Below are 936,909 nucleotides of genomic sequence, written 5' to 3' on the forward strand. Positions count from 1 at the left end.
AAAACTCTTTAACAGACAGTTGCTCATTTTGCCTCATAGCTTCATTCAGACTTGCAAACGAACGCCGTGTATAGTACGCTTTGAAAGTTTTTCTTTTCTTGTTAGCAGTAGAAGAATCGGACTTGCTTATTTTGGGCGACATTATTATTTTTTATGTGATAAAATTTTTATCAAGAACATAACATTAAACAATCGCAAGGTTTGTAGACTATAAAAATCGTGTATGAATGGAGACCGCGCGAAACACGTCAGTGCTTGTTCACTGCATGTTGCGACACTGGCGAATGCGGCCGGCGCCGGAAAGATACGACTAGTGGTGAGGCGTGACGGGAATACGTACAAATAAGAAACCGCGTAACTTCGGATTAGCGTAAGTCGGGGTATGACTGTACTATCTTTTTAAATTTTACTTGAGCGATAATACATAAACTTCCGGAAAATTACTCGAGATCACTGTTTTCTCACACGCTACTAAACTGACTCCTATGCTATTGTGAAGACCCTTAGAAACATTGCAGAGGCAAACATTTTGGTTCAGTTTGCGCATGACGTTATCTATGAGCAGGGTAACGCGAGAACAGACGTAGCCACTCCTTAGACACTTGGAGCCTCTTTGGGAGATGGACCGAGTCCTTGACTCTTCATCTGATTTTAGCTTGAGTGTGAGGGGATTATTGTAAGTAATTTACCCCCACAATAATCCCCTCACACTCAAGCTAAAATCAGATGAAGAGTCAAGGACTCGGTCCACCTTCCAAAAAATTACCCACTCAGCGGGTAAATTACCCACAATAATCCCCTCACACTCAAGCTAAAATCAGATTTTAGTTTGAGTCAAGGATTCGGTCCATCGCCCAAAGAAGTTCCAAGTGCCTAAGGAATGGCTACGTCTGTCTCGCGTTACCGTGCTTCTGAATGACGTCATGCGCAAACTGAACCAAAATGCTTGCCTCTCCAATGCATACCTTGTTTCCATGTGTCTTGATATCTTTGAAGCACATAAAATGAAATATTCTGATTTTGTGCCAGTTTTCTAGATGTTTCAAAATCAGAGGCGTTAGTGGGATTTTCTGCTGCCATTTCAGACAGTTATATATTATATTATATATATATATATTTGCTAATGTCCCACTTTGCCTTGTACGTAGGCTGTTCAATAAGTAATAAGACTATATTTATACAGAAAACAGATTACCTTTAATCGTGATCATTTACATGGTCTTTTTCGAAGTAACTACTGTGAGACGCGATGCATTTGTCCCAACGTTGCGTCCACTTCTTAAACACACGTGAGAGTCCGTTTTTTGAGAGTTCTTTCAAAACCGCCTCCGCAACTTTTACACATGCTTTGTTGCTTTCGAAATGGCGGCCTCTTAGTGGTTTCTTGAGCTGAGGAAACAGCCAGAAATCGCAGGGTGCGAGATCAGGACTGTATGGAGGGTGTGGTGGGATATTTGTATTGTTCTTCTGCAAAACGTCCATTACACAACCAGCAATATGTGGCCTTGCATTATCGTGGTGCAATAAGAAGCCATTCTTCAGCAATGGACGCTTCCTTTTGACGTGCTTGATGATAATCGCTGCTGTGTTGATCATTGTCTCTGTGATGGACGTTGAAGAGCTTCCACATTTTGCCTTCCTTCCTTAAAAGTTTTATGCCAGCGAAAAACACTTGCCCTCGACATTGCTTCATCGTGGAAAGCTTCGCGTATCATGTTAAAAGTGTCCAATGCCGATTTTTGCAAACGCACACAAAATTTAATCGCATAACGCTGTTCCAATGACGCTTCCATTTCGAAGACTGGTCGCATCTCGTAGATACGCCGATGAGCACTTGCGTTTAGTCACATGACACTCTGGCACATCAGCCCGTATACGCCATCTATCAACCTCTTTTGCTAATACATACAGCAATATTTCTTTATTCCACAGAAATTAATATTGTGATGAGTGGTTTCGCCACAGTAAAATTAGTCTTATTACTTATTGAACAGCCCACGTACATATAAAATAAAATTGGAATGATACTAAAGGTACGCTAATCAGTCAATAAGAAGTCTACAGAAACACCCCTTAGTCAGTTCTAAAAAGAACTGGGCGATGGACTGAGTCCTTGACTCTTCATCCCGTCATCTGAATGAAGAGAATCTGTGTGGGTGGGGTGTTATTGAGCGATGTGTAAGTAAAGCCAATCTCTAAAAATTCGGACAATCCCTAGACCACTCAATAGTGGCCGAAAGGCCGTCCATCTCAGCGTTGGCTCCACTCAGTGATGGCCACACGCCATCACCGAGCAGAGCCGCTCATATTCCGAGGAAAAGCATTCACCGACAAAGCCCCTCAGCGGGGCGTGTGGGAGAGCACTTTCCCTGGAGAGTCAAATTGCTCCCTTAGGGCAAAAACCCTAAGAGAGCGAACTCAAAACTCTCGAATCTCAGCGCCACAGGGGGGTAACAGCAACAGCCGAACCTCAGTTAAACTTCATTGGTTCAGCATTGCCATCCAAGGGTGTTCTTATCCCGGCAACCATACGGGGATTCTCAAAAAGCTCTGGGTCATGACTGGGTTACGGCAATAATCGAGCTGTTTTTTTATAGTCCTTATAAGGACTGGCTTAAAGGGGTGAAGCAAGTATGCTTTTCATATTCCCCGTTATCTGTAAAGGAGAGTGTAGGATAAGGTTTTATTGAACAATTAAAGCTCTGATCATGGCAGGAGGGTAACAGCAATAGCCGAGCCTCAGTTAGAACTTCATTGGCTACAGCATTGCCATCGATTACCCTCCAAGGGTATTGGATTGAATGTATCAAACATTTTGGTGTCTGTGGTTTTTTCTTATTAATTAACTAATTTCATTGTATAAGTAATTACTTTTACTTTTAATTAAATAACACATTAAAATATATTATTATTTATTAATCTTATAATTTTATTTTAAAGATTTTTATCTCATAAAGTAGGTGTAAATAAGTTTCCTGTATTGACACAATGAAACTATCTTTATGAAAATGCTCTCGGACCCAGAGATAACAGCAATCATCATTTTAGTCCTTTCCTCTGGTTTGTTCCTATTGGTGATGATTATATATGCTTCTGCTGCTATTGCAATAATTAAAAAATAGCAGATAGTTAGAAAGGTAGAAAACGTAAAGGTGTGGAGTACGGCGTGCACAGGAGGTATTATGGTAGAGGCGATTTCCACTCTGACTTTGGTGTGTGCGTGTGTGTGCCGCGCGCTTACGTGCTTACCTGAAAGTACTTCAACCTTAATCAAATTCGATTTCCTATCTCTTTAATGATATTTGCTTTCATAATTTTATTAATGCAAATTATTTACACCAACTCATGCAGAAACAAAGAACTGATTTTCGTATATTTTTGAAACTAATACTATCTCTAGATCTGGAGTGCAAACTCGCGAACGTCTGCTGTTTTTTGTGTATTCTTCAATTCTCTCATTACGTCATTCCTCGACAGCCTATGTACATTAGGAAATTTTGCATTTAAAAGCTCAGCGTACTTGACCTTCAGCAGCTTGCAAGATAAGGAACAGAATCGGAAAAATGATTTCACTTTGAAATTGCTGGAACAAAGAGATACATCGTTAATCGTTAGACTTGTACTGTTTATGCAAAGTCTGTCTTCCTTTGATCTAGTTCATACTGTACACCCGTGTAGGATATTCTCCACCAATGTACGATGAGTAAGATATTTCATTGTATGCTTCCTTCAATAGAACTACCAGTCCCTCATTGTTGGGTGCAGTTGACTCATCCATACACGGGCATTCGAATTTTTCCTGAAGATATTTTAATAGATTCGGAAAGGGACTCGGTCGAAGCCAACTAGTTTGTTTTTTTTCTTCAAATTATGTCCCAATAGCACTTATAGAATGATATGAGGTATTGTGAGGTTGAAAAACACGCCGGTCTTTCCTTAAAGTTCTTACAATGTAGGTGCAATTCTAAGAAGATCCATTAGCTTTCATTTTTCGGAGAATTCAAACTCGGAAGATACAGATTCACACAGTTAAGCCTCTGGCGCTCTCAATCAAACTGGATTATGTTTGGAATGATGCCTTTGGGCATAAGGCATTCCGAAGACATCCAACGTGTCTATACTCTTCTTTCTGATCGGAGAAAGTTTAGCACGAATTGTATCTCCTTGTGACAGGTAACACTTCCTCTGGACTCATAAATATTTCCTTTACAGCTGTGCAGTCTGCGCTGCTGATTTCATTGACTGGCTGATGATTTTATGTGGAACATTAACCCAGACTGTCGGTACTTTATTTAATGTCCTGCTTCTAACCTGAATCGTTATAATCTCTCTGACCTTCGAATAATAATAAATAATAATAACTGGACTCTAACAATTCCTTCTAAACACTGTTCGAATTTAAATTAGAGTCTGCGTTTCTTGTAGAGTGGCACCCACATTGTTTTCATCGACTATTTCGGGTGATGCAGTGCATTACCAATGCTACGAGCCGATTACCCCCCCCCATCCCCCCGTTGGTAACTTCTTCTCCCTGTATCATGGACTCACATGGTAAATATATATATGTTTACCTTAGGTCAGGGGTGTTCAACACGTCGATCGCGGAGCGATTTTTGGTCGATCTCTTGTGCATTCCTCCTTACTTACACATTTAATTAAAACTTAAAACTGAAAACATAATATTTTATTTATCATTGTTTTGTATTATTTTTAATTCGCTTTTAGTGTATTCCTATTGTTTATTTATTTTTCGTTAAAATTGTCAAATCAGTAATTTTCTTATAAATCCGGGTAAATGAATTAATTTGGATCAGTGGAAGTCAAACAGCGAGCCGAGTGAATACGATTATAAGCAAAGTGTAAAAACTCGATTGTAGCTTAAATATTAAATATTCCAAAGCACATTTACATCGATTTTTTACTTAGGTTAATTCCCATGTGAATATTGTAAAAAAATAAACTTTGTTTATCTCAGTATAGTTTGTATTAGATGCTTTTGTAAATAACTCTTTTCAAGCTAACTGTATCTACTGCTTTAATAAGAATATGTTAGAGTGCTAAGAACAAAGGCAATGTTTTTGTCGCCGAAGCTGTACATGGCGGCATTAGAAAGATTGTTATTGAAACTTGTATGTATGATAAAGGTGAAATGAAAACAGGAGAAAAAGATATCCTTGAAGTATGGAGTAATTACTTTGAAAAACTGCTAAAGGAAACAAGCAGTGATGACAGCACAGTGGTAAAAAACACTGACCAGGCAGGCAGTCAGGAATACATATCCATACTTGAAATAGAAAAAGCCATCAAAGGCTTGAAATGTGGAAAGGCAGCAGGAGTAGATGATGTTCGACTAGAAATGTTGAAGGATGGTGGTATAAGAGTCTTACAGTGGCTGCACTGCATAGTTCAGAAAGCCTGGACAGAGGGACGAATTCCCGATGATTGGAGTAGAGCTCTCATAGTACCCATATATAAAAAGGGATATAAAACCGAATGTGAGAATTACAGAGGTATTTCCCTACTGAGTGTTCCTGGCAAGATCTATGCAAGTATACTTGAGAAACGGTTGAGAAGAATTGTGGAAGAAAAGCTTGGTGAAGAACAAGCTGGAATCAGGCCAAATAGAGGCTGTCAGGATCAGATCTTTACGACAAATAGTCGAGAAAGCATGGGAATATAACAAAGATCTGTATTTAAGTTTTGTCGATTTGGAAAAGGCATATGACAAGGTGTCAAGAGAGAAGCTATTCAATACGCTGCAGTTATACGGTGTCAATGGGGCATTATATCAAGCAATACTTAGTCTTTATTTGAGTTGTGAGTCAGCAGTTAGAATTGAAGGAAGTACAGGAAGATGGTTTAATGTTAAATCTGGTGTGAGACAAGGATGTACATTATCCCCTCTGTTATTCATTATCTATATGGATCACATTATGAAGGAAAGTGGTATTAAACATATCAAAATTGGAGATGTTAATGTCAGCTCTTTGCTTTATGCGAATGATGTTATACTTCTAAATAAATCTGCTACAAGTCTGCAAGATTCTCTGACTAAATTGAATAGCTGTTGTAATAGATATGGTATGAAGGTCAGCAATAAAAAGACAAAGACAATGAAAATAGGCAGAATCATTGAAAATGTCAACTGTGTTGTGAATGGAGAACCTGTGGAACAAGTAAAACATTTCAGCTACTTAGGCACAATTTTTACTGAAGAGGGTAAATTAAATATAGAAATAGACAACAGAATCAGCAAAGCTGGTATCTTGGGAAGTCAATTGAATAAATTCATATGGAATAAGAAAGAAATTAGTCGGAACACTAAATTAGCTATATACAAGACTGTGTTCAAACCAGTTTTAACTTATGGATCTGAGAGCTGGGTCAGAAGTAAAACACTTGACCAAAGACTAGAGACCGCAGATATGAGAGTCCTGAGAAAGATTATAGGCGTGAACAGATGGCATCAATGGCAATATCATATTAAAAATGAGGATATTAGGAAAGAACTTGACATTGTCAGCATCCAGGAATTCGTTAGCAGAGCTAATCTCAGATGGTATGGTCACTTAAATAGAATGGGAGAGGAAAGATTAGCAAAACAAGTGTTCTCTGCCAGGTTGGTAGGAAAACGACCCAGAGGAAGACCAAGATATAGGTGGATTGATACGGTACAAAGTGCCTTAGACGATAGAAATATAAGATCTGATAATGTTGGAGTCTTGACAAGTAACAGACTGATTTGGAGGAAAATTGTAGATAGGAAGTTAGTAATGATGTAATTTTTTCATGTAATACTGTCATATCCTGTACACCCCTTGAGGGTACATGGCAGGAATTTGATGATGATGATGATGATGATGATGTATGAGAAAGGCTTGCAGGCTCTAAGTGTAAACATCTCCGAAGTCAGTCAGAAAGAGTTCAAACAACTTTCCGATGGCCGGCAACTTACAATCAAAAGAAAGCTGAGGAGAACAAAAGCGTGCCGAACTTGAAACTTAAGATGAAAGACACATACCGATTCTTTGGGGGTTGCGAGGTCTCAGAGGAGGCTTAATAAAAAGGGACTGAAGCAAGCAGAAAGGGTCCCGGTTGCAGAATTGCTGTCAGAGAGGAGACCGCTCGGTCCAGAGTCGCCGTCAGAGAGACTGCCTGGATCCACGTTGCTGGAGAGAGGAATTTCTCACTTCCAGAAATGAGCTTCTCGGTTCGAGACGTCGCTAGAGGGACTACTTCTAGGCCGCAGACAAGGTTTCAAATTGCCAAAAGGAAGAGTTCCAATTGCTGGAGAAAAGTTTCCAGGCCAGGTTAATGTCAGACGTTCACCAGTGTGTTGAGTTTTCATTACAATTCGATGAATCAAACGACTTCACTGATTCTGATTTCTTCGTAAAGGGCGTGTTTCCAATGTGGGCATGGGTAAGGGGGGGGAGGGAAAGTTTCGTTTGAGAATAAATTCCACGAGAAATGTTTTTAGTTTTGTTTTTGCTCTGTTGGCGATACGGAAGGCGATCTCAATGTGAAAATCTTTATCATTCCAACGATATCCCCAGGAGTGAAGTCTGAAATCACACAGTAAAATAAGTAAAAGGATTTTGTATTTCCAATTGGAAGAGTGCAGACATTTTCAAAAGAAAAAAAACAGTTCTTTGATGCAGCAAGTTTTCCATCTCGAAAATCCCTTTTCTGTTGTCTTTAAAACAAGCCCTAGTATTACGATGCATTCACTGCACGTGATTAAAAATAGAAAGTAATAGAGAACAATTTTAATTAAATTTAAATGAACTACTACTTAAACTCTTATTTTAAATTTATATTTCAACTATAAATTTGCAAATACACACACACACACACACACACACACACACACACACACACACACACACACACACACACACACACACACACACACACACACACACACACACACACACACACACACGCGGGCGCGCACTGTCATTTTATAACAATGCGATTAAGAAAAGCAGCTTTTTGGTCGCTGAATCCGGCTATTTGAATCGACTTTTATTTATTTACGTATTTATTTACATAGAAATAAATGAGTTACTAATGTTTTATGTTGGATCAAAACTAACAGAAACAACAGATGAACTCAAAACAATCAAACACAGAATAGCGATAGGATGGACCACCATGGGAAAATTACAGAAAATCTGGAAAACAAACAAGATATCTAAGCAAGCCAAAATCAAATTATATGAAGCAATAATTACGCCAACAGTCATCTATGGAGCAGAAGCGTGGACAGTTAAAAAAAGAGAGGAGAAAAAACTACTGGCATTTAAAATGAAATGCTTAAGAAAAATAAACAGAACAAGTTGGATAGAAAAGAAAACAAACATCACAGTCAGACAAGAACTATTGTATAAAAAGACAATAAGAGAAAAAATTAGAAAACAACAACTGAGATAGTTTGGACACACTGTACGCATGGACGCAAAAACACTTCCTGACGTCCTAATCAATACTTTTCCAACTGAAAAAAGACCTGGAAGACCAAGAATTACCTGGCTGAAATTAATAAAGAACATCTCGGGATGCAGAACTTATAAGGAACTTTTTCGAACAGCAAGGAATAGAGAAGACCGGAAGATCCTGCTCAAGAGAAGACTCAACCCGTCTTAGACGGAAGAGAAGAAGAGAGATGTTTTATGAAAACAATATTTGATTAAAATCACTCTAGAAAACCAATAGATTAGTTGAAAAGACTGCTGTCTTTTATTCTATTGTTACTGGAAACTATGAGTGCTGTGCTTAACTTCATAATGAGAAATCTCATTGTTGACAACGCGTTGATTACGCTTTCACTTCAACATATTTAATTGTCATCCAGTAACAATAGAATAAAAGACAGCAGTCTTTTATTCTAACATCAGCAGCAAAACAACATCACCTAACAAAATGTCTTACGATGAACAAGCAGAGGATATTGTGAAATCGAAACTTGGGATAGCGCATTGCAAAACCTTTCATTTGGGTAAAAAGTGTGGTATTGGAATTACCGCTGCAGTCGCCGAACTGTTAGGTTAGTATTCGTTCTTTCGTTTAAACGATATTCTGATATTTATTTTCTGCTTTTAATCGAGTATATCATTTTCTTATGCAATGTGTATAAATCATTTCAGAAGCCAGAGACCACTTGGAGCAGAAGGTTCGTGAATTAGAAAATGAAAACCAGTTAATAGCCGGTGAGTTCATGCAAATTTCAACTTGCCACCATGTTATATAATATTATTACATGGAGGTATAAGCTGTGTGTGTGTGTGTGTGTGTGTGTGTGTGTGTGTGTGTGTGTGTGTGTGTGTGTGTGTGTGTGTGTGTGTGTGGATGAAACAGGATTTTTAAGTAATCTGCAATGTCCTAATGATGGCCAATTTTTCTATTGCAGAGCGATCAAACCATTTTGAAGCGCTTTATCATCGAGAATTCAAGGAGAAACAGGACTTATTGAGAGACTTTGTAAGTAATTATTTGACTGTGTTTGTATAAAATAAATCATCGTAATAATTCAGTATAAAGTAGCAAATTTTATCTATTCTGATTTGTTCGTAAAGGGCATGTTTCCAATGTGGGCATGGGTAAGGGGGGAGAGAGAGTTTCGTTTGGGAATAAATTCCACGAGAAATGTTTTTTAGTTTTGTTTTTGCTGTGTTAGCGATACGGAAGGCGATCTTAATGTTGTTTCACGCGAAAACGGGTTGAATTAATTGAACTCCGAATATAAATTTCTGCACACACACACACACACACACACACACACACACACACACACACACACACACACACACACACACACACACACACACACACACACACACACACACACACATCGCATCGGAAGTTCATAAACGGCGTCCGATTCAAATCAATCGCACATTGGAAACTGATCACCCAATTCAGGGCTGGAATTATTCCCATCCGAATCAGTATTTCATAAATTTGAAAACGGAATTTCATCACGGAGTGTTTTCCGCTTATTATCATGAACAGTATTAAAACGACTTTTGCTTCATTTTTTTTTTTTTTTTTAGCATCACTTATCATGTGGATGTCTTGGTGCATCGTTAATCGAAGAGAAAGCGCTGTCCGAGGTAAATATAACTTTTGTTTTTTCATCATGAAGGTTATTTTCTTGATCATAAATTAGTAAATAATAATATTTGGTTTACCGATCAAGTGTGTTTTTATTCTTGAGTTTTTATTCTTGTCAGTTTTGCAGTTACGCATAATTATGAGAGTGTTTAAACCTATATGTAAGCCCTGAAGATGCCAACAGATAAGTGTGGCGAAACTAGTTGGTTCAGTTAATAAAATTGATCAACGCTTGATCAATAAACCAAATATTATTATTTACTATTTAATAACTTTTGTTTTGTTTAAAAAGATTTTTGGATTTTTCTTGACTTTTTTGTGTTTGTAATTTAAAACCATTTTCTTCGAATTCTTAAAGGGTGTTTTTATTTGTGTCTTTATTTTTAACATGAATGATGGAGAGTAAACTGGTGTCTACTTATTTATTTCTGATTCGCTCTGAAATATAATTTAATGAAAATAATATACGAATAAGCAATCATAACGAATGTAAATTAAAAAAGACAAGAAAAAGAAACTCATATCTAAATAGTATAAGCGAATTTGTGTAATTCCGCTGACGAAAGAAAATCATCAAATGCTGCATGATCGCGATCACCTACGATACCATATCTTAAGATTTACTCGATAAGTTAAGATTTTCATGAGAGAAAGAAATATCGCAGCCTTGTTAACCGTTATTTATTTATTTGTTTGGTTTAGGAATTGCTGTTAATGAGCAAAACCATTTCATCTTTAAAATACATAGAACAAGGTCTACAGACCCGCTATTCAGGAGTCTGTATTAGAAACAAAGAACTTTCTGGATAACCAATAATAGCGTACAAACAGCCGCCATCATACTATGCAACCAATGCGGAGCTAAGACCTTTTAGACCGGGAATGCTAATGGAGCGTCCTTCACAAGGAACATACCCTGAGCACGGGGTGATGAAAACAAAGATTCAAAACAAAGAAGTCGATTTCGACATACCCGTTCACTTCGAACATATGTTTTCACACCCGTAATTTCTATATGGCTTCATCATGATGTAAGAAGAGTCCCAAATAAAATTCTGTAGAACCTGATGATCCTACTGTATCAAATCACTACAAATCACTTTATGATGAATAAATATTGCGTAACTATCGGTATGAATAAGAATCTATTTTGAATTGCTTTCTATCTCACCCACACAACAGAGGAAGCAAAGACTTTTATCATACAGTGCTCTTAGGGGAAAGAACAAAAGAGGGATCTAGGTAGACCCTAGAATATCAAGGTTTAAGTGAACAGAACTTACATATATCCCTACTAACAAATTGCCAGACTGGTGTACCCATATATTATTATTACTACGATAAAGAGCCAAAAGGCTATTTTTCCGGCGACATGAATTAAGTTAAGGGGATAATAAATCCCGTATTATTTTATTTTTACAGCCGGGTACGAAACTTGGAGATAGAAATCCATCGAAATCTAAGAGTTTCATGAAGAACTATTGGCGAGTCCAAGCGTAAGTCATCACTTGGGTAGTAGAACACCAGGCAACTCGTGTAGTTCGGTTCACTTAAACCTTGATATTCCAGGGTCTACCTACTCACTGATGAGACCTCAATAAAGGTCGAAACCAAAAGAGGGATCTGTTGACTTGTTGTTGATGTTTTTTTTTCTTTCTTGAAAAAGGAAAGTGCTTGGTCTTTGGGGATGACAGTGTAGTGGGTGCTGTTCCAAAGGAAGATTTCCATGTTCCTTTGGAGTGCGTTTGAGGGCAGGAAGGAATTGTATGTGAGAGACCGCTTACATTTGAATGAGGAAGGCATCTGGAGAGAATGCTCTTCTAAAAGAGTCGGTGTGTCAATGCTGGGAAACTAGAATGCCCAGGGTGGATGGTAGAAGGGGGGTAGCCTCTTGTGGGAATGGGTACTTCGGAGAAAGGGGACGACATGAGGTAACGCTCGCTGAGCCCAGTGGAGTCTAGAGGGGATAATGTTGGATATAGAAAGAGTGGCATTTTTATGCTTTACACTAATGCCAGGAGTATCCGGAATAAAGGAGAGGAATTGGTGGTACTGATAGCATCAGCCTGACAGAGACGTGGTTGACAGAAGAGGATATAATAACAGGAATAGAAGTTGCTGGGTACAGTATTTTTCGGAAGGATAGGAAGGGAAAGCGTGGTGGCAGAGTACTGCTTATGATAAGTGACGACTTATGTCCTCTAAGAGTTGAGGCTTTGGAAGGTAGTGACACTAATGATTTTGAAAGCATATGGTGTGAGGTAGAGGTGGACAAGACAGGATATTTAGTGGGATGTTGCTAGTGAGGACCAGGAGATATTTAGGCAGTTGTGCTTGGCAAGTGTAAGAAGAATGATTGTTATGGGAGATTTTAACTATAGCAATATAAATTGGGGGGAGGAAGATGCTTGTAGCGATAAGGGAATGGAATTACTAGAATTCTTGAGGGGTAAATGTCTTAGGCAACATGTAATAGAAGGAACAAGAGGTTCAAGAGTTTTGGATTTGGTTATAGCATCAGAAGAGTTGATAATAACTGAGATGACATCTCTCACATCAGTTGGAGTGAGTGACCATGTGGTTTTGACTTGGAAGATGAATAGATATGCAGGAGTATCAAAGAGACGGGAATGTATGTGTAATTATAAGGCAGTTGATTATAATAGTCTTAGACGTCAACTTGAGGAAGTTTCGTAGAGGGAGGAATTGGAAGGCGAGGATATCATTAGTGCTTTGGAAATTGTGGAGGAATATTTGTTAGCAGCAATGGTAAGCTGTATTCCACAAGTAAGAAGAGGACACAATTTGGAGTAAAGTGGATGACAAACAATATGAAACAGGAACTGCATGTAAAGAAGAAGCTATGGAAGAGATATAAGGCGACAGGGGAAATGCAGGTGCACGAAGAATATAAGACACATCCCAGAAGGGTGACTAGTATGGTAAGGAAGGCAAAACTGGAATATGAGAAGAGATTGGCCCTAAGATCCAAAAAAAATCCTAGGGAATTATAGGCATAGGTTTCTGTGGTTTAGCAATTCATAAGAAAGATTCCGGTAATCAGAGCACATGTTTATGAAGATAATTAACAATAAAAAAACAAACCCGACAAGTTTTGTAAGTCGTTTGACTTACATCTTCAAGGTGTCAAAAGTAACTAAACGTTTAAAACACAAGAAATGAAAAATTACTAAAAATAGTTCATTCTACGATGTTATGGCTGTCTAACTGTTCATTAAATTAAATATTCGACTATTTTGAGTAATTTCTCATTTCTTGTGTTTTAAACTTTTAGTTACCTTTGATCCCTGAAGATGAAAATCAAACGACTTACGAAACTTCAGATTGAGAGAAATCACAATCATTTCTCCTCCTACTAGCCTCATAACTAAAAAATTCCCTAGGATTCATAAGAAAGATTCCGGTAATTGAACCACATGTTTATTAAGATAAATAACAATAAAAAAAACAAACCCTAGGGAATTTTTTAGTTATGGGGCTAGTAGGAGGAGAAATGATTGTGGAAGAATGATATTGTGGGTTCAAAATGGGAATAGAGTGACTGATGCAGAGGACATAGTGGAATTGTTCAATGAACACTTTATTGGAGTATTTCATCCTGGAGGAGTCAGTTTTAATGCTAGAGGGATAGGGCAGGTTCGAGGTTTAGAGGTGAAGGAGGAGAGTATGTTCCACATACTGAGTACTCTGGATGTCAGTAAAGCTGTGGGACTGGATGGTATTTCACCACGAGTTTTGAGAGAATGTGCTAGGGAAGTGACAGTGCCTTTGACCTGGCTTTTCAATGAAAGTCTGGCTACTGAAAGGTGCCCATGGAATGTAAGGAAGGTAAGATAGTGCCATTGCATAAGGGCGGTAGCAGACTGGAAGTGTCTAATTATAGGCCAGTTTGTGTGTCATCAGTAGTTGTTAAGATCTTGAGGGGATTTAAGGGGAGCTCTTGCTTTAGTAATATGATTGCCTTTTATGATAAAGTGACAAGAGCAGTTGATGAGGGAAAGGCATATACTGCCATGTAACAATCTAGCTACACTTCCTCTGCTTGGAGAAAAGGATCATGTAGTGTTGACCTGGGAGATTGCTGGACAGGAAGAATTTTCTATTAAGAAGGGATATATGTGGAATTGCAAAGCAAGTGATTATGACAAGCTGAAGAATTGCCTTTCAGTAGAGCAATGTCATAAGAATTTGGAGAGGAAATGTTGGTAGTGCATAGTAGGTGGTGAAGGAATGTTTGAGAAAGCAGTATCTGAATTTATACCTAGAATCAGAAGGATAAATCAGGTAGAAATTAGATGGATGAATATAAATTAAACATGTCAAGAAATTATATTCTTGGTTTCATTTGTTATCCAGGTGTAAGCAAACAAAGTTTGCGCCTGAAGTATTTCCATGACTGGGCTACTTGTATATAGAGGCTAATGGTAAACATCAATTGCTTTAGTATCCCATAATGCAATGCACATATCTTTGCAGGCATGTATATTGCTATGCATTATGGGAAGAGCCACTACCCAGACCAGTTAGAGCCAGACCCAAAAGTGATAGCAAGGTTGAAGTAATGCAGAAGTCATATTTCCATATATAAGTAGCCAAAAGGTATCACCTTATTACTAAAACATTCTGGATTAGAAACAGATGTTGAAAGTTTTTTATTTGATTATAATATAAATTAAAGATGCTAAATATTATTCTTGCTTTCATCCTTTATCCAAGCGTAAGCAAACAAAGTTTGCGCTTGTAGTCACTTCATGACTGGGCTAATTAGCCTATAACTTATGTATTTAGTTTAATCCTTTATCCAAGTGTAAGCAAACAGATCTGAACCTGAAGTATCTTCAGGACTGGGGTAACTCGTGGCAAAGGTGGACTGACTTCACATTACTTGCCTTAGCTAATTAGCCTCTATATACAAGAAGTCACTTCACCATTCGTGAAGTGACTTCAGGTACAAATTTTGTTTGCTTACACTTGGATAAAGGATGAAACAAAGAATATAATTTTTTAGTATATTTAATTTATAGTATAATTAAGTCTTTAATCTTATCCACTTCCTGCAGTACGGAACCCTAATCATCATAAATTTAATGGTTTAAATGATAAAAAAATGAGGAATTATTTGTAGGAAGTGAGATCGCCAGGTTGCGCGCAGTGATACAAAATGCGCAGCGGCAATTAGAGCACCTGCAAAACTCTTTCTAGAGTGATTCGGCGAACGTAAATAAACAAGTGTTTGAAAGGAATAAGCGTAAGAGTGGGAGAGTTTCTGAAATGAAGGAAAGAGTGTTGTATGGTGACTCGTTATCAAGAGGAGTGAGAGATGGGAGTGTAACTAATTCGTACTTACCGGGTGCGAAATTTTAGGATGTAAGTGAGAGTATTAGACCGCAAGAACAGAGGGTGAAAGAATTGATAGTTGTGGCGGGTACGAATGAATTGAAAGGTGATAAATTTTTTATGAGAGAGGACTTGAACGTATTGTTAAAGGTAGCGAAAGAAAAGCGTGACAGAGTTAGAATGGTGAGTCTGTTGCCGCGGTATGACAGAGAGGAGTTTAGAAAGAGGGCCATAATCGCAAATGATATTATGCGTAGGTTATGCAGACGGTGTGGTGTGGAATTCGTGGACGTGTGGAATAAGTTTGAAGGGGGGAAAGGATTTATACAAGATGGATGGCCTGCATTTGAATAGATTTGGTGTGCGGAGACTGGAAAAAGTGTTGCTGAATGAAGTGAAAATGGATGTGCAGAACCAGGGAAACTAAAACTATCAAGGAGGGGGGAAGTGGATATGCGGACATCAGTGAGACAGATGAGTGTAAGAATGTATATAATGTACTCCAGCCAATACTAAGGACTAGAAATCGGAATGGGACAGTTAGAATAACGCATCAATATAGGGGTGGGACTAAGGGATCACTGCGTTTCATGTATACTAATGCCAGGAGTATTAGGAACAAGAAGGAAGAATTTTTGGCCTTGATTGGCTCTTCCTGGCCACAGGTTATTGGCATTAGTGAAAGATGGTTGAAGGAATATGATATAGTTAGTGGGATAGAATGTGTAGGTTATAGTATGTTTAGGAAGGACAGAGAGAATAAAATGGGGGAGGGGTGTTATTGATGACAGCTGTTGAATTGCAGCCAAGGAGAATTGAAGTTGTATTGCAGGATAGTGAAAAGAGCTCATTTGAGGCTATTTGGTGTGAGATTGATACTGGCAGAATAAAACATACAGTTGGGTGCTGCTATAGACCAGGTGATGGAATAGATGGTGGAGATAGTATGCATAGGGAAATTGATGAAATGAGTGGAAGGAGGGTAATTATTATGGGGGATTTCAACTATGGTAACATTGATTGGAAGGAGGAGAGGACACATGTGAGGAAGGAAATGGATTTTATTCAATTATTAAGGGATAACTATCTGAAACAGCATGTAATTGAAAATACTAGGGGTGTGAGAGTGCTTGACCTGGTAATAGTATCTGAGAATTTGACTGTAATGAATATGACCATGTTGCCACCTATTGGTGAGAGTGATCATAAGGTCTTGACCTGGGAGGTGGCTAAAGGTGTGGAATTTTCGATTAAGACAGGGTATATGTGGAATTACCGTGCTGGCAAGTATGACAAGCTTAGGAGATTGCTTAGATCAGTGCCATGGCATGTACAACTGCCAGGGCTGGAAGTCGATAGAGCATGGGAAGTGGCCAAGGAACCGAATAGTAAAACAAGTCCATTAAACTGAGCTACAAAAAAAAAAGAAACAACTGTAGAGGGAATTTAAAGAAAGGGGTGACCTGCAGGCACACGAACGGTATAAAGTGCAGGCCAGAAGGGTAACGAGTGTGGTAAAAAAAAGCAATAGCGGATTATGAAAGGAAACTAGCTATGTAAGCTAAAGAGAATCCCAAACAGTTCTTTCAATATGCTGCAAGCAAGAAAAAAACTGTACATGGCAAAATGATTTTAAGGAATGACGATGGTAAGGAGGTCATTGAATCAGTCGATATAGTGGAGTTACTGAGCGCGCACTTTGCAGAAGTATATCATCCAGGTGGTGACATTGAAAAAATGAAGGAACCATTAGTTTATACGAGAATTGTGATGAATGAAGTGGAGGTGAATAGTTTATTACAGAACCTTAATGTGAATACATCTGTGGGATTGGATGGTATACCGGAACTGGTCTTGCGTGAATCGGCTAAGGAATTATCAGTGCCCTTGACCATGTTGTTTAATCTGAGTCTCGGGATGGTTTAGTCCCGAAGGTGTGGAAAGAGGGGAAAATAGTTTCACTGCATAAAGGAGGATCCAAGACCACAGTTGCAAATTACCGACCGATCAGGAGTCGTTGTCAAGGTCTTGGAGAAAGTAGTCAAGGGGAAAATACAGGAATATATTGATGAAAATGAGATACTGTACGGGGAACAGCATGGCTTTGTGAAGGGTAGATAACTTGCTCAAGTTTTAAAATAAGGTGACGGCTGAACTGGATAAGGGTAATGGGTTTACAGTGATACTGCTGGACCTGGCAAAGGCATTTGACAGGATACCACATGGAATTCTAATCCGTAAACTACAACATATGGGAATGGATATAGGGTTGGCGAGATGGATAGGTGGGTTGTTGATGGAGAGATATCAAAGAGTAGTTTATTCAGGAGTAGAGTCCAAAAGACCGTCTGTGACTAGTGGTGTGTCGCAGGGTTCTGTTCTTGGACCACTGCTGTTTAATCTGTTCATTAACGATATAGGGAAGGATCTAAGAGGAACAGTTCATTTGTTCGCTGATGATGCAAAGTTGGGTAGGGCGATAGTGAATGCAGAAGATGTCAAAATCTTGCAGGATGACTTGGATAGATTAGAGTTCTGGGCTAAGGAGAATGGATGTCAATTTAATGTGACAAAATCTAAGGTTATGAATTTTGGGGTGAAAAGATTAGCAGCAGTATACCACACTGGTGGAACTGTACTCCAGGAAATTGATGAGACCAGGGACTTGGGAGTGTTGGTGGTTAGGGCGATGAAGTTTAGGGGGCACATTGCATAAGTAGCTAAATCAGGTCATCAAATCACTTAGTTGTTGAAAAATACCTTGACGAGCAGAGACAAGCAAGTTATTGAACCTCTGTACCGAGCCTTGATAAGACCTCATCTCGATTACTCTGCCCAGATTTGGTCACCTCGGTTCCTTCTTGATGGGCATGAGGTGTAGAGGATCCAGAGGCGAGTGACTAAGATGATAGGAGGTCATGGAATGAACCATATGAGAACAGGTTGAAGATTTGTGGATTGCAGAAATTAGTTGATAGGCGGAAAAGGGGAGATATGATTGAGACATTCAGATTGCTGAAAGGTTTCTATAAGATAAATTCAGAGGATATTTTTGAGATCAGGGCTGGTGGTGGGAGAACTAGGGGACACCTATGGAAGCTGGGAAAGAGTGTGGTTAGTAGGGGTGTTAGAGCTAAGTTCTTTACTTTTAGAGTGGTAAATGAGTGGAATAAGCTGCCAGAGTCTGTTGTGGGTGCTATGACTGTGAGTGAGTTCAAGGCAAGGTACAATAGATACTGTGAGAATGTCGTATAGTTGTGTGGACATGATGTTTAGGGCCTCCCTCGATGAGTCTATGGACTCCCTGGAGTCGCCCATAATAATAATATATATTTTTTAAATATATTTTATTGATTGCTAAAATATTTATACATACAATAAACATCTTGTGTGACATTGCACCTTATAATTTTACAGAGTTCAGCACTAAGTGCTGCAATTCCTACATTGGATTTCAATTAAAATGTTTAATAATACTTTTTTGCCTTTATATTATGTATTTACAACACATGTTCTTCGAATATTAACAATGAAGATTATACAGAATTTTTTGTATAATTTTTTATTTTTTTATCTTATTTTTATTTAATTTATTTTTTTAAGTTTGAGAAAGAGTGAATATACATAGAGATTTCTGTATTTGCTTATAAGGATTACTTGTAGATGAGTGAGGCAAGTTAATCACACCTACTCCGAAGCTTGGGTTAGCTTTTATGAAGAGAGTGGAATTTAGCCTTCGTTATTTGTGTTGTTGCTACTGTTTATGTATGGGATGTATCCCATATACATCACAAATCACTAGCATTGGATGCTAGTGATTTGTGATGTGTATATTAGTGTTAATGATTTCTTGACTTTGTTGGTATATTTTCCAGAGTTCGTTTTTTGTTGAAGGGTGTGGGGGTATAGAGAGTTGTTGTAGGTCGTGTTATACGATATCTGTCTCTGTTGTTTCGATAGTTGATGTTGAAGTAATTCCTTGTTAACGTCATGTAGTGTTTCTGGTTTTTAATGCTCAGAATTCTGTGTATTGCCATGTGCTTGTCGGATATTGGTTGTTGCGTGTAAGGTGTCCAGATCACTGTTGACACGATTGGTGGCTGTTTGATGTATTTACATAGACTGTTATTCCGTATCTGAGTAGGGATTCGCAGATACCGTGATATAGGAGTTTTTTTATGTTGGGTGGAATAATGTCTTTAACTTGGAAGAGTTTTGCTGCGATGATTCGGAATTTGGTGGGTAGGTATTCTATATGTTTTGTCCATTTAAGATGGGAATCTATATAGAGACCCAGGTATTTTGCGTGTGTTACAGGTTTGATTTCGGAACATTGTCAGGTATTTTTGTTGTTAATGCAGCGGTATGTGTGACAATGTATCGATAGTGATGCAGGGCGTATGATTCTTGGGTTGTGTATTATCAACATCTGTGTTTTGGTGCCGTTGATTAGAATTGCGTTTTGGTGGAAGTATGTTGTGATTTCGTTTAGGTCTTGTTGTGCTTTGCAGAGAGCTGTGTTAATGTCTGTGTGGATTGCTAGTAGTGCAGTGTCATCTGCATATTGAAATATTTGACTTCTTATGGATATGTTATGAACATCGTTAATGTATATGTTGAATAGAGTGGGTGATAATATGGCACTTTGAGGTACACCGTGTTTTACTTGTATACTCCGACTATGACGTGTACCTATTTTTGTTACTTGTGTTCTGTTTGAGAGGTAGTTCTTGAACCCTGTATGCAGTGTTCCTCTTATACCTATTGAGTATAGTTTGGTGAGTAGTATGTCATGTTCAAGTGTGTCAAATGCTTTGGTTAGGTGAAACAGTATAAGTACGGCGTACTTGTTTTTGTCGAGAGCTTTGTTTATTGTGTCAGCGATGCCTTCTAATAAAGTAATGGTGCTTTTTGTTTTCTGAAAGCCGTATTGGTTTTGTGAGATGATGTTGTACTTCTGTAAATAGTTCTGTGGTCTGGTGTGTGTTATTTTTTCTAGAATTTTTGAGATGACTGGTAGTGTAACTATTGGTCTGTAGTTCTGAATATCGTTTCTTTTGCCGTGTTTGTATATTGGCGTAATTACTGCAATTTTTAGTTGTTGTCGAATATTATGTTCACGAGTTTCAAAAGTATTGGATTTATTTGTTCAAAATGTGTTATAAGGTATGTGAGTCTTATTTTGTCTATTCCCGGAGTAGTCTTTGGTTTTAATTTTAGGAGTGCTCCTTTCAGTTCCTGTTTTATGGGTGGAAAATACATCGTTTGTTGTTGACTTTGTGTTGGTAGTTTTTTGTTGATCGTTGGTAGTTTGACTTTTTTGAGTTGTGTGATGTTTGTTAAAGCATGGTTGAATGAGTCTGCTAGTTCCTCTTGGTTTGTGTCCTGACCGAAGCTTTTTGCAATAAAATCTTGTGCTGAAGTTTTCTTTTTTCGGGTTATTAATTCGTTGAGTGTAGCCCATGTTTGCTTAATGTTGTCGTTATTTTCCATGAATTTTTGGAAGTAGTAGTAGCGTCTTTTTGCCGTAAGAAAATTCTTAGGGCAAAAAGACGCTACTAAAAACACAAGAAATAAACAAGAAATGTTAGTTTATTTTTTGTGTTTTTGTATAAGTTTTGTAAATGTGTGTTACGGGGTGACGTTTTAAGTTTTTTCCATAGATTTTCAGTAATAATATTTAGTATGTCGTCATTTATCCATGGATTGTTGTCTGTTTATCGCCTCGTTTGAACTTTAGTTGAAAATTCTCGTATAATGTTACAGGATCGTTTATTTTAAGTAGAGAATTCCAGTCTGTATTTTTTACTTGGTTATCGACAATGCTCTTTAGTATGATCGAGTTTTGTCGACTTTTGTGGTGGTGGGAGGGGGGGGGGATAGGAAACATGATTAAATGAAGTTGAGACATAGTAGTGATCGGCAATTTTTACGTTAATTACTGATGATGTACACGTATGGATTGGAGCCCGTATGTTGATATGATCAATGCATGATTGTGTTAGTGAGTTATTTAGTAGTTCTTCCCTTGTTGGGGAATTAATGGTAGGGTTTATGTTGTACTGACTTAGTATATCTAGATATGTATTAGTGGTTGAAGAAGCATGGTCAAGAGTATTTATGTTAATGTCTCCTATTAGAATGAGCCTGTGTGTTGTACGCGGTTCGATGCCGCTTAGCCATGTTTCTAGCTCGTGAAGAAAACTGAGTGGATTATTATCTGGAGGTCTGTATATTGTGTTTATTGTGTATTTGACACTATTGTGGCTATTTGTGAGTTCCAAAGTTAGTGTTTCCGCATGTTCGAAGTGAGTTTGTTTTTCTGTCACATTGTATTTTTCTTTGATAAATGCCACAATGCCACCTCCTCTTTTGTTTGGTCTGCATAAGTTGTAGGTCTGATAATTATTTATGTTGTATGCGTAAATTTCTGTGTCGTTTGTTGCAACTTCGGTCAGCATTAGCGCATCTATGTTTGTCATGGTATAATTGAGCTGTGTTATCAATGTAAGTCAGTGTTTTTTTATACTTCTTATGTTTGTGTGTATGATAGTGACGTTGTTGTTCGTGGAAATGTTGTCTGACCATTTCTTCAAAGAGTCAAACACCTTGAAGTTTATGTTGTCAGACTGGTTAAGTTCGCCTATGTTTGAGATCTCCATTATATAGTTTTTAAATGAGTTCTAATCTTATTCTTAAGGATGTAAAGAGTTAGTGTTTTATATTGGTAGGCTGTGTAAGTCGGATTCACTTGTAATTATGTATACTCGAGTGTTTTCATTCTTTCTCAAAAATATCTGGGAATTCTTTGTCCACAGGAACTTGTAGTTTTTCTCTTTTTTGTCTTCCTTGCTTGCTATAGAAAATTTTTGAAGTATGGAGTCCAGTGTTCCGTTATATAGATTGGTGTTTGGCGTTTCTTATCAGTTAGGATCGTTGTTGTCGGCCTTGTTTTCTTGCTTGCTGTAAGAATGGAGTCTCTCAGATTTCTGTTGGTAAAACGAGCGATGATTGGTGGCGGTCTCTCTTTATTTTTTTGTGGGCCTCGGTTGATATAGGTGATATCTGTGGTTGCGATTTGAATTCCAATTTTGCTGCCGATCAGTTGCATTATGTTGCTCAAATCTTCTGTATTTTCTCTCGTTATTCCCTCAATTTGAAGTTCTTTTTTCTTTCTTTTTGTAGCATGTGTTCCATTTGACACTTGAGTGTGTTTACTTCTTTCCGTAATTCTTGATTTTCGCGTTGGGGTGTTTCTTGCGTTTCTATCGCTACCGTTAATTTCGTCTTTATTTCTCGCACGGTTCCTAACATTTCTTCAGAGGTTTCGTTATTGAACTGTATGTAATGTTATACTCCTCGAATTTTTTTGTTAATTTGTTCCATGTGTGCATTTAATAAGTCTTTCACCATGAGTTTAAATGAATCAAAGTTATCTATGATTTTAGGATCCGGAAGCGGCTTACCTTGATGTGCGTCGTTACTTTTCTTTGGTGTCTGGTCTTTGTTCTTCGTTTTCTCACGGCACTGTTGACATCGCCATTCGGTCCGTTTCACAGCTCCTGTTGCTTTCCACGTGCTTTCTGAGATCCCTGAACAGTGGAAGTGTTGTTTTTTGTTACATCCGGAACACTGCGGCCCGTCCCCTTCATCGCTTAATGGTTTTTTGCATAATAATAATAAGGAATCCTGCTGTTATCAACCCAATTCTGGATTTTTGATCTCACTGATCTTCCACCTTAATTATAATTCCAGACATAATTGACAGTCCTGTAATTTGAATCCTTCTTCTTCGCATCAATTTGAAAAATGTAACCTACTGTTATTATTATTATTATTATTATTATTATCAAATTTGAGACAAGCGATCAATGATATACCACAGCTCTGTATTTGATGCACCGCTGTTCAATTTGTACATTATTGCAATATATTGAGAATGATTTCAGGGGGGAAGTTCAGTTTGTTGTAGATGATGATGGACTACAGTTTGAGAGCAAAGAAAATGAATTTTTTAAGTTGTTGAGGGATAATTACCTCCGGCAGTATGGAACAGAAGGCATGTATTCAATACTGCCTGGTACAGAAAGCATGTGAAGACCACGAGTCTTGGATTTGATTATGTCTTCAAAGAATTATTGTAAATGGGGTGTCAGATATTCCTCCTATATGGTGAGAGTAACCATTAGGATACTGGTGGCCAGCCAGATGATACCTCATGGAGGTAAGGATATATGTGGAATTACAAGGCAAGCGACTGATATTGTGGACAAAGGAGAATTGTTGTCAGTTCAAGATGACAAAATGTATAGTTACACACTTTGTATTGAAAATATTATGAGATGTATACTATATTGATGGGATTGTTCTCTGATAGTCAATGCTGTCGGAGATTTTGGAATTGAAGTTCAGACATATTTGGAGGAAGTAATTTGTAGAAGTACAAGATGAATGGCAATAATCAGTTATAAAGAACAAGCCAGGAGAGAGAGACTCAGTTAGTAAGGAAAACAAAGGTAGTGTATGAGCAGAAATTGGTAAATTAGGCAAAAAAACCCTAGAGTTTTTTTTTTTTTTTTAGATATGGGGCAAGTAGAAGGAAGAATGACATAGTAAGATGAAATTAATGGATCAAAGTGGAAGATTGGTAAATGCTGCAGAAGACATTGTTGAGGTATTCAGTGATCATTTTATAAGGGTGTTTCATCCTGATCAAGGTGGAATCATGAGGAATTTAAGTATAGAGGATATAGGAGTGGATGGCTTAATTGTTAGTTATCAGGACGTATTTGAGGAAATAAATAAGCTTGATGTCAATAATGCGATAGGATTTGATGACATATCACCACGAATCTTAAGGGAATGTTCCAGGGAATTGGCAGTTGCATTGGAATGCTGTTTAATGAAAGTCTTACAGCAGCACAGATTCCAAGGGAGTGGAAGCGGGGTAAAAATTGGTACACTGCATAAAGGTCATAAGGCTTCAAATTATAGGCCGGTCTGTATATCTGTAGTTATAGTGAAGGTACTGAAGAGATTGGTGAGAAGCAGGATGCAGAAATGGGTTGATAACAGCAGTATTCTCTGTGGTTATCAGCATGGGCTTGTTAAGGGGAGATCATGTTTCAGTAATTTACTTATGTACTATAACAAGGTGACAAATACCTCGGACAGGAGGAGATGCATATACTGTGGTGTACTTCGATTGTCAAAGGCTTTTGATAGACTGCTACACAATAAGCTATTAAATAAATTGAAACAGATGAGATTGGATAACAGACTTCTGAGTTTGATCAGTGACTGGTGCCGGATAGGTATCAGAAAGTTGTACATGGGAGTGTGGTATCCCAAAAGAGAAAGTTCACTAGCAGTGTGCTGCAGGGGTTAGTTTTGGGGCCATTGTTGTTCAATTTGAATGATAATGATATTAGGATGGGTTTAACTAGTCATATGCAGCTGTTTGCAGATGCAAAACTGGGGAGAGAAATGTAGAGTCAAGCGGATATTATGCCCTTTCAAGTGACTTGAATAGATTGCTTGAATGAGCAGGTAAATGGAAATGTCAGTTCAATGTGTAAGGTTTTGAGATTTGGTAAGCAACGATGGGATGCAAAGTATACACTTGGTGGGGAAACTTTAACAGAAGTAGAGGAGATGAGAGATCTAGGAGTGATGGTGGACAAGGACCTGAAATTCAGAGACACATTGCACAAGTTGTGAAGACATCACATCGAATAATGCCAATGATGCGGAAAACCCTGACATACAGAAATACAGAGGTTATGATTCCATTGTATAAGACCTCATATGGATTATTCTGCACAGATTTGGTCGCCGGGTTTTCATGGTGACAAGGATATGTTGGAAAGGATACAGAGAAGATTCACAAAGGTAGTCAGTGGTATTTGGAATGTGCAGTACGAGGAGAGATGGACAGAATGTAAGTTGCAGAGAATCGTGAATAGGAGAAGGAGAGGGGATATGACTGAGACAGGGAATTTTTTAGCTATGTGGCCAGTAGGCGGAGAAACGATTTTGAAAATAAATATCTACTGTGTTTTCGAAGCACTCACTCCGAATAGATCCGATCAACAATGTCTAACCCTAATTCAATTCTCCAGCGAGCATCGTAGCAGTGGATGATATCGGGAGGAAAATCATCTTCCACTTAAGGAATTTCGCAAAGTTTGTTCTAGGAATGGAAAGGGAACAGGCAACTAAGGAATTGTTATTAATATATTTTTTAAATATTTCCTGTTTTTAACATAACTTATTTGATTTTGAGTAATCATGCTATATCTGTATTATATTTTAAAATAAAAAATAATTACACGTTTTTTTAATTAATTGATGGGATAGGCAAAGGAAACATTTAATTAATAATTTAGTCAAATCACCGATATATTCGTAAATCTGAAAGTTTGCCTTTTATGGCAGAATCTTGATTTTGATCAAGATTCGATCAGAGCCTTCTAACATATTTCAGACATACTAGAAATGATCTTAACTTCACTCCACTACGGTAATTTTTGGCTGCCTGATGATTGGTATTGAACTACGCAGTAGCTCTCTTGTTGAGTGATTCAGGACGAAGGTCGAACAGGAAACAAACGCTCAATACAAAGAACTAGGGTTGACAAAAAGAACCAGTTTGTGTACTTAGAACAAGGTCTGGATAAGATAGCCGTGACGTCGATAGCTCGGTTGGCAGAGCGGTAAAAATTCCAAAATCTATCCCAAAGGCTTTAACAGGCCTTTAAGGCCCACAACCTTCCATGCATGCTTGGATTTCGTAACCGAAATACGAGGATAGAATGGTCACTCCTATGCCTCAAGGTATTCTTGGCTGTATCCCTGTGTGTTCACGGGGCCGGTTTGCGGGATGAAAAACACCAGATAAACTGGCGGAAAAAACCCTACTGCCCGCGCCCCAGACCGGCTAACTTGGCTATGGCTGAGGAAGATCCTTCAGCTCCTCACGTCTCCGACGGGAATCGAACCTAGGACACTCCTTCCCCAGGCATATGGTTGCGAAGCGCAAAGCCACTAGGCTAACCGCGCGGACTGGTTAAAAATTCCAAAAGCTTATATCAAATATCTACACCACAGCAGAGTCATGAACAAGAATAATGAACAAGAAAATCTCTGCATGGGTCAAAATTGAATGTTCGGTCAGACAGGGAGGCAGCCTCTGTATGATCCTGTTTGGTCTCGCATTAGAGCCGGTGCTACGAGAAATATCAAAACATCCCGGCATAGCGGGCATTCTCATAATAGGTGAAGGAATAACAAAAGTGCTCGCCTATACCGACGATGTAACACTAACTGTAACAATAGCCGAGTCTTTCACGCTTGCATACGACATATTCAAAAAGTTTGAGAACACATTCGCACTTAAAGTAAACCTACACAAATGCCATCAGAATTGTATTATGTGTGCGTGCGTGTGTGTGTGCGCGCGCTCTGAATCCGATGCTCGAATTTGCCCTTATCGAATATTGAAGATACATTTTAATGGTATTTTATTATTATTTTTTAATCAACACCCCACGCACGAGAGGTCTCAAGAACTATAACAGGACAGTGTTGTGCGTGGGCGAGCGATTACAGAGAAGAAAGAAATCCGTTGATGTGCTGATTAAAATGCATTTAAAAAATGCATACCATTCGTATATATACCCGTGGAGTTGTTTACCACGATAAATTCCTTTAGCTCATGAATGAAAATATTTGGATAATATTCAAATACAGTCCAGCAATAGTACCTACATTTCTTGTCAGATTAATGGTAAAGAAAATAATAATAATAATACTATAATTAAAGAAAACCACAACGTCAGATTCTCACATCCACGCAGAAAGCATAAGATGAGTGTTCCTCTGATTGGCAACCGAAGGTAGCATTTTGAAATGTTAAAACTCTGTTTTTTTTTTTTTTTTTTTTTTAAATGCTCCGCGAGTAATTTGCAACACTTTTTGACACATTTTTAGAGGAACTAGATAGTCAACATAAAGATTTAGTGACATTTACATGTGTACGATGGTTACGAAGAGGAAAAGCATTAAAACGTTATTTTTAGTGCTTAAAAGAAGTAATAGTTTTCTTAACCAGTAAAAATTATAATGTAAATCATGTGGAACTTCTCAGTAATCCCGAATGGATACAAAATGTTTCTTTTTTGCTTGATATGACAGAAGATTTTAATAAGCTAAATTTGAAATTGCAAGGGTAGGGAAACACAGCCGTACAATTACTAGTGGAAGTTCTTACATTTGAACAGAAATTAAGCGTGTTTTTCGAAGATGTTACTGAAAACAATTTTGTCTTCTTCTTCTTTCACTCTACCTTATCCCATGTTAAACGGGGTCGGCGCACCAATCTTTAACCTTCCTCTTCCAAGTTCTCCGGTCCAGGGCGTCCTTCGAACTCCATCCTTTCTCCCTAAGATCCTCTCTCATCTTATCCCTCCACCTGAGGTTGGGCCTGCCTCTTTTCCTCCTTCCCTCCGACTCCATATACTCCACTCGTTTACCAACATACTCCTTACCCTTCCTCTCAACATGTCCAAACCACCTCAGCCTACTTTCTTGTATCTTCTTGCCAATTGGTCCCACCTTAACCGTCCCTCTGATGTAGTCATTCCTTATCCTGTCCTTCTTTGTCACACCACTCATCCATCTCAACATCCGCATCTCCGCTACCTCCATCTTCCTCTCCTGTACCTTGGTTATAGGCCACTTCTCCGCACCATGGAGCATCGCCGGCTTCACCACCATCTTATAGAGCTTTCCTTTCCTCTTACAACTCACTCTCTTGTCGCACAGGACCCCGCTCATCTTCCTCCAATTCATCCAACCTCATGTTATTCGGTGCTGTATTTCCTCATCCAGGTCACCATTCCTCTCGACAACCGACCTAAGGTACTTGAATTTCTTCCCTGAAATTAGCCTTTCACACTGGAGTCGTATGACGATATCCTCGTCACTCCCCGTTGATATATATTCAGTCTTCACCCGGTTAATTCTCATGCCGCTCTCCTCCAATGCCTTTCTCCACTCTTCCAGGGTATTTTCAAGCTTCTCTCGGGATGATTCGCATAGAACAATGTCATCGGCAAACAGCATGCTCCATGGTGCCTCCTTCTTGACATCCTCCACTAGTACATTCATGACCAGGTCAAAGAGGTAGGGGCTCAGAGCTGACCCTTGGTGTGGTCCTACGAAAATAGAGAACCCTTCTGTCATGCCGACACTAGACCTGACCTGAGTTTCTGTTCCCTCATACATCTCCTTCACCAACCTCACGTACTTCTCCTACACCCCCTTCTTCCTCATACACCTCCATACCTCCTGCCTGGCCACTCTGTCGTATGCCTTTTCCAGGTCTATAAACGCCATGTGCAGATCCACTTGCATCTCTCTATATTTCTCCATCAATCGCCTTAGCGCAAATATTGCATCCGTTGTCCCTCTTCCTGGCATAAATCCAAACTGCTCCTCACCAATTTTCGTTTCCTGCCGTAACCTTGCTTCAATTACTCTTTCCCATATTTTTAATGTGTGTGACATCAGCTTGATTCCTCTATAGTTGCCACAGTCTTGAACATCTCCTCTTCCTTTGTAGATTGGGACGAGAATACTTTTCCTCCATTCCTCTGGTATCTTTTCCTGTTGGGCTATTTTACACATCAGATCCCATAACATATCCACGCCCTCACTGCCCAAACTTTTCCACACTTCCCCAGGTATCTGGTCTGCTCCCGCAGCCTTTCCATTCTTCATTTTTCTCAGTACCCAAACCACTTCCTCTCTACTTATGTCTTGCACCGGTCTCTCATTTACCTCTCCATCCTCGCACCTCTCTCTCTTGGATTCTCCTCATTTAGTAGTTTTCGGAAATATTCTTTCCATCTTCCTCTGATTTTGTCCTCGTCTTGTAATACTACTCCTGAGGCATCCTTTATCTGCTTGACTGATGTTATGTCTTTCGAGGCCTTATCTCTGGCTTTCGCTATTCTCAACAACTAAGCTTCGCCACCGTTTCTCTCCAGTTCTTCATAAACCTCATCAACTGCCCTCGCTTTCGCCCTTGCCACAGCTCTCTTTGCATTTTTCTTTGCTAATCTATATGCCTCCTTGTCGGCTCTAGTTCCAGTCATGTCCCATTTTTTCTTTGCCTCTCTCTTTTTCTTGATCTCTAACTGTACCTCCTCGTTCCACCACTACGTTTCCTTGCCCTCAGGCATTCCCTTTCCTGATGTTATACCAAGCACCTCTTCTCCAATTTTTCTAATATTCCGACTATTAACGTCCCACCATTCTTCCACATCCTCTGGTAACTTCATTTCTTTCAATACCTCTTCTTTAAACTTATTCCTTGGTCCTTCCTCTTCCAATTTCCACCACTTTATTCTCCTCTGTACCCTCCACTTCCGTCTATTCTTCTTTTCCCCTTTTATATCACACTCTACCACAACCAACCTGTGCTGTGCTGCTACACTTTCTCCATTAATCACTTTACAGTTTTTCACTTCCTTCAGATGTTTCCTACGGCACATAATATAGTCAATCTGACTCATTCTATCCCCGCTCTTATAGGTTATCAGATACCCAACTCTCTTCTTGAACCACGTGTTAGCTATAGCCAGATCGAAGGCCACAGCATATTCTATGATTTTTTTACCTTCTTCATTTCTTTCACCACTACTCCAACCTCACCTCCATGTACCCTTTATTCACCACTTCGTCGCCTTCCTACATGCCCGTTCAAATCTGCTCCGACAATCACTCTCTCACCATCAGGGATTCCCATTACTACTTGGTCAAGTTCTCTCCAGAATGTCTCTTTCTCCTCATCATCACAACCTACTTGCGGGGCGTAGCCACACACTATAGTAGCCACACTTCCTCCCATCTCAAGCTTAACGCTCATAATCCGATCATTCTTCCGGCACACCTCGCAGACTCCACTCTTTAGCTCCTTATCGATGATAATTCCAACTCCGTTTCTTCCCTTCTCATTCACACCGTTATAAAACAGTTTATATCCCTCCGCCAGCTCCTTTGCTTTATTGCCTTTCCACCTTGTCTCCTGCACGCACAAGATCTTCAGCTTCCTTCTTCTCATCATGTCCACTATCTCCCTACCCTTCCCATTCATGGTGCCCACATTCAGCGACCCAATTCTTACTTTACACACACTCTCGTTCTGTTGGACTCGCTTCTTTAGCTGAACCCGTCCTTGGTTCAGTAGCCCTAGCCCACTTCTTACAGTCCTCGGGCGACAGAAGTGCGCGTCGCTTATGGGGGACGCCCTAGCCATGATCCTTTCTCTGTTATCTAACATTTCATCCTGGGTTTTGGCATGGTTTTTTTACGGCCGGATGCCCTTCTTGACGCCAACCCTCCCCATTTATCCGGGCGGGCTTGGGACCGCAACTGAGAAGACTAATTTGTCCTCACCAGTGGCTGAATTTTTTCTAAAAATTATAGATTCAATTTAAAACAAAAAAAGTTAATTGCAAAATATTTGCGACATGACTACTGTAATTTTAGATTCAGGATTTTAAAACACATCAGGAGATGATGAAATTTAAATTACATCCGTTAAATTGCAATTTAAAATTAAGAGATATTGAAGCTTTTCCCGGAATATCAATTGAAGAACTACAAATAGAGCTTCTGGAAATTCAGAATAAAAGCATCTGGGTACAAAAACTTCAGGAAATGGTAGCACAAAGTGAAGAAAATGAGGAACTATCGAAGAAACACCACAGGAAATTATATTTAAATGTTGGAATTCTTTCCCAACTAATTATTCAAATGCCAGGCGACTTGCTTTTGGGGTTTTGACTCTTTTCGGTTCACCGTACAATTGTGAACAATTTTTCTCTTCAGTGAATTACATTACAAATAAGTATAGGAACAAATTGACTGATGAAAGTTTGAAAGCAGAATTACTATTAAAGTGCACGATATGCAATCCAGATTTAAGTAAACTGGCTGACAAGATGCAAAATCAAAAGTCTTGTTAGTGAATTTTAATTTAAAACAATCAAATATCTATTAACATACATAATATTCTATTTTTGTTGAGACTAATTCTTTTTGCAATACAAATTTTGACTTTTTTGCATTATTATACTTACTTAAATATGTTTTGTGATTAAAAACTTAATCAAACTTAATGTTGTTTTATTTATTGAACATATAAAATATTTATATGCAAACATAAAAGTGGTATTTGATATCTGGAAGAACTGAATTAAAAACAAATTTACCTAAGTTTGAACTAACTGCAACTTTGAATCACCAGGACAAATCGAATTGAAGTTGCGGCTCCTAAAATTTTGTTTTAATTAATTTTTTTGGTGGAATGGCTGTTTGGTTAGAAAAGGATCCCGATCCCCGGTTTAGGATAAACATTCCAATAAACATTACTACACTAATCACGGCATTCTTAAGGGGACGTCATCGTGTGAATTCAGATTTAGGTCAAAATGCGAATCAAATACGTCTCTAACGAATCCTATCCTTCGGAAATGCTATTATGACGTCACTCTTTTATGATATGAACACAGTAAATTATTCATACGTATAAATTTGTCTTAAAAATAATGATAATTCGAAATTGGAAATAATAATTTCGAGGATTACTTCAAATGATATATTGAGGTTCAAGATTTAGTTAACCCCCAAATATATATTTGTGTGTTGATTACTCTGCCCCTTAATAATGACCTCTCTGCAGCGCCATCTTAACTGAACTACCTCAAACCACAATTAGAATACGGTGGCGCCATTTCGTTTCATATACAACAACAACAACAACAAAAAACAAACTTATAATTAGTGGCGAATCGTGGCTTGAAATCGTGGGGTGCTGCAACTTTCGATACATACATACACACTGTAAGTATATACGTGAGACAAAATATCAAAATTATGGTAAAAAATTAAACACGAAAAAATATTGTTTATTATCGATAAAATTATATAGTTTGATATAATTCAAAATTACTTAAAAATAAAATCCATTCCTTTAATTGTAATTAAAGGATGTAATGTCCAAATATTTAAAGAGACGAAGTAAACACGATAAGAACTACGAACAGTCTACTACGCGCAAACTGCATATAAACAACAGTGGAACTGCGCGATGGACAGTGCCGAAATTGCGCTAATAGCTCGCATCTCACTATGACGTACATATGCTTGCACGCGTAGCAATATGGCACTGTGGAAAACACAATGCCGTTAGCGTCCTTCGCCCTCCTAAGTGCTACCAGATGGATTTTTATTATTTTTTACACAAAAGAGAATTGTATAGGATTGTTGATGATAAAATTAAATATTACAAGAAAATATAAATAAATTAATAAATATATTTATACATCGAGAAAAATTAGGGGTGCTGCACTTCCTCAGTGCCTATGCAACGAGCCGCTCCTGCTTATAAGATTAGCTAACTCATTTATACTGCAACCTGCAGTATAAATAACTAGTACTGTAAAAATACTGCAATTGGTGTCAACAGGTCAGTTAAAAGCAGTCGGCTTGTACCTCTCCATACTTATTTTTTTCTTTTTCGAATTTCTGTTGTCACTGATGTGCACATATTTTCGATTCGCATTTTTTAATTCTTCACAGAGTATAGTATAGTATAGTATTCAGAGTATAGTATTCAATGAGATTTATTTAGCTAACTGTGTATTTATAACGTCCTAGGCCTAATTTCTTCTCAATACCCATCGTCCTTCTCCTTAATTTTATTCATCATTAGTGCATCACTCGATCATGACAAGAAAATTCTGCTCCTCTTTCTCTTACTGACTAACTTATACAGCTCCCAAGAATAATCCACTCCCTTTTTCATGGATTAAAAATAAAATCTGTATGTAAAATACTTTCGCCAACTTATATGTCGCTCTCGTACTAAACCCTCTGTTTAATCCATCCTTGTATTCTTGTCATAATCCTAATAAATTTTATTCATCGTATCTGTCTAAAACCCGGGAGATCAGACTTGTTTTCCTTGGTCTAGACGCTTTTGGATCAAGGGCTTATAAGGATGAATAATAATTATCTTATTTGTGCTCATAAGTAAGAATAACATAGCAGTTACGTTTTGCACTGTCTTTACCAGTATACTGAACTTCGACTTCTTGCCCAATATCGCGTCTTGATCCTTAGCCTCTTCAGTCTCATGAATCATACTGCCATGATGTGATAGCCACACAACCTTCAATGTTTTCCGTCTAAAATACAAAATTATAAGCTCTAGCTACATCACTGTTTCTAATGTAAAAGTGTATAAAGGAAAGGAATTAGCCTCTTCGGATTCATCTTTCATACTACCATACTTTGCGAAATGACACAACAAGTTTGTTTACCGGATTATTAGTGTTTAGTTTTATATGTTTATTAAAAGATATCCCAAAAGATGAGCTCGCTCATCTCCACTTGGCTAAGCAGACATCTTCTGGAGGAGAGGGGCGAGAATAGGGGACGATGGGGTTAGGTGGGGGAGCATTGCATGGAAGACCTTCTCGTTGGAATTTAAAGGTTCGTTCAGGATTTGTGTCATTAACAAGAAAATTATTTTCCATTTTATCGCACAGTTCAAGACCTTCTCGAATTATATTTGCTTCACTATAGTTTTCTGGATCTTCGACGATATATAAAGTTAATCGATATCCAATAATATCATCGTCATAAAAGGGAATTATCCACAAGCAATTTGTCTACATCGTCCTGGCCAAATGTATCAAAACCTTCTCTACTAATTTCATGTGCCAATGTAATGATTTTATCTAATAATGTAGATGTTTGCATGGTTGCACTGTTTGCAATACATCCAGGCCAAGATGCTTTCTAGCAAGCATTTGAAGTTTGTGGTCTTATTTCAGCGATAGCAGATGCAACATGATTTAAGCAGTCCAAAATAGAAAATTTTTATGTTAATGATTCATTTTCTAGTTTATCCAATATAAATTGAAAAGTGTGCTTAACGTAATATTTTTTAAAATTAGCGATTATGCCTTGATCTAATGGCTGAATAATGCTTGCTCTATAGCGTGGAAAAACATTACCTGCACATTTGGATGTTCTAAATGCGGATGACTTGGTGCATTGTCAACAATTCATAAAACTTTAAAATCGAGAGCTTTTTGCTTCACATATGTTTCCACTTCTGGTACAAAGCAATTATTGAACCATTCAGTAAATACAGCAGTTATTACCCAGCTTTTGTATTAGCCATCCAATGTACAGGCAGCTGTTTTAGATCTTTTCCTTTTAGAGCGCGTGGTCTTAGAAATCGATTTACTAGGAGGTGTTTCAACATTCAATCCCCTGATTCATTGCTACAAAGTAACGACGTTACTCGATCTTTGCTTGCTTTAAACCCACTTGCTTTTTTTCCCCTCAGACTTTGCGATGTAAGTTGGACTACGCATTTTCTTCCAAAATAATCCTGTTTCGTCAGCGGTAAACACTTGATCGGGATAATATCCACCATCTTTAATAATTTTCGCTAACTTCTCTTGAAAATTTTTGGCTACTTTAACCTCGTCTGTAATCTTCACGTTATGAAGTGCATTCCTATTTAAAAACCTGGTTTACCATCCTTTATTAGTCGAAAATTCTTTATCAGCCTGAGAAGCGGAAGTAGATGACTTCAGTTGTTTAATCTGTTCATAAAACCGAAGAGCTTTTTGTTTAATTAAATAACCACTTATAGGAATTCTTCATTGAGTTAATTCTTCAATCCAATTTACCAGCACTCGTTCCGTGTTTTCTAATAAAGTATCTCTTGAGTACGATGATAATTTGGCACTTAGTTTTGTGCCAGAAATGACTGATTTGCTGATTGCGACTTCATTCTTTTTAATTGCTCTTATAGTAGATTCGCCTAAATTAAAATGTTTACCAATCGCCGTAGATCCCCTCCTTTTGCTAAGCGATCTAAAATTGCAATTTTCATTTCCAAAGAAATTGCTTCGCTTTCTCCATTGGACCAAATTAAATCTTTAAAATAACAATTAGCAAACTTTAGACTTTCGATAATAAAAAGAGAAACACTTACTTCACATGCAAAATTAAACTTCACTAACACTGCTTACACGTTATCACGTTACGCTAGAATGTGCTGCAACACGCTGTTCATTAGGTACAATGGCGATGAACGAATTGATCAACAACACGCGAAATCACGTGCTTAGATAAAATTTCCCAACTGTTATACAAGTAAAATAGTTACCCCTTTAAAAACTACAATGATCATTAAAGAGAAGATAATTTTCCGCCCGTGTAATAATAAACAAGTCATCCCACAATACGGATTGATTACCCCAGGATTTCCCAAACTGTGTTCGGTGAGAAGTTCTCCTGGTTGTCATTTTAGTGTTCTAAGCATTTTTCATGAATAGATATGTTATAGTGGAAATATTCTGAGGAGAATAACATTCGTGAATATGTCGAAAAGCTCAGACCCAGAACATCTAAATAACATCTGTGTAGAAAATCTTAATGACCAAGCCGTGTATTTTAAAACGTGGCAGTGTTCATGAATTATCGTTAATTTTCACACATCGAAACCTTTCAACATTTGGGAAAGGGAATACCGCTGTTTATGACCGGTCATAAAAATTGCCTGCAAGCCGATTACAACAATGGGAGGCGTATCCTCTGCTCTCAAAACTGAAAGAAGTAACATCTGTGTTGCAAATGTTAGTGACCGATCAGAGAAAGTATAAAGAAAATTTTTCCACTCAAATTGAAGACTATGGTAGTCTGTATCTGGTTCTCAAATCTAGTAGTACTGAATACTTTTTTCGCAAGTTCATATTGTAGGGTGAAAGTTTCGAAACCGGAGTGCCGGGATTGTTTTAAAAGTAATAAGCCTGCAGATTTAAATTTTAATATGAATAAGACACAAGGAACGTTGTTTAATTTTGGTATTAAGAAATCTCTTATTGAAGGTGCTTGTGACGCAACAGATAGTGAGTCATCCACCTCCAGCCTACAAAGCGATCTCCGGGATGTACCAAAGGAGGGCGAAACTACCAGCATACAGGAGAAAACGTCTGCATTCACTCGTAAGTACTTATAATATTATAAATTTTTGATCAGAATGGGATATGTCAAAGAAAATCAGTACAAATTAATTTAATGATGTTTATGTTTAATTAATTATTAATTAATGATCAGCTAAATTAACAATTAATTATTAACGAATACGTTACAAAATAACCAAGGTGTTTCATGAAAATTTCAGGATTCGTGAAGTGTTCCGTTGTAGGAAAAGTTGGATTAACCTATTATCGGAATGGATTCACCTTCTGTTGACATGCGTAGAAGGGTCGATAGGTCTCGTATCTGTGGGCGTACTATACATAAGTTTCGAAATTATGCATCGCATAACTTCAAATCCGCATAAAAAGAAAGCCGAGTGTATTTCCAAATCTTCCTAATTCAAAGTAATAACCTGCTAGTCAAATATACCTCAAACTGACAATAAGCGTACCTTTAGTAAGCTTAATTCTATATCAATATACATTACCTTATTGTATCCACAAACAATCACGCTTGATATACATTCTTGTTCGGAATTATCACATGCCAGCTCGTTTATGATCTGCCTCCAAACTTCTTTGTCCGAGTCGTTGATTATTCTGTCCTTTTGGACCCCTTATCATCGCGGCAATGTGCAGCTGTTTCCTAGCGAGATTCCCCGATGGTCGACACAATACTTCTCATGGTGGCTGACCCAGGTAAGCGAAGATAGAGAAACCTCAAAATCCTTTTCGACGATTCAGCTTATAAAGGCCCGGACTTCCGTTGTACGCATGCGCGCGCGGGTCTCAAAACTTCCATATATGGTCATGTGTTGACATTCGAATATAACGTCATACCTCACGCGTCTTTTGAAATTGCTATATATGGACACGGGTTAACAGCGTCACATAATGACGACACGCGCCACGTTATTTTAACAAAGGCCTCATAATTAAATTATTACAAAATACATAATTATTACAGACAAAATTGACATTTCTTTAAGTGCGATTCCCCTAGAAAAACATGCAAAACAGAACATAATATGTAACTTATTATGAGAGATTTGTTAGACAGTATTCTTAGACTTATGTTGAGGCTATGAGGTGAATATTCGGTCACCGTGTGCGTGTGTTCTCCTACTGGTTTGCCTGTTTCGCTGAAAAAAAATCTGAGTTTCTGAAAAAAAAAAAGTGTTTCATCCATCTGAGACCGGAAATTTATGTTTTGTTGAAGAGTCCTTATATAAAAAGTTCATGACCTGGACGAGATTAGTACGCAAATTTTAAAGGACACTATTCTTCCCAATGCACTATAGTGTAGAGAATTCTTATGAAAATATAAATCCAGGATTCGATTTTGTTGTAGCTCGGACTGCTATTTTAAATAAACTGAATTTTATGTCATGGTTTCTATCATACAAACATGTTGTCCACTGTTGACTGCACTTTCTGGGTTCACTTTCAAACATCAAAAATGCTCTTCAGAGCATATCCTCGCTCTGTCTTGTGCTACTTGGATAAGCGGGTGTGTGTGGGGGGGGGGGGGGGAGGAGTTATGTGATTTTACTGTGAATTGTCTTTAAGAATTAACGCAATAATATTTATGACTTGGACGAATAATTATCGATTTCCTTCTCGATTCATTTTATTCTATTAATGAATTGATTTGGGATGATTTGCTAATTAATATTAACACATTTCATTACAGTCCAAGTGGCTTTTTATTACCTAAATCACAGCTAAAGATTAAGTAACAATTTCACACTTTTAACGTGTATAACGCCACTTAAATCATGTAACTGAGAAGACCTCACGGTGAAGAAGATCGCAATTTCTTAATTCAGAAATTAATACGATCATGAGTTTATGTAGTAGCTTTCTTTTTCTTTCTTTCTGTTTTTTTTTTCCTTCTTTCTTTTTTTATTAATTGGGAGCAATTACTAGCGCGACTGCTTTGAAAAGCTTTGAAAAGTTTGGCAGGCTTTGCTTTTCTTGGTTACATTAATCCGATATGTTAGCAAACATCTGTTGGCAAAGTTAAGAATGCACACACACACACACACACACACACACACACACACACACACACACACACACACACACACACACACACACACACACACACACACACACACACACACACACACTGCTTTACAAATGAAGCTAATTTTTTACTTTGTTCTTTTAATTCCACCAAATTCTGAACGTAGAAAGAAACTAACATTCTTCCACTAATTCGATAGTTAAATTTGACTGTCATTACCTCCTCCTCTTAACCTCCCCCCCCCCTTTCCCGTTTTTTCTTTCTACTTTCTGATTTCAGACGTGTTTTTGGTAAAAAAAAAAGGATCGTTATAACTTACTTGACTTTTTAAAAAAGAAATTAAATATCGTATTAGTTCAACTAAATTAATTATTTGTGGTTACGCTTGACTCAAAAAAAAGTTAAGACCGTGAAGCGTTGTTATTCAAATGTTCCCTGTTTATTTGTCTGTTTTGCAGAAAGGTTAAATAAAAATAATAATAAACACGGCGTGGATGTTCGTGATTGTCTTTTAGGTGGGAGATGAATTTCATCATACAGTGTGAGATCACCATGCTGCTTACTGGAGGCCTGAAGTGGTTTGACAAATTCAATACTTGGTCTCTAGAGTAGGATTCGTTGACTAGTAAAAAATAACTCAATTAATAAAAATAGAAAAATAATCCTTAGCCCACGCAAGGTATTATTGAACTATAGGTGTGCACACTTGTACATTTTGTACAAGTGTGTACAAGCTTGTACAATTTGTACATTGAAGATGCAATAAATAAATTGAAAGAACTAATAGAAACCGGAATTAAGATAAATGGAATGGATATTAACTGGTTACGGTTCGCGGATGATACAGCAGTTTTAGCTGATAACGAAAACAAACTGAAAGTCACCCTAACAAAGATGGAAGAAATCTTCACACAGTACAGCCTAAAAATTAATTATAAGAAAACAAAATTATTAATTACAAGTAAAGCAAATCCAATGAAAATAAACCTGGAAATAAATAATAACCTACTTCAACAGGTATCCTGTTTTAAACATCTTGGAAGTCTTATCATCGAAGATGGAAGAAACCAATCAGATATTAAAGCACGGAATAATCCTAGCCAAAAAAAAAAAAACAGAAGAAACATATTTACCAGTAAAGGATTTAGCATCCAGCTCAAAAAAAGGCTAGTGAAAAATATGGAGCATTGCATTATACGGTTGTGAGGCCTGGACTCTAAGAAAACAAGACATGAAATCGTTGGAGCAATTTAAACTTTGGTGCTGGAGAAAGATGATGAAAATTAGATGGACAGAAAGGAAAAGTAATGAAGAAGTTCTGAATATAGTTCATGAAGAGCGGTTATTAATGAAACACATCAAAAAGAGAAGAAAAAGACTAATTGGACACCATTTGAGACATGGGGGACTGATTACAGAAATAATGGAGGGGACTGTAGAAGGAAAGAGGCTACGAGGCAGACCAAGAATTTCATATATAAATAACATAATGATGCTTGAAGAGATAAAAAGGAAGTCACAAGACAGGATGTTGTGATGTGCTGCTATATTTACCAATTTTCGGATTGGTGCACCAAAGAAGAAGAAGAAGGTAAACACAAAAACATTTCGTGAGTGGGAGCCACATTTTAAACAAAAATAATCTTCATTTCAGAAACCGTTCTGATTTTTCAACTGAAGGTGTTTCGAATGACTCTGTTTTTCTGTTTATGTTTAAGGAATCTGAGACTCAGAATCGGAATTAAGTGGGAAGGAGATAGCCTTCCCAACTTAGTTAAGACATATTGCAGTTGATAGGGATGATTAGCGGACATAATGCTTTATCCATGAGGTCAAAGCATTATCTGCTAATAGTGTGAATTCATCTGACAAACAGGCAAAAAAAAGCAGGCAAACTGGTCAAATCTGGCCAGTTTGCCTGCTTTTTTTCTCTGAAGGTGAACTAGAAAGTCTCGTACTTGCCGGTTCACCTTCAGTTGAAAAGCCTTTATAAGGGATTTTCAACTGCAGGCGAATTAATGTCAAACTGGAAGCCATAGGGATCTTCTGGAACCCCGCCCCCCCTGCAAAACAGGCAAAGTGACAAGACGAACACACACACACACACGTGATTAACAGACTTAATGCATGGCCGCATAGCCCTAATTGCTTTGGCTGTAATTCAAAACACTTACTAGAAGTTCTCTTCGATGCCAAATCACTATCTAGCACTATCTAGCATCTTGTTGATGATGATGATGGTGATGATAATAATAATAATAATAATCCCCCCCCGAAGGAACACGGCCTTGTCGAAGCGGTGAAGCGTGCGTTGCTTCAGTGATGTTGAGAGCAATTCTGGCGGTAGCATAGCTGCCAGCTGGGCCACCCTTGTCAGAGAGGTCTCAACTGAGGAGCCAAACGAACAGTGTTCCATCTATCTATCTATCCCAATGGCTTTAACAGGCCTTTAATGCCCACAACCTTCCAAGCACGCTTGGATTTCGTAACCGAAATACGAGGATAGAATGGTCACTCCTATGCCTGAAGGTATTCTTAGCTGTATCCCTGTGTGTTCACGGGGCCGGTTTGCCTGCTTGCGGGATGAAAAACACCAGATAAACTGGCGGAAAAAACCCTGCGGCCCACGCCCAAGACCGGCTAACTTGGCTATGGCTGAGGAAGATCCTTCAGCTCCTCACGTCTCCGACGAGAATCGAACCTAGGACACTCCTTCCCCAGGCATATGGTTGCGAAGCGCAAAGCCACTAGGCTAACCGCGCGGACACAGTGTTCCATCTCCCATCCTAATAATGAAAAGTAAGAAGAGGTTCATACCGGAGCAGTCGACGCATGGGTCATCAAGGACTGCGTCAGAATAAACCAATATGTACAAAATATGCACTTTCGACAGAATCAATGACAATTCTTTCAGCCTCTCCACAGAAACACAAATGCAAACCATCATTCACCAGAAAAAAAAATAAAATAAAATTTTGGAAGACAATCTGGGATAATCCTATGAAACATAATAAAGATGCCTCATGGATTAAGGAAATAGAATCAGAAATGAAACAAAAACAAATGCAAAATGTCATTAGCACTAAAGAAATGGTCAATGCACAAGCTAGAAAATTAAAAACCTGGAGTGCATCTGACAAAGAACTACATGGATTTTGGTTAACGTATATAGCCAGTGTACAGGATCGAATGGCAGAACAATTTAATTATTTGTTACCATGAATCTCAATGGAAGACTGGATAATATCTGGGCGCACGTTTCCCTTCATCAAAGATAAGGGTGCGGACCCAAGTAACTATCTTCCAATAACATACCTATTAACTATGCTTAAACTGTTCACTACAATCATAGCAGATTTCATATACCACTATTTATCGGATAATCAGATTATCCGATTGAACAAAAAGGCAATTTTCAAATATCGAGAGGAACAAAAGAGCAAATCCTTATTAATACAATAATTCTCAGAAATTCAAAAACGACAAAAACCAACTTAAACATGAATACAGTTTTTTACTCAACACCGTTCGTATTATCAGTCTGGACATCAAAATGGAATTTGGTTTAGATAAATGTGCAATTTTTTTCTAATAAACGAGGAAACATTAATAATACTAACAATTTTATTTTTAACCAAGAGAAATATATAACATCAATTTCAGCTGACGTTTCAACTATAAATACCTGGGAATATTAGAAGCCAACGATATTCTCCACTCTAAAGTTAAACAACAGGCAGCCGCAGAATACATCCAAAAAGTTAGTTTTTTTTTTCTGAAAACAAAACTAAATTGGTTAAACACTATTAGAGCCATGAATTCTTAGGCTATACCATTGATCCGATACACAGCTGGCTTAATAGATTGGACAAAAGAAGACCTGGACAGACTGGACCACAAAACAAACGAAATGACTATTCACCATGCATTTCATCCACGAAGTGATGTTGTCCGGTTGTACTTACCAAGGAGAATAGGTGGATGGGGTCTGCTGCAAGTAAGACAGATTGTGGTAAAAGAAGAAGTAGAAAGTAGCTTATAAAGTTACATCGACAATAGCTCTAAGCAAATGTTTCAAGCAATTCCACAAGAGAGCCTTCTAAAAGGAAAAAAGAAACAAATCCGATTACAAAAAGGAACACCAAAATAATCGATATGTGCGCTGATAAAAAGTCTTTGCATGGCCAATTTCTTCGAGACACTGAGGACAAAATTGACGTGAACAAGATATGGCAATGGCTACAATATGGATACATTAAAAAAGAAACAGAAGGGTTTATTCTAGCAGCTCAAGAACAGGCATTACAAACTAATGCAATGAAAGCAATAATTATGAACATCAATAACATCAGCAAATTCAGATTATGGGATCAGAAATATGAGACAGTAGAACATCTAATCACAATATGCAATAAGATGACGCAAAGTGACTATAAATAGCGCCATGATCAAGTAGCCAAAATAATTCATTGGCATGTATGCAAAAGATATGGCTTTTCTACTTCTGATAACTGGTGGCAACATAAAATGGTGTCAGTATTGGAAAACGAAACAGCAAAAAAATTCTCTGGGACTTTAGAATACAAACTGATCGGCATTTGGAACACAATAGACCTGACATCACAATTATCGAAAATCGACGGGTTTGGATGTCAATATGCAGTACCCAGTGATTACAACATTAACAACAAAGAGCTGGAAAAAATTACTAAATATTGAAATCTGGCAATCGAATTCGGCCGGCTATGGCTTAAACAAACCAAATTCATCCCAATAGTTATTGGGGAATTTAGTGCAACTCAAAGAAGCTATCCACCTATTTACAGTAATTAAACATCAGCAAGGTGGCCCCATATGATCTACAAAACACAGTATTACTTGGAATAGTCCATATTTTACGATGCTACCTGAGGAACTATTCTTAGATTCTTGGGTAGAATCTGAATTGTTCTGCATCACCAATGAAACCATTGTTTGAATGACATCTTGCTTTGGCTGTATATCAACTGTGTAAATTAAATAAATACTATTAATAATGAATAAATGAGAATGACTTGCTACGTTATTGAGTCTTGTGTGTATGTTAAAACTATTCATTTAAGAAAATACTCTAATAATCAACTGCCGTTTAAAGAATATAATCTTTTCTTGTGTGTTTTTAAAGCACAATCGCATGGATTGTGCTTTTCATGTAATTCGAATGTGCCATCTATGCTAGCGGAGAAAAGGGAGTTAAAAGTGGAAAATGAAGTGGAGAGAAGAAATATGAAATGACGTACAGCGTAACACCAGTAGGAGATGTAATCATACCGTCCTTAGGTTTGAAAGAAAATATTTCAATAAACATTTGACTGTTCACTATAAAAGAATAAATTTATAAACGCTAACCCATGCATCGAAGTAGATGGGATTAATATGTCTTATTCATCTATACGTAATCCTCATAATCAAAGACTGCAGATTATGTAACAAAACACTCAGTAAGGTGTATAACAATAATGAAGATACTGATAACATTATTCAGATAAGCTCTGCAAAGCTTCGAGGAAGAAGCCACCAAAAGAAACAAGTAAATATTAGAATCGATTTAGTAAAAAATGAATCTTGTAAATGTGAAGGGCAAAAAATATGCAAAACACATTTATGACTTGCGCGCTGTACAAAATATGCGGTAAATCTGAATGGAACCACAAGTGAAAAATTATAGTATTATCTTTAAAATTGTATGTAATTATATTAAATTGTATGTATTGTATACATTGTGTATTATATGCATTATATAAATTGTATGTACAATTAAATTGTATGTGTATGTATATAATTGATTTGGCAATGAAAAAAAAATGTATTATTATTATTATTATTATTATTATTATTATTATTATTATTATTATTATTATTATTATTATTTCGTGACAACTCCAAGCAGTCCAAAGACTAATTTCAAAGATAAATGATCATGAATCCCGTACTCGCTTGTAAGATCAATATTTTCGTTGTTTATTTTAATTGGAAATAGGAGATAAGCATTAGAATGACACAAAAAAATACCGTGAAGCAGCTAATCTTCAATATCAATGAATTAGGATAGAAGTCACTGAAATATCAAAGAATATTTTCTTGGGTTGTGGCTATTAAAGTACGTGAGTTTTTGTGCATAAGAGTGCATTTAAATGTATATAAATTCTGTTTGAAATTTGTTTTCTTGTTTGACTGATGTATGCCGAATAATTAATTTTTTTATCCCTCAGAAATCATAGCATTCAGAAAAAATGAAACCTGAGACCACTAAAAATTGTTAGATTGATTAAGATGGATTCACATCCATCTTTATGCTTCCACATTTCGGGAGCAATTTCATGTTTCGCTTCAGCGTGTTACACCAGGTGGCACTCTAGTCACACGTTTCTGCTTTCAGCATGGTTGCTAAAGTATGTGGCACGTCATATTAAAATTTTTACATGTGTGCGTATTGTGATTAGTGTAACATTCAGTGCCGGCGCTACGGTCTTTGTTGCCCGCATACAATGTCTATCTAAGCGCCCCTGTAACGATCCGGGCCTGTGTGGTTCTTTTATGATAATAAAAATTTAACTTATTTGAAATTTCTTAAATAAATTTTGACAGAACAGCCACACATTGGTTCGCTAAATGTAACGAACCGGGGTTGTTGACTAGGCAATATAATCGTTAAAAACCTGAATATTCAAAAAATTCTCAAAAGTGAAAGCAAATTTTGATAAGCCACTTCACTTTAATCGTTGAATATAATGATACAGGGATTATAGCCTTCTCACCGACCCGAATAGCTAACAAAATTAAAATGAATTTTAATTAAAGTTAAAATTTATTTGAACTAAAGTTTAAAAAATTCTTGCATTTTACAAGTTACTACATTCTTAGTAACTTGTAAAAAATTTTTAATAATTTTTATAAGTGGAACTATCTTTTAGGAAAATAAAAGAAACTCAAGATAGATAAGAAAATAAGAAAAGAATTAAGAAATAATTAGAACATTTAATATAAGTATTCAAAAAATAAAATCTTTACAGAAAATAAACTAAATTACATAAATATACTTGAAATTTTTTTTAATTAAAATTTTAAGTTTCTTGATTTCATATTCACAAAATTAGAAATAATGGTCTTAACGTCTAATTCCGCACATATATTATTTTCAATAGCCTTTAACGCCAAATTAACAAGCCTTTTTTCGTGACATACTTGTTCTTAAGTAGGTTTTAATCAGTTTTAACTTGGAAAAGGAACGTTCGCCGCTCGCTACAATAACAGATAAGGTTAATAGTATTCTTAAAAGAATTGAAGAGTTAGGGAAAGATAAATTATTGGACACAATAAAATTAAGAATATCGAAAGGGTTTTGAATATTTAAATTATCCTTCCGAAAAATATCCTGGATAGCACATAACTCATCGTGTAGTTCTATTGCATTTACGTCTTTATTGTCGCCGTCCTTCAAGAGAATCTCTAAATCGTCACAATTTTTTCGTAAATCTTTTTTTATTAATTTGTAGTAATCTATACAAGAAATTGAAATTATCATAATATGTTTTTAGTTGTTCAAAACGTTCTATTAACGAACACATTGCAACGTCTAGAAGTGTATAAAACACATTCACTCTAAATTTATCTTCTGACGATTGTGGCGTTTCGTCATGATGCTCGTAGTCAAATTGTCGTGTCTTCTTTCGTCGTAGAACTTCCGTACAGTTTTAAATTCTTGTTCTCCATCTACCTCTTCACTCAGTTCAGATACAAATTTTTTTAAAATTTGTATCTGATCGATACTCTTGTAAGAATATTTTTAAGTTTTCGATAGATTTTAAAGGAAGTGTAATGTTCATATTTTTGTCTTGAAGCATTTTACTCACAGGGTTAATTCTGTTAAGTAAATCATGCCAAGTTATAAGAGAGCAAATAAATTTGTAGTCCTTTCCTTTAGCACATAATGTTTGAGCTTCATGCTGAGTTTCTTTATTAAAATTTTGATTATTTAAAATTTCAAAAAGTGCATCGTAAATTTCTCCTAACTGATATCGAGGAGGGCGGATTGCATTAATTTTACTTTCCCAACGCGTTTCCGATGGCTGTTTCAATGTTAAATTTTTTACGAACTTTAAAAGGATTATATAAAACTTTTAAAAATTTTTATTCGGTGAATCCGGCCTTGTTTATTTTAATATTGATCATTCTAAGAATTTTTTGTTTTTATGATTAAAATTTTGTTTCTTAAAAATGAACTTATGAACCGTACACCGGCGGAGGCGCCCGTATGCACCGCATGCTGTGAATGCCCGCTTCCGCCGGCCCTGGTAATATTAAGAGCTTTAAATATATTATCAATTAGTTTCAAATCACTTTATAGTTTCCTCTGTAAATGGGAAAGGTGAAAGTAGAGAATGGCGATCAATATTAGAATGAAAAAAGAAAGACACGATAATAATACAGCCTCAAAACTCGTAGTCTAAAGCGTGATGAAATTGTTTTTGTATCGAGGTTAACCTCTGCGAACGCAACCTGGTTAACAGCTTCTGGAGAATGTAATGGTGAACTAGATAAGTTTATTACATTCTCCAGAAGATGTTTCGTTAGGTGCAGTTCAACTGGCAGGTTTAAATTATTGGAGAACAGCTCGTGAAGAAGGTGGTTCCAAAGAACATCAGATGAAATAACAGAGGAAAATGGAATGCAAGTTCAGAAGATTTCAGTTGAACTGCAAAAGGAAATCTAGGGAAAACAAATTCACTTTCAAGACTCAGTTCCATTAATTCTTGACACCCAGAAGCGACACTTAGATGTCCTATACAGGACATCTAAGTGTAACTTCTGTGGTAAGGTTGATAAACTTATGCAATATATTCATGCGTTTTATATTTTTACAATTTTTATCTGATCTTAGTTCGTAATTAAGATATGTCAAATAACATTTTCTGGAACTCCGATTGTATTCTGTGTGAAAGAAAAAAAAATACGCACTCGTCCATTTGCACCACAAAAGAATGAGTTAAATATAAAAGTCAGCCTTTAAATTCTCTAAAGGCAGTTGGTGGAACGCCTTTAGTATTGCCTAAATTTCCAAAATCGCTGAGTGTTAGCTCTCAACCATTCTGTAAATATACGAGCTACGTGTGTGTTGCATAAATGATTTCGATATTTCAAATAAATCTTCAGATGTACATAAAACAGTTAACGCATCGCCAATTTAAGATAGTTATTTTTCTGAAAAACGCGAATAGTAATTTAAAAATGAAATCCACGCTCATGTGGAATACTAAACACTTCATTAATTGCTGGTTTAAAGAAACCTAACAAAATTCAGAATTTCCTTAGGTGGCGCGCGAGAATATCAAAGTGGCATCTATTTTCTGCAATGCATGACAAACAGTTTTACGAATTCCTAGACTCCAGTAATTATAATACATTCATACATTAGTATCCCTAAAACACGGATGTCATGACCTTTCCTAGTGATGGAACCGACTTTGTCTTCTTTGGTGCTGAATAACCGGCTTCTGTCCACTGTTTTGACTGGTGTTTGGATTCAGGTGTTTAACGGTGAATCCAAGTCTCATTCATAGTAATAAATCGACGCACAAAATCAGTTTTATTCCTGTTAAAATATTGCCAAAGCTTTTTCATTTGCAATTCTTCATGCAAAATGTATCCTACACGTTCGTTTGAAATGCCTATAGTCTCAGCAGTTTCACGCACTTTGACTCGGCGGTTATCCAATACAATATTGTGCACTTGATCAATGATTTGTTACACTTTTTGGACGTCCTTTACGTTGAACACTTTTGCTTCAGACAACTGTAAAAAACAAACTGCAATATCAAGAGGATATTGCTTCAATCACATGTGGATTCTATTGCAACATAGTTTGCGGAAAATGATACAAATATATTTATATGTGTCCTGCTCAGATTCCCAATGTGAATCCAATAAACCAATATTGCTATCATACCGACGTTTGTGGTACCACACCAGAGCTACATGCTTTTGGTTCATATTTTTAGTTAAGTATACCAGAAATCATTTCATCGCACAGTGCTACATTTTGAAAATACAAAGCTGGAATTGAAAGCAGAGTTAGAAAGACTCAATCGATATTTCCCATTATCATCATTTCCATTTTCTTTGCAATACCCTTATTGCATGAGAGCATTCGCTTTAAATACATACAATTATTTGTTCTTTAAAGACATCAGTGAATAATAAATTATATCTGATTATGTTTTAACATATTAACACAAAAATTCGAATTCAGTTATTATCAAAATTAACATTATCGTTAAAAAACAGATTCTCTCACTATAGTTTCAATGAAATTTAAACTATAGTGAGAGAATGTAAATGAAAAACATGACCAGTCTGTTCACTCATATATTTTAATGTTTCACTCTCACAGGCAATTAATCAGATATAATTTTCTGGAACTCCAATCACAATCTGAATCATAGCTCATCAGTAAATGTAATGAATAGATTGCATTTACTGATACGTTGAGTGCACATACATTATTAAGCTGAGTGCAGAATTTTTTTTTCTTTTGCGGGAATTTTTAGTAGGACATTATTCAGCGATTTAAAACTACGCGCGCACGCGCGCGTGCGTGCGTGTGTTATGTTCTGTCGAGTCATTTTCGACTCCTGGTGATTTTATGAACATACACTCTCCATTCAGATCTATCCCTGTCCATATCTTTTCGTAATTTCCAAGCACATTCCAGTTGCGTCTTTAGCACTCCACGCATCTAATTCTTGGTCCTCCTGCTTCCATCAACATCTACTCCAGACTGTTAATTTTTCGCATAATATATGTCCACAGTATGACAATTTTTGGACAATTATTTCTTCCCTGTGGTACTATATATATATATATATATATATATATATATATAGCACAAATCATGTTTTCTTATCTCATGGAATATGTTCAGTTAACCTGGATGAAAACTGCTAAATATAACTTCGATACTAAATAGAAGGCGATCTTTCTGGGAGGCTTAATAATGTAAGATCATTTGTCTGTACACAAAAGACACAATAAAGTTCATCCTTATCCCTGTGAATTAGGACCACCTTAAATTTCTTTTCAAGTAATTGACAGTAATTACTTGAAGGTGTAATGGGTCTGCTGCAAATGAGACAGACTGTGCAAGAAGAAATTAGCTTAAAAAGTTACATCGAATTTATTATGAAATTAATAACATATTAATAGTGAAGCAAAAATAATGCTAGAGGCGATATCTGTAGTCATGACGGGAATTCCGATGTTGATGCCAATCAATAGCGCAATGGAGCTTAACACCTGTCTTTTATTTCGGTATTCCTCTGTATTTTTTTTTTTTTCGTTCTTTTTGTAGTATATTCTCAATGTGGCAATTGATGGTGTTTTCCTTTATCTGCAATTCTTTATTTTTACGCTTTAGGATTTCTTCCACTTGTGTCACTATCGTTAGCTTCGTTTTTGTCTCTCAGAAGTATTTGGAATTGTCATTATTATACTGTATGTAATGTTGCTACACCTGAAATGTTTTGTTAACTTGTTCCATGTGAGTATAAATTAAGTCTTTAACTATGAGATTGAATTAATCTAAGGATCGGAAAGCACATGGAAAGTATAAGGAGCTGGAAAGGTACCCAATGGCCTGTCCACAATGCAGTGAGAAAATGAACAAAGAACAGACACCAATCAAAAGCAACGAAGCACAGGAAGGTCAAGTCGTTGCTTTTGATTGGTGTCTGTTCTTTGTTCTTCATTTTCTCACGACATTGTGGACAGGCCACTTGGTACCTTTCAGCTCCTTATTCTTTCCATGTGCTTTCCGAAGGTGTTGAAGTATACAGATGGACTCTTGAAATCCCTAATAAAATGGTAAACTTGTTGAACCTGATCTGCGAGATGCAGGCATAATAAGCTTATTATGACAAGAATACCATATTATTTACGGGGAAAACACCCCGTATTTTCCCGCCCTCCCTTTCTCGAGTCCCCCTGTGCTTCAACGCCCTCTAGGGTGTCTTGCAGAACGCACAGGATCAATATAGCCCCATCAAGTGTAGATCGCAAATTGTGTACAATTTCCGGTTCCAACACCTCCTCCCGCGTCCCTCTGAGCAATTCCTGCAGGACTCAATATACAGGATTGTCGTGGACGAATTGTGATTCAATGTACTCTCTTGTCAGTCGCATCAGTTGATTACACACACAATCAACTTATCGGTACACCTACGTACGAGAGCGCCAAACTAAACTCCTAAATGCAATATTCTTAGCACTGAGTTACGCTCTGTGTTTAAGACTTGCAAGAATAAAATTATGCGAAATATCCCCACCACGACCGCACCACTAAGTAATCTTCCGGAACCAATTCACTACCTCTCCAACCCTCTACCACTATCATATCTCTGTTTGACGGGTTCACCTCAAAAATCACACGTGTTTTGTATTATCGATAATACAAATACATGCAAAGCCAAGGTCTTGCTTATACAATGCTTACCCATAAATCTTCTCGCAGTATTTTGAGTAAGTCGTACCACGATCCCTTACTCTTCCCGTGCTCGGTAAGCCATCTGCAAATTTACCGATTCCACCAGATATTTGGGATATATTCCCAAACACAGCTAGTGAAATGTCAGAAAGGGCTTTATATAGGCACCACTGGCACGATGATTCATATTACGTCACAAAGTAGAAATTATGACCAAATCAATTAAATCTAATAATAATCCACAGTGATGTCACAGACTCTTCATCGATTCCTATGAGAATCCGTTAATATACACGACAATTGAGAAAGAGTCGGTGAGATCACCTTTATTGTTTACGTAAACAATATACGTTTAATAAACAATGCCAGTATTTCTTTCATCGCTTGATGGGAGCACAATCACCCTGTTTACTTGAAGGTTGACGAAAAATGCCACGCGTGTTATTGAAAGCAGAAGACCAAGATTATCTGGCGATTAATTCTCTCAGGATGCTAACCGTGGTGTTTCCAATCTTTCTTCGGTGATTCACAAGTAATATCTCCTAAAAAAATATTTGAAAAAAAAAATCGGTTTGAAATTTGCTCCGAAGTTGTCTTAGCAACAAGTTTGACCTATTCTCAGAATTAGAAATAAATTCTCAAGGTAGAAATAAATAAATAAATGCGTAATATCTTTTCATTTTTCAAAGAAAAGTTTTCATTTTTTTTCATTTTCATTTCATTTTCATTTTTTCAGAAGTAAGTTAGACTTAAAAGATTTCTTTTAAGTCTAACTTACTTCTGAAAATAGTTTAGCAGCTTTATCATCAGAGACGCAACTCATGGCTGATGCTTCCAAAGATAATGAAAGTTGCAGCTTAATGAAGCAATGATCTGAGATGTACGAAGGAATGTGTGAGATGATTCTAACTATAGGAACAGTGTGTTCCTCTAGTTAGATATGCCAACTAACCTATCTTTAATTTTTTACTTTTATTTTATTAACAACTGTAACAATTATTTCCATCGTAATGAATTATATATACATCGAAATAAGATTGTTATTCGATCATTTATAGGAAAAATTCATCTGCTATATTACTAATGTAGTTGTTGTTGTTACATTATTTTTTACTTTAGTGTTTTGACTTCCTTTTCTTATAATCAGAGAGTGTGATAGCCAACAGTTAATTACCGTACTTTCAAATAACCATATGCAAAAACTTTCAGATCTATTTATTATATTAAATTATGGTGTCTTTCAGCTATTTTCAATTGGGTTAAGGCACTCTATTGTTTATTTAAATTATCCATGGTAAATTATATACACATACCATATGTATGTCGCTTATTAGTAATTTTTGGCAACCAAAAATTATTACGTGAGAGTAAATCTAAGAAAAAATGGATAGAACGTTTAAATGGAACAGATAATGGAACACTACAAAAATTACTGACTAGATATAAAATAAATGGGAAAGGAATATTGGAAGTCATGAAAGCGATGGCATTTGGCCAGTATCTTGATAGGAAGAAGAAGAAAGCGAATGCTCAAAATAAAATTTTTAAAAAAAAATTAATTAATTATACTAAAAAATAAGAAATGTTTAATTTGCTGTTTTAAGGATACTTGTGACATAAGACTAGATGATATAATGACGTAACCACAAGAAAGATATTTATTTAACCAAATATTTGGTTAAATAAATATCTTTCTTTTGGTTACCTGATTATATCATTAAGAAATGTTTAAGGATTCCTTTGGTTGCCACCTTCCTTTCGTAAAATAAAGTTTATGACCCGATATCATACCGCTACTACTCCTATGCTTTTTAGAGGCATGCATTGTCACCATCTTTGTTTTCACAGCAGGGTGTCCAGCTTGTCAATAGGATATGGTACTTTATCTAGGTTTAATCGGATCTGCTCGAGTGCCATTAAACATCGTTGAAGCCAGTTAGATCAGGTAGGATGGAGTCCTTCTTTTTTCCTTCTAGTATTAGGCGTGAGCAAACACCTGGGTGGTACAATACCGGGAAACTCGGTGTTTGCTCACGCTTAGACTAGCTGAACTTTTATAGTTTGCTATATTCGGCATGAAACTCTTTGATTTTTATCTTAGAGTTTTCTTATTCGGCTTTGAAATAATGTGGGATTAAATATCCCCTTAATTAAATAATTTGAACATCGCCGAAGTGAATCCTTTTGGCAAGTGAATCCAAGGCAAGCAATGCAATTTTCTAATTGCATTGCTTGCCTTGAATAAGATGTGTGGTGAGGAAGGAGGGGGGGATCGGTGAGTATTACGATTTCCTGCTTTAGTTGCAGTATTTCTAATTTTAAAATGTTCATCTACGTACGATGTTCTTCATTTTCTTTACCAAGTTTAATTTTACAAATGTGTTAAATTATGATGACCGGTCTTGATAACCTTGACAATTTTAAGAACAATAATTTGTTGTATCCGATAAAATTCTTCATACTCACTAAATTGTTTTGAAATTTTCTCCGTACTTTGAACTCAAAATTGAGTCACTTATTTTCAATACAATGTCAACCTGCTTTGAAATGTTTTATGATTCCATTGCGTACGTCAATTTGGTTTTGCTTCTGAATAAACTACAGTACTATTTCGCCACTGTAGTTTATGCAGAACTATAGTTTATACATCTCTCCGAAAACGCTGAAGCATATTCATTGCATGTTCGTTAGGCAAATAATAATAATACTGAAAATCAACGCAGTTTTAGAAGATAATTTTTATCGGATATTGAGATTTACTCACTGCGTGTATTTGTATTTCTGTAATTTTGTGACAAATTGTAAAGTAGATATATTTTATAGTTCAAATCCTTTTAAAGAAACAGATATTGTTTTTTAAAATATGTAAAACGATAAATATCGTCTATTAATCATAAAACTACCTTGTACACCTTTTCCAATTCTATAAGATGCCAGTCGAATATAAAAACAATTTCAGCAGTGTGAGTTGGCTGTTTATTTGAAAAATATAAAACTCAGAAATAAAAATATGCTGGATTCATAACGTGAGGCCATTGCCAGTATACTTATCACTAGTAATGAATTTGTTTGTTTAAAACGCTCGACGGATTCCTGAAATTCGTGTCTTAGTTCACCAGAAGATAAAAGTGAATAATAATAAAACAAAAGTTTACACAGATGTTTCTATTACAGAAAACATTTGCTATTCTTGTTTTCAAATAATTTAGTGTGATCGATTAATGCTTGTAGCCAATACTACCAGTTGTTTCATGTAGTAAAAATGCCGGCAACACAGTTACATTAGGTCCCTCTTTCCAGAGAGAACTAACTTAACTAAATATGCTCATCTCATTTCTTCCCAATGTCTAACTTTTCATCGTACTCGACAAGATATTAATTATCGATTCTTTAGGACATTTAAACAGAGATTTTTCTCTTTCAGATGCTATGAATTTGTTTACCAGGACGTGTTATGCCGACAGAGGTCACACGAGTCAAACGTCAAGCTGAAGTTGTCATTAAGAGGTGTCATCGACGTAAAATAACCCCGTACAACTTCACCCAACAACTAGAGGTGATGAGATAGAGAGAAAGAGATATTTTATCGTTGGATTTGACGCCAACATGATTCGAATTAGGTGAGATGTGGCAGTCTCGTTCAGTGGGTTACGAATCGATGGTGTTGTTTTGTGCATTCTGTCGATCACTTTGATCAATCTAAATTTGATTATACAAAATACTTTATAAATAACAAATGGAAAGTTAACTGCCGATTCTTAGGAATGCTTAGTTTTATCATAGCCTCGTTTAGCAGAGAGCAACAGATTGAAACAGAATTTCAACTATAAACTATTTTGTTAATATTTTGTTTACATATCGACACTGTCTTGACTCTTCACACACACACACGCACACACACACAATGAAAGTCTACCATCAACTTTCCACAAAAAATCCAGTTTTGCAAAATGCTTGACAAAGGAAGTCTTCTTGCAAAGTTTGCCATAGAGACGTTCTTAGTTATCTATTCGCTTTGCACCTGCAACCACACACGACAGTCCGGAAAAGCCTCTAAATTTAGAGCTAAAAAAGGCTTCGTTCATTTTCTTTGGGAATAAAAGCATCTCAAAATGCACGTGAAGAAAGACCATTTCCAGTGTAAAGTTTGCCAGAAAAACTCATCAAGTTCACGTAACTTTAAAGGGCACTTGAGTGTACACCAGGAGGTGCGAGAAACTTTCCATTGTGGCATTTGTTGGCACAAATTCACACGTAAAGGCAATCTTGTCCAACACCAAAAAGCATTCTCCCACCGTTAAGTGGGAAAGAAATGTTCAAATTACGGATTCTTATTTTAATTTTTATTGTTTAGTTTTTAGGGTTGTGAATGCGAAGTGAGGAGTTCTGTAATGTGTGCTATTATGCCTAAAAGTGGTTTCAAATGTTTTTTGTATAAACAAAATTGTCTTTTTATTTTCTTTAAAAAAGTGGGAAATATTAAAATTGCAGACATTTTCGTAATTTTGATATAAAATATTTTCATTGCATTCCATTTGGCAGTTTAGATTACTTTTAATTATTCTCTTTTGTTATTCTTAAGTTTTAATATCTTTCTTATGGAGACAACAATTCATTACTTTTTTAGATAAGAATATTATTTTTAAAGTGGGTGAAAAAGTTTGTTTTCCCATTTTTTTATTTATTAAATTTTGAATAATAAAGAGAATATGAAATAAAAAAATAATTTGTTTCTAATTTTCCTGTAACATAAGAACAAACATTAAATTTATAGTAAGCAACAAAGGCAGGGCCGTTTCTAGGTTTTGCGGGGCCATGTGAGAAATGGAAAAGCGGGCCACTGAAAGTTAGTAACGTTTATGGAAATTTTAAATGGAAGAATATCTTGTTAATTAATTAATTAAACTAAATATGAAAAATATTTATGCACATAAATAAATAAGATGCTCTTTAGCATCAATTTAAGTAAAGGGAAAAAATTAGTTAAAAAATAAATGTGTTTGTATGTACATGATATATTATTTTATTATGAAAGTACACATTATCATACAAATACGCCAGAACAATGATTTATTTAATAATATAAATAATAATATAAAAATATAAAAAAATTAAAAAAAAAATTACTGTAAAGAATGAAATATATGTATAACAACTTATAAGATTTAAAAGAAATCTTAATATATTAAATTTTATTTAACCTAATGCGCTTATCAATAAAATCATTTATAACGCTATCAAAATTCAATTTTTGTTTTGCAATTTCATGCCCTATGGATATTATTGCCAGGGACGACAAACGTTCTTGAGACATAGAAGATCACAAATAGGTTTTTATTAATTTAAATTTGGAAAATGACCTTTCTGCTGATGCGACCATAACTGGACTGGTCAATAATATTTTAAATGTCGCAGTAATATTTGGATAAATATCCGACAAATTATTTGCAATTATGAACTTTAACATATTAATGGGTGCATCTTCTGGAACAATATTTCTAAAAATAATTAATTCATTGTAAAATTCAGATTCATCAATATCTGGATTTAATTTTTGATACAGCTGTTTGCAGCAAAATTTTAATTCATTTTCTGTCATTTTTCTTATTAATTTCATATCATAAAGAAATCTAAATGATTTTTTGTGAATTTCATACAATTCAAATCTTTTTTTGGACGGATTGCAGAGCAGTATCTAAAATTACAAAAAAGAAATTTATCCTAAAATTATCTTTGTTATCACCTGTGTGTGATTCATCAGGCGTTTCATAATCAAAAACTTCGACGTACTCGACTTTCTTTAAATTTAATTTCTATTTCTAATAGATTTCACAGTTCTTTAGCAATCTCAAAACAGCTATCAAATCCTGATATTCTATGTACTGCACTAACTCTTTAATATGCTTAGTTGCTACGTCTATGGGAATTTTTGCATTACTTACTAAATTAACTTTTGACAAAAGCTCATACCAAATTACAAGGCTTAGTATAAACTCAAATGAATCTCTTTGTTCATATATTGAAACCACTTCTACTTTGATAGTGTTACCTGATGCAGTTTTAGATAATTCTTTTAGTGCATTTAAAAATTCTGGAATTTGAAAACGTACAGCTCTAACTGATTCTATTCTACATTCCCATCTTGTATCACATAACGGTTTTTGAATTAACTATTTAACAAATTTCTTTAATATCTCCCAATGTGAAGTTGAGGCAGCAAATAATGTATATATATATATTTTTTTTTTTTAACATTAAAAAAATTTATTGCTATAATTGATGATTTTGCGACATCCCCTAAAATCAAATTTAAATTATGACAGGTGCAAGGAGTATAAAATATGCCTTTTCGTTTTCATTTAAAATATAAGCACGGACTCCCTTATATACTCATTTCATATTCGCTCCGTTATCATACCCTTGCCCTCTACAATCTGACAATTTAAGATTTAATTTATTCAAAAGTGATTTTATATTTTCATATATACCTTTACCAGTAGTGTCATTAGTTGTTAAAAACGTCAAAGAGTGTTCACGAATTTCAATATCTGCTTCAAATATATGTAAAAATCTAAAAATTAAAGAAATTTGCTCCTGATGTCAGGAGTACAATCGAGAATTCTTGAATAGTGCTTTGCCTGTCGTATCATATTTACAATATTGTGTTGAATTTTGGATCCCATATCAACACTTAATTCATTTTGCACAATGGGTGATAGATACGAATTTTGTTTCTTACCTATAATTTTTTTGCCCGAACATCGCATTAAATGATCTTTTAAAAGTGGATCAAATTCTGCAATTAATTCTGTGATTCCAAAAAAATTACCATTATGGGCTGTATACAAAGTATCAAAATTACCTCTAAAATCTAAATTATGTTCGGATAAATAAAGAATTGCTGCTACTATTCGTCTTAAAACATTTCTCAACCATTCTGTTTCAAATTTTATGACATTTTGATTTGCCTGATCAATTGTATTGTGATTGTTTAAATTACATTCCATTTGTGTCCATGAATACGTGCATTTCATGTGCAATGGATTTCGTTCGTGCGACTTTAATCTTTCACTTACATGTCGCCAGTCAGAAAATCTATTATTAGATAAAAAAATTATCATCAGAAGAAAATAATTTGCAACAAAAACAAAAAATAGAGTTGGAAGAGTTTGAATATACAAGCCATCTTCTGTTTTGCTTATCTCCGTTTGCAATTGTCTTAACATAGTGAGCTGTGGAAAAACGCTTCTTGTTCTCATCTTTTGGAAAATCATTTTCAGTAGGAGGAGACGGTGGACCACGTTGTACAATTTGTGTTAGTGTTGCGTTGTTCAAAATTTTGGGCCATGTTGCTGGATCATCAATAGTAAATAGTTCACCTTCCTCTGGTGTCTCAGTTTTAGGATATCCAATACTCATTGTTTGACCAAACGCGTCATGTTCTCCGCTTCCTTTGAGAATTTCAGAACTCTCATTATTAATTAATGTTGAAGCCGAAGAACTGTTTGTAGAAATTTCAGAACTCCCGTTATCAACTGATATATCTGAACAAATATATGAGTTCAACTTCATCAATTTAAACAGAGAATTTCTTTGACGATCTTCAGCCGCTTCTTTTTCTTGTTTTCGCTTTCGTTTTTCATGACCACTTGGGTATTTTTTCTTCCATACCAATCTCTCTCACGACCTAGTCATACTCTAGAATTAAATATGATAGATTTAGTTATAAAATAAGTTAATAAATTAAAACAAAATTACTTACCTGATGAACAAAATATATCTAAAATAGATAATATTAGAAAATAAATCTAATATAGATTGAAAACTGCTATTGAAGAAAAATTCTGATACCGAATAACCTAAAACCAGTTTACAAAAAAAAAGATTTTTAAAGATGTATATACTTACTTGTTCATAAAATCATAAACTAAAATAAAAAAAAACTCTTTAAAATTATTAAAAAAGCCTGTTTTAAAATGCATTTTCCCTGTTTAATACTATTTTGTACGATATTGTTATATACAGTGGTATCTCGCTAATCCGAACTAATAAAAACCGAGCTCGTTCAGATTAGCGAGAAGTTCGGATTAGCGAATTTTCCCCCAAGAGGCAACAATAACTAGCGTTTAAGACAAAAATAATCAGATTCAAATGGTACATCAATTGAATTCAGTAAATAAATGAATTAACTGATAGAAAAAAAGCTACTGTACTATAATGTAAAACTTAAAAAACAATACAGTACACAAGTTTATTTTACTAAAATATTTAGTTTGCATTTACCTGTATTGTTGAGGATTCTGATTTAATAAAATTGCATAGCTCTGTACATAACTTAATTTGCGTAAAAAATATCACTTTCTTGTATACAACACACAAAAAAAAAAAGTTTCACGAAATAACACAAAAAAGTTTTTTTTTTTATTTCTTTGTAAAAAAGTTACTGATTTTCTTTTGCTTCTTGGAAGCTAAACGTTTTTCAAATGCTTCTTCTCGGAGCTGCATTAGCAATAAAATTTTGTGGAATGGCGTATCATTCTGCTTATACACATATTAAAACTGTCAACTGCTTCTTCGTGTTTTACTTTTTTTTTCTTCGAATTCTTTATCGTCATCATCGCTAATTCATTCTGTAGCGTCATATTTATAATTTAAGCATCTGATTTGATTTCGAATTCACTTTTGGATCTGCCTGTAATCCATTCCGTAACATCTGTTTGTGAAATTTCAACATTTCGATTTATATTTTTAATCAAATTATGCCCGTTTTGAATATCCGCTTTTTGTGTATCACCGTAGTTATCTTCGTAAATTCTAGTAGGCCACAGTTTTTTCCATGGCGCTACAGCGGTGGTTCATGCCGACAATACAGTACGTACTGTACAGCATAAAAAAACCATACAATCGACAGTATTAAAAACAATACTGTACTGTAATAATAATAAAATAAATAATAATAGTTAAAATAATAATTGTTAAATAAAAATAATAATACGTAATAAATAAAATTTTTTTTCTTTCAAATCGCAGTTCGGATTACTGGAGGGTTCGGACTAAAGAGGTTCGGATTAGCGAGATACTACTGTATCTTATAGTAGTTTCAAATACTACCGCTCTACCGCTACGATCTTAAAATTTATTCAATATACCAATTACTGTTCATATTAATGTTATTTCATCGAGTATCTCATGGCTAATGAGATATTGGGCGAGCAGTAACGCGGTGCAGAGCCAATGAAAGAACGACGCGCCGTTATCAGTTAATTTGAATATATTTTCATGAAAAATTCCGTGTTTATTTTACCAGAAAATACATAAAAACTGTGCGGTGGCTCGAGGCCCTGTGCCACAGCACAGTTCGCACCCGTGAATACAGCTCTGAACAAAGGTAATTTGCATAAGTGATTTTAACAATAATTGCAGAAATGAGTTTAACAGTGATATTCTTAATCGCCATTTAAAATATTTTTAATTGTGAAGTTATTGTCTGTAAATTAGTATTTTTAACCTCTTTGTGAGTGTCAGAATTTCTTGGCAGTAGCAATTTGGAATCTCTGACTTGTGAATGACTGCAAGGTTATTCTTCGTTGTTCCTCTTCATTCATACTCAATACGTTATTATGTAAGGCTTTATGATGGATCATTAAAGGCTTAAGATAGTAACAAAAAGTTAGTGAAACCCTGTTCTCAGACAGGGTTTCACTAACTTTCTTCTGAAGATATATCTGTTTTGAAAACAAAGTTTCGCCAATTTAGGAATGTTTAATGCAGTTTACAAATACGGTTTAATACAGTTGTGTACTTGACAAGGAGTTTATTTTAGAGCAACAGAAAGATCTTCTAGTTTATGGATAAAAACGAAATAAAAGAATAAGGATAAACTAGTGTGTGTGGGGGGGGGGAGTATGGCTAAGTAGTTATCTCTGCTCTTGATATTTTGTGAATATCTCGAGGTGGTGAATGAATTTTGTCTATCACCATCCTCCAGTGCTCCGATCCATACTCTACTTATTCGAAATGCGTTTCATCTTCAGAATCGGATTTTCCAATTAATTAACAGAACTCATTGCTGAAGTGTAATAGGAAAGGACGTGGTCAGCGAAGATTTGGGAATACTTATCGTCATGCAAGACGGTGTGGATCGTATATGATTAAAAATAAACTTGTTTCATAGAAATATAAATTACTGAAATACAATAACTGTTATTATTTCGGTAGAAGTGAAAGACAATAGAATTTTCTCCAGTTAGTAATTTAATCAGTTTTCTGTTTTATATAATTTTAGACAGGGAAAATCTGTATTTTATTTTTTGCAGAATTAATTTTATTATCCTCTTTATCTTATGAGAAATTTATTTTGTTTTCCCAGAAAATTAATTTTAAATATTCTTTAAAATTGCTAAATGTGCAAAATGCTATACTCAAGTAATTATTTAGAGGGCCATAATGGACATGTTAAATATCTTATTTGCGTGTGTTTAGTCCTTATCAACCTATTCGTTGGTAGGACAGCCGTTTGCTACTTAACTAGGGAACAAGGAACAAGGAACATTATGGAACAAGGTGCTTTCCCGTTGCCTTTCTTGCCCAATAAGTATTTTATGAGTGTAGACGTGTGGCCAGTTAGCGTGTTTTGAGGGATGAAAAACCCGAGTTTCCTGGAGAAAAACCCTCTACCTCTGTCTGAGATGTATGAAAATATTAAATTTTCATTTTCTGCAAAATGCTATACTAAATTAGTTATTTAGAGATCCGTAATGGAAATGCTGAATATCTTATTTATAAATAAATCCTGGTGGATGCTCCATTCTGGAATTCTGCTTTTTGACCTCCGTACATCATTCTTACTGCCAGAAACTAATGAATATCTAAATGACGTGAAAGAATTTCTAAGAGTTGTGGGATTAAAATCTGAGTTGGCTTCTGGAATTAAAAAAAAAAAAACGTACTTAATTGTGGTGAAGATCATAGGTAACGTCAGAACTATCAGGTAAATATTGAATTTTCGGGCCCACCTGGCAAATATTGAAATTTCGAGTCACTAATGAAAGTTCCTTTCATTAGTGATTCGAATCTATAAGGTTCCATCGGACAATTTCATTGTTTTGTCTTGGAACAAGCCACGATCTCACCAAGAGAAGTAGCATGGTAGGCACTATGAACCAGATCAAGATAAGATAAGGATTCCTGCCGTGATTGGGTCAGACACTTTAAACCAAATAAGGGTATGGTAAATGGGGTAGGGGAAGTGACGTTAGCGTCATGGGTATGTGTTGTTATCAGATGTAGATATGTGACGTAATTTGTTACTTACATTTAAATAAGTGATTTCATTGAGTTGAAATGGAAAGGGAAGTTATTGTAGTCAGGAGGTGTAACTTCCTGCATGTTGTAGGTTGCAGATTTGTGTGTGTGTGTGTGTGTGCCTTGTTTTTGTTTGTTTACAGTAGTGGCCTATGGGTAATGGTTTTAGTATGGAATTCTGAGTGATATTTAGAGTATGGAATGTTTGAAATTTCTGTGAGGGAGCATCCATCATTGATGTCACGTTGTATCTTTGGTTCGCATGTGGAATTGTGGATATTGGTTTTAGTATGGAATTCTGGGTGACATTTAGAGTATGGAATGTTTGGAATTTCCCACGAGACCATCCATCATTGACGTTATCCTTTGTATCTTTGGTTCAAGGAGTGTGGAAGTGGGGGTAATGGTCAGAGCATGGAATTCTGGGATATGGCGGTTTTGTCAGTGATGTGAGATGAGTTTTTTGTTCACGTGTGACATTATGGTTAACGAATAGAGATTGTAATTCTGCGAGGATATTTGGTCAAGAGTTGGGGGTCTTTGGCTCGATTGTGGAACTATAGAAAATATTTGTCAATATACCAGTAGATATTTTCTAAAATAATTAGTTATTGGATAACACTGATGTCCTCCTTACCCCCCCCCCTCAAACACACAAACACACTTTTTTCTTTCATGTTTACATTTTCTAAAATAATTAGCTATTGAATATCAGTAGTGTCCCTCTCCTTCCCTCAAACACACTTTTTTGACTGAAAATATTATTTACAAGTATATTCAAAATGAAAAATTAAAACGTCATTACCTAGAAATATTTCACAAGATTTGTCTCTCTTGCTATTTTACTGAAGAAAGAAAAATTCCTAAGGGTTTTGGGTTGGCTCATTTTTTTTTACGGGATCTGAAAGAACGAATTGCAGTAAATAAACTGAAAATGCACTCAATTATTTTTCCTATAGGTTTCTGTTCAATGTGACATCATTGAATTCAAGTGGAAATGGACGTTATTGTCGTGGGTATGTGTGACTTCCTGTGTGTAGAATCCTGGGTAATAGTCAGAGTATGGAATTCTGACAAGTGAGGTGATTTTTTGTTTTGTTCGTGTGGGACATTATGGTGTTTTCCCCATTGCCAGCATTAATTTCACAGTAATGATATTTTTTAACTCATTTATTATGTTAGGTATTTTTTCCAACATAAATAAATAATTATTTATTCTTATTTCAACTGAATATTAGGTGTGGTACTATAATTTTCAATTTAATTCCTCTGTTACAACTTCCAAAGATTATACTTTAGACTCCTATTTTTCTTTTGCTGTAGTAAGTGTTGACTGAAAGGAAATGAGACAAACAAGAATTGGAAGTAAAGTAAAGTCACCACTATCTTCTTCTGTTAATTATCACACTGTAGTGTGAACCATTGCACTAAGACTTGTTAATAAAATAATTAGTTACTGGATATCACTGGTTTCCCCCCCCCGTAAAAAAACACACTTTTTTTTTCTTTCATGTTTACATTTTCTAAAATAATTAACTAATAATAATAATAATAATAATAATAATAATAAAAACTTACATAAGTACCGTTCCCTTAAGTAGGTTTCGAACCACATTTCAACTTCAATTTCTTTCCTTGTCTAATCCATGTAAAACTAATTGACGATTCGTCTTCGGCTACAACACCCGAATTATAAAATTTTCTTATCGAAATTGAAGTTTATTTTCAAGGTTTAAAATAAAGGAATTTGTTTTTTAGTAGCATTTTAATGTGATTTATATTACAAACAATTACAAACATATTAAGACATAGCATTAATAATCGAAGTTTCTTTTTCACTCTTTTCATGACAAAGAAAGAGAGAGAAAGAGAGAGAAGAACCGACTGACACACTAATAATTCTAGCACGAGAGAATTGTCGAAGTGTCCATTCACAAGGCACGTGTATCTGTTTTCTAGATGCTTGAAATAAAATTAGCATCCGATCATTGTATCTCGGTTATTCGGACGGTTTTTTAAAAAACGCTCAACTGTTTGAAGAAAATTGGAACGTGTGTTTATTATTCTTATATGAATAAATTAAAAAAAATGTAATTTAAAATGAACGATATTTTTATCCTTTTTGAAGAAAACGACGGTACTAGCCAACAATCCCTCTAGCATTGATAAATGGAAGTTACTCTCGTTATTGCATTTATTATTCCTTTCGGTGGAACTAATTGGTCGGAGTTCATTTTGTTTGCACTGCGTCTCTCGTTAGTTGTGAAAGTAAAATAAATTTAAAAAAAATGGAAAAAATAAACGATTGCATGTTTTAAATTTATTTAATCGAAATAAGTTTAATGCATGGGACCTATTATAATGTTTTATTTAATTTTTTTCTTAATAATTAAATTTACCATCACGCCTGTGTAGTCCTGTGGAAGTGGCGTTTGCTTCCTTAGCGCTAGGCCACCGAAAGAAAGCCTTTCACAGTTATCTAGTCGTCTGCTAGTAGCTTAATCCTTTTTTCGACAGGTTGTAGAGTTGGCTGATCACCGGCAAGCTGGTTTTTTTTGCTTATAGAAACTCGGAATATTTCGTTCCGTAAACTAAACAAATTGGCCATAGAACTCACACTATTTGATACTGATATACTGGTTAGGGAGCAGGTGAGCGACACTTGCCTGTTTGCCTGTATTCACTGGATGCCGTTTATAATTAATGATAGCCCTGGGCCAGATATCTCTGATCTCAGGTACCTGCTAATGGAGATTGAACTGGCAACTCAGTCTCCAAAAATTTAGATAGGGTGAAGACAACCTCATCTTCTTCCTAAACGGGGTAAGAGCCGTTATGGGTTTTGTTTTTTCCCGTGGAATTTAACATTCACCTTGGCCGACTGTGTTCTGTTGAATGCATGACAAAAGGATGGACATTCTATTTTTCTACTGAGAAAAAGAGTTGCAGCTCAGAGAGGTGGAATAAGACCTACAAGCGCATGATCACGTTTAGAATTTTGATAATTACTTGGTAGAAACTTCTGGTCACTTCATGTCTGAACATTTTCAACTAATCATGTTGTGTGTTTTCGTTTGAGACATATTTGAAGACCTTCATCAGGCACCTATAACTGTAGCCAAAACTTGCTTACATCAAACATCATAACGTACAAGATTGAATGCTTGAAAGAATGATATGGCGAACTCCAGGGTTTTATCAAAGGAAGTACTTTTACCACACTTTCTTTTTGTCTGCACTTTATTTTTTCGGGAACTTTGCCATGAAAATAAAGAAGCAATTGGGCGTCTTTTGCTTCACGCTGAAGTTAAATGGCTCTCAAATGAAAACTGTATGCGACGCTTTAATGATCTCTGCGATACTCTTTTGGAATTTCTTAATTCACGTGATGAGAACATGTAATGGTCTTAAAAAAGGAAAATTTTGACATCAGATTTCTTTCCGATCTTTTCATCAAATTAAATGAGGTTAACATCAAATTCCAGGGTCTTATTTAAGCAACGTGGATCTTATTTAAGCAAAGGGAATTATAAAATGCTTTTATCAGCAAATTAACATTCTACAAGCAGAGCATTGCAAGACAAGATTTTTTGCAGTTCCAAAGTTTACAAATAATTGATGATGATTTAATATTAGATACGGGTTTGGATTGTTATTGTTCCCATCTTCTGACACTGAAAGAAGAAGTGATGATGAGATTCAAAGACTTTGATGAACAGGTCCGTGCCGTACGGTTGTGCAGATTGTGCCCTGCACAAGGGCGCTTAAAGATGAGGGAAGCCATTTCACCACGGGAAATAATAATAAAAAAAAAAATCTATATATATATAAATTTTCTTATTTATGAATTACATCGTACTATATAAATCGCCAATCATCAATTATACAGTAACAAATTATAGTTCATATAATCATTCAAATTATTATGAATTTAGAAATTATTGAAATAAAGAGCCAAAAGGCTTCACTTCGGCGATATAAAAATTATTTAAATTAAGGGATATTTAATCCCACATTGAATATCCCTTTAGATCAGATCAAAGCTGAATAATGGACTCTAAGATAGAAATCAAAGAGTTTCATGCCGAATATAGCAAACTATAAACGTTTGGCGAGTCCAAGCGTAAGCAAACACCTGGTAGTACAATACCGAGAACTCGCAGTAAAGGTGGATAAAGCTACGATCACTGTTCTTAGTATTAGCCCTAACGTAAAACACATCCCCTAGGAGATGTATGTTGTTTTACATTAAAGGAGACAGGTCACTACCCAGACCGGTTTTAACCTTTATTGAGGTCTCATCAGTGAGTAGGTAGACCAAATTGTATAAATACTCTCGGTTGTTTATTATATTTTTAGTGGAAATTATTAATTTAAGACAGACCGCGAATTCATTCTTACGCTGTGCTTTGCCCTTTGTGGATGTGTGATTGTGACTGAAATTTTTGCAGTTCCAAAGTTTACAAATAATTGATGATGATTTAATATTAGATACGGGTTTGGATTGTTATTGTTCCCATCTTCTGACACTGAAAGAAGAAGTGATGATGAGATTCAAAGACTTTGATGAACAGGTCCGTGCCGTGCGGTTGTGCAGATTGTGCCCTGCACAAGGGCGCTTAAAGATGAGGGAAGCCATTTCACCACGGGAAATAATAATAAAAAAAAAAATCTATATATATATAAATTTTCTTATTTATGAATTACATCGTACTATATAAATCGCCAATCATCAATTATACAGTAACAAATTATAGTTCATATAATCATTCAAATTATTATGAATTTAGAAATTATTGAAATAAAGAGCCAAAAGGCTTCACTTCGGCGATATAAAAATTATTTAAATTAAGGGATATTTAATCCCACATTGAATATCCCTTTAGATCAGATCAAAGCTGAATAATGGACTCTAAGATAGAAATCAAAGAGTTTCATGCCGAATATAGCAAACTATAAACGTTTGGCGAGTCCAAGCGTAAGCAAACACCTGGTAGTACAATACCGAGAACTCGCAGTAAAGGTGGATAAAGCTACGATCACTGTTCTTAGTATTAGCCCTAACGTAAAACACATCCCCTAGGAGATGTATGTTGTTTTACATTAAAGGAGACAGGTCACTACCCAGACCGGTTTTAACCTTTATTGAGGTCTCATCAGTGAGTAGGTAGACCAAATTGTATAAATACTCTCGGTTGTTTATTATATTTTTAGTGGAAATTATTAATTTAAGACAGACCGCGAATTCATTCTTACGCTGTGCTTTGCCCTTTGTGGATGTGTGATTGTGACTGAAACAGTGATATTGTTCTGCAAATTTGGAAGGTAAGAAACTATAACATAACTGATTTTTTTTCCGACAGTAAGCATTTGGTGAGATTTTAAAATAAAAAGGGCGGTAAAAATTAACAGCCGAAATAAATTTTGATTTTAACTGAACCTCTAGTTTTCACGAAAAACATTTATAACATTTTTTTTTATAATAATAAATTGTAAATGAGTGTTATTTTTGTTGTGTAGTTGAATAATTTTCTTTCTTTTTTTTTTTAAATAAATTTACCCTTTTTTTTTTTATTTTATTAATTCCTTATCCGATTATCCTCTATATCTACGGGTCGCTGCTGAGGGACCATAGCTAAAAATCCCGTATATATGCGAGGTAGACTATCGGCGTTCTTATTGGCGCGTCAGGCTGACGCGGCTCGACTCAAATCAATCAACATCGGTTATTTATGAGCTCTAAAACTCTTTAGATCAGGGATTCTCAACCTATGGTACGCGTACCACTAATGGTAAGTGAGCCACAGCCGGGTGGTACGAAAACAGAGTATAAAATAAAAGGGTAAATGAACACATTTCTTTACTCGCAACATCAGATGAGAATTAAAAATGTATGCACAAATATTTAACAGATCTACTTAAAATATTTCATGCAATTAAATGAAAACCATTAGATTTTACATTGTCATGAAAAACTTTTGTATAATAATATACAAAAATGAAACGGAAGTTCAATTTGAATTTAAAAAGTATTAATCAAATGACAATGACACGAAGTAACTCGAATATATTTGATCGGACAACAACTGGAAACAGTTTGTCCGTTGTCGTTTGTTTAGCCGCGAGCCCCCAGTTACCGTTAAGAAAGTGGTAGTGTTAGATTATTGTCTTTGAATGTGAGATTTTATTTGTGAGAATGGTCATATTTATGTGTAGTTTGTGTCAGAGGATAGAAACCGGAATATGAATAAGTGGTTAACGAGCGGGTCCTCAAAAAGATCGAAGGGAGAAATGAGTGTAAGCGAAGAAGAAGAAGTGTAAGGAAACACTTCTTCTCTGCCAGAAGCCGCTACTTCGAATCCTAACCAACCGATGGACGACATCATTGTACAAGAATGCGACAAAAAAGCCTCGCACAGCACAACGTAAATATAATCTTAGTTATTTATCATATCGTTTCATATATACTGGAGAAGAAACCGCACCTGTTCCACAGTGTGTGATTTGTTATGAAACGCTATCAAAACATTCGATGAAGCCTTCTTAACCGTTATTTTGAAACCAAGCATGGCGATTTAAAACACAAACCTTTGGAATATTTCTAGAAAATTATTCAAAAAATTACAGAGATTTTTCAGCAAGTTAAAAACAAATATCTCCATTTTCAGGATTTAACACGAAGGCTCTGGAGGTATCTTATGAAATCAGTTTAAGAATAAATAATAATAAAAATAATAATAATAATATACGGACTACATTCTGCATTCTTCGACAATACAGGAATCACACTGACTTCTTTCCAATTAACAAACTACCAAAGGGAATAAATGTAATAATTAATTCCAAATCCGACCAACTTTGAATACTATATATATAGACGTAAAACAGTTTACACATGTTTTTTAATAAACAATTATAAAATTGTTTATTATAAAACAATTTTATAACTACTAATTATAGGAAGGCTTCAATTCAGCGACATGAACTTATTTAAGTTAAGGGATATTACATCCCATATTGTTTCTGATTCGGCGAAGAAACAATATGGGATGTAATATCCCTTAACTTAAATAAATTTTATAATTGTTTTCTAATAAACAATTATAATGTTTTATAATAAACCTGACAGAACTTCTCTGATGAACAGTCACTAGTCTCATGTATTTCTCCCATTGTAATATCAGAATCATTGAGGGAGAATACGGGAGAATGATTCCGGTCGGATTTGGGATTTATACCGAGTGACTGTTCATCAGAGAGGTTCTGTAGGGAGCGAAAAAGGATGCCAAGTGTTTTGGAAGAAGATCATTTGGAATTGATATGATTCGGTCAGGAAAGCATTGGAATTAGAATCAGTTCGAGAACAGAGTTTCGTCTTCATAGTTGAACTGAGTCTCATGAATAGTAAGTTGAAAGGGTTTGAGGTTTTCATTACGAGAAATATCGCAGGTTCGAGGCATTGAAGTTGACTATGAGGTTGTTTTCATTCCAATCACGGAAACTGTGGGGATCAGTTATCAGGGCGCTTGTTTCGGATGATTTAGATATTTGAGCACTGCAAGATTTGTCATATGAGTAGATCGAGTGGAGTATGCTATCATCACGAAAAGTATGAATAGGATAAATGAGAGCAGGTCGTTTACATATATAAGAAACAGGGTGGATGGATGAAATGAAGGGGCATTAACGAACAGTGTCACTGAGAGGATGGTCTGAGGAGAGACCACCTTCCCCATTAGAAGTGGGGATTGATCTGAGACAAGACCGGCGATGTATTTACACAAGGACAAAGAGAGCATAAATTATCTTTAGAGAAAACTGATACGAGACCAAAAGGTCCAAAACGTGATGATAAAAAATTTATCTTCTTTATTGGGCACTAGTTTATATGAATTCTCTTCGATGCTGAAGTGTGGATGCCAGCTGAGTAGAGTTCAGTGAATAGATGTTAGGGAATAGGTTCTAGTTCTGGAGCATATCTCTTGAACAGAATTGATAGGACTACGAGGGTGGTCTGAAAAGTTCTCGGCTTCGATCATAGATAGCAGCACTGTCGGCAAGATTGTTTTCTTCTAAGTTGGTGCATCTGTCATAAGCATCCATGTGAAATTGAGAGTCACTCTATCAATTAGTTTGTTTTCTACAGCTGTGTGAAACAAAATTGTTGTCTGTATCCCTTGAAATGGATAAAACCGAGTATCGTGGGGTTATAAAAATTCTTTATAAAAGAAGGTTTAACTCCAAAAGAAATGCAATTGAAGTTCATAAAAGTTTATGGGCACTCTTCTGCTTCCAAAACGACGGAGAAGAGTGCACATAAAGGTTTATGCGAGCCCTTCAAAGTGTGCTAAAAGCCTGCAATTAAGAAATGGGCTGCCGAGTTTAAACGTGGCCGTACCAGACTTAAAGATGATCCATGTGAAGGAACAACAAAGAACGTAGAACAACACCAGATCAACATCATTGATCAAGTGCACAATACGGTATTGGATGACCGGCGAGTCAAAATACGTGAAATTGCTGAGGTTACAGGTATTTCACAAGAACGTATAAGATATATTTTGCATGAAGATTTGCAAATAAGAAAGCTTTGCGGAATATGGGTGCCACGTTTGCTCACAGCAGATCAAAATTGCACTCGCATGAAAATCTCTGAACAGTGCTTGGAGCGTTTTAACAAAAATAAAAGTGATTTTGCTCTTCGATTTATTACAATGAATGAGACTTGCATTCATCATTACACACCAGAATCCAAACAGCACTCATAACAGTGGACAGAAGCCGGATATTCAGTGCCAAAGAAGATACAATTAAATCAAAAAGATTATTAAATCAGCAGGAAAGGTCATGGAGTCGGTGTTTTGCGATGCTAAAGGCATTTGATTTATTAATTATCTTGAAAAGGGTAAAACAGTAACCCGGGAATATCATTTCAATCTTTTAACCAGATTAGGCGAAAAGTCCCGGTTTGCAGAAGAAAAAAAAAGCATCTTTCATCAGGACAATGCCCCCGCCCACAAAAGTGTTTTGGCAAAGGGAAAATTAAGGGATCTGCACTGTGAATTGTTGGAACATCCACTCTATTCCCAAGATTTGTCTCCCTCTAACTTCTAAAATCAGTGAGAATTTTCCGTATTAATCCATTGGCGTTTAGACTTTTTCCCTTTTAATGGTGGATTTTAAAGTTGGACGAGTACTACGTAGGTTGTGAACAAAGCTGGGGTTTTGCTTCCAAACTATTTGTGAAAGGTATTTGCCTTTCTTGGACAGACCTGGCATACTTCTTGGAAAACCATGGCTTAGATATGTGTTGGGAAATTTGAACAGAGTGAGGAATGAACGTTTCCATTCCAGTATGGATTATTTTTGTAACAATCAGATCAGATATCTGAATTTGAAGAATGAAACAGTAGTCAGACCATGGAAAGGAGGAGTAAATATCACCTAAATCCTGTAATGCCAGAGTATGAGAGGTTGTGAATGGATGAAGGAAAATTGTTATTCCTAGGCTTATAAAGATACTCCACGTGTAAAGTGTATGAGTTGTGCTGGCTTTTTGCCTGATTGCAAGAAAAATCTTAATTAAAAAAAAAAAAACTCTGTCACCGCCGTACGAAACCACCCACTTCATATTTAATTGAAAAGACCTGATAATTGCTCTTCGCGTCTCAAACGTGATTTCAAGAGAGATAGCTTTCTACTGAACTACTCTAATGTTTTTTTACTAAAGTTTTACTATAAGAGATACGAAATACAAATATCTTAACACTAAATGGCCGAACACAAATGCTCAACTTGCAAATATCCGGGGAATGTCTGCGTAAGATCTGGAAGGAAAAGGTGTGCTGCATGTTCTGCACTGTACACGATGTCGAGATGCCATACAGAACTGACAGACTTCTAACTTGGGATGGTAGTTAGATGCCCTATCAATTGTCGTTCTATCCGTGATCTTTCCCCCATTTCATGATAATGAAACCCAACCTTATGTCATTCGTAGACGGAAAGTTGATGGTGCTACCACAACAGGAAAACTCCTTAGGAGGCACCGACACTCGCTGATCATGACGAATGAGATCTGTCTACGCATGTTCAAGCATCATATGCGTCATTGAAAATATCAAAGTCAACTTTGAAAATACTGCAGCGATATCTGTCGGCACTAAAAATGTCCGCAGAAGTCGCTTGCCTTAGATTACTAAGGCATGCAACTCTCTGCTGAGGTGCTGAGCTGCTCCGCAGAGTTGCTCTGCCGCTCGGCAGAGCTGCTGCAAACAAACCACTCATTATCACCCTCAACGCCAATGGATGTTTGGTCTTGGTGATTGACACCGTTTATGACAGTAGATGATTGAAAGAGGGTTCTCTAGAGCGAGAAATCAAGCTTCTAAATGTTTCACTCTGATGGTTGTGTTTGGATCTGGAAATTATCCGAGGAACAGTTCGGGCAGGACTGCATCATTCGAACTGTCAATTTCGATGGGGACTGGATAATATTATTGGGATGTTTCAGTTGGATTGGGCTTGTTACATTAGTGGACGTGTCCAAATCCATGACGTCTGATGGCTATATGGACAACGACATGCTTCAGATGCTGTGGAAATACGTCCGCAGCTAGCTTTGCATGTTTCAGCACAAGAATACTCTATGCCATACCGCACCCCGTGTCCGAGACTGTTTTCCACAAAACAATATTCAGGTGTTAGACTGGCCGTCTAAGAGTTCATATCTCAACTGCATCGAACATCTTTGGAATGAATTAGAACTCAGAATTCTATTCATACCGTAGTGGTCTTCATCAGCATCTCCAAGGGGGCAGGTTTGCACGTGGAATGGAAGAAAGTCTTGTGGTGACGTATCATCCATTGCGGGTTGAGAACGTGTTGTTATAGCTCTTATCTAGGCCAAAGGTGGTTCTAATCGGTGCTCCGAAATATAATTAAAACATATTTTTTACCACAACTAGTTAACCGAATAGCTGTGTCTACATATTGCGTGTAGAGGGCTCTGCGGAAGCCATTGAAGTGCGAAAAATTTCATGTCCACAAACCATAGTTACTGAGCAGTCATGATACAGTGAATTGTGTGTGCTGAAAGAGACAATGGACAGTTTCGTAGAAACGTCAGAGGGTAGGAAACATTGCATTGTCCATAATGTTCAGGTACCACTCAGAGTTGAATGTTCGTGGAATTACAAACAGAGGTCCGAGGCCAAACCAGGAAATCAGGACGATACCATCACAATGCCACCTCCGAATTTTATAGTTGGGTTATGAAGTCTGGTAAGATACGTTCACTGGCATTTGTTACACCAACACCGGTCCATCTGCTCGTTAGAGGGTGTAAGCAAGATTCGCTGCATCATAACACATCTATAGCGCCCATAGCTTAGCCGGACGCTATTGCTGTGTTATGGACGGTATAGGCGAACCTCTTTGGTTAGAAAGACCTTTGTTCGATCCTGTCTAGGACGTGAGGTCTTTATCTGATCTTTTTCAACTAAAGGTGAGTTAGCTGGTCTCATAAGGAGGTAGAGGGTTCTTCTTTCCTCACAACAGGGAAACCTGCCTAGAACACACGGACATGTACAGTCATAAAATATATACAAATAATCCCTCATTAGGAGGGCTAAACCCTCCCACCAAAGGAAGGGGGAAAACAGGAGAACCCCACACGATAAATAAATAACACAGCTTCAGACCTTTCCACTGTACACCCTCTTTGCACCACTGAAGACTTCGCTCGATGATGGTTCGGGTCATGTGGGGCTTGCCTATTAAGGGCTGTGAGCTTGTCGAATATTTATATGAAGATTCATGTTCTGGTCGGTGCTCGAAACTGCTCATTCAACGTGTTTGCCAACGAATGGCAGTTTTTACATATAATTGTTCTTAGCACCCCAAGGTCACGTTCGGTGAGTGTGGTAGATCGTCTACTGCTGGCAACGATTGCAGTTGATTCCCAGTGCCTTCATCTCAGTATGGTGTCACTGACTGTTAAGTTGGGATCTCCCAATTTGTCAACAGTTTGCCGAACAGATAGGCCTGCAGCGTGGCATCCTATTACAACGTCTCTATCAAAGTACGTCAGTTCCCTTCTGGCAGCCATTTCAACTGAACACAGTTTCTGTGAATTTGGAGCGTCAAATTCCTCCTTTTTATACCGAACACGTGACTTATTATATGGCACGATGCACTGTGCACATGGGGTTGTACGTTGACTTCTTTCCTTCACCTTGAGACTGCGCAATATTTCAGACATAAATCACGAACTCGTCAAATTTGCATAATGTTCATCCACCTACAGCCTCGGAATAACGTTTTAGAATGAATGGTCGATGATTTCTATTCGTTGAAAAGTCATGGCGTTTTTTTAAAGAAACTTATTCCTCAGAGCAGGCATATTGTTTGAATATAAATGGTACTTCAATCACTCTAAACCTACATTTGCTTACTGTTAATGTAACTAACTTCATTTTTTCCCAATAATGTGGGAAAAAATGAAGGTAGTTATATTAACAATAATCTGTTGCTTTCCCCCTGTTGTCCTCTTAAGATCAGCAAATTGTGTAATAAAACCACGAGTTCGGTTGGAGACGAGAGGATGTATTGGTTTTCCTCAATTTCTAAACACATATACGCCGATTGTAAAATATACGCATGATGACCTAAATATCTTAATCTAGTGTTCAAAATCTGAAAATTTCAAAAGATATGGGTTTCCAAGAAGTATGTCAGGTCTGTCCAAGAAAGGCACATCCCTTTCACAAATAGTTTGAAAGCAAAACACCAGCTTTGTCCACAGCCTACACAATTTCTCGTCCCACTTAAAAAACCACCATTAAAAGCCTAACTCCGATGGGTTAATACGGATATTTCTCACTGATTGTGCCGTTGGCAGTCAAGCCTTCTGCTTTTTCTTCCCCCAAAAGTTGTTAAGAGTAACTTTTATGCATCTGTTCTACCTTCTCCATTTCACCCTAACAGTAGCATTGCAACATTACCTGACGATTAGTCTGAGGTCTTTAGGTGATGTACGAGGGTGGTTTTAAAAGTTCTCGGCATAACCATGATAAAAGGAATTTATATTATAATTTCAAACTTATTTTTATTTTTCAACATAATCTGCCTTAAGACAAAAAATTTATTCCAGCGATGCTCCAGTTCCATTACCTATAGCTGTAATGGAACTGGAGATCCATTACCTGCAGCTGTAATCACCTCTTGCTTGTGTATTTGATGCTATGTTTGTCGCTATTTGTGATTTCCAAAATTAGTCTTTCCACATGTTCGAAATGAGTTTGTTTGTCGATCACACTGTAATTGTCTTTGATAAATGCCACGATACCACCTCCTCGTTTGTTTGATCTGCATAAGTTGAAGGTTTGCTAATTATTAATGTTGTATGCGTAAATTTCTGTATCGTTTATTGCAACGTCTGTCAGTATTAGGGCATCTATGTTTGTCAAGGTGTAGTTGAGTAGTGTTATCAATGTAAGCCAGTGTTTCTTTATACTTGTTATGTTTGTGGTATGATAGTGAAGTCGGTATTGGTCTAAATTTTGTCTGTCCATTTCTTCAAAGAGTCAAAGACCCTTGAAGTTTATATTGTGTGACCGGATATGTTTGTCTAGATTTGAGATCTCCATTATATAGTTTTAAGTTGATTTTAAATCTTGTTCTTAAGGATGTGGAGAGTTAATGTTTTGTAATGGTAGGTTGTGTAGCTCGGATTCTCTTGCAATTGTAAAAAATCGAGTATTTTCATCCTGTCTCATAAATATCTGTGAATCCTTAGACCACAGAAATTTGTAGTTTTTCTCTGTTGTAATTTTCCTTGCTTGGTATAAAAGATTTTTAAAGTATGGAGTCCAGTGTTCAGATATAAATATTGGTGTTGGGAGTTTCTTGTCAGTTAGGATCGATGTTGCCAGCCATGTTTTCTTGCTTGCTACAAGAATCCAGTCTCTTAGACTTCTGCTGGCAAAACGAGATGATTGGTGGTCTTCGGTTAATAGAGGCGATATCTGTGACCGGAATGCCAATTTTGGTGCCGATCATTTGCACTATATTGTTTGTCTTTTCTTTTGGTATTCCCTCTGTTAAAAGTTTTTTTTCGTTCTTTTTGTAGTATGTGTTCGATTTTGTATTTCATGGTGCTTACGTCTTTCCGCAATTCTTCATTTTTTCGCTTAAGGTTTTCTTGTGTGTCTATCGCTACAGTCAATTTCGTCTTTATGTCTTGCATAGTTCCTAACATTCCTTCAAAGGTCACGTTATTAAACTGTACATTATGTTCATACTCCTCAAATTTTTGGTTAATTTGTTCAATGTGTGTATTTAGCAAGTCTTTAACCATGATTTTGAATGAATCAAAGTTTTCTGTAATTTTAGGATCAGGAAGGGGCATACCTTGATGTATGTCTTTACTTATGCTTGGTGTCTGTTCTTTGTTCTTCATTTTCTCACGGCATTGCAGACAGCGCTATTCAATCCGTTTCGCAGCTACTTTTACATTCCACGTGTTTTCTGAGATCCTAGACCTTTGGTAATGTTGTCTTCGTCCACATCCAGAGCAACGCGGGCCGACCTATTCGTCGCTTAATGGATTATTGCACTTGTTACAGCTCATTGTGATTGACCTCTGGGCTTTCTTCCCTTTAGCAACTGTAGTGCGACTTTTAAAATGGCAACGTCCTTTGTTCTTTGCTCGTTGGGGACAGCAATTCACTTCTGATTTTCAGCACACAAAATTTGGATATTACTTAGCCGATTTCTATGAATTGAACGTTCCTGACTTCAGCATGACAAATATAATTAAATAGCAGCACTTTCAAATTAAAAACCACTTTAAACCTATAAAAACAAGAGCAGCGATAACAGCGTGCGTGCATCCGTTTGCCTACACAACGCCCCTCTATCAATAATAATAATAATAATGACACTAATATATTATATGTCCTAGTGCTTAAGCTGGTATTGTTCCTGAAACATTACTTTTCATATCACGATTTGATATTCCTTCTCTTTCCCTTTATTTCCTCTTGTCAACCCCCTTTCGTCCTCTCGCACAGGTGCGCACTAGAATTACACGCAAAACATACTCCATAAGATTCTGCTTTGAAAACGCAGAAGGAAGATTATGTTCCTTAAATGGCAGTTGATTAATTCAGTACTTCCTTTATGGGCGCAGTTTTAACATCGCACAAGCTTCACTTGAATAGCAAGTCATTCCACTTTATGAGAAAGGTAGTTTAAATATGAGCAATTTTTAATAAATATTAACGGCAGAGACAAACAATGCTGCATATTTCATAAATGTAAAATAAAAATTAAAATGAAAAACCTTCTAATAATTAATAAACCATTGATAATCGGTTACGGGAGAAAATGCTACAAAACGGATTAGTACACTATTAAGTATTCAGTGAAGTATTTGACTGTTCAGTCGAATTTCTTTTTTATGGGAGAAAAAAATAAGAACCAAATACAAAAGAAATAAATCTTTATTTTAGAATTTATTTTATTTTCACAAAGATGAAAAAAGAAAGCTACAAAAAAGGTCACTTGGAAATCACTTTTAGCATTTTATAGCTATGGTTAACATTACACAGTAAAAATAATAAAGTATCATGCTATATATATAAAAAGGCAGAACGTCTATTTGTGTAGCAAAAACTGAAGCGAAATGTAAAATTGAATGAGGAAAAACAAAAAAGTGAACACGAACTAGGTGATCTGTGATTCTCACTGATCGCTTCATTTCGGCTTGAAAATGCAGTTAAACCAACAGTAAACAAAAAATAATATGCGTGTTTAAATTATATAACTGAAATGGGTTATGCACTGAATGCTATGGATCAATGCAAAAAATAATTTTAACAAAAACAAATAAATTTAAACATATCTTGAACTTAGCATCAGTAACATGTTCTTGAGTTTCATAGCTAAGAGTGAGATGATATTCTTTGGTGGTATACAAGACTTGATTTGTACAAAAATTCACTGGAACACGTGTTGCAGCGAAACGTTTTCTGCACGTCTTTGTGGATTTCCATGTGTCGTTTAAGGTTATGAGCGGTTGAGAAATCTTTCTGGCATACTTTGCAACGGAAAAGATCTTTCTTCACATGCAACTTCAAGTGCTGTCTGAGTCGGTCCTTCCTTGAGTATCTTCGAGGACAAATTTCACAGCTAAAGATCTTTCGCAATTTCTCTTGGGGGTCAGCTGATCTGCCTGGAGTTATTGGAAGTGCAGAATCGGAACCTAAAAGTTAAAAAAAAATCGTGAGGGCGAATAATTATTCGTCACGAAAACATTAATGTTGAATTACGATAAAGTTTCTTATTATCAAGTAAGTCTCCCTTTGTGTGATGAAACCAAATGTCGTTAACTGACCGACATATACCATGAACCTTTATTCTGTAAAGGAGTTGGCTAAGAAAATGATTTTTTAATATCGCTTTTCTTCAAAGAGACACTTCCTTGAGTTTTATAACTAACATTTAGACAATCTTTTTTTCATTCGGTTCTCATCATCATCATCATCATTAAAGATTCTAAAAGGCCGTTAAAGTGCCCATGATCTCCTATTCGGAGATTTCGCAACGATTATTCTAGGATCAAGTGGTTATCATACGCCTATAAGCTTGTATTTTGCTGGTCTGTTTACCTTATTGAGGGATAAAAATTACCAGTTTGCGGGGGACGGGGGAAATCCCCACCTCCTTCGACAATAACTAACTCGCCTTCCTGTTGAAAATCACAAATAATTGTTCCTTGAATCTTAGACGTGATTCAAACTTTAAGTCGTTCTGAACCAAGGTTATTGTCGAAAACGACTCGCTTACGTATTAGGGTTTCTACTGTGATAAAATCGACCTTCAATATAAGAGATTTCAAATTTGAAAAGATATTGGAAGAAGATTTAGTAAAATGCCCTGAGTTGATAGAGACTCATGCATTACACAACAAAGACAACGGGATGGTTATAGATGAACGTCTTCAATGATCATTTAACATTTCACTTAGAGAATGCAATATTGCCTGTTCATTTGCATACTAGTAAGAAATCAAGTATAAATATCACAAAGAAAATTTTGGACATTGATATGAAACGAACACTGGTTATGCTTATTTTCATTTCTGTTTCCGGGTTTTAAATTCTGATTCTCACCATTTGTGTTTCTTTGAAAGAAACAAAACACTCCTTACGTAGGTTAAATATGAAAACATCAAAAAGCATAAGATAACGCCTCAAATCTCTTATAGTTTTGACTGCGGTAAAAATGGAGCAGAATGCATTGCTCTGTGGTGTCTTGCTATGTCAATACGAAAGCTTAACTATTCTCTTTGTTAAGCACTAAGAGCTTTTCTTTTTTCTTAACATTTCTGGAGACCGTGAAGAAAAGTTGTGACACACTTGAGCAAAATGATATTTTTAGTCATGTCGGACGAATCCCACAAAGGCAATGAAATGTTTATTGAATCCAAATAAACCAACCAACTTCCTAACTTACCGTGAAGTGTCTTCTGACGGCGAACAAGATTACACTTGGCAGTATATTCTTTACAGCACGTGCTACATCGATGTTTCACGTACTTTCTCGTGTATTTTCTTGTGTGTCTTGAGGTTACCAGCAGTGGATAAATCTCTCCGGCAAACTTTGCAATCAAACACTTCTCTATCACTCTTATGCAGTTTTAAGTGTCTTACCAGATGGCTCTTTTGGCTGTAAAGTCGTTGACAGACATCACATCGATGCTTTGCCCAAGGCTTCTGTCGACGCTGCGCTACACTGTATTGCTTATTGGAGGAAACTGGACCAGCCGCTATAAATAAAACGAGGTTATATCAGCAAAACGAACATTGTCATAGAAGACATTTAAAAGTTCAAAATTAGATTCGTATGTGAATGAAATCTTACAAAAAGCGAAAAATATTAAATTCTTACAGAACTAAATTTACAAAAGTAAGTCAGAAGTAAATGGTACATTCTTACAAAATTTCATCAATGATTTTTGAGGCGAGTATTGAATGGAACTATTATTTAACCAATATTTCGCTGGATCTTTAATTGTTTGCAATATCTATGCTCATATATTTGAATAATGTAACCTGTCGAAAGAAAACAAATAGTTAATAAGATCCACATCCCTTTCTTACTGCAAAAGACAGCACATTTTTTTATAACAGTCCACAACTCCTCATCACTACACTATTCGTTCAAAGAACTGTCTTTATAATTTTTTCGTCACGTTTTTCCTAAAGTGGCTAAGCATCTAAGAACCGAGACTGTGAACTGGTAGGTGTAAGTGGTTCTGCACCAAAGGACAGTTGTATGAGGTTATGGTCTAAATTTTCGAGAGGAATACCGACAACCCACAGTATATCTGAAAGAGGATCATAAGAAGAGATAAAGTTAGTTGTTATTCTTTTAGAGATTGATGATCTGAGATAGGTCATTGTTGATGGAGAACACCTCAGCATCCCTACCTGCTTGATCGGTGAAACTGGAGAAGAGAATCCAATATAAGTTGTGGATATTGAAGTCCCTAAGAAGGATGAACTCACTATTCGGGTACTTAGGCTGCAAAACGTCAAGTTTTGGAGAGCTGAAGTGGAAGTCAGAGTGATTAACGGAGTTTGGAGATCGATAGAGGGAGGATATGAAAAGAGAAGGTTGATTTGGTAAAGAAATATTTAGCCAAAGCAGATAGTCAAACAGTGGGGATTCCAGGATTTGCGGTCTTTGACATGGATATTTTACAAGAATAATATAAGCATTAAATGGTACGGGGGTTACTAGAGAGTACACTTAAACAACGAATAAAACACCTTAAAAGTAAAAGACACGTAAAGTGATAACAACATAAATAAGCTTTATATCATTGTCCTCTCTCTCTCTCTCCAATATATATATATATATATATATATATATATATATATATATATATATATATATATATATATATATATATATATATATATATATATATATATATATATATATATATATATATATATATATATATATTGGAGATTATTTCTACATGAACAGTTATGCTTCAGCCTGAGATTTTCTCTGCAGAAATTCAAGTCCGTAGTTATTGTTTGCGGATACCTTGGTGGGGAGATCTGTGGTCGCTTCAAGAGTTATGTTTGTGGCTGGTGTGGTGTTTGCAGACCTAAACTCGACTAAAATCTGAATGGACATCTGAAAAAAAAAACGAGTAATATTATTAATCTTCTGCAATAACACGTGGTATAAAGAAAATGATCAAAGATGCCAATTTAGAAATGACTCAAAGGATGAAAATGTTTCTTAAAAAAATCTCCTACCTGAAGCACACAGTTTCTTTGATGATTCCTGGTGTAAACGAAGCGAAGGAGTTAATATGATCAGAATTATTTGATCAGTTTCTTGATAAAATGCAACACACTATTAAAACGAAAAGCCACTGTGGGTTTTACCTGTATCAAGAATTAGCATGGAACGTGTAATTTTAACTTCGCCAGTTTATTTACTTTAGCGCCATCTATTAAACTGTTTCCTTGTAGAAATTGATTCAAATTTATTGCAGAAAGCTTATTCTTCCTTCGCAATCAAAAGGTCTTTTACTATAACGGATCACTGGACAACAAGTTTGGTTTCATCACTGAACGAACATATTCCGTTCTATATCTTTTAAAAAAGATTTTTATTGTAATAATAGAGAACTGATCAAAATATTGGACAGAATTTTTCTGTAGGAAAGTTAGAGCACGAGGAAGACAATTACCATCATGCTTTGGGTGGAGATTATTTCTGCATGAATGTTTTTGAAAATGTAGTGCTTCCTAAACATATCTTGAATGAATAGTGACTTCGAGCAATATTTCTGTATGCAATTTAGTAAGTAGATGAAACTGAGAAACGTGATTACTAGGATCACGTGATAATTTATGATGAGAGGATATAGCAAACTGACATTAATACGAAATTATAAAAGTATTTGATCAGTAATTGGATTAAAAATGAAGAAGAATATTGGGATCAATGAAGAAACAATATTCTGGGTATGGTTAGAAATGATTGATTAGGAGCATATTTATTCCAGAGTTGTAAATCAGCTCGCTCCATCACATCTGAATCAAGTTGCAACGTTTCGAGTGCGCAGCGTCAGGATATGCTGAGAAATATCCCATTTGGCTACTACTTTCTGTTTCGCTCGCTGTTGTCTTTGACAATCTTTCGTATATTGGTGGAATCACCAATCAGAATTCATCACACACATCTCCGAGGAGGATGGAAGGATACGTTCATATACGTACTTCCGTCATTCTAAGATTTAGTAAATTTTAGTGATTATTTTTTTTTCAAAATTTGATTCGTTTTAAGCACAGCAGACTGTAAGAGGACAGCAAAGATTAGCAAATTAAATCGTTTTTCAAGGCTTTCTGTGGCTGGTTCCAGAGTTGTCCGATCGCTAGTATGGGTAAGTTATTCCTTCTCTCCGGAAAACCCGGATTTATAGCCAAGAAAATCAGTCGTAGAACGCACACTATTTCAGACAATAATACATAGTGTTAAGAGTCAGCGATCAGTGATGATAGCAGTTGTCTTGCAATATTCGCTCTGTCTCTCCCTCTCTTTCCTGGAAAGTCTTTATTGATTCATAACGTAAGCTACCTGTCAGTGGAGGTTTGCTGAATTTAATAATTTGTGGGCACTTCTGACGAGATATGTTCAAATATGTCTCGTCAGAAGCGCTCCCGTGTTCCACAGCTGTTTTGCCTGAGGAGGGCAGGTGATGTCTCTTTGATGACGTGTTCGTTGTCCATCAGTTGTTTTTGGTTGTGTATGGAGTGGTGTGAATAACAGAGAATGGAGCGAGCGAGAGAGAAAGCTACGTGTTCGGTGTCCCTCGTGGATGTTTCACCGGTTGTGTGTGAGGAGCGGGGATGTTTTTTGTATACCTGGGATGTTGGGAAAGAGCGATTGCTGGAAGGAAAGAGAGCGATGTGATCATTCTGTGCATCCCTGCAGGGTTGAGGGGTGTCCTGATCGTGTGAGGGGGAGACGACGTTTTATTATCCCTTAGCCTTGAGGGGTTTCCCTGTCACTGGAGAGTAGTGCGTCTATTTTGTGAGGTGGTGATGCATTTCTGTGCTCAGCTGAGATTTCCTGTGGTGGTGGAAGGAGATAAGTGTGCTTCACAATTTTATTTCTGTGCTTTCTTTATGTAGTGGTTGAATTTTGAGGGAAGTGTTCTAGTATTTTGTGTTTCTTGGAGGGACTGAGGGTATCTGTTGTTCTGTTTTATTTCTTGACAGTTTAGTGATTTTTAGTTTCCACATTAAAATTTGTTGGCTATTAAGGAATAAGTGCTTTCTTGTGTTGCCAAGAAAGTGTCTTTATCCTGTACGCATATGTTGTACTAGTGACTCAATCTGGAGTCTGAATTTTGGATTTCTTGAGGATTTAATGGTTTTTGTTAGTCTAGATTACTGGACTTGAACAAGACATGACAGCAGAGAAATACAGAACCATCTTCAAAGCATCCAGAGGAGAGGAAAACAAAAACAGAAATACGCAAACACGTAACCACCACATAAATTTCCTTCGCGTTCTTCAAACAGAATAAAAAAAGGACAAAGAAGAATAAGTGAATGTCCTGAAAGGAAATCTTAATAATCCATATAAAATCAAATAGTACGAGCTCCAGAAAGAAACACAGTCCTCTTCCAATGAGATTTGATTACGACTTCTGCCCATCCCCTGCATAACTTAGGAAACGATATCACCGATGATAACAAAAGGGAAATATTAAGATCTCCTCTCAACGTGAAAAACATCAGCCAAATCCTGCATTTTTTTTTTATCAACAAAAGTAACCTCCAATGTAGTGAAGTCTGATTTCCTGTAGAATTAACGAATTGACTATTGTAACATTGGTTATTATACCTAAACAAGGATGACACTGAGAAATACAGAAATAACTTCAACTTATCCATGGGAAAAAAGGTGCAGAATTAATTTCACGCAGTAGATAGAAAGTCAGCAAATATTCGAACTGTTTCCACCGTCGTTTCCGGTGTAGAGATTCCTAATTAATTAAACTAAATTAAAACTCAATTTAAGTTCAAAATCCCGATCATCAGCCATCGAACTTATCAACAATAAAACGACAAATTTTGTACCTCAGAAAATAAGACGAACGGACAGGATGAGATTCTACTATCAAACAGCAACACCGGAAATTAATGAATTCCCGGTGTTGCTAATCAAAAGGGTGACACAAGACCGAAAATATTTTTCCTATTGAAAGCATCTCTTGAGTGAACGGTTCACATCTGCTTGTTAGAAGAAAGATAAGAACACCGTACAATTGTCCACTACACGTCGGGAACCTTTCACGGCGGAGTCCAAAGCACTTGTAGGTGCTTTGGACTAATTAAAAAAATTCTAAAGACGTCCGCAGATTTATGCCAAAAGCTAACATAAAATCTTTATATTATATCTCAGAAAACACAAATGAATTGCACTCTTACTTTTCTCCACTACTTCGAATCCCCTTTGCACAGACGTATAAAGCAAACCGTGAAAGTGGTATAAAATCGGTTGCTATAGTAACATCATTACTTCTTGCACAATCTTTTCAACAATGCCGCATTTTGCTCAGTGGATAAACTTGGAGAGAGAGAGAGAGAGAACATAACTGCAACTGCATCGCTGTTTTAGTCTATTAGACGGTATAACTGACGCACTTAATATAAGACATCTAGTTTTTATTCCAATGATGATTATCCCTATTCTAATCTTATCATGCTCTTTTAAATGCTGCTATAACTGAGTGAGTAAGACTTCGCACCTCAAGTGCTAATAACTGTTAGCGATGACCTTTGGGTGCACATGATTCCACTACCGTGTCGGGACCAAGAAGATTCAAAAGGGCTTTTTAGCGGAATAAGTGAGCTGGTCTCATACGGAGGAGAAAGTTTTTATTTTATTTTATTTAACAGACCTAATACTCTAACCTCTTACTCTTAGTTGTTTTGCTGTAATTTCAAAACAACTCAATCCTTTCTCTCTCTCAATTATGTTTTTAACTTCTATAGTTCAACCCATCTTAATCTGTTCCGAATAATTACTGTACTGACCTGTGAGAGTCAGCGTGAACAGCGAAAAGAAATTCGGTCTGTAAATAAAAAGCATTCGTAAAAATTAATAACACCAACAATCACGTAACATATATCAGCGCGAGTAGCCAATGGAATTCGATTAATGCATATACCAGGGATTGGCTCTTTTCGGAGGGATAAATTTTGTATCCCTTTGGAATCTTGAAGTCTGCAGTTTTTCCCTTTTTTTCAGACATCACCCACAGCAAACTTCATTTCAAGCACAAAACACGACACACTTTAACATGATCTAATTATAACATTTTAGTCAGCGCGGTTAACCTAGTGGCTTTGCGCTTCGCAACCATATGCCTGGGGAAGGAGTGTCCTGGGTTCGATTCCCGTCGACGACGCGAGGAGCTTAAGGATCTTCCTCAGCCATAGTCAAGTTAGCCGGTCTTGGCCGTGGACAGCAGGTTTTTTCCACCAGTTTATGTGGGGTTTTTCATCCCGCAAGCAAGCAAACTGGTCCAGTGAACACACACGTATTACAGTCTGGAATACTGACCCAGCAATAGGTCTGATTCGTCAGCTATGCCGGTTCCGGAGCCAGAATAAAATTTGGGGGAGGGGGACTGAGATGGTGCCGTACCTCCCCGTAAAGGGGACTCACAGCCGTTTATCATCATAAATTATTATTATTATAACATTTTAAATAAACGGTTAGAAAAAGCTTAAAAACAACTTAAAAAAGGAACCTGAAAAACAAAGTCGTCCTGTGTGAGAAGCCGAAAACAGTTTAGTAAAAGAATAACGTAATCTGGAATAAAGCATTTCTGGTGTAAGTAAGAGATGATAATATTTTATGTGCCACCGATCCTTGAAAACGTGTAACCATCGAATGCATTAGTACCGTAGGCATTTTCACGGTTAACTAATACCGAAGACTCTCAAAAAACAGAATATGGAACTTTTTTTTCAATCCATTACAAGACTGCAGTAGGCTGAGCAGTGACATTAATCTCACATTGAACGACGAAAATCAACACTTCGTCACGCCGTTCACAAACGTCCATTCCACAGCGGAATTCAGCTTACAACTGTGGGACGTCATTCAACCAAGTGGATGTTTGACCTCAGGCAGCCCAAGACAACCCTCTATCACAACCATCAGTGAGGATGGCAAATGAATAACAATGTTCACTTTGTAATTCTGTAACCTTCCCCCCCCCCCTGTATTGATGACGTTCCGAACACTCCAGCAAATTCCATCAAGTGAATTTCGATCTTTTTTTTCCAATCAGCCTAATTTATTCTCGACGTTTCTTCATCGACTTCAACACCGCTTCAGCGAGGAAGGAAAGACTGAAGGATAAGAACTGACAAAGAATAATTTTAAATATATTCTTCATTTGTTCTTAAGTTTGTTGTTGTGTATGCATTGGTATTACATAAATTTAAACAACACGACTCAAAAAAAAAATTACAATATTGTAGGTTTTAACATAACGTTTAAGAAGGCTCCAGAGACTTTTCCGTGTTAATGGTTTTCTTTTACAAGAAACCGTTTCTCTTCCCTTCTTCTCTGACGAATTGCTTTCGAATCAAGATCATCTTTGCTGGAACCGGCGAATCTCTCTGAAGCGAAGTTTGCCAACGAAGGTCTTCTCTTCCATTTGATGATGGAAGATGACATGGTCTGAATTTGGCAGTCGTAGAGACCAAAAGGCTCGGTTTGGAAAAGCCGCTTGTTTCCTGCTTTGGTTCTTTTGAACTCTGTGTTGGAAGCATTGATGGTTTTTTTATAGGACTTGACTTGAGTATATAGTCTAGAGGAGGGCGGAGTTCTTGATTTGAGCCAGTTTTGATATGTTTGGTTTTTTTCATTTGTACAGCCTTGGTACATCTTTTGGAGAACCAGGGTTTAGTTAGGGAATAGTCAGAGTCGTGCGTGAAATGCGTATTTCCCTGCCACTGAGGATTACGTTGGTGTACATATTTGGGATGGAAGGTCTTAAGCAGTAGTCCAACCATTAGAATGAGGCATAGAAGTCGCGGAGGCTGTCCCACTTGGCACTGATATAATGCCAAACTACTCCTGAATGCCTGTGTAAGTTTTATTGCATGGGAGAGAAGATGAGCACTAGATTGTGTCAGAATTACCTAAGGGGCTCACTGCCTTCACTGTGTATTTGGAAGGAACGTTGTGAGAAAGAGATCTAGTGTGTTTGAGGATTTGTTCGGGTTATTTGGTATCCTGGTTGGTATCTGAACAAGCTGTGTAAGGTCGTTAGTGACGGCAAATATTTCAGCGTCTCTGCCTGCAAGGTTTGTTCAATTGACGGCCAGTGTTGCTGTGGACTAAAATCTCCTAGGAGGATGATTTCGCTATTGGGACAGTGGGACTGGAGGAAATCAATTTTAAGAAGAGGAAATGAAAGAGCTCAGAGTGGCTGTTTGCAATAGGGGAGCGATGAAGACAGCAAATGAATATCAATGAGTTCGGAAGGGATATTTTCATCCAAAGAAGGTAAAAGTTGGGCGATTCTAGTTTGGGTGCTCTCTGGCAAGGTATGTCAAAGCATATGTATGCACAGACGCCTTGGATCGAAAGGAGTTAAAGAGTGTGTAGTTTGGAAGGTTGAGATGAATACTGCTGGGGGAGGTGAGATTTGAGTTTCTGCCAGAGAGAGTAGGTGGGGTTTGGCAGACCGAAGATGGTAGTGGACTCTGTTAAGGTTGGCATTTAGGCCACGGGTGGTGATTAAGTGGATATGCAAGATTCCGTGTGGTATATATTTGACCGAAAGGGTCATTCTCATTTCCTAATCAGTGCCTGCATTCTGCTCTCCATGGTGGATACTACTTTATTGGAAATATAATAAAAGAAATAACTGTATAATTGTGTACTATCAGAATTTATAAGAACATGTTAGTTTAACTGGATAAAATACAGATCAAGAAAAGTATAAGAGTTATTGTTTTTATAAATATGTAAGAGAGGGTCAATACTATTTTTTTTTCTAAGGAACCGCCTATAAAAAAAAGAAAGAAAAAAAGGAAAAGAAAGAAAAGAAAAGAAAAAATCAGCAATGGAGGGCGTACTGTGCACTCATAACTTACATTTCAATAGTCGCATATCTTATTCATTGCTTACAAAGAAAGCATTAAGAAGGTTTTCAGTTTGTGTACTGTGGTAACCTTTCGTTGTTCACGTTAATCATGTATTAACATATAAAAAGCCACTTTATGTGCATACTCGTCAGTAGGACTGGGTTCCACAAAAAATAAAAATATAAATAAATAAAATCCTCTTGCGCATTTTATTTCCCAAGCGGAATAAGCTGATTTGCTTTTAACCCAATCTAACTTTATTAAGACAAGTCGGCAGCCAGTCTTCATCCTGCAAGCATTTAATGATACTGAGCCAGAACTCCCAATAATTTGAAGTTTTTTAGGAGAAGAATATGGAATACAACTGCCATCGTCTCGTGACCCTAAATTCTAACATTCGCATTATTGGCTTTAATTGTGGGAATTCCCTGTTCGATTTTCTTGAGGGGGGGGGGGGTAAAATTGCGATTTTCCCACAGGAAAAGGTTTTTTCCCGGCACCGAAATCGACTAACTCGGTCCAAGAAAGGTTTAGCAAAGTTCCCTTAGTCGGCAAATGGAATCGAAAATTAATGAAACCCCATTTTCAAAGGGCTACGTCATTCTGAAATGCTGATTTGGATTGTTTTAGAAAAACATAAACTGGGCAAATTTAGTGCAGAGATCAATTTGCACTTTCCGATTTGTTTCCTGAATAAAGTTTATTTGATTCCCCAAACAACAAGAGTGACGCTTATTGATCGAGTTTTCATTTCTACATTCAGGTTGGTAAACACAAATAAAATGCCAGTTGCCGCACGCATCCTGTATTGTTCTCTGTTTCAGAGCAAAGAAAACTTTTTCTTTTAATCCCAATGCACGTATTTTGCTTGGAAACATTCACTAATTCTTTATTTCCTAAAACGCATCTCAAATGAAAGTAAGCAAGCCGAGTACCGAGAAAGCAAATAAAATTGTCTGCTGCCTTCATCATACGATTTTAATAAGTAAGTGTTGTTTGATATTTCTGTTATGGTATCCGGAATTTCAGAAGAGAATTTACATTTTTAACAAGTAAGTAAATCAACATTTTCAGGCTGGGAGACATCCTTTAACCTTTTTTTGAATAGTGAAAAAACAATCAAAGAATAACTGGTTGAAATCTGTTGAATAAGTCCCCTGCAGTATTTTGCTTACTCTCACAAACCTGTACAATTCCTCTCGTATTTGGTCCAACTGTTACATTATGGATGGGTAGAGACAGAGAGACATCCCGAAACGAAGCAAACCACACGAGAACCCTGATACAATTCGGTTAAATGTGCACGGGAATCTGCGGAAGAGAGATGAAAACAAGAGAATTAAACACAATGTGAATTAAACGATTAGCGACTTGGTTTATGCAAACTATTTTAATAATAAATAATATTAACAGTAAACGATATTACTATTGAGTGCAATACAACCTTAGAACGAATGTGGAAGAATCCTTTTCAGTCTCCGCAACCAGTTTCATTTCTTAATACTTATATTTATTGCTAAAGCTTTGAACAGTTAATACCTTTGGAGCACATACTTATTATTATTACGATTATTTTTACCTGTTGTCTTCATGGAATCCAAAAACTCACTCTGGCAGGCCCTCAAACATCGTTCAAAATATACGAATCATCCCTCCTACAACGCACCCATAATTTCATCATCGGAGGCAAAAGGAGGAAGGAAGGAATAAAATTTGTTTTATACAGGGTGTCCCAAAATTCACGAAAGATTTAAATTTAACGCCATTTGTGCGGTAAAGTGTTGCCAACGAGAAAAAAAAGACAGTGTGACAGCTGATAGTTCAGGGTTATTAAAAATGACCACACACAGCGAAGAGAGTTCGTTGAATGGATTATGGAACAACAACAAGTGGATGCTTATTTTTCGAACAAAATCATCTTCAGCGATGAGGCTCATTTTCATCTTGATGGCTTCGTTAATCGACAAAATTGTCGCATTTGGGGTTCAGAAAATCCACGAGTGATCGTTGAGAAACAAATGCATCCACAACGTGTCACTGTTTGGTGCGGATTTTGGGCTAGAGGCATCATCGGTCCATTCTTCTTCGAAAATGCGGCTGGTAAGGCAATAACACTTAATGGTGCTCGCTATCGCGACATGCTAATCCAGTTTTTTGCCTAAATTGCAAGATATGGATGTGGACGACATGTGGTTTCAACAGGACGGTGCCACATGCCATACAGCCGGAGAAACAATTCAATTACTGCATGAGTCATTTCCTGGTCGTGTAATTTCCCGTTTTGGTGATCAGAATTGGCTGCCCAGATCATGTGACTTAACGCCGTTGGACCTTTTTTCTTTGGGGTTTTTTGAAGTCTAAGGTTTATGCCAATAAGCCCACGACCACCTACGCCTTGAAGGATGAAATTGAGCGCTGTATCAACGAAATTCAGCCACATTTATGCAAAACGGTCATGGAAAATTTCGACAAAAGAGTACGTATGTGCCAGCAAAGCCGTGGAGGCCATTTACCCGATATGCTATTCCATGCATAACCCTATACTGTATACTTTATGAATCAATAAGAAATTACAATTTTTAATTAAAAACCTGTGTTTTCTATCAAAATTACTTCTTGCGTGAATTTTGGGACACCCTGTACAATGCAATACAATACTTAATACAAATATATTTTTACAATGACAAATGTGTATAATCTCAAGAACGTAAGTTCGTCCGGGTTATAAAATGAATGACAAATACAGAAATCAATATACAATGCATAATAGCGCAGTGCACTAAAATGACCATAAATTATCTCCAAAAAAAAAAGCTAACCCTAATTCTAATGAGAAAATGAAGCTTCTAATGAGAAGAATTTAGGATTGCAATTAAATGTAATAACGAGAGAGAAAAATAGCTATTTGTGAAACTATAGATTAATGTTGTACAAAAGTAGTAATTACTCTGCGATTCGTGTTTTTAAGGATAGTCGATTCTTAATCTTCAATTGACAGCAAAGTTTGTCTTCAAAAGGAACAGTATATATATTGTATTTATAGATAAATCACCCTCAACACACAAGGAATTGTAGCGGTATTAATTCGCACACCTAAATACTAGAAGAAATACTTTATTTGGACAACTTTTAATATCATCCTTTACTTCAATGTATGATTGAATTAAGGTCACTAAGGTCAGCATTTAATATATTTCCAGGTATTTCAGCTAATATGTGCATTCACCGCTTCTTTCATTATTAAACAAAGAATATAATTGCGGCCCAAGCCTTCATAAAATTCCTTATAGAATTACATGTAAAGCTAGTTATAATTTTGAAAATATTCGGTGATTGCACGTACAGAGTTTGATTTATTGTGCGATTTTTGGGTAACAAATTTAACAAGCGGCAGAATAATCATCACATAAAAAATTATTAATACTGTATAAAAAAAAGCGTCACTTAAAAAATATCCTACCTGATGTACGCAAGTTTATCTCTCACACGTAAACAAAAACATTTATAAGCGATTTAAAAGCAACAACTTTCATTGCAAAACAACCATACGAAATCAAAGAATACATTATTAAATGCGTATCATTTACTTGTAAACCATTGCTCGCACGCCATTTGAGTATTTGAAGTGCCACCTGCCGGACTGGCTGATTCAATGTAAGTGTTAATAAAGTTCGTTGCAGGAGAGCAATTTAGATATGCAGATTTCATTAATTTCATTGCACTTTCGCTGAAGGAATCACACTGTAATCATTATTTTGATCATATTAACAAGACTTATACATCTGTATTCTTTCCTGAACGGTTTGAAAAATCAGGACTCGCATCCCGACTAAAACGTAAAAAAAAAAAAGAAAAAGAAAAACCACTAAGTGGACTCTTCTACTGAAGTCCTTATAGTGTCCAGCAGATTAAGAGTTATTCGATATTGCGATCACCAAATAGGGTTTGTTATACACATGGGTTGGAAAATAACAACATCCTGCTTATCTCCAATTCCTCCTCAAATATCTCCAGAATATCTAATTGAAATAGCTCAAACAACGTGAAAACTGGATTAAGATATTTAATTCATAGAAACCAATACATCCTTTCGTCTCCAACCGAACTCTTGGCTATATTACACAATTTGCTGATCTTAAGAAGACAACAGGAGAAAAACAACAGATTAACCTCACATTCTTGGTAAAAATTAAAGTTAGTTACATTAACAGTAAGGAAACGTAGGTTTGGGATGATTTGGAAGTACCATTTATATTCAAACAATATGCCTGCTCTCAGGAATAACGTTTTTATAAAAAAAAAACGCCTATGACTTTTCTAAGAATAGAAATCATCCACCACTCAGTCTAAAACTCTATTCCGAGACTGTAGGTGGATGAACATTATGCAAATTTGACGAGTTCGTAAATTATGCCTGAAATATTGCGCAGTCTCAAGGTGCTCAAATCTGTGATCCTATAATATATTTTTCGCCTTAAGAAAATTATTACATTTAATATATTAAAAATGCGATACAAACGAAATCCAAATATTATCATATTTTTCTTTTATTAACACAACCTATCAAGCCTACACTGCTTAGTAACGTCAACATACCCCTCCCAATGGGAAAAGTGCATTGTGCCATATAATAAGCCACGTGTTTGTAATTGGTATGGAAAGGAGGAACAAGACTCAAAATTCAAAAGATTGCGGATTTAAGTGGTGAATTGAGAGTGAATTTAATCAGTATTCGTATATTTCAGTTTTTCTTTTCGAGTTTGTGTGGTGCATTGAATGATCGAGGTAATGTTATTATCTGATGAGCAGTGCTGGTTACTTTAGGTAAATACTTTATTCCAGAAAACCGTAATTGCAACGAGGGCGATTGCTAGGTCTAACTTTGCTTCCGTCTTTAGAATCGCCATTGTTGGTTTATATACATATATTAGTAATAACAGATAATTAACTATTGATCCGCACCGATATGGAAAACGTCAAGGAGCAGATCCGGCTCCTTTATAAGGAACAGTCCCTAGGGTACTAAAGCTCATAATGGACAAGCTTGAATCCGACTGGCCAGGTTTTATTAAGCAATACATTCAAACTAATGACCAGGATGGAGAGGAGGAGGTAACACAAGAATTGATTACTCTTCTGCCACCAAAATCTCCCTGTCAAAACAACTCACATTGGAGCATTCCAACAAAAGACGCAGAACTACAGAGGACCGGATGGATGAAGACTCACCAACACCGGATGTCACGAGGAACACGGAAAATGTTTTCCCCCTGTTATATTAAGAGGCAAGGATAAAGGGACCACTGTCTCATCAGCCCTTAGGGCCCATAACATTTCATATTCCTGGGCCAAAAACCAAGACGAAGGAGTCAAAATCCAGCTAGTCTCAGTAAGTGACTACAGACAAATGAGAAAGCTAATGGATAACAAAAGTCTTCCTTACCACACATTTGCTTTATGTAGTGAAAAGAATTTGAAGGTGTCACCTCTGAAGAAATCACTGCTGACCTTATGAACCAGGGCCTGACCCCTGTCTAAGTGAGCAGGATGCTCAGGTCAGATAAACGACCTATGCACACTGGTGCTGGTAGAGATTGACAAGACACAGAAAAACATATATGAACTGACCGCTAACTGTGGCCTCAGAATTTCTACTGAGCCGCTATCATCTTTTATTCACCCTATCGGGTGCTCTCTATTCGATGTGTTTTTTACCCACGAACCCCATCGTTCATGCCCGTTGGGTGATCCTACACTCTCCCTAATCAGTTAGGTTAGCCCATTCAAGGTAGTCGCTCTGGCGTCACTTTCCGCGTGAGTACAACCTCCATCGCTACGCTCGACTCGTACAGATTATACACGATTATTCCGGATTACTACTTATCATCTTTCTGGAAATTTCGTAATGTACTAGACAGCTTAATAGGATTTATAAATAACTTAACAAATCCCTTACATAATTCTTACTTTTCTGACACAAAATTCTTTGCTTCTTATTTCACAATATATGTGCCATATATTGAAATTTATTTCAGGAATAAATTTCAATATATGGCACATATGGACTACACGTTATCACATAACATAGAAAATTTTTCATAATTATTAGCTGATCTGCAGGTATCTCCTTAATTAGTAATATTTATCATGTTAAATCCTGAATAAAGAATTTACTTGTAAAGTTCTCCCAGGATTTAACACTGACTTGGACTCCATTCTCGGCTCCACAGATTCCATGATCATGGCTGAAAATTTTAATGGCAAGCATTCAGCTTGGCACAGCTCCACAATAAAAATTCTATTGTCATAGCCGGACCCACAGAACCCACCCATCACAGCCCAGCTGGAAGCTCGGATGTACTTGACATAGTCATCCTCAGAAACATTAGATACCAGTATCAGCTGGAAACATTAAATGAGCTGTCTTCCGCCCACAACCCCATTCTGCTTAAGCTCAGTACACAAGAACAATTCTCTCTTCCGCACTCTTTTATATCTTGGGACAAGCTCTCCAGAATTCTTCCACAGCATATTGGCCCAGTACATGTTATTCACAATAAAGAGGAGATAGACTCAGCTGTAAACAACCTAACCAGTCACATCAAAAAAGCAATAAAGTCAGTCACCCATACTACAGTCTTTCACCCTAGCAGTTGGATCCCTGAGGAAATTATGGATCCAATTAAATTGAAAAACAAAGCCAGAAAGAGATACCATAACACGAGATCAAACAACTCTGAATAATCTAAACAGAGAAGTCCACGAAGCGCTGAAAAACATCGAAACCAAGATTGGGAAACCAAACTGAAGAAATAAAACCCACAAGACAACTCCATATGGAAATTCTTAAGAATCCTTAGCACTAAAAGGCAACTTATACCTCCAATTCAGACCACAAAGGGAATAGCCCACACTGACAAAGAAAAATCAGAAGCGCTAGTTGACAGCTTGTAAACACAATGTAATCCCTCTTATGAAAATCTGAACATCAGTCTTATCTATAAGATTCACTGCCGAGTCGAGCAGATCATAACACAAAAGGATAACTCAGAACCTATCACACCTACTTCTCCAGCAGAAGTTTTAAATATCATAACCCATTTGAACAACAATAAGGCTCCAGGTTCAGGCGGAATCACAAAGAGAATAATCAAAGTACTCATTAAATGGATAAGAATCCTATATTGTTATATAGCCAGTAAGTGAAACTCAAGATCGAGAACTACGATCTAAGAGTTTCAATGTCGAAAAACTATCGGCGAAGGCAATTCGAAGCAAAGGTGGAGCAAGATCCCTCACTATTCTTGATATTCTCTCATAATGTAAAACACAGCTCCTAGGAGATGTAATACTGTCATTACATTATGAGGAGAGGTCACTACCCAGACCGGTTTCAACCTTTTTTGAGGTCTCATCAGTGAGTAGCTAGACCTGGAAAATATTTTCAAGGTCTAGCTACTTTCTACTACTACTTAAGACAGATTCATGCAAGTCAAAATAAATGAAATTGTATCAACCAGAAGCAAGATTCTGGCAGATGTGTCGCAGGTCTCACTTCTGGTCACCCTGCAATTTTCTATCTACACAGCTGATATCCCTCAAAATCCAAGATCAACAATCACAGTGTTATATGCAGATGCTGCTGCTTTATTAATATGATCTCTCAGCCCCAAACTAGCTATCAGAAGACTCTGAAACAGCAGTCATACATTGGAGAAGTGGCTGATGGACTGAAGGATCCAAGCAAACCCACAGAAGAGTTCAGCCATACTATTCACTAAAAGAGAAGTCTCAGACCAAGGAAGACATACACCTGCCAGGAGTCAAGATTCCATGGTAGAGCGAAGTCAAATATCTCGGTGTGATGCTTGACAAAAAACTTTCATTTATCAGTCATATAATACACATAAGCTCGAAGACATCCAAAGTAATCGCTCAGCTCTACCCCATGATCAACAAAAGAAGCAAACTGGATAATCGGAACAAACTACTCATATACAGGATGGTAATACGCCCAGTCATTACTTAAGCATCTTCTGCATGGAGCCATACCTCGGACACAAACATTCAAAATCTGCAGAGGATACAGAACAAATGCCTGAGAATTATTCTGGATGCCCCATGGTTCATTAGAAACTCCTAGATTTACAGAGAAATCAACATTCCCTACATCACATCCCTCCTTTATGATCTAGCAGAAACGTTCTTCATCAAGGCAAGTAATCATCCAACCCCGCTGATCAAGCAAGCTTCAGATTACAATGAAACAGAATTCTACAATTACAAAAGACCCAAGTCAATTCTATGCTCAGCTGAACACAGCTAACTGCCCTTCCAGGACAAGCTTAAAGCTCAATAACTCTCCACTCAAAGAACTTCCCTCTCAGACAAAGGGGAATAGGAAAAGCATTTATGCTTCACCCATCAAATCAGTAATGTTCTGTGTTCTGTGTCTGGAAATTCACTGCAGCTCTGTCCGGGTGAAATGGCTCCAAGATGAAAACTGACGTACTTTGAAAGAGATGTTGTGATAGGGTGCCATGTTTCAGGCTTATCTGTTCGGCAAACTGTTGAAAATTAGGCGATTCTAGCTTAACAGTCAATGACACCATCTGAGATCAAGGCACTGGGAATCAACTGCAATTGTTACCAGCAGTAGACGATCTACCACACTCACCAAACGTGACCGTAGGCTGCTAAGAACAATTATATGTAAAAACTGCCATTCTTTGGCAAACACGTTGAATGAGCAGTTCCAAGCATCGACCAGAAGATGAATCTGCATAGAAATATTCGACAAGCTCACAGCCCGTAATAGGCAAGCCCCACATGACCCGAACCATCATCGAGCGAAGTCTTCAGTGGTGCAATGAAGGCGTACAGTGGAAAGGTCTAAAGCTGTCTTATTTATTTATCGTATGGGGTTCTCCCCCTCCCTTTGGTGGGAGGGTTTAGCTCTCCTAATGAGGGATTAGGTGTATATATTTTATGAGTGTAAATCCCTGTGTGTTCTGGGCCAGTTTCCCTGTTGTGAGGAACGAAGAACCCGAGATTCAGGGTGAAAATACCCTCTACCTCCTTATGAGACCGACTAACTCATTTTTGGTTGAAAGAGGTCAGATAAAGACCTCACGTTCTAGACAGGAATCGATTAAGTATTGAAATTTCGCATAACGACCAGCGCTCACACTGGCTGTACTGAGCATATTCGTTTACAGTTTCAATTTGTAATTAAGCTTGATTTAATGTATCGTGTGAGTGAATCTAAAAACTGTTTTCATTCGAGTTTTTTTTTTTTTTGATATTTAAAATGGCTCCCACATGATAGAAGATGGCTTGCTATTCAGGTTAAACTTGAAAGTTAAAAGTTTGCAAAAAAGAAAGCACTAATTTAAACAACTGTCATTTCTGGAACAGGATAGTTCTTCTCTATTGGATTATACTTTCTATGAGTATGCCGAAGGAAAGAGGAAAAGGAGTGCGAGAGAAAGAGAGTGACAAAACGATAACCTAATCAAGAGATAGGAAGTAATGCTTTAAAGAAATTAACAGTTAATTTCAAAGGCATTGCTCATAAAAAATTAAAAAAAAAGATTTTAACACACATTTGAAATGTTAAATATGAAGGAATTGCTTCAAGCCTAAAAAGGAAAATCTCAATTGAAGGATCGATTTTATTTTGCTTGACTCTCTCAGAACTGGTCACAAGTTCGGTGGAAACAAGTGGATGTGCCACTTAACTAATGGCCCCTCTCCCTCCTGACTCTTAAGGTAAACTTTCATAAAGTTGTATTTAAGCTATCATCTAAACGTACTATTTCAACAGTTCGCAGGGAACAGTTAATATATCTTCCAGGTATGCTAATTGACTGAGTCATTTCCAATTATGTAAATGTGTTTTCAGTTCAAAATTTTCATCAAGAAAAACTTGTTCTTTTAGAAGTTCAAATAAAAGAGTAAAGAGTTTTCCACGAGAACGCCAACGAACATCGGTATGTATTATTTTCTTCATATTTTCATTTCAAGCGTTGGTTTATCTGTTGTACATCTGATGTTTCTATTTTTTTTTCCAAATGTGCACATTAATATTGGTCGGGGTGTTGATTGAAACATTCGTATTTTTATTTCATTTGATAGATCATTATTTGTATATTGTTTAATATAAACTTCCAGGCATTTTGCTCGCTTCAAAGATTTCTCTTACATCATCTAACAGACTCCCATTCCTAGGTATTAAATTAAATTAACTCTTCTGATATTTTTTTTTCTTGTTTTCCAGTTCACGTCTTATCGGATAACTATGTTCTAGCACTGAATACCCTATTAACAGGTCCTGTACGAGGAACTCTGTGTTTTTAAACTCGGCAGTTTCCAGGAAAAAAAAACGGATAACTGACTCATATATTTTAAAAATTTAGCTCCATATCACATGTTCTCTTAGTGAGATCGTAGCTTATTCGAAGTCAAAACAATGAAATTGTGCGATGGAATCTTATAGATTCGAGTCACTAATAAAAGTTCATTTCGTAGTCACTCGAAATTTCAATATTTGCCAGGTGGGTCCGACATTACCGATCATTTGCGACGTAGTTCACTATTTTATTATTATTTTTTTTTTTTAATTCCAGAAGCGAACTCATTTTAATTCCACAACTCTTAGACATTCTTCCACGTCTTTTAGATATTCACTAGTTTCTGGCAGTGAGAATGATGCATGGAGGTCAAAGAGCAGAATTCCAGAACGGAGCATCATCCAGGATTTATTTATAAACTAGGGGGATACGCCACCTTAGCGCCCAACTCCCTCGTGTTCCAGACTGGTAGGCCGGTTCTCCTTGAATTCTGATGACTCGAATTTTGAAGACGTGAAACTCAGGGTAGCCCCTGTTTCAAAACGTTTCAAAAAACGTGACATAAAAAGGCTTATCATTGTATATATATATAAAAGGTAGATAAGATATTCAGCATTTCCATTATGGACCTCTGAATAACTAGATCAGTATAGCAATTTACGGAAAATGAAAATTTAAAATTCTTATACATCTTAGTAGAGGGTTGTTTCGCTCTGAAACTCGAGTTTTTCATCCCTCAAAACAGGCTAACTGGCGACACGTCGACACTCATAAAATACTTAGTGGGCAAGAAAGGCAACGGGAAACCATCTTGTTCTATAATTACTTTCCTAGTTAAGTAGCAAACTGCTGTCCTACCAACGAACAGGTTGATAAGGCGTAAATACACGCAAATAAGATACTCGACATGTCCATTAGGGCCCTCTAAATAATTACTTGAGTAAAGAATTTTGCACAAATGAATATTTAAAACTAATTGTCTGGGAAAACAAAATAAATTTCTCATGAGATAAAGAGGATAATAAAATAGATTTTGCAAAAAATAAAATAGATTTTCACTGTCTAAAATTATATAAAACAGAAAATTGATTAAAATACTGACTGGAGAACACTCTAAAGCCTTTCACTTCTACCGAAATAATAACAGTTATTGTATTTCAAGTAAGTTATATTTCTATGAAACAAGTTTATTTTTAATCATATACAATCCACACCGTCTTGCCTGACGATAAGTGTTCCTAAATCTTCGCTGACCACGTCCTTTCATATTACATTTTCAGAAGAATTCTGTTAAATAATTCGAAAACCCGATTCTTCAGTTGAAACGCATTTCGCATAGGTAGAGTATGGATCACAGCACTGGAGGTTGTCGTGTGATAGACAAAATTCATTCACCACTTCGAGATATTCACAAAATATCAAGAGCAGAGATAACTACTCAGCCCCCTCCTCCCTCTAGTTTATCCTTATCCGTATTCTTTTATATCTTGTTTATTCATAAACTACAAGATCTTCAACAGAAAGATCTTGTAGTTTGTAAAATAAACTCCTTGTCAAGTCGCCAACTTTATTAAACTGGATTTGTAAACTTCATTAAACATTCTGAAATTGGCGAAACTTTGTTTTCAAAACAGATACTCTTCAGAAGGCAATTGTCTGTGAACAGGTTTTCACTAACTTTTTGTTGCTATATTAAGCCTTTAATCCATCATAAAGCGCCTTCTTACATAATAACGTATTGAGTATGAATACGATATATTGAATAACGTTGTAGTCAATCATAAGACAGAGATTCCAAATTGCTATTGCCAGGAAATTCTGACACTCACAAAGAGGTTAAAAATACTAATTTACAGTCAATAACTTCACAATTAAAAATATTTAAAATGGCGATTAACAATATTACTATTAAATTCATTTCTGCGAATATTATGTGATTATTAAAATCACTTATGCAACTTATCTTTGTTTGCTTACTATTTTCTTACTATGAATTTTATCTTTGTTCTTATGTTACAGGAAAATAAGAAAGAAATTAATTTTTTATTTCAAATTTTATTTTATTTATGTTATTACAGCACACATTACAGAACTCTTCACTGTAAATTCTCTTCATTGTTGAAAATATTGGATGAATAAAAAAAGTGTTAAAACAAACTTTGCAACTACTTTAAAAATAATATTCTCATCTAAAAAATTAATGAATTATTGTCTAAATAAGAAAGATATTAAAACTTAAGAATAACAAAAGAGAATAAACTAGTCACGTAACAAACTTGTTAAAAGTGATCTAAACTGCTAAATAGAATACAATGAAAATATTTTATATCAAAATTGCTAAAATGACTTCAATCTCAATATTTCCGCTTTAAATATTTTAAAGGATAAAATATTTTAAGAAAATAAAAAGGCAATTTTGTTTATACAAAAAACAATTTTTGCAACTTTTTGCAACCACTTTTAGGGATAATAGCACACATTATTACAGAACTCCTGACTGTAAAACTTCCCATTCACAACCCTAAAAACAAAACAATAAAAATTAAAATAAGAATCCGTAATTTGAATACATTCCTTTCCCACTTAACGGTGGGAGAATATTTTTTGGTGTTGGACAAGATTGCCTTTACGTGTGAATTTGTGCCAACAAATGCCACATTGGAAAGTTTCTCGCACCTCCTGGTGTACACTCAAGTGCATTTTAAGGTTTCCTGCACTGGACAAGTTTTTCTGGCAAACTTCGCACTGGAAATGCTCTTTATTCACGTGCACTTTCAAATGGTCGCTAAAATATCCTTCGGAATACTGGCGGGAACAGATTTCGCATGTGTATTTCTTCCTTTTTTTCTGTTGGCCAGTTGGCTTCTGAGGAATCTTTCGAGACACAAAACGAGAGCCTAAAAAAAGTAAACACAATTCTGTTACATGTTTTGTAGAAAAAGTCTAAATGGATAAATATATTAAGACGGAGAAGGAAGCATTCTTGTAAACAATTAATCCAAAATGTAGTGGTATTGAAAAGAAACAAGTGTGCTCTATGCACGAAGGTAAAAAAGACTATTTAACAGTTATATTTAGTTATACTTTGGTGATGTTGGTTTGCTGTTTGCTGATAATATTCGATGCTTATTTCGGATTATTCAGAAAGAGAAAAAATATCATCTTTGAATGAATAAACACTGTGATGCCTTTAATTCCCAAAGAAAGTGAATGGAGTCTTTTTAGCTCTAACTTCGGAGGCTTTTCCGGACTGTCGTGTGCGGTTGCACGTGCAAGCGAACAGGTAACTAAGACGTCTCTATGGCAATCTTTGTAATAAGACTTATTTTGTCTAGCGTTTTGCAAAACAGGATTTTTTGTGGAAAGTTGATAGTAGACTTTCCATTGATTCCTTTCTAAGGATTCTATCAGTGTGATGAGCAGGATTCCTTTCTTATTTCTTTTTATTACAGAAAACGAAGTGAGAAAATCTACAAATAAAACGTATTTACATGTAAACCGAAAATTATTTTAGAGAATGTCTCATAAAAAATTTTCAAAATTAAACCAACAGATAAAAAGTAATAAAAACCTTAACGATAAATGATCAAGCAGTTACAAAAATAAAATAAAAAAAATAGCAATTCTTGGAATTCTGAGCCATCCATTTATTTGAAACGGAGACCAGTGCGTGATATTTAATTATAAATACTACTCAGTGGTATCACACAGTCTATAACAACATGTGATTAAACATAATGCAATTTCATTGTGCGTGCGTGTGAAGAGTCAAGACAGTGTCTTGATAGTACCTTTCCATACAGATTGGCTATTTATAAAGTATCTTGTATAATCAAATTTATATTGCTCAAAGTGATCAACAGAATGCACAAAATAATAGCGTAATTTACAACCGTAATCGTAACCCATTCAACGAAACTGCCACATCTCATCTAATTCGAATCATGTTGGTGTCAAATCCAACGAGGAAATATCTCTTTCTCTCTCTCATCACCTCTAGTTGTTGGGTGAAGTTGTACGGGGTTAGTTTACGTCGATGACACCTCTTAATGACAACTTCAACTTGACGTTTGACTCGTATGACCTCTGTCGGCATAACACGTCCTGGTAAATAAATTCATAGCATCAGCATCTGAAAGAGAAAAATCGCTGATTTAAATGTCCTATGAAGAACCGATAATTAGCTGAAAAGAATCCAGTGCAAAGAATGATATGTAAAACGGTCTCCTTACCTTGAGCGTGATTCCTAAACTGTTTACCAAACTGTTGTTACTGGTATATCTTTCTGACACCAGAAAGCATTTTTTTTCTGCCAACAAACAGATGAATTTCTGAGGGAATATTTGCCAACTCTTCCAATTTGAAATGGTCCCGTTCACTCAAAATATTTTAGAAAACAAGAAATATACAAGCCGATCTCAGTACTATTTTATTATTTTAGTTAATGAGAAATATCTTGTGAAATACAATTAAAAGTTAGATATTTTTAACAAATAAACTCAGCATATTTAGTTAAGTAGTTAGGTTTCTCTGGAAAGAGCAAATTATGTAACTGTGTAGCCGGCATTTTTACCACATGAAACAACTGGTAATAATAGCTACAAATGACCACAGTAAATTATTTGAAAACAAGAATAGCAAATAGTTTTCTGTGATGTGTGTAACCCTTTTTTTTTTTCTTTTATTAACTTTTATCTTCTGGTGAACTAAGACACAAATTTCAGGAATCAGGCGAGCGTTTTAAACGAACAAATTCATTACCAGTGATAAATATACCGGCAATGCCATCACGTTATGAATACAGAATATTTTTATTTCTGAGATCTATATTTTTCAAATAAACAACAAACTGACACTGCTGAAATTGATTTTATAGTCGAATGGCATCTTATAGGTTTGAAAAAGGTATCAGAAGTGGTTTTCTGATTAATACACGTTATTTATCGCTTTATATATTTTAAAACATAGCACCTGTTTTTTAAAAGGATTTGAACTCTAAAATATATCTAGTTTATAATTTGTCACAAAATTACAGAAATACAAATAAATGTAGTGAGTAAATCTCATTATGCAATAAAAATAATTTTCGAAAACTGCGTTGATTTTCAGTATTATTATTATTTGCCTAACGAACATGCAGTGATTAATATGCTTCAGCGTTTTCAGAGAGTGAGGTTATAGTCCAACACACGCACACAGTGGCGAGATAGTACTGTATTATATGCAGAAGCAAAACCAAATTGACGTACACAAAGGAATCATAAAACATTTCAAAGCAGGTTGATATCGTATTGAAAATAAGTGACTAAATTTTGAGTTCAACGTACGGAGAAAATTTGAAAAAAATTTAGTGAGTATGAAGAATTTTATTGGAATCAACAAATTATTGTTCTTAAAATGGTCAAGGATATCAAGACCGGTCATCGTAATTTAACACATTTGTAAAATTAAACTTGGTAAAGAAAATGAAGAACATCGTACGTAGATGAACATTTTAAAATTAGAAATGTTGCAACTAGAGCAGGAAATCTTAACACTTACCGATCCCTCCGCCTCACCACACATTTTATTCAAGGCAAGCAATGCAATTAGAATATTTCAAAACAATAAATATGCAATTCTAACCCTGATTTAGGGAACCAGTCGTGAGTAGAATGGCGGTTGCTGCCGAAAGGGAATGAACAATAAATGCACAAAACTGAATCCGATAATGAAATGATTTTTAAAGCGTCGCCAAGCTTACAACTAACCAGTAAAAAAATACAGCTGAGTAAAAGAAAATAATGCCTCCCCAACAAACAAACAAAGTTTCACTAGATCAAGGCATATGAAATTGAAACAAATTATCAAATGCGAAACGTAATCCGAAATATCTTCTGCTATTGCAGACCGAGCTTTGTTACAGATTCCTTCAAGCACGTGCTACCATAAAATGTTTTCCCGCACTTCCTCGTGTGTTTTCTTGAGATGTACTGAGAGTTCGGCAAGATGAAAGACGCGCTGACAAACTTCCCTAGGGAACATTTCTCGGATATTCTTATGCAAGTTCAAGTGTTCTCTGAGTTTGCATTTTCTTGTGTCAAGTTGTTGGCTGGCATTAATCAAGAACCCTTTGTGGGCAATGAAGGAGGTTGCCATTGTTTCTTGGAGGGGAATACTTCGAGAACATAAAAACATAACACGACTACGTTAATGTTATCCAATGGGGATCTTCCCAAAAAAACTAAGTTTTTTGGGTAGATTTAAGTACAGAACTTAGTTTTGAAAAGTTACAAATCAAAGAAAGTTCTTTGCAATAGTTTTAGAAATAATGAGCTGAACATGATTTAATCAGAGATGACGATCTGACATTTGGTAGCATTTCAGCAAATCTCACTTTTGTGGATACATTCCAACTACATTTCAGTTCTCTTTCGCACTACCAGACAGCAACTGCTTTACATGGAAAGATGCTTTTTGCTTTCTAGTTCTTGTTCATAACAATCTTCAATAAGAAAAATCAAACAATTTCTTCCTGTTGGCTGAACAAAATGAAAAATATTAAAAACATACCATAATCATCATCAACCGTGTTCTTATTAATTTATCTCACGGTTTTCAAATGATCTTAATTAATCATTAAACTATTTCGCACCGACTTGAAAACCCAAACGGGTTTATTTAATAATATGGTGATTGAAAGTTAATTCAGGATTTATAAATATAAGAATTCAATTGATCTTCATTATAAGTAATGAATTACAGATTTCTCCTCGATTTCCCTCATAAAAATGAAAGAAAACAAAAAGAAATTTCATTTGTGAGAAAGAATATTTATTACATTTATTACACTTTCTTTTGAAAGTGCAGTTGAATCACGAAGCATCGTATACCATCTCATTTGTATATAAGAAACTTCTGCTTCCATTACCTTCATGTAGCGCTAGACAAAAACTTTCTGTTGCTAGTAAAGATCATCGAGAAGATGTTTATTCCTTTATGTGTGATATATATATATATATATATATATATATATATATATATATAATTTTCAAATTTTCAAATTTGCGTTTTCAAATAAATTGAGATTTATTTGAAAACGCAACATGTTTAATCGAGATTGACTTCATCAGGCATTAAGAACATAGAAAGATATTAAAAGACATTGAAACAAACATTGAGACACTCTAAAGCTATACAATTATAAAGTTATAATATTCGACTGATTATAATATATATATATACTGTATATTACGTCATGGAAGGAATATACTCCACGAGTCCAGGGGGGCTGGGCTGGACGTGAGGACATATATATATATATATATATATATATATATATATATATATATATATATATATATATATATATATACAATGTACTCACTGAGTGACACATCAACGTCCAGCCCAGACCCCCTGTCTGGGCTGGACTGGGTCTGGGCTGGACGTTGATGTGTCACTCAGTGAGTACATTGTATATATATATATATATATATATATATATATATATATATGTCCTCACGTCCAGCCCAGCCCCCCTGGACTCGTGGAGTATATTCCTTCCATGATAAGCACCCATTAAGAAGGGAGTTTTAACCATAATTGTGTTTTCACGGATTCCTCAGTATCTCTTAGGCCAGATGCTTAAAAACATAATTCAGGATTTTGCCGAAATCAGCCCCCTACAGGGGCAAATCTAGATTCGAGAATGAATTATGGAATCCTTCGTATCTCCTTCGAATAAAATATAGCAATTTTTTACTCCCTTTAGGGATGAAAATTTAAAAATAAAACGTTAAAACACTTTTCAAAGATTTTAAAAAGATATGTATTTGTTGAATTATAACCTTTTTTTTTTCGCATATACGTATCTTTTTAAAATCTTTGAAAAGTGTTTTAACGTTTCATTTTTAAATTTTCATCCCTAAAGGGAGGAGCAAAAAATTGGTATATTTTATTCGAAAGAAGTCGTTTCTTCGGTTGTCCCCTAATAGCTTTTTTGTCGACTTATCTATATCTTTATAAAAATGAAACAACGATGCTAAGAAACTTTAAAAAAACAATAAAACTGACTTAAGAAAGAAAAAAAAAAGACAAAACGCATTAAAGAGTGAAAAATAATCCTTTGTTAAATATATGAATTTAAACATTTTGGAGTAGGCGCCAAATTTAACGCATATAAATTAACTCTAAACAAAGTATAGTTCAAGCTATACGTACTTAAACTTAAAAAAAGTATGTGTATTGTAGGCTACGTATCATTACTTCATCATACATTCAGTAATAAGAAATACGAGAAGGGTCTGAAAAGTTCTCGGCCTCGACCATAGATGGCAACACTATCGGCAAGATTTTTTTTTTATGTTCGTACATCTATCATAAGCATTTAGTAATATTCGACAACAAGTAAATAAGTTATCGTGTAATTAAATCACGCCAAAGTGCATAACTTTACACTTACTAACATTAAACTAATAGTCATTTTCGTTTGCCCAGATTTCCAGTCTATTCAAATCATTTTGTAATTGCCAAATATCAGTAGTATCCCTGATTGCCCTGCCATCAGGGATGCTACTGATGTTCTTCGCATCATCAGCAAATAATCGCAAATCTGATGACAGACCTTGATGTCATTAATGTATAGATTGAACAATAATGGCCCAAGGACTGAACCATGAGATACACCAATGGTTACGTTAAGCCTGGCAGATTCACACCCACTGTATACCACGTTTTGATATCTGTCTGTCAACCAACCCCTGATCGAAGTCAATAGTTTATTCCAATCCAATATTCTCCAGTTTACGGAACAGTCTATTGTGTAGTATCCTATCAAATGCCTTAGAAAAATCCAACATTATCATAGTATATCCATTCCCTTTATCCAACTCGGCTGTAACATTGTTATGAAATATGAGCAAATTGCTAAAACATGACCTTCCTTTAGTAAACCCAAGTTGTTCCCTGCAGAGTATAGAATGCTTGTCTACCCATTTCTGTATGCGAGATCTTACCAACTTCTCTAAAATCTTTACCACACCCGAGATACTAATAGGTCGGTAATTAGACTCATCAGTTTTTGCACCATCCTTGTGCAACGGAACTATCGTACATTCCTTCCATTCCTGTGGTATCATTCCTGAGTTGAGACTCAAGTTATAGAAATGTGTGAAAGGCCCAGCCAATTCAGCTGAACATTCCTTTAGCAAACGGGCTGATATTCCATCTGTCCCTATTAACAAATTCCTTTCCAGGTTATGCAAGAGCTCTTCAACCTCATTTTCATGAACCTCTAACTCTTCATTCAACGTAGCAGTAGCACCGTGCACCATGCTACATACACTTGATTGCTATATCTTAGCAAAGTGACCACTCATTAACTCAACAATCTCCTTAGCTTCCGACACTCGTGTACCATCTGCATTCAATAAAGTTATTCTTCCATATTAATTCTTTCTTTTGCTTGGCACATAACGAGAAAATTTTTTGGATTGCCATTAGCTTGCACGGACAATTTCTTTTCATACTCCGTTTTAGCTTTCTCACAATTTTCGTTACTTTTCTGGCCTGAACATTATATATTTCGTAATTCCTATCCCTCTTATTCTCACGATATTTTTTCCACATCATCTTCTTCTCGTGGATCTCTTGCTAAATAAGGCTGCACATTCATTTCACTCTCAACCTATTTATTCTTCCAACACTAGGGATACATTGAGATACCGCCTCATTTAAGCACTTTTTCGAAGATTCCCATGCATTTCTGACATTTGTTCCATTCAGTAACTGAAGTAACTGATAACATGGGACTAGAGATAGTATTCTTCTAAATCGATCTTAATTTCTAGCTTTGTAGTTCAGCATGTAGCCTGTTTAATCGGAGCTTCAATACAGTGATCATGGTGTTTTTCCCAAGAAAGAACAGCATGATCACTGTCACTAATTGGTGGTAAAATAGCCATATTCTTGACAGAGATCCCTTCTGACGCTATGAGCAAATCCAACACCCTTTGATGTCGAGTTCCTTCTTTCACTCGCTGCTTCACAAAGTTGGCTCGCAACAATTCAATAAATTCCTCTTCTTTCTTATCATGAGATTACTCTTCTACCCAAACAATGTTTGGAAAATTAAAGTCACCCATAATGAATCATTCGCTTGATACCCATAAGACTAAATTGGCGATGCATTTCTTCACCCACTCTACAACTGAGCTGCCAGGTCTGTAGCAACACCCCACCATATATTTCATTCTGTTAACCTCCACTTCACACCAGATAGACTCAAATCCATCGCTACATGGGACATTGTTTTCTTGTATTTCTACCCTAACTGGACTTAAGTCATCTGATATTATCAGTGGTACTCCTCATCCTCTCCTATCTTCTGTCATTCCTAAAAATAGTATATCCATTACACTTGATCTCAATTACCATATCTGATTCTGATAGCTAGGTTTCACTAATGCCTACAATCATGGGCCACATCATATTCAATAAAGCAACAAACTCAACCAATTTGTTTCTAATGCTCCTGACATTCGTGTATAGACATACTAAATTACGACCTAGCCTATTCTTATAATTAAATATGGAATCCATTTGGTCTTGTTCTAGAATTTTATCTTTTACCTCTCCAGATATACATAAAACGTACCAACACAGAGCATATTTTTCCACTCCTTCGCCACATACATAACTATGTTCAAAGATTCATATCTTTATCACGTTTGTATACCATAGCTGAACTTTCACACACATTTTTCCCATTCTTCCCTTGATGATCTAGTTTTCCTGACTGTCCGCATTGGGTCTCATACCAAGAAGTAATTTCTCCAGATTTTTGATGCAAAACCCTGGAGAACTCACTTCAAGTGCAGGTCATCATTCTTATACAAATCTATTCTGACATCAAACACCCCACACATCTAAAACGCACATCCATATCTTCTACATGGCCTGCGCCTGAAATCATTTGCTATCATAGCCCTCCTTCTTAATTCAGTAGTATCATATCTAGGTAGTAATCCTACAATATTACTCTTTCACATTTCTTTCTCGCTTCTTCCAACAGACCTTTCATATCTTCTCTTACTATGTTTATCACCACTTAAATTATTGGTTTTCAATTATGTTGGTCATATTTTAAATTTTTGCTCCCGGAAAACTAGAAGTGGTGACTCCCTGGGCAATGGCAAATTTTTATCCCACTTAGAAAATGGACCATAAGCAGTTCGAGTAAGGTAAGCATCATCTTGATTAGATATCAGCCTATCAAACCTGGAGTCCCTGGAGTCTTAGTTTAGTGACGCATTTCATTCCCGATTTGCAAAAACGACTTATTTCCAATGTCTCTGAACAAGAACCTCATTAGCTACGGCTCTAGTGTTTTCCCCACATATGACAAGACAATACCAAACATCGCATAAAGTTTAATTTGTTAAACATGCGCAGAGAGTCAGTAAAATCAAAATAAGAATATATTTTTATTATTCATTTATTTTTGGTCCAAATTCTATTTTCTTTCAACAAATTGCGAAATGAATTCATTCTAATTAATGCTTCCTAGTAGCATTTATGTGTAAATTGTGAAATTTCTGAGCTAAGTGGAACGTGATATTAAGTATTATAATTGTCAATGAAGAAATCATTCATTTTCTTATTTTATTTGCCCCGATCCATGTTTCGTGAAATTCAACACATTTAAGATTAAAATCATCCAACCCATATTTATATTACTAAAATATCCCGTTATACAACGATAACAATTATTTTTATGAACTCAACTAATACATTCCGGCAATACTGATTATCACTGAAAATTCTAATTAAAAGATGCATACCCAAAAACTGAAATCACGCTTTCTTACTTGATGTAATGAACCTCCACATCCCAATGTCTGACTTATGAAAATATATGTCCCAGTTGCCTGTAGCTGTTCACATATGTCTATACGTTCATTATAAACTACTAACACGAAACTGCAATCAAACGCACTCATTTGTTTCATATTTCTGCAATCATACTCATTTAATTCCTTGAGCGCCATCTAACGGATACATACTTTCGATTGGAGGAAATAGCAATTAAGAATAAAAAACATATTTTGACAATTAAGTGAAAATGGTTATATTTCATTTCTAAGCATTAGCTTCTAAAAGTTTTAAACAGGATCTTGTATTTATTATTTATTTTATAGTAGCATATTATTGTAGAATGCTTTGTTTTAGAATTTATGGTTATTACAATTTTTCTAGGCATGTTATACTGTCGTCCTATACGGTCCAAGGTGGCGGGGTTCCTTGTTATGAACAGACACGATTAATGCACATTTAATACGATTTCAGCGACCTAATAAGGCTTAGTTGAACAGGCTCACACATGATACGTTAGGGAAGAGTTCCAGTTGATTAAAGTCATCGTAGATTAAAGTCATATTGTATAACAGTTTGGGGCATTGCAGTCATAGCAAAGGGGACGTTACTGCAATACTCTTTATTTGATGTGTACGTAAAACCTTGCAAAGATCAAGACATCATCGGTGCTAAAGCCTGCACAGTCTTTGTGTACGTGCTGCCTGTGCGTGCAGGTTTGCGTTAAACCGTGAATGAAAGGCACCCTAAGGGCTGATATGTGACAAGTTTGTTTAGAAAAGGAAGAGCGTTATTGTTTTCAATCTCGATGGTAAATTGGATACGTTTGTGTTGTTTGTTCAGGTGGCTTAGGAATGTGTTTGATGTTTCGCGCCCGTTTAAGTAGCCCTTAAATTTCTAAGAAATAACCATGACATCGTTATGACCTAGATAAACGCAATGCTACTTTCGTTGTTGGTTAACTATATTTCTACAAACCCGAATCAGAAAGAAAACAACAAAATTAATCAAGTCAAAGATCACGTTATCAGCACCCTGAAACCTATAGTCCTAACAATTTGCTCCAACTTGCAGATGATGAACAAAGAATATGAAATTATTAGACTAACGTTTATAAAAAAAAAAAAATGGCTACAACGACGACAACAAAACAAAAAATTCACAAGATCCTCCACAATAATACCTATTCCCTCAGCCATATGCCTGGTTTGGATAGCTATATGCTACGATACCAGGAAGATGATTATGAGCAAGATGGTTTCCCGTTGCCTTCCTTACTCAGTTACTCAGAAATCCTCTGTAGATTTTGAATATTTGTATTAGAGGTACGAATCCAAGCAGGAGATGCGTAAGTGATGACTGGGCGTATTATCGTCTTATATATAAGTAGTTTGTTACGTACACCCAGCTTGCTTCTTCTGTTGATCATGGGGCAGAGTTGCGCGATTGCTTTAGATGTCTTCGAGCTAATGTGTTTTATATTATTTAGGGGTATGCTTGAATCCTCCAGTCCATCAGCCACTTTTAGTAGGGCATTAAAAAACGAGTTTGTAATGCCCTACTAAAAGGGAGGAGTATCAAGAACTCACTTGGTCACAGAGGCAAAACCTCCCTCCCTAAAATACCATACATCCATTGGTCCTCATAGCGGGTGGAACCTACACGGCCATCAGACCTCTTGCATGTTTCATGCAGGGGGGGGGGGGGGCAGTAGGAATCAAACTGTGTTAGCGCCAGTGCAGTGTGAGATTCCGGAAAAATAATTCAATCTGCAATAACGTCTAATCTCATCAAAAGCTCAAACCATCTCTCCTGAAAACGTTAATCAGCTTATTGTTAGTCTATTACTGCTATTAATAAAGCTTTGTTTGTAGAGATTTTGAGGTTATTTTCTATTCATAATAAGCAAGTCATTGCTATTAGAAGAATAAATACAGCTAACACAATAAACAAATAAATCTTGTAAAAATTCTGAAATGTTCTTTTTGAAGTTAACACTTTTTTTCGAAAAAAATTGTTGAAGTACTAAATAAAGATTTTCATTTATTGAAATGTTACTCAGTCGTTATGGGAATTACGAGTGAATGAATAGAAGTTTTTGATTCTTGTACAATCATTTAGCTCTCCTGAACTGAGTGATTTATGTTTCGAAATAAGGAGTAGAACATGTGTAACTGTTTAAGCATAATTGTTTTCCCTTTTACCATCTTTCTCCGTCCTTTTTGTAAAGATTTCTTAGTTTCATGGTTAAACTGCGATTTCCTATTTGCAGGAGTGCCTTCGGGATCAGTTTTCTAGTTTCCAACAGTATCTGGAAATGAGTATTTGACCCTCATTAGATCATATCAGTGCCAAAGTATACCACAATGCTACAAACATTGAAAATTATTTGCATTTCACCTCCTATCATCCTTACAGTGTCCAAACAAACCTGTCATATTAACACAGTTCATTAATGCCTACAAGCACTCATTTTCAGAAACGGCTTTAAACCAAGCAATTACTTTTTTGAAAGATATCTTCACCTCTCTACAGTATCCCAAGCAACTCGTTGAGTACGTTGTTCACTCAGCCTAAAACCACCAGTCTTCTCAAAGTCGCATATCAATAACACATATAGTTTGAAAATTCCATATTTCCAAAACATCTGTAAAGCCATAAAACAAATATTCAAATTACAGAATTGTCTTTACTGTTATTAATAACAAACTATAAAATTTATTGAACGTGGAACAGTAGTAACTCAAGCCAACATTCTGCTATGCCATAATTTGGTTGTCAACTTGAACTTCCAGTCAGGATGCAACATCTGTTATATTGGTTTCACCATTGGTTCTGTTAAGTCTCGCTTTATTCCTATACCTGACTATTTACTTTCCACCACAAAGAAAATACAGAAACAAAACCATACCAGAAACAACAAAATTCCTACTACGAAATATCGTTACATGCATACAATCTAAACATACCCGTGAAATCGAAAAGATTGTCATCATTAATTTACAAGAAAATCAATGCAAATTACGTTTTTCTGAGTCGCTAGCAATAAGAACCAATCAATGTGTTATCAACATGAGAAGACCCTATTATACAAAAACCCACGAGGCGAGCTCACAGTTTTCTGCTTTTCTCCTGTGATGACATTTCAACGTAACGAAACAGTCACGTTATGCTTGTTACGGGCTCATTAAGTATATAACACGATTTTTATTATTTTGCCGATTTCTTTCAAAATCCAAAATTTACGTAAATGATATTTTCAGTGTTAACTTTTTCTCATTGTTTTTTACATCTTGTTTATCTTAACATGTTTTAGCAATCAATTGCCGCTATTTTGTGCTCTCCACTTTTAATTGCATACCTTCTCTCCTCTAATCAAGCCTTTTTTGAAATTTTTACCTTCTGCTCAGATACGTTAATTAGTATTCTTCAATTGAAATCCTATTTCACTTTTAGCCTAATCGTTAAGAAGGGTCTGTTCTATCACCAAAATAGCTCACCTTTTTCTTTCGTTGTTGAAAAGGGAGAAAAAAAGAAAAGATTTAACTTACACACTTAAATTTAGTCTGTTGTTATGTTTTTTTTTTAATAAATGAAACGTTGTAGTGTTTTTTTTTATATAAGAAACAACTACATTGAAATAACGTAGACGTTTCCTGCTAGCAAGGCAAAGACGGAGCCAATTACAAACATTTACAATGGTTAATTTTTGATGTATTATTTTACAACGGTTTTGCAAAATGAAATTAAGTCAAAAAATGAACATTCCCCTTCTTTAAAAGCGAATATTTATTTCTTTATCAGCAGTAGTAGTTTACATTTATTTAAATCCATACTTAGAATAATGCATAGATTTCAAGAGAACTCAAATGTACATATTTTGCTTAGCTTATTTTAAAAGGCATTACATCATTCATTATAAAATGCAATCCTTAGTGCACATTGAATAAATAACATTGTTAAGATAGACAAGTTTTCCATTCACAAAGGTGAAATAGGATTTCTCTCAGTGTTCTGGAGAGATGGTATCTAAAAAGCGTAGCAACCTTTGGAAAGGATTTCACACTTCAAAGTGAATTAGGTAATCTCATGCGGAGTTGCCACTTTTTTTCTCGCAAAACAAAATGGGCCGACGAGGATCCACATTAAAAGCACATAATATACCTAACAATGGGCAATACTTACTTTCAAATGTGTTATATCATTTGAGTTCGTTAATTATAAAATGTTTGAAGAAACTCCTTAATATATAACTTTCATTTGTATTTTTTGTATTGTATATGAAATATTTATAATTATTGAATTGATGGTTATTTTACATTAACGTCAGCCTTTGAAATTTAAAAGTGAAGCTATCTTATGTCTTCTTCAAAACAGAGGCAAAGTTTGTTTTTTTTTATTTAAATAAATAAAGAAATTTGAATGTCCAAAGCACTTCGGGAAGCAGTAATCACGCTTTATACGAAAGGACACCCGCAAATGAAGCCCAACATCAGCCGTTGTGGCCACAAGCAAAACCTATACTGGTCTAACGAATATTGTGACTGGTGAATGGCATTAGAATTCCGTAATAAGAAGTAACGGATAGTTAATCTTCGCATTCATATGGGGGCGGATGTAGGTATATGATGTCTAGGGAACACCTCATTCGACTGCTGTGGTATCCAAATTAAATAGTATTTGGTACAATGGCTCTAGATCTGATTCTCCTGGTAGCAGTTCGACCTTTGCAGTATACCCAAAAGGATGAATTGCGATTGTTATGCAATGCCTCTGAAAAACTGAATGCTTCCCTGATTGCAGTAGTAGTTAACAAGCAGAATGCTATGATTATAACATGACAATACGCCAATGAACACTTGATATGCTATAGAGAGATTGCTTGAGAAATGTGATTAAAAATGCAATTAGCCTGCACTTAAACTTACCCATGAGAATATCTTTGAGGTGAACAGAAACGTGCGACAAATCCAGCTCATTGTGACATCCATGGTTCATGGACTGTTGTCGGCGGAAGGAAGAATGTACCTAATATCTGAGACATTCTCAGAAACTGGTGTGGAATGTGTTAGAAAAATGGAAAGCGTGATTGATGATAATAGAGCGACTACAGACACCATGATATTTCTTCTGAAATATCATGGTGTCTGTAGTCTAATGCGGACTGGAGCACAATATAAATTTTCCACAGGATGATGGTGGCATTCTTTTAGACCTAACTTTGAAAATCGATTGGCAGCTGGTCCAGTTCTGGTATGTATCCTTTCTGTTCATTGGACACCAGCATCATTTTCTAGAAGAGATGCGGACAAGAATGACATATCACATTCTTGTCCGCATCTCTTGCATGGCATATGCATATCACCATCTTCTCTGGTACTTCTAAACGGCATTTATTATTGAAGTGGTGTAAGTTTTACTGTCGTTAAAATTGTGGTTGAAGAATGGGGAAAAAGTTGAGCAACTCTAGAATCTGATGAGTAAAGGTCTAATAGAAGTGCCTCTAGTGGGTGAGTGAATTGAATTTATAAATTTATTATTATATAATTTATTACCATCTGTTGTTTAGCATTATCATGGAAGCTATTACCTCGAGGTTATGTGATCATGTTATTTGCAAATACGAATGTTCGTCATAAATGGGTTGACCCGGTGCTGATATCCGCTCTCCAAACAACACGCTGCGGATTCGAATCTTAGCACGGGCATCGATGATTTGTAAATGTCTCGAGATGTTAGATGAATTTTATCGCTAGGCTTAAAAACATTTTGCTACTTCTTGTTAATCTCAGCTAAGAAAGGCTGTCATTCTATACTACATTAGCGTGTGGGATAAGAGTTATGTAATCAGGAACTATTCTAGAAATTCAAAGCAAACATATAAAATAATCAACAATCATTGTCGAATCACGAACTAAAAATAAATCCAAAATGTGTGTTTACTTACCGCTAATGAAATTTAGGATTGAGTCTGCGCAAGTTGTTTGGAAGTAGTAGAGGAGCTGGGGAGATGTGTGTGTGTGTTGTGAAATCGAGTGCGACGAGTGGGACTCCTTAGAAGTGTCACATAATAATAATAATATATTTTTTATTACATTATATAGATTTGTTACAGTTATTACATATTACATACATTTCATTGCATATGATACATAAATTACATTTGATTACATATGACACATAAATTACATTTGATTACATATGATACATAACTTACATTTGTTTACATATAATACTTACATTAGTTTACATGTGATAGGTACATTATATGCATTTGGTTACATATGATACATACTTTTTTTTTTATCTTGGATGAGAAGTAATTTCTCAACTTTCATCCTCCAAGCTTATATTTAAGCTTATCTGAGGATGACACCAGTTGGTTATTATTTATTGGTTTGTTTGCTGTGTTGGGAAGCTACGAAATATATGATTGAAAAATTCGCACACACGCACGCACGCACACACACATACATATAATAACTTGGATTGTATTGATGAGTCGCTAAACTGGAAGCCAGAACGAATATATATTGTTTCATTAAGTTTGTATGGTATTTTGGGTGCGTGTTTCTTGTTCATAGAGTTCTTTTCAGGCTATTGCAGTTTGTAAGATTTCTGTATTCAAAAGGTAATTTGTTAATCATGTCTGGGATGTAGAAGTTTCGTGTGGACTTTCCGCAGTGATTATTGTATTTATATGTGATATAACTAGTTGTCTTAGGTTTTGTTATGCGATATGTGGTTCTTACTGTCCTGTAGTTGGCATCGAAATAATGTCTTAGCAAAGCTGCATAGTGACATAAATGTTTTGCTGTCAGTATTTTGTGTTCTGACATTGTAGTGTATATAAAGTCGTTATTGTCTCTTTGTTCCCAAAAGATCAGTTTTATCATTTTGTACTGTAATGACATTAATCTATTTAGTTTGTAGAGTGCACCGAAAGCATATGTTGTAGCGTATATTAGTAGCGTATCTTAGTATATTTTGGCATAATGTTTTGTATATTAGTGTTTTTAGGCATATGGGAACTATATCTTTTAACCTGTGGAGTTTGCCAGTTATTGTTCGGCGTTTGTTGTGTAGATGGTTTATGTGGATATTCCAGTCCATACCTGCATCGAAGTAAATTCCAAAGTATCATATTGTTTCAATATGATAATTTGAGTGATTGTATTGGTTTCGCTGTTCTGTGTGTGTTTTTATGTTGGAGAGTGGATGTTGGATGGTTATATGTTTGTTATCAACTGATTGAGTCAGTGGATTTCTGAATATCATTAATTTTGTCTTATCTGAGTTTAGGTGCATGGAGTTTTTCGTGACTCAGTCTGTGATCAGGTTTATATCATGTTGCATATTTGTTTGGGCTATGTTTCTGTCATTATGGATGGATATTATCACTGTGTCGTCTGCGTATTGTAAGATCTTACCTTTGAGAGGTAGCTGATTAATATCGTGTGTGTAAATGTTGAATAGAGTTGGAGAGAGAACAGCTCCCTTTGGCACTCCACAGGTTACTGGTAGCTCTGTACTTCGGTTTGACCCGATACGTGTGATATGCTTTCTATTTTGGAGGTAGTTTGTAAACCACCTGTGAAGAGGCCCGTCTATTCCAAATGCCTCAACTTTTCTAACAAGGTTTGATGTGTGAATGTATCGAATGCTTTAGTTAGATCTATAAAACCTACCATGGCAATTTTGTTTTTGTCTAAGGCAGTATTAATTACGTTTGTAAAGTCTTCCATTAGAGATGTTGTTCCCTTATTTTACTGAAAACCATATTGTGTTTTTGGGATAATATGAAAGGTCTCTGTATATTCTGTGAGTTTCTTCAGTACGATCTGCTCAATAATTTGATTGATAATTGGTAATTTTGCTATGGGTCTGTAATAGCTGATTAAATTTCTTTTTCCATGTGATTATGGCGGTCTTTAGCATACTTGGTATCTGTCCTATTTTAAAATATTTTGTTTATTAATTTTAGTAGGATAGAACCTAGGCTAGTTGCATATTGCTTGATATCCTTAGGTCTTATACCATCAATTCCTGGGTCTTTGTTTGATTTGATTTGAAGAATTACAGATAGAAGTTCTGCTTCTTTTACGGTAGGGAACCATAATGGCTGGTTTGATTGTGGTCCAAGTAGAGAATCACGTTTTGTGATTGGGGAATATTTCTATGCAGTTCTTGGATGGAGTCTGCAAAGTATTAGTTAAAGTCATTTTCTTGTTGTTGGATAGGTTTTGCGTCTTTCATGAAGCTGTATTTATGGTTTCGGAGGTGGTGGTGTTGGTAGCGCAATCTAGCATATCGTTGATCAGGTGCCAGGTTTGTTTCATGTTGTTTTGTGCAGAAGTTAATTTTTCTCTGTAATAGTTTCTTTTCGCATTTCTGATTTGTGTTGTAAGGCGATTCCTTGTTAACCTATATTCAGTTTTTAAAGCTGTGTTATTTGGATATCGCTTTACTTCTTTCCATAAAGCGTCCTTTCTGTGTATTTCTAGGATTAAGTTTTGTGTTATTCAAGGATTTTGGTTGTTTTGAGCGAATTTTGACTTTATTTGCAGCTTTCTTGTATGTTTCCTCCAGTGTGAATGTAATGCTTGTATAAGATAGCTGCTGAATCTGACGCCATGTATTATCAGTTGATTTTTCTTATTTCGTGGTTCTCTATATTTTCGTCTATTATTGATTTGTGTTGCTTTTCTTCTGTGGGGCGTTGCATGGATATTGTCTTAGTGTGCAGGTTTAGAGCCGTGAAGTAATGATCAGTTAATTTGTATTTTATGACTGATGCAGAGTAACTGTTTAGTAATAATAATAATAATAATAATAATAATAATAATAATAATAATAATAATAATAATAATAATACAGCGCATTGGTTTTTGGTTCAAGTGATAAAAATAGTCTAATCTATTCCATAGTCTCACATAGTTTGGTAATATAAATTGCACGATCAAAGATAAAAATTCATTCTGTTTCACGTCGTGCTTAAATCTGTAAATATAGCATTGCAGAAACTGGACATCAATGGAGGCTGCATAATAGAATCGGGAGATATGAATTCAGCAAAAGTTTTAAACATTTTTTTTACCAGGCTATGAAGCGAATTGTTACCCATCTTGTAATGATAATTGGGAAGTACTAACAGTAATACACTACGCTGCGGTGGAAGATCAAGTTTTCAAAATATGTCGTTATTAAGACATTTAATTTACTATTAATCGGGCATTTCCCTGGAATAGAAAAAATCATCACGTGAGGTCCATATACTCAGTGATTTGATTCCAGAAAGAAACCCAAATATCAATTTGGCATTTTCTTGGTTGTCTTTCCCCTGCCCTCACGTATTCAAAGGTTACACTACGTCAATTTTAATCAGCCATTTTGGCAATTCATACCTTTCTTTTTATCATAACCCCACGCTTCCGTTTATCAAACAATTCTTAATCCACACTCCTTCAGTCTATCCTCACATGAAGCACTACATAGGCATGACACCATCTTGGTCACCCGTCTATGAATTGTCTCCGCCACTTCTTCATTCCCACTCCCCAAGAAACCCAGGTGACCAAACCTGATCCGAGTGGTTCAGATGCGGTCGTATAAAACAGCCACAATCAATTCCTATTTATCAATGTTTTTTTCCGCAACCACTTAATCCTCTCTACTACTCTGCTCACCTTTGTCAATATTCTGAATTTCGAATCACTGAATATTGAGTATCTTAACTATCAAAGGCAGGGTAGCTAATTTGTTGAAAGATACCCCCCTTTTCAAAGAATGTGGAGAACCAACCGTGTTTTCTTAGCTAATGTCCAATCCTCACTTTCTCGTGGTGCATCTATTAACAGGTAACTGCTAACGAGTATGTGCAAGCAGTTTGGAATTTAGCGAACGAAATGGCATTATTAGTTTAAACAAACAAACAAAAAAAAATGATGGTGCAACATGAAGAATACCATGCCGGATGGAGAGTCGTCAGGTTAAACAAGGTTCCGCTGTTTCCGTCTGGGAAACCATTGTGAAAACTTAAAAGTGAATCCGTATTGTTAAATAATTTTAATGAAAACGCGAAATTTTCAAACAAATAAGCGTTTATGTGAAATAACGAAAAGAAATTCTTTGAAAATTATCATGGTGGAATTTTTTCAATAAATTGTTTTTTATGATGAGTGGGTCTGCGGACGAGATGTTTTAAATGATGAAATAAGAATTCAGTTGCTCATAACTACAACAACAATTTTCTCTCTGCTTGAGCTCTAAGGACACAGGGCAGTGTTATGTGCACACTGCAGCCTTCTGTTCTGGTTCAAACGTACGCATAGATTCCAGCCATGCCTTGCACGAATTTGAAACCAGATCCGACATACTTAATCCTTATTCACGTATCTCCTACTACGTGCGTTCTTCTGGTCATTTTGCATTTTTTTATTTTTTGGATGAAAAATCCGAGTTTCTTGAAGAAAAATTTCTTCCGCCTTCGTATGAGCCTGAGTAACTCATCTTCATTTGAGGAGCTTTCTAAAGGTTCCCCGCGTTCTTCTACACGAGATTCGAACCCATGTCTTTCCAATGAAACGGTGTCGTCAAAAACTGATGAGCTATGAAGGTTCTTCTCAACCTATGTTTTAAAACGTAAATTAATAAAATGATTAGTTTCATTAATGATCATGAACAAAATGTATGAACGCCTGGAACAGCTGACACGTTCATTACCTTTCTGATCGGATGAGATGTATACAGGGGGGGGGTAGATTAGAGTTTGACCCCACGATGAATCCTGGGAGTCGTTGGGGGTGTCACGTAATAATAATAATAATGAATTGTTAATTGTTCAGCTTTATAGCACTAGCTTATAGTTTGTATTCGGATGAAATTTTTAAATTGTGATACTGTAAACAAACAATAACTTTATTTGCTCATCAGGTGTGTATGATATCGATTAATCTAAGTTAAAAAGTTCAATTCCAAATAAGTTACAAATATAGCTAAAGTTTTATTATTGTCTGATAATAAGTACCAAGATATCATTGGAAGAAAACCTAAACCGAAAAGAATCAAGAAAATAAATAATCAAGAAGGTCATCTGAAAATAAGCATTCTTAATACTCTTTAAGGCATCCTCGGAGAGGGTGGGGTACAGTGTGTGTGTGCTTGTTTATTATCCTGCATTTTTTTTTCTCTACATGGCATTTCATCATATTAGTGGAACACTATTAAGAGAGAAACTGAAAATTGGAGAAATGACAAAAAATGCATTGAAGAAACAATTTTATTTTTCATCTGTGTCACGTGAATACTCTTCAGGGAACAAAGAATGATCCCAGTCGCATTCGACTTATGCTTCATGTAATGAATTTCTCATGCGATCCATGCGAAAGCGATAAACATGTGCTGTTCTGCTTCGACTTTAAAGCAAGTTACGCAGAATGCAAATTCAGTTTCAATGGAATACACAAATCTTTGTATCCTCTTTCGTAGAGATTTCTCCATTCCGTACAGTGTTTAATAGTTAACATTATAAGGAACACATAAATTCAAAGTAATAAGTTGAAACCGAAAATAACATCGATGCAGTCTTCATGGCTTAGAAAACTAACAATGACTTGTTTTTTGATGATATTCAAAATTTTGCTTGCACAAGAATTCGCGCGAACACGTGCTACAGCGAAATGTGTTCCGCACACTGCTGTGTGTCTCCGTGTGCCGTTTAAGACTTCCTGCAGTTGACAAATCTTTGCGGCAAACTGTGCAACGGAAAAGATCTTTCTTCACATGCAAATTCAAGTGTTGTCTGAGTTGATCCTTCCTTGAGTATCTTCGGAGACAAATGTCACAGAGGAAACTCTCCTGCAACTTCCTTTGGGGTTTGGCTGATCCATGCGGAGTCTCTTGAGAAGCAAAATTCAAACCTGGAAACAATAAGACATAATCAGCAAGATGTCGTATATACTGTATATATATATATATATATATATAGAGAGAGAGAGAGAGAGAGAAAGTTTTTTACCTTGGGAACATACTATGTTAAAGATTTCAAAATTTAGTGCAAGTTCAAAGCGTTCTACGTAGTCTCTTGGGAAATAAAAAGCGTTAAAGGAATTTTGCTTTCTTATTTTTGAAACAGAAAAGTCCGCCCACCAATGAACCTATTACAGCTAACTACGACAAAACATTTAAACTCAGATTGTAATAATTTCGAATGATGTGGGAGTTTGTGCTTGGTTATCAATTCCTTTAAATTTCCTACTGCAATGAAATATTTCCCACACTTCCTCTCGTTATTTTCATGTGCATTCTAACAGCAGGGGGGAAGTTCGGCCGAAAACTTTATAAAGAAATGCTTTTTACATTTTTTGATTAAACATGTTTATGGTAAAACTTGTAGACAAACATATCAGCGATGACTGGCGAAAATGTTTTCCCAGGAATGAACTGAAAGGTCTTAAATCCTGAGAAGAGCGGAATCGTAAGTTTCGGCGGATATTCGACAACGATCTTCTTAGATTTATAGAATATTCAAAACTGAACATTCTCTTCCAACATCTTTTTATAAACAAGAGATTAATAATAAAAAATATAATTCAAAAATGAATTAATACATAATAAAATTTACACTGCAGATTTATATTGTGGAAAGTTTATTAAAATATCGAGGACAACACAGCAGATTACGGGAATGATGCGGAGAACACTGACGTGTGGAAGTAAGGAAGTTATGGTATCGTAATACAAGGCTTTGTTCAGGCCGCACATGGATTATTTTGCATAGATTTTGCTGTCAGGTTTTCACAACGATGAGATGTTGGAGACGATTCAGAAACGGTTGACTAACTGGGTGGAATGCATTGCCTGAGAGTGTAGTGACTGCAGGGACATTAAATACATTTAAGTCGAGGTACGACGAGCTGTGCATATGAGAGTGAGAAATCCCACGAAGAGTCTCTTGACTCCATGGAGGTCTGTTGATGAGGATAATAATAATAATAAAAACTTTTGAATAATAATAATACGTTTCAGCAGTTGGCTGGAGGGGCCAGAAAACAGGTCATCCCTGGAAGTTGAAGAAACTTCTGGAGGTTAAAGGTGTGGATAGTAGGGTTGTAAGGAATAGATTATTTTGCTTGTAGAGTTGTGAATGAGTAGAATGGGTTTCCAGAGTCAGTTGTGAGTGCTTGCTTTGTTTGTTAATGGCTTCAAGGAGAGGTATGATATATTGTGTGGATAATTTGATTCTCCCACAATGTCTTCGGACTCAATGGAGGAGACTGTACAATAAAAATAAAATAAAATAAATAATAAAAAATCGTCTACCAATTCACTCACAGTGGTTAAACCTCTTTCGAAATAAAGTTTAGTAAAATCCACTCTTTAGATGTTGGAAGTTTTTCGACTTGGTTATTCTATAAACGAAAGTTGCCAAGCAATTATGATCTTGGTTTAATCCTTTATCCAAGTAAGTAAACAGTTTGCACGTGAAGTAATTTCAGGACAGGTCAACTGGTATATACAAGATGATGACTTCACATCACTTGCCTTGGTATACCAGAATGTAAAGCACATATCTTTACATACATGTATAATGCTATGCATCATGGGAAGAGTCACTACCCAGACCAGTTTCGACCTTTATTGAGGTCTTATTAGACCACGAAATGACACCAAGGTTAAATAATGCAGAAGTCATATTTCCAAATACGAGTAGCCAAAAGGTGTCACAACTTATTATTAAAATACTCTGGATTAGAGATAGATGGTGGAAGTTTATCTTGGTTATACTATAAATTGAAGGCGCCAAGAAATTATATTCTTGGTTTAATCCTTTATCCAAGTGTCAGCAAACTTCACGACAGGCCAACTCATATATGCAAGCTGATTTCAGCTTGGAAATATGAGTTCTTCATTACTTTAATTTTGGTATCATTTCTGGGTCTGGCTCCCACTAATAATACCTCAATAAAGGTCGAAATCTGTCTGGGTAGTGACCCGTCCCAAAATGCATAGCACTATACATGTCAGTAAGGATATGTGCTTTGCACTGTGGGATACCAAGGCAAGGGATATGAAGTCATCAGCTTGTATATACGAGTTGCCTGTCCTGAACTTACTTCAAGATCAAACTAGGTTTGCTTATACTTGGATAAATGACTAAACCAATAATATAATTGCTTGGCATCATTAATTTATAATCCACTGTTTAGATTCTTGCTGAATCTGCATATACGGATGATCACCCAAAATTATGTGATTATCCGATGTTATCGAATGATTACTTGATTTTTTTAAGTGTTACTAAGTGTTCGGCTAATAAGGACGTCAGTCTACAAACCTTTCAACAGACTCAGAATAAAATACTAAACTATAGACAGAAAATAATATTAAGCAATCACTGCTCATAACTAACCGTGAAATATCTTCTGATGACGCTTGAGACTTCTGGTTGCTGTAAATTCCATAAAGCACGTGCTACAACGAATTACTTCCTGCACTTCCAGGTGGCGTTTCATATGTCTCCTGAGATAAGACGCATCCGAGAAATCTCTGTGGCAAACTTTGCAAGGGAATCTTTCTCTGTCATCCTTATGCACATTCAAGTATTTTGTCAAACTGTGCTTTTTGGGTGTAAGGTCGTTGGTAGACGTCACATCGATATTTTGCCCAGGGGTCTGTCTGTGGTGAACTGGAGCATAGTACGTTTTGCTGAGAACCGAGTCAGTACCTAGAAACAAAGCACCGTTATGTCAGTAGATATAAATATAAAACAGGTTGGGGAGAATTCTGCATAGTTACATAGTTTAATATTACAAAACTGAACGAACGGATCAAGTATAAATGCATTATTCAAGGAAACGAACAATATGGAAAAAAATTCGAGGGAATATCACATCTATTTAAATTATGACACCTCTTTAATTTCAAAAGAGATGATTGAGTCAAGTTCCGTTTTCTGGATTACTGTTCCGTCTCCCACGCATCTTATGAAACAGCATTTCATTATATTTAACCTAACGTTCTCTACCTGTGTGGAAAATAAACACAATGTAAGAATATAACATTAATATTAATAAACTATTTTAACTATGTTCCAATCCTTTTTTAAGTAATCGACCAATTAATTAATTCATTAACAAACAAGGTTACATTCAGAAGGGCCCACTTGAATATCAAATTTCTCAGCAATGAGCCATCGAAGATTGATTTTTGAAGTAATGTTTTCTCACTAATGGTGCAAACCTTAAGCATCTGCTCATCAGAAAAATCACGTGATCTCTACAACTCTTGGTGCCCTCATCTTTCTTTATACTTTCTTCCCTACAGAATAAGATTCACGTAAAATTAAGATCGCCTACCATTCGCAGAGATCACAAATAATAAAATTATTATTGGCAATCTCAATCAATATCACGATGCAGAATGAAGATTTCTTTGGGACAATCGCTGAAAAATAAATCGCTGGACTTGCGAAACACGTTGACAATTTCACGTAGTATAGCAATAAGAGTTTGTTGCATGTCTTCTTCATTCTGTGGGATGAACAATAAATTAGTTTTCCATAAACTATGAAAGAAATTACAGTTCAAATGGGATAAAAATAGGACAAAGTAATTAGATAAGTTCCGATCGTATGATTCTATAAGAAATAAAAATTCAAACTTGTGAAATTTGTAGCATTTCAAAAATACCTTACGAGATATACAAAAAGAACAACATCCCTATAAATTATCAACACACGTTTGATAAACGTGTCATATCATGTTGCTCCTTCTTTTATTCTAATTTCGGGATTCATATACTTTCGCATCGATTTTCATATGAACTTGCTTCATGTTGGCAGGAAATATCTCTCTCACTCACACCCAACTGTTGTGTGAAATTACATTCTGTAACTCTGCATCGATGACACTTCAGTGGCATTTACCCTTGATGTCTGATAGATTTTATGACCTCGTTCGTGTTGGTGGAAAACTGGGAATCTGAAAGGAAAAAATCGTTGTATTAGATATCGTATAAATAAATCAACTGTAAAGAAGGTTGATTACAGCTAACTGTTTCTTTACCCGGAGCACCAATCCCTTACTATTTGCCCATATTTTCTATTTCTGTCGTAGTCCCATCTTTTATCCGAATACATTTCAGCATTTAAGGTTTCAGAAAGAATCTCCAGAGAGAATAGCAATGGAGAAAATGTAAGTCAAATATAATGTTAAGTTATAGATTAGTGCAGTGACGGATTGGCGAGGGTGTCGGCTAGCCCGATGGCAAGTGGGCCCTCTGATGAAGTGGGTCCCCTTAAACATTAGGCAATATGGTAAAAATGTTAATGACCTTTTAGTAGCTTGAGAATATAAAAGAACTTACGATATTATTACAGTATGCAACTTAGATTTAAGTTGTGTTACTATTTGAATAAACAAAAATTTAATAAAATCATTTTTCGAGGATACTTTATACTTAAGAATATAATAAATAATTATATGTCACCTTGTGGGGAACAAATCGCGAATTCAATTTACGAAGGCCCAAACTGTCGGTCAAAATACTGTGCACAGTTGATTTTGGAATCCTCAATTCATCTTCAATCAATCTTACGGACGATTTCGGGTTGTCTTTGATGAAATCACGCACTTTTTGGATGTTAACTTCGTTCAGTCCAGTTTTAGGACAGCCCGGGTTTTCGTCGTTCTGAAGCGTCCCACAACCACTTTGAAATAGCTTAAACCATTCGTAAACTTGAGTAAGGGATAAGCATTCATCACCGTATGCTTTTTGAGTCATTTGTTGCGTTTCGGTAAAACTTTTACCAAGTTTAACACAAAAGTCAATCGCAGTTCTCTGTTTGAAACTCATTTTCCGACCGTTCGTCAAAACACACTGCCACTCATGGAGTTGGTACTATAACTAGGTTTATAATGAAACAAATGTCATAAACAGTTGACAAAATACTAAGGAAGGTTGCCGCTTTCGACAACAAAAAAAGATACAACAGGTCGCGCCACTTTTTCTTCTATTTTCGAAGTTCGGTTTCTTTTTCAACAGAGGGTGTACTTTTGATTGCGTCGGCATCAGTTTGATTGTACTTCGTCAGCTCTTCGCCTCGTGCTTGCTGTGTTTTAGATGTTTTATAAAAGGTATGCATTTAGTTAATATTTTATATACTGTGGTGGCCCTATGCTCTTTAATTTAAATATAATGTATATTCTTTCATTGTATAAAATTAGTATAAAATACCAAATAGTATATACGCATAATTCAAGTTCAATAAATAATGATACCTTTTATTTACACTACAGTTAAAATTACTGTGATTGTTAAAATTGTTGTTAATAACAGATGCATCTATTAAAGCATATTTCCATTCGTGTGTTCTGGCGGCATAATTGTAATTGTAGATGTTCATTTTTCCCAACGTGGATTATTTTAAATTAAGTTTTAATTTCAGTAATATTATCCCTGCCAGCATTCAAAAGAAAAGCATATATCTGGATCACTGAAACGCAAAGAGCGACAAGAAGCAGAAAGGAAGAAATAAGACAAGCGATGCAGGTCTATTACAGATTTTATAATACCACAACCGCGACCCACATCAATGTACAGTTCCGCAAATCAAGATGCAAGAAACAATACTTATGGTGATGATGCAATTACTTGTGAGTTACAAGAACAGGAAAGAGCTACTTTGAATGTAGAAACAAATATAATAGCATCCTTCACTCCCCAACCCAGGCCCAGTACTTCTTCTGATTTTATTGTTCCGGAATCTTTACAACCTGTAGTTCAATATCTGAACACATCGCTTCAACTAGTTTCAGGGAATCAGATATGCCTTAATGAAAGATCAACTGCAGGAATCTTGCAATATCCATCACGAGCAAATCTGAAACGGTTTTTAGCTGAACATCCATTTCAGCCACTTGGTGATCTGCCATTTGATGCTCATTTGTATAAGAGGAAAATTATGAATGACTCAGTCCCAAAAATGGCTAACATATAACAAAGAAAATAGGTGCTTATATTGTTCATACTGCTTGGCCTATGAGTCTCCCAACACTTGTAATCCAACACCCTTTGTACGTGGCTTTAGTGACTACAGGCGTATTAGCCAGAGCTTTGGCTTTACACGAATCGACAACAACACATGACAGAAATGTTCAGCAATTTATTGGTGTGGTTTTTTTTTTTTTTTGCACCTTGGCTAACTAAAAAGAAAGAAGTATTGAAGCAGGAGTGTTGTCATGAGGGTTATAGACATCATGATGTTAGGCAAACAAGCTTGTTGCATACCTGAATAAAACAACTATTAACTTTTTAATCTAAATTATGGAGAATATGATAAAAGAAAGAATTAGTGGTGAAGTTTCTCAAGCAAAATATTATTCTATTCAAGGTGATTCAACACAAGATAATTCACCCATCGATGAGTATAGCATTATTATTCGGTATGTGCTTAAAGGTGTTATCTGTGAGCGACTACTCTCAGTTGTGCCAAGTAATGATGGTACAGGACAGGGACTTTTGATCTATTGATTGAAACATTACAGCATCTTAAAATCGATCCCAAAAATGTTTATCTGATAGTACAGGTGAGTCGCAAGTTCCCTGTCAGTATAATGGTTTACAAAGTAAAATTACTGATGTGGCTGATCAACATGTTCATATATGTTCTATGCCCAGTTCTTGAATTTGTGATAACTGAAACAACAAAATGTTGCGTGCCTGCAGCAGTTTCTTTTTTAAATTTGCTTCAGAATTTAGCAACGTTTGTGAAAACATCATACACGAGAATGGCTTTATGGATAGAAGTTGTGGGAAAATGTCTAGAACAAGAAAATATGAAACGATTAAAGCTAATTGGTGAGATAAGATGGTCAGGAAAATCCAATGCAGCAACAACTATATTTGGACGTTTTGATGATGCCGCTGTCAGTACTTTTGTAAATCTATTGACATGCTTATCAATGATACAAGATTTAGACAGGTTTGATGCAAAAACAAAAGAAGCAAATGTTTTACTTCAAAGTCTTCTAAAGATTGAAAGAATATTGACAGCATTTACTTGTATATATTTGAAACTACAACTCCCGTTATCAAGTTATTTACAGACAAGTGATTTAGATATATTTACTGCATGGAGTTTAATAGATTTAGCTACAACAAAGTTGAAGGAACGGACAAGAACATTTGATAACGTTTACAGAAAAGTATTGGAAATTGTAAATAAATGTAATAAAAAGATTTCACAGTTGAATATGACGAAAATCAAACATTGGAAATTGACTCTTTGGAAACAGCTTTGCCAGTTAAGAGGAAGAGGAAGAGGAAAAGAATGGCAGATGAGTTTATAGATGATGAAGGAACTTCCTGAGATTCTCTAGCTGATTTTCGAGTAAATGTGTTTAACCTAATAATGGACCGCAGTGTCCGGTCACTGGATTCACGCTTTGTACAACACAAAAAGTTGTATAAAGATTTATCGTGCACCAAAGTTTAAAACTATTGCAAAGAAGGGCTCGACGATGAAGCATTGAAAGTTATTATTAAGCTGTCTCCACAAATCAGCAAAGATCAAGTAATATTGGATTTTCTTTTGCTTAGATCTTGGGTGTATTAACGCTATTGCTTAATGATGGTGAGAATATGGATTCCAGTTGCAACAAGTGTAAAATTTGTAGGACTTGCCCATCGTGTGTACTAAAAATTCTGGCATCCAATAGACTTCATGACAATGCATATGATAACATTTATGAACTTCATTAAGTCTGCACACTGTCAGTTACTCAAGTCCAATGTGAGAGGACATTTTCAAAGCTAAAGATCATAAAGACAAGGCTAAGAAATTCATTGTTTAGGAGAACTTGGAATCATACTTGTTGCTATCCATTGAAAAGGAATTGTTAGGTGAATTGGATGCAGAAGCAATTATTGACAGATTCGCACAATCATCTAGTGAATTCCAACGATTGCTCTTAATATAGTGGACTGTATAAAATATGCTTTTGAACTTCCTGTTAATGTGTAAAATGTTCAGTACAAGCAAACTATTTAAAAATGCCCATCATTTATTTATAATTAAAAAGTTCAATTATAACAATCTGCATTTACATTCAGTATCTACTGTATACTGCCAGTAATATGTACAATATATGTACACAGTAATTGCTAAAAATATCCATTTATTTCGTAAAATTTTAATTATACCTTTTTAATACTTATTTTGGAAAATTTTATTTATTTCTTATAAAAATTAAATGATAGCCTTATAGTTGTGGATGGGCCCCCTTTGTCTCCTGGCAACCAATACTTTTAAACCCAGTCCGCCTCTGCATTAGTGAGTGACAAAATCAGAACATTTTTATTTTGTAAATTGTTTTAATTTACGCAGAGAGCATGTAATAGATATCTTGCATAAATGTTGCCTTTTCCATCATGTATGTTCTTAATAAACAGCGGATTCACGACAAGTTAAAGTTAAATGAACGTATTTCAGGAAACGTAGTTGTCAATCTGTAATAATATAAATCCTGCAACAACACCTTTGAATTTGCTTTTATAATTAACGGGTAACTTAAATATATTGAAATGGTGTTATTGTGATTTTCGCAAATAATTACCGTCTATTCTAAATTTTATCTAGAAATTTTAAAATACCATTTTTTTAAAGGAGCTATTATTATGATTATGTAATAATTCTATGGAGTCCAGGGATTCGAGAGGGGCATTCTTTATCAAAATGTACATTTTATAGAAGGGGGGGGGGAATACAAAGATACAGAGAGAGAGGGCAAGCATTTAATAGTATCGGAGAAATTATATAAACACGTACTGAGAGAAAATTTCACTTGCATGAAATGCATGCTTCCGAGAAATATGTTCATTTTTTAGTAATAGTTGCTTTTCGCCGTATAAAAGTTAAAGTATTATATTAATATATGGCAACAGAGCGCTAAATATGGAAAGCTGAAATACTTGAGCCTTCGTTTATGAATTGTATAGCTGCTTGCTGCCCAAATAAATTGAACAAAAGTACCATACTCCGTAAACAACCCCAATTTTCGTATTTGTTGTCATAATTTTGAGACATTTTAAGACGAACATTTTGAGACCTTAAAAAATGTCTAATCTGATATACGCAGGACATTTGATGCTGTAAGAACTTCCATAAATATATCGCTGATGAATTGGTTAATAACTGATTAAATATAAAAAACTAACACAGGAAAACTTACTTTAACGGTATCGCAGAAAGGTTTCATATAAACATATGATTTTGAAATGCTCCTACTTCGTACTTACTAACACAAAGCCATATTTAATTAATAGCGCGCTACCTATCGGAATGCGGAGAGAGTGCATTTTATCAAAAATAAATGAAGCATTTTTCGGCAAACAATATGAAAACTGGGATTTTATTTTATCTGAATTTTAGAACCTAATGTAGCAACCCCCGGTGAGTCCTGGGACTCCGTGGAGAACCCATGCAGTAATAATAATATTTATAATTATTATTTTTACCATTTTAAGCAGTTCATTATCTCTAATATAAATTACATGCATACAATAGTTGTTGTCATTGATTAGTCACTGGCCAAGAAAGTGACGTCGTGGTAAAGGAGAAATTGGCAAATGGAAGGAGATTAGCCAACTCAGAAAATTCAAATACTACAGAATTCTACATTTGCGGCTGAGCATGGAAGACTAATTTTTTGTCACTAAAGGCACATCGGTGACATTTATAAATCAACAGAGCCGAGATGTTTCTCTTGTCAGTTGCGAAGCGCACTGAATTGAAAATGAAATATGTGGATTTTTAAAAGGCCTAATGCTAATAAGCTCTGGAACTGGATGCGATATCCCCTGCATGTAATAATTCTCTTCTTTCTCACCTGCACCAATCTCATAAGCAATTCTTTGAATCAAAGTTTTAATCACCGAAATCAAGTTTATATATATTAAATTTAATTTACTATGTCTATCCTCTCTTAGATACAGACATAATTGTATTATTATCGAAACATGATGCCGTCATTAATCCAATTACGAGGATTGTTTGAATAGTTTGTTAAAAAATAAATGAAAACACTTTCTTTTGGAAAAAAAATTATCTTTATTTTTCAACATAGTCTCCATCGAGGTCTACACATTTATTCCAGCGAGTTTCCAATTTTTTCATCCCATCTAAACAGTAGGATTTGTCAAATTGTGCAAATAGTCATTGAACAATTCGAAAGTCAATTCGTGCAATTTTGCCATTGAGACGGCCGATGTGTGGAACGGTCTCATAATGACTCATAATGGACTCCTGTTATTGTCTTACCCTTTTCCAAATAGTCTATCATGATAATTTCTTGGGAAATCCCCCCCCCCCCAAATAAAAATAAAACAGCGGTCATCACCTTCCCAGCAGACAAAATAAGTCTTCGCTTTTTTCGGTGCTTTTACACCGGGCATCGTCCACAGTTTTGACTGCTGATTAGACTCAGGTGTGTAGTGATGTATCCAAGTTTCGTCTACAACCACGAATCGACGCAAAACATCCTGCGAATGACGATTAAACATCGTCAAACACTGGTTGAAATGTCTTCGCATGAGTTTTTGATCGACAGTCAACAATGGCGGCACCCAACGCACACACAGCTTTTTCATGTGCAATTTTTCGTGCAGGATATTATAAACAGCCGTTCAGTTGAGATGCCTGTAATCTCGCAATCTCACGCACTTTCACTCGGCGGTCTTCCATAACGATACCATACCATGGATTTTGTCAATCATTTCCTTCGTAGTGACCTCAGTCGGAGCGCGCTTCATCTTTGATGTACTTACGACCACGTTTAAACTCATTTATCCAAAAATAAACAGCCTTTAATGCTTGTGCAGGGTCCCCATGAACTGCATCCAACTCAGCTTTGATCTGCACGGCCGTCCACGTCTTCAACTAAAAGTGTTTTATCACTGCACGAAACTATTTTTTTCTCCATTTTTATGAAAAATGGGAACACGGTCATTTTTATGTTTGCCAAACGAGAACTACGCTTCGCACGTGGCTAAACGTTTGCCATGGGTCATGAAAAAGACGATTCGTGCCGACACTGGTATGAATTAACGAACTGTATCGCGTATCGCCGTCTATTGGAAATTTACCAAACGTTTCAAACAACCCTCGTAATAGCAAATATTTTTGCATTTGAAGCTAAGACTCCGTATCTCAGTTGGTGACAATAATCTTTGTTCGAAACCCCTCTACAATGCGAAGAATATCCATAAGCATTTTTCAAGTAAACGTGAATTAGATAGAACCACCACAGAGTGGTTGAAGAGTTTCTCTCTCTCTCTCTCTCTCTCTTCTCTTCTCTTCTTCTCTCTTTTCTTCTTTTTCTTTTGCTGGATAAATGAGGTTTTCCTCCATCCTGTAACACAGACAAATCTGCAGTTAATTAATGTCCTTAGTTTCTGCATAGACAGCTATTTAACTACATTATATTATGCGCGATTTAATTACGTTCGACTGGGCGGTTCGTGTTTTGTAATATGAAGAATTCGGGTGGAAAAACCAGACGGTTTCAAACAGTTTAACAAGCAAAAAATCCTGCCATTTCAGGCTTGTTCTTTATATGAAAGAGAAAGGAAAAGAGAAAATAAAAACGTTATTTACCACCCAGATGGGATTGGAAATTTTTTAACCAAAAGGCCTTGGCGACATTGACTAATTTATGAAGGCTCTCAAGAAAATTGATCAGGCGATATACTTCATTAACAGACCGCAATAGATTGGCATGGAAATGTTGGCTTGAGTGGATCCGCAAGGTAGATCAGCAGCCTTCCGAGAGTGGTTCTGAGTGACATGGAGGTAATTCTACCATTATAACTACTAGTACTAATTATAATAATGAGAAACGTTTACATGCGAGGCGGAATGTAATCAAAGATCAGCAGAAAAAATAAGTTACGAAATATATATTAATTTAATTATTCCTGTAAAATCCTCTGTAATTGGTTACATCACTACTAATCAGAAACTAACTCCACATGTGAGTTTTACATGCTCATAGAAGAAGGGAAATTTTTTCAGGTCATTATTGAGTAGTCTCTAAAATAGGAATACTAAGAAAATACTAAAAGGAAATAAATAAGAAAAATAGCAAAAAGAACAAGTAAATAAAGTACATTTCTAACAAGAAGAAAGCATTAGAATGATGTATCAATCCCGATTAAGAGCTTGCCTAAAAGAAGCCCAAAGCAGTGGAGATGTAGAAGAAGAATGCAAAACGTTAAATAGGATAATCCATAAAGCAGCCTCTGAAGTACTTGGAAAGAAAACTAAAATATCAAAAAGAAAACATTACAAATCTGGAACACTACAGAACAGAACGTTCACCAAGATTATTGGGACAGATTTGTTAATAATATAGAAGAAGACATACGTGGAAGACAAGAAACAGTCTACAAAATATAAAGGAAATTAAACAACGAAGAAAGAGACAGCACAAATCAACATAATACAAGAGAAACAATCAAGAGAACATTATAAGTATTTATGGAATGACCCAAATTTAATGTTAGAAATAATAATGAAAAACTCCACACTGATATACTGTAGAACCAATAAAATTGGAAGAACTAAAAGAAACAAGAAAGTATCAAAAAATAGAAAATCAACTGGACTAAATGACTTAAATACCGAACATTGGAAATATGGTGGAGAATATTTAGTTCACAGATTCTTAAAAGTAAAGTCTTAGCTCTTAACCATCAGATTGGTTAAGAGCTAAGGTTATACCTAAATTTAAAAAAGGAGATGATTATGGAAATTATAAAGGAATACGTTTTTAAATGCAGGTTTCAAAATTTACAGAAAAATCTTGAATAGTCTTAGAAATATTGCAAACAATCTACCTCTCAGAAGAACAAAATGGTTTCAGACACGCAAGATCATGAACAGACAATATTTATGTGCTAAAAAAAATTAACCAATTTATGTGTTTTAAAAAGACGAGAATTTCATTCAGAAACTCATTTGGCCTTTCTAGATTACGAGAAAGCTTTTGATAAATTACACAGAGAAAAACTACGGAATATAACGAAAAAAGAAAGATATCCACTACGTTCGGTACAAGCTGTACAAAGTTTATATAAAGATGCAAAAATTCAGTTACAGTTAAGTAATAAATTAACAGAAGAGATTGAAATAAATGAGGGTTGTATGGTAGCGTCGATTTCCATACAATGGACAAGTAAAAAAAAACAGATCCAAACATAAACTAACACAAGCAGCACATAGTAGGTAAGAGAGAAAAACTTAGATTTCTTACAAAACGAACGCGCACACATCACGAACAGCTACTAACCGCCTGCAGCTGGACAACCACGTGGACGAAAATGGCCAGTAAATACAACAGCTGTGGTAAGATGGAGCTTTGGGTCAACGTTTTCGCGGGCGATTTGAACATGAGGTAATATTAATACCACAATTTGAAATTGTGTATTCGTGCACTTAAATATGTCTGTTATCGTTACATATATATAACGATCTTATATATATATAAATGACAACCGGTGACTTAAGCTATCAAAATCAGAGAAGAACTGATCAGGGTTTTTCTCCATTGATGAGAAAAGAGGTACAGCAACCACGTTTATCTATAATCCCCATTCATCTGCCTACAACAACTTTTATTTGTTAACCCCATTTATCTTCCCGCAATCATTAAGCTCGGCCCACAGCAACGTTTATCTTTAACCCCCATTATTCTGCCCACGACAACCTACGACTACACTCTGGTTAGACATGCGACATCCAGGTTAGGTTAGGTTAGGTTAGTTTATAATGATTTCTGATTACTTAACGTAACCTAATCTAAACTAACCTAACCAATAAAGGTTAGATTAGTTTAGGTTATAATAATTTCGAACCGATAAAGGTCAGGTTAGGTTAGGTTAGTTTATAATGATTTCGGATTTCATTGAGTGCAAAAGAATTATTTTCCTTACTTTTTTCATTATAAACTAACCTAACCTAAGCTGTCATAATTTCTATTGAGAACGAAAACCTATATATAAAACCTCTAAACATGTTTTTATTACCTTTACCAGACTCCTCTAGGAATTATTCACTTTAATCAGTTACAGTGATTAATTCTTGTAAATTAATCACTTTAACCGGTAATTATTAATAATATCCGGATTTATCACTTTAACCGTAACAAATATATCAGAACAGGTCACTTAACCCTGCGGAGGTCGCGGCTGATCTGACAGATGCAAACAAATTGTTTAATATAAATATTCTTACACATATCCAGTGTATAGCTTGAAGGTCATGAGTAGCTGCGCATGCGTATATTACGAGTGATATTCCACACTGTTTATGCGGTCGGTTTTGGTTTAACACATGTTATGTAAAGGTGTGTGATATTTCATAGTAAACTGTATCTGAGAGATACCGCGACCTCCGATGTCAGTACAGTATTGATTTAGTTGGTGTTTTTATTCTTTGATTCTTTGTTCATTAATTTCTAGATTGTAACAGAAAATAAATAAACTATCATGTATTATATTTGTAGTGCTTTTTTTAAAAAGTTTTGTCGCATTTTAGCACATACTAGTAATGAATGCATCTCTCAGATACACGCTACCTACGCTGCAATTTTTTCGACCGCGACCTCCGCAGGATTAAGGTATCAAAATCAGAGGGGAACTGATGAGTGTTTTTCTCTTGTGCGAAAAGAGGTACAGCAATAGCAAATTCTGAAGAACATTGTTAGTTCTATACGCAGATGAATGAGGATGACAGCGCGTTGGTGCATTGGGTACATGTCACACACACACACACACACACACACACATATATATATATATATATATATGACAACAGGCGACGTAAGGTATCAAAATCAGAGAGGAGCTGATCAGTGTTTTTCTCCGGTGATGAAGAAAGAGGTACTGCAACGACGTTTATCTTTTATCCCCATTTATCTACCCACAACAACTTTAATCAAATTTTATTTGGAATCCCCATTTATCGGCCCTCAATCATTAAGCTCGGCCCACAACAACTTTTATCTTTCATCCCCATTAATCTGCCGACGACAAACTACGACTGCACACTGACTCGACATGCGACATCCACTGATGCCCCTTGTCCAAACCGTCCCCTCCATAGAACCGAAAAATTTCCGTAACTCATACCTGATAACTATCTGTCACTCAGAAATTTATTACCCCCCCCCCCACACACACACTTCTATTTTAAATATGCAAAGAAAACAAATTAAAATTGAAGAAGAAAAAATTGTTAAAATGAAATGGAGACTTTAAAAAACCAATAAATAGCGACAGAATATTCATTCCATGAACATTCTGCCCCTCTTTTATATCAAGGTTTAGTATATCTTCAGAAGTGTTAGACAAAGGGTGTTGAGATTAACGTCAGTATTTATATATATTTTCGGAAATTTTTTTAATAATGTAAAAGTGGCTTAGAACTAGGACTTTGGAAAGAAAACCAAGTGAAACATGTGATGCTAACCCTAATTTTGATACACGTGTTGTAAGTAAATCTGATACTATTAAAGTAGAAGAAACAAGCAGTTCAAAGAAAAATTACAGTAGGAAATGTAACGGTATATATTTCGAATTCTGGTTTTACTTGTTGTGGACTAGTAAACCAGAATTTACCAAAATAAACCAAAATTTAAGTGAACAGAAACCTCGATGTATTTTTTGTTATGAAGTGTTGTCGAACAAGTGCATTAAAACTGAAAAACACCGAAGACATTTAGAAACAAAACATCTTGATGTTAAAAATAAGGCAATTGAATTTTTCAGTGACATTTCGAGACATTAAAACAATGGAAAGATATAGTTTCGGCCATGGTTTCGATTATTATCAAGGCATTGGAAGCATCCTATCTCTTAAGTTTGCGCATAGAAAAAACAGGGAAACCTCATTCTGTCGGATAAACTTTACTACTTCGAGCTATAAAAGATGTGGTAAAAACAGAGGGTGATCTGAAAAGTTCCCGTCCTCGACCATAGATGGTAATGAAATTCTATCGAAATGACTATAGGCATTTGAAAAGAACATGTAGGATATATTGCATTTTCGTAATGCAAAATATTGCGTTTTTGATCTGCTGTGAACAAGCTTTGTGCAAGATGGGTGCCGCCCTTGCTCACAGCAGATCAAAAACGCAGTCGCATGAAAATCTCTGACCAGTGTTTGGAGCGTTTCAAGAAGAATAAAACTGATTCTGTTCATCGATTTATTATTATGGATGACACTTGGATTCACAATTACAGACCAGAATTCAAACAACAGTCAAAACAATGGACAAAAGATCAGCGCCAAAGAATTTTTTCGTGTAGTCTGGTTAAAAGATCGGAATAATATTTCGCAGTTATTGTTTTACCCTTTTCAAGATAATTAATAAACAAAATGCCTTTCGCATCCCAAATTGATTCTAGTCATCACAAAAGAATTTCTTTGGCATCTATGATGGAGAACGAGAACTTTCAGAAAGTGGAATCAAATCAACATCTTTTAGTAACTTGGCAACAAGTTACTAAAAGATGTTGATTTGATTCCTCTTTCAAATGACACTGTCGGTCGCAGAATTAATGATATGGCAGGTGACGTTGAATCTCAGTTAATCGAAAGAGGTAAGAAGAGCCCTTATTGTGCGTTACAAATAAACGAGACTACTGCTGTTACAAGTGATGCGCAGTTAATATGCTACCTAAGATATGTGCATGATAACAACATTCATGACATATTCTGTTTTGTAGAACTTCGTCAACCGAATAACTGGAGAAGAAATATTTCACACTCTCAATAAATAATTACATAATACACAAAAGCATTCAGTGCTAGGCTGCTGTTCGGATGGAGCTTGCGCCCTTACACGCAGGCATAGTTGCGAGTTGTTTCTATGGTCAAGGAAGTGGCTTCGGATACGAATCGGATATATTGTTTTATAGGAAAAGGTTGGCAGCCTCCGAAGGAATACCACCAGAATTTAAAATGTGCTATACAACGTTGTAAAGCTAGTTGATTTTATTAAGTCTCAATCGTTAAATAGCAGGTTATTTTCAGTACTCTGCGATGAAATAGGCAGTGAATATATGTACAACTTTTGCTTCATTCTGAAATTCGCTGGATTTTCAGGGAAAAAGTACTAACAAGATTATTTCAATTAAGGCTCGAGGTTTTATTGTTTGTAAATGAACGTAATTCTAATTTTGCATCAATCTTTGTTGACGAACCATAGTTATCAACACCATCCTATCTTTCCGACATTTTTTTTCGAAATTAAATGAACTAAATCTCTCCGTTCAGGGAAATTCTTCAACTGTTCTTTATGCCTAAGACAAAATAAAGGCATTCGAGAAAAAAAAAAAACCTGATGTTGTGCATTAGTTATGTAAAAGACAAACAATTTGCTCCTTTTCCGACATTGGAATCCTTTTTAGTGGAAAATGATCTTTTTGTTGATTCTGAGTTTCTTGAAAAGGTTTGTGACCACCTCAAAAATCTGAAACGGAATTTTGAAACATATTTTCCGGATAAATTTTATAAGAAATTTCTGTGGGTTCGAGATCCATTTCTGGATTATAGTCACGAGAACGATCTTTCGTTATCGAAAAAAGAACAGTTAATTGAGCTTTCAAGTGACAGTGGGCTTAAAATGCTATTCCGTGATCTTGGTTTGGCTCGATTCTGGATCTCTCCTTCAGTGACAAGTGAATTTCCCGAATTACCTGAAGAAGCACTGAAGTTTCCTACAACCTATCTTTATGAAAAAGGATTTTCATCGCTCCTTCAAATAAAAACAAAATACAGAAATCGTCTTAGTGTGTGTGTGCGCCGATCTTCGATTGAAGTTGACTAATATCGAACCAGATATCCAGCAACTCTGCAAAGGCCGAGAAGCTGAACGATCTCATTAAAAGTAGTTAGTAATATAATTATATCATATTATTTATTTGATCTAGAGTTTCCGATTATTCTCTCTACTGGTTTTGGAATTAATCCATTTCCAAATTCGGACAAAATTGGGGATGAAACAAAAGTGACACAAAGCGAGGTCACGGTAAGGCTCAGCTCTGCTAGCGAGGAGGATAGCTGCGCACGTCCCGTTCAGCGAAGTTCCGTATTTCGTACGGTCACTTGCGGCCGCATATTCCCGCAAGTGACCGAAAGAGATACGGAATCCGTCGCATGCAGACAACAACATCCATACGGTCATGGACTATACAGAAACACACATCACAACGTAACGAATACAAGCAGCATACAAGACGAACATAAATAAAACCGCCACACGATTAATAAATCTTCTAGATTTACGATGACCACCGTTGTGCATCGATAAAACAGGACGGATATAATTAAAACCACCATCATATCACGATTAGTACAAATCACATGCGTATGGTATATACGGCATACGGTCGCTGGAGGGAAAATGCGCCTGACCACGTGGATGGCACTTTGCGACTGACATCGTGGGTTGGACCGTTTATAGACATAGGAAAGGACCACTCATAACAGGATGTCTTTAATATTTATTTGCTGGTCATGGAAACATGGAAACCTCGTGAGGGAAATAAGGCCAGTGTGTGTGTGTGTGTGTGTGTGTGTGTGTGTGTGATATTTGGGCAGGGCAAGGAATGTCATCCATGATGGAATCCATGGATGTCAAGTTCGTATTCAGTATTATGATGAATGGAGTAAGATAAGAATAACGTCGTATCACAATGCACTTAGCGAATGGAACAGTTTACATGTCGTAGATCGAATCGGAGAGTGCGTGAAAATAAAAGTTGCTGTGGGGCTAGCTTCTTGAGTGAGGGTAGATGAATGGATATAACATATAAAATATAAAAGTTGATGCGGGTAAATGAATAGGGATTAAAGATAAACGTCGTTGTGAGCAGATGAATGAAGGTATTAGTGGGAGAATGCTGACATTCCTCATTCATGCCCATGGAACCAACGGCGCTAAACAAAGTTGTTGAGGGGTGAGCTTAATGAATGTGGGCGCATGAATAATTTTAAGAATTATAGACACGTAGACACAAGGTTATTTTAATATTTTCCAAATATTTCAGTCTGAAAATAACAGACTATCTTCAGTGGCTACATAAGAACAGTTTTTAACACGGTGGAATACCAACAACTGATCAGTCAAAAGTAGAACGAGCCGCGTGGTGTTACATTGCTGAGTATTAATGAGAGGAACAATTTCATCAGAGTGATGATTAAACTATAGGTATTAATGCAAAATTTCATATAATAATCTTAAGTTACAGATTAAGCACTCACAACTGATTCAGGCAACGCATTCCATTCATTCACCACTTTCGTAGCAAAAATCTACTCCTCACACTCCTGTTAACCGCACTCTGGAGCTCTCATAGTGGTGGAAGAGCAAATGTTCACATCCCAACAAGGAATAACAGAACAAAAAACGGATCTTTTAAGGCACGTTTTTGGCAAGCTATTCATTTAGCGAATCGCTGCAATAAATTGGCCATCATGCTCTCTAGATATGATGGCTTCCGACTTCTTCTTCCTATGGGGATTACGTGAAGAAGGTCTATGTGACAAGCCTCAGAAAATCGAAGAGCTGAAGGGCAAAAATTAGGGCTCTGCAGCCGGAAATATTATCAGCAGTCATGGGCATTCCGTAGAAAGGGCCCGTCTTTGCCGAAAATTATTTACGTGATGTATTTACGTGATGTATTTATTCATAACTGATACAAAATCTCAAGTTTCCGTGTTTCATTACAATAAAGAAAAAAACAATAAAAATAATTAATAAATAAAAAATTATTAAAAATTTAAATCCACTTTTGACTTCTGGGCCAGTCGAAGTTTGCAAACTTCTTTCATTCATTTTACGCTTTTTTCCTGATAATCCCATCAACGAAAGATTAGAAAATCGCCATGTTAGTCCTGTGTTTAAACTAATGGTCAAATAATCTGGAAGTGCATCTTAAGAATTAAGACGCCTCAAAAGAATTACTGCCATCAAATGGCCAAGTTGTTGCCTAGCATTTCGTTCCCAAATAGTCTGACTAATTGAAACCTCGTCGTGTATATTTCAACCTATATTGTAAGTAAAAAAAAGGAGAATGATCACGTTTTTAAGTGGTTCCTTCCTTGTAATTGAAGAACAGGAAACGACATTGTTTGCATAATCACTGTTCCACAAATTATAAAGACACTCCCATTTTTCTTGAATATGAGTACGTAAGAGTAATAAATCACTTGGCATAAAAATGTGAATGCAAGTTAACTGAATGCAGTTCCGTACAATCTGGAAATGAGGAGTAGTTTAGAATTAATAAATTTCCCGCGAGGTAGAATGAAACCTTCCAAACTGGTTATCGCCCAAATTGAGCGATTGCAACACAATATGTACCTTTTATAACAACGTGACAGTTGACAGAAGTCATCAGAAGGATAGGAGAATAACCACCCCCCTGCTTACTAGAAGCCAGAATTGGTTTGACAATGTTCTATATTCGTTCTACAGAGTGACATTTCCAGATTAGTCTATAGCCCTTAGTCACAGCATTAATATGCCAAACTTTACTAGCTCAGTGGGTGGATGGGTGGGATTCACTTAAAACGAAGTGTGGATGATATCATTACACCATTCAAGAAAAATTCAAGTTATAAAATGGCTTCATGCAATGAGAAAATGCTGAAAAGTTAAGCGTTTCCGCATTCGTGTATATGTCAACGGAGTGTGGCGACGAATGCCTAGGTTTCCATAGAAGAATGCTGAGAGCAAGACAAACAACCAAATAAAAGAGAAGTGAGGATCGAATCGCATGGCCAAAGTCCCTCTAAGCCAGAAAAGAAAATGTCTTCTGATTAACAACTGGGTTGGCCTGGACAACCCTGGCTCGTGTGGGGGGGGGATTTGAAATTATAAATGAATAAAAAGTTATATGTTTTTATTCAATTGAAAATATTACTGTACATGAGATATATTGTACTCGGCGCAAAACGTCTTCGCGGGGGTCGAAACTTACTGCATTCAGATGTCACTAGTATCTCACACTACTGATTTATCGCTACGTTAATACTACTTCAACAAAACACACTTGGTTGCTTCGTTGTCCTAGACCAAGGGTCGCCAAACTTTTTTGACCATCGACCCCTTCAAGAGTTTCTTGATTTTTTATCGACCCCCTATATTTTACTATTACGTAATTATAATAGAACAAGCAAAAAAGACGCTTATGTGAGTTTTTAGATTGTTTATTTTATAGTTAACAGTGTTTCTTGTATGTATAATATAGTATATATTATTATATTGGCTTAACGTCAAAGGGATACGTTTTTGTTTTTGACGTCCTTCTTAATATTGCATATTTGATAGGAGGGATAAATAATATATAAAATATAAAATTTAATTTAGATAACAATAATACAATCTTCCTATATTGAAAATCTTCCTATATCTTCAACATATTATACTTTAGTTCGTGAATGAATAACGATTGAATTATAATACGTATGTTGATGAATTTTAGAACATTTACGCTCACTTGAATGTCGATGCGCAAAAATGAGACTGGGATCGAATATGTGTAAGTATAAGTAAATAAGCAACCACGCACGTGTTGCAATCTCGCTCCTGCCGCTGGGAACCACCGACATCCGTTTATTGGTAAATACGTCATTTTGGCCTACATGATTGGCCTCCGTGTTACTATTTTCATGACCTTGCTCCATCTTACAGGTCTTATTCATGTCTCTGCTTCCATGATTCACTCTTAATTGCATTGTCAATCAGGATGGAGGTAATCGAAGCTAACCGAATTAAATATTACCCGTATAATGATGTCTTATACTTTTCTATCGACTCCTGACCCCGAATCGACCCCTAACAATGTTATATCGACCCCTGGGGGTCGATATTGACCACTTTGGCGACCACTGTCTTAGACAGTAAGCGAGAGATTTGAGTCTGGTGTGCGACGGCCTCTCCTCGTCCATGCATGCGCGCAGCTTAGAAAAAACATTGCCCATAATACATAGCTGCGGTATTTCGGTAATATGCTCCTGGAAGTATGCAGTATCTCCGATCCCTCTTCAAATGAGAGAACTACAAGGAAATCGTTGATTACCAGAGAGCATCATATCACCTGTTAGATATGGTGTTATGGTGAGTGATATCTCTGGGGGTGTTGTTTCACACTTCCACTGAAACGGCACACATTAATCTGAACATCATAATTCCTGATGACATCTAAAAGGTCTGTGGAGATATCCGTTATGAAAACGAGAGTGCAAAGATGAGGCAACCACCATAATATTTTTTATTCAAATCTTTGGGAAGAGCTGGCACCATTCATAATGGTGACATTGACAGATCGATCTTCACTGCAAGGAGGGATGATTTTGGCGACGAAAAGGACAAAAAACTGTTTTTCTTGACCCCAATTTCTTACAAAACACAGCTTGTTAAGAAACATTTGTTTCCGACTAAGTTGTGGAAATTGTACAGCAATAACGAATGCCATATCATGCGAATAATTCACTGTCTGCAATATGTAGAATATTTTAAATACTAAATATTCAAGATCAATTAAAAGATTGATGGCCATGCTGTGATACAGGTGAACTTTGCGAAAGCATTTGACCTAATACCGCACTCGAATATGGTAAGCTAAAGCAAATGGGAATGAAAACAGGACTGATGAGATGGATGAGTGGGTGGGTGGTTGCCAGACAGGTATCAGAGAGCAGTATTTGGTGGAGCGGAATCAAAGATTTAAAAAATGACCAGCGGTTTGCCACAAGGCTCTGTTCTTCGTCCACAGTTGTTTTTATTATCTGAATTAATGATATTGGCGTTAATTTGAGGAGTGATATCCAGTTGTTTGCTGTTGATGTAAGTTGGAGAAAGCTGTAGTAAATATAAGCGATACATCGATTCTGCAGGATGATTTGAATAAGCTGTCATAGGATAATGGATTTTCTTTAATGTAGCTAAATGCAAAGTTATTCAGTTTGAATTCAAAACGTTTTAGTCTGTGTATTCTATTGATGTGGTTTCTTTGGTGGAAACTGATGACACCAGCGATGTGGGTGTTATGGTTGATAGGGAACTGAAATATAGAAGCCATACTGAAAAAACTGGCAAAACAGTTCGGAAGATCACCTGCTGAAAAATAGGTTTCAGGGCAGCTCGTCCAATAATTTTCGTCCAATGAAAATCTCGTCCATTCCCACATTTCGTCCATTACTTTTCTCGTCCTGTAGGACATGTCGTCCAATCTTATTCATCCACTACTATATGTCTAATTGAAAATAATTGGACGAAATGCCCTGAAATCACCTGGGTTTGAGGTTATCCGCCCAATCCTATTTCGATTTAAAAATAATTGGACGAAATACTCTGAAAGCACCTGGGCTTGAGATTAGTCCAAGGGCAGTTCATCCAATCAAAATGTCATCCATTCCTCGATTTCATCCATTACTTTTCTCGTCCAGTAAGACATTTCGGCCAATCTTATTCGTCCTGTAGGACATTTCGTCCAATTGAAACTAATTGGACGAAATGCCCTGAAAGCGCCTGGGTTTGAGGATATTCATCCAATCCTATTACTTTTCGCGTCCAGTAGGTTAGTCAGTTGACATATTGTTGGTCAGGTTAGGTTAGTCAGTTGACACATTGCTTGGTTAGATTAATTGGGTTGAGTTAGTAAGTTGACACATTGGTTGGTCAGGTGAATTAGGTTATTTAATGACACATTGGTTGGTTAGGTTAGTTAGTTGACACATTGGTGGCTCAGGTCAGTTGGATTGGGTTAGGTTAGGTTAGTCAATTGACACATTCGTTAGTCAGGTTAGTTAGGTTAGCTTAATCAGTTGACACTTTGATTGGTCAGGTTAGTTAGTTGACATATTGGATTGTCAGGTTAGTTGGGTTATGTTAGGTTAGTCAATTGGCACATTGGTTGGTCAGGTTAGTTAGGTTGGCTTAGCTAGTTGACACATTGGTTAGCCAGGTGACAATAATAGTCAGTTTACATCGAAATAAACGAACGGAATACTCGTCCAATCGGACGGAATGTCCGATTGGACGATTATTCCGTTGGACAAACTTATAAAAGGACAAAAAATCTTGGACGAGTTGCCCTCAAACCCAAAAATACGTTGACTAGTAGGGACAAGAAAGCCATCATTCCACTTTATGTCGCTGATGCTTCCCCAACTGGACCATTGTGCTCAAATTTGGTCACCTGGAATTCTTGTTCATGTGGAGGTGGTTGAGGAGATTCAGAGACGGGTAGGTAAGATAGTTTTGGGCTGAGGAATGTTCCGATGAAGAGAGATTGCAAATAAAAGAGAGGAATTGCAGATAGAAGAATTGGAAATTATTCACTGTATTTAGTGAAAACTGGAAGTTGAATAAATTTTTGTTATAAAGAATGGGAGGTCTAGATTTTTATTTATTTTTTATGTTTTCTGGTAGGGGTGGTGAATGAGAGCAATTGATTGTCTGCAGTTGTTAATTAAGGAGAGGTATGAAGAGTAATGTGGGAAAAGTGATTAGCTTCTGCTTCCAATGATGAAATTCTGATTGGTTTGTGGATGATATGATAGGTAATATACCTATCATATCATCCACAAATGCTGTAAACTATGCTGTCGGCCTCCCGAGGTGAGTGTTTGGCTCCATCGAGATACCCATTAAGAACAACAACAAACAAATTAATAATAATAATAATAATAATAACTAAAGGACAGTTGTGTTCTCTCTAGTACTACAGACTTACACACCACACTATTGTGCTCTCGGGAACGTCAAACTTAGAATGGTATGTATTTGAATAATATGAAATATCAGTCCGCTAAATGTGAAATATTGCTTAAGAAAAGAAAACATTTCAAGGATTAAACTGTTTACTCTCTTCTCCCTGCAGAGTCTTGCGTTTCTCTGAAAACCATCCAAAAATCACCGAAAAGGAAGAGCGTGATTCTCAAATTGCATTTCATATGAAATCAGAACACTGCGATTTGGAAATTAGAATTCGATTGAAGTTGGAAGAAGGTGATTTTCAACTTTATATTTGTACTGCTTACCCAACGCACTTTGTGTACGAATAAGAAAACTACATCCCAAAAATCTTTAATTAAAAGAACAGGTTAAAATAAGTTACAATAAGTTTTTTTTCATCAAAATGCTTTCGCTTGTGTGACCATCAACTCAAAATTTTAAGTTCGTTTGATAAGTTTCTTGTGGATCTTATAAAACGAACAGATGGTTTCAAACTTATAGCGGTATGCATCGATAAACAACGCATATATCAATATATCAACATTAAAAAATCATATATGCTACTCAATAGTAAAAGTAAATATAGGCACAATTAACTTGAAAATAATATTAAATGCAACTTATAAAATTCAAACAAGAAATTAAAAAAAGAAACAATTAGCACTCTTTGCTCGGTTTTCTTTTCTAACAGTGCCCAAATGCTTTCTGATGATGAACAAGATGGCCCTTCCGTGTGTATTCACGCAAGCACATGTTACAGCGAAATTTTTCACGTTCATCCATGTGTATTGTTGAATGTCTTCTGAGGTTTGAACCAGTCGAGAAATCTTTCTGGCAAATTTCGCACCGGAAAAGATCTTTCTTCACGTGCTGTTCCAGGTGGTTTCTGAGCACATACTTCCTTGAATATCTTCGAGGACAAATTTCGCAACGAAAGATCGCTTTTGACCTCTGCTTGGGAGCAGCTGTTGCGTGAGGCGTTCCTTGAAGTACAAAATAAAAATCAAAAGTGAGACCTGATCACGTCATAAACAACGAGTTACAAGCAAGTTTGTTTTCAAAGGATAAGAAGGGCAAACATAAATCGCAAACAATTTTATAAAATCACTCCCTTAATTTAATATCAACAGCATTTAACTTTCAACACAAAGTGCTACTTTTAGCCGATCAAGTTCATTGCACAAGAAACCAATATATATTCACGATAAATAATCGCCCACTTACAAAATTATCATCAATCCTTTCTCAAAAAAAAAAAAAAAACCTTTTGCCGGTTTTTATGAGAGCTGGATGTAAATGAAAATGGGAGTTCTCTTTAAATATTTGGACATTACAATTAAAGGATTTAATTGTAATGTCCAAAACTTGTAAATCCATTCCTTTAATTACAATTAAAGCAATGGATTTTATTTTTAAGTAATTTTGAATTATACTAAACTGTATAATTTTATCGATAATAAACAATATTTTTTCATGTTTAATTTTTTTTAAAAAATTTTACCATAATTTTGATATTAATCCAAACATGTATACACTGTACTTACAGTGGGTATGTATATTTCCAAAATCGCAGCACCCTCACGATTTCAAGCCACGAGTCGCAGTGGTGAGTGATAAATTTATATCACAGTCCGTCACGTTATGAGTAGAACAACAACTTTTTATGTGACAGAAACCCACAAAATAATGTAAACCTATAACAGATGAATATGTTTACATTATTTGGAGGAGGTTGTTTCTAATTCTTAATTTTTTTTTTTTTTTTTGTATTTTTAAGTAGCCCGAAATCTTACTTTCAAGACCAAAAATGGAACTTTTTAAACCAATTCAGGCCTACAATTGGGTGACTGTTGGTTCCACACCGTGCGATGAAATACATTTCGCATCGAGATATTTACAAACATCCATGCCCATCTCGGGATCTTACTCGAACCCTGTTACTTCAAAAGCCGATGCGTTAGCAATTTGGCAAACCTTTCCTTAACAAAATTGAAATTTAATGGAATAATTTGGAATGTCTTAATATTAGCCTATTCAGCACAGTGAATAAACTAATCATTTCTTTTTACACGCTGTTGTATAACATCGTACAATACTAACAAAAATTTAACACTACAAGCGTAATATAAATATGCGATATAATTTCATATTTCACACCAATTTAATATATAAGTAATTTGAAGTTTATATATATATATATATATATATATATATATATATATGTATGTATGTATAAAAAACTTCAAATTAATTATATCTATGTTTCTCTCAGAGATGGCTTTTCGTGTGCTATTATTTTTGCAGGAATTCAAAAACCAAAAGCCTCGTGTAGCATTTCGGTTTCAGATTACAGATACTTTAAGTCTGTGGTTTCGTCTGTGGTCACTTTTCAAGTGACGTTTGTCGATAGAAGAGCTGAACTGGACTGAAATCTAAATAGGCATGAAATATTATAATTCTTCATCCACAATATATCTCGGTAAAAAAAGCTCTAATTTATAAAATGACTTCAACGTTTAAAAGAAATCTAAAACCTAACTAAAGCTCTTTTCGGGTCCATATTGTAAAAGGTGAAATCGATTTAAATCTCAATTCCAGCGATAAGCTTCAAAGAAGAAGGGAAAAAACCTCCGAATTTTAAACTTTGTCTTGAATTCATGCAAGTAATATTATTAATATCGCCATTTTATTTACTTTAGCGTCAACTATGGAATCGTTTTCCGTTAGTATTTTTATTTATACTAAAGTTATTGCAGAAATCTAGTTTTACAACCCCGAGTAAATCTAGATCGATTTACTCCGGGTTGTTATATATTTTTATAAAAAGATTGAATGACTAGAACCGAGAGAAATGAAAACAAAGTTTGTTACACAACTAGTTTCAGGTTGTATCAGCCATCGTGAGGTGCACATTAAAAAGGAACAAATAACCAGTAGAACACATGGAGGAAATAACTGTAAACAACAACACGGAAAATTAGTGTATAAATATTTTCAACGTTGAAACGTTGAAGTCTGCTTCAACGAGCAATGTGTTCCTTATTTAGAATGACAATTCTCTTTCTTAAGCATTTTCTACTTTGTTAACATATGTTTCAAGGAAATGCGTGATGAGAAATTTATAACACTTCAGAAAAACCACACCCAAAGCTGTACACGATTTAGGCTGGAAACTAAACCAGCCAAGGAAATTGCGGTGATATGCAAATGATATTTTTGGAAACTATTATCTCACTTTTCTTCCATATCATCAGAACAACGAAAATCATTAAGAAACGGGAAAAATCAGTATAGCCGTAGTAAAGCAGAGTTTGAGCAAACACTCACAGAACATTTCACTTGGTTTTGACCTTGTAGTGAATGTGAAGATATTATCGCAACTGAAAAGAAAGGAGTGGCATGAGAAAAGCATGTTACTATGGAGTCTATGGTTACATGCTATATCAAGAAGAAAGCTTGACTATTCCCATCGTTAAACATTAAGAGCTTTTCGTTTTTCTTAACATCTCTGAAAAGTGTGAAGAAAAACTGTTACACACTTAAGTCGAATGATCCTTTTGGTCAAATTGGCCGAAATGGTTTGTATCCACTCTTCAATCAACAGATCGTTAAGTTTAAATGTGAGAGAAACATGGATATTTGTAAATGTTATTACGCGGGAAAGGAATCCAATTCCGTTGCCGTTTGAAACTATAATCCATCTAGAATGTCTTCCGTATATTTTACGATTTTTCTTTCGGAATTTTAAAGCTTTTATTATGATTGCGAGCTATGCAACGATTATATTATTTCCAAATACAAATAATTCGTATCAGTCATAATGATAAAAAAAAAAAAACGCTTTCCAGTGCAGTGTGTATTTAAATAATATTATCAATATTTCCGAGGTGATCTCGAAAGCAAAGAGAAAATGATTTCTGTAGTTATATTTCAGTAAAAGAAAACGAAATCTATGAACTTTCTGATCAATCCAGGGAATGATAAAATCAGGACACAAAGGCAATAACATGATTTTTGCATCAAAATGGACGAACTCATTTCCAACTTACCACAAAATATCTTCTTATGGTGGACAAGATTGCGATTGGCAATAAATTCTTTACAGCACGTGCTACAACGAAATTTTTCCCGAACTTTGTCGTGTATTTTCATGTGAGCCTTGAGGTTACGAGCAGTGGAGTAATCTCGTTGGCAAACTTTGCAAGGAAACACTTCTCTCTCACTTTTATGCGGTTTCAAGTGTTCTTTCAGACTGCTTTTTTGGGTGTAAAGTCGTTGGCAAACATCACAGCGATGCTTTGCCCAAGGCTTCTCTCGACGACGAAATAGACTGCATTGCTCATTGGAGGAAACTGGACCATCCCCTGTAAATAAAACGAGGTTCTGTCAGCAGAATGGACATTTCTCAGAGCATGTTTGTATTTAAAGTTCAAAATGAGTTAGTTATGTGCAGAAATATTAGAAAAAAGCTAAAAAAAAGGAAAACTTCTTACCGAAGTAAATCTAAAAAAGTAAGTCAGAAGTAAACAAAAAACATCCTTATCTTTACAAGAGTTAACAGACGTTTTTGAGGCTGTAATTGAATGAATTCATTCTTTGACGAACATTTCACGGGATCTTTAATAACTTGCAACATTCATGCTGAAAAATGTAAATAATGAAACCTGTCGCAGAATGCAAACCATTAACATGATCACACCCCTCTCTTACTGCTCAACACTACACTAAGAAATATAAAATATATATTTTGAATTAAAATGAAACGTACATCGTTAAAAGAGGTGTCGTCAATTTTTTTCGTGATGTGTTTTTACCAGAGTGGTTAAGCTGTTATTCAGCCTCAGTAGGCCTGCAGTATAAATATGCCTGTCAACTGCAAATTATTTGGATTTCACGTTACGGTTAAGGAATACTTTGAACCGCAGGTGGAGAAATACTTCAACCTCCACCACCGGATGAGACCCCGAACACTCACCTTCATCTGAAAATCTTCTTATAAAGGGTTTTCTGATTGTATGCAGAATTCAAACCAAGTGTATGCATGTAAATAGCATTGGCAACAGCGAAGATGCTTCTCATATTTGGAATCCAAACAAGACTTGCCTGATGCATTCTGGATTTCTTCCAGTTGTAGTTTGCAGGGGCACACAAAACGTGCCGAAAATAATACGTGGTACGTAAACACTGCTCTGACTGAAAAGTAGTTTGTACATTTTTTTGGCTTCACACTGCGAACTCGCACACACGCACACACATAGGGTACTTCATTGTGTGGCTGCAGTGAATATTGACCGATATCGAGCTGGTTTTGTTTTAAAGTTTGAACGATGGCTTACTAATAATTCGCATTGGCTAAATAATTCTGAGATTTGGAATTTAAGATTTCTATTAAAATCTGCTAGGTAGTTTCAAGTTTCTTTTCTAATGGACTGTTTATCTTAGAGAAATAGGCTAAAACAATTGCCTATTTCTTCTGGCATAAAACAATAGGTCAAAATGGTATTTCGAGGTTATCGAATTTTAAACATAAATAATAAAGCATATATAGTTTCTAAACAAGTCGAACACTCGCGACTGTACAAAGAAAGATTTTTTTTCGGTCACTTTTTTTCTTTACTTTTCCATACAAATTGTGAAATAATAATCTTACTTCAACTGCATGTTAAGATTTAATGAAGATTGGTATTAAGAAAGGCTAATACATCTTTTCGAGTCTTGTCACTTTAGTTACAAAATTAGGCATACAGCACAAACGAGTTTTATGAAAACGAAACAGCAGTTATGAGATGCAATATAAATTCTGGGTTAATAATAATATCTTTAATCCGTATAAAATGAAATCACTAGCTCAATAAGCGGGAGCCTTTCACCGTACGAAACAACACATCATTACTGGGCGATAAAAATACAGGATGGTACAAAAACAATTGAACTTTATAATGCAATAACGTTGAATAAATGCTGTAAGGTCTACTTAAAAGCTGTATTAAACTCACAGCTTCCTTGGATGTAATATAATGAAATATATGTAAATATAAAATATTACAGATTTAATATTATATATATATATATATATATATATATATATATATATATATATATATATATATATATATATATATATATATATATATATATATATATATATATATATATATATATATATATATATATATATATAATGTGACGATGAACAGCCTATTTTTCTATCCACTGCAGGGTGAAGGCCTCTCCCATTGAGGGAGGTTTGGTTCTACTACTCCCATGGTGACCCAGTCCATATTGGGAAAGTGCATTTATACTTGGGTGATGAATGTATGAAGATGTAAGACAATCACAAGGCAATAAATGGTACGGGATTTAGAAAGACCGTTAACTGAAACAGTGACTAAACACCTTGAAAAGGACTAAAATGAAAGTGATAACAACAGCATAAATAATCTTTGTATCAATGTCTTCTCTTTCTCCCCCCCCCCCCACACTCATTTCTCAACTGTGCTCTCTTCATTCTTGACATGAAGTACATATACTTACAAAATTAAGTTAAACACAAATAAATAAAGTCATTGGGTATAATAGTTGAATATATGGGATGAAATCGCTTGGGAAACGTTTTTTTTTTTTTTTTTTGTTCGTATCACAGTTACCATGCCGCCACGAAATATTTCTGTCTCTCTCTTACAGTTATGCTTCCGCGTGAGATTATCCTTAGAGGAATTCAAGTCCGTAGCAGCAAACTGTACAAAAAGCTCTCTAAGCTGTTTCGGTTACTGTTCGCAGATACCTTGGTGGGGAGATCTCTGTTACCTCAAGAGTGATGTCTCCGGTTGGTTTTTGAAGATGAAAACGGGACCGAAATCTAAATGCATATCTGAAAAAAAAAAACAGTGATATATTAATATATTAAACATGTTACAAACATAATATAGTATACTAACATGTAAACCGAATTAGTATACTATCATATGGTATAAAGAAAATGATCAAAGATGCTAATTCAGAAATGACTCAACGAATGAAATATTAAAAACAAAATCGCTTACCTAAAGCACACAGTTTCTTTGATGATTCCTAGTGTAAACGAAGTAAAGGATTTAATGGTCAGTTTCCTGATAAAATGCGACAGATCATAATAAGAAAAGCCACTGATAGTTTTACACGTATCGAGAATTTGCACGCAACACGTAATTTGAACATCGCCGGTTTATTTACTTTAGCGCCATCTATTAAACGATTCCTTGTAAAAATTTATTTAAATTTACTGGAGAAAGAGAGCCTTACGAGTAATATGGAAACTTTTCAACATTGCAATCTGCAATGAAAATTGCCGAACATTAAACGTATGCTTTCAGTATTGACAGCAATCTTTGTTGTGAACGTATATACCGGATGTCGCTCATATGTTTTAAGCAAACCTCATCTTAAGACATATCAAAGAATAGAAAATGGAAATATATGAACGAACAGTGAAAACAAATACAGCTTAGTTTGGTATTTTTTCTGGTGAAATAAAAGATGCCTAGAAGGGTACGTGTAAATACATCGTTTACACCTCGTCTAGAACATTGCTTGGGTCCAGTGATCAGCAGGAATATGAAAAGAAAACTGTGTTAGACCCATTTCTATCAACGACAGAGGTCAGAACTCTGCTCAAGATGATTAAGTATTTCTACATCATATTCCGAAAAGAATGTCGCAATAGCACGGGTAAAATGACAAGGGTTGTATGGCCGGCAGCATAGTAAGGAAAGAGACACTGGTCTGGTCTAACTTCAAAAATCAGGTCAGTAGCAGACCTTTCACCTTTAAGGTCTTTCACTATCCTCAGAAAATCTGTGCAGACTATTGCGATACAGGTAAAAAAATAGTTGTTTCTGACTCGATAAACAAAACATTTTCACTGTTAGTATAAAACTAAGTGAAATAGTTGCATACCGATTGGAATTACTAGCGAAACATCAAAGACTATGAGGCTGGGAATGCGTTTTATCCTTTTTTGCTTGTTTTGGGGAATAAAACCGGAGTCTCTGATAACTTTGGATGTTACCAGCTACCTAATATCAATTGAAAATTTCCCATAGTGCATACAAACTGTGCACATCGGTTAGAGAATACTCGCTTGTACCGAATATTTGAGAACCTTGCATGTGCAGTATATCTGATTATTTCAAATACTGTTGATTTCAAAGTAAGCAATCGAAAACTGTATTCAATTGAACTTATTTTATGTACGGATTTGAATAAAATGTGAAATATTGCTGATGAAAAATGGAGAAAAGTTTTTCAAAGGATGACAGTTTATTTTTAACTTAGTTAATTCTTGCAAACATAGTTGAGCAGTCTTACATTGAAATGAACGATATTTGCGCCTAGTTGTGTTTTAACACAATCAGGCGCAAGATAAAAATTCATTCGTTTTTATCATCAACAAACAGCTACACGCTTCATTTGTAAGAATAGACTAAAATAAGTGATAGGAATAATAGTGAGAGAGAGAGAGAGAGAGTTGTCGTGTGATTATTTGAAGAATGATATCTAGTGACTTACATATCAAGTAGCGAACCAATTTGGAAAGCTAAAACACCCAATAACAGAGCAATGTGGTAAAGTATAATGGCTAGAAATACTTAGTTCTTGCATATTGCAACATATAAAACATTCTCACAGTATACAATGTCAAAAATTATTATCTATTATGAATTTTACATAACAACTAAACAAAAACAAAAAAATAATACCAGCATCATCTCATCATCTTTATTAATTAAGAATGAGATGACGTTTTCTTATGGCGAACAAGGTTGCCCTTCTTTGTAAATCATACTGTAGTTCCTTGAATACGTTCGGTGACATATTTCACAATTAAAAGTTGCTTTTGACATGTGCTGGAAAGGAGCTTTCCGATGTCCGTGAGTCGTTTCTTTTCGTTCAATACAGAGACCTGAAAGGAAACATCATTATATCAGAAAGATGACAGTTAAAGCCAATTTTTAACACATAGGACAGGACAAGTTGGAGAAACGTAATGCATTAACGGATATCAAAGGAGAATCTTCTTTCAGCTGTCAAGTCAGTACCTCTTAGATAACCTAATTGGTGTTATAGGAACCTAAATTTAACCATGCATGATAAGTTTCCATTCTGTGAGTTATATTCAGTCTATTTTTGAAACAAAAGTGCCTGTTTTGAGAGACTGACGGTAAATGAAAATGTGTATTTATGAAGTTTCATCACAAGAGCAACAAAACATCGAAATCGTTTTTAATCTTTTTTTTTAATCTGAGAATTTTTTAATCTTTAAGCATGGAGTCACTTTTACTAAAAATTGCATTATGAATTCAGATCTTTTCAAGACATTCTTACTGAATATCTCCTTCAGTACGATAATCCCTCATCTCATAATGCAGATACTCTTTGCGGAGCGAGCTGAACCAGTGCGTTTCATAGGATTTATGGACTGGTAGTCGGATTATCGAAAGAGGAATGCTACAGGTAGTTTGATGGTTCACTAATATACTGTATATATAATATACAGTATATTAGTGAACATGCACAGTACATTAGGATGGCGAAAAGTGTAATCAAGGCCAAAGAAAACACCCGCATGAACTAGATTTCTGTGAAATACTGTGCTGTGCAAATACATTTTCGCACAGTACTCAAAATACATTAAAATATTAATATCGCAAAGCAATATGCATTTCACACGGCTGTAGGAAGGCTACATCAAGTCCTAGAATATTCTTCTGCTGACTGTTTTCCAAATTTCATTCCTAGAAATTATCACCACATCCGCCAAAATTTTAATTATTATTTGAATTTATGGTATAATTACAATTATCATACTTTACAAATCAAATACTACAAATACTTATCTGCTGAAAGATGTAAGACGGTATACTTTAAAACTATTCTACAAAGAAGCAAAACTGAATTTAATTCATCAGAATTAGGTATTTAATATCGAATACCAAGTATTAAATAAAATAATATAAAATCAAATAAATCCTCAGTCACCTTTTCATTCATCTAACAGAAGAGAATTATTTTCCAAGCGCTAACTTTTGCAGTCGATAAGCAGTCAGTTATCCCCCTAACATAAACAAAGTTGTGTGAAGTTTTAATAAAAAGAAAATTGTGGTTGTCTTTCCATTCTTTGTCATCTCCTAATATCAAACAAAATGAGCAATAAATCAAAGAAGGCGAAAAATAATCATTGAAATAATAACACAAACGTCACAGAACTCTATCAGGGACGCTATTTTTATGTTTCACAAACCGCATCAAAATTCGCGAGTCAATAACGAATAACGAATTGGTAGAGCCTCTATTAGTGATAGAGGCTCTGCCAATCGACCAACCTTTGCTGGCTAAACTCTAGAAGTTTGTAATTTCAAAACCTTTATTTCGGTTTGTTCAGGTTATATCACAAAACCTATCTTATTACTTAATGCCAAACGTTTTCAATATTATAAATAAAAATTGTATTAGAATTAATTAGCACTTTATAAATACTGATCTATGGATACGATGTCGAACATTAAAAATATTTTTAAATGACCAGTCTGTGGTTGTAATGTTTAAATATTTCGTGATCATAATTAGCGAACAGTGAACATTATTTATTCACAATGAGAGTTAAACTGTTTACCAGAGAAACTTCTTTTGATTTCCAAATAAAATTAACTTTCCTGTCTGATGCACGTTGCAATGAATCCTCTTCATAGCTGCTTAAATATTAATAATAATAAAAATCCCTACCTTCTTCAAAGTTTCGCTTAAACCATCGATTATCAACCGGATGTACGTGTATCCCTGAACGTGCTGGGCAGTTCAGGGATACACGAAAAAAAAAATTAGTAATGGCGGAAAAACAAGTAAAGTAAACTATTTTACATTAAGATAGGCACTGAACGAAAGTGTGAGTACAAGTGGTACAATTTATATAAATGGGTTTAAAAGGGATTCGCAAGTGGGAAAAGGTTGGGAACCACTGGCTTAAACGATTCTGGAGAAGAAGACGTACAGAAGAAACTTGCTTACCAATTACAGTACTTCGTTCCTTCAGCATGCCATATTGGATTTCTTCCACGCCACCTAACGGATTATACTTTAATATAAACCTTTTTTATTTCTTTAATAAAGTTTCTTTTAAAATATTTTATTATACATTAATACATATTGAAAGTATTTAAAAGCACATTTCCATTAATAAGTGAAAGTGTACAATGCTTTTCCTAGCAAAATATATTTTATTGTACTTTTATATTTTATATTTACAGTATGCTTTATTTTAAAAGGAAAATTGGTTTCTAATCGATCTCATCACGTCATAATTCTGATGAACAGTAAAGTGTTTAATTAATTTTACACTGCTGCTACCGATTATATTATTGGACTGTTGTGGTTTACTTTGTGTCAGGTGTACTAACTTGCTTTTGAAGTTTTGAAACATCTTCCATTTTTGCATAAATGCTTATCATAAAACAAATTCAGTTCCCTTGTGGGTGAGAGGAATATTATATCAGCTAACGGTGAGTTAGCCAGATCATATGAAGCTAGCAGAATTTTTATCTTTAGGAAACTCGAGGTTTTATTCCTAAAAAGAAAAAATCGAGAAGGAAACACATCCAATTATCAGACAGAGTATTTCGAATTTAGTTACTTGGGTTGTAATTCAAATGCATTTTCTAGAATATTAAGGATCAATTTACATGCGACTTAGACAATCATACTAATTACTCCTATCCTCTCTTTGATCTGAAATTTTGTTCAACCATACAACATGCCTGTACAACACATACACGGAACTATGAATCAAAAATTAGCAGCTATCCATATTCCTAAAAAGACTGCAAGTCCAGTGCAAGCAATCCTGTTTTCACTTTACAAACGTTTAGCATACAAACCACGCATCTCCAAGGAGATTTGATGAACAATACTTTGTTTTTCAAAAATTAAATTTAAGTCACTTTATACGTGACATAAATTGATGTTTCTAGTTGAAGAATTGGCAAAACTTGCTCACAGCACGATGTTAAAGACAGAACAAAGACACGAGTGTGCTATAAACACATAACAGCCAATGAATTAGAAACCTTTATTCAGATGTACGTAAAATTCGCTTACGCAGCGTATATGCAAAATACTTGGTAACGTGCGTCATCACGTGTTGGAGACAACGATTTAAGAATGCTGGTGGTCAGTAATCATCAAGAAAATTCACCATAATGGGAAAAAGAAAGGATTTTACGGAGTTCGATAAAGGGCTTATTGTGAGTGTCTGCCTAGCTGGAGCCAGGATTTAGAAATCATCGGAGCTGACTAGTTTTTCAAAAGGTGAGATATCTCGGTTGTTTATTCAGTGGGAAAATAACACACACTGCTTGTATAAGAAACGTAATTGTGGTCCTAAGAGAGCTATCAGGACTAAAATAGCCGTCGTCTGAGATGGCTTGTAAGCATAAACAGAACTTCGTCTGTGCAGCAGTTGATTGAAGCATTTAATGAAGGCAATTCCCAACCCACATCTCACCGAGCTATGCACAGGGAGTGGAAGAGGATCGGAATTGGAAGCTGCATGCCTACAAGAAACCACTGGTTTCTGCGAAGAATAGAAACGTTCTGTCAGGAACACCGTGAGTGAACACTGGAAGACTGAAAAAAAAAAGCATGTCTTTCTACAAGTCACGGAAATTCTTGTTCTTAGCGATGGTAGGTACAGAGTTAGGCTGGAATCCCAGAAAGCTATGAATGCAGCTTTATATGTAAACAGAACTCAAGATTCTGGAGGTGATGGTCACGGAGGTCATGATGTGGTAAATGCTCTCCTGATATGAAACGGATATTCTGATATATTGTGTAAGCTGGATGTCCTCTACGGAATAACTGAACATTGCTGATCAAATCTGCCATGCAGTGTGACTCTCTTTTGGACAGATGACGGTTGTTACATAGACGATAATTCTAATGTCAATCGCACAAGAATTGTTCATTAGTGCTACAGAGAGAATAACAAGGATTTCCTGCACACAAATCTCTGATCTGAACCCCACTGAGAATGTATGGGACTGGGACATGTTAAGAAACAGGTCAAGGAGAAAGTCTTCTTCTGTGAAGTCTGAGCCAGTTAAAGGACGTTCTTGAGAATGGGAGATATGTTGTAGACAAACATGCAATCCGACACTTTGTGAAATCTAAATCAAACAGCTTATAAATTCTGGCTGAAGTAGGTCCAACAAAATATTAAAACTGTATACTTTAGTGCCCACTACATGTATGTATTATATATATATATATATATATATATATATATATACCACGAGCTGTGGTATAATGTTTATGTATATATATATATATATATATATATATATATATATATATATATATATATATATATATATATATATATATATATATATATATATATATATATATATATAAACATTCTACGACAGTACGTTGTTGGCCAATTCACCATCGTTTATAAAAGTTCATTTAATATCGCTCTCGTAACGACACGAATCGAAATCAGAACTTACTTCAACTGAAGAGCACAATATCCCGTCGTCCTTCCAATTGATCTACGGAGGACGCGCTTAATATGCTGTCCCATCAGTTGATTTTTGGTATTTAATCATTCCATTTTGGCATTGGACTCAAAGCTTGTTGTAGGAGATGTCAGCTCATTTCAGAAATTAGTTGAGTAACAAAAGAATAAGTCATGGATTTCATATCATAATTTAATACACTCTTGCGATATTATACATCTATCGAGTCGCACCTAGACTGTTTACCCCCATGAAAAATATTTCATTTAAATAATTCATTCTTTACAGAAGAGTGAAAGGAGATTTATTGTGCGACTTCAGCTATTAAGGTGCAATGTATTAACTGCAGAATATTTTAAACAAGCTCAAATGTGGTACGCAAAAATAATATCTTTTTAATCTTCATGAAAACGTTTTCTGCTTTGTTTTTCAAATCGGTGTCGCATTATTTGCACGCACACACACACACCACTAGTCTAACCATAAATACTGTTACAACTTGAAAAGTGCATAAACCTTTTATCTCTCAGTAAGTGAAATACGGTTTTACATACAAACCAAATGTATAAAGTGCACATAGCACACTCAGTGTTTGAAATGTTCCCCCTGTTGCCTTCATGCACTCCCGAAGTTTGTGAGGCCATATACTGATGACAGCAAGCAAAAAATCCAATGTTACCGCTGCCTCTGTCGCTTCAAATTCACATTCAGTTGGCGATGCTCTGGTGTCGTTCCTTGCAGGCTATTCTATCAAGCACCGAGAACAATTTGAAATCCAACGGATTTACTTCAGGACTTGCAGACATCCAATCAGATAGTGATATGTGGTCGGGAACATTCGCCTCCTAGTACCGTTGAATGGTCCTCGCCTTGTACAGGGACTGAGTCCTGTTAGAAGGTTCATTGCCTATCGTGAAAGAAGGTGGTATTCAAAGGCCGTATTCCAGCACACGGTGTCTTGATACACTTTGCCAAAGATTTTCGATCACTTTCTCGCCGAGAAACTTGGATACCCTGATAGTTCCTCCCCCCTCCAAAAAAAAAAAAACATACCTGGCGACCATCCGGTGCATACACCTGATCGTTTTGGTGAATTAAACATCTCTTCAGTGGTGAAAATCTTCTCATCTGTGAATAGGATATCGCTGTGTCTGTTGTTCACGTATCGCTTGGAAGTGGCTTTGATTTTATCACCTCTGACGCATAAGTTGTGGTGTTAGGAAGTGTCCAGTAGAGCAACGATAGGCTCTCACTTCCAGGTCATTTGTTATTACACGTGACATCATTCTCTGCGAAACGCACATTTCTAGCGAGATCATTTTGTGCGTTCTCACTGGATTATGTCGGAGGCGTGTCTTCACATCCCTCACAAGTTGTTGCATCCGAAGTCGACCTGCTCTTTGGCAGTCGGATACGTTTTCTCTACCTTTGTAACGGATTACAGTGTAATACACAAACATCCTCCTGATCCAGAGGGTCTTTAGCGTGTTGAAAATAACTGGCGGCTGCATTTGAACCTTGTGAAATGCTATTGCAGCTACGCAGTTCTCATAATCTCTCGCACTGCATGTTAACCCACTAGACAAATCGATCTCTATCTCTTTTTCTCTCTGTCTTTCTACTGATAAACACGCGAATGTTGTTTGCGCACAGCATCACTAACGGTACAGCGCTTCTGAAATTCTGTGGGTAGCACGCGGATGTGTGATACCCACAGAATTTCAGAAGGCAAGACTGTGTGTTTCTACCTTTAGAAACAATATATCTAACATCCGAAATGAAAATTGAAATTTTCATTTCTGATGTTAGATGCAGCATCGATGAAATGCGGCATCGATGAAATACTTCTGACATCTTTTAATGTGGAATCACGCATATTAATAGTTATGTTTGGTTGAAAGTGCAGAAACCTTTTTGATCAAATATCACAATAAACATCACTTTCATTTTATTTTGCACTTGACTGCTCTTTAAAAGAATACCAGTTAACTATTATCGTGATTTCTAAATTTATAACCGAAGACGCAGTACTGTTTTTATAGTTCCATAACTGAAGTAAACAATACGCGTAATTGATGTGATTTCAATCGAAACGACGAACTTTGATTTTTTTTTTAATGCAATGATTTGTAGATTGGTTTGCGAAGTAAACCATGGTTTCGAAGTTTATTGCAGAGTTTTGATTAGTGTGATAAAAGTATGTGAAATGAAAAAAAAACAGGATGATACCAGTTTTGGATTTCTAGTCAGTGGCAATTTGGATTGACCTCTTGAAACATTGCATCGTGTTTCTTGAACAGATGTGTTGCATCTACTTACGAAACCAACGATAAGATATGAAGATAATCAAGTCGAATGTCAAATAATAATAATAATAATAATTATTATAATAATAATTAATTTTTTTATTATTATTTCTCAGATAAATTACATACATTATATGAAGACAATTATGCATAACAAATACTTTCTCGCACATAAAGTTTTTTTTAAATAATAATAATAATAACAATAACTGTTTACAACATATATTATTAGAATATTCATAATGATGATTATTACAGATGTTTCTTTGCAATTTTACACTCTATATATACAATATCAATGTATATAATCACTCTATATTGGATACTTTTGTTACAGTTACGTGATACTTTTGTTTACATATGATACTTACATTACATACATTTGTTTACATATAATACATACATTAAATGCTTTTGTTTTCATGTGATACGTACATTACATGCACTTGGTTATATATGATACATCTTGGATGAGAACTAATTTCTCTGCTTTCATCCTCGAAGCTTATATGTAAGCTTATCTGAGGATGACACCAGTTGGTTAATATTTATTGTTTTTTTTTTTTTTTTTGCTGTGTTGGGAAGCTACGAAATCTATGATTGAGAAATTCGCGCACTCGCAAGCACACACGCACACACAATAACTTGGAATGTACTGATGCGTCGCTGAACTGGAAGCCTGAACGAATATATTGCGTTTCATTAAGTTTGCATGGTATTTTGGGTGCGTGTTTCTTGTTCATAGTATGTCCTTAGAGCTCTTTTCAGGCTGTTGTAGTTTGTAAGGTTTCTGTATTCAAAAGGTAATTTGTTTATCATGTCTGGGATGTAGAAGTTTCGCTTCGCCTTTCCGTAATATTAATACTCTACATACAATAAACATCTTGTGGGACATTGCACCTTATAATTTTACAGAGTTCAGCACTAAGTGCTGCAATTCCTACATTGGATTTCAATTAAAATTTTTAATAATACTTTTTTGCCTTTAGATTATGTATTTACAACACATGTTATTCTAATATTAACAATGAGGATTATACAGAATTTTTTATATAATTTTTTTATTTTTTATTTTTTTTATTTTATTATTTTTTTTATTTTATTATTTTTTTTATTTTATTATTTTTTTTTAAGTTTGAGAAAGAGTGATTATACATACAAATTTCTTCATTTGCTTATAAGGATTACTTGTAGATGAGTGAGGCAAATTAATCCCACCTATTTCGAAGCTTGGGTTAGCTTTTGTGAAGAGAGTGGGATTTAGCCTTCACTATTTGTGTTGTTGCTACTGTTTATGTATGGGATGTAGACATTGGATGGTGGTGATTTGTGATGTGTATATTAGTGTTAATGGTTTCTTAACTTTGTTGGTATATTTTCCAGAGTTCGTTTTTTAATGTTCTGTAGTTATCTACGTGTTTTAACTTTCTTGGTAAGTTGTTCAATTGGGTGGGTATCTGATGTGATCTCACAAAAGAACCGTATGAGTTGTTGAAGGGTGTGGGGATGTAGGGAGTTGTTGTAAGTCGTGTTATACGAAATGTGTCTCTGTTGTTTCGATAGGTGATGTGGAAGTAATTCCTTGTTAATGTCATGTAGTGTTTCAGGTTTTTAATGCTCAGAATTCTGTGTATCGCCATGTGCTTGTCGGATATTGGTTATTGCGTGTAAGGTGTCCAGATCACTGTTGACACGATTTTCCTGTGTAGTGTTTCTAATTTTGTTAGGTGGCTTTTCGATGTATTTGTATAGACTGTTATTTCCTATCTGAGTAGGGATCCACAGATACCGTGATATAGGAGTTTTTTATGTTGGGTGCAATAATGTCTTTAACTTGGAAGAGTTTTGCTGCGATGATCCGGAATTTGGTGGGTAGGTATTCTATATGTTTTGTCCATTTAAGATGGGAATCTATATAGAGACCGAGGTATTTTGCGTGTGTTACAGGTTTGATTTCGGAACATTGGCAGGTATTTTTGTTGTTAATGCAGCGGTATGTGTGACAATGTATCGATAGTGATGCGGGACGTATGATTCTTGGGTTGTGTATTATCAACATCTGTGTTTTGGTGCCGTTGAGAAGAATTGCGTTTTGGTGAAAGTATGTTGTGATTTCGTTTAGGTCTTCTTGTGCTTTGCAGAGAGCTGTGTTAATGTCTGTGTGGATTGCTAGTAGTGCAGTGTCATCTGCGTATTGAAATATTTGACTTCTTATGGATATGTTATGAATATCGTTAATGTATATGTTGAATAGAGTGGGTGATAATATGGCACCTTGAGGTACACTGTGCTTTACTTGTATACTCCAACTGTCATATGTAACTATTTTTGTTACTTGTGTTCTGTGTGAGAATTAGTTCTTGAACCATGTATGCAGTGTTCCTCTTATACCTATTGAGTATAGTTTGGTGAGTAGTATGTCATGTTCAAGTGTGTCAAATGCTTTGGTTAGGTCCAGCAGTATAAGGACGGCGTACTTGTTTTTGTCGAGAGCTTTGTTTATTGTGTCGGCAATGTCTTCTGATAAAGTAATGGTGCTTTTTGTTTTCTGAAAGCCGTATTGGTTTTGTGAGATGATGTTGTACTTCTGTAAATAGTTCTGTAGTCTGGTGTGTGTTATTTTTTCTAGAATTTTTGAGATGACTGGTAGTGTAGCTATTGGTCTGTAGTTCTGAGTATCGTTTCTTTTGCAGTGTTTGTATATTGGCGTAATTACTGCAGTTTTTAGTTGTTGTGGAATAATGCCTGTGTCGAATATTATGTTCACGAGTTTCAAAAGTATTGGATTTATTTGTTCAAAGTGTGTTATAAGGTCTGTGAGTCTTATTTTGTCTATTCCTGGAGTGGTCTTTGGTTTCAGTTTTAGGAGTGCTTCTTTCAGTTGCTGTTTTGTTATGGGTGGAAAATTCATCGTTTGTGGTTGACTTTGTGTTGGTAGTTTTTTGTTGATCGTTGGTAGTTTGACTTTTTTGAGTTGTGTGATGTTGTTTGTTAAAACATGGTTGAATGAGTCTGCTAGTTCCTCTTGGTTTGTGTCCTGACCGAAGCTTTTTGCAATAAAATCTTGTGCTGAAGTTTTCTTTTTTCGGGTTACTAATTCGTTGAGTGTAGCCCATGTTTGCTTAATGTTGTCGTTATATTCCATGAATTTTTGGAAGTAGTAGTGTCGTTTTTCCCTACGAATTTTTGTTGTTAGTTTATTTCTTGTGTTTTTGTATAAGGTTTTTAAATGTGTATTACTGGGTGACTTTTTAAGTTTTTTCCATAGATTTTCTTTTACAGTAATAGTATTTAGTATGTCGTCCTTTATCCATGGATTGTTGTCTGCTTGTCGCCTCGTTTCTGTGGGTTTTGTTGCTTTTTTTGTATATTTCTGTGAACTTTAGTTGAAAATTCTCGTATAATGTTACAGGATCGTTTATTCTAAGTAGGGAATTCCAATCTGTATTTTTTTACTTGGTTATCGACAATGCTCTTTAGTATGATCGAGTTTTTTCGACTTTTGTGGTGGTGGGAGGGGGGTAGGATACGTAATAAAACGAAGTTGAGACAAAGTAGTGATCGACAATTTTTACGTTAATTACTGATGATGTATATGTATGGATGAGAGCCCGTATGTTGATATGATCAATGCATGATTGTGTTAGTGAGTTATTGAGTATCTCCTCTCTTGTTGGGGAGTTAATGGTAGGGTTTATATTGTACTGACTTAGTATATCAAGATATGTGTTAGTGGTTGAAGGAGCGTGGTCAAGAGTATTTATGTTAATATCTCCTATTAGGATGAGCCTGTGTGTTGTACGGGGTTCGATGCCGCTTAGCCATGTTTCAAACTCCTGAAGAAAACTGAGTGGATTATTATCTGGAGGTCTGTATATTGTGTTTATTCTGTATTTGATACTATTGTGGCTATTTATGATTTCCAAAATTAGTGTTGCCGCATGTTTGAAGTGAGTTTGTTTTTCTGTCACATTGTATTTTTCTTTGATAAATGCCACAATGCCACCTCCTCTTTTGTTTGGTCTGCATAAGTTGTAGGTTTGATAATTATTTATGTTGTATGCGTAAATTTCTGTGTCGTTTATTGCAACTTCCGTCAGTATTAGCGCATCTATGTTTAGCATTGTATAATTGAGCTGTGTTATCAATGTAAGCCAGTGTTTTTTTATACTTCTTATGTTTGTGTGTATAATCGTGAAGTTGGTGTTGGTGGAAATGTTGTCTGACCATTTCTTCAAAGAGTCAAAGACCTTGAAGTTTATGTTGTCTGACCGGATATGTTCGCCTATGTTTGAGATCTCCATTATATAGTTTTTAAATGAGTTCTAATCTTATTCTTAAGGATGTAAAGAGTTAGTGTTTTATATTGGTAGGCTGTGTAAGTCGGATTCACTTGTAATTATGTATACTCCAGTGTTTTCATTCTTTCTCAAAAATATCTGGGAATTCTTTGCCCACAGGAACTTATAGTTTTTCTCTGTTTTTGCCTTCCTTCCTGGTATAGAAGATTTTTGAAGTATGGAGTCCAGTGTTCCGTTATATAGATTGGTGTTTGGCGTTTCTTATCAGTTAGGATCGTTGTTGTCGGTCTTGTTTTCTTGCTTGCTGTAGGAATGGAGTCTCTCAGATTTCTGTTGGTAAAACGAGTGATGATTGGTGGCGGTCTCTCTTTATTTTTTTGTGGGCTTCGGTTGATATAGGTGATATCTTTTGTTGCGATTTGAATTCTAATTTTGCTGCCGATCAGTTACATTATGTTGCTTAAGTCTTCTGTATTTTCTTTTGTTTTTCCCTCAATTTGAAGTTCTTTTTTTCTTTCTTTTTCTAGCATGTGTTCCATATGACACTTGAGTGTGTTTACTTCTTTTCGCAATTCTTGATTCTTCATTTCGCAATTCTTGGAGTGTTTCTTGAGTTTCTATCCCTGTCGTTAATTTCGTCTTTATTTCTCGCACGGTTCCTAACATTTTTTCAGAGGTCTCGTTATGAACTGTATGTAATGTTATACTCCTCGAATTTTTTGTTAATTTTTTCCATGTGTGCATTTAATAATTCTTTTACCATGAGTTTAAATGAATCAAAGTTATCTGTAATTTTAGGATCCGGAAGGGGCTTATCTTGATGTGCGTCGTTACTTTACTTTGGTGTCTGGTCTTTATTCTTCGTTTTCGCACGGCACTGTTGACATCGCCATTCGATCCGTTTCGCGGCTCCTTTTGCTTTCCACGTGCTTTCTGAGATCCCTGAACAGTGGAAGTGTTGTTTTTTGTTACATCGGAACAATGCGGCCCATTCCCTTCATCGCGTAATGGCTTATTGCATTTGTTACAGCTCATTTTGCTTGAACTTCGCTGTCTCGGTGACCTTTAGACTTTCTTCCCGTTAGCGACTATAGTGCGGCTTTTAAAATGGCGACGTCTTTTGTTCTCGTTGGCTGGTGGCTGCAGTGCACTCTATGAACTTCCAACACTGAAAATTTGAATCTTACATATCTAATTTTGGTAATTTGAATGTCCCAGTCTTCAGCGTGACTAGTAGAATTAAACAGTAGCACTTTCAAGTTAGAAACATGAGTTAAATAACACTTTAAACCTATAAAACCAGGAGCAGCGATACAGCGTACGTGCATCCGTCTGCCTGCACAGCGCTCTCTGTATGATGATGATGATGATAATAATAATAATAATAATAATAATAATAATAATAATAATAATAATAATATTATTATTATTATTATTATTATTATTATTATTATTATTATTATTATTATTATTATTATTATTATTATTATTATATAATAGAGGGCGCTGTGTAGGCATACGAACGGTTGCATGGTCGTATCGCTGGTCCTGTTTTTATAGTTTTAATGTGGTGCTAACTCCTGTTTTTTAATTTAAAAGTATCATAAAGTAACTCTACTTGTCACGCTGAAGAAAGTGACATATAATTCATCGAAATCGGCCAAGTGGAATCCAAAATCTGAGTGTGCTAAAAATTGAAGCGTACACCTCGGTTGCTAACGAGTATAGAACAAAGGACAAAGGACGTCGCCATCTTTGCAGCTGTCCAAAGGAAAAAAGGTGAGTCATGAAGTGCAACAAGTGCCTGAAGGAATTACCGTTCGACGGAAGTCATATAACCTGCAGGAAATGCCATAGGAATCTTCACTTTACGTGTTCCGGACTTTCAGAAACAGCTTGACAACGTAAATCCAATGCCAAACGAGAAGAATTGAAGTGCCTAAACTGTAGAAAAAACAAAGAAACGCCGCCACCCACGGCACAACTGATTACACCGGAGGCAGAATCGGACGATTAACTGAACAGACAACAAAATACCGGTGAGTCTTATAATCTGAATTCCGTAAATTTATTGCTAGAAAAAGGTTTAGAAAATATAAAAGCCAGCCTGGTAGATCTTGTCCAAGAACTATTTGATAAACAGAATAAAGAAATAACAAAAAAAATTAGCGAATATGAAGACTTTGTTAAATTTAATAATTCAAAAGTCGAAGAAGTCTTACAAACGGTAAAAGACGTTAAAACCCGCATTAACGCATTAACTGAGAGGCAGCACAAATTGATAAAAGACACATCGGAACTCCGTCAAGAATTTAATTCCCTGAAACTACAATACGAAGTTTTAAACCAACAACAGCATAAAGAAGACCTTGTCATAAATGGTCTTCCAGAAACCGAATCCACAGAAAATCTCAGAGACATAGTTTTAAAGTTAGGCCATGCAACTGACATCCCCCTACAGCATAATGATATTCAGACCATAAATCGGTTTCCCAGGAAGAACAGAAAACAAGGCTCGCCACGACCTACACCGGTCATAGTTCATCTGACAAGCAAGGCTATAAGAGACAATCTCATAAAAGCCAGCAGACTGAAAAAATCAGTAGTCAAGGATTTAAATGCATCACAAGACAATACGTCAATCTTTCTATCTGAGTATTTAACACCTTTCAATCAGAATCTTTTGTACCAAGCAAGAAAAGAAAAAACAGAAAAAAATTATCAATTTTTATGGATCAAAGACGGCAAAATATTCTTGAGAAAGTCACAGACTTCAAAGTCTATACAAATAAAAAGCTCGGAAGATATAGACAGGTTGCCAGAGTGAAACAAAAGACTCCAACGTAGTTCAATAAGAAGATCTCAACACAATAAAAATGAATGTGAACCATCAGATAGATGTAATTACACCAGCATACATCAGTAATTGTACTGTCGAATCGCTTAATGCTTGGAAACAAAACACAGTACAAGCGAGAGGACTCTCAATCTTGCATATTAACATCAGAAGCATCCGAAAACAGTTATTGCTACAGGCTTATCTGAGGAATTACACTGATATTATTGATATATATGGTTCTTAGTATCCATAACTAATGACGAAGCGACTGCTTTCCAAATTCCAGGCTTCTAACAACATAGATCATGCCGCCAAACAAAAAGAGGGGGTGGAATATTAATATTTATCAAACAAAAATTAATAGCAAAAGAAACGGCCAATCAGTTTGAGCATGCTGAAACCCTTCGCCTCGAAATCACTAATACCACTAATACACAGCATCCCATAATACTAAATGCTATTTACATGTCACCAAACCAAAACATGATAAAATTCTTGAACGAACTCAATTGCTGGCTTTCAAGCCAAGAAAAATGCTCAACCGAACACCTAATGATAATTAGGGTTATAAACATAAATATTGCAAACGAAAACCAGAACAACACTGTACAATACCTAGACACACTATCCATGTATAATCTAATACCAACAATAACATCATGTACTAGAGAAGAAATATTCGGAAATACTATCACTGCCTCCTGTCTAGATCACATAAACGTCCGAGCACCACCAAATAGTTACACTGCATCAGTCATAAAGTCAAAGTAGCAGACCATTACTTCACCGCTCTAAACCTGCACACCAAGACAATACCCATGCAATGTTCCACAGAAGAAAAGCGACAGAAAACGATAATAGACGAAGAAATAGTCAACCACGAAATAAGAAACACAAACTGGGAACACCTGAGATCAGATTCAGCAGATATCTTATACAACAACATTAAACGCACACTGGAGGAAATATATAAGAAAGCTACAAAGAAAATCCGAATTCGTTCAAAAACAACACAAAATCCTTGGATAACACAAAATTTAATCCTAGAAATACACAGAAAGGACGCTTTATGGAAAGAATTAAAGCGATATCCAAATAACACAGCTTTAAAAACTGAATATAAGATAACAAGGAATTACCTTACAACACAAATCAGAAATGCAAAAAGAAGCTACTACAGAGACAAACTAAACTCCGGACTAAACAACATGAAACAAACCTGGCATCTGATCAATGAGATGCTAGATTTTGTTCTCAACACCACTGCCTCCGAAACCATAAAACAAAGCTTCATGAAAGACGCAAAACCTATCCAACAACTAGCAAATGACTTTAACCAATACTTTGCAGACTCCATCCAAGAACTACGCAGAAATATTCCCCCAATCACAAAACGAGACCCTCCACTTGGACCACAATCAAAACAGGAATTATGCTTCCCAACCATAAAAGAAGCAGAACTTCTCTCTGCAATAAATCAAATCCAACCAAAGAAAGGCCCAGGAATAGATGGTATCAGACTTAAAGATATAAAGCAACATGCAACTAGTTTAAGTCCTATCCTACTAAAACTAATAAATAAAATATTTAAAACAGGACAGATACAAGTATGCTAAAGACCGCCATAATCACACCCATATACAAACATGGAAAAAGAAATTTAATCAGCAATTACAGACCCATAGCTACATTACCAATTATCAATCAAATTATGGAGCGGGTCATACTGAAGAAACTCACAGCATACACTGAGATGTTTCATATTATCCCCAAAACACAATATGGTTTTCAGAAAAATAAGGGAACAACATCTCTCTTGGAAGACTTTACAAACGTAATTAATACCGCCTTAGATAAAAACAAAATAGCCATCGTAGTTTTTATTGATCGAACTAAAGCATTCAGTACACTTACACATCAAACCTTGTTAGAAATGCTGAGGCATGTTGGAATAGACGGGCCTCTTCACAGGTGGTTTACAAACTACCTTCAAAATAGAAAGCATATCACACCTATCGGGTCAAACCGATGCAGAGAGCTACCAGTAACCTGTGGAGTACCACAGGGAGCTGTACTCTCCCCAACTCTATTCAACATTTACACGCACGATATTAATCAGTTACCAAAGAAAGGTAAGATATTCCGATACGCAGACGATACAGCAATAATATCCATCCATAATAACGCAAGCATAGCCCAAACAAATATGCAACATGACATAAATCTGATCATAGACTGGCTCACGAAAAACTCCATACACCTAAACTCAGAAAAGACAAAATTAATGATATTCAGAAATCCATTGACTCGACCAGTTGATAACAAATATATAACCATCCAACATCCACTTTCCAACATACAAAACACACAGAACAACACAACCACTACAATCACTCAGGTTGAAACAAATACGATACCTTGGAGTTTACTTCGATGCAGATATGAACTGGAATAGTCACATAAACCATCTACACAACAAACTCAGAACAATAAGTGACAAACTCTGCAGGTTAAAAGACATAGTTCCCATACGCCTAAAAACACTAATATACAAAGCACTATGCCAAAATATACTAAGATACGCTGTAACAACGTATGCTTTCTGTGCACCCTACAAATTAAATAGATTAATGTCGCTACAGCACAAAATGACAAAACTGATCTTTTGGGAACAAAGAGAAAATCATGACCTTATAAACATTGCAATGTCAGAACACAAAATACTGACAGCAAAACATTTATGTCACTATGCAGCCTTGCTAAAACATTATTTCGATGCCAACTACAGGACAGTCAGAAATACTTACCGAATAACAAGATCTCAGACTACTAATTATATCACACATAAATACAATAATCTACGGAAAGACCACGCGAAACTTCTACATTCCAGACATGATAAACAAATTACCTTTTGAATACAGAAACCTTACAAATTACAATAGCCTGAAAAGAGCTCTAAGGACATACTATTCCTTCCCCATATGCCTGGGGAAGGAATGCCCTAGTTTCGATTCCCATCCACGACGTGAGGAACTGATGGATGTGGTCTTGGGCGTGGAGAGAAGGGTTTTTTCCCCAGTTTATCCTGGGGTTTTTCTTCCCGCAAAACAGGCAAACCGGCCTTGAGAACCCAACACTATGGACATTGTATACACCGGGCGTAGGGCTGCCCACCTTAGCCTGTGAACGGTTTGAGGTCCGTTGATCAATAAACCCTACACCGCAAGGTCAAAAAGTGTAAAAGGAAGATGAGATGAGACGAGATTATTATTATTATTATTATTATTATTATTATTATTATTATTATTATTCATCTCAAGCAGTCCATGGACTCATCGTGAGAGACCACTACATCTACATGTTGTATAATCTGTCATCCACACTGCATGATCATGAGATACGCAGAGCTCAAATTGATATATTGTATAATTTACCGGCCCACAAAATGTGTCCACCGTCCCCAATAGCTTATTAATTGAGTGCGTATTGTTTGGCAGATTTGAATGTGCGAAGGAAAATCCCGAGTTTGAGAGATAAAAATCATGCTGCATCCATACGAAGTTGGCTAAATCAACTTCGTTTGAAAGCGACCTTACTTATTCCTTTACTTACTTATTCCTGTGGTGATGACAAGAATCAAAGTTTTTTCCCAATCTAAAAGAAGGCCGCATTTTTCTAATTCTAACTAGGGGGCGTTCATAGAACTCTTTCCTAACTCTTTAGAAGAAATTCGAATTACTGTCGCAGCAATGAAGATCGGTCGGTATCTCTAATGTCTGATAACTGCCAGTGATTGTTCTTTTTTTCTTCATTTCTTTTTTTTTTTTTTTTCATTTCACTAGAGTAAAATTCAAGTTTTCGAAGGTAAAACAATGCCACTTCATATGAGCTATAGCTAAACAACCATTGAAATGTCTCGTTCAATATTCGTAGCTTTATATATACGGAATTCGCACTCAGGTCTTTCTCTCCAAAGACACAATTCTTTCTTTCTTCCATTCCAGGCTGCAGAGGCTCTTCTAACTTATCTCAGCAGTTCCGTGAAAATGTCTTGTTATGGAAAGTAATTTCTCTATGTACGCAAAAATTAAGAAATATTTTTTCCAAATATTTTCAAAAAGCAAGATTGCTTACCTGAGAGAAACTAAACTACAACAGACCAACACTGTAATTAGCAGAAAAAGAGTCAAATTCATTAAGCACTTTAGTATTTAACAGAATTATGGTCTAATGAGAAGGATTAAGCACTAATTTCCTTGCCTTATTCAATATACTTCAGAGCATCATAAATAGATAAATTAGTTTACGCCTTTTATTCCCTTATAAGGAATAGGTGAGGCCCTTTAACTTTATCTAGTATTTCAAAGCATCATAGGAAGGGAAATTTTAAATTCCGAAATCGGCATTTTTATTTATTTACAAAAATGGGATGTTTTTTTTTCTTTAATAAAATTTATTTTCAACAATAGTCCGTGACATGGCGCGCGCAGATATTCTTAAAGGCTTAACGACATCAACGTTAGTTAACGAACTTTTCGTGTACGTTTTGTTCATATCGCTTTCAGCGAATTGGTTCTAGACGATTTAAAAGTAAATATAAAGTCGCATTTTTGTGTTTTTTCTTTAATAAAATTTATTTTCAACAATATTCCGTGAGATGGCGCGCAGATATTCTTAAAGGATTAACGACATCAACGTTAATTAACGAACTTTTCGTGTACATTTTGTTCAGATTACTTTCAGCGATATTCGTAAGAATGAATTTCTCTCTAGTTTTTTGTAATTATAAATGCACAGAGTTGAGCGTATATCAGGTAAGGAAGTATACTTTATTTCTAAATAACTGAAAGTTCTCGTTCATGAAAAGTTGAAATCTTAGTGTTAACACTAGGATTCCTGACACGTTCCCTCAAATGGTGTGCAGGTTATTATGATAGTACTATATGGAAAACTTACGTAATTAATTATTATAAATAACTTTAGTGTTAAGGTTATTAACGATAATAAAATGGTTATGTTTAATAATTTTATAGTATAATAGATGCGATCAAATTAAAAATGACCAAATATGTATGCCTTTATCCAACCGGTGGATGTGATTACAATAAATGCATATCACTTATCTTAACATACCTGAAACTTGCGCGTCATCGACTCCTTGAACATTGATAGTATTTTAATGCCGATGTAATAATGTCCTCTAACTGTCATATTCTGGTTGAATTTATATACATATTTAATTGTCTGCACTGTTCAGAATAAAATAAACCCCATTGGCGACTATTTCTTCCCAATGGAAGACCGAGCTAAATATTTGTTATAAGACCCTTCCATAAAACACAGACTTAGCAAACATGAAACGCGTGCTCTCCCCCTCCGTTTTATCTCGTTAGTGGTGAGTCTTGGGCAGAATTCGTATTTCTTTTCAGCCAAAGGATTTTTCTTTCAAATGCGAATCTAAATCAGCAGATAATCATTCTCTATTAGCATATTCAGTGTTGACTATAGACGTTCTTGACGCTAGTTTCTTATTTACTTTCGTTTAATTGGTTTTAATAAACTATGTTTTGTTTTACATTGGTTAACCAGTGTTTTTTAAATAAATTTTGTAACTTTTTTTTGCAACTCGGCTTCAGTATCAGCCAAGTAGAGCATTTCTGAAAAAATTAACTTATAAAACGTTGCTTGAAAACGTGGCCAGCACGTGCAACTTTATTATAGGGATTAATAACCATTAAATTAATGTCAGGAGAGATACCATATGTAAGGGGTTTCGACGCATGCCCTGCGGAGCTCTTTGTCGTGGCCTGCGGGCCATTTTTAAAAAATAACTACTTAACATTAAAACGCGATTAAATCAAAAATAATTTCAATGAACCCAGCTTATAGCCACTAAGCTATACTTCGGTATTTAGAATTGTAAGATGCTTTCCAGATTCACAGTGAACGCTATGCATTGGATATTTTGTATAAAATCCTATAAAAATGAATATTAAATAGAAATGCTTCTTCAGCCATCTACCTGCGCTAAGCGGTACTTGAGTACTACTACTATCGTCTCAGGTAGGTGGATGAAGCAGTAGTTCGTTCGAGTGTGCTGTGTAGTGCCTTCCAGATACATCTCGAAGGTTTTCGATACTTCGTAATTTTCATATAAATACAAGAGGATCTCATCCACAGTCAGTCAGTTAGTCGTGAAGAGTGTGATATTCGTGTATAAGCGCACGCAGGTTTGTCTTGTCAGCCATAGTCTATTATGGTTTTATATTGCCAGGCTTTTCATAATATGAGACATATTCAGTGGATAATAACTGTTACACGGCCATTTTGGACCATTTTTAGGGTTTACATTCCATCACTATGCGTCTAAAAAAGCGTAAATCAAGTGATTCTTGTCAGGTTTTTAATGAAAAGTGGACCAATTTGTACATTTTTGTGCCGATCGACGATAAGCCAGAGTGTGTAATTTCTCGTGAGTCAGTGTCAGTTTCCAAAGAATACAATATAAAACGACACGTTGAGACAAAGAATGCGTCCCATTTCGATCACCTTCAAGGGCGGCTTCGTGTGGACAAAGTGAACTCTCTCCGAATTGACTTAAAATGCCAGCAGGGTACGTTTAAAAGGCAGAGGGAAGAGAGCGAAGCGTGCGTCAAAGTAAGTTATCTAATAGCTGAAATATTGCTAAAAAATCAAAATCCTTCTTGGATGGCGAGTTTCTCAAAGAGTGTCTCATTTCTGCTGGGGATATTCTGTGCCCAAATAATAAGGAAGTGTTTTAAAAACCGAGTTTGTCGGGAGTAACTGTAGCACGACGTGTCGAAGAACCTGCGAATGACATTGAAGGAACTTTAAAAAATTGGTCGTCAGAATTTACCTAATATTCACTTGCTTTAGATGAGAGCACAGATGTGAAAAATAAAGCACAACTGGCTATCTTTGTCCGTGGCATTGATCAACAATTCAATGTGACAGAGGAACTGCTAGCGCTCGTACTTATGAAGGGAACGACGAAAAGCACTGATACTCTTGAAGCCGCCAAGAAACGCTCCACCGTTTCGACCTCAGCTTAACCAACCTCGAGGGTGTGGTAACTGATGATGCCCCTGCTATGGTTGGAAAGAACGAAGGATTTGTTGCGCTGCTACGGAAAGAACCGGAACTAGAAGGAAACGATTTCGTCCGTTACCACTGTTTAATCCAGCAGGAGAATTTGTTGCCGAAAACTATTGGATTTGAAAATGTCATGAAAGTTATTGTGACTGTCTCAACATTATTAAGGCAAGAGGATTGAATCATCGTCAATTCCAAGATTATTTCATACAAGAGTGCGAAGCGGATCACGACGATGTGGCTTATTATAGTGATGTGCGTTGGTTGAGCAGAGGGAAGGTTCTTAAAAGAGTCTTTGACTTAAGGAGCAAAACACAGCAGTTTCAACTTTACCAACGACTGCCAACATTGACAAACTGGTCAAGGAAAAACATTGCCAAGTTGCCCATTGACATTGTAAAAAATGAATGTTTTCTTCATTAAATTATCTTTTTTCAAGTATTGATTGTATTTAGTTATCATGAACCCGACTCCTACCTACGCTCTTAAAGCTGAGTTTTTTTTTATTTTTATAGTATTTTATGTAAATATTAAATGCACATCGTTCCTTGTGAATCTGAAAAACATCTTACAATTCTTAATACCGCAGAATAGCTTAGTAGCCCGCGGGCTTCATTGAAATTTTAATGCTGCCCGCACTGTTTTAAAGGTTGAAGACCCCTGCCACATGTCGTAACTAATGAATTATATGATTCCCAGTTTACACATTTGAAATTTCAATAAGGGAAAAACGATGGTTAATAGAAAAAACGAAGCATGGGAATTGTAAGTTATTAAAAATATTTCTCGCAGTTAAAGATTATTCGAAAAAAGCACACCATTAAAGTGCTCATTAATTAAGTAAGAAAATCTCTCTTTGTCTTATTAATTTAATTCTACATTTTCATAAATTATCGCAAATTTGCCTTTCTTTCCTTAGTGGTAATGATGTTCAATTATCTTCACTCCCCCAAACTGAAAAAAAAATGGTTTTGTAACTTAAACAGCTGGGATCACGAGTTTCGTTTCTTTTAGTAGTTTAGACGGTGATGAGATTACGTTAGATATTAAGGTTTTTTGAACGTTTTCGATTTACATTCAATCGATTCCACCCATGACAAAATTGTGTAAATTATTTATACATAATTTTATATAATTTAAACTAATAAATCTGTGTGAAATAAACGCTCATAACCAATGAAAGGAGATTTCAAAAGTGAAATAATTCTTCAAATAAATGTCAGTGCCTGTCCCCTAATTTTTTAGTCCTTTATTCAAATCAGACCTGCCTCTAGGGAATTCTGCTGTACAAATTCTTAAGCAATTAATTACTTTTGTTTTGCTTTTAGGTTCGGTGCTGTCCTTCGAAAAGAGGAACTACACATCGTGACTCTCAAAAGAAGAAGAAAAAACTCTCTGCGAAATTTGTGACCGCACTTACAAAAGTAACACATCTCTGAGAACTCTCGAAGCCGAATGGATGAAATTTTCGCGTTTCTAAAGTTTCACCCAAAGTTTTATCTACTGCTTGTAACCTTGAATTGTTCACATGATTATATACCCAACTTTGACATAAAATTTTGATTTCAAAAAATTATGCTTTCCAAGAATTTCTGGAACTGTCGTTACAAATTTCATTTTGTGAAGAGTTTTGAAAAAATATTTTATACGCTCCCTCTAGCGGAAATTTAGAGTGTATTGAATTTCAACTTGCAGTGTAGTTTAAAATCCAGTATTTTCTAAACTTTACACCAATAAGCGTATTATACATTGTGATATCCTCTTTTACGTGATTTAACGCGGAGATCGTAATGGATATTGTCGACTGGTGTTCAGTTTGATCTTCACATCAGATGTTGTTAAAGAAGAAACTCAATGTGCATATCGATAAACAATGTGGGGTTTACTACTTTCTTGCATTGGTTTACTTTTCTTTCTTTCTTTCTGCAATATCAGGATCTCAAAAAAACTGGAAATGTTTTTTTTTTCTTTGAGGAAGGATTGATGATAATTTTGTAAGTGGGCGATTATTTATCGTGAATATATATTTCTTGTGCAATGAACTTGATCAGCTAAAAGTAGCACTTTGTGTTGAATGTTAAATGGCTAAATGCTGTAGATATTAAATTAAGAGAGTGATTTTTTTTTAAATTGTTTGCGAATTATGTTTCCCCTTCTTACCCTCTGAAAACAAACTTGTTTGTAAATACGTTGTTTATGACGTGATCATGTCTCACTTTTGGTTTTCATTTTGTACTTCAAGGAATGCCTCACGAAACAGCTGATCCCAAGCAGAGGTCAAAAGTGGTCTTTCGTTGCGAAATTTGTCCTCGAAGGTATTCAAGGAAGTATGAACTCAGACAACACTTGAAGCTGCACGTGAAGAAAGATCTTTTCCGGTGCGAAATTTGCCAGAAAGATTTCTCGAGAGGTGAAAACCTCAGAAAACATTCAACAATACACATGGATGTACGAGAAAAATTTCGCTGTAACGCGTGCTTGCGTGAATACACACGGAAGGGCAATCTTGTTCATCATCAGAAAGCATTATCACACTCTTAGAAAAGAAAACCGAGCAAAGAGTGCTAATTGTTTCTTTTTTTAAGTTATTGTTTGAATTTTATGAGTTACATTTAATATTTTTTCAAGTTAATTGTGCCTATATTTACTTTTACTATTGAGTAACATATATGATTTTTTAATGTTGATATGTTGAAGCGATAAATATTCGCTGTTTATCGATGTATAACGTTGCAAGTTTGAAGCCATCTGTTCATTTTATAAATTCCGCAAGGAAATCGTTTAGAGTTGATGGTCATACAAAAGACACGTTTTCATTAAAAAAAAGTTATTGTAGATCTTAGCCTATTCTTTTAAATAAAAAATATTTAACGATTTTTTGAGATATATTTTCCTTATTCGTACAAAAAGTGCGTTGGCGAAGCAGTACAAATATAAAGTTCAAAATCACAATTTTCCAACTTCAATCCAATTCTGATTTCAGATTAAATGTAATTTGAGAACCAAAGTCGTCCTTTTCGATGAATTTTGAATAGATTTCCTAAAAACGCAAGCTCTGCAGGAAAAGAATAAACAGTTTCATCCTTCAAATGCTTTCTTCTTCTTAAGCAATATTTCATATTTAACTGAATCGTATTTCGTATTATTCAAATGCATACCATCAGTGGCGTAGCTACAGCTACGCCACTGATGGTATGCATTTGAATAATACGAAGCTTTTGCCGCCCCTCTCAATACACACCAAAAATACTACAAAAAGTCAAAACGACGTATAAAGAAATAAATTAAAACACTATGTTTATTTTTGAATAAAATTTTAATTCCAACATTCTAAAATGTCATTTTTCATGCCTTTTTGTTAGCAAATGACATTCCGAAGTCTATTTCATCACTCCGTTGCATTGTATAGATAGTAGGGCAAGATTTCGTAAACGCAAGGTACTCATTGTAGATCTTAGGTAAATCTTAATCAGTTTTAATTTAGAAAAACGTCTCTCACAACTAGCAACACTTACAGCAATTGCGAGGAAAATTCGCAGTAATATTACAATATTTGGAAATGAGTTCTCGAGACTGTATTTTAGAATAAACTGCAAAAGTTCAAAGGGATCGTCCTTCCACGTCTCTGTTTCGTCTTGCGATGCAGCAACAGAAATGAAACGCTGAAGTATTTTTCTCTCAACGAGGATCTCTTCTTTATTAATGGCATCGTGATCATAATTTAGATGACATTCGTATTTATCATTCAAAAGATTCGATTGAGTAAAGACGGCATATTTTGAGCTAGAACATGAAGCTGTTGAAATGATAGTGATTTTATGGATCACTCTGCCCAGTGAAGAAAACATTTCTTTCCTCAACTCAGTCTCGTATGATAATTCAGCATCTCGTGATGATTCTATACCTGCCATGTAGTAGAAACTCCACGGAGTTTCTACTACACGCCTGACACTTTGATCAGTGACTGAAGTCAGAATATCCCTGCGATGGATTGGGGAAGAAAAAAACGTGAACAAACGCGCCACAGTTCCAAGAAGGTAACAATTCACAGAAGCTGCATGTACACCCACCCAATTCGGCGAGTGATTTGTGCACGCGACCAATTCTGCTTTTCCATTAATTTCTTTGATGCATCTCTGAACTCCGACAGCCATCGCAGCAGCGTCATCATATGCTTGTCCTCTACAATTTTGAATATCAAATTAAATAAACCTTTCTGCACTCTCGTCGTTACACTCGCAACACTGAAAGAAGTAATGGCGATGCACGATAGTGGATTGTAGCGGAAGTGACTGTAATCTGTTTCCGAGCATGCGCCGAAGTAAAAAGATAGTTATGGAATGACGCTAAATGTTCAGTTGTTCTTTGAGTTGAAAAGAAACACAGCAGGAGAAAAATTGTGGAGCTTCTGTCTTCCACATAAAGAGTGAACAAAAATTAGAAATGAGAGATTGTATAAAGAGATGAGTGTGAAGTTACCGTGATCATTAATTTTGGTCATCTTGTTCAATTTGTGGTCATCTTTATATATACGACAATATCTGTTGGTTTATGTAATTGATGGAAGGATGTGTGGAAAGTGTTTTATTTTTGTTTGTGTGTTTGAAGAACACATGGCGCTTGCGTAGTTAAATGGATAATTTGATGTTCTTATATTATATTATATATATGTATTTATTGTATTTTTTAAGCACCTCTGTATCTCAGTAGTAGTTTGCGTGTCTGGTGCACGAAGCTAGATCTCCAGGAGAAAAGAAAGAGAGAGCGTCGTGCGTTCTATTCTAGTCACCAACTAGAGGAAATTTTACTTTTTCCGACTGGCCCCTGAATTAGTCGATGTCTGGCATGGGCTGGCGGGTTTTTCGTCCCGGAAACGCAAGAAAATTGACCGTAGAACCCATACTATTTTCAAACAGTTAAACATAGTGTTAGGATTAGGCACCACGAAATGGCAGCACTTCTCAGCCGCCTCCCTTCACCGGAGGCCACGTATAATTAGTGATAGTCTTTGGCCAGCTATTTAGTGATTGGCTGCCAGTTGAAACTGAACTGCTCCCTCAGTCTCCAAAAGTCGATAGGGCTAAAATCGGCCTCGTCTATTCCGTACACAGAAATAAAAGGGGTTTGTTGATTTTTATTTTCAGATTTTATTTTTAATCATTCATGTCTTTAAAGATTTTTATTTTGATTATGAAGAGTTTGAAGATTCAATCTGTTAATGAACGGTCACTGGGCCTAAATCCCTGAAAAGATTATGACGAATATGTTAATGAGTTTAATGTGTTATTAAGTTACCTAAGAGATTTATGTATGAGATATCCCGGGATACTAAACTGTGGGCAAGATAGGCGTGGAGTTCAGTTATAGTGTTTTATTTACTTTTTATTTTGAATTTCAGAGTTTAAAAACACTCGAATGTGAGGGAGTAAGCAAAAATATGTAACCTTCCCCTCAACACATACACCTAGATATATACAACACTACCTCAGTCAATATCTAGGTGGAGACCTCTTAATGGAATCCAACAGGATGGTGCACATTGAACATGGATCAGTCATCAATCCCCCCCCCTCTAGTAGAGTCTCTATATTCTTTGTAGGTTGTGTTGAGGTTCTAGTTATGTAGCTTATACCAGTCATTAAAATTTATTGGGAAAAAATAAAAACAGACAGCAAGCAGCTTTATCAATAAGATCATTTTTTTCTTAATTTGTTGCATTTTTTGTAATAACAGAGTCTTAAATGCAATTGCCTGAAAGATAGAAAAATAAAACTACGTGAAGATTTCAGGTGGTTAAAGAAACGGTCAGTAAAAAACAGAAAGTTCCTGGTAATTCGGGTGTAGAGTACACTCTCGTAATAATCTTAGAGAGTGGAGAGAAAGATATAGGAAACCTAAATGCAAAATCTCGGGATTTTTCGGGAAATATACTGTATATTGAAGAGAAATATAGCAAAGGTGGTCCAAGGTTTTGGCGACTACTAAGAAATGGAAAACCACAAATGGAATCAAAGATTGTAATGGCGTTTCGAAAGTCCGAAGAGAAGAATATTTTGGAGACGAAGTAATTACTTTGAAAAGGAAAATATGAAATCCGTATAAATAACAAGAAGACTTATGGGAAATGTCTACAAGAAATGCGGTCATGAGTAAACGTGATTAGTTGAGATGGAAGGTTGGACACCATTACGATGGTTAGGAACTTCATAACCATTACAATGGTCTTGTTCTTGTTGGGGATTGCGGGAAAAGCAACAAAAGTTATGAGCGCGGTGCATTCTGTCTGATAACTGTGTGCGTGTGTGCTGTCTGGCTGGTTTGCCTCTCTTGCAGGAAGAAAACAAATTTCCAGCGTCACAATCCGATATAGCTGAACTTTAACTGAAGAGCTTTTATAAATCTCTTCTCGTTCTACTCGTTTAATAGCACTGTTAGGTCGTTACATGTGTGCGTAAATGACGTAAACAAAGCATGCGAGTTTCCGTTTACGTTCAATTACCCAAACAAAAAATTTAGAATAACTTTGTGAAACAGAAAAAGTTACGAATGTTGAAAAGTAGATTGTCTTTCCGTTTCTCTACTGTGAACAGGACATACTGGTCTGACACATGCATCGTTACTACCACGGAAAAACCTGGGTTGGATTCCCTTCCATGATGTGAGGAACCTTTATCTGGTTTCTTTCGACTAAAGGTGAGTTAGCCGGTCTTAGGTGCAGAGGATTTTTTCAGCAGTAAACTCGGGTTTTTCGATTGTCAGAACAGAAAACCCTGCAACATGAACACACTTCTACGGACGTAACACTCCTGGAATAAGGAATGAGTATTTCGTAGGTCTTTCAGTTCCGAATGGCTACACAGTAAAGTGTGGTTCTATGCGCGAAATGTTAATCAGGATTAGGGATTTCGACCAGTTATTAATATCAATGAAACATGCAGGATTGTGTAGTCCATTTTGTAGATAATCAAAATAATTCCATTGCTAGATTCAAATCACAACGAACACCTTGTTGTCCATCGTTATCTACTGGAAACAGAAGTTCAAGGGGGTTTGTTATTCACGTATTGGAGCTATTATTGGCGAGGACAGCGTTTCTCTGTAAAAAAAAAAAGTATCAAATGTCAACCGTATGTGTTGTATTTCTGTCTCACCAGAATATTAATGGGGTAAATGACTACTTCTTTTGTTATATTAATTAGTTACTATAAGAGTTAATTTATATATAATAATATGAAAGAAGGCATCTTGATATTCTGTTTATGAATTATTGTGGGTTCAAATGATTTCGAAAGAACGGAATTCAGACTTCAAAATATGGTGACTTTCAATTAATAATTAAATTGGGAGTAAATGTTACGTTCTGAAGTCTTATTATTAAGATTTTCACATATTGGAGATATGCGTAAACGTCACAATCTTATTGACCAAATGAAAATCTTTTAATGGTGTAAAGTCTACCCTGTACACTGATGATGAAACTGGTTGGCGTCTTCCCTCAAGCCAAACTACTGAAAATAATATTTAGATTTGCGAAATTGTTCTAAATTTTCGTTTCCGTAACTGACGTAAACTAATGCTTTGTCATGTCATCTATGCCCATATAAGACTGCTTAAAATCGTTCTTAACCAATTACATGCATTTACGAGTTTGGGAAACAAAGCCGTTATTCTCACTACGACGAAATTCGCTATAGGACTGTGGTCTGGAACCTAACGCGTCGTATGATCGGAGTATGCCTGGGTGTGAATTGCGTGCATTCCCTCGATGGTTTGTCTATTTTTTGGGATAAAAAACGCGATTTTACTGTAAAATCCAACCTGTCACATCTACGCCATACGGGATTCGAACCCTGCTCTTTCCAACCGATAAGTTTGGTCTGGTCTGCGGCCGAAGCAACTCAAGCAGTGTGAGCAGCGTTATTGTCTGTTATTTGTGCTTTGTCTGATGGTCGGTTTGCTAGCTTTGCAGGATGAAAAACACGAGTTTCCGATAAGAAAAACCCTGCCAATCCCTTTATGAGATCGCCTAACTGAGCTTCAGATGCAAAGCCCTGATCAAAGGTTCCTAAATGGGATTCGAACCCAGATGTTTCCAACCGAAGGGTATCGACGAAACCGACTGAATTACGGAGTCTCTCCAACCAAAAGGAATCATCATTACCCTGAAAAAGACTTTTAATGCAGTCATTTGGACACGGAACTGACACTAAATTTTCCTTGCTCTCATCTTGTTTCCTCTCTTGATAATAATATTCAATAAAATTTTTATCCATTCCAAATTAGTTTTTTTTTTTTTTTGGTGGGGTGGGGGGGTATTATAAGTATGTGTCCATGCACCCGTGACGAGTGCTTGATGATCGTCAGGTTCTTATGATAGGCAAGAGAGTTTATCCCTCGAATATCTCAGAACTCTATGGTTACATGAATCTAAATAATACTGTTGGATTATTCAGCAGCTGTAGAATATTCAAAGTGTAGAATTGCGGTTCTTGTGGGTTACAATGTTTAGAGTATAATACAGAGTAATCCGTTGGAGAATAAAGATAAGTAGTCTATCCCAGCAACTGTCCATTCATTAAAGCATGTTTTAACTCGTAAAAACGATTAAAAAACGAAACCAACGTGGTCTCGTATTGGAAAAGTTCGAACCCTTTAAATACTGAAATATTGTGATTTTTAAAGGTTCTTCATTTCCTTAATGATTCCTCACAAAATGATGTTTCATCTGCAGATTCGGGTTCTGCACGCGAGACGATCCCAGGTGAGACAATGGATTCCAGTAAGAAGCCAGTTAAAAGATTTCGCTGTGAAATTTGCCCTAAAAGATACTCAAGGAAGGATTATCTCAGACAACACCTGAAGCTTCACGTGAAGAAAGGCCTTTTCTGTTGTAAGATTTGCAATAAACATTTCACGAGCGCCCACCACCGTAAAACGCATATTGAAACACACAAGGATGTGAGGGAAATTTTCGCTGTAGCGAATGCCGAAAAGAATTTTTGCATAAGCATAATCTTGTAAATCAGCAAAAAAAAGTGTCATTATTAGTGATGCTCACATTTTGATATTAATTTCAAATTGTTGTTTCGAATTTATTACTTCTTAATGCCATGTTTAGTTGATAGATTTATTATTATGAAATTATTAGAAGTTTTCTTTTAATATCCAGTATTGGTTTATTTCATACAGGCACTTGAAACTTCTAGAAAATGAAAACATTTATTTTCCAAAAGTACAATTGTTCAACAGATTTCTAAGCAATAATATGAAGTGTTAATTAAACATAAGTATCCTTCGAATTTGATCATTTTCGTATTTCCCCTCCACCACTTTTATATTTCTTTAATTCCTTTTAAAAATTATTACGATACCATTCTAGGCATTTTGCCATCATCTTTCATAATTCCACATGTACCTCTGTTTCTTTGGAGCATCTCCTCCCATGCTGCTTTTCGCAATCATGATGCATTTCTTTAATAATTAAATTAATAGCCAGAATTGAAAGCTCTCTACAAGACCTTTGCTGGGAGGAAAAAAAGCTTCCAAAATTGACATAGCCCCACAACAGTCCACGACCTCATTACATGCCTACAGGAAGAATAATCCGAAATTTCCATTGATCGCAAGAATGGTTCAAAATCCCCAGAGATCCCATGATGTGCGCCATGGCTGTTTGTGCCTCACAGTACACTGCCCTTTGGTTTCTTTCCATATTACAGGTGTATACTGGATGGAGTTATATTTCTTTAATCTATTTAGATGTTAGAAGGTATACATATTTTGGAACACTTGCATTGCTAAGACACGTCATAAATAACGAATATCTTCTTAAATAAATGTTATGCATTTAAATGTAATTGGGTTCCTTGAGTTACTTATTCCTTTTGACTTTGCATAATCCCTCTTGTTCCCCACCATTGGACTCTGGTCTGTTGTTGATGATCGAAGGGGTTGTTGGTCTCAACCTGGAGTCGATCTAGTCATTTCGTTTGAAAGAAGTCATTAAAACTTCTGAATTGTTCAACCGCCTGCTCGAACGCCACTCGCCTGTGCTGGGGGGATCGCCCATTTAAAGTTTGTAAAGCAATCCCAAATTCTAAATTAAGAGAAAAGATTAAAAAAACACATTTCATTCTCTACAGCATTTTATTTGGGCGACAGATCTATTTCAGGTGATTCATTGAGACTTATTCTTCCTATCTTTAGAGACTTGGTTCATAGTGAAGAATTTATGGAGACACAACACACGTGTCAGAATAATTACTTTTCTTACCATTAAGAAAGTAACATTCGGTGTTTCGATCTCTGTATTGAGCTCATCATCAGAAACACAATCATATGTACAGGATTCAAGCTGCACGAGACTACACTGTACAAAAGTAAGATGAATCTAAATGTTTGTTAATCATTTACCCTACTCCCTGTAGTAGTTACGCTAGTAGGGAAAAAAAAAACTATAATAAACAATTTCTAAAGCCATCTGTTATTTATATTTTCTTTTGTTTAGGATCGTTCTGGATGCCATACGGATTGAAGATGAGTCCTCCAAATTCTTGGTATAATTAAGACAGGCTCAATTTCACAGGCTTTTGTATAGTGTGTCATGTAGCTTGTGTCCTGTGTTCAAATGTATGTTTTCCTGATGATGACCTCAATACAGAGGTCGAAACGTCGAATATTACTTTCTTAATGATAAATAAAGTAATTATTCTAAAATGTGTGTCGTGTCTCCATAAATCCTTCACTATGAATGCTGACCACTGTGTAATCTTGCAAGAAAGAATTCAGAGATGTTTGAGTCTTCTCCGGACGTAAATACCAGCTGGTTATTAGATTTTCTAAAAGCGTTCTACACATCGGTAAGCACATATCAATGCTATTCGACAATATGGACTGCTGAAGATAACTCATGGTGATTAAACAATAACTGAAAATTGCAAATGATTAACATCGTTTCGATTTTCGTAACTGACAGTGACAGGATCTTTTCTGATGATGGTTTTGCATCGACGTATATGCATTCCTTCAAAAAAGAAAACGTTGTTCCATATGAATTCATGTCAACACAAGTGTTACAGCAAACGTTTCCTTGACGTCATTTCCAAATGTACCTTAAGCAACAGCTTAAAAATTGTTGGCAGCTTTTGCAAGACGACGTCCCTTTGGTTTGAAAGCCCTGAGTTCGATTCCCGTCCGTGACGTGATGAACCTTTATCTGGTCTCTTTCGACTAAAGGTGAGTTAGCCGTTCTTATACTGAGGTAGGGGGGTTCACCTGCAAACTCGGGATTTTCATTCCTCAGAATAGGCAAACCGGCCCCTGACACAAATGAATAACAGTCATGAATTCGTCCCAGCCATGTGCATGTCCCGAACCTGGATAAAATTGGAGGGTTGAGGAAAGCAAAGGTGAACTCCCCTGTAAACATCTCACCAGGAATACTTTGTGGGCAACGCCTGCAAAGTCACCTACTGTTAGAAATGACTGAAAGGGAAAACCAGAAATTTGCAAAGGGCCAACTAATCCCTGTTCGAGACAGCTGGTTCAGTGAGGCGTTCATATTGGGAAAAAAAAAAGCGAGGCCTAAAACTAAAGATTATTAAATCGCAGGCGTAAAGTGAAAAGCATTTCTGTTTATACAGAGAATAGGGAAAAAGAATGAAAAAAATAATGAACAAACAGTTATATTTTAACTGATTTGTGGAAAAAAACCAATGAGCAGACGACGAATTTCCTAATATACCTCTGTTTAATATTATTATTACTATGGGGTACTCCATGGACTTCTCAGAATCATGCGGGGAGGCGGCCCCAGTTATCATGCCAAGCAATATCCAATATTTGCGCAGCATCTATCATACTTTGCTTTGAACTCATTCACAGCTATGGCACCCAGAGCAGACTCCGGCAACCTATTTCTCTTATTCACCACACTCTCCAAGCAAAAAATCTAGTCCTGAGAACCAGCTAACTAGAGTCTTACTACCTATTATTGTCTCGTGATTGTCAGCTATGAGAGGTGATATTTCTGTGTAATTTATGTAGGAGTTTAATGCATTCAGTTTAGTGCGAGATCCATGCTACGTTTTCGGTTAAAAAATTAAGATAAAGACGTATTCCACATTTCATTCTGTTTATGAATTAGATATGTAGAGTTTCTGTAGGTAGAGAATCAAATTGAACAAAATTATCCCTTGGGTTATTGGACGCAGTCGAATAACCTCTGGCACAAGGCAGCAGTGGTCTCACACTAGGCGATTAGTTTCTCGTAGAGTAATTAATTTTCGGAGGTGTAAAACGTTTGATATTACATCCAATGTTTGATGACGTTTACTTACAAAATACACACACACATAAGGTGTGTGTATTTTGTGTGTAGTCTACCTTCGTAATGTTTACGTCTGTTCTTCGCTGAGAACCCAAACAAAACCTGAAGCAACGACACTAATAAAAGGCGAATACACGGATTCCTGGATTATTATTATTATTATTATTATAGAGGTGGTTTTCTGTTTTCCTCAATACATCGCTCACGGAAACTTTGGCCAAAGTATTATCGCGCTGACATCTGCCAACGACTTTGCATTGCAAGGAGCAATTTGATTAAACACTTAAAGCTACATACGAGTGATAGAAAAATGTTACCTTGCAATGTTTGCCATCGACATTTCTTCGATATCTCAATATCCACAAGAAAATACACGTGCGTGAAACATTTCGTTCCAATACAGAACTTTTCTCAGAAATTATGTTATGGCCAGTTATAAAAATTTATCATTTGATATTATTTGTTCGTCTTTCACTTAAAGTAGGTATATAAAGAAAGTTTTTAAACATTGCATTAACATAAACATGGCTTTCCCGTTAATAGCCCAGGCGTAACTAGATAACTGTGAACGGCTTTCTTTCGGCTGCCTAGCGCTAAGGAGGCAAACGCCACTACCACAGGACTGCACAGCATGATGGTAAATTTAACTATTAAGAAAAAAAAAATAAAGCATTATAATAGGTCCCATGCATTAAACTTATTTCGATTATTTACATTTAAAAAATGCAATCGTTATTTTTTTTTTCATTTTTGTTTTAAATTTTACTTTCACACCTAACGAGAGACGCAGTGCAAACAAAATGAACTACAACCAATTAGTTCCACCGAAAGGAATAATAAATGCAATAACGAGAGTAACTTCCATTTGTCATTGTAAGGGGGATTGTTGACTGCTACTATTCATTTGTCCCGTCATTTTCTTCAACAAGAATAAAATTACCGTTCATTTTGAATTACATTTTTAAAATTTATTCATATAAAGAATAATAAACACATTTTCCGATTTTCTTCTGGCAGTTGAGCTTTTTTAAAAACCGTCCGAGTAACCGAGATACAATGATCGGATGCTAATTTTATTTCTACCATCTAGCAAACAGATACACGTGCTTTCTGAATGAACATTTCTACAATTCTTCATGCTAGAACTATTAGTGTAAATCAGTGGCTTCCTCTCTCTCTCTCTCTCTCTCTCTCTCTCTCTCTCTTTGCCATTAAAAGAGTGAAAAAGAAACTAAGATTATTAATGCCATGTCTTAATATGTTTGTAATTGTTTGTAATTGTTTGTAATATAAATCACATTAAAATGCTACTAAAAAACAAATTCTTTTATTTTAAACCCTGAAAATAAACTTCAATTTCGATAAGAAAATTTTATAATTCTGGTGTTGTAGCCGAAGACGAATCGTCACTTAGTTTTACATGGATTAGACGAGGAAAGAAATTGAAGTTGAAATGTGGTTCGAAACCTACTTAAGGGAACGGTACTTATGTAAGTTTTTATTATTATTATTAGTGAATTATTTTAGAAAATGTAAACATGAAAGAAAAAAGTGTTTGCGTGTTTGAGAGGGGGGTGAGAAGGACACCCACCCCCCCCCCCCCCCACCCCCCCCCCCCCCCACCCCCCCCCCCCCCCACCCCCCCCCCCCCCCACCCCCCCCCCCCCCCACCCCCCCCCCCCCCCACCCCCCCCCCCCCCCACCCCCCCCCCCCCCCACCCCCCCCCCCCCCCACCCCCCCCCCCCCCCACCCCCCCCCCCCCCCACCCCCCCCCCCCCCCACCCCCCCCCCCCCCCACCCCCCCCCCCCCCCACCCCCCCCCCCCCCCACCCCCCCCCCCCCCCACCCCCCCCCCCCCCCACCCCCCCCCCCCCCCACCCCCCCCCCCCCCCACCCCCCCCCCCCCCCACCCCCCCCCCCCCCCACCCCCCCCCCCCCCCACCCCCCCCCCCCCCCACCCCCCCCCCCCCCCACCCCCCCCCCCCCCCACCCCCCCCCCCCCCCACCCCCCCCCCCCCCCACCCCCCCCCCCCCCCACCCCCCCCCCCCCCCACCCCCCCCCCCCCCCACCCCCCCCCCCCCCCACCAAGTTTGAACTTTCCAGGTGAAGTAAACGGATGTAATAACAAATTTGAATAATTCAACTATATCAAAAGGAAATTTTTGAGTTAATAATTCTACTGTTTCTTTGTGGGGAATGTTCGTGAAGAGGGAGACAATGTCGAAGCTAATTAACAAATCAGTTTTTAACCGTTGAATGTCTTTTATTTTTGCATGAAACTCTGTGGAATTTTTGATTGAAGAGGCTGAGTCGCCTATGTGAGGACGGAGAGGGTTAGATAAGAATCTTGATAACTTGTAAGTTGGACTGCTAATAGAATCTATGATGGGTCTGAGAGGAACATTAATTTTATGAAGCTTAGGTAAGCCATAAATTCTAGAAGGTCTAGCATGGTATGTCATGAGTTTTTTAATTGTTTCTTCATCTAAAGAGGAGGTTTCATCAAGTAACCAATTCTATGACTTGTTACGTTCTCCTAAGGACAAACTCTCACCTCTGATGTTACCTGGCGTTTATGAGATCCCATGCGCCTACAAATTGTCTTACTTTGGTCAGGCAGGTAGGTCTGTTCAGAAATGCATCTCGGAACATCAAGACCACATTCGGCTTTTCAAACTGCAGAAATCTGGTCTCTCCCAACACGGAGTTGAAAATCCAAACCATAGGATCCATTGGGAGAAGTAAACTTTTACACAGATCTTTATATAAATATGAACGTTTATATAAAGAAAGTGCTGAAGTCCTACTACACAGACCAAATTTAAACCGCAACGATGTTCTTACTGTTCCTAAAGTATGGGAAATTGTCATACAAAATTGTGTAAAATAATCTTTATATATATATATATATATATTTTTTTTTTCAGTTATATTTAATTTACTTCTATAACACGTTACTGCACGCATATTGAGATTCCATTGTAATCATGCGCCCTAACTGTATGTTATTCCTAGTATTGTTTGAACTACTGTGCTGATAATGTCCCATTATTATTATACATAAAAAAAAAAATCAGCTAACGCCTTTTTATTCCCGTATACGGGGAGTAGGGGAGGCCATTTAGCCCTATCTAACTTATGGAGACTGAGTGGGCAGTTCAATCTCCACGCAGCCAATCAGAGATAGCTGGCCTAATGCTATCACTAATTAAGCAGCACAGCAATGAAAAGAGGCGGCTCAACAAGTGTCGTCATCCAGTGGTCCCTAACCCTAACACAATATATATTTAGTGTCTGAAATAATGTGGGTTCTACGGTCGATTTTCTTGAGTTTACGGGACGAAAAACCCGCTTTCCCGTGACAGAGATCGACTAACTCGGGAACCGGTCGAAAAAAGGCTTAGAAAAATTTTCTATAGTCGCCGACTAGACTCGAAACCAAGTCTTCCTTCGTGCGGCCAAGCGCCGTGGTATGCAAACGCTCCATTCACTGAGCTACACAGGCCCTATTATTAAATAATTTATTATTTGTGTAATAAATATATTACGTAAATATTTCGTAAATATTTCACGAATTTTAATTAGTGAAATATTTACGAATCAAATAGTCATTACTGTGGTTAGTACGTGTGTGTTTTAGTGATACATATATCTAACCGGTATCATCCTCAGATAAACTCATTAAAAAGCTTTGAGGATGCAAACAGAGACATTACATCTCAACAAAACAAAAACAACAAAAAAAAAGAATTATTTATTATTAAAGTGCTGTAGTTACAGCCGTTAAAAACATTAAAAAGGAAAAAAATTTAAATATATATAACTTACTGTTATTATACTATAAATGTTGTTCAAAAATTTAACCTTATCCAATTGCAAACTATAAATTACTACCATCCATAGTAACTATTATTAACACATTTTAGAATACAAAAAACGGAAAAATTTATATGAAATTCACTGTAAAAAATATATGTATATATGTAATATGTAAATATGTGTATATATGTAAATGCTGTGTAAGACGATAAATGAAATGTTATTACAGAAAAAAATTATTATTATTATTATGTGACATCTCCAGGAAGCCCAATGACTCATCGAGGGAGGGAACCTGCTGACAGATCGACTCAGCGGTGTAGTTAAGGGGGGAGTCCCCCTGGCGGCACGTTTTTGCGGGTTTCACGTGAGACACACTTTTATGTGTCGACGATGCTTTTATTAATGTTAAATTAGTACTTTTTATTACTTAATTAATAATTAGTTTTTAACAACTATACTTACAACTAAAATAGACAAAATATAAATATAACATAACAAAAGCGTCACATTTCCTTATCATACTATAATTCAAATTCTTAAAAATAAAACAATAAAACGCATGGTAAGGCGATTGCTTTATTGGTTATTGCTCATACCGTGGCTGCTGCGTGTCAGCAGCAGGCACCACAGTCAGTATACATTTGTGAAAACGTATTGTTTTTTACTGCTGTTTCGTGGACTTCCAAAAAAGCATTTGATAATATTGATCAAAATATAACATGGGCTGTCTTGGAATACTATGATGTGAACAATAAATTGATCCGCCTGCTGAAAGATATAAACAACCAAGCACAAGCAAAAATCAGGATAGCAGGTGAGACTGGAGATTGGTTTGCCACTAGTCAAGGCACAAGACAAGGGGACCCAATATCACTAATCATCTTCATCACACATCTGGGAAGAACACTAGATAAGATACAAGAAGATGGAGGAATTCAATAAATGGCATGAGAATAAACTACCTCTGCTTTGCAGATGACATCGTCCTGATTGAAGAAGACGCAGCAAGGCTTAACAGACATTGCAAACACTATACACAGAAGGAAAAAGATATGGACTAAATGTCAACTTTGAAAAAACTAAAACAATGATATTCGGACAACAGGTGTTACTGAACAGAGTTACGGTAGACAGATTTCAACTGGAAAATGTGGAACACTTCAGATATCTTGGATGCCACATGATGCATGACTTGGACCCCAAAAAAGAGATAAAAATTAGAATAGCCAGAGCAACAACTATTTTAAAAGCCATGGACAAAATATGGAAGAACCAAGCTATAGAGATGCAAAGTAAACTGTGCATTGTAGAAACCTGTGTCTTCAGCAGCATGCTCTATGGATGTGAGTACTTCTAGTATTATTATAGAAAGATCTATTAGTTTTGCTATTATTTATTAATTTAAAAAAGTAAAATTTTTACTTTTTTAAATTTCTATTACTATAGAAAGATCTTGAGAAAAAGCTGGATTCAGAAAGTGAACGATGAGGAAATCTACAGAGAAAACAACCAAAAGAAAATCTGATCCAGAAAATAATCAAAAGGAAACTATGTCTCTTTGGCCATATATGTAGAATGAATGCTGAGAGGAAAATAAAAAATGCTGCTGTTTAAGATGATTGAAGGAATGAACAAAAAAGGAAGACCAGAGAATGGGGAGATGACATTGTCAAATGGTGTGGAGGCTCTATGCACAGACTAAGTTATCTTGCACAGAATAGAATGCAGTGGAGGAATCATGCCAAGATGGTATCAGACAGCTACAGGCACTGCACCCATGGTTGTTGTTGATGATGATGTTTTTTTTTTTTTTTTTTTTTTCTAATTTTGCATATAACTAAGGCCATCGACAGGGTTTTAGGGTACTGGTAATAATATTTCTGCAGTTCCCTATTATATTAGGATATTTGCTTAACCTTTTTGATGTGTGTATAAAAATTAACAAGCATGATTCCGTTTTTACCCTAAAAAAATGCTAAAATCCCTGATTCATCATTATTTTTTTTTAAAAATCTGTTACATATTTGGGTCATTATCAAAACTGTTGAAAACATATTTATTGTATTCTTTATCTATGGTTAGTCTAGAGCAGGGATGGGCAACCCTTGGCATGCGTACCAGAAGGTGGCATGGCAACAACCTTTTTCCGGCAAGCAACCCAGGGGTTACCTTAAAAAATAATTAAATAAATACATTTCAAACATCTTTGCTGACCTGAATATAATACAATTTTATTGAGTACAGCGATAACAAATAAAAATGCAATAAAGAAGCAAACCCTACCAACTGTTTTAGTAATAATAAGTAATAAGAAACAAAGATCCTATTTACAAGCAATCTATTTCCACGATTTACTGATGTACAAGTTTTGTCCAGGGAGCCTGTGTAGCTCACTGGATGTGGCGTTTGCACACCACGGTACTTAACCACATGAAAGAAGACTTTGTTTTGAATCTGGTCAGCGACTAGAGGAAATTTTTCTAAGCCTTTTTTCGACCGGTTCCCGAGTTAGTCGATCTCTGGCATGGGTAAGCGTTTTTTTCTCCCAGAAACTCGGGTTTTTCGTCCCGTAAACTCAAGAAAATCGGCCGTAGAACCCACATTATTTCAGACACTAAATATATATTGTGTTAGGGTTAGGGACCACTGGATGACGACACTTGTTGAGCCGCCTCTTTTCATTGCTGTGCTGCTTAATTAGTGATAGCATTAGGCCAGCTATCTCTGATTGGCTGCGTGGAGATTGAACTGCCCACTCAGTCTCCAAAAGTTAGATAGGGCTAAACGGCCTTGCCTATTCCCTATATCCAGGAATAAAACGGTATTAGCTGATTTTTTTTTTTTTTGAATTTTCGTTCAGTTCAGTTGTTGCATTCATTCGTCAGGCAGCCAGACGTAGCTTGACTCCTTTACTATCATTTGATACATCTTTTCGTGTTTCATAAAGAACGTATCAGTTTTCTAAAGTGTGTATATATGTGGATTTGGATTTTATTAAATCGTAAGTCATTAAAATATGGATTGCAAGTATTTATTGTTAATTAATATGTTCAACTTTTTTTTTTTTGACATAAAAGAAAATTTTCTTTACATTTCCATAAACATACCGTATTTGCGCGAATATAACCCGCACTTTTTTTTCCCGAAAATTAAAGCTAAAAATCGTAGTGCGAGATATATGTAAGGATTTTTGGAAACTAAAGTTTTCAGTTTTTTTCGTAAAATCCCCGCGCCATGATTGCTATTGTTATTTCCTGCCTAGAGAGCAGTTTCCTTGTATGCATCCTACCCAAATAGCACCATCTTCTCTCCCATTATTTCAAGCAAAAATTACCAGTAATTTAGAAGACTTGAGATACTTAATGAACAATCCTTCACGAATGACTAATGAACAGACAGCTATGGTACTAGGCCAGTAACGATAGAGCAGCTATAAATACATGCATATAATTGATGTGGAATTAGGAATTATCAAAAGATCGCCCGAGCCGAACATAAAAGAAAGCCGACAATTTTTGAATTGAAATGCTAATTCCCTTCAACCAAATTCAATATCTGAAACTTACATAAAAATATTCACTAGATATTTCTTAGTTTTAACATGTTTACAAATTTTAGCACGTTCCATTTATTTTTATTGCTGCCTTGTGTTTGAGCTGGGGAGGACATACTCCCACACATCTAGTTTTTAGTTAGATACCATGTTTGCCAGTGCAACATATGGTTTTGCTTGAGTCTAAATAGCATAGTTTCTGTGGGAAGGGAACATGTAATTCATTAGTTAGTGCCATTTTTATCCAAGGTTGTCTCTAATTGTACTATTTGTTGAGAAATATATTACACAGAGTGCAAATGTCTCTGTATACCTTCATTGTTTAGATTATATTTGGTCATTCAAACATATAATTAAATTGAAACATATACTGATCTTTAATTGACCATGATATATAAACATCTAATACTAACACATTTTGCCGACGGGGCTGTCTGGCTTTTTCAGGGCTTATGACGGTAAGATAAAAAACTCAAAGTGGCTAGTACAGAGAAAATGGAGTATCACTATCGTATAAATTAAACATTAAAACAGAACGCATAATAACATTACATGCATCACGCAGATTGTGTTAGTGACTGTTATGAGAACACGTTCCGTAGTTTTGAGCAAAATTAAATTCTGGCAGACTGAGTGATCTTATTAAGGTTTTCCATATGTCAGCTATTATCATTCCCTGATTTCTGTTAAGATTTTCTCCAGAAAAGAGGACCACAACGGCTTCTTTGAAATTTCTACAACGGAAATCTTGTAGGTAAGGCTTGGAGTTGCTATTCCAATCAATGGTATGGCTTGTAACTTTGTAAACAAGGCTGGTTTAACAAGGCCCCTGGTTAAACAAGGCTCCAGTTGTTTTCATCAGGGAACCAGGGCGAACAGTGAAAAGTCAACTACTGGAACAAATCTGAAAACAGACTCCAACTCAACATCACCAGAGTTAAAGATCGGTACTATCAACATAAGAAGCCTGAATGGCAAAGAAATGGAGCTAGCTGAGGAATTCGATAAGTACTAGATCGATATAAAAGGGGTGACTGAAACAAAAAAGACAAAAACTGGTAAGATCTTTCTGAGCAATAAATACAAAATGTTATATTCAGGCAATGAAAATCAAGGAAAAGAAGGAGTAGCCATAGTATTCAACACTAAATACAAGGCTAATCTTGAATGGCAGGCAATTTCAAGTAGAGTGATGTAGGCAAATATCAGAATGGGGAACTGGACAATGAGACTTATTTGTGCCTATGGTAACACAGAAGGTTCTCCTAAGGTAGAAGTGAAGGAATTTTTTGAGGCTTTAGAAAATGCAACTTACACAATGAAAAATGAAAAGTTGGTCCTTGTTGGGGATCTAAATAGCAGAGTAGGAAATTATTGTCAGACATACAAAAATATTTTGGGAAAATTTGGAGAAAAGAGCAAAGCTAATAATAATGGCAAATATCTCTTGGATTTCTGCTCAGGACATGGACTGGTTATTACTAATACCATGTTCCAACATAAAAATGTGCACAAATGCACATGGAGAGAAGAGGAAAAGGAATAAAAAGTCTCATTGACTATATTATTGTTGATAGTGATATTTTCTCTCTGGTGCAGGACACTAAGTGTACAGAGGATTTGAAATTGGAAGGGATCACCATTTAGTCTTGAGCAGGATAAAATTGAATTTCATAATGAAAAGAAGAACATGTAAGAAAGTTTTAAAACAAATAAAAGTTGAGCAGCTCTCAGATGTGAACTGTAGACTAAAATATACAAACATTATTCAAGAAAAATGAAAGAGTTTGAGAACAGGAATCAAACCTTGGAGATTCAGTGGCAAGCTCTGAAGAAAACATTGATTGATTTTGCCAGAGAGGCATGTGGTGAGGTTGTTTGAAGGATAGAAAAATCTGAACTCCCTGTTGGACACAGGAAGTTAAAGACACAGTGAAGGAAAAGAAGAAAGCATATCAAAAGTTCCTGGCAAATAAGTCAACTTGTGCTCTTAGAGAATACAGAGACAAATGTAAGAAGGCTAAAGACTGCATAAAACTAGCTAAACAAAAGTCATGAGAGGACTTTGGCAAGAACATAGAAAATAAATATCAAGAAGGTGGTAAGATATTCTGGAGGTTGTTAAAGAAGCTAGAAATGGAGGAAAGAGTGCTGTAAAAGGAATTAGAGATGATAAATGTGATATGAAAACTGGAGAAAAAGATATCCTTGAAGTATGGAGTAATTACTTTGAAAAATTGCTAAATGAAACTAGCAGTGATGACAGCACAATGATAAAAAAACACTGACCAGGCATGCAATCAGGAATACATATCCATGGTTGAAGTAGAAAAAGCCATCAAAAGTCTGAAATGTGGAAAGGTAGCTGGAGTAGATGATATTCGACCAGAAATGCTCAAGTATGGAGGTATAAAAGTCCTACACTGGCTGCACTGCATAGTTCAGAAGACCTGGACAGAAGGACTAATTCCAGATGATTGGAGTAGAGCTCTCATAGTACCCATATATAAAAAGGGAAATAAAACTGAATGTAAGAATTACAGAGGTATTTCCCTACTGAGTGTTCCTGGCAAGATCTATGCAAGTATACTTGAGAAAAGGTTGAGAAGGATTGTGGAAGAGAAGCTTGGTGAGGAACAAGCTGGATTCAGGCCAAATAGAGGCTGTCAGGATCAGATATTCACTTTACGATAAATAGCTGAAAAGTCATGGGAATATAACAAAGATCTGTATTCAAGTTTTGCAGATCTGGAAAAAACATATGACAAGGTGCCAAGAGAGAAGCTATTCAAAATGCAACAGTTGTATGGTGTTAGTGGATCATTATATCAAGCAATACTTAGTCTTTATTTGAGTTGTAAGTCAGCAGTTAGAATTGAAGGAAGTAGAGGGAGATGGTTTAATGTTAAATCTGGTGTGAGACAAGGATGTACATTATCCCCTCTGTTATTCATTATCTATATGGATCACATTATGAAGGACAGTGGTATGAAACATGATATCAGAATTGGAGATGTTAATGTCAGCTCTTTGCTTTATGTGGACGATGTTATACTTCTAAATAAATCCACTACAAGTTTGCAAGATTCCCTGACTAAACTGAATAACTGCTGTAATAGATATGGTATGAAGGTCAGCAATAAAAAGACAAATACAATGAAAATAGGTAGAATCGCTGAAAATATCAACTGTGTTTTGAATGGGGAACCTGTGGAACAAGTAAAACATTTCAGCTACTTAGGCATGATTTTTAGTGAAGATGGTAAATTAAATATGGAAATAGACAACAGAATCAGCAAAGCTGGTATGGTGGGAAGTCAATAGAATAAATTCATATGGAATAAGAGAGAAATTGGTCAGAACACTAAATTAGCTGTATACAAGACAATGTTTAAACCAGTTTTAACTTATGGATCTGAGAGCTGCGTCAGAAGTAAAATACTTGACTAAAGACTAGAGACTGCAGACATGAGAGTCCTGAAAAATATTATAGGTGTGAACAGATGGCATCAATGGCAACATGATATTAAAAACAAGGATATTAGGAAAGAACTTGATATTGTCAGCATCCAGGAATGCATTAGCAGAGCTAATCTCAGGTGGTATGGTCACTTAAACAGAATAATATAAGATCTGACAATGTTGTAGCTTTGACAGCAGGTAACAGATTGATTTGGCAGAAAATTGTAGGTAGGAAGTTAGTAATGATGTAAATTTTTCATGTAGTACTATCAATCCTGTACACCTGTACTTGAGAGTAAATGTCAGGAATTTGATGATGATGATAATGATGAAAAGATTTTTGGAAAATTTTCTAGTGTTTTTTTCCCTTTTTCTTTAGTGGGGAAAGGCCCCTTGCCCCCCCTTCTGGGTGCAGCACTGCTCCCATCTGTAGATTGCAAAGTTCAAAAGCCTTACATTCAGTTGCTCACTTTCCAATTATTTAGATCCTCCCGAAGAGCTATAACATCAGTGGTGTTATTGTACAGGAGTAAGTTGTATAGCGTATAGCATAAAACTGAAAACTTCTAATGAAATATGTAAAAAAAAGTGTAGTGTCTACTCTATTAAAACTTCAGTTACATAATAGAAACTTTTTCTTCGGTAGAAAGATGAATTTTTATCTTACATGAATAAAATATATGAAAAAACGTTCAAGAAATGATCAAAAATCTGCAGTATTTTTGATAACACAGAAGAACAAAAAGAGCAGTGGCAGCCAGAAATTTTAAGTGGGAAGTGCTGCATTATACAAAATAATTAATTTTTTTCTAATTAGTAACCAATTTATTAATAAGTAAATTTACATATTACAAAAATTGTTTTATTAAAAATATTTCACCCTCATAAAAGTTTCGTGGCTCACAGAAATAATGCACACAAGCATACAATATATCTGTAGTGACACTGCTCGTTGAGCAGTGTTGGTTTAGATATTCCAACACTGTGTTAGATCGCAGTGTATTTGTTTCAGCTAAGCTAACGCCTTTTTATTCCCGTATACGGGAGTAGGCGAGGCCATTTAGCCCTATCTAAATTTTGGAGACTGAGTGGGCAGTTCAATCTCCACTGGTACCAATCAGAGATAGATGGCCCAAGGCTATCACTAATTAAGCGGTACTCAGTGAAGAGAGACGGCTCAAATGTGCCGCCATCTCGTGGTCCCTAACCCTAACACAATATATTTAATGTCTGAAATAATGTGGGTTCTACGGTCGATTTTCTTGAGTTTACAGGACGAAAAACCTGAGTTTCCGGGAGGAAAAACCTGCTTGCCCGTGCCAGTGATCGACTAACTCGGGAACCGGTCGAAAAAAGGCTTAGAAAAATTTCCTCTAGTCGCCGACTAGACTCGAAACCAAGACTTCCTTCGTGCGGCCAAGCGTTTGCCAAGGTTGGCAAACGCCACATCCACTGAGCTACACAGGCTCTCATTTGTTTCATGTAACGATAATTGAGAAACTATAATTCTTTTCATATTTTCACCAGTGACACTCGTCATAATTCAGCCTTGTATTTATAATAAATAAATAATTATATGTTATTTTAACAGAATAAAATAAGATTTATCAAAAATATTTCACCCTCACCATGAACACACACCAATAATAAACGTTTCGTAACTCATAGAAATAACACGTGCAAGCATACAATTTATCTGTAGTGACACTGCTCAGAGAGAAGTGTCGGATTCATTTGTTCCGTGCAGTGACAAGTGCAAACGAACATCGGCGAGTCTAGCCGGAACTCACTGACCAAACGTGATAGTTCCCATGTTGCATTAGATCGCAGTGTATTTGTTTCATAATCTAAAGCGTTAATCAAACAATTTCAAATAACTATTGATTGAATAGTTATTGATTCAATAACTATTCAATCAATGTCAAAACATAAGCTGTAACCTTTAACATGTTGTATTGCACTTATATAATGTCGTAAACATTGTTATTATTTATATAAACACAAACAAAATTTAATTTTTTCCTTGGGGGTGCTTCAGTCGCAGTGCTTATGTACAAGCTGCCACTGAAAAAGAGCAATAAACAATCCATAAACATTTATAAGCTTTTATTTTTTCTTAGTTCTTTCCATATAATTTATTGAAATCAGCAACAAAAACAACTATACAGGCTAAAAAGAATGGCACAATCAGGTAGTACATCAGAAAAACTCTGCATGCAACATATCATTTGATAAAAACTGTTACGATTAGTATGATTCTGCATGTTGGAGCTGCCTCCAAGGACTTTCAGAAACCAACAAGAACAATAACAAAAACCCTTCTTACTCGGGAAATAAAATTATATTTCTAATAATTGTATGAAATGATTATAAAGCCAAGCACAGTTTGTTTAAACATTATTTTAACGGTAACATACCTGCACTGGTATATCAACAGACATGTAACAGGATGATATGTAAGTAACAGATTGTGCTGATCTAAGGATTACTCAAAAATTCTACTAACACTGGGTTCTGGGTGAGCATCCATTAGAAATGGTCATTTCATGCACTGATCTACAGAATTTATGATATTAGCACTCTTGGAAGATTTACAAAGAGTACAGCAAGGATACTTTGTAAGTTCTGTCTTGATAATTGTTATAGTGGGAGGTTCGTTCCCTTGATAATAAGTAAGAAGTACAGTTGACAGTAACATGCATGATATTGGTCATGACTGATCATATAGAAGAAAACAAAACAAAAAAGCCCTTTTTGTGAACATAAGTGTGTTTTCATCAAATATGCACACAGAATTACAGAAGGAAATATGTATATATATATTTATATTTATATATGGTGTATATATATTAAAAAAATATTTTAGCAGTCAATGACTACTGATAAGAGAGGGTGAATCTAATTTCTTTTACCACACCATATAACTTTGTCTCCTACAAACAAACTAAAGCGGAGAATTTATTTATGGAATTTCATTAACAATTGCCAAAAGTATCGTTGAAAAACCTATTCACATATATATATATATATATAACAAATTAAATTGAATTTTGTTACATCATGGGTATGTTTATGTGTGTGTAGGTATATACACACACATACATACATACTGAAGTGGTAAAAGACTAATTTCCTCTCTCTCTCCTCTTGCTCTCTCTCATTAATTTCTTTAAAATGACTTTATGAAAGACAAAAGACTTAGAGTAGACATATGAAATACAATAATTTTTATGATATGTAAGACCCTAAACTTGAAATGTTTCTTTTTTTTTTATTAAAACTCTGGCATATAACATGTACTTACAACATTTGTACAAAAAAAGCAAAGGCAAAATTTAAACAGCACCATAAAACAAAGAACATTTGTACTTCATTTGTCTTCAAGCACAGGAAGTCCACTTACATTTACAAATTAAATTCTTCCTCGTTTTTTCTTTTAATAATACATTCTACATAACGTTCTTTCTTTGTACACATGCAGAATGAAATCAATCATCTACATTTTAATCATCTCATCAATGAATAACTTCAGCATCCCTAAAGTTTCAGGTAAGAATAAACTCTCACAAAATGGATGGTGGAGAAAGGAACAAACTGATATTGGTATGAAAGTCTTTAGGATGTAAAAATCTCTGATTTACAAAATGTAACCTCCAGAGAATTGTTTCAGTGTGCCTGGATCTTATTCTGTTCCACCCTTTTTTTTTTTTAACAGTACCATAATTTCTTTATAGAATTCCTAATAATGATAATTTAAAAATAATTTTCACACATGTCAAATTAAATCTGGTCTGTTTCTTTGAATTATACCCATTAAAAGTTTATTAACAAAATTTACTATTGCTGATGCTGGTTGCTGAGGTTCCAATTCAGCAAACACATGGCACTGGTTATCAGTCTTGCTTGTGGGTTTCCTTGCAACAAAACCAAAGCATCTATTGAGAAAGAAGAGAAGGTAGAGAAGGGGGTGGAATTAGTCACAAAATTTAGTCTTAGAGTAGTGATATTAACATTCATAAGAAAACTAATAAAACATTTTCCATAATAATTATATAAAAAGCAATTAATACCAGGAGCATATTTGCTGGATATATTATTAGGAAGAGAACATTTTAGATTAAGTTGTGGTCATGAAGACTGTGGATTCAGATAAGTTTGTTGATTAATTACCTATACTATTTGTTTAAATTTTTGTTTTAAACTGTTCAAAGATACAGCAATGTGTACTGACTGGTATAGAAAGCAAGATGGGAGTTGCTATGTCTCTAAGTGACATGCATTTCTTCAGTTGTTTTATGAAGTGTTTGAAAGCAAAGTTGATGGGTGGTAATTTATCAGTGAATGAGAATGAAAGAAGTGAGAATGTAATGAGAAGAATAGGTGCTTGTCTGATAGCTACCAACGTAGTTGTTTTCCAGTCTCTGAAGCCCTCTCATTTGTCTCTGGACCCTCTCCAACATCTCATCATTCACAGTAATCCACAAATCCACATATGTGGCCTGATCAAATTTTTGTACAATGGAATCAAAACACTTTTGCATGTGTTCTCCACATCATTCCCATAATCTGCTGTGTCGTCCTCACAATTTTAGCAAAATATCCATGAAATTTCAAGTTCCTATCTACAACAACCCCCAAATCCTTCATCTCCACCTCCTCCAAAATATCCCCACCAATCCTATACTCTGCATCCCATCTTTGCTTTCCAAATTTTAAAACCTTACACTTTGCTACATTAAACCGACATCTCCCCATACATTCATCCATTCAGACAGTCTATTTAGGTCCTCTTGTAAAGCTACAACATCTGCTCTATTTCTCATGACTCTCCTCAGCTTTGCATCTTCTGCAAACAACTGCAAATCACCCTTTCCACTGTCATTTATGTATAAACAAATGGACTGGTGAGGTTGAGAAACAAGTGAATCAGGTGCAGATTAAGAAAGAGCATTTAGAGAAGAGATCGGTTATGGAAAGTGAAGGATTAAGGTGTCAGTGGAAAAGGAATTGACAAATGACAAATATAGATGAGTGAATTAGCAAATTCAAGATGTGGTATGATGGATAATAAGAGTCATGATAGACCTTCCGTGATGATTCTCTTGACTCATCAAAGATTTGACAACAATAATTAATGGTCTCTTTTTAAGAATATCTCTGCAACAATCTTATATCTCAAACATTGCAAATAAAATTCCAATAATCATGGATTGATGATTAATATTGTTATTATTATTATTATTATTTTGACACCTGCTTTACAACTCTGTCTTCACTCAATCCACCAACTACAACGAACCTCCACCACACCAACGGCATCTACCGCTCACCACCACTACTAGTATTTTCACAGACAATCACAAACATCCATGCCCATGGTGGGATTCGAACCCGCTGTGGGCATAGATATTTGTGATTGTCTGTGGAAATACTAGTGGTGGTGGTCAGCGGTAGATGGTGTTGGTGTAGTTGCGGTCAGTTGGTGGATTATTTAGTGGTGGAGGCAGAGTTGTAGATGAGTCCTCCCTCGATGAGTCTTTGGACTCCCTGGAGATGTCAAATAATAATAATAATAATATAAATATCAGATATATATGATAATTATAGCAATTACATAAATCATTCTCGAGTTTGAATTTAAAATATTGACTGAATTACCTATGTGTTAGTTGTTGTTGCTGATCTGCATTATCTTTGCCAAATGGTTTCCAATGATGTTCATCAGGATCAAGGCCACAGTGGCTGATGCTGTTTATTGGATAATGGCGTCGAAAGAATAACCTTATAAATGAAGCAATTTCAATCAGTATAAGTGTAATAAAACAAAGTTATTATATATTATTTAGAAAGGTGGTGCCCAATAGACTGAATGCAATCAATTGCTTGATCACAAAAATAATTTCTGAGTAAATTTCAAATGAAAAATATGTAGAATTATGAAATATCCAGACACTACATAAATAAATGAATGAAAATATATAGAAAAATTGATATGTAAAAAAAAAAAAAATTAACATGCATGATCTATCTGTTACCATACTGCGCAGTTATTCAGCCTATCTGTGTGATCTGTGCCCCCCCCCCCCTTGATGAGTCCTTGACTTCCTTGAAGTCTCTGATAATAATAATAATAATTATTATTATTTTTATGAAACCATTTTAAGTTATTTTATGAGTTTTATTTTAAGTTATTTTATTTAAGTTTTCTTTATTGTTTGTTCATAATTCTAATTAGAAATCACAGAATGCTTAACAGTTTCTGCATTTATGTGGTTTTTCTTTACAAAAATAAAACAAATCTTTATAAGCATCATGACATTTATAATAATTTCTAATGTTATCTGCAATAAGTTGAGCCTGATCCTCCCCCATTTCCCAGAATTTCTTATTATGAATTAAAATAAACAGTTATCAAACAAATTGTTATATATCAGCTAAGCCTTCTACACAACATGTAATTAAAGCAATATCAATATGAAAAATGTCATTCTTATAATGATTTCTAATGCTCAGTTGGTGAAAATATTGAGAAAATAAATCTTGTGCACTTTGTTCGGTGAAGACAAAAAAAAAAGAACATGGTGAATAAATTTGATTGTGAAAAGAATCAAATCATGTCCAATGAAGATGAAAATAGTCCACATGTGAAGAGAAACATACTTACTGCTAGTTATGATATTATGTGGCCTTTTTATATTATATAGCAATACTTTCACTATTGTTTTACACTAAAAAATCTATAAGTAATGCACTGAAAGTAAAATACATTTTTAAATCTCCTGTAATCCAGTTTGAAAATAAATATGATCTGAAATATCTGTAGTTTGAATGATTTATAATTTCTTGAATAATAAAACTGAATCTCAATTATTAAAAATTAGGAAATTGTGAAATCAGAAAATTGTGTGGTCTAGGGTTTCGGTTGTTAGGCAGAATTAATTTTGATAAAAATAATACATCAGCCTACAAAAGAAATACCAGCATTTCTGTTTAGAATGTCTACTAATCAATCAAAGGATGGAAGTGAAACAAGAAATTCCTAATGTAGATTTCTGACTATTTAGCATCTGATCTCCATAGAGTCCAAGGACTCATTGCAGGAGATCCACATTCTCTCATGCAAAAAGATCATTAAATCCTGTCTTAAACCCATTCACAGTAACCACATTCACTACACTTTGAGGCAATGCATTCCCCTCACCAATTACTTTCCAGCAAAGCACCTGCTTTTCACTCCTCTGCTCACACTTTTCTTATACAGCTTCCAGGAATGACCTCTTCTTCTTCTATCCTTATCTCCTACTATTCTATTAAAAAATCTCCTTCACATTAATCTGGTAACAACTGATCACCGAAGTACATGTCTCAATCATATTCCCCTTTCCTTCTATTCACAAATCTCTGCAAGTTGCATTCCCTGAATCTTCTTGAATCTGACATTTCATAGACTTGATACTGACATAATGAACCTTCTCTTAACCCTTTCTAATACACCTTCAACCCCCTTGAAAACCAAGCAACCAAATCTGCACACTTTAGTCATATGTCCTGATCAAAGATTTATACAAGGGCATCATAACCTCTTTGCTTCTGCAGTTCAGTCTTATTCTTGCCATAATCTGTTGTGATATTCATATAATTTTAGCAATGTGATTCCTAAACTTTTCTGTCTACCATTACTTTCGGACCTCTTATCTCTTCCACCTCCTTCAAAATATCCCCATTAATTGTATACTCTGCATCCCAACCTTGCCTACCAAATCTCAAGACCTAGCACTTTGCAACATTAAACTGATAGCTCCACTATTTACCCAGTCACATAGTCTATTGAGATCCTCCTGGAAGGTCACAAAATCTGCTCTGCTCTTCATAGTTCATCCCAACTTTGCATCTTCAGCAAACGGTTGCATATCTCTGGTTAACCCAGTCCCAATGTCATTAACATACATGTTAAATAACAGTCCCAAAACATATCCCTGTGGCACTCCACTAAGGACATTCCTCTCTTGGGATAACACTCCTCCATAACAAACCTGCTGATACTTATCTGATACCAGTTCAGCTATCTAACTCACTAATCTGTTATCTAATCCCATCTGCTTCAATTTAGCTCACAGCTTATCATGTGGCAGATGTTTTATGAACTAGAAATGCAAGACTTGTCAGAAGCGAGAGAATGAAGTACTGAAAGCTGTGAAACTGAAAGTATTGGAGTGAATGGAGTTCTGGGTTTAAACAAGGATGAAAGAAATGGGAAAGAGAGTATAAATGAGGTGAAGATAGTGTATATGAAAGTTGTGGTGGTGGTGGTGGAAGTTCAGGAGAACGAAGAACACCTGAATAAAGAAAATAACTTGCTTGCATGTAGTCCTTCACAGGATGAAGCATGAGATTGAAAGGTTGCAGAAACAGCAAGAGATTAGTTGAACTGAGAACAGAAAAAAAGCAAGAGGTCTGAAGCCAAAGAGAAAATTGTAAGAATAAACGAGAGAAAGAGCATAAGCAGATAATATTTTACTGTGATTCTGTGATAAGGGAAGTACTTCACAAAAGTGCTACAAAATCTTGTTTATCTGGTGCAAAAATTAATAATATTAGTAATGCTGTCAGAATGCAGAAAGGGAAAATGAAAGAATTGATTATTTTGGCTGGAACCAATGACCTGTGAGGTGAGAAGTAGTAGTACTGTACAAGGGAAGATGTGAAAGAGTTATTGGAAGAAGTGAAAAAGAATAAGAGGGTGAAGTTTATAAGACTGCTGTCATGCTATGATACAGGCAAACTGAGAAAGAGGGCAATGATAGCTAATGAATCAATATGCAGGTTGTATGCAGAAGGAATGATATAGAATTTGTGGAACTATGGCCTGAGTTTTTTTTTTTTGATGTGAAGTCATTAGCTTCTATATACAAGTAGCCTAGTCATGAAGTTACTTAACGTGCACACTTTGTTTGCTTACTCTTGGATAAAGGATGAAACCAAGAACATAATTTCTTAGCACATCTTTAATTTATAGCATAACCAAGTGAAAAAACTTTCAGCATTGCTTCCTCCAGATATTCCTTGACTATCCCCATACACTGTGAACATCTTTCCCTTGTAGATCTTGGCATGATACTGCTTTAAGCGGGCCTCCTAAGTATATCATAATCACCTGCCTTGTAGTTACACATGATCACTTTCCCTAATCAGAGGCAATGTAGCCACCTTAGTTATGGACAGGTCTTCTGACCTTTAACAAGATCCACATTCTCTCATGCAAAAAGATCATTAAAATCTCTGGAACCCTGAGTCCCCTTTGTCACATTCTGCTTCAAGTAATTATCTCTCAGTAAGTGTATAAGTTCCATTTCCTTCCTGCCATGTGATCTTTTCTCCTTCCAATATATGTCTCTGAAGTTGAAGTCCCCCATAATTACTCAACTTTCACTCATTGTACTAATTTGCTGATGCATATCTTGTACATCATATCTGTCATCTCCTAGCCTATAGCAGCAACCAATTTTATGAATGTAAAATAAATATTTTAATATATATAATACATAAATATATATATATATATTTTAATAAATATATAATAAAAATAAATATTTCGTGAATATTTTGTCCTATTTGCATTAATCTCACACCAGATTGACTCAAAAGAGCTATCATCTGCCCAACTGAAGATGAACTGCAGCCAACAACAGTAGGAGGCAGTTTGTCTATCATCATCAGCAGTATCCCACCTAATGTTCTGTCTACTCTGTCATCCCTGAAAATACTAAATCCATCACATTTTATCCCTGTAACTACATCATCTGCTGTTAGCCAAGTCTCACTTGCCTATAACATTTGGTGAGATAATGTTAACCAATGCCCACAACTCTTCCCTCTTGTTCCTGATACTTCTGACATTAGTATATAGAAACTGCGGCATTCCTTTAGGCCCCCAACCACCTGTACTTCCTGAACTGACTACCCTATTCAACATTTTTGTGTGAGAGATGAGATTCTGCACTTGGTCATTCTCACACACACACACACACACACTCATCTGCATCCACCCTCATTTCTTTAGTTTTCCTGACTTTGCACTTCCATACTCTCAGTGAACAAATCTTTTTTTGCATACTAATCTCTGAATCCATTTAAGTGCAATCCATCAGTATTGTACAAATCTTTACATTCATCAATTGCCTTAGTATTCCATAATGCAATGCACATATCCTTACAGACATGTATAATGCTATGCATTATGGGAAGGATCACTACACAGACTGGTTTCGACCTTTATTAAGGTCTCATCAGTAGGAGCCAGACCCAGAATGATCACATGCAAACATTCTTCGCTTACACTTGGATAAAGGATGAACCAAGAATATACAGGAAAACCTCACTTAATGCGAATTCAAAATGTGCAAACTCTGTTCTCTTGCTCAATCACTTTCCCATCATTTTGTGTTAATTTAGATACCTACAAGGCTTTATTATATACAACCTCTGATATGGAAAAGGGAAAGACTGATAAAGAAAGCAGCAGTAATAAAAAGAGAAGAAACGTAATTACATTAGAGGAACAGCTGGATGTCATTAAGAGACATGAAAGTGGCGCTAGTAATACAATGATTGTGTGAGACCTGGGATACAGCTTGTCTACAGTTCGGACTATATTAAATAAGACCAAAGAGTACAAAGAACAATGAAAAGTTGCTTACTGCTTCTATCACTTCGAATTGAGGATTATAACCAAAAAAGAATATCGCTTAAGTAAAAGAAATATTCAGGCAAAAGCTCTCAATATTTCAATAGCACTAGCAAATGAGAAATTTGCTAGTGCTGATAAAGATTCTGCAGCCAAGTTTCCTGAAAAATTGCAAAGGATAATTCAAGAGGGTGATTATGACCATCGTCAAATATTCAACATCGACGAAACTGGTCTCTTCGGAAGCGTATACCAACAAAAACTTTCCTATCTAAAACTGAAGCACCTCGACCAGGATATAAAGTTTCTAAAGATTGTCTTACGCTCTTATTAGGAGGTAATGCAGAACACGACTTTCAACTGAAGCCTATGTTAGTGTATCATGCACAAAATCCAAGATCTAACATTGAAGAAATCAGCACAATTGGAAAAGAACTTGGATTTCATGAACTGGATAATGAAGATGTGAGAAATTTGCTCGATTCCCATTCGGAACAGTTAAGTGAGAATGATCTCCTTCAACTAGAAGAAAAGCGTGCATATGAAGAAGAAGATAAGGAGTGCAAACAAGAAGAGAATGTTATGATTAAGAAGCTAACTGCAAAAGAACTTGCTAGTTTTTAATCACATTGAGCATGCTAAGGAAATTTTGTTTGATGCTGATCCTGATATGGAATGAATTTTTGAAGTCTGCCGAAATCTTGATAAAGAGATCGCCAGCTATCACAAATTGATGACAAGATGAAAAAGTCAAGCACCATTCAAACATCTTTACTTAATTTTTTTATAAAAAAGTAGCTCAATCAAATGTTTAGACATTAAATAAAAATTTAAGCAATTGATTTTTATTAACTTTGATGATTTTATCCTCTAATATAGCTTATAATTCTTTTTTTCAAATTTACGCTAACTAATGAATGAATTATAATTATTCCTATTGTTTATTGTATTCGCTTAACACGATTTCACTAGTGCACGTTAATTGATGGATTAATTAATTGCGTTAAGCAAGGTTTCCTGTAATCTTTAATTTATGGAGGTTTCCTGGCATCTTTAATTTATGGAGGAAGCAATCACAAGCTGCAAACAGAGAAAATGTTGCAGAGGGTATATAAGGAAAAAGGTGACCAGCTAACTCATGAACATTATAAGAATCAGCCAAGAAAGGTGACCACTATGGTAAGGAGGGCACAATCAGATTATAAGAAGAGATTAGTCAAACAGGTGAAAAAGGAAATTCCAAAGAGTTTTTTCATTATGTGGCAAGTAGGAAGAAGAATGACTATGTAAAGATAACTTTAATGAGTGCAGATGGTAGAGAGGTAAAGGAAGCAGACAAAATTGTTGAGTTACTGGGTGATCATTTGAAATGGTATATCATCCAAGTAAAGATAATGTTATGACAGAGGTGACAGTTCTCTGTTCTCACATCAGAACAGAGACAAGAATCTGAATGCAAATACAACTGTGGGATTGGATGGGATACTGGCTCCCACTTCATAAGAATGTGCAGGAGAATTGGCAATGCCTTTGAACTAGGCTGTTTAAGTACCAGCTCTGGCAAAGTACCAAGAGAGTGGAAGGACAAAATAATCTTTTTGCATAAAGGAGGATCTAAGTCTGTTGTGATAGGAAATTATAGACCAATTAGTATCTCAGAAGTGATGGTAAAAGTACTACTGGAAAAGTTGGTCAAAGAGGGAATCTACAAATCGGTGGATAAGAATATGATACCCTATGAGGGATAGCATGGCTTTGTGAAGGGTTGGTTATGAATTAGTAATCTACTAATGTTTTATAATAGAGTGAAGCTGAGTTGGATAAAGGAAATGTCTACAGAGTGATACTGCTGGATTTTGCCAAGCATATGACAAGATACCACATGAAACTCTGTTATGTAAACTGCAACAAACAGGGATGGATATGAAACTGGTGATATGGATAAAAGGGTGTCTGATGGACAGATACCAAAAAGTAGTATATAAAGGAGTAGAATCTAGGTGACTAGTGGTGTATGCAGGACTTTGTGCTTGGACCACTGCTGTTTAATTTGTACATAAATGATAAAGGAAATAATTTGAAGGGAGATATTCAGTTTGCTGATATGCAAAAATGAGTAGGGTAATAGTTAATCAAGTGATGTAGAGAGCATGCAGGATGATTCAAATAGGCTGAAGTATGGGTTAAACATAATGGATGTCAATTTAATGTGGAAAAGTGAAAAGTTATGCATTTTGGGATACAAAGATTACGAGCTGTGTACCTCATTGAGGTAACTATACTCCAGGAAATTGATGAAGCCAGGAATTTTGGGGTGGTAGTAGCTAATAGAGAGCTGAAGTTTAGCAGGCATATTGCTAAAGTAGCCAGGGTAGCTCAAAGGATTACTTGGTTATTGTAGACCACACTAAAAACAGTGATAAGGGAGTTATCATTCCTATTTATAAAGCCTTGATATGACCACATCTGGATTATTGCGCTCAAGTCTAGTGACCTGGGTTTTCTTGGGGGATGAGGAAGTGGTGGTAATAAACCAGATGTGAGTGGTCTGTAGAATGCTCTTTGAATATTAACCAATATGCTATTTTGACTATTAACCAACTTTTGCAATCCACAAACCTCAAGCTATGCTCCCTATGAGGATAGCTTGAGGTTTGTAGATTGCAAAAGTTGGTTAATAGTCAAAAAGGGGGAAGGAGTATGAAAAAACATTTAAGTTACTTAAGGGCTTTTATAGGATTGATGCAGGAAATGTTTCAGCACTTGGCTAGAGGCGGCAGAAGGTCATCCCTCGTCGTTGGGTAAGAGTGTGGTTAGCAAGGGCATGAGGAGTAGATTTTTTGTGTGGAGAGTGGTGAATGAATGGAATCGGTTGCCTGAGTCAGTTGTGAGTGCTTTGTCTGTTAATATGATAGATATTGTTATGATGGTTTGGGTCACCAACAATGATAGTTTGGAGTCCGTGCAGGTGCCCATGCAACAATTATTATTAACATCCAATCTCCATGGAGTCAGTGACTTGTGGAATTTTTTTTTTTTTGAAGAACTTAGCACAAAGTTTAATGAACATTGAAATGAATAGAAGACGAAGGCTGATACATTCATACATAATAAGATATACCACAGACATCCTGATTAAATACTTTAAATGTCATTCTGTAAATTAATTTCTTTTTCTGTTATTCCTATTAATTCTCATTTGGACAAATAAATAATATGTTTCTTTTATTCTGTATTCTTCTGGCTTCTACACAGCACAAATAATGTAATCTAGATCTGTAGAGAAATGAAATCTAACAAAAGTCTTATAATAAAGAGAAATTCACTACAAATTAATTGAGATGCAATTTTAACAATCGATTACCTTTAACATGGACTAGCTTGACAGCTGTCGACTTCCTTTACATTATTTTTATCACCATGTTACAAACGGTTCAGATGGGACATCGCAAATAAAAGTTAACATAACAGTTACCTATCTATTGTACTCCAACACCACCATTCTACAAATGAGATTTTTTTTAATATTAAGTACACACCTTGAGCTCAGAGTGAAAGTGATAAAGTTACAAGCCTGACATAGCAGTGATTCTTTCTATACATAATATACCTAGCAGCAGTTTTAGGGCACAAGTCTAAATAACTTCATTATTTTGTTTATAGGAACAATGTGTGTGTGCTGCACTTCATTACAACTGTTTAATGATTTCAAGCAGATCGTAGATATGTACAAGAGAAATCTATTTGTATTTTCCACTACAAGCAGGAAACATTTAAACACTGTGCATATTCACTAGACCCATCACACGTTATTTCAAAGCTGTATTGCACATGTGCACATATCTGATCTGTGAATACACCTCCACTTATAAATGATGACATGTAAAATATTTTAGAAGAGAAATAGTTTGCCCTTCATTTCCAGTTACAAACTCTATAAAATTTGACTGTCATAAACATTAATGCGATTTATAAACCTTTGGTAGGACCAGAAGCAGAAACCCATTCTTAAATTTTCTTTTTGGTATTCCTTTCAGCTGCTTAGATGTATGCTGGAGGACTACCACTGGAGACTGTCAGCAGAAAAGTCAAAATCTCTCACCACACCTATAGACGATGTCAATTAGGTAGAGTCATGCCATTTTGAATAGTCTGCCTTCCTGATGCTGTTTGCACCTGTATGCACATGTGTATCTCATATTTTGGTACCTATGAAAATGTCTTGATGACCAAAGCAAAGTACCAACTCAGAAAGGAGGATGCTTTCAAATTTAAGACAGAGCAAAGACATCATCATCATCATTTTTAAGGCAGATAAAAGCAATGCCACCGTCATCAAGAACACACCTAACTACAAGTCAGAGATTGCTCTTCTTTCAGACTCCTCCTTACATCCCCCCAGCCTACAGCCTTAAATAGGCAAATCACAAAGAAAACAATGAACTCCTATGAAACATGCTAAACTGGCCAACTGATTTATTATTATTATTACTATTATGTGACACCTCCAAAGACTCATCAAAGAATTCACTCTATACAACTCTCCATTTCTACCACTTAATCCACCAACTAACAACAGCAAACTGCCATTATCATCTACACCAATGCCATCTACTGCCCACCACCAGTATTTTTTGTCTGTAAATTGCATGTGTTCTCAAGGCCATTTTGTCTGTATGTGGATATGGATGAAAAACCTGAGTTTTCCAAGAAAAAAACTGCTATCTTTGTATGAGATCAGATAACTCACCTTCAAATGAAAAAAAAACGATGTAAAGATTCCTCTTGTCACAACAAGAATCGAACTTAGACCTTTTCCAGTCGAAAGGTGCAACATACCATTGTTCTTCCAATTACACTGTGGAGATGCTTAGTGAAATTTAAAGTGAAAACTCAAGTCCAACTCAATTCTATGCATCCTTTAATCCCAAGATTGTATGGAGTCCCTAAGATCCACAATTTACAAACATTACTTCCATTCATCATCTTTGCACCATCCCTCACAAAAAATAGGAATCATTCATACCCTTAAAAAAACCTGCTATCTCTTTCCTGAAAAATGATGGAAAGATATATGAAGAACTGTAACTTCTGCTTCACCAACTTACTCAGCCTAATAAACTGATTCAAAATAACACTATTTGCCAATCCCACTCCAGAACCAAATTCTGATAAGCTCCATACAGACTCAGTTTCAATCCCTTACATTGACAGGCCTTCCAGCAAAATTGCTAATCTCCTCACATTTCATGATATCAGAGCGGCATACAAACCTTTTCTCACCATATGTAGTCTCTTCTGCTCTCCCAGAGACAATAACTACTTCTACAAAATCCTGGCATTTACAGAATTCTCTATTCCTGTGGCCACATAGGTCAGACTTCTAGAAGTTTCGAGATAAGAAAGAACATCTTGGAGATGTTACTCATAATAGAGAAGAAAGATCAAATGCAACTTATCACTATTTCCATACACATCACGACATTAACTGGAACAAGAGCTCTATGCCTTATCTAGAAGAAAATTTCCTTTCCCTCTCTCTCTTCAGATAAAAGAATCCCCATGGTCGTTTTTCTCATAGCCTCTTTCAAAAGGTAATGGATGTCAGTTCAATGTGGAAAAATGTAAAGTTATGCATTTTGTGATTAAAAGATTACCAGCTGTGTAATACATTGATGGAACAGTACTCCAAGAGATTGATGAGACTAGGGACTTGGGGGTGTTGGTGGATAGGGAGATGAAGTTCAGGGGACACATTGCTAAGGTGTCCAAGATTGCACATAGGATTACTTGGTTATTGAAGAGCACACTAACATCCAGAGATAAAGAGGTTATTATTCCCCTTTATAAGGCGTTGATACTTCCACATTTGGATTACTGTGCTCAAGTCTGGTTGCCTGGATTCCTTGGAGATGAGGAGGTTGTGGAGAGGGTTCAGAGGAGAGCAACTAAGTTAGTGAGTGATGTAAAATTGCTCCCTACATTGATAGTTTGAGAGCTTGTGGATTACAGAGGTTGGTTGATAGGCAGAGAAGAGGGGATATGATAGAAACATTTAAATTATTAAAAGGTTTTATAAGATTGATGCAGGGGAAATGTTTCAGCTGTGTGATAGTGATGGAAGAACAAGAGGTCATCCCTGGAAATTAAGGAAAAGTGTGGTTAACAAGGTGTGAGAACGAGGTTTTTCACCTGGAGGGTGGTGAATGAGTGGAATGCATTGTTTGACTCAGTTGTGCATTCTTCATCTGTAAATGAATTCAAGAAGAAATATGATAGATATTGTTTTGATATAGTTTGGGTCTCCTGCGATGAATCTACTGACAATATGGAGATACTCGTAATAATAATAATAAGAAGAAGAACCAAGGAATGATTCTAAGTCAATTCTCTTCACATGCCAGATTTAAACTTTTCAGCTAAAACTCTCAAAACAATGCTGGAAAGCAGATGACACATGCCACCTTCCATTCTTTCCACATGTTTCTATTATTTATACTACAATGGTTCCTCAAGCTTCACTTATCAACCTTATGTTTTACATTTGCTATCCATGTGTTTATAATTTTGGTTTATTTTGGAAATTAGTTGGCTTATTTTATATTTTTGTATATTAATGACCAAATAAAAACTACTTTTTTTGTCATTAATATAAAGTTATTACCGATAGATATCCATTTCTTCTGTTAAACAAAAACATGAGTCCACCATTTGGTCTAACAATTGTTAATCATTTTAATTACTTTAATTATTACAATACCTTATGGGATTTAAAATCATACTGATAGGTTTTTTTAATATTTTTAGGAGTGAGGAGAAGTTCTTATTAGTTGTATAGTCTCCTTAAAGTGATAATCAAACCAATGGAAGGAAAAGAAAATGGAAAAGAGATCAATTATGATTTCTAATCCATTTAGTGGTATTAGAAATCATGTTGTGGTGGCCCAGTTTAATGAACATTTTTTTTCAAGGCTATGACCCACAAAAGGTTATATGCAAACCTATAGTACATTTTGAACTGTGGGTGGACCAATGATTTTTTCCCCTACTTTTATTAATTTTATATATTTTTTTGTATTTTTTTATTTATGTATCTAGAGCTAAACATGGAACTTTTTAAGCCACTTCAGGCATCCAATAAGCAGAGTGGTGGTCTCGCACTGGGTGATGAAGTTCACCTTCCACCTAAAGATATCCATGCTCATGGGAGGATTCAAACCTGCTGCCTGTTGGTTGGAGAGTAGGTATGCTAACCACTTGAGCAACTAGGCTGGTAGCATACATTTCTGCAATATTCCTGAAGGAATCATTTGTGTGTTCCTCATATGAGTTATCATTAGAGCAGTATACTTTGCAGACACTGAGGTATTTGTCAGATGGAGGGAGGGAGGGCTTTTTGGGAATTTGAGAAATAATTCCTTTACAGACTGAAATGCAACTTTAACATTCTGTTTTTCACACACTGGTCTTAATCATATTTGATGCAATTGCAGTATAAGACAGAATGCTCCTTTCTAGGATATATTTGTGCTGGCACAAGCATTTTATTCTTAAAAAGGATGTATTTTAATAGAATACTGTCTCAAATTTGTAGATCTGTTTCACTGTTACTGAGGGGGAAGGCAGGACTTATTCTAGACATTTGAGCAGGATGGTGATGCAAAGTAGCATGCTATTATCAGTCTGCACTGCTGACTGTTCAGAATACTAAGATTAGACTTCTTTCATCACTCCTGTGGATTAGCATACAAGTAAACTGGATTTTCTGCTTTAGACTATTTATGAATATGAAAAATTGAAGATCATCTTTACATGGTAAATTATATAGATAACATCCTGATCAAAATTTCATTCATATAACTTATCCATAAATTAAATTCTTTGGAAGACGAAGCAAAAACTCAGTTTTACATTAATAAGTTAGTTATTGGCATTAAGAGAGCAGTTGGACAAAACCTGTTAATATTGTATTAGTATTATTTCTATGCCTCAATGAAGCCAAAAGACTCGCTGCAGGAGGCCAAACTCTCACAGACAGCAATAAACATCATACCTTGTTGAAAGTTTATTTTTCACTTGGTTAGAATATAATAAATTTAGTTTAATCCTTTATCCAAGTGTGAGCAAACAAAGTTTGCGCCTGAAAGTATCTACAGGACTGGGGTAAGGTGATGCAACACCAGGACGACTCCTTGCAAAGGTGGAGCAAGCTACTAACACTCCTATCTCAGTATCTCCCATAATGCACAACACATCTCCTTGCGGATATGTCTAATGTTATGCATTAAGGGAAGGGCCACTACCCAGACTAGTTTCGACCTTTATTGATGGCGCAAACTTTGTTTGCTCACACTTGGATAAAGGATTAAACTAAATTTATTATATTCTAACCAAGTGAAAAATAAACTTTCAACATCTTTCTCTAAATCCAGAGTAATTTATTAAAAAGGTGGCACACCATTTGGCAACTCCTATAGGTAGAGATGACCTTGCTAATGCTTCTGGCTGGTGTCTCCACTTGGGCCTGGCTCCCACTGAAGAGACCTCAATAAAGGTCGAAACTAGCTGGGTAGTGGCCCTTCCCTTAATGCATAACATTAGACATATCTGCAAGGAGATGTGTTTTGCATTATGGGAGATACTGAGATAGGAGTGTTAGTATCTTGCTCCACCTTTGCAAGGAGTCGTCCTGGTGTTGCACCACCTTACCCCAGTCCTGAAGATATTTTCAGGCGCAAACTTTGTTTGCTCACACTTGGATAAAGGATTAAACTAAATTTATTATAAACATCATACCTTGCTTTGAAAACTTCGTCACTGAAGCATTCACCACCTACTTTAGTAGCATATTTCATTCATTCACTACAAGCATGCTACATCTCATCTTTAATCAACTTTTTCACTTCCTTAATCACACACCCAAGGGCATGCCAAGGGTATTTGCCGCCCGGGTGCCAACTTTTATCGGCCACCCCTAATACTGCATTGTATAATCCAAATTAGATATTAGCCACATAAAATGCCACCCTATCAATGTTGCTGCCCAGGTGCGGTACACCCCCCTTGCACCCTTGGGTTAGCATGGCCCTGCACACAGCTCTTGCATATAGGGTTGATTTCTAATTCTACCACCAGTAAAGTTGATCAATCAAGGTTTGATCAACTACATGATACATTACAATGTAACATGAACATGTTACATTCACTATCTTTATCACTCAAGTCAAGGATGATTAATACCAGAAATGAAATAAAATAATAACAAAAATAGTCCAGAATACTAAGATTAAACTAATAATAAATAAAAAGTAATGAGAAACATTACTCTTTATTTATTATTTTTTTTTTATATAGTAACCCTATCCATGAAAGGTTATAAGTAGTTGTCTCACACAGGTCAATTGAGTTAGAAATTTTGGAAATTCGTACTGGCCTTTGGAATAAAATTATCATTTTATTATCAACCTTCTGAAGAAAATTTCACAAAAATGAGTTAATATTTAACAGTAATGAAAAATACTTAAACATACTTTCGTTTACTGTCTGTTAGAGTAATACCCTGAGAAGTGACTTTAAAATGAACTACTGTTGGCATTAAGGATGGTATCAAAGTGACAACTTTGCTAACAGCCTTTCGCACAGCCTGAGGACCAGTTAATGACTCCATATCTACTGAAGAAAGGTACAGGACATTGCATGCTGAAACAAAAATACAAATTACATGAAGATCTTTGTAAGAAATACTATAAACAAAACATTTAGGAATCAATCCTGTGTTCCAATATTTTATGTGTTATTTTATATGGAACTTAATTTTATCATGATTAACCTAGTGATAATAAATTTGGATATAGTGATAATAATCACTATCTAAATCCCTGGCAAATGTAATGAATAAATGAAATTACTTTTTTCATTAATTAATTAACAAAATTTTTGTATTATCTGCGTGTTTGTTTTGAATGAATTTATTGTCTCTGTCTTGATCTAGGCAACCCCAGCACTGACACACTGTTGCCCAGCCTGCCACCATTTAAAAACTATATAATTTGTAGCATAGTGGAGGATTTCACAGCATACTATGTATAAGGGATGTATGCTTCCTGTGGATTAAAAGTGTGGGGTGAGGAACAGGAATGTGTATGTGTGCATTAAATGTAGACAGTAGAAAATGCTAAATGACTTGAGTGTTACTGTCTCAGGCTTTAGCAGTAACAGAGATAGTGAGTTGGAAACAGGTGAGTGCCAACTCTTAGATATGAGTATGGTATTACAGGGCAAAGTAAATATTATTATTATTGTTATATTATCATCTGATCTCCATGGAGTCAGAGACTCATCATGGGAGGTATACACTATCGCACACAATGCTCATCCAACCATGCCTCAAACTGACCCAATGTGTTAAAGATACCAAGTAATTTTAAACCTGGTTTTACTCCATTTTTCCCAAGTAAGCAAACAGACAAAAATGTCAAGTTTGCGCCTGCAAGTGATGCAAGACAAGCTGATCCTACAGGTAGTGCAAGACCAGGGAAACTCGTGGTAGAGGTGGAACAAGCTCCGATCACTAATCTTAATATTTACCCTTAATGCCAAAACACATCTCCAATAAGGGGATGTATGATGTTTTGTATTAAAGGCAAGGGGCCACTACCCAGACCGGTTTCGACCTTTATTGAGGTCGAATGGGAGTTCATGCCTTTCATCACTGGCCTCTTTAGATTTAAAAAAAAGTTGTGCTGAGAGTCAGCTTGATAGTGAGAGAGGAGGAGAAAAGATAGAGTGGATAGTAGTAGATAGTTAAAAGAGGTCTCAGTCGATCTACTTGGCCTGACTTAAATGTCAGCACCAAGCAGATCTCCGACATTATCTCCCTCCATTCGTTCTTTTCAGCTTTCCCCGGTCAGTTACCTCTTCAGGTGTCTGTGGGTCATGGCCCCTTAGGGGGCCACGGAAAATTTATAGAATGTTTCTTGTTTTTAAAATTTTGAAATCTCTTAAAATAATTATGTTTTGCTCCTTATACTTTATTTCAAACTTGTATCATTTTGGCACTGCACCGTGACTGGCTGAAACTGTCCAATGATGGAATGGTTGAGCCTGGAAGTGTCAGGCATTCTTGTAGAATGCCTCAGCTACACGGCATGTCTCTGATCTGATCGCCTGTCTTGCACGACCATTTTGGCTGATAACTTACAGCCAACTCAGAACTGGTGCAGACTAGGGAAATTTGACTGTCTAATCAAAACAAAGCAATTTGATGGGGTTTTGCTGCCAATATGATTTCTGGCCAGTGATCTGAGGTCTCATCAGTGGGAGCTAGGCTAGAAATACCAAGATTTAGTAATACAGAGCTTGTAAGTATTTTACCAAAACAAGTTACCATAAGGTGTTCTAACCTTATTAAATAAAAATCTCAGGAGGAGATCTAAATGTAGAAAGTATTTTTACCTTGGGTATAATTATGTTAAAGATACCAAGTAATTTTAAACCTGGTTTTACTCCATTTTTCCCAAGTAAGCAAAAGACAAAAATGTCAAGTTTGCGCCTGCAAGTGATGCAAGACAAGCTGATCCTACAGGTAGTGCACGACCTGTCTGTATACTAAATCTTGGTATTTCTAGCCTAGCTCCCACTGATGAGACCTCAATAAAGGTCGAAACCGGTCTGGGTAGTGGCCCCTTGCCTTTAATACAAAACATCATACATCCCTTTATTGGAGATGTGTTGTGGCATTAAGGGTAACTATTAAGATTAGTGATCGGAGCTTGTTCCACCTCTACCACGAGTTGCCCTGGTCTTGCACTACCTGTAGGATCAGCTTGTTTTGCATCACTTGCAGGCGCAAACTTGACATTTTTGTCTGTTTGCTTACTTGGGAAAAATGGAGTAAAACCAGGTTTAAAATTACTTGGTATCTTTAACATAATTATACCCAAAGTAAAAATACTTTCTACATTTAGATCTCCTCCTGAGAGTTTTATTTAATAAGGTTAGAACACCTTATGGTAACTTGTTTTGGTAAAATACTTACAAGCTCTGTATTACTAAATCTTGGTATTTCTAGCCTAGCTCCCACTGATGAGACAAGTCCCAGATCCCAGATTTAGCGGACCCGAGAGAAAGCTCCATGTTCCAGCTCTGCAGTGAAAGTATCCCAGCCTTGGATTCCAGTTTCCAGACCCCGAGAGAGAGCTCCTATTACAGTCCTGCTGCCTTGGTAAGAACCCTTTGTCTTTTTTTTTTTCTTCTTTGGTTCTTTGTGTTCCCCCCTGTACCTAAGTTTAACAGGTTTTTCTTATCTGCAAACAGGGAAAGCTTGGCCTTTTCTACAGGTCTGTCTTTTTGTGGACTTAGATCATACAAGGGTCTACTCTTCCCTTTTTTTTTGAAGTATGTCTACGGCTCTACCGAGAGTAAGAACCCTCGGGTTCGAAATCGACGCAAGTGTACCCAAGAGGATGTTTGCAAAAGCGCTAATTGACTGCGTAGGGGCAGATAATATTTCTGGCTTTACCCCCTATGGAGGTGGAAGATATCAAGTAGTTTGTAAAAATACAACAACAAGGGAGAAACTACTCAAAGGGGTTGAGTGTGAAGGGAAACTTTGCCATCCTTTTGTCGTTGGTAGCATCTCTAAAAAGATGAGAATAGAGCGATTCCCTCTGGAATACCTAGAAGGAGGCAACGACATAATTAATCAAGTCTTTTCGAAATGGGGAACCGTACGAGATGTCCAAGTAGGCAAAGACACTGACTACCCTGAATGGATGTCGGGGGAAGTCACGTTAATGTTAACGATGAAAACAGAAGTTCCGAATTTTGTAATGATCGGATCAGCCAGGGTAATGGTGAGTTACCTGGGAGTAAAGAGGCAATGTTTTAAATGTGGAGCCCTGACTCATCTCGGGGCCCAGTGCCTGAAGTTAAAGTGTAAGAACTGCCTAACAGCGGGTCATACACTAGCACAGTGCCAATCGGCATGCCTAAAATGTGGCATTAACGGCCATAAAATAGACACCTGTCCGGACAGAAATCTGGCCGAAAAATTGGGAGGCACTATTACGCCCAACACGGAAACAACAGCCCAAAACGTTATTCGCGCAGAACCGAATGATTTCCCCACCCTGAAGGCCGCGCATGAGGGAACAACAAAGAATCATGCCGCCACCCCGAAACACTGCCAAGTACACCAGTGGAGAAGCCTACAACCAGGAGAGATGAAGGGCAGGAGGAACTGGCCACCGATCAAACCACCACTACAGACGTAGCAACCAAAAATAACCAGCAGCACCAACAAAATGGAACTATCACTGCAGTCACAATAGACGAGGACACGGAGGCAGTAGATATGGAAATCAACAATACAGAAACGACACAAAAGAGGCCAGCCAGCCCTGAAGAAATAAATATTAAAAAATCGAAACAAGGAAGTCCAGCACAAGTTGGAAATATAAAGTCAACTTCAGAACCCACAAAGTTCCCTCACGCAAAGGCCAATGCACCTATATTGCATCTCTTAAAAGATTTCCCCAAGGAGGAGGCGAGACTATGAAAAGCAATAGAAACATTTGGAGACATTCAACTGATACTCACAGGACAAAACGGGCCAAGAGTCGTCAGTGCAGAATGGAACGATGTGTTTGTCGATAATATAGATGAAATCACTCCTGAAAAGATCATTGGTCTTATCGATGCAGAGGACGACGTGGGACTAGCACTGCACAGAGGCCTTTACATGCTAAACCACATCCGTGGAGACAAATTAGCAGATCTCATCATTAAAACCCACAACAATAGACAGCAGGAGGATTTGAACTCGCCTAACAAGTCAGTCAACTCCTAGTATCGATATGCCAGAGGGGGGGGGGGATTCTGGTTTGTTTTTTCTTCTTTTTGTCCTCTTTCAGATTAGAATTTTTGTTGTCAAAAAGGTCTATGTCTATTCCACACAGGAGGGGGTATCCTGAGAACCTTGGCTGCGAAGGCTTACACCGAGGCGGTGCAGCTCCTTGTGGGCTGCATCACCCAGGCCAGGCTCTGTCCCTGCTCTTCTCAGTATTAAACTGGTCATTCAGGTTGAAATTTCAGAATTTACCTAGTTTCTTACAAATTATTATATGTAATTTTTAATGTTATTTACTAGTTCCTCTTTTTCATGTGGTGCTTCTTTCATTTGTTTTTCCCCACTTTCCTCGGGCAGACACCTGAAGAGGTGACTGACCGGGGAAAGCTGAAAAGAACGGATGGAGGGAGATAATGTCGGAGATCTGCTTGGTACTGACATTTAAGTCAGGCCAAGTAGATCGACTGAGGCCTCTTTTAACTATCTACTACTATCCACTCTATCTTTTCTCCTCCTCTCTCACTATCAAGCTGACTCTCAGCACAACTTTTTTTTAAATCTAAAGAGGCCAGTGATGAAAGGCATGAACTCCCATTCGACCTCAATAAAGGTCGAAACCGGTCTGGGTAGTGGCTCCTTGCCTTTAATACAAAACATCATACATCCCCTTATTGGAGATGTGTTTTGGCATTAAGGGTAAATATTAAGATTAGTGATCGGAGCGTGTTCCACCTCTACCACGAGTTGCCCTGGTCTTGCACTACCTGTAGGATCAGCTTGTCTTGCATCACTTGCAGGCGCAAACTTGACATTTTTGTCTGTTTGCTTACTTGGGAAAAATGGAGTAAAACCAGGTTTAAAATTACTTGGTATCTTTAACATAATTATACCCAAGGTAAAAATACTGACCCAATGTGTCTATATTCACAACACACTCAGGCATAGTAAGAAGTCAGAAGTAAATATGAAAGAGGTATATGTGATTTGACCTTGGCCAGCATGGCCATGAAAAGTGAATGCCAGGTGAAAGAAGGGTGTGTGTGTGTGTGCGTGTGTGTGCGGAGAGAGAAATCAATTGCTGAAGGAAATGGAAGGTATAAAGATTGAGTTGAAGAGAGTGAATAAAGCAATTAACACAATACAGATGTTAACTAGTGCAAGGAAAATGAGAAAATTTAAGAGAAGAAAATGAGAGAATAGGAGAGACAGGGAAAGAGAGGCAATTGGAGAAAAACCAGAGAGGACATGGGAGATAAGAGGATTGAGAACAAGTAGAAGAGTTTCAAACACACAAAGCTCCACGATCACTTAGTAATGCTAAGCTATGAAAACTAAATAAAATTACATCAAAACACAATCAAAATCACTAATTACTACAAAATATTCTATGCAGTATAATATACTGTACTATTATATTCATCCCTTGATTTATGATATCAACTGGTGTAGTAAAAATTGAAAAACTGAATTCTGAATTTCTTATGTCATTCCTTCTGATTTAGTGCATAACACAAGCCATTGTTATTAAAATTCATTTTCTTTAATTAAAATCCTAGACCCTAAAAACTATAGAGGTATAAGTATACTAAATTACTGTTACAAAATATATAGCAGAATTTTAAATAACAAACTAATAAAATATTCTGAAAACTTAATTTTAGAAGTACAGAATGGATTTAGAAAAGGAAGATCAAGTGTAGACCCAGCATTTTGCCTAAAATTAATAATAGAGAAAAGAAGAGAATACAATTTAGAAACACATTACATTTATTGACTTTGTAAAAGCATTTGACAAAGTTAAAAGAAGCAATTTATTTAACATATTAAAAGAAAGACAAATACCAAATAATATTCTAAAACCTATCATAAGTATATATGCAAATAATCAAACACAAATAAGATTAAATCATGAACTATCATATATGAGAGAGATAAACCAAGGGGTCCGACAGGGATATCCTCTTTCAGCAACTCTTCTTAATATTTACCTAAATTAAATAATAATAAAATGGAATAAAAATTTCCATCAAGTTATGAAACTTTCTCCTACTGTGAACTTAAACACTCTTCTTTTTACTGATGACCAAATAATAATTACAAATTCTGAAGATAACCTACAGAAAGATATTTTAAATTTAAATGAGACAGCCAAAGATTAAGGAATGATAATATCAATAAAAAAAAATCAAAAATGATAATATTATCATTTTTGATTTTTATCAAAAATATTAGTGCGTGGGAAATTATGAAAGAATATTTGTTAGCAGCAATGGTAAGTTGTATACCATGAGTGAACAAGAGGACACAATTTGGAGTAAAGTGGATGACAAACAATATTAAACAGGAATTGCATGTGAAAAAGAGGCCGTGGAATAGATATGAGGAGACAGGTGAAGAGAACATGCATGAAGAGTATAAGACACAGGTGAAGAGAACATGCATGAAGAGTATAAGACACAGGTGAAGAGAAGATGCATGAAGAGTATAAGACACAGGCCAGAAGAGTGACTAGTATGGTAAGGAAGACAAAACTGGAATATGAGAGGAGATTAGCCCTAAGATCCAAAGAAAATCCTAGGGAATTTTTTAGATATGTGGCCAGTATGAGGAGAAATGACTGTGGAAGAATGATATTGTGGAATAAAAATGGGAATAGAGTGATTGATGCAGAGGACATAGTGCATTTGTTCAATGAACACTTTATTGGAGTATTTCATCCTTGAGGAGTCAGTTTTAATGCTAGAGGGATTGGGCAGGTTTGAGGTTTAGAGGTACAGGAGTAGAGTGTGTTTCAAATACTGAGTACTCTGGATGTCAGTAAAGCTGTGGGACTGGATGGTATTTCACCACGAGTTTTGAGAGAATGTGCTCAAGAACTGACATCTCCGTAGACCTGGCTTTTTCAATGAAAGTCTGGCTACTGAAAGGTGCCCAGGGAATGGAAGGAAGGTAAGATACTGCCATTGCATAAGGGTGGTAGCAGACTGGAGGTGTCTAATTATAGGCCAGTTTGTGTGTCATCAGTAGTTAGTAAGATCTTGGAGAAAGTAGTGAAGGGCCATATACAGCATTGGGCAGATGAGGGTAATGTTATCTGTGAGAGTCAACATGGATTTGTGAAGGGGCGCTCTAGTTTTAGCAATATGCCAGCCTTTTATGATAAAGTTACAAGAGCATTAGATGAAGGAAAGGCATATACTGCCATTTTCTTAGACTTAGCGAAGGCATTTGACAGGGTGCCACATGATAATCTGATATTTAAGTTGCAGCACATGGGTCTGGATGTCAGATTGATCAAATGGATTCAGGATTGGCTATCCGATAGGTATCAGAGAGTTGTGTATGGTGGGGAAGTTTCAAGGAAGCAGAGTTTTACAAGGGGTTCCACAGGGCTCAGTACTGGGACCTATATTGTTTAACATTTATATCAATGACATTGTCAGTGGATTGCAAGAGGATATTCAGTTGTTTGTAGATGATGCGAAGCTGGGAAGGATTATTAGTAATAGTGCATGTGCAGCATCCCTGCAAGAGGATTTGAATAAGCTAGATACATGGGCAAATGAATGGGGGGTCTCAGTTTAATGCAGCAAAATGTAAGGTCTTGAGGTTTGGGAAACATCAATGGGATGCTGCATACTCTATGGGAGGAGTTATATTGGAGGAAGTAGGGGAGACAAGAGATCTGGGGGTTGATGATTGATAGAAACCTGAAGTTTAGGGGACATATTGCAAAGGTGGTGAAGGTAACACAGAGGATTGCTGCAATTATGAGAACACTGACCTGCAGAAATAAGAGGGTTATCATTCCATTGTATAAGTCTCTGATCAGACTACACTTGGACTATTGTTCTCAGATTTGGTCCCCAGGATTTGAAGGGGATAAATTAACTGTGGAAAGGATACAAAGACGGATAACAAAGATGGTTTCAGGACTGTACAAGCATAGTTATGAGGATCGGCTGAGGGAATGTGGACTGCAGAGTTTGGTGGATAGAAGAAGGAGAGGTGATAAAATTGAGACTTTTAAACTGTTGAGAGGTGGTTACAGGGTTGACACTGGGGAGTTCTTTCGCTTGGTTGAATAGCAGGAAGGAGTGATGACAAGAGGCCATCCCTGGAAGTTACAAAAGGAAACTGTGAGCAAGAGGGTGAGGAGTGGTTTCTTTGCAAGGAGGGTGGCTGAACCATGGAATGTACTGCCTGATGGAGTGGTGAGAGCGAGAACGGTCAATGAGTTCAAGGAGTGGTATGATGGACTTTGTGTTTCTTAGGGGGGGGGGAGACCTCCCCTCGATGAGTCTTGAAACTCTTTGTGTTTCTTCGGAAGGACCTCCCACGATGAGTCTTTTGACTCCATGGAGGCCTGAATAATAATAATAATAATAAAAATAAAAATGTTGAAAGAATGAAAACAGAAGGATTACCAAAACAAGCCTTAAATTTCAAACCATTAGGAAAAAGAAAACTAGGACGTCCTCTTAAGAGATTCAGTGACTTCTAAGGCTGGAAGAGGCCACTCTAGGCCTAAAATCCTTGACAGGCATGATGATGATGATGATAAAAAATAAGAAGAAATAATTGAAAACTTATATCTAAAAGCTAAACTTAAAAAAATAGTGATATTATTAAAGAGTGATGCAGGACTCAGCTACATAATGAGGGTATGAAGCATCTGTGGCAAGTATCTAACTTGCCCCCCCCCAACCCCAAAATGACAAAAATGTTATACATTTTTCACTTCAAACCTAGTTGAAGCTTTGGCAGATGCCTCTTTCGCCATGCCCTTGTTACAGCACTGGCAGGACTACTCCTGCATCACTATTGCTTATTATGAAAATTCTTCATGAAATAAATAAAATTAAAATGCATTTTGTAATTGCAAAAATTTGTAAACAGGAAATCATATATAGAAGGATGTTTGCACTATTATACTAGGACAAATACAAGATGATGAAACTCAGTAAATTAGAACAAAAACAAATATCTTGCATACCTGCCCCTTGACTTAGGAGATGATTAGGAGTAATGTTCTCAATTTGGCATGAGTCTGTATTATCAGTGCTTCCTGCTGGATCTGTGAACATAATATTAATAAAGAAATCAGGGAGATCCATTATGTAAACTATATCTATCATACCTCACCTTGAACCGTTCTATAGGACATACATTATCCCCTCTAGCGATTAATATGTTTAAGCATATCTGACTAAAAATATTGAAATGGTAGTGCACATTTCTTATTATGCATATGTATTTTATAATTTAAGGAATAACATGCAAATGAAACTTACCAGACTCAGGTAGAAGAAGTTTACAGGGCAAAGCTAGATTTGTTATGGAGTGTTGATATACAAGGGCTGAAAGACTTCCTGTAATAACAATAAAAAGAATAATAATAATAATGTACTCTTTCGGGTTTTTTAATTTTTATTTAGAATTACGATCATATTATAAAATATTATAGAATACACAAAAAAAATCTCATATTCAAGTGATGAAACTAAAGAAATTATGTTACAAAATTCCAGGTAGGAACATAATTTCTATGTTAATATTTCATCACCCACCAGATCTCTTGTCTCGCCTACTTCCTCCAATCGAGTGTGCAGCCTCCCATCTATATGTATATAGATTTATTTACTTCATTTCTTCTGTGTTATTATTCTTAAGGCTGATATAACTTTTCTAGTTTGCTTCACATTTCACAATCCAAACTGGTCTTTATCTGATCTGATAAAACTCAATTTCGGATCCATGTTTCACTATACATTTAGCATAACCTCTGAAGAATGATCAAGTAAGTTAGTTTTTTTGATAATTTTTATAGCCTGTTGCATTCTCTTTCTTGAGTATCAATCATTATCATCAGACTACTCTACAAATCATTTACTTCATTCTCCTCTTGCTAAAACTGAATCACCTTGAACAATGCCTCCATTGTTGAATCCCAGTTTTTTTATTTCTGCTCTCATATGTTCATAGAATTTTCCAGTTAGGTAATTCATTAATTGCTATTTTTAATTTTTTTAAACAATTTCACTATTTATATTTATTCCATTATATAAGTCTTTATACAGTAGGGAGCAAAAAAAAAAAAAAAACTGAATTTTGACACCTCTTCAGTACATGCACTATGAGATTGCTGTTCAACTGCATGTACATTAACAGAAGAGTACATGTAGAGTCTATGCTATTACATTAGCTGTATCAATAGTGTTGACGCTGGAAGAAAAGACATTTATTGTTGAGCATTATTTTGGATCATACAGATTTGATACAGAAAATGGTCCAAGCCTATGACATAATTCTGAACAGTTTGTACATTATTTCCATAAGCATGCCCTAAGCAATGGTGTCATCAATGGCTTAATCGAGAGGTTCTGATGTACCAGGAGTGTTCTGCCACAATGCAAATGGCATCCAGGGAGACTACAAACTGTTATCACAAATGAGAATCATTGGTGTGTGTGTGTGTGTGTGTGTGTGTGCTGAAGCAAGTGTTATAGTCTCTGAAACGCAATCAACACTGAACAGAGGTAAAACAGGAGATCGAGGCAGTCGCTACAGAGAATCCTTAAGGAGCTTGGTGCCTTTTTTGTACGTCATTCAGGTGGGTTCAGTGTTTAACAGCAAACAGATTACTCTGCATGGTGAGAATACCATGCACACATGCTGACCAATGTCTATGAAGGTCTGTCCTTCCTCCATAATGTCTGGTTCTAAGACAAAGCACATTTCCATCTAAGTGGTTATGTAAACAACAAACCTACAGGTTTCTTGGTTTCTCAAGACCTGAATTGTCCAAGCGAAACCTCTTCACAGTGAGACGGTCACTGCATGGTGTGCAGTTTTTGGCCATGGCATAATTGGGCCATACTTCATTGAAGAGGATGGTGTAACTGTCACCTTGAATAGTGCATGCTACATTGAGAATGTGTTGGTTCCGTTCAGCCAGGATTTGTATAAAATGTGTCATGCAAAAAACATTCTATTTTGTGCATAGTGTTTCACGTGATTGCATCAGGTGTTTCTAGAGCCTATTTATCAGAACACTTCCCTGGAAAGCTCATTTCGAAGTTCACAGAATTTCCGCACCCTTCACATTCTCCTGATCTCACATCACTTGAAGCCTTCAAACTCTGATGAACTAAGGGATAAAATTTCACAATATGTCCAGCAGATGTCCTGACCCTTGTTCTCCAAGATGACAGAGAACCTTCCCATGTGCTACAAAATCTGTCTTGAAAGGCAAGTGCCCATTTTGAGTAATCTACCATTGTTATGAGAGTTCTCGTAAGCTCTCAGGTCAACTTATGAAACTTTCATACTTTCTATAAACATTCAGCTTTGAAATAATGTTGGATCTAGTATCCACTTTGCCTATGTAATTTCACATTGCTGAGATGAAGCCTTATGGCTCTTTCATTTAGTAATAAACTTTACTTAATTCCTCATACACATTCTGCTTGCTTACCATTCATCTCTTGTTCACCTATTCTATACTCAGGATGTTGCATTCGCAAGGATGAAATACCTTGATAATTGCTCACTGAATATGTTATTATATATTATTAGCATCGGCACTTTGATGGAGTCAAGGGACTCATTGTGGAAGGTCCATACTTTCTCATGCAAAAAGATCATTGAACCATGCCTTAAACCCATTCACAGATTCCACACATATCACACTTGCAAGCAATACATTCCGTTCACTAATCACTTTCCTGCTCACATCCTCATTATACATCTTCCATGGACAGCCTCTTGTTCTTTCCTTCTCACCCACTATTCTATGAAAAATCTACTCCACATTCATATGGTAACAGCCCATCACCAAATTATATGTCTCAATATCCCTGAAAATATCCCGAACATGTCTCAATTGCATATCCCCTCACCTTCTATTCACAAATCTCTTCAAGTTGCATTTCCTGTATCTTTTCCTGAATATGACATTCCATAGACCTGACACCAACTTAGTGAATTGTTTATGGACCCTTCTCCTCTTGAACACTAAGCAAACTAAATCTTGTTCACTTTGGAGACTTGCTGCAGATATAGGTACAAGTCTGGCACAAAAATATCTCTCAGATTTTCAAAAGTCAACAGGAGTACTCTGGACACTGCAGGAGATGCAATGCTTTATTCAGAGTGTGATACTACATAAGGATTATTGTTTCTCTCACTTTATTTCAAACTAGCTGTTCTTACTATATTAGTTATTAGGTACCTTAGAATGGTTTCAGATGTCTTACTTTTCCAAGTGAATAATAATGCTACTCTCCAACCATATATTTGAATCACATTGTGTTATGGATGCTTGTGTTCTTTAAGTAGTAGAAAATAATAATAATAATAATTATTATTATTATTAACATCTGATCTCTATGGAATCAATAGACTGATTCAGGAGGTCCATATTTTCTCATGCTAAAAGATCATTAAACTGTGCCTTAAACCCATTCATAGTTTCTTCACACATCACATCTCAGGAATGCATTCCACTCACCAATCAAGAACCTGCTTCTAACTCCTCTGCTCACACTCTCATTATACATCTCCCAGGGATGGTCTCTTGTCTCCCTCACCAACTTATATGTCTCAATCATATCCCCTCTCCTTCTATTTACAAGTCTGCAAATTGCATTCCCTGAATCTCTTCTTGAATCTTCTTAAATCTTTTCTGGACCCTCTCTGATACATCCTTATCTTCTTGAAACCAGACTAAATCTGTGCACAACAGTCCATATGTAGACTGATCAAAACTTTTACACAAAGAAATAATAACCTCTTTGCATCTGCATGTCAATGTTGTCCTCATTATTGCTATAATGCATTGTGATGTTCTTACAATTTTAGAAATGTGACCTATAAAATTCATCATTCATGAATTTTAGAGGTCACATTGTCAAGGCTATGGAATGTCAGATTCAAGAAGAGATTCAGGGAATGCAACTTGCAGACTTGTAAAGAGAAGGCGAGGGGATACAATTGAGACATATAAGTTGGTGAGGGATTGTTACTAGTTTAATGTGGAGGAGATACTTCTGCTTCCTTCAGAATTTCCCCATTAATTGTATACTGTGTATCTAAACCTTGCCTACCAAATTTCAGGATCGTGACTTTGCAACATTAAACTGATAGTTCCACTCATTTACCCACTCACATAGTCTAATTGAGATCATCCTGGAAGGCTGCTAAATCTTCTCTGCAACTCATAGTTCATCCCAACTTTGCATCATCACAAAATGCTGCATATCTGCAGTTAAGCCAGTCCCAATGTCATTAACATACAAGGTAAGTGAAAATGGTCCCCAAAACATCGCAGTGGCATTCCACTAGACATCTTCTCTTGGGATAATACTCCTCCATACACAACCTGCATTCCATACCTATGGCTGATACCTATCTGACAGCCAATCAGCTACCCAACTGACTAGTCTGTTATCTAATCCCATCTGCTTCAATTTAGCTAACAGCTTATCATGTGGCAGTCTATCAGAGGCCTTTGAAAAATTCAAGTACACCATTCACATGCATCTCCTTTATCCAGTGAATTAGTCACCGTGTTATCATACGTATGCAGATTACTAAATCATGACCTCTCCAACCAATGCTGACCATCATAAAGAATATGATAATACAATTATTATTAACTCATGTCTGAATCATAGTCATTAACCTCTCTAACAAATTAACAACTGCCTTGGTCCAAGATGCATGTTAAACAGGTGTGCCAAATGTGCTTTTAATTCCTAAAGAATTCCTCCAAGACATGTGCAATGATTTGTCAAGTCCTACTGCCTTATTATCATCAAGTTTACTTAATTCTTCATATATCTCCTGCTCGTTTACCATCAGTCCACCCTTTGCAGGTGTTACCAATTTACTATTTTCATCCATTAATATCATCCTGCCAGAATATATATCATCATCATCATCATCATCAAATTCCTGCCATGTACCCTCAAGGGGTGTACAGGATATGACAGTACTACATGAAAAAATTACATCATTACTAACTTCCTATCTACAATTTTCCTCCAAAGCAACAGTCTCTCCAGATGATTCATACAAAACCTATTTAAATGCAATTCATCTCTTATACAATTCCATTCATCCATCAAATGCATTCTGCACATTAAAAAGCTTCACCCCTTTCTCCTCATATAGCTGTAGCACCATTCATCTCAACTCTAGCACCATTCATCTCAACTCTAGCACCATTCATCTAGCTCAACTTATCATTGTCATACCAGGGCAACACACCAAATACCCTTCTTACCACACTGTTGTCTTTCAATTGACCTCAATAATCTCCTGATATCCCCAGGAGATTTTTTTCCTATAACACCACTAACTCTCTCTCATACATTTAGTTCTCATATTTGAGGCATTGATCATTCTGTTTGTCCTCCATACTGTAAAACAGACCTTGTGCACTTTCTCATCCACCAAATCTTTAATAACAGAATTTCCATACAGCCACACTTGAGCAATTCATACCTGTTTTTCTTCTTTCATTTTATTCTTTGGCATTCATTCATTATCATCACCAAACATCTAATCTTCATTTCATGTGCCTCATTTCATTTCTTATCTTAATCATCTCATTCTTCAACTCTTGATTCCAGCAATCGTGCTCTCTTTTGAATTGGCAATCATGTTCACTTTTATTTCCATAATCAGTCTCACTTTTACTCTTTCAGTCATTCTTGTTTTGCACAATCATACTCGCTTTTGTTCCTACAGTCTCTTCTATATTCATAATCCTATTCTCTCACTCACCCTTCTAGTTGATACCATTCTCAACCTTACACTCCTTTAATCCTTTGTCTAATTTAACCCACTCCTCATTCTAGACTGTGATTTAACACCTCGCAGTCCATCAAAATATCATACTTTCTGCAGATTCATACCATCTCACTTCGCTTATTCAATCTCTCCACAGATACATACTTCACACATATACATACTATACTCACAACAACAAACCATCTTTGAAAAATCTATACCACCAGTCATTTTGATTTCATGTTTGTGCATTAAGTAATTCTTGTTCTCACCACCATTTTGCCTTTGTTCACCATAATCTGCAATACAACCAAATATGCCAGAACCTCAACAAACACTATGCATCGTCTTAACTACAGTATCACTAATAAATAAAATTCCCTAGAAATAAATTAAATTTCATCAGTTCTACTGGTCATCTTCCTCAGATACCATCACTTCAGATACACATCATTGTCAAAAGTATAAAATATTCAAATGCTCAGTTAAAATAGTCACTGAATATCAAAATAAATTAATATTATTTAAAACTTCAATGAAATTTTTTTTTTCACATTTGACATCCGTAGATGCCATATGGTCACTCCCGTACCTCACCGGGTTTTGGGAGCCTTCTGCTAGAAATGGTAGAGTCGCAGATGCCCTTTCCATGCAGAGTTAGTAGGACAATCATAAGCATCCATGCTCATGGCAGGATTTGAACCTGTAGCCTCTTGGCTGGAGAGTGGATACACCAACCACTCAGCCAACCAGGCTGACATGAAAAATTCAGATTTGAAAAAAAATAATAATAATTAAATATGAATTTTAATTATTTTGAAAAATGCTTGCATTTTGTCTGATATTTAGTTCTTATTCCAATAAAAATATTTTGATTATTCAGAGACATTCACATATCTATTAATAACCAGAAAACAGCTCAGAGGCTTTCTTAATTCTCTGATTGTATAAGAGCTAAGAGAGCTTTTATATTGGATTTCTTACCAAATATAGGTTCATTAGAGCATCCCTTCAGTCGAACACCTTTTGCTGTAGGTTCTATTAAGAAATGCCTTACCAGTTCACTAGAAATATCACCTATTTTTTTTTTTTTTAAAAAAAGTATTAAAGGATATTAAATGTCAGAAAATATATAACACCAAAATTTAAAATAATACTATTACAATAAACTTTAAAAAAAAAAAAGGTATTATTTCTGGGAAAATTCCCGTGTTACCTCTAAAATAAACTATTATTTTAATGGCTAATATAGTCTGCTTTTGTTTAGGAGTGCCCCTTTTTTTACAATGTCATTGGCTCTTTACTCAGATCTTAGGGCATTACTGAAGTGTTATAAAGCTAATATATGAAGAATAATATAGGAGGAAAAAATGGACATACCTTTTTTTGGATGTTGTTTTCTGTCTCCTTATTCCAGTGATATGCATTCATCTGCTGTTAAGCTGTTAAAGAAAGGGGGGGTTGGGAAAGTGGGAGTAAAAGTAATGTGGGGGAATTATATGAAAAAAACCTGGGTTTATTTTATATATTTAAGAAACACAGCAGCACAACCAACACAGGTGTCAGTTCTTGAGCCAATAGTATAGATGGGCAAGATCAGAATGGTAGACAGATGATGGAGTATGAGACTTCTGTAGTTGGCAAGGTGAGGGATTGCATGATGGAGTACAAACCTGCCATGGAGAGATGCTGTTATATTTGGTGAAGGCAATGTTGTCAACATTCATGCCAACAGCTTGCGTAATCTCTTGAACACACATAAAAAGGTCCTATGGTAGTTTGACGTGTGTGATTTTGAGCTTTCCAATGCAGAGAAAAGAGACCATGCAAAAAAAGCTACTCCCACCCCCCACACACACACTTTGCTCACACACAATTTATACAGTTTCCAGGGATGGCCTCTTATTTTCCTTCTGTCTCCAGATGTTATATGAAAAATCTCATCCATGCTAATCTGGTAATTATCTCTTACCACCTTATACATCTCAATCATGTTCCTCCCACTTCCTTCTATCCATTAGGCTATGTAATTTGCATTCTCTCAATCTGTCCTCATATTCCACCTTCCAGAGACTGGAAACCAACTTAGTCATTTGTCTCTGGCCCCTCTCCAACATCTCATCATTCTTTTGAAAACCTGGCAACCAAACCTGTGCACAGTAATCCATATGTGGCCTGATCAAATTCTTGTACCATGGAATCAAAACATCCTTACTTTTACACGTGTTCTCCACATCATTCCCATAATCCACTGTATTGTCCTCATAATTTTAGCAAAATGTCCATGAAATTTCAAGCCCCTTGAAACAACAACCCCCAAATCCTTCATCTCCTCTACCTGTGTTTTAGAGAAAAATATCCCCACCAATCCTATACTCTGCATCCCATCTTTGCTTTCCAAATTTTAAAACCTTACACTTTGCTACATTAAACTGATACCCCACACACTCACCCATTTGGACAGTCTATGTTAAAGATACCAAAAATTTTATAAACTTGGTTTATATCCTATTTTCCCAAGTAAGCAAACAAGAGAGTGAGCTAAGTTTGCATCTGAAGTATTTTCAGGTCTGAGGCAACTCGTGGTAAAGGTAGACTAAGCTGTGATCCATCTCAGGGTCTGGCTCCCACTGAAGAGACCTCAATAAAGGTTGAAACTGGTCTGAGTAGTGGCCCTTCCCTTAATGCATAGCATCATACATGTCCACAAGGAAATGTGCTTTGCATTATGGGAGATACTAAGGCAAGTGGTCAGATAGTCCACCTTTACCACGAGTTGCCTCAGATCTGAAAATACTTTAGGTGCAAACTTAGCTTACTTGCTTGTTTGCTTACTTGGGAAAATAGGATTAAAACCAAGTTTATAAAATTTCTTGGTATCTTTAATGTATAGTATACCAAAGGTAAAAAACTTTCTATATTTAGACAGTCTATTTATGTTCTCTTGCCCAGCTACATCTACTCTACCCCTCATGACTCCCTGCAACTTTGCATCATCTGCAAACAACTGTATATATCACCATTTAAGCCTTTTCCAATGTCATTTACATACAAATTAAACAACAATGGCCACAAAACATATACTGGGGCATGCCACTATTGACTTTCCTCTTCTGGGATATCACTCCCCCCATACACAACCTACTGATACGTATCAGACAGCCAATCTCCAATCCAATAATCTACTATCCAACCCCATCTGTTCCAATTTAACTACTAGTTTGTCATGTGGCAACCTATTGAAAGTCTTTGCAAAATCTAAATATACTACTGTATATGCATCTCCCTTGTCCAATATATTCATCACCTTATTATAATAAGTAAGCAGATTGCTAAAACATGATCTTCCTTTAGCAAACCCATGCTATCCATTAAAGAGAATTCTATTGCTGTCCACCCAGTTCTGAATCCTTGTGCTCTCTAGCTTTTCCGATACCTTCACCACAACTGCAGACAAGCACATTGGCCTATAATTCGAAGTCTTAGTCTTATCATCTCCTTTATGAAGCAGAACAATTTTGCCATCTTTCCATTCCTTTAGAACCTGGACTAATCTAAGACCTATGTTAAAAATGTTGTTCATTCCCTGGAACATTCCCTCAAGACCTGCAGCAACATACCATCAAAAAACTCCCTAGGATTTCTTTTAGCATCATTTGTTAAATGCTGCTCATACTGCACTTTTGCTACCCTTACTAAGTGCTTGCTCTTTGTTCTCCTCATGTAACTGATTATTTCCACTCATTTCGTGCTGCCTCCACAATGCCTTTTTTGTCCAGATTGTACACTGCACATCTTCAATCATCCATTTTACACCTACCTAATTTAATCTCCCAACCTTTGGAATACACTCAGTCATTGCCTCTGCCAGATAATTCTTGAGTAGAGATCAAGCTGCAATGATTTCCTTCCCATTCAATTTCTCATTCCATGATATCGTTGCAAGTGCCTTCTGAGTTTACCATAATCACCTGCCTTATAGTTCCACATATAACTCTTTCTCACAAAGTCTTGATATGGCTCCCCACCACCCAATGATCACTTCATGGTCACTTTCACCAAGTGGAGGATGATATGACACTTCGTTTAAAACAATATCTTTCAATGAGATGATCAAATCCAAGACCCTCGATCCATATGTAGCCTCTGTTATGTACTGCTTAAGGTAGTTATCCTTTAAAAACTCTAGAAATTCATTCTCTTAGGTTCCTGATGCTGTCTCTTCATTCCAGTCTATATTACCACAATTGAAATTGCCCATAATGATCACCTTTATCTTATTAGCCAGACCAATTTGTCTAAACATTTCCTTCTCACTGCTTTCCACATTACCAGGTCTATAGCAACACTCTACTAAACATTTGATCCTGTCCACCTCTACTTCACACTATACCACTTCAAAATAACCATCAGTATTTACTCCTTGCATCTCTACCCTAAATGGGCACAACTCCTCTGCCATCATCAATAAGCTCCTCCTCCTCCTGCCATTTTTTGCTTTGTCTATCTTTCACAAAAGACTACATATCTCTCCATCTCTATTCCTGTGAGAATGTCATTCTTGTTCAACTATGTCTCACTTATACCAAGAATATTTGGGTGAATGAACTCTATCAACACTACAATTTCATTCCCCTTGTTTTAAATACTTCTGGCATTTGTAAACACACACACTAGCTCATTTCTGTTTCAATAACAAGTCCTGTTAATCCCACTTCATGAACATGACTTCTCTACACTGTTCACCGTTGATTCCTGTTTATTATCATTGATATCACATCCCTCCCCAGACCTAAATGTCACCCCCACACCCTTGATTGCCTTAATCCTTTCTTTCATACTCACACATATACTCCTGAAATCATCGTCGACACTTTTCATGCAGTGTCTTCCTGTCCATCCTGACCTCCCCAAGGGAAACTGGGGAGGTCAGGATGGACAGGAAGACACTGCATGAAAAGTGTCGACGATGATTTCAGGAGTATATGTGTGAGTATGAAAGAAAGGATTAAGGCAATCAAGGGTGTGGGGGTGACATTTAGGTCTGGGGAGGGATGTGATATCAATGATAATAAACAGGAATCAACAGTGAACAATGTAGAGAAGTCATGTCCATGAAGGGAAACTGGGGAGGTCAGGATGGACAGGAAGACACTGCATGAAAAGTGTCGACGATGATTTCAGGAGTATATGTGTGAGTATGAAAGAAAGGATTAAGGCAATCAAGGGTGTGGGGGTGACATTTAGGTCTGGGGAGGGATGTGATATCAATGATAATAAACAGGAATCAACAGTGAACAATGTAGAGAAGTCATGTCCATGAAGGGAAACTGGGGAGGTCAGGATGGACAGGAAGACACTGCATGAAAAGTGTCGACGATGATTTCAGGAGTATATGTGTGAGTATGAAAGAAAGGATTAAGGCAATCAAGGGTGTGGGGGTGACATTTAGGTCTGGGGAGGGATGTGATATCAATGATAATAAACAGGAATCAACAGTGAACAATGTAGAGAAGTCATGTCCATGAAGGGAAACTGGGGAGGACAGGATGGACAGGATCTTATATCTTGCATTTCTTCACTCAACATCACTCACCTCTCCATTCACAAACTTGCCTACCATACTCTCCTGCTCTTCCACAATACTTCTTGCTTCCTCAGGTCTTACATTCACTTCTGTCATTCTCTCTTGCAGCAACAGTTTCTCCAACTGACTCACACTAAATTCATTCAAATGTAGTCCATCTCGTTTATACAGCTCTATCTTCCCCTCAAACTCATCCTACACATTCACAAATGAACTCCTTTCTCTTCACACAACTCTGCTAGCAACACATTATTATTATTATTATTATTACCCAAGACCCCATGGAATCAGAGACTCATCTAAGAGGTCCTTTAATCATACACACAGCTCATCAAACGTGCTTTAAACACACTCAAATTCTCTGCAGACACCACACTCTAGGCAAAGCATTCCAATCATTCACAACTCAGCATGAAAAAACCTGCTTCTCACTTCCCTACTCACATCCTCTTTATATCGTTTCCAGGGATTAGCTCTGGTTCTCCCCTGATCTCCCACTATTTTCTGTAGAACCTCTCCAGCATTGATCCTATAACAACTCCTTAATAACTTATAGGTCTATCATATCTCCCCTCTTCCTCCTGTCCACCAGACTCTTCAAGTTGTCTTCTCAATCTTTCCTCATACTCAACATTCCATAGGTTAGGAACTACCTTAGTCAGTCGCCTCTGGCCTCTTTCCAATATCTCTTCATTCTTCTGAAAACCAGGTGACCAACACAATGGCACAAGAATCTCCCTACTTCTACAAGTCAGTGTCCTCCGCTTCATTCCCAGAAGCCTTTGTGTTGTCTTCACAATTTTGGCTATGTGTCCCCTAAATTTCAGATCCTTATTCACTATTACTCCCAGATCTCTTATTTCCTCCACCTCCGACAATATATCCTCACCTAACATAAATTCTGCATCCCATTTTTCTTTTCCAAATTTTAAAACCTTACATTTTGCAACATTGAACTCACATCCCCATTCCCATGCCCAATCACTCAATTTATTCAAGTCTTCTTGTAAGGCCACAATATCTTCTCTACTCTTCATGGTTCGTCCCAACTTTGCATCATCTGCAAACAACTGAATATCTCCATCCAAATCTTCACCAATATCATTAATATACAAGTTAAACAGCAATGGCCCTAAAACAGACCCCTGAGGCACACCCCTAGTAACTTTCCTTTTCCTAGTATCGCTCCCGCATACACAACTTGTTGATACCTATCAGATAGCCAGTCTCCAATCCAGTGCTCCAATCTAATATTATTATTATTATTATTTCGGGCGACTCCAGGGAGTCCTTAGACTCATCAAGGGAGGCCCTAAACATCATGTCCACACAACTATATGACATTCTCACAGTATCTATCATACCTTGCCTTGAACTCACTCACCATCATAACACCCACAACAGACTCTGGCAGCTTATTCCACTCATGTACCACTAAAAGTAAAGAACCCAGCTCTACCACCCCTGCTAACCACAATCTTGCCCAGCTTCCATAGGTATCCCCCTAGTTCTCCCACCACCAGTCCTGATCTCAAAAATATCCTCTGAATTAATCCTATAGAATCCCTTTAGCAATTTGAATGTCTCAATCATATCTCCCCTTTTCCGCCTATCAACTAGTTTCTGCAACCCAAAATCTTCAACCTGTTCTCATATGGTTCATTCCATAGACCTGCTATCATCTTAGTCACTTGCCTCTGGATCCTCTCCACCTCCTCCCCATCAAGAAGGAACCAAGGTGACCAAATCTGGGCACAGTAGTCGAGATGAGGTCTTATCAAGGCTTGGTACAGAGGTACAATAACTTGCTTGTCTCTGCTCGTCAAGGTATTTTTCAACACCCAAGTGAGTTGATGAGCTGATTTAGCTACTTTTGCAATGTGCCCCCTAAACTTCATCTCCCTATCCACCACTCCCAAGTCCCTGGCCTCATCAATCTCCTGGAGTACAGTTCCACCAATGTGGTATACTGCTGCTAATCTTTTCACCCCAAAATGCATAACCTTACATTTTGTCACATTAACTGACATCCATTCTCCTTAGCCTAGAACTCCAATCTATCCAAGTCATCCTGCAAGATTTTGACATCTTCTGCATTCACTATTGCCTACCCAACTTTGCATCATCAGCAAACAAGTGAACTGTTCCTCTTAGATCCTTCCCTATATCGTTAATGAACAGATTAAACAACAGTGGTCCAAGAACAGAACCCTGCGGCACACTACTAGTCACAGGCCGTCTTTTGGACTCTACTCCTGAATAAACTACTCTTTGGTATCTCTCCATCAACCACCTACCTATCCATCTCACCAACCCTATATCCATTCCCATATGTTGTAGTTTATGGATTAGAATTCCATGTGGTATCCTGTCAAACGCCTTTGCAGGTCCAGCAGTATCACTGTAAACCCAATACTCTTATCCAGTTCAGCCATCACAAAAATATCCAAACCCAACCACTCTAGTCTGACTAACAGCTTATCATGTGGTAACTATCAAAAGCCTTTGCTAAATCTAAGTATATTACTGTGTATCCTTCTTCTCTGTGCATGGAAGCAGTCACCTTATTGTAGTAAGTAAGTAGATTACTAAAACATGACCTCCCTTTAGTAAATCCATGCTGTCCATGAAAGATAATACCAATGTTGTGAATCCAATTCTGAATCCTAGTTCTGACAAGATTCTCCAACAACTTAACTACAACACCTGACACACAGATGGGCCTATAGTTTGATGCTTGAGTTCCATCACCTCCTTTATGAAGTGGTACAATCTTGCCTTCCTTCAACTCCTTAGGAACTTCACCCAGTGCAAGACTCGCATTAAAAAAATATGTCAAGGCCAGCATCAACTCCTTGGCACATTCCTTCAGAATACATGATGATATATTATCAAGTCTCACAACCTTATTTACATCTAGTTTACTCAACTCCCCCATATATCTCTTGCTCACTTACAGTCAGTCTCTCTTCCCCATCATCAACTGCTCTCAATCTCTCCATGAAGTCATATTCACAAGATTGAAAGACCTTTATGAACTGCTCATAAGTATCTCCACCACACATTCTGCACCTGTCTTTATACCATTTTCTCCAATCAATGTCATCCTTTTATAATCATTCTTTCTTTTGCTGGCTACATATCGAAAGAACTACTTAGGATTCTTTTTGTCTTCATTAGCTAACTGCTGTTTATACTTCTCTTTAGCTACCCTCACCAACCAAGTCACCTGCCTTTCCTGGTCTTTGTAGTCCTCATGGAATTGGTTATTTCCACTTCTCTTTTCTGCCTCTATAATGCCCTTTTTCTCTATATCACATGTTTAATCTCTCTATTATTCCATTTCACACCTACCTTATTTAACCTTCTGATCCTTGGAATACATTTAGACATTGCTTCTACTAGATAGTTCTGGAAAATCCTCCAAGCTGCACTGATTTCTTTTCCAGCTAACTCCTCATTCCATGCCACACCTGCACGCTGTCGCCTGAGGTCTTCATAATTAACCCCCCCCTTTAGTTCCACATATATCCTTTTCTCACAGAGGTCTTCACACTGCTGGCAACCACCCAGGTAATCACCTCATGGTCACCCTCACCAATTGGTGGGTGATTTAACACTTCATTTATAATTACATCTCTGATGAGATGACTAAATCCAAGACCCTCAATCCTTGTGTGCCCTCTGTTACATACTGTCTGAGGTAGTCATCCCCCCAAAACTCAAGACACTAATTTTCTTTACTTCCAGTTGCTATCTCATCATTCCAGTCTATATTGTCTTAATTAAAATCGCCGTAATGATCACTCCTTATTCGCTTGGCTAATCTGATTATACATTTCATCGTCACTACCATCCACATTTCCTGGTCTATAACAACATCCAACCAAGTGTTTCATTCCATTCACCTCTATCTCACAACATACTGCCTCAAAACCACTAGCACTATTTCCCTCTTGCACCTCTACTTTGTATGGACATAACTCTTTCTCTATCATCAATAGCACTCCCCCTCCCGTTTTACCCCTTCCTATTCCTGTCATCTCTATTCCTGTCAGGATGCCGTCCTCATCTAACCATGTTTCACTTATTCCAACAATTTTTGGGTGAACAGACTCAATTAGTGCAACCATTTCATCTGCCTTGTTTCTTATACTTCTAGCATTTGTATATAAACACAACAGCTCATTCCTGGATCTACAGCTAGTTCCACTGATACCACTCATTCGATGTGATCTCTCTCCATGCTCGACTGGAGCCATTTCCTTTTCTGCTTATTCATTTTAGAAGCCTCTTCAATTCCAACTATTTCCTCTTGATCCCAGGTTTTCTCATTCCTTTCCTGTCTGCACATGCTCTCACGTCCTCTTGGAGCATCAACCTTTCTCACACCGTGTACCCCTGTCCACCCTGAGCCTTCCCATTTCCCTGTTCATCGTGCACACCCATTCTCTCATTTTCTATACTCATGCCACTTACTTCCTCATTCATAACCACCTCTTCAATCTCTCCTTCTCTTCCACATCACTTCCCACTTGATCTGATTCATTCTCTGTACTCACTTCTCTACCTTCCAGCAACAGTCTCTCCAAGTGACACACACAACAACCACTCAAATGCAGTCCATCGCTTCCATACAGTTCACTTCATCCTTCAAACTCATTCCACACATTAACAAATTGTACTCCCCTCTCCTCACACAATTCATCCAACATATCAATCGTAATCCTTGCTCTCCACCTCATCTCACCACAGTCAATACCTAGGCAATATGCTTCCTGCTTACGGCAATATGCTACTACCCTTCTTGTCACACTATTCTCTTTTATCCATCTAAGCAGCCTCCCAATATCCATTCTGATGTGCTCTTTGTCTTCTGTCAAGTCATTCGTACCTATTAAAACCATCAACTCCTTTGCTTGCTCCCTCATATCTAATGCCTCAATTGCTCTACTCATTTTACTGCCTGGAAAATATACCTATTGCATCCTGTCATACAGCACACCTTTAATAATGGAGTCACCATAAATTGCCACTCGCTCATCTTTCATTAACTCTTTAGTACCTACTTGATTTGTTTTAATCGTTTTCACCCGAAATTTTCTTAATTTCACTCCGCATTCATTTCATCTCTTGCCTCATCTAACCCAATTCAACTTTCGAATCTTGCATCACATTCTCTCTATCGTTCAATCATTCTAATTTTCGAACTCTCGACTCCCGCTTCACACTTTCACTCTCATTCATCCTTTTGAGTTTCTGCACTTTTGGTCCATGCGTCCAACTTTTGCTTTCATTCATTCTTTCGATTTTTTCCAACTTTCGAACCTTGCGTCACACTATTTCTGGATTCATTCATTCTTTTGATTTTTCCAACATTCAATCCTTTCATCATGCTTTTCTTGTTTCTTTCATTCTCTTAATTTTGTTTCCTTCTGCCACATTCACCTCACTTTCATCCTTTTTACCAATCATTACAGTTTCGAAATTTTTCTGTTACATTCATTTTCTGTTTCAATGATTTTTTAACAGTCTTTCGCTTTTCTTTCACACCATGCTTCTCTTTCGAACAAGCACTCATTCTTCTCACGACTAACACTTTCTGTCATCAAATTCATATCAGCACTCATCAAATCCTCATTTAGCGCACACTTCCCACATACCCTCCTTCCATCAGCCTAAATATCCACAAACCATCTATGTTATCAAAAGAATAAAGAATACATGTAGCACACCTCGCACTTCATGAAACGACTGAAGTGTAAGTTAAAATCATGCACTGACAAAGCCGCCAAATCTAAGAGCCAAAAACAACGAATTTATAATTAAGTTTAAGCAAAATATCCCACACACTAATAACACTAGTAGCGCACAACTTTTATAGCAGCTCTTACTCAAACAATCACTCATATACAATTAATTATTTCAAGAATAACTTATCTGAATCTGGAGCATTTTGTTACACACCGCTGTTACTGTTGCCTCATGTGCTCCCTCTCCTCAAAGAAACATTCTGTCGAGGAAGATTTGAACCACCGACCTATGGATATCAGTATTCTTACTTCTACAGTCCACCACTCTGCCAGCTGAGCTATCGATAGATGCTGGTCTTCAATTATCATCACAGAATCACAGAAGATGATGGTAGATGTTTTATCATTTCATAATGGATGTCACCAGGCTCTAATGGCCTAGGGTGAGACAGTAAAAGAACTCTTTTAGTTCCTCCTTAACAAATGGCTGATTGTATGGCTTAAGCTCACTGGTAGAAAAATTTAGCTTTTGTTCTCTTGCTGCTCTTTCAATATTAAAAATTCAGGAGGACATGAATTTGTTGCTGAAATTTTGGCAAAATTTTCTCACAAAGTGTCCACAATAACTTTGGGATTAAAAATAACACTTCCATTATGGTCTAAGATAGATGAATGGCATGTTTTATATCTATCTTTCATTTTCTGGATTTTATCCCACACAATTTTTGCAGTACTCATTTGATTAATTGATGAGGTAAATTGGATCCTAGATTGTTTTTGACTCTGATGTCTGATATAACATGCTTTAGCCTGAGCACAATTAAAAGTTAAGTTTGATGTGGTGGGGGTTATCTACAAAATATACCCCATGCTCTGTGTTGATCTTTTTTGGCTATCTGGCATTGTGGGTTCCACAAAGGCTTTGGACAGAGTGGAAATCAAGATAATATTCCTGGAATGGAGGATGCTGCTGCCTGGAAAATGCAGTCTGTTACATACTTGACTGCTTCACTAATATGTGTTTGACTGACTGTATCAGCATTTTTCGAGTCAGCCTGGTCCATTTTCCAGATGGGCATCCATGTAGGGGGAAAATAGTTCCTGAGAAGACATTGTTCTTTGCATAATGTCTTCACAAGAACCATGTGAAAACATTGTGCAAAGAAGAGGAAAGTGATTGCTTCCATATATGTTCTCTTTGACATTCCACATGAACAGTGGAAGAATGGAAGGGGAGGCAGATTGTAAGATTGATTGCAGAATATTAGCAAGTAGGCATATGGAAGAAAGCATTGAGTTCTATTATTCAAAAGGGAGAGGTCATTGTTGTCAATGATTTGTTTAATGATACAACCTCCTCTATTTGTGTTGGCACTACACCACAGAATATTGTGACCATTAAAGTCACCCATAAGAAGTATGGGTTCAGGAAGTTGAAAGATCAGGTTATCGAGATTGATTTCTTTTAGCTGAGCACTCGGTGGTAAATAAATTGAACATACTGTAAGAAGAAATCCCACAAATAGGCAAATCACTGCTGCTTCCTGAGCAGTATTAAGCTGGACAAGATGAAAAGGAATATGAGTGCCCACTAAGATAGCTACTCCTCCATGAGCAGGAACCATCTCCAATTCTGTTCTTGTGTACAACAGTGAAATTCTTTAAGGTAGGTCCTCATTATTTTAAGTATGCTTCCTGTAGACAGAAGCAGAAAGATTTGTGTTTCTGCAGCAAAATCTTGATATCATTGATATTCTGGCGAAACCCATGACACTTCTACTGCAAAATTATTCCTATTGTTTTGGCTTTATAGACTTATCTGGTTTTCGGAAGGCTGAGGCCTTGTCAGATTTATATTTATCAGCTGTTTTTGGAACATATGGATGGCCAGTGTCCATCCCTTCCTCTGGTAAAATATTCAATACATCCGATGTGTCAGGGTAAGTTGGCAAGTTTATTTACTTTTCAGTTGTGATATCTTTGCCATAATTTTTTGACAAGTGGGTTTTCATTAAACGGAACTATTTTTGGAGTTGTCTCTGGAATAAGACCATAGCTAACACAATTTATGCACTCAACAGAGAAGCACTTGCAATAATAAATATTAGGAATGGCGAAATTATCAAATGATGGAATAGATATATGTGTTTGAGATGCTGTTGACATCTTCTTAGCTGTGACCTTCTCATCATAAGAGGATCTCAAAATAGGTGCAATGATGGTTAACTTCCTTTTTTCATCCTGATTTTTGAAATATTTTGTTCTGTTTTAATTTTTTGTAGTTCTTTTTCCATCTTTCCACTTCTGACATACACATGAGTAAGCTGGATGATCTCCATAAGGGTTGATACATTTAGCATTTTTTGCAGAGCAAGATTTGTTATCATGCTCTGTACCACTACATCATGAACAGGTGGTAGAGCCATGAAAGGCAGTTTGGGCATGCCCAAACTGCCTTTCATGGCTCTACCACCTGTAGTGGTACATTAAGGGGGGGGGTGGATATGCAGACTTCAGGCAGGGAGACAGCTGAGTGTAAGAATGTGTATAATATGCTCGAGCTAGTAGGAAGTACAACAAATCAGAATGGGATAGAGTTAGTATAAGGCATCAAGCACTGGAAAGGGGTGGGACTAACAGGCTTCTGCATTTCATGTATACTAATGGCAGGAGTATTAGGAACAAGAAGGAAGAATTTTTGGCCTTGGTTGGCTCTTCCTGGACACAGGTCATTGGCATTAATGAAACATGGCTGACAGAAGATGATATAGCTAGTGGGATAAAATGTGATGGGGTATAGTGTGTTCAGGAGGGACAGAGAGAATAAAATGGGGGAGGAGTGTTATTGATGATAGCTGATGAACTGCAGCCAAGGAGAATAGAAGTTGAACTGCAGGATAGAGAAAAGAGCACATTTGAGGCTATTTGGTGTGAGATTGAGACTAGCAGATCAAAATATACAGTTGGGTGCTGCTATATAGACCAGGTGATGGAACAGATGGTGGAGATAGCATAAGCAAATAGAAGAAATGAGTGGAAGGAGGGTAATTATTATGGGGGATTTCAACTATAGTAACATTGATTGGAAGGAAGAGAGGATACATGGGAGGAAGGAATTGGATTTTATGCGGTAATTAAGGGATAACTATCTGTGACAGCATGTAATGGAAAATACTAGGGGTCAAACAGTGCTTGACCTAGTAATTGCATCTGAGAATATGGCTGTAACAAATATGACCATGTTGCCGCCAATTGGTGAGAGTGATCATAGGGTCTTGCCTTGGGAGGTGGCTAAAGATATAGAATTTACAATTAAGACAGGGTACATGTGGAATTATCGGGCTGGTAATTATGACAAGCTTAGGAGTTTGATTGGTTCAGTGCCATGGCATGTAAAACTGCAAGGGCCAGATGTTGATAGTGCATGGGAGGCAGTTAGGAAGTGTTTGCACGAGGCATTGGCTGACTGTATACCTAGAGTTCGAGTAATAAATCAAGTAGGGATTAAATGGATGAATAACACCATTAAGCTTGAGCTGCAAAAAAAGAAACTACTATGAAGGGAATTTAAGGAGAAAGGTGACTGGTAGGCACATGAACGGTATAAAGCGCAGGCCAGAAGGGTAATGAGTGTGGTAAGAAATGCAAAAACGGATTATGAAAGAACATTAGCCATGCAGGCTAAAGAGAATTCTAAGCAGTTTTTTGATATGTTGTAAGTAAAAGAAAAAATGTATATGGCAGAATGATTTTAAAGAATGCCGATGGTAGGAAGGTAACTGAATCAGTTGATATAGTTGAATTACTGAGCGAGCACTTTGCAAGAATATATCATCCAGGTGGTGACATTGCAGTAATGAATGAACCAATAGATTATACGTGAACTGTGGTGAATGAAGTGGAGGTAAGTAGTCTATTACAAAACCTCAATGTGAATACATCTGTGGGATTGGATGGTATACCAGCTCATGTCGTACATGAAGCAGCTAAAGAATTGTCAGTGCCCTTGACCATTTTGTTTGAGTCTCAGGTCTGGGTTAGTCCTGAGGGAGTGGAAAGAGGGGAAAATAGTTCCACTGCATAAAGGAGGTTTCAAGACTGCTGTTGCAAATTACCGACCGATCAGCATATCAAGAGTCGATGTCAAGGTCTTGGAGAAAGTAGTCAAGAAAAAAATACAGGAATGAATAGATGAAAATGGGATACTGTATGGGGGACAGCATGGTTTTGTGAAGGGTAGATCATGCCTCAGTAACTTGCTCACGTTTTATAACACAGTGACGGCTGAACTGGATAAGGGTAATGGGTTTACAGTGATTCTGCTGGACCTTGCTAAGGCCTTTGACAGGATACCACATGGAATTCTAATCAGTAAACTGCAGCATATGGGGATGGATACAGGGTTGGTGGGATGGATAGGAGGGTGGTTGATGGAGAGATATCAGAGAATAGTTTATTCAGGAGTAGAGTCCAAAAGATGGCCTGTGACTAGTGGTGTGCCGCAGGGTTCTGTTCTTGGACCACTACTTTTTAATTTGTTCATTAACGATATACGATAGGATTTGAGAGGAACTGTTCATATGTTTGCTGATGATGCAAGGTCAGGTAGAGCAATAGTGAATACACATGATGTCAAAATTTTGCGGGATGATTTGGATAGTTTGAAGGACTGCGCTAAGGATGTCAATTCAATGTGGCTAAATGTAAGGTTATGCATTTTGGGGTGAAAAGATTAGCAGCAGTATACCACATTGGTGGAACCGTATTCCAGGAGATTGACGAGGCTAGGGATTTGAGAGTGTTGGTGGATAGGGAGTTGAAGTTTAGGGGGCACATTGCAAAAGTGGCTAAATCAGCTCATCAAATCACTTGGTTACTGAAGAATACTTTGACGAGCAGAGACAAGCAAGTTATTGTTCCTCTGTATCGAAGGTTTGATAAGACCCCATCTTGAATACTGTGCCCAGATTTGGGCATAGTAGTCAAGATGGTTTCTTCTTCTTGATGGGGAGGAGGTGGAGAGGATCCAGAGGCGAGTGACCAAGATGATAGCAGGTCTATGGAATGAATCTTATGAGAACAGGTTGAAGATTTGTGGGTTGCAGAAATTGGTTGATAGGCAGAAAAGGGGTGATATGATTGAGACATTCAAATTACTGAAGAGTTTCTATAAGATTAATTCAGAGGATATTTTTGAGAACAGGACTGGTGGTGGGAGGACTAGGGACCACCCATGGAAACTGGGCAAGGGTGTTAGAGCTAGGTTTTTTTACTTGGAGAGTGGTGAATGAGTGGAATAAGCTGCCATCTGTTGTGGGTGCCATGACCGTGAATGAGTTCAAGGCGAAGTATGATAGATGCCTTGTGAATGTTGAATAGTTGTTCTTGACATGATGTTAGGTTTTCCCTCGATGAGTCTAAGGACTCGTTGGAGTTCCCTGTAATAATAATAATAATAATAATAATAATATGTTTAGTGTCAATACTATGTTGTGCCAGAACAGACTTTTGAGGTTTCCTGTATTCAATATAATTTTTTACAGGATACCTCTGCTCATCAAGAAATTAATTATAACCCTACAAAAATGCAAATCAAACATTGAAATAAGCTGTTTGATGAAATTGTTAGCTGGGATCAAATTACTGTGGACAATTTGCGCACTCAATTTAGAACTCCTCTTTATATGGCCTCCCAAAAATTCATAAAGAAGGTTATCCAGTAAGACCCATCATGAACTGTATAGACTCTCTCACCTATAGAATTGCTATATTTCTGTCATGTTTATTAACTGCCCACTTATATCCGGCCTGGTCTCAAGGACATAACCCAATGCATGCTTGAAGCAGAATACTCCATAGGTATTAAAATTCAAACTACCACCATGTACAATGTCTACAAACCATTATCGCAATCTTGGTCTGACCAGATGGACTGGCTGCCACCTCACCCTGCTATCTATGTTGGTGACTTCAACTCTCATCACACCATGTGGGGCTATTCCTCTAACAACCAGGATGGTGCTAATCTAGTTAACTGGATGGAAACATATAACCTGTATTTGATCTACAACACCAAGCAAGAAGGCACTTAGAACAGAACCTACACGCCTGATCTGTGCATAGTCTCTAAAGACTCTGAAGACCACCCTCTGTCAACTATCCTCAAACAGATTCCCTAACAGCCAGCATTGCCCTACAATAATAGAGTACATCAATCCCAATCATCAGTGGAACACCAATCGCTAGATGGAACTTTCGCAGATCCAACTGGAATATATTTGAAAAAGCAAATTGAGCAAATCATTACAGCAATACCACCCACCCCTAACTGCTATCCCAGATTTGTCAAACTAATCAAAACTGCAGCCAAAGCCTCTATTCCTAGAGGCTACAGAAAACAGTACATCCCATGCTGGAGTAGGGAATACTGAGGAACTTTTAGCCAAAAATGAAAAAAACTGATGACCCAACTATTGCTAAGGAGCTCATAGAAACGCTTGACAAAAACAGAAAGGAAGGATGGATCTCAACCATCCATGAACTTGACTTCACTAAATCTAGCCGGAAAAGCTGGTCACTTCTATGAAAATTAGGGGGGGTGCAGAACTGACAACATACAAACTCCCCAGCAATAACTCCTGATCAATGGCTAATCATTTACTGAAAACTTCCAAGATAAGCCCCAGCTCAACCAGTAAAATAACTAAGCAATCTTCTATCAAAAAAAAATCTGAAGATGGCTTCTGAGCTTCCTGAACTTATACAGCCAGTTTCTCTTGAAGAGGTGCAGGAAGCTGTAAAACTCACCAAGAAGGGCAAGGCTGCAGGAGTGGATGGTATCCTCCTCAAGTTTCTAAAACATCTCAGTCAATGAGGTCAAACATGGCTGGCTACCCTTTTCTCAAATATTATAACTGGAAAACTACCAAAACTGTGGTGGGAAGCCAAACTAATTGTTGTAATCAAACCAGGGAAAGATCCAAATAATGTCAAAAATCTATGACCCATCTCCTTGCTTTGCTCCACCTTTAAGCTCTTTGAACGAATTCTCCTTAAAAGAATTTCACCACTCATCGAAAGAGCACTCCTGATTGAACAACCTGGCTTCAGGTTGTTCAATCAGGAGTTGTTGTGACCAGGTCCTGGCCCTGACAACACAGATTGAAACAGGCTTTCAGAAGAAACTTAAATCCGGAGTCACTTTCATCAACCAAACATCAGCTTATGACACAGTCTGGATCAGGGGCCTCCTCCCAAAGCTAAGCAATATCATAAGGTGCAAAACAACTTTCCAGCTTTTTGAATCTATTCTTTCCAACAGAAAGATCTGGGTCCATATTGGTGGAAAAAAGAGCAGGTCCAGATTCCTCCACAATGGTCTTCCACAGGGCTCTGTGTTATCCCCTTTATTATTTAACATCTACATGTCTGACTTACCACATACCAGCTCAAGAAAATATGTATACGTCGATGATTTCACTATCCTACACCAGTCTACCTCCCTTGCCAACCTGGAAACAACCTTGAACACAGACCTGAACATCCTGAAGGTGTACTTCAAGCAGTGGAACCTGAAGCCAAATCCAACCAAAACTGTGTCCACAGCATTCCACCTGAACAATGCAAAGGCAAATCGACATCTCAACCTCTCTTTCTGTGACAAAATGAATATGAGCTTCACCCAAAATACCTTGGAGTGAGCATGGACAGAAGACTAACCTATAAAAGGCACATCACCAACCTGTCCAAGAAAGTTAAAAACAAGAAATAATATCATTTCATGACTTGCTGGAATGATCTGGGGGTTGTGGTGCTGATGTCTTAAGGTTGTCTGCACTAGCCCTCACATTCTCTGCAGCAGAATACTGTGCCCCTGTCTGGGAAAGAAGTGTGCGCACTAACATTATAGACACCCAGCTAAACTCTACTATGTGCACAATTAATGGGACACTGAGAAGCACCCCTCTCCTCTGGCTGCCTGTCCTATCTAACATTGCTCACACCAAATACATGGAGAAGACAAGCCTCAATTAAAGTATTTAATAAAGTATGAGCAACCCACTCCTACCCCTGTACCTGACTCTCATAAATCCACCTAGTATTCGCCTAAAATCACGAAGCCCTTTCTGGTACATGAACGAACTCTCTTCAGCTGCCTTACCATCAACACCTGACATGTGGAGAGAACACTGGTCCAACAATCTTCGAACAAATGGTTTCCTGGTTGAAGATCCCTGTGCTCTGCAGCCTGGTTTTGCCCTTCCTAGGAAGATTTGGTCATCTATCAGCAGGATCAAAATTAACTAGGGCAGATGTGACTACCTACTGCATAAATGGAGACTATCAGACCACCCTTATTGTGAATGTTCCCCTGTGGCCCAGACAATCACTCATATTGTGGACTGCCCAAGGCACCAATTTCATGGTGGTGGCCTCCAGGACATCCACAAAGAGACAGATGAGGCCCTGGATTGGCTTTCTGGCCTGGACATTGAACTGTAGCTGCTTTTGTAGATACTTCTTCAAAAAGTTAATGGAATTTAATGGTTACTACCCTAATCAAATCCAACAGATAATGGACTCCTATGTTGAAGAATCCTGAAACACTCCTATGTTTCAGGATTCTTCAACAGACTGTAGGGTTCCAATCTCTTATATTTCTGGTTCTCAGAACTGAATGGTAGAATTTTGAAGAAGTATCATCTCATTCCCACATATTTTCTGATCAACAAAATTTCTCATCTGTTGTCATCTACAAAAGACAAACTAGCACCTCTGTCATTAGCTGCCGTTTTTTTACCAGATACCGTGTGAATGTAATCTTACATACTTTGTACAAACAGGCCATTCTGTAGAAAAAAGAATCAAAGAACATCAATATTATATCAAATACATGAAACCTCAAAAGTCTGGTCTCGCACAATATAGTATTGACACAAAACACAATATCCAGTGAGATAAAACTCATCTTCTCCATAGATGCAGGTTTAAATAGGAATGCCTTTTCAAAGAAAGTTGTGAAGCCCTGTTACACTGGCCAAATCTGAATCGGAACAATTGTCTCTCTCCCTCCCAAACATTTGGGAGATTCTTATCTTATGTATCCATCAAAAATAGTTGTTTAATAATATTTTTTATTAATACTAATTTCTAGCATGCAGCAACAGTTTTTAATTGGTAAACCACAGACTGCTGTATGTACTTTGTAATCCAGTTCCTTTGATTGCTTGTTTCTGCACACTGATGATGTACTGTTATTTTCGGTACAAAATATCTGCTTTCATTTCATTAAAGTTAATTACTGTGGTTATCATGTAATTTATTATTTATAATCATGCCACAGGTACCTTTAAAGATTAGATGATGTTCCTGGTTGGAACCAGGTGACCATCCCTACATATCAGGATGTTCTTCACACCTGCCACTACCTTATCTTTAAGCTCTGAACATATCTCCTCATCAGGAACATTAAGGAGATCTCATTCTGATATCACTACTCTACAAGAGTTGAGTGTTTTATGAGATGTTACTATAATCGGTATTCCACCTGTTGGTTTTGCTCCCAGTAGTTTCTTGGAATGTAATGTAATGTAATGCTGACATTACGTTCCCACAAGGATATCCAGAATGTAATGTTTGTTTTGGGAGATCCTGCCAGTCCTTCTAAACCCTTTTGAATAGAGAAGGGTAATATTTTTCCCTACTGGCTTTTCACCTGTTGTGCAGATGATCAAAAACACTGGTACATTTATACTTATCTCTTGTTTCTTACTGATGTTTGCCAAATGCTGTATTTATGGTATCAGTACTTGGTTGGGACTTTGTTAGCATCCCTGAAATGTTTGAGGATGAAGAATTCATGCTCAAGAGATTTTTGGTTAGGTGTCAGAGCTGCCTACCCACCACGGAGCCACACATGGACGCTCACTGACTGGCTAGCAATGACTGCACTCAGGAGCAGAATGCACAGACTTGGTCACTAGTTTTTCATGGTGATGAGGTTATGGTGGAAAAGGTCTAGAGAAGATTCACAAAGGTGGTCATTTCTGGTATTCCAACCTGTCTTTGGAATACAAAGACAGATTGAAAGAATGTAAGTTTCAAAGCCTTGTGAATAGGAGGAAGGAGGGGGGATATGATTGAGACATATAAGCTAGTTAGGAGCCGCTATCAGGTTGACATGGAAGAGATTTTTCATAGAATGGAGAGGAGGGGAGGTAGAACAAGAGGCCATTGCTGGAAACTGTATTTATATAGTTTGAGAATAGGAGTGAGGAGCAGGTTCTTTGCTTGGAGAGTGGCTGGTGAGTGGAATGCATTGCCTGAGTGTGTTCTGAATGTAGATGCAATGAATCAGATTAAGGCACGATTGAATGAGCTTTGGTGTGACTGTGTGTACCTCCACACAACAAGTCTCTAGACTTCATGGAGGTCAGATGTTGATAGTAATAATAATAATCTGCACAGCACTTCAGCGGTTTCTTTTCAGGAAGTAGTAAAATTTCCTTCCGTAGTTTAACCACTTTTATAAAGCTATGTCAATAGTAATGACTTGCAAAGCATGCACAATGTCTTTCATAGTTGACCATAATGAACACTATGATAGGGGAGGGAGTCTGGAAAGTTCTGATATATAATTATTATTATTATTATTATTCAGGCCTCCATGGAGTCAAAAGACTCATCGTGGGAGGTCCTTCCTAAGACACACAAAGTCTATCAAGACTCATCGAGGGGAGGTCCCCCCCCCACTAAGAAACACAAAGTCTATCATACCACTCCTTAAACTCATTGACCGTTCTCACTCTCACCACTCCATCAGGCAATGCATTCCATGGTTCAACCACCCTCCATACAAAGAAACCACTCCTCACCCTCTTGCTCACAGATTCCTTTCGTAACGTCCAGGGATGGCCTCCTGTCATCACTCCTTCGCGCTATTCAAACAAAACTCCTCAATGTCAACCCTGTAACCACCTCTTAACAGTTTAAAAGTCTCAATCATATCACCTCTCCTTCTTCTATCCACTAAACTCTGCAGTCCACATTCCCTCAGCCGATCCTCATAACTATCACTGTACAGTCCTGAAACCATCTTTGTTATCCAACTTTGTACCCTTTCCACAGCTAATTTATCCCCTTCAAATCCTGAGGACCAAATCTGAGAACAATAGTCTAAGTATGGTCTGATCAGGGTCTTATACAATGGAATGATAACTGTTTTATCTCTGCAGGTCAGCGTCCTTCTCATTATTGCAGCAATCCCCTGTGTTACCTTCACCGCCTATGCAATATGTCCCCTAAATTTCAGGTTTCTATCAATCATCAAACCCAGATCTCTTGTCTCCCCTACTTCCTCCAGTATAATTCCTCTCATAGAGTATGCAGTGTCCCATCAATGTTTCCCAAACCTCAAGACCTTACATTTTGCTGCATTAAACTGAGACCCCCCATTCATTTGCTCATCTATCTAGCTTATTCAAATCCTCTTGGAGGGCTGCCGCATCTACACTATTACTAATAATCCTTCCCAGCTTCGCATCATCTGCAAACAACTGAATATCCCTTGCAATCCACTGACAATGTCATTGATATAAAGGTTAAACAATATAGTTCCCAGTACTGAGCCCTGTGGGACCCCACTTGTAACCCTCTGCTTCCTTGAAATTGCCCCATCATACACAACTCTCTGATACCTATCAGACAGCCAATCCTGAATCCAGTTGACCAATCTGACATCCAGACCTATATGCTGCAACTTGAATATCAGCTTATCATGTGGCACCCTGTCAAATGCCTTCGCTAAGTCTAAGAAAATGGCAGTATATGCCTTTCACTCATCTAATGTTCTTGTAACTTTATCATAAAAGACTAGTATATTGCTAAAACAAGAGCGCCCCTTCACAAATCCATGTTGACTCTCACAGATAACATTACCCTCATCTGCCCAATGCTGTATACGGTCCTTCACTACTTCCTCCAAGATCTTACTAATTACTGATGATACAGAAACTGGCCTATAATTAGACACTTCCAGTTTGCTACCGCCCATGTGCATTTGTCCTGCAGCCAGACTTTCATTGAAAAGCAAGGTCAAAGGCACTGTCAGTTCCCTAGCACATTCTCTCAAAACTCATGGTGAAATACCATCCAGTCCCACAGCTTTACTGACATCCAGAGTACTCAGTATTTGAAACACACTCTCCTCCTGTACGTCTAAACCTCGAACCTTCCCAATCCCTCTAGCATTAAAACTGACTCCTCCAGGATGAAATACTTCAATAAAGTGTTCATCGAACAATTCCACTATGTGCTCTGCATCAGTAACTCTATTCCCATTTTTATCCCAGAATATCATTCTTCCACAGTCATTTCTCCTCCTACTGGCCACACATCTAAAAAATTCCTTAGGATTTTCTTTAGATCTTAGGGCCAATCTCCTCTCATATTCCAGTTTCGTCTTCCTTACCATAGTAGTCACTCTTCTGGCCTGTGTCTTATACTCTTCATGCATCTTCTCTTCACCTGTCTCCTTATATCTCTTCCATAGCCTCTTTTTCGCATGCAATTCCTGTTTAAAATTGTTTGTCATCCACTTTACTCCAAATTGTGTCCTCTTGTTCACTCGTGGTATACAACTTACCATTTCTGCTAACAAATATTCTTTCATAATTTCCCATGCACTTATGATATCCCTGCCTTCCAATTCCTCCCTCCATGAAACTTCCCTAAGTTGACGTCTTAGACTATTATAATCACCTGTCTTACAATTCCACATACATTCCCTTCTCTTTGATACTCCTGGATGTCTATTCATTTTCCAAGTCAAACCATACGGTCACTCTCTCCAACTGGTGGGAGAGATGTCATCTCAGTTATTATCAACTGTTCTGATGCTATAATCAAATCCAAAACTCTTGAACCTCTTGTTCCCTCTATTACATGTTGTCTAAGACATTTGTCCCTCAAGAATTCTAGAAATTCCATTTCCTTATTGCTACATGCATCTTCCTCTCCCCAGTTTATACTACTGTAGTTAAAATCTCCCATAACAATCAGTCTTCTTGCACTTGCCAAACTCAACTGTCTAAACATTTCCTGGTCCCCACCCTCTGTGCTCTTGGGTCTGTAGCAACACCCCACTAAATATCCTGTCTTGCCTACTTCTACTTCACACCATATGCTTTCAAAATCACTAGTGCCACTGCCTTCCAAAGTCTCCACTCTTAGAGGACATAAGTCGTCACTTATCATAAGTAGTACTCCACCACGCTGTCCCTTCCTATCCTGCTGAAAAATGCTGTACCCAGCGACTTCTATTCCTGTCATTATATCCACTTCTGTCAACCACGTCTCAGTGATCCCAATAATTTTTGGCCAGGCTGATGCTATCTGCGCCACCAATTCCTCTCCTTTATTCCGGATACTCCTGGAATAAAGGAGATTCATATTAGTATAAAGCATATAAATGCCATTATTTCCATGCCCAGCATTATCTCCTCAGGACTCCACTGGGCTCAGTGTTAGCTGATGTCGTCCCCCTTCTCCCAAGTATCCATTCCCACAAGAGGCCACCCCTGCTACCATCCTCCTTGGGACACACTGACTTTTTCAGAACAGCAATCTCTCCAGATCTAGAACAAAAATTAATTAATTTTTATGAGGGTGAAAAGTTCTGATAAATACCTAGAACAAAAAGGATATTAAAGCAACTCTTCTTATATATCCTAAAAGAAAAAGAAGAAATTATTACAATTTTATGAAACATCAGGGTTAAATGGTTTTAAGATATGTTCTTCCTTGTGGTTATATCAGTGGCTTTAACATCATTTTTGTTCTAGGTTTTTATCAGAACTTTCCAGACTACCAATTGTATTTGTACCCTATGAATAAGTATGACCTTTTGGTCGAGAGTTTCATACACAACACATAATCACAAATAATATATTATTGCATATCTTTTTCATTCTGGTATTATCTGCAGAATTATATATTATTATTATTATTATTATTAAACAAGACCTGATGGAGTCAAAGACTCATCTAGGAGGTCCTTTTATCTCACACACACATCTCATCATACCATGTCTTAAACACATTCAAACTCCTTGCAGACACCACACTCTCAGGCAAGGCATTCCAATCACTCACAACTCTGCATGAAAAAAACCTGCCTCTCACTCCCCTACTCACACCCTCTTTATACAGTTTCCAGGGATGACCTCTGGTTCTCCCCTGATCTCCCACTATTCTCTGTAGAACTTCTCCACCATTGATCCTATAACAATCCCTTACCAACTTGTAGGTTTCTATCATATCGCCCCTCTTCCTTCTCCCCACTAGACTCTGCAAATTACATCTTTTCAATCTTTCCTCATACTCGACTCTCATATTATTACATGAGACAAGACAAAAAACTGAAGATCTGTTCTTTTTCTCTGATTAAGCAGAAACAAAAAAACAAATCTCAAACTAATAATAAATATGCAAAATGTGGATCAAAATATAGTGAGCAATTTCAATCATTTGAACTGGAGGAAAAAAAATCACATGCTTCAAAAAATCATGGCAAAGAGAATTTGATCAAAAAATTTTTAACGCATTCCAAAAGAAAAATGATGGAATTGTGGATGTCAGAATAATTGATATCATGATAAGCAGAGACATCCACGGTATCATTTTAAACATACCTCTTAGATATAAGTATAATGGCTATTTATATTCCTAAAAAATGATAATGAATATGTTAATATTAAACAAGGAACTATTTAATATTCACTAAAGATCAATAAGGAAATTCTTTCTTTTAAGGTTACACAGTTGTCAGCATTCATAGTGAAGAATTTATGGAAACAAAAACATGTGTTGGAGTAATTACTTAACTTAATTTTCATAATTATAAGTAAAGTAATTACTCCAACACATGTTTTTGTCTCCATAAATTCTTCGCTATGAATCAACAGAAAAATAAAAACTAATACTTATACCTCAACACAAATTTAATGTTTAATTTCATTATTCATCCATTCTGCTTCTACCATAGTCTTTGGAATGTATTTTACCACCTTATTCTGAAGTCCTGTTGAACTTATTTATCTGCTTCAATCATTCCTTGCCATTTTATATTTAAAATAGAGAATCTTACAAATAAGGTACATTGTCATAAATATTAAATTCAGCCACTCACATTTCTGGAACTGAATGTTTATCACCATAATTAGGATAACCAGTGGTTTTGTTCAGATATGAAATAAAATTTTAATTCCAATTATTAACCTAATCAGCCTGATATCAGGTGAATAATTTTGAAAAAAATTATATATTTTTTTAAATTTCATATGGATTACTCATATATATATATATACCTGATTTAGTTTGGACATTAGGAGGGGGAGTAGCCACTTTGAGAGCAAGGCCAAAGGCACCAGGGAATGAATTGCTATCTCTTACCAAAAATGAACCAGGAGGCTTATCTTTGAGCATGATGATAGCTTAATTAAATTAAAAAAAAAACATAAAAATATTTAATTGTACTCATTACATAAATTATTTCATATAATTGCGAAGTTAAACTTTATTTTCTGAACTAAATTTTAGATATAACTAAAAAACTCAAAATATTTTTAAGACAAAATATTTTACAAATCAAAAATTCAATACGGAGAAATAAAATTAAAAATTTTATTTTTTTTTTCAGTTCGAGATAATTTATTTAATAATTTCAGAGTTCTATTAGAAAATTCAGAGCTGCCAAACAAATTATTAGGTAAGGATAAGTGCTCATAAATGTAAATTTTATGAAAAATGAAACAATTCTCACAGTTAACTGTTATTAACTTCTGGCTTGGTCAGCTAAGTATTTGGTCTCTAACTAACACACTGTGGTTCAAATTCCACCACAGACATATTTTTGGTTAGGTAGGAGATGAGTCTTACTGTCCCATTTATTGGAGGTCTAAAGTTTCTTGAAAATAGTTCCATGTTTGGTATACAAAAAAAATAAAATAATATAAAAAATTCCTAGTCTACTCATGGTACTAACATATGAGTATTATAGGTTTACAACTTTTTGTGGGTGGGAGTCATATAAAAAAAAAATGGGTGTTCTGAAAGTAATTCCTTCCTGCCCAAAAGAGATAGCTTGAAATCTCTCTCATTATTTTCATATATTATTTGTCATCATAATCTCCACCCTTCCTTCCAATACATTTTCTCCAAGTTTTCAAAGAGTTTTCACAGGTTTTCAAAGAGACATCATAGTAAAATTCCTCTGGTTGTTTTTAGTACCAATGTCTCACTTTTACCCTGGTGGAATGCATCTTCAATTTAGGAACTAACCAGAAGTCCATAGGAGCAAAATGAAGATTGTAGGAAGAATATTCTACAACTTCAAATTTGATCTCTTTGATAGCTGCTGAAGTGGAAAAATTATGGAACATCCTTCTATAGCATGGACCCATATCTATTTTGAAAATGTAGAAAGTATTTTTAACTTGGGTATAGTTATGTTAAAGATACCAAGCAATTTTAAACCTGGTTTTACTCCATTTTTTCCAAGTAAGCAAACAGACAAAATGTCAAGTTTGCGCCTGCAATATATGCAAGACTAGCTGATCCCACAGGTAGTGCAAGACCAAGGCAACTCGTGGTAGAGGTGGAGCAAGCTCTGATCACTAATCTTAATATTTACCCTTAATGCCAAAACACATCTCCAAGAAGGGGATGTATGATGTTTTGGGCCCTTGCCTTTAATACAAAACATCATACATCCCCTTGTGTGTATGATATAGGCCCTCCTAGATGAGTCTTTGACCCCATGGGTTCTTGGGTGATAACAATAATAATAATAAGTGGAATGGAATGAGTCAAGGACTCATTGAGAAAGGCTATAAATCACCCAAATAATATTTTAGTTATAATATAACTAAAGTAAGTTCTCTACACAGTAATATGTCTCCATAATCATTCATAATCACTGTGATATACTAATGTGGAGGAAAACTGTTAACAGAACATTAGCAGTGATGCAAACATGATTATGTAGTACTATCATAGTATTCTGTACACTCCTTTAAAGTACATATCAGTAAACTAATGATGATGATGATGATGGAAAGTTTAAACACATTTCACCAAAAACTGGGGAATGGAAAATTCTGCAATTTTGGGTGAAATTGGAAAAGACCTGTATTCGATTCTCTTCATGCTGTAAGGAATCTTTATATTGGCTTTTTTCAATCGAAGGTTAGTTAGCTAATCTGATACAGAGGTAACACAGTTTTTTCTCTTGTAAACTCATCACATATATGTACAAGCAAATCGGCTATGAGAACACATGCAATATACAGACCAAAAAAAAATACTGTTGTTGTTGGTTGTGGTGATGGGCAGTAGATGATATTGATGGTAGTAGTATCATTGTGTGTATTTGGAAAATTAAGTTGTAGGGGAGACGGTGAGATATGAGTCCTTGTTGAAGGAGTGAGATAATGAAATGTATATAGACTTTCCTCAGCTTCTTAGGCTGCTGGGAATATAGTACACTGCAAACCATACAGTAGTACTCTGAGAACACCATTAAATTAAACATTTATTGAATAGCATAATCAATTATAGGCTACTGAACTGTCAGATTTTAGGGAAAGACAAGATATACTAGAATATTAATTAAAAAACTTGAATTAATACTTCCTATATTTCGGTAATGTTACATTATCATATTCAGGGAACATAAAAATAATGATATGTGCATGCAGGCACTAACACAACAAATATGGCTGAAGGAAACAAGTGAAGTCAGTCCTAGAGTCCTAAAGGTGCCCTTTAGTGGGCTAAATTGGGTTATCTTGGGTGTAGGGCTGATATTCTTTGAATGCAAGCTTCCCATATTTGGGGTAGTCTCATGCATCCAAATTTGTTGAGGTTCGAGGAGTTTTTTTTAGAGCTGAGGCTGATTCCAGGAATAATCTTTCATATTTATACTTGCTGCTGTGTAGTTTTCCTCCAGCATATTTTGTGGCAGGTGTCCAAAGCATGGTCAGCAAGTCCTGAGTGGCTGTATTGGTGGAACCGAATATAGTCCTTATGTTCAGATATCCTGATATTAGATGTCCTGCCTGTTTGGCCATAGTAGGACAGTTTCCAACTACAAGGGACCTAGTATACTCCAGGTAGGTCTAGGGGAAGTGGCTGGTCTTTGATGGAGAAGATAAGAGATGCCAATTTTTTATATGGTTTGTAACAAGTCGTCAGGTCATATTTTTTTTTTTTTTTTTGCCAGCTTTTCAGAATTACCCCAGATATAAGGAATGGTGATAGATTTAGAGTAATCTCTGTTATGGAGGGGGGGGGGGAAAGGATTAATTGGTTTTAATATTTTTTGGATTTTTTGGGGGTTGTAGCCATTGGCTATGAAGGTGTTAAGAAAATGGTTAAGTTCAGTAGTTAGGGCATTGTCATCTAAACAGTATATATTTTATAATTCCATATTGTTGGGAGGGGGAGGGTGACTGCTGGTGAATGTATCTACCTGTATGTGTAGGTTTTCTATAAACAGAGAAAGCCAGGGATCCATCAGGTTGGCATGTAATCAGAGTGTCTAGGAAAGGGAGATTGTGAGATCATGAACCCACAGAAATTTCTTTCTGTGGGTTTGCGATCCATTTCAGGCTTACAGTCATGTTATATGGTTTGTAACAAGTTGTCAGGTCATTTCGTTACCAAAAAAAGAACAGAACAGTTAATTGACTTTCAAGTGACAGTGGGCTTAAAATGCCATTCCATGATCTTGGTTTGGCTCGATTCTGGGTCTCGCCTTCAGTGAGAAGTGAATTTCCTGAATTATCTGAAGAAGCATTGAAAATCATCGTGCAGCTTTCTACAGCCTATCTTTGTGAGAAAGGATTTTCATTGCTCCTTCAAATAAAAACAAAATACAGAAATTGTCTTAGTGTGTGTGCCGTTCTTCGACTGAATATTCAACTATCTCATTGAAAGTAAGTAGTAACATAATTATTTTATGTAATTATATCATATTGTTTATCATCATCATCATCATCATCAAATTCCTGCCATGTACCCTCAAGGGGTGTACAGGATATGACAGTACTACATGAAAAAATTACATCATTACTAACTTCCTATCTACAATTTTCCTCCAAATCAGTCTGTTACTTGTCAAGACTCCAACATTATCAGATCTTATATTTCTATCGTCTAAGGCACTTTGTACCGTATCAATCCACCTATATCTTGGTCTTCCTCTGGGTCGTTTTCCTGCCAACCTGGCAGAGAACACTTGTTTTGCTAATCTTTCCTCTTCCATTCTATTTAAGTGACCATACCATCTGAGATTAGCTCTGCTAACGCATTCCTGGATGCTGACAATGTCAAGTTCTTTCCTAATATCCTCATTTTTAATATGATATTGCCATTGATGCCATCTGTTCACGCCTCTAATCTTTCTCAGGACTCTCATATCTGCGGTCTCTAGTCTTTGGTCAAGTGTTTTACTTCTGACCCAGCTCTCAGATCCATAAGTTAAAATTGGTTTGAACACAGTCTTGTATACAGCTAATTTAGTGTTCCGACTAATTTCTTTCTTATTCCATATGAATTTATTCAATTGACTTCCCACGAATTTATTCAATTGACTTCCCATCTGAACCCTTTCCAACATCTCTTTTTGAAAACCAGGTGACCAAATCTGTTCAGTTTGATCAAAAATCACACAATGGAATCATAAGATTCCATTGTGTGATTCTTCACCTTGCTTCTAAATGTCAGTGTTCTCTGCATCATTGCTATAATCTGTATGTTGCCCTCACAATTTTAGCAAAATGTCTCCAAAATTTCAGATACCTAACCAACATTATCCCCAGATCTATTATCTCCTCCACCAACTCTAAGGTATTCCCACCAATCTTGTACTCTGCATCCCACCTATGTTTCTTAAATTTTAGAACTGAACCTTACAATTTGCTACATTAAACTTTAAGCTCACTTATTCGCCCATCCATTCAGCTAATTCAAGTCCTCTTGCAAGATTACAACATCTATTCTACTCCTCATAGTTCTTCCACTTCACATCATCTGCAAGCAACTACATGTCACCATTCAAACCCTTCCTGATATCACTTACACACAAATTAAACAATAACATTAAGAGGGAGATGTTAAGCCTTTCGGCTTATTATCTTTGTAGTTAAACAATAACAGTTCTAAAATCACTATTGGAGCATACCACTAGTAACATTCCTCTTCTGGGATATCACCCCCCCCACACACACACACAACGTGTTGATACCTATCAGACATCTATCCAACCTCATTCCAGTTTAATTACCAGCTTGTCGTGCAACAATCGATCAAAGGCTAATTACATCTAAATATACTACTGTATTTATATATATATTTATTTATTTTCCTACATTTGCTATATATCTTTTTTCACCTCATCTAATTTACAGTCACACTGTGTGTTTTCATAACTATAACAGTTCATGACTATTCATTTAAAACTAATAACTGCTCAAAAATTTATTTCTTCATGAATTTCCTGGATATGCAGTACACACACCTAGCACATCCTAAATATATGCTTCTGAGTTTAAGAATAAAAAATGATGGTATAACATGACATAATTTCATGCCGGCTGGGGCGTCGCCCGGTTAAACAAGGCCCCCGTTGTTTTCGCCAGGGAACCAGGGCGAACAGCGAAAAGTCAGCTACTGGAACAAATCTGAAAACAAACCCCAACTCAACATCACCAGAGTTAAAGATCGGTACTATCAACGTAAGAAGCCTGAATTGCAAAGAAATGGAGCTAGCTGAGGAATTAGATAAGTACCAGATCGACATAATAGGTCTGAAAATAATAGGTGACTGAAACAAAAAAGACAAAAACTGGTAAGATCTTTCTGAGCAATAAATACAAAATGTTATATTCAGGCAATGACAATCAAGGAAAAGAAGGAGTAGCCATAGTATTCAACACAAAATACGAGGCTAATCTTCTTGAATGGCACGCAGTCTCAAGTAGAGTAATGTGGGCAAATATGAGAATGGGGGAACTGGACAATGAGACTTATTTGTGCCTATGGTCCCACAGAAGGTTCTACTAAGGTAGAAGTGGAGGAATTTTTTGATGCTTTAGAAAAAGCAACTGACACAATGAAAAATGAAAAGTTGGTCCTTGTTGGGGATCTAAATAGCAGAGTAGGAAATGATGGTGAGACATACAAAAATATTTTGGGAAAATTTGGAGAAAAGAGCACAGCTAATAATAATGGCAAATATCTGTTGGATTTCTGCTCAGGACATGGACTGGTTATTACTAACACCATGTTCCAACATAAAAATGTGCACAAATTCACATGGAGAGAAGAGGCTAGGAATAAGAAAAGTCTCATTGATTATGTTATTGTTGATAGTGATGTTTTCTCCTTGGTGCAGGACACCAGAGTGTACAGAGGATTTGAAATTGGAAGTGATCACTATTTAGTCTTGAGCAGGATAAAATTGAATTTCATATTGAAAAGAAGAACATGTAAGAAAGTTTTAAAGTGAATAAAAGTTGAGCAGCTCTCATATGTGAACTGTAGACTAAAATACACAAAGATTATTGAAGAAAAAATGAAACAGTTTGAGAACAGGAACCAAACCTTGGAGATTCAGTGGCAAGCCTTCAAGAAAATACTGATTGATTCAGCCAGAGAGGCATGTGGTGAGGTTGTCTGCAAGGAGGATAGAAAAATCAGAACTCCCTGGTGGACATAGGAAGTTAAAGAGGCACTGAAGGAAAAGAAGAAAGCATATCAAAAGTTCCTGTCAAATAAGTCAGCTTGTGCTCTTAGAGAATATAGAGACAAATGCAAGAATGCTAAACAGTGTGTAAAACTAGCTAAACAAAAATCATGGGAGGACTTTGGCAAGAATATAGAAAATAAATATCAAGAAGGTGGCAAAATATTCTGGAGGTTGTTGAAGAAGCTTAGGAATGGAGGAAAGAGTACTGTAAAAGGAGTTAGAGATGATAAAGGTGACATGAAAACTGGAATAAAAGATATCCTTGAAGTATGGAGTAATTACTTTGAAAAACTGCTAAATGAAACAAGCAGTGATGACAGCACAGTGGTAAAAAACACTGACCAGGCATGCAAGCAGGAATACATATATCCATACTTGAAGTAGAAAAAGCCATCAAAGTCTTGAAATGTGGAAAGGCAGCTGGAGTAGATGATATTCGACCAGAAATGTTGAAGTATGGTGGTATACGAGTCTTACAGTGGCTGCACGGCATAGTTCAGAAAGCCTGGACAGAGGGACGAATTCCCGATGATTGGAGTAGAGCTCTCACAGTACCCATATATAAAAAGGGAAATAAAACTGAATGTGAGAATTACAGAGGTATTTCCCTACTGAGGGTTCCTGGCAAAATCTATGCAAGTATACTTGAGAAACGGTTGAGAGGAATTGTGGAAGAAAAGCTTGGTGAAGAACAAGCTGGATTCAGGCCAAACAGAGGCTGTCAAGATCAGATCTTCACTTTACGACAAATAGTCGAGAAAGCATGGGAATATAACAAAGATCTGTATTTAAGTTTTGTCGATTTGGAAAGGCATATGATAAGGTGCCAAGAGAGAAGCTATTCAATACGCTGCAGTTATATGGTGTCAATGGGGAATTATATCAAGCAATACTTAGTCTTTACTTGAGTTGTAAGTCAGCAGTTAGAATTGAAGGATGTACAGGAAGATGGTTTAATGGTAAATCTGGTGTGAGACAAGGATGTACATTATCCCCTCTGTTATTCATTATCTATATGGATCACATTATGAAGGAAAGTGGTATTAAACATGATATCAAAATTGGAGATGTTAATGTTAGCTCTTTGCTTTATGCGGATGATGTTATACTTCTAAATAAATTGCAAGATTATCTGACTAAATTGAATAGCTGTTCTAATAGTTATGGTATGAAGGTCAGCAATAAAAAGACAAAGACAATGAAAATAGGCAGAATCATTGAAAATGTCAACTGTGTTGTGAACGGAGAACATGTGGAACAAGTAAAACATTTCAGCTACTTAGGCACGATTTTTAGTGAAGATGGTAAATTAAATATAGAAATAGACAACAGAATCAGCAAAGCTGGTATGGTGGGAAGTCAATTGAATAAATTCATATGGAATAAGAGTGAAATTAGTCGGAACACTAAATTAGCTGTATACAAGACAGTGTTCAAACCAGTTTTAACTTATGGATCTGAGAGATGGGTCAGAAGTAAAACACTTGACCAAAGACTAGACACCACAGATAAGAGAGTCCTGAGAAAGATTATAGGTGTGAACAGATGGCATCAATGGTAATATCATATTAAAAACGAGGATATTAGGAAAGAACTTGACATTGTCTGCATCCAGGAATGCGTTAGCAGAGCTAATCTCAGGTGGTATGGTCACCTAAACAGAATGGGCGAGGAAAGATTAGCAAAACAAGTGTTCGCTGCCAGGTTGGCAGCAAAACGACCAGAGGAAGACCAAGATATAGGTGGATTGATACGGTACAAAGTGCCTTAGACGATAGAAATATAAGATCTGATAATGATGGAGTCTTGACAAGTAACAGACTGATTTGGAGGAAAATTGTAGATAGGAAGTTAGTAATGATATAATTTTTTCATGTAGTACTATCATATCCTGTACACCCCTTGTGGGTACATGGCAGGAATTTGATGATGAGTTTAAGAATTTCTTTCGGCACTTCTGCTCTTAATTAAATAATAGTTGCATGTTTTCATTTTTAAAATATTCTAAAGTCAGTTTATTTTATATATCTGATAATTTCTTATATCATATATATATATTCATATTTTTCTTTAAATCATTTTACATACCCTCTTCTCTTGTGATATTGGGCTTGTACCAGTACTTAGATATATCTTTCACAAAGAGTGGATGATGGTGAATGACATCAACTGGTTCTGAAATAATAATAGGTTTTTGAAATATAAATATATTTTTTAATATATTTGATAAAGCTAATTTTAAGCTTCTGATTTATATTCACAAATGATTTGATACATAGGAAACCTCTTCTTTCAAGCTCTCTGAACTGATAGGGTCTACGCTGAGAATAAAATGCAACACCTAAATGCACCACTACATTCCCAAGATAAAGAGAAAGAGATGGCAGTAATAATTATTCATTCAAAACTGCCATCAAGTAATTCACTTAAGGATATTAAAAAAAGAAGGAAAGTTAAGGTCATTAAGGCTATTCTTTCAGTTAATCAAAGATTTTACTTTTTTTTTTGATTCACTCAGTTTGTAGATTGCTGAACATTTTATAATCTGAATATTTTACTTATTTTTAAGTTGATCACCAAAACACTCATATAAACTCAATGTACACGTAAACTGCATGCCATCACTTAAAAAAGGATTGGCAGAGTTTCCTCTGTGTCCAGCAAGTTGGAGGACAGAGCTGAAATGTTGAACTATCTTTGTATTCTAGTAGGCTTAAGCAACATTAGCTTAAAATTTGGAGGAACATTCCAAGGTTTCCAACTAAACATTCAGCTAACTTTATTCACTATTGATTTCACAAATTTATTCGTCTTAATCTAAAGAATCTCTAAATTATTATACAACAGCAAATTGCAACACAATGGTTAGCACCTTATGCAGTTAACTGGATTTCTGCCATCTTTCATAGTCCAGGCAGACCAGCAGATCCACAGCTGCAAGAGTGATTTATTCTTTTCTTTTTTTTTTTTGAAAGATTATTTAAAGAAAGTTGAGAATTTCAACCCAAAACAGGAATTGCTACTTAAAATTATCTCACTTCTGGAAAATAGTTGTTTTCAATGTTTCCCATCAAAGTGTGTTTTTTTTTGTTTATGTAATTTCAATTTTTTTTCCTAAAAATTGTTTAAAAAGAAAGCTCTATAACAAGCATATACTCTCAACAATTACACTGCAGTGGAACTTGGACTATACTAAAACATAATTGGAGAGAGACTAAAAATAATGCAGTGACACATCATGACATGCTCACGATGTGTGTCACTGCACTAAATGGTGTGGCATATGAAGTAGCAGCCACTTAGTCTCAATGGCTGCCTTAATGCTTCTGCTCTAGTGACTTCATAGTCAGAGTGGTTGCACTGTAACAGTACAAAAGCAATTCCAGCTAGTGCAGCTTTTCAATGCATGAGTTTTGAAAGGTATCACAGCAGTGACTAGATGGGATTCTGACCTATATGCATTCAGTCACAATCCCAAATTAGGACCTAAAGGCATTCAAAGTTCCTAACACAGATGAAGCATGAACCTAAAGGCATTCAGTCTGCACAACCACTAGGTGCTGTAGAGTGCAGGCCCTTACTAACACTAGGTCAGAGTTGCCTTGGATTTAGCCAACCGAATGTTGCACCTTTGTCCGATATTTAATTTGCCAAGCACGATTTGTAATCTCATCTTAATATAGTTTATCAGACTAACTTAAATCTAGTTTATATCTACTTCTATATTCCCAACCCATTTCTACTTAGTATCTATTCACAACATATCACTGGTAGAGCCTAAATTTACAGTCTTTTGTCTCATCAAGTCCACTACTGTTAGATAGGAAGTAAATCTCTATGATTGTGTGCACAGAGGTACATAATGGGATTTTTTTGAGCACTGTCATCTCCTCCCAACTGCAATGGTGTCCAAAACCTAAGAATGAACCAACAGGATAAAAGGCTACACTAAGAAACTGTGTCTGAAGGAAGCTCTTTTTGTGATGGAATAAAGTTGCAAACTTAGACATCTTGTAATGTCTCAAAGCAATCATCCAGATGATTTCACATGGGGAAGAATTATTGGAAAGATTGAAGAAGGCTGCAGAATTACTAATATTGCCAGAGAGTTTGGAATCTCACATGGTGGTGTATCCAGGCTATGGGCAATTTCAAAACAATGGAATGTGTTCCAGATGTTTGTTAAGAGGTTGCCCTCACTCTACCATGGAGCATGAAGACATATCTTTGGTTATAACAGCAAAACATAATCGAAATGCCATGACAGGTTAGTTTGCAAGTTGGCTTCATTCAAGCACAGGTACGTGGATATCTCGACAAACTGTGGCAAGACGTCTGTAACAAGTAGGTCTATATGTCTGAAGGCTTGTAGTCTGCGTCCCTTTATTCACAGTTCATCATAGAGCACATTTTCAATGGCGATGTATCCATAAAAATTGGACAAGATACAATAGGCTAATGTACTCTTTACAGATGAGAGTCATTTTAGTCTTTCCTCCAATTCTAGACGACACTTGATCTGACATGAAAATGTTACTGCTTACCATTGCGAAAAATGTTCTTGAAAGAGATAGATACGACAGTGCTGGGGTCATGGTGTGGGGATATATTATGCTTAATGGATGAACTGAGCTACAAGTGCTGAAAAAAGGTACTATGACTATTGAACGATATTGCATGAAGTTCTTCAATGTCACGTTCAATTGTTCCGTGGTGCTGTAGACAAAAAATCCACATAAACTATCCAGAAATATTTTGTTAATCATCATAATATTTGGTACCCCCAACACAAGATTATGCACCAGAAAATGATCACACCTGAACTGTATCATTATGAGAACATTATCTCAAATTATTGGTAACCTTATTATAGTTTGGTCATACTTTCTGTTTCCATGTAGACTACTTACATATGTTGTCCTTCTTTCTTTCTATCTGTCTGTCTGTCTCTCTCACACTTACCGCAATTCCACAGTGCTGGGGTCATGGTGGTTCTCTTTTAAATTCTGCTCCTCATATCATACAAGTACAACCTTTATTTCTCTCCTCTTTTTTTTTCTTCAAAGTAGAGATAGCAGGCGTGTGTGTGTGTGTGTGTGTGTGTGTGTGTGTGTGTGTGTGTGTGTGTGTGTGTGTGTGTGTGCATGTGCGCGCGCATGCGTGCGTGCGTGCGTGTCCATGTGTGTGGAGTGGGGTAGGATAATTACTGTATTTAGTATTTTAAAGATTGAATAGCATCAAGTAAATAAAGAATTCATATTACTAATTAATGTTTTCATACCCAAAAATGCACATGCATCACTAATTTGATGACAGAGCAGATTTATTTAATACCTGTTAGAGAAAGTAAACTGGATCTCTGTGACTGGCCATAGTAAATAGTTGGAGAACACTGCCCATTTGTCATATGAGGTCCTACAGACTGAGATAATGAACCCTGATGCAAAGTTGGAACACTGGGAGAAGGACTTCGTTCTTTGCTAACAGAGAAAAAAAAATGAGTTACATCTGATTCGTATCCAATACACACATGCAACAGGATAAAATAAAAATTTACAAATAAATGTTTCACTTAGTATTTTTTTTTCTATGTAGCTGTTATTCAAAATCTTTAAAAAGACTTGAAATCCAATAGTTATAAAAGCAGAAATATTGCAAAATTATGTTCTTTTTTTATCTCTTGCTCTTTACCCAACCAGTCCCTCCCCACTTCTCTCAAAAGAATTGATACTACTAAGTTTATTAAAGTTAACTTCACCAATGTACAATCCTTGTTTACATCTCTTCATCACTGATATAGCTAAAGATACATAAAATTAGTGACCAGTATAATAATAATAATAATAATAATATTTTTATTATTTTCTTCTTTATTATTTTCATTTGGTATAATAATAATAATAATACCAAATGAAATAAATAGGAATGAAGATTACTGAAACTTTCTTTCTAGTAAGTATTTAGTTTTATGGATTATGAAAAGGTTCTTCCATTCTATCCAATGATGACTGCTAAAAGTACTATGCATTCTAATTTTTTATACTGTATAATTTGATGGATTTTTTTATATTCTTCCTTTTAGATGAGGACTGTCCACACAGTAAGCACTAACCATAGACAGGATGGAACAGAAGAGCCTTCAAATAATTCATAACACTAAGCATTGCCTGAAAGGTTGTTTTAATATTCACCATGGGATAAATTGGAAGATCCTCCATATAATCCATAAAATTAAATTTAAATGTTGACTGGAAAGAAGGTTCAAGAAAGTAGTAAAAAAAAAAATTTAAATAACTCCAACACCAACAAAAACAATGGTTTTTAAACTCTGAAACATAGTTGACTGCTTCTCTCTGCACACCACCACCACCCATCAGCTAATGCCACCAACTTCAGGCTTGTCTGATATTAATTCTTATTTGAATATCAAGTATATATGAGGATAAACAAACTTTGTAATATTCTGTAGCTAGGAAAAAAAAAAAAGGAACAACAACAAAAAAAAAGTTACTATATTCCATCTAGGATTTCTTGAAGATCATGCTTCCTCATTACTTTTTTTTTTTTATTTACTACAAAAGTCCACTAATAATCTCAAATTACCAAAGCGTTAAGCTACCAATAGGTCTATTAGTGTTTTCATCAGAACAATAACAAGATTTCAGGTCCCTTACAGAAATTAGCAAGACAAAATTAATATTGAAGGTGATGGCATATGGTAACATTTCGAACTATGCTTAGAAAATAGTATTATTTTGTACTGTTATCTTTACTTTTTTTATAAATTGGATATAGGAATAGTTTTGAAGTGTTTTGCCTTAAGTATTGTTAGTTTGTTTATATATATAATTATTATGATCCTCCATGAAGTTAAAAGACTCAATGTGGAAGATCCCACTGTCACACATACACACATAGCTCATCACTCTGTTTTATGCTTTAGTGCAAACCCACACAATACAATACCACACAATAGCAGGCTTTTGAAACCAGATCCAATGGAACAGGATTGTTAATTCTTTTTCCTATAGTCTTCTATGTCTATATATTGCATGCCTTTTACCTGTTTTGTGAGATGAAAAATGCAACTTTCTGGAAGAACAAACCCTGCCATCTTCATATGAGACTGGCTGACTCACCTTCAATTGAAAAGCTCTGATAAAGGAAGTTCTTCACACTATAGACTACATTAGAACCTAGGTCTTTCCAACCAAAGGACATCGTTGAAACCAACTGGACTATGGAGGTTTGGTCAGTTTCAGAGCTCATCATATCATGACTTAAATACATTCACCACCTTCTAAGGCAATACTCATCCACCACTTCTCCATACAAAAAAAATCTTCTCCCCAGTTCCCTGCTCACACTTTCCAGAGATGGCCTCTTGTTCTTCCCCTATTCTATGAAAAACTTCATCCACATTAATCTGGTAATAACCCCTTACCAACTTTTATGTGTCAATTATGTCTCCCCTTCTTGCTCCTCCACTAGACTGCAAATTAAATTTCATAACATAATCCAGACCAGAAAGCACCCTAGTCAATCATCCCTGGACCATTTTCAATATCTTTTCATCCTTCTGAAAACAAGGTGACCAAATATATGCACAGTAATCCATATGCAGCCTGATCAAAACCTTATACAACAGAACCATAACATCAATACTTCTAAATACGTTGAGCCCTTTGATTGAAAAAGGCCTAAGTTCAATTCTCGTTGTGACAGGAGGAATCTTTATATGTTTTTTTTTTTTCAATTAAAGGTGAGTTAGTTGATCTCATATGGAGGTAGCAGGGTTTTTTCTCCAGGAAACTCAAGTTTTTCATCCCACATACAGACAAATTAGCCTTCAGGTCACAGGCAATTTACAGACAAAAAAAATACTGGTGGTGGTGGTGGGCAGTAGATGGCATTTGTGTAGATGATGGAGATGAAGAGTTGTAAAACAGGTGCCCTCTTTGGACTCTTTGAAGGTGTCACAAAATAATAAAAATAATAATAATAAATAAATGTCAATGATCTATGCATCACTGCTGTAATCTATTATGCTGTTTGCACAATTTTAGCAATGTGTCCCAGAAATTTTAGGTCCTTATCATTAGATCCCTTATTTCCTTCACCTCCTCTAAAATATTCCCACCAGCTGTATATTCTGCATCCTATCTTTCCTTCCTGAACTTTAAAATCTTACACTTTGCTAGACTGAACTGGTAGCCTCACTCACTCACTTACCCATTTACACAATCTATTCAAGTCATCTTGCAAAACCACATTTCCAAATATCATTAATGTATGAGTTAAACAGCAATAGTGTCAGAACAGATCCTTGGGGCACACCAATAGCAACTTTCATCTTGAGGGATATTGCTCCCCAATACAGAACTTACTAATACTCATGCTGTCCACTGAAAGAATGCCACTGCTGTCAACCCAATTCTGGATCTTAGTCCTCACTAACCTCTCTGACACTTTAACCAAATTCAAAACACATATATTGGGCTATACTTTGAAGCCTTAGTCTTATCACCTCCCTTATGAAGCAGAACAATTTTGTCCTCTTTCGACTCCTTGGTAACTATGCTCAATGTAAGATTCATGTTAAAAAAGAATGTCAAAACTGATGTTAACTTGCTAGAACATTCCCTCAAAACATAAGGTGATATCATCAAGTACCACAGCCTTATTAACACAGAGTTTATTCAATTCCTTAAATTCTAAACCTCGTGCTCATTCACTATCAGTTCTCCCCACTTCCCTTCCCACAGCTCAAGTTCTGCATAATGTCACATTTACAAGGATGAAACACCATTATGCCTCCATGGCACAAATGGAAAACTGATAATGCATTGCACTCTTCAATTGAAAAGGAACTGAATTTGATTCTCATTGTGATGAGAGGAATCTTTACATGGACTTTTTCAACTGACGGTGAATTAGCTGGTCATATATAGAGGTAGCAGATTTTTTCTTCTGGAAGTTAAGGTTTTTCATTCCACATACAGGCAAATTAGCCAGGAGAAAACATGCAATTTACAGACAAAAAATACTATTGTAGTGGGCATTAGACAGTGTTGTGTGTAGTTGGTGGATTACGTAAGGAATGAAGCTCTGTGCAGTAGAGTAGAGTAGAATACCCTTCCTCAATTTCTCCTTGGACATCGTTAGGAAGGGTATTCTTGGAGGTGTGATATAATAGTGATAGAATGGTAATCATTACAGAGGATATTACTATCGTTTTCACCAACCAATATCATCCTTCCATAATCAGGCTCTTTCTTCTACCAGCCAAGTATCAAAAGAAATCTCCTCCTCCTTTTTTTTTTTATATATATATATATATATTTTGGCCTCATTAGCTAACTGCAGCTCATATTGCACTTCTGGTAGCATCCTTACATGCTATTTGTACTCTTCATGCAACTGATTATTACCACTCATCTTGAGCTGTCTCCATAATGCCTTCTTTTTCCAGACTGCATTCCTCACCTCTTCATCCATTTCACACCTACCTTAATTTTTCTCCTGACCCTTGAAAGAGATTCAGACATTGTCTCTAACAGATAGTTTTAGGGTCTAAGCAGCACTGATCTCCTTTCCATCAATTCCTCATTTCATGATACAGCTGCAAGCAGTCTCCTGGGGTTTGGATAATCACCAGTATATTAGTTCCACTTATATCCTTTTCTCACAGAAGTCCTCCACTGGCTGCCCACCACCCAGGTGATCATTTCATGGCCACTTTCACCATCTGAAGTAAGATTTAATGTCTCCCATTTATAATAACACCCTATGATGAGATTATCAAATCTAAGACTCATGGTCCTCATGCACCTTCTGTTATATACTGCTTAAGGTAGCTGCTGTCTTTCAAAAACTCAATGGAACTATTTTGCCCTCTTTTCACTCTATTGGCACCTTTCCACTACTGAGGCTTAAATTAAACAGCTTGGTAAGAGGAGCTGATAATTCCCTTGCACATTTCTCATAATACATGGCCCGATATGCCATCTAATCCCGCTGCTGTGTTTGTATTGAGGTTCAGCAACATTTTAAGCACCTCAATTTTTCAACCTCCATTCTCCTATCAGTCAATGTCACCTAGACAGGACATTCCTGAAAAATGCGCACTCGGTAATTCAACTATTTGATTTGCATATTAATTAATATTAACACAAGAATATTAATATTATCCATCATGAGCCACACAAATAGGCAACGGCTTGGTGGTAAGTGGGAAACTGAAATGCTAACCATCAACAAGTATGCAGCACCTTACATGCATGCCCAAAGTCTGCTTGATGCATGCAGGGCTCGCAATAAAATAACCATCATATGGAATCCAACAGTTATACATTGTTTTGAAGATGAACATGTAATAATTAATTGCATTTATTCTTTAATCTATATGTATATCACCCTGATACTGAAATATTAGTGAGAATAATAATATTGGAGAAATATGAGCCTTTTGCCTTATTTCAAAGTAAACCAAAACCACACTTTTGAAAATAACATTCTAATCCGGACTCCAGTAACATAAGAATGAAAATTAAGATAAAGCTTTATCTTCAGTAATACAAATTTATTATTATTGTTTTATTATAGTATTACTATCATCACCATCATCACTATCTAGGAGTTGCAAGACATTGTGAAAAGTCCATCCTTGCTGTCACTATGACTGTCATTCCATATCAATGCTCTGACCACTACTACCACCTCTAGCAATAATGCATTTTACTTATCAGGCATTTTGCACATGAACATAAGAGTATGATGAGTAATTCTACATTCATACTCATTATACTCTTACCTGGTATCCAGGGATGGTCTGTTTATCTCTTTCACCTGATCTCTATAGATAATTTTCATTTTACCCATCTCATATCCATCACATCTGTCTCTTTCCTCTTATATTTCAAGATTCATAAGTTATATTACAGCAGTCTATTCTCATATTTGATGTTTCTGTTCTAATATTCTCAATCATTTTTTTAAATTTTTTAATTTTGAATGTCAATCTCATAAAAGTTGGAAATCCATAGCATATTTAATACCAAGGATGGATTAAAGTTTAGATCAGGGTTTCCCAAACTGTGTTCCACGGAACACCAGTGTTTTGCGGAAGGTGAATAAGTGTTCCGCGAGAAGTTCTGGAATTTGTCATTTTAGTTTTCTAAGCATTTTTCATGAATAAATATTTTATAGTGGGAATATTCAGAGGAGAATAATATTCAAATATGTCGAAAAGCTCAGACCCAGAACGCCTAATAACATCTGTGTAGCAAATGTTAGTGACCAAGCTGTGTATTTTTAAACGTGGAAGTATTCATGAATTATTGTTAATTTTCACACATCGAAACCTTTCAACATTTGGGAAAGGGAATACCGCTGTTTATGACCGGTCATAAAAATTGTCTGCAAGCAGATTCTAACAATGGGCAGTGTATCATCTGTTCTCAAAACTGAAGGAAATCACATCTGTGTAGCAAATGTCAGTGACCAATCAGCAAGGAAGTATAAAGAAAATTTTTCCACTAAAATTGAAGATCAAGGTAGTCTGTATCCGTTTCTCAAATCTAGTAATACTGAATACTTTCTTCGCAAGTTCGTATTGTAGGGTGAAAGTTTCAAAACCGTAGTGCATTGATTTTTTAAAAGTAATAGGCATGTAGATTTAAATTTTAATACGAATAAGGGACAAGGGACTTTGTTTAATTTTGATATTAAGAAATCTCTTATTGAAGGTGTTTGTGACGCAACAGATAGTGAGTCACCCACCACCAGCCTACAAAGCAATCTCCAGGATGTACAAAAGGAGGGGAAAACTACCAGCACACAGAAGAAAAAGTCTGCATTCACTCGTAAGTACTTATAATAATATTATCAATTTTTGGTGATCAGAATGGGATATGTCAATGAAAATCAGCACAAATTAATTTAATGATGTTTATGTTTAAATGATGTTTAATTAATTATTAATTAATGATTAATGATCAAGTATTAATTAATAATAAAAAATAAGCTAAATGAACAATTAATTATTAATTAATACATTACTAAATAACCAAGATGTTCCGTGAAAATTTCAGGATTTGTGAAGTGTTCCGTCATCGGAAAAGTTTGGGAAATGCTGGTTTAGATAATCATAATTGAGTAACCTTTTTGAAAGAGCAAACATGGTACTTTTTTTTCAGCCACTTCAGGCTTCCATCAACAGCATTATCACTTGACTGGAGTCTATGTTATAGCAGGATTTGAACCTATAGCTTACTGCTTCAAATAGGGGGTCCACTTTGCAAACCCAAGGCAATTTATCTAGGTAAATGAATTTTTTCTCCTTTCAAAAATCTATGCACAGTATTCAGATGTGTTCTGAGCAACATATATACAGTGATTACTATTTCCTTGTTCTTGCATCTATATTTATTTCATAATTGCATGCTTTTTATTAGTGTTATGAGCCATGTCACTAATAGAGTATATAGCGTCTTCAGTCCACAGCATTAAAGTCTAATGGTTCAATAACAACTACCCTTTAGCAGAGGCTTTCAATTGTGCACTCTCTTTCTTAAACAGTGCTCTATTACATAATTCTTTGATACTGCCAGACACCATTACCTTTTTTTTTTTTTTATTATTATCCTGTGGTATTATTACACCAAATCATAGGGATTAAATTCATGTATTTTATTAGAGCACATTTTCTGGGTTATTATAAAGTTCACATTTGGAAATATTCATACAATTTAGTAAATGCATTGGCAATGCTTCCTCAATGTTACAGATTTTGCAGTGGGGGAAGACTTTTATGCCATCGCTAAACTTGATTGGTCTTGTGTGGCCAGTCTCGAGGCGAGAGATCCTGGTAGTGGCACAACAATTAAACCTGGAGTTGATGCTAGCTCCTGGTTCTTCTGCTGAATACCGGTAGTGATTCATGTCTTGGAAAATTATTCTTTTTATGTTTTCTTATTGAGTGGTTTTAAAAAGACTGAAATCTGTGGTATCACTGGATGTTGTGACCATTTTTGCTACTTCATCTGCAGTTTCATTTTCCTTTAATTCCACATGGGTGGGATCCATTGGAAAATTATTTCAGAATCCTCATGTAGTTTGTTTATGTTTTTTGCTATGTCTCTAAGTATTTCTTGATGGCTAGTGTAGCAATTCTTAATAGCTTGAAGGGTTGCTAAGGAATCTGTGAAAAATATAAACTCCTTTGGGTTTTGTTTATCCAAATGTTGAGTGCTGTGTTAATGGCTATTAATTCTGCATGGTATGAGTTGCATCCAATACTGTTAGTTGTTTTTAGTTCTATATTTTGAGAGCCATAGATGAGTACACCACTCCCAGAATAGCCATTTGAATTTTTGGAGCCATCTGTGTTGATCTTTATCAAGTCAGGTCCATATTCCATTATTTTTGAAAGAGCTAATGATCTCAAGATTTCAGGGTTTTCAAGGCTTTTTTTCCTCATGTTTCCCTATTTCAAAGTTGATAACTATATTTTTCCTGTCTTGATTTGGAGGAAATGCTGGGTAGTTGGCTATTTTATTTGGACAATCCAAGAGAATTTTATTTTCCATGATTTCATGCATTGCTGATTTTTTCTCTATTCTGTTTGTTGGTTGCACTTGTTAAAGAGTTCACTTTTCCTATGATGTGCAAGGTTGACTCTTTTTTCTACAAATTTAGTAAGATTTTCTTGCCACCTAATTTTTAAAGGAACAAGGTTGGATTCGAATTCTGCTATTTTTCCAGGAGTTGTATTCCTTAGTCAACAGATGATTCTAGCTGCATTTTTCTGAATTTTTATAAGCTTGTTTAAACTGGTTTGTGATGTTTGCATCCAGATAGGCGAAGCATATTCCATTATGGATCAGATAATAGAGGTGTATGTGACTTTTTTAGATCTTCTTTTTGCTCTGACTGCAACTTTGTTGATATATTTATTGAAGCGTAGTGATGGATCCAGAGTAACTCCAAGGTATTTGGGGTTTTCATTAAAGGTAATTAGTTGACTGTTTAGCTTAATCTTTGGTCTCCACTTTCTGAGGTAGCTATTAATGGTAAATACATAAATTTCTGATTTAGTAGGGTTAATTTTGATTTTTTTGGTTTTCACAGTATGTAGATAAACTTTCAACAGCAGAAAGTCACTTAAACAATCTTTGTTTAAGTGACTTTCTGCTGTTTCTAGGTTGTTGTGAGTTGAGAATAGGACCAAATCATCAGCAAACATAGCTATATTTGTTTCTTTATTTATATTTTTATCTAAGTTGTTTAAGTAGATGAAAAAAAAGGAGTGGGCTCAATGTGCTGCCTTGAGGGAGTCCCTGTCTTATTTTCACTTTCTTGGAAAAGGTATTATTTATTCTAACTTGAATTGTTCTATTTCTTAGAAAGTCATAAATCCAGTTTATGACTTTCTAAGAAATAGAACCATTACCTGAATCTTAAACAATCAATCCATTTCCTGCAATTTATATTGCAGTTTGCCATGCATAACATAGTCATCATCTTATATCTGTCCACAGATCACTACTCTTTAACTTTTATGTTGATGAATACATGAATATTACTATTATTATGGGCAACTCCAGGGAGTCATTAGACTCATCGAGGGAGGCCCCAAATCATATTCATCACAACTATTCGACATTCATACAGTATCTATCATATCTCGCCTTAAACTCATTCACTGTCACAGCATTCACCACAGACTCAGGGAGCGCATTCCACTCGTTCACTACTCTAAAAGTAAAGAACCCAGCTCTAACACCTTTACTAACCACACTTTTGCCCAGTTTCCATGGATGTCCCCTAGTCCTCCCACAACCAGCCTTGTTCTCAAAAATATCCTCTGAATTAATTTTATAGAAACCCTTCAGTAATTTGAATGTCTCAATCATATCTCCCCTCCTCCGCCTATCAACCAATTTTTGCAACCCACAAATCCTCAACCTGTTCTCATAAGGTTCATTCCACAGACCTGCTATCATCTTGGTCACTCGCCTCTGGATCCTCTCCACCTCCTCCCGATCAAGAAGAAAACTAGGTGACCAAATCTGAGCACAGTAGTCGAGATGGGGTCTTATCAAGGCTCGATACAGAGGAACAATAACCTGCTTGTCTCTGCATGTCAACGTATTCTTCAGCAACCAAGTGATTTGATGAGCTGATTTGGCCACTTTTGAAAGAATAGACTACACTGTGAAAAGAGAGAGAGAATAAAAATTCAGTGTTATTACTAAGAGAAGTTTTGCACTTTAAACTGAAGAAATTTAAAACTATGCAATGCACTGATGGGAACTGTGGTACAAGATGCTAAAAATACATTTAATAAAAAAATACATAAAAAATACATGTCTGCAAGGACATGTGCGTTGCATGGTGGGAGATACTGAGACAAGAAGTGATGAGAGCTTGGTCCACCTTTGCTCCGAGTTGACAACATTTGCACCACCTTGCTACAGTCCTGAAGATATTTTCAGGTGCAAACTTTGTTTGCTCACACTTGGATAAAGGATTAAACTAAATTTATTATACATTTAATAAACTTGCTAATATTTCACTGGTTTTCTACCCAGCATCCTCAGAGCACAATTATAACTGTGATGTTAAAGATAGCAAGAAATTACATTCTTGGTTTAATCCTTTAACCAACTGTAAGCAAACAATGTTTGCATGTGAAATATCTTCATGGCTGGGCTGGGCTGCTTGTATAGAGGCTAATGACTTCACATTAATTTCTTTATCCCATAATGAAAAACACACACCCTTTCAGATATGTATAATGTAACTAAGGCAGAGGAAATTAATGTGAAGTCATTAGCTTTTATATACAAGCAGCACAGTCATGAAGATAAAATTCACATGTAAACATTGTTTGCTTACACTTGGTTAAAGGATTAAACCAATAATATAATTTCTTGGTATCTTCAATTTATAGTACAACCAAGTGAAAAAACTTTCGACATATAACTATGATAGGCACACAGCAGTGAACTAAGTAATTATAGAAACAATTCAAATTTTAATTGAAAATAGAATTAATGTCCTGACATGGTGCTCTTTATGGACTGGATAACCATAAAGTTAATTTAGAGAAGTCAGGCTATCAGGTTTCAAAATAAGTCTTCCAGATCTTTGATAATTTAATGCAGCTATGCCTGTCTAGATTAGGAGAGGGCTTCATAGCCATTGTTGAATCTAAAAATAGTCTCTCAGACCTATAATGACTTCTATATACTACAGAAGTTTTCCTCCATCTAATTCTATGTGAAGAAACATACAGAGCATGGTCTGCCAATCATGACTTGTCATACAGATGATCACTGATGTATTTTTGTGTTCTTCAAGGTGGATGTTAGATGATCTACCAATCTGTCCAAAGTGGGCTAAACTGCCAGCACAGAGAACTTGATGCACTCCAGGATGTTCAAGAGAATAAAGTTGATCTTTAGGAGAATGGATAATAATGGCAAATATCTGTTGGATTTCTGCTCAGGACATGGACTGGTTATTACTAACACCATGTTCCAACATAAAAATGTGCACAAATTCACATTGAGAGAAGAGGCTAGGAATAAGAAAAGTCTCATTGATTATGTTATTGTTGATAGTGATGTTTTCTCCTTGGTGCAGGACACCAGAGTGTACAGAGGATTTGAAATTGGAAGTGATCACTATTTAGTTTTGAGCAGGATAAAATTGAATTTCATATTGAAAAGAATAACATGTAAGAAAGTTTTAAAGTGAATAAAAGTTGAGCAGCTCTCATATATGAACTGTAGACTAAAATACACAAAGATTATTCAAGAAAAAATGAAAGAGTTTGAGAACAGGAATCAAACCTTGGAGATTCAGTGGAAAGCCTAGAAGAAAGACCTGATTGATTCAGCTAGAGAGGCATGTGGTGAAGTTGTCTGCAAGGATAGAAAAATCAGAACTCCATGGTGGACACAGGAAGTTAAAGAGGCAGTGAAGGAAAAGAAGAAAGCATATCAAAAGTTCCTGGCAAATAAGTCAGCTTGTGCTCTTAGAGAATACAGCGACAAATGTAAGAAAACTAAACACCGTGTAAAACTAGCTAAAACAAAAGTAATGGGAGGAGTTTGGCAAGAATATAGAAAATAAATATCAAGAAGGTGGCAAAATATTCTGGAGGTTGTTGAAAAAGCTTAGGAATGGAATGCTGTAAAAGGAGTTAGAGATGATAAAGGTGACATGAAAACAGGAGAAAAAGATATCCTTGAAGTATGGATAATTACTTTGAAAAACTGCTAAATGAAACAAGCAGTGATGACAGCACAGTGGTAAAAAACACTGATCAGGCATGCAGTCAGGAATACATATCCATACCTGAAGTAGAAAAAGGCTTGAAATGTGGAAAGGCAGCTGGAGTAGATGATATTCGACCAGAAATGCTGGAGTATGGTGGTATCAGAGTCTTGCAGTGGCTGCACTGCATAGTTCAGAAAGCCCGGACAGAGGGACGAATTCCCGATGATTGGAGTAGAGCTCTCACAGTACCCATATATAAAAAGGGAAATAAAACTGAATGTGAGAATTACAGAGGTATTTCTCTACTGAGTGTTCCTGGCAAGATCTATGCAAGTATACTTGAGAAACGGTTGAGAAGAATTGTGGAAGAAAAGCTTGGTGAAGAACAAGCTGGATTCAGGCCAAATAGAGGCTGTCAGGATCAGATCTTCACTTTACGACAAATAGTCGAGAAAGCATGGGAATAATACAAAGATCTGTATTTTAAGTTTTGTCGATTTGGAAAAGGCATATGACAAGGTGCCAAGAGAGAAGCTATTCAATACGCTGCAGTTATATGGTGTCAATGAGGCATTATATCAAGCAATACTTAGTCTTTATTTGAGTTGTAAGTCAGCAGTTAGAATTGAAGGAAGTACAGGAAGATGGTTTAATGTTAAATCTGGTGTGAGACAAGGATGTACATTATCCCCTCTATTATTCATTCTATATGGATCACATTATGAAGGAAAAAGGAATTAAACATGATATCAAAATTGGAGATGTTAATGTCAGCTCTTTGCTTTATGCAGATGATGTTATACTTCTAAATAAATCAGCTACAAGTCTGCAAAATTCTCTGACTAAATTGAATAACTGTGGTAATAGATATGGTATGAAGGTCAGCATTAAAAAGACAAAGAAAATGAAAATATGGAAAATCAATGAAAATGTCAACTGTGTTGTGAATGGAGAACCTGTGGAACAAGTAAAACATTTCAGCTACTTAGGCACGATTTTTAGTGAAGATGGTAAATTAAATATAGAAATAGACAACAGAATCAACAAAGCTGGTATGGTGGGAAGTCAATTGAATAAATTCATATGGAATAGGAGAGAAATTAGTCAGAACACTAAATTAGCTGTATACAAAACAGTGTTCAAACGAGTTTTAACTTATGGATCTGAGAGCTTGTTAAGAAGTAAAACACTTGACCAAAGACTAGAGACCGCAGATATGAGAGTCCTGAGAAAGATTAGAGGCGTGAACAGATGGCATCAATGGCAATATCATATTAAAAATGAGGATATTAGGAAACAACTTGACATTGTCGGCATCCAGGAATGCATTAGCAGAGCTAATCTCAGGTGGTATGGTCACTTAAACATAATGGGCAAAGAAAGATTAGCAAAACAAGTGTTCTCTGCCAGGTTGGCAGCAAGGCGACCCAGAGGAAGACCAAGATATAGGTGGATTGATACGGTACAAAGTGCCTTAGACGATAGAAATATAAGATCTGATAATGTTGGAGTCTTGACAAGTACTAGACTGATTTGGAGGAGAATTGTAGATAGGAAGTTAGTAATGAAGTAATTTTTTCATGTAGTACTATCATATCCTGTACACCCCTTGATTGTACATGGCAGGAATTTGATAATGATGATGGGTATGGAGAGAGGTTGAAAAAATGTGGATTGCAGAGGTTTGGTGGATAGGAGGAAAAGAAGTGATATGATAGAGACATTCAAGTTAGTGAGAGGAGTTTATCAGATTAATCCAGATTAGATCATAATAAGAGCAAAAGGTGAAAGTGGAAAAAACCAGAGGTCATCCCTGGAAGTTATGTAAGAGCATGGTAAAGAGGGGTGTGAGGAGTATATTTTTACATGGGGAACTGTCAGTGAATGGAATGCATTACCAGAATGTGTTGTTAATGCAAGGAGTGTTAATGATTTTAAGATTTGGTATGATAAATATATTGTCAATTGAATGAACTTCACATGATGAATCTGCCAAGTCCATGGAGATTATAATAATAATAATAATAAAATCAATTGCATCCTCTTGACCATCGCAGAATGTATAAAGTTCCCTGTGACTGCAGTTTAGCCTACTTTGGACAGCCTGGTAGATCAGCTAACATGAAGAACACAAAAATGTATACAAATGATCCGTGATAATCGTATCTATCATACAGATACGATTATCTGTATGACAAGTCAGGAATTGGCAGACATTGCTCTGGATACTCCTTCACATAGGATTAGATGAAGGTAAATATGTGTATTACACAGAAGTCATTATAGGCTTGAGAGACTATTTTCAGAATCAGCATCGGCTATGAAGCACTCTCCCAATCTCAACAAGTATAGTTGCATTGTTACCAAAGATGTGGAAGACGGTTATTTTGAGACCTGATAGCCTGACTTCTCTAAATTAACTTTATGGTTATCCAGCCCATAGAGGGTACATATAAGGATATTAGTTCTGTGTTCAATTAAAATTTGAACTGTTTTCCACAATTAATGAGTTCAATGCTGCATGCATGTCACAGTTCTGACAATGCTGGGTAGAAATCCAGGGAAATATTAGTAAGTTTATTAAATATATTTTTTACCCTCTTGGTATTGTTTATACCATGAAGCATTATTATGAATAATCAATGATACCTACTTCCATATGTATAAGATGCTGTTGAGGCAATGAAACTAGGAATAATATAACTCAGACAAGGTTTTTTGGGAAACAAATTGCAAATGTAATAAAGATGACAAAGAGGAATACCACAGTTTATAAAAACAGTAGGGATAAGGAATTAGTTATCTTATCCTGTCAAGGCTCAATACAGTCAGGCACTTATTGTGCCTGACTGCAATCAGGCACAATAGACATATTTAGTGACTGGATTGCAAGGGAAGAGAAGATAAACTCTAGAGAAGATTCTGAAGTGATCATTAAAATAACATTAGCATTATGGAATGTGAGCTGTGGAGACAAATTACAGGAATGCAGATTGCACAGCCTTCTAAAATTTCAGAAAAATGCAATATTCTAGAGATATATACAAGTTGGTAAAAAGAAGCAATCTTTCACAAGTTGGGAGAAAATGCGGGAGACAACCTCTTTCTTTAGGATTACCATCTTTTGGTAAGTCTAAAGAGGGACACACTTATTGAATATGAAAGTCTTCCCCTCTCCTAAATGCATAAAATTAAAAAGCCAAAGTTGAATATGTAATTCTAACCTTATAAGAAATTAAAAGATTGAATACAATGGTATAGGTATTAGTGATTTAATAATATTTGTATTTTAAAGTTTGATTTGTAAGATTTTTACCTTAAAAATGAACAAAATTCACTATAATATAACTTGAAACACTTTTAATGGGGAGAAAATATTGAGAAGCACAAGTATACCTGTTCTTGAAATTCAAGATTTGAAACTGTACTTCTTATTTGATTTGGCTGCTTCTAAAAGCTGTCTGTTTTGTTTCACTCTCACAAAATAGTCCTTGCAAGTATCTGTAATATTTTTTGAAATGATGATTTCACTTTTTATGGGGTCAGCTGAGGCCTTGTTTCTTGAGTCTGTCCATTTTAAATTCATAAGAGAGAGAACACCCTTTCTACAAAGGCATTACTACCAGAAATGCTTAAAACAAACCATATGAGCTTATAGAGATTGAGAATGTATTCTTTACCAATATTCTGAATAATCTCCTTCCATTTCATACCTAAGGTCTCGCCTGCTGTGTAGTCCCCTTTAGTGGTATTTATTTTGTCACAACTCAAGCAGAATTCCTCATATAACTCATCCAGGCTAATGTCAGATTCTAGATTAAGTGCCCTCACAGTCTCTTTGAGATGCTTGAAAGACAATTCACTTTGGAGGTTTAAGTTCTTCAGCAGAGTAAAAAGATTGTTTTCTGTGAAGTCAAATGATTATTTCTCCAAATGGCTTAAAGCTTTCTCATAGAACTTAAGAAAGTCTGACTTGCACTGATTGCTTTCTTGAGGGATCATGGCTTCTAATACCTCTTCAGTGGCATTTCCAAAGAACCTGTCCTCTTGTCTTCTTAAACAATAAATCTTGTTTAAGAAGTTTGTTTCGTAAAACACTGACTACTTCGAATGCCTCTGATGCACTCAAATCTTCTTTTTCTAGGAGTTTAATACATTCTTCAAAGATGGTTGAAACATTTGAAAAAAAAAAAAATGTAGAATTTGGCTTGCTGGATGGCCTTCTTGTCATCAAATATTTTCCTCAGAAAAACAGGACATTCTTCAATGCTTTTAAAGTAGCTCTCAATAGCAACCCAGTTAAATAAAAGTCTATCAGCTGTAGGTTTCAAGGAAAGCCATCTAGTACAAACATGCCTCGGAACCTCTTGCCATTCTAAATCAACAAACTCAAAATAACTCAACTCTTCTCTCCTTTTGGCAGAACAAGAAAAGTGGTTGTAAACTTTGAGAACAATTGTTTCTATATCTATATTTAGTGCATCACATGCTTGCTTACACGTGCTATGTATAATGTGGGCTGAACAATTGGCTTTTATTATTTTGTTATTTGCCTTAGATAATAACTGATACACTGAATGTTTCTTCCCAAAATTAACATGGCATTGTCTGCACTGTAGCTTGTGACATTGTCTAGGCTCAGGGAATGCTCTTGAAGCCTACTTTTGATATTAAAAAGAAACTGAATCCGAAGTCTCTTCTGGATCGTCATAAAAATCAAGAACCTTACATTCAATGCCCTTTTCAGCAGTGAAATATCTTACACACAGAGGCCACAGCTTTCTGTTTCCTCTGTTACTTGCATCAGTAGCTACAGAAAAGTAACCTACTTTTTTTAGATCTCTGGTAACTTCAGAGACTGATTCAGGGGCCATTACATTGCAGACAAGCATTTCAGCCTTTGTCCTACCATACTGAACCTTTAAAGCAATTTCAGAGTCATTAAATATAACACTTTATTGACACAATCCATACTTGAATATGATAAATGCTTCACCGTGTGATAAACCAAACCTAATTCTGTGGTTGTTACTAATTTTCTTTCCGTTTCGGATGATACGAAAAAACTTTCTAATTTCATTCCCTGTTTGCTACTGTTATCTTTCTTTATGTGGATATCACTGTTTGAATATTTTTTAACGTTATTTTCTCCGCCATGTGCAATACTGAATTCACGGAAGCAAATATTACAGAATGCTTTAAAAGAGTTTGTTCCACATGGCTTCAACCATGGATAGTTCCCTTCCCAAACACTTCTGTACACACATAAATTATTATTATTATTATTATTATTATTCAGGCCTCCAAGGAGTCAAAAGACTCATCGAGGGAGGTCCTTTCTAAGACATAAAGTCTGTCAAGACTCATCGAGGGGAGGTCCCCCCCCCCCTGAGAAACACAAAGTTTATCATACCACTCCTTAAACCCACTGACCGTTCTCGCTCCCACCACTCCATCAGGCAATGCATTCCACAGCTCAACCACCCTCCACAGAAAGAAACCACTCCTTACCCTCTTGCTCACAGTTTCCTTTTGTAACTTCCAGGGATGGCCTCTTGTCATCACTCCTTCCCGCTGATCAACCAAGCGAAAGAACTCCCCAGTGTCAACCCTGTAACCACCTCTCAACAGTTTAAAAGTCTCAATCATATCACCTCTCCTTCTTCTATCCACCAAATTCTGCAGTCCACATTCTCTCAGCTGATCCTCATAACTATCCTTGTACAGTCCTGAAACCATCTTTGTCATCCGTCTTTGTATCCTTTCCACGGTTAATTTATCCCCTTCAAATCCTGGGGACCAAATCTGAGAACAATAGTCCAAGTGTGGTCTGATCAGAGACTTATACAACGGAATGATAACCCTCTTATCTCTGCAGGTCAGTGTCCTTCTCATAATAGCAGCAATCCTCTGTGTTACCTTCACCACCTTTGCAATATGTCCCCTAAACTTCAGGTTTCTATCAATCATCAACCCCAGATCTCTTGTCTCCCCTACTTCCTCCAGTATAACTCCTCCCATAGAGTATGTAGCATCCCATCGATGTTTCCCAAACCTCAAGACCTTACATTTTGCTGCATTAAACTGACACCCCCAATCATTTGCCCATCTATCTAGCTTATTTAAATCCTCTTGCAGGGCTACCACATCTGCACAATTACTAATAATCCTTCCAAGCTTCGCATCATCCGCAAACAACTGAATATCCCCCTGCAATCCACTGGCTATGTCATTGATATAAAGGTTAAACAATATAGGTCCTAGTACTGAGCCCTGTGGGACCCCACTTGTAACCCTCTGCCTCCTGGAAACTGCTCCACCATACACAACTCTCTGATACCTATCAGACAGCCAATCCTGAATCCAGTTGACCAATCTGACATCCAGACCCATGTGCTGCAACTTAAATATCAGCTTATCATGTGGTACCCTGTCAAATGCCTTCGCCAAGTCTAAGAAAATTGCAGTATATGCCTTTCCCTCATCTAATGCTCTTGTAACTTTATTATAAAAGGCTAGCATATTGCTAAAACAAGAGCGTCCTTTCACAAATCCATGTTGATTCTCACAGATAACATTACCCTCATCTGCCCAATGCTGTACACGGTCCCTCACTACTTTCTCCAAGATCTTAACAACTACTGATGACACACAGACTGGCCTATAATTAGACACTTCCAGTCTGTTACCACCCTTATGCAATGGCACTATCTTACCTTCCTTCCATTCCCTGGGCACCTTTGCCAAAGCCAGACTTTCATTGAAAAGCCACGTTAAAGGTATTGTCAATTCCCTAGCACATTCTCTCAAAACTCGTGGCGAAATACCATCCAGTCCCACAGCTTTACTGACATCCAGAGTACTCAGTATCTGAAACACACTCTCCTCCTGTACCTCCAGACCTCATACCAGTCCTATCCCTCTAGCATTAAAACTGACTCCTCTAGGATGAAATACTCCAATAAAGTGTTCATGGAAAATGCTTCTTTTTTTTTTGCTTTTCTTCTCTTTTTACTGTCACTTGAGGAACTAGACATCGTGAAACCAATGTTGTGCAATACTCCAGTTCGCTATCGGTGACTAATGTTGTGCGGAAAGCAATTCTGAAAAAAAAATGCAAATGTATTTTCAGAGGAATAGTAATATCTCACAAAACTTAAGAACACGCTACCTCTCAATCATCAATCATAATAATAATTTACCCCTTCCCCTAAAAAAAAATGCCACAACTTCTCCTTTAAACAATGAAAATTCAGGTCAAACTCAATGTAAAAAACAACCAACTTGTAGTGTTCATTCGTTGACGTTGAGCAAAGTTATATAAGCCATATGGCATATGTATCTAGATTCTAGAAGGCTATGATAATGTATAACATCACTGGTAGTGATTTCACTGCTGCCAACATAACATACAATAATTATGGTGATAAATCACATAACACATTACGTAGGCCATGAATGCACTTATTTTATATTACAAGTAAAGATTATAAGTTAATCGAATCACAACGAGCATTACGATCTATGCGAATCTACATCATCTGAGCAGAATTTGACCAATGAGACCCCCCAAAACACAGGTATTTTTGCATGGTACACGTCATGGGTACCAATTTACAAATGTCACTAATGCTCACTAAGAATTTCTTTTGCATATTTTGTAAGTCTTTGGAATAATTTGGCATTTCACCATATAAGTTGTCCCACTTAGGTGTAATTTGGGATGCTGAAAATTTTCTTAAAACTTGGGATGTCCCACCTAATTTGGGACAGGTGGTAACCCTACCTTTCTTATAAGTTAAGTCAAGTTATAATATGGGAAAACAATTGCCAGAGAGAATGAGTGCACTGAAATTAAGCAGAGGCATAACCAGACAGTGACAGCCAGAGTGAACCTCCTGCAAATGGGCTTTATAACTTTATAGATATTAAATATTAATAAAAAGTACTGATAATAAAATGAATAAATTAATTAAAATGGCCTTTGCCAGAGTAAATATTTTTCTACTAATACACCCTATGGAAAATAGTAGGAACCAAGCCCCTCAAATTACAGACTAGTTTATATTTCTGATGTTTTTATTTTGGAATTATCCTTAGGAAAAATGATAATTAAATACTTGTTACTCATTGCCTTCACAGTTACTGTAGCTCTCTCTGTTAATCATCCTTCTGTTCTTAGATATTAATTTGTGTTAAAACTAGGAGAGTTTGCTCTGCTCATTGATGCTGACCAATGTTTCTGTGATTGTTCTATTATTATTTTTTATGCATTCATTTCACTTACCTGTTTGTCTGGCTATCTACCAACTTTCATTATTCAAGTAGAAAAATAGAGAGTAATTTGCATTGCATTTTTGTGTTCATGTACAGTAAGTGGTAGATATAAGTAGATCTAGTTCACCTTAGTTTACAGATGGCACCACATCTCAATTTTTTTTACTCTCATACTCTCAGTATGGAATCACCACTTTTGCACAAAGGGACTTTTTTTTTTTTTTGGACAGAGTAGTTCATGTGCACTCTTAATTCAAATTTGAAATAAGGCAAATGATTCTTTGCTAACTTTGATTATAAAGACCAAACTATTTATGACTTGGGAATCTTGACTTCATGAATAAAAGAAAATTAGATAAATTGAAAATTATATTCATTGAAACTAAAAATAACAATAAAAGATTTTCTTATGTTTTTTCAAGTGTTAAAAGTGTCATAGCAAAAATATTCTTCTTATTTTGCATGCAGTAACATAAAGCAAAAGGAATAATTGAAACCATGGTGCTTTCTTTTCTTTTCTTTTTAGCATGCACATCAATCAGACCTACCTCCAACTTAGTAATGATCCAGAAGACCACCTCTGTAGCTGGGGACTACTTTCTGGAGAAGAATGATAAGTGTGTGCTGGATGGAAGCGTCTGAAGGCATGTATAGAAAAGGGAAGATAGATGGTTCAAGTGATAGATAGAGATTAGATAGCAAGAAAAAATAAGTTGCCGAGTTTGGATTATTCAAACAAAATTGAAATGAAATTAACAAATCTTTTTTCACTTTTCATTAAATTCAAAATGTTCACTAATATGATTGGTATCACACTAATTTAGCAGAAGTTCAAGGAGAGGACTGATATGAAAATATTTTCATGGAATACTCTTCCAGAGCACTTGAATAACTGCACTACATCCAAACATAATCCTTATAGTAAAATGTGATAATTATTATACCAATTACAATATCATAATTCACAAATAAATTCATACTGAAAATTTAAATTTTTTCACTATCTCAAGAACAAATATTCAGCAATCTTACACAATACACATTTAAAAGCTTGCATAACTGTTTTGGTAATTATCAAATTCTGGTATGTCTCATATTTAAAAAAACAAACAGACAAACTTTGAAGTGAAAAACATGAGTCAAGTACAAGAGAGTCAAGAAAATAAGAGGATGTCTGCAATTTAGAAGAGACTACTTGGATAACATTGTTTAATTTTTATGTAGCTATTTTTGAATGTAGACAATCTCCTCCTTTCTCAGAACTGTGGCTTAATTTTTTACATGTGAGATAATTTTCAAAAAATATCACTTATTTATTTGAATGAATCAGGCAAACCATCTCATATCGCTCATATACAAGTAGCAAAATGGTGTGTCACCATATTATTGTGATACTCTATATGTGAAATAGTTGAGTTTTTTTTTTAGTCACACTGCAACCTGTAGTGTTGGTGTCTGCAAGGAGATTTACACTAACCACTATATATACAATATCTGTCATAGTTCTTAAACTTGTTCACCAACAAAGCACTCATGACAGACTTCTTCTTTGGCAACCCATTCACTACTTTCCAAGCAAAAAATATCTAGTCCTCATGTCCTTGCTAACCACATTCTTACACAATTTCCAGGGCTGATCCCTTATTCTCATATTTTCTGTCATGTATTATGAAAAATTTCTTCTTGATCTAGGTGGGGCAATTCATTATATAGTAATAAGTAAGATTGTGTGTGTCCTATTACATCTAGGAGGCCAAATACTTCCCATAATGATGATGGGAGAGTTATTAAGATTCCCAGATACAAAATAGGACTGTTAGAAGATGATAGTATATGGGATTTATATATGTATATATATGACATCTTGAGCAGAAATTGGATTTAACCAGAAAGGGATCAGAATATGAGTTATATGACATTTAAAGAAATGCATGCAAGAGGTTGCTAAACAGGCCGTTCGAAGGAAAGGGAAGAGGCGAGGAAATATCGAATGGATGAGTCAACAAGTGAAACAGAAGTTAGAAGAAAGAAGAGGGCATATAGCACCTTTAGGACAGAGAAAAGTAAACAATGAAAAGAATAGTAATTAAGGCTAAAGAAGAAGTGTGGGAAAGAAAATTGCACTGAAATTGAACATCTGATAGGATATAATCACTCTTCCAAAGCCTGGTGATTTGAGCAACAGGTACAAGCTCCATATACATCTTGAGTAGGATTTAATATCATTTTCCTATAAGATTTTAAGAGATACTATGAAGGTTTATTATAGGAGGACAGGGCAGAATATCAATGAGTATCAATGAATATCATCCAAAATGGAAAGGTGGATGGTCCAGATGAAATGGTAATAGAAATCTTCAAGTATGGTGGTAGTAAAGTATTACAGGTCCTGACAATGATATTCAACAAAATGATTGCGAGGATTTTGTTATTATTATTTAATGTATGGGTAAAAATACAGGAAATTAATCAGCAAAACTATATACAGATTGACAATTCAGTTAACTAATCAATGGCACTATCTGGGAATAAATTCAAGTTCCTGAAGCCTCCAAGGAAGAAGTGTATGTGGAACAGTCATTAGTTATATGATGCATAGCCTGCACAGCACCAAACACACAGACAGATGTAATAAGTGAGCACAGTGGCCTTGTCCATCCTAAATCTCTTTATCTGGTTCCAGAGGTGTCAAGGTAGATTGAATCCTAGAGGTTTGCTAATTGGATCTATGATCAGGTACTTGTTTGGTTTGTAGTTCATTCCAAAGTCTTCTTTGCCAGTCCTAGGGACCATCATATAGTATTTCTAAAAGCCAGATGGGAGATACTGGAGGTAAGATGTGTAGAAGGTTCGCATTATTTCTGATTTTATTTATTTCTGCAATGATAGCTTCTTCTCTTCTGAAGGATGTCAGAGTGATGTGGGAAAAAACAGGCAACCATGGAAGAGGAGTAGATCTTAGGGTGCCAGAGATGGTTCCCATTGTTATGTTAAGCTGTGTGTCCACGAGAGTCATATGGTAACTTTGACTTCAAACAATAGTCTGCCATAGGGAAGACCAAAGTCAGGGCTGCTGGTCTAAGGTTGCATTACAACTCCAAGTTGTGACTGTGAGCTTGTTTAGGATCTTGTTCCTGAAAAATATCTTTATCTTGATTTTTTCCAAATGTTTTTAGTATGTTAGACTATGGTCAAGTGTGTCACCAAGGTAGTAATGGTTACTTTCATAGATTAGAGACCTGCTGCAGAAGTTTACTTTTAGTTCTATGAGCATCATGGTTATTTAGGTAGAAAGTTGAAACAACAGTTTTGCTGGGATTAGGAAATAACCCCAGCTTTCAAAGTAGTTTTCCAGTGAGCTCAGATCTTTGCTCATTGTTTCCACAAGTCCTTGGAAGAGAGTCTTGGATGGCGATTGCTTTGTCATCAGCATAGATAAATATCTGAGTAGCTGTCAGAGGGATGTCACTTATGTACAGGCTGAACAGAGCCAGGCCAAGGACAGATCCCTTTAGCAATCCATTGAAAATTATGAACTGGTCACCCCAGAAGGAGAAAAAGAGAAAGACCAAGGGCTACATGGAATGGGACTACTGTGAGAGCAATGAATAAAAGAGACTACTTACAGGATGAGGATTGGAAGAATCCTACAGAGTGGAATCTGAGAACAGTCAGCTGCTGACAAGTGGAGAAGTCTGAAAGAAGAAGACTGAGTTACTAAAGCATGACTCCCTCTTAACAAACCCATGCTACTCTCTAGAAAGATTTTCATTTTCATCAATCCAGGTTTGTATTCTGTCTCTAACCAGCTCCTCTGTAACACCTTCACCACTACACTTGATATACACACTGGCCTATGGTCTGATGTTAGCGACTTAGATTATCCCTTATGTAGTGGAACTATTTTTCTTTCACTATTCTGAGATTTTTTTTTTCTATTGCAGACTTCTGAAGAACTATCAAGTCAAGGGTCCTGCCAATTTGTTCGCACGTTCCAATAATGCGGGACTGAATGGATGATATTCCATTCAGTCCCACAGCCTCATTAACACCAAGATTACTTAATATTCCAAACACATCCCATTCTTAAACCGTTAGGCTTCTGTCCTCATTCTTTCTCATTTTTATTCAACACTTCTCCTAATCCCTCATATGAAATGCACTAATGAAATTACCACTGAACATTTCCACTATATCTTCAGCAGATGTGACCTGTGTTCCATACCCAGAATCTAAAGTCAGTCTCTCATATTCACACTTCCTTCTACTAACAACATAACTGTAGAATTCTCTAGGGTTTGCCTTACTGCTTCACACAATCTCCTTTCATATTCCAATCACCTTCCTTGCCTGCACCTTATACTCTTGCTGCAGAGGGATACCCTGTTTTTTATATCTTCTCTGAAATGCCCTCTTTCTCAGAACTCATTTATAATACCATGATTCATTAATTTCACTCCCACTTTATTTATCCTCCTAACCTAGGAATACAATCTGACACTGCCTAAGTAACTGATTCCAGACTTAGTCCCATATTTCTCACTCTTTCAACTGATCAAGTCACTGCCGTCACTTGTTCATTCCATGAAGTCTGTATCTGCCTAATCATTCCCTAGTTAAAACAACATGATCATTCTCCCCCAGTTGGTGGCATCATGATGATATCCACTATTATAACTGTATGAGATGATATTATTGCCATGTGTTGCTTCAACTACATGCTACATAAGATTAGTGTCCCTAAGTAGCTCAAGGAATTCAATCTCCATATTCACACATGTTATTTCCTGCTTTCGGTTAACGCTTTCATAGATGGTTAAAGCCACCCATTATTATCACCTTCCTGTCACTCACTAGTCTCATCTGAATCATATCCTTCTAAATTTTCTGGCCTATAGCAACACTATATATTAAGTATCTAAGATTTGTGCTTACCTCAAATTCATACAAATTTAGTTTGATTAATATGATATTCCGACAACTTAATGTTGCAATCTTACATGATACTTTCCTCTTCAAAATAAATCGTTTCAATGTTGTAAATGATGATCACATCTGTCTGAACATTTCAGAATCTCTCTCCCTCTCTAAATTCTCTGGCTTGTAGCAACACTCTACTTAGTATCTAAAATTTGTGTTTACCTAAATCTCACACAAATTTAGTTTGATTAATATGATATTCAGATATTGTAAATATTGCAATCTTACACAATATTTTCCTCTTCAAAGAAAATTATGTTTCATTGAGCATTGTAAACGATAATATTCTATATCATAAAATGCTAATAGAATCAAATCTTTATCTAACTTATTATAGTCTTAATAGTTGTAATTCAGAAGCATTTGTTGTAAAGGAAATCAGTACTGAGTTAACATTGGAGGGAAAAATAACACACCCATATATCTCCAGGTGACTCACACCATAACCACTCAAATATATATATATATATATATTTGAGTGGTTATGGTGTGAGTCACCTGGAGAGACTGCTGCTGGAAGGTAGAGAAGTCAGTAGAGAGAATGAATCAGATCAAGCGGGAAGTGATGTGGAAGCGCAGGAGAGTAAGACAGGAGAGATTGAAGAGGTGGTTATGAATGGGTAAGTGAGTGGTATGAGCATAGAAAATGAGAGAATGGTGGGTGTGCAAGAGGAGCAGGGAAACGAGGAGGCTCAGGGTGGACAGGGGTACACAGCATGAGAAAAGTGGATGCTCCAAGAGGATGTGAGAACATGTATAGGCAGGAAAGGAATGGGATGAAGAGGAAATAGTTGGAATTGAAAAGGGTTCTAAAATGAATAAGCAGAAAGGGAAATGGCCCCAGTCTAGCATGGAGAGATCACATCGAGTGAGTGGTATCAGTGGAACTATATGTAGATCCAGAAATGAGCTGCTGTGTTTGTATACAAATGCTAGAAGTATAAGAAACAAGGCAGATGAAATGGTAGCACTAATTGCGTCTGTTCACCCAAAGATTGTCGAAATAAGTGAGACATGGTTGGAAGAGGATGACATCTTGACAGAAATAGAGATGGAAGGGTATGATGTGTTTTGTGAGGATAGAAGAGGTATAAAGGGAAGGGGAGTGCTATTGATGATAGAGAAGGAGTTATGTCCATACAAGACGGAAATAGTGCCAGTGGTTTTGAGGCAGTATGGTGTGAGATAGAGGTGAATGGAATCAAATACTTGGTTGGATGTTGTTATAGACCAGGTAATGTGGATGGTGGTGAAAATGAAATGTACGTAGGCTGTTCAATAACTAATAAGACTATATTTATATAGAAAACAGATTACCTTTAATTGTCATCATTTACATGGTCTTTTTCGAAGTAACTACTGTGAGATGCGATGCATTTATCCCAACGTTGCGTCCACTTCTTAAACACATGTGAGAATCCGTTTTTTGAGAGTTCTTTCAAAACCACCTCCGCAGCTTTTACACATGTTTTGTTGCTTTTGAAATGGCGGCCTCTTAGTGGTTTCTTGACTGAGGAAACAGCCAAAATTCACACGGTGCGAGATCAGGACTGTATGTAGAGTGTGGTAGGATATCTGTGTTGTTCTTCTGCAAAACGTCCACTATACAACCAGCAATATGTGGCCTTGCATTATTGTGGTGCAATAAGAAGCCATTCTTCAGCAATGGATGCTTCCTTTTGACGTGCTTGATGATAATCACTGCCGTGTTGATCATTGTCTCTGTGATGGACAGTGAAGGTCTTCCCTTGCGTTCAAGATCTTCCACATTTTGCCTTCCTTCCTTAAAAGTTTTATGCCAGCAAAAAACACTTGCCCTCGACATTGCTTCATCGTGGAAAGCTTCGCGTATCATGTTAAAAGTATCCGACCGATTTTTGCAAACGCACACACAATTTAATCGCATAACGCTGTTCCAAGGACGCTTCCATTTCGAAGACTGGTCACGCCTCGTAGGTGCGCCGATGAGCACTTGCGTTTAGTCATGTGACACTCTGGCATATCAGCCCATATATGCCATCTATCGACCTCTTTTGTTAATACATACAGCAACATTTCTTTATTCCACAGAAATTAATATTGTGATGAGTGGTTTCGCCACAGTAAAATTAGTCTTATTACTTATTGAACAGCCCACGTATAATAATAAAATTAGTCAAGCAAATAAGAAAAGGGTGATCATTATGGGTGATTTTAATTATGGCAATATAGACTGGAATGATGAGATAGCAACTGGGATAACAGAGGGCAAAAGAGGATTGAGGGTCTTGGATTTGGTCATCTCATCAGAGGATGTAATTATAAATGAGGTGTCAAATCATCCACCAATTGGTGAGAGTGACCATGAGGTGATTACCTGGGTGGTTGCTAGCAATGTGAGCACCTCTGTGAGAAAAGAGTATAGGTGGAACTACATTGGGCGGGGGTGATTATGAAGAACTCAGGAGACAGCTTGCACGGGTGTAGCATGGAATGAGGAGTTAGCTGGAAAAGAGATCAATGCAGCTTGGGGGATTTTCAAAACTATCTAGTAGACCAATTCCATGAAGTCTACAAAGACCAGGCAAGGAGGGTGACTTGGTTGGTGAGGGTAGCTAAAGAGAGGTATGAACAGCAGTTAGCTAATGAAGCCAAAAAGAATCCTAAGGAGTTCTTTCGATATGTAGCCAGCAAAAGAAAGAATGATTATAGAAGGATGACATTGATTGGAGAAAATGGTATAAAGACAGGTGTTGCAGAATGTGTGGTGGAGATACTTAATGAGCAGTTCATAAAGGTCTTTCAATCTTGTGAATGTGACTTCATGGAGAGATTGAGAGCAGTTGAAGATGGGGAAAAGAGACTAACTGTAAGTGAGCAAGAGGTGTATGGGGAGTTGAGTAAACTAGATGTTAATAAGGCTGTGGGACTTGATAATATATCACCACGTATTCTGAAGGAATGTGCCGGGAAGTTAACACCTGCCTTGACATATTTTTTTAATACGAGTCTTGCACATGGTCATGTTACACTAAGTTAGTGTAACATGACCATGTGCAAACACTACATACACCATGTAGCCCTCATTAGAGGGCTACATGGTGTGTGTAGTGTTTGCAGATAGCTCCTGAACAGATAAGTGTTATTTTGATTTTTGAGTAATAATTGGTGAATTTGCATATTATATACATAGTATTGTTTACTTTTCGTATTTCAGTGTGTCTGGGTGATTTTTGTGTATTTTCTGAGTATTTTAAATAGTAAAGTGATAGATATGATTACCTGTGCACATGGCCCCCATTAAGAGAAATACAAATATAGTGTCCAGGTCGCAAGCTTTGTCTAAAAATTTTAATTTAAAGGATTTGATTCAGGGTACCGTTTGAGAAATGTTTACATTGAGAAGAGCAGTTGGAGTCTGGTTAAACAACGATAGTGGAGTGAATGTGTGCAGAAAGTGTAAAGAATGTGAGGATTTAAAGAGTGTTTCAGGTAGTGTGAGTGATATCGTTGTTGAAAGTGAGAACCTAGATAACAGTGATATGCGAGGTATGAATAGGGATGTTTGCGAAGTAGTACCTGATAACTGTGAGAGGGCATTGAGAGTGAGAATGAAGGTAAACATACAGAATGAATGAATGAATTACTGGAGGATAAAAATGATGAGACTGATGCAATGAGTGAGATCACTCGGTTATGCGGAGCAATACACAGAGTAAATCGGCAGCTGCAACGTTGACAAAAATGTTTACCAAGCGTACCGACTAATAAACACCAAACGCATTATAGTAAAATAAGAGTACGATAGTGAGTGTAAACAAAATGAAAGAGCGAGTATTGTATGGAGATTCCTTAGTAAGAGGTGTGTTAGTTGAGAGTTTAACAAAATTGTATCAACCCGATGCGATCGTTAAGGATGTAAGTGAGTCAATTAGAATGCAAAAGCAGTGGGTGAAAGAATTGATAATGGTAGCAGGTACAAATGATTTGAAAGGAGAAAAAATGGCTATGATAGAGGATTTAAAGGAATTGCTTGAGGTAGCAAAAGAGAAGAGTGAGAGAGTTAGGATGGTGAGTCTGTTGCCACGGAATGACAGTGAAGAGTACAGAAGAAGGGCCGTAATTGCTAATGACTTTATGCGTGAATTATGCAGGATGAGTGGTGTGGAATTTGTGGATGTGTGGAGGAGTTCAATGGGTGAAAGGATTTATATAAAATGGATGGTTTACATTTGAATGGATTTGGTGTACGGAGATTTGAAAAGGTGTTGTCAAATGTAGTGGAAGTTAATGTGCAGAATCAGTGAAACTAGAGTTATTAAGGGGAGGGGAAGTAGATACACAGACTTGAGGAGACAGATGAGTGTATGAGTGTGTAATATGCCCAAGCGAATACGAAAGAAGATGAATCAGAATGGGATATTTAGTTTAAGGCATCAAAATAGGGATGGGACAAATTGGCTTCTGCAATTCATGTATACTAATGCCAGAAGTATTAGGAATAAGAAAGAAGAATTTTTGGCCTTGGTTGGCACTTCCAGGGCACAGGTTATTGGCATTAGTGAAACATGGCTGACGGAAGATGATATAGTTAGTGGGATAGAATGTGTAGGTTATAATATGTTTAGGAGGGACAGAGAGAATAAAATTGGGGGAGGGGTGTTATTGATGATAGCTGATGAACTGCAGCCAAGGAGAATTGAAGTATTGCAGGATAGTGAAAGGAGCTCATTTGAGGCTATTTGGTGTGAGATTGATGCTGGCAGAATAAAATATACAGTTGGGTGCTGCTATAGACCAGGTGATGGAATAGGTAGTGCAGAAAGTATGCATAAGCAAATAGAAGAAATGAGTGGAAGGAGGGTAATTATTATGGGTGATTTCAACTATGGTAACATTCATTCGAAGGAGGAGAGGACACATGGGAGGAAGGAATTGGATTTTATGCGGTTATTAAGGGATACCTATCTGTGACAGCATGTAATGGAAAATACTAGGGGTCAGAGAGTGCTTGACCTAGTAATTGCATCAGAGAATTTGGCTGTAACGAATATGACCACGTTGCCACCAACTGGTGAGAGTGATCATAGGGTCTTGACTTAGGAGGTGGCTAAAGGTGTGGAATTTACAATTAAGACAGGGTACATGTGGAATTATCGGGCTGGTAAGTATGGCAAGCTTAGGAGTATGATTGATTCAGTGCCATGGCATGAAAAACTTCAAGGGCTAGATGTTGATAGAGTTAGGAAGTGTTTGCAGGAGGCAATGGTTGACTGTATACCTAGAATTCGAGTAATAAATCAAATAGGGGTTAAATGGATGAATAACACCATTAAGCTTGAGCTGCAAAAAAAAAAGAAACTACCATGGAGGGAATTTAAGGAGAAAGGTGACCAGCAGGCACATGAATGGTATAAAGCGCAGGCCAGAAGGGTAATGAGTGTGGTAAGAAAAGCAAAAAAGGATTACGAAAGAACATTAGCCATGCAGGCTAAAAGAGAATCCCAAGCAGATTTTTTTTGATATGTTGCAAGTAAAAGAAAAAATGTATATGGCAGAATGATTTTAAAGAATGCCGATGGTAGGGAAGTAACTGAATCAGTTGATATAGTTGAATTATTGAGCGAGCACTTTGAAAGAATATATCATCCAGGTGGTGACATTGCAGAAATAAATGAACCAATAGATTATACAGGAATTGTGGTGAATGAAGTGGAAGTAAGTAGTCTATTACAAAACCTCAATGTCAATAAATCTGAGGAATTGGATGGTATACCAGCTTGTGTCATACGTGAAGTGGCTAAAGAATTGTCAGTACCCTTGACCCTTTTGTTTAATTTGAGTCTCAGGTCTGGGGTAGTCTCGAGGGGGTGGAAAGAGGGGAAAATAGTTCAACTGCATAAAAGAGATTCCAAGACTGCTGTTGTAAATTACAGACCGATTAGCATATCAGGAATCGTTGTCAAGGTCTTGAAGAAATTAGTTAAGAGAAGAATACAAGATTGGACAGATGAAAATGGGATAGAGTATGGGGGAAAACATGGTTTTGTGAAGGGTAAATCATGCCTCAGTAACTTGCTCACATTTTATAACACAGTGATGGCTGAACAAAATATAAGGGTAATGGGTTTACAGAGATTCTACTGGACCTTGCTAAGGCCTTTGACAGGATACCACATGGAACTCTAATCAGTAAACTGCAACATATGTGAATGGATATAGTATCCCAGAAGAGGAAAGTTACTAGTGGTGTGCTCCAAGGATCTTTTTGGGTCCATTGCCATTGCTGTTTAATTTGTATGTAAATGATATTTGGAGAGGTCTGAATGGTGATATGCAGTTGTTTGCAGATGATGCAAAGTTGGGGAGAGCTATCAGGTGTAGAGCAGATGCTGAAGCTTTGCAAGAGGGCGCTAGTGGGTCAATAGAGGGCGCTAGTGGGTCAAGCGCTACGAACGTGTTTTGAAGAGCTCCTGATTCAGATAAGTTTTACTAGGAATAATTAAGTATACAGGGTGTTCGGGATAAATTTGACATATTTATAATTAATTATATTTTTCCGTAAGTTACATGTATTAACACACACTTCTCTTCATTTAAAAGTTTGGACCCTTCTTCATTCATATACAAGATGTCAGAAAGGATGGATAGCTGGAACCCACCTGAATCATGGAAGAGAATAACTTGTATCATGATGATTCGTGCCCGCCATCAAAATAAGGATATTACGACTGCTGCCCAATGCTCCCTGAATACAGTAAAAACAATCAGGCATGAACTAGAGACTTGCAATGATGACTACGAGGATGTAGCAAGAAGAAAGATCCCTAGCAGACGATCTGATTGCGTTCGTACAGCAGAATTCCTCGCAAATCTGCAGGAACAGGTGTTGAAGAACCCTGGCATTGGAATTCGGGCTTTGTTCGTGGAGTTGCTAACTGTAGTCAAGCCCTGGATAACAAGGGTAGCCAATGGTAGGCCGTATGTATGGCAGCAGGATTCGGCCCCTTGCCACACCTCTGGGAAAAGTCAAAAATGGTTGTCTGAAAATTTCTACGACTTCACCAGTCCAAATGTTTGGCCTCCAAACTCCCCAGACCTTAACTCCATGGATTATTTTGTATGGGGCGCAGTTGAAAAAGACACCAATCGCACTTCCAGTAATACAAAAGCCCAGTTAATGGATAAAATTAAAACAGTTTTTGCGGCCCTTCCCAGGGAGACTGTAGCATCAGCTTGTTCGAGGTTCCGAAGCAGAATTGAAGCTGTGATCGATGCTAATGGTGGTTATTTTGAGTAAATCTTGTTGATAGTATTGTAATTAATTCTGCCTGTAATGTTTTTTTGTCAATTCATTAAATTTAATAGATACAAAGAAGATTTTCTTTTTCCTTACGAAACTGTCAAATTTATCCCGAACACCCTGTATATGCGTAATTGTTTAAGAGCGGCTGTAAACGTTGTACGCTACCGATATTATTACTGTGGGTTTTTTTTCTTGCTTAAACTAAATACGAAAACGTTAATATTAGACCTAGTAACCTGCAGAGAGAGAGAAAAAAAAAAAAAAAAAAAAAAATGGCGGCGGCATTGTCATTCCCTGATTTTAATTTGGATTTCAGTCGGTTCGTTAAGTGTGAGGTCTGTTATATGTATTCCTTCGATTACATAAATGATTTGTGGATGTTTAGTATGGATGGAAGAAGGGTGTGTGCGCAATGTGACCTGAACGAGGAATTGATGAATGCGAATATGAAGTTGATGACAGAAAGTGCTAGTACCGATTGTGTCGCGAGTGCACGTTTGAAAGAGAAGGATGGTGAAAAAAAAAGACAGGCGAAAAAATTTTAAAAAATCAGGAAAAAAGAAAAAGAGCGATTTGACAACCGTAACGGATGTTAAAAGGGACGAAAGTGAGGCGGAAAGAAACGAAATTGAGAGAACGAATGAAAGTAGAAATGGCGTGGTGCAGAAATCGCAAGTAAAAAAAATCGAAAGAATGAATGATAGCGAAAAAAGAATGACTGATGCCGAAAGTTGGACGCATGTTGGAACGAAAGTACTGAACCAAAGAAAGATGAATGACAGTAAAAGTGAGAAGAATGATAGCGAAAGTTGGACGCATGTTAGTCCGAAAGTACGGAAACAAAGAAAGATATGTGAGAGTGAAAGTGAGAAGAATGATAGTGAAAGTTGGACATATGTTGGACCGAAAGTACGGAAACAAAGAAGGATGAATGAGAGGGAAAGTGAGAAGAGGGGGTCGAGAGTTAGAAAGTTAGAAAGATTTAATGATAGAGTGAATGTATTGCGAGGTTCAGAAGGTGAATTGGATTGGATGAAGCAAGAAATGAAATGGATGCGGAATGAAATTAAGAGAATTCAGGTCAAAACAATTAAAATAAATCATGATGGCATGAAAGAGTTAACAAAAGATGAGCGAGTGGCATTGTATGGCGATTCCATTATTAAAGGTGTGCAAGAGGATAAAATGCACAAGGTATGTTTTCCAGGCGGTAAAATGAGTAGAGTGATTGAGGCATTGAATATGAGGCGGGAACGAGCAAAAGAGTTAATTGTATTAATTGGTACGAATGATTTGAGAGAGAACAAAGAGCATGTCAAAATGAATGTCAGGAGACTGCTTGGAAAGATAAAGGAGAATAGTGTGACAGGAAGGGTGGTCAGTGTGTTGCCTAGGTATGATTGTGGTGAAATGAGGCAGAGAGCAAGGATTATGAATGATATTCTGGCTGAAATGTGTGAGGAGATGGGAGTACAGTTTGTTAATGTGTGGAATGAGTTTGAGGGAAGAAGTGAGCTGTATGGGAGCGATGGACTGCATTTGAGTGGTTATGGTGTGAGTCGCTTGGAGAGACTGCTGCTGGAAGGTAGAGAAGTGAATAGAGAGAATGAATCAGATCGAGAGGGGAGTGATGTGGAAGATCAGGAGAGTAAGACAGGAGAGATTGAAGGAGTGGAAATGAATGGGGAAGTGAGTGGTATGAGTATAGAAAATGAGAGAATGGGTGTGCAAGAGGAGCAGGGAAACGGTGACAGGGATATACAGCATGAGAAAGTTGGATGCTCCAAGAGGAGGTGAGAGAATGTGTAGGCAGAAAAGTAATGGGATGATCAGGGATCAAAAGGAAACAGATGGAATTGCAAAGGGTTCTAAAATGAAGAAGCAGAAAGGGAAATGGCCTCAGTCCAGCATGGAGAGATCACATCGAGTGAGTGGTATCAGTGGAACTAGCTGTAGATCCAGAAATGAGTTGTTGTGTTTGTATACCAATGCTAGAAGTATAAGAAACAAGGCGGATGAAATGGTTGCACTAATTGCGTCTGTGCACCCAGAGATTGTCGGAATAAGTGAGACATGGTTAGATGAGGACGACATCCTGACAGGAATAGAGATGGAAAGGTATGATGTGTTTTGTGAGGATAGAAGGGGTAAAAAGGGAGGGGGAGTGCTATTGATGATAGAGAAAGAGTTATGTCCATACAAGGTAGAGATGCAAGAGGGAAATGGGGCAAGTGGTTTTGAGGCAGTATGGTGTGAGATAGAGGTGAATAGAAGCAAATACTTGGTGGGATGTTGTTATAGACCTGGTAATGTGGATGGTGGTGATAGTGAAATGTATAGTCAAATAAGCCAAGCAAATAAGAAAAGGGTGATCATTATGGGTGATTTGAATTATGGCAATATAGACTGGAATGAAGAGATAGCAACTGGAAGTAAAGAAAATGAGTTTCTTGAGTTTTTGAGGGATAACTACCTCAGACAGTATGTAACAGAGGGCACAAGAGGATTAAGGGTCTTGGATTTGGTCATCTCATTGGAGGATGTAATTATCAATGAGGTATCAAATCATCCACCAATTGGTGAAAGTGACCATGAGGTGATTACTTGGGTGGTTGCCAGCAGTGCAAGGACCCCTGTTAAAAAAGGGTATATGTGGAACTACAAGGGGGGTGATTATGAAGAGCTCAGGAGACAGCTTGCAGGTGTAGCATGGAATGAGGAGTTAGCTGGAAAAGAGATCAATGCAGCTTGGGGGATTTTCAAAAAATATTTAGTGGATGCAATGTCTAAATGTATACCACGGGTGAGAAGGTTAAATAAGTTAGGTGTGAGATGGATGAATAAAGAGATTAAGCATGCAATACAGAGAAAAGGGGCATTGTGGAGGCAGCATAAGAGAAGTGGAAGTAACCAATTTCATGAGTTCTACAAAGACCAGACATGATGAGTGACTTGGTTGGTGAGAGTAGCTAAAGAGAGGTATGAACAGCAGTTAGCTAATGAAGCTAAAAAGAATCCTAGGGAGTTCTTTCGATATGTAGCCAGCAAAAGAAAGAATGATTATGGAAGGATGACATTGATTGGAGGAAATGGTATAAAGACAGCTGTTGCAGAATGTGTGGTGGAGATACTTAATGAGCAGTTCATAAAGATCTTTCAATCTTGTGAATGTGATTTCATGGAGAGATTAAGAGCAGTTGATGATGGGGAGGAGAGACTGACTGTAAGTGAGCAAGAGGTGTTTGGGGAGTTGAGTAAACTAGATGTAAATAAGGCTGTGGGACTTGATAATATATCACCGCGTATTGTGAAGGAATGTGCCAGAGAGTTAAAACCTGCCTTGACATATTTTTTTAATACGAGTCTTGCACTTGGTCAAGTCCCTAAAGAGTGGAAGGAGGGCAAGATTGTGCCACTTCATAAAGGAGGTGATCGAACTCAAGCATCAAACTATAGGCCTATCTGTGTGTCAGGTGTTGTGGTTAAGTTGTTGGAGAAGCTTGTTTGAACTAGGATCCAGAGTTGGGTTGACAACAATGGTATAATCTTTGATGGACAGCATGGATTTGCTAAAGGGAGGTCGTGTTTTAGTAATCTACTTACTTATTACAATAAAGTGACTGCTTCCTTGGACAGAGGAGAAGGATACACAGTAATATACTTGGATTTTGCAAAAGCTTTTGATAGAGTACCTCATGATAAGTTGACAGTCAAACTAGAGCAGATGGGGTTGGATATTAGATTAGTGCATTGGATTGTAGACTGGCTATCTGATAGGTATCAACATGTTGTGTATGGGGGTGCAATATTCAGGAAAAGGAAAGTCACTTGTGGAGTGCCTCAGGGATCTGTTTTAGGGCCATTACTATTTAACTTGTATATTAATGATATTGGCGAAGATTTGGATGGAGATATACAGTTGTTTGCAGATGATGCAAAGTTGGGACGAACCATAAAGAGTAGTGAAGATGTTGTGGCCTTGCAAGAAGACTTGAATAAATTGAGTGATTGGGCAAGCAAATGGGGATGTGAGTTCAATGTTGCAAAATGTAAGGTTTTAAAATTTGGAAAACAAAGATGGGATGCAGAATTTATGCTTGGTGAGAATATATTGTTGGAGGTAGAGGAAATAAGAGATCTGGGGGTGATAGTGAATGGATAAGGATCTAAAATTTAGGGGACACATCGCCAAAATTGTGAAGACTACACAATGACTTCTGGGAATGATGAGGAGGACACTGACGTGTAGAAGTAGGGAGATTCTTGTTCCATTCTTGTATAAGGCTTTGATTAGGCCACACATGGACTATTGTGCCCAGATTTGGTCACCTGGTTTTCAGAAGGATGAAGAGATGTTGGAAAGGGTCCAAAGGCGACTGACTAAGGTAATTTCTGACCTCTGGAATGTCGAGTATGAGGAAAGATTGAAAAGATGTAATTTGCAGAGTCTAGTGGAGAGAAGGAAGAGGGGAGATATGATAGAGACCTACAAGTTGGTAAGGGGTTGTTATAGGATCAATGGTGGAGAAGTTCTACAGAGAATAGTGGGAGATCAGGGGAGAACCAGAGGTCGTCCCTGGAAACTGTATAAAGAGGGTGTGAGTAGGGGAGTGAGAGGCAGGTTTTTTTCGTGCAGAGTTGTGAATGATTGGAATGCCTTGCCTGAGAGTGTGGTGTCTGCAAGGAGTTTGAATGTGTTTAAGACCCGGTATGATGAGATGTGTGTGAGATAAAAGGACCTCCTAGATGAGTCTTTGACTCCATGAGGTCTTGTTTAATAATAATAATAATAATAATAATGTGGAATTATCTGGCTGGTAAGTATGACAAGCTTAGGAGTTTGATCGGCTCAGTGCCATGGCATGTAAAACTGCAAGGGCTAGATGTTGATAGTGCATGGGAGGCAGTTAGCAAGTGTTTGCATGAGGCAATAGCTGACTGTATACCTAGAGTTCGAGTAATAAATCAAGTAGGGGTTAAATGGATAAATAACACCATTAAGCTTAAGCTGCAAAAAAAGAAACTACTATGAAGGGAATTTAAGGAGAAAGGTGACTGGCAGGCACATGAACGGTATAAAGCGCAGGCCAGAAGGGTAATGAGTGTGGTAAGAAATGCAAAAACGGATTATGAAAGAACAGCCATGCAGGCTAAAGAGAATCCCAAGCATTTTTTCGATATGTTGCAAGTAAAACAAAAAATGTATATGGCAGAATGATTTTAAAGAATGCCGATGGTAGGGAGGTAACCGAATCAGTTGATATAGTTGAATTACTGAGCAAGCACTTTGCAAGAATATATCATCCAGGTGGTGACATTGCAGTAATGAATGAACCAATAGATTATATGCGAATTGTGGTGAATGAAGTGGAGATGAGTAGTCTATTACAAAACCTCAATGTCAATACATCTGTGGGATTGGATGGTATACCAGCTCGTGTTATACGTGAAGCGGCTAAAGAATTGTCGGTAGTCTTGACCATTTTGTTTAATTTGAGTCGCGGATCTGGGTTAGTTCCAAAGGGGTGGAAAGAGGGGAAAATAGTTCCACTGCATAAAGGAGGTTCCAAGACTGCTGTTGTAAATTACCGACCGATTAGCATATCAGGAATGGTTGTCAAGGTCTTGGAGAAATTAGTCAAGAGAAGAATACAGGATTGGATAGATGAAAATGGGATACTGTATGGGGGACAACATGGTTTTGTGAAGGGTAGATCATGCCTCAGTAACTTGCTCATGTTTTATAACACAGTGACGGCTGAACTGGATAAGGGTAATGGGTTTACAGTGATTCTTGCTAAGGCCTCTGCCACATACCACATGGAACTGTAATCAGTAAACTGCAGCATATGGGGAGGGATAAAGGGTTGGAGAGATGGATAGGAGAGATATCAGAGAGTGGTTTATTCAGGAGTAAAGTCTAAAAGACAGCCTGTGATTAGTTGTGTGCCGCAGGGTTCTGTTCTTGGACCACTACTGTTTAATCTGTTCATTAAAGATATAGGAAAGGATCTGAGAGGAACTGTGCATCTGTTTGCAGATGATGCAAAGTTGGGTAGAGCAATAGTGAATGCTTAAGATGTCAAAATTTTGCAAGATGATTTGGATGGTTTGGAGGACTGGACTAAGGAAAATGGATGTCAATTTAATGTGGCAAAGTGTAAGATTATGCATTTTAGGGTGAAAAGATTAGCAGTAGTATATCACATTGGTTGAACCATACTCCAGCAGATTGATGAGGCGAGTAATTTGGGAGTGTTGGTAGACAGGGAGTTAAAGTTTAGGGGGTACATCGCAAAAGTGGCTAAATCAGCTCATCAAATCACTTGGTTGATAAAAAATACTTTAACAAGCAGAGACAAACAAGTTATTGTTCCTCTGTATCAAGCCTTGATAAGACCCCATCTAGACTACTGTGCCCAGATATGGGCGCCAGGGTTTCTTCTTGATGGGGAGGAGGTGGAGAGGATCCAGAGACGAGTGACCAAGATGATAGCATAAAGTTCATAAGATGTCATAGGATCTCATTAAAGTTCAGTCTATGGAATGAACTTTATGAGAGCAGGTTGAAGATTTGTGGGTTGCAAAAATTGGTTGATAAGTGGAAAAGGGTGATATGATTGAGACATTCAAATTACTGAAGGGTTTCTATAAGATTAATCCAGAAGATATTTTTGAGAATAGGACTGGTGGTGGTAGGACTAGGGGCCATACATTAGAAGCTGGTCAAGAATGTGGTTAGCAGGGGTGTTATAGCTAGGTATTTTACTTTGATAGTGGAGAATCAGTGGAATAAGCTGCCAGTCTATTGTAGGTGCTATGACTGTGAATGAGCTCAAGGTGAGGTATGATAGATACTGTGTGAATGTTGAAGAGTTGTTCTTGACATGATGTTAGGGTCTCCCTCGATGAGTCTGTCGACTCCTTGGAGTTGCCCAAAATAATAATAATAATAATAATAATAAAGTTCCTAAGGAGTGGAAGAAGGGCAAGATTTTGCTACTTCATAAAAGAGGCATCGAACTATAGGCCTATCTGTGTGTCAGGTGCTGTGGTTAAGTTGTTGGAGAAGCTTGTGCGAACTAGGATCCAGGGTTGGGTTGACAACAATGGTATTATCTTAAATGGACAGCATGGATTTGCTAAAGGGAGGTCATGTTTTAGTAATCTACTTACTTATTACAATAAAGTGACTGCTTCCTTGGACAGAGGAGAAGGATACACAGTAATATACTTGGATTTCGCAAAGGCTTTTGATAGAGTACCTCATGATAAGTTGACAGTCAAACTAGAGCAGATGGGGTTGGATATTAGATTAGTGCATTGGATTGGAGACTGGCTATCTGATAGGCATCAACAAGTTGTGTATGGTGGAGCGATATCCAGGAAAAGGAAAGTCACTAGTGAAGTGTCTCAGGGGTCTGTTTTAGGGCCATTACTCTTTAACTGGTATATTAATGATATTGGTGAAGATTTGGATGGAGATATTCAGTTGTTTGCAGATGATGCAAAGTTGGTAAGAACCATGAAGAGTAGTGAAGATGTTGTGGCCTTACAAGAAGACTTGAATAAAATGAGTGATTTGGCATGGAAATGGGGATGTGAGTTCAATGTTGCAAAATGTAAGGTTTTAAAATTTGGAAAACAAAGATGGGATGCAAAATTTATGCTTGTTGAGGATATATTGTTGGAGGTGGAGGAAATAAGAGATCTGGGGGATGATAGTAGATAAGGATCTGAAATTTAGGGGACACATAGCCAAAATTGTGAAGACAACACAAAGGCTTCTGGGAATGATGCAAAGGACACTGACGTGTAGAAGTAGGGAGATTCTTGTTCCGTTGTATAAGGCTTTGATTAGGTCACACATGGACTATTGTGCCCAGATTTGGTCACTGGGTTTTCAGAAGGATGAAGAGATGTTGGAAAGGGTCCAAAGGCAGCTGACTAAGGTAGTTTCTGACCTCTGGAGTGACAAGTATGAGGAAAGATTGAGAAGATGTAATTTGCAGAGTCTGGTGGACAGGAGGAAGAGGGGAGATATGATAGAGACCTACAAGTTGGTAAGGGGTTGTTATAGGATCAATGCTGCAGAAGTTCTACAGAAAATAGTGGGAGATCGGGGAAGAACACCAGAGGTCATCCCTGGAAACTGTATAAAGAGGGTGTGGGTAGGGAAGTGAGAGGCAAGTTTTTTTCATGTAGAGTTGTAAATGATTGGAATGCCTTGCCTGAGAGTGTGGTGTCTGCAAGGAGTTTGAGTGTGTTTAAGACATGGTATGATGAGCTTTGTGTGTGTGATAAAAGGACCTTCCAGATGAGTCTTCGACTCCATGAGATCTTGGGGTAATAATAATAATAATAATATATAGACAGAGAGAGAGAGAGAGAGAGAGAAAACGAACATACTGCCAGTGATATATTATCATTAAGAATAAGGATATACCAACATTACATTAGTGAGATCTGATGTAGAGAGAAAGAAAAAAATCATCTAAACCTACATTATTATAGTCTTATTACAGTCTAGGATAAAGGATAAAGGAATTAAAAGTTCCACTGTAGTCCAGTAGGCTATAGCACTTTATAGAAGAGAAACTGTGGTATTCCTTATTACTTAAAGACTTGAAGTTCCTCTATTACATTCAAGAGGGATAATGTGTACAGAGAATAGTTTCACCCACTGCAAAATCTGAAGGTGAGTTAACCAGTCTCATATGAAGATGGTAGTTTTCCCTCCCAGAAACTTGGGTGTTTGGTCTGGGAAAAGAGGCAAACTAGATAGATGTATACTAACCTCATAGCCTTGGTTGTCATCATATGATCATCAAATTCCTGACATATAATTTCACAGGGTGTACAGGATCTCATGATAGTATTACATGAAAAGTTACATCATTACTAACTTCCTCTCAACAATTTCCTCCAGATTAGCCTGTTATCTGTCAACATTCCAATATTATCAGATCTTATATTTCTTTCATCTAAGGCACTTTTTTACTGTATCAATCCGTCTACATCTTTGTCTTCCTCTGGGTCTTTTTCCAGCCATCCTGGCAAAGAACACTTATTTAACTAATATTTCCTCTTCCATTCTATTTAAGTGCCCATACCACCTGAGATTATTGCTGCTAACACATTCTTGAATGCTGACAATGTCAAGTTCTTTCCTAATAGCCTCATCTTTAATATGATATTGCAATTGATGCCATCTATTCAATCCCCTAATCTTTCGCAGGACTCTCATATCTGTGACTAAAAAATCTCATATCTGTGGCCTCCAGTCTTTGATCAAAGTTTTATTTCTAACCCAGCTCTGAGATCCATAAGTTAAAATTAGTTTCAACACTGTCTTGTATATAGCTAGTTTAGTGTTTTGACTAATCTCCCTCTTATTACATATAAATTTATTCAGTTGACTTCTTACCATGCCAGCTTTGCAAATTCTGCTGTTTATTTCCAAGTTTAATTTAACATCTTTACTAAAAATTGCGCCTAAATAGCTGAAATATTTTACTTTTGTTTAGCTAATTTTATTATTATTATCCAGGCCTTCATGGAGTCAAAAGACTCATCGTGGGATTTGCTTTTTTACATTTTTTTCTGTATTGTCTAAGATCACAAGATGATTTATTTGTCAGGAACTTTCAGTATGTTTTCTTTGACTGCCTCTTTAACTTACTGAGTCTACCATGGAGTTCTGATTTTTCTATCCTTGCATATTATCTCACCATGTACCTCTCTGGCTGAATCAAAGTTTTCTTTAGGGTTCGACACTGACTCTCCAAGATTTGGTTCTGGTTTGTAATTCCAAATAACTACAATCATCCCAAAACAGAAAAAACAACCAAGGAAAATAACGACAAACACATCAGAATGCAGAGATAGAATTAACTTCCATATCGTTTCCAAAACTTTGGATTATAAGAAGCAAACTTATTTGGCCATAACAGGTCATGAGATGTAATATATAAAAGAAAATAAAGCAAAATGAGAATAGAGAGCAGCTGACTACTATTTTCTACAAATATCATGTGTTTTTTTTTTGGGGGGGGGGACATAATTTTTTTCTGGTGGCATGAAAATGCAGGTTGTGATTAATTCTGCTTTCTGTGGTGATGGTTGTTTTTTATTTTTTTAATAACTGTCTTACTAGACTAAATATATCAAAGATGGCTATTCGTAATAACCTCTGCTCATCAGCAACACCAACATTACTTTTACTGTTGCAAATAACTGTAACTTTATTGATGAGGTTGTGAGTAACTTAAATGATAGAGAAACTGTAAATGTAATTTTTCTTTCATTGACAGATTCCTTCTTTCTCCCTGGCCACTTGCCCACACATAGTAGTCTTGTGTTACAGGTTTTTCACCTCTCATGCATAAGACTGATATTAAAAAAGAAAAAAGAAATTCTTGCTTTCTTGCAAACAAACAAAAAAAAAAAAAAAAAAAAAATATATATATATATATATATATATATATATATATTACATGATTTCACAAGTCTTGTCCATTACTACAAAATATATTAGAAGAGCAGTAACTTATACACTTATAATAGATATACTGATCTTCATTCTGCAAAAGATATGAAGCATGTTTGTTTGTCAGTTTTGGATATAAATTTGAAGCCCTAATGTAAATTTATTCATAGTGTTCATCTTCAGTGATTCAAGTATACAGAATATGAATTTCAATATATAATGTGCATCATTTTACTTTATATATATATATATATATATATATATACTGATTTGAAGATTTAGGCTATTGCTTCTCAGCTTATTATAATAACTTTTAAGAGTTGCTAAAAAGCATACTATCTTTACATGTTATACCATGCTGCCCCATACAGATCAGCTACTATCATATCTGCCACCCCCCCCCCCAAAAAAAAACAGTATCTTTTATTTCACAGAATTGCTTACTAAAGAAATATGATTTAAGAAGAAATCTTACATAAGAAACAGCAGCAGAGAATTCAAGAATCCATCTAGACTTAGGTGAAATATCAGATCAATTTCATACCAATGTAGAGAGATATGTGTTGCTGCTACGATTGCCTACTCTTCTAAAATGGGTGTCTTGGAATGATACTGATCCCTCTAACATTCTCCCAGAATATAAGAAGAAATATTGAGAAATTTGATCATTTACATCACAGAAAAAAAAAAAAAAACAGAAGCAAAAAACATGCAAACAACTCTTTAATAGAACTCATTAAAAGTTGTGCATAAAATTATTTTGACATATGGGGAAAATATTGCAGGAGTAGCATTAGGAATGACAAGTAAAGAAAAAATTGGGGGAAATATATTAACCTGAGTTAAAAAGTAACAAATGCAAATTCATTTACATATATTTTAAACTGACATTGCAAAACAATAACACAACCTTAAAACTTAACATCAAAATCAATAAAAAATTAATAAATCAATGAATGTCTTTCAAAGGGGCACATAATGCATGGTATATGCTTCTTTTTCTTTCATTTTTTTTTTTTTTTTTTTTTGGAAACTAGTAGGTAATCAGTTTCCACTTTTCACTATCACCAAAATTTAGTGCATCTCCTTGGAGTGTTGACAACAAGAAGTAATGTATCCTCTTTTTAACTAGTATTCACTCACATGAGATCTGCAGGCAATTCTGCTGAGTTAAAGTGAGAAAAAGATCTAATTGCCTATTCCAAATATCAACTATGAAATGGCTGAAAAAAAAAAAGGCCTACAAAAAGTTCTTGTAAATTAGTGACTAGAGATGAATCTATAATGGTTTTTCTTCCGCAGACATCCATCATGGAAGTTACAGTACAAACAAGCATGATTGTAATGCTGTAAAAACCACCTAGATAACCTTTTTTGAAAGAGGTAGTGTTAAGCTGATGAGTATTTTCATTTTATCTGAAATGTCACTGAAGTCCCCCCCCACCAAAAAAAATCAGCAAAATTTCTCTTTTGTGAAAAATAAAAAATTTTAGAGATGGAACATCCATATGGTCCATCACCCACAGTTTTCTTAAGAAAAAATTTTATCCTTTGCAGAGATTAGCTGCATTACATTACATTTAGTCGCTTCAAGACAGATCTCTCAAAGGACATGAAGGCACACACACACGCACACAGATTAAGTCATGACATCACATCACGTGATGGGTATGCACTACTGTCACTATCCAGTAAGACAGCCGCATTCATATTCTGTCACTGCACTATCATGCCGAGCAAACACAGGCAGATGACTGTCACTCTAAGTGACTACTGGTTTTGCACCAATATGATTTAGCATTTGCTTTCTCTTTAATCAGTGATGTATATTTAAGGTGACTTTACATTTTGGTACACTGCTCATTTGCACAAAAGAGTAAACTGCATGATTTTGATCACCATTTGAAGTTGCATTTGCACCATTGCAGACTTTCTGCTGTGAGCATGGCAGACTGACTAAAATCTGTGAAACAAACATTATATTCCTCTGATCAAGAAGGTATGAGTTGTACTTGAAGATTAGGACCTAACCTGAGTTCTCCACACACTGCATCAAGTGTATATAGTATTTAAGAGAATGAATAAAGGATACATATTCATTAATGCCATTTGCTATACCATGGCATTAAGGGGAGATTAAAGTAGAGGCAAACAATTGCAACTTCTGTTTAACAAACATTTCCAACTTTTCTGCAATGTAAAAACATGCAAAAAATACCCAAAGTTGCTATGAAACTTATTTCATAATAGTTAGTAGTTTCAAAACCATCCAGAGACTTAGATTGCAGGTTGAAACCAACTCTACTAAAGGATCTGAAAGTGCAACATCAGATTCTTGTTCACACACACACATATATATATATTTTTTTGAAAACCCAAAAGTTGTAGTCATTGGGGAAGACAGTATAATGAAGACTGTTCCAAAAAGCAGAAGTGCAGGATATGAAGGTATAGGATGGGAAATTTGTTCAATCAGTTAAAAGTTTAACTGTAAATGAAAATGTTAACTGGCAGCTTCTCATTCATATATGAGTACAGGAAAGTGGAGGGATTTTAGCAACCAGTTCAGAGGAGCAGTGCCTTTGAAAAAATCTATAAAAGAGACAATGCAACAACAGAAAATCTATGGGAAAGTGGCTGGAGAGAGGTAGTGAAGGAGGAGGGGTCATCAATTAAGCGAATTTTTCACTTCTGAATCATCTAAACATAAATGCAAGAAAAGTATATTTAATATACTGTCAGATATTTCATTTTGAAAATAACAAACTATCACCAGTGGCTTAACAGAAAACAGATCATTCAATTTTGAATGATCAATTGTTTGTATTCTACCTTGTAAAAAACTGTTTTCTGTTAAGCCACTGATGATAGTTTGTTATTTCCAAACTGAAATATCTGGCAGTATATTAAATATACTTTTCTTGTGTTTACATGTAGATAATTCGTAATTCATGTCACAAGTTTCTCTCAAAAGTAGAATTTTGTTCACTTCTGTATACATGATTCCGATTTTAAGTCACTAGTTATGCAAGCAGCTCAGATGATAACCCAGTCTTATCAAAACATAAGCTGAAATCTCAAGGTCTAGCCTGCCAAGCTGAAAAGGGGATCACATATCATTTAGTTTTGAAAGCATAAGAAGAGCATCCCCATATGAACATACTCCAACAGCATGTTTTAAAAACTGAATGATGTCCTGCTGGACACATCTGCTGGACTGCTGCCAGACACAGACCTGTCCATCAGATATAAATACTGAATACTAGGATTTACCACTCGGTATTTCATCTGGAATATCTCACTATGGACTCTGAAAGAATGCAATTTCTCTAAACATTGCACTATTTTAATTATTGCTACATATTAACTTTGTGATCATTCACTGAACGTGGATGAACTGTTATCCATAAACTCCCTGTTGATATAATATTGTGTGTACAGTATATGTATGGCTAATCCAGTTAAGAGTCTTACATGCTCCTGGACTTCTTATTCAGAGGCTGAACTTCCTGAAGGCTGCTGTTTGAAACATTCTATGCTAGTGTCCAGTATTCCAACTGGACATTAGTGTAAGTAGAAAGTGGCTAATTGCATTTACAGAAGGGTCAAATAATAGCCCACAAACTGCAGCAATTACATACTGTATGTAATACCAATGCAAGTGAAAGATAGTGAAAGAGAAGGTGAAATATACTGATGACTGATGGTGAAGACAGCATGGATACAACTACAGTGAATGTATTGAGGAGAAAGAATGCTCATCCCACGCATATGCAAATTCAGAGCATGAGGGTTAAAAAACAGGATTGAAAATGCAAGCAAAGTCTCTTTTGTGATAAGTAATCTTATCATGAAAGTAGCCCCAGAAAGTAACATAAATGCAATGCTACCCACAAGTAAACAAGAAAGCCAAAAATTGAACAGAAAAAATATGGTGTCATGGTAGTGAATGAGATACAGAAGAGTTAGAGACCAATCAGAAAGAAGAGTAAGCAAAAGAAAGTGGAATAGCAGAGAGCAGAATGAGAAGAGTAGTATCAAATTTAGCACAAAAAATGTGAGAACATATGCAAGGAAAAAGACATTAGGAGTGCACTAATGAGGCTAAGGAAAAAATTAAGTCAGGAGCACAGTGAGATGGAATAGTTAGAGAAGAGACTGGCTGTTCAAAGGGAAGAAGGCAGAAAACACCAGTTGAAAGAGGAGTTGAAGATGATGATGATGATGATGATGATGACAGTACAAGGTCAGAAAGTAGGTAGTGGATGGGGTGGGAGGAGAAATTAGTGTTGTGTAGAGACTACTGTGAGGCACATTCAAATAGAACATGTGTTAAAAGTGTGTTTGGGGACATGATAGAAAGAGTGACTGATGCTGTACAAAGGAGAGGAATTGCTGAAAAATTCAACGTGTTGTTGATTGGAACAAATGAGTTGCAAAGAAGTGCAATTAATAATGAGATATGAGAGTGTTGTTAAAGCGATGAAGTGAAAGAGGGTCAGGAAATATTGCAGGCATGTTGTGTGGATTGCAAAAGTTGGCTGATAAGAGAAAAAGAAGGGATATGATAGAAACATTTATGTTACCTAAAGGGTTTTATAGGATCAATGCAGAGGAAAATGTTTCAGCCTTGGCTAGAGGATCCAGAACAAGAGCTCATCCCTGGAAACTGAATAAAGGTAAAGGTATAGTTAGGGATGTGAGGATTAGATTTCTTGCTTGGAGAGTTGTGAATGAGTGGAATGGGTTGTCAGAGTTAGATAAGAGTGCTTTGTCTGTTAATGGGTTCAAGGATAGGTATGATAGATTGTGTGGATAGTTTGGGTCTCTGCAAATGAGTTTTTGGCCTCCATGGAGATGCCCATATAATAATAGCTGGGAGAGAAGGAGAATGTGAAGCTGGATAGACTTTTGAGGAGCAAATGCATGTCAAGGCAGGGAAATGAAAATCAGACAGTGAGGCTAAGAGCATAAAAGACCAGGAAAGGCATAAGAAATGTAATAGTTGTATGAGAGATAGGACTGTAGGATTTGCTTCAATGGAAACAGTGAAGTCAAATGTCTTGTGGAATGGTAAGGTTTAAGAAATATGAGATGGAAAGGAGGACTAAGGCAAGCTGTTATGTGTATACACCAATGTGTACACATAGGAATATTAGGAATAAAGGAGCAGTGTTTGTGGTCATTTTAAAATTAGTTAGTTCTCAATTCATTGGTGTCAGTGAGACATGGTTGACTAGAATATGATGGATATAGAATTTTTCCAGAAGAGACAGAAAGGATTAAAAAAAGAGAGATGGAGGTTCAAGAAAGCAGCTTTGAGACTCTTTCAAGTGAAGTTAAAGTGAATAGGAATTTTATGTTTTTAATATGGTGTTACTGTAGACCAGGAAATGTAGAGAGGTGTAATTCTGAAATTTAGATAAATGCAACTAGTAAGTGACAATACTGGGTGATTAAACTATGGAAGCAGGAAACAACATGTGCAAGTAAAGAGAACAAGTTGTTTAGGAGGCTACACAGTGTGCTGGAAGCAACATAGTAGCAACATGAGTGTCGCTATGAAGCCATCAACTGATGAAAGCAACTGATAACTGATGAAATTATTATTATTATTATTATTTGACACCTCCAGGGAGTCCAAAGACTCATTGAGGGAAGGCACCTGCTCTACAACTCTGTCTCCACCACTCGCTGACTCCACCAACACCATCTAACACCGACCACTACCACTAGTATTTTCACAGACAATCACAAACATCCATGCCCATGGCGGGATTCGAACCTGCAACCTTTTGGCTGGAGAGCAGATTCGCTAACCACTCGGCCAGCCAGGATGGCGAAATATGAGTGCATAGTTGATCTAAAGAGATGTGAGGAAGAATAGATTAGAAGCTTATAGCATTGCCTTCTGATGTAAATAAATAACTGCAAATAAATAACTATATTTGGTTCCCAAACTTATTTGGTGTACTGCTCCCTTTTCCAAAAAAAAAATTTATTCAACCCTCCGCTGGAAACGACTTTCTAAGACCTGACCAGCTCTACCTAATACATACAAAAGAAAATTGTATGAAAATCGGATAAGCAGTTCTCAAGTTTTAAGCAAATAAACAGATAGATATAGAAACAAATTTGCATTTTATTATGCATCTAGTAGAGATTTTTGAAGTTTGGAAATAAGACACCTTGGAAATGAGATTTTAAAACTATTTGTTGAAATCAACAAAAGAAACAAACTGCATGTAAACACACACAGGACAAGTTAGAGCTGAAAATTTAATAACACTTAACATTAAGAAAACAAACATAAATTGCACACATGTAAAAATCGCACATAAAGTAGTAAATAACGATTAGTAATATTAAAAACCATCCTAATGAGAAGGATGAGCTTGGTGTGCTATTACCGATTTATTGATATTTGGCTCTATATCTGTCAGCAGCATTCTTAAATCACCGTGATCAGCTTTCTGCAGTCGGTTTCTTTTTTTAGTTAAGAGATTTGTGACCACATCGAACCCACATTCAACTAAATATGATGATGGAAATGCGAGTAAAGACTTTTTTACTACAACCCACAATCAGGATAAAGTATGGACATCTGCTTTTGCAACCAGAACTGTTGGTACCCATTTTTGAATTTTAATTTCAATTCCTCATTTGTTGTTACTTCTATCAATTCTTCTTATAACTGTCAAAATTCTGAAAACAGGTCCAAAACCCAACTGGGTATTTATTATTATTATTATTATTCAGGCCTCCATGGAATCAAAAGACTCATCATGGGAGGTCCTTTCTAAGAAACACAAGTCTATCAAGACTCGTCGGGGGAGGTCCCTCCTAGGAAACACAAAGTCTATCATACCACTCCTTAAATGCATTGACCATTCTCACTTTCACCACTCCATCATGCAATGCATTCCATGGTTCAATCACCCTGCATGCAAAGAAACCACTCCTCACCCTCTTTCTCACAATTTCCTTTCGCAACTTCCAGGAATGGTCCTTTGTCATGACGCCTTCCAGCTGTTCAACCAAGCGAAAGAACTCCCCAGTGTCAACCCTGTAACCACCTCTCAACAGTTTAAAAAAATCTCAATCATATCACCCCTCCTTTTTCTACCCACTAAACTCTGCAGTCCACACTTCCTCAGCCAATCCTCATAACTAACATTGTACAGTCCTGACACCATCTTTGTTATTCGCCTCTGTACCCTTTCCACAGTTAATTTATCCCCTTCAAATCGTGGGGACCAGATCTGAGAACAATAGTATAAGTGTGGTCGGATCAGAGTCTTATACAACAGAATGATAACCATTTTATTTCTGCAGGTCAGTGTCCTTCTCATTATTGCAGCAATCCTCTGCATTACCTTCACTACCTTTGCAATATGTCCCCTAAATTTCGGGTTTCTATCAATCATCAAACCCAGATCTCTTGTCTCTCCTACTTTCTCCAGTTTAACTCCTCCCATAGAGTATGCAGCATCCCATCGATGTGTCCCAAACCTCAAGACCTTACATTTTGCTGCATTAACCTGACACCTTCATTCATTTTCCCATCTATCTAGCTTATTCAAATCCTCTTGCAGGGTTACCACATCTGCACTATTACTAATAACCCTTCCCAGCCTCGCATCATCCGCAAACCACCAAATATCCCCTTGCAATCCACGGACAATGTCACTGATATAAAGGTTAAACAATATAGGTCCCAGTACTGAGCCCTGTGGAACCCCACTTGTAACCTTCTGCCTCTTTGATATTGCTCCACCATATATAACTCTCTGAAGAATATCTTTCAATTGTTGGTTGAAATCACAATGGAGAGCCTCCAAGTACTGACAATAGCTGAGCATATCTTCATCAAATTTTTCCACTTCCGCTGTTCATAGATCTGGAAACTTGCTGAATTCTTCTCATCCTAAGTTTCATTTGTACAGGACAAGTTTTGACACAAATGCAGAAGCTTTTGTTTTTATTAAATTCAGCTCATCTCTTTGGAGCCATAGATTTGTTTCATTAAATTTATTAAATTAGCCTCTACACAAGAATTTCATTAAATTTGTTAAACAAGTCGGTCAAATAAGCTATGTCACTTTTGAAATTAATCAAGTTGGCTCATAAATAATCATCTCTGTTTTCTAAAAATTGTAGCACTGAGTCAGAATTTATAAAATTGATTCAAACAGGCATCCTATGTTAGCCAACGAACTTCTGTATGGATAGCGAGTGATCGAATTCTTCATCATTTTCAATACAAAGTTGTCCAAACAATCTGTCATTCAATGAATTACTTTTGATTTTGTTGACTGCTGTAATTACATAATATAATGACCTGTGTAGGTGATCACTCAGGTATTTGGCAACTAAATGTTGACAATGAATCACACAGTGTACAGTGAATACATTTGGCACCATCTCTTTGAAATATGTGATAAAACAACAATAGCTCACTACCATCACTGGAGCACCATCGGTAGCAACTGACAAGATATTATCAAGTCGTATAGAGAGGTGGGTTTTTTAAATACTTGCATAATGAGTCTTCAACAACCTGGACCATTTCATCAATTCTTCGTTGCACTATATTATTGCTCAAAGGAATTTTCTTGATAATATCAGAGGCTGGTTTGTGCAGTACAGCGTATATGACCTCACTAACAGCACAGGATTAGTTCTTCACAAACATTATGCGGCTTTCCCGATTCTTCTCCCGATTTAGCAATCAGTAAGGAAATGTTGCAAGAGGCATGCAACCCATCATCATCTAGTTTAGATGCTGCTGAAAACATACCTGCCAATGTTGGTTGTTTCAAAAATTTTTCTTTAAGTGCTTGAAAATATGATAAATCCTTATCTTTTTTATTAGCATGAACTTTTGTCAAACGTTCTTCTAGTCTTGAAGGCTTCATAGATTCATTTGAAAAACTTTTTAGCAAATCAAGCACATTGATAATGTTTTGTTTGTAGGCGACTGAATAAAGGCGTATTTCAAATATTTAATATTATTATTATTATTATTCAGGCCTCCATGGAGTCAAAAGACTCATCGTGGGAGGTCCTTCCTAAGAAACACAAAGTCTATTAAGACTCATCGAGGGGAGGTCTCCCACCTAAGAAACACAAAGTCTATCTTACCACTCCTTAAACTCATTGACCATTCTCGCTCTCACCACTCCATCAGGCAATGCATTCCATGGTTCAACCACCCTCCATGCAAAGAAACCACTCCTCACCCTGTTGCTCACAGTTTCCTTTCATAACTTCCAGCGATGGCCTCTTGTCATCACTCCTTCCCGCTGTTCAACCAAGCGAAAGAACTCCCCAGTGTCAACCCTGTAACCACCTCTCAACAGTTTAAAAGTCTCAATCATATCACCTGTTTATATTTCTTCTTGGGTTTTATCTGAAAAAAAATGTAAATTTACAAAATTGCTAGAATGCAATTTCTCACATACCCAAACCAAATTATTTTTACAAGAAATGTATAAAAATACTTACATGAAACCTGCTGTTTTATTGGAATAACTATAATTTGCTTTGTGTGTAATCAGTGTAAGTAAGGTACCGACTAAGTATTGAATATGCACTACATCAAATTGCTAACTACTTGTCACACAATCAGAAACAATCTAAAACTGATTTCATATGTCTTAAATATTTATAGTATTATACAATGAACATGTCATAATATGCACATGTCCTTCCTGTCAATGAGTACTGGACTTGTAAAATCCCGATCATCTGAAAGTGCGTGCCTGACAACACTTTGCTTGTTGAGACCTGTTATTGGACTTCAACAATGATCGGCTGTAACTTGCATTTTGTATGTTTCCTTGGAAAATAAAGCAACAGCCATTACTTATGTAATACAACAGTTATATCATCAAAATTTTTGATGATAAATTTTTTTCAGCACCTAGTTTTTGTCCTTTATGTTTTCCCATTCCCCTTACCTCAATTCAATGCTCCCTTTTCTCATGAAGCCACTATTGCCCCTGGATTGTTCCAGCTCCCCCAAGGGAGACAGTACCCACTTTGGGAACCACTGATATACAGCATCATGAGAACATTTTTATACATTTTCCTAACAGAGGTTATGGATGCATGTAAATATAAACAAAACATGTTTATGACAGAAATAGTGGTGCTGTGCTGTGCTACTCTTCTCCTTTAAAGCATTAGCAAGTTTTAATGAACAATGCCATCTTGTCCATGCCCTAATTCTGATTTTCACTTTATAGATGTTCTATAACAGAATAAACAACATCCCACAGGTATTCTTTTGTGTTATTCTTTTCAAACTATGTGTTTACAATCATTCCTTTTTGATATCAAGCAGTATCATGTTGTTAGGAATAAGGACTGTACGAATGTAGGACCGAGCAATCACAATTCCATGCACCAGTGGACTTATTCCATACGACAAGAAGCAACTCATACTGCCACTTTATCAGTGAAACAACAAAATCAAGTAAAAAAATCTCATCATCATCATCAAATTCCTGCCATGTACCCTCAAAGGGTGTACAGGATATAATAGTACTACATGAAAAATTTACATCATTACTAACTTCCTATCTATAATTTTCCTCCAAATCAAGTCTGTTACTTGTCAAGACTCCAACATTATCAGATTTTATATATCTATCGTGTAAGGCACTTTTTACCATATCAATCCACCTATATCTTAGTCTTCCTCTGGGTCTTTTTCCTGCCAACCTGGCAGAGAACACTTGTTTTGCTAATCTTTCCTCGCCCATTCTGTTTAAGTGACCATATCATCTGAGATTAGTCTGCTAACGCATTTCTGGATGCTGACAATGTCAAGTTCTTTCCTAATATACTTGTTTTTAATATGATATTGCTATTGATGCCATCTGTTCACGCCTCTAATCTTTCTCAGGACTCTCATATCTGCGGTCTCTAGTCTTTGGTGTTTTACTTCTGACCCAGCTCTCAGATCCATAAGTTAAAACTGGTTTGAACACTGTCTTGTATACAGCTAAGTTAGTGTTCCGACTAATTTCTCTCTTATTCCATATGAATTTATTCAATTGACTTTCTACCATACCATCTTTAAAAATCTTCACTAGATATTTCCCATACCAAAAACATCCATCCATCTATGTGTAATGTGTTGCATTGTTCCATAGTCCAGGTTCTGTATTCCTGCCCATGCTAATTGACTGTGGGTACTTGCTGTTAACAAAGACTTCTGAACTACATCTTCCATGAAAATTCATAACATGTAGCTCTCTATGTGCCATGGACAAACTAATGGGTTTGATTATGGCTGTTCACATCTCCATCCATCTTGTAGAGTCTGGTGGCCAGATGACATAGCCAGCCTTCACAAGAGTGCTGTTCCTGTCAATATTTTAGGCCTACCTGAACATGTCTTCGGATCCCTGTCACCTGCTGACTTCCATGTCTTCAGCACATTGCTAACTCTTGATTTGGGAATGATTAAGGGCTCAGGTCATAATACATAGAAATATTTTCCTGAATGATACTTGACCTCTGCAATGTTGTTAACTCTTTCTGTGTGTTCAATGTTCAGCATATAAGGTCAAATTGAGTTCCAATGTAATTTGGTAGGCTAGTGTACATAATTAATAGTTCAGCCACTGCAATTGCAATTGCAAATATCAAGATTTAAGAGTACTACAAATTTTAACTTACCGTGAAGTTGGAGGACTCTTAGGTGGGAGACCTGTTGCAAAACGTGGAGAATCTAAAGGTGGAAGAAAAGAAGAGAATAACTTAGTTGTAGTAATATACTAAAACTATTAATCAATGCAGAAATAAAACAGAAATTATTTGCTGCAAAATTCCTAGGCCAGCCTTTTCTCTAATCTTTGATCAAGTGCTTTATTTCTAACCCACCTTTCAGATCCATAACTTAAAACTGGTTTGACCATTATCTTGTATACTGCAGGTTTGGTATTTTGGCTAATTTCTTTCTTATTCCATATAACTTTATTCAGCTGGCTACTCACCATACCAGCTTTGCTTATTATGTTGTCTATTTCCAGATATAACCTGCCATCTTCACTAAAAAACTGTGTAAATAGCTGAAATATTTTACCTGTTCTATAGGCTCTCTGTTCAGAACATAGTTGATGTGTTCAGTGTTTCTGCTTATTTTAGTTTTTTATGAAAAATGAAATCATTTTTCATAGAAAAAAAATTTTTTTCACAGATTTTTCATAAAAATCATGCCTATTTTTCTACCTATTTTCAGATGGCTTAATTGCTGATTTTCATGCCAAATATGTTACCGCTGTATTCAATTTAGTTAAAGAATCCTGGAGACTTACACTAGATGTGTTTAGAAGTACAACATCATCTGCATAAAGCAAAGAGGTAAGTTTACCATCTCCAATTCTAATATCAGACCCAATGCCACTTTCTTTCATAATGTGATTCATATAGATGATGCATAAGAGTGGAGATAACATACATCATTGTCTTGCCCCTGATTTTACATCAAACCATCTTCATATATTTTCTTCGCTTCTAATTGCTAACTTACAACTTAAATATAGACTATGCATTGCTCTGTATAATGTTCCCTTTACCCCATGTAATTGTGGTGTTTTGAAAAGCTTTTCTCTGGGCACATTTTCATATACTTTTTCCAGATCTACAAAACTTAAGTATAGATTGTCATATGACTATGATTTCTCAACTAATTGTCATAAAGTGAAAATCTGATCTCAACAATCTCCATATGGCCTGAACCCAGCTTGTTCTGCTCCAAGTTTCTCTCACTATCTTTGTCAACCTCATTGCAAGCATACTTGAAATCCTCTATAATATAACCATACAGAAATTCCTCTATAATATAACCATACAGAAATTCCTCTATAATTCTCATATTCAGCTTTATTCCCCTTTTTTTGTGGATGGGAAATATTAGAGCTCTACTCCAATCATCTGGAATTTGACTTTTTGACCAGGCACTCTGAATTATACAGTGTAGCTACTGAAAAACTTTTATACCTCCATACTTAAGCATTTCTGGTCAAATATCATCTACTCCAGCTGCCTTTCTGCATTTCAAGTTCTTGATGGTTTTTCTTACTTCAATATCAAGTATCGAAGTAGAAAAAGCCATCAAATTTTCTACTTCAATATCACGTATATCAAATTACTGATATATACTCCTCTTTGCATTCCTCTTAAAAATGTTCTAGTATGTTGGAAGATTTTTTTCACATGGTTAGACTATACATTATATATTTAGTTTAATCCTTTATCCAAGTATAAGCAAACAAAATTTGCACCTGAAACTACTGTTTAACTTCAGATGCAAACTTTGTTTGCTTATGCTTGGATAAAGGATTAAACTAAATATATAATTTATGTTATAGTATGGTTCTGTCACAACTTGTTTCATTTAACAGTGTTTCAAAGTAATTACTCCAGACATCTAGGATATTTTTACTTCAGTTTTCATGTCACATTTAGCATCTTTCTTTGATTCCTTTTACAGTACTCTTTTCTCCATTTCAAAGTTTTTCGATAGCCCCAGAACATTTTGTCACCTTATTGAGATTTATTTTTTATATTCTTACTAAACTCTTCCCATGAGTTTTGTTTAGCTACTTTAACACATAACTTAGCTCTCTAACATCTTTCTCTGTACTCTTTTAGGACATCTGCCAACTTATTTGATAGTAACTTTCGATTTGCTTTCTTCTTTTCCAGAACTGCTTCTTTAACTTCTAATGTCCACCATATAGTTCTTATTTTTCTATCCTTACTATCCTTACTAAACAAGAATCAAACCTTGGTTCTTGTTTTCAAACTTCAAATTTTCATTGATAATGTTTGTATATATACAGTTTGTAAAAGCAGCCAATGTTAATTCTATTTAAAACTTTTTTACATACTATTCTTTTCAATGTAATCTCCATTTTTATTCTGCTTAGCACTAAGAAACAGTCACTTCTGGTTTCAAGTTCTCTGTAAACAAACAAGGATATGAAAAAGAGCACACCCTGTTTTTTTCAATTCATGTATCTTTTGATACTTTATTATAAACAATATAGGAGCATGGTCTGAAAAGTTCTCAGCCTCAACCATAGATGGCAACATTATCGGCATGATTTTTTTTTCTAAGCTGGTACATCTGTCATAAGCATCCATGTGAAATTGCAGGTCATTCTATCAAGTAGTTGGTTTTATACAGCTGTCTGAAGCAAGAGTGTTGTCTGTATCCCTTGAAATGGATAAAATTCTTTGTAAAAGAAGGCTTAATGCCAAAAGAAATTCATTCGAAGTTCATAAAAGTTTGTGGGTACTCTTCTCCTTCATTTTTGACAATTAAGAAATGAGCTGCTGAGTTTAAACGTGGCAATTGGCCGTACCGGCATTGAAGATGATCCACGTGAAGGAAGTCCAAAAAGTGTAACAACACCAGAAATCATCGATCAAGTGCCTGATATGGTATTGGATGACCGGCAAGTCAAGGTGCATGAAATTGCTGAGACTACAGTCATTTCAAAAGAACGTGTAGGATATATTGCATGAAGAATTGCAAGGCTCCTTGGAAGAATAAAAGAGAATAGTGTGACAGGAATAGTAGTGAGTGTGCTCCTAGGTATGACTGTGGTGAAATGAGGCAGAGAGCAAGGATTATGAATGATATGCTGGCTGAAATGTGTGAGGAGATGGGAGTACAATTTGTTAATGTGTGGAATGAGTTTGAGGGACGAAGTGAGCTGTATGAGAGCGATGGACTGCATTTGAGTGGTTATGGTGTGAGTCGCTTGGAGAGACTGCTGCTGGAAGGTAGAGAAGTGAATAGAGAGAATGAATCAGATCGAGAGGGGAATGATGTGGAAGAGCAGGAGAGTAAGACAGGAGAGATTGAAGGAGTGGATATGAATGGGGAAGTGACTGGTATGCGCATAAAAAATGAGAGAATGGGGGTGCAAGAAGAGCAGGGAAACGGGGAGGCTCAGGGTGGACAGGGGTACACAGCGTGAGAAAGGTGGATGCTCCAAGAGGAGGTGAGAGCATGTGTAGGCAGGAAAGGAATGGGATGACCAGGGATCAAGAGAAAAACAGCTGGAATTCAAAAGGGTTCTAAAATGAAGAAGCAGAAAGGGAAATGGCCCCAGTCTAGCATGGAGAGATCGCATCGAGTGAGTGATATCAGTAGAACTAGCTGTAGATCCAGAAATGAGCTGTTGTGTTTGTATACAAATGCTAGAAGTATAAGAAACAAGGCAGATGAAATGGTTGCACTAATTGCATCTGTTCACCCGAAGATTGTTGAAATAAGTGACACATGGTTTGAAGAGGATGACATCCTGACAGGAATAGAGATGGAAGGATAGGATGTGTTTCGTGAGGATAGAAGGGGTAAAAAGGGAGGGGAAGTGCTATTGATGATAGAGAAAGAGTTATGCCCATACAAAGTAGAGATGCAAGACAGAAATAGTGCCAGTGGCTTTGAGGCGGTATGGTGTGAGATAGAGGTGAATGGAATCAAATACTTGGTTGGATATTGTTATAGACCAGGTAATGCGGATGGTGGTGATAATGAAATGCATAATCAAATTAGCCAAGCAAATAAGAAAAGGGTGATCATTATGAATGATTTTAATTATGGCAATATAGACTGGAATGATGAGATAGCAACTGGAAGTAAAGAAAATGAGTTTCTTGAATTTTTGAGGGATAACTATCTCAGACAGTATGCAACAGAGGGCACACGAGGATTAAGGGTCTTGGATTTGGTTATCTGATCAGAGGATGTAATTATAAATGAGGTGTCAAATCATCCACCAATTGGTGAGAGTGACCATGAGGTGATTACCTGGGTGGTTGCCAGCAGTGCGAGGACCACTGTGAGAAAAGGGTATATGTGAAACTACAAGGGGGGGGGGTAATTACGAAGAGCTCAGGAGACAGCTTGCGGGTGTAGCGTGGAATGAGGAGTTAGCTGGAAAAGAGATCAATGCAGCTTGGGGGATTTTCAAAAACTATTTAGTAGATGCAATGTCTAAGAGTATTCCAGGGATGAGAAAGTTAAATAAGGTAAGTGTAAGATGGATGAATAAAGAGATTAAGCATGCGATACAGAGAAAGAGGGCATTGTAGAGGCAGCATAAGAGAAGTGGAAATAACCAATTCCATGAGGACTACAAAGACCAGGAAAGGCAGGTGACTTGGTTGGTGAGGGTAGCTAAAGAGAGGTATGAGCAGCAGTTAGCCAATGAAGCCGAAAAGAATCCTAGGGAGTTCTTTTGATATGTAGCCAGCAAAAGAAAGAATGATTATGGAAGGATGACAATGATTGGAGAAAATGGTATAAAGAGAGCTGTTGCAGAATGTATGGTGGAAATACATAATGAGTAGTTCATAAAGATCTTTCAATCTTGTGAATGTGATTTCATGGAGGAGAGACTGACTGTAAGTGAGCAAGAGGTGTTTGGGGAGTTGAGTAAACTAGATGTAAATAAGGCTGTGGGACTTGATAATATATCACCGCGTATTCTGAAGGAATGTGCCAGGGAGTTGACACCTGCCTTGACATATTTTTTTAATACGAGTCTTGCACTTGGTCAAGTTCCTAAGGAGTGGAAGGAGGGCAAGATTGTGCCACTTCATTAAGGAGGTGATCGAACTCAAGCATCAAACTATAGGGCTATCTGTGTGTCAGGTGTTGTGGTTAAGTTGTTGAAGAAGCTTGTGAGAACTAGGATCCAGAGTTGGGTTGACGACAATGGTATTGTCTTTGATGGATAGCATGGATTTCTGACCTCTGGAATGTTGAGTATGAGGAAAGATTGAATGGATGTAATTTGCAGAGTCTGGTGGAGAGGAGGAAGAGGGGAGATATGATAGAGACCTACAAGTTGGTAAGGGGTTGTTATAAGATCAATGGTGGAGAAGTTCTACAGAGAATAGTGGGAGATCAGGGGAGAACCAGAGGTCATCCCTGGAAACTGTATAAAGAGGGTGTGAGTAGAGGAGTGAGAGGCAGGTTTTTTTCATGCAGAGTTGTGAATGATTGGAATGCCTTGCCTGAGAGTGTGGTGTCTGCAAGGAGTTTGAGTGTGTTTAAGACATGGTATTATGAGATGTGTGTGTGTGTGATAAAAGGAACTGCCAGATGAGTCTTTGACTGCATGAGGTCTTGGGGTAATAATAATAATAATAATATGAAAAAACTTCGTGCAAGATGGGTGCTGCACTTGCTCACAGCAGATGAAAAACGCACTCGCATGAAAATCTCTAAAGAGTGCTTGGAATGTTTTAACAAGAATAAAACTGATTTTGTGCATCAATTTATTACTATTGATGAGACTTGGATTCACCATTACACACCAGAATCCAAACAGCAGTCAAAACAGTGGGCAGAAGCCGGTTGTTCAGCGCCAAAGAAGACAAAGTTGGTTCAATCAGTAGGAAAGGTCATCGGTGTTTTGGGATGCTAAAGGCATTTTGTTTATTAATTATCTTGAAAAGGGTAAAACAATAACTGGGGAATATTATTCCGATCTTTTAACCAGACGAGACGAAAAAATTCATGAGAAAAGACCTGGTTTGCAGAAAAAAAAAATCATCTTTAATCAGGACAAAGCACCTGCCCACAAAAATGTTTTGGCAATGGGAAAATTAAGAGATCTGCACTATGAATTGTTGGAACATCCACCCTATTCCCCAGATTTGGCTCTCTCTGACTTCTATCTCTTCCCAAAACTAAAACTCTTCCTTGTTGGTCAGCATTTTTCTTTGAGTCAAGAGGTGATTGCAGCTGCAGAGGGGTATTTCAGATCTTACTGAGAACCACTACAGGGATGGAATAATGGTGCTGGAGCATTGCTGGAATAAATGTACTAGTCTTAAGGAAGATTATGTTGAAAAATAAAAATAATTTTGAAATCGTTTTTTTTTTTCATTGTTACACTGAGAACTTTTCAGACCACTATCATATATAGAGTGTACTTGATTATCCAGTTTCTTTGATACAAACCATGGACCGCAAAGGGATTTTCAAACAAGTCTTCATTAAGGAATCTTCACTGAAGGTTTGTTTGAAAATCAAAAGAATCCATGAATAGTTTTACAAACCTAAATACTAATAATTGACACAATCCATACACTGTTTCAGAATGCGACATTGGACTGCATTTATATTTAAAAAATGTATGACATTAAGAGAAAGAAAGAAAGAAAGAACTTATATTTAAGAGTATAACGAGCATATTTAACAGTATAAGAGTATAAAAAACAAGAGTATAAAGAACAAGCTATAAAGAAAACAAAAGTGCAGTATGAGCAGAAATTGGCAAATCAGGTGAAGAAAAACCCTAGAGAGTTTTTTAGATATGTGGCAAGTAGAAGGAAGAATGATCATGGTAAGATGATGTTAATGGATGAAAATAGTAGCATGATAACTGTTGCAGAAGACATTGTTGAGATAGTCAGTGATCAATTAATAAGGGTGTTTCATCCTCATCAGAGTGGAATCATGAGAACTTAAGTGTAGAGGACATAGGAGAGGATGTCGTAATTGTGAGTGAGCAGGAGGTAGTTGAGGAAATAAATAAACTTGATGTCAATACGGCAATAGGATTTGATTACAAATTGCCACAATTCTTAAGGGAATGTTCCAGAGAATTGGCAGTAGCATTATCATGCTTGTTTAATAAGTCTTACAACAGCACAGGTTCCAAGAGAGTGGAAAGAGGATAAAATTGTTCCACTGCATAAAGGTGTTGATATGGCTGTTGATAGGTGTTGATTCAAATTATAGGCCAATCCGTATATCTGGAGTTGTGGTGAAGGTACTGGAGAGATTGGTGAGAAGTAGGATATAGAAATGGGTTGATAACAGCAGTATCCTCTGTGATTATCAGCATGGATTTGTTAAAGAGAGATCATGTTTTACTAACTTACTTATGTCCTATAACAAGGTAACAAATATCTTGGACAGAGGAGATGCATATACAGTGGAGTACTTGAATTTTGCTTCTTTGGATAACAAACTTCTGAGAGTTGGATCAGTGACTGACTGTCAGATAGGTATCAGAAAGTTGAATATATGGGGGTGCAGTATCCCGAAAGAGGAAGGTCACTAGTGGTGTACCACGGAGGCCAGTTTTGGGACTCTTGTTGTTCAATTTGTATGTTAATGATATTGGGATGGGTAACTAGTGATATGCAGCTGTTTGTAGATAATACAAAATTGGGGAGAGCAATGCAAAGTCAAGTGGATGTCATGGCCTTTAGAGGAGGACTTGGATAGATTGAATGAATGGGAAAGTAAGTGGAACTATCAGTTCAATGTTTTAAAGGGAAAGATTTTGAAATTTGGTAAGCAAAAATGGGATGCAAAGTATACACTTGGTGGAGAAACTTTAAAGGAGGTAAAGGAAATGAGAGATCTGAGAGTGGTGGTGGACAAGAACTGGAAATTCATGGGCCAAGTTGCACAAGTTGCAAAGAGACGTCACATCAGATAATGGCAATGATGCAGAGGACCCTGACATGCAGAAATATAAAGAGGTTATGATGCCATTGTATAAGGCTTTGATCAGGACTCATATGGATTATTGTGCACAGATTTGGTCACTGGATTTACATGGTGACGAGGATATGTTAAAAAAGGGTCCAGAGAAGATTCACAAAGGTGGTCAGTAGTCTTTGAAATTTGCAGTACAAGGACAGATTAAGAGAATTCAAATTGCAAAGCCTCATAAATAGAAGGAAGACGGGGGAGGGGGTATGATTGAGACTTATAAGCTAGTCAGGTGGTTGTTATCTGGTTGACATGGAAGAGATTGTTCATAAAATGTGAGAGAGGGTGGTAGAACAAGAGACCACTGCTGGAGACTGTATAAAGTGGGTGTGAGCAGAGGAGTGAGGAAAAGATTTTTGCATGGAGAGTGGTTAGTAAATGGAATGCACTGCATGAGCATGTTGTGAATGTAGATGAATCATTTTAAGGCACAGTTGGATGAGCATTGTGTGCAATAGTGTGTGTGCCTCCCACAATGAGTCTCTGACTCAATAGAGGGAGGATATTAATAATAATAATAATATTTAAGGTTAAAATTACTCTTCAATTTTCACATTGAATTATTTTAAAGAGTATAGTAACATAGATTTGCCATATACAGCCATCATAACAATGACAGACAAAAAAGTTCTGCCTTAATTAATCTAAAAATATATGGCCTAACAGATTTCTAGTAAAATAAAAAAAAATAGTAACAGTAATAATAACAAATAAGATAAATAAAAGAAAGACATTTCTTGTCTCAAGTCTTGTGGGTGGATTTATTACTTATAAATGTTTAAAAGACCTTGGGTCATAGAAAAAAAGCACAGAAAAAAACTATCCTTTTTTTAGCAATTTGATTTGTACTTAAAAAAGGAGAGGAAATTCTATTGTATGTCTGCGTGGTTAGCCTAGTGGCAATGTGCTTCGCAACCATATGTCTGGGAAAGGAGTGTCCTAGGTTCAATTCCCATCGCCAATGTGAGGAGCTTAAGGATCTCTCTCAGACATAGCCAAGTTAGCCGGTCTTGGGAATGGACAGCAGGGTTTCCCCTCCTGCAAGCAGGCAAACTGGCCCCGTGAACACATGCAGCTACAGCCATAGAAAATACCAGGAGGCATAGGGTTAGTCACCTTATCTTGGGACAGGTACAACTTAGAAGGGAGAGAAATTCTATTGTCATGGATATAAAGTTGTTTTAGAATGAAATGGATTAATTAAATGTCTGTGTCAGGATATTGTTGGACTTTGCACTGCACAGAAATCTATTAAGTAAAATTGGGTAAAATAGAGAGATAGATAATTAGCTGATGGCATGAATAAGAGTGGTTGACAGACAGATAACACAGAACAGTATGTGTTGAAGCAGGTGACTTGTATATATCACAGGTCTCTGTAGATGAACCACATCTCTTTTGATTTGTACCCAAATGATATTGGGGATTATTAGATGAGGAGATGGGAGGCTGTCCAATTGTCTGCTGATGATGCTAAACTGGAAAGAGCAGTAGTAAATAAAAGTGATGCAAATAATTGCAGGATGATTTAAACAGACTAATATTCAGGAAAAAAGAGATTAATGGATTTCCAGTTCAATGGAATGAAACATAAGTATGCACTTCAGGCAAAAAAAATATTGTAAACTGTGTATTACATCGATGTGGCTAGGGATATGGAGAGTTGGAGGGTGATAAATTCAGGGCATTTTTTTTTTAATGTGATTAACAGCCATGAAAGACTGTTGGCCTATAGTATATTAGTATGAATGGACTAACAGTTAGTCCATTCATACTAATATGAATGGACTAACTGTCCATTCATATTAACCTTGTTCTAAAAGACCAAACATGGAATTTTTTGAGCCACTTCAGAGCCCCATATAAATAAGGTAGTGGTTTCATGCTGAGCAATGAAAATCATTTCTCCTCAACTATATATTGTAAAGGTAGGCACTAATACAAAAAAAAAATTCCATAAACAATCACTTGAATGATGAAAACATACTAATATGGATAAAGAAGTTATTATCCTTCTTTATAAGGCTTTGGTATGATAATACGAAATAACGAAAGAAAAGAGTGACAGAGTTAGAATGGTGAGTCTGTTACTGCGGTATGACAGAGAGGAGTTTAGAAGGAGGGCCATAATCGCAAATGACATTATGTGCAGGTTATGCGGACGGTGTGGTGTGGAATTCGTGGACGTGTGGAATGAGTTTGATGGGCAAAAGGACTTATACAAGATGGATGGCCTGCATTTGAATGGACTTGGTGTGCGGAGACTGGAAAAAGTGTTGTTGAATGAAGTGAAAATGGATGTGCAGAACCAGGGAAACTAGAACTACCAAGGAGCGGGGGGGAGTGGATATCCAGACATCAGTGAGACAGTTGAGTGTAAAAATGTATATAATGTACCTGAGCCAGCAATAAGGACAAAAAATGGGAATGGGATATTTAGAATAACGCATCAAGATAGGGGTGGGACAAAGGGATCACTGCAATTCATGTATACTAATGCCAGGAGTATTAGGAACAAGAAGGAAGAATTTTTGGCCTTGATTGGCTCTTCCTGGCCACAGGTTATTGGCATTAGTGAAACATGGCTGACAGAAGATGATATAGTTAGTGGGATAGAATGTGTAGGTTATAGTATGTTTAGGAGGGACAGAGAGAATAAAATTGGGGGAGGGGTGTTATTGATGATAGCTGATGAACTGCAGCCAAGGAGAATTGAAGTATTGCAGGATAGTGAAAGGAGCTCATTTGAGGCTATTTGGTGTGAGATTGACACTGGCAGAATAAAATATACAGTTGGGTGCTGCTATAGACCAGGTGATGGAATAGATGGTGGAGATGGTATGCATAAACAAATTAATGAAATGAGTGGAAGGAGGGTAATTATTATGGGGGATTTCAACTATGGTAACATTGATTGGAAGGAGGAGAGGACACATGTGAGGAAGGAAATGGATTTTATTCAATTATTAAGGGTTACTATCTGAAACAGCATGTAATTGAAAATACTAGGGGTGTGAGAGTGCTTGACCTGGTAATAGTATCTGAGAATCTGACTGTAATGAATATGACCATGTTGCCACCTATTGGTGAGAGTGATCATAAGGTCTTGACCTGGGAGGTGGCTAAAGGTGTGCAATTTGTGATTAAGACAGGGTATATGTGGAATTACCGTGCTGGCAAGTATGACAAGCTTAGGAGATTGCTTGGATCAGTGCCATGGCATGTACAACTGCAAGGGCTGGACGTCGATAGAGCATGGGAAGTGGTCAAAGAGCATTTACAGGAGGTTATGGCTGATTGTATACCTAAGGTCCGAATAGTGAAACAAGGAGGGGTTAAATGGATGAATAACACCATTAAGCTTGAGCTGCAAAAAAAGAAACAACTATGGAGGGAATTTAAAGAAAGGGGTGACCTGAAGGCACACGAACGGTATAAAGTACAGGCCAGAAGGGTAACGAGTGTGGTAAAAACAGCAAAAGCCGATTATGAAAGGAAACTAGCTATGCAAGCAAAAGAGAATCCCAAACAGTTCTTTCAATGTGCTGCAAGCAAGGAAAAAACTGTACATGGCAAAATGATTTTAAGGAATAACGATGGTAAAGAGTTCACTGAACCAGTCGATATAGTGGAGTTACTGAGTGCGCACTTTGCAAAAGTATATCATCCAGGTGGTGACGTTGAAAAAATGAAGGAACCATTAGTTTATACGGGAATTGTGATGAATGAAGTGGAGGTGAATAGTCTATTACAGAACATTAATGTGAATACATCTGTGGGATTGGATGGTATACCGGCACGGGTCTTGCATGAAGCGGCTAATGAATTATCAGTGCCCTTGACCATGTTGTTTAATCTGAGTCTCGGGTCTGGCTTAGTCCCGAAGGCGTGGAAAGAGGGGAAAATAGTTTCACTACATAAAGGAGGATCCAAGACTATGTGTTGCAAATTACCGACCGATCAGCATATCAGGAGTCGTTGTCAAGGTCTTGGAGAAAGTAGTCAAGGGAAAAATACAGGAATGGATTGATGAAAATGAGATACTGTACAGAGGACAGCATGGCTTTGTGAACGGTAGATCATGCCTCAGTAACTTGCTCAAGTTTTATAACAAGGTGATGGCTGAACTGGATAAGGGAAATGAGTTTACAGTGATACTGCTGGACCTGGCAAAGGCGTTTGAGAGGATACCACATGGAATTCTAATCCGTAAACTACAACATATGGGAATGGATATAGGGTTGGTGAGATGGATAGCTGGGTGGTTGATGGAGAGATATAAAAGAGTAGTTTATTCAGGAGTAGAGTCCAAAAGACGGCCTGTGACTAGTGGTGTGCCACAGGGTTCAGTTCTTGGACCACTGCTGTTTAATCTGTTCATTAACGATATAGGGAAGGGTCTAAGTGGGATAGTTCATTTGTTCGCTGATGATGCAAAGTTGGGTAGGGCGATAGTGAACGCAGAAGATGTCAAAGTCTTGCAAGATGACTTAGATGGATTGGAGTTCTGGACTAAGGAGAATGGATGTCAATTTAATGTGACAAAATGTAAGGTTATGCATTTTGGAGTGAAAAGATTAGCAGCAGTATACCACATTGGTGGAACTGTACTCCAAGAGATTGATGAGGCCAGGGACTTGGTAGTGTCGGTGGATAGGGAGATGAAGTTTAGGTGGCACATTGCGAAAGTAGCTAAATCAGCTCATCAACTCACTTGGTTGTTGAAAAATACCTTGACAAGCAGAGAAAAGCAAGTTATTGTACCTCTGTACCGAGCCCTGATAAGACCTCATCTCCTCGGTTCCTTCTTGATGGGGAGGAGGTGGAGAGGATCCAGAGGCGAGTGACTAAGATGATAGCAGGTCTATGGAATGAACCATATGAGAACAGGTTGAAGATTTGTGGGTTGCAGAAACTAGTTGATAGGCGGAAAAGGGGAGATATGATTGAGACATTCAAATTGCTAAAAGGATTCTATAGGATTAATTCAGATGATATTTTTGAGATCAGGACTGGTGGTGGGAGAACTAGGGGACACCCATGGAAGCTGGGCAAGAGCGTGGTTAGCAGGGGTGTTAGAGCTGGGTTCTTTACTTTTAGAGTGGTAAATGAGTGGAATAAGCTGCCAGAGTCTGTTGTGGGTGCTATGACAGTGAGCGAGTTCAAGGCAAGGTATGATAGATACTGTGAGAATGTTGAACAGTTGTGTGAACATGATGTTTAGGGCCTCCCTCGATGAGTCTAAGGACTCCTGGAGTAGCCCGTAGTAATAATAATAATAATAATAATAATATCTGAATTATGGTTGAATTTAGTTGCTTGAGTGATGAGAAACTGGTGGAAAGGATTCAGAACTGAAATGACCAAGATGGTGTAAAGTCTGTGGAATGCTTTCTATAATGATAAACTGAAGGGCTAAAGGTTTTGTGGATAACGAAATTTGGTTAACAGGAAAAGAAGAAGGGATATAATAGATGCATATGTCATAGAAGGTTTTATTGGATAAATGCAGAAGGAATTTTCAATACATGACAGGAGGAGAGGGTCTAGCAATGGCACTTCTTTTGGTGCAACGGCAAAATTGTGGTCGAGGCAATGATGTTATCTTCATCAAGACTTGCTAGACTTAATGTACAACACAGAACATGGTATCTGTCGCATAGCTCCAGAAATAGCCAACAACATCAGACTTGACATTGCCAATATTCTCTCCCAGTCGCCTCCAAAAAAGCAATTTATCTTCTGGTCAACTCGCTGCTCTCAGAAAGTTATGGAACGATAAAAGTATTGTCATCACCAGAGCAGATGAGGGTAATGCCAGTCTTCCTTAATGCCATGATATATAATCAAAAAATGGATATTATTCTCCAAGATCGCACTACCTAGATCCTACCATATCACAATCCCGCAAAAACGCAAGTAAAAAATTAAAAAACGTATCTTCCTGACCTCCAGACATTACAATAAAACTCAAACCCTTTGGTTCTTACCCCCCCCCCCCGACCTATAGTGGATGCCATTGATGCTCCATGCTACAAACTGTCAAAATAGCTGGCAAATTTTCTTACCCAACTCACTGGACTTACCACATCCTATATTAAAAATTACACATTTTAAAACCTTGATTGAAAATCTAACTTTAAATAATACAGATATATTGGTAAACTTTGACATCACCTCACTGTTTACCAAGATTCCCTTAAATGACAAGTTAACACTTTTAAAAAACGTTTTTCCTTCCGATATCTTAGATCTCTTTTTCTTTGCTATCAATTCTGGTTATTTTTCTTGGGAGAAGAAAAATAAACAAAATTTACAAACAGATAGAGGGGTCTGCTATGGGTTTCCTCCCCTCTCATTCCTTCTTACCAATTTTTATATGGAAAATTTTGAAAAACGAGCCACAGACTCAGCCCCTCTCAAACCTTTCAAACCCTCTCAAACATAATTTTTGTTTTGTCTATATTTATGTTTAATCCAGATTTTATACACTCCTCCTTTATTTTATCAGAAATTCGCTGTAGATTCGTTTTTGCAGATCCTTTGCACTGCTTCGTTTTTGTAGATCCTTTCAAATAATGTTTTTAATGGTTCCAAAAGTTGTTCCTTTCCTGCTTTTAAGAATTCTGCAAGTATTTGATCAATGCCAGGTGCTTTCCTAGTTTTGAGTTTTTCTATGCTGTGTGCTATTATTTCTTTGGTAAAGATATTTGTTTCCTCTTCCATTTCAGTGGCTGGAATCATAATATCCTGGGAGCTGTTTTTATTATATAAATCTTTGAAGTATTCTTCCCATTTGGCCATTCTTTTTGTTTTGCTTTCAATTAGTTGTCCCTCTTTGTTTTTGATCATTATGATTTTTGTTGCCTGTATCTTACTAATTTGGTCTGTTTGTTTATATAATCCATGAAGGTTATTTTCTTTTGATAGCTTTTCTGCCATTTTGCATTTTTCTTCTAACCAGTTATTCTTGTCTCTTTTAACTAGTTTTCTAATTTCTCTGGTTAATCTATTATATTCATTTCTGTTATAATTCTGTTTTAGTTTCATGCTTTTCCTTTGATCGCTTAACATTTTTACTTCATCCGAGATCCAATCCTTTTTACTTTCTCTTTCTGTGTAACCTATTGTTTTTTCTGCCGAATTTAATATTATTTCCTTTAATTTGCACCAATGTTCTTTGATGTTTATATTCTGTTTTGGTATTTCCTTCAGGTTTTTATCAAGTTCTAGTTGATATTTTCTTAGAATATTATTGTCTTGTGGTTTTTTTACATTCAGTATCCTTTTGACTCCAAAAGTGCTTCCAGATTTTAACTTTATTCTTAGGTTTGCTAATACTAGCTTATGGTCAGATCTGCAGTTTAGGATACTTGGTTTCCATCTTTGGTTTACAATAATATAGTCTATCATATTCTTGGTTTGTCTGTCTAGTGATATCCACGTCCATTTTCTTTGGGGTTTTGGATGTTGGTTATTGTTAGTCTATTATTTGCGCAGAAGTTTAGCAGTCTTTTGTCATGTTCATTGCTTTCTCCATACTTAAACTTTCCAATTACTCTTGACCAGGTATCCCAGTCTTTGCCTACTTTGCATTTAAGTCCCCCATTACAATTAGGAGATATTGACTTGATGTCTGCTGTACTGCTTTTTGCAAATCTATATAGAACTTCTCAATGTCTTCTCTTGATGATGTTGAAGTTGGTGAGTATACTTGAATAATAGTTAGTGATCCGATTGATGTTTTAAATCTTGCTTTAATTATCCTAGGTCAGATAGGATTGTAGAACAATAGAGAGTTTTGAGCCTTTGGTTTTAATATAAGTGCTACTCCTTCTTGGTGTTTGTTGTCCTCCCTGCCTGAAGTTAAGATTTTGTACTTTCCATGGTGGAATTTTCCTTTTCCAGTCCATCTGGTTTCGCAGAGTCCAATCACTTCCCATCAGTAGTTGTCTAATTCATGCAGCAGTATTTCCAATCCTCCTTCCTGGTGAAGAGCTCATACATTCCATGTTCCTATGCTTGTTATATTTTTCCTATCTATTAGGTGATATTTTGTTCCAATAGAATATTTTTCTCCTTCACTATCTTGGTTTCCCTAATAGTGGGCGTGACCCTTATTTGACCGGGTGGCAGTCGAGCCAGCATGTATCTTTAGGTTGGTTAGAGTTCATTTGGTTTCAATGGTTAAGTTTTCGTCAAGTGTCAACCACCACTCCTTGACCTGAATTCAGCTGCTTTTTTAGTAGATAGTGGAAACTACAGTTTGAGAGGAAAGAGTCACCCCCTCACCCTCAAGTTGCTCTAATAGCACTGGGGGGGGGGGGAGTAAGAAGTAAGAGAGAGAGAGTAGAGGGAAAGAAGAGTAGAAGACCAGGCTCCAGATATGATATACCAAGTGTATATTGTATGAAGTAAGATCAGGTCTAGCTTGGGTATCTCGGGTTTGCCATGCCCGTACTCACCAATGTGAGCCCTGAGTTTGTATTTACTGTAAGCTTAAGCAGAGTCTTGAAAATATAATTATATTATCAGTACTTGTTAATGTTCAACATTGCTTTGTTAAGGGTAGGTCATTTCTTAGTAATTTACTGACTTTTTATAATAAAGCGACAGCTTAGTTGGATAAATAGAATGACTACACAATGATACTGCTGGATTTCAAGAAAGTACATTTGACAAGATACCACATGGATTTCTGATGACAACAGGAACAAATGCGAATGAATATGAAACTGGTGATATAGATACAAGGATAGTTGACAGACAGATACTAAATACAGTATATGGAGAAGCATAATTCAGGAGAAAGCTGGTACCTAGTGGTGTGCCACAATGCTCTGCACCTTCAGTTGTTTATTGATTATGCAAAATTAGATAACATAATAGTCAATCAAGGCAATGTAGAGAGCTTGCAAGATGATAGCCGCCATAGTGCAATTGGAACCTGGGTTCAATTCTCATTGTGATGAGGGGAAATCCTTATATGGGCTTTTTCAGTTTAAGGTGAGTTAGTCGATCTCATAAAGTGGTAGCAGGGGTTTTCTTCCTGGAAACTCGGGTTTTTCATCCCACGTACAGACAAATCGACCTTCTGAACACAATTTACAGACAAAAAATACCATTGTTGGTGATGATGAGCGATAGATGGCGCTGATGGTAGTAGTGTCATAGTTGGATAATTAAGTTGCAGTGGAGAGGGTGAGATGTATTTAGCGAAGTAGAGTAGTGTGTCCTCCCAAGATGAGTCTTTGGACTCCCTGGAGGTGTCACGTAATAATAATAATAATAATGATGATGATGATTTAAATAAGCTGACAATATGGACAAAAGATAATAGATATCAGTTTAATATCTGATTATGGTACACAGTTTGTAATCCTTTCATAAGAATGAAAGGATTACAAACTGTGTACCACAATGATGGAACTGTATCCAGAAATTGATGAAACTAGGGATATGGGATAATGGTAGACAGGAAGTTGAAGTTCGGTGGACATACTGAAAAGGTAGCAAAAGTTATTCATAGGATTACTTGGTTATTGAAGATCATGCTATCATATTTAGTTGAATATAATTCACCCTCATGTATATTGCACACCCCTGATTTTACTTGATGAAAAAAGAAATTACAAAGTTTTGCATATACCTGACACATGAAAAAAGTTTAAAACTTTAAGAAATAGATAGTGAATGTTATTATGACAGTTTCAAATATTTTCAATTCAGTTGAAGAAAGTCTGCATTCTCTCGTGTGGAATAGTTTCTGCAGACGGACACTTAGAACCTGAAATTGTAAAACAACTTTCGGTTGTGAAGATTGATGTGGCCATTATTCCTGGTGATCTTACACCTTGTCTACAGCTCTTGGATGTATTGGTCAACAAACCATTGAATGTTTGTTGACCAATCTTTAGCCAGTTGCCATACATGGAGTGGATGGCAGCCGGAAGCTACAACCTAACTCCAGCAGGGAAGAATAAGAGACCTTCATTATAACTGTTGTGTAACTGGATTTTGAGAGCTTGGGACATGATGCCAGGAATAATCAGCAACAGTTTTTTTTAAAAAAATTGGCATCACTAATGCCCTGGATTCAAACAGTTTTAATTTACAGAAGCGTTGTCACTAAAGATTCAAATATATAGTATGATCAAGGTGAGCGGCTGATGGTGTGAATACCATTAATAATTAAAATTTAAATGCATTCATTTTGTAAATAATATTATTATTATTATTATTATTATTATTATTATTAAACAAGACCTCATGGAGTCAAAGACTCATCTAGGAGGTCCTTTTATCTTACACACACATCTCATCATACCGTGTCTTAAACACATTCAAACTACTTGCAGACACCACGCTCTCAGGCAAGGCATTCCAATCACTCACAACTCTGCACGAAAAAAACCTGCCTCTCACTCCCTTACTCACACCCTCCTTATACAGTTTCCAGGGATGACCTCTGGTTCTCCCCTGATCTCCCACTATTCTCTGTAGAACTTCTCCACCATTGATCCTATAACAACCCCTTACCAACTTGTAGGTCTCTATCATATCTCCCCTCTTCCTTCTCTCCACGAGACTCTGCAAATTACATCTTTTCAATCTTTCCTCATACTCAACATTCCAGAGGTCAGAAACTACCTTAGTCAGTCGCCTTTGGACCCTTTCCAACATCTCTTCATCCTTCTGAAAACCCGGTGACCAAATCTGGGCACAATAGTCCAAGTGTGGCCTAATCAAAGCCTTATACATTGGAACAAGTATCTCCCTACTTCTACATGTCAGTGTCCTCCGCATCATTCCCAGAAGTCTTTGTGTTGTCTGTCATTTGACGATGTGTCCCCTAAATTTTAGATCCTGCAATATATTCTTCCAACAATATATTCTCACCAAGCATAAATTCTGCATCCCATCTTTGTTTTCCAAATTTTAAAACTTTACATTTTGCAACATTGAACTCACATCCCCATTTGCTTGCCCAATCACTCAATTTATTCAAGTCTTCTTGCAAGGCCACAACATCTTCACTACTCTTTATGGTTCGTCCCAACTTTGCATCATCTGCAAACAACTGAATATCTCCATCCAAATCTTCACCAATATCATTAATATATAAGTTAAATAGTAATGGCCCTAAAACAGACCCCTGAGGCACTCCACTAGTGACTTTCCTTTTCCTGGATATTGCACCCCCATACACAACTTGTTGATACCTATCAGATAGCCAGTCTCCAATCCAATGCACTAATCTAATATCCAACCCCATCTGCTCTAGTTTGACTGTCAACTTATCATGAGGTACTCTATCAAAAGCCTTTGCGAAATCCAAGTATATTACTGTGTATCCTTCTCCTCTGTCCAAGGAAGCAGTCACTTTATTGTAATAAGTAAGTAGATTACTAAAACATGACCTCCCTTTAGCAAATCCATGCTGTCCATCAAAGATTATACCATTGTTGTCAACCCAACTCTGGATCCTAGTTCTCACAAGCTTCTCCAACAACTTAACCACAACACCTGACACACAGATAGGCCTATAGTTTGATGCTTGAGTTCGATCACCTCCTTTATGAAGTGGCACAATCTTGCCCTCCTTCCACTCTTTAGGAACTTGACCGAGTGCAAGACTCGTATTAAAAAAATATGTCAAGGCAGGTGTCAACTCTCTGGCACACTCCTTCAGAATACGTGGTGATATATTATCAAGTCCCACAGCCTTATTTACATCTAGTTTACTAAACTCCCCAAACACCTCTTGCTCACTTACAGTCAGTCTCTCCTCCCCATCATCAACTGCTCTTAATTTCTCCATGAAGTCACATTCACAAGATTGAAAGATCTTTATGAATTGCTCATTAAGTATCTCCACAACACATTCTGCAACAGCTGTCTTTATACCATTTCCTCCAATCAATGTCATCCTTCCATAATCATTCTTTCTTTTGCTGGCTACATATCGAAAGAACTCCCTAGGATTCTTTTTGGCTTCATTAGCTAACTGCTGTTCATACCTCTCTTTAGCTACTCTCACCAACCAAGTCACCCTCCTTGCCTGGTCTTTGTAGACCTCATGAAATTGGTTACTTCCACTTCTCTTATGCTGTCTCCACAATGCCTTTTTTTTCTGTATTGCATGCTTAATCTCTTTATTCATCCAATTATATGAGCAATTATAAATTCCATATGAGCAATTATAAAATTGTAATGAATATTACGGATTTAATTATAACGTCAATTAAGTTTCTTTCTCAAAAATTATAGTTTCTGAATTGATGACAACACAGAATGATAAGAAAATAATATTTATTAAGTTATTTGCTGATCTTTTGCTGATATTATATCCAGCATCTTCAGATCACAAAAATAGTTTGTCACAGTATGTGAAACAACAACAATTTGGTATAAAACAGTGGGGTTAGTAGCATGCCAAGCACTTTCACTTCTACAAGGTCAGTACAAGTTATCTCATAGCTGGCTTATCAGACAGAATTTTGTTTCAAACGCTAACTACGAGTAATCGCGTATCGCCCCCACCTCTGTCTTTCATGCGTTGATGACTGTGTAACTTGAGTTCACAGTCAGTAATGTATTCAGTACAGTAAGATTTAGTGTGTCTAGTGTCACAATTATTTAAAATTATCTAAATAAAAACCTTCAATCATGCCATGGCCAGTAAAAGAAAGCTTACTAATGAAGAATTAGAAGCTTACACTAATATGAGCGATGATGAATGAAATGAATTATCTGGTTCCGATTCCGAAGATGATTATAATCCTATAGATGACTCTAGCAATGACTCAGATGATGATATATCATATATAAATATATGTAAATGTTGAAAAACCTTCAAAAAATTGTTTTATTTGCATCAATAAATACACATTTTACGCAACAATACCTCTTATAATATACTATACTTTTGCTGAAATTATTTTCCTTCTACCAAGCCCCCTGACACACTCTCCATTTTATTCACAAGCCAAGGGTCCAAATTAACGTGCTTGTACTACGGATTAACTCGTGCTTGGCATAGGAGGTCGGTAATCGACATACGAGTATATTCGTAGTTGGCTTGTGAGGCTCGTATACCAACTACGAGTATACTCATAATTGGCAGCGAACGTTTTTATGACAGCATCATAAGAATTTCCAATCGTTTATGTTAGACTTATTTTGAAAAAAAAAATTACTAGCATCTTATTAGTATCTTAAAATAAAACATAATTATAGATTAGGAAAACACTATAGAAATATATATATATATATATATATATATTGATACAAGCAATAAAACATGGTTTTATCACCTATACCAGTATATTACATCTATTAATTGCATGTGTTCTACAGCCAGTTTGTGAAATAACTGTGTCAGTGATAGACACCTGTGAACTAGTAACAAACAGACAAGGAAATTTTCTGTGATCACTGGCTCTGTGCTTTCGTAGTAATTCATGTTGGCAAAATAAACTATTTTTAGTAAGTGATACAGTGAAAAAAGTTGTGGCATATAAAATGAAATCTGATAGGTGGTATGTTAGTAACTGATAGGTCTCTCATCTACAGAAAACATGATGAGTTTACCATGACAGCATACACCTGTGAATAGACAGACACCTATGCACTTGATGTTCAAAACTTAAAGTGGTTTCCTTTCTCTAATTCCAATGATCAAGCTAGAAGAAATGCTGAAGCAACATTCATGTTATTAATATAACTAATGGAACTGCATGTGAAAAAGAGGCTATAAAAGAGATATAGGAGATAGGTGAACAGCAGATGCATGAAGAATATAAGACACAGACCAGGAGAGTGCGTAGCATGGTAAGGAAGGCGAAACTGGAATATGAGAAGAGACTGGCCCTAAGATCCAACGAAAATCCTAGGAAATTTTTTAGCTGTGGCCAGTAGGAGGAGAAATGACTGTGGAAGATTGATATTGTGAAATAAAAATGGGATAAGATTGACTGATGCAGAAGACATAGTGGAATTGTTCAATGAACACTTTATTGGAGTATTTCATCCTGGAGGAGTAAATTTTAATACTAGACGGATAGGACAGGTTCGAGGTTTAGAAGTGCAGGAGGAGAGTGTGTTCCAGATTCTGAGTACTCTGGATGTCAGTAAAGCTGTGGGACTGGATGGTATTTCACCACGAGTTTTGAGAGAATGTGCTTAAGCACTGACAGCTCCGTAGACCTGGCTTTTTCAATGAAAGTCTGGCTACTGAAAGGTGCCCAGGGAATGGAAGGAAGGTAAGATACTGCCATTGTATAAGGGTGGTAGCAGACTGGAGGTGTCTAATTATAAACCAATTTGTGTGTTATCAGCAGTTGTTAAGATCTTGTAGAATTTAGTGAGGGACCATATACAGCATTGGGCAGATGAGTAATGTTATCTGTGAGAGTCAACACGGATTTGTGAAGAGGTGCTCTTGTTTTAGCAATATGCTAGCCTTTTGTAATAAAGTTACAAGAGCAGTAGATGAGGGAAAGACATATACTGCATTTTTTTTGGATTTAGTGAAAGCATTTGACAGGGTGCTGCCACATGATAAGCTGATATTTAAGTTGCAGCACATGGGTCTCGATATCAGGTTGGTCAAATGGATTCAGGATTGGCTGTCTGATAGGTATCAGAGAGTTGTGTATTGTGGGGCAGTTTCAAGGAGGCACAGGGTTACAAGTGGGGGCCCACAGGGCTCAGTACTAGGACCTATACTGTTTAACCTTTATGTCAATGACACTGTCAGTGGATTGCAAGGGGATATTCAGTTGTTTGCAGATGATGCAAAGCTGGGAAGGGTTATTAGTAATAGTGCAGATGTGGTAGCCCTGCAAGAGGATTTGAATAAGCTAGACAGATCGGCAGATGAATGAGAGGTGTCGGTTTAATGCAGCAAAATGTAAAATGGTCTTGAGGTTTGGGACACATCGATGGGATGCTGCATACTCTATTGGAGTAGCTATACTGGACGAAGTAGGGGAGACAAGAGATCTGGGGTTGATGATTGATAGAAACCTGAAATGTAGGGGACATATTGCAAAGGTGGTGAAAGTAACACAGAGGATTGCTGCAATAATGAGAAGAATGCTGACCTGCAGAGATAAAAGAGTTATCATTCCGCTGTATAAGACTCTGATCAGACCACACTTAGACTATTGTTTCAAAGATTTGGTCCCCAGGATTGTAAGGGGATAAATTAACTGTGGAAAGGGTACAAAGGCAGATAACAAAGATGGTTTCAGGACTGTATAATGTTAGTTATGAGGATCAGCTGAGGGAATGTGGACTGCAGAGTTTGGTGGATAGAAGAAGGAGAGGTGATATGATTGAGACTTTTAAGCTGTTGAGAGGTGGTTACAGGGTTGACACCGGGGAGTTATTTCGCTTTGTTGAAGGAGTGAGGAGTGTTGACAAGGGGCCATCCCTGGAAGTTACAAAAGGAAACTGTGAGCAAGAGGGTGAGGAGTGGTTTCTTTGCATGGAGGTTGGTTGAACCATGGAATGCATTGCCTCATAGAGTGGTGAGAGCGAGAACAGTCAATGAGTTTAAGGAGTGGTATGATGGACTTTGTGTTTCCTAAGAGGGATCTCCCACGACAGTCTTTTGACTCCATGGAGGTCTGAATTTTTTTTTTTTTTTTTTTAATTATTTCTCAGATAAATTACATACATTATATGAAGGCATAACAAATACTTTCTCATACATAAAGTTTTTTTAAATAATAATAATAACAATAACTGTTTACAACATATATTATTATAATATTCATAATGATGATTATTACAGATGTTTCTTTGCAATTTTACACTCTATATATTCAGTATCAATAAATATAATCAATCTATATTGCATACTTTTGTTATAGATATTACATACCTTACATACATTTGATTACATATGATACATACATCACATACTTTGGTTTACATGTGATACATCTTGGATCAGAACTAATTTCTCTGCTTTCATCCTCGAAGCTTATATGCAAGTTTATCTGAGGATGACACCAGTTAGTTATTATTATTATTTTTTTTTTTTGCTGTGTTGGGAAGCTACGAAATCTATGATTGAGAAATTCGCACACACGCACTCAGACACGCACACGCACACATATAACTTGGAATGTCTTGATGCGTCACTGAGCTGGAAGCCTGAACGAATATATTGTGTTTCATTAAGTTTGTATGGTATTTTGGGTGCATGTTTCTTGTTCATAGTATGTCCTTAGAGTTCTTTTCAGGCTACCGTAGTTTGTAAGGTTTCTGTATTCAAAAGGTAATTTGTTTATCATGTCTGGGATGTAGAAGTTTCGCATGGCCTTTCCGTAGTGATTATTATATTTATATGTCATATAATTAGTAGTCTGAGGTCTTGTTATACGGTATGTATTTCTGACTGTCCTGTAGTTGGCATCGAAATAATGTTTTAGCAAAGCTGCATAGTGACATAAATGTTTTGCTGTCAGTATTTTGTGTTCTGACATTGCAATGTTTATAAGGTCGTGATTTTCTCTTTGTTCCCAAAAGATCAATTTTGTCATTTTGTACTGTAGCAACATTAATCTATTTAATTTGTAGGGTGCACAGAGAGCATATGTTGTTATAGAGTATCTTAGTATATTTTGGCATTATTATTGTTTTCTGTCACTTTTCTTCTGGGGGACATTGCATGAATATTGTCTTGGTGTGCAGGTTTAGAGTGGCGAAGTAATGGTCTGCTACTTTGCACTTTATGACTGATGCAGTGTAACTGTTTGGTGGTGCTCGGACGTTTATATGATCTAGACAGGAGGCAGTGATAGTATTTCCGAATATTTCTTCTCTAGGACATGATGTTATTGTTGGTATTAGATTATACATGGATAGCATATCTAGGTCTTGTACAGTGTTGTTCTGGTTTTCGTTTGCAATATTTATGTTTATGTCGCCAATTATCATTAGGTATTTGGTTGAGCATATTTCTTGGCTTGAAAGCCAGCAATTGAGTTCGTGCAAGAATTTTATCATGTTTAGGTTTGGTGGCCTGTAAATAGCATTTAGTATTATGGGATGCTGTCTATTGGTGGTATTAGTGATTTCGAGGCAAAGGATTTCAGCATGCTCAAACTGATAGGCCGTTTCTTTTGCTTTTAATTTTTGTTTGATAAATATTAATATTCCACCTCCTCTTTTTGTTTGACGGCATGATCTATGTTGTTGGAAGCTTGGAATTTGGAAAGCAGTCACTTCGTCATTAGTTATGGATACTTCTGTAAGAATCAATATATCAATAACATCAGTGTAATTCCTCAGATAAGCCTGTAACAATAACCAATGTTTTCAGATGCTTCTGATGTTAATATGCAAGATTGAGAGACCTCTCGCTTGTACTGTGTGTTGTTTCCATACATCAAGCGATTCAAAAGTACAATTATTGATGTATTCTGGTGTAATTACATCTATCTGATTGTTCACATTCATTTTTGTTGTGTTGAGATTTTCTTATTGAACTAAGTTGGAGTCTTTTGTTTCACTCTGGCTACCTGTCTATATCTTCCGAGTTTTTTATTTGTATAGACTTTGAAGTCTGTGACTTTCTCAAGAATATTTTGCCGTCTTTGATCCATAAAAATTGATACTTTTTTTCTGTTTTTTTCTTTTTTTGCTTGGTTCAAAAGATTCTGATTGAAAGGTGTTAAATACTGAAATAGAAAGATTGGCGTATTGTCTTGCGATGCATTTAAATCCTTGACTACTGGTTTTTTCAGTCTGCTGGCTTTTATGAGATTGTCTCTTGTAGCCTTGCTTGTCAGATGAACTATGACTGGTGCGGGTCGTGGCGAGCCTTGTTTTTGTTCTTCCTGGGAAACCGATTTATGGTCTGAATATCTAGGGGGATGCCAATTGCATGGCCTAACTTTAAAACTACGTCTCTGAGATTTTCTGTGGATTCAGTTTCTGGAAGACTGTTTATGACAAGGTCTTCTTTATGTTGTTGTTGGTTTAAAACTTTGTATTGTAGTTTCAGGGAATTAAATTCTTGACGGAGTTCTGATGTGCCTTTTATCAATTTGTGCTGCCTGTCAGTTAATGCGTTAATGCTGGTTTTAATGTCTTTTACCGTTTGTAAGACTTCTTCGACTTTTGAATTATTAAATTTAACAAACTCTTCATATTCGCTAATTTTTTTTTGTTATTTCTTTATTCTGTTTATGAAATAGTTCTTGGACAAGATCTACCAAGCTGGCTTTTATATTTTCTAAACCTTTTTCTAGTAATAAATTTATGGAACTCAAATTATACGACTCACCAGTATTTTGATGTCTGTTCAGTTCATCGTCCGATTCTGCCTCCGGCGTAATCAATTGTGCTATGGGTGGCGGCGTTTCTTTGTTCTCTCTACAGTTTAGGCACTTCCATTCCTCGTTTGGCAATGGATTTGCGTTGGCATGTTGTTTCTGAAAGTCCAGAACATGTAAAGTGAAGATTCCTATGGCATTTCCTGTAGGTTATATGACATCCTTCGGACAGTAATTCCTTCAGGCACTTGTTGCAATTCATGACTCACCTTTCTTCCTTTGGACAGCTGCAAAGATGGCGACGTCCTTTGTTCTATACTTGTTAGCAACCACAGTGTACGTGTCAATTTTTAGCACACTCAGATTTTGGATTCCACTTGGCCGATTTCGATGAATTATATGTCACTCTCTTCAGTGTGACAAGTAGAGTTACTTTATGACACTTTTAAATTAGAAACAGGAATTAGAACCACATTAAAACTATACAACAGGACCCACGATACAACCATGCAACCATTCGTATGCCTACACAGCGCCCTCTGTCCTTATATAATAATAATTATAACAACACAAATTGTCCATCTACCTGCCAGAATATCAGGTAATCTCACCATCTATCTGACAAGCTGTACCCTTTCTTAATCAGCTCTCCTTCCAAATACAACACAAATGTCAGCTCTCTTCTTGATAACTTAGAACATAATCTTATCCAAGTTTCCTTTTTACTCAACGTCCACTGCCCAACAATTCAGAAGTCTCATGTCCTGTGGCACTAAAATGATGATAAATGAGATGATATCAGTGATTTCTACTCCTTTATTTCATGGTCAGTTTCCCCTCTCCTGATCTAACTGAATAACAGAAATCACTTGCTGGAATGGACTCCATACTCATTCTATCCCAACCACTATCTGAGCATAGGTTCTCCAACAAGTATGCTAAAGCAGTTCAAGAAAAAAAAAATTGGTATATTTAAATGGTTCAAGAAAAAAAAACTCAGCCAACTTCTTCACTACCTGGAAACCCATCAGCTAATTAGACAATATGGATTCTTTCACTCTTGCTTCACTGCACATCTCCAAGACAACATTACTCACATTTAGACATGTGAAAAGACCTGGAAAAATTTGGTGTCCACTCTTAACTTTAATTGGACTTAATACAGGAGTTTACTTACCAAACTACTATCTTACAGTCTGCTTTCCAGACCATAAGATAGTTCGCCGTGTCACCAGTTTCCCTCTACCAATGTCAGAGAGTATTCTAGGACTTCATAGTTTCAGCCATGCTCTTTTTCCTATATGTAAATGATCTTTAATCTAACCAAAAATCATACCCATTGTTTTTGGTTATGATAATACACTGCATTCCTCTTCTTCATTTGACAAACCTTGATTGATTATCTTCTGTCAAGATGGGCTGAATATTTCATGAGTTCATCCTCTCCACTCTTCTCTTCTCTTAATAAAATCTTTCTTGAAAGATCTTGAAGACTGTTGATATTAGCAGCTTTCTTAATATTGGTGAGCCAGCTTATCCTTGGTCTGTCCGTTGTCCATTTGGTGGTATTCCGTCCCTGTAGGGCAATGTAAGATAATCTCTGTTGATTAATTCTGTTTACATGCCCATACCATTTTAATCTTTTTTTTTATTTAGTTTGTCTACTATTAGTTCTTTGTAATTTAGTTCATTCCTCACTATTTGATTGGTCTTTTTCTCAGCCCATTTAGTTTGGTTTATTTTTTGTAAGCATTTGGATTCAAACGCCTGTAACTTTATTTCTTCTTTTTTCTTTGTTATCCAACTTTCTGATCTGTAGAGGACCACAGGCAATACCATCGAGTTGTATGTTTTTAGTTGTAACTGTTTACTTATTTTATTACTATTCTAAACTTTATTTAGCTTTCCTATTACAGACCAACCTAAACCTAACTTGTTCAATATATTTATTATCAATATCAAGGTTAACTAGTTTCTTTTCTTTCCCTATTGTCATTATTTTAGTTTTAGTGAAATTTATATTCATATTATATTTATTACTAATTTGGTTTATTTTGCTGATCATGGATAAACCTTACAGTGTTCAAATTCCAAGGATCTTCCAAAGCCAATGCCTTAAAACATTTCAGCATTTCCTTGCACAAACACTGCACGTCTATAGCCACCTCAGCCTCCAAAAAAACTTAGTGTCTTTGTCTGCTCAAGATACTAGCAAAAGTAATGAAAGTAGTTTTTACCTGTACAGCTGTCAACACCTAACATAAGCACAGCGTTCTTACATTTGGGATGGTCCAAAAATTTCCTTAAAAATAAATGCTGTGCTATCTAGTATAGCATAGTAATCTGATTAACAGATGATTTCCATCTGTTAATCAGATAATATTATGTTAATGGATGTTAATTGGAGATAATACCAGACTCATTTTGATTACTTTTGCTTTTTCTATAGGAATTTTTATGATTGCTGTTGTGACAAATATATATATAATTGATAAAATAGGAAAAAAAAAAATCCTTAACCTACCCACAGTACAAAATGTACTATAGGTTTATTAATAACTTTTTGTGGGTGAACATAAAAAAAGGAGAAAAAATATCATTGATTGCTGGTTAACATCGACACACAGCTCAGCTTCAAACATAGTGAACCAACTCCTCATTTTCCTTTTTCTTTCCATCTGCCTCTGTTCTTTGGAACAACTTTCCCTGCACTGTTTTACCAAAAGACTACAACCTCCAACTTTTTCAAGGAAACTAATTGGTTTATTCTTTACTACTTACCCATAGTAAATTGTTGGTTCAATCTCTTGTTTGTAGGGATAATATTAAAAGGATTCTTTGAATCTGCTCTCATAAATAGGTCTATCTACTCTGAAGAGAGATATTATTCCAGTCCATTTCATGACCTTCAACCACAACACACACAGTGAGATCTCAATATTGATTCATTTGTGTTGGATGTCATTAAAATTTTAATCTACTCAGACTTCTAACAATCGGCTTGTCACCTATGTAGCTGATTTTGTAATTTCTCACTCATCAAAGGTTGAGAATCTTTCATTGGTAAGATTTCTATTAAAAAAGTTGTGAAATAAAATACAAGAACAGTTAAAACAAATTTCAAAAGTTTTAAGCAGCATATTTTAAAAATAGAAAGATCCTCTATTATGAAAGCATTAACATAGATACTTTCAGTGAGCAGCAATTTACCTTGATTGACATAAGGAGTTGCTGTAAGAACAGGAAATGCTGGAGTAATAGGTCTTTCACTATCTCTAGGACTAGCAGGGGGACTACTACTCAATGATGGCGTCCAAGCAATGTTGCCATCTGGTATGCCAGGCTGAACATACAGATCAAACAATTAAAAATTAATTGGATGTATTAACTTTCATGATGATTATTCTTAAAAATTAAGTCATCTTTTATATGTCATATTCTGTATTATCAGAATTCTAATATTAATAAGAGTTCAACATAATTCTGTATCCACTAATATGATTATGTTATTTTTATTGTAGGTACATTGAGTCAAATTATGAAAAGAATAATAAAGAAAGTGAAAAAAGAAATGAGTTATAGATTGTGGCATTGTTTTTATGAATTAATATCAATAAAAGTGGCTTAGTTGAAATCTTTAAATTTATGAAAGATAAATTTATTACTAATACAAAGTGATCTTTCTCACCCTATATCATTATTCCTAAAAAGGAAATTGTAGCATTAAGAGAGCATATTCACTCAAAAATTGTTGGAATACATGAGACATGGTTAGATGAGGATGACATTCTGACAGGAATAGAGATGGATGGATGGATGTGATGTTTTTCATGAGGATAGGCAAGATAGAAGGGTGAAGATGGGGAGAGAGTGATGTTGATGGTAGCAGAGGAGTTATCTCTAACTCTAAGGTGGAGATGAAAGAAGGGAATAATGGCAGTGGATTTTAGGCTGTATGGTGAGGTCAAGGTGAACAGAATGAAGTATCTAGGATTTGGATTTGGGTGTTGCTATAGACTTGATAATGTGGGGGCAGCGAGAAGGAAATCTATAAGCAAAGCAGTCTAGCTACTAAGACAAGAGTAATCATTATGGATGATTTTAATTATCGTAATACAGACTGGAATGAAGAGATAGTATCTGGGAACAAAGATAATGAATTTCTTGAGTTTGTGAGAGACAACTACCTTAGCCAGTATGTAACAGAGGGTACACAAGGATCAAGGGTCTTAGATTTGATTATCTCATCAGAGGATGTTATAGTAAATGAGGTACTGAATCTCCCTCCAGACTACAATGAGCTGATTACTTGGGTGGTGGTGATGAATCATATGAGGACTTCTGCAAGAAAGAGATATACTGTACGTAGAACTATAAGGCTAGTGATTATGACAAGCTCAGGAGACAGCTTGCAGCTATATTATGAAATGAAAAATTGGAAGGAAAGGTGATTAATGGTGCTTAGGACCTGTTCAGGAACTATCTGGAAGACGTGACATCTGAATGCATTACAAAGGTCAAGAGGTTGAATAAGGTAAGTGTGAAATGGATGAATGAAGAGATCAAGCATGCAATTTGGAAGAAGAGGGCATTATGCAGATAGCATAAGATGAGTGATGCTAATAGTCATAATTGCATGAGGAGTACAAAGAGTAAGCAAGAGAGGTAATTCACATGGTAAGGCAAGCAAAAGCGCAGTATGAGCAGTAGTTAGCTAATGAGGCCAAAAGGAATCCAAGGGAGTTTTATTTTTCAATACATAGTCAGTAGAAGAAAGAATGATTATAGAAGGATGATACTGGCTGGAGAGAATGGTGGAATGAAACCACTGAGGAGGATATAGTAGAGATGATAAATGAGCAATTCATAAAGGTATTTCATCCTCATCAAAGTAACATCATGCAGAAATTGAGAGCAGTGGGAAGGAAGGAAGGAGGAGCCACTGATGATGAGTGAACAGGAGGTATATGAAGAATTGAGTAAACTGGATGTTAATAAGGCCATAGGACGTGATGGTATATCAATAAAAAGAGAAATGGAGTGAAGTACTACCAGCAAAGCAATGGATAAGATTTGAGGTCAGTGAGAGAAAGTCATTTATGTACAGTAGGAAAAGTGTGGATGAAAGTACAGAGCTCTTGTGGGAAAAAATGGGTGGAAAAACTGAAAAAGAGGAATCCACCTACCATAACGCACAGCAAGCAACTAGAAAGGAAGCTGACATTGTAGGCAGACCAATAAGACAGAAGTTTGCTGAGTAAATCTCTGTGACAAACCTGATCAAATGCTCTATAAAAATATCGAGAGCAACCAGGTGAGTTTCTCTGAGTCTTTCCATGAATCATGTCCAAAGAGTGGATGTGAATTGAAAGTAGTAATATTCACACTCACAATCACTAACTCATTAATTAGCTGAGAGGCTTTCAGGACGTAATTGGCTGTTAATGGCCTTCTCCAAGATTTTTGAAAGAACTGAAGTGGAAGCAACTGGATGATAGTTTGTTGGCTAAGACTAACTTTTATCACCTTTTTTTCTTTTTTTTTTTTTGAAAATTATTATTCTTATTATTATTTAGGCCTCCAAGAAGTCAAAAGACTCATCGTGAGAGGTCCTTCCTAGGAAACACAAGTCTATCAAGACTCATCGTGCGAGGTCCCTCCTAGGAAACAAAGTCTATTAAGACTCATCATGGGAGGTCCCTCCTAGGAAACACAGTCTATCATACCACTCCTTAAACTCATTGACCATTCTCACTCTCACCACTCTATCAGGTAATGCATTCCAAGGTTCAACCACCCTCCATGTGAAGAAACTACTCCTCACCCTCTTGCTCACAGTTTCCTTTTGTAACTTCCAGGGATGGCCCCTTGTCATCACTCCTTCCCGCTGTTCAGCCAAGTGAAACAACTCTCCAGTGTCAACTCTGTAACTGCCTCTCAACAGTTTAAAAGTCACAATCTTATCACCTTCTTCTTCTATCTTCTACACTCCTTCTTCTATCCACCAAACTCTGCAGTCCACATTCCCTCAGCCAATCCTCATAACAAATATTGTACAGTCCTGAAACCATCTTATCCGCTTATGTACCCTTTCCACAGTTAAATCACCCCCTTACAATCCTGGGGACCAAATCTGAGAACAACAGTCTAAGTGTGGTCTGATCATGGTCTTATACAATGGAATGATAACTCTTTTATCTCTGCAGGTCAGCATCCTTCTCATTATTGCAGCAATCCTCTGTGTTACTTTCACCACCTTTGCAATATGTCCCCTAAATTTCAGGTTTCTATCAATCATCAACCCCAGATCTCTTGTCTCCCCTACTTCTTCCAGTATAGCTACTCCAATAGAGTATGCAGCATCCCATCAATGTGTCCCAAACCTCAAGACCTTACATTTTGCAGCATTAAACCGATACCCACACGAATGGGGGTATCGGTTTAATACCATCTGTCTAGCTTATTCAAATCCTCTTGCAGGGCTACCACATCTGCACTATTACATAACCCTTCCCAGCTTCGCATCATCTACAAACAACTGAATATCCCCTTACTGACACTGACAATGTCATTGATATAAAGGTTAAACAGTATAGGTCCCAGTACTGAGCCCTGTGGGACCCCACTTGTAACCCTGTGCCTCCTTGAAACTGCCCCACAATACACAACTCTCTGACACCTATCAGACAGCAAATCCTGAATCCAGGTTAACCAACCTGACATCCAGACCAATTTGCTGCAACTTAAATATCAGCTTATTATATGGCACCCTGTCAAATGCCTTCGCTAAATTCAAGAAAATGGCAGTATATGCCTTTCCCTCATCTACTGGGCACCTTTCCCGTAGCCAGACTTTCATTGAAAAGTCAGGTCAACGGAGCTGTAAGTTCTTGAACACATTCTCTCAAAACTTGTGGTGAAATACCATCCAGTCCCAAAGCTTTAGTGACATCCAGAGTACTCAGAATCTGGAACACACTCTCCTCCTGCACTTCTAAACCTCGAACCTGCCCTATCCCTCTAGTATTAAAATTTACTCCTCCAGGATGAAATACTCCAATAAAGTGTTCATTGAACAATTCCACTATGTCCTCTGCATCAGTCACTCTATTCCTGTTTTTATCCCACAATGTCAATCTTCCACAGTCATTTCTCCTCCTACTGGCCACATAGCTAAAAAATTCCCTAGGATTTTCTTTGGATCTTAGGGCCAATCTCTTCTCATATTCCAGTTTCGCCTTCCTTATCATACTAATCACTCTTCTGGCCTGTGTCTCATATTCTTCATGCATCTGCTGTTCACCTGTTTCCTTATATCTCTTCCATAGCCTCTTTTTCACATGCAGTTCCTGTTTAATATTGTTTGTCATCCACTTTACACCAAATTGTGTCCTCTTCTTCACTTGTGGAATACATCTTACTATTGTTGCTAACAAATAGTCCTTCACAATTTCCCTAGAACTAATGATATCCCAGCCTTCCAATTCCTCCCTCCATGAAACTTCCCCAAGTTGATGTCTAAGACTATTATAATCCCCTGCCTTATAATTCCACATATGTTCCCATCTCTTTGATACTCCTGCATGTCTATTCATCTTCCAAGTCAAAACCACATGGTCACTCTCTCCAGCTGGTGGGAGAAATGTCATCTCAGTTATTATCAACTGTTCTGATGCTATGACCAAATCCAAAACTCTTGACCCTCTTGTGCCCTGTATTACATGTTGCCTAAGACATTTTTCTCTCAAGAATTCTAGAAATTCCATTCCCTTATTGCTGCATGCATCTTCCTCTCTGCAATTTATACTGCTGTAGTTAAAATCTCCCATAAGAATCATTCTTCTTGCACTGGCCAAGCTCAACTGTCTAAACATCTCCTGGTCCCCACCCTCTGTGCTCCTTGGAAAAGATTGACCATTGGCTTGTTTCCTTCCTATGGGAGAGAAGATGAAAGTAAAATCCATCTATCATGACATGATCCATGAAAAGGTTTGGAACTAGCAACCAGAAAGGAAGCTGACAACTTGCAAATGAAAGAAAGCAGACTGTAAAATTGCAGTTTGTTGAGCAGGCATCTGTGCCTGATATGATAAATATGTTCTAGAAATATCTTCTGTTATTATCTAATTCTTTCCTAGAAGTAGAAGATCGTTTGAAGATCAATGGTTGAGAGAGAGAGAGACAAAATTTGCATTGCTAGTCACTAATCAGCTGGTGGGCTTCCAAGTTGTTGAGAGCAATTGGAAGATGGTGTTGATTTTTTTTTTTTTTTTTTTTTTTTTGAATGGACTGAATATAGGCTTGTTTCTATGCCAGTTGAGCAGGAAAGATTAAACAAGTGGTACAGCAAAAAAAAAATACTTTAGTGCATTCTGTATGGACCACTGCATGTTGCCCCAAATGAATATAGAATTATATATCAGACATAATTCAACAATAAATTTTCTTTTTAATTCCAAATAGTTTCATTTTTAACTTAACATAAAATAACAAAAAACAAAGATCTAAAATAAATAAATTCAACTTTCTATCTGTTCTCAAGTTGCACAGGATTATTATTATACATTTATCTCTGTGGAGCCAAGAGACTCATCAAGGGAGGCCCACACAAACCATTATTCACATAATAACTATCATACCTCACTTTAAAGCTTATGGTGTAACTAACACCAAGAGGGGGAAAATACATTTATTAAACTCACTAATATTTTGCTGGTTTTCTACCCAGCATCATCAGAGCACAATGAAACTGTGACAGGTACACAGCACTAAACAAAGTAATTGTAGATATAATTTAAATTGTAGATGACACCTAATGTCCTTATGTTGCACTCTCTATGGGCAAGATAACTGCAAAGTTAATTCAGAGAAGTTCAGCTATTAGGTCATAAAATGATAGTCTCCAGATAAATTAATGCAAATCTTGGGTAAATTAATGCAACCATACCTGTTGAGGTTACAAGAGTGCTGAATAGCTGATGCTGGTTCTAAGAATAGCCTCCCATACATGTAATGACTTCTAGAGGGCACCACATAAGGACATTAGGTGTCAGTGACAATTTAAACTGTTTCTACAATTACTTGGTTTAGTGCTGTATGCCTGTCATAGTTTCATTGTGCTCTGATGATGCCGGGTGGAAAACCAGCAAAATATTAGTGAGTTTAATAAATGTATTTTTTACCTCTTGGTGTTAGTACTTTTTACTATTAAGCTTTATTATGGATAACAAACATCTAAGCCTTTCTGCACAAATACCCCTTCCTTAAACTTATTCACCATTTGAGCACTCACACCTACTCTGGCAATCTATTCCACTCATTCATCACTCTCTAAGCAAAGAACCAAGTCTGCACATCCTTACCACACTCTTTCTCAACTTCCAGGGATGATCCCTTGTTCTACTCCCCTGCTCCTCATGTATTGAAAAATTTCTTTTGTGTCACTCCTATAGAATTCCTATAGTAACTTATCATGTCTTCTCTCCTCTGCCTGCCAACTAAACTCTGCAACCCACACATCTTCAATCTATCCTCATAAGGAACATTCTGCAGACCTGTCATCAGCTTAATCACTCATCTGTGAATTCTCTCCACCACCTTCTGATCTCCAAGAAACCCAGGTAACCAAATCTATGCACATTGGTCAAGATTTGGGACATTTCTTGTCCCAAATCTTTCAAATCTCTCCCCACCATCGCTTTGAAATCCCTAGCCTCATCAATTACCTGCAATCCAGTATCATCAATATAATATTGGTCCTTTGCCTGTGTTGCCAATTTATTTAAATGATCCTGAAGGATATCTACATCATCTTTATTAACTATTGCTCTCCCCAATTCTGCATCATCAGCAAACAACTGAATTTCCCCTCCTTTTTAATCTTTCACTATATTATTAATATACAAATTAAAGAGTAATAGGAGGATAAGATTATATATATATATATATATATATATATGTATGTATGTATACCTAGTCTAACAATAAATACTGTTACAACTTGAACAGTGCATAAACCTTTAATCTATCAGTAAATCATTTACAGCTTTTAGCACATACAAATTTCAGCACATGTATAATGTGCATATAGCAGCACTCAATGTTTGAAATGTCCCTGTTTTGTCTTCATGCATGTCCAAAGTCTGTGAGACCACATACTAATGGCAGCATGCATAACATCCAACGGAAATGCTGCCACTGATTGCTCCAAATCCAACTTCAGGCTGGCAATACTTATGTGTCGTTTCTTGCAGGCTACTCTCAAGCTCCAACCACAATTTGAAGTCCAATGGATTCAGATCGGGACTTCCAGATGGCCAATCAAATGGTGACATATGGTCATATTCGCCTCCAATCACTGTTGTGGGGTCCTCACCTTGTGTGCAGGGACTGAGTCCTGTTAGAAGGTCCACTGCCTACAGTGAATCAAGGTGCTGTTCAGGGAACCATACCACAGGTATCAAAGTGGTGTCTTGATACACTTTGGCGAAGGTTTTGACTCTTTTCTTGCAGAAATGCCACTTCGATACCCCCCCCCCAATACGTCACCCCCCCCCCACCAAACCATCAATGACATGAGGTGATGACCTCTCTGAATCCTAGATGCTAAGGCATGTGCTGTGCGACCATCTCCAGGGCATATATCCAATCATTTTGGTGGTTAAATGACTCTTCAATGGTCAAAATCTTCTCATCTATGAAGAGAATATCTCAGTGTCTGTTTGCGTACCAACAGAGAAGTGCCTTTGATTTCATTGCCCTCTGCCAAATAAGTTACAGTATTAGGAAGTGTCTAGTAACACGACAATAGGCTCTCACCTCCAGATCATCAGTCAGTACATGTGACATCATTCTCTGTGAAAACATTCAACTCTCACAACATCACTTTCTACGTTCTCACAGGATTATGGTGGTGTGACTTCACAGCCCTCACAAGCTGCTGCATCCTAATGCAATGTGGTCAACCTGTTCTTTGGTGGTCAGATAATGATACAGACTTGTTCTGTATCATTAAAATGGTTAATAGTCCAATATACAAACATCCTACTTATCCCAAGTGTTTTTATCATGTTGAAAATAACAGGTGGCTGCATTCCAACCTTGTGAAGCGCTGTTACAGCTGCATGGTTCTCATAATCTCCCCAATGCATGTTAACCCATACAGTTAGACAACTCTCTCTCTCTCTCTCTCTCCGCCTTTCTCTCTTTACTGATAAACATACAAATGTTGGCTGCGAACAGCTCCACTAACTGTGTGAACACAGTTAGTGGAGCTGTAGTAACTAAACACTGAAGGTTAAAAGACTATGAACAACATAGACAGTCTCTATACATAATTAGCATGAAAACGTTGTAGTTATATTTAAAGCTGTTCTTTCGTTTGTTGCATTGTTGGGAGAGTGTGTGCTTGCAATGCACTCTCCCAACAAAAGAACAGCTTTAAATACAACTACGTTTTCATGCTAATTATGTATAGAGACTGTCTATGTTGTTCATAGTCTTTTAACCTTCAGTGTTTAGAGTTTTTTCTTTTTTTCTTTCTTTTATAATGTCACCTGATGAAGGCTGTTACAGGCCGAAACTAGCAGTGTTTTTATATTAAAACCTTTTTACTTAAATCTCGGTTCTAGTCATTCAGTTCTTCATAAAAATATGTATGTTAACCGAGTTAATGATCATTCTTTCTTCATATTATATATATATATATATATATATCAATGTATAAACCTTACCACCTGATGGAAATATATATATATAAGTTATCCATCCTAATTAACCCTATTAACTCAACTCATTAAACTATTAAGAGACTGAGCCTTTGAACATCTTTCTAACCAAATATCTTTAATTTGCAAAAAATAAATACATATATCATCAAAATCATTAGACTATAACTATGTAAGTGCCAATATACACTTCAGGTCACAACAAGAACATCATCAAACTCACTTTTCCCAAAACTGTTTTTCAATTATTATTATTATTACAGACACCACCATGGAGTTGGAAGACTCATCTGACTCATCTTCCAGTCATTCGTCACTCTCCAAGCAAAAATAGTCTCATATCCCTAGGAGTGAACTAGGGGGTCACTTGCAGAAGTTGTGTAAGAGTGATCCCTAGTTCTCTCCTTACTTGCTTGTCATGCATTAAAAAATTTCCTTCTGCTAATGATATAAATCCCTTTAGTAACATAAGTTTCTATTATGTCTCCTCTTTTCTGCCTGTTCACTAAACTTTGCAATCCACACACCTTCAATCTATCCTCACAGGGAAAAGTCCTTAGACTTGTCACAAGTTTGATCACTCATCTCTAGATCCGCTTCATCTCTTCCTTATTTCCAAGAAACCCAGGTGACCAAATCTATACACAGTACTGAAGATGTGGAAATATCAAAGAGACATAGGGAGGTTATTATCAAAGAGAGATATTGAACTATTCTGCCAACTTTTGCAATGTACCCTCTGAACTTCAACTCTCTGACAACCACCACTAGCCCCAAATCCCTAGTCTCATTAATTTCTTGCATTCCAGTACCATCAACATACACACAATATGTAATCTTTTCATCCAGAAGTGCATAACTTTATATTTCACCACATTAAACTGATAACTATTATCCTTGGCCCATACTGCCAATTTATTCAAATCATTCTGCAAGATCTCTGCATCATCATTATTAACTATATTACATAACCTTTATTATATAATCTATTATAATCTATATAATATATCAATATAAGCTAATGATTATATCATAATTTTCTTATATAAGCTAACAGTTTCTATATATTTCAAACAAAAATCTAGAATTTCAGTTTCTTGTTTTTGGGAAAATTTGGAGAAAAGAGCAAAGCGAATAATAATGGCAAATATCTGTTGGATTTCTGCTCAGGACATGGACTGGTTATTACTAACACCATGTTCCAACATAAAAATGTGCACAAATTCACATGGAGAGAAGAGGCTAGGAATAAGAAAAGTCTCATTGACTATGTTATTGTTGATAGTGATGTTTTCTCCCTAGTGCAGGACACCAGAGTGTACAGAGGATTTGAAATTGGAAGTGATCACTATTTAGTCTTGAGCAGGATAAAATTGAATTTCATATTGAAAAGAAGAACATGTAAGAAAGTTTTAAAGCGAATAAAAGTTGAGCAGCTCTCAGATGTGAACTGTCGACTAAAATACACAAAGATTATTGAAGAAAAAATGAAAGAGTTTGAGAACAGGAATCAAACCTTGGAGATTCAGTGGCAAACTCTGAAGAAAACATTGATTGATTCTGCCAGAGAGGCATGTGGTGAGGTTATCTGTAAGGATAAAAAAATCAGAACTCCCTGGTGGACATAGGAAGTTAAAGAGGCAGTGAAGGATAAGAAGAAAGCATACCAAAAGTTCCTGTCAAATAAGTCAGCTTGTGCTCTTAGAGAATATAGAGACAAATGCAAGAATGCTAAACACTGTGTAAAACTAGCTAAACAAAAGTCATGGGAGGATTTTGGCAAGAATATAGAAAATAAATATCAAGAAGGTGGCAAAATATTCTGGAGGTTGTTGAAGAAGCTTAAGAATGGAGGAAAGAGTGCTGTAAAAGGAATTAGAGATGATAAAGGTGACATGAAAACGGGAGAAAAAGATATCCTTGAAGTATGGAGTAATTACTTTGAAAAACTGCTAAATGAAACAAGCAGTGATGACAGCATAGTGGTAAAAAACACTGACCAGGCATGCAGTCAGAAATACATATCCCTACTAGAAGTAGAAAAAGCCATCAAAGGCTTGAAATGTGGAAAGGCAGCAGGAGTAGATGATATTCGACCAGAAATGCTGAAGTATGGCGGTATAAGAGTCTTACAGTGGCTGCACTGCATAGTTCAGAAAGCCTGGACAGAGGGACGAATTCCCGATGACTGGAGTAGAGTTCTCATAGTACCCATATATAAAAAGGGAAATAAAACTGCATGTGAGAATTACAGAGGTATTTCCCTACTGAGTGTTCCTGGCAAGATCTATGCAAGTATACTTGAGAAACGGTTGAGAAGAATTGTGGAAGAAAAGCTTGGTGAAGAACAAGCTGGATTCAGGCCAAATAGAGGCTGTCAGGATCAGATCTTCACTTTATGACAAATAGTCGAGAAAGCATGGGAATATAACAAAGATCTGTATTTAAGTTTTGTCGATCTGGAAAAGGCATATGACAAGGTGCCAAGAGAGAAGCTATTCAATACGCTGCAGTTATATGGTGTCAATGGGGCATTATATCAAGCAATACTTAGTCTTTATTCGAGTTGTAAGTCAGCAGTTAGAATTGAAGGAAGTACAGGAAGATGGTTTAATGTTAAATCTGGTGTGAGACAAGGATGTACATTATCCCCTCTGTTATTCATTATCTATATGGATCACATTATGAAGGAAAGTGGTATTAAACATGATATCAAAATTAATACAAGTCTGCAAGATTCTCTGACTAAATTGAATAGCTGTTGTAATAGATATGGTATGAAGGTCAGCAATAAAAAGACAAAGACAATGAAAATAGGCAGAATCATTGAAAATGTCAACTGTGTTGTGAATGGAGAACCTGTGGAACAAGTAAAACATTTCAGCTATTTAGGCACGATTTTTACTGAAGATGGTAAATTAAATATAGAAATAGACAACAGAATAAGCAAAGCTGGTATGGTGGGAAGTCAATTGAATAAATTCATATGGAATAAGAGAGAAATTAGTCAGAACACTAAATTAGCTGTGTACAAGACAGTGTTCAAACCAGTTTTAACTTATGGATCTGAGAGCTGGGTCAGAAGTAAAACACTTGACGAAAGACTAGAGACCACAGATATGAGAGTCCTGAGAAAGATTATAGGCATGAACAGATGGCATCAATGGCAATATCATATTAAAAATGAGGATATTAGGAAAGAACTTTCCTAATATCCTCATTGTTGACATTGTCAGCATCCAGGAATGTGTTAGCAGAGCTAATCTCAGGTGGTATGGTCACTTAAACAGAATGGGCGAGGAAAGATTAGCAAAACAAGTGTTCTCTGCCAGGTTGGCAGCAAAACGACCTAGAGGAAGACCAAGATATAGGTGGATTGATACTGTACAAAGTGCTTTAGACGATAGAAATATAAGATCTGATAATGTTGGAGTCTTGACAAGTAACAGACTGATTTGGAGGAAAATTATAGATAGGAAATTAATAATGATGTAATTTTCCATGTAGTACTATCATATCCTGTACACCCCTTGAGGGTGCATGGCAGGAATTTGATGATGATGTTTTCAGTGGAACTTTCACTCTCTTGAATTCATATATAGAAGAAAATTCAGATATAAACTGCTCCTGCTTGTATCAAATAGCAACAGTTAATAAGTTCTTTCTGCATCTTTAATGCAGATGATGATGAGCATAACATATTCTGTCTTGTGAAGTCAAATGGTCAATTTACTTTCTATATGACAGTCTCAGCAAACTTCAGAAATAATTAGAATTATATCAGCAATTTCAAATCACTTTTCAGACTAATAACAATCAAATAAAACTTTATTAGACCCAGTTCTATTTAAACTGGAAAACAATACAGTTCCCTTTTTTAACTGAAAAAGGCGTAAATGAATGAAAAACAATATCATAAACTTTTGTATTTCTTTCATTTGCTTTCCTTTCTCAGTGTCTCATTACTTCATGTTTATCCAAATATTCTTCCAATCTGTTTTTCTCTATCTAGTAACATATCATTTCTATGCTGGAATCCTTTCCAACTTTGAATTGCCATTTAATCTCCATATATTGAAGATACAGAAATAACCACAATTTTCTTTCTGTGTGTTCTCTTTTCCAGAACAACTAATAATGCAATTTTTTTTTAACTTGTGTGCATGCTTAGAAATACAGCATCAGTCTGCTTCAATCTAACAAGCATTGCATGTCACTATTTACCAGTGTTTCAGTGCTGCATTTAAAATGATGGGAAAGTTCTTTTCATAGTGCAGAAAGTTATTTGTTTAAACTTTTTGTCATGAAACAAGTAGAATTTATAATGTTTCTTCAATTCACATGGTTTAAACACTTTGATAAATCACTTAATTATTTCCATAACATGAATAGTGGTCACTTAGGCATCTCTTGTATATATAATGGCACACAACACGAAAATTTCAATATTAACCGTATGAACAAAGAACAAATTTATGCACTGATTTCTAATGTGAATTCTAAATAAACTGCATTTATAAGAAAGCAAAACTTCATTGCTCTAAAATAAAAAATAAAAAAATCTCAAAATATCTTGCTCATTTATAAATCTAAATAAAAAAGAAAACATGTTTAAATACAACATAATATGATATTACAATGAAATTCAATTTTTTTAAAAAATTCTTATTTTTAATTTGAGGAAGATCTGAAAATACACTGAGTTAACTTTGCATTAGGAACACCCCCCCACCGATTTACATATTCATCGTGATAATGAAGCACCACGTGATATCAACATCACGTACAGTTACTATAAATGGGCACACCTATACTCTGTATGTAATCAGTAAATGTTTGCCAGAAATATGGTGACCTAAGCCAATTTGACTGGGGATAGATAGTTGGGGCCTGCAGAAGGCAGGCAGATGCCAGTATTTTGGAAACAGCTGCACTTGTTGGTTGCTCCCATACTACTGTATCAAGGATGTACCAGAACTGGATTAACCATGAACAGACATCCAACAGCAGGGATCATTGATCAGCCATGCATGGTTGATTCTAGAGGTGAGCATAAGGTGTCACAACTGGTATCTCAGCAATGATATGAAACAGTCACACAGTTCATCCATCAGTACAACAGCAGGGTAGTTCGATCCATATCCACATGCACCATACCTTGCTTCACCTGGGGTTCCACAGCCGGAGACCAACAAGGGTACCCATGATGACAGCCAGGCATTGCAAACAACACTTTGCATGGGCCAAGGAACATTAGCAATGGACTCTTGTACCATGCTGATGAGTGGGTCCACATCTGGCATAAACAACATGAAGACCTATCTTCTGGTTGCACAGGCTGGTGGAGGTGGTGTTATGGTCTGGGGAGCTTTTTCCTGGCACACCCTAGGGTCCGTTGGTTATCATCCCACAAACACTAAGCGACGAGCACTACAGGGACCTGTTAGCTGACCATCTCCATCCATATCTGCAGGAGGTCTACACCGACCACAACACCATTTTTCAATAGGACAATGCACCCTGTCATTAGGCTCATACAACTACTGACTGGTTGGAGGAACACAACATGAATTCATCATGTTGCCTTGCTCCCCCAACTGTAACCCAATTGAACATGTGGGATATGCTAGAATGGAGCGTGAGAACTGTTGATTCTCTTCCATGAAACTGACGGTGTTGCTGCAGCAGACATGGGTCGAGTTATGCATGAAGGATGTTTGACATCTTGTAGAATCTGTTCCTAGGCATCTGCGAGCCGTAACTGCACAGAGAGGTGGACCAACACATCATTAGGTGGGTGTTCCTAATGCAAAACTAACTCAGTGTATTATATATTTAGTTTAATCCTTTATCCAAGTGTAAGCAAACAAAGTTTGTACCTGAAGTATCTTCAGGACTGGGGCAACTTCTGGACTGAGTTCCTATCACTTTCCTTAGTATTCCATAATGCAAAGCACATCTCCTTGCAGACATGTATAATGCTATGCATTATGGGAAGGGTCACTACCCAGGCCAGTTTTGAACCTTTAATGAGGTCGCTTCAATGGGGGCCAGACCCAGAGGTGATACCAAGGTTGAAGCAATGCAGAAGTCATATTTCCCTATGCCAGTTGCCAAAAGGTGTCACACCTTTTGGCAACTAGCAGAGTGAATATTGATGAGATGAGAATTCAGCGAAAGTGATGAGAACTCAGTCTATCTTTGTCACGAGTTGCCCCAGTCCTGAAGATACTTCAGGCGCAAACTTTGTTTGCTTACACTTGGATACTTGGATACAGGATTAAACTAAATATATAATTTATAGTCATCTAACCAAGTGGAAAAAAAAAAAAAAAAAAAAACATCCAACATCTTTCTCTAATCTAGAGTAATTTAATAATAAGGTGTGACACCTTTTGGCAACTGGCACAGGGAAATATGACTTCTGCATTGCTTCAGCCTAGGTATCACCTCTGGGTCTTGCTCCCACTGAAGAGTCCTCAATAAAGGTCAAAACTGGCCTGGGTAGTGACCCTTCCCATAATGCATAGCATTATACATGTCCGCAAGGAGATGTGCTTTGCATTATGGAATACTAAGGAAAGTGATAGGAACTCGGTCCACAAGTTGCCCCAGTCCTGAAGATACTTCAGGTGCAAACTTTGTTTGCTTACACTTGGATAAAGGATTAAACTAAATATATAATTTATAACTCAGTGTACATAGGATAGGAAAAGTCAGCTAAGTCCCAAATTTCCAGCCCATCTTCATTCATTCAGTACCCAGTGGATACCTATTAATGGGCTGCACCAATTGAAGGTGAGGATTGGACATTAGGTGAGAAGTCTCAGTCAATTCTCTGCAATGTGGAGGTCTCCTCCCAGTTATTTGGCTTTGACCTTTAAGTGACCCCAGTGTCTATTCAACATTCTCTAATTTCTTTCTGACAAAAAACAAAACCTTTTATCAGAAAACACACCTCAATTTAAAAAGAACTGCCCACATGTAGTAGGCAGTTCTTGATAAAGTGAAATGTTTTGCCTTGGTCATTTTTTGCCTGATGCAGGAGCTAAAGGAGATGAATGATGTTAGAAGGTCAGCTGTGTTTTTGGTGATGTTACAATATAATACCATCTGGATATGAAGAGAGAGAGAGAGAGAGAGAAATATGGATGGACAAAAGTTGTGTCCAATAGTCGTGCTGAGAGAATAGAAAGCTTGGATACAATCATAACAAGAAGAAGCTTTTAGAATGTAGGAAAGTAGAATGAGTGTGAAACTGGAGTTTTGGTCCTGAACCATTTGTAATTTGCTGAATTTTTTTCTTAGACTGCTTTGACTCATTTGTTGCTCAACTACAATCAATAAAGTGGTCAGAGATTTTGGGTGGAATGAGGACCTTCATTCATTAAGAATTATTTCTGTTATCTGACCACAGCAGGCGTTTGAATCAAGAGAATGGAAACAGTAATCAGACAGGAGTAGCAGAAGTCACAGAAGTAATCTCATTTGGTACCAATGTAATGCCAAAGGACACAACACTGAAATGGCCTGAGTGAACGTTGGTCGGTCCATAGTCAAGGAATCTTGTAAGATGTTATGGTCTCAGTTAGAAGTGATATCCACAGTGTATCTGGAAGGAAAGCTGATTAAGAATGGATCAAAGGTTTTAGGAGGATGGTCAATTGCTAACAGCAATTACCTTGGCATTCTTAGCAGACTGACCTGTAGAACTGGAAAAGGGAAGCCAGTTTGAGTTGTGAACATTCAGGTCCCAAGGAAGATAACCTGTTTAGCATTTGGAATGAAGAGAATCAGGCTTTAGAGATAGGCAATCCAAAAAGTTGAAGTGATTATCAAAATTTAGAGAGCAGTAGAGACGAGAAATGAAAACCAAGAAGTGTGATAAGGAAAGTTTGAGTCAGAGTAGATCAAACTGAGGAGATTGTAATTGGTGGTGAATATTATTCATATTGCTGTTAAGGCCATGGATGTAAATGAAATGGATATGGAAATATGTTTTGCAAGTATGTTTTTTTAGGGTTCTTTTTGAGTTGTGTTTTGTTACTTTTTTTGATTTTTTGATTGGATTTTTTTTTACAAATTGTACTTGACAAAAAATTGTCCTTTGTTTTTATCATTTACTTCATAAGCAAACAAAAGTCCACAAATGAAGTGATTCAGGATTAAATGTAGCTTCATGACTAGGCTACTTGTATATATACTTGTACAATTTGATACATCAAATTGCCTAATACCCCATAATTAGCACAGCATATTTCATTTCAGCGTATACTGCCATGCATTATGGGAATGGTACCTAGACCATTTACAACCTTAGGTCTCATTAGTGGGAGCTAGGCTCATGGAGATACTAAGAGCTAAATGAATGGTAGAAATCATGGATAAAAACAAGAATATATTTCTTGTCAAGTATGATTTACTTTCTGACCAAGGGGGGGGGGGGAACTTGCTACAACTATCTCTTTATGGAGTATTTTAATAATATAGTAATCTTTCAATTATCCAACTTTGTTGGTTCAGATAATTGAAGGGTTGAATAACTGAAGATACAATTACATGGTATTGTACCAGAAGCCATTTGACAAACTAACCCAATCAAAGACTGGTTAACCAAATGCATGATGATATGTTATTCAACTTCTTGTATAAGGAAACATGAACTCTACCATTGATTTAGCCTTCAGTATCTTCACAGCTCTGGCTATCAACTGATGAGACCTCAACAGGGATTATTCAAAAAGGCATCAAAAAAATTCACCAAAAACAATTTATAGAACAACTTACCGAAAGGCAATTTATCAAAAAAACAATTAATCAAAAGAGACAGTTCCTCAAAAAAGCAATTCGCCGAACAGCAATTAATCATAAACACAATTTATCGAAAACCAACAATTCATCGAAACTATAAACCATTGAATGAACAGTTCACCAAAAAATGAATTATAAGGCACGTGTATTTATCAAAAAGAAATGCAATTTTTAATGGATTAACTTGTTATGTAGTTGAAGCATGAGATCACCCTTTATATTTGATATATAGATGTGCATGGAATTTTTTTTTTTTTTTTTTTTTTTGAGGAATATTCCTTTCAGTTAGTATATGTATTTCATGTATTTTATGTGTTTTACACAATCTGGAAAAAATATGTAAAAAATCTTAATTATTATTCTCCCTTATTCTCTCTCTTCAACCAAATGGTTGGTGGGGTAACAATGCTATTTTACTAGGGAATAATTAGAGAACAAGATGGTTTCCCATTGTCTTCCTTATCTGGTAAGTATTTTATGTCTGTAGATATGTGTGATCATGAGGTCCAGTTTGCGGGATGAAATGCCCAAGTTTCTGGGAGTCAAAACCATGCCATCTCCATATGAGACTGGATAACTCACCTTCAGTTGAAGAGGACTGATAAAAATTAAAGGGATTCAAACTCGGATCTTTCTAACTAAAGGGCTTCATTTATACTGAGCTGAACTACAGAGGCTCCATTATCATTATTACTAATAGTAGTAATAATTTGGTATTTGAACCTTTTACAAAAATTTGTCAAACTGTTCCAATTTTCAGTTCAACTCTTTGACTTGGTGGAATCTGCATAAATGTCGGAATCTGTAAAATTCAAAAGGAGTCTGTGTGGTTCAGGTTTAGTTCCAACAGATCACTTTTATTACAAATTTTGGTAAATAAGTTTGGCAATGATATTAATAATTCCACTCTGGCTGGATGAAATTTAATGAAATTTTATAGTTATGATCTATAATTTATAATCTGACAATTATTGTTGTGAAAAAATTAGGCAGAATGAACTTTTTTGCCTACAGATAAATCACTATCTACACAATGAAGTAGCATGTGCGCTTACAGAATAAAATTTCAATGGCCATCTACATCTCTTGGTTTTGCATTAGGTATTCTTACCGAACACTTTAAAACAATAGTTTTCAAGAAAATTCACATTTCCATGAATTATGAAAGACTTCATCAAAAATGTATTGGTGAATTGTTTATTGGATCAATTGCATTTGTGATGAATGTTGCACAATAAACTGTCATTTCAACAAATTGTTTATTTGCTAAATTGCTTTTGCGATGAATTACTATTTGTTAAATTGTTGTTTGATTAATTGTTTATTAGATGATATTAGATTAGATGTTAGATTTATTAGATGTTTATTAGAGTCTAAAACACATCTGTAATGCCCTAAGAATTCTTGAGTAAAAAGCCAATGACTTTAAAAAAAGGGTCACTACTAAACAAAAGCAGGCAAAAATAGCCATAAAAATAATAGTTTATTAGATGAATTGCATTTTGATGAATTGTCATTCGGTAAACTGTTTTCAATTAATAGTTTTTAATGAATTTTCATGGAGCCATCCAGAAGGTACTTACTCTAAGAGTTGATCCTATTCCTGTCTTGAACTCAACTCAAGCATGCTGGTAGGCTTCTCTGCCATCTAGCAGAGTCAAGGTTTGACACAGTGGTAAAGTTTTACTGTGTGGTGTCAGCTTAGCTTAATGCTGACTAACAGAACCAACATAGAGATTCATAGAGACCCAATATCCTGGAGTGATTCAGGTTTTAAGTTATGAGAGAATGATCTTTTCAGGATCAATGGTTGGCCAAAATAACAGGTGTAGCATTTTGTAGTGAATCACAATGTAGCTTGTGTCACTTTGCACATGTGTATATATACATGTGTGTGTGCTTGTATGCCCCTGATAATGACATTAATATGAAGGTTAATATGAGAAACATTGAGTAATTATTTTATTTTAAGTTAGTTATTATTTCAACATGGTAGTAGTTGTCTCTATAATTTTGCCACAATGAATGCTGATCATGATATAATAATGAGAGAAAGGACTCACTATGTGAATATCAGTAGTTATATTAGATGAGATAGTGGTACATTCATTAAGAGAATATCCAAAAGATTTAATATCTGTGATTAGGTCATTTAGTCTCAGAACTACCACAATCCCAAGGGAATGAAAAAAGGACAAGAGACCACCATCATATCAAGAATTCAACACAGAGATGGGAAATAATTTGTCAATATCTTTGGAGTTGTGAATAAGGATAATGGAAAAGATGGCTAAGCCTTGAATTCAGAAACAGGTGTATAGGAATATGATACTCTACAGAGAGCTTTTTGAACAGAAATCTTGCCTTTACTATAGAAAGCAAATTTGTAGTTAAGTTAAATAAGGGAAATGGCTATAACACAGTACTGCTGGACTTTGACGGGATACTGCATATGAGAAGCTATTACATAAATTGGAGCAAATAGGAATGGATATGAAGCTTGTGACACTGATAAAGAGTGACTGATAGACACCCTTTATCAGAGAATAATACATGGTGGTGGCGCAGAATTTAGAAAGAATGCAGTTGCCCACTGATGTGCCAGAGGGCAACTTTCCTTAGCACAGACCACTCTGGCCACACTCTTTAATATTGGGATATTGTGGATTTAAAGGAGAATATTCAGTTGTTTGCTAATGATTCGAAGTTTAAGGATGATAATCGTAAATAGTAATTAAATGATGCAGAGATCCTGTGGAAGGACTGGAATCAGCTGATATTATGTTTTGTAATCACTTATGCTTTGAAGAAGTGTAAATGTTTTTAATACCACTAAACCAATGGTGAAGGGTTTAAAAAGAGAACTGTAATAATAAAAGTTTGGCTGACAATAAAAAGGAAGAGTAATGTGTTATAAAAAATTAAGCCTTGAATAAGATGTGTTGCTGACTGCAATTCTTTTAAAAGTGCTGAATCAATATAACAAACAAAGATAATGAAATATATTTTCTTTGTGAAAAACAAACTGTATTAATATAAAATTATCTGTTTGCAATATTGTAGAAGTTGCAAATTATGTTGACTGTATACAAATTTCATTTCCCTTATGTTTAAACATTTATTTATTTATTTACAATATACTGTTATATTTTAAAAAGTTTCTTACTCGATTAAGAGTGGAGTATATACAAGGAAGAGGTGAATGTTGTGCCTGATATGGAGGTTGAGGACTATGAGTGGGGCTCCGAGAAGAACCTGAGAGGGCCTGAAGTGACTGTTCCAACTCATCTAACTTGGATGTAGCTGAAATAATTCAAAGACTTCTTATCAGAAGAATTTTGCATTCAATGCATTTAATACAAAGAAAACAGAAGAAGAAGATACTCATGCCATTACTCACTTTTGTTAACTTAAACACAATTATCTTCGATTAAAAATAAAAGTTCCAATTATCATACAGTACTCACTACAAACTAGTTGCTGTTAATTACTGCAATATTTCAAATATTTCTTTAAACACACACACAAACTTAATATTTTGAAGTATATGTACACACAAACACAAACTTCATCAGATTCTAGATGACTATCCCATCTCATCTGGTTAGCGTATTAGGTTTGAAGGCTCAAGTCTTTACAACAAAATAACTTACCGTTCTTAAAACTAAATTTTGCCAAGATAGAACAGTTATCTCCATAGTCTAAACCCTCCTGATATCGTGAAGATTTTTGAATTTGTTATACAATCAGGATAGTTCAGTTGGAAAAACAAGATCTATGGACAGGTCGAAGGCACTGCGATGGGCAGCCCTCTGTCTCCACGCTTGGCAAACTATTTTTTGAATTATCTGGAGGATACCTTGTTCTCATTAATTAATCTCCATCCTTCTCTTTGGTTTTGGTTTGGTTTGCAAAAACATCATTGACTTACATCAATGATGTTTTTGCTGTTCAGCATCATTTTGAAAATGAACTTACCACTTTCCTGCAATGGATCAATAGTCTTCACAACGTATTCAATTCACCATGAAAAAAGAAAATACTAGTTTACCATTCTTGGATATCCTTCTTACTCGCACAGCCTCTGATACTTTGTCAACCAGTGTTTTTCCAAAACCTACCTTTACTGGCAGATACATTCATCAAAAGTCTGTTCATCGTACCTCTCCAAAAATTGGTGTTATCAAGTCTTTAATTAATAGAGCACATAATGTGTGCTCCTCTCCCTCAAGCTTACAACAAGAACGTCTCACTATCAAAACCTAAATGGAATTAAATGTTACAACCCTCATCAAATCCAGCAGATAATTGACTCATATGTTCCAACACCTAAGGATTCTTCAACAGACTGCAAGATTCCAATCCCTTATATTTCTGGTATCTCTGAGCCTATTGGTAGAATTTTGAAGAAGTATCACCTTATTCCTACATATTTTCCTATCAACAAAATTTCTCATACATTACCATCTACAAAAGACCAACTGTCACCTCTTTCATTAGTTGGTGTTTACTAGATTGGTGTGAATGTAATTTGACATACTTGGAGAAGACAGGCCATTCTGTGGAAAAAAGAATTCATGAACATCAATATTACATTGAATACGTGAAACCTCAAAAGTCTGGTCTGGCACAGCATAGTATTGACACTGAACACAGTATCTGGTGAGATGAAGCTTGTCTTCTCCATAGAAGTGGTTTTAAAAATGAATGCCTTTTCAAAGAAAGTTGTGAATCTCTTTTACATCAGACTAACTTGAATCGGAACAATTGTCTCTCTCTCCCAAAAGTTTGGGAGATTCTCATTTTATGTAAACATCAAAAATAGTTTTAATATTATTTATTAATGTATTAATTTCTAGCGCTAGGTAACCATTTTTAATTGGTAAACCAATTGTTGTACGTATCTTGTATTTCTGTTCTTTGTTTCTACACATTGATGATTACTGTTATTTTCAGTACAAAATATCTGTACTTTCATTAAAGTTAATTACTGTAGTTATCGTGCAATTTGTTGTTTATAGTTATGCCAAAGGTACCTTTAAAGATTATGATAATAACAACAACAATAATTATACTCGTAGACAAACTTATACGTTGGTAAGCATTATTAATATATTAACTAACTAACTTACTTAGTAATGCATTTAGTTATGCATTACTAAATCACTTAAGGAATCGACAACGTAGATAGGAATATAAATTAAATTATACTTTAATAAATATTTCCAATATTTTGGCAACGTCACGTTGCCATCTTCAAAAGGAACTTACAAAAGGCATGTGCACGTAAGGGCACCACAACTACAATTCCTTAAGTGATTTAGTAATAAACAATAATAATAATATTATTATTATTATTATAACAGTGTCTCCATGGAGTCGGAAGACTCATCATGGGAGTCCCTACATTGAACACTAATATTATTTAAATTAATACTATATTATTAATAGGCTATTATTAATATTATTAATATTATTAATTAACAGGCATTTTATTAATAGGAGCCTGATGCAGCCTTGTGGAAGTGGCAGGAGTTGTCTGCCATACTCTCTCCCTCCCTCTCTAGAAAATGTTGATCCATTGTTAATGCGGGCTTATGTGTTTGAAGGATGGAAGTTACCTGCCTACCTACAGTATATTCAATTTAATTATGGCTAAAGAAATTGTACCTACTTCGTCAGGGGAATAAAGGCATTAGAAGAGTTATTTTTATTATTAATATTATTAATGAATTAATAATAATATCTAGGCAGCCACTCTGTCTGCACTGAGGAGAGCAATCATATGGTCATGTCAGGAGATTGCTAAACATATGGAATTTTCACTTAAGATGGATATATGCAGACCTACAGAGCCAATGATTATGATAAATTTAGAAGGCAGCTTGGAGCAGTGCAGTGGCAGAAGAAACTGCAAGGAAAATTGTCAGGGGGTATTTAGGAGAAGCAGTATGAGACTGTATACCCAAAGTCAGGAATATAAATCATGTGAAAGTTAAACAGATAAGTAGCATCATTAAGCAGGAGCTGAAAAAACACTATAAATGGAATACAAAGGAAAAGGTGATCATCATGCTCATGAAGAATACAAAGCACAGATAAGGGTGACTAGCATGGTAAGGAAAGCAAAATCAGAAAATCCGATTGTGAGAGGAAATTAGCTGAGAAGACCAAAAGAAATCCAAACGTGTTCTTCCTACTATTAGCACGGGTTAATGTGTTAATGATAGGAAAGTGACAGAAACAGAAGAAATAGTTATCACTGAATGATCATAGAGAGATCTACAGTCATAAAATACATACTTAATACCTCGTTAGAAGAGCTCAACCTGTTCTAAGGGACGGGGAAGGAAAGGGACATAAATAACTGTAGAAGTCCTGATTATGGTAAGATAAAAAAAATTCAGACTTGGACAAGAAATCCTCAATTTTGAATACTGCAGTATTCCTCCTTTAATGCCTTCTAGAAAAATCACAAAAAAAGGTCCTTCTTTTCACATTTTCCTTTGTGAAGGAAATTTCCTATATGAAGCAAAAATTATCAAACATTTAAAATTCTACTTCTACATATATTCTCTGAAAAAGAGACATAAAGTCATTACTTTTCTAATGCAATTTTTAATATCCACTAAGCATTCCTCCTATATGAAAAAACTTCACATATATATCAAGTTTCCAAGTTCCTTTAATTTCTTTCACAACTGTTATTCCAGTTACTGTTGTAATAGCAGCTAAAACATTTAAGCATCTTTCTTTCTTTATGAAAGAGACTAATATTAATGGAAATTTCCTCTAACTTATTCAAAAAAATTCTTCCATATCTCCTCTACCACAGCTCTCCTAGCTGTTTACTAGCTACCATATTCTTTTCACTTGTGCATGCTCCGGCATGCATGCCTTCTACTTCAGTCATAAATTGAGACAAGACGCCACCACTACATGCTAACTTGTATTTTATAACTAACCCTCATTTTGAATACACTACTTACAAGCAAATTTTACTACATTCACTTCATTAAAAATTAATGCTACACATAAACATGATACATTAACAATGCACAACTACATAAAAGAAGAATTACAATTAATTTATCCCAATATAAAGGCACTAACAACAAAAACTAGTAATTCGAAACAGAATATTTAACTTTATATTTATTTAATAAAATAAAATAGACCATCTGTATTCATATACTGATAGTATAGCAGTTAGGATCAGAAATAGTTATAACTTTCATACACTATTGGTAATGATGCTATTGGTGAGCATCATTACCATGTATGACATTATACATGCCTGAGAAGGGAATATTCTGTGCATTAAGATATAAAAAGGCAACTTGATGTGAAGTCAACTGTTCTTTGCTCATCAATAGCATAATCACAAAGACATGCAGAGACTTTGTCTGCCAATATGTAGATAAAATAAGGATGAAAACACGAATATAATTTCTTGTCAAGTATAACATTATTAAAAATAGGAAGGTTTGCAGGATGCAACAATAATGGATGTAAAATGCCTATATGCATATATAAAGATAATGGGTATGAACACATATGTGAAAATTCAACATGATAAAATGATAAAAAAATAGTTACAACAAGAGGGTTAAGGAATTATATTTAAAATGAACCTAAACTGATATTTTCAGAGTGGCAAAGGTTAGTAAAGTTGTAACAATTTCTACTATATTATTAAGTTAATAAGCACTTTGAAAAAAGTCAAATTCAAATATTCCAATATTTCATACCTGATTTATAAAAAAAAATCAGGTATGAAATATATGTGTACATATATATATATATATATGATCATTAGTTAATTGACTCAGTGATTAGATATGTGCATCATTTTTTGACTGACTGAAACTGAGAAAATAGATAGAAAATAGAGTGTGTTCCATTATATATACATACATATATACATACATACATATATATATATATATATATATATATATATATATATATTGGCATTTATATATGTTCATATATTAAATAAACATTTCAACTTGATCTCACTAGAACCCATAATTCTTTCAAGCTTCATGAAAACATTTTTACTTGCCTGGGCTGACTGGTGCAGGATCAGGTAAAACCTGAGGTTGTAATTTTGATGATTTGTTTATAAGAGTCAAAAGTCCAGGTGAATCTGTGATTGAATTGCTTATGACACAAGGAACAGTAACAGTTGTTCCAGACGTTCGAGAGGGCATGGAGGACTGGACAATATAATCTTGGCATACCTGAACTGGTACATTTTGAGAATGAGAAGGAATTTCTTGCCTACAAGAGTACAATGTGCCATAAACTGCTGCTGGGGCTACAGTCTGGTGTGGTGGTGCACTAGAAGGCATTGCCTGAGAAACTTCATGTGGTATACGGACCCCAACAAAGGGACGATCTCTATCATGGGATGTGTCAGAGCGTTGTCGTACAAGGGGTCGGTTATGACTTTGCCACTGATGGAACCTAAGGAAAAAAAAGTGTGCAAACTTACTTCACAAACCAGTTTTTAATTGTAGTAATAATCACTAAAAAAATAAAGTTATGAAACTAAATGATTCATGTGGTTTGGAGGATAAACATTAACAGGCAATATATTTCTTCTTTCCAAAATTTTATTTCTCATTCATTCAGAGATATATGGATAAATATCTAAAATTCTCTGTTATAAATATCTAATCACTATGCTTTTATATCCACCAATAACACTGAGTTACAACATATATGTGGATAATAATAAATACAGAAATGAAGAGCAGTATATCAAGCTAGAATTTTATGGCTAGATTATTATGGCTGAATGTATTACTCAACAAAAGTAAAGCGTTTTAGGATATAAAAATGCCTGTAGAGATAAAGGAAATACTCTAATTATCAAGAACTGAATGATATTTAATGAGATAAGATAAGAGATCTCTCTCTCTCTCTCTCTCACACACACACACACACACACACACACACACACACACACACACACACACACACACACACTTTTATTTATTTATTTATTTCCTTATTTATTGAACTGAAGCCAATATGTCTATGGATATTCTGGAGGCATGTTAGAGGAGCTGTTAAGTAAAATTAAATTTCTCACATCATTTTAGATTCTATTAATAAGTGTTCACCATCTATTTGGTAAAGGGCAAAACCCAAGATTTCAAGAGGAGTTGCCTTTGTATGAGACTGGCTAACTCTCCATCAGTTGAAAAGCCTCATAAAATTTTCTCATATCCAAGATGGGATTGGAACTCAAATCCTTCTGACCAGAGGAGAGATATTGGTCTTTGAACTGCACTGAAGTCTTAGTTCATATGGTATTAAACTGGAAGAAATTGAACATATTTTATTTTATTTTTTTTTAATGCAATTTTTTTAATTCATTTTTTTACATAATCCTGAAACCCTGTTCTAAAGACCAAACCTGGAACTTTTATAGGCACTTAAGATCTCCAATAAACAAGGCAGTGGTCTCAAACCAGACAATAAAATTAACCTCCAACCTAAAGAAATCATAAGACATACCCATTGGGGTATTTGAACTTACAGCTTACTGGATGGAGAGTAGGCATGCAAAATCATTCAGCCAACTAGGTTGGCAACTATCCATTTGTATTGCATATGAAGTGGATAAATAATTTTTGTGCTTAACTTCTTTTTTTACATAATCCTGAAACCCTGTTCTAAAGACCAAACCTGGAACTTTTATAGGCCACTTAAGATCTCCAATGAGCAAGGCAGTGGTCTCAAACTGGACAATAAAATTAACCTCCAACCTAAAGAAATCATAAGACATACCCCATTGGGGTATTTGAACTTGCAGACTACTGGATGGAGAGTAGGCATGCAAAATTGTTCAGTGATTTTGCAATACAAATGGCAACTATCCATTTGTATTGCATATGAAGTGGATAAATAATTTTTTTGCTTAACTTCTCACTGTAGAAGGATATATGCATTCACATATAAATATCTCATTAAAGATTCTTATGAAATAAGTGTACTGTTAATTCCCTAGCATATTAAATTATAAAAGAGAAGAAATTATATTCTTGTTTTAATCTTTGACCCAAGCATAAACAAACAAAGTTTATACATGCTGTATTTTCATGACTAGTCTACCTGTATAACAGAGATCATTGATTTAACACCAATTGGCTCAGTATCCTATAATGCAAAACACTCTTCTTATCAGATGTTTATATTATGCATTGTGCAAAGGCTCACTACCCAAACCAGTTTGACTTTTACAGAGATCTGATTAGTAGGAGTTAGATCCAGGAAGACAAGAGGTTAACTGTTTTTTTTAATTGAAGAAATACATTTTCCACATACAAGAAACATATTATTAAAATACCATGGATCAGAGATAGTTGTTGAACTTTTTTCCACTTGGTTACAAACTAAATTATAATAGACAAGAAGTTATATTTTTGTTTTAATCCTCACACTAGCTATCAATATTGAAACCTCAATAAAGGTTGAAGGCAGTCTTGGTAGTGACCTTTCTTATAAAACAAAGCAATAAAGACATATGAAAGGAAGTATGTTTTGCATTACAAGATACTGAGGCAACTAATGTGAAGTCAACAGCTTCTATATACAAGTAAACTAATTAAGATGCTTTGCACATAAACGTTGCTTATATTTGGATAAAGGATTAAAACAATATAATTTTTTGTCTATTATAATTTATTTTATAACCAACTGGAAAAACTTTCTACAACTATCTCTGCAAGTGAAAAATAAACTTTCAACATCTTTCTCTAAATCCAGAGTAATTTATTAAAAAAGGGTGGCACACCATTTAGCAACTCCTACAGGTAGAGATGACCTGCTAATGCTTCTGCCTGATATCTCCACTTGGGCCTGGCTCCCACTGAAGAGACCTCAATAAAGGTCGAAACTAATCTGGGTAGTGGCCCTTCCCTTAATGCATAACATTAAACATATCCACAAGGAGATGTGTTTTGCATTATAGGAGATACTGAGATAGGAGTGTTGGTAGCTTGCTCCACCTTTGCAACGAGTTGCCCTGGTGTTGTACCACCTTACCCCAGTCCTGAAGCTACTTTCAGGCGCAAACTTTGTTTGCTCACACTTGGATAAAGGATTAAACTAATTTTATTATATCTCTGATCCACTAGAGCAGTGGTGGCGAACCTTTTTATAAGCGCGTGCCAAAAGTTTACAAATCGAGTTGCTGATGTGCCGGGCAGTTTTTAATAGAGGAAAAATTAATAGAAAATTAAATAATTAATTAATTTATAATATATATAATATATACATATTATAAATCTGAGCAGGAGAAGCAGCAGAAGGATGTCAACTTGTCTGCGAAACGCTTACTGTATTTACTCGAATATAAGTTGCCCTCGCATATAACTCACACCCCTGATTTTACTTTACGAAAAAAGACAATAAAAAATTTTGCATAAGCCTCACACACGAAAAATATTTAAACTTGTTCACTCGAGGCGATAGTAACTCGCTCTCCCTGGTAACAACACGCCCTCCCCAACAGCCATTATACTGCAGATGCAAGAGAAACAGGTAGTTTTATTGTGTCCCTGAATAAGGTGCAGATGCTCTTCAGTCTGTGTAATTTATTTCTCAACAAATAGTGCAATTAGAGACAGCTGGAATATAAACGGCGCTAACTAATGAATCACATTCCCCTCTCACTAAAACTATGCTGTATAAACTCCTGTAAAACCATATGTTGCACTGGAAACAGAGTATCTAACTAAAAACTATTGTTCAATTTTTCAATTATACTAAATAAGTGTTTGTTTCATTGCATTTGAAATTCTCGATGTCATTACGACAGATTTCAAATAAAATTCTACCACGAATTGAAACATGCCATATAATGCTTGTGTGAGTTCCTCTACCAGCTCAAACAAGCAGCAATAAAAATCAACCAAGGGTTGAAACTTTGTGTGAGTTGAACTCGCAAGTAACGAGAAGTTCCATCGGAAAGATAAACGATACTGTCGTGAATGTGTTAAAACTAAGAAATATATAGTGAGTGTTGTTATGACAGTCGCAATGTTATGGGATTCGGTTCAAGAGAATTAGCATTTCAATTCAAAAATTGTACTTGCTTTTATCTTTGAGTAGCGCGATCATTTGTTAATACCACACCAATCATGTCTTCATAGCTGCTCTATCTATACTGGCCTACCATTGCTGTCTGTTTCACGCTGTGCTTTCACTTCTCATTAGTCATTCATGAAGGATTGTTCTTTATGTATCTCAAGTCTTGTAAATTAATGTTAATTTTTGCTTGGAATAATGAGAAGGAAGATTTCACTGTTTGGGTTTCTGGAAATTTCTGCATATATCTCACGCTACAAATTTTTAGCTTTAATTATGGGAAAAAAAGTGAGAATTATATTCAATAAATATGGTTTTATCACATACACATGCCCAATATTTATATTTGCAAAGTATGTAATTTATTAAATAAAAATGTATGAATCTCTCAATTTTAAACACTAGTTCCAACACTAATTAATATTTTGAATTTAAAAGCACATCACTTTAACGCAGCAATTAAAATTTATTGAAAAAGTTAAACTTAGTTTCTTTTACTACAACTGAGTTTTTGAAAGTTTTAGTTATGGTAGTGAGAATTTTGTTGCTGTTTTTTTCTGTCCGTTAACTTATTAATTCTGGGATGAATTAAAGTGACAGCCAAATGGAGACAGTCAGAAAGTTGCAAGCGGTTCGTCTGTTTCGTTATAAGCACAGTCATGACAGAAAATGCAAAATTTCACAAATACATGTGGTGGAAAAACAAGAAGAAATCTCATTGATATTTCATATAAATTTGGATATTCATTTTTTCATTCTTATCCAGAATTTCGAATTACTCATAGAATTAAAATTACTTTCCAGTCCTTTGTCCGATGATAATTCAATAAGTAGAAGGGTTTCTTCATGGGAAAGTATTGTCGCTTTGTGTTCAACAAAGGGGGGGGGGTCACATATTTTGCCTCCGGTGATCCTCATGTTCGGGATAAAATAGCGCCTCCGTAGCACAATTGGAAGATGACGGTACATTGCGCCCTTCGATTGGAAAAGGCCTAAGTTCGATTCTCATCATGATGGGGGGGAATCTTTATATGGACGTTTTTCAATCGAAGGTGAGTTAGCCGATCTCATACGGAGGTATCATCATGTTGGAGGCTTAATGGATTTTTTACAACACTCAAAAAGAATTAAAATAGAACTTAATACTTCCTATATTTCGTCCTAGTCACTAGGACATCTACGGGGATTACAAAAACAATTAATGTAACATGCACACAAATATCATACAATACTAAGCCCAACCACGTGGGTGACACTAATGTCCAAGCTAGGTGGAGCACCCTCTAAGGGTAGTAGTAGGTGGCCTGGAATGTAAGGTGGGACCTCTAGTGATGAATGTTTCCCAAATCTTTGGAAGCTTAATGCAACCATATTTATTAAGATTTGGTTGGTTTCTGAGAGCTGCTACTGCTTCTAAGAAAAGTCTCTCTTTCTTGAATTTGCTGACCATGTTTTGGACAGCCAAGCCTGAATGGCCATAGTTGTGTTTACAGATGTAAGACTAGTGTTCCTCCAGGCGGATGGATGCTGATCTGCCTGTCTGTCCAAAGTACGCCAGCTTACAGGAACAGGGTACTTTGTAAACTCCAGGCAGAGAGAGGAGGGAGCTGATCTTTCGTAGAACGGATAAAGGTAGCAAGTTTGTGGTGGGGCTCATGTGTTGTGTGTAGGTTGTACTTTTTTAGTATCTTGGCTATTTTTTTTGGATGTGCCACGGATGTAGGGTATGGTGATGGCATTTTTAAAATCTTGTTGACGAGAAGGATGGGGAATGGGGGAGGAACTGATTATTTTTTTGATACTCTGTTCGCTGTAGCCATTGGAGAGGAAAGTGCTGTATGGTTAAGCTCAGTAGTGAGGGCGGTTCCACCAGAACAAAGATTGTGGGCTCTCTTGGTAAGAGTTTTAATAATGCCATATTGTTGAGAGGGGTGGTGGTGGTGGTGGGAGAGTTTGTGAATGTATCTGCCTGTGTGTGGGTTTTCTGTATACAGTGAAGGCAAGTGTATCATTAGGCAGGTGTGTGACTAAGGTGTCTAGGAAGGGTAAACAATTGTTCTTTTCCTTTTCCATAGTAAACTGGATTCTTGGATGTAGGCTATTGAGGTGACTGAGGAAGGAGTCTAACATGTCTGGGTCATGAGGCCAAATAGAGAACACATCATCTACATATCTTAGCCAGATAGAAGGTGTGAGTGGGGCTGAGTCTATGGCTCGTTTTTCGAAATCTTCCATATAGAAATTGGCAAGGGGGGGGACCCATGGCGGTTCCCTCTAGAGTATCTTAATAATATGGTGACACACCATTTTATATATAAATTATATGACTTATGCACTGATTTAACCATGCATCTTCATGGGTTTAGTTCCCATTGAAGATGTTTTAATAATGTTCATTTTTGGGCCTCTTGGGAGTAGAGGTTCTGCTCTGTGGTAGGCTCTGTTTGCCATCACTAGGTGGAGTCACAGCTGAGTATCCTAGAGTGAATCAGGTTAAGAGTTAGAAGTTTAGGGTAATCTTTAACATTTTTCAGGGTTTTTGGATATGATTCCCACCACTTTAATGGAAATTCAAAAATCTATCTGGGTAATGAGACCCTTCCCACAATGCATTGTAATATACATACACTTCTAGAGGCATTACAGTAAATATACTGTCTTCCTATAATGCATATGGGAAGTCATAATAAAAGAAATGGAATTAAGCATGATATCAAAAGTAATTATTTTCTTTATGCAAATAATGTTATGACTTGAAATAAATCCAGTACAATTCTGCAGGTTTTTTTAACTAAACTGAATAACTGATGTAACATATCATCATCAAATTCCTAATACATATCCTTAGAAGGATGTTAAAATAGTACTAGATGAACAGTTTACATTGTTATTGATTTCCTATTGATAATTTTCCTTTAAACTGATCTATTATTCATCAGGACTGATATATTGTCAGATCTTACGTTTTGATCCACTAAGACACTTCTCACTATATTAATGTACCTAGAGCTTAATCTTCTACTGAGTCTTTTTTTTTTCTGCCATCCTTTCAAAAAACATGAGTTTGGCTACCCTTTCCTCTTCCCTTCTGTTTAAGTCACCATACTACCTTAGATTACACTTTTAACCGATTCCATATCAATGGAATCGGTTAAAAGTGTAACTTCTGTCGAGATTTGTGCTACGTTGTTTTTCTGTAATACAAGTGTCCTTCAGTGGTTGTTTTTGGAGTTAGTTGTTGTCTCTATATTGTGTATTTTTGGTTACCGAGAAAAAGGATCGGAATCGGATGAGCGGTGGAAGAAAAAATGAAGATAACATGTTTTCATTATGTAGATATTTAGTATACTTAAATATGTTTTATACTTATAGTTAACTTTTACTTATATAGTTATACTCACTTATATTTATTTATCGTTTAGTTCCTCAACACAATTTTGAATAATGGCGGCAGCGGCAGCTAAAATTGCAAATGGCGTATCACCAAGTCCTCCCCCATTTAAGGACTCCATTTTGTAAGATATAATAAGGGATTTTGTAGCATGCGGGACTTCTGGAATGTATGTGTCCTCGCAGTTGTATGTGTGGCAGGTGAGAAAAGGGAAAATACATATATGTGCAAAATGCAGACAATGGGAGGAACTTGTGAGTTAGACATGACATAACTGACCTCGTTGAGCCAGAGGTGGGAGATTCTCCCCGTAAGTGATGAGTGGTATAATAGAGGGCGAGAATAGTGAGAGAAATATGAATAGAATAATGAGAGTGGGGAGTGTGGAATGGTTGAATGATTGTGAAGTTTTCAGAGATGGTCTCAATTGGGAGGATGAATGGCAAATAAGAGTGGCTGACTTGCAGAGAGAGATAGATGAGCTGAAAGAGCAGGTGGAATGTCTAGGGAATGAGATGAAAAGTGTGAAAGATGAGATTAAGCAAATGGAAGAGATGAATGCAAGGTGAATCAGAGGAGGAGTGAGAGACAGTTCTGGGAATGATAGAAGAGGAGAGAATAGGAATAGTAGAAGAGAGGGAATGAGAGAGAGTTATGGGAATAAGAGGGAGTTATGAGAATGGCAGAAGAGGAGAGAATAGGAACAGTAGACGAGAGGGAATGAGAGAGAGTTATGAGAATGCCAGAAGAGGAGAGAATCGGAATAGTAGGAGAGAGAGAGTTATGGGAATGACAGAAGAGAATAGAATTGGAACAGTAGAAGAGAGGGAATGAGAGAGAGAGAGTTATGGAAATTATAGAAGAGGAGAGAATAGGAACAATAGAAGAGAGGGAATGAGAGAGAGTTATGTGAATAATAGAAGAGGGGAGAATAGGATAAGTGGAAGAGATGGAATGTGAGAGTTATGGCAATGATAGAAGAGGAGACAATAGGAACAGTGGAAGAGAGGGAATGAGAAGAATGCGGGGGGAACACTGGAACCACGGATAGAGTGATGTCAGGAAAGCAGGTAAGTATGGGAACATATAGAGAAAGTGTTAGAAGAGAAAGAAAGAGAGTGAGGGATTCAGATGAGCAATCAAGGAACAGGGTGGTTAATGTATAAGGACAATGATCCGTGGTGTGCAAGAGAGGATGCGTGAGAAGTGTTTGCCTGGAGGAATGATAGAAAGTGTGGCTATGGCAATTAAGAGGGGTGAAAGGGTGGATGAGATGAGATGAGATAATTGTGATGGTAGGCATGAATGCTTAAGAGGCAATGTAAATTGGCAGCAAGAGATATGAGATTCTTGCTTGAAGTTGTACGAAAGAGGATAGTGTGCATGTTGCCTAGAAATGATAGTGATGAGCTGAGCAGAAGAGAGCAGTAATATTGAATAACATAATAGCTAGAATGTGTCAGAAGAGAGGATTGGAATATGTGGATGCTTGGAGAGTGTTTGAGGACAGAAAGGAATTATATGCGAGAGACTGTTTGCATTTGAATGAGGAAGGATGTAGGCATCTAAAGAGATTGTATTCTGAATGAGTCGATGTGTCAATGCAGGGAAACTAGAATGCCCAGGGTGGATGGTAGCAGGGGTGACCTCTTGTGGAAATGGGTACTTAGAAGTAGGGGGATGACATCAGGTAATGCTGAGCCCACTGAATTCTAGAGTGGATAATGCTAGTTATAGAACCAGTGACATTTTAATGCTTTATACTAATGCCAAGAGTATCCGGAATAAAGGAGAGGAATTGGTGGCGCTGATAGCATCAGCCTCGCCAAAGATTATTGGGATCACTGAGACAGAAGAGGATATAATAACTGGAATAGAAGTAGAAGGGTACAGCATTTTTTGGCAGGATAGGAAGGGAAAGTGTGGTGGTAGAGTATTGCTTATGATAAGTGATGACTTATGTCCTCTAAGAGCGGACGCTTTGGAAGGCAGTGACACTAATGATTTTGAAAGCTTATGGTATGAGGTAGAGGTGGGCAAGACAGGATATTTAGTGGGATGTTGCTACAAACCAAGGAGCACAGAGGGTGGGAACCAAGAGATGTTTAGACAGTTGAGCTTGCCAAGTGCAAGAAGAATGATTGTTATGAGAGATTTTAACTATAGCAGTATAAATTGGGGAGAGGGAGATGCATGTAGCAATAAGGAAATGGAATTTCGAGAATTCTTGAGAGAAAAATGTCTTAGACAACATTTAATACAGGAAACAAGAAGGTCAAGTTTTGGATTCGGTCATAGCATCAGAAGAGTTGATAAAAACTGAGATGATTTCTCTCCACCATTTGGAGAAAGTGACCACGAGGTTTTGACTTGGAAGATGAATAGACAGTAAGGTGTATCAAAGAGATGGGAACGTATGTGGAATTATAAGGCAGATGATTATAATAATCTTAGATATCAACTTGGGAAAGTTTCATGGAGGGAGAATGGGAAGGCCGGGATATCATTAGTGCTTGTGAAATTGTGAAGGAATATTTGTTAGCAGCAATAGAAAGCTGTATTCCACAAGTGAAAAAGAGGACACAGTTTGGTGTAAAGTGGATGATAAACAATATTAAACAGGAATAGAATATGAAAAAGAGGCTATGGAAGAGATATAAGGAGACAGGTGAAGACCAGATGCATGAAGAATATAAGACACAGGCCAGGAGAGTGATTAGTATAGTAAGGAAGGCAGAACTGGAATATGAGAAGAGATTGGCCCTAAGATCCTAAAGGAAATCCTAGGGAATTTTTTAGTTATGTGGCCAGTAGTAGGAGAATGACATTGTGGGATAAAAATGGGAATACAGTGACTGATGCAGAGGATATAGTGGAATTGTTCAATGAATGCTTTATTGGAGTATTTCATCCTAGAGGAGTCAGTTTTAATACTAGAGGGATAGGGCAGGTTTGAGGTTTAGAAGTGCAGGAGGAGAGTGTGTTCCAGATTCTGAGTACTCTGGATGTCACTAAAGCTGTGGGACTGGATGGTATTTCACCATGAGTTTTGAGAGAATGTGCTAGGAACTGACAGTGCCTTTGACCTGGCTTTTCAATTGAAGTCCGGCTACTGAAAGGTGCCCATGGAATGGAAGGAAGGTAAGATAGTGCCATTGCATAAGGGCGGTAGCAGACTGGAAGTGTCTAATTATAGGCCAGTTTGTGTGTCATCAGTAGTTGTTAAGATCTTGGAGAAATTAGTGAGGGACCATAAACAGCATTGGACAGATGAGGGTAATGTTATCTGTGAGAGTCAACATGGATTTGTGAAGGGGCAATCTAGTTTTAGCAATATGCTAGCCTTTTATGATAAAGTTACAATAGCATTAGATGAAGGAAAGGCATATACTCCCATTTTCTTAGACTTAGCGAAGGCATTTGACAGGGTGCCATATGATAAGCTGATATTTAAGTTGCAGCACAGGGGTTTGGATGTCAGGTGGGTCAAGTGGATTCAAGATTGGCTGTCCGATAAGTATAAGAGAGTTGTGTATGGTGGGGCAGTTTCAAGGAGACAAAAGGTTACAAGTGGAGTACCACAGGGCTCAGTACTGGGACCTATATCATTTAACCTTTATATCAATGATATTGTGAGGTTTGCAGGGGATATTCAGTTGTTTGTGGATGATGTGAAGCTGGGAAGGGTTATTAGTAATAGTGCAGATGTGGTAGCCCTGCAGGAGGATTTGAATAAGCTAGCTAGATGGGCAAATGAATGGGGGTCTCAGTTTAATGCAGCAAAATGTAAGGTCTTGAGGTTTGGGAAACATCGATGGGATGCTGCATACTCTATGGGAGGAGTTATATTGGAGAAAGTAGGGGAGACAAGAGATCTGGGGTTGATTATTGATCGAAACCTATAATTCGGGGGACATATTGCAAAGGTGGTGAAGGTAACACAGAGGATTACTGCAATAATGAGAAGGACACTGACCTGCAGAGATAAAATGGTTATCATTCCATTGTATAAGACTCTGATCAGACCACACTTAGACTATTGTTCTCAGATTTGGTCCATGGAATTTGAAAGGGAAAGGGTACAGAGCCAGACAACAAAGATGGTTGTTTCAGGACTGTATAATGTTAGTTATGAGGATAGGCTGTGGGAATATGGACTGCAGAGTTTGGTGGATAGAAGTAGAAGTGATATGGTTGAGAGGTGGTTACAGGGTTGACACTGGGAGTTCTTTCGCTTTGTTTAACAGCAGGAAGGAGTGATAACTTCCAGGGATGGCGTTACGAAAGGAAGCTTTGAGTAAGAGGGTGAGGAGTGGTTTCTTTGCATGGAGGGTGGTTGAACCGTGGAATGCATTACCTGATAGAGTGGTGAGAGTGAGTATGGTCAATGAGTTTAAGGAGTGGTATGATAGAATTTGTGTTTCTTAGGAAGGACCTCCCGAGATGAGTCTTGATAGACTTTGTCTTTCCTAGGAAGGACCTCCCATGATGAGTTTTTTGACTCCATGGAGGATTGAATAATAATAATAATAATATGCTGCTCAGAAACATATGGTTCTGCCATTGATACCATCTGTTCACTATCCTAATTTTTTCAGAACTCTCAAATCTGTGATCTCCACTCTTTAATTTAGTGTTTTATTTCTAACCCAGCTGTCAGAATCATCAGTTAAAATTGGTTTGAACATCTTGTCTTACTGCTAGTATACAAAAAGTGTTCTAACCATTCTCTGTCTCTCTCTCTTATTCCATATAAATTTATTCTGCTGACTCCATTCCCACTCTGCTAATTCTGTTTTCTTCTTCTTCTCATCCATCGTCAAGACAGGTTGAGTCCTTCATGGATGAGGACCTTCTATCCTTCTCTGTCCAAAGCAAGCTCTTTCATATGCCAAGAACTTTGAAAGCCCAGTGCATATCTCAAGACTTTATGGCATGTCAATTTTGGTCTTCCCCTGAATCTATTATTCTCTACAGTGCGCTCAATGGTGAAAAAGTCTATTTAGTTCCATTCACACAATGTGACCACCAATGGAGTTAATGCTTTTTAACTGTTAAAAATTGTTAAATTATGGATATTCAAATCTCTAAGCACTTGTGCATTAGTCTTATGTTCTGTCCAAAGAGTTATATCTAATGTCCTAAACATTTCATTGGTTAGCCGAGTGATTAGCGTATCCGCTCTCCAGACAAAAGGCTGCGGGTTCGAATCCCGCCGTGGGCATGGATGTCATTGTCTGTGGAAGTAATACTGGTGGCAGTCAGCAGTAGATGGTGTTGGCGTTATAAGATTTGTAGAGTAGATGCCCTCCCTCGATGAGTCTTTGCACTCCCTGGAGGTGTGATGTAATAATAATAATAATAATAATAAAAACCAACAGTTTCTTTTCCGCTTCTTTTTTTTAATTTTTTTTTATAAAGGGTCAATGTTTCTGCCCTGTAGAGAGTTAGTGGTATTATAATTTTGTATAATACTATTTTTAAGAAATTTAACATAAACTGGGTTTTATATTGGCCAAAGGATTTTAATCGATTCTAAGTAAGAAATACCAACAAATTTCACCAACTTAGCTGTTTGGCTTCTTCAGGGTGATATACAAAACAACTTAAACTGTTCATGAAGGAATGAAGTGAATACAATTGTATTTTTTACAAATACAGAAGAACACATACATCAAACACATGGACCAAATGATGTCAACTGTTATTATGCAGGAACGTTCGGTAATTAGCAACGAAATTTACCTCATCATCATCATCATCAAATTCCTGACATGGACCCTCAAGGAGTGTACAGAATGTGATAGTACTACATGAAAAATTTACATCATTACTAACTTCCTATCTACAATTTTCCTCCAAATCAGTCTATTACTTGTCAAGACTCCAATATTATCATTATCAGATCTTATATTTCTATTGTCTAAGGCACATTGTATCGTATCAATCCACCTATATCTTGGTCTTCCTCTGAGTGGATTTCCTGCCAACCTGGAAGAGAACACTTGTTTTTCTAATCTTTCCTTGCCCATTCTGTTTAAGTGACCATACCACCTGAGATTAGCTCTGCTAACGCATTCCTGGATGCCGAAAATGTCAAGTTCTTTCCTAATATCCTCGTTTTAAATATATCCTCATTTTAAATATGATATTGCCATTGATCCCATCTGTTCATGCCTATAATCTTTCTCAGGACTCTCATATCTGCGGTCACTAGTTTTTGGTCAAGTGTTTTACTTCTGACCCAGCTCTGAGATCCATAAGTTAAAACTGGTTTGAACAACGTCTTGTATATAGCTAAGTTAGTGTTCCGACTAATTTCTCTCTTATTCCATATGAATTTATTCATTGACTTCCTACCATACACCAGCTTTGTTGATTCTGTTGTCTATTTCCATATTTAATTTACCATCTTCACTAAAAATCGTGCCTAAGTAGGTGAAATGTTTTACTTGTTCCACATGTTCCTCATTCACAACACAGTTGACATTTTCAACAATTCTACTGATTATCATTGTCCTTGTCTTTTTTAATGCTCACCTTCATACCATATCTATTATAACAGTTATTCAATTTAGTCAGGGAATCTTGCAAACTTGTAGCAGATTTATTTAGAAGTATAACATCATCTGCATAAAGTAAAGAACATACATTAACATCTCCAATTCTGATAATCATGTTTAATACCACTTTCCTTCATAATGTGATCCATATAGAATAACAGAGGGGATAATGTAAATACCATCTTCCTGTACATTCTTCAATTCTAACTACTGACTTACAACTCAAATACAGAATAAGTATTGCATGATATAATGCCCCATTGACACCAAATAACTGTAGAGTATTGAATAGATTCTCTCTTGGCACCTTGTCATATGCCTTTTCCAAATCGACAAAACTTCAATACAGATCTTTGCTATATTCCCATGCTTTCTCAACTATTTGTTGTAAAGTAAAGATCTGATCCTGACCGCCTCTATTTGGCCTGAATCCAGCTTGTTCTTCTCCAAGCTTTTCTTCCACAATTCTTTTCAACCGTTTAACAAGTATACTTGCATAGATCTTTCCAGGAACACTCAGTAGGGAAATACCTCCGTAATTCTGACATTCAGTTTTATTTCCCTTTTTATATATGGACACTATTAGAGCTCTACTCCAATCATCGGGAATTGGTCCCTCTGTCCAGGCTTTCTGAACTATGCAGTGCAGCCACTGTAAGACTTTCATTCCACCATACTTCAGCATTCCTGGTCGAATATCATCTACTCCTGCTGCCTTTCCACATTTCAAGCCTTTGATGGTTTTTCTACTTCAAGTATGGATATGTATTCCTGACTGTATGCCTGTTGAGTGTTTTTTACCACTGTGCTATCACTGCTTGTTTCATTTAGCAATTTTTCGAATTACTCCATACTTCAAGGATATCTTTTTATGTCACCTTTATCATCTCTAACTCCTTTTACAGCATTCTTTCCTCTATTTCTAAGCTTTTTCAACAACCTCCAGAATATCTTACCACCTTCTTTATATTTATTTTCTATGTTCTTGCCAAAGTCCTCCCATTACTTTTGTTTTAGCTAGTTTTACACAGTGTTTAGCTTTCTTACATTTGTCTCTGTATTCTCTAAGAGCAAAAGCTGACTTATTTGCCAGGAACTTTTGATATGATTTCTTCTTTTCCTTCACTGCCTCTTTAACTTCCTGTGTCCACCATGGAGTCCTGATTTTTTTATCCTTGCAGACAACCACACCACATGCCTCTTTTGCTGATTCAATCAGGGTTTTCTTCATGGCTTGTCACTGAATCTCCAAGGTTTGGTTTCTGTTCTCAAACTCTTTCATTTTTTCTTCAATAATCTTTGTGTATGTTAGTCTACAGTTCACATCTGAGAGTTGCTCAACTTTTATTTGCTTTAAAACTTTCTTACATGTTATTCTTTTCAATATGAAATTCAATTTTATCCTGCTCAAGACTAAATAGTGATTGCTTCCAATTTCAAATCCCCTGTACACTCTGGTGGCTTACACCAAGGAGAAAACATCACTATCAACAATAACATAGTCAATGAGACTTTTCTTATTCCTAGCCTCTTCTCTCCATGTGAATTTGTGTACATTTTTATGTTGGAACATGGTGTTAGTAATAACCAGTCCATGTCCTGAGCAGAAATCCAACACATATTTGCTATTATTATTAGCTTTGCTCTTTTCTCCAAATTTTCCCAAAACATTTTGACAGCCATTTCCCTCTCTGCTATTTAGATCCCAAGGACCAACTTTTTCTTTTTCATTGTGTCAGTTGCTTTTTCTAAAGCATCAAAAAATTCCTCCCCTTCTACCTTAGTAGAACCTTCTGTGGAACCATAGGCACAAATAAGTCTCAATGTCCAGTTCCCCATTCTCATATCTGCCCATATCGCTCTATTTGAGACTACCTGTCATTCAAGAAGATTAGCTTCGTATTTTGTGTTGAATACTATGGCTACTCCTTCTTTTCCTTGATTGTCATTGCCAGAATATAACATTTTGTATTTATTGCTCAGAAAGATCTCACCAGTTTTTGTCTTTTTTGTTTCAGTCACCCCGATTATGTCGATCTGGTACTTATCTAATTCCTCAGCTAGCTAGCTCCATTTCTTTGCCATTCAGGCTTCTCATGTTGATAGTACCGATCTTTAACTCTGGTGATGTTGAGTTGGGGTGTGTTCTCAGATATGTTCCAGTAATTGACTTTTTGCTGTTCGCCCTGGTTCCCTGGCAAAAACAACGGGGGCCTTGTTTAACCGGGCGACACCCCAGCCGGCATGAAATTTTGTCATGTTGTTCCATCATGTTTTATTTTTGGTTTAACCAATAAGAATACAATTTGGTCGGCTAAATCCGAAATTGCTAGCCCATCCTCGTTCGTTTCAGTATCCAGGTAGATACCAAACAGGGTGCACCACGAGAAGGTGAGGATTGGACATTAGGTCAGAAGCCCTGGTTGGTTCCCCGCATTCCTTTAAAGGCTATGTGTAGGTCTCCTCTCAGTTATACAGCTTTCACCCTTAAGTACCCCCAAAATTTAACTCTGGTATGCTTATTGATCTTATAAGGGTCTTCTAAATATCAGTTTAGAAGACCCTTTAGAACGGATGTGTTTAGAACGGATGACTGTTATGGCTTCTTTTATGTATCGTGAGCAGAAATCTTCCTGTAAAATCTTCCTCTAAAATCCTTCGGCTAATATATATAAAACCTAGTTTATGGCAATTTAAATTTAGATGGCCAAAAATAACATAGAATAATCATAATACTATTTTTATTGTTGTAGGAATTTTGTTGTTTTTCCAAATTTTACTAAGTTTATTCATTATTGTTGCTCATGTTATGGAGAGTGTTTTATTGTTGTATGTCATTTAAATTTGATATATAGACATTTACATAGAGCTTTTAATTTAATGCATATAATGCAATCTTGAATCTTTAACTTTGATTTTTTTTTAAACTAAAGAATGTCATTGCTGTTGCCTAGGAGAGTTAAATATATATTTGGTTTATATTTATTCATTCACTTGTTATTATACCACATCTTCTTTGATTATTTAATAAATTAACTGATTTTTTTGGCTCACCTTGCACGGGTAATTTCCTTACTGCAACTTCTAGATGGAATAATTGGAGAATTTGGAGCACTGAGAACTCGACCAGAAGGTGATTTAGTTATAGGGCTTGAAGCAGGAGACTGAGAAGCGGAATAGCTGGGATAAGTGTTGACATGAAGAGGCACAGCAAAACTTGGAATCTGATGGAGAAAAGAAATAAAATATCCATGTATACACATTTTCAATGAGTAGTTATTAGAGGCACTCATATTGATGGCAGCTAGAAGTGCTATTAATTATATAAACCATTATGTTAAAGCACTTAAGCTTTTTACTCAGCTAGATGCATAACATCTAAAAAATTGAAATAGCTCAGGTTTAGGTTCAAATTATATATATATCATTTAGTTTTTAGCTGCGAAATGGCACAACCTTTTAAAGCACATCTTCAATGTTGTACTCTTCTTGGGAGAGAGCATGGGCTAGCATTTACTAGTTCATACCAGCAAATTGTTGATTCAAACAATAGAAACTTTTTAGGACTCAATGAACTGCTCTCCAGGTGGGACCCCATCCTTCAGGAACATCTGCTAAGTGTAGCAGAATCACAGAAAAGGAGTGAGTGGTTTCAACTTCATTATCTGTCCCCTGACTCACAAAATGAATTTATTGCAGAGTGCTCGAATCTTATGAAACAACACATTTTGCTTGAGAGGGTAATCTGCAAAGTACTTTGTGGTAATGGTAGATTTCATCAAATTCTTTTCATACTGAACAAACTACATTTCTTTTGAGATACATACCTTTAAAAGAAACACAGTATGAGATTCAAGACAGATTTCTAAAATTTGCAGATTGTAGCAACAAAAGAAGGAAAGAAACTGCTCACTCACTTGATAACTGATATCATCATATTCTTAGATTAGAAATAGTTATAGAAAGGTTTTTAACTTTGTTAGAAAGTAAATTGTACTAAACAAGAAATTATATTGTTTTAGGTGTAGCTACCACTGACAAGATCTCAATAGACGTCAAAATTGGTCTGGGTATGACTTTCTTTTTCTATAACATAATAATATATATATCCAAAACAAAGTGCATTGTGCAGTTTAGGATACTAAGAAAATTTGATGTGAAGTCATCTGCATCCATATACAAGTAGTTCAAATATACTTCATGTGCAAACGTTATTATTATTATTACACCCTCCATGGAGTCGACAGACTCATCATGGGAGGTTCATTCAACTGACAACATATTTATCATATAGAATCTTAAAGTTCTTAACACTCCTTGCATTAACAACACATTCTGGTAATGCATTCCATTCACTAACAATTCTCCATGTAAAAAATCTACTCCTCACACTCTTCTTCCCCACACTTTTAGATAACTTCCAGAAATGACCTCTGGTTCTTCCCCTCTCACCTTCTACTCTTTTTATAATTCCCTCTGGATTAATCTGATAAAATCTTCTCACTAAATGTCTCTATCATATCACCTCTCTTCCTCCTATCCATCAAACTATGCAATCCACATCTCTTCAACCTCTCTCCATAGCCAGCATTCCAAACTCCTGATATTGTCTTGGTCACTCGTCTCTGGACCATCTCCAATGTCTCCACATCACATTGAAAACTAGGTGACCAGATCTGAGCACAATAGTGTCCAAGTGTGGTCTGACCAGTGCCTTATACAGCACACAACCACTTCCTTATCCTTGCATGTTAGAGTACTTTTTATCATAGCAGCACTACGATGTGCAACCTTTGCAACCTTAGCAATATGCCCTCTAAACTTCAGTCTACTGTCAATCATCACTCCCAAATCTCTAATCTCATCCACTTCCTGCAGTATGGCACCATCAATATAGTACATAGCCTTATATTTCTGCACTCCAAAATGCAACACCTTGCACTTATTGATATTAAAACTACAACCCCCACCCCTCTTTTGTCCAAGTAAAAAGTTTATTTAAATCTTCCTGAAGGGATTCAGCATCTGCAGTGCCACTTATAATTCTTCCCAACTTTGCTGATGATGCAAAGTTGGGAAGAATTATCATCAACTGAAGATCCTCAGTCAGTCCACATGATATATCGTTTACAAACAAGTTAAATAGCAGGGCCCAAGAACAGAACCCTGGGGCATGCCACTGGTCACCCTTCTTTTTTTGCGACACTGCTCCATCATACACAACCTGCTGGTATTGCTCAGAGAGCCAAACTCTGATCTATCAGTCAAAATTACACACACACATGAAGATAATCAGTCTTATTTTCCCATCCTCTGCAGCTCGTACACCAATTTATCATGTGATAATCTATCAAACGCTTTTGCAAAGTCTAAGAATATCACTATATATGATTCTCCCTTATCTAACACTCTGCCACCTTATCATAAAATGCAAGTAAATTATTGAAACAGGACCTACTCTTTACAAATCCATGCTAACCTTCATAAAGAATGCCATGTCCATCAATCCAATTCTGTATTTTATTCCTTGCTCACATTTGCTCAACTTGGCTCACATTTGGGTAAAGGATTAAAACAAAAATATAATTTCATGTATAGCATAATTTACTTACAATGAAAAGTTTAGTATATAAGCATGTATGCTTAATATCAAAATATCAGAACACAGAAAATGGTATTCCATTTATTTCTTTAATAAATAGCAAAATAAAATAATTCAACATATCAGAATTATAAAACCAATCTATTACAGCAAAAAATTGAGAGATTTATGAACAAGTAATGAGCTATAGTTGCAACAATTCATATTATTAAAAAATAAGTAAAAAATGCAAAAATCTTAAAAATACAAAATTAATATAAAATAGAAAAAAAAATTCCCCAGTAATCTATGGTACAATATTTGTAGGTGTCACATAAAAAATTATATATATATATATATATATATATATAAAACTTTCAGATTACTTTGAAAAATTATAAAATGGGATAAACAGTACAAGGGTCCAAAGGCGACTGACTGAGGTAGTTTCTGACCTCTGGAATGTCGAGTATGAGGAAAGATTGAGAAGATGTAATTTGCAAAGTCTGGTGGACAGGAGGAAAAGGGGAGATATGATAGAGACCTACAAGTTGGTAAGGGGTTGTTATAGGATCAATGGTGGAGAAGTTCTACAGAGAATAGTGGGAGATCAGGAGAGAACCAGAGGTCATCCCTGGAAAATGTATAAAGAGGGTGTGAGTAGAGGAGTGAGAGGCAGATTTTTTTCGTGCTGAGTTGTGAATGATTGGAATGCCTTGCCTGAGAGTGTGGTGTCTGCAAGGAGTTTGAGTGGGTTTAAGACAAGGTATGATGAGATGTGTGTGTGTGTGTGTGTGTGTGTGTGTGTGTGTGTGTGTGTGTGTGTGTGTGTGTGTGTGTGTGTGTGTGTGTGTGTGTGTGTGATAAAAGGACCTCCCAGATGAGTCTTTGACTCCATGAGGTCATGGAGTAATAATAATAATAATAATAATAACATGAAAAACTTACATCATTACTAACTTCCTATAGTTCGCCCACCGATTAGAGATCCTTCGACACTTCTGAGCATCTCAGAAAAAGGAGAATCCATTCCGATAATAGGGTAATCAGTCCGTATTGTGTTTATTATTACTGGTCGGAAAATTAACTTCTCTTTTATGATTATTGTAGTTAACTATGTTACTTGTATAACAGTTGGAAAATTTTACCTATAAAGCACGTGATTTCTCGTGTTGGCGACCAATTCGGACATCCTTCATTTCTTTCTCCCCTTCAGCATGAATCGACTATTCTTGGAAAGACGCGAAGCAGGGACCTACAAACGGTGGGCGAACTATATCTACAATTTTCCTCCAGATTAATCTGTTACCTGTCAATATTATCAGATCTTATATTTCTATCTTCTAAGGCACTTTTTACTGTATCAATCCACCTATATCTTGGTGGATATAGGTGGATTGATTTCCTCTGAGTCATTCTCCTGGCAACCTGGCAAAGAACACTTGTTTTGCTAATCTTTCCTCTTCCATTCTGTTTAAGTGACCATACCACCTGAAATGAGCTCTGCTAACACATTCCTGAATGCTAACAATGTCTTTTATTTTATTTTATTTATTTATTTTTTTGAGGTAAGGAATATGATTGTGATGATCAGAATATGATTTGTTTGTCAAATGTCTTTAGAAGGATAAAACTAATATTCATGCAGAGGAGGCAGAAAAGAACTTTTCAACCTCCCAAGTTTGCTATAAAGCAAACACACACAATAGCTTAGCCATTGTAATTTACAGCATGCTCATTTTGAAGTCAATGTGGCATTCTGCGTACAAAATCACAACCAATCAATAAACAAAAAATATTTCCGTGACTGATTATTAACACAACAGTAACTGTAGCAACTACAGAGGAATTAAACTCATGAGCCACATTATGAAGGTACGAGAAAGGGTAATTGAAAAGAGATTGCAAGGTAGTGTCAATTAGAAAAGAGCAATTTGGGTTTATGCCTAGTACGGAAACAATCGATACCATCTTTGCTCTAAGACATCTCATAGAAAGGTACCAATAAAGTAATATAGAACTTTTTTTGGTCTTCACTGATTTGGAAAAGGCCTTTGATAGAGACCCAAAAAAAAGGGATACAGACAAACATGCCAGAGAAGGGTAATTAAAACAAGAGAGAAATATGAAGCAGGAGCCACTCAGGCATTCCCAGTAAGCACTTGGTTGTGTTGACAGAGACAGTAAAAACTAAATCACCATAGACAAAGATGTTTGCTGATGATGGGATGATTTGCACAAAGTCTGAGCAGTAAGCAGAAGAAAGACTTCAACAATGGAGGAAAACTTTGGAAGACAGTAGTTTGAGGATCCATAGATATAAGATAGAGTACATGTGTTGTAGTGAAGCAACAGAAAGTATAACATTGCAGGGAACAGGCATGCCACAGGTGTCCAGGTTCACATCCCTGGGATCAGTGTCCAAAGTGATGGATACCTTGACTCAGAACTCAATAAGAGGATCCAATCAGTGTTTTTTTTTTTTTTTTTTTTTTTTTTTTTTTTTTTTTTTTTGTACACTGATTTGACATCCAACAAAATGTCACCAGTACTTAAACAATCATGTTATTTAGTTTATCATCATCATCAAATTCCTCACATGTCCCTTCAAGGCGGATTGTACAGGATATGATAGTACAACATGAAAAACTTACATCATTACTAACTTCCTATCTACAATTTTCCTCCAAATTAATCTGTTACCTGTCAAGACTCCAACATTATCAGATCTTATATTTCTATCTTCTAAGGTACTTTTTACTGGAAAAGGTTTCAGATATCTTGTGTGATACAAAAATGTCTAGCAAGTTAAAAGGAAAGATCTACAAAATGGTAGTAAGACCCGGCAAATGACCAAGAGATGAGAAAAGAGAATGGACATAGCTGAAATGAGAATACCGAGACTTGTAAGTGGTGAAACAAGATTGGACAAGATAAAAAGCTCATTGATCAGGGGAACAATGAAGGTAACCCAAGTATCTGAAAAGATCAGGGAATCATGGATGACGTGGTTTGGTCATGTTATATGGCAAGGCAGAAGCTATGCAGGAAGGAGTGCTGTAGATGAAGCCACTAAGCAAAAAAAGTAAGGGGAGACCTGGCTGGACAGCTTGAGAGGTGGGGGGAAGACCTTGGACTAAAGGAGAAAATGGCCTTGGACAGAAATGAGCAGAGAAAGTTGATCTACTGCAGCAATCCTACTTGGATGGGAATGAAGCAGAAGAAGGAGCAGATATATAATAGCTTATGATTGTGCACCATAATTTACAGCATGCTGATTTTGAAGTCAATGTGCCATGCAAAAAAAAGAGGTCTGGAATTTGTTGATGTCTGGAGTGTATTTAAAGGCAAAAGACAGCTGTATGCAAGAGATGGGTTGCATCTGAACATGGAAGGTCATAAACGTTTGAAGAAGTTACTGTTTTCTGAACAAGTTGAAGTAATTGAGCAGGGAAACTATGAAAAGTTTGAGTGTAAGAGGGAGAAACTTATGAAGTGAATGTATATTTGTTGATCCTTTTTCGAGGAATAATTTGAAGAATAGAGTGGATAAAAATCGGCATGGGACTACTGAAATTAGTAGAATGTATATCAGTTCTAAAGCTGGTACAAGAACTAAAGGGAATCTGCAATTTTTTGTATCCTTATTCAAGAAGCATTTGAAATAAGAGGGAAGAATTTTTGGAATTAGTCAGTGCAACCTCACCAAAAGTTGTAGGCATTAGTGAAACTTGGTTGTCAGCAGAAGATGTGGTTACTGGAATTTAATGTGATAGGTGCAGTATTTTCAGGGAGGATAGAGAAGATAGAATGGGGGGAGGAGTACTGTTAATGATAGCTGATGAGTTGTAGCCAAAGAAAGGTATATCAAGAGGATAGATGTTTAAAATAAACAATAAATAACGGAAATAACTCACATAGAAAGATTATTTATTAGTATAATTTTCGCCTGTGTGTCACAGGCATCTTCAGTACATTAAGCTCAAAATTAAACACTAACTGACAATTCCAAAAAGAATTGTCAGTTAGTGTTTAATTGACCTTTTTAGTTATCTTACACCAGCTACTTAGGTGGCACTTTTTGGAATTGTCAGTTAGTGTTTAATTTTGAGCTTAATGTACTGAAGATGCCTGTGACACACAGGCGAAAATTATGCTAATAAATAATCTTTCTACGTGAGTTTTTTCCGTTATTTATTGTGTACCGATGTGTGAATGATAATTCATTTGAGACGGTCTGGTGTGAAATAGTGACCAATGCAACCAAATATACAGTTGACTGCTGCTATAGGCCAGGGGGTGATATTGAATTCATACATCAGCAAATTAGTGCAATGAGTACAGGGTGATTATTATGGGGAATTTTAATTATGGTGATATCAATTGGAAGGAGGAAATATCAAGTGGCAAAAAAGAAATTGAATTCATATACCTTCTAAGAGATATGAAACAGCACATAACTGAAGGGACTCGTGGTGTAAGAGTAGTGTTGGATCTGGTCATAAGTTCAGAGGACATATGCATAAGTAAGGTGTCCTTGTTACCTCCGATTGGTGAGGGCGATCATGTGGTATTGACTTGGGAGGTTGCAAAATTTGTAGATTTCTCTCTTAAGAAGGGATATATACGGAACTGCAGGTGAGGTAATTATAACAAACTTCAGAGTGAACTTACAGCCATCCCATGGCAGAACATATTGCAGGGGAAAGATGTTAGCAGTGCATGGGATATTGTTATTATTATTATTATTATTATTCAGGCCTCCATGGAGTCAAAAATAATCAGCAGGTATCACAGGAAGGCAATATCAGAATGTATTCCCATGCTCAGGAAGATGGATGAGTAGATGGATATTAGATGGATGAGTAGTATCAGACTTGATCTGCAAAAAAAAGAAAATGTTATGGAGAATTTACATGGAGAAAGGTGATCAATATACCCATGAGGCAGTACAAAGCTCAAGCTAGGAAGGTTACCAGCATAGTAAGAAAAGCTAAATCAGATTATAAGAAGACCTTAGCCAAGGAGATCAAGGGTAATCCAAAAGAGTTCTTCCACTATGCGACAAGTAAAAGAAAGAATGACTTTGGAAGGATAACTTTAGTGGGTGCTGATGGTATTGAGGTGCCCAATTCAGATGTAATAGTAGAGCTACTGAGTAATCACTTCTCAAAAGTCTATCACCCAAGTGAGGATATCTCTGTGTCTGTAGCAATAAGTAATGTGAAAATTGGAGTTAATAAATCAGAGGTATTTAGTATACTGAAGAATTTAAATCCAAACACCGCTGTAGGTTTAGATGGAATATCAGCTCGGATGTTGCATGAATGTGCAAAGGAATTGTCAACGCCTCTTACTTGGTTATTTAACTTAAGTTTGAACTCTGGTATGGTCCCTAGGGAGTGGAAGGAAGGCAAAGTGGTTCCTTTGCATAAAGGTGGCTCTAAGACTGTGGTAGTTAATTACAGACCAATCACCATCTCGGGAGTGGTGGTAAAAGTATTGGAAAAGTCGGTTAAGGACAGAATTCGAGAATGGATGGATCAGAATATGATACTCTATAGGGGCCAACATGGTTTTGTTAAAGGTCGATCCTGCCTTAGCAATTAATTAGCTTTTTATAATAGAATGATCTCTGAGTTGGACAAGGGAAATGGCTATACAGTGATACTTCTGGATTTTGCTAAAGCTTTTGACAGGATACCCCATGAAATACTGTTGCACAAATTAGAGCATATGGGGATGGAGACTAAACTGGTGATATGGATAAGAGAATGGATCATGGAGAGATACCAGAAAGTGATGTATGGAGAAGCAGAGTCCAGGATGAGGCAGGTGACCAGTGGTGTCTGCCTCAGGGCTCTATGCTCGGGCTGTTATCGTTTAATTTGTATATATATGATATAGGAAATGGCTTGAAGGGAGATATTTAGTTGTTTGTTGATAATGCAAAGTTGAGTAGCACAATAAAAAATCAAGCTGATGTTGAGAGTTTGCAGGATGATTTAAATAAGCTGGCAAAATGGACAAAAGGTAATGGATATCAGTTCAATGTGGAAAAGTGCTAAGTTATGCATTTTGGGGTTAAAAGATTACCAGCTGTGTACCACATTGATGGAATGGTACTCCAAGAGATTGATGAGGCTAGGGCCTTGGTGGATAGGGAGATGAAGTTCAGGGGCACATTGCTAAGGTGTCCAAGATTGCGCATAGGATTGCTTGGTTATTAAAAAACACACTAACATCCAGAGATAAAGACGTGATTATTCCCCTTTATAAAGCATTGAAACTTCGACATTTGGATTACTGTGCTCAAGTCTGGTCGCCTAGATTCCTTGTAGATGAGGAGGTTGTGGAGAGGGTTCAGAGGAGAGTGAGTAAGTTAGTGAGTGATGTAAAAAATGCTCCCTACATTGATAGAGTGAGAGCTTGTGGATTGCAGAGGTTGGTTGATAGGCAGAGAAGAGGGTATATGATAGAAACATCTAAATTACTAAAAGGTTTTTATAAGATTGATGCAGAGGAAATATTTCAGCTGTGTGATAGTGATGGAAGAACAAGAGGTCTGGAAATGAAGGAAAAGGGTGGTAACAAGGGTGTGAAGACTAGATTTTTTGCTTGGAGGATGGTGAATGAGTGGAATGCATTGCCTGCCTCAGTTGTGAGTTCTTCGTCTGTAAATGAATTCAAGAAGAGGTATGATAGATATTGTTTCGATAGTTTGGGTCTCCAGCGATGAGTCTACTGACTCCATAGAGATACCCATAACAATAATAATTTGGATACAAAATCACCACTAACCAATAAACAAAAAATATTTAAACAGAAGATTTTTTTATATTTAAAAATTATTTAAAAAGAAACATGACTAATCATTAACGCAACAGGTGGGCACACACACACATAGAGAGAGAGAGAGAGAGAGGCTAACATAACTGGCCTAGTTGACGAGATTGCAAACAGACAAGTTTACAATATATAAAAAAATATGTTGTGCAACTTAAAAAAAAAAGTCATGAATTATTTAAAATGTAAACTTTTCACATTTTTTAAATGCATTTAAAAAAGAGAAGCTTGCATTTTATAAAGATCATTATAAATATTTTATCTGTATCAAAATAATGAGGTTATCCAGATAAATATACCTTACTGATTGAAAATGATGCTATATTGAAAAACTCAGTAGTGGAAAAATTCAATAACATAATAAAATTTTGATAAATGGCTATAATGATTTATATCCTATAATAATATTATATCCACACCTGTCCAAGAAGTCCAAAAAACTTTTCATAAGTTCTTTGCTGAGCACAGCAGTCCAAAATCATATGACATAATTCAACTGTCTGACCTTGGTGTAGTATGTTATCATCATTACACAACTAATAGTAATTTACAACACCTTTCCTACATGCTTAATGTACTTATTATTAGGTTTGTAACCTTTCATGAGTTGGATTTACATGAAAAAAGAAAAAAAAAAAAAAGAAAAGGAGACCTCAAGATCAATATGCATGATGTAATTTATCTAATATCAGCAAGTAACCAGATTTACTGGCTAACCAAAAAATGTACTCAACAAAAAAAAATCCACAAATAAATAATGCTCACTATGAAATGATCTACCAACCTAGATATCTAGAAAACCTATACCAATAATCCAAAAATTAGTTCACCAACATATCGAAAATCTCCTAGAAAATAATCCTGAAAAAAAAAAAGCAACAAAAAAAATATTAATATTATTATTTGACCTGGAGGGAGGTAGGGCACCTGCTCTACAGTTCTCTCCACCACTCAATCCACCAACTACAACTAACCGCAACTACACCAACGCCATCTACTGCCGACCACACCACTACTAGTTTTTCCATAGACAATCACAAACATCCATGGCCACAGCGGGATTCGAAACCTGCAGCCTTTTGGCTGGAAAGCGGATACGCTAACCACTCGGCCAGCCAGGTTGGCAACCTTAGATTACTGAAGAAAGAAAATTTTATTTTCTTCAAAGTTCATCTCAGAGGAGAACTAGAATATGCAAAAAAAAAGCAAAGCAACAAGTATTATAGGACACATGACAAAACATACAGCAGCATAAAGAAACCACAGAAATCCTAAAAACAGAAAAAGATATGGATAATATCTCTATCCTCTTCCTATTAACAAGATTTGGATTTAAATCCTACTGTAACATGAATATTTGCAGGTAGAAGTCAACTTTCATTATCAGGTAAAACCACCATCCTACCTATTGGTCGTCTGAAGTGTCTTGTTCACAGAGGAAAAAAAAAAAAATGAAATATAGCAATCTAACTCATTAAAAACTTTATAAGTGTTATTAAAGAAATCAAACTGCACCAACATGGTAATGACAAATGCCAAAAGATTACATATCCAAATAAGTAGATGATTGCATTCTTCCCTAAGATCTTACAACTAGTAGAATACCTCATTAAAAACTGCCAAGTCTTCTTATAAAGATCAAAAATCACTTTAATGAAATTAAAGAAACATTCAACTTAAGCAGCCGTTACTGCAGGGATTATGCAATCAACTTTTAAAAATCCATAACAACAAACATTAATAGGTGATGCTTCCCTCACAGCCTGTCAGTCACTCTCACAAAGATGCTATGTTTCTGCACTGTGCCTTTTCTATAGGCACTTTCATGGGAACTGATCCTCAGAACTGGTCAATACCATTCCTCCACTTTCTTCTAACCATGTAAAACTAGAGCAGCCACTACTCTTTAGAACAATCTCCCCCATGCTGTTTTTCCTACCAAGTACAACTTCCAACTCTTTAAAAAACACATCAGTAGTCTACTTCTTTCTCCTTAATCCTCCCACACATATGGCACTATAGTGTTTTAGGTCTTGTGACCTTTCATGTGTGGGGTCATTATATATATATTTTTTTTTTTTTTTGAACTAGATTAAATGATTATGAGCAAAGAGATAAAAAATAGAAACACTATTTTAATTAAGTAAAATACACTAATTTTGTCCTTTAGAAGACTTCTTCAGGTGCATAACATGAGGAAACTACCAACAAACATTGCAAGAGAAAAAAATCTATACATAAAAGGTCTCAAAAGGTTGTAAACCTATCACATATTAACATTTGAAGCTGTTCTGTGTATCTCTTCATTGTTGGATGTGCACCTGTGTTCAAGATCTTGTGAATGCCAAAGTTGGATAGCAGTGCAATGACAGTCTGAGAGATTATAGCTGAGGTTAGTATTGAGATGTACTGAATTCAGGACGATTTCTTTAGATTCTACAATTCTTTCCAGTTCATCTATGATGAACTGGAAAGAAAATATCAAAAGATATTTTCTGATTTGTCCCACATGACTGGATGAATGATACAGTTTTCATCGTTAGTGTCAGCAGAAATCAGGACATGGTTCGACAGAGCACTTGCTCTGGTTCTGCCATATGAAACGTCTCTTTTATATTCCTCTAGACATAATTCAATGGATTTTTCTGCTAGCCAAAATAAGGCATGTTGCAGTTGCACCAAATATGGAAAATGCTGGGATATTTCAGGTTGTTATGTGTTTGCTTGGGCATACGGAGCAAGGAATGGAGTTGAAGTACAGGAGTGAAATCATGTTGGAGGCTTAATGGATTTTTTTACAACACTCAAAAAGAATTAAAATAGAATTTAATACTTCCTATATTTCGTCCTAGTCACTAGGACATCTACAGGGATTACAAAAACAATTAATGTAACATATACACAAATAACAAACAATACTAAGCCCAACCACGTGGGTGACACAAAAAAGTCCTATCTAGGTAGAGCGCACTCTAAAGGCAGTAGTAGGTGGCCTGGAATGTAAGGTGGGAACTCTGGTGATGAGTGTTTCCCAAATCTTCGGAAGCTTAATGCAACCGTATTTATTGAGATTTGGTTGGTTTTTGAGAGCTGCTGCTTCTAAGAAAAGTCTCTCTTTCTTGAATTTGCTGTGGTAGAGCATGGTGGTTTTCTTCCATGATACCCTGTGGGTGGTGTCCAAAACATGGTCAGCCAAGCCTGAATGGCCATAGTTGTGTTTGAAGATGTATGACTTGTGTTCCTCTAGACGGATGGATGCTGATCTGCCTGGCTGTCCAAAGTACGCCAGCTTACAGGAACAGGGTACTTTGTAAATTCCAGGCAGAGAGAGAGGAGGGAGCTGATCTTTCGTAGAATGGATAAGGGTAGCAAGTTTGCGGTGGGGCTTATATGCTGTGTGTAGGTTGTACTTTTTTAGTATCTTGGCTATTTTTTCGGATGTGCCACAGATGTAGGGTATGGTGATTGCATTTTTAAAATCTTGTTGACGAGAAGGACGGGGAATGGGGGAGGAGTTGATTATTTTTTTGATACTGTGATCGCTGTAGCCATTGGAGAGGAAAGTGCTGTGTATGTGGTTAAGCTCAGTGGTGAGGGTGGTTCCACTGGAACAAAGATTGTGGGCTCTCTTAGTAAGGGTTTTAATAATGCCATATTGTTGAGAGGGGTGGTGGTGGGAGAGTTTGTGAATGTATCTGCCTGTGTGTGTGGGTTTTCAGTATACGGTGAAGGTAAGTGTATCATTAAGCAGGCGTGTGACTAAGGTGTCTAGGAAGGGTAAACAATTGTTCTTTTCCTTTTCCATAGTGAACTGGATTCTTGGATGTAGACTATTGAGATGACTGAGGAAGGAGTCTAACGTGTCTGGGCCATGAGGCCAAATAGAGATCTACATATCTTAGCCAGATAGAAGGTTTGAGTGGGGCTGAGTCTATGGCTCGTTTTTCGAAATCTTCCATATAGAAATTGGCAAGGGGGGTGAGAGGGGGGAACCCATGGCAGTTCCCTCTACTACTTGTAGATTTTGTTGTTCCAAGAGAAATACCCAGAGTTAATGTCAAAGGAAAAGAGATCTAAGATGTCAGAGGGAAAAACGTTTTCTAATAGATAAGGTGTCAATTAAGGGAATATTGGTAAACAAAGAGGAGATATCAAAGCTTACCAATATGTCTGTCTTATTCAAGGTTAAATTTTCTGTGAGAGCTTTAAAGTGGGTCGAGTTTTTTATATAGGAAGGGGACCTTCCGGTGAGGGGGATCAGAGAGTTGGCCAGCTGTTTAGATAGTCTATAGCAAGGTGCATTGGTGGCATCTACTATAGGCCTGAGTGGGGAATTGGGTTTGTGGATTTTTGGTAAACCGTAGATTCGGGGGAGACGGGAACGGAAAGGTTTAAGTTTTTACGTGACGTCAGGAGGCCAGGAAGATGCTTTTTTGAGTAAGATTTTTAGTTTCTTAGTTTGTGTTTTTGTGGGGTCATGTTCTAGCGGGATGTAGGTAGCGATCGCGATCACGCTACCTACAAAAATTTAACCTTGAATAAGATAGACATATTGGTAAGCTTTGATATCTCCTCTTTGTTTACCAATATTCCCTTAATTGACACCTTATCTCTCTTAGAAAACGTTTTTCCCTCTGACATCTTAGATCTCTTTTCCTTTGCCATTAACTCTGGGTATTTCTCTTGGAACAACAAAATCTACAAGCAGATAGAGGGAACTGCCATGGGTTCCCCCCTCTCACCCCCCCTTGCCAATTTCTATATGGAAGATTTCGAAAAACGAGCCATAAACTCAGCCCCACTCAAACCTTCTATCTGGCTAAGATATGTAGATGATGTGTTCTCTATTTGGCCTCATGGCCCAGACACGTTAGACTCCTTCCTCAGTCATCTCAATAGTCTACATCCAAGAATCCAGTTCACTATGGAAAAGGAAAAGAACAATTGTTTACCCTTCCTAGACACCTTAGTCACACGCCTGCTTAATGATACACTTACCTTCACTGTATACTGAAAACCCACACACACAGGCAGATACATTCACAAACTCTCCCACCACCACCCCTCTCAACAATATGGCATTATTAAAACCCTTACTAAGAGAGCCCACAATCTTTGTTCCAGTGGAACCACCCTCACCACTGAGCTTAACCACATACACAGCACTTTCCTCTCCAATGGCTACAGCGATCACAGTATCAAAAAAATAATCAACTCCTCCCCCATTCCCTGTCCTTCTCGTCAACAAGATTTTAAAAATGCCATCACCATAACCTTACATCCGTGGCACATCCGAAAAAATAGCCAAGATACTAAAAAAGTACAACCTACACACAGCATATAAGCCCCACCGCAAACTTACTACCCTTATCCATTCTATGAAAGATCAGCTCCCTCCTCTCTCTCTGCCTGGAGTTTACAAAGTACCCTGTTCCTGTAAGCTGGCTTACTTTGGACAGGCAGGCAGATCAGCATCCATCCGTCTAGAGGAACACAAGTCATACATCTTCAAACACAACTATGGCCATTCAGGCTTGGCTGACCATGTTTTGGACACCACCCACAGGGTATCATGGAAGAAAACCACCATGCTCCACCACAGCAAATTCAAGAAAGAGAGACTTTTCTTAGAAGCAGCAGCAGCTCTCAAAAACCAACCAAATCTCAATAAATACGGTTGCATTAAGCGTCCGAAGATTTGGGAAACACTCATCACCAGAGGTCACACCTTACATTCCAGGCCACCTACTACTGCCCTTAGAGTGCGCTCTACCTAGATAGGACTTTTTTGTGTCACCCACATGGTTGGGCTTAGTACTGTTTGTTATTTGTGTATATGTTACATTAATTGTTTTTGTAATCCCTGTAGATGTCCTAGTGACTAGGACGAAATATAGGAAGTATTAAATTCTATTTTAATTCTTTTTGAGTGTTGTAAAAAATCCATTAAGCCTCCAACATGATGTCCTCACAGCACTTAAGCCTCTACACACGTAGAGGAGTGAAAGAAGTCTGGATGTTAGATTTTTTTAAGAACTTTGACTAATTTTAATGAAATGGAACTGATATATGGTAGGGATATGTAGCCTTTTTCACTATTTCTATATTCAGTATGGGCAGAAGATGGATTAAATAGTAGCTTATTAACTGTTTGTTTTGAATAACCATTTTGCTGAAAGGTTGTAAGAAGAAATTGAAGTTCTTTGTTAATATCTTCTTCTTCATAGAGGAGGAAGCTAGCACATTTGCCTATTCTATTCTATTCTATTCTATTCCCTCAGCCATATGGCTGGTGGGGGTAGCTATATGCTAACATACTAGGATGATTATGAGCAAGGTGATTTCCCATTGCCTTCTGTAGCCTGTGTGTTCACGCAGACGGTTTGCGGGATGAAAAACCCAGATAAATTAGTGGAAAAACCCGACTGTCCACACCCAAGACCAGCTAACTTGGCTATGGCTGAGGAAGATCCTTAAGCTCCTCATGTCATTGACGGAATCGAAACCTGGACACTCCTTCCCCAGGCCTATGGTTGTGAAGCGCATAGCCACTAGGCTAACTGCTTGGACAACGTTTGTCCAAGCAGTTAGTGATAATGCCAAGTTTTTGAGGTGGATAGTGAAGGGATTGTGCATGGAGATATCTCTCTCTCTCTCTATATATATATATATGTGTGTGTGTGTGTGTGTGTGTGTGTGTGTGTGGGTGGGTGGGTGGGTAGATAAGGAGATTAAAGCTCACTGAACATGTTCATCTTTATCAGTCTGCTGATAATGATGATCCTGATATTAATAAGTTCTTAATGGAAAGTGAGTCTTAAGAAGAAATATACTTCACCGTGTAGAAAATGGTTTGATAATACTTTTCTTTTGGGCTTAATAGTAGTGCAAGTATCTATATATGACTGCTAGAAAAGTCTGTTATAAATATATATATCTGATTTACTTAGTAAATCAGGCATATATTTACAAAAGCTGACCTGGTTGTCCAAGTGGATAGCATACCACTCTCCAACCAACAAGCTGTGGGTTCTAATCCTGCAGTGGGTACAGATGTTTGTGAACGCCTGCTGTGGATGAGCTTGTATAGCTCCTTGAGTTTATAAGACTTGTCTTTAAAAAAATAAAAACATTATGTTAAGCCTTCTGGATTTTTGTATAAATATTCCATACAAAATATTCATACTGATTTCAAATCTGGGCTTTGCACTCAATTAATTTCATTAATTTTTCAGATAAGAATATACTGCTTTATCATTATTCTTTTCAAATATATGATTTAAATAAACTCTTTACCTTTAATGGAGAAGCTTCCCTTGATGAAGAAGAATGACCTAATGCACTATCTGCTTCACTTCCCGATGAAGTTTTTTTGCTTTGCGCATTTCTTAATTCTGTCATCAATTTCTGTTCTTTGAGATATCGTTCTTCCATTCCTTGTCCTTCTTTTCGAGCTTTAAGTTTCTGTTGCTGTCTATGTAGCCATGATGAACTATAATAAAGAATATAAAGATATCAAATTATTGTTGACAAAAATGCAATAATTTTATAGGCAAAATCGAGTGGAAATATTTTGAAATTACTTAGGGAGATTAATGGAGTATTTTTTTTTTAAATATCAATCCCACATAAGAGATTGCAGAACCTATAATACCTGTGTTTGGAATCTCTTATGCATGGGCAAGGAGTCAAGAGAGAGAAGAAATCAATTGATATTCTTTCTAAATAGCTGAGGGTAAGAAAGGCTGTTTCCAGATGAAATAACAAAAAATAGTGTGTGTGTGTGGGCGGGGGTATGATTCAGTGGATCTGCAAATGGATGTTGAGCTTGTATTATTACAGGCTTAGAGGAAAGTGGAGGAATGATAGATGAAGTACAGTGAAATAGAGCCAATGCAAGTATCTGTAGAAAAGACATAAGGCAGAAGCAGATTGTCTGTGAGAGAGCAGTTACAGTGAGTCTATAAAAGAGAGAAAGATCATCAAGTAAGCAAATTATCTAAACAGCATCAAGGATTTCTGGAGAAGTTTTTGATGCACTACTCCAAATGCAAGAACAATATTCTAATGTTGGGAAGCCCTGAGATATGTATAGAGTTAAATAATTGAAGAGATAAAAAATTTTGTCCAAAGCAGAAAATTCACCACGATGAAATTATCTGAGAATAGCAAAGAGAAGAATGCAAGAAATGAAGTGAAATGGCTGAATCAGAGGTTTCACATTTTGAACACTCTAGACCAGCGGTTCTCAAACTTTTTGTCTGGCAGCACACTAAAATCAATAAATAAATTTCACGGCACCCCTAGTATTATTTGCTTTTTATAGAGAGTAAAGTGCTGATTAATTGATTCTGAAAGACTCACATATATAACCCATAAATAAATTGATATTACAGATACTAAAGATATGAAGGAAAGTGTGTTTAAAAGAAAACAGATTTTATTTAAACTAAATTGGTTTATTTTCAAACAACCCAAAAAAAAAACAAAACAAAAGCTATTATAAAGATTCAGATAATAAAATATGAACTTAATGTGAAATATGTGCCTGGTGTTGTTTGCATATTTCTTTGATATTAGGCCTTGTTTTTGAGAGACATATTCTCATCTCATTTTCAAGGACCTTTAGTCTTTCTCTCTTCTTTGTTTTAATATTTACGAGTGCAGAAAAACCCAGTTCACACAAATAAGATGTAAAAAATTGCAATAAGATGTTAAGTGCTTTGAATCCTATATTGGTATAGTTGTTATCCAAAATGAATTCACACACATTTCTGAATGCTTCAATCTCAATGTATGATCATTACTTATTTCAATTAATTTTTCGGCTTCTATAAGACTTAACTCACTCATTGCTGATGTTGATTCTACAAATGAATTTCGAATCCAATTGTATAAATTGACTGAAATGCCTGGAAAATAATGGTCAATTTTTTCTTCTAACGATCTTAAATGACTGTAAATAAGCTTTTGCAGATCAGTGTTCTTACATTTTCTGGAGGAAACTTTAAGGAACATTTCTACATTGTTGGTGCTTAATTTTATCTTCCACATTTTTATTTTATCTTTAAAAGCTTTAATTTTATCTGTAGATGTCAAAATATTCTCATTTCTTCCTTGCATTTTGGAGTTCAGCTTGTTCAGATGATCGAATATGTCTGTTAAATAGGCTAGTTTGGAACACCAAAAATCATCTTGTAATAATTTATAGAATTCTGGTTTTTCATTTTGGAAAAACATTAATATTTCTTCTTTAAGTTCAAAAAAACGATCCAATACGCCACCTTTTGAAAGCCATCTTACTTTGGTATGAAGAAGAAGATTCTTGTAATGAGATTGCATCTCTTCACATAGTTCTGCAAATATTCTAGATTTTAATGGTCTGGCCTTGATATAATCAACCATCTGAATGATTTCTTCTAATACGCTTTTTTAATTCCAAGCCTATTGTCTTTGCCACCAATGATTCACAATGAATGAAGCAATGAGTCGTTATAATGTTCTCATTTTCTTTTCTAGCAAAGGAAACAAACCCTTTTGTAATTCCAACCAACCATAGAAGGTGCACCATCTATACATATACCCACACAAGTTTTCCAAGATAGACCATTTGTATTAAAAACATCTTTTCCCGTCGTAGTTTTTTCAAATTCCTTGCAGCATAGAAATTCTTCGATAATTTTATCATCTTCAATGAATCGAGTATAAACAAGTAAGTGTGCTTTACCACCGATATCAGCTGACTAATCTAACTGCAAACTGAAAAATTTTGATTTAATTATTTTGGTTATAACTGACTTTTCAATATTGACTGACAGATCATTAATATGTCTACTCATAGTATCATTTGATAATAAAATCTTCTTTATTTCTTCTTCTGCCTCAGTACCAAAAATTGTTCTCACAATTGCTGAACAGGCCGGATGAATCGAGGTTTAGCCGATAGTATGAGGCTTCATTTCCTTCGCAATTATTTCAGTGACTAAATAGCTCACTTCTTGAACTCGGTTGGAAATTGTAAACTTTCTTTTACTTTGTTTTTTCTTGTAATCTTATTAACTCTTTGAAATATTCAGGATTTTTATTCGACAAGTTATCATGTTTTGTGGAGAAATGTCGCAATAATTTGCTAGGAACCATAGCCTCGTTTGATAGAACCAAACCACACAAAATACTCTTAGGTCTGGGAATTAATTTATCACCACACCACGTAAATCCCATTTTTAGATAGCTCTCTTGATATAAATGAGTTTTTACATTCTTTTTCATTGTTCCCTTTTTACATGAACTTATTCTTTCTGTTTCTGTTGTTTCATTAGTGCTTTTTTGTTGCTGAACATTAAAAATAGTCAAATCTTCATTAATGCAAGTATCAGTTTTTGATAATTTATTAGTGTAAAATTGGTTCATTAGCTTTGCTACAAGTAGACATTTCTTGATGGTCAGAATTTTCACTTCTTTTTTAAGGAAAAAATTATTCATGATTTTGAAGGGCATATGTAACTTTAATATTTTATTTTAAAATTTATTTCAAGTAAATAATTTTTTTTCCGGATGGAAAAAGGAAAAACATTTGTTTACGATGTCTCTCGTTATAGTTGGAATATATAACAATAAGAAAAACCTCTACTTACTGAATTTAACGACTTTAATATCGTACTTCGTTTATTCTCACCGATGACAAAAGACTCATGATTTTTGTTTAGGGGGAAATGATCACTGTCACACTGAACAGAGAAATACTAAAACAGACAGCAGGACAACTAACCATTCATTAGTTCATTTACCCCAGTATTTATGTGCCGTCACATATCTAGTTATGACATGCGGTGATCTAATGAAATCCCAGGATATAATATAAGAGTGATACAAAAAATGATAATTTTTATATACGATTTATCCATTAAAATCAAAATATATAATTTTTTTGTTTTTGATTTAGTTATTTGTGGCAATTGAATATTTTGCTTTTTTCAAATAAACGATTCAAAATTTCGCGGCACCCTTGTGGCACCCAGTTTGAGAACCACTGCTCTAGATGGTAGAAAGAAAGTTTGAGTGAATAAGAGCGCTCACTATATTTTAAAGGACTTATGCTGAGTGAAAGTCTTGCAACTGGAAAGGTCCCTAAGGAATGAAGGGAGAGCAAGAGGAGGGCTACTGCATAAGGGCGATATTAAAAATGAATTTTCAAATTACAGACCACTATGCATTTCTGCATTAGTAGTTCAAATACTGGAAAACTATTTAGGACCAGGATAGAAAAGGATACACGTGACCAGTTTCTCTATAATGAAATGAAATGAAATGATTGAATCAGAAGTTTCAAATTAATTTTGAATTGAACACTCTAGATTATAGGAAGAAAGCCTGAGTGGATAAGAGTTCACTATGCATTTTCTCCAGTTTCTCCATAATAAAATGAAATGCAAGTTTCTCTATAACAGAATGAAATGAAATGACCGTCAGAGGTTGAAAATTTAGGATGTGTTTAACCAGAATGTGTTTATTAAGGAGAAAATCTTGTTTTAGCAATTTGGTTACATTGTAAGAGAAAGGGATACATAGCAATTCTTTTAGATTTCACAAAAGGCAAATCAGTATTACTTAAATTAAAGAAAATGATGCTTGAATAATTGATTAGAAGAGTGGATTGTGGATCAAACTTAAATTGGAATGACTGCCTATCCATTGCCAAGATTTGGGTGAGTCTCTTCCTCATATATGGCAAGCAATAGCATGCCTGCCACCCCCAGCTATTTTTTAATGTCATGTCATTCAAAATTATTTTATTTACCTAATGCTGGTATTTTATAAAGTTAATTTATTTTAATTTTAGTTTTAACTAAAATTTCATTTTATTTTGTGATCATGCTGATGCACTGATGCTTGTTAATTTCAGAGGCTGAAATATTTGCACTAATAAAACTGTTCTTTATTCTTGTGAATACATGTTTCTCACAATTATAACAAACTAGAGGGATACATATGTCACTGCATACTGATTGTTACCTGGTCAGAAGACTTATAAAGGCCTATTGAGGATTTTTTGATGCCTTACTGGGGAAAGAATAGAGAGAGAGAGAGCATGCAGTGAGCAGTTTGTAGTATAGTAGGACATTATCTTCTTTGGTCATCTATAAGAAGTCTATAAGTTGAAAGAGAAGACTGATATGAAGAGATTAACCTCATCTTTAGATGACAGGATTATAGTACTGAATGAATGTGAGAGATAAAAAAAGCAAGAGTTTCACCAAAACACCCTTAGTTAGGGACTTTTAGAAAAAGGCTCGACTGCCATTTGAGCAAGAGGCAATCGATGCTTTCAAATTCTGCTATGTTTTTTTTTTTTTTAATAGACATTATAAGTTGTAGTTGCAAAGCTGGAGTTTTTGATTTGAGCCATTTATGGTTTGCAGACTTTGTATCTTGGATTGCTCTGGCATACTTGGAGAACTAATGCTTAGATAGTGGTTGAGGGTTTTCTATGTGGGGATGAAGAATGAAAGCATTAATTATTATTATTATTATTACCCCAAGACCCATGGAGTGAAAGACTCATCTAGGAGGTCCTTTTATTATATACACAGCTCATCATACCGTGCCTTAAACACACTCATATTCTCTGCAGACACCACTCTCAGGTAAAGCATTCCAATCATTCACAACTCTGCATGCAAAAAAACCTGCTTCTCACTCCCCTGCTCACACCCTCCTTATACAGCTTTCAGGGATGGCCTCTCCCCAGATCATAATTAATGCCAGCAGCACCCAGGGTTCCCAGGTGGTCACCCTCTCAAGTACTAACTGGGCTCAGGTTTGTTAAACTTCAAGTGATCAGATGAGAACTGATGCTTTCAAACCAATCTGGCAGGATTAATTCAGAATGATATGTAAGGAGTACATATCAATAATTCAGGTATAAAAATATATTAAAAACTTGAAATATGGAAAGGAAGCTGGAGTAGATGATATTCAGCTGGAAATGTTTAAATACGGAGGTATAAAAGTTATGCAGTAGCTACACTGCATAATTAGAGGAATTATAAGAGACTGAGAAAAATTGTGGAAGAGAAACCTGAAGAACAAGAAAATGGATTCAAGTCAAATAGAGGTTGTCAAGATCAGGTTTTTCGCTTTATGACAGATAGTTGAGAAATCATAGGAATATGACAAGGATCTATACAGTGGTGCCGGTGAAAATTTTAAGTGGGGGGTGCTGCATATACAAAATATAAAAAAAAAAAATTTAATATTTTTTTCCTAATCAGTAACAGTAATTTATTAATAAACAAATTTACATATTAAAAAATTGCTTTATTAAAAATATTTCACCCTCACCACGAACAAACACCAATAATAAAAGTTTCATATCTCACAGAAATAATGCGCAAACATATGATACACTGCCCAAATGAGCAGTGTTGGAATCAGTGGTAACGTGCAATGAGAAGCGCAAATGAATATCGGCGAGACCAGCTGCAATTGGCCTAACGTGATAATTCTGACACTGTGTTAGATCGCAGTGCATTTGTTTTGTGTAATGATAATTGAAAAAATATAATTATTTTCATATTTTCAACAGTGACACTCGTCATAATTCAACCTTGTATCTATAATAAATAAATAATTACATTATTTTAACAAAATAAAATAAGATTTACAAAAACTAGTTCACCCTCACCACGAACACGACCAATAATAAAAGTTTCATATTTCACAGAAATAACGCAAGCATATGATACATTGCCCAAATGAGCAGTGTCGGAATCACTGGTAATGTGCAATGAGAAGCGCAAACGAATATCGGCGAGACTAGCTGCAATTGGCCTAATGTGATAATTCCGACACTGAGTTAGATTGCAGTATAATCTAAGGTGTTAATCGAACAATTCCAATTATTAACTATTCAATCAATGTCAAAATATAAGCTGTAACCTTTAACATGTTGTATTGCATTTATATAATGTTGTAAGCATTGTTATTATTTATAAACACAAACAAAATTTAATTTTTTCATTTTTTCCTTGGGGGTGCTGCAGTGTCGCAATACTTATGTACAAGCTGCCACTGGATCTATATTTAAGTTTTAAGTTTTGTAGATATGGAAAAAGATGTGACAAGGTGCCCAGAGAAAATCTTTTCAAAGCACTACAAATTATATGGAGTAAATGGAACATTATACAGAGCAATACATAGTTTGTATTTAAGTTAAGTCAGCAGTTAGAATTGAAGACAATATAGGAAGAGGGTTTGATGTAAAATCAGGGTTAACACAACAACGTACATTAACTATATTCTTATTCATCGTCTATACTGGTTGTGTTATGAAAGAAAGTAGCATTGAACCTGATATTAGAATCAGAGATATCAAACTTAGCTCTTTGCTTTATGCCAATGATATTATACTCCTAAAAACATCCAGTGCAAGCTGATAACAAATTGCATAACAGCTGCAACAAATTTGACATGAAAATCAGCAATAAAAACACCAAAACTATGAAGGCAGGAACATACAAAACTTCAGCTGCATAACCTATGGAATAGGTAAAAATATACCAGCTATTTATGCACAGTTTTTAGTGAAATTGGCATTTTTTTTAATTAAATTTTAATTAAATTTTGAAATAGACAACAGAATAAGCAAAGCTTGTATGGTGGAAAGCTAGTTAAATAAATTTATATGAAAGAGTAGAGAAATCAGTCAAAACACAAAACTACCAGTATACAAGACAGTGTTCAAACCAATTTTAAGTTACAGATCTGAGAGTTGAGTCAGAAATAAAGCACATCATCAAAGATTAGAGGCCATAGATATGAGAGTTCTGAGAAAAATTAGGGAAGTAAATATGATAACTAAATAGAAGTTGAAAGTTTATTTTTCACTTGGTTAGAGTATAATAAAATTAGTTTAATCCTTTATCCAAGTGCGAGCAAACAAAGTGTGCGCCTGCAAGTATCTTCAGGACTTGGGTAAGGTGGTACAACACCAGGACAACTCGTTGCAAAGGTGGAGCAAGCTACCAACACTCCTATCTCAGTATCTCCTATAATGCAAAACACATCTCCTTGCAGATATGTCTAATGTTATGCATTAAGGGAAGGGCCACTACCCAGACTAGTTTCGACCTTTATTGAAATCTCTTCAGTGGGAGCCAGGCCCAAGTGGAGATATCAGGCAGAAGCATTAGCAGGTCATCTCAACCTATAGGAGATGCTAAATGGTGTGCCACCCTTTTTTAATAAATTACTCTGGATTTAGAGAAAGATGTTGAAAGTTTATTTTTACAATCCAGAGTAATTTATTAAAAAAGGGTGGCACACCATTTGGCAACTCCTATAGGTAGAGATGACCTGCTAATGCTTCTGCCTGGTATCTCCACTTGGGCCTGCCTCCCATTGAAGAGACCTCAATAAAGGTCGAAACTAGTCTGGGTAGTGGCCCTTCCCTTAATGCATAACATTAGACATATCCGCAAGGAGATGTGTTTTGCATTATAGGAGATACTGAGATAGGAGTGTTGGTACTTGCTCCACCTTTGCAACGAGTTGCCCTGGTGTTGTACCACCTTACCCCAGTCCTGAAGATACTTTCAGGTGCAAACTTTGTTTGCTCACACTTGGATAAAGGATTAAACTAATTTTATTATGATAACTAAATACTTAAGGAATTGACAGCGTACACTAGAAATATAAATTAAATCAACTTTAATATATACTTTCCGATATTTCAGCAACGTCATGTTGCCATCTTCATGGGAACTTAAGATAAAGACATGTGCATGAAGGTACTACATAACAGCAAATGAGAAACAAAGCGAGGAAGCTACCGTTTTCCTAAAGTCCTGATGGTGCCCCCTGGTGGGCTATATTAGGTGTTCTTGGCCTTTGGGCTGAAGTTCTTCTGATATATGTAGGTACCTCGGAAAAAATCAACAAAATCCTAAAAAAACATGACTTGACCTCTTGTTACAGACCACATGGAAAATTGGCATCCCTTATCTGCTCCACTAAAGATCAACCACTTCCCCTACACCTACCTGGTGTATACCAGGTCCCTTGCAGCTGTAAATTGTCCTACTTTAACCAAACAGGCAGGACAGCAAATATCAGAATCTCAGAACACAAGGACTACATCCGATTTCACCAGTACAGCCACTCTGGGCTTGCAGACCATGCTCTAGATACTCGCCACAGGTTGAAGAAAGCCACAGTAATACACCGCAGCAAGTTCAAATATGAAAGACTATTCATGGAATCAGCCTCAGTCCTTAGGAACATGTCAAACCTCAACAAATTTGGATGCATGAGACTACCCCAAATTTGGGAAACATATATCAGAAGAACTTCAGCCCAAAGGCCAAGAACACCTAATATAGCCTGCCAGGGGTACCATCAGGACTTTAGGAAAACGAAGCGAGGTAGCGTCCTCACTTCGTTTCTCATTTGCTGTTATGTAGTACTTGCGTGCACATGTCTTTATCTTCAGTTCCCATGAAGATGGCAACATGACATTGCCGAAATATCGGAAAGTATATATTAAAGTTGATTTAATTTATATTTCTAGTGTACGCTGTCAATTCCTTAAGTATTTAGTTATCATGTTTAACCAGTGTATAACCTTTCTACAAGAAATAGGGAAATAAATAGATGACATCAATGGCAGAATCATATTAAAAATGAAGATATTTGAAATTCATTATTAGAAATTATGGAAACAATTTTATTAACGCATTGTAGTAAAACTTCTGTTTAATATAAACCAAAATAATCACTCGATATTTCGACCTTCACTTTAAGATCATCATCTGGAGTATACACACACATATATATGAAGAAACAAGCTACATTACAATCTACATGGTATGTTGAAAGGTACATTAATTTGGTCAACCATTAAAACTACTGGCCTGACCTCTGGTGAAAATTTTGATCAACCATCCTAATCTTAACAATAATTTTGGCATAAAAATCCCAAGAATTTGGATGGCACACATTCAACCCACTTAAGTTCTTCAAGTTTTCCAGCAAACCCTTACTTTAGGACTATAAGCAATTATTTCAGCTCCTACTGGCCACTATCTACCTGTTTTGTTCTAATTTATGTGTAATTATAGGAATAATTAAGATAGAGCATGGCCAGTTGCTCTCTAGCCTAATATATTTGTTAATGATTTGTAACCAATTATTATTATTATTATTATTCAGGCCTCCATGGAGTCAAAAGACTCATCATGGGAGGTCCTTTCTAAGAAATACAAGTCTATCAAGACTCATTGAGGGAGGTCCCTCCTAGGAAACACAAAGTCCATCATTACCACTCCTTAAACTCATTGACTGTTCTCGCTCTCACCACTCTATCAGGCAATGCATTCCATGGTTCAACCACCCTCCATGCAAAGAAACCACTCCTCACCCTCTTTCTCACAGTTTCCTTTCGTAACTTCCAAGGATGGCCCCTTGTCATGACTCCTTCCCGCTGTTCAACCAAGCGAAAGAACTCCAGTGTCAACCCTGTAACCACCTCTCAACAGTTTAAAAGTATCAATCAAATAGATAATAATAATAACAATAACAGGACTCTAGCTTTGATGTAGTAAGGTTTTTTTCACCAGAGGTCAGGCCAGTAGTTTTAATGATTGACCAAATTAATATAACTTTAGCATACCATGTAGATTGTAATGTATCTTGTTTCTTTGTATATATGTGTACAAGGTATGACAATTTAATTCCCGGAATGGCCATACAGTGTTACCAGTGTGGTGATATGGTTGGAGTCACATGAGTAATCTTCCTTGTACATGTTTTAACTAATGCATGTGTAAACCTCAAGCCAATAGAGCTATTTGCTAGTTGACTATTGCAAAAACAATAGAGATCTGAGTGTAAATTTGTGTGATCGAAATTTGGAGCAACACATTAACATCAAATTTTTGTGAAAATCAGCAAAACTGTTGCTGAAACGTTGGAGCTGGTGAAAGTGGCATATTGTGTGGATGCTCTGAAAAATTCAAATTCTTTGGGTGGCATCAGAGATTCAAAGGTGGGTGAGAAGATGTGAATGACGACGACCTCAGAAGCGGATGCCAAAAACAAAAATGACGGACGCAAATGTGAACCAAGTGCAAGATTGGTACAGTCTGGCAGACGATTAAGTGTGTGACCACTGGCTGTTGAATTGCAAATGAATTAAGAAACAGTCAGGGTAATTTTAACTGAAGAATTGGTTACGCAAAAGATTCCTGAGAAGTTTAGGCCTTGGATCTTGACGGACGAACAGAAGCAGCAGCAGCTTCAAGTTGCGCCTGATCTTTCTGCAAATACACACATGCTTCCGAGAGTAATTATAGATGTGAAACCTGGTGCTTCCAGTACGATCCCGAAACAAAATGCCAGAGCATGCAGTGGAAAACTCTGAGTTCACCACGTCTGAAAAAAAGCACACATCATTTTCACAGTTAAAGACCATGCTGGTGTGTTTCTTTGATCACAAGGGGATACTATGAATTCATTGAACAGGGATAAACAGTCAACCAACAACTATTTAGAGGTGCTGAAAAGATTACGAGATTCTGTTCAGAGAAAAAGACCTGAATTGTGACCTAACAAGTGAATGATCCAACACGACAATGAGCCAAGCCATTGTGTGCTCATTGTGAGAGAGAGAATTTCTGGCCAAAAAAATGATTACCAAATTAGGTCATCCTGCTTATTCACCTGACTTAGCTCCCTGTGATTTCTGGCTGAAGACTGAACTAAAAGGATGAAGATTTTCTGACATAGCAGATATCATAATGTGATAAAGGAACTCAAGAGTATTTCAGAAAAGAGTTATAGTTCCAAGCCTCTTTCCAAAAATGGAAACACTCTCTAAACCAGTGTATAAATGCACAAGGGGACTACTTCAAAGCCACTAATGTATAGTTCTGAACATAGGTTTTTTTACAGGTGCATTCCAGGAATTAAATTGTTCACACTTTGTATACTCTAGACGATGACCTTGATATGAAGGTAGAAACATCAAGTGATTATTTTGGTTTATATTAAACTGAAGTTTTACTATAACACGGTAGTTGTTTCCATAATTTTAATAATGAATGTTGATTACTGTATAGCCATGAAGGAGAGAAGATATATGAAAGGAACTTGAAATTGTTAGCATTCAAAAATGTGCAAGTAGAGCTAATCTAAGGCGATATATCTGCTTAAATAGACTGGGTGAGGAAAGGCTAGCAAAGAAGGTGATGCCAAAATGGCAGGAAAGAGAGACCTAGAAGATCAAGGACTAGGTAGATTGATTCAGTTAGAAGTGCCATAGAAGCATGAAATGTTAGATGTGACAATACTAGAGTGCTGACAAGTAATAGACTAATTTAGAGGAAAATTGTTGATAGGAGATTAATAATAATATAAACTTAATCATGAGTGCTGTCATAGTAGCCTGAACACCCCTTGAGGGTACAGATCAGGAAACTGTTGATGATGAGTTTAAATATTTGATCAGAGCAGGTGTTTGGATCAGAAGAGCAGAAACAGGGGAATATAAATTCTGGAGGTCACCCCAGGCTGGGTTAAGGTAGATTTGTAGAAAAGAAAATCTGGATAAAGTAATGGTTGGAGTTGAGGGTTTGAGTTGGAGTCTCAACTCCAACTCAAAATGATAATCATTATCCAGTATCTGGTTGATAGGTGACAATTTGTATTAGTTCATTACTACCATAAAATAATTCAGCTTTCCTTTCAGTTTACGCTGTGAAAGTAGAGAAGGGAAGCCAGTTTAAATTATGATAATTGAAATCTTCATGAAAGATGATCGTACTTTTTGAATAATTAGCCTGTATGAAATCAACCTTTGTAGATAAACAATCAAATAGGTTAGGTGTTGAAAGTTTATTTTTCACTTGGTTAGAGTATAATAAATTTAGTTTAATCCTTTATCCAAGTGTGAGCAAACAAAGTTTGTGCCTGAAAGTATCTTCAGTAGCGCCCTGGTGGTACAACACCAGGGCACTCCTTGCAAAGGTGGAGCAAGCTACCAACTCTCCTATCTCAGTATCTCCCATAATTCCAAACACATCTCCTTGCAGATATGTATAATGTTATGCCTTATTAAAATAGGTTAGGTGGTGATCAGAAAGATAGTGGTACAGGGCAGCAAATGAAATCAACAAAGCGAAGCAAGAACATTTTGAGACGGAGCAGATAATACATAGGTGATTCGAGATTTAGTTTTCTGGTATGGAATGTCCTGAAAAATTCACGTATTCCATCCTTCTTAGAGAAGGAATCATGCAGAATGTAGATAGGAAAGAAAGGATACTCAAACTCACTTTCAATCTCACAGATTAATTGGAAGATTAATGATTATTTGCTAGCCAGTTGAGAAGCTGCCTGACACATTACCATCAGATTCAGTCCTGCATATTACCTAAAAGCTGATCTATGGAACCAATTTACTTTTGTACAATTCACCAAAGGAGATGCTGGCTACCTAGTTAATTATGATATATTGAAAATGAACATAAGGCTATCACTAAACTGAACGTAATGCATAACACAATTATTATTCAATACATGCACATATTCAAAGTTATCAATAGTTTAAAATATCACAGAAATAGTTTCCCACCTTTTCTGATCTGGACTTGAAGACATTTCTCGTGAATCTTTTGAAGGATGACTATCCATTGTCATAGACAAAGTACTATGCTGTGGAGACCTCTGCAAGCTTACTGGAGTTGAAGAAATTAAAACATGTGAAAATGGCGTACTGGTTTTGGGAGTTTGTGTTGAAGCACATGGGCTTTCTACTTTCCAAGATGGTGATGATAACACAGGTTTGGCATATACACCTGGAGGAGTAACCATTTGCTTTGTACCATTAACACTAATAACACCAAGTGGGGAAGTATTGTAAGTTTGGTAAATTGTTGGAGCTGAAGAACGTGGCACAGCATAATCAGGAATTGGAGTAGTTGTGACAACAGTATTTCGATACAATGGTGAAACACATGTTCTTGGCACTATAGAAAGTGATGTTACAGAAGAAATGTTAGGAGATGGTGAGGAAGCAGGGGGAAGATCTGGAATTGACTGAACTTCACGGAGCATGCCAAAAATCACTTCATCAAGGTGAGACTGTTCATTTCTTACAGAAGATGGGGCTGAGACTTTTTGAGCAGGAACAGAGGTGGAAGCACGATGAACTTCAACTTCTACAAAAAAAAAAACAAAAAAAAAAATCAGGTTTATAAAAATATATCAAAGCATGGAAAAAATATTCTATCGATTATTAAAGATATAATCATTGTAAGCAAGAAAACTGCACGAAAGAGAAGTTAAAAATTATTAAGATATTATATTTGATATCTTAAATCATATTAAGATATTTAGAATTGACATTTTTTAATATTTTAAACTATTTTTCTTTTCTTTTTTTTTTAATCAATAGTTATTCAATAGAATACAGTCATACCCCGACTTACGCGAATCCAGAGTTACGCGGTTTCTTATATGTACATATTCCCGTCCCGCTTCACGCCTCACCACTAGTCATATCTTTCAGGTGCCAGCCGCATTCGCCAGTGTCGCACATGCTGTGAACAAGCACTGACGTGTTTCGTGTGGTCTCCATTCATACACGATTTTTACAGTCTACAAACCTTGTGATTGTTTAATGTAATGTTCTTGATAAAAATTTTATCACATAAAAAATAATAATGTCGTCCAAAAGAAGCAAGTCCGATTCTTCTACTGCTAGCAAGAAAAGAAAAACATTGACTTTGAAAACAAAACTCAACATTATTAAGGATTTTGAAGGCGGAATGAAAATTTGTGAGCTAGCAAAGTTCGATCTACAGGAAACAACAGTAAGAACAATCATAAAAGAAAGGTTTACAGATTTTGGAGGACACAGATTCTAACAAGGAACGAATTGTAGCCACAAGGCAAGGAATAAAAAAATCATTAGCTAGCTATGAAGAAATTTTGCGTGACAAGAAAAAGACATTATGCCGTCAGACGAATCTATTAGATTTTATGAAACCATTGACATCGAAATAACTTTCTTTTTTTTATGTACGAAAAACTACAATTATGATTATATTTCTTAAAAAATATAGGTGTTTTTGTAAACCTTTGGTCCCAATTGTATGTTTGTATATATAAATTACATGCAAAATTATACCCCAAGTTATGCGAATTCGACTTACGCGCTTTCTGTTGGTCCCACCTACCACGTAACTTCGAGGTTTTACTGTACTAACATATTTCTATAACATTATCGCTAATAAGTGATTAATGTCTACAGGTGCAGTATGGAAAAATGTATGCACTTCACATTTAATTGCATGAAATAACAGAAGTGATTAACTTCTGGTTTCTAGGACCCAGAGCTCTACTGTGCCAGAATAATTAAATCAGGTGCATATTTTTCCACTATATATAGTTTTGATCTGTCATTTAATTCCTTTCTAATAGTATGATTCAAACTTTAATGTGCCATATTTTCAGAATATTCTGACAATATGTGAAAACAAATATCTGAAAAAAAAAATAGCTACCATATATATTCTTTATTGAAGTCTATCATAATAAAGATTTCAATAGAGAACATACAAGATTTAAAATCATAATCAGGGATCTTTCACATTTCTGTGAACTTGATCAAGCATAAAAAGAAAAAAAATGCTTACCGACAACTGTGGTAGGTGATGGTAAGCCACTGCTTCCATTAGTAAGATGCATTTGTTGTCTTGGTGATATGCTAGGAATTGGAGAATGAGCTCCTTGGAGGCCTGAAGTAGAGGATATTCCTGAGTCCATACTAAGATGGGGTCCATCAGCATCACTAAGGTTGTCTTGGTTACACTGGGAAGGTTGGGAGGGAGTTGTAGATATGGAGATGGGATTAGTAGAAGAGGGAGGAGGAGGTCGCTTTTTGGTAACTGTGGCATACAAACTACCATCCAAGGGACCCTCTGTATGAGGAACTGTGAAAGAATATATCCACAGTTGTTAATGGAGAAAAACACAGCTACCAAATTACTTTGGTATTTAATCATATCTGAAATCACCAAGTTCAGGTAATATGCTAAACTGTCCCTTTATAATTTAACTAATAGCTTAAGATTAATTAAAACTGGAAAGAGTCAAGTGTGTTACATGGAAAAATGAGCTATCAAATATCACAAAACATAAATATTGATTTTGTCATTAGTTTTTCTGTTTCTATTTTAAATATTTAGGAAGAAAAAAATTTTACTGGCATCCAGAGCTCTGTTTCCTAGTTTTAAGAAGCACTATCTAAAATACAATGGGTATGTTTATGATGCTTGTCTAATATACATTGCTTATATAGATTTTTGAACTAGACTGATTATAGAGATTTTTGAACTTGAAACTACATTCCTTATATAAATTTAAAAATAAAATCTACATATACAGTAGTTCCCCCCCCCCCTTATCCATAGGTTCAGTTTCTGAGGTTTCAGTTACCCATGCTTAACCCTGGTGCAAAAATATTAAATGGAAAATTCCAAAAATAAACAATTCATAAGTTTTTAAATTGCACACTGCCCTGTACAGTGTGATGAAACCTTGCATCATTCCATCTGGAAAATGAATCATCCCTTTGTCCAGCATATTTACGCTGTACTGTATGTGCTACCTGCCCATTAGTCACTTAGTAGCCTTTTTGGTTATCTGATTGACTGTAGCAGTATCGTAGTGCTTTTGTTCAAGTAACCCTTATTTTACTTAATGGCCCCAAAGTGCAAAAGTAGTGATGCTGGCAATTCGGATATGCCAAAGAGAAGCTGTAAAGTGCTTCCTTTAAGTAAGTGAAAAGGAGAAACTACAGTGAAAGTTCTAGACTTCATAAAGAAAGAAAAAAAATTGTATGCTGAGATTCCTAAGATTCCATTCACATAACTTTTATTACAATATTATTATTATTATTATTATTAAGAGAGACCTCCAGGGAGTCAGAAACTCATCCAGGGAGGCCACATACCACACACACACACACACACACACACCAGATATCATACTTATTCTTGAATTCATTCACACTGCTTGTCGTCCAAAGGCAATCCATTCCAATCACGCACCACCCTCTGAGAGAAAAATCTAGCCCTCACATTCTTCTTGGCAGCCATCATTCTCAGCTTCCAAGGATTCCCTCTCATCCTTTCCCTACCCCTCATAAATTGAAAAATTCCATCAATTGAAATCCTGTATGACCCTTTCAGAAGTTTATGTTGTTATAATTGTTCTATTTTATAGTCATGTTGTTAATTTCTTACCGTGCCTAATTTATAAATTAAATATTATCATAGGTATGTATGTATGTATGTATAGGAAAAAACATGTATATATATATATATATATATATATATATATATATATAACAAGCCCTATATATATATATGATGAGCCATTCACAAGCCAAATCGATTAACTCCGCTTTTTGAATTTTTTTAAATTTTAATGTCAAAGCACTTGATTGACTTTAGCACTTGATATTATTTTCGAAATAGCCGAAAAAATGATATTTATGTTTGCAAAATATATTTTAAGGATACTTATCAGATAAGTGATGGACGAATATATGACTGTTGTAAAGAACAAGTTTTGTCTTTGATTGATCGTCTGGTCGCCACATTCCAAGCAATAAAATCGATGACACACACGTTATAAAACATATAGACTCATTTCCCACCTACACTAGTCACTACACAAGAGCTCACAATCCAAGACGAAAATATTTAAATCCAGACCTAAATATTAAGAAAATGTACGAACTGCACATCACGCAATGTGAAGATGAAGATATAGTACCGGTGAAAGAAAAATATTACCATAAGGTATTCAATACATTTAATTTACATTTCAAGCAACCGTCTAAATATACACGCCAAACTTGTATTATTATTATTATTATTATTATTATTATTACCCCAAGAACTCATGGAGTCAAAGACTCATCTGGGAGGTCCTTTTATCACATACACATCCCATCATACTGTGTCTTAAACACACTCTAATTCCTTGCAGACACCGCACTCTCAGGCAAGGCATTCTAATCATTCACAACTCTGCACGAAAAAAACCTGCCTCTCACTCCCATACTCCCACCCTCTTTATACAGTTTCCAGGGATGACCTCTAGTTCTCCCCTGATCTCCCACTATTCTCTGTAGAACTTCTCCACCACTGATCTTATAACAACCCCTTACCAACTTGTAGGTCTCTATCATATCTCCCCTCTTTCTCCTGTCCACCAGGCTCTGCAAATTACATCTTCTCAATCTTTCTCCTCATACTCGACATTCCAGAGGTCAGAAACTACATTTAGTCTTCAGATAGTGAGGGAATCCGGAGATGGCAAAACTTGAAAAGGACACTCACTTACAAGAAACTGAACAGGCTTGTAGTCATATGGCTGCAGATGGAATGGCAGCATCCGAAGAAATTTTTGTATTTTCTTTCGACTTAGAAAAAGCTTTAGCCTTTCCTAAACTTACTACATCAGTAGCTTATTATAAGTGAAATTTATATGTTTACAATTTCGGTTGCCACAATTTTAATAAAAATATAAGCCACGTGTTCGTTTGGCCAGAAACTGAAGGATCTCATGGGTCTCAGGAAATTTCATCATGCCTAATAAAGTATATAAAGACTTATGCTAAAAATTATTAAAAAACAATAACCTATTCAGATTCGTGTACCAGACAAAACAGAAATATCAAAACTGTCTTAAGTTTATTAAAATTGGCTCAAAGTATAGAAATAAGAGCTGAGTCAATTGAAATTAAATTTTTGGTAAGTGGACATAGTTATTTGCCTAATGATTCAAATTTTGCCATTATCGAGTCACATGCGAAAAAAATTCAAAACATTTTTTCACCAGATGATTGGTACAATATAATCAAAACCAGTAAAAAGAAAGCACCATTTAATGGGGTTCAAATGTCTCATCAGGATTTTTTCTCAACAAGTCCTTTAGAAAATTCTATCATTAACAGAAAAGTAACAGTTACAGGGTTACCAGTAAATTGGCTTAAAATGCACTGGATAAAATTAGAAAGGGCGAAACCCCACGTCATACAATTCAAATATGACTTTAACGGAGATTCAGAATTTCATGCCATTAATATAAGAAAATCTGTAGCAGGTAGACCATTAGGTCTGAAAAATGTAGACCAGCCTTTGTTATATCCTACAGGTAGAACTGTGACAAGAGAAAAGAGGAAAGATATGATGGGCCTGTTGAAATTCATTCCTCCTATTAAACATGATTATTATAAAAACTTAAGAACAAATCGACATGACGGGACCTCAAATACTGCTGATGAAGAAGACATCATTTATGTTGCTGATGAATCAATTTAAACAAACTAATAATAATAATTGTAACAGTAACAGAACAGTTATTATTCATTTTTGCGAAAAATCTTTAATAAAAAATGCATGATAATGAAGTTTTTCTGTAATAAAAAAATAATTTGAAGTTATTACTTTTTTTCACTTGCCAAATCCATTAACTCCCTTAGTCATGCAAAAATTGTAATAATAATAATGATTACTCCAAGGATATTCTATCTTATACATTTTATATGTCGTTAGATAAAAGTTACATCTGCAATAATACATTCTACAATGTTTATTTGAATTTATATCTTAAAAGGAATTTTAAAAAACAATGTATATTATTTTATCACTTTTCTCCACTTTTTTGTTTTATGGAGTTAATTGATTTGACAAGTGAGCAGCTCATATATAGAGCTTGTTACTATCCATGGTTTCAGGCATCCACAGGGTAGATGTCTGAAACCATGGATAACATAGTTAACATAGATAACATTGAAACCCTGAAACCATAGTAACAAACCTTGGAATGTATCCCTCACATATGGGGGGGAGGGGAGGGAATTACTGTACAGCAAAAATCCATTATAATGAGAGGTGCAAACAGTAATGAAAAATGTCATTTATATATCATAATAAATTTAATTCAATTCAATTCAACAGCATATTTATCCAAATAACAATTTACAACTGATTCACAAAAGAAAGATATCTATGCAACTTTAAATCTTGGAATTACATTCTGGAATAAACATATCTATATAATGTGAACACAAGTGAGAAATTACACTGTATTTCATGCACATCTTCTCTCTATTCAATTCAAGAATTTATTATTATTCTTATATTTTTAATGTGCTACTAAGTAATAAAGGTTGTTTCACAAAGCACATTAAATTAAGAAGAAATCACAATCAAACCATTCCAAAGAATGATTATCAAAAGCTGTGTGTGGGATAAACAAATAAAACAGAAAAACCAACTAAATAGTAAAAGTTTTTGTAACGCATCCACTGCAAAAAATCTCTAAGGCAGAGCTTGATCTTCATACTGAAGCCTTCTGTTCTGCTGATGTGTGTTTCTTTAAGTGGTAAAACACAATATAAACAACAAATAATTCCAACAAAAACAACACTACTGAAGGACCCTTGTATCCAAACTGAAAAAAATGTGGTACATTTTGCGATAAAATGCCACACTATACACTAATTAAAAATACTTTTTTAGCACAGCTCAAATCTACTGCTACATTCACTCGTGATACTAGCACCACTTCACTTTTCAGTGAAGATTGCAAATGAAATATGGAAATAGACATATTTCCATATTTACACTGCTTGCACTCACAGCATCCAAAGGCAATCCATTCAAATCACGCACCCTCTGAAAAAGAAGAAGAGACAAGTTAATCAAAGCATTAAACTAGCTGTATACAAAACAGTGTAAAAAGCAATCTGAGAGCTGAGTTAGATGTAAAACAGTGAATCCAAGACAGAGACAGATAAGATAGTTCTGAGAAAGAATAGGGGAATGAACAGATGGCATGAATGGCACAATCATATTGTTTTAAAAAAGGATATTAGGAAAGAACACACCACATTTTTAGTGTTCACGAATGTGTGAGCAGAATTAATCTAAAGTTGTATGGTCACTTAGAATGGGAGACGAAAGGTCAGCAAACAAGTTTTTTTCTTATCAAAGGACAGGAAAAAGACCCACAGTAAGAACAAGATGCAAAGGGATTGATAACCTAAGAGGTTTGCCTCAGAAGGGCCAAATCATATTTTATTATTATTACCCTAAGATCCTATGGAGTCAAAGACTCATCTAGGAGGTCCCTTTGTCATACACACAGCTCATTATACCATACCTTAAACACATTCAAATTCTCTGCAGACACCACACTCTCAGGTAAGGCATTCCAATCATTCACAGCTCTGCATGCAAAAAATCTGCTTCTCAATCACAGAAATGATTGTGGAAGAATGACACTGTAGGATAAAAATGAGAATAGAGTGACTGATACAGAGGACATAGTAGAATTGTTCAATGAACACTTTATTGGAGTATTTCATCCTGGAGGAGTAAATTTTAATACTAGATGGATAGGGCAGGTTCGAGGTTTAGAGGTGCAGGAGGAGAGTGTGTTCCAGATTCTGAGTACTCTGGATGTCAGTAAAGCTGTGGGACTGGATGGTATTTCACCACGAGTTTTGAGAGAATGTGCTCAAGAACTGACAGCTCCATAGACCTGGCTTTTCAATGAAAGTCTGACTCTGGAAAAGGTGCCCAGGAATGGAAGGAAGGTAAGACAGTGTCATTGCATAAGAAGGAGAAGCAGACTGGAAGTGTCTAATTATAGGGCAGTTTGTGTGTCATCAGTAGTTATTAAGATCTTGGAGAAATTAGTGAGGGACCGTATACAGCATTGGGCAGATGAGGATAATGTTATCTGTAAGAGTCAACATGGATTTGTGAAGGGGCGCTCTTGTTTTAGTAATATGGTAGCCTTTTATAATAAAGTAACAAGAGCAGTAGATGAGGGAAAGGCACATACTGCCAATTTCTTGGATTTAATGAAGGCATTTGACAAGGTGCCACATGATCAGCTGATATTTAAGTTGCAGCACATGGGTCTGGATGTCAGGGTGGTCAACTGGATTCAGGATTTGCTGTCCGATAGGTATCAGAGAGTTGTGTATGGTGGGGCAGTTTCAAGGAAGCCGAGGGTTACAAGTGGGATCCCACAGGGCTCAGTACTGGGACCTATATTGTTTAATCTCTATATCGATGACATTGTCAGTGGATCACAAGGGAATATTCAGTTGTTTGTGGATGATGTGAAGCTGGGAAGAATTATTAGTAATAGTGCAGATATGGGAGCCTTGTAAGAGGATTTGAATAAGCTAGATAGATGGGCAAATGAATGGGGGGGCCTCAGTTTAATGCAGCAAAATGGGAGGTCTTGAGGTTTGGGACACATCGATGGGGTGCTGCATACTCTATTGGAGGAGCTATACTGGAGGAAGTATGGGAGACAAGAGATCTGGAGTTGATGATTGATAGAAACCTGAAATTTAGTGGATATTGCAAAGGTGGTGAATGTAACACAGAGGATTGCAGCAATAGTGAGAAGGATGCTGACCTGCAGAGATAAAAGTTATCATTCCGTTGTATAAGACCCTGATCAGACCACACTTAGACTATTGTTCTCAGATTTGGTCCCCAGGATTTGAAGGGGATATGAACAACAAAGATGGTTTCAAGACTGTACAATGTTAGTTATGAGGATTGGCTGAGGGAATGTGACCTGCAGAGTTGGGTGGATAGAAGAAGGAGAGGTAATATGATTGAGACTTTTAAACTGTTGAGAGGTGGTTACAGGGTTGACACTGGGGAGTTCTTATGCTTGGTTGAACAACGGGAAGGAGTGATGACAAGGGCCGTCCCTGGAAGTTACGAAAGGAAACTGAGCAAGAGGGTGAGGAGTGGTTGAGCCATGGAATGCATTGTCTGATAGAGTGGTGAGAGCGAGAACAGTCAACGAGTTTAAGGAGTGGTATGACAGACTTTGTGTTTCCTAGAAGGGACCTCCCACGATGAATCTTGATAGACTTTGTGTTTGCTAGGAAGGACCTTCCATGAGTCTTTTGACTCCATGGAGGCCTGAATAATAATAATAATAATAATAATAATAATAATAATAATAATAATATAACTGTAGCTGTTTGAACAGCTTTTCTCTTGGTACCTTGTCATTTGACTTTTCCAGATCTATAAAGCATAAATAGAGATCCTTATATTCCAATGATTTCTCAAATCTCTGTCTTAAGGTAAAAAAATCTGATCCTGACAATCCCTCTATTTGACCTGAATCCAGCTTTGCTCTTCTCAAAGATTCCGTTCCACAATGTTTCAATCTTTTCTCTAGCATGGTTGCAAAATCTTTCCGTGAACACTCAGTAATAAAATTCCTCTGTAATTCTCATATTCAGTTTTATTTCTCTTTTTATATATGAATACTATGAGAACTCTACTTCAATTATCTGAAGCCACTGTAACATGTTTATACTTCCATATTTGAGGATTTCTGTTCCACATATCATTTATTAAAACTGCCTTTACATATTTCAGATTTATGATGATTTATCACTTATATAACTGGTCTCTTATCCAATACTATTTGTTTCAATGTCGTTACTAGCTTGCTGTGAGGCAATGTATCATTTGCTTGAGTGGCTAATTTCTGCTCATACTGCGCTTCTGTTGCCTTTACCAATCTAGTTACCTTCCTGGCCTATGCTTCATGCAAGTGATTCTATTTTACTCCTATCCTATTTAGCCTTTTCATCTTTGGAATACACTTAAATATTGTTGCTGTTAAATAGCTCTTGATCAATGCCCAAACAACATGTCTTCTTTCCACTCAACTCCTCTTTAACCCAGTTGTCTCATAATCACCAAATCTGTAGTTCCACCATATATCACTTCTTCATAGCAGTGTTCTCGTATGACTGGCTACAGCCCAGATGATCACCTTACAGTCACTCTGTTTCACTAGAGGAAGACGAGACACTCCATTCACAATTATGCTGTCTGATGATATGCCGTTTTGCCTTTTTTTTTGTTTTTAACTGTAATATTATACAAAATTTGAAAAACCCACCAACCTCAATAATTACTACACATATTCAATCTTAGTATTAATAAATAAATAATAAATAAATTTTCAGCAAAATGCACAGATTTTCTGAAATTATTACAAAGAATAAAACTTATCTTAGTGCCAGTGATTCCACTAGCTATTGTGTACTGATGACAAATAGTGCTAATATTCAGTTATTAAGAATATGCCATTTCAGTAAGTTTTGTATTAAATAAAATATTGGCAGATTTCTGTTTTCTGGAGCAATTTTCAAAATTTAAGATTGTCATAATTTGTCATCATCATGTCATAAGATTGTCATGCTGGCCTAGTTGGCCAAGTGGTTAGCATAGCTGCTTGCCAGCATAAAGTTTGCGGGTTCGAATCCTGCTGTGGGCAGATTTATTTTGAAGTATATAAGAATGCATGGCTCTACATTTAAAAAGGAAGAAACATATGTTATACAAATTTCATGCATATTAGTTAATGCAGGATATCCCTTAAGCATTCTTTTTTTTTTCTTTTTTCAGAAGAAAACAGAATTCTTTATAAGCTTTCTTTTCTAATCTAAGAGCATCACAAATGTGCACATAATTCTTGACTTTGGATTAAGATACTAATTGCATGAATACATTTAGTCATCATCATCATTAAATTTCTGACATGTACCCTCAAGAGGTGTACAGAATATGATAGTACTACATGAAAAATTTACATCATTACTAACTTCCTATCTACAATTTTCCTCCAAATCAGTCTGTTACTGTCAAGACTCCAACATTACCAGATCTTATATTTCTATCATCTAAGGCACTTTGTACCGTATCAACCCACCTATATCTTGGTCATCCTGTGGGTTGTTTTTTCCTGCCAACCTGGCAGAGAACATTTGTTTTGCTAATCTTTCCTCGCCCATTCTGTTTAAGTGACCATACCACCTGAGATTAGCTCTGCTAACGCATTCCTGGATGTGCCGACAATGTCAAGTTCTTTCCTAATATCCTCGTTTTTAATATGATATTGCCATTGATGCCATCTCTTCATGCCTCTAATCTTTCTCAGGACTCTCATATCTTGGTCTCTAGTCTTTGGTCAAGTGTTTTACTTCTGACCAAGCTCTCAGATCCATAAGTTAAAACTGGTTTGAACACTGTCTTGTATACAGCTAATTTAGTGTTCCGACTAATTTCTTTCTTATTCCATATGATTTTATTCAATTGACTTTCTACCATACCAGCTTTGTTGAGTCCGTTGTCTATTTACATATTTAATTTACCATCTTCACTAAATATCGTGCTTAAGTAGCTGAAATGTTTTACTTGTTACACACGTTCCCCGTTCACAACACAGTTGACATTTTCAAAATTCTACCTATTTTCTTTGTCTTTGTCTTTTTAATGCTGACCTTCATACCATATCTATTACATCATTTATTCAATTTAGTCAGGGACTCTTGCAAACTTGTAGAGGATTTATTTAGAAGTATAACATCATCCACATAAAGCAAAGAGCTGATATTAACATCTCCAATTCTGATATCATGTTTAATACCACTTTCCTTCATAATGTGATCCATATAGATAATGAATAACAGTGGGGATAATGTACATCCTTGTCTCACACCAGATTTAACATTAAACCATCTTCCTGTACTTCCTTCAATTCTAACTGCTGACTTACAACTCACATAAAGACTAAGTATTGCTTGATATAATGCCCCATTGACACCATATAACTGTAGCGTATTAAATAGCTTCTCTCTTGGCACCTTGTTATATGCCTTTTCCAAATCGACAAAACTTAAATACAGATCTTTGTTATATTCCCATGCTTTCTCGACTATTTGTCATAAAGTGAAGATCTGATCCTGACAGCCTCTATTTGGCCTGAATCCAGCTTGTTCTTCACCAAGCTTTTCTTCGCCAAAATTCTTCTCAACTGTTGGGGTGTGCTTTCAGATTTGTTCCAGTAGCTGACTTTTCACTGTTCACCCTGGTTCCCTGGCGAAAACACCGGGGGCTTTGTTTCACCATGCGAAATCCCAGCTGGCATGAAATTTTGTCATGTTCTACCATCATTTTGTATATTGGTTTAAGCCAATAAGAATACAATTTGGTTGGGTAAATCCCAAATTGCCAGGCCATCCTTGTTCATTCAGTATCCAAGTAGATACCCAACAAGGTGCACCACGAGAAGGTGAGGATTTGACATTAGGTCAGAAGCCCTGGTCGGTTCTCCGCATTCCTTTAAAGGCTATGTGGAGGTCTCCTCTCAGTTATACAGCTTTGACCCTTACGCACCCCATACATGTAGTAATGCTCCTTTTTTTTTTTTTTTTTTTTTAGTATCAAAATTTCTCATTGCTTTCTCATACATTTAGTCATTTCTCATATTTTTTTTCTGTAACAAAATTTCTCTCTCTCTCTTCCTTTGTAAATTTTCTTTTACACTTTAACCCCTTAACGTACCAATTAAAAATCAGAAAGCAGTCGTTTTTCTGACAATTTTTGGGCGAGTTTTGGGTGAGGGTGATTTGCTGGATCAAATTCATCATTATTTGAAAAATAATGATGAATTTGTGCAAACGCAAATGAAATAGCTGATACACGCCGTAGACAACTTTTCTCGGCTGGAAGGAAATAGGCACAAGATTGTCCAGCATCTATATTCGGTTGTATTTATATGTAAAATCAAAATTCAAAATCAATTTTGGTGCAATAAACAAAAGACGTGTCACAGACGTCTTTGTATGTTAAGAGGTTAAGCATGTCACAGGTAGACATATACTTAAGGTATTAAAAAACTATAAGAGAAAGTAAATGGAAGTAATTTAGTATATACCACCCACAATATAGAAATTTATGTGATTATTGGTTATTTGTTTTTTCAGCAACTTATCAATTCTTTCCCTCAATGGTCTCGATCATCAATGGAGAGCAAATGAGACAAATCACTGTGCTTCTATCCTCAACAGTGACTGACAGAATGCATCAATTAAATTGTCACATCCACCCATAATTTGTCTCAGCTTACAATGAAATATGTTAAATCAAAATTGCATTATGGCCATGTAACTTGGCATTTTGTAAAATTAATTTTCATAATCTATTGTGTCTGTCAATGAATGTGATATTCTCTGGCTAATTTTTTCATTTTGAATGAAGGGAAAAACCCTACTACCTATGAATGAGACTTTTAACTTAAGTGAGTTTGCTAGATGATTATAGATGATTTTTTATTTACTTTCAATCTTAATAATTTTAACAAGTATAACTCAAATATGGCTTTTTAAAATTCTGTAAGATGTCATCAACATGTAGGCAGAAACAGTAATTAATATTAAAAAAAAAAAGTAATAATAAAAACTATTTACCTTGACCATCTCTATCGCGTTCATATCGATCTATCACAAAAAAAAACAAAAAAACATGGCATTATATTTCATTTTATACAGAATTGTCTTCAAAGAGTAAAAATTAAATTGTGAAAATTCGCATGTTTACAAAAATGTTTGAAGTATCCGGAAAACTCTGCTGTTAAATCATCATATTAATGCAAAAAGAAATGAATTATATACCTTAAAGACATTATTATTATTATTATTATTATTATTATTATTCAGGCCTCCAAGGAGTCAAAAGACTCATCGAGGGAGGTCCTTTCTAAGACAAAGTCTGTCAAGACTCATCGAGGGGAAGTCCCCCCCCTGAGAAACACAAAGTTTATCATACCACTCCTTAAACCCACTGACCGTTCTCGCTCCCACCACTCCATCAGGCAATGCATTCCACGGCTCAACCACCCTCCACACAAAGAAACCACTCCTTACCCTCTTGCTCACAGTTTCCTTTCGTAACTTCCAGGGATGGCCTCTTGTCATCACTCCTTCCCGCTGATCAACCAAGCGAAAGAACTCCCCAGTGTCAACCCTGTAACCACCTCTCAACAGTTTAAAAGTCTCAATCATATCACCTCTCCTTCTTCTATCCACCAAACTCTGCAGTCCACATTCTCTCAGCCGATCCTCATAACTATCCTTGTACAGTCCTGAAACCATCTTTGTCATCCGTCTTTGTATCCTTTCCACGGTTAATTTATCCCCTTCAAATCCTGGGGACCAAATCTGAGAACAATAGTCCAAGTGTGGTCTGATCAGAGACTTATACAACGGAATGATAACCCTCTTATCTCTGCAGGTCAGTGTCCTTCTCATAATAGCAGCAATCCTCTGTGTTACCTTCACCACCTTTGCAATATGTCCTCTAAACTTCAGGTTTCTATCAATCATCAACCCCAGATCTCTTGTCTCCCCTACTTCCTCCAGTATAACTCCTCCCATAGAGTATGCAGCATCCCATCGATGTTTCCCAAACCTCAAGACCTTACATTTTGCTGGAGATTACATCAGTAATCTCCAGAATCTAGTCATCAAAATCATCAATCAAATATTAGTTTTGTTGTTTTTAATGAGTCTTCCATCTATGAACATTTCTAAATCTATAGCACATTGTGAGTGAGCTAATTATTAATAATAATTAGTTATTACTAATTACTCAATGGTTTTAAAAATATTCTTGATTTCTCATCTAACTCCTCATTTTTGCTATACTTATAGGAAGTGGCATCTTTCCTTTAAATCTCAGAATGTTCTAAATTTATTGTCTTCAGCAGATGGCTTCATATAACATACTTTTTTTTCAATAATAATAAGATGAATTATTAAGATACTTAATAACCATGTAAGGTTTTGTAAGGTTACAGAAGCTTTCAAATATTAAGAAACTTACGTTAATCTTTGAGAGACAGCAAGGAAGCCTGCAGACATGAGATGGTTACATGCCCATTTAAAACTTGCATGCAATCATTCTTTTACAACATTAATTAAGTTATTGAGTACTTCATCATTGCCACACACTTTACAAGTAAAGTGTTTATAGTTTCCTCGTATAAGCGTGGGGGGGGGGAGGTAAGTCCCACTGTCTGTAATCCAGGACCATAAAAAAATATCCTTTCTGAACATGACAAACCACTGTAAAGTAGTTTGTTTAAACAAATTATAATAGTGGAATGAAACTCACCAAATATATTATTTGATTAACATGGAATTTTCACCTGAGTATCAAAGGCATCTTCAGTTCAAAAATGCTTAATGATAATCGAACATTAACAGACAATTTCGAAAGGCGCCGCCTAAGTAGCTAACATAAGATAACTAAAAAAGGCCATTAAACTTCCTAACTTATTTAAAATATATATATAATTAGATAAAAAATAAAGTTAGGAAAGATTAGCTGATTTAAAAGTACTTATTTCCCACAAAGGGGATAGATGCAGACCATCAGATCTGTTTATATTAGGAGAGTGAAGTAAAGTTTCACTCATGATGAGATGATGATGTCTGATCTCATCATGATGGTCTCTGATGAGATCCATGCTGAATCTCATCACCATCCCAGTCAAAAGGCTGGAACTATTAAAACACTGGTTCATCAGGCCCACTCTTTATCATCTTCAGATGAACTGTTACAGAAAGAATTACAACATATTAGTTCCACTTTTTATCTAATGGTTACAAGGAATTCTTTCATCAAAAGGGCTTTGAACAGCTTTGGTATCTCTACCTCTTTACATACAGAAGAAATAACTCATATTCTTATCCCTTATGTGCAAGGCATTAGTGAACGCATAACGGAAGTTTTAAAACCAGTGAATATTTTGGATACCTTTCGCCCCATCAGAAAAATCTCCACCTTTCTCACTTCTCCTAAGGACAGGCTTCCACATCTCAATTATCCAGGTATCTACCAGATTCCTTGCTCTTGTGGGTTATCTTATTTTTGACAAACAAGAAGATCTGCTTTTATTCGGCTAGAAGAACACAAGTCTTATATTCAATATCTTGAGCCTGAACAGTCTGGACTTGTGGAACATGCTATCAACACTAGACATACAGTTCACTGGAGAAAGAAAAGAGTCCTTCACAAAAGTCGGTTCCTTATGGAATGGCTTTATAAAGAAGCATGTGAAACTTTACTTCACTCTCCTAACTTAAATAGATCCAATGGTGTATGTCTATCTCCTTTGTGAAAGATAGTACTTTTTAAATCAGCTAATCTTTCCTAACTTTATTTTATCTAAATGTATAAATTTTTTAATAAGTTAAGAAATTTAATTACCTTTTTTTTTTATTTACAATAAACAGCCAATAGGCTTCATTTCGGCAATGTAAACATTATTTAAATTAAGGAGATATTAAATCCCACACTGTTTCAAAACCAAATAAGAAACTCAAAGATCGGAATCAAAGAATTTCATGCCGAATATAGTAACTATAAAAGCATCGGCAACTACTAGCATAAGCTAAAACATGTAGTCTTATCTTACATTAATGTTATCTTACATTAGCTATTAGGTGGCATCTTTTGGAATTGCCTGTTAATGTTCAATTACCATTAAACATTCTTGTACTGAAGATGCCTTTGATACTCTTTGATACTACATTAATAAAAGATTACAGTACATGACTTTCATTCTGGTATTATAATTTCTTTAAATATGCCTACTCACAGTATTCCCTTATTGAAACAAAGTGGTTTGTCATGTTCAGAAAAAACAAGGACATTTCAAAAGACATTTATTCAGATTTTGAGACCCATAAGCTCTTATAATTCTCTCACATACAAAACATGGCAGCAAGATTACTGCTAGACCCGGAAATACCTTAAAGTACTAACTAGGTTTGACCCAATATCATATCTAGTGGTTGTTCTGTACAGTAGCTTTTCAAACAATACTGGAAGAAATGGAGAAAAAGATGTTTGCTCAGGAATCTAAACATGGTTTTTAGTCCAGAGCAAAGTGCTTGTGCCACACCTCAATCCCTGCTTATTTAATTCATTCCTATGTAGTTTCTTCTAATCTGATGGTCTAATTAACCTGTTGCCCAAGTAATATATCCATGGCTACTCAGGTCCACTGACATGAAGATTTTTTTGTGAGCAAAACATTTAGTTGCAGACTAACCACATTTCACCAAAGTTTGGTATATTCTCCATTGTGATAGCCACACCATCAGCTGCATCAGTGTTTCAGATCTCTGAGATTTAGTCCTAGGCACTGCAATCACGTAAGCTAAATTAACATTAAAAGAAAGAAATAAAAAAAAAAAGGATTTAGAGAATCACTAAGTTGTAGCTGCTAAAAGACATTTTGGAAGTGAACCATCATGATTTGCAAATTAAGAAGAAATTAAAGAAATGCAAAAACATACTGACAAGCCTATTTATTCAGACCTTCTTATCACATATTAAGCTAGAGTTGTATGACACATCAATGATTATGTACTAGAAAGAGGGTAGACTTGGCAAGGATTAAGGAAGCATGCCTGAAGACTAACACCAGAAGTCTGATATGTTACCATGCCAAGCAACAATGACAATCTCAATACCATTTTATGTGAACCTGCCCAAGTTCCTCTAGCCACCTGACTTACTTATTACTTGATTGGTGTTTTATCTTTTTTTTTTTTCTGTTAACCATATTGATTCCAGAGAGAAATAAAGAGTATGGCAAAATATTGCCATCTCAGTTTAAAATTCTACAAGTTTTAAACCTATTCTTCATGTCATTAATATTTACCAAAAAATGTTTGGGATGTCCCAATTATTATAACAGCCAAGTATCGCCCAAAGAATGAAAGAGCAGACAAGACATTTCAAGAAGAAAGAAGAGACATTCTCAGTTACCTAAATATCCAGAGTACTTAGATTGCTTATTTGTAAATAATGTATTGCAAGTGGGATATCAGATTCGAAGAAAATCAAGAAATAAAAAAGAGAACATAAGTAAAGAGCAAGTGAATTTGACAAATGAAAAGAAAAAGGAGAATTTTCAGTTAAGAGCACTTCAGCTTGTTGAAAATGTATCTGAACTTTCCTAAATATCTTCTAAATTTCCAATAAGATCATTTTTAATGCAAAGATTAACAGAAAAATGGCTTGGGATTAATTACCTCCTTCATCTTCTGGCATAACATCAAACATTTCATAAGAATCCCACTTTACCACCGGGTCCTGGGAATTATCTACTGGTACCATAGCATCATGAACAGAACCATTACCTATAAAAAATAAACACACACACAATTTCAGAATATCATGCACTGGAAGAGATCATTATCTAGCTGAATAATATCTAACTATATGCATTCCTTATTTTAATATAAAAGTGTTTTTAGATATCTTCATTAACATAATAAGTCCTCAGTAAAACCACAAACAAACTATTTATGTTTCAGAATATATGTTTTTTTTTGCAAAAAGTAAACTATTTACTCACCTCTATAGTCAGATGGACGGTATGAAAACTGAAGCTCTAGTCTGGCATCCTCCGGAAACCTAGAATCTAGAAATAGAAAACTCAGCAGTATAACAAATTACTACATATTTTCTATATGAGACAAAGTTCAAAAAGAAAAATAAAATTATAGTGATAAATTATAAAAATTTCACTTCTTTATAATATAGTTAAAAAATAAAAAAGAAAGAAACGAGTAATTAACTTCTTACTTCATCATGTCAATAAAAAAGTGTAAGAGTAGTTGTGGGCCTCAGTGGGCATAGTGCACTTTATATACACTACTACTGCCTAAAACATTTGGAAGGAAAAGGAGTTGGTTGGTTAGCTCTTCTTGGCCAAACATTACCTGCTGTTAGTGAGATGTGACCAACAAATGATATAGTTATGGGGATAGAATGTAAAATATATAGTACGGGGGGGGGGGGGGGGGGCTCCATCTCCTGACAACTACCCCCCCCCCTCCGAGTTCAGTTCCAGACTGGTAGGCCGGCTCTCCTTGAATTCTGATTACTCGCATTTTGAAGACTCAACACTTGGTTGCCCCTGAGTTTCAAAACGCTTATCATTTTATATTATAGAATAGATTTTCAGGAAGTCCAAAGAGAACAGGATGTGGAAGAGTGGTGGGATTATTACTGATGATAGTAGAGTACCTGCAGCCAAAACAGAGTAGGAGTTCAGCAGAAGCCATAAGAGAAGCAAAAGGCATGTTTTTGAGGCCATCTGGTGTGTGAGTTGAGGCCAAGATAAAATATGTAGTTGGTTGCAGCTATAGGCTAGGAAATGCAATGGATGGTGTAGGTGGTATGGATCAGCAAATAAGCTCAACAGGGGTGTGGGGAAGTTCGACTATATGGAGGGATGAAGGATACATGAAATAAAAGGAAAGAAATGGAATTTATGCAATTGCTAAGGAATAATTATCTGAGGCAGCATGCCAGAGAATTTGTCAGGAAATTGTTTTGTACCAAAGTACTCAGACTGCTGTCAAGTGTAAAGATAGGATGTATGAGGAATTAAAAAGCTGGTAATTACAACAAACTCGGGAGACTGCTTAGAGCAGTGCCATGACATAAGCAATTTCAGGTCAAAAATGTTAGTAATGCAATGGAAATGGTCAAGAGGTGTTTGAAGAAGGTAGTAGCAGATTACAGTCAAGAGAATAAATCAAGTGAGCATTAAATGGGTGAGTAGTATTATTAAGCTAGAGTGGGAAAAAAAAATTGTGGAAGGAATTTAAAGAGAAAGGTAATAAGCAAGCATGTGAGCAGTACAAAGCACAGGACAGAAGAATAAGTAGTATATTGAAGAAGGCAAAATCACATTTTGAGTAAAAATTACCTCAAAAACAAACCCAAGTTAATCCCAAAGAATTATTTTATTATGTGGCCTAAGAAGAATAACTATAGCATCAAATTAGAGTCTCTGTAGCTCATTCAGTAGAGATGAAGCACTTTGGTTGGAAAGACCTGGGTTTGATTCCTGTCCATGATGTGAGGAAGCTTTATCTGGTTTCTTTTGATGAAAGGTGAGTTAGTCAGTCTCATATGGAGGTAGAAGGTTTTTTCCACATGGAAACTCATGTTTTTTGTCCCTCGGAACAGGCAAACTGGTCTCGTGAGCACACAGATCTAGAGTCATAAAATACATACTTAATCCCTTATTAGGAGGGATCAACCCATCCTAAAGGAAAGGTGGAAACCCACATGAAATAAGGCTTTGATTAGGCCACACATGAACTACTGTGCCCAAATTTAGTCACCTGGTTTTCAAAAGGATAGGGAGATGTTGGAAAGGGTCCAGAGACGACTTACTAAGGTAGTTTCTGATCTCTGGAATGTTGAATATGAGGAAAGGTTGAGAAGATGCAATTTACAGAGTCCAGTGGATAGGAGGAAGAGGGGGTGATATGTTAGTAAGGGGTTGTTATAGGATCAATGTTGGAGAGGTTTTACAGCAAGTGGAGGGAGATCAGGAGAGAATCAGAGGTCATCCTTGGAAGTATAAGGAGAGGGGTAAGCAGGGACGTGAGAACAGGTGTTTTTTGCATGTAAAGTTGTGAACGATTGGAATGCCTTGCCTGAGCGTGGTCATGGGATAATAATACTAATAATATTAAACAAAAAATACAAGCAGGTGTACTGATCTATAGTTTGTAGATTTTTTAACTTGGTTATAAGTTAAATTAAACTTGACAAGAAATTATATTCTTGTCATTATTTCAACCTTAGTGTTTCTTCTGAGTCTGGCTGCCACTGATGAAACTTCAATAAAGGTCAAAACCAGTCTACTGTAGGTAGTGGCGCTTCCCACAATGCTTAGCATTATACATGTCTGAAAGAATGTGTTTTGCATCATGGGATACTAAAGCAAGTAATGTGACGTCATTTGCCTCCATATACAAGTAGCCTAGTCATGAAGATACTTCGCATGCAAACTTTGTTTGCTTACGTTAAACATACCAAGAAATTATATACTTGATTTTAATTATTTTCCCAAGGAAGCTAAACAATGTTTTGCGCGTGAAATATATTCACGTCTGAGATACTTGTATATAGAGGCTAATGACTTCATATCACTTGCCCTAGTATGTATCCCATAACGCAAAGCACGTGTACTGATCTATAGTTATGAAAAGTTTTTTCACTTGGTTATAAGTTAAATTAAACTTGACAAGCAAGGGGATGTGTTTTGCATTAAGGGAGATACTAAAGGAACGTAATCAGAGCTTACTCCACCTTAACCACGAGATGCCTCAGACCTGAACTATGTTCAGGCAGAAACTTGACTTACTTGTGTGTTTGCTTACTTGGGTAAAAGGATTAAAACCAAGTTTATAAAATTACTTGGTATCTTTAAAAAATTATATTCTTGTCATTACTTCAATCTTGGTATCTCTTCTGAGTCTGGCTTCCACTGATGAGACTTCAATAAACGTCAAAACCAGTCTGGGTTTTGACCTTTTCCCAAGGAAACAAAACAATGTTTTGTGCAACCGAGTATATAATTTCTTGATATGTTTAATGTATTATAAACCCAAGGTAAAAAAAAAAATGGCTACATCTTTCTCTCATCAAGAGAGTTTATTAATAAGGTCGAGAACTTTTTGGATACTTGTATATCAGATATATATGACTTCTGCATTGTGTTAATCTTGGTATCTCTCTTGGTCTGGCTCCCACTGATGAGACCTCAATAAAGGTTGAAACTCATCTGGGTAGTGGCCCTTCCCATTATGGATAGCATTATATATGTCCGAAATGAGATGTGTTTTACATTATGTGATACATACTAAAGGCAAGTGATATGAAGTCATTAGCCCATGTATACAAGTAGCTCAGACGTAAATATATTTCATACACAAAACATTGTTTTGCTTCCTTGGGAAAAGGGTTAAAACCAAGTATATAATTTCTTGGTATGTGTAACATATTATAAACCCAAGGTAAAAAAAAAAAAGTGTGTGTTTACACTTGGATAAAGGATTAACATAGCCTGTAAGAAGTATGAAGAAGCAAAAGATTTCTTCCTGTCCCAATGTTAGGTGTCCACCTGGATAATGAACACATGAAGATGTACTGCCAATCTGGGACTTAGCCAAACAAATTCTGTATAAGCATGTACCACAAATAAACACGATGGTACAACAAAAACAAATGGCATGCCAGCTTTGAAGGAATGGTTTTTGACTGGTCATTGGAAATGGTTCCAGTTTCATATATATCCTTTATGCTCTTGAATAAGTATGATTGAGCTATATTTTCTGAATATTTTATTAATTCTGAGGGAATTTTATGAACACCTGATCTCTCTCTCTTTATGATCATCATTATAGAGATAGCAAATACTGTTCGATTGGTAGAGCCTCTGCTACTAATGGCTCATGCAAAAAGTTAAGCAAGTTTGAGCACGGTTAGTAATTGGAAGGGGTTAAATCATTCGATGCTGTTGGCACACTCTCCCTCGATGAGCCTTTGGACTCCCTGGAAGTGTCACATAATAATAATAATAATAATAATAATAATAATTATTAGCCAGTATCGATCCACTGCTAGATGAAGGCCTTTCCAAGATTATTCTGAAACTGTCTGTCCAGGGCTCGCCTTTCTCATGTCACTCCTGCAAATCTGATGATCTCATCAATCCACCGTGATTTAGGTCAGCATCGCAGTCGTTTTTCCTCTCGTGAATCCAATTCAGTACTTCTTTTGTTCATCATTGATCTTATCTTTGAGCAATATGCCCAGCCCATTGCCACTTCAGATGTTTCACTCTTCCTATGATGTCAGAGACATCATCATCATCATCATCAAATTCCTGCCAAGTACCCTCAAGGGGTGTACAGGATATGATAGTACTACATGAAAAATTTACATCATTACTAACTTCCTATCTACAATTTTCCTCCAAATCAGTCTGTTACTTGGCAAGACTCCAATATTACCAGATCTTATATTTCTATCGTCTAAGGCACTTTGTACCGTATCAACCCACCTATATCTTGGTCATCCTCTGGATCGTTTTCCTGCCAACTTGTTTTGTTTTGCTAATCTTTCCTCGCCCATTCTGTTTAAGTGACCATACCACCTGAGATTAGCTCTGCTAACGCATTCCTGGATGCTGACAATGTCAAGTTCTTTCTTAATATTCTTGTTTTTAATATGATATTGTCATTGATGCCATCTGTTCATGCCTCTAATCTTTCTCAGGACTCTCATATCTGCGGTCTCTAGTCTTTGGTCAAGTGTTTTACTTCTGACCCAGCTCTCAGATCCATAAGATCTGCGAGCTGGTTTGAACACTGTCTTGTATACAGGTTTGAACTGGTTTGAACACTGTCTTGTATACAGCTAATTTAACTAATTTCTCTCTTATTCCATATAAATTTATTCAATTGACTTCCTACCATACCAGCTTTGTTGATTCTGTTGTCTATTTCCATATTTAATTTACCATCTTCACTAAAAATCGTGCTTAAGTAGCTGAAATGTTTTACTTGTTCCACAACATCTCCATCCACAACACAGCTGACATTTTCAACGATTCTGCCTATTTTCATTGTCTTCGTCTTTTTATTGCTGACCTTCATACCATATCTATTACAACAGTTATTCAATTTAGTCAGGGAATCTTGCAAACTTGTAGAGGATTTATTTAGAAGTATAACATCATCCACATAAAGCAAAGAGCTGACATTAACATCTCCAATTTTGATATCATGTTTAATACCACTTTCCTTCATAATGTGATCCATATAGATAATGAATAACAGTGGGAATAATGTACATCCTTGTCTCACACCAGATTTAACATTAAACCATCTTCCTGTACTTCCTTCAATTCTAACTGCTGACTTACAACTCAAATAAAGACTAATTGATGCCTATTGAACAGTTATATGGTGTCAATGAATGCCTCATTGACACCATATAACTGTAGCGTATTGAATAGCTTCTCTCTTAGCACCTTGTCATATGCCTTTTCCAAATCGACAAAACTTAAATACAGATCTTTGTTATATTCCCATGATTTCTCCACTATTTGTCGTAAAGTGACGATCTGATCCTGACAGCCTCTATTTGACCTGAATCCAGCTTGTTCTTCACCAAGCTTTTCTTCCACAATTCTTCTCAACCGTTTCTCAAGTATACTTGCATATATCTTACCAGGAACACTCAATAAGGATGTCAGAGACTTTGGTTTGATTTCTTAGCCATGTATTCTTTCTGTGATCCAATCTTCTGATACCAAGCATGCTTCTTTACATACTAAATTGTGTTGTTCTTAATTTTTGAATTTCCTTTACATTCAGTATCTATGTTTCACAGCCATATGTCAGTATAGGAAGAATACATTAGTTAAAAACTTTTTTCTTCAGGTATAAAGGCAGTTGGCTTTTGAATATTGAATGTAATTTTTCAAGTGCTTTCCACCCAAGCATCATGCACCTTTTAATTTCGTCCATGATATTTTATTCCATTGATATCTGTTGAACTAAGTATATGTAATGATCCACTTGTTTAATGTACTCATTATTGATTTTTATTATTTCTGGTCGAACATATTTATTGAACATAACTTGGGTCTTCTTTAGGCCAGCTACTAGCAATTTGGTATAGTTATCTTTACTTCAACGTGCAGTCGAAGTAAAGATAATAATCATCTGGAAAGTGTAAATGGCTTAAATATCTTCCATTTATCTCAGACCTTTCCCTTCCCAATCAAGAAGTTTGAATATTTCTTTTAGGCACACTGTGAATAATTTTGGAGATATTGCATCACCCTGTCTTATACCTCTCTGTTTTTACAGAGAGGTATAAGACAGGGTGACGCAGTAGAGATGTTTCAATTGAAATGAATTGCTGCTGTGGCATTGGTGTATGCTAATTTGATGGTCCTGATATATGGCTTCTCTACTTGTTGGTTTCATAATGCTTTAAGTATTGTACAAGTTTTAAGTGAATCAAAGGCTTTCTCATAGTCAATAAAACCAAGACATAGTGATAATTGATATTCATTACACCATTCAATAATCTACTGTACAACTTAAATATGGTCCATTGTACTAAAGCCCCTTCGAAAGCCTGCCAGGTCTTTTGGTTATGCTAGGTCTAGAGTCGCACAAAGCCTATGCGCTAAGACTTTCGTAAACGTTTTGTAAGCCACTGATAGCAGACTGATAGGTAGGTAATTTGTCAAGTCTTCTACCTCACCTTTTTTATGTATCAGAATTAGGTTTTAGGTTTATTCAGCAAAAATCAAAATAAAACAAAATAAACAAAATCAACTAAACATGAAGAGTACTGCTATATTCAGGCAATATTGGTCAGGGAAAGGAAGGAGCAGTACTCAGCACTAAACAGGAAGATAAACATATTGAATGGCAGGTGTGATGTAGTTATGGAACTATTGTGTCTATGGTTCCATAAAAAGTTCTAGAAGAGAAGAAGCATAGGAATTTTCAGAATCATTAGGGTAGCCAACATAAAGAAAAAGAAAAATTAGTTCTTTTTAGACACTTAAACTGCAGAACAGGAAATGAATCCCAAACATAGGAATATTGTGAAAAAGTTTGAAAAAAGAGCAAAGTTACTAATAATGATAAGTACCTGTTGGATTTCTAGGACAATGTGCCAATATAAAGATATCAATTCAATTCAATTCTTAGGCCTTTGGATAAAGCTTGAATCAACCTAGGCACATTTGCTAGTCAAAGATGTGAATAATTTGGTATGTTTTTTGCTCTTTGACTGAGACTGAGTGTAGAAATATAATAATTTATTTCATTTTAAATTGTTAAAAACAAAAATGAAAATATTTCTAAAGTTTAATGAAAATTATTTGGATTTTATATGGAGAGTGAGATATGAGGATGTGAAAGATATGAATGATTTAAGGTAAAAAATAACAGATACGTTGCTGGTTGAATGAAACCATCTAGTAAGTCTCATGACAGTGAAGTCTGTTAATACAGTAATATTAATACTGTATTATATAATATGTTATAATATATATAATATGTTAATACTGCTATCCTCTATATTCTTTCTAATGATTTTTTATAAAATAAATAAACCTGCTGATGCCTTTTCTTCACTACAGGGACTAGATAAAGATGTTTTAGCTTTATCTAACTTCTAGAGACTGAAAAGACAGTTCAATCACCACTGGCAGCCCATCAGAGATAGCTGGACCAAGACCATCACTAATTATAAAAGGCATCCAACAAAGAGAAGCAGATAAGTGCTGCCATCTCACAGTCCTTAACTGTAATGCAGAATATTATTGTCTGAAATAATGCGGGTTCAACGTTCAATTTTCTTGAGTTACATAATTAAAACTTTCCTATTAATAATTATATATATTATAAATTTTCCAAGTGACAAACTCATTTTTTTTTACATTACAGGACTAAATTTATTAAAAATAATTTTGCATACCATAGACAGCATCATCAAGCTCATCCTTGGCAAAGACTAAACGGTTGCTATCCAAAGTACATGTGTGAAACTGAACACGAAAAATTGGCACTCTGCTTGCTGGTCGAGTTTTTTTGTGGTAGGCCTTTACTAAGACATCACCTCGAAGTTGAAGACTAGGTTCTAAGGTGACTATGATACGTCGAGCCCTCTCTGTAACGAGGCTATTAAGAAGCAAAATCAAAAACTAAAAATGCTTTCAATGCCTCTATGCACAAAAACAAAAAGATATTTTAATCAATCTTCGCCATAAGATTTCTCAAATGTTAACATTCAATTATTTTCTTACTTGTTCCACTTATTTCAAAGGGTTTAAAAATTGCAATTGGATGTAAATCTGTAGAGAACCAACTCAGTTCTTAGTTGATAATAGAGTAATATATAACTGCACATGAATGATAAGATATCAAGATAATAACTAATTGTGTTTTAATAGACAAAAACTGAATCAATATAATGACAAGATAAGTAGCTGCCTGGAGATGACACTAAGAAATTGTATAGATAACATTTTATATACTGATGAAATGAGTGGAAGGAGGGTAATTATTATGGGGGATTTCAACTCTATGGTAACATTGATTGGAAGGAGGAGAGGACACATGAGGAAAGAAATGGATTTTATTCAATTATTAAGGGATAACTATCTGAGACAGCATGTAATTAAAAATACTAGGAGTTTGAGAGTGCTTGACCTAGTAATTGCATCTGAGAATTTGACTATAACGAATATGACCATGTTGCCACCTACTGGTGAGAGTGATCATAAGGTTTTGACCTGGGAGGTGACTAAAAGTATGGAATTTTCGATTAAGACAGGGTATATGTGGAATTACCATGCTGGCAAGTATGACAAGCTTAGGATATTGCCTGGATCAGTGCCGTGGCATGTAAAACTGCAAGGGTTGGATGTCGATAGAGCATGGGAAGTGGTCAAGGAGCATTTACAGGAGGTTATGGCTGATTGTATACCTCCCTAGGTATACAATCAGCCATAACCTGAATAGTAATAGTAAAATATAGTAAAAATAATAGTAAAATATAGTAATAGTATAATAGTAAAATACTGAATAGTCTGAATAGTAAAACAAGTAGGGGTTAAATGGATGAATAACACCATTAAGCTTGAGCTGCAAAAAAAGAAACAACTGTGGGGGAAATTTAAAGAGAAAGGTGACCTACAGGCACACGAATGGTATAAAGCACAGACCAGATGGGTAACGAGTGTGGTAAAAAAAGCAAAAGCTGATTATGAAAGGATTTGGGATTTGGGATTCTCTTTAGCTAAGCAAGCTAAAGAGAATCCCAAACAGTTCTTTCAATATGCTGCAAGCAAAAAAAAAAAAACTGTACATGGCAGAATGATTTTAAGGAAAGCTGAGGGTAAGGAGGTCACTGAATCAGTCGATACAGTGGAATTACTGAGCGAGGGCTTTATATCATCCAGGTGGTGACATTGAATAAAGGAACCATTAGTTTATATGGGAATTGTGATGAATGAAGTGGAGGTGAATAGTCTATTACAGAACCTTAATGTGAATACATCTGTGGGATTGGATGTTATACCAGCACGGGTCTTACGTGAAGCGGCTAAAGAATTATCAGTGCTCTTGACCATTTTGTTTAATTTGAGTCTTGGGTCTGGTTTAGTCCCAAAAGTGTGGAAAGAGGGGAAAATAGTTTCACTGCATAAAGGAGGATCCAAGACTACTGCAAATTACTGACCAATCAGCATATCAGGAGTCATTGTCAAGGTCTTGGAGAAAGTAGTCAAGGGAAAAATACAGGAATGGATTGATGAAAATGATATACAAAAAGTGGACAGCATGGCTTTGTGAAGGGTAGATCATGCTTCAGTAACTTGCTCAAGTTTTATAACACAGTGATGGCTGAACTGGATAAGGGTAATGGGTTTACAGTGATACTGCTGGACCTGGCTAAGGCATTTGACAGGATACCACATAGAATTCTAATCCATAAACTGCAACATATGAGAATGGATATAGGGTTGGTGAGATGGATAGGTGGGTGGTTGATGGAGAGATATCAGAGAGTAGTTCATTCAGGAGTAGAGTCCAAAGGGCGGTCTGTGACTAGTGGTGTGCCGCAGGGTTCTGTTCTTGGACCACTGCTGTTTAATTTGTTCATTAACAATATAGGGAAGGATCTAAGAGGAACAGTTCACTTGTTTGCTGATGATGCAAAGTTGGGTAGAGCAATAATGAATGCAGATGTCAAAATCTTGCAGGACGACTTGGATAGATTGGAGTTCTGGGCTAAGGAGAATGGATGTCAATTTAATGTGACAAAATGTAAGGTTATGCATTTCGGGGTGAAAAGATTAGCAACAGTATACCACATTGGTGGAACTGTACTCCAGGAGATTAATGAGGTCAGGGACTTGGGAGCATTGGTGGATAGGGAGATGAAGTTTAGGGGGCACATTGCAAAAGTGGCTAAATCAGCTCATCAACTCACTTGGTTGTTGAAAAGTACTTTGACGAGCAGAGACAAGCAAGTTATTGTACCTCTGTACCAAGCCTTGATAAGACCTCATCTCGACTACTGTGCCCAGATTTGGTCACTTAGGTTTCTTCTTGATGGGGAGGAGGTGGAGAAGATCCTGAGGCGAGTGATCAAGATGATAGCAGGTCTATGAAATAAACCTTATGAGAACAGGGTGAAGATTTGTGGGTTGCAGAAATTGGTTGATAGGCAGAAAAGGGGAGATATAATTGAGACATTCAAATTGCTAAAGGGTTTCCATAAGATTAATTCAGAGGATATTTTTGAGAACAGGACTGGTGGTGGGAGAACTAGGGGACACCTATGGAAGCTGGGCAAGAGTGTGGTTAGCAAGGGTGTTAGAGCTGGGTTCTTTACTTTTAGAGTGGCAAATGAGTGAAATAAGCTGCCAGAGTCAGTTGTGGATGCTATGACAGTGAGTGATTTCAAGGCAAGGTATGATAGATACTGTGAGAATGTTGTATAGTTGTGTGGACATGATATTTAGGGCCTCCCTCGATGAGGCTAAGGACTCCCTGGAGTAATAATAATAATAATAATAATATTAGTAATACCGTTTCTGACTGTTGCATCCTGTCAGTTTCTTAAGGTTTGAACACAAAAATTTACTTACTAAACAAGGTTTGAACAAAAAATTAAAAAACAAATGGTGTGAATGGATAGAATTATCAATTTCATTTAACAGTCTTAAATTCCAAATAAAAAACAAGGAACAAATGAAAAAAAAAAGGATTTAGGTTTTCTAAACATTAAAAATAAATAAATAAATTATGTGTGTGTGTGTGTGTGTGTGTGTGTGTGTGTGTGCGTGCGTATTTATATATTCAAGTATATAAAAAAAAATTTAAAACAATATATTGTTTTGTGAAAACATCAAGATAGTAGGGATGAAAATTATTTCTGCCTTATGAAATAGCAAATATTCTTTTTTTTTTTAACAGATACGAACACTAAGTAGTTGTAATTTATAAGCTAGTTTGTGTGTCATCGGTAGTCAGTAAGATCTTGGAGAAAGTAGTGAGGGACCATATACAGCATTAGGCAGATGACGGTAATGTTATCAGTGAGAGTCAACATGGATTTGTGAAGGGGGCACTTTTGTTTTAGCAATATGCTAGCCTTTTATGATAAAGTTACAAAAGCATTAGATGAGGGAAAGGCATATACTGCCATTTTCCTAGACTTAGCAAAGGCATTTTTAAAAAATGCCTTTCGCTAAGTCTATTCACTCAATTGTGAAAACTGAGCAAATTTGAATCGAAGGAAAAAATCGATGTTAAAAATCTACACTTATTTTTCTTATTATTCATTTATCTTTCTTATATTCTTGTCTGAAGACCATGAGTCAAGTATTTAATATTTTGTTTTGTAAAAGAAAATAGGCCTGCACATCAAATATAGTTGTGATCTTGGGGAATTCTCGAAACTCTCGAGGACTGTGTCGTCAGTCTCGAGTGATACCAATTCCCATTCCTAGTAATTAATACTCATAAATAGTAAATTTGCAACATATCACACATTATGTGTCTTGGATATTACTGTCAGTGCACAATTCAGTGATTTGTTCTAATTCATTTAATAACAATGACATTTTGTATTTATTAAATTACCCCAAAATGAGTAAAAAGTCAGGTCAGAAAACCACACTCTTAAGTTATTTTAAGAAAGATGAAACTGATAAGCATAGTAGCGAAGACACCAAAACAACAACAGAATAATTGTCAATTTCTGCAGTCTCTTTCAAATGTAAAAACGTGCGTCTAAACACCACTTATCGGATATTAACAGTGAGTGGTTTAAAAAATTCCACTGGTTAGTGGTGAAAGATAATGGAATGATGTGTTCCACATGTATGAAATATGGAAGGAGACGACCCACAAACAAGGAAGTGACTCGGTAACTGTGCTATGCACAAGACTTCGAAAAGAAAGATTGGTTGACCATGAACAAAGCAAGTTACACACTGATTCTTGTTCACATATAATTGAAAAACGTATACTAGAAGAAACTTGAATAAGGCAAATTGAAAAATCAATTTCAATTTTGAATAACTTGCAGAGAGAGAGATGCTTTTCTGGGAGTTTTAAGATCTATGTATTGGTTAGTGAAAAATGAGTTACCACATACTACATTATTTGAAAAATTGCTTGAGCGTTGCAAGGCTATGGGCTGTTCCTACTTAGAACATCTTAACGTTAGTAAAAATGCACATTATACCTCAAAAAGAATAATGCAAGAGTTGATTGATATTTTAGCATCAGAAATAAGATCTGAAATACTGATAAATATACATTCTGCAGATTATTTCAGTGTTTTATGTGATGAAACTACAGACATCTCAGTTTTAAAACAGCTGATTGTGTACATTATATATGTTTGTCAACCTAAAAGAGGTCAGGGTTAGTTTTGTATCAACTTGCAATATCAGTGATGGCAAAGCTGAGACTATAACTAACAAAGGAATTGAAACCCTTGACAGTCTAAGCTTAAAAACTTGTAATCTGGTGGGCCTAGGATCTGATGGAGCAGCTGTCATGATTGGAAAGCAAAAGGGAGTTGCAAAACTGCTCAGAGATAAAACAGATTGGACTCATGGTCAACTGTCATTGTGTAAACCACCGACTGGTTCTTGCTAGTGCCCAAGCAGCTGAAGTGTCTTATTTAGTCTTATTTAGTCATGAGCTGAAGTGTCTTATTTAGTCATGTTTAATGATATCTTAAGGCAATTGTTTTTCTTCTTCCAAAATTCCTCAGTCAGGATGGCTGGTTTAACCCAAATCCAAAATATACTGAACAGTCTTCAGATTAAACATAAAATGGCTAGCGATACTAGATGGCTATCTCATGATTCTGCAATACAGTCTCTAAGAGAATGCATGGTGAGTGTTATAGCTGCATTGGAAAGAGAGGCCACCAAACAAAATGATATCACAGCTGAAGGTTTAAGTAAATATATCAGAATATACAATTTCGTAGCTTCACTAATGATGCTTTCAGATGTGTTACCACATTTATCTAACTTGTCTAAATCATGGCAAAGGCAAGATGTTGACTCAACTGAAATAGAGCCAGTCTTAGAAGCCAGAAAACTATCCATCATAGAATTCAAGGACACTCCTGGCAGTCATTTTCAAAATCCTCATCAGCAATGTGAAGGTCTGACCATTCACCTGAATGGTCAGACCTTCACATTGATTATTCAGATTCTAATGTTATTACGTTTAAGACTACAATATATGATAAATACATAGGCATAGTTATTAAACACCTAGAAGCAAGATTTCCAGATATGCCAATCATTTCCTGCTTTTCAAGACTTTTCAATGCAGAAAGTCATGATCAATGTGAGGCATCTGAGATTCTTTTTGATTATTATTCTAGAAATGGAAGTCCTGCAGTTTTAAATTATGAAAGTACTAAACTAGAATGGGCAGTTGCATCAAAAATTATTAATGAACAGACATTCGATTACAAAAATCTAGATCCAAGACAAATACTGCTGAAATTAGCAACAACATCTGAGCTCAAAGAGTCTTTTCCAAATTTAGCAAAACTAGCTGCTGCTGGACTGGCTATACCTGTGAACACAGCTGAATGTGAAAGGGGTTTCTCTGCGTTAAAAAGGATAAAAACCTGTATGAGGAATCACATCAGTCAGAACACTCTAAATAATCTGATGCTGATTTCACTGAGAGAACCAGATCCAACAGATTTTAATTCTTTTTAATCTTTTACAAAAAAGATGCTGACAACTGGGCTTCTAAGAAGAGAAGAATTAATGTATAGAATTTTAAGCTGCGTGCATTACAATGTTTTTCATTACTTAGTGAGAAAATAAGAAAAATCCTAGTCTTGTTTGTTATAATTACTATATAAAATATTATCCTTGTTTGAAGTAATTTATAATAAAATTATCAATATATTTTAATTTGTTATGAAAAAGGGTCTTTCTGGCTAATGCTTCATTCCACCAACTGGTAAAAATTTCTGGGGAGAACACCGAACACGTTATGAATCATTTTATTATACTGCACATTAAGTTCACAAATATACACAAATAGTTCAGTGTATTATTTATTCCCTATTTTTTATGAACGTGTTCGATTATAAAATCCCTAAATTGTGCCGCCTGGGTTCGTTGCACTCTTTTCACTCCGGTATGGAACAGGCTTGAATATATGTAACATTTTTCCTGACTTTTGCTTTTTTTTTCAGTGCTTAGACTGTAGTCCATGGTATGTTAACAAAATTTAATAAATTCGTTAAATGATAATGCAATGAATGGTTTATTCAACCAATTTCCTTTTTTGATAAATTAACAGTCTTTCAATTAACTGTCTTCAAAGAATTTTCTGGAACCAGACATAAAGATAATAACAGACATATAATTTTTCATTAACTACATTTTAAAGCTATTGTTTATATAGTTATAAAAATCTTAATGCCTGCAAAATAATAATAATAATAATAATAAATGTGAAAGTAATTCAAACTCAGCAATCATTTCACAAAACAAAAATTATGTTCAACTTACTATACCCCTGATGTATATACTTGCTGCATTCCCTGATATACTTTGATAAATGGCTTGCATCCTGAAAGAGAAAAAAATTGAAACTGAATGAAGCAAGGGGATGGGGCTTAAAACTAGAATTAGTACTTTAATTCTGCTATAAATAAATTTAAAAATACACACACACACACACACACACACACACATATATATATATCCTCCTTGAACACTTTGCATATTGATGCATATTAAATACAAAAGTTATAGACATGCCTTTAACCCAGTGAAATTAATCAAGCCAGCTATTATACAGAGTAGAAGGATGCAGAAACACAAACCAGCAGTAATAATAAAAATCAGAATCTGAATCAATGTAGAAATTATAGATTTTTCAGAAAGATATTATCAATAATTGTCATTTCCATTTGGATATAACTGCACCATGCTTAAGTTTGTAATAACAATACAACGGTGTTAGTATGCTACCTTAAGATGACTCAAATATCCTTGCAATAACTGATGGTGGTTTTAAAAATATGGAAAACAGTTGAACAAATGACTGAAGAAATTTACAAAAGTAGGTCAATGATTTTAAAAGGTAGTAATATTATCAATGGTGATGACTGAAAACATTGAAATTACAGGACTAGTATTTATAACCAATCCACAAGATGGACTATTCTTGCACAATGTATATGAAGCTGTATAACATGGATTTCAATGATATATCTGTAGGATGTAAGAATTTCACATGTGAAAAACAAAAGTAAAATGCATATCAGAATAATATATGGGGTGATCAAAATTAAAATATCCCAGTTTAAGGTTTTGTGGAGCACCATGCAGTGATTCAAATGCTGCAAAACTTTGCAAGAATACATCGTGCATCACGGGGAAGTGATATCTAAGAAAAAAAGTAGTTCCAAAATTCACCACCTGGAGGTGCTTTATGATGTATTGAATGTAGATGTAATAATTTTTCTCTGTGTGTGTGTGTGTGTGTGTGTGTGTGTGTGTGTGTGTGTGTGTGTGTGTGTGTGTGTAACAAGGACAAAAGCAACACAAGCATAAATAACACATTTTTATTCACTTCTATTATGCATTCAGGGGCTGTACTGTTCAATGTGCTGCTCTTCACAGCATAGCACAAATTGCATCCTTTGCAGTGTGTTCAACTGCAGAATGAGCTGGTCAAGATTGATGTTATGCACATGTTGCATTATGCTGTCTTTCAGCACTGGCAAGTTATTATAATTATTATTCAGGCCTCCATGGAGTCAAAATACTCATCGTGGAAGGTCCTTCCTAAGAACATAAAGTCTGTCAAGACTCATCGAGGGGAGGCCCCCCCTAAGAAACAAAGTCTATCATACCACTCCTTAAACTCAGTGACCATTCTCACTCTCACCAATCCATCAGGCAATGCATTCCACGGTTCAACCACCCTCCATGAAAAGAAACCACTCCTCACCCTCTTGCTCACAGTTTCCTTTCGTAACTTCCAGGGATGGCCTCTTGTCATCACCCCTTCCCGCTGTTCAACCAAGCGAAAGAACTCCCCAGTGTCAACCCTGTAACCACCTCTCAACAGTTTAAAAGTCTCAATCATATCACCTCTCCTTCTTCTATCCACCAAACCCTGCAGTCCACATTCCCTCAGCCGATCTTCATAACTATCCTTGTACAATCCTGAAACCATTTTTGTCATCCGTCTTTGTATCCTTTCCACAGTTAATTTATCCTCTTCAAATCCTGGGGACCAAATCTGAGAACAATAGTCTAAGTGTCGTCTGATCAGAGACTTATACAATGGAATGATAACCCTTTTATCTCTGCAGGTAGGTGTCCTTCTCATAATTGCAGAAATCCTCTGTGTTACATTCACCACCTTTGCAATATATCCCCTAAATTTCAGGTTTCTATCAATCATCAACCCCAGATCTCTTGTCTCCCCTACGTCCTCCAGTATAACTCCTCCCATAGAGTATGCATCATCCCATCGATGGCGAGCACCATCGATGGGATGGTCCCATCGATGGTGCTATATATATATAATAATATATAATATATATATAATATATAATATATATATATACTATATATATATAATAATAGTCCCATAATAACTTGCCATCCTCTGTGTTACATTCACCACCTTTGCAATATATCCCCTAAATTTCAGGTTTCTATCAATCATTAACCCCAGATCTCTTGTCTCCCCTACGTCCTCCAGTATAACTCCTCCCATAGAGTATGCATCATCCCATCGATGGCGAGCACCATCGATGGGATGGTCCCATCGATGGTGCTATATATATATAATAATATATAATATATATATAATATATAATATATATATACTATATATATATAATAATAGTCCCATAATAACTTGCCATCCTCTGTGTTACATTCACCACCTTTGCAATATATCCCCTAAATTTCAGGTTTCTATCAATCATTAACCCCAGATCTCTTGTCTCCCCTACGTCCTCCAGTATAACTCCTCCCATAGAGTATGCATCATCCCATCGATGTTTCCCAAACCTCAAGACCTTACATTTTGCTGCATTAAACTGAGACCCCCATTCATTTGCCCATCTATCTAGCTTATTCAAATCCTCTTGCAGGGCAACCACATCTGCACTATTACTAATAATCCTTCCCAGCTTCGCATCATTCGCAAACAACTGAATATCCCCTTGCAATCCACTGGCAATGTCATTGATATAAAGGTTAAACAATATAGGTCCTAGTACTGAGCCCTGTGGGACCCCACTTGTAACCCTCTACCTCCTTGAAACTGCTCCTATCAGACAGCCAATTCTGAATCCAGTTGACCAATCTGACATCCAGACCCATGTGCTGCAACTTAAATATCAGCTTATCATGTGGCATCCTGTCAAATGCCTTCGCTAATTCTAAGAAAATTGCAGTATATATGCCTTTCCCTCATTTAATGTTCTTGTAACTTTATTATAAAAGGCTAGCATATTGCTAAAACAAGAGTGCCCTTTCACAAATCCATGTTGACTCTCATCTGCCCAATGCTGTATATGGTCCCACACTACTTTCTCCACGATCTTAACAACTACTGATGACACACAAACTGACCTATTAGGCACTTCCAGTCTGTTACCACCATTATGCAATGGCACTATCTTACCTTCCTTCCATTCACTGGGCACCTTTCCCGCAGCCAGACTTTCATTGAAAAGCCAGGTTAAAGGCACTGTCAGTTCCCTAGCACATTCTCTCAAAACTCGTGGTGAAATACCATCCAGTCCCAAAGCTTTACTGACATCCAGAGTAGTCAGTATCTGAAACACACTCTCCTCCTGTACCTCTAAACCTTGAACCTGCCCTATCCCTCTAGCATTAAAACTGACTCCTCTAGGATGAAATACTCCAATAAATAACGTGTTCATTGAACAATTCCACTATGTCCTCTGCATCAGTCACTCTATTCCCATTTTTATCCCACAATATCATTCTTCCATAGTCATTTCTCCTCTTACTGGCTACATAGCTAAAAAATTCCCTAGGATTTTCTTTGGATCTTAGGGCCAATCTCCTCTCATATTTCAGTTTCGCTTTCCTTACCACACTAGTCACTCTTCTGGCCTGTGTCTTATATTCTTCATGCATCTTCTCTTCACCTGTCTCCTTATATCTCTTCCATAGCCTCTTTTTCACATGCAATTCCTGTTTAATATTGTTTGTCATCCACTTTACTCCAAATTGCATCCTTTGCTTTACTTACTTTATTCCAAGTTATCAGGATGATCCTGATAAATCCTGTCTTTGAGAAATCCCCAGAGCCAAAGTCACAAGGTGACCTAGGATCAGATTGAACGAGGCAGCCATGCAATATGAAATGCACAGCTGATCACTCTGGCTTCAATGAAATGTTCTTGGAACCTCCTGTGCAGATTGACCAATGTGTGGAGGGGCCCCATCCTGCATGAAAATGAATGAATCCATGCACAAATTCTGCTGTAGCTGTGGCACAATAAAATTATTTATCATATTGTGATACTTCTTGGCAGTAACTGAGCAAGTCACGAGACTCGACTGGCAAATGTCCTCAAAGAAGAACAGTCCAATGATAAACAAAGCTATAAATTCATACCAGATAACTTGGGATAAATGCAAAGGAATTTTATGGATTGAATGCAGGTTTTGTGTAGCCCATATCCGGCAATTGTGGGAATTCACAGTTCTGTTCAAGTGAAAGGAGCCTCATTCCCCAACAATATCATTTACAGCTATGCAGCGATCAACTCCACTCAAGCAAGGAATGTTAAAGCAAATGTCATAGTTCTGTTCAAGTGAAAGGAGCCTCATTCCCCAACAATATCATTTACAGCTATGCAGCGATCAACTCCACTCAAGCAAGGAATGTTAAAGCAAATGTCAGTCGACTTTCAAAAGCCTGTGTGTGAAACTTCTGTGTCAGGGTTATCTTAAATGGGTAGAAATGCAGAATCTTTCATAGAATTTTCCAGACAGTTGTGTAAAGCACATCAATGTGTCTTGATATAGTACACATGCACTATAAGAACCAATGCTGTTATTCATGGCCTGCTCCACAATGGCAGTAGCAACTTCATTCACTTGTAAACTGATTGGTTTGCAACCTCTTCCAGGTCTAACTCCCAATGATCCAGTCTCTTCAAAATGATTAATCATTCATCACAGAGCACATGGAAATAGTGGACTTTTGTCAACATTTGTTCAGGTGACAAAATATTCGCAGAGTGCAGCAACAGCACTGCAGTTGTTTAGGTGATACAGCTTCATGAGCAAAGCACATTGGGACAAGGTTAGTGCCATCACTGTGGATGATATCAACAACAGAATGAAGAGAAAAATCCTGTGTACGGCTTTTTAAACCATTCTGGGACCTGCCAAGTTGAGTGATATGCAAATTCATTGCATATGGTGTTTACAATGTTCCTGGCAGTGAATTTTCAAACTACTTTTTTTTTCCTCTGATATTGCTTCTGCATAATGCACAATGTATTCCTGCAGCATTTGGATCACTGGATCATACCATGAGGCCTTAAACAGGGATTATTATTACTACCCAAGACCCTATGGAGTCAAAGAGTCATCTAGGAGGCCCTTTTATCATACACACAGCTCATCATACCGTGCTTTAAACACACTCAAATTCTCTGCAGACACCACACTCTCAGGCAAGGGATTCCAATCATTCACAACTCTGCATGAAAAAAACCTGCCTCTCACTCCCCTACTCATATCCTCTTCATGCAGTTTCCAGGGATGACCTCTGGTTCTCCTCTGATCTCCCACTATTCTCTGTAGAACCTCTCCAGCATTGATCCTATAACAACCCCTTACTAACTTGTAGGTCTCATCATATCTCCCCTCTTCCTCCTGTCCACCAGACTCTGTAAATTGCATCTTCTCAATTTTTCCTTATACTCGACATTCCAGAGGTTAGAAACTACCTTAGTCAGTCACCTCTGGACCAGTTCCAACATCTCTTGATCCTTCTGAAAATCAGGTGACCAAATCTGGGTATAGTCCATGTGTGGCCTAATCAAAGCCTTATACAATGGAACAAGAATCTACCTACTTCTACAAGTCGGTGTCCTCTGCATCATTCCAAGAAGCCTTTGTGTTGTCTTCATAATTTTGTCCATGTGTCCCCTAAATTTCAGATCCTTATCCACTATCACCCCCAGATTTTTTTTTCCTTCACCTCCAACAATATATCCTCACCAAGCATAAATTCTGCATCCCATTTTTGTTTTCCAAATTTTAAAACCTTACATTTTGCAACATTGAACTCACATCCCCATTCCTGTGCCCAATCACTCAATTTATTCAAGTCTTCTTGTAAGGCCACAACATCTTCTCTACTCTTCATGTTTTGTTCCAACTTTGCATCATCTGCAAACAACTGAATATCTCCATCCACATATTCACCAATATCATTAATATACAAGTTAAACAGCAATGGCCCTAAAACAGACCCCCTGAGGCACATTACTAGTAACTTTCCTTTCCATGAAAACTCAACTTATCATGCGGTAATCTATCAAAAGCCTTTGCAAAATCTAAGTATATCTATATAAAATCTAAGTATACACGCTAACCAGTCAAGAGGCTGTGAGTTCGAATCCTGCTGTGTGCATGGATGTTTGTGATTGTCTGTGGAAATACTAGTGGTGGTGGTTGGCAGTAGATGCCGTTGGTGTAGTTGTGGTCAGTTGGTGGATTGTGAGTAGTGGAAGCAGAGTTGTAGAGTGGATGCCCTCCCTAGATGAGTCTTTGGACTTCCTGGAGGTGACAAATAATAATAATAATAATATTACTATATATCCTTTCTTCTCTGTTCATTACAACATTACATTATCTTATTACAATAAGGTGAAGCAGTCACCTTATTGTAATAAGTAGATTACTAAAACGTGGCCTCCCTTTAGTAAATCCATGCTGTCCATCAAAGATAATACCATTGTTGTCAACCCAATTCTGAATCCTGGTTCTCACAAGCTTCTCCAACAACTTAACTACAACACCTGACACACAGATAGGCCTATAGTTTGAAACTTGAGTTCTATCACTCACCTCCTTTATGAAGTGGCACAATCCTGACCTCCTTCAAGTACTTAGGAACTTGACCCAGTGAAAGACTTGTATTAAAAAAATATGTGCAGGCTGGCATCAACTCCCTGGCACATTCCTTCAGGATACTGTAATTTTGATCACCATGTATATAACTTGCAGTAAACTGGAATGCTGATAATCATCTCATACATAGAAATTATAGTCATATATCATCATGAAATTTCTGATGTTATATTTGGTTTGAACACTGTTTTGTATACTACTAGTTTAGTTTTTTTGACTAATTTGCCCTTATTAGATAAAAATTTATTCAACTAGCATCCCAATATAATAGCTTTACTGATGCTATTTGTCACCTTCACTCACAAGTTATTCCTAAAAAGTTGAAATATTTTATTAGTTCTATAGGTTCTCATTGAGAATGCAAGGGATGCATTCTCAATGAGAGAATGATCCATACAAATGATGAATAAGAGTAGAAGAGAGAAAGAGAGTGAATCCTTGTCTTATCTTACACCTGATTTTGCATTGAACCATCTTCCCAGATGTCTTTCAATGCTAACTATTGACTAGCAACTTGAATAGGCTACATATAACTGCAGTATTTTGAACAAGTTTTCACTTGGCATCTTGTTGTTTGCTTTTTCCAGATCTACAAAACAGAAATTTAGATCCTGATTATATTTCCATGACGTCTCAACTATTTGTCTTAAAGTGAAAATGTGATCTTGACAATCCCTATTGGAAATGAACACAGCTTGTATTCCTCAAGTTTCTCTTCTCCAATTATGTTTAGCCTCTTACTGTGGTGCTCTGGACTGTGTTGGTTAGATATTGTGCTCTCTAATTTTACTGCTATTTAAAATGAATTTTAAATAGCATAAATGTGTACCTGTAGCAATAACTAATCTGAGAATTGAAGCTAAGAAATCAGAGGTATTTAATATATTGCAAAATTTAAACACAAACACTGCTGTAGGCTTAGATGGAATATCAGCTCGGGTTGCATGAATATGCAAATGAATTGTCAACCCCTCTTACTTGGATATTTAATTTAAGTTTGAACTCTGGTATGGTCCCTAGGGAGTGGAAGTTAGGCAAAGTGGTTCCTTTGCATAAGGGTGGCTCTAAAAATGCAGTAGTTATTTACATACCAATCACCATCTCAGGAGTAGTGGTAAAAGTATTGGAAAAGTTGGTTAAAGACAAAATTCAAGAATGGGTGGATCAGGATATGATACTCTATAGAGGCCAACATGGTTTGTTAAAGGTAGATCCTGCCTTAGCAATCTATTAACTTTTCATAATAGAATGACATCTGAGTTGGACAAAGGAATGATATAGGAAATGGCTTAAAGGGAGATATTCAGTTGTTTGCTGGTGATGCAAAGTTGGGTAGCACAATAAAAAATCAAGCTCATGTTGAAAGTTTGCAGGATGATTTAAATAAGCTGGTAGAATGGGCAAAAGATAATGGATGTCAGTTCAATGTGGAAAAGTGTAAAGTCATGCATTTTGGGATTAAAAGATTAGCAGCTGTGTACTACACTGATGGAACAGTACTCCAAGAGATTAATGAGGCTAGGGACTTAGGGGCATTAGTAGATACGGAGATGAAGTTCAGAGGACACATTGCTAAGGTGTCCAAGATTGCACGTAGGATTATTTGGTTGTTGAGGAACACACTGACATCCAGAGATAAATAGGTTGTTATTCCCCTTTATAAAGCGTTGATACTTCCACATTTAGATTACTGTGCTCAAGTCTGGTCACCTGGATTCCTTGGAGATGAGGAGGCTGTGGAGAGGGTTCAGAGAAGAGTGACCAAGTTAGTGAGTGATGTAAAAACTGCTCCCTACATTGATAGATTGAGAGCTTGTGGATTGCAGAGGTTGGTTGATAGGTGGAGAAGAAGGGATATGATAGAAACATTTAAATTACTGAAAGGTTTTTATAGGATTGATGCAGGGGAAATGTTTCAGCTCTGTGATAGTGATGGAAAAACAAGAGGTCATCCCTGGAAATTAAAGAAGCGTGTGATTAACAAGGGTGTCAGAACCAGGTTTTTTGCCTGGAGGGTGGTGAATGAGTGGAATTCATTGCCTGACTTAGTTGTGAGCTCTTCGTCTGTAAATTAATTCAAGAAGAGATATGACAGATATTGTTTTGCTAGTTTGGGTCTCCCGCGATGAGTCTACTGACTCCATGGAGATACTCATAATAAATAATAATATATTCATGACTGTAATCTATGTGTATGTTCAGGGACACTCTTCTCCAAAAGCAATTATTTCAATACATATTCACTGGTATTTTAGTAAGTATCATTTGGTATTTATATCATGAAAGTGGAACAGGAATGTTATTATATTACAAAAAACTACTAAATACCATTAAAAAGGCAGTTCTTTTAATTAAAGTACCTACCTCTTTTAGAATCAAAATTGGGAACTCCATGTATTATGATATGATGAAGGTAAAGTGGACTATTATTCATCTTTATAGCACCAGAAAGAAGACCCGAGAAATAATGAATATACCTGAAAGTGAATTATCAAAAAAGTTGAAGCTTCATAGTGAAAATAGCATTGGGCTGATGATAAAAAAAAGTGTTTTGAGATACACTAAATACATAAATAATGAAATCTCCAAGCCCATTCTCATTTATTCAGTATCCAATGAATGTCTAAATGGGTATATCATGGGGAATGTGAGGACTGGAGATTGGATCAGATGTTCTTCCTGCCAGTTCTTCACATTCATTATAGATTATATATGGGGTCTTCTCTCAGTTATCTACCATTTAAGTGACCTTACCAATCTTTTTTAAACTTTGGTCTGAAATATGTCTTTCTTCTTAACAAGTTATACTTGATGGTCTGTCACAGCCAAGTGACTTTAATTTTATAGATTATTTTTTTATAGACTTTTTTTTTTTTTTTACAGTTCCACTTATGAAAGCCTGTTAGCCTATAGTACATTACTATTAGTATTGCGGATGGACAAAAGATTAAAGTAGGACTTATGGATTTTGATTATTGTTAATCATTTCAATTACTGTCTGGACATCCTGCTCTGGAGACCAAACAGAGAACTTTTTTAATCCACTGTGAGCCTCCAATAAGCATAATTGTTGTCTCACACCAGTCAAAGAAATTCATCTATCACCTAAAGACATTTAAGAAAACATCTGTTCTCTCAATGGGATTAGAACTCACAACTTGTTGGTTGGAGAGTGGATATATTAACCATTCAGTAAATTAAGACATATCATAATAAATGCCCATGATAAGGTAATTTATCCTTATCTGAATAGTGTGCTGTCTGTCAAATGCATTATTCTCTGACCAGTTTGTTGTGTGGGATGAAAAATCAAATTTTCTAAGAAGAAAAACCTCTTATCACCTCCATATCAAGATTAGCTAGCTCTCTTTCCTTTAATAGATCTATCCTGGTTTTTTTTTGTTATTTTGTTTTGTAGATTGCAGTTAACAAACTCTGTCTGTTTTTTTAACTATGCCAGATGATAACATCTTTGCAAAAAAAAGTAAATACTGGAAGATAATTTTAGATGCCTTTTTACTTCCGCTAAACTAAACACAAATAATAATTCTTTTCTGAACAACATCAAATTTTTTTAGGAAACATTCAGGGCTAGCACTGAAGATGTAATAACTATGTGTTTGTACTGACCTAGAATTAGAACAATGGGAGAGCAATTCATCAGAAATAAAAGAATGCTGGAAACAAAATAAAAAAAATTCTATTTGCTTGGATCTGACAAATCTATGTTTATAACAAGCAAGACTAAAAATTCTGTTATTCCAAAATTGAGAGGACTTATACTTTACAGCTCTAGGTATCAGTTTTGATTAAAATTAGTTCAAAAGAAGTGCAAGAAACAACAGTACTATTATTTCAGACATCCACGGAGTCAAAAAACTCATTGTAGGTATAATATATTATACCTCACACTGAACACATTCTATATTTTCTATGCAGTTAATCTTTTGCATTTCCTTAAATAATTTTCAGAGATGATCTCTTGTTTTTCCACCACCTATTACTCTATTTATGCAATATTTTGGCTATATATATATTTGATAGGCTCCTCTTACCAGCTTATGTCTAAATCATATAACCTCTTCTCCTATCTGCAAAGCTCTTACCTCAATCTATACACTAAGTACAAGTACAGATTGAACACATTCCTCAATCTATACTTGTGTTCAGCACTCAGTATTGTTCACTTCTGTACAATCCTAGTACAAAAGTGAATGATACTCTTAGCCACTGGCTTCTGCACTTTCTCTAATTTTTTTTTCCCATCCAGATATCCAGGTGGTTAGATCTTTGCACAGAAATGAGGGCCTGATCAGTGACTTAAAGTGGCTTTATAACCTGTGAATCCCTGCTGTCAGTGTCCTCTGCATTACGACATTAAATTTCAGGGTAACCATTTGTTAACCATTACAACTTTCGTGATGTGTCCCCAAACTTCAACATCTCCAGATCCTGCACTTCCTCTAACCCCTACAGCAAAGTTCTACCAACAAAAATATAACTTTTTCAATCTTTTCTGACCAATGCATGACTTTAGCCTTAGCAACACTGAACTGACTGCTATTCCCATTCATGTGCTAAATCTCCAACCTATTCAAATTGTAACACCAACATGTCAGAGCTTTCTGTTATTACTCTCCTGTGACACATTGCTTATCACTTGTCTCTTTCAATAAAATGACCAGCTATTTTTGGGATGTTCTCTTTGACATCCCAGTAATCAAACTACCTATCCACTGATTATCCATCCCAAACCTCAATATAAAGTTGTCATATGTTTCAAACACCATGACAAAATCTAGAAAAATCACTGTATAAGTATCCCTTCTGTCCAATGCATTTGTCATCCTAATATACAATGTAACAGGTTAATGAAGCAAGTCTTCCACTTCACAACCTATGTTGCTTTCTGGAAAGATTTCTATTCTAATCAATCCAATTTTTTATTCTATCTCTCGCTAACCTCTCTAACACCCTCACGTCACCTAATATACAAAATGGGCTACAGTTTGCCTTCACTGACTTGGATTCACTTTTATGTAGTGTCACTATTATTTTCTTTCTTAAACTTTTCATGGACTCTTCCTGTTGGCAGACTTGTAGAACAACTAAGGGTATACTGTCAGCTTTTTATATATTCCCTTAATATATGTGGCAATATCCTATCCAGTCCCACAGCCTTATTAACATCAAGCATACCAAAAATTTCAAACACTTCACATTAACTATTAATTTCTGTTCTTCTTTCCTATATATATTAAACACTACTCCAATCCCCCACACAACATGAGATAAACAGATAAAATACTAACTGAACATTTTTACTATATTTTTAGCATATGGGATCCATGTGCTTCCTTAAGCAACTAAAGTTAATCTTGTGTGTCTTTCTTCTGCTAGCCATATAACTGTAAAACGTTCCAGGATTTTCCTCTGCTGCCTCAGCTAATTTCCTTTCATATACCAATTTGAACTACCTTCCTTCCACACTATGCTCATTACATTCCTAGCTTGTGCCTTATATTCCTCATGCCACACAGGAATACCCTATTCTTTATATCTCCTCACTATTATATACTCTCTTCCTATGCAGCTCTTGCATAAATTCATTTCCACTCCATTTATTCTCCTAACTTTAGGAATATAGCTGAAATTATCATCAGATATGATAGAAACAAATTGAGGAGGAAACAGGACATTGCTAACTAATGAGTCTATACATAGGTTGTGCAGAAAGAATGATGTAGGCTTTGTGAATCTGTGGTCTCTATTTGATGGAAAGAAGGATTTATACACTGCTAATGGACTGCATCTAAATGGTTTTGGTGTTAGGTGTCTAGAGATAGCTTTCAGGAAAACTTAAGCAATTAGTGTGGAAGCTAGTGAGTATTTGTGAAGGCATCCATGAGGTGAGTCTAGTCTTTCAAGCAAAAATATTGAATAAGGTAGTCAACTCAGGAAGAAAAGGCAGGTGGGGCCTAAAGGGATGCCGCAGTTTCTATACATACTAACACCAGAAGTATCAGAAACAAGAGGGAGGAGTTTTTCGCATTGGTTAATGCAACCTCGCCAAAAGGTTTAGGTATCAGTGAGACTTGGCTAACAGCAGATGATATAGTTACAGGGATTGAATGTGAAGGGTTTAGTATTTTCAGAGAAGATAGGACTAAGGAGGGGTACTGCTGATCATAGTGGATGAATTGCAGAATGAATAGGAAATAGGCAGGAGGGTTGCTATTCATTTGAAGCAGTCTGGTGTGATATTAAGGCCAGTAAGACAAAATATACAGTTGGTTGTTGCTATAGGCCAGGGAGTTCCATGGATGATCTGGAAGACATGCATCACCAAATTAGTACAATGAGTAGAGGTTGAGTGATTATTATGGGGAACTTCATCTATGGAGATATATATGTATGGAGATATAGATTAGAAGGAAGACAGATCACATGGCAGGAAGGAAATGGAAATTATATACCTACTGAGAGATAATTACTTAAAGGCAGCATTACGGGGAGGGAGGGGACTAGGCATGTGAAAGTATTGCACTGGTCAAAGTATCAGAAGAGATATCCATAACCAAGATGACCACATTGCCTCCAATTGGTGAAAGTGACCATGCAGTCTTGGCTTGGGAGATTGTACAACATGAGGAATAATCTGACAAGAAGGGGTATATGTATAGCTACAAGGCAGATGATTATGACAAGCTTAGGAAGAAGCTTAAATCGGTGGCATGGCATAAAACACTGCGAGGTAAGGATGTTAGTAATGCATGGGAGATAGTTAAGGGTCATCCAGAGGAACCAATATTAAATTGTATACCTAGGAAAAGGAAGGTTAATCAGTTAGGAGTTAGATGGATGAGAAGTATCATTAAGCATGAGCTGCAGAAGAATAAAATAATGTGGAAAGTATATAAATAGAAAGGTAACCAGCAAACTCATGAACAATACAAGGCTCAGACAAGAAAGGTGACCAGCACAGCAAAGAAGGCAAAATCAGATTATGAGAAGAATCTAGCTGAACAGGCCAAAGGAAATCACAGCAGCCTAGTGAGGTTACTGCTATAATCTATGTGACAGACACTAATGTGAGAACAGAGGTGGATGAATTGAAGGTTTTTAGGATATTGCAGAATCTCGATGTAAATACAGCCTGTGGGATAAGATGGGATATCAGCTAGGATTTTACAAGAATGTGCAATGGAACTGACCATGCCTTTGAATAGTCAGTTTAATTTAAGTCTCAGCTCTGGTAGAGTTCTAAGGGAGTGGAAAGAGGGCAAAATAATTCCTTTGCATAGGGCAGATTCAAAGACTACAAATTATAGACCAATCAGTATCTCAGGCATGGTGGTAAAAATACTAGAAAAATTGGTAAAAAGGAGAAATCAAGAATGGGCAGATAAATATACAATACTGTATGAACTGTATGAGGATCAACACGGCTTTGTGAAGGGTCAGTCATTCCTTAGTAATTTACTAACTTTTTATAATAGAGTAACAGCTGAGTTAGATAAAGGAAATGGCTACACAATGATTCTGCTTGATTTTGGAAAGGTATTTGACAGAATACCACATGGAACTCTGTTACGCAAATTAGAACAAATGGGGATGAATATGATACTGGTTAAGTGGATAAGAGGGTGGCTGCTAGACAGATATCAAAAAGTGGTATATAGACAGGCAGAATCAAAGCGAAAACAGGTGACTAGTGGTGTGCCACAAGTTTCAGGGACCACTGCTGTTTAATTTGTACATAAATGATATAGGAAATAACCTAAAAGGAAATATTCAGTTGTTTGCTGATAATATAAAATTATAAAATAGAGTAATAGTTAATCAAGGCAATGTGGACAATGATTTTAAATAGGCTGTCAGTATAGGGAAAAGTTAATAGGTATCAGTTTAATGTCGAGAAATGTAAAGCTATGTATTTTGGGATAAATAGATTACAAACCATGTATCACATTGATGGCACTGTACTCAAGGAAATAGATTAAACTAAAGATTAAGGGGTGGTAGTAGACAGTTGAAGTTTAGAGGACATATTGCTAAGGTAACCCATAAGATTACTTGGCTACTGAAGAACACATTAACAAGTAAAGATAAGGAAGTTGCTATCCCTCTTTATAAGACCTTGATACGTTCACATCTGGATTACTGTGCTCAAGTCTGGTCCCATGGGTTTCTTGGGGGATGTGGAAGCGGTGGAGAAGATTCAGAGGTGAGTGGTCTGTGGAATATTCCCTATGAAGACAGGGTGAGAGTGTGTGGATTGCAGAAGTTGATTGATAGGAGAAAAAGAGGGGATATGATAGAAACATTTAAGTTGCTTAAAAGGTTTTATAGGATAGATGCAGGAGAAATGTTTCAGCACTTGGCTAGAGGGACCAGAACAAGAGGGTCATCCCATCTCTAAGTTAAATAAAGGTGAGGTTAGTAGGGGTATGAGGACTAGTTTTTTGCTTCAAGAGTGGTGAATGAATGGAATGGATTTTCACAGTCAGTTGTGAGTGCTTTGTCTGTTAATGGGTTCAAGGAGAGAAATGATAGATTGTGTGGATAGATTAAGTCTCCCGTGATGAGTCCTTGGACTTCATGGAGGTGCCCATATGATAATAATAATAATAATATCATAAACAGTATCAGTGTTCTAGTAAGCCAGTTACTTGGCCGTGACAGGCCACTTAACCTAACCCAAAAGGGAAGTTCGATGGGATAATAATAATAATAATAATCTATCTTGGAAGTTTACACTCAAACCTACCATATCATTTTCATTTCCTAGCCTGGACACACATTCTTCTATCTCAAGAACATTATCATCTTCATCAAATTCCTGACATGTATCCTCAAGGGGTATACAGGATATGATAGTACTACACGAAAAACTTACATCACCACTAACTTCTTATCTACAATTTTCATCCAGATCAATCTTTTACCTGTGAAGACTCCAACATTATCAGATCTTATATTTCTATCTTCTAAGGCACTTTTTACTGTATCAATCCACTTATATCTAGGTCTTCCTCTGGGTCTTTTTCCCTGCCAACCTGGCAGAGAAGACTTGTTTTGCTAATCTTCCCTCTCCCAATCTGTTTAAGCAACAATGGTATGATATTGCCATGATGCCATCTGTTCATGCTCCTAATCTTTCTCAGGACTCTCATATCTGCAGTCTCTAGTCTTTGGTCAAGTTTTTTATTTCAAACTCAGTTCTCAGATCAATAAGTTAAAATTGGCTTGAACTCTGTCTTGTATATATACAGCTAATTTAGTGTTTTGACTAATTTTTCTCTTATTCCATATAAATTTATACAGTTGACTTCCTACCATATCATCTTTGTTGATTCTGTTGTCTATTTCCAAATTTAAATACCACATTCACTAAAAATTGTGCCTAGGTAGCTGAAATGTTTTACTTGTTCTATAGGTTCCCCATTCAAGATGCAGTTGATTTTTTCAATGTTTCTGCTTCACTGTCTTTGTCTTGTTATTGCTGATTTCCATACCAAATTTATTACAACAGTTATTCTAATTTAACACTGTTACTCACACTGAAATGCAGATCATCTCCAGCAAACAGTTCTTCCTTCTACCTTCAAATTTAAGCCATATATCCACATACTCAAGACTTCTCCTACACACCATTCTCCCCAGCTCTTTGCTGTCCTATCTCAACAATCCTAACTCTCTTCTTCTGCTGCTGCTCTCTCTCTCTCTCTCTCTCGCTCGCATTTTTCTACTTCACCATCTCTAACAATATTTTCAAATCTTGTGCTACCTCATTCACATTTCCTTACAAATTATTCATTTCAACCAACTCAGTCATTCTTCTGCATTTCTTTTCCTCTCCACAGCCTCATTCATTCTTTCTATAATCTTCCCCTCTCAAATAAACTTTCCACACCTACTCTTCATAACAGGATCTCACAATAACACTATACTCTCTCTTTCTCTCTTCCTCACTGTGTTTCTTTTCAACCTTTGACTACCATCATTTATCTTTAACTTTTTCACTGGCACTTTCAGTTTTATCCTAATAGCCTTTTCGTTGCAGATACTGTCACTCATTTTCACATCTTGCATGCTAACTTCATTACCACTCCTCTTCTGTCTAGCTACCTTTCCACTTTCTTTTGCCTCCTAATCTTTTCTTTATCAATTCCCAACTCATCTGTATCATTCACCACCATCATGAAGCATTCAAATACAACACAATTAATTCTCTACATTAAAATTTACATGTATTATATTATCTATTACTGAAATGCAAAGTTGGGAAGCACTATAACGAATACAGGATGTTGCAGCTTTGCAAGAGAACTTGAACAGACTAGGTAAATGGGCAAGTGAGTGGGTTTATCAGTTCAATCCAATTCACTAATGTTGCAAAGTGTAAGCTTTTAAAATTCAGGAATCAAAGATGGGATGAAGAGTACACAATTCATAGGGATCTCTTATAGGGTGTTGAAGAGGAGATCTATGATCATCCCTAGAAAGGACTGAAAATTTTGGGAACACACTGCTAAAATTGTGAGAACAGCACAAGAGATTATGGCAGTGATAAGACACTGATGTGCAGAAATAAGGAGGTTATGGTTCCATTGTGGATCAAGCCACATATGGATTACTGGGCATGGATTGGGTCACCTCATTTTCAAAAGGATGAAGAGATACTCGAAAGGGTATAGAGGCAACAGACTATGATTATTTCTGTTCTCTAGAATATTAATTAAGAAAATAGATTGAGGAAATGCAATTTTCAGAATCTAGTGGATAGGAAGGCAATAAGATTAAGACATAAAAGTTGGTAAAGGGATTATTATTAGATTAATTTCTATGAGGTTTTTCACAGAATGAGAATAGACAAAGAAATAACAAAGAAAGAGACCATCCCTGGTAACTGTATAAGGAGGATATGAGCAAAGAGTGAAGGGTAGGTTTTAGGAAGTGACAGGTAGGTTTTAGAATAAAGAGCATTACATGTTTGGAATACATTAACTGAAAGTTTGGTGAGTGCAGAGAGATGGTGTGAATACATTTAAGGCAAGGTATAAGTGTGTGTGTGTGTGTGTGTGTGTGTGTGTGTGTGTGTGTGTGTGTGTGTGTGTGTGTGTGTGTGTGTGTGTGTGTGTGTGTGTGCGCGCGCGAGTGAGTGAGACATCATGATGATAATAATAAAATAATAATAAACAGCAAACAGATTATTGAAACAAGAGCACACTCTATAGAATGGCATTATTTTATCCTCCTTCAACTCCCTGGGCACTTTTCTAGAAGCTAAACATTCACTAATAGCAAGTCAACAGAGCTGTCAGTTCCTTAGTGCATTCTTTTAAAACAGTGCTTCCCAAACTTATGGATGTTAAGGCCCCTTTTGGAAAAATTAAAATATTTCACGGCCCCCATTGGAAAAAATATTCGTAATACAGACATATATTATTATAATATTTATTGTATTTATTCAATACAAAATATACACAGCGAATATTGCAAAAATCAAATGTAAATATTACATTTTTAGCATCTTACATACACATTTGACATGCACATTATCTTATATTTTTATATAGATAGATATATTGTTATTGTAGATTTGCAGTATGAGCACATGAAATGTAAAACGATCAGTAATAAACAAATAATTTTATGTTTTTAATAAGAATTAAAGACATAAAAGAAGTTTAGTAACAATTTAATGTGATGGATGTGTTTCAATACTACTACACAAAAAGGTCAATACCAGGTGAAATATTTGAAACTGCAATTCTTAGATTTCTTTCTAATGCTTCCATTGATAAGCAGGACCTGTGTTTATTTTTAATTACCAATAACAATGAAAATGCTGTTTCATAAAGGTATGTAGATGTGAAAGGAATTAGCATATTGAAGGCTGCATTTGCTAATGAAGGACATTCTTTTTGTCATTGAATCCAAAATTCGTATAAATCACTGTTAACAAATTCTGATTTGAGGGTTGAATCTGCTCTCATATCAATTAGTTCTTCTTGGGATGATCATGAAGGATTGCTAAATTGTAGAGAAGGAGCAAATGGTGTTCTAATCCAATTATATTCTTTATCTTCATTCAAACTAGGAAAATATTTTTTGAAAAAAACAACAGAATTTGTGAGGTGGTTAATTATTATCCTTTTATTTTCTTTTGATAGTAAAATGTTATTTTCTTTAACACATGCATGAAAAGAAGTAAACATTTCTGTTTTATTATCCTTAAAACTTTTTAACCATGCAGAAAGTTTACTTTGAGATGCTTGCAGTTTAATGTTTAGTGTTAATATATTAGTGCTTTTTCCTTGCATTTCCAAAGATTCAATTCATTAACTTTTTCAAAAAATTCTGACAGATAAGAAATGAAACACAACCAATTTTGATCGCTAAAATGAGATGCTAATATAGGAATCTTATCAAAAAGAAAAATTCGTAGTTCATCTTTCAATATTAAAACTCATTTAGAACTTTTCTGCAGGACAACCACCTTACTTCTGTGTGATATAAAAGAGTGTCATAATTGGAATCCATCTCTTGGCATAAAATACGAAACAGTCTTGTATTAGTAGCAACTTTTTATATAATTAACTATAGTAGAAACTTCTGATAACACTTTAGTCAGTGAATCTTCCATCAATACCTTTGAAATGAAACTTAGATGAATAAGGATATATTTAGTGCTGAAATTATCAAGTGCTAAAATATGCAGGAAGCAAAATTTGTGAACCAACACCTATATGTGTTTTTTTCCATTAAAATATAAAAAATAACAAAAAGGAAATAATAAATAATAAAAATTAAATACGTTTCTTTTAAGATAAAAAAAACTACTTAGTCTTAAAACATTTTAAGACTAAGTAGATTAGTATTAAAAACTAATCTACTCAACAAAACTAATGGCCACCAAGAGAGCTGTAGTCCACAGTTTTAGAAGCGTTCTCTTAAAATATATGCTAAAATCCCATTGCCTTATTCACTTCTAGAATAGTAAGTTTTCAAAATACATCAGTACTTCTAAACCTTCAACCTCCCTGTTGCAGAAATAAAACCTGCTTTTTCAGGATGAAATACAACAATAAATTGCTCACTAAATAGCTCCAGTATGTCATCTGTATTGATCATTCAACTCTCATTTCATCTCACAGGTCATTTATCCACAATCATTTTCCTCCTAGCTATATAACAAAAGAAATCTTTAGTCATCTCAGCAAGTCAGATGAAAACATTTCATCTGACATGCTGTGCTAATCTCTTCTCACATTCTATTTTTGTATTATTATTATTATTATTCAGGCCTCCATGGAGTCAAAAGCCTCATCGTGGGAGGTCCTTCCTAAGAAACACAAAGTCTATCAAGACTCATTGCGTGGAGGTGTCCCCGAGAAACACAAAGTCTATCATACCACTCCTTAAACTCATTGACCGTTCTTGCTCTCGCCACTCCATCAGGCAATGCATTCCATGGTTCAACCACCCTCTATGCAAAGAAACCACTCCTCACCTTCCTGTTCACAGTTTCCTTTTGTAACTTCCAGGGATGGCCTCTTGTCATCACTCCTTCCCGCTGTTCAATCCTCCTCACAACTAACATTGTTAGTTATGAGGAGGATTGATATCCCCTTCAAATCCTGGGGACCAAATTTGAGAACAATAGTCTAAGTGTGGTCTGATCAGAGACTTATACAATGGAATGATAACCCTTTTATCTCTGCAGGTCGGTGTCCTTCTCATTATTGCAGCAATCCTCTGTGTTACCTTCACCACCTTTGCAATATGTCCCCTAAATTTCAGGTTTCTATCAATCATCAACCCCAGATCTCTTGTCTCCCCTACTTCCTCCTGTATAACTACTCCCATAGAGTATGCAGTGTCCCATCGATGTTTCTCCCAAACCTCAAGACCTTACATTTTGCTGCATTAAACCAACACTCCATTCATTTTCCCATCTATCTAGCTTATTCAAATCCTCTTGCAGGGCTGCCGCATCTACGCTATTACTAATAATCCTTCCCAGCTTCGCATCATCCGCAAACAACTGAATATCCCCCTTGCAATCCACTGACAATGTCATTGATATAAAGGTTAAACAATATAGTTCCCAGTACTGAGTGTGGGACCCCACTTGTAACCCTCGGCTTCCTTGAAACTGCCCCACCATACACAACTCTCTGATACCTATCAGACAGCCAATCCTGAATCCAGTTGACCAATCTGACATCCAGAGCCATGTGCTGCAACTTAAATATCAGCTTATCATGTAGCACCCTGCCAAATGCCTTCGCTAAATCTAAGAAAATTGCAGTATATGCCTTTCCCTCATCTAATGCGCTTGTAACTTTATCATAAAAGACTAGCATATTCCTAAAACAAGAGCGCCCCTTCACAAATCCATGTTGACTCTCACAGATAACATTACCCTCATCTGCCCAATGCTGTATTCCTTCACTACTTTCTCCAAGATCTTAACAATTACTGGACACACAAACTGGCCTATAATTAGACACTTCCAGTCTGCTACCACCCTTATGCAATGGCACTATCTTACCTTCTTTCCATTCCATGGGCACCTTTCCCGCAGCCAGACTTTCATTGAAAAGCCAGGTCAAAGACACTGTCTGTTCTCTAGCACATTCTCAAAACTCGTGGTGAAATACCATCCAGTCCCACAGCTCTACTGACATCCAGAGTACTCAGTATTTGAAACACACTCTACTCCTGTACCTCTAAACCTCGAACCTGCCCTATCTCTCTAGTATTAAAACTGACTCCTCCAGGATGAAATACTCCAATAAAGTATTCATTGAACAATTCCACTATGTCTTTTGCATCAGTCACTCTATTCCCATTTTTATCCCGCAATATCATTCTTTCACAGTCGTTTCTCCTCCTACTGGACACATAGCTAAAGTATTAGTATTAGCTAAAGTATAAAGCATGGTGTTCCTTACCATACTAGTTACTTTCTGGCTTGAGTTCTTATATTCTTCATGCTACTACTCTCTTTATACTTCTTCCATAATCTCTTTTTCATCTGCAGTTCCTGTTTGATTTCATTAGTCATCTACTTTATACCAAATTGTATTATCTTTTTCATTTGAAGATGCAGTTTCCATTGCTGCTGACAAATGTTTCTTAACTAGCTTCCATGCATTGTTGACATCTTTCTCTCTTTCAATTCTTCCATGTATGGAACTGCTTTCTGCTGATTTTGATGATTATTATAGTCATCTGCCTTATAACACACACACACAAAAGCAAATTATGAAGTTGAATGAATATAATAAGAATTTAAGTAGAATTTTTGTATTTCATTTTGAAACAACTTAAAGATTAAATAAAACATATAAAAACAAATTTTTATAACTAAATTCAGAGTTACCTTTTCTGTGAAGGATGCATTGTGTTGGAAAGTTTATAATCATAAAACCTCTTCATTGCAAACCTATCCAATGCCTGATCAGCACTTTAAATGAAAAAAAATCAAGTAAGTAATATTTATTATACAAAAACATATTGTTTTAATTGTACATCTCAAATATTCTTCTATTCATAACAAGAAAGCAAAATGAAATATGTATATTATCACTAATAATTGACAAAGATTTTTTCTTAAATAATAAATTACATCATAACCACAGTACCTTAATAAAATGAAAGTACAGATATTTCATACTGAAATAACAGTACATCATCAGTGTGTAGAAACAAGCAATCAAAGGAACCGGAATACAAAGTACATACTGCAGTCAGTGGCTTAAAATTAAAAACTATTAATAAATAATAATATTTATTCATATTTATTAATATTAATAAATAATATTATTAACAATATTATTAAAAACTATTTTTTTGATTACTTAAATTAAGGGGATATTAAATCCCACATAGTTTTAAAACCGAATAAGAAACTCAAAGATTGGAATCAGAGAGTTTCTTGCCAAATATAGTAAACTATAAAGTATCGGCGACACTAGCGTTAGCCAATGCAAGTGATCCCAGTACGTAGTACAATACCGGACGACTCGTTGCAAAGGTGGGGGAAGTTCAGATCGCTATTCTTAGGTATTTTCCATAATGTAAGAACACATTTCCTAGGAAATGTATGCTGTTATTACATTATGGAGGGAGGTCACTAGACCGGTTTGAGCCTTTTTTGAGGCTTCATCAGTGAGTAGCTAGAAAAAAGGCTGAAACCGGTCTGGGTAGTGACCTCCCTCCATAATGTAATAACAGCATACATTTCCTAGGAAATGTGTTCTTACATTATGGAAAATACCTAAGAATAGCGATCTGAACTTCCCCCACCTTTGCAACGAGTCGTCCGGTATTGTACTACGTACTGGGATCACTTGCATTGGCTAACGCTAGTGTCGCCAATACTTTATAGTTTACTATATTCGGCAAGAAACTCTCTGATTCCAATCTTTGAGTTTCTTATTCGGTTTTAAAACTATGTGGGATTTAATATCCCCTTAATTTAAGTAATGTTTTCATTGCCGAAATGAAGCTTATTAGCTCTTTATACTTAAGTAACTTAATGGTTGCACCTGTTTGGAAAACTCGTTCGCAGAATATATAAGTTCTTTTCGCTATACACTTCTGTATTAGGTCTAGCTACTCACTGATGAAGCCTCAAAAAAAGGCTGAAACTGGTCTGGGTAGTGACCTCCCTCCATAATGTAATAACAGCATACATTTCCTAGGAAATGTGTTCTTACATTATGGAAAATACCTAAGAATAGCGATCTGAACTTCCCCCACCTTTGCAATGAGTCGTCCGGTATTGTACTACGTACTGGGATCACTTGCATTGGCTAACGCTAGTGTCGCCGATACTTTATAGTTTACTATATTCGGCAAGAAACTCTCTGATTCCAATCTTTGAGTTTCTTATTCGGTTTTAAAACTATGTGGGATTTAATATCCCCTTAATTTAAGTAATGTTTTCATTGCCGAAATGAAGCTTATTAGCTCTTTATACTTAAGTAACTTAATGGTTGCACCTGTTTGGAAAACTAGTTCGCAGAATATATAAGTTCTTTTCGCTATACACTTCTGTATTAGGTCTAGCTACTCACTGATGAAGCCTCAAAAAAGGCTGAAACTGGTCTGGGTAGTGACCTCCCTCCATAATGTAATAACAGCATACATTTCCTAGGAAATGTGTTCTTACATTATGGAAAATACCTAAGAATAGCGATCTGAACTTCCCCCACCTTTGCAATGAGTCGTCCGGTATTGTACTACGTACTGGGATCACTTGCATTGGCTAACGCTAGTGTCGCCGATACTTTATAGTTTACTATATTCGGCAAGAAACTCTCTGATTCCAATCTTTGAGTTTCTTATTCGGTTTTAAAACTATGTGGGATTCAATATCCCCTTAATTTAAGTAATGTTTTCATTGCCGAAATGAAGCTTATTAGCTCTTTATACTTAAGTAATTTTTTTGATGGTTACATAAGATAAGAATCTCCAAAACTTTTGGGAGAGAGAGAGACAATTGTTCCTATTCAGATTTGGCCGATGTAAAAGGGCTTCACAACTTTCTTTGAAAAGGCGTTCATATTTAAACCGGCTTCTATGGAGAAGACGAGCTTCATTCCACTGGATACTGTGTTTAGTGTCAATACTATGCTATGCAAGACCAGACTTTATTATTATTATTCCGGGCAACTCCAAGGAGTCTACAGACTCATCGAGGGAGGCCCTGATATCATGTCAAGAACAACTATTCGACATTCACACAGTATCTATCATACCTCACCTTGAACTCATTCACAGTCATAGCACCCACAACAGACTCTGGCAGCTTATTCCACTCATTCACCACTCTCCAAGTAAAAAACCTAGCTCTAACACCCCTGCTAACCACATTCTTGCCCAGCTTCCATGTAGGAAGCTGGGCAAGAATGTTTCATGAGGTTTTTTAAGGTTTCATGTATTAGATATAATATTGATGTTCATTAATTCTCTTTTCCACTGAACACCTGTTTGTTCAAAGTATGTTAGATTACATTCACATGGTATCTAGTAAACACCAGCTAATGATAGAGGTGCCAGTTTGTCTTTTGTAGATGACAAACAGATGAGAAATTTTGTTGATTGGAAAATATGTGGGAAATGATACTTCTTCAAAATTCTACCAATTGGTTCTGAGATGCCAGAAATATAAGGGATTAGAATCCTGAGGTGCTGGAACATAGGAGTCAATTATCTGCTGGATTTGATTAGGGTTGTAACCATTAAATTCCATTAACGTTTTGATAGTGAGAAGTTCTTGTTGTAAGCTTGAGGGAGAGGAGCACATCTTATGTGCTCTATTAATTAAAGACCTGATAACACCAATTTTTTGAGAGGTGTGATGAGCAGACCTTTGATGAATGTATCTGCCAGTAAAGGTAGGTTTTCGATAAACACTTGTTGATAAATTAACGGAGGCTGTGCGTGTAAGACAGATGTCTAGGAATAATAAACTATCAGTATTTGCTTTTTCCATGGTGAACTGAATGCGTGGGTGAAGGCTATTGATCTATTGTAGGAAAGTGGCAAGTTCATTTTCAGAATGAGGCCAAATAGCAAAGACGTCATCAACATAATGAAACCAGTAAGAGGGTTGAGGATGAATGGATGAAAACAAGGTATCTTCCAGATGGTTCAAAAAATAGTTTGCCAAAGGTGGAGAATACCCATGTGGAGAATACAAAAGGTGGAGGGCTTACCCATGGCAGTACTTTAACTTGTCTATGGATCTTGTTTTTCTGGCTGAAATATCCTGATATAACAAATTCAAAAATCTTTGCAATATCAGGAGGGTAATCATCACATAGTAAATTAACAGTGTCAGATAATGGAATGTTGTAAAGAGGGAAACAATGTCAAAGCTGTCTATCAAATTCAACTATTGTACAGGTAGCCTTCAGTTTACGATGGTTCAATTTACGCTGATTCACAATAACGCGGCTAGTAGGCACTCTAGTGTTTGAGTGTTTACCGAGCTACTATGACATATATGTATCAAACCCAGTTTTACTGTTGCATCTACCTAATTGTTCTATTTAATTTTTTTACATACATGCGTATTTAAAATGATAAAGTACGTAATTACATACCATGTCTGATAAAAGAAGTGCAGAAAAGTTAGCAGAACTTGGTGTTAAGTAGGTGCGGAAATCAATCACACTTGAAAAGAAGATGGAGGTGATTCGAAGAATGGAAGATGGCCAGACACGTGCTAACGTGTCTGCCCATCTATGACGCATGTATGAACTTACCTCCATCAACTGTTACTACAATTATGAAAAATGCAGATAGAATAAAACAGTCTGCACAACAATCTATGGCAGTACTAAATGCAAAACATGTAAGTTAAAGAAGGTAAACTTCATGGAAAAATTATTATCATTATGGGTGGAATGACTTGAATCAGAAAAACATTCCTCTGATGCAGGCAGTATAACTGAGAAAGCAAAAACAATTTTTGAGGATATTAAAAAGACAGATAGAGGCGAAGAAACATTTTTAGGAAGCAAAGATTGGTTCGTGAGATTTAAGTCTCGAAGTAAGTGCCAACAGTGTCAAATTATGTGGTGAGGTGGCAAGTGCAGATGTTGTGGCAGCGGCTGCTTTTCCTAAAGAATTTCAAGACTGTGTAGAACAAGGAAGTTATCCTTATGATCTCATTTTTAATATTGATGAGACTGGGCTCTACTGGAAAAAATTGTCAATTCGCACCTTCATTTCCTGTGAAGAACGTTCCACTCCAGGTTTTAAAGCTGCAAAGGATAGACTTACGTTTTTGTTGGATGCAAATGTCTCCGGAACTTTGAAGCTTAAACCAATGTTGGTGTATGCACCATTCACAGACACTAGGTGCCTTCAAAGGTCTAAAAGCCTTTCTATTGAAAATGGAACAAGAAAGCTTGGGTTACACAAGATGTTTTTATAGATTGGTACACAAATTATTTTTGTCCTACCATGCTTCACTTCTGTAAAGAAAATGATTTGTCGGCCAAGGCATTGCTTCTCTTGGATAATGCCCCTGGACATCCTCAAAACCTTGCTGAAGTAAGAACACCGTTGGATGTCGAGGTTGTTTACATGCCCCCAATACACAACATCGCTTTTGCAACCGATGGATCAGGGGATTATATCAATATTCAAAGCCAATTACCTCCGTATAATATTTATGGAAATGGTAAGTCTTGGACACTTCAGGAAAAACTATTAAAGACTATTAACAGTCATTCGATATTTTGAAGGGCATTAACAACATCAAGGCAGCTTGGAACAAAGTGTCAGCAAAGTGTTTAAAAGGCGCATGGCGAAAACTTCTACGAGCATTTATGCATGACTTCGAGGAATTAGAGCAAGAGGAGAATATTATCAAAGACATTACCAAGGTTGCACGAGAGGTGGGATTGGATGATATTACAGCTGAAGATGTGACAGAAGTCTTAGAGAGCCATGATAAACCGCTTTCCAATGAAGACTTAAAAGAATTAGCCAAACAATTAAGTCAACATCCACAGGAGGATAAAAAAACCGAAGAAGGTCCTCTGAGAGATATAAAAACGGCCGATTTGCAGCATATCTTTGCAAGCATAGAGACATTGACTGATGAACTCTGTGAAATGGATCACGATTGGAAACGGAATGCGAACGTAAAAAGGAATGTAATCGCATCTATTCGACCTTATAATGAACTCCTCAAAGAAAGAAAAGAAAAGAAAATCTAGGCAGTTAACACTGGATATTTTTTTCAAAAAAAAATGCAGGTGACCTGAAACTTCAACATAGAAATATAAGTAATATCTTTTCAAAGTTTCATATTTTTTGTATATAATTTTGTTTTGTTTTCATTATTGATCATTTTATTTTAACAAATATATATGTATGTATTATCAAAACTTTAAATATAATAATGTTACACATACTTCATGTGCATATTTTTTGACTGCGTGGAACATAACTTTACCTCCCATTAAAATTAGGTTCGTTTTTATGCCGATTCAGTTTACAATCATTTTTCAGGAACGAAAGTGATGCGTAAACCGAGGGCTGCCTCTATTTGAATATCCTTGATTTTCTCAAGAAAATGTGTGGAATTATTGATGAATGATCTGAATGAATGAACAAAAATTTAGCAATTTTATAGGTGGGAGAGTCAATACAATTCATGATGAGTTACTGGATAAGATAACCTTCTTTATGAATTTTTGGAAGGCTATTTAAACGAGAAGTTTTTCCAAAATGAGTGTGCAACTTGTCCACAGTATTTTGATCCCAGCTAACAACTTCATCAAGCAGCTTATTTAATTGTTTAATTTGCATTTATGTAGGGTTATAATTAATTTCTTGATATGTGGAGGTATCCTGTAAAAGGCAGTCTATTTTCCTCTCATAGTCAGCCTTATCCATTACCACTACAGCTTTTCCTTTATCTGCTTTCGAAATAGACATATTGCCAATTTTTTTTAATGAAAATAGTGCACGAGTTTCAGCACTAGATAAGTTACATGAAGATAATTTGCTTTTTGATTAAAGATTTTTTCTATTTATTATAGCGATATTACTGCATCACAAAGTATTTTAAATATGGAATGAGTTTATGATACTCATTCATAAATGCCTAACAATGTGAAAATCAAGTCTAAAGGATGAAAAGCTTGAATAATCCAGAAAGAAAAGATCCGCCATCTCTGTATGGAACCAGTTAACTTTTTTATTTCAGAAATGAGGTGTTTTGATTTACAGCCAAAGCAACTAAGGCTGTGAAAATGTATCATGTCATGATAATTGTTGTTCATGCATGTGCCAGCAAAGGTTGGTCGATTGGTAGAGCCTCTGCTACTAATGGCTTGCAAAATGTTAAGCAAGTTTGAGCACGGTTAGTAATTGGAAGGGAATCAATCGTGCGATGAGTCTTTGGACTCCCTGAAGGTGTCACATAATAATAATAATAATAATAATAATAATAATAATAATCTGTTGTTCTGGTCAATTTGCCTATTTCATTGTAATAAGTTCTGAGTGCTCTAAATGAGTTCTTAACTCTTATCTGAGTTCTCTTAACAATATCCATGATCAATCCTCAAAACATGTTTGGAATAAATCTGATGCCTTGATATTTCTCGGCTAACGCCTTTTATTCCCTTATAGGGAGTAGATAAGGCCTTTATATCCTATCTAGCTTTTGGAGACTGAGTGGGCAATTTAATCTCCACCGGTAGCCAACCAGAGATAGCTGGCCCATGTCTATCACTAATTATAGCAGCCACTGATGAAGAGGCTGGCAAACAAGAGCTGCCATCTCTTGGTATCTAACCCTAACAAGATATGTTACTGTCTGAAATAATGTGGGTACTATGGTCAATTTTCTTGAGTTTATGGGATAAAAAACCCAAGTTTCTGGGAGAGAAAACCCACTTGCCCATGCCAGAGATCGACCAACTCAGGAATCAGTCGAAGAAAGGCTTTGAAAAAGTTCCTCCAGTCAGCGACTAGACTTGAACTTAAGTCTGACTTTGAGCGACCAAGCGCAGAGGATGCAAGAGCCACTTCCACTAAGACACAGACACATGCACGCACACACACACACATATATATATATTTAATATTGATACCATAGACAAGAGTTTGAGGGTCCTATAGGCACATCAGTGCCATGTGTGGGGTGAAGAGGACTAAGATAGAAGTTTATTGATTTTTTTTTTCTTTTTATTGTTATCATTATTAACATTTAACCTTCATGGAGTCAGAGACTCATTGTGGTAGGTACACACTACATACAACTGTGCTTTAAACTAATTCAATGTGTCTACACCCACAACACTTTCACTCTCCATGAAAAAAAACCTACTCCTCACACCCTCCATATATAGTTCCCAGTGATGGCCTCTTGTTCTATCCTCCCTCTCCCATTCTATGAAAAATCTCTTCCATGTCAACCCAATAACAACCCCACTAGTTTATATGTCTCAATCATATCCCTTCTATTCATGAGGCTCTACAACTTACATTATTTCAATCTGTCCTCGTACTCCACATTCCAAAGACCACCTTTGTGAATTTTCTCTGGACCCTTTCCAACATATCCTCATCACCATGAAAATCCAGCAACTAAATATGTGCACAATAATCCATGTGAGGTCTGATCAAGGCTATATACAATGGCATCATAACCTCTGTATTTCTGCATGTCAGGGTCATCCGCATCATTTGCCAATGTGATCTCTGTTTTTTAAAGAGTTGCATGTTGCAGTTGTTTAGAAATACTTCTTGAGGAAGGCTGTTCCAGATGATAGAGGTGGAGAGAATAAAAAAGGATGAACAGAAGCAGGTTTAGAGTGTTTGCAGTTGTGCAGTAAAGGGGTGCCAGGCAACTCCAGCTCTTGTATTAGCAGGTGCAACAGAAAGTGGAGGAATGATGGTTGCCAATTCTCTGGAGAGTGACCATGGAAGTGACCTGTAGAATAGATACAGTGCTAAAACAATGCACCCGTGAGATAGAGGTTCAAGTGAGTCTGTAAGACAGGGATCATCTCTGAGACTAACTGCACAGTTTTGGATGGCATCAAAAATTGTAAGGGAAGTTTAAGGTGTACCACTCCAAACATGTGAGCAGTATTCTAAACATGGAAGAATTTGGGATTTGTATATAGTGAAGGTTGGGTTGGGTGTAAAACAGGCTTTTGAATGAAAAAGAATGCCTAGTTTCTTGGATGCTGAGGAGGCTGTTGTCCAAGCAAAGAGATCTGATCTTGTCTGGTGATTTGTGTATTACTGAGGATAAAGGTGAGTGAGTTGGGATGTCTTTTGCAAAATAAAAGGCAAGACTGTGTTTTGATGGCATTGAACATAACAAGGTTGTCCTTGCCCTACTGGAAGATAGCATGTAGATCAATATTTAAGGCACTGGTTGTAAGTGATCTTGTAGCTAGCCTAGGATATCAGAATACTGCATGGTTTATCAAATGAGTGAGATGAATGGAGAGTACTATTGTCTGCAAAAGCTATGGGTGGGATTAATGGTTATTGTGAGTAGATCAGTAATGTACAAGAGAAAGAGACTAGGTGATAGGACATAGGCTCCAGTATTTATAGTGAAGCTCTAAGAGAGGGAGCCATTCACCATGACTCATAAAAAATGACCAGAAAGAAAGCTGGCTACCCAATTACAGAGGCAATTTGTTTAGCAGGCCTCATTTCCACAAATGGTCAATAGTTTTGGAAATGTCAAAGGCAACAGCACAAGTTTCTCCAAACCTTTCCACAGTATGTGTCCAGTGGTGGGTGATGTAAACTACAAGGTCAGCTGTGGATCTTGAATGGTTAAATTCAAGATCTGGTGGTCACTGATTAATTTGTGGGCCTCTAAGTAGTTGACCCCTTTAAGAAGTAGAGGACTTGGCTATTGATGACTTTTTCCTTTATTTTGGAAAAAACAGAGATGATGGCAATTGGATGGTAGTTTGACAGGAGACTTCTATCACCCTTTTTTTTTAATTCTGAAGTGGAAAATGCCATGTATGGTCTCTGAAATAGCAACCGAAGTCTCTGCTCCGGAGACCATACATGGCATTTTCCACTTCGGATCTCCAATAAGCCAGGCGATCGTATTTCACTAGGCATCTACCACTTAGTGTCTAGCTGGTATTTCCTCTAACTAAGAAGACTATTCTCCTTTGTGGTGGGAATACTTGCTGCTTTCACCAGACCCTGTTTTACTTTATGAGTCCTCATATAACAAATATAAAATATCCAAAGGAATAAATCTGATTTCATGTTTTGTTATAAAAAAGAAATGATATTATCTAAACAAAATATAGTTACCTAGCACAAATATTGCTATAGTGCATATATGCTGCAATAACAACACCTGTTCTTCCTTTATCGCCCTATATAAAATTAAAAACAGTCACATTATAATATTTAATAATCAAAATATAATGTAAACTTGAAATACTCAGCAGAATATGTTGTGCACATTTTATTATGTGCACAACATATTCTCTATAAAGAACTATTTCTCTCATCGTAAAGAATCCATATGTAGATGCAGAATGTTCTGGCTTGATACTTAATAATAACTCTTTCATGTGTCATACAAATAATGCTTCTTCCATTGAATACTTTGTCAACATTAAAACAGCATAACACTTCAATTTTACAGGTATTTTATTCAAGTGTATTTTTCTGACGAACAAGCCATGTACTTCACTACATGACGTTTCATTTGGTAGTGGAGATGTGAAAATTTTTATTGTTATTATTATTATTATTATTATTATTATTATTATTATGTGACACCTCCAAGGAGTCCAAAGACTCATCAAAAGAGGGAACCTGCTCTACAGCTCTCCATCTATACCACTCAACCCAATCCACCAACTACAATGAAACACATCATCTACACCAATGCCATCTACCCACCATCACCACCACTACTAGTATTTTCACAGACAATCACAAACATCCATGTCCAAGGCAGGATTCAAACCTGCAGCCTTTTGGCTGGAGAGTGGATATGTTAACCACTTGGCCAACCAGGCAAGTGGTTAACATATTGGCTTTCCCACTACCTCCACTATTTTAGCACAGTTTTTACCACTGCAGATCACTGCATTTCATCTCCTTTGACCAAAATGCATAACTCTGCACTTGACATATTGGCTGTCAAGTGCAGAGTTAATGATAAGTATTCAGGATTGATACTAACCTGAGTACTCTTGATTGCTTGCCTGACAATGTCAGCTGGCATAATCAATTTGTACAATATTAAGAAGAAGTGAAAGTTATTGTATTAATGTTTATTTTTACAATGATAAATACTCATTTAATAAAAGTTCATTCTTTTGATTGTATATTTATATTATAAATAATATAAAAGTGGCTACTCAGAGGGATCTAGTGAGAATTATAAGTTATATTCAGAAACAAGTGATACATATTATATGACATCCAGAACATTGTACATCAGTCAAGATAGTTTCGAATAATAAAAAGTTTACTATAAATCACAAAGGTGAACAAAACTATTTTAACTCACCTTTGAATGTAAAACAGCAATATGTTGTGGATCTGACATTAGCCAAGCATCTAAAGCTTTGCATATACTACATAACCTTTCTAATGGTGGAGCTAGATACTGGGGCCAGCCAAAGTCCAACACCTGTTTTTAAATTCACAAAGTATGTTCATTCAGATTTTTCTTTTTTAACACTTGGTGACAAGAAAATTAACAAACTATGGATATATGTTTTTAATGAAGAATTTCATTAAAAGCATACACCCATTAATACAGGCATTTGATTATCTGTACTATAATAAGATATTCTTCAGTTCCAGTAAGAGGTTTGAGCAGAATTATTGAGCAAATATTATTGAGCAAAATATTAACAGCCAAATGAATAAACTTATTTATTTTGGTTTTGTGGCATTGTGTGTATACCATTAAAATTAAAACAAACAATGTAATCCAACTGCATAATTTTGGAAGACAGTTGGAAATCTGAATTCTACAGTTTCAGTAACATTCCAAAGTGAAACCAAACTGAACAAATCATCAATTAGAAATCTGATGCATGTGATGTAACATCAAGATTGATAATGTATAGTACATTATAACATCAAACAATATCAGATTAATGTGGTTTTATTCTAAGGAATAAAAGGTAAGAGATTCTGTAATTTCTGATTAAATGTAAAAATAAGCTTACAATCTTAATCGCTTTGAATACTTGAAAATATGATTTATGGGCTTATAAATATTCTCTCTATATATATTTATAATATGTGAAAGTGGAAAATATATATTTTACTTTACAAGCCTTTAATAAGACCATATTGGAACTACTGTGCACAGATATGGTCACCTGGTTCTGAGGAGAACCAGGGAATCGGGAAACAATTGAAAAGATCCAAAGTAGGTAACTAACCAAAGTGAAGACTGGCCTATGAAATTGCAAGAGGACAGATTGATTCAAAGTTTGATGAACAGATAAGAGAGGAAATATAACAGAAACATGCAATTTAGTAAGGTACAGATAAAGTACCGATACAACTGGGGTTAGGAAGCATTTGAGACCCAGATTGTTTTCATGGTATGAGCTACCACTAGATGTTATTATTATGATTCAGACCTCCATGCAGTCAAAAGACTCATTGTCGGAGATCCTTCTAGAAAATATAAAGTCTGTCATACCACTCCTTGAACTCATTGACCATTTATGCTCTAACCACTCTATCAGGCAATGCACTACACAGTTCAACCACCTTCCATGCAAAGAAACCACTCCTCATCCTCTTGCTCACAGCTTCCTTTCGTAACTTCTAGGGATGGCCCTTGCCATTGCATCTTCCTCTAACTATTTAGAGGTAGTTACAGGGTCGACACTGGGAGTTCCTTCCCCAGTGTCGACCCTGTAACTACCTCTAAACATTTTAAATGTCTCAATGACATCAGCTCTCCTTCTTCTATCTAATAAACTCTGCAGTCCACATTCCCTCAGCCGATCCTCATAACTCACATTGTACAGTCCTGATATCATCTTTGTTATCTGCCTCTGTATCCTTTCCACAGTTAAGTTATCCCCTGAAAAATCCTGGGGACCAAATTTGAGAAAAATAGTCCAATTGTGGTCTGATCAAGGCTTTATACAATGGAATGACAGCTCTTTATCTCTGCAGGTCAGCATCATTCTCAGTAGTGCAGCAATCCTCTGGTTACCTTCACCACCTTTGCAATATGTTCCCTGAATTTCTGATTTCTATCAATAATCACCCATAGATCTCTTGTCTCCCCTACTTCCTCCAGCACAGCTCCTCCAATTCAGTATGCAGCCTCCTATCGATGTATCCCAAACTCCAAGACTTTACATTTTGCTGTATTAAACCGACACCCCCATTCATTTGCCTATCTGTGTAATTTATTCAAATCCTCTTGCAGGGCCACCACATCTGTACTATTACTAATAACCCTTCCCAGCTTCACATCATCTGCAAACAACTGAATATCCCCCTGCAATCCACTGACAATGTCACTGATATTGAGGTTAAACAATATGGGTCCCAGTACTGAGCCCTGTGGGACCCCACTTGTAACCTTCTACCTCCATGATATTACCTAACCCAGTAGTAGGCAATCAGGATTTAATTTGGGGGGGAGGAGGTAAGTTGAGAAGATGATTTGAGAATACACACTACATATTGCATACGACCCATGACTGAGCATCTGCAATGACTGCTAATTCATAAGTAATATAGAAATAGAAGACAAGACACAATATAAATTTTTAAAAAATGAATTTTAATTAGGAAATTATTTTTGGAACATTTTCTAGTTTTTTTTTTCCTTTTTCTCTGGGGTGGGGGGGAAGGGCCCCTTGGCCAACTCTCTGGGTACACTACTGGCCCCACCATACACAGCTCTCTGATACCTATCATATAGCCAATTCTGAATCCAGTTGACTAACCTGACATCTAAACCCATGTGCTGCAACTTAAATATCATCTTATCATGTGGCACCATGTCAAATGCCTCTGCAAAATCCAAAAAAAAATGGCAGAATATACCTTTCCCTCATCAACCGCTCTTGTCAAGTTATTATAAAAGGTAATCATATTAATATAGCAAGAGCACCCCTTAAGAAATCAATGTTGACTCTCACAGTTAGCATTACCTTCATCTGCCCAATGCTGCATATGGTGCCTCACTAATTTCTCCAAGAACTTAACAACTACTGCTGAAACACAAACTGGTCTATAACTTGACATTACCAGTCTACTACCAAAGAGGGTAAGATAGTGCCATTATTCAATGGCACTATCTTACCCTCTTTCTGTTCCTTGTATACCTTTCCTTTGGCCAGACTTTCACTGAAAGGCCAGGTCAACAGAGCTGTCAGTTCTTTAGCACATTCTCCTCTAGTATTAAAACCTACTTCTCCAGGATGAAATATTCCAATAAAGTGTTCATTGAACAACTGCACTATGTCCTCTGCATCAGTCACTCTATTCCCATTTTTATCCCACAATGTCATTCTTCCACAATCATTTCTCCTCCTACTGGCTACATAGCTAAAAAATTCCTAGGATTTTGTTTGGATCTTAGGACTAATCTCTTCTCATATTCCAGGTTTTGCCTTCCATACCATACTAGTCACTCGCATGACCTGAGTCTTATATTCTTCATGCATCTGCTCTCCACCCCTCTCCTTATATCTCTTCCATAACCTCTTTTTCACCTGCAGCTCCTGTTTGATATTGTTTGTCATCTGCTTTACACCAAATTGTGTTCTCTTCTTCACTCGTGGAATACAGCTTACTATTGTTGCTAACAAATATTCCTTCACAATTTCCCACTAATATCTCGCCCTTCCAATTCCTCCCTCTGTAGAACTGCCCCAAGTTGATATCTAAGACTATTATAGTCACTCACCTTATATATTCCGATCTCTTTGATATTCTTGCATGTCTAATCATCTTCCAAGTCTAAACCACATGGTCACTCTCTCTTTCTCTCTCTCTCTCTCTCTCCAACTGGGGAAAGAGATGCCATCCCAGTTATAATCAGCTCTACTGATGCTATGACCAAATCCAAAACTCTTGAACCTCACGTTCCTTCTATTACATGTTGCCTAAGACATTTGCCTCTCAAGAATTCTAGAAATTCCATTCCCTTATTACTACATGCATTTTCCTCTTCCCAATTTATACTGCTGTAGTTAAAATCTCCCATAACAATCATACTTCTTGTACTTGCCAAGCTCAACTGCCTAAACATCTCCTGCTCCCCACCCTCTGTGCTCCTTCTCTTGTAGCAACACCCCACTAAATATTCTGTCTTGCCCACCTCAATCTCACACCATATGCTTTCAAAACCATTAGTGTCACTGCCTTCCAAAGCCTCCACTCTTAGAGGACATAAGTCATCACTTATCATAAGCAGTACTCCATCACTATGTTTTCCCTTCCTGTCTTGCCAAAAAATGCTGTACCCTGCTACTTCTATTTCTGTTAGTATATCATCTTCCATCAACCATGTTTCAGAGATCCCAATAATCTTTGGCCAGGCTGATGCTATCAGCACCACCAATTCATCTCCTTTATCCCAGATACTCCTGGCATTAGTATAAAGCATAAAAATGTCACTGCTTCTATGCTTTTCATTATCCCCCTCCAGACTCCACTGGACTCAGAGCTACCTGATGTCATCCCCCTTCCCCCAAGCACCCATTCCCACAAGAGGCCACATCTGCTACCATCCACCCTGGGAATTCTAGTTTCCCTGCATTGACACACCGGCTCATTCAGAAAACATCAATTTCTCCAGACATCAACGTCCTTCCTCATTCAAATGTAAGCAGTCTCTCGCATACAGTTCCTTTATGTCCTCAAATTCCCTCCAAGCATCCACATATTCCAATCCTCTCTTCTGATACATTCTGGCTATTATGCTATTCACTATTAATGCTCTTCTACTCAGCTGTTTATTATCATACTTGGGCAACACACACACACTATTTTCCATCTCTGAGTTTTCTTCTGTACAACCTCAAAATGAATCTCAGATCTCTTGCTACATGATTTACACTGCCTCTCAAGTCATTCATGCTCACCATCACAATCATCTCATCTCATCCACCATTTCACCCTACTTAATTGCCATAGAAACAATTTCTATCGTTCCTCCATGCAAACACTCCTCTGGCATCCTATCTTGCACACCATGGATAATCAGGTCTCCCTACATTACACCTGTTACCACTCTGTTTCTTGATAGCTCATCCACATCCTTCACACACTCTCTCTCTCTCTCTTTCTCCTCTAACATTTTTTCTGTGTTCCCCTACTTACCTGCCATCTCTCTATCCCTGGTTCCAGTACTCCCTTGCATTCTTCTCATTCCCTCTCTCCTAGTGTTTCTATTCTCTCCTCTTCTATCATTCCCATAACTCTCTCATTTCCTCTCTTCTATCATTCCCATAACTCTCTCTCATTCCCTCTCTTCTACCATTTCTATTCTCTCCTCTTCTATCATTCCCGTAACTCTCTTATTCCCTCTCTTCTACTGTTTTTATTCTTTCCTCTTCTAGCATTCCCATAACTATCTCTCTCTCTCTCTGCAAGCTACCCACTCTTGCTCACCATTCATCCTTCCAATTAAGACCATCTCCAAAAACTTCACAATTATTCGAACTTTCCACATTTCCCACTCTTATTTTTTCCTTTATATTTCACTTGTTATTCTCACCCTCTATCACACTACTCATCTCTCTAGGCCGATATTCTCCTGCCTCTGATGTAATGCTGCCGAAGTCGATTATGGTAATCGCTATCTCACAAAGTTCTTCCCATTTCCTACAATTTCCGCATATATGTACTCTCCCCATCTCTCACCTGCAACATACCCAACTGCCGGGATGTGTACATACCACCTGTTGTCAATGCATCTTTGTGAATGTATTCAAGTAAAAATAGTAGAGATAAACATTTATCGTAGTTATAAGCAACTAAAAAGGATTCCCTCACCATGATGAGATTGTGGACTCTCCCTGGAGGAACTCCCTCTGCATAATAATAATAATTATTATTATTATAATTATAATATGGAGATTTGATAATCTTGAAAGTGAGGATGTGCCGAACCAGGATTTGTCCGAAGCATTAAATACCAAATATTCAGTTTGAAATCTGGCCAAAGCACTGACTATTCAACTGACGCATGCTGAGTTAAATATTATAAACAAATGTTTTGAAAAAAAAAAAAATGATCATTAAAAATTGATAAGAAAATTGATAACTGATAAAAATTGAAGAGGACACTAGAGTTGTGAGAAAACATGGCAGAGGATTTGAGCTTTGCTAAAAAAAAAAAGTGTTTTTAATCAGCATATAGTGTGGCTTTTGCCATAAATTGTGCTACATTTTTTCAATTTGATACAAGTGTCCTTCAGTAGTGTTGTTATTGGAGTTTTCTTTGTTGTTCATATTGTGTTTTGTTGCGCTGGTTTATTCTTACCAGGAGGGCGAAGGAAGAGTCGGATGCATTCAGAGGTGGCGGAGAAGAAAAATATAAGTTTTAGTTATTTTTATTAGCATTTTGTACTTTAAATAACACAACATAAAGCAATTTGCAGTTGGAGAAATTCTACTTAAAAACATAAAATTTTTAGTATAGTTGTAGTAGTTCTTAGTACTTGGTTGTTCATGCATTATTTGAATGATGGCAGCAACCACAGCTCAGTTTAGTAATAGCTTATCACTAAGTCCTCTCCCATTTAAGGACTACATTTTGCATAGCATACTATGGGATTTTGTGGTATGCAGTGCTTGTGGCATGTATGCATCCTGGCAATTGGATATGTGGCAGGTGAGAGATTGAGGAGTGCATATATGCAGAAATGTAGGAAATGGAAAACTTTGTGAGTTGGAAATTAGTATAACAGACCTCGGCAGCATTGCATCAGAGACTGGAGAATACTGACCTCGAGAGCCAAGTAGTGTGAGACAGAGGGTGAAGATAACAAGTGGAATATAAATAAAAATAAATAAATGTGGAGAGTGTGGAAAGTTTGATTCATTGTGAAGTTTTCAGAGATGGTCTTAGTTGGGAGGATGAATAGTGAGCAAGAGTGGATAGCTTCTAAGGAGAGACAGATGAACTGAAAGAGGAGGTGGAATGTCTGGGGAATGAGATGAGAAGCATGAGAAGCAAAGTGAATCAGAATAGAAGTGAAAGAGTTATGGTAATGATAGAAGAGAAGAGAATAGAAACAGTAGAAGAAAGAGAATAAGAAAAATACAAGGGAGTGCAATTATCTGTTATCTGTGAGAATCAACATGGATCTGTTAAGGGATGCTCTTGCTTTAGTAATATGATGACTGCCTTTTATAATAAAGTAACAAAAGCAGTTGATGAGGAGAATGGCATATTCTGCCAATTTTGTGGATTTTACAAAGGCAATTGACAGGGTACCACATGATAAGCTGATATTTAAGTTCCAGCACATGGGTTTAGATCAGGTTAGTGAACTAGATTCAGGATTGATTATCTGATAGGTATCAGAGAGTTATGTATGTATAAAAGAATAAGAGCCATAGCTAAAAGAGAAGTCAGAAAAAGACATAGAGAATCATGGAATAAATTTGTTTCTAATTTAGAACATGATTTATATAAAATAATACCCAATGTATATAAGATTTTGAAACATCTAAATGCAGATACCAAAGAAAACATAAAATTAAACACTGAATTAAAATTAGAAGAATTTCTAAATTACTACACAGAACTGTGGACAGACAAATATTTTAAAAAAGACAACTGGCAAACAATTAACGAAAATGAAAAGGAAATAACTAAAGAAGAATTAGAAATCAGCCTGAAAGAAACAAGAAACGGAAAATCACCTGGAGAAGATAAGCTAGGTTCAGAACTATATAAATATGCAGGAACAAGATTCAAAAAAAGACTTATTATTTTTAAATAAAATTTACTCAACTGGTATCCCCCCAATAGAATAGAAAAAAGCAATTGTGATTCCTATCTTTAAGAAAGGTAATAGAGATGACCCTAAAAACTATAGAGGTATCAATATACTAAATTCCTGTTACAAAATATATAGCAGAATCTTAAATAACAAACTAATGAAATATTCCGAAAACTTTATTCTAGAGGTACAGAATGTATTTAGAAAAGGATGATCATGTATAGACCCAGCCTTTTGCCTAAAATTAATAATAGAGAAAAGAAGAGAATATAATTTAGAAACACATATTGCATTTATTGACTTTGAAAAAGCATTTGACAAAGTCAAAAGAAACATATTATTTAACATATTAAAAGAAAGACAAATACCAAATAATATCCTAAAAGCTATCACAAGTATATATGAAAATAATCAAATACAAATAAGATTAAATCACGAGCTATCATATACAAGAGTGATAAACCAAGGGGTCCGACAGGGATGTCCCCTCTCAGCAACTCTTTTTAATATCTACTTAAATGAAATAATAATAAAATGGAGTAAAAATTTACACCAAGGAATTAAACTTTCACCTACAGTTAACTTAAACACTCTCCTCTTTGCAGACGACCAAATAATAATTACAAATTCTGAAGATAACTTACAGAAAGCTATTTTAAATCTAAATGAGATATCCGGAGATTATAGTATGATAATATCAACAGAAAAATCAAAAACTATGGCCTTTAAAGGACAAGATCCAGCAAGAACTAAAATAGTAATAGATAACAAGATCTTAGAACAGGTGAATTCATTTAACTACCTAGGATGTATGATCACATATGAAAATGAAAAAGATATAAATGTAAAAATTGCAAAATATTTAAAAATAACAGGTGTAATTAACTCTATATTTAAACCAAACCGAGTTCAAAAACAAACCAGGCTAAAAGTATACAATACATTAACCTTACCGGTCTTAATGTATAGAAGCGAAATCTGGACAATAAAACAAAAAGACAAACAAAGATTAACAATAGCAGAAATGAAGTTTATGAGAAAAACTGCAAAGTATACCCTATTTGATCATAAAAGAAATGAAGATATTATGAAAGAATTAAACCAAGAATCAGTAATAGAAAAAATTAAAAAATATAAACATAAATGGATGGAACACGTTCAAAGAATGAAAACAGAAAGATTACCAAAACAAGCCTTAAAGTACAAGCCATTAGGAAAAAGAAAACCAAGACGTCCTCTTAAATGATTCAACAATGACTTCTAAGGCCGGTACAGGCCATGCTAGGCCTAAATCCTTGATACGTATGATGATGATGATGATGTATGGGGGGGGGGCAATGTCAAGGAGGCAGAAGGTTACAAGTGGGGATCTCACAGGGCTCAGTACTGGAACCTCTATTGTTTAACTTTTATATCAAATGACAATGTCAGTGGATTGTAAGGGGATATTCAGTTGTTTGCAGATAATATGAAGCTGGGAAGGTTTTTAGTAATGAATTGGGGTCATTAGTAATTGAATCTAATGACTTTCTACTGGAATGTAGCAACATAGCATAAGCTATATACCATAGAGCGTGCATTAAAGCTGAAATGCTAGAAAAGATGGATAATTTATATAAACTAAGGTTTGCTTTTGACATTACAGTTGTCAGGAATACCACCACATACAATGCTCACTTAGATCCAATAACTGTTACTTTAAACAAGAAGGCAACAATTGGATAGTTGTCTAAATGGGGATTGTGAGCCACGCTGGAATGAAGGGAGATTGAGGCTGCAGATACTGCAGCTAGATCAGCCCTAAACAATGATTGTGTGCCTGTCCCTTTACAGCAATTACAGGTAGATAATAACATAATTTATGATGTATACTGAATATTAAGAACAATAACTTTAATTAATACTTCCAAAATTTTGGCAAAGCCAAATTGCCATCACCAAGGAACACCGTAGCAATATGATATATACACACAAGCACTAACATTGGGTAAATAAGGCTGAAGAATGACAAAGTTGAGATTTAAAGGTTATAGGATAGGAAATACTTGGCCTCATAGTTGGCTAAAATGGTGGTCTTGGCTGTTAGGCTGAAGATCTGAGAATGACTGCTTCCCAATTTGAGGCAGTTTCATGCACCCAAATTTGTTAAAATTTGGAAGTTTCTTAAAGCTGAGGCAGATTCAAGGAATAGCCTCTCATATTTGTATTTGCTGTGGTGGAGTAGAGCAGCCTTCTTTCAGAATATCTTGTGGTGGGTGTCCAAAGTATGGTCAGCAAGTCTTTAGTGACTGTAGTGGTGGAACGAAATGTAGGCCTTGTGTTTAGCAATTCTGATGTTGGCTGTCATGCCTGTTAGTAGGACAGTCTGTAACAGCAAGGAATCTGGTAAATACTTGGCATGTCTAAGGAGTATCTGGTCTTTGTTAGAGCAGATAAGGGATGCTAATTTCTAAGTGGTTGTAAGGTATATTTCTTTAGGATTTTTGTCAATTTTTCAGATGTGCCCCAGGCATTAGTGAAACATGGCTGACGGAAGATGATATAGTTAGTGGGATAGAATGTGTAGGTTATAGTGTGTTTAGGAGGGACAGAGAGAATAAAATGGGGGGAGGGGTGTTATTGATGATAGCTGATGAACTGCAGCCAAGGAGAATTGAAGTTGTATTGCAGGATAGTGAAAGAAGCTCATTTGAGGCTATTTGGTGTGAGATTGAGACTGGCAGAATAAAATATACAGTTGGGTGCTGCTATAGACCAGGTGATGGAATAGATGGTGGAGATAGTATGCATAAACAAGTTGATGAAATGAGTGGAAGGAGGGTAATTATTATGGGGATTTCAACTATGGTAACATTGATTGGAAGGAGGAGAGGACACATGCGAGGAAGGAAATGGATTTTATTCAATTATTAAGGGATAACTATCTGAGACAGCATGTAATTGAAAATACTAGGGGCGTGAGAGTGCTTGACCTGGTAATAGCATCTCACAATTTGACTGTAATGAATATGACCATATTGCCACCTATTGGTGAGAGTGATGATAAGGTGGCTAAAGGTGTGGAATTTTTGACTAAGACAGGGTATATGTGGAATTACCGTGCTGGCAAGTTTGACAAGCTTAGGAGATTGTTTGGATCAGTGCCATGGCATGTACAACTGCAGGGGCTAAACGTCGATAGTGCATGGGAAGTGGTCAAGGAGCATTTACAGGAGGTTATGGCTGATTGTATACCTAGGGTCCGAATAGTAAAACAAGTAGGGATTAAATGGATGAATATTATTATTATTATTATTATTATTAAACAAGACCTCATGGAGTCAAAGACTCATCTAGGAGGTCCTTTTATCTCACACACATCTCATCATACCGGGTCTTAAACACATTCAAACTCCTTGCAGACACCACACTCTCAGGCAAGGCATTCCAATCATTCACAACTCTGCACGAAAAAAACCTGCCTCTCACTCCCCTACTCACACCCTCTTTATACAGTTTCCAAGGATGACCTCTGGTTCTCCCCTGATCTCCCACTATTCGCTGTAGAACTTCTCCACCATTGATCCTATAGCAACCCCTTACCAACTTATAGGTCTCTATCATATCTCCCCTCTTCCTTCTCTCCACTAGTCTCTGCAAATTACATCTTTTCAATCTTTCCTCATACTCGACATTCCAGAGGTCAGAAACTACCTTTGTCAGTCGCCTTTGGACCCTTTCCAACATCTCTTCATCCTTCTGAAAACCAGGTGACCAAATCTGGGCACAATAGTCCATGTGTGGCCTAATCAAAGCCTTATACAATGGAACAAGAATCTCCCTACTTCTACACGTCAGTGTCCTCCTCATCATTCCCAGAAGTCTTTGTGTTGTCTTCACAATTTTGGCGATGTGACCCCTAAATTTTAGATCCTTATCCACTATCACTCCCAGATCTCTTATTTCCTCTACTTCCAACAATATATTCTCACCAAGCATAAATTCTGCATCCCATCTTTGTTTTCCAAATTTTAAAACCTTACATTTTGCAACATTGAACTCAAATCCCCATTTGCTTGCCCAATCACTCAATTTATTCAAGTCTTCTTGCAAGGCCACAACATCTTCACTACTCTTTATGGTTCGTCCCAACTTTGCATCATCTGCAAACAACTGAATATCTCCATCCAAATCTTCGCCAATATCATTAATATACAAGTTAAATAGTAATGGCCCTAAAACAGATCCCTGAGGCACTCCACTAGTGACTTTCCTTTTCCTGGATATTGCACCCCCATACACAACTTGTTGATACCTATCAGATAGCCAGTCTCCAATCCAATGCACTAATCTAATATCCAACCCCATCTGCTCTAGTTTGACTGTCAACTTATCATGAGGTACTCTATCAAAAGCTTTTGCGAAATCCAAGTATATTACTGTGTATCCTTCTCCTCTGTCCAAGGAAGCAGTCACTTTATTGTAATAAGTAAGTAGATTACTAAAACACGACCTCCCTTTAGCAAATCCATGCTGTCCATCAAAGATTATACCATTGTTGTCAACCCAACTCTGGATCCTAGTTCTCACAAGCTTCTCCAACAACTTACCCACAACACCTGACACACAGATAGGCCTATAGTTTGATGCTTGAGTTCGATCACCTCCTTTATGAAGTGGCACAATCTTGCCCTCCTTCCACTCTTTAGGGACTTGACCAAGTGCAAGACTCGTATTAAAAAAATATGTCAAGGCAGGTGTCAACTCTCTGGCACATTCCTTCAGAATACGCGGTGATATATTATCAAGTTCCACAGCCTTATTTACATCTAGTTTACTCAACTCCCCAAACACCTCTTGCTCACTTACAGTCAGTCTCTCCTCCCCATCATCAACTGCTCTTAATCTCTCCATGAAGTCACATTCACAAGATTGAAAGATCTTTATGAACTGCTCATTAAGTATCTCCACCACACATTCTGCAACAGCTGTCTTTATACCATTTCCTCCAATCAATGTCATCCTTCCATAATCATTCTTTCTTTTGCTGGCTACATATCGAAAGAACTCCCTAGGATTCTTTTTAGCTTCATTAGCTAACTGCTGTTCATACCTCTCTTTAGCTACTCTCACCAACCAAGTCACTCTCCTTGCCTGGTCTTTGTAGAACTCATGAAATTGGTTACTTCCACTTCTCTTATGCTGCCTCCACAATGCCCTTTTTCTCTGTATTGCATGCTTAATCTCTTTATTCATCCATCTCACACCTAACTTATTTAACCTTCTCACCCGTGGTATACATTTAGACATTGCATCCACTAAATATTTTTTGAAAATCCCCCAAGCTGCATTGATCTCTTTTCCAGCTAACTCCTCATTCCATGCTACACCTGCAAGCTGTCTCCTGAGCTCTTCATAATCACCCCCCTTGTAGTTCCACATATACCCTTTTTTCACAAGGGTCCTTGCACTGCTGGCAACCACCCAAGTAATCACCTCATGGTCACTTTCACCAATTGGTGGATGATTTGATACCTCACTGATAATTACATCCTCTGATGAGATGACCAAATCCAAGACCCTTTAATCCTCTTGTGCCCTCTGTTACATACTGTCTGAGGTAGTTATCCCTCAAAAACTCAAGAAACTCATTTTCTTTACTTCCAGTTGCTATCTCTTCATTCCCGTCTATATTGCCATAATTAAAATCACCCATAATGATCACCCTTTTCTTATTTGCTTGGCTTATTTGACCATACATTTCACTATCACCACCATCCACATTACCAGGTCTATAACAACATCCCACCAAGTATTTGATTCTATTCACCTCTATCTCACACCATACTGCCTCAAAACCACTGGCCCCATTTCCCCCTTGCATCTCTACCTTGTATGGACATAACTCTTTCTCTATCATCAATAGCACTCCCCCTCCCTTTTTACCCCTTCTATCCTCACGAAACACATCATACCTTTCCATCTCTATTCCTGTCAGGATGTCATCCTCATCTAACCATGTCTCACTTATTCCGACAATCTCTGGGTGCACAGACGCAATTAGTGCAACCATTTCATCCGCCTTGTTTCTTATACTTCTAGCATTGGTATACAAACACAACAACTCATTTCTGGATCTACAGCTAGTTCCACTGATACCACTCACTCGATGTGATCTCTCCATGCTAGACTGGGGCCATTTCCCTTTCTGCTTCTTCATTTTAGAACCCTTTGCAATTCCATCTGTTTCCTTTTGATCCCTGATCATCCCATTACTTTCCTGCCTACACATTCTCTCACCTCCTCTTGGAGCATCCACCTTTCTCACGCTGTGTATCCCTGTCCACCCTGAGCCTCGCCGTTTCCCTGCTCCTCTTGCACACCCATTCTCTCATTTTCTATACTCATACCACTCACTTCCACATTCATTTCCACTCCTTCAATCTCTCCTGTCTTACTCTCCTGCTCTTCCACATCACTCCCCTCTCGATCTGATTCATTCTCTCTATTCACTTCTCTACCTTCCAGCAGCAGTCTCTCCAAGCGACTCACACCATAACCACTCAAATGCAGTCCATCGCTCCCATACAGCTTACTTCGTCCCTCAAACTCATTCCACACATTAACAAACTGTACTCCCATCTCCTCACACATTTCAGCCAGAATATCATTCATAATCCTTGCTCTCCGCCTCATTTCACCACAATCATACCTAGGCAACACACTGACCACCCTTCCTGTCACACTATTCTCCTTTATCTTTCCAAGCAGTCTCCTGACATTCATTTTGACATGCTCTTTGTTCTCTCTCAAATCATTCTTACCAATTAATACAATTAACTCTTTTGCTCGTTCCCGCCTCATATTCAATGCCTCAATCACTCTACTCATTTTACCGCCTGGAAAACATACCTTGTGCATTTTATCCTCTAGCACACCTTTAATAATGGAGTCGCCATACAACGCCACTCGCTTATCTTTTGTTAACTCTTTCATGCCATCATGATTTATTTTAATAGTTTTGACCTGCATTCTCTTAATTTCATTCCGCATCCATTTCATTTCTTGCTTCATCCAATCCAATTCACCTTCTGAACCTCGCGACACATTCACTCTATCATTAACACCATTAAGCTTGAGCTGCAAAAAAAGAAACAACTGTGGAGGGAATTTAATGAAAGGGGTGACCTGCAGGCACACGAACAGTATAAAGTGCAGGCCAGAAGGGTAACGAGTGTGGTAAAAACTGCAAAAGCCGATTATGAAAGGAAACTAGCTATGCAAGCAAAAGAGAATCCCAAACAGTTCTTTCAATATGCTGCAAGCAAGAAAAAACTGTACATGGCAAAATGATTTTAAGGAATGACGATGGTAAGGAGGTCACTGAACCAGTTGATATAGTGGAGTTACTGAGCACGCACTTTGCAAAAGTATATCATCCAGGTGGTAACATTGAAAAAATGAAGGAACCATTAGTTTATACGGGAATTGTGATCAATGAAGTGGAGGTGAATAGTCTATTACAAAACCTTAATGTGAATACATCTGTAGGATTGGATGGTATACCAGCACGGGTCTTGCGTGAAGCGGCTAAGGAATTATCAGTGCCCTTGACCATGTTGTTTAATCTGAGTCTCAGGTCTGGCTTAGTCCCGAAGGCGTGGAAAGAGGGGAAAATAGTTTCACTGCATAAAGGAGGATCAAAGACTATGGTGGCAAATTACCGACCGATCAGCATATCAGGAGTCATTGTCAAGGTCTTGGAGAAAGTAGTCAAGGGAAAAATAGGAATGGATTGATGAAAATGAGATACTGTACAGGGGACAGCATGGCTTTGTGAAGGGTAGATCATGCCTCAGTAACTTGCTCAAGTTTTATAACAAGGTGACAGCAGAACTGGATAAGGGAAATGGGTTTACAGTGATACTGCTGGACCTGGCAAAAGCGTTTGACAGGATACCACATGGAATTCTAATCCATAAGCTACAACATATGGGAATGGATAGGTGGGTGGTTGATGGAGAGATATCAAAGAGTAGTTTATTCAGGAGTAGAGTCCAAAAGACGGCCTGTGACTAGTGGTGTGCCGCAGGGTTCTGATCTTGGACCACTGCTGTTTAATCTGTTCATTAACGATATAGGGAAGGATCTAAGTGGAACAGTTCATTTGTTCGCTGATGATGCAAAGTTGGGTAGCGATAGTGAATGCAGAAGATGTCAAAGTCTTGCAGGATGACTTAGATAGATTGGAGTTCTGGGCTAAGGAGAATGGATGTCAATTTAATGTGACAAAATGTAAGGTTATGCATTTTGGGGTGAAAAGATTAGCAGCAGTATACCACATTGGTGGAACTGTACTCCAAGAGATTGATGAGGCCAGGGACTTGGGAGTGTTGGTGGATAGGGAGATGAAGTTTAGGGGGCACATTGCAAAAGTAGCTAAAACAGCTCATCAACTCACTTGGTTGTTGAAAAATACCTTGATGAGCAGAGATAAGCAAGTTATTGTACCTCTGTACCGAGCCCTGATAAGACCTCATCTCGACTACTGTGCCCAGATTTGGTCACCTCGGTTCCTTCTTGATGGGGAGGACGTGGAAAGGATCCAGAGGCGAGTGACTATGATGATAGCAGGACTATGGAATGAACCATATGAGAACAGGTTGAAGATTTGTGGGTTGCAGAAACTAGTTGATAAGCGGAAAAGGGGAGATATGATTGCGACATTCAAATTGCTAAAAGGATTCTATAAGACTAATTCAGAGGATATTCTTGAGATCAGGACTGGTGGTGGGAGAACTAGGGGACACCTATGGAAACTGGGCAAGAGTGTGGTTAGCAGGGGTGTTAGAGCTGGGTTCCTTACTTTTAGAGTGGTGAATGAGTGGAATAAGCTGCCAGAGTCAGTTGTGGGTGCTATGACAGTGAGCAAGTTCAAGGCAAGGTATGATAGATACTGTGAGAATGTCAAATAGTTGTGTGGACATGGAGTTTAGGGCCTCCCTCGATGAGTCTAAGGACTCCTAGGAGTAGCCTGAAATAATAATAATAATAATAATAATAATAATAATAATAATATATGGAATGGTGATGGATTTTGTATTGCTCTGTTCTGTACAGAGGGAGAGTATGTGTGGTTATGAGGTTTTAATATTTTTTGGATTTGGTGGAGAGTGTACTATTAACTAAAAAAGTGCTCTCCTGTAATCAAAGTGTTTAGGAAGGGGAGACGGGAGACTTTTCTAAGGTGAACTGGATCCTGGGATCCAGTTCACCTTAGTGGGATCCTGGGATACTTATCATTCAGCATAGAAAGATCGAAATGAATTCTGAACAAACTCCTTTATAGTCCACAAAATATGCATATTGCACAGTCCCATTTATTTTACTGTATGTAAGGATGCCCTATGCTAGCTAACAGTGTAATTTATTATACTATCAGCTAGCATTTCAAATTATATAATAAATATAATTTATTATATTTTCTATGTGTTATACACTATAAAATTATTACACATTTTATATAATATACCAAGTTCAATATATGTTATATGCACCTATATGCTAACAACATCTATGGAAAAGATATGCATAAATGCACATGTGCATTAATGACAGCAAAAGTATTAAATGAAAATTTCACTCAGCCAACTGTAGTTTTAATATGCAAAATATATCTCAAAATGTGATATGAAAGAAGAAACAATGTAAAACAAACAGGCTGGCCGACTTATGCAAAAACTTAAAAGGCATAAAATGTGAAGCAAAATACAAACAATTATAAAATCTAAAATAAAAATATGAAAGATTACCTGAGGATTTAAAGCTGTTAGGTCTCTTCGTCTAGCTGAAAGATTAAACACCTGAAGAAAAAATATATAAAGCACATTAGATGCCTTATTAATCAAAAAAATAATAACTATTATTTAATAACTATATAATATATATATAATAATTATATAAAAATAATAACTATTATATAAAAATCAATTATTATTATTATTATTATTATTATTATTATTCATGACACCTCCAAGGAGTCTGAAGACTCATCGCAGGAGGGCACCTATTGTACAACTCTCCGTCTCCACCATCATCTACTACCAATCATCTACATCAGCACCATCAACTGCCCACCACCATCACCACAGCTAGTATTTTTTGTCTGTAAATTGCATATGTTCTGAAGGGCCGATTTGTCTGTATGTGGGATGAAAAACCTGAGTTTCCGGGAGAAAAAACCCTGCTACTTCCACATGAGATCGGCTAACTTACCTTAGATTGAAAAAGTCCATATAAGAGTTCATTTGGCCATAATAATATAAAAAATGAAAACTGACTGCAGTTTTGCAGGAGAAGAAAAAGAAGAGAATATTCTTCTTAACCCAAAAGAAACAACGAGTATCTGTGGCAAAACTACCTGGTTTCATTTTTAATATTATTATGGCCCAATAAACCCAATGTATTCTCTCTCGTTATACTAATATTATTAAATGGGCATATGTTATTAAATTGATTGAGAACAAAGCTACATTGTGATTGGTCGGTGAATTTAAAGCTAGTGTAAAATGTTTATTTTACACTAGCTTTAAATTTTATTGTTTTATTGTTTTTTTTCCCTCAGAAAATTAGTGTTTTATAGTATTGCATATTAGTATTTTATAGTATTGTAAATTGGCTGTCTTATCTATTAATGTGATATCCTCCTACTCTTCAGTTTTATACAGCGAATTGCAAGACATCGATCCTCTAATTGTTGGGCAGGGACTTGGTCCTGTGGTGTAATTTTTAAGAATCTTGGCCTAAGAACAGGACATAAAAGATTGATGTAAAGGGCCTAAAAATTTTAATTCAGCGTAATTAATGTCCAGTAATGAAAAAATCAAAACAGTAGATAAAAGCAATAATTCACCCTGTACCTTATATTTGTTTCCATGTTTAGTCCTGAGCATATGAGTAACCTCCTTAAGATTATTTCTGTACACTGAATCGGTTCCTGCATCTGGAAAGGTGATAACTACAAAAAAAAAAAAAAAAATGGATAAATATATCTTAATTAAAAGAAAATTTGCATCCAAGCAAAATATCAAGGAAAAGCAATTTTTGTATGAAGTTACACAAACTTCATAATATTTTCACACTTTTGTGTCTGGCGAATACCACATGCATCTTTCTAAGAAATTATTATTTAATTACTAATTTCGTAGACCATTTTCATGTGCTTCATCCAATTAAAAAATAAAAATATAAATAAATAAATAAAATGGTATACACAGAGAAATTTCTGAATTAACAACTATTATTATTCAAATTCAAATTCTGAAAAAGTTCCATGTGGTATTTACGAGATACAAAAGCCTGGAAATATCAAGCAGCAGAAACATTATCTTCTTAATATTTTGTTTATTTATTAAAAATAAAATAAATAAACATATTTCATAATGGAATTATAAGAAAAAGTAAAGGTAAAGATCTAAAAAAAGATCTAAAAATTAGATCTTTAGATCTAAAGATCTAATTTTAGATCTTCCCCTTTATAATTAAAAAACAAACAAACAAGTAAATTAGTAATTACTTAGTGAAAAGAACTGAGTATATGAACAGTGCCACTGTATCATCATATACACTATCTACCAATAATTGTCTATATAGTTTAGCAATTTACAATTGATACCAGAAGGCAAACACTAATATTGGGTATCTCCACCTTTGGCTCTGATCACCTCCTGCACCCTTTGAGGGAGGCTTTCCACCAATGTGGCAGACATCAAATGGAATTGTCTCCATTTCTCCATCAAAGCAGCACTGAGTTCAGCGACAGATCAGGGAGGTGCTGCTCTGGAACTCAATCGCTACTCCAATTCATCCCACAAGTTTCGAGGGGGTTGAGGTCAGGACTCTGCACAGGCCAGGGTAATTGTGTAACCTATCTTTTCATACCATTCCATAACAGCTACAGCTTTGTGGCATCACAAAGCTGTAGCGTCGTCTTGATAGTAACACCGGTCCATTCCATAAAAACTCCACAGTGTAGGCAGCACCTGATTATCCAGAATATCAAGGTACTGAGCTGCCTTCATGGAACCACAGACCAGTGGTCCCACTTTAAATCAGCTGAATGCACCCCACCCCACACCATTACTTCACCACCACCAAACTTTACTGTGGGCACAACACACGGTGGTAACAAGCATCACCAGGCTGCCTCCATGCCCACACCCTTCCATTAGGCTAGAAACAGGTGAACCTTGATTCATTGCTCTAGAGTACCATTTTCAACTGGTCAATTGTCCAGTTCACATGTTCTTTGCACTAGGGCAGACGAGCTGCTTGTTCATTGTTGTGATGTTCGGCTTGTGTGCTGCTTCTCTTCCGTGGAAACCATAAATGGAGTTCTTTTCATAAGTATTAATGCTCACCATCACTGACTAAAGTCGGCACGGATGGTCAGTGCTGACTGTAGCCAGTTTTTGGGTGCCACCTGTTTTAATACCCCTCTTGTTCCGGTTAGTCATTTTCAGCAGGTACTCTGGGTGTTTTCCTGCACTGGTGATGCCAGAATGTCTCCATTTGTTGATCACATTGCCAACCATTGATTTTGAATTCTCCAGTTGAGTGGCAATGGCATGTATGGACACGTCACCATTGTGACAGCCTACGATGACACCTCTCTCGAAGTCACTGAGTTCACGTCATGTTGCCATACTAATTGTATTCAACTGCACTGCTTCCTACTATCTGTACCGATTTTTATGTTATTAACAAACCTGGAATGTTCCATAACATCAAATAATAGGGGTGTCCGGACAATTATTGGTAGATAGTCATTGAAAAGCATTATGTTCTCATTCTGGTTTTATCCTCGATAGTGACATTTCCCATCTCGCTTCGAGGATAAAACCAGAGTCAGAACATAATGCTTTTCAATAGAATACACTATCTACCAGTAATTGTCCAGACACCCCTGTTATTTGATGTTATGGAACATTCCAGGTTTGTTAATAACATAAAAACCGGTAAAAAAAAAGCCAGTGATGCAATATAACATATAGCCTTAACTAATTATGTTCTTGTTGATAGTGACATATTCCTGCTAATTCAGGATACAAAGAATTTACATGAAATTTGATGTAGGAAGTATTAAACATTCAATTTTGATCAGGATAAAAATGAATATCATACTGAAAAGAAATCATGTAAAAAAGTTTTTTTTAAAAAAATCAAAACCAAGCTTTCAGTAATTAATTGTAGACTGAAATATACAAATATTATTCAAGAACAAATGAGAATTAAAGAAGAATCGAACCTCACAGACTCAGTGGAAAACTCTGAAGAAAACATTGACTGATTCAGTGAAGCATGTGATGAAGTTGTTTTCAAGGATAGAAAATTCTGAACTTTATGGTAGACTAAAAAAGGAGTCTTGGGAAAGAAGAAAGCATATCAAAAATAATTAGCAAGTAAATCACAAGATGCCTTGAGAGAACACAGGAGAAATTTAAGAACACTAAGCTATGTATAAAAGCAAAGTCATTGGAAGGCTTGGGTCAGAATATTGAAGATAAATATCATGAAGTTGGAAAAATGTTCTGTAAGCTATTTAAAGAGCTTAGAGATGGAGGAGAGAGTAGCAAAAAGAATCACAGATAATAGAGTGATATAAAAATTGAAGATAAATATATTCTAGGTGCCTGCAGTAATTAATTTGAATTATTATTAAATGAGATATTAAGTGAAAGAACAGTGGTATAATAACATACTCAAGAGAGATGCAATCAGGTGTACAAATCAATATTATTATTATTATTATTAACACCACCAGGGAGTCCAACGACTCATTGAGGGATAAGTTGTTGGACATAGCAGGATGATCACTGAAAGATGGAACAAGTATTCAAACTACACTTATATAAGGTAAAAGGACATTACACAGAGCAATAGAAAGCTATATTTATGTTTTAAGTCAGCAGTCAGAGTTGAAGGAGGTAAAGAAAGATGGTTGGATATAAAATCAGGTATAAGACAAAAATGCACATTATTGTTGCTCTTATTCATCACCTATATAGATCTCATTATGAATAATACAATCCATACAGATCAAACCCTGAACATAGTTCACTGTCTGAAAGGTGTTCAATTGTTTGCTGATAATGCTGAAATCGGAAAGGTGACAGAGAACTTTCATGAGATGTTTTACAAGATTTAAACAGGCTAGTTCTTCGTGGAGATGAACAGGGATTTCATTTTTACGATGCTAAATGCAAAGTCATGATACACTTCAGCCAGATAAAATGTAATAAGGTGTATAGTATTGTATTGTATTGGTGGGAAAATTGCTCTGGAGGTGTAGGAAGTCAGGAATCTGAGGGTGTTGGTAGGAATAATGTAGGAATTAATTTACCCAGAATAATGTCACCATTATTCTGGGTAAAGATTACCCAGAATAATGTAAAGGCACAATTCAGAAGATTGACAAATAAGAATAAAGAAAACAACACTCGCAAATAGGAGATGCTCATCTTGAATATCTTAGTGATAAGAAAATATCAGGGAGAATAGAGGTGAGTAACTTAAGATTATCTCATGACTTTGGAATGCTAAATACAAAGAAAGATGGAGGGAATGTACTTTGCAAATCAAATAAAGAGGTGATATGATTGAGACATATGTTGGTGAGAGGAACCTATCAAACAGAAATAGGGAAAAACTGCTGTACAAGGTAATATGTGATGGAAGAAGTCATCCAAAAGAAATGAATAATTTTCATGCAAAAAACAATTAGGTTTTTTTGTTTGTTTGTTTGTTCCTGGAAAAGTGGCAAACAAGTAGAATGTGTTGCTAAAGTGGTAGTGAATGCTCAATGCTGACTGTGTTGTTCAAGACAACTCATTATATGTATTATAGTCTCTAGAAACAACAATACATATCATATGATTATGATATGCATTGTAGTAGAATTATGATATAAGTATATGTATTATGGCCTCCCATGATCAGTCATCTTGTGACTATTCCATGGATTCTAAAAAATAATACTGAGACCAACACCAAATGGTTTTGGTGGATTTTGATTTAACAATCCCTTAAAATTAAATCTACAGAGTTCCATAATTATCTAAATCTAAAATAATCCACCATTTCTATACATGACATAATTTGATTATTTAAATTAAACAGCTGATTGTACAAGTTTAGGATTCAATACATCATCATATATGTTACCACTTCTATTGAAGATGGGAATGCAATCTGAGATCCGAATTCTGGTATCTCTATTAATGTCATACTAGTACACTATAAACTGAGGGATTTTATTCAGAGGGAATTTTCGGTATTTAATAATATAGTACCTTTTCACAACTTGGCATTTCTCATACAAGATTCAGTTTGCATTCATCTTTCCTACACATCCTCTGAGAGAAAGGAATGAACTGTATAGATAGGAAAACCTTTACGAAGAAGCAAAATTGTTATTTTGGAAATGACGGATATTCAACTCAATATTAAGATAAATCATGTAAATAGTAGAGTATTACATCCAGAATGTGAAAAGATTATCCAAAATAAACTTAAAGATTTAGTTTGATACACTACTATTTGCAGATGATCAAATAGTATTAGCTACATCAGAAGATGACTTACAAAGATCATTAAAATCATTAAATGATATCTCAAAGCAATATAATATGACAATATCCAAAGAAAAAACAAAAATAATGGCATTCAAAGGAGAAAACCCAATAAGAAGTAAAATAGTGATAGACAATAAAATACTAGAACAAGTAAACACTTTCAGATACTTGGGATGTGATCTATCATACGAAGAAGAAAAAGACATAGACACTAAAATATCAAACTTTGTCAAAGTAAATGGCATAATAAATAGTATATTTAAGCCATCCCTGGTACAAAAACACACTAGAATCAGACTATATAATGTCTTGTCAAAACCAACTCTACTATACGGAAGCGAAACATGGACCATGAAAAGGAAAGATGAAAAACGAATTCAAACAGCAGAAATGAAGTTCCTCAGAAAAACAGCTGGATATACCAAGCGGGACCACAAAACAAATGAAGAAATCTTACAATCCCTAAAAATCAAACCAATTAATCACTACATAAGACAGTATAAACAAAAATGGCTAGAACATTTAAATCGAATGGACAACAGCAGACTACCAAAAATATTATACAGATACAAAATAAGTGGAAAAAGAAGAATCGGAAGACCAAGAAAGAGATGGCATGAGACCGGAACAGGCCACATGGCCTATATTCCATGATAGGAAGAAGAAGAAGAAGAAGATTTAGTTTGAAACTGAAATATTGAGAATATTCTCAATATTCTCAGTGCTACAGAAAAATAAACATATTACAAAGATAAAATAAATATGTATTCTTCTTCTTTTTAAACTACTTCATGAATAAGACTAATCAATATTATAAAAAAAATATTTTTACAGTATTAAATGAAAAGACATACTTACTGATAATACGTTCTGTTACATACATAATATCCATCATGAAACTAGGAGGCCTTTCATAAATTCTGTGAATAAAAATATATATATATATATTATTATATTATTATTATTATCGTTGTCATTATTTGGTAACTAACCTCCATGGAGTTAACAGATTCATCGTGGGAGGCCCATTCAACCAGCAACATGTCTATCTTAATGAGCGTTGAAGTTATTTACACTACCTGCACTCACAATGCACTCAGGCAATGCATTCCACTCACTACAAATCTACTCTTCGCACCCTTCTTCACCACATCTTTATACAACTTCCAGGGATGACCTCTCATTCTTCCTATCTTAACAGCTACTCTTTTCATAATTTCTTCTGTATTAATCTGATATACACCCTTAACTAACTTGAAGGTCTCTATCATACTCCTCTTTTCCTCCTATCCACCAACCTCTGTAATCCACATTCTCTCAAACACTTTTCATAACCAACACTCCATATTCCTGATATCACTTTGGTAATTTGTCTTTGGACCCTCTATAGTGTTTTCACATCACAATGAAAACTTGGTGACCAAATCTGAGCACAATAGTCCATATGTGGTCTGACTAATGCATTATATATAGATGCACCTCCACAATACGGCTGCAGTCTTTGCAACACATCTGATGTGCCCTCGGAACATCAGTTCACTGTTCGTCATCACTGCAAGATCCCGAATCTCATCCACTTCCTGGCTAAAAGTCTATTCAAATCTTTATGTAGAGAATTAACATCAGCACAACTCCTGATAATTCTACCTAACTTTGCATCATCAGCAAAAATTTGAAGATCCCCAAGTCAGTCTGCATGAAATATCATTAACAAACAAGTTAAACAGTAGAGGCCCAAGAACAGAACCCTGAGGCATGCCACCAGTCACCTTCTTTTCTGAGACACAGCTCCATCATGCACAACTTGCAGGTATCGTTCAGAGAACCAATTTCCAATCCATCTAACCAATATGCTATCTATTCCTATCCTCTCTGCAGCTTGTACTCTAACTTATCATGTTGTAATCTATGGAATGCTTTTGCAAAGTCCAAGATTATCACCGTATATGATTCTCCCTTATCCAATACATTCATTACCTTATCATAAAAACAAGACCTGCCCTTCACAAACCCATGCTGACCATCAACTATACATTATATGCCCATCAACTATACATCAATGACCTACTTCAGTTGACCTACTTCACAACCATTGCATCCTCAGTTTCTAAAAAACTAGGATTTCTCTTCCGCTCAAGACGTTACTTCACCCCTGAACAGCCGTTAACCTTATACAAATCACAATTCCGCCCAACCATTGAATACTGCTCTCACATATGGAGTGGGGTCCACTAAAGCTCCCTCACAAAATGCTTGACTCAATAAAGAAGAGAGCAATCAGACTTATTAATGACCCATCTCTTACCAGCTCACTCCCCCCCCCCTCCACTTTTGCACAGATGATCAGTCTCCACACTATGTGTATTATACAAATATTTCCATGGAAAATGTTCATTTGAAATAGCAGGAACAATTCCCCCCACTTAGTACTAAGCTCGTTGGAACACATAGAGCTGCTGCTCAACATCCCTTCTCAGTGCACCTTGAAACCCACAGAACAAGTTTCTTCTCCTCCTCCTTCATCCTTGCAACTGCTGTACTATGGAACAGTCTTCCCCCTGATGCATTTCCTAAGAAATACACAATATATAGTCTTTTTACAATAATTCATACAATATTCAGATCTCTCTCTCTCTCTCTGTTTGGACTAACATTTACCTCCAGTTTTTCCTGCCATAAATACATCACATCAATAGCCACCTCAGCATCCGAAAAAAAAACTAGGCATTCTCTTTCATCCAAGAGGCTATTTTTCATCCAAGACCTAACCAACTCCTAACTACATACAAATCCCAAATCTTCCCATGCTTAGAATACTGCTTACATGTTTCGGGTGGTGCACCTATAACTTCCCTTAAAATCCTTGATGTTATCCAGAGGTAAGCAATTAGGCTCATTGATAATCTCTCTCTCTCTCTTACAAATTCTCTTCTGCCTCTATCTCAATATATATATATATAGATAGATAGATAGATAGATAGATAGATACGATTGATTTTGCCAATTTGTCAGTGTGCTTATCATTAAAAATATTTCTTTGTCCCATACTGAATCATGTGGCACCATAGGAATCTTATTACTGTTATTATACTCGCATCTCCATTGAGTAAAAGACTATTGGTTGACAATCTCTTCACATTTAAAACCTAAAACAACAGGAACAACTTTCATGGATAAGAGTCTACTATAGTCTCCTGTTCTGTAATTTCACATAATCTGCACCCTAATTGGAACAGGCATGTGCCTAACCACCTCCCATGATATCATCACATATGATCACTGTCACCAAATGGAAGTTGCATGGAAACTTCATTCATTGTCACATATTGCAATTATCACTAAATCTAACACATGGGACCCATGTGTTAAATAATATTCTCTGAGTTATTCAAAAAATTAATTTTTTCTACTATTATGTGACATTTCCTGATACCAGTCAATATTACTATAATTAAAATCACCTATAATAATCAACACTTAGGCAAATAAATGGGGGTATCAGTTTAATGCAGCAAAATGTAAGGTCTTCAGGTTTGGGACACATCGATGAGATGCTGAATACTCTATGGGAGGAGTTAAACTGGAGGAAGTAGGGAAGACAAGAGATCTGGGGTTGATGATTGATAGAAACCTGAAATTTAGGGGACATATTGCAAAGGTAGTGAAGGTAACACAGAGGATTGCTGCAATAACAAGAAGGACACTGACCTGCAGAGATAAAATGGTTATCATTCCGTTGTATAAGATTCTGATCAGACCACACTTAGACTATTGTTCTCAGATCTGGTCCCTAGGATTTGAAGGGGATGAATTAACTGTGGAAAGGGTACAAAGGCAGATAACAAAGATGGTGCCAGGACTCTACAATGTTAGTTATGAGGATCGGCTGAGGGAGTGTGGGCTGCAGAGTTTGGTGGATAGAAGAAGGAGAGGTGATATGATTGAGAATTTTAAACTGTTGAGAGGTGGTTACAGGGTTGACACTGGGGAGTTCTTTTGCTTGGTTAAACAGCAGGAAGGAGTCATGACAAGGGGCCATCCCTGTCTATGCATGGAGGGTGGTTGAACCATGGAATGCATTGCCTGATGGAGTGGTGAGAGCGAGAATGGTCAATGCGTTTAAGGAGTGGTATGATAGACTTTGTGTTTCCTAGGAGGGACCTCCCTCGATGAGTCTTGATAGACTTGTGTTTCTTAGAAAGGACCTCCTGCGATATGCATTTTGACTCCATAGAGGCCTAAATAATAATAATAATAATAATTTCATTTGTTGAAAAATTACATTCTCATCTCTTTCAATATACAGTAGCAAACAAATTAATAAAAACAAGTCAAATTTTTTCCAGGTTTTTGGTTTGGTTTTTATTTCAGTTTATAACAATTTTGGTTTTGGTTTTAGTTTACTATTTTGGTTAAGTGCTACATATGTTAACTGTCTCTATGATGTTTATTAATAGTGTCATTGGGCTCATTGATGATCTCTTTCTTACATTTATTTCAGCCTCTATCTCAATATATATACAAGGTAGTGTCAAAAAGTTTCAAGACTAGGTTTGTAACACGCCAACAGATGGCAGCACAAGGCTGCATGCATAGTCACAAGGAGCACCAACCTTCATAAGTCAGTGTGCCAAAAGACATCGTGTCCTATGTACATCGGGAACTATGCAACTGATGCTATTCTGACCACCTGCGTTACCACATCTGCGATTTCATCATGGACAGCAAGTTAGAACAATGAGCAAACATGAAATTCACATTTGAAAAAACGTGAAATTCAAGGATCATTACTGGTGACGAAACTTGGGTGTATGGGTATGACCCTGAGACGAAGCAACAGTCTTCACAGTGGAAGATCCCATCATCTCCACTACCGAAAAAGGCGAGGCAGGTCCGCAGTTCAACCAAGTGCATGCTCATTGTCTTTTTCGACATTCGCAGCATTGTGCATCGAGAATTCATCCTCAGGGGCCAGGCCGTCAATAGCCAGTTCTACTGCCAGGTTTTAAGATGTCTGAGGGAGGACATTCGGCGAAAGTGACCAGATCTGTGGCGCATGAAAAACTGGATGCACCATGACAACAATGCATCCTGTCAACGAGCTCTCCTCACACGTGAGTTTCTCGCCAGAAACAACATGATCTCACTTCTGCACCCACCTTACTCGCCAGATTTAGCTCCTGCAGACTTTGCCCTTTTCTCAAATATGAAGATTCAGCTCAAAGGTCACCGTTCTGACACCATTGCGGAGATCCAGTGCGAATCACAGGTGATTGACATGCTTTGAAAAGAAGACTTCCAGGACACATTCCAGAAGTGGCAAGAATGCTGGGAGCGCTGTATTGATATGCAAGGGGACTATTTTGAAGGTGATAGTGTGTAAACGTAGATAAATAAAGTAATTTCTTGTAAACAGAGCTAGTGTCAAAACTTTTTGATACCACCTCGTATATATATATATATATATATATACACACGATTGACTTTGTCAATTTGTCAGTGTGCTTATCATTAAAAATGTTTCTTTGTCCCATATTGAATCTTGTGGCACCATTGGTGCCATAATCGCAAAGGTAACCTATAAAACGGTTTTAATAACCTTTTTATAGGTTATTAAAAACACATAACCTATATGCTTTTAATAGTGTAAACAAGTTGACATTTGTAGTGTTTTATTCATTTGGTGTAGCTATAAAATGGATACATCTCCAAGAAATCATTCAAAACAAATGTACTCTTCTCAGCACACATTCATGACTCAAAAAACAAATTGTCAAATGAGTATGGTGTTGGTGCGAGTATTGTTAATGTAACAGGTATTACATTAACAGCTTTTAATGTACCTTTTCTCCTGACAGAAAAGAAAATGTGGGCAAAAAAGGAAAAGTACACTTACTTAAGTTAGGAAAAGCAAAATGAATCCAAGATTGTCTGCTGTAGACTTAAATAGACTTGGCAACTAGTGGGATTAATATCAGATGTTTCTGACAAGACAGTCCATCAAAGAATGTTGGAAGCATTGGGGGGGGGGGGGACTGCCCACAGACCAAAAAAGAAACAATGGGCAAAAGTGTACAAGGAGAGAAAGTAACCTATGTTTGCAAATCAGCAGCTGAGAAGACTTCTCCCACCCACCTTCAACAAGCTCCTAAACACAGCTAAAAAGATGTTCTAGGGTTGTTTTACACATTACAGTCTACAATCACTTGTTCCTGTTGACGGTATGATGAAAAGTGACCAATACATAAAAATATTGGAGAAAAGAGTGGTCCCACAGATCCAGAAAGAGCAAAGAACTCATCTTCCAACAGGATCTTGTTCCATGCCACACTTCAAAAAAAAAAAAAAAAAAGTGAAACAGTTCCTCAAAAATCACAACATCCAATTGCTTCAGTGTCCAGGTAACTCTTCTGACATAATTAATTTGAATAATTGTGAATCGCCGAAGTGAAGCCTCTTGGCTCTCTTATTTCAGTAATAAAATTATGGTTTTTCAAAAATAAGAAAAATGTGTTCTACATTGGTAGAGTCTATACCTAAGCAAATTAATGAACTTATTAGGAACAGAGAAGCACATAAATTATTAGGTAAGTTGGAGTTTAATTTTGTACTTAATTTCTAGGGAAATTAAAATTTTTCTTTAAAATGAGAGTGTTTGGATTAATTTGTTTGTACTGTATATACCCTGGCCTGTACAAACATCCTATCAAATGCTATATACCATTAAGCTACGGTAAATGTTATCAATATAACTGCTACTCCTTTTGCTACAGATTCTCCACTTTCAAAAATACAACTTGCCAGCTACCATTAACAAAACTCTACCTCTTATTATTATGATGATAATAATAAGAAGAAGAAATAAAAACCTAAATAGGAGTAAAGGAGAGGAGATTACTTCAACCATGAATTAATAGAGAAAACCATACAGATATAGATATAAGAAATATTATATGTAGTAATAAAAACTGATCTACCTAGAAACTAATAAATTATGATACAAACTGATCTATTGCACCTCCACAGCACAACTGGAAGAATAATAGTACAATTTGCCCTTCGATTGGAAAAGGCTTAAGTTCAATTCTCATTGTGACAAGTGGAATCTTTATATGGGTTTTTTCAATGGAAGGTGAGTTAGCTGATCTCATACAGAGGTAGCAGGGTTTTTTCCTCCTGGAAACTCAGGGTTTTCATCCTGCATACAGACAAATCAGCCTTGAGAACACACACAAGTTACATACAAAAAATACTGGTGGTGGCAGTGAGCAGGAGATGGCATTGGTGTAAATGATGATGGTAGTGACAGTTCGTTGTAGTTGGTGAGTTAAGTGGAGGAGACAGAAAGTTGTAGAATAGGTACCCTCCTTCAATGAGCCTTTGGACTCCTTGGAGGTGTCACATAATAGTAATAATAATCATCATAATAATAACAATAATTTGATGCTTCTTATGTTATTCATTCCTGTTATACAGGGTTAGTTAACACAGGTTTACTCCTTACCACTTCTTTATAATTTTTCTTTCAATTTTAAAATCATATTCAACAACAACTCAGTTTGAGTCAAAGTACTGTTCCTCTGTCAGGCATGTCCTTAAAACATCAACTTATTATTATTATCATAATAATAAATCATTATTATTATTTATCAAATATAAGCTGATGCTTTAAGGACATGCCTGACAGAGGAACAGTACTTTGACTTCCACAAAGTCATAGGAATCATCATCAGAGGTCATAAAACATCAGAGGTTTTATGTACCACAAAGTCTATCATACCACTCCTTAAATGCATTTACTGCCTGCACTCTTAAACCATGTTTTCCAAGCATCTACCACTCTCCATTCAAACTTATCATCCTTCATCACCAATCCCATACAAAAATTTCAAGAATAATCCTTTGTTCTTATCCCTTTCTCTTCTGAAAACTTCCCTAGTATCTAGACGAATTGCTATATAGTATGATAAAGAAGATTTTATTATTATTATTATGTGACACCTCCAGTAAGTCCAAAGACTCATCGAGGGAGAGTGTGCCAACAGCATCAAATGATTATACCCCTTCCAACTACTAACTGGGTTCAAACTAGCTTAACGTTTTGTAAGCCATTAATAGCAGAGGCTCTGCCAATTGACCAACCTTTTTATTGATTTATTTATTGATTGAGAATGACCCAAGACTGTGAGAAATGTACTTTCTCAGGTTACAAATACAAATGAAATGGTCTTAAAAAATGAATATGTACAAGTGGATCAAAAGGGATATTGTATTTCATGTATAATGATATCAGATTCATCAGTAATTGGGAGGGAGGAAATGGACATTGGTAGTTTGATTTGGCCTAAAATTATTGGCATTAGTAAGACTGGTTGACAGAGGGGGACACAATTTACAGGAAGCATATTATTATTATTATTACGGGTATCTCCATGGAGTCAGTAAACTCATCGTGGGAGACCCAAACTAGCAAAACAATATCTGTCATATCTCTTCTTGAATTCATTTACAGACGAAGAGCTCACAACTAAGTCAGGCAATGAATTCCACTCATTCACCACCCTCCAGGCAAAAAACCTTGTTCTGACACCTTTGTTAACCACACTCTTCTTTAATTTCCAGGGATAACCTCTTGTTCTTCCATCACTATCACACAGCTGAAACATTTCCCCTGCATCAATCCTATAAAAACCTTTCAGTAATTTAAATGTTTCTATCATATCCCCTCTTCTTCACCTATCAACCAATCTCTGCAATCCACAAGTTCTCAATCTATCAATGTAGGGAGCATTTTTTCATCACTCACCAACTTGGTCACTCTTCTCTGAAACCTCTCCACAGCCTCCTCATCTCCAAGGAATCCAGGTGACCAGACCCGAGCACAGTAATCCAAATGTGGAAGTATCAACGCTTTATAAAGGGGAATAATAAAAAAATCATCTCCCTATCTACCAACACCCCTAAGTCCCTAGCCTCATCAATCTCTTGGAGTACCTTTCCATCAATGTAGTACACAGCTGGTAATCTTTTAATCCCAAAATGCATGACTTTACACTTTTCCACATTGAACTGACATCCATTATCTTTTGTCCATTTTACCAGCTTATTTAAATCATCCTGCAAACTTTCAACATGAGCTTGATTTTTTATTGCACTACCCAACTTTGCATCACCAGCAAACAACTGAATAATTTTAAGCCATTTCCTAACTATAAAGTGATGTATACGGTGGTGACAAAAATCAAAAAGACAAACAATGTATATAGTGGTAGACTGTGCTATGAGCACAAGCAGAGTATTTATATGGAAGATTTTAACTATGAGGACACAGACTGAGGGGACTCAAGTGACAAAGCACATTCTTTCAGTCACCTGCATCTGTATTCTAACATTTCCTTATTACCTAATGTTCAGGTGACTAGATCATTGCACAAAAATCAAGATGTGAAGTGGCCTGATCAGTGCCTTCTACAGCAGTACCATCACTTCTTTAGCCGTAGTTATCAGTGTACTTCCTGCATATTATGGAAGAAATTCTCTGAGTAGGCTTTACAATTTTCAATGTGCCCCTGTTCACCAACATCACTAAATCCATTACTTCCTGCACATCTAACAGCAAAGTTCCACCGATACAGTAAACTATGTTTCATCTTTTTTAGTCCAAGTGCATGACTTTACATTTGCCATAAGAGCGAATTGGCTTAACCATTCATCACAACAATACAATTCCCTGACAGCTCCTCTTCTAACTTAGCATCATCAGCAAACAGTTGAACATCTCCTTTCAAACTTTGAACCACATCACTGACATATAAAAACAGCAGCATAGAATAGAATCCTGTGTTACCTACTTATAGCTTTTCTCTTTTGAGATATCATGCCACCCCAATAAAAAACTAAGTCTTCTAACTTAGCATCATCAGCAAACAGTTGAACATCTCCTTTCAAACTTTGAACCACATCACTGACATATAAAAACAGCAGCATAGAATAGAATCCTGTGTTACCTACTTATAGCTTTTCTCTTTTGAGATATCATGCCACCCCAATAAAGAACTTGCTGGCTTCTATCAGCCAACCATCTCTAACCAGGCTATTAACTGTCTATCCATCCTCCTCAATTTCAGAAGTAGTTTGCCACATAGTACTCTATCAAATGCCACAGCAAAATCAAGAAAATTCACCATATAAAGATCTCTTTTCTTCATTAAACTTTTCACCCCATTATAAAATGTAACTAGATTATGAAGATATTATAAAATTTACATTTTATGATATCTTATAAAGTTACATTATGACTATTATAAAAATAGTCATAATATAACAGCTATTATACAAATACAATAACTAAGTTACTATATTTTTTTATGTAGGTTATGAGGAATTTCAGGAACAACTTGAATTCTCTGAGTAAGCTTTCAAATGAGCAATCAAACCACCATCTTGGGTGATTTCATTAGTCGCAATTTCTATAACCAATGAAATGATAGAATTCCATGTACAAATTTCATTATAAATTCAACATGCACAATCTGGAATATAATGCAATTGCATAAAAAAAAAAAAAAATTTAAATCCAGTGGTGTGGCTCCTTGAGATAAAAATGATTTGTATTCAACATGCTTTTCTCTTTCCATTTCATAATAATAGCCATTTACTGAATTACAGCAAAATTTTTAATACCTTTGGCTTCTTCCTCTGTCCAAGGACCTTGAACCAGGACTTCTCTACAAAAAAAAAAAAAAAAAAAAAACTGAATTTAAATCAACATTACAATATAATCTAAAATTAAAGATGCCAAGAAATTATATTTTTGGTTTAATTCTTTATCCAAGTGTAAGCAAACAAACTTTGCGCTGAAACTATTTTCAGTACTAGGAAAAAACTCTCAACTGTCTCTGATCCAGAGTATTTTAATAATAAGGTGCGACATCTTTTGGCTACTCATATATATGGAAATATGACTTCTGCATTACTTCAACTTTGGTATCACCTCTAGGTCTGGCTTCCACTGATGAGACTTCAACAAAGGTGTCACTATCCAGACCGGTTTCGACCGTTCTGGATAGTGACTCTTCCCATAATGCATAGTATTATACATGTTTGTAAGGATATGTGCTTTGCATTATGGGATACTAAGGCAAGTGATGTGAGGTCATTAGCTTCTTTATACAAGTTGCCCAGTCCTGAAAATAGTTCAGGTACAAATTTGCTTACACTTGGATAGAGGATTAAACCAAGAATATAATTTCTTCGCATCTTTAATTTATAGTATAACAAACTGGAAAAACTTCCAATTACAATATAATCAGTTTATACTTTAAAACATCAAAATTATGTTGTAAATTCAATTGAGCAGAATTCCTAAAAGTGTTTATAAATTCTTGGTCTCAAGAAATATATCAAAAAATTCCATTACATTTTATTAATTATACAAAATCTCCATGAAGACTCAAATAGGGTGCCACTCTACACTATACGACACTATTCCACATTACACAGATCTACTTCATGCAATTACATCACTAATCAAAACTTGTAGATGTAGTTGTATGTATATTTCTCGGGCGTGTCTATCTGTCTGTTTTATGGATTAAAAAAAACAGAACAAAAAATACTCAAGTTTCCAGGAGAAAAAAACAAAACAAAACTGATTATGAGACCAGCTAACTCAACTTCAAAGCCCTTGTAAAGATTATTATTATTCCAGACAACTCCAAGGAGTTGACAGACTCATCGAGGGAGGCCCTAACATCATGTCAAGAACAACTATTCGACATTCACACAGTATCTATCTTGCCTCAACTTGAACTCATTCGCGGTCGTAGCACCCACAACAGACTCTGGCAGCTTATTCCACTCATTCACCACTCTCTCCAAGTAAAAAACCTAGCTCTAACACCCCTGCTAACCACATTCTTGCCCAGCTTCCATGTATGGCCTCTAGTCCTCCCACCACCAGTCCTATTCTCAAAAATATCTTCTGGATTAATCTTATAGAAACCCTTCAGTAATTTGAATGTCTCAATCATATCACCCCTTTTCTGCTTATCGACCCAATTTTTGCAACCCACAAATCTTCAACCTGTTCTCATAAGGTTCATTCTACAGACCTGCTATCATCTTGGTCACTCGTCTCTGGATCCTCTCCACCTCCTCCCCATCAAGAAGAAACCCTGATGCCCATATCTAGGCACAGTAGTCTAGATGGGATCTTATCAAGGCTCGACATAGAGGAACAATAACTTGTTTGTCTCTGCTTGTTAAAGTATTTTTCAGAAGCCAAGTGATTTGATGAGCTGATTTAGCCACTTTTGCTAAATCAGCTCATCTAAACCCCCTAAACTTCAATTCCCTATCCACCAACACTCCCATATCCCTGGCCTCATCAATCTCCTGGAGTACGGTTCCACCAATGTGATATACTGCTGCTATTCTTTTCACCCCAAAATGCATAACCTTACACTTTGCCACGTTAAATTGACATTCATTTTCCCTAGCCCAGTCCTCCAAATTATCCAAATCATCGTGTAAAATTTTGACATCCTGTGCACTCACAATTGCTCTACCCAACTTTGCATCATCAGCAGTGGCACACTACTAGTCACAAGCCGTCTTTTGGACTCAACTCCTGAATAAACCACTCTCTGGTATCTCTCCATCAACCACCCTCCTATCCATCTCACCAACCCTATATCCATCCCCATCTGCTCCAGTTTACTGATTAGAGTTCCATGTGGTATCCAGTCAAAGGCCTTGGCAAGGTCCAGTAGAATCACTGTAAATCCATTACCCTTATCCAGTTCAGCCATCACTGTGTTATAAAACATGAGCAAGTTACTGAGACATGATCTACCCTTCACAAAACCATGTTGTCCCCCATACAATATCTCATTTTCATCTATCTAATCCTGTATTATTTTCTTGACTAATTTCTCCAAGACCTTGACAACAGTTCCTGATATGCTAATTGGTCGGTAATTTACAACAGCAGTCTTGGAACCTCCTTTATGCAGTGGAACTATTTTCCCCTCTTTCCATCCCCTTGGAACTAACCCAGACCTGAGACTCAAATTAAACAAAATGGTCAAGGGTACTGACAATTCTTTAGCCGCTTCACGTAGAACATGAGCTGGTATACCATCCAATCCCACAGATGTATTGACATTATGGTTTTGTAATAGACTACTCACCTCCACTTCATTCACCACAATTCCTGTATAATCTATTGATTCATTCATTACTGCAATGTCACCACTTGGATGATATAGTCTTGCAAAGTGCTCGCTTAGTAATTCAACTATATCAACTGATTCGGTTACCTCCCCACCATTGGCATTCTTTAAAATCATTCTGCCATATACATTTTTTCTTTTACTTGCAACATATCAAAAAAATTGCTTGGGATTCTCTTTAGCCTGCATGGCTAATTGTTCTTTCATAATCCATTTTTGCTTTTCTTACCATACTCTTTACCCTTCTGGCCTGCGCTTTATACCGTTCATGTGCCTGCTGGTCACCTTTCTCCTTAAATTCCTTCCATAGTAGTTTCTTTTTTTGCAGCTCAAGCTTAATGGTGTTATTCATCCATTTAACCCCTGCTTGATTTATTACTCAAACTCTAGGTATACAGTCAGCCATTGCCTCATGCAAACACTTCCTAACTGCCTCCCATGCACTATCAACATCTAACCCTATGCCTGCCGGTCACCTTTCTCCTTAAATTTACCCTCCATAGTTGTTTCTTTTTTTGCAGCTCAGTCAGTCTAAGGTTGCAGCTCTGTCTAAGATGTCAGGAATCTGACATCTTAGACAGGATTTAAATCCATGTCTTTCTAGCCAAAGTGTATTGTCTTTATCAACTGTGCAACAGATTCACTTATTGATATTTTTATTTGAAATTTTATCAAATTAAATTTATCTGATATTTTATAAACTGGAAATGAAGATGCAGTAGACGATATTTGACTAGAAATGCTAAATTATGGAGTATAAAAGTTTTACAGTGGCTAGACTGCATAATTCAGAAAGCCTAGTCGGAGGATTGAATTCCAGATGATCGGAGTAGATCACTTATAGTACCCATCTGTAAAAAAGAGAATAAAGCTGAATGTGAGAATTACAGAGGAATTTCTCTACTGAATGTTCCTGGTAAGATTTATGCATATCTTTGAGAAATAGCTAAGAAAAATTGTGTAGGAGAAGCTTGGAGAAAAACAAGCTGGGTACAGACCAAACAGCGGTTGTCAGGATCAGATGTTCACTTAAAGACAAATAGTTAAGAAATCATGGGAATATAACAAGGATCTATATTTAAGTTTTGTAGATCTGGAAAAGGCAAATGACAAGGAGCCAAGAGAAAAGCTGTTCAAAACGCTCCAGTTATATGGTGTGAATGGGACATTATATAAGGCAATACATAGTCTCTATTTAAAGCTGTGTGGCAGCAGTTAGAACTAAGGAGGTACAGGAAAATGGTTTCAAGTTACGTTAGGTGTGCAACAAAGGTGTACATTATCTCCAACATTATTCATCATCTATATGGATCACATTATTTATGAAGGAAAGAGGAATAAGAAAGAGATTAGTGAAAACACTAAACTAGCTCTTGTAGATAAACTTATACATTGGTTATACACAGCTTTTAATTTTTCAGGAAATGACAACATGTTCAAACCAATTTTAACTTATTGATCTGAGAGCTGGGTTAGAAATAAAACTTCAGAGACCACAGATATGAGAGTCGTGAAATGAATAGATGACATCAACAGTAGTATCATATTAAAAACGAGGATATAAAGAAAGAACTTGACATCGTTAGCATTTAGGAATGTGTTAGTAGAGATAAATCTCAGGTGGTATGGCCACTTAAACAGAATGAGACGGGAAAGATTACCTATATAAGTTTTCAGGATGGCAGGAAAAAGACCCAGAGAAAGACCAAGATGTAGGTGGATTAATACAGTGAAAAGTGCCTTAGAAAACAGAAATATAAGATCTGATAATATTGGAATGTTGACAGATTATTATTATTATTATTATTATCTCAAGAACCCATGGAGTCAAAGACTCATCTAGGAGGTCCTTTTGTCATACACACAGCTCATCATACTGTGCTTTAAACACAGTCAAATTCTCTGCAGACACCACACTCTCAGGCAAGGTGTTCCAATAATTCACAGCTCTGCATGCAAAAAACTTGCTTCTCACTCCACTGCTCAGACTCTCCTTATACAGCTTCCAGGGACGACCTCCGGTTCTCCCCTGATCTCCCACCATTTTCTGTAGAACCTCTCCAACATTGATCCTATGACAACCCCTTACTAACTTGTAGGTCTTTATCATATCATCCCTCCTCCTCCTATTCACTAGATTCTGCAAACTACATCTTCTCAATCTTTCTTCATATTCGACATTCCAGAGATCAGAAATTACCTTAGTCAGTTGCCTCTGGACCCTTTACGACATCTCTTCATTCTTTTGAAAACTAGATGACCAATTCTGTACACAGTACCCCATGTGTGGCCTAATTAAAGTCTTATACAATGGAGCAAGAATCTCCTTACTTCTACAAACCAGTGTCCTCTGCATCATTCCCAGAATTCTTTGTGTTGTTCTCACAAGTTTGGCAATGTGCCCCATAAATTTTAGATCCTTATCAACTAACAACCCAAGATCTCCAACAATATATCCCCACCAAGCATAAATTCAATTTTTCATCCCATTTTTGTTTTTCAAATTTTAAAACCTTACATTTTGCAACATACTCACATTCCCATAAAAATAATTAATGCCAGCAGCACCAAGGGTTCCCAGGTGGTCACCTTCAAAAGTACTAACTGGGCTCAGATTTGCTTAACTTCAGTGATCAGCCAAGAACTGGGTCTTTCAAACGGATTTTTTTTTTTTTACATAATAAAATTAGAATTTTATTCAACTACACCATACACTTTCACACAGTGAAATTAACACTCTGCATTATGTTGCTAACACTTGTCATGCCTGTAATTTTGCTTTAGCTGAATATGCCAGATACCACAGTATAATTGATGTCAGAACAGCTATAAATTCACTCTGTACCCATGTACCCATATATGTACCAGGATGATTGATGTCAATAGTAAAAAGTGATTTAATATTTGACATGTCCTCACCACTGCACTGTGCCTTTCTCAAAATTGAAAATCCTTCATCATCATATATCTTAATAGGATAATGTCCTGATGGTATGGTTCCAGATTCGTCAGTTCAACTACCTTCTTACAAACCGATCTGGCCGCTGACTGATCTGGAGAAAATTTATTGATAGGAAGTTAGTAGTGATGTAACTTTTCATGTAGTACTATCATAATATCCTGTATACCCCTGAGGGCATATGTCAGGAATTTGATGATGATAACTTTATAAACTAATTTCAATACATATGTAGAAGGACTAGGACCATTGTGTTCCATGCATTGTACAAGAAAATATTAGTTTCAGTTAATATGCTAGAGATATTTTATAATATAAAAATCTTCACTTATGATAATTTAATTCTTTAAATTTTCATTTGCAATTCACTTTTGCAATGTGCCCCCTAAACTTCAATTCCCTATCCACCAACACTCCCAAATCCCTGGCCTCATCAATCTCCTGGAGTATGGTTCCACCAATGCGATATACTGCTGCTATTCTTTTCACCCCAAAGTGCATAACCTTACACTTTGGCACATTAAATTGACATCCATTTTTCCTAGCCCAGTCCTCCAAACTATCCAAATCATCGTGTAAAATTTTGACATCCTGTGCACTCATAATTGCTCTACCCAACTTTGCATCATCAGCAAACAAGTGAACACTTCCTCTCAAATCTTTTCCTATATCATTGATGTACAAATTGAAAAGCAGTGGTCCAAGAACAGAGCCCTGTGGCACTCCACTAGTCACAAGCCGTCTTTTAGACTCCACTCCTGAATAAACCACTCTCTGGTATCTCTTGATTGTCAAGGTCTTAGAGAAATTAGTCAAGAAAAGAATACAGGATTGGATAGATGAAAATGGGATATTGTATGGGGGACAACATGGTTTTGTGAAGGGTAGATCATGCCTCAGTAACTTGCTCACGTTTTATAACACAGTGACGGCTGAACCGGATAGGGGTAATAGGTTTACAGTAATACTACTGGACCTTGCCAAGGCTTTTGATAGGATACCACATAGAACCCTAATCAGTAAACTGGAGCAGATGGGGATAGATATAGGGTTGGTGAGATGGATAGGAGGGTGGTGGAAGGAGAGATAGCTGTAGAGAAATGCTATGAAAAGGTTTTGGAGAAATGCCGACTGCTGTTTTCAATATTTTCAAGGTGTCTGACACATAACCTGAGCAAACTGCCATCCTCAGCCCTTCTGCTTGTGTCTTTCATTTGTAATTATTATTATTATTATTATTATTAATTTTTTATATTATTATTATTACCCCAAGACCTCATGGAGTACAAGACTCATCTGGGAGGTCCTTTTATCACACACACACATCTCATAATACCTTGTCTTAAACACACTCAAACTCCTTGCAGACACCACACTCACAGGCAAGGCATTCCAATCATTCACAACTCAGCACGAAAAAAATCTGCTTCTCACTCCCCTACTCACACCCTCTTTATACAGTTTCCAGGGATGACCTCTGGTTCTCCGCCGATCTCCCACTATTCTCTGTAGAACTTCTCCACCATTGATCTTATAACAACCCCTTACCAACTTGTAGGTCTCTATCATATCTCCCCTCTTCCTCCTCTCCACCAGACTCTGCAAATTACATCTTCTCAATCTTCCCTCATACTCAACATTCCAGATGTCAGAAACTACCTTAGTCAGTTGCCTTTGGAACCTTTCCAACATCTCTTCACCCTTCTGAAAACCTGGTGACCAAATCTGGGCACAATAGTCCGTGTGTGGCCTAATCAAAGCCTTATACAACAGAACAAGAATCTCTCTACTTCTACACGTCAGTGTCCTCCGCATCATTCCCAGAAGCCTTTGTGTTGTCTTCACAATTTTGGCGATGTGGGAATTATGTAAGAAACTTCACATCACTTGCCTTAGTATCCTATAACGCAATGCACATATCCTTATGGACATGTATAATGATATGCATTATGGGAAGGGCCACTTCTCAGATCAGTTTCGACCTTTATTGAGGTCTCATCAGTAGGAGCCAGACCTAGTCGTGAAGTTACTTCACAAGCACACTTCATTTGCTTACACTTGGATAAAGGACGAAACCAAGAATATAATTTCTTAGCGTCTGTAATTTATAATATAACCGAGTGAAAAAATCTTTCAATATCTATCTCTAATCCAGAGTATTTTAATAATAAGGTGTGACATCTTTTTAATACTTGTATATGGAAATATGACTTCTGAATTACTTCAACCTTGGTATCACTTCTGAGTGTGACTCCCGCTGATGAGACCCCAGTCTGGATAGTAGCCCTTCCCATAATGCATAGCAGTATACATGTCTGTAAGGATATGTGCACTGCATTATGGGATACTAAGGTATGGGATTTATGGGATACATAATTACAAATGAAAGATGCAAGCAGAAGGGCTTAGGATGGCAGTTTACTCAGGTTATGTGTCAGACCTGATTAGACACCTTGAAAATATTGAAAACAGCAGTCTGCATTTCTCCAAAACCTTTTCATAGCATTTCTCTAGAGCTGGATAGCTTAAGTTGGACAATCTTTTATGAAAGTGAAAAATTCATTCTAGTAAGCACTAACTTCTATTCGATCAAAATGTAAGGAGGCACTTAACATCTGCGGTCAATTTTATATTTTTAGAGGTACCTGTGGCATAGTATAATTATTAAAAGAACACGTAAGACCACAGTAATAACTTTTAATTAATAAAGGTACAGATATTTCATACTAAAACTAATAGTACATCTTCAGCGTCATACAAACAGTTATAGGAATGGAATACAAGTAATGAACATTCGGTGGATCACCTATTAAAATACAATTGTTGCCGCGTGCCAGGAAATGATAGAAAATAACAATTAATCTTTAAGATAATTGGGTTTTTTTATTTATTGATTACATAAAATAAAAGTCTCCCAATCGAAATGATTGTCTCTCTCTCTCTCGAAGATCTGGGAGACTTTTATTTTATGTAATCAAAAAATAAAAAATTATCTTAAAAATTAATTATTATTTTCTATCATTTCCTAGCACGTGGCAACAATTGTATTTTAATAGGTGATCCACCGAATGTTCATTACTTGTATTCCATTCCTATAACTGTTTGTGTGACACTGAAGATGTACTATTAGTTTTAGTATGAAATATCTGTACCTTTATTAATTAAAAGTTATTACTGTGGTCGTGTGTGTTCTTTTAATAATTTTATATATATATATATATATATATATATTTTTTTTTTTTTTTTTTTTTTTCCCTCCTGGAATGAACTGTAACAGTCAGGCAAATAATTTAAAGAATTAAATTATCATAAGTGAAGATTTTTATATTATAAAATATCTGCTAGCATATTAATTGAAACTGATATATTTTCTTGTACAATGCATGGACCATAATGGTTCATCTATATATGTATTAAAATTAGCTTATAAAATCATCATCATCAAATGCCTGACATATACTCTCAATACATATATAGAAGGAGCAGGACTATCAGGTCTTAGTCCTTCTATATATGTATTGCAATTAGTTTATATACATGTTTGTAAGGATATGTGTATTGCATTATGAAATACTAAGGCAAGTGAAGTCGGTTAGATGAGGACGACATCCTGACAGGAATAGAGATGGAAGGGTATGATGTGTTTTGTGAGGATAGAAAGGGTAAAAAGGGAGGGGGGGGAGTGCTATTGATGATAGAGAAAGAGTTATGTCCATACAAAGTAGAGATGCAAGAAGGAAATATAGCAGCAGTGGTATTGAGGCAGTATGGTGTGAGATAGAGGTGAAAAGAATGAATGAAACAGTTGAATGTTGTTATAGACCTGATAATGTGGATAGTAGTGACTATGAAATGTATAATCAAATTAGCCAAGCAAATAAGAAAAGGGTGATCATTATGAGCAATTTTAATTATGGCAATATAGACTGGGATGATGAGATAGCAACTGGAAGTAAAGAAAATGAGTTTCTTCAGTTTTTGAGGGACAACTATCTCAGACAGTATGTAACAGATGGCACACGAGGATTGAGGGTCTTGGATTTGATCACCTCATCAGAGGATGTAATTATAAATGAGATGTCTAATCACCCATCAATTGGTGAAAGTAACCATGAGATGATTTCCTGGGTAGTTGCCAGCAGTGTGAGGACCTCTGTGAGAAAGGGGTATATGTGTGGAACTACAGGGGGGGGGGGGGATATGAAGAGCTCAGGAGACAGCTTGTAGGTGTAACATGGAAGGAGGAGTTAGCTAGAAAAGAGATCAATGCAGCTTGGGGGATTTTCAAGAACTATCTAGTAGAAGCAATGTCTAAATGTATTCCAAGAGTCAGAAGGTTAAATAAGGTAGGTGTGAAATGGATGAATAGAGAGATTAAGCATGTAATGCAGAGAAAAAGGGCATTATGAAGGCAGCATATGAGAAGTGGCAATATACAATTCCATGAGGATTACAAAGACCAGGCAAGGTGGGTGACCTGGTGGGTAAGAGTAGCAAAAGTGAGGTATGAACAGCAGTTAGCTAATGAAGCCAAAAAGAATCCTAAGGAGTTCTTTCGATATGTAGCCAGCAAAAAAAAAAAAAAAAAGGGATGATTATGGAAGGATGATATTGATTGGAGAAAATGGTATAAAAACAGCTGTTGCAGAAGATGTAGTGGAGATACTTAACACATTCGCTGCCAACTACGAGAATACTCGTAGTGGGTAAACCTACTTCACAAGCCAGCTACGAGTATACTCGTATGACGCTTACCGCCGGGAACGAGATTATTGTAGTGACCTTGAAGAAGTGAAGATGCTTGGCTTGTGGGGCTAGCATCAAAACTGTGTATTCTCATAGACCGTATATGCTCTGTACAAGCCAACTACAGTATACTCGTAGGACACTTACCTCCGGTAACGAGATTATCGTACTGACCTTGAAGAAGTGAAATTGCTCGGCGTAGGGGAACAGACCATGCCGAAGTAGCGTGGCAGCGAACGTGTGTTAATGAGCAGTTCATAAAGGTCTTTCAATCTTGTGAACGTGACTTGATTGAGAGACGTTGACGATGGGGAGGAGAGACTAACTGTAAGTGAGCAAGAGGTGTATGGGGAGTTGAGCAAACTAGATAATAATAAGGCTGTGGGACTTGATAATATATCACCACATATTCTGAAGGAATGTTCCAGGGAATTGATACCTGCCTAGACATATTTTTTTAATATGAGTCTTGCATTGGTTCAAGTTCCTAAAGAGAGTGGAAGAAGGGCAAGATTGTGCTGCTTCATAAGGGAGGTGATAGAACTCAAGAATCAAATTATAGGCACTTATCTGTATGTCAGGTGTTGTAGCTACTTACTTATTACAATAAGGTGACTGCTTCCTTGGACAGAGGAGAGGGATACACAGCAATATACTTAGATTTTGCAAAGGCTTTTGACAGATTACCACATGATAAGTTGATAGTCAAACTAGAGCAGATGGAGTGTTGGATATTAGATTAGTGCATTGGATTGGAGACCAGCTATCTGACAGGTATCAGCAAGTTGTGTATGGGGGGGGTAATATCCAGGAAAAGGAAAGTCACTAGTGGTGTGCCTCAAGGGTCTGTTTTAGGGCCATTACTTTTAACTTGTATATTAATGATATTGGTGAAGATTTGGAATGGAGATATTCAGTTGTTTGCAAATGATGCAAAGTTGGGATGAACCATGAAGAGTAGAGAAGATGTTGTGGCCTTACAAGAAGACTTGAATAAAGTGAGTGATTGTGCACAGAAATGGGGATGCGAGCTCAATGTTGCAAAATGTAAGGTTTTAAAATTTGGGAAACGAAGATGGGTGAGAAACTGAATTTATGCTTGGTGGGGATATATTGTTGGAGATGGAGGAAATAAGAGATCTTGGGGTGTTAGTGGATTAGGATCTGAAATTTATGGCACACATTGCCAAACTGGTGAGAACAACACAAAGACGTCCGGGAATGATGTAGAGGACACTGACTTGCAGAATAGCAGTAGAGAGATTCTTGTTCCATTGTATAAGACTTTGATTAGGCCACACATGGACTATTGTGCCCAGATTTGGTCACCTGGTTTCCAGAAGGATTAAGAGATGTTGGAAAGGGTCCAGAGGCAACTGACAAGGTAGTTTCTGACCTCTGGAATGTTGAATATGAGGAAAGATGGAGAAGATGCAATTTACAGAGTCTGGTGGATAGGAGGAAGTGGGGAGATATGATAGAGACCTACAAGTTAGTAAGGGGTTGTCATAGGATCAATGTTGGAGAGGTTCTACAGAAAACAGTGGGAGATTAGGGGATTACCAGAGGTCATCCCTGGAAACTGTATAAAGAGGGTGTGAGCAAGGGAGTGAGAAGCAGGTTTTTTTTGCATGGAGAGTTGTGAATGATTGGAATGCTTTGCCCGAGAGTATGGTGTCTGCAGAGAATTTGAGTGTGTTTAAAGCATGGTATGATGAGCTGTGTGTATGATAAAGGGCCTGCTAGATGAGTCTTTGACTCCATGGGGTCTTGGGTGATAATAATATTCATAATAATAATAAGTCATTAGCCTCTATATACAAGTAGCCCAGTTGTGAATTTATTTCACACACAAACTTTATTTGCTTACACTTGGAAAAAGGATGAAACTTGTCATCTTTAATGTAAGGAGGGTAGTGTTCTCACACCTGGCATTGAAATTCATCTACCACTTAAGACATTTATAAATATTCACGTTTATTAGCCAAAGGGATAATAAAACTCTGAAACCAAAAGGCTTAGGTTTGGATCCCACCACAGCATGAATGTTTGTTAATGTCTTAGGTGGCAGACAATTTTTCAACTTTGGTTGCAAGACCACTACCCTACTTACTGGAAACTAAAAGTATCTTGAAAAACTAAGGTCAGATAATCCCTGAAACTGTATCTTATCTTAGTCCACACAGTGCTAAATGTATGATAATTTTACAACCTTTCGTAGGTGGAATTTGCATAAAAAAGAAAAAAAAAAAAAAACCCATACTCACAACAAGATCTAAACCTACAGCCAGCTGGTTGTAGAGTGGATATGTCAGTCACCCAGCCAGTCAAAAGTTTCAAATAAGGTGTTGGAGAGGCTGATTACAGATAAAATATAATAGTGGACATGACAATAGGAATATTTTGAAAATGTAACATAGATTTGTTAAAAGCCAGTCATGTTCTTAGTAATTTAGTTAAATTGTATAATAGGGTGATAACCATACTGGGCAGAACAAAAGCTAGTAACTTTTGTTCTGAGAAAGAAGAGTTTTGTTCTTACAAAGAAGAGTAAGCAAACAAAGTTTGCACCTGAATTTTTCCAGGCTCATTTTTGCACTTTGAATGGCATCTTTAATTTATAGCATACCCAAGTGGAAAAACTTATATCTAACTCTAATGCAGAGTATTTTGGCTACTTATTTTGATCTTTATAGACCTCAATAAATATCAAAACTGGTCTGGGTAGTGACCTCTCCCATAACATATAGCATTATACAAAGGATATGTGTTTTGTATTATGGAATACTAAGCCAAGTGATGTGAAGTCATTAGCCTCTATATATCAGTTGCCCAGTCTTGAAGTTACTTCACGCTTTAATTATACACTTGTTTATAATTATACAAGTGAAATTATACATTTGGTTTTCAATCCTTTTCCCAAGGAAGCAAAACAATGCTTGGCGTAGTATGTATCCCATAATGTAAAGTACACCCATATATATATATATATATATATTGAAGACCAAATTCAATTTATATATTTTCTTTTCATAAAGAAAGTATCTTGAATAAAGACAGTGTAGAAATAATTTTGAAAAATGTATCTTTCATCAGATCATCCAGCTTTCTTGTGGTTAATGTACATTTCCTTTCTTGGATACAAAGTGTGTAGAATTTTTTACATATGATTTCCTTCCCCCTCCCATCATAATTGGATGGGAGTTCAGCCAAGAACTTTGAGAGTTTTTAAACAGGACAATTAATACTTGCCACAGTTGAAAAGGTTAGGGCATTTGGCTTCTGATCTTTAGGAAACCCATAAATATGGAGCATTCATTTGCTGATGAAGGGGAGCATAAACTTTGGTTTCTCTTGAATATCTGTAGATAGTTTGTAGTTGGAAATTTACTGATGTCCAAATCAAAGGGTATCATCTTTACAGTGGTGCACTCAGGATTTAATCTTGGAGGGGGCCGAGCAATCAGGATTTAATCTGGGGGGGGGGGTTGAGTAGACGATTTGAGAATACACACTACCCATCGTATACAACCAATGACTGAGCATGTACAATGATCGCTAATTCATAAGTAGTATAGAAATACAAGACACAATGCAACAAATTTAAAAAATGAATTTTAATTAGGAAAAGATTTTTGGAAAATTTTCTAGTGGTTTTTCCTTTTTCTTTGGGGCAGGGCCCCTTGGCCCCTTCCCTGGGTGTGCCAACACATCTTTATAAGAACTTAACAGCCACAAGTCACTGCATACAGTGATATGCTTTCATACTTTCATAATGGGAAGGGCTCCTACCCAGACTGGTCTCGGTAGTGCATAGCATACATACTAAGGCAAATGATGTGAAGTCATTAGTCTCTGTGTACAAGTAGCTCAGTCATGAAGATACTTCATGCACAAAACATTGTTTTGCTTACTTGGATAAAGGATTAAAACCAAGAATATAAATTTTTGGCATCTTAACTCAGGTATATGAGGACGACGTATGAGAGCTGTTGCACAAACTGAATAGTAATTCAGCAACAGAGAGTAATGGGATATCAGCAAGTGTGCTAAAAGAGTGTTCAGCTAAACTGGCTATTCCTTTGACCATGCTGTTTAATATGAGTCTCATTACAAGGAAGACTCCGCAGAAATGGAAAGAATGTATGGTAATTCCATTGCACAAGGGTGGTGCAAAGACCAATGTATCCAACTATCAATCAATTAGTATCTCAGGAGTGGTGGTGAAGATTTTGGAAAAATTGGTTATGGCTCACATTCAGAAATGGATTGACAGTGAATCTCTAGATTCACTGTCAATCCATGTCAATCCAGATTCATTGAACTAGACAGTGAATCTCTAGATTCACTGTCTAGTTCAATGGTAACAATGTTACCATTGAACTAGACAGGGGTAATGGATACACCATGATACTTTTGGATTTTTCTAAGGCTTTTGACAGAATACAATAAGGAAGACTCTGTTGCATAAATTGGAGAATATGGGTTTGGATTATAGAATATTTGCATGGATAAGAGGATGGATGGCTGACTGACAGATATCAAAAAGTGTTCTACTGGGGATGTGAGTCTGGAAGATTTAAGGTAACAAGTGGTGTACTACCATAAGGATCAGTGCTTGGTCCACTGTTATTCAATGTGTACATTATTGGGAAGGATTTGATAAGATTTGCAACATACAGCTATTTGCTGATGATGCAAAGATAGGTAAGGTAATCAGGAATGCTGATATGCAGTACTTTCAGAATGATTTGAATAGGCTCAAATTGTGGGAATGGGAAAATCTAATCACACTGTCAAGTTATTCACTTCAGTGTGATTAGATATTCAATGTCGTATTATATTGATAGGATTATGTCAGACGAAACTGATGAGGCTAGGGATCTTGGAGTGCTAGTAGATAGGAAGTTGAAGTTCATGAGCCATGTAGCAAAGATTACAAGTACAACTCAAAAGATAATTGCAATGCTGAAATTAATGTTCACGTAGAAAGATAAGAATGTCATTTTGCCTCTTTACAAGGCCTTGATGAGACCTCACTTAGACCTCTGTGCACAGGTCTGGTCTCCTGGTTTTCATTGCGATTCTAATACAGTGGAGAGAGTGCAAAGAAGAATGTTAAAAATGATATCAGAATTGTGGAATATGAAGACATATTGAGAATTTGTAGACTGCAGACACTAGCAAGCAGATGAAAGAGGGGTAATATGATTGAGACATACAAATTTCTGAAAGGGTCATACAGGATTTCAGTCGATATTTTTCAATTTATTAATGGAAGCTGAGAATGAATGCTGCTAAGAAAGGCGTGCGGGCTAGATTTTTTTCTCATACCATGATTGGAATGGAATGCCATTGGATGTTGTGAGTGCAAGCAGTGTGAATGAATTATTGAACAAGTATAATGGCTGGTGCATATAGTATGCACCAGCCATTATACTTGGGGGAGTCAATGAGTCAGGGACTCATTGACTCCCTCAATGAGTCCCTGACTCCCTGGAGGTTTCTTCTTAATAATAATATAGAAACCATTTATTATACATATATATAATATCATGTTCAGTACATAACACTGCTGGATCGGAAAATCGTTTCTTCTTTATTTTTACCTAAGGTAAGTTTTTATCAACCTGAGTTTCCTGAAATTCTCTTGCAGGCAGTTGTAGCATCTGGCATGTGCATAAAAAAAAAAATAATAATAAATCTAAACTACACTTCTTCGAGAAGTTTAGAAGAATAACATCACAGACCTCAGCTCTATACTCGTTATAACAAAAGAAAACTGTTTTAAGGACGTTTTCATTACAGGTGAGTTAGTCAATCTTAAGATAATAATAATAACAACCTCACAGAAGCATTCCTATTTTTTTCCTACAAAAAATGTGGGTTTTCCATTCCACATTCATGCAAATCGGATAGAGAATACACGCAAAAAAACATACAAAAACATTACTAAGGGATGGTAGATAGTGTAGCACGTAGATCAATGCAGGTGGCAAGTTATGTAATGCAGCGCGCCCTCCCGCGATTAGCACTTGGAGGTAACGGTAACAGGATAATAATAATACTATTTGGATATGTTTCAATAAATTTTTATTAATGAATTACTTGTTGCAAATCTATGTGCATAGCTGATTTAACATTCTGCAAAAAATAACAATACTTGGCGTTCGAAACTTTTCATTTCTTTAAATTTTTCTGAACCACTAAAATGTATGGTATATTTCACGATTAAATTCGTAGTCGCTTTTTTTCCAAGTCGGTAGAGTCAGAGTATAACCAGATAAAAATTCAAAACATACCGAAATATCATTCGGATTTTCTGAGAATTATTATTTCCGTAAATCAATTCAAAAAAGAAACCACAGTTCTGATTTAGTAACCCTCATCACGGCTTTGCGACATTCGAGGTGTTCACTCGCCAGATCTTCACTCCATCTCTATCTCTCTACCTCTCTCTCTCTCACACACACACACACACATACACACACATGCACGCACAAATATTTGAAATTAGTTGCTTTCAATGACTGAAAATAACTAGCAATAAGCCAATTTACAGTGATAAAAATTATAATTATAATATAGGCTGACCATATTTCCTTGAGACAAAAACGGGATGGGGGGGGGGTCATGTAAAATTCTATATTCATGAAAAAGTAAGATGATAAAAAAAAATGTAAAAAAAAATACATAAACATACTGAGCTTACCATTATTCTTCAGTGACAGAACCTCATACAAAAATTTAAATAGATGTAGAGGGGGACTGTATTTCACCATGATCATACCATGAATATTTCTCCGATGAAATGATTTTATGCAGCCAATTTCGGTCTTTCAACAGCTTATCATAAAACTTCTCACACTCCATGACACAATTTTGTCTTACAACTAACATAGCCCTCATTGTCTCAACACTTAATCTAGATTTCTCCTTTGACCATATACTATTCATAACAGAAAATATTCACTCAACAGGTGCTGTACTTCCTGGAAGACAAAGAACAAGCTCTACAATATTACAAAAGTCTTTAAAGTCTAGAGGTTTTTCACTCATTTTAGAAAAAATCTGTACCCATCTATCAGATACAGGAATGTTTTCTTTACTCCATGTATCCAACTGCCTCACAATTATAAATTTTATGAGGGGTCACTGATCGAATACACGAGTTTCTTCTGTTTCTGTATGTGTGATGAATTCCTCATTCAGGCTGTCTGGGCTGTTCAGGCTTTTGAATTGTTAGAGCATGGAAATGCAAGATTTTTGTCCTTGGGTCTATCAATTGACAGATTTTTTAAGCATGTTTGATGGGCTTCATTCTTATTTTCTTTCTCAAGAAAAATGCCCTGTTTTGTTGCGAAAATTGTTTGAAGATCTCTGTTTGAAATTGTGGTTGTCAAGAGATTTGCAAGAGATCAAGTGTCTACATTCCAAACACGCATTAGCTTAATTGAAAAAGATATTTCAGCTACAGAAGTAGCCATGAACATTGATAATCTTGTAAACAATTTAGACTCCGAAAAAGTGACGTGCTTGTAACTACTGATGTCAAAATACAACTCAAAATGTTACTAGATTTCAGGAGAAATTAATGGGGCTGAGTTTTTTGAGGTAGTTGAAAATTTCTCTGAAATTCTCAAATACCTCAAAATTCCCAACTTAGATTCCTCAAATTCCCAACTTAGAATTTGTCAAAAAGTGGAAGTGCATTTAGGAAACACTGCAAAGTTCAAGTGGATGCTACTAAGGAAGACACTTGAACTTTGCAGTGTTTCCTAAACTGCACTTCCACTTTTTGAAAAAGATATTTTTCAAAAATATCTACGTTCCAAACACACATTAAAGCTAATGTGTGTTTGGAACGTAGACACTTGATCTCTTGACAACCACAATTTCAAACAGAGATCTTCAAACAATTTTCGCAACATAACAGGGCATTTTTCTTGAGAAAGAAAATAAGAATGAAGCCCACCAAACATGCTTAAAAAATCTGTCAATTGATAGACCCAAGGACAAAAATCTTGCATTTCCATGCTCTAACAATTTAGTGTAATTGTTTCCTGCAAAGTAACAAAAGTTTTTCAGTTCTTCAACTCTGACTGTGTATATAGTGAAGTATTTGTATACTTTCTCTGCAAAACATTCGATATCAATTGGTAAACTGTCGACAGCTCACTGGAGACAATTGTGTATAATGTGTGCCTCACAACCAATACCGATAATCTGCCTCCACTTGAGGCAGATTATCTTCAGTTCAGTTTCAAGTTTTTGCCACACATTATTTTTGACGTCTTTTGCAGCCACCAAAATTGATGTTCGTGTTATCTGCACACAAAGCTACAATTTTGTTTTGTAAGGCAAAACAAAATTGTTTTGCCTTACAAAAAATTGTTTTGCCTTACTTCCATCAACATAGTACATTGTAGATCGGATGTTTCACCAGGCAAGGAAATAAAGTCTATAATGTTGTCTTGAACACCACAATTTGGCAAAAAGTACCGCACAACGATTGGAAAAAGTAAATGTCCTTTTTGTTTGATGCATCTAAACTGACTGGAATGTTTTTTGTATTGTGATAAAACGTTGGTAATTATTGCTTCTGGTTTGGTACATGCTGAAGAAAATTTTTTTTCATAAATTTTATTTATCAATATCGACCAACAATTATTTGCGCGAAAACTCTGGCTGTGACGTACAGCATGATAAGCAACAAGATCTTCACCTGCTGCAATTTTATTGCTTTCACTATCACCATCAAGTCTCACCATAAACGAGCTGATGTTTTTAACTGAAGCCAGTCTCTTCAGCCTCCTTATGTTTCTGGGTAAGTAAAATATTGGCTGACGTCGCTTCTGCCCCCATGAGCAATGGAAAAATGGACATTACAATGTTGGCATACCACTTTTGTTCTATCACTACACAGCTTGTCCAGTTTAACAAATTTGAATTCTTTCTGGAGATGGTCATTAAAACTGCAGTTTCGCCTTTTTGACATTGCAAGGATAGACTTAAAGCTTTAAAAATATGAAACTTAAACCACCTGCATTGAATAACAAAGACGCCGATTAGCAGAATAAACATCACTTCTGAGACGCGCAACTGTTGCCAACATGTACCGGTATTTTTTATTTTCTCTGAATAAATCACTGCAGATATCGATATTTAGTATCGAACAATGCGACTTCATGGTTATACAAATTACTAGTATTCATATATGAAATATGAAAAATATGAAAACAAAATGCTACATATGGTCAACCTACTATAATATCCCCTTATAATACAGAGGAACTATTGCTAGGACAATGGATGATGCAAGAACGAGAGGTCTTCCCTGGAAACTGTACAAAATTCATGCGAGTAAAGAGGTGGAAAAGAGGTTTTTTGCTTGATGGAATAGTGAACGAGTGAAATATGCTGCCAGAATGGGTAGTGTGTGATCTAACAGTTCAAGGCAAAGCATGATAGTTACTGTGGTAAGTGAGTATTCGACCTTCTGCGATTAGTCTTGAGATTCCATGAAGGCTTGGAAGAGATACTGATACGTCATCTATATATGACAGGCCTACACAATTATGGCCATCTATATCCATTTTAAGAGAAAAATGGCTGCCCTTGTTCCCACTAGGACATAGATTTGGAAGGCATAAAACAAAAGCTTAAAATCTCTCAAATAATTAAGAACTATTACACATTAAGAAGAAATGCTTTTCATTTTTCATCACAGGTCAGTTTTCACGAGTTTTCTTAGCGTTACGTAAAGAGGGCTCTAATAGTATTTATCTAAATCACTTTTCTTGCGACTGAAGTACACCTAAAAATGTAAAAATAATAATTTATAACTTGTGGCAACATAACTTAAAACCACAGTCAAGGTAGCAAATATATATTGAGATCGCTCTAAGCTTTAGAAGTTGTAAACATTGCATGCTCCACTTTATATGAATACCAATCTCTGTTCACAATGAAAATTTTCTCTCTCTTGCTGAATGCATACTAAACATATGTCATTAGTATTATCCGTTGGAGTTGTAGTGGTAGTAAAAAATAAAGTGAATCGCCTAATACTTATTATTCCTAAGGATAGTAGGACAGAGAACCTTCAACTTTTAAGACTTGTGTGCAAGTCTGCATTTTTCAAACATCACTAATAGTGAGCGTGAAGCTATTAATGAATCATAAGGCTTTCAGGGAGAAGATTATAATCATCATCTGAGACCTCCAGAGGGTCGAGGACTGATTGAGATAGGTCATGTCATACCTTCTCTTAAACTCATTCACACTAGTGGAACGGGCGAACTGTTCCACTCACTTACTACTCTATGAGAGAAAATTTTAGTTCTTACACTTGCTTAATCGCGCAAAAACTTAACTTCCATCGATGTTCCCGTATTCTCTCTTCATTTTCCATATAACGAAAAATGTCATCATACAATACTCTAACACCAATTCAGAAGTTCACAGACCTCTGTCATACCACCCCGCTTTCTCCTTCTCACCAGTGTCTGAAGTCCACAAACTCTCAGTGTGTCCTCATAATTTACATTCATAATCCCGATATAGTCTTTGTAACTCTTCTTTGGAAGTTGTAATTTGAGGAAACTAAATCTGCGCACAGTAGTCCAAATACCGTCTTATCAAGGCCTTGTAGGTGGTGGCAAAATGATTTCCTTATTCTTAGATGTCAATGTTGGTTTCGACATTGCTTTTTAGTTAGCGTGAAGATTGATATGATTTGGCGTTCAATATACTCCCATCTGTACAACGAAAAATTGAAAAAATGCATTCGAGTAGTAAACGATAAAGATACACCGATATGTCATAGACATTGAATGTGCATCGAGGTGCCACAATATGTTGTAAGTCTGTGCGTGATACTACAAGATCGTTCATAACAAACTAATTGTTCTCAAAAATGAATCTCTTGCGGTTCACCTCAGATGTTACTGCGGATCCCCAGGAGTCTACAGATCACGGGTTAGGAACCGGTGCTAAAGTTGTATTTGCAATTTTTGCTATGTGACCTTTGAACTTTAAATTCCTATTCGCCCTGATTTAACTCTAAGATCGCTAGCTTCATCAGATTCTTGTAACATAATCCCGCCAACATAACATGCAGTTGGTAATTTCATCACGCCAAAATGCCTAACTTTACAATTATTAACATTGAATTGATAGCCATAACCCACATTTCCGGCCTATTTAAATCATTCTGTACATGCTGGATATCAATTAGCATCCCTGGTTGTCCTGCCTATCTGCGTCATCAGCAAACCGTTGAACATTTGACAGCCACTTATATTCCAATTCTATATTTCCCAGTTTATGCGTTTCATGTGGTATTCTATTAAGTGCCTTAGCACATTTCTCGATTTTGCTTATCACTGTTCTCTCACCAATTTTTCGCCATCTTCGCTTTCATATTTGAATCTTGTACATGCAAAATAATTCAGTGAAGCAAATAAGCAGTGCACTGAATTTTTGAATAGATAGAAACATACAAATAAATGAACGCTATTTTCATAGCTCTGAATTAAGATTACAAGCTTTTGTAACTAAGAAGCATATATCAAAATTCGTTTCTCCAATTCCTTAGATCTTTTATACTAAATCCTGCTAATCTATTTTGATTCGTGTTCAGGCTATGTAATTAAAATGTTTATAGGCCATTTTAATAGGTTTTAAATCTCTAGTGGTCTACTGGTACGTAAGTCGAAGTAGTCGAAGAAACGTTAATCTGGCTATTCGTCTAAGTAACCAAATTTAGGATTTCAATAGTGAATATTTTAAAGTAATTGCTAAGACTGCTCTGTAAATTTTCTCGAGCCGAGCTCAAAAGTGGGAGAGATTTAAAAAAAAAAAAAATTTTAAGTTAACTACAAGGACACCTGGTCATAAGATGGAATATTTGGACAGATAAAGACTGTTCATTTAAAAAGTTTATATTTTTGAACACAGGCATTCATAAAAATATTAATTAAAAATTAATTAAAACCAAATATTGTAAAAATGTCATCCAATTACATTATCCATTTCATTTATTTTGAATAGTAATAATAATTCGCTAATGCTCTGCGTAGCACAATACGCAGAGCTGAGCATGCATATGTGTAAAGATTTTGGCAGATAAATTCTCACTGCATTCCATATGATCTATCCTTGTAAGTTGTTGATTTTTTGGTACTCAATATGGGAAACTGTTATTGTTTTAACGAAAATGGAAGATCCTATCGCCTTACACCATAAATACTCTTGGCAGCAATACTTGTTTTCCATACCAAGTGATCATCTCCAAAGTAGGCAATTTCCTGCATTTCCGTTGGCTTAAATGCCTAAGCAAGATATTATCACCAACAACTAACGGTAATTCGAGTAGTAGATACTTCAGTATTTTATTTATATTATTTGTAGAAGTATCATTACCCATCTCATATCTAATTTCATTGCATTTCTTCTTAATTTTTCTCAAAATCACTAGTCGCACATACTACGTTTTCAGAGATGTATTTGCCAGCAAAGGTTGGTCCATTGGTAGCGCCTCTGCTACTAATGACTCACGAAAAAAAGTTAAGCAAGTTTGAGTGTGGTTGGTAGTTGAAAAGGTGTCAAACGTTCGATGCTGTTGGCACACTCTCCCTCGATGAGTCTTTGGACTCCCTGAAGGTGTCACATAATAATATAACATTTGTATTGAACCGAATATTCTATTTCCAGATAAATTTTTTAGGAACTTTAAAATAATACTCAGCAAACCTACATCATTTTAGCTTTCAATTAAACGAACAAAATCAGTAGAGTGGATCGCTACTACCGAGTTTATACATATGCAGGCCACTGAACTTTTATAAAAAAAAATATGGTGTTGGACCTCCTTTAATCCGAATTACAGTACATATGCAGTTTGGCACAGATTACACAAGGTGTTGGATTGTGCCTACATTACAACATACCGGGTGTTTTATTAGACAGTCCTTTAACTAGCTCAGATTTGACGGATGAAGACTGTGCTCCCAGATCTAATTTTCTAACTTGTCACATACATTCTCAATAGTTTTGTGCTGTCCAGGGAAGATGGTGGAGGTCGCTATCATGCTAGTTGAATCACTACTAAACAATTCTTGCGCGATGGACAGTGGTAGCATTGTCGTCCATGAAACAACCGTCACCTACTGGATTAAAAGTCAGCATTGCAGGATGGACTTGATCGGCAACAATGTTCAGATATACCTTGGATGGCACCCGACATCCCAGCAATATCAGGAGACCTGTTCGTACCACATGCTCCACACCATGACCCACCTCCAGAACCTTGAGTTGTCTTTACAAAGCAAGCTGGGTTCATTGCTTCACGGAGCTCCCGTCCGACACTTTGCCTACCGTCGGTACAGAATAAGGTGAACAGTGACTCGTCGGACCACATGACTTTTTTCTGGTCTTTCAGTGTCCAGTCACGGTGTTCCTGTCATCACTGTTGACGAATTTTCCGGTTCTTCGCAGAAATCCGTGGTTTCCGTTAGCCAATATCACTCGTCTTCAATTCCCAGCACATAATTCGGTCGACTACTGCATATAGAAAGTTCTGTTTGTCCATAAAAGCCTTCTCAGAAGACGGCAATCTCATTCCTGACAGACTTAGGACCACAGTTATGCCTTTCAGGCAAGCAATGTGGGTTATTAATCCACTGATTAAACACCAGAGATATCTCTCCTTTTGAGAAACCGGTCATCTCTGCTGTTTTCGAAATCGTGGCTCCAGCCAGTTGTGCATCCATAAGCCCTTTATCGAAGTTCGAAAGATCCTTTGTTTTTTCCATTATGGTCACACTATTAAGAATTATTGACCAGCAGCATTCGTAAATAGTTGCCTAGAACACGTGACCAAATATTTTGCATATATGGTGCATAAGTGTTTTTTACGTTTGTAATGCAGTGGCTAGTATGCGCAAAATACATGAAACGACTCATATACGATTTCATAGAATGGTCTCTTGAAAACTGAACTGTGTTTATTCATTAAGTTTTCTTTCTCTCTCTCTCTCTCTCTCTCTTTCTGCAGTCAACAGTCCTCACACTGTAAAATCAATCAATATTTAAATCATCCAAATCTTAGGTGTTTCTTTTTATTTTATTTTAGAGTTTTCGCTAGAGTTTAGTGTGATCTTTAGTCGGTCTACAGACGCAAGTAGAAGAATACGGAAGACAACTGCTGCCATCTCGTGTTTCTAATGCGAGATTTAATCTGAATATCATGTGAATTCGTTGGTCGAGTTTTCTGAGTTGTTGAGTTAAAAATCCGAGTTTCTTCCTAGAGAGAAAAAAATATTATAACTTGCTCCACAGATCCTCTAGCTGGAAAGCTGATTGAAAAAAGCCCAGAAAAAAGTTCCCCTAGTCGATGCCTAAAATCTGACCTATAAGATCTTTCTTCTGCCAATCGCGTCATATACGTTATTACCGTGAGGTCATGCAAATAGACTCTTTAAACCATGTAAAGTAAATTAAACCTAACTTCAATTGCACATAGTGCATCTGCAGTAAAGCCCTCAGCTGCAGTAAAATATCTTGGAACTTTGGGAAAGAAGGGATAAAGATGATTAGCTTATCCCAATAAATCAAAGAAAAATGTCATGAATTGTCAGCTAACAAAAACCTCTATTTATTTCACTTCATAATGTAATTTGATATAAATTTAATTGGTAAAAAATTGAAGTAGATTATATAGAAATCATCAATAAATAATATCACACTATAAAGGAGAGAAAGAGAAGAGTGGAGAAGTGTAACACACTCTGATATATACACATCAAAAACTAAAAGCATTTTTCTCAGAATAATTTCAGATTAGAAAAGAAAGAAGAAGAATATAAACCCACTATAAGAAAAACAAATGTTAGGAGAACATATTATTAGTAAGTTAATTTTGCGTACATATAATTCTTCATTACATGAAGAGTCACCTGAAAACACATGCAACATTGTGGGCCTATGCTAGGTTGCAACTAGCAAACTAAGGCTAAAAAGCTAGTGCACCTCCTCAGAAACTCGGATTTTAACAACTGCCACCAAAAATGCAAGCCGACGGAGTGGACAAGATATATTCGCCCCACGGTATTTTCTTTTGGTGTATTCCTAAATAAACGATATAGTTATAAAATAATTATCTATAAAATTTAAAGGTGAACCTTTATGTGGTGTTTTTTATTTATTTATTTTTGAACCCACACTATTTCAGACAACAATATGTTATGTTAGGGTTAGGGACAGCAAGATGGCGACACTCGTCTGCTTCCCTTTACCAGATGCTGCTGTTGATAATTAGTGATAGTTTTGCGCCAGCTATCTCTGATAGTTTCAACGAACAGAGCTAAAACGTTCTATAAAGGTATATAAAACTTACATATAAATCTATATATCTGAACTAGCGTTTGAACTTAACAATTTAGATATAGAGTAGATATACAGTATATAACTGAATAGATTATATATACGGTATATATATAATCTATCTCTTTCCAGATTTACCGAAGCTTATATTTGCAGACAATTCGCTTATATACAGGTATCCTATTACTTTGAATATACAGCACATTTTTCTTAGCAAGCTGGAAAAAAAAAAAAAAAAAAAATTAGAAGTAAAACCGAACTCTCAAGGAGCCGAACATCATACTAAAAGAATATCGTAAAACTTGAAGAAATGAGCATGCAATAAAGAATTATCGCTGTCTTATAAACTTTATAAAGTTTAAATCTAGCCGTGAACACTCCTAACAGAAACACGCATCATTTAACCCAACTGGTTTCGATGTTTAGTATCACCGAAGTTTGTGTTGTTTGTGTCAATCAATGTAACAGCAAACAAAAAATCGGAGATTAATTTCTTTCAGCGTTCATTAGAAACGGCTATGCTGTATGACATGAAACCGTTTCCGGAAGTACGTCATCAATCTTCTATCCTGACAGCGCCAAATTGCTTGTTACAGTATTTTTACCGAAGTCAGTTAATGGTCTTCGAAAACGGAGCATTTGCGACTGCTTGCAGAATTATGCTCGTAAGTATATTCTACATCTGGTGTATTCCCGGAGGACTTTCTTTTATTTACGCTATTCTCGCCGCCTCTTTTCGTATTAGTGTTATTGTTACTTCATTGCATTATATGTTTCCACCTCCCCGCCCCTTTTTTTTTCTCCTTCCTGTACTCTTCCAAAGTCTCGTTCTCTCTCTCTCTATTGCTTCCTCTGCTTGCCAACCCCCCCCCCCCATACACACACCACATGGTAGATTGCCGAAAATGAGTATTTTTATTGCTTGCTTTTTTAGTTCTTTTGAATAGTCATTGGTGGAAAGATCAATGGAATTCAACTTGAAGATGCAGTGGACATTATGAAACAGTAATGCAAAACTAATTTTAATACAGCATCGAAACTGACAGCAATCGAAAGCAATCTTATCCTAGCTGGCAACGTGTTTGAAAAAACTGGTTCAGATATCGACAGGTGACCTGAGTCCTAAATACGCCCACAGAAGCTTAAAATATTAACTGAGAAGAGCCGACGTTCCTTCAGAAAGCTGATTTCTTCATTGCATTATATGTTTCCACCTCCCCGCCCCCCCCCCTTTTTTTTTCTTCCTGTACTCTTCCCAAAGTCTCGTTCTCTCTCCCTCTGTTGTTACAGTATTTTTACCGAAGTCAGTTAATGGTCTTCGAAAGCGGAGCATTTGTGACTGCTTACAGAATTAGTCTTACCGTCAAACATCAGAGAATCTTTTCTGGAGATGCCAGAAGCCACGAGGAATCCCATGTAAAATAGAGACCCCTGTGTTTCCTTGATACATCGATCCTATGGAACGATCTACCATGAATTTTTATGAAAGAACTGCAGCCCACAAACCTTTATTTATGGGTCAACGCACACACAGCCTATGTCGTGGTGTAATAGAAAAAAAAAAAAAAAATAGAGCGAATTGTTACGATACACGCTTTTCCAGTTCTGCCTGCAGAACTTTTTAACTTGAGTGTATTATCCAAAAATAAAGTTTTTTTTTGGGGGGGGGGGGGTAGAAGTGAAATAGTACAGGGATTATTTCTCACGGTATAGATGAGATCCACTGGCTGTTCTACAGTGATCTGGACAATTATATGCATCCTGCATTGTAGCAATTTTATGCTTTCTTTACACCACCCAATATGATAAAACTCCTTCACAAAGCAATAATTGTAAACACGTGATTTGAAGAGAACAATGCGACATCGGAACATTGCAGAGGCCAACCCGAAGGCCTTCTAGTCCTAAGCACTAAAAGATATTTTGGCACCCCTCTCCTAAGCAGAAAGTATGCATTTATTATTAATAACAAATAAATAACAATCATATTCAATACTTGATTTAAAATAACCTATTCTTTGATTTTTCTAATCGTGAAATCGTTGATAGGTAATCAAGAATTGTATTCACTGGATTCTCCTATTGGTGTGATGCTCTAAGCATAGGTTTAGCGTGCTTTTTGGGTAACCCGGCAGTACACCCATTAAAATGTCTGTGGGACTGGAATGAAGAATTAGAGGACAACAAAGACAGTTCTTTCATTAGTGGCACTTAATTCAAAGAAAGAATAACATTACAATAAAATACAATAAATATTTCAACAAATAAAACGTTGTACGTGCGACACGCGTATTGTATCACGCACAGTGATAACTTTATATAATTTTTAGAATTGTCGGTTAGTTTCCTAGTTTTTGTTACTTTCCATTGCTTACCAGTGTATCCCTGAAAAGGCTGACAGATATTAGTGAAACTAGTCGGATATTAAACAATTATTTACTTGACTAACATACCGAATTAAGTCTTTAATTTATGAAAGAATAGCATGTTAACTTCTGTCAAGAAAGTTCCACAGCTAGGTGTAGAACAAAAAAAAAAAAAAAAAAAAGACATCACTGAAAAAAAGAAAGATGATTGGCTGGAATCACAGCTATTAGACGCGTGTTTTCTGGTCGGTTTGTCTATTTGGGGGGTTGGGGAGATTAAAAATCCGAGTTTCCTGGAGAGAAAAACATTCACTTCCCTATGAGACGGGCTAACTCACTTTCAATTTAAAAACCTTTACAAAAAACTTCGCGTCCTATTGAAAGAAAGAAAACAAACTACATCACGAACCCTAAGAAACAGTCACAAAGGCCACAAAAGCACGGAAAGTGATGCTGATATATCGTGGAGCTTAAATTCCTATCTAGATTTTTTTTTTTTTTTAATTTTAAGCAGCGTGTTTTGGAAATATCAGTGATTTTATTTTGTTAACATTTATATATTATCGTCGCTGTTTGTTATTGCTTTTTTTTTTTTTTCTATGTTTTTAGGAGCGATTTATTTCGAAAATTCATCAACCACTTAACATTCATCCCACGCGGATTTATAGCTTCTTCCTGTACCTGCGAGTGAAACGTCTGTACTCTTTGATTCCAAGCGTAGGAAGCGATTATAAAATTCTCTAAGGAGTTGGAAACAGAAAGATCTGAGGGTAATACAAATTTTATAAAACATCTAATTTTACTTTAGTATTAAGTTTGTATTCTATGTTGTTTTTAAATGAAATTATTATTCGGGATCTACAAGAAGAAGAAAAAAACTTTAAAAGTATCAAATTTCACTTGTATGTCTTAAATGCCGATTTAAAAAAAAAAAAAATGCTAATTAGCATAAATTCAAAAGCGAATTTATGCCTCAACGTGATTACATTTTTATGGTCTTTATTCTTGGAATGGTTCTGGAATAACGTTAATCTAAAAATGCTAAATTGTATGAAAGATATTAATGTAAGTCATATGAGATAAATAACCTTCAGCCAAATCTTCTTTAAGGGATGTTAATTGTGGGGAAGTTCCTGAATAGAGGAACCATAAGTAACTGGAGTACATGATACTACCTTCTCATGTAACACTGAGATGAATTTGTTCAATCTGTTGCAGAATTAGAGTCACTACTTAAAGTGCCTATACATGAGGGAATGAGAGGGGGAGAGATAATTACAACTATGTAGCGTGACCAGTTCTAGTGATTTGTGTATAGCCTTGGACTGCACAGCTGTGTTAACATTAATAAATGCAGGAAATGCTAGTAAATGAATCATATTTTAGTGAATAAAGTTGTAAAAAAGTTGGCATTTTGAGACCAATTTTTACTTGAAATATTATAATAACATTTTCTCCATGTGACTGAGTTGACTTGACTATTGCGGTTCATAATAATATTTTGGCTGGTGGGCGTTAATTATTATTAACTGTGTAAAGTATAACACCAATATCGTAACTGGGATGTATGAACGGGGGGGCTCGCACCCGAGGACTAAATCACATTAATCCATACAAAAATAAAGTAAAAAAAAAATACTTTTTTTTTCTAATTTAATTTATTAATGTTTTTCAGTGCATTGGTTCTTTGAAGAAATGATCTCTAAATACAAATTAAAAACTAAGAGACAATCTTCATTTGGAAGGGGCGCATGATTAGTATTTTGCATCACAACCTCGTAAAGCATTACTAACCTATCCATCCATCTTCCTACAGGTCTCTTTTAGTACTTGATTGATATCGAAACGATTCAGCTCAGCAGAATGCACTTAATAATAGACTCCGTGTTTTCCCTACCACTATTAGCAACCTATTTAAAGCTGAGTCATCCTTCTATCCTCCCTTATAAATTGGGGATAAAATTGCACTCCGGTGAGTGAGTCTTGCAAAGCTGCCATCGATAAAGATAACAGTCTTATCACAGTAGTGTAGTGGAGGGGGAGGGGGAGGGGGGAAATGAAGGTTTAATCCTAAGAATTCTTGTAAAACAAACACATTTTAATTTTTACACTTTTAATTTTTACTAACATTCTTAACCTGCAGCTCTGCACGAGACTCTGTCTTTGGCCAGATTTGAGGGTTCCGAAATCTTAAAATTAAAGAAAATTTAAACCTAAAGAAAACATTAAAGCGTTTTGGTTAATCTTGATTTGTTCTCTTGATGAATGCAAAGGCGTGTGACATGCAGATATATCAATAGAAACGAATTTATTACGACATATGTGCAATATCTTTTTGACATATTCTTTCATTAAATTTTGAATCCATCCCTCTCTCCAAGGGATCACTGCTTGACCATTATTTCCCTTGCTTTATATAGCATCTTCATTATTCCATGATTAAGTAACTTAGCTTAGCAAAAACCTAATAATCCAGTGTTTAATTCGATCTGCATAGTCATGTGTCAAAAATGCGTGTAAGTTTTGTAGCAGCGGTCAATACGTTTTAGTAGTGATTATTCTAATGACAAAATTTCGTTAATTTGCGTTTACACGGAGCAAAATTATTAATCTATACCATTTCGAAATATTTTGTCTGTATTTGTCCTTACGAAGGGTCCAATTTAAATAACTAAAACCGAATTGGACCCTTTGTAAGAACAAATACAGGCAAAGCTCCCGAATGCTGAATGTAGATAATGATATGTGTACAGACAGATGATACAAAACGAATCTAATAAGTTCTTGCACACTTTGAAAAACTCAACCAAAAATATTAAAGTCGTTTTCAGGAAGGAACAGAAAATTATAATTGCGACTTAAGCTTGAAATCAGATATTTCTGTAGGTCGTTTGTCGTGCGGTTCTTTTAGAATGCCACAAGCATATTAGACTGGAGATAATTTGTCTTGCGATAAGTTATCTCAAATACTCTATCACGCGATCTGATAAGAACAAAGTTTGCAACTTTTCCAGCAGTTTTTCTTATCGCAAGTTGCACATCATTACAAGTTGGATTCGTTTGTCAATTTGCAAGTAAACCGCAGCCCCCATTCTTTCGTGTAAACCAAAAGGATGTATTTTGCAGCGACCGATATCTTCAACACTCCGTGTCTTTAGATAACGGCACTCGGCAGGTTCTCCGTCTGCATGAGATTAACCAATCATGATGGATCATTATTTTAAAAAAAAAAATGTTTAATTACTTGATCAGATCGATATAGAAGAGCTCTGAAATTTCGTAAAATGTATTTGTTCCTGCGCACACAAAATTTCTTCAGTCGGGTGCACAACTTGGAAAGCCATAAACAGATCAAGGACGACATCAGACACATTATAGCAACTGCATAAAACTCGATTAAAGAACGCTTCCTCCCCCCCCCCCCACCGCGACAAATGACAAAAACAAAAATGGCACGCACTGCACTAAAAAGTAATTAAAAGATGATGAATAATAAACCCTTACGGCACACTGGTGTTTTTCATTATCATTTTTTAAATTTAAAATCAGATTATGTTCGAGTCCGAGGTTTTTTAATGATATTTCTAATAAAAGAATATGAGGACTGGCTTGATTTTACATAACAAAAACTAAGAGGTTCGGTTCGTGATATATGGGAGGAAATAACCGAAGACAAAAGAATAAAGTGAAAAATAATGAGATCGGTTTTAGGATGTAAATGTGAATATTAATTACTAAATATTTTTGAAAATTAATCAGTGCTGATAGTAAACAGAAAGATGACAAATTATTCGCGTTCTCGTGACAGCAATTGCTTTTTTTTAAAATAATTAATAAATAAATTCTAAAATGGGATGTAATTACTTTTCTTTCATTTTGAAATCGAAGCAAGTTAGAGAATAATAACAATTATTATTATCTCAAACCTCCAGGGCGTCGAGGACTGATGGGTATATCATGATGGCAGGCATGCTTTATTTTCAGTCGGAAGGGCCAAACAAGAAAAAAAAAAAAACATCTATTAGTTACTATCTATAAGTATCTATAACTTTAAGCATCTATTCGCTTGTTAAATCTAAGCGTTCATCTGCCTCTTCGGCGCATATATAACAGAATCACAAAATTACTGGATAGATTTCACTAAAATTTATTGTCTAAAATCTGGTAACATTTGTCAGGGCCTATCGATATGATTTAAATCTAGAAGCTTTTAGTACCCCGATTTAGCACGAATAGTGCGAATTATATAATACCACCAGGTTTGGAAAGGTACAGACCATAACAAAATGAGCTTGTTTGTTGCTTTGATTATTGATATTATTTCAAATTTGAACAAACTTTAAGGATATAGCGGTAATTTAATATACAGGGCGTTTCAAAAAGAATGTCCCGATTTGAAAATTGTATAACTCTGCAACCACGAACCACAAATGAATGCGACTTTGAGCATTTGTAATTGTGGTGAGTGAAACTTTAGGCCTTACTTCATACTTGGTAATTTATTTTGTAACTGTACCACATTTTCATTATTAAATATAATTATTTGGAATCGGGTCATTCTTTTTGAAACACCCTATATATATATATATATATTATTATTATTATTACGTGACACCTTCAGGGTGTCCAAGGACTAATCGCGGGAGGACAATCTGCTCTACTTCGCTAAATACATCTCACCCTCTCCACTACTACTTAATTTTCCTACTACGGCACTACTATCATCAACGCCATCTACCGCTCATCATTACCAACAACAGTATTTTCTGTTCGTAAATTGCATGTGTTCTGAATGCCGATTTGTCAGTATGCGGGATGAAAAACCCGAGTTTCCGAAATTGTTCATGATGATTTTCAATATATATATATATATATATATATATATATATATATATATATATATATATAGAGAGAGAGAGAGAGAGAGAGAGAGAGAGAGAGAGAGAGAGAGAGAGAGAGAGAGAGAGAGAGAGAGAGAGAATTTACTCTTAAGGACTTTCTGAAAAAGCCAATGACGGCATACGTCATCATCTCTCTTTGCTCCAAGCACCGATTACTTCAACTAAAAATATCACACACAGCCAATGATTGAATTTCCAAGGTAATACATGTGAATTCTCGAAGGTTGTTTTAATGAGAAGGCATTTCATTAAACACAAGAGGATAATCATCGGGAAAGTTTATAACGCAATTTAGGGTAATTCAGATAATTACGTGCATTTAAATGAAAATTACTCCTTGCTAGTTCTCAACATCTAATAATAACTCTTCTACAGTCGAGGATTTTTCCGAAAATAACCATGTGATGTCTTGGAATAAATAAATTGAATAAATAAATATCAAGAAAATTTTATATATTTTATTAAAAACTTAATAAATTAAAATGTTTATTTTTAGATGTCCTTTTTAATGATATAACTTTTCTATTTATCAAACGGTAGCCACACCTATTCTAATTAAATATTACGTTTTTGGATAGTCAACCTATTCAAATATCATTTTGCTGGTGGGTTTCAATCGACCGTGAGATGCGGTGATTAATACCTTTGGAGGGTAATAGATGGCAATGCTGTAGCCAATGAAGTTCTAACTGAGGCTCGGCTACTGCTGTTACCCTCCTGCCATGATCAGAGCTTTAATAGCTCAATAACAACTTATCCCTACACTGTCCTCTACAGATAACGGGGAAGATGAAAAGCATTCTTGCTTCGCCCCTTTAAGCTAGTCCTTATAAGGACTATCATTTTGTTACACGAAATTTGTTAAGAGTTCTCTTAAATCGGCAGACAAAATTTCCATCTCTCCTCAATTCTTTCTGCTATTGTAGTGTTTTCCAAATTTTCATTATCCTCTTTTAAAGTTTTAGTGACTCCAGCGAACTCCTTCTCAAGAATAGGCAGTTATAAATATATTTTATTTAAACGTTAATAATTATAAAGATATTTATTTTTTAACTTTTATAATAAGTTACAAACATGTGAAACAGTTTTTAATTATTAAATACATGTTTAGTTATACGAATCCAATAACATACAGTAGAAGCAATTGTGAATTTTAAATTTTCAATAGTAATATTAATAGAAGTTAATGAGACGAATTATTGTTCTTTTAGGAAGAAGTTTGGTGAAATCCACTTCTATATTTGCTATTTTAGCTATAGATCGGGGGACTCCACGTCAAGACGATGTTTTTTTGAGGTTCTATAAGTGCAGAAAACCCATCGCTGAGTACCGTTACAATTTAAGATACGAATGATTCCGAAATTTAGCTGAGAGTTCCGACTGCTTGGTTTGGCCTATTTGAATTTCAACTGTTAACGCAAACAATTCGAATCACGAGGATGGAACGCGATCGTGCTGTCAACCAGATACGGCGCTAATGAAAGTCAGTCGATAGATACCAAGAGACACATCTGGTTTAAAACTTCCTTTAGATTTCTTAAGGAAAAAATTAATATAGAATAGATCCGCACTTATCTACAACAAAACGAGACAAAAAAAAGGAAAATAATAATAATAATCAAAATTTAAAGAAAAAAAAATGCCTCGTATCTCCTTAAGATCTTTGGCGTACCCTTGAGGATATGCGTAATTCCTACATAACCCCATAGTTTTCAAGAAAGGAGTGAGACATGATTGTCCTTCTTCACCACTCTGTATGTTTAGATTTATATAAAGATCCTTCCTTGCTTAAATGATGAAAGCAAATATAAAATATTCCAGATATACAGACAAATCGGCCTTCAGTACACACGCAATTGACATACAAAAAATACTAGTGGTGGTGGCAGGCGGTAGATGGCGGTGGAGTACGTAGATGGTGGAGAAGAGGTGTTGTGGGGGTGGATGCCCTCTCTCGATTAGTCTTTGGACTCCTTGGAGGTGTCACGAAATAATAATAATAATAATAATAAGGTTAGTAGGTTAGTCGCATGTTGAAAAATACCACGAAATTCTTACATTAAGTCGATAAGCATACGAAGTGCGTTATTGGAAAAAGTTAGAACCGCAAATAGTTATCTATCTCCTTTAAAAATAAAAAATAAAATAAAAAAAATGGTGGTTCACATCTTGCATGTGAACCAGGATTTTTTTTTTTTTTTAAGTGGAACATTTTCAAGATTTGTGTATTCTTAAACGACTTTGTTTTCTGGACTATTTCTATAAGAAAAGTCATGCAAATATTTCAACATTAGAAAACAAAATTGAAAAAAGAAAAAAAATTTTTTAAAAATTTTATTAATTTTCTATTCTATATTAATTGCTTAATAAAAGAAAGTGCTTACTGCATCAAGATATCACAGCTTTGCATATCTAAGAATAATAAATTTGGTCTCTCTTCCCACCAGCAAGTTAAATAAATCAAAGTTGTTTTGCTGTTACTGAGTTAAGATTTTCACGTATGGAAGATCAAGAATAAAGTGGAAATAGTTCCCTTCCAAAAATGGAAAGGGTCAATTAAATTAAATACCAATTTAGTTAAGTAGGTGATAAACGTATCTTTATATGAAATCAAAGAAAACTACTATAGTCCATAATAAAATATAAAAGGAAGAAAATGATATATTAAATTGATAATAAGAACAAATTATGAAGTCAAATATACAGATAAAGACAAACGCATGTACATGTACTTACGTGAACACTTCGAGGAACTAACGAAGAAAATAAAATTTAAATAAAGGAGAGAAAGAAAGACGTTAGATCTAATCAATAATAGGTGTAAAGATACTTGTGCTGGACTTGAATGCTTAGTAAGTTCTCTTATTGTAGAGCCATTATTTCGAAACACGTAGACTACAATAAATAACTTTATTAATTAATGCATTTGCAAATATTGCAAAGCTTCCGGCTTTTACTTCTCGCAAAATATCTTTAATGCGAAGAGAAGAACAATAATTAAAAAAAAAATGAATATCATTAGACGGTGAAAAGCGTGCGAGAACAATGGAATTCTTTTTTGACAGTCACGAGAATACGTATAGTCATGGTAGATGATCTGTGATAGCATACGTCAAAAGATTTGTTAATTGTGTTCGCAAGCTTTTCACTATCTAGTTGTATTCAAATTTCTATTATTGTTATGCTCACCATAATGATGACGTTTTTATAAATGTATCGATTAATAAAGTCATTTGCTATGGTATATCTGTTTCAAAATAATTAATTTCGATCCTTAGGCTTTCCCTAATTAATAACAACAGAGTTGGAATCCAAACTTGAAAATGATAAATTTACTATAATTCTGAAAAAATCCTTGCGCTTGTATTTACAAAGTTTGTCTGGTTTTTTGTAGGTGAAAAAAAAATCAGTATCCTCTCTGGTCAGCTAACTTTCACATAAATAAATGTATTTTTTTTTTCAGCCTATTAATTTTCCCTATCCGGGAGGATTGAGTCCACTTCTTCCATGGTGACCCACTCCATCTTGGGAGATTATATTTATTCGCTTGTATGAATGTGGAAGACAATCACAAACATCCCTGCCAAGGCGGGATTTGAACCCGCGGTCTCTTACCTGGAGAGCAGTTACGCTAATCACTCGGCCAACCAAGCCGACAAACAAATGTAATAAATGCATACAATTCCATTTTTCATTTAATTACATTTTCTTTAACTATATTATATTATATCCTAGAGCCTCCGTAACTCAGTCGGAATAGACGAAACCCTTTAGTCGGATAGACCTGGGTTCGATTCCCATTCATGATGTGATGAACCTTTATCTGGTCTCTTTCGACGAAGGTGAGTTAGCCAGTCTCGTATGGACGTGTTTTCATCCGAAAACATGGGTGTTTTGTCCCCTAGAACAGGCAAACAGGGCCCCGTGAATACACACGGGTTACAGTCAGACTTAAGATCTAGCCATAGGGTCTTAAGTCTTGAGCCCTATGGGGGGGGGAATTGAGATGGTGCTGTACCTCCCGGTAAAAGGGGCCCACGACCATTGTATCATCATACGAAATAAATAAATATTATATCCTAATGGCTGACAATAAATTAATATATTTGTATCTTACCTGAGAATATTTTTTGTTTTAAAATTGCGGCACTGCTTATTTTCCAATTCAGAACAAAACTCGGTTCCTCTATTCCAGTGTGCACAAAAGGTCTTCACATCGTCTTTAAACCTTTCCTTACCTGACGCAATTCATTCCCAAACAATGCGATCGTTTCCTTCCTCGTTTCTTATCGGTCTTTAAGATTTGTGTACTCTGTACAGTAAGTCAAGAAAAAGAAAAACTTGCACTTCAAGCGTAACACTTGCTTTTCCTTGTTATAATAATAGGAACGTTTCGTATCCACTGTGTGTTGCCTTTCGTTTGTTTTAAAGGCAATTTGATAAAATGTCTGAAGACAGAAAATGTTCGGGAAAAAAAAAGTAATAAGCAGAAAAATTGAATTACTTGAATTTTGAGTTGATTTAAGTTACATCTAATTTGCATTCACCGATTTATTCGATTTGTACTCTGTGTACAAATACGTGTACGTTGCTTAAGTGTAAAGAACGTTAGATTCAGTGAGCCTCCTTCTTGGAGCCTTCGTAGCTCTGTCGGAAACAGCAATGAGCTTCGGTTGAAAAACACTGGATTCGAATCTCGTCATCTAGGACGTAAAGAACCTTGGTAAGGTTTTTTTCAAATGAAAGTGAGTTTCCCCAAATTCATACAGAAGTAGCAGATTTTTTCTCCCGGAAACGTCAGTGGTATTTTCTTCTTCTTCTCTTCAAGGATTAGGCATTTGCCTGTTTCGGCTTCACTGATCTTTCCATCTTGCTGCTGGTCTTCCTTTCTCTCTCTCTCTCTTTCCCCTTTGGTTTATATCTATCAACCTCTTTTTCTATCTTTCCATCCTAAATAAATGTTCTTTCCATTTCTATTTCTCTCTATATTTGGACAAATTGAGAGGTAAAGTCCAGACTGAAAGAGATACCCTGGTCCTCCAGGTTGGGGGTTTTGTGTAAAACTGGTTACCTTACCAAGTAAAAAAAAATTAATAACTCAGACGCTGGAACTGGAAAATTCATCGGACCGAAACAAGGGAAAACGACCAAGAAAGAATAACAGTCAACGATTAGGAATCTCGGACATTTTAAAAGTAGCGACGTGGAACATGCGAAGCATAACAATGGAATTAGAATTAGTAAAACAACTAAAGCAATTAATATAGCCGTGATAACAGAAACAACAACAACAAAAAAAAAAAAAAATTAAAGGGAACTAAACATAGATGGTACTGGAGTGGACCAACATATCAGAGCTTCTAATGGAGTGGCCATTTTAATCGCTACTATATGGAAAAATAGAATACGAAAGTACGATTTTGTAAATGATCGAATTATAACAGTTAAACTAAAAACAAGCAGAAGTTACTTAACTATCATAGGAGTATATGCTCCCGAAGAAGGTGGAAAAAATGACTCTGAACAGGTTTTATGAGGAACTACAAAAGCAGTTAAATAAATGTAATAAAACTGACTGTATATTAATAGCAGGAAAACTTAATACTAGAATTGGAAATAATCCAATCCCAAATGTCTTAGGAAAATATGAAAAAATTTGCATGAAAAACAATGGTCAGGAACTATTAGTCTTCTGTACTTTCAATAATTTTAAAATAACCAATACTTTTTTCAAAAAAAAAAAAAAAATAATAATATAAATAAATATTCTTGGAATGGCAGAAGAACAAAATCTAGAATTGACTATATCATTACTAATCAGAAATTAGCTCAACTTGTGAGAGATGTACATGTTTACTGAGGAAGTCAAATTTTTTCAGATCATTGTTTAGGAATCTATAAAATAGAAATACTAACAAAATGGAGAAAGGAAGTAAATAAGAAAAAACAAGAAACAGAACAAGTATACAAAGTATATCTATTAATTAAAATAAAAAAGCTAGTTTTCTGGCAATTGAATAGATATTAAATGGATAAGAATCCTATATTGTTATATAGCCAGTATAGCCAGTAAGTGAAACTCAAGATCGATAACTACGATCTATGAGTTTCAATGCCGAAAAACTATCGGCGAAGGCAATTCGAAGCAAAGGTGGAGCAAGATCCCTCACTATTCTTGATATTCTCTCATAATGTAAAACACAGCTCCTAGGAGATGTAATACTGTCATTACATTATGAGGAGAGGTCACTACCCAGACCGGTTTCAACCTTTTTTGAGGTCTCATCAGTGAGTAGGTAGACCTGGAAAATATCAAAGCTTAGTGAAAAGAACTTACATACCTTCGCTATACGAATGCCATAAAGGTGTGCTTGTATTTTGTAATTAAAATAAAAAGCCAAAAGGCTAGTTTTCTGGCAATTGAATAGATATTAAATTAATTTGAATAGGATTCTTATCCATTTAATATCTATTCAATTGCCACCTTTGATTCGAATTGCCTTCGCCGATAGTTTTTCTGCATTGAAACTCATAGATCGTAGTTATCGATCTTGAGTTTCACTTACTGGCTATATGACAATATAGGATTCTTATCCATTTAATAATATATAAAGTATATCTATTATAAGAAGAAAGCATTAAAATGCTGTATCAATCACGATTAACAAATTACCTAAAAGAAGCCCAAATCGGTGAAGATATAGAAGAAAAATGGAAAACTTTAATAAAGATAATCCATAAAGCAGCCTCTGAAATACTTTGAAAAAAATATATATTAAAAAGAAAAACATTAAAAATTTGGGCCACAGATATAGAAAATGCAATAAAAGAAAAGCAGATGGCATGCAAGTCACTCCTTTAAAAGCATACAAAGGAAACAAAAAAAAATAGCTAAAACCATAGTACAGAAAGCTCACCAAGACGCTTGGGATAGATTTACTAATAAAATAGAAGGCATACATGGAAGACAAGACATAGTCTACAAAATATTAAGGAAATTAGACAACGAAGAAAGAGACAGCACAAATCAACATAATACAATATAAACAATGGATAGAACATAAGAATTTATGGTATGACCCAAATTTAATAACAGAAAATAATAATGACGAAATCAGCACTGAAATAGAACCAATAAAATTGGAAGAACTAAAAGAAGCAATAAGAGTATCAAAAAATAGAAAAATCAACCGAATTAGATGACATAAACTTGGAATATCATACAGAGCTTTTGGTGGAGAATATTTACATCACAGATTCTTAAAATGAATAAATAACTGTTGGAGGAAACGTGAGGTTCTATCAGATTGGTCAAAAGCTAAGGTTATATCTATATTTAAGAAAGGGGATAGAGATAATTGTGAAAATTACAGAGGAATAAGTTTATTAAATACAGGTTACAGAATTTACAGTAAAATTCTGAATAAAAGACTTAGAAATATTGCAAAGAATCCTACTCTCAGAAGAACAAAATGGTTTCAGATACGTAAGATCATGTATGGACAATATTTATGTGCTAAAACTAATTATTGAAAAAAGACGAGAATTTAATTTAGAGACTCATTTGGCTTTTATAGATTATGAGAAAGCTTTTGATAAATTACACAGATAATAAGTATGGAATTTAATGAAAAAAACAAGGATATCCACTACATTTGGTACAAGCTATACAAAGTTTGCCTAAAGTTACAAAAATAAAGTCACAGTTAGGTAATAAATTAACAGAAGAGATTGAAATAAATCAGGGTTTCAGACAGGGATGTAGCTTATCTCCAACTCCAGTTTTCTATCCCACAAAACAGACAAACGGGCCTAAGAATAAGCGCAAAATGGCAGACTAGTCAGAGCATTAATTAGATTTGTATGTTAAAATCCTCGGTTGTAACTGGCCCAACACGTTAAGGAGAAGATGATATCTTTTTGCCAATTAAAAAGGTACCTTCGAAACATAGTCGCGAGGTGACGCAACAATCCTCCTAGCATATGGGAATTCTTTATTACAGCTTGAATTTAAGTTATCCGTCTCATGCGGTGGTAGTCAGATTTTACCACTTTGGAAAAGCCATACAGTTTTTCTTGAGTAGGGTTTTTTGTGCCGACTTGTTTTTATCCCGTAAAGTAGAAAGAAAATAAGAAAATGATTTACTTATTTTCTTTAATTTCTAAGCTACTTAGCTCAACATAAAGTACGAAAAAAAAATTTTTTTTTCCAAATGCATTTTTACTCACAGAGAAGAAACTTGTCTAAAAAAAGAACTTTATCTTGAGAAGAAAAAAAAAAAAAAAAGGAGACTTCAACCACTTCATCTTGTCACGAGTAACTATACAATTACTATTATCCAAATGACCAGCTGCATCAAGACTGCCAAACGTGTTTTTTAAGTGCTTTTCTATTGCCCTAAATGAGAACATAAGAACAATACTATCCGGCTTCCAATTTATTTGTATTGTCAAAAATTGGACTTCGTGTAATCCTCGAAATGTTTATAATCGGAAAAAAAAAGTACAAGAATGAATTATTTAAAAGAATTTTGACAAAACGTACTAAAATGTCAAGTCGGTATTTGGTTACAGTTCACGTAACGATTGATACATGGCTTTTAAATTATGAAAAACTGAAGTTTCTGTAAGAAAAGCTCCCCCCCCCCCCCTCCCCGTGAGATCGGCTAACTCATCTTTAATTGAAAAGACCAAATTCCAGCGAGGAAGAGTTTTAGTTTTGGGAAGAGACAGAAGTCCGAGAAAGCCAAATCTGGGGAATAGGGTGGATGTTCCAACAATTCATAGTGCAGATCCCTTAATTTTCCCATTGCCAAAACACCCTTGTGGGCAGATGCACTGTCCTGATGAAAGATGATTTTTTTCTTCTACAAACCGGGTCTTTTCTCATGATTTTTTTTTTCGTCTAGTCTGGTTAAAAGATCGGAATAATATTCCCCGGTTATTGTTTTATCATTTAAGATAATTAATAAACAAAATGATCCCAAAACACCGATGCCATGACCTTTCCTGCTGTCTTCTTTGGCGCTGAACAACCGGCTTCTAGCCACTCTTTTTTGACTGCTGTTTCGATTCTGGAGTGTACTGGTGAATCCAAGTCTCGTCGACTGACTGATTTTCTCTTTCAATCGTTTCCGATCGTAAGTGACTTTGTAGGCTTTACCTGCAAAGTATTCCTGGTGAGATTTTTTTACAGGGTAGTTCACAACCGCTTTCCCCAATCCCCCAATTTTATCCGGGCTCGGGACCGGCATATGAATGGGACGTATGCCGGTCCCGAGTTTTTTCACCCAAGTTTCCGGGCGAAAAAACTCCCTACCTACGTATGAGACCGGTTAACTCACCTTTAGTCCAAAGAGATCAGACAAAGGTTCCTCACATCACTGACGGGAATCGACCCCAGGTCTTTCCGACCAGCTTTGTCTATACTGAGTGAGCTACGGAGGCTCAAGTCTCATCCATAGTAATAAATCGACGCACAAAATCAGTTTTATTCTTGTTAAAAGAACTGTTCAGAGATTTTCATGCGAGTGCGTTTTTGATTTGCTGTGAGCAAGCGCGGCACCCATCTTGCGCAAAGCTTTTTCATTTGTAATTCTTCATACAAAATATAGTCTCAGCAATTTCACGCACTTTGACTCGCCGCTCATCCAATTCCATGTCGTGCACTTGATCAATGATTTCTGGTGTTGTTACACTTTTTGGACGTCCTTCACGTGGATCATCTTCAAGGCTGGTACGGCCACGTTTAAACTGGGCAGCCCATTTCTTAATTGTCGAAAACGAAGGAGAAGAGTGCCCATAAACTTTTATGAACTTCGAATGTTACAAAGAATTTTATAACGATACTCAATTTTATCCATTCAAGGGATACAATCTACACTTTTGCTTCAGACAGATGTATAAAACAAACTACTTGACAGAATGACTTGCAATTTCATATGGATGCTTATGACAGATGTACCAACTTAGAAAAAAAAAATCTTGCGGATAGTGTTGCCATCAATGGTCGAGGCCGAGAACTTTTCAGATCATCCACGTATGTCACCATACAGCGATGACATCGTTTAAAACAATCGGGATACTGTGTTGCAAATATAAATGTTGATATATCTAGTGCCATTCTACTAAACTACTATCATCATATAGCTGCTACTCGAAATAGAAACATGAAAATGATGAACAAGATACATTAGACACAACTCATCTATATCGAAGATATCATCCAACATGAATGATGGATGATATCTTCCATTTTAATTCGGTTTTCAGAAGAGCAAAATAGTTTCATTAATCACAGCATCATCTTTAAAAAACTGGAAATAACTCTGTTATTCCTCTCAAGTAATATATCGGACTATTTTTGAATTTTTATTTTTTTTATTTCTGTTCATTTTTGGTATCCCTTTAAAATAATTTCCTTAGGTAGTCATCGTGGACTCTTGAAGCGAGTCATTGATTTGAAAGAAGTAAAAGTGAACTGAGAATGGTCTAGAATGACGCATTTTCATAAAAGCAATCTATCTTATTATGTCTATAAATTATGGAATACTCGATAAATTAATTATAGCTGATCAAGGAATACAACTCTTCTTTTGTCAAAGGAGATTGCAATATTATACGATTTCCATTAACGTTGATGTAACTCATTCATAAAGTAAATGTACATTTATTCTTCATCGGTGTAGACAAACTACAAATCACTTCTTAGTGGATCTTCTTTTACTGCATGCTTTGTCAAAACAATGTAAAATTTTCTTTTTTTTTTCTGCTACATGGATATTTGTTAGAAGAATTGTGGCCTTTTGCGAAGCTCGATTCCTATCTAAGTCGTAGATAAGAATTCAGTTTAGCAGAATTCATTAATTTATGATATCATTAATTCTGCGATTAATTAATTAATTTATTGAATTCTAAGACTTACTTGCAATAACGAAATGGCATTTGGTGTATTAATAGTTTCATTTTCGTGGTAACATTAACTATGATAATTAATGTTCTTTATTCATATCTTTCACATTCTGTTGCGCAAAAGAATCTGCCAATAAAGAAACAGTTTATTAAATGAAACGAAGTTTCTCTGACGTGTATTCCCGCATGCCACTTTAATACAGTCAATGTCTGAAGCGTAACACTCTTTTTTAATTTTATTCGCTGAATGTACGTACAACAATATGAGAGTTAAACACACAGTTAGAAACTGTCACTAGAGGCGCTCGCAATCGACTTGTTTATTGTAAGTACGAGTATAATTAAACATGTTTAATTAGTAGTTTCGATCGCCAAGAAATAGCAAACTTCCAAATAGTTCGATGTCCATAACATCAGATCTAAATATAAATTATATAAAAATTAAAAGTAAATTATATCTGCTTATCTCACCACAGAATGGTAAATGAATGAATAAATGATTTCAGGATTTCGTTAGTTTTATCATTTCTAATGTTTAAATAAATGCATAAAACTGTAATCGTACTTAAATGTGGGCTGTTGATCGCGATATCTTCATAAATGAATAATTCGCAAATGGTACGAAATTATATTATTGACTCTCTACAAGACAGAGTCCATCGCCTTCTCTAATAAGTGGTAAAGCAGGAGAAAGCTCGTATTAATTAATGGGTTTGTCTGCTTGTGAAGAAATATCTAGAAGCTAGGTATATCCCCCCCCCACACACACACACACCTGTCGTTATCGACTATGCCCTTTGGTTGGAAAGACCTAGGTTCAAATCCCGTCTAGGATACAAAGAACCTTTAGTTGGACTTTTCAAGTTAGCCGGTCTCAAATTTCAGGGTTTTTCTCTAGAAACTAGATTTTTTTTCAACAACAAGTACACGCAGTTTACAGACAATGTAGATAAAATTAACTGCCCTATCAAAAACGTAATCAGGTTTCAAAGGCATTAAGTTATTTGGCCCTGACATTAAGCTTTACACTTCTGCAACTTAGAATTTGCACGCCTTTATTAAAAAGAAGAAGAAGAAAAGAAAAACAGGATCTTAAAGTCGCATTCTGCCAAATTATTTAACTGAATTAAAGGACCAATCACACGCCAATGTGATCGGCTTTTTAACCGACTTTTTTTTTTTTTTTACATATTTATTGTTTACTCAGTTTTGTGCTAAAGTGTTAATTAACACGAAAAAATGCAGTTCAACAGTGTAGTCTCTTTTCATCAAAGCGACCGGTGAAGTACTGAAGAACAAATGTTTACATTATTTTCTACTTATGCGGAATGATTCAATATTTAATGTAATATTAAATGTCGATTAGAAAACCCTTGGTGACCGTGGTTAAGCATACCTGCTTTCAAACCAACAGGCTATGGATTCTAATACTGCCTTGGTCATGGTTGCTTGTGAATGTCTTTATGTTGTAGATGGATTTCAACGCTCGGCGTGAGACCTCTGACCTGCTTGTTAAAGGCTTGAAATGGCTTCAAAGTTCCATGTTTAATCTCTAGAAAGATTATTTAACTCTGAGACCACCTACGGTAAGTACTATAGGTTTTCGACTTTTGGTGGGTGTAGACTTTAAAAAGAATAAAAATAGCCTTGATATTTCTTTTTTTTTTTCTTTGGTATTAGTTACATAAAATCATATCCATGAACATTATGAAATAAAAATTAAGATCCCGGAGAGAGCTAACTCGATTCCGATCGGATCGAGGTTGTGATTTTTTAAAAAACTTCGATCCTATATATGTGTGTGGGCGCGTACGTTCATGCAATATCACACTTCTGCAACTTAGAATTTGCACGCCTTTATTATTATCGTTTGAAAGTACAATACGAGACTAGTTCTTGTTAGCTAAAAGCTGTCTAAAAAGCCAAACCTATAAAAATAAAAATTATTGGCGAAGTTCTGTGATTAACAGTTAATTCATCTTCTTTCAGTTTGAGGTGACATTTCGCAAATCAAGAAATTGATCAAGTTGGGGAGACCAAAACAGGACATTTAAAGATTTTAAAGCTAAATTTCCAAAAACCCTCTAAAATTCTTTAAAAATAAATAAAATAAAATTCTAGTAATATTATTTTTTGAGTGCCATAAAATTGTCTTCACTTCCTGAATGAAATCCTCAGCATACCATGAATATCAAGAAACTCGGCAAATAAAAACTTTTGGTGGGGATCGGAGACACCTACAAAAAGTAGCCTAATACAATGTGAAGACTGATGTGCAATATGAAGTTTTTTATTCTAACGAAATTCGGATTCGACGGTCATTGAGGTAAGGTATAAAAATTAAATTAAGTTATTGAAAATATTTTTCTTTTGGCAGAAAAAAATACTCCTGCGAGTTAAATAAAAGTTTTCAAGTTATACTTAAACATTAGAATTTTGAATCCAATTTTCTTGCTAGTTCTTGAAACTTTTAAAATGCACCCTTGCAGCATCTTAAGATGCTTCAGCATAAAGAACAAAATATCGTTTCTGCTCGAAGATTCGTGTAACTCTCAAGAGAGGAACGTGAAAAATGAATTTACCATAAAAAACTTGAAGTGACTGAGCTGGCAAACAACTTGAGAGCATCATCATCATTTTCTTAAAGCGCATTAACGCGACAAAGAAAAATTTTGAAAGAAGTGCGCATTGATCACCGGCTTCTTAGACACAGGGGATTATTTTAATGTGACTGATTTTTTTTAATTCGTACCAGTGACATAATAATTAAGTAGTTGAATTGTTACTTCAATGTCATGATAAGCATTTAACTCCTGGAGTTAAATTCTCCTAAAGAATTAACTTCAAAGAATGATGAAGATTTTTCAAGACATGAACTTGAGAACTAGAAAATGAACTTGTTTCAAATTTTCAGGAGTGGTTATTCCTCACATCCTGTTTGAAGAACCACTCTGAACAAAATTGAGTCATTGAATCACAATTCATAATTGCGTAAAATTTCCTCTCATTTGCACTGTTTTATTTGTCTTCAAGAGGCTGTATGATCAATTTCCAAGTGGAAATTAATAAAAGACATAAATAATAACAAATAAAACTATTTGTGGCTATTATTATCAAATCAAATATTCAGTTTGCGAGCCAACATTTTCATCGAATGACTAACAAAATTAGAATGGAAAGAAACATTACATTGTTTTGCTGATCATATTTCGCAATAAACAATAACCTAAAATGAATTTCTTTTATTTAAATCTGTTAACAAATTATCTTCTTCATCTTTTAACTCTACTATATAGAAGCGAAACAGTGATCATAAAAAGGAAAGATGAAAAGAATTCGAACAGCAGAAATAAAATTCCTCAGAAAACCAGCTGAATATACCAAGTGGGACCATAAAACAAATGAAGAAATTTTACAACCCCTTAATATAAAACCAATTAATTACTACATAAGACAGTATAAACAAAAATGGATAGAACATTTAAATCGAATGGACAACAGCAGACTACCGAAAATATTATACCAATATAAAATAAGTGGAAAAAGAAGAATTGGAAGACCAAGAAAAAGATGGCATGAGAGCGGAACAGGCCACCTGGCCCAAAATCCATGTTAGGAAGATCTTTAATAATTTGTTTTATTTCATTTTTGAAATCATCAGAACTTTTCTAATATAAAATACTGTAATTATAAGTATTAGTATTTGGAATGTTAACAACACAGGTCATCAGCGCCCTCTAATAAAAAAAATTTTTTTTCACTATTTAAATTATTGAAAAGTAACACTGCGAAGTACTATTCTGTACAAGTCTTCAAACTATACTTATTAAAATTAAAAATTAATACTTTTTAATAGGTTGTGCAAATTCTTCCAGGAGCGCAAATTAGAAGGTTTTTAAACACCAGTGCTGAAAATCCCCGATGATATTGTGTGATTTCAATATAAAAATCTTGGCACTGTTTTAACTAGCCTTTGAAATATTTATGACAAATTTTAAATTATGAAAAGATGAATATATCCCATTAACTAATATTTCTACATGGAGTATTCAAGAAACAGCTTTAAAACTGACAGTAGCAGAAAAAGGGAAATATCCAAGCAATCTTGATCTGAATAAATATCAGTGTTTTATGCTCCAGGAGATAAATGTTCTATTTAACTACTGAATAACTCGAACGCTGCAGTTCAATGATATTTATAAAATTAATCTTAGACAATAAAAATAGATTGACAGCCATACTTTCCATTTGCCTGCTTTGCATTATTGTTCGAATGCGAGACGAATGAGAATGTTATTTCTGCTTTGTGAATGAAAATTAACCGTCAAGAAAGTCAACGATGGAAAATTCCTTTCCTAATTAGGAAATTAAGAGATGTCACTGGACATTAGGACATTTCCTAATGTCCAGTGACATCTCTACTATACTATGCTTTCTAATAATTAAACATTATTTGTATCTTGGAGCATTTATGCACTGTGTAAAGTTCAATAATTATGTTATAAAGTTAACTATCTATGAGGGTGGTCTGAAACATTCTCGACCTAACAATGAAAAAACGAACTTATAATTTCATAATTATTTTTATTTTTCAACATAATCTCTCTTAAGACTAATACATTTATTCCAGCGATGCTCCAGCGCCATTAAGAAAAACGCTGACCAGCGAGGAAGAGTTTTAGTTTTGGGAAGAGGTAGAACTCAGAGGGAGACAAATCTGGGGAATAATAGGGTGGATGTTCCAACAATTCATAGTGCAGATCCCTTAATTTTTCCATTGCCAAAACCTTGTAGGCAGGTGCATTCTCCTGATGAAAGATGATTTGTTCTTCTGCAAACCGGGTATTTTTTCACGAATTTTTTCATCTAGTCTAGTTAAAAGATCGGAATAATATTCCACGGTTATTGTTTTATCCTTTTCAATATAATTATTAAACAAATTTAGCATTCCAAAAGACCGATGCCATGATCTTTCCTGCTGATGGAACCGACTTTGCCTTCTTTGGCGCTGAATAACCGGCTTCTGTCCACTGTTTTGACTGCTGTTTGGATTCTGGTGGGTAATGGTGAATTCAAGTCTCATCCATAGTAATAAATCGATGCACAAAATCAGTTTTATTCTTGTTAAAACGCTCCAAGTACTGTTCAGAGATTTTCATGTGAGTGCGTTTTTGATCTGCTGTGAGCAAGAGCGGCAAGATGGTTGCCGCTCTTGCTCACAAATGCGCAAAACTTTTTCATTTGCAATTCTTCATGCAAAACAAATCCTACAAGTTCCTTTGAAATGCCTATAGTCTCAGCAAGATTGCTTGGGTATTTCCCATTTTCTGCTACTGTCAGTTTTAAAGCTGTTTCTTAAATACTCCTTTATCCGATGTAATAACTGCATTGTTAACCACTTTAACATGTTACCATCTTGACTACCTTAGTAATGTAGTCTCTAAACTTAAGCTTCCTATCATCTCTAGATCTCTAGCTTGGTTAACATTTGAAAAAAGTTCCTATTAATATACTGCTCAGTCTACAATGTCTTCGATGCAGAACCTTACCGTTGTATACGTGCAACAGGATCGCTTTTCATTCTTAGTAAAAACTTCGAATCTTAGAGAATCTTATAGAAAGTTTTGGTGATGCTATTAATCTTTAATCCAAGATTTAAGATTAATCTTAAATTTGCCTACTAAATTCAAGCTCCGAAATGTCACTACTCGGTCAGAAATTTAAGTATTTGTATTAATCTTAAGATTATATTAATTGATGGATGTTACTGACTCTTTCTCTCTCCCGTTCAAACTGCAGTTGATTTCAATCGACAAAATTCTTTCAGGAATAAACAACCATTAACATCAGCGACAAATTCACAGGTAGGGGAAAAGAGAAAGAGAGAGATAGCAAATTAATATTGTAAAATTTCAACAAACAGCAAAAACGAAACCGGTCTATATATATATATATATATATATATATATATATTTAATTATAATATACTTTGAAATAAGAAAAGCTGAAGTAAATCATATACTATCCAATCAAAATATCATGACCACCAGGATAACAGTTTGCGGGTCCTCCCTCATACAGTTCATGCCACCTGCAACGGCGTAGCATGGATTCTAAGACCTTTGAACATTGTAGGAGGCATGCTGTACCACCTCGTCAAGATTGTTACCCGTAGATCCTAAAATAATTTTCCTGGTGGTGGATTTAAACGGCGGAGATCTCTTGATGCATGTAATCCAAGATGTGTTCGTTGGGATTCAAATCTGGAATTTGGAAGCCTAATAAAAACTGGAAGTCAAAATCGTGTTCGGCGAACTACTCGAAAGATACCAGCAACTACACTGCCCTCCTAGAACTCACTTGTGACACCTGGGAATACGGCCACTCTGACGGGGGTGTATGATCAACCACAACGGATAAGTACTTCTTTTTTTTTTGCATTTATAATACTGTCTACGAATATCGGAGTTCTAAGAAATTCCCAGGAAAACATTCACCATACCACAATGCTAACGCCTCCTACCTGTTTCTGCTGGACCATATCATCTGAGTGATTACTCTCCGCAGGTTTCTGCCTGATCCTTCATTTGTCATCCACACACTCGGCATACCTGGAAACGAAATTCATTCGAAAAGACAACTTTTTTTTTCCAGTCTTCAATGGTCCTCTCTCAGATGCAGACGTAGTCGTCGATTATTAGAAGTAAGCATGAGTGAACAATTCTTCGTATATTAGCTTACAACAAGATGGAATAAGTTCACCATGGGCATCGAAGAGGTGTGGATTCCCTGCATCCTTCACTCTTGGAACACCTTAACTGTAACACTCAGCGAACAACGTCTGTATATTAACAAGACTTGCGGCACTACAATAGCAGAGGGCTTCTAAAAGGTAACAGTTTTGCGCTGACAAAACCCACTTCCTTACTCAGCAATAGTGGGAATGAAACTGAGCTATTCAAAAACATATTTTGATAATTTAATTATAATATTATGATATGAAACATTTAAAGATATGATATGTTTTTTCATTTTTATTTTTTATTTTATTTTTCCGAAATTTTAGAAATATTTTAAATTCATTACAATTTTATGTGGACATTATGTTACATTATTAGTTTCAAAGAAAATAAAATTTCTGTTGAAAAATTAATATGCATGAAGTCATTCCTGACTTAAAATGAAATGTTCTGAAAACAACCAAAGGGGAAAAAATCATCAGTATTTCTAGACCCCCCCACACACAACACACACGCATCTTTCTCAATTGTTTTCCCTGATTTAACACTGGAAAAAAATTATATATATAAAATTTTTCTCCTGTGTTTAGAGTTACGTTCATGTACAATTCTTCTCCCAAAACTAATATATATATATATATATATATATATATATATAATCTCGCAAGAAAGACATCGCAGCTGAACAATACACAATGTGTGGACATCTCACATTATGCTGATAGGATCAACTCTTCCTTTCAAAGCCACTTATCTGTGACTGACTACTGCCTACACGTAATGGAAAAATGAAGACGACGAATTCTATATAATACTCTGATAATAATACATAAATATCAATGGATCATTTTACCTAAAATGGAAAACTTCGCTTAGCTAAGAATAATGACTGCAAAAACCAACTTACCGCCCTTCTTAGACGTGGCTGAACCGAACCTTCCTGACTCTGCTGAAACCAAAAGTAATTCTTATAATCTGGAATTACATAAATACTGGATATACAGTTCAAATTCGATATTTAATAAAATGTGTTAACAATGAATTATTGTAACTAATAATAAATTCCCAAAATAAACTATGCTTTAATTTTTTTTTACTTTGTTTTGTTTTTAATTTTGTTTCGTAAATAAAACACTGAAACACATAAGCTTCGCAGGGAATAGTTCATGTTAGTCTTAATGCTTCACAAATTTTCTGTGTTAATGATAAATAAAAATATGAACATAAATAATCAGATGTTGTCCTAGTTGGTTGACTAGTTAGCGTATCGGCTCTCAAGCCAACAGGCTGTACATTCGAAATATAAACTTCAATACAAGCTGTACAGCATCCTTATGTCACGTGACTTCACTGTAGGTAGGTGGCCTCGTAAGAGGTGTGTAGTTTACCTGATTCATCCGTGTTACAGCACCAAATAAAATATAAACGTATTTACAAGTTCAAAATGAATATAACTGTTAAAAGGGTTAGATAGTTAATGGCGTTCCCAGGATGTAAAGCACCGAAGATGTTCTACATCGTGGTCATATAAGTAATGTTTTACTTAGAAAGAAGGCTACATAACACGCTGCTCCATGACTAAAAGTGACTCGAGCACTCCCAGTTTGTGCACTTTTGTTTTCGTCTTTCAAGCTATAATTTTATTGTCCTCTGTTTTAATATTCCCTTCCTTCTTTACGGTCATATTTTCAATGCAAGAAAGAGAATCATTAATCAGTTCCATCCATTAACTCTTGACACGCATTTAATTAATTTTACCGCCCTTTATATTACACCTTTTGACCCATATCTAAAGTGACCCGAAAAACATTTATATTCTAGAGGTCATCGGCCAATAACGTCAAAGCAAAACAAACTGGGCAGAAATATCCATGTATGGAAATATAATTCAAAAAATTATATTTAAAAAAAAAAAAGGCTGATTTAATTTTATTAAAACGTAGATTCACTTATATTCAGAGCTCTTGAAAACAATCATTATTATTATTACTATTTTACTTCAAGAATAAAATAGGTAATAATAAGAATCAATATTACGATAATTAGCATAATAATAATAATAATAATAATAAATACGCTTCTTAAACAAATTTAAATTTATTAATTAAAGAATAATAAAAGATAAATACATGATGATATAAAAGTTAAGTGAATATAATAACAAACCTTTAATAAGACCGTCGTACCCCATACCATCCGAGATATCATATACAACACTGTAGGCAAGAGCGAGGAAGTCCGCTGAGTTCTGTCCCGAGGACGTTTATACATTTTGTTGACAATATACATGATGGACTTGACTGCACTAGATCCAGTAAACAATCAGTGGACACAAAGAAAAATTTATGTGCAGCTTGCTTACAAGCAACGCAATATCACGTGCTAAGAGCGCCACTGTGTTTTTCTCTTGCTGCAGGTTCCAACGCAATGCAGGAAAACGTTACCAGCAGAACAATACAGAGAAGAAACATTTAAATGGATAATTGGTATTGGATCCAAGACTTTTTCTTCATTCTCCTTGTTAAGTATCCTTGGTTTTAATCCCAAAAAAGACATAATTAAGAAACACACGTAACAGTTTCTTTCTTGTTAAATAGCACATCAGCTTATGCACATCGTTTCGTTGCCAGCTGCACTTCTATTGATCTGTAAACGGAACGGTTCACGAGATTTCATGCGAAGTGTACAAATAAGGATTATACTTCTTCATTGGAATTTAACTGCTTCACTTTAATATACTGTTTTTCGATATTTATTCTGTCATATTTTAATACGCTTTCTGCTCCAGAGAAAGACGTAGTCGTCTGCTTCATAGATGAGCAATCACGTTCTGTCGTGCGCGTGGCTTGTTGGTTGCCTAGGTGATTCAATTACAAGCCTTGGGAGCAACGCAGTGTAGTTTTAATATATTGGGACTTTAAAAATTATCTCTTAATCCTTCGTGTTGGTATTTTTTTGTTCATAATCTTTACATCATAATGAAAAGCACCATTGATTTCGTCTTAATATAATATCGGGCAACAAAAAGTAATATACGTAACAAGTAATAGCTGTTAACTTACTTTTTTAACTGGCTTTCTCCTTCTTCGCATTTAATTACTTTTAATGGTCCCCAAAAAGCATTCTTTTAATATTAAACATTCTTTCAAAATTAAACATTAATTATTACATTGTATCAACTTTCTTTATCGCTTTTTTCCTCACTGCTTCGTGCCAATTTCTCTTGGTTTCATGCTCTTTTTTAAGTATTTTTTTTAAATACGCAATTGTTTATTTTTGGCACCTTTTCCGATAAAGTTAAAGAGAAAATAATATATAATCACGTTATTACTATCTTAAATTGAAGCAATAAGCAGCTTTAATGGTGACAGATGTAGTTAATCTCTCCATTCATCAAAAATAACTGCGCACACAATTAGTGACACTATAATTATATAGAGAATTTTGCAATTTGGCACAAATCTTTTACAGTTATGAATAAAAGTATAATTTCCATTATTTTAAAATATTGTTTAACAATGTTACCATTACTACTAATGGATTGTGTCACGCTTGCAAATGGCAATATGGAAGCTTCATCAAAACATGATCATGGGAAGTTCACACTGTTTCGTCTCCTAAATTCGATTAATTTTTTTCTATTGCTTATATTTTTATATTTTCTTCATAATGCACAAAATCATCATATTTATTGATGTTTTGAAGCAAAAATTATTATATTTTCTTCATTTTGATGGACGTATTGTTATATTATTTTCCTTTTCGTTGCATCATTTCTTGAATTTCCTTTGTCCGTACACCAACAGGAAAAATAAAAATACAGTTTAAATCACAGAGTATGCTAAAATCTTTACCTGCGTACACTGTTTCTTAATTGAAAGTTGGAATGGGAAACGGGACTCTTGAATTAAACAGACTCACACTGAGAAGATGCTAAGTGAAACTGTCTGTCAACAGTCGCTAAAGGCGGTAACAACACAAAATTAGGAAAACACTAGAGAAATCAGCGAAACTGAACGAACACAATCTCAGTTCGGCAACAAAGGTTGCTAAGAGACAGGAAGACAACAGGAGAGGATTTTCGCTAGAGAACGATGGGAAGAAGAGGGCGTGGATTCTTGGTTGGATAGTCGAACGCCGCGCACGAGCCTCGGCCATCCGTTCTACCGCTAAGACCGTATTAGTTAAATATTTAACGTGGAACCTCTACATTCGGACTCTCAGATTAGACCTGGAAATTGTATGGATCAATAATAGGAGGAAGAGGGGGATGTCGAAGGGATCGCTCATTTTCTCTTTGCAGATCTTTCCCGGAACTTGTCCTTCAGTTCGGTAAATGTCACATTTACCAAATGAACAAAGGTCTCCATTCGTGTTTTTTTTTTTTTTTTTTTTTCTTGTTAAGATCTGTGTTTCTTTATTTAAACATGATTTAATTGTATTCATTTCTTTCTTTTTTATTTTAATCAAATTATTTATAAAAATAAAATAAAAATGATTTATTAATTTTTTAACATTTTTATTGATTTTAATAAAAGAACCTTTATATGACGTTGCCTGCAGCTGATAATTAGTATTTCCCTATTTAGGGGCCATTATTAAAAACTCAGTTACTACTGAGTACTAAAATAAACGTAAAGTCTACTGAAAATAAAAATAAAAAAATCGAACACTGGTTTTATATTTTTGAGAGGAACGTGGGAACACCTGAAGGAAAACCAACCCTAAAATCATAGCCCGAAAAAACATACTGAGCGCGGAAGATTAATTAAAAATGTAAACCAGTTTTCACAGCACGCAATATTCACCATCCCCAACTCGAATAAGTTGTTCTGTGCGCTGATTCACCCTCAACATTTTTGTACTGTTGCTATCATATTATAATCATTTTACTCCCTTATTTTATTCCATTTAATGCACTAAATTTTGATACGAACGAATAAAGTTTCTGGCAAGTTGGGTGAAGCAAAATGCTTTTCATATTCCCCTTTGTTTGTAAAGGAAGAACTTTGAATGGAGTGTTTATGAGCCATAAGCTCGCCTGGTGAAATTAGCTGTGTTCAGCTGGACGTGAGATTGACTTGGGCCTTTTATATTTGTAGATTTCCGCTTCATTATATTCCATAGCTTCCTTGATCAACGGGTTTGGGTAGTTGCTTGTCTTGATTCTCAGCTAGATCTAGGAGAAGGGAAGAGATGTAAGGAATGTTGACTTCTCTATGGATATGGGAGTTTCTAATAAACCAAGGGGCATCTAGAATCATCCTCAGGCACTTGTTCTGTAATCTCTGTAGTTTTTGAATATTTGTATTCGCGGTGTGGCTCCATGCGGGGGATGCGTAAGTGATGACCGGTCTTATTACCATCTTGTAAATTATTAACTTTGTGTATCCAGTTTGATTTTTCTGTTGATCACAGGGTAGAGCTATGCTATTACTTTGGATGTTTTCGAGGCAATGTGTCTTATATGATTGCTGAATAGGAGTTTATTATTATTATTATTATTATTATTATTATTATTATCAAGAATCATTCGAAGATATTTGACTTGAGTCCGCCATGGAATCTTCCCAAAAGATAAATGTCCTCCATACTATGGATATGGATTTTCTTTCTGTAAAACAGCATGGCTGAGCTCTTTTGGGGTAAATTTTTATAGTCCTTATAATAAGGACTGGCTTACAGGGGCGAAGCAAGAATGCTTTTTATCTTCCCCGTTAGCCTCAGTTAGAACTTCATTGGCTACAGCATTGCCATCCATTACCCTCCAAAGGTATTGGATTGAATGAATCAATCACCGTATCTCACGGTCGATTGATCCACCAAATAATAATCTTCAACTTTTTATTTAAAAAAAACTCTAATCATGGCAGGAGGGTAACAGCAATAGCCGAGCCTCAGTTAAAACTTCATTGCTACAGCATTGCCATCCATTAACCTCCTCAAACTTTTTATATCATTTTCACGTCACTTTAATTTCTTGTTATATAAAAAATAAAATAGTGTTGGATGAAATTATTTAAATGTTTGATTTAAACTAAGCCAGCACACACAAAATATTTAATTTTGAATATATGTTTATACAAAACATATTTATATATAAATCTAAAAAGTATATTTATATAAAAACCTAAATTTTTTAAATCAAACTGGAACTTGCTTTATTCAAATGAACAATCATCCATTTTTATTTATATATCTATTTACAAGTAGTTTAATGTGAATACGATTTCATGTTATTCTCTAGTTTTATTTTTTCATTATTCTTCATCTAACAAGCAGTTCGCTCTAACACGAAAAACAACGTATAATAGTTGTTATATAATAATGATTGCAAAGGCAAAATATATATGGGTTAGGTCGGAAGCTGATCGAGTCCTTTTTAGGACTTCCAGGGTAACGGATAGCAATGTTGTAGCCAGTGAAGTTTTAACTGAGGCTCGGCTATTGCTGTTATTACCCAGCCATGACTAGAGCTTTTAGCTCAATAACACCCATCCACACAGATTTTCTTCATTCAGATGACGGGATAAAGAGTCAAGGACTCAGTCCATCTCCCAGTTCTTTTAAGAACTTTAAGATATATATAAATATAAATATAAAATGAAAAGACGCAGGTCATTACGACATAACATTAGCGTTCCTATATTACACGAAAGAAATGAGCTTATTAAAACCATTTGAGTGTACTTGAAATATTATCCACACACACACACACTTAAAATTCACTCGGTACTTGTGATTTATGTTTCCGAAAAACAAAGCGAGTCATTCGGTTTGAAAGCAGTGTTTGCACGTTGATTTATGCTTAAAAAAAAAACACGAATCAAGTCGTTTGGTTTAAAAACAGTGTTTGCATTTGTGTACATTTAAACAGCCTAGTTTTACAGCAATCTCATCGCGAACAACCGTGCTGTGTGCATTGCGTCAATATTGTACAAGTAGCGATGCACCAAAGTACTAGGAAAGGTCAAGGCTGTTTATTCAAAGGTTACATGCTAGAAATACTGGAAATTGGCGATTTGAAACAACGAAAAATATTTAGTTCATGCAGCTAAGTGGAAAACGGCGTTTGATAATGCCTCGCATTGGTAGTTCGTGTAAATTCAAAAAACCATTTAAATTGTTGTAAAAAAAACACTTTGTGCCCTATCTTGGGGAGCCTCCTACTTAAGTCAATCTAAATGGAGAGTGCCAATATCAGCAATACATATTTAGAACCCATTGATAGCTCCGAGCTTAATAGTGCGTCTCTTATTTCTTTCAGTACATATTTTATTTACATACTAATTCTATCTTCCCTCTTTACACAAAGAAGGTAAACACCTGCTTCTTCTATTCCATCTTGTTTCTTGGGCACATAATACATCTTTCTTGAGAGAATTCTGAAGGCAGTAAAACTTCTCTGACTGCATGGATAGTTTGTTTGATGGTTGAATCATTTTCTTGTTAGCTGGAGTTGATCGATGATAGAAGCTTTTGAAGGAAAACTTATTGACAGTACCGATCTTGTAATCGTTACTGGAGAAGCCACATCAATATCACCACATAATGGTATTGCTGAAGCCAGTAAAGTGTTGTTCACCATTTCTCTTTATTCTTTAGCCACAATTCATCATCCCACTGACAATTAGATTGTTTTAAGGGTGATGGGGGGATTACTTTGACATGGTCAGTTAAAAATTGACAAATTTCTTACTTCATACGTATGCGTACCACATCAATAACCAGAAACGACGTTCGTGTAAATTGCCAATAACGCTTTTTTTTTCCTATAGGGTGGACCATAAGTTACGAAGGGGTTAAAATGTGAATAATTCATAACTAATAAAAAAAAATCTCCAGTTTCTGTATTTCATTACAACAAAAAAAAATACAAATAATTAATATATAAAAAACTTATTAAATGTTTACACCCTTTCGTGACTTATGGGCCACCTGTAGTTTTTGACGAAACTCTGTCAGAAATATCGATTATTAATATATTAATAAAAAAAAATACAGGACAGAAGAGAAACATTTTGGCTATCTTGAAAAAGTAAAGAAAAAAAGAAACAAGAATGGATAAACCCTACATTCAAAATTAGAAAAAGTCCCTAAATTACTTATGGTTTTTCCAGATTTTTAATTTATCTCTATCTTCTGCCCAATGTGAGAATTGCATTAAAAAGTCATTGAACTGTCAAATATCACATCATAAAATAAAATAAACGTAAAATAATTAAACACAATACAAAAAATTAATTCTGCAATCTGTTGCTATAGCAATAGCAACAAATAATGACGTTGATCACATGACTACAAGCGATTGGCGTTTTACGTACTGTTGCAATATGTGGCACCAGGAATTGATCAATTCTTCATATTTGAAGAATCTCGTAGTGGAAGAAGATTAACTTTCTTGTTAATTATTACATTTAATTAATTTAATATTTCATTCAGGTTTATAACACGTAATGATTTTGGTCCCATTTTTAATTTTATTTTATTATATTTATTTATTTAATTTTTTTTTCAAGTGTTTTGATTGGTTGGAGTTCCTTTTTAGGAACTGCAAGCAAGCTTCGAAAAGTGGGTATCTCGAAACAGCCAATTATTTTAACATCGTTCTGTTATAGTATCACTTGCCAGATGCTCAGTACCTCGTTATCCGACCTTACAAAGATGACATATGACTTTTCACATTGTTATCTGAAATTATTGCCTTCGAGATTAAAAATAGGTACCACAGTTCTGATTCGTATTTGGATCTAATTTTAAAATCTGAGTAAAACACGAACTTTGGGTTTAAAGTTAGTTTAGCAAAACTTTGAAATATACCATTTTAATTTTATATGGATTTAAATATATTATTTATGAATGTGTTTTGTTTTAGTATAGCAATGGGAAAAACAAGCTTCGATCCTTGAAGCCAGACCAATTTTTATGGAAGCGCTTCAAATCTCTTAAGATCCAAAATTACTTCCCACTTATACATGGAGAGCGAGGTATCGTCTACAGTGAGGAGGAAAAAAATCTGAAACCTTCGCGGATAGTCTTGAGTTACAGTATAGTCCTAACTACACGTTTGTGGATCTGTCATTCATTTCGAAGGTGCGCAGACAGTGGTGCACTGAATTACTCTAATGAGCAGGTTCATATTTGCCAAACTTCTCCAGCTGAAGTGCACAGAATCCTCAAAAAACACTAATAAAAATGTTCCTGGTGCTGGTGGAATTACAAATAATGTTATCAAATGTCTCTCCCTATTATGAACATCGTTGCCATCATCAATATAATACTGATATTTCGTTACTTTTCAACACCATTGAAAATAGCCGGTATAATTCAGGATCCTCCCCAAGCCGGGGAAAGATTTGAAATTCCCACAAAATTACCATCTCTTCAGCCTCCTTTCTTGTCTTGAGACTTGAGAAAATAATTCTGACAAGACTGAAAGAGGTATCCAACAAAAATAACATCATACCAGATGAACAATTTGGTTTCCGACCAGCAGTTCAAAAGAATTATGGAATACATCTCAACTGGAAACAACACACAAGTGCCATTTTCCTCGATATAGCTAAAACATTTGATAAAGTATGACGTGGTGGCTTTTTTTATATAAAAACTTATAGCAGTAAAATTTACAATTTATCTGCACATATCTTATCTAAATGACAGAAAGTTCAAATTTGAAATAGATCTTCAGATCTTCCGAACGCAAAATCACAGCAGACGTTCCACAAGGATCCTTGCTTATTATTATTATTGTAAGGCTTGCGTAGCTCAGTAGCAGTGACGCTTGCCTCCTCTGCGCTAGGCCGCCCGAAGGTAGACTTCAGTTCAAGTTTAGTCGCCGACTGGAGAAACTTCTTCTATCTTCGACCGGTTCCCGAGTTACTCGACCTCTGACACGGGCAAGTAGTTTTTTTCGTCAATGCTCATAAAAGTGTTGCGATTTCAACTACCAGAAGGAAAGCATCACCTCATGATTTAGTACTCATGTTTGATACCCTCATCCCATGGTAGCCAGGAGCCAAATATCTGGGAATACAACTTTTATCATAGAACTTCATAAAAGACTCTGTATTGGATCCCATATATCCTATGTTCACTCTAAGGCTAACAGAGCAATTGTCCAACTTTACTCATTGATTAATAGACATAGTTGGTTAAGTTCAGACAACAAATTACTTCTTTACAAATCAGTCATCAGGCCGATTCTAACATATGAGTTACAGCCTGGAGTCACCCTACAGAAAGCTCCAAACTGTCAAGAATAAATGCTTACGCATGACTTTTAATGCTCCTTGGTTTATTAGGAACTCACAACTTTATCGAATGGCTGACATTTCCGATTTTCTCACATTCCTACATCATACTGCTCTCAAGTATTTGTCACAAGCGGCTACCCATCCTAACCAATTAATACGACTCACACTTGATGACCACAGCTTCGAAAAAGAAAAAAGTTCCAAAACAGTTCTCCTGAACCAGATCTAAATACCAATCTCATAGCCTACAACCGGCGAGTTTTATACTTATCAACCATCCTAACTAACAATAATTTTGTATCTGATTAAGGGAGTGTAAACCATAGGCTTGTTCTCTATCTTATCAATTATTTTATTGTGTATTAACATTTTGTTTAATAATATAGTTTAATAATTTTAACATCCATTAAACTAATGGATGCTAAAAGCTTTTAAATAGGTATCGAAAAATCAAGAAATATACGCATACAACACGTTATTTAGCGAGTGTTGTTTTATAAACAAAAAAAGGCAAGATAAGTGTGAAATTATGTACATAAAAGGATTAATATCCCAAGGAAGTAATTAAAATTACTCGCACACTAAAATTACTTTCGTTACCGGCAGTGTAAAAAATGTATTTTGATCTTCATATAAATTATTATCGTTATCATCATCATCATCCGAATTTAACTAAAGGTCTTTAAAGTTTCATCAAAATCGATTATCAATACTGACTGGGCTACGGTGGATCTCTGATGAGGCAACAATATTAAAGGACACGTCAAGATGATGAGATCTCAAATTAGCGACCTTCCAATGACTTGAATATGTTCAGGTACTCATGTTAATTGGAGAAAAAAATCATCGAAAAGTCTGGTGCGGATCAGCAGATAACTCATAGACATGCCACCATTTTCCGTTTTTGTAAAGACAAAACAAGAAAATGAAATAAAATTTTCAGTTCTTACTTTGCTTAATAAATTCAAGAACTTTTCTTAAGTCTAAGTACGAGTTCTGTAAAACTTAGGAAAGAAGGAATATTCTTCATGTGAAATATAAGATTCATGAACCTTAACTGGAAAACATGCAAATCAAATACGTCAAAGAACTAATTAGAATTCATAGATAAAGATTTTTGTCTAAATTCATGATTACATAAGTTCAGCAGTACCTCTTCATTCCGATATTATGTTAGGTTGAGATATCACTTGTTTAAGCTTGACTTCATAGAGAACTGGGACAAAGATGACGAAGAAAAGAACCCAAAACGCCCAAGGTTAAGAGTTAACTGAAATGTCCCTTCCTGTAGCAGAATGAATGTCATCTTTGAAATAATCATGGAAATCATTTTCTATAAGATTTTTGAAACCATCCTTGCCGAAATTTCCTTTTAAAATCGATCTCTTTGTTATTATTTAGTTACTATAAGGCGTGTCCCAAGTGTAACATCATATTGTACACATTGACATCAATAGCGTTGCGACATGACACGAATAACACTGAATACGAAAATATGTTAGAGAAGTGTGATATCACCTCACTTTTGTGTTAAGTATAACCAAATACCATTCAGGGTGACCACTCAGCAAAAATATTTAGTACTAACTTATGCAGGAAAAAGGTACCATATCTAAAAAAAAATACTAAATTTTTATTTGCTTTCGTTTCATTCACTCTATTTAGGGCATTTTACGATATTACTACCTTATTATCATAGACAATGTAAAACCGCTAAATTAACACATGTACGACAAATATGAAAAAAAAAGAAAAGTCAAAACTCACCTCACTGTATCATCTATGAGTTCAAGAGCTGCAGTTGTCAATCATCATAACTGAAGTCCCGATTGTAACTCTAGCACTTAACTTGAGTATTAATTTACCATATAATTTTTGTCTCATTTTAGTGTTTAAAATAATTGAACATTAAATTTTCAGTTATTTAATATGCTATTTACATATATACGGGGGCTCCCACTCACAAGAAAAACACTGGAAGTATTTATTCATTATTTTAAACAGATTTTGCTAAATTAACTAACTCTTCAGAAATAGTAAAATCTGTAGCTGATAAATGTTTCAATTTTTCTTTTGTTCCATTCATCGAGGGAGTTTGTAGTTGATTCTAATTTTATTCTTATTTATTTTCCCTGCTGAAAATATTCTTTCAGTTGCTGCTGATGAATGAGGGAGGCACAGTACAGCTTTAACTAATGTTGTTAAATTAGGAAACATTTGTTCTCCTACAGCATTTTTCATTTCAAAAACTTTATTCCAAAAATCCATGAATTCTTGACCTTTTTTCAATGCTTTTACAGTCTTCAAAGTTGCCATTCTTTATATACATTTTCTATGTCTAAAACCTGACCATTGTCGGCTGGATTTCTCTTTTCAATGGGATCCAAATTACGCTGTGCATCAATAAAAAGTGGTTATTCATATAAATATTTACTTTTCCTACTTGTTTTCATTGTTGTAATGATCTTATAATGCCAAGAAGTATTTGAATAATGAAGAATATATTTTCATTGGCTAATACCAGTCGAACTGCGTGGGTATGGGATCAAGGGGGAAGAGAAGGTGAAGGTTAGCGAACAGTGAGAAGGGGAGAAAAAAAAAAAAAAAGAGAAATCATGCTTGTGTCATTGAATGTGAAATATGGGGAGGTGAGAGAAGAGAAAAATATTAAACCCATATGTCTAACTCTCATATTGTTATTTTAATTATTATTATTATTCGGAAGGAAGAAAGTACTAGATCTAGTACGAAAGTACTAGTGGTGGTCACCCTGATCACACTTCCAAAACACATTTTCGTATTCAGTGTTATTACTGTCATGCTGCAACACCACCTTTCTTTTTTTTTTTTTTAACAGAATTACTTCGGCTCATATTTTCAACACGTTTTACCAAGTACATCTATTATATTATTATAATGGAGGTTTTGTACTTTAAATCTAATTTTTGTTCTTGATTATTTCTTTGCGTCTTGAGATTAACGGTAATAGATATGGCTTCCAATTAATTAATATTATATTTGTCAGAAGCAACACTGAACTAGTGAGATGGCGCTGCGAGCCAATTATTATGAAACAGATCTGTGATGAGGTGAAAATCTAAATATTAGCAAAAGTTATGCGAGGAAAAAACGCTAAAAGTTTAAATTAGACATTACAGACTTGATGTGAGCTGCAGAAAGCTTCAAATTAAATTTAATCCGCATTTAAAATTGCAAAACATCTCTTTTGAGAAAATAATAATAATAATAATAATAATAATAATAATAATAAATTACAAATAAAATCAAAGATTTACAAAAACATAAATTTCTAATTTTGTACAAATGTATACAAATAGAGCAACAATATCATTATTATGCTATTTGTTCACTGGGATAAAATCCATCTTCAGAAACAAGCGGATCGTTTGTGATATCTTTGAAGTAACCCTCAGGATCAAGAAGAAACAAAGTAATAAATTGAGCAAAGCTAACATTGGTGAAGTTAATATCAGGTTGACAGGGTTCATCAGTCATCGTTATCGACTATTGGGCGTCTCGAGGTCACAGATTAGGGTGGAGCAAATAGACGGAAATGTTCTATGCACGGTGAATGGAGATACAGGAGTGAAAGTAGATTTTAAAAAAAAAGTAGAAGAGGAAATGAATTAATAAAAAAGAGTAAAAAATGAATAACACGAAAATATTTAATCTATTTTTTAATCACAGGTTGTAGTAGTATCGTTTCAGTTTAAATGTGTGAACTGAACAGAAAAAATTAGATGGATATATTTGTAAGAGGGCAAAAATAAACTTAAAATGGTATATCACTCTATTTTTAAATATACTGGACACCCTTTTTCCTATCCCATTAGAAAATCCCAAATTGGGAGAAAAAATTCGTAAAACCCTTAACCTTCTTCCAGGCTATATGATAAAAACAAAAATTCGGTTTCTATCCGCTTGGTCATTTTTTTTTTTTTTAAATAATAAAAAAATCTTAATACAAATCAGGATGGTCCAAGTATTAAGAAACTGCGCTGGGTGTCTTTAATTATAGGCCTCAGCATTTATCATTACTATGACTAGGATTTTCTGTTCTCGTATCTCTTTAAAAAGATCATTATCTTTAATGGTGACATGTCTAATCTGAGTAATTCAATTTACATAATCCCTTCTTTCTTTTGAGAAAATCAATTAATTATATTCCGATGGTGATTTTTTTAATGCCAGCTGAAACCATGGAGTATTAGATAATCGGCAAATTCGAAATGTGTATACAAAAAAATTAAAATATAAAGTTGGTTCCATCTACAAGACTACTACTACTACACACACACACACACACACACAGAGAGAGAGAGAGAGAGATGGGGGGAAATAAATACGTACTGGAATGAGTACGAAATTGTCAAATATATTTTCTTAGAATAGTTAACACGAAAAAGGAAAGGAAAGTAGAAAGAATTCAGAGCAATCATGGGCTAGTTTTTATATCCTCATTACCCCTCACCATCTCCTTGCAACCCGCTTCGGGTCTCGCCTTCCGATAAGAAGCGAACAGAAAGAGAGAGAGATTAGCTATTAACCCTAGACCGGCACGATCCTTGATTAAACTCGACAGTACAGATAATTATCTCCCTCTTTGCAGCACGTGCCTTAATATCTCTTTCTCGGCAGCTTCTAAATGCCGCCTTCCCCTGCCCCTTTTACGTTCTCCAAGTAACGCCCACCACCTGTCAGCTGTAAATTATGTCGGTTAATTGGAAACATCCCCATTTGAAGTGTGAATGAATCCTTTACTGCTCAAGTCGTCATTAAAATAAGCGGCAAATATTAACACTAACGATAAGAGCACACAATCTAATAAATCCCACGCATGCTTACGTAAACTATAGTTTGGTAGCACAGATAAATTTTTGAAAGCCGATTAATGCTACCTGTCTCCTTTAAAATACTACTAAGACATTAACTAGAATAAAGGGAAACCCCCCCCCCTCATGTGTACGTTGTGACTATTCACGAAATTTTTATACATTTTTTAATAATTTCCTTTTTTTTTTTTTTTTTGCGAACGTTTTTATTATGTCACTCGATAAAATCGTATTGAGAAAGCCATTTACAAACGATCAAAGATTTTGGCACTTTGCCAGAACGTATCATGTTCCACATAATGTTACTTAATATTAATTTGAATGGAAAACTTTCAAATTACTTCATAATTATATAACGGTGCAATTTGGAATTTGTTCTCCACACTTCCCTTTCGCCACCTATAATTTATCATATAATTTCTGGAATTAAAATACCTCTTCAACTATTAAGAAATAATAACCAAATTAATTATTTTATTCCACGAATAATTTATGGGAACGAGACTATATCAGTACGTCAATGGGATTCTTGAAATCTTACCAAACGATTAAAAACTGATGACAATCAGTGATTGGTCGATTTGGATCTTACATAATTATATTAAAATAAATATCCACTATTTTATTTTCAAGAACTCAACAGAAATATTACGTAAATTTCTTGTGAACCAACATCTACGTAACTTATTCTAAAAAAAGGTAATCATTTCTGTTTCAAAATTTCATTCTAGTGTTTTAAAAACATATAAAAATCAAACATAAATAAACTAACTAAAAGTAAAATCATGCTATTTCCAGTTTTGTTAAAATTCCAGTTAACAAAATGACATCGTAAATGTGCAATGCTTATATTTGTATTAGTCAGCCATACCATCCATACTACGGTCGGGGCTCGCATACGAAGTCGATATATTATATGATATATTGTATTTATATACTGCTCAGATTAATTTCATCGATTTAAATTAATACATCAGGTTCTTTTTTATCCATCTATTATCCTCCCTAATTGGATATGTAGTACATCCTTGAATTTTCAACAAAAGACCCGATAGTCTTTCCAATGTGTAATATTTATTCATTCATTGCACACCAATGGTTACAATGAAACATTAATGGCTTAATAAATTATGTATATAGCCTAATCTACGACTCGGCTAGTACGTGATACTCAGGTGTTTAACAAGGAATCTTGACACTCAGAACAAAGGTTTAAAAAATCGTAATTATACAAAATAACTTAGAAATGATTAAATCTTTCTTTAGTATGAAAAAATTAATGAAACTAATCTTTGAATGTCAAAAAGTCAACTAGGAAAATTAATTTGATTATATTAATTACTATCAAAGTACAAATTACTAACAAAGTATTAATAAATAACAAAGTATTAACAAATAAATAAAAATGTGGGTGCAAAATCTTGGAACAATTACAACACACTGTAAAAGAAGACTAAAAATCACAGAGAATGCTAATATGACCAACGTTAATAGAAATAAACCAGTTGAAAGAATGAATGGACATATCTTTCCTTACTCCCTAAAAATCCAATACATTTTTTTCTTTCTTTCTTTCTTTTTTTTTGAAAGTTTGGTTTATAAAAAAAAATTATTTTCTTGATGGTAACTTCTATTTACTCCTTATGAATAAGTAAAGCCGTCTCTAAAAATTCGGACGATCCCTAGGCCACTCAATTGTGGGCGAAAGACCTTCCATCTCAGCGTTGGCCCCACTCAGTGATGGCCTTCCACTCACCACCACCACCGAGCAGAACCGCTCATATTCCGAAGAAAAGCATTCACCGACAAAGCCCCTCAGCGGGCCGTGCCGGAGAACACTTTCCCGGAGACTCAAATTGCTCCTTTAAGGCAAAATCCTTAAGAGAGCGTACTCATATTAGCAATCTCACCGGTTTCAGCCTTTATTGAGGCATCGTCAGTGAGTAGCTAGACCAAATTAATAACTTCTATTTACTCCTACCAAATTAAGTCTCAAACTAGGACAGAAAATAAAGTGCAAACTTTGACAGAGCTGTTAGAATTAATATATATAGAATTCTTAAAGGTGTCTGTACTAATTTTTTAATTAAAAAAAAATAAAAACTTTTTAAAACGAATTAAATTTTTAAATTGAAATATAAGTTATAATATTATTTTTAAGAAACAGGAAGTAATTTTTATAATATAAACTGTATAAAAAAAGAATGTGCACGACATGAAACAAAGCCATTATTCAGAGAGAATAGCTGAATAGCCTCCCTCATTTCCTTTTGTTAGAAAAGAAAATATTCCCAGTTAACAAGATCCATTATTTTGAGTGATGCTCTGTATTCATTTCAATAATTCTCAAGGTTTTTATTGGCTTTACATATAAACCTCAATCACTTGTGAAAAGACATCTAATCCCTGAATATCGGACATGTTTATTGACACTGCCAATTATTTGACGTCTAAATACTCGTCAAGTATATAATCTGAAAACATTACATGTCATATTCCTCACGACAATTTCCGGAACTAAATGATAGTGCCTGTCCCAAATTAAAATATATTCTTTTTTTTTCTCTCTCTGAAGAACTTGAAGGGTGATATCAGTGGAGAAATTATAGTTCTTGGGCAAAACGTCTGTAACAAACTTCCCATTCACCAAAATCTCCCATACAGCATGGAAGATATGTAAACATGGCAAATTGAAGTGAACATAAGTTGAAATTCTTTCGCTATCTGTCATCGGCATTATTCCAGACATCTGGAGCATTTCCAAAAAAAAGTGCACTACCCCTTTGCCAACGTCCTTGCACGTTCCCTCTGGCGGTGGGCCAAAAGAAACATGACATGGACAAACAGCCGTTCCATGGGTGAATGTTTGTTGCTTTAATCTGCAAGCTGGGTTGTAAAGTGGGTCAGATATAACTATAAATCAAATGCAATCAAGTGTTCAGAAGGACTGGGATTAGGTAAGGTGTCAGAAGATCAACCAGTGAGACTATTTTGGTTGCCTAAATTAATAACAAAGTGTTGAGATAGACGCTATCTCTAGAATGCGGAAGATGGCCTCAAAAAATATCCGGGTACTTTTGGATGAGCAGCTCTTCATGGCGAGTTGCTGGTTCCTAAATGGAAAATGCAAATGACCTATGTCTGCTGTTGCTTCAAATCTACAAAGAGTTTTTATTTCGTACACAACTCCTTTATTTTTTCTTAATATATAAAAGAAGAAATGTTTGTCAAAGACACATGTAAATATGCTTCCAAGTTAGCACAAAATTAATAATAATGAATATAATTAGTTTTCTATTTTAGCATATGGAGAAAGCAAAAAAAGAAAACTTATAATGTCAATTTAACACCAGATGTAAGGTTTGGCACCTTGAATCTCAAAAAAGTAGAGCTGCATATCATATTCTAGACGTTGTATTACAGGAAGTGGAAAAAGCGTGTGATCTTTGGATATTGGTGGATAAAGAATTGAAGTTCAAGGGACATATTGAAAAAATAATAATAAAAGCAGCACAAAAAAATGCCAGTATGCTAAGAATAACGCTGACAAGTAGAGATAAGGATGTGGTCATTCCGCTGTACAAGGCTTTGATCAGAACACATCTGGTCTAATCAAGCTCTGGAAAAAGTTCAGAGGCGAATAACAAAAGCAATATCAGGGTTGTGGAATACTGACTATGAAGACAGGCTGAGAGAATGTGGATTACAGACGCTAGTCAATAGGCGGAAGAGGGGCGATATGATTGAGAACATATAAATTGCTAAGGGGGTGCTTATCAAATAGATACCGAGGATATTTTTCAAAGGGTTGAAGGAGGGAAGGGGATAGAGACAAGAGGTCATTCTTGGAAATTGTATAAAGCTGTGATGCATAAGAGTGCGGCATGACTTTTTTGCATGGAGAATGGTTGGTGAGTGAAATTTATTACCAAATGAGATGGGGAGTGCGCAAACATTGAACCAATTTAAGATGAGATATGATAAACATTGTCTCTGTTAGAATGCATCTTACTATAGCCTCTCTTGATGAGTCTTGACTCCAGGAGATGTTTTTATATCTGGAATAACATAACACTAAGACTAATCACAGTTATAATTTAAATCATTAAAAATTTTAAACTATTCATTAATATGTTTATAGAACAATGTCTCTGAAATCCTGTCGACTGTGTATTTTCTTTCGCACCTCCGTAGCGCAATTGGAAGAACAACTGGATACTGTGCCCTTCAATTGAAAAATTTTCTAACAAGACTGCAAGAAATATCCACCACCAACACTATTATTCCAGAAGAACAGTTTGGATTCAGCCCAAACCACTGTATGGTGCAGCAGGTCCAGAGAATGGTGGAATATGTCTCACACGGATTCAACTGGAAGCAACAAACTGGTGCCATTTGCTTGACATAGCCAAAGCTTTTGATAAAATATGGCACAACGACCTCCTTTATAAGCTAATAACAACAAAATTTCCAATTCAGTTGATTCTGCTTATCAGATCTTTCCTAAAGGACAGAAAAATTCAGAGCAAATAAGGCCTCAGAGCCTCTGAACGCGAAATTACAGCAGGCGTTCCACGAGGCTCCTTACTCTCTCCATTCTTGTTCTCCATTTATATGGCAGATATCCCTCGTACTAATTCCACCATATCCGCTTACTATGGAGATGACACAGCCATTCTGACTAGATCACTCAAGCTAAAATTAATAACTAAACTTCAACAAAATGCAAGTAATGATCTTGAAATGTGGTTTAGGAAACAGAGAATTGACTCAAACAGAAAAAGTGAGGCGATTCTATTTACAAGAAGGAAAAAAAAATCATCTCATAGTTCAGTAAGCATATCTGACACTACCATCTCATAGAAAAAAACAACCAAATATCTGTGAATTCAACTTGATAAAAGACTACGCTATGTATAAGATATACACTTATGAGTAAAGTTATATTTACTCCAAATCAAATAAAGCAGTGGTCCAAATTTACCCATTAGATGCAGCTGTTTAAGTACAGATAATAAATTACTCATTTTCAGACCAATAATGACATATCGATCACCTTCTAACATCAAGAAACTTCAAACTATCCAAACCAAATGCTTATAAGTTGTTATTAGAAGCTTACTTAACGCTGGTGTACAACAGCACCTGATAATAGATTCCCAAATTAGTCTTATTATTTTATGGCCCAATTACTCCCGAATAAGTTTTACACTTTTGAAAATTCCATCTACAAGCCGATATAAAATGAATCGATATTTAAATTCTAATTAGAAAAAGTCTTAGACACTTATTACCTTTAAAAATAATGATATTAATAAGAATCAAAGCACATACCAGTTCGTAGTTGACCAGAGGTTCACATGGTGCTATGACCTAGAAAATAAAACAAAAATCATCATTAGTTTGTTAAGCATTTAATTTATTACGTCAATATAAAATTAGAAGAATTTGGATCTGGTGGCAAAACGCCACATGTGGGGACATTTTGCCACCAATTGCTAATGTGAGAATCAATTGCTAATATGAGAAAATTACGTCACTTCCGTCATATTCACTAAAACAACAATGAAACGATTTTAGTATGCATGGGTAATTCCTATATAAATAATAGCAGAGTGGAATATTTAATATAAATGCTGTTTTGTAATGACAAGCTTTACTCAGAAAGTAAATGTGTCGGTATCATTCTTCAGTTCTTTTATTTTTCCTCGTTATTGCTTTTTTAGTAATAAAAAGCAATAATGAGTTATAGGTTTTTTATTTATGGGACTTTTTTATGTAATTCTCGGTAGAGGGAGTTCCTCCACATGGCTTATCGTTATCTGAGCCCCATCCTCCAATGAGGCAGAGAAAACCTCGTCAACTTCAACGCTAGTAAAACCCAGTTCTGTCTTATTTTCCACAAAAAAGAACCTTTTTTGCCCCAGTATTATTTTTGATAATACTCAAATCCTCAGACAAGATGAAATTTCTCTTCTCGGAATTACCATGACATCAGGGCTCTCCTGGCATAAACACATCACAACCATTTCATCCTCAGCTTCCAAAAAAAACTAGGCTTTCTCTTTCGCTCAAGACGTTACTTCACTTGAAAACAGCTGGTAACCTTTTACAAATCGCAAATCCGCCCAGCTATCGAATACTGTTTTCACATTTGGAGTGGGGTTCCTAAAAGCTCCCTCAAAATGCTTGACTCAATACAGAGGAGAGCAATTAGACTGATAAACGATCCATCTCTTACCGACTCACTCCCCCCACTTTCACATAGACGTTTAGTCTCTGCAATTTGTATATTCTACAAATATTTTCATGAAAAATGCTCATCTGAAACAACATCAATAATTCCCCCACTCTGTACTAAACCGATTGGAAAACGTACAGCCACCTCCCAACATCCCTTCACATATTCTTGGTTTTAATCCTTTATCCAAGTAAGCAAAATAATGTTTTGTGCGTGAAGTATCTTCATGACTGAGCTACTTGTACACAGAGACTAATGACTTTACATCATTTGCCTTAGTAAATGATGTGAAGTCATTAGTCTCTGTGTGCAAAGACTAATGTACTCTACTCCCTGCTACTGCTGTACCGTGGAACAGTCTCCCTCCTGAGGTATTCCCCAAGGAATACAATATACAGGCTTTCAAATCGAATGTTAACAAGTTCCTCTTTTTCCATCCCAATACCCATATATTAAAGTACTATAGGTTGACCAGTCAACCTGGTCTCGTATATGGGCCCAACATAAAAAAAAATAATAATAATAAATAAAATAAATAAATCACTTGTCTCTTGAACGGTATTGGTACGCCGGTTGCAGAAAAAAAAAAAAAAAGCTTCTAAGTTCTGTTGTTCAGATATGACTTGACAAGTAAAACTAGTGGGAATGGGATTCCTACTTGGTATAGCTTGAAAATTAATCCATAATGCCAGATTCTTTCGAATGGCTGAGCTATGCTTAGGAAGATTGAGCCAGAGTGCTAGTACCATTCGTAAATTTGGGTAATGTATTCTATGATTCTGTAGCTTTGCTGAGTTGTAGAGTGATGTTTTCTAAAGCCGAATTGTTTGTCTGGTATGACGTGGTTATTTTCTTCTGTTTTTGGATCCGTGTAAATATTGCGTGTTCTGATATCTTGCGTATGCATGATAGGTCGATGGGTCTGTGGAAACTGTGTATCTTTTCCTGGTTTTGGAATTAGGAAGACGTCTGTAAGTTTTCACCGTACTGGGTAGTGATTTAGCCGTAGAATAGCATCGATGATGGCCACTAATGCCTTTGGTGGGAGCAGCTTAAGCGCCTTGTTCGCGACTCCGTCGAGCCAGGGGCCTTTTTGGTATTGAATTTTCTTATGATTTGGTGTATTTCTACTGTCGATATGGGTTTGTTCTTGGATTGGGGTTTGCCCCTCATTGTGGATTTTTCTTATAAAGTTTAAGTCTACATACGCAAAATTGGGGCTGCATTGTTTTTCCAAGCTATCTGCAAATGGTTCCGCTTTTATTCATCTTTATAGGCTATTCCGTATTCACTTTTGATGGGAGGGAGTGTATTGTGCTTTGAGCGAAACGACCTCATAACTTTCCATGTTGACTGATCTTCTGTGCTTGGGCGATATATCTTGTTGTTCCAAAGTTGGTTTCGGTGATTTTTTAGTGCATACCGAACCTGGTTCGTTGTTCTGTTAACTGTTTGTTTATCTGCGGGATCAATTGTTCTATGATATTGTCTTCGTAGCCTTCTCTTTTTCTCGGATAAGTTGTTTTATTTCTTCTGGGAGCCTGTTTGGCGGTGCACGTGTAGTTGTGTTTGTTATATAGTATATTGCTGTCAATATTTGTTTTTCAAAGGATGTCACTGCCTTTTCTATTTCTTCAGTAGATGTTGTGTGGTACTGGGCCTAGGTTTTTCTGAAAAGCTAAGAGGAGTTGGTTCCAGTTGATAACAGTGGTGTTGCCTTCAGTTTGGACATGTGGGGTACCTAGTTGCAATATGATGGGGTTGTGGTCCAAACTCATATCTTTGATCGCCTGTATTTGATATCCGTGTGCCACATCCTTTAGTATTACTATATAAAGTACATCTGGGCCGCTGGTGTCTCCGTAGAATAGGGGTTCTGTTATTGTCATATTTCTTGTAGTAGCATATGAGTTGAGTGTTCTGCCATTGATGTGTGTATTTCTATTGTTCTAAGTTGGGTGTTGGCGTTAAGATCTCTGGATATGATTACTGCTCTATCTGCGTTCAGTAGTTCTTCCAGATCTGATTCTAGGAATTTTATTATTATTATTATTATTTGGGGGGTTAAAGGCTGCAGATATCTTGAGGCTGTTTGTGTTTTCAATGTGAACTTCAATTCCTGTTGTTTCAACGTGTTCGGTTTGGGGCCTATGGAATTCATTATGTTTTAATTCCTCTTTTGATGAGATGTCTGTGCTTCCTCCTCTTGCTTGGGATCTGTTCGTGGGGTAGACGATATAGTTGTTGTATTTTGAGTTGGCGCAGATGTGTTCGCTGATGAAGATAATATCGGCTTGGGTATCTGCAGCTAATTCCTGTAGTTCAAGGATCTTGTTTGTCAGTCCATTCGCGTTCCAGCTGACAATCTGTAATGAGGTAGGTTTTCTATCGTGTTTATCCGTTGAGGATTACTGAGAACAGTAACTGAGTATGCCTAAGGATGATGTCCTTGGATTCTTGTATGGGGTTGGAGTTCTGATAGCATTGTTCCGATACAGATCGTCAAATCTAACAGCAGGTTTACTGGAATTTTGAGGATAAGCTGATCGTGGTTTGGGGGTAACTGCCTCTGCGTAAGATTTTCTGATTGTTGTGAAGGTGGTGGTTCTATGTTCTTGTGGAGTTTTACTGATCTAGGATTGAATCTTTTGGTTCTGTGGGAATGTTGTACATCCCCCTGTAGTTTGCAGGGCGTGGGCCCCGCAGTTTGCACACTTTTCTGGTTGTGTGCATGGTTTTTAGAATTCAGTCGTTGCCTGTTTGCCACCACATTTAACGCATCGGTATTCTGCTTTACAATAGCGTTGTGGGTGGCGAAACTTTTGGCAGCGATGACATTGCGTCGTTGTTGTCTTGTGTTTCAATGATTCAGTCTTTATGACTAAATCGCAGATAGTTTGGAGATCGTGGATGTGTTTCTGGTCTTTGCTGATTTCTACCACTACTAGGGGATATGGTATTTTGTTGGCTCTGTGCATGCAGCTGACCATGACTGCTCTGCATCCTTGTTTTCGAGGTCTGATGTGACTTTTGTTGATATTGTTTCGATTACCCCTCTGAGCTCTACTTTAAGGTTCTTCTCGCTGTTGAGTGCAAATATTTGGTAGGGTTGTTATTGCTGTTATCAAGTAATTTCGTTAGTGTCCTGTAATCGATGGAGGGTTTTTGATTGGATGCGAATTCCTTCTTCTCAGTATTGGTGGCTTTCGTAAATGTGATTTCTAATGTTCTGAGGATATTTTTTCTTTTGAATTTGTATCATTGTCAGTCAGACCTCAAACCAATGGAAATTGGTTTGAGGTCTGGAAATGGAGATTTTCCTCTTTTTGTTTGTTTGAAATTTCTCCTGTTTGTCTGCTGTCCAGTACCGGGTCGGCAATTGTTTGGAATTTTGCCGCATCCTCAGGGTTTGGTCACTGGTTTGAGCTCTACTGTTTGTTTTTTAGTGCTATCACGTTCTCGTGGGGATCTTCCAGATTGTCTTCTGTGACAATTTGGGAGGGAAGGAAATGTCTCATAGAGTTTTATTCTACCTGGCTAATTGTTATAAAGTACTTCCCCTAATTTGATAAACTCTCGATATACGTCGTCGAATTTAGTTTCGTCTTGTAGTTTTTCCATGTCTATCAGTGTTGTTATTTTTAGAGATGAGAAAAGCTTCCTTACCTGTTTACTCAAGCTGTTTTGTAGTAGTGTTCACCAATGTGATCTTTATAGGAAGTGATTATTTCTTAAATCACGAATCAAATCTCTTTTATCCTTTTTAGCACTTATAACACAATTCTCAATTCAATCGTGCAAGATTTTTAGCACTTATAACACAATTCTCAATTCAATCATGCAAGAAGTAATCACAATTCCAATCAAGACTTATGAACGATAAACGACACGAATAGCATCTACCGCACAAACACTCGTTCGACAAACTTCTATATATAATTAGTTGATTTAATTCTTTTATTGGTGTATGAAATTATATTAAATTTTTATATTAATTTTTAATTATTAATAACTTTTTAATATTTTATTTTTATATATTAATGTTTACAAAAAATTAAATATTTTGTACATGATGATGATGATGATATAATTAATTTATAATAAATTGAATATTTAATATTTTGATTAGAAATATATGAATATTATTGAAATATTAGTTTATATATTAGTTTTTTTGGCGATTTTGTGCCGTTATAAGTTACAGGTAAATACTTCCGTGTTTTTAATGGTGTGTATTTATTAACCAAATTCAGTTTTTTTTTTTAATGCAAAAAAGAAAGAAAAATCTAGAAACAATTGGAATAATATGATAAGAAGCATCAGAAGAACTGATGGTAACAGTTCTTTTAGAATCAGAAATAACTGCAGGGTTTCCCCTCACAGAAACAAAATAACTAGTTGAAGAACATAGATAATATATACAATTAACATACTGAACTTATATTCTTAGTTGCCTTATTATAAACGAAGTCAAATTTTATTTATCGAATCTAGATCGGGGAATTCATATGGTATAATGGGAGCATGCGCGAATGCATAAAACGTAATAATAATAATCATCTAACAACTAGATGACGCTGTATTTCATAACAAAGTAGAGAAATAAATGAAAAATATTATATTTGTAGAATGTCATATTCTCTCTCTCTCTGAATTACATTATATTAGCATCATCAAATGTTATTCTTCTGTCATTTTGCGATGTTGTCCTTTTGCTTCAGGCGCTATCCACTAGACGTCAATTCTCATGTTATGAACCAAACGAAACTTGTCACTAAAATGCTTAATACCATTAACCTGAAGTGCATTTCGTTGCCGCTCATTGATCTAATTTCCCCGTAGATGGCAGCACATGTAGTAATAAGATGATATTAGTGATGTGAAGCGGGGAAGACTTCAACGAAGGAGAAACTTGATACATGCAAAGTTTAATCGATTAATAATGTGATTGCCTGCGGTGGAAGTTGTAACAAGGTTTAACAACACTCATTTTCCAGATGACTTCGTGTTCGTCGTGTATTTTACACACACATAATTACTTTCACATTTTAATTTGCTCGTTTTTAATGACTTTTAGCAGATACATTGCTACAAGCATATGGTATTATATGCATATAATAAAATTAATTATATAATCCAAAATGCGCCTTTCTCTGAATACAACAATACGGAAATCATTGCACTAACCTGACTTGGATTACTTCATCAAAGTTTTTTGAGAGTGACAAATTGCTCAAGCCTGTATTACTAATAATTATACAGGCTTGAGAATTTTTACCACCAGGGTGCACTACTTGTCGGCCTAGTTATCGAAATAGGCAGTGGATCAAAATGCTGCTGCTGCAGGAACAAATGTTTTGGGTATGTCCTGTGTATATTCATTATCATGTGTGAGATCGCTACTATGCTCACTGGGAGGCTGAAATGGCTTGAAAAAGTTCCATATTTGGTCTCTAGAGCAAAGAACTAATGTTATGAGGATTGATTTTATGGGGGGGGGGGGGAACGGTCATAAATGCAGTCCTGATCAATGCAAGATATTACTTTTGCAGTTTATATAAATACAGCTACGATTAAATGAAAATTTATATGATTTGTGGATTCGGAGTTTTAAGAATGATTCGGAGTTACAACGTTTTATTTTTTCTATTACTGTTGTTATTCAAATACTGTCGGACATTACTGAAATACACACAAAACCAGAACAAGTAGTTGTTCGGACCAGGAAAAAGTACTCGCGTAGCACCAACACCTGAATTTTCCGCATATCTCCAAAATTGGAAAAAAAAAAAAAAAAAAAGCATTTATCATTTATTAAACAAAAGTTATTAAAACAGAACTCATCGAAAAGGCAAAATTATTTTTGTTCTGCACACAGAAAGCACCTAAACGTTGAGTCGCATATACAGATAGAGTATATACCAGACACTGGATTTCAGATTATGAAACAAATAGCAAAAACAACTAGATACCCTAGGCAGTTTAGTGATTAAGAATAATTTTTAATTTTTTAAATGTTATATAAAATATCTACGTACATATATTTTACCTCTCAAAATTTTAATAATTTTTAAACTAATTAGCATTTTAATAAAAAATCTATAGGATATTCATACACCATTTTTAAGTCAACTAACATTTTCTATATAAAGTTCCTTACGCCTAAGAAAAACGTTTGGGATTGGATATCAAATCGAGTGATTGATTCATTCAATCCAATACCCTTGGAGGGTAATGGATGGCAATGCTGTAGCCAATGAAGTTCTAACTGAGGCTCGGCTATTGCTGTTACCCTCCTGCTATGATCAGAGCTTTAATAGCTCAATAACACCTTATCCCTACACTGTCCTTTACAGATAACGGGGAAGATGAAAAGCATTCTTGCTTCGCCCCTTTAAGCCAGTCCTTATCCTTATAAGGACTATAAGAAAAACGTTTGGGAAAAGCATCTTGCTTCACCCCTAAAGACATAAATGTCAATTGTCAAAAACGTTTGGGGGAATGAAGCATAATTGACTGTGAGATGCGGTGATTAATGATTAATACCCTTGGGGGTAATGGATGGCAATGCTGTAGCCAATGAAGTTCTAACTTAGGCTCGGCTATTGCTGTTACCCTCCTGCCATGATCAGAGCTTTAATAGCTCAATAACACCTTATCCCTACAGTGTCCTCTACAGATAACGGGGAAGATGAAAAGCATTCTTGTTACCCCTTTAAGCCAGTCCTTATAAGGATAAGAAAAACGTTTGAGTAATTTCTTTCTATGAGCTGGCGTGAATTTGTGGAGTGAGAAGTATGATTACGAATTAGCTGCTCGCATTTTTTGATTAGTGTGATATTGTTGGGACTTCCGAATCATATATTTAGAGGTAGGCTTTCTTCCTTTTGTCTATTTTTGTGATTACACATTGCTTAGCTGGTAGAGCAATGCGATTAAATATTGCTTGCGTGAGTCTAGGGATTTGTCAATGGACCCTACTAGGTCGTCAGGAATAAGACATCGGAATATTCCTTCATTGTACACAAGGATGGAGAATGTAAAAGATATCAAGAACGCCATTCAACATTTAAACAAAGATATGTCACTTGACATTCTCAAATTCATTCTAAAGAAATTTGAAACGGATTATCCTGGTTGCTTGAATGTCTTCACTCAAGCAAATGACACCGAAGACGATGATTTGGGCCTCTTCGATGTCCACCTACAAAGACTCCCCGACAGTTCGATTGTTCACGGGGAGGAACAATCTAATAAAAGACTCAGAACATCGGAAGATGGAATGGAAGATGATGTAACAACTCACGAAAATCAGGTCACCCAAGATAGAAAAGAAAAGGTCCCTCCAGTTATCCTTCGAGATAAAGATAAATGGACCTCAGTCTCAAGATCCCTAGTGGAACAAAATATCAATTTCTCCTGGGCAAGAAATACTGAAGAGGATGTAAAGATTCATCCTACCACTGTCGCAGATTATCGCATGATGACGAAAATCCTGGACAACTGTAAATTGCCTTTCCACACCTTTGCGCTAGAAAGCGAAAAGAACTTAAAAGTGGTTCTAAGAGGAGTGGGTGAAGGCATCACATCACAACTGATGAGATCACAGTTGACCTCATCAGTCAAGGATTGACCCCAATCAAAGTCAATAGGATGCTGAGGTCAGATAAAACACCAATGCCACTGGTGTTGGTCGAAATCTCCAATACACAAAAAAGAATCTATGAAGTTACTGACATTTGTAAGCTTAAAATTACCTCCGAACCTCTAAGGAAGAAGACATCGGCAGGGCAGTGCCACAGATGCCAGAGGTTCGGGCACGCCCCAAAAACTGTACAGAGCTGCCTACAGATGCCTAAAATGCGGTGAGGGTCACCAAACTAACCGAAGTACCACAAACTAACCCAGATCCACATCTTCCTGCTGTGCCAATTGTAGAGGACCACATCCCGCTAATTACAAGGGATGCCTTTTCCATCCAAAAAACCGTGGATCAACAAGAACGAACCACGCTCCTCCAAGCAATGACACAAACAACCAAACAGGTCGCCCTCCAGATCATAATACCTAACATTCGGCAGCACAGGAAGGCACTCGACCTTCATCCATGTCCAAATCATATGCGGAAGCAGTAAGAACCCAGACTCTTTCATCGCAAGAGCAAACAAGCTCTAAACTCACATCAGCTTTAACCCCGTCACTTGCAACAATGCTGCATGAATTCAGCAAAGCGAGCACCTCACTATCTTCCAGAAAGAGATTCTATCTAGAAACCCAATCCATATTAACAGCTCTCTATAATATTTAAAAAATTTAAACCGAATTCCCTCATAATAACAGCATGGAATGCCAATGGCTTAACAAATAAAATTCTCGAGCTGCAAGAATTCGCAAAACGATACAATCCAGACATAATCTTGATCAGTGAATCCCACCTCAGACCATCAAACAACCCAAAACTAAGAGGTTATATTTTATATAGGACAGACAGACTTAACTGTAGTGGAGGCGGCACAGCTATTTTTATTAAAAATTATTTGAGCCACAACTCGTTGACCCCCTCCCCAAACTCTAAACCTTGAGGTGACAGGTGTGGAGGTGCACACTAATAACTCAGGCAAACTCAAAATCTACGCAGCGTACAATTCTCCCAGCATTCCACTATTGACAGCAGACGTAGACTCCATCCTCGACTCCACTGATTCCATAATTATAGCAGGAGACCTAAACTCCAAACATACGGCCTCGTTCAGTTCGTCAATCAACTCCAAAGGCCGTACCTTATTCAACTACACGTCGCTCAACTCATCAGTAGTAGCTGGACCCACTGAGCTCACCCACTACAGCCCATCAGGAAGTTCTGATGTATTAGACATAGTTATCCTCAGAAACATCAAATATCAATACCAGCTGGAGACATTAGAAGAGCATAACTCAGATCATAATCCCATCCTGCTCAGGCTAGGACTTCAAGCTCTCTAAGGTTCTCCCAGTCCAGATCGGTCCACCCCCTGTAATTCGTAAAAATGAAGAAATAGACCAAGCTGTAAGCAATTTAACTAGGCAAATCAACATAGCAATAGCATCAGTCACTCAAACCACTGTCTTCCATGCTCCCAACTGGATCCCAGAAGAGATAATGGACCTGATTAGGACCAAAAATAAAGCCAGAAAGCGATATCACACCACTAGAGCCCCGCAGGACAAAACAACCATAAACAATCTGAACAGACAGGTTCGAGAAGCCCTCCAGATGCACAGGAATTCCAAATTGGAATCCAAACTCAGGGAAATCAACCCAGAAGATAACTCCATGTGGAAATTTGTAAAATCTCTTCGTGCCAAAAGACAACCCCTTCCCCCTTTGAAGACCAATCTTGGAATTGCACACTCAGATGAAAAAAAAGTAGAAGCTCTAATTGACATTCTGGAAAATCAATGCAGCCCATCTTACGTAAACTTAAATATCAATCTCATTTACAAAGTTCATCGTAAAGTTAGAAATGCATTAAGACAGCCTAAGGATGAATCAGAAACCATCACCCCCACATCTCCAACAGAAATAATAAATATTATTTCCCATCTGAAAAACAAAAATGCTCCCGGCCTTGACGGCATTACCAATAGAATAATAAAGCTACTCCCACGGAAAGCCATAATTCATCTAGTTAATATTACCAGTTCCCTTTTAAGATTCCAGTACTTTCCCACGGATTGGAAAATCGCTGACATTATACCTCTGAAAAAGTCTGGTAATAACCCACAACTTCCCCAAAGCTACAGGCCCATCAGTCTTCTTTCCTGTCTTGGCAAAGTAACAGAAAAGGTAATCCTATCAAGACTACAATCAGCAGTGAACAAACATAAAATAATCCCAAATGAGCAATTTGGGTTTCGCAAAGCTCACAACACAGTACAACAAATTCACCGACTAACAGAACATATCACCCATGGTTTTAACTAGCACCTTCACACTGCAGCTGTATATTTAGATGTTGCCGAGGCCTTTCATAAGGTTTGGCATCAAGGCCTTATCTTCAAACTAATTGAAAACAATATCCCAATTAAACTAGTGAAACTCATATACTCATATATTAGTGAAAGATACGTGCAAGTAAAACTCAACGGAATTGTGTCATCAAGGTGCAAGATTCTGGTGGGAGTACCTCAGGGTTCTCTTTTGGCCCCAATATTTTTCACAACTTACATAGCAGATATTCCTCTCAATTCAAGAACAACTACTATAGCCCTTTATGCCTACGACACTGCTATTCTAGCAAGATCGCTCAGTCCCTGCCTAGCAATCACCAGACTCCAAGGAAGTATCAATGAGCTAGCAAAGCTGATTCACCAACTGGAGGATTCAAGTGAAACCCCCCCCCCTCAAAAGCTCAGCCATGCTGTTTTCAAGAAGAAAGGTCTGCAATAAAGAAGACATCCTGCTCTCTGGTCATAAGATCCCATGGCAATCAGAGACCAAATAATTTGGGGTATTAATGGATAAGAAACTCCTTTTTAACAAGCACATCAATCTCATTGGCTCCAAATCTTCCAAAGTAATAGCACAGCTCTACCCATTGATCAGCCGCTAGAGTAAATTGAACCTACATAATAAATTGCTTCTTTACCGGATGGTAATACGTCCAGTCATTACCTACGCCTCACCAGCATGGAGTCACACTTCAAGATTTCGAAATTACAGAGAATCCAAAACAAATGCCTTAGGATGATCCTGGATGCATCGTGGTTCATCAGAAATTCACAGATTCACCGAGAAACCGGCATTCCATACATCTTCTCCTTTCTTCTTGATCTTGCTGAAAAATTCTTCTTGAAGTCAAGTTAGTAAAAGTCAAGAATAATAATATGCAATAAAATAAATATCAGTAATAGGCCTAATCTTATTAATTATTCTTCCAATAAGTTCAATTTTATTTTTGAAATACATATTCGATGTGAGATAGGAACAAAATTAATATGAAAACAAAATTATTTTAAAGATGATTTAATTTCTTGGAATTCACAAAAAAATCACAGTTGTTATAGCAGATTACTGATTTTTGATTTTAATAAATGAAAATCTATTCATATGACAGAACGAAGAAGGCAAAGTCGGAAGGGGAACAGGTTACGGATGCAATTTATGACGCATAAATTGATAAATAAATAAATTAATTAATATTTATTTCTTATATAATTAATATTTTAAGAAATAAAAATTGCATAATAAAGATATACAGTCATTCCTTTCTGCTAATAATGCAGACGACGTAGTACATGTATTTCTACTTAATCAGACGAAAGAATTGCAGATCACGTGACTACATTGCCGAGAATATATTTCGCAGTTAACACTATTTTATAGTCTTTTTGCTAAATAGACTGAAGTTTCGAAACAGTTTTGCTTGTTTTGTGGAAATATTTCTTGAATTCTGTCATCGTTGTTTTCTTCATGCACGAGTGAAATGGAAGCCACGTGTGAAGTAAACATACACACGTAACTCTAGAGGCGCACTAACATTATCAGACGGCGATGAAATATCAAGGAAGCTTCGAATGGCCTATTACGCAATAAACCACTTGAACATCGAGGGAAATACAAAAAAAAAAAAAAAAGCTTACGACTGCACTTCAACGACGCTTTTCTGTAGATTATTTTTCAAGAAGTTCTATTGCAATGAGGAAAGCACTCAAATTTCATGCCCTGACTCATAACACACTAACTTTGGTGGGTCTGTCTGCTGCCATTTCATCTAACAGAAAGCAGGTTTCGTCAATAACTCGTCCCGTTCCTCTGAGCATTGAATTATTTGTTAGTTTTTCCTTAACTCAGATATAAATAGATTAGTTGTAACCCATTGATAGAGGTAAAGCTAATACAATATTACCGATATTGGACAATGGCAAATAGCGTAATGTTATACCAAATTATACCTTGAAACATCTTTTAAATTAATTTAAAATTTAAAAATTCCTATATAAAATAGAATAATATATAATATGAGTTTATTTAATTAGAAAATATATCAATTAGATTTTAGTAATTAAAAATATTTTATAAATTAGGAATTACAATTTTTATTAATTATTATTCACGAGTTTTATTGACGAGCTTTATATTTGAAGTTCCATACTGGCTAGAGCTATGATGAGTATCGACGGTGAGATGGGGTGATTAATACCCTTGGAGGATAATGGATGACAATGCTGTAGCCAGCGAACTTGTAACTGAGGCTGGGCTATTGCTGTTACCCTCTTGCCATGATCAGAGCTTTATACAGCTCAATTTATACAGCTCAATAACACCTTATCCTTACACTGTCCTCTACAGATAATGGGGAAGATGAAAAGCATTCTTGCTTCGCTCCTTTAAACCAGTCCTTATAAGGAAGTTCGATACTGGTCTCCTGTTATGATTCTCGGGTTTGCCGAAATTTTTGATTTATTAAAATTTGAAATGAGTTTGGTTTTGACTAAGCCATCATATAAGGGTGCATCATTGTTGACGTGTGGTTTTGCCTGCCTGTTTGCCTCAATAGCAAATTCACAACCAGGCTGATGGTTAGAATCCCGCCGTAGGTATGGGTGCTTGTAATTGTGTTTAGGTGAAAGATGAATTTTATCGCCTGGTGTGAGACTACCGTCTCACTTGCTGGAGGCATGAAATCACTTGAAAGAGTTCCATGTTTGGTTTTTTTGAGCACAGTTTCCGGATTATGTAAGAGTTTTTCGTCCCTCAAAACAGGTAAACCGGTCCCGTTTGTCTGTTCGGGAGTACAACAATCCCTCGATTAGTGCGCCTAATGCGTTCTTTAAAACAGGCGCATTAATCGAAAACGCACTTAATTTTTTTATAAAAGAATTAAGGTATGTCTCAGGACCCTAGTTAAAGGAAAACCATGAAGCTGAAAGACAACAAAACATATTCAGAATATAAATTTTATTATTCTACTTCTTAACAAAGAATTGAGCTAACCTAATTTGATGGCATTTTATTTCATTTTTTTTTTCATACAACCGACGGTATGGCCCTATTGCCTCTTCCACTCTTATGCAAATTTTACTGCTTCTCTCTTCATCATCGAATCTTTTTCACACATCCACTTTGTTGCTCACTAATTCTTTTACTCATGGTTAAAGCTTGGGGAAAAAACTTTAAAATAAAAAAAAGTAAGGAAAACACCCTCGAGATACGACCATTAAAGCGCTATGCAATTATAGTACGTCCACACTTTTGTACAGCTTCGCTTGTCTTGGTGCCAAGAATAGTCGATTCATGCTGAAGGGGGAGAAAGAAATGAAAGACGTACGAATCGGTCGCAACATGCGAAATCACGTGCTTTATAGATAAAATTTCCCAACTGTTATACAAGCAAAATAGTTACCGCTTTAAAATCTAGAATGTTCATAAAAGAGAAGTTAATTTTCCGACCTGTAATAATAAACAACTCATCCCAGAAGACGGATTGATTACCCTATTATCGGAATGGATTCTCCTTTTTGTGACATGCGCAGAAGTGTCGAAGGGTTTCGAATCTGTGGGCGTACTATAGCAGACGACATAAATATTGGCGATAAATTTTGGAACATGGTGTACATGGAAGTAGTGTAGTAGGCCATTAAAAATAACTTTGTAAAATGTTTTAAATCGGTAACTAAATTATTTCATTCTGGTGAGTGACTTTTTAAAATAGTTAGCCATAAAAATGTATAGATAGAAAATTTTTAAAATCTTTAATATTTATTTTTAAGATGTATATAGGCGCACTAAACGAATTTTAGAGGCACACTAATCGAATTTGAGTATCGAAAAAAAAATGACGCACTAATCGAAAATGCACTGATCGAGGGATTACTGTATTCATGGATATAGCCATAAATAGTTAAGGCCCAGCCTGATGTGTCAGCTATATATCGGTCCCAAGCTCGGATAAGCAGGGAAGGTTGGGGGAAAGCAATAGTGAACTACTCTGTAAAAAAGAATATTACCAGAACACTTTGTGGCAAGAAACACAGGCCGACAAAGTTAACAAGGGTCGGACATGACTGAATGGTTAAATAATCATCATCTTTGTGCTTAACCTTTTGCCCAAACCCACCTACTGCATTGATGAAGCGTGTGGACATGTTCGGGATGAAGATTTTGGTTATGAAATATCCTTCAAAAACGCTGAGTACAATCGGTAAAAATCATTGCTACTCAATTTTTATTTCTTTTCTAAGTAAGTTAATTATAAAATCGAACTCTTCTGGATCTCAAAGCCTCGAAACGTTTTGATATTATTTTTCTCTATACCTTCTGCTTTGCATTTGGAAGATTTTTTTTTTAATATTGATGCAAGAAAAGTGGGGAAAGAATTTTCATAACTCAATCGGTATCGACGAAGCCCTTTGGTTGCAAAGACCTAGGTTCAAATCCTGACTAGGAAGCGAAGAACCCTTATCAGGGTTTTTCAGCTGAAGGTGTGTTACCTGGAGTGGAAGTGGCAGGGTTTTTTCTCCCGGAAACTTGGATTTTTCATTCCTCAGAAAAACACCCAATTCACAGTCAGAATTGCGTGTTTTTCAGCAAATAGGAAATAGAGACCGAACAGGGACCTTTTGAAAACCACTTCAGGTCTCCGATGAATAAGATGGACGCTCAAAATGAGTAGTGTAATTTATTAGCCATTATTATTATTATTATTATTATTATTATTATTATTACGAGAGACTCCCAGGGAGTCATCGAGGAAGGCCACATACTACACGCACTATCTATCATACTTATTCTTGAATTCACACACACACATACACACAACATCCAATGGCAATTCATTCCAGTCACGCACCACTCTATGAGAGAGAAAAAAAAACCTAGATCTCACTTCCCATTCCCATCATGATGGGAATAATATGAAAGATCGTTTAAATACATAAAATTTTGGCGATCGTCTGGGACACCAAGTTCGCAGAATCTTGATAGATATAAAAACCGAAAAAATACTTCGAGTAGTTGATTACTTGAAAAATCCGATCATCGATGAATCAAAAAAAAAAAAAAAACTGGTGGGTTGAAAGAATGAGAGATAGAAGATAGCACCCATTCCTTCTTGGGAGCCATTTGATCTAGCATAATTTGAAGGACTGATAAAATTTAAGAATAAATGATAGCCAATAAAATAGAAAAAGGGTAAAAAAATATATAACAAACTTTATTCTGAAAAATCATAGTGTTAACGTAAACAAAAAAAGGCTGTTATTTCTCACTCCAAAACATTTTACATGAATTCTTAAATTTATAAAAAAAATGTACCAGGCATCAGCAAAAGCTTCGAAGTGTCCATTTGAGTTATTAGAGTTACTCTCAAAACCCTGCGCAATTTGCCATCTTGTTAATAAATTGAGACCCCTATTAATTTAACAAACACAGCACCAGAACATTTTACGATGCCCGGAAGTTCACTGATATACTTGTACGAGGGTGGTGTGAAAAGTTCTCGTTCTGGAGATCAAAAACGCACTTGCACGAAAATCTCTGAACAGTGCTTGGAACGTTTTAACAAGAATAAAACTGATTTTGTGCGTCGATTTATCACTATGGATGAGACTTAGATTCACCATTACACACCAGAATCCAAACAGCAGTCAAAACAGTGGACAGAAGCTGGTTGTTCAGCACCAAAGAAGACAAAGTCGGTTCCATCAGCAGGAAAGGTCATCATGGCATCGGTGTTTTGGGATGCTAAAGGCATTTTGTTTATTAATTATCTTGAAAAGGGTAAAACAATAACTGGGGAATATTATTCCGATCTTTTAATCAGACTAGACGAAAACATTCGTGAGGAAATACCCGGTGTGCAGAAGAAAAAAAATCATCTTTCATCAGGACAATGCACCCGCCCACAAAGGTGTTTTGACAATGGGGAAAATTAAGGGATCTGCACTATGAATTGTTGGAACAGCCACCCTATTCCCCAGATTTAGCTCCCTCTGAATTCTGTCTCTTCCTTGCTGGTCAGCGTTTTACTTTGAATCAAGAGGTGATTGCATCTGTAGAGGGGTATTATAAATTGGTTTTTCATTGTTAGGTCGAGAACTTTTCAGACTACCCTCGTATTAATAAGTTTGACAATATATCTTTTCAAAAAATAAATTCAACTTATGACACTTTCAAAGGAATGCATTATGTTCATAAGTTGGGGTTCACCTGTAATTATTATTTATCATTTGTAATTTCTTGATGCAAATTGAAATTAAGAGGAATAATAATAACTGAAAACACTTCATCATAGGCAGATCTTTCTAGGTAATTATTATAAGCAGATCTTTCATCATTATTAGGCATGGATCTTTCCAAGATAAGCTTCAAATAGTTTTCATCGCCCAATGTACGGCAACGCCCCACTTACTGCAGTCTCGAAATGCTTGAAAAAAAAAAAAGTCTTGTGTTCGTTCTGAAGAGCATAGTATAGTTTTCAGGTTACCTAACCTTAGTCCAGTCACAGTATTAATGCACTATAAGGTGTGGAAGCCTTCGTGAGTACAATTCCCATGTCTTTCCAAGTGAGTAAAGATACTCATAATCAAAAGTGAACAAGACACTCATGCACGATTAGTTGGATTATAAATATACAGAACAAATTCTGTATTTTTAAACAACAGTGGAACAGCGCGACAGACAGTGCCCCATTACGCTAATAGCTCGCATCTATAATAATAATATAATAATATTATTATTATAGATGCGATTTATTATTATATTATAGACGATAATATAATAATAAAAATCCATCTTGTAGCACTTAGGAGGGAGAAGGACGCTAGCAGCACTGTGTTTACCACAGTGTCATATTGCTACGCGCTGTGGTAAACACAGTGCTGCTAGCGTCCTTCGCCCTCCTAAGTGCTACAAGATGGATTTTTATTATTTTTTAATACAAAATAAAGGAATTGTATAGGATGGTTCATGATAAAATTAAATATTACAAGCAAATATAAATAAATATATTTATATATCGAGAAAAATTAGGGGTGCTGCAGTGCCGCAGCGCCCCCATCAGGGAATCCATCATCCCCAGCGATGATGATGGATTCCCTGATGCTTAGAATGGCATCTAAGTCAGCCAACAGTAAAGTTTTGGTTGGTGAATTGTAAACAGCATAGATTTTGAGCTCATCAGCTGTGTTGGTGTAGACTTTAACGCATGTGATCTTTAAATCTCGGGATGGAAGGTTGGTTATTGAAATGTGTTTAATGCTGTTTTTAACAAAAACGGCAGTGCCACCGCATCAAGTCTGTCATTTCTGTAGAGCAATCCTCTCATTTTCGGATTGTCTGCATGACGTGAATTTATTAGTATAATATGTGGATTTATCTCTTAGTGAAAATTCTTGTAGTTCAATTCGGAGAGGCCACTGACATTCCAAGCCGCCATTAAAAGAAAGTTTGGAAGAAATTTATTTCTAATCATTATTAAATGCTGTTAGGATAGAGTGTGTTTCTTGAAGGAATCTTTTTGTAGAGGTTAGTGACGGGTTTGATTTACTGAAATCTTGAAGCATGGTAGCTAGAGAGGGTGGTAATGACCACAGTCAGGTTAGGATGTGTTTGAACCTGGTGGGTTGCTTTCATGTGGCGCGCCGATTCGATATACGGTTTAGTCATTTGATGTGCGTTTTCTTGATTTTTTATATTGTTAAGCGTCTGAGGAAATTTTGCTTCCTTTAATTGCATGCGAGGTTAAGAGGAAGTCTGATTATTTCTCAATGCCACTCGGTTTTTAGAGTAGAAGCCTTTGTAATTTGCAGGATGAGGGCCATTGCAATTGGCACATCTGGCCGGTGTGGTTCAAGGCTTGCTACAAGTTTTAGTGGGGTGGTTTACTCTACATTTCAAACACTTGTAATCAGCTCTACATAATTTTTGAGCATGGCCATATTTCGATGTTAATTCATAAATATTTTTATGGGAGTTGTGAATTTCCACCAAGGGTCTCTTGTCAGACTGATGCCACTAGATTTTTTCCCGAGCTGAGGGAGAATGTGTGGCATTGTACGATGAGGTTGTTCGTTACTTTGGTTAGATGACGATAGTCTCCGCCTGCAGTGGGTTGTATGTCATCGTCTGTCTTTTTAGCCCATGAATAGACACTATTTTGATCCTTCATAATTGATATAATTGACGTCCATTTGGTTTTGTCTCGTTGGATGATTGGAGGCACCTTTTCTTTAACAGTGCTTGAAGGGTCAGTATTAGGGATGTCATTCATCCATTTTGTCATCTTTGCGTACCTCTCTGCATCTCTGCGTTTTTTACTCGCATGTACTTCTTGAAATTCTTTATTGAAATCCACCAAGTCTATCTTTATTCCCTCTGCTCCCATGTCACTGAAAATAGGTTGAAGTAACCTGGCCACTCGACTTCAAATTTCTTTAATAATTTTTTTAAGCACATCGAGTGCTAGATCCCACTTTTGGATTAAGTCGTCTGTATCAAAATTTTCCATAATTTAAACAAGCGACTTATCTGTCGAACAGCTACTACTGTTCAAAAATCAAGTCACTTATATAACATTAAAATAAAAAAAAAATTCAACTCCCATTAACCTAAACTTGCGAAAACCTGCGATAATTAAAGAAAATTAATCCTGCCAATTATTACAATTTTTTCTCTTAATTTTATATAGTGTATTCATATAAAATTTAAAATGGTGTATTAGAAATTATTTTCTAAATTTTTTTATAATAATTTATTTTAACATTTAAAACAGTGTTTTTGTTTAATGTTTTAGTTGATTATTATAAAAAAGCATTTAAAATCCCTTAAAACATTGCATTTAATATACGCAAGCACATATTACTAGATCAATTGAACGCTATACATTCCGGTTAGGTATTCTACCCGTTTCGTTTATATTGTTCCATTGATTTGTTGTAAATTTATGGAATGTAGAGTTTATTAATTGTTTTATGGTTTAATAGGATATATTTAGCTTATTTAAGGAATTTGCTTAAATAAAAATAAAAAAAGTGTAACTAAGCACGAAACTTGTTTCTAATTTTGAAAAAAATATACTAGTAAGGCTTTGAATTAAAAAAAAAAAATCAAAACAGTACCATATTCCAAGTGTTAACAGAGGACAGAATCCAAGTGACAAAACTGAACTCTGTCAAAACGTGAAATATTGTTTTGTTTACCTGACTTGTCTACCTTCAATGTGAATAATCGATTCCAGATGTATTACAAAATAAAAATGAAAGAAAAATGTAATTATTAATTAAAAGAAACACACGTATTAACCACAGTGAAAATTATTTAATTGTAAATATTTCATCCTAAGTACTTATCTTAGGACATCATCAGTACAGTAGTTTAAAACAATAATAGGAATAACATAATGTTCTAATTATGTTATCTTAATGTCCTAAGATACTTAGGATGAAATATTTACAATTAAATAATTTTTACTGTGGTTAATACGTGTGTTTCTTTTAATTATGATCGCACCACAGGTTTCGTTATTTAAAAAAATGTAATTATTAAATGTCATTTACAAAATAATAACAAGAAAAAAAAAAAAAACATAGTTGTCATTTTGTCCACGCCATTATATATTTCGTACTAATATCTCTTGGAAGCAAATACATAACAGTTCGCCGTTTTTGACTTAGAAATTGCGGTGTAATACAAAAATAGATAAATAAATAAATAATTTTCCTTTTTTCTCAATAAATAATATGTGCTCTACGAAATTGATAACATAGATCGGAAGAATTAAAAACGCAATTATTTACGTACGCTAAGATATTAATCCTTATAAGGACTGGCTTAAAGGGGCGAAGCAAGAATGCTTTTCATCTTCCCCGTTATCTGTAGAGGACAGTGTATGAATAAGGTGTTATTGCGCAATTAAAGCTCTGATCATGGCAGGAGGGTGACAGCAATAGCCGAGCCTCAGTTAGAACTTCATTGGCTACAGCATTGCCATCCATTACCCTCCAAGGGTATTGGATTGAATGAATCTAAGATATTAATGATATATCATTTCGCTATAAGAAAAAAATTAACATAATCTTGGGTTGGTGTGCGAAATTAAATAAGAAATTTCCAGCTTTCAGATTATTATCTGTTCATTTCACCATTAAGTACCTAGTTCCATATCTAGATCTTTAAAAAATTATAGAAAAAGTGTGTTTTTGAAAAAATAAAATTGAGATCGAAGTCAAAATAGATCAGCTCTAAACATTACACAAGAAGTCTATAGATTCATCCGACTGAACACATAATTGAAGTTGACAAATTAAACAACAGATACAGCGGCGTGAACCTCTATCCAAAGGAGGGTCTTTACAGCACAAATACACTACCTGCAGTCTCTCTCTTTCTCATTCAACACAAATTTAAACACAAATTTAATTTATGTTTAAATTTGTGTTTAATCTGTAATTATTGCACAATTACTAAAATTATGAATGCCTAAAAATTATATGAATGAGGTGTGTGTGTATGTGTGTGTGTGTGTGTGTGTGTGTGTGTGTGAATAACAAATATATAAATTCGAAATATACTAATTTATTTTATTTCATTAACTAAGCATTAATTAAATTATTAAGTTCATATTATACACCCAGCAGTGTACGAAATTTGCATTTCAATTTTCTTCCTATTATTTATCTTTTTGTTATTATTTAACTTTATTTATTGATTATTAATTATCTTATTATTTATCTTTATATATTTTACTTAAATACTATTCCGCAAGAGAAGTTATCCAAGAATTCTTTGAGCAAATGATTTATTTCTATCTTAAATATTTCGCTTAAGGCCTAAATCCAAAAAATTATGAAAATATCCCAGCTCTTTATTTGGAATGCCAAGCATCAAGTGAAAATGTGATATCAGAACTTCAAGTCAGACTAACACAAAAAAAGGCAAGATCATCTCACTTATCAAAACCACATGATCCCGAAGGAAACTATCTGATTGGATTATTGAAATAGGTATCAATACAATTTATATCAATTACAAAATAAAGGTGCTTTAATAGGAGTAAAAGTCTTATGGAGGAATAAGATAAAATTTTATTATTTTATTATATACTTTTTTGCATTTATTTATTTCATTTTCATGTAATTATATATTTTATTTATCTTTTTATATTTATATTTATATTTATTTATACTTTTATATTTTAATAATCATAAAATTATAACAATGGTAAAAGTTAGAAAAGCGATTTTTTTAAAAATTTAAATATACGTAGTTGCTAATATAACCACTTCACTAAAAATTCAGTAGGCACGCGTACCGACCACTCTCTAATTAATCAGTAAATGCTGAACATTTTTAAAATAGAAATCAAAAGTTTGTAAACGAAACTAGCATTACAAAGGATAAATTCGGTTTAGTTTATAAACTAATCGGTAGGTGTCAGGATCGCAACAGTTCAAACAACACAAAATGGAAAAATTTCACTTTGTGATTCGTTTACAAAATAAGAATTTGAATGAATCCATCTGATGATAACTGCATTATTAAGCTTTATTAACTTATACATAATAAGTAATGTACAAAATAATTAGGAAAAATTTTATCATAATAATAAATATAAATTATTCCAATACACCATAATATAATTCAGATAATTTGAATAAATTTTTTTTACGAATATTAATTGCTTTTTGTTTGCTTTTAAATAAGAACGTTGATTTTTTTTTCTTTTTTTTTTTCTTTCTTTCTTTTTTTTTTTTTTTAATATCAACATTTATTTCTTTGGATGCATTTTTTTTTTAAATTGAAATATGCAAGTAAATTAAGAATTACTTCAAGAATTTTAAATAAGAATGTTGATATTGGTTTAACATTGTAGCTTCGAATGAAATTATTCCCTTTAATCTTTACTAATATAACAGTAAAGAGATTGAAGTAAAGTAGAGAAGACTGATTATTACATTCGTTTTATCCATCTGCAAGTTATTTCAGTACTCTGGATGGCGTGAGTTTTATAACAGTATGGTATCTACAATCATTAATATATATATATATATATATATATATATATATATATATATATATATATATATATATATATATATATATATATATATATATATATGTGTGTGTGTGTGTGTGTGTGTGTGTGTGTGTGTGTAATTATATGCTTTTTAAAAATAGATTTAATGACTTAAAAACCGAGATTACTTATAAAGATTTAATAAGATTAATACTAGTTTCGGCTTATAATAGCCTTCATCAGGTATTCTTAAAGGAAGAATATATATATATATATATATATATATATATATATATATATTTTTTTTTTTTTTAATATAGACCCATCCTAATTTTTTTTGCAATTATATTATTATATATTACAACCATCTGCTCTGAACACACACACATACACGAGATGTCTACAAAATTATTAATAATTATAAATAATTATATTGGTTATTTACTTATATAATTATAATTAATAGTTAATAATTCATCCATTAATCATAAGCATTTTAAAATATTTAATATAATGAGCATAAGATTTGAGTTCTGGTAGAAGTTTTCATTTATTTATTATTTAACAAATTCACGGCCCTCAGTTCCCATTGATGGATGGAGTAAAGTAGGAACTCCTGGAACGTATAGGAATGACAGAATAAAATCAGGACCTAGTACATATCTCGTTAGGTCATTATGAATGCTTAGTAAGTCACAGACATCTCAGTGAGTGTGGAAAGGTCCAAACCGTTCACCAGACCCTCTACTTAAAGCGCAGATACTTTCGAGTATGTCTTCTACATATCCACATGTAATCCTAAGTAAATTTGGTATTTTATGAAGGTATTAAACGTTATTTTGATGATGCTAATGGTAAGTCTGCCACCGTTTCGCATATTCAGAGCAATATATCGAAATTCAGATATAAGAATATTTTATTCTCAAAATATTCCTTACCTCGTCTGACTAAACACCTGTTGAGAGCTGCGAATAACATTCGAGACAACTGAATCGTATAAGTTAACGATAATTATAATTTTCTTTGTCGGTAAGAAGGCGATATTATCAGCATACAGATTAACCGGTTACTTTGAACATTTTCTTTGAACTAACCTAACCAGCCTGTCTAATGGATGGAGCGGTTCTTTTTCATCAAAATATTTGAAAGTTGGCCAACTACGTTCGATCTCGCAAATAATTACACCTAATTTAATGAAGCGGAAGAAGATAAATGCAAGGGTGTGGACGAAGGGCACACATGACTTCAATGGAATCAGGAAATAAATTGTCTCAGGAATGTTGGTAACAGAATGGAACAACAGCGATTGGCTTATGAAATATTAAATCCGCGTCTGACTATATTAATTACTTCTACCAATGACAAAAAATTTAGAACAAAAAAGAACGTGGTTTGTATCACCTAGGTTTTTCTCTCCTCCTACTTCCAACCCTTACAAGTTTCAAAACATATGAATATGTCTTAAATAAATACAAGATTTTTATGCCGTAAAATCTTGTATTGTTTTACTAACAAACAAGGGACTGATGGCAATCTTTACCACTTGTGTAAGTGTTAATTACTTTACAAGATTATTCTATAAGATACTGATAGCTTGAATAACTGTCGGTGACGGCTACGAATGGCAATTGACTGCCCACTAATCTTCAAAAAGTTACTTAGCTCTAAAAAAGGTCACTTCTAATTTCTTTGTGAATAAAAGGCGTTAGATGACTTTATGAAATAAATAAAATACGCTAACTATTTAACAAGTTGACGGTCCACAGTTTTTAAGAAGATAAATTTAGAACTGTTTAAAAAAAAAAAAAAAAAAAAAAAAAAAAGTGCAAACTCTAGGGATCTTCGTTTGATCTTAGGATTTCATACATAGCCATCTTTTAGATGTACCAATGAACAAATCCTCTATTTTAGGCAGTTCTTTACCTATCATTTCTTTGTGTGACAGCATGTTCTGACTGAATGGATTTTGAAGAAATTTGTTATTTGGAATTTTTACTAAAATTTGAAAATCAATGTTTAAATCAATAAATTTCTGTGTAAATCAACTGGCTTTTAATATTTAAATGACATAAAATTATATATTTCACTTAATTTTTATGTATACACGCGATTGTGTAACAAACCGTTAAGATGTTTGGCGTGCAGGTGAAAGAATGCAGTATCGTGAAAACGAAATCAAATCATTAGCCCAGAATTCGCTGACTGTAACCCAACCCCGATACTAAATAGATTTACGACATTTCGTGAATGATATTCACTTAAAAACAAATTACACTGAGGTCACCATCTGTCCGCTGTATATTACATCTACTGATAATAATGATAATTTATTCGTATTTAATAATAAGAATAAATTATCATTATTAATGATGAATCAGAGCCTCCGTAGCTCAGTCAGTACAGACGAAGCGATTTTGTCGGAAAGACCTGGGTTCGATTCCCGTTAGTGACGTGAGGAACCATTATTTGGGCTCTTTCGACTAAAGGTGAGTTAGCCTGTCTCATAGGGAGGTAGGGTTTTTTTTCACCCGGAAACTCGGGTTTTTCGTCCCCCCCCCGAACAGGCAAATCGTCCCCGTGAACACACATGGATTACAATCATGAATACTTCCCAGCCATATGACGGTCTCGATCCCGGATAAAATTGGGGGTTGCGGAAAGCAATGGTGAACTACCCTGTAATACTTTGTGGGCAATGCTTACAAAGTGACCTACAGTCAGAAACGACTGAAAGGGAAAACCAGTCAGTCAGTCAATCAATGATGACTTAAGCACAAAGCTAATTTTTAATCATTCTTATTTTAAGAATATATCATTTCATTATCAATATTATCGGTTTACGAAATAATATGGATAATATCGCATAATAAAAGCATAAATAAAAAAATAAATCAGCTAACGCTTTTATTCCCTTATAGGGAAGGAATAGATGAGGCTGTTTTAGTTCCATGAAACTTTTTGGAGACTGAGGGCAGTTCAGTCTCCACTGGTAGCCAATCAGAGATAGCTGGCACAAGACTTTCGCTAGTTTAAGCGAAATGCATAGAAGAGACGGCTAACAAGTATTATCCCGTTACAATAAATAAAGCATATCTTCTGTTTCTCATGAAAGGGATAAGTAATGTTACTAATGTGTGAATCAGAGGCTTGTGTAGCTCTGTAGAAGTAGGTTTGGATCCATAGTACTAGACAGCCTGAAGAAAGGTCTAAGTTCGATTCCAGTCGCCTATTAGAACTTTTTCTCTTTCTTTGACTGGTCTATTTCTGGAATAGGCAAACTAGCTTTTTTCTTCTGGAAACTCCGGTTTTTTCGACCCGTAAACTCAAGAAAATCAGCTTTAGAACTCACAGTATTTCAGACAATAATAGGTTGTGTTAGGGACCATGAGATGAGATGGTACTTGTCTGCCATCTCTTTACCGGTAGGCAAGTCCCGTTTTTAATGCCGTTTAAAATTGATATAATCTTGAGTCAACTATCTTTGGGTGGCTAGCAGCGCAATTTAACTTCCCTGAGGCCTCAAAAGTTAGATAAGGCTAAAACACTTTTACTTTTATGAGAATAAAAGGTATTAGCATGTTTATTTATTTTTATATACTAATCAGTTGAAGATATCAGACAGGAAATTAATGCTAAAAAAAATTAAGATAACTAGTTTGTTGTAGTGGAAGCCAAAATTTACATTGAGAATAAATTTTAACTGAAAATGATAGCCCAATTTCCGCCAAAACTATAACTAGTGTTTGGTGTTAAACATAGTTTTCATTGTTTCATTGAGTTATTTTGCGAAGGCAGGCAAAATAGGATATACGAATGATTTTAATTAAAGAACCCTTTGCAATATTGTGATGATAAAACAAATATATTCTTATATGTCCGAATTCTGTTGAAGTCTAAAGTTGCTTTGAAAGATGACAAATGCGCTCTTAAAATAAAAACATGACTGCAGAAGGGGATTTCAAAATGATCACCGCTACTAAAAGCAATTTTTCATTAGTTAACTGTTGGTCTTTGATTTTTTTGCATTTGGTCACATTTTCTGATGATGTTAATGTTTACACCTAAATTCACAATCTTGGTACACACAATAATCTAAAAGCACCCACTTAAAGGTGAAAAACTGTTAATAAGAAGAACGAATTAGGTTTTCTCTCGATCTTACAATAACATTATAAAATCATTATTATTATAATATTATTATTATTATAATGATTATCGATCTTAATCATTTCTCATCTTAAGTACTGTATCTTGGAAACTTTCCCAAGTGATTAAATAATATTATGGGACATTTTAAAGCAAATCATGCGCTTATATAAACACTGCATCAGTCTATAGAAGGAAAACGTTCACGAAAAATAATGGGAAAATCTTTATTATGACAGGCACTTGACAAGACGCCAAGGTTGTGCAAATGTTGCCAACCTCTTCTGCTGTGTAGAAAATAAAGTTTGATCGTTATTCGACGAATAATTTAAGTTTAATATCTTGATTTTTGTAATATATGATTAAACATATTATGGCTTTATATGAAAAAAACAGGTTTCTTTTTGTTTCGTAGACCAAAACAAATGAAACCTTATTTTACTGTTTCCATAGCAACAGTAGATTCAGCATATATTGGGTGACTGACTATACATACAGATGTATGTTATCACTGTAGGCAGTAGATATCGCCAATAACAGTTATGACGTCAACAATGAAATAGGCGATTTTAGATATGCGAGCCGAAGCTATAGTTATATAATAACACAATTAAAGGTAAATAGTAATATATTATAATAATATATATTAATGAAGTATTAGTAATGTATAATAATTCTTTATTAATAGTTATCCAGTTATAATAATATATCGGAATGGCAACATGCTCATCAGCACCAACTTAAGATTGGTTGGTAGATTATATAGATTATTGCCACAGCAAAAAAAGCATGAGAAATATTTTTTTGGAATTTTGAAAAACTCCGGTAAATGTTCTGGGTTAATGTATCATGTTTTAGATACCCATCCTATTGTCACCAAACTACAACTCCATTTCTTTCTCCTATGAGGCCTGTTTTAGGCGACTTCATGGTTTTAGCGATCCATGAAATCTTTTAAGTTTTGATTTTTAAATAAACTGAAGGAGAAATGAGAAACAGATGTGTGAGTGTTGGTAATGAAGTTCGTACTCAAACACGGATTTGGCGATTTTCTTTTATGATCTATTACCTAATTTTATTATTAATTAAAAGACAAGATAACACGTTTATACTTCTAGCAGAAAAGAACTTTTCACTTCTTTTCCATCTGCATTAGATCCGTATCCTGGAGGGGATTGGACGGTACAAAATTGCCGACTTGGACATAATTGTGGCTATTAAAAGCGACCTTGGGATGGCTTACCTGGACTGATTAAGTCTTATCGCATGAAATGGCTGTCAACCAGAACTAAGGAAGTTTAAATTAGTCTTTTTTTTTTTTTTCATCAGTCTCAAGGAAAGTGGGAGGGTAGAGGCGGGCTGTGCTAGCTACGACTTTACTTCCCAAAGATTATGAACAAAATTCTGGGACTGACCTCTCCTGTATTATAAGTCTTTGTGAAGATTTATGAAACTCATACTTATCTGGCCCCACTTAGATGCAATACAGCGACCCCTAGTGGCAGTAGTATTAATTCGTTACATTAGTCTACGGTATCCGATGTTAATTATTTATTTTTCTTTTAGCCAGTAAAACTACAAATTATTCAACAGACTCGTTAACCCCATTGCTTGTTTATTTTTCATTTAGCCTCTGTATAAAAAGACTGAGAGACATCTTAAAATTTTAATAGATTACAGTTCTAAAACAAGGACACAAGGGAGGTTAAGTTTGCATTCTAACAGCTAAATAAATCCCCTAAAAGCGCTCTGGGTGGCTGCATCATCTCTGAAGTGTGCCGTGTTATCAAATAACACATTTGATTAAGTTTGACCTTCCAACAACTTCGCAACCCGACCTGAATATCAACTATAAATCGGAACATCTTCCAGATTAAGTAATTATATAGTCACCGGAGATTTTAGGAGGTGCAACAGAGAATAAGGGAACGACTTCCTTATTGGAATGCTCATAGTAACTAGAGTTGAAAGAATCCATTGCAATAAACCAGCGTGACAATCTTCAAATACGTCTAATTCCACACAGAAAGGGGTCATGGAAGGTCATGCCTTCGTTACTAACTGCGGACAACTATGCGTATAAACACTTGGGAGTTAAAGGAGTGTAGGGGGAAGTTTTTTTCCCAACCTGCAGAGAGCTAATTCTACATGAGCGAAGTTTTATGACAGAATGGATGACTGAAAAGATTTTGTTGTGTTGCTATAAACATCGGGCCAGACCACGCGTTAAGTAAATATATCACTAACCCCCCTCTCCTTTTCCCCTCCTCCTCCCTCTGACTCCGTTATAGACCGAGGTAGGTCAGATCTTTAGCAAAAAAAAAAAAAAAAAAAAAGGGGGGGGGGTCTTTTGTGTTACCATAAAGATGCAATGAAAGAGAGAATGTGACTAAAGAATATTGGCTTTCTGAGTGCTGCATTTGGAGGCGAACATTTGGGTTCGAAATACGCTAAGACAAAGAAAGCTTTAAATGTGTTTGCACAAGTAACTCTAGTGACGGGAATGCGCTTTCTAGAATTAGGTTTGGTATGAATATGCTTGGTTCACTTTTATAGTTCGTGCTTACAAAAGTTATGATCAATAAAAGTCTCTCTGGAGCATATACTTACGAAAACATGCGTTTCATAATGGCAGCCATTCTTCGTCTTGATTTAACATTAATAGCTACTCGTGTGTGTTTGAATGGATGGCCTTAAAAAATACCAAAACCAAAACATCACTTGTAGCTCTGTTTACATTCGTTGTTTTCTGATATATAACAGCAAGCAAACACATATCTTTGCAATATTGGAGAAATTGGTCGATATATCAGGAAAATGGGTGTTTTTTTTTTGGGGGGGGGGGGCTTGATAGACCACTGATGTATAGTCTAAGGCAAAATCTGATTACTTTTAATTTCCGATATACTAAAATTAAATACATCTAAATATATCAGTCTTCATATTTATTTAGCATTTTCATAATTTTTTATTTAATATTTTTATTTTATTTATTTATTTAATATTTTTATAATTTTATTTAATATTTTTTATTTTATAATTTTTATTTATTTAATATTTTTGTAATTAATTTAATTTAATTTAATATTATATAATTATATTTAATATTAATTTTTTCATTTAATCCTATCTCAATAATTTTTTTTGTACTTTTATTTATATAAAAATTCAAAATGGCCCTTTAGAAACTCTAAAAGTATACGAAAAGCATGAAATACATTTTGAATTATTTTGTACTACAACCTGTAACGCTCAAGAACATAGTATTTTTTTTTTTTTTTAAATAAAATATACGATTATCAGGACAGGCAAATCACGGGCCGAGTTGCCATGACACCAGTGCATTTGCTGGCAGTAATCAGTAATATATTAAAGCTTTATGTCAAAATATAATTGCTGTGTATGTTCATTTAGAGCTTATTATTAAAATTGTTGTTCATTTAGCGCTTCTTAATACAATATTCAATATTTAAATTAAATATCAATTAATGTATAAAGAAATCTTTATATCTTGACACCTTTCTTCAAGAAATTTCTATGATATCCCAAGAATTTCTTCGCATATCTGATGGACAGTCAGCAGATGTCTGCCTAATCAAACCCACTCTTCATAGCTAATCCAACGGCTTTATTTTGTTTTCATTTGTTCTCTTCTTGAACATTTAAAATGCCTTGGACGTTTAAAATGTCCAAGAAGAGTCTGCTGACCTGGTTAGCATCCTCGCCAAAAAAAAAAAAAAGTACTTCCTATTAACTCAAGTATTAGCACTGTATTGAAAGCACCACGTCTATCGAAGTTGGGGAAGGCATGAGGATGAGGGGGAAGACGAGGTATGGATAGACAAACGGGCAGCATTCCAGTTCTGAATGTACGTTTGATCCCCTTCTCGGCTACTGATACATACTGCCAACACCGAAGCCCGCTCAAGAAAGAAAAAAAAAAAAAGCGATTCTAGACATGTAGTTATCGCTTCAGTGGCGCCTTATGTTGCAAAACCTGAGAGGGGATTTTTAGGACGATGGAGAGCGTGAAGTGGTCCTACATCGGCCAAAAGAAAGATTAAGTGTTAGGCCTCCCTTTTAAAGGATATAAGTTAGGAGCTAACTGTGAGAGCCTTCGCTAATACCAGCGGAGATGACAATATTCCTCGGCCTGCTCATTGTAATGGCCTCACACGGAGAGTGGGTGTGGACATTCCGTTATTTATAGCTCATGAGAAAATTTTTACTGAGAAGGGGAGAGAAAGAGAATCCCCTTGAACACTCCCGAAGGTGACACTCCTACATAACAAACACTGTTCATATATCAAACGCCTCTTCTATTTCTTTATTTTTTTAAATTTTTACTCCTCTCTCTCTCTCTCTTCTCTCTCTCTCTTCTCTCTCTCTCTCTCTCTCTCTCTCTCTCTCTCTCTCTATATATATATATATATATATATATATATATATATACGAGAGTGGTCCGAGATGTTCTCGGCCTCGACCATAGATGGCAACACTATCGGCAAGAGATTTTTTTCTAAGTTGGTACATCTGTCATAAGCATCCATGTGAAATTGCAAGTCATTCTATCAAGTAGTTTGTTTTATACAGCTATCTGAAGCAAAAGTGTTGTCTGTATCCCTGGAAATTGATAAAATTGAGTATCGTGCGTTATAAAATTCTTTGTAAAAGAAAGTTTAACGCCAAAAGAAATTCATTCGAAGTTCATAAAAGACTTCATGGGCACTCTTCTCCTTCGTTTTCGACAATTAAGAAATGGGCTGCTGAGTTTAAACGTGGCTGTAATTTTAGAATATATATATATATGTAGAAATATATATATATATATATGTATGTATATATATATATATATATATATATATATATATATATATATATATATATATATATATATATATATATATATATATAGAGAGAGAGAGAGAGAGAGAGAGAGAGAGAGAATTCAAACATGCATTTACAAATATTTCTGTCATGATACGACAGAATCTTTTTTTGTACCTTCTTCTCCCCACCCTGGGGCGTTTTATTTCTTATCTACACAAGATGCTTCGGGAGTCCATTAAACTCCCATTAACAACTATTATAAGAATGCAAACTCTTTAGGCAAAGCCTTCGCCTAGAAAGAAAAAGGGTTGTTGGCATCTCCCACACGTACTTTGAAACAAAGGGAGGAGCTTAAAGACATGATCATGCGATTAAGTCTCCCTTTTATTAAAAGTCCACAAAGGTGGTCTTGTCCTTAAGTCCCGCTGAGTCACAGTCAGCTGGTTCTGTAATGTAAAAAGTTCCCAGGATGGGTAGCAAACGATGACGTCGAAAAAAGGGATGGGAGCTCCCCATCCCATAAATTTTCTGTTTGAAAAGGATCTGGTCAATGAACGTTTCTTGACCTTCATAGGTGGGGGGGAGGGGAAGAAATAACAGATGGATATAACGTAGAGACAGAGAGACAGATGGATGAAGAGAAGAATTTACAAAATCGGAAAGAATAAAGATGTGAAAGTATTACAAAAAACAAAAGAGAAAGGCAAGGAGAAAATGATAACTGACAGAAAACAGAGAAATTAGAAGAAAAGAGGATTAACGAAGAAAGAGCCAGAAGGGGAGCTTGGATCATTTCTAAAGTTCCGCACACTGCGCATGCGCTGACAGAAGATGATGTAATCGTTTCCACTTTCACGTCAGTTTGTAAGCCACAGTAAAAGCATCGTGTGATTGTTTTCTGTTTCTGATGTACTAGTTCCTTCTTCAAGAAGGAAGAATCTGACTGGGGTCGGGGGTGAGGCCATATGTTTTCCATGAAGTGTCAAATCTTATGGAAGAGTAAGATGATCACAAGAGCTTTCTGGTTTACTCCACCCCTCCTCACAATCCTGACACGAGTCGTTCAGATTTCGAACTGTTTCCTAATTCAACAGAACCACTCAGTGACGTTATTTTTTTTTTTAAATTGAGACTCGACAAATTCCTGTGCTCTCTTTGGATAGTGGAATGTTATGCGGCTTAAAGAACCAGATATTCTGGATAGAAAGCACTACCACTCGCCTCTATGAGACTTGGTAACGAATCTTTTGTTTGAGACCTCATAAACATTTCTATCATATTACCAGGAGATCAACCCCTTTCCCAACAAAGGGTGTCTTCGCTACCGAATATACTATGAAAGAGAAACACAGAAGAAAGGTATGATAGAGGCAGAAAACAAGGCTGTTACTTTTCTGACTATTACCTCTTTCAGATATACACTAACATAATATTGAATTATCACCTTTCATGTGGTTGACAGACCGTACCTGCTGTGACATTAACCCAATAGCGTTAATGTAGCCATTATGTCTATATAAGCCATCCCACAATTCCTGAACATGTATTGTGGGATATCTTATGTACTTTGTGCAGCCATTTACTTTTTTACACCCGCGATGCACTACTAGCATCATCGCAGCAACTTTTGACAACAGAGAGTATGTTAGTGGGCTATACATACGAGGGTGAGCAAAATCATTTAGGATAACATTCTTGTCCTTCACTTGCAAATGTTCTTTATCGAATGTGGCTTTCCTGTCACTACAACTTTAACATACTAAATACCTACTTGATTTGTTAAACGTTTTGTCTCTTAATGTGAAAAAGATGTTTTAAATAGTCACGTACATTTGATCCTTATAAGGACTGGCTTAAAGGGGCGAAGCAAGAATGCTTTTCATCTTTCCCCGTTATCTGTTATTGAAGCTCTGATCATGGCAAGAGGGTAACAGCAATAGTTGAGCCTCAGTTAGAACTTCATTGACTACAGTATTACCGTCCATTACTCTCCAAGCGTAATGGATGGCCTCCTTATCCTTATAAGGACTGGCTTAAAGGGGCGAAGCAAGAATGCTTTTCATCTCCCCGTTATCTGTAGAGGACAGTGTAGGGATAAGGTGTTATTCAGCAATTAAAGCTCTGATCATGGCAGGAGGGTAACAGCAATAGCCGAGCCTCAGTTAGAACTTCATTGGCTACAGCATTGCTGTCCATTACACTCCAAGGGTATTGGATTGAATGAATCAATCCCACCTACCCATTCACAGGATGGCTTCCTTTGAACTTTGAACTTAATTGGTTGATGGACTGAGTCCTTGACTCTTTATCCCTTCATCTTGATTTTAGATTGTGGGTGATGAGATTATTGTGGGTAATTTACCCGCTCATTGTGAGCATTGAGGCTGTATCAGCTTTCTCTTGCGATGGAGGATTTCGGTTTGTTATGTTTGAAACGATCTGAGGGCTTATAGTCCGATGCCTGTCGAACTAGCTGATTTGGGTGATTATCAGTGATTGTGAAGAATTTCTCCGCAATTCTTGTCATGTAGGTCTTAATATCTGGAAGATTGGCTTCTTGATGTAACTGGATGTTTCTGATGAACCATGGGGCATTGAATGCCATTCTTAGGCATTTCTTCTGTATTATCTGAAGTCTGTTGATGTTGCTTTTGGTCGTGTGACCCCACATTGGAGATGCGTAAGTTAGTTGCTGTCTGATTACCGATTTGAAAAGGAGGATTTTGTTGTTTATGCTTAGGAAACTGTTCTTATTCAAAAGTGGATATAGCTGTGCTATAGTCTGACTTGCCTTAGTGGCAACACTATCCATATGTGACTTGAAGTTTAGACGTCTATCAAGATGAATTCTCAGATATTTGGTAGAATTGCGCCAAGGGATGATTTTACCAAACATTTGTATGCTTGTATTCGGTTCTGCTTTACGTCTGGTGAAAAGTACTGCAGAGCTTTTGTTTGGATTAATTGCGATACACCACTTGGTGTACCAATCCTCCAATTCATTGACTGCTCTCTGCAGCTTGATTGTGGCCAGGTGTGGACGGAGGGATCTGGCTATAATGATTGTGTCGTCGGCATACAGAGCGGTGATAGCTGGAGACAGTTTGGGGAGATCTGCCATGTATATGGAGAAGAGTAGGGGAGATAGCAGAGAGCTTTGAGGGACTCCGGCCGTGATTCTCCTCTCTGTGGATCTGATACCGTTGAGTTTTATTTTAACTCTTCTATTATGTAGATATGATTTGATAAGTAGAACTAGTGGCAATGGAATACCAACTTCGTGTAGTTTAAAAATTAGTCCATGATGCCACACTCTATCAAATGCCTGAGTTATGTTTAGAAAAACTGCGCTAGAGTGTTGGTGCCATTCATACCCTTGGGTTATATGTTCGATAACTCTGTAAATTTGTAGCGTTGTGGAGTGATATTTCCTAAAGCCGAATTGTTCATCTTGAATTATATGGTTGATATCTGTTGCCTCTTGAATCCGTGTGAGAATAGCAAGTTTGGCTATCTTACCTATGCATGAAAGAAGGCTGATTGGTCTGTAATTTTCAGGAAACTGTGTATTTTTTCCAGGTTTGGGTATTAGGAAAACGTCGGCAATTTTCCATCGCTGTGGGAAATAATTTAGCCGGAGGATGGCATTAATGATGGCTACTAGATGCATAACCCCTTTGCGAGGAAGTAACTTGAGTGCCTTGTTTGTTATTCCATCTGGATCCGGAGCCTTTTTGTTATTTAGTTTTTTTTAAAATCTCATATACTTCTGTTGGTGACACGGATTTGTTATTGGATTGGACTGAGGCATTTTGAGTTATTTTACGCACTTGGGTATGAATTTTATTTATGAAATTCATATCTCTATTGATATAATTGGGGCTGCATTGTTTTTCTAAACTGTCAGCAAATGCTACAGCTTTTTCCTCGTCGTTGTAGACAATAGACAACATTAAATTAGATTCACCTTGGATTGGAGGATGGCCTCCTCTCTCCGTCATAAATATTAAAATAAATCTTATATATATTTTTTAAAGGTGTATTTCTAAAATTCATTATATCATTTTATATTTTAAAATTAGTAAAGTATTCTAAAGAAATTTCTTTTTCAAATATAAATTTTTTTCAAATTCCATATACAAAATTTATTTTTATAATGTTAATTAAATATTATTTTACTTTGTTTACAATCTTTTCAAATGAAACGATACGCCATCTTGCAATATTACACAAAAGGACATGTTTAGTATAGCATTTGAGTCCTGCAAAAACAAAAGGGCAAGAATTGAAGAGCTCTGATTTGTTGAGTTCTGCTTCTTTTTTTGATTTTTTTTTAAATGGTACTCCCTTATAAAGTATGATGTTTTCTCATTAAAATGATATCTCTCTAAAATTGTAACTCCATTTAATATTGACCACCGCACAAAAAAAAAAAAAAAAGATAATAAAAATATGGAATGTACTGATTAAGAAAAACTATTGCGAGAATCAACAAAAATGCTTATCAAAAACCCGATTGAAAAACTGTTTCAGTATTCTACAAAACTGAGTTATGCAAGTTACTGAAAAAAAGAAAGGTTTAAAGTCTATCTCTAACCATAAGAACTTTTAAGATGTTGCGAAAGGACACGCAGTGAATGTATGTAAGGTCAGATATTACATCGACAACTTGCCATAGCATGTGACTTCCAAGTATTTGTTTATTGACCTCGGACCTCTATTAACACATCTTCTCTTTTTTAGCACATGTCTGGTGGGATAAAGATCTGTGAATCTCTTGTAGGCTTAGCTAACCCTAAACGATATTTGATGAATAGAGTTACATATTTCGGTATGTTCTATTATTAATACATGTGTGTTACGAGTAGGAGTAGTGGTAGGAGTAATTACAGGAAGTTGGCATCCGGAGAGAGCTAGCGGAAATAACCATTATGAGATAATTAAAAAAATCAGCTAAAACGAAAGAATCCATGCATCCGGAAATGACACAGTATATGTATTTTTATGACTAACCCTTCCAAATCCAATCACACTCACACACACTGTACCTGCGTCAATGAGTTGTGCAAATATTATGAAATTAAGCTGAATCATTCCCTGTCAACAGGCTAAGTTACACTTTGTGTCCTCCTCCCCTCCCCGAAAAGTAATACATCAGAAAAAAAAAACTAATGTCAGAAAAGATCTGTGCAAAGTGAAATGGAAAATACTGGAGCATTAATATCTCTTTAATCCAATGTTGGTTTGTACTCTGGGATCCTATATGTATATAGATTTGTTGTCAGACTGATTAGTATGTAGGGCTACAAATATATACGCACAACTACTTATGGAAGAGACAATCACACATCAATAAATATCTCACAAATTTAGTGACTGACTATGCTTTGTTATTACTTAAAACGAAGCCCAGTTGATCCAAAGGGATACTAAAGAAATTGTAAATTATGATTATTTCACATCAAGGAGCAGTTCTCGATAAACTCCACATAACTTCGCTAATAAATTAAGATAAGTGAGGATAACTGACAGTGACAACTGAATATAATTGGTGATCTACCGACATAATGTCTGTATGAAACTTTTCTGGTTGTTAACCAGAGTGGTCGGGAAAAGGGAATACAACAAAATACGCATGTAACCAATTCTGCATACGGTATTTATAACTTTAAAGTGGGCTGCCGTATGAATACATTGCATATCTGTAATCTAATACCAAAAATAAGTAAATAAACATTAAATTATTTGAATTGTTATGTAAAAAAAAGTTACATCTTCATCAGATAGCTCTTAGAGAAATTCAAGAGGTTCGTTCTTAATCTAGAACGCTACAAGTTGCTTACCTGGCTGGGAGCTCTGTGACAAGAGCAGTTGCATCCTTCCGATGGTCTACGGACAATTTTCATGTGTTTCCTTGCCTTTGATTTTTTCCTAATCGGTCGTCCGACACAGCCCCCCATGTTGATCGATAATTTCTATTTTGGGGGGCCGATCACAACCGAAGACCAAAACTGCGGCGGTGTGTGTGTGTGTTTCCTCTTAGGTTAGTAACCTCCGGTTTAAGGTTAACAAGATTTCCAATATCGATAGAGAGGTCATCTTACGGCTCTACGGATGTCAAGCGATAACAAACAACGGCAAAATTTAGGAAGGGGATAAAGCCACAGTGGCGTCTTGAATACAAACCGCTCATCATCGTCTTAAGGTCGGCAGCGTTCTTTAGGTGCGTCCCGTAGGCATTCCGGGGAGCTACTGTGCAGAGGCGGTGATGGTGGTGGTGTTAGCGGACGCTGCAAGCGTTCCCAGTGTGGGGTCGGTCACTGGAGGAATATAAACACCGACACCTTGGTAGCATGGGGATGACGTACGTCACAGAGAGATAAGAGAACCCAAAAAAGGGGGAGGGGGGGTTGAGTATGAAAGGAAATGGCGACGAATAAGGCAATCTTTCAATATACCACCCAAAAGGGACGGATTTTGTGGGAGAGGAAATGTCAACCACCCCCTCCCACACTCTAACTTTTATCCACTTGAAAGCTGGTAGTAGCGGATGGTGAAAAGACACGTGTTTCTTGCTTATTCAGCTTTGCTGGTCCGGGAGATACTGAGTGACCTCGTCGGCCGTGCTCCATGGAGGTCAAGAGCGATATAAATGTACGGAGGAGTGAATTTTGTCGATAACACTGCGGAGAAAGACTATTCAGGAGAATAATGAGTGCTGGAAGCATCCAAAACGTTGTAATTCAGGGGAGAGTTTCGACCCCTTGTGTTTATGACAGTTTCCTGCCAATATTGCGACACTGGTGTAAAGAAAAAGCCGGTTTAAGAATGGATTCAGTTCTCTTTCTTTGATGCCCGCTTCACCATGTAGCTTCTGCTTACAGCTCCGTGTCAAACACATGTGTTCGACTTTTATTTTTGCTTTTGCGTTCTCTCGTTTCCGCATGTGTGTGGGGGAGAAGTTGAATCAGTCCCATCTGCACGCTTCTGTCATCAAAGTTTCATCTTGTTGTAACTGCAGGAAGCTTTTCTCTTTGCTCTCCCCCCACCCCGCTACCAGTTCCTCCTATGTAACGGAGTTTCTATGACAACAATGGACACTCAGTATGACGACAATAGTGAGCAGGTAGAAGTTAGAGGAAATTGAGGTAAAAATTCATCAAAGTAGAAGTTGATCTGTTTTCCCATGCATTAAAACAGGAACTAACAAAGGAAATTACGCAGCGGTTGTTTTGATTGGTTGTTTTCTCCGAATAACAAATTGGATTTCTTACACAACAATTGCTGAACAGTTTCACGGTCACCATAGCAACAGGCAGTTGAGAAGTATTGTTAGCGAAAACCAGAACTCCCAGTAGTAGTAGTTGTAAGGGTTCTCTATGGGATGTTTATTCATGAGACGACCCCTCCCCCTGGATATTCTCTTAATCACTCCCTCACATGAACAGGTCCTGGCACTAGTTTCGGTGGTATAGCGGAAAGAGCAGGGAAAAGGAAGCACAGTAAGCGGCAGGCACCCTCGTTCAGAGCTGGAGGTGTGCAGTATGCGAACTGCTGACCAATGACGGAATTTTACGAGACTTTAAACCACGTGCCTCTCCACCGTGACTTTACATTTATTATTTTTAACGCTACCCACGCATCGCTCTTAGAATCGGTTAATAGGAAACCAGAGCAGGACTCAATAAGGGGGTCTTTTTTCCCGACAGTCACCGATCTTCCTACTTCCTTCCCCTCTTTCTACACGAGTGGGTTCATCTGCTCAACTTTCATCTTAATGACTGCGCAGTTCTCATTTTAATTGACCATAGACGCGGGTGATTACGAACAGAATAAATTCCACGCTTTTTTAGTGACGTCATCATGACGTCAGGGTTTAAGAAGTTCCATGTGCAGTCGATGTACGTTCTTACCGATCCATCGGGTCTCTTCGATGAATAATGGACGTATTACTGCATTGGTATTCTTTGGTGTCCTCTTTCGTCAGCGCAGGATAAGCATCCCTGAGGTCAATGCCCTTAAGACGAATCCCTCATCCATCATCTTCATCCTTTTATCATTGTAGTCTACATGCCACGGTAACCCGCTCTTTGGGGATCCTCTCACAGCACCCATACAGGCAGCAGATGGCTGATCTGTCGTCAGCACTCTACTCTTCTCCCACCCCCAACCCCCAAAAAAAAAAAAAAATCAATAAAAAAAAGGCTTGGGATCTTTTGTGTCTTTTTACGGGAAGTTCGTACCAAGTGACCTCCACAGAACAGACGACCACTGACACATTAAAGTCTTTATCAGCTTCTTTGGATTGATAAGTTTTATAAGAAAAATAACATATTTCCTCTTAACTCTGACACAGATGGGGTAGGGATTTGTTTGCGATATTTCAGGGAGAGGTCACATCGTCTGCAGCTGCTTTTTTTTTTTTTTTTTTGTGGGAGGAGAGGAAAGAGTGTCTTATGGCTTCGTGTTTTTATGACTTTTAGACTCCCTCAGTGAAACCCCTCGAGACGGGTCATCGGAGATTGTTCATCGTAGTAAGAGGGTTTGACATTTTCCCTAATTGAAAGCTGTTAGTTAGTAAGGTTGCGATGAAATGTGGTCTCACGGTCTGATTGGTTTCCTTGACCTTTCAAGTCATTTCTGAAGGAAGTGGAGCTTCCAAGAATCAGTGTTTTCATTTATCTCGACCGTTATTATTAAAATGGGTTTCCCATCCGTTTCTAGTCTCTCTCTCTCTCTCTCTCTCTCTCTCTCTCTCTCTCTCTCTCTCTCTCTCTCACTCAACCCATGCTCATCTACTCTTCCATCTCTATCACCGCTATATTTAATTCTTTTTAAGAATATCTATATTTCTGTGTTAGAAAAAAAGTGTGTGTTGTCACAGAAAAATAACTTCTCCCCTCTCTTAGTGAGTCAAATGCATGCCAACGTTTCCTAATCGAAGCCGTTAAATGTGTGACGAGGCCTACGAAATGCTCATAAGTTCCTTCAGTACTTCCGCTTTGGCTTTAATGATATTTCCTTGACATATTCTGAGGCATTTATGACTTGAAAGGAGTAGTGAGACAAGGAAGTTTAAGTATCATACGAGTCCGGCTTTAGCATTTCATATTTACGGGGATCTTTGTGAAAAACAAATTCTTGGCATTCTTTTCCTTGAGAATGTTATATAAAATAGTCTTAAAATAACACGTAGGGCTGTTTGTAATTGTGTCATAAATCATAAAGAAAGAGTTTAAACCCAATGCAAAAATGAACAGGATTTAACGAAATCGCAAATGTTGCTAGGCCTTTTTTTTAGTATTTATTTCATTTAAAGTTTTGTGAAAACTGAAAAATCATTTCCGGCATTCTCAAATGTATGATTAAGCTTCTACATTAATGGGCGATTTGTGCTTTAATTTTCGGTTTTATATCCCGGAAGTTACGTTAAGGAATTTGACTCTCTTTGTACTAAGTCTCTGGAATTCCTCAAGCTCTTCAACACATAACGTTCGTTTTGAGAAGAAATCTGCCATGTGTTCGCTAGAAACAACAACACCTTGTTTAAAGAGTATGTCAAGTGTCTAAGCCTGGGAAATTGGGTGACGACAGCGACACCTACTTCCTACTTTTCGTAGGTCCACCAAAGTAAAAGATGTTGGCATTGATATCTTGTGTTGGTAAACATTAGTGTTTTTTTTTTTTTTTTTTGCTAACTAAATAGAAAAAAAAAAGCATCACTATTATAGGTCGTTATTTTTATAGGCCGTTATTATAGCTCATGGATGCATTCCTTGCGAGCTATAAATTTAATTCATTATTACCTATTTCACGCTATAAATAGATATTGTTAACTAGTGCACCACCTAGTGCTCGCCAATTACACATTTCAATTTATCGTTTATTATTTCCTACAGCAAATACGAAACGAAATGGTAAGCTATCACAGTTTGGAACGCCACCTAGTGCATCATAAGAACTATGCATTTCAACGTATTATTATTGTGTAAATAAACTCGCTAATATGCAACGTCACTGCTTGATGCGACACCTAGTGCAAATCAGCTGAACTATATTTTAAATGTCATTATGTATTTCATTTACTAAATAACAAATGTAAACAACAAAACTAAACAATAAATAACATATTAATTAGGAAGATGATAGGCAAATTTAATAATTAGACAGTAGTATATCATAGTATTTATTTTACACTCTTTAAATTTATAATAGCACATTACTTTTGAATAGAAACAAGTGATACTTGCTTTAAGTTATGTCATGCCTGATAGGAACGTCACCTAACGAATTCAACAAGAACTACGCATTTACAATTAAAGTATATGTTCTTCTAAGAATTTAGTCTACTTTTTACTGGATTAGGAATAGTATATAGAAATGAATTTAGAATCGCAGGATAAGGCGACACTTAAATTAAACCAGTGAAAACTGAAACTAGGTCACAGTAATGTCGTGTCAACTGTACACTCTTTCCCCACCACTTCAATCTTTCCTTAGCGAAGTAAACAGAGAGGTTCTTTGTTGTTTTATTCGGCAACTAACAAATGGCGCCTTGCAGGTATTCTCGGAGACAGTTGTCGGTAATGTTCAAGTCTGTGAACTAAAGCGACCTCTATAAATAAAGACGTTGCTGTTCGTGACCTGTGACCTTCGGGTTATCCGAAAATAGCTATCACAGCTTAAGTAAGAGTTCGGGTTTAGGATTACTGTTGTTATTTATATAGAACTTCTAAAGTAAAAAAGGATCCAAGGGAAAAGAGGAATAAAGCGAGAAAGATCATAAGAAAAGACGGAGAATTTTCCCTTAATACGTGATTAATGTTACTAATTGCATATAGATGGAGACACTGTTGATCGGGAAAATGTGATGTTTTCTGAATTCGTAACTCTTTTCAGAAACAGCACTTCCCAAGACCTTGCTCACCAGGTGGCGCTACGAGCTTCAATAAACGTAGCCGCCCTCCTCCCACTCGACAATCACATCTACTTTCGTGGCCACCACACCTCCAATCCAGCATTTCTGGCAGTGCCGGAGGGCACGACCTATCATTAATCTAGTACCGCCACACGTGTTGACCCCCGCAGCTGAGAGACGGCTTTATGTTAACCCCGCACAGAACAAGCACGTTCACTTATCTTGAACACTCAATTATCGCTGCAAAGCCCAAAGATGAGAGGCGGGGAAAACTACACGGAACTCAGGGCTGAAGACCTTGATGAGCTCTTTCATCCCAGTCAAAGCCATGCGATGCGATGGGATGGGATGGGATGCTGGGGAGGGAGGGGAGTGACGTCCCAGAGAAGATCTGCCCAACATTCATGTATAATCTGCGTTGTTCGGGTTCATCTTGCTAGGAGTAGTTCTGGATTAATATTGGGCTTAGTTAATGCTACAATCAATTAGTTTGTAGGCATCGTTAAGCACATGAATGAACTGAAATCTGCATCTCTCTCTCTCTCTCTCTCTCCCTTTCTCATAAGTTCATTCTTTCTCTCTTTCTCCTTCTTTCACTAACTTTCTCTCTGTTTCTCATGTTCTCTTTTGCTCTCTCTATCTGTCATTTTCCCTCGCTTTCATTTTCTTCTTCTTTCACTCTCGCTCTTTCAGTTGCTTCATCTTAGTATGAACGAAGTAACAATCTTAGTTACTTCCTTCTTAATTACTTCTTAATCTTAGTTGCTTCCTTCCTCCTTCGAAATAACAACTTCCAGTAAAAAGAAAAGAAAGAAAAAGAAACATCATCATCATCTGTTCACTGGGCATCTACAGATGCCGTATGGTCACTCCGATGCTCGGTGATATGCCTCACTATGTAGTTCTGTTGTTTGCTTTTCTTCAGGCTTCAACTCTCTGAAGATCAGTCACTCCCCACACACACCATCCATCCATCTCATTGATGGTCTACCACTTCCTTTTTTTCCAGGAACTTTACCTTCTATTACTGTTCTGAGAAGTCCTCCTTCCACCCTTTCAATGTGTCCGAAACATTTTAACTCTCTTTTGTCAATATCCTTAAGGAGCCTTAAAGTTCTACTGATCTTTTCTAATACCCATTCATTTGTACGCCTTTCAGCATATGATATCCTCAACAGCCTTCTGTAACACCACATCTCAAAAGCAGATATCCGTTTCTTATCTGACTTCTTTAGGTTCCAATCCTCACATCCATAAGTCGCTGTTGGAAAAACAACTGCATTAAAAATCCTCAACTTTGTTCCCATGGAGATAGATCCATCCTTCCAGATTTTAGACATGTCTCTGATTATTGTTTTAACCATTCCTAATCTTCTTCTGACGTCTTCTGAGTAGCAATTCTTCACATTAATAATGGATCTCAGATATTCAAACCGCCTCAATTCTTTCTCCATTAAGGTACTTGTTTCTTAAGAGCTTCCCTGTTGGTATTTCCTTTGAGAAAATAAACATTCCAAATAATATTTCTTTCGCTACAATTCTTATTAGAGGAAGGAGGAGTACACCAACCTTAGACTAAGAGACTTAAATCTTAAACAGGATTTCTAGACTGATGGGGATGGATAATAAAAACACACTCTACTTGGATGCACTATAGGTTTACAACCTTTCATCAGCGGGAGATATATTAAAAAAAAAAGTCATGTACATTGAACAAGTATGCCAATTACTTCGTAGGGTTTTCTCTAAATTTTAACCTATTCTATACGAGAAGGATAGGACCAACTAACCACGTGAATTTCTTGAGGTGTACATGATTGAAACACTAATTTGTTCTCAGCAACTGCGCATGTAACACCTGTGATTAGGTACAACAGTCCACAATCCTCAATTCACTCCTCAATCCACAATCCTCAATTCAATATATATATATATATATATATATATATAAAATATTTATTTATTTTTTTTTCGGACTTCAAAATTCCTCTAAATGGAGAGATTTCATGACTAAACTCTACAATAAAATAATAATAATAATAATAATAATATTAATATTAATAATAATAGCTGTGTTCCGAAGGATCCTAGGGTTTCAATAAAACGTCATAGACATTTATAACTTGTATTGGATGTAGTTTCTGAAAAACACCTTCAGTAAATGGGGAAATACTATTTTTTTATTAAATCTACTTATTTCTAGAACAGTTATGTTGCTTTATTATTGGTAATATTATGTAGTATATCTTTTCTTAATTAAAATATTTGGTAGATAACAGTTAATTTTATCATTTCTTCCTGATATTTTTTAATGAATATTTTCATAGAAAAATATGCGAAAACGAAATTTTTATGAATGGGTCTTCCATAGTCTTAAAAATAAACGTTTCCTAAATAATTTCATAAACAATTCTAAGCAGCCCTTCCTTTTACCTAGTTCAATGAGAATTAATAGTCCTTCCACTCTGTGATTTAAAACTTACATGTAACAAAAATCTACATATTAAGGGGAAAAAACAGCTTACCAATTGCCAGCAGATATTATCTCACTGTGAATACGTTCTTTAGTTTCCCTTATCATTTCTTTTTGTCATGCTTGATTGAAATGTAAAACAAAAGCTTACTATTAAAAAGTTAAAGATAAGATAGCACTTCCGCCATTTATTGAAGAGGGTTTTTTATTTTTTTATTATTTTTTTATTTTTTTTATTTTTTATAATCTTACTCCATTTGGTATTTTAAAATTTTCTGGTTGAAAGTATTTGAAAATAATTCGTTTTTTTTTTTCCCCTTGCAAACAATTATTTTTCAAGTAATTTTATTTCAGATATTTTATATCTTCAGAGAATAAATAAATAATCGCTAAGACCAATTCCTACAATCACCTTTTTTTTTTTTTTTTAAAAAAAAAAGTATAAAAATAGTTCAGTGACTCACCGATAGGAGTTGCTTATTGATACAAAGCTAACAAGCAAATAAATGATTAGATACAACCATAAAAATATGCGTTTTGTAATACAATCCTTGTGCAATGATATTTATTTTTTTCTGAGTGAAGTTTCGTGTTTTTTATTTTATTTATTAACCCTGAATATGAGAGGTCCCAAGACCTATAACACGACAGTGGTGTGTGTGTGTGTGTGTGTGTGTGTGTGTGTGTGTGTGTGTGTGTGTGTGTGTGTGTGTGTGTGTGTGTGTGTGTGTGCGCGCGCGCGCTCTCTCTCTCTCTCTCTCGCTTGCATAATATATTCATGTTCCATCTAGCCAGAGCGGATTTATTACAATATAAAATATCGACACTATTTTATCCCTTTGTGTCCCTGCAAATGTTTCGATTACCATAAAAATAGAAAGGACTGTACACATTTTTGTCATTTTTGTATGGATTTCACACATTGAATTCAATATTTCTAGAATAACTTGCGTACGAAAGGACAAAGGTTGTTAATAGATGCTTGCACAGTTTGTGAGAAACGCAACTAATATGGAGTATCAGGGAAATACGTTTCTTAATCAACTTCTAATTTCAATCATAAATCAAAATAAATGAAGGAAACGTAACTAAAAGCATTAAGCCTATCAGTTTGGCGTTGATGTTAATTGCAAAATATTTGAGGAAAAAATGCGGTATAGTTTATATCTATTCATAAATCAAATAAGAAGGGAAAGTATACTGCATACACGGAATACCTAGAGTTGTCTAAGATATACCTTCCTATATTATATAGGAATATGCATAGCTATGATATACAGTGGAAATTCGAATCTCATAGAATGCAAAAGGGTAAAAAATAAAATTTAAAAACTAATTATATATTAAAAATTGCAAATTAAATATTTTTAAAAATATTTAAATGTCCATTTAACCGATTAAACATACATTTAAGCTTGAAAAGAAATTATACAGTGTTTTAAATGCTGGGAGTGATCTGGCTTTTAAAATTTCATGAATAAAAGAAAAAAAAAAGGAAAAAGCTCTCCGAGAGGATTCTACCTCTCTCATGATCCAGTCTGTCACAGGTTCATCCTATGAATTCTGTAGCTCATTCGGTATTGACAATGCCCTTTGATTAGAGAGACTCTCGTTTAAATTCCGACTAGTAAGAGAGGTAAGTATTCATAAGAGATCTGCAATAGGGGTCACATGAAGTTAGGAAAATTTTTATCCAGGAAATTTGATTTTTTTTTCTCCAAGCAGAATGGGCAAAGCGACCATTAAAAAAAATTTTAAAAAAAAAGATACTTTGTCTGGTGAGACAGTACTACAACAGATTAGAGTGTTCCATGAATGTGCAGTGTAATAATAATCATAATAATAATAATAATATTAATGCTAATTATCAAAATGAAAATAATGGTCACCATTGGCACAACATTTGAGTGTACAACCAATATGCAATAAAAGCAGACGAAAACTTACATTAGTTCTAATTAAGATCATTAGTGTGAGGCACGTTCTGTTACCATAGTAACGATTTACGTTGCCTTGCCAACAGAAATGGACAATATACAACCCACGATAGGAAACTGTTATATAAATGGTGTCATGAATTTCTCTGCATGCAAGGTGAAAATTGTATCTTTTGGGAGAAATAACTGTGAAGTTATACCTTCAATATTACTGAAATATCACCTGATTATAGTTTTATAAGCGATACGGCATTGCACGGGCAGTACAGAATGTTTAAATGTTTAATAAAACTGACGAACATGGTGTACGATATTAAACACACACACACACACACACACACACACACACACACACACACACACACACACACACACACACACACACACACACACACACACACACACACACACACACACACACACACACACACACACAGAAAGTAAAGATAAGTCAAAACTAAACCTGATTTTTATCTATTAGAGGGACAGTTTCGGTGATTCTATTTATTCCTCTACATATGAGGCAAAGATATGTAAATGAATATAAATAAAACAGAAAAGTAAACGTGAAGGAAACATTTATAATGAACTATTTACAAAATAGTTCATAATATCGAAATTGTTTCAACAGATGGATACGGGGGGGGCGGTAATCGACTTTATCACTGCCACGGATACTGTAATCTTCCTAAACAGCGACTGGTTGCCTACGGGTGATGTAATGAGCCTGCTTGCTATAAAAATATCTCAGGTTGATGAAGTGGATGTGGGCATGAGAATGTGACAAGTCTTAAAGATCTACCGCGTGTGTTCCTAAATATGGTGAAAAGCCGGGGTAAGAGAGAAACTGGAATACTCGAGATCAAAAATAAATGAATGCATTTTAAATAATAATATAATTAAGTTGCGAATTATATTTTGGAAAGATCTTGTTTTCAGTTCTCGAATGACAATTAATTTAATAAAAATAAAATAATATTTTGCTGGTTGTTGGACACACACAGTACGGAGTGTGGTAACTAAGTTGTCGACTTTGTATTCTTGTCTTGATCTTTTCCTATTTCCCTCCAGTGCCATATCTGTTTATCATACAGAACAGATCCATCGTATTGTGTCATTTTTACACACTTGGGAGCCGTCCTCAAACGATTTCAAAGCGATTAAAATAATAAGTGCACTTAAGAGGATGCCTCACGAGGGGCCATTTTAAAGTCTAAAGTCTCCTAAAGAATGAAAACAAAAACTAATAGCCATAAATGATGACAAGTGGTTGAAGTTAACAGTCAGTAATTTTGATAGAACTACATATAATATCTCCGATCTATATTGGCTGCACCCACCTCTGTTTAGTTTAGCCTTTGTAGAAATAGATAAGGCACTATTAACCTCTGACTCTTTGTCCTAAAAGGAGAACAATTTGAGTTCAGGTTCCTTCATCGGATCATTTGGAATATATAAAAGATTCAAGAAAATAAAAAATAAATAGCCGATAAGGTACTTAGGGAAATCAGATGAGTTTTATGGTTTCAAAATGTTCGCGAGTTCGATCTTATAGAGTAAAGGTAATGCCAAATTATGGATTCATTAGCGAGGCTAAGTAGACCCGGGGGGGGGGGGGGGGGTTGAGTGTAGATGATATCAATCAACTGGCTGTTTAGTTTTCATAAGGGAAGCGAAGCCTCACCTCCGAGTCACGATATGAACTAACGGCTTGCATCTTTGATGCACAGAGACCAGCATCTTCGTCATTGTTTAAGATATTATCCTTGTGCGTGTGTGTGTTCTGCATCTCATATACTATTATTATTACAGCAGTTTACAAACCATTTGAACATACTTACCGGTCTTCCTGGACTGAAACCTTGACTTGTAAAACATTGTATTGCAATGATGCCATCCAAGCCGGTAACCGACGCTACGTTTATACTAAATCATCATTTCTCGCAAACGCAACAACGTTAGCCGTGTTAAGAACGTGTCCTTAGACTAATAGTAGCATCTTACACCCTCACAATGAAGTGTTAAGTTGGGATGCAAAAGCGTGGGATGAGCCGAAGATATAGATACCAGTTGAAGCTCAAAATAGCGAGAACTGTACAGTATAATGGCTGGAAGGAGAAGAGTGGGAACGTAAGAAATTATTCCCACTTTTTTTTATTTTTTATTTTTTTTAGGTGAAGCGTATGAATCATTTTAGCCTTTTCAACATTAAAAGTTCCGTTTATCCCTTAATTTGCGTCTCCGCTGGTATTTGCAGAAATTACACTTTTCCTTCAGATATATTCCATCGTAAGTCATATGATAGAAGCTCGCTTACGGGATTTCCATTTATAAACAAAAGAGTTCGAATCCCATTTAGACTGCGACGAACCTTTACAAGAGCTTTTCAACTGAAGCTGAGTTCACAGGTCTCGTAGGGTGGTATGGTATGTTTTCTACTAGCAACATGGGATTTTCAGATCGCAAACCAGCTAGAAGAATACGCATAATTCTAGATGCTTCATTCGTAATTTCAAACAACAACCCAGTATTTATTAAAAAGGTAAAAAACAAGGAAAAGTCTTGTTTTTATTCGAAATATCCAGCTATAACCAGATTTCTCCTCAAAGGTCTTTAGCTTATAATTTTAAGATATTTAGTCACATCGAGAAGCAGATAGGGGCTATATAATGAAGATTTTTCTTTTGGGGTGATTCAATTTGTATTTGCAGTCCATCAGAACAAAATGAAAAAGGCTTCCATTTCTGGAGTTTTGATGTTCATAAATGTCTCTAAGACAGCAGTCTTCATTTCAAAGATCATCAAGTACAGCCGGAAGGAGATAGGAAAGTATTCCTCTGGGATCTCCAGGTTTTTCCTTCGGCAATTTGAAATGAAGAAAACTTTTAGTGCAGTTTTTGATGCTTCCTTAACAGATATTTCATCTGAGTTAGTTATGAAAAGATGGCGAACCTTGTAGCTGATTTGTGCCTGGAAATTAAACATGAACAAAGAAAAGGATACTACGTTTATAACTACAACGACGGTGTGTCGGAATTAATAAGAATATTTTGTATGACATTTATTTATTATTTTATTATTTTTAATGCACACAGCATCAGTGTATAAATTACAACTGAATTACAAAATGAATTACAACTATGGCAAGCTTCTCCCTGTTTGTTCACCATTTTTGTATTTGCATACGACCGCAGATTGGAGAACACGTGATGAGGAGATACCCTAATTGTAAACTTTTACATTAAAAAAAAAAAAAAAAAACGCTGTTGACTTTTATTCTCCAAAAGGAGTTGGGAGGCTATTAGCTGTAACTCTGGAATCTAGTGGACAGCCAATCTTCACTCTTCAAGACTAACTCGAAAACTGGTCGTAGAAAATCTTAGAAAAAGTCCTCTAGTTGGAATAGAATCGAACTTAGCGTAGCGCTTAGTTTAGCTCTATGGATGCAAATGTCATCCATAGAGCTAAACCTTAAAACACGCCTTACAACTTACATTTACAATAAAAATAAATTCGTACAATGTCAAGATATGAAAATATACGATAATTCGATTTTCTTCCAATAGATGGCGCTCTTTTTAACACTAAGTTTATGCATTATAACCATAGCCAGTAAACCAACAATTTAATACACGTGTAGAAAGATGCATGAGGATTTCAAATAACAGTAAAGTATCAAACAGACAGAAGAGATGAACTTTTGGGAGCAAAGACAAACTTTTCTTTAAAACTTTGGCTCCATAATGTCCCTTTCTGATCCATTTCCATGAACCTTTTGCTTGTAGGAGGAGATGGCGGGGGGGGGTGCAATTTATCACGAAAAACGTATGGAAATGTCAGGCGTAAAAAGAACGCTTGCAATTTTGGCCGAGACGATGTCAGGCAGTTCTCGAGTGAGCATAAGGTTACCAGATGGTGAAAGGTCGGTTCACTTCAGCGTGGGCGATACGCGTTTTCAAGAACTTGGGGTTGTTATGGGAACATTTACCAGAACTCACGACCACACAGTGAATCAAAGCGTTACGTAAATGTTACAAATGTAGTGTCTCTTTACAAATTAATGTTTCCTTAGCATACCCACAGATCCATCTGGGTGAGATCACGCAGTCGCCTATTATTTAGGAAACGAAAAGGTTGGAGAGTAACGTACGTCATTTCCGGAAGGTTTGACTCATTTATATGTTTACTTTTATTAACTTTAACAATCTTTTTAATAGAAAGTATTATATCAGTGATGGAAAATTATAAACAGTCCACTTTCATTGATCTGATAAATGAATCTGGATTATTTTGCCACATGACTCATTTCAGATAATTTGCAAAATATCGGCGTAAAGTTTATTCTGGTAGAAATTAAGATCTGATCATTTAAAAATTTCATCTTATTACACTTATTCGTGCTAAGTTCTTATATACTGTATATATATATATATATATATATATATATATATATATATATATATATATAAGAACTTAGCACGTTAACAAAGGTATATATATATATAGATATATATTTATAAAAATAAATTTAACTGACTAGAACCCGAGAAAGTATAACAAAAACCTTTAATACATCACAATTAGTTTCATCGGTGCTCCGACTTCTTCAGGTGAGAAATAAAAACATAAGATATAAAATAACACGGTAAAAAATGAACTTTACAGCTTAATAAAAAGCAGAATAATAACAGTCATATTTGAATAGGTGACCGCGTGCTACCGTTGGCATGAGTAGAATGTGTGCGACAGCTAATTTTTGAGCGCCAGTACTGGATTACTGCGCTATGGGAATCGGGTAAATTGTAGCTAAGATTATTGTTTAAATGTGAAGGGTCCAGAACTATTTCTATTGATTCGATGATTCTTCTTTCGCATTCATCGCATTTTTATTTCTCACCTGAAGAAGTCGGAGCACCGATGAAACTAGTTGTGATGTATTAAAGGTTTTTTTTTTCTTTCTCGGGTTCTACTCAGTTAAATTTATTTTTATAAATGTATACATCCGGAGTAAATCCTAATTTCAACAATATATATATATATATATAAGAACTTAGCACGTTAACAAACGTATATATATATATATATATATATATATATATATATATATATATATATATATATATATATATATATATATATATATATATATATATATATGTTAAAGATACCAAGCAATTTTAAACTTGGTTTTACTCCATTTCCCAAGTACTTGGGAAATGGAGTAAAACCAAGTTTAAAATTGCTTGGTATCTTTAACATAATTTTACCCAAGGTAAAAATACTTTCTACATATATATATATATATATATATATATATACACGTTTGTTAACGTGCTAAGTTCTTATATATATATAAGAACTTATATACATATATATATATAAGTTCTTATATATATATAAGTTCCTATATATATATATATATATATATATATATACGTTTGTTAACGTGCTAAGTTCTTATATATAATATATATATATATATATACAGGGTGTTCGGGATAAATTTGACAGTTTCGTAAGGAAAAAGAAAATCTTCTTTGTATCTATTAAATTTAATGAATTGACAAAAAAACATTACAGGCAGAGTTAATTACAATACTATCAACAAGATTTACTCAAAATAACCACCATTAGCATCGATCACAGCTTCAATTCTGCTTCGGAACCTCGAACAAGCTGATGCTACAGTCTCCCTGGGAAGGGCCGCAAAAACTGTTTTAATTTTATCCATTAACTGGGCTTTTGTATTACTGGAAGTGCGATTGGTGTCTTTTTCAACTGCGCCCCATACAAAATAATCCATGGGGTTAAGGTCTGGGGAGTTTGGAGGCCAAACATTTGGACTGGTGAAGTCGTAGAAATTTTCAGACAACCATTTTTGACTTTTCCCAGAGGTGTGGCAAGGGGCCGAATCCTGCTGCCATACATACGGCCTACCATTGGCTACCCTTGTTATCCAGGGCTTGACTACAGTTAGCAACTCCACGAACAAAGCCCGAATTCCAATGCCAGGGTTCTTCAACACCTGTTCCTGCAGATTTGCGAGGAATTCTGCTGTACGAACGCAATCAGATCGTCTGCTAGGGATCTTTCTTCTTGCTACATCCTCGTAGTCACCATTGCAAGTCTCTAGTTCATGCCTGATTGTTTTTACTGTATTCAGGGAGCATTGGGCAGCAGTCGTAATATCCTTATTTTGATGGCGGGCACGAATCATCATGATACAAGTTATTCTCTTCCATGATTCAGGTGGGTTCCAGCTATCCATCCTTTCTGACATCTTGTATATGAATGAAGAAGGGTCCAAACTTTTAAATGAAGAGAAGTGTGTGTTAATACATGTAACTTACGGAAAAATATAATTAATTATAAATATGTCAAATTTATCCCGAACACCCTGTATATATATATATATATATATAAACAAACGTATATATATATATATATATATATACGTTTGTTAACGTGCTAAGTTCTTATATATATATATATATAATATAACTTGTGTTTAGTCCTTATAAGGACTGGCTTAAAGGGGCGAAGCAAGAATGCTTTTCATCTTCCCCGTTATCTGTAGAGGACAGTGTAAGAAGGTGTTATTGAGCTATTAAAGCTCTGATCATGGCAGGAGGGTAACAGCAATAGCCGAGCCTCAGTTACAACTTCATTGGCTACAGCATTGCCATCCATTACCCTCCAAGGGTATGGTGGTTCTCACCTCCACCTCTATAACTTGTGTTGTCCTTATAAGCACTGGCTTAAAGGGGCGAAGCAAGAATGCTTTTCATATTCCCCGTTATCTGTAGAGGACAGTGTAGGGATAAGGTGTTATTGAGCAATTAAAGCTCTGATCATGGCAGGAGGGTAACAGCAATAGCCGAGCCTCAGTTAAAACTTCATTGGCTACAGCATTGCCATCCATTACCCTCCAAGGGTATTGGAGGGTAATCTTCCTATAACTTGTGTTGCGTTTATTTCCAATAAATTATATATTATATTTCTAAAAAATAAAATGGTTTTTTTTAATATTTACTTTTAAAAAGGAAAATAAAAAAGTAATTTTTTATTTTTCTTATGTTTGAAAAGTAAATAAAAGGTTCCATAGTATTTTATAAATACATATTAAAAATTTTATTTCTTACATATGTTTACTACGTTAAGTTTATCTAAAAATGTATACTATATATATATATAAACAAGTAAAATAAACATATTCGTACTCATAATATTTGAGATTCTTCAAATAGAAATGCATTTAAATAAAACTGCAATAAAATTTATTATTAAATGAAATCCAAAAATGTTCACTGGATATCCAATAAAACACCAAGACGTTCGTCATGCCACCTAGTTCGTTATTTCTCGTTCCAGTAATTACACTTCTTGCAGAAGAAGGTAAGTAACTTAAGTTCTCTGTTCTTTCACTTACTCGAAATATCCAACAGATATAGTATAAGTTTGTTTTCATTCAAAAACAGCTCACCAATGTAAATAATACATTATCATTCTGTTCGGCGAAAGCAGCGAATAGCTGATCGTGCAGTTTTTTAGATAAAAATATTTTTATGTAGTTTTCGTTGTATGGAGAAGTACAGCATTACTTGCAAGTTAAAAACTATCTATAATATTTCATGGTTGATTAACCTTCAAAGAAAGCATAACAGAATTAACTGTTAATAATATAAGTACTGTTACTGTTAATGTCTAATATAAGTATCTTAGACTGGTTATCTTCTAATATATACTTGTGTGTGTGCACCAACATGATTCAAACGAACTTCGCGTAAATAGATTTTCATATAACGTTAGTAATACCACGCTGTCAAAATACAGTTTAGGGAAGGCGAAATCTATGAGATTTTGACTATGAGATCAATGATTGAATTTTATCGAGTTTGTAGGTGGGGCGATGTAGTCGAAGAAGTAATGATAGTATTATTAATATATTAATAAAGTATACATTTATTAATACGAGTCTGATCTGAAAAGTTCTCGGCCTCGACCATAGATGACAACACTATCGGCAAGACTTTTTTTTTTCTAAGTTGGTACATCTGTCATAAGGATTCATGTGAGATTGCAAGTCATTCTATCAAGTAATTTGTTTTATACAGCTATCTGAAGCAAAAGTGTTGACTGTATCCCTTGAAATGGATAAAATTGAATATCGTGCGGTTCTAAAATTGTTTCTAAAAGAAGGTTTAACGCCAAAAGAAATTCATTCGAAGAGTTTATGGGCACTCTTCTCCTTCGTTTTCGACAATTAAGAAATGGGCTGCCGAGTTTAAACGTGACCGTACTAACCTTGAAGATGATCCACGTGAAGAACGTTCAAAAAGTGTAACAACACCAAAAAGAACACGAAGAATTGCAAATGAAAAAGTTTAATGGAAAAAAAAAACATGAAAAAGCTTTGCGCAAGATGTGCGTCGATTTATTACTATGGATGAGACTTGGATCCACCATTACACACCAGAATCCAAACAGCAGTCAAAACAGTGGACAGAAGCCGGTTGTTCAGCGCCAAAGAAGACAAAGTCGGTTCCATCAGCAGGAAAGGTCATGGCATCGGTGTTTTGGGACGCTAAAGTCATTTTGTTTATTAATGATCTTGAAAAGGGTAAAACAATAACCGGGGAATATTATTTCAATCTTTTAACCAAACTAGACGAAAAAAATCGTGAGAAAAGACCCGGTTTGAAGATGAAAAAAATCATCTTTCATCAGGACACTGCACCTGCCCACAAATTTGTTTGGCAATGGGAAAATTCAGGGATCTGCACTATGAATTGTTGGAACATCCACCCTATTCCCTAGATTTGGCTCCCTCTGTCTTCTATCTCTTCCCAAAACTAAAACTATTCCTCGCTGGTCAACGTTTTTCTTCGAATCAAGAGGCGATTGCAGCTGTAGAGGAGTATTCTGCAGATCTTACTGAGAACCATTACAGGCACGGGATAATGGCGCTGGAGCATCGCTGGAATAAATGTATTAGGCTTAAGGGAGATTATGTTGAACAATAAAAATAATTTTGAAATTATAAATTCGTTTTTTCATTAGGCCGAGAAATTTTCAGACCACCCTCGTACACTGAACAATTCAAGAAATATGAACAAAGATAAATAACAGCAAAACATATCTTATTTGATTATCAAAGACATCAAGATATAATGAGTGAATTAAATCAAGCACTGATCATAAAGAAAATGAAGAAACATAAATGCAATAGACGGAGTATATTTTAAGATGAAAAGGGAAAGATTGCTCAAACAAGTGCAGCATTATAAACCATTCGAAAAATGGAAATTGCCATTCAGGTCAGACAGATTGGCTGATAATTTTCTAAGGCAGGAGCAGGCCATTAAAGAGGTCTAAATCCTTGAAACGAATGACGGTGATCACGATTGAAGTATTAAATGGGAGACACTATTTAATAGAAGTGACATTAATGCAGAATGGGACGTTAAGGAACACTTTGCATTATTTCATGTTTCAATTTATTCCTAGAAATAAATTTCCTAATAAATCTGCTCGCTTAGATTGGTAATAAGTCGACTGGATAATCAAATATCAAAGAAACACATTCAAAGAAAAAGTTATTGAAGAACAATAGCTCTGATAAATCGGATAAATTACAACAACAATAACAACAACAACAACAACAACAATAATAATAATAATAATAAATAAATAAATATAACTAGTGAATAGGATAGAATTAAATATAACCAATTCCTCATTATTAATTTTGAATAATCTTGCTATGGTTACGAAGGAATTTAAAGAATATTTTGCGAATGTAGAAAGTGGATACTCAATTAGAAGATAGAAATATCTTTAGGGATAAGATTTATTTAGCTACATAATACAGGAAGTTATTCATGCCGTCAATCATTTATTAATTGATAAGGTCTCGATAGTAGAGGTGATTAAAAAAAATAAAATATTCACAATTATCATAATTCTTTTATGGTAAATGTGAAGATTAGACTTTTTTTTTTTTTCCAAGCCATTGTTTCAACACAAAAGGCGTCTCGTTCACAGTCGATTTCAGACTTCAGTATATAAAAAAAGTCCAATAATCGTCGAATTCATTCAGCTGTTTGTACATCACTAGATGGCACCACCTACTCCACAAATTTTACTCAACATACCATGGTAACCTCAAACAATAATATCTGCACACTACCGCTTCGCAGTACGTTAAGATGACCTTACATAATATATAAAATCTAAACGTGCTCCAAGAAAGGATTCCCAGGAGGGAGAAAAAGAAGTTATATTTTATCGAGTGTATATATATATAGTATTAATAATGTGTTTGGTTTCTAGGATAAAAGAGGAATATTTAAATAAATAAATAAATATCTAGGTAGATTAAAAGAAGCAAGAAAAGTTGCCCGAAGACGAAAACTGCTTGCTGATCGATTTGAACTAAGGTTCAAACACGTTTCGGTAAAAGGAAAATCATGTATGCGAACTAACACTACTGAAATAAAAACGTGACTCGAAAATAACTCTCTTTTAGAGTTTTAAACTATTAAGGGATATTTTCGTGTTTTAGTTTTAAAAAAATGTTTTGGAATATGTATAAATTTATATCATTTACGAAGAGTGTGTACTTAACATTAAACCCACAGGACGAAATATACGATCTTTCGTGAGTGAGATTCACGTAGAAATAAATAAATAAATAAATAATAAAAACGATTCACAGAAGAAATGTTACGTAATTCAGAAATTTCTAAATGTAACACAGTAGAATAAAAATGGTGTCTAGATAGTTTGAATAAAATAAAAAAAAATATGTCGCAATTTTTATTTAAAATTTTAATCTTTATATAAAAAAGTAATTCTTAAATCGAATATTAGGAATAAATTATCTGCTTAATAATTTCTAAAAAATTAATTATACACCATATATTTTAATATATCGATTTATAATTGCGTATTTTCTGTTTTAATTTCAATGCTTCATTGAATTTTTTGTTCTATTCTCAGATTATTTAATTTTTATTTTATTTGTTATATTCTCAGATCATATAAATGAGCTTGATGTGAATATGAAGGCGCAAATATCAAAATTACGAAATACTTAATACATTCTGTGCTTGAACGATGTTTATTGAACATTAGTTCTGTAACAAAGAATAAAACCGGTAGTCATAATTCGCAATCATGCGTCTTAACTGATGTGCGGTGTGAAATACAATATTATTTCGTTTTTTTTTGTCAAGTAGCAAAATCGATAGTAATATTATTTAGGCAAATAAAAAAAAATGCAATCACCTAAATTATTTTTTAAATAATTAAAAATAATTCTTCTTTTTCAAGAGAATTTGTTACATAGAGTATATTAATTACTGAAGAAAATGTATTCATAAAAATCATTTTAACCGGCATGAAGCATGCGGATTACGTATATATTTTTACACCTAAACGGGTGATTCCTTATCCTTATAAGGACTGGCTTAAAGGGGCGAAGCAAGAATGCTTTTCATCTTCCCCGTAATCTGTAGAGGACAGCGTAGGGATAAGGTGTTATTCAGCTATTAAAGCTGTGATCATGGCAGGAGGATAACATCAATAGCCGAGCCTCAGTCAGAACTTCATTGGCTACAGCATTGCCATTCATTACTCTCCAAGGGTATTAATTACCGGCACATTTCCCACCTTCAAACGGGTGATTTATAAGGACTGGCTTAAAGGGACGAAGCAAAAGGGACTGGCTTAAAGGGGATAAGGTGTTATTGGGCTATTAAGTAAAGCTCTGATCATGGCAGGAGGGTAAAAGCAATAGCCGAGCCTCAGTTAGAACTTCTTTGGCTACAGCATTGCTATCCATTATAAAGCTCTGATCATGGCAGGAGGATAAAAGCTTCAGTTAGAACTTCTTTGGCTACAGCATTGCTATCCATTACCCTCCAAGAGTATTGAATTCATGTTTCTCCTAAACGGGTGATTATATATATAAGGACTGGCTTAAAGGGGCGAAGCAAGAATGCTTTTCATCTTCCCCGTTATCTGTAGAGGACAGTGTAGGGATAAGGTGTTATTGAGCAATTATTAAAGCTCTGATCATGGCAGGAGGGTAACAGCAATAGCGGAGCCTCAGTTAGAACTTCATTGGCTACAGCATTGCCATCCGTTACCCTCCAAGGGTATTGGATTGAATGAATCAATCACCGCATCTCACGGTCGATTGATTCCGCGCTAAACGGGTGATTAAATATTTTGGTAAATTATATAGCAACATTATATTAAATATAAAAAACATTCTAAGCTTTTTATAGTAATATTTAATTAATCTAAATATTTTCATTTTACTTTCATAAAGTTTTAAATAAAATAAGAGATGACATATTTTTGTATATCTTTTGATCATTTAAAATGGATAACTATATTCAGTTAATTGATTATAAAAAAGTTTACGCAAGCTGTCTGAACAGTTAGAATTTAACACTGTTGAATTAAGGTTGGGTCTTTTGTGATTAATATTTCATGAATAACATGTTTTTTAGTATATTATTCATTAAACATTATCAGTTAAAACAACTATTATTATTAAAATTATAATTAAGTGACATTTCCACGAAATAATAAGACTCAACGCAGGAAACGGGTCTACACCACTTGTACATAATCCACCCATCACACTACGCTATCTACCGTCTACTAATGCAGTATATAATCCATCATTCACACATACGCCATCTATTGCTCATTTAGTTTTTTTTTTTTTTTTTTTTGTCTGTAAATTACGTGTATTCTGACCGATTTGACTGTGTGCAGGATGAAAAACCGCAATTTCAGGAAGAAACGACCTTGCTGTCTTCGTATGAGATCAGCTAACTCACTTTAGCTGAAAAAAAAAAAAAAAAAGAAGTCAGCTAAGAATTTCTGTCTTCTTGACGGGAATCGAATGACATCTTTTTCAATCCAAGGGCGCAATGTACCGGCTTTTTTCCAACTATGATATAATCCAAATATAATCCAAAAATATTAAAATAAAGAATCATGGCATTATAACAATTGTAATAATTTATTGTAATTTATAAAACAAGCTTAGTCTGTTTGCGCGCGCGCCCACACACAAGTCGCTTCTCTCAGCCCTGTTGAAAATGCTCATTTAAAACCTTGAAAAGTGTTCCTTTCTGAAGGAGATTTGAACCACGTTTCGTGCAACCTAACGACCGCGCCACATACTTAGATATAGATATCTTAGAAACCTCTGAAAAAAAAAAAAAATATATATATATATATATATATATATATATGAGAGAGAGTGAAGATATCGGTAGAAACGGCACACTGACACTGCATCCAATAATAGATCAGACATGTGTTTTGAAAAAGGGGAAGTGCTGTCTTTTTTTTTCCTTTTTTTTTTTTAATTCTTTATTTTTGTACACCTTCCCAGCAGACTCTGGCTTACAAGAAATAGCCTTTCGTATCTGGAAAACGCGCGGGTTAAATAAATATAAAAGACGGAAATAAACAGCATCTTTTAACCACTGTATGATCATACGGTCCTTAGAGTTTGTGTCCAAGGTAACAGCGAGATGGGCAAAGGTCCAAAAGGAAGTCAAAGCCATCGCTTGTGTGGGTGGAGAAAGTGACTACTTTCAGTTGCAAAAATAGTAGAAGGGCGAAAAAAAAAAGGCTTGAACATCTGAAATGACAGGGTGTAGCTGAGGTGACTCACTAGCAGTCGTACAAGGACCAACCATTCAAAAAGATCTTCATTTGTCACTGTCCTTGTTAAGAGTAATTTCTTGATATTTACTTGGTTAAAGAGTTGCAGGATAAGAAAATCATAAATACGTTGCTTGTTGTGGCTAATAATAATAACAACAACAACAAATACCGTACAATTTAATAGAAGTAGAACACAGAATTGTCTTGTAAAAAGTACATAATGATTTATACAGCAGAATTTCTCGATTAGCAGTTCACATAATCCTATTAATCTGAGATAGGATTACAACCTTTGATGAGTGGATGGAATTTATAGTAAAATAAATAAATGAGGTGTATTGGGGAAAATAGATAAGAGATATATTGAAATTTATTGTACACGATTATTTCTTTCCAAAATACGAACATCCGCATAGGAAGAATATTTATTTTTATTAAAAGTTCGTTTTACAATATTAACCCTGCGGAGGTCGCAGCTGATCTAACAGATACAAACAAATTGTTTAATATAAATATTTTTACACATATCCAGTGTATAGCTTGAAGGTCATGAGTAGCTGCGCATGCGTATATTACGAGTGATATTCCATACTGTTTATGCGGTTGGTTTTGGTTTAACACATGTTATGTAAAGGTGTGTGATATTTCATAGTAAACTGTATCTGAGAGATATCGCGACTTCCGATGTCAGAATAGTATTGGTTTAGTTGGTGTTTTTTTTTTTTTTTTTATTTACCGTTGAAAATGGCTGGAAAAATATATACAGTAGATTGGTAATCCATGTTGAAGAGGTTCGGCCATTTTGTTACTCGAGTACGATGATGGGAATGACAGAGTCGAATGCGAAAGTGATATTTGATAGTAAATTGTATCTGAGAGACACCGCGAACTCCAATGTCAGTATAGTATTGGTTTAGTTGGTTTTTTTCTTTCTTGTTTCTTTGTTCAATAATTTCTAGATTGTAACTGAAAATAAATAAACCATCGTGCATTATATTATATTTGCAGTGTTTTTTCTTTATCGCATTTTATTTGCAGTGGGTTTTTTTTATCGCATTTTAGCACATACTAGCAATGAATGTATCTTACATCTCACAAATACACGCGACCCCTGCAGTGTTAAGAATGACGCAGCAAATAGTATTTATTATTCATTTACGAACGAATAAAATAAAATATATATATATAAAATAAAATGTTATAGTCCTTATAAGGACTGGCTTAAAGGGGCGAAGCAGAATGCTTTTCATCTTCCCCGTTATCTGTAGAGGACAGTGTAGGGATAAGGTGTTATTGAGCTATTAAAGCTCTGATCATGGCAGGAGAGTAACAGCAATAGCCGAGCCTCAGTTAGAACTTCATTGGCTACAGCATTGCCATCCATTACCCTCCAAGGGTATTGGATTGAATGAATCAATCACCGCATCTCACGATCGATTGAACCCAAAATAAAATGTCCTTATAGGAGGACATTTTATTTTGGGTTCAATCGATCGTGAGATGCGGTGATTGATTCATTCAATCCAATACCCTTGGAGGGTAATGGATGGCAATGCTGTAGCCAAATAAAATGTTACCTAACTTTCCTTTCTTTGTATAAGTTAATTTGAAAAACATAAAAGGTGTCCTATTTTATTTTAAAATAATTTTAAAATAAACCTCTAAAAAGTTATTATATATTATTTTTACTATATATATTTTTTGTTTATTTAATATTATTAATTAGAATAAAGTTAATAATTGAATTTTTAGGTTAAATAAGAGTATTAGGTTACAACAAGAGTATTAGTAAATAAAATCAAAAATTAGCCCAAGGATTTCGGTTATTCAGATTTTAGAGCCTATCAGATGAAACTAAATAACAAACGGGGTAGCTAATGCAGGTACATCAAACTAGATCGGATATTTGCGAAATTAAATCAATTTCACAAATCGCGAAATTGATTTAATTGCAGCTAGTTCTTAAGTTTAAAAATGGCGAAAACGGAGAATAAATATCTTCTAGGATGCATTTGATCTCTTTACTTGCATTCCCACACAATTACTTTAAAATGTCTTCATAAAATGTTTATTTTTCAGTTCGCCAATTGAGCCACAAATTCTTCGTATTGCAAAATCTAAAGCATTGCTGATACTGCAAAAATATTTCAATGCTGTTAAATTATTTTAAGGGTTTTTTTAATTATTATTATACTGCTTTTAACTAGATCTTATGATGAAAAAGAGAGAGTTTTTCTCTCATATGATCTAGTTTTAATCATGGCGTCGCGTCTTGACAATTTCACATGTGAATTGCACTGAGGGTCGACAAAGCGTCCGGAAATGTCAAAAACTGTGAATGATTCTTTCTTTGCTACTGACAGCCGGGGACAGATAAAACAGGTGCTCATAAAACTGTGTGATTTACTTTCTTAATTGCAAAACTAGCATCATCCAAATCTATAGTCCTCAGATTTGATTGAACTCTATTGACTACTGACATTTATGTCTTTAGGGGTGAAGCAAGATGCTTTTCATATTCCCCGCTATCTATTGTGGTTAAAGTGAGGATAAAATCCTCGCCCTGAATGGGCATGGAGATTATGCATCGCTATACGAGGTTAATATAGCTTTTGGTCTTCCATGTTTGAATATGTCCGTTGCCTCGTATGCTGCAGCTTGCTGAACCAAATCGTTGGGGTGTGTGGACGTCTTTAGGAAAAACTTAGATGCTAAGGATTGTAGGAAAGAGAAAATATAGGGAATATTTGTGTCTCTATGAAGTTGATTGTTTCTAACATACCACGGGGCGTTCAGAATTATTCTCAAGCACTTGTTCTGTACTCGTTGTATTTTGATAATGTTAGTATTAGAGGTGTGGCTCCAGGCTGGAGAGGCATAGGTGATTATAGGGCGAATTCGTCATCTGGTATAGCTGCAATTTGATTCTGTTACTTAGCTTGCTATTGCTATTAATTAGCGGATAGATCTGAGCGATGGCTTTAGATGCCTTTGCGCACGTAGACTTGATGTGTTGGTTGAAAGATAGCTTTTTGTCGAGAATTACACCCCCAGTTATTTTGTTTCTGTCTGCCAGGGAATTTTAGTATTGAATAGTAACACATCTCCTGCAGGAGACATTGGCCTTTTCGAGAAAAGAATGGCTGAGCTTTTTTTTGGGTTGACTTCTAATCTCCATTTGGAGAACCAACCCTCTTTAGGTTTGGTTCTCCAAATTTTTAGAAGTCTTTAGAAGGTTTTCTTGAAGCTTTCTGGTAATGAAATGGGGTCTGAGAGATCTGGTTAGTATTGCTGGAGTGCCGCAAGGATCCCTACTGGCTCCATTGCTATTTCTGTATACATGTCTTCCATTTTGACCCTGTATGCGGACGATACAGCAATACTAACCAGATCTCTCAGACTCCATTTCAACACCATAGTACTACCCAGCAAATTCCACAATTCTGTGGATTTGCTGGGTAGTACTATGGTGTTGTCGAAAACCAAACTGTTCTTTAGGGAGGATGTTTAGGTCATTTACTGAGGTTTAGAGTCGTGAGAGGATAACCTTCTCCGCAACCTTTCCCAAGTTGGAGATGAGACTGATTGGACGATAATTTTGCGGTAGGTGTGGGTCCTTGCCTAGCTTATGTATAGGGATTACATCATCCAGTTTCCAGGTGGAAGGAAAATAGTGAAGTCTTAAGATTGCATTTATTATAATAGTCAGGTGCACTACAGCTTTTCGAGGCAACAGCTTGATCACCCTGTTTGAGATGCCGTTTGATCCAGGAGCTTTATTGTTCTTTAGTTTTTTAATAATATCATATAATTCAACAGGTGATGCAGGTGCAATATGGTCAGCACTGGTATCCGGGAGGTTTAATGCATGCCTGACCTGTCTGTGGATTTTGTACAAGTGATTGAAATCTAATTGTTATAAGAAGGTTTGCACTGCTCCTCTAGATTCTTTACCATGGCTTCTGCCTTATCCACATCTTTGTAAACTAGGCCCTGGTTAGAGATTATGGGGGAGGATTCTATTTTTATTTCTGATGTTTCTCAGTTAGATAGAGTGATCAATAGGTGAGATAGTGGCTAACTTTTCATCCCAAACTTGGTTTCTATGAGTTTTAAGTACATCTCTCACTGTCCCGTTCAATCTATTAAGCACTGTCTTGTCTTGAGGAGCGCGAGTGTTACGAAATCTCTTCCTAGCTCTGCTCTTCTCTCTGATAAGGTCCATAATATCCTCAGGCAAACGATCAGGCTTGGGAATAGGTTTGTGGAAGGTTGCAACCGTTGTAGCGGACTTAATCTGTTGGGTGAGGCTAATCACTGCAGATGCCACATCTTCTTCTGTGCATATGTGAGGGACGGGTCCAATTTGATCCCTAAGTGCTTTAGACAATTTGCCCCACGATATGCATGAGTGAGAGGGAGGAGACAGGTATTCTTATTCTCCCAGTTGTAGTAGAATTCGGTTGTGATCCGATGACAACTCGTTTAGTGATTTAAGGCTGTACTGAAGTTTAATGTCTTGCAGGATAGCTATATCCAGGATGTCAGCAGTGCCAAACGTACTGAGATGAGCTGGTTCGGTAGGTCCGGCCATAACAGCACAGTTTGATCCTATGTAGTTGGAAAGGATAGGGCCATTTTTATTGGTAGATTTACTGTTCCAGGCAGGATGTTTTGCATTGAAGTCTCCAGCGATGATGACCAGTCCTTTTACTCCAAGGATGGCATCCTGATCTGAGGTCAACAATGTCTTTAATGGAGGATTGTAAGCAGACAAAATTTTTTAGGTTTCCATTTGAGTTTGTGAGGGCATTAATGCCTGTGATTTCGAGGTTGGTGGTTGTAGGGTTGGTTATTGAATGATGGTTGATATCGTTTTTGATAAGGGTGGCTGTACCTCCACTCTATACCCAAGTCTGTCGTTTCTGTAAATCTGATACCCTCTGATTTTTTGGTTGTCAGGAGGCCTCAGATGAATTTCATTGATTAGAAATATATCTGGGTTATATCTAATATTCAATTCCTGGATTTCCAACGCTTTGTTTTTGATACCGTTGGCGTTCCAAGCGATAATCCTAAGCGAATCTGGAGTGATTTTTTCCTATGCATCAGACAGTGCAGATAACTTGGATTGGGTTTGCTATAAGAATCTTTTTGTAACACTTAGTGATGGATTTGAGTTGCTGAAATCCTGCAGCATGTTTGCAAGAGAAGAGGTGATAATAGCTGATAGATTTGAATGTGGATTAGCCACGTTCTGGGTTTGTACTATCTGTTTGGAGCGGGCCACATCAGCATATGTTCTTGCTTGATGTTGAAGATTCATTTTCTTAAGGGGCTCAGTTAATGGTGGGCGAGCACCTGTTGTCATGATCTCACTCTTGGAGGACTGAGGAACTAGAACTTCAGGAACTCTCGCACTAGATGACGAGGTAGGTTGAATATTTGGATCGTTCCCTCTGTTTTTGGGGTGATGTATACACCCTCTATAATTAGAAAGGTGAGGACCCCCTACAATTAGCGCACTTAGCCGGGGTGGATTTTGGTTTGGTGCAGGTGTTTGTGGGGTGATTCTCGCCACATTTTAAGCATCTGTACTGGGCTTTGCATAGCTTTTGGACATGGCCAAATTTTTGGTCTCTGTGGAACTCTCCAGAAGATGCTCTCTTCCTCAATGGTTCTGGGGTGATTTTAAGTCCACACATTGATTTAAATTATATATGTCTTTGTAAATATTATGAATCTCTACTAAGACTAGAGGCATAGGTGTCTTATTTGATCTGAACATTCTACTGACCTTTATGGGAGGTAGATCCTGTAAGTTGAGGTCAGTGAGTATTTGATCCGTGTCAATATCCTCGGAGACTCCCCGTAGGATCACTTTCAGATTTTTTTCGGAGGCAAGTGAAAATGTGTGATATTGTGTTCCTCTTGCGTCCAGCTCCTTTGTAAGATTTTTATAATCAGCCACCGTAGAGGGCAGAATTTTTATGCCCTCATCGACATTTTTAGCCGATCTATAACTTATTTGTAAGTTAGCCATGGTGGTTCTTAGTGTTGCCCATCTCTGCTTTTCCCTTAGGATAATCAGCGCCACCTTTTCATTGGGGAAGGCAGAGGGGTCTGAAATGGGAGCGTCTTCATCCATACGAACATCATTTGTTGGCTTAGCAGCGAGAGGTTTTCGCTTCTTACGAGCGCGGATCTCTCCTTGATCAGAAGGATTAGAGGCAGAGACAACTAGATTGAGTTTTTCCTCCATTTGAGGAGAGTCTTCATTTTCCTGATCATCAACCTCGGCTGAAAGTTTAAGTAGCCGGACCATTCTTGTTCAAATTTTTTGAGAAGCTTTTTAACAAAAGTGAGTGTTAGCCCTTTGTCGAGTGACCAAATAATGATGTCAGGGTCGATCATGCTAGTCAGCCATTTCAGCTTGAACTTCTTATAAAGTTTATTAATGAGTATAACAGCCGGCTCTTTATCGAGCAAATCAGTGACGGCGTCCAGCTCGGGCACGCTCATATCGATTTAATTGCGTGTGAGCGCAAGTAGAAATCCCTTAGGTCTAGAAACCTGCCAGCAGAAATTCTGTAGAAAAATCCCGCAGCCGCAAAGGACTGCCAGCAATACCAAGCGTTGGCTAAATGCGCGAAGCAAAAGCAATTAAATTGCATCAAAAATCAAAGTCTTACCTTCTGCTCGACTATCAGAACTAATATATGAAGTACTTTCCGATATCACGGTATGAACACTCAAACTAAGCCATGACACTCCATTCAAAACTCTTCAGAATTCAATTCTAATGCCAGTTGCTCTTGACATCAACCTTGATTGAACTCAATTGACAATTGACATTTATGACTTAAGGAGTGAAGCGAAAAGCTTTTCATATTCTGCGTGTTCTGTTACGGTCACAGTGAGGGAAAATATTATGATCAATTTGCTCGCCCAGAATGGACATGGAGATTATACATCGCTGAAGGAAGTTAAAAATGCTTTTGGTATTTTGTGTTTGAATGTATCCGTAGGCTCATAGGCTACAGCTTGCTGAACTAAATCATTGGGATGAGTGGACGTCTTTAGGAAGACCTTTGCAGCTAAAGTTTGTAGGAAGGAGAAGATATAAGGAATATTTGTATCTCGGTGAGGTTGATGATTTCTGACGAACCATGGGGCGTTTAGGATCATTCTCAAGCGTTTGTTCTGAACCCGTTGCAATTTGATAATATTTGTAGTGGAGGTGTGGCTCCAGGCTGGAGAAGCATAAGTAACTATAGGACGAATCGTCAGATGGTATAAAAGCAGTTTGATTCTGATGTTTAGCTTGCTGCTTCTGTTTATTATGGGATAGATCTGAGTGATGGCTTTAGATGCCTTTGTACATGTAGCCTTGATGTGTTGGTTAAAAGTTAATTTTTTGTCGAGGACGACACCTAAGCAATTTGTTTCTGTCTGCCAGGGAATTTTGGTGTTGAATAATAAGATGTCTCCTACAGGAGATATCGACCTTTTTGTGAAGAGAATAGCTGAACTTTTTAGGGGATTTACTTGCAGTCTCCATTTGGAGAACCATCTTTCTAATTTTAGAAGGTTTTCTTGAAGTTTTCTAGTAACGAAATGTGGTCGAAGAGATCTGACTAATAATGCTGTGTCATCTGCATACAGGGCCATGGCGGATATCATTGGGTTGTGCGGGATATCAGACATGTATACAGAGAACAGCAATGGAGCCAGTAGTGATCCCTGTGTCACTCTGGCCAAGATGGGTCGCTGGGATGAGGTAGTGCCGTTAATCTTGACTTGCATGGCCCTGTTTTGCAGATATGAACTAACTAAATGTCTCAATTTCACTGAGATACTAGCTGAGATAAATTTATGTAGCAGTCCAAAGTGCCATATTTTGTCAAATGCTTTGGATAGGTCAAGGTAAACAGCTCCAGTGTATTGACGTCAGTTGTAGCTGGTAGTAATATATTCCAAATTCACCAAATCCACAGAATTTGGATTCTGTGGATTTGGTGAATAGTACTATCGTATTGCCGAAAGCCGAACTGCTCTTTAGGAAGGATGTCTAGTTCATTTATTGAGGCTTGAAGACGTGCGAGGATGACCTTCTCATCAATCTTGCCTAGGTTGGAGATGAGACTGATTGGACGATAATTTTGAGGCAGGTGAGGATCTTGCCTGGCTTATGTATAGGAATTACATCTGCCAGTTTCCAGGTGGAAGGAAAATAGTGAAGAATTAGAATTGCATTTATAATTATGGCCAGGTGCACTACTGCTTTTAGGGGCAGAGGTTTGATCACCCGATTATTAATGCCGTCTGGCTCAGGAGCTTTTTTGTTCTTTAATTTTTTAATAAAGTCATATATCTCAGCAGGTGATGTTGGTGCAATATAGTCAGTGCTGGTGTCAGGAAGTTTGAGTGAGTGTCTGACCTTGCTGTGAATCTTATATACGTGGTCAAAGTCAAAGTATTCATACGAAGGCCTGCATTGCTCCTTCAAATTGTTTGCTATAATTTCTGCTTTGTCTACATCTGTGTGAGCAAGGCCCTGGTCAGAGAATATTAGTTGGGGGAAGGGATCTGTCTTTCTTTCTGATGTTTTTCAGTAGTCCCCAGATGGAGTAAATCAGTAGGTGAAATGAAGGCTAACTTTTCTTCCCATACTTGGTCTTTATGAGCTTTGAGTACATCTCTTACTGCCCCATTTAATCTGTTTAGAGCTGTTTTATCTTGTGGTTCACACGTGTTACGGAATCTTTTCCTAGCTCTGTTTTTTTGTCTCTGATCAAGTTCATGATGTCTTCAGGCAAACGATCTCGCTTGCGGACAGATTTGTAGGAGGTAGCTACCGTTATAGCAGAACTAATTTGTTGTGTGAGATTTGTAACTGCAGTTTCTACCTCTTCTTTTGTGCGTATGTGAGGAACAGGTCCAATATAATCCTTGAGTGCTGTTGACAGACTTTTCCATGCTATATAGAAGTCAGAAGGGGGAGACAGGTATTCTTGTTTTCCCAGCTGTAGTAGAATTAGGTTGTGATCGGATGATAGTTAATCCATAGATATAATGCTGTATTGAAGTTTGATATCTGCAGGATAGCTATATCCAGGATGTCAGCAGTGCCGAACGTTCTGAGATGAGTTGGTTCGGTGGGGCCTGCCACAACAGCGTTGCTTGATCCAAAGTAATTGGAAAGGATGCAACCATTCTTGTTTGTGGTTGTACAATTCCATGCAGGAGATGCTTGGAATTCAGATCCCCGGCAATAATGGTGGGCTCTCTGACGCATAAGATGGCATTTAGGTCAGAGTGTAGTAGAGATTTTTGGGGAGGGTTGTAAGCTGAGTAGATTTTCAATCTTCCAGCGGAGCAGGTGACTACTTCCATGCCTATGATCTCAAGGTTAGTGGTTGAAGGATTGCTCACAGAGTGGTGCTTAATGTAATTTTTAATGAAGATGGCAGTGCTGCCGCCTCTGTAGAGTAATCTATCATTTCTGTATAGGCGATAACCGTTTATTATAGGATTGTCTGAGGGTCTTAAATAAGTTTCACTGATTAAAATAACATCTGGTTGATACCTATGTGTGAAATCTCAGAGTTTCAGAATTTTGTTTTTGAGGCCATTTGCATTCCAAGCAACGATCTGAAGAGATGCTGAAATGAGTTTGTTACTATTCATTTATGAGGGCTATGAGGATGTCCTGCGTTTCACGAAGAAATCTTTTAGTGGAGGTTGCAGTAGGGTTTGACAGGCTGAAATCTTGTAGCATGTTTGCTAATGAGGCCATAATAACAGCTGTTAGATTTTTAGGTGCTATTGATTGATTTTGTTCTTCTGGTATTGGTCTATTTGTACGGGTCACATCGGCATAACTTCTTGTTTGCTTTTGGGTGTCTCTATGATTGGAGGTCTCCGACTGTGGCCGCTGAGTCTCCGGTTTTGATGCCTAGGCCTCTGGTGTTCTTATACTGTAGGAGGAGGGCTGATTGACTGCGTCCATCCATCTGTTCTTTGGGTGCTGAGTACATTCTTTGTAGTTTACAGGATGAGGGCCACCACAGTTGGCGCACTTGGCCGAGGTGGTCCTCGGCTTTGTGCAGGTATTGGTTGGGTGGCTGTCCCCACATTTCAAACATCTATATTCCGCTCTACATAGATTCTGGGCATGGCCAACCTTCTGGCACCTGTGGCACTGCCCAGAAGATGATCTTTTTCGGAGTGGTTCTGGTGTGACGATGAGACCACAGACTGTTTTTAAGTTGTAAATATCCTTGTATATTTTATGAATCTCCACTAGGACTAATGGCATGGGAGTCTTGTCTGCTTTGTACATTCTGTTGACCTTGACTGGAGGCAGATCCTGAGAATTAAGTTCAGCAGCTATTTCTGCAGTATCAATGTCTTCACAGACACCACGAAGGACCAAATTTAAGTTTTTTTCCGAGCTGAGCGCAAAGGTATGATACTGGATGCCTCTGTCGTCCAGTTCTTTGGTCAACCTTCTATAGTCTGTCACTGTTGCTTGGCTGTATCTTTATGCCTTCATCCATTTTTTGGCCTTAATGAAGCCAATGTGCAGATTGGACATTGTGGATCTTAAAGCTGCCCATTTCTGCTTTTCTCTAAGGATGATCGGAGGCACCTTTTCTTTGGGAGAAATAGCGGCATCCGAACCCTGAGCAACCTGTTCCATTTCGTTGTCTGTGTGCGGTTCTTCTGTTGTTCTGCGCTTTTTGCGTGCGCGCACTTCTACAAAATCTGAAGGAGTAGAAGGCACCGATTCTAAATGATCTTCTGCGACAACGTCTGTGACACTTTCCGGAGGAAAGGTGTCGTAAAGTTTCAATTTTCCCGGCCAATTGTTAAGTAGTTCACCTAGTCTTATAAATTCTCTATATATCTCCTGGAATATTGTCTCATTTAGCTGTTTTTCCACGACTATCAATGTGAAGTATCTAAAGTTGAAGAAGAAAGAAAGAAAAAAAAAACGCTTACCGTGCAGTTGAAGCCTTACCGGCACTTATGCATGACTCAGAATTTTTTTTTTTTTTTTTTTTTTTTTTTTTTTTTTTTTTTTTTTTTTTGGTAGGTAGGAGCACTGATATATAATGGCGTGGTGTTCAGGACACATTTACAACAAATATCACTTGCCGGTCACTCCACACAATCATCACAATTCATGACCACTCAGAATCCACGGACAGGTATCATTCATGTATATTATATTATATGAATTTGATTGAATTCCTTAAAAGGACTGGCTTAAAGGGGGCGAGCAAGAATGCTTTTCATCTTCCCCGTTATCTGTAGAGGACAGTGTAGGGATAAGGTGTTATTGAGCTATTACAAGTCTGATCATGGCAGGAGGTAACAGCAATAGCCGAGCCTCAGTTAGAACTTCATTGGTACAGCATTGCCATATATAAAGGTAAAGCCGTCTCTAAAAATTCTTCGGACGATCCCTAGGCCACTCAATCGTGGGCAAAAAGCATTCACCGACAAAGCCCCTCAGCGGGGCCGTGCCGGAGAACACTTTCCCCGGAGACTCAAATTGCTCCCTTAAGGCAAAACCCTTAAGTGAGCGAACTCAAAATTCTCGAATCGCAGCGGCCCCAGGGGGGGTAACAGCAACAGCCGAACCTCAGTTAGAACTTCATTGGTACAGCATTGCCATATATAAAGGTAAAGCCGTCTCTAAAAATTCTTCGGACGATCCCTAGGCCACTCAATCGTGGGCGAAAGCCGTCCATCTCAGCGTTGGCTCCACTCAGTGATGGCCTTCCACCCACCACCACTACCGAGCAGAACCGCTCATATTCCGAAGAAAAGCATTCACCGACAAAGCCCCTCAGCGGGGCCGTGCCGGAGAACACTTTCCCCGGAGACTCAAATTGCTCCCTTAAGGCAAAACCCTTAAGTGAGCGAACTCAAAATTCTCGAATCGCAGCGCCCCAGGGGGGGTAACAGCAACAGCCGAACCTCAGTTAAACTTCATTGGTACATCATTGCCATCCATTACCCTCCAATGGTATTCTCGCACCTTGATTCAACTCCTTATAGTCCTTATAAGGACTGGCGTAGAGGAGCGAAGCAAGAACGCTTTTCGTCTTCCCCGTTATCTGTAGAGGACGGTGTAGGGATAATGTGTTATTGAGTTATTAAAGCTCTGATCATGGCAGAAGGGTAACAGCAATAGCTGAGCCTCAGTTAGAACTTCATTGGCTACAGCATTGCCATCCATTACCCTCCAAGGGTATTATTAATCACCGCATCTTACGGTCGATTAACTTCTTGATTGAACTCATTTTCGACATTTTTTATTTATACATTATTATTTTGAATATAATAAAAGGTGTTTTAATATTCTTACAGTAATTTTTAAAAATCCGAAGTGAAATTTTTTTTTTAATAAAACTAAATTATATATACAATCTTCTTTTATGAATATTTTAATTTAAATAAAGATACTGTTTGTTATTTCTGTTCCTTAAACAAGGTAAGAATTACAACGAAAAACTTAATAGTAGTAAAAAAAATAATAAAAACAAAATAAATTCAGTGAGCATCAACTTTTGGGTTGAAAAATTCTGGATTCGAATTTAGTCAACGATGCAAACCTTTATAAGAACTTTGTAGGATTTTTAATTGCACAAAACAGACAAATCGGCCAGAAGTACAGACGCAGTTAGCAAAATAATACATTTTCCTCACACTCGTAATTACTTCAGCCATGATTCAAAAGTACACTGAATTTTGAATGAAAATAGCTAATATTTCTAATTAACACAAATAAAAGATGTACATTTTAGAGTAAACTACATGGATCCATTATTTCTATCTATTATTATTATTATTATTATTATTTACGGATTAAAAATTCGCTATATATCATTTATTGAAGCAAGTTATGGATACGATGTAATACAGCTACTATATTAATTTGGCAGCAACTTGAAGAGAACCTTTTCATCTACGTGAAATTTTCCGGTAGTCTGTGCTGTTGTACCGACAGTACGTGTGCTGGAAGGTGAGAATAACAGTTTGCGTAAGAATATCTCACAAAGTGAAAAAAAAAAAAAAAAAAAAAAAAAAATGAAAGGAATACTTCGTTCTTTGGTGTAACTGGAGAACATCAACCGTAAGTGAATTAGCGTTCGTTTTTATGTCAGTATAAGTAGTATTTATCCATTTCTAAACACCTTAACTTCGTCCTACTGAAAGGCAAGAAAGAAATAAAGCAAACCCATGATTTATTGGCATCCTTGCTGATTAGTTGAATTTAAGTAAAATTCTACCCGAGAAAAGAATTTACTGAATGAAAACGACAAATTACAAACAGCTAATACGTTGCCTTAGCAACGGGTTTTCTAGTCATCCTACAATGGATTACATTAAATTGCTCTCTTACAATATTATTTAATTACCTGCAAAGGAAAAAAAACTGAATAAATTGCATTTAGTTGAATTTTGAGAAACTGAACACAAACACTTAACACAACACATGACTTGTGTTTGTAGTAAATAGCTGTGCGCGCATGTGTGTGAGATAAAGAGTACACGTTCATTATTTGTAACACTTTGAGAAAAAAAGCGATATTTCTTCTTTTAAAGAAAGCATCGAAGAATATATTTAAGAAAAGAATTAGCAACTGAATTGTTACATGAAATCGTATATAATTATTTATGGTATTTAACCTAATATTTTTTATTTTAAATCGATTTACGTCAACCAGAAAAAATATCTCTGTATACTGTCTACTAATAATACCAGCGCAGTGCAGAATTTTTGTGTGGCTTTTGTGTGGCTTGGTCACTCGTTTTTTGGTACTGCGAAAGATAAGATACCTTCTCCGCCTTGTGACAAACAAGGAACTCCCATTTGCACTCGTATCAATAGACTTAGAATAAGCGTTCGATAGTGCAAAGCACAACTTCCTGCACTATATCCTAGAGAAAGTCGGAGTGGCGGCCTGCGTAAGGGAAGCAATCAAAAGCATGTACGGTAAAACAACAACGCACATTGCGATTAATGGGTTTCTTTCAGAACCCATTCCCATACGCAGAAGGGTTCGGCAAGGCTGCCCCTTTAGCCCCCTTCTTTTCTCTTTAGTACTAGAGCCTCTTCTAAAAAAAATTGATGAGACGCGCGCAGTAAGAGGAATACCGCTACCCTTAGGCTCCAAACAGAGCAAAACTATCGTATATGCCGATGACATCGTCGGAACCCTTCGGGATTCCGACTCGATTTACATCTTCTTCGGCATACTGCGAGAGTTCAGCATGCTCAGTGGTCTTCACACTAATCCCAAAAAAACAAAAATCAAAATTTATGGGAAATTCGGCCCTGCCAGTCTTCCGTATGGTCTGAAACCCACAACCGGCCCATTAACAATACTAGGAATTCCCTTCCTAGAGACCCCAGTGTTGCAAACACAACACTTAATAGAAATGTGTCGCGAAAAACTCAAACCCTTCAGTCCCAACTACCTATCATTCGAAGGTAGAGCAACAGTTATCAAAATAGTCCTAAAACCGATGTTATTGCACACCATTAACCTCACAAACATCACAGACACACAACACAACGCCATTCACAAACATGTCACTGATTTTTTCTGGAACAACAGGAGGCACGAGGTGCGCAGGGCCTTTCTCCATCTTCCCCCCACACAAGGGGGATTCGCCCTGCCAATCCTCAAATACTGCCACCTAACCAACACTGCTCAGACCATACGGAAAGCACTGGCATCAAATCACCCTTCCGGCAATCTGATTAAATACTTCTTAGGATTTTTCCTACCCTACTTCGGGACCACTGGCCACGTCGGACCATGTGCGGAGACGGTGCCAGAGTGGTACTACACAATATGCAAACTTTTCAAAAAAATGGCAACGGATGGAGTTCGAGTGCTTCAGCTCAGCCCAAACAAGCTGTACTGGAAAATTTTTGACCACTTTGACTGGGAAAAGCCCGATCTGGGCACAAACGAAGAGGTGCTGTTCACCAACATAAAAAACAGCTGGGGGCAACCATTTCACTGGGACTTAGCCTGGAGAATCGCCTACGGCAGACTCCCGGTGAAACTGGTAAAATCAGCCTACAGCTCGCTACCGTGCAACCCCTTCTGCGACGTCTGCGGAGCGGTAGAAACCGCACTTTTTCTTTCACTGCCCGCCAGTACAGCGTGTTTGGCACAGACTGGCTGAGGTACTTGCGATCCCAGCGCTCACATTCGCCGAAGTAGTTTTGCTACAGTTTCCTTCCCCAGTAACCAAAAACAAGAAACACCTGATTTTCCTAATAAATGTGATCAAACACCACATTTGGAAAATCAGGAAAAAAAAACACCTTCTTAACGAGGAGGTGTTTTTCGTATTTCGTATTTTACATATCGCATCTATCTCCGTGTTAGGAACTGTCTCTCAGCCTACCTCCGCCGCTTCCTGGAGCAGGAAAGGTGCCGTGGTGAGGAGCGGTTCCTGAGGAGATGGTGCGACCCACCAACCATCTGCCAGATCATACAGGGGGGAATCCGGTTGTGTCTGCTCCTATAACACCTTCAAGTTGTAGGTGTTGACGCTATCTCGATCTTCCCTCCCGATCAGCGTTTAACCCACAGGTATGTCTAGTACTTTCGCAGTTGAAAGTTTTTCTGTCCCCCAGGTTGGGGTTGACCTGAACAAACCTGGACTGCGAAGGCCAACATCGAGGTGGTCCCAAGCCCTTTTCAGGGCGGAGTCTTCCGGGCCAGGTCATCTCCCTTCTTTTCCTGGTTATACTGTTCTGGGTTTGCTCGGCAAACTCATTCCTCTATAGAATTGTCTTCCACATAGTCTTTGGATTTATTTACACTTGTTAAATTTGCTTAGTCTCTCCTTTTTTTTCCTTTTCAGGATTTTTCCTTTTTTAAAGTGAAAAATCAACGACCGTTTTAGAAGAACCCCTGGGGGGTCAACAGCTAAAACAGGTCAGCTGAGGCCTCATTCATCTACTCTACTACTACGCACTCTATCTTTATTTCCTCTCCTACTATCTGCTGAATCTCAACCTATCTTACTCCACAGGCCAATGATGAGATACGTTGAACTCACAAATTATTATTATGAGCGATTCAAATAAGAATTTCTGTATTTCTGTATACATCCTTTTGAGAATGTTGATCGCACATCCTTTCTTGTTCGCGATATATATATATATATATATGTATGTATATATATGTGTGTGTGTGTGTATATATATGTATACATATATATATATATGTATACATATATATATATATACTGTATATATATGTGTGTGTGTGTATATATGTATGTGTATGTATATATATATATATATATATATATATATATACATATCGCTCAACAACAAAGGACGTGCGATCAGCATTCTCAAAAGGTTGTACAGAAATTCTCATTTGAATCGCTCAACAACAAAAGCATGAAAACACAAAAATCGAGTGACCCAGCCACACAAAAATTCTGCACTGCGCTGATATTATTAGTAGACAGCATACAGAGATATTTTTTCTGGTTGACGTAAATCTATTTAAAATAAAACATGTTAGGTTAAATACCATAAATGATACCATGAACACCTTATATATATATATATATATATAACCAAGTTTATATATATATAAACTTGGTTATTTTACTCCTAATCCCAACTAAGCAAACAGTTAAGTTTGCGCCTGAGCGTTGTTCAAGTCTAAAGATGGTGCAACACCAGGGCAACTCATTGTAAAGGTGGGTAAAGCTCTGATCGCTATTTTTAGTATTTTTCATAATGTAAAGCACATCTCACTAATAGATGTATACTGCAATACATTATTGGTGGGGTTACTACCCAGACCGGTTTCAACCTTTTTTTTACCCGGTCTGGGTAGTGACCCCGCCTATAATGTATTACTGTATACATCTCTTAGTGAGATGTGCTTTACATTATGAAAAATACTAAAAATAGCGATCAGAGCTTTACCCACCTTTACAATGAGTTGCTCTGGTGTTGCACCACCTTTAGACTTGAACTACGTTCAGGCTCAAAATTAACTGTTTGCTTACGTTTTAACTGTTTACTTACTGTCATCTTCGCTCATTGTGAAGAATTTAATAAAAATATACTAACAATGGCAGTTAAGCCTAGCGAATCGCCCTCGTTGCTATTACAGTTCACTTACCTGTTTTAATAACCTCAATCACGACTCTTCTACTCAATCTTGCAGCTACACCACATCAGAGTTTCAGAATTCAACTCAACTGAATAAAAGTACTCACGAACTTTATTAAAAAGTAAGCGTCATTTTCACAAACTCTACCTACTACCAATTCTGAATACAATTTTTGTGCGAGTTCATGGATGATACGATCCATTCCAAGCCTTAATTTCTACTCCTTGCCAGGAGAAGTTGAAGAGTGCGAGGACACTGCCCAGCCAGAGGAGAAGCTTGATTTGGTGATTTCCACCTCCCCAGACTTTGAAGAGGTCCGTGCGCGCAAGAAACGTGAAACCACTGATGCAGAACCTCTCATGGATATAGGTATGGAAGAAGATACTCCCAGTATTAATCCCTCGGCCTACCGCTAAAGAGAGGGATTGATACTGGGAGTACCACCGATTGTCCTCATGGGAAAGAAAAAATGGACACACTTAAGGTCCACCATGACAAACCTACAAATACAGTACAGCTCAGCTAAAAACATGGATGATGGCATCAAAATCCAGCCTACTACTGTAACAGATTACAGAAAACTGACAAAAGAACTAGATTCAAGCAATATTCAATACTTGGCTCGGAAAGAAATCTCAAGGTGGTCCTACGTGGTGTTACGGAGAATATAACCACAGATGAAATAGCGGCCGACCTCCGCCACCAGGACCTACCACCTCTCAAGGTCAGCAGACGAAACCCTATGCCTCTGATTTTAGTGGAGATCCATCACGCTTATAAAAATATCTATGAACTTAAATCAGTATGTGGACTCCGAATCACCCCAGAGCCTTTGAGGAAGAAGGCTTCAACTGGGCAATGCCACAGATGTCAAAGATTTGATCACGCTCAGAGACTCTGCAAGGCAGAGTACAAATGCCTGAAATGTGCAAAGAACCACACCACTAACACCTGCACAAAACCAAAAAGCACCCTGGCAAAATGCGCCAACTGCGGCGGTCTATTCCAGAGACCATAACTCCACAGTCCCCCCACAGACAAGCAAAAATGCTCAGAAATCCAACTCACGAAACCAGAGGTCTTTAAAAGATCAACTCAACAGAGTCAGTCAAGGATATATGCAGACGTACTTCGTACAAAAATGTCAACCCAAGAAAAGAATCAGCCAGCACCACTATCAAATTTGACAATTGTTATCACCGCTTCTCTAGCAAATATGCTGGACTTTAGCAGATCCAACCCATCACCATCTTCCGCTAAAAGATTCCTAAAGGATACACAAACTATCATCACAGCACTCACAACGAACAGGAATATATTAAAACCAGACTCATTGCAGATCATCGCGTGGAACGAGAATGGACTAAGAAATAAAATCTTGGAACTCCAGAACTTCGCTCAAAGACACCAGCCGGATGTATTCTTGCTAGACGAAACGCATCTAACACCCTCAGACAACCCAAAAACTAGGGGATATCATCTGTACAGAACAGACAGACTGTCCCACCGAGGCGGTGGCACTGCTATTTTCATTAAAAATTACATCAATCATCATTCTATAAATATCCCGCCTACCACTAATCTCGAGGTCACCGGCATTAAGATTCTCACGAGCTCAGCTGGTAAACTAAAAATCTTCGCAGCATATAATCCTCCACAAAAAACATTACTGTCTTCAGATCTGAACGCTGTATTGGACATCAGGAAGCCTTCCATCACGGCCGGCGACTTAAACGCCAAGCATCCTGTCTGGAATAGCCGTTCTACCAATAAAAACGTACACATACTAGCTAACTATACAGGATCCAACAAGGTGGTTGTGATAGGTCTCACTGAGCCCACCCATCACAACACATATGGTCTTGGACATAGTCATGCTACAGAATGTAAGACTCCAGTACAGTATAGTGACACTTAATAATCTATCTTCCGATCACAATCCAATACTGTTAAAGTTGGAAAATCAAGAAAAACTGTCTCCTCCCCTCCCACTCATTCATTAAATGGGAAAGGTTGTTCAAGATATTCCCGAAATATATTAGTCCTGTGCGGCTTATAAAATCTAGAGAGGAAATTGAAACAGCTGTAAAAGATCAAACTCAACAATTTAACTCAGCCTGTGCAGCTGTTACAACCTCCACAATTACCCTCAGGTCCATGATATCCACTTGACAGAAGATATCGTGAATCTGATCAGGGACAAAAACAAAGCAAGAAAGAGATATCACAACCAGTGGCGGATTACCCATTAAGGCAATGAGGCACGTGCCTAGGGGCCTAAAGCTTTGGGGGCCCACAAGCCAAGACATTTTCCTATAGTGTTTTAAAATAGATTAACGTTTTCAGTAAACATCATAAAAATCTTGATTATTTTAAGAGAAAATTTTTCCAAAACAATTACTGTATTACGTTTTAATAAGTATTTGGAACAGCGCGCGCTAGCTACGCTTTAAATTAAACCGCATTACCAATGTCGGCGCACGGCTCTGTTGATAGCGTTGTGGTCACGAAAATTGATTGCATTGCCGAGATAGGAAGTTTCGCCTGGTTGCTTCTTAACTTCATTTGTTATTGAATCGTGTAAGAGTGAGGTGTTTGTTTCAAAAATAACTTTTTAGTGTGACTTTTCGTGTTTTCATTATTTGAGTGTAGTGCAAGTAAAAGAAACAAATTGTAAAATTGTAAAAAAAAAAAAAACTGATAAAAAAATTAAAAAATAAATAAATAAAAAGTTTTATTATTTATCATCCTTTAACCCTTTAACAGGCAGAAAAATCCAGAAGTTCAAAAAATTCAAAAGTACAAAATTTCATTTATTTGTCACCTAACTTTTATTTTATTTTTTTTATTCTTATTTTTTTGGGGGCCCCAACTATCGTTAATCCGCCACTGATCACAACACTCGGGCACCACAAGACAAACGGATCTTAAACGGACTCAACTCTGCAGTGAGAGATGCCCTTGTACATCTGACAAATATAATAAACTCCATCCTTTACTACAAATATTTCCCTTCCTACTGGAAGCTAACGGACATAATGCCTATACATAAGTCTGGAAAAGACCCCTCGATTGCCTCAAAGTTGCAGACCAATCAGCCTCATCTCAAACCTCGCCAAAATTGCCGAGAAGGTAATTCTTACCAGACTCCAAGAAGTACACCAGCTAAATATTCTTCCTGAGGAGCAGTTTGGGTTCCGTCAACTACACAGCACCGCACTACATATATACAAGTTAGTGGAATATGTCACCACCGGTTTCAACTGGCGTCAATGCACTGGGGCTGTTTTCATTGACATAGCCAGAGCATTTGACAAGGTCTGGCATTATGGTTTCTATACAAACTGATATCAACTGGAATACCAATGGGAATGATTCATCTAATTAAATCATACCTTTATGATAGACGCATGGAAAATTAAGATAAACGGTACACTATCAGCACAAAAACGCATCCTGGCTGGAGTCCCACAAGGATCCCTACTGACGCCGATTCTGTTTACCATATAACATGTATAATATCCCGCATAACCCATTGTCATCTATCAAAGCCATATACGCGGATGATACGGCAATATTAACCAGATCTTTAAAGCCGCATCTAGCCATCAAGAAACTGCAAGAAAACCTACTGCGAATCGACTTGAACTGAATCCTCAGAAGAGCGTAGCCGTGCTATTCTCAAGAAGATCAATGCTTCCTACAGGAGACATTCTCCTATTTAACACAAAAATTCCATGGCTAACTGAGATCAAATACCTAGGCGTACTACTGGACAGAAAGCTGACTTTCAGCGCTCCCACATCAAGACGCTCTGTATAAAGACATCAAAAATCATAGCCCAGCTCTATCCTCTGATTAACAGAAACAGTAAGCTAAACACCAGAATCAAACTACTTATATATAAATTGATTCGTCCTATACTCACCTACGCTTCCCCGGCTTGGAGCTACACTGCTAATATCAATATTCTCAAGTTACAACGTGTGCAAAATAAATGTCTAGGAATGATCCTAAACGCCCCACGGCTCGTATGAAGTGTGCAACTTCATCGGAACACAAATGTCCCCTACATTTACACTTTCATGCAGACTATAGCAACTAAATTCTTCTCAAAAGCATCTGTGCACCCTATCAGACTGATTCAACTAGCTGCAAATTACGACGCAAGTGATTACTTCAAACATAAAAGACCAAAAGTCATCTTAAACTACAATTCTGATGACTAATCTTCAAGCCCATTCAGGGCGAGCAATAGGTTCATAAATTTTTCCCACTCACAGTTTCTCTCCAGATAGAGGGGAACATGAAAAGCATTCGCTTCACCCTTTAGGTCAGTAACGTTATATTGTATAATTTTTGTGTTATGTTACTGACAAGTAACAGATAGAGAAAATTTGCTCTGGAATGAAGTCAAATTTCAAACTAGCGATATTTAAAAATAGCAATAAATTAACCAAACATAAATTTAAGTATAATTGTAGGCATTTTACATTTATGTTCTAAATTTTCCTTTCTTTGCTTTTTTTCAGTACTTCGAAATAATTAGGTCAAAATAAATTAGGGGACTTGATAAAGACAAAAATAAAAATAAAATAAAAATAAAAATAAATAAATAAAAAACGAAGGGTCATCAATATGAATAATACGGACAAAAGCTCGTGACTTTCTTGGGGTCTTCAGAACGGCGCATCATTTTTCCGTCGGTTGAAAAAAAAAATGGGTGCGAATCCTATCTAGGACGTGAGGAACTGAACCAGCGTAGCTCAATCTAGTACTCGAAATTTGGCTTATAAAATGTGTGAGAGTTGCTTATCCCATCGTTCAAAGTTTTGACATATCACTATAGTTTAGAAATTAACATTCTACGTCGTTTTTTTTTTTTTTTTTTTTTTTTGTCATGAGAGAGAGAGAGAGAGAGAGAGATGGAAAGCGAAGCATGCGTCCAGGACACCGCACCTTTAAATCACTTTAGTTATCGCACAAAGTTCGAACTGGTTTTTTCTTTGATTTATTCCAGTTTTTCAGAGGGTTAATGGGATCCTTGGCATGTGCCCTCCTATCGGGAAGGCATCAAAACCGTTCGCCACTAAACAGACCACGACAATCTAATGAAATTAATTAGTTTTGTTATCAGAGAAATTAGCCAAAAGTGTCTGACTCGAGGCTATAAGTGACTGCAGAAGAAATCCGTTGTAAACACAACGTTATCATTAGAGTTTATGATAAATGCATATTACGCTCGAGGGAATGCAATCAGAAAAGAAAAAATAAAGATTAAGAAACTTAATTACTTAGTTTCGCTTAACTGGTTGAGATCATTGCTTTAGTTATTTGTTGGGAATTTGTATGTGTTATTTGTTCGGTGACTTTTTTTTAGGGAGAAAAAAAAAAGAAAAAAAAAACAGGGCTTTTGCCAAAATGTCAGATTTTGTTCACCTTGCGTTCTTTTATTTGGAAGTCAGCTTGGATGAACTGCGTACTGGCGAATTGCCAGTGACCGGTCTTGAGTACTGTTGGCCATAATAGATTTGTCTCGGTCATGACACTAGAATGTGACTAACAAATTATATCCGTCTTCAGTTCCCTTTGATAAAGACGTTTTGGTGCCAAGGTCACTCTCTTCTGTAGTGATTCTTTTTTTTTAAACGAAAAGAAGAAAAAAAAATTTTAAGGTCACCCATGTGCAACACAAACACGTGTTTCCGCGAAGTTTTTTTTTTTCCAAAATATGAACTCTCTCGAAAATACCATTCCCCCCTTGCATATGAATGAACTGTTCCGTCCATTAATACTCTACTAGCAACCTACATGAATTTTAAACACGCACCAATGAACTACTAAATTATGAAAGAGTTTCAGTCCAGTTGCCTAGCAACCCGCTAACACAGTTGGAGGGCAAATACATGATGGCGTCTTCGTGTCATTGTTATGTTGTGATATATCGTTGTGAACTAGTCAAATAGCTGGTCCATGTTATCGCTGGGTCATCTGAATGAAGAATATAAAAACATTCCTCCGGAAATTGCGCATTTTATGGTCATAAGCATCAAATCTTCTGCAATCTTAGAAGCTTATCGTTTGTTGTTTTTTAAGGGGAATTCCCTTTAGCTGTCTGTTGATATACTTTGTAACTGTGTTGAAAAATGCAGTTGAAAACCAGACGTACACGTTATGATGTATTAACTGGTAAATTTACGAAACTTTTACAATTCAAATTTACATTTGGCTATAAAATATGGCCTTATCTATAATGTTCTCCATTATAATATCTTACTTATATCAAATTGGAGCATTTTCGCTCTATATTTTAGTACTAAATATTAATGTTAAAATAAAAATTTTTTAAAAAATTGTGCGCATGAGCACAAGTTTGTATCTTTCAAAATATATTGACATTTGGTAATCTGTGTTGTGTGCTCACTTGAAGTCTCCAATCGGAGAACCATTTTTCCAAGGTGGTGATGCTGTCTTGAAGTCTTTTGGTTACCAGGCAAGAACGAAGTGATCTTGTTATTATAGATGTGTCATCTGCATATAAAGCTAAGATGGTCGACGCAGGATTTTGAGGGATATCTGCCCTGTAAATAGAGAATAAAGGCGGGGCCAACAGGGAGCCTTGGGGAACTCCAGGTGTAATTTTGCGCTGGGTGGATTTGATACCGTTAATTTCGACCTGCATTTTCATATCATTGAGATATGATTTAATTAATCGTATCATATTGGTCGGAATATTTACTTTGATAAGCTTATAAAGAAGTCATTGATGCCAAATTTTGTTAAAAGCCTTCGCAATACAGCACCTGTGTGTTGTTTCCAGTTGAATCCTGTGGTAATATACTCAACGAATTTGCTGAACTGTGTTGTCGGAAACTGAATTGTTCATTTGGTATGATGTTGAATTTATCTGTTGCTTCTTGTACTTTGGTTAGGATAACTCTTTTTGCAATTTTCCCTAAATTGGACTGTAAATTAATGGGCCAGTAGTTTTGAGGGAAGTGTTGTTCTTTTCCTGGCTTACGTATCGGAATAATATCTGCAATTTTCCAAGGTGGAGGAAAATACTGCAATCATAGTATTGCATTTATGCTGTTGACAAGGTGTATTACAGTTTTGCGCAGAAGAAACTTTATGATTTTGTTAGTGACTCCATCCGGACCTGGTGCTTTTCTGTTATTAAGATATTTGATGATAGGCTTATTTCAGTTTAAGTTGGACTAATCGCTTCCAGATTGTTTGTGGATTGACTTAAGGTGGGTCTGCTAAATCGGTGAATTTTGTAAACAAAGTTGATATTTATGTTTTCATAAATGCATAAATTTGAGTAAGATTGGGTTGTAATCTGAAGATAGTTCTTTAATCGTTTGTAACTGATATCTGATGTTTTCTAAGATAGCAGTATCCAAAACATCTGGATTGCCAAAAGGACCATAATGAGTGGGTTCGGTTGGACCAGCTATTGCTGTGTAGTTGGAAGTGAAGTAATCGGCTAATATAGGTCCATTTTTGTTTGTCATTTTACTGTTCCATGCTGGACGTTTGGCATTTAGATCACCTGCTATGATAATGGAATCCTTGGTGCCTAGATCTGCAATCAGTAGAGTTTTACTGGGTGAGTTGTAAGCTGCGTAGATTTAAAGTTTTCCCGCTTTGTTGGTACGAACTTCAATTCCTGCGATTTCTAAATTTCTGGTTTGGGGGTTGGCTGCAACATTATGTTTGAGGTAGTTTTTAACATAAATGGCAGGCCCACCACCTCTGGCATCAATCTTATCGTTTCTGTATGTGATATAGCCTTATAATTTTGGATTGTTTGCTGGTCGAAAGGATGTCTATTAGAATTAGAATTAGAAGAATTTTTTCTGGATTATATCGAATGGCGAAATCTTGTAGTTAAAGATTTTTGTTGGTGAGGCGTTGATATTAGGAAAGATCGTATTTATATATTGCTGAGTGAAGTTAGAATGGAATGAGTCTCTTTGAGAAATCTTTTTGTAGAAACCATGGTAGGGCTGGATTTACTGACGTCATCTAATACGGCTGCTAATGAAGCGGTTAAGTTGTGGTTGATATTGATAGTTTGTACAAGGCGTGGGGATTTCTTTGTTGATGCAATTTCTGCATGTGTTTTATGGTAACACATTTATAAGGTTCAAGTTTCAGTAAGGAAATACCGTGAGTAGACATATTACTAACTTTTTAAATTAAGGGGATATAAAATCCACATTGTTTCAAAACCGAATGAGAAACTCAAAGATTGGAATCAGAGAGTTTCATGCCGAATATAGTAAACTATAAAGTATCGGCGAACACTAGCGTGAGCTAATGCAAGTGACCCTAGTACGTAGTACAATACCGGACAACTCGTTGCAAAGGTGAGGAAAGTTCAGATCGCTATTCTTAGGTATTTTCCATAATGTAAAAACACATTTTCTAGGAAATGTATGCTGTTATTACATTATGATTCCAATCATAATGTAATAACTCTCTGATTCCAATCTTTGAGTTTCTCATTCGGTTTTGAAACAATATGGATTTTATATCCCCTTAATTTAAAACATTGTTTATATCGCCGAAATGAAGCTTATTAGCTCTTTATATTTAAGTATATTACTAACTATTATAATAACGGAATTAACTCACGTAAATTATTCTTTATTCGTAGAATTTTCACCTGAGTATCACAGGCATCATCAGTACAGGTACAAGGCTAATTAAACAATAACTGTTATATTCACAAAGTGCCACCTAAGTAGCTAAGGTTAAATTTCCTAAATTTATTAAATTATTTTTTTAATTATTTAAATTTAATTATTTAGTTATTTAATTATTAAATAATTATTATTTAATAATTAAATAACTAAATAATTAAATTTAAATCATTGAAAATAAATAAAAATAAATAAATAAATAATAATAATAATAATTAAATAAATTTAGGAAATTTAACAATAGCTACTTAGGAGGCGCTTTGTGAATATAACAGTTATTGTTTAATTAGCCTTGTACCTGTACTGATGATGCCTGTGATACTCAGGTGAAAATTCTACGAATAAAGAATAATTTATGTGAGTTAATTCCGTTATTATAATACTTAGTAATTTATAAGGCTTAATTGAGTAGGTATATGATCAGTTTGTTTAGCAAAGGTGGGAGGGAGTTTGTGTATGGATTATATAAAAATAAAGTTTAAAAAACACAAATATATATATATATATATATATATATATATATATATATATATATATATATATATATATATATATATATATATATATATATATATATATATATATATGATAAAAATGGAAAAAAATCCATTCCATCCACTGTACAAAATGTATTATAAGTTTTCAAATAACGTTGGGCTGGAGCGACATAAAAAAGGTGTCTGTCTATTCGACTATGGCTAGATCGATTTTAATGAAATTTGGCATTTCAATCTTGTACGTTCCTAGACGTTTTTCAATATGCATTGCTTAGAGAAGTTATCTTAATTGTATACTCCATTCTTCCATGGATGATTATAAAATTATTTATAATTAGACTTTCATAATTAAATTATACGAGATTCTATAAAACATTTTGGCTTTTTCATTTTGTAGGAGGATAGGATGGACGAACAATTTCTTCTCTCAGTTCTCAACTGCTATAAATGAGCTATATAGCTATCAATTATGACTCATTTATGGTTTTATATCCTGGAACAATAAAGATGTCTGAAATAAAGAGAATAATATATACCACAAGAAGTTTCTAAATTCTTACGCAATTTCCTATTGCGCAGTGTGATATTTAGTTGACACTTCATTTTCTGGGAAAAGAAACCCTTTTAAAATTCCGAAATTTCAACTGGAGCTTCTAAGAAAGTTTGTAACGAGTGTGTAGTTATTGCTTCATCTCTGACACGCATTGCGCATGCGTTGCATGCATGAATACGTCATGTTCAGAATGAGTATAAAGCATTATAATATATTAAAAATAATAATTGTTCGGGTCATACTAGATCCATTATCAGAAGGCGCGTGTTTCAACACACTACTTTATAGTGGTTATACGTCCAAAATTTATTAGTTTGGCTACTACTAGTTGAGTTTTCATCGTATTTAATGTAGTCTGATTTTACAATGAGAATGATGTATCCTTCAGGACTAAACAGAATATATATATTTCCAAAAACGTTTGGAATACTTAACATAATCAAATGAAACTGAATGACACCTGCGCAGTAGAATGTATGGGGAAAATGGCACTTCATAACACATCAATTTCATATTGTCGCCTAGGCAACGTACGCACTTGTCTATGGCGTCAAACGACAAAATTTGTCTTAAATATTAATAAGGAAAAAAATTACAATTTTATTATACTGTAATTTATAATAATTTTATTTTCTTAATATTTAATATTCAAAAAATGCATTATTTTACTGTTATTATCAATATGTAAATATTATATTTTAATGTTAATATTTATTATTAAAATGTTATCATAAGAAAATTTATTTATTTTTTCTACGATTAGCATCTACAGATTTATTTTCTTAAATAAAACATAATGCATTTTTTATTAAATTAATTAATAATTAATTAATTAATTATTAATTATGAATAAATATTTAGTCGATTATTTAAGATTTAAAAAATACAAGTTACTTAATAATATTTACACAAAATATATTTTGACACCCATATTTTATTTAAATAACACATGAACAAATAGAGTTTTGCCTAGAATTGCATAGTTTGATTAGCACATATCTATCCGCTAATTAATAGAAATAGCAAGTTGCACCGGTTTGGAAAACTCGTTCGCGAGTACATAAAATCGCTTCTCGGCCTTTTGGCTTAGATCAAGTGTGTAGTGTAGTTCGCGTTTTTTCGTGAAACAAACTGAGCATCTGTTCATAACCGTTGATATCGGTACGAGACCCATCGGGCCTCACGATATCACGATATATTTAACGGAGATTTACAGATCTTCCTAAACCCCGGACCGGGGCAATAATAAACACTTGGGGGTGGGAATAGCTAGGCCCCCCTCGCCAGCTATGGCCAATGTTTTGCCGCGCACGCGGACTCTCGGCATCGAGACTGACGCTGATCTGAGACCCCGACTTTTGGCTAAAGCCCTGATTGACTGCGTCGGTGCGGACCAGATATTTGGATTCACTCCTTTCGGTAATGGCAGATACCAGGTTGTAGTTAGGAGCGCAGAGACTAGGGACAAGTTGCTCAAAGGCTTTCAATGTAACGGAAAGGAAATTTTTCCGTTCATGGTGGAGAGCATTATCAAACTGCTCAAAATCTCCAGATTCCCCTTGGAATATATACAATGTGATGAAAAAATAATCCACGAAGTGTTTGGGAAATGGGGTGTTGTTCGAAACATACAAATCTTAAACGATGCAGACAACCCCCAATGGAAGTCGGGGGAAGTAAACATCTCGCTCGAGATGAAAACAGCGGTTCCAAACTTCGTCAACATCGGATCCGCTAGGGTAATGGTAAACTACCCTGGCGTTAAGAAGCAATGCTTCCGATGTGGATCCTTCGACCATCTAGGAGCGAACTGACATGCAAAAACTGCCTAACGACAAGTCACTCACTGGACAAATGTCTCAAATGCGGGTCCAAAGACCACAAAGTTAACACCTGCCCATCAAGAACGCATGCAGAAAGGATGGGAGGTGCTATTATAACAATCACAATCTCCTCAGTAGAGAAGCCTACAGCTACTACAGAACAAGAGTCGGAAAACACGGATTTTCCAACTATAAACGAGGCATACGGCAAAATAACGGCTATTGAAGAAAAGGCAGCCGCCACAGAAACCATAGCCTGCACACCCAAGAAAGAGAAGAAGCGAGAAACAGCCAATAAACAAGCAGTGTCACATGATGAAATCACTGCAGAAGGAAAAGTAAATAAAACAGAAAACATGGAGGCAAGCAGCGCCCCCTTCAAAAGACCTCTAAGTCCAGAGGAAAAAGAGATGAAAAAAATAAAACCAGCAGAAACAGAAGAATTGGAGACTCCTCATGCAAAAGCAGGGGAGACTCTAAAGCATCTAGTTAAAGGTATCCCTGGGGTGGCAGAAAAATTTCAAGACGCAATAATGAGAATAGGGGAACCTAAGCTCCTCCTCACTGGGAAATATGGTCCAAACGTAGTTAGTGCAAAATGGGGTGACTTATTTGTTGAAGACATCAGCCAAATCACCCCTGAGCAAGTACAGGTAGCCATGGACATAGACGAGGAGGCGGCATCGGCGTTCTTCATAGCTCTCTCCAAATTAGACATGGCCAAGGGAAGTGAGGTGGCTAAAAGAATAATGACTGCCCACAAAAAGCGACAGTCACAATAACCATCCCATGGTTTCCTGTCCACAGCAATAGCTCTCTAGTTCCAACAGGTGGGGGAGGGCCTGAGAACCTGAGCAGCGAAGGCCTACAGCGAGGAGGTGCAGCTTCTTGAGAGCTGCATCACTTAGGCCAGACCCTTTTCCCCCCATCTTTTTTTTTGGTTTTCCAGTTCTTTCTATATAGTTTCATTTTCTCTGTACTTCATGTTTTTGTTTTTGTTCCATGTTTCCTGTTTAGGATTTTTCCTTTTTCTTCTAAAGTGAAAAATCAACGACCGTTTTAGAATCGCCCCTGGGGGGGGGGGGGGAAAACAGGTCAACTGAGGCCTCTTTTACCTACCCTACAACTATGCACTCTATCTTTATTTCCTCTCCCACTATCTGCTGACTCTCAGTCTATCTTACTCTACAGGCCGATGATGAAGTTTGTTGAACTCACAAATTATTATTAATAGCAAGCTCAGCAACAGAATCAAATTACAACTATACCAGATGACTCGTCCTATAATCACCTATGCCTCTCCGGCCTGGAGTCACACCTCTAATGCTAACATCATCAAAATACAGCGAGTGCAGAACAAGTGCCTGAGAATGATTTTGAACTCCCCGTGGTATGTTAGAAACATTCAACTCCACAGAGACACAAATATTCCCTATATTTTCTCTTTTCTACGATCCTTAGCCACCAAGTTTTTCCTAAAGACGTCCACACATCCCAACGATTTGGTTCAACACGCTACAGCATACGATCCAACGGACATATTCAAATATAGAAGACCAAAAGCTATATTGGCCTCCTTTAGTGATGCATAATCTCCATGCCAAATCAGGGCGAGCATTCTGCTAATAAATTTTACCTTCACTGCAACCACAACAGATAGCGGGGAATATGAAAAGCATCTTGCTTCACCCCTAAAGACATAGATGTCAATTGTCAATTGTTAATTGCATAGTTTGGGTTGTTGGCAGGTCTTAGGTGGGTCTCGTTGATCAGCATTATGTCCGGGTTGTGTCTTTGTGCGAATTCCTGTAGTTCTAATGTTTGAGAGGATGCACAATATACCGAACGGATAGACTCAGCTCCAGAGGGGGGGGGGGGGCACTGCCATCTACATCAAACCATACCTCTACCACAATGCCATATCCAACCCACAGACTACAAACCTGGAAACCACAGGAATACAAGTCCACACAAACAATGCTGGAAGCCTCAAGATATTTGCTGCCTACAACTCACCAAGCAATCCTCTACTGACAACAGACCTGGATGCAGTCCTCGACCCCACCATCACAGTAGGTGACTTGAGCGCCTAACACACAGCATGGTTCAGCACCACCAACAACAGAAGTGGTCGCATACTACACAACTATTCAATAGTTGTGTAGTATGTTGTGGTCCTGCTACCACAACCTTAACTCAGTTGTGGTAGCAGGACCCACTGAGCACACTCATTACAGCCCTCATGGCAGATCAGATGTACTTGACATAGCTATCCTTAGAAACATCAGTTATCAATACAAACTAGAGACGCTCAGTGAACTATCATCCGACCACAACCCAATCCTGATCAAACTTGGCACGCAAGACCAACTGGCCCACCAGTACACCTTCATATCGTGGGATAGGCTAGCTAAAAGCCTACCAGAATACATTGGTCCTGTACCAATCATCCACAAAAAAGAAGAAATAGATGAAGCAATAAGCAATTTAACAAGCCAAATTAAAAAAGCACTAGAAGCAGTCACCAAAACCACAACCAGCCACCCATCCAGAAAACACAATGGACCTCATCATAACAAAAAACAAAGCCAGGAAAAGATACCACAACACAAGAGCCCCACAGGACAAGAAAACTCTGAACAAGTTGAACAACCAAGTCAGAAAAGCACTTCAAATCCACAGGAACTAGGATTGGGATAATAAACTATCATCACTCAACCCAGAAGATCACACAATATGGAAATTTCTGAAGATTCTGCGCACTAAACACAATCCCCTACCGCCCATGAAAACTGCTCATGGAACGGCGCACACTGATAAAGAAAAAGCAGAAGCAATAGCAGAAAACCTAGAAAAACAATGCAGCCCATCATATGATAATATAAACATCACCCACATATATAAAGTCCACCAGCAGGTCAAGCGTACCTTAAGTCAGTCCTAAGACAAACCAGCGAGCATCACCCCCACTACTCCAGTTGAAATAACCAACATCATAAAACATCTAAACAACAAAAAAGCTCCAGGGCCAGATGGAATTACTAACAGAATCATCAAATTACTTCCTAGAAAGGCTATTATGCACCTGGTTAACATAACCAATGCAATATTGAGGATACAACACTTCCCCACTGCATGGAAAACAGCAGACATCATACCAATAAAAAAGCCAGGAAACAATCCGCAACTCCCGCAAAGCTACCGTCCAATAAGCCTGCTTTCCAACCTGGGAAAGATTGCTGAAAAAATTATCCTTTCACGACTACAAGAAAAATCAGACCAAATAGGAATAATTCCAAACGAACAATTCGGCTTCCGCCGTATGCACAGCACAGTGCAACAAATACACCGACTAGTGGAGCATATCACTCAAGGATACAACTGGAACCTTCACACAGCTGCAGTTTTTCTGGATATTGCCAAGGCCTTTGATAAGGTATGGCATCAAGGATTACTCTATAAACTCATTCAGGCCAACATTCCAACAAACCTTACCCGTCTAATAAAATCATACCTCACTGACAGATCCATGCAGATAAAAATAAATGGCACCATCTCAACTAGGCGCAAAATCCCGGCAGGAGTACCACAGGGATCTCTTTTGGCTCCTTCACTTTTCACAATCTACGTGGCGGACATTCCACAGAACCTGAGGACTACCATCACAGCCCTATATGCTGACGACACAGCCATAATGACAAGATCTCTCCGCCCTCACCTGGCGATCAGTCGTCTCCAGGATACTATCACAAAGCTAGAGAAATGGTTCTCCGACTGGAGGATACAAATAAACCCCGTCAAAAGCGCAGCTATACTGTTCACCAGACGCAAAGCCTTCATCCAAGATGATATTGAACTTCTCGGAAAAAAGATACCATGGCAGACAGAAGCCAAATACCTTGGAGTACGTTGTTTTAAGGATACTTGCGACATAAGACTGAATGATATAATCACGTAATCACAAGAAAGATATTTATTTAACCAAATATTTCGGTCTGGAAATAGCAGACCATCGTCGGTGGTATTACAAGAACAGTTTAAAAAATATACAAGCTAGAATACTAACAATAGATCGTTGAAATTAGAACATGCCGCGTGATGTTATATCACTAAGTATGAAACGAAATATTTTGAAGTAGAAACATGATTGAATTTGCTATTAAAAAAAAAAAAAAAAAAAAAAAAAAAAAAAAAAAAAAAATTAATGAGTAATCTTGATTAGGCTTTCCCAGATTTTTGATATAGATATGCAGTCATTACGATTCAGGTTGGGATGATGGAGCAAGGCCTCCACGCTTTCCTTGAACAAACGTTCGAACCTATAACGGGATCTATGTAAGAGGCGCGTTTTGGACCAAAGGATGCTGTGGTCAGTTTCAATCCCGTGTTGAGCCAAACCAGACTTTTCAGGTTTATTGTGAAGAATGGATGATTGATGTTCTTGGATTCTTTTTTCAAGAGAACGTCCAGTCTGTCCAAATTTTTTAAACTGTTCTTGTAATACCACCGACGATGGTCTGCTATTTCCAGACCGAAATATTTGGTTAAATAAATATCTTTCTTGTGATTACGTGATTATATCATTCACCTTGGAGTACAGCTAGACAAACAGCTAAATTTCAACAGCCATATCAAGATCATAGGCACAGAGACATCCAGAACCATAGCCCAACTCTATCCCCTGATCAATCGCAACAGCAAATTGGATAAACGCAACAAGCTGTTATTATATAAGATGGTAATTCGACCAGTAATCACATATGCATCCCCGGCATGGAGTCACACATCCACAGCTAACATTCAGAAACTACAGAGGATACAAAACAAATGCCTGCGGATGATCTTAGACGCCCCATGGTTCGTCAGAAACACGCAGATCCACAGAGAAACCGGAACCCCTGACATCCGTTCTCTCCTTCATGACCATGCGGAAAAGTTCTTCAGCAAGGCACATTCTCATCCCAATCCACTAATCAGACAAGCTTCCAGTTATAGCGAACATGACTATCAAAAACACAAAATACCCAAGGCAATCCTGCTTTCAGAAGAAAAGAGCTAACTCCATAGTTCACAAAGTGCGAGCATAAGTCTCACAACCTCCCCCATCAAGCTTCTCCACACAGATAAAGGGGGAAATAAAAAGCATTTTATGCTTCACCCAGCAAGCCAGTAACGTTGTTGTTGTTGCATAGTTTCTGAAACTTCAGAGATTACAGAATAAGTGCCTGAGGATGATTCTGGATGCCCCTTGGTTTATTAGAAACTCCCAGATCCATAGAGAAGTTAATATCCCTTATATATCTTCCCTTCTCCTAGATCTAGTTGAGACGTTCTTTACCAAGATGTCTATCTTCCCTTCTCCTAGATCTAGCTGAGAAGTTCTTTACCGAGACAAGCAACCATCCAAACCCATTAATAGGAAGCTTCGGAATATAATGAAACGGAAAGTTACAAATATAAAATACCAAAGTCTATCTTAAGTTCAGCTGAACACAGCTAATTTCACTGCCCTCAATGGGCGAGCATATGGCTCACAAACACTGCATTCAAAGTTCTTTCATTACAGACAAAGGGGAATATGAAAAGCAATTTTGCTTCACCCATCTAGCCAGAAATGTTATTCGTCGTTGCAGATTCTCTTTTTTAATCAGAAAAAATAACTATTCAGGTATTAGTATTGAATTCAATATTTGACAATATGATTGGTGAATTTAGTCATGTATTTGCTGATTATATTATGAAGTGTAAGTAATTGAATTCAAAGCCCTCGGTTTGTACAAAGTTAAATACTAAATTTGTAATTTTAAAAACTGTGGATAACATTTAAGAATCATAAGTAACTCACAAGTGTTTCCATGGCCGGTAACAGACAATTGTAAACTCCAGCAATTAAATTTAATATGGAAAACATAAACCCAGACGATTTAATCCAACACTTGGACAGAAACCAAGCACTTGACCTGTTCAAGAAAATGTTAAAGAAGTTCGAGACCGAGTGGCCTGGTTTCCTAAACCTGTACGCACTAACAAACGATCCTGAAGGCGAAGAGGCAGAGATACAGAAGGAGAAAACACAACAGTCTCCCCACCCAAAGAGTTCTGGCAGACGGACTCCCAGGAGGAACACACCAGCAGAAGACATAGGACTGAATATGGCCACATGGAGGAGTACTCACCTACACAAGACTCTCCAAGCAAGAAAGAAAAGATCTCTCCCCCCCGCAGTACTACGAGGCAAAGAAAAGTGGACCTCAGTCTCACTGGTCATCAGGGAACAAAACATGCCTACTCCTGTGCCACTTGTGAAAGGGTAAAAATCCAACCTACCACTGTTACCGACTACAGACAGCTGACCAAAATGATGGACAATTCTAAACTGCATGATCACACCTTTGCTCTAAGTAGCAAGTCCTCCGAAGGATCACCGAGAGCATCACCTTAGAAGAAATCACAGCAGACCTCATTAACCAGGGCCTGACCCTAGTTGGGTAGCAGAATGTACAGAGCATACAAAAAAAACTGATGCCACTTGTGCTGGTCGAAATCAACAAAACTCAACAACAGATTTACGAGCTAACGGTAGTCTACAGACTAAGGATCTCCACAGAATCACTCAAAAAAAGAGCTTCAGCTGGGCAAAGACCACACCCAGCCAGATGTGCCAACTGCGGCGGGCCTCATCTCGCCAACTATAAAGGTTGCAGGCTCCACAAAAAAAAAAACGAATGTGCTTCCGTTTGGAAGCACATTCGTCCACATTGTGCAATTGATTTTAGAGATTTTTCAAATGTATCCAAGTTAATTAAATCTCATTCTGAGAAGTTGAGTGATTCCGACCTGTAAATTTAGATGCACAGCGGGAAGATCCCGAAGAATATGAAGAAAATTTAATCACTGACAAACCCAAAGAGTTTCACAGAAACAAATTGAAAATAGTTTTCGTACAATCGAAGTTTTTAAGCAGCAATGCTTAGAGACTGACCCTGGTGAAAAGAGAACCAGTAAAATCTGCAGAAGAGGCAATAGGGCCAACCGTCAGTGGTATGAAAAAAAGAAACAAAATGCCGCCAAACTACGTTAGCTCAATTCTTTTGTTAAGAAGCAGAATAATAAATTTATATTCTGAATATGTTTTATTGTCTTTCAGCTTCGTGGTTTTCTTTTAACCTGTGACATACCCTAATTCTCTTATAAAAAACTTTAAGGATCAAAAAAGAAATCAGAGGAACGAATTATGCATTTTCCCATAGGTTATTATATTCGATTAGTGCGTTTTCGATTAATGCGCCTGTTTTAAAGAACGCATTTGGCGCACTAATCGAGGGATTGCTGTATACACTAAATTAGCTTTGCATTAGGACCCTCCCTCCCCGATTTGCATATTCGGCGCGATAACGAAGTACCACGTGATATCAACGTCACGTGCGGCTATTATGAATGGTCACACATATCTTCTGTACGTAATCAGCAAACGTTTGCCAGTAATGGGAAAACGTGGCGACGTAGGCCAATTTGACTGCAGGCAGATGTTGAGGGCAGAGGTATATACATTTGTCTGTATATGAAAATATTTGCATGCCTACAGCGAAATGTGGACATATATTTATTACCAGCATACTAAGAAATTATATTACACAAAAAAAAGTGTTATAAATTTCGTAGAAATTAAATTTCAATACGTTTTTGGCAAAAGTTACACATTTCCTAACGAATTAACGTACAGTGTTTACAGAAAACTATGATGAGAGACATTTTAGTATAGAATATGTCCACTTCGAACTGCAATGCAGCTCTCATAATGTCATGCCATTCTTACCACCAAGTGATTCAGGAGTTCTCGAGGCAAACTGGCCTTCACCTCCTTCAGAGCAAGGATAAGGCCTTGTTTTCTAAAGGGGGGATTTCGAATAGCAATGGATCTCCCTATTGGGTCCCAAACATGTTCTATGGGAGTGAGATCTGTGGAGCGTGCTGGCCACTCGATTCGATTAATATCCTCGGTCTCCAGAAGTATCTCCATTGCTCGTGTGCGATATGGTTTAGAGTGTCATCCATAAAAATGAATTCTTCGCCAATAGCACCGCGGAACAAACAAATATGACGTTGAACTTCGTTGTAATATCGTTCACCAGTCCCTTTTTTTCCAGCACTTGTAGCTCGGTGCATCCATTAAGCATAATGTCTCCCGACACATCCAACACCGCCATATCTATCCCTTTCAAGGATATTCTCGCGATGGTAAGCGGTACCACTTTCAAGACAGATCAAGTGTCGTCTAGAATCGAAGGAAAGACCAAAACTACTCTCATCTATGAAGAGTACATTAGCCCATTGGTATCTTGTCCAATGTTTATGGATGCAACACCACTGAAAACGTACTCTACGATGAGCTGTAGATAAAGGGACGCAGACCACAAACCTTCAGTCGTATAGGCCTACTTTCTTGCCACAGTTTGTTGGTATATCCGCGTAGTGCTTGAATGGAGCCGACTTGCAAGCTGATCTGCTGTGGTGCTTCGATTACGTTTTGCTATTATAATCAAAAATCTATTTCTATGCGCCGTGGTACAGCGAGTGCGACCTTCTAGCAAAAGTCTGGAACACATTCCATTGTTTTGAAACGGCGCCCAGAGCCTGATGGTATCTGAGATTCGAAACTCTCTGGCAATATCAGATTCTGCGGCCTTCCTCAAGCTTTCCAATAATTGTTCCCCAACTGAAATCATCTAGGTGATGGCTTTGAGACATTTAAGCTTGCAACTTTATTCCTTCACGAAAAGAGCTTCCTTCAAACCAATTCGCTTAGCGTAGCCTTTTCGTCAGTTATACAAATTGCCACAAGCTGATTCATCTGAATTTGCAGTTTGAATCTTCAGAAACACTTTGTCCTTAGGTTTAGGAAGCCGGTGTATAATATATTATGAGTTTGAATCGCCCTGTGGGAATGAATGTTTGTGTCGTAGATGAATTTCATTGCCCGGTGTGAACCTACCTATCGTACTTACTGGAGACCTAAAGTAGCTTGAAAAAGTAGAGAAGAGTATCCTGGTTTTTTAACCCTTGCCCACCATCTGTACTCACACAATGTACCATGGACTAACAGTCTTTCGTGTGTAGGATTGGATTAAAATTATTATTATTATTATTATTATTATTATTATTATTATTATTATTATTATTATTATTATTACAGACTTCAATGGTGTCAGAGACTCATCGTGGGAAGCCACAGATAATTTTACCACTACATGTCCACCCCATTTGCTTCGGTTTACATAATAAACAAATAACAGTGTGACAGGAGCTATGCAAAGTAGCTTTTCCAGAGCAGACTTTTACGAACAACTCCTCATGAAAGATTTGAACTCACGGGCTTTTTTCAAACTAAGCTACTGAATCAGAACTCTCGTAATGTGTATTGGTAATATTTTGATGCCAATGTTGATTACAATTATTGAAGCATTAAAATTGAGTTTACCATACCATAAATGTTTAACTGAAATTTAATCACATCGTAATATTAAAATTAAAAGGTATTAAAAAATAATTAAATTTTCGTATTCCTAGTTAATTTACAAACATGCGCATAACCTCGGCAACTAATCATTATATTAAATATATTTTTTTAAATATTAAATATTTTTTTAATCACTGGCATACTTAAATTCTTGTGTTTAATCTCTGTTCTTATAGTACTTATAAGGATAAGGACTGGCTTAAAGGGGCGAAGCAAGAATGCTTTTCACCTTCCCCGTTATCTGTAGAGGACAGCGTAGGGATAAGGTATTATTGCGCTATTAAAGCTCTGATCATGGCAAGAGGGTAACAGCAATAGCCGAGCGCAGTTAGAACTTCACTGGCTACAGCACTGCCATCCATTACCCTCCGAGAGTATTAATCATTAATCACCGCATCTCACGGTCGATCTGGAAACCCTTGTGTTTAATCTTATTATAAGGACTGGCTTAAAGGGGCGAAGCAAGAATGCTTTTCATATTCCCCGTTATCTGTAGCGGACAGTGTAGGGATAAAGTAATTGAGCTATTATTAAAGCTCTGATCATGGCAGGAGGGTAACAGCAATAGCCGAACCTCAGTTAGAGCTTCATTAGCTACAGCATTGCCATCCATTACCCTCCAAGGGTATTGGATTGAATGAATCAATCACCGACTATGTAAGTAAAGGTGAAATCTCAAAAATACGGACGATCTCTAGGCCACTCCATAGTGGGCGAAAGACCGTCCTAATCTCAGCGTTGGTTCCACTCAGTGACGGGCTCCCCGACCACTGAGCAGAACCGCTCAAATTCCGAGGAAAATATATAATTAATTTAATTCACCGGCAAGTACCCCTCAGCGGGCCGTGCCGGAGAACACTTTCCCAGGAGACTCAAAGTGCTCCCTTAGGGCAAAACCTAAGAGAGCGAACTCATTAACCCAGGATAACAGCAACAGCCGAACCTCAGTTAAACTTCATTGGTTCAGCATTGCCATCCGTTACCCTATATGGGCATCTCAAATAAAATCAATCACCGCATCTCACGGTCGATTGATTACTCTCTACCCCTGTGTTTAATCCTTATAGTCCTTATAAGGACTGGCTTAAAGGGGCGAAGCAAGAATGCTTTTCATCTTCCCCGTTATCTGTAGAGGACAGTGTGTGGATAAGGTGTTATTGAGCAATTAAAGCTCTCATCATGGCAGGAGGGTAACAGCAATAGCTGAGCCTCAGTTAGAACTTCATTGGCTACAGAATTGCCATCCATTACCCTCCAAGGATATTGGATTGAATGAATCAATCACCGCATCTCACGGTCGATTGATTCAATCTATCCCTGTGTTTAATCATTATTCAATGACTGAAGCCTGTTTATTGTATATAAAAACAAAATTGGTGTACTAAAATAATATTAATTAAACTTTTAATTTTTAAAATTTAAGAAAAATATTTATTAATTTCAATGTATATTATAGTGTAAAATAAAAATATATAAAAATAATATAATTTATCAAGTACAGTATATACAAACATAAAGTTTACCCCGTAAGAAAAAATTTTTTATACTTTCCTCTTTACAAATAATGAGAACAGTGCGGATAAATGAAGTCAAAAATATTTAAACAGACGATTTATTAATAATGTAAGCAAGCAGAACTAAATGATAATTTCTGTTGTCAGAATAACGTGTTTCTTTCTGATGATTTTTTTTTAGAATAATGGTTGCATAAGTGTTCCAAGAACAACCTAAGCTTTACAATAGTTCCGAGAAAGACAAAAAGAGGGAAGATGGAATGGCAAACTCGTTCGATTTTTTTTTTTTTTCATGTCCCACAAGAAACTATCAAGTCACATAAGACATGAAAATGGAGATTAAGAGGAATACATTTTTGAAGAAAGTCAGCAGCGCTAATGATATGCGGATTTTGAATTTTTTTTTTTTTTAATTGAAAACTCTATTAATCACTAAAATTGAACAGTTGGTCCATTTAAATAACTATATGTTTTTTTTTTATCTTTTATTTATTTTTATCTTTATTTATTTATTTTTACCTTTTATTTTATTCATTTTTATCTTTTATTTTGCTTTCAGGTTTGTCATTTTTTGTTAGTTTTACTAATGATTTTCAAAAAATTCGCAGACGTCTTATTCCGCCCTCTCCCCATTTTTTTTTTCCCAGTTAGACCCTGCTAATACTCACTTCCAAGACAGCGGGCATATAGAACGATTATTGATTAAACATTGTACTCCACCAGAGTGTCAAGGAAACACTCCCTATACCACCTCAGTATCAACAAGTATGCATTGCTACAATCCAGTAAAGAAAATGGATTCACCGATTCATGCTGCTGTCGCCGATCTGGATTGACCATTAGAGGAACCAATTAAGCGTAATGTAAGGATCCAAAGGCTCACATTCTCCAAATTTTCAAATTTTAATACCAGTTGTCGGCTCACGGGAATCGAACGTAGGACACTCCCTCCCCAGACATATGGTTGCGAGGCGCACAGCCACTAGGCTAACAGCGCGGACTCTCAATATACTAAATGGATAATAAAAAATATTTCAATAACTTTAAAAAACTATTTTTTTAGTTTTTTGGATTTTTATATATTTTTTAATTTTATATATTTCAAAGTTTTTTTTTTTAAATATGAAATTTGATTGTTTTATTTCCAATTTATTTTTAATTAATTTAAAGAAATGTAAAAGAAAATGTTCTAATATCATTTGTACTTATGTGTATTTGAATTTTTGAATTAAATTTTAATATCATGTTCTAAGAGACGCAGTATTATCATTGTATATATGATGTTTAAAGTATTTGTATATTGTACAAATATTTTAATATAAACTTAATATTTTAACAATTTAATTTTGATTTATTTTTACATAAAACTCCTATAATGTTACTTCTTAATTAAATTCTCATATATTGCACTTTAATTCACATTAAATAAACAGCGAATTTAGTTTACTTATAAAGATGAAAACTTATGTCAGCGGCCTGTTAAGATTGCGACTGACAATGTTAACTCACAATAAAAAAATTACAGACACACAAACAAACGAGTAGAACTTATACAGTTATGCTCACATTACCGCCCTCTGACGGCATTATTCCCAATACATTTATTTTACTTTAAATTGCTAAGAGGACGTTGGTATTCAGTTCCAGACTTGTGTTGTAGTTATTTTATTTTGATAGATATACTTAAAGCTAGTAATCCTCTGATGAATATGTCTCCCCCACCCCTAGTGGGTGGGAACTTCAACGTGCTTCTTTTTCATTATGCCATCCTTACGACGTTTCACTCACTCTTTCAGGGTGTGTATATTTATCTCTGAGCTTTTCGTGGGATTTTCTCAACTTTCCATTGGTCGTGGCTCACTTCCTGTCTCAAACATAAGTCACCGGAGGTTGTAATAGAAAAGAAATCACATACACACACACACTTTCTTTATCTACCCTGCTATCAAAGAATGTCCAACCTGCTGTTCTAATAGCCAATTTCTGTAGTTACTTCACGGACTATGCTCACAGAATGGGAAGAGAAAGATTTATTGAAGTGGGTAGACTTGTAATGGGGCACTGATGTTACAAGCTGATTTTGTAACATTCACAGGTCTGAGCAGAGCTCTCAGTTCCAGTAGATCAGCCTGTTCTGGAGGCAGTCATCCATGATGACTGCCTTATCATGACTGTAATCAATGGACCAACCAACGATATCTATTCTACATTATTACTCAATAAAATATTTCAAATCTTTTCTGAGAATTCCAGAAAATCGACCTCTTGGCATCTTTTTTTATTTAGATTTTATTTTAAATACTTTTTCTTCCATTGATTGAATGATAGAAGCCATTCAGGAGTTTTGACATACCCAACTAAAATGCAAAATTATTTGTGACCTATGCTGCTATCTGGCAGCAACTATTCCAAATTAATGATTGGTTACATAATCGTGGGAATTAACATACAACCTTATTAAATAAGTTCCTGTTATATTTAAAGCAATCTAATATTTTCGAATTCATTATGTTAATATTAGAATGAATCTGATAAATTTTGATAAAGATCTCAAATATCAATAAAATTTGAATACATCCTCCCCAAGTCAGAATGGACTTATTACACGCCCTTCATAGTTAATAGGTGCCACGCATTCTTGCCAAATCCTTGGAAAACATATTCTGTCACTAGGTGTCAGTGTAATTTAGATTAATTAATATTATAATATACAAAATAATGTAATAACTTAAAATAATATAATATAAAATATACATAATTTTTTTCAAGAAAATCGCAATTTTTATTAGAACACCTAATTTTATATAACATAACATTTATTTATCTTTTGGTGCAAAATGGAAAAAAAATACATTGGATATATTGGAAACTGAATTGGTTTTATTGGACGCTCAATTGGATTTAATTTTAATCCACTGTGAGATGCGGTGATTAATACCGTCGGAGGGTAATGGTTGGCAATGCTGTAGCAAATGAAGTTCTAACTGAGGCTCAGCTATTGCTGTTACTCTCCTGCCATGGTCAGAGTGATAATAGCTCAATTACACCCTACACTTTCTTCTACAGATAACGGGGAAAATGAAAAGCATGCTTGCTTAGCCCCTTTAAGCCAGTCATAAGAATATAATATAATATAATAAAAATAAATTGACATCAACGAAACCTGAAATCGTATTTGTTAATTCCAACTGTCTAACGGCATTTTACTAAATTTCTTTCGGATCAAGCTATATAAAATATATATATATATATATGGGCCACTGATTGTTTTTGTGTGTATATGTGTGTGTGTGTGTGTGTGTTTGTGTGTGTGTGTGTGTGTGTGTGTGTGTGTGTGTGTGTGTGTGTGTGTGTGTGTGTGTGTGTGTGTGTGTGTGTGTTAAAGATGCCAAGCTAATTTAAACCTGGTTTTACTCCATTTCCCAAGTAAACAAACAGACAAATAAGTCAAGTTTGCGCCTGCACGTATTGCAAATCTAGGTGACCCGCAAAGTAGTGCAAGTCTAGGCAACTCGTGGTAAAGGTGGAATAAGCTCTAATCACTATTCTTAATATATACCCTTAATGCAAAGCCCATCTTCTTGAGGAGATATATGATGCTATGCATTAAAGGCAGGGGGCCACTACCCAGACCGGTTTCGACCTTTATTGAGGTCTCATCAGTGGGAGCCAGACTTAGAAATACCAAGGTTAAGTAATACAGAGCTTATAAGTATTTTACCAAAACAAGTTACCATAAGGTGCTTTGAACTTATTAAATAAAAATCTCAGGATGAGAGATAGATGTAGAACTCTCATCCTGAGATTTTTATTTAATAAGGTCAAAGAACCGAACCTTATGGTAACTTGTTCTGGTAAAATACTTATAATCTCTCTATTACTTAACCTTGGTATTTCTAAGCCTGGCTCCCACTTATTTCTAAGTGGGAGTCAGACCTCAATAAAGGTCGAAACTGGTCTAGGTAGTGGCCCCTTGCCTTTAATGCATAGGATCATACATCTCCTCAAGGAGATGGACTTTGCATTAAGGGTAAATAAGTGTAAATATTAAGAATAGTGATCAGAGCTTAATTCCACCTTTATCACGAGTTGCCTAGACTTGCACTACTTTGCGGGTCACCTAGATTTGCAATACGTGCAGGCGCAAACTTGACTTATTTGTCTGTTTGCTTACTTGGGAAATGGAGTAAAGCCAGGTTTAAAATAGCTTGGCATCTTTAACATATATTATACCCAAGGTAAAAATATTTCCAAACACACACACACACACACACACACACACACACACACACACACACACACACACACACACACATATTATTTTATATATATATATATATATATATATATAATATTAATATATATATTAATATATAAATCTATAATAAAATTATAATAATATTAAAAAGATAAGCCGAAATTTGAAACGTTTTTATGTCATGTTTTTTGTCTCTTCATTGTTTTGAAACGTCCAACAATGTGTTTGCCTTCATGAGACAACAATTTGTTGGATGTTTCAAAACAATGGAGAACCGGCTTACCAACCCGGAACTCGGGGGGGGGGGGTGTAGGCGCCAGGGGAGAAGAGCCACCCTAGTATATATATATATATATGAATTTTCGTACCTTTCCTATTTAAGTCAATCGCACAATCGAGGCTTATTACAAACTGCCCTGTGAGCTCTTTAAGTTTGCACACGCAGTCAAATATATTAATATGAAGCATTATAAAGCTTAATTTAAGTACGAATATATTTTTAAAGGAAACAAAAACTTGCTCCTGCAAATAAGCGAATTCCATCACGAATGGTATATACGAGAACTGATAAAAAAAAAAATCTAATTTTTTTAATAGAAAATTAAATCACACATACATTGTTCTGGGAGTTTTCCTTCAAAATACGAATCGTCCAGTTGTACGTAGGTGTTTCCAGTATTCTTCCGGTGTCCAGTGCATATATGTTAGGCCTATTACGAAATATCCTGCAGGTGACATGCTTTATTCAAGGTGTTGAAATCATTTTCCCTTCGTTTTTTATTTTTTATTTATTTATTTATTTTATTTTTTCCCCAGTCTGGAGAAGAAAATCGTAAGGAAATGAAATCGTAGTTTCCAGAAAGATTCTTTCTACCCAGGTACTTAAAAATAAAATGATATATAAAAAAAAAGTTGGGAATGCATTCCGAAGACCTTGGAGAATGACGTTAAATAGATAGCGATTCATGGTCTAGCGTCGAAGAAGAAATTCCTGATTCTACAAACCTTCCATATCAAAGAAAGTGGTCAGCATAGCCTTTAATCTGTTTGGCTTTTAAAAATGTTATTTCTATAATATTGATAATTCCCTTACAAAAACTGATATGTAATATGAAAAAAAATGAACTCAAGAAACTGTAACGAATTCGCATCTTACAAATAGTTCGCTCCTATACTAAACTACATACTGTTAAAAGTAAGAAAGGAAATAATATAACAAGACTTCTTAAAGAAAAAAAAAAAAAAAAAAACATATGGGAATAAAAGATAATTCTGCCCTGGTGCAAACTGTAATACTAATTGAGTCTTGATTGTTGAAAAACAACTAGGAAAGGCAATTAAAGGTATAACAAAGGATTGGGTGACATCCCAGCTGAATTAATTAAGGTCAATCGGTGAAGAAATAGCTCTTCAGAGAATAACAAAATCTGATAAACGGGATTACGGGCTACTAATTGGACACAAGAATTTGTTGTCTCACCCAACACAAGATATCTGAACTACAGGAAGGAAATTAAAGCTTACAGCGACTAAAAGAGTTGATTTCGAGTGTTGCTCCTGCCTTCAGGGTCACACGTGATGGGGTTAGACGACAAGTTGATCATATAACAAAGACAGAAATGATAGACAGGTTAAGAGAAATAAATACTAGAGTGTTTGAGGATTATTCTCTTACATCTCGTTCTCTATAAGTCTTACTAACTGCTATCGGGCATTTCGACTAAACCAATAGTTTCTTCTCGGACAAACTGTCTACAAGATCTCAGAAAAAAGTAATTAGCCTCTGGAGAAAAACTCCAGAAAGGTTAATCCAGAAATATCTTGTATATAGTAGCAATGGAGTAAGACGGAGCTATATAGTGCCTCTATCTTCGCTGTATTCTTGAAGAAATTTGGAAATTCGGATCTGGTTAATAGACATTAAAATTGATAGAAAATTAGGAATACTTTTTAACTTCCTTTTGGAATTAAAAATAAAAAAAAATAAAGTGATACTTACTCCTAGTTCATACCTATTCATCAACATATACATACAATGTCTTATCAATTAAATATTATGCTGATATCACGTTTTCTTATTAACACACTGCCCAGTGGTGCAGTGCAATGTAATGACTTGTATGAACAAGTTACAACTTGTTAAAAACAAACTGGCGTTTCGTCGTATTGCTTCTTTTGAGAATCAATAACGTTTAGGCATTCAGTTCGCTTTTGAATCAATAAAAAGGAAAGTGAAACCCACAATTAATATACAATATGTTTACCACATGAAGACTGTTGGTTGAAACAACTTATTATTTTTAAATCTTCGCAATTTCCGTGATAGCTCAGTCAGTATAGATGAAGCCCTTTGGTCGGAAAGACCTGGGTTTGATTCCTGTCAATGACGTGAGGAACCTTTATGTGGTCTCTTTCGACTAAACGTGAGTTAGTCAGTCTCCTACAGAGGTAGGGTTTTTTTATCACCCGTAAACTCGGGGTTTTTTTTTGTCCCCCAGAACAAGCAAACTGACCCCGTGAATACACACATGGATGAATACGTACCAGCCATATGCCGGTCCCGAGCTCGAATAAAACTGGTGGTTAGGGAAAGCAATGGTGAACTACTGTGTAAAAATCTCACCAAGAACACTTTGTGGGCACGCCTACAAAGTCACCCAGGATCGGAAACGACTGAAATTGATAAACCATCACTATTTCTTTGTGCATTATTAGTACAGTTCAGAAGGAGAATGAAATAAAATTCATGAATATTACAATGACTATATTTACAACAAGAAAGTTAAATAATAATACAGAATAGTTAAACAATATTGCGCATGCGCGATTTATGATGGTTTATGATTATATCGCTATCATCATAATACGTCATGAATCGCACATACATAATATTGTTTTGCTATTTCATAGCCAGAGTTTTATTTCGATCTCCCGAAGAAGTGAATTATAATATCCACGAAACTAGCAGAGATTATAAATTAGTAAAAACTGTTCACCCAGTAATCTTCATGCGGAAAATATACCAGAAGAGAGCCGATATAATCGAGATATAAATTGTTAAGGAGATGCTATTCAATCGGAGCGGGTTGAATCGATCGACCGTGAGATGCGGTGATTGATTCATTCAATCCAATGCCCTTGGAGGGTAATGGATGGCAATGCTGTAGCCAATGAAGTTCTAACTGAGGCTCCGCTATTGCGCTTACCCTCCTGCCATGATCAGAGCTTTAATTGCTCAATAACACCTTATCCATACACTGTCCTCTACAGATAACGGGGAAGATGAAAAGCATTCTTGCTTCGCCCCTTTAAGCCAGTCCTTATAAGGACTATATATCATTCAATCCAGGAAGGTAATGGATAGCAATGATGTAGCCAATGAAGTTCTAACTGAGGCTCGGCTATTGCTGTTACCCTCCTGCCATGATCAGAGCTTTAATAGCTTAATAACACCTTATCCCTACACTGTCCTCTACAGATAACGGGGAAGATGAAAAGCATACTTGCTTCGCCCCTTTAAGCAAGTCCTTATAAGGACTATAAATCATTCAATCCAGATGGAGATGCGGTGATTGATTGATTCATTCATTCATTCCAATACCCTCGGAGGGTAATGGATGGCAATGCTGTAGATAATGAAGTTCTAACTGATGCTCGGCTATTGCTGTTACCCTCCTGCCATGATCAGAGCTTTAATAGCTCAATAACACCTTATCCCTACACTGTCCTCTACAGATAACGGGGAAGATGAAAAGCATTCTTGCTTCGCCCCTTTAAGCCAGTCCTTATAAGGACTATCATTCAATCCGCTTTTTAGGACTTCTAGGGTAACAAATGGCAATGTTGTAGCCAATGAAGTTTTAACTGAGGCTCGGCTATTGCCGTTACCCAGCCATGACTAGAGCTTTTTAGCTCAAAAACACTCCATCCACACAGATTTACTTCATTCAGATGACGGGATAAAGAGTCAAGGACTCAGTGCATCGCCCAGTTCTTTTAAGTACTTTAAGATCATTCAATCCAATACCCTTGGAGGGTAATTGATGGCAATGCTGTAGCTAATGAAGTTCTAACTGAGGCTCGGCTATTGCTGTTACCCTCCTGCCATGAGCAGAGCTTTAATAGCGCAATAACACCTTATCCCTACACTGTCCTCTACAGATAACGGGGAAGATGAAAAGCATTCTTGCTTCGCCCCTTTAAGCCAGTCCTTATAAGGACTAATATCAAATAGAAGTAGATATATTTGATAACCTAAAATCCTTTTCAGGACTTCCAGGGTAACAAATGGCAATGCTGTAGCCAATGAAGTTTTAACTCAGGCTCGGCTATTGCCGTTACCAAGCCATGACTCGAGCTTTTAGCTCAATAACACCCCATCCACACAGATTTTCTTCATTCAGATGACGGGATAAAGAGTCAAGGACTCAGTCTATCGCCCAGTTCTTTTAAGAACTTTAAGAACTATCAAATAGATGGTAGGTATTGGAGAATCGACCGTGAGATGCGGTGATTAATACCTTTGGAGGGTAATGGATGGCAGTGCTGTAGCTAATGAAGTTCTAACTGAGGCTTGGCTATTGCTGTTACCCTCCTGCCATGATCAGAGCTTTAATAGCTCAATAACACCTTATTCCTACACTGTTCTCTACAGATAACGGGGAAGATGAAAAGCATTCTTGCTTCGCCCCTTTAAGCCAGTCCTTATAAGGACTATCAAATAGATACCCAGGATATTTTTCAAAGGGTTGAAGGTGGGAAGGAGATAGAGACAAGGATCATTCTTGGAAGTGTGGTGTGGGCGTAAGAGAGTGCGGCATGACTTTTTGCATGGAGAGTGGTTGGTGAGTGGAATGTATTGTGGAAGGAGGTGGTGAGTGCGTAAACATTGAACCATTTAAGATGAGATATGATAAACATTATCTCTGTTAGAATGCATTTTACTATTGCCTCCTTTGATGAGTCTTGACTTCAGGAGGTGTTTGTATAATAATAATAATAATAATAATAATAATAATTTCAACAGGTTCCTCATTTCGCAGATATCTCCAAATCAATAAAACAAGCGTTTATTGAATGTCTGACAGAATTAGAACCCCAGTGTTTGTCCAATGAAAAGTAGGTAGGTTTTCAGTCGGAGATTAAACCACTGAGGCATTAAATAAAAACTAAGTGCTATCAGAGGAGTACACTGATAACTTAACATCCCGCACGCCGTTCCATTAACAATGAAAATTGCCATGCAGAAGACTGAATATTTTGATCAGCAACATGAAAAATGCGCCACCATTAGAGTGATAAGATTATGCTCTTTGCACAGTACATCATTCCGGGTACTACTTCGATTGGTGACGTCACTGGGCCAATTAGAATTCCCCGTGCATGTTCAGTGTATATGAGAGGGAGGGAAGTACTTCGGACGTGTTCCTCCAGAACTAACCTTTCTTGTATCTAACCGTATCTGTCATCCCAGTGTTGTCAAACTGGACAGTTCGGATTCTTGATTTTTATTTCTTGTAGGTTTTATTCTTTTCTTGTCATTCAAACAGCTCACTTTTATTAATAAATAAAAAATAAACAGATAAATGATACGATAGCATCTAACGTCATCTACATAGAATGATAACCATCTTTTGACATGCTTAAGCAAACAAATTAACAGGTTTTACGTGTTCGTGTGCTCAGATTTCATCGAAAACCAATACAAATATACGCAGTCACTTCTTAAAATTCATGAATTATTTTATGAATTTTAGAATTAAAATTTGTTTTATTATAAAAAGGAAATTTTCAAATTATCAATTACAACCGATGTTTATTTCCAAGAAAAAAAAATGCGTTTAAGAACGATTTTATTTTGTTATTAGGAAGAAGGTCCTCATAGGATTGTCATATTTCGCAATCGTCCTGATTCTGTGTGTCCTACACACAGAAACAGGAATTCTAATAATATACATGACGTCAAATATGACACAGGTCATGCCTTATAAATTCTCAATGGCGCTGCAAAGATAATAATTATAAAATGCATTTACATGACGTAATTGCCATTTTAGGAGTTGTATCGTTACCACACCAAACTACAAACCGGTAGGATGCTAGAAGGAGATCTAAAAAAAAAATGCTCTGATCGAAATGGACAAAATACGATACACCTATTTATTATGCTAGTTTACTTAGTTTCTTCATTAATGTTGTAGGACTGGGTTCGGAGTATCTGCCTGACATACTTTAACTGTTGACATGTAAAGAAAAGTAAAGAAATCATATCTGGCTAGGGTGGATACATACATTAACAGCGCACTGCTAGATGTGCATTACGAGTGCATGGAGTTGTTCGTAAAAACTACATAGAACTTATCGTATTATTACTATTATTATTATGGGCAACTCCATGGAGTCCTTAGACTCATCGAGAGCATTGATTTGAACTCATTCACATTCATGGCGCCCGCAATAGATTCTGGAAACCTATTATATTCATTCACCACCCTCCAAGCAAAAAATCTAGTCCTGACACCCCCTACTGACTACACTATTCCTCATTTTCCAAGGATGACTCCTAGTTCTCCCAGCACCAGACCTGCTCTGAAAATTTTTTTCTGAATTAATCTTGTAAAAACTCCTCAGTAATTTGAATGTCTCAATCATATCACATCTTTTCCGCATGTCAACCAATTTCTGTAACCTACAAATCTTCAACCTGTTCTCGTAAGTTTCATTCCATAGACCCGCTATCATCTTGGTCACTCGCCTCTGGATCCTCTCCATCCACTCCTCTTCATCCCCAAGAAGCCCAGGTGACCAGATCTATGCACAATAATCAAGATGAAGTCTTATCAAGGCTCTATAAAGAGGAATAATAACTTGCTTGTCTCTGTTCGTCAGGGTATTCTTCAGTGACCAAGTAATCAGATGAGCTGCTTTAGCCATTTGCAATATGCCCTCCAAACTTTAACCCCTATTTACTTAAACTCCTAAATCCCTGGGTTTCATAAATTTCCGGGAGTACAGTTCCATCAATGTGGTACACAATTAGCAATCATTTCACTCCAAAATCTTACACTTTGCCACACTAAATGTATCAATTTGCACAGACTGCCAGTCTATAAAATTAACCTGCAAAATTTTAACATCAGCTGCTGTATTAACTATTGCTCTACCGAACTCTGCAACATCAGTAAACAACTAAACAAATCCTTTCCTGTACCATTAATGTACAAATTAAACAGCAGCAGCCCAACAACAGAGCCCTGTGGCATGTCGCTAGTCACAAGTCTTCTATTGGACTCTACTCTTGAATAAACTATGGTCTGATATCTCTCTATCAACCACCCTCTTATCTACCAAGTTAACATCCATCCCTGTCTGCTGCAATTTGTTGATTAGAATTCCATGCGGTATCCTATTAAAAGCCTTTGCAAAGTCCAGCAGTATCATTGTAAACCCATTACCTTTATCCAACTCAGCTGTCACTATATGATAAGACGTGAGCAAGTTACTGAGGCACGATCTACCCTTCACAGAACCATTTTGCTCATATATAGTATTTCTCTCTATCCACTCCTATATTTTGCTCTTGACCAACTTCTCCAATATTTTGACAACAACTCCAGATAAGCTGATCAGTCGGTAATTTGCTACATCAGTCTTGGAGTCTTCTTTATGCAACAGAACTATTTTCCCCGCTTTCCACGCACTTGGGACTAATCCACAGCTGAGACAACGTGATCAAAGACACTGCGAATTCCCTGACACTTTCTCGTAAAACTCGAGCTGATATATCATCCAATCTGACAGATGAATTCAAATGAAGGTTCTGTAATATGCTATGCACCTCCATTTCATTTATCTTTGTTCCCATATAAGTCCTTGACTTTTTTTCTCGTTTCTGCAATATCCCCACCTGGATGATATACTCTTGCAAAGTGTTCACTTAGTAGTTCTACTATTTTGACTGCTTCAGTTACCTCCTTGCCATCAGCATTTATTAAAATCATTCTGCCATATATGCATTCTTCCTTTTACTTACAGCATATCAAAAGAACTGTTTGGAATTCTCTTTAGCCTGCACTGCTAATTTCCTTTCATACTTTGCTTTTTGCCTTTCTTACCACACTGATTACTCTTCTGGCCTTTGAGTAGTACTGCTCATGTGGCTGTTGGTCACCTTTCTCCTTGAATTCCCTCCATATTTTTTTTTTTGTAGCTCCATCTTAATGATGGTATTCAGCCATTTAATTCCCACTTGATTTATTCTTCCGACTAGGTCAGCTATTACTTCTCTCAAATACTCCTTTACCATTTCCCATGCATTATCAACATCTAGCCCTTGCAATTTTACATGCCATGGTATTGATCCAAGTAATCTCCGAAATTTGTCACACTTACCAGCCGTGTAATTCTGCATCTACCAGAAAATTCCACACATTTAGTCACCTCCTAGGTGAAAACCATATGATCACTCTCACCAATTGGTGATAATATGGTCACAGACAAATTCCGTGATGCAGTTACTAAATCGGGCATTCTCAAACCTCTAGTATATTCCATCACATGCTGCCTCAAGTAATTATTCTTTAGTAACTGCATAAAATTCATTTCCTTCCTCTCATGTGTCCTCTCCTCCTTCCGATCTATGTTCCCATAATTGAAATCTCCCATAATAATTGTCTGCTCTTTACTCATTGAGCATTTGCCGATGCACACTGCCCCCGTCATCCTTTACATTCCCTGATCTATAGAAGCAACCAACTATATGCACAGCTGGTTGCAGTTCATCGCCTATCGTCAGCAGGCTTCGGTAATGGTGAGAAAAGTGGAAAGCAGGTGTCTGCTGATTTTCAGAAAGTTGTGATTTAAAGATGCCTTGTATCCTCCCCCCTTGGAAAATGAAAACAAATGCAGTTATTTATTCGACAATAGTAAGGAATTCAATTGTCATGTTTGCAGATAGCCACCGACATTATGGGAGCTTGTGATTAAAGAAAGTGGGTGATCATTTTGATAGAGAAAGTTGTTAATAGTCGGGGATTAATGGAATCATTCCATTCACGTGTTCTTCGGCTAGTGTGCCTGTTTTGCGGGATGCAAGATTCAGTTTTCCGTCAGCCCAAATCCTTCTCTCCCCTTCACTTTCATATAAGACTGGTTAACTCACCGTAAGGGTGAGTTTTTTTTTTTTTTTTATATCGTATGGTGATTCAACGGCTGTGAGCCCCTATTATGAGGAGGTAGGGCACCATCTCAATCTCCTCTATTTTTATCCGGGCTTGGAACCGGCATAGCTGACAATTCAGACCTATGGCTGGAGGGATCGTCTCAGGTATTCGATGTCAATCTCATCAAAAGGATGAGATTGGTATCGTACACCTTGGATCTAGGATGCGAGCTTTCTCAAACCGAAAGATAAATGTCGCAACATCTCGCGATATTAAAATTTCAGCTTCAAGAAACCCATGGCTTCAATAAGACTAAATTTTATTTATTTATTTTTAATATTATTTATATATAGGACAGTACTGTACTCCCACACTTCATACAACCGAGCTTGGCAACGTATCAATTCATGCTGAAGGTAAGAAGAAATAAAGAATGTACGATTTGGTCACCAAAACGCGAAATGACGTGCTTTATACGTAAAATTTTCCAACTGTTGTACAAGCAAAATAGTCACCACTTTAAGAACTAGAATTTTAATAAAAGAAAAGCCAATTTTCCGACGTATAATAATAAGCACTCATCCCACAATACGGATTGATTACCCTAATATCGGAATGGATTCTCCTTCTTCTGACAAGCGCAGAAGTGTCGAAGGGTCTCGCATCTGTGGATGTACAGTAATGATCTTTCCATTTTCCTCTGGGTAATCCTCAACTTCTTGTCCAATTTTTTAGTCAAAGTCCATATTCCACTTCCATATGTCATGACTGGAAGTATAAAACTGTAGAATATTTTTCTTTTAAGACAGATTGAGATGCTTCCTTTGAGTGTTTCACAAAGGCTATCCAACCAAGTTGAAACCTACGTATAATTTCTTCTGTACAGTCACCTTCTGCTGTGATCTTTTGTCCTAGGTAAACATAAGAGATAACTATATCAATTTCCTGGTGTTTGTTGCATTTGTATTGGCTTTTTGATGATCTATTTATTACACAGTATTTTTCTAATAAATACTGTGTAATAATTCTGTTTATATTCAATCTTTTCTCTTCAATTTCTGCATTTAATTCAGTGATTATTTGTTGAAGTTCTTCTTCAGAATATCCTAAAATAACGATATTATCAGCAAATCGTAGGTGATTTAGTTCTTTCCCATAATTCTTCTATTTTTTCAATCCAGGTTTTTATAAATTTCTTCTAGGATTGCTGAAAATAATTTAGGTAAAATGGCATCTCCCTATCTAACTCCCTTTTTGTAGGAAATTTCATATCAGTACCTAATTTTAAAGATGCAGTTGAATTTATATATAAATAAATATCAAAAATCACACTGATTTATACTGAGATATCATAATAGGTTATGATATCATATTTCACGACGCAGGACGAAGGACATATATGGCGCAGAGGGTGAAGCTGGACGCTTTTCATATTTCCTATTGTCTGTTTCGGGAGAAGTGATGGGAGAGATTTGTGAGCTATTTTAGCTCGCCCTGAATGGGCAGAAGTGGTTACTCGTCGTTGAGTGTTAGGATGGCTTTCGGTCTTTTATGTTTCCAGTGGTCATTACTGTCATAGTTTCCGGCTTGCTGAATTAGTTGGTTTGGATGCGTAGATGTCTTCATAAAGAATTTTTCTGCTAGGGAGCGTAGTAGTGAAGAGATGTAGGGGATATTTATGTCCCGGTGGATCTGGGCGTTCCTGATGAATCACGGGGCGTCCAGTATCATTCGCAGGCATTTGTTCTGTAGTCTTTGTAGCTTGAGGATGTTTGTCTTGGAGGTATAGCTCCAAGCTGGGGAGGCGTATATAACTGTAGGACGGATCACTGTCTTGTACAGTAGACGTTTTTTTCTTGAGCTTAGTTTGCTGTGTCTGTTGATCAAGGGGTATAGCTAGGCGATGACTTTTGAAGCTTTGGTGCACGTGCTCTTGATGTGGCTGTTGAAGCAAAATCGCTTATCTAGAATTATTCCGAGGTATTTTGCTTCAGTTTTCCAGGGAATTTTGGAGTTGAACAGGGTGATGTCTCCTTTGGGGGATGCTCGTCTTCTTGTGAATAGTATCGTTTTGCTTTTCTGAGGGTTTAATTGTAGTCGCCAGTCATTAAACCATTTTTCTAGATTCAGGATGGTTTCTTGTAGTGTTTTGGTTACGAGATATGGTTGACGAGATCTGGCTAGAATAGCCATGTCATCAGCATAAAGGGCGATGGTGGATGTGAGAGAATTTTGAGGGATGTCTGCCGTATAGATGTTGAACAGGATCGGGGCTAGCAGTGATCCTTGAGGAACTCCAGCGAGGATTTTCCGTTGGGTCGAGACTGTTTCATTGATTTTGACTTGCATCCTCCTGTTGGAGAGGTATGATTTGATCAGGTGTATCATGTTTAGTGAAAGGTTAGCGATGATAAGTTTGTAGAGGAGGCCTTGGTGCCAGATCTTATCAAAGGCCTTTGAGATGTCTAGGAAGACGGCTCCAGTGTGTTGATTCCAATTAAATCCTGTGGTGATGTATTCTACCAGTCTATGGATCTGTTGGGTGGTGCTGTGGTTTTGACGGAAGCCAAATTGTTCTTGTGGAATGATATTTAGTTGGTTGACATGATCTTGGAGTCTGATTTTCTCAGCTATTTTCCTCAAATTGGATAGCAGGCCGATGGGACGGTAATTTTCAGATAGGTCAGCTATTTTCCATGACTGGGGGAAGTACTGCCATTTGAGGATGGAATTTATGATGTTTGCCAGATGTGCTATGGCTTTGCGTGGTAGTGCCATGATGACTTGGTTAGTGATGCCATCAGGACCTGGGGCTTTTTTGATCTTGAGATGGTTGATGATGCCGGTTATTTCGGTAGGTGAGGTAGGCATTATAGGGCTTGGATTGACATCGGGACGATTTACTGTGAACCTGACTTTACGATGGATCTTGTATACATGGCTGATGTTTAGGTTGTTCTCATATGCAGGACTGCATTGTTTCTCTAGGTTTCTTGCTATGGCTTCGGCTTTGTCAGCATCTGTGTATGCAAGGTGCTGTTCTGCTTGCAGATGGGGGGGAGGGATTTACGCTTGTTCCCGAGGTTGTTTAGGAATTTTCATATGGAATGATCTTCTGTGGAGATGGAGGTGAGCTTGTTATCCCATTGTTGAGGGCTGTTTAGGGCTGTTTTTTCCTGGGGAGCACGAGTGTTGTGATATCTTTTTCTTTGTCTGTTTTTTTCCCTTATTAAGTCAATGATTTCTTCCGGGAGACGATTTTGTTTGTGGGTAATCGTTAATACTGTGGCTGCTGTTATGGCTTTATTGATTTGATTGGTGAGATTCTTTATTGCCGTGTCTATTTCTTCCTTGGCATTTATATGGGGAACCGGACCAATGTGTTCTGGTAGCACTTTGCTAAGTTTCTCCCAGACAATGGAGGTTTTTTGCAGGGGAGGTGACTGATCTTTGTTCCTTAAGTGAAGTAGGATTGGGTTGTGGTCTGATGATAATTCGTTCAGTGCTTGAATGCTGTGCTGGTATTTGATGTTGTGTAGGATGGATGTCTAGGATGTCGGCTGTGCCAGTTGAGCTGTGGTGGGTTGGTTCAGTGGGTCCTGTTACGACAGCGTTGTTTAATCATGTGTAGCTGAAGAGCATACGGCCATTTTTATTTGTGGTTCTGCTGTTCCAGGAGGGATGTTTGGAGTTTAAGTCCCCAGTGACGATGATGGATTCATTTGTACCTAGTACAGCATCCAAGTCGGAAAATAGCAGGGTCTTAGCAGGGAAGTTGTAGGCGGAGTAGATTTTAAGTCTTCCAGTTAAGTTTGTGTGGACTTCGACACCGGTGAGTTCTAGGTTGGAGGTCTGAGGGGTGAGTATTCCATTGTGCCTGATGCAGTTGCTGATAAATATGGCTGTACCACCACCTCTGTAGTCCAGTCAGTCATTTCTATATAGTGTGTAGCCTCTCAGTTTTGGATTGTCTGCAGGTCTTGGATGAGTTTCATTAATTAGGATGATGTCAGGGTTGTATCTGTGAGAGAATTCTTGAAGCTCCAGTGTCTTGTTTTTTAGGCCATTGGCGTTCCAAGCGGCGATCTGTAGTGAGTCTGGGAGTAATCTAGTTTTATTCATTAACAAGCATTGATAATATGGTTTGAGTTTCTTTTAGAAATCTTTTTGTGGAGTTTGGTGAAGGGTTTGACTTACTGAAGTCTTGAAGCATGTTTGCCAATGAGGCTGTGATGACTGTCGTCATGTTTGGAAGAATTTGGTCCTGCTGGATATCTTTGGATGAGCGGGCTACTTCGGCGTATGTCCTGCTTCGACGGAGGCTTTCCATACTGTTGGTATTTTCCATTTGTGAGAGCTGGTATTTTGTTGGGTGTCAGGCAACTGGAGAGCCTTCAACTCTGGTGCCTGTGGGCAGGGTTGAGAGATCTGTTTTCTTTTGTTGTCTGTTTTATTCTTAGGGTAGTGATTGCAGCCTCTGTAGTTTGTCGGGTGGGGGCCCCCGCAGTTTCGCGCATTTGGCTGGTGAGGTTCTGGGTTTTGAGCAGGTTACTGTGGGGTGGTTTTACCCACATTTGAGGCATTTGTAGTCTGCTCTGCAGAGTTTCTGTGCGTGTCCGTACTTCTGACATCTGTAGCACTGGCCCGACGAGGCTCTTTTCTTTAGTGGTTCTGTTGTGATTTTCAGACCACAGATCATTGTTATGTTGTATATGTTCTGGTGTGTATTGGGTATCTCAACGAGTACTAGTGGCATTGGACTCTTGTCGGCCCGTAGCATTTTGCTAACCTTGACAGGTGGGAGATCGTGGAGGCAGAGGTCCTCAGTAATTTCATCTGTGCAGATGTTTTCTGTTACTCTCCTGAGTACAACTTTTAGGTTTTTCTCCGACTTCAGTGAGTAAGTATGATATTTAATATTTGACTCATCCATGGTTTTTGTGAGGAGTCTGTAGTCGTCTACTGTGGCAACCTGGATTTTAACTCCGTCGTCTACATTTTTTGTCCATGAATAGGCAATTTGGTGGTTTTACATAATAGGCCTAAAGGCCGTTCAACGTTCTTTTTCCCGTAGAACAATTGGAGGAACTTTTTCGTTGTTGGGTGTGGGGAGGTCAGTGTTGGAGTTATCTTCTTCCATCCCCTCGTTTATCTGAGTCTCCGCTGTTTTACGTTTTTTCCGTGCATGGGTTTCTGCATCATGTTTTGGAGTGGGAGCAGAGATTATTAGAAACCCTGGCCACTTTACCTCAAATTTCTTCAACAGTTTTTTGAGGAGGTCGAGCGCCAGCTTCTTGTCCAGCGATTGGATAAAGTCATCGGGACTTAAATTGTTCATGTTTAAAATATTCAAATATATGCTTACCTGAGCTGGATCTCAAGGACTTCCGTATATCGCATAAACACAAAATACATCACACTAAAGGACTATCGTGAGACCGCAATCAACACTCAAATCCGACATCATACTCAAAACTTATAAAAATGGAACTGTAAAAATCGACTACGCGATTATAACGACGAACATGTATGTAAGAACATTTTAACTAATTCGCATTAGCAAAACTCAATTCAGCCAAAACTCATATTTCACGACGGTGCTGACTGTTTTTCTTAAATCTTATTTAAGTAAAAATGAAAAGGGTGGTAAAGAAAATATCACTTTAACTTAAAACTTTTTTTTCATTATCTTTATTACCAAAAATATCAGACTCAGTATTTTTCTTACTATCTTATTTTAAGTCAAAATTTACCAAAAAAAAAAGATAAGTCGCATTTTTTATATTTACAAAGCAAACTCTTTAGTTGTAGAATTATGATTGGCTAATGTTAGCAGATAACAAACACAATCCTATTTCACAATATTAAATGGAAAGTTGCGTGCACTTTACGAAAACTATTGAAACTATTTTGAATCACTGTTACGTTTCAAACCTATTGAGATCGCATTATTCGTCTGTCTGTAAATAATAGCTCTAATTCGGTTAAATAAAACTTGTCAAGCAATTTCAAATCAGCTGATTGCTATGTTCAAAAGCCAAATTAATACCATTGTCCTTGAAATAACTGAAAAATATAGGGCGTGTGTAAAACAATGTTTACTTGTAAAAATCACAAAAATAAACAAATCTTTGTATGTTTGAAAGAATCCTAGAATGAACTATTACCATTTCCAGTATTCATCCTTGATTTATAATTTTTATTGTCTTGATTTAACAAATCTGTATTATGTAAAAAAACAAAACAACAAAAAAAGTTTAAATAATTAAAATTGTTGAATTTGCTAAGGTTCTGATAACTTCGTGTATTGGTTGTATTGTATTACTATTTTACGATAACGTATTTTATTTCCTATGTTTAAACTACCGGCACCCAAATTTATATGAAAGAAAAATAAGTATAAAAAATGTTAGAGTGGAGAAAGTATTTCCTTGTTAGATAACTATACGTTAAGTTATTAAGATTTCACATACTTCACACCTTAAAAATACTTCGACCTTGATGGTTAAATAAAATATCATTTTTCCATGAGAATAGCTTTTCCAAGCTAAAAGCAAATAAACGATTTCACTCCTTTAGGCTTAACCCCTACTCCAGCTGGAGTAGGGGTTTAAGCCTAAACATTTGCTTGCTTTTAGCTTACAAATTAATCACAACATAAACGTGATAGTATCTGTATGCTGCGAGTTGGAAATGAGTTATTTTTATCTAAAACAACAACAATAAAAGGAGAAAGATCAGAACAACTTACATCTTCCCTTCTCGAATGCACACGAGATGATGTAACACCAAACTTCAACATAGCTTATTTATTTATTTTCCCCTTAGAACAACCAAGGCTTGGCACACTAAGACACGGTTTTGAAGGCAAAAATCTCTGAACTATGATGACTCACTTAAATACAGCTGTTCGAAGTGACAATTTCATAAATAAATAAATAGTTCTTTATTTATTTTTCATTTTATTCCAATTTCTATTTCCGGATACATACTTTAAGAGTCCGTCGTCAAAACACATACACACTCCCCAAAGTTATGAGTTTTTGAGTAGCATCCATTGGTTGCTAAGCGACCAGCAGTTTGCCTAGTAAATTTTCACAATAACTCATGAATTACAGGACGAAATACGCAACAAAAGCTGCACCTCTTAAAATTCTAGCAACGGCATTGTTCCTATAAAGTGCCTTATGTTAGGAAAGAATAAGGATATGTAGTCTTTGTTACTCAAACCATAATGACTGTTTCAAGCCTTTTTCGCTCTTCCAGGTTAATTTAGCGTGTCTTGCTGACTCAGTCGGGAAAAAAAATTAGAAAATATTACTTAGAACATTTACTTTGTTTTTATTAATACCGAAGTTAATGAGATTCAACATGGAGGTGACAGTTATGTGTTAGGTAATATCAGGAGACAGGAACAGTATGAGTTATTAGCTCTGTTTTTTGGTAGATTACTAACACCGAAGTGTGAAGAAATTGCTTTAGATTTGTAGTTTATTCTTCGCGGATTAACATTAAATTAAAATTTTGAGCTATGCCATTTTTAAAATTACAGATAATGCAGAACAATAAATTTATATATTAATTTTATTCAAGATTTAAAGAGGTGTTGTTCATTAGATATATATAATTTTTTATAAATAATTTATTAAACAACAAACTACATATTTTAGAAATCATAAATATATATGTAATTTATCATTAGTGATGCTATTATTTACAAAGTAATTTCCAGAATGTATAAGTTTTAGTTTCTGGTTTGTTTTGTTTAATTCCGAACAAACAGCGAGCACGATTTTGTCTTTATATTCTATATATAATAGCATGACTTACCCGTTTCCATGGAGATTACGTGATCTATACATGCGCAGTAAAAACCAATTGACAAACGTATAGCCTAGTTCCAGGAGAAATAGCTGTCTACCTCTTTCTTGTTCGCTGGTAGGGTTGTAAATTATGGCTTTGAGCGCACAGTTTCTTGGTCGGTTTCAATGGAAATACCTCGCTGGCGTGACGAATAGCCTTTGAGGAATATCCCCACAAACATAAGAGCGTTAGCCTCACTTCTGCAGGCCAAACATGCGCAAAAGGGTCTGATCACATGAGTAGCGACGAAAGTTGAACAGGGGGGGGGGGGTTAAAGAAAAAGTTGTTTGGCCTTTAAATTACCTTTCGTTCTCTACCTATACTTGGATCGTCCTAGTGCCAGCGGGCAATAGAAGGGACGCGAGAAAACTGGGCTTCACGTACGTAAAGTTTATCGGTAAAGTGGAGAAATGGTGTTGTCACCTTGATCGTCAGCGCGAAGGTGAAACAGATCTCGTACCTGCGCTTGAAATTACGCAATAAGGCCTAAACCTCCAGGGCGGAACAACGTGACGTTAGAAAAGGGGGAAAAAAGAGGGGGATGATGAAACAGAGAGGGAAAGAGACTGAATTTAACTCGCGTATGTTTTCGTCAAGCAAACTGCCGTCCGATAGCGGGAGATGCATCATGCCAGCGCACGCTACAGACTTTCCTTCGTTGCCAATAACTGTTGCAAGGTTTTTGGCACTAACAACACTCACACATTAACAGCGCGAACGTTTACATCCCTTATTGTTTGATTTGCACTGGCGAATGAACTTGTGAAAACGCAGGCTTTTTATAGTGAACCATTAAAGACATTTCAAGTACGCAGAATATGGCAAACGATCTTACTTCCGCGCATGCGTCCTAACTGTTGACTTAGTAAACAGAGTGTGCAATAAACCTACCGTGGTAATATGCTAAACACAGAATGCGTCAGCTGATAAAAAATATCTTTTTTTCCCATTTTGGGTTAAGTGATAGAAAATATTAGAACTCGGAAATACCGATTTTTTTAAATTTAATTTTATTTTAATGTCATCCGTTTTAGGATTGTTACTACATTACTATTGTTGTGATTAGTTGCCACGGGATGTCGCTGTCTCCGAAAACAAATCTGTGAAAATAATTTTATATTATTGTGTAATATAGTTTTTCGTTGGTATTTGGGAATTACTAGTGGGCTGCCAAACTGGTCTGCACTTGAGGATAGGCTCTCTCTCTCTCAAGGATTACTGCATCCTGTCACGTCTGATGAACCCTAGGGTTCCTAGATGTGGCAATGGAGACAGCTATGTGATCACCAGATAAATCAACCTGTCACAGCAAGCATGCGAATCAAGTCAGCTGAAGACAGTGTAGATGTGCAGGCTGAGGATCTGAGAAGACTGTTGAATTGGAGGGAGTAAACGTCGGTAAGACGAGCAGGGAATGTACAAATAAGCATATCAATGTCTCTATCTACGTTTACGCCCCCTTTCGGCAACATTACATGAAAATATAAATTGATATCTGACTACAAATGAGTAATGTATTGTATTAAAGTACAGGGGTCAAATAAATTGCCTATTCAGTTTTTTTATGACAATTCCACCTACAAACGGGTGTAAACCTATAAGACATTACTATCATGGGCGGGCTAAGGATTAGATAGCTCAGGAACTGGAAACTAAAGATGGAACTTTTTTCAACTCACCTCACACCAGGCGATGAAAATCATCTAGTACCTAAGGGCATTCACAAACATTTATGCCCACAGTGGGGTTCGAATCCACAGCGTGTAATCAGGACGTCAGTTAAATTAATCTCACACAAAGTAGCTGTGGTGTGCGTCTTGAGTTTCCTAGTAGTTTCAAATTTATTCATCAGCATGCGACTTTATGCGTTAAGAGTAATATTCTACGGAGATCCAACTTATCAAAGGTGATCTTTCAAACCAGGTTCGGATCACCTACATTAAATTGATTTATTTAATAGGGCAATTCTGTCTATTTTAGTTGTTTACTAACAAAGCTAGAGCATCGAAAACGTCTTATTAGCACACGTCTCCGGTTTCTGTCTGTCTGTCACGGCTTTCATCTTTGACACCTCGATGAATTTTGGTAAAATGGGGTGCTTCAGATCTCCACTAAAGCGCATCGTCCTATTTTCCATGTTGATTTAAATTGGACACCTTACAAATGTACGTATGTAATGTTTGTACGTATTTAAAGTTATCCTGGCTGAGATTCTGTTGCAATACGGATTGAACTTCCACTAAGTCAAGCTTTATAAACTAAGTTTATTGTGTCTATCAATTAAATGTGCTCGCAGTCTCCGGTTTTTTTCCTACTACTTTTGCATTATTGGAGAAATTTTTAGTCATATACTGTACAAGAGGGCCTTATTCGGAATTCATCATGCTAAGATGGACTTGGGGACATTTTCTTTGTATAAAGGCTTATCTTAAAACGCATTTGCCCGTCTCTCAGACTGTTATAACTCTGAGATTAGATTAGTTGGAATTTCGCCGAGGAAACCCAAACCATGAAGCCATGAAACTATTAAGCACTTGGTGAGCTATTTGGCTGGTTTGTCCGTTTTTGCTTGAGAGGATCGAGTTTCTAAAAAAAAAAAATGAAGGCATGGGGAGATGATTTCCGCGAAAAAAAAAAGTACCAAAAGTCGGCGATAGGGAAAATTTTGACGCTGGCGGGTCCGAAACCTCCTCAACTCTAACAGTGGAAAATGCTTTTGAAAACGCAGTGTATTACATGAACAGAGTATGCTTTTCTTACTTTTTTTAACGGGTGTACTTGTGTCAGTCGTAGACATTAGTATCAATTGCTCAATTAATTTCTTTGCCATACGTGGATAGTGAAAAATCGGTGTTACTGAATTGCATGCCAGTTTCTTACAAGACCCTTTGATTTGTAACCGCTTACTCTAATTTATTGTCTCAATCTCTTTTTCCAGTGTCGTAAGTGCATAAACTTGGGATACTTTCAAGGTCGATTGGATCACCTGTCGACTCCTTGCGATGACCTTGAGCTACACAATACGCATTAAAAGCTTACCATAAAAACCACATTTAAAATTCTAAGTACCATTTCCAAGCCATGAAAATAATGGGTCAGGTGGGGCTACTGATCGGCAGGTCACCGTCTGTCATTTATCGGCTGCTCTCTGTCACCGAGTGCCTTTTTTTTTCATCTTAAGATATGAACATTTGCTTCGATAGCATCGGTGTACATTCCCTGCGGTCAAACCCAACATGCTACATACTCTCGACCCGCAATGCTTGGAAGAATCAAATGAAGACATAAATGAAATCTTTCCGTCAAGAAATATGAAATGAATGAAGATTACTGTTGATATTATCTTTCTCGTTCTCCTTAGGACACATCGGATTAATGGCTTGACGTTGCTAACGCCCTCTAGCGGACAATAAGGGAACTTTTTTCCTAGTTTGTTCAGAAAGCCTTTTGAAGCGACCGGGGTTTGTGTTTTCTCTTTTATCCCCCCTTCCTTTGAGACATCAGGAGAAAAATTATGCTTCAGACATGATAACGGGTATTATGAAAACACGATGCATCATTTGAATTGCAACCGTTCCATTGTAAATGGAGCGTATTTAAGCGATGATGATGTTCTAAGAAGTGCCTCCGCTGCAGTCAAAGATCAGAAGGGCAAAAATAATAATTGCGTCGTGGAACCTTTTACAGTTGTTATAATTCTTTCATGTGATGGCAGTAAAATAATGAAAGAATGTCCTCAACTGAGTTCTGTTTAGAACAGGGAAGAAAAAAAAGGTTAAATTTGGTCAGTCGTTTTTCAAGAAGGAATCCTTTAGAGAGAAATAAGATTTGGCCACTTAGCTCTCGCTCGGAATCTTGACACCCAGGGGTGGAGAATCGTTTTTTATTAGAACAAAAGCAGTTTCGGAGAATCCCAGTCAGGTCAAAGGCTGTCATAAACATTACAAGCACACTGGAGAGGGGGGGGGACATCGAAGCAACAATATAATTCAACTCTGTAGAACAGAATTTCCACACCTGGTTAAAATAATAATAATAATAATAATAATAATAATAATAATAATAATAATAATAATAATAATAATAATAATAATAATAGAGAAATATCCTTAGCCCACTATGGTACGTCCTGATGAGCGGGGATCACATAAAAAATACGTTATTTATTTATCTGGATATATAGAATCTGTGTATAACTTGATGCACAGTGCTTAAAAAAAATAGCGGTTAGTATTTTTATTGTCAAGTACTATATCGAATCTTCAGATGCCTCAGTGTGTGATATATTCTTAGCAAAATCTCGAATGCCATCGTAGTCTTCAATCAACGTGTCAAGAATCCATGCGCTGTTTCTTCATATTTTACTGAACGTGTTCAGGAAAACAAATAAAAAAAAAATTATAAAAATTCCAGAAAAATATCACACTTTTACTCAACTTAAATTCACTGTTATCATAATTACATTTTAGTTTGTGCTCATTATTATGCAAAGAACATCTTATCAAAGGTCACAAGTTTACTGCCAATGATTTACATCTATTCAAAATTTCTATATAATATATATATATATATATATTTTTTTTTTTATTCCAGTTCTGTGCGTACTGCTTTTGTATCATATATCACAATAAAAACTGTTGATTTTGCAAATGCCAAGTTTTGTAATTAAACTTAGGATCCCAAACAAAATAGTCCAAAATAATTAAGTGAAAAAGATAGACAGATGTTATCCATTCGTGCACTCACTGCAAAAGTCATTTGACAGTTCTAAACGAGACTCTGAAAAGCCTTGATGATAATATGTTTAACGGCTACTCCGATCAGTCATTAATATCTCTGGAATGGTATCCATAGCAACCGCCTTAACCTCATTCTATTGGATGGTGCCTCTCCATAGTGAAATTGTAATGGCCAATCTAGGAAATTCACCTAAGTTTGAATCCTGTCTAGGATGCAAAGAACCTCCATAAGATTTTTTTTTTTTTCAACTGAAGGCATATTATACTGTTCAAAACAATTAGGGAATATTCTTGTTGTTATTCGCGTTAAAATTATTTCATACTAAAATGTATAATTTGTTACATTTGTAATAAATATCGATTATTTAAACAATATCTCATCAATTACACCCTATCTATAAATAAGAAATATTTATTCATGTATAAAGTACACAACAGTTATAATTATCCGACAGAAACTAAAATATCCTCTAAAATTTTCCCATCGACGACTACAACTTTATTTCCAATAGTATGAAATTATACAAACCTACTTTAACATAAGTATATTAACTTAATGAATTCATCGTAATCTAAATGAAAACCATAAACTATTTCTGTTACTTAAAAAAATCGGAACTATTTTTTCGGTGAGGAAGATGACAACCCAAAACAACAAACACATCATTGAGCAGAAGATAATAAACCTTAGGTAAGAATGGTGGAAGAGATTAAGATAACAATGGCTATGATATCGCCATCTATTGTCGTTCTATGATTTTTTTTGTCAATAAAATTTTCATTTAAAAAACGACATTGCCAGAATTTAAAACTATATTCTTATATTTCAAAAAAAAAAAAAAAACCTCTAAAGATTTGCTTTCATTAACAGCAGTCCCATTAACTGAAGTCCAAATGATAAACAAAAAATATAATAAATGAAAAAAAAAATGAACGAAAGAAAAAAATGAAAAGATAGAAAATTAAGAAAAATAAAAAAAAGCTAAGAAAAGATAATTTGAAATAAAAAGAGAATAAAGAAAGAAAGAAACAGAAGAAACAAGTAATGAAAAACATGAATGGGGACGAGAAATAAACGAAATAGGAAAGAGAGAAAAAAACACAGAATAACAGCTAATATACTTTGTCTATCAAATAAGCGTATTTTTCTGGTCAGCTTCTGTGTTGCAAAACGAAAAACCTGGAAATAGGACAGGTAAAAATCCTACCATGCTGTGTGCGACGAACTAACTTACCTTCAGTTGAAAAGTCCTCAGAAAAAAAAAGTTCGTGAAGAATTTCGAAACCTACCATTTTGGTATAAGATGAGAGAAAGATATGTGAATAAAGAGAGAGAGAGAGAGAGAGAGAGAGAGAGAGAGAGAGAGAGAGAAAGTAGAATGGAAGGCTACAAATGGAAGAACATAATGAAAATGAAAAAGAAGAATATAAATCTTAAAAGAAAGAAAGAGAGAATATCTGAAAAGAAGAGAAAGATGGAAGAAATGGAAAAAATAAAGAAAACGAAATGCAGAAAGATGGGAGGAGGATGAAATTAGTGTGTGGGAAGAAGGAACCGAAATATTGGAGTGACAGGCGGACTGAGATTTCGATCTTCGCACAGACAATTACGAAAATATCCCCAACTTGTCACTCTCCTTTTCGTTCTTCCAACGATTTAAATTCATCCGCAGGTGTGAGAAGTGACGGTATTGCAAACAGTGGCGTTCCAAGAGAACGCACACAAAAGATGCGATCTGACCGAGGGCAATGATCTGAAACGACGCGTGGTTCCGATTAACTTTCATAAATCAACACCCTCTGGTGGCAGTGCCAGATGCTCTCGTCTCCGGGAGAACGTTATCAAGCAGTTCGTGTGTTTGTGGTACGTGTTTCGTGCCGTTTTATCCTTTGCTTATCGCCGGAGAATAAATTAAATCACCAACGGTCGTTTATGAACACAAACTGGGATGTTTACAAAGATTTAGGGAAACGAAGCGGTGCCAAGAATTTCCTCTTTCTTTACGATTTGCAAACACAGTGACATTCCGAGAAGGAATGACACATACATTGAAAGATATTAAATGAAAAAGAGTGCATAAAAATAACGTAAGACACATCGATTTGTAAAATACGAATTGCCCAATTCTATAGGAGAACATACTCATAATGTGGCTTTTTATTGAAAAGATATTAGCAAGCTAAAAAATTAAAAAAAAAATACATGCATGATAATTATTTTATTTTTATTTGAAATAATCATAGAACTTATATTATACTTTTAAATAAAATTTTATATTAAATTTTGTTTTTAAATTTCCAAAATTTTAGAAAGATTTAAGTAACGCCTTTAAATTTTTCGCATCAAAGTACTACAATTAATCGATGACAAAGAAGTGAACAATCATTATTACTATGGTTATATAATCGCTTGATGAGTGATTATATATCTATCATGTCCAACGCATGTGTTGTAAGTAAAAATCTTTCTATAATACTCTACATAGAAAATTCTCTTTCAACTAACTTTAATTCAAATCGACCTATCGGTAAATGGGTATGACAAGTAAATGGCTGGTTATAAAAACACATCAATTAGATATTGAGCCGCGAAAACAGACTTCGGTATGTCTGGTTATGTACGTGATTGTCATTTATTCCTTTTTCTAATTAGACATTACTGAACCGATCTAGAAATTTTCTAAGGCCTATGCAGCTTTGTGGAAACGTTGCCTGTTCCATAATGATAGATCATTGCAATTCTATTCTAGTCGCTGACTACTACAGGAATTTTGTCTAGATATTTCTTTAGTCAGTTCCCGAGTTAGTCGAGCTTTAGCGCAGGTATGTAGATTTGTTATACCGGAAATTCGACATTTCATTCCCACATCTCAATAAACTCGACCAAAGAACTCGTACTATTTCATACAATGCGAGTATTAGGGTTGGATAATATCGCTCACAGGTGGCGCTTGTGAGCGATAAAATCAATCCAAGGTATATTGTAAATATTTTAGACTTCTCTCCAATATTTGGAGAGAAACCTTAAAGTGCTCTCTAGCTAGCAAATAGCAATTGCAAGGAAATTAACATAATGACGTCTATAACAAATAAACCACAATCTAGCAAAAATTAATTAATAAATAAATAAAATAACATTTATGTAATTCATATCTTTTCCAAAGGATTAAAGGAAAAAAAAACTGATAAATATTACTGATGTCTTTGTTTTAAACTAAAACATAAAATAAATGCCAAAAGAATAAACAAAGTACGAAATATTAAAAAAAAAAAAAATTATTTATTTTCGTTACAAATGTAAATTTTATAACCAAAAGAAAGTCTGCAATTGCTAGTGCCATCTATTGCATAATAATAAAAGCATAACAAGAATAATTTAAAAATTGTTAACTGCCGATATGTGAAAACATTACTGAAGCAAACAATTTTGATAAGAGAAATTACTTAACATTTCTGTTTACACGTTATAGTAGCATGGTTTGCTAGAGATTATTTTCATGTATAGAATCTCTTCAGCGATAGATCAAACACATTTTATAGTAAATTATTTTGCTCATAGATGGCGCAAAACGATGCATCAGAAAATCCAGTCAGTACGAAGTTTTGCACTTGGTATTGTTGGATCGTTAATTTAGTTTTCTGATCAAACATAAAAAATAAATACATAAAGCAATTATTATTCTACTGAATTACTTTAAATACTAAGTTTAAAGAATATCGTGAGATAACAATTATTGTTTAAAAAACGTAATACTCGTTACGTTTTTTTTTAAAGTTTTATTAATAGTTATTCAATTCTTCACTTAATTAAATTTATTTCAAATTTTAATTTACATAATAATTCAAAAACTTTATTTATAAATATAAATTTTAATTAAATAAAATTTCAGAATATTTTTTGGCTTTGATTCCTCGATAGAAAGGAAATAATTCTCTTCCCTAATGGATCCGTCATTGAAATTTGTATACTCTGAAATATAACTAAAAATAACGTGTTTTTTTTTTTTTAATTATTGTACAGCGCCTTACTACGCATTGCGTTAACAGCGCCCTCTCTTATTCCAATTACAACAATATTATTCAGAAATACGTCAACCAATCATATTATTTTATTATGTTTTTCGAATTAAAAATGCAGAAAAATAAGTAAATTGCTATATACTTAACCCTAAAGGTAAGGCATTATGGGGGGATAAAGATAATTAAACGTACAGTCACAGAAATATAACAGACAGCATACTTTATTTTTTATATTTATCGTAGTACCTTATTTAGTAAGTGCGAGTGTTAGCAGCGCCCTCTGTGATTCTAATTAAATTACAGTTATTTCTATCTATGAAACTGATTCGTCTTTCGCTTGTAACTGGTGATTTGCAAATTTCCGAATTTTGCATTTCACATCTGATTTGAGCATATTTAGGAATTAATCGCATAATATAAGTTTATAAGTAGTCGTTGAATTCGTAACTTTTTTTTCTCTCTCTCCTCTAAACGATGTTCCAGTGGCGATTGTTCACACACGATGCATCTGTCAAAGTGAAGTTATTATCTGTCAAAGAATACCTCACTCGATCATAAATATTTCAAAAGGTTAACATCGTAATGTTTCCAATTTGCATACAATTTCAAATGATAATTTTTGACTTTTGCTCCATGGGAATGGCATGGGACTATATAATTTACATAATCAATGTATCACGAAATAATTTTAGAAGCAGATTATCTTGGATTTTAACTCATGATTTTGCTGTAACTGTCAAAATAGATTTTGTTTTATTATTTAAAAATGAGCTACTTACCTTCGACTCACAGTCCCTATGACATGCATACTTGCACACTACAAGAAAATACAAGTAATTAATATTAACAGCATAAAAACAATAAACAGAATAGCAATAGGTTTATAAATAGATTTAGGTTTAATTTATTGCAATATTTACTACATTTCGACTTTAAAAAAAATTTAAAAATTTTATTTCAGACATGATTAAATACTACAAGTAAGATTATGAGGATGGCAATGTGAAAAACATAGAGAGCCCATATGACAAAAGAGATGTCATACAAAATCAATATTATTATTTATCTTCTAACTTCCGATGATCGAACTGATTATGTTTCAATTTGTTTACATTTTGTCTAAAATTAGCAGGATAAAAAAGTGTAGGAATATTAATAGAAGAATGAAACACTGAAATACGTGATATGTTACTTTGTATGCTGAAAAGCTAATCTATCTACATAGAAAAATATAAACTGTTGTGTTCGAGATGACATTGATAAATTGCGCCCTCTACTGACTCATCCATGCCTTTAACGTTTCTATGGAAACGTCAACAATGGTGACTAAGCGAAGCTGACTTAAATAACAATCAAAGGATTGGTCAAATAATATTAAACACACCAGAGAAATTGGATGCATGGATAATAATGCAAGGTACATTATCGCAATGATATTCCAATACAGCGTGTCCATAGAGCCAGTACAGCATAGCCATTCATTCATATATATATATATATAAACAAAATATTATTAATTTTTCATTTACTTTTTTTTTAAATACTACATGTACACTTATTTAGGAAGTGAAAATCAATGAAAAATTAGTGTTTTGTGTTCAAAAAATAAGCACGCAGTATTGCCATCACTCTGATTTTCCATTTAATACATTCATTATAACATAAAATGTAAACCAGCAAAACGCATTGTTGTATTGCGCATGTGAAATAGAGAAAATTTTTTAGGACTGGTACAGCTGTCATTTGACGTTAATTACTTATTACTAAATAGATTCCCTTTCTAGCATTGCGAAAGACTAATGGGAAAAAAGAAAAAAAAAAACTTAAATTATCACAGCAAATACAAGCACGTTGACAGCATAACAATAGACCGAGAGTCTCTTTGCAAGCTAATGTGACTCAGAAAATCCATTGTGAGAAAACAACAGTGCGCAGGCGCATTTTTTTAATGTTTGCATAACGAGAATTGCACAAAACACACGTGATGAAACAGATTAATTATTCAACGCATGTGGCGCCCCTACACGTTGGAGAATGAAAGACTACAATCCATAAAAACAAAAAAACAAAAAAAAAAATAACGAATAATAATAAAAAAAAATTTTCTTTTATTTTTGCGCCCAAAGATGGCTAATGACACTGTAATTAGATTGCCGTAATTAAAACCATTTTGCAGCTTGCATGTTCTTTTGAAAAGTTGACCTAAATTAAGGGATTTTTCTTCTAGATTTGTCGAAACATGCGCATTGTGTTTTTATATATTATCTGCATAAATATCGTTTGATAAGCTTTACTATCAACGATAGCTTTACTATCTTTTCAAACGAAAAATCCTGCATTTTGACGCGATGTAAGCAAAATGTAACAAGATGCATAGCCAGATAGCAAAATCTGTCATAATATTAAAGTGATCTTGTTTCACTTTAACCAGTGATTTTTGAAGGGGAGTTAACCCGTTCAAAAAGGAATGACAGTTGGATGGATGGAATGTTTTTTGTAGATCTGTAAAACACATGAAAATTGGAGCGTTATATTTTGTGGATTTTTTTATCAGTTGCTTCACTAATAAAGGATGAGATAGACGTATAGAAACTGGCATAATTTTGCTTACAGAACTAGCCTATTGTTAAATTTCTTGGAAGGATAATCTTCCTCAAATCCAACCTTATCTTTGCTAAATTAAAACCATCTCTGTCTCTATAGATGCTCTGTGTGTCAACAATATTTCTTATATGATAATAACCACGGCTCAACAAATACCCCCTCCCCCACGGCGAGGAGATTTGCCTAGATTGCGAAAAGTTGCAGCCTGGACAAAATTGGATTTTTTTTTAAATTAAATTTAAAAAAAAAATCGAACCACGGTTTAGCACTATTATTCATTTTGTGGAAATTCTATTGACTTATTGAGACATATCATTAAAAAAATTGGGGGTCTTGGGCAAGCTTTTTTTTTTTTTTTTTCGTGGCGAGGAGAGTTTTCTATAATTTGTCGCATCCTGATAACTTTTGAGTCGCTTAAAACAGCGCTTTCCAAACTGTAGGCCGTAGGTTTTGTTCAGGGGGGGCCATGAAATAATGAAAACAAAGTTTAAAATGTTTTAAGACTAAGTAGATTTTTTTTATCTTAAAAGAAACGTATTTAATTTTTATTATTTCTTATTTCTTTTTTTTTTTTTTTAATATTTTAATGGGAAAAAATCACACATCGGTGCTGGTTCGCAAATTTTACTTCCTGCGTATTTGGGTGCTTAATGAATATTAGTAAATATTGCTTATTCATATAAGTTTCATTTCAAAGCAGAAATCTAAGAATTGCAGTTTCAAATATTTCACCTAATTTTTGGTGTAGCAGTATTGAAACACATCCATCACATTAAATTGTTATTAAACTTCTCTTATGTTTTTAATTCTTTCTTTATTACTAATCGTTTTACGTTTCATGTACTTGTACTGCAAATGTATAATAACAATATATCTATCTGTATAAAAATATAAGATAACGTGCCATGTCAAATGTGTATGTAAGATGCTAAAAATGTAATATTTACATTTGATTTTTGCAATATTCGCTGTGTATGTTTTGTATTGAATATAAATACAATAAATATTATAATACTGCAATATATGTCTGTATTACGATTTTTTTTCGATGGGGGTCGTGAAATATTTTAATTTTTCCAAAGGAGGCCTTGACATTCAGAAGTTTGGGAAGCACTGGCTTAAAATATTTTTGTTTTGTCTTTTATTTCCAGGTGAGTATTTATTTACCATAATTTTACAATTTTTTTTAATCTGTAAAATTGAACACAAAATTTTAAATTTATTAAGACATATGGCTCAGTCTATATACCTCACTTTTATTATTTTTTTTTTACGCCCATTAATATTTGTGTATGTGTGACTCAACTCTCACTATTTCCTTCATTTATCCGCTTAGGCATAGCTCATATATCTCCCTCATCTCCACCTGGAGTGCCTTAAAACGCTACGAAACTCCGTAATTTGTTTTATTATATCATTCTTGTCTACCCCTTTCCTAACCCCCCAAAGGAAAAAGCAATAAATTCTAGCGGCTAGTAAGAAAGAGGTCGTTTTTATCTTCACACGCACACACACACATAGAGAGAGAAGGAGGATCGCCAACATCAAGCAAATCAAAAGTGACAAATTGAACCTTCCTGTACCAGAAAATGCGACAAACTCCAGTGGAAATCGTGAAACACATGTTGAGGGAGCGGCATGTTTGGGGTGTCACTTTAGAGTCCGCCCGCTAAAGCAGGATATGAGGTCGAAGGGGAAGTATTTGCTCTCTCTCTCTCTCTCTCTCTCTCTCTCTCTCTATTACGGCATAACCCTACCAAGGGGTCAACATATTCTCGCCCCTCCTGTCGACTGCCAACGTCAAAGTGAAAGAAGTAACGACTTGAGGTCAAAGGTCATACGTTTGGATGCACGCTCGCGGTCAGCGCCTTGTGGTCGGCGAATTTACGATGGAGTGATGGTGAAGACTGCCAAAGAGGACTAGCACGTGAGGTGGGAAGTGTAATGGGATGCAAATGATATTAAGGATTGCCATAATTTCAACCCCGAGTGGAGGAAGATGGAAAGAAGGCCATTGAATGAACATGCTAATGAACCACCGATGAGGTATTGACTACTACGAAGCTAGGATAATGTTCATTATGTCACCACTCCTCTCCCTCTCCTTACAAAGAACCCCTCCTGCCATTATAGAAGAGGTCATATTTTATTAATGTGATCTTTACTTTTAATGTTTTTTCACCCTTAAACCATTGAAACATAGTTCACGCTTGTGCCAAGAGATGGCGTTTCAGTCAGAGGGAAATATACTGTCTCGGAAAAAATTCAATCGACTTTTTTTTTTTTGCCTTCGAATATAGTAGGGAAAAGCAGTGCCTGGTGCCATTGTGTAAACCCTACAGAGACGAATGCCTCAGGTAGCTTTAATCCAATAGGCAACTTCACGTGTGGGCTGCAGTTTAGACATTGCAATTACACACACCGTCTGCCAATGAAAGTGCGCTGAACAATTCGCGTATTAGATAGATTACACTCATATTGACCCACTTGAGCTGCTGACGGAACATCCAGCAACGCTACTTACCAACGGCGTTCCCTCCCACCCAGACCTGACTCCACCTGGATCTTTGCTATTCTTCCCGCTTCGAAGCATTCTCGTTCTTTAATTCTTCCAGTTATTTCTTGTTCGTTTTTCAACGGTGGCTTTCCGTAGTTCTACGAACTGTCATCAGAAGGTCACCCGTCATGTATTCCGCCACCAAACAATGCGGACACGCCACCGCCTCGAATTGGTCGGACCGCCCGCAACAAAAGAAGCCCCTGTAGCTGAGAACAGGAAGGAGTGGGCGGACGTTTCTCTGTTGACGGACGATTAGTTCCGCTAGGTGGCGCTACTAGTGACTCCAGTAACGTAAAGCAAAGAAAGGTCCGGGAGAAGAGGTTGCAAAAGACATGAACAATCTGCGAGAGAACGATGGGCCGAATGGTCGTTGTACGTCAGAGTTGTGCGATTTAGAATCATTCCCCCCACACCACCTTCCTGTTTGATGGAAGAAGGGGGGGGGGTTGATGACGATAGTGCGTGTTAGGAGGACTAAATTTCAGAGATCACAGGGAAAGAGAGAGAGAGTAAAGAAAAGGAGAGAAGGAAGAGAAAAAACTGAGGAAGAATGTAAAAGGAATAAAGACAGAATAAAAAAAAAGAAGGAAAAAGAAGAAAGAAGAGATAACTTGAAATAGAAAGAAGAGGAAATAAATAAAGGCAGATAAATAAAAATCATAAAGAGAGAGAGAGAGAGAGATTCGGCAATAATAATGTCAAAAACATTAATTAAATTTATGGAGTCAACTCCGTTGTGACATAAATAACTTTAATCATACTAAAATGATCTACGTTTCCACGTTTACAAGAAGGTCGTCTTCAGGGATGCATGCACACACACGCACACACACACACACACACACACACACACACACACACACACACACACACACACACACACACACACACACACACACACACACACACACACACACACACACACACACACACACACACGCCACATTCAGAAACAATTAGCATCGTACTACTGTGGGATACGTTATGTCTGATACTAAAACTAAATAACCTGCCTGGCCTGACCTCTTATGGTGAAAAAATAATAATAAATAAAATAACAATCATAAATTCATCACATCAGGCTATCGTTGAATCAGTTGTAATTAGTTTGGGTTAGTCTTTTCTTAGTTGGATGAACCTAAGAAAAGAAAATGAATCAAATACTGAACAAAAAAATAACACACACCAAAACAACAAAAACAATTTCAGCAAAGCAGTGTCTATTCTATAGATTAAAGGTCTATCAGAAAAAATGGGTAAAGATTTAATGTACAGCGTCAAAACTACCTTTAGCCTTCTACCAAACTGAAACATTTATTCAGCACATCCATGTATTCTCTTCCTCCCCTCTCACTTCATTTTATTTTATATATATATATATATATATATATATATATATATATATATATATATATATAAAATAAAAATACCACTCTTTATTTAGGCCAAGAATTAACAGGACTCAAAAATTATGAATGAAGGGTTACAAGATAAAAAAGGGACAGGACATATTACAACTGGATGTCAATAATACGAATTTCAAATTGGCTGATGTGATGAATTTATAATGGTTCATTTTTTTCACCACAAGAGGTCAGGCTATGCAGGTTAATTAGTATGAGATATTATTTATCCTCGAGTAATACTGTGCTAATTTCTTAAGAATTTAAAATGTATACATTTCTGAAGATGACCATCATGTAAAAGTAGAAACGTAGATCATTTTAATCACATTAAAACGATATACGTAAAATAAGATGGCAGCAGCAGCAACATCAGTAGGATTTGTAGTCATGTTGTATTGCTATTGGTTATAACATGGAAATAATCAAATACTAAAAACTGCATTAGATCACTTCCTAATTCACAAAACTGTAAAATCCTCTGTATTGAATGTCAAAAAACTCTTCGTACTGCTGAACTAGACACACATCACGAACTTTTATCTACTAATATCAGATTAAAATTTCACACACACACACACACACACACACACACACACACACACACACACACACACACACACACACACACACACACACACACACGTTAATTTATATATACAATTTGGCAATTGAGATGCTTTACTTGTTTTGATGGGACTCAACTGTTTTTCTTTCCTCTTCATTTTGCCATGACACGCGAAATAAATAACTGCCGTTTTCGTCTATTCACTCCCCACCCTCACCCACTCATCCACCCACACAAAAACTTCCTACTCAATCAAAATCTGTTTATAAACAAACCATTCTTTGTTTATAAACATTCGAATTCTTTCTTTTCTCAAAATATGCACGTTTATATTCTGGCGACAGCATTTGGGTGACTTGCCAACAAAGACGTGGGCACAGTTACTGTTCTACGAGATTCATATTAGGAAAGTAAGTTGATCCCATTTCTACAAAGAAGAATTTTGGCAGTCAGTAGCGAAGCTTGTAAAAGACAACGTAACCAATGACGTTTCAAATCTGTTAAATATACAGTAAGAAATCACGTGTTGTAAAACATTAGTTATGACGTCATTAGATAAAGATTAGGATATATAGTTATAACATAACTCGATTAAATAATCATCCTAGGAAAGGTGACGTTTTAATGACGTCATCCATCCAGTGGAGATGCAGATTTCACTACTTGAATGCAATTTGAATAATGTGAATTATTTTAGACGATTTAAAAAATAATAAATAAATAAACAAGTGTTTTTCTTTATGAAGAACTAAAGCATTTATTTATATTGAAATAAACGTTGAAATTATAAAATTTATAATTATTTACAATTATAATTAATAACTGTAAATAATTTACAATAATTATAATATTTAATTTTAATATTTAATTATAATATTTAATTATTTAAACAATTCTAAAAATTACAGTTTATAAGTAAAACTTTTATAAAATATATATTTTATTTTCAAACAATAAATTCTAGGAATCGTACAGTTTACTTTGCATATGCCCAAATGCAATTAAGACTACTTCAGATTCTTATGTGACAGTATTACTTATATTAACAATTTATAATAACAATACTTTTATAAATGTATTCTAAAAAGGTATACATAAAAGAAAAATGTCTGTCAATTCAAAAGCAACCAATAATCACTTCGGCCTAAAGATTGTGGTAATTCTGAGTGGGGAAAGGTTTATTCAGTTGACTCACGATTATATTAAAGGAATGTCAACTGAAAATACAAGAGGGAAAAAGAAATCTAAGTATTTTATTACTAAAATGGGATTAGGTAAGTGCAATTCTTTTAGTCAAACTAATTTTAGAAAATGATAAACAGCCTCTCCACTCTTATCGTCATCAATATTGGAGGTTATGACTACCATTGATTTTGGAAACTTTGGAGGAGGGGAGTATGGCAGTCAACAGATGAAATTGATAATGCAGATGAGATAATGAAAATCCTTTATCTCATGATCCTAAACTTAAACCGATATTACTGTTTTGGTGTAATTTCTATAGTCAATTTTTTTTTTAGTTAAAAGGCTAAAACCGAGTTTCCAGGTGAAAAATGAAAATCTGTTTTCCTCCTAGAAAGATCGACTAAGTCGAGAAATAGATGGGGAATCTTATTTATTTCTTTATTTTATTTTATTCGAAATATAGAATGCCTAAGTTTCTATTAGCGTCTCTTTGTATATCCAGGCATAGGACTCGACAAATTATGCAAAACCCTATCCACCACCCCAAAAAAAATGTACTCGTCCAAGATCCCCTTCGATTTTTTAATGTCCCAATAAGTCAATAGGAGTTCCATAAAATGTTTACTGACGATGTATCTGTTTTTTTTTTTCAAGATTTCGTTTATATTATTTTATAAAATATAAATATATTTTGTCCAGTTAGCAGTTATTCGCCATGAGCAAGTGGGCGAGCTTATTTGTCGAGCCCTATAAAGCATATATAGGAGAGCTGTTCTGCCTTTTTTGGATTTTTTTTTATAAACTCGTATTTATATATTAATGTGTTTAAATCCCTCTCCATACTGATAGAGATTTAAACTCCAGATAGTTTCAAGAATGCAATCTGATATCCCTTGTGACCACTGTTCATGTTGCGAAGTTCTTTTTGAAGATATTTTGATATCGGGAAATAGAAAGCAGTAAACCGGAGTACAATATAAATATCTTCGTGTGTGTGTGTGTGTGTGTGTGTGTGTGTGAGAGAGAGAGAGAGAGAGAGAGAGAGAAAGACTTAATGTTGCTTTCTATGATGTTTGATGCATCTGAAACTCGCTGGGTTAGAGAGTGCATCATGATTGGTTGAAGTTGTTGTTGTTGTCCAGAGCTAATGGTCACGTGATGCTGTGATGAATTGCGTGGGTGTAAGTTAGAGTAAACTGTGGAGTGAGGTGCCGTTTGATTTAGAAGTAAGAATGAGTGAAAATGAAAGAAGAAAAGTTAAGTAATTTAGCACTTCGTTGCCGGACAGCGAAGTGCTCTGCAAGGATACGAACACGTACGCCTCTCGCCGCCGTAACTCATCCCCATCCTAGGGTACAGAATGGGATTCCACATGCCCCGACTGTAAATCAGGCTTAATGTGCTCAGTAAATCTACCGTTATGCATCCGGTTGTACAGTATGTAGCATTGTGTCTGCCGTTAGGTGGCGCTGCCAAGAGTGATTCAGTGGACAGGGGAGATGGCACTCGGAAACAGTGTGACATCCTTAAGTAAGTGGTGGATTAGCTGAAAATTAATTGGCGGAAATACTTCTAGAGATCCGACATGTAGTATGTGCCGTTTCTGGACCCATTCATGACCTTCTCCCCCCATTCCCCCCCTCCTCCTGCACGCAGCTGAGCAATATGGTATTCGAAGAGGCCCTCGAGTGCTGGTACCAAATGGATGCCTTCTTATGATGATTTATATTAATAAAATAAAAATAAAATAGTAATAATAAATTCATCAGAAACATTTTATTTGAATTTAAAATTTTATATTATTAACTTTTGATAAAATAAATTTCTAAATTATCTCACCTCTACAGCTGCTGCCCTGATCCTTGATCTGCTGCTGACAAAGGTCACAAGAACGCGGCCTTTTAAATGCTTTCGACCTAAATGTGTGACTCTGAAAATGAACTTCACTGGGCTGCAAAGAAAAAGGAGAAAAAATAAAATAAAAGTAATTCTACTATATAAAATTATAATATATCTATATGATTTCTCATAATCATTAAAAAATACTAAAAAAATCTAGGCATATCCAGTTTTTTTAAATATTTAGGATTTAGGAACACCATTTAATTTTTTATATATGAATTTATGATAATAAAATGAAATATCCATTTATTGAATAAAATATTTATTTAATATATGTTTAAATAAAGGGTGTATATTGAAATGAGCAGTTATTTAAATTCTTTAGAATATGTTTTAAAACTATATAACTTTTGAATTTATTTCAAAATATATCTTTAAAAAATATATATTTAAAATATTAATTTTTGATAGTGACTGTATGTCTTATAGCTACATCTCTTGTATCATAATACTAGACAATATAGTGCGATTCTAGATTTTTTTAATGTGGCTCTCACCCACGAGAACTATATACTGTGTAAATAGCATTTACACAGTATATGTATATATAAGAAAGATATAGGAAATAAATTCTGCCTGACAAGAAAGCATATTCTTCTTCGAATCTTTTACCCAAGAGTGTGCAAATAAAAATCTATTGCATTTGACCAGTGGCGGCTTGTACATAGGCACTGAGACACTGCAGCACCCCCAAGGAAAAAATGAAAAATTTAAATTTTGTTTGTGTTTATAAATAATAACAACAATGCTTACAACATTATATAAATGCAGTACATGTTAAAAGTACAACATGTTACAGCTTATGTTTTGACATTGATTGAATATTTAATAATTGGAATTGTTCGATTAATGCTTTAGATTACAAAACAAATGCACTGCGATCTAAAGCAGTGTCGGAATTATCACGTTCGGTCAGTTCCGACTAGACTCGCCGATATTCGTTTGCTCTTTTCACTGCACGTAGCAAGTGAATCTACAGATAAAGTATATCTTATAGCTATAGATAAAGTGTATGCTTGCGCGCGTTATTTCTGTGTACGAAAATTTTATTATTAGTGTTTGTTCGTGGTGAGGGTAAAATATTTTTAATAAAGAAATTTTTTAATATTTAAATTTATTTATTAATAAATTGGTTACTGATTAGGAAAAAAAAATATTTTTTTTAATTTTGTATATGCAGCACCCCCACTTAAAATTTTCACCGGCCACCACTGCACTTAACATAACCACGAGTAGGCTAATTTTACCTTAGAGACTGTTCATTTCATATCAAATTTACCTCAGTATCCCATAATGCACCAGATATCTCCTTTCATGTACATTGCTATGTATTATGAGAAACGTCCTACACAGATTTCTACCTTTATCGAAGTTCAACCGTTATATACAAGTAGCCTAGTTTTGATTTGAATGGTGTCTAAGTATGTAGTGCGTACAAGTATGTAGTCTAAGTATGTAGTGGCCAAGTCATCATTAATAATAATAATAATCAGTGGCGGCTCATAGCTTGAAATCGTGGGGATGCTGCAACTTTCGAAATATACATACACACTGTAAGTACAGTGTATACGTGTTTGGATAAAAAATATCAAAATTATGGTAAAAAAATTTTAAAAAAAATTAAACATGAAACAATATTGTTTATTATCGATAAAATTTTACAGTTTAGTATAATTCAAAATGACTGAAAAATAAAATCCATTATCATAACCCCAATAATGTTCTAAAATAAAAACCATAACAAATGTTATGTCTTTAATTGTAATGTCCAAATATTTAAAGACATGGAGTAAACACTATAAACACTACGAGCACTACTTCTGGCGCAAACTGCATGTAAACAACAGTGGAACTGCGCCACAGACAGTGCCGCATTACCCTAATAGCTCGCATCTCACTATAAGTGCATACGCTTGTGCGAGTAGCAATATGACACTGTGGTAAACACAGTGCTGCTAGCGTCCTTCGCCCCCCTAAGTGCTACAAGATGGATTTTTATTATTTTTTATACCAAATAAGAGAATTGTATAGGATTGTTGATGATAAAATTAAATGTTACAAGCAAATATAAATAAATGAATAAATAGATTTATATATCGAGAAAAATTGGGGGGGGGGGTGCTGCAGTTCCGCAGTGTCTATGCACGAGTCTCCCCTGATAATAATAATAATAATAATAATAGCGACGGAATTTGAACCTGACTCTTACCAAAGCACAAATGTCGCAATTGCATTCATTTTTTTTAATGCTTATAGTCACTGATATGAAAATGCATGAGCAATATGAACAACATATGATCATCAAAATATGAAAATATTTATGAGAACTTAGTTCATTATGCACAGGTGTTCCAATATTTGGTTAAATGCAGTATATGCTTTCTAACCCAAGAAATTCTTGGTGGAGGAGCATACTGTTCGTTGTGGCATTATAAATGTTTCATTAATGGCAGTTACTCTATTTACTCAGACGTTTACCTTTTCGCTTGACGTGAAATAAATGGTTGAAGCGTTAACTGTCTGTCTATTCGAAGTCCTGTTTTCATTAAGTGTGAGAAATAATTATAAATAGGTTACCTTGGTAGAAACAGCACCTACAAATGCGTCAGCTGTAGTAAAGTTATGGTGATCTATCACAATAATGAATTTTGAAATTGTACAGACAAATGCCAATATTAGCAACAATTTTGTTTGAAAAGGAACCACTAAATAAATCTCATCTTTCTTGGAGAAATGCATCAGAATTAGATTTATTATCGTATATTAGATTTATAGACGAATTACGTCATTGGCATCGGTGTATAAACTGCAGTTGTCCTCAATCTAAAAAAATAAAATAAATAAATAAATTCAATGGCGATGCTACACAATTTTCTCTTTCTGTTAGGGTCTCGGTGAAGCACGCAGTGAATTAATCATATGATGGGTTCAGTTTTCGTGTGCTAGTCTGCACATTTTGTATTTTTCTTCTTAAACATTCCTAAAATGTATGTGACCGTCAAATGACACCAAGTAATTGGTTGTCTGTGGGGAGTCCTTTTGTGATGTAAGGAGATGTCACTGGTGTGCCTCATCGGCAAATTTATCTGCGAATGGGGGGGAGGGGGCGATGAGGTCGTTGGTTGAAGCAGACTCTAGCTATTATGGACATAAACAGACACAGCCTGGAGAGCGGTAGTTATTCTCTGACGGCATTCGGCGAGGAATAGCATATTAAAATTCCAATTCAAGATTTTCCCCATTATTATACAAGAACAAAGTCACCATTTTCTTTTATGTGCCTAGGACATTATATAATTAATAAATAATATAATAAATAGTTCTTAAAAGAACTGGGAGATGGACTGAGTCCTTGACTCTTTATCCCGTCATCTGAATGAAGTAAATCTGTGTGGATGGAGTGTTATTGAGCAAAAAGCTCTAGTCATGGCTGGGTAACGGCAATAGCCGAGCCTCAGTTAAAACTTCATTGGCTACAGCATTGCCATTTGTTACGCTGGAAGTCCTAAACAGGACTTATCCTACTCCTAAATATAATAAATAAAAAAGTGAATATCCAAGAATAATAGATAAGATAATTAAATTTAAAAGGTATTGAAATATGCCACGGTTTATTTTAGGTATAAAGAAAAAGAAAAATATTTTTATAATTTAATTTGCTTTTTTTAAAATTTTTTTTAAGATATTTTATACTTTTAAAGAACTTCTGATATATAATTCTCAATATAAGAAATAAAGTTATTCACCACAAGTATGTCTTGTTTTTAGGGTAAATAAAGACCACTTGGTATCAAACTGAATTTAACAAAAATAGCAACCGGACTTTAAAAAAAAAAAAAAAAGCAAAAGATTGAATTTGTATACTAAATTAATTTTATTACTTCGGTATTGTTGCAAGTGTTAGAATTCCACAGATCTTGTATTGATGCAAAAATGAGAATTTTTATTTGTCAAATTGATACCATTCAGTCTTAGTAATCATGTACAGCAAGCCCAGCAAAATGACTGCTAATTTAAAAAATCCACGTTTTATAAATGGAATATGGGATATATATTAATAAAGAAATGTATTGATCATTGGTCTATTAATCACAAAAAGTAAAAAAAAAAAAAAAATGCAATATTTCGTTAATAGTAAATGGGGTATCTTCGGGTGTAAAGATATGATAAACAAAGTACACTGAATGAGAATAGGATATCGAGCAAACATTTAAATAGTTTGTATACAGTATACACTTCCAATGTAAACTTCCGTGTTATGGACATTCTGGCAGATCTTCAGCTTAGGAACAAAATGGATTAGCAGACCAAATGCTCGCCATCGTTCGATGGAGAAAAACTGCTACTCTAAAAAAGATTGCGTGACCTGGTTATGCTAGTAATTCGCCTATGATATACAGAACACTCCTAATCCTAACATGTGGGAGACTAATTCTACTTTTAAATCAACAAAAAACCGCCAACTTTAGCTGTGCCCAAAGGGTGTAGTCAAGTTATTTAGCATTAAAAGATTTTTTGTTGTTGTTGTTACGTGACTTCTAACGAAGATGGGATTGATGGGGTTAGTGGCGCACTCAGGATTTAATCTTTGGGGGGGGGGCGAGTTGGGCAGACGATTTGAGAATACACACTACGCATCGCATACGACCTATGACTGAGCATCTGCAATGATCGCTAATTCATAAATAGAATAGAAATAGAAGACACGACACAACATAAATAAAAAAACGAATTTTAATTAGGAAAAGATTGATTTTTGGAAAATTTTCTAGTGTTTGTTTCCTTGGGGGGGGGGGGGGGGACAAGGCTCCTTTCCTCCCTCTGGGTGCGCTGGATGGGGGTTTTCACTCACAGATAGACCACCCCACACGTTATAGTCCGATAAATATCCACATCATTCGATTAGGTTAATGAATCATTTAAAAGCATATTAATGAAAGTGTGGAGTCCGCTAATCATCTTAAAAGCAATCGAATTACCAATGAAATGCGTGCGAAAGTGTCAATGCTATTGGAACATTCATTGCAAAGTTTCTTATAAATGAAAATTCATATCACAAGCCTTTGATGATGATCTTCAGATCCTTCTTGTTATCGTCTATCAGACATTTCGTTTTTTTTTTTATGTCTATATATTTTTAAATTAAATAATAAAACGAAATTCATGTGAAGAAACGTGGACATTTTAAAGGGGTTGCTTCGTTTTATGCGGTTCTCAATGGCATACCAGCATCCCTTTACCAGAGAACCACCCTCCAACCCCACGCACCAGACTACAACAAACGCACAGATTAACAGTTAAGCCTAACAAAGTCACACCAAGTCTGACAGGGTACGCCAAGGGCCCCCTTGTAAACGGCTGCAATTTCGCGAGATAAAACCTTGTTCGACACACCCTAAGAAGCTTCAGGCGACGGCCCTCCCCTGGGTGGAGAATGCACGTAATGTTCTGTTTGGAACTCCTCTGGTTTGGTCCTTTATGCCGACATTTTGCCAGCGGGATGTGCAGAGTGTTTTGGATCCTTTTGTGAAGAAGTGTAGCTAATGAATAACTTTTGACGCACAGCAGCAACAACATGTGACCAGAAGCAGCACAAACAAACCCCTCCCGACACCTACGCAGAACGGGCTTGTCTAGCAGAATCGAAGAGACTAATTTCTTATCGCTAAGAATAAGTTCGAGGTCAAAGGTCGAGTGTGGTTCACGCGTTCTTCTTCTAACCCACCCAGAGCCTCGTAACTCAAGGAAGATGCCAACAGAATGTGTTTGCTCAAGGATTTCACCCTCTCCCCCTTAAGGAATTTGAGTTTAGAAGATCAAGAAAATCATATAAGACTGCATTTGAAGGTGTTATAAGATTTAATTAGATAGAAGCGATTCATTCCAGTTATATATATATATATATATATATATATATATATATATATATATATATATATATATATATATATATATATATATATATATATATATATATATATATATATTAAAACCAAGTTTATATAAAATTACTTGGTATAGCATTTGTCTGGTTGAAATTATTTCATTGTTGACCATTTAAAATACGCTTGTGTTCTAAAAAATAAATAAAAAATACAGTTAATAATATTACAAAATTAAAAGAAAAAATCCTTAGCCCACCCACGATACTAATGTACATTTAAAAAATTACATATTATATGGCGTTCTCTAAGATTTCACCTTGGCTACTTTTCGTGTCGATTATTTATTTCATTAGCAAGCCAAAAGAATTCACTTTATAGCCTATATTTTTCCATAATTAATTTGAAGTAATTAGTAATTGTAATTTACTAGCCGAGAGGCTTGCAGAGGGAAATTATACTTTCAATAAGTTATTATGAAAATAAAAAAAATAAATATAATTAAACTGGACAGTAAAATAAAATATTTTATTTGCTTTTAAATTAGGAATTTTTTTTAAATTAAAAGAAATGTAAAGACACCATTATAAATTTTTGTTCAGTTTTCTCTATAAGATCTTATACGAGAAATGCTTTGATTTTGTGTATGCCTTTTTGAGCGCCTTATTTTTCCTCACTTTAAGGCGAGATCATACTTCACAGGATCATTTCTGTAGTATGGTTAGCGAGTTCGTGTTTTTTCGTGAAACAAACAAACTGAGCATCTGTTCATAACCGTTGATATCGGTACGAGTCCCATCGGGCCTCACGATATATTTAACGGAGATTTACAGATCTTCCTAAACCCCGGACCGGGGCAATAATAAACACTTGGGGGTGGGAATAGCTAGGCCCCCCCCCCTCACCAGCTATGGCCAATGTTTTGCCGCGCACGCGGACTCTCGGCATCGAGACTGACGCTGATCTGAGACCCCGACTTTTGGCTAAAGCCCTGATTGACTGCGTTGGTGCGGACCAGATATTTGGATTCACTCCTTTCGGTAATGGCAGATACCAAGTTGTAGTTAGGAGCGCCGAGACTAGGGACAAGTTGCTCAAAGGCTTTCAATGTAACGGAAAGGAAATTTTTCCGTTCATGGTGGGGAGCATTATCAAACTGCTCAAAATCTCCAGATTCCCCCTGGAATATATACAATGTGATGAAAAAATAATCCACGAAGTGTTTGGGAAATGGGGTGTTGTTCGAAACATACAAATCTTAAACGATGCAGACAACCCCCAATGGAAGTCGGGGGAAGTAAACATTTCGCTCGAGATGAAAACAGCGGTTCCAAACTTCGTCAGCATCGGATCCGCTAAGGTAATGGTAAACTACCCTGGCGTTAAGAAGCAATGCTTCCGATGCGGATCCTTCGACCATCTAGGAGCGAACGGCCCAAAACTGACATGCAAAAACTGCCTAACGACAAGTCATTCACTGGATGTGGCTCATGGCTTGCCTCAAATGCGGGTCCAAAGACCACAAAGTTAACACCTGCCCATCAAGAACGCATGCAGAAAGGATGGGAGGTGCCATTATACCAGTCACAGTCTCCTCAGTAGAGAAGCCTACAGCTACTACAGAACAAGAGTCGGAAAACACGGATTTTCCAACTATAAACAAGGCATACGGCAAAATAACGGCTATAGAAGAAAAGGCAGCCGCCACAGAAACCATAGCCTGCACACCCAAGAAAGAGAAGAAGCGAGAAACAGCCAATAAACAAGCTGGGTCACATGATGAAATCACTGCAGAAGGAAAAGTAAATAAAACAGAAAACATGGAGGCAAGCAGCGCCCCCTTCAAAAGACCTCTGAGTCCAGAGGAAAAAGAGATGAAAAAAATAAAACCAGCAGAAACAGAAGAATTGGAGACTCCTCATGCAAAAGCAGGGGAGACTCTAAAGCATCTAGTTAAAGGTATCACTGGTGTGGTAGGAAAATTTCAAGACGCAATAGTGAGAATAGGGGAACGTGAGCTCCTCCTCACCGGAAAATATGGTCCAAATGTAGTTAGTGCAAAATGGGGTGACATATTTGTTGAAGACATCAGCCAAATCACCCCTGAGCAAGTACAGCTAGCCATGGACATAGACGATATATATATATATATATATATATATATATATATATATATATATATATATATATATATATATATTTGATTTTGTGTGTATATATATATATATATATACACACAAAATCAAAGCATTTCTCGTATAAGATCTTATAGAGAAAACTGAAAAAAAATTTATAATGGTGTCTTTACATTTCTTTTAATCCTTATCCTTATAAGGACTGGCTTAAAGGGGCGAAGCAATAATGCTTTTTATCTTCCCCGTTATCTGTAGAGGACAGTTTAGGTATAAGGTGTTATTGAGCTATTAAAGCTCTGATCATGGCAGGAGGGTAACAGCAATAGCCGAGCCTCAGTTGGAACTTCATTGGTTACAGCATTTTTGTTCAGTTTTCTCTATAAGATCTTATACGAGAAATGCTTTGATTTTGTGTATGTATATGTATATATATATATATATATATATATATATATATATATATATATATATATATATTAGTTTTTAAATATATATATATATATATATATATATATACATTAGTTTTTAAATTAGGAATGTTTTATATATATATATATATATATATATATATTAGTTTTTAAATTAGGAATTTTTTTTTAAATTAAAAGAAATGTAAAGACACCATTATAAATTTTTGTTCAGTTTTCTCTATAAGATCTTATACGAGAAATGCTTTGATTTTGTGTATATATATATATATATACTCGGTCTTACTTCTGCTCAGTCTCATACTTCTCTTTTCCAGTACTTTCCAGTTTAGCTGCCACTTCTTCTCTTAATTCTGCACACAGCACGATAATACCATATTATAACTGGAAATGTAGTTTATAATATATTTATTTATCCTGTGATATTAGAAATTAAAAGTATCAGTCCTCCTCTTTGGGTCGAAGTTAACGTATCTAAGTAGCGAATCCTTAGGGGGAAAAATTTATTGAATTTCAGATAATAGTAATATCAAGGTGTAGGAAGTTAGTTTTTTCCAGTAATTGATCTTCGGAAGAATATTATCTTGAAATGAGGAAGAAAAAAGTGTACCTGAAATTCAATAAATTATAGTAACACAATCCAAAAATGAACTCAGAAAAAATGGACCCAGCGTGACATGCAGAATGGAATACCATTCATTTATAATATAATAATTTTTAAAATATTGGAAAAATTTTAAAAATTTCAAAATATTTTTAGAAATATAAAAACAGCATTAAAATTCACTTATAGTTTAAATATAAGAAATGATATTTGGCGAAAAGGTGAGGGAGGATAAGAGGGACAGGAAGAACCAGGGTAACCGATGTCAATGCTGCAGTCAATGAAGCTTTAACTGAAGCTCGGCTGTTGCTGCAGTGGCCCTGCTCAGTAGTGGGTGAGCCTGCCACTGGACAGGGCCAAACCCTGAGAGTTCCTCTCAGTAACAGTGAACCAATCTCCAAAAACTAGTGCGATCTGGAGGATCGCAGGTTTTTGGAGATTGGCCGCACTTAAACAGTAATGCTGTAGCCAATGAAGTTTTAACTGAGACTCGGCTATTGCCGTTACCCCGCCATGACCAGAGCTTATAGCTCAATAATATCCCATCAATACATTTTCTTCTACAGATAACGGGGAATATGAAAAGCATTCTTGCTTCGCCCATCTAGCCAAAAAAAAAAAAAAAAGTTTAAATGTTTGCATTTTGAGAACGTTTCTTGCCTATCACGTGATCTTTTAAAGAGAGGTCATCTCTATTTAAATGTTTGTATTTCAGAACGTTTTTTTTTCATCACGTGATTGTATGGAAATTCGACATCATATGTGCAATGTGTGTGTGTGCATCTGTTAAGGATTTTTTCCCCCTAAGGACTCGCTAGTTAGATACGTTAACTTCGACCCAAAGAGGACTGATACTTTTCATTTCTAATATCATAGGGTAAACAAATATATTATAAGCTACATTTCCAGTCATAATAATACATCCAAAGCAAACATATGCAGATTGAGGGGCAGTCAGTCTCCACCGCATAGACATATAGTATATTTGTCTATGTGGTGGCGGATTACTCAATAGGCGCCCGCCTAGGGTGTCGAGCAGCCTCAAAATTTACATAGCAAAAAGATAACATGTCTCTAAAAATTTAGTGAACGTTTATTTTTATTATTTATTTATTTTCTAATATAAGTTGTCTAGTTGTAATACTGACTAGACAAATTAAACAAATAATTATAAATAAAGAAAAAACTTATTATTTAAGGATTTGATTGTCTTTTTGGTATAAAAAACACTTTTCTATAAAGGGCCTTATAACAAAATTGTATCTAGGGCCTCAAAGGGACATAATCCGCTACTGGTACACTCTTGAGTTTGCAAATGACAATCACCCTGGTCTGGATTAACAATCATACACTTACTTCAATCGAAATGGTTTTACAGTGTCACATGCAGTTATTCTATCAATTCCCCCACCTCTCAATACATGTATATTGGTGGTGAGGAAATTTCTTTATTTAGATTTAAAATATTTTACAATATTTGCATAACCTTAAACCAAATACTATTTATATATATATATATATATATATATATAAAAAAAACAATCGAATATTTCATCAGAAGAAAAATCAAAGTAGGATATGTTTATGTAGGATATATCCAACAACAACATTTTATGTTGCTGTTGGATATATATTTTCCAATATACACTGTGTGTACCGAAACTTTTTGCATAAATGCACAGAAGCACCTTTCAACCGTAAGTACAATTGTCTTACCGAGAGAAACAATAGCGTTGAGAAATATACGGTGGATTCGTAGATAACCTTACATCCGGAGCTATGACAAGGGCATGTTCGCTGATATTAATTGTGTCAGCTAAAGATTAGATAACACACAAAACTCCGAAGGTTTTTAGAACCCATCAAGTAATTATCTTGTTGGGCCTACCTGTAGTCACGATCCACTTTGTCTCCCCCCCCCTCTTCCCCTACATCGGAGAATTTATCCCGCGATAGGACGTTGTACTAGAACCCCCCCCCCCCCCTTATTCTTGTTTCTTCACACCTGTCCCTTAATGAGTTTGTTCACCACGAGCGAAGCAAGCTTCTGTCGTCTGTTTGCAATTAACGCCTAATTTCTCTCCCATTTTCAACAGTAATTAGGGGGGCGTCACCCACCTTGGGTTCCACTGATGAAGACTGATATTACATAAAGCGAACATGATGCATACAAAGAAAGGCTTGTAGTTGTGGTATCCCTCATTAGCAGAACACTAGAGGGCTAATAATATTTCTTTGTTCCTTCGCATCATTTTTTTTATGTAGGTAGACATTCAAACAATTCCCTAGTCTTTTTGATGTCCATTGTATTTTCAGCTTGAAAGGTTATCTGATGAGTTCCAAGTAAAGATTCCACATTTCTTCATAGACTACTGAATTTTATATCCAGATGTAGTGTGACTCATGTGGATTCAACTGGTGAAATTTACAGAATTAAAGTTTTGCTACCAGATGTCGCTGCACGTCAAATGCCAAAATGTTCTTGGAAATTAACATTTATATTCAAGATATAAATAAAATACAAAGTTGAGTTGGAATTCTTGATACCAGATGTCACTGCAAGTAAAAACAAAATATTCGTTTGCATATGCATCTTTACGAATGTATTATAAATAACACGATAATTGGTTTATAATTGATGAATTATAATGCTATAGAAAATACTGTTATGCTAACTGAGGTTAAGGAAGGCAATAAAGACTAACATGATTCATAAAATTTGGCGTCGCACCAGTTTTAGACACCCACGCCATTAGGGAGTCGTTTGCTTTTCAATTTCTGACTCACACTTAATTGGATTTTTTCTTTTCTTTTTCCCCAGCACCTACTGTTTTGGTAATACTATCTTTTGTTTAATGATTAAACTGGCTGCAACGTGCAACTCATATCAATACTGTAAGTAGCGCCATCTAGGAGCAATTTATTTGTAATTGGGTTATATTTTTCATTTAGTATTTACATCTTAAGTCTATAATTGGAATATGGGTTGGTAGATTTGTGTAAACCCATTTGGAATGTGGATTTAGTTTATTTAAATTCACATAGCTTCCTTTATCGTACTTTTGGAATTCTAACGAGTTAGTCAAGAACAACAAAAACTTCAAAACTCGACCATTATCACCATCACCACATCATATCCACCCCCAAGGTATCACTCCCTCGTTCGAAGCAGAGAATGGGGTGGGGTTGGTGTTAGATAAGAGATAATAGTAACCCTGGACCTTAAACGAGAAGACCGCGCCCATCCCTGGTGTCTTCAATCTGTTAGCGACAAACAAGAGTAGCCCCCACGCCCCCCCCACTTCCTAGTAGATGCAGGTGGGGCTCCGAACAGGCGCTAGTACATACGCGTGTCTAACCCCCCTTCCCATACGGAAGATATTCCTCAGAAAAACATTCCCTGGGACATTTTATTGTTATTTTTTAAAAGTGTGACAAGAATCAGGCCTTTCTGCAACATAAAGGATTACAGGGGCAAGCGCCCTTGCAGATGTGATGCATACTGTGTTGCATAAGTAATGTTTTATAAGACTGCACCGATGCGATCAAAGGTGAGAGTAAGTAGACAAATGTGTTGATATTACGGACAGCGCTCCCTAGTGAGATTTCTGGTCGTCCTCACTTATCTGCTCTGTATTCAATGTACATTCTGAGAAACCACGAGCCGATGCCTGAAGCGCTTTGGTATCTTTATTTTTTTTTATTTTTTACAGATGGTGTAAGAATTTGATGAACAATGCTGACGGGGCAGACGTGTGAGTAAAGCGAGTTATACGACAAAGAATGTAAAAACACGGACACCGTGGTGGTGATGATGAAACTGGTCCGTGCACCTGTCTCCAGACTACGGGTGGGTAGAAAGGCTCGTTTACTATTCCTTCCGTGTACGGATGAATGCGCCGACATTGTCCTTTGTTTGAATGAATAAAATTACAGGGGCTGATGTCAGTATCAGTGATACACACGTCAAGAGAAGGTCGAATGTGCACATTCAGCTTCTTTAAGAGTTGGAAAAACGGACTGAACATTGATTGAGTTAGTTATTGGAAATTTTTAAGTTACTTTGAAGATTTGATTATACAATTTTCGTATGGGAAGGCAAATGTATTTAACTTGTGTGTGTGTGTGTGATATCATAATGTATCATATACAATAAAAAAAAGAGATAATATGAAAAAGATTCTTCATACAGTAAAAGAAACAGAAACAAAAGAAGCACAGTCAAGATGCCATTTAAACATCATATATCTTCCTAAAGTGTTTTTGAATCCTCAACGCAAATAGGTAAAGATGTAGACTAGTTTGACCTTTGTCCTCAAGTCATTCTCTGGTGACGATGCCAGGGGGAGAGTCATACATTCTTCTCTCCCTATTATTTTTCCCATTAGACAATCGTGTGTTGAAGTCGGGGTTGCAATGACAAATGACCAATAATAGCAGAGTAGTTCCATTATTTCACACTAGGGGGAGATAATTAATGACTACCTATCCAGTGCAGTTCCTTCATCATGTTACCGCTTATCGATTTTAGCCATCTCCTCTCTCTCTCTCTCTCTCCCTTTATGTAGCTAATCTGACCTCTATACTGTCACCATGGAGAAATAGGATGAGTTTGAAGCTCTCTAGTGCGCAGTCTCCAAAGCGAGTGTTTCAAGTATTCAAATAAATTATTATCTTTGTGAGTCGAACGAGCTTACATCTCGGTAGCATTTTCTTCTTTCAGTCAGCGAAATTAAAATAAAGAAATGAACAAGAAAACTTTTCTGGAGAATAAAAAAAAAAAAAAACTAGGCTAACACATACAATAAATTACACTAAGAATTATATCGATTAAAGAAAGTAATGAATTATTATGTAAGTCAGTATGATGAAATTACTTAAGGGGAAATGACTAACTATCTTTGGAAGACGATTTTGTGGTCGCATTGATTTCCCCCAAGTGTCACTTCCTTAAGGTAAAAAGTCTGAAGAATTTGTTTAAAAAATAGCTCGCGCAATGTTCAGAATAATATCTTAACAAGTCTTTTATTTCTGAGACTCTAATCCTTAAATTAGTTTTAAAAACGTCATCCTTGTCACTAATTTCGTTGATTTATTTGCATTTTTATCATCCTTTTCACGTTTGTAATGTCTATTTTTAAAAATAATGTCCGGACCTATCCGTGTCTGTTGATAACCTTCCATCTTTTACCTGTTCATCGTCATAGCAACAGAAAAGGGATGTCATAAATCGACCTGTCACAAAACAAATATCCACGCTTGAGTCAACTTTAATCTTCAGTAAAGCCATCTTTCAATAGCACACCTCAACAGAGACAAATCGTTGACATTTTCACCCTCCGGGTATCGCATACTTCCTTCAAAAGTGAAGGCCCCCCTCTTATCTTGAGGGGAAGAAGGTATTACCTGAAGTGACAGAGAAACTAGAGAGAGAGGGAGAGAGTGAAGGGAGATGAAATAAAGGTTAGGCAGCTAGCATGATTTCCACCTTTATTGTCCATAAACCAGATTCGGTTTAGACAAATAATACATTATTTACTAATCCTATCTCTATAACTTGTATATTAACACATAATGCATAAATGTGCAAAATCACGTGATCAATAGATGCCATTTTATATCTTTTCCATAAGTAGATGTCTTGCTAATACGAAATCTCGTGTTAAACATTTAAAATTGTCATATATATTAAAATAGTAACTAAATATATGGAAGTTGTCATTGGTTTATAAGTGGTTTTAAAGATTGAAACATCTTTGAGGCGGGACTTATCCTAGAAGAATTATGATTGATGTTTTCGCCACATTCTGTATAAAGAAAAATTACCCAGGTAGATGATGGACAGGGTTAAAGTTTAGGCGATACTTCAAGGGATGACAAAGAACGCAAAGGATAGCTTAAAGATGTTTCACCAAACGAGAACATATATCGTTCTCGCTATAAAGCATTCATCTACCAGCTTTTACAGTCACTTGAGTTCCGAAAGATAGTGAAAAATGTAAAGTCAGTCTAATATTACACAGGATTACGAAATGCTCAGTATCAAAGAAGATTAAGAACTTAAGATAATACAGGGGAGAATTTCCACTCTGTGGCCAGAAAGGATAAGAACGAAAAGTAGTTAATGAAAATTCAGTATTTTATTAGCAGGGAATCAGATTTTTCTCGTGGTCTTGTTGGAGGACGTTGTGAGTCTATTGACGGTTGATTTTTGGAAATTGTGGCCAAAACCACTAAGACTATGAGATCGATGCCTATGGGCTATTAATCCCCAGTTCCGCTTCACTGTAGGGCCTAAATCATTTTCATGTAAAAAGTCCTAATAAAGGTTTTCGCGTCCGATACGGGATTCGAACCACATTCCAACCAAAAAACATCATTGTTACCTGCTCACCTACCTACGAGAACAATGACAGTGGATTACTTTCAGAAAGAAGTGCGACAAGCTTTGTATATGGGACAGGCGCTTCCCACGGTAAGTTCTGAACTTTAGTTCAGAACTTCCCACGAAGGTTCAGAACTTCCAACTTAAAACATTAATAATGATAATAGTAAGAATTTTTAAGATGCTAACTGGCAGACTATTCGAAGATTTTTTGGTAGAAGCTGAATTGCTTTGTATCACCTGCCAAACTGTTGTGAATGATATCTTGTTTTAACTGTGTAAAATTATGCAAATAATAATAATAAAAAAAAAAAACTTGGAGCTGAAATTATTTAGACCATCATATCTAATACTAAAACAACTAGGTTCACAAACTATGCAAATAGTAGCAATCCAATGTAAAATAAACAATATAACGTATTCTAGCTCTACAGTAAAGCATTATTTTGCAAATACTATACTCTGGTCTTTAAGAAATAAAATTTTCATTAAAAAAAAATTCACTCCGTGTGTAATCTGGTATACGTTAGAGCCTCACGTCCTAGGCTAATCGCTTTCATTCCTAAAGGGTCAGACATATCCTGCGTTGTAAGGCACACGAGTTATATTAACATTTTTCATTTAGAAAAATGGGTTCAGCGTGTCAGTAGTATCTTCTACAAATCCTTGGAGGACAATAATGGATGAGAAAATAGAGTGTTAGAAGAGCTAAGAGGGTTTACCGCTCTGAAAAGTGATGAAAGATTATTCAGACAAGTAAGTCTTTTTTTTTTTTTTTTAGTTGGAGAAAGAATAGCACACTTAGACTCAAGCGATATCACGAAATCCCGATTAAAAAAAAAATAATAATATATTTGCTAACACCTACTCCGCTAGTATAAAACAAGAAAGATGACAGAACGCATGTTAATAATATTCACTTATGTTAAAAAAACATAATGAACCTCCCAAGCGTCATATCGATCATCTAACTAGTGAAATATTTGTCTATACATATTTCATATGCCAACAACCACAGAACAGGAATATCAGAAAAAAATGAAATGGTGTGATGATCAAATTATGAGTTTTTTATACATCGGAAAAATGTAAGAAAGTTGGAGCACTCATTCGAGGGCCTTTCCCCAGAATGTAGGTAGACTACAGATTTGGATTGTTTTGTGCGCTGTAGTAAATGACTACAAGAGGGCAGCACACGTGCTAACACAATTGTTGCCTATAAGTCTATGTTTTTAACTGTGTTGGGTTCTTCATCCCCAAGGAGAACTGAAAATTATAGCCGCTTACACCTAGATGAATAAGAGATAAGTTTAAGATAATGAGAAACTTTTAATTTGCTATTTTAAGCATAATTTTACTGCTAATTACCATTTTAATTATTCTCATGAACATCAGCACTGAAGTCCATGTTGATAATATGATCACATAATAATAATAATAATAATAATAATAATAATAATAATAATTTTTTTTAATTAATTAATTTATTATGTCTTTATTATGTCTTGCATACATATAATAATTACATTATAAAATTATAGAAATTAAGAAAAATATAAAAATTACATTTTTTTTTCAGATAAATTATATACATTATATGAACACAATTACATAACAAATACTTTCTCGTACATAAGAGTTTTTTTTAAAATAATAATAACAATAACTGTTTATAACGTATATTATTATAATATTCGTAATGATAATTATTACAGATGTTTTTAATTATTAATTAAAATTTTTTTTTAAAAAAATTTTAACATTTTATTATTTCTCATTTGTAATAATAACAATTAATAATAGTAATAATTACAATTATTATTTCTCATTAATTTTTATTTATATATATTTTTTATTTTTTATTTTTAAAGTTTGAGAAAGAGTGACTATTCATACAAATTTCTGCATCTGCTTATAAGGATTACTTGTAGATGAGTGAGGCAAGTTAATCCCACCTACTTTGAAGCTTGGATCAGCTTTTATGAAGAGAGTGGGATTTAGCCTTCACTATTTGTGTTGTTGCTAATGTTTATGTATGGGATGTAGGCATTGGATGCTAGTGATTTATAATGTGTATATTAGTGTTAATGGTTTCTTAACCTTGTTGGTATATTTTCCAGAGTTCGTTTTTTAATGTTCTTTAGTTATCTACGTATTTTAACTTTCTTGGTAGGTTGTTGAGTTCGTGGGTATCTGATGTGATCTCACAAAAGAACCGTATGAGTTGTTGAAGGGTGTGGGGATGTAGAGGGTTGTTGTTGGTCGTGTTATACGATATGTATCTCTGTTGTTTCGGTAGGTGATGTTGAAGTATTTCCTTGTTAATGTCATGTAGTGTTTCAGGTTTTTAATGCTCAGAATTTTGTGTATCTCCATGTGCTTGTCGGATATTGGTTGTTACGTGTAAGGTGTCCAGATCACTGTTGACACGATTTTCCTGTGTAGTGTTTCTAATTTTGTTAGGTGGCTGCTTGACGTATTTGCATAGACTGTTATTCCGTGTCTGAGTAGGGATTCGCAGATACCGTGATATAGGAGTTTTTTTATGTTGGGTGGAATAATATCTTTAACTTGGAAGAGTTTTGCTGCGATGATCCGGAGTTTAGTGTGTAGGTATTCTATATGTTTTGTCCATTTAAGGTGGGAATGTATATAGAGACCGAGGTATTTTGCGTGTGTTACAGGTTTGATTTCGGAACATTGGCAGGTATTTTTGCTGTTGATGCAGCAGTATGTGTGACAATGTATCGATAGTGATGTAGGGCGTATGATTCTTGGGTTGTGTATTATCAACATCTGTGTTTTGGTGCGGTTGATTAGAATTGCGTTTTGGTAGAAGTATGTTGTTATTTCGTTTAGGTCTTGTTGTGCTTTGCAGAGAGCTGTGTTAATGTCTGTGTGGATTGCTAGTAGTGCAGTGTCATCTTCGTATTTATTGAAATATTTGACTTCTTATGGATACGTTATGAATATCGTTAATGTATATGTTGAATAGAGTGGGTGTTAATATGGCACCTTGAGGTACACCGTGTTTTACTTGTATACTCCGACTGTGACGTGTACCTATTTTTGTTACTTGTGTTCTGTTTGAGAGGTAGTTCTTGAACCATGTATGCAGTGTTGCTCTTATACCTATTGAGTATAGTTCGGTGAGTAGTATGTCATGTTCAAGTGTGTCAAATGCTTTGGTTAGGTCCAGCAGTATGAGGACGGCGCACTTGTTTTTGTCGAGAGCTTTGTTTATGGTGTCGGCGATGTCTTCTAATAAAGTAATCGTGCTTTTTGTTTTCTGATATCCGTATTGGTTTTGTAAGATGATGTTGTACTTCTGTAAATAGTTCTGTAGTCTGGTGTGTGTCATTTTTTCTAGAATTTTTGAGATGACTGGTAGTGTAGCTATTGGTCTGTAGTTCTCAGTATCGTTTCTTTTGCCGTGTTTGTATATTGGCGTAATTACTGCAGTTTTTAGTTGTGGAATAATGCCTGTGTCGAATATTATGTTCACGAGTTTCAAAAGTATTGGATTTATTTGTTCAAAATGTGTTATAAGGTCTGTGAGTCTTATTTTGTCTATTCCTGGAGTGGTCTTTGGTTTTAGTTGTAGGATTGCTTCTTTCAGTTCCTGTTTTGTTATGGGTGGAAAATATATCGTTTGTTGTTGACTTTGTGTCGGTAGTTTTTTGTTGATCGTTAGTAGTTTGTCTTTTTTGAGTTGTGTGATGTTGTTTGTGAAAGCATGGTTGAATGAGTCTGCAAGTTCCTCTTGGTTTGTGTCCTGACCGAAGCTTTTTGCAATAAAATCTTGTGCTGAAGTTTTCTTTTTTCGGGTTATTAATTCGTTGAGTGTTGCCCATGTTTGCTTAATGTTGTTGTTATATTCCATGAATTTTTGGAAGTAGTATCGTCTTTTTGCCCTAAGAATTTTTGTTGTTAGTTTATTTCTTGTGTTTTTGTATAAGGTTTGTAAATGTGTGTTACTGGGTGACTTTTTAAGTTTTTTCCATAGATTTTCTTTTTCAATAATAGTATTTATTATGTCGTCATTTATCCATGGGTTACTGTCTGTTTGTCGCCTCGTTGGTGTAGGTTTTGTTGCTTTTTTGTATATTTCTGTGAACATTAGTTGAAAATTCTCGTATAATGTTACTGGATCGTTCATTTATTTAAGTAGGGAATTCCAGTCTGTATTTTTTACTTGGTTATCGACAATGCTCTTTAGTATGATCGAGTTTTGTCGACTTTTGTGGTGGTGGGAGGGAGGGTAGGAAACGTAATAAAACGAAGTTGAGACAAAGTAGTGATCGGCAATTTTTACGTTAATTACTGATGATGTATATGTATAGATGGGAGCCCGTATGTTGATATGATCAATGCATGATTGTGTTAGTGAGTAATTGAGTATTGCTTCTCTTGTTGGTGTGTTAATGGTAGGGTTTATGTTGTACTGTATATATATAATAATATAATATATATATTATATGTACTGTTTATATATAATAATATATATATATATATAATAATAATAATAATAATAATAATAATAATAATAATAATAATAATAATAATAATAACAACAACAACATGGTTATCACGTTATAACCTTAATATTAATATAATTTATTATATTAATATTAAGGTTAAAAAATGTAAAAAAACATAAAAAAAAGTTGCGATAGTAGAGGAGAATCAAGATAAATTAAATAAACAATTTGGTGAGCCACATTTAATTTTCAAATACGTTAGATTCATTCGTGAGCTAGTCAAGATCTAAGCAAATGGTTTAATATACAGAGAGAAAGAGAGAGAGAGAGAGAGAGAGAGAGAGAGAGAGAGAGAGAGCAAAAGCCTCCAGAGAGCAATCTGTTCTAGGTCAAAACGATGTAATCACATTTACGACGCCATTAAACTGAGAATTAGACAGAAAACAACAGTTTTACGGCTATTGGTAAATAATAAACTGTTCCCATTTATTAATAACAAGGCAGCTTTGTAAATAATTCAATAAACTATAAAAAGACGGATATTTCTTCATTAAAAGCATATCAACTGCGCGTGTGTTATTGTACTAAAATATGCACAAATTATTTCGTTTTTAGTGGAGCACGTGTCCTAGCAACCGGTTACCTTAACAACTATCACGTGTTTTTTTTTTTTTTTTATATTACAATTGTTGTCAATTTCATTGCAGGCAGCGTTGGTGTCAATGACAATCACGTCACTAGAGCGTGGTACGCTACACATGGCAAATGGTTTATCGTAGCCATAACAGATAAATTGCCTCTTCAGTGCAACTAAAAAAGTCGTCGCTCTTGTGACCTAGAGGTGTCGGAATGTATGAGAAGGCCACCCTAGACGCCACAGTTATTTTCTCTCACTGTGTAGGTTATAATCAAAGCTTGCTATGCGACAAAAGGGAATTCTAACTATTAGATGGAATGGAAATTTGAACGGAAATTTCCGCATTCTCCTTTCCGGTTCAGTACTGCCCTCATTTGTCACAAATATGAACTAAGAGTATAAAAGTGTTGGAGGAAAGCCTTTAGCCTTGCAGATTTTGGAATATCAAGTAGAATTACAGAACTTTCAAATACTTTCCAGGGCTTCGAAAGGACACTAATTTAAAATGAATTTCGTCATACGTATGTCCCAGTCGAAGCATTATTATTATTATTATTATTATTATTATTATTATTATTATTATTATTATATAAATAGTATACATAAATAAATAAATATAAATAAAAATAAAAATTAAATATAAATATAAATAAATACATAATAAATATAAATAAATACATAATAAATATAAATAAATACATAATAAATATCCTAATATTATAAAATATATTATAATAATTAATTATTACAATATTATTATATTATAAAATTATTATTATTATTATTATTATTATTATTATTATTATTATTATTATTATTTCATTATTATATAAATGTTATATATAAATAAATATAAATACAAATTAAATAGAAATAAATATATAATAAATATAATATTATGAAATATATTATAATAATTAATTATAATAATTTTATTATATTATAAAATTATTATTTTTTTATTAGTTTATACATTGTACTACCAAAAGTCATGGGATATCCCATAGGATTTCATAATAATGGGTGCTGAATGCACATTTTGTGGTCTATAATTGGCGATCAGTGGTTTAGTAAGAAGCTATTTTGATCGTATAAGAAGCTATACGATGAGTTGTTTTGGAATTATGGTCGAAACAACTACAGCTCTTAATCCATTTTTTTTTTTTTTTTTGGTCTGTTTGCGTGTGTTCTTCTGATGGGTTGGCCTGTTTTGCGGGATGAAAAAACAAGTATTTTGGGATGGGAGAAACTGAACGAGGGAATACTATCATCTTTGTATGAGGCTACTAAGCAAATAAAGCGAATAACTCGTCAAAAGATTTTTTTTTGTTCTAAATGGAATTATTTGTACCCAGTTTTTTTCCGGTTGACCAACTATTTGTTGAATAAGAATTGACAATGCTTCAGAAGGGTGAGGAACGGTAGTCGGATGATGGAGGTCAATTCCAATTCCAGTTCCGACTTGCTGAAGAAATGAATGTCAGTGGTTGATAATCATGTCCTTTGGTTGCCATCCAAAAAAATCCCGGGTAGGGTGGGAACAACTCATAGCCATAACTGTTTTCGCCTTAATTCAGAACAATGCAGCATAGCCTGAAATACGACCAGGTAGGCCTAAAATACTGACTGACACCAGCCAATACTCCTGAATCAGATCCACTGATCTTACTACATGGGATCATCTACTGAAGCCCCAGGAGAGTTGCTCATATTTCTACTCTGTGTCATGACTGTAATCCGCGTGTGTTCACGGGGCCGGTTTGCATGTTCTGAGGGACGACAAACCTGAGTTTCGGGTGAAAAAAAAAAAAAAAACCTACCTCCGTATGAGACCGGCTAACTCACCTTTGGTTAAAAGACACCAGATAAAGTTCCTTACGTCACCGACGGGATCGAACTCAGGTCTTTCCGACTAAAAGGCTTCGTCTATACTGACTGAGCTACGGAGGCTCCGTATCCCGGTCACGAAGTAATAATTAAACTCACGAAGGTTGAAGATAATAACGTAGGAACATCACAGTATAGCTTTGGCCTAAATCCATATAGAATGAAGAAGAAAACGCCATTAAGACAACACCAGATGATCTTCATCTTACTTAAAAAGGAAGAGAAAAGCAACATTCCAAATAACTTCCTACCAGAAATTAGTAGAGAGTCTCCTAGATGCTCTGAAGTAGTCATATAAATAAAATTCACATTACAAATATTCCCTTGAATGTATTATGTCCCCTAATTATAATTCCCTTATCTAGACCTTTCTCACTTTTAGTCACAAGGTGTGTGTCTGTGTTACTTGTAGTCACCAGCTTATCTACAACTTTCTGACTTCATACTTCTTAGTTAACCGCAAGCTTCTCAGGTTGTAAGTGTTGTACTTTTGGAATTTTTATCAGTAACACTTCATCGCGAATCCCTTCTATGGCCAGTCGCGTGTAGATGATAGGAGGGGAAAAAGAGTGTGAATCAATACCAGAAGCGAACTGGTTATTGACACCGTCCTGAAAAAAAAAGAAAAAAAAAGTCGATCAACTCGAAGTCTAACGACCCCCTTAAAAAAAGTTTCATTTGCTTTTCTTCCTACGCGTATCATTCACCTTTTTTTTTTTCTTCCTTTCGATTTCGCTTTTCTAAACTAGCACACTATATTTAGTCAGGAGGCCCGACCCTAGATAGCCCACTAATTACGCATCTTGTGTGTAGCCTTCTTTATCTTGTACAGACAAGCTAACGGCCTAGTCGTACGTTAGAGCCGAAGGAACGCAGTTCATGCCATTAGAACAACCCACGCGGTTCATCGCCAGCGATACCCTAACAAGGTCAATCTGTGACAACAGTTGACACTGAAGATCGCCTTTTTTTTTTTTTTTTTTTAACCTCTCGTGTTTCTTGCCTAGCACGTGGCTTCTAAGAGTAGGTTTAGCTGCTTACAAAAGAAGCCTGCATGCAAGGTGTGTGTGACTATTGAAAGAAGCGATGAAAACAAATAAGAATCCGTAATGGAAGAAATATAAAAGAATTTTATCATCTTTTGTAAGGATTGAAATAACTTTATTTGTTTAAAAATGAAAGAATTGCTTTATTCTTAAAAATATATTTCCATTTATTAAAATAAATGGAGGATAACTTCTCATTTTTATCGCCAAATCATCCCAGGTGGTAAAGAAATGGAAATAACTAACGTTTCCCAAAAAATCTGGAGAAATTTTTGAAATAACTACAATTTTTTAGCCTCAAATTATCCTTTATAAATATATCCTTTATAAATATATCCTTTAATAAATTATCCTTTATAAAAAACAGAAAAATTATCCAGATAATTTTTCTATTTTTAAACTGGCTATAGATGATTTTTTGAGATTCTGAGCTATTACTGTGATAACTGCTCGTTTGCGAAAATAAAAGACAACAAAAACAAACTGTTTATTTTTATCCCTGCACGATTCAAAAACAAAACAATCCTTCACTGAGTGCATTTTACTGAATGACAGCCGACAGCTCCGTATTATCCAATAAGGAAACTCAGCATATGATGATACTATCGTATGTCATCATTAGTTTTATGGGTGGTACTTCAACTCATTCTTCCGTTAGGACGGGTAGAGTCCCTTGATTAGGGGTCCGGCGAATTAATGCAGCCAACACGCCACTCCTCTCTGCGTCCCCTAAAGGTGTGTATTTTATGGCTGGAGATCTGCGTGTTCATGGGGCCGGTTTACCTATTTTGAAAAACGAAAAACCTTCCAGGAAGAAAAAAATCTTCCATGTCTATATGAGACCGGCTAACTCACCTTTGATTGAAAAGCCCTGATAAAGGATCTTCGCAATCATAAACGGGATTCGAACTGTTTTTCCAACCCAAAGGGCTCCATCGAAACCAACTGAGCTACAGAGGAGCTGTGAGTGGTAATAAAATATTAAACAATACAGAAACGCACCTCTAAAGATATTAACTGTAAGTTTGTATAATGACAAATAAATGACTAAAAAAAATCTTTTTCTTTGTGCAGTGAGTGATAAAGGTATGAACTTAACTCAGCGTGCCAAGAATCTGTCCATTTTATTAAGTAAAAAAAAAGAAAAAGTTAGTGCACAACAGATCCGAATTTAAATCGTAAAGACTTTTTTTAGAAACATTACAAGCACTAAAATAAAAAATAAACATTAAAAAAAACTGCAATTAAGTAGATGATCTTATCCTGAAATCTGCACCTAACTTTAAAAAATCATCAGCTTAATCATTTGGTAAATATGTATGAAACTGTATCACCATAGCAACAACTGCGCATGACTCTTGAATTCGATGAGATATGGAGTTATCCATTAGTCATTTCATTATGCACTGTTGAGAATCTACTGATTTTTGTTATTGAAAATAACAAAAATCAGTATATTCTCCCTACCCGTTGTCGTACTTGCGTCTTAAAAATGTACAAAAAGGTTTTAAGTCGATAGTTTAAGATTAAATCCAACATAAATAATCATTACAATGAGTGAGTTTTCGAGTTCTTTTTCTACATAAATTCAGAAAACCAAAATCACATTAACGATAAATATCCTACCTGTTGTTTTGAAGTCTTGAATTTTCCACTTTAAGCAAGTATTAAGGAACAATTTTATTAAATGTTGATATAAAAATAAATAAAATTAAAACATTTTTGAGATTTCATTAAATTAGCTTTTGAAATAATTCACACAATTGAATTATTGAGAAATCTTTTAGAACACCAAATTAAATACTAAATAGTAAACACCTAAATAGCGACTGTGAACAAAAACTGTCAATGTACTCTATGGACCAGTGTACTTTAGCCTTTAGTAGCTCTCGGAGGTCAACTTGCAACTCGAGGAAGCAGTCATTCAACATTTTCACAAACTTAAACGTCGTGAATCCATTATGGAGACTACTAAAGCAAATAATCCCTCACTGGCTGCACCACAAAGTAATAGATGAGAACTTCGCCTTTCTCTATCAGGTGTACCACTTCTATCGGTAGCTATCCGCCTCCGAGTTAACTTCTCCCCAGGCTCCACCTTTTACTTGTGTATCGGCCACTGTTAAGTTCTCCGCCCACCCCTCTTTTAGGAGTTTACAAGTGAAAGAAGTAGTTTACCGACCTACTTTCAACTTTCTGAAATGGGGAAGGTTTTTGCTTACCGGTTTTAGCCAATCACATCAGGAGAGATTTTCTACCTACACAGTTGCCATTAGGTGATTCATTTGCTTGGAGTACTTCTAGTGAGGGGGTTTGTTAATGGGTGCCTACTTTTTTGTAGCTAATCGCGCGTTGTTACGTATAGTACTAAAAATACAATACTTCCGTATATCGATTGATAACAATAGAACCAAACGCCATCTTGTGGTAGGAAAGAAAAATTCTACAATTGAATTACACAATTCTTATAAATGTATAAATAATGTATTAAATGAGCTACAACAATGCATATGGGTTGAATATATTATATTATATTATATTATATTATATTATATTATATATAAAGAAAATATTTCGCTGAGAATCAAATCGTAATTGTCATGGTATGTACAAAGTTGAATGAGTGGTGTTCCCGGAAGCCCCCGAGAAAGACTCTTGGGGGCGGGGAGGGGCGAGTGGTGTAGGAGAAATCTAATAGGATATTGTTAAGCACCCTACCCGTTGTCGTACGTGCGTCTATTATAATAAGGGCTTGTCACTCACGCTTCTAGATACCGGATCTAGTAAGTGTAGTTATCACCAAGACCTATGAGTGGTTCTGAGGAGCATCTTTATGTCCGCCCTTCTCTATTCTCACGAGATCACAAAGGTCACCAAGTTCGTGTGCATTTGTGTATACATAAGTTCCACACAAACACTACTCGTGGAGAGATCAAAGAGAATGAACGCCAACAGCCAGAGCAGCGGAATATGATTTACGTCCTCCCCTTGCATATCTGAAGGGCTCATTATTCTCTTTAAAAGGCCCTATTGTAGCTTTCGCTCCAGAACAATTCGCAAAATTTAAGCATACACATCAATTATTTATTTACTGTTACCAGTCACTAACATAATTGTAGCTAATAAAGTCCATGTAACCCGGATGAGTTTGCTAATGCATAAGTTATAGCTCGAGTTTAAACACTAGACTCCTTTTTACTATTCTATCATAATTGAGTGGCAGTATTCCCAAAATATGTAATACTGGTTATTTGTTCATTGAAGATTATTCCCTTTATTATGAATTCTATACCTTATAAAAGCCTATAAAAGCGAAAATTTAAAGAAGTATCACAATGTAACATTGTGGTTTACGTTCGCCATATTATGATGTTATTATGTTCTTGCTTCTTCCCCCAATGCTATTAGGATATTAGAGGAATGCATTTCAGTTAAATTAATCGTTTGCATTAAAAATGGAGATTGGCTGGACACATTGCAAGATATAACAACACAAGATAGTCTAACTTATTGATAGAATGAAGACCTATGGATGGCAGTAGACAAAGGAGAAGACCCAAGAAACTATGACAAGATGTGTTAGGATTGCTGGAATGCAATATGCGAGAAAAACCTGAAAATAGAATGGAATGGAGAAAATTGGGGAACACCTTCATCCAGCAGTGGACTAATCCTGGTTGAAGAAGAAAAAGAATAAACGAAAGGCTTGAAAACAATGCGAGATATATTATTCCGGTGTGAGACTCATCCTGCTTATTTGGAGGGCCAGAAGAAACTTGAAAAAGTCTATGGTTACAGCTAGCTCTCAGTCCTGATGCACTACTAGATTAGAAGCTTTCGTTCTTGGGATTTATATTAACAAACAAAAAAGTGGTAGTGATTATTGTTCTGTTTTTTACCCCCCCCCAAAAAAATACCCCAGAATTTTTAATGTTAAATTTCATCAAAATCGGTCCATCGGTTGATGAGTTGTTTCATAGTAAGAGACAGACTGAAAACTTATAATTTTTTTTTTCATAATGTACATATATTGAAGAAAAGAAAAGAAAAGTTTCCATTTCCCTTCATATCAACCCAAAATTAAACAAATGATGCTTAACTTCTTCACATCATCAGATGTGAAGAAGTTCAAGTGTCGTATATTCAATTTGTTAAATATAATTAACTTACATTTTTAATCGAAATGCAAGCAATAATTTCTAAGGAATAATGTTTAATAAAGTTAATTATAAAATGAATTAATAATTTTGATATTTTTATTTTATGGTTTTACTTCAATACAAAGAGACAGCAAAAAAAAAAAAAAAGTTCGACTTATATACATATATAAAGCCGGTCCTTGGCGAATTATAACAAGAGATTAAAATAGTAAAATAAATCTTTATTATTATTATTATTATTATTATTATTATTATTATTATTATTATTATTATTATTATTATTACAAAAAGCAGTTTTGTAATCTTATTCTAGCATTTGTCGTGTCTATTGAACTTTTACGTTATACAACGTAAATTCAAAATAAATTAGCTTCTGTTTCCTTACCTGTTTTTTTTTTTTTTTTTTTTTTTTTTAACGGATTTCGTTTTCCAATCTAAGTCAAGTAAGAGCGAGATCAAGTGGAAGTGGCCATCAGAATAGAGGAAACTTTGAAAAGGCAGAGAGCAAAAAGATAATAAGTCGCTGTTTTCAGCTTTAATAGATTCGGTCAAAGGCCTTCTGTTTTTTTTTTTTTTTTTTTACTTCAACTCAATTGAAGGAAGAGGTGGGGGGGGAGTGAAAATAATAAGTCATTTTTAATACTTTTCATAGACGTTGATGGATAGCGACAGATCCAATCGCCCTCTTGTGGTATAAAATAATATATTTGCAGTTTTTTTTTTATTTTAATGAATGTCTTCGAACAAAAGTTAAAAATTGTCTTCTTTTCATCATTTATTTTTGCTTTTCCTTATGGATTTGATGAAAACACATCAGTTTCTTTGATTAACTACATCAACCTACAGCTAATGTGGCCTTCTTGATAGCATTCTTGTACAGTGACACTGTGCATTATCACAACAATTTTTTTTTTTTTTTGGTATATTTCCACATAATTTTCTGTTGTCTAATTTGGTCTAAAAATGGTTCGATTGCAAAACGGAAATGACCGACACATTTCAGTGGAGACCCTAACGAAGAAATTGCATTGAATGCCATACATCCAACATTTTCGATCATATGCTCCGATAAATGGTATTGTAATGCTAAAAACAACTTTGATATGATTCAACAATTATAGTAGAAATCCTAAATACGCAGGAAAATTCATCACTCCTGAGCGGAGCAATTACACGCGTACGGACGGACAAAAATAATAATCGAATACATACTACACCTTTCAGGTGGTGGTGCTTGGTCATAGTCAGGTACAAAGTTACCTAGGGTCGTTTCCAACTCTAGGTGACTTTGTAGGCATTGCTCACAAAATGTTCCCGGTGAGATTTTTAGTTCATCATTGCTTTCCCCCCAAAACCCCCCAATTTTATCTGCGCTCTGGACCGGCATATGTCTGGGACGTATTCATGACTGTAATCCATGTATGTTCACTGGACAGGTTTGCCTGTTTCGAGGAACGAAAAACCCGAGTTTCCCGGTGAAAAAACTCTCTACCTCCGTATGAGACCGGCTAACTCACCCTTGGTCGAAAAAGACCAGATAAAGGTTCCTCACGTCACTGACGGGAATCGAACCCAGGTCTTTCCGACCAAAGCACTTCGTCTATACTGACTGACCTACGGAGGCTCGCCTTTTGAGATACATGCCTAAAATTGTTTCTTTCGTTCTTCTTTCTTTTTCTTTTATGGCCTTGTATAAAACTATGAACTGGTATGACCCGAGAGTTCCTTATGAAGATCTTAGTGTGGCCACCGGGGCAAAAAGATCGTTCATCAGCGATCTAACTACTCAAAGCATGTTGAGTATCTCTGGCATTGCACCTTGAACTTTGTTGAATTGGGGTTACATCGTCGCGAAGTGTTTTCATTGTATATTCTCGTCATTAAAGAAACTAACAAAGGAGAAAATAAGTTGAATATCTAAGAATAAATAGGAAGAAGGAAGAAGCCTTAAGGTTAAGTACAAAAGGGGAAGGGGAACGATGGAAACGAAGAGTTGTAGAAGCCGTTTATGTTCATGGTATCTACAATTGTAATCTCCAAGCGAACGCCTCCAACATGTTCGTGGCTCTGTTGTCAAGACAACACATTTATGATTCAAAACCCTTTTTGAGTACCGTCCGCCCTCTTAATGTAGCAGATCTAGCAGTAAAAACAAAAGGAAGAGATAAATGAAGGGGCACACACAGACGCTCTGTCATCTTATCAACAGGGACATCACAACATGCGGGGGTGAAAGCACAGAGTGGGACGGCACCCTTGAATCATGGCATTGACCTCCTCTTAATGTTAGGCGTCAACGCATTTCGTCCTTTCTCTTGTGAAGGTTTGTGTGTGTATGTGTGCGTGCTTATCACACTTAATACGCTAGCTCCTATTGGTGGCGGTTCTGCAATTATATTCAGGATAAGTTGATTTAGTGTTTGTGTAAGTTCTTTCTAACTTTTGCTCAAACAGCATACCTATTGGGGAGGTGTGTGTGTGTGGGGGGGGATATTTCTGTACTTTTCAATTTTCTGACTTTGTTTGCCTTTATCCCCCATAAGAAGTAACAGTATTTTTTTTTTCTTTCAAAGAGTACGAGTTGTGACTTTTTAAAAAAATATGGAAATAATTCTCAAAAATTATATATATAAAAAAGTATTTATTTCGACAGCAAATTAAACATAAAGTCGTTTAGGGATTTGTACTGTAAATAGTTTTAAAAAAAATGAACGGTTACATTTCATATAGCTTTGAATTTTCTCATTTTATCAGAACATCAGAACACATTTTACATGCATTCCAAACTTAGTCCTTATAAGGACTGGCTTAAAGGGGCGAAGCAAGAATGCTTTTCATCTTCCCCATTATCTGTAGAGGACAGTGTAAGGATAAGGTGTTATTGAGCTATTAAAGCTCTGATCATGGCAGGAGGGTAACAACATTAGCCGAGCCTCAGTTAGAACTTCATTGGCTGTAGCATTGCCATCCATTACCCTCCAAGGGTATTAATCCGTACCATCCTGCATTCCAAACTCTTTTGGAAGTGGAATTATTATGCAAACGAAAAAATAAATCTAATTGGTGTACCTGCGTAATTTGTAAAAACTTAAATTTATTTTGACTAATAACAAAATTAATGATGATTAATAACTTATTATTATTATTATTATTATTATTATTATTATTATTATTATTATTATTATTATTATTATTGTGTGTGTGTGTGTGCGCGCGCGCGCGAATTTCTCAATCATAGATTTCGTAGCTTCCCAACACAGCAAAAAAAAAAAAAAAACAATAAATAATAACCAACTGGTGTCATCCTCAGATAAGCTTACATATAAGCTTCGAGGATGAAAGCTGAGAAATTAGTTCTCATCCAAGATGTATCATATGTAACCAAATGCATGTAATGTACGTATCACATCTAAACCAATGTATGTAATGTATCTATTATATGTAAACCAATGTACGTAATGTAAATATCACATGTAAACAAATGTAAGTAATGTATCATATGTATTCAAATGTATGTAATGTATGTAATAACTGCAACAAATGTATGCAATGTAATAAGATAAAAAATGCAAATCAAGAGTTTACACTGTATGTTTGTGAGAATTAGGAAATATAATATTTAGATTGCATATGTGTAAATACTGTTGTATAATCACACCTTTTCAAACTTGGGGAAAAAAAAGTAAACTACAATATGTAATATTATACAAGTTATGTAACTCTGAACAATATAATTGTTAATTATTACTATGATTGTTATTAAAAAAACTGTTATCATCATTATATTTAAATCTCATTATATGTAGCACAAAGTGCTGAACCTTGTAAAATAATATACTGAATAGATGATCATTGTACATATGTAAATATTTGAAAGAACAATTTAAAAAAATTATTATTAATTCCTTTCAAGAGATATTAATCAATTTTGTATAGCAACAGTATAAACTGTAGAAATCACCAATGACCTCTTTGACAGGCGTATTCTTTTCTCCAGATATTTTCACCCGCCAAATCGTCTCACTTTTGAGACATAAAAAATTCAATTTCAGAAACATGCAAAAGTCGCATTGACAAGTGGAGAAAATAAGGTGATTCAGAAAAGTACCAGAATAAGAATCATGAAGATAATGTGCTGGTGAATTGCAGTAATGCAAAACTGGATTTTTTCATGTCTCATTTCTGTTGTTTGTGTCTAACAATCTAATTTGTGGAAAATAGAGCCATTCGAGAAGAAAAAAATACAACAAAAGCGCCTTGTTGATATTCAATAAGTTTACCTACTCAAAACCAAATGTGAGCATTTAGCAGAATCAATTTAAATACCTCACAAAAGCAATATATGATTGTTTTGTCTATCCTTTATTAAGCAATTTATTCCGGAAAATCTAGCATACAGATTTTACTGAAATTTGTTTTGTGTAATTCACACAAAATTAGCACCTGAATTCATACAAACGCCATTTCCAGAGGGCTCTCTCTCTCTCTCTCTCTGGAAATGGCGTTTGCGTCCATGGCGCTAGCCCACCCAAAGAAAGACCGTTTTTAGTTAGATTAAAGAAACTTTTTTTTCCTCCACCTTCTTTTACTGAGAATTAGTCAATCTTTGACACCAGCAAGCATAGGTTTTTCCACAGGAACCTCAGGTTTTTCATCCCACAACTCAAGAAAATCAACTCCAGAACTGACACTATTTCCGATAATAATATATAGTGTAAGGGTTTGCCTTGCCATTATGGCAGTTATCTGCCATACTGTCTTCCCCAGATGCCGTTTAAAATCATTGATAGTCTTGGGACAGCTGCCTGTGTTGGTAAGGGTTGAGATTGACCCTAGTTTCATTTCTAATCACACCGTTTGTGGGGACACAACATGGAATAAAACATATAGAAATTCTATATTGCAATAAATCCTTTGGCGATGAATTGAATTTCATAAATTTTGGATTTATGATATAAACGGGAGCTAACTATCATGTGGTTTCGTTTTTAATGAATTGTTTTATTTGCAAACTTTCATAAAATAATTCGAAAATTCTGCGAGTGGATGGAATTTATTTCAATTTCGTATTTCAAAGCTTGATTGAAATTTTTTGAATCACTTCAATTTTGAACTTAATCAGACCATTTGTTCTAGGAAAATTAAGCAAAATAAAATTATATATCTAGAGTACACAAACGTTTTGCTATTATAACCGATTATTTTAATAACGAATTAGGAAAAAGGAACATTATTATCTATAGTCTATACGACAATCGCATCTCTACGTTCAGTTTCTATTAGGAATAATGTCACAATGCTGGAATGCATTGCGAAATACACGTTTTTATATCTGTAATAATTTCCTTAATTTTTGAAAATGATGATAGAAATTATGCTCTTACAAGCTTGAGGAAGCATCTCTGAAGCAGTGCAACATACACTGCTTGGAGAGAAGTGAACGGACAACATGTGAAGAACAAACATCCATGTTGCCAACATTAATAAGCTGTAGGACCTCCTTTCGCTGCGATGATTGTGGCAATACCACAGGGCACATATTCCACAAGCGTACGTTAGCCATCAATGGGAATTTTGGACCATTCTTCATGTAGGCATGTAATAAGTGTTGGACTGTTGTGGGACCGACGTCCTTTGACCTCATTCGATGCTCCAGTTGATCCCATACAGGGGTTAACAGGGTTGAGATCAGGGCTCTGTGGAGGCTTGTCGATTATGGTGACGCTCATGTCCACAAACCACGCAGTTACAGCAACAGCCTTATGACACGACGTATCGTCTTGCTGAAAGAGACGACGGTCAGTTTTGTAGAAACCTCAAAAAAGTAGGGAGCATTGCATTGTCCAGAATGTTCAGCTACCTCTCTGGAGTTAGGCATTCTGATAAGAGATGTTCACCAAGCATCCGCCACATCCACACCCATCCATTTGCTTGGTAGATGGCGTAGCATGAATCGTCGCTCCATCCAGCTTTCCAAGGTTCCACGTCCCACTGTATATGCTCTTTGCACCACTGAATGCAACTCTTTATGTTGGTTCGGGTAATGTAGAACTTGCATATTGCGGTCGTACAATGGAAATCCATGTTGCGAACTTCGATTCTGAATGTTTTTGTGCAGGTTAGTGTTCTAGTCGATGCGTGGAAATCCAGATTCAACTTATCGGCCAACGAGTGGCGGATTTTACATATTAACCTTCATAGCACTCTAAGCGCAAGTTAGGTGAGTGTGGTGAGTTGTCCACTGCGGATAGCACTTGCAGTTGACTCCTTGCCCTTCTGTTGACCTAGGGATGTCCCAATTTGTCAACAATTTGGCGAACAGATAAGCCTGCAACGTCGCATCCTATCATAACGCCTCTTTCAAACTACGTCAGTTTCCTTCTCTCTACTATTTCAACCTAACACAGTTCCACTGATTTGGAAGCATCATATTCCTCCAATTTACACCATCTACAAACACGTGACTCATTACATGGCACGATGCACCATGTCCATGGGGGGGGTATCCGTTGACTTCTTTCCAATCAGGGTACATACAGGATTAAGTGGGCACATCTAAAGTGAAGTCCTTTTCTATAAGTATCAAACGGCAAGTCAGAGATGCTGTAGTTACTCGAGAAGGCACACGTGACAAAAGTTGGATTATAAGTTGGATATATATTATACATAACAAGAAATTATATGAGCTTTTGCTCAGTCGGTATAAATGAAGCCCTTTGGTTGGAAAGACCTGGGTTTGATTCCCGTCGGTGACGTGAGGAACCTTTATCTGGCCTCATTTAGACTAAAAATGAGTTAGCGGGTCTCATACGTAGATAGAGGACTTTTTCACCCTGAAACTGGGGTTTTTCGGTCCCCAGAACAGGTAAACCAGCCCCGTGAACACACACACAACACCTACCGACATAGGACACACCGGGAGGCATAGGGCCATCCTCGAGACGGTTACAACAATAAGGAAAACCTCGACACCATAAAAAGGTAGAAGAGGAGGATTAAGAAAGAAAGAAGAAATTAGATATTTTTAAAAATCCTTATCTCTTTAATTTAATTTCTCGACAAGCATATTATACATTGTGAACCTTTCCACATTAGATCTATGCCGAACCACTCATGGACCTCAAAACGAACTTGTTCGTTAACTTCAAAAATTATCTATCTAGCTTTACTCTCTCTCTCTCTCTCTCTCTCTCTCCTTCTATCTCTCTTATTTTTCTTGACATTTTTCTTCGCTTTTCCCGATTCTTAATTTGGGTAGTTCGTTTTTCATACAGTATAATTCTATCTCTCTTTTCTCCTTGCTCTACGTTTTCTTAAAAATATTTTGTATATTTTGTAAATATTCTGTATCTTCTCTCTTTTTCTTTCTCCTTCCTTCACTCTCTCCCTCATGTTCTCTCTCTTTCTCTCTGTCTTTATTCTTACCTCTTCATCTCGCAGTCTCTCTCTATCCCATGCTCTTCCCTTTTTTCTTCTTTCTGTTCCTATTTTTACAATGAATGTGGCATTGTGGGAAGGTTTTTTTCGAAGAAGGGGGGGCCCGCAGAGAGTAACCCCTGGCTATCAGTATATGTGGCAGGCAGTTGGTTATTGCAGTAATCTCCTGGACACGAAGTGCGAACGATAATAAATCACTCTTTCACATCACAATCCATCTTCACAGTCGGGACACGAGCAACAAGAAAATCTTTTCCGAAAGAGCGGCCATAATAAAGTTGTAGCTTAGCAACACGGATGCTGATAAAAGATGAGAGTACGGAGACAAGACACCAGGCGATGAAAGGAGGAATATGGCCGAGATAATATCCTTCCTGGTTGTATGTTCCGATACAAAACTGCGCGATAACGCCGACCGGATTTACTTGAAAAATGAATAAAGTGGGGTGTCAAGAGAGTTATGGCCTTCCTTATGACCCTCAAGACTCGGTAAAAACGTCTCACGACACTATCGTATCACTTAAACACCTGCAACCTCGGAATTAGCAGTTCGCCCCATGAAAACAAAGAATTATTCGAGGAAAGTTCCTTCAAGTTGTTACAGGAGTAATAGCAGAATGTGGGAGAAAACCAGCTTCTGCATAAGATGCAAGAAATAACCGTGGTCATTTCGAAAGCAGGTGTCGGACATTGCTGTTGTAGTCATTTATTTTGTACCTTGATCCCATCTTGCTCCTTCTCTATGTCATTGGCATACTGAATTAACATTCGGGATGCTCACCAGGGGACGTTTAATCCCATGTGGAAATGGACATCGTTCCGGTGAATTTTATTTTATTTTTCCCCTGCTATATATTATTCCTTTTTTACCCCTGCCAAACATATAGCGATGATATCAGGAAAACAAACCGTATATAAAGACAAACTCTGGATCCATGAGTAATTGCAATGCCGAAAATTGCGATAAAGGTATGTCCAGTACAAACATTTCAGTTTTAATGGCTTCTATCTTATTTATTTGAAATCATTATCTTATAAAATACGAATCACATTATTAATATAAAAAAAAGAGAATAAAAGGACATTAATCCGTTAATTAGGCAAACATTTCTCTAGAAAACCTAAATTTCAAGAAGTGATAGTTGCATAATGACCTGTCCAACATCTTCGGCATGAAGCCGCCCCGACACTTTTCTTTTTTTAAGGATTCTACTAATCCAACAGTCTTGTTTCGATACTTGAAAGAAAATTATGAACTACATTACTTAACATTACTTAAGATAACGTATGGGGAGTGAGGCAAGTCCACGTCCACGTCGTGCTCCCTGGGACCTTCCGTAGGGTACACTCCCTACAAGGATGCTAACGGACCTCTGTGAAGAACAACGGACAAATCAGTGGAAGAGGATTCGTATCCCAACAGTGAAATGTGCGGAAGAATCTTCAGAGGAGCAGACCTCTATAAACAACCCGGTCTCAGCTGGCTCCGGCTGTCAGTACCCGGTTAGGGCCCCTACCTAGGGTTACAAAGAAAAATAAAGAATTCAATCCTCTGGCAAAGGGAAGCAGCTTTGTCAGTACTGACACAAGGTTGAAGTCTCATGATGACGGTAAAGCTTGTGATTAGAAAATTGCAGATGGCAATACAGTTTATTGTGTACGTCTGTAATACTGCAGAGCAGGAAGCAAATGGAGAAACTACTGCTCTATTCTCTCTCCAGACTAACCACCATGGCGAGCAAATCTACACAAATAGCCCCGAGTTACCGACGTCCCTTAAATAGGACAGGGGTGCGAAGAAACCCCGGGCTCAACATGGTGTGCTCAGTAAAATTAGGAACCTGGAATGTCAGAACCTTGTATGAAGCAGGTAAGCTAAGAAATGCTATCCAAGAAATGAAAAGACTTGAAATTGGAATTTTAGGAATGAGTGAAGTTAGGTGGTCAGGATCAGATAAAACTCAAGTCAATGACATGACAATGTATCACTCTGGAAGTTGTGAAAACAACCATCAAAACGGAGTTGGAATAATAATAAACAAAGATATCAATAAGTCACTGTTGAGCTTCATCCCTTACTCAGATAGGATGATGTTATTAAAACTGAAAGGACAACCACTAGATGTTAATCTTATACAGGTCTATGTCCCCCTACTGCTGACAAGAGTGATACCGAGATTGAAGAATTTTATGATCAATTAAAAGAACTAATGAAAAACACAAAAAAGCATGATATTAACATAGTCATGGGTGATCTCAATGCTAAAGTTGGGAAAGGTAGAAGTGGAGATGTAGTTGGAGAACATGGACTGGGCATAAGAAATGAGAGAGGTGACCGTTTTTTTTTTTCAATTCTGTCAGGAAGAGGAGCTAATAATCACAAACACATGGTTTAAGCTACCACCTCGAAGATTGTATACTTGGTAATCACCACAGGATAATAATGGGAATATAGTCAGAAACCAAATTGATTACTTGCTAATTAATCAACGATTTCGAAGTTCTATAAAGAGTACAAACACCTAGTAGTAAAGAAAAGCCGACCTCCGATAGGAGATCGCACTCAAAGAAGAAGATAACGTATGAATCGAGCAACACTTCAACAATTATTTAGACGATTTCTTAGAATAATTTTATTGGTGTAGTTTTAAAAAACTCATATATATATCAATATTTTTAAATTTATTCGACTATTAAATAAATTTCTATTATTTATTTAAATTCTAAAAACTTTTTTATAAAAATTATAAAAAGAAAATTGATATCACATAATTAATTCTTAAAGTGTTGGATGTTTAACTAATCTCGTGTAATTAAACTCTAATAGAAAAGAAAAATAATAATATTTATGATATCTATAGTTAGTTTCTATAACCTTCATGACTATTTTAAATGATATTCAAAACAATATACGAGCCCACTGATGGCAATTCTTCCTTACTTGTTGAGGGAGGGGTACTAATAAAAATTCTAAACTAGTCGCGTGTAAAGAGTGATGGGTGCAGGTAGTTGGATATGTTTAGCGCCACCTGTGGGCGAATTAATGGTTGAGAATTAGATTGATTTACAGACTTGTTGGTTTAGGGCGTAATCCCCCTCCCCTCAACTGCTTATTTATCTCCCTAACCACGAACAGAAACATAATATCACAGGGGGGTGATGGATACTCCTGTCTGCGTTACATCGTGAGTCATGGACCACCTCGTGCATTGTAATATTAGGGAGAACTGTTTTAGGCGCGGTCGGTGCACCCATTTGTTGACTTCACTGGTTGAAGTCTGCTCCTCTAGAAGCTCTTCAAAATTGCGATTCGCGAATATTCAAGCTACAGATAACCGATACAGACTAGCTTAAATTCAATGAGACATCCCACTTCCTAGAGTTTGTGTTAGCATTATTTGTTAACTATACTACGGAGTAATTAGTGTGCCGTAACATAGCAACTGTTCTCGCTGTCCTTTCGGATTGAAATAGCTGACGTTCCTTCAACTGACATTGCTAATGTTTCCATGCATTAAGTGGTGTTTTCGGTCGACTGGCAATATCACTTAATGCATAGCTAATGATTTCAGCTAATTGCATCATTGACCCATTGTTACCATGAGTTATCATGCTCATTGTTTAACTAGGAACACTATAGAGGGCGCTAGCGTTCTTTAGTTTGTTAAATGTAAATGAATTTCATGGTGTGTGTGTGTGTGTGTGTGTGTGTGTGTGTGTGTGTTTACCTGCTTCTGTAATTAATTATCCTAAACCAACTGGAGTATAAACAGACCTATAATGTTTCATAGCAGAGATTCTCAATTCGATTGCCTAGACAAGTTGACACCTTTTATATATAAACACGATTCTAGTGTATTATCCACTCAAAATATTTTATTAAAATTATTTTAAAAAATATTTATAAAAAAATGATTTATATAAAATATTAATGAAAGGTTAAAATTTATTTAAATCAAATATTTTATCTTTATTAAAAACACTATAAAATAGTTTTCTACACTAATATAAAAAATGTAAATACTTTTTATAAATAATTTAAGAGGTAGTATTTATAGGCTTCTGAATTTATTGGTCACGCTTGCTACGATGATTTATCTTTATTTCCCGAAGAGAATATTGGTGGGTTTTTTGAATATATATTACATTACATAAATATATTATATTACATATGTTCGCGCGGTTAGCCTAGTGGCTATGCTCTTCGCAATCATATGCCTGGGGAAGGAGTGTCCTAGGTTCGATTCTCGTCGACAACGTGAGTAGCTCAAGGATCTGCCAAAGCCAAGTTAGCCGATCTTCGGCGTGGACAGCAGCGTCCCGCCCCCCTCGTTTATTTGTGGTTTTTCATTTCGCAAACCGGCCCGTGAACACATAGGATATAGTATGGCAAGGAAGGCAACGGGAAACCACCTTGCTCATAGTCATTTCCCTAGATGGTGGCGTGTATGCTCATATGTAGCTGCCCCTAAACAGCAGAAAGGCTATAACCACAACAGCATTACATATATGTTGAAATACTGGAGCATCATAACAGGCATTTAAGGATTACGTATATTGTATACAGGGCGAGCTCTACCATTTAGGCAACCGCCTAGGGCGCAAAACTTCAAGCTATGCTTTATTCATACTTTACTAAAATATCAAAATTAAATAGTGATAGATGATTTAGGTATCGATTCTTTTTCCTTATCTCTCACACATCACACTATTTTATTATTTAATTCTTGATTCTTTTTTGTTCCTTCCCTAAATGATTTGAACTTACCACTATTTAAAATTCAGTTAAGATAAATATTTTAAAACGTTAACATTTTAAAATATTAAATTTCGGTATTTTATAACTTTTTTTTGTAAATGAATTATAACAGAGAATTTTCAAATTAATTCAAAAATAAAATAAAAAAATTCCTATTAATTTAACCTGAAAGACAATTTTATTTAGTTTAATGTCAATTAGAAACATTTTAGTTTATGAAATAAGGGGAGCACTTGTAAACTTTGTCTAGTGCTCAAAATAAGCTGGCATCGAGCCTGATTGTATATATAAATGGTGATCCGAAAATTATGCATATCATAAAATAAACTTGAATTTTTCAATATTAGTAGAGAACTTTATAGAACTAAACTGCTAAAAACAAAGCTTAGAACCATATCATTACAAAGGCAAAAATAAGTAACATTACTGAAGCAAATGCAGAAAATGGCCGCCTCGTTCTTGAACGCAGGCACGTGATCTTTTTACCAAATTGGAGGCAACTCTCCGAAGCATGGAATTACTAACTGCTCCTTTGCTTCAGTGATGTTCGCCTTCAGTTCATCACTTGTGTGAGAATTATTCTTATTCACCTTACCTTTCGGGTAATCTCATGAGAAGAATTCTGGAGGTGATAAATCTGGTGACCTTGGGGTTCAAAGTCCTTTAGAAATCAGTCTGTCACCAAAAAACTGTTTAATTTGATGTATAGCAAGTGGCACCGTCCTGCTGAAAACAGCAATCACGTACTTCAATCTCAAGGAGAGCCAAGAACTGGGTGATGATGTCTTGGTACAGTGCACTGCTCAATGTCGCCTCAAAGAAAATGGCTCCAACAATGCGACACTGCACACCACAGAGGCTGAAAGGGCATTTCATTGAAATCATGAGGATTTCCCGATGACCAAATTCTGTTATTTTGGCTATTATCCTATCCACTTAGGTGGAACCTCGCTTCTTCACTCAAGAAAACATTGTCCAGCTCGTGAACCCCATTTTCTTCAACAAATGATCGAAACCAGCTACAGTACACAACACGTTTTTCCTTAACCAGCGACTTCAATTCCTGAACTGAGTGAACACGGTATGGACGAAGTGTTAATTGCTTGTTGGCTCTCCAAGTACTGCCATATAAAATACCTGTCTGTGCAGAGAGTTTTCTAAGATTCTGAAGTTGAACTTTGCAACATGTCGTGTACAGCAGTCATTTTAGCGTAAGTTAAAAATGGAAAGTCTTCCATGCCGATGTTTGTCTGCAACTGATCCATTTTCCTGAAAGAGTTTGGTTAATCTCGTAATTGTCTTATTTTGTCTTATGCTCCAGAAACATGGAGACTAAAAGGAAAAAAAGAAACATATAAGTCGAATAAAAATAATGGACATGCACGTTTTACCCCCCCCCCCCCCCAAAAAAAAAATTATATTGTGAATAAAATGTTAAAGGTGAGATGTTTACTGTAAACAGTACAAGCTTGTTCTAATATTTCAGTCTTTGACTATTGTTTTAAAATCCTCTTGATGAGAAGCAAAAGATCTAAATATGAAAAAAAAAAAAAAAAAAAAAAAAACTGGACCCTCATTTATTTTAAACACCCCAAAAACTGTAACCATTAATTTTACTACTAAGCCACGTATGAATCTATTGAATTCTTGAAGTGTCATTGGTTGTTACTATGGAAACATGATAACAAAACCTCACATACGACAAGCCAAAAATACACATCCAACTATTCTATTTAGGCAAAAAAAAAAAAAAAAAAGTTAAAAAATTGCACACACGACATTTAAGTTAATAAATTTTGGACAAAAAAAAAAAAAAAGTAAAACAAAGGAACCACAGCTGATACTCAGTTGTTGTTCAATAAATAATTACAATATTCCACGGTGGGGTTATGTAGTAAGGCACTAAGCACAATAATACAATTCGTTTTTCTCAAAGATACAGTTTCCTGCATGATCTAATCTTAAGCAGACGTAGCTGCTCAAAATCCACTCACAAACTACTCTTGTAGACGTTCTTACATTATTCTATTCTTTAAGAATTACACTATTCTTAAGAAAACTGAGTTCCAATTTTATTAGAGCATATTTCGCTAAAAAGAAAAAAAAAAGAGATAGGAGAATTTCTCGATTAAAACTTCTAATAAATTAATTTACTATTTACATGATATCGTTTCCGTTTGTTTATTATTATTATCATTATTATGTAATACCTCACGGAGTCTACAGACTCATCGCAGGAGGGCACCACCATGCACAAATTGAATAATCCGCCATCTACCGTTTACTTACACTGCATAATCTATGATCTAGTCACTACGCCATCTACTTCCCACTAATTTTATTTTTTGTTTGTTCATTGCGTGTGTTCGCTGGTTGATTTGCTTGTATATATTATGAAACTAGTAGTTTAAACTCCGCTATTGAAATTCAAAGTGTACAATGCGTAAAACTGAAGTGTGTTATTATTATTATTATTATTATTATTATTATTATTATTATTATTATTATTATTATTATTATTATTATTATTATTATTATTATATTTGGGCTGGTTTTCTTAACTATTAAAAAATAACAGGAGAATATTTTGGGAGAATAGCATCGTCCTGTGATTCTGTGGTATTCTGTGACTTTCTTTGTTTCAAATATTGATTCCAGAGTCCTGCAACTTAATACACTACATCGCTGACAAGCAATATGGGAGGAAAAGGAGAGAAAAACATATGATTAAAAAAAATAAAAAGAAGAAACTGCCCAGACTATAAGCAACATCTTTTTTGTGTCTCTCCTACTATTTTAGATTATAACTCTGGTAATTTCCCAAGTGAATAACATTTTATGATCGCATGAAGTTCAACATCTGTATTTCCAAAAATTGTTGGGCTAATCAGAATAAAACCTTTTTTCAATTTGATTAATTTAGTTTTTTTTTTTTTTTTTTCATTCGTTCTTAATAAAGTGGATAGGGGTGTAGATGTGTCACGCCTAAAAGGAATTATGACTGTTCTGGTCAACTGGTAAATGACCCCAAGATGCAAATACGTTTCATATCACGTGCGAAAAAGTCCCTCCTCCTGTGAGAGATGGGCGGTTAACATGGAAGTAATAAAGCCAAAGTACTTAAATTGCTTCAGTAACTCGATCGAAAGCTCTCTGCTGTGAGAATACACGAAGTGGCATCTTATCACGCACAGTTCACTGAAGGCAAATAAACCTGCCAGAGATGAGTGCATGGTCTTAATTCAACCTCTCAATGCCGAGTGGGAAAAAAAGAGGTGCTCATTCCCGGTAGGTTCCTTTTAACTGTCCCCCCCCCCATCACCACCACAAGGGACTCTCAAAGGGTAGCAGAAAAGAACGGATCTGGGGTGGTGACTGAAATACCTTATGACGTGCACATAGATATGCAAATGATTATTGGGTGGTCCCTGTTAATGCCACGAACGAAATTAAAAATAAAAAAAGCGATTCACAGAGACAAGAAGAAGAAAGAGAAATATGTTCTGACAGTGGAGACCTCCCGCGTAGAATTACTACGTAAGCAACCCTCCTCAAACCCCTCAAGGACACACATATTAAATAATAAACCCGATTCTTCTCACAACAAGGTTACATGTTTCTTTAACACATTACGACGGTGATTGGGTGGATGCGGTCTGTTTGGCGGAGTCAAATTCGTGGATTTCCCATCCCTTCTAGGGGTGTTTTAGTGAGGAAAGGGTTTAAGGTCACTCGAATGCAACGATAAATTAGAAGAAAAAAAAAAGAAAAAAGTATCATCTCCTCTTAGGTTTCACCTTGAAAGTGTTTATTCCCCCGATCCCTTAACGCTTTTTTTGCCCGTCCCTTATTTCTGTACATTTATCCTTTTCTTTTTATCTATTATCCATCTAGTTGTACAAAGATATACGAGTAGATAGTTTTTCTGTTATGTCAGACTCTACTGATCTTTTGTTCGTTCTGCATTATTATTATTATTATTATTATTATTATTATTATTATTATTATTATTATTATTATTATTATTATTAAAAACTCCTATATCACGGTATCTGCGAATCCCTACTCAGATATGGAATACAGTCTATGCAAATACATCAAATAGCCACCTAACAAAATTAGAAACACTACACAGGAAAATGGTGTCAACAGTGATCTGGATACCTTACACGCAACAACCAATATCCGACAAGCACATGGCGATACACAGAATTCTGAACATTAAAAATCTGCAACACTACATGACATTAACAAGAAATTACTTCAACATCACCTATCGAAACAACAGAGACACGTATCGTATAACACGACCTACAACAACTCTCTACATCCCCACACCCTTCAACAACTCATATGGTTCTTTTGTGAGATCACATCAGATACCCACGCAACTCAACAACCTACCAAGAAAGTTAAAACACGTAGATAAATACAGAACATTAAAAAACGAACTCTGGAAAATATACCAACAAAGTTAAGAAACCATTAACACTAATATACACATCACAAATCACTAGCATCCAATGCCTACATCGCATACATAAACAGTAGCAACAACACAACTAGTGAAGGCTAAATCACACTCTCTTCATAAAAGCTAACCCAAGCTTCGAAGTAGGTGGGATTAACTTGCCTCACTAATCTACAAGTAATCCTTATAAGCAAATACAGAAATTGGTATGTATAATCACTTTCTGAAACTTAAAAAAAAATAAATAAATAAAATAAAAAATAAAAAATCATACAAAAACTTCTGTATAATCTTCATTGTTAATATTAGAAGAACATGTGTTGTAAATACATAATATAAAGGCAAAAAAGTATTATTAAAAATGTTAATTGAAATCCAATGTAGGAATTGCAGCACTTAGTGCTGAACTCTGTAAAATTATAAGGTGCAATGTCACACAAGATGTTTATTGTATGTATAAATATTTTAGCAATCAATATATAAATGCATATTATTATTATTTATTTATTATTATTTGTCTCCCACTTTGTCTGTTATCAGATGATCCATTTAAAAAATCATTGTGCAAAGGCACTCATTTTCAAAATCACGTTGTAGCCAGAGTAGCGTAAGATTGTTTACGTGCTATCCTAGCAAAATGCATTTGGATTAAAAGAATTAATTGCATTCCAATATGCAGAATGTAATAGTGTAGCATATCTTAGCTATGCGCCTCAAAGAAGAAAAACACACTGGTGATCGTATAATTTTATCCAATTAGAAATAAAAAGAAAATAAAATTTCTTATATTTTATAATTAAATACTTATTATTTAAAATAAATAAAATAATTTGGAAAAAATTTGCTTTTTTTTAATAATTTTAAAATACACCATATATATTATTGTAAATAAATTATATATATAAATGATGGAAAGACGTTTTCGGTCATGATGAAGAAAAGAGAAGGATTAGGGAAAAAATGGCGGCCCGTATGTTAGTGTTTTGTGTCGTGTATTATTGATGATAGAATTAAGTCAGATGAGTCATTGTGTTGTTAATTAGTGGCGATAGTTTTTGAATGATAAATAATATATATACCGAGGTAAGTGTTCTTCATTTTCTGAGGTTTTTTTAAGGTGTAATATTTGCTACCGATGCTGGTAGATCGATTTGATCTACGGGATATATACATAGAGTAAATTTTATGCTGGTAGACACCTAAGAGTGTCTACGGGATTTGCTAGTGGACCCTCAAAAGTCCACAGGATTATCTTTGCCTGCTCGGGCACCTGAGGGATCTCCACTCTTTCTCCATCTGTGTCTCAACACATTTTAATTCTTGAAATGGAAAAACTTCTGAATGAGACCAAATTCGAAGAAGTTTACAGGGAATTCCTCAGACTGGGAAAGCTACTGAGTGATAATTGGCCGGGAAAAGTTAAACTGTATGACACGTTTCCCCCCGAATGTGTCTCAGACGCTGTCGCTGAAGATCATTTAGAGTCGATGCCTTCTACTCCTTCAGACTTTGTAGAAGTGCGTGCTCGCAAAGCTGTCGCTGAAGATCATTTAGAGTCGATGCCTTCAGACTTTGTAGAAGTGCGTGCTCGCAAAAAGCGAAGAGCAATAGAAGAACCGCACAATGACAATACTGTAATGGAACAGGATTCTCAGGGTTCGGTCGACGCTACTTCTCCCAAAGAAAAGGTGCCTCCGGTCATCCTTAGAGAAAAACAAAAGTGGGCAGCTTTACGATCCACAATGTCCAATCTGCATATTGGCTTCATTAAGGCCAAAAACATGGATGAAGGCATAAAGATTCAGCCAGCAACAGTGACAGACTATAGAAGGTTGACCAAGGAACTGGACAACAGAGGCATCCAGTATCATACCTTTGCGCTCAGTTCAGAAAAAAATTTAAAAGTAGTCCTTCGTGGTGTCTGTGAAGACATTGACACAGCAGAAATCGCTGCTGACCTAAATTCTCAGGATCTGCCACCAGTCAAAGTGAGCAGAATGTACAAAGCAGACAAAACTCCCATGCCATTAGTCCTTGTTGAGATTCACAAAATATATAAGGATATCTACAACTTAAAAACAGTCTGTGGTCTCATCGTCACACCGGAACCACTCCGTAAAAGATCATCTTCTGGGCAGTGCCACAGGTGCCAAAAGTTTGGCCATGCCCAGAATCTATGCAGAGCAGAATACAGATGTTTAAAATGTGGAGACACTCACCCAACCAATACCTGCACTAAGCCAAGGACCACCTCGGCCAAATGTGCCAACTGCAGTGGCCCTCAGTCCTCCTCCTACAGTACAAGAACACCAGCGGCCCAGACATCAAAACCGGAGACTCAGCGACCACAGTCGGAGACCTCCAACCAAAAGCAAACAAGAAGTTATGCCGATGCGACCCGTACAATCAGGCCAATTCCAGAACAAAATCAACCAACAGCACATAAAAACCTAACAGCTATTATCACGGCCTCACTAGCAAACATGCTACAAAATTTTAGCCTATCAAATCCTACTGAAACCTCCACTAAAAGATTTCTTCGTGAAACACAGGTCATCCTCACAGCTCTCATAAATGAATAGTAACAAACTCATTCCAGCATCTCTTCAATTAGTTGCTTGGAACGCAAATGGCCTCAAAAATAAAATCCTGGAACTCCGTGCCTTCACATCTAGGTATCAGCCAGATGTTATTCTAATCAGCGAAACTCATCTAAGACCCTCAGACAATCCCACAATAAGGGGCTATCACCTATACAGAAATGACAGACTACTCTACAGAGGCAGTGGCACTGCCATCTTCATTAAAAACTACATTAAGCACCACTCTGTGAGCATTCCTTCAACCACTAACCTTGAGATCACAGGAGTGGAAGTAGTCACCAGCTCCACTGGCAAACTGAAAATCTACTCAGCTTACAACCCTCCCCAAAAATCTCTACTTCACTCAGATCTAAATGCCATCTTAGGCATCAGAGGGCCCACCATTATTGCCGGGGATCTGAATTCCAAGCATCCTGCATGGAATTGTTCAACCACAAACAAGAATGGTTGCATCCTTTTCAATTACTTAGGATCAAGCAACGCTGTTGTGGCAGGCCCCACCGAACCAACTCATCTCAGTACCTTCGGCACTGCTGACATCCTGGATATAGCTATCCTGCAGGATATTAAACTTCAGTACAGTATCATATCTATGAATGAACTATCATCCGATCACAATCCAATTCTACTGCAGCTAGGAAATCAGGAATTCCTGTGTCCTCCTTCTCACTCCTACATTGTATGGGAAAGACTGTCAGCAGCACTCAAGGATATATTGGACCTGTTCCTCACATACGCACAAAAGAAGAAGTAGAAACTGCAGTTACAAATCTCACACAACAAATTAATTCTGCTATAAAGGTAGCTTCCTCCTACAAATCTGCCCGCAAGCCAGATCGCTTGCCTGAAGACATCATGAACTTAATCAGAGATAAAAACAGAGCTCGAAAAAGATTCCGCAACACGTGTGCACCACAAGACAAAACAAATCTAAACAGACTAAATGGGGCAGTAAGAGATGCACTGAAAGCTCACAGAGACTATGTATGGGATGAAAAGTTATCCTCCATTTCACCTAGTGATCACTCCATCTGGGGACTACTGAAAAATACCAAAAACAAAGGCAGATCCCTTCCCCCAATATTAACTGATCAGGGCCTTGCTCACACAGATGTGGACAAAGCAGAGGTTATAGCGCACAGCTTGGAAGAGCAATGCAAGCCTTCGTATGGAAACCTTGACTTTGGCCACATACATAAGATCCACAGCAAGGTCAGACACTCACTCAAACTTCCTATCACCAGCACTGACCATATTGCATCAACATCACCTGCTGAGATATATGACATTATTAAAAATCTAAAGAACAAAAAAGCTCCTGGACCAGACGGCATTACAAATCGTGTGATTAAACTTCTGTCCCGGAGGGCAGTAGTGTACCTGACCAGTATAATAAATGCAATTTTAAGATTTCACTATTTTCCTTCCACCTGGAAACTGGCTGACGTAATTCCCATACATAAGCCAGGCAAAGACTCACACCTACCCCAAAATTATCGTCCAATCAGTCTCATCTCAAATCTGGGTAAGGTTGCAGAGAAAGTCATCCTCTCACGACTTCAGACCTCAATAAATGACCTAAACATCCTTCCAAAAGAACAGTTTGGTTTTAGGCAACACCATAGTACTACCCAGCAAATCCACAGAATTGTTGAATACATCACAACCAGCTACAACTGGCGCCAGTGCACAGGCGCTGTTTTCCTAGACTTATCCAAAGCATTTGACAAAATCTGGCATTTTGGACTACTGCACAAGCTTATCTCAGCCGGCATCTCACCTAAAATGGTTCATTTAATCCACTCATATCTTCAAAATAGATCAATGCAAGTAAAAATCAACGGTTCTACATCCTCCCAGCGCCACATCTTTGCTGGAGTGCCGCAGGGATCTCTACTGGCTCCATTGCTGTTCTCTGTATACATGTCAGACATCCCACACAATCCGATGACTTCCATTTTGGCCCTATATGCGGACGATACGGCAATACTATCCAGATCTCTCAGACCCCTTTTCATTACCAGAAAGCTTCAAGAAAACATTCTAAAGCTGGAGGGTTGGTTCTCTAAGTGGAGATTGGAAGTCAACCCCCAGAAAAGCTCAGCCGTTCTTTTCTCAAAAAGGCCAATGTTTCCTGTAGGAGATTTGTTACTATTCAATACTAAAATTCCCTGGCAGTCAGAAACAAATTACCTGGGTGTAATTCTCGACAAAAAGCTATCTTTCAATCAACACATCAAGTCTGCATGCACAAAGGCATCTAAAGCCATAGCACAGATCTATCCGCTAATTAATAGAAATAGCAAGCTCAGCAACAGAATCAAATTGCAGCTATACCAGTTGACGATTCGTCCTATAATCACGTATGCCTCTCCGGCCTGGAGCCACATCTCTAATGCTAACATCATCAAAATACAGCGAGTGCAGAACAAGTGCCTGAGAATGATTTTGAACGCCCCGTGGTATGTTAGAAACACTCAACTCCACAGAGACACAAATATTCCCTATATTTTCTCTTTTCTACGATCCTTAGCCACCAAGTTTTTCCTAAAGACGTCCACACATCCCAACGATTTGGTTCAACAAGCTACAGCATACGACCCAACGGACATATTCAAATATAGAAGACCAAAAGCTATATTGGCCTCCTTTAGTGATGCATAATCTCCATGCCCAATCAGGGCGAGGAGATTATGCATCACTAAATTTTATCGATAAATTTTACCTTCACTGCAACCACAACAGATAGCGGGGAATATGAAAAGCATCTTGCTTCACCCCTAAAGACATAAATGTCAATTGTCAATTGTCAATTTTCGGTCATAGACATAGATTTGGGATAATGAAACAGAGAGTTACCCAACACCCCATCCACACAGATTTTCTTCATTCAGATGACGGGAGACGGGATAAAGAGGCAAGGACTCAATCCATCGCTCAGTTCTTTGAAGAACTTTTCTGTTATATTATATTTATACATAACGTTCCTCCGCATTAATGTCTTACATCATCATGTCATTCTAGTGGCTATTAAACAAATAAAAATTATTACTTTAGTTTCGAATACCTTTTTTATAAACTTCTGCGACAAAGGTTGTTAATTATAACATTAAATAAAAAAGAGACGTTTGTATCAGACAACCAGAATGAAATCCATAAAAATGATTAAACAATGGACGAACGATGGCACATGTACTTGGCTGGAATTATACGTTTTAAAATACAGTTGACCCTTGAAGAACGCGCATTTGAACTGCACGGTTCCACTTATACGCGTTTTTTTTTTTTTTGAATAAATATATTGGAAATTTTTGGGGGATTTGCGACAATTTAAAAAACTCGTAGACGAGTCGCGTATCCTAGAAATATTGAAAAAATTAAAAAAAAAAGTATGTCATGAAAGCATAAAATCTTAGACACTAGTCTATTTTATCATTTACTATTTAAGATTTATCAAAAGCTTACGCACACAAACACTTCCAGACCGCACGTGGCCATTTGCAGTCGACAGAAATGTAAACAAACAAACAATGTAAACACGCAGTATTAAATTATAACTTCACAAAATTAACGATTAATTAGTTAATTGGTTTAATTAGTTTGCATAAAAATAAAAATTTTAAAACGATTCATTGATTAGTGTATAGCTGTAAATAAATATGAATTTCGTTTTCACAATATCTTTTCATTTTGGATGTCTAGTGTAAGTAGTACGTATAACATGTACAGTGATTTATATCACACAAGACAATATTGATGTAGGTACTAATAGGCATACGATTCATGTTGTAAACAGACGACTTAAATTTACGGTATCGATAATAAATACAGTATATATGCGAGGACATCATGCGTGAAGCATTGGATGAGCTCAGGACAGGAATTAGGATAGGAGGTAGATTGATCAGTAATCTGAGGTATACTGATGATACAGCACTCCTTTGTAATGACATGGAAGAACCAGGACTAATTCTTGACAAAGTTAACAAGATCAGTAGTAACAGAGGACTTCAACTCAATATTAGCAAGACAAAAATTATGGTTCTAAAAGGAAATACAAACAGAGAAGCTCTTGAGAAACAAGTGTACCTTAATGGAGAAAGAACTGAGGAACTCAGCAAGTTTGAGTACCTGGGATCCATTATTAATGTGAAGAATTGCTGTACAGAAGACGTCATAAAAAGGTTAGGAATAGTTAGAACAATAGTCAGAGACATATCTAAAATCTGGAAGGATGGATCTATCTCCATGGGAACAAAGTTTGGGATTTTGGATGCAGTTGTTTTTCCAACAGCGACTTATGGATGTGAGACTTGGAACCTAAAGAAGTCAGATAAGAAACGGATATTTGCTTTTGAGATGTGGTGTTACAGAAGACTGTTGAGGATATCATATACTGAAAGGTGTACAAATGAATGGGTGTTAGAAAAGATCAGTAGAACTTTAAGGCTCCTTAAGGATATTGACAGAAGAAAGTTCAAATATTTTGGACACATTGAAAGGATGGAAGGAGGACTTCTCAGAACAGTAATAGAAGGTAAAGTTCCTGAAAAAAGAGGAAGGGGTAGATCGTCAATGAGATGGATGAATGGTGTGTGTGGAGTGATCTTCAGAGAGTTAAGGTCTTCAGAAAAGCAAACAACAAGACTACATGGCCAGGCCTAGTGTGGCACATCACCGAGCATCGGAGTGACCATACGGCATCTGTAGATGCCAGTGAACACACACACACACACGTATATATATATGATGACGAACGAAGACCAGACTTGATGCAGGGGGATGCCTTGGTGTTTATTGCATGAGAAGGCGTGCGTAATATTTCTGAAGCTTCATTGATTTTCAGACAAAAGGTCCACATGCAACATTGCTGATTTCTGTTAAAGTACAAGATGATATTCGTCTGTATGGAGAGGGAATTTTATAAACGCCTTTTTTTAAATGGTAAATATGCTTTTGGAGAATGTAAAACGCTTGAGATCAAGCAGAGCGGAATGAAGATAACCGTAGGTCATGTTGTTGTTGGCCTAGGCAAACGTAAGGGAGTTACGTCAGCTAAATAGTATGTCTGGATGCACGATATACATAGACACCGCCGTAAAAGGAAAGGGCCGCAGATGGTTCCTGATTCGCAGTCAAACATATATGGCATGTATGTTTAGACCTCAGATTTGCATTGTGGTATGTGTGACTAACTTGCTATCATTGTTAATTATTATTTCCTGTTTGTATATTCTGAACGAAGAGAGTGCACGCGATTAGTTTCTTGCTTTTTTCCGCACCAACTGAACATCGTCAAATGTAAGACTGGCATTTGCTGTAGCGGAGTTGCAATCTTAGACCGCTTGATTTCACGAGTGAATTTGGTTTCCGTGAGATATGTGTATGTTGGAAGATGTGTTACTACAGCCTCCGTAGCCTTTCATTTATATGAATATAAGTGCCAGATTATCAACGAGATCTTGCACCCACCCTACCCCAAACCACGACAAATAAGCAAGAATACAAATGTGCAGTAAGCTTCTTTATATAAAGCATGGAACAGACAGAATTTCTAAAATACTTCGACGACATGACAAAAATAGCCTTCATTCTTTAATATGCAAGATCAAGATTTTTACATCTACCTAAATCACCTCATCCATCCTTTAAAAAAATTCTCACACGTTTGGAGTGGTGTCAAAAACCTTCCTAAAAATTCTTGAAGCTCTCCAGAGGAAAGCGATCCAGGTGTGTTAGGTGATCTCTCACTCACTTTAGCCATTATCTCACAGAAGACCGTTTCAACTCTCTTTTCTGCAGATAATTCCATGGACTGTCATTTATTGAATTGGCACTGAGTCGGCATCCGTTATTCTTCCACTTTCCACTGGGGTTGTTACAATATAAGTGGGAATCCTCTTCTGTCCGACTGCTACAGCCAATATACTTTTAAAAATTTAAGAATATACATTACTTTTGTCAGCATTAAACCAGATCCGGTTTTTTCTTGGAATTGAAGAGAGAGTTCCAAGCTCAGTTAGTCTTTATCAGAAAAAAAAAAAAATCCTACTATTGAAACACATCAAAGTTGTTATTCACTGTAATATGAAGCAATATACGCAGTCTAGATTTTTTTTTTTTTTTTTGTAAATGATCTTGCTTCTTCACAGTTATAATTATTCATCTAATTGGTTTAATTTTTCATCTGGTTGATTTACACTGAATTTATACAAAAGTAAGAAAAAAAAAAGAGCTCTGTCTTGAACAACAAAATTTCACTCGGAAGATTTGGTTTCTTTAATTGAGGTATAACAAGAATAGAAACAAAGCTTCTATAAATTATAATGCAATAAAAACACATCATTCACATGCAAAATGATCAACAATGATACCCACTAGTTTCCCGAACCATAGCATAATAATATCTTATATAATTACCTTCGCACTTTTAAATATTGCAATAAATAACATTTTAACTTACTTCGAAATCACTAAAATTTTTCAATTCCTGATTGTGCTGAAAGAAATAGATATATAGGTGTGATAATAGATCTAATAGGAATATTAAGTATAATAATGGGACAAAAACAAATCATTTGCCTGCAAAATGACTCGCATTGATTATACATCATGTATTACATCCGTGAAATGATGTTTATCGGCTGTAACTACCGAGGAGAATAGGTGGACGGGGTCTGCTGCAAGTGAGAAAAGTTATGGAAGAAGAAGAAGAAATTAGTTTAAAAAATTACATCGACAATAGCTCTGAGCAAATGCTTCAAGCCGTTTCAGAAGTGATTACAAAAAAAAAAAAAAAACAGCAAAATAACCGATATGGGTGCTGGAAAAATAAACACCCTTGTATGGCCAATTTCTTCGAGTTGGAAAAATTGAAGTGGCAATGGCTACAATATGGATATATTAAAAAAGAAACAGAAGGATTTATTCTGGTAGCTCAAGAACAGGCATTACAAACTAATGCAATCAAAGAAAAAATTTTGAGCATCAATAATAACAGCAAATGCAGATTATGCGATCAGAAAGATGAGACTGTAGAACATCTAATCAGTGCCTGCAGCAAAATAGCTCAAACTGACTATAAATACCGCCATGATCAAGTGGCCAAAATAGTTCATTGGCATGTATAGTGTGGCTTTTTATTGAAAATTGAGCTGCACTTTTTCAGTTTGGATACAAGTGTCCTTCAATAGTGTTGTTTATATTTTGTTTGTTGTTTGTTGTACTGCTTCTGCTTCTGAAAATGATGCCCATAAAGATAATGCATATGTCAGCGGCACAAAAGGCTTCTGTATCAAAAAATGTGGATTTCCTACTTCTAATAACTGGTGAAAGTGTAAAATGGATAATTCTCTCGAATTTTAGAATACAAACTGATCGGTATTTGGAACACAAAACACCTGACATCACAATTATCGAACATCGAATCGAGATCTGGCAACCGAACTTGGCAAGCTGTGTTTGAACACACCAAAGTCATCCCAATAGTTATCGGCACACTTAGTGCAATTTCAAAGAAGCTATCCAACTATTTGCAAGAATCAAACAAAAACGAAGTGACCACACAAAAAACAGCATGACTTGGAACAGTCCATATTTTACGATGCTACCTGACAGACAATTCCTAAATTCTTGGGTAGAATCTGAATTGCTTTGTATCACCAGTCAAATTGTTGTTTCAATGATATCTTATTTTAACTGTGAATTAATTGTGTAAATAATAATAATAAAGCTTCCGTAGCCCTAGGTCCAAATCCCGCCTAGCAAGTGAAGAACCTTAACAAGGCTATTCAACTGAAAGTATTCACCTTAGCCGGTTTCATATGCGGTGACATAATTCTTCCCTTCAGAAACTTTTTTTTTCGTACCACAAAACAGGCAAACCGGCTGAAAGAACACACCAATATACAACCATAAACAAACAACGCAGATAGAATTAAGCCCCTCCTGTATAAGCAGACCAGCTTTCTCTTAGAGAATAAGTTACTTGGCTCTGCCAGACCATTGAATGTAACACAAAAGGAAAGATTAGATCATAATAATAATAATAATAATAATAATAGAGAGAGAGAGAGAGAGAGAGAGAGAGAGAGAGAGAGAGAGAGAGAGAGAGAGAGAGAGAGAGAGAGAGAGAGAAGTCTTGTCATTTGCGTTAGTTGAGTTGTTATAGACGCTCATCTAATTCGGCTATACAATTTTTATTAATAGTTCTTTGTAATACAGCAGATGCCGTACACACCGACCAGATTTTGAAGGGGGCGATTCGAAATGACTTTATAACAGACAAGAATGTTTAATCGAATAACGATTTAATGGCCCCACCTACCACTAATATCAATAAGCCAGGATCGTTCATTAGCCACTGTGAATCTAAATACTGTATTGTCAATCTATAGAACATTAGTACTATGGGTGTTGACATAATCATAAACCGTTTGCTACAGAAACCAAACCACTTCAGAACTCTAATAAGCAAGGTGATGAAATGCACTTACCACCTAAAGACATTCACGTCTAATGGTTTGAATCCACGGCTTATTAATCGGAAAGAGGGTCTGCTATCTTCATCGCCAATAGTTGGAATTTATACCAGTAATTGTTTTAAGCAGAGCCTCTGTAGCTCAGGCGGTATAGACGAAGCTCTTTGGTTGGAAAGACCTGGGTTCGATTCTCGTCTGTGGCGTGAGGAACCTATATCTGGTCTCTTTCGATTAAACGTGAGTTAGCCAGTCTCCGTATGAGACTGGCTAACGAACTATATAGAGGAACTATATAACTAACGAACTATATAGAGGATTTTTTCTCCCGGAAAATATTGTGACAAATGAAGATGAATTAGTAACTCAACAAACACGCTAAAAGCATAATAAACCAAAAAAAAAAACTAATCCTGGGATTACATTCCTAATCGGTGATTCTTTGGACGTTCGTTTCCTTGTCTGAGATCCGATCATGTGTGCGATGACAAATTTCTGTTTTCCCAATCATTCCTTGCATCTTCTATCATAACACGAGATCTTTGTTCAGCATCAAGGATGTAACAAAATGCACGTGCGATGCAGACAAATCTTTTTTTTTTTTTTTTCTTTTTCTTTGAGTGACAAAAGCGAGGCATTTTTATCTTACCGGTTGGGATTTCTCTCAAAGAAATATGAAAGTTAAAAGAAAGAAAGAAAAAGACTGGTTTTCCAGAGCAACAGAGAAGACTGAATGTCGTTGAACTAGTTGTGGCTTGTAATTAATGGTTTCAAGGAGAGCTTCGCGGTCTACGTTGCCTCTAGGGATTCTTCGCTAATTCGCGTGTGGATAGAAAGAAAGAAAGAAAGAAAGAGAAAAAGAGAGCGCACAGCAAGCGGTGAATACGAGAAGGACAGACGAGCGCTGAGACAAATAATCGAAGCATCGGAGGAGAGGAAACGAATAGAAATTGAGAGACAGAAGAAAATAACGGAATGGGATCAAGCAAAGAAGCGCAACGACTGACTGACAAATCATAGAGAGAGAGAGAGAGAGAGAGAGAAATATGGACGAGATAAGAAAAAAACGAAGAAAGAAAAAACACCAGAAAAGACAAAGAAAGAGTAAAAAATAACAGAAAATAAAAGCTGAATTAAAAATGAATTTTTGTTTGTTATTACGGCTAAAGTAACTAACATTATGATTCCAGAGTAAGATACCTAATAAATGCGTGTGTTCTCTAATCGATTTGCCCGTATTGCGGTACGAACAAACTTTGTCACTTCCACATGAGATTGTTTACCTACCTTCATTGAAATGAACTTTTAAAAAATAAACAGAAGACAAAGATAAGAAAGGAAGAAAATAAACAAAGATAGAAAATGTTAAAGAAAAGAGTGAGAAGATTTATTTATTTAGTGTATGATGATACAACGGCGGTGAGGTCCTTTTTACAGGGAAGTATGGCACCATCTCAATCCCGCTAATTTTATCTGGGCTCGGGACCGACATAGTTGACGAGTCAGGCCTATAGCTGGATCTTAGGTATTCCTGACTGTAATCACAGTTTGCCTCTTCTGGGGGACGAAAAACTCGAGTTAAACCCCCCCCTACCTCCGTATGAGACCGGCTAACTCACCTTTAGTCAAAAGAGACCAGATAAAGGTTCCTCACGTCACGGACAGACATGAGGAACCTTTATCCGGTCTCATGAGAATCGAACATGGGAATCGAACCCAGGTCTTTCCGACCAAAGAGCTTCGTCTATACCGACTGAGCTACGGAGGTTCAAAGAGTGAGAAGAAAGAGGAAAGACAGATAGATCAGGAAAAAAAAAAAAAAAAAAGAAAATGTGGTCGTTACATTTAAACGACACACACACACACACACACACACACACACACACACACACACACACACACACACACATCGGCCTGGTTGGCCAAGTGGTTATCGTATTCGCTCTCCAGTCAAAGGGCTACGGGTTCGAATCCCGCGTAGGAATGAATGTCTGTGACACTCTCCCAATATGGACTGGGTCAACATGGGAGTAGTAGACCCAAATCTTCCCGCAATGGAAGAGGCCTTCACTCTGCAGTGGGTAGAAATATAGGCTGTTAATTTTTTTTTAAATTAATATTTATAAAAAATAATAAATATTTTTAAAATAAATATATATGAGAGAGAGAGAGAGAGAGAGAGAGAAGAAGATAAAGTATGCATACAAAAAAAAAAAAGAAAAAGAAAGTCAAAGGGCAAGTAAAGAATACGAAGAAGGCAGAGACAGACAGACAGACAAAACAAAAAACGCAAATGAGAAAAACAGAAACAGACAGACGGATAGATAGACAAGAGCAAGTGAAAGAAGCGGGATGGAAAAATGAACAGAGAGAGAGAGAAATGCCCTGGAAAGACAGATGCCACTTAGGTAATGATCTGCCCACGCGATAATTACCTCTGCTGTCAAACGCAATGAGTGACGTACGACCGTGTCGACCCAGAACTTGACCCGGCACGTATGACCTGATGCATCAGCAAAGCAGCCATCAAGTGGGGTCATCTCGAAACAGAGCGAACTGCAAAGATTAATGGCAATTTTCGGTTCATCCGTTCCTCTAGCCATCGGCACTCCAGCCCGTCCTGATGCGCCGATAAGCCAATTAAATCACCTCACCTGACACTCGCTCGGCCACGGCGACCGAGTTGCACTCCTCGCTTGTCAAGTGACCAATGGACAGCCAGGGTCGTCGAGTGCATTCCGAGAACTCTCGGAATGGTCCAAGGCAGATTTCGGTTGTCCAGCGGAATTCACTTCTTTCAGAACCGACAGAAGCACGCACGCACACGCATACGTACGGTGTTGTGCAGCGCGAATCAGAAGATGTATAGCAGGGCGTAGCCCATAAAACGACTCGCTCGTCAGAGCGACTGTCGAACAGGAGTCAGTCATTAATACGCCGCATCTGCAGTTATCACGTCGGCACCGCCACAACCCTCCGATGCAGCAAAATCCGACGAGATGTAATCGGCTACCAACACGCGACCATCATTCGTGAGCCAGACAAGTGGAATGTCAAGTGGAGGACTGAATATCACGGACAACACGCGCTTGTGAGAAATCCCTTCTCTACACACCTGTCTTTTCACTCCTCCGAATTACAACCCACGTGTCCTCCCCTCCCCTCTCCCCCCCTCTTCCCCCCAAAGCATGGAAGTATTCCGATAATATACAAAAACACATCATTCGGAACTATTCTCAGGATGATCTAGTTATTGGTTATATCATGTTTTTTTTAATAAAAAATAATAACAATAAACACATAAAATAGATTAAGAAAAGACTTAGTAAGAAGATCTTGCCAATCTCCTCTTAATGTTTAAGGAAACGAGAAACGTAAAGTGGGAAACATAATCTCTACTCCATTTGTGAAAAATCAAAATCAAAATAGTCATTAGTTAAAGAACTTGTCCTTTTATCACTTTTTTTTGCAATGTCAGACTCAAGCGATTTTGAAAAGGATCTCGAAAAGGTTTTACTTCCAATTTAAATCATAATAACAATAACTTTATCTTTTTTTCATTGTTATGATTATGTTTCATTTATATTTATTCACCATTTTCAGTCGTAATTATAATATTTACAATTCGCAGTTCGACATTTAATTTTAATTTTTTTTTTCGGTGAAAAATTAATACATTTGGTGTTATGTTTTAGTTTATGAATTAATTTTTTTTTCTCTCAATCTCTGGAGTCGAGATTATACTATCTGATTTTTTTCCCCTGAAAGTATATTAATTACCATCGTCTGCTTATATTAATCGTATACATCAGTAAACTGACCAAGTCCTTACAGTAAATATTTCTCCTTCACTTACATAATATTTTTTATTTTTTATTCATATTTATAAGTGATATCTAGATAATCCTTTACTTTCATCTAAAAAAACTTTGTATTCATAATGATATAATCTTATAATATATTTATAATACTTTAATTTGAGTTACACTTAAAATTACATAAAATATTTTTATATACCATCATGATTATTATTTAAATTGTGAACTTAAGTAATGGCTGGCAGAAACGCAATTTGTGATTTTTGTGATTGGAACAAGAACATCCAATACCCTTGGAGGGTAATGGATGGCAATGCTGTAGCTAATGAAGTTCTAACTGAGGTTCGGCTATTGCTGTTACCCTCCTGCCATAATCAGAGCTTTAAAAGCTCAATAACACCTTATCCCTACATTGTCCTCTACAGATAACGGGGAAGATGAAAAGCATTCTTGCTTCGCCCCTTTAAGCCAGTCCTTATAAGGATAAGGACTCAATTTGTGGTTCTTGATTCTCAGATATTTTAGGATGTAGACAGAATTCTTGTCAAAAATGTTTGTTAATTCAAGAAACTTGAACGTAAAATTAAAAAAAATATATATTGTTTTATGGTAAATATGATTTCGTCGAATCATAAAGAATGAGCGTAAATTCTTATCTCCAACCAAGCAGTTCATAGATGTCGCTGTCGTTTGCGACCATAGCTAATAATAAAGTTTTCGTTAATACAAACCCTTCGCAACATCAGAGCCTAGGTATGAATCTCAAGGTTATCTTTGTCGAAATTCTTTTTTAAGTGTTAGCTCGTATACCCTCCCCCCCCCCCCCCAAGCTTTAGTTCCGCCGTCTTGTCTATTATGTCTTATCGTAACTCAGCCATTAACCCTGATATGCCGCTTCAGACCTTTCTGCGCATGCCCAGAAAAGTATACCGCATAATTTGCCGGTTGTAAAGAATGACATGTACTGATCTCAAGATGGACTGTGTTGCAAGTTCAGTACCTAAAAACCGGTCAAAGCAAACATTCAACTGTGCCTGAAGTCGAACCAGGTAGAAAATTACAAAAACCTGTCAGCTGTTATCCTTGTCTATTCTCCCTTGCCATGCTAATCAGATGACAAACAGGCCCTTTCTGATCCGCCCTACCCGTCAACCAGTCGGTAATCCGAGCTGTCTCACCTACTTATACAAGTGTGCAAATGTCTTATCTTTCAGTTGCATTTTTCTTCTCTTATTAATGGGACAGCGTCAGAAACCTTAAACCTTTGCGGTCCAACTGTTGTCAGAAGAAGAAAACAAAGGACAATTAATTATCTTACAATACCAGTCACCCATATCTTCCAGCTGACAACTAGCATATTCTGTAAACAACCAATTATTATTTATTTCTGGACATTTTTATGATAATTATAAATAGGAAAGGTTGTTGGACTTTAGCATTATAGCAAAGACATTGACTTAAATCATTTCTAAGATATTTATTCATACTTGATAAAACGCTATTTGAAATGTGGAAATATATTATGTCATATCATATAGAACAATCGAGTCATACAAAAAAGTTACTCTTGCTAGGCATACGCATAACATTTCTGACTGGATGGGTGAAGAAAAGATGCTTTTCGTTTTCCCCTTTGTCTCTGAAGGAAGTATTTTGAGTGGATTGTTTAATGAGCTTTAAGCTCGTCCCGTGATGGCTGTGAGTTTAGCTGTGTTCAGATGGACGTGGGATGGACTTGGACCTTTTGTGTTTGTATCTTTCTTCTTCATTATATTCTGAAGCTTCCTTGATCAACGGGTTTGGGTGGTTGCTTGTCTTGGTGAAGAACTTCTCAGCTAGATCTAGGAGATGTAAGGGATGTTGATTTCTCTGTGGATTTGTGTTTCTGATGTACCAAGGGGCATCTAAGATCATCCTCAGGTATTTGTTTTGTATTCTCTGTAGTTTTTGGATGTTTGTATTCGTGATATGATTCCATGCGGAGTATGTGATAACCGGGCGTATTACCATCCTGTAGATGAGTAAGCTTGGTTTTTATATCCAGTATATATATATATATATGTGTGATTATATCTTAAGACCTATCGCTGAACTCCAGTTCAAGAACTGGGAGATGGAATGAGTCCTTGTCTCTTTATCCCGTCATCTGAACGAAGAAAACCTGTGTGAATGGGGTGTTATTGAGCTAAAAGCTCTAGTCATGGTTGGGTAACGGCAACAGCCGAGCCTCAGTTAAAACTTCATTGGATACAGCATTGCCATTCGTTACCCTAGAAGTCCTAAAAAGGACTCTTTCCTGCAAATGGCTCAGTTCATACTCAGCGATAGGCCTTATATCCTTATAAGGACTGGCTTAAAGGGGCGAAGCAAGAATGCTTTTCATCTTCCCCGTTATATCTGTAGAGGACAGTGTAGGATAAGGTGTTATTGAGCAATTAAAGCTCTGATCATGCAAGAGGGTAACAGCAATAGCCCAGCCTCAGTTGCAACTTCATTGGCTACAGCATTGCCATCCATTACTCTCCAAGGATATTAGATTGAATAAATCGATCACCGCATCTGACAGTCGATTGATCCCATTCCACCTTGTTCTTATAAGAACTGGGCGATGGACTGAGTCCTTGACTCTTTATCCCGTCATATGAATGAAGTAAATCTGTGTGGATGGGGTGTTATTGAGCTAAAAAGCTCTAGTCATGGCTGGGTAAAGGCAATAGCAGAGCCTCAGTTAAAACTTCATTGGTTACAGCATTGCCATTTGTTACCCTGATTAGTAAGTAAAGGGTAAAATCTTAAAAAATCGGACGATCTCTAGGCCACTTCATAGTGGGCGAAGGACCGTCCATATCTCAGCGTTGGTTCCACTCAGTGACGGGCTCCCCAACCATTGAGCAGAACCGCTCAAATTCCGAGGAAAATAATTCACCGACAAAGCCCCTCAGCGGTCCGTGCCGGAGAACACTTTCCCCGGAGACTCAAAGTGCTTCCTTTAAGGCAAAAACCTTAAGAGAGCGAACTCAAAAACTCATCACCCAGGATAACAGCAACAGCCGAACCTCAGTTAACTTCCTTGGTACAGCATTGCCATTCGTTACCCTGGAAGTCCTAAAAAGGACCTCAGCTCCATTCCACCTTGTTCTTAAAAGAACTGAGCGATGGACTGAGTCCTTGACTCTTTATCCCGTCATCTGAATGAAGTAAATCTGTGTGGATGGAGCGTTGTTGAGATAAAAAGCTCTAGTCATGGCTGGGTAACGGCAATAGCCGAGCCTCAGTTAAAACTTCATTAGCTACAGCATTGCCATTTGTTACCCTGATCTCATAATATCTAATATCTAATATCGCCCATTCCACCTTGTCCTTATAAGGACTGGCTTAAAGGGGCGAAGCAAGAATGCTTTTTATCTTCCCCGTTATCTGTATCTGTAGAGGACAGTGTAGGGATTAGGCGTTATTGAGCAATTAAAGCTCTAATCATGGCAGAAGGGTAACAGCAATAGCCGAGCCTCAGTTCCTTATAGTCCTTATAAGGACTGGCTTAAAGGGGCGAAGCAAGAATGCTTTTCATCTTCCCCGTTATCTGTAGAGGACAGTGTAGGGATAAGGTGTTATTGAGCTATTAAAGCTCTGATCATGGCAGGAGGGTAACAGCAATAGCCGAGCCTCAGTTAGAACTTCATTGGCTACAGAATTGCCATCCATTACCCTCCAAGGATATTGGATTGAATCAATCAACCTTTTTTTTTTTTTTTTTTTTTTTTTTTTTTTCCCGAGCCTCAGTTAGAACTTCATTAGCTAATAAATACCTCTCATATACAAAAAAATAAAAGGTGTGTTAACTTAATATTAAAATATTCTGGAGTAATAGAGATATAGAAATATTTTTTTATTAAATTAAAACATAATTTATATTTGACAAGAAATTGTATTCTAATTTAATTATTTTTTCTTATTTTCTAGCTCGATATATATACATATATATATATATATATATCCAGCTAGAAAATATTTCTGATATTACAATGATAATGTGCTTGGTGAAAAAGATTATTGTTTTTTTTTTTTTTTACGTTTTAACAAGAAGAATTTCAAATAATTTCCTTTTTTGCTTTCCTCGATTCTAAAGTAGAGGACTTTATCTATAATATGTTTAATTCGAAATCCGGAATTAGATTGAAAATTTACAACCAGATAAAGAGCGTTTCTCATTTTACTGACGGGGAAAGTATCAGTCGTGAATTCCACTCAGCACTCCCAATACGAGGTGTAAGGTATTTTCTCCATTGCTTAATGCTCTTTAAGCTGAAATAAATGGAGCCGCTAATCCATGTAAACCTCCACTCTGACCCCTGGCGGCAAGATATCACAGGTGTTGTCTGTTCGGTGGGTCTCAGTCACGTAGGAACTAAAACAAAGGCTACCTTGTAGCTTAAAAAAAAAAATAATAAAATAAAATAAACGCTAGATTTCATTCACCTCGCACCCTTGACCGCTAGCAGCGCCACCTCAAGGGCAAAAACCCTCTGTGGAATGCAGTTTACTCACAGAGCACGAACATGCATCAGAAATCGGTAATAAACTACACAGACGTGATTTTGGGAAGTGAAATTTGGTTATCTCGAGACAAAAAAAAAATAGTTGACAATAAGAGTTTAGGCCTATCATAGGATGGCGATGGCTTAAATCTTATTAGAAAATAAAGGAAGTACAAACCGGAAAAGTTTTTTGTTGTTATCAGAGCTCGATTTCCTGACATTCCTACATACTTTAGTTTTCCCAGCATCCCTTTGTTTGATTACTTTATCAACCTTTTACACCCCCCCCCCCTCCTTGTCGTCTTTTCTCACTCTCAACTGTTTTCCATCCTCTCCATTGATATCGGTCATGTCGAACATTGGCCGTGCAGAGTTTTCACATCAAAGTTGTAAATCATATGTGTATCCCTTCTTAATGCATCGTCGATTCTTCAAGGATAATTCGTTCGGCACACTGAAAAAGAGAGAGGGTGGTTTACCTACTCGAAACAGGTTTTTTAGGGGTCGTCGTTTTCCCAATGGATCCGCAGGAACCTGGCCAAGAATGAATAAACTACACTGCTTTCAAAGGTACTCGAAAATACTCCTACCTACCTACCACTCGTATGTATTTTGTTAAATACTATGTACCTGATAGGGGACGCCACATGTTTTTCAAGTTTTTAGATTAGCAGTTGTTTTGGCACAAGCAATATCTTTTGCTCTTCTGGTTATAAAGTTATTTCCTTTCGCTTTCCACAGAGACATTTCATCTACAGACGACTTTAAATGTCTCTCTGAATTCTCTAGAATAGTTGAAGAGGTTCACTAATACTATTTAAAATACACAGATATGTCTCAAAGTAATATGAATGAAAATGTTATTCAAGAATGAATTCAGTATAACATCAACTTCATGGAGAAATAATGAATTTTGTTTTCCCTATAGAACGAAGTTAGGCATATTTATAAAATTTATTTTTAAATATATTTATTTTTTTAAAAAAATTACTTATTTAAAAAAAGTTTTCCATTATTACAAAAATATATGATACACCTTTATCATTTTTATATAATAAAACTACAATTGATATATGATAAAGCATTATTTTATTTCAAGTGATGGAAATCAACTTTGAGATTTCCATCATTCAGCGTAATATAATATAGTTTCAACTTCACAATTCCCGAAATGTTCACGGAACACTTTGATTAGTTTATAATGTAATAATTAATTGGTAATTTAACTTATTTTATTGTTGATTGATAATTAATTATTAATGATTGATAATTATTAATGATTGATTATTAATTAATTAAACCAACATTAAATTAATTTGTGCTGATTTTCATTGACATATCCTATTTTGATCACCAAAAATTTAGTGAATGCAGACTTTTTCTCCTGTGTTTTTCTCCTGGTTTTGTAGGTTAGGTAAATATAAATAAAATAAATGAGTAAATCTAAGCGTTAAGAATAAACAATCATTTATTGTCAAATGTTAATTAGTAAAAACAAAACACATAAAAATAGTAAAAGTATATTGCAAATTAAGTTCTTAATGACTCCGATGTTTTTGGGTCTTTGAATTACAAATTTTTTTGATATCAGGTACAATATTAGAAAGTTGAATTCTCATATTTGGTGTAGCGTCGAATCTGTTCCTGGACTTTGATTTGGTTGCAGCATAATATGAAAATCCTGCCTCGCATAAATATGTCGTTGTAAAAGGAAGTAAAACAAAAATAGCTAGTTTTGACAAGCAAGAAATCATTTATTGGCAGTTACTTGTATTTTTGTTTTAAATCAGAGTCACTAATCAAATCAATTAGATTTTCATAGTCACTTGCGCTGAAGCCTGCTGGCTTAGCTGTCACTGTAAATGGATTCAGAACCCTGGAATTGTCCTCAGTGGACTTTGGAAAATATTGCAAAAGGGTTGATTGCAGGTCATGCAAGTGTTCTAAAATTAGGTTAGATACTTCTTCATTTACTTTAGAATTTATTTCAGTCAAAAATTCATGCAAGGTGGGAAAACAATCAAAATTATTCTGTTCAACTGTAGAAATCCAGAATTGCAACTTCCTATCAAAAGATGCAATTTTATCTATTGTATTAAAAATTGTAATATTTTTTTCCTTGTAATGATAAGTTAATTTCATTGCAATTAACTGCATTGAAATTGCAGTTAAAAATATCTGCCAGATACGCAAGACTCATCAACCATGAAGAATTTCTTAATAATTCAATAAAATTTTGTCCTAAATTATATGACATCAAGAAGACCATTAACGCACCACGAAGTTCAAAAAGCCTCAATAATGCTTTTCCTCTGGATAGCCATCTCACTTCGATATATAATAAAAGTGCGTCATGTACACTACCCATTTCATCGCACAAAATTATAAATAGTCTGGATTGAAGTGGTCGAGATTTTACATAGTTGATCATTTGTTCGGCTTCATCCAAAATAGTTTTTAAATATGTACGAATTCTTTTTGTTACTAGTGCTTGTCTATGCAAAACACAATGCTTTTTGGTGGCTCTTGTAGCTACTTGCAGGATACGTGTTACAACTCCTTTCCTCTTTCCTACCATTGCTTGAGCACCATCTGTACAAATATCAATATTTCTTCCAACAGATTTCCTGTTTTGCAATATAATTATTAATACAGTTGAATATATCTTCTCCGGTAGTTTTTTCTTGATGATATTCGAACATGAGTAAATCTTTTTCAATACTTTTATCAAATATGTAACGAGCAAACACTAGTAATACAGCGAGTCCTGCGACATCTGTAGATTCATCCATTTGCAATGAATATTCACTGCAGTCTAAGTCGATGAATTAGCTCTTTTTCTATGTCAGCAGAAAGATCTTTGATGCGACGTGAAACAGTATCATTTGATAATTGTTCTGCATCTATTTTTTTTAGCAACCTGCTCGTTTAACATGCATGATACACTGTCTTTCACACAAGGCTTAATGAGCGTCTCACCAATTGTATGCGCTTCACCATGAAGTGCAATGCGGTAACTCACGCGAAAAGACGCTTTGTTGCATTTTCAGTTGTAGCAATTATAGCCATTTGAAGTTTAGATTTTTCTAGCGAGTCGGGTTGTCTCTTAAAAAAATGTATATATTTTCCTTTGTAATCAGTGTGTTTCGTTTCGAAGTGCCTACGAAATTTAGCTGGAGCCAAAGAACTGTTTACTAGTATTTTATTACATAAAACGTCAGGAGCATGTGTATTGCCAATACACGTAAATCCATAATTTAAATAACTTTCATGGTACTTCCGTTTTGGTCTGTTCTTAGGTGACTCTCGTTCTTTAATATTAGCTTTTGAAGAAACCACAGTTTGCAATTCCATATCTTCTCCAATCGTACGAGTAGATGTGTCAGCAGAAGTACTTGCTCCTCCTTGTGTTAAAGTTTCTGTCTTTAAACAAGAATCCATGGGTATTTTTTCAATAATATTCAAATTCCAATATTTGTCAGAGCTATAATAAAAACAAATAGAATTTTGTTGTAAAGGTAAATTTAGTATGAAAAACAATAAGATTATAAATAAGAAATGTCGAATAATATAAAAGTAAACGAATAATGCAAAATAGTGAAAAAAGACTGCAACACACAAAAGTAAATATGAATTGTAACAATACTTGTAAGAAAAGTACTAAACCGTATCAAATAATGTAAAAGCAATTTTAATAAGAATGATTTGATAAAATGTTCAGTAACAAAAATTAAACAGTTCGAAATAAATCAGATATATTAATTATAAAATTAGTTAAAAGAGTAAGAAGAATTCTTTTTTTTAAAAGTCGCCTCGCCTACTCCCTATATACGGGAATAAAAAAGCGTTAGCTGATTTTTTTTTTCCGAGGGCCCGGTCCCCACAAATTTACTCGTAAATACCTTTCCAAATTTTTTTAAAGTTCATACATTAACATAAGTATTAATAATTAATTATGGCATAATCATAAAGAGTATTAGTACACTTATGTATACGGTGTGGCATGTTGACAAATATAAATTACATTTAAATTAGTTATCAGTCACTGGACTAATGAAATGTTGTAGCATGTCATAGTTTATTCAGGCAAACATCATTAAATTAATTTGTGCTGATTTTCATTTACATTTCCCATTCTGATCACGAAATATATTTATAATATTATAAGTACTTACGAGTGAATGTAGACTTTTTCTCCTGTGCGCTGGTAGTTTTCCCCTCCTTTTGTACATTCTGGAGATCTTTGTAGGCTGATAGTGGATGACTCACTATCTGTTCCGTCACAAACACCTTCAATAAGAGATTTCTCAATACCAAAATTAAACAAAGTGCCTTGTCTCTTATTCATATCAGATTTTAACTCTGTATTCCTATTACTTTTAAAAAAATCACGGCACTCCGGTTTCAGAACAAGCGCTTACACACTGCAATACGAACTTGCGAAGAAATTATTCAGTAGTGATAGATTTGAGAACCGGATACAGACTACCTTGATCTTCAATTTCAGTGGAAAAATTTGCTGATTGTTCACTGATATTTGCAACGCAGATGTTATTTCGTTCAGTTTTGAGAACAGAGGATACGCCGTCCATTGTTGTAATCGGCTTGCAGGCAATTTTTATGATCGGTCATAAACGGCGGTATTCTCTTTCCCAATTGTTGAAAGATTTCCATGTGTGAAAATTAACAATAATTCACGAATACTTCCATGTTTAAAAATATGCTGCTTGGTCACTGACATTTGTTACACAGATGTCATTTCCTTCAGTTTTGAGAACAGAAGATATGTCACCAATTGTTGTAATGGGTTTGCAGGCAATTTTTATGACCCGTCATAAACAGCAGCATTCCCTCTCTCAAATGTTGAAAGGCTTTCGATGTGTGAAAATTAACGATGCACAGATGTTATGAGGTGTTCTGGGTCTGAGCTTTTCGACATATTCACAAATATTATCCTCCTCGGAATATTTTTACTATAAAATATTTATTCATCAACAAATGCTTAGAAAACTAAAATGACAAATTTCAGAACTTCTCGCGGAACACCTATATATATATATATATATATATATAGACGATTGAACTCATCAGAGTGTTATTCCATGTTGATAGTGAACTGATTATATCATTAGAGTGTTATTCCATGTGTTGATAGCGATCTGATTATAGTTACTTTCAAATGAAGTTCGCGAGTACTGCTGTTCAGTTGGGTTGGGTTCAGGAAGGCTATTAATCTGAGAATAACGCAGGTAAGTGAACTGAAATTCTCTAGGCCTAATAGCCGCTAGAATCGTCATTGTTGGCACATTTATTTCAGGTTCATAGACTCGCAGGATTTACTTACGTTTACACGCAAATTAATAATGATGAATGTGTTAGATTTGGACGCCCTCACAGATTCTCTTGATGTAGAGCCGGCACTTATCCTTGTAAATAAGCTTCAAAGGAAGATTAAGCTTAAACGGCCATCAAATATGATAGATCCCGACATCATCATAGATTCTCTAGATAAAGAGCTGGCATTCAGCTTTATAAAGAAACTTCTTAAGAAGTTCGAGCTTGAATGGCTCGGTTTCCTAAATTTCTACTCTTTACCCTGGACTGATGATGATCAAAATGAAGATACCGTCAAACGGAGGAGTGTCTTCATTTTGTGTCTTCAAAAAACTAAATTTAGTAATCTCTGACTCTACTCACTCAGATCAAGGAGAGACGCACGCACGTAAAAAGCGCAAAACTCTTGCCTCGGAGTCAACAAATAATAATGGCATGGATAAAGATGCCCCAACACAGACTCCTCTACCTCCATCAATGAAAAGGTGCCTCTAGTCATTCTAAGGGAGAAACAGAGATGGACAACCTTAAGAACCATCATGGCCTACCTGCAGATTAACTACTCCACTGCCAAAAACATAGAGGAGGGCATCAAAATTCAGTCCGCTACAGTGACTGATTATAGAAATTTAACCAAGGAGTTGGATTAAGAGGTATCCAGTATCATATATTCACATTACCTCAGAGAAAAATTTAAACGTGGTACTCCGAAGAGTATCAGAAGACATCGAAACATATGAAATAGCTGCTGACCTCAACATGCAAGATCTGCCTCCCATAGAGGTCAGTAGAATGTGCAGATCTAACAAGACTCCTATGCCTCTAGTGTTAGTGGAGATACATAATATCTACAAAAACATATACAACTTGCAGACAATCTGTGGGCTTAAGGTCTCACCGGAGCCATTTAGGAAGAGAGCCTCTTCTGAGTAGTGCCATAGATGCCAAAAATTTGGCCATGTCCAGAAGTTGTGCAAAGCTCAATAGAGATGCTTAAAATGTAGTGAGACCCACCCCACACATACCTGCTCCAAGCCAAAAACCACTCTGGCTAATTGTGGTGGCTCTCACCCTGCTAATTACAGAGGGTGCATTTGTCACCCCAAAAATACGCAAACTGAGTTAATCAGTCAATCTACCTCACTAGCAGAAACGAGAGCTCCAGAAACTCAAGTTCATCAGTCTCCAAACAGGATGACAGGTGTTCACCCATCATCAACTGAGCCCACCAAGAAAATGAACCTTCAACACCAGGCAAGAACATATGCCGATGTGGCCCTCACCAAAAAGACAGTCCAGGACCAGAATATGCCAAACCCACATTCAAATATAACAGTCATCATCACCTCTTCTCTTGCAAATATGTTACAGGCTTTCAGTAACTCAAATCCATCACTAAGCGCTACAAAAAGATTCTTATAGCAAACTCAGTCCATTTTATCTGCACTCTCCGATGTATAGGAAAAAATTCACCCCAGATTCTTTAAAGATTATTGCTTGGAATGCTAAGGGTCTCAAAAATAAATTACTAGAAATACAAGAATTCAATGACAGATGTGATCCGGATATATTATTAATTGATGAAACTCATTTGAGACCTGCTGACAATCCCAAATTCAAAGGATACCAACTTTACAGGAATGATAGGCTCGATTATACAGGTGGTGATACAGCCATCCTCATCAAAATTCACATCGACCATCACGCTGTAGCCATCCCTACAACCACTAATCTCGAAGTCACGGGTATCAATGTCATCTGAACTCTGTCGGAAATTTAAAAGTCTATGCTGCTTACAACCCACCATCAAAAACATTGCTGACCACAAATCTGGATGCCATCCTCGGAGTTAAACTACCGGTCATTATCGCAGGTGATTTAAATGCAAAACATCACGCATGGAGCAGTAGGTCTATAAACAGGAATGGCCGCATCCTATTTAACTACTCAAGCTCTCGAATTGCGCAGTTATAGCTGCCCCCACAGTGCCAACTCACCACAGCCCGACTGGTTCCTCCGACGTCTTGGATATAGTCGTCCTCTAGAATGTTAACTTGCAGCACACTCTGGAATCACTGAATGAATTATCATCAGACCACAACCCTATTCTGCTCCAACTGGGTTATCAGAGGGGAACTTTCCCCATCGCCTCACACCTTCATACCGTGGGAAAAACTATCCAAAATGCTTCCAAACTACATTGATCCCGTCCCTCATATTAATTCCAAGGAAGAAATCGAATCTGCAGTCAATAAATTTAATGATCAAATCAATGCAGCCATAGCATCTATCTCCTCAAATTCAACTGTTTTTAAGCCTACTACCTGAGGATATAATGAACTTAATCAAGGAAAAAAATAAAGCAAGAAGAAGAAGATACCATAACACCAGGGCACCCCAAGACAAAAAATATCTCAACAAAATGAACAGTGCAGTGAGAGATGCACTTAAAGCCCACAGAAACAAACTATGGGAAGACAAATTAGTCTCCATATAACCCGGTGATCAAGCCATCTGGAAGCTGTTGAGAAACATCAAAAACAAAAACATTGTTTACACAGATGTAGAAAATGCCGAAACTATAGCTAAAAATTTAGAAAAACAGTGTAGCCCTTCGTACGATAATCTAAATTTCTTACGATAAATCAAAGTCCACCGTCACGTCAGACACGTATTAAAACGGTCAAATACTTGTACCAGCCAACTCACATCTACTTCTCCAGCTGAAATTGATGACATTATAAAGAATAAAAAAGCTCCTGAGCCGATGGCATATCCAACAAAGTTATTAAACTGCTACCCCGAAAGGCCATTGTACATCTTACAACAATAATAAATGCTATGTTCAGGTTCAAGTACTTTTCCTCTGCATGGAAGTTGGTAGACGTGGTTCCTATTTATAACCCTGGCAAGGATCCTCACCAGCCTCAAAGTTATTGTCCCATAAGTCTGATTTCTAATTTCGGCAAAATAGCAGAAAAAGCTATCCTTTCCAGAATTCAACTTTCAGTAATAAAAAATTAACCATATTTCCTTCAGAACAGTTTGGTTTTCGCCAGTTTCACAGCACCACCCGACAAATTCATAGACTAATCGAATTCATTACCACAAGTTACAATTGGCACCAATATACTGGAGCAGTTTTTCTTGACTTAGAAAAGGCGTTCGACAAATTATGGCACTTTGGACTACTATACAAGTTGATTTTAGCCGGTATTCGATTAGATCTAGTCCAAATTATAAAATCATTTCTTAGTGGCAGACGAATGCAAGTCAAACTAAATGATATATTATCTACCCAGAGACGAATTTTGGCAGGAGTGCCTCAAGGGTCCGTACTGGCACCGATACTTTTCACGATTTACATGGCGGACATTACGCATAATCCCATGTCATCTATCATTGCCCTCTACGCAGACGACACAGCTATACTAGCCAGATCTATTAAGCCGCACCTTGTCAGCAAGAAACTACAAGAAAACCTGCAGAGATTAGAGCACTGGTTCTCGGAATGGAGATTGCAAGTAAACTCTCAGAAGAGTATCGCCATGCTCTTCACTAAAAATTCAATATCTCCCAAAGAATGACATCTTTCTATTTAATACCAAGATTCCCTGGAAAGCAGAAGCCAAATATCTGGGCGTACTGCTGGACAGAAAAGTAACCTTCAATCCACATATAAAAGCCTCATGTAGAAAAGCATCAAAAATTATTGCAAAGCTTTACCCTCTTATCAATAGAATAGCAAGCTGGATACCAAAATAAAACTGCTCCTTTATCAGTTGATGATTCGACCTAGTATTACTTATGCGACCTCAGCCTGGAGCCACACTTCAAGTACACATATCCTCAAACTACAGAGAGTGCAAAACAAATGTCTTTGCATGATCTTAAACGCACCATGGTATATCAGAAATGTTCAACTCCACCGGGATACAAATATCCCCTACATCTACTCTTTCCTGCAATCTTCAGCAGTAAAGTTCTTCTTGGCATCGTCTTCACATCCAAATGAACTTGTACAACAAGCAGCAAATTATGACGAAACAGATTTCTCCAAATATAGGAGACTTAAGGATATCCTAATTTCTAACGAGGATCTATAACTCGGACCGAATTGGGCCGAGCACTTAGCTCATAAACTTTTCCCTACACAGCAACCTTATCAGATAGCAGGGATTATAAAAGCATTTTGCTTCGCCCTTACAGGCAGCAACGTCTTGCGTCTTGCGTTATTTTAAATTTAATTCGACGTCTTTATTAAAATATTACAATACAAATAATGGTTTACATAACTCTTTCAGTTAAACTATTATGTACAAAATATTAATTAAAGTAAAGTACCTCCCCCTTTTTTTTTTTTCATTCCATGATTGTTTTCGCGTTGGCTTCTTTACGGTCTAAATGTCTAATTGGACTGAAATTAATAGAATGAATTTGCGAAGGCTTGAAAGAAAATCGGCCGAATCACCTTAATATTTAATCCTCTGTTTTGCTAAGAGGATTAATCAAGATTAACCAGCAATCATAAGAATAATGAAGGGATTACCGTGCTCGTTTAATCTTTTAGTTCAACTACAAGCATTAAATGATTCAAGTAAGAGGATTAACGAATCACTCAGCTGGTCACATGACACAAAACGGCTCTTAGCAGTTGGATGCTATCTCAGCGAATCTTTCTCGGTACTCTTATGAATCGAAATGGTAAAGTTTTGAAATTTTGATAGCAGAATAGTAAATAATGTAAAGAGAAAAATCATGTAAAAATGAGGTAAGGAAAAAGAAAAAAAAGAGAGTGTGTTTGAAAGAATGAAAATATTAATGCAGATACACGAACCTGAACAAATAATGATTTTTATTGAATAGATCATGCATAAGGTCCACCTTATGCAAAATCCTATCTCTAAGTGAGCAAATTATTATTATTATTATTATTATTATTATTATTATTATTATTATTATTATTATTATTATTATTTCAGTAGCGTTGAGGTTTCGATTTCACTTACCCACATGCATTGTTGTTGGGGTTGAATTGCTAGGAACTGTTAATGAGTTTAATCATTATTAAATGGCTCATGCGATGAAAAAAATAAAGTTCATTGTCCTATACATGGAGTAATTTTTTAAGGGATATTTTCACACACATATTCAAGGCTAATTTTTTTTGTCTCTTTTGGTTCAGTTAAGCTTATTTAATGACAAACTCATTAAAAGATTTTCAGTCATTTAAGGGGATTCTCTGTAACAAGTCATAGAAATGAAGAGTGACAAGTGCAAGATGTAATGGATTTGTCAACGCAGACCTCCAACTGAGGAAAGAGTTTTTCATCATCTCTTAGAAGCCATCATCTTTTTTTTTTTTTTGTGAAATACGCAGTCGTAGGGTTGTTGGTAATTTAGAGTTTCTGGGAAGGACATTAGCCATAATAATGATTGATGTTTTGGGGTAGAAAAACAGGAGCTCAAGGCCAACGCTAGACATTTACTAAGAAACTAATTAAGATCCCAGAGCATTTCTTCAACGAATAGGGGATTAGATTTCTTGTACACACACACGATTTTAATGCTCACCCTTTGTCTTCGCCTACAACCGATTCTTTATCTCTGCTAAAAACAATTGTACCCCAGCGGGAGGCCTTTCCTGTGTTTTCTCGCGAGATGTTGCAACATCCTGACAACAGACCGTTGGATGTTAATTAATTCCGTGTTGCCCTTACAGAAGTGCACACTCGAACTCTTAGGAAGCCCTTGAAGCGTCCACACGCTGACAATTGTAACAACGCGAATATATCCGCACGGAACAGAAGACCTCCCTATGCTCCTTTGGACGTCATCAGGTTACCTAGCAACTATAGACAACTTCCTAACTGAAGAGTACTACTGCCGAATAGTCTATTGATAAACTATAAGAACTGCGAACAAAGATTCGATGTCTGAAATTGGGGAAAGAAGAGCCAAAAAAAAAAAGATCAAACTTATCTGCCGACTACTAGTGTAGTCTCGCGATATAACACTGTTCCCTTTTATCTTCAGATAATGACAAGGGGCTTCAAAGGTAGAGCAATGGTCCCCCTCTCATATCGATCCACAGTTAGAACCTCATCTTTCAGAGAAGAAAGAGTTATTGGAAATTAGCATCTATAAGAGTTCTGTTATTACTTCTGTGCCCATAGAATGTTTTTCTATTTCCCACTCTATTAAGAATAGAGGTTTTTTTTGTTGTTGTTTTATTTTTCTGTTTTCATATAAATCTAAGTTTGCGACAATTATTTGAGTGCTACTGGGATGCCGTCTATCGATTCTAAACTAGTGCATTGTTTATTACTACCTTTGTACCAACCAGTAGCGCACTCAGAGTTTAATCTTGGGGGGGGGGGGGGTCGAGTTGAGTAGACGATTTGAGAATACACACTACGCATGGTATACGACCTATGACTGAGCATCTGCAATGATCGCTAATTCAAGTAGCGATCCACTGGTACCACTTGGTACTAGTGGATCGCTAATCCACTGGTACCAAGTGGCTCCCTTGGTGAGCCACTGGTACCACCACAGAGTACGATCATGTATCCAAGCGTATTTCGTGTCAAGTATAATATACTTTGTAACCAAGCTTACCGTTAAAAAAAAAAAAGCTTTCTACAATGATGATCCGTAGATCTATAGAGGAATGGTAATAATATTTTGCTTTGAAAATTTGTTCAATGAGCGACTCAGCGAGACCGATAATAATAGTAATAATGATTATTATTATTCAAAACGGATCTTTTAATAATTTTAATGATTTGTATGGAAATCGTTCAAAAGAGATTTTTATTTTATTTTTCAAATTTTTGATAAAGATTTTTGGAATAAAGTTTAACTATGTATGACGAAGCATGTACATGTATAAAAGTATGTTTAATTTCCTGTCAAAAGTTTATAATCTATACAATAAACTATTTAAAATAAAATAAATTTTTACTGATATTTTATACACTGAACTCAAAATTTAAATGTATACTGTTGTATTTTATACATTCATCTATTTTAAAAAAATACACTGGTGTCCAAAACCTAAGGACGGACCCTATTTCTGAGGGTTAGTTCCGCAAATTCAGACGAATCAGCTTGTGGCTATTTGTATAACCGACGATTTCGAGTAGAAAGGGGATACACATTCAAATTTTCGAATCGCATGCAAAGAGATCACGTGGTAGCACTCAACAGGCCATTGAGACTAATACGCGAGAAGCAAATGGATACGTTAAACTGGAAGCTCTCTGATTTAAAATTACATTATTAGTTTTTATAATACAGCGACATCTGTTAGCCATCACACGTTTCGCTTTACAGCCATCGCAAGTAAAGCGAAAGGTGTCTACTTCCTTTATTAACTGAAAAATTCAAGAAAATTATTTTTAATAATCGTCGTATTGAAGAACACCTCTCTCTCTCTCTCTCTCTCTCTCTCTCTCTCTCTCTCTCTCTCTCTCTCTCTCTATCTATCTATCTATTTATCTCTGTCCTATTTAGTGAGAAAGAAAACTTCCTAACGGACTTAATAATAGGCACAATTGACAAGGGGACTACAATATAAGGGGCATCATACGGGTGGGATGGAACATCCGCAAAAGGGGGAAGCGAGTAGGAAACACAGAAAAGATTACACCGGATGTTGTCATGGGTTTGTAGTAGAAAAGACCGCCATTATGGGCTACCTACAAATAGAGATGTCACCTCACCGGGTTTCCTTTATTCCACACCTCTGCACAAATTTTCCAGCTTCTTTCATTTTGTTCCGGGAACTGACAGCGGTTGCATATTTATAAAAAATAAAATCCAACCTTCCGAATTCGCAGGCTTGTCTGTAGGATAAAGATGTTGAAATTTAAAGGGGGATGTGTGGGATTTTTTTTTTTTTTTAAATAACTATTTTACCAAGCAAACACTGCATACGAAGATATCAAAGAATGTCTCTCGTTTTTCTTCTTAATTGTTTATTTTTCTCTTGCTTGTTAATTAAATTTCTATTTTTTCCCCTTCTTAAGTTTCCGTCTTCATATTTTAGTTTATTAAGTTACGAATAAGCCTTTCCAATTATAAGTTAATTTGCATCGTGTTAATGAAAATGTTACCATAAAAAGAAGAAAAAAATCAATTCAAATGATAGGTTTGATGCAATTACTTAAATAAATTTGTAATATCAGTTATATTTTTATTTTAAATTATAATATAAATATTGAATTTAAAATTTTCTTAGTTATTTATTATCAAATATAATTTTTTTAATTTATTTTTTAAAAGAAGTTAAAAAATTAGTTTCAAACATCATTTTATTTTTATTAAAATTTTTTATAAAAGTTTTGATGAAAATGCTAAGTGAAGAAGGGGGGGATTCAATCAATCGACCGTGAGATGCGTGAAATGGTGATTTATTCATTCAATCCAATACCCTTGGAGGGTATTGGATGGCAATGCTGTAGCCAATGAAGTCCTAACTGAGGCTCGGCCATTGCTGTTACCCTCCTGTCATGATCAGAGCTTTAATTGCTCAATAACACCTTATCCCTACACCGTCCTCTACAGATAACGGGGAAGATGAAAAGCATTCTTGCTTCGCCCCTTTAAGCCAGTCCTTATAAGGACTAAGTGATAAGTGGATCTGAATGTCTGTTTTGGAATTGAACATTCCCATTTTACTAAATAATGGTTGTGCAATTTTATTGCCACATTTGAAGGGAAAGCAATACAGTGGCGTGAAAATGAAAATGTGACTTTTCAAAGGTAATTCAAAATGTTTTTCAAAAATAAGTTTCAGAATGTTTTTTTTTTTGTTTTGTTTTTAATTTTATTTTTTGGGGGGATTTATTTATTTATTTTTTTTTTTACTTTAAGGTTCCGGGGAGGAGGGGGTGGGAGTGCCATGAGGTAGAAGTTCCGCTTAACGTTAAGGAGTTTAAAAGGCGAGAAAGAACTGGAGAATTAGGAATGATTTATAGTTTTTCAGCTCATCGCCAGAAGATAATGGAACGAACCTAGAGACGGTAACGCCCCAAAATGTTTTTTATTTATTTATTTATTCCCCGAAATGCCTATTAGAAAAAAAATATGAGGTAAAATATTGTACAGAAAGGACATATATATGACTAACCTTTCTTAGATTTGTTTGTGAAAAGAATATGATATAATAATAAAAAAAAAAGTTCAAAATTTACTACTCTTGTAGCATATGTTATGATGTAGGACAGCAGACCGATCCTGGTGGAAAATATCCGTACGTCTGAACATATTCAAAGATTTTATAAGGAAAGGAAAATACATATCTGGATTGTCCTTCTGTGCAACTAATGAAACCATCAAGTACTTTGGCAGCAAATAGGAATGTTTTGTTTTTACTCCACCCGTCCCTTAGGACGGTTAGTTCTTGTCCATACCAAGTGAACTACTGAAGTTCGAAATACTACATATTGACTGCAATAATTTTGTCAGGAAGTTCAAAGAATCTTCAGAAATGTTACTCCTCTTAGTTAGATAAGACTTTTGTTAATACAACGAAGATACGACTTTTGTTAATACAACCCCCAGCCGGCCTGCCGCTGAGGGAGAAATGAATTTTTGACTGTAGCAGCGTGTGTTGACGGGGCCGGTTTGCCTGCTTGCGGGATGAAAAATCCCTAGTTTATCTGGGGGGGGGGGGGGAACCCTGTCCACGTCCAAGACCGGCTAACTTGGCTATGGCTGAGAAAGATCCTTAAGCTCCGCACATCGTCGACGGGAATCGAACCTAGGACACTCCTTCCCCAGGCATATGGTTGCAAAGCGCGTAGCCACTAAGCTAACCGCGCGGACCTATCCTCCGAAATGTTACTACACCCACCAAATGGAACAAAAATCAGAAAATTATTATAATGAAGTCTGTTGATAAAAAAATCTCATGCAGGTCGACCCAGTTATGATGCATATTATATCTTTTAGGCTTAGTATTAACTCATACTTGGGGGAGACCACACTCCTACCAGGCGCGTCCCCCGGGTGGCGGATGGGGGAAACCAAATGGGTTGCTCTGAATAAAGAATAAAGAGCCGTGGACCAAAGGATGTAAGAGAGGCATGGCAAGCTGGCTACATTATTATGCCAGTAACTTTCATGAGCAGGAGAAAGTCTACAAACCGAGATAGTGCTACTGCGTACGGGACAACCGACGCGCCTACTCAAAGACCACACAGAGTAGGTGAGAAATCAGCAATGTGGTCAGCCAAGGATGTGAAACATGTAGCCACCCTCAACATAAGATCACTATACCGACCTGGAAAATTACAATTAGTCCAGGAAAATTTAAAAAGACTGAAATGGAGTATTTTAGGTTTATCAGAGACACATTGGTGTGGAGATGGATTCATGGATTTACCAGAAGGAAGACTGTACTTCTCAGGAAGAAAAGATAACATACACAGAGAAGGAGTTGCATTGCTAATTGAAAAGAAACTTACACACTCAGCAATTGAAATAAACCCAGTGTCTCCTAGAATAATAACAGCCAAACTTCAAGCAAAAGAAAAAGGTCAAACAATTAAAATAATCCAAATATATGCACCAGACAGTAACCATTCAGAGGAAGAAATAGAAAATTTCTATGAAGAACTACAACAGGAAATAGATAATCCCAAAAATAGAGAACTCATGATAGTGATGGGAGATTTTAATGCTAAAATAGGACAGTTCACAGCAGACAAAAAAGATGTGATGGGGAAATTTGGATACGGAGAGCTTAACGACAGAGGAGAATAATTACTCCACTTCTGTAAAGTAAACGATCTAATGATTACAAACACATTGTTCTATCAACGCCCTAATAATAAATATACATGGACATCCCCAGATGGTAATATAAAGAAATGCATAGACTATATCATCATAAACAAACAATGGAAAAGATCAGTAAATAATGTACGCACATTAAGAAGTTTTGATTTTGACACTGACCACGAAATATTAACTGCCAAAGTGAAGATAAAATTCAACAGGAAAAATAATATCAGAAAAGAAGAAAACATCAACCTATCAAAACTAAAAGATAGCTCAAGCAGAATTCGATTTTTAGAACAGATGTGATTGAAATTAAAACCCTTCATCTTCCAGAACAGCGGAAAATACTGTGAAGAAGGAAAAGAAACAGTGTTATCAATTGCAAAAGACACTCTAGGTTCCAAACCCAAAATAAACAAACAGTGGATAACCCAAGAAATCATAGCTACCATAGAAGAGAAAAGAGAGGCCAAGATACTTGTAAACCAACAAAATAATGAAGAGAATAGAGAAAAATACAGAGCACTAAAAAATACAGTTGATAACCTATGCAAAAAAGCCAAAGAAAAATGGTTAGAAGAAAAAGCTAAGAAATGCCAAGAAGCATACCAATAAAACAACCTAAAAGTCTTCCATGACACTGTAAGAGAAATTACAAAGGAATTCTCAGCAAAAGCAGTAACAATGATAAACAACAAGATGACTGAAACCGGGAATATTGAATATATAAGAAAAATCTGGTCAAACCATTTTAAGACTATCTTCCACCAAGGAAACAAAACTACAATGCCAACAATAGAAGAAAATAATGATCACCAGAAAATTTTACAAGAAGAAGTTAGATACGCAATTAAACAGATGAAAAACAATAAAGCACCAGGCATTGATACTATCCCTATTGAACTGTGGTCATATGGAGGCAGCATATCAATAGAATATTTAACAACCCTATTCAATAAAATACTACAAACAGGAGAGATCCCAGATGACTGGAGAACTGAAAAGATCATCCCAATATACAAGAAAGGAGACAAAAGAGACTGCAGAAATTACAGACCAATCAATTTACTCCCTCACACCTATAAAATATTCATAAGAATTATACAAAATAGATTAAAAAACACCTACGAAGAAATGATAGGCATAGAACAAGCTCGTTTCCGAGGAAACTATTCAACAATAGACCAAATTTTCACATTGCACCAACTAGCAGAACTCAGCTGGGAAGACCATAAAGAACTATATTGTTGTTTTGTGGACTTTAAACAAGCTTTCAATAACATCAACAGAGAAATCCTTCTCAAAATTCTACTAGAAAAAGCAATAGACAAATATATAATACAGTTTCTGATAAAATATTACTCTAAGACAAATGCAATAATTAAAAAGGACACATTCACAACAGAACCCATAGAGATCCAAAAAGGAGTAATGCAAGGATGCCCATTATCCCCATGCCTATTCAACATATATCTAGAAGAAGTTGTAAAGAAAGCAATAGACAATGAGCTTGGAATCAATGTCAACGGTTTAAACATAAATAATATCAAATATGCAGATGATCTCGTCCTTCTTGCAAGAACTCCAAATGAACTACAAAAGTTGATCAACAAGCTAAATGAAACCTGTAAAACACATGATATGACAATAAATATACAAAAGACAAAAGTGATGAAAATAGGGAGGAACAGAACTACCATCTCAGCCACCCTAAAACGGAGAACAATTAGAACAAGTAGACAACTTCATATACCTTGGATCAAAACTAACAGAAACAATAGGTGAACTCAAAACAATCAAACACAGAACAGCGATAGGATGGACCACCATGGAAAAATTACAGAAAATCTAGAAAACAAACAAGATATCTAAACAAGCCAAAATCAAATGATATGAAGCAATAATTATACCAACAGTCATCTATGGAGCAGAAGCGTGGACAGTTAAAAAAGAGAGGAGAAAAAACTACTGGCATTTGAAATGAAATGCTTAAGAAAAATAAATAGAACAAGTTGGATAGAAAAGAAAACAAGCATCACAGTCAGACAAGAACTATTGTATAAAAAGACAATAAGAGAAAAAATTAGAAAACAACAACTGAGATGGTTTGGACACACTGTACGCATGGATGCAGACAGACTTCCTAACGTCCTAATCAATACTTTTCCAACTGAAAAAAGAAGACCTGGAAGACTAAGAATTACCTGGCTGAAATTAATAAAGAACATCTCAGGATGCAGAACATATGAGGAACTTTTTCGAACAGCAAGGAATAGAGAAGACTGGAAGATCCTGCTCAAGAGAAGACTCAACCCGTCTTAGACGGAAGAGAAGAAGAAGAAGAGAATTAACTCATAAATATGAAGAAACCATGAGTCTATGGTTAAAAATATTTAACCGTCTATTCTTTTACTAGTTGGCTTGTATGCAGTAAACAGTATACTACAAACCATACCAAACTAGAATACAGTTTATTCATTGTCCTGATGTGGTATTCATATAGAAAAGCCCATGAATTGTACCGCAAAAGTACAATAGATTAGAGCAGCATTTGCCAAAGTACAGTCAGTGGCCTGGTTCTTGGGGGGGGGCAATAAAATAAACAAAACCAATATTCAGCAAATATTAAAATTAAAATATTAAAATTGAAATATCTATAGAGAAAAAAACTATAAAATATTTAAATTAATAAATATGTATACAGGAAAATCTCGCTTAACGCGATTAATTAATCCATTAAATAATGCGCGCTAAGCGAAATCGCGTTAAGCGAATGCAATAAACAAGAAGAGTAATTATAATTCACCCATCAGTTAGCGTAAATTTGAAGGAAAAAAATACAGTATAAGCTATATTAGAGGAAAAAATCATCAAAGTTAATAAAAATCAATTAATGAAAATATTATTTAATGTGTAAATATTTGATTGAGTTACTTTTATACAAAAAAAAAAAAAAAGATTAAGTAAAAATGTTTGAATCGTGCTCGACTTTTTCATCTTGCCATGCAATTTGGATAGCTGGCGATGGCTTTATCAAGAATTCGGCGGATTTAGAAGCTTCGTTCCATATCAGGATCAGCACCAAACAAAATTTCCTTAGCACACTCAATGCGATTGAAATCTAGCTGAAGTTCTTCTTAGTCGTAACATTCTCTTCTTGTTCGCACTCCTTATCTTCTTCTTCATATGCAAGCTATTCTTCTAGTTGAAGGAGATCATTCTGAATGAGAACAAGTTCCTCACATTTTCATTATCCACCTCATTAAATCCAAGTTATTTTCCAATTGTGCTGATTTCTTCAATGATGTTAGATCTTGGATTTTGCGCACGATAAACTAACATAGGCTTGAGTTTAAAGTCGCCTTCTGCATTGCCTCCTAATAAAAGAGTAAGACGATCTTTAGATGCTTTGTATCCTGTCCTGGTTGAGATGCTTCTGTTTTAGCCAGGAAAATTTTTGTTGGCATACGCTTATAAAGAGACCAGTTTCGTTGATGTTGAATATTTGTCGATCGTCATAATCACCCTCCTGAATTATCCTTTGCAATTCAGGAAATTTGGAAATTCATGTCCCACATCATCGGCCTTTATAGTATAAAAGAGCGCTGAGGATCAGCAAGTAATGAGAGGGGAAGAGATCAAAAGGTAAAGTTATAAAAAGGAGATTATAAAAGAGGCCTCACTCGACCAATTTAGCTATATAACCGTGAGTTTGTGGCTAGAAGGTCTTTAGACATCACTCTCACACCACAAAAAATGCTAAAAATGAAAAATAAACATAAATTATCCAAAATAAATAAATGATCACGAAGACAATGCAAACCAAATGAACAGAAAAATGGAGGAAGAACCTGGTCCGAGTGGTATCAGCTCTCAAGGAGCTGATAAACCGCCACGATATTGACCTTCACAGCTCGAGTTTAATCGGATTAAACTTCCTCCTATTTGTGAGCTATAAAACCAAAGAATTATTTTATAAAAATAGACAAGGTTTAATTTGCCCCTGTGTCATGAAACAGATAATAGGTGGTTTGCACCATTTGTTGAAGAACCTTCCATCCCCTAGCAGGTATCTCTCCTGTGCCAAGAACCTAGGCAAGTAAAAATAAAATCCACCGAGGACTCTCGCCTATATTCTATTTTCGTCCCGTATCTGGATTTTTTCTCACATTCAACATATGGTATTTCAGTACATTTACTAGGAAAATTATGAATTTCGGCGTTTTTCTAACAGGTGACGGGAACTGTAAATACACGACCTCCGCGAAGGTCAGCATTGGGATGCCTAGTACATTACTGAGTCTTCGCCAGATCCGCTGAGCGAGGGGGACAGAAGTAGAAGAAATGTCCTGCCGTTTCAACCTTCTTGTAAACGTCACAGAACAACTGTCTTTCGTGGGATCGCACAGTCTGGATCTGTACCGCAACTTTACCGGAAGATGTCCATAGGCTATCCTGCAGGCCAATTTCCGTTGAAATGGTTGTCCCCAACTATTTTTGATATTGTTGAATAATGCCAACGCATTCGTTCCCAGATGGGGGGTGTCATATCTAGAAAGCTGAAAAAATTCCCAGTATAACTTTTGTGATTTTAACTGAAGAGCATTTATAACATTTGTCGTAAATTTTTTTTATGTAATTACATAGTGGATAATACCACTCGGGTACAACCTCTGCGCGAGGACCGTGATCCATGGTCCCAAAGTAGGGAAGAAAATGCCCAGAAAGTACTTTATCAAAGTTCTGGTTGCATGGTTCGAACTTAAGATCTTCTATGGTTTTAAATGTGTTCACATAGTATAATTATTTTAGACTGGGAAGCGAAAATCTCCCTTGGTTATTTTTTAAGTTTTATGTATTCTTTCCTAGTAACAAAAAACTTCAAAAACAAACATAGTTTTTAAGTTTTACGTATTCTTTCCTAGTAGTAAAAAACTTCAAATACAAATTTAAATGTGTTCACATAGTATAAGTATTTTAGACTGGGAAGCGAAAATCCCCTTTGGTTATTTTTTAAGTTTTACGTGTTCTTTCCTAGTAACAACAAACTTCAAAAACATATCGTATATCGTATTTCCTATTATAAAAAAAATGATTCTAGAAAATTTCTATGCAATGCGGTAATCAACAACATTCCCATAAAACCTCATATAAAAACTGAAATGGTTTATATTATAAAATATTCTTTTCAATAAATTTTTACAAAAATAGAAAATATTTAAAAGTTAGTTTAGTTTATAAATAAAATATCTATCTTATTTATAATTAATATTATGAAATTTTTTGATATTAATCGATTAAAATGAAATTATTTGTAATTTGGAACACGTTCCATTTCAGTGAGGGTTATTTATTATACATGCAGTACAATACACTGTCACTTTAAAAATATATAAAATTAAAAGTCATTTCGAAAACCAATAAAATTAGAAGGTTACATCCATATTGGTCAAATAGTTCATAGCTTCAGGTGTAGCACTTAAAAAGTCCAATTTGTCTCCTGAATATGCTCTGAGATAACACTGAGTCACAATATGGTCCACAGTTGGTCTTTGAGCTCCACAATCACAATGCGGGGATGGTCGTTTACCCCACTTAAAAGGCATGTCCGCACATACACCTTGACCAGTTCATATTCTATTAAGCTATTATATTCTATTAAGAGTCCAGGATTTTCGTGGGAGGTGTGAGCAAGCATCAAAACTTTCTTGTAATTCTTTGAGAGAAAATTTTGTGATGTCATCTGTCTGTCTCTCCCACTGTTCTTGCCACTTTTGCTTCAAGTCAAAGTTAAATTGTAGTAGTAGTTGGGCTAATTGTAGTGGTGGATGTCTTGATCTCAATCGTCGTACACTTAAGTCTCGGAGATCTAAATGTATTGGTAGGGCTGTGTTCTCCAAGATTTCTTATACTCCTGTAAGCGAGCCTTAGTCCTGCGCAGATTCGGTGGAACGACGTTGCTAAGAGCTGGAAGCCAGTGTGTGTGGGGGGGGGGGAGGCGTTGATTTAAATGTGCCAGAAATCAGTCTCATTGTATTATTTTGTTGGTTATCAACAAGTTTAACATGCGTGCTATTTAGCTACACCGGTGAGCAATATTCGGCAACAGAGAAAACTAGACCAAGAGCTGTAATCCGCAGATTATCAGCTCCCCATGTCGTGCCTATTAGTTTTTGTATTATGTTGTTACGGGTTCTTAACTTAGCAGAAACGTTTGTTAGGTGTTGATTGTAAGAGAGCGTGTGGTCCAGGGTCACGCCCAAGTACTTTGGAAAGTACTAGGTGCCCTTGACATATTAACGATTTGATTAGCTATTTTCTGAGGGGAGATAATTGTGCTTTTTCTTTTAGGAAGACTAGTTGTGGATAGTTGTTGAAGATTCCAAGCTTTTCTACTTGATCGTTTGAAGTCAAGGTTTTCAACTGTATCAATCCATTTTGTTTTTCGAGATGAGTTCAGGCTATGTAGTAATTCATCTGCTATTTCAAGATCTTCACTTTTCAGGAACTCTCTATAGAGATGTTCACTCTCTTCATTCCATCCGGGGATATAATCTTTTCTGTAACCTCTAGGGATATATTTTTTCACAGTTGATATGATTGCTCCCACAAATCTCTTGTACTCCGCAACTCTAGCAGTTATCCAACGAACACATTGATCCGATTCATTTCCAAAATTTCTGCCTTTTTAAAATTCCAACGCGGTCGTGAAAAGGATCTTGCTATAGGTAGTGGCATACCAATTTCCGGTAACGCCGGTCTATGTTGACTGTATGGAAAGTCAGTGAGGGTTAAAATATATTTATGAAAACCCAAATGTTTACGAAACGGGAAAGTAGTGTATCGTCACGATTAAAATCCTTATAAGAACGGCAAACTTGCTTTATTTGAAAGTAATCAAACATACCGAACAAATTTTCATTACCAGAAACATAAAACAATTTCTAAAATTAAATCGGATTAGTTAAAATACGGAGTTGTTTTAGTTTTCTTACATCTATTTAATGTATTTCAATTTTATTAGTACTGTAATATAAGCACACCACTAAATAGTCAAGTGGTAAGAATTATAAATTAAATATTTATTATTTTTTGACCGAGCAGCGGGATATGATATATGATATAATATAATATATAATATATTATATCATATATATAATATATATATGATATAATATCATCATCATCATCATCAAATTCCTGCCATGTACCCTCAAGGGGTGTACAGGATATGACAGTACTACATGAAAAAATTACATCATTACTAACTTCCTATCTACAATTTTCCTCCAAATCAGTCTGTTACTTGTCAAGACTCCAACATTATCAGATCTTATATTTCTATCGTCTAAGGCACTTTGTACCGTATCAATCCACCTATATCTTGGTCTTCCTCTGGGTCGTTTTCCTGCCAACCTGGCAGAGAACACTTGTTTTGCTAATCTTTCCTCTCCCATTCTATTTAAGTGACCATACCATCTGAGATTAGCTCTGCTAACGCATTCCTGGATGCTGACAATGTCAAGTTCTTTCCTAATATCCTCATTTTTAATATGATATTGCCATTGATGCCATCTGTTCACACCTCTAATCTTTCTCAGGACTCTCATATCTGCGGTCTCTAGTCTTTGGTCAAGTGTTTTACTTCTGACCCAGCTCTCAGATCCATAAGTTAAAATTGGTTTGAACACAGTCTTGTATACAGCTAATTTAGTGTTCCGACTAATTTCTTTCTTATTCCATATGAATTTATTCAATTGACTTCCCACGATACCAGCTTTGCTGATTCTGTTGTCTATTTCTATATTTAGTTTACCATCTTCAGTAAAAATTGTGCCTAAGTAGCTGAAATGTTTTACTTGTTCCACAGGTTCTCCATTCACAACACAGTTGACATTTTCAATGATTCTGCCTATTTTCATTGTCTTTGTCTTTTTATTGCTGACCTTCATACCATATCTATTACAACAGCTATTCAATTTAGTCAGAGAATCTTGCAGACTTGTAGCGGATTTATTTAGAAGTATAACATCATCCGCATAAAGCAAAGAGCTGACATTAACATCTCCAATTTTGATATCAGGTTTAATACCACATTCCTTCATAATATGATCCATATAGATAATGAATAACAGAGGGGATAATGTACATCCTTGTCTCACACCAGATTTAACATTAAACCATCTTCCTGTACTTCCTTCAATTCTAACTGCTGACTCACAGCTCAAATAAAGACTAAGTATTGCTTGATATAATGCCCCATTGACACCATATAACTGCAGCGTATTGAATAGCTTCTCTCTTGGCACTTTGTCATATGCCTTTTCCAAATCGACAAAACTTAAATACAGATCTTTGTTATATTCCCATGCTTTCTCGACTATTTGTCGTAAAGTGAAGATCTGATCCTGACAGCCTCTATTTGGCCTGAATCCAGCTTGTTCTTCACCAAGCTTTTCTACCACAATTCTTCTCAACCATTTCTCAAGTATACTTGCATAGATCTTGCCAGGAACACTCAGTAGGGAAATACCTCTGTAATTCTCACATTCAGTTTTATTTCCCTTTTTATATATGGGTACTATGAGAGCTCTACTCCAATCATCGGGAATTCGTCCCTCTGTCCAGGCATTCTGAACTATGCAGTGCAGCCACTGTAAGACTCTTATACCACCATACTTCAGCATTTCTGGTCGAATATCATCTACTCCTGCTGCCTTTCCACATTTCAAGCCTTTGATGGCTTTTTCTACTTCAAGTATGGATATGTATTCCTGACTGCATGCCTGGTCAGTGTTTTTTATCACTGTGCTGTCTTCACTGCTTGTTTCATTTAGCAGTTTTTCAAAGTAATTACTCCATACTTCAAGGATATCTTTTTCTCCTGTTTTCATTTCACCTTTATCATCTCTAATTCCTTTTACAGCACTCTTTCCTCCATTCCTAAGCTTCTTCAACAACCTCCAGAATATTTTGCTACCTTCTTGATATTTATTTTCTATATTCTTGCCAAAGTCCTCCCATGACTTTTGCTTAGCTAGTTTTACACAGTGTTTAGCATTCTTGCATTTGTCTCTATATTCTCTAAGAGCACAAGCTGACTTATTTGACAGGAACTTTTGATATGCTTTCTTCTTTTCCTTCACTGCCTCTTTAACTTCCTGTGTCCACCAGGGAGTTCTGATTTTTTTATCCTTGCACACAACCTCACCACATGCCTCTCTGGCAGAATCAATCAATGTTTCCTTCAGAGTTTGCCACTGAATCTCCAAGGTTTGATTCCTGTTCTCAAACTCTTTCATTTTCTTTTCAATAATATTTCTGTATTTTAGTCTACAGTTCACATCTGAGAGCTGCTCAACTTTTATTCGCTTTAAAACTTTCTTACATGTTATTCTTTTCAACATGAAATTCAATTTTATCCTGCTCAAGACTAAATAGTGATCACTTCCAATTTCAAATCCTCTGTACACTCTGGTGTCCTGCACCAGGGAGAAAACACCACTATCAACAATAACATAGTCAATGAGACTTTTCTTATTCCTAGCCTCTTCTCTCCATGTGAATTTGTGCACATTTTTATGTTGGAACATGGTGTTAGTAATAACCAGTCCATGTCCTGAGCAGAAATCCAACAGATATTTGCCATTATTATTAGCTTTGCTCTTTTCTCCAAATTTTCCCAAAATATTTTTGTATGTCTCACAATCATTTCCTACTCTACTATTTAGATCCCCAACAAGGATCAACTTTTCCTTTTTCATTGTGTCAGCTGCTTTTTCTAAAGCCTCAAAAAATTCCTCCACTTCTACCTTAGTAGAACCTTCTGTGGGACCATAGGCACAAATAAGTCTCATTGTCCAGTTCCCCATTCTCATATTTGCCCACATTACTCTACTTGAGACTGACTGCCATTCAAGAAGATTAGCCTCGTATTTTGTGTTGAATACTATGGCTACTCCTTCTTTTCCTTGATTGTCATTGCCTGAATATAACATTTTGTATTTATTGCTCAGAAAGATCTCACCAGTTTTGGTCTTTTTTGTTTCAGTCACCCCTATTATGTCGATCTGGTACTTATCTAATTCCTCAGCTAGCTCCATTTCTTTGCCATTCAGGCTTCTTACATTGATAGTACCGATCTTTAACTCTGGTGATGTTGAGTTGGGGTTTGTTTTCAGATTTGTTCCAGTAGCTGACTTTTCGCTGTTCGCCCTGGTTCCCTGGCGAAAACAACGGGGGCCTTGTTTAACCGGGCGACGCCCCAGCCGGCATGAAATTTTGTCATGTTGTACCATCATTTTTTATTTTGGTTTAACCAATAAGAATACAATTTGGTCGGCTAAATCCCAAATTGCCAGCCCATCCTCGTTCGTTCAGTATCAAAGTAGATACCCAACAGGGTGCACCACGAGAAGGTGAGGATTGGACATTAGGTCAGAAGCCCTGGTCGGTTCTCCGCATTCCTTTAAAGGCTATGTGGAGGTCTCCTCTCAGTTATACAGCTTTGACCCTTAAGCACCCCATGATATAATATAATATATAATATATTATATATTATATCATATATATAATATATATATAATATATGGACTATGTTATATCATATATCATATATATAAAATATAAAAAGGACTATGTACCTTGAAATTATATTATATTATATTATATATATTATATATATATATATATATATATATATAATATAATTTCAAGGTACATAGTCCTTTTTAGAACTTCCAGGGTTATGGGTGGCAATGCTGTAGCCAATGAAGTTTTAACCGAGACTCGGCTATTGCCGTTACTCAGCCATGACTAGAGCTTTTAGCCCAATAACACCCTGTCCACACAGATTTTCTTCATTCAGATGAAGGGCTAAAGAGTCAAGGACTCAGTCCATCTCCCAATCCTTTTTAGGACTTTTAGATCAGTTTGACTCATCCCTCCTTCATGATCTAGCAGAAAAGTTCTTCAACAAGGCAAGCAATCATCCAAACTCGCTGATCAAACAAGCTTCAGATTACAATGAAGCCGAATTCTGCAAATACAAAAGACCCAAGTCAATTCTATGCTCAGCTGAACACAGCTAATCTCACTTCCCTTCCAGGGCGAACTTAAAGCTCAATAACTCTCCATTCAAAGAACTTCCCTCTCAGACAAAGGGGAATAGGAAACGCATTTATGCTTCACCCATCAAACCAGTAATGTTCTGCGTATCAATTTGAGTGTAATTATGTAGTCGAATATTTAATATCTAGTATGGTAAAATTGTAATTTAAATTAAATTAAAACAAACAAGTTAAAATGATATTTTTAAAATAAATAATATCAAACTGTCTTTTTTCCATCATAATCGTTTAGTCAGTGGCACACTCATTGATTTTTATAGCGCGATTGTATTAGCATTCAACTTGTATGGCATGAATCCATATGGACCAATCAGATTTAGGTCCGCTAACAGGACTTATCATTCGAGGTTTGCAGAAAAGTCAAGCTTTCGGGAATTCCACATTCAACTTGTCGGCCGATGAATCGTGGTTTTTATATATTATCCTTCGTGGTACTCTATGGTCACGTTCAGTGAGTATAGTGGGTCATCCACTGCGGGTAGCACTTGCAGTCGACTCCCTTCGCTTCTATCTCAGCATGGTATTATCAGTGACTGTTCAGGGATGGCCCAAATTGTCAACAATTTGCCGAACATATGGGCCTGCAGCATACCATCCTATCAAAACGCCTCTTTCAAACTCTATCAGTTTTCTTCTAGTGGCCATTCTTGGAAACTCGAGTTTCCTACAAGAAAAAATCTTCACCTTCTTATGAGACAGGCTAACTCACTTTTAATTGAAAAGCCCTGATAAAGATTCGTCGCGTCGTGGACAGAATTCGATGCAGGGTCTTTCTAACTAAAGGACTTCTTCAAAATCGACTGAGCTCTGGAGGTTTTTGATGCAGTTTTACTTCATGTTAAATGTACTTTCATACTAATCGGCATAAATGGGCGATAAAAAGAAACCAGCAAATTTCTTCTGATGGTAATTTCAAACATACTTAACTAATGAGGTAATAAAAACGCGACCTGTTCCATTTAATATGGAATAGCTCGATCTAGGGTCAAGGGGATACGACAAAGACAGCTATATTAAGTAGATAATCCACTTTATTTGAAAAGACGAATTCGTTATAGTACGATGTCTATGCACATATGCAGAAGCAACCTTTATTATTATTTATTAATCCTGAAGCTTTCTTCCCAACATTGAGTACTCGCCATCAACAACTTCAATACACGAATATTATCAATCCAATTTGAAGTTAATTGCTACAATCAAATAATAAAACAGTCCTTCTTACAATATCCTCACCTAGTAGGGCCTCGCTCAGTCGGTGTAGACGAAGCCCTTTGGTCGGAAAAACCTGGCTTTGATTCCTGTTCATGATGTGAAGAACCTTTATCTGGTTTCTTTTGACTAAAGGTGAGTTAGCCGATCTCATACGGAGATAGCTTTTTTTCCTCCCCACCCGAAAACTCGTTTTTTTTTGTTCCCTCCAGAACAGGGAACTCGTTCCTGTGAATACACACACACACACACACACACACACACACACACACACACACACACACACACACACACACACACACACACACACACACACACACACACACACACACACACACACACACACACACACAAATCTACAATCCAACCCCCCCCTCTCCCAACGTCAGATTGCGACAAGCCGGTTGGAGTTTCCTACAGTCGCATAATCATAGCCGACCCTGCACCAAGCGGATTAAAAACGCTATAAAGAGAAAGAAGAAGACATCGCCACCTAATGACTTTGATGATAAATATACACAAAAGTTAATATACAACATCTGGAGTGATAGTCATATATCAAGACGATTCAAATGATTTTGTGGAAAGAGTTGAATCTGGACCCACTCAATATTCCTTCAAAACAGCTATCTGAAAAGAAGTATTAGTTAATCGACTTCTGGTAATTAATATCCTGATTGAAGTGGAGAAGTAAGTTCTGTTGAATACGTCATGTTATAGTAATGCCTCCAGAAGATTACTTAATTATTTCTAACAATCCAATTGCCCTTGGAGAATTTTTTCAGGTATATGATTTTATTAATAATCAGCAAACAATTCTATCTAAATAACTATATATTTTTATAACTTCCAAGTGATAAAGAAGGATTATAAGGATCTATAACATAACTAGGATACTGGATGAGAGAGGTAGGACCGATGGCTAAAGAGGAGGAAAAATTGACAGAAGATTTCTGACCAAAAACCACACTATAACGAGGTCCACAGGCAACTAAATAACAGTCGTGGCAACTGATGGATTATTCCCAGGTGTATCTCTCTCTCTCTCTCTCTCTCACTAGGGCTTACCGCGAAGTCGAACAAGGGCCAGAACAAGATGTCTCCGGCTAGTGTTACGGAGACTGCTGACCGATACCTGCTTTTACTCTACCCTCCGTTTTCCTTTGATGCCTTCGCCACCCTGTCAACTGAATATCGTTCTGAACTATTAAGGACGACGCAGTCACTGAAAGAAAACAGCTGAGTGAAAAAAAAGAAACAGGTTTTTCGTTGTAGTAGAGTTGGGGGGATGGAGATGAAGAATCAAGGTTACTCGTTGTTGACCTTTCTATCGGAGGGTAAATGTAGACCTTTGTCCTCCGCCATGGCGATGCTACAAGTTCCACGTTCCCCCCACAGTCTTTATCATTACTCATTTGCATTGACTAGGGTCAATGGTGGGTGGTAGACATCAGGGGCTTTCATTGAGCCACCCTCAGAGTAACAGAGATTGACAAGTGAAACGAGTTGGTAGGTTAGAGGATGGCAACGACTGGAAAACCGGAGATTATTATCTCCCTTCCTCCTAACCTCGGGGTCAACGTGTATTGCACCAATTTGGATTGCAATGATTGAGGATCTTTTACCTCTTATGACCCCGTTCGAAGTTTGTCAAACAAAGCGTTAGAAATCCATGCAGTTGCTTCTAGTCTTTATTTATTATTTTTTTTCCTCCTTAATTTGGTGGGGTTAAAACAAAATTGCTACTTGCATGAACAGTTCGACCTTACTGGATACCCTCCTAATAGGATCTATTATTGGATAAACGGGTAAGTAACGTATGCAATCAGTTTACTGCCCCAAGCTTGCTTTTAAGCGTGAGATTTTAAGTGGATGGCGACTTAGGAACCTTAAATTGTGATAAAAAAACGAAATGTACAATGAGTGTGAGAAAGATAAACAAATATTCGAAGCGATCAAATATTCGAATGATAGTGGTGAATTTCGAGTTACCAGATAATAAACAGGAACAGTTTCAACTGACGTGTATTATTATTAAAGTTCAAGATTCAAATCCCACGATTGGGTTGTTTTATTTGTCATTACAGAAGACGAAACTAAAGCTATGTGACACCTGCATGTCTGTTGTGTGTTTTCTAGGTCTGCCTGTTTTTTGAATTGAAAAACTAAAGTGTTCTGGACGAAAAAACTCCACCTCCGTTTGAGACCGGTTATCTACTTAAAGCCTCGATGTTTGAAAAGGTTATATAGTTTTACATTAAAGATACCAAGAAATTATATACTTGGTTTAATCCTTTATCCAGGTGTAAGCAAACAAAGTTTGTGCCTGAAGTATCTTTCATCAGGACTGGGGAAACTCGTGGCAAAGGTGGTATAACTTCTCATCACTTGCCTTAGTATCCCATAATGCAAAGCACATCTCCTTGCAGACATGTATAATGCTATTCATTATGGGAAGGGTTACTATCCAGACCAGTTTCGACCTTTATTGAGGTCTCTTCAGTGGAACAGCTGTGTTTTTTTTTTTTTTTTAGTTTATAACGGTTTGTCTTTTTCTTTAGACACCATTGCAGCAATATCATCAGTGCCCAGGGGTTCAATGCCAGTTGGTGTCCGATGCGGTTTTCTCCATTCTTTGCCATTTCTGTTTATTGCCAGGTCACTCAAATCCTGTAAGCTCTTTACAACACTCTTTTACGTCTACAAACTCTCGTATTAGCTGTTTATTCTATCCATTGTACCAAACATCAAGGGGTTGATCATTCTGCTGTTATCTAATATACCAGTGAAAAATATTAAAATTAGCCATTTCTTTTTTGCATACAAGTTTTCAATAAACATGTTAACAAATGATGAAGAATTTGATATTGTCTTTCTCTCCTTAAACTTTAACTCAGAAATTAATTAGATAGCTTCTAAAGCATCTAATTCTAGTCATGTAATGTGTTCAGTAATGACTAGCCTAGGACCTCCTAATCTAGGACCTCACACTTTTTAAAATAAAATGAAACCAGAAAACATAGAGAAGAAGAAAAATTACTTCTAAGGAAAAAGACCTATCATTTCTCCATCACATTGTCTATTTTTTTTTTAAATTTAATTTGAAACTTAAGAGCGATAATAGCGAAATAGCTTTACATTGAAGTGTCGGATTTCTTCTCTCTCTGAGAGAAATTTCCAATGTAGTTGTATTATATTATCCTAACCAGAGTTAGGATAATATAATCCTACCCACATTATTTCAGACAATAACATATTCTGTTAGGGTTAGGCATCAAGAGATGGCAGCACTTGGTTGCTAGTCTCTTCATCAGTAGCCGCCTATAATTAGTGATAGACATGGGCCAGCTATCTCTAATTGGCTGCCGATAGAGATTGAACTGCCTACTCAGTCTCCAAAAGCTAGATGGGGTATGAAAGCCTCGCCTACTCCCTATTAGGGAATAAAAGGCGTTAGCCGATTTATTTTTTTAAATTTTTTTTAATCCAACACATGTAGGAAGATTTCATCTTCAATATGCCAGTAGCTAATCAGGTCCGAAGCGAGAGTGGAAACGAGCCTGTGCATGTAAACGGCTGTGATAGCAATCAGTACAATGGAAATATGTGTAATGAGTGGGTAGTTTGTCGATAACTTCCAAACACCCGTCAAATACGTGATTATCTCCTTTCCCAAATGGGCTTTACTATATTAATCACACCATGGACTGCTGGTTTTGTACACAAAGGAAATAAATGCATTTGTTTGCAATAGAACGAATAGAAGAGAAATGTTTGTGTTCGTTTTAGTCTCCATACTTTCTCCATCTAACCTCTCGGCACTCGCTAACCAAGCTACGTGACCCCTTCATTAAAGTCTTTAGTCAACCCTTTCAACACCAGGCTCTGTAAGTAAGTCACGTGGTGGCTATTTGCGCCACCTACGCGAAATGTGGGAACGACAGTAAACACTAAGCCTAAAGCGAAATTTAACGAGAGAAGTGGAGACCAAATTAACATCCATTACCTCAGGGATAATACTGACACTGCACGAGAAGATAAATGACTACTTTGAATAGATAGAAAGCGATAAAATACATTGGAAAGTCTTCGTTAAGTAACTTTGCATCTGCAGGTATTTCTTAATCTCGATAATCAGATGAAATGTAGGCACAACTGTCTGTGATTGTGGGTGAAGAAACGATAGCAGAGATTTAGAGCTTTGCCTAACCGTCACCAGGTGTCGCCAGTTATTGAGATTTATATGTGCGCCTTTCATTTCACGAACTATGCTAATATGCCTACAATACATATTCACTGAACATCCGGATAAATTCTACTTAAAAACAAATAATTAATGAGAATACACAGTTGCCCTTTAAATTTAGGTTCTTATATTTTACAGATTCTTTCATTTTAGTGAATAGGTCAAAATCACCGGAATTGGGGTCAAGGGTATTCAGACCGTCTCCCATGGTTTAGAAGTAGCTGAATAGTATGGTTCATACTATTCAGCTACTTCTGTATGTATATGTATATAGAGGGCATTATGCCTTAAGGTGTTTTTGAATCACCAACTAGATTTGTTTCCTGTAAAGTTCAACAGTCTTATACTAAAAAAGCTTAGCCGTTCAAATTCTTATTATCATATTCGAAAGAAATGGAGTCAAGAATTAGAGAAACTTATAAAATATTTATTATCTTATATATAATAAAAATAAACGTATATATATAATGGTATTTTATGTAAAATTTAAAAAATATTTTCAAAACTTTAAATTTAATAAATAATTTTCTAATGCACCTTTTTTAATTATGAATATTACTGCTATAAAAGTCTGCTGTGTAAAATTCAATGCGTGAGAAATTTCTAGAGTTGTGGAAATTTCTTCTCGGCTTGAATTGAGTAAGGAATCCATCAATACCCTTGGACGGTAATGGATGGCGATGCTGTACTAGTGAAGTTTAACTGAGGTTCGGCGAGTGGTGTTATCCGCCTTGGGCGCTGAGATTCGAGAGTTTGAGTTCGCTCTCTTAAGGTTTTTGCCTTAAGGGAGCAATTTGAGTCTCCGGGGAGTGTGTTCTCTGGCACGGCCCGCTGAGGGGCTTTGCCAGTGTATGCTTTTCATCGGAATTTGAGCGGTTCTGCTCGGTGGTGGTGTGTGGGTGGAAGGCCATCACTGAGTGCAGCCAATGCTGAGATGGACGGTCTTTCGCCCACGATTGAGTAGCCTAGGGATCGTCCGAATTTTTAGAGACGGCTTTACCTTTAAATATGGTGATGCTTAATAATTCCTGTTCTCAATCTGGTTCTATTTAGATTTAGAATGAGTTGCCTCGCCTTTAGTTAAAGATGGAATAATTCCGACAGGGAATTGTTTGTGTTTTCTGATTCTGATCGAGCTCGCCTTAAACTTATCCGAAAAAAACGACTGAAATTTTTAAGTGTCTATGAACTTTTAATGGACATTAATTTCTAGTTTTTTTTCCAGATGAGTAGCTAGAAATCAGATTTGAAAAATCTGCAAAAGAAGGGATTTCAAGAAAGAAAATGAAATGGAAAAAAAAAGAGGGATGGGGAAAGTGGAGGATACGGTGAAGGTCATTTTACGAAAGGTTATTCCCTTTGACGCACTTTTCTCTCGCATGAATTCCTCCGTACTCATCACCTGAAGCACTTCGTAAAGTAAGGGGGGAGTGGAAATGAAAGGGGGATAATAACTTCGTCATAATTCATACGGTTCTTCTGAAGACGACACACGGTCGTAAATCGCCATTTTTGCAGGTGTCTCCGAAAGGCGAAGAGCCTTTAAGGAGGTGATGAACTGCCAAAATTACCGAGATAAGACAAGAAGATGATGATGTGCGAAGCACACGAGCGATTTCCCGGACACACAATAAGAGGCTGGCGAGAAGTTGTCGCTTTGGTCTTTTTCTCTGTTCGGAACTTCTTGCAATGCTCGATCGGACTAATGAACGCTGCCTGTTAAACACAGCGTCGATAAGAATTACGTCGACCTCCGCCGCCGTGTCATTTCGGACGACGTTCATTTCGGTGGCGGCTTGCGGTCAACAAGAAATGATGAATAGTGGCAACGTATTGCACGCGTTAAGGCCGGTTCGAGTGTCTCGGAGACCTTAATTTTAGGCCTGTCAGTTTGGAATTTTTGTTTGTGTTCGCTTCTTCGCCCGCTTGACCTTAGTATAATGGGGATTATTCACGTGACTACGAAAAGGTAGCTTGGGGGAGTGGGGGAGGAGGGGGGGGGACAAAAACTACTTGTACTCGAACCAGAGAGCTTCAACCAGTAAGTGTTCCTATTTTTATTTTTATTATTATTTTTTAACAACGGTAAATAGTAGCCTAAAAAGGCGTGGACCGAACCTATAGCCTCCTAGGGGTATTCCTCTGTAAAGGGTTGGGACTGTTGGATAACCAATTATCGGTAGTTGGATTTGGACGAGTGGGTGGTCGTGAATGAAGTGGTGAAGTGCTCAATTGGCAGGGTGAACAATACGTCATTGGTGTTGGATTCGTGCTAATGTACAACCGTCTCGAAGATATTTATGGTTTTTCATTATAGCTATGACGTACTGTTGAATTCATTTTTATGAGACTACACTCGCTTGTGTTGGGTGCAACCCGTTCTTGTGTAAAACTGGGTGGAGCAAAGATATCGTAACGACATTGATGTCCTATTGTGAAGACTCCAATTATGCTCTCAACTGTTTAGAGTAGAAAGATCTACCAGAAACGCCCTCCCACGATTAATGACTGCGTAAAGAAGTCTAAATCGGTTACAACACGTCTATAAATAAAAATGCGCGCTTCGTAAATGACAACAGAATCCTTATGGAGGAAAGAGTTGGTTGAAGTATAACAAAGATTTCCAATCTCTTTCGCAAGAATGTTGGTAACGTATGGCCATTACATGAGAGGCATTGGAGACACATCAACAGTTCTCTGATAGAACGTCATCTGTATAAATAAGGGGTGATCCTCCTTTCCGCACACACACCGAGTATGAAATGTTACATAAACAGTATAGGAAATCTAAGAAATCTATTCTTAGTCCGATGTAATCATAGCAACCTAAGGTTCTCATAGTAACTAGTGATGGTCACTATGACAACCCAAGACGAGGAGATGCTGTATTCTATATTAGAATACTTCATGGCTAACTCGGAATAACTTTGCTAAGTTGCAGCACTGGTGTTAGTACGTCCAATATGCGAAATAAAAAAAGTGCTGTAGCAGGTCCTTATATATTCATGGACCAGTGAAATCATCGTCCAGAACTCATAAAAGATTAATAAAACACTTCTTGAAACTGTTCCCCTTTTCATAACAAAACAAGTATATTGCGGATGTCCAATAATATACATCCTTTGAGTACAATTATACCTATTGTTTAGGTGGGGAATATACAAGAGAATTTATTTTTATTTAATTAGTTTTAATTTCCCCTCGTGTATATCTTATTTTTATTACAGCCCAAAGACTTTTAAACATGTCAGGGATCCTTTTATCTCATTAATCCATCTTTTAGTTGGACAACTAATGTCTCTCCTTCCTTTTGATTGATGCCCAATAAATTTCTGATCGATTCGTTGGATGTGGTTCGATCAATTGGTTTGATATTCACTAAATGGGATCAAGAAGATTGCGGACTTCTAAGATAGTTCTTATTTCATTTCTAATATTATAGTATTTGTAATAGTATTATATCATTCCAATTACACTTCTGAAGTGTGCTTCGATCTCTCTCTCTCTCTTTGTCACGTTTCACCTTCAATAAAGGCCTACTAAGATTACTATTACTTTGTATAATTTAATTTGCGTCTCTTTTACTTCGATTTTGGAGTAATTTTCTGATAATTCTGCACGTATTGTTAACTTTTGTATCTACTTACTCGCAATAGATACCATCTCAAAAATCAGTTGTTTATAAATAATTTGATCTAGAATAAAATCCATCAAATGTGATTGATTTCGATTTCTGTTTGAGAAAGTAAGATGTACTTTCTTTTGTTATATTATGTATCTTAAATATCCCTCTTTTTATTGAGGGTGTTATTGAGCTATGAGCTCTGATCATGGCAGGACGGTAACAGCACTATATATATATATTTAAGAATGATATTATTTATATTATGATGTAAGTTTAATTTTTTTTTTAATTTTCGAATAACATTGAAGAATCTTATCTTTAAAATTTAAGTTTTGATTAGCTTATAAATATTTAAGAAAAGATTTTTTTTCTATTCATTGTTTATGAATAGAATCACAGGAACAAAATGCAGTATCTCACCTAAGTACTACAATCGGATAGTTACAGTTGAAAATGCATGCCTGATTATGAGGCTGTTATGAAAATAAATATACAAAACTTTAACGATAAAAAAAAAAAAATTCCTTCTGAGATCAAAGCGTAATAATTAATGCTTCCTGTCTTTAATTTATTTTTATTTTTATTTAGTGGCTTTAATAAAAATTGAGTTCTTTGATCGCAACATATCCAATAATATATCAAACCTCATAAACGAACTCAATAACTGCCTTATTAAACAACGCTCATTGAAAAAAAAAAAGCAGTGTCGTTACGCATGCGCAGTACAAACATTGAGCATCCGGGCATCTCCCATGCGCAGTGTTCTGCGCATGGACATTTAATAGATTCCAGATATTCAATCGATTACTATTTTATTTATATTATATTTTGTTATATTTATGAAGATAATGTATTATATTTTATTATTTTTATGAGGACCTTTAATGAAGATTCTTTAACTAATAAAAAGTTATTTTAAATAGATGAAGTGTTTATAAATTTACTCTTATTTAAAAAAAAGAGGAAACTATTATTTACAAGCAAACGTTTGTGCCAAATACTACCCGGGTGGGGAGTCATCTTGACTCGTATATCAACGACCAACAAACCATCGTTTCCCGAGTGAATAAATAAACACGCTGTATGGAGCTTCTTCTTTACCTGACAGGAAATTCAATGATGCCCCAGTCGGAAGTTCACCTCAAACAACAATCGTGGAATGAGAAGATCTCTTGCCTTTTGAAACCCGACATGTGCTCGCTGTACGGGGTCCTCATGAAGCCGCGACAGGCTCTCCATTGTTATAAATGGGCCAGCTTTATGGTGGCTGTCATCGGATAAGATCCGCCTTTGTGATCATGTAATTGATGGATGTATACGATCCCAATAGGCATGACTTTTAAAGGGCTTCGAAAAATATATTCTTTCTCCTCCCTTTCTCTTCCCCCTCCCCCCCAGAACCCGACATTCCATTTTCGTCAAACAAGCGAAGAGTAGAAATATTATATTGAAATAAAAAGAAAATATATCTGTTTTTTAACGCTTTCTTGGAAAAGGAGGTTTTATATCTTCTGCTCCATGCTATACCTGAAACAGGAAGTGATGTCATTTTTAGAATCAAATTGGACTTGAAAGTTACGACATTTCCGGTAGGTTAAATTGATTTGTTGTTCTGATGTTCGTTATCGATGCATTTCTCAAAATGCTTAAACTACATCTATTCGATTAGCTTGTTTTTTTTTTTTTTTTTTTTTTTTTTTTTTTGCAAAAATTCGAAACGAAATTATATGTGGTTTTTGTCATATCGCTTCAATTTTGGCTTCCATCGGAAGAATTGGCTTTGATTCTGGCTTCAAATCATCAGTTGTTATTAAAATAGAAAAAGAACACAAAATTTATGTTTCGACTACATAAAAAAAATAATAATATTAGACAATCATTAGAAGGTACATTTCATAATTGTGTATTACTGTATATTGGATGTTACTATGGCAACATTAGTATCGCGACATTGAAAATCTAAAGTCATGTTAATTTTGTCATTAAAATGGTTTAACAAAAACGACGTGACAAATTTTAATTGTGATCCTAAACATCAAGTTCCATTAGATTCATCCAACCAGAGTGGCCCGATTGGAATGGCAAGATTCCAAATATGAAAGTTGAATTAAATCTGTTCAGCCGGTCTTGCAATAAACAGTAACAAACGAAACAAATTTTCAATAATAATACTTAAGTAGAGGGACGTGCAAAACTAATCTTATAGGTTTAAAGCATTTTGCAGAATCCATCATACACTGTTTGAAAAGAAGTAGGACCTCCTTTCACTGCGATCCTACATTGCATACTTTTCACAAGTGTATGATAGCGATCAATATGTAATGAGATCCTGAACTGTTGTGGGGCTGTCGTCTCTTGACCTCACCCACCGCTCCAGTTCATCCCGCAGATGTTCATGAAGGTTGAGATCAAAGCTTTGTGGAGACCAGTCAAGTGTGGTGACGTTCATGTCTCCAAACCACACAGTTACGGGAGCAGCCTTAAGATACGGCGCATTATCTTGCTGAAAGAGACAATGGTCAGTACCGCACAAACGGCAAAAAGTAGGAAGTATTGAGTTGTTCGGAATATTCAGATCATATCGGAGTTCAGTGTTCGTGGCACCACAAACAGAGGTCCGAGGCCAAACCAGCAAGAACACGACGATACCATCACACCGCACCTGCGAATTTCATAGGGCATGCGTCACACCCATACTTGTCCATCTGCTCCGTAGAGGGTGTAGCGTGCTTCGTCGCTTCATGGCACATCTTTCGAAGCTTCCACGGAGCAGATGGACGGGTTCTGAATGTTTTTGTACAGATGGTGTTCCAGTCGATGCCCGGAACTCCGCATTCTGCTCATCGGCCGACGAATGGAGGATTTTGCATACAATCCTTCGTAGCACGCCTTCGGTGAGTGTGATGGGTTATCCACTGCGGGTGGCACTTGCAGTTGAGTCCCTGCGCTTCCATCTCAGTATGGTATCGCTGATTGTTGACTTGGAAAGGCCCAATTTATCAACATTTTGCCGAACAGATAGTCCTACAACATGGCATCCTATCACCACGCCTCTTTTATCAGGTTTCTTCCAGCCATTTGACCCAGAACACAGTTGCTGACTTAGGAACATCATATTCCTCCAGTTTATACCGTGTACAAACACGTGACTCATTACATGGCACGGTACACCTTGCCCATCTGGTGTTTGTGGACTTCTTTCAAAGGTGTATATGTATATATATAGTGCTGGCCTGATTGACCAAGTGGTTAGTTTATTGACTTTCGAGCCAAAAGGCTGCGGGTTCGAATCCCGCCGTAGGCATGGGTGTTTGTGATTGTCTGTGAAAATACTAGTGGTGGTGGGCGGTAGATGGCGTCGATGTAGTTGCGGTTCATTGTAGTTGGTGGAATGAGTGAGTGGGGGAGACGGAGTTGTACAGTACGTACCCTCCCTCGATGAGTCTTTGGACTCCTGGAGGTGTCACGTAATAATAATAATAATATATAGTCATTTCTATAATTTACGATCATGTCCTATTTAACAGTTAGAATCGGTTGATTGGTTGAGATCGGTTAGTTTGAGACACTGCATTGTCCTAATAGAAAGGACGCTGTACTTCTAATTTTGGGTGTGAGAAAAAGAAACAATACAAAATCGGATCCTTTATTATTGCTGCACATCTTACAAAGTGGATTTGAGTGAACTCAAATTGCCTCCGAAAGCAGAAACCTTTGAGAGTAATGGTCGTCGAAATTTTCATAAATGTGAGTCAGGATGTCAAGGGATATTAATTTTCTTCACTCTCCTTCCAACTTCTTTCCCGAAAACAATGGTGCAGTGAATAAAGAGCAACGTGAAAGAACTCTTTGATATCATAATAAAATAAAATAATGGAAGAATGAAACGAACAATTCAAATTTACAATCACCACACTAAATTTCCTAACAAGCAAGTTATATATATAATACTACCTATTTCCTCCAGAAAATAAAAAGGTGTTAGAGAATTTGTTAATTTAAAATTTTAGATATAATTTCTTATACAATTTTAAACACTTCTTGTTATAGATTATTAAATATTTCTTTATAGTTAATATAGTATTTTTTAGAAATTGTTTTAAATGCATTTAAAAGGTATTTTTTAAATGCAATTTATGCAATATGTAATTTATATATATTTAACAACTGATATTTTTATTATAGGTGGGGATATCTGTGTTTTTTTTAAATATATCTAATTAATTTATTATTTTTAATTATGATTTTTATTACGTCATTTGGGCATGTTATTATTTTTTCCCATTCATATTTAGTATTGTAAAGAAAGATTACCAATAATATTTGCAATGATTACCACAATGTCCTAATTTTAAATGTCAACCAGATATTGATCAGTGGACATTTCATATTTATGAGCGCTGGACATTGAAGATAAATACATTAATTTTCTAGACTTATTATGAAACGTATAACTTCCCTTTGAACAAGACAGGGGGAAAAAACTAAGGTGTAATTACCTTCTGAAAAATCTCAAGTTACCTATTAACGAAAAAGAATATCAAATGACATTCTTCAACTCAAAAAAATAACAAAAATCCTTAGAACCTAATACTTGGAATGAGATTAGTGATCGGAAAAGCTTAATTATAACCTGCCTATCATAGTACCTAGATTAGGGGATCGTTATAACTTCTGAGGGGGAGCTTGTCAGTGGAAATAGAGAAGACGCGTCCCCTTTTCTTCGCGAGTACGTTGTAACCTTAATTCCAAACATGGGAGGGATGTTAAAAGTTAACAAGACAAGACTGATTGGACCCTGCCCAGAAGTATTTGACCATGTGACGTTAATAATTATTGATATTTCGTTAGATGACCGGAGGCCTCCATACTCGGTGATGTTACTGACATCTAGTGCGTTGTCACATTACACGGGGGCCCCCCATCTTTCCCCCTCCTAGTTCATGAAGAGTCATTCATAAGCCCTCAGTGGGTTGCGTTGAATTATAGAGGTGTTTGGATTACAAAGAAATCAATCTTAATATCGCCTCTTGTTTTTTTTATTTTTATTTTATTTTCGGGTTGGGGGGGGGGAGTGATGAGTAAGGGATGGTGGTGTCATTTTAATAATAAATTATCAACTTTCGCACCAAGCAACGTCACAGACACTGACGCTGTGGATAAATAATGGTTCCATTATGACGACATCTGGTGACAAAAGAATTAATTACTTAGTGTCCTAAACAGGCCTTGAATGTGTTTTCTTTTTCGCTCATGCCTGGTGGTGCAGAAAAAAAGATTTTCATTCCCAACGCTTCAGGGTATATTACAAATGTCGTCTGCCGAGGTACAAGTCTCGAGTCTCTGCTCCAATCATAAATCACTTTGGTATTTCTTCATATAATTGACAACTACAGGGTGGTCACGGATCTAGCAGACTAGCGGTTGCCATCTAGTATAACTTTCAGATCATTTACAGACCCGTGTCTTCTTCGGTTTGGGTATGTTGCCGTAAATCTTGTGGTTATGATCAGTAATACCGACCGGTATATTTTACATTGGAAACTATTCTTGGAAAGATGTTTTTCGGGGGGGGGGGGGTAAAAGCGGGTGTAAAGAAGGTAGCTGTCGTTTATCTAAAAGTTTCCATCATTTTTCCCCACCACGATACTAACCCAGGTGACATATTACAATGCGGTCAAAGGTCAACATCCCTATTTTCTCCAGAAACTACGACCATTCACCCAGACGGATGTTTTTATAAGTTAACTACCCCCCCAACGACAAGAAGGAAATATTTCTTGGGAGGTAGAATATTCTGGCACACTTCAGCGGCTGGCTGGAATGTTGTACAAAAGGCTCCACTATAATACAGTCCATTATTAGTTTGAGCTGTTGTGTTATGGGAAAAAAAAAATCCCACCAACTGTGGACCATTTCAGCCTGGAGTGTTGCTCGTTTAGGATAGCACAAAAGCATACATTTGGATACCACTCACTAGGTGGCACTACCGTCTAAAAGCAATTTTGTTTCATTTAGAATTGGTAATGAGGATCCAATGCTAGGAAGTAGAAAGTTTTCTTTTTTTTTTTTAATATGGTAATCTCGCACTCGTGAGGTTGTTCAACCTAAACGTAAATTAGTACTCTAGATGAGTGGAAAGTTTGGCAAAAGACGAACTTTTAACTTTGGATGTGAAGACTTGAGTGATGCATTCGTGAGGAAATACATAAGAATGAGAGGCTATTCCAAAGGACATCAGAATGAACAAAGTAATATAGAAAAAATAAATTGAGTTTTTATGCTAAAAAAACCTTCCCTCCGTATGAGATCGGCTAACTCATCTTCAGCTGAAAAGCCCCGATAAAGGTTCGCTTCCTAGACTGGATTCGAAAGGGTTCGAATCCTGATTCAAACCCTTTCCATTCGAAGGGTAAGAGCTCACCTAAATAAGCCTGCATGCTAAACGTTAGTTTCTTTCCAAAAGTTTCCGTGGAGTTTCTCCAAGGTCGATGACATAAACAAGACCATCCCACCAAACAGAAAAAACAAGTCAGAAAAAACGCACTCAATTAACAGACAATACACTTCGGTGTAATTCCTTCTCAATCACTCTTTCCCCCCCCCTCACATCCACACTTGCATACACTACTCCACCCTCGAGCCACACCTGATAGCACACGCGAAAAAAATCTAATATCCAATCAATGCATTTTTTATTTTCATTCTGTTTCTAGTTTTAATTATTCATCTAGCCCTTCCATGAAACAGTTTTTTTTTTCCCACGACAATGGTAATTCCCATCTCATTATCAAATTGTTGCTGTGTACCTCAAGGAATACACAGGCTATTATAGTGCTTAATTTAGCAAGGGAGACACTAAAATGTCCCCGCGCAAAATGAAGCCTACATGAACACATTGCAGGTATCCGTTATAAATATTACAGAAGAGTATCTTCGTTTGTGTGTGCGTGTGTTTTATGATAATAGACAGTGACAAGCGGGATTGATAGAAGAAACCAGACGGATGGGATGAACTATCTGGAAAATCATTTCCTACTAGGGGGGTGATCATGTGCATAGCATCGGATACCGAATAGAGGCAATACGCGTCCGCAAGTGGCTCATCTATGCAATGGCAGATAAATAACAAATCTTTTACAAGTGATTGTATGACTATGAGGTATAAAAAGGAACGAAGGAGTGAATTTGAAGCAATATCGGGACCATGCATTTTTCACATTTTCCTAAATGAAATAGAACATCAGTATAACAAAAAAAAATAATAATAAATAAGCAGCTCTTGTTAAGGTAGGCAAAGGATCGTCATTGGATATCAGAGAACTGCAAGAAAGTTCTCTCACTCATCTGGCGTGAGAATCTCGGTCCCTATTATTTCAATTGAATGGATGGACAATAGTACGAGGACAAAAAGAGAGAAGCAAAGTTATGGACTCATCATGCTTGGTTATAACAATACAAGATTGGCGTTATGGTCTTGGACCATCTTTTCCTGACACTGCTATGTCTCTTGATAGCAGCAGAACAAGGACTGAATAGTGCAACAGATTTCTTCTACTTATAACATTTATCCACTTAGCTACCTTATTCTCTTTGTAATAGAAAAATCAAATTGGACTAGGAGAAAAACACAGCGCCATCTACTGGTTATGCGGGAGTAACCACCATTTTATGATCATTGTTTATATAAATATAAAAAGCATATAAATAATAAAAACAGGTAGATGAACGCCAAAAGAGTAAGAAGCAGAACCACTAGTGCAAATACAAAAATGTAAAAGACACGAATGATCAAAATATTGTTTTTACTGAAATGCATCAGAAAAAGAGAGAGAAAAAGTGAGGTATAGTCAATGAAATACTGAGCTAGCAATTTATCAAAGCAAATACTTTAGATAAATAAGCCCAAGCACATAAGAATTAACATTCTCCAGGTGAAAGGTCGGCCACTCACCTTTTTACTTGTTCATTACTGATTAGATGCTACACAGAAGACCAGAGGATGGATGGATGTGTGCAGTTGCCTTTTATCAGATCAAATTGCGCCCAGTAGCATCTCTTTCTTTCTAAATGCCTCCCAGGTAAGTGAAATAAAAACAAAAGGTTCGTCACGATTTTTCCAGCTACTGATCTTTGAAGTACTTTATTTTTGCGCCCAACCCAACAATGGGACCACGCGCCTATTATTTGAGAGCGTGAACAGCGAAAACTTGCTTTGTGTGTGTGTGTGCTCCGTGATTACTCACACTACTCCCAAAATGTACCAATTATCAGATTCTTCTACCCATATTGGTGTTTTACGAGCGACCAAAGAAACACTTTAATTATTGTCCGTGTATTGCGTGAACAGAATGAAATCAACTCGAACTTCACAGCAGATGAAGTCTTAAGTGTTAACACCAATCGAATAGTCTTCCATTACCCGAAAAATATAAAAATAAAATAAAAACATGAGGAAAGATAATTGACAATAGTTCAGTAACTCTGTCTAGTAAAAAAAAAATATCTTATTAATACGATACCTAACAAACAAGAATCAATTCTGGAGAAGTGGGTAATAGCTTTTGTTTCCTCACATTTATTTAATTTTTAACGGTATATTTTTATTTTTTAACAATAATTAGCACCATTTGGACCCTTAGATTCTACTGAAGTACATTAATTTGTGAAGAATCCAAGTAATCCTAGCTCTCACCTAAGATATTTTAGAGTCCAAAATAATCAAACAGTGTATTAATGCTTTTTAATTAAACTGTAATTTTTTAAATTTAAAAAAATCATTTTTAATAATAAATAATTATTTCAAAAACATTATATTTTCATTTTTTAAACGGACTACATAAACACTTTTTAAAACTTAAAATAATAGTCCTTATTAGGACTGGCTTAAAGGGGCGAAGCAAGAATGCTTTTCATCTTCCCCGTTATCTGTAGAGGACAGTGTAGGGATAAGGTGTTATTGAGCTATTAAAGCTCTGATCATGGCAGGAGGGTAACAGCAATAGCCGAGCCTCAGTTAGAACTTCATTGGCTACAGCATTGCCATCCATTACCCTCCAAGGGTATTCTCTCCTCTCCTTAAAATAAAATAATAAAATAAAATAATAATAGCTTTCTCTTACCTTGGAAATATTTTTAAGTAAAATAAAATGGTGTATTAATACTTTTTAATTAAAATCTATAATTTCTAAAATATTAAAAAAATTTTAAATTAATTTTAATAGTATATAATAGATTACATAAGATTATATTCTTATTTTTAAATTAAATTCAAGATAACAGTGCATGATTTATGTAAATAATAAATAAATATGAATTAAAATCCTGTTGTAGGTGATACATGGCTGCCAAGCTTGATCAGTCGAAGTTTTATATGGAAAACTGGGTGGCATAAAAACATTAAAAACAAAGACAAGTTGTCTGGCAATTTTTAAACTTTTTTTAATTATTTGAAATTAAAAACATGATTTCTCGGAGGTCTTTGCCGACAGCTGGTAAACAGAGAGTAGACAATATCCTTGTGACTCCTTTTCGAAGAAATTTCTGTACAATAATCACTAGGACTCCTCCTCCCTCTAATATATTTCTACTTAGGGTGGCATTTTGTGTCATTTTTCTTTAAAGACAGTTCCCCTCCCCACAACCCTTTCCCAATCTTCCATGACTTCTATTGGTCCCGGAAAGTCAAAACTCGTCCTGTTTTAGACTCGTGATAATTGGGAAGTCACGGATCACAGGTTCCGGTTCAATATCTTTCTGCTTTTATCCTACCCTTGACCTTCTCGTCTCTTTAAGCGCAATGTCTTAGAAATTATGAAGCTTTGGCCGCATCTAGCAAAGGTCTAACTCATTTAGTATGGGAGGTCACATCATCTAAAGGAGCGTAGGCAGCAAAAATGATTCCATACATATTTTTAATTATTTACAGGCGAACATGATTTGATAAATGATTGCAGGAAATGTTTTACATGAATTACTAAATCATCATAGATATTAAGTATTTTATATTATAATGGGAATGCTATGTTTATTAATTTCTTATTTTTTAAAAAACATTGTTGTTACTTTTGTGCAATTTTCTATCTCGGTACGCTGAAAGCAAAATGCACATTTCAGTTCATATGACATCACCATTTCAAAATATTTTTCCTAGTTTTTAAACTAGGTGAAAACTTTCTGAAATAAACATTTTTTTTTTCAAAAAGCCATAGGCATGTTGCCCAGATATGACAACACTGAATTGAGAAAAAGTGTAGAAATAATGAATAGTATGATGGCTGAGTTGATTGAGGCAAGAGGGCGGGGTTCAATTTGTAAATCTGTGGAGCGAATTTGAATGGGAGTATGGTTTAAAGCTGACATTGCACGTGAATAGGTTTGGGCATTCGGAATGTTTTCCGAGAATACTGTGACCAATCAAGTAAACGATCATCTTGAAGATATATTTTAAGTAAAAGACAAATAAAATAGTGTATGAATACTATTTAATTAAACTCTATAATTTCTAAAATATTTAAAAACATTTTTATTAATTTTAGTAGTATATAATAGATTACAAAAGATTATATTCTTATTTTTAAATTAATTCCAAGATCACATGCATGATTTTTGTAAATAATAAATAAATATGAATAAAAATCGCTATTAATATATTTGTGACAAAAAAAATCTCGTGTTTTATGACGTTTTTATTAACGTCCCAAAACTTGTTTCTGCAAATTTTTGCAGTTTATCCTGGATTAAAATAATAAGTAAAGCTAATAAATGACCAATTAATTACTGCATATCTTGAGGGGGATGGATCTGATAGAATGAAAGAAAAAATCCCAAAGATAAGCTTTCTTTTTTCCCATTATTTCCGTATTTAGATAAGATTATAAATCTTGATATTAAACGAGCATCTCTTATAGACATACGAAATATGTTAATAGCAGAACGATGTTTATAGACTATTACAGAACTGTAAAAGGAAATAACTCAAAGAAGCAATAAACAAATAGTAATTCCTGACCTCGTATGTGAACTGACATGAAAGAGGAATGAGATGATCTCACCTTATGAAAAGAAAATGAAATTTTCTCCCCATCAGTAAAGCTGAAGTGATGGAAGCGACTGGAGAAGTACAAACATCCCACATTTGCTTCTTAGAGGATCACTTTTTTCCCTGAGCATCGCTATGAAGGAAGAATACGAACGTGGTAATATTGTGTATATGTTGGGGAAGGGATGTTGAAGGTTATCACGTCTCTTGAGTCGATTTGGCCACAAACTCTAAAGTCGTGATTCCGAATATTTTGGCCGTGAGCCCCCCGTCTTGTGGCAATGAGAGGAGTAAACTTCGTGTCTTAAGAAAACGCCCAAAATTTAGATGAAGAAGCCAGATCGATAATGGATCACGACATCGTGCGGAAACGTACATGAGCCACCTGGTGGATAAATCACGAAGTGACCAACGATTGTCGTGAAAAAAAAATAATGTAACAACTACAATCGTTTACCTGCATGTACCCCCAGAAGAAAACAACATCCTTTTGTGCCCCTGAACAACAGAGAACACAAGTCAGTGCGATAATTGTGGACATGAGGCACTATTTACATCTTTGAGTGCATCGTTTGGATTAAACACAACGGCTTTGAGATCCACTACCCGGATGTATAAAACTGTGGAAGGGTTTTTAAAATAAATAAATAAAATAAGGAAACGTGGGAATATTTTATTTCGCATCTATTAAGAATGATTCTTTAATACAAGAGACGAACGAATCACCAACAATCTGATCTCATTCAAAGTCCGAAATGGTTTTAATTGTGCCCTGAGTAAATATAATTGCGTACTGTGCCTCGCCGATGTCCTCATCTGTATCAAGATGTAATCACTTGTTTCTTTATGCCGAAACTTAAAATCAGAAGCCATTCGTTAGGGTGACCTTGCTGACTCTTTGATGAATACACTTTGATTACCGTCGAGGTAATCTATCTTGCTTTTTTTGCTCAACAAGTAGAACTGCTTATCTGGAGGAATGCATGGCTTGTGCTAAGCTCTCTTGTGGATGAACACAAACCACGTCGACTGGATTGATTGATACGCAAGCAGAATATTTTTCCAACTCGGTTAATTCTGTGGAGAAGGCGATACATAGTCATATAAGGAAATGTGTGCTACTTGCGACCGTTTCGCTTCCTAGACTAATGATCAACTTGCGGTAACTCTATCACCAAGAATGGCTACAGATATGACTGATGGCCTTGCACACACACACAACTTCTAATGTGTGGTCTTCTTGTTTGCTCGTCCGATTGGAACACTGCCAGATGGTTGGAAAGCAAAGAAAGCTTCGAAAGGAAAACATCGCATAAGTAAATGAAGTGAGTGCACACATGAATTAGGGACTTCTTCCTGCCTTGCAATCAGAGTAGGGGTGGGAACGCGACGTGACTTGTATCGCGTATGAAAAAGCGGTTCTCCCTGTCTTTATGCTTATCTTTCTATCCAGTTAGTTTAGCATTGCTAAACTAACTGAATGGAAGAAAGATTCTCTCTGTGCGTGTGTTTGTGTGTTCTTTCCTTCTTCCTTCACTTTCTCATTGTATTTTTTTCTCTTTCTTCTTTCTCTTTCACTATGACCTATGGATCGCTTTGGACTCATTACACTTGATTTTTAGGTTGCTTATTATGACCAAATAGCTACATAAATGATAACATAAGGGATAAAAGGATAAAGAATAAAATAGAAATAGAAAATAAGAACATAATAAAAAAGTTCGTGAGAGTAAACGCCATCAAGGCAATCGCTCCTCTCATCCCTAATGAAGACTCAAAATAGAATCGGGTGAACACACTAAAAAGTGGGCTTCGATCCCAGTGATTGGGTCCTTCCAAATGTTAGCTTAATAACCTAATATTTTTATCAATGTAATGGGTTATTTAAGATGCGTGAAAGAAACAAAGAAGGCAACATACCTGTAAATTAAACTAAAACTCAGAAGCGAAGTGTTGTCGTAGTTAGGAGGAAAACAAAGATGGGAATTCCGCTGTGATATTTTGAAGTGGCCGCTAACAAGACAACATTAAAACAGACGATGCTTTTATTAATTTTTCCTTAACTTTTTTTCCTTATTTGTGGAATCTCTTCTATCACTAAACGAAACTTCTCAGAAATATCGCAAAAACCAGTTATGCGAACACTTTTTTTCCCTTTCAGCGTTATCTTACATTAAAGAAAGAGCAAAAAATCACACAAGTTATATTGATTAAGGAGATTATCAAATTAATGTTTATTATTAGAGAAAGCGTTAATTGTGTCTAATAAACTTCGTGAGTGAACGAAGAAAACAGTCCCAATCAGAAACAAATGAATAAGTTGTCCATCTTTAAAACTTCCTTACGGAAATTATTACAAAATTAAAATCTAAATGGGTCACTCCTGATTCTCAAATGCAATAATACATAATACATTGAAACTGTTCACAGAATAAACAACTTGTGTAAATAGTTGATAACCTAAAACACCCATTCAGAAGTTTATAGACCTCGATCCTATCCGCTCTCTTTCTCCTGTCTATCAGTGTCTGCAGTTCACACATTCCCAATCTATCCTCGTAATCAACATTACATAATTCAGGTGCGGTCGAATAAATGTCTTCTAAAGAGGCAACATGACATCCACATCGTTATGTGTCAACATTCGTTTCATCATCTAATTACCCTCTGAGTATTTGCAATTTTGGTAATGTGACCTTTGAACTTCAACTTTCTATCCGCCATTTTTATGAAATATAAGCAAATTGCTAAAACACGACCTCTTTTTAGTAAACCCGCGCTGTTCCTTGCAAAGCATGTCAGTCTAACCATTTTTGTATGCGAGTTCTTACAACTTCTCTAAAACCTTCACCACCAATCCAGAGATACTGATAAATCGGTAGTCAGACACATCAGTTCTTGAAACCACCCTTGTGGTAATGGGATTATTATACATTTTTTTCAATCCTGCAGAATCTTTCCTAAGCTAAGAACCAACGTATACAACATGTCAAGGGCCTATCCAGCTCGACTGACCATTTCTTTGACATACGTGCTGATATCCCATCTTCTCCTATTGCTGAATTCTTATCCAGATTATGTAACAGTTATCAATAACCTAAACCTTCTTCTTCTCAATACACTGGCACCATGCTACATATACACCAGATTGATATATCTTAGAGAAATGAGCACTCGTTATGTGAACAATCACGTCTGCTTCTTACACAAGGGCACCATCTGAATTCACAAAAATTTTTTTCCACATTCATTTTTCCCTTTTACTTGCAGCATAAGGATGAAATTCTTGGGATTACCCTTAGCTTTAGCAGCCAGTTTCTTTTCCTACTCCGTTTTAGCTTTTCTATACAATATTCGTACCTTTTATGGTCTGCACCTTATATATTTGATAATTTCTCTCACTCTCATTCTCACGATATTCTGTCCACATCTTCATCTTCGTCTCTTCCTTAATAAGATTGCATATCTATTTCACTTCCACCCTATTTGTTCTTTGAACTCTAGGGACACATTCAGATACCCCCCTCATTTAAGCACTTTTTCAAAGATTCCCATGCATTGCTGATATTTATCTCATTTAGTAACTGATACCAAAGTTGATCGTAATTTCCAGCTTTGTAGTTTAGCATGCACCCTTTATCCAAAAAGAAACCGAACGTTTAGAAAATAGAAGAAACTAGTGGCGCCACCTGTTGTATCTTTTTGTTGTCGAAAACGGAAACCTTCCTTAGTGTTGTGCCAACTGTTTATGACATTTTTTTCATTAGAAGCCGAGTTATAGTGCCAAGAGTGACAGTGTGTTTTGACGAACGGTCGGAAAATGAGTTTCAAGCAGAGAGTTGCGATTGACTTTTATGTTAAACTTGGTAAAAGTTTTACCGAAACGCATCAAATGCTTCAAAAAGCATATGGTGATGAATACTTATCCCATACTCACCCCCCCCCCACCCCCCCCCCCCCCCACCCCCCCCCCCCCCCACCCCCCCCCCCCCCCACCCCCCCCCCCCCCCACCCCCCCCCCCCCCCACCCCCCCCCCCCCCCACCCCCCCCCCCCCCCACCCCCCCCCCCCCCCACCCCCCCCCCCCCCCACCCCCCCCCCCCCCCACCCCCCCCCCCCCCCACCCCCCCCCCCCCCCACCCCCCCCCCCCCCCACCCCCCCCCCCCCCCACCCCCCCCCCCCCCCACCCCCCCCCCCCCCCACCCCCCCCCCCCCCCACCCCCCCCCCCCCCCACCCCCCCCCCCCCCCACCCCCCCCCCCCCCCACCCCCCCCCCCCCCCACCCCCCCCCCCCCCCACCCCCCCCCCCCCCCACCCCCCCCCCCCCCCACCCCCCCCCCCCCCCACCCCCCCCCCCCCCCACCCCCCCCCCCCCCCACCCCCCCCCCCCCCCACCCCCCCCCCCCCCCACCCCCCCCCCCCCCCACCCCCCCCCAGAAAATCATATTTCCCACACAATCTTTCCAGTCCGATCATTTATTTTATAGTCTGTATGAGCAATTGAGCCTTAAGAGCTAATTAGATAGTCCACTGTTTCTAATTTATCTCTGCACAGTCTGCATTTTCTATGGTTACGAATCATTTCAATCTTCGCCTTGATTGCTTTGAGTTTAGTGCACAAGTATCGGGCATTTCTCTTTCTTGAGTTTACCTGCTGACGCCGTTGTCCGGATAAGTGTCCAACTTTCTCTTCAATATCCTTCAAATATTGACGTCTCCATAGCAGTGGCGCACTCGGGATTTTAATCTGGGGGGGGGACACTCAAAATTTAATTGGGGAAGGGGGAGTTAAGTAGACAATTTGAGAATTTTGAGAATACGCACTACTCATTGCATACAACCCGTGACTGAGCATATGCAGTGATCGCCAATACATGAAACCCGTGTTCTCCTCTGACCCGGCTCGGGCAAACGAAGTAGCGCTCGGTCCGCCCAAGCACCACTTCGTTCGCCTTGCGTTCACAGAGGCCGTGATTCCAGAAAGCTATAGGGCATTCCCACCCTATGTGACCGCAGAACATAAATAAATAAATAAATAAATAAAAAGAATTTTAATTAGGAAAAAATTTTTGGAAAATTTTCAAGTGTTTTTTCCTTTTTCTTTTGGAGGGAATGCCAGGGCCCCTTGCCCCCCCCCCCCCTGGGTGCACCACTGCTCCATGGAGTTCTAAGACTCATCGCGGGAAGTAACTGTCCGCTACATAACACCCTTTACCACCCTCAAGTGCAAGGAATTTTCTTCTGTTATTTAGGGAGAAAAACACCCTGTTACCTTCGCATGTCACTAACTCACCTTCAATTGGGAAAAGTCCATTTGAAGATTTCAGTTTTCATAACATGGATCGAATTCAGTTCTTTTCCAACCGAAAAATCAATTTTGCAGTTTGTATATTAGTTTGCACTGGTCGATCCCATCTAACACCAGACTGAAATCCAAGTTTTTTTTCAACCAAAGGGTGATAGGTTACTGACTTAGCTACGGAAGCTCTCGCTAAGAGTAAAAAAAGTCCACCCCCATTAGATTAGTAAAAAATAAATAAGCATATCTGGAATGATGATTATCAATAAGGAAATATGATTCACATGGATCGTATATTCTCGTTCATCTGCAAATCATAATACTTCGACACCTTCATGGATATAAAAATATTTCCCTTCAGTAATTTTTTTCTTTAATAATTTTTTTAATAAAAATAATTCGAAATTAGGAATATATGCTGTTAAATATGAACTAATTTATTTATTGATTATATTACTAGTAATAAATTATTACAAATAATTATGCATGTTATTTGTATTTCCTTAAATACGCTTATTCTCACTTGTATCAACTGTATTATACCCTATGGTCCAGAAAACGCACAAATGGTCGATTATACGTTAATTAGAAATGTAAGATATTTAATAACACGCAAGAAATTCTAGTTTAATTTAGTTTAAGTATTAAAATTACATCGGCTGGTAATTGAACGCGGGCCGCCCGCGTGCATTCTACCACTGAACCACCGACGCCTGGTTACATAACCTCGTTTCCTAATTTATATGTGAAGATATTCAGGCATACAGCTTTTGATAACTTGTTCATGATTTGCTTTAGTTTGATTATGATGCTTAATGATGTTGCGCCATCTTGCGACAATAATTGAAATTATAATAAATGAATTATGTACATTGTGTAATTCATTTCCGTATAAAAAACGAACGGCTGTATATTTGAAAGTAGAGGGGAGAACGGACGTATTATTTTAGACTGAGCCTGATTATATTGCATACAGGGTTTCTCAGTAATCTCAGATTGCACTAGCGCTGACACAATTTGATTCCTACTGTCTCCCCCTCTGCACGAAACATGCAAGAGGTCAAATGTCTGGCAGACCCCATCCGCAATGAGGACCAGTGGTGGATTTAAAGTTTTATAGGGAAGTAGGTTTCCAATCTGTGGCCAAGTGAGATACTGATAGTCCTTTTCCCAATTAATAGGTCGCAACAAAACTAAATTTTGCTAGTAGACTAACTCAGTCTACAGGACTTTTTGCTGGCAGGCCCCTAGCCCTGCGGAATTATTTATACTGCTGTCAAAAATTTCTGCTAGCAGGAGATTGCCACTTTGATATGGAAAACATCAAAGAGCAGATTCAGATCATTAATAAGGAGCAGTCCCTAGAGGTACTGAAACTCATAATAGGCAAACTTGAATCTGTCTAGCCAGGTTTTTTAAAACAGTACATTCACTCAAATGATCAGGATGGAGAAGAAGAGGAGAATGAGATATCACAAGAACTCATTGCTGCTCTGTCACCAAAATCCCCCTGTCAAAACAACTCTCAGAGAGAAGATTCTAACAAAAGAAGAAGAACTACAGAGGACCAGATGGATGAAGACTCACCAAAACCAGATGCTCCGAGGAACACCGAAAAGGTTCCACCTGTTGGACCATTGTCACATCAGCCCTTAGGAAACAAACTCTCATATTCCTGGGGGCTAAAAATCAAGATGAAGGAGTCAAAATCCAGCCAGCCTTAGTCACTGGCTGCAGATAATTGATAAAACTAATGGATAACAAAAGTCTTCCTTATCACACTTTTGCTTTACCCAGTGAAAAGAATCTCAAAGTAGTACTTCTCAGGGTAACCTCTGAAGAAATCACAGCTGACCTTATGAGTCGGGGCCTAACACCAGTAAAAGTGAGTAGGATGCTCAGGTCAGATAAACGGCCAATGAAACTGGTGCTCCTAGAAATTGACAAGGTACAGAAAGAGATATATGAACTGACTGCGAGATGTGGCCTCAGAATTTCTACTGAGCGACTAAGGAAAAAGTCATCAGCTGGGCAGTGCTATAAGTGTCAAAGGTTTGGCCATGTCCAAAAACTTTGCAAACAAATTACAGGTGTTTGAAATGCGGCTAGGGCCACCAGACCGTCATGTGTACCAAGCCAAGATCCACACTAGCTAAATGCGCCAACTGTTGAGGACCTCACCCTGCCAACTACAAGGGATGCATTACTCATCCAAAGAACCGAGGATCAGCAAAAACTACCCTTCCAACACATTTCAATGATGCTCAAGACAACCGTGCAGGTCGCACCCCGGTCCAAATTATCTCGAACTTGACAACTCAGGAAAAGAAACAAATGCCTAAAACTTATGCAGAGGCAGCACGAACAAAGGCTGCTCCATCCCATGATCAAATAAGCTCAAATTTAACATCAATATTAACCGCCTCACTAGCTGCCATGTTACAAGAATTTAGTATGACAAATCCTTCGCCATCCTCCACGAAACGATTCCTACAAGGTATCCACTCAATTCTGACAGCCCTCAATAATGAATAATAGAAAATTCCATCCCAACTCTCTCATGATCACTGCATGGAACGCCAATGGACTGATTAACAAAATCCTAGAACTGCAAGAGTTCACTCAGAGACACAATCCTGACATAATACTTTTAAATGAAACACATCTCAGGCCAGTTAATAACCCCAAGTAATGGAACTGTATTATGTACAAAACAGATAGACTCACCAGAAGTGGCGGAGGAACAGCCATATACATTAAAAACTACATAAGCCAAAATGTTTTGACCAATCCCAAAACCAAGAACCTACAGATAACTGGCATTGAATTTCATACCAACAATGCTGGCAATATCAAAATCTATACTGCATATAATTCACCTAGCATTCCATTATTGGTATCTGACTTGTACACCATTTCTCGGCTTCACAGACTCCATCATCATGGCTGGTGACTTTAATGCCAAACATACAGCCTGGCATAGCTCCACAATTAACGACAAAGGTCGAACTCTAAACCATTGCTCAACACAAAATTCTATTGTTGTAGCCGGACGCACAGAGCCCACCCATCACAGCTCAGATGTACTTGACATAGTCATCCTCAAAAGCATCACATACCCATATCAGCTGGAAACATTAAATGAACTTTCATCCGATCACAACTCTATTCAGCTTCAACTCGGTACACAAGAGCAATTCTTCCCCCCCACTCTTTCATATCTTGGGACAAACTATCCAGAATTCTCCCTGATCATATTGGCCCAGTCCTTGCTATTCACACTAAAGAGGAGATAGAAGTTGCTGCGAACAACTTTACCAGCCAAATCAAAAAAGCAATAAAGTGAGTTACCCAAACTATAGTCTTTCACCCTAGTCGTCGGATCCCCGAGGAAATCATGGATTTAATCAGACTGAAAAACAAAACCAGAAAGAGGTACCATAACACAAGAACCCCGCAAGATTAAAACGAATTTGAATAAATTAAAGAGACAAGTTCGAGAAGCTCTCCAAAAATATCGAAAACAAGATTGGGAATCTAAGTTAAATAAATTAAACCCAGAGCATAACTCCATTTGGAAGTTCCTGAGAACCTTCTGCACTAAAAGATAACTTTTACCCCAATTCAGACCAAGAAGGGAATAGCCCATACTGACAAGGAAAAGGTAGAGGCTCTGGCAGACAGCTTGGAAACTCAATGCAATCCCTCTTATGAAAATTTGAACATCAATCTCATCTACAAGATTCATTGCCGAGTCAGGCAGGCCATAACACAACAAAAGGTTGACCCAGAACCAGTCACACCCACTTCTTCAACACAAGTTATAAATATCATAACCCACCTGAACGACCAAAAGCTCCAGGTTCAGATGGAATCACAAATAAAATAATCAAACTACTCCCCGGAAAAGCCATTGTACATCAACATAATTAATGCCATCCTCAGACACAAGTATTTTCCCCTTAACATGGAAGATAGCGGATGTCACGCTAATAAAAAGATTGGAAAAAACACCCAGGTCCCTGAGCTACAGACCGATCAGTCTTCTGTTCAGCCTTGGAAAGATTGCAGAAAAAGTAATACTTACAAGGCTTCAATCAAGGTCTTCTCTACAAGCTCATCACATTCAACATGCCTACTAATCTAGTTAAAATAATTTATTCATACCTGAAAGACAGATTCATGCAAGTCAAAATAAATGAAACTGTGTCAACCAGATGCAAGGTCCTGGCAGGAGTGTCGCAGTGCTCATCCGGGCACCCTTGCTGTTTTCTATCTATATAGCTGATATCCCTCAAAACCCAAGCTGAACAATCACTGCATCACTGTATTATATGCAGATGATACTACATTATTGCTGCAAACTTGACGCGCCTATGCACTGTAGAAGTTGTTTGTGGGTGGATGGCCCTGCCCGTGGCAAGGGCCGCATACTTCTAGCTACCAAAAGAAATACAAAGATTCCATTGTAGTCGCTAACTAAAGAAAAATGTTATATGCTATTTTTCAGCAGGTTCCCAAGTTAGTACCAGGTAAGTAGTGCATATTTTCTCAAAACTTCAGGTTTTTAATTCTAAATCTCGCAAATTTGATTATAGAAATCACACTAATTCCAATAATAATCTACAATTTAAGATTTTAGATGGCCTAGCGACTGTTATCCACTATATTCTTCCTGGATGTTTTTAATCAAATAATCATCATCTATGAGTTGAGTCGCTGGTGATTTGGCTGCTAAACTATTTTCAGAAGTAAGTTAGCGTTAAAAGATTTCTGCATATTCCCTTTGAGAAATGAAAGTAATTTACACATTTATTTATTTATTTCTACTTTCTGAGAATTTATTTCTTAATTCTATGAGTAGGTCAGACTTGTTGCTAAGACAACTTCGGGGAAAGTTTTAAATTTTTTTTTTTTTTAGGAGATATTACTTGCGAATCACCGAAGAAAATTGGAAACACCCCGGTTAGCATTCTGGGAGAATGCATCGTTAGATAAATTTGGTCTTGTGCTTTGAATAACACACGTGGAATTTTTCGTCAAACCTCAAGTAAACACTGTAAATGCTCTCACATCAAGCGATGAACAATATGTAGACATTGTTATTTTATTAAACGTATATTGTTTACGTAAATAATAAAAGTGATGTCACAGACTCTTCCTCAATTGTCGTGTCTACTAACGGAGGCGTCTGTGACATCACTGTGGAATATTATTAGATTTATTCGATTTGGTCACAATTTCTATTTTGTGACGTAATATGAATCATCGTGCCACTGGTGCCTATAAAGGTCTTGCTTACTGACATTTAACTGTTGGAAGCGGTAAGTTTGCAGAAGACTTACGTTATTGGGAGGGTGGGATGGTAGGCAACTTACCCAAAATATTGCGAGAAGGTTTTGATGTGTAGGCCTTGTATATGCATGACCTCGACTTCATATGGAATTTGTATTATCGATAATACAAAATACAAGTGTGATTATTGTGGTGAAACACCAAAAAGAGATATTGTGTGGTTTGAGGGATGGTGAGGTTGTGCCCAGACGTGGTTTACTTAGCGGCGAGGAAGTGGTGGGGATATTTCGGTAATTTTATTCTTGCAATATTCTTAGCACCGAATATTCAGTGCTAAGAATATTGCTTTTAGGAGTTAGTTTGGTGCTCTCGTACGTAGGTGTACCGAAAGTTGAGTGTGTGTAATCAACGGATGCGCCATGACACGGTGTACATTGAATGCAATTTGTCTACGACAATCCTGTATATTGAGTCCTGCAGGAATTGCTCAAGGGACGTGGGAGGAGGTTCTGGTTACTGGGAATTGTACACAGTTTGCCATCTAGAATTGATAGGGGTTAATAGATCCTGTACGTTTCTGCAAGACGCCCTAGCGGGTTGTTGATGTACGGGGGGACTCTTGAACGGGAGGAGTGGGAAGATAACGGGTATTCTTGTCATAATAAGCTTATTATGCCTGCATCTCGCAAATCAGGTTGAACAAGTTTGCACGTTATCAGGGTTTTCACAGAAAGACATAAGCAGATGTGAATCGAAGGCATTTCATATTTATAAATACATAAAAACGAAATTTCAAATTTTTTGCCAGATGCTCGCCTTCTGGTTCAACTGGCAAAAAATTTGAAATTTCGTTAAAAATAGACACGCGTACCTGGCATAGGTTCATTAGGACTTTACCTTATAGTGGCTTTACCTTATAGCCTTAAAGCATATAATCGTAATTGAATTATCCGTTTCGTGTTTCCACTTCTGTAAAATAGCGTCGATATCTCATTATTACAATTGTTCAAACACCTGCGAGAAGTTCAAGGACAACGCACATAACGCCTTTCTAAAACTCATGACGTGTTTTCCACATTATTATTATTATTATTCACTGTATTCATTACTATATTACTATGCTCAGTCGGAATAGGACTAGCGAAATCGGGTTAACGAAATACAATGAACAATAGGAATAATTATAATTCATCCATCAGTTAGCATAAATTTAGGAAGCAAAAATTACAGTATATCTATTGGAGGATAAAATCAAAGTTAATAAAAATCAATTGTTTAAATTTCTATTTGATGTCTAAACATTTGATTGAGCTACGTTTTTTGAGCTTCACTTGATCGCTTTATCAAGATTTCGACGAACTTCGAAGCTCCGTTCCACATCAGGATCAGCATCAAACAAAATTTCCTTAGCATGCCCAATGTGATTAGCTCTAGTTCTTGTGCAGTTAGCTTCTTAGTCGTAATATTCTCTTGTTCGCAGCCCTTATCTCTTCTTCTTCATTTGAGAGCTGTTCTTCTAGTTGAAGGAGATCATTCTCGCTTAAATGTTGTGAATGGGAATCTAGCAAGTGTCCTACGTCTTCATTATCCAGTTCATTAAATCCAAATTCTTTTCCAATTGTGTTGATTTCTTCAATAATGTTATATCTTGGATTTTGTACACAATAAACAAACAAAGGCTTGAGTTTAAAGCCTATGTTATAGGCTTTAAACTCAACCTAATAATAGAAGCGCAAAAAAAAAATAAAAAACGTTCTTTAGATAGACACTTTGTATCCTGGTTGAGATGCTTCAGTTTTAGCTAGGAAAGCTTCTGTTGGCCTACGCATTCAAAAGAGACCAATTTCGTCGACGTTGAATATTTGCCGTTCTTTATAACCACCCTCCTGAATTATCCATTGCAATTCTTCACGTCACAGAATCTTTATCAGCATTAGAAGATTCACCAGTTACTCTTACGTTATTCAGTTCACCTCGACTTTTAAAACGGCGAAACCATCCTAAACTCGTTAAGCTTTCACGTTCCTCTTGAAATTTGGACTCTTTCAATGAGATAAAAATATTGAGAGCTTTTGCCTGAATATTTCTTGTACTAAGAGGTATTTTTGGTGGAGGTTTAATCCAGAATCCAGAGTGATAGAAGACGCTTCATCTTGATCATTAAATGGCTTTTATTTCGGGTGAACTGCACTATTAAAGAAACAGTAGCAATTTCCTTGTTCATTGTATTCTTTGCTCGTATTTAATAATATTCCAAACTGTAAGACTCGCTAAACCCCAGGTCTCGCGCAGTCATTGTGTTACTAGCGCCACTTTCATGTCTATTAATGACTTCCAGCTTTTCCACTCGCTGCAGATTAGCGACAAAAATTTCACGTAACGTAAATACCAGAAAATTGTTCTAGTTGGTATCACCTCAAATGCATTTAAAACTTTTACTCCAGAACTAATACATTTCTTGATTTATTTAGACACACTTTTATGTTCAGGTGACGTCTCTCCCGATGGTATATATAAACACACACACACACACACACACACACACACACACACACACACACACACACACACACACACACACACACACACACACACACACACACACACACACACACACACACACAGAGTTCTTCTTGTCAACAGAATGGGAATGTTTAGTTTCGAGTCAAGAGATGGCGTCAGCCTTTAGAGATAAAAATCAGTTCTTTTTTTGAATGAAAAACCAAACGGATTTTTTAAAAAAAATAAACGGAGATTTAAATGGATTACAAGAGATAGTCCAGAAAAATTCTAATGATAATTTAGATTATCTTGCATTTTCTCCAGAATGGGTCTTCTGAATGCAGATAGATATTCCAAAATAGTTGAATTAGAACCACATAATCACAGCACAACACACACACAAACACAAGGGTTGAGAAAACGAAATTACTGTAAATAACCTGAAAATATAGTGACTCTTGTTCCTTTAAAATTCTGTCCGTTTGGAACCCTTCATTAATTTCATTCTCACTGGGGGTCATGCTATATTTTTCCCACTGTTTCTGTCCAAAATGACATCTTACAGTTGAATTTGTTCAAATTTTTTCAAATTGAATTTGAAGTTGATTAGATATGTGGCAAGTAGAAGGAAGAATGATCATGGAAAGATCATTAAGGGATGAAAGTGGTAGAATGGTAACTGCTGGAAGACATTGTCGAGGTATTCAGTGATCAATTTTTAAGTGTGTTTCATCCTGATCAGGATGGAATCATAAGGAACTTAAGTGGAGAGGATAGCTTAATTGTGAGTAAGCATGAGGTATTTGAGGAAATACAGTAAATAACCTTGATGTTAATAAGGCGATAGGATTTGATGACATATCACCACGCATCTTAAGGGAATGTTCAAGGGAACTGGCAGTAGCATTGGCATACCTGTTTAATAAGAGTTTTGCAACAGCACAGATTCCAAGGGAGTAGAAGGAGGGTAAAATTGTTCCACAGCATAAAGGCGGTGATAAGGCTGTACTTCATGTAATAGGCCGGTCTGCATATCTGGAGTTGTGGTGAAGGTCCTGGAGAGATTGGTGAGAAGTAGGATACAGATATGGGTTGATAACAACAGTATTCTCTGTGGTTATCAGCATGGGTTTGTTAACGGGAGACAGTGCCGTAACGAGGGTGTGGAGAAAGAGGCGCCAGCCACTGGCGCAAATAGGTTTAGGGCGCAAAACGTAAAAAATATAAATAAATAAATAGATATAGAAGTCCGCTATTTTATATTGTATTTTTAAATTTCGGCAATACGCCCCTTTAGACACAAATTTTGCAACACACTGCAACTCATTTTGATGGGGTTAATAGTAAGTATATAACATATTGTATTTAGTAAAATTTAACTTGTTACATTTAAATTTTTCACAATTTTTGTCATTTTGGGTTACGGGACGCAAGTTAGAACTTGCTTTGGGTTAGACACTTTCCACACGCCCTTCATACCCTGGTTACTGTATTGACGGGAGATCATGTTTCACTAACTTACTTATGTACTATAACAAGGTGACAAATACCTTGGACAGAGGGGATGCATATACAGTGGTGTGCTTGGATTTTGATAGACTGCCACATGACAAGCTCTAAAATAAATTAAACAGATGGGATTGGATAACAGACTTCTGTGTTGGATCAGTGACTGGCTGTCAGATAAGTATCAGAAAGTTGTATATGGGGTGCAGTATCTCGAAGGAGAAAGGTCACCAGTGGTGTGCTGCAGGCAGGGCCGGCGCTAGGCTAGACATCGCCCTCCTGCAAAGCTGAAATGGGCGCCACCAAACAAATGGCAATTTATTTATTTATTTTTATTTTTGTCATAATCATGTGGAAAGAATTACAAGAAAGAAATTAAATTACACATTTGTTCTTGAAAACATTTTATTAATTAAAATTTAAATTTCCTAGTTTTGATATTAACAAAATTATCCATAATATTCTCAATGTGTAAGTTTCACATATATCATTTCAATAGCTATTAATGCTAGATTTTCAAGCCTTGTTTGTAAATCTGTAAATAAATTCATTATTTATATTATTTATCTATATATAAATTCATTACATTATCTAAATACATTATTTACCTATATATAAATTCATTAAGAGTTAAATAAGTCTTAATGAATTTAAGTTTCCAAACGAAATCTCACCGCTTGCTATACTAACAGGTATAGTTAATAATATTCTTAAAACAATTGTAAAATTAGGAAAAGATAAATTATTCGACACAATATATTTAAGAATATCGAGAGGATTTTCAATTTTTGAAGTATCATTTCGAAAAATATCTGTATAAAATTGTATCTCGTCAAAGAGTTCCATGGCATTTATATCTTTATTGTTACCATCTTTCAAAAAAGTTTCAAAGTCGTCGCAGTTTTTTCTTAACTCTTCATTATTAATTTGGAAAAGTCTATACATACAACTAAAATTATCAACGTGAGTTTTAATTAGTTGTTCAAAACGCTCGTTTAACGAAGTCCATGCAGTATCCATAAGTGTATAAAATACGTTGACTTCAAATTTATCTTCTGGTGTTTGTGGCTGTTCATCAGGGTATTCGTATTGAAACTGACGTTTTTTTCTTTCGTTTTCGAACTTCTAATACAGATTTAAACTCTGTTTCTCCATCCACATTTCACCACTGTCTTACGAATTCTGTTCAATTAACGAGAGTAAGTGAATCTTACTCTGAGTCACGGGTATGAGCCGGACCATTATAGTTGTCAATCTTAAAATCCTATTCTGCTGACAAGGGCCGAATAGAACCTTCAGCGGCGAAATCAGCGCAGTGACTCTCCGTAGGAAATACATTACGTGATAGGGTCGTTGCACATGGCTGCTCTGAGCCGAGCGAAGCAGTGCGCTTGTTGCCTAAGAAGGCGTTCATGACACTCTTAGTGAGAGAAAATCTGGTCTGTTTTTATACAGAATATGTAAATTTGCAGCAATTATATTGACTTACATAATTATTATTATTTAATAGAGGCGTACGCCTGCAATGCAGGCGCACTTCCGCCGGCCCTGGCTGCAGGGATCAGTTTTGGGGGCTATTGTTGTTCAGTTTGTATATTAATGATATATCGCAACGGGTTTAAGCGATATCCAGCTGTTTGCGGATGATGCAAAACTGGGGAGAGCAATGCACATTCAGGCTGATGTGAATGCCTTACAAGAGGACTTGAATAGATTGCATGAATGGGCAGGTAAGTGGAACTATCAGTTCAATGCTGCCAAGTGTAAGGTTTTGAGATTTGGTAAGCAACAATGGGATGCAAGGTTTACACTTGGTGGGGAACCTTTAACAGAAGTAGAGGAGATGAGAGATCTAGGAGTGATGGTGGACAAGGACCTGAAATTCAGGGGCCACGTTGCACAAGTTGTGAAGACATCACATCGAATCATGGCAATGATGCAGAGAATCCTGACATGCAGAAATAGAGAGGTTATGATTTCGTTGTAGCAGGCCTCATGGATTTTTGTGCACAGATTTGGTCTCCGGGTTTTCATGGTGACGAGGATATGTTGGAAACGGTACAGAGGCGATTCACAAAGGTAGTCTTTGGAATGTGGAGTACAGATTGAGAGAATGTAAGTTGCAGAGCCTCGTGAATAGGAGGAAGGGGGGGATATGATTGAGACATAAACTGGTCAGGGGTTGTTATCAGGTAGACATGAAAGAGATTTTTCATAGAATGGAAGAGGGGAGTAGAACAAGAGGCTATTACTAGAAGCTCTATAAGGAGAGTGTGAGCAAAGGAGTGAGAAGCAGGTTCTTTGCATGGAGGGTGGTTGGTGAGTGGAATGCATTGCCTGAGTGTGTTGTGGATGTGGACACAGTGATCAGTTTAGGACGCGTTGGATGAGCATTGTATGCAATAGTGAATACCTCCCACGATGAGTCTCTGACTCCGTGGAGGTGGATGTTGATAATAATAATAATAATAATAATAATAACTTAGAGAAAGTTCCTCTGGAATCGAACTTACGACTCTCTTTTCTTCGAGCGATCTAGTACTGAGGAGTGCAAACACCACTTCCACTGAGCTGCACAGGATCTGGTAAATTTAAAAAAAAAAAAAAAAAAAAAAACTCTCACACACGGCTGGTGACTATAACCTAGATTGCCAGGAGGGGGGAAAAAAGAGGTTTGATACTATATTACTGGCTAGAGGACTTGTTTAAAAATTAATTAATAGTTGAAATACGGAGTAGCGGCAGTTCTACCGTTTTCTCATTCACCACACTAGCAGAAATGAATCAACTTTGAATTATGCCGAACGTTGGATATTGGCTTCCCCTCCTTTTGGGGCAGGAAAAGTTTTTTCCTTTAAAATAGTGAAAAAAACCAATGTGTTATTTATTTATGATAAGCCGCCTTAAATTTGATCGTAATTAAAATTTAATAATTACGTAATTAATTTTTTTATAAAATATAATAAATAATTAATATTAAACAATGACGAAGGTGTTGATAACATTACAAATATACAAAGAGCTACGAAGCAAGTTGAGCGTGGTAAGAATCGTTTTGTGTGTTTTTACCTTTCACCCTGATATCTTTATTCAAAGTTTGTTTATTGAATTTTTACGAATTTTCCTTGACCTGTCCTAGAACGGTCATGTGGCTAAAATTTTAGTACTCGCTAAATCTCGAATAAATATAAGCGGATTATTATATTTTGATGAAGATGATAAGAAACCGCCTATTTTCATTTGAGCAGATTAATCAACCAAAAGAAACTTCATATTGACGTCACTTGACGTCATTGCCTGCAACGTTCATGAGATAACATCATTAATTATAAAATAACAAGAGAGATAAAAATTAACCTTTACGTAGATCCGTTTAATGGTTAGATTAAACAAGTTTTCAGTATTACAATGAGGAAATTGAAAGGCAACTCACGCTTTATCATTAAAAAAGCTAACACGGAGTAATTACATATTCCAGCGGTATTTAATCGTTATCCGAAAATTAATTAGATTTTATTAATAATTTGTTTTGTCTAGTTCGCTGTTATCTGATGCGCGGAAAACTTCTGAAAGACATAGTTACCTTTGCTCTAGCGACCGAATAGCAAATATTATGGTGTTTAATGGTTGCCAGAACTTTTCTTCGCTTTATCAAATGAAGCTTCATTGATCATTTGAAGCGTTCGATTTGTTCGCAATCATTACCAACTTTGGTTTATAAATACTCTGTGCGTCCCTGGTAGGATTCAAACCCAGATCATTCCAAAGTCATCTGGAACAGTATGCTAATTCCGCATTACTGTAATTTAGTGCTGCTTTAGACACACACCAGAACGTATTCTTTAAATTTGTAGTCGTTTGTTTTCTAAAAATGAGAGAGAAAAGATATATTGATGTCGCAGTTTAAAAAAATCGAGAGACTTAGCCCTGATAAAATAGATGGATCATTAATGCGCCAGAGGCTTGAAAATTTTTTACTAATGAAATGTTAACAGTGTAAGCGAAAGAACGATAGGATATTGCTCTCCTGACTGGAAAAAACTGAGTTCGATTGTTGTTGTAATGAGAAGAATTTTAAAAATCTTTTAGAATACTATTAGTGGCAGAAGATGGTGCTGTGTGTGTGTATATGATGCATTGTGGTGTAGTGTATAGAATGTGGCGTGTGTGTGTGTGTGTGTGTGTGTGTGTGTGTGTGTGTGTGTGTGTGTGTGTGTGTGTGTGTGTGTGTGTGTGTGTGTGTGTGTGTGTGTGTGTGTGTGTGTGTTGGTGGAGGTAGTGTAGACCAGTGGTCTCCAAAGTGTGGTACGCGTACCCCAGGGGGGGGGGGATATGCGAGTCGATACGTGGGGATACGTCAAAAAAAGTTTTATGTTGATAGGAAAAAAATTAAGTAATTAATTAAAGATAAAGAATATTACTTTCTTTCATCAGGCGTTATAAAGATCCTGTAAACTTAAATTTGCGAGTAGCGCTCATTGGGCGACTTTGCACACATAATCGTCCGTGGCAAAGCTTCATGTTTTTTAAAACTAGGGAGTAAATCTCTTACTTCTTATCATTGCCATTGTTTGTAGAGCATCCTAGTGTTGACAAGCCGAACTAGAGAAGGAAAATTGCTTAGTTATCCTGCTATCTACAAATGACACCACAGTTGTATTAATTATTTGACTATTAGTAGTAAGTTTAACGATTTTTTAGTATATATTGTTTCTGTGCAATTCCAACGCCTTTTTGTGCTTACTTTTACGTTTACCCTAGAAATAGTGAATTCATATGATCAAAATTGCTTACATTTTTTAAAAGCATTTGATATTATCAATAGTAAATTAATTATATTTAAATTTTACAAATTAACCCTCACAAAATGGATAAATGGTTAAAAAAATTTCCTCCAAAGAAACCACGAATTAAAGATAATTATGATAGTACTTCTACATCAGATGAACAACAAGCAAAAGATAGGATTGATTCTTCTATTCAAGCAAGTTCGTTATCAGTCAAATTAAGTGATGAAAACATTAATCTGAAACTTAACAAAATCTTGTCCAAGAAAGTTCGAAATGGGGATTTACATCGACGATAGTCAAATTAACGATAAATATTTGGAGGCATCTCTTGAGGTTGTATTCTTAATTGCAAAAGACCAAAAACCATACACCATTGGGGAAACACTTGTACTCCCAACCGCCATAAAAATGGTAGAAATAATTCATGGAAAAGAATATGCAGATAAACTAAAATGTATTCCCTTATTAGCAAATACTATTGGTAGACGTATAGAAATCATTGCAGATAATTTAAAGAAGCAACGTATCGCAGTATCAGAAGCCACCAAACCAGAATTTCAAGAAATTATGAAAAGAAATGCCTTGCATTTCTTTTCATAATTGAGTTGGGTGGATTTGAAACCTGCAAAAAACTTAGTAGATATGACGGTGGATATGACGTGTCTGGCAGAAATAAATAAATGACCACCAAAAAGAGAAATCAAAATATATTAGTAAATAATATTTATTTATTTATTTATTTTAAGACGTGTTTTGATGGCATTACATTCAACCGGGTACTGATGGATGGCATGCAGATCAGCGTTTAAGGTATTGGTTGGAAGATCTTGGACGTGATATATTTGGGCACTTCGTCTTCAGGTTTGTTAAACGAAGAGTGGAATATGCATTATAATCAAAGCTATATTAAAACAAGATTTAGTATCGGTGGGAATCGTTTATGTATACATAATAAACTAGAGTCGGTGAGATGACAGCCATTAGTCACTCTTAACATTTATAGAAAAATCTGAAGAGGTGTAGCCTTCCACTAAATCAAACAGTTAAAGGGAAAATATAAAACAGGTTGTCTAATTACAACGAGTAAAAAACAAAGTAGAATACCAGTGTAGTAAGTAAACCTCTATGCTAGACCCAATCAAAATTGCTTTGGAATTAGCAAGAATGACTGCGCGATTTTCTGTAATGTGTCTACAGCAAGTGATGTAGCCAAGGAGATCTCCACTAAAGATACACAATAAAAAAACGCGTTTTTTATTTTTTTTCCAAAAAAGTTTTCATAAAAAACGCGTTTTTTTCTAAAAAGTTATCATAAAAAACCAGTTTTTTAATTTTTTTTTCCCAAAAAAGTTATCAGTATCAAATGGATGTGACATCACTAAAAGATATCCGCAAACGATGAGCTCACTCATCTCCACTAGGCTGAGCAGACATCTTCTGGAGGAGCAGGGATGGTGAGAGACTAGGGTGATGGGGTTAAGTGGGGGGAGCATTGCAGGGAAGACATCTGTCACCCTCTGTGATATCACAGAATGAGAGACATATGTTCCCCAGAAATATCCAGACACATAACGACAATGTTGTCATGTTTTGTTTGGCTATGGAATTGTGGGTGATGTTTTTGAGATAAGATATCTTGGAATTTTCCCAGGGTGACACACATCTGTCATTGTCGTCATGGTTTATCCAACACCATGTAGAAACATGTCCGTGAATCATCTGCGCAAAAGTTTCATTTTGGAAGGAACGGTCAGGGTTAAGGGTCAGGTAAACAGTACTATAAGGAAAAATAAACGAGTCAAGTGTCTTTGCAGTTACGACAATTCGTTCATCCTGTGAAGTTATCGTATTGTGTTGTGGTGATTGGTATCCAGGAAAGTAAAGTAAAGTAAAATAATGGGTGAGCCACAAAAGTCATTGAAATTTTCTTTCTTCAGGAAAATAGCACGAGACAAAACTCTTCACCTAGCTCTAAAAGGATGGAAACCGATTATTATTTTAGAAGACACGTACATTGTGATGTATTTATCCCGGACCACTTGGGAAAAATTACGCAGGAAGTGGTCTGATATCCTCGGCTACTTGCAAAGAAGAGTTGACTACGAAATGGACCTCGGTGAGTGTTATATTCTGAAATGCCAAGATGGGGAACTAATACTTGATGATACAGGAGCTGATGGAAGTAAGGTTTTTTCTATTAGTTGTGAAGAAGCTGAGAGATTTTCAACAAAAATGTACGACATTGATAATCATTTACTATTTTTGGAAACTGAATTACCATCTGTTCGTATAATGGGAAAAATTATCGCCCAACATTTAAATTCATCAATGGTAAAATTAGACTTTCAAGATTTTATCCAATTCGATAAAGATTCTTTATTTTGGGACATTTACGAACATTTTAAAAACTATTTGTGTATATTTGCTGACAAAAGAACACACAGAATGTTTAGCGAGGCATGGTGTCATTTCCAGACTGACACAATATCAAACGTATGGAAGCGTGGTTACCATGGTATCTGATTTAAAAATTCTTTTGCATGACCAGCTATTTTGATGTAATGTAACCAAGAAACAGTGAGTAACAAAAATTTTATTCATTGAACTCTTTGGAAAATGTTAAGAGTCTAAACTAAATATTGTGAAATATTTTTAGGTAATTACATATTTCGAATTTTTCTCAGTGAATATACTTGTAAATAGTATTTCAGCAAAATAAAATGTGCATTTGTAAACTTAAATGAACAAAGATGTGTGTTTTTGTTGTTGTGTTTTTCCACAGTGAATTTTTACTCAGTTATTCTGATTAGATCTTGATATTTAAATCCACAACTTTATATCTTAATGCAATTCTGTTTAATTATTTTTAAAAAATCACAACTGTGAAATTAATGCCAGGACAGGAAAAAAAAGTGTTGAAAACGAAAATCCATGTATTGATTATTTTAGAAATTGTCTAATGCTACCTATTGACATTATTTGAGTTATCTGAAAACAAATCGTTCACATAATCGAAAATACGAACTGTTAGAATTTGGTTATTTTTACAGAGAGTGAGAGAGAGAGAGAGAAGCACCTAATTAAACCAACAAAACGTGAGTTTAACACTTCTTTAAAGTTTGGCATAGAGAAAATGTTTGTACTCTACAGATAACACATATACAAATTTTACCTTTCCCTACACAAAGTAAAATAAAAACACACCAACAGTATATCCAACAGCATGTGAAAACATGTCATTGAGTCATCTGCGCAAAAGGTTCATTTTGAAGGAACGGTCAGGGTAGGGGATGGTAAGTGTAAACAGTACTATAGAGTCGAGTGACTTTGGACTTAAGGTAATCGTTCATCCACTGCAGCTACTGTTTTGTGATTTGTGTTTGGTAATGCAAAAATAATGGATGAGCCACAAATTCTTTGAAAGTTTCTTTGTGAAAAGTTCTAATTGTTTAGAATTTTGTAAACGAATGTTACCATAAAGTATACGATCAGAGCTAATAATCAGTGAAATAATAATAAATAACTATTTATTTGTGGTGCCATATGAAGTAATCAAAGAAGAAGAATGAAGGAAAACGATTATGAAAAATCGACAGTGAGTGAAAAATACGAATTTTCAGTTATCATTGGGATAATTGATGTACAATTTTTGTTGAATAAGAGTTCAAATTTATTTCCTAAAGAAATTTGTATTTCTGATGGAATTAGTGTAAGATATGCAGTGACAAAATCACCTTGTAGTTGGAAAGAATTACCTGAAAGAGTTAAAAAACAGAATTCTTGGTTAATAAAATATAACCATCAGCTGAAGTGGGAAATTGGTTCACTAGCTTTGGACAAACTAAGAGATTGGATGATAGAATCAACATGCAAATATCGTATATTACTTGCCAAAGGAAGAGAAAAATCAAAAACATTAACGAAGTTAATAGGGAGGCCTGTTCTTGATTTAAATGAAATTGGATGTCCAAAACGTGAAAACATAATGTGTCCTTTTAAATGCTTTTGGAAACATAACGAAAGATTCTGCGCTTTTAATAATTCTCTGAAGTATACGTATTGGATTCGAAAATATAAATATGCAACCCTTAATTTTACAACTACAGTAATAAATTCCCAACAAACAAACACCAAATGAAAATTAACTTTCAGATGAGAGTCACATTGTCAAAACCATACGATGGCAATTCCACAACCATGGAAGAACCTTTGATGTATTTTTCAATTTATTTATTTATTTTCTGTATTGTTAGATTCAGTAAATACAATTTGTAAATAATATTTTGTTCAATAAAATGTGTAAATTTAAATGAACAAATTGGGTGTCGTATATGTGTTATACAAATTTAAGAAGGAAGATAACATTTTTTTTTTTTTCCCTTGTGAAATTTCATGCAACAAAGTAACCACAGAGAATTTTTTTTTTGATTCATTGAATTAAAAGTCTTATTTGTTCGTTATCTACAAACAAGGTGAATGAAAATTAACAGTGTGGGAAAATAATTCACAAATAAATTCTACTTACAGAAATAGGTTAAGAGCACAAGGAATCGAAGGTAAAATTAATAGTTATATTGGTAATTTCCCAACGGAAACCAAGAGTTCGAAACAAAACACACGATTTCTCACCTACGTACAACAAAAGGCGACTGGATAAGACTTACTGAGAAATATACAGTGTTGGAAAATAAATTCACATATACTTTATATATTTATTAATTCTGCTCAGTTATTCTGTTAGAATATGACCTGTAAAAGTAAAATACAGAAAATAACGAATCAATTTGAAAAAAAAAATAATAATTTCACTTGTCAGAATTCCATACTCTAACAGCAATCGGAATTCGAAACCGGAAATAACACTTACCCTAAACAAAACGGCGCATAGACTTTCCCACCAAGGTTGGGCAACTTTAAGAAAAGACTTAATGAGAAATATTCAGTGTTGGAAAATAAATTCACATATACTTTATATATTTATTAATTCTACTCAATTATTCTGTTAGAATATGACTTTTAAAAGTAAAATACAGAAAATAACCAATCAATTTGAAAAAAAAAATAATAATAGTAATTTCAGTTGTCTGAATTCCATACTCTAACAGCAATCTAAATTAACATTAAATGTAAGCATTAATTTACTACACCAATGAATGACGACGGTAACGAAGAATGAATAATTTTCATTCAAACACGTGGATACTAATCCCTTAGTCATATGTAAGTATTTGAGAAATATCCAAACTTGAGGAAATGCTACCTTTTGAACAATACCCCAATTTACCGATGTGACTCATGTCATCCCCTTTGAAGAAAAGCGCTCGCTGGGGGATATTGCAATGACGAAACCTCACCATCTATGGTCCGTAATCGAAAGGACGAAGTAACTAGTTCAGGTTACAGTATTTACAGAAATTTCATTCTTTGTGGTTTTTGTGTTTGTGTTGTGGATATAAAATTGAACTATTTTGGAATATTCGTATTTAGAAGAGTCATCTGGAAAGCTGTAAGTACTTTTTTAACTTAAACATAACTGATCGCATGTTGTTTGGTAAGCGTAATTCTAATACTGAATAGTTTTTTTTCCATAAGAATAATCATAGGGTATATATTAGAGTATCAACATGGACACATTAGCGATTTTTTATGTCTAATGTGTATGTGTGTGTGTGTGTGTGTTTAAGGACAGGTACTTTAAGTATATAATTAATTATTCAGAAAAACTCGAAACACGAGAGCCATAACGACTTTCTCTAAGAATTCCCACACTTCAAACAGGAAAGAAATACCCAAAATGTATTGGAAAATTAGTACAACCATCTATAGAAGAAAAAAACTGTATGTTTGTGTGACATAGAATATAGTTAAATTAAATTATCATTCCAAACTCAATAACAACAAACATTCACGTCACGAATCCTAATGTTATCTTGATCTTGATCTTGTCAGAAGTGTCCCACCAATCACGACACGATTAGTTAACCACTAAAATCATCCTTCCCATTCAAAACAATAACGTCACTTATTTACAACTAACAACAAATATTCACGTCACATTTCCTTATCTTATCTTGATCTTGATCTTGTTTAAAGTGTCCCACCAATCACGACACGATTTCTTATCCACAAATATCATCCTTTCCATTCAAAACAAACAACGTCACTTATTTACAAATAACAAATGACGTCACTTATCTACATCCGAAAACAACACACGCCCACGACACGATTCCTTATCTCAACCATCACCCATAATTCCATACGCGAACCAAAACACAAGAACTGAAGCCAGTGACACATATGCCCACAGGGAAATTCCAAACATTCCACACCCATGAAGCCACGCACACCGGAAGCATTTGGTTTAAACTGTCCCACCAATCACAACACGAATCCTTATCTCTACCATCACCCATAATTCCATACGCGAACCAAAAAAATCACCCATAATTCCATACGCGAACCAAAACACAAGAACTGAAGCTATTCATACATATACCCTCAGTGAATTTCATGACTCATGAAGCCACGCCCACCGGATGCATTTGGTCAGAACCTCCACCCCTACTAGGAGCTGAAGCCATTGACACATATACCCTCAGGGAAAAGCTATGCCCACCGGGAGCATTTGGTCACTAGTGACCCCCCTACTACTTAGAACCAACTGTACATGGAAGCGTACGAAGACAAAATATATCATTATTAGTTCAGGAGTTCATTTTGAATATAATGCAGGGGATACTATCAGGAATAGAGAACATTTTTGCATTGCAGCAGTTCAAGATCTTCTTGTTTTTCTGGTGAAATACCAAGAAATAATCCAGTGCATTATAGTAGTGATTATTTTGGTTGTTTGTGTTGCAGTTAAAGAAGAAGAAAGGTAATAATAAGTTACTTTTCTTTCTTTAGAAGATAATGTAGGTAGTACAATCTGTATATGAAAATGGCAGAAGTGTGCTAAATGGCCTTGGTAACTGAAAAGAAATCTCGAAAATTATGCAAGTTTTCTTCATTCATTTCTTTCAAAGATTTGAATTTGTTAGTTTTTCTTAGGTTGCCTTGGAACATCCTTTGAGTAAAGCAAACTGTCCAGGGATATTGAATGGAATAGGGGGGGGGTGAACTTCTTTCCAGAAAGAATGTTTCAGTAACTGGATATGCAAAACCTTGCATTAAAAGGAAGTTTTAATTTTAATCTCTTGGTGCAGTCCTTTCCACGAGAATGAGAGTAACTGAGTGATTGGCGTTCGATAGGGGAAGTAGGAGCTCTCTTTTGGTTATATATCTCAGATGAACTCACCTCTGCAATATACTTTGAAGGAAACCTGGCCAAGAAAAGTTAGAGAGGGACAAGGTTGAAAATCATGTAGTAGTCAGTAAATCCATGACGTGTCTGATCATTGCTTAAAGCAAACACTTCAATATAAGAAGTCTACTCTTCTTCAGCTTGGTTAACATTGTTAAGTGGAAAACAATATGCCCGAAACTGTAGACATGAAAGTCGCAGAGAAAGATGTCCTGTTTTGGTTGTTAATCTCTAGATAAGCATCTAGAATAAAGTGCTGAATAAGTGAGAATGATTTTCAGAACTTGGAGACCAGTAAATGCACAAAACGGGAAAAGAATATTTTTGAGCTAGAAAATAATTTTCAAAAGAGATGATTCTAGATTATCCATCTGCCATGGAATATAGGATCGTACAAATTTCGCAAGCATCGTTCTTGAACAGAAGGAATCACTTAGGTTCCTTCTGTCAGTTCGAACTTTTATGATGGACAGTAGTTGTTTTAACTACCTGAGGCTTGGGAACAGAAGGCTGTGTCAGAATGTCAATAAGTAAGTGTACATTCATTTACAGGGTGTTCGGGATAAATTTGACAGTTTCGTAAGGAAAAAGAAAATCTTCTTTGTATCTATTAAATTTAATGAATTGACAAAAAAACATTACAGGCAGAGTTAATTACAATACTATCAACAAGATTTACTCAAAATAACCACCATTAGCATCGATCACAGCTTCAATTCTGCTTCGGAACCTCGAACAAGCTGATGCCACAGTCTCCCTGGGAAGGGCCGCAAAAACTGTTTTAATTTTATCCATTAACTGGGCTTTTGTATTACTGGAAGTGCGATTGGTGTCTTTTTCAACTGCGCCCCATACAAAATAATCCACGGGGTTAAGGTCTGGGGAGTTTGGAGGCCAAACATTTGGACTGGTGAAGTCGTAGAAATTTTCAGACAACCATTTTTGACTTTTCCCAGAGGTGTGGCAAGGGGCCGAATCCTGCTGCCATACATACGGCCTACCATTGGCTACCCTTGTTATCCAGGGCTTGACTACAGTTAGCAACTCCACGAACAAAGCCCGAATTCCAATGCCAGGGTTCTTCAACACCTGTTCCTGCAGATTTGCGAGGAATTCTGCTGTACGAACGCAATCAGATCGTCTGCTAGGGATCTTTCTTCTTGCTACATCCTCGTAGTCACCATTGCAAGTCTCTAGTTCATGCCTGATTGTTTTTACTGTATTCAGGGAGCATTGGGCAGCAGTCGTAATATCCTTATTTTGATGGCGGGCACGAATCATCATGATACAAGTTATTCTCTTCCATGATTCAGGTGGGTTCCAGCTATCCATCCTTTCTGACATCTTGTATATGAATGAAGAAGGGTCCAAACTTTTAAATGAAGAGAAGTGTGTGTTAATACATGTAACTTACGGAAAAATATAATTAATTATAAATATGTCAAATTTATCCCGAACACCCTGTATGTTCGCGTTTAGGCCATAGCACCTCCGTAGCTTAGTCGAAGAATAAAGGGGAAGTATCCTTCGATTGAGAAAGACCAAAGTTCATTTCTTGCCATGGTCAGAGAATCTTTATATTGACTTTTCAAATGAGAGTGTGTTAGCCAATCTCATACGGTGGTTTTCTCCTGGAAATCCAGATTTCTCATTCTGCATACAGGGAAATCTGCATGATTTGCTTCTATGTGGAATGAAAACACAAGCATTTAACTGATATTTTACAATCAGTAGGCAGTGGATTATACAGTGTATAGACAGTTAATTATGTGGTGTGTATCTCTGTATTACAATTCTTATTCCTGTTACTTTTGTGCGGAATTGGAGTACAGTTGAAGAATAATTAGATACAACGACAGACTTGGATATGATGTCCATTCCAGTCACCAATTAGATTTAAGAGCACTTGACAGTAGCATTATGCATTAATTTGTTGGGATAGTTCTTTATGTGCTGCTCATATTTTCTTATTCCCAGCGACTTATTATCGAACCTGATTGTATTTTTTAAGCAGGAATGACAATAAACAATAAAACAGCCTATCTGAGGATTACGTTGGCTGTCTTATTGCCGACAACCATTACCTGACTTTGGGCATGCCCCTTGAAGTGAATCCTAAACTCACAATATACTTCCTATAAAAGCAGGGTAGGAAGGTAGAAGTCAGAGTCCTTACTCCAGTAACTGATGGAGTAAAGCATGTAGAAATCTACATCTATGGAGAAATGTACACTTATGTTGCCAATGCTTGCCATAAGACGCCTGTATGGTATGGTATGGTATGATGTAGCAGTGTGGAATGGCGTTTTCTTCCACAGTACTAAACCAGAAGAAAGACCATTATAAATTCGATTGTAGTAAGGAACTTTATTCGAAGCCTTTTTTCAAGCCGGTTTCCATGTTAGTTTATCTATGACGCAGGCTAACACTTTTTCTACTGAGAGCTTAGATTTTGACTATGCGACTCAAGAAACTGACAGTAGGACTCAGACTATTTAAGACAATTGTGGGATTCGAACCCACAATCTGTTGGTTGGAGAGCGAGTATGTTTTCCACTCGGCCAACCAGGAACTTTTTCTACGTATAAGTAGAAAAACCATTTGTGTTGTTAGTTAGTCACTAGATCCATGATGAAGCTGAGAGGATTCTTCTTACCGAGTTATGTTATTATTATTATTATTATTATTATTATTATTATTACAGAATTGTACTTATACTATACGAGTTGATAATATTCTTCTCCAACAGCACTTCTGAAGAATGGGCAATGACCTAAGCAACGACACAATTCCTTGATCTGATAATTTTAAGAGAAAGGGTTCGAATGTTTTCAACTTGTTTATTTTAAATTTCTCAAAATGCCCGAACCTTGCACCATATTCTCTGGCCTGTATTGATAATTTAAGTATCTCGATTATTTGAAGTGTATGATAGGCGTTAACAATATTCAATTTGACTTCTTGTCTTTGTTCAGAACAACAATCATTATCATCTCAGAACAAGTGATCACTTATTCAGAATTACGCAAGAAAGAGAGAAACAGAACTCTGGACCTTAAACTTGCTACCAGTGACGTTATCTTCCTAACTCATTATTACCCAGTGGCATAGTTTTAAGACAAACAAATATCGTTAAGGTCGAGGTTAGAATGATTCTAAGATGTCTTGATTGCTACAGACAGTGGCAACCTAAAGATAAGCTGCTTGAGGATAAAACATTCTGTTCAAGCATGGAGCACATTTGACCTTGTACTTTCATTTACTAAGCATGCGCTGTAGAATGATGTTCTAACGTTGTGGCATGATAGAGCAAACTCGTTGTCATAGTAATTAATTTTGAACTATTAAAATTCACTGATGTTAGAAATTCAGAATATACCAAAGTCCAAGTTCTGCTTTGTTATTTAGTAGCACTTCAGAAGGAATATATCACGATCTTGTGGATAGCTGAATTCAAAATATCCACAGTCTTTGCCTCCTTTAATATAGTGACAGCCGAATATTTCCTATACATGTATTAGCAATGCCACTTTTATTAGTAATATAATACTCTGAGTATGGCACATATGAATTAACCAAATATATTCCCACTTACAAATCATATTCCCATAAGTTACACTACCTATCCAGATTGACTTTCGTAACAATATTAAGATAAGGTGGGTAGTCTTATGTCAAATATATTGTGTGTGAATTGAGCATGCTGTTTTAGCTGGTTTGCCCAGTTGCTAGACAGAAAAAACAGTTTTCTGGAAGAAAATCTTGCAGCTTTCATATGAGACCAGCTAACTCACTTTCAGTTAATAAGCTCTGATGAAGATTCATTGCGTTATAGACAGGATTGGAACCCAAGTCTTTCCAACAGAAGTGTTTCGTCGAAACTGACTGAGCTACGGAAGCTCATGTATAAAGTGTAAAAATACTAATAATACAACGAAAAAAAGTGACATTTTTATTTATATTTCAGTTCACTCTATTCTCTTCATAGTAGTCACTTTGGAACAGTAGCGTAGCTAGGGGGGGGGGGGGAGGGGGAGATCCGCCCCGGGCGGCACTTTTCACGTGAGACACGATTTTAGTTTTCGACGATTCTTCTATTTATGTTAACGTAGTAATTTTATTACTTAATTAATAATTAGTTTTCAACAACTATACTTACAACTAAAATAAACATAAACATAGTGTTTTAATTTCTTTCCCTACGTCGTTTTGACTTTATGTAATATTTTTGGTGTGTATTGAGAGTTGCGGCAAACTCAGGGATTGCCTAGGTGGCGAAAGCTCTAGCTACGCCACTGTTTGGAATCTGCAATGAGACAGTATTCTTCGAATGTCCCTCTATCAGAGCACTCACTGTTGGCGGGAGTTCCGCTAGAGGGCGCCAACTGTCCAAATGGCTAAATAAACAGTATTAGTGACATACTGTATTTTGCTGTGTATATCTTGTGCTTAAATCCGACCTAAGAGGGGCATTCCGAATATAATGATCCGGTTGTGATAGATAAATGCCCACCCAAAAGAGATATATTAGTAAAATATTAATAAAAGTAAACATAATGCAAAGTCTCTACTTTATTTTTACACAATATTTCTTAACATTATCTCTCTCTCTTTCTCTCTATCTCGTTTCTTTTCAATATATTTTCTCAAATTCTTCAGGTTGTTTTCAGAACCATTTTTGCATTTATGTTTGACCTATTCGTCAGTTTCAAAATGTATAGCTTTTGTGTCTTCATTTTAGGAAGGAACCAGAAGTTGGTCGTTGGAGCCACGTCTGGACTACAGGAAATATGTTCAGAAACTTCGTTCACTTCAACGGCTATCGAAGATATCGATTTTAAAGTTGTAGAACACCCTTCGTATAACGTGGACCTGACTCCATTGAACTTCTGATGGTTCTCAAGACAACTTGAAGAGTTTTATTATGACTGTTTGAAAAACTTGTTACACAATGGAGAAAATATATTGAAAAAGCAGGAGAAAGTGTTGAGAAATTACTATGAAAATAGAGACTTCCAACCATCTTTATTATTATTCTTATTATTTTGGTAACCTGCATGAAGTCAACAGACTCATCGTGGGAGTCTTATAATTTTTTTTTTTTTTATTTCACAGACGTCTCTTTTGGAAGGAAGCTAACAAAATGCTCTTCGTATATTATTTGCGGCATCTCTGTGATATTTATTCATGTTTGCCATTGAAATTTAGCGATCACTAAAGTTTCCTTTGCTAGCGATTCGAGAATCCAAAACCACAAACCATATAAATTAAATGCCTGAATTTTTTGTTGTCAAGTATTACTTCAGTTATAAGTTACACAAGAAAATTATAAATTAAAGCTCATACATACAGAGGATAATATTGCAAGTTTTAGACACTTTGGTTAATGCATTTATTATTTAAAACCTAATTTTAATAACGGTTATCATTCTAGTTGTGCGTATTAATTCCAACACCATGTTTGGGTTATTGAAAGAACACTGCGATTTGAGGTTTGCATTTAAAAACAAACTCAATTATTAATACATTTTCAAATTTGTAAATGATAACTGCGACTAGTCTTGCAGTTATTGTTCGAAATACTTATGTATTAAAGTTTAGATATTCAGCTTCTTTGTATACATTATCCTGAAATATTAATACATTCTAAATAAATAAATAAAAATACTCGTTACGATAATTATACCTGTTAGGATTTAGGATCACGAGATAGCAATATTTGTCTGCTGTAACGTATCCCTGAAAGCCTTAATTCACTGAGAGCATCGAGCTCGCCATCAGTGATGATCGATAAATGGAGACCGGCTGCTTATCATCTTCAAAAAGTTAGTTTGTTACGCATATCGGTCACTGAAATATGAACTTTTTTTATCGTATTGGATTTCCTTTAGCCTGAATTACAACATACTAGGCGTTCACCAGCCTTTAACTGGCTCAGATTTGACGGAAGAGGATTTTGCACCTGGATCTGTTTTTCTAACATGTCTCGTGCATTCTGAATGGATTTCAGATCCGGGCTTTGTGGTGGCCAGGGAAGATGGTGGAAGTCACTGTCATGCTCGTTGAACAAATATTGCGCGATGGAAAGTAGCATTGTTTTCCATGAAACAAAACCGTCACCTGCTGGATAAAAAGTCAACATTGTTGCTGATGGACTTAATCAGCAACAATGTTCAGATATTCCATGGAAGAGATCCAACCTTCCAGTAATAGCACGGGACTCGTTCTGTACGAATGAAACATGCCCCAGAATATGACACCACCTGCAGAAACTTGAGTTGTGTTTACAAGCCAAGCTGGGTTCGTTGCTTCATGGGACTTCTGTCAAACAGTCTGCCTACCGTCAGTACAGGACATGGCGCACTATGACTTGTCGAACTACAAGACATTTTCCCAGTACCCATCACCGTGTTTCCGACACCACTGGGGACGAACTTTCCTGTTTTTCGCAGAAATCAGTAATTTTCATATTGGCACACACCAGCCAATACCGATCCTCTTCAATTTTCCGCGCATAGTTCGGAAACAGCCTTCATTAAATACTTCGGTTAATTGCTGCACACAAGTAGCAATTCTATTGGTTTCTGTTTATACATACAAGCCTTTTCAAACGATGGCGATCTCGTTCCTGCCACGACTGTCTTAGGACTACAGATACCTCTTAGACAAGCAATGTGGGTTATTTTTCCAGTGATTAAACACCTAAGATATCTCACCTTTAGAGAAAAGCCAGTCAGCCTTGCAATTTTCAAAGTCGTAGTTTCAGCCAGAATTGAATTTACGATAAACCCTTCATCGAACTCAGAAAGATTCTTTGTTTTTCACATTAAGATCAACACAACTGACGGTTGCTGACTAGTAACATTCTCAAATAGTTGCCTGGACTATGTGGTGATGCATGTGACCAAGTATTTTGCACATACGCTGCGTAAGTGACGTTTACGTACCTGTGTATAAAGGTTTCCAATTCAGAGGCCGGTAGTGTGTAGAAAGTTTTTAAAAAGATGCTCTGCCTACTCCTATTCCAAAAAAAAAAAAAAAAAATAGCATTTTAGGACTTATTTTATCTTTATTTATGATAATAATCTGTAAACATTTAATGAAAGAAAATGTGTTCGCTGTTCTACTCACTGACTAGAAGAACTTGGCCAGTTCCCCCTTTGTATGATAACTAGCTTACTTATCTTTATCAAACCAAAGAAGATTTTCCCAGTCGTAGAGATTTCAATCTAGGTTCCTCATCCGAAGGAAAATGTAGCTTGTCACTATTGCCAGGCGGGGTACGAAGAAGCTCTATTTGTGTATGTTACGAATATTCATGCTATGATACAATGAAATTCATAACAGAGCCACAGATACCAACAATGCAATCATCATTATATTAGTGAATGCCCATGATGTTAAAATTTTCAGGATGATTTGGATAGATTGGAGGACTGGGCTAAGGAGAATGGATGTCAATTTAATGTGGCAAAATGTAAGGTTATGCGTTTTGGGGTGAAAAGATTAGCAGCAGTATACCACATTGGTGGAACTGTACTCCAGGAGATTGATGAGACCTGGGATTTGGGAGTGTTGGTGGATAGAGAGTTGAAGTTTTGGGGGGGCACATTGCAAAAGTGGCTAAATCAGCTCATCAAATCACTTGGTTACTGAAGAATACTTTTATGAGCAGAGACAAACAAGTTATTGTTCCTCTGTATCGAGCCTTGATAAGACCCGATCTTGACTACTGTGCCCAGATTTGGGCGCCAGGGTTTTTTCTTGATGAGGAGGAGAGGATCCAGAGGCGAGTGACCAAGATAATAGCGGGTCTATGGAATGAACCTTATGAGAACAGGTTGAAGATTTGTGGGTTGCAGAAATTGGTTGATAGGCGGAAAAGGGGTGATATGATTGAGACATAAATTACTGAAGGGTTTCTATAAGATTAATTCAGAGGATATTTTTCAGAACAGGAATGGTGGTGGTGGGAGGACTAGGGGCCATCCATGGAAACTGGGCAAGAGTGTTGTGAGCAAGGCTGTTAGAGCTAGGTTTTTTACTTGGAGAGTGGTAAATGAGTGGAATAAGCTGCTAGAGTCTGTTGTGGGTGCCATGACTGTGAATGAGTTCAAGGCAAAGTATGATAGATACTATGTGGATGTTGAATAGTTTTTTCTCGACATGATGTTTAGGGCCTCTCTCGATGAGTCTAAGGACTTCTTGGAGTTGCCCGTAATAATAATAATAATAATAATAATAACAACAACAACAACAATAATAATAATAAAAAATAAATTAATTTTTGATATAGTGTCCTCTGCGCTTGGTCACTTGAAGTCAGACTTAAGTTCAAGTCTAGTCTCTGACTGCAGGAACTTTTTCTAAGCCTTTCTTCGACCGATTCCCGAGTTAGTCGATCTCTAGCACGGGCAAAAGGGTTTTTTCTCCCGGAAACTCGGGTTTTTAATCCCGTAAACTCAAGAAAATCGACCGTAGTACCCATATTATATCACTCAGCAAGATATCTTGTTAGGGTAAGGTACCAAGAAATGGCAGCACTTGTTTGCCAGCCACTTCATCGGTGGCTGCTATAATTAGTGATAGACATGGGCCAGCTATCTGATTGGCTACCGGTGGAGATTGTACTGCCCACTCAGTCTCCAAATGCTAGACAGGGTTAAAAGGCCTCACCTATTCCCTATAAGGGAATAAAAGGCGTTAGCTGATTTATTTATTTAATTTTTGATTTAGTTGCATTCATCCAACCCAGAATCCCCTCTTTTTCACTCTTTAACTAAAATTCTCAAATTCGTTTGCTGTCTCTGTTGCCACCAATCATTTTTAAGAATGCAATGAATTTGGAATAAACTGACGCCATTTCTTATCAACAGAAGTACACTGCGCTATCAAAAGTCAAGACCCATGCACAAATTAATTGGGGTGTTAAAATTATGTAATTGACATCAATTGGACTCGATAGATTTTATTAAATATCCCAAAAACCATACTTTAATACAGCAAGAGCGGGTTTGCTATATGCTTGGGTATGGAAGAAATGAATCTAATAGACACTACCATTTGTTTTAATATTTTTTTTATTAGTTGCATTTCTCTAAATGGATACTGACGATTAAATTGAAGAAAATCGGGTTGCATGATGCTAAATACTAAGTGCTATAAGTGTGTGTGGGGGGGAGGAGGATTATTCATACCATGAATAATCCCTCCCCCACACACAGCACGATTCAAGATTCATCCTGAACCGTATTATTTGATAAAACTATAAAAATGATTTGCATTAACTGGAGAAAATAACAAGATAAAAAAGCGAAATCATATCTGCCATACATGAATATGGCAATATACCGTAAAGCAATACATTGGGTATTGCTTTACGGTATATTGGCAGACAAGCCTGCCCACATTACACGGATAAAAATATCTTATTTGGATAAAAATACAAGTACTACTTATAGATTTCATTAGCTGCACGATTTCTTGAAAATTATACTGTCCAAAAGTCATTTATATCTCTAGAGAAGAACAGGAGGACAAAGTCTAGTAACATATATGACTTCTCTGTACTCTTTCCATATTCTAGAGCAAGCACAATTAATGAGATTTGAGGCTCACACACATCATAAGCAGCATTGAAACATTCGATAAAATTATTATTATTATTACGCCCTCCACGGAGTAGACAGACTCATCGTGGGAATAGTCAGCTAGTAATTATCAAGTATTGAATATCCTTGAATTTGACTACAAAAATAGATTTACATCAGTAGCGTTTACAAATCGAAAATAAAGCAAATGGTGAAGCAGATAAAAATTATCTTTTTTTTTTTCTTTCATGCCGGCTGAGACAGATTTTTAATATGCAATATTCATAAATACTATCCTGTTTAAAAAATAATAATAATTTTATCACAAGATCGATTGAAGTGCACGATGTAATAAATCCAGAGTTCAATCGTTTTACGTTATACAGTTTTCACTGATGCAGATTTCAATGAGTAGAACGACATATGATTATATTTAAATATGACTTGTACTGCGACATCTATATTGATGCACAAACTGTTTTTTTTTTAATCAATAGTTCTCGGATGATCGTTAATTGTTTGATTTAATAACTGATAGCGATTTAATTGATTTAAATATTAACTGATTACTTGCCAATAAATAAATACGTTTTATAGATGTAGTACTCTAGACAAATTGCACTCTCAATGTTTCATAATACAAACAAAAGACTTGAAAAACAATATTTTGGTAAAATGTTTAGTAAAAATATTTTAATAAAATGATACAAACGTAATGATAATGAAATACACAATGATTTCCTTAAGCCAGTAGAATTTTATTCGATCAAGGAATTTTTTTTCTTTTGTTTTATTTTGAAATTACGATGATTGGCGAATTTAAAACTATAGGAACATTAAATAAGACACTATTAATGCATTCATGTTTTGTGATCAATATTTTACCTTTATATTTTAAATGCTTCTACAAATATTGTGCGTACCTTCTACTGAAGTTGAAAATCTCCTATCTTATATCTCGATCGATTAATCTTATGCATTTATGCGTCTCCGGAAAATGCTTCAAACCAAACCTGTTATTTGATGCAGCAAATACTGTATATGCTTTTTAATAATTTTGGACAAAATTTCATGCCGGCTGGGGAGTCGCCCGGTTAAACAAGGTCCCCGTTGTTTTCGCCAGGGAACCAGGGCGAACAGCGAAAATTCAGCTACTTGGAACAAATCTGAAAAAACACCCAAACTCAACATCACCAGAGTTAAAGATCGGTACTATCAACATAAGAAGCCTGAATGGCAAAGAAATGGAGCTAGCTGAGGAATTAGATAAGTACCAGATCGACATATTAGGGGTGACTGAAACAAAAAAGACAAAAACTGGTGAGAACTTTCTGAGCAATAAATACAAAATGTTATATTCAAGCAATAACAATCAAGGAAAAGAAGGAGTAGCCATGGTATTCAACACAAAATACGAGGCTAATCTTATTAAATGGCAGGCAATCTCAAGTAGAGTGATGTGGGCAAATATCAGAATGAAGACTGAAAAATGAGAGTTATTTTGTGCTTATGGCCCCACAGAAGGTTCTACTAAGGTAGAAGTGGACGAATTTTTTCAGGATTTAGAAAAAGAAACTGACACAATGAAAAAGGAAAAGTTGGTCCTTGTTGGGGATCTAAATAGCAGAGTAGGAAATGATTGTCCGACATACAAAAATATTTTGGGAAAATTTGGAGAAAAGAGCAAAGCTAATAATAATGGCAAATATCTACTGGATTTCTGCTCAGGACATGGACTGGTTATTGGAAACACCATGTTCCAACATAAAAATGTGCACAAATTCACATGGAGAGAAGAGGTAAGGAATAAGAAAAGTCTCATTGACTATGTTATTGTTGATAGCGATGTTTTCTCCCTGGTGCAGGACACCAGAGTGTACAGAGGATTTGAAATTGGAAGTGATCACTATTTAGTCTTGAGCAGGATAAAATTGTTCATATTGAAAAGAATAACATGTAAGAAAGTTTTAAAGCGAATAAAAGTTGAGCAACTCTCAGATGTGAACTGTAGACTAAAATACACAAAGCTTATTGAAGAAAAAATGAAAGAGATTGAGAACAGGAACCAAACCTTGGAGATTCAGAGGCAAGCCCTGGAGAAAACCCTGATTGATTCAGCCAGAGGCATGTAGGGAGGTTATCAGCAAGAATAGAAAAATCAGAACTCCATGGTGGACACAGGAAGTTAAAGAGGCAGTGAAGGAAAAGAAGAAAGCATATCAAAAGTTCCTGGCAAATAAGTAAGCTTGTGCTCTTAGAGAATACAGAGACAAATGTAAGTAAGCTAAACTCTGCGTAAAACTAGCTAAACAAACGTCATGGGAGGACTTTGGCAAGAACATAGAAAATAAATATCAAGAAGGTGGCAAAATATTCTGTAGGTTGTTGAAGAAGCTTAGAAAGGAGGAAAGAATGCTAGAATTCTGTAAAAGGAGTTAGAGATGATAAAGGTGACATGAAAACGGGAGAAAAAGATATCCTTGAAGTATGGAGTAACTACTTCGAAGAATTGCGAAATGAAAGAAGCAGTGATAGCACAGTGCTATCACTGCTTCAAAAAAACACTCAACAGGCACACAGTCAGGAATACATATCCATACTTGAAGTAGAAAAAGACATCAAAGGCTTGAAATGTGGAAAGGCAGCAGGAGTAGATGATATTCGATCAGAAATGCTGAAGAATGGTGGTATAAGAGTATTACAGTGGCTGCACTGCAGCGTTCAAAAGGCCTGGACAGAGGAAATACGAACAGCATTTATGAAACCTCTGGAAAAGCTGAGCCTCCAGATATAGCACTATCTCAACTCCAGAAAATGAAACTTTTAGGAACATCTCACATTTTATGATATCTATGATAATGTCCGAATTGGACTCATTTAGCAGTCAAAGATTTCATTATGAGGTTACATGGTGTTTTTTTTTTTTTTTTTGCAATTCTTTGATTGTAACCAACTGTTAATTGAATATTTTTTTAATTTTTAATTATTTTTTTTTGTTCTCTCAAATATTTACATATATACAATGATCATCTATTCAGTATATTATTTTACGAGGTTTCAGCACTTTGTGCTACATATAATGAGATTTGAATAGTAATGATGATAACATAGTTAGTTTTTTACATTACATACATTTGTTAGTTATTACATACATTTTTTGTGTAAGAATAATAATAATAATAATAATAATAATAATAAATTGTTGTTGTAGTTACTGCATGGGTGCCCTCATGCAGTCTCAAGACATTGCGCAGATCCAGACTATCCACTCAATATCTCTCGTACCTCTCCTTGAACTCATTGAGTTCAAAGAGAGGTACGAGACAAAACCCACTATAGATTCTCTTAATCCATTCCACTTATTCGCCACCCTCCAAGCTAAAAGTGTAGTCTTCACACCCATGCTGACCACTGTTACTCAATTTCCAGGGATGAGCCTTTTTTATGTGCCTCCACTAGCCAAGTACTGTAATACTTCCTCTGCATCAGTCCTATAAAATTCTTTTAGTAACTTAAATGTTTCTCTCATATCCCCTCTTTTTCCATCTATCGAACAACTTTCAATCCACAAATCTTACGTTATGTCGTGCCGTAATTATGTCTCATTGTTATCATAGATGAACAATCTATGAAATATACAAAACAAAATGCAATGCAAATATTTCTTTTTCTTTATAGGCATTACTTTTTATTTTGTAGGTATCATATATATATGGTTCATATACGATAACAATACGACATAGGAATAGGCATAGCAGTACACAAAATTTGTACGAAATAATAAATACGTTCTTTTCTTTTTTTTTTTTTTTGTCACACACACACCAGAATCAGACTATAGAATGTTCTGTCTAAACCAACTCTATTATATGGAAGTGAAACATGGACAAAAAAAAAAAAAAAAAAAAGAACAAGAAGAATGAAAAACGGATACAAACAGGCAAAAATAAAATTTCTCAGAAAAACAGCTGGATATATAATTGGAACCATAAAACAAATGAAGATATATATATTACAATCAGTGATTTTTATCTGTGTAGTACCTGACCAGAGAAATTAATGTCCAAAGAACATCAGAACACAGTCTAAGGCAAGCGTGCAGTTTTATATTATGTAGTAAGAAAGAATGACAACTGGTGTAAATTTGTCATTTGTCACTAAAGAATTTAATCATATGATTAAATTTCTTTATATGATTAAAATTTCTTCATATGATTAAAATTTACGAAATGAATTTTTGCTTGTATTTCGTTTGCTTATCTGACGCCCATTATGATAAGCAATGATAAGATAAGATATGACGTCCATACATCTTGTTAGAATACTTTGAGAACTTCGTAAATTCTGGGAATAGGCCGAGGTCTAGATGCGAGACACTTCTTGGTATCTTTCGGCCACTTGACAAGGTCTTGGCGTTGAGCTCGCGCGCTTGTGTTGTCAGTGGAAGTGGTGTTTACACTCCTCAGCGTTAAACCGCCCGAAGAAAGAGTGGCACGAGTTCGATTCTAGTCGCCGAGTAGAGGAACTTTTTTTAAGCATTTTTTCGACCGTTTTTCGAGTTAGTCGATCTCTGGCACAAGCAGGTTTCTTCTCCCAGAAACTCAGGTTTTCCGTCCCGTAAACTGAAGAAAATCGACTGTAGAACCTACACTCTTTTCAGACATTAAAAAATATTTTGTTAGGGCTAGGTACCACGAGATAGCGGCACTTGTTAGCCGTCTCTTCATTGCGAGCTGCTTAATAATTAGTGACAGCCTTGGGCCAGCTATCTCTGATTAGCTACCAGTGGAGATTGAACTGCCCACTCAGTCTACAAAAGTTAGACAGGGCTGAAACGGCCTGACCTACTCCCTATGCGGAATAAAAGGCATTAGCTGGTTTTTTTTACAACACTCGAATATAAAACCAATTGACCACTTTATAAGTAAATATAAACAAAAATGCACATAAAATCTAAACTGAATGGACATTAGCAGACTGCCAAAAATACTACACGGATAAATACGGATAATTGGAAAAAGAAGAATTGGAAGACCAAGAAAACAATAACATGAGACTGTAACAGGCCACTTAGCCTAAAATCCATAATAGGAGGAAGAAGAAAAAGAATTTCACCTACATACATCCCTTACCACGTATAATAAATAAATAAAAAAAAACACTTATCATTCCCATATTCACTACCTCCCTTGCATAACTTCCAAAGATGGCCATTCCTTGGCTGCTTGTTCTACTATTCGAAAAATCTCTCCCATATCCATCTGATAAATATCTCTTAACAGTTTAAACATCTTCATCATACTGCCTCTTCGTCCTCTGTACTATCCACCAATTCATGCAGATTAAATGCATTCAGTCTATCCTCATCATTAACATTCCATTACAAGCATCAGTGGTTGTAACAGGCACTTAAGCGCTCACAACTTTTCAAATACCCTTGGATTCTGTAACTGTAATTTGAGAATAAGGTGGTTAGCCCTATGCCTATAAGTTCTTTTGTCTGTAAATTGCGTGTGTGTGTGGTCAACTGGCCGGTTTGCCTGGTTGCGAACAAAATACCGAAGTTTACGGGAGGAAAAACTTTGCTACCTCAGTATGAGACCGGCTAACTCACATCCAGTTGAAAAGCCCTGATAATTTGTAAATTATTTGTAAATAAAGGTTGTTCGAGTCCTAGACAGGATTCGAACCCAAATCTTTCCGACCAAAGGACTTCTTCATCTATTTTGACTGAGCTACGGAAGCTCAGCTAACATTCCACAGTCCTGAAATTGATATTGTCAACTGCCTCTGTAACCTCTCTAAAGTGCCTTCATCCCTTATAAATCCTAGTGACAAGATCTGAGCACAGTAAATCCAGATATTGTCTGATCAGAGCTTTATACAATGGAACGACTACTATTTTATCTGTTCTTCTATCAATGTTCCTCTTTCTATTGCAGCAATCCTGTGAGTTACCAGTTTTGCAATATGTGTCCCTTAATTTCAATCTACCATCTGATACTTTATTTTATAAAAAGTATACTTTATAAAAATATTTACTTTCTAAAGTCTATTATAAAGTCAGTATTTTTATAAAGTATCAGTATAAAGTATACTTTGTACTGATACTTTTATAAATATATAAAATTAAAAGCATCAAATTAAGATGTTCAAACGATCATGAACCAGTTCCAATTGCCTAAAACACTTTTTTACAAGAGTAATTCACACACACACACACATGGCCATTTTAAATGACCTTATTGCACTTTCTCAGAATTGCATGACATAATTACCCAGGAAGGGAATTTTACTATCGTCTAATGGGCAAATTCTCTTGCTAACTTGTTTCACAAACGATCATTACTGAATAAATAGGAAAACCCCATGCTTTGATGTCATATACTTTGCAATATGTGTTTGTTAAATTGCGTTTAATCAAAGTGTTTTGAAGCCTACTTTCTACAAACCGGAAACTGACAAACTTACTTCTGCAAGCAGCCGAAAAAAAAAAAACAAACTTTAAAATGTACTTTTGAGTTATCTCATGAATTACGTATGCGCTTATGGTAAAAAGGGTGTTACAATGTATGCTGCTCAAAACAATTACGGAATATTTTGGTTTTCTTGTAAATTATAAAGTTATAAAAATAATTTACAAATGTAACACATTTATTTTAAAATATTCTTAATATACAAGAATGTAGAACACGCAACTGCATACAAAATCATGTTAAGACATGTCGAAACGTGTCTTAGCCGTGTTAGCATTTGTGGGCATAAAAGCGTGGCTTGTTGCGCTCACTTCCACAGTGCATAATTATCACTTCAATTGTAAACTTGCGTCACCTACCACCCATTATTTTGTTAAAAATGGCAGAGCAACATGATATCCCGGAATCCATGGCTTGGAGAGCCATTGGTTGATTAGAAGCTGGACAAACTTGCCGCGTTTGTCCAGCTTCTAATTCTTAAGCGTGTCGTGTATCTCAAAACATAATTTTCCGACTTTGGAATCGCTTTCTTGAGACGGGAAATGTTCGAAATCATCTTCATGCCATAGGTTTATATGCTCGAAGACCAATGATTTGCATTCCACTTACTACAAATCACAAAAGAGCCCAAAGAATTTGGGCACAGGAACACCACAATTGGACAAATGAGGATTGGGCTCGTGTACTTTTTAGTGACGAGTCCAGGTTCAGTCTGCAACCAGATCACCGAGTATCTTGATATGGCGTGAAAGTGGAACAAGAAATAATCCACAGTTTGTTCGTGAAAGACCCGAACATCAAGGTGGGAGTTTGATGGTATGGGCTGGAATAGAGATCAATATGTGGCCATATTGATCTCCATTTTATCGGAAACAATTCTTTAAAAGCCCAAAGTTACCGTGATGACATTTTGGAACCTCTAGTTCATCCGTATGCTGCTGCAATTGGCCAAGAATTCATTTTTTATAGATGACAATGCTTCCACACGGCGCAAATATGGTACAAGAGTGGTTTGAGGAAGAAGGTATTGAACGAATGGATTGGCCTGCCTGTTCACCGGATTGTAATCCAATCGAACATGCCTGGGATGCTTTAGGTAAGCGCGATTCTGCTCGACTGTTGTGGCCAATATCGGTTCAAGCGCTTGAAATTGCTCTCACAAAAGAGTGGGGAAATATCTCACAAGAAGTGTTTGATCATCTTATCCTGTCCATGCAATGAAGATGTAAGAGGAAGTCAAACGATGACTGATATTCTTGCTATTCTCCTCAATGAAGAATGGCATGAATAGCAAGAATATCAGTCAGTGTTTAAGCCACTGATTGTGCAAGAGTTTGAAGATGGAATCATTTGAGTTACAAAATTTATGTAATGGTGGGATAGAGAAGGCCCTCATTACAAAACTGTGAATAGAATTTGATCTAAGGGAGACAGAGAGAGAGAGAGAGAGAGAGAGAGAGAGTCATTAATATATCGGAGATGAGAGTGGGAAAAAGTAAATAGAGAAATGGTGGGGAAAATCTGAAGAAAGGAAACCATCCACTGTGATACTCGAATGAAAGTCCCGAGACTAGCCAGGAAACTAGCAATCCAATTTGAAAAGGTGAAAGCAGTAATAAGGTAGTAGCTTGATAAAAGACTTTATTCTAGACGGGTTCAAATTACTTGAAAATGTCAGGAGTGACAGAACGATTTTCTCAAAATCTTTCTATGGCTTATGTACAACAGTGGGTAAGGTTGATTAGATCTGCTGTGGAATAATTCGTATTAGTGATTACTAATTAATTGAAAGGCTTAAGGTGGGAAAGAAGACAGCTGTTGATGACTCATTCTCATTGTTATTGTTTTCAGTTGACCATGAGAATTGCTGTGGAACAGCTAGTGGCCTAATTTTATCTAGCTTTTTTTTGATTGAGATGGGTTGTACACAGGCTTGCTTCCATGCTGTAGATACGTTGTACAGATGATATAAGGAAGATGTTGATTCTGAAACCCAAATTTGAGTAAAGATGAGGGAATAGGTATTATCTGGACAAGAAAATGTTTTGTTATCGAAGATATTAAGATTCTTCCGATGTCTTTCCTGCAAAAGATCAGAGAATGCAATGAGCTGTTCTTAGTAAAGCGGAACTTGTCTTGATCGTCTAATGCCAGGAGGTATCTTATCATTATGTGATGTTGCGACAATAAATAGTCTACAAGCATATCACTAAAGCATTCTCTCATGTAACTTATTCCCCCCCCCCCTACATATTACATTAAGCGAATCGTTGTCGTCCGGTAGCATCCTCTAGCAAGAGGGTTGCAGCAGATGAGCAGCTCTACTCCATTTTTCTCGGTCTGTCGCCTCCGTCATTCTTAAACCAGTCCATTCCACGATGTCATTGAACCACTCTCTAGTTGGTCTTCCACGTCTTCTCTTCCCCTCAACTTTCCCTTGTAATGTAGTTCTTGTCAAGTGTCCAAGAACCTCTCAGAAGATGTTCTGCAAATCTGGTCATTCTTTGCATAATATTCTTGAGCAGTGTTCTTTCCATCCCAACTCTTCTTAAAACTTCTTGATTTAATATTCTCTCTGTATGGTTAATCTTTTCCATCTTTCTATAACACCACATTTCCAATGCATTAATTCTTTCCATATCTCTCTTTCTGAGAGATATGGCATATGAAGTGAGTTCCATGACTCTCACTTCCATAATTTGCAATACTCCAAATTGTTTTAACTATTCCAACTCTAACACCTATTTTAATATTCTTGTTTATTAAAATTCTCTTCGAATCACGCGAATTTAAGCTAATCAAGAATTGATAAAGGGGAAGTGCGACTTTTCTAAGTCGATGTCCTTCCTTACATGTTTTCATTCTTACGAAGAGGTATGGATGGTAGTAAAGTTATCCAGCGATATTAGTTTGCTACAATAGAATGCTTCGCTTTTCCAACCACAGTATACGATACTGCTGACCGGCTATTTTATTAGGTACCACGTGACTTTATTAGGTTATCAGTCTCTGTAAATCACGCCCAGTTTCAGATTATGTACACTTGAGCATCGCATGGTTTATAAGGCAATTAAGAAGGTATGATATTGAGGTCATTGTACCTGAAATACAGGTACATCCAAACAAACAACAATGGTATTCAGTGGGCATCTTATAAAGTAGGTACTACTACTACTGTAGAGTACTATTTTAGTAGCTCTTTAGAACCAAACAAAGTGTTAAGAAATGTAACCCTTATTATCTGTCTTTGCTTAATAACATGCTTGTACATATTTCTTATCGAAAGAATATTCTTTGCAAATAATATAACAACAACACTATGTTAAAATGTGTTCACGTAATAAAAAAAAAATAAATAAATAAATCTGCATTGCACCTTATCACTGCTATACGACGTTTGGCTGTTTTTTTTTTGTTTTTTTTTTTGATAGTGGTAAAGTGTTTCCACAGAATGATTCTTTCGTCACAGGAAAGTGGATAGAATGTGGCACTTGCCATTGATACTTTTCTATATGATCAGGCATCAGGTAAACTCGCATTATCATGTACAGTCACACCTAATTAATCATCTTCTTCCCCCATTTTGAAGTCTTATTAATTATTATTAATATAATTAATTATTATTAATCAGCTTCTTCCTCCATTTTGAAGTCTTATTCCAAACACAGCAAGTGAGCACACGTTGCACACTCAGAGTCGGACTTACATGGCATAAAGGTAGACCATATTACATCACTCCACTGGACACATATACGTGGTGTGAAGAACTTTTAAAATAACTCCCAGTTGTAATCAACTTAAAATATATTATTTATACATACGTTACGTTACTTAATTTTCTTTTTCTGAATATTGGTGGAAAAATCATGAGTACAATTAAAGTCAGTATTCTAAAATGTTATGTTCATTGCTTGTCAAATCAAAATATTGCTTGGTGAAATGGTAACTGGTTCACTAAGGAATACCCATGCACCTTAAATACAGTTTACCGTATGCAAGTGCAGTGTTTCACACTGCACATACATAAGGGGAAACTACCATACTATGTGCATGAATTATATCAATTATTTCATTTGATTACAATTTGCATATTATTGCATGATAGAAGAATCTCAATAGGTCAGTTGATAATGCCCTTTGACTGGAAAGACGCGAAGAACCTTTATGAGGTCTTTTCAACTGAAGGTGAATTAGTCAGGCTCATATGGAGGAGAAAGCGTTTTTTATGAAACATTTGGATACACCGTGGATTTGCTTTTAACCCTGAAGAGGTCGCAGCTGATCTGACGACTCTTTCTCATTGTTATTGTTTTCTGCAAATTGCTTATATAAATATTCTTACACATATCCAGTGTATAGTTTGGAGGTCATGAGCAGCTGAGTATTCATATATTACGAGTGATATTCTCACTGTTTATGCAGTCAGTTTTGGTTAACACGTGTTATGTAAAGGTGGGTGATATTTGATAGTAAATTGATCTGAGATTTACTCCGTAAATCAGTATGGTATTGATTTAGTTGTTGTTATTTTTAGTTACCGTCGAAAATGACTGAAAAAATATATCGATTGGATAATCCATCAGGTGTTGAAGAGATTAAGCGAATGTTACTCGAGTCGGAAAGTGATATTTGATAGCAAATTGTATCTGAGAGATACCGCGAACTCCAATGTCAGTATAGTATTAGTTTAGTTTTTTTTTCTTTATTATTATTATTATTCGTGACACCTCCAAGGAGTCCGAAGACTCATCGCGGAGACACCTATTGTACAACTCTCTGTCCTCACCACACACCAAACCTCTACTACCAATCATCAACTTCAGCACCATCTACTGCCCACCACAGATAGTATTTTTTTGTCTGTAAATTGCGTGTGTTCTGTAGGGCCGATTTGTCTTTGTTGAATAATTTCTAGATTGTAACCGAAAATAAATAAACCATCATGTATTATATTTGCAGTGTTTTTGTTTCTTCTAAGTTTTATTGCATTTTAGTACATAATAGTAGTGAATGTATCTCTCAGATACACGCGACCTACGTTGCAATTTTTTCGAGCGCGACTTCCGCAGGGTTAATATAATTTTCAATTCAAATTAATAATAATAATGCATTAATATGGAGATTTTATATAAGAAACTGCGAGGTGCCCAAAGTGACGGGGCCGTAACGACCGGCAGATGCATCTGCAAGTTGTCGGTAGTAAACTACACACGATGAGAATAAAGAGTTCTAATTCTAATCAGAATTCCTTCTATTAGAATTTGAAGGAATTCGTATCCGAGCAATGACTGTTTTTGTTCTTCAAGAGTTTTCTGACAAAATGTCATTTTGGCTTAAAATTTTTTGCGAACGGCATCTATAAATAATCAAAAATAAATAAAAAAATCAACTAACGCCTTTTTATTCCCTAATAGGGAGTTGGCGAGGCCTTTATACCCTATCTAGCTTTTGGAGACTGAGTGGGCAGTTCAATCTCCACCGGTAGCCAATCAGAGATAGCTGGCCCATGTCTATCACTAATTATAGCAGCCACCGATGAAGAGGCTGGCAAACAAGTGCTGCCATCTCTTGGTACCTAACCCTAACAAGAGATGTCACTGTCTGAAATACTGTGGGTTCTACGGTCGATTTTCTTGAGTTTCCGGGAGGAAAAACCCGCTTGCCCATGCCAGAGATCGACTAACTCGGGATCCGGTCGAAGATAGGCTTAGAAAAAGTTCCTCCAGTCAGCGACTAGACTAGAACGTAGGTCTAACTTCAAGCAGCCAAGCGCAGAGGACGCAAGCGCCACTTCCACTGAGCTACACAGGCGGTTTCTATAAATAATATTAATTACTTTATTATTGGTATTATCTAGCGAAAAATCATGAAGAATAGCCATACAGTGTTTATCATTATTATTAACATCAGACTTCTAAGGAGTCAAAAGACTCGTGTGTGGAGGTCTACACTGTCACACAAAAAAGATAATCAAACTTCGTCCTAAACCGATTTACTGCCGCCTCACTCGCCACATTCTCTGGCAATGCACTCCACTCACTAACCACCCTCTACGATAAGAACCTGCTCCACACGCCATTGCTCACACCCTCTTATACAGCTTCCTGGGATGGCTTCTTGTTCTTCCCTTATCTCCCTCTAAGCTATGAAAAACCTCCTCCATATTGATCTGGTAATACACTCTTACCAACTGGTAAGTCTCAATCATATTCCTCTTCTTTTCCTATTCACATGACCCAGTAAACTGCATTCCTTCAAACTCTCTTCATATCCTACATTCCCATAGACAAGACACCGACTTAGTGAATATATTCGTATAGAGAAGATATCCTCATCCTCTAGAAACCTTGCATTATCTGCAAAATCAATTAATTATTGTAGCATGGTGTGTAAATATTTCGTTTGTATTCATTCTCCTCCGTGCTCCTGTATTTATATACTATTTAGTTTTTCATTTTTATATAAACTGACTAAAAATGCGAAAATTATAATAAATTGAGATTTATTTGAAACGCAACATGTTTCGTCGGGATTGACTTCATCAGGCGTTAAGAACATAGAAAGTTATTAAAAGACACTGAAAACATCGAGACACTCTAAAGATATACAATTATAAAGCTATAATATTCGACTGTGAATTACAGTTATTATGAACTTGAGCTATAGTCCGTGTTAAAGTTCTATTGTTGTACACTTGTGCGTGTGTGGAACTACGAGATCTCTATCTGATAGTAGAGCTGAAAGAGCCAAGCAAATTATAGCTGAGATTATTGTTCATATGAAGAGAATCCAAGGTGATTTCTTTTGACTCGACAATGCGGCGTTCTACCTCATCATGGCAAAGGTGTAGGTTTGAAGTTGTTGTCCAATTTACTTCATGTTGGCGGCTTTCGTTGTTCGTGTTTATTGAAAACAAGACATGGCCTGATAGGGCAGTAGCTCTGGTTCTCTTGTAAGCAATGTCTCTCATAAACAAAAGATCCACTGGCACCATGTCTTTTGAGTAGTGAAATAAAAATAAATACCGTTACTTTCAGAAATTTTTATTTATTAGTAGACCACTTTGCGAGAAATGGATATACAGCCTTCTATATGAATTCACACTAATCGCTCGTACGCGCTCAGTTAGTATTTTATCAACTCCAACTTTACTGACTCCAAGCATTTTATCATAGGCAGTGGCGCACTCAGGATTTAATCTTGGAGGGGGTCGAGCGCTCAGGATTTAACCTTTGGGGGGGGGGGGGGGCGAGTTGAGTAGACGTTTTGCGAATACACACTAAACATCGCATACACGACCTATAACTGAGCATCTGCAGTGATCGCTAATTCATAAATAGCACACAACATAAATAAAAAAAAAAAATGAAGTTTAATTAGGAAAAGATTTTTGGAAATTTTTCTAGTGTTTTTTCCTTTTCTTTGGGGGTGCCCGGACCCCTTCCCCCCCCTTCTGGGTGCGCCACTGATCATAGGTAACTACTATACGCCCACAGATACGAGACCCTTCGGCACTTCTGCACATGTCAGAAGAAGGATAATCCATTCCGATAATACGGTAATCAATCCATCTTGTGGGATTAGTTGTTTATTATTACATGTCGGAAAATTAACTTTTCTTTTATGAACATTGTAGTTTTTAAAGTGGTAACTATTTTGCTTCTATACAGTTGGAAAATTTTACGTATAAAGCACGTGATTTTGCGTGTTGGTGACCAATTAGTGCATCAACTTATTTCATTTTCCCCTTCAACATGAATTGACTATTCTTGGCAAGTTTCCAGACTAGGGTCTTGGATCTGTGGTCGGACAATACTAAATTATGAAGGCGCCAGTGATCTGAGTTATAAACAGTGTACAGTTTAAAAATGTTTAATATGACAACTGTAAATTATTAGAAATATACAATAAATGCTAAAATATTGCATTTACTAAATATTATCTCTAAATAACATATAATTATTATATGTATCAACGAGAGAAAAAAAGCGTACCGTAAACTTAAATCAAGCCTTGATTGTATACTACACATAAACACACACATCGTAGTTTGAGCGGCCTTTCCCTAAAGCGCAACTCACCCCCCTTCAGGTTTGTAATATTATCGATAACCTTCATTTAAAATACAATGTCCTTCATAACTAATAAAAAGAAATTCCAGACATGGTTATCTACAGTTCAAATCAGAATCCACGCAGCTTGCTTTTTCTTGTATTGACGCAATTACAGCAAAAGTGACGTCATATTTTACGGAAGCTATCTAAAAAAAGAAAAAAAAAGATTAAAGATAAAACTTCAGAGATGTTTTGCACTTAGTGAAATGTGTTGTATCATATGTTGAGACTGCTTTAATTACAGGATTTAAATTCTAACGACTAGATTTGATTTCGGATTTTAAATTTCATGAAAACCTAATGAATATCGTCTCCAAAATTTAATTATTATAAACAAAAAATAATACTTTTCATTATATCTATTTTAAAAAAGGGCATAAATCTACTGAATATGTTATTTCATAAATCAGCTTTCCACTTCCCCCTGCCGACTACTTTTGAAATTTTGAAATATTAAAATTCAGTTATTTGTGGCGCTACAGTCGTTCATTAGTTTTAAAAATAAAATTTAAATTTACTTTAAAAAATAAAATAAAATAAAATAATTATTGTCTGCTAATCTCATTTCTCTAAATTTCGCTTATGAGCTTTCATTTAATTTCTTTAGTAGTTTTGTAATGCATGAAATTTATAAAGAAATAAAAAAATATATTTAAGAAAAGAAATCCATGTAGCTAAGGATTATTTACGACGAAAAATCAAAAATGCAATGAGGGTTTGCAGTGTAAGAATAATAAAGCATGTCAGAAAAACTCCGGAGGTAAAATACTGTGTAGATTAGCAGTTCTTGAACTATGAATTGCGACTGCTTCCGTAGATCGCGAAAAATATTCTGAGGGGTTCAGCAAACATTGAGCAAATTAAATATTTATTATAGAGCTATTAAAAAAATATTATACACTATAACCTTTCATTTTATATTTGCTTAGTTTATTGCGGAAACAAACGTCATGATTACATGACACTAGAGTATAAAAAACCCTAACTTAACCAGTATTGCCAGAGGTCGCTAATAATTTTCTTATGAAAAAAAAAAAAAAAAAAAAGGCTGCGGACACAAGAAGTCGCTGATAAAAAAAAAAAGTTTAATAATTTGTGGTATGGATAAATAAGTATGGCTTTTCCGATTGCAATGTCATCAGCTTTTTATAGTCCGAAGGGTTCAGACTCTTCTAGATTTACAAAAAGAAATCTCGAATAGTTTGAATTAAGAGAAAAAAAAAATGAAAGTAAACTCAGAACCAGAGAAATCATTGAATTACTCAGTTTACCATAAAAAAAAAAAAAGAAAAGAAAATTAACTTGCCGAAGTCAAAAAAAAACTGAGTGGATTGTTTTATTAAGCATTTAAAAAGCAAAATGAGAGGACTACGCTGAAACTTTGTGCATTTTCAGATGCATTTATATATAAGCTAGCTTTACACTCTCCTTTTGCAACTTCTGTTTTCTGTTAATTAAAGGGAAATTGCATCCACGGGTCTTTCTCATTTCCTCACTGACTGCATTAGTTACAATTGTGAATAAATACTAATTCAGTGCTGATTACTGACATCTGATAATGACAGTTCCAATATTCACAATTCGTCTATTTATTATTATTACATGACACCTATAAAGGAGTCTAAGGACTCATCATGGGAGGGCACACTACTCTATTACAACTCGCCATCTCTCTCTTACTTAATCCCTCAGTTTGCTTCCCTTTTTTTTTATTTTAAATGTTTTTTTTTTGTTTTAAATGTTATAATAGCTCCTAATGGCGAATACGATTCCTAAAGCGAAATGAATTAAAACTTCAGGGAAAAATAGGCTGGGAGATGAATGTTGTTGGTGACGACTGACCCCGAAAATTGGGAACGAATGATCACCTCAGTTTACAACTGATTATTTTATGCCACTTAATTCCTAAATTATGAGTTCTAAATAAAGGTTTCAAGTTCCCATTTGTATATTTTTATTTGTATAATCCTCGCTATTATTTCTCCCTCAAAATGAAATTTCACTGTAAATATCTGTTTAATTTAAATAATATTCATAAATAAATCTTAGAAAGACGATAAACGTTATGTATATTGTATCGTAGTATGCCGCAGATTATGGGATTGAAGTGATTTGAGCTTTTTATTTATTATTTTTTTTTATGGGGCTCCAGCCCACGAGAAGTAAACCTAAATACATCAGTTATTACGGTGGATGAAATAAGGTTATTTTCTATTTTTTACTTCTAGATTTTTTTTCTTAAATAATACTAAAACTATGCTAAAGACCAAACACAGAACTTTTTTTTTTTCGAGACCATTCCGACCTCCAATAATTGGAGGTCGGTATGGTCTCTCCAATAATGGGCAATTGTCCCACAAACGGGTGACATTATTTATATCATACCGAAAGACATTCGCAAACATCCATACCATAGCCTATTAGTCGACGAGCGAATATCCTGGTCACTCGAACGACTAGGTTAACGTTAACAGTTGAGCAGATAACACTGCTCAACTACACCTTGACTAAAGTTGCAATAAATGACACAGAAACTTACGAATACAACATTAATAACTACCAGTTCTACAACTCATGTAAACCAAACAAAAAGAGGATGCCGAATCATGATATTTATCAAAGAAAAATACAGTGTGACCAGAAAACGAACTCGTTTCGAACATCAGAAACACTAATTGTGGAAATCACAAATAACGACAAACATAATATACAGGCTCCCAAATAACAATCCACTGAGCTTTCTGCACGAATTAGAAGCATGGCTAAGCGGCATTGAACCCCGCACACATCGGCTCATTCTAATAGGATTCATTAACATAAATAATAAATACTCTTGGTCATGCTTCTTCAACCACTAACACATGCCTTGAATATACTAAGTCAGTACAACAGAAACCCTACCGTAAACTCCCCAACAAGAGAAGAAATACTCAACACTTCGCTAACACAATCATGCATGCAGTGGCGCACTCAGAATTTAATCTTGGAGGGGGCCGAGCACTCAAGATTTAATCTGGGGGGGGGTGGACGAGTTGAGTAGACGATTTAAGAATACACACTACGCATTGCATACGAGTTATGACTGCGCATCTGCACTGATCGCCAATACATGGTACCCATGATCTCCTCTGGCCCGGTTCGGGCAAACGAAGTAGCGCCCGAGCACTACTTCATTCGCTTTGCATTCACAGCGGCCAAGATTCCCGAGTGCTATAGGGTATTCCCACCTTATGTGATCGCTAATTCATAAGTAGCATAGAAATAGAAAACGTGTCTTTCTCATTTCCTCACCGACTGCATTAGTTATAATTGTGAATAAATACTAATTCAGTGCTGATTACTGACATCTGATAATCACAGTTCCAATATTCACAATCCATCTATTTATTATTATTATTATTATTATTATTACATGACACCTATAAGGAGTCATTATTATTATTTTTTATTTATTATAAAAAAAAAATAATAATTTTAATTAGGAAAATATTTTTGGAAATTTTTCTAGTGTTTTTTCCCCTTTTTCTTTTTTTTTTTTGGGGGGGGGGCTTGGCCCCCCCTCCCTGGGCGCGCCAATGATGCATTGACGCCAAACTCGCCGATCACTACTTTCAGTTTCGTTTCATCACGCCACCTTCTCTTCCTCCCAACACTGCAAAACTCGATCATATTAAAGAGCATTGTTGACAACCTTGTAAAAAATACAGACTGGAATTGCCTACTCAAAGTAAACGACCCTGTAGCTTTACAAGAGAACTTCCAACTAATGTTTACAGAAATATGCGAAAAACAGACAATACGCCATGGATAAATGGCGACATTCTAAGTGGTATTACTGTAAAAGAAAATCTATGAAAAGGCTAAAAAAAAAATTCACCCAGTAACACTCATCTGAACACGTTAACATTATATGAAAACAGAAGAAATCAACTAACAACGAAAATTCGTAGGGCAAAAAAACACTTGTACTTTCAAAAATTTACAGAATATAATGAAAATATGAAGCAAACATTGGCTACACTTAACGAATTACTAACTCGAAAAAAGAAAACTTCCCCACAAGACTTTATCGCAAAAAGTTTCGGTCAGGATATGAATGAAGAGGAACTAGCAGACTTATTCAACTACTCCTTCACAAACAACATCAGACAACTCAAAAAAGATAATCTACCAACGATCGCAAAAAAAAAAAAAAAATTACTAACACCAAGTTAACAACAAACCATGTAGTTAATTTTCCATTAGCAAAACAGAACTGAAGGAAGTCTCTTACAGCTAAAACCAAAGACCACTCCATGAATAGACAAAAGACTCACAGACCTTTCAACACACTTTGAACAAATAAATCCAATACTTCTGAGACTCAAGAACATAATATTCGACACTGGTATTATTCCGCAACAATTTAAAACTGCGATAATTACGACAATTTAAAAACATGGAAAAAGAAATGATACACCGAACTGCAGACCAATAGCTAACCTACCAGTCATCTCCAAAATTCTTGAAAAAATAACACAACACTAGGCTACAGAACTATTCACAAAATCAAAACATTATCTCCCAAAAAACCAATACAGTTTCCAGAAAACAAAAAGCGCCATCACCTCATTAGAAGATATCGCAGACGCCACAAACACAGCTCTCGATAAAAACAAGTTCGCTGTCATTTTACTTATGGACTTAACGAAAGGTTTTGATACACCTGAGCATGACAATACTGCTGACCAAACTATATTCAGTCAGAATGAGAGGAACACTGCATACCTGGTTTAGGAACTCTCTCTCAAAACAAGTTACAAAAATAGGCACATATTACAACCGGGGTATACAGATAAAACACGGAGTCCTACAAGACGCCATATTAGCACCTACCTTGTTCAACATATACATTAATGACGTACACAACCTGGCCATACGAAGTCAAATATATCAATTTGCAGACGACACTGCGCTACTGGCAGTCCACAAAGACACCAACACTGCTCTTTCCAAAGCACAACAAGACCAATACGAAATCACAACTTACTTCTACCAAAACTCAATTATAATGAACAGCATCAAAACGCAGATGTTAATTATACAGCCATCTAACGAAATTAGAAACATTGCATAAGAAAATTATAATAATAAAATTATGTAAGAGGCATTGACAATTCCTTTGCACATTCACGTAATATCCAAGCTAATATCCCATTCACACCTACACTACTGTTTGCATTTAAATTGAGCAATATATTAAGCACTTCTGATTCATTAACTTCAATTCTCATATCAGTTATTGCTACAGAACACACAGAAATATCCTCACTAGGTGACAGACTTTTCACAAGTGGTCACTAAGTAACTCTGCTATTATTACATCTGACTCAGTCACCTCGATACCATCACCGCCCACTAAAGTTATCCGTCCCAAGTCATTGGGGAAGAATTCTTTGGAAGTTCCTTCTTTGACCTGCTTGGCTAATGTCTTCTCATAATCTGATTTAGCCTTCCTTACTATGTTGGTAAACTTTCTATTCTGAGCTTTGTACTACTCGTGTGTGTGCTGATCGCCTTTCTCCTAGTAAATTCTCCATAGCATTTTCTTTTTTTGCAGATCATGCCTAATACTATTACTCATCCATCTAACGCCTACCTTCCTGACCATGGGAATACATTCCAATATTGCTTTCCTCAGATACCGCTAATAATATTCCATACACTGCTAACTAACATCTTTCCCCTGCAATTTTTCATGCCGTGGGACAGCTGTAAGCTATCTCCAAAGCTTGTCATAATTACCTAACCTGGTCCCGTATATATACCCCTTCTTAAGCGAGAAATCCACAAATTTTGCAACCTCCCAAGTCAATACCGCTGATCAGTGTCATCAATCGGAGGTAACGCGGGCACCTTACTTATGCATAGGGCTTCTGAACCTTTGACCAGATCCCACAGCACGAGTCCCTTCAGTTATATGCTGTTTCAAGTAATCATCTCTTAGAAGGTGTACGAATTCTGTTTCCTTTTTGCCACTTGATCTTTCCTGTTTCCAGTCGATATCACCGTAGTTAAAATTCCCATAATAATTACTCAACCAGTACACGCATTGTGTTAATTTGCTGATGCATGTCTTCTACATTACCCCTTGTGCCACCTGGCCTATAATAGCAACCAACTGTATATTTGGTTCCGCCATTATCTTACACCAGATCGCTTCAAATGAACTACCATTCACATGTCTATCTTCTTGATATCCTACTTTTTTTGGCCACAGCTCTTCAGCTATCACCAGTAGTCGTTAAAACCTTAGTCCTAAAATATATTAATTATAGGGATTGTCATCCCTTCACTTCTCTCGCTAATCTCTATTTTTAATAGTTCAGTACGTAATTATGTACTGTAATCATAAAATACGCAATAACATGACGATATCACTTTCTGTGATCAACAACGCGGCCTTATTTTCGACATAAGTGATTAAATAAACGGCAAGTCATCACGCAATATCTAATAAAGTACATTCAAGAAAGATTACATAGTTTATTCTAAAAGAAATAAATCACGTCCACGCGCATAAACAGATACGTGTAAATGACGAAATATGGGATTAATCTTTGAATAAAAAATAATATAGTAATCGCTTTGACCAATGGGATGGTTGAAATATTTGCCGAGAGGGGTCGGTGTTTATTTATTTAGTTTATGGAGAGATTATTTTTAGATAAAAGTACTAATGAAAATTATTTAGAGGTAAAGAAAGATTAGTGCAGTGAAAATTGAGCACTGCAAAAGATTTATAAGACTGAGAGAAATGTTTAAAGCAATTAATTATTTATTAATATTTTATAAATTGGATTTCTCTTAGTATTTGCCGAGCTATTTCAATTTTCGTTAAAAGTGAATCACTTTAACTAAATTAGGCAAAATAGCCCAAAATGACTATATGGTTCTCGTAAAATATTTCTGTATTTGGTTTATTTTTTCCGATTAATACTTTTTTTAAAAATAAACTAAATTTGAAAATTATTAATCAGAAAATAATTATAAAAAATGCAATGCATTTTTGAGAGGGCATGCACAAAATATTACAATTTTGTATTTTTATTGACATTTTCTTTAAAAATACAAAATTGTAATATTTGTACATGTAATTGTAATATTTTGTCCATCGAGTTAATAAAAATGGAGGGACATTACTTCCTGAGCACAGCTCATAATAAAAATAGTCAAAAGACAATAGGAATCCTTGTTTTATTATCATGACCTGGAACGACAGGGTTGTTTTGGAAGTCAGAGGTTTATTATCTGTTTATTCGTATTGTGTATATTCACAAAATAAAGGAGCGTGTTAATAAGGAAGTTCGGAGTATTCTTGAAATAATCACTTCATGTATAAACGAACAACATGGGGGGGGGGGACCTGTTTCTTCTTTAAGAATAGCCTTGTGACTAATTTTTCAAGGTAGCGAGGAAACCAGCTAAGCAGGTCTGAATGGAATTGGTGTCATTTCGAAGCCGCGCAGTAGGAAATATTCATAATATCTTAGCATTTTATCAAGATATTTGCTAAAATGCTTGTCGTATAACAAATAAAACACCGAAATGAAATATGTAATTGCATTAAGGAAATATAATATTTGTTTCAAAATGTCATAGTGAAATAGAAGCGAACACTGATAACTTCCTTGTAATGTGAACATAATAAAATAATTTTCATATCACCCTTGTGTGGTATTTTGGTGTTTAGTTCCCCCAGAGTATCATTGTCTGCCACCATTGTGAGTTTCTCAACATTGGAAAGACCTGGGTTTGAATCTGGGACACGAAGAATCTTTATAACGTTTTTCATATAGAGATGAGTTAGCCGGTCCCATACTGTAGCGGTAAGATTTTTCCTCTTGGAAACTCGAGTTTTTTTATCTCTCAAAACAGACAAACCTACCAAAAGAACACATGTCAGCAATGATGGATGTTGGGCAGCTGTTTTTGTGTTATTATAGGTTTAACATAAAGGGAGGACATGATAGATGTCAGTCTGGCTGAGCATTGTCCATTGAAATATCTGTAGAAGAGACGCAGTGCAGAAACTGTTCGTCTGTTAGAGATAGTAGCTGGAGACATTTTGTGAGAGAGGTCAGCAATTAGAAAGCTGTCTGCTTCTGAACAGCATCAAGCATATTTAGGAAGATGTTTGAATGCAAAACTAGGGCCGGTCTTCTCTATAAAGGGACTCAGGTGCAAGAAACCTTTTGGGACCCTAAAATATTTTTCAAAGGTAAAAATTAAAGGATTCGAAATAAACGTATTGCAAAACCTCTTACCTGCAAATTGGCACAGGAAAAAAAAAAAAAAAAAAAAAAAAACCATATTCGAAATATAATACGTTTCTACAAATATGTACCGACTGTGCCCCCGAGATGGCCGGCCCTGTACAAAATCCTTAAATATGAGAGAGTATTCCAAGATTGGAGATTTGTCCAATTACTCTGTACAGATGAAAAGTAACGTCTCGAGATAAAAGGGGGAAAAAAAACGCCAAGTGTTTTGGAAGCCAAGGATGCTATAGGTGTAGGAGGATTTTTTTTTTTTTTTGTACTCTACGAGGAAAGGCTGAGGTGGGGGAGAGTAAATGTCAGTCTAACAACAAATAGCTGGTCTTGACTGTTCAGCGAAGCATTATTAAAGATAAGGGGAAAAGAACTACGATCTGCTTTTGCGAGTAAAAAATCCTAGTTCTTACTTCTAAAACACAATTTTGTGTTTTAGAAGTAACAATTAGGAATTTGTTTCTAGTTCTTCCTAGAAACTTAAGATCTTCAAATACTGAAAGGTTTATCATGAGTGAGAGGAATGGGGAGTGTCATCATCAGCAAAACTGTGGATAGGATTTGAGGTCAGTGAGAGAAGGATAAGAAGATTACTTGGAGTATCTCTGCTGGATAGATTAAGAAATGAAGACATAAGGAAAAGACGAAAACAAAAAATAACAATAACAGACAAAATCCAAGAAAGAAGACTGCGATGGTTTGGCCATGTGACCAGAATGGGTACAGAAAGATTACCATCTAAAGCCCTGAATACAACGATGGAAGGTAAAAGATCCAAAGGGCTGTCCAGAATTAGATGGATAGACAAAATAAAAGAGGACCTGAAAACCGAATCACAACAAGCGACACCAAACTAGACAGAACTATGTTAGGACTCTCCAGGGACAGACGGAAGTGGAAAGAGTTCATTTGGCCTCATCATTATCCACATAGATGATAGAAAAGGAAAGAGAGAAGGTCGCTTATGTAGATGAAGAAGAGGGGATGAGATGACAGTCCTTAGAATCACCAGCATTAATAGGAAAATCTGAAGAGAGGGTACACCTTTCGCCCATTACTTTACACTCACTAAACAGCCGGAGAGAAAAGTAACAGTTGAATTACAAAGAGTGGAAGGCAGATCCTAAGATAAACAATTTGCTGGGAAGCTCTCGATGCCAAACTCTTTCAAAGGCCTTGGAAATATCGAGCACATCTCTCGGTTTCACTAAACCGTTCCATGGCAAAGGTGAGTGATGCAAGCAAGATCTGCTGTGGATCTTTCTTGCTAAAGTGGTGAACCATTCAATCCAATTTTAAAGATATGATCTTCTATATATTCTTTACTAAATGTGAACTAGATTTGAGGACTCCCAAACTAAGAAATTGCTCCAACATTTTTAATCTTCCTAATCAAGTAGTAATCTTTTCAAACTGTTTCCTTTTGAGAGCTATTTTAATTCCGCATATAAGGTAAGACATTAGATTTCTTCTTCTTTCTTTTATAGTATAGTTTACAAAACATTTGATTATTCAAAGAACGAAACTTCATTTTGCGCTAAAAATAATATTCTATGATTTCTGGACCCTTTCAATAAGATAGCTGGCGACCAAATGTTGTTGAGAAATAAACATAATGAAGTGCTATAAAAGTGTGCTATAAAACCACTTTGTCGTTAAACCATAGCTGATGTTCTAAATACGATGACACTGGAAAGGAGAATCTTATTTGCTGTGATTAAATAAAAAGTTTTCGGACGTTTCAAATATTGATAAACGCTTTGTATGCATTGCCAGTAATTTTAAAAATATAATTTTTCTGCGACTTTTTTTAATTATTTAAGAAATCTGTTATTTTTGGCAATACTATATAGTACTAGAAACCAACAGATGGCTGCATTTGTCTTCCGTACTCTCTGGTGTTATTTAAAATCACTAATAGTTTTGGGACAGCTATTGTATGGTTGGCTAAGGGTGGAAGTTAGTCGCTCACTGGTCTTCAAAAGTTAGAGCTTACTCTCTTTGAAAAATAAAAGGCGTTAGCGGATTTATTTTATATTTTTATTTGTTAGAAATTCTACATGTGGAACATTAAAGCATCTAATTATCTCTTTGAGCACTTTCATTCAGTTATAATGAAAACGGCCTTCATTGCAAGTTTATTATGTCATTCGAGTTTCATTCCATCATACTAACTTATTGTACAGCTGGTTATATTAATTTTTCTTCGATGATGTGTGGCTTAAAGCATTTTTTATTCCCATTTGGGAATAAAATGGGCGGTAGACTAATTATTTATTTTAGAAATGGAATGCAACTGATTGATGCAGAATAATACACTTGGACTGACGAAATGGAGATTTCACTTACTAGATGGCAGTAGGGCTCCTCAATCGAAATCTATACTTTCCTCCCTCCCTTCCCCTCTCTACAGGGGAGCAAATGCCACCCTTGATGAGAACCACAACTCTAAATGTAATTTAATGCACTTGCTATCTCTTTGATTTAATAAGTGCTAAGACATTATTAAATGTTAATATTCTTAGCTTTGATATGACGTATCTATTTGGTGGGGCGGAAATTGCCGTAATAGAGCTCTTTGCGCATGTGTGTGTCTTTTTTTTTTTTTTTTTCCCTAGATCATTTCTCCATCTTACTCATTAGTATAAAACGGGTGTGATGTAGAAATGAGCTAGGAAGTAGTAGAAATGTAGATTATTTTTGAAATGGCCTCCAATGCATTTAAAAGGAGTGTTCCATATAAGTTTAGGGATTTTTTTTTAATTCATAAAGCTTATGCTGTTGTCTTTTAGGTAAACTCGAATTACGTAAGAAGGTGAATTATTCGGTATTACACTATTCTCTATATTACCATTTGCTAGGATCCAATATTTTGCCAACATGTTGAATATGTTCCAAGATCATTATAAATCCAGAAATGGGATGGGTAGATCAGCCAGGATTATTTGGGAATGCACTTGTGTGCAAGAGTAAATAGCCACAGTGAGTCTCATTGTTTTTTTTTTTTTCACTCTCTCGCTCTGGCCTGGGAGAGGAGAAGACGTATGCAAATTATCATCGAATACATGGTGAAGCTGTTGGACAAAGACATTGACGAAAGTCAACGTCTTTGTCCAACAACTTTTACTCGAAGATGAAATCGGTCAACGTTGAATTGTTTAGAAATTATGAGGTAAGCATCAAGACTACTGTAATCATGCATAGGTTGTTTTTCTGGTGTCTGTGCTGGATGAAAAACTTGAAACGCTAACGTTTTCTTATATTAGATCGGCTAATTCCTTCAATGAATCTTTATAAAAGTTCTTCCAATCCTAGAGTGCGGCGGGTTCGAGCCTCGGCCATTCTAACTAAAGGGTATTGTCGATATCAAATGAGTGGTAAATTTTAGAAACAAATCACACCCAGAAAATATTTAAGAACTTTATAACATTAGTATTAGAATACTGTCATTAGTAATTTATAACATTAAAAATGCACCTGTTTAGTATAGTATAGTAAGAAAAGGTAAATATTATTGAAAATCCTCCTAAAAATCGCCAAGTGCCCCTCACCAATAAGTTTGAAAATGTTCGGGTTTTTCAGCTATAAGACTTCCAGTTGGCATTCAAGCGAGGGCACACACGCACACACTTTAAATTCATCTCAGTAATTTTCGTGATGTACTTGGAGTTATTTTTCATGTTTTTCTCCTCTGGGGAAATAAAACGAACAAACACAGACAGCTGCTAGTTTTAGAAGCTAATAAAAAAAAGAGCATTGACGTCACAAGAGTAGTTCAATTCCGAAGGCGATAAATAAGTCAAGGCATTGACCTGTTGTACTGATTTCTTCACTGGAATGTGTTTTACAGTGAATGAAGAAAAGTAGACAATGAAAAATAAATGGCAAAAACGAAAGTAAATGTGGAATTCTGAATTAAAAGAAGATAATCATCGAGGAAATTATCCGCATATATAAAGTCTGATTAAAAAAAAATAAGTCGAGACGTGTGAGGGCTACCTACTGCCTGTGCACACTTTATTTTTCGGGTTCTTTTTTTTTTTTTTTTGTTAATTTCTCGTATCTTTTGTGATAGGGTAAGACGACTGAAAAGCCTTCGCCTTTTCATGGTATGGCTTGTTTCTAACAAATGGATGAGACGACAACAATGTCTTTAATGACCTTCATCACCTGCTGAACCACCTTGCTTATTGGAGGCTTGAACTGACTGACTGACGTATATTTGAGCTCAAAAACATTGGCTCCGGTGGAAACTGGCCTTATAGCCTCATTTGCTTATTCTAACTGAAACCAAATGTAGGTGTTTCGATTTCTACCTTGCATCTTTTTTTTTTTTTTTTTTCATGCAGTGTGAGGGATAAGTACGCCCAAACACGCCTACAGCGTGTTTGAGTATCCATCAAAACCTCCTCTCTTAAGGTTACAGCAATAAAACGGTTCGGCAGGTCGGCATTATAGCTGATGGTAATGCCAAAATCGTGCTGAGTAGCATTGTTTAGCGCTGCTTTATGATGTGCAAAGTTTGGGGAAGAATGAACGGCGAGGGTATGTTATGACAAACAGAATGCTCTTTGTACAAGCTATGCCTAAGAAACCGCGTGTCCCTACTCCTTATTTATATAACTAGCAGCAACCAACACGAAGAGTATGATAAATAATTAGTGTCGTAGTTTCTAAAAAGCAAATCTCACTCAAAAATCCTACCAAAAATAAATAAATAAAAATTACACAAACATCCGCTACACCATCATTTTTGCAATATAAGCAAACACCTGTGAACCACAATTTACCGATATCCAAACAAGTCATTTTTTTTTTTTTTTTTTACCGAACCTCAATTAACAGCTATAAAACCAAGTTATACACCTTATCTTCCACTATATATATGGTACTTATGCATTTATACAGTCTAGTATGCTACATCAGATAATGCGAATATTGATCTCTTTTTCCTCGATCCAACTATCCAAAAAATAAAGCAATCTTCTTTGGTGATGTAAATATCGAAAACTCCAAATGCTTCTTTTTTCCAACTGATTTTGTGGAAAAGATCCTGACGTATTAGCTGTAAACAGTGATCTAATACAAATGGTCAATCTACCAATCAGAATATTAGAAACAACCATTTCCATTCACCTAACACTCGATGATTTCTTAACCAGTTCTCCGAAGGACTGTAGAGGTCACCTCTTCTCTCGGTAATTCAGACCATAATATTATACAAATATCTCTTACAGAATGTGCTTCTCTTAGCCACTCTTAACCTGGTGTTCTAGTACGACCCCCTCCCCTTTCCCCCAAAATGTGATTATCTCCAGTACTTTTACTCCTCTTTTCCACGATCAGACTACTGTTTGTACCCTCCAGATCCAAAAACTTGAACTGATATAATAATAATATAAATTATTATTATACCAGAATCAGTACTTGGCTTCCCAAGTGTTCCAGAAAATAGCATATCACAATCGGCTTGAGACAGAAGTCATATCTTAATTCTTAGCCTCCCATAACACCACAAATCAATCAACAAAATTTAAATTTGCCTTCGAAAGAGCTGATGCAGAAAGTTCTCCTCCTCATCAAATAACAGTTGTTTTTATAGGTCCTTACAAAAGTCATTTAGGTGCAAATTCTTTCCTTTTCTGCCTCTCTTTCTCATCCAGGTAGCGCCGCTGCACTTAAATACAAAACTGATCTCCGATATCATTCTTCTCCAACTCTTGCAAGATGACCAAGATAAACGACCTCTATCTATATCTGAAAGAGTGTATTGTATATTTACGTGGATTTCACTAGATAGACAGAAGCATTCAGAATACCGTGCAGATAAAAAAAATTTAACTTTTCTATTCTCTGAGGGTATCCTCTCCAACTGCGATTAAAAATTATGCTCCAGAACTAGCATCTGTCGTATATCATCTCTACATTCTTATTATACTCAGCTGATACCATCCTACAACATGTAAGAAAGCCTAAGTTCAGTTTATTCTAAAAAAAGGGGAGTGACAAGTATGCATAAGGCTATCGACCTATTGCTCTTACCTGTCGTTGTACAAATCCCAAATCGGCTAAACTTTAGAGTACTATTCCCACATTTGCGTGGTGCTCCAAAACCTCCCTAATAACTCTCAATAAAAGAGCGATTCAGCTAATCGATGATTTCTCTCTCTCTCTTTCTCTCAAAAACTCACTCCAGCTACTATTCTTTTTCTACGCGTACTTTCAAAGGCACTGAGCATCCATCATTCCCACAGCTTTCGCTAATCCTACAATAGCAAAAGAAAGAACTGATCAAGCCCAATATCTATTTACAGTTCAACTGCTAACCCACTAAATCTGTTTCTCTCATTCCTCTGTCGATCCATCTACTTCAACTCTTTAAAATAACTTTCCTTGTGAATATTCACCTTGCTCAATAATCAACAGATGTTCACAAATAATATTAATACAGTAGATTCTTTCTTTCTTAACCACTGTTCCCAAACAGATGACACCGATGTGCTATAGTTTCTGTAACCACTCATGAGAATTAATATCATATATTAACAGAAGCCCTTCACAAGCATTCATGCCCACCTTGAAATTTGACCCGGTTAACTGAATAGATTGTGTCCCAATATTGACATAAGATGACTTTACAATTCCGTGGTTTAAAAACGTCAGTTCAAATTCTGTAATAGGGAAGATAATATAGAAAGATTTAGATTTCTGTAAGTTGTGTCCTTGGACTTGAAATGATGTAGAAGAGAAAAGTGAAAAGGCGAAAATACATTGGGAAATAAACTAGGGAATTCAGAAAAATGGAAAACGATTGAGATACAAATGAAATCATTCAACAATAAGAATAGTTAAATCTAATATCGTTGAATTATAGACTTATCTACAACCAGTTTTACGAGTAAATTATTTGTGACAAGCATTTCGTTAGGCGGATATCTTCAAGATATCTGGAGATTTTGGAGTACGCATTAGATGACCTTATTTTATTATTATTAAAAGGGAATAATTTTTAGAAAAATTAAATTGAATATTACTTTAGGTAATAAAAATACATGAATTATTTTTTTCATAAATATAAATAAAAAAGGGAGTGGAAAGAGGAGAAAATAGTTCCACTGCATAAAGGAGGTTCCAATACTGTTGAAAATTAACGGCTGATCAGCATATCAAGATTCGTTGTCAAGGTCTTGGAGAAAATAATCAAGAGGAAAATACAAGATTAGATAGATGAAAACGGTATACTCTATAGGGGACAGCATGGTTTTGTGATGGGCAGATCATGCCTCAGTAACTTGCTCATGTTCTATAAAACAGTGACGGCTGAACTGGATAAGGGTAATGGGTTTACAGTGATTCTACTGGACCTTGCTAAAGCCTTTGATTGGATACCACATGGAATTATAATCAGTAAACTGCAGCATATGAGAATGGATATAGGGTTGGTGAGATGGATAGGAGGGTGGGTGATGGAGAGATGGATAGGAGGGTGGGTGATGGAGAGATATCAGAGAGTGGTTTACTCAGGAGTAGAGTCCAAAAGACGGCCTGTGACTAGCGGTGTGCCTCAGGGTTCTGTTCTTGGACCACTGCTGTTTAATCTGTTCATTAACGATATAGGAAAGGATCTGAGAGGTACTGTACATCTGTTTGCGGATGATGCAAAGTTGGGTAGAGCAGCAGTGAATGCTCAGGATGTCAAAATTTTGCAGGATGATTTGGATAGTTTGGAGGACTGGGCTAAGGAGAATGGATGTCAATTTAATGTGGAAAAATTAGCACTAGTATATCACATTGGTGGAACTGTACTCCAGGAGATTGACGAGGCCAGGGATTTGAGAGTGTTGGTGGATAGGGAGTTGAAGTTTAGGGGACACATCGCAAAAATGGCAAAATCAGCTCATCAAATCACTTGGTTGTTGAAAAACCTCCAACACGTTCATTGCCAATCACACGATATCGCGTGTTGAGAGCTCTCACCGTTCGGCCGATCACGCGTTATCGCGTGGACGTCGTTAACTAAATAAAAAAATAAAAAAAAATTTGGCCACCACACGAAATTCCAATTTTCAGCTTGGCAATGAACGTGTTAACGAGCAGAGACAAACAAGTTATTGTTCCTCTGCATCGAGCCTAGATAAGACCCTGTCTGTACTACTGTGCCCAGATATGGGCGCCAGGGTTTCTTCTCGATGGGGAGGAGGTGGAGAGGATCCAGAGACGAGTGACCAAGATAATAGCAGGACTATGAAATGAACCTTATGAGAACAGGTTGAAGATTTGTGGGCTGTAGAAATTGGTTGATAAGCGGAAAAGGGGTGATATGATTGATATATTCAAATTGCTGAAGGGTTTCTATAAGATTAATTCAGAAGATAATTTTGAGTATAGGACTGGTAGTGGGAGGACTAGGGGCCATCCATGGAGGCTTGGTAAGAGTGTGGTTAGCAAGGGTGTTAGAGCTAGATTTTTTCTTGGAGAGTGGTAAATGAGTGGAATAAGCTGCCAGAGTCTGTTATGGATGCTATGACTGTAAATGAGCTGAAGATGAAGTATGATAGATACTGTGTGAATGTTGAATAAGTTGTTCTTGACATGATGTTGAGCCTCCTTCGATGAGTCTGAGGACTCTTTGGAGCTGCCCGTAATAATAATAATAAATATGTCTTAAACCTATAAATAGGCTTAACTGAAAAAAAAAAAAACCAGAATTGTTACTTCTCTCTCGTGTGTATGACAGTGTTTCCAAAATTTCAATGTCAAATGAGAGTAACCGAAATTGGAGAAAGCAGTCAGCAGAATAATAACAATAAACCAATTAATTTTCATCTATAAATCATTAAGAAATAATAAAAATAAAATTAATAACTAACTCTGTTAGTTGTTTCAGCGGGTCACAACTAAATAACATGTCAAGAAGGAAATAGGCAATGGTGGCAATGTTGTGGAATGAAATCTTGGCAACAGCCTTTCGCTTTTTGCTAGTTTTAAATTCGGTATTAACCTTGACGCGTGATGAGAATCTGGTTGTATGATAAGTTCAACCCTTATTTATTGTGCAATAACATATATTATTGCGACAGCTACACTTGTTTTAAGCTAGCGTTACAAAAGTTTTCCTAAGATTGCTTCGGTAATGCAAAAAAATTGCAATTGTCCCTTTTGGGGAAGGGAGAGGATTATCACACTGAAATCTTTTAATAAGCTGGAAGAAGGAAATGCGTATAATTTGTGACTCTACGTTGTTAAATCCTATTGTATTTATTATGTGCTTATTCACATAAACACAATAAAAAGATAATTGGTAAAACTTAACAATGAAAATAAGATAATCAAATAAGATTATAATATTAAAATAAGATTAAAATATTAAAATACATTCAATCTGTACAGGAGCCGTATTTCCTTTTATTTGACTATAATACATGGATGAACTCATAATATTCTCCATTTCAATATATTAAATAGAAGTGAACCCACACCATTTTAGACAAGAACATATCCTGTTTAGGGTTAGGTACTGATGAAGAGATTGGCAGCACTTGTTTGTTAGTCTCTTCATCGATTGCCGCTTATAATTAGTGATAGTCTTGGGCCAGCTATCTCTGATTGGCTACGGTAGAGATTGAACTGCCCACTCAATCTTTTGGCTCTATACTTTACTGCTTAACGTGTTGTACAATGCAAATGTTTTGGGAGTTTTGTTTGAGTGTTTCTAATGTCATCTGTTTTTTGGGAAATATCTTTATTTATGGAAGTCTTATTTGTAAATTTGATTCCCATTGAATCAAATTTGTGGGACTCTATTCCATCAAAACTACTTTAAGACCTTAAAGATGCAGGTGTTTTGAGTTGATAATGATGTCACAAATGGCTGACGCAGTGTGCCTAAGCCCTAGTTTGTTCTTTTATGTTGCACTTTCTTGTTCCATATGTTGTATGTCTACACTAAATCTTGCAAACGTCAGGTTTCTGAGGACAATTTTCTTCTTTTTTTTTTTATCAGACATTCTGTCACGGGTATAACATTTGACACAACTTCATTACACCTCAGATATCCAGTGTCTTGCATGTGTCCAATATGGACCAGCTCACACCTGAATTTTCTGTTTCACCTTTCTCATTTCCCCTATTCATAGCGTAGTCACGGGGGGATGTGCTTCAGGTGTAGAGATAAGATGCGAGAAGCTTATAATATATAAGGTATTTTCAATGGAAAGCGAGACAAGGATACCGTTGGGATTTTCTTCCAGAAAAATAGACCACTCTCTCTCTCTCTCTCTCTCTCTCTCTCTCGGTTCGAATCCCGTCTAAAGAGTCTTTAGAAGGTTTTTCAAATGAAGATGAGTTAGCCGGTCTCATATGTAGAATTACCTACTAGAAATTTGGGTGTTTCATCCTGTAAAAGCGGCAAACAGAGTCAGTGAACATACGCAGTTAATGACATAATAAACACGTAATATGCAGAGATAATATACTGTACACTAGCCTTAGTTGCTTTGGTAGTAACTCCAAACAATCCGACTCGACTGGGTTGGACTGTTGGAGATCACAATGGAAGTCAATGGAAAGATGTTCGTGGCTTAACTGAAACAAACTTGTTATTTGATAAATAAAAAGCACAAAATTAAATTTAATTCTCTATCAGTGCAACTTTATAGTATTGGGCACATTTTAGTGTTCAAATGGCTATTATTGTCCTAGGCAAGTCACATTTTAACATTACGAACTAGGACTCAATTTTGTAAAATATTATGTCAAGAAGCTACTCAACAAATAAACTAAGGATTTGATAATCCGGAAATTTCATTCTAGAGACCAAACATGGAACTTTTTCAAGCCACTTCAGACCTCCAGTAATCAGGTTGGTAGTTCTACACTAGATGATGAAATTCATCTATCAACTAAAGATATTCATAAACTCCCATTTCTACGAATATTGGTACTCGTAGTCTGTGTAGGATGGGGAAGTGGGTCTGTGAGCCACTTGCTAACCATTTGTCTCTCGATTGGAAAGACAGATTCAAATCCGGTCTAGGAAGCGAGAAACCGCCTATGAGAGCTTTCCAATTGAAGGGGCGAGTTAGCCACTCATACAGTAGTAAACAGGATTTTTTTATTGTTGTCCTTGGGTATATCAGCATACAAGACAGGCAAACAGACCTGAAAACACACGCAATTAACAAATATATACCGATCTCACGGATTTAATTACTTTGGACGCAATCTAATCAACCTTACTTATCACAGCAGATAGCCCTCTAAAACGTATCGCGATCCTTCCCAGCTTCCACAGCTTCCCAAATTCGCGACCACAAATCGCGATCCTTCCCAGCTTCTTCACTATCATAGAAATAAGGCACCTTTTATTTATTTATTATTATTTTTTTTTAATTTTGGTCACTATAACAAAAACGAACAATGTTAGTCACGCACGCTGCTGCTAGTAAACCATAATAATATTTGTTACGTTGGCGAACTGATTGCATGAGCTGTCCATTGATGCAACATAAACAAATATTTATTATTCCAAAACATACAGAAACCTGTCATGGTAATATACGTAGTGCAAATCAAAGTTATTAGCTTATGTTTATTCGATACTTTGTATTAAACGTCACAGAATTACGTTTTCTTAGTTATCGCAGGACTGGTTATTTTTGAAGGAAGTGCCCTCTAAAAAGACTTTTGGCTGCCATTCTAAATATTTAGTAATGGATAAAATTTACATCTAGTAAAGGAATGTTTTTACTGTAAGGAACCAAATTTCTAAATGTAATATCATATGGAGTAGTCACAAATTGCCTTGGTATTGCAGTTTGCAAGATTCCGAAAAAATGATGGCATTTTTTATTAGTGGCCTTTTATTAGTGCCCCTCTTACGATTTCATTAGCTCGTGAGCACTGTTATCCCGTCCATCGCCATTATCACGTCGCTGTAGTGGTTCTCAGTAAGATTTGCAAAATACCCCTCTACAGCCGCAATCACCTCTTGATTCGAAGAAAAACGCTGACCAGCGAGGAAGAATTTTAGTTTTGGGAAGAGATAGAAGTCAGAGGGAGTCAAATCTGTGGAATAGGGTGGATGTTCCAACAATTCATAGTGCAGATCCTTTAATTTTCCCATTGCCAAAATACCTTTGTGGGCAGGTGCATTGTCCTGATGAAAGATGATTTTTTTTTCTTTTACAAACCGGGTCTTTTCTCACGAAGTTTTTCGTCTAGTCTGGTTAAAAGATCGGAATAATATTCTCCAGTTATTGTTTTACCCTTTTCAAGATAACTGACAAACAAAATACCTTTAGCATTCCAAAACACCGATGTCATGACCTTTCCTGCTGATGGAACCGACTTTGTCTTCTTTGGCGCTGAACAACCGGCTTTTATGCAGTTTGATTGCCGTTTGGATTCTGGTGTGTAAAAGTGAATCCAAGTCTCATCCATAGTAATAAATCGATGCACAAAATCAGTTTTATTCTTGTTAAATCTCTGAGCAATCGGCACTCATCTTGCACAAAGGTTTTTCATTTGCAATTCTTCGTGCAAAATATATCCTATATATATATATATATATATATATATATATATATTTTTTTTTTTTTTTTTTTTTGAACTAACTATAGTGTCAGCAGTTTCACTCCTTTGACTTGCTGGTCCTCCAATACCATATTGTGCACTTGATCATGATCAATGGTTTCTGGTGTTGTTACACTTTTTGGACGTCCTTCACGTGGATCATCTTCAAGGCTGGTACGGCCACGTTTAAACTCGGCAGCCCATTTCTTAATTGTCGAAAACGAAGGAGAAGAGTGCCCATAAACTTTTTATGAACTTCGAATGAATTTCTTTTGGCGTTAAACCTTCTTTTACAAAGAATTTTATAACCGCACAATACTCAATTTTATCCATTTCAAGGGATACAGACAACACTTTTGTTCAGACAGCTGTATAAAACAAACTTCTTGATAGAATTATTTGCAATCTCACATAGCTGCTAATGACAGATGTACCAACTTAGAAAAAAAAAAAAAAAATCTCGTCGATAGTGTTGCCATCTATGTTGGAGGCCGAGAACTTTTCAGACCACCATCGCACTATTAATATATGTGCCTTAATGACGTAAATAAAGCATTCATTAACTTAAGTAACACAAACAAAAAATGTAGAATGATTTTCGCAAAAGTAAAAGAATAGCTACAGGAATACGCCAACCAGTTTGGTCATCGATCCACATGATAAAAGTTTTTCCATGTTGGCAATAAGAATGTCACGTTCACGGACAACTGTATTATTATAAACTAATGTAGTACTTTTCATTTTATCTTTCTTTTAAATGTTTACCTATAGCAACAGTAGTGCGAGGTGATTTAGTCTGAAGCCTATCTCAGTGTTCGATACACTATCGTTATAAATTTCATAATTTTAGTTTAGTATTTAACGTAATAGGTTTACGCGTCTTCTTTTCACTGGAAGCAACAGCAGCCATTCTTTGAATTTTATCTGCCATTATTAACAAGAATAAAATAATAAACAGCATATAATTCACAGCAAAACACAAACACAAAGTTACAGCGAACAATAATGTCGTAAAATAAATAAAAGTTCATGAAAATGGCGCATCGTTTAATTCACGGAAGCCTTATCTCATTAAAACCATCGTATTAGCGGATTGTATAAGGAATTACGACGAGTTGCAGGAATAATAATCTTATAAGAACTGGGCGATGGACTGAGTCCTTAACTCTTTATCCCGTCATCTGAATGAAGTAAATCTGTGTGGATGGAGTGTTATTGAGCTATAAAGCTCTAGTCATGGCTGGGTAACGGCAATAGCCGAGCCTCAGTTAAAACTTCATTGGCTACAGAATTGCCATTTGTTACCCTGGAAGTCCTAAAAAGGACTTTTTAATCCCTTAGGAATAATAATAGTTATTGTGAGAATTATTTAACGGAAAGAAAGAAGAAAATACTGGTATACATTAGAGCGGTGTTTCTCAACCTGTGGTCTTCGACGATGGCACAGGTGGTCCGCAGGCAGACTTAAATTAAATAAATTAATATAAGTATTTAATTATCCAAACAAAGCAAGTGAAAATTAAATAAGTAAAAATTATTGAAATAAAATGAATACTAAAAAAAAAAAAAAATAGCAGCAGAATGTTCATAGAATGAACATACTTGGACAAAGAGTGTCATGAATTAACCCCAGTATTTACGTATTTTTCAGAAACGTTTTTTAATAATGGAAAAGTGGCTTAGAACTACGACTTTAAAAAGAAAAGCAAATGAAACAGATGATTCTAACCCTAATTGTGATACGCGTGTTGTAATGGGGAGTAAATCTGATACTATTAAAGTAGAAGAAACAAGCAATTCAAAGAAAAAATACAGTAGGAAATATAGCAGTTCATATTTAGAATTCGGTTTACTTGGTGTGGAGATGAAAGTGAACAGAAACCACAATGTGTTTTGTGTTATGAAGTGTTGTCGAACGTGTGCATGAAACCTACGAAACTCCGACGACAGTTAGAAACTAAACATTGTGATGTGAAAATAAGCCAAAGGAAGTTTTTCAGCGACGCTTAGGGACATTAAATCATGGGAAAGATATAGTTTCGGCCATGGGTTCGATTAGTAGCAAGGCACTGGAAGTATCTATCTCTTAAGTTTACGCATAGCGAAAACTGGGAAACCTCATTCTGGCGAGGAAAATTTACTACTTCAAGCTATAAAAGATGTGGTAAAAACTATGTTTGGCAACAAGTTACTAAAAGATGTTGATTTGATTCCTCTTTCAAATGACACTGTCGGTCGCAGAATTAATGATATGGCAGGTGACGTAGAATCTCAGTTAATCGAAAGAATTAAGAAGAGCCTTTATTATGCGTTGCAAATAGACGAGAGACTACTGATTTTACAAATGATGCGCAGTTAATATTATTATTATTATTTGTCACTTCCAGGGAGTCCAAAGACTTATCGAGGGAGAGTGTGCCAAGAGCATCGAACGATTTCCCCTTCCAACTACTGACCACGCTCAAACTTACTTACTTTTTATCATTTTTAGTGCAAAATGATATTTTTTGTTGATTTTGAGTTTCCGGAAAGAGTTTGTAACCACCTCAAAAGTCTGAAACAGGACTTTTGAGACATATTTTCCGAATTTTCTATGGGTTCGCGATCCATTTCAGGCTTACAGTCACAAGAACGACCTTTCATTATCGGCAAAACAACAGCCTATTGAGCTTTTAAGTGACAGTGGGCTTAAAATGCAATTCCGTGATCTTGGTAAGCTCGATTCTGGATCTCGCCTTCAGTGAGAAGTGAATTTCTCGATTTATCTGAAGAAGCATTGAAAATCGTCATGCAGTTTTCTTTAACTTATCATTGTGATAAGGATTTTCATCGCTCCTTCAAATAAAAACAAAATACAGAAATGGTCTTAGTGTATGTGTGTGTGCCGATCTTCGACTGAAGTTGACCAATATTGAGCGAGATATTCAGCAACTCTGCAAAGGTCGAGAAGCTCAATCATCCCATTAAAAGTAACATAATTATATCATATTATTTATTTGTTTAATAAAAATTAAAACTTTGTTGAATGATGATACTATAGTGGAGTTACTGAGCGCGCACTTTGCAAAAGCATATCATCCAGGTGGTGACATTGAAAAAATGAAGGAACCATTAGTATATACGGGAATAGTGATGAATGAAGGAGAGGTGACTAGTCTATTACAGAAACTTAATGTGAACACATCTGTGGGATTGGATGGTATACCGGCACGGGTCTTGCGTGAAGCGGCTAAAGAATTATCAGTGCCCTTGACCATTTTATTTAATCTGAGTCTCAGGTCTGGCTTAGTCCCGAAGGTGTGGAAAGAGGGGAAAATAGTTTCACTGCATAAAGGAAGATCCAAGACTACGGTTGCAAATTACCGACTGATCAGCATATCAGGAGTCGTTGTCAAGGTCTTAGAGAAAGTAGTCAAGGGAAAAATACAGGAATGTATTGATGAAAACGAGATACTGTACAGGGGAGAGCATGGCTTTGTGAAGGGTAGATCATGCTTCAGTAACTTGCTCAAGTTTTATAACAAGGTGACGGCTGAACTGGATAAGGGAAATGGATTTACAGTGATACTGCTGGACCTGGCAAAGGCGTTTGACAGGATACCACATGGAATACTAATCCGTAAACTACAACATATGGGAATGGATATAGGGTTGGTGAGATGGATAGGTGGTTGATTGATGGAGAGATATCAAAGAGTAGTTTATTCAGGAGTAGAGTCCAAAAGATGGCCTGTGACTAGTGGGGTGCCACAGGGTTCTGTTCTTGGACCACTGCTGTTTAATCTGTTCATTAACAATATAGGGAAGGGTCTAAGTGGGACAATTCATTTGTTCGCTGATGATGCAAAGTTGGGTAGGGCAATAGTGAATGCAAAAGATGTCAAAGTCTTGCAGGATGACTTCGATAGATTGGAGTTCTGGGCTAAGGAGAATGGATGTCAATTTAATGTGACAAAATGTAAGGTTATGCATTTTGGGGTGAAAAGATTAGCAGTAGTATACCACATTGGTGGAACTGTACTCCAAGAGATTGATGAGGCCAGGGACTTGGGAGTGTTGGTGGATAGGGAGATGAAGTTTAGGGGGAACACTGCAAAAGTAGCTAAATCAGCTCATCAACTCACTTGGTTGTTGAAAAATACCTTGACGAGCAGAGATAAGCAAGTTATTGTACCTCTGTACCGAGCCTTGATAAGACCTCATCTCGACTACTGTGCCCAGATTTGGTCACCTAGGTTCCTTCTTGATGGGGAGGAGGTGGAGAGGATCCAGAGGCGAGTGACTAAGATGATAACAGGTCTATGGAATGAACCATATGAGAACAGGTTGAAGATCTGTGGGTTGCAGAAACTAGTTGATAGGCGGAGGAGGGGAGATATGATTGAGACATTCAAATTGCTAAAGGGATTCTATAGGATTAATTCAGAGGATATTTTTGAGATCAGGACTGGTGGTGGGAGAACTAGGGGACACCTATGGAAGCTGGGCAAGAGTGTGGTTAGCAGGGGTGTTAGAGCTGGGTTCTTTACTTTTAGAGTGGTAAATGAGTGGAATAAGCTGCCAGAGTCTGTTGTGGGTGCTATGACGGTTAACGAGTTCAAGACAAGGTATGATAAATACTGTGAGAATGTAATCGCATAATTGTGTGGACATGATGTTTATGGCCTCCCTCGATGAATCTAAGGACTCCTGGAGTCGCCCGAAATAATAATAATAAATACTTTTAATCGTTTACTTCCAATTTAATTATATTTCCATATGATCAATGTTATTTTCTATCACTAAATACTTAAATTAAGATAACTGAAATTGGGTTTTTATTGGTCGGAATTTGATACAACTAGAAACCGACTAGTTAAAAAGAAACTAGGTTAGATTACGAATCAACACATAACTGAAAAATACCGAATTCATAGGAACCGTTACACAAATACGTGGAGCGTGGATGCTAGCACTTCGTCAGTCATTGTTAAGTATGTGCGACCTTCTGAGTGATTTCCAGATATCATCAAGGATCATCCCTCGATGACCCTTGATGTTTATGTTTAGGGTGCCTTGTGAGCGGATTACTACATCAGCTTCTTTTATGTTGCGGGAGCTGAGTCATCTTCTATGTATGGCATATTACTTTTATCCCATTCAATTTTATGGTTAGTGTTGGAAAAATGGAATGCTAAACCAGGGCTGTCCTCTCTGCTGTTGTTGACGTCTCCAATGTTCTCTTTTTGTCTTATTTCTAGACTTGAAGTTTGTCCGATGTAATTCAGGTCACAAGAACAAGGAATGATGTAAACTCCAGGGTATTTATTGAAAGCATTCTGGTCTTTAGGTAAGCGTAACATTAACTTAATAAATCTAAAAGCATGTTTCCATATGTATTCAAAACATACTTTTAGATTTATTATGTTATAAATGATACAGTTTTTCCCAAATGTTGGTAATTCCCCACAGTTTTTTAAAAAATTACATAGTGGTCCATAGAATTGTTTTAGGCATTTTACTGGTCCTTGGACTTAGAAAGGTTCAGAAACGCTGTACTAGAGTATCAGCTCCTGTAAGTTGCAGGAATTAATATACGCAAATAAAAATTACATGATCTTGACCAATCGAAAACGAACTATCTCAGTAGTTGAAAGAGGTAGATGGCGTAAAGTCGCTCCTGATTTAAATTGTTTTTAGTGGCGTTTTTAAATTCAGTTGGAAGTATATATCCAAATAAATATTAACCTAACGTCATCGTGCAATTAAGTCGGTTTTTATTGGTCGGAATTTGATACAACTAGAAACTGACTAGTTAAAAAGAAACTAGGTTAGATTACGAATCAACACATAACTGAAAAATGAAAAATACCGAATTCATAGGAACCGTTACACAAATACGTGGAGCGTGGATGCTAGCACTTCGTCAGTCATTGTTAAGTATGTGCGACCTTCTGAGTGATTTCCAGATATCATCAAGGATCATCCCTCGATGACCCTTGATGTTTATGTTTAGGGTGCCTTGTGAGCGGATTACTACATCAGCTTCTTTTATGTTGCGGGAGCTGAGTCATCTTCTATGTATGGCATATTACTTTTATCCCATTCAATTTTATGGTTAGTGTTGGAAAAATGGAATGCTAAACCAGGGCTGTCCTCTCTGCTGTTGTTGACGTCTCCAATGTTCTCTTTTTGTCTTATTTCTAGACTTGAAGTTTGTCCGATGTAATTCAGGTCACAAGAACAAGGAATGATGTAAACTCCAGGGTATTTATTGAAAGCATTCTGGTCTTTAGGTGAGCGTAACATTAACTTAATAAATCTAAAAGCATGTTTCCATATGTATTCAAAACATACTTTTAGATTTATTATGTTATAAATGATACAGTTTTTCCCAAATGTTGGTAATTCCCCACAGTTTTTTAAAAAATTACATAGTGGTCCATAGAATTGTTTTATGCATTTTACTGGTCCTTGGACTTAGAAAGGTTCAGAAACGCTGTACTAGAGTATCAGCTCCTGTAAGTTGCAGGAATTAATATACGCAAATAAAAATTACATGATCTTGACCAATCGAAAACGAACTATCTCAGTAGTTGAAAGAGGTAGATGGCGTAAAGTCGCTCCTGATTTAAATTGTTTTTAGTGGCGTTTTTAAATTCAGTTGGAAGTATATATCCAAATAAATATTAACCTAACGTCATCGTGCAATTAAGTCAGTTTTTATTTTATAAGACATTTAACTTCCTTTATTTTTGTCGCTACTTCAAGAAAGTGCATATATTTTATTCCGAGTTAGCCTTGGAACCTCGACGTTTCTAGTGATCGCCGGATTGTTCACTTCCAACACATATCTCTAGTTCAGCAGGATGTAATGCTCTCACCCGAAATATGTTCACATCAAATATATATTGGTGATCTCTCTCTCTCTTCAAGACCAAACTAAAGGTGTTCACACATCAGTACAACACCAACTATACCTGAGCAGGCAGTCAACCTTACTTCAACTGAAGCAATAGTAAAAGCACATCGATCTGGGCTCACAGGAATATCAGCCACTGGAAATCATAATCATGTCTTATTTAGAAGACTGCAAGATGATCTTAATATGTTAACGCTGCAAACACAGTCCATGAAATATTTTCATTAGTAATAATGATGTAATTTTATATTGAAACTTTTGAAAGGCATGGGGAGATGAATTCCGCAAAAAAAAGATTTAGTACCGAAAGTCGCCGATAGGGGAAAATTTTTGGTGCTGGCAGAGCCGAAAAGAAGCGTATAATTACATTAAAGGCAGATAAAATGGAATAACAGCATTTCGACAGTGTAAGCGACAGCCGCGTCACTCATTCCAGCTGGATATGTGGCCCCTTACAATGATAATAATAATAATAATAATAATTAAACTAAAACAACTTGCGAGAGACAGAAATTAATGTAGTGATTGAACTCACAGGAAATAACGTTTTATTTCTTGCACTCTTCTTGCACTGCTTTCCGTCCTCTGCCAGATTCTACCTCCTAGTGATCCAATTTCTTCAAGCTTCTTAATCATAGCTCTGTGCTACAGCTGACATTATAGGACCTGTATGCAGGTTATGAAGCCTTCTAAATTCCCGAAGGGCCGCTACGGCATTGCACTGTTCAAGGTAAAACAACTTAACAAGTAAAGCATGCTGAGGCAACATATTGAGCACAATTCGTCAGTCATTGGAATAACTGCCTGAACGTGCCCAATCCCTTTTTAAGTGGAATTGGTGGCGCCGCTGTCACGTACGCACAGTAAAATTTGCATAATCCTTTTTACCTGCGTTTACTGCAAGTCTCTGGCTGTTTTCGGCTCCGCCAGCGCCAAAATTTACCCTATCGGCGACTCTCGGTACTAAATCTTTTTTTCGTGGAATTCATGTCCCTATGCCTTCGAAAGTCTCAATATAAAATGTGGTCTCATTCCGTGTATTAGTTTTAGCAACAGATACCTCCAAAGAAGGAAAGTTAATTTATGGCCACCCTGTACTTACCACAAGCACTCACTTCATGCCTTTCGCATGATGTGAGTACCTATCGCACTACATGATTTCACCTAAACCTTTTACTTGACAAGTTACAAGAGACAGAAATGCATATTATTGAATTATAACAAATCTTTCCGGGAGCATCCATCGAAACACATAACAAAGTTTCCATATGGCATGACAATACCGGTCTTCGAACTCTTCCCCCCAAAAAGATGATCTCCATCATCATTATTGACTGCAAAATAATATCGTCATCGCTACAGTCTAGACGTAAACCTACACTAAAGCACATACCAAAGTTGTGCCATTCCAAACGAATCCATACACAGATCTGATAAGTATTACCAACCTAGGCAGAGTGACAGAACAGAGGAGAGTCAGCTTTTTACCGTATTTTGTAACCTTACTTGATCAACTGCTTGCAAATTTACGATCGGTCCAGTATCGCTCAAGGTATTCCACTCCAATGCTCACATCAGCATAAAAATAAACTACCATACAACAAATGATGCATATCAACTTTATTACAGTCTCAGGAGGCAAGCTAAATCCACATGAAACCACTTGCTTTTGGTATCACGACCGGTCTGATAATGTCAATAAATATTTTGGAACAGGCCCAGGAATCACATATCTTATGAAAAGCAACTGGAACAGACTAATCCAACAATTTAAGCAAATACTATAAATATAGAAATAATCGTAAAAAAAATCAATCATAAACTTTTCTTCTGACATACACTACAGATTTTAACTCCTACAGTGCAAATCATTAAAAAAAAATGCAGTTAGAATTCTACCTATTTATATGGAATAAAACCATATAAATAGGTAGAATCACATCAGTTGACTCTCATAATACAAGTTCAATCTACTTCTTCGGTAAGGAGGATGTTGTTTATTTGACTGCAGCATACCTTTTCGCACCGTGTTCTATCTCATTACCCAACGCTACAAAAAATAGATCACGAAATCTTTTCTTCTACAACCTTAAGAATGACAACAGCTCACGTGGCAATACATCTGACAAGTTTCTAGATATTCCCTTCGGTTGAAACCTTACATCTGCAATGCACAACGAAGGTAGTCTCTTCAACCAGAGTATTATGATAGCAAGCCAATCACAAAAATCGTTTTCCGGAATGGAGTTGTCCTGATGTAAAAGTCGTAAGTAGTCCATTCTATGTTCAAGTCTCACACTGCACTTTTCCAACACCTGGAATATTGGTTATGAGAGCTGGAAGGGTTGTTCCTTCCAAAAACTATAGTCTTTCACCCCACAAAACAGAAAAATCGGCCATAAGATCACATGCAATTTACAGAAATAACACACGGTTCCTATACCCTTAGTTACTTCAGCTGTAAATTCAATACAAGATTGGAATACGAGAACTAGGCTGAATAGGTCGACTTTGTCAAATCAACAATCCGGTAACAATAAGTACACACCATTTATCCAATGGTCAGCAAGCAGTTCTTTCACCATCTCATTAAATGCTTCTGTACTAGAAAGCAGCTGCTACCAAGCCCTCCCTAATAATACCATATTTCCAAATTTAAACTGGTATTATTGGAGAAATGACCGAACTCTTCGGCACATCTACCTGGAGTGTCCTATTAATAATAAAGTAATCCGTTTGGCTAGGGAAACTGGAGCTTTTACTTACAGCTTTCGTACGCAGAATAGCTCAATCTCCCTCATCCATGTACAATCAAGAAACCACCAAGTCTGTAATTATTTCTTCATCACTGTGAGGGCAGTACTATTCAGCTTATCATTCTAACGCTAAGTGAAAAAAGCGCCGCTCTGCATGATATTTAGAACATTTCTGTAAATTAATGTCCGCTGACTTTGTACATTAGGAATGTTGTTTTAATAATATAATAATAAATTTTATCAAGATATTTATACAGTCTCGTGCAGTTATAGGATTAAGCAGAGAAGAGAGTAATTTGTGTAGCGTAGTACTGTGTCCCTCCCACGATGAATCCTTGGAGGTGTCACATAATAAAAAACGAAAGTTTTATTTTAAAATAATTTGTCACGAGATGGAGTATAAGCAAATGTAATAAATGTAAAAATATTAGATAACTCATGCATAGAATTAACTACACATTTCTTAGAATATACAATCCAAAAAATTTAACAAGAGATGGTATTTTTATGACAATTTCGTGTAAATGAGCGATCAACTTTAAACTGCCAAAAGAATGTTGTGTCGTCGTCCTTGGCAACAAAGATTTTCATTTAATCATTTTTAAATGACATAATTTCCGCAGTTATTGGAGTACATAGACCCCATATCGATATTCTTTTCAGTTTTCTCGTCTATAAAAAAGAGAAATGTCTGTTTGATTCTTTATTGTAAAAAAAAAGAAAAGAAAAAGAAATGTGCCGTTTGATTACTTTTCCCTCTATTCGAATATGAGAAGACCGTAAACCATGCTTCCACTCAGAAAACTTTGAAAATGATCCGAGCAATGCCGGACAAGTTTGCTAGTCAGTAATAATCCTAACAAAATCAATACCAAGACTGGTAAATTTTGCGCATTACACGCAGGTCTTTTTTTATTATTGTTAATTCCGCATTTACAATTGTGAATGTGAAATACTCCAGCA

The 936,909-nt window shown here is 36.2% G+C and overlaps 1 protein-coding gene and 1 pseudogene across 8 annotated transcripts; one reads left to right on the forward strand and one right to left on the reverse strand.

The window, feature by feature from the left end:
- Positions 1-202,998: 202,998 nt before the first annotated feature.
- LOC150109587 (tensin-1-like) lies at positions 202,999-743,446 on the reverse strand. 8 transcript variants are annotated; one of them, XM_090413690.1, is made up of 35 exons: positions 743,340-743,446; positions 733,960-733,997; positions 602,438-602,476; positions 582,902-582,940; positions 531,433-531,476; positions 521,608-521,669; positions 516,037-516,134; positions 514,930-514,980; positions 497,698-497,820; positions 496,482-496,546; positions 487,027-487,110; positions 473,994-474,106; positions 464,985-465,045; positions 457,886-458,088; positions 449,925-449,990; positions 449,599-449,706; positions 444,961-444,990; positions 433,268-433,564; positions 431,203-431,788; positions 417,870-418,065; positions 401,201-401,370; positions 384,156-384,559; positions 379,254-379,390; positions 358,761-358,893; positions 329,397-329,448; positions 295,500-295,589; positions 274,720-274,865; positions 271,474-271,560; positions 262,943-263,068; positions 237,222-237,314; positions 230,735-230,812; positions 230,437-230,517; positions 221,122-221,290; positions 206,566-206,688; positions 202,999-204,842 (listed from the first exon to the last, which is right to left on the reverse strand). In XM_090413690.1, exons 6-35 carry the CDS (start codon positions 521,642-521,644, stop codon positions 204,683-204,685), a joined length of 4,167 nt encoding a protein of 1,388 aa, XP_090269816.1. In that variant the 5' UTR covers positions 521,645-521,669; positions 531,433-531,476; positions 582,902-582,940; positions 602,438-602,476; positions 733,960-733,997; positions 743,340-743,446; the 3' UTR covers positions 202,999-204,682. The 8 variants fall into 8 exon arrangements, with proteins under 8 accessions (XP_090269816.1, XP_090269808.1, XP_090269824.1 ...); XM_090413682.1 differs by having other exon boundaries at positions 582,902-582,943; XM_090413698.1 differs by lacking the exon at positions 295,500-295,589 and having other exon boundaries at positions 582,902-582,943.
- A 6,523-nt stretch (positions 743,447-749,969) lies between these two features.
- Positions 749,970-750,072, forward strand: LOC150109588 (small nucleolar RNA U3; annotated as a pseudogene).
- The last annotated feature ends 186,837 nt before the right edge of the window (positions 750,073-936,909 follow it).

This window comes from Typopeltis vanoorti, chromosome 2, assembly GCF_054136105.1.
Source record: "Typopeltis vanoorti isolate ZY-2024b chromosome 2, IOZ_Tvanoo_1.0, whole genome shotgun sequence".
NCBI classification, from domain to species: domain Eukaryota; kingdom Metazoa; phylum Arthropoda; class Arachnida; order Uropygi; family Thelyphonidae; genus Typopeltis; species Typopeltis vanoorti.

What these genes read in the sequence shown, in the direction of transcription:
- LOC150109587 (XM_090413645.1), bottom strand. Translation starts at nt 640,275, where the DNA reads ATGGGGGGCTGTGTCGGACGACCGATTAGGAAAAAATCAAAGGCAAGG. An exon ending in TTGCTGTTTTACATTCAAAG is followed by an intron (nt 496,547 to 497,697) that starts GTGAGTTAAAAT and finishes AATTTTATATAG; the next exon opens with GGCGATAAAGGAAGAACAGG. An exon ending in ATGCATCCTTCACAGAAAAG is followed by an intron (nt 474,107 to 487,026) that starts GTAACTCTGAAT and finishes ATTCACTTTCAG; the next exon opens with GTATATTCATTATTTCTCGG.